This window comes from Cloeon dipterum, chromosome X (genome assembly GCF_949628265.1).
Source record: "Cloeon dipterum chromosome X, ieCloDipt1.1, whole genome shotgun sequence".
Classification (NCBI taxonomy): Eukaryota; Metazoa; Arthropoda; class Insecta; order Ephemeroptera; family Baetidae; genus Cloeon; species Cloeon dipterum.
Genome location: NC_088790.1, coordinates 18,178,884 through 19,271,371, shown reverse-complemented (window position 1 = coordinate 19,271,371; position 1,092,488 = coordinate 18,178,884). Strand labels below are relative to the sequence as shown.

The 1,092,488-nt window shown below is 39.6% G+C and overlaps 82 protein-coding genes and 7 long non-coding RNA genes across 173 annotated transcripts; 46 read left to right on the top strand and 43 right to left on the bottom strand.

The window, feature by feature from the left end:
• Positions 1 to 1,971: 1,971 nt before the first annotated feature.
• Positions 1,972 to 3,587, bottom strand: LOC135946788 (uncharacterized). Of its 2 annotated transcripts, none has more exons than XM_065495153.1 (7): positions 3,468 to 3,587; positions 3,164 to 3,412; positions 2,934 to 3,105; positions 2,677 to 2,867; positions 2,363 to 2,618; positions 2,212 to 2,311; positions 1,972 to 2,156 (listed from the first exon to the last, which is right to left on the bottom strand). In XM_065495153.1, the coding sequence occupies exons 2-7, from the start codon at positions 3,391 to 3,393 to the stop codon at positions 2,023 to 2,025; spliced, it is 1,083 nt and encodes a 360-aa protein (XP_065351225.1). In that variant the 5' UTR covers positions 3,394 to 3,412; positions 3,468 to 3,587; the 3' UTR covers positions 1,972 to 2,022. The 2 variants fall into 2 exon arrangements, with proteins under 2 accessions (XP_065351225.1, XP_065351226.1); XM_065495154.1 differs by having other exon boundaries at positions 3,476 to 3,491.
• Positions 3,588 to 4,041: 454 nt separating this feature from the next.
• On the bottom strand, positions 4,042 to 8,902 carry RASSF8 (ras association domain-containing protein 8). The gene is made up of 10 exons (XM_065494137.1): positions 8,536 to 8,902; positions 8,359 to 8,469; positions 7,501 to 7,812; positions 7,013 to 7,249; positions 6,821 to 6,955; positions 6,422 to 6,538; positions 6,223 to 6,362; positions 6,000 to 6,162; positions 5,041 to 5,179; positions 4,042 to 4,980 (listed from the first exon to the last, which is right to left on the bottom strand). The coding sequence occupies exons 1-10, from the start codon at positions 8,605 to 8,607 to the stop codon at positions 4,886 to 4,888; spliced, it is 1,521 nt and encodes a 506-aa protein (XP_065350209.1). The 5' UTR covers positions 8,608 to 8,902; the 3' UTR covers positions 4,042 to 4,885.
• A 2,257-nt stretch (positions 8,903 to 11,159) lies between these two features.
• Positions 11,160 to 32,926, top strand: HUWE1 (HECT, UBA and WWE domain containing E3 ubiquitin protein ligase 1). 6 transcript variants are annotated; one of them, XM_065495293.1, is made up of 50 exons: positions 11,160 to 11,305; positions 11,922 to 12,226; positions 12,422 to 12,661; positions 12,768 to 12,830; positions 12,882 to 13,094; positions 13,514 to 13,785; positions 13,990 to 14,290; positions 14,416 to 14,517; positions 14,575 to 15,303; positions 15,963 to 16,199; positions 16,268 to 16,444; positions 16,513 to 16,767; positions 16,858 to 17,058; positions 17,123 to 17,350; positions 17,461 to 17,624; positions 17,720 to 17,872; positions 17,930 to 18,191; positions 18,305 to 18,652; positions 18,705 to 18,821; positions 18,907 to 19,422; positions 19,644 to 19,811; positions 19,913 to 20,142; positions 20,199 to 20,599; positions 20,940 to 21,634; positions 21,724 to 21,890; positions 21,949 to 22,178; positions 22,446 to 22,630; positions 22,756 to 22,879; positions 22,997 to 23,164; positions 23,261 to 23,519; positions 23,567 to 23,687; positions 23,900 to 24,020; positions 24,076 to 24,198; positions 24,563 to 25,376; positions 25,731 to 25,995; positions 26,166 to 26,340; positions 26,490 to 26,628; positions 26,684 to 26,834; positions 26,898 to 26,986; positions 27,068 to 27,301; positions 27,484 to 28,114; positions 28,565 to 28,952; positions 29,188 to 29,498; positions 29,771 to 30,008; positions 30,275 to 30,550; positions 30,645 to 30,833; positions 31,220 to 31,541; positions 32,151 to 32,316; positions 32,434 to 32,624; positions 32,690 to 32,926. In XM_065495293.1, exons 2-50 carry the CDS (start codon positions 11,960 to 11,962, stop codon positions 32,790 to 32,792), a joined length of 12,519 nt encoding a protein of 4,172 aa, XP_065351365.1. In that variant the 5' UTR covers positions 11,160 to 11,305; positions 11,922 to 11,959; the 3' UTR covers positions 32,793 to 32,926. The 6 variants fall into 6 exon arrangements, with proteins under 6 accessions (XP_065351365.1, XP_065351364.1, XP_065351361.1 ...); XM_065495292.1 differs by having other exon boundaries at positions 17,750 to 17,872; positions 22,756 to 23,164; XM_065495289.1 differs by having other exon boundaries at positions 22,449 to 22,630; positions 22,756 to 23,164.
• A 391-nt stretch (positions 32,927 to 33,317) lies between these two features.
• Positions 33,318 to 43,397, bottom strand: Sec71 (ADP ribosylation factor guanine nucleotide exchange factor Sec71). Its single transcript, XM_065496483.1, has 20 exons — positions 43,059 to 43,397; positions 42,817 to 42,992; positions 42,611 to 42,757; positions 42,300 to 42,479; positions 41,961 to 42,246; positions 41,350 to 41,507; positions 40,668 to 41,114; positions 39,667 to 40,212; positions 38,974 to 39,216; positions 38,501 to 38,857; positions 37,758 to 38,292; positions 36,822 to 37,286; positions 36,599 to 36,759; positions 36,433 to 36,542; positions 36,226 to 36,379; positions 35,596 to 36,087; positions 35,321 to 35,480; positions 34,903 to 35,129; positions 34,704 to 34,844; positions 33,318 to 34,318 (listed from the first exon to the last, which is right to left on the bottom strand). The coding sequence occupies exons 1-20, from the start codon at positions 43,180 to 43,182 to the stop codon at positions 34,031 to 34,033; spliced, it is 5,397 nt and encodes a 1,798-aa protein (XP_065352555.1). The 5' UTR covers positions 43,183 to 43,397; the 3' UTR covers positions 33,318 to 34,030.
• Positions 43,398 to 44,037: 640 nt separating this feature from the next.
• On the top strand, positions 44,038 to 46,795 carry LOC135947535 (glucose-fructose oxidoreductase domain-containing protein 2). The gene is made up of 7 exons (XM_065496484.1): positions 44,038 to 44,461; positions 44,521 to 44,652; positions 44,710 to 44,815; positions 44,875 to 45,028; positions 45,086 to 45,247; positions 46,218 to 46,379; positions 46,435 to 46,795. Exons 1-7 carry the CDS (start codon positions 44,098 to 44,100, stop codon positions 46,564 to 46,566), a joined length of 1,212 nt encoding a protein of 403 aa, XP_065352556.1. The 5' UTR covers positions 44,038 to 44,097; the 3' UTR covers positions 46,567 to 46,795.
• A 36-nt stretch (positions 46,796 to 46,831) lies between these two features.
• On the bottom strand, positions 46,832 to 47,984 carry bc10. The gene is made up of 2 exons (XM_065496487.1): positions 47,817 to 47,984; positions 46,832 to 47,279 (listed from the first exon to the last, which is right to left on the bottom strand). The coding sequence occupies exon 2, from the start codon at positions 47,276 to 47,278 to the stop codon at positions 47,030 to 47,032; it is 249 nt and encodes an 82-aa protein (XP_065352559.1). The 5' UTR covers position 47,279; positions 47,817 to 47,984; the 3' UTR covers positions 46,832 to 47,029.
• An 820-nt stretch (positions 47,985 to 48,804) lies between these two features.
• LOC135947536 (ras-related protein Rab-9B-like) lies at positions 48,805 to 49,919 on the top strand. The gene is made up of 3 exons (XM_065496485.1): positions 48,805 to 49,183; positions 49,254 to 49,445; positions 49,513 to 49,919. Exons 1-3 carry the CDS (start codon positions 48,995 to 48,997, stop codon positions 49,807 to 49,809), a joined length of 678 nt encoding a protein of 225 aa, XP_065352557.1. The 5' UTR covers positions 48,805 to 48,994; the 3' UTR covers positions 49,810 to 49,919.
• A 2,087-nt stretch (positions 49,920 to 52,006) lies between these two features.
• Sclp (sclp) lies at positions 52,007 to 55,211 on the top strand. Its single transcript, XM_065492728.1, has 4 exons — positions 52,007 to 52,272; positions 53,734 to 53,877; positions 54,102 to 54,269; positions 54,524 to 55,211. Exons 1-4 carry the CDS (start codon positions 52,128 to 52,130, stop codon positions 54,715 to 54,717), a joined length of 651 nt encoding a protein of 216 aa, XP_065348800.1. The 5' UTR covers positions 52,007 to 52,127; the 3' UTR covers positions 54,718 to 55,211.
• On the bottom strand, positions 55,197 to 60,954 carry Naam (Nicotinamide amidase). The gene is made up of 9 exons (XM_065492724.1): positions 60,685 to 60,954; positions 60,460 to 60,589; positions 56,909 to 56,965; positions 56,749 to 56,853; positions 56,552 to 56,686; positions 56,367 to 56,495; positions 56,144 to 56,312; positions 55,942 to 56,084; positions 55,197 to 55,686 (listed from the first exon to the last, which is right to left on the bottom strand). Exons 1-9 carry the CDS (start codon positions 60,780 to 60,782, stop codon positions 55,603 to 55,605), a joined length of 1,050 nt encoding a protein of 349 aa, XP_065348796.1. The 5' UTR covers positions 60,783 to 60,954; the 3' UTR covers positions 55,197 to 55,602.
• A 214-nt stretch (positions 60,955 to 61,168) lies between these two features.
• LOC135945205 (uncharacterized) lies at positions 61,169 to 64,077 on the top strand. Its single transcript, XM_065492726.1, has 5 exons — positions 61,169 to 61,578; positions 61,880 to 62,331; positions 62,388 to 62,573; positions 62,634 to 62,886; positions 63,628 to 64,077. The coding sequence occupies exons 1-5, from the start codon at positions 61,550 to 61,552 to the stop codon at positions 63,728 to 63,730; spliced, it is 1,023 nt and encodes a 340-aa protein (XP_065348798.1). The 5' UTR covers positions 61,169 to 61,549; the 3' UTR covers positions 63,731 to 64,077.
• Arfip (ADP ribosylation factor interacting protein arfaptin) lies at positions 63,955 to 65,560 on the bottom strand. The gene is made up of 5 exons (XM_065492727.1): positions 65,288 to 65,560; positions 65,041 to 65,181; positions 64,873 to 64,982; positions 64,443 to 64,820; positions 63,955 to 64,285 (listed from the first exon to the last, which is right to left on the bottom strand). Exons 1-5 carry the CDS (start codon positions 65,430 to 65,432, stop codon positions 64,139 to 64,141), a joined length of 921 nt encoding a protein of 306 aa, XP_065348799.1. The 5' UTR covers positions 65,433 to 65,560; the 3' UTR covers positions 63,955 to 64,138.
• Positions 65,561 to 65,626: 66 nt separating this feature from the next.
• LOC135945198 (uncharacterized) lies at positions 65,627 to 69,810 on the top strand. The gene is made up of 5 exons (XM_065492712.1): positions 65,627 to 65,870; positions 65,967 to 66,095; positions 66,197 to 67,232; positions 68,055 to 68,445; positions 69,203 to 69,810. Exons 2-5 carry the CDS (start codon positions 66,079 to 66,081, stop codon positions 69,649 to 69,651), a joined length of 1,893 nt encoding a protein of 630 aa, XP_065348784.1. The 5' UTR covers positions 65,627 to 65,870; positions 65,967 to 66,078; the 3' UTR covers positions 69,652 to 69,810.
• LOC135945211 (uncharacterized) lies at positions 69,763 to 74,619 on the bottom strand. The gene is made up of 3 exons (XM_065492733.1): positions 74,469 to 74,619; positions 70,431 to 70,638; positions 69,763 to 70,212 (listed from the first exon to the last, which is right to left on the bottom strand). The coding sequence occupies exons 1-3, from the start codon at positions 74,469 to 74,471 to the stop codon at positions 70,049 to 70,051; spliced, it is 375 nt and encodes a 124-aa protein (XP_065348805.1). The 5' UTR covers positions 74,472 to 74,619; the 3' UTR covers positions 69,763 to 70,048.
• A 4,378-nt stretch (positions 74,620 to 78,997) lies between these two features.
• Positions 78,998 to 105,279, bottom strand: CaMKII (Calcium/calmodulin-dependent protein kinase II). 29 transcript variants are annotated; one of them, XM_065492680.1, is made up of 19 exons: positions 104,873 to 105,278; positions 96,904 to 96,998; positions 92,964 to 93,023; positions 92,851 to 92,905; positions 92,552 to 92,793; positions 92,340 to 92,423; positions 92,180 to 92,274; positions 91,944 to 92,066; positions 91,731 to 91,814; positions 91,109 to 91,169; positions 88,985 to 89,074; positions 87,190 to 87,243; positions 86,346 to 86,594; positions 85,303 to 85,371; positions 84,970 to 85,032; positions 84,565 to 84,640; positions 84,397 to 84,500; positions 84,228 to 84,342; positions 78,998 to 83,393 (listed from the first exon to the last, which is right to left on the bottom strand). In XM_065492680.1, exons 1-19 carry the CDS (start codon positions 104,935 to 104,937, stop codon positions 83,264 to 83,266), a joined length of 1,914 nt encoding a protein of 637 aa, XP_065348752.1. In that variant the 5' UTR covers positions 104,938 to 105,278; the 3' UTR covers positions 78,998 to 83,263. The 29 variants fall into 29 exon arrangements, with proteins under 29 accessions (XP_065348752.1, XP_065348753.1, XP_065348758.1 ...); XM_065492681.1 differs by having other exon boundaries at positions 84,406 to 84,500; positions 104,873 to 105,273; XM_065492686.1 differs by lacking the exon at positions 86,346 to 86,594 and adding an exon at positions 85,621 to 85,671 and having other exon boundaries at positions 104,873 to 105,273.
• Positions 105,280 to 105,640: 361 nt separating this feature from the next.
• Positions 105,641 to 114,632, bottom strand: LOC135945194 (glutamine--fructose-6-phosphate aminotransferase [isomerizing] 2-like). Of its 5 annotated transcripts, none has more exons than XM_065492675.1 (14): positions 114,372 to 114,632; positions 111,972 to 112,079; positions 111,805 to 111,894; positions 111,022 to 111,335; positions 110,574 to 110,715; positions 110,445 to 110,462; positions 109,982 to 110,008; positions 109,237 to 109,412; positions 108,307 to 108,629; positions 107,360 to 107,720; positions 106,719 to 106,874; positions 106,524 to 106,652; positions 106,178 to 106,312; positions 105,641 to 106,113 (listed from the first exon to the last, which is right to left on the bottom strand). In XM_065492675.1, exons 1-14 carry the CDS (start codon positions 114,376 to 114,378, stop codon positions 106,003 to 106,005), a joined length of 2,097 nt encoding a protein of 698 aa, XP_065348747.1. In that variant the 5' UTR covers positions 114,379 to 114,632; the 3' UTR covers positions 105,641 to 106,002. The 5 variants fall into 5 exon arrangements, with proteins under 5 accessions (XP_065348747.1, XP_065348748.1, XP_065348750.1 ...); XM_065492676.1 differs by lacking the exon at positions 110,445 to 110,462 and adding an exon at positions 110,259 to 110,270; XM_065492678.1 differs by lacking the exon at positions 109,982 to 110,008.
• Positions 114,633 to 115,744: 1,112 nt separating this feature from the next.
• Cep97 (centrosomal protein 97kDa) lies at positions 115,745 to 121,910 on the top strand. 4 transcript variants are annotated; one of them, XM_065492672.1, is made up of 16 exons: positions 115,745 to 115,880; positions 116,328 to 116,400; positions 116,462 to 116,628; positions 116,690 to 116,848; positions 116,910 to 117,011; positions 117,072 to 117,268; positions 117,538 to 117,621; positions 117,675 to 117,991; positions 118,627 to 118,760; positions 118,817 to 118,983; positions 119,040 to 119,249; positions 119,307 to 119,512; positions 119,573 to 119,814; positions 119,868 to 119,990; positions 120,043 to 120,216; positions 120,589 to 121,910. In XM_065492672.1, exons 2-16 carry the CDS (start codon positions 116,391 to 116,393, stop codon positions 120,895 to 120,897), a joined length of 2,601 nt encoding a protein of 866 aa, XP_065348744.1. In that variant the 5' UTR covers positions 115,745 to 115,880; positions 116,328 to 116,390; the 3' UTR covers positions 120,898 to 121,910. The 4 variants fall into 4 exon arrangements, with proteins under 4 accessions (XP_065348744.1, XP_065348743.1, XP_065348742.1 ...); XM_065492671.1 differs by having other exon boundaries at positions 119,570 to 119,814; XM_065492670.1 differs by having other exon boundaries at positions 119,304 to 119,512.
• A 13-nt stretch (positions 121,911 to 121,923) lies between these two features.
• Positions 121,924 to 123,498, bottom strand: CHMP2B (Charged multivesicular body protein 2b). Its single transcript, XM_065492729.1, has 7 exons — positions 123,356 to 123,498; positions 123,021 to 123,092; positions 122,785 to 122,876; positions 122,612 to 122,728; positions 122,376 to 122,556; positions 122,210 to 122,316; positions 121,924 to 122,142 (listed from the first exon to the last, which is right to left on the bottom strand). Exons 2-7 carry the CDS (start codon positions 123,049 to 123,051, stop codon positions 122,044 to 122,046), a joined length of 627 nt encoding a protein of 208 aa, XP_065348801.1. The 5' UTR covers positions 123,052 to 123,092; positions 123,356 to 123,498; the 3' UTR covers positions 121,924 to 122,043.
• A 93-nt stretch (positions 123,499 to 123,591) lies between these two features.
• Positions 123,592 to 125,999, top strand: wcd (U3 small nucleolar RNA-associated protein 18 homolog wicked). The gene is made up of 10 exons (XM_065492721.1): positions 123,592 to 123,795; positions 123,870 to 124,022; positions 124,079 to 124,274; positions 124,326 to 124,508; positions 124,566 to 124,766; positions 124,859 to 125,027; positions 125,087 to 125,263; positions 125,545 to 125,681; positions 125,739 to 125,878; positions 125,937 to 125,999. Exons 1-10 carry the CDS (start codon positions 123,713 to 123,715, stop codon positions 125,959 to 125,961), a joined length of 1,464 nt encoding a protein of 487 aa, XP_065348793.1. The 5' UTR covers positions 123,592 to 123,712; the 3' UTR covers positions 125,962 to 125,999.
• Positions 125,909 to 128,204, bottom strand: Cda9 (Chitin deacetylase-like 9). The gene is made up of 7 exons (XM_065492723.1): positions 127,935 to 128,204; positions 127,536 to 127,732; positions 127,314 to 127,479; positions 127,139 to 127,240; positions 126,968 to 127,083; positions 126,498 to 126,641; positions 125,909 to 126,262 (listed from the first exon to the last, which is right to left on the bottom strand). The coding sequence occupies exons 1-7, from the start codon at positions 128,100 to 128,102 to the stop codon at positions 126,013 to 126,015; spliced, it is 1,143 nt and encodes a 380-aa protein (XP_065348795.1). The 5' UTR covers positions 128,103 to 128,204; the 3' UTR covers positions 125,909 to 126,012.
• Positions 128,205 to 128,343: 139 nt separating this feature from the next.
• Positions 128,344 to 134,138, bottom strand: LOC135945193 (uncharacterized). Its single transcript, XM_065492673.1, has 17 exons — positions 134,081 to 134,138; positions 133,853 to 134,018; positions 133,587 to 133,784; positions 133,260 to 133,460; positions 133,005 to 133,205; positions 132,755 to 132,948; positions 132,466 to 132,704; positions 132,191 to 132,399; positions 130,054 to 130,337; positions 129,862 to 129,997; positions 129,672 to 129,809; positions 129,440 to 129,562; positions 129,306 to 129,389; positions 129,159 to 129,242; positions 128,820 to 128,913; positions 128,694 to 128,767; positions 128,344 to 128,633 (listed from the first exon to the last, which is right to left on the bottom strand). Exons 1-17 carry the CDS (start codon positions 134,125 to 134,127, stop codon positions 128,508 to 128,510), a joined length of 2,598 nt encoding a protein of 865 aa, XP_065348745.1. The 5' UTR covers positions 134,128 to 134,138; the 3' UTR covers positions 128,344 to 128,507.
• A 503-nt stretch (positions 134,139 to 134,641) lies between these two features.
• On the top strand, positions 134,642 to 144,446 carry LOC135945190 (bromodomain-containing protein 4A-like). 2 transcript variants are annotated; one of them, XM_065492668.1, is made up of 14 exons: positions 134,642 to 134,762; positions 135,132 to 135,220; positions 135,303 to 135,467; positions 135,520 to 135,651; positions 135,709 to 135,822; positions 136,468 to 136,697; positions 136,752 to 137,639; positions 137,918 to 138,180; positions 138,235 to 138,428; positions 138,483 to 138,727; positions 138,889 to 139,111; positions 139,517 to 139,957; positions 140,458 to 141,645; positions 141,978 to 144,446. In XM_065492668.1, exons 1-14 carry the CDS (start codon positions 134,756 to 134,758, stop codon positions 142,593 to 142,595), a joined length of 4,797 nt encoding a protein of 1,598 aa, XP_065348740.1. In that variant the 5' UTR covers positions 134,642 to 134,755; the 3' UTR covers positions 142,596 to 144,446. The 2 variants fall into 2 exon arrangements, with proteins under 2 accessions (XP_065348740.1, XP_065348739.1); XM_065492667.1 differs by having other exon boundaries at positions 138,235 to 138,727.
• LOC135945202 (probable cytochrome P450 49a1) lies at positions 144,019 to 148,068 on the bottom strand. The gene is made up of 8 exons (XM_065492722.1): positions 147,926 to 148,068; positions 146,436 to 146,633; positions 146,141 to 146,366; positions 145,880 to 146,067; positions 145,468 to 145,817; positions 145,193 to 145,405; positions 144,710 to 144,916; positions 144,019 to 144,560 (listed from the first exon to the last, which is right to left on the bottom strand). Exons 2-8 carry the CDS (start codon positions 146,575 to 146,577, stop codon positions 144,444 to 144,446), a joined length of 1,443 nt encoding a protein of 480 aa, XP_065348794.1. The 5' UTR covers positions 146,578 to 146,633; positions 147,926 to 148,068; the 3' UTR covers positions 144,019 to 144,443.
• A 9-nt stretch (positions 148,069 to 148,077) lies between these two features.
• Sugb (Sugar baby) lies at positions 148,078 to 152,883 on the top strand. 4 transcript variants are annotated; one of them, XM_065492719.1, is made up of 12 exons: positions 148,078 to 148,219; positions 148,284 to 148,480; positions 148,788 to 148,881; positions 148,947 to 149,320; positions 149,602 to 149,823; positions 149,874 to 150,227; positions 150,282 to 150,418; positions 150,692 to 150,813; positions 150,867 to 151,109; positions 151,545 to 151,718; positions 151,790 to 151,839; positions 152,259 to 152,883. In XM_065492719.1, exons 3-11 carry the CDS (start codon positions 148,815 to 148,817, stop codon positions 151,807 to 151,809), a joined length of 1,713 nt encoding a protein of 570 aa, XP_065348791.1. In that variant the 5' UTR covers positions 148,078 to 148,219; positions 148,284 to 148,480; positions 148,788 to 148,814; the 3' UTR covers positions 151,810 to 151,839; positions 152,259 to 152,883. The 4 variants fall into 4 exon arrangements, with proteins under 4 accessions (XP_065348791.1, XP_065348792.1, XP_065348790.1 ...); XM_065492720.1 differs by lacking the exon at positions 152,259 to 152,883 and adding an exon at positions 151,965 to 152,094; XM_065492718.1 differs by lacking the exons at positions 151,790 to 151,839; positions 152,259 to 152,883 and adding an exon at positions 151,965 to 152,094.
• Positions 152,884 to 153,413: 530 nt separating this feature from the next.
• On the top strand, positions 153,414 to 158,382 carry LOC135945209 (LITAF domain-containing protein). 3 transcript variants are annotated; one of them, XM_065492732.1, is made up of 4 exons: positions 153,414 to 153,590; positions 156,835 to 156,976; positions 157,131 to 157,299; positions 157,643 to 158,382. In XM_065492732.1, exons 2-4 carry the CDS (start codon positions 156,835 to 156,837, stop codon positions 157,746 to 157,748), a joined length of 417 nt encoding a protein of 138 aa, XP_065348804.1. In that variant the 5' UTR covers positions 153,414 to 153,590; the 3' UTR covers positions 157,749 to 158,382. The 3 variants fall into 3 exon arrangements, with proteins under 3 accessions (XP_065348804.1, XP_065348803.1, XP_065348802.1); XM_065492731.1 differs by lacking the exon at positions 153,414 to 153,590 and adding an exon at positions 154,723 to 154,851 and having other exon boundaries at positions 157,146 to 157,299; XM_065492730.1 differs by lacking the exon at positions 153,414 to 153,590 and adding an exon at positions 154,723 to 154,851.
• Positions 158,383 to 159,060: 678 nt separating this feature from the next.
• Positions 159,061 to 163,079, bottom strand: NUCB1 (Nucleobindin 1). Of its 3 annotated transcripts, XM_065492714.1 has the most exons (11): positions 162,919 to 163,078; positions 162,652 to 162,782; positions 162,374 to 162,481; positions 162,049 to 162,321; positions 161,820 to 161,993; positions 161,665 to 161,767; positions 161,431 to 161,611; positions 161,212 to 161,368; positions 160,967 to 161,077; positions 160,009 to 160,266; positions 159,061 to 159,972 (listed from the first exon to the last, which is right to left on the bottom strand). In XM_065492714.1, the coding sequence occupies exons 2-11, from the start codon at positions 162,775 to 162,777 to the stop codon at positions 159,619 to 159,621; spliced, it is 1,845 nt and encodes a 614-aa protein (XP_065348786.1). In that variant the 5' UTR covers positions 162,778 to 162,782; positions 162,919 to 163,078; the 3' UTR covers positions 159,061 to 159,618. The 3 variants fall into 3 exon arrangements, with proteins under 3 accessions (XP_065348786.1, XP_065348785.1, XP_065348787.1); XM_065492713.1 differs by having other exon boundaries at positions 159,061 to 160,266; XM_065492715.1 differs by lacking the exon at positions 160,967 to 161,077 and having other exon boundaries at positions 159,061 to 160,266; positions 162,919 to 163,079.
• Positions 163,080 to 164,305: 1,226 nt separating this feature from the next.
• LOC135945163 (uncharacterized) lies at positions 164,306 to 229,837 on the top strand. 3 transcript variants are annotated; one of them, XR_010575409.1, is made up of 10 exons: positions 164,306 to 164,334; positions 189,085 to 192,747; positions 201,011 to 201,236; positions 223,906 to 224,404; positions 224,458 to 224,615; positions 224,678 to 224,901; positions 226,418 to 227,383; positions 227,515 to 227,842; positions 228,813 to 228,908; positions 228,961 to 229,837. XR_010575409.1 is itself a non-coding variant. In XM_065492632.1 (5 exons), the coding sequence occupies exons 4-5, from the start codon at positions 224,761 to 224,763 to the stop codon at positions 226,640 to 226,642; spliced, it is 366 nt and encodes a 121-aa protein (XP_065348704.1). In that variant the 5' UTR covers positions 220,329 to 220,469; positions 223,906 to 224,404; positions 224,458 to 224,615; positions 224,678 to 224,760; the 3' UTR covers positions 226,643 to 226,766. The 3 variants fall into 3 exon arrangements, 2 of the variants coding, with proteins under 2 accessions (XP_065348704.1, XP_065348705.1); XM_065492632.1 differs by lacking the exons at positions 164,306 to 164,334; positions 189,085 to 192,747; positions 201,011 to 201,236; ... (1 more) ...; positions 228,813 to 228,908; positions 228,961 to 229,837 and adding an exon at positions 220,329 to 220,469 and having other exon boundaries at positions 226,418 to 226,766; XM_065492633.1 differs by lacking the exons at positions 164,306 to 164,334; positions 189,085 to 192,747; positions 201,011 to 201,236; ... (1 more) ...; positions 228,813 to 228,908; positions 228,961 to 229,837 and having other exon boundaries at positions 223,050 to 223,952; positions 224,298 to 224,404; positions 226,418 to 226,766.
• On the top strand, positions 172,450 to 173,784 carry LOC135946708 (uncharacterized). The gene is made up of 4 exons (XR_010575541.1): positions 172,450 to 172,714; positions 172,778 to 173,168; positions 173,233 to 173,313; positions 173,672 to 173,784. It is a non-coding gene; the product is annotated as an uncharacterized LOC135946708 (long non-coding RNA).
• Positions 181,882 to 183,361, top strand: LOC135946077 (uncharacterized). Its single transcript, XR_010575485.1, has 3 exons — positions 181,882 to 182,925; positions 182,981 to 183,244; positions 183,298 to 183,361. It is a non-coding gene; the product is annotated as an uncharacterized LOC135946077 (long non-coding RNA).
• Positions 199,827 to 205,103, bottom strand: LOC135945162 (G-protein coupled receptor Mth-like). Its single transcript, XM_065492631.1, has 9 exons — positions 204,842 to 205,103; positions 204,485 to 204,784; positions 203,621 to 203,866; positions 203,252 to 203,568; positions 201,737 to 201,815; positions 201,038 to 201,225; positions 200,798 to 200,978; positions 200,227 to 200,389; positions 199,827 to 200,172 (listed from the first exon to the last, which is right to left on the bottom strand). The coding sequence occupies exons 1-9, from the start codon at positions 205,042 to 205,044 to the stop codon at positions 199,966 to 199,968; spliced, it is 1,884 nt and encodes a 627-aa protein (XP_065348703.1). The 5' UTR covers positions 205,045 to 205,103; the 3' UTR covers positions 199,827 to 199,965.
• Positions 218,561 to 223,090, bottom strand: LOC135945372 (G-protein coupled receptor Mth2-like; the record flags this gene model as incomplete). The annotated part of the gene is made up of 8 exons (XM_065493006.1): positions 218,561 to 218,922; positions 218,977 to 219,139; positions 219,549 to 219,670; positions 220,152 to 220,210; positions 220,271 to 220,458; positions 220,915 to 220,993; positions 222,429 to 222,745; positions 222,798 to 223,090. Coding segments are annotated over 8 exons (1,422 nt in total), but the record flags the coding sequence as incomplete, so codon positions are not given.
• A 447-nt stretch (positions 229,838 to 230,284) lies between the features above and the next one.
• Mcm5 (Minichromosome maintenance 5) lies at positions 230,285 to 237,864 on the top strand. Its single transcript, XM_065492629.1, has 13 exons — positions 230,285 to 230,424; positions 230,771 to 230,922; positions 230,990 to 231,116; positions 231,170 to 231,471; positions 231,657 to 231,812; positions 231,931 to 232,015; positions 232,340 to 232,780; positions 233,330 to 233,470; positions 233,617 to 233,793; positions 234,098 to 234,213; positions 234,274 to 234,402; positions 234,650 to 234,792; positions 237,561 to 237,864. Exons 2-13 carry the CDS (start codon positions 230,774 to 230,776, stop codon positions 237,788 to 237,790), a joined length of 2,196 nt encoding a protein of 731 aa, XP_065348701.1. The 5' UTR covers positions 230,285 to 230,424; positions 230,771 to 230,773; the 3' UTR covers positions 237,791 to 237,864.
• A 6,154-nt stretch (positions 237,865 to 244,018) lies between these two features.
• Positions 244,019 to 299,234, top strand: LOC135944869 (forkhead box protein O-like). 2 transcript variants are annotated; one of them, XM_065492076.1, is made up of 6 exons: positions 244,019 to 244,664; positions 284,235 to 284,640; positions 285,291 to 285,565; positions 288,965 to 289,264; positions 289,295 to 289,397; positions 297,163 to 299,234. In XM_065492076.1, the coding sequence occupies exons 1-5, from the start codon at positions 244,293 to 244,295 to the stop codon at positions 289,391 to 289,393; spliced, it is 1,452 nt and encodes a 483-aa protein (XP_065348148.1). In that variant the 5' UTR covers positions 244,019 to 244,292; the 3' UTR covers positions 289,394 to 289,397; positions 297,163 to 299,234. The 2 variants fall into 2 exon arrangements, with proteins under 2 accessions (XP_065348148.1, XP_065348147.1); XM_065492075.1 differs by having other exon boundaries at positions 288,944 to 289,264.
• Positions 299,235 to 299,726: 492 nt separating this feature from the next.
• On the top strand, positions 299,727 to 305,558 carry nompB (intraflagellar transport protein 88-like protein nompB). 2 transcript variants are annotated; one of them, XM_065494118.1, is made up of 14 exons: positions 299,727 to 299,983; positions 300,049 to 300,223; positions 300,607 to 300,794; positions 300,851 to 301,046; positions 301,420 to 301,747; positions 301,800 to 301,921; positions 301,984 to 302,129; positions 302,356 to 302,539; positions 302,835 to 303,021; positions 303,412 to 303,665; positions 304,395 to 304,629; positions 304,685 to 304,813; positions 305,107 to 305,247; positions 305,301 to 305,558. In XM_065494118.1, the coding sequence occupies exons 2-14, from the start codon at positions 300,056 to 300,058 to the stop codon at positions 305,402 to 305,404; spliced, it is 2,382 nt and encodes a 793-aa protein (XP_065350190.1). In that variant the 5' UTR covers positions 299,727 to 299,983; positions 300,049 to 300,055; the 3' UTR covers positions 305,405 to 305,558. The 2 variants fall into 2 exon arrangements, with proteins under 2 accessions (XP_065350190.1, XP_065350191.1); XM_065494119.1 differs by having other exon boundaries at positions 299,730 to 299,983; positions 305,113 to 305,247.
• On the bottom strand, positions 305,262 to 307,121 carry LOC135946076 (uridine-cytidine kinase 2-B-like). Its single transcript, XM_065494120.1, has 4 exons — positions 306,973 to 307,121; positions 306,430 to 306,783; positions 305,785 to 305,986; positions 305,262 to 305,731 (listed from the first exon to the last, which is right to left on the bottom strand). Exons 2-4 carry the CDS (start codon positions 306,779 to 306,781, stop codon positions 305,566 to 305,568), a joined length of 720 nt encoding a protein of 239 aa, XP_065350192.1. The 5' UTR covers positions 306,782 to 306,783; positions 306,973 to 307,121; the 3' UTR covers positions 305,262 to 305,565.
• A 2,262-nt stretch (positions 307,122 to 309,383) lies between these two features.
• Nagk (N-acetylglucosamine kinase) lies at positions 309,384 to 318,967 on the top strand. Of its 2 annotated transcripts, none has more exons than XM_065493567.1 (7): positions 309,384 to 309,582; positions 314,102 to 314,186; positions 314,241 to 314,339; positions 314,773 to 315,025; positions 315,972 to 316,095; positions 316,574 to 316,748; positions 318,094 to 318,967. In XM_065493567.1, the coding sequence occupies exons 1-7, from the start codon at positions 309,551 to 309,553 to the stop codon at positions 318,436 to 318,438; spliced, it is 1,113 nt and encodes a 370-aa protein (XP_065349639.1). In that variant the 5' UTR covers positions 309,384 to 309,550; the 3' UTR covers positions 318,439 to 318,967. The 2 variants fall into 2 exon arrangements, with proteins under 2 accessions (XP_065349639.1, XP_065349640.1); XM_065493568.1 differs by having other exon boundaries at positions 309,385 to 309,582; positions 318,109 to 318,967.
• A 1,511-nt stretch (positions 318,968 to 320,478) lies between these two features.
• LOC135946769 (uncharacterized) lies at positions 320,479 to 322,150 on the bottom strand. Its single transcript, XM_065495130.1, has 3 exons — positions 321,913 to 322,150; positions 321,436 to 321,724; positions 320,479 to 321,151 (listed from the first exon to the last, which is right to left on the bottom strand). The coding sequence occupies exons 1-3, from the start codon at positions 322,090 to 322,092 to the stop codon at positions 320,802 to 320,804; spliced, it is 819 nt and encodes a 272-aa protein (XP_065351202.1). The 5' UTR covers positions 322,093 to 322,150; the 3' UTR covers positions 320,479 to 320,801.
• Positions 322,151 to 326,777: 4,627 nt separating this feature from the next.
• On the bottom strand, positions 326,778 to 338,360 carry mino (glycerol-3-phosphate acyltransferase mino). The gene is made up of 12 exons (XM_065495251.1): positions 338,184 to 338,360; positions 332,635 to 332,815; positions 332,430 to 332,543; positions 331,361 to 331,519; positions 331,078 to 331,298; positions 330,671 to 330,904; positions 330,425 to 330,612; positions 329,591 to 330,064; positions 328,982 to 329,166; positions 328,762 to 328,921; positions 327,810 to 328,292; positions 326,778 to 327,350 (listed from the first exon to the last, which is right to left on the bottom strand). Exons 1-12 carry the CDS (start codon positions 338,270 to 338,272, stop codon positions 327,166 to 327,168), a joined length of 2,673 nt encoding a protein of 890 aa, XP_065351323.1. The 5' UTR covers positions 338,273 to 338,360; the 3' UTR covers positions 326,778 to 327,165.
• Positions 338,361 to 342,192: 3,832 nt separating this feature from the next.
• Positions 342,193 to 348,187, bottom strand: LOC135946831 (tyrosine-protein phosphatase non-receptor type 22-like). Of its 2 annotated transcripts, none has more exons than XM_065495248.1 (12): positions 347,796 to 348,187; positions 347,616 to 347,724; positions 347,298 to 347,509; positions 346,979 to 347,129; positions 346,714 to 346,919; positions 346,424 to 346,658; positions 345,509 to 345,888; positions 344,776 to 345,291; positions 344,295 to 344,718; positions 343,805 to 344,023; positions 343,609 to 343,743; positions 342,193 to 343,378 (listed from the first exon to the last, which is right to left on the bottom strand). In XM_065495248.1, the coding sequence occupies exons 1-12, from the start codon at positions 347,910 to 347,912 to the stop codon at positions 343,290 to 343,292; spliced, it is 2,793 nt and encodes a 930-aa protein (XP_065351320.1). In that variant the 5' UTR covers positions 347,913 to 348,187; the 3' UTR covers positions 342,193 to 343,289. The 2 variants fall into 2 exon arrangements, with proteins under 2 accessions (XP_065351320.1, XP_065351321.1); XM_065495249.1 differs by having other exon boundaries at positions 344,776 to 345,276; positions 347,796 to 348,186.
• Positions 348,188 to 348,411: 224 nt separating this feature from the next.
• Hcf (Host cell factor) lies at positions 348,412 to 355,715 on the top strand. 3 transcript variants are annotated; one of them, XM_065495245.1, is made up of 16 exons: positions 348,412 to 348,822; positions 349,444 to 349,592; positions 349,646 to 349,806; positions 350,045 to 350,250; positions 350,336 to 350,530; positions 350,722 to 350,855; positions 350,908 to 351,154; positions 351,358 to 351,489; positions 351,548 to 351,574; positions 351,782 to 351,972; positions 352,063 to 352,470; positions 353,055 to 353,256; positions 353,312 to 354,168; positions 354,229 to 354,405; positions 354,461 to 354,665; positions 354,936 to 355,715. In XM_065495245.1, exons 1-16 carry the CDS (start codon positions 348,663 to 348,665, stop codon positions 355,046 to 355,048), a joined length of 3,564 nt encoding a protein of 1,187 aa, XP_065351317.1. In that variant the 5' UTR covers positions 348,412 to 348,662; the 3' UTR covers positions 355,049 to 355,715. The 3 variants fall into 3 exon arrangements, with proteins under 3 accessions (XP_065351317.1, XP_065351319.1, XP_065351318.1); XM_065495247.1 differs by lacking the exon at positions 351,548 to 351,574 and having other exon boundaries at positions 348,468 to 348,822; positions 351,785 to 351,972; XM_065495246.1 differs by lacking the exon at positions 351,548 to 351,574 and having other exon boundaries at positions 348,468 to 348,822.
• Positions 355,716 to 356,087: 372 nt separating this feature from the next.
• Positions 356,088 to 358,862, top strand: LOC135946987 (ataxin-3-like). 3 transcript variants are annotated; one of them, XM_065495528.1, is made up of 8 exons: positions 356,088 to 356,106; positions 356,431 to 356,517; positions 356,571 to 356,735; positions 356,788 to 356,924; positions 357,289 to 357,443; positions 357,500 to 357,705; positions 358,350 to 358,461; positions 358,522 to 358,862. In XM_065495528.1, exons 2-8 carry the CDS (start codon positions 356,494 to 356,496, stop codon positions 358,611 to 358,613), a joined length of 891 nt encoding a protein of 296 aa, XP_065351600.1. In that variant the 5' UTR covers positions 356,088 to 356,106; positions 356,431 to 356,493; the 3' UTR covers positions 358,614 to 358,862. The 3 variants fall into 3 exon arrangements, with proteins under 3 accessions (XP_065351600.1, XP_065351598.1, XP_065351599.1); XM_065495526.1 differs by having other exon boundaries at positions 356,100 to 356,239; XM_065495527.1 differs by lacking the exon at positions 356,088 to 356,106 and adding an exon at positions 356,108 to 356,126.
• A 1,701-nt stretch (positions 358,863 to 360,563) lies between these two features.
• On the top strand, positions 360,564 to 377,015 carry magu (SPARC related modular calcium binding-like protein magu). 3 transcript variants are annotated; one of them, XM_065495521.1, is made up of 12 exons: positions 360,567 to 360,862; positions 369,067 to 369,250; positions 369,982 to 370,188; positions 371,399 to 371,542; positions 371,752 to 371,844; positions 372,287 to 372,547; positions 372,834 to 372,980; positions 374,927 to 375,013; positions 375,078 to 375,194; positions 375,424 to 375,634; positions 375,726 to 375,991; positions 376,256 to 377,015. In XM_065495521.1, exons 1-12 carry the CDS (start codon positions 360,740 to 360,742, stop codon positions 376,330 to 376,332), a joined length of 1,917 nt encoding a protein of 638 aa, XP_065351593.1. In that variant the 5' UTR covers positions 360,567 to 360,739; the 3' UTR covers positions 376,333 to 377,015. The 3 variants fall into 3 exon arrangements, with proteins under 3 accessions (XP_065351595.1, XP_065351593.1, XP_065351594.1); XM_065495523.1 differs by lacking the exon at positions 369,982 to 370,188 and having other exon boundaries at positions 360,564 to 360,862; XM_065495522.1 differs by lacking the exon at positions 372,834 to 372,980 and having other exon boundaries at positions 360,570 to 360,862.
• Positions 377,016 to 377,309: 294 nt separating this feature from the next.
• GrlHz (Gustatory receptor-like Holozoa) lies at positions 377,310 to 379,447 on the bottom strand. Its single transcript, XM_065495524.1, has 6 exons — positions 379,221 to 379,447; positions 378,918 to 379,153; positions 378,668 to 378,854; positions 378,268 to 378,606; positions 377,796 to 377,999; positions 377,310 to 377,630 (listed from the first exon to the last, which is right to left on the bottom strand). Exons 1-6 carry the CDS (start codon positions 379,329 to 379,331, stop codon positions 377,397 to 377,399), a joined length of 1,311 nt encoding a protein of 436 aa, XP_065351596.1. The 5' UTR covers positions 379,332 to 379,447; the 3' UTR covers positions 377,310 to 377,396.
• An 883-nt stretch (positions 379,448 to 380,330) lies between these two features.
• LOC135946986 (ADP,ATP carrier protein) lies at positions 380,331 to 382,741 on the top strand. Its single transcript, XM_065495525.1, has 4 exons — positions 380,331 to 380,544; positions 381,096 to 381,357; positions 381,754 to 381,985; positions 382,265 to 382,741. Exons 1-4 carry the CDS (start codon positions 380,385 to 380,387, stop codon positions 382,505 to 382,507), a joined length of 897 nt encoding a protein of 298 aa, XP_065351597.1. The 5' UTR covers positions 380,331 to 380,384; the 3' UTR covers positions 382,508 to 382,741.
• A 195-nt stretch (positions 382,742 to 382,936) lies between these two features.
• Positions 382,937 to 385,443, top strand: LOC135946989 (methyl farnesoate epoxidase-like). The gene is made up of 8 exons (XM_065495529.1): positions 382,937 to 383,114; positions 383,412 to 383,666; positions 383,725 to 383,870; positions 384,202 to 384,471; positions 384,513 to 384,627; positions 384,681 to 384,861; positions 384,916 to 385,033; positions 385,086 to 385,443. Exons 1-8 carry the CDS (start codon positions 383,033 to 383,035, stop codon positions 385,407 to 385,409), a joined length of 1,491 nt encoding a protein of 496 aa, XP_065351601.1. The 5' UTR covers positions 382,937 to 383,032; the 3' UTR covers positions 385,410 to 385,443.
• On the bottom strand, positions 385,426 to 392,304 carry SPoCk (secretory pathway calcium atpase). The gene is made up of 15 exons (XM_065495519.1): positions 392,168 to 392,304; positions 390,983 to 391,180; positions 390,459 to 390,646; positions 390,145 to 390,403; positions 389,753 to 390,089; positions 389,307 to 389,488; positions 388,994 to 389,253; positions 388,476 to 388,744; positions 388,273 to 388,421; positions 387,960 to 388,126; positions 387,716 to 387,901; positions 387,511 to 387,658; positions 387,367 to 387,462; positions 387,170 to 387,311; positions 385,426 to 386,860 (listed from the first exon to the last, which is right to left on the bottom strand). Exons 2-15 carry the CDS (start codon positions 391,160 to 391,162, stop codon positions 386,718 to 386,720), a joined length of 2,706 nt encoding a protein of 901 aa, XP_065351591.1. The 5' UTR covers positions 391,163 to 391,180; positions 392,168 to 392,304; the 3' UTR covers positions 385,426 to 386,717.
• Positions 392,305 to 395,331: 3,027 nt separating this feature from the next.
• Positions 395,332 to 398,954, bottom strand: LOC135945772 (neuroendocrine convertase 1-like). Its single transcript, XM_065493638.1, has 12 exons — positions 398,541 to 398,954; positions 398,134 to 398,235; positions 397,947 to 398,069; positions 397,741 to 397,893; positions 397,525 to 397,690; positions 397,173 to 397,348; positions 396,983 to 397,112; positions 396,833 to 396,924; positions 396,125 to 396,225; positions 395,851 to 396,069; positions 395,648 to 395,793; positions 395,332 to 395,593 (listed from the first exon to the last, which is right to left on the bottom strand). The coding sequence occupies exons 1-12, from the start codon at positions 398,709 to 398,711 to the stop codon at positions 395,406 to 395,408; spliced, it is 1,767 nt and encodes a 588-aa protein (XP_065349710.1). The 5' UTR covers positions 398,712 to 398,954; the 3' UTR covers positions 395,332 to 395,405.
• A 518-nt stretch (positions 398,955 to 399,472) lies between these two features.
• Positions 399,473 to 401,419, top strand: LOC135945774 (brachyurin-like). Its single transcript, XM_065493639.1, has 7 exons — positions 399,473 to 399,670; positions 399,883 to 400,021; positions 400,109 to 400,280; positions 400,648 to 400,814; positions 400,866 to 400,967; positions 401,026 to 401,162; positions 401,230 to 401,419. The coding sequence occupies exons 1-7, from the start codon at positions 399,620 to 399,622 to the stop codon at positions 401,401 to 401,403; spliced, it is 942 nt and encodes a 313-aa protein (XP_065349711.1). The 5' UTR covers positions 399,473 to 399,619; the 3' UTR covers positions 401,404 to 401,419.
• Positions 401,409 to 408,685, bottom strand: LOC135945771 (uncharacterized). Its single transcript, XM_065493637.1, has 11 exons — positions 408,534 to 408,685; positions 407,173 to 407,498; positions 406,395 to 406,770; positions 405,878 to 406,190; positions 405,220 to 405,610; positions 404,377 to 404,723; positions 404,090 to 404,321; positions 403,465 to 403,815; positions 403,014 to 403,213; positions 402,109 to 402,637; positions 401,409 to 401,766 (listed from the first exon to the last, which is right to left on the bottom strand). The coding sequence occupies exons 2-11, from the start codon at positions 407,485 to 407,487 to the stop codon at positions 401,506 to 401,508; spliced, it is 3,315 nt and encodes a 1,104-aa protein (XP_065349709.1). The 5' UTR covers positions 407,488 to 407,498; positions 408,534 to 408,685; the 3' UTR covers positions 401,409 to 401,505.
• A 169-nt stretch (positions 408,686 to 408,854) lies between these two features.
• Positions 408,855 to 411,200, bottom strand: LOC135946737 (alanyl-tRNA editing protein Aarsd1). The gene is made up of 11 exons (XM_065495091.1): positions 411,070 to 411,200; positions 410,891 to 411,007; positions 410,239 to 410,398; positions 410,085 to 410,177; positions 409,894 to 410,027; positions 409,733 to 409,846; positions 409,551 to 409,678; positions 409,425 to 409,491; positions 409,274 to 409,365; positions 409,075 to 409,221; positions 408,855 to 409,013 (listed from the first exon to the last, which is right to left on the bottom strand). Exons 1-11 carry the CDS (start codon positions 411,106 to 411,108, stop codon positions 408,884 to 408,886), a joined length of 1,221 nt encoding a protein of 406 aa, XP_065351163.1. The 5' UTR covers positions 411,109 to 411,200; the 3' UTR covers positions 408,855 to 408,883.
• Positions 411,201 to 411,924: 724 nt separating this feature from the next.
• LOC135945941 (voltage-dependent calcium channel subunit alpha-2/delta-2-like) lies at positions 411,925 to 422,750 on the top strand. Of its 2 annotated transcripts, XM_065493892.1 has the most exons (21): positions 411,925 to 412,206; positions 412,957 to 413,038; positions 413,091 to 413,207; positions 413,347 to 413,542; positions 413,773 to 413,808; positions 414,965 to 415,103; positions 415,367 to 415,471; positions 415,546 to 415,645; positions 415,908 to 416,114; positions 416,301 to 416,513; positions 417,027 to 417,113; positions 417,169 to 417,219; positions 417,283 to 417,453; positions 417,524 to 417,714; positions 417,872 to 418,059; positions 418,117 to 418,261; positions 419,334 to 419,521; positions 419,588 to 419,754; positions 420,589 to 421,075; positions 421,314 to 421,384; positions 422,234 to 422,750. In XM_065493892.1, the coding sequence occupies exons 1-21, from the start codon at positions 412,103 to 412,105 to the stop codon at positions 422,354 to 422,356; spliced, it is 3,168 nt and encodes a 1,055-aa protein (XP_065349964.1). In that variant the 5' UTR covers positions 411,925 to 412,102; the 3' UTR covers positions 422,357 to 422,750. The 2 variants fall into 2 exon arrangements, with proteins under 2 accessions (XP_065349964.1, XP_065349965.1); XM_065493893.1 differs by lacking the exon at positions 413,773 to 413,808 and having other exon boundaries at positions 411,927 to 412,206.
• Positions 422,751 to 423,027: 277 nt separating this feature from the next.
• LOC135946487 (uncharacterized) lies at positions 423,028 to 424,202 on the top strand. The gene is made up of 6 exons (XM_065494713.1): positions 423,028 to 423,186; positions 423,246 to 423,310; positions 423,370 to 423,467; positions 423,542 to 423,749; positions 423,801 to 423,935; positions 424,005 to 424,202. Exons 1-6 carry the CDS (start codon positions 423,132 to 423,134, stop codon positions 424,191 to 424,193), a joined length of 750 nt encoding a protein of 249 aa, XP_065350785.1. The 5' UTR covers positions 423,028 to 423,131; the 3' UTR covers positions 424,194 to 424,202.
• Positions 424,203 to 424,484: 282 nt separating this feature from the next.
• LOC135946486 (vesicular integral-membrane protein VIP36) lies at positions 424,485 to 430,561 on the bottom strand. The gene is made up of 6 exons (XM_065494711.1): positions 430,309 to 430,561; positions 426,069 to 426,184; positions 425,812 to 426,009; positions 425,590 to 425,752; positions 425,317 to 425,483; positions 424,485 to 424,964 (listed from the first exon to the last, which is right to left on the bottom strand). Exons 1-6 carry the CDS (start codon positions 430,421 to 430,423, stop codon positions 424,755 to 424,757), a joined length of 969 nt encoding a protein of 322 aa, XP_065350783.1. The 5' UTR covers positions 430,424 to 430,561; the 3' UTR covers positions 424,485 to 424,754.
• A 207-nt stretch (positions 430,562 to 430,768) lies between these two features.
• On the top strand, positions 430,769 to 432,704 carry Hibch (3-hydroxyisobutyryl-CoA hydrolase). Its single transcript, XM_065494017.1, has 5 exons — positions 430,769 to 430,869; positions 430,943 to 431,156; positions 431,205 to 431,531; positions 431,644 to 432,060; positions 432,440 to 432,704. The coding sequence occupies exons 1-5, from the start codon at positions 430,867 to 430,869 to the stop codon at positions 432,586 to 432,588; spliced, it is 1,110 nt and encodes a 369-aa protein (XP_065350089.1). The 5' UTR covers positions 430,769 to 430,866; the 3' UTR covers positions 432,589 to 432,704.
• On the bottom strand, positions 432,622 to 435,921 carry LOC135946019 (heparan-alpha-glucosaminide N-acetyltransferase-like). The gene is made up of 12 exons (XM_065494016.1): positions 435,682 to 435,921; positions 435,077 to 435,207; positions 434,653 to 434,759; positions 434,408 to 434,585; positions 434,147 to 434,254; positions 433,994 to 434,090; positions 433,774 to 433,935; positions 433,614 to 433,726; positions 433,397 to 433,566; positions 433,173 to 433,341; positions 432,956 to 433,068; positions 432,622 to 432,901 (listed from the first exon to the last, which is right to left on the bottom strand). Exons 1-12 carry the CDS (start codon positions 435,817 to 435,819, stop codon positions 432,720 to 432,722), a joined length of 1,668 nt encoding a protein of 555 aa, XP_065350088.1. The 5' UTR covers positions 435,820 to 435,921; the 3' UTR covers positions 432,622 to 432,719.
• A 753-nt stretch (positions 435,922 to 436,674) lies between these two features.
• On the bottom strand, positions 436,675 to 441,153 carry SPARC (secreted protein, acidic, cysteine-rich). The gene is made up of 7 exons (XM_065494234.1): positions 440,996 to 441,153; positions 438,871 to 438,959; positions 438,683 to 438,812; positions 438,422 to 438,537; positions 438,215 to 438,361; positions 437,375 to 437,725; positions 436,675 to 436,912 (listed from the first exon to the last, which is right to left on the bottom strand). Exons 2-7 carry the CDS (start codon positions 438,943 to 438,945, stop codon positions 436,871 to 436,873), a joined length of 861 nt encoding a protein of 286 aa, XP_065350306.1. The 5' UTR covers positions 438,946 to 438,959; positions 440,996 to 441,153; the 3' UTR covers positions 436,675 to 436,870.
• Positions 441,154 to 441,892: 739 nt separating this feature from the next.
• ND-B17.2 (NADH dehydrogenase (ubiquinone) B17.2 subunit) lies at positions 441,893 to 442,721 on the top strand. The gene is made up of 4 exons (XM_065493203.1): positions 441,893 to 442,070; positions 442,129 to 442,211; positions 442,271 to 442,386; positions 442,513 to 442,721. Exons 1-4 carry the CDS (start codon positions 441,976 to 441,978, stop codon positions 442,648 to 442,650), a joined length of 432 nt encoding a protein of 143 aa, XP_065349275.1. The 5' UTR covers positions 441,893 to 441,975; the 3' UTR covers positions 442,651 to 442,721.
• A 513-nt stretch (positions 442,722 to 443,234) lies between these two features.
• LOC135946515 (uncharacterized) lies at positions 443,235 to 452,796 on the bottom strand. Of its 3 annotated transcripts, none has more exons than XM_065494762.1 (8): positions 452,647 to 452,796; positions 450,010 to 450,067; positions 446,452 to 446,732; positions 445,664 to 445,935; positions 444,593 to 444,685; positions 444,492 to 444,536; positions 444,235 to 444,401; positions 443,235 to 443,670 (listed from the first exon to the last, which is right to left on the bottom strand). In XM_065494762.1, the coding sequence occupies exons 2-8, from the start codon at positions 450,062 to 450,064 to the stop codon at positions 443,345 to 443,347; spliced, it is 1,239 nt and encodes a 412-aa protein (XP_065350834.1). In that variant the 5' UTR covers positions 450,065 to 450,067; positions 452,647 to 452,796; the 3' UTR covers positions 443,235 to 443,344. The 3 variants fall into 3 exon arrangements, with proteins under 3 accessions (XP_065350834.1, XP_065350835.1, XP_065350836.1); XM_065494763.1 differs by having other exon boundaries at positions 446,452 to 446,726; XM_065494764.1 differs by lacking the exon at positions 444,492 to 444,536.
• Positions 452,797 to 453,992: 1,196 nt separating this feature from the next.
• pico lies at positions 453,993 to 474,953 on the top strand. Of its 4 annotated transcripts, none has more exons than XM_065495720.1 (10): positions 453,993 to 454,202; positions 459,629 to 459,715; positions 470,366 to 470,477; positions 471,022 to 471,129; positions 471,277 to 471,405; positions 471,464 to 471,612; positions 471,720 to 471,957; positions 472,062 to 472,657; positions 472,939 to 473,472; positions 473,802 to 474,953. In XM_065495720.1, exons 2-10 carry the CDS (start codon positions 459,638 to 459,640, stop codon positions 474,024 to 474,026), a joined length of 2,169 nt encoding a protein of 722 aa, XP_065351792.1. In that variant the 5' UTR covers positions 453,993 to 454,202; positions 459,629 to 459,637; the 3' UTR covers positions 474,027 to 474,953. The 4 variants fall into 4 exon arrangements, with proteins under 4 accessions (XP_065351792.1, XP_065351793.1, XP_065351794.1 ...); XM_065495721.1 differs by lacking the exon at positions 453,993 to 454,202 and adding an exon at positions 454,256 to 454,410; XM_065495722.1 differs by lacking the exon at positions 453,993 to 454,202 and adding an exon at positions 457,428 to 457,629.
• On the bottom strand, positions 474,938 to 477,032 carry Vps24 (vacuolar protein sorting 24). The gene is made up of 4 exons (XM_065495725.1): positions 476,850 to 477,032; positions 476,536 to 476,776; positions 476,260 to 476,474; positions 474,938 to 476,098 (listed from the first exon to the last, which is right to left on the bottom strand). The coding sequence occupies exons 1-4, from the start codon at positions 476,892 to 476,894 to the stop codon at positions 475,937 to 475,939; spliced, it is 663 nt and encodes a 220-aa protein (XP_065351797.1). The 5' UTR covers positions 476,895 to 477,032; the 3' UTR covers positions 474,938 to 475,936.
• A 1,708-nt stretch (positions 477,033 to 478,740) lies between these two features.
• Positions 478,741 to 488,050, bottom strand: LOC135945368 (trithorax group protein osa-like). Its single transcript, XM_065493002.1, has 4 exons — positions 487,592 to 488,050; positions 483,533 to 483,942; positions 481,788 to 482,218; positions 478,741 to 481,018 (listed from the first exon to the last, which is right to left on the bottom strand). Exons 1-4 carry the CDS (start codon positions 487,986 to 487,988, stop codon positions 479,398 to 479,400), a joined length of 2,859 nt encoding a protein of 952 aa, XP_065349074.1. The 5' UTR covers positions 487,989 to 488,050; the 3' UTR covers positions 478,741 to 479,397.
• Positions 488,051 to 489,039: 989 nt separating this feature from the next.
• Positions 489,040 to 491,618, bottom strand: NitFhit (NFT-1 protein). Its single transcript, XM_065492427.1, has 6 exons — positions 491,356 to 491,618; positions 490,896 to 491,178; positions 490,272 to 490,606; positions 489,570 to 489,786; positions 489,318 to 489,493; positions 489,040 to 489,266 (listed from the first exon to the last, which is right to left on the bottom strand). Exons 1-6 carry the CDS (start codon positions 491,509 to 491,511, stop codon positions 489,081 to 489,083), a joined length of 1,353 nt encoding a protein of 450 aa, XP_065348499.1. The 5' UTR covers positions 491,512 to 491,618; the 3' UTR covers positions 489,040 to 489,080.
• Positions 491,619 to 492,021: 403 nt separating this feature from the next.
• On the top strand, positions 492,022 to 495,245 carry por (Protein-serine O-palmitoleoyltransferase por). Its single transcript, XM_065492426.1, has 8 exons — positions 492,022 to 492,250; positions 492,314 to 492,515; positions 492,577 to 492,646; positions 492,705 to 492,860; positions 492,930 to 493,036; positions 493,114 to 493,331; positions 493,570 to 493,895; positions 494,356 to 495,245. The coding sequence occupies exons 1-8, from the start codon at positions 492,022 to 492,024 to the stop codon at positions 494,458 to 494,460; spliced, it is 1,413 nt and encodes a 470-aa protein (XP_065348498.1). The 3' UTR covers positions 494,461 to 495,245.
• A 235-nt stretch (positions 495,246 to 495,480) lies between these two features.
• On the top strand, positions 495,481 to 514,654 carry LOC135945042 (SRSF protein kinase 2-like). 8 transcript variants are annotated; one of them, XM_065492420.1, is made up of 14 exons: positions 502,739 to 503,015; positions 504,429 to 504,594; positions 505,318 to 505,644; positions 509,881 to 509,981; positions 510,050 to 510,158; positions 510,258 to 510,345; positions 510,709 to 510,930; positions 510,991 to 511,153; positions 511,506 to 511,898; positions 512,212 to 512,412; positions 512,470 to 512,597; positions 512,884 to 512,991; positions 513,053 to 513,215; positions 513,579 to 514,654. In XM_065492420.1, the coding sequence occupies exons 2-14, from the start codon at positions 504,488 to 504,490 to the stop codon at positions 513,767 to 513,769; spliced, it is 2,301 nt and encodes a 766-aa protein (XP_065348492.1). In that variant the 5' UTR covers positions 502,739 to 503,015; positions 504,429 to 504,487; the 3' UTR covers positions 513,770 to 514,654. The 8 variants fall into 8 exon arrangements, with proteins under 8 accessions (XP_065348496.1, XP_065348494.1, XP_065348490.1 ...); XM_065492419.1 differs by having other exon boundaries at positions 502,739 to 504,328; XM_065492421.1 differs by having other exon boundaries at positions 502,973 to 502,991.
• Positions 514,655 to 515,360: 706 nt separating this feature from the next.
• Positions 515,361 to 516,716, bottom strand: RpL18A (ribosomal protein L18A). The gene is made up of 4 exons (XM_065494143.1): positions 516,571 to 516,716; positions 516,146 to 516,325; positions 515,835 to 516,011; positions 515,361 to 515,579 (listed from the first exon to the last, which is right to left on the bottom strand). Exons 1-4 carry the CDS (start codon positions 516,586 to 516,588, stop codon positions 515,421 to 515,423), a joined length of 534 nt encoding a protein of 177 aa, XP_065350215.1. The 5' UTR covers positions 516,589 to 516,716; the 3' UTR covers positions 515,361 to 515,420.
• A 24-nt stretch (positions 516,717 to 516,740) lies between these two features.
• On the top strand, positions 516,741 to 519,882 carry LOC135946093 (beta-1,4-galactosyltransferase 1-like). Its single transcript, XM_065494142.1, has 4 exons — positions 516,741 to 516,852; positions 517,090 to 517,445; positions 517,513 to 517,910; positions 518,069 to 519,882. Exons 3-4 carry the CDS (start codon positions 517,585 to 517,587, stop codon positions 518,691 to 518,693), a joined length of 951 nt encoding a protein of 316 aa, XP_065350214.1. The 5' UTR covers positions 516,741 to 516,852; positions 517,090 to 517,445; positions 517,513 to 517,584; the 3' UTR covers positions 518,694 to 519,882.
• Positions 519,883 to 520,555: 673 nt separating this feature from the next.
• LOC135945968 (dual specificity protein phosphatase CDC14C-like) lies at positions 520,556 to 546,187 on the top strand. Of its 3 annotated transcripts, none has more exons than XM_065493924.1 (14): positions 520,556 to 520,933; positions 522,619 to 522,692; positions 524,009 to 524,181; positions 535,748 to 535,840; positions 541,328 to 541,407; positions 541,472 to 541,604; positions 541,669 to 541,756; positions 542,062 to 542,292; positions 542,647 to 542,785; positions 542,847 to 543,105; positions 543,164 to 543,315; positions 543,914 to 544,081; positions 544,228 to 544,338; positions 545,219 to 546,187. In XM_065493924.1, the coding sequence occupies exons 2-14, from the start codon at positions 522,626 to 522,628 to the stop codon at positions 545,271 to 545,273; spliced, it is 1,749 nt and encodes a 582-aa protein (XP_065349996.1). In that variant the 5' UTR covers positions 520,556 to 520,933; positions 522,619 to 522,625; the 3' UTR covers positions 545,274 to 546,187. The 3 variants fall into 3 exon arrangements, with proteins under 3 accessions (XP_065349996.1, XP_065349994.1, XP_065349997.1); XM_065493922.1 differs by having other exon boundaries at positions 520,559 to 520,933; positions 544,225 to 544,338; XM_065493925.1 differs by lacking the exon at positions 544,228 to 544,338 and having other exon boundaries at positions 520,559 to 520,933.
• A 34-nt stretch (positions 546,188 to 546,221) lies between these two features.
• On the bottom strand, positions 546,222 to 810,000 carry Ephrin (ephrin). Of its 3 annotated transcripts, XM_065493927.1 has the most exons (6): positions 588,295 to 588,687; positions 550,709 to 550,850; positions 550,478 to 550,646; positions 550,051 to 550,158; positions 549,844 to 549,993; positions 546,222 to 549,504 (listed from the first exon to the last, which is right to left on the bottom strand). In XM_065493927.1, exons 1-6 carry the CDS (start codon positions 588,480 to 588,482, stop codon positions 549,359 to 549,361), a joined length of 903 nt encoding a protein of 300 aa, XP_065349999.1. In that variant the 5' UTR covers positions 588,483 to 588,687; the 3' UTR covers positions 546,222 to 549,358. The 3 variants fall into 3 exon arrangements, with proteins under 3 accessions (XP_065349999.1, XP_065350000.1, XP_065349998.1); XM_065493928.1 differs by lacking the exon at positions 588,295 to 588,687 and adding an exon at positions 809,675 to 810,000 and having other exon boundaries at positions 549,844 to 550,158; XM_065493926.1 differs by having other exon boundaries at positions 549,844 to 550,158.
• On the top strand, positions 589,246 to 591,053 carry LOC135945088 (uncharacterized). Its single transcript, XM_065492500.1, has 9 exons — positions 589,246 to 589,490; positions 589,539 to 589,587; positions 589,634 to 589,797; positions 589,856 to 589,889; positions 589,957 to 590,021; positions 590,069 to 590,147; positions 590,206 to 590,275; positions 590,446 to 590,653; positions 590,988 to 591,053. Exons 1-9 carry the CDS (start codon positions 589,425 to 589,427, stop codon positions 591,051 to 591,053), a joined length of 801 nt encoding a protein of 266 aa, XP_065348572.1. The 5' UTR covers positions 589,246 to 589,424.
• Positions 590,649 to 592,583, top strand: LOC135945970 (uncharacterized). Its single transcript, XM_065493929.1, has 9 exons — positions 590,649 to 590,936; positions 590,988 to 591,049; positions 591,106 to 591,208; positions 591,276 to 591,499; positions 591,556 to 591,615; positions 591,670 to 591,703; positions 591,758 to 591,837; positions 591,894 to 591,996; positions 592,196 to 592,583. Exons 3-9 carry the CDS (start codon positions 591,106 to 591,108, stop codon positions 592,441 to 592,443), a joined length of 852 nt encoding a protein of 283 aa, XP_065350001.1. The 5' UTR covers positions 590,649 to 590,936; positions 590,988 to 591,049; the 3' UTR covers positions 592,444 to 592,583.
• Positions 594,675 to 596,873, top strand: LOC135946941 (uncharacterized). The gene is made up of 4 exons (XR_010575561.1): positions 594,675 to 595,106; positions 595,252 to 595,403; positions 595,470 to 595,596; positions 595,662 to 596,873. It is a non-coding gene; the product is annotated as an uncharacterized LOC135946941 (long non-coding RNA).
• LOC135946940 (uncharacterized) lies at positions 596,877 to 598,020 on the top strand. 2 transcript variants are annotated; one of them, XR_010575560.1, is made up of 7 exons: positions 596,877 to 596,956; positions 597,006 to 597,313; positions 597,367 to 597,400; positions 597,451 to 597,515; positions 597,570 to 597,643; positions 597,695 to 597,764; positions 597,846 to 598,020. It is a non-coding gene; the product is annotated as an uncharacterized LOC135946940 (long non-coding RNA). The 2 variants fall into 2 exon arrangements; XR_010575559.1 differs by having other exon boundaries at positions 597,565 to 597,643.
• On the top strand, positions 598,202 to 599,666 carry LOC135946939 (uncharacterized). Its single transcript, XM_065495439.1, has 9 exons — positions 598,202 to 598,215; positions 598,280 to 598,341; positions 598,395 to 598,497; positions 598,561 to 598,784; positions 598,834 to 598,893; positions 598,945 to 598,978; positions 599,047 to 599,126; positions 599,179 to 599,281; positions 599,335 to 599,666. Exons 1-9 carry the CDS (start codon positions 598,206 to 598,208, stop codon positions 599,592 to 599,594), a joined length of 936 nt encoding a protein of 311 aa, XP_065351511.1. The 5' UTR covers positions 598,202 to 598,205; the 3' UTR covers positions 599,595 to 599,666.
• Positions 602,841 to 607,718, top strand: LOC135946837 (uncharacterized). 2 transcript variants are annotated; one of them, XM_065495257.1, is made up of 17 exons: positions 602,842 to 604,291; positions 604,338 to 604,386; positions 604,435 to 604,592; positions 604,654 to 604,687; positions 604,745 to 604,809; positions 604,866 to 604,947; positions 604,996 to 605,065; positions 605,163 to 605,334; positions 605,430 to 605,451; positions 605,515 to 605,576; positions 605,632 to 605,734; positions 605,791 to 606,014; positions 606,062 to 606,121; positions 606,180 to 606,213; positions 606,267 to 606,346; positions 606,398 to 606,500; positions 606,648 to 607,718. In XM_065495257.1, exons 1-17 carry the CDS (start codon positions 604,115 to 604,117, stop codon positions 606,896 to 606,898), a joined length of 1,746 nt encoding a protein of 581 aa, XP_065351329.1. In that variant the 5' UTR covers positions 602,842 to 604,114; the 3' UTR covers positions 606,899 to 607,718. The 2 variants fall into 2 exon arrangements, with proteins under 2 accessions (XP_065351328.1, XP_065351329.1); XM_065495256.1 differs by having other exon boundaries at positions 602,841 to 604,291; positions 605,430 to 605,576.
• Positions 810,001 to 818,895: 8,895 nt separating the features above from the next.
• On the top strand, positions 818,896 to 821,560 carry LOC135945665 (prolyl 3-hydroxylase 1-like). The gene is made up of 7 exons (XM_065493487.1): positions 818,896 to 819,405; positions 819,898 to 820,041; positions 820,101 to 820,281; positions 820,341 to 820,466; positions 820,521 to 820,657; positions 820,712 to 820,885; positions 820,942 to 821,560. Exons 1-7 carry the CDS (start codon positions 818,965 to 818,967, stop codon positions 820,948 to 820,950), a joined length of 1,212 nt encoding a protein of 403 aa, XP_065349559.1. The 5' UTR covers positions 818,896 to 818,964; the 3' UTR covers positions 820,951 to 821,560.
• On the bottom strand, positions 821,149 to 822,995 carry LOC135945666 (G-patch domain and KOW motifs-containing protein). The gene is made up of 7 exons (XM_065493489.1): positions 822,755 to 822,995; positions 822,342 to 822,514; positions 822,188 to 822,285; positions 822,012 to 822,115; positions 821,787 to 821,952; positions 821,597 to 821,729; positions 821,149 to 821,496 (listed from the first exon to the last, which is right to left on the bottom strand). The coding sequence occupies exons 1-7, from the start codon at positions 822,895 to 822,897 to the stop codon at positions 821,198 to 821,200; spliced, it is 1,116 nt and encodes a 371-aa protein (XP_065349561.1). The 5' UTR covers positions 822,898 to 822,995; the 3' UTR covers positions 821,149 to 821,197.
• A 173-nt stretch (positions 822,996 to 823,168) lies between these two features.
• Positions 823,169 to 825,672, top strand: LOC135945664 (SPRY domain-containing protein 3-like). Its single transcript, XM_065493486.1, has 7 exons — positions 823,169 to 823,515; positions 823,638 to 823,838; positions 823,899 to 824,034; positions 824,094 to 824,279; positions 824,338 to 824,487; positions 824,684 to 824,928; positions 825,140 to 825,672. The coding sequence occupies exons 1-7, from the start codon at positions 823,340 to 823,342 to the stop codon at positions 825,408 to 825,410; spliced, it is 1,365 nt and encodes a 454-aa protein (XP_065349558.1). The 5' UTR covers positions 823,169 to 823,339; the 3' UTR covers positions 825,411 to 825,672.
• Positions 825,673 to 827,095: 1,423 nt separating this feature from the next.
• LOC135945789 (uncharacterized) lies at positions 827,096 to 831,436 on the top strand. Of its 2 annotated transcripts, none has more exons than XM_065493665.1 (8): positions 827,096 to 827,460; positions 828,504 to 828,778; positions 828,952 to 829,241; positions 829,418 to 829,535; positions 829,597 to 829,731; positions 829,973 to 830,221; positions 830,274 to 830,437; positions 830,739 to 831,436. In XM_065493665.1, the coding sequence occupies exons 1-8, from the start codon at positions 827,319 to 827,321 to the stop codon at positions 830,875 to 830,877; spliced, it is 1,512 nt and encodes a 503-aa protein (XP_065349737.1). In that variant the 5' UTR covers positions 827,096 to 827,318; the 3' UTR covers positions 830,878 to 831,436. The 2 variants fall into 2 exon arrangements, with proteins under 2 accessions (XP_065349737.1, XP_065349736.1); XM_065493664.1 differs by having other exon boundaries at positions 830,736 to 831,436.
• TBC1d7 (TBC1 domain family member 7) lies at positions 831,437 to 835,174 on the bottom strand. Of its 2 annotated transcripts, none has more exons than XM_065493663.1 (9): positions 835,026 to 835,174; positions 834,656 to 834,852; positions 834,403 to 834,581; positions 834,014 to 834,207; positions 833,868 to 833,963; positions 833,683 to 833,812; positions 833,185 to 833,365; positions 832,880 to 832,964; positions 831,437 to 832,288 (listed from the first exon to the last, which is right to left on the bottom strand). In XM_065493663.1, the coding sequence occupies exons 2-9, from the start codon at positions 834,846 to 834,848 to the stop codon at positions 831,694 to 831,696; spliced, it is 1,653 nt and encodes a 550-aa protein (XP_065349735.1). In that variant the 5' UTR covers positions 834,849 to 834,852; positions 835,026 to 835,174; the 3' UTR covers positions 831,437 to 831,693. The 2 variants fall into 2 exon arrangements, with proteins under 2 accessions (XP_065349735.1, XP_065349734.1); XM_065493662.1 differs by having other exon boundaries at positions 835,022 to 835,170.
• A 635-nt stretch (positions 835,175 to 835,809) lies between these two features.
• Positions 835,810 to 841,362, bottom strand: LOC135947447 (CTTNBP2 N-terminal-like protein). Its single transcript, XM_065496326.1, has 9 exons — positions 841,115 to 841,362; positions 840,944 to 841,045; positions 839,592 to 839,819; positions 839,453 to 839,533; positions 838,248 to 838,427; positions 838,034 to 838,194; positions 837,835 to 837,983; positions 837,268 to 837,329; positions 835,810 to 837,201 (listed from the first exon to the last, which is right to left on the bottom strand). Exons 1-9 carry the CDS (start codon positions 841,145 to 841,147, stop codon positions 836,920 to 836,922), a joined length of 1,278 nt encoding a protein of 425 aa, XP_065352398.1. The 5' UTR covers positions 841,148 to 841,362; the 3' UTR covers positions 835,810 to 836,919.
• A 651-nt stretch (positions 841,363 to 842,013) lies between these two features.
• On the bottom strand, positions 842,014 to 843,756 carry LOC135947448 (COMM domain-containing protein 5-like). The gene is made up of 4 exons (XM_065496327.1): positions 843,542 to 843,756; positions 843,290 to 843,479; positions 843,048 to 843,194; positions 842,014 to 842,985 (listed from the first exon to the last, which is right to left on the bottom strand). Exons 1-4 carry the CDS (start codon positions 843,648 to 843,650, stop codon positions 842,817 to 842,819), a joined length of 615 nt encoding a protein of 204 aa, XP_065352399.1. The 5' UTR covers positions 843,651 to 843,756; the 3' UTR covers positions 842,014 to 842,816.
• Positions 843,757 to 845,449: 1,693 nt separating this feature from the next.
• LOC135947446 (thyrotropin-releasing hormone receptor-like) lies at positions 845,450 to 930,634 on the bottom strand. 2 transcript variants are annotated; one of them, XM_065496325.1, is made up of 3 exons: positions 930,163 to 930,634; positions 859,301 to 859,481; positions 845,450 to 847,533 (listed from the first exon to the last, which is right to left on the bottom strand). In XM_065496325.1, the coding sequence occupies exons 1-3, from the start codon at positions 930,506 to 930,508 to the stop codon at positions 846,786 to 846,788; spliced, it is 1,275 nt and encodes a 424-aa protein (XP_065352397.1). In that variant the 5' UTR covers positions 930,509 to 930,634; the 3' UTR covers positions 845,450 to 846,785. The 2 variants fall into 2 exon arrangements, with proteins under 2 accessions (XP_065352397.1, XP_065352396.1); XM_065496324.1 differs by lacking the exon at positions 845,450 to 847,533 and adding an exon at positions 851,810 to 854,432 and having other exon boundaries at positions 930,163 to 930,632.
• A 21,294-nt stretch (positions 930,635 to 951,928) lies between these two features.
• On the top strand, positions 951,929 to 953,917 carry LOC135945851 (cysteinyl leukotriene receptor 1-like). Its single transcript, XM_065493768.1, has 4 exons — positions 951,929 to 952,289; positions 952,790 to 953,025; positions 953,080 to 953,341; positions 953,572 to 953,917. Exons 1-4 carry the CDS (start codon positions 952,113 to 952,115, stop codon positions 953,827 to 953,829), a joined length of 933 nt encoding a protein of 310 aa, XP_065349840.1. The 5' UTR covers positions 951,929 to 952,112; the 3' UTR covers positions 953,830 to 953,917.
• Positions 953,918 to 954,674: 757 nt separating this feature from the next.
• On the top strand, positions 954,675 to 957,570 carry LOC135945835 (adenosine receptor A2b-like). The gene is made up of 5 exons (XM_065493744.1): positions 954,675 to 955,388; positions 955,452 to 955,666; positions 955,723 to 955,837; positions 955,897 to 956,040; positions 956,118 to 957,570. The coding sequence occupies exons 1-5, from the start codon at positions 955,242 to 955,244 to the stop codon at positions 956,388 to 956,390; spliced, it is 894 nt and encodes a 297-aa protein (XP_065349816.1). The 5' UTR covers positions 954,675 to 955,241; the 3' UTR covers positions 956,391 to 957,570.
• Positions 957,571 to 960,379: 2,809 nt separating this feature from the next.
• LOC135947264 (uncharacterized) lies at positions 960,380 to 961,292 on the bottom strand. Its single transcript, XR_010575612.1, has 3 exons — positions 961,213 to 961,292; positions 961,041 to 961,158; positions 960,380 to 960,986 (listed from the first exon to the last, which is right to left on the bottom strand). It is a non-coding gene; the product is annotated as an uncharacterized LOC135947264 (long non-coding RNA).
• Positions 961,293 to 987,289: 25,997 nt separating this feature from the next.
• Positions 987,290 to 990,688, bottom strand: LOC135947081 (Krueppel-like factor 16). Its single transcript, XM_065495650.1, has 3 exons — positions 990,501 to 990,688; positions 989,669 to 989,887; positions 987,290 to 987,621 (listed from the first exon to the last, which is right to left on the bottom strand). The coding sequence occupies exons 1-3, from the start codon at positions 990,649 to 990,651 to the stop codon at positions 987,323 to 987,325; spliced, it is 669 nt and encodes a 222-aa protein (XP_065351722.1). The 5' UTR covers positions 990,652 to 990,688; the 3' UTR covers positions 987,290 to 987,322.
• Positions 990,689 to 997,452: 6,764 nt separating this feature from the next.
• On the top strand, positions 997,453 to 997,846 carry LOC135945541 (uncharacterized). Its single transcript, XR_010575435.1, has 3 exons — positions 997,453 to 997,577; positions 997,636 to 997,701; positions 997,751 to 997,846. It is a non-coding gene; the product is annotated as an uncharacterized LOC135945541 (long non-coding RNA).
• A 185-nt stretch (positions 997,847 to 998,031) lies between these two features.
• Positions 998,032 to 1,000,809, top strand: LOC135945365 (uncharacterized). The gene is made up of 12 exons (XM_065492997.1): positions 998,032 to 998,050; positions 998,111 to 998,169; positions 998,216 to 998,324; positions 998,739 to 998,937; positions 998,991 to 999,022; positions 999,075 to 999,233; positions 999,280 to 999,502; positions 999,558 to 999,580; positions 999,667 to 1,000,227; positions 1,000,295 to 1,000,341; positions 1,000,400 to 1,000,520; positions 1,000,572 to 1,000,809. Exons 1-12 carry the CDS (start codon positions 998,032 to 998,034, stop codon positions 1,000,796 to 1,000,798), a joined length of 1,779 nt encoding a protein of 592 aa, XP_065349069.1. The 3' UTR covers positions 1,000,799 to 1,000,809.
• Positions 1,000,810 to 1,015,052: 14,243 nt separating this feature from the next.
• Positions 1,015,053 to 1,016,716, bottom strand: LOC135946213 (uncharacterized). Its single transcript, XR_010575497.1, has 2 exons — positions 1,015,636 to 1,016,716; positions 1,015,053 to 1,015,212 (listed from the first exon to the last, which is right to left on the bottom strand). It is a non-coding gene; the product is annotated as an uncharacterized LOC135946213 (long non-coding RNA).
• A 3,888-nt stretch (positions 1,016,717 to 1,020,604) lies between these two features.
• Positions 1,020,605 to 1,080,275, bottom strand: LOC135946127 (Kv channel-interacting protein 4-like). Of its 2 annotated transcripts, none has more exons than XM_065494190.1 (7): positions 1,080,134 to 1,080,275; positions 1,063,161 to 1,063,701; positions 1,033,586 to 1,033,780; positions 1,030,405 to 1,030,543; positions 1,027,937 to 1,028,087; positions 1,027,796 to 1,027,858; positions 1,020,605 to 1,023,816 (listed from the first exon to the last, which is right to left on the bottom strand). In XM_065494190.1, the coding sequence occupies exons 2-7, from the start codon at positions 1,063,549 to 1,063,551 to the stop codon at positions 1,023,769 to 1,023,771; spliced, it is 987 nt and encodes a 328-aa protein (XP_065350262.1). In that variant the 5' UTR covers positions 1,063,552 to 1,063,701; positions 1,080,134 to 1,080,275; the 3' UTR covers positions 1,020,605 to 1,023,768. The 2 variants fall into 2 exon arrangements, with proteins under 2 accessions (XP_065350262.1, XP_065350261.1); XM_065494189.1 differs by lacking the exon at positions 1,080,134 to 1,080,275 and adding an exon at positions 1,069,105 to 1,069,303.
• Between the last annotated feature and the right edge of the window lie 12,213 nt (positions 1,080,276 to 1,092,488).

Here is a 1,092,488-nt window from a genome sequence, read left to right as displayed (position 1 = left end):
CACCTCGCTTCAGATGGCTTGAGCTGTGTGAGCAGAGCACTGAGCAGCAGTGCACTGTGTTGGGCTGTCATGCCTTTTTGCCAGCGCCACAACACACAGTTCATCCCGTGCGCGCGCTCTTTGTGCGAAAAAGGAATGAAACCGCAGTGAAAGTGCATCGGCCAAAGCGTTTGCACTAATTGATTTTCACGAAAGTGAGTCTGCTGCGCCGGCAAATTGATCCGAGCGTGCAATAAACGCGCGCGGCTCAATGCTTCGATTGTGCTCTCTCGGCAGCAGGGGGCAACCCCTTTCTGAACGAGCCATTATTTTTTGACTTTCCTGTTTCTTTCAGACTGTTTCCAACAACAGTCACTTTAAGGTGGAGCAAAAGAATTTTACATTTGGTTAATTATGCGCAGAAAACGGAGAGCACTTAATTCTTTTCAATGGGAAAATAGTTCATAATAAGGTAGAAAATTTAGAAAAAAAGATCAACACGTGGTAAATGAATAATCTATTTCTTGAACGGACTGATTGTGAAGTTCTACTGTTCGGTTTTGTTCAAAACCAAATTCATCTCGTTAAAAGACTTTAAATTGACTCGTACGTGTATTATATAACAATAATTATTGTTGTGTGTGCTCACATTTATTTTTATAATTTTTGAAAAATTCATAAATTGTAGAATACAATTCCTATTAGCACTTTTGAGTTTTATTTTTAAATATATCGTATTTTTTAATATTTGGAACACTACAAAATATAAATAGAACGACTCTGATTGCAAATTATTAATCTCGCGTGGCTGGGCATTTATCTCTAAATAACGCAGATATTTACTTATTTTGGCGGGGATCAGATTTTTAATAAATTTTGAATATAAAACGCAACTGTCCTTGGTCAATTACATTATTTTTTATGCTAGGCAATTTACTATCACCAAGAAATGCATCTAATTTGTTATTTCTTTTATAATTAATAACAGGAACGCGCGATAGTTAATATAAAAACTGCTTCATGAGAGAAAATGGCAAAGCAGAATCTTGGAGCAGAATAAAAATTGATAAATTCGATTGTAAGGGACAATAGAAAACATTGATCATTTATGGAAATATTAACTCCCTTGGAGAAAAAAATGTTTGGTGTCGATGCGTCAGCGAGGTGTGGCTCTTGTTAGCCACCAACGGCAAATTTGCTTAGGGACCTGAAAATCCCTGTGGCGAGTTATACAATGCGAAGTGGAAGGTCGCAAGGCGAAAATGCGCGCGCCTTCAAATTCAATGTCACTCGAACCTCCATGGTGGCGCTATCAAGCCCTTCTCAAAAGTGAAACCCAAGGAAAAGAGTTGGCTCGCTTACCGTCAGTTTTACTTTCATTACGAAGAAAAGGGCCAACCCAAGATCCAAAAGTATATAGTATTAAAAATCATATTTTTTGTTAAATACATTATTTGGTTTTCTCCCCTAATTTGCAGTCAGATGCCGCGCTAGCTGATTTGCCAATAAGCCGCTGGCCTAATTTGTGTTCTACTTATCTGGCATTGAACCAGACCAGTGAGCCAAGGTCAAAATCACGCATTTGCATTGAATTCGCAGTCAGACGCTGATGCTTAAACAATCAGTACTACATAGTAAGCTAATGAAGTTTAATTACCAACGCCTAAAGTGACAATTATAAGCTTTCCTAACCAATTTAAGATCAAACGCACGCAGTTTGAAAATATTACTGTAACTCAACTCTAGGGAAATTATTAATTTCCACCTCCGCTTTGGACCTTTTCTCAAAATTTAAATAGGTTTTTATGGTTTTAAAAAAAGGAACAAAAAGATCTTTTGATTTATCACTTACTATCCAATGAAATCAATTTCTCTTACCAAAAGTGCCTCTTCTATAAAATTTAATTGGCTGTATGCCATTGGCGCCCAATGAAATGTATTCCATTCACTTAACTTATCAAGTGAAAATAATGTTGAGTTAAAAGCTAGCAATGTCTGGATGAATAATCATCAGTTTATTTTAAGTTTTTGTTTTCATTTCTCTCAGTCCGATGGCAAAAGTCTTGGCGTGGCGAGTTCTTCGAATGGAAGAGACATGAAATCCTCTATTTCCTCAGGACCATCATCGTCCATGCTGAACTTGTCATTTCTCCTCTGGTATTTTGGATTTGTTCCTCCTGCAGGAGCGTCTATTAGTAGTGATCATTCAAAAGAGTTCAACTTGAACCCTACTTATTAACTTGAGGTTAACAACTGCTTCAACTTCATCAATAACATTGCCAATGAGCCAACCAGATAGTTCTGGAACACAATCCTCGTTGACAAAGAGCACCTGAAAGGCTAAATAAATTTCATCTGTGCTTTATAAAGACTACAAGCTTACCCTAAATGCTATTGTTTCTCCAATGCTCGGAACCTTTGTTACAGGGGGCAGGTCAAAAAGTTCCTGGTCAGACATAGTCTCGTAAGGGTTCGCAATCCTCACAGGCTCTTTTCTGAAATCCCTTTTGAACACCACAGGAGGCTCTTCATTGCCATTTTCTTTGACAGGAGTTGAGGGATTAATTTTTCCCGGTCTATTTTGGCTTGGTGGGGTCAGTTCATTGCTTGGCAAGTCCTCTTCGGCTTCAATATCAAATCTATAAAACAACAACTTAAATTCCAAACTCCATGTAATAAAAGATTTTTTGTTGTTACTTGACGTGGTGTTTAGGATCTGGAGATGCCTGTTTGAATTTCTTGTGTGGCACGAATCTGTGACTCTTAGGAGGAGCAACAGATCCATTTTCAGAGCTTGTCACCTCGGCCTTTTTCTTCCTGCCTCTTCTCGACCTCTTCCTCTTTGGAAGGGGCTCATTCATCCATTCCAGTCCTTCCTGAGACACCGTCTGAAATTCAAATGAAAAGATTCATTTAAAAAATGGAAAAATGGGATTAGCAAACATTTTTGTTACATTTTTAAAGTTTTCTGCAGCTTGCGCCTCTAGTGATGACTGAAAGGTGGCTTTGAGACAGTCATCAGAACAAACTGACATGGATGAAGTTGCCTCAGAATGTTCATCGGCAGGTTCCAACACATTTGATTTTCTCCCCGAGTGCAAGCAGTTGAAATCATAGCTAACCAACCTAAAATTAAAATGTAAACAATGAACACTTTATTTTCGCTCTTGAGTTAATTACATACTTGAGTTCGTCACCATCTCTGATTACTCGAAGGTCGTCAGAGCCAAGCAATATTGAATTTCCCAGCATTAGCTGAGTCTGACCCAATATCCCCATTTCCGTGACGATATAATTTTTCAAATCCGACACCTTTTTCAAAGCACTGTAGTCAAGGCTCTTCAAGCACGATTTTCTTTCGTCCCGATAAAATTCGGAAAGGTCAATTCTTACTCGACTCACAATTTTGTCCATTTCGAGGAGAAATTCTAGTCTAAGAAATATGTATATTTGAAGTAATGACAACACTTTAAAGTCTTACAACTCACGGTCTAACCTGGGTCTAACAGAGGGAATAAATTTTAGGCTCTCACAATCAGCTAGTTTTGTATCAAGTAAACAAACCACATGTGTTATTGTGTTGTGTTTAAATCTGCCTTGGTTCAGCCCACTACGACCGCGGTTGAAACAGAAACAAGCACGAGTCGAAGAGTGCCCTTACACTCAGAGCCCTCTTGGATAGAAAATTTGCACTTAACTCAGCTTCCAAGTTTATTGGAATAAAAAATATAATATATATTTATTAAAAGCACAACCTTTGATTTGAAATTTAAGGAAATTAATAATATTTTGATTTCTTGTTTCCAACTAAAATAAATTTCCAAAATATTGAATATTTAAAGATATAGTTAATATAACAAGATTTAAAAAAATTCCTACAATATCTTTACAAGCATGTTAAGTCACGGCGTTTAAATGATTAAAATAATGAAGTTCCCAATCAACAGGATTACTTTCAGACAACTTCATATCTTTAAACAGCTTAGTTTTCCCTCAATTTTAATTTCGAATTATTATTCCAAATTTGAGAAGGTAAAGATCGAAATTCAAAATTGAAAATGGTACATTTTTGCTTTTTATTCTAAAATTCACTATATTTTGCAATATATTCAGAAGCAACTCTGATACTATTTATGCTATGACGTGATGCAGTGCTCACATACATCACCATTAAATAACTCACATCTATCTATTACAGATCAAATTCGTCAATGCACAAAAGTACCAACTCTACAATACTGATTAGATGCAATATCGGCCCACAAAAAGTACACGAATTTTGACGTGACGCAAAAAACGAGTCACTTTTTAAAGAGAAAAATATAGTGAGCAAATGAGATTGTTTGAAAATATTGTCAAATCAAACGCTCAAAGATCTAGTTAACGAGCACAAAAATTGTCGACGCAATATGGGCATTGTGGTTTTAACTTATTTTGATTTGATCACATCTCTTGGTGATATTGTCATACGTGTAACATATATGTATTTTATCTGTAAGCTAATAGCAGTTGAAATAAATAAGAGATAATAACTACAATAATAATGGGGATTAGCAAGGAGTGTCAAATTGTACAACAAAGTGCAGAATTTCATCATAATGTGTATCGTTAGTTCAATCAATCTTTGGCAGTATGAGATTTTTACAAAAAGATGATCACCCAAAAGTAGTAAAAAGTCATTTTGTGCCGAAGGTTCCAATAAAATGCATAAAGATTTTGAAGAGCGTCTTTCCCCAATTCGCTTTAGAAGCTTTAGAGGACATTATTGCATTTTTGGTACTACAATTTGCACATACATAGAGAGAGTATTAACTTGTTTCAGCAGATAAAAATGGTGAACAATCTGATGGGCAGAGTGATTAGGTGATCAGTTGGGTTAAAATATTGATAAACGTGTCAACAGTTTCTAAACCCAGATGCCGTGAGGGTTCTTGCTTGTTGGCACGGCGTTCTCCAGCTGTCTCGGCGAGCCAATCATTTTTCTGGAACTTCTATGGGTGCCTGTTGAGGGATGAAATTTTAAATTATATTGTCTACATTTAAACTGGACAACTATCCTACCATCCAAGAGATAAGAACGCTGCCCTTCGTCCGAAGCAGGAGCAATTGATAGACTGTGCAGATTGGCGTCTTTCATGTCCTGTACCAGAATTTCTAGTTGGTTCTTCTTCTCCTTGATGACTGTTTCCAAAGAGACAACCTATAGAAAGAATGAACATTCACTGATTAGGCAATGCTGAGGAATGGTTACTTGTTTTGAGTTAAAATTTTGATTGATATATATTTTTTTTAATTTAAAATATCTACAATAAAAATTTCACCAGTAGTCTCTGCAGTTAATTGCTGGTTAAATTATTAGATTTATTATTTCTTTTAACAAAAATTAAATATGAAAAATATTGAAAAATATTTGTAAGTTGGGAGTGGAAAATTTCCATATTTGCTTGTACCGCCAGGAAGCGAAATTTAAAAACTGTGCAGGGAGATCAACTATAGAATCAAATTGAGCACTGGCTTATATTGCACATTCATCAAATTCCAAGCCTCATCAGCTGGCTATTGAAATACCAAACATTCGTCAGCTAGAAAATGGCCCAAAATGGAAAACTTCTAAATATATTTAATAAATATAGGTTTTGCTTCATTTTGCTGCAAATTGGTATGTATACACTTTTCAATGAAATAAATTGAACGTCATTTTTGAGACAAAAAATTTTCCCCAGGTGATCTTTCAACTCGTTGGATTTCTTAACATTTCATTAATTTAGCAATACACTAAACGTCAAACCACCGGTCTTTATAAGCCTGTTTAATGTACATGACTGTAAAATTGCAGTGCGTTTTATATTCTAAGTTTAAAGCATTGTTAGCATTTGGGGATGCATCTTGGAAGTTCAGCTATAGCTCAACTAATCAAATTCAAACGAAAAATATACTTTTCCACAAATTCAATTTTTCCTGTAGGATTTAAATGAAAACTTCTCTAAAGAGTTGCAGTTTGAAGCTCTCATAAAACTGACCTCATCATCTAGTTTTCTGCCGGACTCTATGTCTTTGGCAGTGACTGCTTTAGCTTCCTCCACTTGCTTCTGAAGTTTCTCCAACTGGGACAGCAGCTCTCGATGGTTGTTGGCCTTTTCATCACAACTATCCTGCTCCAATTGCATTTCATCCATCAAGTGTCTGCAGGAATACGGTAATGAGTGAAATTTCCAAACCCAAGATGGTGAATATTAAGCAAACCTGATTTTATTTCGGCACTGGTGTAGTTCTGTCTCACATTTTGACAGTTTGGACCTTAAAAAGGTTATTTCCGTCTTTAAATTCTTGCCCTGTTGCTTAGATAACTCTTTCTCGTCTTCAATATTCTTCAGGGCAATGAGCTAAATTAAAATGTCAACAAATTTAAGGTTGAGAAACGTTTCTAATTGAACTCTATTACCTGATCTTCGTACAGTTTGCTTGTTTCTTGTAGTCTCAAACTCTCTTGCATGCAATATTCTACCTTATGCTGCTGCTCTCGACTCTTACACTCCCAAAACGTAATTTCAGCGTCGTACTGCAATAAAACATTGAAATTCAGATGGATAAAATCGCTACCATGGCAGCAAAACACTTCAAAGATGAGATTTTGCAATGATTTGCTTGCCAATTCTTCTATCAGTGGCTTCAGCTAAAGGCAGAGTGTGATATTTACAGAAGATTTAAAAAGCAATTGTGGCCATGGGAAAATAAATTAGTGTCAACTCCAATTCGTGCAGCTCTTGCATCAATTAAAGATTTAAATTTAAATATTAGTGGTGGGAAAATGCACAATCAGCAGATATAATATATCACTAACCTTTGTCAAGTCTGCTTGAAGAGAACCAAGCTTCTCTCTCTGCTGATTAACCAGTCTCAAAAGTTCCTTATATTGCGGCGTTAAAAAAACACTCGCGTTAGGTTCACTGCCGCCGAAACCCTCACTGACGTCGTCCTACAAGGATAAAATATTATTACACTCTCGCCCATCTACAGGCAAAAGGATATTTACCATCTGGACACTCTTCCTGGACAATTTACTTTGACTCAAATCGTTTGCAGCTGATGGAGACACGGGGCTGGGAGATGGACTCTTGGCGCCACCGCCAGCTTTGTAAACGCCATGAACTCTGTCGAAGCTGTTTTCCGTGAAGGGATCTGGCGTGCTGCGTGGCGAGGCGGCCGGGTGAGGCGGCGCCCGGTACGGAGGAAGCGCCGGCTTTGGTGGTTCTCTATACGGCGGTGGAGACTGCAAGTAGGACAATTAAGCTTGGTCAACAGTCTGATTATTTAGGTTAAAATTAAATTGAGAGCAAACAAGGAAAGAGTGAAAATGTTACCCTCGCACACAGGCGATTCGAAAATCATGTTACAAGCATGGAATTTTTTAAGAATAAGACTATTTAATCAATTAGACAGATAAAACTAGATTTTATATTCTTTCAAACAGAATATTTTCCGAAAAATTATCTAAGCTAGTTAAAGAAAACACTCTCTCACCTGTGCCTGACTGGTAGGTCTCAAATCTGACGACGATGAGTCGGGACTAGGATGGGGTGGTTGCTGGATTTGCTGTCTGTGCGGCACCCCTTGCACCACTCCAATTCTGTGATTTTGGTAGCCAGTGCCCGCGCTTATTGTTAACGACTTTTTTATGTTTCTCGACGGCTCCGACCCGTCTTTCGGCAAATGGACCGTTGTTGAGGGCGAGCCACCCAACTTGGATGGACTCTGGTCGGAGGAACTTGGAGCCGAGGTGCGTTGAAGCACAAACTGCACATCGTTTGAGTATTCTCCCCACTTGTTTAAAATCTGCAAATTTCAGAAAACCGCAAATTAAGAAACATCATCTGCTTCTTTCACGTTAAGGTTTGATAAATTGATTTGGTAAAGCAAAAAAAATAGCTTTCCTCTAAAATATAGGGTTAGTAACTCTTAAAATACAGTGTTTTTACAAAAAAGGGGGAAAGGAAAATCAATGATTTTTAAGTGCTTTTTTCACAGTATACCTCATAATCAGTGTCAAACTAAATTTTTCCGGTATCCATATCCACAGAGATGTGAAAAATTTATTCAATCAAAATATAATATCAAGCTGAATTGGGACTTAAGAAAAAATTCCTGGCTATTTTAGTGGTTCTTGTTAGAAAGTTCAGGAATATACACAATGAATAATCTTCAAAAGACACCCAACTAGCAACTCGAGTATCCTGGTTTTAAAACATAAAAGGATTTTCGGTATGTACCTTGCTATTAGTGTTGCTATAAAAATAATTATGTATTACAGGAAATGGTCAAACAACATCCGGTCTAAGGAATGCTACTAATAAAACTAAGAAAATTGACGACTTATAATACCTTCAGGGGATGTTCGTTGGGCGCAAGCAGCCTCTCGTTGTTCCTCCAACGTTCAATCAGGGTGAAACGGCCCGTTTGGCCCGTGGCATGGGCCAGCGCGTAAACAATGTCCTGGGGCGAAAGAGAGCAGGATGAATCAAAGAGAAGCTCGACCCACTTTACGAATTAATGTCATACCTGGCAGCTCGTGTTTTCGGTCACCCCACAGATGATCCTCTGGATGCCTTCGACCCACACCTTCAGCTCCATCCTGTGCGAAAAGTAGCTGTGGACGGGCAGGGTTCAGGGTTGGTCGGCGGCGCAGACAGTGTGCGCTAGAGGCATGCTGTCCAAGTCGGCCACTGGGCCTTGACGCCTCGAATCGGAACGAATCCCACTGTTCCTTCCGACGCAGCAGCGCTCTTCCTGACAAATTTGCACCCCACAAGCGACGCCCCAATCGAAAATGGGGGATCTGGTGACCTGAAAAACGCGAAAGTCGCACACCAAAACAATGGGAACGGGCACAACCCAAAAACACTTCAATCAGCTGCTGCCAACCTTACAAACTTCAACTTGCTCGTGTTGCTTGTCGCGACTGTGTGCTGCCAACAGTGCCAACTTGAGGAGAGAACATGATCCAGGAACTAAAATTCCTGACTACTGCTGAACCACTGCTTTGTGGCATGGCGTTGATTGTTTTGGATGAATGAATTAGGTACAGGAGTTATCCTGCCAATATGATGAATTAATAATTTTGAAACTAAATTTGCATCATGAATTTTAAAATTAAAGATACAGCTTTGTAAAAAATTATTCCCATAAAATCAAATGAAAATTATTTTAATAAAAATCTAACACTGCTTAAATTCTGGTGGATTAAATTATTAAAATGTTAAATTTCGTAAATTGTAGAAGTTGGAGGGAGCATAGATTTTAAAACGCAATTTTTTATGGCGTGGATACTTTTCCCTGTTATGTACAAATTAAGTGTGTAGCAATCTTTTACAGTACAGTGCGCGTAAAGAATTTTTTTAGTTGGTCAATCTCTTGGATCTTTATCTCTATTCTTTATAATTTGACACATTTTTGTCAACATGAAATATTATCACTGAAAAACGAAATACGTTTTAGGTAACAAAAAACTGCGTTCCTTCTATCGGTGCAACCAATATAAGAAGTGCGTTTAAACCCACCTGAAAAACAATCTAAGAGTAAACCTGTTGTGCAACTTTGTAGGCAGCAACCAACCCTGCTGCACTAAAGGAAATGAAAACCATATATTATGAGGTGATAAAATTTATGATTTATTTAACAGTTTTCACTCGAGGTTTGCTGCATTGTGGAAATTGACTTCACCCTCGTTTAATTCAGAGTAGTTTAATTAGAATCAATCATAATGTAGTTTCGGCGCATCCAGCCAGCCCTATTTCACGTGATAAAATACAAATCTTTAGTATAATATTTAACAATATGGTTCCTGACATGAATGAAATTAAGGTAGTAAACAAATATTCTTTTTAAATTTTCTGTAGTATAATAATGTTTGGACAAACTTCGGATTTGAGCCGCTATAATAAAAATTGCGAGCACCTGCCAAAGCGAAGTTGATTGATGCAGTGACGCGCATCGCCGCTTTGCAAAACGTGCTGCATACCCGTAGAGGAGCTCACAGCAGTCTGAGTTTCGATTTTTCTTCATTCTTTTCTTTTTTAAATTTCTTAACGTTACATTTTTGGAGATGACCTGCATAAAATGTAAACTATTTTCAGCATAAAATCGTATTTTGCGGGCCTCACGTGCCAAAATGAACAAACAAATTTTAGATTCGGAATACTCTTTGTGTTTTGCTTTTACAAGAAAATCGGATCATTATAATTTGTAAAAAAAAAATCAGCCACAGATAGGATAGCAGGAAATGAGGATAGAAGCACGCGAGGATAACATTATTTTCAGAAAAATTAAATGCAGCTTCCTCGCAAGCTGTTTATTTTTTGCTGAATGTGATTTTATTTTTATTGTAAAATTTATTTATAGATAATGGAAATAAATTAGGCTTTATCCTCGTTGCCTATTTCATTTATAGATAGTATATATAGTGACTTGTTTTGGAGAAATAAATTGAAATGAAAATCAAACAAGTATTCTTTAGAAGGGAATAACCTCTAGAACAGATATTAGCTCTCAACAATAACTTGCTGTTACGGGAGGTGACAAGAAAATAACGAAATTCTATTTTGCGCAACAATAAGGAGAGGTATTTTATTGTAACGAATAGGATTATATGTAGCTCTAAGGGCCTTATTTGAAATTTAGGGTACAAATAAATAGACGACACTGCAAGGGTCCTTTTTGGAAGCCGCCATACCGGTTCAAGTGTCTCACAATCAGTTGAAAGTTGTGAAATCTGAAAGCAATCAATCAGCGTCACATCGCGTCCTATTCTTTCCTTTGAAAATAAACTGTCATATATATAAATGGTCTCATTCTCATGTTGTAAGTTGTTTGCTGACGCGCACATCTTTTTTCTTCTTATGCAATACCAAGAACCCTTTTCACAATTTGCTTTTTTCTCTGTTGCCTAAACGATCTTTTTCGGAATTTATAACACGTACGCTTATGTTCTTATGTTATCTGACAACATTTTAATATGTACTTACGACAAGCACAAATTTAGATGATAGATTTAAAACTGTACAGTCCGAATTTGGAATCTAGAATAACGTGAACGAATGAGCCCATATTATCCATATTATTTATATTCCTGCACACCTCTTTCCCGCTGCAAATTTTCAAATTGCTCAAACAATCTGCAGATGGCGCGTCAATCAGCTAACACTCGTTTATTTCATGACGCACTGTTGTGGCCATTAAGGACTGAACAATTTTACAAACCGAATTTGAACCCTTTAAGCGGCCATCCAGCTAACACCTCGAGCCTTAAAATGTTAATCTGATCTTCATCAAGGTGAGCGAAAAATCCGACCTGAGGGTGGCTCTTGAGCACTTCTGGAATTTTCGGTGCGACACCTTGGCTAGGTCCGCATCATGGCGATGATCCGATGAAAACAGCAGAATTCCCAGATTTATTTAGCCCCGCGTCCCACCTGCCCTTTACTACACGAAGGTCTCGGCAGAATTTATTTTGCTGGATTTTTCGTGCATTGATTTGATGCTGGGAGCCGAGCTTCACGCCTCTTTTTTATCTAAACGTTGAAATGATTGAAACCCGAGTACATTGCAACATGCACCATAACTTAAAACAAGTCAGAACTCGAAACACAATACAAAGCATTGCCATTATTTAACACATAGCGAGTCCTAATTCGTTTGACAAGCATAATTAATTTAAAATATTCAGGGAAGTTGACATTATGAAACAGTAAATTGGTACGAATTATTTGTGTCGTGACGTATGTTATTGAAAATAAAGCTGTCTTGGCTCAATAACATACATAATCAACAAGAAACGAAATTAACTTTTGTTTGTACATAAATGGCATTCCCTTAATTATAAATTATCTTTCTAAGTGTTTTTTTCGTTAGCTATCAAATGATTATTGGATCGTTTTTTCTCTTTTTAGAAAGTCTTTAACCCTTTCATAGCAGAGGCGTTCTCAACATGAAAATCGACCGAAGTAAACTGAAGAAGAGCCCCTCGGAGGTGCCTCTGGAATGCCGCCAGCTGATTCAAACGCTGCGCTCCTGCAAAGACGACAACGAGTTGCTGCAGGAGCTGCGCAAGATCGAATCGTGGACCTTCGGCAAATGCGAGCTCTTTCACTGGACAGACATCTTGGACATCTGCGACACTGTCCTCGAGAGGGCCACCACCAGACCTAAGCCCAACTCGTGGATCATCGCCTGCGATGATGTTGAAAACCAACAGGTTTGTTTCTCATAAATTGACAGTGAAAATTACTGGAGTTGTTCTTCAGCTAATTGATATTTATTAGAATATTATTTCTTGGCTTTAATTTGAATTTATACCCAAACACCGTTTTAAATCAGTAAAATGCTGTACGCTTTTGTACAAAGTCTGTGATTTTGAATTAATAGTTCTGTTAAATTTTTGATTGAACAGCTGAAAGAACTTTTGCAATGCGTGCTGCATTTCACCACCTTGCTGATTGAGCACTCCTTCTCCCGCCATCTGTACAATTCGATGGAGCACCTGATCACCCTGCTATCCTCAAGTGACATGAACGTCACCTTGGCTGTCCTCAATTTGCTGTACATGTTCAGCAAGAGGAGCAACTTCATTCCTAGGCTCAATGCAGAGAAGAAATATGGAATTATCAGGCGGCTCACCCACTTGGCAGAAGTAATTTAATTCGCAATTTAAAACAGCAGCAATGTTGTTGTCATATCCTAATTCATTCATATGTAATCCACAAGATCAGGTTTATTTAATACTCTTTCCATTATAGAGCTGGGGTGGAAAGGAGAATGGCTACGGCTTGGCTGATTGCTGCAAAGATCTCGCAACATCTGTATGTGTTGTGTTAACTTTGATGTATTTGCTCTATATTTTACATTCACAGCACTTCCCTGCTGGTGCCACTTCGCTCCACTTCGAGTACTTCAACAATCCGTTAACAGAGAATGAGGCGAAGTTCCAAAAGTACATGAAGAGCTCGTGTTCGAGCAACACCATTGTCACAATTCACTTAGACGAGGTGGACAAAATAGACAAGCCCCTGGGAGTCATCATGGAAGAGCTCGTCACCCAACACAATGTGCCTATAGAGAAACAGGTTTGTTTGCACCTTAAGGGATATTTTAATTATTTTGGGGATTTCATGTATAATTTCCCTCATTTAACTCTAGTTATTCTCATTGTCCTCTACAATGGTTTCAATTAATTGAAGGGCAACTAGCAAGTTAAACATTTTTGGCATGTTTCTACAAGTTTCATTTGCGTGTTGTGTGGAAATTTAAGTGGATTCGCTGTTCTAAGTATTTAATATTGAAAAACATTTTAAAGTTGGAAAATTCCCAATACGGAAGCGAGAATTTCCCCAATATTGCTTGTGCAGTCAGGGTGAGAAAATTTGAAAATTGTGATAGGATAAAAAACAATTATTGATAATGGTGGGTGTGAAAAATTAATATTAACAAATCTGTTTAAAACAACCTTTTGAATGGTGCCTGAAGTTGATTTGCTGTGTCGCAGGTTCTGCTTTTCACACATTTGCGTCTGGCGCACTGCTTCGGCTCGCTCAAAGGTCGACTCAAGTGCGTGCAAGTGCGCTTGCAGGCCCTGTCAGTGCTCATCTACTCAAACGCGTTGATGGAAAACGCACACCAACTACTCTACAGCAACCTGCTGGAGGAGATTGTTGAGGTGTTGGAGATGCAAGATCCAGCGCTGGTCGAAATCAAAGCAGCTGCATTGCGCACCCTTACTGCCATCATCCACCTGGACAGAAATCCACACATGACCAAGTAAGTCTCACTTTTTCTCAAGTGCTCTCAAGATAGCGCAATAACTGGGAAATCCCTGGAACTTAACTATTTTTAATTATAATGTAACCTTCATTTTTGTTTTAGCCTTTCTATGAAACAATCAAATAAATTTTTTAATTTTGTTTTATGGACCAATAAAAGTTTTGTAAGATGTGATATAATCATGGCTCATTTTTATTTAAGCTTCTCAAGGAATTGCCGGCTAAATACAATCATTGACGTAACGGGTGCTTCATCCTACCACGGATTTCTGCCCTCGCTTGTACGTTCCTGCATTGTCGCCCTGACAGCTGCTCCTCCGGGCGAGAATCCGCAAACGAGCATTGCTCCAACATTCCCCTTGCCTCTAGCGACCGCTTTGTTCAGTTTTCTCTACCATCTGGCCAGCTATGAGCCTGGTGGCGAAGCACTCGTCTCGTGCAACATGATGGAAAGCCTGCTCAAAGTTATCAAATGGCCTGGCAGCGAAATTGAACACATTACAGTGAGTTTTCTTAGTTTTTAGCTGTCATTTATCTTGTCAATTGTTCGATACTTTGTTAATTATCTTGTGGAACAAATGTAAGAAATAAGGTAATAACTAATCAACTCCTTTATTTTGTATTTCAGTTTGTAACCCGAGCAGTGCGTGTGATTGACTTGATGACCAACACAGACATGCAGTCATTTGAAGTGCACTCTGGTCTTAACACCTTTATCAATAGACTAGAGGTAAGCCATCCTATTTAAGTATGAATCCCTGTTGTTAAAAACACGTCAAAATTTCAGTGTGAAGTGAACATATGCCGCAATGAGCAGCCCTTTGTGATCTTACCTGAAAATCAGGATGGCATGGACATCAGCAGAGAGAGCTCTGTTGAGAATTCGCCACGGTGCGCAGAGCCAAGCGAGGAGGTGGTAGTCGCGATGCAGCAGCAGCCGCGGGACAAAAGCGGTCCTCTGCACTGCTTACCGCAGCGGGCAGCGCTGCTCAAGTCGATGCTGAACTTCCTGAAGAAAGCAATCCAGGATCCAACGTTTGCCGATAGTATTCGACACGTGATGGACGGCTCACTCCCCTCAACCCTGAAGCACGTGATCAGCAACGCCGAGTACTACGGGCCGTCGCTTTTCCTGCTTGCCACCGACGTCGTCACCGTTTACGTGTTCCAGGAACCGTCGCTGCTCACCTCGCTTCAGGACAACGGCCTCACGGATGTGATGCTACACGCTCTGCTCGTGAGAAAGGTGCCGGCCACCAGGGAGGTGCTTGGCTCACTGCCCAACGTTTTCAGCGCACTCTGCCTCAATTCAAGGGGTCTAAACGCCTTTGTGAAGTGCTGCCCTTTCGAACAGATGTTCAAGGTGCTGCTCTCACCCAAATACCTGGCCGCCATGCGCAGGAGACGTAGCTCAGACCCCATGGGCGACACAGCCTCAAATTTGGGCAACGCCATGGACGAGCTCATGAGACACCAGCCTAGTTTGAAGAAAGACGCAACCCTCGCCATCATCAAGGTGAGACATCAAAATCCAAAAACTAAATCAACTGGGATTAGTCATTGTTGCACCTGAAATATATTTTTCTTTTTTAACACAGTAATTAGCAATTGTAATGCAAAACCCCTGCTAAAATAAGTTGTAGGAGTAGGTATCAAATGATTCAAACTACTCGTTTAACCTAATTGCCCAACCTCAACAAGGGGTCTTGAAGTCTAGTGTACGAACTTCCTGTCTAAATCTGGAGTTTATTTTAACTATATTTGTTGCTGTGAATAAATAATCGGGATGAAGTTAGGCTTGCCTTTATTACCAGAATTTAAATATATTATTACTCAAAATAATTAGTAAAGTAATTTGTAATAATTATTTAAATTAAATTTGGAAAGAGTAAATTGGAAACGAATGTCCTGGCACTTTGGAAACGTCTGTAAGTTTCCAGTACCAAGCAGTGGGGAGAATCACCACAAAGTCATCAGATGATGATTTATTAGAAATCTCCCTCCTATATAATACCCGATACTTGATGTTATAATACCCATTTAAAGTTGATTCTATATAGTTTTATCAAAATGATCTTAATAGTTATCTAAGAGAATCGCCAAATTAATTTAAGTTTCAATCAGTTTCTTTGCTGCAATAAACCAAATAAATACAATTTTTATATCTTTATGCAGCTTCTTCAAGAACTTTGCAACCTGGGAACCGATCCAAAATATGTATGCTGGCGGCCGCAGAAAAAACTGGAGGCCCCAACCGCAACGCAGAGGAGCGGCTCAAGAGGAGGCAGTAGCGATGATGAAGAAGAGGAAGACGATGACGAGAATACCCAGTCAAGAGGCGAGGAGGAACAGCCAATAGAGGAGGGACAAGAAAGAGTAGCTGTACCCCTGGTTGACTACATCGTCAATGTGGTAAGTGTCTGCATTTCGCAGGTTTGTCCCTTGATCCAACTAACCTCACTAATCAACACTGTTCACAGATGAAATTCGTGGATGCTATACTTAGCAACAATTCTACTGATGACCACGTGCGGGAGTTTAAGGACCAGGGTGGCCTCAAGCCACTCATTTCTCTGCTTGGCCTGCCAAATCTTCCAGTTGATTGTACATTGCAATTGTCTTCCCAGGCGGTTTCCACCGTCTGCAAATCAATCATGGTATATACGAACCTTCAACAATTGCTACCAGGACCTCCTCTTATATCTTTCCTCTTCTCTCTTTACAGAATTTATCTCACGAGACAGAGGTGCTTGGCGAAGGCTTCCGCCAAGTAGATCCTATTCTCAGAAAGATGTACAAACTGTTGGATACTGTACCTGCCAACGAAATCAAGACGTCAACTGTGTTGTTGAAGGAAATCGCGTCTGTGCCTGATATCAAAGAAGCCTTCACATGTCCAGACCAAACACCTGCTCTGCACTCATTTGCTGCCCTCAACGACTTTATTGTCATGTTCTCTTTTGTCTGTAGAACAGGCCAGGTAATTTTTAAAATCGATCTTACCTGTCTACTTGCATTAATGTTGCAAGTTTCCTCTTTAGGTCTGTAATTCTGTACCATTTATTTCTAGCCTGACATTCGTGGACTCAATTTGAACATGTGGGGTAGTGCGGAAGGGAACAAAGTGTTAGACAAGCTTATTGTGGTGTACAAACACATTGTTTGGGAGAGCACTGCTCTGCTAGTCCTGCGCAGCAATGAAAATTTTGACATCACTGGCCACTTTGGCAAAGAAGATCTCCTGAAGCTAGTGAGTGCGAGTGACGAAGCTGTAAGACAAGTCTATTTACGCTACTCCCAAATATGAGCGTTAATTTTTTTTTTCGCAATTTCAGTCAGCTAAAGGCAAACTCACAGCTAAATCGCTCAACTCACCAGATGTAGATACAAACTCGTGTGACAAAGACAGCTACCCAGAAGTGTTTCGCAAGGAAACTCGAATGCAGACTCTTGGCAAATCATCAGGTCTCTCGGACGCACAGCTTTCCAACCTCTCAAAGCTAGTTGATCCTACAACCAGATTAAGACAATCAATGTCAGAATTCTTCTCGATTCTGGTCAAGGTTAGTATTAAACTTATTGATGCTCAAAGTAGTGTTTAATTATAAATTGAGTATTGAAAACAAAGCTCATGCTAAGGAGTGTTTGAAATATATGTTTGTTTATTTTTCAGCTGTGCGTGGGTACTCCTCTGAGACAGAGACGAGGGCAGACTGGAAGCAATTCCCCTTTCATTGCCACTAATCAGTCGTGCGCAGTTGCTTCAAGACTAGGTGATCTGATCAAAAATGCTGTCTGGCATAAGAAATTCCCTCAAGCACCGTACGACTATTTGACGTGAGTTTGCCTCATCTGCTCTCTTTTGCATCTCTATGACTGTTGTAAAGCATACTCTCTTCAATATTTGACTTCTCCAATGCTTCCTATTTTAGGAAATCTAGTAAATTAGAGGTTGTTTTCAGTGTTAAATACCTGATTTCTGCGATCACTTTTGTAACACCCATGATGCTAGATGAGAAGAAGGTTCCATACCACCTGATGCTCAACGAATTCATTGCCAATCGTGGATACCTGCGTTTCTTTGAGTGAGATTTCTTAAATTACAGCTTGGCACATTGGTAACCCATACTATAAATTCGCAGGACATTCCGCTGGGTGTTGTGTGCAGATATGAGTATGTTTGATATAGTCAAGGACAAGTATGCATTGCCCACTGACTTCCACCCACCAAATATTCCATGGCTGCCAATTTGCTCTGAATTCGTGGAGAGCTGGCTGGAACTGTTGGAAAAGCTTGTGAATCCAAAGTCTGTGCTCGAGTCGCCTCACTCTTTGTCTACAAAGGCTAACAATATGCTCTCACACCCATTTGAGCCAACAGAATATATCACCCTGATGCAGAAGGTAATTTCACGTCTTTCAATATCTTATGAACGTTCTTTCCATATTTTTACAAACATGATACTAATTACATAGAAGTCAAAACTATTTTTAAAGAAACTTTGTCTATTACGCAGCTTGCCTTTGATTCCTTGATGCTTTTGTGGAACGTGGACCCACGGAACCAGATTCTGTCGTCTCCCAACGTCATTCCCTTGATGCTGCAAATCTGGCAGCACATTCTCAAGTCTGAGGAGATTCTTGACGAATTAAAAAAAGACAAGAATAAGGAAACAGCTGCCACAAGCAGCGCAACCCCTGCTGTTGCGACCACAAACTCTGTCGAGGTAGATTCAGAAGTCAGCGTGGAGCACCTCAACCGACTCGTTGACATGGGTTTCTCAAGGGCCATGTCAATCCAGGCTCTGAGAATTTCTCCTACTGTCGAGCAAGCCACTGAGTACTTGCTAAATGCTCCTTCTATGGTACGATATCAATTCCCGATTCTGAAAGATGGGGCTAACTGATTCTTTCAAGGGAATGGACGTTGACGTATCTGAGGAAGACCAAATGCATCAAGCTATAGCTATGTCCCTCGGGGAAACGACTGAAAAATCAACCAGCTCGAAAGAGAAAGTCCCCATAATTGAACAGGTGGGTTGAAGTTGGCCAAATATATTTTTTCATGAAGTTCTGTCAATGATTGTCGTTTTTTCTAATTTAATCATGACAACTCTAGAAACCTGAGCCGCTGACCAAAGACGAGGTGTACAACTTCACGCTGGCAGCTCCTGAAGTGTGTCTGAAAATGCTGGACACTATCAATAGCTCAGCCACTACAAAGGCGTGTGACTTGCTGGTGATGATTGCCAAGAGAAATGGAGAGAGCTTCCGGAAGCAGATGCTGAACACAATTTTGAAGGAGACGTCTGAGTGCATCAAACTGTTCCTTGAACAGGTCAAAGACATCACTGACACCAACCGCTACCTGATTATCCAGTCGGACTCCCGCGAATCGGGAAGAACAGCTGACCTGCTCAAGTTCTTCTCGTTACTCTTTGAGGAGATGAAAATTCCTAGCTGCGTAGCAATGGAAGAAACTGGCATCATCGAGCAGCTGGTTGCTCTCATGAGCCCTTGCCTGCCTCACATTCAATTCGATTCAACCCCCAAGTGGCTTGGACCCATCTTCCAGATCTTGGATCAATATGAGAGAGTAGCTGTCGGTCTTGAGAGACAAGAAGAAATGCACAAAGTAAGTGTTTAATGCTCTTTAATCATTTGTATTGAAATGATACAATGCATTAAAGCGAACTCTAAGTAATGCACCACCATAGAAAACTTAATTTTTACTATCCAATGTTGACATACTTTAATCTCCAGCTAATAATTAAGTCAAATTTAAATAAAATGGTTTAATGAAACTCTTAAGTTACAAAACTTCACGCATTAGGTTTTCAAATTTTATTTTCGCAGATATGCGGACGCCAATGGAAATGGTATGACGTTTCATCCAGTAAGTGGTGCACCTACAGTGCGCCTTACAATGATACCATCAACAAAGCCTACTTTGGTGGTGAACCGAACGTGAGAATCACCTATGGTAGGCGCAAATACACCTTGCACTTCAACACAATGTACCAGGTAAGCTCATAAGAGTTCAAACTCAACATGGCATTATTTCGAACTCTAAGCACGTTCCCATGAAAGAGTTGCTTTTCCTTAATAAACCACAATTTTTTCAGTGCAATGAGGACACTGGCAACCGACGCCCAATCATGTTGTGCCTTAACGACAAGCTAGAGGAACCCAAAGGCGAGCTAGAAGAAAACGGTGATACCTCTCCAAAAAAGATGGAAATCGACCAGTCGCCAGCTAAGGCAGCAGAAACAGATGAAAGTATTGTAGAAAAGCCTTTGGTTGAAGAAGGGAAAATCAAGGGCATTGGTGATACGTACTCAAAGATTCTGATCAAGTGAGTACTGACAGAGTTTGATCCTTGGAATGCTATTTCTGAGTTTTGTTATTTAGGGCGTGCATAAAATTGCTGTCCGTGCCTGTGTGCCCAGACGCGCTTCAGGCTATGATGAAGATTTTAGTTAGGATCACCAGAAACTACAAATACGCCCAGATCTTCTTTGAAAATGGTGGCATATGGAAGCTGCTGATGCTGAAAAATTTGCACCACTTCCTTGGAGCAATCAACCTCATCACCATTGTGATCAGACACACCGTTGAAGAACCTAAAGTGCTTAAGTTGGCCATGGAGAAAGTGCTGCGTACCAAAACGCAAGCAAACCTTCCTCCCTACCTGAAAGAGCTCTTCTACCTTCTTAGAATATGTGGAAATGCAGTTTGCAGGTCGCCAGAAACTTTCTTGCAGCTTTGCAAAGAAAGCCTCAGAGCAGACTCTAACATCACGATTCGCAGAAGTAAGTAGTGGTGTTAATTTCTGTTTTCATGTAATTCATGCATCAGCTCTCTTGAAAATAACCCTCTCACTTGAGACAAGTCTCTATTGGTGTGTCATAAAAACATATTTATCAGCAAACAAGAGTAACAAAAATTGTGGGTAAATCATTAGCAAGGAATGATTAATTGTTTAATTTTATTTAATTTCTTTTTTCTATTAAATGTTTGTCTAAGACCAGGACAAATCTTAAAGTGATAACATACTTTTTCCTTGCCAAGTGCATTGACAGCTATAATGAGAGCCAAAATTTTAACTCTTTACAGCATATTTTTCTAAGCATGCCTTATTTGTTATTTCAGCTGAAGAGGAGGACTTGCCCATCATTTGCACCACTGGCCCACCAAAGCACTATAAAATAACATCAGAAGCAAGCAGTGCCTCTGCAGCGGTCGTCAATGAACTCTTAGACGCACTTCTGCAACAAATGGCTCAGAACGAGGGTAACAAGAGTGAGAAGAAGGGCAAGGAAAAGGAGGAGGCTACCGCGTGCAGCTCAAAGCCGAGCAAGCGGACTTTTTCAGCGCCTCCACCGCCACCCTCCTCTGTTCGTCACAGTGTGCGCAGTGGGAGGGCAGCGGTTTCCACTACGCGCCAGGGCCAGCTCGATTGCCTACTAGGCGAATTGCAAGTGGCCCATGACGCTGAGGACAAAACTCGCAAGAGGCCAACTTCAGAGGAGAGCTCTAAGCCCCTTGTGCCCTGCTCTGCCATCCTCAAGATCCTGGCTGAGCTAGTTAGGTCGTACAATCATGTGGGCAAGATCATATCAGAGTACCAACACCCAAAGGACGCGCCGAGAGGCGAGACTAGCGCCAGGATCAGTCCTGGCGACCCCGCCGGCCAGCAACAGGCTTTCAGCGCTGTACATTACATCATTGAGCATCTATTTGACTCCTGCGCTGATCTGGAGTGCCACAACATGGTGCGCATGCTTATTTCTGCATTGGCCTCTTGCAGTTTTTCCAGTGAAATTCAGACGCACGTTGTCATGGAGGTAATTTCTATTTTTCTGATTTTTATAGATAGACTTGTGGTCATATGAATTATATTTAAATTAAAATTAAATCAAATATATACTTGCAGGTCAAAGCAGCTCTCAATCGAGCCCTGAGCATGCCTGAGTCCAACTCAAAACACACTGAAGTACAGGAGATTTGCAATTTGGTTTCGGTGATGATCGACAGCTGTCCTGCTCCAGTTCCCCCTTGCCCATTTGCAATTTTGGGATCGGTTGACAAGCCTCCCTGCAAGTGAGCATTCCATGCTTGTTACTTATGCCGTTCATTCAACACTTTTCCATTCTTGCAGCGTCACAGCCAACAGCATTGTCAGAATCATGATTAAGAAGGGTATCCTCACAGACTTGTCCAGAATCCCCTACAGCCTGGACTTGTCCAGTCCCAACCTGCAGGCCACTGTCAACGGGCTGATCAAACCTCTGGAGACCCTCACCAGAATTGTGATTCACCCTCCATCCACAGTTAAAGATGGCAAGAAGAGTAAGACTGGCGCTCAAGATGCTGGATCGCAAACCTCAAGTAAATATAATTATAGTCTCTAATAATTTAATTATTCAACTGATTTCAACCACTTAAATTTAAACTAATTTTGTAAGTTTTAATTCATTTTCACGTGTTCATTTGTGAATGTTTTGTAGCTCTTCATCCTGGTTAAGAAAAATTAAGTTTACTGTTTTGATGGAAATATTTTTAGATCTTTCATATTTGGCTCGCTTCTTTCCAAACTTGTGGGAAGACGCTCAGACCGGGATCATCAAATATAAATTCATATTTGTTTATCATCAGCAGGAAACTCAGCAACTGGGAACTCACGTCGCACCCAGAGCACCTCAGAGAGCATGGGCTTGGAGGAGCTGATGGAGCACTTGATGGAAAGTGCTAGAGATGGTGGCGGCGTAGTGCAAGACATCATGGAGTTCTCTGTCACTGATGAAAGGCCGAGGCACAATATGAATAGAGCTCACAGTGATGTAAGTAGTTTACCTAATTTGAAAATTATATTCTGTGCTTTAAATATCATCGCACTGTAAGTTATATTAATACCTCAGAAAACCTAATTAACTATAAGTTTTATTAAATATTGTTCTTTTTATAGGAGGTTCACTTGTATGATGACATGAACCCGCCTGAAAGTCCATCGATTCGTCAGTGGGAAGAGTCTGACTCAAACTATGACGACGATGAAGACAACCACGATGAAGAACAGCAAGGCGAAGAAGGTAACAACGCAGAACGAGGTCAAGACTCCCCGGCTGGTTCTGCTGATGGTTCGGTGGAGGGTGGCACTCCTGAACCTCAAGAGTCAAGTAGCAATGCTCCTAATCTTGCGGCTGCAGCCGCTGCGGTAGTGGCTGCAGCGGCGGCAGCTGCACTAGATAACCACGGTGACACTCACGAGGATGATGAGGAGGATGATGAAATGGATGAAGATGAGGAGGAAGAGGATGACATGGACGATGATGATGAGGAGGAGGATGAAGATGATGATGAATCCGAAGAAGAAGGTAATTAATGCCATCGTTTTTTTGTGTCTTTGTACTAATTAGTTGTCTTTAAAGAATGCATTGTTAATCTCCAATTCTTCACATTGTGCATTACAGCGGATCTCACTAACAACGACCTCCCTGGCTTCCTGAACATGGGCGTCAGCGCACACCCCACTCATCACCACCACCATCATCACCACGGGCAGCAGCAGCAAAATCCACTGGTCGCCTTCCGCGGCTCCCTCGAGAGCGACAATGTCGGCGGTGGTGGTGGTGTGTTGCAGCGGCAGAACGCCACCCGATCGCAGCGCTCAAGCCTGCAGAGGCGTTATCTGGCCCACCTACATTCTCGAGGACCGGCTATCCTGCAGAGGTGAGTAGACTGCTCCATAGACAGCGTTTTGTTAAATAAACATGAAGAATTCGCATTGTCAACAGGCTTCTGGGTCCGGAGCCTCTCACTCTAGGGGAAACAAGGCACGGTTCTATTCCTGTGATTGAGTCTCTCACCCTTCTTGACGAAGATGATGGAGACGATTCGGTAAGCAACATGATTCAAATCCACTTAAATTTTTAAGTAATAGTTAGCAAGTAATAATTTACTTATTTATCATGATTGAAAAAATGTACAATTTTAAACCCTGCATAAACCCCTCAAAAAATATCAATGGAAATTCATATATAATTTTATGTGTAAATATAAATTTAAATGGGTGAAATGACATCCAAACGATATTTTTCTCTAATTTGCAGGGGGCCTATCTATTTGGGCCTTCATTGCCAGCTGCTGCCAACAACATTCCCAACGCTCTGCACTGGTGGAATGAGGAAGGAAAACTCCTCGATGGAGACTCCATGCCTGCTTGCTCAATTGGTTATTGAAGTCTTGAGATTCAAAATCACAGTTCACTAACTGTATTGTTTTCCAGTCTTGGCCTCAAAGATTGTGAAGCAGCTCACTATGCAAAGAGACAAGGAGTTAGCTGAAAAAAGGAAGAAGAAACTTGCTGAGGAGGAGTTGAAACTTGCAAAAGCGGCAGATACAAATAAGGGTGAGTTAAATTGTATGCATGTATTAGGTGTGTTAAGTTTGCCCTTACTGATTTGCATTCCCAATCTGTTTCATCAATTCACATTAGAGACAATGTTTAAAATCAAGTAAATAATAATGAAGGACTTTTATCGCACGCCATAGGCCACATTATAAATAGATACTTAATTTTCAACTTGTTCAATTTCATAAGCATCAAACAAAACAACTATTTAAGTTAAAAGGTTAAACCTGTGTGTTGTATATTTTTGTGATTGAAAGTAACACAACCATATAGTTTTCAATCATGAGTTTCAATTTTTAACGTTATCTTAAAGTAATTGTCCTCTAGTCATAAATCATTAATGGTCTCAATTTTCGCACAGAAAATATGGAGACTGACACAAGCGCGCCTGAAGCGCAAGCGGTAGCCACCGAACCTGCGACGCCGGGCAGTCAAATGCAGGGGCAAGAAATGCAGCTGATCGCGTCTGAGGTGTCCAACATTGTGAACTCTGTATTCCGCTCGACGCAAACACTAACTTCAACTGACACGGAGCAGAGCAATTCAGCCGCAAGCTGCGAGATGCCGGCCTCTGAGAGCGCCGCCGCTGAACAGGAACAGAGTCAAACCGAGAATACGGCGTGCTCGCTTACGCCGACCGACTCTTGTGATGTGGCCCAACGAGATGAGCTGTCTGCTGAGACGCCGGTACCACCCGCCAGCCAGAACACTGAGAACGATTTGAGTGAGAATATGCACACAAGTCCACCTCCACCAGCGCCGACAAATGATGCGACGGCCGACAAGAGCGAGGAGGAGCCACCAAAAGAGGAGGATGAAGAAACCGCTATGGAGCAGCAGGAAAGTGCGTTGGAGAAGGAGCCCGTCAGCCCGCCGCTGCCCACCGAGCCCACTGCCAGCAGCAATTACGAACCACTTGATTATGAGTCTATCAACTCATGGTTTGACACTCCACGCGCTACTGGGGCCCAAGTCGAGATAGCTACCGCTGCAGCCCCAGCTGAGCAAACTGTTGAGGCGGGTGCCACTGCCTCTGCTACAGGAGAGGCGCCTGCGTCTACCTCCGCCTCCACTTTAAATGGCATGGAAATGGAATTACCTGAAGGCGTTGATCCTTCCTTCCTGGCCGCCCTGCCAGAGGACATGAGACAGGAGGTCATCGCTGAACAGTTGAGGTAAGATGATGTGCTGATTTTACATAACTAGTTAACTGATAATATTTCGTTTTTTGCTAGCAAAAAAAAATTGTTATTCACAACAAAATGAACTTATTCTTGCGAAATATTTTGATTTTTCTAAAAACATTTTTCTAGTAAGGTTAAGTCTAGTTAAATTAAATTAAAAAGAAACAATTAAACTATTGAAAAAAGTCAAAAGATGGAAACAATTTAAGTTCTTGCAGTAATCAATGAACCGTTTTTAAGAAAAATGGATTTATGACCAGAAAAACTTTCGGTAACAACTTTTGACATAAAATTTTGTAAAATAGAAGCAATATCACCATCTTATTCTTTCTGGATGTTTTACAGACTTCAAAGACTACAGAGGGCTAGAGCCCAAGCGCCAGAGGCTGCATCCGCCACTGCCGCCGCCGCTGCAGCTTCTGCCGCAGCGGAAGCTCCATTGGAGGTTAACCCTGAATTCCTAGCAGCCCTTCCACCCAACATCCAAGAAGAGGTGCTCACCCAACAAAGACTGGAAGAGCAGCGCCGTGCTGCCGCCGCCGCCAACCCCAATGACCCGGTTGACGCGGCTGCCTTTTTCCAGAACCTGCCTCCGTCACTGCGACAGTCTGTAAGCATATATTTCGCCAATTTTTACCAGGTCGTTGACTAACTGCGAGCAATGCTTTATCTTTTAAACGCCAAGCATATATGGAATTTAAAAATTTTTGTACTGGCAATCTGAGAAAAGTTTTCTTAATATATCTCGCGTGTTTGCCAATTCTCATCTGTGCTTTCCAGATTCTGACTGACATGGAGGAGTCCCAAATCTCGGTATTGCCACCAGAACTCGCGGCAGAAGCGCAAACTCTGCGTCGAGACTGGGAAGCGCGCAACAGACAGATAATGCAAGAGCGTTTCCTAAACCACGTCAGCCAAAGCAACAATACTCTCTCCTCCATTCTGAGAAATTCCGGTGAGAAATTGTAATGATCATCTGCCCAAGTTTTGAACGATTGCATTGTTCTCTGTTAATTTTGACAGTTTATGTTGCATAGAACAAGCGCCTCAATTCATTGTCACTTCCTTAAAATATTTTGATTAAGAGAGTAATTTTAAATTCAGTTAATCCAACAGGTTTGATCGAAGGTCGTATGCCTAGTCGTTACATCTCTTCCGTTCCGCCTCGCGCTTGGGGCCAATGGAGTCGCTCCACGCCTGGAAATACGGATAACATGAGGACAGCTTGTTCTTACCTCACAAAGTACGTAACGCTTGACACTTGGTCTCATTTGTTGGATACTAACCTCCTTTTTCAGGTGGAAGGGTAAGCAAGTTTTGGACCAAGAGGCGATCGCGTGCCTTTTGGTACTCCTGTTCGTCGAAGATCCAAAACTGAACATCACAAGACTGCAAAGAGTACTCAGGCATTTATGCTGGCATGCTGAAACGAGGGACTGGATCATTGGGGTGAGACCACTTCCTTTTACCTTTCAAGGCCTTGATATGATAACAGAAAACGTTAAATTGCAGTCATTGGTTTCCATCCTGGAGATGTGCAACGACTGCTATGAAGCATCTCTTTCAGAGCCGACTTTGTTTACTAAACCTCGACAGAACTCGTAAGTTCAGTACCATTTAAAGACCAATATTTTTATTTAGTTCCTAACATAAGAAAAATATTGAAAATAACTACTTTTCAGTGCGAGCAAAACGCCTGCTTGGCTCAATATTACCATGGACGCTGCCCTTGGCTCACGAACAAATGTATTCAACATTCAAAGGCCTTCACTGGGCAAAAGAAGTGCCAATGGAGAGAGGTCGGCCAATTGCAACATCAGCATTCACCCTCAAGCTGCATCGTCTGTTGCCAATCGAGTGCTTGACACTCTTATCTTCATTGGCGAAGTGTTCCCTGAGTACTTTTTGCCACACAGGTAATTCAGAACTCTAAGGTGCTCTCAGTCCACACAACCACCACAATGTTGTTCTGCCCTACAACTCTTTAATGTGATTTTCAAATGCAAAATTTTATTTGTGCATCTTATTATATTTTAACGTTAACTTTTAAGGCGACCTTGAATTATTTAAAATATTTCTAAATTTAAAAATACCACAGGTTCAAAGACCATGGGGCGGCCAAGTCTGAAGGCTCCAGTGGGGCAGAGAGTCAAGGCAAACCTGACTTCTGGGACACGCTGATCAAGCTGGACACAGTGAGCGCACTGAAGAACAGCAAGAGCCTGCACAAGTGGCAGCACAGTGGAGATAGCGATTCGCAAATACCGTTCTCGGACACGTGCCACTTCCGCCGCTTCCTTCCCTTCCTCTCGTTCCCGCTGATCCTGCGCAGCCCGCAGCTGATAGACAGCACCATATGCCTGCTTTACCAGGTGTCGTCTGGCCTGGTGAATGAGTGCGCCGTTCGCGTCAACATTATCCCTGACGACACAACAGCGTCTGAGTCGGACGAGAGCCGCGCCTTGTCACCAACGCGTCACTTTGCGCACCACTCGACCAGACTACGGTGCAGCAAGATCCCGCCCAAATATTGTGTCAACACCAAGGGCACGCCCAAGGGCCACTACCCGTACATCCCAACCTACATCAGAGAGGTGGACGTGCCGCAGCGGCATCTCAAACTCCTCATTGACGTACTCATCAGCAAGTCGTGCCTCGAAAACGGTCTCAAGAACGCTAAGGTCTTCCTCAACAACCTCTGTCGTGGGCCGGAAGCCACCAAGGACATGGTGAGAGCATTTATAAATTAACTGGGCTAAATAACAAAAATTGATCATTTTCATTTTGAAAATCAAACAGTGCACAAAAAAAATTTTTAACTGGAAGTCGACGTTTAAAATGCACATTTTTTAGGATATTAAACTTGAGTTGCAGTTCTTTGAAGATTTGATCAAGATTGCTAAATAGCTTTTTTATATATATTTTATGTCTCGGTCTACAAATCGTGTTTGTTATTTTTACTGTTCTAAGAATGCTAATTTCGAATCATACCCAAATTATTTGCTGCAAGTTTCTACTTATTGGCATGTTATCTAAAACGACAGCCACAATTTTCTGTGTTTTTTATTAAAAAATCTCACTGGGTGCCTCTCTTAACAATCACCTGTGAGCATTGCAACTAAATTATTCCTACCAAGATGGCGTTATTACTGAGCAAACTTTTCCCTATTTGTGTACAGGTAATCAAACTGCTGATGGATGGAGTGAAGCAGATTGGGCACACAGTGGAGCGCGACATTTCGGTGCTTCTGGCCGAGTTGCGGCAGCACAGCGTCTCTACATTGTCCAGCAAGAAGGAGAAAACAACCGAGGGCGAGGACGAACTGCGCAGCGACCGCGTGCACCGCGGTAAGCTGGCCGACCGCTTCACCAACTCAGCGGTGATCGTGAACGCACCCAGCAAGATCTCGGCCAGCACCGGCCACGACCTGCAGCTGCCCTCAATCGCGCTGCTCACCAGCAAAACCTCTAGCCAGTCGTCCTTCCTGCGACTGCTCAAGGTCTTCATAGACTTGCGTAGCAAATACAACAAGAAGGGTACCAAGCACCTGCAGACCTACCCTGGATGTAAGGAGCAAATTTTTTATGACTTTTTTAATCTCTTAGCTCAGACACCTTCCAGGATTTCTTAAAATTTCTTCTGTAATTAAGTTAGTATCCATATAAATTATGTAGAGAAATATGGAAATCAGTTGGGTTTTAGAAAATGCCATTTTATTTACTCAAATTAATACTGTCTTAAATATTGCGTTGTATTACCTTATGAGTCATTTCTAAATTGCTATTTCTTTTGGCATTTCAGACGTTTTTGTTCCTGTGACAACCGAAGTTGTCTGCTCAAGCAGCGATGACGAAGCAGATGACTATGAAGCTTCGTCAACAGATCGACCCACGCCAACCAGTGCGGCCAGTGCCACCGCACCCACCGCAACCTCCTCCTCCGCCAGCACGTCAAAAGACATCGACTTCAGCAAGCCTGAATTTGGAAAGCCGAGGGGCGAGTCGCCGCCTTTGAGTCAGGACTTGGGGCTTGACTCGTTGTGGGATGTGCTCAGCCAGTGTCTTTCAGAACTAGAAAATAATCAGGACCAGCACGCCGTGCTCATACTTCAGGTGAGACCCAGAAAGATGCTTGTTTTTTATTAAATTATTGGTTGGTGACTAATCTTAGCTGAAGGGTGGTTCAATTTATCTGGGTATTGCTAGGAAAATATTAAAAATAAATATTTGTAAATCAGCAGCTTTGTCTGATGTAAAATTAATATTATAACAGACTGCTGATAGAGCATATTTTCATCATTTTGATTCGCTCATCTCTGTTTAAACAGTAGTTTAAAACCTGGTGTTTGTGCGCTGTTGTTAATTTTTATGTTTCTGCTACTCAGCCTGCGGTTGAAGCTTTCTTCTACGTGCATTCGTCACTGGAAGACAGCAAAAACGCGGCTGCGGCCGTCGAAGTGTCGGAAGCGCAAGCTGCACAGGAGCCAGCAGTCGCCTCCGACACTGCTGAGCAGCAGGCATCATCCGCAGTTGTTCAAGCTGGAGAGGATGCGTCTGAGGCCAAGAGTTCAAGTGAAACCGCAAACCTCTCACCTGACATGCGCAAGTTCCTCTCCTTTGCAGGTAAGCTCATTATTTTGATACATGTTGGATATTTTTTTTCTGAAATTATTCGTCCTGGGCTCTGTTGGTATTATGCCTTTAAAAGCATTCAAAGTTATCACAATTTTCAAGTTGAAACATATATGAAATATTATTGAAATTAATATATACGTTGTTTTCATATGTTCATGTAAGAACTTCCCCAAATTTTTCAAAACGTTTAAATTTCGCCTATTTTATATTAAAAAGTATAATAACAATTAATATTTTCTCTCGTCTGTTTGCAGAAATGCACCGAACGGTTCTCAACCAGATCCTGCGGCAGACGAACACGCACCTGGCCGACGGTCCTTTCTCCGTTCTGGCGCATCACACGCGCATCCTGGACTTTGATGTGAAGCGGCGTTACTTCCGCACTGAACTTGACAGACTCGACGAGGGCATCCGGCGCGAGGAGCTGGCAGTACATGTGCGCAGAAGCGCCGTCTTTGAGGATTCTTACCGCGAGCTGCACAGGAGGAGCTCTGAGGAGTGGAAGAACCGTTTCTACATCGTCTTTGAAGGTAGCTTTCTATATTAAATTGCTTTGAAGGCTCCTTCGCTTTATCCTTTGCCCTTTGTCCTTAAACTCATGTTTTGCTTATTTTTGTCCGTTAGGCGAGGAGGGCCAGGACGCTGGAGGCCTCTTGAGGGAGTGGTACGTGATCATTTCAAGGGAAATCTTCAACCCTATGTACGCCTTGTTCATAACCTCGCCTGGAGACCGAGTGACCTATATGATCAACTCAACGTCATATTGCAACCACAACCATCTGAGTTACTTCAAGTTTGTTGGCAGAGTGATTGGTAAGCCGAGTTTTTCCACCCTTGAAAAATTTCAAAAGTGTAGGAAGATTTTATTATTTTAATTAATTGTGTTAGGTTGTGTATTTTAAGGTTAAATGTCTTACCTTTTTTTCTCCCAAGAAATGAAATAATCAACTTTCTTCAGTTGCGTTTTCCATGGACAAAAATTAACAGATTCATATAATTGGGTCGATTCAGATCATCAAAAGTTTTAACCAAACTTATGATTTTATCGCGTAATTAATTCTATCCTGGGATATCTTACATTTTATAAAAAATGAGCTTGGAAAAAATAAAAATTTTGAGCTTGCCAAGTGGTCTTACCTTAATAGATCAAAGTCTCTTTTCTTCGTTTAAAAGTAATTTTTTGTTATACCTTTTTTCAGCTAAAGCGATATACGACAACAAGCTGCTTGAGTGCTACTTCACACGCTCATTCTACAAACACATCCTTAGCAAGCAGGTCAAATACACAGACATGGAGAGCGAGGACTACACCTTCTATAAGGGTCTTGAGTTCCTCATGGAGCACTCTGTCAAGGAGATGGGCTACGACGTCACTTTCAGCACAGAGGTGCAGGAGTTTGGCGTGACTGAGGTGCGTGACCTGATCCCTAATGGCCGTAACGTGCCAGTCACCGAGGCCAACAAGATGGACTACATCCACCTCGTGTGCCAGATGAAAATGACCGGCGCAATTCAGAAACAGTGAGTTGTTATTATCCTTTTTTCATCTATTTCGTACAAATGATCTATATAAAATGCTGATTAAATCATCAACAATAACTGCCGTTGCTCTTTCCGCCTTTAAGTTCTTGCAAAGATTGTATTGCGGCCGCATATTAAGACGTTTGAAGGGACCTCTTCCAAATCCATCTATTAGTTATTCGGAAATTTCAAGCGGTTTTGGTCTCAAGTATTTCTACATCATATTGCTTAGTTATAACATAACTTAAAATAGATAATTTTCCAGAACTATGCTCTGATAAAATTTAAAATTTGATCTGAGTGTTTCATGAATTCAGGCTTAGGGTATTTTAGTAACTTTAACTCGTAGTTTCTTAAAAATTGCCTTTATCAGTCTTAAAGCTAAATTTTGCAACTTTCTGGAAAGCTAGCTAACAATTGAACTGCACAAAATGTAACTCAAATTAGAAGTACTCGGTCACACTTTTTAAATTTTCTTAAAAACATTGAACTTTTCTGTTTTTAAAATAAATTAATGCAAATGTGGATGTCTCAAAAGAAATTAAAAAAAATTGACGATTATTTGTCCTTAAGTATAAATATACATGCTAATTCATCGTGTTTCCACAGGTTGAATGCTTTCTTGGAGGGCTTCTATGACATCATCCCCAAGAAGCTGATCTCAATTTTCAACGAGCAGGAGCTGGAGCTGCTGATTTCGGGCCTGCCCAACGTCGACATTGAGGACTTGAAGGCCAACACAGAGTACCACAAATACCAAAGCACATCCTTGCAGGTAAATGCGATGAACACACTATGAATTGATTGTTTAGTGTAATTTAAATTCAAACGATTCTTAACGCTTGAAATGAGCTTATTTTGACATTTTTAATGAGTTGTAATCCTTCGCCAGATTCAATGGTTCTGGAGAGCACTCCGCTCCTTTGACCAGGCGGACAGGGCCAAATTCCTGCAGTTTGTTACGGGAACGTCAAAGGTGCCGCTGCAGGGTTTCGGCGCCTTGGAGGGCATGAACGGCGTGCAAAAGTTCCAGATCCACAGGGACGACCGGTCCACCGACCGCTTGCCTTCGGCCCACACATGGTAATTACTATAATTAATCTTGATAAACATATTTGACGAGTCTAATTTTTGTGTTTTTGCCACAGCTTCAACCAACTGGATTTGCCTGTTTACGAAACGTATGACAAGTTGAAGTCTTACCTTCTGAAGGCCATCCACGAATGCTCGGAAGGATTTGGATTCGCTTAGACTGATTGCTTAACATAAATGATCGAGAGAAAGAGGTGATGATGCTGATAATTGTCCATGATTAGTAAACACACAGTTGATTATTTTTTAAAAAGGTGAACCTACATGAAGATAATAATGAAACAAATTGTGAATGTTGCTTGTTATTTTGTAAATGTGGAGGCGAGATTGCAGGTTGATTGATTGCTTAAAACACTATCTCTCTTTCACACTCAAACATATACACACAAACAAAACAAACCCTTGTAAAGAACAGAATTTAAACCCCAAGTTGAGAGAATCACCAAGCGTTTCATTTTCACGCGCCCAACTGCAGCAGACATTAATTATTGTAAAGAGGGGTGTTGACGAGGTATCAAACTTTTCTGTTCCCTGTATATGTGCCTCAGTCTTGATTTTTATCAATGAGCATTTTGTTCTGTTTTCTCACATTATGTTGCTACACTTCTGCAATAAAATTACGAATATAAAAAACACCTGTTTTGATTTCCACCAACCCTCAAGTTAACCAAAAGAGAAACACGCTTCTAAATTTATTAAACTTTTATTTAGTTGTAACGGCTGCACAGCAAAATGATAATAGTAATAAATAATTATTGGCTACAAACTCGCCAAACTTGCTAAAACAACTACAAATAGGCTTCAATTCAAAAGTGAGAGATAATAATTGCACTTTTTATCAACAATTCCTGTTCGAGGGACGATTTGGAATGAATCAGATGGCAGAGAATGTGGGAGTCGAGTGAGATAGAGCCAGACAACACTTTGGCACCTTGAGTGTTCAAAAGAGCAATTTCTAATTGCAAGACCGACCACCCTCCAGAATCCATGTTGATTTGGACATGTGCTAGTTCGCCACTTGGCCAACTCAACTACATGCTACATCATGTGTTGAGCAATCATCGTTTTGATTGTTTCTTACAGTCAATACAAAAAACTAGGATTATCTACAGCTATTCGCCATTTGTGAAATTCAGTGCTGGGTTCAAGCAGACAAAAAATTATCAATTTTACATTCAGTCTGAGAAGGTGAGCAAATAAATCGAAACAATAATAAGATTCCAATATTCCAGTTGATCAATTTTTTTATGAAGTCAATATTTCTCTTCTGAATCGAAACAAAAGGCGAACGGAAAAGCAGCAACAACGGCCGGGTGGTCGGTCGTCAGGCCAAAACCAAACTTCCCTCTACACTACCAACGAGCGAGTTTTTGTGTATCACAAGTTCTCAGAAAGAACTACAGGTCACTATACTTTCTCAGCACGTGGGCGGTGACGCTGGTCGTGATCGGCGCTCCTTCCTCCGCACTCCACAGATTTTCCGAATACAACGTGGTGGGCGCCTGCAGCAACTGGTTCAGCGAGTTGGTGTCTTTCAAGTACGAGGAGAACCCCGTGTGGGTCACTCGGAACACGGAGCCCAGCCGCAGGAAATACTCGCTCAGCAGTAAACGCAACTCTGCGCTCAGCTCTTTGCACTGGATGTAGCACACCATCGGATGCTGCACCGCCGCGTAGTCCTTGAACTAGGAAATAAGCAAGCAAAAATCCAGTTAGAAAAATTGGCGTTCTAACTAGAATATAAGTTTATTTTTCCTGAGATTAAATGAGTGAATACTGCAGAGAAATAAATAAATAAATTTCATCCAAGATTTAAATGTTTCTTGTGTGTACTTTGGTGATTTAAAACTGGCGATTAATTTCGTTCCTGTTTTTAAGTCAATTTAGACAATTCAAAGCTTCATTCTTTGAAAGATATTTATTTACTGGACGCTTTAAATATGATTTAAAATTGCATGACAACTGTAAGCAAATAATGTACTATCTAAAATTTACCGCTATGCATCACTATAATTTGGTGAATTTGAAATGCTTCAAAGTACAGTATTAACGAAAATTTTGATTAATTACCTCTTCATCAGGAAGTTCGCAAACATTGACCAGAATGAGTTTGATCAACCGAGCCCAGCGTTCGAGTTGATACGAGTCGGTGAGGTGCAAAAATTTCTGTAAAACGATCACAGATTGCTCCAGGAGGATATCTTTCACGTCCTGCAACAAAGACATGTCATTAATCGAGCCTCCTCTCGAGATAACTCTCATCTCCTACCTTGTGCACGTCCTGTCTTGATGGGTCTCTGAGCATGGCGAAGAGGATTTTCATACAAATCGACGTGGTCCGGTAAACATGCGTGAAGGCAGAGATGTTAGGCCCTCCTTCAAAGCCAGCCATCCGCATGATCCGCGGTTTGGAGTTTTCATTCAGCGGCAGTAGTTTCTCCTTCGTCTGCACGGTCCAGCTGGCCAGCGGCATGTGAGCGATGTCCACGTCCTGGACTATAGGGAATTTTGTAAGAGGAGTGTTTATTAAGATTGATAATCATGATCACCAAATTTACTATGGACAGCGGCAAATTTTTACTGATGATAGTTTAAAAGACTAGAAAAGTCTCTGATTAGAATGTTCTAAATATTTTTTAAAATTTTAAATTTGGGTGCTAAACAGGAAAATCAATATAGTCTCTTACCTGCACGCCAGAGAGCACCTTGCACGGCCAGGTTGCTGTCCAGATTTGAAACGATTTGGTTGCAGTGGTATAGATGGCTGACTATGTTCAGTAGGTGTTTCGAGCTCATTTTATTAAACATTCCAGGTATTTCGGCCGTTCTCAGGCTGTCCGTATCGCTCTGTGAAGAATTAAATAAGAAAAAAATTAGTCGGCAATAATTTCCAAGCCAAAATATCCTGAATCAAAGACGAAATAAATTCAGATATTTATTAATATTCAATTTGTGAACTCACAATCGAGTTGGACTTGTCAGACTCATCAGGATGGAAAGGGAAGAAGATGAAGTTCTCAACGGTGACCATGACCTCTTGAAAGACGACGCTCTGGATGAGAAAGGCGGAGAACTTCTTGGGGTCTGGGTCGTATTTGAGGATCTCATCGAAGCTCTGCTGCGAGCGCACCGTGTACATGCCGCCAAAGATATCGACCTTGTCGTTGATGTGGTGGCCAAGCAGCGGACACGACAGCGTGAACAGACTGGCCAGGCAGGTGCATGTCTTGTCCCAGATTTGGTCAGTGAAGCGGTTGCCGTTTGAGATGACCAGGTTCTCGAAGCAATTGGTGCCTGATTTGGCCAGCTGCTCGTTGTCCTGGTGCACGCACCAGATTAGCTGCGTGTACAGATCCTCCAGCAACAGCGGCCCCAGCACGTCAAAGTACTGCGAGAACACGTCCACGATCGCGTATAGCGCGTGGTTGCACGTCGTCGTCATCCACTCTGCTTTCTGTTGAGCAAATTTTAAGTTTATTTTGGCAAATCAAAGCCAGTTAAAATAGAAGGGCAAGAATGTTATAATGGATCACTCTAAATTTAAAAGCATTTTTAGATTCTTTCCTATGAGAGGAACTTTCCCAAAATCTACCTCAGTTTGCTGTTCTGGCAGCTTCATGTTGTCGAATATTCTAAAGAGCACTTGGAACAAATCACGCCACCAGTTGGGCTTGAAGGTTTCGCCGTAAGTCTTGATAATTTCAAACAAAACTGTCAAAGCTCTCGTGCGGACGTCAAGTTTACACCTGCCAGGTGAATAATTGGTATAGAGCAATCATTTTTAGAAATTTGCACCAACCTGCTGACAATGCAAGAGAGTTCAAACAAAAGCGGAAACCAGCCGCGCACCCAAGGTCTGTCTTCGGCGCCAACTTGCATGTCCTGCTCCATGTTGTGCTCCATGAAGAGCTACAATTTTTCATCATTACAGACGGTGGTAATAAATAAAAATGTTAGAATCGAACCTGGGGTTTCTCCACGACGTACTTGGCGCAAATTCTGATAAGCCGAATTGCCTCCATGCTCGTGTCTGGGAAGGCGGCGTTGCATGCAAATTCTGAAAGGCACTTGACTGCGTCTTGGAACGAGTCGATCATCACTGGAAACTGCTGTTCGTACAAATTATCTGCAATTAAGAAATAGGAGACAATGGTTAAAATCTAGGATTCTAAAAATTAACAAAATTACTTATGATCTTTCCAGTCGTGACAAAGGCAAGCTCGACGAGCGACTCGTCGTGGTCGGCGGCGGCCAGATGAAAAACGCTGAAAATGTTCTTCCAGCCGGAACGGATGTTGTGTGCCTGGGACTGGACCATCTGTGTGATGCAGCGTACCACCATGTCTTTGATTGTGGCGCTGCGATTCTTCTTGGCGATCGTCTCGAACGGCCGCAGGAAGTCCTTCTGGAAGCGGAAGTTGGCAAACTCGCCCTTCTCGATGAATTTGGTGGCCAACTGGCGTAGCGAGTCGACAGCAAAGAAGGCGATCTCCTCATTCATAGAGCAGCCGACGCGGTCGAAGTGTTCGCCTATCACCTGCCAAATGCGCGACCACTGCAGCCTGATGCGGCCCATGTTGTAGTACGAGATCTCCACCATCTTTTGCAGGCAGAACATGCGCGGATTTGGCTTGCTCAGCTCCTCCAGGGACACTAGAAAGAAAAAAGCAGGATTTAAAGAGTGAAATTTGGTTTATGGATTGAATGGTATGGAAACTCTTTTCTTTAATCCATGCATTTCTTCATGGTAGAGAGAATAAAGAGGCTATTTAAGTCTTAAATTAAATTTTGAAATTTATCAATTATTTAAATTAAGATTGAGATATTAGATACTTCTTAACGTGGACTTACACATGGGTTGCTATTTTAGAAAAAATCAATCCTACGTTAATTTTTTTAAGCTTTCATAAAATTAAATTCTAAGTAGGTCTTTTCAAATTTGTCTGTTATATTTACATAAAATTAATTTACAATATAAAATTATTCATAAGACCACAAAAAAACGTTTGAAAATTATTATTCTTGCATTTGAGTTGGTTAAAAATCGATTAAATTGAAGCAAAATATCGGTGTTAACTATTTTAGTGCTGGTAATGTTCAGTTTATTTTGGAATAAATATTCACCTTGACAAAGCGCCTTCACAAAGTCAACAATGGCGTCTCCATCGAGTCTGGTGGATCCAGTGAAGATCCTGTCGACGGCGACCACCACCGACTGCGAACTTGTTTCGCCGATGCTCTCCTTAACGCTCGGATCAAGCGAGTTTAGGTTTAAAGATGTGTTGTCGCCGTAATTGTGGAACGATGCTGTAGACGAGAGGAACGAGGAGAACGACTTGGAGGTGGAGAAGACCTGCGGTCGCACGCTGGTGCCTACCAGCTGGGCCAGCTCGAGCTGCGAAATACACTTGATGATGTCGAGCCACGAGCTGCCTAGGTAGTTGCCGTCTGTGTGCGCTACCGTGATCAGCGTCTTGATTGTGTCGATATTCTTTGACTTCATCTCCGTTATCGGCGAGTTGGCCGTCAGCAGGGTGAAGCGAGCTAGCGCCTGCACATACGCGTCCCGCTCAAGCTCCATGCGGAAGATGCACGCGATCCTGATGGCGCAGCGGATTCCGTCCAGACACAGGGTAGCCACTTCCGGGTCGTCACAATCCTTAAAGAATATTTTAATTTTTTTAACTCTACAGCTCCCTAAATTTGACCAAATTTATTTTATTTTATGCCATAAATCTCAAAAAGAGTTGCAGACTGTACACGTTAATGTTTTTTCTCCATAGTAATAATCAAAGATAATGCCAACGTTAAAAGCAAGTTTTGAATCCCTACATAATTAGAGATTTACGTGTTTATGGACAAATTACCTGCAAGCCAACACTGAACGCCGCCAAGAATGGGGTCCAGGCCATTTTGAACATGGGTCGAACGTGTTCAAGGTGTTGTGCGGAGGTGAAAGGGGTCTGCACGTGGCTGACAGACTCCATGAGGTTTTTGGCCGCGGTACTGACCGCCTCCATTTCCATGTTGAAGAGGAAACGCCGTTTCTTTTCGTTCTGGATCACCTGCTTGCCTGGTTTGTTAGAGCTTGTCACCTTCATTTTTATCTCGTGGCCAGCAATCTCATCATAGATCTGGGAAAGGTACTCGGCGGGGATGTCTTTGCTGTCATTGATGCCGCGATTCATTTTGATGTACTGTTCCTTGCTCATTTTGTGTTTTACCTGAAATCAATCAACAAAATTCTGATTTAGAGAAAAATAAATATAAACCAAGAAAATCATTATGACTCAGAATCGATAATATTTTTTTAATTAAATTTGAATAGCATTCTGTTTACTTGTGGGCTGTGAAGATCGGTGGTCAGCATGATTATCGAATAGGCCAAGACGTAGGCAGTGTCGGCGCTGGCGAATATTCCATCGTTCGGGTTGCACTCCCAGTATCGAGCGGCGAATTTTTCCATAAGCCGATCGATTTTCTGAGCCTCGCCAGGCAGCCGGAACCCTTCTAAGAAACTCCTCAAGGCCGACACGATGTCTCTGCCTTGAAAGTCCATCAAATCCACATACGCACACATCACCTGTTCAGAAAAAAACAAAGATCAAGACCGGTCAAGAAAAACATCAATTTAAAAATGCTGGCAATGTCATAAATTTTGGTCAAAATATCATCCAAATATTTTCAACCAGAAAAATCAGTTTCTAGACCAGTCAGATCTGAAGATTTTTTTAACCTAACGTGAAAGTGATATTCGTTACACTGTGATCTTGCTTAGTATAAATTTATTTATTCAAAGGACTACTGTCTCATTTATAATAACCAATTCTAGCTTGTACAATTTTTTTATCTGACCAAAGGTAATTATTTCCTAAGAACGGAAGTGTTTGAATTGCTTATCTTGATCATTTCCGCATAACATTTTTTACCAGCCCAATTCACACCGCTAATCGCAAAATATATCAATATCATGATCCAAAAACTATTAAACTAATTGCAAGATACCAAAAAAAAACTTGAAAAATGCACCAACCTCTTTACAGTAGTCGGAATTTTCCCCAAGAAAGTCTCCGACCGTATTTCTGTCCAGTCTCTCCTCGTTGTGCAGAAACTCGGCTACTCCATTAGCGTCCCTGTTGAGCAGTTTGTTCTGCTCCAGGAAGCGCAGTCCGGCCATCGGTTTGGCGTTGAACATCTCGATGCCCTGCTCCCACACCTCCTTCTGCGCCTTTTTCTCCTCGAACTGCTGTGGAGTGTCCGAGGACGGCGTAACGTGGTTCTCCTTAGCAGTTGGTTTCTCGTCCTGGCCCAGGTTGGTCTGCGAGATGGGGTTGACGTAGAGGTCACGACTCCACTCCACCATGCACTTGAGGATGCTGACCAGGCACTCGAGGCCCCTGATTCGCATGCTCTTCTCCTGGTTTGGCGCCGCGCCAAGTTCTAGCGCCTGCCGGCCTTGCGCGATCTTGGACAGGTCATTCACCAGCCTCTCGAAAATGTTCGCTGCTGCCAGGTCGCAGTCGTAGTTCACGTAGATGTCCACCACGCTCTGCGCGTCGGCGCAGATTCTCGTCAGCGCCTGAAATGGGCAAGGTATTGCACATTATTTCGCTGAAAAGTAGAGCTTGGCAAAAGGGGAGATCATTGACAAAATGCTGTCCAACATTCACACTTTTCGCTTGATTTTATAATGTGTAAAAAGAGAGTTCTAACTTTCCGTGATTAGAAAACTGCTAAAAAAAATTGTAAATCATTTTCTAGCACATTAATCTCAGACCCTTAACCAATTTAAAGCTCTTTCAATTAAATTGGCGATAATTTAATTGAATGGCTACTTCATAACTAATTCTCTTCCGTTTTTGAAACAATCTCATTGACGAAAAAAGCATTTATGGTGATTCTCCCCACCACTTGGAATCTCACATAAGCGCCAAAACTTAACGAAACAGATAAGGATTAAGAAATACATATCTTGAGGTTTTACCAGTGTAAACAATTTTATGATACTGCAATGGAAATAAAAAATACGCTTACCTGCATGACCTTCCACTTGTGTTCAAAAGAGGAACTTGAGCTCTCTAGGATGTTGAGGAAAATCTCCCTGAAGAAAACTTCAATCTGCATTTTCAGGTGCTGCTTGAACTTGGAGAGCAGCAACAGGAAAATAGCTAGTGACAGTTCAAACACCTCCGGCACAGAGGAGACTCCATTCTTGGATAGCGCCACGCACAAGTACTGCTTGATGGCCGTGATGAACATGGGACTTGACTTGAAGGTGGGTCCAGCGTTCTGCAGGACCGCCAGCAGAAGCTGCAGCGATAATACCTTGGAGCGCAGCTCGTGGCTTTTAGGGTCGGGCAACCCGTCCGGGAGGGGCTTCATTGACAGCTTACAAAGTGCCCTGAACACAAGGAACGCGTCTTTCTGCGTCACATGCGTGAACCTGGCCGGCGCGTCTGATTCGGTCACGTCCATGCTTTCCTGCAAACAGGTTGAAGAGATATGTAAACGGCAAGTTGAAATATTATTGTTTAAAACTATTTAAAACTAATTTATTACAGATGGGCAGACTTTATAAGACTTTCTTCAATAAATAATTCTAAAAGCATTTTGTGAGTTTTTGCAGGTATCTAGCTTTCATAAATTAAGTCTTTAATTAACGAGATGATGGTTAACAGTGCTAGGCACGCAAAAAGGGGTCTGAATCTTGTCCAACCTGAGAGGCAACTCTGGGAAGTGTGGGGGCAGGGGTCGTCCTTCCGCTGACACTAGTATTCATGGCGGAGCCAGTTGAGGGTTGGCTGCTAATACTGTCGCTCCCAGCTTGACCATTTTCAATTATTTCGATGCTTTCCTCTAGTCTGGACCCGACGCCTGAAAAATGTTCATTGTAATCTTTGTTATTGTTCTGAAAATAAAATTTAACCAAATAATATGACATTAATAATTCATTTTCAGAATCAGATTATCTGGTTAAGTGATTAATCCATAATAAGTGACATCCATAAATAATAACTACAAAATATATGTCCAGCTGCATCTTTTAATGGTTCATTAAAATTTAAAAAAATTACATAACAATTTGTCAAATGATTGATCAACCATACTTTTAAGAAGAAAATATTATCTTTAACAAATTAATAGACTTATGACTCACAAAAATATTTTTAAGTCCAAGGTACAGCAAAACAGATAACATTACTAGTAAAAGCTAAATACCATTCTAATTTTACATTAAATCATCTTTTGTGTGGTGTGGAAGGTTTTAATTTTTAAAACTATTAGATTATTGAAACGGGAATTTTGAAATCATTAGATTTTGATTACCTTCTAGAGCTTGCTCCATGAGGTTATCAACAAATTGCGCTGCAACTCTTCTTGCGGCTTCCACATCTGATAGTGACTCGTTATTTAAGGCCTCCTCTCCAAGGACAACTCTGTCTTCAACAACTGCGTCTTCAGTCCTTTCATCGGCTGTGTTGTCCTCAGACAAACTCATTTCTGCATGAACCTCAGCCTCAGTTTGCATTTCCCCGTTAGGAATGGACGGAGTTTGTGACGAGTCGACGCCACTTTCACTGTCTGCCTTGTCCGTCCTCTCTGGCAAGCAGTCCTGATGAAAAATATGCTTTCATTCCCAATTCAATGAAGAATAAGAACACTCACAGCGCATGCCTCCATCCTGGCGAAAATTACATTCAACATCTGCGTGAGGGTGGCCCTTGCTGTCGTTTGGTTTATCATGTTTTTGCTTGCCAAATATATGTTGTAGCACGTTCTGACGGCCAATAGAATTGATGCTTCATGAATCTGCACATGCTGACTCGTTACTACAGTTAGAAGAGCCTGCGAAAAGATAAATTATACAATTTGTGTGTCATGCACTGCACAAATATTGAATATATAATAAGTCAAAATTTCACTGTTGAAAATATAATTTAACTAATCATTTGTGATTTGGTTAACAGGTAACAGACCTTAATAATCTGGAGCTGAACACCTTCGTCAGTATTTGGACCTGTGAAACACCCGCATACGGTCTCAACAATTCGGTTGATCAAAAATTTGTCTGGACTTGTGGAGTCCACAATATTTCCTGTCAAGTGTCCATAGGCGATTAATTTCTAATGAAAATAAAGAAAATTAAGAGCCAAGTAATGAGCAAGACCAGAATAAAGGCAACCTGAAGGCAGTCCAGGGTGGTGACAACGATTCTGGTTCCTTTGCTCTGGCAGGCCAACTCAAAAGGAAGGAAATATTTCTCGGCGCTGACAATATTTGCGGCGTCGTTCTTGGGCAGCGGCAAGGCTGACGAGGCCGAGTCTGTGTCCACATTCTTGAGTTCTTTTCGAATGTCCTCTGCAAGTGAACGGATACACCCGTTGAAAGATTTCAGGGTGATTTGGCATTAATTTCGGGTCTCACCTAGTGCCACCTCACAGGCCCTCTTCAGCTGGGAGTGGTGCGACCGTTTAATGTCCTTATCGCTAAGGATTTTCTCGAGAGCTCGTACAATGAACATTTCCCTCGTCTTTTCAGTATTTTGCATCTTTCGTGATCAACATAATTCACCTGCGGCACGCATAACGCGGACGAACACCTAGATTATCTCGGTCGAAACCCGTTTCATTGCTCATCGGCGACGACCACGACAGATGTTTAGCAATAACGAGCCACGCCCCCTTCGTGCTGGCACTGGCAAAAAGTCAGCAATGAAAATTAAGCATGCCTTCTCAGGATTAATTTTTTCTTATTTTTCACTGATAATTTTTATTTTTGCACTAAAACCTCTCCCCTGTTTTCCTGCCAAGGTTTTGCATTTTTCATTTTAGTTTCACGCAATATAATTACTAAATCATTTGGAAAAAACTTAAATTAAATATAAATCACAAGAAAAAGTCTGAATCGAACATTGCCCCAATAGGAATCTGCCAACCAGTCACATGATTTGTACTTGACCAATTGCGTGGGTGAGCAATTTTGTTGAAGCTCTCAGATTCGCTGCTCTTCTTGAGCGCTTTGTTCAAAAACAACATTGCTGTGACAGAAGGTGTGAAGAAGAGAGTAGATAATTATTCTAACTAAAAAATTTTAAATTTTAATCCAATAATTTAAAATAAATTTAAATTTTATTAAAAATTATTTCAAATTGTTTTTTGCAGTATTGTGTGATTTTGCTAAAAATCTGCAGAACATTTTGTTGAAGTTATCTTAATCCATTCCTGGTAAACATGCACCTGTCCTGTTGGCTTCTACCAATCAGACGAGTAGAAATTTTGTTTACATTGCTGGTTGGTGCAAATAGGTGTAGCAAGGTCATGTGGAAACAAACCGGTCACTCATTGGTGCTGTGTCGATTCGTGGCCGGCCTCGCCCTCTCACGTATGTTTTGGTGTTGTCAAGTTTGTTTTGGTTCCTCCCTCGTCTGACGGCATCTGGACGGCATGCAGTAGATTTGATTGAAATGAAAATGCTGCCCGGAATTGGTGTTTTCGGCACGGGCAGCGTGGTGCGCATCATTGTCCCCTTTTTAAGAGCAAAGGGGTTCGTGGTGGTAGCGATCTGGGGACGAACACCTGCGTCTGCCCAGAACATCGCCAAAGAACTTAGCATACCGTTTTACACCAGCAAAGTTGACGAGGTTCTGCTTCGCAAAGATGTTGATTTGATTTTCGTTCTCTGCTCTCCGCACCTGCACGCGCAAATTTCGGTCAAAGCTCTCGGAATCGGGAAACACGTTCTCTGCGACCGCCCGGCCGGGATTTGTCAAAATGATGCACTGAAAATGGTGAAAGCGTCTCAATATTATCCGTCTCTTATTTCAATAGGTACTTAAATTAATTCGGCAATTTAAATTAATTTTCTGACTCTGCTTTTGTACGCTTAGTGAATCACAGTCTGCGTTTCTTGCCTGCCTTTACTATGATGAGGAAATGCCTCAGGGACAACTACGTCGGGAAACGAATCGACCTGTGCGACGTCAGAATCAGGATTTCCAGTCTCATCGACGAAACTGAAGGTTTGATTCGACTTTTAAATTGTTAAAGCTCGTAACTGAAGCTGGTCCTTTGGACAGGCTACGACTGGACTTGTGATGAGAGAATGGGAGGAGGAATTTTAACCCTAGTTGGAAGCCACGTCATTGATTTGCTATCATTCCTGACAGGACTACGAGCAACCCGGTTTGTTTTGCCTGTCTTTATTCAAATTCTTGCTCTAGAACTAAAGCTGTCAAGTATAGGGTTCACGGAGTCATTCGAACGTTTGAAAGTGAAACAGCACGAGTTCAAGGCATCCGCAGGGTGACTGCGCCCGATTTTGCAACATTCCAACTTGAGCTGGGTGGACCAATAAACGACTACAATTTATTAACTGGAGACAGACCCCCTCTCCTTGTATGTTAAGACAGTTTTGCAATTTTTTTTGCAAATTGCTTACTTTTTATATACCAGGTGACAGTCCAGTTGATGAGCTCCAACCAGGCAGGCGCGTTCAACCAAGAATTAGTCATTACTGGCGAAGCAGGTGCACTTTGGGTCAAAGGTGGTGATCTTCACGGACGCAGAAATAATGCTAAAGAAGAGTGCCTCTATTTAGATGTTGAAGATCTTGAGGTAAGCACAAATTCCGTAACATAATGGAAACCCTTGCACAGTACAGAAAATGTTTATTTGCAGGTTTGTTACAGCAAAAGCAAATTTTTGCCGTAAGTGCTGCCTTAATTGTTTGTTGCTTTATTTTGGGAATCAAAAATCTTTCTCAAATAATAAAATTTATCTTTTTTTTAATTTTAATTTAGCTGTCAAATGCTAGAACTAATGAAAAATTCCTTGGCAGGGTTGCAAAAAATCTGCAAATACGTTTATTTTTACTTTAATTTTCAGCAACACCAACTTAACTAAAAATAGGAACAGGAATATTCTCGCATGTAATTTAATGAAATTTAAATTGTCGGATGATTCAGCTCTGCGTGGATTTCCTCAGGAAGAATTGCTACTGGTGAAATTTGAGAAATATTCAAAGGAGAAATCAAATATCACGATCTTGTACTGTTCAAGCTGTTTCAATTTTAATTGATTTTTCCTCACAAAATATCACTTTACATCATTCATTCTGAAAAAAAATCTACGCAGAGCGGAATCATTTGATAATTTAAAAATAAAAATTATTACATATATTATTGATTTGTCAATAATTTATCATAGATGACCTTGTTTTAAGCTGTAGAGTATGGGGATTGGGACAGATATTGAATTTATCAAAATTGGTTATCATAACGGGGTTATTTTCTTGATAACAAGCCCTCAAAACAGTTTAAACGATTTAATTTAAACCGCATTATTCTTCTTATAGCTTTTAAAAAAATAGAAATTTAAATTTAATGGTTACGCAAGAGGCAATATCAGCAATGAAAGTCACATAGCTAAGAAGTGCTATCCTGAACAATTTTTCAGCCAGTCAAAACTTTGGCTCATTTTCCAAGTCACTTAAATTAAATACTTGCAATTTTTGCGCACAAATAACCCCGCTTTGCTATATTGCTGCTTGTGCAATATTTTAACTAAATGTTCATCTATTTCAAAGAATCCCACTGGCAATGAGAGTTTACCTCGTCCGTACATGAAAGGCCTCTTGAAGATGGTTGGTGCCCTGAGGGAAGCATTCCAAAGTGTCGAGGACCGTCGGGGGTGGGTCAAAGAACCCGTGGCAGACGCAGCCACCTTTCAGGATGGTCAATATGTACAGGTATTTCATTAAATACTTTCAACTGGAGGCTATTTTAAAACTAACTACGCTTCAGGCTGTTATGGAGGCGCTCCGCAAGTCAAGCAGGCACATGAGTTGGGAGAGAGTGATTTTGGCTGATGAAGAGGAGCAGGACTTGAACAACCCACTCCTCACAAGAGCCGCCGCCATGCTCAGGCATCCTTAAATGTCGCAGATTTCATGAACAACGAAAGCATTTAATTGCAGATACAATTGTTCTCAGAAACACCCAACGAGCAAAGTATTGTCAACAATTTATGTAGTATTAATTTATGCATTTCATAACATTTTACTAAGATCATTCCGCCGATCATTACAAATTAATATAATTGTCTTCTTATTGACACGTTAAGCTCTTTTCCTAACAATAAAATAAAAATATTATTTTCACTGTTCATATCGGATTTTTTTTAAGTATTGAAACAATAGGATTTAATGTGATATATATACATATAGGCATCAATTTATTAAAAATCACATCAGGGGTACAACGTTACAAGGTTCAACAAGAAGTATGAATTTAATAAATTTGATGGTCAACAAGGAAGAAAACAGGCTCCCGCCCTTCCGCTAACAAGGTGAGTAGAGTCGTCATATCACAAAACACGCGCACCGCAACGGATTGTTCTTCAATTATCACTCGTGGCCGAGCAGTCTGAATTCCAGAAGAGACAGTTGCCGCCGAAGCCATTGTAACCCGAGTAGCAAATGAGCGACACTGCTATGAGGAACACGACGCTGCAGATGGTGCACGGCTTGCGCTCAAGGAAGAAGCTGATCAGGTAGAGGGCCATGAACATGACGTGAGTCTGCAGAAGCGCGGGGTTCACCGGTTTTGGAATCAGCAGTACCGGAATGAGCCATTGCAGACAGTACATCCTGCGGAGGACAAATATGGTGGATCTTTAGAGTTTGATTGAAATCCAGGCATGTTCTTAGAAATGATAATATAAGATTTATTTAGGAGTCGCATTACTGATTGGCCGGATAGAGCGCTCAAAGTAATTCTTATTGGAAAAAAACAAGACGTTTGAGCGGAAAGATTCCACTGTAATTAAATCAATATAAAGTTATAAATGGGTGTCATCATCACATTAAGAGATATTAATTAATGAATTGTACCAAATTAGTGAAATAGATACATAGATATATGCGTAGTGGGTTCCAATTTTATTAGCGATCAAGTTTTAGGAGGGGTAAAATATGCTACATCATATGAGTGCGTAACAGTTTGTACAGTTAGAATTGAATGACAATTAACTGATAGAATGCAACTTGATTTAACATCATTTAATCTTTAACCTCCGATGCCATTTGGTGCATGAGTCATTCCACTTAATCTCTCCTATATGACAAAAAATGACCTGCGCCAGTACATGGAGCAACTTATTTTTTAATATTTCTCTGTAATCTCACCTGATAATGGGACCTAAAAATGTAAGATGATCGTGCTAGAATTTTTCGAAGTAGGATGATAGATGTCTGTGACGGTGAGCATGAACATGCCACGAGAAATTCCAAAGAAAACGTAACTTTTCAGCTCCAGTGCAGCATTGTTTTGGCCGCCATGTTATTTTGCTCACAAAGAGAGCGCAAGTTCAGCTGTGCGCTTGCGTCAAATATTAATAATGTCAAAGTCGTTGTTTGTGCTCAGTGGCGCGAACATCTGCTGCGGGAAAAGACATTCAGTTTTATTGCGGTGAAGAATCAATTATTAAGAATGCTCTCTTAAAGTTTAAACCAAGGAAAATAAAGCAAAAACAAGTTCTGAAAGTTTCAGACCTCCAAAATGTTTTACGATGCAGTGAAAATTATTTGAAGCTTCTCAGCAGAGCTGAAGTTGCAAATAATGTTGCTGCTTGTTTTACAATGAGTTTCAGTGAGTTGATCGCTAATGCTACTACATAATAGCCTTAATTTGTCCTAAAAGTGGATTTGATAATTATTATTCTAATTTTAATAAGTAAATAATAATGATAAAGACTTGTTTGAAGAAGTAACACTGAATTCAAATTAAAACTTGTCATGTACAGAGTGAGGCTTGTTTTGTTCTTTCAATTCATATAATATTTCATCTCAATAAAACTAAAAATACCAATACTAATATAACATAAAACTCGCTATAACTATATAATAATTATACGAATAACAACCACAAAACATGGTGACTATGCGAAAATTTATTATTATACCTGCTGCAAGAGCATAGGGATATTACAGACTTTGGCAGATCTGGCAGATGTATTGTGAAGAGCGAAACGGAAATAGGTTTTTTAAATGGGCAACCAAATGGAACGATTTTTACAACTACGGTAGGTGCTGCTACCTGTTGTTTAAATATCGACAGGGAAGAGTTTTATAATATAGCCTGAATACGAGGCAAGCTGTAAAGTACGTATTACGTATATAGATAAAATGCAGGCCCTCTGAGGTTGGAATTTGAAAATTGTTTTTGTTTTAGTTGTGTGGAAATGGGAGCATGACAGCACGAAAATCGAAATTTTTATCTAGTTTTTCTCCATTCAAATTACAAATTTAATACACATCGCACCTCAACCACAATCATCTGCTGAGACATTTGGCGTGTGTGTAACATGGCAAGTTGTAGCAACCGCTTATTGAAATTAGTGATTTTGGGTGACATGGGAGTGGGCAAGACATGTCTGATGCGTCGTTTAATTTATGACCAGTTTGATGTTAATTCGTTTCCAACGATTGGCGTTGAATTTCTCACCAAAGAGATTCATCCAGAAGGTGCTGAACATGAAACCTTCACCTTACAGGTAAATGTTCCTAAAAATAAACAATAATTTAGATTTTAGAACACTACAAATATGAAAATAATTATTACAGATTTGGGACACAGCTGGACAGGAGAAGTTCCACAGTTTGCGAACCCCATTTTACAGAGGGGCTGATGTCTGCATGTTGACTTACAACATAGCAGACAGGAACACTTTTTACGACTTGCAATACTGGCTAAAGGAGTTCATCTTCCACGCCGGAGTTGGGGCTAATTTTCCCTACATTATTGTTGGGACAAAGGCTAGTCAACCGGAAACCCATTTGTAGTTGCTTTTTTAATATTGGTGGCCTATTATTATTTATTCAGCTCGATCTGGCCGATGAGTTGCGAGATGTTCCTGCAAACTGGGCGGAGGAGTGGTGCCAAGCAAAGGGAATCAAAGCGATTTGTCTAGAAACGTCGTCAAAGACGCGAACAAATGTGGAAGAAGCGTTTCACGCTGCACTCACTATTTGGATTCGGAATTCTGCTCAAAGTCCGACTTCCAACCTGGATTTCAGCTTCAGGCAGTTTGAACTGCGCTCCGAAGATTTGGTTAATATCAACAGGAGACAAGAACTGGAGGAACGCCGAAGGAGCAATTATTGCTGTTTGAAAATGTGATTCTCCTCTTTTTTGACTTTGCTATTTATACTTTAGAGCTGTGAGAGATCAATGGCTCCAATTTGCCAAAAAAATGTTTTTTGATTATTCCAGAAAATAACTTTTTTATATATATTTATCTTTTATCAATAGAAGAAGATGTATAATACATATTAAAATGATAAAAATTATAGAAAACCATTTAATTTACAAAAGAAATATGAAACGGGATGCGCAATTGTTTTCTTTTTCGCACAAGTAACAATTTTTAAAATTTTCACAGTAGAGGAGCCAACATATGGTTCAATCATATATTAAATTTAGCTCTGATCTGCTGTGCAAAATATGGAATTGCATTTGGCAGTGAAAATCCGTGAGCTTTCATGGAATTCCCCGTTGGCAGAAGGCAGAAATTACGCCGAGACAAAAACATTATGAATCAAAGACCGCGCGCGCGTTCTATTTTGAAACGCCGAGTGCGTCGCTTTTTCTTGGCACAGGTCTAATTTTAAACCTCCGAAATCATATGTTCCTTGAGGGACTGCACTTCGCACTCCTGAAAGAAAGCGATTTTCGCCATCATCAGCCGTCCTACAGTGTGAGTAAATCATTTTTAGAGCAGGAGAACGCATTGCAAATGGTACTGGCTCAAATGGTTTTCTCAATTTCTTGGCCTCATCTCTGTAGCCTGGCACTTATAAATCAGTTAGCTTCAGCTAGCTCACTTCCCTCATGGGTTTTCCGCCGTGTAAGGCAGCTAATTTTAGCGCGCAAGCAGCAAACACTGTCCGAGCACGGACGACTCGCTCTGATCTGCTCTGCTCTGCGCCCATTGCCCGAGGGCCGAGACGTGAGGCCGCTTCTGCTTGGATTTGTGCAACGCGCGTCCAGATGCAGCAGCCGCCGAACGCTGCAACATCAACATCATTCTGGGACGCAGAAATAGAGCCCCGGCTCGCGGAAAGATTTATCGTCTCTTCATGAAGGCACGACCTCTACGTACTCGCGAATAGATGGGTTGCAGTGCGTTTCAGCCAAGGCAGAATTTTTTCGGTGCAAAATGAATGATTTTATACTTCTCCTTGATCAATTTTGTTTAAATCCAACTAAAGCAAACATGAAGAGTGAAAATGAGTTAAATTGTTACAAAGATTTTAACTGTTTTATTTTTTTTACCATCAAAACATTTTCCGCTTTTAACCGCTAAAAATCTGCTAAAGAGTACCTTGTTCATAGATTGTAAGCAAATACATAGCTAGAATCTGATTGAATTCAAGCATGCTTTGAGGAAAATCGTTCAAACCATTATTTTTTAAATAAAGATAAGAACAATTCATTTTAACGTCATTGTTTTCAAAGTAAAAAGGCTTTACGGCCTTTTAATTAATTACAAATGCAACGCTTTGATTTTTTTTTAGATTTTCTTCAAACATCGCTGAAAATGCCGGAAAGCTAATAAATTTCAAAATTTTCTACTTGGCTAAATCAGGTTAAATGAAGTGCGGAACTAAATTGAGGCAGACTGCGTGTTTCCGCGCTCTGCGATCTCCACCGCGTTGTGTTCGTTTTATAAATAATCTACGTTCTACACGTGATGTTCAAGTTGAGGCGCAAATTTCAAGCGAAACAGGGTCGTAGACACCGTTCGCGAAGGATCAAACAAGTCACAAGAAGTGTGATCATGGGGTGCGTGCTGGGGAATTTTTTCAAGGAAAACGCGCACTATTTGCAGTGCAAAAAGCAGCCTCTCAGCAGAAATAAATATTTGTGCGTTTTAATGCGTAGTAACAAGAAATGTTAGGATTTCACGTGAGTCAAATCGGTTGCAATTGGAAAGTTCAAATTTAGCAATTTTTCATTTTTAGAAAACGAATTTAGATAAATTAGCGATGGCCCTAAAATAAATGGTAAATAAATTGTAGACTAGTCAGAGTTATTCTATTTAATTTACAATTTTCGATATTGGATCTAAACTTCATACGGTTAACGACATTTAAAACCAATAATGCGGTAAAAAGACACATTCATATCTCAGAATCATTTTTCTTGTTGGTAATCAATTGAGGCAAGCGTAGGGGGTTCCCAGAGAAAACGAGGTCGAAATTTCACCCTTGATGCACTCGCGGGGGGCAAAAGTCTCCCTTGGCAGCGGGAAGATGCGTCGCTGATGAAACGGTATACGCTTCCCCCTCCCGTGCCGTATAAAAGCTGAAGCGCGGCGCGTGCCTTGCAGTTAGTGTCCGCACACGTCTCCTGGTCTTGCGAGAAGACAGAGGAGCGAGCCGTCCACTCGAGCCGTTTGTTGCCTTTCGGATTTTTTGCCCCGATTTTTGGCCAAGATGCCTCAGTTCGGAGAAGACATGACCAACTCGACCACCAATAATCCCAACGTGCCCATAGTGATGCACTGTACCAGGATGGCTGGACGAGCGGTCATCAGGGTCGTCGGCAGGTGCAACGACGCCCAAGAAACTTGCAAACTTGGTCAGTACCCAAACGTTTTTCAAAATGCAAATATTAAAAAAATAGTGATGAATTTGATGAAACATTTCTGGGCAAATACTGATTAAAATTTGTAGAGTAAAAATATTCTATTTATTGAATGGTTCAAAAGAAAAGATAGACATTTAAAATGATAAAAATTTTGCAAACTTTTAACTCGTTGCATGATGAAACGGCTAGTTAATTCCTTCCGTTTAATTTCAAAATTGATTGGTTCACATAAAAGTGAAGAGAACAAGGAAGCGCACGATTTACACGGTTGCGCCAAACCACACCGCGCGGTGCGAAAAGCACACTATGTTTTCGAGTAGTTGCTCAAACGTAGGAATGAATGAAAATCTCGTGCTGCGCGAATGCAAGCAAGTGTAAAATTCAACTCACTTTCGCCTTTTCATAACTTAATTGCAGTCACCGCTCTCACGACTTTTCATAACACACACGCGTGCAACTCTGCTTCCTCGCACACTATTATTATTGTATCACCTAGTTAGTACACGCTTGTTCAAGCGAGATAAAAACTTTTTGCTTTTATATATACGTATTAGTAACTCGTTTCTGTTTCAAATGAACCATTGAAACCGGAACGCCTCTTGTGTGTCAGTCTTCAGTCATTTCAAGCAGTAACAATTGATTTTCTTAGTGCGACTTTTCAAATATAAAGAATGTGCGTTCTATTTACTATTTAAATTAGAAAAGTTGTTTCTAACAAGCTGATTGAGCAATTCCATAATTTTAATGCGCAGATCGTGTTGCAATATATTAACTAAAGCCCGCTTCATTTCGTTTCTCGGCTTTGAACTAATTAAAAAATTGCGCCGACTTTTGAGTGCATATGACGCAAAACTAACTTCGGCATTAGTTTGTTAATGGTTACAAGCGTATAATCATTGAGCCACTGCAAGTGCACTTTCACAGAAATATATAAAACGAAAACGAGTGGCTCGTTTCGCTCTGCGTGGTTTTATGCGCGCGAGAGTTTCGTTCATTTCCTGTACAAAACACCAATCCGATCGATGCACTGCACATTTATCATTGCTTGGCCTATATTTTTAAAAACTGGCCAATTACTTATTGGAACCTAATTCGGAAACGAATAAATTGCGACGCGAAAATAATTTTTGCAAAACTGTGAATGAATAAGTATAACATTGACCTTCCGATTACTTCCTTTAGGACATTTATGGAGTTCGGTGCCATATACGGAGTTTCATAAAAACATTCGCACGCTACTTTATCCTCGCCTTGAACCAGCAGAAAAACACAGCTGCGCGAAAGTCAGTCGCGCTGCATTCATTCGCATCTCACAAGCGCGGTGATCGCTTCCTCATCCTTTGCAAACTGCATGACTCACGATAATTTCAAATGCCCACACACTTTCTGTTGTCGTAAAATAAAGTCATACCGATTTCAAGCCATCTAATTTTTTCAAATCACTTGTCTTAGACCTGTCCGACTGTCAGCTGATGCAAATCCCGGACGCAGTGTACCATCTTATGCGCAACACTGTTCTCCAGACGTGCGACCTTTCCACAAACGCGCTCACCAAGATCGGTCCTGGCCTTGCAAAGAAGTTCACCGAGATCACAGGTAGAAGGCAGCATATTAAAAGTCAATTTCACTAAAAATCAAGTGGTTCAATGAACTGCGAGTAAAAAGCTTGCATTGAAAGGCCAAATTTTCTAGTATATATGAACACTCCAAATAACTAACACCACTTCCTAGATAAAAACTTAAATTGAAACACATCTGCAAAGGGAAATTGACTTATGATTAAACTGTGCCAAAATAATGAGTAAAATGGCTGCTTGCAGAGCTAAACTTGTCCCACAACAAAATCACCACCATGTCCGACCAGATGTCCGACTTAAACCAACTGCGCATCCTGGACTTGGCACACAACTCGCTGCCAGCGATGCCACCCGCCATTGCCAAGATGCCCGCCCTAGAGGTTCTTGATCTTTCGCACAACAGGATAGACAGTGAGTAAAAAATTATTTTTTGCACGAAGCACTTAAGCTCCTTTCTTAAACTAAAATCTAAAAATTGTGCGAAAATTATTTTTCAGATTTACTAATTGAGATATTTGACCCATATTTTTCCAAATTGAATCAGACAACTCTAATGACGCTCCAAAATTTTGGTTTTGTCCTTATCATCAGAAATATATGACAATATTTAATAAATTTCTTTCTTATAAATTTTCCCCAATTTTAAATTTAAATTTCACTTTCAGATATTGATGTGAATGTTTTGAAAAACGCACCCAGTTTGCGTATGATCAACCTGAGTGAGAACCCGTTGACCCTGCCCTGCATCGCCGCCCTTCGGGAGAATTTTGAGGTGGTTGAAGCCCCGACCGACAACGCCAGAGGCTTGCAAGTGGTGTTTACATCCTCCGAGGACGACGACGATTGGAAAATTGAGTGATTTCGCTGGTTATTTCAAAGAGACCCCGCTGTGTGGGTGAACTGAAATAATGATCTCACGATGGACTCAACATCTCAAAGAAAAAATCGTGCAAGAAATTTTCTCAAATCGAATTTCAAACTAAACTATTTTTGGTAACCGCAGGGTAACACGAATTAGTGGCTCAATTTGCAAAATGCTTTTTGGCATTTTTCTTAATTCACATAATATTTATATATATCTGTGATGCGCACAGGGGCAAAGAACGTGTATTATATTTTGTTTAAAAGGGGTTTCTACTATTTATTAACTATCCAATTATATACCGTTGTGAATCAAAAAAGCCTTCCGTTCCAGGGGCCGATTGTGTTTGTGAACATTTAATCACTATGTCTAGTCATGGATGGACTAACATAAGTGTTGTGCAAATGACTATTAGATAGCTATTTGATTGCATTGTCTATTTCTTAATTGAATAAAAAAATAATACTCAAAATCACTTTAATTAACATAAAGTCGTGTTTTATTTGTTTCCCGGCTCAAATCACACAAGTAGTGCGTCCTATTGACATTAGAAGTATATTGATAATAATGCAGAAAATAATGACTTTGGTAGAACCGATGAACCAAGTACCGCACTCTTTCAGTGCTTAAACGTTCAGTTACAAAATAATAAGATTTTTAAGCACAAGCCGTCGGTAAAATTGACATCAGCAAGAGGCACTATAGTATAATTATTAAGCTTGCAGTGTTCCACGCTGTACAGACGTAGAGTTTGCTTAGGCCACCATTGATTTTTGTTAGGAACTATCAAATAAAATTTGTCAATTTAAATGCTTTACCCTGCTACAAATCTAGAACTTTTGCTCTCTACATCTAGCGTCATGTGCTCTGTTAAGTATCCAATCACTTCGGCAACTCCTTCAGCTCCAAGGCTAGTTTGTATCCCAATTCTGGTCTCCTGTCACGGCCCTCAACCATTGCTTTCACCTGGAAGAATAATGAAAAAGCATCATGAATGAGGGTGGTTCAAAATTTATTGATCTTTAGGACAGAAGATATTATGTTATCATTGAGCTTTTACAAGAAATAAAAACAGGTTTGCATTAAAAAAATTAAATATAACTATCTTGTTGGTTAGGTTGATATTTTAAATATAGCAAAAACTGCATCTTCAGAACTTTTCCTAGATTTCAGCTGTAGAAAAATTTCAACTCGACAAGAGCTTAATTAATTGTGGTTTACCTGGTTAGACTCGACAATAATGCCATTCAACTCAATGAAGCGCTTCTTGGTGCTTTCGATATCATCGAAATTAACGCCTCGCGCGCAGTCATTGATCATTATGGTTCTGAAGCCAATGGCAAGAGCATCAACAGCCGTAGAGCCTAGATAAATTATAATTCAATACAAATTGTCTCTTCTATCTAACAAATCCAACACTAACCAACACAGACGTCATAAGCAAGTCCACACACGTAAACATCAGTGGCGTTGATCTCCTTTAGTTTGTCATGCAGGCCAGTTCGGCTCAATCGCTTGTTGTCAAAGAAGGCAGAGTATGAGTCAACATCAGAGTTGCTCCCTTTGTACACCAAATTTGGGTCTTTCCCAACCTTAATTGCACAAGTAAGTATCTGCACATTAAATCAATGTAAATCAATGCAGACCTTGAGATCCTTGTGCAGCTCGGCACCCCAACTGTTCTGGACGCAGTGGCGGGGCCAGAGCTTTTGGGTGGTTGGAGGCTTCCCATCGAAAATCACAGTGTCGTACAACTGGGCCTGGTCAGCCCTCACCTGCAAAACAGTATTGGTCAGATTTTGCGTATCATTGTAGCTTGGACACTACTCACTGGACTAGTAGAGTGGATTTTCCTTTTGCCGACATTGTCAATGAAGGAAACATGATCGGCTGGGTGCCAATCGAGCGAGTAGCAAATGCCGTCAAATGGAACTGTGTCCACTAAATTGTTGATCGGCTTAATCACCTGCAAATAAAAGTTAATTTTGATTTAATGTAAAACGGTTGTTAGAATGGTATCCATTTAACCTCTTCTCCGTTCTGCTTGGCGTCACAGTTGCTGAGACTGAGCGAGCCGGAAATGAAGTCATTCTGCACATCAATCACCAACAGGGCACTCACAGGACGTACGATCTTAAAAGCCATCATTCAGACTTTTTATTGAAACATTCCGATATTTATAACTCACCTTCTTGATCCATTTATTCCAGCAGAATTTGAATTCAGTCCTGTCAATGAATCCATCCTGTGGACAGAAAACAAAACATTCAAAACTTTTCCAAGGTGTTCCCATTAATCTCGCGGTTACGCCACCTTCGTGAGAATGGTAATAAAAGAAATTGCATTTCATAGAATACGTGTGTATTGACGTGCACAAAAATGATTAATGGAAAATGTTGCTGACGTGCTTGGCTGCACATTCGGCAGCCCCAACCTCCCCTGTTGGATAGCGGCGATAAAATTTTGCGCACGCCGCGGTTCTAGGCAGCCGGAATCAGTGATAACCCCATTAAATAAATAGCAGCTCTGTGAATTGCTGCAATATCGAGCATCGGCAGGTCGATGGCTGGCACCAATTAAAAAGTTTTAGTGGCGCAGTCGGTTTTTCTTTTCAGCCCCGTTCGTGCCAGAGGAGGGCCTGCATTTTCACACCCGCGCTGCACGCACGCGGACGGGTGAGAGCGCGCCAAGGAAATCAAACAAATCGATCCCCTTGTCGGCCCTGCTTTCCCAGCAGACTCGGGTTTTCCATCCTCTCACGTCATTTCGCGAAAAGAATTCGTTTAAGGGCCGTGAAAACTTGTTTGATTGCCCATCTAGAGTCTATATCGGGCGCTAAACAAATTGCTTTTGGCATGAACGCGTTGCGGGCAAACGTCAAAACGGAAGTTTTTCAATCCTCGTTTCTTGTTTCTTGATCTTTTAACATTGTGCCTAATCAGTCTCGCAAGTGGTGCAGCACGCTAGCTTCATTAATTATTGCCACTTTGGAAACAAACTCAGGTCATGCGATACACCCCTCAATGATTTTCCAACAGCCGTTTTTCTCCTCGGAATCGAAAAAGTTTAGATGATTTAGTCAAACGTTTCCATTGTTAATGCTAATATCCAGCACTTTTCTGTGTTTATACTGGCGACGAAAAATTGGTTGGGAACTTTGGTTGCTAGCAAAAATGGCTTGAAAGAATATTCAACAAATAACAGCAGGCTTTGTTAAATTGTTCCTTATCGGAATTTGATAGTTATTTTCAATATGTTTTGTGCACAGCAAAATTTTGAGATGGGCGTTGTTGGTGTTTTCTTTAGACGGCGAACACTGGATTTAAAAAAAATATTTTTTTTACTATTGCAGCAAAATTGATTTCAGTTAATAATTTAAGAGAGATGTGAATTGCAACTTAGTCAGGAGTAATCTAGCTGATTAATTATTCAAAAATTTGCCTTTCATCTAGAATTACGTTGCAACCTTCGCGTACCCAGGCAGTAATTCGGGCCGCAGGACAGAACTTCCCAGTAGTTACCCTCCCGGTGAAGCCGTGCCCTTTCAGGATTAATTCTGACACCACCAACTTTAATTAATTCCCAAAGTTGGAAATGGAAAATTTAAGAATTCACGTTAAAATAATTACTTCTCAGAACATAAAATGAATTAAATTATTATTAATATTTAATTTAGAAAATGAAATTAAATTGATATAAAATATATATTTAAGACGAGCGGCTTAAGATCGCGTAGTTTCTTTAATTACTAGGGTAAAGCAATGAAAGTGTGTATATTTAATAAACTAAATTATATTGTAAACAAGAACTTAAACGATACAGCAGAAATTATATTGTGTGTAATTAAAATGAAATGTTTCCCTCAAAATCATTGACTTCTGCGAACACTGTTGAATTAGTTAAAATACAAATAGGAACAGAGTAAGCAAATTGAATTGGACTTTTCTTTGGAATTAATTACTTGACAAGAAAAGAATTGAAATTAAGCTCAGTGAAAAATTGTCTCACCACTCACTCTGCCTAACTCGTGATGTTATGTCTGCGGACGTCTCCCACACTTGCCCGTTGTAACGTGTGGAAAAATAACTCTTAAGTGATCCGAGGGATATTTTGTCCACAGTTATATAGAGACAAGCTGGTGCTCCGCCCGAAGGAAAGCATGGCCGAAGGGTATGTGAGTTTCACCATAATTTACATGAGCACTTTAAGCATCATAACGAAATGAAATACAGATGGTCGAGGATTAAGTACTTTAATTTGGGCTTTTCTTTTGTTACCCAAAACCATAACGTGTGCAATGAAAAATATTCTTATACTAAAAGCGTTAAGCAATTTCGAATGAAATCCTGTATTGGTACAATAAAGGATTCACAGAGGAAATTATGGATTCTTTAGTAAGAGTATGGAAGTACTTGTTTTTTCTTCGCACGAAACTAACGTTAAAGAAAAAAGTGAACTTCAAACGAATTGATTAGTTTTATGGCATTATTTCCCTTTCAATAACTCAATAGAAAGGCAAGTTAAATATAGTGTTGCAAAGTGCTTTTGATGAAGTACCATCACGCCCTTCAGACAAAATCATCTGAACATTCCCACACCCTGCTCTTTGTTCCCGGCACACAATGCGAAGCCATTATTCATGGTTTTAAATTACTGTCCCACCCTTTTAGACAAAAACTTTTGCTGCCTGACCTTGAGTTGCCTTTCAAAACCTGCTACAAATCTGAACATGCTGTATACTACAAAAAATAAAATCAGCTACAGATAAATTTGCGTGAAATGAGCATTTTAAAACGTCACATGGTAGTTTTGAGCAGCACTTAGTAATAAACTAGAGTCATGCTGCCGCGTATATATTCTACTTTTCGACCTTTGGTATTTAAAACGAGAGTGCAATTTAAATTGGTCTTGAAGTACACAATAATCAAAATCTAGTGATAAGAAGGTTTTCAAAGATTGCATTGAATTGATTTATAAGTGCCGCATTCGTTTAATGACAAAAATCTAGGTAGATGATGGAAAAATTGTGGTTAAGCATACCCCTAAATTTCAACCTCTGACCTATCAAAATTATAAGAATAAACAAAATTATAATGAAAATTATTCCTCAAACAATTAAAGATAGTAAATAGCCCATCATCGTTCAAATAGAAAGTCTACAATTCAGAAGTCGTTTAAGGTTTTAGCTTTGGAAAAGTACCAATCACATGTTTAAGTGTGGATATTAAAATGTGGAAAACCCCTCTTAAACGCTTAATTTGTAGCGCAATATGAAAAAATTCAAGGCCAGACAGAATTGATTGCAATTTGATGTTGTTATTGTGTGCACAAATTCTACAATCCTATGCAGTTATACTGAGCTGATGTCCCATATAATAAAACTATTATCTGCGACATCAGATTAGTATTATCATTATCCCTTGCTCTTATATACATATGTATGATATACATTCTGAATTATATGATACATAAACATGCACACGTAAGTATTAAAATTTGTAAATACAAAAATAATTAAAAACAAACGTATTGTATATTTATCTATGATTTGCTAATATAATAACGATGGAAAAATTACAGTTTCCTCTGGGTTACACGTTACACATATATCTACCTCGTCAGTTCTTATTGAGTTCTTATGAGAATCCCATATCATTATGGGTGGCGAAAAGTGTATTTTTTTCATAATTATCATACACACGTAATATTATATTATGATAACATAGATTGCAATCCTACCTTGTTTTGATCAAAGATGCCAAACATCTCCTTTTGTTTCTCATCAGAACAGCTGTACACGATGCCCTTGTCATTGCGGAAAAGGGCAGCGCAAATCCTACCGAAGTCAGTAAAGTCTATCTTTCCGTCGCTGCGGACAAACGTTAAAAATCATTATCAAAAAAACACCCACAAACCACGAGCAACTGATTGCACTGGGAGCGGTGCTCGAGCTCTCGCGCTTACCCGTCCTGGTCGAACGCGTCGAAGCAGGCGTCCATGTCTGCGAACTCGTCGGCGCCGCGGCCACCGTCACCCTGAAGGTCTGCACTCTGCTGGGACATCGTTCCTTCTCGTCTCTAAGACAACCAAGACTTTATTTACCGGCTCAACGATGGTCCGTCCTTCTTATACGCTCTCGCACCATGCTTTTCGCACCACTTTCCTTGTTTGTAGTGGGGGTGGCAGTGAGACTGTTCCGAGCCCGCTGATTGGTTGCTTCTCCGTTTCCAAGAGTACAGAAAAAACCTGTTTAAGCTATCAATCGAGGAAAATAAAGTCTGCGAAGCCAGGGAGTTAAAAGATATGAGAGAAAAAATGTTGTTTATATTTGCATGCTTTTTTTCTTCAACTGGCAGGTCTAATATTTTTCAAGTGGTCTAGGCGACATAAATAATAATAAATGATTTTTTGAGGTTTTATTAAGTTGGTAGCCTTTACAAAACGAAAGTTTGAACTTTTTAGCATCTTTAATATTGATGCGACTTTTTACACAATCTGTTTCAATCTTGTGCAATTTGACAGTGTAAGTCTAGGACCGACCAAACAGTGGCTTCTATTATCCCTTACTCGGCCAGCAAAATTTGTCAATTCGTCATCTGTTGGAGCTCCACAGCCCTGTCATTGACGTGAGACTGACAGACGAAAATAATCACAACGCCCACCCGTCGTTGTCGTTACAGTATCTACCTGACTATAAAGATCCAGCAGCTGCACTGGCACAATAAACAAGGGAGTGTTATCAGCTCCGTAATGTCATCGAACCTACTGCTCAGCTTGACCAAATAATCTTAAACTGTGTTGATAAAGCTTCCATTCTCAGGGCATTAAAATGGACAAAGCCAGCAAAGTTATACGAAGGTATGTAAGTTCCACTTAACCTTGTTCTATTTTTAGGCAAAAACAGTGCTCCTCTTTATGGGGTCTAATTCACGAGATAGAGAAAACTCAGTTCAGCTTCAAAAAATACTAAAAATCTAGTTTCTCATGCGTCCATAATCTTGCCCAAGTTTTGATAGCCAATTTGATTGAAACAAACCCGTTGACCTTTTAATAAAAAAATTGGCCGTTTCTTTAATTTTTATTATTTTGACCTTCAAGTTTCAACCTTGCCCTATGCTACTGATGAAAAATGTATCTAACATAATTTTAAACATTCCAGGAGCAGTGTCCGTCTGAAGTCGATTGGAACTGGCCATGGCGAGCTGAGCCTTGTCCTCTGTGGTTTGCGAGACATGAGGGTAGCAGCGAAAAATTTTTCCCATGCGCAGACCATGGCCTCTCAGGACCTCCTGAAGTGGTCCCTCAAGGCGGAAAACCGTGCCATTCAAGAGACGTTCATCCAGATACTGGAACTATCCACGATATGGGAAGATGTGCAGAAGGAGTTCACCGAGCACCTTCGAGAATTCCGCAACAGCTTCCAGATGATTTACGAAGGTGAACGAGCCGTGGACCACTCCAGGAGCCAGCTGGCTGGGCACGAGACTGCTGAAACGAATCTAAGGAGAGATATTAGAAAGGCGAATAAAAAATTCAGCACTGAAGAAGCGCAGCAGTTAGAAGTCAAACTTGCCCAAGCACAGAGGTCCAAGGAACTTGCTCAAATGGAAGGTTTGTTAATTTTTAATTTAGCACTTTTTATCCAGCATGACGAATTTTTGTTGCAGTTGTAGATAAAGTCCAAGAAAATGAAGCTGTAAAACTAATCAGGGTGAAAGAGAGCCTTATGAAACTATCTGAAGCGTATTTGGAGTTGGGAACTAAGTGCAACATAATTTTTGACTCTCATCGAGAGATTGTCAAACTCATGCCTGACGTGCAAGACAAAAATATACATGACCTCAAATATTCCGGTATTCATTTTTGAAACATGCTTTATAAATACAAAATCTAAATGAAATATTTGTAAACAGGTGCCCATGCAGCCCAACACGCTGTGATCCGAGCCAGACATCGTATCAACACTTTTAAAGTTGATCGACCGTCCACATCCTCCCCAGAACAAAATTTATATGCTCCCTCTACTTCTGGCCTGATGAGAGACCCTCCTCCTCCCTACAGTCCAACTGGCTCCTCGAACAATAACTCCTACGACAGCTATCCTGATCACATGAACCCGTTTGAAACACCACCGTCTGCAAGTGGGATTGGATTTAGTCGATATGGGTGCGTTTAAATCTTAATTTGTTTTTGAAATCTCATTGAAGAATTTCATAATTATACACAAATGAATATTATTTTGGCATGGTTTCCCTTGGCAACTAATCTACATAAGCTAAAAATAATATCAGTGGAGTCGACAATTTGTCGTTAGATTGATTCATATTTTGAAAAACAGAACCCTTTTTGGTAACCCTTAAATTATGCACTAACAAAAATCATTAAACTCAATAAAAAATATTATTTGCCAGGACGCTGCGAGTGGTTGCTTATGCATGAATGATCTGTTTTGCCTCCAGCTTATCGCAACCTTACACCAATTCGCTGATTGAGTTTCACTCATATCCGTAACGCGCAGAGAAATTGAAAACAGGAAACCAGGAGTTGTATTTTTCGCTGCCCGTAGCATCAAAACATATCATGTTTAGCTGCATGTAGTTTCAGAAATTATACTGCGAATTTCCTTACGTCGGCAATGTCTTGAGAAAAATAACAAAATAATTATAATTAATTATTGTCTGCTGTGAAACCTTAATTCTGAGAATGTCACCCACCTGTTTTTGTTTCTTTTACAATCCATTGTTCCTTCATCAAAATCATCGGAAAACAAAACGTTTTAATCTATTATTTGATTCAAAAAGTAGCTAATTAAAAATAGAAGCACCAGCCAGTCATTTAAAAGGAGAAATTTGTTTACGCCATGCGTATTGGTTTGGTGAATCCTCTATGAAATTATTTTTGTTTCAGTTTGCCACGGTCTACTTCAGCATCACGAAATACAACACAAAGCTCGATCAACGAAGAGGAAGAGGAATTGGCTGGAGCTGTTGGAGGCGTCAGACTCAACTGAACTCACGCATCAAGTGCCTTTGTACAAGTTAACTTTATACATTAGCTCTTTTACAAAATTTTATAATTTTGTTTGGCCAAGAATCTCGGAGATTACTTTCTTGATTCTTTGAACGCTTTTTTGATAAAATTTTATGGAAATTTATAAAAAATCATTTGTCGAAACTATGACTATAGCAACGCCATGACATGATGCATCAAACGGAATAAAATTAGAGAAAAAAATCAAATTAAATTAATCCTTTTTATTACAAGGAATGTGACTGATACAAGTTTGGTTTCCTTAAATGTACTTGCCTTTTCAAGTGACTAGATACAATTACAAAATAAAAACGAAGCAAATGAAAACTCAGCTGTTTCAAATTTCGCAAGATCGACCCTCAGGGTGCTCCTCAACTCTTTCAAGATCTCAGTGCTCAAGCCATGAAGGATTGCTTGGTGGTTTGACAGTGATGTTGAATTGCTTCAACGTTGATTCCAGCGCCTGCTGGTTGCCAGAGAAGTAGGCAGAGATCGCGTTGTGGAACAGCACCAGCTGTTTGTGCATCACTTTAATCTGCAACAAAAAATATTTTTCAAAATTATATTTTTGACAAACAGCGAGAATAACATTTAGCCTTCAATTATTAGTGCTTCAGAAATTACCATGGAAAATAAAGATAAAAATCACTGGTAAAAACATCAACAAATTGTTGACATTTTAGAGAACCTACCCGATTTTCATCCAGGAATTTCAGTTTAACGGCAACATCTGCACGAAGGTTCTCAAACTTGGTTTTGTGAGAGTCAAAATTCTGCTGGGCTTCCTCTATACGGGGGTCTGTCCGTGGGGCCTGACCAAGGGCCTCCAAGTCCGTGCGATATGCGTCAAACTCAATGCGAGCAGCCTCATATTGACTAATGGTGAGGAGAGTGTCCTCGATGGTCTTGTGACATAATGTGTTGACTGAGTTGACGAAGAAATGCAGAGCACTAAGCAAGGCCTCTCCGTTTTTGGTCAGACAGCGTTGAGTTTCAGAATTATAAAGAAATTCTTCCTGTAGCTCAGGTGATTTTTGGGCTAACTCTGAGAAAGCTTCACCCAAAGCGTGCTGAAAATTTTTTTTTAATAAATTGACTGAACCATCCAAAGCTCATTCAAACCTGTGTCTGCACAACATGATGAAAATGACTTGAAAGAGCTCGAGCTAAACGCAAAATGTTTGCATACTTTCGCTGTGTGTCTCTCAGCAGCTCGATTTGACTTTCCAGCTCTACGATAAAGTGAGAATTAACAAACCGTAACTTATAAAATGAAATTCGCCACCTTACCAGTATCGACAGTCCGAGAGCTCTTGCCTAGCTTCTCTAATACCAGTTGCCGAGTGCACTTATAAGTGGAAATCCCCCAGTTTTTTACACTTTCCATCTTGGACGCAGAGTTACGAAAGAGATCCCCATTTTTTGGAGCACCTGAAAGAATAAATAAATTAAGGTCAACATTAATGACTAATAAATTTTTTTCCGAATAGAAGTGCAACATAAGTTAACTGTGTAGATATAGTCAAATCTTATTAACCAGTCGGTGTGGTCGGAAGTGAAGTTGCGTGACTTCTTAGGGCGGCTTCAGCATGCCCCTGGTTCATCTCACTGAGAATGGAGTTCAGCTCCTGGTCGGCAGCCTTTGCCGCCAGCGCCGGCGAGCTTGCCGAATTCGACATCATTTTGACTCGATCGGCACAGCTCCAGCACCCGCGTTGATTAAATACCGCCGATCTGTCGACGACGGAGATGGGACCTGTTTATTTTTACAATGGTGACGCTAGCAGCTGAGTTCCATGAGTGCCACGCCTCCCAGATGAATGGTGTGCTCTGATTGGCTACAGCAGGTGCTGCAACCTCACGGACTGGCAAGTAGTTTGTTTCGTAAACACGCAGGACACACGCATCGAGGAAATTGATGGAAAGCGCTGAATTTCGCCAATTTTGCTGCAATTTCCAGTCCGCATGCAAGTGTTGACACGCGAAATATCAACTCTGTGAATAAGCAGTTTGCAGGAGACGCTAAAACATTGATATTTTGAGGAATTCATGAAATAATTAGCAATTATATTGAGTTGTCTTTTTGGCGCGCAACGTTGATCAATGACATCAGTCTTTACGTAAGTTTATTTTTGTATATTTTCAAGCGTAAAATTTTAATTTCTTTGCTGCATACTCTTTAATTGTAATTATTGCTTTTGTTTTTCAATTTTCAGGTTCAATCTTCATGTCTGTGGTTGCACGTATGCAATTGTTTTTTTACAGTTTTAAGCAATAATTCCGAAAACAACTTATCTACATATACATAAGTTTCAACACATCCTCATCATGAGCAAGAGACTGAGGTAATGAAACACACCAATGATTAAAATAAATAATGGTTTTGTGATCATATCATTTATCATTGACAAAATACGACTAGTATCAAATTGATTTTCCTTTACAGTAAACCATACAATGCATCTGTGATGTGCAAAGTCAAACACATCACACAACCTTTGGGAAAAGATGGTTGGCGTCGAAGAGTTTACCTGAGAACCACTGGCGCGAGTGCAGGTCGCAAGGACATCGTTCTCATCGCCCCTGACGAAACCCTTTTGCGTTCAAGAGTTGAGATTGATCGCTACTGCAAGGAGCACAATTTGACACTGGATCCGGAGGTGTATAGCGTTTCTCAATCAAAAGCTGAACACCTTTTCAAAAAAGAAATTGCGGCTCTGATTAGAATTAAAGAAGCAACCAAAAACACTCAAGAGAGTGTTGCTAGGAAAGCTAAAGAAAATGATAAGGCCAACAAAGAGTCGCTTAAAGACAAGGTAGCAGCAGCAGCATCAGCAGCTCAAATGTCAGTCGCACCAGTTAAGGCCAAGAGGGGCAGGCCGCCAAAAGTTAAGTCTGTCCTCTCTGAGAGATGCAGGAACAAGTCTGGAGACTCTGCTAGCAGCTCTCTCACAAAGAAACGAAAACATTCAGTTTCTCCAGTCAAGGATGCGAAGAAATTGAAGGAATCACCCACTGCATTAACTGGTCGGCAAACAAGGAACTCGCTGGCAACCTCTTTTTCCCCACCAAAGCTGGATAATCCAACTGGGCTGGTCACCCCTGATAGCCTGCCAAAATCTTGGAAGGTGCAGAAAAATGGGGACAGTAACTTGATATTTGTCGAGAGCGGCAGCAGCAGTCTGAGCTCCCTTCGACAGCTGAAGATATACGCTGCCAAACACTGCATTCGTGTGGACTTAGAGGAGTTTAAGCACTTCTTTGAAACTCAATCAGACGCGACTGGTAATCATGCAAGCCAAAATGAGACTGCTGAAGCGGACATACCAGAAGGTGCAGACGAAAGTAAGAGTGTTGCTACCTCTGAATCGTTGGAACACATTGAAGATATCAGTGAAGATGAGGAGGACAAAGAAACTGGGGAGCAAGCTGAAGGTTCTGAAGCAAAAAAAGAGGGCGAAGAGGACACTGCATTGGCAAATGTAATTATTTCCAATCTTGCAATTCAATCAGATTTTCTTGGGTCTCTAGACTATTTACGCCTCTTTAACTTGAATTGAATTAACGTCTCTGCGCTTCGCAAATTGCATTATTAATTTTTATCAGCTATAATTATAAATGATGAGGTTTCACTTTCATTTGATCACCTAGTAAAAATTTATGAACTTACAAAACAGTGGTGGGATATTTTTACAAATGATTCGCACTTCTAACTTCTAATGACTGAACTTTTTATTTTGTTTATCAGGCAAGGAAATGATTTGCTTTTCAGTGCAAGACACTTTTGCTTTAAAATGTTTCATTCTTGCCACACATCCTAATAAAACAATACATTGAGTTATAAACAAACTATTGTGCAACATAAAATTTTAAGCAAAAAATGTTTTGGTTCATCTCTTTTGAGATGGCTTCCCCCTGATAGCGAATAACTCGCGAAAACTTAGCGTCCAAATAATATCGCGAACAAAAAACATGAGCGCATGAGCATTGTTAGAGGAAGCCTAGTCCAGCTCATGTTCCTGCATCCGTTTTTTTTTATTGAAAATCTACCATTAATTCTGTAAAATAATTTCTTGCATTCTGGAAAGATGCAAATCAGCAAGTAGCCATTCGGACTGCTGCAAGCATTCCTCCCAAATCAAAATGAATCCATTATTGCAATGAACGAGATTGAAACGTTGACGCGTATCAGCCTACACTCGACCCCAAATCATGGCTCAGACTCTCACAATGCAATGTGCACGCAAAGAATGTACTCAGCCAACTACTTTGTTGGATAAGTGAACACATTTTTTTCATTTCAGGCAGAAGAATCTGAGTCCCTGGGGAGTGAATTAGAGGAACTTGCATCAAACATCTTTGAGTCTGACGACTACGACGTGCCAATGGATGACTTTGAAACCAGACTGCAAACTGAAGAGTTTGCAGGAAAAGAAAAAGAACCGGAAGCAGAAGCTAATTCTAAAGAAGTGAAAGAGGAAGAAATTGATCCAGAAATACCAGTTGAAGACATCAAAGTGGTGAACAACAAAGACCTGGACAAGATAGACCCAACCAACTTCAAGTTCTTTGTACTGCCAGAAGATGATGGTGAACTGCCCAGTGACTCAATAACTGCCGCTGATAACCAATGTGAAGAAGAAAGTTCCAACGAGGAGGAGAGCCATGTTCCTGAATCAGCAACAGAATTGGCAGGTTTGTAATATTCATTTTCTTTTTTTGCATATTAAACCAACATATATTTGTATCTCAAATTTGAGAATTATTGATAGGTGTCGTGACACTCTTTCGCCTGTCACTGACCTGTGAGGCGCCTTGACCAGGCGCCTGGACCGACGAGTCAAAAATTGCTCAATGTACAAACATTGGCTTTTTTTAAAGCGTGAGACAAGCAAGTTAAACAAAGTTTTCGCGCCTTCAGCCCGGCAGCCAAATGCACCTCCCCCAAGTATCGAGGATGCTGCATTTGGGCTGACTCACAGAAAGTTATCTGTTCTCCGCTGAGCAGCAACTCCTGTGCGCACCAGCCAGTCCGTAAGCATTTTATGACAATTAGGGCGCTGAAGGCGCGAAAACTGCGTTAAACTTAGACATTGCTCGTCTCACGCTTTCAAAAGAAATGCTAATTTTGGTACATTGAATGGTTGACTTGTCGGTCCAGGAACCTGGTCATGGCGCCTCTCAGGTCAGTGGCAGGCCAAAGGTCGCAACAAAAGGTGATTAAAAAATGTCCAGAAACAGCAATTTATACGCATATGAAATTTTTAAAAACAAGTCTTATTCACATTGACTCTACACATTTAATCACCTTACATCGAGTTGAAGTTACTAACGAATGAACTCAGCGTCTAAAAAGGATGCAGCGCCGCACCATTTGCATTTTAAAATCGTGATGACCTGTTCACAGGCCATTATTATAAATTTTTTCTAATGATTTCTATTGTTCCTCCAGGCGTACAAGGTGAACCAGAAGAAGAGTGGGATCTGTGCTCCCCGTACAACCTGATTTACGAGAGCCTGGGCACAGACCAATGGCGCCTACTTGTTGCCTCGATAATCCAGCCTCACGTGTCGGCACAAGTCGGACAAGTTCTGACTCTCAACTTCCTTGAACGCTGTCCCGACCCAGCATCAGCCCTCCAGCTGTCTGACCCTTTTTCTCTTCCTGAGTGCGAGGTCGACCCAAAGTTTGCGTGGGTGCTGGGCAAATTGCTGAAGCTGGCCAGGTTTCTGACTGAAGGAACAACCGACGAGAAGCTGAAGGAGCTGATTGGATCGTACGGCGTTGCTGTCCTCACTATATTTGGTGAATCAAAGCTGGACATTGTAACAGAAGAGTATGATCTCAAGACATACCTGAGTTGGCGCCGAAACCAGCAAAGTATGGGTCAAGATGAATAGCAAATTTATTTTTAACACCTAATACGACAAACTCACCATCAAGCCTTATAAAGGTTAATATAATGAGTACAAGATATCAATAGAGTATGTACGCCTTATATAAAAAGCCAGTTTTGTATAATGAGAAAGAAAAATAAAATATTTTATTTCGAAAATAGAGTGATAATTTTACTTTTAAAGAATAAGTTTTTAAATCTTTCAGTCTCGCAGGACACGTTGATTACACATTATAAATATACAAGAGTAATATAAAAAGTAACAATGGGATGCGTGTGTGTGATTTGGTTTTCTCAGTTGGATGATAACACAAATTGCTTAATATCAAGTTGATCACAAAAATGTGAGTCGTGTTCAGTTGGATGGGAGTTGAGATGATCATTTTGTTTCCTTTGTTCGTTTAGTAGTAGAAGTAAATGTACTGATACTGTTGCTTTACGCGACCTCTGGTCAAGTGGTCCAGCGAGTTGACGCTCGAACTCCACTTGGTAGGCAGTACCAGACGCTCCTTGTCGAGCCACTTGAAGTTGTAAAGCTGCTTTGTACGCGGATCCACATAGAAAGCTGCAATGCATAACATAACAGATGACATCAAGGAATTAAAAAATTACAAAAAAAAAATCGAAATAAGCTTTTACATAGAAAAAAATAAATTTGAGCAAAAAGTTATTACAATTAAGTGACGTGGGAAATTTTTCTGCTCTTTTTATAAAAGTTATTTACAAGATATTTTTATAAAAAGAAGTGTGTTCCTCTGAAATTCAATTTTTATGATAATTTACCTGGGGCTCTCTGGGTTGTTGCCTCTTGGGGCTCCTCTTTGACTTTGTACTGCTTGGCGTGAGGGTTAATGGGGGCAGGCGTGACTCGTGCTGGTGCGAAGGTCCTGCCTTTAAGGAAATCCCTGTTGCCGACCTCTCCAGTGCGTGGATTCACAATTACAGCCATGCACGCGTGCACTAGCAAGAGGAGCACCACCAACCGCCGTATCTGCAAAAATATTCATAAACGCACTATGTAATTTGCGGGCTGAATGTAAAGAGTTATGAACAATTTGCAAAATTAAAAGCGAAGGACTCGTGCAAACCCGCTGAATTGTTTACAAAACTGTAATTATCCCCAAGTGTCTGGCATAACATTAATTATTTATTTAGCTTATTGAATCTTGAAGAGTTGGAATAACTTAAACTCCGTGAAATACAAAGCCTGCGTTGCCAAATTAAATAAACGCATTTTCCCTCGAGTTTATGGCGTTCAATAACTCTTGGGGGCATAAAGCAAGAACAGTTTGGTCATGATTTGTAAGCACTACCAGAAATCTAATACTTGCGACCTAATTTCACTTTCAAACTGACGTTTCTGGTCATCTCTGCCATGAGAATTGCGCATAATTCGTTATTTCACCTGACGCCAGAAACTTAATCTCTTTCTCTTTAGAGCGCCGCGTCGAGACTTGGACCAATTTCAGTCGCAGTCCTAATCTGATTTGCATAATTTATTCACCGGCGGGCACACTCGCATCAAAGAACATTTGAGGCATTATTGGAATGTGGCGGTGCTTTCACTTTCAAAGCATTATGTCTTCTGCTCGCTAGCAGCTGTTAAACAGATTGATGATCGGTGTTCAATTAATCGAACCGACAATAAGTACACGATTTATCCCACGAACGCAGAGAAAAGATTCGCTCTCCGCTTTTATGATATAATGGTGGAATTACCGCGCGATTGAAGGCCGTGGCGAAATGAATGTCGATATCATCAAGCTGTAAAACTTGAGTGCGCCTAACAAGTCAATTAGGGTGAAGCATAAAAATTTTTGCGGTTACTGTTCGTTCAACAAGAAAATGCGTCAGAGACGACACTTAATAGCCGTGGAGAGGGATAAATGTTTCATATTTCCTTATAATAAGTGGATTCACGAGAGTAAGAAAATTATTTGATTGACTTTAGAGGATTTATTTCATATTAAATTTGAAAACAATTTATCTAGATTGTTTTTTAACGTGTCCTCAGTGAAATTAACTTTTATTGCTTTGCCCTAACACTGGAAACCATATTTTATACCAGTTAACTCCTTTTACAACCGCTAATTGAAGGTTCAAAAAATTTGACACTCAAGCGAAAGGTTTGTATTATTGGTTTACAACGCTACCCCGCGAGACAGTAACTGTTAGCAACAATTTGGCAATAGAGAGCGGAGGGAAAGTGTTTTTTTTTGTAGTCCGCCAAACGCCAGAAATTAATTCTGGGCAGTACGCACGGAGGGTGGGTGTGTGTGTGCGTTTTCTAAATTGAAAATAAATATTAATACCACGTGGGACGTGGCCGAAATGCTTAATGTGTACCTTCGCCGAGCGTCGTAAATAACAATTCTCAGCTGGCGTGTCAGTTGCGAAAAATTGAGCTCCAAATTCGGCGCCACATCTGGTTGAAGCATTTTTTATACCGACCGCTCCAAGGTGCAATGGTGCTCGTTTTTCATCTCGAAGACTTTTCTCGGGCCGCGCCGACTAACATTTTGATCTGCATTTTATAGTTAGCGAAGCGAACGAAAAAAAATACGTTTTTAGGCGGCCTTCGCGCAGAGAGAGGTCAAAAACCGGAATTTACTAACAGGCGACATTTTTTAGGCTATAGTAGTTAGTAATTAAGAGGAGTCGATGACAAAGGTGAAACCGATTTCGAGCGAAGGAGAAGGTTTTCAGGATTGAAACGGAGCACATTCTACTCTTTAACCTAGGCCGATGAGTGCATGACGTGAAAGTGAACTCTTGGCAAAATTGACGTGCGCTCGCAAAAGTTCGCAGACAGTAATTACGAACTCGTTTCCTCCCGGTACGCGCATTTTTGCATTTTGCTCGTTGCAATTTACGATTATTACCATGGCGGCTCTTCCCTTTTACGACAGTTTTAAGAACTGACTGAGTTTCCTTCAGCCCAGGACGCTGAACTAAATGAGCATCTGTGCGCACTTGTGATCATTAAATCGGACACTTTATTTGATCTCTTTCCAATCCTAACGACGGTTGACACCAAAAAAGTGCTCGAGAAAAAGAAACGGAGAGAAATTCAGGGAACTGATAAAATTATTTTAAATTTCTAAAATTTAAAATACAAATATAATAGCAGTACAGAGAGAAATTTTTGGCATGTCAATGAGCCGTTCGTGTAAATAACTTCAACTCTAAAATACTAAAGGAGTTTTCTCTAAAGGCATTTCAAAAGTATACATCTCAACAATGGCCAAAACCACGAGCAGTGGCCATAACAATCGCCAATAAGTGTATTTAGGCACTTAAATCCAACGATCTGAACATATAAAGTCAATTGAAAAGGCTCATTAAGTTAACTGCACTCGCCGCCCGATCCCATGAGAGCACCAAACAACTTTCAAAGCACACACATATTTATGTGTGCACTTCAAATAATCCGATCTTTGATTTATTCTGCATTGCGAGTGGGACATGCAGAATAAAATAATAATGGTGCCCCCGCGCGAACAGGTTTATAGACCATACGCGCGGCTTATATAAAGAGCAAAATCACTCTGCACCGCGCGGCGTGTGAGGCAATCGCGTTTACCCTGTTCTGCCGCCGCCGCCGCCGCTCAGAGTTAAAATAATAAAACAACACACACGTACATAAAGCAGCGACGGACGACTGGAGGTGCAGCGCGCAGAAGGAAAACGAAAGATCCAATTAAACTGATATCGAAAGCAAGGCTACCCGAGCAGAATAGACAATGGCCAATACCACGGTGCTGCTGGTGCTGCTGCTTGGGAACCACACCCTGCACGCGTTTCAATGCTCTCTCACGCGTGTGTTTGGAGCATGTGTGTGATGGCCAGGCAGAAAAAAAGATCATTAAATGCTATGGTCGTGTGTGTTTCTCTTTTGGCCGACGCAATAATCAGCAGATCGGATTTTTGCTCAACTTCCTTAAATGGCCTAATAATGATCCTAATTCGATCGATAAACAAAACAAGGAAATTCTTTCATGCATTATTACGATGTGGGAGGTACTTCTTAGAAATCTGTTAGGGAGCTGATGAGATTATTAACTACTCCTAGAAGTCCTTGACGTTATCTTCATATATATTATAATCCACGATATTTAACATTGAAATTTGGTATTTAATTCATGACAACTAGCATGGCGATTTTTTCATTTTTTTCTGCTTTGTTTTAAGATGAGAAAAGCTGATTCTCAGAATTCTAAAGATTAAAAGATATTTATTGTTGAACGAGGAATCGTAAAGCTTTTACAGCGTTCAAAAAACCAGACTACCTTGAATTTTTCTTAATTCGTGCAGATTTTATTATTTCATGCTGATACATAATGCTGATTATACGTATATTTACTATGCAAATGACGCGGCCGCCGCGTTGTTGTATATATAATTGGCATTTTTTTCGAGAGGACCAAGTGTGCTGTAGGGCTTTTTATAAATTGACTTCTTTTCATTTGCGAGAATCTCATTTGAAATATAAAAAGCTGTGTGAAATCGCGGTGTATATTGAAACCTTGGTGTCCCGCATGTGAAGCAACAGATCGTGCATTTTTCTCGCTTGCTCTATTTTTTCCAACTACTGGCTGCACTCGCTATGAATAGAGTTGGCAGGAAAGGTAAATAAAACATCAATTCCCTTGAGGAATCAATCTATAGCGAGATGCTATCTTCAGGCCAGCCTTTCTCTATTAATTATAGACTCGGCCACCAAATCAAATCCAGTCACATTCTAAAATAATCGTAGAAAATCGTCCCCGCGGAAGTAACTTCTTTAACTCTGAGACAAATAAAAGATTAGTAAAAACTCACCATTGTGGAGTGCTGTGGTGCGCGCGTGTGTCCAAGAGTGTGTGTTTACTAACACTAGTGCTGGCAGAACACCGCACAACGAAGCCTGCCTCCTGGCTCAAAGGTGAGAGGGGCACAGATGGAGCGTCAAGCGGCCTTGGCGCTCCGAACCAAACTCTCGATGCTGCGACGGGCCTCCATTAATCGACGGCCGCCCTGTATTATCCAGGGCCCTCTTCGGCAGCACTTCTTTATAAAAAGTCTTCTATGTGCTACAATCGCAAAAACTAACTGGATAGCCTGCAGAGGAATGAAAATTTATGATTCGAAATTATTTGAGCATAATTTTAGTACCCATGCGTTGACATTTTTTAAAGCTGCAAATGCTGCGGGAATTAGACGTTGACAGAGAGGGATCTAGATACTAAATCAAAACAGGAGTAGGGGATTTGTTGATAAACAAAAGTGAAATAGAAGAAAATTAAACTAAAAATTCAAGTGTATAGTCTTCTGGTTATTTCAACCGATATTTACTGTGAATCCGTCGATATAAGCTGTTATTTTGTAAGGTTTTAATAAAAAGACCGAAAAACGTGTTATTAATAAAACTCGCTGCATTTATTATGTTAAGGTTGATAAACTTATTTTTTAAATTAACTTGGAAATACTTTCAGGTGAGTTGCATTAATAATAACTAATTAATATTAATGAATATCTAAATTGAAAGTGCCAAATGTTTTTATCTCTTCAATTTTTAAAAATTAAAAATAGTTGCTCCAATTGTTTTTTAGTCTAATCCTACAACTATCTAAAATTACTTTCCTAAATTGCCTTTTTTAGCCAAAACAGCCTAGGAAAACAAATTGAAGAAATAAAAGTTCGATTTCGAAATATGGAATTGGTGCAACACACACGACCTACTACTGCCTTCTATGTATATATTATTATTTGCTTTATTGGCAGGTGTCCCGAGAAAGATTGATCTATCGTTTTAACATCTAATAGGAAGCTGGCGAAACAACCAGAAATAAACGAGATTCATAACACCTCGTTTGGCTCGCTGACTTAATTCTATGTAATCAAACTTGACATGCGGCCGTCGTTTTTTGTACTTCTCAGCGCATCAGCACTCCCAAGTGAGACGAGAAACGTGTAATTTACAGCCAGCGTCGCGCGCATTGCTTCAGTCGCGGTTGCCAATTAGTGCTGCGCTCAGGCGAAAAAGATAATGCAAATTGCGGCCGCTTAATTGGCGATAGTGGGCAAAAATATTTCATGCGTGCCGCGAGTTTGCTGGTCGATTTGCTATGAAATAGCAGTGCATGCCCTCGCGTTTGGGCTATTCGAAGAGCACACGTGCATTTCAACACACGTTAATAATTAGTGACTCTCCGCAGGTTGATTGCAAATTTTCAACGCACACTTTTCTACAACCAAAGACCTCGAAATTCTTTCATGTTTTTTTATAGGACCTCTGCTCAGCACATCCCGTGCTGGGCTTGAAGGGCTCATCAGGTCCCGGATAACATGAGGCCCGAGTGGCCGCAGAGTGGCTTGTATTTGGAAACAATTTTCGCCTCCCCGCACCGAGGTCTTGGATTGAAACGCCAGAAAGATATTTTTCCCTTCAAGGAGACATCCATGCCCATTTTGTAATAAAAATTGCCAATTCATAATATGTATATATAGTCCATATCATATTTTGCATTATATTTTACTGCTTTGCACTGGGGGCCAGATTTGCGCAATGCACAATTTAAGGCGTCCAGCTGGGATACAGCACTTACTTTGAAAAGCGCTGGGGAAGAAAATGTTGGAAGGAAGCGAGTTGTAACAAAATTCTCACGTAATTTGCGTAGCATGAATTCATTATATGCCAATTGACATTGAAAAACAAACTCGCGACACTCGGACTGAAAGCAAAGGAGGAATTCGAAGTTTCCCACATTTAGACGCAAAATTGTAACGCATTTCAACGCGCATCTAACCCCCAAAATATCAAAATATTATTAATTATCTACCCTATAATAAAAATTCAAATATCGCATGCATAAATGTTATGGTTATTGATAAATTCCTAACTTTACTACTGTTTGATGTGTTCCTGAGCTAACCGGTTGAGTAAATTTAGATTAAAAAGCCCAGGCTGAGAAATGAAAACTATAATGAGAACTGTGCGGTTTCTGTACTTTGTGGAGCATACATAAACAATGTAATGCAAGAAAAATCAATTATGTTACTGTCAAGAAAAGGGCGAGGAGAAATTTACTACGGAGTTAGCATAGGCAAATACTGAACCCGCAATCAACAATAAAGAATATGACTGTTATGTTTCAACGTTTGTTTAACTTAGATTCTCTGGATTTTCTTGTTTTCTCTTGCTCGCATACTTCATTGTGCTTTGAGCACCGGCATTCAGCATTCAGTATGACTCGCTCACATTTATCAGCGTCAAACTGAATGCTGCACCTTAATACTTGACAACAAGAGATGCTATCGCTCCACTAGCAAAAATAGTAGAAATAAGAAACCTGCTGAACAGTAGAACACTAAAGGAGTGACGAACTAATAGGAATGCAGAGGCGGTGGCGATACTGGCTGCTACGGGTGGAAGAGGGCGTCACACGTAAGTCGCTTTCTTTCCTGTTTCCATGTGACCTGAACTGCAGATTCCAGTGCTTCCTCTCTGTTGCGGAATTCGGTTAGTACACATCCCTTAACCATGGCGATAAAATTTGCAGTGGATGGCCATGTTCTAATCTTACAAGTTAGTGCAGTAAGATTTGAAAATTTATCATGCGAAGGTGACACGACATTCATACATTATGTTCGTATAATTATTTTCTTAGATTGAATAAAAAAAATTCCGAAAAATTTAATTGATCAAGTTTTGATTTGGCCACATAAGAAAACGCTAACTTTGGATCTGATGTTATCTTTAAATTAGAAAGAATGAATTAAAAAGACACATAATTTACAGCACGTCCCAGGGAAAATTTCGGCTCTGACGAAACCTTTGCAGAATAATTGTTTCATTAATTTTTGTATACTAAATTGCTAATTAATCCCATTAGTTTAACATCAAATAGTCTACCCAGCTGGAAAAATTTTTTAAATTTGGCATTATATTGTAAATCAACTGGAAATAGAGTTGTTGTTTAATCATTTTGAAAATTATTATATGCTAAAAAATCAAGAATTTTATTTGCGCAGTCATGCTATAAAAGTGTTTTCTTTTTATTTAGGTGTGATGTTTGATTTCAAGGGCAACTCACTTCGTAGATTCCCTCCAAAGGTAAGTACTAAAAAACTTTGTAGAGTAGCGATATTTTATATTTGTCTGGGTTTTCTTGAAAAGCGAAACGATGACAATTGTGCAGCGGACAACGCCGGCACATTTCGCCGTTTGCCTAAACTCAAAAAAAATATTTATTCAATGAGCTCAAGTTTTCTCACATCTAGGTACGCATGGAAAATGTTAATTAAACATAGTGGCCGGAAACGGGACACGGGACATTACACACGTTTTTGAAAACGTGATGATATGTTAACTGCGTTTTGATCGTAATCAAATTTAAATAATAATAGTAGTTAGTTTCTGTCCCAATGCAGCTCTCACAATCGTGAAAATGCATCTTTCCGTAGGTAAACGGCAAAAATGAAAGGTGCAGTTGGAATTAAAAGCGTGGGGTTACTTCATCTGTATGAATGAATCGACCTTTTTGCCTGGCATCTTCCTTGGGCTAATTAGATGGCGTCGCCGGCGGCGGCTGGTGTATGGGTGGGAAAGATGCTCTGCTGAGCCGCTCTTCCTGGTGCATAAAGCCTTTTGTTATTTCGTTGCTCATTACGCTGCGAGGATCCCACTCTGACACACGCGCGACCTCGCCTCCGACTAAGGTCACCTGCCTGCACCGTGTAGCCTGCAATTATTCCGTGCGCACCGACTCTTTTCGGAGCTGCAAACTGCCGACCCCTCGCGCGTTTGACCAAGGCCTCGCGCTTTGATCCGCTCAATCCGTCAATGCTATTCAAATCTGCTCTTTTCAGTGTCCATCAATCACGGCGATGGCGGAAATAATATCAGCTGGCTTCCTAGGTTGCGAACAACGAATAATAATTATTTAAAGTCGTCGCAGGATCTGCCTTTTCAAGCTAGATAAATTGAGTCCATTAATTATTTTCGCCGTAGGTTCTCTTGTAATTTTGTTTTAATCCAAACAAATTTAGTGAATTTCTAGTACATGCATGAAAGTAAAGTTTAAATTAAGACAAGTTTTAGCTTTGGAAATTTAATAATCCCAAAGGAACATAAAAACTTGGCCGTAAACTTGCTTCAGTAATAAAAACGTCTTGCGTAGGAAACTCCACAGAGGATTCACGGCCGCAGAACTTTTGTCTTTTCTGTTAAGAAAGGACTCTCATCCTGCATCTTATATTTAATTGCCTCTTACTCATGATCATAAAAAAATAATTGCAACAAATTATACGGTGATTAAAAATTTATTTAATAATTATTTTATTTCACTAAATAGAAGGAAAGAAAGATGGTTTGCAGACAATTTTATTTTGTCAATACAAGCTGCAGTTTTTAGTTATTTTATATTGTTTCCACACTTTTGTTCTTTTCAATATTTTCTTTTTTACAGAAAGAGATAGAGAGAAATAGAGATGATATCCATCTCAGTCATTTGAGACTTGGTTTTTATAGTTATCCTCTTTTCCTTTAAATTTATTTTGTAAATAAGAACAAACTTGATAGTGCTTTAATTACATGGAATACTATAGAAATAATTTAGTATTATATCAGTGCATTGTCAAAATGGAATATAATAATGTAATGTCAATAAGAAGTAATTCTCATCATTATCTTTTACAATGAATGGTTTTTCTTATCGATATAAATGATACACTCAGTAGTAAGTCGATATTCTTTCTCGTAATATTATATGCTCGCGCTGTATTTTTTCTTCATTTTAGATTTTCAAAAGTCACCGGTTAGTAACTGCGTCGCCGCCACTTTTACTTAAACGACGCTCGAGTGGAGCGGTTGGTTTATAACAATTTGAACGAGTCAATGAATTCCAAAGTTGTCGAGAGAACGTGCGTTATAAAAGCGAGCGAATCAAAAAATCTCAAGTATTCGATCGGGCAACAATCAATCGAGAAAATACTGCTGCGATTACAATGTTAATAACAGGCGAGTGCGCTCTTATGTGCTGCTCACAAAGCAACACAACAAGTTTTAGCACCGATTCCAAAGCTGCCCCTATGAGTTAACAAGGATCGAGAAAACAAAAGAGAGAAACGTATGGTACAGTAAAAAAGTTTCACGTCTCAATACTGATCTTAGTTAGCGATTTATACGTTTCTTAACTACTTTGTGACATAGCTTCGTCGAAGAGGAAATCGTATCCCATAATATTTTGCTGAATTCGAATATAGCAATAATCAGAATACAAATTAGCTCCTTTTTCGCCAAGGGTAAACGCACCTAACCTTCCCTTACTCGCTTTTGGTTCAAATTCGCTCGCGCGAAAAAAATATAACACGTAATGAATACTTGTTGTGTTGGCAAACTAGAGTAACAATACTATAAATTCTCGCCTCCTCCAATGACTACTGCATTTTTCTAATCACTCTCTCTGTAAGTTGGGAGGATCTCGTTTGTAAACAGACTCTCTGAAGGCATTATTTATATTATGTTTTCTTTGTCTCTGCTGGTCTACGATAAAAATGAGGAAAAAACGAGTTTTTTCATGGTTTACAGCGATGGGAGCCTAGCACGCAAATCCCGACTCACAGCAACACGAGTAGTAATAATTGCACGCCAGTACAAAGGTCAGGAAAATATTACTGTCGCGCGTACAATGCAGATTTTTACATCACGCACACTTAGGGTTCTTATCAATTTCGCTCTCGGAAAGTGTTGAACATTGTCGAGGCCGACGGGGCTAGACAATAAGCTCCAATTTATCAAACGGTCGAGAGAGAATTCAAATTATAATCTTTGCCTCCGTCCACCTCAAAATCCACACAACTCTTCTTACAATGCACAAATATATTTAGATAAAATTTTAATAACGAATCAACAATTGATATTCCATAATAAGTAATTTCAAAAAGCTCACATGCAACATACAATATAAGAAGTAACTATATACGGTGTCATACACAATTATAACATTATATTAATGCATAATAATATTTAATGTAATTATAATCGTAAGGATTCTTCTCAAAAAACACCTAATGTATCAAAACTTGCTTCAAAACTTAATGACTCGATTCTGAAAGAGAGCGTGTTTGTTAAGGTTTCCAAAGTTCGTTCGTTTGAACTCGCGAGAGGCTCGTCTTTGTATGGGTCATGTAATTCTAAAAGTTTGTATTTCAATACAACTCTACAGTCCTGGCGATTGACTCGCTCTTACCCCTTTTTAACATCAGAATTCGTTCTCGTGCGGTGTGTGTGTATGTGTTTGTTTGAATGTGACTAGTTTTCGCATCGTCTCCATTCACCAATTCAAGCAGAGCATTGGCGCGATACGTTTTCAGGGAGCAGCAGGTTATACAACAGAGGTAGCTCGATTTAGCAGTTTTGCAGGGTTTGCATCTATACACGTTGGCCGCAACTCAAATAAGCCTTTCGATTTTCTCTTTAAAATTCCCATCACATCTCCGCGTGTCTCTAAATTTATCGTCTACCGTGTCGCTCGAAATCGAAGAATTTAATGAGTACGGAGCTGCTCTCTTGGGTTTTAGCTGCAACTAAACACGAAAGAAAATATCCTTCCTGCCCTAATTCCATTTTCTAGTGCTCTGTCTGCGAAATCCCCTCTTGGACTCAATAAGGCGCGTTTTTTGCAAGAGTTGCAGGTCTATAGAATACACAGTTATATAGTTTCATCAATGCTGAATGAATACAAGACAAAAGTGCTCCTTCCTGCATATACAGATGAGAGTAACCGATTCGCAAGATTTAAAAATGGCCACCGTTTTGATTAGCGTGTAGAATTAATAGAATACGATTCAGCCCTGAACCCGTCGATTCCCTGAATTCATCATCAAATAATTTTTTGTTTTTCACCGATTTCAGTCCGAGAAGCTACTACTTATTTCTTCCAGCTGCTTTTTAAGTGATTTGCACTTCGTTATCGCATTATATGGCCGTGTACTTGACGCGAGTTGTGTATTTTTTTTAATGGGGACCGTTTGGTCGCTTTGATATAGTGTGTGTGTATAATTAATTAATTCATGCGTGTTTGCATCACAGCCTCCTTGAGGAGGCCTCTCTTTTTTCTGCTCAACTTTTTAAAACGAGAGAGTTATACAAGATTATGTACTATAGTTTACATTTAGGCCAAGTACATTCATTTATGCCAATAGTCAATTATGCATTATTATATATGTAATATCTCGTTATAAGATCGTAGGGCAGGCAAAGGCATGAATGACTTACTAGCTTATTTTTATGTAATCCATTTTTTTTACTTCGGGGGATGCGCAAAACTTTTCTCAATAGCGCGCGGGGGGCGCTTTAAAAATCACTCTCACGCTTGCGTGCTGCTAAACGAAAACTATTGTTTTTCAATCAAAAGAAGCGGATGACTCTTGATTAGATCACAATAAAGTATAACAGGGCGGGAAATTTATCAAGATGTGTAGCACACGCGCCCTGAAAGAAGTATATATATAGTTACTGATTTTTTATCATCGACAAAGCGCGTTGGCAGCATTATATGTGAGATGCGTTTAAAAGCAGAGTTTTAGTCGACAAATAGACGAATCGATAAAAAGTGCGCGGTTTTGACACGTTTTCGTGCTCGCTCTCTAAAGGGCATCAACGGAGTCTTCTTTGCTCTTTCGGAACGCTAAAATGTGTTTATTTTTTCATATTTTCACGAAGAAGTTATTTCTATAATCACGAAAGCTCCAGTTGTCAAAACCTACGTAATGGTCGTGTAGAGTTCATGATATAAGAGAACACAGCGTCAAGTCAGGACGACCCTTTTAGTAAGCACACATATTTATATCAATTATGAACATCCAACACATTGACACATTAAATTTTCCATAGCCTTGGTGTTTTAAAATTTCTCTTTCACGTAACAATACAACAGATTTTAATTCGAATTGCTCTGCCCTGAAAATTACTCCTGCTCCTTGCCAAAATAAAGAAAAGTCGTGCAAAACATGTGAGTGGGAGAAATATTTATGTATGCAAAATTGGTGCGGAATACGGATATGGCTTTAAAACTAAATATGTGTATGTGTGGCCCGCGCGTTTCGAAAAATCTATCTCTCGCAACCATCGTAGTAAAATAATGCTGGTAGGACAGTCATCGAAAGAAACAGTATTTTTAGGTTTCATATCTCGGTACTGAACAGGATTAAACGTGTGTGTGTATAACATGTCATGTGTCTTAGGGAGATCATCATCAAATTTCAAAAGGTTGTCGATACATCTGGAAGGCGCGCAAGAAGTGCCGCGCTCTTTGTCAGAATTAATCCCAGCTCGTCCTTTTGGTTTCCGCAACTTGTCCCTCACTCTCTCGTGTGCCGACCAATCAACCCATCAATGTGTGTGTTGCGTGTGTTTTCCATCATTTCCGTTGTTACAGCTGCTGCATTTTAATAACAATACTTTTCACCATTTAGAAAGACTTTTCAGTGTCATCATAATATGTATAAATGTATGGCACTAAATTTACAAGAGGGGAAGAGAAAATCGAACCAGCTGGTTAAGATATTTATCGGTATTTTGTAGGAAGGAGCCGCTGCCAAATTGCCGCGCGCATCCCTTAACCTGCTACCCCCTACTTGTGGGGAATCGCAAACGGCGACGAGCCGCACCCTGAACGGTGGAAATGAACGTTTTGCCACTTGCCATCCCTCTTGTGCCAGACGCGTGTCTCCTCCGACTGCTGCGTGTGCGCTTGACCTTGCCTGAAACCCAACACGTATAATTGATTTTAAAAGCGAAATTTAAATCAATTTCATCTCTATCATCGCTAATTTAAATAATTTAAATACTGGAGAGTGGAAATAATATAGGCTACACGCAGCGTAGCTTAAGTTTATTTTAATGACTGTTGTACACCGTTGGTGTTTAGTAAAGATTTTATTCAAAATTATTTTCTTCCATCCAAATATCGAACAAATTGGACAGTCGTTTGACTAATTTTTCACGATACCGTAACTTTATTCAAGTCGGTGAAGGTTAATTACTTTAAATTTGCCCTTTCTCTCGACTCATTTAAATTGCCTGTTATATAGAGTTGATATTAAGAGCAGCAACTTGACCGTATATAGCAAGCTGTGTTATTTTATTAAATAAATATGAATTTCTTTTACGCCTGAGAAGCTGCGCATAATTCATATCTTTATTGGCATTGACGTCAACTTACAATTAGAAATTCCTGATATTAAAAATTGAAGCTAGACTTTTCCTATTTTACCCACAACGGAGAGTTAGTGTAATTATCAAATTGTATAATTTGTAAGATGATATAACGAAGGAAATTTAATTTTCCTCGTAGAAATAAAAAGATTTCATGAAAATTTAAGCATTTTAAGAACTTAAAATTTTGTGTTTTCTGATTTTGAAGTCTTTGCACAAACTACAATTAAATAGGAAAACGACCGAAAATTCCACCTGGAAAATATTTTCATTTATTCTTAACCAACACCTTCAAAACTAAAAATTTCCTCCTAAAGAAAATTTGAAATTTTTGGGTCCAAATTTAGAACTATTAACTGCAATAATGGGCATTTTCTCACCTGTCGACGAACTGCGTGAGTCGTACGTAGGCGATGCAAGCACCATCGTCTCCAATTAAGTGAACGTGTGGATTCAGGATTGTGGTGTTGATCGCTTTAAAGTTTTTACTTAACACTGTTGGAGCAACGTGTGAGTCGTTAAGTTAATGCAAGCGAGGGAATGACTAACAATTAATACCGTTCTCGAAAAAGAATTTGTGGAAATCCATCCCTTCGACTAGGTTGCCGAGTGCCTCAGGCTCGAAAGCCGTCAAGTGGGGATCACATATTTTCCTGCGGAAAACAAAGGGCATTCAGTTATATTTTCCCAGATCAGGTTTCGTTTGCTTGGACGTACGTGTACGCATCAAAGTCTGAGCTGTTAATAGCCTCGATGAGCTGCTCTGTCATTTTGATAATTTCCTGCTTCCGGGCTGAAAATTCGTAAGATTTTTATTAATCTGGGTGATCTGTCTCTGTTCTGTCGTCGGGTCGAGAGTTTCTTTTGTGCACTCAAACCACAGCAGAATCGGAAATTTACATTCGTCCGCTCCGCAGAGACTGTGCACGAAGAAAATGTAAACGTTTGTCTATATATATAGAATATTTGAGAAAATGATCCTTTCTATATAGATATATATATATGTATTAGAAAACAGCCATCACATGTCAAATGAAGCGAGTTAATCTGGTAAAATATTATATGTATGTATAAGATGTGTAATTACGAAAACCAGGGACCCTCCGAAATGTGGAGTCTTACCTGAGCTCAGAGAGGTATTCGAAATCTGGGAGCATATCTTGGTGGGGCAGAGTATCCTTATGTCTAAAAAAGATAGTAACCAACCATTCAATTCGTGTTCTCGCACATTTGGACGGTTCAATTCTGCATTTTGGGGCCCCGCGGAATATGAACTTTTGATTTACAGACAAAGGTAGCTTGAACTCGAGATGAACTGTGTGAATAAGTCAAAGAGGACAAAATAGAAACGACAAAGAAGTAAGTGGCGACATGCTCGACAAAGAGTGGTCGACAGTGAGTGAGTTCGTGTGTGTGTGTTTGTGTGAAATCTTCAAAGAGCAGGGGGTTCCTTACCGTCCATGTCGTCCGAGAACAACTCCGAGTCGGTAGTGCGATAACGGGGCAGGTCTGACAGTGAGTCTTCTGTCATGTTTTAAGCACATTTTAACGAGCCATTCCCATGACGAAGCCACGTGTTTTTGAAGAAGCCATCGCATGCACCACAATGAGAAGAGAGCGAAAATAAAGAAAAAAAACAAAGAATAGGAATTAACACAAAGAAATTAATTGACGCAAATTAAATATAAACTCTCACGTACACGCTCAAAATTTTGAAACATTCCCAACAGAGAATTGAAAATTTAAAAATCACAAAAAATCAGTCAGGCTCACCGGTCTTGTTAATAATACCTCGGAAAAATTCAAGGCTGGATTTGAAAAAGTCTGTCGCCCAGGAACAAACGTCATGCAATGTACAATACCAGGCGTGCATTTCCATGCAGCAATAAACAGAGAGAGGAAAGGCAGTTTTTAGTTCAACTTTATAGTGTTACTCCGTTCCAAAACACTCGCATCTTCAGTTTAGGCAGTCATCCGTAAGATACCCATTAAAGCTGTCGCGCATAGGGAAAACCATGTTAAAAAATCCTGAGAATAATCCTAATAAAATTGCAACTAACGCAGGTATTAAGGCTGTTAAATCTCGAGGTGGTTTCAACCGGAAATTTTATTTAAGATCAACCAGAAACCAAGCTATTTTAATAGTATCAGCTGATTAAATTTTTTAACGATCTAAGATAACCTTTGGCGAATACTACCTATTGAATTCATTCGCTCGCTTATTTATATAGAAGAAAAGCAGCGCTTTTTTCTAAGTATAAATTATAGCTCTACTGTACTTCTAAAAATTGTTTCACCTCATCAAAGCAATTAAATTAAGCGCTGTGTCCTATGGCTAAATGCAACCTCTTTGTTATTGTATGAAACAAATGTATTGTTGCAAAAATCATTCTCAGCGGACGGGGTTCATGCTGTTGTCGAAGGAACTCGTGTGTGCTGGTCAGTGGCAAATGCTCCAAAAACGCAAGCGGCACGAAAGCAGGTGTGTCATGGCTTGCCTTGTTGCGTAACACTTGCGGCTGCTTCCGAAGTGGGGGCGGCGGCGGGGGCGGCACTTTCCGCACTGGCAGTAGTGCCCTTGTTTTCCTGCGCCGCCTGCAGGATCAGGCTGCTGAGGCCTCCGCCGCTGCTTTTGGCGCCGCCGGCGCCGAAACCGGCCAGCACCTTGTTTATCGAGGCAGTCTTTACGGGCGGTTCGGGTTTAGCGGGGGCGGCTGGGGGCTGTGGGGGTGGCGACGACGACAAAGCTGCAATCGAAGCTACAGATACAAATGGCCGACACGACAGCGCAAAGTGCAGTCCGAGTGTTAGAAACAAACACAGAAGCGTTTCAGTGGGCCGAAAACTGCGCGTCATTTTGGTACAAATTTAGCTGGCGTTAAAAATGGCACCAGAATTTTTTAAAATTATAAAAAAATCTGTCAATAAATCAAGACTGTCTTAATCAGATTAAAAAAATACCTTTGCCCATTTTTAGCTTCCAGCGCCAGTTTAACAGCAGCGTAAAAATTATTTTTTTTAAGTTTAGAGAGAAAGCACACCAACCTACAATTAGCTACCCAAGTCCAACACCAACCAAGAGTGCCTACGCATGCATATATAAATTGTAGTAGTGTGTTCAAGCCAAACAGAAGAACACTTTGTTTTTAATTCACACAATCTCATCCCTCGTTGGCGCGAAACTCTTCCACTTATGGGAAATTGAGGTCCACCGGGAGGAAGTAGTTAAAGTGGGGCGCAAGGGGAGGGCAGAGTACAAGGTAAGCTTTCATCCGGGAGTGAATTTCAGGTAATTCAGTCGTGTACGTTTGGCTAGTTTTCGTCTTTGGTTGGACACGTTACCTTCTGGGTCTTTTGCGATGACTGTAGAACTGCGATCAACTCTCTTGTCAGCCTCTGCGAGGGTTGAAAATAACGGTTTATAGTAATCAGCAAAATTAAATTAGAATTCCATCAGTAAAACCAAACTTCTTACTATGTTAGATATTTGCTAATATTTTTTTTCATCTACAGCTCGAGTTTATTGAATTTAGTTGGTTTTACTCGCGAGCAAAATCAGTGCCAAAAATCTGAAATTTGATGTTTGCCTATTTCTGTTGATGTGTGAATTTTTGAAATGATTTTGCTCAGTGCTTGATGATTGTATTTTAAACAGTCAACCCTTCTACAGACGCTAGAAGTAGAGCAGAGAGGAAGTAGCAAGTTGAATAGAATGAAGATAGAGAGATAGTAAGAAAGGAGCTATTTATAGCGTTCCATGCACTTTGAATGAATATATATCATGAGATATGGTGTATTTTGGTTTGATGGGAACGGAAGTAAATGATTCAAGTGCATGCTTGGTCGAGCTAGGGGGTGGAAAGGAGCGGGTGGTCAGAAATCCATAACACACCGACGACTCCCTTTTCTGTCAAAGGGGTTCTCAGGCAGAATCTGCGTGTCTAAAAAATAGTCGGTGAAGACAAACAAGAAAATTGCATTTTCCCCGTTGTCGGTTTGGTTATGTCGTGGAGAAAAATTGTCGGATTTATTTGTTTATGTACATACACTTCAATAATAGTGTGTGCAGTCTATGTACGTATGAATACGTATAGTTCAAAGTTTTACTACTGCAACGGACAACAACACTTATTGCAATTATGCTTATAACTAACAGTATGGTAGATATTTATACTCTGGGTTCATGCAGGTGTAATGTATAGTTATATCTGTTATTATGTACAGATTTAGGTTTATGACAGTGAACAATAAAGGGTTCTTAATGTGCCATGTCCATGTAATTGAATGAATTACTTTTGTTGCCACACTTAGTATCTTGTTAACAGTGTTTTCTTACTGATTCATTCGTATTTTTTAGTGATCGTAATTTTAACACGATGAAGAATATTGAAGTAAGCCGTTCCCTTAATTAATTATTTATGCTTTTTGAAAAGTTTTATCTACAGATATATAAATTAAAAATGTACAATCCATGCTTTAACTCTGATTAATATATATACTTGGACGATACAAAAACGCGCAGATAATTGTGCTCAGCAAATATAAGTATTCATTTACGAAAAAATTACTCACCTTTGTGAGGAAGTGCCTTCTAGCATTAAAGCTACTCGCATACCATTTTTTTGCAAATTGATAGAAATAGTGGTCCTCAACAGTGACTACCCTAGAGACTCATCAACACAGGCTACCATAAGAGTGTGTTGCTTGCGAAATCTGGATGTTAATATTGTGCACTTTCTGTTAAAACGATGACAAAAAAAATACGGAGAAATATAAAATATTTTTTTAAATCATAAATGAAACGGCAACAGAAAAAAATGTGTTTGATATTCACGTGTGTGGCTGTTTTCTGTGACGTTGTTTGGAAAATACAATTTGTTTTATAATGCGAGAGAATGTTTTGCGACATAGTGTTATGGATTTTTGGCCATCAACTGACTAGCTGCGTTTCTAGTCACCGCTGCTGGCGAAAATTAGTAGAAGGCTTAGTTACTCACTACAAAAGCAATTAATGGAGTATGTTTTCGAGAACAAAGCAGACAAGATTAATTTGAGTAGCATTCTATGAGGAAAGCTATATCCAAGGAATGAATAACCTACTATCCCTAGATGAAAATCCCTGTGACACGGATCTTACCTTTCACGTCATCATCTTCGATGGTGGTGCTCGAGTCCGTCGACTCCTTCACCTGCGAGCCGTCACCCTTCTTGGTGATGATGCTTCGACCTGCAAGTAAAACGTTCTGTACAACACGCGTAAAGCCAGTGAACGGTGTTTTTTTTCAATCATTTCCAAAAACGAACGACTGCAAATTCGCGCTTAGCAATGAAATATTTGACTATGGCGTAAACGCACACAGAAGAGAAGCAAACGTATGGCAATTTATAATAACAGTAGTAAAAGGAAGGATTGTTAAAACTTGAGTGACGAATGAGTAAAAATGTGCAAAATGCAATCTCTGGTTTACCAATTCTGTATGACTTTACGCATAGATCTTGTTGAAAAAGCTACAGATTTGAGACGTGAAAGCAGCTGATACGCACACAGATGTTAAAAGTTTTATTTTTGCTGAATTCAGGGAATACGCAACAACATTAAAGTAACTAAAGTCACGGGAATCATCGTTAAAAGCTGAATCGGCGGAAGGAATATTTGAAAACAGGGCAATTTTGAAAATTCAACAGTTGGTATCTGATCTTGAGGATTGATAAATAATTTAACGGAGTCGAAATTTTGATGGTAAAATATAAAGACAAGTTGATATTTCACATTCAAGGTGCAAAAATGCAAGAAACAAACAAGGTAACAAGCTTATTTTGCTCAGAAGAGGTCAGGCATGCATGTGGGTGGAAGACGTGCTTACTTCAGACAAATGCGTCACAAAACAGCACAGTAAATTGTGTTTTCTCGGCAATATAAATAATTAGCAGACGTCAGAATTAAATAGAGAGCTGGATTGCATTTGTCTTACCACTTTCTGTAGGGAAAATTCACCATTGGGCAATAGAAAAAAGGAACAGCGCATTGTTTAGTTATCATTACTCCGTTAATACACTCTTTGATTAATTAAAATTCGGGCTTATTTAATATCAGATTTGACACTCCATTTAGTCAGATTTGAAAGTTAAGGCTTTTTAAAGTTCGCTCAATTTAGAAAATTTTGTTCAAAATCCGATACAAAATTCTATATTGGCATACACAGGTGGAAATTAAGTCGCTAATTTTATGGCAACGCCAAAAACGATTTTATATTTTATTTGCTGGTGCAATCTAACATTTTTAATGACTAGGAAATTAATAGACTAGAATAAAATGAATCCAAACAATAGAAAGCGATTGGTAAGACGTTTTTGAGTATTTACATGATTTTTGTGTAAGTTTATATAGCTCAAACTTTGCAAATAACAATCACATAACTTAAAGAAACACCTAATTCTCCAATGTTAGTTGTGAAAATTACGCCAACTAAAAGGGGGATTAGAGTGTAGAAATACCATTACGTAAATCTACTGCTTGATTGTGGAAAACAACAAACAAGACAATGAGAATGAAAAATTAATAATGAGGTTGGAGTTAGAAATACAAAAGACATTAATCTTTTCATAAGTTTATGAGTGAAGCCCTCGATGAAAAAGTAACAAATGTTTCAACAAATTGGAGAGGTGAAATGAAAATACGTGTCATTGTTTAGGAGTTCGCCTTAACTTTTCGTAAATATATTAGTAATAAAAGTACATAAAACGCAATATAGTAATGTTGAATGCAAGTGCTTATGAACTACCTTCAGCAAGTACTCATCCTCAACGCAATTTGTATATGCACTCTAAATTTGTCCCTCATGGAAATGTGCACATGAACCGTGAAGCCGACTGAGCATTTAATGGAACTACAGAGAGAACGCAGTGAGTTTGCGGTGAAGGGTGAATCGATATCTTGAGCAAACGCGATTCAATTCTGGTCCCTCGCTCACAGCAGCAACAGAGATAGTCGACACACAGTTTTGAAATGTTTATAACAGTAGAGGAGGATTTCAACATTAACGTCGGGTTGGTGGCACACACTGAAATACTCTAGAAGAGAGCCAACGAATTTTGGCATGAGATAGAAAGAGAGAGGGTGAATGCTGGTCAGTGCTTTTGTGGACCACATAGTATGGAGAGTGCATATACGCCGAATGTTCCTGGGGCACACCCATTCTCAGGGTGACTTTGGTCAATATATAAGTGCATGAAACACGAAGACTTTGCTGAAGGCACTCACCTTGCACATCATACTTACTGGAGAAGTTCCGGGTGGCCAGCATGGTGGTCAGAATAGCGCCCTATGAACAGATTTTTCTTCATTTTAGAAACGCAATAAAACGTCACTTTGCACTGCTAGTTTTAAGATTTTAAACCATACAAAAAAAAAATTAGCACCTTTTAAACGTGGAAGGTGATTGACGTATTCTTTCGTAAGGAAAATTGCACGTACTGTCTTTGCTTTGACTGGTAATTTAAATTAATTTACAGTATTTGACAATAGGGGGTTAAAATTTTATGCCACCCTTTTTCTGGTTTTTCATTGATATAACGGATATTTTTACTCAATTTTTGTTGTTCAAAATTGAATGAAACAGTTGTTCCCCCATTAAAATACAAGACTAATTTCTGTACGTTGAACTCATGTTATTTAAAATATCACCCCTTTCTTCCCCCGAACTTAAGGGGGAAGGTAATTTACTATGACAAATTAAATAAAAAAATTATTCATCAAATAAAAATAAATTCTGATGTAATTAGTAAATTATGTTATTTTTAGTTTTTGCAGTTTTTGCAACTCTCTCTATGAGCTAGTTTTTCACGGTGTTGTTGCATTAAACAATTTTTCGGGCCCTTCTTACCTTGAGCTTACGCCTGGCGTTGAATTTCTTCAAACAGTCCACGGTCTCTTGTCTGTGAACGACAGACGCCACACGCTCGCGTTGCTGTAACAAACAATGCATTTTTGAGTGAAAGCGTCTCATGGGACGGCGCAGTTCTTTTTAATCCGCAGATCTCCATGCAGCTAATTGAGTCTGCAAGAGAACAGAGCGAACAAAGGGCAAAGAACTCACGCAGATCCAGGGGTGCTTGAGGGCCTCGGAGGCGGTGATCCTCTTTGCGGGATTGACAGTCAGCATTTGGTTGATGAGGTTCTTGGCTTCAGGCGTCACCGTGTCCCATTCAGGCGAAGGGTACTGCGAGAAACAAAACGCTCTTAATGGGCTGACAAGTGGTCGACCGCGCCGGGCGGCGTCGGTATGAATGAATCCAGGAGTACAACAAAAAGTAGTGCGACAAATTAACTCACGTCGTAGGCACCAGCTTTGATTTGAGCGTACAGCCTATGTTGGTCTTCGTCCCAGAAGGGAGGGTAGCCCACCAGCAGGATGTATAAAATCACACCTGCGAATTATTGTTACATTTTAATTGGAAAAGATTAATAAAAGGCCTAGGGTAGTAAATCTTACCACATGCCCAGATATCAACAGGTTTCCCATACGGCTCCTTCTTCAAGACTTCCGGTGAAAGGTAGCCCGGTGTACCGGCGAAACCTTTGAGCAAAAGCAACTTTTAATTTAGTACCATTCAAGTTTAATTTAATAAAACATGCAACTAAATTTTCCATTAAAAATCGATTCTTTTAAATTTATAAATATTTCATTTCAAAGATTTTTCCTACCAAACCAGGCCTGCTGGTCCCCGGAGACCTCAATGGCCAGTCCAAAGTCAGCCAGTTTGACAGCGGCGCCCTTGGCTTTGCTGGCCAAAAGCAGGTTCTCGGGCTTGAGATCGCGGTGGACGACGCCATTCTGGTGGCAGTGGTTGACCGACTCGAGGATCTGTTGGATGCAGTGCGAGGCATCCGCCTCACTGTAGAATTCGCGTGCGACAATATCCTCAAACAACTCTCCCCCAGTTACTCTGCAAATTTTCAAAATTCATTTTTACTCCGGCTGCGCACTTATTTAAAATACTCACAAATCAAATACTAAGTAATGGAAATTCTCTTCTTGTATACTGTCATGAAGACGAACTGAAAAGATGCGCAGTTTTAATTTCGAGTTAAAGATTTTGTAAAATGCAAAACTCACCTATATTTGGATGTTGCAGCTTCCTACAAATTCGGGCCTCACGTTCTAGTTTTTGGAAGTCTGCAACATAAATATTTGCATATTTAGTCAAATAATTTGAATACCTTGTGTACACGTCATTGACGTGATAAACAAACACAATTATGGCTCCTAAAATGTAAAATAAATAGCACCAGATACGAAGAGAGATAAGGAATGTGGAGATAAGAATTCCTTGTCCAAAATTTGTGCCAGAAGATATTGCTTTTGCGAAGCCTTTAATTAGTTTTCTTACAACTTTGTTTGTTTCTTGTAACGTTCACAAAATTTGAAAAGATCTTCCTTGTTCTTCAAAGTAAAAACTGCGTAGTAAAAAGAAAAGTAAAGGATAAATTATATCATGGCACTTTGCCAGGATTTCTTATTCGATTGGGCAACAGTTGCAACCTTCATTGAGGTGCTTTGAAATCTTTTGTCAAGATTTTTTTTATCAATCTTGTGAGTTGAATTATGATAATGTTTTGGTCACCGGGAGAGCGCGTAGTGCGTTAGACGATATTTCGTCACTTCCTTCTCTTTTTGATGCGCACTGTTATTCGTTTACTACAACTATAGTGATACACATTTTTTTGCAGCTAAATACTACGGTGGGAATTTTGTTTTGCAGGTTAAGTATAGCTTATTACGCCTGAGAGGCTAAAACAAAAACAGTTCATGTCCGAGAACGTGCGAGATCATTTTTTTCTCTTCAAAATTTCATTCTCAGCAACACTCATCGCTAGCTAATCCGCGCCGAGCTGAGCCATTTATTCTGTTTCTGTAGCACTTTATAATGTAGATTTTTTGTTGGTCTTCATCGCGTCAAGAAATATTTTAGGAAAATAAGAAATTAATTTTTTTCTGCCTATTATTCTTTTGAGTATTTCATAAATAATATGTTTTTAAGAGGATTTTAGGACACGTTTACTAAACACTTCACGTACGATTTTTTGTTAGATATAAAGCGTTTCTATTCACTCGTTTTTTTAACCAAAAACAAGAATAAAATATATTGTCCAGCATTAATTTGCATCTATATCATGCAATTATTCAAATCACCTAAAAATTTTATTGCAAAAATTCCTGTTAAAATTTTAGCAATTTGAGCGAAAAAAAATGGGCCTTTAATTGTCTGTCGAGGAATCAGGGGAGGCCTAAGAGCCAAATAGCCAAGAGGTCAGGGTGCGAAAGAGCGCGCGGTGGTGGCGCCGGGGTGCTGTCCCAGCGTCCGCCGAGCGCAGTGTGAGTGTGTGCGTGAATTATTTCTGTTCTTGCGTCATTGTCGGCGTTGGTTGGTCGGTCGGTGGGTCGGCGTGTGCCTCCGTCGTTCGGTGCCATGGTGCGGTTATCGATCGGCGCGGCGCATGGAGTAGTCGGGTCAGTCTCGCTGCTGCTGCTCTCGCTCCTCGCTGCTGCCGCAATCCTCTCTCTCTCTCTCAATCTATCTCTCTCTCGCTCTCTGCCTGCATTGCCACCACCGGGGGTTGCTTTTGCTACACCTTGGCCGCGAGATGCACGCTGACCGACACACCCAATACGCATGAAATATTTGCGCACCCTGACCTCGCCGGTCAAATTCATTCTGGCGGCCAGCCTTCGCTTCCAGGGTGGATTTTTCGGCCTGCGGCTTAGCAACTTGCAAAATGATCGCACTGCGGAAATGTTGAGCGGTGTAAAGCAACCCTCTCCGCACCCCTCGCACCCCTTTGCTCTCCTCCCGCCCGCCCGTCTCGTCGTTTCAACAAGTGAATTTCGCCAGCCGGACCAGCCCCGTCGTTTTCGCCTCTTTTCTTCTGCTACGCGCGTTTCTCTCTTTCTCCCTTGGCTCTGGCTCGCTCTCTTAATTTTTGAATCGCCTGCTTTTTCCTCCGAAAGGGCGGACGACGACTGAGCAGCAGAAGTAGCGTCGTCGTCGTCGTCGGCGACTTGCTTCCTGCGAGCTACCGGCTGAGCAACTGGTGTTTTGCGCCCACGACTTGTGTGATTAATGGTTTTTTAGTTGCAATATGGTTTGCCGAAATTGCACTGGCGCAAATGACGAGCACGTGCGAAGGTCTTCCGTTTCGTGGGCTTAAAATGCTCTGCGGGTTTTTGGAGCACATAATTTTGCAGCGAAAAGCTTTCACGGCTGACAAATAGAGATGTAATTCTCAATCTCTGCAGAAAAATTTAAAATCTTTTTACGGTAATTCAGAACCCTCTGCAGGCAGTATATTCTACGGTTTTGGATTTTGTTTTGGGCGAGTAATTCTGATCTTACAACCTGAGGGGCCGAAACTGTTTAGTGCAATTTATTTTTTCTCTTCAACTTGAATTATTATTTCCTAGTTTAACGATTTTTAGACTTGAAAGTTGCTGGCTAAAAATTTAAAATATACCGCATAAACTGTGATCAGCTGGCCATTTACGCTTGTACAATCCAGGGAACCGGATATTATTAAAAATAATAAAATACATATTTTTATAACATTTCGTATTCGTATCATTTCTGTTTTATTACTAAAATCGACTTTTCATTCAAGTCTTCAAGTTGAAATGCCGTGCAGCTTCGATTGCGTGAAAATATTGCATTTGAACTGCTCGTCATTGTCTTTCGTTAACATTTCCACGTCACTGAAATTCATGCGCATTGAGACAATACACTATTATTTGTTCTCAGACCATTATTATGAAAGTGAACGACGGTAATGATAGTAAATTTTGAGAGTATCTTGTAGTACTTAAAGTTTGCAAGCTAATTTGGCAAAATGTATGCCTGCAGGTTCATTCCTCTCTCGCTTGAGCACTCCTGTTTAAGTTGTTATTTCTTCTAATGGCCTGGGGATCTGCTTAGTTTAGCTCTCAAAAAGTCTACAATCATTTGCAATTTGCAATTGTTCAAGGAAACAGAAAGACGTACCACTTGTAAGGTTTCTGGAAATTTTTAACTACAAAATTCTGCGTAACTTTGGCTCAATGCGGAAGAAGTCTTTGCTGTTCTTTTCCCACGTTTCAAAAAATCGATACTATCGTCTCAAATTTCCATAAGGTTATATTTATATCTGTAAGTACTAGCATGCGGCGTTGCACCGCAGCTTATTCCAGTTACGAGGAATAACAACGGAAAAATAACGTCTTTTGAACTGTCTGTTTGATAATTCTTGCGGCTGCACTGCGCTTCTGTTACAAGAATTTGTATTTATGCTTCGTCAGCTTGGCAATCAATATACAAACTGTCATGCTTTTTGCCTCTAAGAGTATTAACTTCTTGTTGTCAGACGAGCAATTTCACTAATGTGAAACGCGAATCAATAAAGCCTACATTGAAGTGTTAGCTTGCGGTTGCGGCTTAGAAGCTATCTGTTTTTAATTCACTTTATAACACAAATAAACACTTCAACTAGAGTTATGCGTCAATCTGTGTCGTTTTCATGTGCACCAACCGCTAAAAAACATTCCTCTGGTCGTCTCTTTCAATCTGCGCGGAGAAAAATTGTTTCGTGTGATATTTGCAAAAGAAAAAGTGATTGTGTCGGTGTTGAAAATTTCTCCTTTCTTCGTAAAAATACACGTCGTGAGATGCCATTAGCGAATCGCGCGTTTTGGGTGCGTACGGGAAAAGGGAAATTGTTCTTCTCACTGTGTGCGGAAACGCGTACAGCCGGCGCCCGTCCGCCCGCCCGCCTCACGAGCAAGCGAGCGAGCGACCAACCACTTTTCAACAAGTGAGAATTTCGCCCTCGTTTTTTAGGCGCGTACACTCCCGGCGGTGAAAAGTGCGGAGCAGCTGCATGAAATTCACACGCGGACCATTTTTTATTCAACACGCCCTTGAACTCGGTGACGTTTTAATTAGTCCTAAGACAGCGCCACTTGTGGTTTTTCGCGCATGCAAATCCAGACTGCTATCTCGAGAAGTTGACAAGAGAACGAATTAACTCACCTCTCGCCGAGAGTTTCTTGGTGTTTATGATTTTCGCCGCAAACTCCAGACCAGTCGACTTCTGAACACATCTTCTTACTACAGAGAATGCACCCCTGGAATCAGATTAGAATTTCGAGATTAGCAATTTTTCCCTTACCTTGCTGTATTTTTTAAAAGTTATATTATTCGTTTCCCTCGAAGTCTTAAAAATAATGGCTTAAAATCCCTTTCTTGTGAATCAAACAAAAATAACTCATCTCCAAGAATTGTCGGTCAAAGTAAACGCCAAGTGTTTTGATCGCTAACTCCTAAACTAATTTGCTTTTCACCAAAGCGTTTTTTTTTTGCTGAGTAAAAACAGGAAAAGTCGAAAGAAAGGCTGAAAGTGTGTTTTTATGTGTGCGTCGGAAAGAGAGATCAAAAGTTGGAGCAGCGCAATGCCGTTGAAACAGGGTCCCATTCCCGCAACAGGTGATTTTATTTCCAGTCACACACATTGAAACGCCAGCACGGAACTTTCATTAGCCGCACGCGTTCTTTTAATTTCAATATTCTCGCCTCGCGTGCTCACTGCATACCAATTAGATTTGTTTGTGAATGGGGTGGACTCCTGGGGAAAAGACGGTGTAATGCGTACAAATATTTGTATTTTTCAAGGACAGAACGAAAGAAATGCGTGAAAATTTTCAGAATTGAATAAGATCAAATTTTTGTGCTCAAATTGTTAGTAATTGGATAAATCTGTGAATTTAATATTAAAAACACAATTAAATTAACTTTGAGATTATTTTTCTAAGGCTCTGCTTTTTTCGGAATCCACTGGAAAATTGCTTACAATTTACTAATAATTTTTCCTGGTTGCTCTTGTTTGTTGGTGGATATTTTTCTAAACTCAGTTAATATCAGAATATTAATAAAGTAATTTGAAAGATGACGAAATAAGCTTATTTATCGTTGAATAATACTGATTTGCAAATTAATAAATGAAGATTTCATACCAAGTTTTGTAAAAATATTCAAACTCCTACCTCTAAATGATTAATTTCCGATTCCGAATAAGAATTTTTATGCACATAGCAAGTAAACTTGCCCACCATTTTTGATCGATTGTATTAAATATTTCAGTTTTTTTATGCCGCATTAGAATTTGAATAAAATAAATTCCGATTCACAAATTTTTTCGACTCAGAGAGAGGAATCGATCGCACTGCAACATTTTCTGCGCGTCCCGCACCTTTGTTTTGGTGAATAAGTGTCAGCAGCAGCAGACACGAATGAAATTTAGCGTGCTCTGCTACATAGGAGTGTTTTTGTTTTCACGGCGATGCTGTGTCTCGCGTCGTCCCTGCTGCGTCTTTTATTCCCTTTCAGTCGGCGAACGGTTTGATTGTTTGCCCGCTTTGACGTGTGTGCAGATGCGGAGGCGGAGACACAATTTTCGAGTCAACTGGTCGAATGAAGCCTTATTGTCCGAGTTGATTGGTCAATCAGAGCGAGGGTGCCATAGACAAAAGTATGCGCGAGGGACGAACGAGAGAGACGAGACGTGCAGCAGCTGCCGTCTCTCGCTTTAATAATGCGCACAGTTTATCATTGTTGCCTCATTCCTTTTGTGCCCTTTCCTCTCGGTAATAAAACACTGGCCGATTGTGCACACAGGACCCTTCTTCCTTTCCTACACTCCCCGCAATCAAAGCAAACACACAACGTTTCTTTATTAAAACTTTGGGCGCCTGGAAGAACCAGGAAGCCGCCTATGTGGTCCTCATCTCACCCCTTGTTTACTTTCATTGAATAAAGTTAAGATTAATTGAAAAAATATTCTACTTAGCTGCTCGGTTTATTTATTCTAAATCTAAATAAATTACAGTTGTTTGGAATTTTACTTGAAGCTCTCCATTATGAATGTTTTGCAGATTAAATGAGTTTTCTGAAACTTTGTAAAATATTCATATATTTTTCGCGTGCCTGAGTCATCTACCGGAAAAGTATTCATGATTTAAAGCTTGCCGCTGCTCTCTGTCTCGTGCCGATTTCCAGCTTGAAATTGCTGCGGGTTTAGTTAATTAAGCAATGTCTTAATTTAGCTCCACACGCCTCCTCCAAGCTATTTTCGATCTGGCGAAATTCAAAAAGAAAGAACGAAATAAATAGATCCACTTTTTGTATATGACGTGTTGATCTCCAATCCTGCCTCACGAAGCTATTTATATTCGACATAATTGACGCTCCATGATAAAAATCACCGTCACCTCTTATTTGACGCTGGCATTGGCATTACTTATGCAAATGTGTCAAGTTTTTGGAGCGTCCAATGGAATATATTTCAATAATATTCCAATTGCGGGTGGGTCATTGCTGTCAATGATGTTAATTTATTTTTTATTACCCTCTTCGCAATTTTTGTGGTGAAGTAATTTTTCAAAAGAAAGATTACACAAGAAAAAAATACATTAGGGCGAATAACAGAAAAATATTGTAGCAAAACTAAGTGAATTAGTTCAATCTGGTTCTACAAATTTTAAATTCAACACCGCAATTTCTATAATGAACGCTTTTCTTGTTCATTTATTAATTTTTATAACAGCCACTGTGTATGATTTTTAAGCCATTTCATCGTGGATTTGAAAAAGTAAAAGTATCGCAAACAGCCGTGGAGATTCTGAGTATTACATTTCTTTCAATCGCACCGAGCGTATAGTTTAACTTGGAGAGCAACACCAGCACCTGTCGTTGAGCAGGTTCTCAAGCCGGGCTTGCACAAAATCAATATTCTCCTTGGATTGCGCAACTCTACAAAGGGCAAGCGCCAGAGAGTAATTAAAATGTGACTTTTGTAGCACGCACGTGATGCTATCTTTATGCTAATGCCGTCGTTGCAGCCAGGCCGCAATCGCTGCAGCAGGTGAGGTGAGAACATCATGATGTACGTGTGAATCTCGAGGGAAACCAAACAATACGCGGCACGCATTAAATGCCAGTAACAACAACAATGATGCGTGCTAGTGACAAACAAGGCGCTTATTTCTCGTCCGCTGCACCGACAAGAAGTGCATTTTAATAATCGACACGGCTGATCGATTGGAGCGGAGAGTGCATTCATTCGTTGACTCGGTCGTCGCCGTCGCTTGAATAATTTATCGTGGAATAACATTTACGAAGAAAAGGGCTTGCCTTTTAAGGCGCCTTTGTGCTCTCTAATTAGAATCGCGAGTGCAGCAGCCCGAATTCGCTGCTGCATGCACTTGATTCTTTTGAATTAAATTTGTATGCAGCCGAGCCGTTCTCTCGCTGGGTATGATTTGCATTTTGTGTTTCTTTTTTATGATGTGGCTGGCGTGACACGAAATATATGTATTTTTCATTCGCCCCGTTTCATTCGGTCGGTCGGGCGGTCGGCAGCCGCCAACTTTTATTTGTCCTCTGCCGCGCGCTACTGTTACAGTGTGTCGCGTTTTGTTTCTCCGCCAGAACTCTATCTGCATTGCAACAAAACACAATTTACTAATGAGAGATTGAGCGAACGACTCACACCCTTAAAAACAAATAGACTGGGATTTCAGACCAAAGGCGTTAGGCAGATCACAATTTCTTTGCGGAAATTAGTCCAGCTTATATAGTTCATCAGAGACTGTAAAATTGTTAAAAAATTTTGAGATTTGAAATCAATCAACTAATAATTTCTTAGCTATGCGACATTTAAAAGACCTAATCAACCACGGGCTTTTTGTTTGAAAAATATCGCACAAAAATGTTGAAGTTCAGAAAAAAATTTGGATTGTTCTCTCCTGAAGGCAAAAAGAAGTCCTTATAACTGTGAATTATGCAATTCAATTCGGTTTATTTCCCTGAAGCATCATATTTGTAAAAATTGGAATAGAATATATTCAAGAAAATTCTTTCGACTTGCACTAATAATAATAATTTTTGGGAAAAATCCTCAAAATTTTAACAAATACCGAACCTAACACTAAAATTATTTTTTAAAACAAAATGCAGTAAATTGAATTTAGCTCGTATAAATAAGAATTTAATTTAAACAAAAACCTTTTAAAACACTGTTATTTTGCTCTAAAAAATTACAGTTTTGTTTGGAAAAAACAAACTAAAATCACCAAGCCTGTTCTGTTATTGATTTCTTCGTGTCAGTACGATGCATTATGATCCACTCACAGCTATTTATGATCACTCATCCCGGCATCATTTTAGGTTCATGATTTTATAGGTGTTTTTACCCTAGTCGGGAGAAGAGGAAAGAATTTGTCAATCCTTGTCAACGTGTTAGTGGTATATTATGCTGTACAGGCGTTTTACTGCGCTATTTATTTTTATTGCCTGCCTGCCCCATTTATGTCCTTTAGTAAAGTGAACTTGCTCAGTTCCGAATTTCTGACGGAAAAATACAGCGTGACGAGGCCCGAAAAAGCCATCTCTGCCAAAATAAGAGACCGGCGCAGATCACATAATCCCTGGGGCGGCTGAGAGATGTCAAAGCGCAGATTAATTATTGAATCTGTCAGGACGTCTTTCTCTCAGCCGTCTTGCAAACAAAAGCAACGTTGGCTACGCGAGGGAAGGAATTTCTCGTGTGATATCCCAAATGTCGACGTATCAGCCGTGATGCGGCTTCGCTTTGGCAGCAGAAAAAATAATACGCCGAATGAGAAGAAAAGGAGAAAAGTCGGTCTCAATTATTGGTAGTTGCTGGAGGAAGAAGCCGTGCTGAGCGCTGCCTGATGCCACTAATCACCTTTTTCATAGTCTGCAGTCTCCATTCGCTGATTAATTTTCTTCGTGGTCTCAGCTTTTTTAATTCGGTCAACAAACTATCGATCCGCCAATCTAGTATATATTTAGCACGGGTTTGGGAAAATGCATTTCTATGGTTTACATATATCTGGAATTTTGCAAATTTTTCAAACTGCAGAGGCATTTGTTTGAAAAACCAAAGTTCTAACAATTTTAAAGTGAATTTTTTACACTGATTGAAGTCATTATAATGTTGTGATTTGTACGACTTTATTTAATTTTTTATGGGAGTTTTGTTACATTTGTCAAATTTATATTCAGGAATAAAACGGTAACCCGTAACATTATTAATTTTTCAGTTTTTTTTTGCTAAAATTTTGGCTTTCATTTCAAACTTAACGAATTTGATTTTAACCCTGCGAGTAAAAATTAATTAAGGTGCGCAGGCTGACTTTAAATGACCTTGAAAAAGATCGGAGTGCGAACAGTAACTAGGCCAGATCGAAATTGGTGCATAGACTCACACGTACACACTCGATCAATCGCTCCGTCGCCGACACCTGCGATAATTTCGTGCGATAAATAACGTTATTTGGAGAAGGGGCAACTGTCTGTGGATTTATATAATTTGTTTGGCAACTCGTAATCGCGACCAGATGGATGTTTGCCCATACGGCGCGCAACGCAGATTGGAAAAAATTTCGAGCTTCACATTGAATCACGTGCATTGGCGTATAATCAAGTTCCTGGTTTATTTCTGATTAAAATCGATCACTGTTTGAATATTTGCCAAAATTATTTAAAATAGGATTGAAACAAAGTAACAATTACTAATTATTAGCAATTAAGTTGCTGGTTTGGGAAACTTAAGACTCTGCAATGACCAACAATTTAAAATAGGGTCAAGCTGAAATATAAATTCAGATTACGCCTATATTACTTCTAAATTTCACCGCTTTTGGCCACTTTTTCATGCCAGTTTCCGATTCCTCTCAACAACAGGGACACTCCTTGCTTTGAATTAAAATAAGAATTTTAGAAGGGAGATGGGGTTCATATTTTTTTTTGGAAAGCAAACAAACTTTGCCAGCATTTTGGCTTCAATCCCTTGACAAAAATTTCCATCTGATGTATAATGACTCATTTTAAATATAATGGTTCAATTAATATGAATTAACAATGTGGTTCAATCCTTAAAGATTTGATGATGCAATGGCAGCAACAATTATTCCGTGTTCGCAGAATGATTCCTATTTAGTTTATAATTTAAAATAAAAAACTGCGCTTGATGTTTATTTGTAATGTGACACGTCCGGTTCACAACAGCCAGTCACACCCATTTTTCTGCCCTCTTTTCAAATCTGTTGAGCTTGTTCAACTCGTTACGATTTCCGCACCCTGATAAAATTGCATGCTTTGAGCTTGTCGCGACTATATAGTGATCCGAGCGAGACTCGCTGCGCGCACACACACGTGACACGCGCCCGGTTTATCCTGCTGCAAAATCGTCAAGCAAGTGGCAAACACTTGAATCAAGCAAAAACCCGTTGACCTCCACGAAAGCAGAGCCGCCCATTAAACGCCAGGCATCTGCATCTCTCTTTCTCTCTCTCTCTCTCTCTCTCTCTCTCTCTCTCTCTCTCTCTCTCTCTCTCTCTCTCGGCCCAAAATTTTTGGGACTGCATGAGGTGCGGTTGGCTCTCCTCAGCGACGCGAGTGTGTTATTATTTCCATCTCACTCACTCTCTCTCCTTCGTTGTTTTGACGATTGCGATTGCTCTGGCTGGCACACGCTTTAATTATCCTCCTGGCACTCGCCGCGCCGACCACAAAGAGAGATTCTTGTTTAGAAATACTCGGCGTACTCACTCATTTCTCTCGGCAGCAGGAGGAGGAGTGCAGTACAACGCCGGGCCGAAATACAATCAAGTGGCTATTTCGAAAGCAGTGCATGCCGAATGAAAATGTTTGGGTTTTGCCGCGCGAGAGCAGATTTATTTCGGGGTGCAACCCGCTTTCGCAATTCGAGTAAACACGCTGCTCGCAGGTCATCGGCAGGCACAAGGCAAATTTCGGGTGGATTAGGCAACCTGGGCGACAAGTGTGTCAAGAGTTTGCATTGCTCTTGCGGCCCCCTAGCAAGAAAAAATCTCCTCCTTCTATGGTTTCTGTATGTAAGTCTCGACTGGAATACAGTTTTGGCTCGCCTATGTAACGAGATGAGGAATTTCGTTTGGAAGCATTGCAGATGGAATCGATTCAAAATAAATTCTGGCCTCATTTCTTTGGAAGCCAAATACAGGATTTTTTTTATATTTTAAAAGTTGCTTGAAAAAGTGAAGATGGGAACTAAAACAAAGAACATGTACTAGCATGTGAAACTGTCTGGAAAGAGCTGATTGAGCGGAAAATATCATATCTGGCGTCACGACCGAGTTCTGTAAAGGTCAGTTCCATCAATGATGCATTTGTTGTCGCTTATTGTATGTTTGTGCGTCCGCCCATCACAATTGGAGACGTTCTGTTTTATTTGCCGCGTTGCGTGTTCGGCCGGAGATGTTTTTTCGGCAGTCAAAACACAAACTCGGCGGGTTCGTTGACAGAAAATATGAGCAAAAACGTGACCGGCGGACGGGGGAATTTTTGATTGCCGTGGCGGGAAGGGAAACCAAATCAACCCCTTCTTTACTGCGTCGTGTGCAAAATCTCGCCGGGTTAAGCAAGCCGCGCGCCGCCGAATCGGTGGGTTAATTTAAAAATCCGCGAGAGAGCGAGAAGAGCCTAAGGGGGATCAATAATGGAAGAGAGTGCGGCCGAGTGAGTGAGTGAGCGAGGGCTGATTCGAATACTTGACAACAAATATGCCCTCAGCAGACGTGCTGCTGGGCACAGCGCAGAGATCTTGACGGCCGGCCCGAAATCCGAGCGCGACACAATTGATCATGCACCGCCGCGGTGGCGGCTTGCTTTTTCTTGCAATCGAATCTACACATACACACACTCGAAAGCCGGCGCTCGGAGGGCAGCTGAAGAAGAAGAAGAAGAGAGACACGGAGAGAGAGCGAGATATGAGATAGTCGCGTCAGTATTTTCAGCGCGGCTCCGAAAATAGCCGTGGCGGGTCGGCGGCTAGATAGGCAGCCCGCCGTGTTCGCTTAAAAGGTCAGCCGTGCGCGTGCAGCGTGGCGCCGCGAGCCCCCGGGACGCGGGGGTGGCCGCGACCCCCTGGAATACTCACTTGCCGAGCTCCTCCTTCAACTCGTAGTTGTCACTGAAGCGGGTGCAGGCGCCTGGCGCGGCCATTCTGACGGACACACTGGCGCCGACTGGGCCGAATGACGAGACAGACGACCTGCCTGGATTTCAGCTGCAAAAACCTTTCCTTTCGGTGGTAGAGCCGTCCGCCCAGGTGGTGTCGAGTTCACTCCACTCGCACTCGCTGGCTGGCTGGCTGCGGCTCGGCTCTGCTCTCGCTCGCTCGCTCGCGTCGACCGGAGACCCCTCTAGTAGCTGCAACCAGGACAATCGATAACCGTGTTCGTCTCCTCCTGGCGACGCCGCTCGCCGCTCCACCGCCCGGTCGACTGCCGCACACGGCGCACGCCCGCCTGCCTCCCCTGTGGTGCTCCGCCGCGCGGCGTGACCCCGTCCTGCGCCCGACCCCCGCGACCCCTTCTTTCCCTTGCGATTTTCGCCTCCGCTGCTCCACGCGCCGGCCGAGCAATTGCAAACTTTAATTGACCAGTGTGCATGTGTGTGCGTGTGTGTGAGCGAGCGCGGCGGACCGTCTCGTTCTCCGCGGCGTGAGCACCGAAACGCTGCTCGTGGAGGCACCTGGTGTCAGGAATCCACGCTGCCTCCGCTCTTCCCGCCGGTGGAATTTAATTATGCGAATGAAATTCTGCGGCCTGTGAAATATTTCGAAGCGGACGATATTAATTTGCAGAACAAAGACATGCACAAACATCAAACGTACACTGGTTTGATGTAAATAAAAATCGGAAAATTCATTTTCTTCATAATGTTTTTATTGTAAGAAACTTACAGTTAACATTGAATTATTGAGAGGCCTTAAAAAACCCATTCAGAATCACGTTTGATGCAGTCGTAGGTTTTTAAACTCTACTGAACACTAACAAAGGATAAAACTTATGATAACAAGTTTGTTTATACGAAAATAAAACCAGGAGTTCCGGTGGAACTCGCATCATCCTTTAAGAACTATTTAAAACAGGGATAGTTAAGGTTTTTACATAAAATTTTAAATAAGCCAACAATAGAGAATTAAAAAGGGTTGAATGTAGCGCTGGGAATGTTGGTTCTGATTGTGCCGAGACGCGGAAGTAAAATTCAGCGCAAGAATATCCTTCACTCCACAGTCACACTCTTAGCCAAATTTCTTGGACAGTCAACATTGCAACCCTTCAGAACAGCAATGTGGTAAGACAGCAGTTGCAGCGGGATCACCGTCAAGATACCCTAAAAATTAAAATCAAGCGTTTAGAAAAATTGTGTTTCAAATTAATTTGAAATTATTACTGACCTGCAAACAGTCAACTGTGTGTGGCACTTCCAAAACTCTTGAGGCGAACTCCTGCGTATCCTTGTCGCCCTTTTCACAGATCAAAATCGGCTGGCCCTGGCGAGCCGTCACTTGTTGCAGCGCATTCATGCATTTCTGCAGGACAAAATTATTTAAAGTTGAAAACCAAAATTATCATGACCGGAAATAGCAAACAAAATAATGCCAGAATTTCAACTAGAAAAAAATCATGCATTCTTCTAAAAATAACTCGGCCATTAAGGCCTAATTTATCAGGCCAAAAAATATTCGGGCATCAAGGGCAATCCACATGATTGATATTGCCTCTATAAAATTTGATAATTACCGTGTAAACGGGGTCGCGCATGACGATCATGATGACAGGCATGGTTTCGTCGACCAGGGCCAGGGGTCCGTGCTTAAGCTCGCCGGCCATGATTCCCTCGCTGTGCATGTACGTCAGCTCTTTCACTTTCTGCCCGCACAAAGATAGAGCAGCGTCAGTTTTAATCCACTCATGCACTCGCTTGAGCAAACTCACCAAAGCACCCTCCATGCAGGTTGCGAAGTTGTAGCCTCTTCCCATGATGAGCAGCGACTTGTTTTGATAGAGATCCTTGGCCAGCTCCTGCACCTTCGAGTCCAGTTTCAAAACTTCTTTGATCTGCTCTTCCAGTTGTTGCAGGCCCTTCATAATCTAAAAAAAAAAAACAGCCTCACGTTACAAAGCAATCTGCTATTGGGAAATGTCAAAGAGCATTTCTGACAAACCCCTGCAGAAATGGGTATTATGCAATTCGCTGCACACGCATGACAAATCGGTTGCATATATAACCCCTCCCCCTTCAGTGCTTTAAAATTACGCAATGTACTACATTATGGTTGAAGATTTTTCTTAAAAGACGCGTTTGAAATTGATTTAATTTTCCTTCAATTGTGAATGGTTATATTTTTAGATAAACAAATTCGAGAAAATAATCTACAGCCTAGAATTTGACGAAAAATTGGAAAAAAAAATCAGATGAACCACTGTCAGCGAATGCATTCATTGCACTTATAATCATTTAAAAATTTCAAAAATTTCAAACAATGTTAGAAAATTATAAGAAAAAACTCTAAATAAAGTTCCTGGTCTCGACTTTCCCAGCTATTTCAACAAAATAAAAATAATAGTCAAATTACGTCTCTACGGCGCTGCTGCAGCGAAATTCTGTCCTCGCTCATGACCATGCCAAACATGACCAGAGAGATGAACTGCGACGTGTAAGCCTTCGTGGAGGCGACACCGATTTCGGGGCCAGCGTTGATGTGCACTCCGCAGTGCGATTCGCGGCAAATGGAGCTGCCAACAGTGTTCGTCACGCCCACGATCAGGGCTCCGCGGTTCTTGCAGTATCGCAGAGCCATCAGGGTGTCGGCGGTCTCGCCAGACTGCGAGATGAAGAAGCAAACGTCGTCACGGAAGACGGGCGTGTTGCGGTCCAAGAAGTCCGAGGCTAGCTCCACCATTACTGGTAACTCGGTCAATTCCTCCAGAAGTTGCCTAAAAATGATTTTTCAAAGCTTGATATTTTGTTTATTTACTTCGAAAGGCTAAGTAGTGACAAACCAAATCTATCTCAGAGTGGACGACATTGAATTATTAAAAAACGTGTTTTATGCCCTTTTTAATCTAGTTATCAGGACGAAACATGAATTCAATTCACGGGCTACAAAATTACAATGCAGGTGATTAGTTTAAAATCACACAAGTGTGTATTATTATCAGAAACTGCAATTAATTTTTAAGATAATGGTGATCATTGGCCATGTAAACTAGAATGATCTGGCTTTATCTTTCAAAACCTTGTTGTCGTGATTGATTTAAATTAACAGATGCAATAACTACTAAATATCAAGAGAAGGAACGAGCTATTTTTTCAAGCGGCTCTTGATTTGATGAAACACCAACGATTTTTTCTCAGTCTAAATATCAAAATATAAAAACATCAAACCATCTGAACGCTAGGCTTTTTCAATCAGCTCTTTCATGTTTGATCCAGGATACAAACAAGTGTCAATTTAGTATAGTCGGGATCAAAGGACTCGTCTTTTCTTCAGCGAGAGATCTAATAAGACTCTTTTTTTACCTTGTTGCGACTGCACTGTGGTAGGAAGTTCCACAGGCGATCAGCATGAGTCTTCTGCACCTTTTGATTTCTGGGATGTACTCTTTGATGCCGCCGAGCACAATGGACTGTGTGTCAAAGTTGACGCGGCCGCGCATTGTGTTCACGACGGACTCAGGCTGCTCAAAGATTTCCTTCTGCATGAAAAAGCTGTAGTTGCCCTTCATGATCTGCTGGATCTCCATCTTGATGGTGGTGATTTCACGCGCGTGCGGGTCATCCATGTTACGGCGGATTCTGTGGATGGACAGGGTGCCGTCCTTCACAGCTGCCACGTCGTCATCCTGGAACGGAAAATTTCCATTTGAACCTTTGTCGACGACTACTGCTTTTTATTTATTTTATTTTCAACTTAAGGTTATTGTTGATGCTGTATTATTTCTTCGTTGCATATGATCAACGTAAAGAGAAAGACAAGAAAGTACTTCAACAATTCAATTTTATAGCTAATCAAATATTTAATATTAATAATATATTTTTAAACCTATTATCATCTTTCTTGATATTTTCACTCCGAAACTCGGGAAAACCCTTGTTACCGTTGCGATAACTTTACCTAAAGGAAGTTTTGTTAAATTCAAAATTTTCCAAGAAGCGCTGTAAATCTAAGATGAACATAGCTGCTAAGTTTGGATGTTTTTCAACTTGCGATGAAACTGTATCCATATTTTGAATTTCATTTCATTTAATAATAAAGGGAATCCTTCATACTTATTCACTGCTAGATAGTTATCTCGTCAAGAGGAATCAAAATCTGGTATGAAAAATAAATAATGTACAAGCAGTGCTCTAAATTTTGAAGCAAATTTACAAAATCAGATTTTTTGGAGCTTGGTTGTCATTTAATTTTTTATGACCTGTTCTTTCAGACAAGACAAATTTTAAACTTACCTCGAGGAAGATGACGCGATTGGTGTGCTCGATGACAGCACTGGCGTCTGACGCAAAGAAGTACTCGACTTGCTTGTCCTCTTCCATCGGCTGGAATTCGGCCGTCGACGGGGTACGGGGCATTAGGGAGGCAGCCGTCAGGGTTTCAGCCGCTGTGCCTCCGTGCGGTCTAAAATCTGTTTTGAGCAGTGGCGTTGTTAGTCTCGGAACTCGGTGAAAGTGGGCAAAAGTCGCTCAAAAAATGTCAAATATATACATTTACTCTGATTCCCAATACCTAATAAAATTAAGCTACCGGCCATGCCAATGGGAAAGGGTATGTGAACCAAGTTAAATATACAACAACCAGGCAATAATATATATAAATTAAAAATTGATGGTCTTAAAATTATTATTTGCTGTCACTGCATGGTGACTGGAGTGTTAGGTTATGAAATGCATAATTTGAGCGATTTTTGCAGTGGTGTCTATGTGTTACTTTTCGTTGACGCGGCGAAAACATTTATTTCGGCATATTTAGAAACAAACCTCCACCAACCTTTACTTCCTTATCTGACATATCCAAATAATCGCATTCACTGATGCACAGCACCAACAGAAAATCACTGATAAAATGTAATGCAAAGGTAAACATACTCTAAAGCAAACATATAAAAGTGATGGAGCAATAGTGCGCATTGGTTACGTTTGGTCAAAAAGCGTTTCAAAGCGGGATGAAATGAGTGATTAAGAATTTTCTGAATACCTGTCTTTGCCTTCGCCTCAGCTGGATCTAAAGTTTGCGGATTGGCGGGTGGGCACATAAATTGAACATTAATAATAATCGTCATACTTCACACGTGCATACAACTAAATCAAAATTTGGAATTTTGCATACATATTACATTTAGTGTTTTTGGAAGAAGTGGGCGGGATTTTGGTATTGTTCTGAAGTTAGTAGAAATCCAAAATAAATCCCTTTGTACTAACAAATTCATGCCAATCGAGAAAATATCCAACAATCATACAGAAAAACAAAATACCTGTTTGGTTTTCTGGAGAAGGAGAAAGAGTTGACAACAAACAGAGAGACGGGCAGGCACAAATAAAGAGGGAAACACACAGAAACAATAAAAATTAGAAAAGGGCTATCACACATTCAATCGCAACTCATCATTCTCATGCATGGAAGAGTTAGTCTGATCCGAAAGAGATTTTTGGAAACTCACCCAAACTTGTCACAAGGTCTTTTTTGAGAGCGTTTAAAGAAGAAAATTTTGTAAAAATTCTGGCCTAAGATGGGGTGCGCATTGATTCATGACTAGCGAAATTAGGGGGAAATAATGTTCTACGCATACCTTTTCCGTAGAGAATAGGAATGTGGTCGGTTGCGAGACGCGTTTTGGTCTTGATGGCCACCAGCAAAGGACTTCCTCTTCTCGTGGCCACGCACTCGCCAGGGAAGAGCTTGCTCTTGATGCACAACGCAAATGCTCCTTCCTGAAAAGCATGATTAAAATCATTGAAAAATTATATCAGCGTAAATATATAGCGCCATTCTTCTAGAAATATTTGTCATGAGACTGTTTAAAATTCCTGTACTAAAGTTATAGCACGTGATGTGATTGAATTATCAATGCGGGTGTACCTGCATTAAAATTTAACCCCACTCTGGAAAATATAAAAATCTTAAATTAAAAAAATAACTTGCAATTCATTTTTACATCCCTCAGTCATATTTTTGCCAAGTAAAGACATACTTTATATAATTTTCCATTTCAATTTACAAAAATAAAAAAATCATACCAGTTGCTGGATGCACTGCTCTACGATCTCCTGGAAAGTGTCGTTGGGGTTTTTCTTGTAGATGTGCATCATTAGCTTGGCGATGATCTCAGTGTCGGTTTCCGACTCAAAGGTGTGTCCCTTCTTGGTGAGGAATAACTTGATGTCCTTATAGTTGGTGATGATGCCATTGTGCACCAGGCAGAAGGTATTGTCTTCGTCCGAACGCTGAGGATGAGCGTTCCGCTCGCTCGGCGTGCCGTGAGTTGCCCAACGAGTGTGGGCAATGCCAACGTGACAGTCGGCGGTTGCTTCGAAAGCCAGATCTGCCTCCCCTGGTGAAAAAAGCAAAATTCACGTTGAGGAAAATGTCTGAATTTTTAATTTAGGGCTGAATTCTTTTATCAGGGTACAAAATAGTGCTATGAAGAGAAAAAGAAAAAAGCAAGAAAATGTTTTTCCAAAATTTTTGTGTTGGTGTTATAAATATTAAAAAAACAGGAAAACGTTTGCTGGTATTGTTCACTTTGATAATTTAATTAAGTCTTTCCACAAAAATATAAGGATCACACTTGAATGGGAACTGAACAAGGAAGTTTAGCTCCTTTTAGTTCCATTTACATGCATTAACACGAGGCTGATAAAAATCTGTCTGGATGAGCACTTGAAAAGCTTTTGTCCCCTTAAGTTCATTATCTCTTGAGTTCAACAAAGAGTTAGTTTCGTGTACGAATATAATTAATAATTGAACTTTCCAGGCATTCAAGATTTTGTTTAAGTAATTATTTGATACATAAAACTTACTCGAGTAAATTTCATCCTGCAGTGCCTGCACCTTGCCATTCTTCTTAATGATGGAGACATTCCTCCCATCCGCAGAGTCAACTGCAATTCCTGAAATTCGATAAATAAAAATTGGTCAATAGAATCCAATTGGTCGTGTTGATAGATAGGTTGTAAAATCTTATTACCTGCGGAATCATAGCCTCTGTATTCGAGCCTTTTGAGACCGTTAACCAGGAAGTCCAAAACCTCCTTCCTGGTCTTCGGCGTCAGGTGATTTAGATATGCGAAAATGCCTGTGGACAAATTAAAACGAATCAATTAGTTTTTGGGGAAAGTTGCTCCGGAGATGAACAAACTCATTGATGAGAATTAAGCCGCTTGAATAAGAGTGCGGCTTTGTTCTCATTGTAGTTGCGGGTAGTTGGATTATTTTTATCGTGACAAGGTATCACGTCATTGAAATCTTTTAGACGCAAAGATAATAAAATGCACTTTCTGGGAAGCGTGTAAAAACACTTGTCTGCGCATTTTACCTTTAATGTTTCTTAATTGCGAGCGAAATTTGACGCGTGCGCGAGATAAAAATTGACGTCCGATTCTTAACCAAACACGTAAAACGAGCACGGAGCAGCTTCATAATCTTCTACACGCGGCACTCTTCGAGATAAAAGTAAATTCTATGCCGCGTATACAAACAAAATAATGCGTAACAAACTCGCTCAAATCCTTCCTTTATTTCTGGAGATCTGACTCTTCGAAAATATAGAGCTGTCTACTTTCTATTGGCTTGTCACGTACGCGGAGCATGATACGCAACACTCGTGTCAAACGTCTATAATTTTGTTGTATTAATCTCGTGGCTCTTAATAAGATTCGGCGGAGCATGAGAATTTCGGGTGTCGAAAAGCAAGGCTAGCTGCACACACTCTGTGAACGAAGGGAGAAAGCTAATCAGGCAGGAAGAAGGTGAAAAGTCCCCCAGCAGCGAATAACTATATAAACTCGTTTTCAATACCAGCCAGCTTTCTCTCCACCCAGAACTCGACTCTTTTTGCTCCTTTCCTTTCGCCAATTGCTCGCTCGCGTTATTAATCCGTGTCTCGTTGAACGGTACATACGCAGAGGCAAAAAGAGCTTATTTGCTGGCAACAATGACGCCTTTTGCGGCAGAATAATTCGCTTTTGAAAACGAGCTGCCGCAAAACACAGGCTTTGGTCCTTTTTGAAAGTTTAATTGTTCAGCGTGTGTCTGTGCGAAGAAACGCCCTGTTTTCAAGGTGAATGACATGGTGAACCGGAGGAGTGGTGCTGGTCGCAAGGCAGGCGCCACCTTGTCAGCCAGCAGGGCTGGGTTCCCTCTTTTCTGCACGCTGTTTCTCTTTCCCTTTCATCGATTTCACTTCTTTCACTTACGCTTTCCACTTCCCTCTTGTCCCCAAAGAGCATGAATAAATTATTCATTTGACACAGTACATTTCCTCTCACGGCAATTCCATTTTTATTTTATCTGCAATACTTTTAATTTAATAATAAGATTTTACTCGGCAAAGCACTATAATATTAAGCAAAGCTGATAATTTTCAAATAATATGTTAAAGAAAAAAGTTATCTCCCACCTCATTGAGAGCTGATTAATTTTTTCAATTGGACGCGATAATTTTAGTTTCAATTTGAATTATCTGGCTATTGAATCCGCCAATTAATAAAAAAACTGCGCCATCTCTCCCTCATTCTTCCCTATATACTAATAATTTGACTGCATTCATTTAGTTTTGTCGGTCATTCATAGATTTTTGCAAATTCGCCAGGCTATATATTGGGCGATATTGATGAGGGGACACCGTTTTCAGATGGCAGCATTTTATTTTAGTGCATTCATTTAATTTCTGCATTCTGTTTGTTTTGCTTGAACCGAATCAAAAACTTTCTTTGTGCATTAAATTGTAAAAAAAATCAGACGAGGAGAAACCGGCATTAGTTAAATACAACCTTGCAAGTTTATTCTGCTCTCTTTGATTGTGTTGTTCCAATCGGTGGAATCAACAAAATATTATCGTTTGTTTCTACAACCAATAATAATATCATTAAAATTGAGTGATATTTTTTTATCTGAATAATATATTTTCTCTCATTTGCACCTCTAATTTCAACTTTCAACTCTGTTCATTTCCAAGTTGGTATTTTAAACTAAACACATCTACAAAATCCTTAAAAGGTTTTGAACAGTTGACATTTCTAAATTTCCCCTGTCGCAATATTATTTTAACCATCAGCGATAGCCTGAGGAGTTGATTATGCTAATGATAAATTAGGAAGCGTTTGCACATTTCACAACTTTGCGCTCAGCTCAAACAAGGAAACATACACTAAAACCGCTTCTCTTGTAAACTCCGCAGGGAAATTAGTATAACTTTTTTACCATCACAATTCCCTATTCACATTTATAGAAAATAGCCAATAAATTCCTCCAGAGAAAACTATATCAATTCTAGTCTAGATAAATTACAATAATATAATACTGCAACCCCAACCCCGTGCCGACGAGGGGGCGTGTCCCGTTCCGTTTTGACGTGTGCAATACTCACCACACATGGCTGTGCTGGAGGTGTCTCTCTCGGTCGAGGTTGCACCGTCGTTAAGGAGAAGTCAGTCTGCTGCGCTAGCGAGTTCTGTGCGTCCACACATGCCGGACACCTCTATTTATAAGCTCCCTTTTTCGCGGCACCTCCCTCCATCAGCTGCCCACTTACTCCATGATAATCTGTCTGTGTTTATCTGTCCTTCTGCCGGAGAATGGAAAAACAGCGCCGCGATCTCCGCGAGCCTCAGCTTCAGCCGATTGCGCCCTCCTCTGCGCGATTGTCGCGATCGCGAGCTGCGCTTTCGAGGCCTGCGCAAGAACACTTTAGTTTTTTACTGATACGTACTAGCTTAAAAAAATATGATTTTAATCAAATGTGCCAGGTCTACGGAAATACACACGTCCCAATAAAACCTTTATTAAATCCTAAATGTTTCTGAAGAATTTTTTACTCGAATGCATTGTTGAAGAAAAATCTGACATTGATTCCTCGTTGTGTGTTTTCTAATAGGTCGATTTTTTTCATGTTGATCAGGTTTCGGCCACTATTCTGTAGCCCTAGGAGACAAAAAATACATAAATTAATACTACAAAATTTTTTAGCTTTTTACATTTTAAAAATTCAATGTAAATTGGTCAGCTTAAAAAATACTGTCTATCTCACTAGAAAAATAGGTAAAATTACACACACACACAGTTATGAGTAGAGGCAGCGCCAACTTTGGCTCTCAAGTCAGAAATGAGCCTATTATTCTTCTCTTTACTCTACTCTCTCTTACAATTAGACTGGTACATTGTACGCGTGTTCTTTCGATATGTTTATACCCTTCAGTCTTCAGTGCTGAACAAAATTTTCCAATTATTTACACACAATTGATGGCTCGATTGATTCATTTTCGCAATTTAAATTAATCTAGAAATATTTTTAAGCCACGCTAGGATTTTACTTTTATGTATAACTTCATTAGGTTTCTTTATTTTCACGTCGAATTTAAATTTTTTTAACATATTGGATAAACAGATTTTGAGCATTAACAAGGAAAAAAACATTTCATAACACGAAAAAATGTTTTTTGGAAAGTTATAGTACAACAACAGAAAGAAAAATAGCGTGTTACCTAAAAAAGGGACACCTTTAAAGTATTAAGAGTATGAACAGAATTTGTATTTAAGGGGAATTCAACATGACAAAAAGAAATAATGTGATTTCCGTAATTAAATTTACGAATGTGTCGATTTCCACGAAATTCGTCCTCCCTCACGTTTGCGTGCTTCGCTCATGCTCTATGCCAATTTTTCCCACCGCGCTTGCCTTTAAAGTCAGTGACGTCTTTTGTCGTCAATGCGCCCTCGTTGGCTGTTGAACAAGAGACTCGAGCGTGCGATTGGCGCATTTTGGCATAGTGGAAAGAGGTGTGGTTCGTAAATAGAAGGGTAACGAAACTCAGAATCACGAACAAGCAAAACACAATTTGGGATGCTTGCGCGATCAATTTCGACCCGCAACTCTTCGGTGAGTAAAACTACTAAAAGAGTTTTCTCAACCTAGAAATTTTCATTTTCCGTTTTTACTTTTTCTCTAAAAAAATGCGTGCTTTGACCCTTGTCAACAAAAAGTAATTTTGCTAACGCTTTTGACATAATAAAGCACTTATTTTTCTTGAACTTAAATTCCTGCCACAATTCAGTATTCTTTGATAAAAACGTTGTTATTTTTTCACTTTTTCATACATGATCGATGCAAGTGAAAGAGGGGCTTCACTATTTTGCATCAGACTCGACGTGCTTTATCTCGTCGGAATCGGATTGTTAAAACCTATTTGTCTAAATAGCCTCATATACATATTATGCTCCTGTAACGTTGATGGTAGACGAGCCAGTATGACAAATTTGTGTCTCATTAAATATAACATTTCATTAATTTTGATTTTTTTAACCGAACGTCTTTGTGCGTTTGCAGGTTGAATCGCGCGACTCGAAAATTTTGTAATGACTTAGACTGTGGCAACTATAGAACCTCAACATGGATAGTGGTGAGATTGAGTGCTTTATGCTGTCGTTTTAATGTGCAATAATTTTTTAAACATCTGGTAGAAGGCAACGACTTCGTCGACAACTATGGAGAGCTGAATCTGAGCAATCAAAACTTAAAGAAAATTTCCAAAGATCTGTTTAAAAATCCTGATATTGCCAGTTTGATACTGGATGGAAACAGTTTCCAGCGTCTTGAGAATCTTGATCACCTTACGCAGCTAATTTGCGTGAGTTTCAATTCTAACGTTTTAACTGTAACATTTTAAATTTTAATATAAAAAATTTCAGCTGTCTGCTGTCAGTAATAAACTTGTTCGGATGTATGGAGTTTCCCGACTAACCAATCTAACGCGACTTAATCTGTCTAAAAATGGGATCGTCACAATTGAAGGGTTGAGAAATTTAAACAACCTACATTGGCTTTCTCTGGCCCACAATAACATCAAGGTAACACATAATAAAAGTCGCTTTATACTGTAAATAAATCTAAAATTAATTCAATAATCAGCAACTGGAGGGACTGAACACAAACACTGCCTTGGAGTTTGTAGATGTGTCAGATAACTCGATAAAAGGCGTCTCAGATCTCAGCCCATTGAAAAATCTGCAGGTCTGTGTCGGTGTAGTCGATTTTTAATTAAAATTTAAACTTGATATTCCATCATCAAAGGTGTTGAAAATGCATGATAACCAGCTGACCACCCTGAAATTCGGTTCGTGCCACCTGCCAAGCTCTCTGAAGGTGCTAACCCTTGCTAACAACCTGATTGACGATCTCAACGAAATTTCATACCTCAGCAACCTGTCCAGCTTGGAATCGATAACAATTGCTAATAATCCGTGCGTCTCAATGACAGGAAAATCTGTGTAAGTTACACTAAATTGTGTTTTTGCTTTGCCCTTTGGTTTATTAAAAAGCAGCTTGAAATGACAGAAGCATTTATTTATTGCTGCTTTCTTACATTTTTATATTTAACTCCCATAAAGGTCCAAATTAAAAGCAAATTTATTATGTCAAATACTTTACAACTGATTCCGCGCTCACACAAAAACGGAATCTTTCAATCTGCGCCATTTTTTGAGAATTTTTTTTTCTGTTGTAATTAAAAAATTCAATCATATGTTGTGTATTCCAGTGGGTACGACTTCAGACCTTTCCTTATCAATTGGTGCATGTCCCTTCGCACTATTGACGACTATATGGTCGGAGCGAAAGAAAGGTATAAATCCCTGCGGTTAAAAAAAAATGAAATTTAAGTGAAATTTCACGCAGTTTGAAGGCAGAGTGGCTCTACTCGCAAGGCAAGGGCCGACAGTTCCACGTCGGCGAGCAGGCTTTGCTTGTTGAATACCTCTCTACTGTTTGTCCCTTGTCCGACGAGAAGCTGAGCACTCAGGACGAGCAGAAACTGATGCTGATCCTGAGCAAGGCTCAACAACACCAACGACAGCTTTGGGAAGAGACCTCAGGCACGGTCGCTCCAGCCAGGGTCAGCTCGCCGGTCCGGAAGCCCAAGTCGGCCTCTACTAGTCCCTCTCTCTCCCAGCACAGCCGCCTAAGAAACACAAGCCCAAGACAACGAAGCCCAGGTAATTTTCTGCAGGATTTGCATGGAATTTTAGACAATTCCCCTCGTGGATCATCCAATTCTACTCTTAAAAAAGATAACCTATTTGCGTATATACGCGAGAAAAATGGAAATATTAACAATATCTTAGATAATGATTAATTTTAGCCTAGGCTGCTAGAATTATTTTTCATCAATTATATTTTAGAACTATATTTCAATTTCCTGGCGTAAAAATCTTGGAACAATCTCCATCTTGAAATTTTATATTCTTATTTTCAGGGTTGCATTTTTGCTTACCACCCGGTTTTTTTCACCACTGGTTTTTACCACTCAATTTTTACCAATTTCTTGCGCAAGAATTGCAAGAAATGAATTTATTCCATTTTTCTTCTGTAGAAATCTAAAATTTCGGTCGGAGTGCTCAAAATTTCCTTCACTGTGCAGATATTTTCTTTTGAATTGCCATTAAAAAATGCGGGTTTTTTGCAACCCTGCCCATTTTACATCTTAACACAATATGTTTAGGTCATTTGACTCTGCAAAATATATGTAAAGTTTGAACTATTTTTTACGATCAGAGATAGGAGTAAATAGGCGCGGCTGAAACAATTTTTGTCACTGAACAATAAATTTTATGGCCTGTTTTTGTCGCAGCTTCCTGGGAGAGGCACAACTTTAGCGGAACAAATTCACCCTTGATGAGCTCTTCCTACACTGTCGAATTGCCCGTCACACTGTACGCCCCCACCAACGACATAATGACGGCAAGCGCAGATGCTGCTGTGCTTGTAAGATTTCCCTAAATAAGAAAGAAAGGTTCCTTAATGCGATTGATTTTTCTCAGAGCGGAAGCAGTAGAGAAGGGCTCATGTCACGAAGCTTGGACCCAAATATGTTTGGAGAAAACGCAGACGTAGTGCGACCAAACCAGCTCTGCGAGCCCAACAGTCCTCTTAAGGCAGCGTCAAAATTAGTACCTGTTCCGGAAACCATTATGAGTCCTGACTACAGGTAAATTGAAATTAAAAGGGACTTTCGGATGATGAAAAAATAAAAATTCACTTAAGGCCTGCCACTGCCCGCCACTTGCCAGGAAGCCCTCTTCATCAAAAACCCAAAGTGAATGGGGCCAAACTGAATGAACTGAAGACTTCCAGCAGCACCAAATCCGTGCCTGCGACTTTGAACTCGTCAAATCACTCAAACGCAGCCTCCAGAATAAGCAGGCCTGTAGTCAATAATAAAGCAAAGCCAAGCGACCCGAGGCTGTTAAACAGGTTGGATACTGCAGGTCTGAATAAAATATTGGGAATAATTTGTCATTTAAATAGCAGGAAAAGCAACAGCTACACAAACAAAGGTGATGCGCCCCGGACTAATACCGCGCCGAATAAGTTTGCCCAGAAATCGAAGCGGGAGCAGCAGAGGATGGACAGCAGCGACGAAGACTCAGAAATGTCCATCTCCAAACTTGAAACCATACAGAATCTCGTTACCGCGAGGAAAAGCAAAGAGCAAATAAAATCTGTCCCCAGCCAAGGTTTGTTTTGACTGGTTTTGACCACTTGAATGCCATAATTATCAAAATTGCTCATAGCAGAGCCAGCGGTAAATCTGAAACGGGCTCAAGCCGCTGTGACCATACAGAAGCTTTGGCGCGGTTATCGGGCACGAAATTTGTGTCCCAAAGTGGTGGCGGTCAAAAAGGAAATCCAGGCCAGCCGGCAAGACGACCACGTGCGAATGCTGTCGAAAGAGTTGAACAGCGCTAAGGCGGCTCTACAAGTCGAGCGACGCCTCCGTTTGCTCCAAATGGAAGCAATCAAGTCCCTTTGGAAAGAAGTAATATCAAACTAGAATAAGAGGAACGAAAATATTTAAACAATGTTATTCAGGTGCAAGGTTTGCAGTCGCCGCGGACGCCGCAGACTCCAATGCGCAACTTCAGCGTCCGTGCAAGCAGCGAATCTAGCGCCGTCGCTGATCTCACCAAGACCTGCGCCCAACTGCAAGAGCAGGCAAGTGATCGGTATCCCCCAAGAAATAATTAAAACAAGTAATTATTTGCAGGTCCAGCAGCTTCAGTCTTCGCTTGAAAGCGTCGTAAATTGCATCACCACGCTTAGTGTGGCCAATGCCGCTGGCTTTGTCAATATGGAGGACAGCATTCAATTAATGCAGACTCAAATTTTGCATTCACAGCCATCAGTCACGCAAGAACCAGAGACCTCGCAATCACCAATGGTATTTTTTATTTTTATTTCAAGTCAATAGTTCTCATCTCATGATATTTATTGTTTTAAATAGGTGCCAGCAATGAGAAAGTAACTCTAATAAATTAAAATTTGAATAATGAAACCCCCACTATTACACAGGAAATCTGTATTTTTGAAATTAAAACTATTGCATGCGGATTTTCTCAGGATGGATAGCTTTTAGTGAGAGTTTTGGGACGCAAAAAGTTAAATTACATGTAGGGAATATTCGTGCAGTGCTAAGTCGTTTGACAAATATAACATCCAAAAGGTTCCTGCTTGATTTTTTTCAATTTAAATTTGAAGTCTCAATTACTTTTTTCAAAACTGATAAGAGAAATATTTTAAATTTTTGTTCCAGCCTGCCATACCTGTTCAAGTGATAAAGTCTGCATCACCAGAGCCTTTGGAGGTGGAGGAAGAGGAGGGTGAGAGAAAGACGTCTCCCAAGCCGGACCAAAACCATTTGGACATCCGACACAAGAAAAGCAAGCCGCGGCCATCATACTTGCCCATCTTTAACTCGACGGCCGGTCCAACGGAACCGTTGGCGGTGGAGCCGGTGAAGCAATTTGCCGGCTCCTTCGTCGAGTCGCTCATCAACACAGCGGTTCTCAAAGCGAAGTTGTCCATGAACCAGCGCCTAGTTGCTTCTTCAAAACAAGAATGATCGCGCCACTCATTACGATCTGAATTATTTTATTGTAATTTTGCACTTTGAGATAATACGAAACTCGAGAGTTGTGATCATGGCTTCAGCAAACCTCATGCGTATTTATTTTTTCGTAGCGACGTTGTTTACTGTAGCTGCTTGCCCTTGAGGTTTTGTTGCTGCTTTTTTGCGCTATCGTGTTTTAGCTTAATTGTTTGGGAATAGCCGAGCTGAGTGAAATGGGAGTGCAGAAACTATGTGCCAAAATGAGTCGCACGCCCATTTCAAAGTCTGGTATATGGAAAACTTACAATATTTGGACACCTGCACTTCTTGACCACTGCAATTGGTTTACATTAAAAATACTTAAAATATGCCCTCAGCTCTCAATTTGAATTAAGTAAATCAAACAAGAAGTGCAAGTTGGATGTAGTTGACTCCGCAGGTGGGAAATTTTTTCGATTCATTGATAGATTGTTTTAAGCACAAATTCTGAACAAGAGCCGCCCCCACCGCCCCCAGTTTCCATCTGCTGAGGAATAGTTGTCATTAACAGAGATGAGGAGCTAACGTAAGTTCTCCATTTGGAAAAGTGTACAAAGTTGTTAGCTGTTGCATAGACACTTTAATAAAGTTGCCGCGTATTTGTTCAAGTGTGTTGAATCTGGGCACAAACTGCCTGCAGATACTTTGTGTCTCTATTATCGCCGTTAGGTTTCGTTGAAACTAGTGAGTCATATTCGGCCCGTTTCCCGCACCTACAAGCCAGAATTGTGAGTGTTCCTTGATGGCCGCCTTTAGTTTTGAACAAGTGATAATTATTGCATTTATGTTTTGGTAGTGTTTTAGCATTCCACACGTAGCATTTTCATATAAAAAGCTTTAAAGCTGTTAGTTGGACTCACAATAGCACACTCTAGGTGTTGCGTGTTTAAACATGTCTTATTCTCAAGAGAACCGATTTTGTTCCTGTTTGCCATGACAGCCAAGTTAACACGCGAATAATAAACAAAGTTGAAAAAGAAAAACAATATTTGTCTACAATCTACAATTTACCTTTAATTTAGATATTTAAAATAATACAACATAATAGTGCGGTAGGATTTAACTGGAAATAATATAATAATTACATGGACACAGCCTGGCAAAAAAAGGTTAAAGCCCTCAGCTCCGCAGTTTGGACAGCTGGGCTTCCAATTCATCAGCTGTGGGCAATTTGCTGGCGCCAATGTCGTGTTGCGGGGCAGCAGGAGCACGAGAAATCTGAAAAAAAAAAAACAATATTTAGTTAAAACCAGCACTTGTTGCAATTATTATTGTTCAGAAATACCTTGCCAGACATCTCAATTCCGATCTCATCCAGAACCTGAGTGACAATCTTGTCTGACTCCTCTTCCTCATCTGATCCAGCAAGTATGTCATCCAGAGTGTCATTAACTGCTCATTAAAATTCATGAAATTAATGAAAGTTCACGTTCTCTTTTGCCAATCCGTACCTAATTCATCAGTCATTCCCATTTTCATCGCGTTCTTTTCAAATTCCCTCACGTCCTCCGCGATTTTCTGGGGGTTCATCACCCTGTTCATACTGCTCATGGTTTTCGTTGTAGTCTTCAAAGCACCTGCCACTTTTATATTAGCGGCCATGGTTTTAGCGTGTACTCCGACTGACATCACCTAAAGTTTTTACGATATATGTCTTGAAACTTGTAGGGCAGGAGTATTTATATACCTTGCCCTTGGCATGCATGCTTTTCTGCTTTTGCTTCCTCAACTGGACCAGCTGCTTAGCGAGAATTGTGCAAGTTGTTTTGTCACCAGACTGGGCTGCTTTCTTTATGTCTGCTTTCTATAAATTAAATAAATTGTGCTCAGATGCGTTATTGCAAGGGAACGAAGACTCACCAATTTATTTTCCTCCCTGTCTAATTGGTTCTTATCTCTATCAAGGCTGCGACCAACTTGTCTGAGCACTTTATCATTTTCCCGCATCTCCTCTGAAAACAGTGGATGATAATTATTAATTAAGAGTTTTAGACTGAAATTTCTTAAGTTGTGGTTTCAAATATATGTTAAAATGAAATAAATTTTCAATGAGCCATTATATATTTTGATGTCATATAATATTATGCATTTTTTACCTTTTAAAGTTGGCTTCGAGAAAAAGTTCATTTTTGTAGGGAGAAATTTCTTCCAATTCACTAAGGTTTTTCCTGAAATGTTAAATTGTACATAAAATTGAATTTTGACAGAGCATCCCGTGTTATAGCTTGTGTTACCGATAAGTTTTTCTATATAGATAATAAGTCTCGAAGATCGATAATATTATTTAATATTTAATTTACAAGCAACTATTACAAATGAGGATAAATGGATAAATCATTGAACTGGACAACACAACATACAAGTTTTGTACAAAATTATCGATCACTTTAAACATGTTATGATCCTAGAGGAAACTTAATAATGTGTGTACCTGATTTATTTAAGGCACCTTGGACGCAAACTTTGCAAACACTCGTTTACAAAATTTCAGTTTTCAAGTAGAGATGGGATCCTTCAAATGACAAGGACAAGAAAGTGAGTCACTGTTGTGATGTTATCATCTTTTTGTTTACAGCTGTGTGACGTTTGTCATCTCACGTTGGCAGCATTGATTAAATTGCTCATGCTCAGGTTGGTAACATAGAACAACACAGTTATTCAATCACACCCAATCACACCACACAATACATGTTTGTGGGGAAAATCCACGTGCGCTCATTTATAATTTTTTCCCAATTTCGATCAACTTTTATGTAAGAAGTCTTAATCAAATTAGATTGATCACAAAATGAGCAAAGTCCAGCATCACTCTTTCGTCAAGAAACGAAAGGCGAAGCACACAGAAGACGAAGTTCAAGATGAATTAACAAGGTTTGATTCGCAATTTATGAAGTTTTTTTTTTTTTTTTGGTGTGATTGCTACATTGTTTTAATTTCTTCGACAGGCTGCAGGAAATTGTGTTCCGAAAGGCAGTTCAAAAGGATGATCAGGAGGTCGTTGATGCCACTTATGACCTAGATGACAAAAAAGACGACCCTCCCCCAGAGAAGAAAATCAGAGCTCCAGCTTGGGAAGACGAGGAAGATTTTCTTTTGACGTATGTTTCATGAAATTAAAACCAGACTCTTTTGCAAATCAACTTGATTTTTTAAGGGTCGATGACGTGGTTAGCAATGCAACTGATCACCCCAGTCTGCGGCGAAAGTCATCCTTGCCTTTGACGTCAAAAACAGACCGATATGATAAAATGCTGGCGGAGAATTTGAGGGCCATCGTTGGCACTCCAAAATGGGCCAAGCTCAAGGAATCGACAGGGGAAGAAGAGGAGTTTGGCTCCAAAGTGCTCAGGGTAAATTGATAATTATTTCTTTTAAAAGGTCTTCATAATTTTTATCTGCAGAATGCGTCACAATTGCTTGGGTCGAGTTCCACCTTGTCTGCCACCATGCTGAATTACACTCGACTCAATGATATGAACGAGAAAGGAATTGCGCAGAAAGCGATTATCACGTCAATTGAGTTTAACCCGACTGCCCAAGTCTCAGCAGTGGCAAATCGGTCTGGCAATGTCACATTTTATCAAGTAAACTAGACGTTTCTTTGGCCTCCCTACAATTTTAACTCTCTTCTTTTAATAAAGGTCGACGGCGATAAAAATTCGCTACTCCACAAAATAGCATTCCAGAAGTTCCCAATTGATTCTGCCAAGTTCTCACCTGATGGAAGTGAATTTCTTGTGGGATCTTCTTACAGAGCCAGCTTCCAGAGTTTGGACTTGGCTACAAACAAGGCTTCAATGATCCCAGCTCCTCTCTCAGGACCTGAATTCAACAATACTGAGGTATTTTAATAGAATTAATTTCTAATGCATTATATAAATATTTTTTCAAAGTTAATTATAAATTCTAATGGAATTTTCCAACCCATTTTTAGTTATTTTGCCTATCCAATAATGGCCAGTACATTGCTCTTGCTGGGAAAGATGGATCGGTGGCAATCTTGACTTCTCACACCAAGGAGCTGATCCACACACTTAAAGTGCCTTGCAAGTGCGTTTCCCTCTCATTTTCCTCAGACTCGAGTATGCTCTTCACTTATTCAGGTACAGACTTAGTAAATTTCTCAAATTTTAGCAACATTCATTTATAAATTTATCTGCAGTTGATGGCAAAGTTTACATCTGGGAAGTGAATCAAAGGAAATGCCTGCACAGGTTTGTGGATGAGGGATGCCTGCGAGGTGTGAGCATGTCTTTGGCACCGAGAGACCAGTATTTGGCTCTGGGCTCCAGCTCAGGCATCGTCAACGTCTACAGTCAAAGTTCCTTCATGCCAACTGGTAAGGTTTTTTCCCTAACGTGATGGGTGCGCTCAGTTGGTTTTACGTTGGAAAAAATGAGAAAAGTCAATCTGCAATGAGACATGTGTTAATTAAAAGATTTAAAATTTGTAAAAGTGAGCAGTAAGGATACTAGAGATTAGGATCCTGTTACCCTCCTTAAGAATTACTTTGGGAGGTAACCGATTTGTCATATACTAATCTCTACTGTCCTTAGTGAGAAATGTTTGTTAAGTTGTCCTACAATTCTTAATGATGTGTTTTACTTTTCTTGGATATAGGTGAGGAGATTTCCATGTACCCTCAGCCTGTGAAAGCTATCACGAATTTGACAACTGAAGCGACCTGTGTTCAATTCAATTCCTCAGCTCAGATTCTAGCCATAGCTTCAAAAATGAAGGACTCATCCATTAAACTAGTATGTGCCCTAATTAAAAATTTAAATCAATTTTCTAACACTGTATTACATAACCAGGTTCATTTGCCAACTTTGACGGTATTCAAAAACTTCCCCATTGTGAACATGGCGCTTGGAAGGGTAGGGAGCATCAACTTTTCACCCAACAGCGGTTACATGGCCATAGGAACCAATATTGGCACTGCCAAGCTTATAAGGTAATGCTAGGAAAAAAAGCTACAGACAAGTTAAGTTACTGATTTGTTTATTTTACAGGTTAAACCACTTCAGCAATTACTGAAAACCTCCAATACAGATAGTTTTTAACATTAAATCAAAGCGAGTTTAATTTCTACTGCCCCAGTGGATTTCCCAGCCAGGGATAGTTGGGCGGGCAGTCAACGCAGGAAACCATTATTCTCTCCCCCTCGCCGGGCTTTTGCAGGTTGCACGTCCTCTTATTGCAGACTGCAGGCTCTTTTGCTGGGCAGCCAAACGTGTTGGCCGCTCCACCAGTGTTGGTAGGGTTTCTCGTCCACTCGATCGCCTGCTTTGCAGTTACCACATAAGCGTCGTTCAAGGTGCCAACATAGTCCAAGAACCTGTGAGTTAAGTGTTATAATTTAATACCTGCAGCGTCTTGCACAGGTTTATTTTCTAGCAAGTAGTTTTTAGTACAAACTAATTAAAATTATTTTCAAAATGAGGTTAATAATAGCGATGGTCAAACAAAAATGCAGATACTTTTGATTTGATTCCTATCTCACTGAAATTCTTGATTAAAAAATCTGGTTGGAAATCTTTAAAGAACTTCTGACTCAGGTTAATTCAACGTACATTTTAAACGCTTCATAGTTGGTGGAGTTAGTATTGAACCAAGCTGCGTGCACATAGAATCCGAATGGCTCCCTGTAATTGTCGTAGTGTCGGTGGAAATTGGTCTTGATGAATTCGAGCAGCTCGTTTGCACCAGTGGCACCACTAAAACGAATCAAATTTATCATTATAGATTAAATTCCTGTCTTTCTCCTATAATCACCTCAATGTCTTCTAAGGGAAAAAATATTTTAGGAGGATAGATTTAACTCGGAAAGGAACTTCTAGTAAATCTTTAGTTCCATCAATCATGTCCAACACGAATATTTTTAAGTATTGATGTACCATAACAATCAGCTAAGATTATGGAGATAATGTTTTTTTGCCATGGTGAGGACAATTCTTTGAAAGGACTGGGTTTTCCATTTGACTATCAGTTCCTCAATCATTTCAAAGTTTTAATCTTAATTTTAATCAAATTTCCAAATTACCTGACGCAAGTGTCGACCATAGCGCAAGCATAGCCGTTCGCGCCAATCCAATCGACCATAGGCAGCACCCAAGCGCCAGGATGAGATTCGGTCGGACAAACACCGACGTTGCAATCCTTAAAACGCGATCTGGATTAAGATTTTTCCTCTTGTCAAAACTCGGTTAATTACCTGATTGCTCTTGTAATCAAGGGAGTAAGGGTACAGGCCTTTTCCGACGAAAGATTGCGTCGGCCAGGAGCAGTCATACAAGAAATTGTTGTCGGTTATCATCTAAGAAAACGATTATTGGCGTGTGGCGTGGCGATGTCCCCAAAATTGATAACAATTTTTTGCTTCAACTCACCTGGAAAGTAGCATCTCCACCAAGTAGCAAGAATGGGGTCCTGAGACCCGAAATGTCAGCCGAGGGGATATTTGCAAAGTGGGCAATCATGTCTCTCTGATCATTGAACTCCTTCGCCAGTTCATCAGCCGTGGCCTGGGTCCAGTAGTCAGGGGAGGAAGTGTGTCTTTAGAAATGATTAAATTAAATTTTTCCTCAATTTTCTACTCCAACAATATTTACGTAATCGAGTGCAATGCAATTTCGTGTCCGCTGTTCCACAACTTGTTGACACTTTCGTAATCAGAGTACTCGTGGGACATGAAGAACGTGGCCCCAACAGGACAACCGTTTGGATTTTGGCGGTTAGCGAATGCGTCTGAGTAGTAGTTGCTGTATAACAACGAGGTCACGGCATCATCAAATGTGACCAGGACAATCTGCAAAGCATCCACGCTCTTAATATTGACTTTTGTTTAATTCAATTAGTCTAGGCAGAGAAAAATTTGTCTCAACAGGTTGCATAATAATATTAGGCGGCACAAATTTCTTTATTAATCTTGGTTTCTTGATTAAACTGAAGCATTAAAATCAGTTTTTAAATTATTGCATCAAGAGTGGTAATTTCTCTATTGTGCGAACCTGCGGAATATCTTGCGGGCTGAGTCCTCCAGGAGTGACACCAGGGTTGAAGCATCGGCAGCTTTGGCTGTTGCAGATGTCGGGATTGCAGTCCTCAGCGACCCTAGACTGGATGCGAGCGCAATTGGCCCCGGCGAGACCCAACATAAGCAGGACAACCAGCTTCATATTCGCACCCCTTGTGATCCTCAATAAGCTTGATTTTGCGCTCAATTTGATGCTAATTGCGTCAATCGGCTTTATAAACGCTGCCGAATTGTAGATGACTGATAAGATTTGATATAGTTGTTATTAAGTAGCGCAGTTCCAATTACTATCTTATCAAATAGGTTTGCAATAAAAAATCGACAGGTGTCTGGATGAGAGATTAATATGATCTTAGACTTTAGAATGTGTTGGAAAGTAAAGGTTTTGTCTTAAAAAATTTAGCTCTTCTTTAATTAAGTAAAAATTTACAACAGAGATAGGACAGATTTTATGGTCGCAGTGTGAGGAAGACGGCAAACGGCCACAAAATCAGTTAGAACAAGAGTAATACATGATATGAGTATTTCATCCTTTTTCAGCTTTATTTCACTTAGATTTAGATGTGATATTAAGGATGTTTTCTTTGAACCTCTTCAGCTCTTCCAATTCCACCAACATCTCTTTGTTGCTCTCCTTAAACGCCTTAAGTGTTTCATCTTGTTTGGCCAGCGCCTAAATTTTCACAAAAATATATTTATTACAATTTTACAAAAAATAGTGAAATTATCAAACCTCCTTCAACTCTGCCATTTCCAGTTTGTTATCTTGAGCCAGTTGCCTGTATTTGGAGATTTTCTGCTCGTGGGCTAATAAAATGAAACATAAATTACGATTTAATTTTTAAAGTTTAAAACTAACTCATAATGCTCTTCCTCATTCTGTCGTTATCAGTCTTCATTTCTTCAAATTCATAATTCCGTATTTCCAGCTCAGATCTCAACTCACCAATGACCTACGATTTGAGTGATTACCTCATTATAACAGGATACTGCACATATTTATTATAGGTTCTGGCTGTAGTTGAGTTTTGCCTTAATCATTCGCAACTGATCGCGCATATCATATAATTCAATAAAACATTTTAATATCGCTTACAGATGCTTTAAAAATACATGACATTTCAATTTGAAATTGTAACTGATAGTTCTCAATTTCTATAGTCCAGATAAAAAATACACCTATAAATAAATGTCTTACCCTCTGAGAGTTCTCCTCCTTAGTTTTCATTTCTGCTAGATCCTTCTTGTGTAATTCTAAATCTTCGCTCAGTTCGTTGATGGTCTACATTACAATCCCCTCATTTAAATATGGCAGTTATAATTTATAATAGAGACAGGTTTTTACCTTTTCCAAGCGAATTTTTACTTCACTGAGCTCGGACAGAGTCTTAGTTTTTGAACCCAAGTCAACCCTCACTTCATCTAGAAGCTAAGTCATAAACTCAGAAAATTGTTGGTGTGATCATTTTGACAAAATACCTGTTTTAGTTTGGCGTCATAATGCTGCATCTCTTTGATTTTTTGGCCTTTCACGCGGAGCTCACGCATCATGTTCTCATTCTCTGCTATCTGTTCCAAATTTCTAATTCCCAGTTTTGCTCTCTATCATAAAAAAGTTAATATTTCAGAACTTAAGTTACACTTCAAAGCATCAAAAAAATATAAAAGTGAGGCGAGATAATGCGTAATTTTGAGTTTTTCACTAAAATACCTCATTTTCCATGAATTTCTCCTTTGACATGTAAAAATCCACCAGATCCTTCATTGAGTTAATTGTTTTCTGGCACTGCTCTCTTTCAAAGTTTAAAGATTGAATCTTCTCCTCATATTCCGCAATCAATTCCTTTCTCTATGGAAAATCATGATTAAACTCTTATTTAATCAATGACTTAAAAACGCACAGATGCTGGGTCTAAATTATTTCGTAGTGATTTGTTGCTGGAGAAGGTTGAACCAAGTTGGAAGGAATCCTGGTATGAATGAATAGTGTAGTTCCCACTGTCAGCGCGTCTTAAATACTTTCTTAGCTGACAATTCCTGCGGATTAATTTAAACTTTACAGTTACTATAAAACATAGCTGCAAACAACATACCCCTTTTCGGTTGAAAGCTTGGCAATTGCAAAATTCAAGTCTAAAACCAAATCATGAGAGGCAAATCTGAGCGCGTTGACGATCTGCTTGCACACATCATCTCGCTCAAAAAACTCTTGGCTTTTACTCAACCAGGTTTCAGGGAAAGAGTCGGCTAGGTGGGTTGCCAAGATAACGCAGGCTAACACCTGATCATTGCTCATACTGCCAGTACCATCAAAGAGAAGGCTGTCCATCAGAGTATCATTCAGGGTTTGGCTGAACGTTTGATCTAGTGAGGCAACCTGTTGAGAAAAACAATAGTTTCAAATCAGACCCACTAACATCAACATGGTAAAGAAACAAACATTTAGCAATGGTATAAATCGTCGTGGTAGCGGAGAAATTGCGCATGAGTTTTTGGTTCGCCCGGCGAAATTGCGCATAGGTTCTTGGTAAACCCGGTGAAATTGCGCATTTGAAAAATATTAAATTTTACAGGGGAGGGAGAAAACTGTCTCCGCGCCACATGTTTTGGAGTACAAAAGAGCTATCAATGAAATTAGATGCCTATTTTATAGCTTTAAAAAATGGTTTAAATTATTTTTTATCAATGCGCGATATAACGACCATAAACGGCCTTGTTTAACGAACGTGCCCGAAAGATATGCATGGTTTTTGTAAGAATTTTTATTCTACCTACAAATATTATGACATCTGGTTTTAAAATTATGGTGCTGCTTTTGCCTTGGATGTTTGGGAATAGATTTCTTTAATATTTCTGCCACTCATAATAATTTAAAACCAAAATTATGTCGATAACAATAAATCACAAGAAAAAAACGTTTCAACTTTCAACACCTAAAGCACGGCGTAGACAAGTAATTGTCTTCTTCAAACTAATTTAGTTATTTAATTCATTTCAAGACGAGTCAAACGGTGCGTATTTCTTGTAAATAGGACCACCACAACCTGAGATTTGGTGCTTATATCGAGCATTTTATTGCGTCCATCTCGATAAAAAAAAACTTTGTGGCACCCGAATCTAGGGTTTTAGTGGTCCTATTTACAATAAATACGCACCGTTTGACTCGTCTTGAAATGAATTAAGTAACTAAATTGGTTTGAAGAAGACAATTAATCATCAACGTCGTGCTTAAGGTGTTAAAACGGACGAAAAATGCTAAATTTCACGTTATTGAGGGGGTTAAAAGGGGTTTGGGGGGTTGGTTGGTCTCATACCCCTTTAGTGCACTTGGGGACGTCGAGACGAGTCTAACGGTATGCAGTTTTTTAATACCGGATGATTAGAAGTTTAAATTTGGTCGATTATCTTTTTTACCGACCTCGAAAAACAGGGGTTTTCATATTTTTCAGTTTATATTAAAAACATTTGAAATTTTGACGTTTCTAACTTATTTTTTTGTGCTCTACAAAATGGCTATAAAGAAAATAAAAATTTTCAACACGATCATTTTCAAATTTGAGTTTAAAATAAAAATATAAATTTTAATGACCTTGACCTTTGACCTATGACTTTGGGGTCAACATAAAAGTTGTTTGGCTTGTTGAGACGAGCAAATCAGTTTTTTAATTTTGGTTCTAGGACCACTCTGAGCAAATTTATGAAGTATCGAAAGATACCATATTTAGGAGGATACAAATTATAAAAAACTTCACTAGATAGCGTTCTAGTGCTCGGATTGGTTTGAAATTTTTGTCAAGCATGTATTGGAGGGGGAGAAAACAGAATGTGCATTAAAATGTGTTTGGTTCAAAATGTCAGATGCGCACTTTTCAAGATGCGCAATTTTCAAAATGCGCAATTTCGCCGGGCGAACCAAAAACTCATGCGCAATTTCTCCGCTACCACGACGAAATATTTCATTTTATAGCTGCAGCAACAAATTTTTTTCTGCTTAATTTTACTAAAAAAATGCGGCCCAAGCATGTCATTTAAGTCAGGAAATTTGAGCAAAATATAATCCAATGATAATGATTCCATTATTATATAACTACTGCAAAATAGCATAAAATCTCCTCAGAAGTTGCTACGCAAAAATCAGTGGCATCCAAAATTTGGTAATCTAGTCCTGTTTAAATGCGTTAGAACTAATTTTGGCAGCGTGGAGCAGATGCCATTATTTGAAATACTTACACGCGTCAGAAGCTTTGCTGCTGATATAGAGTATGGCAGATCAATATCTCCTACGTCGACTCTTTCTGAGATTAGAGTTTCTAAGATTCTGATCAGTAGTTTAGAAACTGTATTTGGCTCTCGCATCGAGGAGACTCTTGACCAAATCTCCACAGATGCCAAACTTTTGGCGAGCAGTAAAAATACTTTGCTCTTGATGGAAATGATTGCTGAAATTATATAATTAATAATTATATAATTTTCTGTAAATCAATATCAAAGGATGGTAATTTTACCTGAATTATGCACATCACAAGCACCCAAAACATCGCTGAGAATGATCAGGCAGAATTCAGAGGCGCAGTTGTTGATAACGTCAGAAGTGCTGTCACTGATTGACAGCTTGACTTCATCACAATGCAAGGAGAGGAGCAGACTCAATAGAGGCTCAGCCAGATTGTTGTACCATGTCTTTTTTTCCTCATTGGAGAAGCTCAAAAACTCCTCAATCAAAAGCAACCAGTTCCGCTCATGCCTATAAAATTTCACTATATTCACCACTAGGTTGAGTAGTTAAAAACTCACAACTGCACCGTGCACGGGGAAAAGTTGACAATGTCATTCAAGTATTCCAAGCAACTGACCAGCAGGGCAGTCTGGCTCTGGTTTTCCATCGTCCGCTGCAGGATTCCAATGATTCGGACAATGCTCAATGGCACCAGCGTTCCATCGTCAATGCCTAAGTCGTATGGGGTGAGCAGCAATTGCAGCCTAGCCGTCTGGAGACAGATTATTTGATGTAAATCAATGAGGCAAGATTAGGAGGTCATCATACAAAAATTTGAATGTCATCAGTTTTGTTGGACATCAGTTTGCTTATTTGCGAAATGAGTTGTTTCAGCCCACTTTGCTCAATGAGAGGAAGCCTGCCTCTGTTACTACTGCAGATATTAAGCAAAATTTCGAGCACGATTTTGGACTGACGGTCTTTGAATTCAGCATCTTGGACAAGCTGGGCCTTCATCCAATCAACTACCTGGTAGAAAAATTAAATCAGATAAAAAAAAACAAGTTTTGTCACAACAACTACCTCTCTAAGCCAACCTTCATAAATTTGAACTCGGTAAACCCTTGAGCATCTCTTCAGGAGGCTTAGAATAATGTCCATGATTTCGCTCTCTCTGTTGTTGAGCATGGTCGGGTCTTCAGGGTTGAGCTTAAGGAATAGCCAGGTCATAATTCTTTTGTTGCTAGCCACAACCCTCTGTCCATAGTCACTACTCGTAACTCTCTAAAAATATAATGGTCTTTTATTAAACCAAAAATTTCATCACTTTTAATGTAAATTATCACAGAAGATAACTTAATGAAAATCCATACAATAAAAAATTATGATTTTTTCTAGGGGAATTTTTACCAAGAGGACATTCAGCAGCGCAAGAGAATCTTGTACACCGGATTTCAGACTGGATTCCAACAGCAAGCCTAGGGCATCAATGAAATTGACCAGTAGAGCGGGCTCTCCTTTCAGGAATGGATTCTTGACAGACTCCAGCAGGCCGTGTCCTCCTTGGTAATTTAAGTTGTCCAATGGTGTAGTTTCACATTGGGTCATCTGTGTTGGAGCCAAAGGCAAAAAATAACAAAATTTGTTGCAATTTAATTCATTCTGCGGTTCCTTACGTCAATGAGGCGCCGGAGTTTGCCCAGCAGAATCATTTTCTCCTCATTTTCCGACGCAGCTGATATACCTTTGGCAACGTCCAGAGCCTTTGAAATGACACAGTCTTCTTTTCCATCAGAATTGTCGCTGTTATTTGCTACGGTACAAGATTCAGCATCAACAGACCTAAAAATTTAAGATGGTAATTATTGCAAAAATAATTTTGCTGGAAAACTGTTTAAACATACTCATCGTTCATGAACGTTGCGATTGTAGATCTTGCAGTTCGTGGCATAATTATAATCCCTGGATCACAATATTTAAGAATTAAATTATAAGGCTGTATGATACTAATTTTTATCCACGTATTGTGTATGTACAGGCAAAATAATAAAATTACTGCGAATAGCAAGAGTGCTCACAGGCGACACTTCAGTTCATCTGACAGAGCAAAAAACAACACACTAACACAGCCGACATGCAGCTTTAGTGATTGTATATTAAAAACAACACGAAACACGAAACAACTGTTTGCCGCCTTTCGCCTTTCTCTGCAATCATACGGCAGACGAGCTTGAACGGCAGATTCGAAACTAGAAAACGTTTTTTGAAATTTCGCGCTCTTTTGTGTGACCTTTTTCGACCCAAAAAACTTTGCCATTCTATGTTTGACCTCGAAAGGTGTATAAAATTAATTATAAAAAAACTTTGAATTTTTCAAGCTGTAATTTTGCGCATATTTGAAACTGAAAACTCCGCTATTTGAAAATATTGAGAAAAGCAATCTCCCTCCACACCAAACCCATTTCCGGATTTACCAAGAGCTGAGGAGAGCAGGAGAGAAGGGGAAGTTTGCTACAGAAAGGCTGCGTTTACTTCATGTGAACAAAATCGCGATTTTTCTCTAAATATTGGGCTCCCCAATGGACGGTGAGTATATTTTCTCGAATTTAAAGTTAAGATAAGCCAGATGCGATCGAAATATCTCGCAAAGAGGTGGTACAAGAGGTTCCAAGTGAAGAAACAAATTTTGCCTTGTGAGAGGCGGAGGAGACTGATTTTACTAAACAGTAGCCTCTCCCTCGTTGCATGTAAACAAAGTTTTGGGCTCCTATCAATTTCTTGAACCTATTTGAGGTGGTCAAGTCTCCTCTGTTATGTGTAACATAAACACATATTTCTCACCTGAAAGTAGATTTTTCTAACTTTGTTATTATAGCCCAACTGCTTTTTTAACCTCGTTATGTACTGCGTCTGAAATTTGAACACTTTCTTAATTAATTAAATTTTAATTTCCAGATATCCAATCATGGTGGGAAGTCCCGTGCATAGCCCATTTCTGTTCCCTTTTTCGAGCAGCTTTCAACTTACTCGACTTTGACATTGAGGTACATATATTAGTTACATAAACCAAAAATTTTTGTGTTCTTAATTCTTCACGTGCTTATCTGACATGTCGTGTTATTGCAGGAAATTGAGGAAGCTTTACTCACTGATGGCGCTGAAGACAACGGCAGCTCCCTGCTGCAGGAGCTCATTGTCCGCCTCCTCTGTGGCTGTGTCCCAAATGGAAATGAAATCACAGTATCCAATTACCAAATGTATCTTCGACGTCTTTTCAGAAAGAAGTGCAAGGTACTAGTCAATTCAAAAAGTTTTCAATCTCACAAAACCTATTGCATTTCAGGAGTTTGGAATCACAAATCCATTCAATTCGGACACAGACTTCCAATTCCTACCATTGAGGAGAAAGGTAGAAATACTATCATGCCTTTGCGACTTTCGCCTTGAGGGGGAAGACGTTCAAGATCTGCTGAAGGTTGTTAATTGATGCGATTATTTGGAAAGATTAGGATAATAAAATTGTTTCTTGCAGAACTTGGAGGCAGATAGCTTAAGAGTGGAGCCATTGGGACAAGATGCTAGGGGATCTGCCTACTGGTATTTTTATGGCACAAGGCTTTATAAAGAAACGTTGCCGCTGAAAAGTGTAAGCATGAACAATTATTAATTATTCTATATTTGCATTTTTCCTTGGTTATCTAAGAACTGTTACAATTTCTGCATGAAAGTTTAAAAATCTACTTCAGAACAAATCAGCAACATCTGCTCTTTCTTTAGACTTTAAAATCTAAACTAGTATTTAGGTTTATCAAAGCCTAACTGCTTTCAGTTTGATAACTCATAATTGCAAGTGTCTGCATCGTCACACGTTGAAAAGGATTTTTGACAAGTTTGGTAAAGAGCGAGAAAGCAAACCTGGCAGATGGCAAGTTTGCTCAAATCTGGACATGTTGGACACCAAAGGCCATTTGTAGCGATTGTTGGAACAGAATGGCGTCTTCTAGGACCAGCCAATTCAAGTGTTGTCCATAATCTGTGGAGAGATTGGTGCCTTTGAGCAGCTAAAAAGGAAGAATGTTCCTTTTTGTTTTCTTGATGGCGATTCCCTCCCACGCAAACAATCGCAATGACTGGCCACTGTTGGTTAAATCCAAACATGATTGGATTCATCTCCTGCGGTCGACTGTTCCCCTGGGAGAAGATCAGTTCTTTACCTGATGGTGCTTGCGTGCTTTCAACGTGTGTGATGAGGTGCCCCCCGATTGACGCTTTGTTGATTATAACTTTATAGAGCAAAAAGAAAAAACAGCCAAAGAGCAAAGGCAGACACAGCAGTACTGTGAACATCAACCCTGACGCTGTCTGGCAAGTAATTTGCTTCACGGCAGAAGACTGGGAAAATTTGGCAGACAGCTTAAAAGATTCTGATGATCCTGCTGAGAAAGCCCTACATTCAACCTTGGAACTGGATTTTCTTCCAGAAATCCCACGTTTGTTTGCAGAGAAAGAGAAACTGCATATGTATGTGTTATTGTTAGTTTAAATGTTTAATGCTGATATTCAAACTTGTGACAGGAAACGTGTAAAGGAATTTCAACCTAGGCGAACAAGCAGTCGAATCAACAAGTTGAACAAGCAAAAAGAGGTAGACACGAAACAGGAGGTACCTGTGTCTGAGAGAAAGCAGCCAAAGCAAGAGAAGGCTGCTTCTGCCAGTGCTAAAAGTAAGGGCAGGGCAGCTGACAAAATTTACACAAGTTCTGAAGATGAGGAAGACGAAGACGAAGAAAAAGACAAGCTAGTTAAGAAGTTTGTTGAGGAGGACTCAGTCGACTCTATTGTGAAGCAAGAGTTCGCAAACGAATCAGAAAAGGATGATGGGGAGCCTGTGGAGGATGAGAGCAAGTCCAAAAAAAGCAGAAAGAACCGTAAGCGGGCTTATGAAACATATGAAACTGATGAAGAAGAGGAAGCAGATTTGGAATCTCCAAAGTTGTCAAAAAAGCTCAGAAGTAAGCATGACGATGGAAAGAAGGACAAAAAACACAAGAATAGTTCTCACAAGAGCCACAAAAAGAAGCTTAAAGTGTCCAGTGGGGTAGAAAGTGCTGACGAACACAAAAAACGTAGCAAGAAAGGCCACTCAAAGGGGTCTAGTGAGAACGAGAGTGTAGATGAGCACAAGAAAAAGAAGAGAGGCCCAAAGTGCAAGTCGTCGCACGTGGGCAGCAGACATGGTGTTAAGAGCAAGTACGATGAGGTCACCAGTGATCAGTCTGACGAGGAGGAAGTTGTGACTAAGCGGACAACACGAAAATCTAGTCCAAGCTCTTCTAAAAAGGGAACGTCCGCGTCCGCAGCGCCCGTCGGCAGACAGACAAATAACTCTCTAGCCTGTGCAACAGGACCAATTTTCATTGAAGAGGCTGCTCCTAAAAAGAAGAAGTTACGCAGCTCCGAAGTGTGAGTGAAAATTTTAATGCCTTTATCTCTTAGCCTCATGTTTAACTTATTTTACAAATTATTGTGTGGTGCATTATGCTGCCCTTTGTTTAGCTACGGTCATTACTTCAGTCTGTAAATTTTCTTGGCCGATAGAGTTAATTAAATTTAAGTGTTATTATCTTCAGCCATGACTCAAGTATTTTTCCAGCTTTAAACTAAGCATGATCCTTCTGAATGCTGAATATTTCCCGGCCAGTTTTTTGTGCATCATAATTAATTAAATCTGCCTTCCACAGATTTGCTCAATCTGAAGAAGATTTGCAAACAGGGATGTACAAGATTTTAGAGAGGTTAAAGACTCATCCAGAAGCATGGCCTTTCCAAGATGCTGTTGAAGAAGACTATGCTCCGAATTATTACACAATAGTACGACATCCCATGGATTTGCAGAGGATGGAGGACAAACTTGACTCTGGCAGATATCTCACTTTTGACGATTTCAAGGCTGATTTCAAATTGATGATAGCTAACTGTAAAAAATACAACGGTAGTGAGAATGGTAAATGACATCTTCATCTCTTGGATCCTTCCAATCTAATGCATCTCTCTACAGAATACTCTGAAATGGCAGACATACTAGAAGCTGCGTTTGAGCGGGCCTCATGTCGGTATTTGGAAAATGATTTTTCCACTGACGAAGAAGTTGCAATCGAATTTAGTAAGAAAAACGCTGAAGCCAACAAACACGAGCATTCAAAATCGAAGAGAAAGCTGTCAAAATCTTCATCAGTGAAAAGTCCTGAACCTGTAAGAAAAATATTTTTCAAAAAGGCTTTTCAAATTAAATTTATATCATTTCAGCCTGAGGAAGAAGAAAGGCATTCTACAAAACACAGGAAGACCAAGAAAAAGGAAAAAAATGGTGGCAAGAAGAGTCACAGGAAACATCATCACAGAAAATCATTAGACCGAGAGCGGGATGACAGTGCAGAGAAAGATGACAACGAAGAGGCAGAGACTGATGGTGGAGAGGGTTCAAGCAAATTTCTTGCACCGCCCGTTGGGCCCTATGGAAAGCGTCGAGCAGGACCACCCCAGCCACCCAAGTAATTTTAATTATTACTCCCTGTTCCAAATTTTGACAAGCTGGTTTTAGCCAGGGTGGCTAAAGTTAAAACCTTCTTGGTCAAAATTATTTTATTAAGTCTGCTTTCCTGGAGCACTATCCTTTGAGGCCGTTGGGTTTCTAACGCCTATATCTTCTCAGGGTGGAAACCAAACCGAAGAAAAGTGAAAAGAGAAAGCGAGGTGACTCTGGTGACGACGACGACGATGACGAGACCTTCAATGCTAGCGAAATGGACCGCGAGAACAAGAGTCTCAAGAAGGAAGTCACAAAATCAAAACCTGTAAACAAAAAGCGAAAGAGCGCACCCAAAAGCGATGCAGCTATTGAAGCTTTAGAAATTGCCACGGAGCAAACTCTGAAGGTATGTTAATCATGCCCTTAATCAAACTCAACAGAAGCGTTTTTATCAATTATTTGCTAGTTAGCAAGTTAAATCCTATGAGTAAGTGTCTAACTTTGTGTCGCCTGTTGGTGTTTACTAGAGTGGAATTTACCTATTGATATCACTAAAAATATTTTGCCTGGTACATGCCAGAGAAGCGGAAAAGCCACTAAAATAAAATACATATTGCAATTCCATAATTTGGATAGCTCAAAGTAGTTCTCACATTGCTCTGTCATCAAGCAAGTCCATTAAAATGTTTTAACTAAATTACATATTTACTTAATGGTGGTTGCATTGAACGTATTGTAGTTTGTTTCTTTTTCTTTCAACTACTTGACCAGCCTCTAAGAGTCAATTTTAATCATTTGTTTTCCATGCCAGGATATTAATAAGTGGTTGGATGACACGCCGCGGATGTCTGAGTTCAGCTCTGCCAGCAACTCGCCTGCTCATTACATTGGTTCAGAGGAGTACACTGGAGCGTCAGCAGCCATCGAGCGCGAGTACCGACGTAGCCTGCGCATGGACAGTGAGGCCATGCGACTAAAGAAGCGGCGTCGAGAAATGCTGGGTGGCAAGGACAAGCGCAAAAGAGACCTGCAGCGTACCATCGACCGTTTGCAACCCGGCAAGAGCAAGGGCAACCTGATCGCGAGCATTCTTAAAGCCAAGGATGAGCACGCTGATTCCAGTGTGGTGCCGTCCATCAAGCCGTTGAAGGAGAGGGTGGCGGCTGCGACATCCAGCAAAGACGATGCTGCCCACACCCTCAACCTTGGCTCAGTTCTCACCAACATTGGATTTGGAAGTCATACTTTCAAGGTGAATATTCTCCTGGTTTTAATGCTACAGCTCTAGTTTTTATAGAGTTGGTAATCATAATCCGTATAAGCAAGAAAGCTGTATTGACGATCAATAATTAAATTTTCTTGCTGCATTGAACCTCAATACACAAAACATGAGACAAATCCAACTGATGCGTAATAAACTACAACTATTTTCTTTCATGAGATCAGACCCAATTAAAACACAGTCTGTTTTTGAAACTACTGCCACTAATTTCACAATTCCTTCTCATTTCAACCAGAGAGTTTCTCATCTGCCAAGTATTTAACAGCTAAATGAATATTCCTTAAGAAATTATAATTAAATTTATAATATTGAACATTTTATGCCAAAATATCAAATTAGCAAAGCTCTCGCTTCCCTGACCATTCAAAGAACAGAAAAATTCATTCTTGCTGACTGCCCAAGCAAATATTATACTGCACCAGACTTCATATTAATAAGTATATATCTTATATCCTTTCAATGTTCTTAAGGACGAGGCTCCAGAGGATAATGAGTCCGATGATGAGTGCTTTGAAGAGAAAGTTGATGAATCTGAAAAGCAAGAGGAAGCGGCGGATAGCAAAGAGGACGTGAAAGAGGCTAAAGAAGTTGATGAAGAGGAACCAACCAAGGTGGACTGCAACAAAGCCACCCCAAATCTCAGTGCCTGGTTTAAAGCGTTCGGAGCGCCGAAGGCTGCACCTGCGAAGAAAAAGGAGGACTCAACCTTGAGCAAAGCTTCAGAGCCTAAAGTGACGGCTGCTGTGGTGCCCCCGAAGAGCCCCACTCCTCCCGAAGTGGTTGTCCCTCCTACGCAGCGCCAGCGTAACCTGAGCACGGGCAGCAGCAGTATCTCTGATATGTCATCGCCATTCAGCCAGGACCCTGAGATGTCGCCGCGCGACTCGCAGAAGGTTGGCAGCCACTTGTCGCCGCCGATGGCATCGCCCACATCGCCACGCACTCCGTTCAGCAGCCAGGTGCCGGCAAACTACCCCTACAACGGCGGCATCAAGGTGGGCTTCTACCAGGAGCACAAGACTAGCCCTGAGAAGAGCCCCCGTGACGAGCCGTCGCCCATGGTGCCGTCGCCTGTGCAAGTAGTAAAGCCGCCGCAGGTCACGCCACCCTACTCGCTGCCTAGCAGGCACTACAATGAGCCGCAGATGGCTCACTACACCCAGCCGCAACAGCTGCACCAGCCCTTACCGCCGGTGGTGCTGGAAAAACCACCGCAGGTGTCGCCGCCCGCACCGCCCGTAATGCAGCAGCCGAGCTTCAATCAGAGCAGCATGCTGTACGACATGTCCAAGCCGTTGACCGATCAGTACCAGGCCGTGAGCCAGAAGCCCGCGGCGGTGGTACCACCCACGCAGTTACAGCAGCCACCACCGGCCGCGCACTCCAACTCAGCCCCGCTGATCCCCGACTATTCCAAGTTTGCGGACTACTCCAAACTCAACTACCCGCAGCCGTCACCAATGGCGCAAGCTTACAAGGCGCAGGTGTTGCTTCCGCCGCAGGCCGATCCCAAGGTGCTTCAACAGTACCCGGTTAAGAAACGCATGGTCTACGCAGCGCCTGAGGAGGAGCGCTTCCCGATGGAGCTCTACCAGCAGAACCACCAACGGCTTGTGCAGCCTTCGATGCCCACCTACTTTGACCCAGCACCGCCGCAGGTCAGTTTTAAGTTTGATTTCACTTAAAATCAATTTGGTATTAGGCGTTCTCTTCGCATCTGTAGATTTTTCCAAAACTACATTGCAACACTCAAAATTTGCAATCAAGGTTAAGATATTTATTTGTTGACATAACTTGATAAAGATACCTTGCCCAAACATTACATTAAATTTCTAATCAGTTTAACTCTAAAGAATATGAAAGGATGTTACTAACAATCTTATTGAACTTCGTGTCACAATTTTTCTTTCTTCAACTTTTGGGATTTACGCCGCTTTGATGCATTTAAGAAAATTTTAACTTACACCACCTGTATTATGATGATTCGCAGGTCTACCCGCCTTACGACCTCTCAGCTAGTATGCCCAAGGAACCACCGCAGCAGCCGGTGAAGCCAAAACGCGGCCGCAAAAAGGCTGAAAAACCGCCGCCGGAAAAAGAGCCAGCTGCCACCTTTTCCAACTTTCCGCTGGGGGGCTTGAAGCCTCCGCCAGGCGTCGTTCCTGGCAGCGCCTTCAACTTCGGGCCACCGCCTGGCCTGCATCTATATTCGCAGGACTTCAACTACCGCAACTTCAAGCTCAAGTCTCCGCCACCGCAGGCGGCCACGGCGGCCAGTGCGGTGAGCGGCCAGCCGGGATCGTATCCCGTGCCAACATCGGACTCATTCCACCAGGCGGCCTACTATCACCACCAGTTCACGCAGGCCGCCTCTCTGGGCACGGCCGTGAGCCAGAGTGCGGCCGCCGCGGCCAACACGCAGGCAGCCGCCGTGGCCTCCCGCTCCGGCTACATGATGGAGCAGCATCACATGTTCCAGCAGTACTTGCCGCGGGCTGACCACCCCTTGCTGCACCAGGGCTTGTATGTGCCGCCTCCGGCCGCCTACCACCATCCCCTTGGCATCAGGCAACCCTTTGAGCATATCACCCGACCTAGCTGGTTGTGATTGGTGGGCGAGCGGTGGAAGGTTTGGTAGCACCAGTGTGCGCTCGCCGCTCGACCGACTCTCTATGCTTCGGTTTCCACTCATGCACGCTTAGGAACTGCATTTTGAAATCATGCTCCAGTTTCTCTTGCCGGTTGATTTCTTTCTGGGACGTATTACAGCCACTTGATTTTATTTTTCTTTTCACGGCATGGAATGCCCCAATCTTTCTGCCTGCATCTTACTCTATTTTCGGTATCTTGTCTTAAAGAAAATAAAATATTAGCACCAGTAGTAGTATAATTCTTTTCTTTTGTTTACACTAAAACGATTTAAAGAGAGCGTTGCTAATAGAAGACTGCAGTGTGCGAGATAATAGCTGTGTTTGCCTTTCTAATGGTTTGTTGTCGTTTTCCTTGAAACTTAGCTGTGGTGTACACAATGTAAATAAAAATCGTGTTTTGTCGGAATGCACGGTTCATCATTAGTGAGCATATTATATTACTATCACTCCTTGTTATTCTATGTATATTATATACTGTCGAAAATGTATAATTGTACATGAATTATTACCGTTAGAACATTGATTTGTTATTTGTTGAGAATCTAAAATTCTTGTACCCTTTTGCTGAAAATCAAATAAGTTGACAATGTTTGCTTGCAAGTCGGTAAGAATATGCGGAGACGCATACTTTGTCCTAGGTAGATGGTTTGGAGCATTTGTTGGGTCGTTTCTCTCTATTGCCCAATCTGTGATTTTCTAAGCGTATCACACCGCACCAATATTTGAGGAAGTGTAAGGATCACATGCTCGTCATTTTTTGTCCAAGGCAGGTTGTCAGTCTATTGCCCGGTTTACTAAGTTAGTGTTGGAGTGGTACGATTTCAGTTACGCTCTCTATGCCAGTGCGTATCTGATTTGCCATATGCTACACCATGGCTAGTTGATTAGGTTTGAATCACCAAAGCATTTGGCCAAAATTGAAATGAAAGTATTTTTCGCATGAGTTGTTACAGTTTTAAAATTTACTTTCACCAAATGCTCTTATTAATTTGGTTTTTCAAATGACTACCTTGCTAAGGGTTTTTTTTAAATGTCGGTATGGGCTTAATTATTTTTGTTCGAAATGAATACATAAAAATGCGACAGGATTGTCTCATGTAATGCGACCAAATATAGAAGGTGTTTTGAGAGAACAAATAATGTGAAAGTTATATAGATCGGAAATTTGTATATTAGTTATGGGTTAAAATTCGTTATTTAAATAATTTGTTACTAAGCACTAAGCTAAAATTAAAATATCAGTACCTTGTGTGAAGTTAAATTAGGATAATTAGGTAACTTAAAAGTATTAGTCTAATTGTGGATAGTAACTTTCTTCTTGGATAGCTATTTTATCTTAATCACCTACTTAGGACAAAGTATTGCGACTCAGTAAAAACCATCCTTAAGAATCTTTGCAAATTTATTTACGTTAGCACTGTAAAATGATTTCATATGAAAATATATAGATCTCAAAAATCGTACTTTACATTTTCACAAGTATGCAGATCGCATTTTGTCCATCGCAGTCCCATGATGTCACGGTTATTGGTGTAAAATTTCTTCTGTCGTTTGGCTGATGTAGCCACTGTCACACGATGAATATTTTATAATGTACATAAAATGATAGTGTTAATCTATTTTGTTATAAAAAGCCAGAAAGGACAAAAAATCATCAAATACACTGATCGTGAAGTTTCTTCTGATCCAATCCGACTCATCCAGAATCTCTGTGAATTGTACCGTGGGATGCCTCCAATGCTTAATCACAATTATAACCCACTATTATGTGTATGCGCATCACAATAAAAGTTATTGAATGACAATTAGGAAGCACGTTTCACTAAACGCAAGTTGATTTTCCTCTCAGGAACTCTGTTCATTCTGAAGACCATTCCGACAGGAGTCAAGTCAGTTGGCGAGACTTCATACTCTTTTAAAATCTGAAATACAATCATGCAGGAACTAGTTAAATATTTCGCTCGCATTTTGGTTTTTAATCTCCAGAAAGTGAATTGGAAAGGAAGCAAGCTTTAGCTAAAGTGGATTTCAAAGGTACAATAGACTTAACGAAAAAGGGTCATTGCCTTACCTCTGATATGACCAACTCCAACTCTTGTTCTGCCAACCTCCTTCCAGGACACATTCTAGGACCATGGCCAAACGGCAGCGAGGAAAACGGATGGTGCTCCCTGCAAAATATTTCGCCGCGCATCCATCGCTCAGGCGCGAATTTAGCCGCCTGGTCAAAATACGACTCTCTGATTGAAGTGACCGAGCTGAATGCTGACACCAAACACTGATAACAGCAGAAGAATTGATTGTGAGTTAATTTGGGTTTGGGAATTTATCAATTTTTCAACATTAAAAAAGGAATGTTCACAGACTTTATCATGGAAATCTTTATTATTTCACATTATTTAAAAAAAAACATTAATAACAAGGTCAGCGTTAAATTATTTGATTCCAAAATGTAAAAAATTAAAATAATACTCTGGTACAGTTGGCCCCCTTAAAAATCTCCTGTGGTTAATGGCAAACCTATATTTTAATTCAACCGATTTATTTGTCTCACCTTTTCTGGCACGTGATATCCGCCAATGACTGCATCTGAGGCTAAGTATCGCGAGTTGGCGCCTGCAGTAGGCGAAAGTCTCAGGGTCTCTTTCACACATGCCCGCACGTAAGGAAAGGTAGAAGCGCCACTTCTACTCTCTTGTGCAGCCCTTTCTTGGCACTCTTTGTTGAGTGACAAATAATGCAGGCACATTGTGGCCACCGTGGCTGTCTAAAAAAATCAAAGTTATATTTAAAAGAAATATTTTCAACACAATTTAATAGATAGCCTACGGCGTCAATGCCTCCGATGAATGACTCCATAGCAAGCATAACCACGTCCTCATCATACAGCGCCTCCGTTTGCATGATTTCATATAAAAACGGGTGTTCTGATTTAAAAACATCTTTGCTTGTTTCAAAAGAGTTTCTTGCAGCGTTTAGGTACTTTTTTAAAATGGAATGGAACGTTTGGTGCGAGGTCGCGAGTTGCTTGTAGCCCCTGGTCGCGAACAATTTCCACAGCGGCGGCCCGAGTAGAGTTTGGTGTAGACCGTCCATGAAATCCACGTTGGCCTGGCTAATCAGCTTGAATTCTTCCTCTTGCTGCACCTCCATATTTCCAGGGGTGACCACAGCAATTGCTGTTGGTTGCATAAATTTAAATCTCTTGTAATTTTTAATAAAATTAAGGGACAAATTTAACCTAGAATTGAATAATTCGTTAGGTGTGAGTGGACGTCATGCAGAATGTTCTGGCTGTCAAGGCACGATTTCAGACCCTCTACAAATTTCTCCGCCACTTGCTTTTGCCGCCCATAATAGGGTTTGTAAATGGAAGGCTTCAGCAATGGATTTATGGCCTTTCTGAATTTGTACCACTCTTCTCCATTTCTGCATATGAGAGAAAAACATCAAACTAATCCAATATGGCTTAAAATAGCAAAAAATTAAATCAAATATATACCCAGGGACGATTCCGCAAGTGCCGAATGTATTCTTTCTGTAGCACTCCAAAGCAGGAAATGCTGGTCTGAACGGCCTCAGACCTTCTGCCTGATACATCCTTTTGGAGTCTTCAGGGTCAATGGATATCACCATTTCCATGCTGCCCAGTTTCAACTTAAAAACGGGACCTAAATTCCTTGAAATATCATCAACAGCTTCGGTTAGTCTGCTGAAGTTGTAAGGCCCTGCGATAGAATAGGTACAAAATTGGAATAAAATATGAAAGATGCATATATATGCAACAAGAAAATCACCTTTAGCACCAAACAGGTGAGCACTTCCAATCAAAGGGAGGGTTTTCAACGACGGCAGTTCCTTGTAAGATTTGTAGCGTCTTAGGATCATCTTGCAAGCCGCCGATTCCGGGCGACGACCTCGAAGTAGCCGGAGGGCCATGATGACTATTTGAATTTTTAAAGGATTCAAGTGCAGCTGTCTCGTAGCATCAACCTCTGAAATTACCAATTTAAATCGTGAACGTCACATTAATAAAAATATTTTAAATCAAAACACCGAGACAAGCGAGAAAAGCCATCTCTTGAACAAACTAAAGAAAAATTTAAAATTCAAATAGGAAGACTTTAAATTCTCTACTAAACCTTTTGAATGATTTATTTCGGCATTTTAACGATTGACAGCAAAAAATTTGCTCCACACGAGCCTTAAGCCATAAAACATTGCATAGCATTCAGACAAAAATTTCCTCGTTCTTTTATATATATGCGTGCATGTTTTTCTCTTCCTACACAATAGAAGAAAAAAATGCCAAGCAAGAAAGAGCGTAAGAATATACCTCACGTTATTTGTCGGAGCGCTATTCAAGCCAGTTTAGGCAATTGAATGAGTTTTTTTTTAAATTAAATATTTTTCATTTCCTTTAATATATAGCACACCGCGTAAAAAACGCATAACTTATCAAAATTTAATTTTTAAATTTCGAGAATATATCGTATCAGTTATTTGAGCTCTTCCACCAGAGTCAGAGAATTATAGAACATTAATATAAAAGTATATTATTATGCAGTGTGTGAATGTTCAATTGTTTGACTTTCCAAGCAGATTGAAAAACTAAAATGAAAATGGTGTAATTTGATCAAAATTGACTTTCGCAAAGTGCTGGTTAAGTGTGGAATCTCCATATGAGTTCAGCAGTCAGCTATAGAAGGATTCGATCTATGCCATTCCTGCACTTCAAAATTTAAAAACAAGTTTTGGTTTTGTAAAATTATTAATTGTATTTAAATATTCTTCATTTGTTATTTTTTTTAATTTTTTAAAATATAAATTAAATTATTTTAGTCTTGAGTCGAGAATAGTTATGATTATCTCAGAGATAAAATTTTTACTTTTTTACAAGCATTTTTTATACTACATCCATAAATTATCTTCTCAAAATTATTAAGTAGAATATTATTCTAGAAACTATAAAATGTATAATTTAAGAATAATATATAATATATTTATTTTGGAAATTTAAAGCAACGTTAATTTGAAATACGACAACAGAAAAAAGATCTAAAATTATTTGAAAAGTTTTTCTTTGTAAAAAACTTAGAAAGGGACATGTAAATGACATGAGATGTGAAAGAAAGCAAAATAAATTTTAACCCGCACAGGTCAAGCCCTTTTAAATTTATCTTTTAAGGCAAGAATGATTGTAGTACATATTTCTCATCTTTCTTTTATCATATTTTGTTCAGCGAATTGCGAAATTTTCTAACAGTCTCATTACTTTTCCCGATACCTTTGTGTGACGAAAGATCTGTGCCTCTATGATGCTCGCAGTGTCTGATTTTTGATCTGGCGCCGTGGCGCCGCGCTTTTAGTTGAGATCAAGAAGTAGCGTTGAAGAGCAGGAGGAGCAGGACAGGGACAGGTGGAGCAGGAGGAGCGCACGCGTCTGGGGGCGTGGTCAGATGCGCAGATGCACTTCTTAATTCACCGGCACCCGGCGCTACTTGTTGAAAGTTAAAACTTTTGTTATGGCTGTCTGTCCGATACACGATTCACGTGTTTAGCAGCTTCGGCGAGGTCAAAGGTCAGTATTTAATCGATTGCGGCTTACCAGTTTAAGTGGTGACTTAATGCTGTGGTATTTTCAGCTGAAATCGCCAAGAAGAGGCCTATCTTGGTGTTCTTGGACGAATTTAGGGACCAAAACGTGCTGGCCTTCATGCTGCAAGGAAAAGATTGCTTCATTGCAATTCCGCCCATCTCTCGAGACTGTTATTGCGCATACAGAGCTTAACTTCGAGTTGTTGTCTTTGGAGTCACGTACATAATACCTGCAGTCATCTTTGTAAGACACTTTTAATGCATTCCACCTTCTTGTGAAATTGAAAGCCACTCCGTTTTCTTAAATGCTGCTAAACATATAAATATTTATGTATGATACAATACTGAAACGATAATTTTCTGGTCCTTTGTTTTTCTAGCTTTAACTGTTTTCAGTCACAAAAGAGTTATATCTGTTTAAAACTATTATTTTTTTTAAATATTGGAATATACATTTTAGATATGTACCTTGTTATGTAATACCTTGAAATTTAAAAACTCGGTTGCTATACAAATACATAATAACATATAACAATGTTCTTGTTTTGCAGTTGCACTTAAAACTGACCTGACTAAAAATGACCAAGTTCAAGGTCAACTCATTGTTGCTGCCCATGAAGGCCCATTACTTCTTATTCAACGGAGGTGAGGATCAAAATCAACACTCTCTTCTTCCCGACCGAATTTAATTAAATTTCTTTACTATCCAGGCACAGCACCTGTTGTTCCGTTCATGTCAACTTTTGCCAAGCAACTCGGCTTCTCTTCAGTTGTTGTGGGCACCCTGTACACGGTTCTCCCAGTGGCTGGCATGATTGCCAAGCCGCTCTTCGGCGGCCTTGCCGACCGGCTCAAATGGCACAAAAAGTTCTTCATGACTTTTCTAGCCCTCACTGGCATTCTTTTCTTTTTAATTAATTTCACTCCTGGCACTGAGCTGACTCCTAGAGAGTCTGGCATTGATCTTGACTGTGGCTTAGAAACCTTTTTTAAGACATGCAACCAGACTGACAATTGTGCCCTGACCAGGCTGCTGGCTAATACCGGCAACAAAACCATACGGTGTCAAATTGACTGTCCTACGGTAAGTATTGTATTTTAAATTTAATGATATTATCTTTCAATAGTTTGATTAAAGGCAATAGGAATATTTTGAGATAGCTTTGACTAAAAGCATGCTGCCCTAATATCATCCTTTTACAACAATAAATTTTGACCATTACCATGTTTATCAATTTCCTCTCTCTCAGCGTTATCTATTTTATCATTAGATTTGTTGCTGTAACTCTTAACTGACTAACTAAGAGAAATTCCTCTATAGTTAGTTTTGCTTTGTTTAACATGTTTTTTTTCTTTTTGGAAAAGGTTTCTGGAAATGAATGGAATACAGATTTGTGTCAAAGTTGGGGCTTAAGCCAATATTGCAAGAGCGCCGCTGACCACAGTTTGTCATTTGAAGCATCAGTTCCTATGATCCATACCATGCAAGTTAAGGACTGCCTCTATTTCCGCGTGAAAACGGCAATTTTTGAGGAAAAGAGTGTTATTCCGTACTGCAATAACTCCATCTCAACATCTCCCTGCCGTGTAAGCAAACATTGTATGAGTTGATGCGATTTGACAGCCTTGAATTCTAGGTTACATGCAAGGAGCCTGTAGTAAATGACGTCCTCAATGTAAGAACTGAAGAGGCATCCGCAACTAGCTGGAGTTTTATTTATTTTGCCTTTCTTATGCTCACGGCTTGGATTTCAATGGCCGTGGTCACAAGCATTGGCGACGCTATTTGCTTTGATTTACTTGGCAGCAAACCTGAAAATTATGGAAAGCAGAGAGTCTGGGGCTCGATTGGCTGGGGTGTTTTTTCCGTCCTGGCTGGTTTCCTTGTCGACGAGTTCAGCAAGGGCCGCACTGAAAAAAATTACTCCGTCGTGTTTTACATGACGATAGTAATCATTGCCCTGGACTTTTTAGTCAGCACCAGACTGAAGGTATAATTAATATTTATTGGAATCGTTTCTTCTAACAAAAGTTTGTCACATCAGGTGTCTCACACGCAAATGTCAGCCAGTATTGTTCGAGACATAGGCCGCTTACTGTCTCGACCTGAAATCAACATCTTCCTTATTTGGTGTATCGCAGTCGGAATGTGCACTGCTCTCATTTGGAACTTTTTATTTTGGTAAGTAGCCTCATGGTCCCAATTTAAGACTTTAACCAAAATAGAAAACCAGTGGAAAAATTTAAGTTATAAAACGTGATTTAAAATATATTATTATATTTTTTTATGACTACGTTAAAATATCAACACTTGAAATCATCATATTAACTAATCCTTACAATTTTGTGGGCGATCATTTTAATTTAAACATCACTGCAATTTTTAATTTTTGGAGCAAGTTTATACCATTTGTTTGATTCAAAACATACACAAATTACAATCTCAATTTGTCAGGTTCCTGGAAGACCTTGCTGCAGCTCAAGGTTGCTCTTCACTGGAGTGGATAAAAACCCTTCAAGGTCTAGTGATGGGAATCCAGTGCTTTGGCGGTGAACTGCCGTTCTTTTTCATATCAAGTAATTTTTCAAATCTCAACATAATTTCCAGTAAAAAAAATTAACTTTTCTAGGCTGGGTGCTGAAAACAATCGGCCACATCCACGCAATGTCTATGGTGTTGTTCGGCTTGAGCCTCCGCTTCTTTCTTTACTACTGGCTGGTGAACCCCTGGTGGGTGTTGCCCATTGAGCTGCTGAACGGAGTAACGTTCGGTATTTTTTATGCCACGATGACCTCGTACGCCAGCAAGGTTGCACCTCCTGGCACTGAGGCGACTATCCAGGGACTAGTCGGCGCTGTTTTTGAAGGAATAGGTAGCCTAAACTTACATCATTCTTTGAAAAATGTTTAAAGCAAAAAAATAGCGTAATCAAATGGGAAAAATTATATTGCGAGACCTCAAAACTTGAATTTTGTAAGGCTTGGAAAAATTACTAATTGCTAGGTTAAATCTGAAAATATTTTACTGCGCAAGATTTTCCTTTCAATATTTGGCGCCGCAGTTCTATTTTCAATCATGCCCAGATGCCCTAAGGGTTGGTTCTATAGCTTTCTCCCCCGATCTGTTTAATTTTGAAAAAATGAAACTTAAAATGTAAAATCAGTTCAAACATTGTTTGAAAATTGAAGAAAACATTGTTTGAAAGTGGCAAAATATTAAACTCTACTAAGTATTACATTTCTGGAATTTAGGAAAATATTATTGAACAGTTTTGTGGAGGAGGAGGAGTAATTAAAAATATTTTCAGGCGTATCCATGGGCAGCTTGATTGGTGGGATCCTGTTCAACGATATTGGAGGTGCTAACACCTTCCTCGCCTACTCAATCGCGACATTTGTGCTCTTTTGCCTGCACGTTGCAGTACAACCGTTGATGCGCCGCTCCAATGCTGCCGACTGGCAACCACAGGAGGAAGTCAAAGGTTAGTTTCTGTGCCTTAACAGATTCAATTTGCTACCCAACGGTGGAGGAAGTTAATCGAGCTTTTTACAGAACCAGCTGCCGATTTATAAATTAAAAATCTGACTACATCACACTTATTGGTAAATCACTTTTTGCACGCTGTTTGTTTGTTTAGTTTGTGATATGCAGATTGGAACGTTGCATGCCTTTCGTTATTTTGAATTTATGCACTGCCTGCACTAATAAGTTGATTCACTTTTGACAGCCCCGCTTTTGACACCAGGCACGTGTGGATCGGCTGTCTACAGCTCAATTTGATAATTTGTATTGTGTAATTTTAAAACCATCTGTCTTGTAATCTGTCGACGAATAAACCTTCTAAGTAAGAGATTAAATCTTGAGTTGCTTTGTACCCTGTCGTAGTACTCACTCAGCTATCAAATTTCATTGAACTGCCAAATTAATCATTTTATAGTTTTTGTATTAATCTTGTACCTTGGCTACTCTTCATTCGACCTTTGACCTTCAATATTTTTTACTGTTACGTCATGTGTTTCAGAATATGCATTGACTGCGATGTACGCGTCACCTCAGGATGCGATTCAAATGTTGGATGAGCAGCAGGATGAGTTGACAGCAAGATAGAAGAGTAGCGTAAATATATTAGATTTCCTCTCAAAGACTAGATTTCATTCCTAAATAGTAATTAGTAACCAAACGCCACCGCCTGCCACTTTTGCTCAAGAATACACACGAATTTATTGTTATTCTCATTCAATATCTGCAAGAGTATTTTTTGCTTTCTAAAACCATCCAAATGGGATGGCTTCTTAAGTAGTTTTATTACATATCCAGAGGGGCGATTGTAGTCGTTTTCAAATAATGTGTTGTGTGCGTCATTGTAATTTTTTACAGCCAGAGGGCTAAAAAATATTTTTGGGTACTTTGGCTCTCTTGTTAGTCAGATTTTCTAAAATTTTATTTACTATAATTTTTTAATTCGGATATTTTCTCTAGCTTGTTACAATGACAATAGAAACATAGAATTATTTTCTGATATTTAAAAAGACTTTACTTTTTCATAGAATATTATTATGCATAACAATATTTTTCTGAATATTTTGTACTGTTTTGTGGTAGTTCAAAAAAATTAAATATAATAAAATGTACAGTTGCAATTTGAATTCCATTGTTTCGTTTGATTTTGCCCTTAGTTTCGTTATAAGTTATTATAAAAAGTACAAAGTTACTAACTAGGCACACGCGCCTATAACAGTGCTGGGTGCTTTAGGTGGATTCAATTAAAATCTTAAAGGATAAGCATAATTAACCTTCAAATTGGTTTCATATCCTCTTATTCAACTATTTTTTTCTTAACAAATTTAAAAAGGAGAGAAATTTAATATCATTAAGGAAAGTACTTTTGTTAAAATGATAATAGCTCTAATTTTCCGCCCGATAAAAACTGTTGAGGAAAAATTACTTAAAAACAGAAACGTTCGTAATAATAATTGATACATATTAACTCATTCGCAACGACGCAAAACAAGTAGATCTGATAACTTGCATCCTGAGGAAAAGGAAAATCGAACAACCTTAGGGCTTTCCATGGTGCGTGATACTGGTGCTCTTGCTGGCTCCAGTGACGTCATAATACATATGTCCCCCAAAGATACATTGGTGGCCACACCCCCACCACTCGCAGTCTATGCTCTTGGCGTTCGCAGAATTAAATGAGTTGCATCACAAGCTCGCGGAGTGATTTCAGGGCGTGAGTCCGCCTCACAAAGTTTGTTCTGCTGATTTCGCTTGTTCCTCTTCTTTTTTGAAGACTTGTCTGCGACCCTCGCGTCCGATCCGTCTACCAGGTTGTTACTGCACCACTAAAAAGGTAATTATTTGACCTGGGATCTTGTTTTTCCTCCGATTTTGTCGCCAGCAGCAACGCGCAACGCTGTCGGGATGGTTTACTACATACCTTGCTGGCGTACACAATATTTTACATTGACTGTTATAGTGTGTGTCATTGGCATTTAAATAATACTGATTTCCATGCTTTCCACATGCTAATTCTGTCGAGGATAGGAGTGCTATTAATAACCGTGACCCGGCCCTCAATTTGTCTGCTAACGGGGTTAAACTAAAAATAAGAATGATATATCACAAAGGTAAATTTAAAAGGTCAGCGTTTGATGTAGCGAAGTTATTTCGTTTATTTTCCACTCGTTTTGCAAAAATTATAGTTCAGGATACAATTTTTTGAGTTCAATCGTCAAAATAGCCTTGCAGAAACGTATGGTAGACTCACACTTCTCGCTAGGATAGGACATTGATTCTTCCCATCAGAGAGAGCGAGAAGTGTGAGTCCCTATAAAGATCAATTTATAACTAGATTTTATTTTATTGTTTAATATTATTATTACTGTCGTTATTTGGTCTTTGTACATCTAAGTGTGTCTGAATGGAGAATATGTATAAGAAATAAAGATTCGCACCCAAATTTGGTGAAATTATAAATATTTAAAAAGTGTAATACATTTTAACGAAAATGTTTTGCAAACCAAACCGACCTTCCCTTTCCATAACAGATTTTTCGATGTCATGTCTATAGCCACTAATTGCACCAATTTTGAGGAAAAATGTTCTTTTGCTGTCTTTTAAATTTCTAGCGTTAATTTACATCACACTTAATAATGAAATCAATGAACTGATAAATATTTCACTCTACTTTTAAACATTAAAAGTATTACAATATTATGGACATTATTTCGATTTTTAGTGTTTTATTTTAATCTTGATGATCTCTTGATAAGCTTTGCATAGTGAGTTTGAGTATCAGCCTCAGTGAATCTATGGAAATGTAATGGGCGTTATCCTTTTTCGGCATGATGATAACGATTTGTATACATAGTTTTCGTGCAACGCACCAAAATGTAGATACTTGGTTATAGTATTATTTATACTATCGCGTGTGACTGTCACAAAATAATGTTTTGTTGGGGGTACCGCTACCGCTTCAGTTTGTTATCTCGCCCAACATGGGCAATTCGTTGCAAAGAGCACAAACAGCGAAACGTTCTCAAAACACCGTCCATCCAGCTTGGGTTGGCGCTGAGGAGGCAAAAGAAGTCTCAAATAAGAGGAAAAAAGAGGTTAGAATTACACAAAAATTTCATACTTTTTTCCTTGCACTAAATCCGGTTCTAGCAAGAGACGGAAAAATTCTAGAGACTTTTTCCGTCTCTTGCTAGAAGTGAATCGAGTTCCTTAACACTTCCCACGGGAGCCAGCTTTTCGAGGAAAAATTTGTTCATTATGAATGCGATCAACTCGCGGTTCAGAAAGAGAGCAAATCTTTGACAGCCCTACGGGACGAGCTCAAAGCTGAGCACACATTGCCATTTTTTATTGCTGCGTGTAGTAGCTTTTCTTATCAATAAAAAACAGTGAAACAGTGCACTCCCTTGAAGTTGAAAGATATCTTATACGCCTTATACGTTCTCCCTCGCGTATGACGGCTAAATGATGATTAAGCATAAGAAGTATCCACAGTAATATTCAATGATATTCTGTGTTTAATTTGTACGCACATAAAATATAATGTTTATTAATTTAACAATCTCAATTTTGTCCATTTTCACACGATCTTTTTTCTAAATTTCCCGTACGGGCGTACGATCAACACTTGGATCTTTCTTGGTCGACGGTAATATTGATGTAAGAAATTACTCGTAATAAAAAGCCACAAAGCGCACTCTTTGGGCTTGCTTAATGTTGATATTTTGAAAGTACCAGACGCCAGCAAAATACTTGCTTCCACTGCGATAAAGAATAACAACAACTACTCTTCCTGTGAGCCTCTCTTAATCTAAAAAAAATTTTAAGTTTAAATTCACAGTAGCACATCTTGTTGCCAATATTATTTAGAGCAAACTTGATCTAAAAAGAGCAGTTATAAAATAAAAATTGAAAAATTTCTAGTGATATTAAATTCAAGCTTATTTTATTCAATTTTATCCACTCGTGCGAGAATTGATGGAAAGATGTCAAAAATTGAGGTAAATTATAAAACACTACTCATGTGCCTGCATGAACGATTGTGATCATAAATTTTCCCCTTCATTTTCCTATGGCAACCAAGTTCAGTGTGCTCGTAAACGCAGCCGCTTTCCATTTCGCCTGTGTGAGCGTCATTTTTCGGAGCTGCAGTCGATTTTACATTTTTATGGCCAGCACGGTGCGAAGCTGTCATTTCACTCGCTGTCTATATTTGGACACTAAAGTAAGGTCGCGCTCACTCAGACAGGAGGGGGAGAAAGGAGAGCTCCTGCTGCCTGCTGTCATGTTGAAGGAATTTTTCTCAATACTCGAGAGAGTGATATGGCGCACTCCATTCATTCGAGACGAGTACCGTTTAAATTTAGATTATGATGTGTGCTCTTGTCTCGCGCGAGAGCAACACGACAGCCGCGACGCAAACTGAACAAACGCTCTAGGACAATGAGTATTGAATGTCAGGCATCTGGGTCAGTGCAAATAAAAATTACGCCTACTTCATGCGGCACTTTATCGGCATAATCATCATTATTCCTTATTCCACACACGATGCGTTGTGAACGTGAAGCCTATTTTAACCACGAGACGTTAGTTTTATTGGTTCCAAGGATTCGATAGTATGATATTAAGGAGAAAGCTAGTTAAATTGAGGTGGATTGCACAAAAACGTGTGAAGCGTAACACCAAAAGTTACGAGTTATCAATATGTGAGGAAGTGAGGGATCCTTGTCCAAAAAAGTAAGAAAAACCCTTTTATGGGGCTTATGGAGAAAATTTATAATGCAAAAATGTTTGAAAATAATGCCTCATATCTTTTAAATAATGTTACTGGTCAAGTCGTCATTCCATAAATCCCCTAATGAGTTAAATATGAGTTTTAGCTCCAATTTTAAGAATTTCAACACCCTAAATAGTTCCCTTTGAACTAAAAACTTTTGTATTCTGACTGCGCTAACCCTGATATTATCTCATTTCAATTTCGCATTTCATTGAATAAACTTTATTATTAATTTCCATTTAAGCTTTTTAACCTAATCTTCTGTTCAGCAATTATTAAACAAGGAGATAAATTTTTGCAGATGGGCAAAGCAGATCAGGTTCCATCCCAGCAGCAAGGTCCGCCTCCGCAGGCGCCACCAAGCTACTCCCAGGCCACAGGAGGAGTGCCCCCCGCAAGCCCCTTCACTCCTGGCCCTGTCCCAAGCACACACCACGCGCAGAGTAAGTCTTCACCTTTGGATTATCGATGCGATCTATTTTTGCGGTTTTTCTTTTGCCACACGACTTAAGGAAAGTGAACAGCATGACGCAATTTTCCACATTGTTTTTCTCATTAAATAAATTTTAGAAGTTGGATTTAAAATGAACACCTCAGATGCATTTTTTGTAGCTCACGGACCGACAATCGTGACTACCGTGGTGCCTGTGGGTCCTCATCCGACGCACATGATCTGTCCAAGCTGCCATGCCGAAATTGACTCATCTACCGAGACCAAACCAGGTCTGATTGCCTACATTTCCGGTTTCATCATTGCGCTCTGTGGGTAAGATCGTATTTTCTTATCTTATGACAAAATATTAAATAAATAAATACGAATGTCTTTTACCGCCAAGTTTGAGCCAAAAAATATAAGAAGAAGATTAGTGCAATAAAAGTAGATTTAAAAATAAAAATTGTATGCATGTAGATAGTGTTTAAAACTTAAAGAAAATTTAGTTTTATAGGTTGTGTTGATTTATATTCATGCTTTGAGCATTCTTCATTCCATATTCAATTATCCTTTTCACCGTTTTTATCCTCCTTTTTTTATTTGTTTTAAAAGTGACAAATGAAATCTTTATTTTATTGTTTTGAAACTGATACAATGTTTTTTTTTTGTTTTCTAGTTGCTGGTGCGGTTGCTGCTTGATTCCTTGCTGCGTCGATGAGTGCATGGACGTGCATCATAATTGCCCCAACTGCAAAGCGTATCTTGGCAGGTTCAAGAGATAAGCTGCAATCTGAAGTCGTCCAAACACACAAACCATTGGAATTGTACTTTATTTGCATGTATCTTCGGCACAACGTCGTAGTATTGCCTCGTGTTGTCCGAACTTTTGCAAAATGTCGAAAACATTAATACATAAATTTAATATGTGACTTTTGTCTCATAGAAATTGTTTTTAGATCTTTGTTTACAAAAAATGTAACAACTACTGTACTCTTTTGGTTGGTGAGAAGATATGATATACAAATAGTTGCGTAAAATGGTAATATCTTCATACCTAAAGAGTTTGAATGTCCGAATTTCTTTTTATTTACTTGATGGTTATTTGCATTTTACCTTGCCTTGTGGAATATTTTTAATTATGCTGTAGCGTGCAACAAATTATGAGCGCCTTGAACTAATCTAGTAAGGTTCTGATGTCATTTATGGAGTGCCTGACGTAAACTTAAAATGCATGTTTTTAATATACTATACACTATACATAATTCTATTTTGACTTTTTGTCTTTAAGAAATAATTTTTATCCAATATATCTGAAAATCACAATCAATGTGCCTGCTTTTTAAAGCTATATAATAATTATTTTCAATCTTGTTGACAAATTTAAATAATAAAGCATTATTGTTTAAGATGAAAAAATCTTGTGTTTAGTTTCGCAGAAAAAATATCAAGAAGTGATATTTTATGAATTAAAAAGAGTGAAATTGAACAATAAAATTTTTAACATTTAAATTTTTGACTGATCAATTTTAAAACTGCATTTGTTCCGATTGAAATGAACATAAAGCGTAAATGACCTTGACCCACGATAAGGGTGAATCAAGTCAGCACAGTGTGGCAAATGGTCAACGAAGCATAATATTTATCATGACGTACTAAAATAATTAAATGCTATTACCACTGAACTGCGGAACGAAATGCCTGTTGAACTGCTTCCAGAGAAAATGTGGGTCAATTGCCCCCATTGTCGGCAAAGGGTAGAAACGGATCTGCACGTTCTTCCTGGCCCTGTCGCCTACTTCTCTGGCGTTGTCATCAGTCTCCTTGGGTATGATAGCACTTTTCCAAATTAAAGTTAGTTATTTATTAAGTACAGAGGGGTGTTTGGCTGCTGCCTCATCCCCTGCTGCATAGAAGAATGCATGGATGTGCACCACACGTGTCCCAACTGCCGCGGATATCTAGGAAAGTTCCGCCACTTTTGTTCCTAAACTCCATCTGACAACTGGATCAATTTAATTCAGCTGCCTTGAAAGTCATATATATTTTTTTTTAAATTCAGTTTGATTGGAGTAAAGAAAATGAAACGTTTCAATATGCTTGTATAATTGAAAATCAAATACTTTTTATTTGGCATGAAATGTAATCACTGATAATAATTTCTTGCTAGCTCTCTCACCCTGAATAACCTAAACTTAAATTGACCATCGCTAGCAGTCTCCAAAAAGAAGGCAATAAAACCCAAGCATTAAGTTTATAACAGCCCCATCCACACTTGAAGGAAGCCCAGGCAGGATTTTCAGATTTTAACAAATTAAGTCCAGGAATTTTGTTCTCTAAATAAATGACGCTTTATATCAGCAGAAGGCTTAATATAATAAACTGGATTTTTGTACTTGTTGAGCAAAATAAATTGCTATTTTTGAGCTTAGTTCCTGCCTTGTGGCGATCCTTCTTTTTCATCAAATAATCCGACTTCAGATCACAATATATCAGGTTAATTTAACAAAAAAAGATCTGTTTGCGCTTAGGCTTGGAAATTTCCTGCACGGTCAAATCATCATTGAGGTGTTGTGCGTCATAAAGCAATCAATATTTTTTCCAGTTGAAGAGATTAGTACCATGCAGGGAAATCTAGCCTGATCCGTACGTCAATTAGTTGTGCTGAGACCCAGCGGCATTTTGCTGCGCCTCGCTCGAGGAAGCATGTTGCACAGGCGAGTTGTGCACCTGGCCAGTTGGCGGCTGCTGCTGGTTGTGCAGAGGCGGAGAGTTGTGTTGTTTCGGCGGAATCGGCTGTGCATTGTTTTGGTACTGGGCCTGGTTGACATGCTGCTGCTGCTGCTGGACAGGAATTTGATTGTTGTGCTGCTGAATAGGTGCCTGATTGTTTTGATGCTGGACAACAGGGGGCTGCTGGGCCGGGTTTTGGAACTGCTGCTGGACAGGGGGAGGGTTATTGACTTGGTATTGAGGCTGCTGTTGTTGCTGATGATGCACTGGCGGCTGTTGTTGCTGTTGGTGATGCACTGGCGGCTGTTGTTGCTGTTGGTGATGCACTGGCGGCTGTTGTTGCTGTTGGTGATGCACTGGCGGCTGTTGTTGCTGTTGGTAATGTACTTGCTGCTGCTGGTACTGCGGCTGCTGCTGCTGGTATTGTGGCTGTTGCTGCTGCTGGTACTGCGGCTGTTGGTTGTGCGGCACAACTTGAGGCTGCGGTGGGTGATATCCCTGGGCCTGTTGGAACTGACCAGGGTGCGGCGGTTGGTGATGACCTTGCGGTGGCTGTTGGTGGGGCGACAGCTGGAAGGTTCAATTTTGCAATTAGGGAGAGCACATTTTTAAGTATCTTAACATAAATTGCCAGGGTTGCATTTTCTAGCCACTTGATTGTTTCACCACTGATTAGTACCGTTTCTAACAGTTGATTTTCAACAGTTTCTCGGGCAAGGAATAAAAGATTTTCAATTTATTCACAGCCAAAAATTAAAAATTAGCTGTTAACACTGACAAAATGCTACTGGTTTGTAGGATTATTAAAAAAATGCTTCTCCTGCCCTCAATATTGCCAGAATTTTCTGGCTGCTCAAAACGCAAATTTTTACCAAATGGAATTGAACAAGTGAATAACAGGATTTGCCAGGGGAAATAGGGGAAACCTGGTTTAACCTATTGGTTTTAAAGACTGGCAGGGTGAAAAATTACTTAAATTCCTTAAGCCAAGGAAAATTAGTATAATAAAGAGCGTTGGAAAATAACTTAGATGTGTTTGACCTTGTCACAATTTGTTTGTTGATGAACTTTCATTTCACCATCAGTTTATGTTTACAGAGCAATATAAAACACTCAGTTAGCAGTTAGTGCAAAATCAAACAAGTCCCAGATAATTCTGGCTTTCCCTGCAAACTGTTTTAGCATGCAATTCTTTTCCTACAACATTCTGATCAATACTGCTTCAAAATAAAATAAACTACTATCTGATCTAAAGTTAAAGGACTCAAACCTGAGGTTGGTGCCCTTGCTGGTATCCTGCCTGCTGCTGGGCATGGTGGAAATACTCAGGGGGGACCTGAATGCCATATGGCAGGTGCATGTCGTGCGGTTGAGGAGGCAACTACGTGGCAAACAGGAGCAAGCAATTTATTAAGACACAAAATCCAAATTAGAATTTGTGAATCAGGTGGTGCTTTTCAAGCGAATACCATGCAGAAAGCTAGTAAAATTCACACAACAGAAAAAGGAGCATACCAAGCCCTGGGCGATCAGCTTCTGCACTTCCTCCTGCCTCTTTCGCTCATATTCAAGGTACTCCTCGTGTGTGTACAGTTTCTGGTTATCCAGGCCCTGCCAGCCCTGGTCTTGCTCAAACTCCTTCTTCTTTGTCTGTTCCAAAAACTCTTCGTAGCTGGAATTATAATATTTTTGACAACCCGATCGGTAAGAAAAAAATTTACTCGTAATCATTACCTAATTAAGTGATCCCTGTTAACATCAGACTCATTGAAAACGTGTTCCCTCATGCGCTCCATCTCCTCACGTCTTTCCCTCATGTCATCTTCAGGTGCATTGGGGTCGTACATTTTGTCCAGCTCCTTCTGGAACAGCGTCTTCACCTCGTCTGCGTCCCAGTAACCGTTTCCGTCCAGGTCTGCAAAAATAAGCTAGATAACAGGTTCATAAATTAAATTAACTTCAGCAGACCATGCATGTGGAAGAAAGTTTTTGGGTTAAAATCCTCAGGGTTCATGTGATCCTGCTCCTCCCACACCTGCTCCAGCTGTTGTTTGCTGCCAGGGTGGTGCAGCTGTAAATCTTTAAGTTAGCTTTACATCCATCAATTTTAAAAACAAATTTACAGAGGGGTGTTTCTTGTGCTTTTCCTCCTGCTCTTCGATTTTGTGCTCAAACTCTTTCCTGTGGTCTTCGTCCAGCAAATTCAGCTGCTGAGATTTCTCATACTCCTTTTGCATCTCATATTCCTTGAACTCCTGCCGCCGCTTCAAGTCCGCCTCTTCAAGGTCCTTTGTGGTCTGCACAGAGTCAAATTGAATAAAGTATGTCTCATTAACATTTTAGGGGTGTTACCTGAACAATAAGTTTCCTCAGATCCTCGATTTCAAAGCTGTGAGGGTTGATGTGGTCCAGGTGGTGAGGCAGCTTTATTTTTGGTCCGTGGTCAATTTCGTTTTCATCCCCATCTCCGTGGGTCCTTTCATTTTCGTACTTCTCCGCCTGCTTCAGCTCGTATTCTTTGATGGCCAAATGACGCAATCTCTCCATCTCAGTTCTCTTGAGTTCGTCCAACTTGGATCGGATGTTGTGGTTCACAAACTCTAGTTCAGACGCGATTTTGCCCGTCTATGAAGAAAACACAGTTTAACAGGCCTTGTTTTTTTCCTTCAAAATATACCCTGATGTCAGCCACTTCAGCTTTTTCCAGCTTTTCCCTGAACTCAGGATCACTCTCCAAGGCCTGAACTACTTCCTGCAAATATCGGTTGTACTCCAGGCCGATGTCCTGAGGAAAATATTTAATTTAAATGCAATGAATGGTTGGTTAATTGAAAATTAGCATGAAAAAATAAATTTTACTGCAAGAGGTAGATAAGGCTACACCTACTTCGTAATATTTTGCCTGCAAGAAGTTGACTATGATATCAACAATAGATTCAGAGAAATAATACTCACCCAATCAGCACCCTTCTGTTCTTCATCCTTTTTGTCAGCTTCTCCCTTCTTGTTGGCCGTGACTGGAGGACCAACAACTACCTGCACGATGTTGACCAACACCAGCGATAACACCAAAATTCGCATTGTTTCTGTTAAAAAATGGAAGCAATTAGGAAGCGAGCTCTCAATGCCAAAAGTGCGGCCATCAGCAGCTTTCACTTTTGTCAAATTGTTATGTTCAAGAAATTTGCGAAAAATGCATTAATTTTCGTGCCAAATCCTCACCCGGCAAGCGTCTGAAGTTCAATTGAATTCAAAACTCACTCATGTTGTTTAAAAAAATATTATATTTTTTGCCTTGCTACTTTCCTGATGTAAGAGATTTTATACCAGGACGAAAGACGAAACAAAACTACACACACACATAAACAGTAGGTATTTTGCAATGCTCCAACAGGCCGCTGACTGGATTACACCGTATTGGCTGAGAGAGGGGCGTGGTCCTTTCAACAAGACCAGTCAGCAGCGCAGTTTGACTTAACTTCGAGGTGTTTTAAAAACATTAAGGCGGGTGGTGCTGCCTATTTACACTACGGAAAATTTAGGAACTTACTTCATAAGCGGCATAATGCGCTTCAAATCGTTTAGTTTTTCGAAAAATAAACACACGATTCTCGACTTCTTTTCAAATGTTGGTCTCATAAGGCTTTTAACGTTATTCTTATGAGATAAACTAGGATAGGAAAGTAAACGGAATCTGTGTGGTATCCAGGCACTTTATTTTCATGATTTTTATATTGATGGTGGTGGTCGGTGGTGTGCGCAGGCAGATGGCGCTGCGCAATTCTTATTTACAAACAAAGCATTTTATTGCCATTTTTAAATAAATCTCACAAAACAATAAATTTTCATATTTCTTAATGTTCAGTAAATAGATCAGATGTTCCAAATTTTATTTCATGTCAATCAGTCAATTACTAAATCAAGTACGATTACATCACTTGATATATGTGACGCGATTGCAACCTTATTGAATTGCCTTATGCCTGTAATTTTCCGAAAGGATTGGAGTTTAATCTGCAATGTAAGATCTAACCCGTTGGGTTTGTCAGAAGCCCCTGTTTTAAGATAGCATGTCAAGTTACTGATATTTAAGACCAAATTAACCCCCGTGCCACTTGGCATTATTGCCCATGGGACCCCAAGGAACCCTTTCCGAAAATAATTTTTGAGCTGTCCGAACACTCCATACTAGCGCCAAGTCGTGTTTTGAAGCAAAGCAGTGCGGTGACCAATCAGATTCGCCAGCTCTCTGAGCTAAGGAGGGTAAAGGTCTCCTTACTTTACTCTCCTTACTCTGAGCCACCTAGCGTCCATCACTCTAGAGAGAAACTCTTTGCATGCGAATATCCCTCCCACGCTACAGCGTAAGTTAAGGAGTTGAAGAGTATCAGCTCTGATAAGTAGGGTTAGCTCAAATATAATTTTCGCGAAGGGTTCCTTGGGGTCCCAGGGGCCGATTGGCACGGGGGTTAATTAAGCCTTAATTAACCGTAACTTTTGCATAGTATCATACAAATAAGGGCTTTTTACAAACGCAACGGGTATTATAGACCCGTTGCATTTGAATAAACATTATTTATTTTGTTGCGGTAGCGGTTTTTGACTAATCTACACTTGGTAACGAGCGGCGAATGACTGGTAATGCAATAGCTCGGCGTTTATTAGTTTCAAAGTAATCTCTATTATGGTTCTGCAGGGCTATTTTGCCCCATACGTTGCCATATCCAGACAAAATAATATCAAGTTTGAACATAATTGTTTAAAAGAGAGGTTATTCAATATTTCTTGAGATACTGTTCTTTTAAAAATTCCTAGAAAAGAACTTGGTTTCCGTTGAGAAACAAATTCAGCGGAAGATTGTTCCAGAGGCGGTAGCTTTGCACTTGAAAACAGTTATCGGGCACTTCAACACTTACAAATGGGGTAGGGTTAGGGCTGCCACTCTCCGGGTTTCGACTGGAGATCTCCGGATTTAGGACTGAAAAATGTGTGTGTTCGGGAGACTTTAAAGGGTAATTGTCAATTTTACCGACTTTATTTCTCCATCCTGAATTTTACATATGTACCCACATATGTATCCCACCAACCCCAATTTTTGCTTTTTTATCTACGGATGTAGAAATAAGCAAAAATTGGGGTTGGTGGGCTCAAAAGCCGCTACCACAAGGATTTATGTCATTAAGCAAAAGTCACAAATTATTGTGGCTCATGCCACTCGACCCTTGGGACCTCAAGGAAATCTTTGCTGAAATTCTGGGTACCCGAAAATTGTCGGGTAAACTTGGTACCAGGTAATTTATACTCTCGTCAGGGCGGGTTCGGATTTAAGCCTATAGAGGGTGCGGGTATTTAAAAAATCCGATCACGATTTAACCAGAACACAACTCGAACCTCATCCTCATACGCTCTCAGAACAAATTCCAATGCATTGCAATTTTATTGCATATTTTTGTTCAATTAGGGAGCAAAAAGGGGTGAGGGGTCCCGTGGGGGGAAAACGCGCATTTTTAAAATGCATAGTGTAATGGTTTGAAGTGGTTTTTTTATCAATTTTAAACAGTTTCTTGCAGATAATGTTTGCACCTCAGTTTTCAATAATTTTCTAACTTCGAATTCGAAAAATCGTGGGAAGTAAATTTTTTAAACGTTGAGGCAGCAAATGACAATTTGAAAAAAAATGTGCTGAAGAGGAAATTTGCGGTTGGAGTGGTCAAATTTTTTCAACAGTTAGATTTTTCCTTTTTTACTGAATTTATGTTAACTATAAAATTCAAATAAAAATACTAATAATATTAAAAAGCATTGAAAAATTAAATAAAATTTTAATTATTTTTTTTGACACCGTGGGTGGCAGGCCCAGACTGATAATCGGGCGCACCGCGCGAAACCCCAGTATTGCCAAGACTTGCTGACTGTCAAGCGGCCCGCGTTTGCGGCTGTCGCGGCCCATATTTTATTTAGTGGCTTTTCTGTGTCGGGACTGGGGCTGGAGGCAACACAAGCTCTTTTTATTCAATTCTTTGTTTTGGCTAAAATAATTTCAAAATCAAAGGAAAATCATGAAAAAAAAATCGAAAAATAAAGTTTCTACTTCGCTACGCTTGTTGCATGCCCAGGCCAGTATGAAATAAATTAGTCTCTTTTTTGCAATGAAACAGTGAAGTTCAATCCTTTCCCCCCTGATCAGCCACCCCGCAACGCAAGTATATATTATGTAGTGAAATTCCTTCTACGTGCGTTTTCGCGAGAGTATTAAGGGAAAATTCTACCGACTACAAATACCCGAAACGGCTGTCCTAGTCATGGGTGTTTTATGTTTGTTCTGGATCATTTTGGCACTCGCTTAAAAATGTTTTTGAAGATTCACTTCACATTTTGTTTTTGATGATTTCTCAAATGGTCTGTTTTGCATTGAGTAGATAGCATCCCTTTTAGTATAGTACGAGTATCTTATAATTGAGATAAACTGACAAGGGAGTGATAATGTCTATGAGGTTTTATAGTTGATTAGGCCATAGTACAAAAGTGTCAAATTTAAATAACATATGTAAATTTGCATCACGTCTTGCACTACGTTGGAAATTGCCGCAAAACAAGCTTCTATATAGCGCGGGTGGCATTATCATTCCGCTTTGCTGCAGTTAACGTTAATTCGAGATTTCAGCTAGCCGCGCTGTTCCGCAACATTTTGAATCTCGTTGTCTGCCACCATGACTCCAGGGCCAGCCACCGGTTTCAAACCATTAAAGTTCCAGAGAAAAATTTAGTCTTCATTTTTCAGTCCCTGTCGTGGGACTAATATTTGGCTAAAGCCGAGCAGCCAGCCAGTCCCTACCTAAAATTTAAAACTTTAACCTCTAACGGTATAATGGAACACATTTCGGCCAAATTCTGTGCGGTCGGCTGCTGCAACCGAGGGAAAAATCTAGTGGTGTGCAGGGGCAGGAATTAATGTTGAAATTCATCTTCAAACTGGATGACTATACAGAAAAATTTAACGTATTTATTTGGCCAATTTCTTCCAAAGCTGTCACATTTTTATTGTATCATTTCGGGAATGTAGTCCTAATCTAATAAAATCTCGCACCAACAAAATCTCTCAGTGCCGGCCTACCTCCTTTTTTCAAAAAGTGCCTCGCAAGAGTGACGGACTACGACGCGATGGTACGAGGTACGAATCACACTCTAGGGTGCGTGCACAGCGGCGACGACCCACTGCATCCTCGGCTGCAGCAGCGGCCGGCCCGCGTTAACCTCTGCAAAAATGGTGTTTGTGAAAGAGTGGAATGATATGCCACCCACATTGAATGACTGCTCTGCCGCACAGTTTCCTTCCATTTGCAAGGCAATTGTGGTATCAAGATTTAAATAATGTGTGATTACTAGTGATGTCTTTTATGATTTTTTCTAGTCGCGGGGCTCACTTCGGTTTTGTCCTCCAGAGCCGGGTCATAGTCACTTGTTTTCCTGAAGTGTCGCCCTTTCTCATATGATTTCCATTTGTAATTGAATGGGAATAACATTAATATATATCAATGACAAAGTGGGAATATAAACATCCAATAATACTCTCAAAGAAAAATGTTCTTCTCGACATATTGCGTGCTGTTGCATTCACGGAAATCAATCAATCAATCGGCCTGGAATAAACGTGCTTCTCAGGACAGAAGATGAATTCGCCGAATGCGTTTGTACGTGAAATGTGGCCAGTCCTGAGACTGATGGACTGGCTCGGATGGGTGCCTATTCAAATAGACCCTGACGATGAAAGTCGTCTCACCCTGAGAACTGGCACGTCAGAATTAATTTTCTCGAAATTCTTTTGCACTGTTCAAGTAGCTATCTTTATTCCGCATTTAATTCTATTCGCGGAGGTACTCGTTGAATTTTCCGATCTTCTAGGTGAATAACTATATTATTACGATTTTAGAATTTATTCAACCCATCAGGAGGTTCCATTACAATTAATGCTGTCAAACTCCTCGCTTGCTTAATGGCGTTTGATTATCCAATTCTCTATCACTCTCATAAAAAGTCAATCGTTGATTTTTGCAACTCTCTGCACACATATCAGGTATTGAGATACAAAAATAACATAAAATGGTAAAATTAATGCCTCTCGTCTTCAGAAAAAAATGAATGCTGCATTAGGAAAATCAGTTAAGCTGAAATTTGGACTGAGCTCAGTTTCTCGGGTCGTTGTGGTTTCCGAGGTGGCGCCTTTCGTCTTAATTCTTGTGCTTAAACCTATTTTAGTGGGTGCTCCGGAGGATTTTACATGGAACGTGCTTGTGAGCGTTTGCTTCGCGTCGCAAAGTCTGTCTCTCGCATGGAGATTATGCATCTTCAAATCTCTCGCCTCGCTTGCACTTACAATTCTTCAAGAATATCAAGTAATATGCAACATTTTCAATCCCTATTAACGATTAAATTATTTCAGCTATCTTCTAAGGATCATTATTGTGGGAACGCTGCACAGGAGGATTTTATGGTCTATAAAGAATTGTGGTTGAATCTCCACAAGGCAATAGTAAACACAGGCAGGAGTAACCCTCTGGCGACGATGCAGCCACTTTTGAGCGGTACCGTGGTTATCGTGTACTGCATTTACGAATTTTCCTCTGACCGCCTCCGCTACGATGCTGCCGTTTTTATTGCCTATCTCTTCGTCTTTGGGCTCTTAATGATTTTCGCTGTATGTGAGGGCGCGCATTACGCTAGTCAGAAAGTATGTAATCTTTTATTCGAGAAGTTTTCTTTAATGCAAAGCAGATCAACTATGCTGTGACGAGAAGTATCACTATATCGCACCAAAGTGAAAATTTGGATATGATCAGGGTAGTTTTAGCTTTCCTTTGCGGTGGAAGATATAATTTTTATCAATTTAGTTTCTAGTTCATATAAAGAAAACACCACCAATCGTCATGTTAAGCGGGTACATACGAGTCGACCGGAAATATTACTCGCAGGTATGAATGTTAAAATTGCCATTGTTTCAACTAATCGTTTGAATTAATCATTTAGATTTTTGTCGGGCTAGTTGAGGTTTGGGTCGTTCTTCTTCAGCTCCAAATTGACACAATGCCTGTCAGGCTTCAAGATATGCTTTAGGAATTGTATTGTAATTAGCATTTGTAGTTGTATTTTATCTAACGGCACATGACAACGACGAACAAATTTTTTGCTTTGGGCGTTTATGCAGATAACTGCTTATCATTTTTTTGCAATTGTTCACGAATTTCAATATTTTATGTATATTAATGCATAACATGATCAATAAACAACAATATAACCGCATTTACTAAACACCAAAACAACTGCATCTGCCAATATATACTATCTTTACAAAAACATAATTCTTTAAATTCAATTAGATTTATTCCCTCTGTTTGATCATTTCACAAAATTAAATTAATACATGCAATTTTTGGGTCGCATCTTAAAACAAAAAGGCTTATCTTAGAGGTCTCAGCAGAGCTAGCCTTCAAATTTCGGGTCCCGTGTCCCGCCGTAACTTTGGCTATAGCCACGCCAGCTACCGGTTAAAAATTCGAAAAGTGCTAGAGAAAAAATTGCCTCCAGTTCTTTGGGCCGTTAAGTACCCAGGTAGCAAAAGATCTTTGGAAAAGATTGGGGGGTTTCAAATTATTTTAAAAATGTTTTTGGCAGCCTTCCAGGGCAATATTGTGTAGGGTATAGGGAAAAATGCTTTGGCAATATTTTCGAATTATTTTGCCGAAATAATTTTTGAAGTTATTTTAAAGATATTTCGTAAGGATCGACTTTAAACGATTCTTTAGTAATCCCTTGGTTTGGTTCTGTTCCAAATTTTGTGAAAATATTTCTATTGAATTTGTTTAGACAATATGTTTTAAAAATCTGTTCAAATGATAAATCCCAACATATTTCAAGCTAACTTTAATTCATTGCACTCGAGATGAAATATATGTTGAAAATGGTTTCCGCAAATATTTTGATCTTATTTTTTTGGAATGATTTTTTTTGTAGTGTGGGAAAGTGGGGGTATTCGGTCAGGTGCCGTTAACGGTTCAAAGAACAGCAGAAAGAATTAATTCCAAGTTCAGATTCGGATGTGACGCCGCCGCTTGAGGCGCTTATATGATGTCTGTGTGAACGGAACGCAAAGTGCGATCGCGAACTCAGAGAATTCGCACCGATGCGCGTGAATTGAAGCCATCGTTCAGCATTCTAACTTATGTTTATCCAGGTAAGAATTTCCTAATTAGATATGAATTTTTAATTGGAATATGGCAGACTCACCATTTTCGCCCAACTCGCACTTCTCGCTAGGGCATTAACATTGATTCTTTCCATCCGAGCGAGAAGTGTGATTGATAGGAAAGCGTTAGTCCCCTTATTCTGCATACATTGATCGTTAGATGGCGGAGAATTTTTCAAAATTCTTCAGAGACCATTGAATTGCAAATCAATCTAGAAACATGAATACTTCAGCTCCAAGAATTAGACCAAATTCAATAAATCAGTGTTTTTCTGTCAGCGCAGGAACAAAGGAAATTCTCAGAGGAGCCATCAGGACTCAGACCTGCGAAAATCCCCCAACACCCGTGACGACTACGAGAAAAGCGCAAATAATTTTAGTCAGCATCCCTGCTGTTTATGCCTGGTCGGCATCATCAGCGCCTGGCTCCAAACTTTTTATATACCTCTTTTACTGTGTGAAATTTATTTTTAAATATTTAATAAAAATTCATGAATGTTAATTACTCTTAAACTTTTGTTGCCTTTTGATTTCAGATAACCGAAATTCCCTGATGGTGCCGGCACATTGCTTGGAACTTGCAGCGCTTTCAATGGACTTTGCAGGTCTGGCTCAACATAAATGCCATCCGGATTGGTACAAATGATGATTTGAACTTTGAACCAATCCTCGCTGTCATAATGTTGACTGGACATGCATGTCCGTGAGAGCTGCAAGCCTGCAAGAACAAGCGCTGTGTCCGCCATTTTAAAGAACCCTAAAAGTATAGAAAAAGAAAATTTCAAAATATTGTGAAAAGATTTTCAAAAGATTTCCGAGTGATGTTCAAAGTGATTCGATTTCTGGTGAAAATGTGTTCGAAATATTGCCAAAAGATTTATAAAATATTTTAAAGATTTTTTGAAAAGGGTCTTTTTAAATATGTTTGCAACACTGAAAAAGCGTTACATTTTATCAATTATAATGATTTAAAGAGATTTTTTGAATTCAAGAAGAAATATTGCCAAGACAACCGCAAATATTTTAAAAGCATTGTCAAGATATATATTTTTCTACCTGGGGTAATATTCAAACTCCACTTTCAAAAATTTTTCAGTTGCGCCATCGCATCCGATAGCCGCCGCTCCTGGTCCATAATTTGCCGATTAACTAATTGGCCACCTAAAATTATTCGGCTGAGATCTCTACTTATTTAAAATTATTATGATTTCTCTGCGCCATCAGCCTGCTGATTTCATGAAATCGCATCTACGGCTAGAATAGCCGCTTTGCGTTTTTGAATAGGATTGTTATTGGAAACCCCTTGTTGTTGCCAATGCACAAACTAATCCCTATAAGGATTCAGTCAACGTCAAAATTAATCTAAAACAGGTATATAGTATATTTTTGAAAGAAAATTGGCTGCAAATCTATCATGCTTTTCAAATGGGGACGACTATTGCCTTATGTGCAATAATCTTGTTATATTCTATAAAAATTAAAAGGTTCCCAAAAATGTGTCATACACCGTTGGATAGATCTCGAAAAAATGACTTGGAAAAAGTTTATGGAAATATGGTCAAAAATATAATAAGAACCGAAGACGTCACAAAAATCGCACATGAAATCTTGTCATTCGCCTTAAATTCAAGGAAACTGTGCCGCCGTACACTCAATTCGTGCATGTAGCATAAATAACGCTCTACAGCGCAAAGAACAAGTTTTTACCGAAGTCGGAACATACCTATTTTCTAAATTTTCAGTCAATTCCCAACATGTATATTTATGTTGAATATAATTATAACAACCTCGAGTGGTCGCACTTTTCAAATGTATATTTATATTAACATTTCTTAAGGTTTCCCTCATATTTTGCTATCAACTCTCTTGAATAATGGCTATATGGAATACTAAACACAAGAGACTAATATTGATTTCGATTGTAATAACCACAATAGCTCACTTTTTCACTTTGTGTCAGTTGAATTATTAAAAAGAGACGAGTGAATCGTTTGCACGCGCATGGTAGCGTTATAGCAAAGAGAGTTAGGCTGTTTTGGGCTGCCTGTTAAAGAAATGAACTCACCAAATGCGTTTTTACGCGAAATGTGGCCTGTCCTCAAGTTGATGGACTGGATCGGTTGGGTTCCGAATCAATTAGACCCTGACGATGATACTAAAATTGCTCTTAGGACGGCAACTTCAGATTTTATTTACTCAAAATTATTCTGCACCGTTCAAGTAATTATCTTCATTCCACACATTATAATATTTACTGAGGTAGCCTGAATGTTTATACTGCTTTAGAAAACTAAATGAATTTATACAATTTCAGAAAACGTTTTATTTATCAGAGGAGTTGAACATGGTAAATATGCTGAAACTTCTAGGTTGTTTGTTAGCTTTTGGATACCCAATTTCGTTTCACTGGCAAGGGGGGTCAATAATAGCTTTTTCCAACTCATTGCACAATTTCCAGGTATTCAATAAACTTAATGATTCGAAGTTTGAATAGTGAACTAATTTTGTTTATAGAGAATATTCAACGCTGTCCTCGGGAAGCCAATTAATTTAAAATTTGGATTGAGTTTGATATCTCGATTGATTGTCGCTTCTGTATTTGCACCCTTCTTCGCTATCCTCGTTTTGAAACCTTTGTTTCTGAGCAAGTCTGCTGATATTATTTGGAGTTTGCTTATGAGCATTTGCTTCGCGGCACACAATCTGACCCTAATGTGGACGTTCTGCATTTTCAAAACCACCCGTTCGCTCACTGACATTATCCTTCGAGAGTATAAGGTGATATTACCGATGAGTGTCATTTGTTTAATTTGTAATATATATCAATTTTCCCACCATTAGATATATTACAAAGATGGGGGCGCTACCGAGAAAAATACAGTTGTGTTCAAAGAATTATGGTTCAAACTAAGAAACGTTGTCCTAGCCACAGGCAGGGTGAGCTCCATGGCAACAATGCAATTATTGCTGACGTCCACTGTCGTTATTGTCCTCTGCATTTATGAGTTTTCAGCAGGCCGGCTCCAGAAAGATGCATTATTGTTTAATACCTTTGTGTTTTTCTTTGGTCTCCTTTTAATATTTGCAGTATGTGAGGGCGCTCATCATGCTACTCAAAATGTAAAATGTGCACTTAAGTCATAATTGAAGTAATTTCATTTCTCTCTTCAAGTTTGATTATGCTGTAAGCAGAGCCATTGAAATGACGCAAAATGATTTGGACGTGAACAGAGTATGTCCATTACAAAATTAAGCTTCTGTAACTGAACAGATAACCATACAAACTAATATTTCAGTTTTTCGTCTCTTTGAAAAAAATGTCACCAATAGTATCACTGAACGGCTATTTACGTATTGACCGCTACTTTTACTCTCAGGTACAAATAATTTTCAATATCAATTGAAATTACACAATTATACCAAATTGACGAGCTAAAATTTGTGAGATTTTAAAATTGGAAAAGTCCCCAAGAATGAAGTGGAAACTTCCCGTCAGGACGAGATAATATTTAAAAATTCCGCAGGGAGATTTCTCGTCTTGACAGTACTATCGAATGGGAAATATTCACTTCCATCTCGGGAGTCTTTTTCCAATATTGAAATCTCTCGTTCTTAATCAGTCAAGGAAAAATTCCAGTCTCCCGTACGAACGGGTAAAATTGAAATATTTACATCAGTTCAATTTAAATTTTTTTATCACTTCATGAACGTAAAAAACTCACTTTTTTGTTCTAGATTTTCCTTGGACTGGTTGAAATTTGGTTGGTTCTGCTTCAGTTTCGGATAAAGGCCAAGCCAATTCAGCTCGAAGACTTCTTCTAAAATTTTACCCGAAATTTTTATATTCGGCACACGATTAACTCTCTTATATATTAAACAAGCATTCAAAAATTTTGATAAAATAATTTTTCTCTTTTTAATAACTTAATTCACTCAATGAAGTAAACGGAAATAAAAATTAACGTTCCGTAGACTCACAGCAAATAGTAATATGAAAAACTCCGTCAAACAGCAAAAAGAGACCAAATATTTGGGCTGACGTACTCTGCCGGCAACAAATTCGTAGAGTTCAAAAAAGTACAACGGCGAATGCCGGGATTTCAGCGATTAAGAATAATTTGATTTCGCTCTTCAACTAATAGCAAAATCACGAATCAAAAGTTAGAGAAATGTACAGCATAGCCGTGGGAGTCACGTTGCTTCGACGACAGGAAATCAAATTACAATTTATCAAACGTGAAATTTGTGTGCCCTCACCTGAAACATATCAGCAATTTCCTGGGCAACTTGGGCCAATCCAAGGCACATGCACGCCCACCAGGTGCTCGAGATGGTCAAATTAAGCAGCAAAATAGCTTTAATTGTGGGCAATGTCCAATTGAATCCAGTAATTAGTGGAATAAACAGCGACAAACACACTGCGCATGCAATGCAAAACAACAGATCCACAACCGTCAGCAATTTTATAGCGCTGGCCCTCGCTGGGTGCTGACGACCCAGTTTTAAACTTCCAACCACCCGCTGAAGACGAAAAGAAACATATTTTTCCTTAAAACACTTGTGCTCAGCAAAGAAAGAAATCAAACCTGAATTTATGAAATCTGTCACGGTGTCGCAGCAAGTATAGCGAGTTTGCCTGGTGTTATGCAGCCGGCATCAATCACCAAAACAACAGTATTATCAAATGATTTGAAACAAATTATGTTCACTATTAACTTTCATCCTGCCTATATTCTTCTTTGCAAAAACACAATTCTCTAAAGACCGTCTTCGACGAAATTTTTGAGCACACCAATCGATTCTCGAGGGTCGAATAAGGTAAGTGGATATATTTGCCGACCAAAAGGTCCAGCGCAAAGTTCGTAGCACAAGTAGAACTTTTTTACCGCCAAAAATTATGAACCTATATGTGAGAACTGCGCACGCGCCAAAGCTGGTGTGGCCGAGGAGAGGCGTCACGAGTCACGTCAGCTGCTAGCAGCCGGTGGTTGGCGTGCACGTCTACCTGCTCTGACGCATGCGCATATCTCACGTATAGGTTCATATTTTTGGCGGTAAAAAAGTTCTACTTGTGCTACGAACATTGCGCTGGACCTTTTGGTTGGCAAATATATCCACTTACCTTATTCGACCCTCAAGAATCGATTGGTGTGCTCAGAAACTTCGTCAAAGACACGGTCTTTAAAATTCAATTAGATTTATTCCCTCTGTTTGATCATTAATATAATGACGGAATTTCACAAAATTAAATTAATACATGCAATTTTTAAGTCGCATCTTAATACGAAAAGGCTTAACTTTTAGGGTAAAGCAGAGCCAGCCTTCAAATTTTGGGTCCCGTGTCCCGCCGTAACTTTGGCTATAGCCACGCCAGCAACCGGTTAAAAATTCGATAAAATCGAAAAGTGCTGGAGAAAAATAGCCTCCAGACCTTTGGGCCGTTAACTAATACCAGACTTCACTTTTAAAAATTTTCAGCTGCGCCATCGCATCTGTCTGTAGTCGCTGCCGGTCCATAATTTGCCGATTCACCAAGCGGCCACCTAAAATTACTCGGCTGAGATCTCAACTTTTTTAAAATTATTATGATTTCTCTGCGCCATCAGGCTGTTGATTTCATGAAATCGCATCTACGGCTTGTATATGGGCTAAATATAAAATATTTGCACGGAATTCAATTATAATAATTAAATAAAGGTGGATTTATAAGTAAAACGTTAGGTTATTATGTTTGAAGGGGTTCTAGGGTGCGCACACATCGCCAGTCGCTCTCTTTTTATCAAGAGATAAGTCGTAACAAAGTAGGCGTACCGGAAGCCGCTGTGCGTTTTTATAGAGGATTGATAGTGGAAAATCCTTGTTGCCAATGCATAAACTAATCCCCATAAGTATATTCAGTCAACGTCAAAATTGACCTAAAACAGGTAGACAGTAGACAGTATTTTTTTAAAGAAAACTGGCTGCAAAATTATCATGCTTTTCAAATTGGAAGGTCTATTTCCCTAATTGCAATCTTGTATTATTTCAGAATTAAAAGTTTCCCAAAAAAATGTGATACACACCGTAGGATAGATCTAAAAAGATTACTTGAAAATAGCTATGGCAATATGATAAAAAATATAGTTAAAACAGAAGACATCACAAAAATCGCAGGCGAAATCTCACTGTCATTTATTTTGCCTTTATTAAGTCAAGGAAACTGTGCCGCCATACACTCAATTCGTGCAGGTGGCATATATTATCACAGTAGAAGGTGGGATGCCAGTACAGGAGAATAAGATTCTTTAGGGTAGCTCAAGTATTTGGAAATTCTCAACATATTCACACAAATTGTGGAAAGACATCGCAATCAAACAATCCGAGTTTCCATAAAATTCTTTTAAAGACGTCGATTTAATTATAAAGACGTTTCAGCCAAATGATAACTTCAGGGGCTAGTCAATACAATATTACACATTCATACTTATCAATACACAAATAGGACGTTTGACATGAACGTTGGACTTCACTCAGAGTCTTGCACTTTAACGTTTCAAATCGCAGGCGAAATCTCACTGTCATTTGCCTTTATTAAGTCAAGGAAACTGTGCCGCCGTACAATCAATTCGTGCAGGTGGCATATATAACGCTCTACAGCGCGATAAACACGTTTTTACCGAAGTCGGAACGGAATTATTTTCATTCAATTCCCAGCATGTATATTTCTTTTAAAAATTCTTAACGTTTCCCTCATATTAGCAGTATTTTCGAAATGACCACGGCAGGGTCGTTATATAGTTCTTGAAATTTAGCAATTTCAACTTTCTTGAATAATGGCTATATGGAATACTAAAACAAGAAGCTATTGATTCGATTGTATTAACCTCAATTGCTCACTTTTTCAATTTGTGTCCGTTGAATTATTAAAAAGAGGCGAGTGTATCGTTTTGCACGCGTACTGTGGCGTTATTGCAAAGAGAGTTGGGCTCTTTTGGACTGCCAGCTAAAGAAATGAATTCACCAAATGCGTTTTTACGCGAAATGTGGCCTGTCCTCAAGTTGATGGACTGGATTGGTTGGGTTCCGAATCAATTAGACCCTGACGATGATACTAAAATTGCTCTTAGGACAGCAACTTCAGATTTAATTTACTCAAAATTATTCTGCACCGTTCAAGTAATTATCTTCATTCCACACATTATAATATTTACTGAGGTAGCCTGAATGTTTATACTGCTTTAGAAAACTAAATATATTTATACAATTTCAGGAAATGTTTTCTTTATCAGAGGGGTTGAACATCGTAAATATGATGAAACTTCAAGGTTGTTTGTTGGCTTTTGGATACCCTATTTCGTTTCACTGGCAACGGAGGTCAATAATAGCTTTTTCCAACTCCTTGCACAATTTCCAGGTATTCAATAAACTTTAAAATTTGAAGTTTGAATAGTGAACTAATTTTGTTTGTAGAGAATATTCAACGCTACCCTCGGGAAGCCAATTAATTTAAATTTTGGATTGAGCTTGATATCTCGATTGATTGTCGCTTCCGTATTAGCACCCTACTTCGCTATCCTCGTTTTGAAACCTTTGTTTCTGAGCAAGTCTGCTGATATTATTTGGAGTTTGCTGTTGAGCTCTCTCTTTGCGACACACACTGTGACCCTAATGTGGATGTTCTGCATTTTCAAAACCACCCGTTCGCTTACTGACATTATCCTTCGAGAGTATAAGGTGACATTACTGAAAAGTATCATTCGTTTAATTTGTAATATATATCAATATTCCCATCATTAGATATATTACAAAGATGAGAGCCCTACCGAAAAAAATACAGTGGTGTTCAAAGAATTATGGTTCAAACTAAGAAACGTTGTCCTAACCACAGGCAGAGTGAACTCCGTGGCAATGATGCAATTATTGCTGACGTCCACCAACCTTATTGTCCTCTGCATTTATGTGTTCTCAGCAGGCCGGCTCCAGAGCGATGCATTATTGTTTATTTCCTATGTGTTTTTCTTTGGTCTCCTTTTAATATTTGCAGTTTGTGAGGGCGCTCATCATGCTACTCAAAATGTAAAACGCGCACTTAAGTCATAATTGAAGTAATTTCATTTCTCTCTTCAAGTTTGTTTATGCTGTTGGCAAAGCCATTGAAATGACGCAAAATGATTTGGACGTGAACAGAGTATGTACATTACAAAATTAAGCTTCTGTAACTGAACAGATAACCATACAAACTAATATTTCAGTTTTTCGTCTCTTTGAAAAAAATGTCACCAATAGTATCACTGAACGGCTATTTGCGTATTGACCGCTACTATTACTCTCAGGTACAAATAATTTTCAATTTATCAATTGAAATTACACAATCATACCAAATTGACGAGCTAAAATTTGTGAGAGATTTTAAAATTGGAAAGTTCTTCAAGAATGAAGTGGAAACTTCCCGTCAGGACGAGATAATATTTAATAATTTCGCAGGGAAATCACTTTCAGAATCAATTGGAACGCTATATGGTTTTTCAGCTATTCCGGCTAATCCCAAGCCGAAATAAAATCACAAGGGTACTTGGGATGAGAAAACAAAGGCTGGCAAGCACATCTTGCGCGAATAGGGGGTTGTTTTTTGTTTCTGGTCCAAACTAACGCAGCAACCCGTTGGCGACCAGGGCCAAAAAACAGCCACGAAAAATAAATGCTTTCGCCTGCGTTGATGTGCTGCTTCTTTCTCTTTTTACGGATGGCAACTCGCTGTCGAAAAGAGAAATTTTACAAACTGCTGCTAAAATGACAATCGGTAGGGGGTGTGAATAAACCACGATTTTCCCCTTAGAAAAATAATCATGGTCAGTATATTGTGTGCACATTCATGTTCCAAGCGGTGGGTAATTCAAATAGCCAGGTTTTCTGCCGAGACTTGGGATTAACCGAAATACATATACAAAAAATTGTTCTGCTAGCACAATTTTTAAATTTCTCGTCTGGAAAGTACTATCGAATGGGAAATCTCCACTTCCTTCTTGGGAATTTTTTCCATTTTGAAAAACCTCTTATTCTTAATCGGTTTCAAGTAAAAATTCCATAACCTCCCGCGCGAACAGGTAAAATTGGAATTTTATTAACATCGAAAATATATTTATATTTTGTATATCACCGCACAAACGTAAAAAGCTCACTTTTTGTTCTAGATTTTCCTTCGACTGGTTGAAATTTGGTTGGTTCTGCTCCAGTTTCGGTTAAAGGCCAAGCCAATTCAGCTCGAAGACTTCTTCTAAAATTTTTAACTAGTACACGATTAGCTCTCTCTTAGATTTTAAATTAAATAAGCTTTCGAACACATTGATAAAATTAGTTTTCCTCTTTTGAATAACTTAGTTCACTCAATATAATGAACAGAAATAAAATTAACGTTCCGTTTTTGCGTTACACCTAAATTATTTCCCAACTTTCACTCGCACACCAGCATACAACTACTATAATGCCCTCTCAACGATCCAAAAGTTGTTTTCAGGTATGAGGGTTTCCCAAAAATAATTGGAACATTTTCCGGGGACTGCACTAAACTCTGGAAATAATTTTCGGGAAAAGGTAAACTTGGGAGAAAAATAATCACAATGGACGCTCTAATTCCATGGTTATTCGAGTATATCCTTCAAGAGTTTTTATTTCAAACCTTGATAAGTATTCTTCAAAAGTTAAATTGCAAGTGGTCTATCAGATGTAAATTCCTTGCATTTGGACTGAATTGCAGGAGCACAATTAGGAGAGAGATGGTTGCTGTAAATAATTTCAAATGAAGACTCCTGTCCAGTTCAATCGACTCATTCAGCTTGATTTTAGGCCTCAAACGCAATAAGTGAATAATCAGCTTTTTGAGCTAAAAATATCACCAATTATTGTTGTTTGCCTTTTTTAAATAGGAATATGTAACATCACCTTTTTTATATAGTTCTCAGAAGCATCGGATGATTTGTCAACGAGTTCCAAAATTAGCATGGATACTTTTTGCACCTAAAAGCCAATGATTAAATCAAATAATTAATGATTTTAAAACGTTCACGCTCGAGAAAGGAAAATAATGTGGTTTAAAATGTCATTCTGACTTTTACTTGTCCTCAGTTGGAGCCAAAACGTGTCGAGACCAATAATTTGATTTCCAAGGACAAGTCAGAGTTTGCACTGCGGATCAATAAAAATACTAAAATTTACCCTTCTTGAGACACGGTGAGCAGACTCACAGCAAATAGTAATATGGAAAACTCCGTCAAACAGCAAAAAGAGACCAAATATTTGGGCTGACGTACTCTGCCGGCAAGCAACAAATTCGTAAAGTTCAAACAGTACAATAGCAAATGCTGGAATTTTAATGATTAATAATAATTTTATTTCGTTCTTGAACTAACAACAAAACGAACCACAAGTTAGCGAAATGAACATAGCCGTGGGAGTCACGTTGCTAATCGATTTAGTAAGTCTGTACAAGTGAAAGATGTGATTTTCAATTGCAAAAATTGTATGTTGCCATTTTATTTCCTTCGACGACAGCACAATCTGCAAATCAAATTACAATTTAATTAACGTGAAATTTCTCTGTTCTCACCTGAATCATATCAGCAATTTCCTGGGCAACCTGGGCCACTCCGAGGCACATGCACGCCCACCAGGTGCTCGAGATGGACAAATTAACCAGCAAAATAGCTTTAATTGTGGGCAATGTCCAATTGAATCCAGTAATTAGTGGAATAGACAGCGACAAACACACTGCGCATGCAATGCAAAACAACAGATTCACAACCGTCAGCAATTTTATGGCGCTGGCCCTCGTCGCCGGCTGCTGGCTCGGTCTTAAACTTCCAACCGCCCGCTGTAGACGAGAAAAAACATATTTTTCCTTAAAAAACTTGTGCTAAACAAAGAAAGTAATAAATCAAACCTGAAGAGTAGACAGTGAATTTATGAAATCTGTTACGGTGATAGCTTCCGTAAGAAATGCCGTGGGGATGCTAATTGCAATTATCGCACCTCCAGTGTGCATCAAAGTCATGAACGGAAATCTCTTCACGGTAAATTTTTTCATCAGCAGCTAAATCAGATACAATTTTTTATTTAATTTGGCTCCAGCCTGGAGCGTCCATGTTACCGTTCGCGGTGTTATTGCGTTTATACAACTAACTTTGCAGTCATTTTTCTCAAAATATTACTGTGCTACTTTTGCTAAAATTTTGGCTTCAAATGAATCCTAATTGATGAGTTCACGCATTGGCAATAAGAAATTTCCAGGCATTTTGCAGTATCAATTCTCTTTATAAGAAAATAATGCAAGAACCCAGACCGAAATTGGATATCCAAAGGATATCCGGATAATATACTTTTGAACAGTCTATATCATAGGCGGATATCCAATTTCTTGTCGGGAATGGCCATAACCTGCAAAAAATACATTGCAACCTTCGCTGCCACTTAAAGTAAAGCTTAACAGGCAATTTATTGAAAATCTTATTACCTTTTTTGATAAATTTGATAAAAGCTAAAAATTTCCCAGGTTGTCGTATAAATTAAAAAATAATTGGCTCTAAAGTTTGCATGCGAATTAAGCAGCGGGCGCAATGTCTCCTTATTAAAAATCATGATTTATTTCTCGCTCGAAGAAATTTAGCTCATAATTCACACACTATTGATTTGAATAGATTGCTACAAGACCTACGAGAGGGATCGGAATCAAGCAAAAATTCTTCGACAGATATTTAAATTTTTCGATAAATCGGGCAAATTCTGAAATTTAACTGTTACTCGGTCCTGATTTCATTATTGCACATTGTAGAGATAAACTGTTGCTAAATTTTACAGTAAATATTTTCTTACAATTGCCAAAATGGTTCATTATACAGAGAAAAATGACTTTGAATTCTACTTTTTGAAATAAATTGATTTTGCTGTCATTTTCTTATAGCAACAATTTTTTGAGCGACCTCTCATTACCTTCATTCCGCTGTATATGGTTGGCGCTGCGAAGGCCCATAGAAAGGCGTTAGCGGTCACGCAAAAGACCCATTCAAACGTTTTGGCTTTTTTGTAAACCAAAAGTCCAGATTCAGAATCCTTTCTTGCGGGAAGCCAGCCGAGAAACCCGAGAATTTGCACAAGCAAAAATACTTCTTGCACGAAAATTCTCCGTGACATCGTTGAACCTCTATAGCTGCGGGGACATATATAAACAGGTCAAAACTGACAGCAAAATATTAATTCCCCAAAGAGTGGAAAAGCCCGCATAATGGTGACAATGGGCTTGTATTATGTATGCTAAAAATATGAAATTCGCCTTTTAGCCACCACTTGGCAGGCGCGATGTTTACAACAAAGCCGTCAATTATTATATTCACAATTTTAAGGTCAATTTGGATCTGTAGAATGTGCACGTGCTTTGAAATCAAATTCTAAAATTTCTTAAAAGATTAAATTGACGATGCCGAAATTATTACAATCTCAAACGCACGCAATTATTTGGAAAGCTCCCTTTTTTACTTATTCATTGCCCATGGATCAATACAATTAATGCAAGTGCGTGTAAATTTTCTCCCAAACGCGGCTCATGCCCTTTCACTTTCATCGCCAAATCAAATCAATGAGCTTCGTCCAGGAAATTCGTACATTTCTTCGCCTTTTAGGCATTTTAGGCTGGATTCCCGCTAGAATGGATCGTGCAGATCGAGGAAAATTAACCCTTAAACTCGGCCCTGTGGAAAAGGCTTATTCGTTGGTCATGATCGCCATTCAGGTCGGAATTTTCCTACCTGCACTAAACCAAAATGCAGAGGTGAGGCCTCAAAGCCGAATCAGGGCTGCTTTTAATTTTGTGTGCCCAGTCGTTCGTGTCAGCCGCAGAGGACACACTGATTGTGTCCACGATGAAACTGTCTATAACTGTCATAGCCACCGGTATCCCTGCGTCGGTTTGGTCACAGGCACGCTCGTTCGTGGAATTTATCAACGGAATAACAGAAGTGGAAGTATAATCAGTCTATAAATGGATGCAAGGCAGTTTTTTTAATTTTTGTTTCTCAGGAAATATTGGGTGAAGTCAACAGCTGCGATATTGAATTAAATCTGAAACTTCAGCGATTTGGATTGATTGCCATTTTCATATCGTTAACGCCGTATTTTGGTATTCTCGTACTGAAAAGAGTGTTCTTTGGGCCCCTAAGAAATCCTTTATGGCACCTAGTCGTTTGCATCTGTTTCTCTAATAACACAATGACCATATTGATGTTTGTGTGCGTCACCCGAGCTATTGGAAATTTGTCAGACGTTGTACTGCAAAGCTATAGAGTACGTTTGAACCAAATTTCAGCTGCTTAATTAACTAAATCGTTACTCAAAAGGTTCTCTGCTGCGAAGTAAAAATGACACCACTTTGCAAATTGAAAAGGCAAGCTGCTTTCAGGGAAGTATGGGTGAAACTGCAATTGCTGCTCTTGTCTACCGGCAACACATCATACATTGCCTTTTTTCTTCCCCTCATTGGCTCGCTGATAACAATAATTTTTTGCATCTACTTACTGTCTTCCGGCCTGCCGGCAAGAGAAGCGCTGGCTTTCGTTTGTCTTCTGTTCACATTTACTACTTCAATAATCGTCTTAATGGCCGAGAATGCTAATTTTTGCATAAAGAAAGTGAGTTTCCACATGTCTGGTTGCATGAAACGTATGTAAAATCAGTTTTTTAGGTGGCCTACACATTTGAAAAAGCAATTGACTTAACCAAAATGCCTCCGAGAAATGACGAGGAAACGCTGAAAGTATAATGGTCTATTGTTTGCCAATGGTGCGAGTAATTAGGTGCAATTTCTTAACTCAGCTATTGGCGCGCATGCTAAGAATGGAGGCACCAATTACATTGAATGGCTACCTAGATGTCGATCGCAGACTGTACACAAAGGTATCAAACAAGAACTTTCCATGAGAAGGGCTAAAGCGATGATAATTATTTATAGTTTGTGCCAGAGCTTGTATCAATTTGGATAATGCTCATACAGCTCAACATCAAAGTGCGCCCGGTATACATTCAGGACTTTTTTGAGTAGTGTTTTCCGGGAACGGAGGTCATTAATATAAAATTTGTGCGATTGGAACATTTCACTCACTTGGTTACTTTTTATTGAGTACATATATGTTATATCCCAAGTATTCATTCAGGTATTTAATGAATGTTGTGCACGCAGAGAGTGCGAAGTGTGAAATAAAGTTAGTCAAGTGGCGACGAGGCGAACCAAGATTTTCCGCCGGGAGGAAAAGGTGACTAACTAGAGGCACACACAGTAAGGCCTCGCGCGTCGCGCGATCGATAATCAAAAAATTGTATTGACCAAGGGCACGTTGACGAAGCAGCAATATATTAAACGACTAATTAGTGGCTATACAAGCAATAAATCTATAAAGTTAACTAATTATACCATCCTATTTAAAATCAGCACTGACCAATATTTGTAAGGAGAAGTCATGTATTGTGTACAATGAACACAAAAAAATAAAGTACATACAAGAATAAGTATACATATTAGACCCTTTCGTCTAATCTTTAAAGTGGATCGAATCAGGGCGACAGTTGAAATTTATTTGAATTGTTGAATGAAATAAGTTAGTGTAGTACAGTATATACAGTATGTATGTCATCTGAAATGCATGGAGTGACGTCAAATACATCTATAGGGATGTGAATTTTAGACGGTTGACTATTTTTTTTCTAAGCTTCAAATCATAGCGGAACCATCAAATGAGCACGAATCATGCAATTTTATGCTGTTCGAATCATACGACTATTTCGTGGCAAAGAATCTTGAAAATGATATACTTTAAACAACGGTGGTGGGGTAGTTTTTGCAATTCTGATGGTTAGAACCATAGATTTGGCAGTGACAATATTTGCAAAAAAAATAAATCATTCGAATTTTCACCTACATTTAAATCGCTAAATCTTGGGTTCTAATTGTCAAATTTGCAAAAACCGCACACCGTACAACTTGTCTTAGCCGCGTCTAGATAGCCAATGTAATTTGGGGTAGAGTTTTTAATTTTATGAGTGTTTTGAACAATTAATAAATTTGATGAAAGTGCAATACGACGCGATCTTTCTCGTTACTTTATACACGGGGGGGGGGGGGGAAGGTTTGATCATCCTCAAAGCATATCAGCTATATAGCGAAGGTTAATACGAGTTGAACGGTACGCAGTTTTTGCAATTCTGATGGTTAAAGGTTAAAATCTGTTTAAATTTAATCTAAAACCTGTCTAAATTTAGTCGACTACTTTCCCGAAAAAAATCGTCTAAAACTCACAGCCCTATACATAAATAATCGACCTATTCTCGCCTTATATTTGAAAACTGGGAAAACTTTACAAATTGAGTAAGGTTGCTTTCCTAAAATCTATGTGTTACTCAAAACAAAGTGGTTAGGTATGCAACAAACGCAACGAAATAGAAACTATATTTTCCGAGTTTTTTAATGATTATGATTTTTCCTTTGATTTTAAAATTTTTGGAACCAAATCAAAGAATTGAATAATTAGAACTTATGTGTTGCCTCCAGCCCCAGTCCCAACACATAAAAGACACTGAATAAAATATGGGCCGCGACAGCCACAAACGCGTCAGTCTCGGGAATATTGGGCGGTCCAGGTGGCTGGTTATTGAGGGGGTTAAAAAGGGTTAGGGGGTTGGTGGGACTCATACCCCTTTAGTGCACTTAGGGACGTCGAGAGGAGTCTAACGGTATGCGGTTTTTGAAATTCGGATGACTAGAAGTCGAGATTTGGTCAATCATCGTTTTTTACCAACCTCCAAAAACAAGGGTTTTCGAAGTTTTCATTTTTTATTAAAAAAATGAGGAAAAACGCCATTCCAAATTATAACGTTTTTAGCTTAATTTTTTGTGCTCTACAAAATGGGTATGAAAAAAATAAAAAATTTCAATATATTCATTTTCATATTTCAGTTTAAATTAAAAAATTAATTTTTATGACCTTGACCTTTGACCTACCACTTTGAGGTCAATATAAAAGTTGTTTGCCTTGTTGAGACGAGTTTACGGGTTTTTTAATTTTTGTTCTAGGACTACCCTGAGCAAAGTTATGAATTACTCAAAATTCCCAGATTTTGACACTTGAACGCCCGCAAAACCCGCAAAAATTGGAAAGTTGGAGTTTTCTCAACTGTTTTGTCGGTCAATTAGGGCAAAGTTAACGCAAAAAAAATTAATCAATATTCATCGACCTCTGGACAACAATTTGTTGCTTTAAAATTGTGGTACATATATACTAATTGTGTCTTTTGGATAAGTTTAAAAACAAACACTTGACACTCGTACGGGAATCCAAAGAGAGCTTTTTGTTTCCCACATTCACACGCCATCTTGGCCCCCGCTGATACACACTCCCTCTCTTTACACACACTTCCCGTGGTAGCTCTAGGTTGCTCGTTTGAATTTTTTACGCTACCTTTGAAGTCAATTCCATAACCCGTTTGCAAACTGCTCCTGGCGGCCACTCGCGGTTCCACACCCCGTTTGGCATTCAACACTGCCCTTGGTCGAATCTCTGTTTAACACTTCCCTGGTTAAAACACGTTGATCAACATTCTCTGAGGTTCGCGGAATTTACACCACCCCAAGAGACCTCCAGGGAAACAAAAATGGTTTTAAAAATAAATTCGTCTACCTTTCTATCATCAAAAATATTTTGGTTACTCTCATATCAATAGCGGCGCCGATAATCAGCGCCAAAGAAGGCGAAAAATTGATTTGATGTAATCTCCGATGGCGAGAAAATCGATTCATTCTGTCGTTTTCGGGATTTTTTTCACTCCTCCAGCAGTAAGCTGGTCTTCCAAAAACCTTTTTAAAATTAATTTCGTTCAAAAATCTACGTTTCCAAAACTTTGTACGTTTTTTTAATTATATTATTTCTCATATTGTTGGTTTGTGTTGCTTGAGAATGCCTTCCCTAGTAATTAAAAGCAAATCAAATTTATTTTGGTAAGAATATATTAAGAATGACAGGAAACTGATTATTCCAAAATAATCGTAGAGAGATTGAACCCCTCTTTCTAGTACTGACCATTCCAATGAGAAAACCAGCGCGGCTACTTCAGGCAACCAATCTTCTCATTGACAGCAACTGGGGTGGTCTCATTTTATTCTTAATTCCCGTCAGCTCGCGTATGAATTTTGCTCGTATAGTCGACCCTGTCATGCCCGCTCCTGCGTCAAGATCAAAATGAACCACCTCATCCTCTGTAAAAACCAGTACTTTGTGCTTCTTTAAAATTTAATACATGGTTCACATTCAATAGTTCACCTAAACTATTTCCCAAATATACGCATATACCAGCACACATTTACCAGCCTTACAAGGCTCCAAAAGTTGACAATGAGTTATATTTTTCTATAACAATGCCACTCTAACCTTCAGGGACATTTCCCCCTTTTCTTGCTCTTGGACATGCTATTTGTGTGGTCGCGGTCGGTTTGGGTCTCGTGAGGAATGCGTTCTCGCTCTGCTGCACTAATGCTCGTAACAATGCGATCGCGCTGCTTTGCTGGCTGGGTGGGTGGTTGCCTATTTTTCAAGCAATGCCATTTTATAACACTTCTCCAAGATTTTACCCACAACTGCTAGTCCAAAAAATATTTATTTTCGACATTAATTTTCAAATACTATCAGCTAATAGGAAAATTTTCTAACGAAGACTCCATTCCATGGTTATGGGTTTCGTATAATGGCAATAGGGGCCGTCTTGTTCTTAAAACCAGAAATTAAGCGTGGGATTTTATAAAACATCAGAAATAGAAAATAGCAAAAAATAAATCAATCATCCCAACTCATTGAAGCTTATATCTAGATTTCTGATAGCCCAAATACAATCAAACAAACACATTTAAACTCAGGATCGTGAGTTCCAGCCAATGCAGTAATAAAAAAGCGGATAATTATCTTTGCTCGTTTGAATAATTAAATTTGTTATTATCTTATTTTGATTTTTACATTTCATAATATACCACCGAAAAGAAGTAAATTATCACTATTGTTTAATGTTTTTCAAAATTTGTCTACGCAAATTTAAACTCAAAATATTTAATCGTCAAAATATAACGCACCGCGCGGCAAAAATGCTCAGAGCCTGAAAAGAGAATTTTCGTCAGAAAGATGCTGAGCGAGTGAGCGAGCGGCTTGCATCCTTTGTCTCTTTTCCAAAGGCTCTTCCTCCCCTTAAAATCCAACCCTGGCCGGGCACAACAAGACGATTTTCACGGTTACCTCGCCGATAAGTAAACAGGCGATTCCTCCTCAACGACAACTGCGTGAGCTGCGCCCCCTGGATTTTTTTCTCTTAACTTTTTACTTCAATAAATTCAAGAGATAACTTGAAGTTATGCATCAGAACACCCCCAATTTGCTTGTATGTTCAATTTTTGTATATCAATGATCCCTTTAGAAAAATAGTATATGCATAAAATAAAGACTGTAAGAAAATATTTTTGCTTATAATGCGCTGTTTTAAAAGATCACAAAATCTGTGAAAATGGTCTGCTAGCCCCAAAAGCAAATACCAGGTACATAATGATAATGCATTGTGACCCCCGCGAATCTCGCGCCGATCCGCCGCCCCGCCCCATGAGTGCCACTCGTTCGCGGGGCTCCCTATTGCCCCGCGGCCTTTTGCGGGGAACGCCGACCCCCGCGGCGGTCTCCCGGGTCGCCCCCGAACCGCCCTGCCGAATTTCGGCCCGATTGAAAAGTTTTGGGGGTGGTTTTCACCCCCTTCACTCGATTCAAATACTTGGTTATGTATCCTCAAAAGGTGGGCCCGGGGCCCCTCCACCCCCCACGCGAATTCGGTCCCGATCGGCCGCGGTCGCCCGTGCCCATTTTCCCCGACTTGGGGGCGCCACCCCTGGCGAAAGGCCATATCAAATTTCAAAGATTCTTTAGTTGTGTTCGAACTGTTTTGCGTCTTAAGAATACTCGCGTTTCTTTTCTAAATGAAATTATTTTAGCCAGAGTCATAACGAAAAAAATAATATTCAAAGTCAGAACAATTCCCATATTCCCATAGGAAGCGAAAAATAAACTGCACGACCAACTGCAAAAAATTAAAACTTTCCCTATTTTCAGGATGATTTTTCTCGCTGATGTACTTACATCTATAAACCAGCAGGCAGCCTCGTCCAAATCTGGCCACACGATCCAGTATGGAAGGTCGTCCTTGCATGCAAACTGCACCCACGCCATGAACCCTGAAACCAGAATAGAGGCACCCCTAGAGCTTACAATGCGTACTGCAGGAAACTGCGCATTGTTGAGGACTGATCGCGCAGCATTGAGTTCCAGGATCTTAAAAATAAATAGTTATAGATGCAATTCAGGTTTAATTTAACGAGAAGTGAAGAGATTTCGCATTTGAAAATTGATTACCTTGTTATGCTGTTGTGTTTTAACTTCCGTATTTGATTTCAGTCAGAACATCTTATTTAGAGCATTGAAAATTGGCAGTTTAGAACCAAAATTATTATTTATTTATGGAACAACATATGTGTGGGTGTTTTTATAATAGATTTGATATATAGTCTGAAATTTTAAAATTTAGGCTAGAACACCGTCCTGATTTTTTTGGTTGTTGTTTTTTGGTGCTATAGAAGTGTCAAAGTAATCAGGTTTGCCTGGAAAAATTTATAAAGTGAGGAAATAAAAATTGCACGATCGGTCAATTTTGACCGGTGAGATATGCTAGGAGTCAAGAGGTCATATAAGACAGATACAGTATGTTTCGGTATAAAACCCTTATCAGCTAGCTTTAGTGCAAACGTATTAATACATAATATATCGAAACAATTAAATTTGATGCGCGCCATCTCCAAGACCGGCAGCTTGCATCGGACAAAACGCCAGGCATTCATGCATTCTTGTCTAATTGTAAGATCTGTATATATTTTGAAATCATGCGCAATATTCCTGAACCAATTTTGACTATGTGAGAAATAAGATAAATCGGATGCCAGGCGTTTTTGTTCAACACAAGCTGCTGGCTTAAAATCCTGGTTATAACCACTAGCTATAGTTATAGTGACGGACGGAGATGAGTGCGTCTGCACGAAATTCTATCTCGTACAGGTTTGTTGCCAGCTAAGCAATTTTGGGACATGGGTGATGGGATATCTTCACAGGCCAGGACTGGTAATCGGGCGCACCGAGCGAAACCCCGGTGGGCCGCGGCCCAAGTGGGCCGCCCGGACCGCCCAATAATGCTAAGACTTGCCTGTCAAGGTGTCAAGCGGCCCGCGTTTGTGGCTGTCGCGGCCCATATTTTTTAGTTTCAAAGTAATCTTTATTATGGTTCTGCAGGGCTATTTTGCCCCATACATTGCCATATCCAGACAAAATAATGTCAGTTTGAACATAATTGTTTACAAGAGAGGTGATTCAATATTTTTTGAGGTACTTTTAGTGGCTTTTCTGTGTTGAGACTGGGGCTGGAGGCAACACAAGCTCTTATAATTCAATTCTTTGTTTTGGCTAAAATTATTTCATAATCAAAGGAAAAAAATTAAAAAAAAATCGAAAAATAAAGGCTTTTTGGCCGTTTGGCCCGCGCATCCTCATCATTGAATTCATATTATGATATTTTTGTTGAGGAATGAGTATACGGGAAAAACCAATGCCATCATATCCTTCATTTTTCCGTCTTTCCATATAATGGAAAATAAATAAAACTGAGAACTTGATCAGGTACTAGTGATCGGCGCCCCCCCCCCCCCCCTTCGAGATGACAAAATTCACTTTGCGCTTTGTGTGTTTGAAACTAGCGGAAAATATTGAATACATTATTTGGACTACATTTTTACTAGACTTTGATACAAAAAGGCCAATAAACGGCCCAAGTATCTGAAGCTTCTTTTTCCATTTTCGAATTTTTGACCGGCGGCTGGCGTGCCTGGTGAGCTAAAATCAAAGCGGCTGGCCAAAATTTTGCGAGCCTGGCTGATGTGAGTGCTCTAGCATACATTTCTATTTTTATTTCAAATTCGAATATTTAAACAATATTCAAGAAAAAAAATGTATGTCTTACTGATTCGTTCAAAAGGTAAAATAGGTTGGATTAATCTGACAAAAATTTGATGAAAAATATTTATTGCTCTGAATAACCTCTGACAAGAGTGAATTTTGAGCAATACACCTAGATTTTAGCAACGCAACCTTACTCAAATATCAGATTTTTCCAAATTAAGGCCAGAATAGGTCGATTATTGATTAATTTAACGTTACTCTTCAGGCTGTCGGGGCCACGCGGTGTAACTCGATCGAATCGGCTGGCGCCACGTTGGGGCAGCAGGAAATATATCTAAAATTGGGCAGCCAGTATTAGACACCCGAAATAAACGAGCCTTGCGCGGAGGGCTTGTTTAAGGGTCCGTTTCAGCGTCGCTCCAAGCGGCGCGCGGTCATGACGGCGGCATCTCCCTTTATACGTACACAAGCGGGGTCCAGATTCGTGCGATGCGCAGATATGGCGTATAGTGGAGTATGGCGCGAATTAACGGTCACGTGCCACGTGAAAGTGCGCGAAAAGAACCAAGTTTTTGTAAATATTGTGACATAATATGCATTACTTGTACTAATTGTGTCTTTTAGATAAGTTTAAAAACAAACACTTGACACTCATACGGGAATCCAAAGAGAGCTTTTTGTTTCCCATATTCACACGCCATCTTGGCCCCCGCTGATACACACTCCCTCTCTTTACACACACTTCCCTTGGTAGCTCTAGGTTGCTCGTGCACCCCGTTTGAATTTTTTACGCCACCTTTGAAGTTTGAAGTCAATTCAATAACCCGTTTGCAAACTGCTCCTGGTGGCCACTCGCGGTTCCACACCCCGTTTGGCATTCAACACTGCCCTTGGTCGAATCTCTGTTTAACACTTCCCTGGTTAAGACACGTTGATCAACACTCTCTGAGGTTTGCGGAATTTTACACCACCCCAGGAGACCTCCAGGGAAACAAAAATGGTTTTAAAAATAAATTCGTCAACCTTTCTATCATCAAAAATCTACGTTTCCAAAACTTTGTACGTTTTTTATTACATTATTTCTTATTAAATTTAAAAAATCCGGATGGTGCTCAAACAAAAGTTTTAATAACTTCAAACCATAATATCAGATCTAAAAAACCCGTGTCTTTTTTTAGGGGAAAAATCTCAAATCTGTAGGGTTTTAGGAATTTTTAGAATCTGCTACCTTGTTAAAAATAAAGAGTGTAAGAAAAGTAGCTTTTTATATATTTTATAATTTACTTATGCTATTTTAGCAAGTATAAATGAATTTTCGCTTTAAATAGTGCAATCAAATAGGTAATTAAATCGAAGGAAACCCAATAGATGCCAAGCAAAATTGATCATTGCACATGCACAAGTATTGAGTTTAATTTAATATTGGTTTTAATTCGATTTAATTACTATATACCATATCATATGTATGTAATGGTCAATCGGATCACGGCCGGACTGCCAAACTTTTCAAGAGTCTTCTATAAACTTTAAAAAAATGCAATCTCCACACTTTAGAAAAGCCAATGATGTAAACATATTCTGGAAATCTAAAGTTTTATATTTTTCAGCTGCGGGTTTCTTGAAACATCCTGGATTGCCGGCTTCGTCGCTGAATGAGTGCTGTACAATGCCCCTCCGACGACGCTACCCCCTGCTAGCGGAGAAAATCAAGCTATCGAAGGTCACCCGCTTCAGGCAGCTGCAACCCCATTCAAAAGTAAACAGGGCTCGTCGGTAATTTACTTTACAGTCAGATAATTGCAATTAATGATTGAGAATAGATTTCAAATCACGTGTAACATTATTTAGACCAGTTAATTTTATATTTTGGTATGGTTATGATTTTCACTGGATTAAGATTTCCTGATTGATAGGCTAGGAATAAATTAAAAGGCCGATGGTGAGGCAGCAAAATCATAAAAAATCAAGAATAATTTGGTGTAAAATTTTTTCGTTATCACTGAATTAAGCGTAACTTAAAAACTGCATATTTTTCAACAACATTTAGTGATAATTAATTAGATAGTTAGCATCCTACTGTAAATTTTTAAATAATCCCGTACCCAATTAATTTTCGTAGGTAATAACGTGAAAATTCACGGGGTATTCCAATTTTGGACTCCGTCAGTATTTTACATGAGTTAGCGCTCATCTTTAGATATCATCTGTTGCCCCCAAAAATGAAATTGATTACCTGACAGTTGCGTAAACTATAATTATTATAAAAGATTTAAATGGCAAATTCCGAAATTAATGCTCAGTTTCTGTTTTCATTTTATTGTTTGAACTAGTTATATGGGCAATATATTTAGAAAAAAACAGCAGATTTGAGTTATGGTGGTAACTCTCGCTAGTTTGGGACAAAGATGAGCTATTTTGAAAGGAGGTAGGGGAGCCTACATTTTGCAGCTGCGGCTGTCAGAGGAGACTATGAAAAATAATCACGCTATTTATTGAAGCGTCTACGTTTAAGAAAGAATCCAAACCCATGACGAGCAGAGCCATGCCTGAAATTGAATAATGGGGCTTTTGCCTTTTTCCTAAAAGCATTTGTTCCCCTGGCATGGCATATGAAATATTCGGAAAAAACATTTTTTTATCTTTTCCACGTGAGTGCAAGCTGCAAGCCTCGTCACGTTTTTCATGGGTCGATGCAACAAGCAATGCAATAATTTTATGCAGAGGCCTCGAATTTAGGAAATTAAGAAACACTCGATTAGAGAATCCAGACAGCTTCAATACCATGTTTCCTAGTTTAGATGATATATTCCGCTAGAGAATTATCTGATGAAGAGGTTGTATTAAAATTGTGGAAACAGACGTGCAACATTAAAAATAAATTAAAGATCTCTGCGATGTACGGAAAACTATTTTTTAACGCAAATTTAAAATACGGGACAAAAATACAGTTGACATTGAAATATTTCCATAAAAATTTCAATTTTTCAATCAAATTGCCAGCTGCAACTCGCCTTAAACAGGGTTACTCAAAATGCTGCCACTGCTACAGCTTGTCCAGGCATTGCCGCGCTTCAGAGCAAGTAATTTTGTCTGCACGTGTTAAAAGCATATATATATACTCCTCTACAAGTCATACATATTACGCTCAGTTAACAAAAAATATGAGCACGACTGTACTCACTTCCTGGGTGTCCCTGAAATTCCTGCTGCAAGCAGGTAGAAAAATACACACTGCAACAAAGCCGACTAAACCATGCGTTTGTGAGGCAGTTTGTGAGGTTCGCGTTGGCCAGCGGGGTGCACGTGGCAGCCAAATGCATCCCGACCCTCCCCCCAGTTATCTATCAGTTTTTTGTCAGAAAAATTGACAAACTCCTGAAAAAATTTCAGAGCACATGCATCAAATATATATAAAATATACATAAAGAGAGTGAAAAGGCACTTGAAAAGGCGATCAGGTCGCTGAAACGTCGGCAATCAAAAGAGATAGCCGAGCCAAACAAGGCATATGCTAAAACACTTTTTTGTTATTAGCTGGATGGGTGACCGCCTGGCTGCCGGCTGCAAAACTCTAAGCAAAATCGCTACTTGCTGCTTTGCACCTTTCCAGTATGCGTGATTTGGCTTGACGGGACGAATGTCTAGCGTTTAAAAACTGTCCTCGGTACGGAGGCAAGTGGCCCTTCAATGGGCTGGGTCCCTATGCGGCCCAGTGCGCCCATATGTTATCCGTTCGCGGTGTTATTGGGACCCGGGTTTCAGAATTCGTGCCAGTGCAGTGCGCGCCCTTCCCGGTCCTCAAACAAGAATGTTGTTTGTTTATTATCACCTTAAAAATGTACACACATGCTTAAAACAGTTTGTCAAAAATAAGAAATAAAAAAGCACATAGTGAGAAAAGGCACCATTCCTGGCAAGCATGTTGCTAAAACTCTACCCGGGATAAAAAGCAAAAAATTCTAACGTCTCAAGCTTAAATTTTACATGGGGCTACTCTTTTACCATTTTACATTATGGATTCTTCTCCCGGTATTAACCTCAGCAGTGAACGAAACGATGACTCATGAGACCCTTCTGCCTGGCCACACACGAAGATACGCTGGCCCCTATTGTTATATCCTGGGAGAGCGCTGTTTTCTTGATTTTACAATAGAAACTCCACAGCCTCTGCAGTGTGCTTGCCGATACGCTCCCCCTCTCAATTTTCCTTCCGGAAGATGATATTTTCCCTCAGAACTGTATGCCGGGAAATATCTGATGAAGAGATTTCTGTGTATGTTTTGTATTTAAATTGTGGAAACAGACGCGCAACATTAAATATAAATTATAATCATCTGCGATGTACGGGAGACTTTTTTACGCAAATTTAAAATACGGGACAAAAATACTGTTGATGTTGAAATATTTCCATAAAAATTTCAATTTTTCAATCAAATTGCCAGCTGCAACTCGCCTTAAATAGGTTTACTCAAAATGCTACCACTGCTACAGCTTTTTCTGGTCCTGCCGTGCCTCAGAGCCAAAGCGGTTTTGGGTGCACGTGCTAACAGCATAAAATGCTCAGATGAAAAAAAAATATGAGCACGACTGTACTCGCAGGGTGCCCCACGCAGGTAGCGAGAAAATACTAGGGCCACAAAGCCGACTATAATCCATGCGATTGAGCGGACTTCAGGTTTAAAATAAATAAAATATAACAAAAATCGGAAGGATTGGATCTGAACATAAATTTTGGTTTTAAAAGTGTCAAATCCAATTTTCAACGATTCGAACCTCCAAAGTTTGCAGATTTTTAATTATCTATGTTTCTGATAGAGAATCTCTACGGAGAGAAAACCAGCGCGTGCGTCTCCTAAAGCTCAGTAGCGTTTAAAAATTTCAAGAGTTGTTAATTTGAAATATTTCATAAATACGCTCCCCATGCGAATTTTAAAACGTTTTTTTTTAAATTACAAAAGAATCAATTTATGTTAGCTACATGAGTTAATCCGTACAATTATATCATTTTCTGGACTTTTTGCCAATTTTTGGCAATGAAGGGATAAATTTTCTTCATCATTATGCTGAAAAAAATGAAATATTCAAGTATTGTATAATAGCTTCCTAAGTCAATCGGGACCAAAAGTTATTATAAATAATTCACGACTCTTTTGCGTCAGATTATCTTGCATGCGCTATTACGCACCACTAAAAGAATCTTTGGCTGCAAAATCACAAGTTTTTTGAATGAATCGCAGGTCGCAGGACGGCAAAATGCTCAGAGCCCGAAAAGAACATTTTCTTCACAGAAAGAGGCTGAACGGGCGAGCGAGCGAGTGGCCTTTTGTCTCTTTGTCACAGCGTCTTCCTCGCCCCTTAACGTCCAACCTGGCCGAGCACAAGAAAAAATACTTTGTCGCGTTCAGCTCCTCGATAAATAAATGGCGATTTCTCTTCAACGATAACTGCATGAACTGCACACCCCGAATTTTTTTCTCTTGAGTTTTTACTTTTTTAGAACCTGTGCACAGCACTTCCCGTGGGTTATGAGCTCACTGGGTCCAAAGTCCCAAGCCTCCCCGCACCGAGGTCTTAAATTGAAATATCAGACATTTGTCCATAAAGCCGCTGGAAAGGTGCGCAAACCAGCAAGTGGCGAGTTGGCGCCGGTGCACCTCCCAGCCCGTTGAGCTATTTGAGCATTTCGAGGAACCAAATTAAGCACCTTTTGCCATCTCTGACATTAGGCAGCCAGTATTAGATCCTTAAACAGCTCAAATGCCTCCCATTTAGAGGTTTGAGCCGACCAATTTTTGTCGGCTGCTGGCTAAACCGGCTTAGCCGTCTAAATCTCGCGGCTGCGGCGGCTCGCCTAATATAGGCCAACTGCTGGCTCACGGCGTGTCACTTATAAAAATTACGTCACTGACAATGATTTGAACTTTTTTCGAACAATTTTTTCCCAAAATATGTTTTTAAGATGGTAATAGTTAGGTTTCACAGATAAATTAACTTTTTTGTACTTTTCCTATCAGACATCAGACAAAAAGAACTTGACTCAAGACAGGAAATCGGAATCTGGTCCTTTTCCGGTTATCATATCGAACCAGAAAGATTTTAACTGGCAAGGAACCTGGAAAGATTTCAATGAACCAAAGTAATTTTTTTTTCTTTTTAGATAAAAATTAATTAGAACAATTCTCACCGCAGCAAAAAAGCAGGCTGCTAATTTTAGAGTGGTTTTATTATTAGATTTCAAGAAATTCCACTACGAAAATGAAAAAAATGACATTTTTTAATTTTTGGTTTATTTGAACTTCCAAATCTCAGGTTCAAATTGTCAGAATTGCAAAACCACCTACCGTTAGACTCGTCTTGACCTCTTCTGAGCAGCTGAAGGGTTTAGGAGGCGCACACTCCCATCCCCTTTCATCCCCAACGCTAAAAGTTTGATAATAAGTTACGACCGTAATCTTGCACCGCTGTGCATCTTTTAAGCTGTATATGTCAACTTCGGAGTGGAAAGCAAACACCCCTAAACCCTTCAGCTACTCAGAAGAGGTGGAGATGAGTCCAACAGTGGATAGTTATTGTAATTGCGATGCTTAGAACCCGAGGTTTAAAAGTACAAAGAAACCAAAAAACGCGCGAATATATACATAATATATAGGAATCGCATAAATTTGGTTATTTTGAAACACCAAATCTCGGGGTCTCACCATTAGAATTGCAAAAATAACCACCGTTAGACTCGTCTCGAGCGCCACAAAGCAGCTAATTTTTTAGGGGGTTCTTACCCCATCCCCTTTCAACCCCATTGCGACAAGTTTAATAATAAAAATTTTATCATGCTTCCTCTCTGTGGGCTTAAAAATATTTTATCCTGAAAAAACTCTATTATGTTAACACTATTCCACGTTCCAAAAACTGAAAATTGTTTGAAATGAAATGCAAATATAATATAAAAATCCAGAGAGGTGTAAAATGTTTTACTTTTTCGAGGTAGTTTAAGTATAGGAACTTTAGGGGTGGAGTGTAAGCACCCCATAAGCCTTCAGCTGGTTAGGGGTGGTCGAGACGAGTTCCACGGTGGGTATTTTTTGCAATTCTATTGGTTAGAACCCGAGATTCTGTGTTGCAAAAATAACAAATTTTGAAAATGTCCTATTTTTTTACTTATTAATGCAATTTCTTGGAAAAAAGCCATCTGAATGAAACTGCAATGTAATTAGTACATGGAAACCTTCCCAGCGGCATATTTTGGCAATGGTAGTCAGTTTTTAAAATAGTACCCAGCTGGCTGGCGCGGCTCGCAAAAACTGGCGGCTGTGGCTGGCTCAAAATTTGAGCGAAAGAAGCGGCTCGGCGCGCCTCGCTCAGACCTCTACTCCCATTGCTTTGACACTCCTAAAAATGCTTTTACAAAGTGAGCTAACGGGCTGGAATAAATTCAAGGGACAATTTGAACATAATATATGCAGTAGTACACCCCCAAATTGCTTGTGTGTTTATTTTTTCATATCGATCATCCCTTTAGAAAAATAGGATGGACTTACCGTTAGAAAAGATTTTTACTTGTAAATCGCTGTTTTACATGATGAAAAATCTGTGAAAAATGGTATGTTTGTCCCAAAACCGGCGCCGACTCGCTACTTGCTGGTTTGCACCTTTCCAGCATGCGTGATTTGGCTTCACGCGACGAATGTCTAGCGTGTCAATGCAGTCCTCGGTGCGGAGGCAAGTGGCCCTTGAGTGGGCTGGGTCCCTGTGCGGCCTGGTGCGCCCATGATATCCGTTCGCGGTGTTATTGGGACCCGGGTTTCAGCATTCGTGCTTGTGCAGTGCGCGCCCTTCCCGGTCCGGATAAAAAGAGCAAAAAAAATGAGTGGTTGCATTGATTTAGATCTTTTGGTCAGATATGTTAGTCTCTAATTAACGCTAACAAAGCTAATTCTGATAGAGGGAACAAATTAGAACTGGTGAAACCATACAATAGGAAATGCAAAAATGTAAGTTATGCGCAAAGATAGTTGCAGGACTAACAAAATTATAAGGACAATTGGAAATGAGTTGGTAAACAACCTACCGGCGAGTTGGCTAAAGAGGCGATCGCAACGTTTGCTGTTATCGTTACCATGAGCTAGAGAGGTCAACTCACTGAGTTAGAGAAAGCGGATAGTTAGGCGCTGAAATTCGAATTTTTTTAAAACAATAAGTGATTATATATATTTGTGGTGACTTGTATCTAAATAGATAAATAAAAACCATAGATTATATGCGGATGATTTGAAAAAAAAAATGGAATGAACTGCTCTATTTTAGGTCTTTTTAAGTTGCTGAGAAGATTTCCAAAATTTTGATTCTGAATATACATATATTATTCTAGTCAAGCTGCGTATACTAATAATGGAGGCTCAAATTTTTAACTGCTGGATGTCTTTTCTATCTGTCAGATCAAATTTCTCTTGGATCATCACTCTGCACAACATAAAATTGAGGCTTGCATACATTCAGGACTCTTGAAAAAGAAATCGCTCGATTTTTGTTGCATTATTTAGCAGTGATAAACAAACCTTCATCCTTGTTGATTTGCAGAGATATTTAATTAACACTCGACCAGTTTTGGAGAATCTAATCCAACCATATTTCATTAGATTAATAGTTAAAATTAATAATGTTTAATGTTGTACAAAAATCTGGATTAACTGAAACATATGTGTCGAGTTTCAATGATGTATCTCTGGTATAAACGAGGATAAAGTTTTGGTATTAATTATTCATTTTATACTGATAAAGTGCTTTCAAGACCTTTTTAATTTTACGTTCTAGAAAGAGAGAAAGTGAAAATCAATAAAGAACCTTTCAATATTGCACCCATTTGATAGATTATTTTTTTATTAAATTAACAACAAAAATTGAACAGTTTAAACAGCAACCTGCGGGACCTATTGTACAACAAAATCTAAATTAAAAAATAATTGAATTTTTCAAGTATGAATTAGGCGAAAATATTTAGATTACATTCATTTCAAAATTTTCATCCGATGGTTTCTCTCCACTGCCTCCAGTTGACTGCGTTGCACTTTCATTTTCTTTCAGTTTTGAGGACTCAAATTGCCGTCTTTGGCAACACAGCAACTTCATCGCGGCAGAGAATCTTAAGATTCTGCTGTGAATAGTTTTAACAACGGGGTACTGCTGTTTCATGGAGATCCACACCTGTGGATTTTCCTAAAGCTTAGAAACCAAAAGTGCAGCATTTTAAGCTTATACCTTTCTCTTGCAGCAGAAAACGATAAAAACGAGTACGGCCCTCAAAGCGATAGCTACATTAGATGCATACCAGTAGTACGCAAATAAATAATTCACCCAAGAAACGAATTCCGAAATGTATGTGAGACCCATCAAAAGGGAGAGTTTCGCAAAGAGCTTCAGCCTAAAAATGTTGAAAACGATTTATTTGAAATTAGGTAGCATATGAAGGAAAATATGTTCTGATTTATGAGAGCTCTGATTACAAAGGGTTGTGTGCTTGAGGATAGGGATGAATGAAAAATCGAGAATTCAATATCAAGGAGACGAAAAATGGTTACAATAATATACGAATGACAATTAAAATAACAGAGGAATTACCAACCACCTCATTATATCTGTAAATTTTAAATTTATTACCATCTAATTTCAATTAAGTGAGATTCATGCTTTCATATTTTATATGGTTATGTTAAATCATTATATATTTTAAGCTCTCTGTTAGTCATTAGCAATATAAAATGAATAATTTATTCCCTGGTGAGATAATTAAACAGTAAATATTTCTAAAATAAACTCAGTGATAACTTACCTTTCCATATCAAATTTCAAAGATTCTTTAGCTTTGTTCGCGCTGTTTTCCGTCTTAAGAATACTCGCGTTTTCTTTTCTAAATGAAATTATTTTAGCCAGAGTTATAACGAACATAATAATGTTCAAAGTCAAAACAATTCCCATAGGCAGCGAAAAATAAACTGCACGACCCACAGGCGCTGCAAAAAATTAAAACTTTATTTATTTTCAGGGTTATCTTTTTGGCTGATGTACACACATCTAAACCAGCAGGCAGCTTCGTCCAAATCTGGCCACACGATCCAGTATGGAAGGTCGTCCTCGGACGCGAACTGCACCCACGCCATGAAACCTGAAACAAGAGCAGGCACCCCCAGAGCATATAATGCGTACAGCGGAAAACTGCTTGTTGAGAGAGACAGGCCACTCAGCATCGAGTTCCATGATCTGAAAAATTCGTAGGTAGCTCTTATTCAGGGATTTAAGTTGATCTCTGGGCTTATTAATACCTTTCCAATATTTAGTTTCAAAATTAAGTTTATTATGGGCTGACAGGGCTAATATCTTTCCAATATTTATCCTGCTAATATTCATAAAAAACATTTTTCATTAAATCAACGTAACCATTGATAAACAAATAATTTTATATTTTGTTGAGCAAGATTTGAAAATTAATGCCAGTGAAATTTTACTTACTTTAAAATGATTACAAAAAGAAAACTACATATTTTCTGACTGCAAAAAAATCAGTCCCCAAAGAGCCAATTAATTTTATTAGCGAATCCAATATGGTTAAATCTAGCATTAAAATAACAGGAAGGGAGCATAAATGACATAACTATCATTTTCTCCATCCAAACCGATTTATTTAAACCTTAAAATATTTTTATCATTTTATTGGGGTCCAAAATTTATTTGTGGTGCTTCAGTACTGTATTTTTGAGAAGCATTAATTTACCTGAAAGTTGCGTAAATTATAATTGCCCTCACGTTGAGCCAATAAAAAGCAGAGAGTAGGAAGAAATGTGTGAAAACTCCTGAAAAGATAAATATTTTTGAGACATTCGCATAGCTTTAATTAAAACAAAGATCAGCAGCCAAAATTTGTGGGATCAGGACCTAACATTCTTGATTGAATTGATATAATGTGACTCAAAGTTTTTGCTAACTCATATTATGCAACGATCAAGATGAACACATCTCGTGAGCTATCGCAGTCCCAATGGGGTATGGGGTATTATGACAAGAACCCTTGCGATCACAGGTGCGCTCGGCTTCAATGCTCACGTGTGAAGCGAGTTTTACTTTTGTACCCTCCTTGCACGAAAAGCGATGCTCTACCCCTAAAATATTTATGTACTCTCAACAACTATAGCAGCGCTCGCGAGTTCTCTCATATTTTCAGAAGGCTTTAACAAGTGAAAATATAAAGAAATACTCTAGCAATACCTAAATCAAGTACAGGAAAGTAAGGGAGAGAATATTGAAATATTGCAATCATTCTCCATTTACCAATGAATTTGCCTATGAGTGCAATCGATCATTTCCAATGACCCATTATTCCACTAAAAACTTTAAATTTTGTTCATATAGGTAACAAACTTTTGAAGAGTCATAGCAGCTGGCGGTACAGATTGAAACATTTGACTTTGATTTTCTAAATTTAATTAGAACGAATGGCTCTACTCAAATAAAATCAGAATGGTCAGCTAATAGAGAACAATATAAGAGGACAAGGGCAGCAGTTACAGCCTCGAGAATGGTACAAAGGGAATTCATATTAATTTTCGAATTGGAAATAGCCGAATTTACCCTTTGATAATAAGCTTTTCATGACAAAGGAGGAAATTTTTGAGCTTGTAAATATTTGCGAGAAAATGTTAAATCTCAGGAAGGGTGAGCTACGGGGTTGACAATGTTTCGCATCCTCTTTTCGATTTTATTTAGAAATAATTAAGGCTGCACAACATGCACCTTTATGCTCCCAGATGGTAAAAAAAATTATGATCACACTGTACTCGCAGGGTGTCCCAGAGCGTCAATATTCCTGCAACACGCTCTTGCTTTATTGTGAAGGGGATAGTTCCATCCTCCAGGTAGAAAAAGCGGGTAAAAATATGAGGGCTCTACTGCTATACAAAGCCAACTAAACTATGCAATTGTGCGGACTCCGCGTTTAAAATAAAATCAACGATACAGCCAATGATCTCATCTGACAAAAAAGCAGTATCGAGTTTGGTGGGTGTTAATGGGCCCTTTGTGCAGCAATATTTTCTGAGCCTGTCGAACAAATTTATAATTCGAGATGTTTCACTGTCTCTACTGGTCATATTGTAGTCTTTTCAAACGAAATATCTTTTCTACGAGCTAGCCCCCTCATCCCCTCGTGTTATTTTGTCAAGGACTTCCATCTACCCGCGTTTGAATAATTCTTTTGTCGCAGTGTCCTGTGTCGCACAATTTACTTAATTACCTAAGATGGTGCAGGTATTTCCATCGTCAGCCCAGGCCAATGGGCGGAAGGCCATTGTAAGATAGGCACCCAGCATACAAGCGCAGTGGGCGATCAGGCTAAGCCCCTTGATACCCTGTCGAAGGTCTTTGACCGCGACGTGAATAACAAGGGTAAAAAGAGTAAAGGCTGCTCCGATTCCAGCCAACACGCTTTGTGTGTAGGCTTCGTCAAAGGAGACGACGAATTCACTTGGATCGCAATACATGGCCACTGTTTTTGGTTTCCCCTTCACGTCTGCCTCGCCGAGACAATAATTCCAGCGACTGGCTGTGTATCTTAAATCGCTTTAATGACAACGGGATTTAATTAAAATAAATATTCTCATACTTAGACGACGTCAATATGCCCCTCGAGTCGATTTTAAACTTCTCAATTTGCTTTGGCCTCCTCGTCTTTCCGTAGTTTTTGTGCACTGAGTGAAAGCAGCTAGATGTAAACTCGTAAATAGTAAAATAACGGAAGAAAAAGGGTTTAACGTTGTTCTTTGAGAGATCCAAGTCTTCCGCTTTGTATGGATTCCATGCTGTATTTGTTTCGTTGCTGCATATCCCAAGAAATGACCTTGCTGACGCTCTACATATATAGAGAATAATTAATGAGAAAAATTATTTGATTGGGAGTTTAATAATTTCAATTTAGATATTTACAGTGTTTCCAACCATGATTCACTTTGGAAGTAAAAATAGATATATTTACTTGCAGAGTAGACCTCAAATTATTAAATAAATAAATTTCACATTATTTTGTTGTAAAAAGAGAAAAAAAAAGATTTTTTAAGCATAAAATTGGCCCACAATTGAAGGAGTGATTTTTTTGCTCTTTTTATCCCTGTCCGAGGACCGGGAAGGGCGCGCACTGCACTAGCACGAATGCTGCAACCTGGGTCCCAATAACACCGCGAACAGATAACATGGGCGCACCAGGCCGCACAGGGACCCAGCCCACTCAAGGGCCACTTGCCTCCGCACCGAGGACTGCATTGAAACGCTAGACATTCGTCGCGTGAAGCCAAATCTCGCATGCTGGAAAGGTGCAAACCAGCAAGTAGCTTAATCTAAATGAGAATCATAGTTGGAGGTTTAAATTCTAGATTATTTTTAATATTTTCTTTCTTAAAGGAGCTCTCGTGGCCAACCGAGAACCAAATATTGGTAGAGTAGCGTGGAATGTTTGAATCATAAATAATAATACTTATTAATGTGCAGTCGGTTTCCCTCGTGGCAGCATCTAGACACGCAGATTTCATGGAGGCAAGGGCACGCCAAAAGCACCCATTGGCGCTCAGGCTTTTTTAAACCGCTTACCGCGTCGAAACACCATTGTTCATAATTTTTATCATTGGCGTACAGAGACGTTTCCCCTTTTGGTTTGAGAGTGACGGGCGTGCTAGGTTTAATGTAAAACGGCCTTTCAACGTTATACAGAAAGCCTGGGCAAGGGTCGAATCGGACGTCAAATTCCTCGAGCGTGGGCACAGAAGTTACATATTTTCTGAAATAATTTCGCTACATTAAGCGCACAGTAAAAACCTGGCATTTGAGTCGTCACTTGTTGAGGAACAGTTGCTGATTTTTTACTTGGTCTGGGATCCAATCGACGACCAAGTTCTTGGCCACTGCTTCGCACTTTTCCGTTTGTACGTTGAATGTGAACTGCGCTGGGCAACACTTATTCACGAATATGTCGCCTGAGCTATTGACTTTGGCAACAATCAAAGTTAAAAGGAACAGGATTATTTGCAAATTTTTCATATTGCAGTTTCAAATAAGAAACAGAACAATAAAATTGCTTTAGTCAGGAGTGAAATATTAAAAATTGTGGTTGTTGGGTTCGCTGCAGGCAACAGTCTGATAATCCCAACCGCAAAATGACGTTTTCTCCTTCTTGTTTGTTTGACCCATACATAATTTAAATAGAATGAACATACTAATGGTCAAATATTAGATTTGTTCTTTAATGTTCGCCACAGTACTATTTGTACACTTCCTGTGCGATATTTCGAAAATAATTTATGAGTCCTTTTGAGAAAAAATGATGCAGCGGAATAAAATAACAGAAGTTTATGTTTTAACTCTTATGTTTTTTTTTAATTATGGAAATTAAATTCGGGACTAATAATTAATTAGGGCGTCAGATGTTAAGCTGAAATTAGCCGGATATAAGGTTGCATGTTAAATTTATCAATGGATGAATTATTTCTTGCGGGTTCAGCCGCAGCAGGCCAGGGTTACACGTGGTCAGCCAGTCAATGCAACCTATGCCGCCGTAAATTTGTCTAATCTGTGCCAGTTACGTCATGGCCGCTGATTCAAAAATCGGAAAAATTGGAAAGCAATGGAGGAAAAATTGGCTTCCGGCGCGTTGGGCTGCAAAGCTTTTATTTTGTAAACCTAAAATGTTCCCAGCCATGCCATCCGCCGCTGCGGAGCCAAAATTCGGCTGAAGCCTGTTCAGGCAAGAGCCTCGTAAAATAACACGGCTGAGACCTCTAATCAGTGCACGCTGGAGTGACTTCTTCGATAGAGCTAAATGAATTAAAACAGTAACACTGTTTTATCTAGATCTACTAGCAATATATTTAATTTAAACCTGAAAAAATATATTACCATGAATTTCATATAAAATGTTTAACGTTAAACATTTTTTATCATTTATCAAGGAAATCTTATTTTGATTTATTAAAATTTTAATTCTTAACTACAGTAATATTCAGGTGCCTTATAAATATTATAGTGTATCATTTCTCTCTTATTCGTGGATTCGTCTGACAGACCAGACATTGGCACTCATTTTATCTATTTTATTTATTTTATACGTGTCTCTCTTTTTTGTATGCTTCACGTGTTTCACTGATGTTGAAACGAGAGGCAAAAGGTAGCCTCTCCCTGCGTCCTGGTGGTGCCAATAATATGTATTTGGCATAGCTCAACAAACGCTCAAAATTTTAATTGTTGGGATGATTGCTGCCCATTTTTTGCAACTAGGAAAATTGAGTTTGGTTGTTGAGCGAAGCGCAATTTTAAAAGCACCGGGAAGTTATAATAGACCGCCTCTCCACCTCGACCAATCAGGGCGTTGCTTTTTAGCCATTGGCTGTGGATTTCGATTGCGTTGTTAAATCCATTGTTTTCACTCTTTCTGTTGATTACGTTGCTAATTCAAAGCTGTTCCTGGTAATATCTGTGTTTTTCTCTCTTATTCCCACCAATCTCAAAAAATTATAATTCAACCTAGAATAATGAAGAAGAGAAAGATTCTAGTCGTATTTATTCAGCTGAGCGTAGCACAAAAAGATAACAATGGAGTAGACCCACCGTTGACGAGGTGTTTTTGCTATTGAATTGGTGTTTGTGTGTTAAACTCACCATTTTTCACCAACTCACACTTCTCGCTAGGATAGGGCATTAACATTGATTCTTCCCATCAGAGCGAGAAGTGTGAGTGATCGGAAAGCGTGAGTCCCCTATTAAATTATAAATAAATGGCACTGGCGAAGTGGGTATAAATATTAGGGCCGCCTAGAGTGTATTTCATTAATACCAAACTTTTGTATTGTCTGGAACATTTCTTGACGAAACTGGTATGTATTGTTCTGGTATTGTTTCTGAAGGGAATATTTAAAAAAAATTTGTCTTGTATTGTTTTTCGTGTTTTTCAAATCTTGTTTTGGTATTGTTTTTCTGAAAAATCTTGTTTTGGTAACAGTTTTTTGAAAAATTCTTGTTTTTGGTATTGTTTTCTGAAAGACACCTTTTTTAAGTTTTTTATTATCAAATCTTGCTCTGGAATTTTAATAAATTTGTAATTTTGCTTGATTAAATTACTAGAGAGGGGACAGGGATTACGGGATTCCCGTTCCGTCCCTGAGGGAATCCCAGAGCAAAAATTCAAAGCTGGATTCTACGCAAAAAAAAACCGGAAAAAACACTAGTTTTGGTTTTGTCCGCATTTTTCCAAATTTAACCACAAAAAAGTCATAATATCGTGCCAATAAAGTTAAAAATTTTTGAAAATTACGATGGGAGTTTAGGTTTTTGTCTCTTGGTAAAAACAGTGCAGGGTTCGCGAAAAACCTGAATTATTTCTGAAAACACCACTGCATTGCAAAAAAACTTTTTCGCGTTTTTTTTTGGCAATTTTTATTGAAAATAATAATTTCACACGATGGATAACCGAAAAGAGGGATTTTTAAAAATCAGTAAAAGTGCTACTGGTTTCATTAAAAGAAAAACAATAACTGTAACACAAACCGAAATTTTCCAAAATATCTGCTTTTTTTAGCGCAAAATGCAGACTTTTTGAGATTTAATTTTGGAAAATGTAGAAAATCCCAAAACTAGTGGGTTATTCCAACTGCTTTTTTGCGCAAAAAAACAATTGTTGCATTTTTGCTCATTGCAAAATTGGCGAACCCTGAACAAGTGGCTTTTATACTGATTTTGTAAAATCCTTCTTTTTGGTCATGAATTATGAAAATCTTTTATCTTCCATAAAAAAATTGATGTTCAACACAGCACTCTCAGCGCAGGCAACCACATGACGACATTATGCCCGCCAAAAGATTAAAATTATTTACACTTCACTGCTTAAGCAGAATTTTTCAATAAAAATATTTCTACCACCATAAAGAATTCAGGAAAAAACAATATTCTTGTATTGACTTTTCCAGTATTGTTTGGTATTGTTCTGGTATTGAATTTTGAAAAAAATCCGGCAAAGCAAGAACAATACCGGAAATCCGGTATTGTTTTTGGTCTTGTTCTTGAAATACACTCTTGGCCGTCTAAAGTTTAACGTCTAAAGCAAACAAAAACCTACGTTTGTGCTGTCTCTTTTCAAATAAAAGAAGATACAGGATGATAGGAATGCACTGCTTCTCACTTCATTTTAACTTGCCTTTAGCGTAAAATTCAATAGTAATCCCTTCAATTTGAAATGAATGATGTTATGTATTTATAATAATTTGTTCTATATGTATATTTTATCTCATGGTTTTCATAAGTCTTGACGGTTCATCCTATTGATTAAAAATCTTGAAATTTACGAAACTATGAACTAACACAAATATGAAATGAATTGTTTAACTGCAAATACTAATTTAAAATATTTTCAGGGAGTGCGATGAGTGTGGTTACAACTCGCCCAGAATGAATCGCAGACATGATTAAATATTTGCTATTGCCTTCGATATTCTATTCAAGCAGAGCAAATTCAGGGTGAGTAAACTATGTACTTTAATATTTTATTTGTGTATATATTTTCGTTTTTGGGGCTATTCCTCGTGGAGTAGAGTTGTGTTGTCTGGCAAACAGTAAAATTTTTAAATTCTCTCTTCTCTCCACTCACTTTGTCTGACGCAGGCTGCTGGCTTGTTATTGTGTGATTTCTTTTGTGATTTGAACCTCTCACTTTTGCTGCGTAAGTGCGTATTCACCATTGAGCTAAAATGGAATGGTATTATAAAGCCCTTTAAAGCGTTTGCTTATACGGCAGATATTTATCTATTAATTTTACTTAACTTTGTTCAAACTAGTTATTCGCTTATAAATGAAAGCAGTATCTGACACTGGCTGTTACAATGATTCAATTTCAGAAATGAAACACCTAGAATTGTAATTTATTTTGAAATTTCATTTATTTCGGCTAGTACTTGAAATGTATGTTGTTGCGGGGTGGCCGGGAAGGAGAAAGGAAAGAACTGCTCAGTTTGACTGCTAGAGATAGACTAATTTATTTCATACTTCGCACTCTCTGCGTGCTCACATTCATGAAATACCTGAGTAGATATTTGGGATATAACAAATTCTTATTATTCTTGTTTATTCTTGCAGTAGTTAATACAATAAATACATTGAATAGAAATATTAAAAGCAAGAAATGGCAAACAGTACTAGCAAAATAAAGCTTCCCCCTTTATTGAAATTGTGAAAAATTAAAATTTTGAACAATTTGGAATAAAATGTTAAAAGAGGGAAATAAAAGCAAAACTGAAATTCAAATTACACAATTGGAAATCATTTTAAGTTTGGAACTGAAATTCAAATTTGTAATTGAAAATCGAATTAAGTTATTGCTTTGGCATGAACTACATAACTGAATTTGTAAAATAACCGAGATTTTTAACACAAAGTAACGGAACGAAATTACACTTGGCTAGTTTATTATTTTCTTCTGATCTGCATTGGCCCATCAGACACCTCAGGCTCTCGGTAGCCTGGCACATCGAACGACCCCTGGGGAAACCATCATCCCAGGTCGACGGGCCGAGAACGCGGTTGCGCCCTCCGACTCACTCACAATGACACGCGGATGCGTGCCAGCTGGTTTCGTTGTCGTTTTCGTTTCTGCTTTTGCTCCTTTTGTAATTGTAGGACAATTCGTGTATGAACTTGTCCCGCTGCTCCTCTGTATGTAGGAATTGGGCTCGTCAATTTGCACCTTTGCATGGTGCATCTGTACCTGCACCGACTCGTCACCGGTCAGGAGAGTTGGCCTTGTATTAGCCGCACTCTGAACACGTTGGAAAGGGTATCTTCTCAACCACTCTTCTAACGCCGAACCTTCTCTCGTTGAAACTTGTATTTTTTTCGAAATTGTAGTTTCTTCTTGATGAAACTGTTGCCAAAATGAAACTGGATGTACCTGGATTCTTCCCGTATCTTCGCCACGGTTCCTCTTACGATGCGCTAAGTTCTTCTTGGTGCCCGGACAGGTCCGCCCCGGGACACCCACGCAAAGGAGCCCTGAATTGGCGATCGCGACGTGCCTCGCGCCCCGATCCCTTACTGAATTGTCTCTAGTCAGTGACAGTCACCTTTTCCTCCCGGCGGAAAATTTTGTACGCCTCGTCGCCACTTGAAATGTATGTTGTTGCGGGGTGGCCGGGAAGGAGAAAGGAAAGAACTGCTCAGTTTGACTGCTACAGATAGACTAATTTATTTCATACTTCGCACTCTCTGCGTGCTCACATTCATGAAATACCTGAGTAGATATTTGGGATATAACAGTGCTCATCTCAGCTAAACTTTTAACATCAATTTTGTTGAGATAATAAATAATCGTAAATAATATAATGCTGTTTCGGCTAATTCAAGCCTCATCAGCAGTGCTCGAGCAAGCAATTTTACTGCAACAATTTAAGTCGAAATTTGAAAAAAGTAATTAAAATATTGTGATAAAATCTGCACACTCCCTGCACTGGACAGCAGTTTTTTGCTGCCTTAAAATCGGGAGTTACAAGAATTCAAAACACAAATTCAGTTTTGACATAAGTGCAATGTCCCGATTTTAATCCACCACCTTTATTAGTTGAGCAGTTATTTGCCAGATTGGAGGTCGATTGGACCCGATTTTTCAGCGTTGAAATTTTTAGATGGCAGTCATATTTGCTTAAAGTGCTTGTTAATAGATTGTGAAATTCCAAATTTGAAGCTCGGGAATGGGGGCGTTCCCCATATTTTCGGTATCTCAAAAATACCCGGAAAACGAATTCAGTTAATGAATTCTAAACTGCAACTCTTGAATGCGTTGAGGTATCACCTTGAAATTTTCACTGCCCAACCTAGTTTTTTATTCTGAACAACTTTTGCATTTACAAAAAATCCCAGGTCAAAGGTCAAGGTCACCTTTTTCGACCTTTTTTTGAAAATTCAAATTTAAGGGATGCGATAGCCCCCTACGATTTTTTGGGGTTCAGGGCTGAAATGTAGCCCGTGAAATTCTGCACAAGCACATCAAGTTTCATAGGTGCAATCGCGATAGATTTGCTGCAATTCGAATTTGAAGCTTGAAAACCTGCTTGAGGCCGCTTTACCGCGCATGCACTCGCGCTCAGAGCGGCGAGTTCGCTTAGAAACACCAAGAGCGCCTAGGGTAGACCAAGGAAGGTCGAAATCGACCTTCAGGGTCTGTCCCTGACGTGACCCTGAGATAAAAAAATTCGAAAATTTCCAATTTCATCGAATATGGTGTCTTTCACCGATGTACAGCTCAAATATACAGCCAAAACTGCCGAATGAAAATCCTGAAACCGGTATCTCAGGGTCACGTCAGGGACAGACCCTGAAGGTCGATTTCAACCTCCCTTGGTCTACCCTAGGCCCTCTTCGTGTTTCTAAGCAAGCGAAACGCGAAAAAAATCAACTTGACAAACGAGAGGCGAACTCGCTGCTCAAAGTCCATGGCGTCCCATGCGCGTCCAAGCGGCCTCGAGCAGGTTTTCAAATTTCAAATTTGAATTGCAGCAAAACTATCGCGATTGCACCTATGAAACTTGGTGTGCTTGTGCAGAATTTCACGGGCTACATTACAGCCCTGAACCCCAAAAAAATCGTAGGCAGGGCCGAACTGGTATCGAAAAATTCACCGGGGCAATCTTAATTTTGGCGGCCCACGAGACCACAGCGGCCAACCCCCCCTCCACCCTGGGTTCGCGAAAGCCAAAAACCCGGATTTTTTCCGGAAAAAACCCAATACATTGCAAAAACTGTTTTTTTTCTGAAAATTTGCGCATTTTTTCAAAACAAATGCATTTTTACTGAAAATAAAAGAATGGGGATCTTTAAAAATCAGAAAAATATGCCACTGGTTTCACCAAAGACTAAAAATTCTAGCACTAGTCGAATTTTTCCAAATTTTCTGGCGCTTTTTTTTGCGCAAAAAACCAGTGGTGCATTTTTGTGCATTGTAACCCTGGAGACGAGTCCAATTATGGGAAGTTTATGCAATTCTGATGGTTTAAAAGAACCCCCCAAAATTTGGGGTCGCAAAAATAATGAAATTTGAAAAATTGCAATTTTTACGAGTTTAGAAGTGGAAAAATCAATCACGAAGAAATAATTTGCATAGATCGCCTTAATCACGGGACATCTTTTGAACACATTTTATAAACTTCAAAATCGTATATAAAAAACAATTTTTTTTTAAATTAAATAAACATAAAAATATTCGTATTTTCGAGAAACATTATATGCGTGAATTTGCGGTAAAAACAGAAAATTGCAAAACCTAGAGGAGTTTTCTCAGAATTGCAAAAACTGCAATTTTCCATAAAAACCAACAGCATTGCAAAAAACTTTATTTTAGTTTTTTTTTTCTAAATTTGAATACTTTTTAAGGATATTTAAGTTTGTAGATGTGTATCTTTTTCCGTTTGGTACATATAAAGGGAATATAATAAATTAGCAAATATATATCAACAGATATACAAATAAAAAAAAACTTAAGATTATATCAAAAGGGAAAGATAGTAACGTGTTTTCCTGAAGTGTCGCCCTTTCTCACATGATTTATATATGTATTTGACTTGTGATAACATTAATGTATTATGACAAAGTGTGAGAATAAATAATAATAATTAAAAGATTCAAATAATTATCATTCAAAATTGTAAGGTGTTTTTGAATATGATTTTATTGATTTTGAAATATAGAAAATGTGTTTAAAGTTGTTTCGTGACAAATGTGAACTTTGGAGAAAATTTCATAGCGATGATTTTGTTTTGTAGAAATTCCACTTACAAACTCGTACAAATTGGAATTTTTCACAATTTTGTAACATTTGCAACTCCAAAACTCTTGTTTTAACCATCAGAATTTTAAAAATTGTACATTGTTGAGCTCGTCTTGACCAGTTGAAGGGTTTAGGGGTGCGTATGATTAACCGATAAGTTGCCATATTAAACCCACTTTAAAAACATAGTAATTTATAAGCTTTGGCTTTTTGTACTAATTTTGCACTTGATTTAAAAAATTATTTTGTTCTCTTTTCAAATAAGTGACGGGGTAGTAATTAAGAAAGAGTTTTGGATAATTTAAAGTATTTTTAAGCCCAAAGGAAGCATACTAAAATATTTTTTATCGAAATTATAGCAATATGGTTGAAAGGGGATGTGGGTAATCACCCCGTAAATACTTTAGCTGCTTAGGGAAGGTCGAGACGAGTCTAACGGTGGGAAATTTTTGCAATTCTGATGGTTAAAACTCGAGATTTTGGAGTTTAAATTGTTGGATCAACACAAAAATCACTATATTTTTTGACTTTCCGAATTTTGCACACTCGAAATCTCGGGTTTTAACCATTAAAATTGCTAATATTAACACCGTTGGACTAATCTCCACCTCCCCTGACCAGCTAATGGGCTTAGAGGTGCTTTCCTTCCATCCCTAATTGTAAGTAGTGGTAATACAAAAAAACCTTCAAAAAGAGTAAAAACTCAAAACTAATGTATTAATTTGTGTTTTTACTTTTATAAAATATTTGTCAGTATTAATTTTAAAATAAGGGACGTAGTGGTAGTTAAGAAGTAGTGTTGGGTAATTTAAACTATGTTAAAGCCCAGAGGAAGCATGCTAAAATATTTTTTTTTTCAAAATTAAAGCAATGGGGTTAAAAGGGAATGAGGGTTATTACCCCCTAAACACTTTGGCTGGTTAGTGCAGGTTGGGTCAAGTCTAACGGTGGGTAGTTTATGCATTGCTGATGGTTAGCACCCGAGATTTAGAGTTGCAAAGAACCTGAAAAATCGAAAATGTGTGGTATTTTTTTTTTTTTTTGAAAATTTGGAAGAATTTTTCAAAACCGAATATAAAATAACACTGAAATTTTCAGTCTGGGTATTTGTGTACCCAGATCGCGGGGCGCACAACGAGACGTGCTATTTTAAGGAATTGAGTTAATCAAGTGTCGGCGGGCGGCCAGTCCTGCGGCCGGTCTGGTGGCCGGCCCGGCGGCCCACTTGGGCCGCGGCCCACCGGGGCATTGCCCGATTCGCCCGATGGGCTATCCGGGCCTGAATGCAAGTGAATCTTATTATTTAATCAAATAGACTGAACTCTTTCTGTCTAAAAGTATCAGCCCAGTTTATTTACAAATATTATTTCAATAATCTCTCTGCCACTGCAATGATTGGAATTTTCGGAATTCTCTGTTTCTTTCAGCTCACAGCCGATGATGAGGCGCCATGTTGGCTTAAGACAGAACAGCTTGATGAACGCTCGTGAACGGTTGTTGCTGGATCTTCATGGTTTGGACCAAGGAGAGCAAGTGTTAGCTTCGCTCAAGCTTCCAGCGAGCAAGTTTAAGACATGCTAATGCATCCTCTTGACTGCAGTGACCGCCAGCTGAGATAAAGGTAAATTTTAAATACTGTACAACATCTCGAAGCTTGTACACACCTTTATTTTGAATTTCCCAGCTCAGAAAGCTTTTGGCCAGTTTGCTGAGAGATGGTCGATGTGCTGATTTTGTGTCTTGCACAAAATTTAAACTCGTGTCCACAACATTTCTGTGGATCAACTAAGAATTGAATCGAATGATTATTTTGTGTTAATTATTGTTAAAACAACGTAAATCAGTTTAAATTTTTTCAGTTTTTCCTAACTAACTCTCAATGAGAGATGTTTTGAAGGCTATTCGCACAATATTATCTATTCTGATCAGGTGGACGGTAAGCTATATATATTCTTTATTATCACGTGAAATTGGCAGCAGTTATTAACTTGCTAATGGAACTAGCTTATCAAATTAATAACGGTTTTAAAGACTTTTTAAATAAAATATCTTTTCCGACGATTGGTTGAACCGATTTTGGTTTTCAGCACGTCAAAAGAAAGCATGAATGATCATGCAGTACCTAGATTGAGTCTGAAATCACAGCGGAAGTGCCTTTAAACAAAATTTTTAAGAAAATCTATGGTTGCGCCATCTGTTGGCGTCTTAAAAACAGGGTTTATGCAAGTGATCAATTCATTATTTTTCAAATTATTTGAAAATTATTATTTTTAGCTGATAATCAGCTCATTGGTTTGTTGTTATTGCATTCCTGATATCTCAATAATTGCTGCCTTAAATGAAGAGGTGGTTAATTTAGAGACTGGGCTGGGAGGCGAACCGGCGCAAACTCGCCACTTGCTGGTTTTAGCACCTTTTTAGTGGCTCTCGGTGAGCTCATGGCCAGATGAGGATATTTTTTCTAATTTTACCTTCAATGCAATCAGATCGTTGTTAAGACTGTGGCCAATAAGGATAGAGTCTTCGTGGAAAATGCTCAATAAGTCTGTTTGGACTTGTTTGAGGCTGACAGTAGGCCCATCGTTTAATATCTTGGCATCGATCCCGCTGAACCTGCAGCAAAAGCAATTTTGTCTAACTAATTGAAAAGCACACTTAACTAATGCACTTACTCTGTCGCATAGTGTACAATTGGTGATACTGGCTTCACCAAAGTCTCATATACTACTTTTCCGTTTTCATCTAGTACTGTAACTTTTGTACACTCTAATGCATCGATCCTCAGTCCAGCACATCTCACAATCAAGAGCATACACTTTGTGTGGGCACCACTGCCCTGTTCGGTTGACACAAAACCACTATTGTGGTCAATGTGCGGATTTTTTGAGACATGATTTGCTGCTGTACACCCTGTCCTGTCGTGTTTATCCTTGCTGCAGCATAGGTACCTTTCTACGCCAGAAGGATCAACAAGATTAAACGATTAACCTTGAAAAATCGTGAGATATTATTTACTACCTGTAGTGCATTTTTTGGTATGAATTAAGCACTCAAATTTATTATCTGGCGAACGGTAGCTTTTGTGACATATATTTGGCATCTTCTATCTCCTTGCTTAGGAGGTCCAAGGTAAATATATAGTACCGGATGTCTTCGCTGATTGTAGCCATGCCGGGTAACCTGCCTGGCCTCGGGTATCCATTTTCCTTTAACTCATCCTCGCTGAGCACCAACTTGCTTAATCCATCGTAAAACTTATTCGCCAGCACTATAGAAATTGTTGATTTTATTAATTTTTTTTTATTTTCCTCTGCAGCAGTTAGCTCATTCATATTTTATAGTCACTCCTGCCCTGTTAACATAAATAATGTGGTGCTGGTGCTCAATGGCGCGCGTGTCTGATATCGCGAACTCCCCCCACACCAACTTCCGTTCGCGGCGTTCGCCGACCATTGTTCGAGCTGACGCCAACAATAGCTAACGCGTGTGATTCGATAAGGTGCCGGCAATTAGCACTATACATGTTAGAGTTCTATGCACGCGTCGAAAGTGAATACACGAGTACTTGAAACACACAGTGTTTTTCTTTATCGACATCATTCCCTCTGCTACTAAACTAAGTCGCATGAACTGCACACCCTGAATTTTTTTCTCTTAAGTTTTTACTTTTTTAGAACCTCTGCACAGCACTTCCCGTGGGTTATGAGCTCACTGGGTCCAAAGAACCAAGCCTCCCCGCACCGAGGTCTTAAATTGAAATATCAGACATTTGTCCATAAAGCCGCAAAAACTGGCGGCTGTGGCTGGCTCAAAATTTGAGCGAAAGAAGCGGCTCGGCTCGGCTCGCTTAGACCTCTACTCCCATTGCTTTGACACTCCTAAAAATGCTTTTACAAAGTGAGCTAACGGGCTGGAATAAATTCAAGGGACAATTTGAACATAATATATGCAGCAGTACACCCCCAAATTGCTTGTGTGTTTATTTTTTCATATCGATCATCCCTTTAGAAAAACAGGATGGACTGACCGATAGAAAATTTTTAATTGTAAATCGCTGTTTTATATGATGAAAAAATCTGTGAAAAATGGTCTGTTTGTCCCAAAACCAAATACGTACCAGGACAGGTATATATAATGCATTGTGGTTGGTTAACAAATTCGTAAAAAATATCAAAAATATTTTCGGCAAAGTTGCGTATTTATGATTACTCTTCCCGTTGAGCCAGTAAAAAGGAAGACTGGATAGGTTATGCGCGAAATCTCAACTACTTTTGAAGAGATTCATGGCCTCAACATCAGAGAGACCTCTGCCTGATGGTGCTCTCACCCCCAATTTAACTTTCAATAAATTCAATAACATGAATTTGGCTCGCATTGTTAAGGCATTCTCAGGAGTGTCAAAGCAATGGGAGGTATTTGAGCAGTTGGGAGATCTAATACTGGCTACCCAAATGTCAGAGATGGCAAAAAATGGTTAGTTTAGTGACTCGAAAATGCTCAAATTGCTCAACGGGCTGGGAGGCGCACCGGCGCCGACTCGCTACTTGCTGCTTTGCACCTTTCCATTTTCCAACATGCGTGATTTGGCTTCACGGGATGAATGTCTAGCGTTTCAATGCAGTCCTCGGTGCGGAGGCAAGTGTCCCTTGAGTGGGCTGGGTCCCTGTGCGGCCTGGTGCGCCCATGTTATCCGTTCGCGGTGTTATTGGGACCCGGGTTTAAGCATTCGTGCTAGTGCAGTGCGTGCCCTTCCCGGTCCTCGGACAGGGATAAAAAGAGGAAAAAAATGAGTGATTGCATTGATTTAGATCTTTTTGTCAGATATGTTAGTCTCTAATTAACGCTAACAAAGCTAATTCTGATAGAGGGAACAAATTAGAACTGAGAAACCATACGATAGGAAATGCAAAAATGTAAGTTATGCGCAAAGATAGTTGCAGGACTAACAAAATTATACGGACAATTGGAAATGAGTTGGTAAACAACCTACCGGCGAGTTGGCTAAAGAGGCGATCGCGACGTTTGCTGTTATCTTTACCATGAGCTAGAGAGGTCAACTCACTGAGGTAGAGAAAGCGGATAGTTGGGCGCTGAAAGTCGAATTTTTTTAAAACAAGTGATTATATTTGTGGTGACTTTTGTTTCTAAATAGATAAATAAAAACCATAGATTAAATACGGATGATTTGAAAAAAAAATGGAATGAACTGCTCCATTTTAGGTCTTTTCAAGTTGCTGAGAAGATTTCCAAAATTTTGATTCTGAATATACATATATTATTCTAGTCAAGCTGCGTATACTGATAATGGAGGCTCAAATTTTTAACTGCTGGATGTCTTTTCTATCTGTCAGATCAAATTTCTCTTGGATCATCACTCTGCACAACATAAAATTGAGGCTTGCATACATTCAGGACTCTTTAAAAAGAAATCGCTCGATTTTTGTTGCATTATTTAGCAGTAAATGATAAACAAACCTTCATCCTCGTTGATTTGCAGAGATATTTAATTAACACTCGACCAGTTTTGGAGAATCTAATCAAACCCTATTTCATTAGATTAATAGTTAAAATTAATAATGTTTAATGTTGTACAAAAATCTGGATTAACTGAAACATATGTGTCGAGTTTCAATGATGTATCTCTGGTATAAACGAGGATAAAGTTTTGGTATTAATTATTCATTTTATACTGATAAAGTGCTTTCAAGACCTTTTTAATTTTACGTTCTAGAAAGAGAGAAAGTGAAAATCAATAAATAACTTTTCAATATTGCACCCATTTGATAGATTTTTTTTTATTAAATTAACAACAAAATTTGAACATTTTAAACACCAACCTGCGGGACCTATTGTACAACAAAATCTAAATTAAAAAATAATTGAATTTTTCAAGTATGAATTAGGCGAAAATATTTAGATTACATTATTTCAAAATTTTCATCCGATGGTTTCTCTCCACTGCCTCCAGTTGACTGCGTTGCACTTTCATTTTCTTTCAGTTTTGAGGACTCAAATTGCCGTCTTTGGCAACACAGCAACTTCATTGCGGCAGAGAATCTTAAGATTCTGCTGTGAATAGTTTTAACAACGGGGTACTGCTGTTTCATGGAGATCCACACCTGTGGATTTTCCTAAAGTTTAGAAACCAAAAGTGCAGCATTTTAAGCTTATACCTTTCTCTTGCAGCAGAAAACGATAAAAACGAGTACGGCCCTCAAAGCGATAGCTATATTAGATGCATACCAGTAGTACGCAAATAAATAATTCACCCAAGAAACGAATTCCGAAATGTATGTGAGACCCATCAAAAGGGAGAGTTTCGCAAAGAGCTTCAGCCTAAAAATGTTGAAAACGATTTATTTGAAATTAGGTAGCATATGAAGGAAAATATGTTCTGATTTATGAGAGCTCTGATTACAAAGGGTTGTGTGCTTGAGGATAGGGATGAATGAAAAATCGAGAATTCAATATCAAGGAGACGAAAAACGGTTAGAATAATATACGAATGACAATTAAAATAACAGCGGAATTACCAACCACCTCATTATATCTGTAAAATTTAAATTTATTACCATCTAATTTCAATTAAGTGAGATTCATGCTTTCATATTTTATATGGTTATGTTAAATCATTATATATTTTAAGCTCTCTGTTAGTCATTAGCAATATAAAATGAATAATTTATTCCCTGGTGAGATAGTTAAACAGTAAATATTTAAAAAAAACTCAGTGATAACTTATTACCTTTCCATATCAAATTTCAAAGATTCTTTAGCCGTGTTCGCGCTGTTCTCCGTCTTAAGAATACTCGCGTTTTCTTTTCTAAATGAAATTATTTTAGCCAGAGTTATAACGAACATAATAATGTTGAATATAATTAAAACCAGGCTTCATCCTCGTTGTCAAATTAAAGAGAAATTCGTCTTCTTTATTTCTCGACCAGTTTCGACGTCACCAAGTACGTCCTAATCATGAGTTACAATTACAATCAAATAACAAACAATACAATAATGTCACATCTAAAATCATATAAATTCCATACAATTTTTAAAAACACCCACCTATTCATGAGGCACTTGAGGCAAGCTCCAAAGACCAAATGTAACAAATTCTAAGCCACCCCTTTGTTAAATAACACGCACATCTCACAGGTGGTAGGGAACCTTTTTGTTTGTTATTTGATTGTAATTGTAACTCATGATTAGGACGTACTTGGTGACGTCGAAACTGGTCGAGAAATAAAGAAGACGAATTTCTCTTTAATTTGACAACGAGGATGAAGCCTGGTTTTAATTATATTCAACATGAAAACAACCTCGAGTGGTCGCACTTTTCGAACATAATAATGTTCAAAGTCAAAACAATTCCCATAGGCAGCGAAGAATAAACTGCACGACCCACAGGCGCTGCAAAAAAATTAAAACTTTCTTTATTTTCAGGGTGATCTTTTTGGCTGATGTACACACATCTAAACCAGCAGGCAGCTTCGTCCAAATCTGGCCACACGATCCAGTATGGAAGGTCGTCCTCGGACGCGAACTGCACCCACGCCATGAAACCTGAAACAAGTGCAGGCACCCCCAGAGCATATAACGCGTACAGCGGAAAACTGCTTGTTGAGAGAGACAGGCCACTCAGCATCGAGTTCCATGATCTGAAAAATTCGTAGGTAGCTCTTATTCAGGGATTTAAGTTGATCTCTGGGCTTAATATCTTTCCAATATTTATCATAGTAATTATTATTCATAAAAAATATTTTTCAGTAAATCAACGTAACCATTGATAAACAAATAATTTTGTATTTTGTTGAGCAAGATTTGAAAATTAATGCCAGTGAAGTTTTACTTACTTTGAAATGATTACAAAAAGAAAACTACATATTTTCTGACTGCAAAAAATCAGCCCCCAAAAAGCCAATTAATTTTATCAGCGAATCCAATATGGTTAAATCTAGCATTAAAATAACAGGAAGGGAGCACAAATGTCATAACTATCATTTTCTCCATCCAAACCGATTTATTTAAACCTTAAAATATTTTTATCATTTTATTGGGGTCCAAAATTCGTTTGTGGTGCTTCAGTGCTGTATTTTTGAGAAGCATTAATTTACCTGAAAGTTGCGTAAATTATAATTGCCCTCACGTTGAGCCAATAAAAAGCAGAGAGTAGGAAGAAATGTGTGAAAACTCCTGAAAAGATAAATATTTTTGAGACATTCGCATAGCTTTAATTAAAACAAAGATCAGCAGCCAAAATTTGTGGGATCAGGACCTAACATTCTTGATTGAATTGATATAATGTGACTCAAAGTTTTTGCTAACTCATATTATGCAACGATCAAGATGAACACATCTCGTGAGCTATCGCAGTCCCAATGGGGGTATGGGGTATTATGACAAGAACCCTTGCAATCACAGGTGCGCTCGGCTTCAATGCTCACGTGTGAAGCGAGTTTTACTTTTGTACCCTCCTTGCACGAAAAGCGATGCTCTACCCCTAAAATATTTATGTACTCTCAACAACTATAGCAGCGCTCGCGAGTTCTCTCATATTTTCAGAAGGCTTTAACAAGTGAAAATATAAAAAATACTCTAGCAATACCTAAATCAAGTACAGGAAAGTAGGGGAGAGAATATTGAAATATTGTAATCATTCTCCATTTACCAATGAATTTGCCTATGAGTGCAATAGATCATTTCCAATGACCAATTATTCCACTAAAAACTTCAAATTTTGTTCATATAGGTAACAAACTTTTGATGAGTCATAGCAGCTGGCGGTACAGATTGAAACATTTGACTTTGATTTTATAAATTTAATTAGAACGAATGGCTCTACTCGAATAAAATCAGAATGGTCAGCTAATAGAGAACAATATAAGAGGACAAGGGCAGAAGTTACAGCCTCGAGAATGGTACAAGGGAATTCATATTAATTTTCGAATTGGAAATAGCCGAATTTACCCTTTGATAATAAGCTTTTCATGACAAAGGAGGAAATTTTTGAGCTTGTAAATATTTGTGAGAAAATGTTAAATCTCAGGAAGGGTGAGCTACGGGGTTGACAAGGTTTCGCATCCTCTTTTCGATTTTATTTAGAAATAATTAAGGCTGCACAACATGCACCTTTATGCTCCCAGATGGTAAAAAAAATTATGATCACACTGTACTCGCAGGGTGTCCCAGAGCGTCAATATTCCTGCAACACGCTCTTGCTTTATTGTGAAGGGGATAGTTCCATCCTTCAGGTAGAAAAAGCGGGTAAAAATATGAGGGCTCTACTGCTATACAAAGCCAACTAAACTATGCAATTGTGCGGACTCCGCGTTTAAAATAAAATCAACGATACAGCCAATGATCTCATCTGACAAAAAAGCAGTATCGAGTTTGGTGGGTGTTAATGGGCCCTTTGTGCAGCAATATTTTCTGAGCCTGTCGAACAAATTTATAATTCGAGATGTTTCACTGTCTCTACTGGTCATATTGTAGTCTTTTCAAACGAAATATCTTTTCTACGAGCTAGCCCCCTCATCCCCTCGTGTTATTTTGTCAGGGACCTCCATCTACCCGCGTTTGAATAATTCTTTTGTCGCAGTGTCCTGTGTCGCACAATTTACTTAATTACCTAAGATGGTGCAGGTATTTCCATCGTCAGCCCAGGCCAATGGGCGGAAGGCCATTGTAAGATAGGCACCCAGCATACAAGCGCAGTGGGCGATCAGGCTAAGCCCCTTGATACCCTGTCGAAGGTCTTTGACCGCGACGTGAATAACAAGGGTAAAAAGAGTAAAGGCTGCTCCGATTCCAGCCAACACGCTTTGTGTGTAGGCTTCGTCAAAGGAGACGACGAATTCACTTGGATCACAATACATGGCCACTGTTTTTGGTTTCCCCTTCACGTCTGCCTCGCCGAGACAATAATTCCAGCGACTGGCTGTGTATCTTAAATCGCTTTAATGACAACGGGATTTAATTAAAATAAATATTCTCATACTTAGACGACGTCAATATGCCCCTCGAGTCGATTTTGAACTTCTCAATTTGCTTTGGCCTCCTCGTCTTTCCGTAGTTTTTGTGAACTGAGTGAAAGCAGCTAGATGTAAACTCGTAAATAGTAAAATAACGGAAGAAAAAGGGTTTAACGTTGTTCTTTGAGAGATCCAAGTCTTCCGCTTTGTATGGATTCCATGCTGTATTTGTTTCGTTGCTGCATATCCCAAGAAATGATCTTGCTGATGCTCTACATATATAGAGTATTAATATAAGAAAAATTATTTTATTGGGAGTTTAATAATTTCAATTTAGATATTTATAGTGTTTCCAACCATGATTCACTTTGGAAGTAAAAATAGATATATTTACTTGCAGAGTAGACCTCAAATAATTAAATAAATAAATTTCACATTATGTTGTTGTAAAAGGAGAGAAAAAATATTTTTTAAGCATAAAATTGGCCCACAATTGAAGGAGTGATTTTTTTGCTTTTTATCCCTGTCCGAGGACCGGGAAGGGCGCGCACTGCACTAGCACGAATGCTGAAACCCGAGTCCCAATAACACCGCGAACGGATAACATGGGTGCACCAGGCCGCACAGGGACCCAGCCCACTCAAGGGCCACTTGCCTCCGCACCGAGGACTGCATTGAAACGCTAGACATTCGTCGCGTGAAGCCAAATCTCGCATGCTGGAAAGGTGCAAACCAGCAAGTAGCGAGTCGGCGCCGGTGCGCCTCCCAGCCCGTTGAGCAATTTGAGCAATTCGAGTCACTAAACTAACCACTAACATATTGCCTTCTCTATAATAATATTGCCTTCTCTGTGTATGCTAATGCTAATGGACAATACAAGAAAGAAAAAAGAAACAAAGATCTCATAAAAGCTTTTTCAACAAGTCCCCCAAAATATTTTTATTGAACTCAAGAACCTAAATAAACATTTTTGCTACATATTAAAATCAATAAATTTATAAATCCATTGACAGTGTGGCCCTGTGTAAAAAACTATTTTATTTCTATAACGTTAAGAAAAAATTATTTTCTTAACGTTTCTAATCTTTATATAATTACTGATGACTATGTTTAACAAAAAACTTAATTTTTCAGAATTGAATTAGGATATATCTAGCTTGCAGCAAAGAACAATCAGATAAGTATTTATATCCCAGGTATTGTGTTGCTTTGTTTAAAAGTTATCTTTCCTCGTGTTTTCAGATTATCCAACCTGCATTCAGTTTCAAACCCTGGCTTTACCTATAATTAGAAAATTATTGAAAACTGAGGTTGTGCAAAACTGTTAAAAATTAAAAAAACCTCTTTACTTATTTTTTTGTTAATTCGTTTTTTTTGCAACCCTGAAATTTGTGGAATTCTTGCGCATTCTGTAAAAGTTGGCAGAAAATATATGGTTGAATTTAGCAGCGAAAAATTATCTCTAGATAAAAAGGCAACTGACAAGTATGATCGATATTTTAATTCTTTTGTCCTTCAAATTTCAGATCCACTGGCTCAGTATTTTCAACAGTTTCATGATGGTCATTCCCTTGTTGGCCTGGTGAGAACGCTGAGGAAAGACTACGCAAGATACAGCAAAGATGAAGAAATGGTGAGCGTTGAATGACACGCACTCAATCAAACTAATCAGCTTTTTTACGACAGGATCGCGATTTTGGATTTCGGCGACGAGTACGTTTGGAAGCAGGTTCACGGTGATGTGTTCAGGACCGCCTCGCAGCCCTGACAGGAACGGGCCATCAGGTCGTCACGGTTTCCTTCTGCGTCATAATCTTCGCCATTCTGAGAGAGCTCTACACCGAGTAATTATACGGCGCAATCAATAATGAGATAATAATTAAAACACCGCCTTTTTCCCCCGCAGACGAGGCTCTCTGCTGATGAGCACGGCCATCTTTGTTCACGCTGCGACCTGTACGCCTGGAGCAAGGTGTGGATTGCTGTCCGATGGCCTTCCTGCTGCCGGCGACGGTGTGCGGAACCGCTGTCCTCATCAACTTCATCACCTTTTACTACCACGCCATTCAGTTTGGCACCATGGTGGCTGTGACCTGCATCTGCCTGTTTGTCATCCTGCCGCTGACCCTGGTGGGTACCGTGCTCGGACGCAACCTCCCGCCCATAGGGCTCCAAAATTTGAATTTTGCGTCTTTCAGGCCTCTTTGACGCCCTCTCCGCTTAAATTCAACATTTAATTTTACAGTCTGCGCCTGAAAAAATGTTTCACACGCGAAACTAAGCATTCACGACGCTTCTTTGCGAACCACCCGACACAATTGCATTTATCTGAGTCGGATATCAACTACCCTTGTCAGGGTTTTACCTGACGATATTACGATCGCATTAATAATTGTTCAGCACCGATATGTAATTTACGTTAACTTTCGGGCGCCCACAGGGGAGAGCGGAGGGAGAGACTCAGGTATCAATAAAGGCAACGCAAGCGCCTCCCCCTCGTGAGCACACGACCCGCTCGCACCCAGGCATTCGCTCTCCTGACGGCACACGAGCAAGAGGGTAACACTCTCGCTCCCCCGCTCGTCCCTCTGGGTAGCCACGCTGTGTACTGTCGCCGCTAACTACAATAAACTGGTATGGTATAGTAACTGGGCATTTTCCCTTCTTGTCCACCCTGCACCCTTTAAAGTCTACTTTGGCCACAGAAGAAAAGGCTCTGACCTCGTGATAGGAGAAGGCGCGCCGGCAGGGCCGACTGCACCCATTCGGCGGCCCTGCCCCGCGTCGCTGACATGTGGAGGCACACCGGCGAGATGACCCGTAAAAAGTATTTGTCAGCCCTCACGAGCGAAGAGTTTTTTTTCTGTTGCCCAAGTGCCTCAACTCAAACAAACAGGCAAACCATCTGCCAACACGTATTAGGAAAAAATTTCATAATTACTAAAAGAATTTTCCGTCACAAAATATCCAAAATATTAGCCTCTGCGTAACAAAAAAGAAAACGCGGGTTTTGTTGTAAAAATTTCCTAGTTAGCAGCGCGTTTTTTTATATATTTACCTGGCGTGCGACAGTAAATTTTACTTGATGCTCTCAGAAAGACTGGAAATTTCCAGCAAAACCAGAAACTGGAAGCTTGTTTTTACAATATTCGCAAAGACCTAAAATATTTCTAACAATAAGCACAAAGGCTGTACAGAACCCCTCCCGCGTGAGAAGCTGCTAAGCCCATCATAAATTGCCGCGCCCTGTCAAACCTAACTCAAAGCTGACAATAAACAATAGTTTATGAATTCCTTTCACCTCTCTCAAATAGGCGATTCATAAACCAAACTTTGTTGGGTTAAACATTGTTAAGAACACGTTTTAACGAAATCCTTGACTTTTTGTGCCATGGATGGTCCAATAAGGGAGAGTTCTACCGTTTCACAAAATGACAACGAAATGTTGTCGACATGTATTCGACAAGTATTCACAGGGCGGTTATAATAATTTATATTTAAAAAAATGTCCGCGTGGAGATGTGAATAGTTTGTTTCACTTTGCTAGGAATAAAAAAATAATAATTTGATATGCGAACTCCGAAAAATTACCCCATAAATATTTAATCATTCAAATTAAAATAAAGATCCATTTTTTTGTTTACAGCTTAACAGCATGATCCGCTTGCGCCCGTTGGCACAGCTGCTCGCCAACCCTGAGCGAGCTCACGAGACCCCCGGGGGAGACCGGTTCCTCCTAAATAACATGAAACTGCAGGCCGCGCTGGAGGTGGAACTCCTTAGGAGGCTGAAGCGCGCGGAGATGGAGTCCCTGAGGACGCAGAAGCGCGCGGAGATTCTGCGAGCGCGGAGGAAATTAGTGTATACATAGAGCTCCTCATCACGCCGCAGGTTGGATAGCTCCTGAATAATGTACAAAGTTTGTTTATATTTGTAAATATATTTGTAAATAAATTTGTAATTATATATATTTGTATATAATATGCTCAAAGAAATTAAGATTGTTTTAATCCTTCCTTAAATCCTTAAATTATAAAAAATGAACAATTTAAAACAGAAGTTGCTCATTAGACAAAATTTAATCAAATAGCGAAAATAATTTTGAAAATGAAGGTGCCATCTATATTTTTAATCGCGTAGACCAAAAGGAATTTCAAATTTCGTCACTTATTTCTTCAGGTCTCATTTATTTCATCCACCGGGTGCAATTTTAAGGTAAATTGTACGCCTATTGAGCAAGAGCAGCAAACCTTGTCTTGCTATTGCGACATTTTTGCGAGTGTGTGAGTCTGTGAATAGGTGCTGGGTGCTTCTTTTCCCCCAAATTCACGTCTTTGATTCCGCGCGTCCTGCCCAGTAACGCCATCTGCCAGTCTATTTCCTGTTTCTACTTTAGCCACGCCCAGCCACGCCCACCCGTTGTTTCTGTTTACAAACTTCAGCAGATCGGCTAGCCGCGGCAAACAATCACATCATCAGAACGAAAATTAATCTTTTTTTTAGGTTTAAAGTGAATTCACCAATCACCAATCGCGTTCAGTTGATGGAATGAAAAATTCTGGATAAATTCTTCGTGCAGAAAGAAAACAAACCTTCGTAGGAGCTTAAAAATGTAAAGCCCGCTCTCTCAAATTTAATAACTTTCATGCATTTTCCACACCTGCGTCACGATCAGGGACGATCCATTCTTTTAAACCTGTCCCTGCAGGTTAATATACCAGACACGTCTTTTATTTTTTGCAGAAAGCAAAAAGAGCAAGCGAGAGGCGCAGTCCAGACAGAGACGATGAGCGGCGCCGAGATCGAGAGAGGAGAGACAGGGAAGAAGCCTCAACCAGCAGGGCAAGAAGGATACAGTTCGCCACCTGAGAAGCGACAGTACATCATTTGGACGCACAAGAAGTTTGACATTGGATTGTCTACGTCAAATTGACCTCCGAGAACAAAGTTGGGCTGGACCTGAATGCCAAAATTCCTTTCACCTATATACGAAGTCAATTTAAATAGGCGACTGAGTACGAGGACCGATTCGACAAGTACTTGGGCCCTATATAACTTCTTCCAGCACAGAGTAAGTTCAATAAAATCCAAAGACTTTACAGGGCTAAAAAAGCTTGAAGCCAAAAATGAATTTTATATATCAATGCTTCGGAAGGTGAACGGGGCACGCTCACCATTAAAAAAATATTCTTCAGTCAAGTCTTTATGCAAAAAATGTGTCAGACTATTGGTGGATATTTCAATTGCCAGGTTTTTAACCGAAAATGGGTGTAATCTATTACTGCAAGTAGCAGTGATTTTGTTATCGATGAGTGCACTGTCGCAAAACATTTAATCAAATTTGTGGAAATGTTTTCAATAATTTCAGAGCGACATTTTAGATAAATATCAGTTCTAAAATGGGTCAGGGCTGCCTTTCTTGCTTACCACCCGGGTTTGTCACCACTGGTTTTTAACGGGTTTTGCCAATCAATTTTTACCAATTTCTTGAGCTAAAAATGCAAGAAATTAATTTATTCTAAATCTAATATTTGCGGTCGGAGTGGCCAAAATTTCCTCTGGAGTGCAGATTTTATTCTTTTAAATTGCCATTTGCTGCCTCAATTTCTCCAAAAATGTATCTCTGACAATTTTTCAAGTCGAGGTATAATAATTACCAAGATAGACCGGATACAACTGTGGACTGCTGTGGATTTGCTTTTAAATTTATTGCTTATAGCCGGTTTACTAGGATCCTATTTTAAGGGTGCTGATTGGGTGCGTAGTTCTCTGAATCTATTTTGTTGATATCATAATCAACTTCTTGCAGGCAAAATATTACGAAGTGGGTGTAGCACTATCTACTTCTTGCAGTAAAATTTATTTTTTCATGTCAATTTTCAATTATGGAAAAGTTACAGTTTCTGCCGGGTTACACATTTCGCCAGTTACCATAAGAACCCTATATAAATTTAGGGGTGGCGAAAACTAACTTTGCGGCGAAAACTATAATTTTTCCATAATCAACCATTCATTGCATTTAAATTAAATATTATCCTCAGGACATCGGCCTGGAGTACAACTGATATTTGCAGTAAGTTCAGACCTTGGAGAGTGACCCTGAGTTCAGGGAAAAAGCTGAAGTGGCTGACATCAGGGTATATTTTAAAGGAAAAAAACAAGTCCTGTTAAACTGTGTTTTCTTCATAGACGGGAAAATCGCGTCTGAACTAGAGTTTGTGAACCACAACATCCGATCCAAGTTGGGACGAACTCAAGAGAACTGAGATGGAGAGATTGCGTCATTTGGCCATCAAAGAATACGAGCTGAAGCAGGCGGAGAAGTAGGACAAAATGAAAGGACCCAACGCACGGAGATTGGAGATGGGGATAAAAACGAAATCGGCCACGAAAATAAAGCTGCCTCACCATCTGGACCACATCAACCCTCACAGATTTAAAATCGAGGATCTAAGGAAACACTCAATGTTCAAGGACGGCGCCGCAACCACATATTCCAAAAATATATGACGAGAGTTACTTTTATTAAATATGGCTATGTTTGCCTTTACTTCTGTTGTTATAAGTTGAAAATCATTCGTTTGCAACGTAGTGTATAAAAATATTACAATTATTTATTTTTAAACCCGTTTTTGAAAATGAAATGGAAATTTCGACAAAAGCAAGATTTTCCAGAAGGAGTCCTTAAACAAACTAAAAAATTTTAAAGCCGTCTAATTGAAAACCTATTCAGCACCAAAAATTGTTATGAAAAATTCGACTACGCTGCGAATTTAGAATGTCTAATCTTATGATCTTCAATACAAATGTCTGATATTCTGTAAAAGCGCAAAAAAAGGGTTTTCGCGATGCAGTGTATTTTCTTGAAAAATGCGGGTTATTTTGAACCCTCTCTGCTATCTTCTGTAGAGTTCAATGCTTGCAAGAGCATTACACAGTATGAATGGCAGCCTCCCTTCTTTATATTGCTCTGAACATATGTTTCTTGAATCACTCAAAAGCGGCAAAGTTGTAATAATGAGAAATAAATTCGTTAAATATTCAAAATTTGCCTGACGCTTGACAACACGCATTATTTCTTGGTATAGATTTCGATTCCCTCTAGAGTGTCCATCGGGAGTATCTTTTTGTCCCGAGTTTACCTTTTCCTGAATATAATTTCCAGGTTTGGCCCAGTCCCAGGACAATGTTCTAATTATTTTCCATATTTTTTATATATATTTTATAATTATAATGCATACATTGCACACAATATTAATGGAATGGAAATATTGGAATAATAATAATATATGACAACCTGAAACTAAAATTTTATTTAACATAAAGATTCTTTAGCAAATTATATCGTGACGAAGAAAAAGTCATTGAATTATATAGTAATTATTGGTTTCGTAAATTATTTGTATTGCCTATCTCACAAGTCACAATACGTGTGGGCGTGGCTTGATTCGCGCCAAAAGTTTGCCACTTACTTATGCTTGAGTCTGCGCCAGGTTTGCGTTTGCGCTCTCTGCACCATTATGCCTGTTGTGTTTTCTTCCCGCCAAATTTACACCGCTCAGCTTCCTTATTAATCACCTCAGCTCTCAAGATCATCTCGCTCAAGTTACAGTTTACTTTCTTTTCTGATCCTTTCGTGATAAATCTAGCAAGGTAAGCCACTTATATCCATCTTTAACTGCATTAAGACTTAGCAACTTTTAAAATTGGGCGTTTGCAAAGAGAAATAAATACATAATTATTATGTATGATACATAGAAATACATATTTATGTAGTTTAGTTGCGATATTTGTTTGGCATTTTAAAGAGACCATCGCCGCCTTTGAAAAGCATTCAATAAATTCTTAATTACATACATGTATACAATATAAAAATTTGGTCGCAAAAGTCTCTAACCCCTATTAAACAGCATTGAACACACCACAACATATGTATCGTTTGTCGTTTGTATTATTGCATTATTACGTGCATGTACGTCATATAAATTATGAATTGCAGAGGATGGAAGGTTTTGACGATGCTGGAGTGTTCTTCTCGGAAGACATGCGAGATGACAAGGATAAACCACTTTCGCAAACCAGGCAGGCCATCAAGCAGAAAATTAAGGATTTTCTCCGCAAATTTGATGATGGAGAGTGCCTCAAATACAGGTGTGTATGATAAATTTAGGAAATCTTTGCTGGTGGAGAGTCACACACAACCTTATTTGCTTCACAGGGAGCGACTTAAGCGAAATTACAATATTGGGCAGTACTATCTGGAAGTCAATTTGGAGGACCTGGCTAGTATGGATGAAAATCTGGCTGACAAGTTTTATAAGGAACCAACAGAACACCATCCTCTCGTAATTAGTGTCTACTAATCTATATTTAAAATTGTTAATCGATCAAAAAACAGTTTGAAGAAGCAGCCAAGGAGGTGGCTGGAGAAATCACTGCCCCTCGTCCTGAAGGAGAGGAGGAGGTCCAGGACATTCAGGTCATAATCCAGTCAGATGCGAATGTCACGTCCATGCGCGGCTTGCAGTCTGACTATGTTTCCCGGCTTGTCAAAATTCCTGGCATTGTCATCGCAACTTCGGGTATCAGGGCAAAGGCCACCAAGATGTCCATCCAATGTCGTGGCTGCCAGAGCGTCATTCCCAACCTGTCAGTGAAGCCTGGTCTGGAGGGCTTCATTTTACCACGAAAGTGTAACCAGTAAGTTCTTCAAGTTTAATTTTTCAATTACAGCCAGTGCCACTTAAAAAAAATATGCTTTGCCATTTCAATTATGCTTTGAAATCTGAATTGGCACTTGCTCTTAGCACTTGGCTGTTTATTCATCAATTTTTTCTACATAACTGCTTTACTTTGACCACAAACAAATGAAATTTAATCTTCAGAGAGCAGACTGGTCCTACCAAGTGCCCCTTGGATCCTTTCTTCATCGTTCCTGACAACTGCACTTGCGTCAACTTTCAAATCATCAAATTGCAGGAACTCTCCGAGTCTATTCCTCAAGGAGAAGTTGCCAGACACATGAAGCTGTACTGCGAAAAGTAAGAATGTGAACCTAATTCTTCATGTATTGTCCTACAAATTTTTTCAAAGCTTTGTCCGGAGTTTTTGCAACCAAGGATTATTTGAAGGCTTTATTAATTTTTGCAAAATTTCTAGGTATTTGTGCGACAAAGTTGTTCCTGGAAATAGAGTGGTCGTGACAGGAATTTTCTGCATTAAAAAAGTCAACATTGGAAGCAAGGTATGAATTAATTGCTTCACCTTTCTTAGTGCTCTGGCTGCTAATCAAACCATTCAGAGCAAGTTATGTATTATTGAAGAACATATTTTGACGATGGTGACGTTGATTGGTATAATTAATGAATCGTGCCACAGAAAAAAGAGCTCTACTGTCATTACTCCAGAGTTGTGTTATCGCGATCCAACTGTAATGCTAAGTCTGGTCTTGGACTTATGGTTAAGACTACATAAATTGATAACTTTGACTTTGATTTTCTTTTCATTGGAACCTTTTTTGTACGTGGTAGTCAGTCATTTAAATTTTAGGATTTCCCTCTCTTTGCAGGAACAAAGGGGCGAGAAGCAGACGGTTGGAGTGCGTGCGCCTTACATCCGCGTGCTGGGAATCAGTGCCGATTCTTATGATGCTGGGGTGAGCTCCAGCGGTCCACCCATCACTGGTGAGGAGGAGGATTCCTTCCGCAGACTTGCAGCTGCGCCCAACGTCTACGAGCGGATTGCCAAGAGCATTGCACCCAGCATTTTTGGCGCTGAGGACATGAAAAAGGCCATTGCGTGCCTATTGGTTGGCGGCTCTCGCAAGCGAATGAACGACGGCCTTACTAGAAGAGGCGATATCAACGTGCTCATGCTTGGTGACCCAGGCACGGCCAAATCTCAGCTGCTCAAATTCGCTGAAAAGGTGGCTCCAATTGGGGTGTATACATCTGGGAAAGGCTCTTCTGCTGCTGGTCTCACAGCATCAATCAATCGTGACCCTCAAAACGTAAGATCCACGTTTAAACTTAAACACCCTTCAAATATTATGATTTTCTGCCAATATGAGTTTAGATGTCTATTACGAGAGTTAATCTTAGATTTTAACTGTTATAAATATATTTATACTTATCATCAAAGAATGGATTTCCCCTATAATTACATGTCAATTATGTTAGGAAGTAGATTTTTTAATCCCTCTTTGAAGATTGATGGCACTATTTACTATCACACTTTATTATTTATTCTCACACTTTTGCAATAGAGTATTGTTAGGAGCCACTGCCTTCAAGTTCTCATCAAATAAACTCGTTCAACTTATTGTGAATGCAAAAGCTGTGATACTCAAAATCCTCAGAGCACCGCCTGAAATATTTAGATTATTCGGTGTTAGCAGATATGTTTTGTAGTTAGAGAAGTAGAGAAACCTTTGGAGCCCATGCAAATTTTTTACGTTCACTTCTCTTGCCGAATATTTTAAAAATAAATGGGAATTTGCATTTAATATGAAATTATTTCGATGAAGGCTATTGTTTCATCTCCAATTCTTTTTTTGTAGCGCAATTTTGTTATGGAAGGAGGTGCCATGGTTCTCGCTGATGGTGGAGTCGTCTGCATTGACGAGTTTGACAAAATGAAAGAAGATGATCGCGTGGCTATTCACGAAGCAATGGAGCAGCAGACCATTTCAATCGCCAAGGTAATCCATTCGCAGTATAAAACCTGGGGATTTCATTCAGATAATGTGTGTTGTTCAAATGACTTGAAATCAGCTGACAAGACTGCCCCATTTGAATGGTGACTACTATGTGGACTGTTTTGCTCACCTATGTGATTTGTGTTTAGGCTGGGATCACGACAACGCTGAACTCAAGGTGCTCTGTCCTGGCTGCGGCAAATTCAATTTACGGCCGCTGGGACGAAACCAAAGGAGAAGAAAACATTGACTTCATGCCCACAATTTTGTCACGTTTTGACATGATTTTCATTGTGAAAGACGAACACAGCCAGCAGAGGGACATGGTACGTTTCACCTTGATTTCTTCTCAATTTGTTTTCTAAAGAGAATAAACTCAAAATAGATGTCATTGTTATATTAATAATATGCTAGGATTAAGAGTTTAAATTTTGCGCTGTCCAGCTGTTCATTTTGGGATTGGGCGTCAAATATTATCTCTGTCTCATGGCAATTTTTGATGGTCATTATTTGATATAGTAAAGAATCCTGATCTGATAGACTGATGAATGGGTGTTAGTTGCTCTTTTGATACTCATTAAAATTGCTTAGAATCTGAAATTAATCTAACTGCATTTAAAACTGTTCTAGACTCTAGCGAAACACGTAATGGGTGTTCACATGAACGCTAGGCACACTGAAGTTGAGACTGCTGACGGAGAGATGTCTTTGAATTTCATCAAAAAGTTCATTCACTATTGCAGAACGTAAGCATCATACACCCTCAACCTCACAATGAAGTTGATTATTGAAATTTACCTCTTCAGCACCTGCGGTCCACGCCTATCAGAAGCTGCAGGAGAGAAATTGAGGAATCGATATGTGGTTATGCGAAATGGTACTAAAGAGCATGAGATGGAGACTGAGAAAAGAATGAGCATCCCCATCACTGTCAGGTAGCCTTTTGAAATTCCCTTCCTGCTGAGAAATTTAGTTTTAATCATGGTCAGTAGATTGTTTATAAAATAAGCGGAAGCCTTGGTGTAATCTGTGACTTAAAAAATCTGTTATTTCTATTGTTCCGAATACTGCACTCATTGCTTGATAATAACCTGAAATTTCTTGCAGTAAATAAACTAAGTGGTAAAATTGGAACCTCATCTCATCAGCAAAGCTTTATGTTCATGTATTATATGTTTGCAGACAACTTGAGGCCATCGTCCGAATTTCTGAAGCTTTGGCCAAGATGCAACTGCAGCCCTTTGCCACTGAGTCGCATATAGCAGAAGCTCTGCGTCTGTTCCAGGTGTCCACTTTGAATGCTGCCATGTCTGGAAGCTTAGCAGGTAAATTTCATCTCTGCAGATCTGAAAACTATCTACATTGCTTAGTATGTGTTTTGAAGTTGTGCTTAGTATCATAGTATCTACAGCTAAAGCGTTGAAAATTAAATATTTTTGAAGCTGAAGTGAAACAAAAATACTGTCTTCTCCACGCATGCTAATGCACAAAACAAGAAAGAAATGAAGATCATAGTAGCTTTTTCAACAAGTCCCCCAAATATATATCAGGGTAGCCGAGGTGCTGGTCATTCTGGTGGCCTGTAATGATAATAGTTGAGGTGCTCCCATTGCCGCTCTACCCTTGTTACTTATCTGGTGAGCTATGTTGAATCTTGGCCATCCTTTTATTCGCTTCCTGACTCCAACACAGGTGCATTTTTAGAGCCTCTCCACAAGTGGCCTCCTTGCTCCCTGCATACCAAGGCAATAAATTTCTATAGTTTCACTTTGGAAGCAGTTTTAATACACCAGTTGTATAAACCCTTAGTGCTTGAAGCCACCAACAGATGGCCCTACCCTATACTTAATAAATTTATTTTTAAGGCCCTTCCGCTATGATTTCAGACTCAAGTCTGCCACTGTGAATTCTGAATTAAATATGCTTTTTTTGAAATGCTGAAAACCAAAAGAAATCATATCAAGTGAAGAATGCACAGTGGCAGGATCGAGTCTGAATCTGAAATCGCAGCGGAAGTGCCTTAAAATTACATTTTTAAGAAAGTATACGGTGGGGCCACCTGTTGGCGGATTCAAACAAAAAGAGGTTATGCAACTGCTGTATTGGAACAGTTTAAACTCAACCCTTCACATCCAAAAGGGGAAACAAAGTTTAATTAAGCAAGCTGAGCACCTCAGCAGTCTCTCCTGATAACAAAGGGTACCACTTTGCACCAATCGCTGCTCCAGTTAGTCCAGTTCATTGATCACAATCTGTCTCCCCGTACGGAGGTCTCTTTATCGAGTCGCCAGGCAAATTGTCCTTAAACCCGCTGGAAAATTGCGAAAACAAACTATAGTGGAGAGTCTGCGCCGGTGGTCAGTGTGCTTCCCAGTCTGTTGAGCTATCAAATCATTTTGAGCTACGTAATCAGCTACCTTGTGCCATCTTTGACTCTGATTGTTAGCCACTAGTAGATTCTCTTAAAGCTTAAATATCTCTCATTTCTGTGACTACATAAATTAGTAGTCCACCACCAACTGTAATGACATTTTAAGTGTTACAAGATTATTTAACGTGTATTTATTGTGTAATCTGATAAGCTTAGTCCAAAAGAACAGTTTACCAAATTTCCACAAACTTATTACAATTTAGCTCTTGATACAGGCCATTGAAAATAATTTAGCTGGGATTGCGATTTTAAAAAATTGTTTATTTTTATGATGATCGAAGACTTTCTTTCTGAAGTTATTTAGAGCTAAAATTTTTAAGCATGGTAGTTAACTAAATATCTTTAATGTAGTCAAAGTTACAAATAATTAATGTAATAATCTTGTTACTGCCTTGAATGTTTTCAAACTGTTGAAATTCGATGGCAGGATCTTGTGAAATTTATCTGCCATGCTTTGTCATTAAGACTGGGCAATTTAGACATGACAATTTTTTTCTGAGGTTCAAACCGTCGCGGTGCAATTATCTGAGCACAAATCATGAAATGTTAAGCCTTTCGACCCTCATGTTTGAGTGATTTTAAGTAAGTGGAGCGTCTAGAACAGTTAATATCCGTCTAAATTGGCTTAAATCGTCATATAAATGCAAAACTTAGTTACGCCTCAGGAATTTTTCTCAAACGCAGTTTCACTTTTACTGCTCAAGTTATTTTAATTAGTTTTTTTTAAATGTGTTTTCACTTGCAAATGTAGGTTTTGTTGCTGATTTCAGATATGTTGAAAAACAGTCAAGTGTGTTATTTTTAGGTTTCATTACACAGATCTCGGAGTCATCGTATTGATTTAAGACGAAATAAGTTTCAGTTATTAATTTACCAATCTTGTATGACTGAGGATAATTTGCGATTTGTTTTCTTTGTTATAATTTTTCCAGGTTAAGACGTCAAAACAATAAAATACTATTTATATTTGGTAACATTAGAGTTAAAATTTTATCAGTTAGTGCATTTGATAAATTTCTCCTTGAGAAAATTACAAAACTAAGTAAATATGAGCAAACAAAGTATTTTCCCAGGGGCGAGATGCAAAATTTTAAAGATAAAAACGCGTTAGATGTCTCTCAAACCTGTCTAAACCTACTTAGATTAAAACTTAAATTCAGAGCCCATATTATCAACTATCTGTTCCTTAAGCTGTTCTCCAGTCATGTTTCCTACACTGTATTTATTAAATTAAGATAATTGGTTTTTTAATTAAAAAAAACTATTTTTTCCATTTGGAAGTCTTTTAACCCCCGTGCATGCACTTTTTTGCATCAAAATATTTTTTACACCAAATAGCACTCTGAGCATTAGAATCGCTTCATCTCACCAATTAATATAATCACTGTTAACTGAATTTGAACTACTTCTATCAATTTCTTGAAAGCAAATTGTAAAGAAGACCCCATCCTTGTGGATTGATGATTTTTCTGCCAATTAATGTTGCATAATAATAAACTGTCAGTCTTTTACTTAGATCAGAAATATTGATGAGATATTCCTTTGTTACTTAGGAAAGCAAGCATAGAATTTTTTTCTGGAAAAATCTTAAGCCTCGCACTGCATGTCTTTGTTGGAATAATTATTTCGCTTAAACCCCCTTTTTTCTTGTTTTATTTTCAGGCGTGGAAGGATTCACTACACAGGAAGACCACGAGACCATCGTAATGATTGAGCAGCAGCTGAAGAAGCGTTTCCCGATTGGATGCCAAGTGTCAGAAGCGAATGTAATCGCTGATTTTGCAAAGCAAAAGTATGCGGAGAGGACCATCTACAAAGTGATTCACACCATGATCAGAAGAGGAGAATTGCAGTACCGTCTGCAGCGCAAAATGCTCTACAGAGTTAAGTGAGTTGCACTTCTATTATCATCATGCTTCGCAATTATTTGTAAATTATTTAAAATAAACTTTGAATTCGTTCTTAACGCCAGCCTCGTTTTTTGAACTAAAACCCTCGTTCGCTTGCAAAAATATGCAACAGCTCCGGTTTCATTCACCGCCTTAATTAATTACTAAAAGATGAACTTGACAAGCAGCTGGAGAGAATTAATTTTTTCTCATCTGATGCTATGCCAGAAATTATATAATCGGGGAATGGTTGTGAATCCAGCCGCCGCCGCCAGCAAAATGCTCCTGGAGCGTAATAATTTTGCCGCTTGTCTCAGACAAGCGAGTCTTTCTTGGCCGCAAGCCATTGTCTTTCTTTCCATCGCAGTTTCGCTGACTCGGTTTTAACGTTAGGTTACAAAGCAACATCTTCCCGCGCATGCATTTCAGTATGGTTCGTGATAATTTTAATAAGAACGGTAGCAAAGGTCGAAATTAATGATCTTATGCAATGATGACGCAATGTAGAATACTATCTATCAAGAGCAAATTGAAAATATCTCTGCTTAAATCGTCACCGGGATTTACTGTGAGAAAAATAGCCAAATTAATCGAAATTAAATCAAAATTCATAGTTCTGAGATTATTTGTCAAACGCTAAGGTGCAATCTTTGTTCCATAGAATCCACACACGTAGCTACATTTTTCCATAAACCGTATTTTCGTATTATCATGCTATCAAGTATTTCGTTCGCATCGATTCATGCAGACGGAAATGAGAAACTTGCATCAAATAGATTTAAAACATGCAGCGCGATCTCCGGAATATTTTAAACGTGGGTCTATGCTACCTCAATCGATATATTATTTCATGATAATATGAAATTTGCACTATAAGAAGACATTCCTGATGATGATATCGCTTAGCTTCTCACAATGTGATCCAACGGCTCGGTTTAATCTAACTTGTGGTCATTAAAAAGGAGGTGCGGAGCCTTCATATTTTGAAAATTAATATAGCTTTGCATACACAAAGCAATGCTAATAAAGAAATATAAATAGTAAAGTAATTACCTCTAAAAACATTTTGTCATGTGGTTCGACCCGAATCTGATTCCAGTATAGATTGAAACTTCGAAGTCAGCGCAATATTTATTGGTGGCTTAAATTACACCAATCAGCAAGGTCATGCGAGACACCCTTGTCCCATCAGTCCCATGTCATAGTAATAAGAGGTCATGACGACAAAGGCAACAACAACGGCCACTCTATAGTTGAAAATTACTGTGCACCTTGCTCATAATTTTTTGCTCTCTTAATTGGTTTTCAGGTTCAATTAATGTGCCAGAAGGTCAACCCGTAATTCCTTCCCATGTTCTTAATGAAATTTTAGAACTTGATCTTCTCAGAAAAGTTGTATTTTCGCGCGAAAAGAACCAAGTTTTCGTCAATATTGTGACATAATATGCATTACTTTTGTACTGATTGCGTCTTTTGGATCGTAAACACAAACTCTTGACATTCGTACCGGAATCCAAAGAGCTCTTTGTTTCCCACATTCAGACGCCATCTTGGATCTGCGCAGTGGGAACCAATTTTATCGCACATTTGGCTCCCGCTGGGGCGGATGACGGCACTACTTGAAACACTGGACAATACTATCCTTGTGCCCAGCGTTGCCATTTTCTTTCAAGGTTGCGTTGCGTATAATTCATTTCATAAGCGGTTCATCGGCAGATAATCTATAATATCGTCCTGGTCCCGGCAAAATTGCAAGAAAAGGTCAACAATCAATTCGACAGTGAAAATTTGGGTGTTTGTTGAACGTTGCGCAATTTTGTCGGGACCAGGACGATATAATTTGTAACGCTTTCCTTTACTTATGTCATTTTTTATTTTTATCGAAAGATGCGTTGGTTAAGAATATTCAATTTGGGCAAACCATTTTCATTATTTTTTTTCGTAACAGTCTATGTTGAAATGTTTAAAACGTGTTTAGTTTAAGTATTAGAAAATGTACATAATTAAGTCGCAATAATATGTGTATAATAATAGAGATTGAGAGGGATTGAAAGTTAAGGTAGGAACTTAACAGGCTAACAATTAAGAATATTTTGCATTGTTGGCCTATGCAAAATTATTTGTTCATTGAGTAAATTATTTGTGGAATTTAGCAACAGTTGAAGTGGAATGATACAGGCCAACAATTGAAAATTATTTGAATTGTTGGATGCCATAAACAATTTGTTCAACAATTTGCAATAGTAAAAAAGGACCTTACTACAGTAAAAATTCAAATTTTGCCAATTTTATCCAAAATTTACAGTGCTTGAACATATTTTCTTGGCATATTCCGATTCCTCTCGTCGAGATCTATCCAACGGTGTATGCCACTTATTGGGGAAACTCTTGGTTTTGAAATTAAATCGGATTTCAAGTAAGGATATAGCCATTACCATTTGGAAAGCACGGTAACTTTCCAGCCAATTTTCTCAAAAAATTGCAGCGCTTCTTAGGTCAATTTAGGCTTTAACTGAATTCTAAGGGATGACTTTATGCATTGGCAACAAGCATTTTCCAGGCTTTTGCAGTATCATTCCTCTTTAACCTCTAAGATGTGAAAAAATGAAATCAGGTCTGACAAAAGCAGTTAAATTTCAGATCGTGCTAAATTAATTGAAAATTAAATCGGTTTGTCAATGATTTTTTGCTTGATTTCGACCCCTTCCGTCGCGATCTATCAAATGGTGTGCGAATTATATGAGCTAAATTTCCCTTCTGGCAAAATAAATCATAATTTATGAGGAAACAGAGCTGTAAATTTGATACAAGATTATAGGAGCTGATTTTCTCACAAATTTAAATGGTAATCTTGAAAAAAAAGCTTTTTTTAACTTTCAGCATGTAAAAAGGATTTTTCTCTCGAATGCTGTAAAGCTTACTTGAACTACAACTTTTTTTGACTGGTTTCTGTTTTCGATCCATAAAAATTATTCTATTCCAAATGTACACCATATTAAAGATTAAAACAATAAACTACAAAGCAATGTTAATATTTAGAGCTATAAGAGCCATTTTTTTCATTGAATAATTGTTGTTTAAAAATCACCTTTTTTATGTTTTCAAGATTCCCGTTAATAAATTCTTTGCTGCTTGAAACACTGTTGCGCCTTCTCGCGGATTTCGATAAAATATAATGGAAAATATCCCTTAATTAAGAAATCAGACGATAATCGCTTTATATATGGGATATAGTCGAAAAATAGTCGGTTTGTATGATATAATCGATTTTGAAAATCTGTCATAATGCTTAAAATTGATGATTCGCACTCATTTGATGGTCCGTATATCATAAAAGCTTAAGAAAAAATAATCCTTAATCAGTTTTGCACCACCATATAGCTATGATATGATAAATCAAGAGCATCAGGTGAGTTGGGACTATAGTGACGCGTTGAGAAGTGGCGAGGATGCGGGAGAGAGAAATCAGAATTAAAAAGATGTATCTTTTGCTTGAGTACGTTTTAAAGACATTATAGGGACAGCTTGAAACAGGAAAACGATTTGTTCAGTTCCAATGTTTCACATATATATCCGATTTCTTTGAAGTGAAATAGATGATTTATTTCGTTTTAAACGCTTTGTCTTTTGGTTCCAATAATTGATTGTCCACAAGAGAAATAACGTCCTGCATTGCAAAGCAGGATGACTGTGCATTGTGAAACGTTTCTTAAAGTAACTTAAAAATATCACCTCCACTTGTTTTTAAATACAAAGTAAATTAAGATAATAATATTTTTCACTGAAAAAAAAGAAAGTCTATTTTTATGCGATCAATTACCTTGATTTCATTTTCGTGTATTAATAATCTGATAAGGAAGTTTTCAGACGAATTCTAGCAAATGTGTTTTGCTTCTATATCTGGCAATGGCTCTAATGGAACAAATTGTTGCACTATATAGCCACTAGGAAAAAGCGGAGGCCAAAATGTTAGTATTGATTGCTACTATCAATTCCGTTCCACTTACCGCAAAAAATATCAGCACAATATACACTCAGTTAAAAAGTGCTACCCTGTATTGCTGTATTTCCTATGAAAAATGTATTTTTGATATTCGAGATTTTTATGTCAACTTTGACCTTTTGAAATTCTGTAATTTTAAATTAACTTTAAATCCTATTGGGGAAACAGCTTTGAGCAAATTTAATTGCATTTCTCTTGCAAAAACAAAATAAAAGACAAAGCCAGGATGCATTGTTTGTGTTTTTATTAATCAATCAGAATATAATTAACAGTAAATTAGGGCTAGAATAATTGAGCAGAATAGAAAATTTGTTTGTTCTTAAATAATGATGATGATGATCGCTCTGTAACAACATAGCAACACAATATAAAATGATACTTTTTCGCTGTTCAACAACAGGATGAGTTAATAGTCTAACAAAATTTTCCGAAAATTCAAAACAAACCTTTTATTTTGATGTTTATAGAGGGGAAAAAACAATAAATAATTAGTAACATTGACTGTTTGAAAATTTCACCATTAGCATTGCTTCCGCTTACAATTGATTGTAACAGGAGAAAGGATTTTCTATAGAAATTTTCAAAAACCAATGAGGTCTGTTTATTTATACTTAATTATAATTATGTAGTTATAAACGGACCTCATTGGTTAAAGTTGAGATTTTTACTATTCATCCTGTTATGTTTCGGCTCCAACTGTTCACGAGACTGTGCTATAAGGTATTTTTAATCTGAATATTGTTAACCCGTACATTAATTTAACAGTTTAATGTTGTATTATTAAATTCCATTTTTTGTATAAAATAGTTTCTATTGACAAAATACGTACGTAAATCAACACATTGCACGGCAACACGCTGATGTTTTAAGGTGAAACATGTCGTTTCTAAACACTTCAATTCTTGGAAAATCGTTTAAGTTTCAAATTACGTATTACGTAAGTATACTATTATTTATTATTAAGGTCACATTAACATTTCCTTTGTTTCAAGATTTTACGTTTCTATTTTCAAAACATTGTCATAATATAATATTATGAAAAATCTTGCTAATTTGAAAAAGAAGGATAATTGATATTACTTTAAATATTTTTTACAATAATCTAAAACCAAATTAGTGTTATCATCGAAAAGCCCAAAATTTGCGGCTCAAAAGTGACATATTTTTCTTTGGAAATCTTCAATCGCTAAAACTGCTTCTCTCGTATTGGAAAAATTGTATAAAAGTCAACGTCCCGAAGTTCGATTACTCATATAATTGGTATTTAAGTTAATAAATTGTCATTTTCCCCATTTTCCAAATAATTCACCCCTCAAAATAAGGTCATGAAAAATTAGCTCCACAACCTCCACAAAGGGGATAATTTTTTTATCTGTTGTGTTCTGAATGTGGGGAGGCGTGGAGAACAGTTGCTCTGCTGATCCGCAATAAAATCACTTTGAATCTAAAATGGTAATTTATAGTTAAACTGTGTTTAATTAATATTTTAGAGAGGTACCTGACGATAACCGAGCAAAAATTAAGGTGTTTCAAAAATACGAATATTCGAAATAATAATCCAATTCAAACGAAATCTAAGCCAAACCCCTCTAATAATTTGATATATTTCTACTACATAGTTAGTTAACTACAGAAAAATCACGATTCCAGATATGAGAAGTTTTTTCAAAATTGAATGTCCCGGGGTCACCTTGAGCTGTGACCCTATAGGGATGCCCTATCTAGTATGTTACTCGAAAGTACTCGACGGGTTCAGTCAAACGGTTTTTTGTTCGGGTCAGTGTCACCACCTGGGGCGAAGTTATTTGCTATTAAAAAATCACGACATTTTTAAATAATACCACCCCGCAGATCTGAGGGTTGGTGGTAGAAATTTAAATGGATTGTTTCGGTGTGTTCCGACATGGGGCTGCATAATATGCCCTAATAGTTTAAGGCAAATAAAAAAAGCGGGCACTCTTCAGGAGTTTTTGCTGATAAGTGTGCAGAACGATAATCTCACAGACTTTACAGCCTACTTCTTTATTTTTGCTAACAACCTTACTTAAATAAAGTCCCAGTTGAAATAGCTTTTCATATTTTCTTTCAAAAAATTTTTAGTCCATTGTATCGAAAGCGAGGGGCAGCGTAGAGGCGAGCGCATGATATTAGTTGCCGGCCACTGGCGGTCGAACCGCTTGCTTTAGCTTGACTGGTGGGGGTGCGACTGGTGCGAGCCGCTTGCTGCTGCTGTCGGCAGTAGCACAGACACAGTCGCTAGCAAGCCGTTCTTGCGTGCAGAGCTCCGTCACTCGCACACTCGCAGCCAGCAGACGCACATGCTCGTGGCGAGAGCTGCCTCTCCGAGCGGGTGAACCAAATCAGCGGGCAATCAGGACCAACTACGTGCCACTGCATCGTTCCGCAGGTGAAAAGAGCCTACTTCTGCTTGGCGCTCGCCGTCAGGTTGCTTCCACCACTGGACCTTCAAGTACACCAAGAGACGTCCGACCCGAATTCGCAATGGAGCCCAAGGAGCCGGAGGGTTTCGAGCCGCAGGCCAGGGCGCGATCCAATACCTGGCCGTTGCATCAGCACTTTGATTCCTTAAACCAGCAGCAACAATTGATGCAGCCGTGCTTCGCGCCTCCGCCCGACCTGAGCGGCAGCGGCGGTGGTCGTGCGGGCGCCTCTGCGGCCGTTGCAATGCCCGCCAAGAAGAACTCGAGCCGCCGAAACGCATGGGGTAACCAGAGCTACGCTGACATGATAACACAAGCCATCCAATCGGTGCCCGACCAGAGACTTACCCTGTCGCAGATCTACGAGTGGATGGTGCAGAACATCGAGTACTTTGGCGACAAAGGCGAGCACAACTCCTCGGCCGGCTGGAAGGTGAGTCTCCCGTGTTTGAAAGAAAATTTGATTGTTCATACAAAAATTAAGATTAAAATTTCGACCCTGAGAGAGGTTGTTGCCGCCGTGACCACCCCTTGGGGGTTGGTGGGAGGGTTCACCGTAATAAGGGGCGGTTCAACCTGTTGGGCACCACGGGGGCGACTTTAACGCACTGGCCTGCCGCGCAAAACGCCATGGCAGTGCAAAATATACTCTCGAGGCCGCGAAATTTGTTCGAGGATATTGAACCTACCCCAAAACCTGTTTTTTTTCTCGCTCACTCTCACTGCGTCTCAGATGAGTGTATAATAATTTTCGCGTTAATCCCAGAGCAAGGTGAGCGCAATTGGTGAAACTTTTATTGCAATTATTGCGAAAATTCTCCGACGCACTTTGCGAGCCGCTTTCGTCACCTCGTCTCTCGGGTTGCATAACGTTGATGCATGCTTCCGAGAGCGATTTTCAACGTTTATCATTCCTTTAGGCTCGAGTAAAGTGCATGACGTCTTGCAACTAACTGATTGGATTCTTTTGAGGATTTCATGGAGAGAATAAAATGTTCTGAATGGCTGAAATAGTTAAAATTAGAACCGTTTAGGAAATTCGAATGTGAAATAATTGCAACAATTTTTTCTGTGAAACTAATTTAACTTTTAAATATCTTATTTTAAGTCTAGTGGGGGAAACTTTGTTTCTCCGTTTTATACTGGCACGCGCTGACGAGTGATTGAACTAAATTCGCTCTCAATGTGTAGCAATTAATGACCTTCAGCGCTGCTGCACCATTTCTGCATTCCTTCCTTAGTTATACCCACTTTTGGCACAAGCTTTCAAAGCTGCAGATCAATTTCGTTAATTTTTTTTTTAAAATCCTATAGCGATATATATTTTTTTAAAAAAAAATCCTCTCGCAGAAATGAAATTCTACTTATTGAGCTCCTCTCGCAACCCTTTTTCCACAAGATTACGAAATCACCTCTATATCAGTCTGTGTCTATGCGATGATTTGTAGAGCAATGTCGCCAGCGTGCATCTTCTATTGTGTGCCTGATGCAGCACTTTTCGATTCTCCTCTATTATGCTCTTATGTTAGGCGCGTGTGTGCCTCATAAAAGCGCGAGTGCAGGTTTGTACTGCGCAATAATTTTGCATCACATTCTGCGGAGCGCCAACGCCGCTCGCAGCTGACCAGCCGCGCGGCGCACGAGAGGAATTTTCCTTCGCCCTCGTCTTTCCGTCGAAACGCGCGTCGTTCGGGAAAGGCGTGCGCCGCGTGGGAAATCGCGAGCCTCCGCGACCGATTCGCAGTTCTGCGACGCGTCGATCTTGGACCGGCTCCAATAAGTGCACACGCGATTATGTTATTCGCAGCCCCACTGACTGACACAGGTGGAGGAAATCGGGCGGCCTGTCTCTTTTTAGTAAACATCTCAATAACCTGCATTCGCGTCAGTTTTTGTTTGCCGCCCAGGTGTGTGTTGTGCTCACCGCCCATTTGCATAAGGTCCGTGAACTTTGACTGAATCGGCGTCATAGTGGTGAAAGGGAGGAGCGGTGATTCTCTTTCTCCCCGCTGCAATGTGGTTTATTTTCCTGCGGAAACTTTTCCGCAAATCTGCTGGTTTTAAAAATTCTATGCACACAGCCGTTTCTAATTGATCTGTCAGAAATTTGGCATACACTTTGCTCTATCAACTAATTGTAAAATGAAGATGTACTCTGCTTGCAAAAGCAATACTTGTCTTACTTTTTTAAGTGTCTAAAATATTTTCAGAAAATTAACTTCTTGCTCAGGATATTGACCGATAAAAATCAGCTCATACGGCTTACATCTTTTGGTTTTTTATAGTGCAATGGAAGTGATAACTAGCCTGGAGATATAAAGAATATGGTCATACTTGCGCTGGTTTACTTAAAACTGTCAAAACCTTGTAAAAATGAAGGAAATGGTTAATGTGACAGTCAACCGCGCTTGAACAATAACCTGGAAAATTTTTCTGAGTAAAAAGGAACCTACAAGACAGAAGGTCGATCCCTTTTATAGTCTCCATCTTCTTCACCCCCCCCCCCCCAATGGGGAAGAACACCGCCAAAGGTTTCGGGGAGAAAAAGATGGTTCTCAGAAAGATCTCGATCTTATAGGAACGCCTATAAATTTTGTTCATGCTTGTCAAGTGGAGGAGGAGGATGTTTTGAAATTGAAAATTGCCTCTGCGTTGTAATAAGAAATTTGACAACAAAAACCGTATATACTACGTGTAGTAGTATTTCCTTCGATGTCGTGACCTTGTCGCACGTGATCAGAAAGTAATTTCGAGAGTACTAATCGACAGAAATTTCAGTCTGCCTAATGTCGAAAACATTAGAAAGTTTGAGCGATAAGCCTAAAATGGGAATTTTGTCATCCGTCTCGGAAACTGTATAAGTGTTAGAGTGTGATTTTCAACATCAGTTGCCCCGTGGAAATTCGAATTTGCGCAATTCGCGTGAAAACGAAGCCACACAGCGCAATCACATTTTCCTAAGATGGACGTGGCGCCCTAGAGCCAGTTTGCAAATTAATAATGGCCATTACTATATGTCTATCGACCAAGTTCATGCATAAGTCGTGCGTGCGCCGGAGAGGAGAGTCTGACATCATTTGCAAAAGGAGTCAGGCGGCTTCGTCGCCGTGAAGAAAAGTTATCTAATTACTTGCCGCTGCTGCACCGCCGATGAAGGCATACACACACGCGCACACACACACAAACTCGCACCATACGCAATAACTGCATAGGCGAGTTTCTATTTACGTAAAACGCGAATTGACGCGCGCAGCCAAGCTCGCATTTCATGAACCTAGATTCGCATATTGGACGCTGAACAGAGTCCTCGTCTCGGTGCGGTCAAGCAGAACGCATGCGGAGGTTCATTGTTGCAAAAGCTGTTGAGAAAAATTAACCGGTATATTTATTCACAGGGCGGGGATTTTGTGGAACGAGTTGACTGCAAAATCGTCCCTCTGTACTGTTCTTTGCTAAGAGCTAATGAATTATAGTTTGATTAAACATTGAATTTCAGTTAAAGAGCTCGAATTTTTCATTTGAAATGCTCATCAAATGGACAGACATAACGTACTAAATTGGAACTATAAAATCATGAAGTATTTAATTGAAAAAAGGAGAGTTAAAAAAAAACAGTCCGAGGGAGACGAGTTGGCAATACGCCATTTAATATTTAGGATTATAATTTCACACTATATAACACATCACTCAATTTTGAATATTTTTCTCTCTTCGCACCAATAAAGCTAATTTCCATTCCTCCTGTCTAAAATTAGTCAGGCAATATTGAGCATTTTTAAAACCCCTCTTTTGATATATTCAACGTTCCGTGGCGTTTAATGTTATATTCTCAAATGGTATATTATGAATCGTTTGGTTTCTTTGTTCATTTGTTTCCATATCAGAACAAATGTACGGTTAGTTTAAATCAACTTTTTAATTAGATCTAAATGGCCATGATTTAAGCCTAACTCATTACATCGAGTTAATTTTCTTTTTCCTCCTTATATGACTACTGAATAATTTTCCCCGTTTCTGTAAAAAGCCTCCTCATTTAACGTTGCAATACAGAGTTACGAAAAATTCACTCAGCAAAGAAGCTGCCAGGCGCTCTGCTTTACGCAACAATAAGTGAGTCAGTACTCTCGGAGGGAGGGTGTGCAACGAGAAAATAATAAATTTCAGGCTTGCTGCCACCGCTTACACTTCTTTTAATATTTGCCGAGAGCACACACGCTGCACGCGGACAAGTCGAGAGAAAATCTCCGCGGAGAAGTGCAGCGACAAATACTACAATCGTACAAGTGTGTGTATGTATACGGTCGCGATGAAGACGCAAGGAATAAGAGAGCAGCGCAGGCCGCTCTTATCTTATCAATAATAAGTAAGAAAGAGAAGAGGCCATGATGGCCGTCATCTCGGAGGCGATGCGGTGCCCGCTAAGGGTCACCGCATTGGCTGGACCCCCATGTGACCTGCCTCACCCACCCCCTTTTCCTTCAATTCTTTCATAGGCGGGCTAGCACCCCGCTGCTTTTCTCGCGGGCCATAAAATTCTACCTGCTTCTTTTGAAGGTTTTTTAACAGGTGATTGGCTGCTTCTTAGAGACAGAAAAAAAAAACGATAAAATGGCGTAAAGTCAGAGGTTGTTTGAAAAAAGGACGCAGACATGAGACCGAGTGCCTCGTTTCTCTGCGTTTTGATTAGATTAATTTGCTAATGCGTGGATTAAAACAGAACTGAATGTCGAAGGCTTCGACGGAGCTCTCTGTTTGATCTGCATCGAGGTTATCGCGTTTTACAATTGTTGGTTTTATTGGCTAGGATCATCTCTGCTGCTGAATGCACACTCGCAGCAGTTTTTCTTTTCTCGGCTGTGCATTAATATAAATCGTCGCAGGTGATTTTTCGCTGGTTAATAACTCGCAGTCTGCCTCCACTGATGCTGTTTTGTAAGGTTCGAAGATCTGTTAAAAGTTGCCTTGTGATAAGATATTGAGAGAGCAGTTGTTGAAGCCTTTAAAGGGCACTCACTATTTCTGCTATCAGAGCCCAAGAGTAAAAAAGATACGCGCGCGCTTCACGCACCCACGCGCTTAATTTCCTCCAAATTAGATTCAGATTAAACGCACACACTTCATAACTTTAATTCACACAACTTGCAAACAGCAAAAGATTTGTGTGCTTTAAAACCGAACAATTCAACTTCTTTGTTTATTATTTCCTTTTTGTAATTAATTGTAAAATTATTCAGACTTATCATACTGAAAATTATGTTCCTTATTGCTATATTAAAGGCCATTATGGCGTGTGAAATAAAAATGTTCTTAAATGCACTATTTATTTAAAATATAAATACTTTTCAATTTTTTAGAGAGAAATTATATTTTATCTCTGTTAAACACAAGACTTTTTTCAGATTGCGCGTAAAAACCGCAGAAAAGAATCTCATAAGGAAATTAAGCAAAATCGGCAAAAATTCTAATTTCCTCGAACGAAAGAAATCGTGGTTTTTTCGATAAAAAAAGGCAGGCGTTTATCGCACAGCAACAATGAAAAGTGCAAGCGAAGGCTTATCAACCGAAAAGTCGCAACTTATCGCAGTGTAACATGTCGTTCATAGACCGTTTGGTCGCTGGGAAAGGGCAGCGCGAGAGCTGCTGGAGAGCAAAAATCACGTGCCGGCCCCAAAATACACAGCAGGTCGCCATGCAAACTCCGAAGAGGCGAGAATACGTGCTAATTTTTGCACACCGACTGATAAAGCAGCGTTGTATAATTATGGCCGGCAGAGCAGGCTGCGTCTTTGAAGGTCAATTTTCATCGTTGTCTTCTCTCTCTCGTTACACTTTTTCGCGTGAATTACACACATATGAATGCATGTACGACTGGCACTCCCGCGCATGCTGTGTGTGATAACAATGCAGATCCTGGTTCCATATTTTTTATATCATGAGTTTCCTTGGTTTTCCTGATTTGCATGTCAAGAAAATCTCAATCACAATCGGTTTTACATATCGTTTACACCCACTTTCCTCAGCAAGATTAAATGCGAAAAATCTAGAAAAACTGCGCACATTTGAATTGAGACAAATGGACTTACTTTTTTATTAGCATGCTATTTATTTTTCTGTTAACAACAGTTTCCTTCTGAAATAATTTCCTTCTCCCTACAGAACTCTTGTAATAATACAAATTTATGTATCGACAAAATTTCCATCAAAATATTTTCTTTTCTATAGAACAAAAACGAAATCTTTTTGGTGTGCTCCATTTTGCAATGCATATATAAGTCATTGAATATTATTGTATTTCTGTCAGGGTTTTACCTGACGATATAGGTAGAACCCTGACAATTTCTTATTTAATAAGGGTAGAATTTTTGCTTTTGTATTTTTTTAATGAGAAAAGAGTGGTTGGTAACCATCATTTTAAATTGTTGTTGTGCTCAGCAACGAGTGCAGTTCATCGTTTTTAATTGCCTGAAATTTAGAATCATCTGCATTCGGTGTTATTATGGATTTTGCTTAGCAAGCCGATGAGGCCTGAGCGACCGAATCAACTGCTGTAATAATTGGCATTTGAAATAGATAAAGTAAATTTAATGCAATTTTACCAATAAAATTAAAATAAAATCTAATCTTTAATATCAATATTGGATGTTCCTCATTTAACTACATATAAGCTGTCCCTGTATGCACTTTTGTACCCAAAAAAAGTCCTGAAAAAATGCAAGAGTCAATCGGTGAAGTAACACTGCAAATCTCGGTAATCAAACGCTAGTTATTAAGTACTTGCAGCGCACAATCCGCTATTTTGCTCGTCTAGACTATCTGCATAAAACCGTCAATTTTCACACAGCGCGATAATTATTTCCTCTGTGGAGCTGGTAGTTTTTCCATTCAAATTTTGTGCAAGTGCAAACGTAAGTGCCGGCGATGATTAGAGAGGATGATATGTGCCAATGTACCCCCTTTGAATGGCATTCACAGCGGCAGTTTATATAGTTGGCGAAAAAGTTGCGTGCCCGGAGTTCAATGAATAGAGTCTCATCGGTCGACGCGACGCCGGGGTGCTAAAGGGGGCGCGTAGGCGCCACCCACCCCTCCCGCCAAGGTTACATACCACACACATATAGCATTTTTATGCCATCGGCGGTGCGTGATTCGGAGGCCTCTTCTCTATTTCTCTCTCTTCCGCGCTAGAAGCGCAACTTTGTTGTGAAATTCCAGTCGTAAATCTCTTCTCCTCCCTTGCAACCAACATTGAATTTCCAACTCTTTGTGTCTAGGTGCAAGTGCTCAAAAAGGGCTGGTTTCATAATCTCCATTATTCTGTAAAAAAAATTTTAAGGTATCAACCGGCTTTAAAGACCAAATCTATGATTACAATCACATTCAGTTAAAAATTAAGTGTCAGTTTCATATATCAATTTCGTCACCTAGAAATCCACTCAAATCTTCTGTATATTATATAGTTTTGAAACAAGCAAAATAAGATTACGTTCTCAAGCGGAAATTGAATTTAAAGCTGGAGGTTAAAAGTGAAATTTTGAAGAGATTCACGTTCTAGTTTTTGACAGCGATACAAAATTTAATTCTTAAATGTCAATGTTACCTTCCTGAAGTCAATGCGTAGAGCGTTTTGTAGCTGTATTGATTATCTGATAAAAAAATTAGCCACAGGTCGGTCATGCAGAATGTTTCTAAGATAAATTAATGTCCATATATATAGATGCGTGATTTTTCACTCCTGTAAACCTTTGAAAAATGGCTCAGATACCTGCAGAAATTCTTGGTTAAGTAAAAAATGAACAACACTCTAGTCATGTAGCGTATTGGATAGCGAGGAAATTAATTATTTTAATTTTTTAAATGTGCATAGGATATGGCCTACAAATTGGTGCAAAATCAGGTTGAATTGACAGCAAACACATTACATCAAGACCACAATTTTCAAAAGTGTATCAAAATAGATTCACTTCCAATTTAGGTTAGGGAATTTTTAACAGGCTGATAAAAGAATTTGAATGTTCAAGGACAGGTCAGTTCTCTTGCACTTTTAAAAAAATGGTAATTCATTCAATGACTTTCTAGATGCTGCAGCATCAGCTTTCGGTTCGTTTTTTAATGCAAGACTGCTTTTGCTAAAACAAATGATTTCAAACGTGCATCATTATCAACCAGTTACCAACACAAGTGTATTTTCCCATTCAGGTGGTCTTTCAACACTAACTTGGCTGTATTACTATTGTGCATAGTGTTTTTTATCACGTTTTTATTTTATTGTTTTCTTTTGAGGTTGAGACACTTGGTCAAAGACCCTTCTAAATCTTGGCTCACACATTGTCAAGTGATTTTATGCGAACAATTTAAGAGAAAATTCCTTGATTGAGTGGCACTGCTTTAAATTAAATCAGCATGAGAGGATTTAAATTTTCTTTTTAGAAATCATTGCGTAGGCCAGGCGGAGCAGCTATTTGATGCTGAATCGCAAATTCGGCCAGTTGCAAGTACACATCAAGGTGTGTGTATGTGTGCGATTCATCCCTGTTGGACGCAAAGTGTGTGTGTGTGCACAGTCGAGTACGGGATATAGGATCTATGTGTGGTGGGATGGCACGGCGCCAGCACGACAAGGGCCAAAATAGTTGCATTTCAGCCTGCCGCTCTCTCGCGCCGCCGATGCCCCAATGAGACTTTGACCGCCGCTCTGCTCCCTCGCAGCTCCTCAAAACTCGCGACTTGTTGGATGGGCGAATTTAATCGGTTCGATTTGTGTCTTAGACGCGCAATTGCATACCCGCGATTCGCGCTCGATATGCAAAAACGCGACGACGCGCGAGACGAGGCCGCCGATCTGAATTTCAAAACGGACGATGCGATTGCAAAATTGGTGTCAATTGGGGCGTAGAAAATCGCGCCGCAACGGCTATTTTTGGTCTTGGTATTCCGCCACGTATTTCGGAAGGGTAGATAGTGTGTGCACTGCGGAATTCGCGCGCTTTTTGACACCTTTCCCTTCGGCGTGTACATGGAAATTTCCCCGCAGTCCTTGAATTCTGCTAAAATTCACTATTTTTATTTGAATGGGATTCTGCGGTTGCTGAAACGTGCCAATAAACCGAAAATAAGGTGTCGGGGCCAAATAGAACTACGCTATACGCAAGCAGCGTCCAATTCATTCTGAGAATATAAGCTTGTTAGGCCTATGTTATTATGTAATTTGGTTCGATGAGATGGCTCACTCAAAGAGAATGGAATGCATGTTGTGGATGCTAAAATGCATTTTTACATTGACCCTAACCTACCGCACGCAAGCCAATTATTAACGTGGAGGAGCTAACTTGTCAAAAAATCAATTTGGACTTCAAACTGTCGAAGTGTGATATTTTAAAAAGAATATCGGGGGAGCATAAATCTCACAGATCCGAAAATCAATTTAGACTCTATTCTTCTCAGTATTAACTGTCAAAGGATGTGATTTTAAAAAGAAAATCGCGGAAACATTAATCTCACAGACCCGAAACAACCTGTTCAGCCCAAGAATCCTTCTTTCCACCCCTATAGTGCGGTCGACAACAATGGTCCCTTGAAGGACGTTTCAAGCTATTTCAAGTTGAATGCTCTCCTATCCTACTGTTCAACCAAAAAATAATACCCGGGGGATATGTTTGACTATACTTAACTTACAAAGGGAGCAGAAAAAATTTGCTGATTCAGCGTAAGAATAATTGAAACTTTCATTTGGTTAAAAAAAATATCCACGAGTTTTCGCCAAGGGGAGTAAACCCCCATATATCATCAAAGAGATGAATAGAATCCAACAATTTTTAGCAGACTCAAATTCCATCTGTTCTTTAGATTTCAAAGGAAGGGAAAAGGTTATTGTTATACCTTCCTGAAGGCCGCTACTATACTGCCCAATGGCTACTCGCCATGAATCCAAAACCTCTCTGCTCTAAAATGTTTTTTTCTATTATGACGGAGTAAATAAGAAAATAATGCTTCAGTGCAGCTTCTTTTCAATGTGAATTTTTCTACCTAAAATATGACATATCATTTTGATTATATATGTGTTTCATGAAAATTCATTTTCCAAGTGTCAATTATCTGCTCTCAATATGAATTTGTGCTGCCTGAGTGCCCGTGTGGAAAGAACAAGCTGACCAATGTTTCCAGTCGTGGACTGGCGTCAGTAGCTGGGCGAGCGCCTAAAAAGTTCAGGTACTCTGCAGCCAAGCTGCTTGAAAAATGTGTGGTGTGCGAGGGGTGCTTTTCATCCTTCCTTTGTGCGCGCGGCCAGGGAAGCTTGGAGCAGTCAGTCTCGCGCAGATAGATATTATTGCACGTCGCCCGCCGGCCGGTCGGCCGATTCCTCCGTCCGCGTCCGTTCGTTCGGTTTGTTCGCTCACCCGCCCGCTCGCTCGCTAGCAGGCGAGAGAGAGATGGGTTGGCGCCAAAAACGACGCGCTCCCAAGCAGACTACTTACTTTTACGGGATAACTTTGCTCCATAGTGCTGAGTCGTCGTCAAGTTAGTCGAGTCGCCGCGCCGCCGCCCCAAACTGCCGCTCGCCCCTAAATCTGTCCGCGCGCGTGTTCAACCCCTATCGCCAGATTAAGCTAAGTGCCCCCCGGTGGCAAAAAACGCTGTACGCAATAATACAAAAGCGCGAGGCCGCCAATACTGTGCGATATTGTAATTAAAAGTCGCAAAAAGAGCAGACAATCCGCTTAATTTCGGGGTCGCCTCTGTTTATTTGAAAGGAGGGTGAAATTCGAGCTGCTGTTCATTGAGACTTATTTTATTCCATTAAACTGAGTATATCAACAAACTTATACATTCCAGAACCACGAGCTAGCCCCGAAATTCAAAAGTGTGGACGTGCCACGTGCCTTTGATACGCAGCTGATGATATTTCCTCATTAGTCAGTCAGACCAATTTGAATAAGGTTACACGCTGAGAGGGTATTTATAGGACATCACAATGAGCTATATTTTAAATTGCTGAATTTCATGTCTTAATTTACAATTGATCTGGGAAATGTGTACCAAGCAACAAAAACATAATTCTTGAAATCGAATCTCCACTTTGTGCGATTTTTCAAAATAAAGAAAAACAAATAAACGATTTAAAGCAAGCACTTGAAAAATCGTAAAAAAAACGTTGAAGCGGATTTTCCCGGAAATTACACGGCAGTAAAAATAAATTTGGCTCTGTGTAGAGAAACTTTGCTGGGCTTTCCTGGATCGTGTATAGTATAAATCTTGTTTAAGCAGAGGGCAATCAACTCCCTGGCTTTAGAAAACTTTTCGGCGCACTCTCGGCGCCCCGCAATTTCTTCAGAGAGAAGTGAGAAAGCACAAATTTCGCAGCTCTCTTCCTCCCAACGCGGGGGGTGTTAATTATATTATAGGAGATGCCGGGATTATTTACGACGCGTGTGCCAGTGTATCGAGAGAGTTGAGTGCCCCCTTTCTTCTTTTTCGCCTTCTCGCTACCAGTGAGTTCGCGCTCAATTGGATTTGTTTCTTATAGTAATCTTAATGCGTTAAATGCGCGCGCGAGAAGCCAAAGCTAAAACACAACTTGTTCTCATTCGCGTGGAATTCTTGGCAAAATTCCTCCGGGCCGTGAAAAATAAATGGGGCCTTATGTAAACCTTTTTCGCTTGGACAATCGCGTGCTCACTCACACCACCGCCGAGATGATTAAGCAGGTTAATGAACCACTGCCATTGCGGGGAAATTGTACAAGAACGCCGATGATCTAAAAAGTTCCTTAAAATTTTGATAACGCGCTTTTTATACTTAACGAGGCTCACCTCTAACTTAACAGTTAAATAAAACGTTAAATTTGTCATCTATCCTTTTATTTCATCGAAACTTCTGGGAAATTTTATTGAAGGAGAATTTAATTTTGTGTATAACTTTGTTCCTTGAAAAATGAAAAGCAAAAAAGCCCTCAAATAATAAATGTTTTTTTTTAGAATTTTACGTTAAATATTCGCAGTGGAATGAGTGTGAGATCCCTAAAAAAATCTTCATGCTCCTGCATGAAGCCAAAATTTCCCCTTTAGAACCGCAAAGATTTGAGTAAAGAGACTGCACAATTTTCTTTCATAGAAGCCTTTCTGCTGCATAGCATAATTTTATTTCATAGCAAGGAGTTTCCTCGATAGATCTCGTCGAGAGGAATCAAAATAATCCTTCAAAACATGGTCGGTTGCTGCAAATTTTAAAGAAAACAAGCAATTTTATCCATTTTAATGGGGGAACGTGTATAAACAAAAGATTTTGTGGTCAATATTAAAAAAAAAATTTGTGGATTAAGATTGCACACCCTGGATATGAATAGTACAAGACATATTCAAAGTATCAACTTCCCAATGGAAAATCAACACAGAGTCATCACATCATATTTTTTATAAGTTTTAGCAGATCAAAAATTAATTATTTGCTCTCTCGAATCTCCTCCCGCATTTTCCTGCTCTCAGATCGGAACGCACAGCACGTAGAGCATTTTCTACCAGACACACACGTGCCTCTTTTGAAAAGTTTGCAGCTTCTGGGGAGTTTGTGTAATGAAAAACTATGCTAATCTTGCAGAAAGGCGCAGAAATAACACTCCACGCGGGTCGTGCATGCTCATGTGTTTGTGTATAGCATTAAATAGAGTCGTTCGAGTGTCTCTCCCTGCACTGGATATGCCCGGACGGCGTTTCCCATTCGCACACGAACCTGCTCTCCGCGCTGCACACGCACAATGGTAATAATTTCGCTTTTCGCCACCGCCGATTCGTGTTTGCAAACATAAACACGCCGATCAACGCCAATTTTCAATGACGCCTGACGCTAAAAGCGGCCGGCACGACGCGCTGCAGTTTATCGTTTTTATCTTAAAGCAGAACTTACACACATATTTCCAATTTGATCCTAAAAACCACTTTTGTGTCGTAATGGGAGACAAGAAATTGAACTTAAAAAATTTATCGTTGGTTAGGCTGGCTCTGATGCTGCTTGCAAGAATTCCCTGGTAAAATTGCAGCCAAATCGACCTGATCGTGGTTTTAAAAAATCCTGCCATATTTGCACAGCTCAAAATTAATAAATTTTTAGATACAATATATTCATCTCTTTGACTTTGTTTCTGTTCAATAATTTAGTAGTTTTAATAGTTTTGCCCCGTTTTTTAATAAATTTTTTCTTATAAATTTTGCGTAGCTGGAAGGTTAATAAAATAAGTTGGAGAGTCTATAATTTGTAACGCGTAATATTGAAGCCAACTATTTTTCATTGAAATAAAAACCATTTTTTTAAGGTAAAATAATTTAAACAGCAGCAACAATTTTCGTTTTTTTTTTCAAAGTAAAATTTATTTCGCTCACATTACAAAATATAAATTAAATTATTTTGAAATTAGACTTTAAAACTGTGTGTAGAACTCCAAGCAATTGCAAAAGGTAATTAGTTTTTCCTCTTGCAAACACTGCTTCACAGAGTCAGCATCGGCTCAAATCGAGTGCGCCGATGATTGCGAATTTTCGCACAATTATTACAGCAGCGGCATACGAGAGTGTTGCGTAAGGTGTCAGCAGGAGCGTAGTTACGGTGCGTGACGCTGCGTGAGTGCCTGCATAAAATTAATCCAGGTGGTGGGCAGCGAGGAGGATCGACTTTGCGCGATTTTCTCACAGTCGGCGCGGCGATATCTCGGGTTTTCGCAGTGTTCGCGCAAAGTGAGGCGCAGAGAGCGAGCAGCGCGCAGATCAAGGCCTTCTCTGTCGTCGTGCTATAAATAAAACGCGCGCGCTTCGCACTTGCAAGACAACCCTAGCACTACCGCGCGCGGAATCCAAATTCGAAACGAACGGGATTATTGCGTTCCGACGCGATTTAGTTTTGGTTTGCGAAAACACCAGCCCAAATTCGTCTTATAATTATATTTAAAATATTAGTTAGTTGTTGAAGTAAAACTTAGAATTTAAGTATTGGCTATACAGTTGAAGTACAATTTTATTTTTGTAAATATTTTTTAGGTGATGCAAGTTGAAAATTTTAACACTGTCAGTGACTGGATAAAAATTAAAATTTCCACTTTAATTATTTCAAAATTTGGTCTCCGCCTAAAAAAATCAGACAAATATTGTAATATCCTCTATTTCTACTCTACGTATACTTAAAATATTTATTTCGTTTTTGAAAAGGAAATGTGGTAATAGGACGAATTGCTTCGCCGAACTATACCTCACTTGCTCTCTCGCTCGCACACGCAATCAAAAATGCTTTTCTTGGTGGCGGCAGTCATACGGGCCACTCACTAGCACGCGCTCGGTAATTAGCACGCTTTTCGCGCGGATGAGTCACACACCCCCGCGTGCAAATTGTTCAACTGATTTGATTGAAAGCAGTCATCGCTGTGATTCACGGAATGCGTCCATTTTGCATCAATTATGCGTGAAAAGCAGCCGATATCATTATCAGATTATCATAGACTTGAGTATTTTAGTCCGTCGAGAGTTTTTTTTTTTTGCCAAGCTGCCGGTAACGGACGAAGTACGTCTCTGACTCACTGCAAAGGACGAATTAATCGTCAAAATATTAAAACTTTGATATAAAATAGCTAACTGAACTTCAACAGACAAATTTGCAATTTGCAACGAAGGACATAATAGTGACCCTATATAATGAGCACACAAAAATTAAAGCTAATTTTAATGATGACAATAATATTTTTTGCAATGATCGATACCGAGCTTTATGCCCTAGATAAAAAAAGAAAAAATTTATGAAAGCTTTTCACAAGTTTTAAAACAACATGTGAGTGAAACAATCGAAATTCGCAACTTTTCATCAAAAAGTCTGAAGCCCAAAATCTAGATCAGCTCTTGACAGGTTCAGAGGATTTGGCAAGCCAGAACAATGCAATTGCGTGGTTACTCTCTCGGAAAGTAATTTCTGCCTAATATAAGCCGGCGTGCGTAAGCGATACATATATCCACAGCGCGTTTGTTGACCCTCGCGGTGAGGGGCGCCAGGGATGATGATTCGCGCGCGTATTACTGACTTTCGTCATTGGAAAAGCGAGGGCAAGGGGTGCACACAAGGAGAGCAAGCGAATGTGTGTGTGAACTCGGACTGAAAACATAGAAAAGGTTTTCGCGCTGTGCAGAGAGTGTCTATCTATGAGGAAAGCGGAGAAAAAGGCGAGAAAAGCAAGTCAAAAAGGCCCGCGACTGTGGGGCTTCACAATTTCCTGGTGCTGTTTCTCTCTGTATATGTGTGTGTGTATATGCCGTAAATGTGTGTGTGTGTATTGTATGCACGCTGGCTTCAACCGCCCTCACAGCCAGCTGTATGTACACTTTTTGAGAGCTGCTCTGCTGGTGTTTCCGAGTCGAGCGGCACAATTGTTGATCCAAATGCAATTTGCCGGTGATGAGGAATCCTTAAGAGTGGTCACAGGCAAATCATCTCCGTGCACGCCCCCTGGGGGTTCCCAGTGGGACAGAAAGCGCGAGCTGAGGAAACCACGCAGCCTATCGAGACACACAGACAGACACAATTTGTCATCTGTATCAATCACTGGTTTTGCAAAGAGTCGATAAATAATTTTTAGAGAATTTCAGCGAGTGATACAATTTTATAAAGAGGAAAAATTCAGACAATTTTATTTCTAATGCAGGGCTAAAATGATATCTAAAATAAATTTGGAAATTAGCTCGCAGGTTGTTTCGCCACGGAAAAATCGTAGAAATTGTGGACCCAGAGAGGGTTCCATGTAATATTATGGAACCTAAGTTTTAATTGTTGAATTGATAGTTGCCCTTTTCTTGCAGCACGGAAATCCACGTTTGATTGTTGAGGTACGCGCAATTTTTTCGCTACCACGACGGTATCATATAAGATACACATTTTTCTTTGTTGCGATGTGAATTTTATTATTGTGCAACACACGGATACTGTCAACAAGAACATTTTGTGTGTTGCGCATAGCAATACACATGGCACTTAATTCTTCCTGAAATAAACTATGTTGGAATCGCTTGAAATAATCCAACAACATATTAGAGGGGTTTACCTTATTTCATTAATTTAAACACATTTCACAGTAACAAAGCAGGACAACTATTGAAAATGATTTACATACTCCTCTCTATATCCAACGCTGTATTCCTTAAGACGGATGATTTAACCACTAGCTGTGAAATAAAATCAGATTTTTACGCAAATCAAAACTTAAATGAAGAATCGCCCTATACCTGTGCAAATTTTGGCTTTAATTGAATCCTCGTGGAGAATGCAATGTCACCAAGAACATTTATATGGGGGTTTCAAGCATCAGTAGCTTCACTCTCCTCAATTTAAAATTTAGCCGCATGAGTTTCTTTGAGTGTTAGACACAAATTACCTTTAAAAAGCTATAATTAAACCTGATCGATTTTTAATTAATTAATAATCTCCATTAGCAAGATACTTAAAATGGAACAAACAAAGCTCTGAAATTAATTAATGAGAGAATATGTACATTGAACTCGACGAAAAACGGTTAAAAACCTTTCCATATACGACCAATCTTTTAGTGGAAGCTAATCAGTTGAGTATTTCAAAAGGCTTGTCAGTCGAGATAATTTCGCGCTTCCATTCATTGATAAAGGTTTTCGCGCAGTGCACACGCACGTTTTGGCACTTTCTACGCCGTTTCAATTACCGAAAGTGTGTTGGCGCGCTGGAAATCTCACGCGGGGGGCGCCGATTTTGAGAAGAATCAAGGACTGGTTGCGCGTCCAGCTCGGCTCCGCGCAGATAAGATAAAATAAGTCGAGCCAGCTAGTCCACGTAATATACGATGAGAAGCATCAAGGCAATAACAATGACGACGACAAGCTTATAATCCACCGCGCCCCGAAATCACGGAGAGGAGCAACTTTGCTCGTAGATATACATTCCCTGACGGAGGGCCTGCAGCAGCACTTTTTTCTCTCTTTTATGCGCACTGCTGATTGGCAAAAGTTTTGTTTCCTTGCGACGTAATTTATGCTGGAAATTGTGTAACTGCTCAGTTTTTACAAGTTGGGCTTTGATGGTTTGATTTTCTTACGTTAATTTATATTCGAATTGTCTCTTCCAATTCAATATTTATTATAGGTATACCGAAATGTAAATTAACGGGTTCCTAGATAATTTAAACAAGGAATCTCTTTTAAACCGCCTACTTTGGTTTTAAAATGACCTATGAGAAAATTTCCTGTTAATTTCTTGACTAAATAATTCGACCTGATATAAAACAAGACTTAGTTGTGTTTCCTGGTTGGATGGTTAAAGACAGTAGACAGTCCTTTTGACTGACTGAAACAGTCTAAAAATTTCAATTTATTATATTTAAAGCCCCATGACTATTGAAACTTTAAAATATTATTTCTCGCTCCTCAAATATATCACAGCCTTTTATTTGACCTTCCGAACTAATCTTTCTTTCAGCAAATTTTGTTGCGCATTATATTAGCATGGAGCTCGAGTAAAACGTGGTGGCCGATAGCAGGTTCCTCCTTTCTCAACAGCAGCGGCATCGTAAAAATTTGATAATGGGGACTCCCTTCCAAATTGACTGATAACGAGATCAAAACAACACACGTGACGAGCCAGCTGATTCTTTGCTCCTTTTGTGCGCGAAAGGAGGCTGTGTTTCGCGAGAGAGGCAAACATTGTTAGGACTTTCGGAAAAGTGCAGACGAAAACACTTATTTCTGTTTCACCGCCGTCTGCGTGTGTTTTTTGTGCGTTTCGCGGGGAAAAGTGCGAGCTCGCTGGCAATTTGATGCGTGAGTTTTGTACACAACGCTGCTTGCAAGCGGAGAAAGAGAGGTGCTTAAGGCCAAGTGCAATCTTATATAAAATTAAGCATGCTCGGCGCAAGTGAGAATATGTGCCCAGCGAGCGAGTTACTCATCATCAGTTCGCCTCATTTTACATGCATAATCTCCCGGCCGACTCAGCAGAAGCCTTCTTGGATTTGTATAAAACGAGACCGTGCCTCTGCGCGGCTGGTCGAATCGTCACGATTTTATAATGTGCTTAAATGCCATTTTTATGCTATACTCAAAAGCGAGTGTGCAAGTGCGCGACTCCACACATGCGAGAGTTTTGTAACGCTCATGCTGGTCGTGCTTTTTAATTGTCAGCGTGACGCAAGCTTATATTGCAATTAAGCAAAAGGTTTTTATTTCACTTGGCACGTTGCCCGCGCGGCGAAATTAATGTAGTCGGATTTAATGAAGAGGTAATGCCTATAATTATGTGATTTTCGGCTCGTAAATGCTGCTTTGTCAGGCTAAGCGGTTTCAATTGAAATACGACACACAAAAATCATAAAAGCCCCAAATATTTCTTGGAGTTTTTTCCATCCCACAACTGGAGCAATTTCAAATGATAATTATTAATTCTGTATTAGAGTTAACCATAAACATAAATAAAAAATAGTTTTTAGTTTTCTCTCTGAATAGTTTGCTCTGAAAATGTTTCTGAATTTAAAAATTTTTGCACAATGGCATAATTGTAAAACATAAATTAGAACAAAACAAAAAGAAATACTATCAACTGCTAGCTGTTTAGGATCATTATTTCTTGTTTTGCACCCACTATTGAATAAAAGACTAAAAGATAGCACCATTTCTTTTAAAAGTGCATCCATGCGAATTATTTTATTGGTTTTGCTAAAAACATTGATCACTGTGTGCAAAAAAGTACATCAAAAAAGAAACTTACCAAAGTAACCGGAGTTTTTTTAACGAAATTTTTCATGCTGTGGAAAAGCATTTGTTTGTTGTGATCGGTGCCAAGTCACATTTTTTAGTATTCTAATTCTAATACAAGAAACATTACATCTAAAATATACAATTTAACTTATTTTCAATGGTAGAAACAATGCTCTGTTCTTTGTTTACAAATAATACACATTTCCTTAAGTTAAACGAATTCTAAATATACAATAATCTAGACTGAAACGAGGCGTTGAAAGTTGGTTGGTGGAAGCCCCATATGGAAGTGGTTTATTATCATAATATACACCATCCTTCGAAGGCTTGAAACCTAACTCGAAATAAAAAACGCCGATTGACCGTGAGTTACAGGCGCAAATTACCCCGTATGTAAATGCAAGTAATCTATTTTTGGTGCATTGTCGGAAGTAATGAGTGTGTGTGTATAATCCACGCTGAGAGTGTGGTCGAGCGGCAGTCAGGTGCAAAAAAGGTGCTGGGCATGTGACCAGAGAAGCGCGTGGTGACGTCACGCGCCAAGCAAGCATCCAAGCAGAGTGACCCCGCTCTCAACTGCACGACGCAGTTTTGACGATTGGAAACGATCTGCGGTCACTTGCAAAGAGACTGCCCCGCGGCCGATCTCCGCGAGTGCCGCGAGTGTCACTCGCACTTATTCTCCGCCGCGCACCACCTGCGTGACGTCCTCACTCACTCAGTCAGCCAGTCAGTGTGTCTTTTATTCTACTTATTATTAAAATCACAAACAGGTGCCTGTCCTGGAGTGGACAGCTTGCCGCCGCGGACCGTCGCTCCACTTGCATTATTTCATTTACCGCGATATGAGAACGCGTTGGCTGTGTGTTCCACAATATTCCGCTGATTAGACTCGCAGATCGCCACTTGCATGCGGCCTTCGCTTCTCGGGCAAATTATTCGGCAGCTGTGTACTCTCACTTTCTTGTGCACAAGGGGCAATATTGTTTAATTTTTCTTCCTCAATGATTCTTAAATCAAATGTTTAGGGAGGTAATAGCTATAGTTTGTTGCAAAGAATATCTAAATTTTAGATTAGTTTAGAATCTTATTCAGACTCATAAAAAATTTGATTAAAAATATTGGTAAAACATGGAATTTAGTATTGGGTAGATAATTTGTCACCATAGTGTTATTAATGTTATTTACACGATTAGGTTTTGTTGAATTATATTAAAGAAAAAAATAACAGTGCAAACTGCCTAAGACATATAAAGGAAGTCAAGAAAAAAGGTGGATCAAAATAAGATTAAAATATAGTTGTTGTGGGGTGGCCGCACGGGGTAGGAAAGGGAATGAACTTCTCTGTTTGACTGCTATAGAGACTGACTAATTTATTTAACACTCTGCACTCTTTGCGTGCACACATACATGAAATACCTGAGTAAATACTTAGGATATAACTGTTTTTTTTATGATTTTTGCTTGTATTTGTTAAGAATGATTTAATGTGTTCGTTCCTTAGCTAAACTAAAGTTTTACACATAACAAAATTAAAAAAATTGCTACTCCCTTTTTTGAGATGGTGCAGCAAATGACAAAATTTTGAAATGAGAAATAACCAGCCCGTTGGCTCGCATTGTTAAGGCATTCTCAGGAGTGTCAAAGCAATGGGAGGTATTTGAGCAGTTCGGAGATCTAATACTGGCTACCCAAATATCAGAGCTGGCAAAAAGTGGTAAGTTTAGTGACTCGAAATGCTCAAATTGCTCAACGGGCTGGGAAGCGCACCGGCGCCGACTCGCTACTTGCTAGTTTGCACCTTTCCAGCATGCGTGATTTGGCTTCACGGGACGAATGTCTAGCGTTTCAATGCAGTCCTCGGTGCGGAGGCAAGTGGCCCTTCGGTGGGCTGGGTCCCTGTGCGGCCTGGTGCGCCCATTCAATCCGTTCGCGGTGTTATTTGCACCAGGGTTTCAGCATTCGTGCTAGTACAGTGCGCGCCCTTCCCGGTCCCCGGACAAGGATAAAAAGAGCAAAAAAAAATCTCGCTTTGGAAGTTTAAGTGGATTGATACAGGGAAACAATTGAAAATTATTTGAATTGTTGGAAACAGTTGATCAATAAACAATTTGTTCTACAGTTTCTTTTAGTTACATTTTTTCACATTTTCTCCAAAATTTACAGCGCATAGATTTCGATTCCTCTTGTCGAGATCTATCAAATATTGGATGAAACTTTCCGAGGAAATTCTTTGTTTTGTAATAAAATCAGATTTCAATTAAGGAGACAGCTAGGCCTAAAAGCATCTTCTTATCAAAAGTTTACATTTTGCTTCAACTGAATCCTAAAAGGGATGAGATCATGCATTGGCAACATGGATATTCCAGGATAATCCTTTTTAAATCTTAAAACATTATTGCGTTAACGCTTCATTGAGCAATTCATGTCTTACAACACAGAGGATTATTTTATCCCGCACCGTCCGTCAAAAATGAGATAATCCTGAACTATGCTAAAAGAGATCAAAAGATCGGAAGAGATGATTTCTACACTCGTTCTTTTGAGTAGGGATTTAAAATGGGTAAAACTTTCGCTTCTTTCTGCACAAACAGATAGATTTTTTTATTTGACAAATGTTTAAGCTGATAAATAGTTCCGCCACTGATTAGGCGCGAAGAAATTTGTTGTAAAAAATATGCAATTTGCTGATGCAGAGCTAAATGAATGGGAGACGAATGGTCAGAAAGGTCTAAAGGCAGAGGCGTAATATTCCGCACATAAGCGAGCTGCATTAATGGCTAATCAAGTGTGCGTTTAGCGCGCGGCTAATTGAGCAACAAGTCGCGAGGCGACGGCGCCACCGCCGCCGCCGCGAAACAGCAGCAGCAAAACGCCTTTCTTTCTTTTCATTCTTTCTCGCCTTGCGCAACCCGGCGAGCGCGTGTGTGTCACCAGCTCTGCGCCACGAGTGATTAAAAAATTAACTCCCCTCGCAGCTTACTATACGCAGAGATATAATATGCGAGAGTGCGTGCGTGTATTATGCGAGAGTGCATCTCGTCGCGTGGAAATAAAGAGCAGTTGTCAGGGCTTGTCGGCAGAAAAGAAGGCTTCGCGGTCATCTGTCGCGGCTTTGAGGTGAAAATTCAACCGAATGAAAATATGTATATCACGTGCGCGCCTGCCTCTCTTTTATTACCCTTCCTTTTTTATTTTTAATTCTCTGCTGCTGCAAGTGTAAGGGACACCGCGCCGCAGCGACTGACTGAGGCGAATTTACTGTCGTTAAACACCTCGTCAGTGTCCTGACGACTTGTCGTGACACAATCACAGTCGTATGAAATCACTCGAGAGAGCGCAGCCACTCTTGGGGGCAAAAAACGCTCGTCCCTGTCCATCACGGTGCGAGCATTTTTCCGCCGCGCGAAACTCGCAGACCACCAACTCATATATATACGAATGTTCGTATTTCGAGTCTGCTGGCCGCACCTCCAGGTCGTTCACATAAAAGGAAATCAAAGTTGGGTTTGTTTGGTCAAGAGCAAAGAGAGGGCAAATTAATACGATTTTTCTTTAAAATATTACAATCATTTCTTAATTCAATTGGGACAAGCATGAAAGAAAAATCAATTTTGCGCTTTTCTTAATTCACTATATGTTGAAAAATGTAAACGGAATTCAACTCGTTGTTTGAAAATATCCTAATTTTCGATTTCTGATTCCAATAAGTTACAGCGTCCGGCGTCACAGTAGCTCCCTATTTTATGGGACACCGCAACTGGCTCAAAAAAATTAACACAATCAAACATTTGCTAGCGTAGTTGTATTGCAAAAGTATAAAATTTGAAAAATATCAGTTTAATTTTACCCTTTTTAAAACAAAAATTTATGCTACCATTTTCAGTTTTATTATTTATTAAATCCGGAAACTAATAAATAATTATTTATGTTTTATGTTATTTCTCCCCAATAGATTGCTCTAAAATAGTTGATTAGCACAAACGTTGATTTATTTACCAGGTCTCAGCAAGGCTACATTTTTTTAACTGTGTAAAAAAAGTCGGCGGCTGTGGCTTAGCTGAATCGGTTGCAATCGAATTTTGGGCGGCGGCGAATGAGCATTTATCCAGCGGCTGGCGCAGCTGACAAATTTCGAAAAGTAGTGAAGTTTGATAGTGAGAGAAGGCTATTTTTTTTCTCCCTGCATTACTCGATTTTTCTGACCGGCGACTGGCACAATTTAGCCAAATTCACGATGGCTGTGCGGCCATAGCTGAGACGTCTAGTTATCAGCATCAATAATAATTGAATTTTAGACGAGGTGTTAGCACAGAGCCGTGGCGAAACGTCGGTGTGAGAGGGAGGCGCTTGAGAGCATTCGCGCCAGGTACAGCCTGAACTCGAACCTTGTCTCTTTGGACGAGGAATCAAGGTAATCGGGCTGCGGATTGAGTTACTTCTGGTGCAGGCAGGTAACTCATCACCACAAGGGACGAGCTGCATTTGCCTTCAGATACATCACAGCGCGCGGCGCTTGGAGAAATCGCTTAAAGCGCGCATAAAATGTTGCCGCCGAGTGCTTTTCCACACGTTTTGGCCGCGCGTTAGTTGGAAAGAAAGTCGTACGCGCAACCAGACACGCTGATGCACGCCGGATTATATGTCGCGCTGACAGAATTTTATTTTGGAAATCGAAATTCAACCAGAACGAAAGCTTGAAAAATGCTTGATCGTCATTTTATTTTTGGTGTAAAGACCAATTGACCTGTTTCGGAAAAAAACGTCAACAGTGTTGTTTGTAAATTTGTACGAGAAAGCAATTTAAGTTTAAATACGTGCATTTCCTTTGTTTTTGACTCAATAAATTGATTTTTATGTCGTTCAAATCGACATATATATTTGTTTCAAAATACAAAATATTTTTGTGGATGAGCCGGAAGCAAAATTTGAATTTAAGCAATTTACAGTGAGAGGAACATATTTTCTAGAATATCCTGTTTTGAATGACTTTGACTTAACGTTCATACGCAGAGTATATTCAAATTATTCAACTATGTATAGATTTTAAAACATTGGTGTGGCGATGTACACACATACTCACAAATGTGAAACCGAAGGCGCATTTTATGCTCTCTTGACCTACCCGAAAGATCAGCATCTTGCACGGTTTTAAAAAGCATACACTCTCAGCAAATCAGTTTGAATAAATCTCTTGCAGTACATTACACCAAAACGAATAATTTTCTCAGATACATGAAACATTCAGTTTTTCGTTATTCCTTTTATATCATTGGCCTGTCATCGTGTTCCGAAAATATATGTCTTGTCCTTGACCGTGCCCAATAAAGAGAGCGAAGACTTGAGCAACGAATGCGGTCTTGGGTGGTGTCGGCTGGAAAATTGTGCGGTCGTGCGTTTTCTAAGGAAGGCCTCCTCCAGTGAGACCGTGATGAGGTCTAATTTATCAATTACCACGTCGGGGGAGCGTCCCCCGCCGGCAAACTGCACTGTCCACGCGCACATTTGCCTGATAAAAATGTAAGCCAGCCGAGCAAAGCGTGCGTTGCTTGTCACGAAAGTGGCACGGAAAATTGCGAAAATTCGGAAAAGAGATATTGCTCGTTTTTTACTGCAACGACGGTAAATCGACGCCCATATCGAGAAAGATTTTATTTATATCTAGCGTATAGCAATAATAGATTTCCGCGATTTACCCCCATCTGGGATTTCTATTGATCTGCTGCTTTCCGCCACGGTTAACGCGTATAAGTCGCTGCACAAATCAGTGACAAAAAAGCGATTATTCATCGAATGCATTGTGCGCGTCGGGTACAGGACGCAGGTAAATTCAAACCGTTCTCACCCAAAACGGAACCCCTTTCCCACGCTACTCTCGTTGATTCTTCTCCGTTGGCGAGCACATGATGGCCAGACGAGCGCCGCCCCCGCCAACCACCCTGCTTCTTTGCTTTTTGTACACGAGAGCTGAAAAGGATCAAATTTATACATACAAGCCGACTGGCCTCTATTTCGCAGCCACGCGGCCATCATAAGATGCAGGGCCCTCTGAAAACGGGCTCTCGCTAATTTCTTCAGTTCGAGCAGTTTTAGATAAACAATCGGGACCCTAACTGAGCTGTGTTTGTCCCCCACTGGTTCGACAATTAACATGGCTGCCGGTAATGAGACCAGCGCTGATCTGACAATTGTGTTGACAAAAGAGAATTGCGAAAAACTGTCGTGCAGTACAGCGGACTTTTATTTTTTTATTTCTTTTTTTCTAATCCCCGTAAATTTCATCGCACTGAATTGTCAAATTTGCTTACGAACAAATTAATATATTAGAATTTTTAATGTCTTGATAGATAGCGTTTAGTTTGAACCATCTCCTTTAAAAAATACTGCGGCTAAAATTTCTCAAAGCTAGGTCATCGAACCTGGCCTACTTCTTACTAGGGGTTGGTGTGCTCGGAAGGTAGGCAGCCAGGTAATATGCCTGCTTCATTTTTCATGTTCAACCGTACAGAAATGACTATTGTGATGGGCTGATATTTCAGACGGTCCGCGACCTTTGCAGCGAAAATCGTGAAACATCAAATAATATCCCTTCGTATATAGGAGCACTCGATCAGGCGCGCCACGTCTCTCCCCGACCACCCCCTTCCCACCTTTTATTCCCTCTCTCGCTCGATCGGTAGTCAGCCTCCGCAGATGCACTTTTCAAAAGCGACCATATTCCCCATGAATCGTATACTTGCATTTTCACAGAAGAAAAAATAATAAAAGGTGAAGCGCGCATGGGCTGCAGGCAGAAGGGTTGTACGCCACGCCACGCTGATGCAATCATTAGAACCCAAGTGCAACAATAATAATAATAATTCCCAGCATCTGTCACAGTTCACCGTTCGCTTTGAAAATCAGACCCACTTTGTCTGCAGCCTGCGGATTACGCATGCAAAACTTCTGCATTTATTCCGGGCCTGCATGGACCGCGGGGGATGAGTCGTTGCGTCTGCATGCGGGGGTGCGCGCGCTCGACCAGAACCGATTCACTTTTCCCATCAATTCTTGCCGCGGCGCCGTGCAACAACTCATGCTTCCTGCTTTTCGTACCCGGAGGCTTCCTGTGTCAGATTCATTTTTATCGTTATGTAGCCGCTTAGAAATTTCTACGGTTTAGGTAAATTTCCGAAACGACTTGATCTTGAGCATTCTGGTGTAGAAATTTTGTTTGTTGCAAGTGCATTTCCTCTTGAGAAAAAACAGTATTTAAAACAATCAACACTCATTTCTCAATAACATAAAATTATTATTTAAAAATAATCATTTAATTTGTTAATTTTGTGACCAAAAAGTATGTTTTTATTGCCCGGCCTTTTCCCTGAGCCCTATTTAAGCAATACTTGAATTTACTCATAATCAAAATACAAGCAAACATTTTCTTTGAAGATGCAAGCTCTCATTTCACTGTTTGAATAAATATCTAATTCAGGAAATTAACTTGATACATTTTTTTTTTATTTTTCGGACTTGAAAGCACTCTCCCAAGGAAATTTCTCACAAAAACAAAAAAGGGAAAAAGATTTGCACTATAAACCTGATAAATGTTTACGGCACGTGACAATGACACGAATCATTTTTTTTTGAGCGTTTATGCCGATACTGCTTGCTGTTTTTTGCTATTGCTCATGAATTTCAATAACTTATTCAAGTAAATATTTAACATGAGCAATTAACAGCGTAAGATAAACAGTATTACTAAATAATCTAGTATATACATAGTAGAAATTGAAGATGCTAATAGGAAATTTCTTACTTCCTGAACAAAAGGGCATCTAGAAAATTTGCTCAATCAACTCATCTCAGATCACGTGCATACGCATCATATGCAAATTGAATGACATTCAATATCCGCATAGCACATGTCGCATTTAGAATGAGAATCAGGTGCGTTGCGTCGGTGGGAGAGAACAAGCGACAATAATTATACACAGACAGGCTGATTGGGATATTGTCAGCTCGCGTGTGACACATTTTATCCTTGAATAATTAGCATAATTTTTTAATTCTGTAACCAAATACATACGTTCCAATTTAATTGGAATTTCCATTTCAAAACTTAGAAAGTGGCCCACCAAGCAAAATTTTGTGAGAAATAAACTTTGCGGTGATTTTTTTTAAAAAAAATTATTGCAATCCTAGATTTCCAATAATTTCCTTTCCGAATTCTCGGCAGTATGATGCAAATTGCGCACAACTTTGTGCTGTCACACACATACGTTATTCTGTATTTTATGTGGTGTGAAATGAATATATAGGCGGTGTTTGGTGTGCATTTCACGCGCGCTATAAAGACGCACTTTCTTCCTCGCAGTGCCCGCTCTGCCGAGTGGAACAACACCGTGCGCGGCCAGTGTCAACAAAACTGGCCCTCGTCATTTGCAGAGCGGCAATTTTTCGATAATTATCGCCACCTTAATTGTGCCAGTGAGCCAGCGGCCTATAAATTGATTGATACACCTGCGCAGCGCGCATACGAGGAGAACTTTCCAAAAGGAAAAGTACTCGTGTTTGCACGTGCTGAGCTGGTCAACCCCCTTTTCCACAACTGCTGTTGGAATAAGCGTGTGTGGAAAATTACTTAGCGATGAATTTTCTAGATGAAGTTTACTTTATCAAGTCAAGCTCAACATTAAGGTTTTTATAAAGTCCCGGTTTTTATGTTTCATTGTCAGCTGGCACCCTGATGATAGAAATTGCATATATTCAAAAGAAATAAATTGAAAACGCACGTATGCATTCAATAAGCACCCATTTTCCTCTCTTGGTTTTTAACTGACAATTTTTTGCTCAAGAGACAGATTTTCAGAAACCAAATGCCGCTGAATTCTAACTACTACTGAAGCTTTAAAATGAAACGCTTCTAAAATGTTATATGCTATACTCTTTTTTCACTCTTCCCTGAGCGCTCCTGCATGCTGTTTCGATCTCTCTCGTGTCTCTCTCTTTTTATCCGCTGCTCGAGTTACTAATGAAGATTTAAGTATTCAAGGTGTCTTTGCTGGGCACGTGATCTAATGAAGTCGTTATCTTAATTAATACTAATTAACCTCCAATATCAGCAGCGCAGCTTGACGACGCGCGGCACAAGTTCAGCGCTAAACAATAATATGCTCTCGCGATGCTCCAGCTAATTTGCCAGGCCATTGTGCACGCCGTTAACGACCGAAAATTTGTGCTCACAAAAAACGCCTTTCTTTTTTGAAACGGATAAATTGGTGTTTGTATCCCAATTTTCTCATTTCCTGGCACTCATATAATTCTCAATCACTGAATGTAATCGGAAGCGGGTGTCGATAAGCAATGATTTGATTTGCACTTTAATTGATCGCATGCGTTAAAAAAGCGGCAGCTTCCGGCAGGGATTTTTCCAAGAGCCGGCACGCAATCGGTTTCCAGCTAGTTTTATCTGCTCTTATCACTGTCTTGAGGTGTCCCCGCAGAATTTGTACGCGAGAGCTTTTTCTCAGCCGCAAATGCATTCGCGCCGATGACGTTTTCGGAAGCCAGCTTCACCGCAGTCTAGAATAATTTCTCCTGGGGAAGTTCAAAGTGAAAAAAGAGAGCCCGCGATATATTATTATCTATATCGCACGCACCCAAAGCAACAAGATGGAGGACACCTATAACGCTGCACGCGTTAGCAATAATTTCGGCACACTGACAAATGGCAACAACGGACTCTGATTTGTCTGTCAGCCGCGTGCTGACTGAGTGCCCTGGGCATTAATCAAAAAGTCTCGGCCCCTCGCTCCTCCACATCATTATGCAGATCCTCGATTGCTGCCATTGGACCAGAGAATAAATGATCCAGCACCCGCGCGAACGTGTGTGTCTTCAGACGCTCGCTCAAGAATATGGCGTGTATAATTCGTCCGTGCGCGATTATCGGGATAGCAAATTGTCGTTGTTTAAGAAAAGCTTTTATTTACACATTTTACAAACCTTTAAAAATCCATGAGGGTCGTTCTATAATTTATAGCCTACAATACAAAGTCAGTTTCATGCACACATCAGTTCTCACGTTTTTGAAAATGACTTTGCAGAAATAGAAGGCTTTTTTTCAACTGCCAACTTTTGTGTACTTATGTTACTGGTCATTTTTATGGCACTCACAGATCCAATTGTAAAGACTCGAAGGAAAGAATTTTCCTATTGACACCCCTAAAAATAGCTATTTCGCCCTCAGAAGAATGACCACCCCAAATGCATATGAAAGGTTGCTTTAACAACCGAAGAAAAGGAATTAGGTTTGAAAGTCATGCTATGGCAATCCATTTCCAATTTAAGAGACTATAATCACTCTCAACAATGGATTTCCCTAGTGACATCCCAAGAAAAATTACAATTTCAACTTCAAAATACAATAGCAGGAATTTTAGAGGGTGCTTTAACAATCTAAGAAAAAGGATCGCGGGCTGCCACAGCGACACTTGTTGCGTGTGTCTCTCGGGCATCGTCTCAAATATAAGAAACTGAGCTTTTTTCGCTTCGCAGAGGTAAAAATCCCTTCGATGGGAGTTCAACAACCTTCTCCTTTTATATTACCTGGCTGTTCTATAGGTTAGCCAGGTGAGGGTTGCATTACCTGATCCACCCATTTATGGCGGGGAGAGGGGACGGCGTTTCACGATTTATTTTCTCTCCAGCTTTAGCCCTCTGGTCTTCATAGGTCGGGCGAGTTTCCTGCTCCTGTTGGGATTTGAATATTAAAATTAAAGCGTCAGCAACATAAGTTTTGTTTGACTCGCAGATTCGGCGCGCTTTTAGGAATTAAAGCAATCTCGACCTCTCTTGTAAAAGGTCACTTTTGCTTTAGTTTCGTTCCGCCCGCTCTTGAGCAACGGTCCAAGGAGGAGCATGTGCAAGCGAGACGCTTTGGTTAACTGAAAAATGGAGAGCGTAGCGAACGAAAAATTCAAATTGGCTCGAGTGGAAAGTTTTTTGCAAATTAATTTATCATTGAAAAACCACAGTCATCCAGATCTTTTGTTTCGCGGCAGTTTTTTACGAAAGACCGTCATAACAACGGCAAACAAGCGATGAATGAACGGCGGAGGCGCAAATCGCCCTAATAAAAAACACATCCCCTAACGCGCGACGAGGGGAATCCGCAAGCACCACTTCTAGAAGCATTGTGAACCGCCGCGCAGCAGACAGGCACAACACACAGTCAAAATACAACATCATCCCCCCGGCTTGTTTACAAATTAACGTTGTGTGCGTGTATCGCGCCACGTGGCCCGCGTTCGTAAACAAAACGTCTCACACGCGCTGGTAGTAAGGAAGAGCGCGTTTTTCTTTTCCTCTTTCTCTGCTTCCTCCCTCCGTCTCGGCGGCGGGACTGCGAAATTTCCCGCAGATGAGATGATGATGCATCGAAAAGACGCCGAGGGCCTGCCGCAAGACTATGAATCAAATCAATTTCGGCAGAAGCGCGCGGGTTGCCGCCAAAGTGCCAAAATCGAGACGCTTCAATTTATATCTGTCTCAAAAAGGGTTGAATACTCGGAACATTATGTGCCCTTGAGTATATTTTTCAGCAAAAACCTTTGAAATATGTTCATGGGTTCATATTCTAATTTCATCTTCTTTAAAATTTAGGAAAAAAACTAGAACATTGCTTTCAATCTATAGCGAACTTGCTTTTTCCTAATATTTTTGATAAGTTCAAACTCTAGAAATTCATTCGTCTAGTATGCCCTCCCTGCTCTTTTCGGGTTGCTTGTAGATAATGTGAGGACTTTGTTTCATCTTGAGCCTATCCATATTATTCGTCTGGGAAACTGTTCAAATCCTTCAAAGTTGGGTGGAGTTGTGTACTTTGAATTTTAAAAATTAACGTTTAACAAGTGAAACTTTTGGCAAGCAGCAATTTGAAGAACTTATTCGCTGTGTCAGTAACTTCTCGCAATGCAACACATATGTTCGAGTGTTGCAAAAGTAAAAACCGCTTCACAATTAATAAAAAAATAATTCAACCCTTTGTCAGAGGCTATTAAAAATCGCAGCTGCCCCAGCAAATTAACTTACGCATAATTTGGTAAAGAAATTTAAAGATCCAAGAAGCAGGCCTGCATGGTTAATTTAAATTTCAACGTGTTACTCGATCAATTGGGAAATGGTTTCTGTTAAATTTTGGAGAAATGTGTCTGCAGAATCATTAAAAAGTTAATTTTTTGTTGATATTCGTATTTGAGTAAATTAATGTTCATATTCCGTTTTATTTTTGTCGCTTTTACACACATTTTATGTACCAGTTGGTGTCGACCAGGCTCACTAATATTTAAATAAATAAATACACACTCACAAATACACATTTCTCATTCATTTCGATCGCCAAATTTCCATATAATTAGAATGCTGAACTCTTCCATGAATTTGGGAAACCCAGCGGATCATCTTTACCACCCTTTTCACTCCATTGGGTTGCGGTTGATTTTTCCTGTATTTCAATCAAAGGCTTTATTTCGAGGGCAAAGAGGGTGTCCCGCCAACACTCACGTCGGGAGGCGAAAACGCGGCGGGCAAAAAAGCGGCAGCCACAACATTACTTTATTCACGAGATTCTTCGCCGCTTTTGATTAATGATTTGATGCGTCATCTTAAGAAATCAACTACTCGTCTCTCTCTTTTCGCTTTCTACCAGCCATGCTTTCTCTCTCTCTCTTCTGGCTGCAGTATTCTTCTGCGGGTATGGGTATGTGTGTGTTTTTAAGAGCGCGTGTGCCACCGCGCGAGGAAGCACGCTGCGCGCTGGAGCACCCCTCATTGTATGCAAACGCGCGGTGGCGGAGGAAAAATAAAACGGGCACAAAAGGAAACCTTTTCTTTGACGCAAGAGGAAGAACACTCTGATAATTTTCCTTTGATGGATGGCTTTCAAAATGTCCTATTTCCAGAAATTTTGGAAAATCTATTGCATGCTTTGCCACGTTTTAAACCCACCAGGATATTCTTTTATGTACATTGAATCCGTATTGACTCATTATGGCACAAGCTCCGGTGAGATATTTTGGAACGCACTGTTTCCAATCCTCTTACAAAATTAATTTGAACTAGTAAATAACATTTGGTTACGCAACCTGAATCTCTTATTTTGAACAGCCTCATGAAAAATCAATCAATTTTAACCTTAAAATTTCCTTTACTCTTTTGTCTTCTTGGAAATGTATTTCTTTCTCACAAATTATGCAAAATTCATCCCTTTATCGCGGAAGAAATCTCTTCAGAACAGGACGTTCTCTCGCATGAGGGGAAAAAACTGTGCCGTAATAAAAGAGGGATGATTTTGGTGTGCTAGCAACGAGAGAGCTTCTCTTTCTCCTGCTACACTGCCATACACGCACACACACTACTAGCTATACGAAAGGGTGGGTGGTTGGGCCTGGGGGCGGGGGTGAAAAATGATCCATTAATCTCTCGCAGTTTTCGTCTAGATGGCGCCAATCCAAATCCCTGCGCCGCGCTTTTTGCAATTTTCATAACAACCGGCACGCAGTCTCTCACCCCACCCCACCCCCGCCAGCTCCGGTCGGCGTGGAGGCTGCATACCTAAATCATCCCTTAATTGATTCAGCCCTTTCTTTTCGACCAGTCGGTCGGAATTCCATAAATTCCCGATCAGCCTCTGTCCCTGACCGAGAGGTAATTTTCAAATGTTAAAACGGTTTCTTTTATTGAAAAAACACCTTTCAAGCCTTTCAAACACTGTGCCTGAGCGCAAAGTTGCAGGAAATCACCGCTGTATTTACCCCTGCCGCGTAGATCCATGAACTAGCCAAGTAGCCAGCTAGTTTCATTGTGTGTGTTGTATGAGTATTGTTATCTCAGCCGACTCCTCCACATAAAAAGCAACATACCGCGTTTGGCATGCGAGACAATACAACGGGTCCGAGAGCATCCCGAGAACTCACTCGATCCGCGCTGCTTTATTACACTACATAACATACACTCTCTCACTCACACCGCTATCTATTATGCATCGCATCCAGCAATGTTGCTAAATTTATTTTAATTGCAAAAGAAGACAGATAATGCACACACGGCTATGATATAATATTTGCCATCAGTGCGGGAGCCGTGCAGATGTGTACAGGTATATGCGAGGTGTCGATTGAATGTAGGTGAGCAGCATTTTTGCTTTTATCTTCGGCGCTGATACGCAGATACGCGTGCACCTATTTGTGTGTATGAGTGTATGTATGAAGCGCGGCGAGTGTAAATAATCGCAATATCTGCAAGCGGCGCCGCATCGCGAGTGGAGTGCAAAAGAAGCTATAATTAATTCAGTGCGTTGTCAATAAATCCAGCCGACATCTCTCGCGTGGCGTAATTTTTACTTCTGGATTTTTCCACTTGCCTTTTGAAAGTGCATGTAATTTTGTCATTTACTGACGTAATTGCTGTGCATTGATCACTATGGCAATAAATTAATTCTGTGGAGAATGAAAATTATATATCAAACAAGACAATTTAAAAGCATGACTTTAATTTCGCTCTGTGTTAATACTTAAAAAAAGACAGCTCACCTCGAACTAAATTTTAAGGAAAAGGGTTAAACTGTTAATCGGACAATGCCAATCCACTTAAACATTTAGTTTCTCGTATTCACCCATTTAACTGTTGGGTCGGAATAAATGCGTGGACGCAGGGTTGTCGCCGTGGATCAAATGATCACGCGTCAAAAGTGTAATCGATTCCGAGAACGCGTCCGCCGCACGATTTTCCCTTTGAGCACTTACACAACGACTCTGTAACAAGTCGAGAAGCGCTATCTCCCGAGTCCTTAGCCTCGATAATAATTCCCATATGAAACTGGCGTGATAGCATGCCAAGAAAGTCTCAAAAGAGCTCAAAATGTTATCTCGTCCCTGTAGAGAAATAATATTTCTCGCACTGCTGGAGTCACACTTCGTTTTACATAAAAAATATTGACTCTTTTATTAGAATTGAAACGTTTTCACAAATTGATGACAATTGCTCAAAGCGGTGTCGACGAGTTGTGCGGCTTATTAGGCAAGAGCCTTTATTTTCTGTCTATCCGACTCAACCCCGTACTCCGCTCACAAGTTGCTCTTCTCACTGTCAGGCGAGGCCCATTTCATTAAAATTAAAGTGCTGCGTGCTGTCTCATTCGTCGTCCCTGGGGTAAGTTCACTCTTTTTACACACAGCTCCTGCAGGTTGCATGCGCATACCACATCCTGGCCCTTCTTTATTACGCAGCACGGAAAAATTAACAAAATGTAGCACGCTGGTAGCACGAGTCACGCGAAAATGGTGAAAATCAGCTTTGGTAATCGGCGTAAATTTGTTGAAATTTTAGCTGAGACTCAATTTGTATGAAAAATAACCACAAGCTTTGTTAAAAGTAAAAAGGGGTTCAAATTTGAGATTAAATGAGATTTTTTCCAATTAAAACACAAAGCGTTTCGAAACTTATATCAGCCAAGACTATTGGCGCCGAAATAGAACGGATTAGGATTTGATTTGATATGTTTGAGATTTTTCCATTCCCTTTCCAATCAAATCAGAAATCTTAAGCAGATAATCCGGAAGTAGCTTCAGCGCAATCAAATCTGTTTTGGTAGAATATACCGCCATATTCCTTTTCAACCAGATTCTGTCGTGCCGTGTAATGCGATCTATATCATAAAGATTAAATAACAATTTTTAAACCCGATTTTCATAACTATTGTAAATTTCTGAATTTTATGCACAGTGCTCACGGGGGTCACCTGTTGACCAAAGAACCAATTTACAGCCCTCATGATGGACTATAAAAAACAGACGGGCCGATTGACTCTTGAGCCCCGCTTTTGAGACGTTGGCCGCTGTGCAACAGTGTGTTAATTATTCTCGGGATTGAGCAAGGTCTTCAATCGAATCAAGCATTGCGTCTCTCTTAATTGGTCCAATTGTGTCAGCTGGGAGAAGGCAATAAAAATTAATACGGCCGCTGAAATCTGCCGTCTGGCCGCGGCTTGTAATGCCTATGCAGCGTCACTCGCCGCGGAGTGCTTCTCCTCTGATTATATTGCAGCAGCAGCATCACACACACTGATCCGGCCTCGTTCAGTTGACCCTAGTTGACATTTTTGAATCGCCCGCGCAGCGAGCGATTCATCATTCACGACGCTTGATTTTTTTATTCACTCAAATTGCGTCACTCGCCTTGATTATTGTTTTATTGAAAGGCATCCAGCTCGTTCCGATTTCAGCCAGAGTTTGTTTGATAAAGCCGCAAAACGCGTAATTTTAGCCCGTAACTACAGCACACTGAGAGAATGAAACTTAGTGCAAAGTTAAACTAAGTTTCCTCTTTTTAAATATGAGCTAAGGAAGGGTGTTATGAAAAACACAAGTTTACTGAGATAGTAGTTTCCAAGCGTAAAATTGGCCAAAATGTAAGAAGACGATCATGATTTGCCACATTTTTTGTAACACCCACGCACCTCGAAGTCAATTAAGAAAATCGAATTATCAAAGAAGAACTGATCGATCAAACAAGCGCTTCAAAAGTTTTGGCTTTTCCCTCAAGCGTTTTTTCACAGAAAATGAGGCAATTTGAATGCTTCAGGAAAAAGCACGGCAAATTCCCATCGGTGAAAAGGTCAAACGCGGCAGCTAATTACCAATTAGCGCGTCGCTAATTAAACACGGCTGCTTTTCCAGAAAGCGAAACACACACCCTTGCAGTAGTAGCAGAAGCAAAAGCAGGCATTTAGAAGTTCGCTTTCCAAACCTATCCCGCAAAAAGCTTCTTCAAGAAAATGCAGAATAATGTCGAAACGCGACACAAATGGTTTGAAATGCTTCTGTATCGCATATATATCTATGAAAAAGTATGCTCTCTGCTCTTGTATTCTTTTGACGGACACCTTGAGAGGACGCCTCTCGCGGCAGCTAAATTTTTTTTACCTGAAAGTGAGTGACCATTATTTATCTTTGTGGAGAAAAATGCTCAACCGATAGAGCTTCTTGGGGTTGGAAATTCCGCCGCAACAAGGTAGCTTTTGTAAATTCCTTTCCCCTTATCTCAAAGGATTTGAGCAGCGAAGCAGAAAGTCCGAGTTCTTTTGTGCGCTGATGAGAGACGCAGAAACCACTGAGATTTACTCCCCTTATTGTGTTGAAAGGGTAGCAGAGTCCAATAATCCTAAATTGTGATCTATCGTCGATAACTTGAATTTTGTTTCACTGCGCTATTTGTAAAAACAGAAAATGGACAAGAGTTGGGAATCTTCAGTGAAAAATTGAAGAGAAAAATTATCTCGTACTGGATTGCAGTGTCGTTCCGTCCCCCTCCCAGACTTCTTCAGCAGTGCAAAACAAACCACAGAGCTGCATGCTCAGTTAAAAATAGATAAGAACAAAAAACGAATTAATGTAAAACACCATGCCTTTTCTAAATAAATAGTTCTGCCAGCATGTCAATAACTCGCCCTTAAGGTGTGAACAAGCACACGTGCGGTGCAACTCACCTCTTCCTTCGCTGCCGCTACCTCCCTGAGCTATGGAAACGAAAAAAAATAGCGAGGGCGGCCGGCAAGTACAGCACTCTTGGAAATGGACCTGTTGGATTAATTTATGTTGCAGGCGAGGGGCAATTAATTCCATTTAAACTGCCGTCGTAAATCAATCGGGGACAATCGCGGCGGGCCAATTGATGTGGGTTCATTCCCGCCCGTGTGTGTTAAGTGAGACCGCACGATTGAGCGAGGCGAGACCATAGATGCGGCCAGCGTCAGATCGAATTCTATTAATGACAACATGAACAATCACATAACTAGCTATTAGGTAGCCCGCGCGCGCGACGGAACGTACACCAACGAGTCAGGTGTACAGCCTTACAAGTTGCATTGCTGAGGGTCATCCCGGAACATTTCCATTTGGAAGCACTAAGAGAGTTGTAATTAATTAGTTTACAGCTATAATGAACAGCAACATTTTTTGTTGTCCATGTCCCACTAATTTCTGCCTGAAAATGAATACAAAGAGGCCAATAATATAATAATCTTTGATCTAATCGAAAGTGTTTTATGTATGTTTTATATGGCATCGACTAAAATTATTAAATCACCCTCACGACGGGATTTGTCAGTGTTTCATAGTTTATTATTTTATTGAGTTACGTTTAAAATGACAGTAGCTTGATAGCTTGATAGCGTTTGATAATTAATTACAAAACCATTACGTCGCGCTAAGTTGGCTAAGTGACGGTGGAACGAATTTGAAAAACCACTTTTGTCACATGATGCGGATGGAAATTTCTGTCGCGCGCACCTAACTACGGCATAATATACATTTACGATTCTTGTGCAAGGCAGAGGAGGAGAATGTCCGGCAGGTATAGATGAGCAGCGTGTGTAAGCGGCGCATTCATTATCTGGTAATGGTGAGGCCCTCGGCAAGGTTACCCGCCTCTCGTATATATATACCAGTCCAAGCGTGTAATAGCACTAAAAATGAGTATTATTATTTTTATTTGTCGCCGAGTAATGAGCTAGATTGTACACACACGAGTGACGCGTGGCAGCCGGAATTAGGCAAACCACCGAAGAGTATAAAACGGAAATTTGTGCTTGTATATATACACACGCGTCGTAAGGGATATTGCTTTATTTCGACACTCGCGCAGGACGTTTGCGAGTTTTGATTACAAATTAGTTGAGCGCGTCTTAATTTTCTCGCTCGAGCGCTTCATGCCAAAGAGCAATCCTAAAGTTGTGAGCGCAAAACAGTGGCGAACCGTGCTGGAAATAAAATTGTTGGACGGAATTATGATATTTCCGATACTTCGCATTAGTTCCAAAACAGTTTTAGCAAAAAATGACATTGTTTAAGCCTAATGGAACAGTAATATTTTCCCATTGAAAAGATAAAATTCACTTTTTCCCACCCGCATTGATTGACAGTGTGAGTTGTGAAAATTTTATCTAAATACATGAATGTGTATTTGTTGTATTTTGTTTTGAAATAAGAAAAAAAATCAATAATTTGGTCAAACAAAAATGTCACCAAAAGATGTAATGGCTGGTTTATTTTTGCTCATCATTCTTCATCCAGAGCCAAGCGCATTCGACCGTATTTTAAAATTGACAAGCTGTCTTAGAACCCTTCAAGATGCCACTTCAAGGCCACGTCTACCTGAGATAATCCGCTCTTGCTAAAGGGGTTCTGTCTTTCAATGTAAAAATTTTGCTCTGCAGCTTGCAGCCAAAATGTTTGAGCGGCTATTTTTCAACTTTAGGTTAAACTGCGCTTTGTTCATACCATAGCGAGAATATAAAACATCGGCCTTAGTAGAAGGGCAAGCATTGTGCACAGTCTTTCATGTTGTTACATACAGCCCTCTAAGTTAGAGCGGTGTCGCAAAGAGGCATTCGTCGGGTCTAATTGACCCCCAGAAACCTGGATACAGACCCTGTCAGTGAGAAACACTGTATACTATTAATAAACCACTCATCGAAGAAAATCCATTATAAATTACGATTATTACGTTAATGACACTTGATTCTTGATTTACAAATATTTTACGCAACTTACTTAAAAGACGTCGATTTTTAAGAAAAATTACATTGCTGAGCCATTTGGGGTGACGGAAACTCATGTAAAAGATGCGCAGTGATAATGCAGCATAGAGGAGTTTTTACCTTGTTGGCTTTTGTGTCTGAAAGTCTCTTTTTGACATTTAGTCAGGGTTAGGAAATTATAAGCTGGCCTCAGTACTTTCAACACTACAAGAATCACGTGTCTTGCTCCTGCCACCCGAAAAACTCGTTCTGCGGGTTGAAACCCAACTAAAACAAATTGATGGGACTAAAAAAATCCTATCCTCAATTAATTTCATCCCTTTTCCATCAAATACTACCGATCGGCCGATTGTGACAAGAATCGGGATAAATATTTGATCAAAAGCCTGCCTCCGCCCCTACCCATGTGCTCTTTTCTCTTGAAGCGCGTAATACATGGCTAAAGTTTGAGGCTTTTTGTGAGAGAGTGAGTGTGTCATTATGTTTAAATGTTAATTAACATACATCACGTCAGGCGGGCCGTTTGAAAAGGCGGTCGCATTAATAAGTGTATATAAAGCTGTAGCATTTTCTCGTCGTCAGGCTCGCATGCATGCATAATAATATGGGCACGCGGGGTTGAATGCATTACACACACTATACTTGCCGGCCGCTGCTCGCGGCGGGCTTTGTCACGCGGGCGGGCGGGCATCAATTTTTCACCGAAAGCATTCTGTGCACAGACAGAATTCCCGAGCACCTCGCGTACGCATTAATCTGTCCGGCTCTCTCTCTCTCTCTCTCTCTCTCTCTCTCTCTCTCTCTCTCTCTCTCTCTCTCTCTCTCTTGTCTGCGCTCGGCTGACCTTTTGCGCTACAATTCGAACAAAGTCACTCTACATTGATTATCGTTTTGAGGAAAACTGCTGTTGTTGTGCAGTACACATCGGGAGCTTTTAATTTTCGGTTAGTTGGGAAGCGCGTTAAAGTAATTTTCTCGTATCGTATCTTCGTTTGCTGTTTATGTATCAATTTCCTGACTAGATAGTGCAGAGATAACTTTATACTGACCTCCACGAGTTTGAAAACACCTAATCATCCATGGATTCGTTTTATTTTTCCAATTTAATCAAGCTAGTATCATTCAGTATCTATGTTTTTGTCGACCGGTTTGCAAAAGCACAGATTGCGGAGGAGAAACTGTCTAAGTTCAAAAATGTTTGTTTTTGATCTCATCCAATCAAAGTTAGATTTAAAAATTGTGCGTGGGCTTAGATATCACAAAATATATAAAATATCAGGATGGTTACTAATAATATTGATCATAAAAAACATGATGAACATAGTAAAAAATTACAGTAGCCGATTACTTAAACTCACGAACCAAAATAATGAGCGGACAGGTGCCGTGATTAGTCAATAGATTATTACAAACACTTTCGAAAGTGCACCGTAAGAATTTCTCGCACAACAGAGATTATTTTGATGCAGGGTTTGCAAACTCGTTTATGAAAAGTGCTCCTGCCGAAAGCGGTTCTCGCGGGGGGCGGCTTGAGACATGGATTTAAAATACTGCTTGTATACGTTCCGAAATCCAACTTTGAATTTGTCTTGTAGCTCTATTTTAGTTATTTTTAGTTATTAGAAGAATATGTCTTAAAAACAATCGAGGCAAAATACTAATCACGTATTTTCTTTCCCTGTTGCAGAACTCAATCAGACATAATCTGTCACTGCACAACAAGTTCATGCGCTTGCAAAACGAAGGCACGGGCAAGTCGTCCTGGTGGGTGATCAACCCTGACGCAAAGCCTGGTAAGAATGCGCGCCGGAGGGCCACTTCCATGGAGACCTCCAAGTTCGAGAAGCGCCGCGGCCGCGTCAAGAAGAAGGTGGAGCAGCTGCGCAACGGCCTTGACACCACCCCCAGCCCGAGTTCGAGCGTCTCCGAAGGGGTTGACCAATTTCCCGAATCGCCGATCACACTCCCTTTCGCCCTGAGCCCTGCTGAGCTGAGGCCGCGCGCCTCGTCCAACGCGTCCTCCTGCGGTCGCCTCTCGCCCATCCGCTCGCACGAGTCCGACTCTCAGGTTTCGTGGAGCCCCCAGAACAATGGTGAGTTTTTCTTCTTTTCCGTCTCTTTTTTACTATTTCTACCTGAATCAAACTTTTTATAAAGTAGAATTTACAAAAATATAGCTCCGTCTCTAAAACTTGCCTCACTCGCCAGAAGCATCTAGAAATATTTCCCAACTGACTGTTGGATTGATCTAATAATTATTAAATCAAGGTATTTTTTATCGATTACGAATGAGAAATTTATTCGCATCAGGTTTCCAGCAGGTTGTAAAAACTAATCGTGTCATGTGTAAATCGTTTCAATTTTGTATTGAAGTTGTTTAAGGATGGATTTTATTATCATAGGTATTTCACAACTAACTGCTGTTCAGGAAAAGTGGTCCTATTTATTGCTTAAAGCAAGTAAGAAACGGGAATTATTTTGACTGCTTTGAAGTTCCGTTCTTTCAAAAACTCTACAGTTTGTTCTCTATTTTGTCAAAAATGGCTATAAATCTCGCAATAAAAAGTCGGATGTTCATGAAAATTAAAAACACTGCTCTGTCTTTCAGGCATTATTTTTAATTTTTAATAATTGTTTTGTAAAATTGTCTCCCTATCCATTTATTAGACAAATAACAACAACAATTTTAAACAATTTGAAGCTTCTCAGAAAAAAATCGGTCAAACCTTGCACGTTTGTTCAGGTGAAGTCGTGCCATACGACGGCAGATACGGCCCTGAACAGTTGGCGGGCAACCTGGCTGAAGGGATGAAACTGTCGAGCGACATTTACTTGGGCCCACCGCAGCAGCCGCTCGCACAGCAATCGCTCATCCAGCAACCACTCATGCCGCAACCGCACATTCAGCAACCAACATATCAACCACCGCCGCCCTACGACTACAACAGACACTACCCTGGGTGCCTCATAAACAGTCACCAACTCTGTACCTGCAGCAATTTTAGCATAAAAAAAGAGGTAAGTTCCATGCACTAGATTTTGTAATAATTCGTTTCTTGGAGTTTTTAATCCAAACAAAAATGATTTCAATCGTCAGTTAATCAGGGTCACATGTTTTAAAGTAATCTGTGCCAAGATTTATTTTTCTATAGTTCGACGTCATAATCTATTTAATTATATTCGAATGAAAACCATCATCCCACATACATGGCCTAGTAACAACTGAGTTCAAAACAGGATCCTCAAAAATTCTCCAGCCCTTTGTTGTGTGTCACAAACAGCAATTATTTATGGCATGAAGCGGATTAAAATAAGGCGCAAAAGAATAAGAAAGACGACAAGCTGTATTTAAAAGGGGGCGGCAGCCCTTGTGCTGTTTTCTAGTGTTACCATCTGGAAGGTGAAAATCGCAAACAAAAAGTGTTGTTTTGAGCGGCCACTTTGACACCCTTTTGAAAGCAACTAAATAATGCCACTTGGTTGTTAAGCAATCTTTATATGGCCAATTGTACTTTAAGGGATGAGGGAATAATCCCGCTATTTTTCACCCAAGAGGGACTTTCTTTTTAATATGTTGTTAAGATGAGCTGTTTTCCAAGATTTTAACACATTCATTCTCCCCCAACTCAACAGTTTCCTAGAATCAGTAATTTATGCTGTTGGTTTATGACTCAGAAAAAGGATTTTTAAAAGCCCTTTAAAAGCCATTGTTAATTAGACCAAAAATTAGAAAACCGTTTATTCACAGTTTGATTAAAGGATATACATTTTTTTCCGATTTTAAAAAGCCGAGCGTGGCAGTCCGAATTTCAATAGCCTGCAGGTTTTAAATTCTTCAAAGCCTGTGTGATTATGTGTTTCGCAAAAAGCCCTTCACCGAGAGGAGTGAAAAAAGAACTCGTAACACAGGCAGCAGAAAAGTTGGCAAAGGTGCATCAAGCATAGCGGAGAACGAGGAAGGATTGCGATGAAGAAATTCGAGGCCGGTCACCTTGGTGGTCAGTGGCGGTGGGATTTATCTGGCGACGGCTTCACGACTCGCACAAGGCACACGACACACAGCGTGCCATATGCACCTTTGCCTAGGCGAAGTAATAGAGTGAGAGAGAGAGAGAGAGAGAGAGAGAGAGAGAGCGCAGAGCTAGGAGCGAGCTGCACTCGAGGGCCGACCTTGTCCCGAATTTACGGCAAGGAAATGCACTTCGTACCTGGCCTTGCTCGTTCGCTCTCGCACGCTCGCTCCAACTCGCACATATATGCACCTGATGAGAAAGGTGAAAATTGTTGAGCTGCTCGATTAGTGGCTACACGCTAAATTGGATGCCTGAGCTCGATTAGAGCCCGAGGCAACAGCCACCTGAATTCGCTTCTCGTTTATTTGTGTGCTCTCCAATTATCGAAAACTGGTGTTGCAGAATATCTTACTCACGAAAAAATGTGTAAATTAACAGCTGACTTAACTAATTTCACTCGCTCTATTAATCAATTAAATTAAAAAGTCATATAGATGCTCTGCACAACAACTCATCTGCAGTTCATTATTATTAAAGGAGAGTGAGCTGCTTGTTAGGAGCTGGGACATTTAAAAGCCAAGTTTGTTTGTAGCCTGCCGATTTTTGTCCCCTCCAGATTATTAGTAGCTGATTCAGTAAGGGTATTCCTTTTAATGTTTGAATGCTTGGAAAAAACAACGAGCAAATTGCTTTTTATAAGACAGATTATGGTGAATCTTTTTACAAATAATTAACAACTCATAAACATCCATTAAAACTCTCCTTGTTTGGGAGTTTGATTTAAATTTAAATCAATTTATTGTGAGCAAATGAAATGAATAAAAGTTCCAAAATTGAAATACATAGCAAACAAAATTTTAATAATAATGCTGGAAAGAAAAGGTTATACTAGGATAACGCCGTTGTTATGAAAATAATGCAACATCCCTCTAAGGATATAGACGCTAAACATGGGGCAAAGTTTCTCTGCTGGCAATAACAAACAGATTCAAACCCTAGTTAAACCTAAATCAAATCTTAACTACTAGTGAAAAAGTTCACATCCGATTATGCGCACCTTGTTTGGTTCTGTGGCGTGTTGAGTGTGTCAATCGATGCTAACTTTGCAGTGAAAGGTTAAAGCTTTCCTAGATATCGTTGTTGATTTATTGATTCCTTTTATTCTGCTTTGATTTATGAAATGGAATTTTCAATTATTGTGTTAATTAATTTATCAGTTGTTGAATGGAAAAGGTCGACCATAAGAATGGCAAGCAAATTTATTCCTTGCTAGCAGCGATTGATTTTTTCATACAATTAATAGGCGAGCAACCAACAAAATCCAAATTCCTATATACAAACATTCGCTGTAAACATTTGACAGGCAAGCAAACAGTGCGCGTGTTTATTTTTACCTTTTGTTTGACGAGTCTTGCTTCCATTCCATATCCACAATTAGAAATCAGTGAGCGGGAAAAATGGTGGTTACTGCGTCTAATTTTCTTTCCGACGTGCTGAGCACCCACACGCGGCTCTGCCTGTATAGCGAGTACATATATATTCAATAAAGCGGGAGGCGGAATTATCGCCCCCAAAGTTGTCACCTCGGATAAAGTGTCAGCGAGAGCAGGCAATCTTTTGCGTCTAGACCACCCTTATACACTCGCCTGCAAGGGTACTCCGTCGTGTCGATCTTCACTCGTTTTTGCTAGGCACGAGGAAAGGCTTGTTAAAATGATACATCATAAGAAATTACTCTTGACTCAGGGAGCACGTCGTCGGCCTGCTCCCCTTTTATCAAACGCCGGTCGTGGACCTGCGCGAGGCTTTCTTCGCAAATTCGGCCGGCTAACGATAAACAAACACGTCGGCTCCGCGTTTCAAAAAGGAGTTGACAAATATGTGGAGTAGTACTGTGTATCGCAAATAGGCCGGCTCAAGGGAGTTCAGTGAAAAGACGAGCGCAAAATGCCCAATCTGCGGTGTTTGTCTTTCATGAATGTGTATTTACACGTAATTCGCTAAATTTTTCTCAAACGCGCGCATTGCGAAAAAAAATTTGTCTGTGAGAGGCAGCTATCTGAATTTGCTTACTGAACTAACTAAATTGCTTACTTTGGCCACTTCTTTATTCGCAAACTAAATAACTCAGGTGCAAATCCATGCCTTCGTTTCCGCTATAGTTGTGAAATTCATGGAGTAAATACATATAATCAGGTTCTTTATGTTGCGAGTGGTATACATACACAGTCGAAAAATTGAAAATTGCTCCAAAAATGCTTATGCAAATTTAGATTAAATGCGGCGATGGTCATTTTTTTAATTATATTTTATTTCTATAATTTTTTTCAGAGTTAAAAAGAGCTCGTGATTAATGAAATTATATGGTTTTGTATCTCTCAAGTTGGGTACATATTGTCTACAGCCAACGATGACAGCCACATACGTGCCGCCCCAGGCTGAGGTGCCGCACGTGGAGGCAGCTGTTCAGCAGCAGCAGCAGCAGCAGCAGCACCTACTGCCCAACGACTTTATCAACATGGACACTGGCGACAACGATTGCCAGATGAGTAACATGATGAGCCAGCTGATGGGCGCGCTCAACTCAAGTGACCAGACCATGCTGGACGGGCTCAAGATCGACACGACCGGGTTCCAGGTAAGCGTCGAGGACGTGCTCGACCACGAGATCAAAATGGAGGGCAGCGTCGAGTTCAGCTTCCCCGTGCACCACAGCCCCGTGCACAATGTCCCCATGCACCACCACCACCACCACCATGTTCACCAGCAGCTCGACGTGCAGGCCCAACCCAATCAGCCCCCTGTCAGCAGCGGACACTCCTGGGTGCACTGAACAGGTATGTGCATTTGCAGATTTTCTTTTGTTTTAAAACACCCTCCGTCAAGACTGAATTCGCGCAAAGGGAAAACTTTTTCGTTCAGTTAGGGAATAAGAAAGACAAAAAATGGTTGATTATTCAAATAAAATATGTACATATTTTCCTCAACTAAACAAATTTCAAATCTTCAAATTAAGGTGTTAATACCACTTTGCAGGTATAGCAAAGCGGAAAACAATGGGAAATCGCAAAGTATCGAATATTTACCAGGTGCCATTTAGAACATGGCAGTGTATTTTACTACAAACTAAAATTACTATAATCCCAAGCTACCTGATAAAAGAAACAAAATTTTAATTAAATCGTACGCCGGTGGTGTCCAATAAATGGAGATTAATAATATTAAAATTCAAATAAAAAAGTTAATTGCAATGACGGATATTTTAAAGTTCTTCAATTTCTTGCCCACTCATAACTCAACAACCCTTTTTCACGGCTCAACGATTTTACCACTAAACAAGACACACATGATTTATTTAAAGCCGTGAAGACAATTCCTAAACTCTCGTTAGAAGTTCAATGAACCGCATCATTAGAAGGAAGGAACACAATTTGTTGCTCATTAACCATGCATTGACCGCTTCTCTCGTCTTTAATCCAATCTCAGCCGCCGCCTCACATCAAATCTGCGCTAAGGAAGCTTTCAGAAGGGGTCGAGACTCCTTAAAATTCATGTTCGCGCGCCCCCTCTTGTTCTCTTCGCGCCATCCGTCCAAGCATTTAGTCTTATGTCAATGCAAATTGATGTGCGGTGTAATGTGGTTGACAGGCGGTTCCGCGAAATGTATGCAGGGTGCGTCGGCGCATTCACCCCCGCCCGTCCTCCTGCCCGCCAGACAGCCTAATCGAATTATCAAATTTGAAAAATCAGCAGAACGCGAACGGCTCGAGTGTCAGAGGCATGAACGCCACTTCGCCTTTGACGCCGCTTGTTGTTTTCTATGTGTGTGCGAAATTCAACAGTGATTTTCATTTTGGCTTTATTAACCAAAGTGGTATTTTTCTGACTGCAAAGTTATTTTGCACGTGTCATTTTATTGCAAATCTAGAGCCGCAGACAAGCTGGTACCACAGAGTTACAAAGTCAAACTCCACTATATAAAGAAACATTGCCGTTCCTACGTGTCTTTTTACAAGGCTCAATTTAAATATAAGAAATAGCAGCTCTTGAAAAATCAAAAAATCTCAATCTTCAAAGATGGTGTTTTTCCGTTCTTTAAATTTACCATGGATGTCTTTATTTCCAAAAGTGCTGATCTTAAAATGATTATTTTTTATATTATTTTGTAAATCTTTATACTTTAAAGCATTTTATTTTCCAATTAAAAAATGGAATTATTAAACTCTAAAAAAATCAAACCCAACAACATACATCAGCTGTGATATTAGTAGTTAAATTTTCTTTCGACTTTATTTTGTAAGATCATCAGACTGGATTTTTATCAGAAAATATAAATAATAAATTATTTGCTGTAAAACAATGATAAAAATATTCGCCAGTTTACGAACCCTCTGCATTTCAACCTTGGTCGCTGAATTTAATTGGAAATGAAGATCAAGTGTTGTCTTTTCTCTTTGATTTGCGGTGATTGTGTTGGAAAAATTGTAAACACGATGACGCGCGCTCATCCAGATCAAAAGAGGCGCGGGCTTGAATAATTTTTCTCTCACACACACAGGCGCATATTATCAAAATCTATCATGTTATTCTCGTGTTCCTTCACACTTGACGTCGGGGTGAAATAATAATTTTCTATTTGAATGGGTGTTTACAACTTTTTCCCGATTGCTCTGCTCTCGCTAAAAGGGTGTCCGCCGCCGCCGGTTAAGATTAATTGTCGCGGAAGAGGCTGCAGAGCGCGCGTCTCATCATCATTATCCACTTGTCAGCCTCCGCCGTCGCCACGCGGCATTCTCATGCCACGCACGGAATATTTTATGTATTTTTATTAATAAAACCAAGCCGCTTACCGAAGTGACAGCCGCTCTCTGAACACTAATTTATGCACGAGTGTCGCAGCCACCGCGTGCGCGCACAAAAAGAGCTGTAAAAGCTAAGCGCGGCCCGCTGACACCCTTGCAGTCTTTTTGACACGCACTTTTCCTCGTTTCTTATCGCAGCATTAGGCGTTTTGTCACCAAATATTCCGACAATAACACTACTGTCTGGAATGACCTTCAATTCTACACGGCTGAAGATTTGCAAATCAATTTTAACGTTGGGTTTCTTCAAATTCAAGGAAAAGCTAATTTCCTGTCCCCCAATAATCAGTGGAAATTGGACGAATTAGGCTGTCTGAATATTTAACTTTTAATTTTTTATTCGTCTAGTTCCAGAACTTACATGTATTCAAACAAAGGAATTTCTTAAATCCATCAACGTCCCGATTTTCTGCAAAACAAATTTTTGTTTATCTACCGCTTTTAAGGAAAAAATTTAACTCCCATATTATCATTTATAATCCAGCTTTCCTCAGTTCGTAATTCACATTTTGTTAGATAGTAGCTATTTGGGCCATGTAACTGAAATAGTTCCAAGCACACGTGGAGATGCGTTTCCAAACGCAAAAGCATTGTGTGTTTCACCATTTGAATCCCCGCTGGGCTGAAGCGACTGAGAGAAGCGCACGCGATTTTCTATTTTTTCCCATCACGAATGCGAATGCTCGATCGTTTCCGAACCCAAAACTAACTAATACAAAGAGGCATCGCCCGCGATTAACGCACACAATCCTTGGCGCTGCATTTTGTTAATAAGGATATTATTTTCTCTTTTTTTTGGCTGCAGTGCAGCAGCGGCAGCCGATGCAGTGTCAACACGCAGCCTTGGCCCACTAATTTTGGCCGCTCGGCTGGCTGCACAATGCACTCTCTAGAGCTGCATACTCAAAATCGAAACACGTGGGATCGAGACTTGCGAAGGGCAACACGCGCGCGCGCGAAAGAATTAAAAGCGCCGGCCCGGCGAATGCCTAATTATTGCTCGTCAAGCAGTTGGCCTGCGAACGAGATTCGTGCTAATCACGCTTCTTATTAAGGCTTAATGGCGGTACTCGCCTTGAAATGCACCGGCTTCCTCCTTGCCTCGCATTGGCTCGATGAGCAAATAATTAATTCGGTACGCAGAAGGAATTTTTTCGCAGTCTAAATGAGAAAAAACTTAAGTGAAAAATCATATTTTCAAATGGTGAACACTGTCTCCCTGCTATGGAAACCATATTTTTACAAACAAGGAGTTTCGTCGGTTGGTTGATCTCGAGGAATTGAATCGAAATGTTATACAATTAAAAAAATTGTTAAATGCTGTCAATTTTCCATTGGCCCTTCTTTTAATTTGTAATTTATTAAAAATAATTAACTGCGTAAAAATCGTTCATTGAGGCTATCAATTCAAATTTCCAAATTCCATATTGTACACAAGACTTTGTATCAGGCACATTTTGAATTTATTCTTTGGCCAAAAAAGGAAAGCTTTCAAGATTCTGATTTTTGTTCTTATTATAGAACCGTTTTTCCAAAATGTGTACATTTACGTGGTAAATAGCACCTGCATCCACCAGCGGCCAGCAGTGAATTTTGAATTTCATCCCCCATCTGGGGCCACAGGGTAAACGCGACTGCCTTTTCCCGTCAGCGTCGGTTTGGCTGCATCCATTTAGCGTATATACATACATAGGCTCCGGTGCTTGCTGCGCGGGTAATTCCATTATGGGCAAACTTACTTGCTAGCCGGGGCCGAAGATTTACGAAGAAGAATGTGCCCGTTTTCACGGAGGCAGAAGCGTGGGAACTTTGGCCGAGCGGCGGCAGCGGCGCGGGGGTTAAGGGCCGTGGAGAATTTAGTAGAGTGCATACTTTTAATTTTGAGTTCTCTTTGGGGGTTTCAAACCGTTGACAAAAAAAAATCCAACTAGGGCTTTGTGTCATAAAGAATTGAAACTCCGGATATAATTCCACTCGGAGGATCATATTTGGATTCCTGGATTCCTTTTTCGTTTGCTGTGACCGAAACCACTATAATGCGGCATTATATTGTATATATCACTAAAATCTTTCCGAACAAGATAACCATCTAAATTTTTAAGAAAAATTCTTGTCGAATCCATATAATTTTCGTGTTTGCTAAACGCGTTATCAGTTCAACCCTCGGTCTTGTCCTTCCTTCAACAATGACCATTCTTGCGATACATTGTCAATAATTCCCGATCATTGCATGCGCTCTTTTATTTCTACCGACTGCACAATCCTTTTCACAACAAATAATGGCCAGTAGATGGCCCTATTCATGTGATATAATTCCAATTATTGCTGGGTCGCCAGCTTATAAGTTTCCTGATTGAACTGTCAATCATGGAACACACCTGAATTTACCCAATATTCCTTAAAAGAATTCTCCCGCTGGTACATCCATAGTTGTTTCACCACCCCTCTCGGTCCAGTCCGGCAAGGCGGCGGCGGCGGCGGCGTCGTGATAGAGATAGACGTTTGTGAAGAAGCGTATTTTTTCCAGCGGCACCACCGGCTTATTTACTCACACGTGTTAGTCTGCCGAGCATGTCCACGTGTGTCTTATCTCGCGGATTAATTAAGTGTGCATTTTGCCACAGCGATTCGTCACGAGAGCCGCCGCCGGATTTATGATGCCGGCCGCCGACTTTTATGCGTTTTACTGCTGCCTCGCTAGCCGTATTTATTGTGCGTAGAAATAAGTAAGGAGGGCTGCAAGGGGTATTGAGCCGGGGAGAGACGGCCCCGCCGATTGTGTAATAAAGTATGGCCAAAGTTGGAGAAAAATGTAGCGCGCACAAGGCTTTTTTTGCTATCTCTCTCTTTCGCTCGAGGACTGCTGGTGCGGATTTATGATCGCCGACCAATTCTGATAATGAAAGGCGAAACGTGGCGACGGCAACAGCGAAGAAATTGTGTGCGTGAAAGCAAACGCACACTATTCTAATTGGCCTCACTCAACAAAAACAGTATTTTTTATATTTTACTATTAAATTTTTCTCTAAAAGTATATGATGTCCATAATGACTTGAATCGACTTATATTTATTTAATTATTATTGTCATAGGTCAAGCCATCATAACATTTAAAATTAAATTAAAAGGGGCATTCAGAACTGTTGTGAAATTACTGCAAAAACGTTATAATTTTCTCGCCTCACTCTTCATAAAAGATTTGACGCGAAATTTTGTGGGAATTAGTCCTCTATAAATTCTATAATTCGAAATACATTTGTCTAAATTTAAAAATTCAATTTGGCTTCACTAGGAAATCCCATCTGTCGTTGCCAGAGTTTATTATTATAAAGGGAATAGGTGTCTGCTGCATTAGGAAGATGTTCTCTAGTTTATACTTCGCATATTAAAAAAACACATTTAAATAAAAAGAATTGTTTCTCGTAATTCTTCATTTTCCAGATGACTTTTTGCCATTAGAATTCATTTTTTCTGACTGCATTTGCTTCGATCAGAATCCGACGGGCGCACTCGAACCGGCAAAGGGCAACAGCTTAATTTTCTATTAGCAAAAGTGCCTGTGCCGGTTGGTGGGTTGGGGGAGGCGCAGCGTTAAGAAAAGTAGTACTCTTGCTGCTAGCTTTCACAAAAGCATACATAATGGTTATATGCATGTAGCCGCCGACGCCGGCCGCCAGATATACACTCCACGCAGGCGAGCGAACGTATACATAATGTGGAGAAATATGAAAGGGATGCTGCCGCCGCCGCCGCCACTGAGAAAGAGAACTAGAGGAGTGAGCGAGGGATGTTTGCAAGATGACTGGGCAAAAATGCTATCTCTCCCGTAGGTCTCTTCTTCTTCGCAGCAGCAGTAGCGATTGTGCCCTCTCTCTTCTCCTTTTTTTCCAGGAGGGTGGCGGGGGCGAATTTTGAATTATATTAGGGGGGCACACGTCTGATACTCTCTCTCCGAGAGTCGGGCCCATCCGTGAATGGTTTACGGCGCCTGTACACAGGAGGCGCCGGCGCCAACCTTTGGATGCGTCCGCCACCCCCACCCACGCGAGATGCTCTTTCGGTATGGGCACGCTGCCAATTTTCGCCAAAAACGCACGCGGCCGGCACCCACGCCAGGTTCGGACTGGCGTTTCGATTTCTTTTTCCCTGTACTTTCATTGCTTTCCTCTACATGTAAAACGGGGTAGGGATTTTATATATAAAAGCACATTTTTAAAATGAGGCAGTTTTTACTAAACTCAATTTCCCGCGATTTTCAACAAATCTGTTATAACAAGGTGCTAGTTAGGATTACTTTATATTTATAGTTTCCATATAGGAAGCATGGCATTCCTGAGACATTAGATTTTCATGAAGCAAAACTTAATAACATAATATACAGATTAGTATTTTATACTCAATGATAGGCGCGTTATTCGATTCCACGCTAAGAAAATGACATTTTCCTCTCTGAAAACGCAGGAGAACCTTTTTAATCGAAGCGATCCTTATATTCAACCGACTGAGTGATTGGCAGTTGAATAATATTGCGTTTTTCGGACAATGTGACATTGTTAGAAAAGGGTACATCCTTTTAACAGGTGCAACAGGAAATCAGAAGAATCAAAGGAATGTAAACAGAAAGAAGGAAGAAAATCTCTCGCTTTGGGTAGATCTTATAGTTAAGGGGAAGTATCTGCGCGTCATTCTTGTGCGCGTTTGTGAGCTATTGTATAAATATAGGCATGTCATCCCTTATTTTAGGAGCTGTCATTCGTCAATTATTATCCCTTGACCAGTTCCACTTTCAATAGAATTCTTCGAATTTTTGTGTGGTCTTGGGATGAAGTTTAAGACCGAATTGGTGGACAAAACCAGAGCGAAACATGAGTGAGTAAACTCATTTTTACCCAACAAAGAGGACACATGTATATACATATGTATAAATTCCATTTATCTCGAAAATTTATCCTCGAGTTGGTTTTTGGTGCGTACAAAATTGAAACTGGACAGTCCGTCAGTCCGTGCCTGAAACTCTACACAGAACTGGCTCACTTATCCCCACAATAAAATAATTCGAAAAGAAGTCACTGGCTGATTCTACCGAGGCAGATTATCAGGGCGGATTTTTATACGGCGTCGGTTGTGCGGGGGCGGCGGGGGAAGCACGCGGGCTTGGAAATCTATGCTAATTTGCGGTGCAGTCGTAAAAGCAAAAGGAAAGTTGTACGGAATAACTGTCAGTGAGCTGGAGCTGGATGATGTGCACACTATGTGCGTGGAGTGGAGTGGAGCGAGCGAGCGAGTGACTCAATTTTTCAGCAGCCCGGAGCCGCGGCAGCACTTTAACTACATCGATTCGTGTGATGGGCAAATATAGAGCTAGGACGCCGACGGCTGCTGTGTATTTTTATTTTATCGTCTAGACTAATTTTTGAGCCCGCTTCCTTTATTTTCCACCCAAAAATCTTCGCCGCGCGGCTTCCGACTTTCTTTCTATGCAAATCGCCCACGACTGATTCAAATTTAATGCAAACGCAACTGGAGGAAGGAAAAAAGCGCGCGGAATGTCCACGCAGTTTCTCTTTTTGTGCCCGCTTGCATGGGGAGACTTTTTATGTTTTGGCAAAGGTTGCGAAATGCGTGCATAAAAATGAGAGAATGGAGTCGTTGAAGAGGAGGATGGGAAATTTTAAAAAAATAAAAATCTTTGCCTTTACATGCAAATGGAGTAATCGGTGATTTGGTTTCTTCTGTTTCAGAATACTTTCTTCGACGCCCCTTTTTCATTTCTTCACAAAAAGACAACCTGTGCATCTGAGGAAGGCCGATACTCCACGCTATAGCTTGCAAATACGAAGAATGATTTCACCGAATTTGCCGCGAAAGACAAGCAATTTGCCTCTGTGAAGCGAGGACAATTTTCATTCTCACTCGTTTGGTGCGCCGATCGAAAGTGCGAACACGCCGTTCCCAAAAACAGCAGCAGCGGATTTTATAATTATATAAAATAGAATTGAGATAACAGTGCAATGCCGGCTCATTCGCCGCTGCGGTTGATATATAAATACACTATATTTTAGGTTCGGAACAGCACATAGTTGTTGTTTAGTGTCGCCTTTTCATAATTACTTGTTAACGTCATTGTTGGTGCCTCTGTGACACGTCTCGGGCCCAAGCTGCACTGATTTCGGATGTTTTCCGACCGACTAAACGAAACGATTCGGCGGTGTCTGTCCGAAAAGTGAAAGTTCCACTCCGACCGCCGACAGCATCATTGGCGGTTGACGTTCACATACTCTTTTATCGTTCGCAAGTGCTTGCTCACGAGGATGAATGTGTCGGTCGGGGATCGGGGATGACCCACCCGGGCGTGTCGCAGGCTTGCTCTAAGAGAGTGTATTTTAGTGTTTAAACTGTTAAGATCGCCAATTAATCGTTCGGTACAGTGTGAATATTAAAGTTCAAGATGTTGACAGAATGTTTTTTATGGAGATATTTAATACACACAACACACACATGTAATTATACTACCTCATATTCGAAACAGAAACACAATTATGATATATTATAATATGCGCATCGGTATAAATTCTCGCGTCGTGCAGAATACGCATATAGGTGGTCAGTGTTTACACCAGAAACCAGTTCAATCCGTACTGTAAGCATGCAGTAGGAGCCATCGGCGTAATTTTAGTTGTATAGTTATAATTTCTTTTACATATATATGTGGATTGATTGAATATTGAAGCACACATGCGCGTACGACTGTTTTTATTTCCTTGGGTTATTGCAATCGTGTGCGGCGTAGAAGTTAAGATAGGCAATGCATTAAGAAATGGAAAAACTATTAGGCGAGAATTAATTGCAACCTATACTATACAGATTCGCATACACTTTGAAAATTTTTAAACATTGAAAAATGTAAAATTGGTTATTGGGACATTTTTAAAATTTATGTATCAAACTTTTTTAACTATTACACAAAGGAAAATAAAAAAGCGCCAAAAAAATCCGTAGGTTTAGATTTACTCAATTATTTTAGGTCATGATGATGCAAATTCATTTTAATGTGCAATGAAAGCTCGATTTAGCTGATTCAACACAACCAAACAAAATCATCGTGTACAAATTTTGTGTCGCAGTTACTAATTTTATCAGTGACTCCAGCTACAACCACAGTTGTGTCTAATCATATGAATGTGCCATAAAATATATACACTGAGGAGAGCAAAGCGCACGTGTATCGAGAGTGAGTTTTATTTTATTGTAAATTTACACACATATTATGCTTTGATCATAAGCAATTGAGAGAATACAATGCGGATTATTCGTTCCTGTCAATTTTAAGAGCACGAATGAATGCGAGTGTCATCGTTATTTATACGTGTCTGCAAAGCAAGGTTATGTACATATACATATATTTTAGGTGAGACTATGCGATGAACGATTCCTTATAAAAGCAGCAAAGTGCATGAATGAGAAGATCTGTATTTCGTGTCAATGCTGAAATATTCACTGCTGGGAAATTAGTGGCGCAGTTGTAAAACGGCCCAAATTTTTCGTTAAATTTCAAATGTTCTCGTGATTTGCCAAAGAATGTATAGGAAACATGTTACGCTATGCAAAATCATTTGTGTCTACAACAGTTTCAAGGCAAAAAGAAATGCATATGAGGCGGGAATTTGTTGTAACACTAATTTAGCCCTAAGACGTGACAGAGTGAACACGAGAAAATGTGCCCAGATGTAAATGAAAGGATTCATCAGAATTACTTATTGTAAACAAAGAATAAAAGCGTTGGATATGATTAAGAAATAAAAAATAAAAATAATTGTTGCATTTTACTTTCTTTTGAACCTCGTAAAAATTAAGTTTTACAGATCATAAAAAATCTTTCAGAATCGGATCATTTGAAACTATATTATTGCAGTCTTAAACTTTTAATGACTGGAAACTTTTGTGTGTCTTCCGCACTCTTGACGTACTGAAAGAAAATCAGAAAGATCATCACGTTAATAAAATTTTTGATTAAAACTCCCTTACTATTCCTCAAGATAAAACAAACAGAGATGAGTTGATCAATGCGTGGGAGTAAAGGGCAAGAGAGTGAGCTTTACGTAGCTCTCAAAGAAATAAATACAATATTAGAATAATTACTTCTAAAGCAAAATTAGGCGCGTATGGCACATTAATAAAATCAAAACCTTTTCATAACGAGTTTTTAATTGTCAAGCGATAATCAACGCAACAAAATGATTGCTCATATTTAAAATTAATAAAATGATTAACAACAAGAATTCAGAAAAGGGTAGTAAATTTTTGCGTGCCGCCACTAGAATTGAGCAAACTCTCGTGTTCCGAGGTGCTTCCGGCGAGGGCGCCAGCTGCTGCGCAACCACCCGTGACTGGAGAAAAAACACCCTCCCCACCCAGAACCACCCTCGCACATTCCACTGTTTAAACGGGGGCGGCAGTTTTTTATTTGGAGGAAAACTTTGTTCTCATGCTGCTTAAGTCAACCTGCCGAGTTTGTTCTGCAACTTCGTTGATGTAATCAATTTGGAAAAGAAATCGAAGGAGGTATATATTTTTCCCGTTTTTTCGTCCGACAACTATTTTAATAATTACTGACGGCTGGTGTGTAGGGAAATTATGTTGAGCTCAATGAGGATGGACGACGACGACCTTTACAGCGGCTACGGGGCTTCGTCCCCCTACGACCCCCAGTACCAAGATGAAATTCTGCACCGAATGATCACTGGCAGCGGACAAGGACAAAAGCAGCAGGCGATCGTCATGCCAATGCGCCTTGGCACTGGGGTATATGCAGATTTGTTTTATAGTTAGTTTCATACTGTCATTTTAGTTTATTAATTTTTTAAACGGGCCAAAAAGGTTCAAAATTTCAAAACGTTTCCCGCACAGTTTCCTAAATTCCAGTAGAATTATCAAAAGATATTTTTCGTGCGCTGTTAAAATTTAAAAGCACTTCTGAGAGCATTTTTTACATGAAATCTTTATGTTATACCTTCATTCCGTAGATAAAAATGTTGAAACAGTTCAATTTCCGGCGTCTCATTTTATCTTTCAAAAAAATTTCACAAGAGGAAAGCAAGAAAATTTAAGCTCAACTGAAATTTTATTTTTGAAATCTAAAATAAAACATCTGCTTCTGATCTAATTATATTGGCTTAAATACAAAGTATCGCGAGGGAAGCAGCCTGTTGTTGAAGTCATCGTTGGCCAGTAGAAAACTGACGACGGCCTCTTCGGGGACGGCGGCGAGGCCAATGACGGCCGTGCGCGGGGCCGGGTACACGTCGGGCAAAAAAGAGTTTCACCCGTTCAACCAGGCCACTGCCGGCCCGTCACCGGCGACGAAGGAAGAAGTGTTAGTTTACTTATCAAATTTATGGGCCACTTTTGGTAAAATAAATGCATATTTAGATCCGCTGAGGAGAAGCTAAAGAAAATGGAAACGAAAATACTGCATTTGGTAGAGAGCTGCTTCGAAATTCAAAAGACCGATCGGCGCCTGGCTCTCGAGAAGGCGAAAGAGGCTTCGTCCAAGGAGCGGACCTTGGCCAGAATGCAAGAGCAGACGGGCTTCACTGAGAATCGAAATGTTGACCTAACCTTCTCAGTAAGTACTAGAAAAATCTAGCCTTATTAATTCAAAATCTTCGACAAATATACAATTTTGTATTTTAATATGTTGAATTTAATTGCTGGACATTTTCCTCAAAGCTAACAACTTTTTTAATAAGCTTTATAAATTTATTCTTAATTAATTCATTCAAATTTTAGACTATGACCTTTGAAATTAAATAATATTTTAATAAATCGATTCGTTCAAATTTAATCATTTGCAGCTCTATGATGATTTTATTATTGGGTTCACCCTTTTAAATCTCTGATAGATACATAAATCGTTATTGGAAATTTATATAAACTTTTACAAAATAAAATTGGATTTAAAAAATGTTTTTTAAATCAATAATCTCGCGATGGCGCAGGTGTTGTTCAATTTGGCCCAGCAGTACGAGTCGTGCGGCCTATTGCAAGAGGCACTAAACGTGTACCAAGCGATCACGAAAAATCGCCTCTTCAGCAATGCCAGCCGCCTCAAGATCAACATGGGCAACATCCACGCCAAGCTGGGCCAGTACCAGCGGGCGGTGAAGCTGTACAGGATGGCCCTGGACCAGGTGCCGAGCGCCCACAAGGACCTCCGACTGAAGATAATGCATAACATCGGACTGCTCTTCGTGAAAATGGGCCAGTACCAGGATGCATGCATGAGTTTCGAGTTTATTATGCAGGAGAAGCCGAATTTCAAAGCCGGTTTGATCAGCCGCCGTCAAAGATTCCGCAAGAATTAATTATTCCTCTGCAGGTTTGCACATGGTGATTTGCTACATGGTTGTGAAAGACATTGAAAAGCTCCGTCGCAGTTTCCGCTTGCTGCTTGAAGTGAATTTAGACATTGATGATGAGGAGAAATACGCGGCGTCTCATGTATTGAATTGAATTAAAATATCTCTTTATAGTTAAATTACATTATTTTAACTTTAACTTAGGATGAAATCGGGTCTAATTTGTATTTGGAGGCGATTCGAAATGATGAGCTGCGCAAAACCGAGCGAGAAATGCAGCAAGAGGCAGAAAAAAGCATCTTATCTGCAGTCAAGCTGGTTGCCAGGGTAGCGGACGATGGGTTTAACTGGTGAGACGTGCAAATTGGAATAATTTTTCCCCACTTTAAAAATGGGGAACGGGAAATCGTAACATACGGAATTTCAGTCACCTGCCAAGAAGTGTCTATTAAAGTAATAGTAACAATTAAATATCTGCAACATGCACACAATTGTACACAAAAAGAAAAACTAATCCTAAATAAAACAATTTTCTTATTTTAACGCCAAACAGTTTACAAATTTGTATCAACACAGGTGCATCGAGACGCTGAAGATTTCGAACTACAGTAACTTGGCAGGGGAGCTGGAGGTGAACCAGGCAAATTTGTTTCTGCGCCAAAGGGACATTCCGTCGGCTGTGGCTAGCTTCACAGCTCTGACCGAGTCTCCAAAGACGGCGAGCGCGGCTGCCACGAACCTCTCCTTCATCGCCTATTTGGTAATGCCGATCGGCAGTCAACCCCTTAAAATTTTACAAGTTATGCAACCGGGTTAGCTTGAGTGACCAGATGATTGCATAATTCTTATGATATAAATTAATTATTTAGGCTTCAATTGATCCGTATATTTATATTATTTTTGACTTGGAGGGAAATCGGCAGTCCTTTCCAGCCTGTTTCTTTCACACCACACAGATAAAAAAAGTTAATACTTTGCAACAGGCCAAAATATAGTTTTTTCCCGATAAGTCAATTTTAGAATGAAAGTTAAATTAATTAAAATTATTTTTCCAGCAAGGAGACGTTGCAGGGGCAGAGGAATGGGCCGAAAAGGCGCGACAGGCCGACTCGTACAACGCGGACGCTTTCGTGAACCTTGGTTCGTGCGCGTTTGCCCACGGCGAGTTCGACAAGGCACGCTCCTTCTTCATGTGCGCCCTCGAGAATGACCCGTCGTGTTTCTGTGCACTCTTTAACCTTGGTAAGCCGCGAAAGGTTACCGGCTCTTTAGGCCATCCACGCCCTTCACTTTCATTTGGTGCACCGAAATGCAATTTCGCCCGCTGCGCCGCTTTTTATTGCCTGCGTGCGTGCATTTTCACCTAGTTGGCCTTGACTGCATTTTTAGCTGTCAGCTAGTTTGACATAGCGACTGCGTGGCCCCGTTTTTTGGGACCGAGGATTATGACTTGGACTCGCTGTGATAAAATTTTAGCGTGTTGCGCAAGAAAGTGCCGGGGAAATATTTTTACTCAAAGGGTTGCACTTTTAAACTTTTCAGTTTAATTAAACATTTTGCTCCATTATTTTTACGTTGAATGTTGCTCTTTAATTAACATGTGTAGTATATTTTATTTTTTACTTATTTTAGGACTGACTCACAAACGGCAAGGCAGCTTGGAGGATGCTTTGGAGAGCTTCCTCAAGCTGCACAGTATTGTAGGGCCAGAGCCGCAGGTTTTATATCACATAGCCAACCTCCAGGAGTTGCTTGGGGATTTTGAGCAGGCCAACGAGTGGTACCAGCAACTTCTGGGCTACGTCCCCACAGACCCCGGTATCCTCCAGAAGGTCGGAGACCTGCACGTTAGCGACAGACAACAGGCATTCCAATATTACTTTGACGTGAGTTAAAATTCACCAACAAAGCCAATAAAACCTGATGAATAATTTGCTTGATAAAATGTTTACAAAATTGAAAAAAGGATTGCTCGGAAATAATCCATTTAGAGGCAAAAGGAAACTTAACATAAAGTTATTAAATTGTTATGAATTTGGAGTGATATTTAAATATTTAAGAGATATGTAGTTCAATGCTTTTAAAAATGAAAGAAAAAAGAAATAAATACACACGAAGGTAATTTTATACAATTTAAATTAACAAGATTGCTCAGCTCTGCGATTTACTCTAATAGCTGCTAGTGAAATTTTCCTAGGTTCAATTTAGTGTCAATTTTTTCCTCTCGAAATTTCGCTGAAGCTATATCCATCCTGAGTAAATACGAACAGATTTTAATTTAAATTTTGTACTTATAAATAAAAACAAATATGTTTTGAAAGCCCGGCTAATGTCCGCTTTTTAATTTAGGAGGGTTTGTTTTAAATATTACATGCCGCCAAAACGAAATAAGTATTTTCATAGGTACAGTTCATGGCCAGCTATCAACAAAATCAATAATGTCCAGAGAATTATTGGTTGAGGCCCTATTGGGGGCTTTTTCGTTTTCTGAACTTTTTAAAAGTAAAGCCTGACCCCATCCATATAGCATCTGATTGATCATGATTTTAAAATAATGTATTTTTATCAATTTTAATAAATTTATTATTCTATTTTATTCATTTTTATGGATATAGTCGAGCAGATTTTTGCCAAGCAGCCTGAGCTCAATCGAGTGGCTGGGGGCGTACTACGCTGAGATGCAGGTGCCAGAAAAAGCTGTTCAGCATTACGAAAGAGCCGCCCTGGCGCAACCGACTGAGCCTCGGTGGCCTCTGTTAATTGCCTCATGTCTACGGCGCAGCGGCAACCACCAGGAGGCCCTGCGCCACTATCAAGCTGTGCTGCAAAAGTTCCCTGATAATCTTGAGTGTGAGTCATGCCAGCAAAATTAGCTAATTTTGTACTAAGCTGTTTTACCCTTCAGGTCTGCGCTTCCTGATAAGAATTTGCACCGATCTTGGGATGAAGACCGAGTCTGCTGAGTATGCAAAAGCGCTGAAGAAAGCAGAGAAGGCGAGAATGGTCAAAGAGCGGATTGACAGCAGCAGACCGGGTATTCAATTTAAAAAATAATTCATTAAGAAGCTTGTAGCAAGATCACTTAGATTTGAATGCACTGATGAACTGTACATGTGAAGCCCCTCTTTTGATATTTGCAGTAAAGCCGATGACAATTAAACAATATAACTGTACTATTAATAACTATAATTATGTCTTTCATACATTTTGTCAGTAGCTCATTTAAATTCAAGTCCCTCAAAAAAGTAATTAAGCTATTAATTTTATCTAATTGTAAGACGTTTTCAAAATATTTAATATCTTTTTGATTTTAATTTGCTCTTCGAGATGTAGGTTCAAGGAAGAGTGTTGGCTCTTCTAGAGGAAATTCTGCTGCCAGTTTGGCCGGCTTTGGCGAATATCAAAATAAAATGGGCATGCAGCCGACGACAAGCAGTCACAATAATAATGTCCTCCCGGACTATTCCTGTGAGTGAAATGCCTTATTTAACAATAATCAACCAAATGAGTTAATTTATTAGTTTCAGACAAAACAGCAGTTGGCGTGAGACCGCAAACCTCTGGCAGAAACATAGCAGATGACATTCTCGACGAAGACATTGAGAATGACTTGATGCCAGTGTAAAGTTTTGAAATTTTTATCAATTTTCAAAGTGTGATATACAATATAATAATCAAACATTGTATAATTATTTCTATTTGGTCCTGCTTACCGATCAGTCTTTTTTAACTAGCAATTGTGTCAATAATTGTTAATATATATTTAAAAAGGCAAACTTAAGTGAACTAGTTTTGCTCCCTTGTTCCCTTGTCCTCTTGCTCCTGCAAAATATTCCAGACGTGCTGGACAATCAGGTTGATGGCGACCGTGTTTTCGCCACCCCTCGGAATGATCACATCCGCGTATTTCATGGTCGGCAGGCAAAACTCTTCAAATGCAGGTTTCACAAATCTAAAACAACTCAGTTGCATGTTTGCTTGTTGGAATTTAATCAGCCTGCGTACCTCGTGTATTGGTTAATGACTGTGTCTAAGTCCCTTTTGCGCTCTTTAATGTCTCGAATCACTCTCCGGGCTAGTCTTGTATCTGCGTCTGTGTCCACGAAGAGTTTCAGCTGGAAGAGATTCCGCAGCTCTGGGTAGTAGAAGATTAGAATGCCTTCCACCAGGATCACGTCAGAAGGGTTTATGGATGTCATCCCACTCACTGGAAAATTATAAATTGTTTAGACCGCCCAATTTTTTAACTCAAGACATAAATTGATGTGCCAAAAGATTATCTTCAAATTTTTTGAAAGATCTCGGCTACTATGCATTTTATTTTGAATTATGTTCCAAAAGAGATTATACTTCCGTGGTGTTGTTTGGTACTTTCATTGCAAACTTGAGCCATTGAAGGATTAATGATGAACAAAAATTTAAAATTACTGATTATATTCAAATAAAGAAAACATATTTGCTCTCTTTTAAAATGGATAGAATTTGGTTTGGAAATTAAATTTCATTTTTTTTAGTTCAAAGTAAGGGCACAATATCTTAGTGGATAAAAAGAGGAAGGGCGAGGCCAGCTCTGTTCATCTGACCACTAATTTTCCAAGGATTTACATTTTCGATGATTTTTTTTGTTTCACATTTACATAATTTATTTACCTGAATGCTTGGTATAATCGTACTCGGGTATAAAACAGCTCTTCCCCTCCAACAGACTAGTTAGGGTCCTCAGCATGAGTTCATTGTCAAAGGCATCAGGATGGTCAAAGTTAAAATTGCCCTTTCTGGCTTTCGCCAGGTCAGCCTCGCCAAGCTCCCGGTAAAAACTGTCCTGGCAAATGCAAGTGATATGCTTCTCGGCAGTCTCCTCGGCCAGCCGCTCCATGATCCGAGAGCAGACAGTCGTCTTGCCGGACGCCGTCCCGCCAGACACGCCGATGAGGACGGGACGCCTGAAAGCGGAACGGTCGCCGCCGCCTCCACGCCCATTCTTCGGCCCCACGTGCATCATATCTGTGAAGCCAATGCAGCTGTTAAATCTCATGATATCACTGTTCAAACACAGGTTTGATGAGGGCTCGTTGTTAAAGTGACTAATTACGCAGGACGGAATGAAAATGACGAGTATTTGAGCAGTCCTAATGAGCCGAAATCGGGATTGGGCCATGATCCGAGAGATTAACTTAATTGTGTTACTCGAACCGATTCTGTTATCTTCAAGGCTGCAGAGCTGGACGGGAGGGTGCAAAGGTCCTTATCATTTCGCGAAATCCTGCGCACACATTTATTTTACATTGGTTTCTGGTTTGTTTACTTCCTCTCACAGAGATACAGATTGATCAGCGTTGCCAACAGCACAGGGAAGCAAAAATGACGGAGTTGTGAGTTGTTAATCTGTTTTTAATATTTTGCTTGGAAATTATTTTAATCTGTCCGTTTTTTCTGTTTTAGTTTTAGAGCATAACTCCGGTACATGTTCAAAACTTAAAATAATTTTGTGAGTTTTTACGTTGGCAATAAACGGATATCGCGAGGCAATTTTTGGATTGCTGCGCACTCACCATAGTAAAAAAGCTGAAGAGGACGAGGTGGGGAAAATGATCTATAATAGCGGCCATAATAATTATAGAAGATGCGCCTTACTTTCAACTGCGAACTATAGTTGATGCGATTGCACGGTGAACTCTCGCAGGTGCTTAATGACATGACATTTTTTAGTTCAGATTTTAGTCAGTATTTTTGCATATTTTTATATTTTGCTTCTTTTACGTCAACGCTATATGGAAGCCTTTTTTAGCCCAAAAAATGATTAAAGGCAAAACCAAACAGGCAATTCGGCTGAATTTTCACGGAGGGAATTATCGAAGATTTAAAAGTAGTTGTTGTTATATAACACAGCGAGTAATTTAAGTCGTTATACGTTTCTATATAGGCACAAACAATAAACATCAACATCGTTATAATTCCATATTAAAATCCGTATAATCTATAGGCAATAATATAATATTCACTAACAAAGCCACTAATTATCTAATAATTATTTTTCAGATAATTAAAAATAATTATTGTCTATGCGGCAAAGATAATATATGGAAGTAGCTAATATACTATACTCACTTGAACTATTTTTTTAAAGTAGCGAAATTCCTGGGAGTCTGGAAATGCAACGAACTTTATGTTATCGACTCACGAAATAATCACCTGCAGTCGCTGGTCAAAAAAGAATGCAAAACCTGTATTCTCTTCTGGCAAAAAAAACTAACTAACGCGCGCGCTCTCTGTATTTTAAAAGGAAAGATATTACGGCGTCTCGCAAACTCATAATAATCAGGCAAGACCGGCAAAACAATATTATGCCACTCTTCAAAATCCTATTTTACAATATTTTTATGCTTCAGAGAAGTGTATTAGATAAAAATCGATGAAAACAGTGGAAAATTGGAAATAATATTATCGTAGCAATCACTTTTTGTTACAAAAATATTTCAATGCAGAAAAGCTTACCTAAAAATCGCGAGCGAGCTGTGGGATAATATTTCGTTTTGGGATTCATAGTTCTCTAACACTAGTTGACGATTGCTTCCTAGACTGTTCTCCCTAAGAAATAATAATGCGAGCCTTTTATAACATACGCGGACAAGACGAAAACAGTTTTAAAACGTTTATAGTTTCTTGACGATTATGTCCTAATTCCGGGCCTTGTCCTTATGGTTTAATGATTGATACGTATTGTACTCAACAGAAAAGTTATTTTAAAATACATTGTTATGTGTTTGTATTATTGTCGTGACACTCTTCGGGCGGCTAAAAGAGATAAGTTTTTTAAATTTTTCCATGAAATAGGGCTGCCGTTTTGACAGACAAAAAAACTGTCATAAATGCAATGACGACTTAATTACTATGAATAAATCCTCGAGTGTGACCTTCAATCAATAAGCCATAATTTTACATGTAAAAATCAAGCAAGGAAAAGCGACAAAAAGCCACTTCTGATTTTTTTTCAGGATGCTTCACAGCGAGTTCAGAATTTGCAGACATGAGTAAATTTTAATATAATTTTACTGCCCTAATATTTAAAATGTTCCAGATGATGTATCAAACTGTTAAATATAATACTGTATTACATTGATAGTTTATGTAGTTAAAAATAAATAATGCTTGTCAACAACCCACTTATCTAACATATCAGTTAATTAATTATGGATATTGTTATCAAAAAATAATTTAAGGCTCATATAAAATATTAATAATTGTTTTTTAATTAAAATACGTAACGAGGACAAGAAGGTCCTTTAACATAATGAAAATTATTGTGTTTTATCCCGACCTTTTTCCTCTTACTTTAAATCATACGGAGATATTATATTTATTACAAGAGCGCAGGAAAAGAAAGGTTTATTCCCCTGCCACAAGACTTAATTCACAAGATTAACACAGTGCTGTGAAGCGAATTTAAAGCTAAAGAGGTGCATTAAATAATTTAAACCCTTTTGTCAATGAGGAAAAGGAGTAGACAGTGGGAGCCAATGAGGTCGGCGGCCGCAGTGCTGTCCCCCGTTCCCCTCGGGCGTCAGCTGTGAGTGGGGGAGTGGCAGCGAGCGCCGTAGCCGTGCTCAATAGCCTGCGCCAGCAGTGTGGTCGCCGCGCCTCGCAGGCAGAGAAAGCGCCGCCGAGCAGCCCGAAGGAGCCGAAACAGACGAGCCGCAGTTTACTATCGCCATTCAGCAGGACTGCATCGATTTTTGGCACAGAGGACGGGAGAAATCAGGGCGCGCGAAAAATGTCGGACATCATATTCGGAGGCATCGAAGGGTGAGTTCCGCCGAGTGACTTTCGCACACTTGGTCGCGGGCACTGTTGACTGTAGGGTTGGTTGATTCCTTTCAATATTTTTTTTGTGTTTCGAGCTGGCCGCATGCAGCACACCAACAAACACACAGTACAGGTCGTAGTGTTGAGTGCAGGCATGCGCCTCAACTCTCGTGCTCCCGTATTATTGCTCAGGCTAAAATTACAACCGCAGCACTAGATACTTTTATCCTTCTCCAAGCGCACAAATCTCGAGTGCTAACAATAAGTAGTGGATTTTGTTCAGTTTTATTATAGCAATAATTATTACAGTCATAGAAGTGACCTGATAAATTTGCTAGATCACACGTACGATTTGCTATGAGCTTTGATAGCTGAAAATTGCGGGAAAGATATACGAAAATTAACTTTTCAAAAGAGTTTATCATTGCACAAATGGTGAAATTAAATACCAATTCTCTTTTAATTGTTGAAATATCCTTTTGGAGCTAATCAATTTGATAATTTTTTAAATATTTTTATTAACAAAAATTATCGCTTTAATTTGAATAAAAAAAAAATGATTAGGAGGCTATGAACTGGAGGATAATGGAGGGCATCCCATTAATTTTTGTCTGGACGTTCCAGATGATTCGGAATTAAAAATAATAGTCGGGTGTTGCTTATAAATCGCTCCAGTTAGCGCGTCAATTGAAAAGAATTTAAGCTTGATTGCGCAGCAGGAAGATTTATGTTCTTAAATTCCATGCGGGTTTATATTTTAAATGTCATTTCTGACGCGTAGATAGAATCAAGTAATCCGAAAGTTCCAATGTAATCCTAAATGAAAACTACCAACTGTCGATAATTGTAACGATCACCTTGAAAATACGATTTTCTAAATTAAGTGGAAACATTGGTATCAATTAAAAAAATACAATTCTTAGAAACTTTTGAGCTAATTTTTTATTTGTTACATCTCTTAAATCTAGAGGATCAAGCAACAATGAAAAACAAAATATGAAAATGAGCTGCTTCGCGTGAATGAGTTGAAAGCAAGACAAGTTATCACAATGCTAATTATTCTTAGAGTAAAAAATAACAAGTTGCGTGCTGCGAAGTGCCTCTCTGTGAACCGATCGCGTTAGAGTGTCTTTCACCGCTGTTTTCGTTAGCGATTTGGAGAGTTTCTCTTCACTTAGACATATTATTGAACAGGTGCGAACCTCGCAACGGAAACCGAGTTGTTTGTTTTTAATCGGCGCTGATGTTTCCACCTGTCTTACGTCTGGCGTGTGCCCGAGCGATCACACAAGAGGTTTTCCACCTAGCATTCATTGTATGAGAAAGACGCACTGCTGACGTAAGAGGTGGCAGCAAACATGTGCGGGAAGATATATAGCCAGCATAAAGACGATGAAAATTTTCGCTGGGAGATAAGGAAAGTTATATTGAGGAAAACCCGGGGCTGGGAATCTCCCGGGGAGCTTCCCAAACTTGTTTTTTGCGTTTTTTTTTACCAGTTTTTGTGCGGTTTATTGCACTTAACATAAAGAGCTCGATATATTGACCAGTTTTTCCATTGAAAAATATGTTAAACGGTTTATATGATAATCTGGCATTCACTGCGTTCAGTATTTTTAATATTTTTTTGTAAATATAAAATTATCTAAAAAATGCCTTAAAAAGTTGACAAAATAGCTAAAAAGGTAAAAATTAATAGCTGCAAAATTTGTTTGCAAAAACCCGGGAGAAACTAGCCGCAAAAAACTGGTCTGCAATAAACCGAATTATTCCCATGCCCATCCCAGGAAAAACGTTCATAGCTCAATAGGTTCATCATTTGAAAGACTATATATATTTATTAATGATCTTGATAAAGGTTAAAAATCAATAAATAAATAATGAAAACTGCTGCCACAGCTAAATTGTTACTTAATGTTCAATTGAAAATTCAACGCGCCTGAAAATATCATTTTGTGGCCAGAATATTCAATTTCTTGGTAATCTGGAAGCAAAGCAACTAGAGAATTTCCACCTGAAGAATATCGATAACTTACAAACGTGCCAATTTTACAATCAGTCTAAATCAAATATAGAATATTCTCGTGCAGCGATAGCCACTCTTAGGAAATTATGTAAGCGTTCTTGAAAAGTTCTAAGATGCTCAAAAATTCGCAAACATCATCAATATCTGTCTGGCGCAACTTATCTTCTGTCTGATGGGCAGAAATGTTCATTTTATCTCGCGTCAAAATCTTGAACTCCTGTCGCTAAGCAAGTGTGTGTGTCGTCTTCAACAATTACTAAAGCTACAATCAGCCCGACATGAGTAGCACTTTAAGACGCGTTCATGATATCAATCAAATAAAATTTAACGACGCGGTACAGCAACGAAGCCAACTGATATACATGCGTTCCACAACAGTCTTATCAAATGAGGTTTAATTATTTATTGAGACTACAAATATACGTTTCGTGTTGAAATACTTTGAAAGAGAGTAGGGCATTGCTTATTTTTAATTAAAAAAGGTAGAAACTTGATGAAAGATAATTAAAAGTGATACGCATTATCATTAAAAATAGCTTTGAGCATTCTAATCCCTGTAAATGTTTTTAATTTAGGAGAGACGTTGATTTGATTGCTTATCAGGTTTCAGGTTAGGCATAATCAATAAACGTAAGAATGGTACAAATAATTCAACAAATATCAATTAACGATGACGAAAAATCAGCCAAAATAAGTTTACGAATTTATTTTATTATGGAATAACAGGGCAACTGTTGTGCTTATAGATAGATAAAAAATTTAAATCACGAGAAAATTTGCTTTTTATTTAGTTTGTGTTTGAAATACTCTCATTTAAAAAAATCAAGTTCCAGAATGAATTAAATAAACAATTTCTTCTCCCCTCTTGAATAAAGGGATTGTTGTTTCCAGTGCATTTCATTTACAGACCATTTAATGTGCTATATTCGCCGTGGGTGGGACAAAGATGCAGGAAATGCGAGGGCGACTGACACGGCTCGGGCTCGTTGTCGTATAGAGCATTAAATTTCCATCTCCAAACAATCGGCTCGCGATAATGAACAAGCAGTGCACTGCCCCTTTGGCTGAGGCAGTGAAAGTTTTGGGCATTTAACGCCAACATGTGACACAACAACATTTTATGCTAGAGAGATTGCTGAGCCATGAATTTTAAAACTGCTGCCTCGTGCGCTAATTGATTGAGGTATGCTGTGTATTAATATAGCCGCTCTCCATCAGATAACAAGTTCTGTCCGAATGCTGAACGACGTACGCTCTGTAATGTGTGTTGAGCTCGTAGTTTCACGGCACACCCACACGACCTTGCTCGCAAAAAGTCAGGTCTTGTCACTGCGAGTGTGAAAATGGAGCAAATAAATAATTAGGCGTGAATATTAAACGACATCGGCCTTGTACTAATGTCATGTTGACCAACACGGGAAAATGTAAGTCCGATCGATTCATCGCGCTTTGATCAAACGCGGCAACATGCACACGAGATTTTACTTTTGCGTCTTTGTTATTAAAGTTGAAGCTATTTTTTTTAAAAAAGGAAATGTTTTAAATGAATACCTGATAGCCAATATTTGTGCAATGAATTAAGATATTTTTGTTGATTCTTATTTTCCTGTAAACATGCAAATAAAATTAAAATACAAGCTGATGAAACAGTATTTTAAGTTGCTAATTTCAAATGTTTGTCGGCAACTCAAAGGTAGTTTTCAGATTGAACTGGACATGAAAGAGTTCTATGACAACGCGAGTGGAGCTGTCGACTTTGACCCAGCGAGGGTCGAAATCCGCATGATTTGTTGGAGATAAATTTTGGCCAAGGCTAGAGACGCAATTCGAACTGATTGCTTTTAATGTGAAGTTTATTGAGCCGGCACAATTTTGATGGAGCCAAGTGGTAATGTCAATTCGCATAGTAGGGACGAGCCTCCGAGTCGATTAATGCGTCCAATTCTTACGTAAGAGAATCGCTCGTGACGAGAGAGTTCACAGCCACTATCCTCCTCGTTTGGCACGCATCAATATGCAAATAATACCGCGACCATAATAACCATCTCCCTCGAGAGCGACGTATTTGACGTTTTTGTGTCGCTTGCTCAACTCATCTGCCATTTTTTTGCAACTTTTTATGCCGATCGCCGAGTAAATAGCGCCTCGAGCTGTTCAATTTTCAGTTACATCACGTTTGGTTGGATGTTATTCAATGGACTTTGACTTGCACGCATTTTGGAGCAATTTTTCTGCCGACGGTGACCTACTGATATTCACTTTATCATGGCTAGACTTGTATAAAGGTCTCGACCCGCATGAACACGCCAGCCAAACGGACTTTTCATCAGTTTACCAAGTCCATCTCGATTATTTTTTGCAGCATTTCAACACTCGCCGTCGAGTTAATTTAAATGTAAATTTTACACAATTGCGCAATACCTCATAACAGTAAACGTCATGAAAAAATACTCATTAGCATTGCGAGGCTCAAGTAAATCTCTTTGATTGCAGAGGTGCTACGCACTCAAAAATTGCGCTCTACAATGGACTAGGATCTAAACTGGTGGAGTGCGCTGGCCCTGGAACGAACCATTACGTAAGTACACCCGTACTAGTGCCGCTAAAACGGCTTGCTGACTTTCGGCCTCAGTTGACAGGCATGGTGGAGTGCCAAAAGAGAATCTTCAACATGGTCCAGTTGGCGAAGAGGACGGCCAAATTGCCCGAGGACACCACCCTGGCCGCCCTTGTACGTAAAATTATAAAATCTTCATCAAATCCGTCAAATAAAATTTTAGTTTTTAAATTAATGCTCCAAATAACACAAAAGTTTGTTTCGAAATAATTTTTAATCAGTAGAATGAAACGGTATATATAGACATGTATTTTTTTAATTTCTCATTAGCAATTTCTTTAATTTAATTAACTATTAGGTATTAGGTTGACTTTATTAGTTTTTACTTAATTATTCCATTTGGTTTTACCAATATTTTTACCATTTAAAAAAATCACAGATTCGAAAAAAACACCTTACCACAAATTTAAATGTTTTGAACAGAACGAACGGAAAATACTTTCCAACTCAAAAGCTTCAAAGTAATCACAAAATTAATCCGCAAATTCACCCACTCCCCCTAGGTGTATTGGAATGTGTCCCATTAATGCAATTTCGCTTCGAAAAGGGTCTGAGTTTGAGCGGCTGCGAGGACGACCTGGGCAACGCTCAGCTGCGGGACGGTCTGCAAGAGGCGTACCCCAACCTGAGCAAGGTGTACCACGTGTGCAGCGACACTGTGGGCGCTGTGGCCACCGCGCTTGAGCACGGCGGCCTCGTCATCATCGCGGGCACCGGCTCCAACACCCTCCTCCTCAACCCCGACGGCTCCGAGGGCCGCTGCGGCGGATGGGGCTACATGCTCGGCGATGAAGGCAGCGGTATATTATATTTCTTTGAATTCCTACGTGTCCTCGTTGGCTATAAAAATGCAGGAAATAATGCTCCTGATACTTTTTTTGGTAGATAAAAAAATCTAAACCTGATTTAAAGCAGAGAGAGCTTGGCCAGCTGTGTGGGTCAAACTTGAAGGTGTGAAACAAGGATGTATAAAAAACGTATTTTTTAGCAAAGCCGGTAAAGTACTGACGAAAGTTTCTAAACATAACCCTAAATTTTAGTTTTGTCATTATGATTTTAAATATTTTGGTATTTCTTTTTCAAATTACATTTTGGAATTTTCCGTTAAATGCTCGCTAGAATTATAATTAGCAATTTTAATAATTAGTATTATAATGATTCTTAATTAAATGTGGATCATAGTTGCTCTGCTGATCCACAATAAAATGACTTTGAATGTTAATTTTTGCTAGAACTTTGCTTAAATATGGTAGTGGCATGATACGCAAAATACTGGCTCATGACATCAGCAGAGTCAAAATAATTTATTTACCAGCGACAAGCTTCCATTAGAGGTGAGGAGCGGACGCAAGAAGAGTCATTGCACGGTTTCCTTTTATCGTGCCCCGCTGCGAATTCAATTTCCGCTGCGCGATGCCGGCAAAAATGGCTTCGGAAACGATTTTCTAACCCTGGTTTCCTGCACTTGTTGCGAAAAATCACGTACGCACCGCAGCAGCCGTGGCAGCCAGCTTATCGAAATAATGATCGATTCGAAACCGCGAGAGAAGAAAGGCAGGCTGTAAACCGAGAGTAAAAGGCAAATAAATAAAAAGTACAGTTACGCCTTTCAAGTGAAGCATGAATGAATTACTTTCTGCCGGAGTGAAAGAGCAGACCAGACCATTGCCACCGCGTGCTAATAATCATGCATGCACTTGTGTTGCTTTTGGTACTAAACGCGCACTTCTCGCCGATGCATTCCAGGCTACTGGATTTCCCACAAGGCGATCAAGACGTGCTTCGACAAAGAGGACGGTCTGGTAGACACACCCTACAGCACCGACCTTGTCTGGCAGCTGATTAAGGACCACTTTTCCATCACAGACAGGTATGCGTCGTGCACTTTTTAAGAAATTTTCGCCACATTCCATTTTCTCATCAGATAAAAAAATATAAAAATTAGCGTGCATCATAACTAGTAAAAAAAAAACTCAAGGAACGTGACAAGTTTTGAAATAATATTCCCAATTATACTCAAAATGGAAGAGAAGGGATTTCTTTTAATTTTTGCCTCTCGCAATTCAAACCTTTTGTACTTTTGTAGCAGCCATATTTGCAGTTAGAAATCGTGATGGTTAAAAATGACATTCCATCATTCGATTGAACAGTCGAATCTCGCTGTCTATTTTCGAACGCGAAGCTTATGCAATGCCACTCAAGGCAGCAATGAAAAAGAAAACCACTGCTACATTGCTCTTATTGGCTTTTGGAGAAATTCGCTTTCCCTGCTCTCGCTGCTAGTAGCACAATAAACTCTACGACGTGTCTTTGAATGGCATTTAGATCAGATGTGAAAAATATTTTAGATTCGGCCTGCTCCAACACTGCTACACGAATTTCGAAAAGTCGTTCTTCGCCAGTCTGTGCAAGAAGTTATCCTTGGCAGCCAGTCAAGGTGACGGCCTCTCCAAGTGGCTCTTCCAACAGGCGGGTCGGGATCTAGCAAGATTCGTCGTCGCCGTCTGGCCTCAAGTACAAAAGGTGTGTATCTTTTCCGGGTTTCCCCTCAAATGTAAAAGCTTACATTTGGCGTAACAAGCGTTCAGAACAATATATATTAAGTATTTTCATCAAGGGATTTGAAGTGACACAGCGCAATAAATAATTATGGTATGGAATTTTTTGTTATGTCACCAGTTTTTCAGATAAAGAAAAACAATTGGAGCATAGAAAAATAAATAAGCTGTGAATCATTTCCTTCATGCCGTTCAGTCAATAATTGATTTATTCTTCTAAACATTGGAAAGTTGCGACAAAATGCATTTTTTAGTCTTAATCATTTTACCTAAGTCATACAATACGGAAAAGCCAAGATTATTTGCCTCCCTTTTCTTATGTTAAAAATATCTCCTGATGTTTAGATTTGACAAATTTATTTTTTTATTGAATCTGGCATTTTCTGAAATATTTGCTTTCTGAGAATTCAAAATTGGCCGAGAAGGAGTTGTTTGACACAATTTGTCTGATGTATTCCTGGAACCCAAAATGCTAGCAATCATCTAAACAATTAAAATCATTGGTTTGTTCCCCCAATGAGCTATTTTTTTTCTTTGTGATAAAACAGCATGATTTATTGAAAATCAATACTTTAAGTAAATTATAGAATTCAGCTTTTTAATTTTATTTTTAGTCCCCATAATTAGATAATATTTCATTTAGAAAGCATTATAGATAGATGCTATATATATATTTTTCTGTAGTTGTTTTGGTTGTTTACACCGACCAGATTCACTATTATTAAACTTCTTATTACAAATTTTCAGTGGCCATCTGAGCTTTGATAAAAAGCCGATTGAATTTTATTTGCAATGGAGACCGATTTGCAATATTCAAGTTTAATTTCCATTGAACCCTATGGACATTTTAAAAGTGGAGAATGAAAAATATAAAAAAAAAACGAAAAAACAGTACAATACATGATGCACGAGAGCCATTTTTTTTTAAATATTTTTGTTTTACAACAATAAAAGCCTTAAAGAAAGCTCGTGTTTATTAAATGCATTTAAAACTACAAAGAAAATCACTAAATATGCAAATAATTCAGATTTAGACACTTTATCAGCTCTTTATATCCGTCGTAATTATACAACCATGTCCAGTGATTTTTCGTCTATCCTGAAAAGAGATTTAAAGCTTTATAAATAAAACTTCCGGTTATTTATTCCAATCCATAAAATGCTGAATCAAAGCAGACAATTAATTGACAACATTCTGCAGATTGTTTAAATACGTCTATGCAAATCAACATGTTATTTTTTTAATTGTTTTTAATTTGTAGATAATTCTGTAGTACCTTATACAGTAGAAAAAATAATCACGCGTGAAGCAACCTCTATTCCAGAAACTGCTGGAGCAGCCGGGCGGTCTTCCAGTAGTTTGCGTTGGCTCGGTGTGGCTTAGCTGGGAACACCTGCAGCCCGGCTTTGTGGCTGAGCTGGCGGCGCACTCTGAGATCAGGGAGCTGACCCTGCTACAGCTGAGGAGCAGCGCGGCCGTCGGCGCCACGTACCTGGCGGCCAGAATGGTGCACGCCGACTTCCCTGCCGACTACACCAGCAACTACCAGGTCTTTTTCAGCTACCACAAGGAGAAGCAGGCCAACGGTGTGGCCAAGATGAACGGAGACACCAACGGCACGCACGTCACCAACGGCCACGCCAAAGTTCAATAGCTCACTTGAAAATCAAATTATTGAATTACAAAATTCATGTTAATGTCGTCCAAGAGAAAAATTTTATATATGATTTTAAATGAAATTATACACAGAATGTATTTAGAGAATTTCAAGCTCCTCTCGAAAAGTTCCATTCCAACTTGTGCCAACGAGGATGGTTTTTACAAACGTGGATGGCAAGATTTACAAACTAATCTTTTGACCTGATTACAAATAAGGTGTGGATTTTCATTTGATTTTTGAAGTATGCTGCGCACTTTTCATTAAGAGTAAGGCTTAAAAAAATGTTGTTGCACCGAATGCGCAGGTTAAAATTGTGAGTTGACCCAACACAGTGAATTGTATAGTAGAGAGTAATGAATAATTTTGAGATTGAGTTATTTGCTAAGCATTGAAATGTTAAGTTAGAGTTATAAACCCCATGTTTTAGTGCAGGTACCATGTTGAAGCTGTCTATTTTTATAATATAAACACATGGCAAGTTTTAAACGTAAAATATTTCAATAAATTATGCTATTGTCCTGTTTCTAACTGGCCTCATTTCAATTTCCAATCGTTGTAAACCGCGATTCTGTATTGAATTGCTAGGTCAAAGAATTTCTTATTGTTGCATTAGCGCCTGCCTGGAAAGCTGAATAGGCAACCTGCGCGACGCTGCAGTATTGCATGCTGCATAAATGTATCACAAAACATAACGCAGTTGTTGAAAACCTTGCTGCAACAATAAGCTGAGAGAGAAATCACTTATTAAAAAAATTAAAACTCAGTAAAAATTACCAGACACAGTATTTATGGAGGTATATCCAATTAACTCTAAAACTTAACGGAACTGTATGGACCTCTTTGAGTGCATCAATCAATCTTAATAGGCATGTCTTAATTCATTTTTTTTAAAATCAAAAACATCGGGCAGCGTATTGGAGCTTTTCAAGCGATTTTTCAGTCTAGTTTCAAGCAAACTTCAAATAGGGCTTGTTCACTTCTGGGGACAAGTTAATAATCTCGGAAAACCACAATATCCGCGGCATACATTTCATTTTTGTCCAATTAATTAAAATTAAAGGCAAGTTCTTTCAATTTTAAAAAGAATAAATAAATATGTTCTGCTTGTTTTGAGCACTGGACCATTATCCTTATTTAAAAGGAATACAAAATTAAAACAAGTATTTTTTTAATCCAAAGTGAATTTAATTACTGAATTTCACGATTGAGTTTTTAAATATTATAAAACATTAACTCAAAAATAATATCAGAAAATAGTTCTGTTGCGAAAATACAATGCTTAAACCGAAATTATAAATCATATATTGAACGTTAGGAAAGATTAACATGAAATTTTAGTGACCGTTATTGGCAATTTTTCATGGTTTTGGGGTGTAAAGATAATAGACGAATTTTGGCTCAAAAGAATTAGAAATTGTGGAAAGCACAGAAAAAGTTATCTTTTAAATTATCGCTCTTCCTTCTTCCAATTAATTATTTATCTCAATTTAATATCTAGGAAGAGTCCAGAATTAAAGCAGACCGTGACAGAAATCCCACGCGGCACTACTTACTAAACGCATTCATCCCATCTTGGGTCTTGGGCACCGCCAACGCCTCCCCGGTGTGCGGTTTTGTTAGCTAAAGAGTGTCGGCCGTGTTTTTTAACGGCAAAAGGATCATTTCGCGCGTTCAAACAAGAGTGCTTACTACAGTTTCCCGCCGAGCTAAGCAAAGTGAACCAGTGACCAACATTGAGTGTGTTTGCGGTTCACGCACCTACGATGATCGTAGCAAGCGCGACCTCTCCCACACCGTATTTCACCGCGCCGCCCACGGTCTGTGTCACTCTCCAGCTCCAGATCAGGCACATATTTGTGCCGAAAGAATGAGGCAGCGTATTGGCGCCGATTTGATCATGATTTTCCGCACCGCGCCCACACTTTGGGCGTAATTTGAATAATTTTGCGGGCACGCACTCGTAAGAAGGTCGAGTGGAGTAACCTCAGATTATTCGTCGAGGGTGACACAGTTTTACAATAGAAAACAACAGAGTTATTTATATAAAATAATAATTTATTCGTCTTCACTTCACAGTTAGGTTAAAAACGTAGTCATTCGTCATAAATTCCAGAGTGTTCGTATAAAAAGTCGCTTTCAGTCGTCTTGTTACTAATATTTTGGTCATTTGTCTTTAAATAAATATAATAAATTAATGAGCTTCTGAAGATGGGGGATATTTGGCTTTTCACACTCGGCCCCAGGGCGCCAAATCGACTGCTGCACCAGTTAAGGATTTTTCTTAGTTTTGAGCATCTCAGAGGTGTCAAGTGCAACAACGACCGGTCCGGAGCCAAAGATTAAAAATAATCAATAATCTACTGCTGGGTCGGGGTCTGGGCCCGGTAGGCCAGATTCTGGGCCTCGTAGTTGCGACGGTTGTACAGGTCCTTGCCGTAAGTGGAGCCGGAGGCGCCGCCGGCCGCGTAACTGGTGACGCCGTAGTCGTAAGCGGCGGGCGACGAGTATTCATGCAGGAAGGGCTGCTGCTTGCAGAACTTGAGAAGCCCGATCACGCTGGGCAGGAAGACGGCAGCCAGGATCAGGATTTTCTTGATGGCCAGCACTCCCAGCAGGATGGGGATCAGCAGAACCTTCAGCTTGAAGAACTTGAACAGGATCAGAAGGGGCAGCAACAGCTGCAGCTTCTTCTTCTTGCCGCGAGACTCTGTCCGGGAAAATCATCAAATCGTGTTAATTGAAAAATATGTCATTTCATTATTGAAATTAATTGATTAATGCAGAAAATAAAATAGCTAACAAGATATCTGAGTTGTTGGTGGGTCATTGGATTTTAAAAATCTATAAAGGCGATTTATAATAGTTTGATTTTTTCATCTTTTTTTTTAAAATGAGTAGTTTATTTCTTAATTAATGTATTTTACTTTTCACTACCTAGACGTAAAATCCTCTCGATTGAGATTTTTTTAAGTTTAAAATATCAAATCTCACCTCTGCTCTCAATAGCGTTAACGTCGTCCTCGCTGATAATCCTGGGCACGACGCCGGTGTTGGTCTCAGGCACGGCCACCGCGACTGAATACTTGCGTGCGAAACGCTCCACCTGCCTCAAACCGAACTTCCACATCTTGGTGATTTCAGAGTCGCCGCTTCTCTGCTCGACGTCATCGAAGAGCTCGGAGGGCGCGTTTTCCTCATCTGTGGACGGCATTTTCACGAGACGAACTCCAATGGCAGACAAAGGCGAGAACATTGTGTTGAAGGCTCGGGCGGATGAAACCTGGAACAAAAAAATAATAATTCAAAGTCAAATATAAAATTGCCAACTATTGAAATATTTGTTATACTAAGTGAATTTTCCATAGATTTTTTTCAAATAATATAAACAACATTTTTCTTCAAGGAGATTTTAAAAATTTGGATACTTTAAATCAGAGAAAAAATAATAATAATACGAAATTAACCAACCTGTCCACCGGCGACCGCGTCCAGGTAGGAAAGTGCCCTGAGCTTGGCGCAGGAGAGGGCGTCCTTTTTGTGCTCGCAACTGGTCCTGGCGTCCTCCATATAGGCATCTGTGTGGTCGGCGGCCACTGCGGCGGCCGAGAGGCCGACGGCCAAGAGCACTGCTATGCTCAGGGTGTTCATAGCAGCAAGTGGAAGAGTGCGCTGAGAGCGGAAGCAAGAGTGTGAATGATGCACCGTCGGCGGGGCGCCAACTTTATACCTGCGCCGCCCAGTAGAGGCAGGGAGGGGCGCCGGCCGCGGCCGCCGGGTCGCTGAAATAGGGTCACTCTCTTCCGACCACCGCGGATGCACTCGCGATAGATCAAAATGTGTCCTCCCGACAAGCCTGCCGCTTTTCGTAATTTCACTAAATGTTAAGTATTTATTTTTCCTGCTACACAGAACGCTACAAATATATCAAAAATTGATTGATATTTCCCTGGAATAAGTTCATGGCTCATATAATGCTTTTATAAACTGACCCATAGCTTTTCGTCTAGCAAAATTGGAAGGGATTAATATTTTCTGACAGATACAATTTTTCGTTCAAAATTAATTGCAGAGATGCAGAAAAAAATTGAAAATCAAAAGATTATCTTTTATGGCAGCTCCTCATTACAATAGAATATCTTGATTTGTGTAGATTTGAAACAGATAAAAAACGAATTTGATGTGATCATAAATGCTTTTTGGCTATCAGACGAAATAAATATGAAGTAAACAGCTACAAGTCATTCAAAATTTCTTTAAAAAATTTTAATAAAATTTATTAAATCGCGGGAATATGGAAGTTAGTTACTATAAGCGAGTAGGATGCCCTGAACATTTGGAAGCAGAGGGAATTTTTAATTTTTGAACACGCCATTGATGAGAGTTGGCTATATTTGTATTATACATTTGAAAATGCAAGCTCTGACTTCTTTCTATTGACCCAGGGCCCAACCACGAAACTCTAAGACTAGCTTTTTACACCTTTTCTCTTCCTTCTTTTAAAAAGTAATTAAAGGTTTTCTCTTTCCAATTTCCATTTCTGTGTGTTAAAACTAATATCTATTCAACAAGACATTTTTTTAAATGTTCCGCTTCAAGATAAAAACAAAAATATTTGATTTCTTTTAAATCGTGTTATTTAGTTATGCACATAGTTAGATGGATTTTGTTGTGAAATTAGTAACAGGCTTCGAAATGAACATAATATAAATATAGGTTGTCTGTCAACAAATAAAAACCTTCACACGGCTCTCAATATAATAATTTATTCCAAAATTGCAGTCAATTACTCTTGTGAGTCAATTGATACTATCGGTAAGCGTGAGTGTATCATAATCTACAGCAATTTTTAGTTATTCAACATGTTCGGCCTTGAGTAAATTTTTCGTTTTTTTTTTCGAGAAAAAAATTAAATTGATTTTCTATTGCAAATCTGATTATATTTTAATCCTTCTTTAACGCATCTATTCGCCAATATCCTTACGGAACTACATTTGAATCAGGCAATAAATCAATTAGGCATTTATACGTGCATAGGGAGCATCAATTCTGCACACGAGATTGCATCTATTCTTCTGCCCGTAACGTACTTCTTTTATTGAAGGCAACGATGCATCCCTTCAAGAGATAGCTAGCTGTTCTCACCGCGTGCATGTTATTTTCTTTGCCATGCATTAGTTAGCAGGCAATTAAAATTAACCACACACTCATCAATCAGTGCGTCGTCACATTGCGCGCTCTGATTGATTATTATAACTTCACTGAGATTCAGAACACGCACTTTTCTATTGTGTGAATTTCAAAGCGCGGAAAAATTCGCATTGACCCGCTTTTTGTCGCAAATCGGCGCATTTTGTTCCGGTGATCGTTGACGGGCAATAAAATAAATCCATTGTCAACGTGGTAAGGCCATTAACACGCTTTAACTGTCCATTAAAAGGAGTGGTGATCATAGCTCCAATGAATTTAAATTTGCAGATTATAGTGAACGAGCGAAGCGCCAAGAAAAAGTAAAACAACTTTGACATTAAAAAGGTGAGCTACTTAATTGTTTTTTCCTAATCGAACTCAGCAAATTTACTTGAAATCTTATTCTCCGTGACTTATTTATTTAAGAAAAAGATGAGACACCAACTTGAAAGCTCAGGATTCAGGATCCTATTTTTATAGACGAATTGAAATTAAGCAAAAAGGTAACGAAAGCATTTATTGCGCTGCTTTGCATGGGTCTTTGGTGTCGCGCTCTAACGGTTTTACACCTTTTGACGACCCGCCACACAATAATAAAAATACATACGATGTTTTCTTTCTCCTGCTCGTCAAACACGCCCGAACTGAACTCTCCTAATTTCGTTTAGTCGAGAGCTTTTACTAATTTGTCTTCGCGCGGCTCTCTTTGTTTCGTTCATGGTGACTTCATAAATAACGCGTAGCATGTAAGGTGTTAGCCGAGTGCTCTGCTGACATAATTTTGCTTTTAGTTTAATCTTTGTAATTCAACAATATTTGGACGGAAGTTCCACTTCCAAAATAAATTACCTCCGAAAGTAGGTGACACTTCAGGATATCTCTATTAAATTTACAAAATTTTATATAAAAAATCCTAATATTTTTATCGTGACATTGACCCTTTAAACATCTTAGGGTGGTTGAGATGAAAAATGGTCCACACTAATAATTTAAATAAGGCGTGGTTCTTTGGAAATATTTTTTTTATTGGAGGAAATTTTTACAATATGATTTTTTTGAACAAACCATTTGTGGGACTTTAAAACAATATTTTTCCAATTTGTTTTCACATGATGAGGCAGACATACACACGAATCATGTGCTTTCTTTTTGCTCATTTGTGTTTTGCATCACGTTCTTCGCAGAATTCACTGTCAGCGCGGCGGCGTCGTGATTCGATTCTGCCGACGAGCTCCTGAGTTTTGCACCTGGCTGGCACCTTCCCAGTTGGCTCCCTTTGACGCCCTTTTCGCTTTTACTCGATATCGACGAGAAGGAAAAAAGTGCACCGGATAAAGTGCGGTTTCTCGCGGCACGAATTGGGCCAGTCGTCCGCGTATTTCCAAACCCCTTCTGCTTATTTTTCGTTCTCACGAGCGTAGAGCGCGATTTCAGGAATAACTGGCCCTCTCTGTTTGCAAACAGGCGTGCGCCTTTTCCTGTCAAAGGCAAACAGATTAAGTTGATATTGTATATGTACACGCACACGCTGTGCGTGAGTAGGTGAGTGCCGCGTTCCGACTCGGACGCAAATCTACGCATTAATGTGCATATAATTCCATTTGTCACGGAAATGATGTCTTTTCAAAGCGATGACCCGGAATTGGCCACTGAAAAAAGAATGTGGGTCATTGTTATCAAAAAAATATCTAAGCAAAGCAATCTTTTAATAGAGACATTTAATATTTATTATTGTTCCGCCTTCCGCCGGACTCAATCAAATCCACCAGAGAAAGAGAATGAATAAAATATTTTGCGCAAACATTTCAATTAACTATTGAGACGAAGAGACAGAAACACAATATTTTAAGTGTATCGATGAGTTGCATTTAGTTGGCCTTAGCAAGCAGGAGTCTACATTATGTTGACAGTGTTAAGCTGGTTTTGTCTGAGAAAATTAAACTCTTAAAAGTGTAATAATCATTCAAAAACAAAATTAGCTCATTTTCTTTACAAACATGTCGTGCTGGATTTTTTCATGATTGATTTTTTCTCTTGTCGAGGTCTATATTCAACGGTGCACGGTGCATGTCTTTTGACGGGGAAGAAAAACCAGAAAAACTCCTATTGCGAAGTAAGAATATTCCTAGAAAGGGGACAGTGTTCATACATTAATAATTTTGCAGCTTTGTAACTATTTTCTGAAATATTTTACGGTGATGGATCCATAGTTGAGTCAAAACTTTAATTAAAGGCTTTAAATTTAGAGTTTAAATATGTCTGCCTTATGAAAATAGCAATTAATTTTATCTCAAAAAATATTTGTAACACTTGAAAGTCAAATTAACACCACTCATTCAGAGTGCACCGATTATAATCGGTAATTTCCTATTTTTGTGACTTGCAGCTTTTACTCAAACTATATAGAATAATTCCAATAGCAAAATATGCAAGATACACAAAATATCTTTTCATATGAAGAAATCAAATTAATTTGTACTAGAGATTTTTACAGAACAACTGATAAAAATTTAACATGTTCTTTTGCGACTGATTCATCTTACTAAGTGAGAATATATAAATATTTTAAACATACGTTTTGTCTTACTCTTTGACTTATTGAGGCCAGCACAGAAAAGTGCACCGGCCATACCACAGACTGAAAGGTGCACTGGTAGTGAAAAATAATTTGTGCAAGGGGATATCTTCTTGGTGCACACACGCAAAACCTGCAAAACTCGAATTCTTCTATCTGTATTATGCACTGAAAGGAATATTCAACGAGAAAGAGAACGCGATCGTGCTTCAATAACAGATCCGAATGTAGGATTTCCTGCCCGCGCGTTTTCCATTGCGGGCAAAAAAATGGCTCATACACCGGACTGCAGCAAGTGCATAGCAAACTATTGGAGTAAGACAAGAAAAATGATGGCACACAATAATAAAGATCACTGAAACACTTGGCTTGCAGGTAGAAACGCGATCTTTTTTCAAAGTGCTGCTCGAGTGCGTGTTGAAGACGAGCCGTCCTCAAAAGAGCAGGATCGCATTTTATTGTTGTGTTGTTTCGCTGTTAATGGTGTTCACGAGGCCAGCCAAGCGAAAAATCATACGCGTGGAATATTAATGGACGAGGCATTTCTCACAATTATCAAACAGCAAAAGGGTTCATTTTTTTGTAAATAAAATTTATTCATTGAAAATTTACAACAACAAAATTCTTAGCTTCCTTAATTCAGCCTTAGAATTATTCAACCAGCTGCAGATTTACATTCACAGAAGTTGTTTTATTGTCATTTTGCATACCCTGCTAAGACTGCAATCGTTTGTGTGAATGGAAACGTAGTTCTCAAGCCGAATCAAGAGATGATTTTGAAAATCTGCCATGATTGAGCTAAGGGAAACGGTCCGTCGGTAATCACATACGAATATAAAATGAATTATGCAATGCAAATCGTTAAAATAAGGCACTACAATGGTATCAGTACACGGTTGCTGTTAAAAGTGGAAAAGTCTTTGAGTGAGATAACGCGTTCAAGAAAAGCAGCCGCTCCCTCACTGCGGCGCCGTGCAGACCAGCGAGCGGAGCCTTTCCACCACAGGCTGCACCCTCAACTCCGAGTCAAAGTCAGGTCGCAGGTAGTACACTTTGAGCCTGTCCTGCGAGTGGCACTCCAGCACCTCCCATTTCTCCATCATCTTCAGAGCGTTGCGAATTGGGTCAATGCACCGACTCTCCTCTGCAACAAATCAGAAAGAAACCATGAAAAACAAATTGAATAGATGACAAACAACTAGGGATTGTGACTTGAATTAAAACATAAAAAGAGAAAAAATTTACAATGACAAAATTTTTCAATGTAGATTAATGAATTGTATGGCTATTTTAAACCATTTTCAATCTGTTCATATTTACTGTTTTTTTTTATCAAATTTTAATATCTTTTCTTTTGAAAATAATTTTTAGAGTTAAAAGTAAATTGGACACTTAATCAAGCTGGTGAGAGAGAGCTTTTAGCTCAACTTTTAAGTTTAAAGATTATTTCCCTTCAAGGTAAATTTAATAAATGAAAAATTACAGTCAAACAACCAGTGCACTCTTTTGTTTCATTTGGGTAGCTGTGTGTTTGTGGGTTTGGATAATTTTTTGAATTAGACGACAAGCAATTTTAAATCTTATATTTTTAGGGTTAACTTACCAAAGACAGCGAATTCGCTCTTCAACTGAGAGTCGCACTCGGCTGTGATCCTCTCGAGGAGCTGCTTTTCCGTCATTTGCTCTCCCACGAGGATGCCGAGGCAGGTGGCTGCAGCCGCGTAGCCCTCGAGCAGCGGCCTGATGGTGCTGCAGAGGAAGCCCAGCCGCCGCCTATACTCCTTTTCGCAGTTGATCGCGTAGCTGACATACTGCGGCACAAAGTCTGCCTCCTCGTCGCTGTCCACCTCGGACAGGTGCCTCTTGCGCGGCTCCTGCTCATGCAGCAGATACGACTTGTGGTGCAGGTTCTCCACCGTGTCAAGGATCACTGTCTCCAGCGACTGGCATGGCTTGGCAAAGATGAACTCAAACTGCAGGACGCTGCAGATCTCTATGCACCGGCTGACTAGATCGTCTCGACTCACAAAGTACTCTGTGTCCAACTCGAGCGTACTCTTGGGCAAGAGAGAGCAAATGGCAGTAGCTGAAACCGACGGAATTTTAAATAAAGTTCCATGGCCTCTAAATTAAAATACAAATTGTGGACAACAGTCTCCATTTAAATAAATTTGGCAGGCCTCCCTTTGTTCAAAAGTTTTCAAACATTGTTTTCAGCGCAAAAATGACAGTAACCTTTTTGATGGTCAAGATCAAAAATTTTCTGAGATTACTGATAACATACATCCATTTCATTCTCTAGGAAAAACATGACTTACTTAATCAGACTTAATTTTCTACTTATAAACAATCTTATCAATTATCCTATGGAAAAATACAAGAAAGTAATTAAATATTAAAATGTAAATATCTTCAGTATTTAGCAAATGTATTTTGATAGATTTATAGTTAAATGGCTTAAACCTTTGCAGAGCACAGAACAAACCCTTAAAAGATTTAAAAAAATAATTTGTTCAAAATTACATTTTAATAGCGTGGTAAAAATGAGAGCACACCTGCAACCGCCTCCAAAACGTAGATATTGAGGCAGGAGTTGGAGTAGTAAGAGAGTTCTATCACATTCGGCACCATGGTGACTGGCTTGATGAGCACCGTGTCGCCCTGGTTCGTTGTCAGTCTCTCTCTCCTCACAAGTCCAGGGCCAAGAATGCTCAACTGCAAATAATTCAGTACTAATTAGCAATGAACAAGAGACAAAATTTTCAGCACTCTTACGGCATGATTGATGACGTCAACGGAGTCTCCTGAGAAGCCTAGCTCAAGGCTGGCAGCCCGAACGTCGAGCCGCATGTCGTCCAATGCTTGGGCCAGTTCCTCCAGGTTTGTGCCATTCCTGAATTTGGTCAGCAGCAGGAAGGCCACTGCGTTTGTTGACATCACCGACACTGCTTCAATTGAGTCTGCAAGTTTTAAGTATTAAGTATAAGCCAACTTGCATATTTAACAAAATGTTTAGTGGCCCATGCATTTTAGAAAAATCAGGCAACTAGAAAAGATAATCAATAAATTAGAAAAACTTTTCAAGGTAGTGTACTACTCTTCTTAGCTTGTTTGTTCAGAAAATAATTAACTCTTAATTTTAGAATTTTCTCTTATTTTAAATTTATGCATTTTGCGTGTCTTAGAACATCTTCTACAACTCATAGGAGTAATTTTGTTAATATTTGTTCAGGAGTTTCTGAGATTATTTCTATTTGAGTACACTGCACAAAATCATTTCTATTGATCAAGTTAATTGAATATATTATAACCAATTTTTTAGCAATAAACTTTACTTATTTAACCAAATGCTCAAATTATATAATAGAAAAATCAATGACTCACCATAAACAACATGCCTGGCGATGTCCTCAACGATATGCCGCTGCTCCTCAACGACAACATCAGTGCCGTAGAGAGAGGCGCTGGATGGCGGCGAGTGCAGCAGCTTCTTGGAGCCTGGAACTGTGACCTGGTAGTGGCCGACAGAGAGGCTGCGTTGCAGAGGGAGAAGTTCCACAGGACTTGTCTCTGGAGTGACTGCCCTACTCTTAATGTGGTTGTGGTACGAGTCGATCATCTCGCGCAGCGAGAATGGCTGGTTGAAGTCGACCCGCATGACACCGTAGCTCGAGTTTAGCACGCCCCAGATGGAACGGACGGCGCTGCCGAAACTCTCCATCACCTTGGGCTGGCCTAGCTGCTCGCGCACAAAGTTACCATCCACCAGCTTCTCATAGTTGATGCCCACCGGCACCAGCAGGGCATCCTCCACCACGCCATCCATGAACGTGTCCACAATCACACTCAAAAGCCCACCTGAAGAGAGAATTTTTTATAAATAAAATTTAATACACAAATGCAACACTGGTTAAGGTAAAACCAATGGGGGATTTTTTTTTAAATATTTTCTATATTTACTTTTATAAATATAGTTTATTCCAGGATAAAGATGTATAAAATCCAAACTAGGATCTTATAATTAAAAAATATCAATTCAAAACAAATATTTTTGTCATTTACCTCTGCTACAAGATAAAAACACATATGTTATGTGATTTTGACATTGAATGTAATGCGTGATGCTATCAGTCCCGAGATTCTTTATCTTCCCATGGTGTTGGTACAAGGGTCTTTTAGTAAGAACACAAAAGAGGGAAGTTGAGAGTAAATAATCACCTTTAGGCATGCAGGCTTTGCCGGTCCTGGTTCTGCCACCTTCAATGAAGAATTCAACATAGTGGCCTGCCCTCAGGTTCTCGACCATGTATGTGTGGAGCACAGCTCTGTAGACGTGGTCCTTGCGGCCAGCGGCAGGATCGATTTTCCTCTTAATGTAAAATGCACCCAGTCCTCTGAGCAACCACCTGTGGATTCAAAATATAGATCCAACTCTTTTTGGATGTAACAAAGTGCAATGCGCACCCAAAGAGAGGAATGTTGAGGTTGTCTCCTGCAGCCACAAGCGGGGCCTTGATGCCGGCGTTCACGAGAATGAAGGTCATCAGGATGTAGTCGAGGTGGCTCCTGTGATTCGGCAGGAAGATGAGAGGAATGCCTGATTGGGCGGCCTCTTGTATCCGCTGCACTTGCTCTCGGTTGACAACCACTTTGGTTAGGAAGAGAGGCAGCAATTTGTACAAAACATATGAGGTCAGCCTGAAAATTTCACGTAACACGAATTAGTTTGAAGAAAGGTTGACAGATTGAAGTGACTAAAATCAAATAAATTCATTTTTTTATCTTTATGACTACCACATTTTCATTTAATGCTGGAAAATCAGAATTGTTTTAAATTTCAGAACAGTTTAAAGAAACGACGTTTTCTATACCTGAGGAGAAAATCGTTCAGGTTTGATCCCATGACTTTAAGGATTTTGAACGCCCGTTTTTGATGCTTTTTGATCAGCTCAGCCAGTCTGTTCATGGTGGCTTCATCTTGCAGCTCATTAATATCCTCTTCCTGGCTGCTAAGCTCGCTTGCACCAGAGTCGAGAATCTCGGCCCTAGCTGCTTTCTGCACGGCTTGCATTACACGCTCATCCTTCAAGACCTACATTTATGCCAAGATAAATTTAAGTCTAACAGCGCCGAGAGCGGGTCACTTATACGTACGGATGAAAATATTTTTGGGTACGGAAAAGTGTTGAAAGTCCAAATGTGGTAGAAGATATGTTTAAAATACGATTTGACCAGGCCATGGTCTGATTGCAATCGCAAGATGTTCCGCACTTCGAGGCCGGGGATCGGTCTAGAGGCATTTTTGAAGTTGTCCTGCAAAACAAAATAGGGCAGATTGAGCAAGCGCACTTAACTTTGGCAAAAAAAAAATATTAAAAAAATCCCTGCGTGTGCTAACCTTCTGCACCTTCAGTCTACTGAGGCGCCAGTCTAGGAATTCAGGACTCGGCGGCCTGACTGAATCAATTTTCAGAACGAACGCACTCATTTGTTTGCGAATGAGCCAAGCGGGTGCATCGTGGCCGAGATGTGTGGCTCGACTGGCGTAAAAATAGAAGAACACACACCAGTGATATTTAGCGCCGCGGTGGCCCCAACAATTATCACTAACTCTTTGGCGCACGCTGCTCCACATGCGTTTGGCTCAAGTTAAAATTTATTCTGAATGAGACAAGAAAGAACAATGCATGTGTGAATAACTGAACTCAAATTTCTTTTGAAATTTTCGTGCCACATTTACAAGGAGGTAAACACTTATTGTATTGTATAAACACGTCTGTGCTTAAACTAGAACCCAAGTGCTTTAAAAGGAAGGGGATCAAAAACTTGTTTATTTTTCCTTATTTTCCACCGTCTCCAGCGCTGGAGCAGTCAATCAATATTAAAATATACTTCCTTGAAATTGCGTCTTGCACTATTATATCATTTGAACGCCTTTCCACTAAAATCTTAATTTTTACCAATGAAACAGTTCAATAAGTGCTGGAAATAAAATATTTAATCAAATGCCATCTGAGCATCAAAAATTAAAAAAAGCCACATCAAAATGTTTAAGGGGAAAATTCAATCACCAGTGAGTTTATTTTGATTGTGATGCTGAATGAAGACTAAAATAAATTTGTTGAGCAGTGCCAATAATGTCACAGATCACTAGTTGGAATGCATACACAATTGATGCAAATCGCTCGCGAAAAAGTAAAAATTTGATTTTGTGTCAACTCACTCTGGAATCAGGGGCGCAGTGACTGCAGCAGAGAGGGGCCGCCGGCCTTTGGCTTTTGAACTTGAAGCTGGTGAGCGGCGCAGACTTGGCTCGATACAGCTGGTTCTCTCGAAACTGCAATCACAAACTCCAGTTACATCACCGCCTTGGTGCTGCAAGGTCGAGACGAGCCAGCGACTTAATTGTCAACAGCTCGGGTGCGTACCTTGGCGTTGGTCGACTCCTCGAACTGTTTCTGGGCCGTTCTTTTGGCCGCCGAGTAGGCTCGTAGACCTAGGGCGGAAATCTTCTTCTCCTCGCTGAGAGGCGGCCGCTTTGTTTGGTGGCATCGCCGCTCCCAGCTTTGGTATATGTGCTGCAGGCTGCTTAGCACGTCCGCCATGGGTCTGAAAAAATTGCCGGAACCTTTTAACATAAATATACAAGGTTGCAGTGCATTTTCGGGCAGTCAACACCGTCCAATAACATCGGCCAGCCTTTGAGCTTTTCTCGTATGATCAATCAAATCGGAATAAAAAAAAAATATTGTTGACCGCAGGGTTGTGTGGTACTCGATTAAAATTGGCATGACTAACACAACAAAGGGAATTTTTCAGCCCAATGCAATAAGTTTCACCTGCAGCAATATCTGCTAGGTCGCTTTCTCTGCAAGGTTTACGTGTGCGTTACAACGCTATGAAGTGAAAATCACGTGTTGTATCAATTAACTTGATTCCTCTAAGAAATCAATTGAGGCGTGTGATCGATCGGAAGTGTCCACTTTAATTATTGTTGTAGATTTTTATTGAATAAACAGATTTAAGGAATAATTAAAGTTAAAATGCAAAATTGGAATTTTTAAAATCCAAACACTACTTTAGATCACAAAATAAAATAAATAAATAATCTTGCTAAATATTATTCGGTCAAAAATAATCGTTTAGATCTGTTGTTTATACCATTATCTGAATGACTGAACCAATTTGTGAGCGGGGGTCACTTATAGCATATGTCGCGGCACGTGATTTCACACGCATTTTGTCTTTGACCTCTGTCAGCAGTGACCGTAAAATAAACACACCATGCACGCTTACGCAATATGCTCTTTGAATCATCTCACCAGTCGAGCTGAAATTGTCAGCCCTTTAAGCACATGCATGGAAAATATTCTAATCGGTTTCAAAATGCCATTGAATTAGAGAGATGCGGAGAATAGAGCACTCGAGCTATAATTGGGTTAGTAACAGATAAAATGCTAACAAAACAACAAGAGTGAGCGATAAAAGGTGCGCGAGAGAAATGAGGAAACTATTTGACAATGGGACTAATATCATTGCGCGGAGATCGAGCGATAAAAGCTAGAAATGTTTGTGGCCGTGCGCAGAGGTTATCGACTTGTGTTTGTGTGGACTCGCGAAATTGGCCACTTGACCATTCGCCGAAAACTATCGAGAAACGCTTTGAAATCATAAGAGGCTGCTAGCAGCGGATTCGGCCAGTTTCAAAGCCTTTTTTTGGATGCCAATTGATGTATGTACCCAGAAAAGTCGATAAGAGATAATAATGACCTTGCAAATTTACTTTGTTGTATTCTTCTTTTCAAGCTGTTTTAGAAAAATGCTAATGAGATTGTGTAGCAAATGATTGGAAACATTTTTGGCAAATTATATTGCTTATTTTTTGGAAAACATTTTTAGAAAAATTGATGCTGGTTAAAATTATTTCAGATTCGATGCAACGGATTCAAATAAACATTTGATATAAAGGATTGCGTCTCTCGGACTTATTTGCTAATTGTTTATCCGTCAAGTCTTCTTCCCCGATGACCAAAAATAATTTACAAGGATACATATTATGGCTTTTCAACGAAAAAAATCTGATCACCATGCGAATTTTGCTTATTTGTAAAATCGAACATAATTGAATTAAGATGTTTATTTCGGAAATGTTCACAGCAATATTACGTTTCAGTGCTTAACAAGATTCCGATTAAGCTGTCAGCCTTGAAATTTTGAATGGACCGTGATTCGAATTAGAACGACGATATTAATAAGTCGGCGGGCCGAGTGCCGAGTAAGAAGTTGACAAAAGCAAGCTGCATTGCACTTCCCGCACTCGAAGTGCGGCAATTGTTTGTTATTCCACTTCCTGTCGCCTCGACACAATGACGGGATTTAATTCAATAATTCATCAAGCAGCCGCGATGCGAATCTGAGCCGCAAGTCAAACTCCAAATACATACATAAAGTCCATTGAAAAAGAAGGCAAACGGCAATAATGACAAACGTTGTGGGAAAGGAGATGCGTGCGAGTTTAAAGTACAACAATAGCAGCGGCAGACTTTGTTATTAAGCCTTGGTAATCCATATAACATTCATTGATCACATGCAGATGTCTCAAATTATCTGGAGCACCACTTCTAATTATCCCCAGCTGCGCCGAGAGTGTAAAGTGCGCTTGTATAATTACTCAAGCTATCGCCCATTCCGTGACAATTACATTGGTCAATGTGCTGATCATCATTCTATGACACGAGTAATCGGCGCGCGTCAACTCTCTTTCAACAGCGTCGGCAAGAAAAATATGGAAATAGCCAGCTGGATGTGAGTTTATAATGAAAGATCGGCAAGTCTGGCTAGAATGAATAATAATACTTTGAATTCGTTCATAGTCTTCCTCTGGCAACAAGAATAACAGTGAGCTGTTTACAAATTTTCCTCTGGCGAAATAAACAAGTTACAGTCGGTGCGTTATGTAAATCACAAAAATACCTAGACATACAAGTGGTATTATCAAGGGTCCAAAAGTGATTTTAATATAGACGTCGATAAGATAAGATTGAAAAGTAGAATAGCCACGACTTGATTTCTTTAGCTTACGTGTGTCGAAGATCAAAGTTTAATCTCTTGACAGATTTACTCTCCGTCAAAAATAATGCCTCTTGAACTTAAGACCGACGTGAAAAATATATTTATTATTATTTGCTTAAACAACGAAAATAGCATCTCCAAACGCTCTGATAAAAGTTGTTTTTCAGCATTTAAACAATGAAGAATTGATAATAGAAATTTCCTCAACTCATCCATGTTTGATTTATAATTTAGCATTATTTCCTTATTTTTCTCATTAATTGTAATAAGTGACAAAAGTAAATTAATTTTTTCGGTCTTAATAACTTTGCGCTTCTTACAGTAATGACACAAAAGATTTGTATCAATCCGCGCGGCAAGTATTATACTACTGGAATTGAAATACCTAATTAAGGTCAAATTTGAAACACTTGGGTCTGAATATGAATATTAATGGAAATTTCCATGGGACTCTTTCATCGCTTATCGGAAATTTTGTCCTTAAGAATATTTGGGTACCTTAGGATTTGTCTGATTTTTACCACGTAACTTTTATTTTGAAAAGCACCATGCGCATATATATTTTTTGTTTTTACTTTTTTAACTCTGTGTCAGGGAAAAATCAAACTGGTTCACAAACTGAAAAATAATTCAGCAAAAAACCTAAAAATTAAATTTGGTTTCTAAATTTTGAGCTGTGTCAGGAGTTGAAATCAGATTGTCGGTTCTATCACTGCAATTCCAGAGCTAATTTTCGTGCAACCTTAATTTAGACGTGTAAAGAATCAGTCCAACCATTTACAGTTAAAGTAGGTGGCGATTATTAACTAAAAATAGGAGACCTCAATCGCCACTTCATCCGTCATCCGTTTGTGCAGAAGACAGATTTTCAAGCTTTTAGAATGCACAGTAAGAGTGGAAATGTCTCCAAAATTACAAACGGAACAGAAACGTCCAAAAATACTGTAAAATATTCAAAAACACGTTATGCAATAACATAAAAATCAATTGATTGTGTTTCCTGTCACACAAAACTTATAGGATATTTCCACATAACCTAACTAACTATAAGCCTATTTTGCGTTCAGAATTGATTTAATCGGTCAACACTAACCCAATCTAATACATATACCCCATTGTTAACTGCCGTCTTTACTGAAACACACGGCAAACGCGTGCGACAGTTTTGCAACACGCGCATGGAAACGCTCTGTTGGTGTGGTTTGCTCGCCCGTCCGCGCACAATAGTACACAGCATGCCAAGCATTTGACTCGATAAAGCGAGAGACTGGGTGTTTACCGCGTGCAATGTGTGCTATTGGCACAGATTTTTCTGCCGCGTATAAATCTGTAATGCGTCTCAAAGGGTTCAACGCGAGCGCCGCAAAGCCAGGGAAGGAAGGTGGACCCAACAACGACGGCGGCGGCGAGATCCGCCGCGAGCTGCTCTCTTATTATTTACTGTCAACATACGCGTGCTCGATAATTTATTGAATCTCGCGGCGAGCACGTGGTGGTCTAAGAAACAACAATAAACGTCTCTATACTGAAGCGATGCCAGCCGACCCGAAGGGCACTTCTTAGACGCATGTTTGGTCGCGCACAAAACAGCACCTTTGATTTTTGTTGGTCCTTGGTTCAGTTCTTAATTGAATTAAAAAGTAAATTCGGGTCAAACGTCAGGAAAAAATCTAGAAACGCGATACTTTTGACCCATTTATTCATTTAAACATATAAGATTGAGTTGAATCTAACTAGCTTAAGCCATTAAAAAGTAACAGTGCAATAAAATTTGTCCGTCTTGAATTTGATAAGCGGCGAGAATCTAATTTATAAACTTATTTGGAATCATCTCTGCTTGTTTGTGGGAATTAGAAAGGTGTTGGCGTCAAATTCTTCCATTCTTGCAGGTTATATTGATTTAGCAAAATGATATAATGATGTTAACTTAAAATTTCAGCATCACAATTGTTTAAGAATTAATTTGCTAGTGCACGGGAAAAAAATTAGCACCAAATGAGCGATGCTATTAAAAACTTGCAAATAATCCCATTTCATGAATTCCTGAACTTTAATCCCAGATAATAAGAATGTGCGACACGTGTTGCAAATTGAACAATATGCAACTTCTGGAGTGCAGATTCAATTATGAAAGAGATGTAGTCAATTAATTTTATAAACATTATCAGTACTTGATATTATCTAAAGGAACAAAGAGCAGCAAACTCTTGGGAACAAAAGAATTCGATGAAAGTTCAAGGTTTGCCGCTTCATTTGACATCAATGTTCCGCACAACTAGATTCGATATAGAATTCATTTCAGAAATCACAATACATGTGTATATATAAGATACATGGAACTTACAACAGCGAGAATGCGTTGTTTTTGTGAAGGCAAGCAGTGCAGATTACAAGTGCAATGTGATATGAGAGGCTGAACGATAATGTTTACATAACTGAAAAATTTATCGCATATTTTATAAGAATTTAAAAGATAAAAAAAATAATGTAACGACTGTCAGAAATTAATTGTGTTTTGAGTTTGGTCTCTGAAATCTCAAATTGACCCATTTCCAGCGGTTTGATTTCAAACTGAACAGCAGCTGCCGTCATATCCGCCACTCAGAGCAAGGTAAAGAGCTAGTAAAATTATAAAATTAACAGAGTATATAATAGGATATGTATTGTTTCATGCCCAAAATGAAAAAAATTGTCGATGAAATTCCTCATATTTTTTGCATTCAAGCTACAGTCACTCGAATGCCTCCAAATGCAAATTTAAACTACTCCTCCGTTGCAAAAACTTGTAATTTATCACTCTGGCTACAAAATGCTTTGCAAAGACGTGTCATTAAACGTGGATTCAAACATACGAAAAAAAATCAACAAAAACTTCGATTTATAAGAGAAAATCACAAAAATTAACCTGGAAAACTTGCCGAAGAGCCAGTAAACAATGGCGCCGAGGAGGACATACTCCACCAGGCCCATGTTGGTCAAGATCGCCGAGATCATCTGGCAGCGCACGCGAAAGACCGAGAGGTGCTCATTCAGCAGCCGCTGGTGCTCATGCACTGACTGCCTCGCCGCGGCCGCACTTTCATATTAAGTGATTCGCTCGCGCTCCCCCCTTCGAGCAGCCTTATCAGCCGCGGCAGATGCACTTCTCGTTGCTCTCTGTTGCCACCCATGCAGCACCAATTGATTTTCATCTGCAAAAGCTAGGTACGCGACGCGACGCGCGAGGCCCCAGCCACTGCCACTGGTTGCTTCTTCTGTTTATAGCTGAGGATATAAAAAGTTTTATATCGAAACTTTGTAAACAATTTCTTAACAAATTTCTAAAAATTTTACCAGATAAAAGATTGTTGATTCTATATTTTCACCTTTAAGTTTATCAGGCACGATTTGCTGACTTAACAAAATACTGAGATATAAATTTTTGATTAATTGTTACCACTTAGCAATTAATTGTCTTCTAGAAAATTGCTCCTTGTCTGTTTATGTGAATTGCACGATTTACGTAAATTTTATTTCCACAAAACTTAATTTTTGTTATGTTTATCTACTTTTAATACCATCGTAAACATTATAAATTGGATTGCGTCATTAAAATAAATAAATAAATAGAAAACAAGTTTTAGTCTAACATACTGCGGCAAAATATCAAATTTAATTAAAATGATTAACATATTTTGAAAATACTAAACATGCAATGCTGTCGCACGTATCAGCGACAAGGCATTTTATCAATTAATTGGGTTCAGAAGTTACAAAGTAGCTAAACCAACTCAACTACGCATTGTCTGCTATTTCGCCACCTGATGATATTGGACAATGTTGCAGATAAGAAATCAATTCTTCAATCGCTCGAGTTCCATGACCACGGATACAATCAAGTAGAGCAATAATAATTAGATTGAGACTTCACCTGTCAAATCCCATTGGCCGGCCACACTGTTGGTACGTGACAACCTTGAACCTTTATCACCGGTCGATAAGTTTTAAATTTAGTTTCAAGTGCATTCGGCATTAACTCTCAATTTGATAAAAAGACAAAGATCCAACCTCTCCAGATAAAATATCTCGGCGAATATTAACCTTTAACCATGTGGGTGCCGAACACATGTGCAGTTTAGCACGTGGGGAAAAGAACTAAACGTACTTGACTGAAAATTGCTCAAAGTCGGTTCAGGAAGATGCTACGTAGAATAATTTGGGCGGTCTCTACAGCTGAAGTGTCAGAGGCGCCCTGAAGGTGCACTTAACAAATCAAAAAGTGACAAGGTTCTTGAAAATGAGCACATTATCGGCAGGAAGCCATTATGAACACAATTAAAATTAACTCACTGCTGAGTTCTTACAGATTTTTTTCCGAAAACTTCCAAAATTGCGAATTTCGTGCAAATGATATTTGAAGACAGATAATTGTTACAGCGAGAAGTTTGGAGAGCAGCAGTACACCATAACTTGTAATGTTTGTCAGGTTTATAATTCTGTTTTTACCCGCAAACAAATTTATAAAGACGTAATAATTTATAGTAGCGTATATGATATTAAATAAGAAAATACAATTAGAGCATTTATCCCGAGATTGTACGGCCAATATATTGAAGAAAAAATTATATTATGAAAAATATCAAAGTTATTTATTTAAAAATCTAGGAGGGTAAAAAGAGACAAAGGAAATAAATTTTTCACAAGGGTAAATGGAGGACAAAAGGACAAGGCATTTATTGACACCATGATTGGTTCTTTAAAGGAAATTTCCGTTTATACCCATCAGATTAAAGAATGATTAAAATATTGATTTTGACTGAGTGTTGTGGTAAAACTTGGAGACTAAAAATCTCATGCATGAAATGTTTAAATGAAATTAAAACCAGCAGAGATTTCGCCTAAAACATAATTTCAAGAAAGGAATATTCCCTGCAGCGTCAAACGCATGTTTTTATCTTGTTTATAGCATTGCGCCCTATTATCGTTCCAGCGCACACCATAAACCCTGTCACACCCATTTGCATCACACCGGCAACCGAATCGACGTTATAAATAAATTGTTTTCCGCCTTTCTGCACAAGTAAAAAGCGTTACGATTTATTATAATATTGATATTTAATTATATTATTCCCAACTTTGGAACGTGACGCGCACGGCGAGTCAAAGAGCAGAGAAATGCGTACGCAATTCCACATTTCTGCACGGCAAAATAAAATAAACGCACGAGCCCCCACAACGCATTCATCTGCATAAAATGAATAATCATTCCCGCTTCTTGCTTAATAACGAGTTCTCCGAGCATAATAATTTTATTTATATTGTTATTGTTCACGTTCACGACATCACGATATTCGCCGGCAATGAGAAATACGCATTTAAAGGGTAAACAACAAGAAGGGTAAGTATGCCTGTGTAGGGAAGTGAGCTGTTTTCTGTTGGAAAACACACATGAAACACCATGACAACAGATAGAAATAAGCGATTCCAGATACCAGGTCAGTTCTTATCGTCTTGCTACTTATTTTACTCCAAAAAGGCAAAAATTAATAAAACGGGAACGAATATAACAAGGGAATAGAAGTGAAACAATTATGGATAAGAATACATGCCAACTAAAATCAAAACAAAATTGGGCAAACTGCAATTCTGCGAAAACCTTTTTTAGGTCATTCGCCTGCAATAAAATTAAGGATTGTGATGCCGTTTTTGCAAGGTGGTCGAGACTGTCGAGAGGCCGTAAAATAATCATGAGTCGTGTTGGTGAGAGACTGACTGAGAGTATATTTTTCAAGTCAACACAGTGTCATCAGCTATAAAAAAATGCAGCCGTTGCCTTCTTAAGCGAGAAACCCAAAACGCTCGCGAGGAATTTTATACTCCCCTTGCCTTGTGCAAGTCTGAAGCCCGACGTCGCCTTTTACAGAGTCAAATAATCATACAAACGCGATCCTCTGGCGAATTTCCTGTTGACCTTGGGCTAACTTTGTGTCAAATTAGCGAACGCGAGAACGTGAGCAGTGGTGGAACGAAAATGAGACGAGCACCAAAAAACGTTTTTGGCCGGGGCACAAAAGACAGGCCCCTTTTTTCGTAATTATATACACGTTTCACTCCCTCTATTTCGATAGTAAAAAGCTGACGAAATTTCCCCGACTCTTTGAACGATTCCCTGAATATGTAATACATAAATGTATTTTAAAGCGATACCCACTCAACGTGTCCCACGAATTGAAATGAAAAAGAAAGTTTTAATAATTTCAAGAGGGCAATCAATACGCCAACAAAGCTTTGTTATCATTTGACTCAAAAGATTACAACAAATAAAAATTATAGGTATAGGGTTTGATTTCAGTCCTTGCCTGTTATCCGCCAATTCGGCTGCTGGCCTGCGTGATCACCAACCTCGGCACTAACGTATAACGTACGTGTTGTACTACGTGTAGTCGTCGTAGTCAGGTGGAAATCGCAGTTTAGATACAACGCGAGCGCTCACTTCTCGCACGTCCGTCCATCACGAAACTCAATTCTGCGACGAGATCAGCTGGACGCAGCAACATTTCTCGGGTGTTCAACGCTGGAGCGCGTTCGAGCAACAATATTTTGAGAGAATTTCTAAATTATATTTTCAGAAAAATGAACATATTGAAATGCTTGTTTAACTGATAAAAGATTTCTGATATCAATGTCCCAAGCAGTGGTGACCTTTGTCAGGTTGGTAGCACGAGGTGGAAGGGATGACTGGTGTGCTAAGAGCCCATAATAAATAAATAAATAATGTTAGCCCTTAATAAACTTAATTTTGAAACTAAAAGTGCAGTTTCTGATGCTCCTATACACTTTGTCGGTGCTCCCAGGCTCCAATTTTTTTTTAAATTTCAGCCGGATATTTTTTTATCACAACGGAGGAATAAATTTCAAATCAAAATCATCAAAAATACATTCTGTTCATTGTATAATTTTAAATAGAATTTATTTTGTTAGATAAAGAGGAAAACATTACAAACCTAGTGGGAAAATGCATCCAGTAATTTCAATTGTTAATCAAACTCTCAACGGGCTGATCGACCGCATTCACAGCAATTTAGTGAGCCAGGTATATCGTGTACTCTAGACAAGAATCCGAATATTAATTAAATTCAGGTCCATCAGCTCGTTGAATAAATTACAGTTATTAAAATATAGCAGAGTATTGCACAGCATCAACTCTTACACAACGACTGTATATTTTATGCGTCGCTCGATGGTATTTCTTCCTTTAAATGACACATATATAACTCATTCACAATTGGCAATTTTTGTTTTTGCCTGTGATAACACTCAATCATGCTCCTCTTGCAATATAACAAGATTTATTATACTCTTTTACTTTTTAAAGGATCACAAGCAGTTTCATTTTCATTTTGCATCTATCCTATGCGAATCCTAACTGGAGGGCCTTCTAGGGTATACAATTATTCTGGGAGTCAATTAACGTCCATCAGACAATGGTTGGCTTCAAATTTAATCTACAAAAGCAAAAAGTGACGAAAATCGTATCCTCTGCTTACACAAGTGATAATAAATAACACACTTACATATTAAGTATATTCACAACTTCATGGAATTATAAGTAATAACCAGGGAGTTAAAATGTGCTAAACACACAAAGAAGAGTGAAACATTTAAAGCTTTTAAAAATGTGCCTGGTCACTCTTGTGTGGCTGCGCAATAGCTCTAAATGCTAAATATGATGAGTTAATTAATATTATTTGATCCAACACAATCGCTTATCACATCAATCTTAAGAAAAAGAGTCAAAAGAACAGAAAATCAAACGGTGCTGAAAAAAAGACGTTCAAAAACTTTGTATAAAAATTTCAGTCAGTTCGGAAGAGCCATGGAAGGGAGATTGTAACAAGAAAAAGACGTGGGCTATCACAAAGGGGGTGATGAAGTCTCCTTCTGGATGCATGCAGGTCAGAGAGATTTGATTTTGGGGATTTAAGTTCCTTAGCCTACTGCCTAACCGTCTACAGCTCAAGTCTTCTCTCAGTTACAGGTATTGCTGTTGCCTCCTTTGATGAGGTGGATCTTTCGGAGTGTAGTTTTGACTCGACAGAGACGTGGAACTTGAAGGTGTACCTATTGCAAAATAGAAAATAAGTTATTTTGCTCTAACTATTTATTGCACTACAAAGATATCAAAATAAGGTCATTTTGCGACTTTTTATGCTATATTGTAATATTTTTTTGTAATATAAATTAAATTTATATTAATTATGCAGTTCTCTCAATAATTTATAGAAATAATTATTTAAATCTTAGGCAATATAAATTAAGCCTAGATATATTTAACAACTAAGTAAACTCGCCTCCATATCGAGAGTCTGGACTAGGATGCATCCGGGACGTGTCAGCTTCACCTTTCGTCGGCGTCATTTTAGTCCTAAAATTCGGTGTTCTGTTCTGCATCTTAGAAAATGAAGCCGCTTTATCAGCCGATGTTTCTGTAAAGCACATTATACAGTCAGATTTTTTATTCCAGCAAGTCGGTGCTATAAAACTCACCTTGAGCAGTGGTGGAGTTTGGAGATCTGCCAATGCTGGCCGCTACCGTATCCAAATCGACTCCAGGTGCTCCATGCCAAGCGTCCAGTTGCTTGGCGTTGGCGTAAATTGGGTCTTTCCCCACGTGAGCTGACCCGCTAGTTTGTGCTAACGTATTGTTTGCTGCCGCTTGGCCTATACGCTTGGTCCTTGGCGGTGCCATGGGTTGCTCTTTTTGATCTGCGGTCACATTTAACACGTTCATGAACAAAAATAATTTGAATGAAATTCAAACAAAACAAACATTATCTCACTGAAGTTTTGGAGAAAAAATTGGCACCAGATTTTAAGATTTGTATAAGATAACATATCTTGATCGTAATATCTTGGAAAAATATTTCATTCTATCTTGAGTCAGCTTTTTAACGATTTTAATTATTATTTTTATCTATTTATCAATTTTTAAAAATTATAAAGAAGTTCTTGTGTGTATAACAGAATTGAAACTTACCGTTTCCATTAATTGGAGCGTAAACAGAGTCTGATGGCGTGAATTCTGAGGATGGTGGCCCGTACAACCTGGCCACCACCGCCCTGGGATCAGGAGGGCGCGACGACAGAGCCTTCGCCATCGCGAGTTGCTGAAGATGCTCTTGCTGGCTCAGTTGTTTCCGTGCAGCAGGGACCGGCTTCTTGGTGCTCCTCTGCGGGGTCGGAGTCTGAATTTTTCCATAGACCTGTGGGTTGTTGAGGTCTCCTGGTGGCAGGGGAAGCTTTTGAGGCCAGATTTTCTCGTAGCTTTTAGGCTGACTCTCTTTGTCGATGGCTTTCCTGAAGCTGCTCCTCCGCTCTCGCACTCCTAGTCCACTGACAATGGTGTTCACTTTTCTCTGAACCTCGATGGATAGGGCCTCAAATTCATTGGACACCTGGTGCTGTCAAACAAATCATCAATCTCTTTCCTTAGAATGAAAATAAAATGATCAATTTACCTGATGTTTTTGTCCATTGATTGGAAGCACTCTAAGGTGGCTGGCCCCTCCTTGCCAGTTGTTTAGATCAGTGACGTTGACATACTCATTGTTGCGCAGAGGCGACATGATTTCCGATTTACTTCGCGTCAGTGTCAGGTGCTCCGGGTGTGGTTGTTTGAGAATGGATTTGATGGGCTCTCTTGGTGCGTCAACCACATCCCTCCCTGCGCCATCATCCTCATCTTCGTCTCCCCCAATCAAAAACTGCAGCTGTCTCTTTAAGTCAGGCTTAGCCGGATAGTTAAGAACAGCGTAGTTAGCGTTGCTGCTGCTTGGGTTACTTGAGTTGGCAATTTTCTCGCCGATCACCTTCATCGATTTGCTTCGCTTAATGGGCACTGGTTCCTTTTTCTTACTATCAGTCTTTGAATTGTTGGCAAACAGCTTCCTATAAAGTGTCACTGGTGTGTCTCCTTGTGCAAGTTTCCTAACTGCCCCTAATGAGTGGCTCCTTGTGACCTGCAAGATGTCAAACTTAGGGTTTAGTTAGACACAACTGATTTTACTTAAATATTTGGTGAGATTTTAATTATTTCTTAGAAAAAACATAAGTTTGTGATAAAATTAAAATTGATGTGATTAATTTGTAATTTAAAACCTAGTGCCAGGCACTGTTTCCGGACAGGGACAATATGTTTAAAAATTATTACAACAAAGTAAAATGGTATAGCAGTATAATTTAGTCACACACCTGTTGCTTTGTTCTCGGGGCCTCAGGCTTTGGTGTGAGGGGAGAACTGCGCTCAAACAAAGCCTTCAGCTTAGCTATCCTAGGTTTGTGCAGCAGACTAGACAGACTTGAGTTGCTCTGGTTGGGTTCATCTCCAATAATGATGAGAGTCGACTCTTGCTGGAGAGTGCTGGTGGAGTCAGTAGTTGAGGAAGAGGCGCTCAGTCCACTGTCCACAGGCCGCAGATCATCCAGGTCAGACCAACCAACCTTTCCTTTGTGGCTGTTAATGGCCTCCACCTCCTTGTCACTTTTCAGGGTAAGTGGTGGGGCAGTTTCGTCTGTGGGCGTGTAAACCCGCTGGAAGTTTGTCCGCTTGCTTGGAATGTTTACTGTCAAATCTGAAAATTTGTAACGCCACAATTTTTTTACTAAATAATACACTATACACAAGCGTTGAATAAGCCATTTGATATTATTGCGAAGAAACACTACCATGATATAGTTTTTGCAGAGCATAGCATTAATTAAAAAATATGTTCTTTGACAAGTTCATTCTTTGAAAACTGACAATGTAATCTTATTTTTTGACCACAACGTCACATTGCTTAGGTTGTTGGTCTGCGGTTCCAGCTAGGTTCACCACAATTTCTCAGAGAAATGAAGAAAAAATAATATGTTAGATATGATTCAAAACTAGGAAAAAGGTAATTAAAATTACAATAAAATGATTATCATGTTAATCTTACTTAGATAAAAACCCTTTCAATGCTATCAATACCTTGAATGACGAAATAAGCTACAAAAATGAACACAAAAATTCAATTCATGTCATGACCTAATATATTTTTTAAATGACTTTTACAATGATGTAATGATTGTGACAAATCTGCTTAGTAATCATCTTTCCTCCCATTAATTTCCTAATAAACTCACCATTTGAATTGTTCATTATAACTCTTTCGTAAAGATGCTCCTCTCTTCCAATTGGCATGCCATTCAGATCCACGTTTTCATATGGATGGGCATCAATCATTCTAAGCTGCTCTTGGAACAGCTCTTTCACTGCCTTGTGTACAAGAATATACTGGTCCTTAGTCTGAACCATGGCAATCCTCTGTTTTCTCATGTCCCGAACTAGTTTGTATAAGCTGAAGTCCTCAGTAAGTTTCTACACGAATACAAATTAATTTTTACATTTCGCTTTAAACCATGTTCAGACTTACGCCTGCCCTAAGGAGGCCCCACACATAGTCGATGGCACAAATGGTGCCTGTCCTGCCGCAGCCAGCAGAGCAGTGAACCAAGACAGGAAGGGTTTCGGAGGCTTGAGTGTCCCTCACGAGTCTTACCATGTCGAGGAGGGGTCGAACCAATGGTGGCACTCCATGGTCAGGCCACGCAGAATAGTGAAATTGGCAAACTGTTCGCTCTACACACACAACATAATTTTAATTCAATCCTTGGAAGGCTCAGGTTTGAGAGCCATACCAACTTTTATGTTGTTTTTCTTGTATGAGAGGAGCATTGTGCGGACAAGGAAATCGGGGCATACTACACTTGCTTTGAGCAGCCGGATTTTGGCCATTCCGTGCTGCTTTTCTTCTCCTTCTCGGTCGACCCAGTAGTTCTCACACTTGTGCTGAAAATTGAATGAAGTTGTGACATGTGAGGATAAATTCCGCTCGATTTCGAAGTCTTTGATTTTTGTATAACATGCAATAATTTTTAAATATTACGTAAAATTCCAGTGTAATTGTTTCAACAGAGTTGATGTTGCATCAAAGTTTTATCCATTTAATCAAGCTACCTTTCCAGATTCCTCTTCATTGCAAGCCATAACAATGACCTGCACTTCACATTCGATGACCATTCGCCAAAAATCGTTGGCGGTGTTGGGCAAGGGACCTTGGCTGGCAATGTAGGCGAGGGACCCGCTGGCCCCCTTGATGAAGTTGGCGTTGACATAGTCACTACCTGGCACGCTAGCTACAGATGATAATATAACCCTGGAGCAATCGACTGGAAAAAATAACATCGGTCAGTTTTGAATGAACTGCAGGTTGGGCGGGCAGTAAATAAAATGAATTGAGCCCTTTAAACACGAACGATGCCGACAAAAACTTACAAGGAAGGATGTCTTTGTAGCGGTTTTTCTTCCTGTTTACATCCCTCTCGCCCTCGGAGCTGCAGAATTGGTCTAGGGACTTAATGCTCTCGCTGAAGAGCTTGAGGCTCTGAAAGTGCGATTGACACAGTTTTATCAGCACTGGGTGCGAGTGGCGGAAACGGGGTCGCGCTCGTTTACCTGAAACTCCTTTTCGTAGCTGTCGTCGTCACATCGATCGAGATTCTCCACGTGATTTAGGAAATTGGTCAGAATGGTCCTGAGAGGAACTACCCTTGGCTGCTGCTCTCCTTTCATGACAACCCATAATAATTTACTGCCATTTGCGACTCTTGCACCGCGGGCGCATCGAAAATCAGCCTATGACCATCACCAGTGGCCACAAACGGACCAGGATGCCACGAGTTGGACCGATTTCGGAAGCTGGGTCGCCGAGAAATAGCAGGTGCGACACTTTATCAGGTCAACACAAACACAACAACACCAACTACTCCCATTTCTCGCCAATGTGCTAAAACTACTTGTGTTCGCACACAGCCCCCAAACGTACGCCCAGTAAGCAAGTAGTTGGAGTAGCTTCGCGTAGAGGGCACCTGCGGAGGACTATTATTTAGCCTTGAAAGGGGAGACGATTGGAATGCGATGCGTGTTAAAAGCTGCGCAGTAACAACTAATTTTATTGCCAACGTAACAGTATTCAGTGAAAATTATTTTCGGACTATTTGGTAAGAAATTTGTAATTTTTTAAATTTTTATGTGCTTAAATTCTTTAAGTTTGAAGTAATTTTACACTATTAAGATTTTAGTTAGAGCAAAACTAATTTTTTTGGATCTTAAAATAGCTTATCTCAGCTCCCGTCCAATGGCAGCACTACAGGAGCTAGCGTTTAACCCCCACACGAAGCATCACCAAATTGAAAACACACAGGCAAGGCTTGTTCCATTCTCCATCGCCAAACAGAAACACTGGGAACAGTTGTTTTTTCGGCACTAAGACTGATAGAGTGCCGACAGCCTTTTCCTTGACATGAACTAGTGTCGGTAGCTATGTCAAATTCAAGTTATAAGTGGACGCGGGTGTATCCCGCGACTGGGCCTACCCCGAAGCCCCGGCATGGACACCGCGCTGTAGCCATCAAGGACCTGATGGTGGTGTTCGGCGGCGGCAATGAAGGGATCGTCGATGAGCTGCACGTTTTTAACACAGGTCTGTCTAATATAAAAATTAAAGTTCGTGAAAATATTTTCTTTCAATTTCTCATTTCAGTTATTTAAAATTTCTAATCATTTTTTTTAACTTTGCATCTTAATGGTTCATGTAAATTTTTATTTTTAATTAAATTTCTCTTTAGTGGACTAAAATTTTCTAACTTTTTTTTTTAAATTTGTTACTAAAATATAGTTTTGGCTTAACAAATTTGTTTGGGATCAATCTGGTTGCTGTTTGCGCCACCTCTCAACAAAGCCGAGTACGCGTCACGACGCTCGCGCCGACGCAATAAAAAAATGAATTGCTGGGCGGGAGGGTTGTGTTCAAGCAACCCCCGTTCCTCCCCCACTTCCGTTCCCGCCTGTGCTTGATACAATTAAAAATTTTTCAGCTTTGATGCAAATGTAATTAATGCTTTAAATTTAACTTAACTACGCTATTTTCTTAACAGCATTTTAATAGATACGAAATAAAAAGTTGAAAAATTAAAAAAATGAACAAGTGGTGACCTACGTACATTTTTTTGTCTTACCTTGGTTAATAGTAATGAAAGTGATTATTTAAATAAAACTGGCAACTAGCTGAATTATCAGTAAATATAACATTTCCCATTTTCAGCTAACAACCAATGGTTCATCCCTGGAGTAAAGGGAGAAATCCCACCAGGTTGTGCAGCATACGGGTTTGTCGTGGATGGCACAAGGATTCTCGTATTTGGTGGAATGGTCGAATACGGGAAATATTCTAACGATCTGTACGAACTTCAAGTGAGTTCATATATTTGGGTGATATGCGTGATACAGACTTGAATCCATTTCAGGCGAGTCGGTGGGAGTGGAAAAAGTTAAAGCCGAGAGCACCAAAGTCTGGAACCTACCCTTGCCCTCGTCTGGGACACAGCTTCACACTGATCGGAAATAAAGTTTACCTCTTTGGTGGCTTGGCAAATGACAGTGATGATCCAAAAAATAACATCCCAAGGTATGCAAATATTTCCGTCGACCTTGAGTGACATGAAACCTCATGTTGAGTGCTTGTTTTGCGTTGGGCAAAATGAGAAATAAATTTGAGGAAGATCAAAATGGATTCTCCACTCCTTAAGCTTGACCTCGCTTTTAAGGAACTAATTAAATCCAAACAAAATTTTCGTATCCAGTTTGAAATCAAACATTTAATTTGAAGATTAAAAAAGCATTTAAATAATACCTTATAACAACAGGTACCTAAACGATCTGTTTACTTTGGAGCTACGAACGAATTCTGCCGTGTTGTGGGATTGTCCATCCACATCTGGACAGTCACCTCCTCCTCGAGAGTCTCACACTGCCGTGGCATACACGGACCAGAGAACTGGAAAATCCAGTCTAGTAATATATGGTGGGATGAGTGGCTGCCGTTTGGGTGATCTTTGGTTCCTTGACGTTGGTTAGTAGTCGTTGATTCTTAAAAACACTCAAAAAGATCCAATTTGAATTGAACGTGTGATTTGAGAGTTAATGAATTTTCACAGACACTTTAACTTGGAACAAGCCTGAGGTTACTGGTGTGCCACCTCTCCCTCGCTCTCTGCACAGCGCAACCCTAATTGGCAAGCGGATGCTCATCTTTGGAGGCTGGGTGCCTCTAGTCATGGATGATCCCAAAATACCAGCCGGCCACGAAAAGGAGTGGAAATGCACCAACACTCTGGCCTCCCTGGATCTTGGTATGTGGAGTATTTATTCAAATCAATTGCAGTGCACTGGTTCTCTGTTGTAGCCATTTTCAAGCAACAGCCATTTCTTTCTCTAATTTATTTTTCTTTTGTATCTGTATTTTACCCTTAACACAGATTTCCCTTGCTATAAATATTAATATTTTGAAAATGTGATGTTTGAAATATGAATTCGGTTTCAGAAAAAATGGCGTGGGAGAACCTGAACATGGACATGTTTGAGGACAGCAATAGCCCTCGAGCCAGAGCTGGACATTGCGCTGTCGGAATCCACTCGCGACTCTATGTTTGGTCTGGCAGGGATGGTTACAGAAAAGTAAAAGCGCAACCAATCAGCTGACTTTGCATTCACTTTTTTTTAATTCCAGATTTGCTGTAAAGATTTATGGTACATGGAGGTAGAAAAGCCTCCAGCTCCTGGACGAGTTCAGTTGGTTCGCGCCTCAACAACCACCTTGGAGGTGTGTTGGTCGCTTGCACCATCAACTGATTTTTACAGGCTGCAGGCCCAAAAGTATGACATGCCCGCTCCACCAGAAAAACCAGCAGAGAAAGAAAAGCCCGCTGAAAAACCGCAGCCTGCAACACCAGTAACTCCAGCTCCAGAAGCAAAAGGTGAGAGGGACAGCAATTTTTATCGCTTGTCACCCCATTTTTTAATTCAAACTCTTGCAACAAAGGAAAGCTGTATTAAAATTAAATCCCATGTGTAAATCAGATGAAGTTATATGGCCAATTAAAACAAATCAGAAACAGTTAAACCTGTGCATAAGGACTGGGACCCTGATTTACAACAACTGTCTTTTATCACTTTACAGAATCTCCAGCAGCTACAACTGCTCAGCAAATGTCAGGAATCCAAGCTTTGGCTGATGCTGCGGCCGCGAAAAACAAGATTTCTGGTGTTTTAAGACTAGTGCCATCTAATGCTGCCACGCCCAAAGCTGCAGGTGTGTACTTGCTCGTAGTTAATTTACCGATAAAAGAACCACAATTCTATACTTTCAGTACTTTCTAACTATCAGATTAGGAGAGGTAACATAATTCTAGTTATTAGCTCCCATTTTACTCGCATTGTTAATTTTTGAAGGTAACGATTAGAAAAAAAATATTCAATTTATGCATGTTAAAAGAAGCAGGGAAGCATGCAATTTATAAATCTCAACTGCAACAACACAAGGCACAGAGCAATACTGTGGAATCTGATCCATAATGTTACTAAAAATTTATTTTAAATTTCAGCAGTTACTGGCACCGCCACTGACGCTGCAACCCCCAAGACGAGCCCACAGACCATTAAAATCGTGCCACCCGCAGCGGGCACTGTGCTCAAAACAGCAACAAACCAAGCTGGAAAGCCTGTCATCATCAGCAAAGGTCAAGGTGGACAGATTGCCTTTGTCAAGACCAGCCAGGGATTGACTATGGCTCAGGTTAGTTGGCGAATAATTCAAATAATAGCTTTGGACTTCTTTTCAAATTCAATGAATAAATTATTCACCAATAAAAATTACTTGTTGCAGCTTCCTAAAATGACAACAATGGGCGGTACGCAAGGTAAAGGTATTCCCCAAGGCGCTACCATTGTTAAGCTTGTGAGCGCGAATGCTGCTTCCGGTCTGGGTGGCAAGCAGACCATCGTCATCGCTAAGCCTGGCTCCAACACGGGCAGTCTTACAACTGCCAGTGGTCAGAGGCTCATCATGGTGACGTCAGGCACAACTCTCCGCACGGTGCAGGGGGGAGGCATCACCACTCAAGCGCCATCGGGGGTTGGCGGAAATCAGATGAAGATGATAATGATCCAGCGGCCAAACCAGGGTGTCACAGCATCTGGAACTGCCACCACGGTCACCAACAGCAACGCCAAACCCATAGTAATGACCTCGCCTGGAGCTCTGAAGGCTGCTGATGGAGTTGTCACGACACAGGTTTGATTTGATAGTTTTTTTTCTGTGCGCAACTTGTAACTTCTTCCAATAGCAATATTATAATAATTAATTCGTCATTTTGATTATGTTGGTTAAGTATCAAACGTTTTAAAGCATCGCTGACAATTTGAAAGAGGATTTTTTTAATTTAAAAAAAAAAAACAGCCAAATTTTAGAAATGGTTCCATTTTTGAGCCGCAAGTCTAGGCCTTGGTTCAGAATTTTAATGACTCACAAGGTGTTTGTTACGCAAGATACTTTTCCCCATTCAACCTCTATATTAATTCGTGACCATTTCCATTGGAGGGAGATATCCATATAAATGCAAAATTTGCAATGAGAAATCTGTAAATTAATGTTATTTTTTTCCTTTCAACACAAAACCTCGATTTGAGTTCTTATTTTCAATTGTGGAATTAAGAAATATCTTGAGGAATATTGAAATGGATTCTCCACTCCTTGAGCTTGTTTTCGCTAGCAAGGGACTAAGGAAGCCATACAAACAATGAAATTGAAATACCCTGCAAATCTTGATTTTTACTGTTTGTTAATTATCAGAATGTTTCATCATGATTTTATTCCAGGGTTTCATTGGAGGGAAGCAAGTGACCCTGCAGATTAACAAGTCGGCTGCTGGCTCGTCTGCCTTGCCGAAGACTTTGACCCTTGTGCCGACTGCTGACGGGAAGCAGATGGTGGCTTCAGCCATCAAGGTCGTGCCAGCCGCAGCTGCTGCCGCGACTACTACGAGTCCGGTGAAGCAGCCTCCACCCTCCGTCACACATGGTATTTTAATGCGGCACATTTACTTATTAGAACATTAATATATTTGCTCTACCAGCCACTCCGATTGACGGACCCGTCACTACAGACGCAGCGCTGGCCGCTCTGGCCGCTGAAGCAGGCTTGCTGGACCCCATCGAGGAAAAGGCTGTTGCACCTGCCGTGGCGGTAAAGACAGATGAAACCCCTGTCGCTGCCACTACTGCAGCCACCACCCCCTCCACAACCGCAACGCCCGCTGTTGCTGCTGCTGCAACTACCACCACCCCTACTGAGCGCCCTGCAGAAGACTCTGCTCCTGCTCCTCCTGCCTCAGAGGAAACACCAGCGGCTCCATCTGAAACGCCAACGCCAGCACCGCCGGCAGAGACACCTCCAGAGGAGAGTCAACCTGAGGCGAATCAGCCACAGATGAAGGTGGAACCTGAAACTACTGAGGGTGAGGAGAAAAAGGAGGAGTCTAAAGAGGCGGAAAGCGAGGAGCCCAAGTCAGATGTTAAGCCTATCAAGGAGGAGCCGATGGATGCCGGTGAGAGTGAGCAGAAGGCGGCGGATTTGGTGGATGATCCGTTAGCAACACTGGCGTCCGCTGCGATCAGCACTGCGAACGGCAATGGACTGATTAAACCTGAGCCTGAGACCAAACAACAAGAAGAGCCACCCACGCCAAAGGTGATTCCGCAGAGTCCTGTGAAGAAGGAGACCGCCTGGTATGACGTCTGCCTCACTAAAAGCACTTCAACAAAGGTGGAACACTATGGTCTGCCAGATGATGACTCTAAATTCAACTTTGACGTGACCGGTGATGTGTTAAATTTTGTAATGAGCGGGAAGAAGTACGCTCTTCAGCCTGGAACTGCCTACAAATTCAGAGTGGCCGCAGTCAACTCCTGTGGCCAGGGACCGTGGAGTGAGGTATTTATTATATCCTTATGCGTTTTCTAACTTCTAAAAAATTGTATGGTTTGCTTTCAGGTGTCTGCATTTAAAACTTGCCTGCCAGGCTTCCCGGGCGCTCCTTCAGCAATTAAAATTTCAAAGTCTGAGAGTGGAGCACATCTGTCGTGGGAGCCACCTCAGGCCACCTCTGGCGAAATTTGTGAATATTCTGTCTACCTGGCCGTGAAGAGTGCTAACACCAACCAGAAAGATGTAAGTCATCCGGCCCTCCAGAGTTTCATTTACCTCATTGTTTGTCTCCTCTCAGGGCGACTCAAAGGCAGTAGCAAGCTCACAAACACAACTAGCCTTCGTCAGGGTTTACTGCGGCGCTAATAACCAGTGCATGGTTCCCAACTCGTCTCTGTCTGCTGCACACATTGACACAACCACCAAACCCGCCATTATCTTCCGCATAGCAGCCAAAAACGAAAAGGGTTATGGTCCAGCCACCCAAGTTAGGTGGATTCAAGGTGTGTATTTGAATTCCCTTCTTCCTTGCAAAGAGTTTGTTACTGATAAATCAAAAATACATATTTTTTATCACAAATTGTTAAGACTGCCAATTTCCAAAACAAACAGTTCATTTAAACAGGCAATATTTTTTCTTCCTTAAATTATAAATGCGTATAATTTTTGTCAACAAGTTTGTAAATTTCTGTGCTCTTTCTGTTTTGCCTATTTAAAATCTTAAGTTTCACTATGATACAAACACGCAATTAATTAACTTTTTGTGTCTACAGAAGTGTCTGTTACTGCTGCGAAAAATCAAACATCAGTCAAGAGGCAAGCCGACCCAAAGACAGTGTACTCTGGAATTAAGAAACCGAAGACCGAGGAAGGCATGACCATGTAGTGTGTATGACTGCGACTGGACTGAACCACCATTCGCTTAACTTTCGAACTACTTCAAATCAAATCCGCGTCAGTGTTTCCTTCGAAAACTTCCAGGAAAACCACTCACACACTCATGAGAAGTGAAAGGCACTGATCTCAAATTAAAAAGCATTCTTGGCTATGGAAAATTTGCACAGCATTTTACACTCACTCTATTTTAGCTGGGAACAGGCAGACTATCACTCTTTACTGCTGTTTTGTACAAACGATGACAAAAATTAACAGTTGCAAGATTATAACGAACTTTATCTCTATTGCGATAGTTTAGGAGCTTTGGCTCATTTTAACCCATCTAAACGTTGAACTTAACTGTGGAGGGGTTGCTGTCAATCTATGTGGGTCCTGAGCACTCTGTAATATGACGTTAAGAATGAAGAACGATACATGGATATGTGTTTTGTTAATTACTTGGAATCCTCTGAGGCTGGTACTTCCAGCCAATTTTCATTAAATTTGCATCTGGCGTGACCAAATGAACATTTCATTATTTGACCTTCTGATTTGCCCATTTAAATATTAAATATCTGTAAAATTCGTCAAGTTTTTATATATTTGAATTATGTATGTCTAAATGATGTAAAGTAATAAGCAATAAAGTGTCCTTTATTTTCTTTAAACGTAAAAAATGGCACTGTTTTTGTTTGCTTAAACTATGAATCCTATATATGAATTAAATAATTATAATACACTAGTCTCAATAGTCAAACGTACGGAAAAAAGGAATAACTAAGGGGAACGGAAAAATTATTTTCATTAGTTATTTTATCAAGGCATCTAATTGTAATTTATAAAGGGTGATGAGGCCCATTCTATTACGAAAGGCGGTGAGAGAATCAATAACTATTTTTTTAAGGAGACTGTTTTAACGATGCCATCAACTTTTGACAGCCATGACGACTAGTCGATGCCGTCGATGGGTTCAATTTTCGCGCCACAAGGTTGAAAAGCGAAAGCTATAGCTTTTGGCCGCTTGGCAAACCAGACCAGCTGGCATTCAAAACAGAAACAGGAAAACGCGTATGTAATGCAGTTTTCATGCAAGTTGATTTTTTTGTTAATCTCGCATTTTGAATTACTTCGTAAACCCTTAGAATAATTATTTTCCAACGATTTCCTCTGATTCGTTATCCCCACCGAAACATAAACTCAGGTGGGAAGATTTTTATCACACAATCCCAGAACAAAAACACATTGATGTATCTATCATATAATTTTTTGTAGATAAGCTCCTAAGCTATCTTGCTATCTATAATATGTATTATATCTATATATATTGCATCTTTTTCTGATATGTTTTGGAAGACAATATAATTAAGATTTTTCCTCTAATTACGCTCGCAGATTCTGAACGTTTGAGTGTTAAATTAGCCCACCTGAGTATCAACAAAGGGAGAACCTGGAAGAATGGAGGATATATTCTTTGAAAAGGTTTGCTGTGCTTTTTTTGTATTTAAGAAATTTAATTGTTTCCTTTCTCGTAGCAAGAAGGCTCCTTGTGTGCCCAGCACTGCCTCAATGCCCTCCTGCAGGGTTCGTACTTTACTGCTGTTGACCTAGCCACCTTGGCGAATACCCTGGATGAAGATGAACGACAGCAGATGGCTGAGAGCGGCGTTGATACTGAAGAATACCGCCGATTCCTGGAGGTTTGCGTCATGATTTTGACAGCTCACATAATTACTAATGGTGGCCTTTCAGCAACCCTCTGGAAACATGGATGACAGCGGCTTCTTTTCGGTCCAGGTCTTGAGCAAGGCGTTGCAGGTGTGGGCACTTGATCTAGTGCCGTATAACAGTCAACAGGAGCTTTCCCTCCAAGCACAAAGTTCACCTCAGTAAGTGGAAAGATGTTGTATAATTAAAAACATAAAATAATGAAAAATCAGATGTTATTCAACCAGCAATTTCAGTCATGTGAATATTCCCTAAAATTTGAATAAATTTAAATCATATATTTACAGCTAACATTTTTACAGTCATAAATATGTTTTGAATATTACAATTTTTGGTAATATTCTTGCCATTAAAATTGTTGGCTGGGTATCTTCTCTAAATCATTGAGATCAGAGAGCTCAAATAAAAATTGTTAACTTTGAAAAGTTTGAAAAACTGGTGATGCGAAATTTAGTATATTAAATACAATTAAAATTGAGGATTGTCTTGAAATGAAAGTTTTATATAATATAACATGTTTTTTAGTACTATGCAAGCTTTTGTCTGCAACTATCGAGAGCACTGGTTCACCTTGAGGAAGATCGGCCATCAGTGGTTCAACCTAAACTCAATTCAGTCCAAACCTACGCACATCACTGAAACCTACTTAGCCCTCTATTTGAAACAGCTCCAGCAGGAAGGTAAGCTTTTTGAGTCTGAAAATATCGTGATTTGAAATAAAACCTGACTTTTGTAGGTTACTCAATTTTCATTGTGCTGGGCGAGTTTCCAGCATGCAAAGCTGATGAGACGCTCCTTCTCAATCCATACGTTCCCAGCAGCAGCAGTAGCAGCAGCACAAACACTCCTCGCAGGACTGCCAGGAGCCGTAGCGAGGAAGAGGATGAGGAGCTGAGGAGAGTGATCCAGATGAGCTTAGAAGAAACTGACGAGCCAATTGTGGTGAGTTCTCACAATCAGTCAACTAAAAAGCAAAGTAGCTCAGCATTCCCATAGGAAATTTAATCTTAAAAACTGAAATTTATAGGGAAAAAGTCATACCAAGTCCAATATATAAATGGATTATGTTCATGGCTTGTTCTAAAAAAAAAAATTATTTCCTCTCTTATAGTAATTTATTATAGATCGCTAGAGACTTGACTTGACAAACAATCTATGGTATCAAGAAATTTTGTATTGAAATCTGTCTTTTTGAGTTTGGGAAAATATGAAGCAAAACTATAAAGATTATAGTTCTCTATGTGGCAAACGAAAGCGTAATGAATGGATTGCTAAATATTGTTGGAAATTTAGACTGTTTTTAGTTTTGAAAATAATAATTTACTCATACTTTGCCTGCATTCATGATGTTGTTTTTTTAACCAGTCAGAATTACCGCAAGAAGCGGCCTTCTTTTTTAAGCCTTGTTATTTGGCATTGGACAAAATATTGTAGGATTAACCTACACAACATGCTCTAAGGACAGAATTCTATGAGAAATGTAGTATGAAAGTCTTCGTCTCAGGTCAAATGCATATTTTGGAAATTATATATATCTGTACAAAAATATTACGCGTTTTAAATCAATTATGTAACATGTTTTTCAGGTGGAAGGTGTTGCAGTTGAGAAAAGCAGCACCAGCAGTGAAGATCAGGATTTGCAGCGCGCGCTCGCAATGAGTTTAGGAAATGATAAGACTGAGAAACAGGAAGAAACAGGTTGGTGCCACTTTGCTTCCTAGAAATAAAACTCCTTTCAATGATGCTGTTTGTTCTCAGTGAAATCTGGACAGCAGGAACAGCAGCTAGTGGACCCTGAAGAGGTGAGGCGTAAGCGACTAGCTTATCTGGACAAAATGAACCCCTCGTGAATGACACCTATGCATTTTTTTATTGTATTTTGAACTCATTTCGCGTTCCTGGTCATTGATTCTTTTCAACGGTGCTTTTGAAGCACGATTTTTTTCATTGAGAAAGGAACCTTTTTGTTCAACATCAACGGAAACTAAAGTGTTGCTATAAATAGGAAAGAGTTAATTTATTATGTTTTGAATAATATTAATTAATAGGAAGAAGCGATATTTCACATTTATAATAATAATATATAATCTATATATATTTATCTGCTTTTTTGTTCAGAAATTTCCCCCAGAAACATATTAATGATAAAAATCAGATATCTGGAATCAATCGCGGCGCTCTGTAGACAAAGACGAACCTTGAAAATTTGTGCACACACACTGCTTTAGAATTTTGATGTGCAGAAGGCGCGAGTCAAGGCTGCGCCGCTGCCCAACTCGCTCTTGCTCACAATGGGAGGAATAAGCGCAAACAAATTTTTGATTACGCCAGCGCACCTCCCTTTTGACCGGCGGCGGAATTGCTACTGTGCCAAGAGAGCTTGCGCGTAATGTAATTTGCATGCGAGTCTAGCCGAGAAGAGACAGTTCGGCTGGCACTTGTTCATTATTTTGCCACAGTAGGGGCAGACCGACGCACACACACAAGGCACAAGGGCGGCCGCCAAGAGAAGAAAAGCAGCGCCTTCTCTCATCTCTCTCTCTCTCTTTCTGTGCCTTCTGCGTGCGAGCACAGAGAAAAGTCAAAAGTGCTGCGAGTCTTACCACGAGCCATATGGTCAGAGAGCCAGTCTTCGGCATACATATTTGTTTGGATCCTTTGTCCATGTTTGATCCTCTAAATTATGGTCAGCTTAAGTTTATGTGACACGAATTTGAAGGTTTTGTCTCAATATATGAAAACTACATTGATCAGAGGCTCAAAAAGTAAAAATATTAAAAAAATCCAGAGATTAAATCAATATCTTTAGATTTTTCAAAGTCCCTTCTTAATAAAAGTTCTCGAACCCTCCAAATATGTGTTCTCTACCAATAACATATATGCGAGTCCAATTATTGTACCTTAAATTTATCGCCTGTCAGCCGCTTATTTCTCCTGGATTCTCTTGGACGAAACACCAAAAAGGGGTATTTTCTCCTCTAGTTTTAAAAACCTCTCACAGGAAATGCATTTTGGGAATTTCGAAAAAACATTCCCATGATTTCTCTTTCCTATTATGCTGTCAAAGCTTTTTGTCCTGCGATGAAGTGTTGCTCGGACCAATATGTCGTTGTTGAATGCTCAAAACACTTTCCCTCACCTTCAATTTTGTCCAGGCTTCTATAGTCACTTCTATACCACCTGAACCAACTCCCTCCAGCTCAAGTCATTCACGGCACTAGAAGCCGACCGTTACCTTTATAATTATTAGTCTCTTCTCTCGCCCCTTCCCGGCATTTTTGCCAATTCTGTATTTCGCTCATCCTTTGCAGAAATTTACTAAATTTTCTTTTCGATGACTTTTCCTCTAGTATTTTTTTTTTACTGCAAAATAGAAGGCAAGTTTTTTGGTCAAGGTTTACCAGCGGTTTGCTTGACAGTTTTGGGCATTAATTTTGCCAGACAAAAAATAAAAAGGTACTAATTTTTCACTTTAATCATGTGTTTTGAACGTGATAATGGTTAAATGTCAGAAATTTTCAAACGGAAAAATAACATTTTTTCAGATCTCACGCCTTTTCTATTATTTATTTTTGCTTGATCATTTTTAAAACCTAAATAATTTTAATAATACTCGGAAGTTCGAAATAAATTCAAATCAGGGCCATTTTTAAATTAATTTTTTCCAACGATGAGAGTCAGCGAAGAGAAGAGTCGAGACCGTACACAGCCCATCGAGAGCAGGTGCATGCCGGCGCCTGTAAGAAAAGAAGAGGGGAGGCCACATATTTAAGGGGAAGGTCGAGGAGGACCAGTCCAGTTTCTTGAGCGTTGGCTCTGCTCAGTCCCTGCAGCGGCCACCGACCGTGTGCATCGTTGAAGGTCTCTTCTCGCGGCCGCAACTCACGCGCGACACGGACGCCCGAATTCACTCTCATCGCTCTCACCCTCAGAGTGAATTAATTTTTTCAAGTGAGCCGCAGTGCGTCACGATATCATGTCGGCCTGTCCTGCCCTTGTGTTCGTGGCGCTCGCCCTGCTGCTGGCCGTGCAGGCACAACCGCCCTCCGCAATGAGGCCCGTGCCGGACACCGTCAGTGACAAGGACGCTCCTACTCATGTAAGTTCCATCAAACAAATTTTCCAAATTTATTTGTAATTTTTATTTTTTTTCAGTTTTGAACCCCTGTAAAAATGAAAAATTCTAGAGTTTTTGTCATTGTCAGGCACTGCAATTTTTATTTTTGTCCGATATTTGTATTTTTTAGGTTTTAGGTGAGCAAACTAGCGAGTCTTTTTAAAAATCAAATTAATGAGCGTGCCAATAATTGTATGATCAATTTTTTTGGAGTTGCTCAGTCGCGGTTCAATAACTTAAATCCCCACGCACTTCAGCATTGAAATTAATTTGCATTCAGTTACGACTTCCGTGTCGTTTGATCCTCGACGCAGGATCGAAATTATTATGATTAGCTATATTGTAGTTCACTATATTTATAGAGCATCTCAGCAAGATGCTGAGCCGCCTTTATTTGCGGTTTTCTTCGCCGCGGGACATTATTTCAAAGATCGTGCGTGCGTCGCATCGCTTGTTTATTTGTTTTCCATCACGCAAATTGTTGCATGGTCAACAAAAGCAATTGACGCAACGCGAGTCGTACGCCATTAATCTTCATCAATTCAAAGTAAAAATAAATCTGCCTACAGTGATCCTTTTGTGTCGAATCAGGACTAAGAAATTCAAAAGACTTGTAAAGCTGGTGAAGCGAAAAGGGGAAGCAATTCGTTTTATGAGAGGATGCAATAGTAAAATAGAATCATTAACTGAGGTTTGACTTGGGGAGAATGTGTTGGAATTGGATGCAGCCAGAGAGAAATAGTTCATGGAGCGTGCGAATTTCATGCCGGCTGCCTTCTAACAATGAAAGGGTACCATAACATAAAACGCGGCTTGCACCTGCAGCACAACAACAAGATCACACTGTGCGTTTGTGCTCGGAACTTGTTACTGGTCCGGACCTGTGATTCACGTTTTTCCCGCGTATCTGACGTCAACGCCATGCAAAAATTATGCAAAATGCTCTATGAACGTGTGGCACGATTCAATCCACTATATCTTAGGCGAAATTTGAATTAGTTGCATCAACTCCCTGTGGTGCTCTCAACAAATTAAGTGAAACTACCTAAAGATTAAATGATTTACGGGGGCCATATAAAGATGGTGTAATTTCAATTAAATCCAAGCGGCGCCATCAAAGATGAGCGGCACGAGGACATAAAAGAAATTAAGCAATGTGGGTTATATGGGGCGAGCATCAAGTCGAGAATTTGATTCTTTTTTATAAGCGGATGGGAATGACAATGAGATTAAAACCCGCGGCACATTGTTATACGCGTCGGGCGAGAGAGAAAGAGATTATTGTTATGCACACATTTCCTCCTCTGCGCGCGGGCTTAATTTGTTTGTCGGAAAATTACGCAGGCACGCACGCAAGAGGGTCTCAGGACTAATTGAGCGTTTTAACGCACGCCTTTATTGTCAATGGGCAGGAATATCTGCAACCGATGGAGAAACTAGCTCGCATCAAGCGACGAATAAAAGTTTAAAAAGTAGTTGTGTGGCGCGGACGGACTGTTAAAAGCTTTCCAGAGTGTGCGCGCAAGAAAATGGCCAACGAAAGAAAAACTGGCTCCAAAGAATGCCGAGCGGAGAACAAGAATCGAAAATTCCCTACACGGCATCAATTATGTACTTTCTTGAGGGCCGCCGAACCGCGCGCCGAGCTGCGCTCTGCTCCATATGTAATTACGTTGGTTGCTTTCAGCCGAAAACATTGACGTGTTTACAATTACTCCAGATGATTTATCACGGGTTAAAAAGCGTTTTTTGGTCCGAATGATTGGAAATTTATTTTTTAATTATGATCGACCAAAAAAAAAACGAAATGAAGAAAGATATCCAAGGTCAATTTGATTTCTCTCGCCTAGATTTTATCAAAACAATTCTTTTTTTTCTTGTTCCTCCGCTCGGCACTTCGCTATGAGCTCACCGGGTCCCAATAACACCGCCTATAGTTGATAGCGTTGGGCTGGAGTGGCCGGCACAATGTGGCCATCTTTTCGTCTCTCTTTAACATTCAACATTATATTTAATAATGTTACTCTCCAAGGGCGGTGATCTTTCGGCTAAGGTCTCTGCCATCTAATTTTAGTCGAGGTTTAATTTCATTAAAGCCAATTAGACACGCGTGCAAGTGATGCAAGTTTGTTGAAACTTGGAAGTTTTGTCTGGACCAATTTCGCCGTGCGTTTATTATTTCAAATGTCCGCCGTCGGCCGACTTGTTTTCTATTTAGACTGCACTCTTGGCACCATTTATACACTCTCTTCGGCTGCGAGACCAGAACTAAAAGCCGCCAAAGCCAGGATTGCTCCAAACGCTTTCCGCTTTTTCGAATTTCCCATGCGTTCGATGCCACCGTATATAGGCTGATGTCTTTTTCGTTTACTCGAACTCGCAGATATAAACTTACCTTTGCGTCGCTCGTAATTTACAACCTGTTTGTTAAACAAACCATTAAAAAGGATACGTGTAACGAGGTGTAATTGCGACAATCTACACTCGACGGAAAAATGCCGCCGAGTCAGCCGCGAGCGAGAAAATGATCACGAGTGAACGAATTGATATTAAATTTGCTCGCCGAAATTTTCTCTATCAAAACATCGCAATTAATGCATATTAGTTAAAAATTACATATCATTTGGAAATTGATTATTTGATCAATCATATCAGGTTACCATTAATAGCCATTAATTATTTAGCAGCACCAAAAATAACTGAACATTTCAAAACGAAAAATTTAATGATTGCTTTTTATGCTGTTTGTTCCACCAAAGCAAAAATGGAATAGCAAATTTGTATTCATATAAGATCAAATTCTGTATTTGTGTTTGAAAGAAAGACGCCCAAAGGTCATTTAAATGTAAAGTCGAGTGAAGTTTTGCTGGTGAATTTGCTTTAGCATTATACAGAAGATGAAGAAAATACAAAACATTTATAGTAAATACCGATACGTATTATTAGCAAAAGCCTTTTAGATGGGAACTTCCGATAATTAAGCAATGCACTTAAGCCTTTAATAGCCGAGTAAGCGAAGGGAGTATGATAAAAATAAATAAATGATTGATCGAAGAGGTGCGTAATTATATTCTGCAGATCCGTGAGCAAACACAACCTTTAAGAGTATGCTGATGAACCAAAGACAGTAATAATCCTTTGCTCACAACGGAGGAATTCTGCTTTCATAATAAATAATAATGGAATGATTGTTTCGAATTTTAAAGGGAATAAAGAAGAGTTTATAAAATCAACTTTAATCTATTCTAGTAGCCCTCAAATCATTTAAATTTTTTTCGTAAAATTAATGTGAGGCCAAGCAATTCAAATTCTGATCGCGCTCTGCGAATTCTCGACACGATACTAGCATTCAAGCAATGTCAAAATACTCGCCAGGTCAGCTTCTTTGGTGTCTCGTGCTCTCTTGCAAAATTGGTGCGTTTTTTCGAGCAGTGCTCCAAGTGTACAAACTGCAATAGGGAGCCAGCGAACCGGCTAAAAATAACACGGCTATCTCAGAACTGTCTCCATACATTTTTCTGCAGCACGCAATGATCGCGTGAAGTGAAACATAAACTGTGGGATAAACACGTCAAAGGAATTTGAATTATTACTGCTAAATCATAAAAATTTACAACTGCAGGCGCCCTAGGGCATATATATATAAAAGTTATAAAAATGACCAAAGGAGATTTTAAAAATATCGATTTCTATCAAAGGAAGCAAGAAGTTTAATCAAGAACCACTTTTTCAATTAAATGCTGTTATCAGGCTGAAGCAGATGAGGCAACTTTTCGGTGGTTGACATCGCATTTTTAACAGAATTATAGAAATTCGATTTCCCTTCGCGACCCGTGCGTGAAAGCCAATTTTCATCATTCACTCAAGCCAAGGAGCCATTTATCCCGCGCCGACAGACGTCAATATTTACTCAGCGGCCTCCATCTCATTTGAGAAAAAGCACATTTTCGTAGCTTGATTGTTTCGGCTGAAGGTTTTTCAACAGCACTCAGCACAAAGGTCCACCTTGTTAGCTGAGCGTGTCTACCCAGCAGACAGGCTCGTTCAAATAGGTGTGTGGTGTGTCCCTTGGAAGAGTTTGTGTTTTCAAGCTCCCCCAGCACTGGAATTTATCCTCTATCTCGCTCTCGCTTTTTGTTTACCTGCAGTTGTGAAGAAGAACTACTATCTTTTGATCGGCAGATGCATCTCCTTCATCGTCACGGGGGTTCACATTTTATCAAAGTCATAATATCAGATCCTTTTCCAGAGTGCTTTGTAGGCCTTTTAAAGAACCCTCGAATTTTCTGCGTGGCTTGAATTGGTCCCAGGGAATTGTTCAAAAAGGCTGATATTGTTACAACATGCGTATACGCTTAATTCCAAGAATTCTTCAGCATAAAAGAAATCCGGTGCAAACACACATTTTCTGTCTTTTTCTTTACGGTCGGAAAATTTTTGTTTAGTAAATATATTTCGACACATACAACCAACCCTGCCTTAATTTTTTCTTGTAAAAACTTGAAGAAATCTACTGTAAATCTAAAGTATTTTTCTTTGAAAAAAAGAACTCACTTTACGATAGTGAATAGATGATAGATCGTGTATGGAAATTCATTCATGCATACCTACTTGTCCGCGGCAGCGTCAAGATCCGCAAGCCCTTGTAAGGTATGGAAATTGGCGGCGGGCGTGCGCGACTAATGAAATTTATGCCTGGCGCCAATGACTCTCTAAAGCACCACCCTGTTTATGAAGACATATATCCGTGTGCGTACAGCCAACGAGTTCACGACCAGCATGCAATGCTAAAAAAATCCAGATCAACGAGTAGACCAGCATTTTTGACAAATGAGTCAACAGCCGCGGCTAGCACTACGCGTTCGCAGAAAAAGCTTTAGTATTCATACACGCACAAGGGAGCAGAGTCATGCGCTGTGCATGAGCGAACCGGATTGCGTGAATGTCAGATAATGCACATGCAGATTCTAGAAAGGAAGCTCGTAAAAAGTTAGGGAAAAATAATTATTGAAATGGAGTGATTCACGCGCAAAGTTGAATCATCTCGAGGACTTCTTTATTTCTCTTTTTGTTACATATGCATCATAATTTCTTTTTCACAATATGATCGAAATTGTGTTTTCAGCGAATTTAGACAATTATTTTCCAGAATGAATAGGTAAAATAAAAAATGAAGTAATATTTGAGGTATTTAGGATAGATAAAATATTTCAAGTGTAACCATACCTGTATAATTCTATATTGCTCTTGTTATCTTTCTCTTCATCCTTGATGCAAATTTCCTTGTATAATTGATTCAAGAGATTATTTAGTCCATATTAAACAGTCGATAAATGGGGGAAGGTTCCGTCGCCACAGCCCCGAAATTCAGGAGACCCGCGAATGCAAAAGACCCACACATTTTTAAAACCGCATTTATAAGCACGAAAAAAATTCTCTCCTCTGCAGAAGGCCGAAAAGTTTTGGACCTGATTCGCGAACAATAATAATTTTTATATGATAGATGCTTGTTGAACCCTTAAAATTTATAAAATTATCCTTCAAATTGTATTTTTTTCTCCATTCAATAAAAAATTATATTACAAAAGTTATCTCAGCATCATTGTGCTGAGTCATTTGATACACTGAATCTGTGTCTTCGTGCATCTCCTTCTCTAGGAGTTTTTGTACTCCTCTGCCTCTTTCTTTTCACAGAGCCAATACATACTATGCTGAAAACGGAATGCAAGAAAGAGACTTCAAACAAATATCACCACTCTGTCCAAATATTTTCAGATTGCTCTCGCATTACGTTGTCATTTAGAAGAGTTTGGATTTTTTTCTACTATCGATGCGCTTTCCTGCCAGAAATGCGACAAGTGTTGTGCATGCGATTAATGTAATAAATTTTTGCGTAAAGTATTAAAATACTTGGAAGAACCAATTATTATGGAGTGCCACTTTCCTCTCCCTATTGGCTTACAATACAAGTAGTGTCGCAATGCGTTTTATGGTCTTACACAAGTCCGACCAAATACTATATATTTTCAGTCTTGTACAAGATTTTTCGGCCTTCTGAATTCAATTTACCAAACTTCTCAGTCATGTGAAATTTCACACTTTCAATCTACTGAAATTCTCTGAACGCGCCTTGAAAATGGCACATCAAATATTCTTCCACCTCAGCAATTTTCTATTCATTATGTTCCTTATCTTTTTTTGCAATCTCGACATTATTGTACCCTTTGAACTTCTTACATCTCTATTACGGATATGATTATTAAATATTAGTTTTTCCACATTTAAATCGGTTAGAAGTCCATGAGTTTACTTTTTTTAAGCCTAACTAACGATGACATCATTTTTTCAAGATAGAAACAAAATAATTAATCCAATGCTTTCAAACAATCATCAATTTAGCGAGAGAACCTTTGAATTTACATACGATGCTGGAGTCACAAGGTCCTCTCGGCTTAGAACATAAATTTGTTGAAAATACATCCGCCAAGATGCTTGGACGCGCGCGAGCCACTTTGTTCATCGCAGCTGCCAAAAGTCTAAATTGATGCCCAAAATTGGCAAACGGTGAGCACGGCAGTCCATAAATCGGCGACTTAATGGCGCTCCTCGGGAGAAATAACTCGTTATGCGAAAACAAAGGCAATAATAGTGCTGTGTGCGCGAGTAAAAATACGAGAGGCCCGTTCCGAGAGAGTGAGAGAGAGAGAGAGAGAGAGAGAGAGAGAAAACAGCATATTATGTACTCTTTTTGCATGTGTGCGCCTAAAAGCTGGTTTAGGCGCCGTGGGCCAGCCACGACCGCGGCTGCCGCACAGCCAAGGTGTTCTTCTCTCTTGTATTCAGCAACAACTCTCGGTCTATTATATATTGTAGTGCGCGCGCGAAAGAGAGAGAGAGAGAAATAATGCCGGTGATGTCATGCGCCAGCAATGCCATCGCAAAAAGTATTATTCCGCACAAATTGTGTGGTTTTCTCTTTTCGGCCCATTGTCAGTTTGAACCCTCGTCTTTCATCTGTATGATGAGGGTCTTGATAATTATTGAGTCTTGACACAGCCTCCAGAGGTGATGATGTCTGGGAAATAGTGTATAGTTTCCTCTTCTTCGCCTTAGCGATTGGGTGTATCACATCACCGCCGGGCTGCAATTTTCGGCAGCTCTATATTTGACACAAAAACCGCAAAGTGCGTGACTATTTACTCCCTTGGCAGGGTCAAATTGCCGGTCTTTTTAACTCGTCGGTGCTATGAGAATAAGTGGCAATAATATAAAGCGAAATGCATAGGAATTTTTTTAAATCGTCGTTAGTTTTTCAAGTTCAGCAAGTAACAACTTACAACAAATATATTTATTGTAACAAATCGTGATATTTTTGTTTAAAAATTGTCTCTCGCTCCCGACTTTAAACGCAAAATTATCGCGCTAAAACGGCTGTTTTGGGCAAAAAATCATCCAACTCCTGCAAATCATGATTTTCCTCTGTCCTATTGTCAATATTTTAACTTGCACAAAAGGTTTAAAAATAATCTTTCGACATAGGGTTAAAAACCGTAAATTTTTGTATAAACTAAAATATGCAATGGATTGCGAGTTAAACAAATTTTAAACATTTTTTATTTTGGGAAAATAAATTACTTAATTTGTAAAAAATTTAAATTAATTTTACTGGGGAAAACCGACCAGAAACATAGTGTTGCGGTCTTTAACAGTGCGCCGACAAAAGAAATTTGAAGCCTCAAAAATTCTCTTTTTTAGAGACAATAAAACACAAATAAATTAGACATCGGTGCAATTTTTGAAAAGGATTATTTGTGTGATAATGTTATAGTTTATCGAATTAGTGTGGCTCATGCAACTTCGACTGTTTTTTTTTGTTTCGCTCGTCCAAATCGCTTACGAAATACCTCCATTCAAGCGATCCTAATTTTTAAGAGAGTCAATTTTGTCTGTACACGACACTTTGGTGCTGTTTTAGCACTTTTTATCTGGGTGTCTCTGCTTACATTATAATATTTCCTTCACAAAAGGCTAGATGAGAGTAAAAATAACATATTAATTAAACCACAAAGAGAGACCATAACTATCTATAAAACCATTAATTCAGTCATCGCCAAGGTAGTGGTGTCTCACCTGGTAATAGTTTTAATAAAAACATTATCTTAAATCGTGCGAATCTCTGCTTTCAGTGTCCAACGAATTGCAGCCCAAACAGGGCAGGGCAGCAGCGCAAGCACGTTTGCGGCAATGACGGCAAGACCTACCCATCAGCCTGCCACCTGCTGCTCCAAAGTTGCCAAAACCCAGGCAGCAAACTGCTGGTTCAATCTAGGGGCAAATGCAGGCCCAACAAGCAAAGTGGCGGAAGCTCAGGTGAATACATATTTTATTCCTCTTCTTTCAGGCTTAATTGGTCAATTAAATTATCGGGAAAGTATATTTATTGAAAGTGTACCAAAGATTGATGATTTTAAAAGCTTTTACGAGTTAAATCTTGACAAATCGGAGTGATTATCCTCATCCCTGATTTGAGAAAGGATTTAAAAAACCACGATTAACGGGGAGAGAAATACGAATATTGTAGCGAGCGCAGTGCGGTGATAAATAAACTTGTCGACTGCGACCGCACGGCTCATTAATTACCTTTACGGCCTCCGCGATTAGACGATTTGAGAGCATTTAATCGTCAATCGGGAAATAAATTATCGCTACCTGATCACAAACATAATCGAATATGGTATGTTAAAAAGAGTGACCCAACACAGTATATTGTGCTCATTGTCAGGAAATAAAATCTGACGCGAGGATCTAATTAATTTTATTAATTTTCTTAGGATAATTGAGGACTTATTATTGGTTTAATTTTTTCCCAGTTTCCCCATCTGACATGAGATTCCTCTGATATCGTTTATAATTTCCGTCTTTTTAGAGAAGCTGCGAATCACTGGTACTGTGCAATAATTAAAAACTTCTCATATCTCACTGCTCTCAATGCACATAGTTTCTTATCTGTCGTATTCATATATTTTCAAAGCAATCGAGTCTCCTATAATTTGGCAAACACAGCCATAGGAAAAGAAAAGTTGAATTTTTGTTGTCTGCAGAATCTCAAGGAAACACACACTGTCAGGAGGCACGCAGGTTCCACGCTTCCAAGGAGCAGGAGAACAAGTTTGTGCCCGCGTGCGACAAGGACGGCCACTTTCTGCCGATTCAGTGCTTTAACGTGTACTGCTGGTGCGTGGACACCGTCTCCGGAAACCCCATCCATAACACCTACACCGAAAACGACAAACCCGATTGCAGCAAAAGTAACAGAACATGCAATTCTTTTGGCTTTCTTTAAACTGGCTCAAAGTCTGTATGAGCAGCCTGCTTTGCTTGATAGAGAAACGTTTTGTTCTGCTGCGCAACGATTGTTTTGCTTATTATGCTTGAAACTCTGAGAACGCTTGAAAACCCGGTTCAAGGGGCAAAAATTTTCTTTTGGTCTGGTGAAAAAATTCGAATAGATTCCTACTAAATTAATAGGGAAAGGCTGTTGGTAAATGTGCATGTCGAATTTTGAGTGAGCGGGTTTAAATAAATTTTGAGCAAAGCTTTTATTAATGAAAATAATAACTAATACATGAATGCATGTTTCGATACTGTAGAAATATTATTTGTTGATGAGGTACCGCAAATGCCGATATTTATTTATATTTTTTAAGAGCAGGTGTTGCATAAATATGATTTTCTTGTTTTTCTGTTTATTATCATTTTCAAACCATAATATTTTTTGTGTGTAATTTATTGCCTGAAAACCATCAGCATAGGATAGAAATCGATGGCATGTGTTCGTCTTAAAGTTTTGCAAAAAAGCTTGAATGTAGCTAGATTTTTAGAAAAAAATCTCTTACCATTCTTACAGATGAAATTGTTTGATGTAGGTCGTCGAATGGTTGTGGCTTTATTTTAATTAAATTAATTGAAGGAAGAGCATTAGCCCGAATGTTATTATTAATTGCAACCCTGTATGCGACTCCTGGCCTCAATGTTAAGTGCTTCGAAGCCATGCGCAACCGTTTGTGGAACAATTTGCGCAATTTGTCACCGAATTTATATGTGATTTACTGTGCATTATCAAACACAAAACTCAGTCTAACGTTTTCTTAACTCTGTATAATACAGTCCTATTTTTGCCTTTTTCATTTTGAATATTATGCTGAATTTTTGATGCAGGGGTAGTTACTGACCCCTGCAATAAACTTCTAAAAAAGAACTGAATTTTCATATAAAAATCGCTTACATTTTAACCTTTTTCTTTCAATAATTTTTCAACCGTCTCCTTTATCTGTAACATAGCTAGAAAAGTGTGGTCTGGTTCAGCAGTTCTAAACGGGCGGCTGAAACCAAAGTCACGAACCCTTTTTTAGAGCAATTTCCTGCATCTACGCTGCTAATCTGTAACTAAAAACGCCGATTTTAGCTTTTATCATCTGTGGAGTTAGCTAATGCGCATTTTGGAATTTATTTTTACAGTTGCCGCTGCACCAAAGACAAAGAAGTCAGGCTCGTCAAACGGCAACCAGTCGCATATGCGGAAAGCGTCACAGCGGCCGAACGCCAAGACCGGTAGTAAATTGCCCTTCGGTGAAATCTCAAACAGACCGAAGCCAAAGAAAGGTCAGTTTCCATCACTTTCGTTTTTCTGTCACCACCGATGAGCTAGTTCACGCGCAGTTTTTCCACGAAAAGCGACGCATCTCTTTATTCTGGAGCGCGTGCGGCGCGAAAACAAACAAAGCGTCCGTCGTCTGACGCTCCATTTGCGTTTCTTTTCTTTTCCTTCATTCTTCTGATCTGAGTGTGTTTGTTGCTTCTTGCCTCTGCAGCGTGCGAAAGCATGGACAGAATCACCTTCAACAAAAACCTGCTCAATTCGCTCATCGTGGACATGCGACGCCAGAACATTACACACAGGCCTGGTAAATATTGGAGCTAAATAAATCTTTGTCAAATGGTTTGCGTGAATTGAATGTAAAATTCCGATTCGTTAAGAGGTAATCTTTTTACACTAAAAACACTTTTAATGTGTTTTATTATACTTATTTGATTGGTCATGTTTTTTTATAGTTATAAAGGACGCAGAAATTAGGTCAATCTTTTTAAATCATGGCTTTCATTTTGAGTATTTTCGTTTTGCCTTTTTTGAGGAATTGTTAAGTTTTCCACTGAAAAATAGGTACCATAAATCATATGCGATTATCAAACATTAAAATTAAATTGATTCGTCATAAGTTTATGTATTGTAAAACCAGTCAAGGTATTTTCAAAACACGAGATGATTTCTTGAGACGACCAATTTTATTAACCTTTAATCGTGATTCAAACTACAAATGATTTAAATTAACATTTTTTTTTTCGAAGGAAACTTTGGCGAAATCATAATGGAGGAGATAAAAGATCCTGAGGTACAGCGGCGGATCCTGGAGCATAAGTTCAACATGCTTGACCAGAACAAAGACCGTGTGCTGGAAAAGAAAGAATATCGCACCCTGAGGAAATTTGCACGGCTAAACGTGATGCCTCGGAGGTGCTCGCACTCATTCATGCAGCGCTGCGACCTCAACAAGGACACCAAGATCACCAAGGACGAGTGGCTCGGCTGCCTTGGCTTTGACACGCACAGTAAGTCCTCCTTTTCCGCATTTTCTTTTCCATAAAGTGTTGCGCACACACGTGTAAAAACGGTGCTTAATAGGGCCATGCACAAAATAGTTTTGAATCTGCTATTTATGAGTCATGGCTCTTTTATCATTGTTATTTCTTCCTCTTCAATTTCAAATTAGATTTCACGAAAACAATCTACAGTTCTCTATTGTGCTTAATCCAAAGATTAGTTGACTGCAGCACTGACCCATGTGGAAAAATGAATGATTATTAATTGCACAGCCCTGGTGCTTGGTCTCTCTAGATTCTTCTTTCATTCCATTGCATCTGTTTAAAATGCTCAACTCATCAACGGGTGCGTTGCATCATGACACCGCTGATGAGGGTTCAATGCAATCGTTACTACCACCGCCGAATTTCGGCCAAAGTGGCTTGCCTGAAGCGCGCAAGGGTAAGCCACCCCCGCGCTCTCGCTTTCTTCTACTCCCTAAAAGTAGTCTCAACCACTTCTGCATGGATCTTTTGACTTAAATTTGTCCTCATAAACCTTGGAGGGTATGGAATGCGGAAGTTTTTTAAAGCTAAAAATTATTAGGGTGCTTTTGAGGGAATATTCTTTTCTCTAGAATGATATTAAATATTTGTAACCTTCTTTTAGTTCGATTTTTAAGGGGTATTGCGCCATAATTTGATTTAAATTGAATTGTAGGATAAAATTACAAATTTTCATATCATGTTTAAAAAATATATGTTTAATTTTCTTAAAGGCTCCTAAAGTAGCAATTATTTAATTAAAATATTTAATTGTTTAAAAAATGCATTACAAATAGCTAAAATCAACAATTAATTTTTAATTATAAATAATGACTAGAGACAATATATTATTTCAAGGGGCTTTTGGTACTTGTGGTAAAAGGGCTGATTTCGATGGTTCAAAATAATCAAAGACCATCTTAGAGTAAATACTATCACAGTTTAGAATTAATCTGAAGTGAATCTCAAGGAATTTCGTATCGTACACGTACTATATTTACTGCAACCATATTGCCTTGATTAAGTGTTTGGTTTGTGGTGATGTCCGTTAGTGTATATGAAACAAAAATTAACATTTTTCTAATGATTTAAATCATTCTCAATTATTCTTTTGTATGCAAAAGATGCTCAATTATAGTAGCATGTCAGTAAAATAATTGCTCCTTTAAGTTTCGCAATTTCTTTGCAAAACCGCTTTTGAAATGTGCATTTAGAAAATTACTAAATAACCTTGCATGATTTTTTCTTTGCCGGCCTAATAACTTTCTGTTGTAACGTAAAATTTTGCTTAATTCGAAGCAAGATGCAGAATAGCAATGACGCGGAGACTTTCTATATTACTCTCAAGCCGTGTCCATTATTAACTTTGTTGTGTCGACCATGACATCGCCTGAATTATGCTGATGGCGCCAATAAAATAGCATTTGCGGAGCAATTTGGAAAACAAGAGTCGCTAGCATTAAACACGCAGAGAGCAGATTTTCTAGATTGGCCCGGCGCTGGCTGCTTTGAAAGAGATCTCGCCGCGTCTTATTTCTGACTGAATTGGACTCTCTCTCTCTCTCGCTCTCTCGTGCATTTGTTTATCAAGTGGTTTATTCGCTGCCTATTCGCATGGCGCCAAGTGGGTAATGGCCTGATGGCAGGCGCCGACGTTTATATTCGCACTGTTGATACGGGGTCAAATGTCTGCTCAAATCCCACATAGCGTGTGCGGTTACGGGGACGTGGAAAATAGACTCGCGGCTCACCGGCCAAGAAACTTTCTTCAACGCCGGCGACGCCGCCTCCCTCGTGCCCGGCGCGAGTAGAACGGCTTTTCTGCCTTTTTCAACCGGGTAACACGCACTTTGCTGGACGAAAGTCGCTTTTGAAAATTGAATCGGCCACTTTTCAATTTTTCACGCCCCTCGTGCGCACCGCTGTAATGACCCTGCGTCTGGTGTACATGTACACTATGTGAAAAGCTAGTTCACATTCGTTTGGCTCGCAGACAGAGACAATCGCTAAAGCTGCTTTCTCTGCTGCCCGTCTCTTGATATTGATATGTATACACTTTGCTGATGTTACAACAATTAGCTATTAGTTATGTTACGAGCACTACCCAGAATAATAATATGCGTGTGTTTCCGCGTGCAGTCGCAATTAAGCGCATTGCTCTTTGAAGCCCTTGAGAGGAAAATCCGACAAATACGTATATTTTATCAACAAAGGGAGCATCTTCAAACAACTTTTATCAGTCAAGCGCTTCAGTTATATTTTCTCAAGCCAGCTTCGCAGTTTGAATGCATGCGTTTGAAGTGGAAAATTTTGCTAACACATCGTTTTCGAGAAATTACGTTACTTTAATCAAAACTATTGCAGGAACTATTCTAGACATCCCAATCGTCGAGGAGGAAGGACCCGGCGTAGGTAGTAGCGATGGTGACAGCTCCGAGGAACCTCCAGAGGGTAGGTTTTGTATTTAATTGATCTTGGCGAGGTTTATGTTATCAATTATCAATTTGATTTGTAGGTAAAGGCTGCTTCTTTGAAAGGAGGAGTGCTCAAGATCAGGACACAAAAAATTTATACGTGCCAAATTGCACGGAAGACGGAAAGTACCTGCGGAAGCAGTGCTACCCAAGCACAGGTGAATGTATCAGTTGAAAATTACAATTATTTTTCTGCCCATTACGTACTCAAGTGCATTTACAAAATTGCTTTTAACTAAGTATTATTTTTATTTGTGTTACTTATTCAAGTTTTATGATGAAAATGTGGGTTTTATCTCTACCTTTTTACTCATAGGAGATTAATTATAATTTATCTTGTCCTAAAAAGTAATGACTAATAGAAATAATGTGAAATATATTTCACAGGCTACTGTTTCTGCGTGGACGAGGAAGACGGAAAAATGCAACCTGGCTCAATCGTTCTTAACAGTGAGCCACAATGCGAGTCGCGGCAATCGAGTTCTTCCATCAAATCCCCTAGCTTCATGGACAAGTGCAACGAGGAAAAGAAAAAACGATTCATCAAAAACTTGAAAGAGCTGATGAACAATAAAATCGAATATTCCAGCTGGAGCAGGTTGAAAAAAATATTTTTTATATATGTTATTGCTCCCTAAGATATTAGATTTCTATTGCTTAGCTTTTCTAATTTAATTTTTCCATCGCAGCACCGACAAAAATGGTGACAGGGCCAAGTACGAGAAGCTGGTGTCCGCCTCATTCTTTGACTCTCTAGACAAGAACAAGGACCACGCTTTGGACAAGAAGGAGTGGAAGGAGTTCCGCAAGATCGTGGACGAATCCCAGGTTGACAAGCAGTGCGGCAGGAGGTTCCTTCGCTATTGTGATACAGACAAGAATAGCAGAGTGTCTCGCACCGAGTGGGAGGCTTGCTTGACAGTAAAGAAAGCACCAGCCACTTTTGGCAATAACGGTAATAATAACATTGTTTATTTAGTTAAATTTTTGTATTATAAAATGATACTACGAAAATTAAAAAGGGATAAATAATCAGGCTTTTCTAGAGTTAAACGAAATTGTGTAAAAATGAAATTCCAAACTCCAAACCATATTGGATAAATATATTTTAAAACAAGAAAGGTATAGGCGTTTTCGTTGATCATTAATCTTTTTTCTATTTATCCTGATTTGTTGTAAACTTTAACTATTATTTAACGTCCTATCTAAAATTTTACAGACGACATTTTTATTGGCAAGCCAAACGCCAACCGAAGAGGGCCGAATCCGCTTGACGCTCTACTGGTTTACGATTGAGTTTGTATGCCATCCCATTTGAAATTAATTGCATTTGCCAAGATTTATGAAGGCGCTTGACTAGCCGAGAAGATAATATTTAGTATTTTGACAAGAACGAGAGCAGGACAGTGTTTGTGACAAGTGAGATTTCAATATTTCGCATCAGTATGCTTATTATATATGTATTTATATTCTTGGAAAACTTGACGTCTGGTGTTATTTTCGTGTCAACAAGTTTCATTAGCTGAAGTTGTACTAAGTATGTGACTGTGTCTCATTTTATCTCACGCGCGAGGACACTTCATTTTTAACTTATTCGCAAAAATGCCTATTTGAGTTTTAAGTAAATTTGTAAACATAATGCGATGCTAACGTTGCAAAGATCATCACATTAGAGTGTATCTTTTAGTTGTAAAATATAATAATAATGCTGCATTGTCTAACGCAAAGATCCTTGAGTGAACGCAAAAATTTAGCTAATCAGCATATATGAGCTAATTAAACCACTTCCAATATTATTTGTAAGTCTGGACCTAATTAATACTTTGAATTATCAGTTGAAGAAGACAGTTTCAAAGGGTCTGCTACAAAATTGTACTAACTATAGTAATTGTAAGAAATACTATGAGATATGAAAATAAGAATGTTGCAATATATTAAAAATTGTATTTCAATCATAACTATTTCTCCCAAGAAATTTATTTAGCTGTATTTTTACTTAGCTATTGATGATATTTGTGAATATGATAAAACTTTTCACACTTAGAAAAATAACCAAAACTGATTTAAATTGTAGATTGTAGCAAAAATAGCATACCATAAAATTATCTGGAAAAATATTTTTACTCATCTAAACACACTCTGGTTGATTGGCATTCCAGAGCTTATATACATCAATCAATTCATTCTAGATGAATAAAGTAAATTTCAGCTAATTTTATGCTTAACATTTAGAAAAATAAAGTATGACACATATTTTTTATGACAAAAATTGCTACAGCTTTTGCGGCCAAATCGTGCCAAGCCAACTGCTGTGAACTTATGAATGCAACCCCTACTTTAATAGAAAATTACCGTAAACTTCAAGTGAGTTGACCCACAACGAGTGTGGCGAGGGCAATAAGCGCTATGAAAACGCAGAAATATTGCCCAGATACAGGTGTTCCAAACAATCTGGGCTTGAGCCTAAGGGTGCTCGAGAACAGCAATAGCGAGTCGAGTTCTTCTGTGCTTGAATCCATGTAGAGGAAGGGTTTTGCTCGAATCTCGTGGCCAACGTCGCGCAGTGCGCTGCAATTTTTGCTCAGCCTTGTCGCCTTAAAAAATAATTTATTTAAAAGTTAATTACATTAGAAAAAATTCTCATAACCGCACACATGAATTGAAAATCAGTCTAATTTATTTTTAAATGCTTTTTTCTCATATATATAGTAACAAAAGCTGGGAAATAATTTAAAATTTTCGTAGAATAATCATCATACCATGAAAAATGGCGCGGTTGCCAGGGTGGCCCAAAGCAGGACGAGCAGTGCAGCCACAAAAAGCCGGGACGAGTACTCAGGTCTACGGATGATCGTGATAAAGCCTGAAAGTGCCCATGAAGAACTCAGAAGCGCCAGAACGCAAACCGCAGGAGCAAGACAGTTGTTCAGATGCCTCAACAATTCCAGGAATTCTCGAACCTCCTTTAAATTTGAATTGGTTCAGGATTTTCACTCACGGCATAAAAACACCACCAGAAATATTTTAAAGGAAGAGAACATTTGAACAATGACTGCATTTTTTTAAATTAAGAAATAATTATTAAAATTAATTTATTAGCATGCCACCATTCAAATGCTGGATTTAAGCCTAAATGTTTTTATAAGTCAAAATTGCCTATTAAATCTAAAAAATTCATTTATATGCGATTATTCACAGTATTATTAAGTTATTAGCTATAGTAAAAATTACCCTCATCCAATCAAGAAGTGATATGTTGCGCTTGAGGATGCGTTGCCTGAGAGCAGCAGCGAACAGCGTAAGTAGGTGCGCCTGCAGGCAGTACCCTGAGACCAGAATGGATTGCACGGCGTCCTGCACAATTGTCCCTGAGGCCAGAAGCAATCGCATCGCGACGGGACGCTCAATGGGGATCCAGTGGAAGTTGGGCGGTTCGAGCCACAGGGCGAGGGAAAAGGTGACCATCGACATGACCAGCCAGGTGAACGCGATCGCCAGCAAGAGCCACAGCGAGGTGGTCAGCTTCTTCAGCTGCATTTGGTTGCCTGGAGGGCTCGAAACGACGAAAACCTGTAGACCTCGCGGATTTTGACGCAAATAATAGACTGGAAAAGGTTGCGATGTTGCTCACCCTTTCCATAAGGTGAGGAAGTTTTTCCACTTCTCTCACTCTAAACATGCATAGCATGTACAGGTAGGTGCACAGGTGGAGGAAGCTGGGAATGGCGAAACTGAAAATCATTTGGGACATCGGACAAAAGTCTACCCAGTCGTTGGTTTCGTTCCTATTTTTCTCCCTCAATGGTCCGAGATCGCGCCTTAAAATAATTTGACAATTACGATAAAACGCTTATCTTTAGTTTGCATATTTTTTTAATAACCTGAAGCAGGATAAGAACTGAAGAGTGTATCCAGTGAGGAGAAGAGCAAGCATCAAGGCCAGTAAGACCAAACCGAGGGAGGTGATGCACCAGGTGGGTCGGTTGGTGCCGCAGGCCAAAGGTCGCAGGCCGACGGCAGCCAGCAGTTTCAAATAAGGCACCACCACTCGAGACTTGCAGTAGTTCAGGGCCACCGCGACGTTCTCCTCGTTAGAAGTAGCAGACACTTCGACGATCTTGCAATTTTAGTTTGGATTACTTTCAATCAATATTTATATTTTTCAAATAAACATGAGATATTACCTCACTGCTGCTCAGGATGTCAACTGCAGAAATATAGCTTGGAGAGCAACAGCGTTTTGAGCTAACATCTGACTTCTTTATTCCCCTTCCTTGCTCGATTGCACATGCCATGGCTTCACCTTAATCAATTTCAGAAAATTTGCAGCTGGGAAACTTAAATTTGACAATTGTCGTGTGTCAATGTGTGCTAATCAGAGAGAGGAATTCGAGCCCGTGCCATATTATTCTCGACTAATCAAAAGACCGCGTCCGTTCGATTTTGTCATAACACGAAAGTTGTCAGCAACAGGTGACGTGCAAAGTAGAATATTTAAACAGCCAGAACGGCGAACGAATTCTTCTGCTTCACTAAACTTGTCAAACATTGTCGAACATCAGGAGCACGCAGCATATCACATACAAAACTCCCCTTTTGAATAATAAAGTATTCATGTTTCATGTCTCATATTATTTATATTATTATGATTTAAGGTAAAATTTTAAAGATTTTTTAAGATGAGCAAAAATATTTTAGCTATTAATATTTTTATAATTAAAACGGACTTATTCCTCGTTGCTTTAAAAATTCCTCCTTTATATTTGTAGTTAAGAACGTATATAAGCTGCAAGTCACAGCATATAAACTGTATTATTCAATATTCTAAGAGGATTTTATTCCTTCTGTGATACGGTGTCAGTTCCCTTGCTTTGGGCATGCTTACATAACGAAACAAGAAATCATCACAATTTACAAAGTGTTAATCTTTAAATACTCTAAATAATACCTCCTTTTCCTCTTTCTTAGTTTCCAGGTTGAGCTCTTTTTGGTATTTCTGACCACTGGCGTGAGTAGATTGGAGTCCTCGACTTCCACGCAATAAGTACATATAATTATGCGCATCACAAAGGAAAAACGCGTAACACGATTTATCAAACGTTCTCCGCATTGCCAATGCCCCCCACACCCCTCCAGCTTTCCTCTTCGCGGCAAAAGAACTTAAATTGCCTGCTTGCTTCCAATGAAGTCCGTCAGACTGCGCTGTTACCTTGAACTTGCAGAGCTATTGACGTCACTACTGGAATAGAGCGTGGTGATTGGCCAGCGAGATATTACACGATCGAATAGAGTGTCTCCTAATTTGCCCTTTTGATTCTCTCAGCCGGCCGGAGAAGACGTGAACGAAAATGTCTCTCGCAGATCCCGTGTCTTTTGCCAAGGACTTCATCGCCGGCGGCGTGTCCGCGGCTATTTCCAAGACGGCCGTCGCGCCCATCGAGCGAGTGAAGTTGCTGCTGCAGGTGCAACATGCATCCAAGCAAATCTCAGTCGACAAGCAGTACAAAGGTGAGGAAGCCTTGACCACCACCCGCCGCCATATTGGATCCTTGCCCTCGTGGGTCGCGGCCCCTGTTCCGCCGGTTCGCCCGCAGAAATTCGGGCCTGTGGCTGACTTTAGCGCACGAAAATTAAAACTGCCGTGCACTAGTTTAAATTAAGAATGAAAATAAAGTTGCTGGTGCTAGTTCGCTTTGATTTAATTCCTTGCTTCTTCTGGTTGAATGACTTGGAAGATGTTTGAACTGTCACTCTGCCTCTGCACTCGTGTTTCATTACAATATTACGCGTTATTAATAAATTATTTTTTAATAACGGGAACTCCCACCCCGTAATGATTTATTGTGACCTAGATTAATCAGATAATTTCCATATTAAGTAGTAGATACGGTGTCCCAGATGAGGATGAATGAAATAATATAATATCATAATTCGATGAAAAGCTCACAATAAGTTTTTTTGGACAGAAAAAACTTTTTAAAATCTTGTTATCAGGAAATTGATAATGATTAAAGCTTTGATGTCGAAAGTATGTAACGAAAATATTCTCCAAATTCCAGGCATTGTCGATTGCTTTGTGCGCATCCCGAAAGAGCAGGGGTTCATGAGCTTCTGGCGTGGTAACCTTGCCAATGTGATCAGGTACTTCCCCACGCAGGCCCTCAACTTCGCTTTCAAGGACAAGTACAAGCAGGTGTTCCTCGGTGGCGTCGACAAGAAGACCCAGTTCTGGCGCTACTTCGCAGGAAACCTCGCATCCGGCGGCGCCGCCGGTGCCACCTCTCTCTGCTTCGTCTACCCCCTTGACTTCGCCCGTACCAGGTACAATAAAAATGATCCTATACTACTGGAATGGAGATTTTCGTTTTAACCAGGAGGCAAAAAAAAAGAAAAATAGGAAACAAATTTCTGATTGTTCATCCTTTCATAACTCTAATCATGTAATAATAATTATTAATCTATGTATGAAAGGCTCGAGTTTTGAAACAAATTTCTTCAGTAACCAAGTCGTTGTGTAAATTGTTCTCTTTTATAAAATTTATTATACTTTTTTGATTGGGCCCTTATTTGATTTGGACAAATTTCTCAAATATGGAAAAATTGGTTTCCATCAGGTTACACATCTTGCCAGTTCTTATGAGAATCCCATTATAAGTGTGTGGTGAAAACTGAAAGTGTAATTTTACCTTAATCTAATTTTCCTTTCGTTGATTTCAGATTGGCCGCTGACATTGGCAAGGGTGGTGCCCGCGAATTCACAGGCCTGGGCAACTGCTTGAGCAATGTCTTCAAATCAGATGGCCTTGCTGGTCTGTACAGAGGTTTTGGCGTGTCCGTGCAGGGCATCATTATCTACAGAGCTGCGTACTTTGGGTTCTTCGACACGGCTAAGGGCATGCTGCCCGACCCCAAGAACACCCCGTTCCTTATTTCATGGGCTATTGCACAGGTAATCAATCGTCACTGTTCATGAATGGCCGATGGCTAAGCCTGTGGGTCCCGTAACCTCGTTTCTTTTTATCACCACTTGAAGTTCAAGATCAAAGATTGCGTAACATAGTTTTGTGCATCATGTGTTCCAAATATTATCTCTGGGGTTCTACAACTCTTGAACTAATACTTGCCAAACCATCAAAAAATCCCTTTTGGGATTGAGATTATTTTGTACATATTGTGATTTAAAATTCTTTTAAGTCTATTGTCTTGACATTAAACGTATTTGTTTCAGGCGGTTACCACGGTGGCTGGCATTGTGTCGTATCCGTTCGACACTGTGCGTCGTCGCATGATGATGCAGTCTGGCCGCGCTAAGAGCGAAATTATGTACAAGAGCACCATGAACTGCTGGTCGACCATTGCCAAGAAGGAGGGCACTGGCGCTTTCTTCAAGGGCGCCTTCTCCAACGTCCTCCGCGGCACAGGTGGTGCTCTGGTTCTTGTCCTTTATGACGAGATCAAGAAGGTGTTGTAAGCGCTCGCGACTCTCTTGCCGATACTCGTCGACATCTACATTCATAAGGAGGAAAGAAACATGCTCACCGCCACCTAGAGAGCAACCATAGAGATTTTGCCACCATTCCAGTCAGCATTTTGCGGAATTTCTCATTGCAATGGCATTCCAGTGGTTAATTTATTAGAGTGTCATTCCAGTATTCAGAAATAGGAACAAAAATAAAACTGAACAAGAAATAAAAATTGAAAGAAATGGTATTTTCATTAATCCTAGTCCTAGAATGGGGTTCTATTGGAAGATAAGCGGTCAATTCGATTGATCCACGAGGGTACTGCCCTATCTCAAGGTCTGCGCAAGGCAAACTGTTACAGCAAAGTTACATATAAAAAACCATTTCATTCAGCCAATCAGACGCCGCTTCCCGAATTACTCAATTAAGGCTAAAGGTTGATCTCCGCCCATTATTTCACAGTAACGAAGCTTTTCAGCTGGCCGGCACCAGGCATTCTCCTAACAGCGGCTGTAGCTGGAATTTCTTACACCATGCTCACATTCTTCCTCATCGTAATTGCCGTGCTGCTTCTTATCTTGTGTGAGCCTCTCAAACCAAAAAATTTCCCTCCAGGTTAGCATCAAAAGTTTCTTGATAACATTTATTTTACTTAGTTTATTGCATTCTTTAGTGGTAAATGAATAAGAAAAACTTGATCCTTGTTGATTTCAGTGCTATTTATAATTAAAACTCGATCAATTTCTGCGAATCCAGTGCGCCCTATTTCATGAGATAAAAATACAAATTAATACATAATAACATATATTATATAATAATTTACAACTAGACTTTTTTCATTTATTCAGACCAAGTGTTAAAGCATGCTTATTTATTACATAATAATAAATCTATCGTTCTTTTGTCGCCCAGGGCCCAATTGGTTGCCTTTTTTCGGTTTTGCGCCGCAGCTGAAGAGACTGACCAAAAAGTTTGGTTACCAACACCATGTTTTTTTGTGGCTCTCTGAAAGGTTTAAATCACCGGTCGTGGGCTTGCGGCTGGGCAGCCAACTGGTTGTGGCTGTCAACGGATACCATGCCGTCAAGCAGATTTTCACCAAGGAGGAATTTGAAGGACGACCTGACACTTTTTTCATCAGAATGAGATCCATGGGCACCAGAAAAGGTTTCGCAATCATTGCGTTGGGAGATTGCAAACTGGTTTTGCATTTAATTATTTTCAGGCATTACTTGCACTGATGGAGCTCACTGGCAAGAGCAACGAAGCTTTACGGTGCGCCACTTAAAAAGCTTGGGGCTTGGAAAGAGTGCAATGGAAGATATGATCAAGGATGAGGTCACTACGATCGTTTCTAAATTCGAAAAAATGGTATGACTTTTTTAATTACTTATAAGAATTAAATTTTTGCTTATATAGTTGACGGTGCGAATTTCGAAATTTTATAAAAAAAAATTAATATTTTTCCTATGAAATAAATTTCATCTCTACTTCAAAATTATGAAATGAATTTCATCACAAAAAATATTGGGTTGAAATACCCAAACACTGAAACTTATTTTAACCCTTTTCCGACCTGTTCAAATTTTTGTCATAAACTTAAATTGTAACGAGTAATTGTATATCAATCGTTTAATTCAGTGATATACAATTACTCGTTACAAAATGACGGGAGCTCTCAAAGCAAAAATTTTTTTTTCAGAATGCTAATCCAATATCTGTGGACTTTGCGCATGGCGTGATGTCTGTTTTGTGGGTTCTGACTGCGGGCACTCGTTTTGGAGAGGGTGACGAATCTCTGAACCGCCTGCTCAGCCTAATGCAGCGAAGGGCCCGGTCCTTTGACATGTCTGGAGGAGTTCTGAGTCAGTTTCCGTGGGTCCGTTTCATCGCTCCAGGCGCCAGTGGTTACACTCTGCTGCAGACGGTCAACTCTGAGCTGAACAACTTTTTCATGGAAAATATACACTTAGTAGAAATATTTAAACAGATTTATCCTAATGCCGCCAATAGGACACAATAAAGGGTCACAAGAAGACCCACTGCAGCGATGACCCCAGAGATCTGATTGATGCGTACTTGACGGAAATTGAAAATAGAAAAGACGACCCTGGATCGACATTCTCTGGTGAAATTTTAACTATTGGGAAATGCAGAGTTTTATTCACTCTTTAATTTTAGACGATCAGCTTGTAATGGTAGTTTTGGACATGTTCATTGCTGGTTCGACAACTACCAGCACAAGTCTGGACTTTTTATTCCTCTACCTGGCCCTGAATCCCAGAGTGCAGGAAAAGGCTTGTGCAGAAATCTGCAGCGTGGTCGGCACCCAACACCCCCCATCTCTCGCTGATCAATCAAAGTAATGACTATCAAACGTAATTAAATAATTATCTCCTAACTCTGCTTGAGCCAGGCTCCCGTATACTTGTGCTGTGATTCAAGAGTCAGCTAGGCTAAGTTCAATCGTGCCAATTGCCGGCCCAAGGAGGACTCTAAGACAGACTGAACTCGAGGGCTACACTATTCCTAAGGTCTGGAAGATTGAGTTGAAATCGTAACATCTAAATTACTAATCCACATCAGGACACAACAATATTGATCAATTTGTGGTCACTACACCACGACCCTGTCCACTGGGGCGATCCTGAGGTTTTCCGTCCTGAAAGGTTCATCGGAGCTAAGGGAGAGCTAGTTACAGACGACTGGGTTCTACCGTTCGGATTAGGACGGCGCAGGTGCTTGGGTGACGCATTAGCCAAGAGCTACACCTTCATGCTGGTTTCCACCGCTCTTCAAAGATTCAAGATCTCGACGCCCACAGTCAAAGACATCCCAGCTTCGATACCAGGAATAATTGCGAGCTGCCCAAAGTACGAGCTACAGTTCAAGCCTAGATGCATTGTGTAATTGCAAATAAATCCAGTTTTTCTAGGTATTTTAATCACTGCGAGTTTATTCGAGTTGCACCTAACAACCACATTTTTCATCCGAAAACCTTGCATATATAACAAAAATTAAAAATTCTCTAAGTAATAAAATATCAGCTTGATTCCAACGCAACAAACAATAAAATGTGCGCGCGCGTTTGAACTAAAGCTAAATTAAAACTTCATCACAACATTTTCATAAATAGCGACTGTGAGTACTGAGACATCGTCGAGTAAAAGTAAGTAACGAAATTTAAACAACAACTGCTTAGTGAGACACGCAATAATAAAATTAGCATCTGTGTGGAATGTCGGCAAGGACAGTTGCAAAATGCAAAGTCGGCTACTTGGTTCGCTTCGCTAGTCTAAGTAAATGGAGAACAGAGGGATGGTGATTGGAAATCTCATTTGCAAGTGATAGTTGAGATTTTGAAAATAATTCTCCATAGCAATGACAATCGATTTTAATCCAGTGTGTATCACAATTCCATGCAAATTCGATTGCAACCGATAGAAGAGCATTTTTAGGTTAGGATATGATTACGTTATAGACTGTGGGTGGACAGGACACCAGACAATATTTGCATTAAAATTTCACGCAAACGTGAGTAGGGTAACAGTTTCTTTCAATTATTGCAACAAGCAAATATTATACTGGCGAACAATTCGAAAACCACACGATTCAGCAACAACCAATGGCACAATAGTTCTAAAAGCTCAAAAGTTCCAACATCAATTTTTTATGAAAGGATTATGATAAAGCTGAAGTTCTTAGAAGTCTAACAAGTGCTCCGCATTAGAGTCATGATAGTGGCAAAATGCCAGAAAAATTAATAGCGCAGCTCAGTAAATAAAAAATGAAGAGCTGCGAGTTGAAAGAAGTATTTTTTAGTACATATATTATTCACATCTCTCAGCTACAATTTGTGCTCCGGCCAAAGTAAACGTGCCGGCCGGCCTTTTGATTCTCAAGTGGAAATGGTTGTTTCACCTTGTCTCATTCGCGTATCTGTCCAATTTGTTACTTACTCGGCATCTGAACGGTGTTTATCCAACTTACATCCCCAGGGTGCTCCTAATTTCAACCTAAAATTTACAGCCCAAACGCTAGTGACACAGAGATTAACATTGTGTCTCTCGCAATTCTCTGAAAGCAGATAGATTACAGATTGCGGAGTATTGCGAGAGTGATTTTGGGCTAAAATCTCAGCTTGACTTGAGGTTCGGCAACCCCGAAACGCTGATCTCAGTCAACATGGGATTTATCGTCAGCGCCGTCCTCCGACTGTCATACATACTCGAGAAGGTGCTCTTTAGCGCTGGGGTAGTGGCAGGAAGACGTTGACCGCCGCTCCATTTGCCGCTCCACCAGTTTCTTGATCTCTGACACCCAGAAGACGGTTGACGTCAGGCACAGCAAGAATATCAGGTCTGAAACAATTGGAATCAGCACATAAATTAGTTGTTCAAGGACAACCAAGAAAATAAATCATTTTTGAAAATTAAAAGATAGATTATTGCTTCAAAATTATTAGCATATTTTCATTAAATCATTTTCCCAATTCTAAGAGATGCTTGCTGTAATTTATCCAATTTGGCATTTAATTTATTAAGAAAATGCTTGCTAATCTCTCACATGCACTTGAGTAGTTGCTTAAGAGGTTTATCAAGATGCAAGCGTTTTAGATTATTGATTTCCTGTAAAACGCTGCTGAAATTAATTTTTTAAGCAGAAGGTACCTTTAATGGTTAAGGCTTCAGTCTGGAAAACTAGTTGAAGAGGAGGGAAATAAATAACCAGCAGTTGGCCAATGACGGACAAGCTGACGGCAATGAGGAAAATCTTATTCGTGAAAAGACCCACGGTGAAGATCGATTTGGTCTGAAAAATGGTATAGTTAGCCTTCTGCTACAACAAAATGCAAGATTCTGAGTACCTGAGATCGGCAACTGAGGGCGTTGAACATGTCAAAGAATACAAAGCAGGTGAAAGTCATGGTGGTGTCTCTTGGGGTTATTTTGTTGTCGCTCATCTGTAAAAACTATGGATAAAAAGAGAAGTTGATTATCGGAAGAATTACCTCTCTATTGAAGACCCAAAGAGTGCCAAGGATGATGATTGACGCTGACAAGATGACGTTAACAATTACTGCTCTGGTGATCATTGGCGTTTTGGCGTCCCTCGGCTTTTGCTTGATGACGTCCTTGTCGACTGGCTCCACACCAAGACTATAGCGGCACAATTTGTTACCATAAGTGGTTTCATCTAAAGCAACAGTCCCATACCTTTGAGCAGGAGGTCCATCCATAATGATGTTGATCCAGAGAATCTGCATGGCGTTAAGAGGGTTTGGAATGCCCATCAGGGTGGCAAGAGCGATCAACGACAACGCAGCAATGCTGGTGCTCAGCTGGAATCGCACAAAGTTTCGAATGTTGTAGAAGATGCCTTTCCCCTCCTCAATTGCAGCGCTGAAGGACAAGCCCAATTAAAAGTTTCGTTCCATTATTGATCCAAACGAATACGCACATGATGGTTCCAAAATCATCGTCGACTAGAATCATATCTGCGGCCTCCTTGCACACGTCAGTACCACTTTTGCCCATGGCGATTCCAATGTCAGCCTTCTTCAGAGCTACTCCATCGTTGACGCCGTCACCAGTCATTCCAACAATCACACCATTTGCTTGCAATGCCTGCAACAATGTTGAATAACAAGAATTATGAAAAAGTGTAAATGTAATCAATTTATGATGGCTTTAAGTGCTTAAAATCATGAGCAAGAAGAAGGTTGGGTTAAAACTGATTTTTTGACAAAACTTGTAAAGTAAGCAAATTATACCTTGACAATGCACAGCTTATGACGTGGCGTTACTCTGTAGAAAACGCTGATTTGCGGCACTATTTGCGCCAACTGCTGCTCTGTCATCTTTTCGATGTGATCTCCAGACAAAGACTCCATGTGCATCGTGTCCAAACCAACCATTCCAGCTGAAATCACATTATTTTAATAAGAGAGATAGTAATAAAATTTTGGGAAAATACCTATTGCAACGGCAGTTTCTTGAGCGTCTCCCGTAACCAGTTTAATCTCGACACCTGAGCTCATCAGAGTCTGGATAGCTTCACGGACGTGCGGTCTTGGAGGATCACAAATGCCGACCATTCCCATGTACGTGAGCTCTTGTAATGTGTTTCCCTTGGCCAATCCAATAACACGAAGGCCCTTCCGCCCAATTTCAAATGACATTGTCAGAAACTCCTGTACTTTTTCTGACGACAAGTGAATGATCCGACCATTGTCGGAGTAATATCTGGAAGGGTAACAAGTTGATTGTTATATGCATAATTGGGCAAATCCAAAAACAAACAGATTAGTGGGGAAAGATTATTGATTCTGAAATAAACATGCATTTAAGGATTTAATTGTCAATCCGCATTTGAGAGGAACAAAATTTCATGTATGTTATCAATTTAACTATCTGTGGGCATTATGGTTAGAAGCTTGCCATAAATCCCAGTTATCAGATAGCGTCAAAATTAACTATGTGTTTTATTCTTACCTGCATTGATGAAGCAACTTTTCCATGGCACCTTTAACAAAGAAAATTTCCCGTTTCTCGTCACTGTTTGATAGAGTTGCAATGCACTTGACTGCCATCACTTTCGATTCCGAGCTGAAGGGATACTCCTGGAGGCGGACAAACCTGTCTGAGCAATTGTATAGGCCGATTTTCATTCCTGCTGCTAGAATCGCCCCTTCTGTTGGCTGTCCATGCAGGGTTTCCCCCGTTATCACAGCATTATTGCACACGCATCCAACCTAACAACACATTTTAGACTGATGATAACATTAGCATGTGAGTGACTGCTCACCTCCAGCAAATTAACAAACGACTCTCTTGTGCCTTCCTTAACGATGTGCACCTTTCCGCGGTTGTTGTATCCAGCACCTGACACCTCTGCTTCATAGCCCTCTGAGGTGACCATTGTTGTAACGGTCATCTCATTCATGGTCAGAGTTCCTGTTTTGTCTGAACACACCACATTGACGCAACCTGGAAAAAGAAGCAGTTTTTAAATTAGTCTTAATATCTAAAGCAGAACAGATTGTAGCCTGGTTTCAAATAGATTATTTTTGTGACATCAGAGGGGAAGCATCATTTTGTTAAAAAATTATAATTAGAAAAAATCCATTACTTTTTACTGCTAAAATATTTTATGATCAAAGTTTCAAGAAAACTTATCATTAGCATATTTTAATTATTTGATTGGAAAATTACTAACAAAGCTTTAGGATTGAATCATTAAGTTCAATTTACCGAGAGTTTCAACAGTTGGCAGCTTCTTGATGATAGCCTTGCGCTTGGCCATTCGCATGACCCCAAGGGCGAGAGTGACTGTGACCACAATGGGCAAGCCCTCAGGGATGGCAGCCACAGCCAAACTAACACCAATGGTGAACATGTCGAGGATAGGTCTGCCTTGGAACCAGCCGAGCAGCATGATGAAGCCAATGATGCAGAAGGAGTAAAAGGACAGCATTGCTCCCAGACTGTCCATGCTTTTCTGCAGAGGCGTTTTTGGTGCCTCCTCAGCTTGCATCATCTTAAACACCTCTCCAAACTCAGACTTCTCGCCAGTGTTGATGACTATCCCCTGTAGACATTCTTGTTCTCAAAGCTGACTTGAACTTGCTTTAATTTAATTATACCTTTCCGTTTCCACAGCGCACCAGAGTGCCCATAAAAGCAATATTCCTCTTGGACGTGTGTCCATTGGTCTTAAGAAGTGGCACCGTGACTTTAGACGCGGGCTCTGTTTCTCCTGTGAAGCTGCTTTCATCAATGGCTAGGCCATGTGCCTCAAAGAGCCGCAGATCTGCCGGGACCCTGTCTCCAACGTTCAGATTAACGATGTCTCCAGGAACGAGGCTGCGCGCCAGGAAGCTCTCAGGTATGCCTTCCCGGATGCTAGAGTGCAAAGTTTAAGCTCTCATTCAAGTCATTTTGACAGTGTCAGCCGTACCAGTGACAGGTCGGAGGTACAAGTTTTGTGAGTTCTTGCAACGACTTTTCCGAACGGTACTCTTGAACGAAAGCGACGGTCACCACAATGATGATGGCAACTGTGATGCTGACAGCGTCGTCAAATTGCTTCATACAGACACTGACCAGCGCTGAAGCCAGCAGCAGCAGAATCAGAGGATTACGGAACTAAAAATAAATTTTTTTATTAGGAATCGTGTTGTGCAAGTAGATACTACCAAAAAAGCCATAGACTCAAATAGTTTCTAAATCTACAGAATGCCCAGAATACCTAACCTTCACTTATGAGCAAGAGATTAAAATGAGTGTCGTGTCATGACAAGTATGTATGTGTGTGTAATTAAATAAAGTTTATTTTGTTACAATGACAATACTCATACACATATGTATATAAATGTATATTCATGCGAGAAAAAGTTGACATTCTCATGCATTACACACTTAATTATAAATACATACACGTTTTATATTTGTTTCACAATATTTAAAGTTTATCCTGCATACCTGTTCGATGTACTTCTTCCAAGTGGGCTCTTCGTCGAGGACGGTGAGTTCGTTGAATCCAGCAAGTTGTCTCCGCATTTCCACTTCTCGCCACTCAAGTCCATTGTGAAGATGAGTGTCCAACCTGGCAGCCACCTCCTCCGCCCCCAGGCTGGAAGCCTCGCCGGTCGTTAGCCACATCTGCGACTTTTCCTCGCTCTGCAACAACGAAATGCACAGGTAAGCAAAACCCCGGGGACTTGTTGTATGACGAAGGATCGATTAAAGAATTTTTCACCTCTGTGCGGCGGATGAAATCGGACGAATGTCAATGCGAATTCGCACCGGATTGAATCAAAAGAGGCCTGTCGGCATCATTAAGAAGATCCGAGCGCGAATGAAGCGATTTTTATGTCGTGATAGTGCGTGTTATGTGACCAGAATGCGCTTTCACATCGTAATTGTGGTTTCTTGTCAATACTCTCAGGTGGACATGACACTTCGTCGCTATTCTCCGGGCGCCAACTTTCGGAGACGCACGAATCAAATATTCAAACAAAATTGGCGCCAAAACAACGTTGCTTGGGGAGAGAATGTGTGTATTTTTCTCGCGTGTTTAGAAATTCAGAGGGAAGTAGAGGAGATGATGAAACGTTGAAAAATATGAAATAAATCATACCTTAGGGTTAGGTACCAGGTGGTATTTTGTTTCAGACATTTTTTCAATGAAGGAAGCAGTCAGATCTATTTAGGCGCACAGCAAAATGCACTGTGGTTAAAGGGTTAGAGCATTCCGCCCCCTTTCACGTTTCGAGGCAGACAATACCAGCCTTTTACGAGAACTAAAAAACTACGGTGTTATCAATCTCCGTCTTTAAGCTTGGAATGATATTGTTTATCTAAACGCGTGCGTTACTGCTCGTGGTATTTGTTATCTCCACACGCACGTACTATAGGGGCATTATCAACAAACACAATTCTCGAGTCTCCTCACGCTTTATCTGTGCTTAGCATCTTTATGGAGATTAAATGAGGGCTATCCCGACGCTATTAAAGTTTTACAGCGTGAACGTTGCACGTGTCCTAAGTCTAATGTAAGTTTTCATATTTTAATTAAACGCTGAAAATTTACCGAAGTAAGTATTAATTTAATAAACACATTGAGTAAACAATTTTGAAAATCCTTATCAAAAGCATCTCTCATACCTCACCGATATCAATTATCTGGCTTCGCGGTTGATTGCTCAGTTCGTGGGCGCTAGACAGATTATCGGCCTGACGACTGGCACTGATGCCATTGTCGAGTAGAAATGGGCCGCCCACAATTTTGCCCTTCTTGTCCTCAGCCATCAAGGGTTGGTGGCTATTGACTGAAGCGATCGAATTGCCGTTCAAATGCCTCGCTCGCGCCACCATTGTCTGCCGGCTGAAGAGAGGGTGGCTTGGTCAAAAGAAAAGCGGCTCAATGGCACAAATTCACTGCTCGGAATGAAATAAGCAAGCGCTCGCGTGGACTTTCGACCGCCGTTCATGCGACGCTGCCTAATATTAATAAATATTTGATTTCATCAGTGTCTGCTATCAAATAGACGTCGGTTTCGCCGGCACTCTCCAGCTCTTCTGACGCATGACGTGAATTGATCTCGTGTTGAATATTTATTTGTCATTTAAAATTCGTATTGATTGGCTTGAAGTGACTTTGAATTATTGATATTTCATCACGATTATGTATGTTTTTATTTTCATAACAAAAATATTATGTAAGTTTAAATTAAAAACATTTTGAATGGAAGCGATTATTCATTAATAATAAGACCTGTAGTAAATTCTTGTAAAAATGTATCTTACATGAAATAGCTCTAATTTTTGCTCTTCTTGTCACTCTGTATTACACAAACTACAAAAAAGAATCACTTTCTATTGCGGAAACTTTTTAGAATCAAACTTTGTTGCGAGGTTTGGAAGGAGTCGAAAATGTTTTTAGTTATCGCCGTACTCGTCGTTAAAGCTTTTATTTGTAAAGAGACGCTATGAAGTAAAAACAAATTTATCAGGTGGGACAAAATTGTGCTTTTTGTCATCTCCTGACCTCCAAGAAGGGTAGATTATGTTTATTTGATAAAAGCAGGACCTCTTCACTAAAATAACCTACCAAGCTTTGATTATGATTCACCCTATTACAAATTTTTTGTTTATGGAATCTACATTATTATAGCTAAAATTTTGAATTGTGACGCCCCTTAGAGTAATGCGATTGAGTATGACTAAAAGCATCCAAGATTAATCCGAGAAAAAATAATTTTATTTATTGTTTTTATCCATTTTGTATAATAATTATATTTAAACACGCACTTCTAAGGAAAACGTTCAATGAAGTCAAAACATTTCCAAAATATAATTAAAAAAAATCTAAAAAATATTTACACATCCAGTGCGGTAAAGAATTATACATAGATTCAGCCTTTTCTGGTTTCGGTACCTGAACATTGTTCATCGTCAGCTAGACTTTTGCTAAGGCATACTCACTCTACTGGAAGCATGCATCTTATTGAGCGCCAGTTTCTAACACCAACTCTCCATACCGGGTTTTAAGCATGCAGCGTGCATTGGAGAGAGAAAAAACGCATTGGCATGAATTTACTGAAATTTCTTGGATGATATTCTAGCAATTTGAGGAATATTCGGAACTATTAATTACGAGATAGCGTATTTGTGATCAAAATGCCAATGATTTTTAAATATTTATTCAAACAACAAGAAATAATCTTAATTATATTGTTAAATAAATGTTTGATTTTTCTTGTTTTAAAAACTTACAGATTCCTGTCAGTGAGGAAAAATATTGTCTAGCCACAATTAGATTTTTTCTATGATCTTAGTTACTTTTACCAGGAAGTGCGCGTGTTTTTTCAATTGCTGATTACTAATTTCAGGCATATAATATGGTGTTGGTTTTTTTTTTATGTTGCTCTTATATGTAATTCAATTTCACAAATAAACAAAGAATGCTTCGAAACTGGACTTGAATACTATTATTAACAACTTTATATGTTTCACTCCATGATCTTTTATAAAGAGGTTGGGAGAAAATTCCAGAAGGCTACATGGATCAATGGTTCTAGATTCAAAGTGATTTTATTGCGGATCAGCAGAGCAACTATGCTCCACACCTCCCCACATTCAGAACACAACAGAAAACAGTTCTAGTCTAAGGAGAAAATTTTTTACCATGACCTGCTGCACAGGTTCCTCCTTTTCAGGCTTGCCCATGGCGTGTGGTGGTAAAAGGTTGTGCTGCCGGCACCGACGACGATGCTGTCCAGGTTCCAGTACTTCCTAAGCCGGGATCGATCGGTTCTGCGCCAAAATTTCACAACAGCCCTCGGTCTCAAGACTCGTCACTGGGTCGAACTCGCAGCGGACATGGCTATGTAGTAGGCGTTAAAAGCGCTCAGCTGCGGCGCGAGCGGCAGGGTCTTTTGCAGGGTCGGCCGGACGGGGTTAGTTACCCTCTACGACTGCACAAACGAGCTGCTGGGCTCTGTGCGAACTAGTCGGCCCTCGCGTTGCCACGGTGACGCCACTATCGTCGCGGAAATTTGACTGAGCGCCGCCGCTGGGGCGTGCAGGCTTTTCCTGTCGGACTGCTATCGATTGCCGGCTGCCCCACTTTCCAACACTGGCAGTCTCAACTATGCGCCAAACTTAACAACGAGAAGTTTTGAATCGCTTTATTTTTGTCGAAAGTACAACGCTGCGTAATACAAATTGTGCTTCAATAATTTTTTTTAAATTAAATTGGAAGCACTATATTCATTAAAAAGGTATTTCAATTTTTATGAGATTATATAATATGAGGAGGTGAATTTAAACTAAAAAATCTAAATAATTAAATAATACTTTAGAAATCACCTCTACTGGCTTAAATACCTGTTGGGTTAGCTGCACTCGTTAAAATTGAATTTTTTCTGAGACGTTAAACAAAGACTCGATTGCTCTTAAATTGAGTTAAATTATTTAATTAACAATTATATCAGACAAATAATTTTAAACATTCTCGTAAAATAGGTAGGATTGCTATAATATCGTTTGAATAATTTAATCATTATGCAGGATATTCCGTAAATTGAACTCCTTTTAGTTTATTTGGATATATCCATCATTAAGTTGAAAATGTCTAAAATTTTACCACAAAATGGAATCAAAAGTAATCCTGATATTAAATCCTGTTTTTAAAAAGGGTCTAAAGCATAATATCAAACAAACGATTTGAAGAACCAACAAATCCGGCTCGCTAGAAAACTTAATGAGCTTCAAATTTTATAGCCATGATAATTAAAATTAAATCCCCAAAGAGAATAACAGTTCAGTGACTTTCAACAAATACGTATATATTTAAACAGGAGTAACAACAAGAGATCTAGAAAATAAAATGTGTATTGTGTCAGTGTCCATATAACCTCAGTTTGGCATTTGTCAATTGGCCGGAGCTGTGTGCGCTGTTGCCCACCGTCACAGTCCACACTCCCTCTGGTTTCTCGTTCCAAAAGTGGACACTCATAAAGGGCCAGCTCGCGAATCCCTTTTTACTGTCATCAAAGGCGCGTTTTGTCAGCACTTGCGAAACGGTGCCTGCAGTCATCGCGGCCTCATTACACTAGCCGAGAGAATTGACCTCATATTTACCTGACGGCGACGTGAGGAATATCTCCAGCGCTCCGCGGTAGTTGTGCTCTATGGTCAGATACAAAACAACGTGCTCTAGACTTCCTATTTTCGACTCTGGTACTCTGATAAAAAATGTAGTGTTTCCATGGGGGAGACGGATGCTTCTAAAATAATTTAATAATTTTGAGGCTGTTTAATTTTAATTCAAAATTTCGCCAGACCTTTCAACAAAATTCGTTCCATAAATTTCTGTTCTCTGCGGTGGAACATTTTTCCAGTGCTCTGCGGCGTGCACAATCAGGTCTGCATCTAAACAGCCGAAGCCTTGCTTCAAACTGTATCTTAAACCAGCGCCGTTTCTGAGGATTGTGTCTCTATTTCCAGATGTTTTCGCCGTCAACACAATCAAGTGCTGCACATCTCTCCAGGTTAATTCAGGGCTGAGACAAGTGTTTTGTTAATTATTTGAATAATAAGTTGGGGTAGGATATTTACTTCGCCTCGAGCATGAGGGCTACTACACCCGCGGCGATGGGAGCCGCGGCCGACGTTCCTTGAAAATTTTCTCTGCACGTGCCGTCAAGATTTGGCACAACCTAAAAAGTTTTAACAAAACAGGGTTGGCTATAGACGAATAGAGATCTAGCAGCAAAATTCTGAGTTGACTTCAATTGCTCGGCTATTTTTTCATATTTTATTTGCTTTGACCAAGATATCTTTGGTTTTGTCAATCCAATCTATTGTCCAGTGCAGAAAAAATGTTTGACCTATTAAGGAGAAATACACAGAATTTAATTTGAAGGCATTGCTTAAAGTTTGTTGATTCAAGTCTCCATTGGAAAAGTAAAAATATGACCTGGTAGCTGCAGAGTAATTTTGTTGGCGGCTGACAGCTGGACAGTTTTAAAACAAAGTTTGATTGAATAGTGCAAATATGAGGGAATTTTTATGCTGGATTTATGAAATTTTTGGTCTGGATATGGCAATGTATGGGGCAGAGTTGCTCTGCTGAACCACAAAGAAGATTAATTAAAATTTGAAACTAAAGGGCCGAAAATAATTATTGTTTTCTGCAACACTAATATTTTTCAACGTTTTGAAGAGTGACAGAATTTTAGCCAAATCCACGGCAGCTAGCGGCTGACCACGAAACACACAGCGCGGCTGGCTGAAAACTCCACCAAAACTATTTCATTTTCTTACCACTGAAATTCCGATTGCTCCCAATGAGAATCCAGAAACAGGAATGCTTGCCATGACCGACGCCCCGGGCTCAGAATATAAGCAAGAAGAGCCTATATAAAGCAGATTATCATAAAATGTCTATGAGAAGTTAAGTTTTCTCTTTAGCACCATCATAGGAAAGTGCTCCGATTGTAATCGTGTAAATGCTTGAAGCGTAACCGTCCATGTTAGCATTATCGCCGTATATTCCCCCGTTGCCCGCAGCCCACACCAAAATTGCCCCCTTGCCAGCACGACCCTGAAAGTCATGGATGATTAAGTTAAAGAGGCGATTTATGGGTTTATGCGTGCTTTTAACCTCGGTGATGGCAATGTGTAACGCCTTTGCTGCTAGCCGCTTGGGGCCCTCGACAGTTTTGCCGTTGTCCTTGGGGCCCCAGGAGGCACTCGCGACGTCGCCGTTGCTTAACCACAATCGCAGAGCCATCGATTCTTGCATATCCGTCAATATCTTTTTGCCAAGCACGCGTATCCCTTTGGAAATTAAAAACAAAAAAACACGTATCAAACGGAAATGACGGCGTTTTTCATATATTTGGAACTAAATATTTTTTTACTGAAAAACATTTAAAAAAATATGTAGTGTCTTATAGTGTAGCAAAAAATGCTAATTTGAATTTCAATGTGGTGGTCAAAGGAAAATGACTTACCCCCAATTTTAGAATTGAAAGCAACGCCGACGCCGCAAAATGAATTGTTTGCCACTCCAGCTATAGTCGCGGCACAGTAGGTGCCGTGGAAGTCTTCAGATTTTTTTGGAGCCGCCGTTGGAAGCGGGTGATTGATGTCGCTCACGTCCCAATCGTTGATGGACTCCTGTGATTAAAAGACAAGATTTAGCGATATAATTGAAACAGCAATTTTACGTAGTTTGAGGCAATATCCTTGTTTTGCGACTGCAGACCGTCGTCAAGCACAAAGAGAACCACTCCTCGGCCTGTAATATGCCGATTCCACACAGGCTCCACATTAATATTTTGTGCGGCTCCCTTCCCTGCTTTAAGCAAGCCTCGGCCGTGCTGTTGATTAATGTTTTTCACAGAGTTTTCAACATCTTTCCAGGAAAATTTACCAGATACCACAATCTGTCATAATACGGGTCGTTGAAATCAGCACTGATTTGGAAACCGTATTTTTGAACCCTGTAGTCTCTTAGTAGTCTTGGAGTCAGCACTTGCTGCTCCACATACTTAACCTTGAAATTAATACGTAGTTTAACAACAATTTTAAGACTTAATTTTGGAAATATTGAATATCACCTTTCGATGTCCTTTAATTGTTCTTGTGAGTCTCCATGAGGGTTGGTGCCTCACTTTTGGCTGCCTGTTGTCCATAAAGTGATAGAAATTCGGAAACAACGTCTGTGAAATATTTCTCAAATGTTATTAGCTACTGTTTTTTTACTGCTGGTCAGAAATCTCGGATGAAATCATATTTAATTAAAATCTGGTTTGAAAACTAATATAATATAATATGGCTAACACAAAATCAACAATTTCTCAAATAAACTTTTCAATTTATAAAACATAAAGTCTTACGAAAATAGTCTACTTGTCATGAAACCATACCATGAAAGCTAGAAATAATTTGTTTTCTGGTTGGATTTTAATTCCTTGTAGCCATATTTGGCTCTCATTTTTGGAGGGCAGGCACGGGCGTTTCTCACCGTTTCCATCAGCCTTAAGTCGTAGTGTTGGGCCAGTGCACGCGCCTCCCGTTCTCCGCCCTCCACTTCGGCAACATAGTGGTTTGTGAACAATTGAAGCTCACAAGTAACCACAGCCACGAGGGTTTGAGTGACTAGAAAGAAAAGGTAAGCGGTTTCCTCCGCCACCATGCTTTCTTGACTACATCAAACGCGGATAAATATCACTTCAGAAGGAAATAAAAAATGAACGCTTATCGCAAAAAAATAGCTGTGTGTATACACGTTGTGCGATACTGAAAAAGCCGCAGATGACGGAAGCCAGAATTTTACTCCATATCCAGCGGAAATTAATTGGAGTCTACACGAAACACTTCTTCGTTATAAACGTATAAAGTGCGTAAAATTAAATTTACAATTTTATATTCAGCTTTTTCCCTTAAACGAAATGATTCGAATAATTTAAAATGTCAAACTGTTCTGCATTTATTCAATAAATGTTAATTGAATAATTTTTCTTTTACTTGGATTTTTATGATAAAATAATCTGTAGTGGTTTAGGAGCGTATGGCCCTGCCCTTTTTGTTGTGAGCCAACAATTTGAATTATATATAGTAATTTTGCAATATTGTTTGACAGCGGAAAGATGATTTCAAAAATAAGAATTCAGTTTTCGCCCGTCAGCCACATGCGGTGCTGGCGTTCTCTATTAGAGTGCAGAACCAGATTCCGAATCAGATCGGATTTCTGCTGTGAACGATTACATCGACAAAATACTTCATTTGAATCTTCGTCATTTGAACCCTTAATTCTTTCCCAAAAATCTTTGCAAACAAAAAATTGTCCCGCACAGCCACAAAATTTCGACTCTGACAATAGTTTCTATACGTAGAGAGCGTTTCCGACCTGAGCCTCTCTTGTAATAGTGACACGAATATGTTGTCCACTGACAATGAGCGAGCGAGCGATCAAGCGCTGCCATGTTGTGACGAGCATCCGCTTTGCAGCACAAAGTTTTAACAAATCCGAGCAGTTTTGCCGATGTTTTCTCTAAATTGACTCGTTCTGAACACACTATTATATTTACACAATTCTCCATTATGCATGCCTTCGCGGCAGCCCTGTTTGTCTTTGCTATCATTGCACAACAGGTACGTTACTTAAAATATTTTTTGTGGTGAGTATAAATCTTGTTCATTAGATTCCTAGCGAATTTTGATGGCAAACTTTTGATGACGAAAACAGTTTAACTTATTCATTAAAATTATATTTTAATCGATTCTTTAAGTGCGTCGACATTAAAAAAAAGTTGTCAATTTTTACTCTCATCATGCAGTTTAACTAATGCTCCGTATATGTATAGGCTTTAGCACAAGAGGGCAGAAACACCCGTCCAATCACAAAGCCTCTGGTGTTCGCATCTCAGGCCGAAAAAGATGCGTATGACGAGAAAACAAAACCAACAGGCGATGGCAAGATTGCGGGAAAAACACCTCCGCTAAGTAAATTGCCTTGACGGGCAACTGGCATAGGCTTAAATATCAAGCCTGTTAGGTGAATCGATTCCAAGCTAAAGAAAATCTTTTTAGACAATGCTGGAAGGTCGATGGTAAAAATCAGAGCCCACATAATCGGCGGTAACAGGGCTTCTAGGGGAGAGCTGCCGTGGATAGTAGGCTTGGTGCTCAATTCAGCCTCGTTTTGCGGAGGATCGTTGATCACTCAAGGGGCTGTCCTTACTGCAGCCCATTGTGCTAAGAAGTGAATTCCATTCCTTGTTAACTGTCTAAGGGAGTACAATAGCTATTTTAAAATCAATTTCCTAAGTTATATAAAATGTGTATATAGTTAAATCTGACGGGGGAATAATTACGTAGAAAATTGATAAATTGATATTTTTATTTCACCAAATCAATTGCAAGTGATTTTGGAAATAAATGCCTATTTTACATAAATTGTTTCACACTTTGCATGAAATTATTTTTGTATCAAACAGTCATTCAACAACTTTGGGGCGAATTTTATTGTTAAGATGTCGAGACATTTGTAGCCAATAAAAAATAAAAATAATATTTTTACATTGTATAAATAAGCAACTACGAAAATTTATACGACACATTTAAATTAGAGTAAAGAAGTTCACCGTCTACATTGGAATGCAAAACTACGGCTCGAAAACTGAGACGGGACGAGTAGTGATGACGGCGACGAGGAGGGTAGTGCACAAGGGCTTCAGTAAAGCTATGCTCGAAAACGACATAGCAATTATTAAACTGCCCAAGAAAGTTACTATTGGTAAGGTTACCGAATTTTTAATGAATTGAAGTAAATATCGTGTGTTTATAGGACAATACATAAACACAGTAAAGCTACCTACGTACTCAGACGTGACTAACAAGTTCGTTGGGACTAAGGCGACGATTGCAGGTTGGGGACTCACATCTGACAGTAAATTGAAGAGCTTTTTTGTTTTGCAGCAGAATTTTTCAAAGTTAATGCATTGAAGCAAGCGGAATCAGCAAGGAGTTGAACGTTTTAACAGACAGGGAGGTCATTACGAACTCGGAATGTGCACAAACGTACGGAGAAATCGCGAATAGCATGCTTTGCATAAGCGGATCTGACGAGAAAGCAATTTGCAGCGTAAATAATATCTCTGAATTTATTTCGGATTTTTCATTTGTGATAATGAGCTATAAAATCAATTTAGGGGGACAGTGGCGGCCCTTTGACGTACATGGACTCGACAGGAGCAAACGTCCAAATCGGCATCGTGTCTTTCAGCCACCCTTCTTCTTGCATCGGCTACCCTCAGGTCTTCACGAGAGTTTCTAGCTATTTGAAATTCATTTCTGTAAACACCGGGTTGAGAATTAAAAATTAATTGGCTTTAAAATTGACAGGAGAAGTATTTTATTTCTCACGCGTAGCAAAATCCCAAAATTTTATATGATACAAACTGACATATATTTTTTAAACTACTGTATTATATAGCGAAAGGCGCGACATAGTTGCACGCCTGGGACATCGTCAGTGGGAAGCGGTTGAAGATCTTAGAGTTGCGGATGAAGACTCGAATGTCGACCGGCCGGATGTCGTTGGCGGCCGCCGCCAAGAAGATGAGCTTAGTATCGTTGTGATTGACCACGACGTCGGTGTTTCGGTCAACGCTCATGTCCAAATTCTCCACCCTGGCGCCGCTAACGTCTACGTAGATTTCTTTGGCAAACTCGTCACGATAGGACGCCTAAGAGAATTGATTTTTATTAATACCAAATTTTTGTGATTATGTAGCTGCACAGGGAAAGTGAATTTATCATTAACAAAACGTTACAAGACATTTTCATCTAGGTTATAATTCTTAAACCTCAATCGGAGTGATATTTTTGACATGCACCAATTGCATAAATTACGAATAACTAATTAAAATTATTTTTCCCAAACTCAATTATTTTGTAACTTTACAAAATTTATGGTTAAGCAAGGCTGTTTAGGATTTTAGATATTTTCAATGAAAAAACAGCTGCATGATTTATTTACCAGCCATCGGCCAAAAAGATCAAACACACGGCCTTTTTTTACAGCGTACCTCAAAGACGCAGCGGATGCCCTTGTGCTCGTCCATGTGCAGTTGCAGGACCGACCTCTCCTGTTGCAGCTGATGGTACATCGAGTGGAGGCCCTCGAGCTTGTACAGCTCAAACTCAAGCTCTTCGCCCTCCAAGAGCAAAGTGTCGTTCTGGCGGGAGGCGGCGGCGCACACACAGAAGGCGGACTCGTCCTCCGTCTTGTCCGTCAGCTTGAAGACGGCCCTCTGGCTGGCATCAAACACGAATATCGCGTTTTCCCTGTGGCCCAGGCACGCGAGGAACTTGCTGTTGCGCAGCCGGCGGTGTTTGAACACGCGCTGCAGCAGTGGATGGTACAGGAAGGAAACGTTGTGCGGCGCCGAGTTGTAGCACACAATGTCGCACGCCTCGAAAAGCTTTTTGTCCAGCAGCGTCTGCAGTTCCTCGACGCCGCGGCTGCAGTCGTCAACGGACACCAGCCGCAGTCTCAAGTCGTCTGTGACGTGGAAAATCAGGTCGGCCTCGCTATGCACCTTAAAGTGGTCGTACCTGCACTCAGGAAAATTAGTAGGATGAAATTTCATTCTTTTGATATGAAATTGTCTTTTAAATTTTTATTCTAGCGTGGTTTTCGGATTCTATTAATTTTAATTTGAACCCTACAGAATTTTGCTGAAAATTTTATATAATACGAAATGACATCTTTTCAAACCCATTGAAATTTGCATATTTTCTAGCTCTTTTAAATGACAAGTTTTTTTTGGTCTAAAGAAGCTCAAGAAGAAAATAATTTAAAGTCGATTTTGTGATGATAGCATACTATTTTCTATTTTGAAAAACAATTTTTATTAGAATATGATGTCATCAGACAGTCACGGTTTAGAAATATAAATCAATCTACTGACATCCTGAAATCTAATCGTACCTGTCTTCGATGGCCTTCAATTTGCCGACTCCCTGGAAAAGCTGCGTCGTGTTCACTTTTTGCTGCTCCAGGTTGCTCCAGTCGTGGCTCAGAGGGGTGGTGTAGGCGATCCCTTCGGTGTCATCTATCAGCAGTGGTGACACGCCGGCTACCAGGCCCAAAACCTCCAACTTCTTTGGCGCAAGAAATACTGGGCAGCCCTGAGATACGTTAATAAATCTCATAAATCTAAATTAAAACCAGGAAACGAACAATTTGAATAAAACATGATGTTATTTTAAAATTTAATATTTAAAGGAATTTTGTATAACTTAGTGGGTCTTATTGTTAATAAATAAATATGGTTCAGTGAAAAAAACCAAACATTTTAACCATATTAAATGAGTTTAGTTTTTTTGCGTAATGTTTTTCCCAAAAAAATATCTCTAGTCTCTAGAAAAACCAGTCATGCCTTGTGTCTGAGAATATGAGCATAGTGATCTCCAAAGTCGATTCTTAAAGTGTCCGTCATGATTTTTTCCAGCTCGGGGAAGAGCTTTAGCGCCTGCAATTCCTCGCCTAGTGGCTGCAGTCGTTCCTTGGAAATGTCGCCCTGGAACCACTTGGCTTCCAGCTCAGTCAAAACGACGTCTAGAGCGTTGCACGACACTTCAAATCCACTCAGGGAGCGGAACACCGCCTCTTGGTGCGGCTCCGAGAATTCACCATACATGCTCAGGTGCGAGTCGGTCACTGTCCACGTCTTACGAGCAGGTTTTTTTGCTCCGAAGAGTGCAGCCATGTCCAAGAATGATACCGATGGCTGAAATTGGAATAATGATGAGAATGGAAATGATTTATTATTACAGAAAATCTATAAAGAATTTTACAACTGAGGTATTTTACTATGAGCAAACAGAATTTTAATTGGTTTTTAAATTGGAAAAATATATTAATTATTTTCTTTATGTTGAAACATGTTTCTTTAACAGCACGAATATTACAATTAAAAAATGAATAGTTTTTTTTATCATTTTTGGCAGCTAGCTCAAATTTTGTAACTTGTATTTTACCAGAAATTCAAATTTCATTTTTACCTTAGATTGGATTTTAGCAAAAGGTGCAAGGTCGGCGCCCACGCACTCCATTTTAAAAGCATCCTCAGGATCGAAAAGCTGTGGAGGGCCGGAGAAAAGCCATCCTTCCTTAGTTTCTCCGTTAAGGGTTTTGAATTTGCTGTCGTAGCACAAAGAAATGTCATCGATTTGCTTGCCAGAGCTGCTTTCGACACAGCGCACCCCAGTTATGGTCACTTGAGGAACGTCAAACCTGCGTAAAGTCACTGAATAAATCCCCTCAATCGCAGCTACCCCTCTCGTTTTACCTTGTACAGAGCATTTCGAGGTTGTTCTGCAGATCTCCTTTGTGCAGGTGCACCCATTGTGTGCTCACCGTCGGCCACTCGCGGTTGCACGTGGGGTCGTACCTGCAGGAAATCAAGCCGCGCTGGAAAATTAGCGTGTTTTTGTCCAACCCATGCACAGTGATGATGACCAGGCTGAAGATTAGCACCAGCCGGTCATCTTTGCATTCGTTCAGCACCAACTGCTCGTCTGGCTTGCTATCGTGCCTGATGACCCACGTGGACACACCATGAGTCGACTCGAGTCTTATTTTGTTGTTTCCGTCTGGTTTGTTGTGCACCACGATATCCACGCTCGCGCCAACTCCCTTTAAATAAAAACATCACAGATGATTAATTAGATTTTTGTTTCAATTTTCGAATTTGATGAAAGTTTTTATTTCGGTGGGTTTTAATTAATAGCTGATTTGAAGCGAAAACCATTTTTCCGCAAAATTATTAGTTTACAATTTTATTTTGTAAAATACTTCAATTTAAATACACAAAATCTTGCATCTCGTGGTTCAAAAATTGGTACAAAATTAATGGAATAAGGATTATTTACTTTGTAATTTTTTTTAAATGTTTGTAAAATTAGTAGCAAATATTTTTTGCCTAGTGTCAACTCGAGATATTTTATTTTCGTCCAAAACTTTTTTCTATCTAGTCTAAAATTGTTCAAATTCTGTGCATCAAAATTAATTTTAATCATTTTAATTTGTTACAAATGTGATGTGTTATGTATTTTTTCATGTTTTATGTTGGTGCAAATTTTTGCAATGTGGCGCATAAATGGTAAATGATTTAAGTCTTTTAAGTATTTACCATGAAATGATAAGTGCAGTTATAATGGTTGTAGCCAGTAATGTAAGCCGACGGGGGTGCCGTGTAGAAGACAGTTTTCCTGTTGCTCGGACACTTGATGACGCACACGCTTGAGTCGATACGGCCGATGTGGATGTTGAAGACAGTGTTGAGGCCGCTGTAGAAGACAAAAGCTTTTGTCTTTTCGTAGAAGGCTCTCAAGCGCTCGATTTCCCAGTTGTTAAACGAAGAGAATGACGAAGACGTGTACTGCAGGTCCCACGTGAGGTGGATTTTGCCGGCGCAAGGTAGGATGTAGCGCTCGGAGATGAAATTCTGTGGGAATTCCCTGGAGTTGGGAACGTCTGTGCCATCGATCAGGTCCACCCAGTCGTCAACGGCCACTCCGTACCTGAATCAATAAACGTAATATCTCTTAGATCAAAATTTAATCTCAAAATTATTTATTTAGACTTGATATATATGATAGGGATATTACTAAAAGCTTTCTACTTAATTTTGGGCTGAATAACTTTATCTAAAATAAATTTTTGTTTTTCATAATTTTGGTGAAATATTACTTTTTATAAGAATTTAGTAAAAAAGATTTTCCGTTTAAATTTTTTTGTTTTCATTTTTTACCGATAAATTAAATTAAGACAAACATTTATGGACTAACCAATTGTTTTGCTGAATGAAAAGTTGTCCCGTTTTCACGACTCTGTTTTCGCAGTCAATTTCCGAGATTTGGTTATGGACGGTGGTGGCCTGGAGAACGCCTTCCGCGCTCATCTCGATGAGGCTTTCGTACGCCCGAATGATGTAGCCCAAGTACTGATAAGCCTTGATCGAATCTTCCTGTTTGAGCATGATGTCGTACGCCGTGACCCTGAGGCCTGTCGAAGTGATACCGATCACTTCGCCGCCAAAGCCGAATCCCAAATTTTCAAAGGTTGCATCGCCAGAGAGTGTACACGTCATACGCTTTTCACCTGAAATTTAGGGGGAAAGTTGTTCATGATCGAATGTTTCCTTCAATAATTTTTTCCAAGCAAATAAAGTGGAAATTTAAAATTTAATTTTAAAATTAAAATTGATTTCAATTTTATTCTTTGAGACCTGCCTGGTGCCCAATGAAAAATTTTAAGCAAGGAAATTAAAAATTAAAGTTTATTATCCCATATGATCCCCCGTACCTTTGACCTCGATGGACAAAATTCCAGCCCTCTGAATGTCAAAGGTGAGGCCCTGGTGGAAGTTGGCCGTCGTCAGCATCATCTTGGAGAAATCAAAACCGATTGCCGGAGGGTGAAAGTCGGTAATGCGCCGAGGTGGTACTCCGGGTGGCCGGGAGACGGCCAAAAATTTAATGACCCCCTTGTTATACTCGCCGGCAGTGTTGCCGAACGGCTTGTCGTAAATGGCGGCCCGCGAGGCCACCAGCAGGCCAGCGGCCACTGGCTCCTCCCACTCGCTGTCATCGCGGAAGTCGGGTCGCATGGCCACGTTTTGCAGAATTTGTCTGCCGACCGCCTTGAAGAAGTTGCTTGACATCTCCAGACGAGAATCGACCTGCAAGAAAATATTGTGTACAAACACACGCTGAGGATTCCCTAAAAAGTGTGAGTTATGCATTTTGCTCGACACCATGGATATGCTGGTTGCATAAACACATAAAATTGTCTTTTTCTTAACTGAATGTTTCTAGCAAAGAAATTATTAATAATTTAGGATAGATTAAGTATTTTTTTACCCATTTAATAATTTTTAATGATATTAATTAAAAAAGTTGCTATGAAGAGAAAAACTATTAATGTTTTTATTAAAAATTTCTAAATTCATTTAAATTTAGCTTTTCTGCATGCGTGTGAAGCTAGAATATTTAACATTTTTTTCTTCGTCTTTTGGACCTGAAGGTGTCAAAAAATTAACATTTTATCTTTTAGTCATATATTGTATTATAGCAATATTTACCAATTTTGCCGCTCTCTGCTCCAAAACACTCTTCTTGCCGAGTTGTGCGGCACGGATGGCGTCAAAATTTCTCTTGACGCGGTTGAGGGCGCGTACGAGGCGTCTTGAGTTGAAGGGCACCTGGTCGATCACCCTGGTGGTCAGGTTGTAGAACGGCACCTTGGCCGAGCGGGCGCCTTCGATGACAGCCTCGTGCAGCAACGGCACCCACCCTGGCCGATGGGGCAGCTCTGCCTGCAGCTGCTCGGCCACCACGGCCTCCTCATAACTGATTTGAAGCTGACGCTCGGTCAGGGTTAACAGGTCGGCCGCCATCACAAGCTCATCTGCGGACCAAACCCAAAGACCTAGTCTCGATTTTTCATGAACAGAAAAACTAGTTTGATTTTTATTCTATATAGAAAATGAGTTTGTGTCACTTTTGGTCCAGGATATATTGAGGGGCATTATTACAGAATTTTATAAATGCATAAAAACTACACTTATACTTTGTGGTTCACCAGGTGGTGCATACTGTTGCAGAAAATACCTTAATTTGAAAACTTTGGAAAATTTTGCCCGGTGAGTTATTGCAGATATTCTTGGTTTAAAAAAAGTAAGTTCAGTAAAAATACACGTTCTCTCATTAAATTTTGTCTGCAAAAATTGAAGAATAGTTGAGTATTCAAATATTTAGAACCGATTTTTTAAAGTTCTGTAGATATATCTTGAGATGACGGAATTAAAAAGACAGAGGAGACACGAATTCAAGAACTCGCGTACTACTTTTAAAAATGTGTACATATAGCATTCAAAATTTGCTTGTCATCGACAGCATATAATAACTTGATTTCATTTTTTTATGCTGCGTTACTAAGAATTTTTTTTGTTAAAAAAACAATAAAATGAGAAAAATCGAAAAAAATGGTTTTTATAAAAATAACAGAAAATCTGTATAAATGTTCAAAGAAATCAGCGATTTGTAAATTAATGAGGTGAACAGCAATAACATTGACTGCTCTCACGTTCAACAGTAAAAACTGGGCGCGTCTATTCCGCGAGACGAAAATAAAGCCAACCGCACCACAACAAAACGCATTCTTTTTATCGCTAAAGAGAATGTTTGGGCGCGAGCCAAAGCGCTCTCACGAGGTATACAATTTCAGAAAATTAATCTGCATTATTATAACTCTGTTATCAAAGGACAAAAAGTCAAAATGTAGCATTTTGGAAACAACATTGTTGCTCCAAAACAAAGTATAATTTTACAGAGAGAAATTATTTTTAATTTTTATGAGGGTCACAAAAATTACTTTTCGACGCTGTGTTGGAGCATTAAAACTGTTGTGTTTCAACAAAATATTCGGGTGAAAATCACTAACCTGTTGGTTTCCAACACTTTCAGTAAACAACCACCGCTCGCAGAGGAAGCAGTGGATCAGCGTTCGGTGCAAGTGATATTGGTGGTTTTGCCCTCCTGTCGATTGGCACACTAAATTTAGACTCACGTCGGCCGAGCAGACCCTTTTGTGATTTCGCCATTCACACAAGCGCCGCGGACGAGCAGCACAAAAGTCAAGGAGAAACGTCCACCTCCAATATATTTGACTCCCCTTAATAACTACAATTTATATTTCAAGACAAAAATATTCCATAGTAATATCAAAGGAAAGATAAATAGAGTAGAAATTAAAATCAAGATATTTATGGGGTTCAACTGTTTATTTTTGTTTTATTTCTGTACAAGCTCGAAATGTTCATTCAGCAGCTGAATCGCTTTGTCTTTGTTCTTCAACATGCTGACAGCTCCTTGAAACCGGGTCCCTCGAGCAGCGCCTTTGCCACCAAGAATTTCGCAAATCCTACACGCAGAATTAAAATTTTTGATTTGAACGATTTAGAACATCACAAAGAATAAATTACTTTGATCCAAGTTCCTTGACCACCTCCTCTGGACCTTCAAAAATCATCTGACCAGCGCCTTTTTCGTCTCCCCAAGTGAGCAGTTTGACAATATCTGCGCCCACGCCGGACAAAAAGACGCGCGCGAAACCAACCGCGTCTTCTTTCCTGTTAATGGAATGGCTTACTAACTTACACAACAAAAGATGAAATATCAAACCTGTGAACACAGACAAATTTTGGAGGTGGATCCTGTCTTTTTACATCCTCAGCCATCAGGGCAGCCACTTCCAAAGAACAGTCCTTCAAGTTCTAAAAAAATATTGAAATTAACATATAAATTTTTTATTTCAGTTTTGCTGACAAGATACCTTTTCAAGAGTTTTACTGGATTTGAGCAAGTTGAAAACAACAGTCTCGTGGTCATTGGCTCCATTTCTAAGCAAAATTAATTTAAAGGCTATAACACATAGTTACAATCAGAAAATTAAACGTACTGTAGCAATTTGGATAAATTGCGCTCTCTGGCAAGGCGCACATTGAAGTCTTTCAAAACTCGATCACCAGCCACAAATCTCAACTGCACCTTCTTCTTCACTGGAGCAATTGAAACTATTTTGATCATCTATAGATAACAGGGGAATACAGAAACCTAATAGGATACTTCAATAATAATTACTTGTAGCTGGCCTAAGGTGTCAACGTGAGTTCCGCAGCACATGTTCTCGTCACCCACCATGGCAACAACTCGGATTGGTCCAGTGTGATCAGCTGGAAGACCGCGAGTCACAGCCTGATCCAATTTGTTTTTAATTTGATTTAAAAAGGTAAAATAAAAACCTTTTCAAGGCCTGGATCGCCTGGTTCAAAAAGCTTGACTTTGACGGGTTCGTTGTTTTTTATTTTCTCGTTTACAGCTAATTCCAATTGCAACATCAGGGTATTCAAATCAATTTTAGGGATGGAAGTGATGTCTAGAATAAAGTAATATTTTTTCAATCTGATTTTATATATAATGAAAGTGTGCGCACCAAACTCAACCATGGTGTCGTCTTTGTTCAGGGACCAAGAGGTGGTGGGAAATTTATACATCTGCTGCAGTTTGGCCGAAATCAAGTGTTGAGCTGCAATACAAATGAAAACATTATGGATGCAAATTCAAACCTGAGTTGAAATATTTTTCACCTGAGTGCTGCTGCATGTGATCGAATCTGATGTCCCAATCAATTTCAAGAGAAACGTTTTTGCCCTCTTCCATCGGCTCATCAATGAAGTGGACAGCGTCAGCTCCCTTCCTCACCATTTTCAGCACCTTCCGCTGGTCGATATAGCCAATGTCGCTTGGCTAAATTTAAAACTAAATTTTTAATATGATCTTTACGATATAGTCACCATGAGCTTGCTGAATGAGTTCAAAAAGTTTATAAATTTTCACATTGGTTTTTTTGCATGAAAATGCCTTCTCTAATAGGTGAAAGTAATTTCAAATTTATTTTGATTGATAATTTAATCAAAATAGTAATTATGTGCACCATAGATAAATTCGCACTTCAATTAGAAGTTAAAAAATGTTACAGAGAAAGATAAGTTAGTGAAGATTTAAATCTTAAGAAAAAAATGTGAAAATAATCTATAAAAACATAAATGATGCTTTGGGCTATATTTCAATTTCATTCGTGTATTACCAAACTTCTTTTTTTAAATCGATATATTTTCACCAATTACAAATAATCCATATTTAAAAAACAAAAAATATTAAATAATAACAAAATTTAAAAATGATTTTTTCAATATTATAAAGCAATACTTGGCTATCGATTTTAAGTTTGTTTATTACCTGGCCACCACCCTCAGGAAAGATAATCGTGTCCTCAAGGACAACCTCAAAACACTTGTTTGTTTTGCCATCAATCAGTACCTCAGCCGGTTTGCACGACTTCACTATACTGCCGAACTGAAATAAAATTATAGTAACATAATATTTTTAATGTGTTTAAATTAGCTTGAAATATTAACCTTTTTTAAGAAACTGTCCTCTTGGCATTTAAAAACCATTGTTCTTCCGTTGTTCTCCCCTGTGGTAATTTTCACTTTTATTCCGATTTAAGAGATACGCCTCACACCGCTGAGAGCTGAGAGGAGTAAACAGAAAAAGTGAGAGTGATATATAAGCATCAGCTGGTCCTTCAGCCGGTGGGAGAGATATTTGCGGCTTGAATTTTGGCGCCAAAAACACGTGACTTCTGCACGCACATAAATACGGCCATCAATTTTCCCAATTTTCCAGCAGAAAAAATATATAAAAAAATCTGAAATATCGTAGTGCAATATCTATATATGGAAAAATTAATGTTTTCGCCACCCCTACTTTGGTATGGGATTCTCAAAAGAACTGGCTTGATGTGTAACCCCAGGCAGAAACTTTACCTTTACCATAAAATACAATTTTTTTTAAATTGGCAAAATACAAAACTCCCCTTGAAAAATCAGTCTCGTTAGTTAAAAAAAGATAAATATAAAGTCAAGTGCCAGGCTGTTCGATTTTTGAGTTGCTGCGAATTAAATTTACGAAATTTTCTCGGAATTCAGTGCTTTTTGTTGGCTCGTTTATTCACCAGATTGTTTATTGCACCTTTGCTTTTGATTCCAATGTTTATAAAGCTCATCAGCGACACCGGGTGTGTCGGTGACCTCTGGCCCGCCGCGCCTGCAGCCGCGGCAACCACGAGATCAAAGGCAGGCAAAGCGGATCGATGCTCTAGAGCAAACGATGGTCTTGTTTTCTAGCAGCATGTCTGTCCACTCAGCAGATTCGAGCTCCAGAGGCGGCGGGGGCGCGAACCTTGTGTGCTCTGCACAATGCCGAGGACGGGAGTTCAAAAATCGCCTTTATCGACTGACTATTTGTGGGCCGCGTGTGCGCACTCGCTGGAAGTAGAGTGACGCGAGAGCGAGCCGGAGTCCCTCGACTGGAGAACGCAAGGGTTGATCGCTTAGATTTCCAAACCCGCACCATAGCCATGAAGCTTTTTTGACTTCGGCAAGGGCCATGCTGCCTGCGCTGCTCTTGTGGGCAGCTGTGCTCGCCGCCCCCGCCGCCTCCACCACCACCGCCGCCCCCAAAGTCGTCAGACCGAACCCCAGTCAGCAAACGTGAGTTTCCGCCACTGGCCCGGGTGGGCTGTGTTTCTAAATGTATATCTAGGAAGTAGTTTTGGGAGGTAAAGTTGTTGAATTTTATTTCACCTCCACAGAGGGTTGAAGTTTTTGTTTCGCTATCAAGAATCTTTGATTTAAAAAAGGCAAAGAAAATTAGGTGACAATTTTTTAAAAATATATTAAACTTGAAACGCACACAGAAAATTAAAAATATTTGAAATTGGTTTTGCAAAAATTTATCTGGAGCAAATTTTGCTTATTGTGAAAGTTAGACAATTATATAGCAGGCCAATGAACACAATTTAATATCTATGAAGACGGCACGCGACGGTTCGTGTATATAGAAGAAACATGACAATACATACATTCCTCGTTGGAAGGGTTGGAAGTCATCTTTATTTTTCCAACTATTTTCGGCTGTCAAATGCTATTTCATGGAATAATAAAATACAATGAATTCATAAGTCAAAATTTTCTCAGAATGCACCAGTAATTTTACGATAGAAAATGTAATGGTTTTCGGAATAAATTAAATAGAATGATTTACTGATTTCTGTGTAAATTGAACCGTAAAAATTCATTATTTTTTTTTATTAATCCGCGAAATAGGGCTGCGGTTAACAGTCTAAACTAATTAGCAAAATAAAAAGACGTCCACGAGAAATCATTTTTTTTTATTCTTTTCTCCTTCTATAAGATATTTTATTTCTATACATTTCATATTAAAATTCCATTCCTCGCCAGCCTTTCAAAATGGAACTTCATGTTGGAGAACAAGCTGACACAACTGGCGGAACAGGTCACTCACTTCAAATACGCGCAAAAGGTGAAATCCACCGAGATATATGCTCTTGTTTGACATTTTGCACTTCCCAAAGGTTTACGAGAGTGACACCAAAAACGTGCGCTTGAGACAGTTGAATGGAGAGGGCATGCTCAAACAAACTCTGGGCAAAATGAAAGACTTGATTGAAAAAAAGGAGGCTGCCCTTCAGGTAAACTATTGATTTTTTAAAATTACAGCAAGAATCGACCAGGGAGCAGGTACTAAGTTGTGCTGGTCTATTCTTATTTTGCGATTTTATTTGGTAATTTTAAGATATGGTCATTCCCAAATTAATTTTTGCCCTTCAGAGGCTGGTTCGTGCGGCAGAAGAAGCAGTATCGAAACACAAGTACAGCTCAAGTCTGAGCATACTCGACGTGCCATATTTAAACATGAAAGACCTGCGCAAGGGCGACGATCGGCTGCACTTCAACCCTTCCTTTCAGCAGTACGTCACCCTGAATGAGTCTGGAGTGCACATTCCGCTCGAAATCTACGAAGGATGTGAGTAGAACAGACCTGACCAATACAGAAAGGCATGCCAGGTGCCCAGATCTGATTTTTAAAGAATTAGACCAAAACAGGGCAGCTGGTAACCCTTGGAACCTTCCTATTCTCTTTTTTACGTTCCGGGAAGATTGTTTAAAAAGCGAAAGATGGAACAGTTGTAAACAGCTAGGCCTGCCGGGCAGTGTGACCTTTTCAGGAGTGTAAAGCCTAATCATGTGTTATAGGGATGGGTCACCGCTACAAAGTGCTGTGGTGGCACGGTATGTTTGTCTTTGCTTATTACTCGCTTCTTTCTTTGCATCCGTAGAGCGCAAAGACAGCATCTCTATCAGCATCGCTCGCCACACGGCTGCTTCTATCCATATGATTTCTGTCTCATTGATTCATGATTAACATAATTATATATTGTTGGTTGAATCTCACGTTGGTTACTATCATTGTTGAGCTGTTGTTGATTATGATCCACGTCATTGGCCACCGCAACTGCTGAAAATTGCCCCACTTGGATTTTGGTCACAATCGCGAGTCTGAGTTTCGTGTGGCACTTCTCGGAGGGAAAGCGCAATTATTATCATATAAATGAGTTAAAGTTAACACTTTTAAATTTATTCATCTGAAAAAATCATTTTGGTTTTGTTTTACAAGATCGCAACTCATAATTTTTAATCTGCTGCCGCACTTTTTCATGTTATAGTTTTTCACAAAAATTGCACTTTTCCTCCACCCTGCCTGAACGCGGCGAAACAAAGCCGATAATATTCATCAGAGTTGATTGGCTTGCCGCATTTTAATCGCACACTTTATAATGGCAAACACACACCATACCGTGTGTTTCCAATTAATTAACAACACAAAAGTATATATATATAAAATATACAAATTTACGTTGTGTAAATGATCGTGGCGAGGTGAGGTATGTAAATGCATCGATCGTGAAAACAGCTCGCCCATTGATCCCATTACGGGTGCAGAGCCGCGCAAATTGATTAATTTCGATCTCGCGCGGCGAGAGCAGGCAGCGTCGGCAATTTCCAAGGCAGGCCAGCGTATGTATGAAAAATTGATTTTGCAAAAGAGCCAGTAATTTACTCGCTTCATTAGTTACTTTTGCGCCACACACATTATTGTATATTTATCTTGAAATATAATTTACATAATTATCGTTTTGATTGCTGCTGGAGTCTCACACGTTAAAACACGCCACACCATATTTTACTTGCTCCATTGTTGCTGATTGATTGCGAATAATGCGTATTATGTAATTATATATTAAATACACACACTGTTTTCGCTAAGATGCCTCAGGACAGCACCGTTATTTTCGCTTGACGTACATTAGCTCTGCTCTGCAGCGCGCGCCAGCAAGCAAAATTTTGTTCTTTTCACTACTATCGATCCTCTCTCTCCCGGGGACAGATCCGCAGATCCTCAACGGGCTCAAGTGGTCTTCCTCGCTGGACGCCGTCTTCCGGGAGAACGCACGCCTCGACCCCAACCTCCGGTGGCAGTACTTCGGCAGCCAGCGAGGTTTGATGCGGGTCTACCCTGCTTTCAGGTATATTTCAGCAAGTTTTTCCTTTCTAAAACAGGAAGTATTAGTTTCGTGTTTGTTTACGAAAATTTCCTGATTTTCAGAAGGTTGAAAAATTTATCTTTGGGAATATCAAATTCACGGATGGTTCTCACAGCAAATTTTTGGCAGTTAAATAATCACGTGAAGTGAATGAAATAATCAGATTAATTAATTCATTAAATAAAATTTTAGATCATTTTTTGACTTTAAGACTTAACTGATACTGATTTTATATATGGTCGAAGATGGCCTGACGTGCCCGACGTGCCCGACTTTTTTGACGTCCGCCGGCGTTCGTGGTACATCCAGGGCTCAGTGTCGCCGAAAGACATGATCATCATGATTGACACGTAAGATGATCGAAAGTAAAAAATTCAATCAACGTGCGTGACAAGGCTGCTTTCGCTTGGTGACTTTTCCTCAGGAGTGGCAGCGTGCACGGCCAGACGTTTGACATCATGAAAATCGCGGTGAAGGCGATGCTGCACACTCTCGGCGAGAACGACTACGTCAATGTTGCGTGGGTGAGTGAGCAACAGAGCACAAAGCATTCCCTCGCGCACACGAAATCGAGCAATTACGGTCTGGCTTAGCGTCGTTAAAATATTTTGCCGAGGAAAAATATGGCCACAAAAATAAACCAGTATATCGATTCATTTGCAAATAATTTTATATCCCTGTCTCTAAAGAGATTTGTTATGAAACTCAATATTTGTTATTTAAGTTACTTCTGAAAATGTTGAGTTGAAAATTGATCAAAAATTCACTGTTTTTTATATGCTAAAGTTTAACAACGAGGTGGACTGGGTGGCGCCTTGCCTGCCAACCCTGGTGCCCGCCACGAGCCACAACAAGCGTCTAATGTTCGACGCGGTGGATCAGCTGCAAGAGGGCAACTACACCAGCTACTCCTCGGCATTGGAATTCGCCTACGAGGCCTTCAGGATGTTCGAGGAGTACAAACAACCCTGGGAGGGTTCCAATTGCCACAAAGTACTTATTGCAGCCTGCTGCACTCACGTTTTGTCAATTGCATAATTTATTTTCCTGATAAAAGAATGAATTTTGAACTGAATTAATATTTAAGCGTAAAATCTTAATAAAAAAATCGGCAGAAAATGCTAAGATTCCAAACACATTTCTCTGGAGCTTTTTTAAAGTTTTTGTTTTTCCGGAAAGGTGATCATGTTCTTCACGGACGGCGGCACCGAGTGGCCCGAGGAGGTGATCAAGAAGTACCAAAACGACACGGTCACACGCAACGTGCGCATCTTCACCTACGCCTCGGGGCCGCACCCCATTCCCACGGTGATCCTAAAGTCGATCGCGTGCACCACCAACGGATACTACAACACCCTAACCGCCCTCGCTGCCATCGGTCCTCGCGTTCAGGCATGTCAACCCTATCAGTTTTATTCAGAAAGAAAAATCTCTAAATTAAAAATATTTCAATCTTTATTTAATTCAGAAAAAATGTCCCCATGATTTTCAATAGAATATTAATTAATGTGTTCGCGATATGTTTTTAACACACATAATTTAAAGAAACAAAATTGGAGTGCTTTAATTGCATGTTGGATTTGCACTTCTTATATTTTTTTTATAGAAAATGTGCCAAATTTGGCATGAAAACAGTTTATAGCACAACAAATAAAATATTTGTACATTTCGATCGCAAACACTATAGTGCATGGATAAATTTTAACGCCGGATGAGCGGCAACTTGCGCGTCATCAGTGACGCACGGGCTTGCATATTTGCCGCCGTCGCAGGCGCTCTCCAAGCTGAAAATAGTTCGCGCAACGGTAATAACAAACTAGGTTATTGTTTCTGAAGTGCAGTCTGCTTCCTGTCTGACTTAAGAGTTGCTCACATCCGCAATTTAAATTACGCCTCCTTCCGCAGGACTATGTGAAAATTCTCGGCCGTCCTTTGATTCAATCCGGCGAAGACACGCTTTACCAGTGGACCAACTTCTACAGAGATATAGGAGTGAGTTTTATTGATTTATTTTAAAAAATCAGGAAATTATTACAAAATCCCTCAGGGCCTTGGAATGATGGCCACTGTGACCTTGCCTGTGGCGAATCTGACTGAAGTGGGTGTTTACATAAAATTAAACTTTCTCTCCATTAATTTTTACATTCGTATTTCATGACAGAAAAACGACCAAAGTTTGGTCGGAGTGATGGGCATTGACATGGCGTTGAGTGAATTGGAAGCTCAGTACTCGAAGCAGATCATCGGCCCTCTAGGCTATGGATTCGCGATCAACCAAAACGGGTTCGTTGTGTTCCACCCGCGCCTCAAAGACCAGCAAGCTTACATGGAGGTTCGGACTTCTCACTCTAATTTTCATATATAATGTTTTATTTGAACGAGGATTGGTTCAAAATCTGCAGGAGTCTCCCGACCTGGATATATTAGAACTTGAGGGTCACCGATTAGACAGCAATAGGGTCAGAGAAGCGATGGTGTTGGGAGAGTTTGGCTCTTTCTTAAATGTGTCACACGTGCAAATTTCGGACTCGAAGCACGCTTTGCCCATCAGGATGAATTTCCACTTTGGACAAATTGGGAATTCTACGTTCAGGCAAGTAAAGTAAAATGACAGATAGAGGCTGTTGGTTTTTCTTTAAATCAAAATCTTAAGAAATTTTATAGTGCGCATATTTTTATCATTAAATAAATAAACCAAAAAAAGACAAAATTACAAATTTGAAGTTATCTAATTTGGGTCCAATTTTTAGATTTTGCTTGGCATTGCCAGTGGGGCATGTGGCCTTGGAGGTGAGCAGCCAGAGCCACGAGGCCGGGCTCCGTCTTGACAACAACAAGGGCGTCCTCCTCGCACCGTGGGCCTACTGCGACGGCCTTGAGGAGGATCCCAGCGTCATGCTTCTCTCCGAAGCTATCGCCAACAACACCAACAACTGCAGTAAGCAATAATTAACTACACTTTTGGTACAGGTATTGCATGGTTTGCGTCTCGCAGGTTTGAAAGGACAAGCACAACACCTTCTATGGGACGCTGCCAAAATCGGTCAAATTTGGAAAGAGTGGGAAGGGAAACCGGAAGCGCGGGTGAAGAGCAGATTTATTTTCACGGATAGCGGCATCACTGCGGTCTACCCAGAAACGTGAGTGAATTTATTTCATTCATATTGTGGTTTCATGAAATTGAAGATTTAAAAGAGTCTTGTTATTACAAACGGATAACATTTTTTACTAAACTAATTAAATAATAGACGCCAAATTGGCTTAAACAATTTACTGCAGCTTTCTACATGTTTAAATTGTAAAAGCACTACATATGTGAATTCTCTATCTATCAGGTCAACACGAACGCAGCCTACGCAAGCACTTTTCCTAAAAATAATAGTTCTTTTTATCGACAACGTTTCCCTTCTTCAGATAGTAAAATAATAAAAGAGAGACAAAAATGAAAAATATTTTCCAGGTTATCTATGAGGGAAGCAATTATATAGTGAATGACGCATTTCCTGCATTCAGGGAACCTAGCCGCTTCTTGTCAAACGTGTTAAAAAAAAAAGAAATATAGGAGTAAAAACTAAAATGCTGAAAGTGTGGACGCGTACAAATTAAAACTGAGTCACAGTTTTATAAAAATGCCACATAAGCATTTCTTGACAAATAGAAAAAAGCAATAAATTGATAATTGTTATTATGATTAAGTTTAGTCAAACAAATGACCAAGAAACTTTTAATCTTCATCCAGATGTAATATTTTTTTGAGAATTCTTTTTTATTTTCATCCTACCATGCTACATATTCAAAACTTTTTAATTTTATGATCTTATTACACCATTTTTTAATAATGATTTATGATTTTCATTTTTTTTTAAATAAAAACTGATTCTTTAATATTGTATAATTTGGATACACTCTAATAAAATGAACCGTCAAAAAGTTAAAATAACGGGAGGAAAAAGACTTTTTCTGAAAAGGTCGTACTTTAAATCATAAAATAGTTAGATCCGTGCTACCTTGATGTTTCTATCGTGGTTATGGACGCTCAGGAGAAGTCGATCGTTTCCATTTGAGAGCCAAAATAAAACAACTTTATTACAAATTGTAGTATGATCCGAGTGCTTAATTTAGGAGGCATATTTTTCTTTTCATTTTCATGCAGAATGCTATATTTCATCTAACATTTTATGAATATTGAAAACTGCAATATGCATTTTTCAGGGAGAAAATTCACTACATGAACCAACGCGATCCCAGCCGCAACGGCTTCTTCAAACGGGCAGCTAGGGCCAAGGCGTTCGTGTTCGACGTAAAGCACAAAAAGCAAGGAAAAGGAATGCGCGTTGAGAGCGTGCTGGTCGGTCGAAAAATTGCCGTCAAACAGCAAAATCAAAATTATATCGCTGCAGGTTCGTTCTCTTTTCCCTTTTATCGTGGACAAAAACTGTAGCTGCGCGCCCTACATAATGTTTCAGTGGTCGGTTCCGAGGTGGAGGCAAGCGTGATAAGCAAGGCCTTCTTGGACATCACCTCGACAGGCTTTGACAGCGACGATGTGCTCTGCAACAAGCCTGACGAACTCGCTTGTTACCTGATTGATCAGGGCTCGATTGTGATCGCGTCTAATCAGCAGAATACAAAGGTTAACACGCGAGAGAAAATGAAAAAAAAATTAAATAACAATTAGAGTGAAATCAATCACAATAAATTAGGATCATAAAAATCATTAGACAAACAAAACAAAACAACGAGAAGGTCTGATTTTGATTCAACTTGTATTTTATTAGTTTAAAGAAACTAGTAAAATTACCAGGTATCATTTCAGATCACACAGGACACGCAGTAAATGCTCAAAATGTACAATTAATGTGCTCGTTGAACGTCGTTATTAGATATTTTCTTGACATTTTTTGCGAGTTTTATGGGAGGCTTTTCGGTAAATTTTAAATCGCAAATTATATAATATGTATTGTACCCCAAGATATTTGGCGTTGAAAAAAATTGCAAAAACAAAGTTTTTTTTTTGAAGTTTTAAAAATGAAAACGAAAGCGAATATTGTTCTGAAATTTGTACACAAGTTCACTCTTGCTTTTGTACTATTTCCAAAAGGCTTTTCAGAATTTTATCAGATGCGGCAATCTGATGAAAGTTACGTTGATCACAAATTTTCGGAAAATGAACCGTAATGATCTTTGACTGTTTATCTCTCAAATTTGGTGTCCATTCGATCAGGCTTAAATCAGAGTTAAAATTTGAGCACATGCATGAGATAACGTGTTTTCAAAAATTTCACTTAAAAATGCAAAAATTATTTTCTTAACAGATAACAGACTCTCACAGAGTAAATCAATGACTTTAGTGAATTTCTTTGATTTTGCTTGAAATGGGCAGAAAATGTATTTTACTACTCATGGCATTTTTCAGATCTCAAAAAAGTTAAAGATAGAAGGCGTAATTTGAGATTTTTGGCCGCAGGTGGGCAGCCGGCTGAGCGAGTCGGACGCTCAGGTGATGTCGCAACTGCTTTCGGAAGGCGTGTTCGAGCGGGAGCATTCGTTCAGCCACGAGACGTGGTGTCCGAAGCGCAAGACGCGTAAGCAGATGCTGGCCGAGTTGGCGGCGGCCGGCGCCGTGCGCCACTCGCCGCTGCTGTCGTGGGCGTCCAACGTGCTGGCGCTGGTGGACACGCTCAAAATGGCCCTGTCCACTATCCTGTGGTGGGGCCTGCCGACGCTGAGCGAGACGATCGCCGCCGTCGGCTGGGAGCCCAGCGTCGAGCGCAACTTCAGCTGCGTCCAGCGCGCCACGTGGCTCTTCCACTCGGGCCGCTTGTACTCCGGCGACTACGAGTGCGACGGGTGCGTCCGGCCCATCAGGGTCTCTTTCCTGCCTGACCTCGCCCTCATGCTGGTCATCGCCGACGCGCCATGCCAGTGCAGAAACAACGCATATGTAAACATCGGTGGGTTTTAACTACAAGAGTTTTAAAAATGTCGCGAAATATGAGATTGGAGTTTCGAAAGTGCCCCATGACCTCTAATGTGTAAAAATTTATTGTTTGCATTTATGGGGTGAAACAATCTTTTGTAACTAAATCAGATTGGAGAAAAATTTTAAAAAATATTTTTAGAGGGGAAATATACTGTGAATGATGGTTTTTCGTAAAAAATTATTTTTGTTAATTTTATGTGTTTGTTTAGATGACTCTGAAATGGACGCCTGCAAACTGAAAAGCAAAATCAGGCTTCGTCCTGCAACTTGTTACGATCGGGTAAGCGTAATATAATTTTCAGTCCCATTTTACTTTCCTTTTTAACTAAATGTAAGTTGTGAATTTTAGATGGTTACTGGACTCGATTTTTAACTAATTTTGTTTACAAAATATAAGTGGGATTTTTGCCAAAAATTAATAATATTTTTACAACTAACTTAAAAAGCCAAAAGTTTTCGACGAATTTTTTCATTCAAAGTAGGGCTAATTTTCTCCTTTTTTATTCATAAAAAATAAGTTGACCAGGATTAAAAAAAAAAATTTGAAGAACAATTAGATCTATAAGATTTCAAAACTAATTTATTTTTTTACATTCAAATTTTCAATCAAAGTTGCAGTTAATAATCATTTATATACCGTAAAAATAGGTCGGAGATGGGCACTTTGAGAGAATTCACGATTTTATCAAAAAATAGTTAGTGTTGTCAAAACTTTTTTCCCTACACTTCTGTTAAAAAAATTAAAATGACAAAAATAGGATGAAACTTGCACGAAAGCGCTGCACTTTTCACACGTAAAAACCTATCCTTTCTAAATAACCATGCACCTGAAAATATTTCGTAAGTAAAATCCAACTATAAAGCAAATCTTTGGCAAATGAGGTTAAATTATACTGAAAATGAAGAAAAACTAAGCGATCTTTCGTATTTATATGTTTTTAGGTGGTTCTAATACTGCTAATCATGATTTTAATGGCCTTATATTGCACAAGATGTTCCAATGACGATTTAAAATTCAGAAAAATATCGACTGTCTAAAATTCACACTCTCATAATGGTGCTCATATTTTAATGAAATAGATCTATATCTATTTATCTATATCTATAAATTTTTCGTCACTGCCCCCAGGATACTTCCGCAGACTGCGGAGTCTCCTCAACCAGTTCGTCATCAACAACCCCCCTGACACCGGTGCTGGCGGCGGTCGCCGTTTTGCCACTGTTGCTTTGCAACTCTAGAGGACCAGGCTAAAAAGGCTACTTTAGTCGCATCCACCCTGCGTTGGCGCTGCTTTCTGTAGATTTCGAAAAGATGGATCTCAACACGGGGGATTGGGGCTTTGAAAAAGTCGCATGCCAATTTCTAGACTGACTTGATAAGTTGTGATAGTTGAGAGTATAGGAGTGGATAAAAGGAAATGAGCAATATTCTTGTTTGTCATTAACTTGTTACATTTTAAATTTATATCTTTTAGAGCGACCTTGATTTTCCTCCAGGAAATACGAAAGGGGTTGCCAAACAAGTCTTGTACACTCAGTTAGTTTTTATTTAGTATATTATTTTTGTTGTTGAATTATAAAATGTCATCTGCTTCATTATACTTATACCATTCACTTAATTCTCCTAGTTTAAATAAATTCCGAAAATAACAAAATAAGATTATGCTAGTTTTTTTTATCAATGACCAATTCCACAGGTTTCCTCTAGATAATTTATATGCGGCATCAGTTTGAGATATTTAAGAATAAATTATTGCCCAAAAACTAAATGAAAATTTATATCAGGCAAGAAATTAATTCAGCATATAAATTCATTTAAGTAAAATTTAAATGACAGCTGGGACTTATTGAGCCAACTAGAATTTGTGGGTCGTTTGCTATAGCTACAATTAAAAAGAACAAAACTATTAAAAAAAGTGTGAAAGGCATAGCAAAGTGGGAGAACGTCCGTTTGTTATCACTTGCTGCGCACAAAAGTTGAAATTGGCTGCTCATTCCCAGCAGAACGAGTCTGGCTACCGTGCAAAATGTCAAAAAAGCTACTGCAACTAGCAGCGCTCTTGCTGTTTTGCATCATTGAGCGTAATTTGATAAATTTTTAACTTCATTGTTATTCACTGAAAAATCTCAAATTTCATAAGAAACTTGTGGAACTGCTACCCTCGGGACACCAGAGCCGGCTGATTTAAACACTTACAACTATGTCGTGAGTTGACCACGTTAAACAACTGGTAACAAAAATCACTAAAGCGTCCCCCTTTTTAGGCAAAGTTGGTCAAAGACTCATTTATTGAACAAAGCTCGCCCATATTTGTGATCAGTAAAAAATACGCACTTTCAGGCACGTTCATTATGGAATACACGTAAGTTTTATCCACTTCCTTATTTTATTTCAAAATCGTTTTGATCAACTTTAATTTGTTTGCGACTGGCGCAGAGACACAATCGATGATTACATAATCACGAGTGGCAATCCGTCAGTGCCGTTTACTTACACAATTGCACAAATCAACTACCTTGATTTTGGTTTGGTGACGATCAAAATCTGTGGAAAGTTCACTCAGGACCCAATGCAACTGACACCTGTCCTTTCCTACAATTTCACCACATCTACGACGGCCAACCTAATATATTTTGAGGAGGACGTGAGCAATGTCTTTCAATACTCCTTATTATATTAATTAGTTCAAACGTAGACTTTAATGGAATTAACTGCACCTGTACCGTCAGGCTGCGAATGCGAACAGGACGCTGTGTTGCAGGCTGCGCATGACATGGACGCAGCGCACGAGGCTTGCATTATGAAAGATAGCACGCCTGGCGCATGCAGCGTATGTGGAGAGTAAAAAGAAGCTGCGATTTAAAATACTAAAACCCATTTTTTGCTCACACTTGCGTAGCTCATCCTTGACGCGGCGCCCACGTACGTTAGAGGAAATGCGATGGTAATTGGAGGGGTTGGTGTTGCGTTTCTCGACCACGACCATTGTAATAACGCAACAAGCAATTTCAATGCTGGCTCCACTTACGTCAAAATACAGCCTTACTACAACGATATCCTTAAATCAGCTATTGTCGACTTACCCTGATTAATAAAGGCAAAACTATGCTGCAACCTTAAAATATATTTAATTGTGTTTTTAGTCATCATGTCAAAATTAATGTTTAAAGAAGAACTTGAGCTTGTTTCAAGAGAAGTTAAATGAACAATAATTACTTAATATAAACTCATGTCTAACTCAGTAAACAATATTTTAATTGACTTCAGTTAAATAGAGAGCAGTCAATAAATGTCATTTCTTGGAGATTAGAATATGAAACTATAAAGAGCTAGGGAATAAATTTTCATAGTTTTCAAACAACAAAGTTAGCAATGGAACTTGTTTTTTAACAAACGGGCAGACTTTTTTATTCCAATTTTAACCATTCGTTTTAAGAGGCTAAAGAGCACAGTATTCTATCGCTGTTTCACCGATTCACTCAGGAAAATCAATCAAAACACTCGTCATGCACACAATGCATGGATTCACTCACACACTTTACAAGTGAGCTAATCTAGGATAGCCGAGCGGCGCACACAGTTCAGTAAAAACAGTGACAACAGTATTGGTTTCGGTGTGGTGGTTGCGTGGCGGGGACTGGTAGGCAGATCAGTAAAAGCGCTTTCTCGACTGCTCCTGCTGCTTCTGGTAGATCATGATGCCGATGACGACCAACACAATCACGGCCAGCGTGCCAAACAGCATCAGTAGGAAGATTTTGAAGCCGCTCATAGAGCTAGGCTTGACATCGTCTATGTGGTCGCGTGGCGCTTCAAAAAACGCGGCGGACGGCAGAATTTTTGACCTGTCCTCTTGCACCTGAGCAGTTTATTATAATTTATTTTTGAGAAATAAACTGGGATCTTAACAATTTCCTTTAAATGGCTAGAAATTTGACGTTAAAACAAGATTTGAAGCAATTAAAAGGGAATTAAGCTCTTAGCAGAAAGTGAGCAGTAAAAAATCAACGACGTGGTAATTATTAACTGCGTGCAACTGCATAATATGTCTACAATCACTAATTAGAGTTATATTTAATACGCTCTGCTTTGGTGGATATTTGTTATCAGTACTTATATATTTTTGTTAAGATTTGGCCAAATCTGAACGGATCAATTGGTAAATTATTAATAAAATGATTAGTTTATCATGCAAATTAATGGTGACTTACATCATCAGGAGAGTCGAGTTCGTACAACTTGATGGAAATGACGTCGTGAGTATCTGAGAGGTCTCCAGTTGCTGCCGAGGCTCCAAAGTAGTAGCCAGTAGGCAGGCGGACGCCCTTGACGGAGAGGCACTCCTTCCAAGCTGCCTTGTTTTCAATGTCCGTGGAAACTGTTCAATTAATAGGTGTTGCAAAATTTGATTAATGGAATTTAAAATAAAAATGAAATGCGAAGGCATGATGGAATTTGACTAATTAAGCAGGACGAAAATATACCAGTGAGAGTGTCTTTTTCGTATCTGATGTTGACGTGTGTGTCGTGTTCGAGATTTCTAAGTTTTGCCTCGCATCCAGCCAGTTGTGTGTGCGTCCCATCACGGTCATGATCATAGTGAAGGGAGCCATTGTTTATCATGGCTGAAATATACGGGTGTTGATGCTGAAAAATAAATATATTTTTAACTAAAGATATAGATAGGAGTACACAACTTTAGTTACATTATGTGGACCATTGTGGTTGCTGTAGGTGTCCACGATGATGGCCAGACCCTGGAAGAAGTCGCGGTTGCCGAAGACCGGACCGCCAACCATCCGGTCCTTGGCGTACCAGATCGCGAATCCATCTCCATATAAGTCTTTTCCTTTCCCGTGCACCTTAAAGTGCACATGCAGCTCCCAGTTTTTCACGTTGCAAGGCTGGAACGTTCGTTAGCTAAGTAGTGTTTTTTTCATGGAGATGGAATGCACGAACTCACGATTGTATTCCAAATGGCGCCCTCTTTGCTTTGGAGATCTGGTGTCAGTCTGATGTAGTTGTTGGTCACCATTGTGCTTCCCATGAAGTCCCAATTGGGAATAGACATGCTCGAAGCTGAAACACACGTTTCCAAAATTAAAACGAGTCAGAAGTTAAATTTTTTAAAGCCAGAATTGACCGCAAAGTGGTTATTTTTTTTAATTGATATTGTAATGTTTTTTACTGTATTTTTTTTTATCTAAAACCTTGATAGGAGATAGCAGTAAGAAAATGAGTACAATTTAGTTTTTTCTGCAAGACGAATTTTTAAACAAATCATAGGTATAAAAAAACTAATAAAATTTGTCAATTAGTTGAATTATTTTGAATTATTCATTTCCACACCCAGGCAACTTTTCTTGGATCATAAGCAGAAATCCGAATTTTGGATGGTAAATAAGAAGCCTACTTTTTTATTTCTACAGCAAATTTATCAAAATTAAACGCTATTGTTGAGGAACAATTACAATTTCTAAACGTGTTCGTGACTTGGAAATTTTAGAAAGTTAGTTTTATCAAAGTCGGCGGCCATTGGAGGGTGGAGTTTTCGTGGCAATTTATTTTTATATTTTTTATGAAGAGTAGAGTTTCAAACGCGTCAGCCCTTCCACAATTGATAAAAGCTTAGATTGTTGAGGAGCTTGGGTGCCAGGGCAAAATCAACCAAGCCACCATGACGAAAGGTTCGGCTACAATCGCCACGGTGCTCCTCCTCGTTTGCAACTTGCAGCGTAATTCTAATTTCAGTAATATACCCGTTTGATCGATAAATTGCTCCGTAGTGGCAAGACTTCAAGGATTGATATCTGATTTGCCTCCGCTGCCGATTAATGAATTTGTGGCACCCGCAGCCATGGGAGCTGAAGAAGTGGCCTCTACGACAACGTATTTTTATGTCGTGAGTAGCGATGCGTTTCCTTCCAAATAACAATGAGCAAGAACTCCGAACGACTCGCTTTCAGGTTAAGCTGTTCAAAATCAGCGGAATAGAAAAAAGCACTCCGGCTTTCGTCCTAAGCTCTAGGTGGGCACTAACTGGCACCTACAATTTGTCCCAAAGGTGAGTTTTGTTAAGTAAGTAAGAAAACCACGTTGGTGTGATGAAAGACGCGTTTGTGAGACATTCTCTCGGGGACCTCAGGGTAGGGTAATTAGTGCCCAACAAAAAATAACTCTGGCAAAAAACGAATGTTTTCAGAGGGGAATTACCCAAAACGATTCAATTTTTTGAGTTAATAGCTTATATGATGGAACACGAGCCACTCAATTTTTTTTATCAGTGATCATCAATATAAACTTAATCCGCAATAAAATCACTTTGAATCTAAACTTAAGATTTGAGAATTTGATGAGAACCTTGCTGAGGCGAAATTAACGTTATGATAGCGACCAAGCGGCCGACTATGGAATCCTGGCAAAGAATGGAACGGGCACCATGCTGGTGCCTGTGTCTAGGATCACGTATCTCGACTTTGGACTTGCTCTGATCAAAACTTGTGAGAAGTTCAAACAAAACCCGATGCCGATGACACCCACGCTGATGAACGACTTCTCCAATACGCAATCGGGCTACATTGTGTACTACAAAGGCGACGTAAGTTTCTAGAGGCGGTAAGCGAGGCACTAACCGCGGCGTTCGCCCTTGATTAGGTGCTGTACCGGCGCTCGGTGAGCATTCCCTCTAACTGCGAATGTGAGCGGGACTTGTACCTCTACGAAGAGCACGATATCGATACCGAATTCGAGGCTTGCCTAGCTTATGACACTACTGCCGGGGCTTGCTCGGTAAGAGCTGGTAAAATGCAAATGGCAGGTTTTACAAAAAAATCAAGTTATTTATAAAGATTATATTTTGTGGGAAGCTAAATGATTTATTTTTTAGCATGAGAATAAATTAATCCTGCAACTCTATTTATTTATTTTTTGGTTAAAAATGAATAGGAACCGCGCAAAATATTCGGCTAATATAAAGCGTTTTAATTTAATTAAATATCTGCAGCTCATTGCGGACAGCAGCACGCCGACCTACGTGCGGAGCCACGCTTTGATAGTGGATGGAATCGGTGTCGCCTTCCTCGACCACGATCACTGCGATGCAAGCTTTGCAGATTTCGTCGCCAGCCCAACCTACATAAAAATCGAACCGTACTATCCAGAAATTGTTGGCACGGCCGTTGTAACAATACCGTGATTTTTATCGCTAAAATGACTTCACAAATGCTACTACGGCACTTTCGGCCTTTATATGAAGTTTATAACGTCAAATTATTAAAAACGATGGAATTTTACTGACATTGGAAATAAAATCATAGTTAAGGTTTGTGAGTTCAAAAATGGGTTGAAATTTAACCCCACCAGGAGTACTGAATTTGTTGGTTTAGGTGTTTGTGGGGTGTTGTCGAGGAGCCCAGAATGGAATTTTAACCAAATCCACAAAATTCTTTCAGTGAAAATCGAAAAAAATGAAATTTTTGTTGCTGTTGGAGCACGTCTTACGATGTCGCCCATAATTTTCCATTTACTAAAACGACGCTGACAAGCTTTTAGCAGGAAAGAGAACTTGCGTGCTGTTGATTTCTTTTGGAGAACACATAAAATTTAAAATATAGGAACAAGCGAAAAACGTAGCCTGCGTCAGCAGCGAAACTTCTTACGCAACCTTGACAGGCATTCAACATGATATAGAAGTACAATAGAGAAAAAAAGTTTTATATTTTGTCCTAGAATTTTTAAATTAACGATCTTTGACATCGATAAAACTTTTTTTGATCTTTTTATCCCTGTCCGAGGACCGGGAAGGGCGCGAACTGCACTGGCACGAATGCTGAAACCCGGGTCCCAATAACATCGCGAACGGATAACATGGGCGCACCAGGCCGCACAGGGACCCAGCCCACTCAAGGGCCAGTTGCCTCCGCACCGAGGACTGCATTGAAACGCTAGACATTCGTCCCGTGAAGCCAAATCACGCATGCTGGAAAGGTGCAAACCAGCAAGTAGCGAGTCGGCGCCAGTGCGCCTCCCAGCCCGTTGAGCAATTTGAGCATTTCGGGTCACTAAACTAACCATTTTTCGCCATCTCTGACATTGGGTAGCCAGTATTAGATCTCCGAACTGCTCAAATACCTCACATTGCTTTGACACTCCTAAGAGTGCCTTAACAATGCGAGCCAACGGGCTGGTTAAAACATTAACTGAAATTAAAATTCAATGCACCTTATATTGCGAAGATTTATTAGATATTAACAGTCTATATAGCCCGCCATCCCTTGTTGTTCGCCAATGGAAGTAGCCACTGTAAATCAAATTTAATTAAGTCAAAGAAATTTTCCTCACCCTTATTTCAATTTTCGACCGTTTTTTCTGTTTTAAATATTATACATCAGTTTTATGATTTTTATCACCATCAATATTATTACTCTGAAAGAAACAAATCGCATTAATGCTGTAAGTGCCTCCTTGCAAAACATAATGGTATTTTAGTCACGCCTGGTTTAAACTGTTAACTATATAAATACATATTATTGTAATCTATCAAGAACTAAAACATCGGGACAGCGCCGAAATAAAATTAAAATATTATGTTTAAATAAAATCCGGTCATGGTTTCCTCGTTGCCATGATTAGGAATTTATTTTCCGTTTCGTGGGAGTTGTTTTATGTACTCTCACTAAAGTTATGAATAAAAAAATACCGGAAAATATATTTTCTATTTTACTTGCAGGAGAGTATACAGCTCTCATGTTATATGTAGGGCTTTACATGTTAAGCTGAAACTATTCATAGCCGTGAAAATACATAATATCGACGCTCTTAGCATAACGAGGAAACTACAATGCCCGGATTTTATTGCAACGATCATTAGAACAGTCCTTGAAAGACTTCTTCGATAAAACGTAAGTGTCTTGTCTGACTGTGAGGTACGAGGTACGTAATAAACAGTCATAATGATGACGTTCATTATATATTTGTCATTCGCTGTGAGCTGTGACGCTTAAGTATCTACATTAACATAATAAACTTTTGACCACACATTGAGAGCAAAAAATGATTTCGTCTGTTGTCGCACGAGTGGGTAAAAATTGGGCTGATAAGAACTACCGTGATGCACAGCATTGAGATTCGGAAAAAATTAACAATACGGCAAATGAGAGGGAATGAGTTTGTAGAGTTTTAGGTATCATAAGAGTTTTACAAACCTTGGTATGGCTTGATGAGCGAGTGCTCTCTCTTCATGTAGTCCTTGGTGTTCCATTCGGCGCTGATTTGTAGAGCGCAAAGCAAGAAAGAAACTAAGCCGAAAAAGCTTCCCATTTCTCCAAGTCTCTTTTTCTCCGACAGGCCCGTCTAAAAAGCGAAATCACAGACACATAATACGGAATTGATTTGATAAAGTTGTGATGTTGACAGAACGGTCGAGAAATCTGCGTGTTGTGAGGGGGCGTGTACCTAATTGCCTGTCGGTGGATTTCAGTGGTACCATCCCATTAATGTTTTACTAATGCACAAAATCTGCTCATTTCAAATTATTTTACTATTTCCAACAAAAACTTATCAAAATAAGAATTAATCTGAGCTATGTGTTAGCAAAGTAAAGAATGAAATACCTCATACAAATTATCACAGACGACACAGACGTGAAAAATTTGTTCAGAGCTACCACTTTTCACTTCCCTTTAAACACCCTGCTCCGGGCCGGTGAATTAAAATATTTTGCCTTTTAAATTTGTCGAATCTCCGATCTAACCTTAAAAATTATGGTAATGTGGCTTCAATGACTTTGCAAGTTATTGTACTTATTATGTATGTAATGACAATTCATATCTGACGCAGCTCCGCCGTCCTGCTCACGTTTCCCTCCTGCTGCTCCGTCGTATGAGCACAGCCACAGATGAGGTCCTCTTCCAGACGATTGGGGACAAGGGTGTAATCACACTGAATCGGCCCAAGCCATTGAACGCCCTGAACTTGAACATGATCAAGAGCATCACACCCACCTTGGATCAGTGGGACAAGGACAAGTCTGCGATCATCATCAAAGGAGCAGGTAATGAATAGCATGATGCACATAATTTATTTATTATCTCTATTATAGGTGAGAAAGCCTTCTGTGCCGGAGGAGATGTAAGGGCGGTCACTGAGGCTGCCAAAGTAGGAGACAGATTCGCCAGTGACTTCTTCCGAGCCGAATACCAGTTGAATGCGTTAATCAACAGACTGAAAGTCCCATACGTCGCTCTCATTGATGGCATCACGATGGGTGGTGGAGTTGGCCTTTCTGTGCATGGGAGATTCAGGGTTGCCACCGAAAAGACCCTGTTTGCCATGCCAGAAACTGCAATTGGTCTGTTCCCTGACGTTGGTGGCAGCTACTTCTTGCCCCGTCTCCCTGGAAAGCTAGGAATGTTCCTTGCCCTGACTGGTAATATATTTCCCATGCTATATTTCTCTTGATGCTTCTAAAATAATGCTAATATTTTTCTACTGAACTTAGTAGTAACAAATTAATAGCCATTGTTTGTATGATTTTTCAGGTTATCGACTGAAAGGCGCGGATGTTTTGCATGCAGGCGTCGCCACTCATATAGTCAGTAGTGAAAAACTTGCTGAACTTGAATCAGCGCTGCTATCTGAAAAGGACGTTTCCGGCGTGCTCAACTCTTTCCACGACAAGCAGCTTGCTAGCCAGCCATTTTCTCTGCAGTCCAAGCTTAAGGATATTGATGCCACCTTTGCTCCTGAAACTGTGGAGGAAATCTTGCAGAACCTCTCAAACCACGGCTCTGAGTGGGCAACAAAAACTGCGGCAACGCTAAATAAGATGTCTCCCACGTCCTTGAAGATCACCATGAAACAGTTGAAACTGGGAAAGGAGAAGAATCTGCAGGAGTGTCTGCAGATGGAGTTTAGGCTGACCCAAAGGTGCTGCGCAGGACACGATTTTATTGAGGGTAGGTCTTCATTAATTTCTAAATATGTATCTGTTCACCAACTATTTTACCCTCCATGGATTGCAATTTTAAACATATAGCCATAATAATAAAAAAAATGAAATGAACAAACTGAAGCCATTTTAAAACATCATATTTAAAACAATTTTGTTCTTAATTCATTACATCTCTAATCAGCCAAGGTAAAGTGATATCAAATCAGTAAATATTGTTAACAACAGTTACAAGTTTAAAACTGAGGATTTATTGCATTTTTGTAACTCAAATTCATAAAAACCATTTAGATGTATTTTTAAGTCCCCATGGATTTTTTCTATTTGCTTATTTGTATTATTGTATTTTTTGAGTGTTAAATAATTTTTTGGTATGATAATTTCAGGCGTGCGGAGCGTCCTTGTGGATCGTGACAACAACCCTAAGTGGAAGCCTTCGACTCTAGCCGAGGTTTCTGCTGCCACAGTCGATTCATATTTCGCGCCTCTGCCTAAAGGACAAGAGCTCGACTTCAGCCTCAAAAGTGCCATGTGAATTAACAAACTAGAGAAATTATTTACACAAAAATAAGAGCAAAAAGAAATTATATTTATTCAGGGAATTGTTAACACGCCACAATAAATAAGATGTGATCTATTTTGAGTACAAAACACTGGCTACTTTGATTAGATGGAAAGAAACCATTTCTTTCGGTAAAGGATGAACGCGATCAGGGTCCACAGTCCAACGCCCCACAGCGCCTCGATCAGCAACACCAAGTGCGTGCCCATCGGTCCCAAACTCCAGTGCCAGGGCCACAACTGGTAAGCCACCATATGCCCTATGTACATAATTGTTGCATTCATCCCTGTGAATGGTTTTTGTTTATTTTGGTTCTGATTTAAATGCCATATTACTCTACCAGGGTACAGGAAGGGAGCTCCATTCCAAAGTCTGAACTTATCCACCAAAAGGTAGCAAACTGAGAGGATCAAGAAGGCAGCACCGCTTGTTGCCAGACTGAAGGACGTTGACCTGTGAGTACCATTAATTGTATGTATTATTTCACTGTTTTAGGGATTTATTCATAGAGTGTATAAAATCGTAAATCAAGTTTATTCTTCATGGTAATATCATACCACAGATTCTTATTGATGGGGATCACGAACGAGATCAAATATGCTAAAGCAAGGGAAATGCCGCCCCATGCAACCCATCGCAGAATCCTTTGAACAGACTTCTTATACATTAGTAAGGTCGTCCCTGCTTGAACTCCAAGAAAAACGGTTAAAATCGACGGCAAGCAACCTGAAATAATATTTTTTTAGAGTAAATATAAAATTGAATTAATTTACTTAATTACCATAAGGACCTTCGGGATCAAAAGGTCCAGTTTTGTACACGAATTTTGTTGTTGGGTTCTGGTATAAGTGAACCTCTCCCAAAATCATTTTGTCCAAATAGCCAGAAACTCCTCCAGTGCAATTTTGATAAAGCCCATCGTCGGTGATGCCGCCTGGGCCTAAGTAACCACTGAGATTTATGGTTAAAAAATTAATTTTTCAATAGTTAATTTTTACTTTGGGCATCCTGGAACGTTAAGTAGGAAGATGAGGCACAAATGCACCAAATGTAGTGCCAGGTGGATCAGCCATTGGGGGGTGAGAGCAGCAAGATCCAGAAATTTGCCATCCTGCACTTTTTTGTTTAAATACAGTCAATACTTTTCCTTGCTCTTACCGTTTTTTGATTTGTCGGCCAACAAATTGCGCAGATCCCCGCAGTCAAGAAGTACAAAACGCCAAATCGCTGTAAAACTCCAAAAACCCGTAGAGTCTCAAGCTTTGGTCCCACTCCCAAAGTGTTCAGCATCACGCCAAGGCCAAACAAAATGCACGACCTCTGTAGTTGGGGTGACGTTTCAATATTTAACTCAATGTTCAAGGCAATACAATTTTACCTTAAAAATTGAGGTGATAACCTTCAACCTGCTGCCAGTCCTTTTTATTTGAGATTTCACTGATATCGGTATGCAAACTCCCATTATCCAGAGAAACCTATTAATTTAAACAAATTTATTTGGTTGTTTTTATTAAAATACTGCAAGTAAAACCAAGGGAAAACGAAGTCTGCAAGTTGGAATCCATCCCACGTTACGTGCTCTAAAATTTGATAGCCGCCAGCTCCGTCGTTGACAAATATCATCAGCAGAATGCTGATCCTGGAAAAAATAAGCAGGAAAAATTCGTAAAAACTGCAGCCCAGATATTTTAATTCGAATTTCTAATTTAAAATTATTTCTATAATGAAAGCCGTGTTGACTGAAAAATTTTATTCTTTTTGGGCAATAAATCAACGGAGTGAATTAAAGTACCCTCGAAAAGTGTCCAGAGATGAAACTCTTTTCCGCTTTGCCTCAGCAATTTGGTGTTTCATTTCGTCTGTCCTCAGCTCCAATTCTCGTCTTCTATTTTTGCAATGATTGTAAATCGTTGCGCAAAAGCCAATAAATATGCCGCCGAGCAGAAGTACTGACGTGACGAACATGAGAGCTGAGAAGAAAATATTAAAATCATAAATTAATCTGGCATTACAATTTGCCTATTTTCAACTACTTACGCGTGTAGATGTTGACCGGCTGGGAGAGAGTTTCAACATCACAACTCTCTGCATTAATCTTGTACACGCCAAACTGTCCTAGCTGAGCATCTAGTTCGCAAAATTGGCTGTAAGCAATCATTCGTAAACAACTTTCCTTTTTAACTGCACTTAATGGATAGTTCGGAAATCTCTTAACCGATATAATATGCGTATGTTTGAGCATGCAGAAGCAGTCTGCAGTGATATTTATTTGTTAAATATAAGTGTGGCTTGTTAGCATAGCTTAATTTTTTCTTTCCCGCACAGCCACATTTACTTTCCGTTCACTGTACGCCTCCATAAAAACAAACAAATTAAACGAAAGCAAATATTATTAGCACCATAACATGCGTTTAATAAATTGAATCCAATTCCAAGGGCAGAACCACGCGTGGCGTATTACCTTGAGCTGTTTTGTATGAACATGCCGCCGTCGTCTTCGGTGAAAAGAAATTTCCACGCATGCTTTGTGCTGATTTTTGTAAAGTTGGCTCCTTCATTCTGATCAAGCTTTCTCTCAAATTGATAGGGACACTATTAAATAGAAAAACGATTAAAATTAAAATGAGGCGAGGAAAAGGAGCTTATCATCCTTGACACCGTTTTGTAGGCATGTATATAGGAACACCCAAATGATAACATATGCATTTGAATCATTAATTATTTTAAAGATCATCGTAACTACTAAAGTTTCTTGTAATGTAGTCTTTTCAACTTAAATGTGATATCAGTGAAATAAAGATTAATAAATAAAGAAAAGAATATTTTGCCGAGCTTTTAATTTTTATATGTGAAACGAAACGTGATTTTATTTTTTGTTTTGGAAAATTGACAAATAGGACGCAAATATACATCTCATGTGAATTTTTATTTGTAATATGAAACTCCGCACTTTTTTAAATCCTTACACATTAAATAATATTAAATTAAAAAGAAATTTAGCAAAACTTTTCAAGGGTAACAGGTGGATTCCACCGGAAAAAATAGCAGATTAAAAAAATTACTTACCCTTTTACAATCCTCTGACAGTGTGTAGAGAAAAGCGGTGGACCTGTTGCCCAGGTCGTAGGCCAGGAAGGCCTGGTCGACGCCCAAGAGGCCCAAGTCGTATGGCGTGCGATGCGAACGCTCCAAAAGCCATGACATGATTGCCCGCCGCCTCTGCAGATTGCGCGAAATCGCGAGCAGTGTCCCGACCACTTGTCAACGAAGCGATAGTGAAAGTGGGAATATCAACGCTTGCTTGTGTAGTATGCGACAAAACGCGTACACTAATCCAGCCAGTTTATGCTGATCGCTCTGGAATTGAGAAATTTATTTTTTAACATACTCATTACGCATTCTGAACAACGCACATGCAGCAATCGTAATAAACTAAACTAAACTTGTTTGACTTCTTTCTTCTTTCACACTACTTCTTTGATTTCAAAATTCTGTACGCGGAAATTTAAGTTTCTTTCCAGCCGAGGACAGTTTTTACAAGTTCTGGACATATTTGAGAGATATCAATGGAATAGCATACTTTAAAATTTTAAAACAGATTGTTACCAGGTTAATAAAGATTTGGCTGGTGGCGCTTGCCTTTGATGGTATTTTTTCTCTCGCTTACTTTCTACTAACTTTTACCGCTTGAAAACTCTCTTGACTTGGCGTCATTCTACTCATGATTATGATGAGCTCTGGTCGGTTTTAAACTTTCAACAGTGAATTTACCTCAGAATGTACTTTTTATAATATTATAAGTCATTAAAAATACGTTAAAAAGTGCATAAGACTCACATATAGAGAATAGTAAACATATTTTTTGCACATCCAGTAAGGTGGATTTTAACTGGACGTGCCAAACCTGTTACTTTTTAACACGCCCATAGGTCGATAGCGTTGTGTAATCTGTTGGCACCTGCTAAAGTCGAGCAACCCAGTTTAAAATTTCCGCGTTCAGTTTGCTGGTTTCATTCAAATTAATAAAACAGTTGTTTAGAGTAAAATAAGTTCACCAACTAATTGAAAGCCTTAAGTTTATTTCCGAATCACGTGTTTACTACAAATAAGTGCCATGTAATGTGTTCTTCTGCTCTCCACGATGTTGTTAAATGCAAAAATCAAAGAATCGATCTAGTAAGAAAAGGGCAGTGTTGTTAGTCTCTTTTTGGCGGCGAGTTGTTGTGCCATTTCTTCAAAAGGGAATAAGCGCACCTTATTCGCCGCGCACTTCCTCGCACCTGTCTTCCATCTCATCCTGTAACAATTTAAATTCCATTGAGTTCTTGCAGAAAAAAATAAATTAAACGCTAAAGGCGTTGAACAATTTTTCAGTTGCATGCAAGCAGACCCTGTCACAATCAGCTAATGATAAAAATGTATCTTGGGCGAAACCAGGTATTTTCTATGAAAGTTTCTAGCCATATTGTGGAATTCAAGTTGCGTCAAGTTGCTCTGTGAATCAGTAATCAAGATGATTAGCAATGAAAATTAAAAAAAAACGCGCTCCAAGTGATTGAAATTCAAGCATATGAAATGCAATACAACCCAATTTTAATTAATTTATCTAATATGATATTGAATTAGTGTGTTGCTTGTTTAAATTTTTGTATTTTATAACGATTACACATGTTCTAACTGTTCAAACTCCAAATTAATTTGTATTTTTTACTCGTCAACCCACAGCATCCAAATAAAAACAAGTAAAATGTACACTGACCGGATCAACCTGGAGGCACTTGCCCCACTCCTTGAGGGTGATCTTGTGATCGTCGTTCTCGTCGCAATTGTTGAGGAAGGGCGCGATGCAGTGCTCGAGGGCCATCAAGGGCGCGCGAATGGGGAAGAGCTCGTGACGGGAGACTCTGCGGTCGTGCGGCTCTCCATCCAGGTCGCACCATTTCCAGATGGCAGCGTTGGCCCAGCGGCGAGTTTGGTTGTTCTCAGCTTCACGTTCCAGTGCTTTGTAGTGCGGAGTCAGCTCGTCGCGGTCGGCCATATCGCGCATAATGTTGAACAGCCAGTCCCTCATGCGGCGTGGGAAATCGTCCATCTCCTCGTCCGAGCATTCCTGCAAATTGTCCAACATATCAGATTACTTTTTGTTTTAAACCAAACAAAAGCAATTAAACAAGGACACGCGTTTAAATAAATTAAAATGGTTTCTCATCTATATATATTTTTTCTTTAATTTGTCGTGCTCCAAGTCTGAGGCTTTTTTGTAGTTTAAAAGTTTTATAATGATTACTTATGGATCAAAACGAGATTCGAAGCGTGTTAAGTTTCATTTAGGCTTTTTAATTTAATTTAAGAATAAATATCACAAGATTTTTCAACATTTTATTGGACGCTCTCATTATCAGAACCACTATTCAAAATTTGTAACAAAAATTACCTTTAATTTTCTTGATGAAAAGTTAAAATTGTATTTTAAAAGTTTTCCAAGTTATAATATAAAAATGCAAATTCGTGTGAATAAACTTAATTTAAATTCTTCCAATGGCTCCTACACTTTTTCACAGTTACATTATTAATATATGTTATATTGAATAAGTCTTACGGGCATCTCCCTGCACTCGCCGTAGTATTCAATGTGAAGGTGCTTCATGCTGTCGTCCTCGCACTTGTCGGACCCCTTGTCGCACCAACAGCGCATCCTGTAGACCTCGCAATCGGATCCCCAAGTGGTGTTTTGGTTGGTGCACACCTATTATCCCATGAACGTGCAGATGAGAATTACGACTGCAGATTATTTTTCCTGATTTACCTTCCTGCGAGGATCCACTTCCTCAGGGCAGGTCTCAATGCATACGCATTCGGCCTCTCCATCATCATTGCTCTGGCAGATTCGGCCGGCGCTACAATGTTTCTTCAAGCAGGGATCTAAAACATCGTTATATACAACTTGCGGATTTATCGGAAATATTTCTCTGGCTGAAATATTTTGTCAGCAACTACAAACGAAAAATTAAAAATTTTGAATGATGCGTTTGGAAACACAAATCTTATTTTACTAGGATTTTCTTACCAACAATGGTCTGCACCTTTTCGCCATCATCATCTTCATCCTCCTCCTCCAAAGTCAGTGTTTCACTCTCTGTGGTCGTGCTTGTGGTTGTAGTTGACTTGCGGGGGTGCTTGAACTTCTTGTACTTTCTCTGCAAATTATAAAAATGTTATTTCATTGAGCACGATGAAATATAATTTAGTGCAAACCAGTTTCTCTGAGGTAACCACATCGATCACCAGCAGAACTAAAATAGCTGCGATCAGCACCCGGGGAAGCCTCATTTTGCACCAGGCACCTAGAGAAAATTTCATAAAAATGAAGTGCATTTATCCTAACTGAGCAATTATTAAATTTTGTTAAAAAGAAAAATCAAAACCAATATGCTGCGTAGTGCCAAGATGTCTACAAATATTTCACTTTTAGCTACTTTTCCTTTTCTGTAGCATACAAGGCAGAAGCTAATTTAAAATATATGTTAAAGAAAACATACTTTTCGTTCTGATAGGCAATGTTATTGTTTCGCTCCAAAATTTCCTACAGCAAAATTGTGTCTAATAATAAATTGCTTTACGGTTCATTAAAAAAAACTTCTCACGACTTCCTCTTCTCAACATCCGAAACTTGTGAAGTTAATCATCTGAGATCTTGTTTCGGGCGGTATGAGTGTCGAGAGGGAAAAAATCTGAGCCCGACGGCATCTGCTCGCTCTTGAGAGCATCTGATAATCTCATTTTATTTTTCTCATCAAACGGCAGTAAAAAGCGGCCAACAGAGTCCGCCGGCACAAGTGCACACTGACATCATTCTTTATTCAGTCTGATGTCATCGCGCGCGGCGACGACCAATAACTTTTTTGCTGCGCCCTCGTTTCCATCTCACAAACGCCATTCATTTCAGATTATTTGTGCTCCTCTCAAGCCAATTCGCGGCCCTCAACTCATCATTGAGTTAATAAAGATCAGTTAAAAAATAACAAACTGAAATGTAAGTCTTGTCTTTAATGAAACACTTGTCATTTTTTACTTAAGCAAAAGAACATTAACGAAATTTCCAAAAGAGAAAAACTACAATTTTTCTGAAAGACCGGACCAATAAAAAATATATTTTAGAATAAAAAATCCAACATAAATTAGTTCGAAATAATTCTTCGCCTACTATCTGTCGCGAAAATGAGAGAATTATTTTTCCACCCACCCCTGCTCTCTCTGCCACACATCTGCTTTTCTGCTCTACCCACTGCCTCCCATAAACAAATCCCATTTCAGCTCTCTGCTTCGTCTGCTCTGCGTTCACTTTTTGTGTTTGTTTGTTCAGCCCTGGCGTTGAAACTGCGGCTTACGTCACATGGGCATTTGGCTGCCCGCTTTGAAATAAATAATTTGGACCCACGGCTCTATGGATTTGATGAAAGTTCAATGAGAGGGCTATGTGTGGAGATGAAACGCGACGAAAAATATAGCGTCGGCCCACACGCGCGCCAGGCAAACTCCCAGGCGCAGAGAGGAAGTGCTTTTTTCTTTAATCAGCGAGACCTTTTCAGCCGACATTTTTATCTCTGGCGCAGTTTCCCGGATATATGATTAAGCAATTCGCTGCTCTCTTCAACCACCGCCCTCGCACATCGGCAAATTGAGGTTGCTATTGTTGAAATTAAGATAATTGGATATTTTAAAACAACTAATTTATAGCTTCCTGCAGGAGTCAGATTCAATACACGTCATGCAAATTTTATTTTGGGATATTTTTTGGTGACAAACAAAAAATTAATGATAAACGAATTTGATTATGAAAACTAGACACAAATTTTAAGCAGAATAAAATCCTTTATAAAAAGTTTTTAAAGTCTCTCTCTCTCTCTCTCTCTCTGACTGTCAAAATCAAACAATTTTTTAACTCACGAGTTAAGCCTGGGATTTTTATCGCTTATTATTTTACTAACTAAAGACACGAGGCCTAAAAGGGAGACTCATAAGTCATCATACTTAGAATAAGAGAGCACATCTGGACCGCAGTTTGTGGTAAAATGCGGGGGTGTCTGTTTCGGAGAACACATGAACAAATTTATTTCCTGGAGAATAGTCCAGCTTATTAACTATTATTATTAGATTTTTATGTTACCCCCCTGTTCTTGAACTTTTGTTGAAAAGCTTAAATTATGAGAGGAAGTAAAATTTATTGCTATGATCTTGATTTAGTATTATGGCACATATAATTATTGTTTGCTAATTTACAAAATAGGTACAAGGCAATTTTAGATTATCTGTTTTACAATGCACCATATAATATCCGCAGAATGATGGTCTAGACCAAAATTTTGGATGCAAAACTCACCAGTCGGCTGCTTTGTTTTGTGACGTGTTCTGAGCTTGGCCGATTCTCCTCCGCAACTGCTGGAATTCCATAAAAAGACGAACCTCTCTCTCTTCTCTTCTCGAGGCTCAGGCAGCCTCCCACTGGCGCAGCAGCCGCTCCTGCTCTTTCCGACGTTGCCACGCGTGGACCCCGACAAAAGTTGCTAGAGATCAAATAACAATGCGTTATAGTTTTGGCACAGCCACAATGCCGCTTTCATGCGAAATTCTGTCAGCACGATTTGGTAGATTTTTTGTGTTGACATTTGGATGTGGTATAACTTTATGAAACAGTCAAAAAATGTTTGTCAACTATTTCAATAAAAAATTAATAAAAACGCCAGACAACACGCTCAAATATACATATTTATACCATTTTTCCTCAAATATTATGTAAAAATCGTAAAATATGAATAAAGTTTGTTCAAAATGGACAAATTGAAAACAAGTTCTCCAGTACTTTGTTTTGGCATTTAAGTTTTACTGTCAATCCCGTTAATTCCAAAATATTTTTAGTGAAAAATTAATTATAATTAACATTCAATTCGAATTATTTATTGGTAAACAATAAATGATATTTTACTAACAATAAATATTATAATATTATAAAATTAATTAAATTTTATTTGTTGGCAAAGCAATATTGTGACTATACCGCCCTTATGTATTAAGCAGGGGTTTAGAGTCTGAGCTTGGCCATTGTTGGGCAATATTAATTTTCTTAAAAGTAAGCAGGATTTTCAGTCGTAGATATTTTTTTACTGTGAATTCTTAATTAAAATAATAGCGTCTAATTTCCCCCATCGAGATTATTTGTGTATGTAAACACGCGTGTTCTTTCCGCCTTTTCGGTTCGAAATCGAAGTTACGGTTGAGAGCGCTGCAGTCGTCCAGCTGTTTTCGACGCATTTTTGCCTCGACCCGTAAGAAAAACAGCTTTTCGGCTGAAAGTCGCCGAAAATGGGCAAATATCTCGGCTTGGACAAGGTGAGCCGCTTCTTCGAGATCCTGAAGCAGAACGGTGGCATCCGCGCTTCTCTCTCCAAAATTTATAGGTGAGAAAATCAGTATTTTTCAGCTGTAAATCGATCTCAAAACTCTCCTGTTTTGCAGAACGGATGAACTCAAATTTGGCACTTTGATCGGCGAGGACAAGTATGGAAACAAGTACTACGAAAATAAAATGTACTTCTACGGTTAGTGTTACAAAACTGAACTATTCCATCGAGATATAAACTGAATTTTCGGCTCTTAGGAAGGAACCGATGGGTTGATTACAATAATAAATTGATGCTCGACTACGATGGCAGTCAGGTACCCGCTGAATGGTTTGGATGGCTCCACTACAAAACAGATGTCCCTCCTAATAAGGTTGGATGAAAATTGTTTCCCTCATAATAGTTTTATTTTTAAACTGTAAAAGTGCCCAAACATACACATACTCAGAAAATATCTCACTCAAGTATCGTCTTGACTTAAATGCGTTTTGTCTTACAGGATCCAACCAGGGTGAATTACCCTTGGATGGCAGACCACACGGAAAATTTGTCAGGCACTTCCGGCGCGTACATGCCCTACAGCACTGTGCCTCCGAAGATACAAGCTTGGGTGCCGCCCAAGCCTAAGTCCTCTTAGTTCTCATGTAAGTTTGTAAATAAATTGATAGATGCTCCTTTAATTGTTCAATAAATGAATTATCTGTTAAATTTTTTTCTTGTTTGACCATTTAGTTTTCAATTACTTCAAGTTAGTAAAAAAAGCAGGTCAAAATTTATCCATGGGTGACAGCTGGCAATTTTTTAGTCTGAGTTATATTATCATTATTTTTAACCTCTGCACAGCATTATCCCGTAGACCAAGCGGATTGTATGGGCAAGTGGTCGCAGAGGAGTTTGGACTGAATGTGGCCGCCTTATGAGGTTCTTTTAAATGCCAGAGATTTGTCCCTAAATACGCTTCTGGAAAGGTACATAAACCAGTCAGCAGCGTGCCTCTTAGCCCGTAGAGCTACTTGAGCATTTTTGGTTGCTTAACTAACCACTTTTTGCCATCTCTGGCATAGGGCAACCAGTTTTAGATCCCTGAAATGCCCATATATTTCCCATTTTCTTGACACTAATAGCCAACTGGCTGTTTAAAAATTGGTATAGTTTGGAGTTCCAAATAAAACGTCAATTATACTGTTTTCATTAGGCTTGGACTAAAATAAGAAAAAGGCGTTTCTGTTTTACAACTAGAAATCATACACTTTATTTAAAATTAACTCATTACACAATTTGTACAAAAAAGAGAGCAAACAGATCTCGATTTTCCTGTGCGGTGCCTCACCTCAGCTGAGCAATTGGCGCAGAAACAGCGGCGCCGCGGCCAGCAAAATGACGCCCAGCGACTGTTTGTGGAGTCCGCTGGCGGCGCCTTTGTGCAGGCCTTGCTGGTTGGGCTCGTCAATGACGCCATTGTGGTGGTTGTTTGCTTCAGGGTACCACGATTCTGTGCTGTGCACGTAGTTCTCGTTTTCCTCCATGCCCCATGAGATGCGCGTTGACGTCTCTGGCTGAGCGGCGGGCCAGGGTGCGTTTGACGAGGGCACAAAGTAGGGACGCTCTGTGGCTGCGGCGGCAGCCACAATATTCAACTGGTTGTTTTCAACATTTCCTATAAATAGAGGTTCACAAAATCTTAAAAATCAATTTTAATCCTTGACATTATACATATTAAAAATTTCAGAATTCGGAAGATTTTAATCTTATCTTTTATTAACAATAAGTGGCAAATGAAGTAGCTCCTAGCTTGAATCAACACTTAATTTCTTACTGAATATATTTTTAATTAGGAATCAATATGTTAGGTTCTTAAATATTTTTAACCATGGAAATTAATATTAAACAAGTTTTCAAATGTTTTAAATCTGTTTGTTATGAGATTTAAGGGTTTTTCTTCCCGAAATTGCGTCTTGAATCATTTCCTCTTCCAAAAATAATAATTTTTGAAAATTGATTTTATTTCATTTTCATTCTTTGCATCAACTATATGTTGATTTTCTAAACGACAGTGGCTAAAATTATAACCATGCAAAATTTCTCTTCTAGAACACTTTTTTTTAAATCATTGGGGACTGATTACTTCTTGTTCACTTTTGGGCAAACTGGATAATAAATTCCATGCCTGATTTTTGCTTGTGAGAGAAGCCATTTGATAATAAATGTCATTTTTATCTACCTGGAGTCCAAATGTTTTCCGGATTATTTGCTGGTGGCATCCATGGTGCGTCAGAAGACGAAATTTTGTCCTCTGGCATGAAAAATTCATCATAGCGCTTGGTGGTTGCAGACGTTGACTCTTCTGTTTTTGTGCTTCGTCCAAATGTATGCCTGCTGCCGGTATCACTGCAATTAGAAAATGAACAAGGAATTATAAATCTAAACGAATTTTCTGCTAGTGTTCAAATGTTGTTGTTCTTGTAACATAAACAATACCTCCAGAAGCGATAATTTCGGCGATTGTCATTGAACGCAACGAATCTATATTTGTTTTTCATTAGGGACGTGCTTTTAGGAAATACGAAAATTGCACTTACCCGCGCGGTGTTGGATATTTTGTAGTTGCTGGAGCGTCTTCCTTCATCATTTGTCCTTGGAATGAGTTACCAGCACAGTCTCCAGACTGAGGACTGAAATTTAAAATGAAATTTTAATGGTAAAAGAAGCTTTGTCTGGGTATAAATTTAATTTTTAAAACATAAATAAATTAACCAAGCCATTGGCTCGCATTGTTGAGAGCTTGCTATGCGTGCACTTTCAATGTGAGAATCAGTGCGATGTTTTGGGATCGAGTGCGGGCTGAATTGCGCATACGCACTCTCGAATTTTCATTGCGATTACGGGTCCATTCGGATTTGAAAGGTTTGCGAAATCTTTCCGTTTCGCTACTTGCAGGTTTGAATCTTTCCAGCATGCAAGAAATAATTTCATGGGATGAATATCTAGTGTTTCATTAAAAAGATCCCAGTGTGGGGGGCAGAAACACAAGCTGGTCCTTTTCTGGACTGGGCTTACTCCAATGAGGCCCGTGAGCCCATGTTATTTTTTCACTATGTTATTGGGACACGGGCGTTTTCGCGAGTTGTTCGCTAGCAGAGGGAAGCCCATCTCGAAAAAGGTTAACCGATCAAAGAAAAAAATATAGAACAAAATTTACAGCACAAGTTTTACAGTTGTGACTTCAAAATCAACAAAATAAATATAAAACAGAGCTATCATTCAATTTACATTGCTATTTTAAGAGGGTAAATTCTTAGAGAAATGTCAGGAAAATATGAAGGATAGTTTTATTGATTTTTTAGATTGATTGTAGTTCCATTTCTTTGTCAATATCCCCCATAGCATTTTAGTATGATTTGTGCTTTACCGGAGTTTTAAATTATAATCCTCTCTTCTACATTTAGTTTTGAGCTCTACTCAAAATAATGAAGCTTCATTTCATTGATCATTCATCGAATTTTACAGTATGGCAGACGATTTAAAATTTACAAGTATATTTTAATGAGACAAAATGCATCAAATAAATTCAACCTCAAAGTTTTTGAATAATGTTTGATGTATAACCACAATTTTGCGGTCGTTAGAGTCACCGTGCGTTGTTAACTTACATGTAATTGCCGCAGTCCTCGTGCAGGAAGCTGAGGGCCTTGTCCAAGATGTGCTGGGCGAAGCGGGACGCGGGTCCGGCCCTTCCCGCATCACATCTTTGCTTCGTCTCGCGGATGATGCACTCGCGGAACTTGTGGTGGGCGCAGCAGATGTCTTCTCGAGAGGTCATGGGACTGGCGTTGGCCACCAGGTCGGCGAGCAGTCTGTACTGCACGTTGCAATCATTGTTCAGCGTCATCTTGATGCACGATGCGTGGCTCAGATACTCTGTCTGAAAGAGAAAATACATTTTACTGCGTCGATTTTATCGGTCTCAAGTGAAGCGTTGAGATTGAGATGTATGCAACCGGCTTGTCCTTCTGATCGACACAATTGCATACTTTGCTTTTTTAAGGCGCTTTAAAATAAATGTTGCATTTTTTAACTTTTGAAATCTTTCAAGTATTTTGAAAGTTAGAAGAGTGAGGGTTTGAAGAGCATTGATATATTTCAAAACGGGGTATTTTGTCGTTCTCAAGTTAAACAATTAAACATGCAAAGCGTGATAGCATATTTCTATTTAAGAATGGACCAATGTGCTAATTTTTTGATTCTATATTTTTTATTTTGCTTCTTGAAATCTTGAACTCAATGTTGTGGGAGGAAATATTTTTTGGTTCAGTTAAAATAGAACCTAAAGAATAATTGCTTGAAATTTAAAGATTTAGATTTGGTATTTGTATGAAACTGAGATAATTTCAAACGCTTTATTACATGAAAGGTTTTCCCCAACAAGTAATTTTATTACCTGATATGGTGTCTGTGTGCACATTTGGTGCACCGAGTCGACGGAACGCTGGATGGCCTGGTTGAACTGGAGGCGGCGTGTGGGCGAGAAGCACCTCTCCGTGTAGTTTTTGACGCAGTCGACGAATCTGCCCCAGGTGCGGCAAACCTCGTCAATGTCGGTCATCGTGTCGGGAAACACGAGTTTTGGGTTGCGGATTAGCGGGTCGGCCATTGAGATGCACATTTGGTACTCCCGAGAGTCGCACATTTGCGCCGAGACGCCGCTCGACATTGCTAAAACTTAATAAAAGCAGATTAAAAATTATACTCTCCGATTCCTAAACATGATTAGGTGCGGTTAATGTATTCATTAATTTCAATCTTTTATTGCACTGCAATTTGAGGCTTTTAGATTGTCGCAATAATTCTATCTGTACTACACAGACACGCAGAGAGTTGTGAAATTTTATACTCTTAATGGCTTTTGCCGGACATTTAAAAGTGTCCCAAGCGATCCTCTGTATAAGTTTACAACACAAAACACGAAACACTAGCAAATGCTGCTCTTAACAAATATTTTTGAGCTCATAAGTTTTAGAGACTTTTAACTCCATTCCTTCATTGAAAAACTGAGTATTTTTAGCGCAAATTAAATACTTTTAATTTATAAATGGGGTTCATCATTGTTTGTTAAACCTGAAAACTTTCAACGTTTTCACTTCTCCTTATGCGTTTTCCCTTTCATCCTTCCGCCAGCGGCTATTTTTATTTTTTTACTGCCTTGTTTATCTGTGCCACAATAAACAGATTCATATATTTCCAGCAGCAGCCAGCGTTCACTTTTAATGTGTGTATCAACAAGTGCTCCATTCCCAAATTAAAACAATGTTGCGCGAATCTCTACTCTTTGTGTATTCGCGTGGCGAGTAGGTACGAAAGTGTTGGTCAAGGTTGGTCTGCGGACGAGAGCGTTTTCTGCTTCTCGCTCGGCCAACTCCTGGCGGAACGACCAAACATACACTTAGAGAGCAGAAGAGTCCACAAATTAAACACAAGAGCGAGAAAGGTGAGCCACACACGCTTTTCCCTTTTTCTTTTCTTAGCCGGCGCGCGCGATCGATCAAGCCGCCGGCTCGAAATTTATGCAGCACTGATGGTCATTGGGGTCAGTTTTAAGCATCGCGTGAGCCGCTGGACATCAGATATAAAATTGATTTTTGGCCGCCATGTTTCACCTGCTATTTACCATTCTTGTTCACTCCACGCGCGTTATACAGGGTGCTCCACAATAACAGAGTCGTAGAAATATTTGAATTAATTCACCAATTTCACTTTAAGTGTTTCAATTAAGAATGGTGTCATTCGATCATGACGAGAAATTCCCAAAGTCCAGTTTACAAGTCATTTCAAATATTTATTTGATCTACGGTTCCTTGCTGAGGAAAACATTTGCTGCCTTTTTTATTGTCTAAAAGGCTACGTTTATATTTATACACAAAAATTAGTAACATTTATTTATTTAGAAAATGTTGTATTGAACTTATGGCACGCTATCACGAAATTGGGGCTCAAATATTAAGCGGAAACTAAGTCAGAAAATAAACTGATGTTCATTGCATCAAGGAAATTCAATGTCCAGTTGTTATTTTATTAATATAAAATATTTTCCAACAAAAAACAGATAATTTCCATTTTCACCCTGTATTTTGGTCCGGCCTTTACGCTGTTGTGCCGGGTTAAATGTAATAAAGAGCATAAGCGTGTCACGAGTTGGAAATTGTGACGCCACGGCAAATTCAAATCTCAGCGGCGCTCGGCCCATTTCCCGACTGCCCCCGCATGGAAGTAGGAGCTATATAATGTATAATACGCTTTGTATCTGGGGCGGTTTATCTCGATCTCCTTCTCGCTCGAGCGTTACCCTACTGGGAAATGAGTCTCACGACAGCCGCTGAGGAGCTGCATGGCCTCATATTGGGGAACCAATTTGATCACCATTATACCCTGCTGTTCCGGTTTCCTGTGTTGCAACAATTAACGGAGCTTGTGCAGCAAACAAAATGTTCGTTTCACGTTCGGAATGACCCTATAGTACATAGAGCAACGGATTAACGGGACACCATATTTTTGTGAATTTTTACGCTTTAACTTACTTGCAGTTAGAAGATGTAAATAATGTAGCTGATTATTTTGCTTTGCATTCTTAATTGTGTAACAGCAATAGCACGCCTAGTTGTATGCTTTTTTTAATTAAGAATAGAGCGAGTACTGAAAAAAGGCGTGTTCCCTTCAATGCAATGATGATTAGCCGCGCGTGTTTTCCTGCCTATTGTTTCCGATGTTGCGAGCTTCAGATCTACGCACTCCAGGAGTGACAAGCAAAGGATGACGCGACTGTTGAGTAATTGCAAAAAGCATTATCTTATGGCTGCCTGGTGGCGTAGCCAACCAGATCTTTCGTCTTTTGTCATATTTGCGGAACACCTGATTAAGTTTCCAGCTTTCTTGAAAGATAATTTTCACCTGGAACTAATTAGGACACTTTAATTAGTAAAACTTTAATGATTGTAATGAAATTTATTTGATGCCAAAGGCGTGCCACACTAAAATTAACTCACAGTCAAGGTTTCTATTTGTTTTTATGCTGCTGCTTCCCTAAAACTCATTGTCTTAATTCTCACTGCATTTTTCGTAAATGTTGCCACAAAATTTGCTTGAAAACTTTATTTTATCTCAACTGATTGAATGAGTCAATATACATAAAAGTGTAAGAATGTGTTAATATTAACCCTCAAACTTAGCTATGGGATGAATTTGATTAAATTTTAGTCGGTCTGACTTTTTGTAAAATGAACGTAGAAATAAAAATATTTGAAACTATCAAATACTTTTTCGTTATTTCATCATAAAATAGAATTAAAATTACCTTAAATTATTGAAAATTATGGAAATTGTCTTCAAATTAGCAAGAACTGATGCTGATAGTCAAATCAGGTAAGGAGAAACAAAGTTGTATGACCTTGACAAAAGAGAATCATTTATTATTTGAAAAGCAAGAGTTGGCGATAAGGCGTTGGATACTGAGACTATGCAATTAGACTGGTCAACACTTGTTCCAAGGGCAAAGCCGCATTGTGCAATTTGCATACACGCAATTCGTCAAGCGAGACAATAAATGACCCCTCATGTGCTGACGAAAAATATGTCACGCGAGAGACTTGGTGTCCACACAGTGGCGAGTGAGATAATTAACAAAGCCACCGACGCAAATATTTTGCATGCGCGTCATACGAAAGTCAGGGGCAGATTTCAATCTAATTGTATGCAGTTTTTTGTTCTGCTTTGGGCAGCAAGCCTCACGAAATGCCGGACTTTGACCGCGTGCATGTTGAACTTTGGCCGTGTAATTGCGGCGTCCTTGCGCCAAACCGCATCCGTAATGGAGCGACGGCGGCGCGTCGGCGGCACAAAGGAGGGTTTTTGACCTTCTGCCTATGTATTATGCAAATGGCCGCTGGACCATGTCACGCGAGCGCTCCAATTTATTGCTGTTTAATTTTGTATCGGACACACTCACCTGTGAGCAAAAGCAGGGCCGCAGAAGAGACGACTTTGTGTCGCGCCATCGTCATTACCTGGAAATTAATGCGAAAATTGTGACGTTAGAAAGGAGAGACTCATTTATTATTTGAGAAGGACAAGACCAAACTATTCTGGGAAAACCATTGTTGTTGGAAAAGCAACAACTATAAATGTTTTAAATACTGCGATGTAAATAAGTTATGGAATACGTAAAATCTAGCTCTAAATAGCAGTTGAAATATGTATTTGCTTTAAATTTAAAATTTTTTCTCCGTCATGTACTTCCTCAAATGATGAATAAAACTCTAATTTTGTCTCCAGTCCTAAGAACAACCAGTTTAACAAAAATGTACGTTTACATGTGCAGTCCGCCATTACTTCTTTGTTTAAAATCATGATAAAAATTAACTGACCTTCTTTCACATCACGGTCCTCATATCACCACATATTCATGATTGATAAAAACTCTTGTTTTAAGACCTCGGATTTAAAATATTGTTTTAATTCTTAATTTGAAGATTAAATATTTGAAAGAGCTGAGGAATGATGATTTATTTAGTTTTAGGACGTTTTTTACCAAGCAGAAACTGTAAACTTTTTTACAAGGTCATCTGTCGTCTTCTTGAAGATTTAACAAAAAAATATGCCGTTAAATTCACTTCAGAGGGGCCTCCTTACTTAGTTAGTTGACGCAACGAGGAAGAACATCATAATAAGAACATTTTTGTTGTTCACGAGGGGAGTAAGTCACCAGAACACACAAAAAGGTGCAAGAGGAGTTCCGCTCTGTGAAGACGAGCGAAAGTGGAGTGAGTGTTCTTCCAAGCAACTTTTGACACAATTATACGTATTAAATTAATTGTCTGAGGCGCTGGCCACCATCTATATTTATGCGGCGCGCTTCCTGCCGTCGCGTATTGCGCTTTTCTCCTCACAAAAAGCATGCAATCTTTGCTAAATGCATTCGATACGAGAGTGAAAACCAACTTTGGTAAGAAATAGCCATTTTATCCCATGAAACTCTACCGGTGCTATCCATGAACAGAAGGATTATTAAAGAAATAATATGAATAATAGGGTTTATATTTGACCAGAATTGCTATGTACGTCATTATAAAAAATTAAGAAAAAATCTGAACATGTTTCATATAATTTTTATCACCAATTTTTCACTTTTGCGCTGCATATCCTAAATTTCAATCTTATTTTTTAGGTTTAATTCCTACTTATGAGAGCACATTGGAAAAACTTTTATCTCCATATAAGCTCCAAGAAGCTGTAAGGAATTTTCTCCTTTTTTGTTTTTAGGTGGAAAAAATTTTAAAAATCATTTTTATCAGTGATTTATTTTATAATAAATTTGACCATATCTTGAAATAATTTAACTACTACTCGGAACGATCCTGATTAAGGATGGTTTGATATTTGCACATTAAAGAGTAAAAATTTGCTTAACTTGACAAACAATAAATTTAATTATAGATCTCTTGCCAGAGCTAAAAATGTTAAATACTTTTGATGCCCTGAAAATGTCCACTATAAATGCAAAATTTTATCAGCAAATATAGGCAAAAGAGGTGAAAATATTAAAAATCAATTCTAAGACTCAGTTTCATATTTAATTGTATGCAAGGGCAAAAATTATTTCGGTCTAGATCTAGATGTAACAAAAATTTTGATATTGTTTAAATTATGTGCTACACATGATGATTCGTAACACTCAGACAGTTTCAGCTACATCCCTATTCCCCTCCAACTTGTCGGAGACCCTGAATTTGAGCACCGCCATGAAAGCTAATTTTTTATTTTCGAAAAGCGGTGTTGTTGCTTTTGAAAAGTTTCGTTCGAGTGGCCGCCAACAATTGCCGCGGCAAAACTGCCTCCCATCCCATGTCCGCCGCCGTGATGTTGGTGGGCCGTGGTTCCGCCCTAGCCTGCACTTCCGCTCTCGATGCAGAGCTATACTTGCGATGACAAAACTAGCGAACGCATGCGACTGGACCACCACACGAACGGTCCTTTTGAAGCGACAACGTCAGTTTTCGGGAAATGCGATGTTTTGAGCGTGATTCACTCATAATGATGATCTTAAACACCACTGTCATGTGAAACCCAAATTGGACTGATTGATGATGATAGGGTAGAGGACCGATTGAGGGAGATAATTTAATTGCCTCGCTGCCACGGAACCATACTCAGTATAAACGTTTCGAACTGATTTAAGTGTTAATGCGTAGTTGAGATGCAAAAATAATTAATTGCAAACTGTATCTAACTTCTTTTTTTAAATAAAAACAATTTTAATCATTACATTCCTTATTCCAAGAGTTAAAATGACTCATGAACTATTTTAAACTATCTGAATACTGAATTTTCATGATTAAATTGAAATTTTGGTCCCCTTAAGATTTTATAAAATCTTAACTTATTAATTTAATTAATCTACCGATGATATTTTTTCTCACAATCGCAGTCAAGTAAAATTAAAAAATGAAACTCGTTATCCATGTGAAAAAATTGGCATGAAACCCACAAAAGTGCATGAGTTCTGATCTTTTCTTTAACGTGTTGCTTTACACGGAAAAATGAAAACAAACGCGTGCATGAGTCACACAATTGATGAAAAACTCACCAATTAACGAGGTTTTCGGAAAGCGGGGCGGCGTGCGTGCTGTCGCATTACTGACTGACCCGCAAGGTAAATCCGAGAGTTGGCAGGAAGGGAGCCAAATCCCACACCTGCCCTGCGCACCGCGCAAGCGAACACACACAAACACAGTGTTCGCCATCTGCCGGCCGAACAGTCCCGCTACTGCGGTGACATGTAAATTGCTATTCGTATTAGAACTAATTTGAAATTATTGATCGAAGAAAATCCATTTCTCACCCTTATAAAAGAAATTTTAATAATTTTGAAAAATTAATGCCATCAGTTGTTATTTCATATAAAAACTAGGATTTTGATTAAAAATCTCTTACGTCATGTACTGAGATTTAAATTTTAATTAGCAATTATTCATCTCTGTTTAGACGGTCAGACCAAGATTGTGTTTTTCAAATTTATGTTGTGCTATTTTGCAACTCATAAAGTACTACATATTACCCTAAAACAATACATATTTGGGAAATTTATATTATTGTCTTTTTATAAAAATATGAAGCTTATATTTGTTTCTATTTCATTCTTGGTATTATGATAGTCCCGTCGAAATTATTTCGAATCACATTTGTTATGTAGTAATTAACACTTTAACGTTAACATGTTTGTTACAAATCTATCTTTGTAGACAAATTTCTTGCAAGCCTTAAGAATTTCATAATAAACAAGATTTAAAAATATGAAGCCTATATTTGTTTATATTTGAAGTATGCATTCAAGGTATTGTGAAAATCCCGTCGAAGTTATATTGAATCACATTTTTCAATAATTAACATTTAAACATTAAAATATTTGTTACAAATCTAAGTTTTCCAAAAAATGAAAATGTTTTTTGATGAATATTAATACATTATTTCAAAATATTAAAATAAGTCCTTATTTCCTTTTAACTGTTTGTTTAAATGGATAACGTTGGATCAGAAAAACGTAATAATATCGTAAAATACGTAAAATATAATTTTTGGCTCTATGAGTGCTGGCCCATTCAAGCTTCCAACGTTGGAAGCGTGGGAGATATTTTTCATTTTTTCGCGTTTGTCACAAATTTTAAATTAAATCTGCCCAATTGGTGTCTCATTGATCAGGATTTAAAAGGAGCTAGGGTCAAATCGTTTGTTCAAAACTTAAATTCGTAAAATTATATTCATGTAATAAGATAAAAAATATCCTAGTGTCGATTATTCCCCTCGCGCCAGATGCACTAGAAAAGGGATCAAGATCACGGACCGAGTTCAGATTCAGACCGGCAGATGTCTCACGCGTCAGCCCGAGATATAGAGCCGCATAAGCGACGGCATTGACAATAATTAATATACAGCGCCGCCGCCGTGTGTCTGGAGCATTAGCACAGCATCATCACGATCACACTGGAGGCAGCAAGTGAGACGGGCATCCAGCCTCCCTACGGCAGTTTCGGCCTGCATCTTTCGGCCGTGGGAGTGGCCGGCGCCAGCTGTGACCTCGTGACCGCCGACCCAGGGCCCAGGGCCGCGTTCAGGCCCGACGGCGTCCCAGCATCGTTCGCCCAGGTGAGTGTGAGTCAGGGCACGGGCAGGGAGAGAGAGCGGAGTGGTGAGTCAGCGGGGGCGCCACTCGGACGGCAGCTCTGACTCAGACACCCACGGGGGAGCAGCCAGTCCGATCCAAGTGTGGGACGCGAGAACAGCGTGGGACGCCGGGACACTAAGCTCGCGCCGACCGGAAATCCGGACAGATAATATTCCGCACGCCGCCGAGGTTCGTTTTGCAATTTTTCTCGAATGAGGTTTTTATTTTATAAAATTCAAATATTTTCTCGGGAAACTGGACTTATGATAATGGCACAGCTGGTTTTGCGAATTGTTTATATCAGGAAAAGCTGAGCCAATGAAGTTCAGAATTAAGATTGAATAATATCGCGTTAACCGTTGAGAGATTTATATTCCGATTATCAATTTTTGTGGAATGCTTTAGTTTTCCGTTACCTTGGCGTGACTGAACTTGTTAGGAAGGGGGTAATTATGCAACTCTTATCGCCTTGTCACTTTGGAATAATTAATTCGTTTTGAAATCACGCATTACGTGTATTTCAGCCTTTGATCGGCCGCGGGACCTTTTGTTATCATGGAGGGTGGTTATTATATATCCTTTTGTCTTTAGTTTTTATGATTTTCTTTGCTTGGAAGTTGCTTAATTTGTTGTTACGGGGATCTGCGGTGGAGAATTTCCTGCCGATATCAAATCTGATAATTTAAACTCGCTTTTGTAGTTGCTCTCCCTTCTACAAAATTTTTAATCTTTAAACAATATTTTACATTTTTTGTTTTGTTGCTTGGGCTATATAATAAATATAAAACTCTAGTTGATCTCGTTTGATCCGAGTAATTTCGTTTTTTTTTTAAATTTTATTGGTCCCAGATAATACTGTTTCACAAACGAGTTTACATTATTTTTGTGTTATCCTTTATTCTTAGTATATATGTAATTTGAACACAATACAATAACTCCATATCTTTAACAATTCACATGCCAATAACAATTCACACTCACAATAATTATTTCTCCAATTGGAAATTTAAAGAATAAATTATCCACGTATCACGATTACATAATCTGTGTTTGCTCTTCGGTGAAAAGGATGACACCGCCAATGAGTTCCGAAAAAATTACCCACTCACCCAAACTCTTTTGTTTTGACGTCGACGGCGGATTTTTAATGAATGGCTTGTCTCATTTATTACATTGCTTCCTCTGATCAAAACTATAAATATTCATTCGAAAACAAGTGGCACGGGTCTCTTAATCACCCCAGCATCTCGAGAATATGTATGAATGTGGTCAGTTCGCCGCCGGAAATCAATAAACCCTCGGCAGACGTGGTTCGTTTCTAGGCTATCGACTCCCAAGTCACGTTCCAGTCATTGTCTCGGCGCGAGTCCACGCGTCCGGCGAGCAACATCCGTTTTCGAAAATTTCGGCCCTTCCGTCGCCAAACTTAGCTGCTCGAAAGTGCTGTCGACGCCTACTTATATGTTAGATTAATTAAAAGTACAGCTCGCCACCCTTGCCTTGCTAGGACAATGTCACTGTCGGAGCGGTTGGGAAAGCAGTTCGTTCACTCGACCGGCGCCGAAAGGAGAAATCTGAGCTTTTCGCGGGATACGCGCATTTTTCAACCTCCACTCGGGAAAAAATGGTGGTGCACGTGCGCCGCGATTCCGAGATGCCTTTTGTCTTGGGGTTTTGGGTTTCCTGCTCACTTTGTTGCACATCGATGCACTCTGCTCGCTGCAACTGAAAACGACGGGTTGTAACGAATTCTAGCTGCTATGCGGAAAACAAAAGTTCACGTCATTTTCAATGAATTTCTTTGATACGTTATCACTTGAATGCCTTCAATTAATTAACTGTCATACTGCCATAACAGATAAGAATGCTACAAACTCTGGTGCCTCAAAGTTAAAAATGAAACTTCTAGAGTTGCAATAATCCACAAGCTCGAAGAAAGTTAAAAAAAATCATCATGAATTATCTTTTTTGTTGATTGATCCATTGTTTATGTTAACGTCATACATCATTTCATGAGAGAGGGATTATAAATTGTTCAAAGACAGAAAAACTTAAAAAAATCGAGTTGAAATCAAAGGAAATGCAAATATTTCAATATTTAACACTCTAAATAAGAAATGACTATATTTTTGGGGAGTCTAAACTTTATGATGAATGTTAAAACCTGTATTGAAGGTGACTGTGTGGAAAATGCAACCCTGTTGAATAATACAGACTGATTTTTCGATGGAATGGTATTTCCAAGCGAGGTAAAAATTAATCAATAATTAGGTACCGTCCAAAGCTTTTGTACTACAGATCACTTATCTAAAAACTGCAATTTCCCGCAAGCTTGAGAAATAAAATATTTTTTTCCAAATCATGGACATTACAAAACATAAACAATGAAAATCAAGAAGCTGCGTAAAGGGTGCAATTTTACAAGTTGAGGCGTTGCGAAATTTCTTGCAAGTCTAAAGAATTTATAAAAAACTAGATTAAGTTTTATAAGAGTTGTGAAAATGTGAAACAGGGCCTCATCTTGGGAAATAGGATTTAAAAAAATCAAGTAAATGGTTCCACTAACTGTGATATTCTTTAGCTCCTTTAGCAACAATTCAACTACCTTTGTTCACTGTCAGCAGTCACTATATTTCGAAAAATCACTAGAAAAAATACACCTTTGGTTCTCATTCTTAGAAATAATTGATCTCTTGTAAAGGTATTGTTATCAGTCTCCCAATCTAAATGAATATTTCCACAATTTTCACAATTTCATTTCAACATTAAATAGTTATTGCCTTGCCAAACCAAAGAAAAAAAAATCCGGCACAAATAAATCTGATTTTGTGCTGCATATTAATATTTTTTACAATTATATCATGCTTGAGGCAAGAACTAATTTTGCCTCTCTCTTCGCCTCCTCTCACTTCCATGAGCCTCGAGCGAGTCTGGCTCTGGCTCCGTTTGTTGCGAAGAACGGCGCGACGCCGTGTTTTTTCGCATTCGCTGCGGCAGCCCTTAATGCAGTGCACAGCACAGCACAGTCATGATTTATCGGTATCGTGTCGAGACCTTGCTGGGTGCAGCCGACGTCGCTGCTGTGCAGCAGCAAAATGAGCCATCTGTGTTGCAGTTTGCAACGGAACTGAACGAGAGACCCAATGACTGAGAGCGGCGAGCTCATATTCTTGATCAATAACACTCACGGACTGTATGTTCATTCGCATTCGCGCCTCGTGCTCCACTCAGCGTATTGCCTAGCTCGCTGATCAATATCAGCAGCTTCAATTAATTGCATCAGGTCGGCTCTATGCTCATGCTAATTACGCGCGGGTGAGCATATTTATTCCACAACGGAATTGTGTCGCAAACGTTCATCCTAACTTGGTTAAAACATCGTCTTCTTTTGAAGGAGGTGCGCTGACAGTGAGTAATTCCTTGAATCAGAAATTAAGTCATTTTTCTTTGTAAAGAAAGACATCATCATACTAAATCAGTGCCTCATTAAAAAACAAATATCTGGCTTTGAAACTCAACATTTTGTTTATCAGCCCGAGAAAAATCTAATGGTATGTCTTGTGCTCTTCTCTGAATTTGTGAAACAATGTTAACTACACTCTAGGGGGGTCAGTAAGTTTTATAATCTTTCAATACTTAGGCATACTAGATAAATTCGTGTGGGACTGTCACAGTTGGTATGCTTTTATCTTAATGACTTACACGCTGTAGAATCAGCCGCACAATTTTGGCGCAGCGGCTGGCGTGGCTGACAAACGTTTAGATGAGAAGTTTTATAGTACTTCACTTACATTCTGCAGAAGAGCCAGATACCATTTTGTCCCAGCACTTCTATTCATTTATTTTTTTTTTTTTTGCTTTTTGACCGGTGGCTGGCGGGAGAACACGTGCCCAAAAATTAGCTGGCTGGCGCAGGAACAGGCTGGAATTATATTACGAAACAACAAAAAACATTTCTCATTGCGACAATAAGTGGAAAAAAATAGATTAGGTGTCGAAATGAACTCAAGAAGAGTTCTTTTGCTTACGCTTATCGCTCACGCTGAGATAATTGGCTTCACTTAAACTTATACGATCAAGCAGCCTTCATTATTGTTGGGAGCAATCTCGTATCATCCACTGCGTGGACCGAGGCATAAAAACGCCTTCCTGCCTGCCGGCTGCCTCAAACCCTTGGTGCGCACCCCTGTCATCGCGACAATTCGCATCACACAAAAGCGCGCCTTGTAAAGCAATAAAAGCGGGAAAGCCCGTTTCGGCGCCAACCCAAACTCTTTATCTGGCCATTTATTATTTCGGCCAGCCTCCCCCTCGCTTTCTGCCAGCCGCCAAGAATAATTTTTGCACCACAACGCGGGCTCATTCAACTCACCGGCCGACGCTGACTGAGTGCTCTGGTGCAAACAAAAAAGATTATACAAATAAAACGCGCGCGCGGCTCCCCCTTCAATCTGCATTATCCATTCATTCGGCGTGCAAAATGCCTAGCAACAGAACGACTCGCAATATTATCTGACCAAAAGAAGGGTCGCCATTTCGAATCTGCTTGCAAAATGGATAGTCGTTGTCTAGTTGGCTGTTCTTATGGATTGTCAAAATGAAAGAACACTTGCATGTTGAATAAAAATATAACGGGCCTATTCTAGCCAATAAAAATTAGAAGTTCGTACAAAAAATTGGTTTATTTCACAATTTCATTTGAACATTTTTCAAATGCCGAGTATATATGTATTTTCTATTTTTGTTGACTATGAATTCCTTTTTCACGACAATTAAACAAATGATCGACTCATTATTGATACCTTTATAAGTAAGGATGATAACACAGGATACAACAATCGACTGGGATCCTAGCTTTGCTATTGTTCACAAATGGCGAATATCTAGGATTCAAGTCGATAATTGAATCCTTTGTCTACCATTACTAATGTATTTATAAGTGAGTGGGTTGAAACGGATTTTCCTTGTTGAAAAGCTGTCAATAATATGTAATCAAAACTACTTAGATGAATAATGAAACAACATTTTGAAAAGCGATTTCCTTCCTCAAATTCTTTCCTTAGAGCGTGCATTTTATTTATTAAATTTTCGCCCAATCCAAACCTATTTGAATATTAACATTTTTTACATTAGATTTAATAAATCGGCTAAAACAATTAGCTTTTCTTGCGTGTCAGATAATTTTGCGAAATGGGTGGGTTCTCCTTGGGACGGTGGCGGGGGCGGCGGACGCTTGCTTGGACAGCAGGCTCTGTTTGCATTTGTCAGCATGTGTGTGCGCGCGCGAGAGTTGTCTGCTGACAAAAACAAGCGCCGGAAGTCAGATTGCTTTGCTCTCCGCCTTCGCACGCATCTTCTCTCTTTTCTCTCTGCGTGCTGCTCTTCATGAATCTAAATATGGTTGCAGAGCCGAAAGATGGCCGGCGTGTCGCCCTCTGACGACCCGGAGCGGCTGCTCGACGAGTGGCTCGGACAGCTGGACAACCTAGCCGAGGTAAGTGCACGGTTTTCTAATTAAAAATAACACTCGGGGATTTGATTAATTTGAAAAGCTCTTTGAACTGCCCATTTCGGCCAATTATTTCGAGGCTTTGCTGGGCTGTGTGATGGTTCAAAGTTATTTAGCTGAGCAGGAGTTGAAAAAGATGCCGGTTTGTGTTTGGCATGCGGTCAGAAAAACTCAAAAGCTTTGCTCCGACCCAGAGCCCCATTCCTCGCCTTTTTCACGAGTAGGAAAAGTGCCCTTAATTGCGTCCACAGAACTCGTTTGAAGTGCGACGTGGAGGGCGAACAAAGCCAGACGAGCGTAAATACAAACAGGGCAAACAATGGGCGCCAGACAAAGCGAGAAATGGAGAAGGCGCGCACAAGAAGTGCGGAAGGATCAATTTGGAATCAGGTTTTTCCTGCTCGGCTCCACGACCGACGCCGGGCGTGGGCGCCCAAAATAAAATAGACGCGCGCGTGCAGTGTAAAAAGTACGATGACGACGGGCTGATATAGGGGAGGGTGACAAACTAACAGATGCAGCCGCAGCCACACGCTCGTACTCATAGACGAGATTTTAGAGAAAAGTCACCAGCCTGCTCATTATCGCCGCGGAGACAGACTCAATTGTGAGGCCGCCTAGGCGAGGCATATCTATTGTTGTCACGCCGTTGCTCCGTGTTTCCAGCTTTTAGTTAATGCACCAACTGACAACTTAAGACGTGCGTAGCAAGTAAACTTAGCTGGCTAATGAACTCACAAGGCTGAATGTCTATAAAATCACTATTTTGTAAGATTGCCGGCGCTCACTGCTTCACAAGAATGAAATATTTGTTTCTTAACAATTTTCAAACTTCTTTTAGAGTTGCTGGAGGCGCAAGTTTTTCATTTTTTGTATTACCTTGGTTTTTAATTAAAATAAAAAAATGTATGTTTCTCATTAAAATACTTCAACAAATCTTTAGCTCTTTAACCTTGAATAATACGGTAAAACTGCAGACTATAGAAAGTGTTCTCCTAGATAAACACTTCAATGTACGAAAATCACTAAAAAATATTGATTTCCAGCAATTGCCGCGCAAGACTCAATATAAACATACAGTGTAAAAATTAATTATCAGTAAAAGAATCGAAAGAGAAGAAACACTAACCTTCACTTCTTAGGTCAACCTTTTTAAATGAGGTTCACAATTATCATCAACATTGCAAAAATTATTGCTAATTGTAAGTACTGGGATTTTTACTGTTCGATAATTATATACTTTAGTAGCCAGCCTCAAATTAAAACTGGTTCAAATTATCTGATTTAAATTTCATCACTCTCTGTTTGAATACCATAATTTATAATAGCTGGCACATCTTCTTTCCCCAAAACCTACTTATCAGGTCTGGGTTTCCTCACGCTCAAAACCAAACTCATACAGCTCATAATTTAGCACCACCAAGCGGATACTGGAGCCTGTCAGACACCTAATTTCAAAGTACACAATCTTTTGTTTGAATGAGCTCGTTGGCAAGCAGGGAAAAGGAAGCGCAATATTCAAGGGGGTCTCCGTGGCCTCTTGATATTTGTGCTCACGCGACAGACCAGCCATACACATCAACTGATAAAAGTTTTTTCTCAGTCTGCGGGAGGCTGAAAGCATAATTTGGTCCGTTTGCACTTGCTGCCGCGCTGGTGTCTCGTATTTTATGGGCTTGAGGGCGAGATTTTATCTGGTTTCGTCATCGATGCTGTTTATGTACACACAGGCGACTGTACCAAGCGCATAATATACATGTACTGCGCTGCGCTGCTATGTTTATGTACTCGGAATTCGGTCGGCCAATTTATTTCGCGCAGAGCCAACTGCAATAAAATTTTATTTGCGCTCGTAGCTAGTGGAGCAGGAGAGATTTTCCTTTTTGTTCATAAGGACTCTCGATTTCAAAAGTTGATGAAGTGCTCGCTTGCCTCTTGAGATGATTGATATATTGGTACTTAGCTGCCGCTATTGCATTTGAATTCGGTTCGACAGTGGTTTTTTATTATTGTAGTTCATTTAGTTTTGAAATACTCGCCAAGCTGAGTTACTTGGAAAATTTATGAGACGAGCTTGAAACGAGGAGGTCCCCAATAAACGCTTCAATCAATTTCCCAGCCTTTGAATTTGTGATCAAATCTTTACTAAGCAAGTAAAACAGACAGCGCGTCTCAAAATATCAACAATATGATGGAGCAGAAACTTTCCTCGCCGAACGATTCTTACGCTGCACTGAACACACGTCGATTTTGAGTGGCACTTGACCGCTCGCTGTTGAGCCAACGTGTATTATTTAATTACGCACCCGCGGGTGAAATTCTCCTGTTTGCGGGTTCGATGACAAACGCCGACCGCATGTACCGGAGGATTAGAAATAAACAGTCAGACCGCAGGTTTTTCATTTCATCCGATACTTCTCCAAATCTCACTGACTCAGCCATTCTGCGGCGGTTTTTCCGCCTTGTAATCATGCAACGGTGCGCGTTACTCACCTCTAAAAGGATGTGCTTTGTGGATTTTGTGCTGCGGATGGAAAGCCAGCTATATAGCTGTCCCTCTAATCCAGCCCGAGTGCAAATATGCGTGCGGTTGGTTGGCCGCCGCATGCATACATCGGTTGACATTGACACAACAATGAAAGTTGGCTGATGTCACGCGCTGCGAAAACATTTGTTCTGGAGGCAGTTCCCGCACTTTTCACTTCTGCTCCAAACCAGTGGCCCCACTGATTCATTCTTTGAGATGGTGACAGGCGAATAATTGGACGACGCCAGAGACTTGGGAAATGAAAACATTGTTTTGATGGAATTTAAATCCGCATTGACTCATCAAAATAATCGAGTTCAGTATTAGTTTTTATACAATAATTTCGATTATGAAATCGCTAGTCTAGTGAAAAAACAAACTCCAAGAGGTGTAGCTATTTAATCCTGAGGTTTAGGAGAAAAATAATTTAAACAAGATGTGGTATAATCTACAGATATAAAAAGGATATTAAAAAATAATCAAATTACTTTTTAGTCGACCAGGATAGTAAAAACTAGATAAAAAATGTATTCCATTGCAGGAAACAAAATCTACCACAATTTCCGTGTAATGTTTTCTCTCTTGTGCAGTTGTAAACAAGATTTTGCAATGTTTATGCAATATATGATTTATTCACACTGTGCGCTTAGTAAGAAAAGCGCTTCGGATTCTCCCAATTCCCTTAAGCAATGTCGCAGTGTAGTAATTTTAACTCCCAAAACGGGCCAAGCTTTCTCCTGTATAAATAGCTATATGCGATACAAACCACAGATGCGACAATTTAAGCCACGCGCTCTTTATGAACGCTCAATGCGACATTGTAACGTTGAAAGATGATTTATCGCTGCGCCACACTGATGCTCATCTCGAATTCGAGCCTTTTTCCCTTCCAACTGGTCATTTTTCGCTGCTGCTGGCAACAAACAAGTTAATTAATGTCAGATGTCCTTCTTCCTCAATGAGAAGACCGCTACAAGGAACAAATGGTTGACAACGAGTCCTCCCTACGAGGTTCAAGGCCCTTTGATCGTCTGTTTGGGCGTAGTATGTATGCGTTATTAATCATATCAGTGACTTCAATCTTCCCATGCGCGGCAGCGCGCAAAAAATTCACACAGTAGCGAGCGGCGTAGGCATTTTACTCGCTTTGCTTTTTATCGGCATAATCAATGCTCGTCGGAACTTACTCGCAGTTTAGTTAGTATTATACTATCCGTTCCTAATGAGAAGGGAATTTAAACTATATATATTTAGAGTAATTTGATAAGCCTTTTTAGTTTTTCCATCTGTTCCGTGTCCGGATTATAAAAGTAATTTAATTTAGCTTTTGCTAAAATAAATTATCTTTTTAAAGGATATAATTAACATTAAATCTTTTTTCCATACAAAAGAATGAACTTTTGATTGAAGCATGAGTTTTTTGCCCACTTAATATACCTTCACCTTATATAAAAACTCCAACTCGGTTTTCTAAAATATAAAAAAATTGTTCGTCATTGTTCAGCTTGTATGTTCATTAAATATATAAAAAAACTAATTAATGCCAATTTGCAATGTCAATAAAAACTCAGACGATTTGATCTTTATAAGCAGAACTGCACACTGACGAGAAAGCTGTGCTCACTGCTCAGGGTACAAATATATTTTTTACTCCAGACTTTACTGCACTCTTGGCACTTTGCTGCGCTTGTTAGTTTTCCACTGAACGCATTGTTTATTCTTTTGCATCAATGGCCGCGACATTTTTACCCTGAACCCTGATTGGTCACGTATAAAATAAGACTAATTCTTCCTCTATATAGCGCTTGTGGTCATGCTTCTGTACATTCCATCGCAAAGCAATAAAAACATTTCCCAATTTTTGGCTCATTGTGCTCTAACCATTGCAAATAATTCCAAATCCCTGGGCAGGCAACTCCTGCTGGGTGGTCTCTTGTTTCTTCTTTTAGAAATTGTCTTTAATCAGTATTGCATACATATGGTCGATATCGTTTGTTCATTTTCTATTCAAATAACATGGTTCTTTCTGCATGAACCTGCGATCTGATCCAATCTGATCTCCCAAATGAAGGTTTGGGTGGTCTTTTTCAATCAAATTCGACATTCTCACCCATTGGGAATATTTGGTAATATCACTGCGCCAGTTTTGAAATTCAGCTAATATAGTGTTCCAATCTATGAATCGATCTCCTGGAATAATCGTAAAATTCTGCTTGGCATCTATATATAATTTACGATTAGAACGATGCACGCAAATCATTATTATTGTTTATTCTCATCCATGTCAAGTACATTGTGGATTGTGGTACTATATATGTAGTAAAAAATAAATGATATAGTTTAAGAAAACTTACCATTTTCTCTGCACGCAACGAAAATTAAATTACAGAGCACAAACCAAACATAATCCGCAAGAATCCCGTAAAATGCTGACAAAAACTTTCCACCCAGAGGCTTTGTGGCCCCATATGCAAATCTGACAATTCAATTGCGGCGCCACCTAGTTAGAATAATTTCGTAATCCCGCGAGATGAGCAGAGATAATAAAGCGAGGGAGCGCGCACGTTAAAGACCCCCTTTTAATATATGCCGACGACATGTGCGTGCATATCGATTTAGCACTCGCTCGCTACTTAATATAAACATCATGGCCATAATAAATAATGTAGGTTGAGCACCACTGAGCGTGCAAATCGTCTCCTTTGTCGTGCGGCCGCCGGAACATTTCGTGCAAAAAATTGTGCGCACTTTGAGAAATGGCCGCGTGCAGAGGTCAAGTTGACGGCACATTGGCCGTGAAAAGCGCTTCTCACTTTGCACCTGGCAATTTAATCAAAATAAGAAACGGAGGCAGATGGTCGCCGGGCGGAGGGACGAGCAGAGGGAGGATGGAAGGATTTTCTTACTCGCGGGCCATCACCTGGCGCGTGTCTCGCGTACGTGCTCCGCTCTCTCTCTCTTCTTTAATATACAGACGAGAAGAACGGCAAACAAAAACACCGAGGGCAGAGTACTATTTCACTTGGGACGAGCAGATTGAACTGACATCCGCCCTTTCCTTCTTGGATATAAATAGGTGGAGCGTGAAGGGCACCAATCGTCCCTAAAGCATACATCTTCAGTGAAAGTTTAACATTTTAAAACCCATTTAATGAGGCTCACATTAATATTTATCAACGACAAATTTTTGTATTCCAATTTTCCCGTTCGCGCGGGAGTTTCTGGAATTTTGCCTTGACCAATTAAGAATTAAAACAGTTTTAAAATATTTTTAATTGTATCTAACTAATTTTTGCATCTGCTGCTTTAGCAGCTTTGATTTAAGAAAATCTTTTTCCCCAAGATAATTTTTGTCACCGTTTTATGTATAAAATAATCAATTCTGGTTGGCGTCAACCTCGCAAGGTGCGTGGATAATTTATCCAGCGCACGCACTTACAACTCGTCCATCTGCCTTTACAAAAAATCTGGCAAAACTGGATCGAAGAGGCAGATTGGCAAATCTGAAGGTCACACTATCATTATTACTCACTTAGCAATTAGCTTGGCCCTAGGCGTTGCCTCATCGCGAAAATAGGGCCGTGAATGCTAGTGCCCTGTTTGGCCTTCAATTATCGATGTTTTATGCATATTAACGGTGGATTGCTCGAGAAGGATTTTTATAAAGTATTACAATGTAAAAATAATGTAATTTATTTAGGAATTGATTTATAAATTTTATTCTAACAAAGGCCAAATAAATTTGAACGATCTTCGCGTGTCGTTTTTTATTGAAACAACGGCGAGCCCAGATAAATTTCACTGAGGCCTGAAAAATAGTTGCAATGTGCACTATTTATCACGTCCCTGAGCGAGGTCCTACAAGTTGTGTGCTAATTTTGATGTACACTCGTGCGGATGCTGCTTTTTTTGGCTGTACACATGCGAGTGGTCCACGGGCAGGTGTTGGACGCGCTGCGCACGTGACCCCTTACGAGCACGACGGACGGGCAGGTGGTCCGTGCATCTCGCCGGGCCAAGTGGGGGCGCAAAAAGACCAGGTGCGCCCTGTTCGGCGTCAGTCTCGCCCGAGACGCAATCACGGGAAGATGTTCCTCTCGTGCGTGAGCTGCCGAAAACGCCGCAACAGGCCGGCTCTCCCTGAGCAGGACCCGGACCCTGTTGAGGCGGATGTCTTCTTCAGCAACCCTGGCGCCCTCGCAGCCCTGCCGCTGCCAGGGTACATATCGTTCACGCAGGTAAAAGCCGCGTTTTATTTCGGATTCTAGGCTGAAGTGTGGAAATACTACTTCTATTTTGGCTGGTTGTTTTCAAATTGGAAAATTGTCGATAGGAAAACCGATAGCTAACCATAAACTTGACATAATCGGAATTGACAGAAATTTATTGTTGTTATTCCTTGCCTGACTGCTTGTCCACACACCAATGCCAAAAGCGATTGAAATTTTGATTTGGCTGTCATTTATTTTCTTCCGTAAACTGACTGGATTGATGAAACCTTTGGTTTTATTGGTTAATTATTTTTTCATTCGCTTATTCAGATCTGAGCAGCAAGTGAGTAGCAATGTTGCGTGCTTTTTAACCTTCAAGCGGATGATTGCATTGGCAGTCAAATTCCAAACTACATTGTTCTTACTCGCTCTCAGCGTGAGCAAGACTGGCAAAATCGCAAAAATAACTCGAATTTTTCCTCCACACTTCATAATACGGGCGAGCTTATCGGCTTGGTTTGAAAATTTTAAGATGCAATTATCAAGTTTTTTGTACACGGTGTCTTTGTTTTGAAATTTGAAGCGGGAATATTTCTCCCATGGGAAAAGAAAGCTACCACCGACCGACCTCTCCACCAAACTCAAACAATACAATAAAAACTATGCTTGGGACTTGTGAAGCATAAAAAATTTTGCTTGCCAGAGGCCATAAATCGCACCCATAAAACATTCAAAAACCATTTAGCGTGGAAAAGCCGGAAAACGCTCTTGAGCTGCTCACATGTTGCTGGCTGCACAAATAAAGGGCAGCAACAATAGCTTTGCCTGATTCATTATTCACGCCTCTTGCCGGGAACCGCCAAGTTTATTATGAACTGTACATTTCCACGTGAGCCCCCTTCTGCTCACACTCCGACCAGAAAAAAATCTTTGCTGCTGCTTTTGGGCGCTCGCGTGTGCCGAATTCTAAAGAAAAATTAACTTGCCTGCGTATAATAAGAGGAACACGGGATTTGAAGAGTGAACACGTGCGGTGCGGCTTGCGATGGCGAGACACAGAAGACCATAAAATCTGGACGTCGACGTTGCTTTTATTGGGGTGAGTTTCCTTCCTGGCATTGTCTGCCAAGCTCAACAGCCCCACGAGCGCCGCTCCGTCTTTGTATCTATATTTTTTTACTCTCCAAAGCGGCGTTTACAAATTTATTGAGCAGCATCAGGCGAGCCCTAAATAAATGTCGGTTGTATGCGGCATGTGTGCGAAAAATCTGCTATTTTATCCGAGCTCTCGCACTTGGGCACACTAGTGTTGTTTTTGCTGCGACGTAGCAATAAAAACGCGGTTTCGTCTCCGGTTTTACGGCCGAAAATTCCGCGTTTGCAGCAGATTTGGCTCGCCGTTTGGACCCTAATTAAAGTGAATGGACGGACCAGAAGTGCTTAATGGGCACTTTTCTCGTTGCGCGGCGGAAATTAAAACGCGGAGATGAGGAACTGCTAATGTCATTCGCGACAATAGTAATGAGTTTCTTTGTTACAACCGAATTAAAAAAGGCGCACTAGGCTCGGCGTGCTCAGCAAGAAACAAACGACGTTGCCTCTTTTGAAGTGCAACGAAGAATAAACTTAAGAGGGTAAACACACTCTCCAAATGTAATTTATACAACAAAAATTCCGCCACACTCTTTTGATGTTTGTTTCTTCTTTATATTACATTACCTTAACTTTCAAGTGGAAATCAGAAATCAGAAAATGTTGTACAGTACACGCTATGTAGGGATGTTTTTTTCTCAAATGCCAAAAGAGAAATTAATGTTCCACTCGAATTCAAAGCCCTAGTTTCATAACTGTAAAATATAGCTGTCAGCTTGAGCCAAATCGATCAAAATACCTAACGATTCCATTGTGCGGCCGAAATTTCACACAATCCAATGGATACAATTTTATCAACTCCTTTTACGGCAGCCTAACAATGGAGGTAGCACTTTAATGGGCTCGAACGAAAGATTTCGGCGGCTACAACGGAAGGAGGCCTCAATCTCCATTTTTGTCCTCTACTCCGTTACGCAGCAAAGTAAGTGCACAGAAGAGAAAACTTTTAACGTGCCTATGCTAGAAATGAAGAGAAGAGAGCTCCGTTTCGTTACAAAATTTCCAGTCTCATTGTCAGTCGAGAGCTGGAAATTGCACAATTCGCCCTCATCCACTGCTCATTGACATTTAGCCAGCCAAGCCCACAAAATCGACTAGGATCTGCTACTATCTGCCTTTTGTATGCGAGCGCAGAGGCAGCAGGGGAAGGGTGCAATCCCTTGCTTTTGGTGTATGTATCAGAATGTGTCTCAAATTGATTTCCGAGAGAGAGAAAGAGAAGATAAAAGCGGCGGGGGTGCAATTTGGCGAGGGCGGAGGGGATGGAACGGATGGATGAGCCAGCCGGCCGCCTGAGCATGAGTCATCGCGTGTTTTCCAGCAGCCACCCGAAATGTGCATTTATATATGTACCCCTGATATTTTATATGGCGGAACGAGTTGTTTATCCAGCAGTGGCTTGCGGAATGGTGTGGAAGCGCGACAGTCCGTCTGATTGCGACCGGTCTGACTGGCAAACAGAGGTGATCAATCACGCCGGGAAATTATTTTCTTTTATTACAAGCAAGCAAGATCGGTGCTCACAGTGTTTGCATTAATCTTGACTGGATGCCTAGGATACACATAATACTATTTGTTTTGCTGACTGAGTGAGTACGCTCTCCATGGGGGAGGAACTGCTTATGACTCATGTTTTGCTCCGCGCTGGAATAAATTGATTTTTTTTCTTATTAATATGCTACAATTTTTGTTGCGCACGACGGTGATTCAAATTCTAAAACGAAACTCACTAGAAAAATGTGCGCCTTTAATTTTGCATTTTTGGAGACATCCTTCTCGGAAGCTATAATATTGTGTCACGAGGTTTGTGTTCAAAACGCTCACCAGATTTCAATCTTAACGACTTAGGCTAAAAATGACACTTTTGAAGGAAGTGGCACAAAAAGCAGCAGCCTCTGCGTTAAAAGTCCAAATCTCCGTCCTTAATGGTCGACTTCCTGCAGGCCTAAGACACGCCGATTTCAATTAGATAAAGCGTCCATCCTGTCCGCACGGTTCACAGCCGAATTGTACTATCTCAATTTCTCAAATACGCTTGCTAAGTGCGCGAAATAAATTCACGCTCGGCCGGGCAGAAACAGAATCGCGCCTTTTTGTGCGAATTGCCCTCGCAGATTTTCCACGCGAGGCAACGACTAGGGACAGGCTCAACAGACCGGGCTGGTGAGAAATGTAAATAGCCAATGGCGGTGGGAGTGGATGAAGAGTGCCAGGGCCGGCTGAAAACCGGCCTGGAAAGATAATATTTGAACATTGTGGAGCAAAATATATACTACATTTTGTGCGTCATAACTGCGATAGGTTATTTTGGCGCTTAAATTTCGCGAACTTTCTTTTAAAACCTAATTGACTCGACTCAATTATACTAAGCCATTGTCGAAGGCTATCTCAACACCAAATAGGTAATCCTTTCACTTTTTTTGCATTTTCTCGTTCACTTTGATTTCAGAATTGAATTGATTTTTTCTTGTTTCAAATATACTCTCAATTGAACGACACATTCAATTTGTGTCTCCGTGGAAGTATAAATACTATCTTGAATGTTGCTGCCGACCCAAGTTGAGATGGTCCTGGCGAGAAACATTATAAATACACGCAGAGATAAGGGCTTGAACGACGCAGAGTAGGAGGTTGGGCTGTTGCGGGCGTCTGCAGTCGTCGACACAAACCGGAGCATTGTGTGCAAATCACCCTACGAACTGAGTTGACTCTTTGTGCTGACTTGTTGTGGTCGGTCGGTTTCAGGGTTTGGACAACGTGACTGGCACCACGGTTGTGACCCGCAGGCGGACGGCCACCCCAGAGATCTCCGCCCCTAGGATAGACAGCTTTCGCTTCTCGATGGCCAACCTGGAAGGTGAGTTGAATTTTTTGGTCTAATTACAGATAAAAGAATGCCGCACCATATAAGGATTCTAGAAATGTAAATTGAAGCCTGTGATTATTTAAATTAAAACCTCTTCAACTGGAGTCTGGTTGGCGTGCGCGTCGGCTCATGCGGGCATTCTTTCTAATTTAATTTTTGGTGTCCGCGTGAATGACTGAAGGCTCGTTTGATAAGCCAGGCAATGGATAGAGCGGAATAAATTTTTCGCTCGTGCATCTTGAAGAGCTGTTAGTTTTTTTCTTTCTACATTTTGCGAGACCCTCGTCTTCATCAGCTCAAAAGAGAGTTCAATTTCGCAAAGCGGCTGTTCACTATCGATTTTCTGTCAGATTTTGATCAAAGCCTTTTCGCCCGCCTCTTGGTTCTCTTCCTGCTTGTTTGCATTTTGCATCAGAGCCCGCACGGCTAGCAAAAGAGGGGCCTGTGGCGAAATTCGATATTGCACCAGGCGCCAGCAGGCAACTTGACCTTTTGATCAGGCCTTTTAATTAACGGTCATTAACGTGCGTTACAGACTCTCAGGACTTGGACTTAGACGCCATTCTCGGCGAGCTGAGCGCCCTTGAGACAGAGTGCCAAGAAGCCATCAACACTCAGGCGGTGGATCTCTCCAAGAAAAAAGGTAAATTTTGGCTCATTATTCAAATGAAAGCAATTGATCAAACTTTTAAAATTTTGTCGTTTCAACTCCCAACGAACCCAGCTTATAATTTTCGCCTTATTTTGAAACACTAGTTTTCCACGTCGACTAATTATCACGCTTCTGCAGTTCCAGAAATAATCAAAACCGATCTGGGACACAGAAGGACGCCCTCCTTTTCAAGTAGCGAGGGAGGCAACCAACAAAGAGTCTCATTTCTCAGCGAAACCGAGAGCGAACACAGATCCAGCAGCAATGGTGAATATTAACGCTTTTGGCAAGCAAACGGCAATTTTCATTTTTCTCTCCCAACCAGGCACTCGCACTGACAGCCCAGACAATGATTCCGCCTTTTCGGACAATGTTTCTTTGCTTTCTGGCGAGAGCTCAGCCTCCAGTGGAGGCAGCGGTGGCAGAACTGACGCATCCTCCAAGTCAAGTGGACTCGGCTTTGGCTTCTCGCAGGTAAATTTTCACTTAATTAAAAAGAATTATTGATTTTTTACTCAGCCTGAGATTTTAGTTTAGCAGAAAATATTACGTGCTCTAAGTTTTTCCCCCAATATTTCCAGATGGATGAAGCGAGCCGTGAAAAGGCTGAGAAGATTAGGATAGCACTAGAGAAAATGCGAGAAGCGAATGTAAAGAAACTGTTTGTAAAAGCTTTTTCTGCTGATGAGTCAACCAAGTCACTTTTGGTTGATGAGAAAATGACCTGCGGACATGTGACCCAACTTTTGGCTGACAAGAACCACGTTACTATGGGTCCAAAGTGGGCTGTCATTGAGCACCTTCCAGAACTTCACATGGGTGAGTAAATTTTTATCACCAAAATTATTCCAGTGCGTTTTTCGTTATTTCTTCTGTCCTTTCTTTAAATCAGCAAGAAATTGATGAACTTGCTCTATTTGCAGAGAGGATATTTGAGGACCACGAGCTGTTAGTTGACAACCTTATGCTTTGGGCGCGAGACTCGAAGAATAAGCTGCTTTTCCTGAACCGCCCCGACAAGTACGCGTTTTTCACACGACCTGAGCCATTGCTGGTGCCTCACAACCCAGAGCCCTTAGACGACAAAAGCAGGGATGACCTTCTGGACGAATTTTTCAATAACTCGTGCGTGGCACCAATGGAGGGGCCGCTCTTTCTGAAGGAAAAGCGTGGCTGGCGCAAGCTGCACTTTGTTCTGCGCGCCTCAGGGCTGTACTTTGTCAAAGGCAGGCGGGACCTAGTCTGCCTGGCGCCCCTGGACTCGAACGAGGTGTACCAGGGTCTTGGCTGGAAGAAGCGGCACAAGGCTCCGACTGACTTCTGCTTTGCCCTGAAGCACCCACGTCTGCAGAAGGGCCACAAGTACGTCCAAATGCTGTGTGCCGAGTCTGCGGATGCTCTGAGCAAGTGGGTGATGGCGATCCGGCTGGCCAAGCATGGCAGGATTCTCCTGGACAACTACACAGCAGCACAATCCAGTCCAGAACCTGCAGTTGGAGCACAGATGGTTCCTATTGAGGTGAGTGAACCAAAAAACTTCACTGAACTAAAATTTTAACTCTGGTTTTTGAATTGTAATTAGTAGGCAAAGTACAATATGCAATTTTCAGCAGTTTTCATAAATTGATCTTAAAAATCATGGAATAAAAAATCAGCACTAGAAAAAGCACTAGAGGATTTAAATATATTGTCTAAAATATTTATGTTTTATGCTTTTAAAAATATTTTTATTAATAGTCCCCAATTTATCTATTGCATCTCTAATTAAAACATTTGAAATAACATTATTCCTTTTTCCAGAGACTTTCCTTCAGCTCTGCCTCTCCAATTGGCTCTCAGACGCTCGTGTCACCCATGGGCTCGCAACCAGGCTCGCCGAGGAAACAGCTGCGGCACTCAGGCTCGCATGACGAGCCCTTTGAGGCCGAGTTGCCGCCAATCAACACAATCAAGCGGAAGCCGCCGTCCCTGAAGCCGCAGTTGCCGCTCACCCCCACCACCAGGCAACTGTCTGAGGTGGTGCTGCCGCCTCCAGTCGTATCCACACCGCCAGAGCCGCTCCTGCCGCCGCCACCGGCGGAGGTGTTGTCAGATGATGATGAGTTTCCGCCCCCGCCGCCCCCGCTGGCGCCCTCTGATCTGGCGGCCAGCGTGCTCTCACTGGATGTGCCGCCCCCGCCTCCTCCGCCAAAGCCCTCTAGTCGCCGAATTTCGTTCCAGCCGCCCCCGCCGCCCAAGCGCAGCGAGAGCACCCGTCTCACCACGGCCTCCGTCAAGCCTGACTCGGCCGCCTTTCTCTCAGATCTGCAAAGGGTCGTCCGGAAAAAGTGGCAGGTGCATACCAACGTTTCATTTTGTCAGAAATGAGCCAGTATTCCAAAAAATCTCATTAATTTTGCATTTCTTTTGAACATTCAACCTGAAAAAAGTTTTATTACAGCCACAAAATAGCACTGTCAGAGAAATACAAAGCTGTTAAAAATGACTAAAACTTATCATTATTTGTACTTTAAAAGTTCTTCTTTGCTTACATATAAAATTAAGTGGAAAAACCAACAAATAAAATTTATGCATTCCTGCAGACAAAGCAAAAATTTTCTGCGACTTTACCTTTAAAAAGTCCAAAATAATTTTAAATAATAAATATGTTTGCGATTTTGCAGGTGGCCGAGAAGTGCAAGCGAGACTCCAGCGTGACGCCGCACGAGGTGCTTGGCTTCCGCGACCCGCCCGACTACCGCGAGACAAATGTGACCAACTGGTTGGCCGAGCACTATGGCTCTTTGTATGAGAACGTGCCTAGCCGGCAGAATGGCAAACGGCCGCCCCCGCCTCCAATGCGCAGCGACACCACACAGCTGAGCCAGCGGAGAGCAACAGACTTCTAACTAACGTCACAATTTTCTATCTCATTTTCGAAACAGGAATTTTGTAACTTGGTTTGGGATTTCACAGCAGGCAAGGGTGAGCTAAAATTAACAGCCGGAGCTGCAGTGATTTAACAATTTTTTACTCAACGGAAATGCCTTACATTGATTTTTTGTCTTTTGTAACGATGTCACGTTTTGATTGAAAACTGCATCTAATTGCTGTATAAATTAAGAAATTTTGGTCACCCTGCCAAGTGAGCGATTCCTTGTACGGCCATGTGGGAACATGTGAATTTTGTACATTTTGTAGACACAAACACTCGCACTGCTTGATGTTGTGCCTTTCAAGTCATTGATTGTAAAACTAAGTCTCATTTTGTGGACGAGTCTGATGTGCATTAATTATTTTAAGTCTCTTTTTCAATGAATGTTAATTGCCTTATTGTAAAAGTCTCAAAAGCGAGGTTTTTATAGCATTTTTTGGCTGGCCGTAAAGATGACAAGAGCCCACAAGAATCCCAGCAGTAAGTTAAATATTAGTACTCTTGATGGAAAAGTGCCATTGGTTTTTATTGTGTATACTGACGAGGTGGCAATTACTGGTTTTCAAACTTGATGTACGTACACGCCTTGATTTTTGACTAAAAGACTTTTTAAAACTGTTGTTAACCATGCTGTTGATTATTCCCAAGTTTGACAGCCATATTCGAGCGATGAAAACTTCTCACATGCTCTACAACCAACTCCCTGTCTTCCTGAGTTTATTTTTTGTATTTATTTATCTGATTTCTACACATGCACCACGATGCATTTAGACTACTCACATACCGCAGCATCTCGATATATATGAATTATTTCAACAAAATATGGCTGACTAAACCAAAAATGTATCTTGGGTGCTTCAAATAATAAATAAAACTGAATAAACGGAATATAATAAATAAACTGTATTTTCTTTCCAAATGATATAACACCAATCATTTTATCATTTATTTTTTTGTCTTGTCATTCATTTACCTCTCAAAACCTAGAGTCAAAATTTGATATCAATAACAAATTATTTATTTGGTTTTATATTAAATTTTAAAGTAGTTTGGAGCTTTCATATAACTTTTTCGTGATAAAAGATAAAGAATTTAGCTCTAGGAAAAAGCCTCAAACTAATGACTTTAATTTTTGTAAGAGTTTTGTCCTGTATGAAAGCAAGATAATCGTCCCATGCTCACGCAATCAAAGAATTTAACACCCTTGGCATCATTTTCCTTGGCAATAAGACCAGGAGAAATTATTCAAGGTGATTCAAACCGCACACTAGAAAATAATCTGCTTTGGCTGTTACCACATTTAGCTGCTATAAAAATTTATTCATCTTAGAATTTGTAGTTCCATATCATAGATATTTCCCTTACCCATCGTGGTAGCTGACCAGCTGATACATTTTACAGCTACATTTGAAAACAACAGCGAACCATGGTGCTGATTGTAAGCGATAAAATACTGAAGAAAAAAAATATTACAAAATTTGTTGAAAATTATGTCTTTATTTAAACTCATTTTAAAACTTTACTGCTCAGCCTAGGAGATCTAAATTTAAATTAAACGTAGCTAAAACTGAAGTTACTTTCAAACAAAAGTCTTTAAACATAGTAGTGTTATTGAGACGCATGAAAAATCTTAAGTTTCCGGCGATGTGTCGGGATGGGTGTTTCCATTAAAAGTGTTTCTCCAGGCAGCGATAACTAGTGGTCTACACTATGTCATTGTTTAACAATACTCATGTGAAAATGGTGCCAACAGGTTACAAAATGTACTTAAAAGCTAATCACAGGTATATTTAGAAAATAACAATTAAAATTACTCAATCTTTTTCGTAATTTTTAGCCCCACAAGACAGGGTGTTATGTATGTACATTTTGCACAGTGTAGGTCTAGCTCCTGAGGGCCTGGAGCCTGCTCTGCATTTCTTCCAGCTCATCAGGATCATCGACCAAGGCAGACGCCGCCTCCGGTTCAACCACAGCGGCGGGCAGCGTGTCCGTGACCATGGCAGGCACTTTCCCCAGTTGACCTTGGGTCACCTCCCACAGAACCTGAAAGTCAAGTTTATATTTAATTTCAATGTTGAAAAAATAAACAACCCTATCATAATTTTTCATATTCAGATTAAAAAATAATTTTGAATCTAAATTAAACAATGAGAGAGATTAATATGATACCAATCATTGACACTAAATAATTCCATTTTTCATACCTTATCAACCTCTTCCTGTGCTTCTTCTTCCAATTCTTCCTGGTCCTCCAGACCTTCAAAGGTCTCCTCCAGCATCTCCTCAATAATTCCCGCCTTCATCATTTCTCGGGACAACTCCCTCATGGTTGCTGCCACCTCAGGTACTCGCACAAGGTGTTGCATGGAAGTCATGACCTCTGTGCTCTTCTTTAATGCTCCTGCAACCCTGATGGTGGCTGAAATTTCACAACCGTGGCTTATTTACTGACACCTTAAAATTAAGTTTTATCCTCGCACCAAGTTGATTTTTCATCTGCATTTGTATGGAGTTCAGGTGCGCTTTAGATGAATAAATTTTGGCAATGGCTTTTCGGGCCCTGAGCACTTCTTTGGCCAATATCAGACACACGTCCTTGTCACCCTTCTTGGCAGCCTCCTTAAGCGACCTCTTCACCTTCTCCTCCTCTCTCTGGATGCCTCTGATCTGCCTATCCAGCTGGCTGGACTCCTTTCTGATTTTCCGACACCACTCATTCACCTGTGGGAGAGCCGCATTGGGCGGATCCGATGTTAATATCGAAATCTCTTCATACAACCACAAATGGAAATACCTGCTCTTTGGGGTCTTTTTCCGGTGTCTTTCCAAACAAGCCCATTTTGGGCAGTCCTGAAACGTTTCTAGACGCTGGAGTTGATTTAATCTGATAGGATTTTGAGTAAGCGCTACGTCTTACGTCAAAATATTTTTTACTGCAATGTTGTCTGTTTGTCTGTTATGTATTCACATATGGTGCAAGGAGGCTTAAAAAGGAGAGGATATTTTTCAACTTGGAACTTCAGCTAAAATATTGAATTTTTGCTATTTATCTCAAAAGGAAATTGAATCAAAAGCCGTAAAAATCATGATATCGCTGTTTTCAGACCATTAGACATTTAAAATTGATCGAATTATACGAATATGCTTATTTTTTTTTCAATAATTTTGCACTCCTGATTAAACCTTCTTTGGATTAAAAATATACTAACTTAATTTAACCGGTAATAAGACTGGTAGATCTTAATACCTCTATTAAGCTTTATTTTCAAAATTAATTGGCATATATACAACAAATTTTCAACAGAAAAATTCATAAAATATCTACAAAAATGGCTGATTTACATTAAAGTTTTAATTTTAAAATATTAAAAAACCGGTACAACAAATAATAAACCGGTTCCTCCAGCCTAAAAATAACCTTCCCCACCCCACCCTCTCCGCCCGCGATCCCTGCACACCCCTTCGATCACCCCTGTTTCACTCTCACTTCGCCACAAGGTCAGAGCCGTGCATACCTACTTCGATCAACCCGATGTAAGAAAGCGCTTTTTGCAATTTCTTCGTCACTAGAATATTTCTTTCAGCAAACGATGCAGTCGCTGGCAATGAACACCGTCAGTGTAGCGCGCCGAGGCGTTTTCATGCTGCAGAAAAGAGCAGTCTCCGGCCAAACCTTCCTCTCCGGCCCACCCAAGAATAGGGTTTCCCTTGCGGTAATTAATTTTCGCACAATTTGTTGCTATTTTCAAAATACAACCGTGGGACTGAATTGTTTAAATTTAAACCCTTGGGGGAAATATATACTTATTTTAATCTGCACGATATATAGGAAAAGAGCCTCGATACCCAGTTTGCGGCTTTTCATATCCGGCTCACGTAGGCACGTAGCTTCTTTATTGTTTAACAAATATTGATCAATTGGTTCGTGTAAGTTTTTTAACGGCCTGATAAAATTTCACAAAATCTCATCCACGTTCGCATTTCGATTCGGAGAAAATTATTAGTCCATAAGAAAATTTGATTCATGATTTTGGTTATTAACGGAAAATGCTGAGAATGAAGGGGGTCTGACAATTAGCGACTGTCTGCCGTCTGCCGCACCGAAGGGGAAGGTAGACAATAGCCTACCTTCGCAGAAAAGTGCAATACGGCGAGGCTCGCACACACCTCTTAAGCTTTTTACAACAGCCATACCCCATTACGTGGCTCTTTTCCTCATTCCTAAGAATACGGTTACGCTCTTGTTCTGAGTCATTGCAAGTCTTTATCATATCGCGCACTATTCGCGAGTTCCTAATACTCTCCGCCCTTATTCTTAGCAATAAATCAACTCATATCATATCGCGTTTCACCGGTGAATTAGGCCGCACCGTGATCATAAAAAGGCATGACTAAGTTTACATTAAAATTACAATGATAGTAACGCGAATCGAATATAATATTGGTTTTAATAATTATTTAGGATGAGAGACCATAAATATTATGGCTCCACGTTTTTTTTCCTAAATTAATTGCATGTAATGAAATCCAATGGAAAAAATCGCGATATGGCTTTTGTAAGCACGTTCCCTAAACTACTGTCTCAAGTTTCGGCTTTCATTTTTTAAAACTAATTAATTTCATGATTTCAGGAGAAATTGGCTCATGGTGGAGCCATGTTTGTCGGTTTGTTTTTCGTCCCGGCATGGGTAATGGCCAACCTCGAGAATTATCAGAAGGGTGGTTCTGATTAACTTCAGCGAAACATAGCCATGAAATGAAGCGCTTTTTCTCCTTCTTAGTTTCGACGCTGATCACCTTAGTGTCTAGTTTAGTTTAGTCAAATCCCCTTTCAATCACTCTTAAATACACATTACAACAATCATTATACGCTACACGTATCTAAAACAGATTTTATGTTTTATCTCGCGAGTACCTGCCATGATATTTGCCTCAGGAATGTGGTCGCAATTGCTGCTGTTTAATTTGATCACAATAATTCAATTGGGTACCTCTAAATGCCGCATTTACTGAAAGTTTTAAAAACGAGGGGATTTGCAGAGCACTGATACTTTTAATTATTTCCACCGCTTCAAATGAGTTGAGGCCCGCTTGCTTGCAAGCGACATTTTCTGTTAGCTGAAGAGCGCTAATAAAGATGTTAATTAAATTAAGACTCCGTGTCCTTATTTGCCGTACGGAAACCTTTTGAAACGCAAAAAAGTGTCTGGGCAACAAACTGGCGTTAAATTTATCTTTACGATCGAGTCGTTTTTATTAATAAAAGATAAATTTTTGCTTACAAATGTCAAGTCAATAAGAACAACAAGTCTGTGATTGCACTAAACATGGCACTGTGGGGGTCACTTGAAAAATGGCTGCGGTGGTCCAGGCGCCCCACTTTGACCACGAGTGTTGGTCGCGTAAAGCTGCTGCTGGAAGTTGTGAAATTGCTGCGCGTAGTTGGGGTCCGCGGTGGCCGACGGGCCCACGTAACCACCTTTGCCGAACGGCGCGCCCATCGACGGTGGCAGCGGCTGGCTCACTGAGTCCTGATAGTCCATTTGCGGCGGGAACATTTGCTGTGGTCGCATCGGCATCGGCTGCCGGCTTCGCACTCCCATCGGGCCCATCGGCCCGCCGCCACCCATTTGTCCCGGACCCATTGGGCCCATCATCTGACTCCCAGGTCCCATGGGCCCGCCCATCGGCCCACCGGGCCCCATATTTTGGCCCATTGGACCCATCGGCCCACCGGGGCCCATCGGATTGCTGCCGCACATGGGACCTGGCCCCATTTGCCCCATGGGTCCCATCGGCCCTGGCCCCATTTGCCCCATGGGTCCTGGCCCCATCTGACCCATCGGGCCGGGCCCCATGGGCCCAGAACCCATAGGCCCGGAGCCCATCATTCCAGGCCCCATGCCGCCAGGACCTATTGGTCCTGACGGACCCATCGGGCCCATTTGGTTGCCATGGTTCATGGGTCCACCGTGACCCCCCGGTCCCATGGGCCCCGACATCGGAACCCCCATGGGACTGCCCATGGGCCCACCCATCGGCACTCCCGGACTGCCCATTGGGCCCGCCCCGTTCATCGGCCCACCATTCGGGTAGTAGCCCATCTTGTTAGAGTCTGGTGGACCCCCTTGTGGATTCGCGAATCGGTGTAAAAATTCCAAACTGGGTCGCGCCGGAGGCCCCTGTGGCTGCTGCGTCTGCGGCCGCGTCGGTGGGTGGTACTGTATAGTGTTCGGCGCACTCGCCTTCACCTGAATATTGGCCCCGTTGTACGGAGGCCGGCACTGCTGGGGGCCCATCAAGGGCCTCTGACCCATCTGGGGGCCCATCGGGTTGAAGTTCACTGGCGGAGAGCCCCTCGGCTGCTGCATCATCGGCGATGTTGGCTGGTTCTGCATCATGGCCACGTTCGAAGGGAAGCCCTGCTGCGGGCCCATTTGCTGTGGGGGCTGCTGCTGCTGCTGTTGCTGTTGCTGCTGCGGGGGCCCTTGAGGAGGGGGCTGCTGGCCTCCACCGCCGCCGCACATGGCCTCCTGCGGACTGCCATACATCATGGGGGGCATCATGTTGGGGCCTGGCGAGGCCAACTGCTGGCTCATCGCTTCCATAGAGGTGATGGGGTCAAAGCGGCCCTTGGTGCCGCCCTGCGGACCCACTGGGTTCAGAGGTATGTCAGGCGGGGGAGACAGTTTGGGCGGTGAAGGCATCTCAGGAGGGAAGGCGGGAGAGTTCTTCTGGAAGGACGACGGGGACATGGGCGGTGCTTGAGATCCGGGGCCTTGCGGGAAGCACGGTTTCACGTCTGTTGTGAAGTTGGGCTTGATGTCAGTGCCAAAACGCGGCTTCACGTCTGACGGACTCTGCGGCTGCTTCTTCACGTCCGACGGACTGCCAAAGTTGGGAGTTGAGGGGTAGGACGGTGCCATCGGCCGATTTGGATCGTCCATCCCAGAAGGCTGCATACTGAAACAAAAAAAAAATGGAGAACTTAGCCATTTACTTGATAAAAATCACAATTCATCTAATGGGAAATTTAACCAAATAACTGGATACTACTAGACAAGAATGTGTGCAGTAATTTCAGCCATTGAATTGAAGGGTTATTAGCTTAAGTCATCGTCATCTCAAACTAAATGCTTTGATTTCTTTCCTGGGGTGATTCATTTCTCTCAGAAAGAACCCTTTGTAAAGCCATCAATGCTCGTGCCCAACAATAATAGTGACCAAATAATGCGGATGTGCGAAGTCCAATGATGCCTCCTCACCAACAACTGTAACTTCCGATTTTACTTGAAACCCAGGAAAGACATTGCAAAAATGAATAGGAATAAAAATAGAATTAACTAGTCATTTAATCCAATGAGAAACAGCTTTTTAGAGACATTAAATATAGCTTGGAAAACTGAACAGAAATACTTTTTAGATAAGAAATTCAAACCACAAGTCAATCTTACAAAAATGTATTACCATGCTAAAAGTCAAATAAATGAATTGAATTGAATGGTTTAAAATAAGTTATGCTAAGAATTAAAAGATTTCTACTCATTTGGTGTTCCCATGGAAATTGGAAACTCAGAAATAATATATTTTAGAGCCTTATCTTCAACATCTCCAATACTTTCATTGCTTTTGGCATTTTGATCATCTGGCAAACGATTTTACTCTTGAAAATATATCAGACTGTTGAGCATACTAATATTATGAAAACAAGCGAAAAAGGAAAGCCACTCACGGTGATAAAAGATGGGGATCAGTGATTCCCGTGTTTGGCTGCCGCTGTATTGTGAGCTCATGGCCCTCAAAGGAGGCCAAATACTGAATCTGCTGAGGAGACGGCACTGGCATCAGGCTCGGCTCCTTTTTAATGCCAGGGGAGGGTGACGCGCCTGCCAGTGGCGTACTTGGGCTGGCCGCCGGCAATGAGTGGCCCGCCGGGGAGGCTGGTGCCCCAGGCGAGGCAATTGGGGCTGAGGCGGAGCGGAAGGGGGGCGGCCGCTCAGGAAACAACATTTGTTGCATCTTCCGAAGGGTGGCCAGTTGCTCCTCTCGGTGTTGGCGCTGCTGGGGTGTGAGGTTTTCATCAGGTACCTGTACGCCGGCGAGAGACGATCGTTTTGACATCCATGGCTGCCGGGTAAATTGTGATGTGCGTAGTGGGTTTTTCTGCAAATGAAATATTAATTATTAAGTGACATAATTATTATTCCTTGATTATAATTTTTTGGGAAACTTTTTGTTTTTGATGGTATTTAGGGTTGCAAAATAAATATATCAATATAATTCCTTTGCTTGACATAATAAGAATCAGTTGTGCATTTCTGGGGATGGAATGATAATTCATGTGAGTATTTGAAAATTTAGAAATAATTCAAATAACAGACATAATATCCAGGTCTGAAGGAAAGGGACCTACAATAAAATAGATTTCAGTCTAATACATAAATAAGTGAATTAATAGCTACGTTAATCACCTTAATATTGACCTCAAGTCTCCAATATAACTTATAAATCAGTGCATCAAAAATTTATTTGATCAATAGACCTAAACCTATACAGCTCAATAATGATTAACTAGGCCAAAAAATTGACGTTGAAAGAGCAGTTTGACTACACTACTCGCTTATAATTTCTCATGTAAAAATAAAAAATAATATTTGAAGATAATAGAAAAGGAAGTCCTAGAGAAGATTTTATATTTAAACCGACGTATTTGGCCTAAGCGATAAGTATTTATTTGATAGTAACATAATTTTCATCTTAAACCTCTTGATTTGAATCGATATTTGGTTGCAGAATTTTTTAAAAATAATTTTAAGTTTGCTGATAAAGATGGAGGTAAATAGATAAGAATGAAGTGCATAATATTAAGATAATAACGTGGAAATGATTAAAAAGTCTTAGTTTAAACTGCCTGAGAGGCAAAACACATCATTAGAAAAAAAATTTAGGATTATAAATCAAAACCGGCGGACGCCACTCAAAGAGCAATCTAATCACTTAGCAACAGAGTACTTGCATCAAGATAGATAATTTAACAAATTGAATTTAGCTTTCATTTGAGAAATTTTTAAATCTGGATTTAATATGATCAATCAAGAGAGAGTTTGGAGTTTGAGACAAATATTTTAATTTTTAGTGCTCCTGGAGTTTTTTTAGCTATGTTCTTTAATCAGCTTTCTCTTTTCAATTGAAAAAGTGAGGAGCGTACTGACAGTTATTTTAGATTAACAAGACCAATCATTCTTATTCATTGCTCCCTACGAATTAATTAAAAAATTAATCCCACACCATTGCGGTAATGCTAGATTGTTTTGATTAATTTTCCAGAATAGTTTCGCCAATTTATACTGCCAGTACCTGGGCACTTTACGTCAAACTTGACGCAAAATTATGATTTTACTTATGCTAGTATGTTGCAAAGACGATTTATTTTTTTATAAATCACATACGAAAATCAACCGAAATGTTGAATATTACCTCAAGATACTGCTTCGTGCCTGGTTGGGCGCAGTGGAAGGAAATGATGGACGGAAATTGCCTCTGGATTACAGCCTCGGCACCTTGGTTGGCCAGCGCCGTCGAAAAGACAAAAATCTGGCTTTGCTGCTGTAGAAACTCGTTGTTCTGCTGTTGCTGCTGCTGCTTAGGCAGCACATTGCTCGGCAGAGGTTGTCCCTCCTCGGGCTCGCGGGGGCTCGGTGCCCCGTTGGCGGGCGCTTCGACGCTCCCCGGGGGCTGCGTTGGCGGCGGCTGCTGCTGTGGCGGCGGCGGCGGGGGAGGCTCGTCGGCGCCGCCGTTCTCCTGCTGTCGGGCGGGAGACGGATTTTCCTGCTTAGGCGAAGCCTCCTTGGCCGAAGATTCGGCGCTCTCCTGCTGCATCTCGCAAGATCAACAAATACCACGCGTCGCCCGCACCAATGTCACCTCGGATGCTATGGGCACGCTCGGGTTAGACTCCGTTTTTCAAGCAGACCGCACTCGCGGCCGAACCGGCGCCGACCCGCAAGGGTCTGGCCGACCCTGCTGAGGACTCACTCACCTGGACAGGCGGCGCATGTGATCATTTTCCGGCGCTAGCACGCTTAATCACCTACAGCTAGCGCGAGTTCCTTCGATAGCAGCCATCTTGCTTCTGACTGTTTGTATCTCTTGCCTGGTCACGTGACAGGCGGCGGGATAGATGATGTTGCCGCCACCGCGTTCATTCCATTCGCTTCGCCTTGCTCCTTTCTTTTCATTCTCAAAACGCTCCTTTTGGTCTTTTCGCCTGCCGCCTGCTCGCGTCTTTTCTCTACTCATTTCCACTGCTGGTAGGCAAGATGCATACAAAGGCATTAATTATGAGAGAGCAGGTCGACGTGTGGGAATCCTATTATATTGATGCTATGAAGTGCCACAATTTTAAAAATTAAATAACAGGATTAATTGAACATTATATTAAATATTTCAATATTTCATATAATTTTCATGTATTTTTCCTATTTTTGTATGCCTTTTGTAAATACTTAACGTTTGTTTGAAAACGCGTGAAAAAAGGATTTTTCTTTTTTAAGCGTAACTTATTGAAACACAAATATATTATTATACCTAAAATCAAAATACTGCACTATTTGTGTTTAGTTTAATGCAAACATTTAAATATATGCAGGCAGACTTCCTGCAACGCCGCGTGAAAATGGGCCAATGGCCCAAAATATCGTGGTGTGAAACTCTTCCTGTAACTTTTATGACGGTCTATTATTTATTCTTTCCAATAAGTAGTACACTTCAAGGGCGTTTCAACAAAACAAAAAATGCTTTTTAACTTTGTTATTGGCAAGGCACTGAAATTTGGAAATTTACCCAATCTTGTATTTTGAAGCTGCAGTGTTAAAAAATTTTGTCAAATTTAGTCAATTAAAAAGTTGTCTTAATAAGTCATTATATTAACTAAAAATCATAAGAACCACAGTAAAATTATTTAACTTGATTAATGTTAGAAAGTAAATAAAATTTGAACGTGCCTCGTCCTAATTAACTTAGCACACTGTTCAACTCAACTTCCTACCGATTTTAATAATAAATTAATAATTTTAATAATAAATTAATAATTTTAATAATAAATTAAAAGTACCGCACCGCTTTGTACAAGCCAAAAGGCAAAGTTAAGCCGGAAATTACACCGAGAGGTGAAAATATACATCAGTTTATTATATAGAAAATATAAGCTGTTAGCTATCAAAGAATCCACATTCTCTGAAAACCAATCTAATGCTTTTTGCTTCATCTGCCATTTCTTCTTCAGTTCTCCATCTCCCTGTGTTTTCCGGTTTGTCATGCTTCTCAAGTTCACGATAAACCTCATCATTCCATTTAAAGTCGTCCTTTTTTTCTTGGCATCACATAAACATGAACGTGCTGAGAAAATATTGATTAAAATTTAATTGCAAAGACAGTGGAAATTAAAACCTTGATTGTCCGTCCAGCCTCTGGCCCATCTTGCACGGATAGAGTCGAAGAAGACGCTCCATGAATTTTTTCCATCACGTGCTGTATTTTTCGAGCCAACTGAAACAGGTCTGCAATTTCAACAGGTGTCAAGTCATTGAGCCTCTCTGCCACACGGATTGGAACCAAAAGCATATCTACAGAGAAATTTTTAAATCTGGATTTAATATGATCAATCAAGAGAGAGTTTAGAGTTTGAGACAAATATTTTAATTTTTAGATTCAAAGTTTTTAGTTCTCCTGGAGTTTTTTTTTGCTATGTTCCTTAATCAGCTTTCTCTTTTCAAATGAAAAAGTGAGGAGCGAACTGAAAATTATTATAGATTAACAAGAGAGTTGTTAGAGCTATGGCTGGTATGAGATACTGGAGGAAAAACCGTGCCCTCGACTCTTGCCGGCCACTGTTCAAAAAATATGAAATTATGACTGTGTACTCATTGTATATTTTCGAATGTATGAAATACCTGATAAAAAATAGGAGTAAATTTGCATTAGCGCAGGACAAGCCAGTTGATAGACCCAATACGCGTTTTGTAGGCAAAAATGTTAGTCCCAATGATCTCTATGTAGCGCCGTGTTCTCTCTCCATATCTAATCAAAGCCCAACAATCATGATCCCACGACTTTTTAATGCTTTACCAGTTGAATTCAAAATGATGTTGGACGATCAACTATTTCTTAAATCTATTAAGAGAATTGTCATGCAACACCAATTCTATAATCTTTCTGAATATTATGTCTGTGATTTTGCATTAGAATAATAGCTTATGTATAGCAATATTTTGTTGTATAGTTAGGCTTAGTATGACGTGTTTTTAATAAGTCACAAATGTAAATATCGACTTAAACAAAAATAAAATACAATCTGAATCTGAAGACCAATCATTCTTATTCATTGCTCCCAACGAATCAATTAAAAATTAATCCCACACCATTGCGGTAATGCTAGATTGTTTTGATCAATTTTCCAGAAAGGTTTCGCCAATTTATACTGCCAGTACCTGGGCACTTTAGTTTCAAAGTAATCTTTATTATGGTTCTGCAGGGCTATTTTTCCCCATACATTGCCATATCCAGACAAAATAATATCAGTTTGAACATAATTGTATAAATGTATAAAAGAGAGGTGATTCAATATTTCTTGAGGTACTGTTCTTTTAAAAATTCCTTGAATGCACTTTGGTTTCCGTTGAGACACAAATTCGGCGGAAGATTGTTCCAGAGGCGGTAGCTCTGCACTTGAAAACAGTTTTCGGGCACTTCAACACTTACAAATGGGGCCAGTAGTTTCATTTGATGCGCTCTTGTCCTGCCAAAAAGATTTACATCGTACATTTTGGTTGCTAAATGGCACAGATAAGGCGGACAATTTTTGTACAGAATTTTGTGTGTCTGCACTAACAAGTGCAGATTTCTCCTATCGACTACATTTAATATTTGACATTTTTTATAGAGATCAGACAGTTTTTGGCCACGTTTAACATTATAAATATAACGAATTACATTATTCTGCAGTATTTGTAGCTTATTTAATTGACAGGTACTGAGATTACAACACACAATATCGCCATAGTCAAAATGGGGCAGGATTAAACTCTTAACAAGTTGCACTCTTATTTTCTCTGGGGTTACGCTTCTAAAATTTTTGTAAGTTTTTTAAGGTGCCGTAAACTCTTTGAAAAATTCGCGAAACTTGGCCATGCCAGGAGAGGGTTTTATCAAAAACGATGCCTAGGTTTTTCACATTTTCGCTGAACTCGAATTCAACCTCTCGCAACTCAATCTCATCGCTAAATTGAATTTCATTGTCTTTAATTTTAACTTTACCGATTGAGTCGAGCTGTACGCGGGAGTGTTGCCGCTCAGAGCCCACTAACAGCACCTTTGTTTTGCGTGGATTGAGTTTCAGGCCGTGCATTTCAGACCAGTTGACGACGTCAAACTTGACGCAAAATTATGATTTAACTAATGCTAGTATGTTGCAAAGACGATTTAATTTTTTAAAAATCACATACGAAAATCAACCGAAATGTTGAATATTACCTCAAGATACTTGCTTCGTGCCTGGTTGGGCGCAGTGGAAGGAAATGATGGACGGAAATTGCCTCTGGATTACAGCCTCGGCACCTTGGTTGGCCAGCGACGTCGAAAAGACAAAAATCTTGCTTTGCTGCTGCAGAAACTCGTTGTTCTGCTGTTGCTGCTGCTGCTTAGGCAGCACATTGCTCGGCAGAGGTTGTCCCTCCTCGGGCTCGCGGGGGCTCGGTGCCCCGTTGGCGGGCGCTTCGACGCTCCCCGGGGGCTGCGTTGGCGGCGGATGCTGCTGTGGCGGCGGCGGCGGGGGAGGCTCGTCGGCGCCGCCGTTCTCCTGCTGTCGGGCGGGAGACGGATTTTCCTGCTTAGGCGAAGCCTCCTTGGCCGAAGATTCGGCGCTCTCCTGCTGCATCTCGCAAGATCAACAAATACCACGCGTAGCCAACCTTCGATAGCAGCCACCTTGCTTCTGACTGTTTGTATCTCTTGCCTGGTCACGTGACAGGCGGCGGGATAGATGATGTTGCCGCCACCGCGTTCATTCCATTCGCTTCGCCTTGCTCCTTTCTTTTCATTCTCAGAACGCTCCTTTTGGTCTTTTCGCCTGCCGCCTGCTCGCGTCTTTTCTCCACTCATTTCCACTGCTGGTAGGCAAGATGCATACAAAGGCATTAAATATGAGAACGCAGGTCGACGTGTGGGAATCCTATTATATTGATGCTATGAAGTGCCACCATTTTAAAAATTAAATAACAGGATTAATTGAACATTATATTAAATATAAATATTTCAATATTTTTTATAATTTTTATGTATTTTTCCTATTTTTGTATGCCTTTTGTAAATACCTAACGTTTGTTTGAAAACGCGTGAAAAAAGGATTTTTCTTTTTTATGCGTAACTTATTGAAACTACACCTAAAATCAAAATGCTGCACTATTATGTGTTTAGTTTACTGCACATATATAAATATATGCAGGCAGACTTCCTGCAACGCCGCGTGAAAATGGGCCAATGGCCCAAAATAGCGTGGTGTGAAACTCTTCCTGTTACTTTTATGATGAGCTATTATTTATTGTTTCCAATAAGAAGTACACTTCAAGGGCGTTTTAACAAAACAAAAAAAAATGCTTTTTAACTGTGTTATAGGCAAGGCACTGAAATTTGGAAATTCACCCAATCTTATATTTTGAAGCTGCCGAGTTAAAAAATATTGTCAAATTTAGTCCATTAAAAAGTTGTTTTAATAAGTCATTATAATACTAACTAAAAATCACAAGAATCACAATAAAATTATTAAACTTGATTTATGTTAGAAAGTAAATAAAATTTGAATGTGTAGTCCTAATTAACTTAGCACACTGTTCAACTCGACTTCCTACCGATTTTAAAAATAAAGTAAAAGTACCGCAACGCTTGTACAAGCCGAAAGGCAAAGTTTAGCTGGAAATTACACCGAGAGGTGAAAATATAGATCAGTTTATTATATAGAAAATATAAGCTGTTAGCTATCAAAGAATCCACATTCTCTGAAAACCAATCTAATGCTTTTTGCTTCATCTGCCATTTCTTCTTCAGTTCTCCATCTCCCTGTGTCTTCCGGTTTGTCATGCTTCGCCAGTTCACGATAAACCTCATCATTCCATTTAAAGTCGTCCTTTTTTCTTGGCATCACATGAACATGAACGTGCTGAGAAAGTATTGGTTAAAATTTGATTGCAAAGACAGTGGAAATTAAAACCTTGATTGTCCGTCCAGCCTCTGGCCCATCTTGCACGGCTAGAGTCGAAGAAGACGCTCCATGAATTTTTTCCATCACGTGCTGTATTTTTCGAGCCAACTGAAACAGGTCTGCAATTTCAACAGGTGTCAGGTCATTGAGCCTCTCTGCCACACGGATTGGAGCCAAAAGCATATCTACAGAGCGTATTTGTAAAGGAAATGAATCATCAACGTGGGCCTAACGCCTAACTTTAGTTTAATCAAAGGATACGGCCAGGAACTACACATTTCTTGTTGGTGAATGCGATGGTCAGGGCGGTTTTTGCCACAACAGACGCTCCTAGCACCTTAACCTGACCAAAGGTGAATATCTCCTCATTTGCTGGGGAGTGCACTGGTCCTCGCAGGTCGGTGGGATACAAATCCGGCCGTCGGTGTTCAACGACTGGCATTCTGGTTCTTATCGACTTCAAGGATTCCAAATCAATCTGAAATCCAGATAACAACACTAACTCTCACTCTAATACCGAAACCTACAAAAAATATGAAAAGTAGAAAAATTACGCTTCAAACTGCAAATTTTCGCTGACATTTTTATTTTCTAATTTTTTTTTATATAATTCATTTTTGCACAATTTAAAAAACAAATATATTCTTTCATCAACTTTTTATGGTTGGGTCTCTTCTGATATCATCTGGAATTTTAAAATTTTTGTTCGTCGATTTTCCTGATTTTATGTTGTTGGGTCATATGGAGGATAGGGGTCCTCGGTAAAAATAATTATTTTGACTCAAACAAAATGCCATAATAAATAAGAAAATCGATGAAAAAAAAATAAAAGTGTGGACGTTATCAAATAATGTCACGCTTAAAAATTTGAAACGAAAGCTAAAGTTTATTTATGAGATAACAATTAAAGCGTGGAAATTATAACCAATTTCAATTTTTCATGAAACATTAAAAGGAACTCACCTGCGCGAGGGCGAGTCCCGTTCCTTCAGAGCACTGAGCCACAACAGCGCCCCAAGGGTCAACTACCATGGCGTGGCCATAGGAGTTCCTATTGCCACCGTGACAACCTGTCTGGGCAGCAGCCACCACGTATGATTGAGTCTCTATAGCCCTCGCCCGCAACAGGGATTCCCAGTGTGATTGTCCAGTGGCTGCCGTGAATGCCGAGGGAAAGGTAAGAATCTCGGCTCCTTTTGATAGCAGCTGCAAACTAATTTCCGGGAACCGCAGGTCATAGCAAATCAATAGGCCAAGTTTGCCTACAGGAGTTTCAACTGGCTCCTCCACCTTTGAACCTGCGAGAGCAAGAAAAATAAAATAAAATTTCTGAAATGTTCGAACTAAATTTGCAATGACAAATCAAGAGCAGCTTCAAATGATTTTGGATTTTTTATGTACTGCATTTTACTATCTGAATCAACTCTTTCAGAGCAAAGAGGAAAATAAATTTGATCACACAGGAGAACAATCCACAATTATATTTTTCTGAAATTTTCCTTCAAAAAATTATTTGATTGAAAATTATAGAAACCCTCAATAAGTGTTTGAAAATATATGTAACGAAATTATCAATTTTAATTTTACCTGGTACAATATATTTGGATTCATCAAGAGCACCAAAAGCAAAGAGATGGGCTTTTCTGTAAACCGAAACGATCTCTCCTTTGCTGTTGAAAATGACATGCGCCACATGCATCTTGTCATTTTCCGTTCGCTCGTGAAAACCCCCCAGAGAGAGCCAGATTCCTAATTTTTTAGCAAGAGTCTGGTACTGTCCTATCAGGGTGCCGTTCAAAGGTTCAGACAGCTTCAAGGTTTCTTCCTTACTTTCAGCAATGTAGTCGCAAGCCTCCGGAAGAAACACCATCTGCAAAAATGTTTCTGATGCAAAAGGTCAAAAATAGAGAAATGTGCATATAATGGAGGACTCTCACACTTTTCGAGAAACTAACACTTCTCGGGCAAAAACATTGATTCTTCCCATCAAACACCGAGAAGTGTTAAGTGAGCGGATAGCGTGAGTCCATTATAATAAAAAACAAACCTGAGCTTTAGCGTTGGCAGCCTCCTCAATCAAGCTCTTGCAAATATTGAAATTCTCCTCCTTGTCAGCCTTCGCGTTGATTTGACACACAGCGATCCTTGTTTTGTGTGACATTTTTCTTACAGCGGACAGTAGAATTTGAGCTGGTCGACTCATTAATTGCGATAATATAATTTGGTGAAATCTTCTTGTGACAAGCAGGGCGAACAGGAACGGTCGAAGTCTAAGCCTTTGTTTTGGTTGCCAGCTGAAGATCAAGCCACGCCCCCTTGCAGCGAAGAGCAGGCGAAAAGCTCGCTGCTGCTGCTGCAGTGCCCCAGAGCCAGTAATCCATTGCGCCTGCAAATAATACACTAGTAATCCGTGTGTATACAACACGCAAGAAAGCAATTGATACGAATTATACAGAGAAATTGGGATTTCCCTAGCAGGAATTATGTCGTTTTACTCGTTTTACCTGCAAAGCTGCTTCGTGAAATCGGGCGTCGCTCCCAGAACCGGCCTCTGAACATACATATTGACAGCTAAATTAAAGGTAAATAAGACCGTTCCGTAGATAAATTTGTATTTTTTTTATTGTGCTGAGAGGAGATTTATTAAATTTAATTTAAGTTTTCATTCATAAAAGTGAGTTAATTTTCGCAGGGTTGCTAATATAAAATCGCGATGGAAGACTTTTCTGATTATGAAAATGAAAACTTTGAGGAAGACTATTACGGCAGCTACGAGCAAGGCTATCCACATTCAGACGGCTGGTCGGACGAGGAGGAGGGTGCAGGAGTGTCCCTGTCTGAATTGTACAGCCTTTGCCTTTTGCCCAGTGTGTCCGAAGGCATTGTTCACGTCGCTTATCTTCTCCTTTGGTGCTTTATCTTTAGAATCACCACACAAACAGGTATAATTTTAATTACTAATTAGCATTAGAGTGGTAAAATTTTCACAATAATTGCATTTCCAGTAAAACTTCCAGTGGTTGCGTGCCATGCCATTTCAGCTGCGAGTGGGCTGCTGGTTCTCAATTTCTTTTTTGGATCCACAGCCCATTATGTCTTAGTGCTAGGGATCATTTTCTACCTGATCCTCTTCTTCACTTCTTTCTCCCTCAACAAGTGGGTTGGTGTTGTTACCAGTGTCTCTTGCATTGTTATCTCCATCCTTTGGTAAGAGTTCAGGGGGAAATTGTGTGTAGTTTAAAACTTATAAATTTTGTAACTATTGCAGTGAGTTTTTGCTTGTGAAAAAGACTGAGTGGCACAAAATCAGGGGTGCCCACATGATTGTTGTTATGAAGGTATGGAACCTGGGGAATAAGTACAAGCTGTTTTGTTCATGTTTTATTATCATTTTAGGTGATCTCACTAGCGTTTGACATGGAAATGGGCACACAACGCACCTTGCCATCTCCTGTGGAATTCGCTGGCTACATTTTCTCTGTAGGCACATGCATTTTCGGACCCTGGGTTCCTTTCAGGGACTACCTGGCAGTTTACAAAAAGCCCGTATTTGTAAGTTACTTTAAGAAAAAATTGCAGAAAATATCAAGAAAATCGCTTTCAATGGATTTGATTTTGTAGAACTTGCAATGGCTGTGGAGAATTTTATTGAGCTTAGCAATGGCATTTTTGTTCTTGACTGTCTCAATGTGCTGGATAAGCTGGCTGATTCCCGATGATGCTTGGAGGTGAATTTTTTTGTCTCATTTAGCTCTGGTCCGAATATCCCATGGTTGCAATTATTAATTACCCTCGTCAACTGCAGATGGTGGACCGCCTATCGAGACGCAGTTTCCTTCCGCTCTAGTCACTACTTTGTATCTTTCGTGTCGGAAGCGTCTGCTTTGATGGCAGGCTATGGACTGCAAGAGGACTTGACCTGGAGCGTGCCAGTCTCCAGACCGCACCATATTGAAATCCCGAGGTCTCTGGTCCAGGTCGTCGTCTACTGGAGCATGCCAATGCACACATTTTTAAAACAATGTAAGTGTTATTTTACTGGTTGGATGAGGAATTTATGATAAATTTCTAGATTTAAATGAATCTTTAATGATTTTCTTGAAAACTAGAGATTTAGTTCATCCTTATACCTCTTTCAAGTTCTACAGTTTTTTCTCAGATAAGATTTTCACGTTTCATTAATTGAAAGATCAATATCATACCACTAAAAAGCACATGCCAATTACAACTCTCTCTGACTCCCTCTGATTTGTCGTTTCAGACGTTTTTCGAACAACGCGCCCGTTTGGCAGCTTCGTGGCCATCATTTGCACATACGCCGTCAGCTCTCTGCTTCACGGGATCAACTTCCAGCTGGCGGCGGTCCTGCTCTCTCTGGGCGTGTACACATACGTTGAATTCATGCTGCGGCAAAAGCTGGCCTCGGTCTTCAATGCCTGCATCCTTTCGAAGCCGTGTCGTGCCAACTGCCCCCACACGCACAAGGAGACCAAACTAATTGTGCTGCTAGCAAACATTGGATTTGGAATTCTTGCTTTCTTCCACCTCATTTACTTAGGAGTCATGTTTGATTCCACAGAAATTCAGGTATGTGTTTTTAATTTTAACTTAGCATCACTCATAAGTTCTCTTTTTTTTTTTTTTTTTTTTTTTTTTTTTTTTTTTTTTTTGAGAACTAAAATTGAAATATTTTTACATTTGGCTGATCCATTTTGTCAGTCATGGGCGTCATGGGTCTTTAGTTCAGAAGATCGAAATTTCCAGTGTGTTGGGATCTACTTTGAAATGGAAAATCCTTTATTTAATCAATTTTGGCTTGCTAAATTAAAACAACTGCATTGTTCTAGTTTTTTCTTCGTTCTTTTTTAATTCTTGCTTTGGTCAAATACATTAAAATACATTAATTATATAGACTTAAAATCAAGAAAGGGTTTCCATATTATTTTGGTTCCCATTTTTTTATGCAAACTGTAACCATTCAACCTTACAGGCAAATAGCATCTGAAGTATATCATTAATTTTGGTTGGTTTTGCGTGCTTGTCTCAGGAGGAGGGATACTCTTACAAGCACACTCTTGCCAAGTGGGCTCACCTGAGCTATGCTAGCCACTGGGTGGCTGGTTTCACGTTCCTCTTCCACTTGCTGATTTGATGCTACGTTTGGTACTACAACATCCCAGTGCCTATGCGCAGGGCCAGGCGCAAACCCAACTAGCCAAATCACGCGTCGCGCCACTGAAGCGGATTTTGCACACTTGATGATATACATACTTAGCCTTTTTAGACGAATATTTAGTCGAGGGTAGCACTGCCCAGGAAAGTGCCAAAGCACAAAATCATATCTTGACAGCGAGAATGAACGGTAGAAGCTACTTCTGACCTAACGAACTTCCATCCATTTTTCTAGCATTTATAGAAAGGATTTGTACAGCTATTGAATTGAATGTTGGACATTTTCTGAGATCAGGATCAGAACCGATGCATTTATTGCAATAAGAGTAGTCAGTGCGTAGAATTAAAATATCCTCCAAAACTTTTAACTACTAAATAATGAACATGCTCTCTATGAGTGCCAGCACTAAAATTATTACATGTTTTTGCATGAGGTAGGATTTAATTAGGACTAATATTATTTTTTAACGTAAAAACGTTGAACATTTCCTCAAATTAGCAGTATGTTTTGTGCAAATAATCGCAGACTTATCCTGCTGTAATCTTCATAGGTCTAGACTTAAAATAATAGGCCTATTAAGTGGTGCTGATTTGTCGCATTTATCTACTAATCATTGTTCGGGAAACTGCCGACCAGATATTGTGCATTTTACCAGACTAGTATTATTTTATTCTATAGTGCCATTGTAACAGATTATTTGAAAAGCATGTTATCATAATGTGAACGCGCTCATCAATAAAGTAGATGATTCGTTTAAAAATGCACACCATTCTGTTGTTTGTTTTCCAATATTTGTGTGGCTCTGCAACCCGCGCAACGCAGGTGCCGCGCGGTATGCGTCAGTATTTCAAGTTCGTCGTCGGGTCAAGGCAGCGGGAAGTGAGGGCATCTCTTCGTGCCCTTGAAAAATCAGTTGAGACTTGATAATTTCTGCTCTTAGTGTTTATTTAGTTTAATGATGACGTGACTTTAGTTGAATTTGGAACTAAACTCCTCCAGGCGTCTGTTTGCTCGTGACTGTGATAATGGGATCAATCGTCGATTAGGAGAGCATGCTGCAGTTCTATTTAATGCTCTCGCTGCTCGTCTACCTGGCGATCTGTGCGTTATTCCGGAAGGAAAGGTAAAATTCCTTTTTATGCTTGTTGGGGGTGAGCGTAATTGTTTTGTCATGGTTTTTCTACATTAGTTTAATTCTAAAGCTCTGAAGCTTGTCCTGTGGTCAATATTTTGTTTTGAAGGTGGAATACTGCTGAGGAGGCTTGCGGGTCCGCTGAAAAGCACAAAAACGTTTGATTTAATTTTATCTGCAGTCTTCTCACTCGTAGCCACTCATTCCTTAATTTAGTTGAATATCATCGTAAAATCTACCTTTGAATTTTATGTTTTTTTTTACCAGACGAATTTTACCAATTTCTAGCCAAATCACTAAAATAATTTTATTTTACGATAAAATTCGTAGCAAAAATCCAAAATTAGAGGTCGCAGTTGGAACTTTTTGCTGCTTTGTACAGTCATAATTTATAAATGCTATCCCTGCTATATTAACTTCATCAGAATTGTTTGACTATATGCCCATAACTCCAGCCAGAGTCAAGGGCAAATATCCAACTAATTATTTTAAATAAATTGCTATTTATTGTAGGCCTTGTATGAAAAAATAGAATTTTCCGCAGAGATTGCTTATATTTTGGGCAGGAAAATGGTCTCGCGATGTAGACATGAGCGGGTGGTGTGGAGCGCGGGGTCGTGGTGCGAGGGTCAGCGGACTGGGGCATGCGCGGGGCTCGGAGGCGGTCCCGCCTCCGACCACGGAGCGGCTGGCAGGCAGGCAGGCGAGCAGTGTCAGTAATCCCGGCAGCAGCCGGGGTGGCGGACACAGCTGCCAGATGGAGGGCGAGCGGTGGTCGGACGGCTCGCCGCGCCTCCCCCGGCCCCAGTGGCCGCCGCGGAGGCGGCTGCCAGCCGTGCGCGGCCTGCCACCGGGGTTGTCGCCGCCGCCGGCTGCCTCCAGCCTGCTGAAGCCGCCTCCGCGTCCCTGGCTCAAGGACGTCAAGAGCCACTCGTATCCGCCCCCGACGGCCGGCGCCGCCCCCGCGGGGGCGGCTGGCGCGCGTGGCCGCGCGGCCCGTGTCTCCCGGGCCATCGCCAGCGGCCAGCGGTAAGCTCGTGCAGCGGCCAAAGCTCGCGCCACACTCAATGTCCGCTTCCTCTTGGCTTCTGCACTGCCTCCAGCCCGCACTCTCTCGCGCGCACCGACACCAGGGTTCGCCCAGGCTTCTACTTTTCTCTCTCATTCTCACTTTTCGAGTCCTGCGTTGTTCTTAAAGCTATATATTTTCTTTTTCCAATAGTAACTAAAGCGTTTAATAAATCGTAATCTGTTCAGCCTTCATCCAAATAACGAAATAAAATAATTTGACTTAAAATATTTTCAACGCGTTATGCCACTAGAAACTTATTTTTGTCTACTGCTAAAAATATTCCCGAACCATTAATGAGTTGAATTAATATAACATTTAGAGATTGTTTGTCGTATTTATGATTTAAAGGAGTTTTATAGAATTTTTCGTGTTTTACTTCGCAACAACGCAGGGCTCTATATACTCTTTATTATTTCCTCACTCGCTTTTAGTGTTTTCTGTGTGTGTCTCTTGTGTCTCTTGTGTCTTGTCGTGTGAGGGGTGAATGCTTTTTGTTCTTCCACCTTATATACTATGTCGTCTGTTTTACCCGAGAAAAACTACTTAACTGCACCTTGTCAACTTGTCAGGAGACAGAACCAATTGTCTTCACGTCACCTTTTCATTCGATTATATGTTTTCCTCTCTCTATATCATTCGGTTTTAAACATTCCTTTGTAAATTTAAAATGATTTAATTTGTGCTTCAAATCGCCAGTTAAAATGACAGAGTCAAATTGTGGCTCCAATCACGGGATATTAATTCAAAACTAATTAAGCCGGCACGTCAATGGGCTAATTAGTGCGTTGGGCTGTACAAAATTAACGTGACGTGGGCGTGTGACACAGGTAAAGGTGATTTATTAATTAGAGCCGCGACAACATTGCCAGACTGATGGATGTAGAAAATTAAAATTGACGTGTGTCACGCGGGGCCCGCAATCAAATATTCATCAGACTCTCGCGGGACTAGAGAGAGAGATGAGAGCGCGAGTTGGGCAGACTGAGGCTCTGCTGGCTCATCATGATGCAAAAATGACGTCAAAGGAGCCGCGCGAATAATTCATCAGGCCTCATGACGCCAATTTCACGCCTGCTTTTAATCCCTGCAAAAAGAAATTTCGCGCACCGATTAAGCATGCTGTTAAAATTTACGTTTCCGTATTGGGGTGCATTGCAAAGTCGAACGCGTGAAATTAATAGGACACAATATGTTTAAATTCAATATCAGAGAGCTTTTTAATAAATTAATCCACTGTTGATTTCCTTGACAAGTAAAGGGTTTTTAAAAAATTAGTTGTTTTGGAAATTATTAACTTGCACACACAAATAATTCACAGACAATTTGGGATACTAAAAATATTTTGCTTGCATCCCTAATATTTATATAAATCTGCAACATCCCCCTGATATCGAAAAGTTCTCTATTGAGAGGTAAAAAACACAAACTTGTAAAAATTGATTCCCAGCGGAAATCCTCTTTAGATCTTTAATGGGGAAAATTTTACACGGTCTTAAATTCCTTCCACTTACGGAATGAGGGAACTGTCAACCTCGTCTGTTCGCAAAATGAGTAGAAGACTGGTGATGGCAGAGTCTATACGCACACAGAAGCGAGAGAACTGCCTGGAGCGAATTTAATATTCTCTCTCTTATATTTGCGCACTTTCCAGGAAATTTTCACCCATTAGCGTATCCCCGTCGTGGAACAGCAATTTTTATATCAGCGAGCACGCCAAGATTTACATAGAGGGGGTTATTTTTAGAGCTGCTGCCAAAGGGAAATATGGCGAAAAATGTTCTCTCTCTTTCGTATTGGCCTAATGAGCAAGCTAGGCAGAAAAGATTTATGGCACTGCGAAAATATTGGCTCGCGAATGTGTAATGGGAGCGCAAGCAATCAGATTGCCTTTTTCAGACGCGCCTTTTTGCAGGCAGGCGTGAGAACCCTTCTGACGTTAATCTTTCTCGTCACGGTATATACGTTCAAGAGCTGCAGATTTTGTGTCAATGATACGAGGAGTTGAGTCTGATTTTTTTGCTTCCTAATTCAAATATGATTGATTAGATCGAATCTATAGCGAATTGTCTAGCTTTTTAGATTGTACGTTCTCTACCTAAATTGCGTTTCGGATCAATTCTAATGATATATGTAGATAAAAATAGATATCAATTATATTATGATGATGAGCCTTTGCTAAATAGTTTTTTTTAAATCTTTAAGATCCAAGGACTTTTTTATGCCACGTATTTTTCATATCCAGATGCATTGGCTAAAATTGCATAGGAATGGATAAATATCCAGGAAAATATGCAAGGTTTTCTTTATTTGTGAAAAAGCGACCTTTAGCATTCCTTTAAATCTGCATTTTAAAATACTGAGATAAATAAATCGATTTTCCACTACTACCCCAACTAGTGATAACGATAACTTTAATATAAATTTGTCTCAAACTGTGAAAGTGAAACGCGAACTAAATGTGGCACTGTTTTAATATTTTCTGATTTTCCCATGGTTTACCATTTATGCTAATTATATCTTCTCGTGGACTAAAAGTTTTCTCTAAAATTTTAATAATGACTTTAAAGGTTCTAAATTTTTCTGGAATAAGAATTAAGGCCATAGAATTTCTCATCAGAGCTGTTGCAGAAGATCGTCACATTTTTCACGAAATTCTGTGTCTGCTTTAATAAAACTCTGCACTAGAGCAATAAAAAGGGTATGTTGCATATTTAGAGAAACTATTTATTACACTGCCTTAGTTGAAAATATAAACTAGTGCATTATTGTTTTTGCCATACAGTAGAATACATAGCCAAAACATGTTTTTAAAAATGATAGTACAACGATGAGAAATGAGAAGGCAACAGATTTTACTAAGCTGTTTCGCTGTACTGATTCAAGACACAAGAAATTTAGATCTCGAGCAAATCGTGAATTTACTCAAACGGTCGTGATTTAAAATCAAGTCTGTCAGAACAGCTCGCACGCACAGGAAACTCGACTCGTAGGGCACTCAAGAACCTCTCTGTCAGATAGCAGGGTACGCAGCACGTACATAATGCAGGATATAGGGTCAATTTGGTGTGTTGCGTGGGTCCCTGCGTGCTCTTTTCTTTCGTCGTCTCGTAAAAAACAAAGGCGCCCGCCTCGCGGTTGCAGAGGAGGGAATTGAGGCCACGGTGCGCGGTTTGAAAGGGCGCGCTGGGTCGTTTTGTGAGCACATTTGACGTGCCCAGGACCTACTAACTGATATTCATGTCATGGGAAAACTAAGTCATTCCTCGCACCTCCCAGGCAACCGACGTATAATCTAGACTGACTTCAAAATAGTTCGCTGTTTGCTTTTTTCTGACTATGCTCCTGAATGATTTAGTTATTTATCTACGGAATTGTCCCCCTTTTTTAATAATAATAATTTACAGTGGTCTGCTAGGTTAACCAAATAAAATTAAGGAGTCGTTCTGCAAAAATTTTAACTTAGTTTTAATTAGACTAAAAAGATTTAAAATTATAACTTCATTTATAAATATTGGAAAAAATATTTGAAATTTGTTATTGATGCCGATCTGAATTAAACACGTGCACATAAAGCAACAATATTTTCGTCCTAGCCTTTATGCAACCAGTCAGCTCTCAGCTTCGTTTTTGAAATTCCACTGCCGTGTGTGCGTCAATTACAGACAGAAAAAGGCTAGGTTTGTCCAGCATAATAAAAAAAAAAAACGTCAGCCGGTATATTGCAGTCGGTCTCGTTTGCTAATGCCAGCCTTGCTCTCACTGCCTCGTGTAATATTGATCGCGCGTGCATGCATGCACACGTACATACACACAGTCATCACACACACCGCGAGCTACGTACATATAAACACACCGTACAATTTATGTACCTGCGAGCGGCAGCACATGCACGACTTGCCTGCCGCACCACACCAGCTGCAATTAGGCCGCAATCGCCCCGTTTTCGGTTCTGCGCGCTCTCACGGCCCTTTGGTTATGCACGCCAAGGGTTTCAGCCTGCCTCTGACATGGCAACCTGTTTGCCCGTCAGGCCCCGCGCCACCTTGCCTCGCTTCAAATCCAACAAAGATGCTGCAACGCCTAATCGACTGGCAAATTCTCCGTATACTCAGTTTACACAAGACTTGCACCGCACCCTTTTTTATTTTATTATAAGTGCTTCTGGGAAAACTCGAGGGTAAAAATAACACGGAAATATTTAACGAGAAAAATGTACAGGGTCATACAATAATGTGTGCACAATTTATTACGGTTAGAGAAATAAATATTTTAACTAAAAACACGTGCACTCTAAGTTCTCTCAAGAAAATAAAAAACAACTTCCATTTCAGAAGTAGTGTTTTTGGATTAAAAATCGTATGAATGATAGTAGTAATAATTCAAATGGATGTGCATCATTAGCTTGAGCTCAATTATCAAGGATCTCAAGAATCATGCATGATTTTCCTGGGTTTTCACTACATATCATTCCTCTTTTAATATATTGATCGACTATCCATCAATGGTCAACTTTGCCTTAACAGTAAAAAATAACCAGACCTTTGAGCAAAATACTGCTTGAAAGGATGAATCATCTTAATTTGGCCGTTCCCGACCGCCGTCGTAATTTGAATTTCCACGTCATTGTGCAACGCGGCGGAGGAAACGAGATTCACTCAACCGCGCAGGAAGCCGAGTTAACATTATAGTGAATGAAAAACGTCTTCTTAGCTTGATTTTCCACTCCATTACTGACTTTCCGGCCACGCGAGCGTGGAAAACCTGGCTCGGCAGTTAGCATCGCTCACGTCTCGGCCACGAGAAAGGGGAGAGGGATCCATTTCTAATTAAACTTTTCATCTGAGCAGCAGTAGGTCGGCAGGTCGGTCGATGCGTTGATTGAGCTGAGCGGCGCTGGAATCAATCCAGAATTTGCTTTCGCGCTTCGTAAACTTTTAATCCACGTCTCTTAATTTCTGAAGTGAAGTTTCAAGTTTCCTTTTTTTTTCATAAAAAATAGAACTGAATAAAGAGCTTAATAAGAATGTCAAGTTTTGTTTAAATTCTTGATCAGTGTAGAAAATAACTATTTTTAGAGATGAATTTGATACCCGCTATTTTTCAGAATTATGTTCCTTTAGGATTGGATTTGATGTCTAGTGTTTACAACCGCTTTACAATTTTCCATCTTTTTGTCAGACAAAAGGAAATCGTCTCTCCAGAGAAAGGCATATATATAGACCTACATTTTTTTTTGTCTGCAATAACAAAAAAGCAAGCCTCTAATTAAAAACGCACGCTCTGCTGGCGTGTCAAGAGCAGAACGAGGAAGTTTTTGTGTGTTCTAAACCCCTTTCCTCAATGTCTCGTTTAATTGTTCCACCGTTGTGATTCCAAGAGGAAAATTTCCACTCTCCTCTTCCTCATCGCTATTCCGACCTTCTAGGATTTATTTCGTTTTCCCTAATCCAAACTGTTATCGCGTTCTCGCGTGCCTGCGGATTGTCTATGATAAGTCCGCTTGACCATGATTCGATAAAGAGTGAAACTCAAGGGAATGAACCGTCAGAAGTTAACAAACTTCCAAATCACGAAAAGATTCAATTTTCAATGCCATCACCATCATCAGGATTCAGCTAAGAGTTCTGAAAAAATAATAAATTATGTTTAACATCGAATTCCAGAGGTGTAAATAATGGGAATGAACCGAAATAATCTCAATAATCACCAAATTTTCCCAATGAGGGAAAAAATTAAAAAGAATTTAAATCAAAGCCCACTCATACAATATCAATATATTCGCGCGATTTACGAAAAACGAACAATCCTCATTGGAAAAGGTGCGTTTTGTGTTACCGACTAGTTTGGGCTGTCCACCGAAGTCCTAATCATTTCTTGATGATTGAAGGTGAAATGCATATCACATTAGATCACATTTTGAACGATTTGTCAAAACATTTTGATTTTCCTATCAGACAAACAAATCTGTCTGAATTAAATTTTATTGCGATGACGCCATGAAAAAGTAAAAAAAACCTAAGTCGTTCCATTAGTGAGAGTCAAAGAGGAAGACTTAAATCTCGAGCGTTTCAGCTCTGTTTTGCGGTGCTTAATGTAGACGGCGGCGAGAGGGCGCGGAAATAAACTAATCGTCTGCAGTCGCCGGACGACGAGCACCACCGGCGAATTTTGCGTGTTGCGCGGAGGGGCTGGCAGAGTGCCGCCCGCTATTTTGCTGCCGTGTCTGCTTCGTGTGAGAACAGTGTGCGAGCGATCGCGCGTTGGTGTGTCCACGGCTGCAGTGCGGACAATGCGGACGCCTCTGCGGTAACGACCACTCTCGCCCCCCCGGTAAATTAACATCGCGCACCCTCCAGGGCTCCATTCGAACAGACGCGTTTCCCGGCTCTTTCTTTTTGAGCTTAATCAAAATGTAGAGTTTGAATAGAAAGACTGTGCTTGCTTGTTGCTTTCCAAAAATTGTGCAAATTTTTCTGTGATCTTGACAGATCTTTTTACAGTCAGCACGTCGTAAATCTGTCCGATCGCGACAAATGGTCCTGCGTCACACGTAGAATTGCGCATGATGCGCGCGAAAATCGCAGCACATGGCCTAAAGTTGGATGCGGGCCAGGGAGGCGTTTTTTTAATTATTGACGAAGATGACGATGACTTCGCGTGCAGGCTATAAAATCAGAATAGACCATTTCACGCGGGTTTTAATAAGCGTGTGAAGTAGTAAAGCAGTTGTAATGGAAGAATATCTCGAATACTAGAATCCTTTACACTCGTTAAAAATGTAGAATTAAATTTACAAATTTTCAGAAGCAATCTTTAAATAAAATATGCTTCTAGTTAATTGGAAAATGTACCTTAAATTCCACGAAATCACAAACCTAGTTTTCATGCACGAAAGTATATTTGCTCCTAAGTTTGTTTTCCGCAGTTTCTTCGATAAAAAGGGATTATTTTAAAAGACCAAGCTTGCTGCTTTTGTGGCGAACTCAAAACATAGTCGCGGTATCAGCGGAGAAATCTCCCGGCTCTAAAGCGCTTATGCAACCGGCACGACACGCGTGACACGCGGCTTGCCTAACCTTGAATTCCTCTAAATTTAGACCGCTCTCGCGAGAGCGGCGTAAGCACGACGAACGGGAATTAAAACCAATTGTATTGGCATGCAAAGTTTTTTTTTTCACTCGGAAAAATCCATACGAGCAGCTCTCCTGGGATGGCGTTTTCGACTGCGGCCGATCCGGTGAAAGAAACCCCGCGGAGAGCTTGAGAGCGTTCGTGTTATCATTGGTGGCAGCAGCTTTTTGAATGCGTACTCGAAAAGAAAAAAGAGTGTATAGGCATGTAGAGAGACGAGCACTTGCAAAAGAGAGGCTTATTCAATAACAACACACAGCAGAGTGTCGCGTATCGATTGCAGGCTGTCGGAATATTATGACGCGCGCGGTGCTCTCTCGCTATAGCTATAGCTCATTATTTGGACATTCGGGAGAGATAGATAGCGGAGGAGCAGGTGCCGACTTCCTGCTATTTTCGTTTCATTATATCGCGAGCACACGCCACGCTAAACGCCACTTTCCAGCGCTTGATGGGCTCTTGCTTCGCAGTCAAATGACTCTTCGAGAATAAGTAACCTGCTGATAAAAATGGTAATTTCTGGCCACGTTCGAGAGTCTTCAACTAATTAGCCGGAAAACGCGTCTGATCATTAAATACGGAGAAATGACACAGCGCACGTTCTGCCAGCAGGAAAAAATGCGAGAATCCGTGTGAGGTTTTTTTTACGAAACTGACATCGGACCCAGAAAATGGCGTCGGGCGGCGAGTGTTTGGCGCGTCCGGCGGCCAACCACTTCTTCATGCGCTTCGAATGGTTGTCTTTGGATGGAAGCCCTTGCCTAAACTACACCCTAAGGTAAGGATTGCCTGGAACTCGATGAGGATGAAATTCAATATTTTTTTTGTACGTCGATATGCCATATTTTATCATTATTTAAGTAGAAGGACGTGAAGGACGTGAATATTAAAAATATGGTAAAAATAGACTCCTATTAGTTGATTGATCGTTTATTGAAAATCTTCCAAATCCAGCCAATTATGAAGAATTATTGGCTGGTGCTTATCGGCTGTAAGCTCTTTATTAATTGCAATAAAAAAAGACAATGATATCAATTGCGCGAAGAAGATCAGTCTCTTGGTAATATATTGCAATGTAATTTGTTACCAAGGGAATTCAGAGACCTGAAGTGCTTAAAAATTGGTTAATGAAAGCAGGCTTACGGTTTTCACGCAAATAATCCGTTTTTTAATTGCATATATAACAAATATTTATCAATTCTTTCATAGATGCCCTGTGCAGTCAAGAAGCACCAGCTGATATTTGTTCAGAATTGGCTGGAATTTTATTGAATACTTATATACAAATTCTTAAAAATTTCAACACTCGAAAATTAAAAGTAGAATGATTTTTTATTATGAATTGCTTGCCTCGTCATTCATCAGAAAGCCTGACGATGCAAAGAATACTAATTAATCCCCGTCCTTCAACTTTCCCTTATTTGTAAAAATTGAGTCAAAATCAACTGGACTCGTTTTCTTGGGAGAATGAGACCACTGGCAAAGGCAATCCTTCCCTCAGGGTGAACCTGGTCGGCGGCGGGGCATCCTTCGCACAGTGCCTCGATGAGTCCATCGCCACGCATCGAGCCGCGGCGGGCTCCGACGGACCCCCTTACGCAGCTCACGTGCTGGGCATCATATTGGTGCTCTTTTGCGTTGTGCTGGGGGCCGTGGTGGCCCGGAGGCGGCCGTGGGGCGGTTGCAGACGCGGAAAAACGTGCTGGAGGCGGCGGTCCGTCAGTCCGGCGCCGAGCACCACCAACAGCAGCTTTAGCAGCCGAAGTTCCTCCAGCGCCTCCAGCGACGAGGCCAGCTTGCACGAAACGCCTACAAACATCCCCTTCTTGTGAGCATATTATTTTTTTAATTACTTTTACTGCTTATTGAAAATTATTAACATAGCTCAGCTTCCTGATACAGAAGATATTACTTCTAAAAAAGTGGGAATTTTTTAATTGTGATGAATAACTGATCAATTTTCCTCGAAGTGTTTTGAATTTTTGTTTAAAAAAAAATTATTTGAGAAAAAACTGATAGTTAAATTTAAACGAACACAATTACATATTTAGTTTCATTTTATAGGTAATTTTAACAGTTTTTAAAATTTTCTTGGAAGCTCATTCCTCTAATTAAATAGTTAATATTAATTAAACATGAAAGTCATCAAATTACTTTAACTCTGCTTTAATCATTTTTAACGTTTTCCGTCAGTTCAAAGTCATTCTCTCCAGCTGTAATTTGATTGCGGCGTAGGTTTGTTGCTCCAAATTGAACACGCTCCGTGGAGTGCATAATGAAAACGAATGAGTTAAAACAATGGAGAAGTTGGAGCAGCAGCTCGACAACAGAACTCGCCTACACTCAATGCAAACAAAACGGCTCATTTTCACATTTTGAAATGCAAACGGAATTGCTGCTGAGAGTGGGTGGCCGCACAAAAGATAAACACAAACAAAAGAAACGCTTGTTGCCAAACAGAAATTATACACACATAGCAGCACTCGGCACTTTTTGTTTGTCTCCACATACTTGGCGAAATGAGATTTTCGCCTCACACTACAAAAGATAATCAGATTTTTGCTCAATAATAATAACGCAAACAGCTAGCGACAAGTTGTCCTAGCATTTCGAGATGGAACAAACAAGATAAGGATGAAAAGGATTAACCAAAAGTGGAATCTGGGAATGGAAGACAGTTTTCGCAATTTTATTTTGTTCTCTAAGATATCTTGGCCGGAGAAAAATGGCGAATGATAGCGTCAAAACGATGATTTCAGCACAATGCAACACAAGGTTAAACTATTGGAAATCAAACAGGAGGATGCAACCTTTAGTGGATAATAAATAACAAACATTAGATTTATGATTGTTCATACAAATTAACCACACAATACAATTCTAAGATTAAATTTTTAGAGATAATATTTTTAGTATTTTATATGCAAAACAAATTACTACTGCAAAATATTTGTTAAATTCTGTATTTCAAAAAATAGTGCGTCACGTTCTGTTTCATTCTGACAATTATTTTTCCATTCTCTTTTTTTACCATGCACTTAAATTTAAAAAACTAAGCAGCTATCTTTTAATCTGAGCAAATAAACGAGGCTTTTTAAATGCTAGTAATATGAGTTAATATCATTGGTTTATAATTTACAAAATTCTGTTACATTGGTACTAATATTGTACAGTTTCAAAAATCGAATCAATTTATAAAATAAACATCCCTTCTGAGCCCGACACTCTGGCTTTTCCCTCGAGTCAGCTGTTTCGCTCGTCTTTATTTCATGCCGGCGGCAAGGCAAACGTGGACAGATAGTGTTGGTTTTCGCACTCGTCCGCAACATCATTTTCCGCGTCAGCCGCGAGAAGAAGCCACACGACCGAGTCAATCGGCGGGCGGCGACAAGCGCCGGGGCAATCAGCTAGTGTATTATTTGCCGAGCGCAGGGAATAAGGACGAGACACACAATCAAATGAAACAAACCGGTGGCAGTTGTCGCCGCGCTGCATGGAAAAGGGCGAACGAACTAGGCCAGCAGTGGAAAAGGGTGCATTGCTCCACTTGTGCCGCACACGTTTTCCCTCCCATGCAGCCGTGCGCTGGCGATTCTCTCTGTGTGTGTATATAGATGGATATACGTTCGCCTTTCTCTCTCGTGCGCGTTGCTCTGCAGCTGATGCTGAAACCGGGCCGCTTTTCTTTCTATCCTTTTTGCATACGTCATGCAAAATCTGGCTCCCGTTGATCCGCTTCCGCTCCACTTCTCTTTGGTGTTGTGGGTTACTCGGTTCGAGCCAAAAGGAAATGCATCTGGTTCCTTTGTAGACGAAGATTTAATCCATAATTAAGACTGTAAATATTACATAATAAATATTCACAATAAAATCTCAAAGGAAAGTCAATATATAAACAATTAATTAACGCATCAATATGCGAGTCGAGAATAACAATAATTATTATCACAGTTAAATACAATGCTTACCCCGGTATTATCTTCGGGTCTATAAGTTATTACAAGCGTCATATATGCGCACGACATTATACTCCCGGCCGGAGAGGTAAATGCGACATGACCGTATGCGTGCGTAGGTGAGCGGTCAGTGAAGGTGGATTATACAGGGTAAATGAGAAAAGCTTATCATACAGTTACAAGTGACATCTAAAGGTTACAAACTAAGTTAACGCCAATAAGCGGGAACCGCTACAGTGTCACAACTCTGCCAGCTGCGCCCCAGCACACGTTTGTGTTTTTCCTCTCTTCAGGAGATTGTTATTTTCCCCCGTGCAAATCGCAGAGATCCTTCTTTTAATCCATATTTGGCGAACAAAACAATGAATTTTAATACCATGGAAACTCTTATAAGGGATGCGATGTTTTAGTTCGTGGTGAACTTTAATGCACTATAGCTATGAAAACTAACAACAGGGAAAAAATTTAACTTGACGGTGATTCTGAGTTAAAGGAGCTCCAACGCAGTAAATCCTAATTGAATTTAACATGGGGTGAAATCAAAATTTCAAGATTGTTTTTATTCAATCATGATGATTAGATAAATGTACATATTAGATTACTTGAAGAGACGAATTTATCGATGTACCATTTTCGTCTATCCAGAAAGACACTAGATTTTGTAATTGGGCTAGGGGGTTGAGATAAAAATAAATGTGAGAATCTCAATATAATAGAATCTCATTATAAATAAATGAGCATTGTCATATTGACGAACTAAACAATTTAGACAGTTGAACTTATTGTAAGTTCACATCAGGTCAGACTGCATCGATCTAAAAACGCAATTTGTATTCCAGCCGGAAAATTTCATCGAAACGGAACTGTTTTTTCAAAACAGATTTTTCTCGTCCATCCAGCTGCGGGGTGAAAAAAATGAACCACCAAGGAAAAACTAATGATCTCCAACGCTCGGGGGAGTATATTATATCTTCGAAGATGAATATGCTCCCCTTTCACCAGCGACGCGCTCACACAGTGTGCCCAGCGCGCGAGCACAATGTCAGCAGAGCAAGAGCGTTTGGCCGACAAAGCGCCCCTTTGCAAGCTGCTCTGTGTTTGCGTGCACCTTGCAGATAGGGCGAGAGAGGTCCGACGGGACGGGCTCCTCTCATCCTCCGGGCCCTTTGTGTGTATCGCCGAGCATTCAAAAGCGGCTAAGGCACCAATTGCTGGCCGCCTGCCAAATCTCTCCGGCTGCTTTTTTTTAAACGGTTTGCGCACATGTGATCGCTAAATTTAAAGACGCTGAAAGGGTGTGCGCGCGCCTGCTTCTCCCCGGCTTTTTGTTCTTTGCGATCGCGCTAGCCGCGAGTGCACCACACTCCTTTTCAATTTCGCAGGCCTAAAGACGACGACTTGAGTGAGACGCATTTAATGTGACGTGCGCTTTTTGGTCGTTGACGCGAAATTCTTTGCACCCCATCTGAGTGACTAATGGAAACACGCCGTATGCCCTCGTTAATGCGCTCTCAGCACCACTCACTTTGAATAGTTAGGATTTAATTAAACGTGCAATTAAAGCAAATGAATCGGTGGAGTTAAGGCTTAAGTGCGCTGGGCTCAAATGCAGACGATTAACTCGGTTTGTTAGCCGATAAAAAAGTAATTTCGAATAATTAGAATAAGATGAAATTTCAATCAATTTAGAAAATCATTTCTGTAGAGAAATTGTCCCCAGCATATCGAAGTCCGGGCTTGAACTGCACCCTGTGCACCAGTGAAATTGCACATAGCTGGATTACCATTTTTTGTTATCAAAAAATGCCACATTTAATTTGATGTACTAATAAAGATATTTGTGCCACGTAGTAAAATAGCATTCGTAGTACTGGGATTTGATTTCAAATAAATATATGAAATAAAATGATTTAAAGTCTAAATCAAAATTATCAAAGTATTTAACTGACACAATGCACTTTAAACGCTTGCTAAAAGTAACTCAATATCAGCATGTCTTCTTAATAGATTTCTAAAACGTAAAAATTTATTTTGCGCATTTTTGATTACTTAAAATTGTTTAAAAACATATTTTAACAGAGGCAAATGTCGTATTTATGTTTAAATAGGTCAGAGCCATGGAAGTCGACAGAGAAGACGGACGAAGACGAAGATGTGATACACAACTCCGAGGACGACGAACAGGAAGACCCAAAAGACTACTGCAAAGGTATAGGTGCTGGAACTCTGGGCAGTTGAAATTTGCGTATTTACTCAATTTGCATTGATATGTGGCAGGTGGGTACCACCCGGTGTCAATCGGCGACCTCTTCCACGGCAGGTACCACGTGGTGCGCAAACTTGGCTGGGGCCATTTCTCGACCGTCTGGCTTTGCTGGGATCTGATGTGAGCACTCCATGCATCCAGCCACACCAATCGACAGATTGTGTCGATCAGTGGCCTAGAAAACGCTCCTGACTGTCTTTGTTCCTATCTTGATTGCAGAGCAAAGCAGTTTGTGGCCCTCAAGGTGGTGAAGAGCGCCTCCCACTATACAGAGACCGCCCTGGACGAAATCAAATTGCTCAAATGTGTAAGAAGAAAATGATTTTTCTTCGAAATTTTTGGGTGTGACTGGAAAGAATTTTTTGATAAAAAAATCTTGCCTCTAAACTTAACCACACAAATACTTTGCCGATTTCAATTTGCACCGATTTTGACGATTTTTGCAATGCATTCAAAAATATTAACTACATTTTCTTAAAGCTAATATATTTTTGCATCTTCAGAAACAAAAATTTCTGATATTCATCTACTTAATAAATTGCTTTGTTATTTTACTCACAGAGTTTAATTTTTTAACTTATATCCATTGAACAAAGTTTGCATTCGCTCCTTTTTGACCTCGGAAATTTTTCTCACTTTTGTAACAACTTGCTTGGTATTAATTTCATAGGCTGATGAGGTTTCCGTTTCTTCCCAGGTGCGTGACAGTGACGCGAGTGATCCGAAAAAAGACAAAACGGTGGCTCTGCTGGACGACTTCAAGATCTCTGGGGTCAACGGCACCCACGTTTGCATGGTTTTCGAAGTGCTGGGCTCAAATTTGCTGAAGCTGATCATCAGGAGCAACTACCAGGGTATTCCGCTGCCGAACGTAAAGGCCATCATCAGACAGGTGAGGGCGAGCACAAATAAATATCCTAGCTTTCCTTGAACGCGTACTTGGCATCAACAGGTGCTTGAGGGTTTGGACTATTTGCACACCAAATGCAGGATAATCCACACAGATATCAAGCCAGAGAACATTTTGCTCTGCGTCTCGCACAGCTATATTCAAAAGTTGGCTTCGGATGCGACGCAGTGGCAGAAGATGGGACTCAAGCTGCCTGGATCTCTAGGCAAGTATTTAATACAATATTATGTTATTTTAATTTTGGGCCAAACGAGGTAGAGAAATCCTTAATTAATTAAGGCTGTAAATTTAAAGAGCGTTAATTTGCTTTGAAATTGATAGATCTCTATAGTAGAAGAAATCAATTTTTTTTACTTCTCCAACCAATTATATAAATATTTATTTTTCAAAATATTTTTGTGCGTGTGTAAAAATAATTTAAGTTTTTAAGTTTTAAAGGACTTTGTGATTTCTGATTTATTCCCTTATTTTTTCTTTCCATAATTTAGGAAGGAGTGTTTAGTTAAGGAAAGATCAAACCGTCTTAAAATTTATTCATTTTTGTCTTCGATCCGCAGTATGCACGGCGCCGACCCTGAAAGAGGAGAAGCTCAGCGTGTCAGCCGTGTCGGTGGTGGAGAGCGGCATGCTAACGCCGCCGGCGCGTCTGCCTTTCCAGCGGGCCACCCTGAGGCGGAAAAAACTGAAGCGGAGGCCCAAGGGCCAGTGCTCACTGGTGGAGCAAGAGATGCGGGGCACCGGTTCCGAGGGCGACTGCGAGTCGGACAACGGCGGCATCAGCGACCGATTGTCTGACCGCAGCAGCAGCGCCCTCGGCGCGCTCACCTCCTGGGAGTTGCCCAGCGAAAGACTGCTCAGCTCCAGCATCAGCGCCGGGGCCATCATATCATCTGTTAGGTCGCTCATTCAGGGCTCGTCGGACAGCTCGGACGGTCGCAAGCTGAAGAATTGTAAGTACCTCTCCAGTCGTGGAGAAAATAAATTCATTGGATCGGCAAAAATTGTGTGGAGGTTTTGAATCAGCACATTCCGACATGCTGATTAAAATTTTCCCATAAAATTAATGATCTCTAAAAATGATCTAAAAAAATTTGAAATCATTGGAATAATTGCGAAGCAAAAATCTGGACATTTTTCTTGAAGCATATTCTTTCCTTATCAAGCTGCTCAAGTTCGTAAAAATTCTAACTTCAATTTGTGAAAAAATAAAACATATTTCTTCAGTATTCTGATGAGCGTTGTGATTTGTCGATAATTGATCAGTTATAGGCTTGGAAAATAGGCGGAGTTTCGCAGAAATGGAGCACGCCGAGGTGGTAGCTTGCGCTCCGAACCAAGAGAATCCCGCAGAGCTGTGCAACGGGCACGCGACGGCCAGGGAGCGCATCCCGCTGAACCGCAGCGAGAGCCAAGCCATGGAGGACACTAAACTGCCCAACACGCTGCTTCCTGAAGGCCACACAGGTCAGACAAAAGGAGAAAAATATTAAGTTAAGAACCAAATCAAACGAATTTTTTCAGACAACACATTCCGAAGGGTGGCGTCCTGTCCTGACCACAGGTCGCACATCATCGCCCATCCTGACCCCGCTTTCGAGGCGTGTGACGTTAGAGTCAAAATCGCAGACCTTGGAAACGCTTGCTGGGTGGTGAGATTGATTTTTTATTGGTATATTTTATATTAGTAGATATAGTTCTAAAATTTTCTGCTTGATTTGGTCATCGTTTTTACTTAAATAATTTATTGAAAATAGAAACAATTCTGGAGAAATAAATCACATGCAGATATATCCACTAAAAGCAAATTCAGAAAACTGCAATGTCATAAAAAAATTGAATATTATATAACTTTATATGTATATTGGTCTGATAATGATTGCCACATGTTGTTATTTATACCAAATAAGAATTGATTTCACTTCATTCTTCTCGTAGGATCACCATTTCACTGAAGACATTCAAACGAGGCAGTACCGCAGTTTGGAGGTTTTGTTAGGCTCTGGCTACAGCACCCCCGCTGATATTTGGAGCACGGCATGCATGGTCAGCAATCAATAGCTATTGATTTTCCTCGATATAATTTACGACGTTCGTATTCAAATAGGCTTTTGAGCTGGTTACCGGAGATTTTCTTTTCGAGCCACACTCGGGCGATGATTACTCGCGAGACGAGGATCACCTAGCACACATCATGGAACTGCTTGGAATTATTCCAGAGCACATCATTTTTGGCGGAAAATACTCAAGAGAGTTTTTCAATAAAAAAGGCAAGGATTTTGGTTATAGTTAAAACAGTTCAAATTATGAAAAACTTTACGATAATTTTTAAATACTTAACACAAACAAGCTTATTTAAAAAATCAATTTTGGCGTAAGATTTGATCAAAGTTTGAAATATATATACTCTGTAAAAATAAGTGAAAGCTAAAAAGTTCCATCAATTAAGATTTTTTCGGCAAATTTAATTTTTTAAATTTATTTTTAGCCCGTCTGAAACCGGTTTTAATATAGAACTTTTCATGGCTCTAAAGGGAATTAAATTAAAGAGGCTTTTTATTTGTGAAAATATTAGCAAAACGAAAAACAGCGTAGAAGCCACCATTAATAGAATGAATATTTCGTGCCTATAGGAGATCTCCGGCACATCACAAAATTGAAGCCATGGCGCCTGCTTGACGTGCTGACCGAAAAGTACGAATGGGACCAATCAGCCGCCCAGCAGTTTGCCAGTTTCCTGCTACCGATGCTTGCTTTCGACCCTGACGAAAGGGCAACCGCTGCTGAGTGTCTCCGCCACCCTTGGCTTCTCGACTCTTCGTGAGGCACCTGTCCTCTTATTAACGCCTCGCCAGGTGGTCGCGATTTCTTTCCAGAAGGACAATTGATCGTAATTTAATAATACGGCCGACCAAGAGCCGTGGAAAAATTCTCGTTTTTAAAATTGCAAAATTACCGTGAGCTACTTGGTCTGGTCAAGATGCAAAAAGCGAGTTTACTACTTTTACTCTCACAAATAAAACTCTATATGAATGAGAACCACGTGCGCAATTTCTAAAAAGCTCTCATATTTTTGTAGATGATCACTTTGGAAAATATTCTCATATCATTCTCATTGCTATACGACTGTTTGATATATATACATGCTGTATGATTATTTACAAGAGACCCCGGATCACTACTTTTCACCTCAAGGGGAAATCTACACATCAAAATCTGGAGAACCAATTTCAGTTTCTCTTATAAATCAAGATTTCTCCTTGACAAACTTGCTCTTTCACTCTTCTGCTTTCCTCAATCAGCAGGGTAAAAATATAATTATAGACATCAGACTATCAAGTCCGCAAAAATCTGCTCCTTCTCTCTGTGAACAATCTAAGAATCTCAGTAGGTTTGTGTATATGGGCTCTTCTATTATAATAACTGTTATTAGAGTAAATAACAACCCTCAAACTGTCCGGCTGTCCCACATCTTAATTTGACCGTAAGCGAGCTGTGCTGTTATCATTTTAAATTATATTTTTGGTTCGTTCTTTTCGTACTAGCTGCGGAAAATAATCCTCTTTACTATGTTGTGTTATATTGATTTTTGAAATGCATTGATGGCAATACTTGTTAAACTAGTAGACATAACAAACCAAAGCACCACTATCATTTTTGTATTTAGAGGTCAGAACTGCAAAATATATAAATCAATGGGAAAAAGTAACACATGTATTTCATTTAAGAATCATTACCTTTAAATAAATTTTTAGAAAATAAGGCATTGGCAGCCAGAAGTTTACTTCAGATATCTAGCAATCCTATTCTCAACTTTAGATACCACACTCAAGTAGGGCCTAGTATATACTTGATTCTTAAAAAGTTTGGTCGAGATTCATTAGTGCTTTCATTTTCAATCATTTTTGTCTAGATTATAGGAAAATTTGGTTCAAGTAAAGGCCTTTTGTTTAAAAATGCGATAAAAAGTTAAAACTTCTAGAAGAGGTTACCACTAGATAAGATCAGGCACTACATTAATGAAACCTCAAATGCATTTGGATTAATTTATAACTTTCTATTTTGGTACCGTATTGTAAAAGCAGAGTTCCAAATTTCAATTCAGATAAATTATCAGATAGATGTAATTTTACAAGATTCCAAACAATAGAATATTAATGAAAAGATATAAATATTCCATTTCCAATTTATATTAATACTGAACGCATAAACTAAATTAACTTAAAAATATTTAGCGATTTTTGAAGATTTAATATTAGATTGGTCAGCATTGGGACGTAATAAAATCATGATTTAAAAACACGCCGGTTAAACCCATGGGTAACGGGTGGGTTGGACTCTACATAAACACGCCAGAATTTCATAACCCTAAATTATAAGTGTTGAGGTGGCAGTGAGTTTAAAGCAAAAAATAATTTTCCCAAAAGAAAATCAGCGCACTTTATTACTTACTATAAACCAGAAAGAATTCAGATTTACAAGAAATAAGTGCGAGGACGCCTGATGGAAAATCTGGGAAGGGTGGTCTTCTGTCCGATTCTCTTGGGCAGAGGGAAGCGGATTCCTGAGTCGTGGAACTGCTTGATCTGGGGACGCCTGGTTTCTTTCGAAATAACCTGCTCGACCTTGATGATCTGAAATAACCAACAAAACATTAGTAATCCTTTTCAAGGCCCAAGTTAATTGAGAGTAATTTTGTATGAACATTCAATCTCGGGGGCACAAAAATTAAAATATAAAAAGGAGGTCAGCAACAAGATTTTGCAGCGACGACTGTATCAACCAGATTTATCGCAAAATTGACTCAAATCTTTTTCAGAGTAATAGTGGACCAAAATCAAAATGATTTCTTGCGAGAAATGTTCATTCCTTTGCTAGGAAATATATACCTGAATGGAATGGGCACGAGCACGATGTCTAGCTCCCATGTCACGGTAGCACATGGTGACGGCTCCTGAGACGCTAAGGTCTCTGTACTCGCGGTACATGTTGTGGGTGCCTGAGCGAGAGTCATAACGCAGCCAGATGCCGAAGTTCTTAATCTTGGTCGGCGACTTCTCAGGGATCTAAAGATAAACGTAAAAATATGATATTTAATGTTAAAAGTAGATTGGGGTACTTAGGAGTGACCTCAGCAGACAAGCCAAGCGTTGAGAGGAATTTAAAGGGTGTAAATGTGAGGGTCGAGCAAAAATCTCACCTCCTTGATGCTGACGATTTCACCAGTGGAGCTCTTGAACTTGCGGAGCTGGCGGAGGAAATACCAGAAACGCGATTTGGCCACGATGGCATCAGGGGCGAAAATCCTCATTTTGTACAGAGGGGTTGTCGTCTCCTTGGCGGTGGGCAGTTTCCTGCCGATCACCTCGTATTCCTTCAGCTGGAATAATAAAAATAGGGTCAGTTTATCACATTTGAGGAACAAAGAGTCAAGCAAATGATTATTTTAGCTGAGTCCCATCATCATCAGCATAGGGTAAGTCGTGCGGTACACGTGTTATGGGATTGTCAACAATTTCGGCCGCCGTTTCACTGTGCAATTCAGACGCAGGCCACAATATTTGAGGCTTATTTTACCGAGCGAAAAACAAGTAGCAAATTTAGTTTAAGTAAATTAAGGTATACCTGTCCTTTCGCCTTCATTTTCGATTTTAACTAAAAACACGCCGCCGATTGCTGTGTGCGGTTTAGAAATGGCCGACGACGAGGAGAGCAGCAACAGCAGCAGCGCCACCAAGGGGCACCGAGAGTGAAACTCAATGACAAAACACGGCTGCACCATGTGACTCAACGCGATGGCGCGAAATTTAAGATTTACATTCTTTGAATGTAGACGATTTTTTGATGCCTTGTTTACTAATGAAACCGCGGTTAGTTTAATTGATCGGTTCAACAATCGCTCCAATTGTAAGTCGTAAATCTAAACAATTTTGATTAAATTTCCAATCAAATACATTACATACAAGTATGTACATAGTTTTTGATCTCTATTAATTTTCAATTTGATATGATAAATAATTTATACATACAGTGTGGTCATTAGCAATAAAAGTTCATATTACTCATAATACTAAATTAGCTATGTACATACAAACAAAAAATACCACAATCGGTTAATATTATTTATTTTTTTGTACTGCGCAGGCAGGAGCGGAATAGCCAGAAGATCACACCATACTACAAGACTAAAATACATATTAATGAATTGGACTGCTGACGCATGATCGCGCATGATATTTTGTGAATGTGCTGCATTTGTAAACAAATATTACCCGAGATAAGATTGCAGAACCAGAGACGATTTGGTCGATTTGGACTTGGGACCAGCTTGGGACACAGGAAGCATTAATCGATTTGAAGAGAAGCAATAATTTATCTGTGTTTCAAATCTGAGGGTTATAATATATATTTTACACATTTTATTGTCACAACGAAATATTTTCATACATAACCAAGATGTACCAATCAAGGAAAGAATGCTGTTATGAATTAAAATGTTTGTAAGTCATTTTGTTTGTTCATGTTGATCATGTTATTAATTCATATCAAATGTTCATACATTTACAGACTTTGTATTTACTATGAGTGAAGGAGTGTTGTTATCATCGGCACTCGAGGATATTGAGCAATCAAGAAAACATGGCTCTGAGTCGCAGCTATCTCTGGAGAAAAATCATCCAACTACTACGATGGATGGCAGTCATCGGCATCTTTGTTTATTTGATTCATCCCGGCCGATTCGCTTCGGAGACGTACCCACGCATTTACAAAGAAGACATTAAGAAGAATCTAGTCCCTCATCAATTTGGACCGAATCTATGCAATTTTAGCATATCTGACGAGGATGATGTTTTGCTGTACCCAACGTGGGCGGAGGAAGCTGACCTCGAGGCCGTGGAGAACGGGAAGTGGTCCCCAAAAGACTGCAAGGCTCAATACGAGACAACAATCATTATACCATACAGGTGAACAAAATAATAGCTATTTTTAACGAAAATAGGTGCCTTTTTAGCATGTTTTCTCAAGACGATGACTTAATTTATGCTGTAGATATGTTTTTTCTTAGTAAATGATAACCTGTCATCATAGAGGAATATGCTAAATATTTTTTTAACATTGTCAGGGACCGGCGCGAGCACCTGGATACCTTCCTAAACTTCATGCACGCGTTCCTACAGAGGCAAATGATCGACTACCACATTGTAGTGGTCGAGCAGGTGGCCAACACCCCATTCAACCGAGCCAAACTGTTTAACGTTGGATTCGCCGAGTCTCTAAAGGCTGATCGCCAAAGTGAGTGTTTCGTCTTCCACGACGTCGACCTGCTGCCCCAGAAGCTGTCCAACATTTACGCCTGCTCAACCAATCCCAGACACATGACGGTCAGCGTGAACACGTTTCGATACAATTTGCCTTATTCAAGTATCTTTGGTGGTGCTGTCGCCATTACGAAGGAGCAGTTCGAGTCTGTGAATGGTTTTTCCAATGTTTTTTACGGCTGGGGTGGCGAAGATGACGACTTCCATAACCGCATTGTTGAACAGGGTATGCAAATTGACCGTTTTGAGCCTCCCGTGGCCCGTTATTACATGTTGAGCCACAAAAAGGAGGTGCCAAGCCAGTCTCGGCTCGAAAAACTCAATTCTGGGGGAGACCGTTTTAAGTCTGATGGGCTCAACAGTTTGAATTATGAGCTCAAGCAGATGGTGTACCGAAAATTATACACATGGTACTTGGTAGATGTTTGAAATATTTCCTTAGGGCTATTGTTTGGTGGGTACTTTTATGATTTCAATCTAGTCCAATTTACTATTTTGGTTTTTAATTTGCCCATTTAACTCAAAAGTCACGATTAAGGCACAAGTCATTTATATTGTCAGTTTTTGTGCAAACTGAAGCAATTTGAGTGATTTTGGCAGCTACACATCAAGCATCACTTATTTTATAAGCCATGCCGCTGGAACAAATGAAATGCAAAATGCTGGAGAATGGTTCACATGCCGCAATAAGCCTCAGCTAAATCATAGTTTCATTCTCAAGTGTGTAATTCTTCACTGGTTTGCGTGGGTGGTTGGAAACCATGAGCACAGTTCCTCAAATTTGTTAATATCTGCATTGAATGCAAAACCTTGTTGACTCCACACAAACACATGCGTTACGCTTTATGAATTTTGGAATGCTGCATATCCTATTTCCAATCGAGTCCCTTTTCTTGTCAACGACGTGTGTATATATTTTTACAGAACGTTTGAAGTGGCATATTTACAGGGAATAAAATGACATTAATGTGATCTCATATCAATAACCGCTAAAATTTTGTAAGTGCCGCAAAAATTTGCATGTAAAATTGAATGTATACTATGTGATGCATTCAAATCAAAACCTAAAACGATCATATATGCTTCTATTAATTCTTTCTCTCAGTAAATTTCGTCTGAGCAGCTAGTAATATTTTTCTGTGTACTGCTATTTTTCAACTTAACAAAAACAAAAGTCAGACCACCAAGCAACTGATATGATCAAAATTTAACATTTTTATTACTATTACTATTACGCTTACTTTTCTTCAATACTGTGCTATATAAATAATTGTATCTTTATATTGTTAAATCGTGTATGCTGGCTGATATAATGAACCAACATTTTTCACTTTACGCGTTATGTTTAATTTTTAATAAGAACAATAATTAACTGATGTAAGAAAATATTTAACAAATCCTAATAGCCCATTGAACGTTGTGCAGTTTGGAAACACGGGTGGATTTTTTGGATACACATTTTGCTGCCTATAAAGTTAAAATAATTATAAGGGATTACATTTATTGCAAATAGAAATCTAAATGTTCAGTTTAAGGTAAGAAACTGTTTTTTCAAATGATTGAGTGATTTAATGCACAATCATCCAAATAAAATTGACGAGCTTATCAACAAAAGAAATTGTTTTAATAGCAAAAACATGTCAACTAGGCAAATCATTTTTTTACTTAAAACATTTTTATGCTTTTTAAAAATTTCGCCATATTTACACTTGCATTGTAGGATTTATTCAAAACGTATTAACTTTAATTTAAAATATTTTAAAAGATAATTACACAGTTATAACCTCAATCGATCATTATATAACGTCATTTTGACCTTTTAAACCAAAATAGAAATACAATATAAGACATACATTTCTATATGCTTAGCGATAGAAGTAAACTCTTTAAGTATTTTTTATTATGAAGACGAGAAAAATCATAAAAAGTTGTGTTTTAGTTTTGAGTAATTTGAACTAGGAAAAACTCAAACATTTTTAACAATAAACTAATTTCAGGTACCCTTGGAGTATGCTGCGAATTATTCCATCGCTGCATTGAAGCGCAGCGTTGCGTTGGGTTTGGAAACTATGTCAGGGTCCAACTTGCTGTCCAATGACGAGGCTTTAGACGTACGGCGGGAAAACGGTGTGCCGAGTCAAAATCGGCCCCACGAGCACTGGCCCTGCAAAAACCCTAATTTTGAAATGACTTTTGGCAAAGGGTGGCTCAATGAACCAGCTTGCCAAAGATGCAGCCTCTTTGACGGCTTTCGACCGAGTGTGTCGGTCGAATGCTTAGCTGGAGGCCGAATATCGATTGCCGGAGCCGTGGGTTGATCGTTAGAGGTGCCGTAGCCGTTGCGTCGTCCGGGCTGCGCACGCCTCTCGTGTACGGCTCCACTTCCATTGGACGAAGCCTGCGAGCCAGATCACACCGATTGTGTTTTCAAAATACAAAGCCGAGCCAGAGGCCGACTTTGTCAGTAAGATTCACGCAGGCGAGCGGTCACGATGAGAACGTGATCCCAACTCTCCGAACGACACTCGCTCACTCGTCTGCGTGATTGCCTGCAAAACACGGCGGCGTGCGATATACCAGCCGGGATATTAGATCTTTTACTACGTGCGTGTTGCACAGAGAATTCGCACACCAACCACCACCGTCTAGTCGGCCGGGGAGGCACACAGGTGAGCCCTTTCCTTGCTCGCGTGAACTGATCCGCACTTTTTGTCTCTTGTCACCCTTCACGGTGTTGTTTTAATTGACGATTGAACCCTGCTCTTTTCGTGCTCTTCAACTTGGTTGTTGTAAATAATTTATTTAATCTTCAATAAATATGACATAACTCTAAATTGAATGTGATTCATTTCAAGTTTTAATATATACGATACATACTCAATAAATAACGATTGATTTTCGTATGAGAAATTTGTATAGAAAAAGGCTTAAATTTTTAATTATAACAGCTTATGGTTTTTAAATATAGGACCGTTAAAATCGTATTAACCTTGAAATTTAGTTTATGTTTACCAATTTTAACGTTTAATTTTGAGCACCAATTATAAAAAAAACAATCAACACAACAAAGTGATTAAAAATTTAAGTCAATCCATCGTCATATTCTCTTCTGTTTAGCTCAAATAATACATATTTTTAATTTGAATTCGCATATATTGAAATCAATTTTATTTTCCTAAATTAAAGCATTCTCACGCCTAATCAGATTTTTTATTTGAATGTGATTATACAAATTCAAATCTTTTTTCCATTTAACTTAGTAACATTTTGCGCAGCATCAAATATACAGTTTTTGTTATAATCAGTAGACACAGATTGCGGGCGTTGCCTTTTTAGGTGGCTGGGAGTGATCCAGCTATTTTGGCCAGAAAGTACTCACCAGGCACCATCCTCATTGTTTTTGTTCGTTGCTGCCAAATTGGGCGCAAGGGGAACAGCGAGATATTTTTACAAATGACTGCTGGCCACATGTCCCACGGCGCACTTCTAAATAACAAGACAAAATAGTGGACCGAAATAGCGATTAGGCGCACGTTCTCCGCTGTTTTTATCGCCACGAGAAGTCCAACCAAAACAATGCTTCAGTCGTTTTCAAGTTAATTAGAATATTTATATTAAGCTAGGACTTTTAGGACTTCTAACTGCAGAATGTTTTAATGGTTTTTGCTATGTTTTACAATGATAGTTAAAAAGCAGTAAAACAGCGATAATAACAGGTGAACTAATCTAGATTGATGATAAAATTATGGAAATGCATCGGCAAAATAGCTATTAACTAGATTTTCATTTACACGCTTAGGGATTTCGCAAAACAAAGTGTATGAGATTATCAGTGCGACCACTCGTTAATTAGCATACCGTGCGAAAGAATATCTGCATTGTTGACTTTCAGAAATAACAAAATAAATATCCTCGCATGCAGACAGGTATGAAAGGCGCAATAATAAAGCTCACGCGTCGCGCCCGAACGTACATATGCACCTTTTATTCCCTTCACACGGCACGCTCGCTTCAAAATTTGCATTTTAAACACACGGCGGCCCTAATGTCACACAAATTCCAGTGGATGATAATGGCGTCCTGCGTCAACGCGATAAAATGTGTTGCCGTTAATTTTATGGATGGAGCCGGAAAACTTTTACATTAAAACTTAGCAAGGAGAACTTGATTAACTTAAAAAGGTTGACAAAATTAAACCTCTGGATATATTAAAACAACATTGAGAAATATGAAACAAAATCCTGACCCTGACTCCATTCGCAAACCAGTTCATATTGAAAGATTATTGATTTAAGATAACAAAATTATTTTACTCGCAGTTTAATTAAATTACTCTTTGCTGTACTTGTTCCAGATTCAACATGTCTGACGACGTGGGCAAACAGCGCTACTCGGATGCCTTGATCAGCGCTGCCGAGTTCATAAAAGGTGAGACAATTTTGTCGCTATTTCAGCACATTATCAAGCAGAGAAATTGTCTTCCACCCGCACCCACCTACCCTTTCACCCCTTCGTGTCGATACGACACGGAATCACGCACTCTCTCTCTCTCCCTCTCGAAATCCATTCCATTTGGGGTAGCAGCGAGGCCACAGCTGTCTGCTTTGACACACGGATGAACTCGACCTTGTCTGCTGTTTTGGGTGGCGAGCGCGATCAATTCACGGCCGGCCGATCTGATTTTTTTTTCTGAGCTGTCAATGGCAGCAAGCGATGCTTAATAGAAATTTGTCTCTTGTTGTGTTTCTTTTTTTTCATTTACTCATTTGGCGCAGCAGGGGAGCTGAATGGCTTTAGATAGGGAATTGATTGCCGCAGGTCGTTTTTTATCTCTTATTATGTTCCATACCTTTGCCCTACATTCAAACAAAAGCAACGCAGTTCAGCCGCTTTTGCATTGTATGCAGAAACAAACGACTTTTAAGAGAGATAGAGAGAGAGAGAGAGAGAGAGAGAGAGAGAGAGAGAGAGAACGGTAATATTATTTGGCGAAGTATCGCCTGTTAAATACTGAAAAACCTTTATTTGTACTATATTTAAACCAGTCAGCGATAAAACTTAGTCCCATTCAAATGTTTGTATTTACCAGATAAATAACAGTTTTAAAAAGGACTTTTACTGTATTTTAATGGATATTTTATGAAATGTTACTCCTTCTGTGAGGCTTTCATTCAAGATATTAGTTTTACATGCTTTCTGTTTGTTCTTTTACTATTTAAAAATTTTCTGCTCAGTAGAACTTTAAGCCTCAGCAAGAAACATGATGAAAGTTCATAGCATTCAGCTAAAAACTCAGCTTAATTTTTAAATTCAAGAAATTCTTTGAATTTCCGATGAATTTATAAGCCGTTTGATAGTTTTCTATCACCTTTAAATAATTTGTTTCGCACGATTCCATAAACTTGACCTTCCGAACTGTACCGTTTCCGCAGTGCCTAATGGATAACCCAATCACCTCCGCAATTCAATCCGCCGTTTCTCTCTCTCTCTCTCGCAATCAGAAGCCTGCACACAAATTCAATTCCATCTTATCACGAGCGGCACGAACGGAGAAAAAAAAGAGGAAAGACGCGTTCGCACACAGCTAGCAAACCCAATGCAAACACTCGCATATCAGCCCAGTCACAGTCACGTGTAGGGGTGTGACATCCAGGCCAATTAACCATTATATTGGCCGATATTGGCGCCGTGCCCGCATGCTTTTTAGTGAACGATCATTGATTTTCCATTATGATCGCTTACAGACAGGCTGTACTTTGTCACATTGGGCACGACCGTGCATCCCAGGTCGACGGCGAAGACGCACTACTTTTCCATCGACGATGAGTTTGAGTACGAGAACTTTTACCAGGACTTCGGCCCACTCAACCTGGCCATGCTCTACAGGTACTGCATGAAGCTGAAGAAGAAACTCAAGGTAGGGAAATCCTCCTCGGTGGCAAAACTGCAACATACAAGTTAAAAAATAATAATTGCAATTCATTAAGAATCAATTTTAATGAGATAAAAATGCAGACTTTACTGTTACAAATCCAGAGCAGTAATTATTCTTTTCCAATTTTCTGGACAGTTGCGCGCAGCATCATTTTCCTCTCTTCGTGCGATGCATAAAAAAAGCAGAATTTCTGATATCATGAGCTGAGCTCTTAACACGCTCAGCTTGATTGAAATGAACTGCATATAGCCTGCCAGACGTTTAATAGACGAAGTGCTCAATGAAATTTCAAAATTGACTTTGTCAGCTAAACACGATGCAAACCTTGCACGCTCTTAAACAAAATTTCACATTGAACTTGGTGCCAACTAATCAAATCACGGCGTGAAACTGCGCATTTGCAAGCGAAGCCGGCGATAAATTTAGCCCCTTGCGCGAGGCGTGCGTGAGCGTTTTTTATATTTACGACAGCTCACCTGTTCATGCGAAAACTGCTTTTGAGCATCGGAGACGAAGAGTTAATTAACATGACTTGTAATAGAGCCGGCTGATTGTTAGGCAAGAGGATTTTAGTCTGGACGTATGTCAATGTCAAAGAGACATTGACGCAACCACTGCAGTGTGGAAAATTGCCGGGTTGTGCACCATTCATTGTTTTCCCTGCCAACTTGATGATTGTTTGCTTTTCTCTCTGTTCTCTTGACATTTGAAATTTATTAGAATATGAAATAATGTAGAATATTTCTTTAAGTTTTAGCTAAATAAAAAAATAACATCATCTAAGAGCTCTGAATCAAACAGTTTATTATCTGAATTTTTGTGTGACATGTATTTTAAACCACATAATTTTAAAATTTCTCCCATAGACTATGTTTGCTTGGTCAGATAGCAAACAGCTCAAATTTTATTTTATTTTGGTTAGTGGGAAGCCGCGTAGCTCATCAAAAACAGAAACAGGCGTCTGAATCAATTATAGACGTCTGGACCGGAGATTTTGTTCTCGCTGTTAACTAAACAGCCGAGCCCAGGCGGTGTGATTAGTCATTTCGGTGGGTGCGTGGGCACTTACGCTTCGTCCGTGCGGAAGACGAGTCAGGCAGGGGTGGTGGGCGGTGTCAGGGGCCTTGAGGGGCAGGCGGGGCCCTTCCGAGGAGCCCACTCGGCCGACCGTGAGTCACCTTCCTCAGGCGAAGCTGCTGTCCTCCCGTGCTCGGCAGAAGATGCTTATTTCACGGGTAATAATTATCTTAGTGATGATAAGGCAAGGTTGCACGCTCGCATGCGTGTTTCTCTTCTCCGCAAAAATATAAAGCAAACAGGTCCCGAGGACGTGACGAGATTTTGATATTATTTTTAATACGCTCGATCGTGCCCCCTGGTGGCTTATTTGTCCGAGAAAGGCAATGTTATGCATCACTTCGGTGAGGTAATGATGAATAGCCCGCTGGATAAGAGAGTGCCGGGATTGCAGTAATTATTTGCGATTGATTGATTGATTGATGGACGAGACATGCCTCCTTCGTTGGTGTTGCATTGCATAATTCCTAGAGCACAGCCACAATTATTATGAGTGCTTTTAGGGGAAGACACCAAAATGAAAATTTTTTCCTTGGGTTTCATTTTACACGGGGAAATTAAATCATTGGTAGATATTTGAAAATTACACCTTTGATTGATAGGAAAATTAAGAATACCATGCATTGTCAGTTTCAACTATCAACACATTTTGCAATAATAGAAAAAATCCTTTCTTTTCAACTCCTCTCTAGAGGACAAAAGTAGTGTCGTGCATCCTTAGATCTCATTATTTGCTGCACTTAATTCTCAAAGAGCCAACTGACGCAGCACTTTTCAAGCTGCTGTTTTATTCAGTCCCTTTTTTGCCTATGTTGAGCTCTGCTCCGGAGAGCCAAGTATGCATTTGAATCACCCGACCAGGCCTTTTGTGCAAATAATGCACCTGCCCGTTTGTATACCTATCTTATATGCAGCACAATTGTGCAACAGAAGCGAGTAGCAATACATATGCTGAAGCCTTGTGATGTGCAGTGTTGCTTCAAAAGGTGGCACTTGTAAACTATGACTAATTGCTCCAGCAGTTAAAAGTCGCAGCTAGGAATCTGCTGCTATTTCGGGCGTGCAGCAAAATATGCATACGACGAATGATCACGCTAGCTGCCTCAAAAAGCTAATTTCGTGGAGCGTCAGAGGCAGACAGCATTATGTTTGAACAGGAGATAGGGTCATGAGGTGAACGAACCGAACGTCAGAAGTGCATTCGAAAATAATCGCACTTTATCGCGGCGACGCACGCTCCCGTTTCTACCCTGGAATGATATACTGTGACAGTTGCTTCAATTACTCTGGTTTCTGATGCCTTTTCAGACGAGAGAAAAAGAAGAGCTCCAATAAAAAAAACATTTTCTGGTTACCACACAAAATTTTAATCTATGATCCATTACAGCAGGTTAGAAAAGCAAAATGCGCGGGAGTGATGATGGAGATTTTATTAAATAAAAAGGATTTAACGGTATTTAGAAAGTTGTTTGGAAAGCAATGAGTATATCTCAAGCTTGCTAATTAAGACCAAACTATAATCAATAATTTAATTAAGTTTTACCACCACTATCTAGATATCATTTTGATTTTGTTTACGGGTCGAGTCTTGTGACCTTTGCAGATAAACAAGAATTTGTTGACAGCCAGAGTCAACTTTCGCTCGGCTCAAAAATCGCACTTCATCAGTGCTGTGAGCTAAAAGTCGACCTGACCCAGATTGAATATAATTATCCTCGGTGACCTCTGCGCCGCAGAACATGCACAGGTGAACGAATGAATGCGGCTGAGAGGCCGTTTTGAGACCGCAATTCGCTGAAGTTGTTTATTAAGAACCCATCAACGCGGCAGTGAGGAAGCACGAATGAGAGGTGGATAAAAAGCAAGAGCATAGCAAATATTTGCATCTGATCTACTTGCCTAATCCTAACGAATGAGTGAAAGGCAGCCCTCGTTTATGCACTCGAACCGAAGAAAAAAGCTGGTACATGACCTGCTCTCTCAGAATGGCAAAGAAAGAGAAAAAAGAGTGTGTCTCTTCCTGCTCCGACCCACAGAGAGTTTTTTCACTCCCGATTCACACTATTAAAATATGAGCTTGCCGAGCGAGTTTTCATTAAAGTTACGCTGAGCTCGTGCGCGTGGCTGTAAAAATGTGCGAGTTACTGTAAAGTGCCACTCGTGAACCTTGCTTTGCGTTTAATTTATGGACCGGCAAGGATTGCCTCTTTCACAGAAGGCTCAGCCTTTTAAATAAGTTGAGGATGCTCATTTAAAAATATATCCGATTCATAGAATTCGACGGTCAAATTTATATTTTTACAAAAACCTCATGCTTTTATCTGAAAAATGTTTTTGCTCCGTACATTTTGCTTAAATTTAGATTTTGAGTTTAAACAGGAACTCGGATGCTTTAAAAGTGGAGACTGCTTTTTTTATATTCTTTCTTTTTTTTCAACAAAATCGTTTTCGTTTATCCGATGACTACAGTCATCCGTATTTTTGGAGCAGATCTGTTCAAAAAATCACATTCTAACACACTAAAAAAAGATTGTTCAACAAAAGTAAATCTCTTTAGTGGCGCTTATCAGGATATATAGCTCGCATTTCGGTTTCTGCTGACTCGAGTTGGCGTTCGATCTTAATCAGGCAATTATCAAAATTAATCTTCTTCTCTGACAGCCGCTTTGGGCTTTGTCGCCATTCTGCTGACGTTTTTAGCGCTTAGGCTGTATTTCGCAGAGTTCTAATGATAAACCGGCAGAGGAACTGCAGACGAGAGACGGATCAAAAAAGTCACTCACCAGAGAGACGCGCCAGCATAATGCGACACTCAACTAAATGAATCAGCGAACAAGAAACAACTCCCGCTGCTCAAATAAAACTGCGGGCCACAGGATCACGTCACTGCTCCGTATACACGCATGAAAACAGTGAAATTATCCCAAGGAAATCCAATTTCGTCGGAAAGGAAGGCGCACATGCTGTGCAAAAAACGCTCAGCTCCAGGAAATGTCAGTAGTAAAACTTTTGTGATTCCATAAAACAAGAAAATGGCCAACCGTAATCTATACTCACGAAAATTGAAACGGGTTTATTATTTTTTAATATTATAACTACGCACAGGAAACCAAGAAATCATCATTGTTGGCATAAAAACGTTAAATTACGAAAATAGTTACAATGAATGCGATTCTTTGGGAAATCCGGGAAATCATAAAACCTGTTTCAATTGTTGTTGTGTACTGTATTTTTTCTTGAATAGTCGATATCGTATGATAGATAAGAAACAGGTTAACTGTGTACTTCTATCAAAATTAATTTTGCTATCTATATTATAAATAAATTTCAAATCCAACTGCCTGTTATGGATATCATTTAGAGAAGTTTAAAAAGATTGGGGAATATTCTTGCCCAAATCGCATGCGTATTTAAATTGATACCTGTGTTTCAATTCTGACAAAATCTTTTAAGAACCACGAATATGGTAGACGAAAATTTATGCGAATCTTTTGTGATCTGCATTTTGCAAAATGAGTTTTTCTCGCTGCGGCTCTTTTGTTTGCGAATGTTGTGGTAAATCAATATTTAAATACGATGCTGCTGGGTGGCTAAAGACCAGCAGGCATAGAGTTTGGAGCGAAAGGAAAAAAACCGACTGTGCTTTCAATTTATAAACCGTACGCATGTACAAAATGTGTTTTTGCCAGTCAAATAAACTAAGTCAGCTTTCCATTTCGAACAGGTGTGTTTGAACGTGAAACCATGAGCGAATCAGATCTTGGCGTTGAGCGGCTGCGGCTGAAATTAATGATGCTATCTCTTGTGAGCTCTTTGTGTTGGTTGAAACCGAGCCAAACTTTGTCCTCAGTGGGGTGTAATGGCCGAGATTATGCACGATTTGAAGCGAATTTCGACAGCTTTTTGCTGTCCAGAATAACAAATTTATTGATGAGAACTGATTTCCAGTAAATGATTGAAAAATAGCACATTATTTTGTTTGAACTAGTTTTAAATTATAATGCTGATTTCAAATTATTCATTGATTAAAATCGCTTATAACAATAGTAAAAAATGCTGGATGTCTAAGTTTCAAAAATAAAATTTTATTGAATCGTGAGATTGTTACGTATTTTTTACATTCAAAGCACAAAGCTGCAATTAAGTTAATAGTGAGCTACAAAATTTGATTTTGAATCATTCTTTTTAAATGTTTACAACTTGTAAAAGGATTAATATTTAATAATAAAATTATGACATATTCCTCTAAGGTTAAAGAAGACAATTTTTGCAAAAACCATAATGCTTTACATTATAAATGCAATATTGGATTGGAGAAATGGTAGTAATTGATATCGGATTTCAATTTAAAAGAGCAGGCCTATTATTTTCACAGCTCAACAAACACTTGTTAGTTGATGCCAATGTGTTTGTTATCTCCACTAATAAGATCGTCAGTGGGGAATTTCCATGCCTGGGTCCAAGATTACGAAAATAGCCCGACCACCCTCGCTTGGATTACGCAGCGGAATTTGCATAAACGACCGCAGCAAGATCCTTCGCATTTCCATTCGGTGGCATTCCTCGTATACCGCACGCTTCGTTTGTTTGATTTCCAGCTCGTGCACAATTTACATCTAAATTAATTCCCCGCCAAGGTCGACCAACCCCCGAAAGTAGGCCAAGAAAAGGCAGATTCCCGAGGTCAATGATAAAACAAATTTCCCCGCTCTGCGAGCAAAGCAACCCCTCATCTTTTGGCCGCCACACGCAAGCTCGCGCTCGCTGAATAATATCAATGATTCCGTCCTTGCGTATATCATTATCATTATTATAGTATAAGAATCGCAGTAGAAAACGAACACCATTTGAAAGCGCTTCTCGCTATGCCTCAAACTTTTGGCCGCCCATGGGAATGGATAAACACACACAACAACAAAATTTACGAGGTTGATTTTCTGCACATTCTGTAAAATTAGTTTTCGGGCGTGGGAAAAGAGAGGCAAAAAAATTCATGTGTATATATTCGTAAAAACATGCTGCAGCAAATAATCAAATTTCGTATGGCGTGTTCTATATATTTTTTTACACCGCGATAAATGGGATCGTGCTCACGAGAAATTCAATTTTGTTGATATATACCTTTTTATTGCCACACAATACATACGAATATTATACATTAGACCCATTCAAATTCCGAGACAAATGTTGCAACGGTTCTTAACGAATGCAAGATTTGTTCCCGTTTCCCGCAAGAATCAGTTGCATACATTCTCCAAAAACATGTGTTGGTGCACGCAACCCTTTTTCTGATTTTTTTATTACAAAATGCATACAAATGTGACCGTGACGAAATAAATACTCGAGCCCTTAGTTTCTTCCGCTGATATACCAACATGTAATCGTAATCTTATGATCGTCACTTCCTCGCGACTGCTAGGCAGGCAGACAAATCAAATTACGAACTTCAACCGAGTATAACGCGATCGTGCAACTCACGCACTCGGCATTCAACTTGTTGAAACATCAATTTCGACAGCGAAACACACAATTTTTTCGAGGGTTGTAGCTACACCCTTATGCAATAAAAGTCGTAAAATTCACTCACCCGCCATTAGGGTTGCCAAAATAAAAAAACCTGCATCGTCTGTATAAAAAAGGAGTGGCAAATATTTTAATGTTCGTAAAGGCCACAGATAAACATATGTTTAAAATAAGATGTCGACTTCTTTTCCGGTTTAACAATAAAAATTGTAGATTTAAATTCAAGAGATGAAACGGAGCAATTGTAACCTAGAAATGTACTACTTGAATTATTTAATCTCTTTAATAGTGTTTTCCACCTTTCTCAAGGGGAAAACATTTAGTACGTTCAATAAAATAATTGTGTTGTGGCTAGATGACTATTATAAAAATTCCTAAACCTATTCAAGAATTGTTTTTGAAGTGTGAGCCTCTTCGGCTTATTCTGCATTGCTGCTGAAGGTCAAGAACCGTCCCTTATTGAGAAAATTTCAAACTAAAGGGGATACAACATACAGGAATGCAGCAGAGGGATTGATTATTGTGTAATACAGACAAATTTTGACTGTGGCAACCCTACAAAAACGGACGTCGTGTTTTGCTTCGCTTGCACAGCTAAAAATTCAGGGAGATGTTCAAGGCAGGCGCTAAAACGAGGGTCACGGCGCTGGCAAGGGGATGACAAGGGGGAAGGTTGCACGCAACACCTTTAATGCCAGCATGCATCGCTTTTAGTCGGAAAAAAACGGTTGATTTGCCTTCAAAAAGCTGCATAATTCATTAAAGTGACTCCGATCGTAAAAAGCTAGAGTCGATCGCATGATGCAGCATTCAGCACGTCTCACGCCAGTAGCCAAACTTCTTCAATTTCTGACAACAGTTTTGACACGTGACTTGCGTCCCCTTGTCTGTTTATTTATTTGAATATACACGTACCTACATGCTTGAAGCGTCACTCACTATCCTCTGGAAATTTTTTACGAGCACTTTGTAAATCAACGGATTGTTTGGTTGCGTGCGTATCCTTGAACAGAAGAGAATGATATATAAATATCCCATCGATCGGCTGCGATATTTGAATATTTCGTCATCGATAGGGTGGCTGAGCGTTGACCTTAGGGTTAGATTTTATTTTATAACAGTTCATGCATTATTCTGACGACCTTATCGTTTGAACTTGTGGTGTTCGTCTGCATAATGACATAAATAATCAGCAACACAGAAATAGCACTGCCACAAGCCACAATGAAATTATCACTTCTGAAAGGCGTTATTAAATATTGCGTGGTGCATGATCAATGTCCGTGCGCTCAGAAAGAAATGAATATAGACTTCTGATGCAGTATGTATTGTTTTAAAGGTCGTAACGATTATTTCCAGCATAATGATGAACTGAAAAATACACAAAGATCGGATCAAATTTTAATTGAGTATATAGTGGTTGATTTATATTTTACTGCGCTTGTATTTCTAAGCGATAACATTGTCTGCGGCAGTTTTTTCAAACGTCAACATGATAAAAAATTATCTAATATAATTAACTCGTCATAATTATTCTGTGAAAATGAAGGTTGACAATTATTACATTACCACCTTTAATTTTGCCAAAATTATTTCCCACTGTGCCAATAAAATAGCGGACAAGAAGAGTGATGTGCAAAAAATATCGTGTCATTTAACTGAACAATGAACGAACCACCATCACCATCAATCAAAGTCAAGCTCCTCACACGACTTTAAAACAGATATCCCACGCACATCATGATATTCCATTAGCCGCAGTGCCGTTGGTGCATATATAAAAATCACCACGGCAATTGAAACCGCGTGAAAACCGCACACATGGAACATTGTGCACACTTATGTGCAGCAGGCTAATTAAGAATATTGCAAACAAACAAGTGAGAAATGTGTCGCCTCAACGGGTGACTAGTTCGCCAAGGACGTGTGCGTGCATTCAATTGGAACCGCTCAGAGAGTCGCATCATACACCGGCGCGCCCGAAAAGCAACTCGAGACTATTTGTGCTACGAACGAGCGGAGCAGAAACGGAAAATAAAGTTACAAGGAAGGAGAGAAAAAAATCTTTTTCAAAGTATCAAGTTGAGCAACAGTAAATCAAACGACGAAGCTCGATCATGGATGGGTTGTGCAAGCTATTATGAGGTTCGATTGCATGCTTTTTTCTGAAAGAAACCATTTATCCCATTTATAGATCGTGATCCCAAATTGAGCAATTATTGAATGTTATTATTTTACTGTTAGTAACGAAAATTTCCTTGGCATTGCTTTTAAATTGTGGAAATAGCTCGTCACTTAGGTCATCTATTGGAAACGCATGCCTGAGAATCTCAGGATGCCTGGCAGGAAAGGTGGAAACCTGCCGGCGGTGAGTCAATGCAGATTGCAAGGCATCTCTCATTCAATACTATTCCGCCTCTAAGCGCGACTTTTTGGAAAAAGCAACAAGGCTAGATAATTAAAAAGGGAAAATTTTTGGGTATTAATGTTGACGAAAGAACACAAATTGTGGCTATTTTTCAATTCAGATGCTGATCGTATTTTTTGATTAGAAAATAAGCCGTACTCGAGATTCAAGGCGCACCACAACTCATATTGTGTGAGAAAATTTCTTTTCGGGCGCATATAGTAGTTTGCGTGTTAAGTATACGTGCATAGAATCGCAACCTTCCTTTCCAACATATCCGCCGCTTCCTCCTGTGATTTATGCACAGACTTTTACAATTTTCACGGCTTCCCTCCTTCGCCTCGACGCAAAATCAGGCGGATACTGAGAGGCCGACCCACACCGCCGTTTTGACCTTGCACACGCAGACTCTGCAGTACACATTCAGCGCATTATCAAACGCAGGCAGATGAGAAGTGATATAACCTCTGCGACGCGGACGGGCAGTTTCCATAGAGATGCACTATCAGTTTCAGCAACGGGAGGATGAACAACAAAGAGTTTGGGCGAGGCCGCTCGCTTTTTATCCTCTCTCACGCCTATTTTTTGTGAGCATCAACCCAACTATAGAGTAGAAGAGCAAAAACGACGGATAATAAATGGGCGCCTCTTGCCCAGGAACAACTTTGGAAACGGCTATTCGAAACTTGATATATATGGTGCATCCAGTGGGCGCTGATTGGGTCGATTTACTGACGTTGGATGGCTCTTTTTCTCCTCGTTTTTCAAAAGGTTTGAGCGTCTGCGTAATTTTCGCTTCTGTTTATAAAAGAGATTTGATATGAAAAATTTATTTGATCATTGCTTAAATGATACACTTAGACTCGCCGTCGTTGATCAAAAGTTGTTGGAATTTTGCTAAGTCTTCCGACATGTTTCTCGGCTCCAACTGGCACCATGCGTGAGACTATTTTTTCTTTTAAGAATAAGGTAAAAATAAAATTTATTGCATTCAAGTGGATCAGTTCAAAGAGAATATAAAATTAAACATTTTTATGAGCGCTTGTTGGCCTTAAAAAACTTAATTATAGTTCTCTAGCTATTTCAATTAAAGTTTCTGCAGATAATAGCGCTCCATTATGATATTAAAATTATTTTACCAACTTGTCCCTATTTTCTGTACCACACAGACCAACTCTATCTCCGGCGATTCGCATTAATAATTGATGCGTTGGAGAGAAATAAAAACGAGCAGCGCACGGATAGTTTAAAAATTCACGAGCTCCAAACAGCCGGAAGAGTGGAGTCGGAACTACTAACCAACTCTCTGAGCGGAAAAGTTTTGAATTTCCCAGCAGTCTTGCGTCCGGAGCAACGTCTACAGACGAGTGCATGATGAATATGTGCACTATCGAGCTGCTCGCTCGGCGAGAAAAAACGAAAGACCCACTTCTTTCTCTCGGTGTGCAGGAGGGCATAACGGGATAACAAGATACACAACGCATCCCGGCAACATTAGAGTTAATGGTCTGCACTTACACAGCTTTGAATACGTGATTTACAACTTGGTTGCTTACTTGAAAAATTGCTCATAGCGAAAATTATGCCGTCCACCTCTTCTTGATCTCCTTTCGCGTGAGCAGAATATTTTTGTCTTTCATTTTTGCATCGCGACGTGACACTTATTTTCGGCGTATTGATCTCAATTCCAAGCACAGACGCTCGAGTTGAAGGCGTGGTCCATTTTCCTTTTATCGAGATTAAAAATTGTTTGGAAATCAGACTTGTGAGCAAAATCAGCAACGCCCATTGATTGTATGCGCGCTTGAATCCGTTTTTTCTCAGTATACAAGGAATCGCTTTAAGAGTAACAGAAAAATCTATTTACAAATGCATGACTCATTGTTGTAGGGACAATCTGTTTCCTGTTTAGATAGCAGGACTATACTGAGTGTAACCAGGAAATTAAAAAAGTTGTAAAGGTGTTTTCCTTAAAAGGGTTGGGAATTTTAAACAGGTTTTACGGTGAAAAAGACGATTTTGGTTCCGTTTAGGGGCAATTTTCGACTGATATTCTATAAGATGACTTGCATTATTTTTTATGGTTTGCCCTCTAAAATATAAATTAAAGGTCAAATCCAGAGAGTTCCTCTGAAAAATTTATATTAAATTTGACGAAAATGTTATTAGAATATACTTTTACATGTAGGCCAGAAATTTTTCTAAAAGCTCTGTTAGAACTCAACAACTGACTATGCTGAACAGGATCAAGATAATTAGTTTGAAATATTAATCTCAAAAACATCAAAACTGCATAAATTTTATTTTCTATTCCATAATTTATTCTAAATTTTTTACCAACAAGTATGGATTATGAATATCACGCTATGCAATGTAATTCAACGCAGAAAACATGAAAAGGTTGGGGAAATAGCTGCATCGTTCCCATAATTTCGGGTAAATAGAGAAAATCAATTAGGGAATTTTACACATTTGAATTTTATTGCAACGACTAAAATGGTGATAATCCTAAAAATTAATTTATATAATTTCTGATTTCAGGCTCCGTCGCTGGCAAAAAAGAAAATCGTGCATTACACAACGACGAACCCGAAGAAACGCGTGAATGCCGCCTACCTAATCGGATCGTACGCTGTAAGTTTTCGAAGTGTGTTCTTCTCCACAAATGCTTTCGGCCCCCAATACAACACACCACTGCCGGTTGCGAATCGGATAGTGGGCATGCATAGGGCCGCACCTTTTGTTCACCGCACGCGGTTTTCCTCGCATTACGCACACAATGCCTTTGGAATACGCACAATGCACCGCCCCCGGAGACCGCTAACTAACTTTTCAAGCCTTTCACCCGCGCGCGCGAGCGTTATTTATTATTTGCTCCATTCTGCGCGCACTCCCTCTTGAGCGGAATAATAAATGTCAAAGGCTGACAAATCGGCGGCGTAATTTCCGCGATGGCGCGAAGAGAGTCATTATGCTCTCGCAGCTCACATGTGACGCTTTTCTCACATTCGAGATAAGGGTGCGAATTGGGAGCTGCAGCAGTTCGTGCGTGCGTGAAGCGACGCCCGCACGAACTCGTGACGCTAACACCGCGCCGAAATGCAGCCTTAGTGTTGTGAAATCCTGTAAGCTGTGAGAAAACCACAAGGAGATAAAGGCAAAGTGGCCTTGCTCCGCAAGATTTTCCTTCCGTTTAAAATATTTCCCTCACTGGAGAACGTTCTATTCATTCTATCGTCTTAGTATTTTTACATTTTTTTTGCTTCCGCTTGATCAACGAATCTATGAGGTTATTATTATTATATTCATTTTATAATCTCAAAGCAATGGGAGATATTTGAGCAGTTCGGGGATCTAATGCTGGCTAACCCAATGTCAGAGATGGCAAAAAGTGGTTAGTTTAGTGACTCGAAATGCTCAAATATCTCAACGGGCTGGGAGGCGCACCGGCGCCGACTCACCACTTGCTGGCTTGCGCACCTTTCCAGCGGCTTTAAGGACAAATGTCTGGCGTTTCAATTAAAGACCTCGGTGCGGGGAGGCGAAAAGATGGCCACATTGGGCCCAAGCTCCTCTGCAACCACTCGGGACACTTATTCCATATTATCCGCTCGGCGGTGGTACTGGGACCTGGGACCCAGTGAGCTCATTCTCATAGCCCACGGGAAGTGCTGTGCATAGAGGTTCTAAAAAAGTCATATTTGAAAGTTTAAAAGGTTTTTTTTAATATTAAATCGAATTATACAAACACCCAGACTGTGCCAAACATCAAGAAAAACTGTTTGCACTGCTCATTTTCTACCCGCAGTCCTGTATTCTTGTACATCAATGCTTGGGACCATGTCATTTGTTACTCTTTATTGAAGCCCTTGAAAATCATTACAAACGTTTTTGACCCTTTTATTTTGCATATCATTGAGTATGCCTCTTCCTTTCAAGTTTTCACAGCTTGAAGTGTTGACTTAACGTTATAAATTGCTCAACAGATTTTGAATTAGTCAAACAAGTTAGAAAATGTGACTCCCTCAATAGGACACATAAAATATCTATGAACACAAGCAATAAAATTGCTCGGTCAACAGAGCCAGTCAATAGCCATTAATATAGTTCTTTGAATAGCACAACCGGATTACGTTTATCTCTGTGAAGTGTGCAGCATTGTATACAAGCATCGGCATCAGCACTCGCGTGGCTTCTTCCGTGCAGAAAATAGGCGGCTCGATTCCTCTCCAATTCCCTGATGGAGAAGCAATAAATCGAATTATTTTTAATTTTTGCGTTGGTATTTCGCGAAATCCGAGTGTCGCGTGTCGCAGATGGTTTGTGTTTTGAGCGAATCGATTCGCGTCGTAGACAAAAGGCCCTTTAAAAGCCGCACGATGAGGTCATCATCGCAAATTTCTCGGCTCACGAGACGTGTGGGCGATGACGCGGAGAAATTCGTCCGTCCGCGTGGGCTTCACGCGAGAAAGAAAATTTCTGCCTTCTTCTTCTTCGACGACGACGACACACGCAGTTCTCCTAACGGGGCAATCGCATACATTATAATTCGTTCTCGCTGTGTGTGTGGTGGTAATTATCGCGCTGTGGGAAAACGTGCCATTTGCTGCCGTCGGGTTCGGAGAGGTGCGGCTGGGAGCTGCACCGCGATAATAATTATTTTATTGTGTTTGCCGTGCTCATTGACGTCCTCGTCTTATTCGCGTAATCTCTCATTTCTCAGCGCTTAATTGCATTGACAAAGCGAGTGCCAGCCAGTTCTTTATACAATGTGTTTTTCTCACATATTTTCTCTAGCGTGGGTCAGAAGAAATTGAAGATTTTTCCTCAATGTTGCAACTTACTAACTACTGTTAGGTAATCGAATTTTTTGATACCGAAAACACAATGCTACATTTCTTTGAAAGTTTTGAATTTCAAGCATTTGGAAAATTTGCAATTAATTTAGGTCAAGTATTTAAAATGATTAAAATAGGAAAAATTACCCACAACATACTTGGGATTTAAAATTAAGACCAACAATTAGTGGATGCCTCTTCTCTGTGATGATATGATAAATGCGGAATGGGCCGGCGACTAAAAATGGATAATGTTCACTACTTCTCTCTATCAAGAAAGCTTTCATTCAATTAAAGGAGTGTCAATATGACGATCAAACAAGGTCTTCTCTTAAAAAGGCGATTGCGTGGATCTCAATAAAATTGCTCCAGTGCGAACTGTGCGCGCCAGCTCTGAATCTAGACGTGGTCGGCACTCTACTCTCGCTTTCCTAGTTCTTGGATCAATAATCGCGGCGGGTCTGGAAATGTCAATGGCAATATTTACGGCGCGATTCCTCTTTCTACTTCTTATTGCTGCACGTTAGACAGCAGCCGGCTACATTCCGAAGCGGACTTTTTGATAATGGCATCACGTGCGTGAATAATGAACGAATGACCGCAAACACACGCTGGAAACGAGAGCTGCGTGCTTCATAGGGGTCTCCATATGTCGGGCGCTCCGCTTCATTTTCTCCCCTGAACATTTTCAATGAATAATTGATGACTATTCGCTCTGCTTTGTGTCCTATTTGAAAGTTCTTTCCATTTGGAAAGTTTGTGCCAAAATCCTGATGAATTAAATGAATTAGAAGTTCAGAATTGAAATTGAATGCGTAGGAAAATTTGAAAATATTACAATTATTACTCATATCTATTTAAACCTCTTTGATTAACACAAGAATCTGCGAGTAAATTTTTAAATAAATATAAACCCCCTCTTGAACCGTATCTAATACAATAATTACAACTATCTTTTTTCTCCCAGACTTCCATCCCACCATAATAGGCATGCAAATTTAGAGAAAAAAATGTATTTTGGCAATTTAAAAATACTCAAAAGACAATGGACGGCTTTCTCCTCTGGTCGTTCGACACGCCGGGCCTGTTCTGTTTTATTCGATCCGTGCGAGCGTGACACACAGGAAGAATAAACTGCGTTTGAATTTACATTCTGGCCGGGATGTCCAACAACCTGTTATTTTGCATCACAATGCAATACGCGCGGGCGTCACTCAGCTTGAGCGGCCTATTTCAATATAAAATATTTAGCAGCTATCAACTCTCTCAAAACAAGCATCAAACACTTCTAATAGGCAGCCTTGTGTCTATAACAACCAGCTGCCTTTAGTCTTTAATTAACGAGAGTTATAGAAAAGTTAATGTTGCATGACCGACTTGGCGGCCCAAATTAATTGACGTCTGGGATGGAAAAATGTCGGACGAAATGGATTATAATTTATTGACCTAACGACGTGTACACAAACACGCAGTCGAACAACAAAAAGTGGTTTGCGGTCGGTGCGGTGTGGCTTTTTATTTGATTCCACCGCGCCGCGTCTAATATTGGCGTCGAGGCAACCGACTATGAAATTGATATAAATTGCATGTATGCACTCCACTCCGCACTCAAGCGAGAGACGAGAAAAGTTTTTCTTTCCCCCTTTTCAATCACAGCGCCGGTCAAGCCAGTAATTAGTTTATATGGAAGCAGACGATCGGAAAATTGTCGGGGCTAGCAAGAGAGTTTCCACTTTAATTGAGAGATTTCTCTGAGTGTCGCGAAAGGAAAAGTGAGTAGGAACTGCGCGCTTTGTTTGAAAAGCGTTCACTTTCTGCTTGAATGCAGAGCAGACTCATTAATGAGTGATTGATATGTTTACTAGCGAAAAATCTCGTCACCCGGATGAACTAATCCACAATAATAAAATTGGAAAAATAATTACGGCGTGAAAATGGCTAGGGACTTAAAACAAACGAACGTGCCATTAAAATCATCGCAAAGCAGAGACCAATCAATATATTTGTGTATATTTAAAAAAACCATACGATTTGAGTACTCAGTCGTTTATTTGTTATTAGCTAAAGCCAAATTTGTTCAAATAGAAAGTGAGCACACTTTGGGATATTAAAATTCATGCGAGTGTGAATGTGAACAAATATTTTTTTAACTCGACACATTTTGGCCAACAAGGCCTCGTGGCCCTTTTGGTATTTCTCACGGCAGAAATTCGTCGTGTTCGAAAGGTTCGCGCAGGTTACGTCAGCGCGCAGCATCCGAGTTCAATAATCGCTCACCGGCGTGAGGTAATTGGAAATGAGTGCCCTTTTAAAAATGCATCCGCGCCAGCTCAGGTCGGCTTTCACCTTTTTCCAGTCGGCACGACCCGACTGACTGCAGCGTACGTGTGTTGTTTTGTCGCCCTTTCAGGTCGGTCGTTCACCCAGCGATGCAGATTTAATTCGATCTCGTCCAGTCTCGCGGCTCGGCTCAGCCAGGTCGCCTTTCCACCGTGGTTTTCGGTTACGCACACACAACACAGCTGCCGATCTAGTGCGCGCAGCATGCTTTTTCGGTGGCTAGACGAAAGTGACGTCCGCTGCGGTTTAATTGATGCGCCCCTGGATTTTCATGCTACACGCGGTTGCGGCTCCCGAGTTCATTACGAAAGCGATATGAGCGGCTGTTCAGCAGATTTTTCACAGCTACAAATGATTACGTGATATCAAGGGAAAATTCCCACGGGTTTTATTTGTAACTTGATATTAATTATCGGTTAATTACTTTTCCAAGGAAACATATTTTAATAATTGGTCAATTCGCAGTAAATGATACCTATAAACTGAAAGCACCTATTGTTTAGTTGATTCTTAATTTTTGTCCATATAATTTAACCATGGAGAGTTGAAAAAGTAATTGATACGTCGTGTTATGTGCTAAAATAATTTTAATTTTTACAAAATAACAGTTAATTTTTTGGAGAGGAAATATTCGTGAAGACTGCTTTCAATTTGTTGCTTGTTTCCATAAAAATAAAAAAATGATATTATCTGCGTTTTATAGCATTATAGCCTAATAAAGTGTCTTGATTTTTGCTTCATTTTTATGGGTTCAATGAGCAAATAAAAAATATTTCGATTTACAGGATACATTTTATGGGAATAAAACTGCCGTAAATAAAGCAGCATTTAAATTTGAAAATTTTACTTGCTTCTCAAAAACATTAAATTTCACTTAGCACTTAATATCCAGCTAATTTCCTGAGCAGCGATTAAACTATAGATGTTTCCGACCATGTTGCAGGTAATGTACTTGCACTTCACACCGAGCCAAGTGGTCAAGCTGCTCTCTGGTCCGAATTCACACGCGTTCGCAAACTTCAGGTACGCTTTGGGTTCCATTACACGATAACACACCTTGCTTAATGAGAGCTTTACGCCCCTCCAGGGATGCCTCTTACGGCACGTCCAACTACCACATCTCCCTGGACGACTGTCTGCACGCCATCCACAAGGCGTACGTGCGCAGAAAACTGTTCGACTTTGATGACTTCAACGTCGAGGAGTACGAGCACTTTGAGGTCGGTATTTCTTTGTTATCAGCTTAATCAATGAACGAGCCGGAAAACGTTGATTATTCCACAGAGGGTGGAGAGTGGCGACTTGAACTGGATTGTGCCTGAAAAGTTCCTTGCCTTTTGCGGGCCGCATCCCAGGAGCGAAATCGACAATGGTAATTTTCCCGCCTTTAAATTAGACCAAAATAAGTTGATTTTCTGTTTACAGCTTTCAAATGTTCTGAATTTTCTTTAATTAATTTCTACGCGACCACTGGTTCAGAATACCCTAGATAAAACTTAAAATGTCAAAATTTAAGCAAGCTTTCTTTAAGAATCCTAACTAGGTCATTTTTAAATGATGAACATTATTTAAATTTTAAAGATTCAAGAAAATTGTTTTTGCTTTTTCAAACGTGACATTGCGAATTCCAGATGTTTCTGACTTGACTCGCTTATATTTAAATATTTTTACTTTAAGGCTACCCGCTGCACTCTCCTGAATCGTACTTTGAGTACTTTAAGGCACGAAACGTATCCACGGTCGTAAGGCTGAACAAAAAGCTGTACGACAAGGCACGTTTTGTGGCCGGCGGCTTCCAGCACGTGGACCTCTTTTTCGTGGACGGCAGCACGCCCAGCGACATCATCATGGAACACTTCCTCAGTGTCTGCGAGTCTGCTCCCGGAGCCATAGCCGTTCACTGCAAAGGTATCACACCAATCACACTCTATGTCACTTCAAATTAAATGCATTTTTATGGCATCATGAAAGCTTACAACTTTCAAAGGAAAAAATAAATATTACGTCTGTTGCATCATTCCATGTATAAATTTGTTCAACTTAATCCTAAAATTAGATTGATGAATTTTAAAGAAACATGTTTAGGGCAGTGACATCTTTTAAAATTTTGGAGCGAATCAATTAAAAAAAAGAACTTGGTAATTTTAATATAAAGGATCTCACAAAAGTTCAAATATAATTTTTATTATTTTCTCAACCATTTATATGATACCAAGAAATAGAAACGAAACCAAATTGAAGCTAACTTATTCCAATTCACAGCTGGACTTGGAAGGACTGGTTCCTTGATTGGCTGCTACCTTATGAAGCACTACGAGTTCACTGCCTTAGAGGCGATTGCTTGGATTCGAATCTGCCGGCCTGGATCTATTATTGGACACCAGCAGCTGTGGCTCCAGCAGTGAGTCCGCCAATTTTGTATTCTTTCCCTTTTCTAAGGCTTCTTTTCATGTCATTCGCAGGAAGCAGACTGAAATGTGGTACTCGCGACGGAACGCCATCCCGACCGTCAACTACCCCTTGTACAGCATGCGGCAGGAGAAGGTGCTGAAGTTTCTCAAGAACAAGCTTCAGCTCAACCGTAGCGTGGCTCTTGAGGCTGACGCAGCGTCTCCAGACAACGTGTCCAAGATTCTTCAGAAGGTGGACACAATGAAGCTGGATGACGGGGCAAACGAGGACGAAAACCGAAATGGCCTCAGCGACGATCTCAATGAAGCGGTTGGGCTTTTTTGCTAAACATTACTTTTGTCTGGAATTAAAATATTTTTGTGTTCAGGATGCTGCTAATCAGAACATTTTTGATGACGACCTCATCCAGTTGAAGGCGACTGACCAGAGAATGACGCAGGGAGACAAATTAAACCAGATCAAGGCTCTCAGGAGGCATCCCAGGCCAGTTAGATCAGTCACAGTTCACCCTGGAGCAGAGTAAGTAATTTATGTTAACTTTTTTGGCTCGGAAATGCTTTATTTACGCAAAAATAAAAATAACTCATTTAAATACGTCATAACCGTCATAATTAAAATAAAAATCTATCTTAGTGGGTGCTTTACCCTCAGTATCTTCTCTTTTAAAAACACATTTTCAAATAGCAATTAAAGATAAATCATTAAATATGACATAAAATTTCCTTGTTAAATAAATATAATGCTGGTTCTTTCTGTTAAAATATTGTAAAGACTATACACTTTAATTCTTGTAAAGGTTTGGCTCTTTCAGAGTCATGAATATTGATACAAATGAAGATAGATGTCAATTTAGGCAGAAGCATATGAGGTTTGTCATGATTTTTCAGTTGGGATTAAATACAGCTTCCTCGGTGTAAACCGAATTGTTTATTTTATTTATTTTGAAGAAGCTGCATTAAATTTCAACTGAAATACAAGTTTTATAAATAAAAATACATTAAAAATGTCATTCTTTGTCTTTGCTGGATGGCTTTGTCATAATATATGATAATATCTTTTAATTTCAATAAATTAATTTTATTCAGAAATCTTATTTTGTTAAAATTTCTGCTTGCAGCATGGAAGGCAACATAAAGCCGCATACAAGGGCGAGATCTCAGCAGCCGCTGCGTGCAGGGATGTTGCACATTCAGCAGCCAGTGGTGCCCTCGCCTCTGAAGACCTCGCAGGCAGCGAGGAAGGTTTCCGAGAGACTGGCGCGCACTGCCACGACCACAGTCAAGAGGTGAGTGTTGTCGCTTCAAATATAGGCTTCTGGTTTGTGCTCATGGCGTGGCGTGTAAATGCAACCGATTTTCTATCTCAATCTCTCTTTTCTCTTTTATCTCTTTCTCTGAAATCCTCCTGTCTATTTCTTCTGGGAAAAAGCAGGCCCATGGTGACTAGGCTGAGGAGCAGACCAGCGACCACGACACCCTCCTGTTCTAACACCACTTTCTCTGGCCTAAACAAGAATATTTCGTGCAACAACAATGGCCCACTGTAAGTTCAGACTTGGAATTCATTGATGGAAAAGAAGATTTTGATTTATTATACAAGCAATTATTTTAATCTATTAATAAATTCTCCAACTGAACCAAGATTCTTAAAATAATACGCTCGACATGTAACCTGAAAGAATACTCTAATCCTAAAACATTAATATGATCATGTTGAAATGTGTGATAGTAATTATTATTTTTTCTAACATGGATTGGCTAAAATCTACCATTTATAATGTTTTAGATCAAGTATTAATAATTTTTGGTATTCTCATAGCGGTTTGACATCTCTGCATGATTTTTTGAGCATGGTTTTCATCGAATAAAATCAATTATTTTACTCTTTCTTCTTCATGAGGGCAAAAGAATTAATTTACTTAAACCCAAAGAGTGTGCAAATCATTTCGACCAATGATGTTAAGAAAAATTTAATTTTTGAAAGTAAAATATAGAATATGTTTTGAAAATTTTGGATAAAATATAGTCCCGCATAACCTTATAAAAGATAATTTTGAAACCAAAATATTGCAAAGATTAGTTACTGCCATATTAAGAATTCCTAAATTATCTTTTGATCATATTCTTTACAATCTAATCAGGTTAGAACCAAAAAATGCTATTATAGTTTTTAAGGGGATTTTTTCCACGCCTCACAATCATTCAGATAGAAACTATAAACTATAGCAACCATCCTCAGTTTAAATTATCAGCTACCAAAAAAGGTTAAAAATCTGTTTAACAATTAAATTTTATTACTAATATATTAATCAATACATTTGTATCTTCAACTAACCCAGCTATCGTTAACAACACCAATAAAATAGTGAACCATTTAACAGTTGTGTCCATTCATACCTCAAATTTGAATTTTTGCCTTTTAGCGAGCGTCCAACGGCCAGACCAACAGTGCGCCAGACAGCCGCCGTGGCCAGATGACCGGGCAATCGACTGCCCACCATCGCGGCCACCCATCCACCGGCCGTGAGCAAGGAGGCCAAAGAGGCCACCAACACGCGACTGGCCGTTAGTAAGGGTGCCAACAACATTAACATCAACAACAACAAGCGGTGTCTGAGCGCCAGCAGGGAGAGTCAAAGCTCGAAAACGCAGAGGCGGCCGTCAAGCAGCCCGCAGAGTGACAGCCGGCCGCCGACCAGGCTGCCCAGGCTAGTGGTTGACCCCAGGAAAGCAGCCAGCACCAATGCTGACAACATCAATAAACTGGCGGCCAGCAAACTGCCGAGCGTTCCTGAAAACCGAACCACTACCACCGCCATCACCAACAGAAAGAGGAAGCAGAAAAAAGACGGCAATTAGAAAATGCATTTTTGTTAACAATATTTGGGTCCTTTCTCTCCCTCTCTTTTATGAATGGATAATTTGTCACAAATTGTTGCTGTGTTATGTTTTGTAATATTTTTTATTTTACTTTTCTTGAGTATAATACATATATTATTTACACTTCTTGTGGCTTTCTTTCGTTTATACTGTGTCTTTGAAAGAGGTATACTGACGCCAGTCACTGCAATGCAAGGTTTCGATATATTACTGTAGGTTTAGCTCTTAAATATTTTCAATTATCTCACAAACCAGTCGTAAAAAGACTCGTGGATGTTGTTGATGAAAGAATTATTATGTGTGCCTTCCAATGTACTAGACGATGATTAATGTTAAGCAAACTCGCAATCCAATTTGTATTGAAGACTACTCCTACTCAAATGAGTGCTTTAATTTAATTTTGAGGCTTGCGTGAAGTCAATGCAAAGCAAGTCTTTTTAAATCAAAGAAAAATCGTTTTGTTCAAAACACATGTATTACATAATAAAGTTTTAATTTCTACTAAACTAAAATGGGTTTCATTTTTTTTTTTCAAAGAAACAAGAGTTCATTTTTAATTCACATTTTACAGTTGTTTATTTCGCTGTACAAAAGTCAGTTATAAAATATTTCCCATCAGAAGAATGCAGGTTTCGACAGAAGTGCTGCTAATTCAAATGTGTACAAGACAATCGATTCTTTCTTTATAAATATATCTCTGCCTAATTGATGAATTTCCGCGCAATTTTCGCTGATGGCAACGCATAAGAAAGACAGTGAACAAAAGCAATTTACATATTTAAGTGAGTTGACTCTTCTGGCTGAAAATAAATTAACGATACCACTACAATTCGGTCTCTCGTCAAAAGCGAGGCGTACACATCTCGCGGGAATTGAAAGTGATATATACACACGGTGCGTCAATTCTGCAAATTCTACTGGGGTCAATTTGTATCTTTTTTTCCTTTTTTTTTTAAAATCACGACAGACGAGACAAAGCAAGTACAGATAGTGCTCCTTCTTGGTAATAATTTCCGTTTGTCAAAAGTAAACAAAGTACGAGGCGCGGGGATGCGGCGCGCGTCTGGCGTGTGTTTAGCACCAAAATCATCGTTTTTTTTTTAGACAGTTCCGAACGACGTCGCGCACCCCGCGAAAGCACACTTCACCGAGCTGCGAGCGGCGGCCCGAAACCCGACTCGCTATAAAAAGTGCAGCATTTGGATGGACAAAAATTTTAAATACCCGCTTAAAAAAATGCAATGTGTTGTGTGTCGCGTGAGTGTGTGTTCGCTTTCTTCGGCGAATCTCGCTCCGGCCTAGAAAGTAAAATTCAGCACCATCAGAGTTAAATTTTCGGACTTTTGCCTTAAAACTTTGAGCAGAGTGCCGGACTGAAATTTGCGATACCAAAAAATATCAGAGCACTTACATTTCGACGAAAAATTGTGCCAAAACTGACTGAGAAGATATATATATTTAATTCATTTCACGTAGGGTTCGGTGCACAGAAATTGGTAGTGGGCGGCGAAGAACTTAAATTTTCCATTATGGCACTTAAAAGATAATAAATCGAGAGAGTTCTTCTGCATGATGATATTCGGTTTCTTCCTTTTTTTGTTCATTTTGTTTCATCTTTATATGTACATATACACATCTCATCATCATTTATACAGCAATAAAACATTTTGTTTCATTTTTTATGTCATCTTAAATTCTTCTCTCTATCCATCTGTCTGGCTACTTGTAATGCATGTGTGTGTTTAAACTTTACTTTATGTATGTGTGTGTGTGTGTGTGTGTGTTGTGTGTGACAATATCATTTAACTATTTTTAATTAATAATTAATATTATTACGTTCACTATTTCTCAAATTCTTGCGTGGGTCTGTATCTTTTTACAACAACTTTTGGTATGTACAAATCAATCATGTCGTGGCGGGATTATCGGATTTAACTCCGCTAAACGAAAACACTGGTGAAAAATCCGTCATTATTATTGTTGATGTCGTCATTTATACAAATATCACATGTGAGAGAATTTTCCATTGATTTTCCGCATTTCAATATGTATAATAACTACACTTTCCAAACGACGCGACTTTTTGTCCTATATTCAGTTCTGACGGGAGCGACATATTGTACATTTTAAGAATAATAATAATTTAATTAAAATGGACAAAGAGAGCTTGCTACCTTTGCTGCCTCCACGTGTCTGGACACAAAAAAATTAGAAAAAAATCTGCAAAGCTCTTCTGGTAAAATCACTGCGGTTGAGTTACTAACTCAACACGAAAGTTTTAAATAAAATCGGTCTGTACACGAATGGAGAGTAAGGAGGAATGGAATGTTCAATACAGAGTACACAACGTGAGCTAATAACCACGCAAAGTTTGCGAGGGAATGATAGAGATAGCATTGCACATAACAATCGAGTTTGTTTTGCAAATCGGAAAAGAAAAGGTCTGCTTCTGGTGCGGAAAGAAAATCACCAGTACATGCAAGAGTTGGCAGGAATGGCGGCAAATTAAGTATTCACACGGCAATCGGGAAATGAGAGCGAATGACCACCGTGTCTCACGCTCCAGCCTTCCGCAAAAATCCCACTGCTGCCGCGCGCGCGGTCCTCGATTTCAGAGCGACATCAATCAAGTTCGGACGACTAATGTGGACACGTCAGACAGCAATTGTACAACCAGACACCGAATTCAGACTCAACATAATATCGATATAGACAATCATCAGATTCTGTACACGGCGTCAAATAATAAATATAGCAGTTGCAACACAGGAAGTAAAATGGATCGTAACTGTAGTGAGTGTGTTTGAGTTGTGTGTGAGTGTGTGTGTATGTGTGGTCTGCTCATTCCTCTTGGAAATCGGAGCTGCAATCGGAGGAGTAATTGAGAATGGGTTGCCGATTTTGCAGGTCGTGCCATCAAATTTGATTTCAGTCTCGATAGTAATGCTCTCTTCTCCTCATTGCGCAATTTGGAATCAAATTAATCGAGACAAATTAAAAAAAATACAAAGATGACAAATTAAAATAAAAAAATCATTTTTTCCTATTTGGTCTAATAAAGACGGCTTGATTTTAATTTCGTAATATACACTAAGTTGAGTTGCACAAAGGCACGATTTTCAGCAAACAGTGCGCAGCAACCCGATGTTAATGAGATCAGATGGGGATTTGTGTTCAACTTTTGGAAACTCTCATCCGAGTGCAGAGCCCCGACCGAACACAAGGTAAAAGTGAATCGCTCTCAACTGCACCGATCACAAGACTCCAAGAAAATCTTCATCTTCATTTTTTTTTATATGATACATTCTACATTCAGTTTTTAATTGTTTTCACGTAACACTCTCTATAATCTTGCTTCTCTTGAACAACACTACTACTTGTCTCTGTGGTCCATTGTTTGAATAAATCAAATCGCTCATTCATTTCTGCGCTCCTCTCTGCGTCGAGAAAAATAGGCCAAACTAGACTCGCTTGCTCTCTTACTTTCTCTCTCTCGCTCTCTTTCTCGCGCGACTTAACTTTAGAAGGATGAACTAGAATTGCCTGCAGTCTTTTTTCTCCAGCCGCGGCCCCCCGCCGACAGGGTGGCGCACCGGCCGAATTTTCCACTCGCTCGACACACGCACGTCCAGTCTCGCTCACTCCGAAGGTCTAGCGAGGCGGCCACCTGTCGCCGGCGCCGCTCACCGCCACCTCAGCAGCAGCACCGCCTGCGTCGCCGCCAACAGAGACCACGTGGTGGTGGCGCTGCACCACCGCGAGCAGGCGTCGCCTTTCAGCGTCAGCTCCTCGTTTTTCAGCACCTCGTTTGGATGCTTGTCGTAATCGCCTGCGAAAGTTGCATGACATTCTTTAGTCCAAAGAAGGGAGGCAACAATATTTTGGTGCTTTTCAAATTAAATGGGCGTTAGTCAAAATAAATTTTTTATATTTAAAACTGGCATGCTTGACTTGAAATTATTTTTTTGTATTTATTGATTGCATTATAAATTAATTGATTAATTCCAGCCTTGCCTCCCCCAAAATTAAGAGTCAAGATGTATAATTATGTCGTTTTGAAATATTAATGAAAAAACACAGAATTTTTAAAAAACGCTAAATCTTCTGATACAAATTATTCCCAGGATACAAAAAATTCAAGGAATTGATGGGGGATTGAAAAACTTACTGCTCTTTTTGGGCGGCTTCGCCGTAGGGTACTCCTTTGCCGGCGGACTCGTGGCCCTCGATGGCGTGTGCGGTGGCGTATAGGTCACCGTTGTAGGCGGAGTGTAAACGATGGCTGGCGTTTGCCTATCTGGATACGGGATGGTGTTGTCTGGAAAACAAATTGCAATCAGCTGAGGGCCCAACAAAAAATTCGTATTGTTCTTACTGGGTTGTGTCTCGTTGGACTTGCAGCACACCTTGAACATCATCTTCATGTTAAAATCAGCGCAGCTGCCACTGTGATGGGCTTGAATGTCTTTTTTAGAAGAGGTGGCTGAAAGAAACGAGATCCATGAGTTAGAATTTCTTATACTTTTTAACCAAATGGTTTATTACATTTTTTAAACTTTTAAGATAGTAAAGAAATCTTGACTCAAACAAGTTAATAATTCCGATTTATTTGGGAAAAGCGGATAAATAACAAGACTATGACTCTTCCACACAAACGCTTGTTTGAAGATGAAAACATATTTTTAATGATCTACTCGTTGCATAGCTTTCTTTCCGATTTTGGAAAATAAGTTCCAACATCAAGAAAATTTTTAGATAGTGCAGCAAATTAAATTACTAGACGCTGTACAAAAAATACTCACAGATGAAGTAGTAGTCATGTCCAGGGTGGAATTCCAGGCCTCCCGGCTGAGGCGAGAACGGGCGGAAAGTCACTGTGTAGAACAAGTGTTTGTTTGGCTTATCACAGTTAGCGATGATTCTAGGGTGTGGATTCGAGATGCGACAAGTGTCGTACTCTTCCTTCGATACCTGCGCAAGAGAAGATAGGGTTAGGCTCACGTTCATTTTATTCAAAGGCAGTGCAAACTCACATTGTAAATTATGTATTTCTCGACATCTTCTGCCGGAGTACCAGGCTCGTAGACTGGGCAAATGATATTTGCCTGGTCATAATCATAGTTCTTGTTTCCCACGTTGATATCGACTATGTGGTCTGTGTTGTCTATTCTAAATCTGTAATCAAATAAAATTTACATTTTAGTATTTTATAATCAGAAACATTGTATTTGGTGCAACACGGACGACAGATTGATGCAGTTAATGAAATGGAAAATTTAATTCTGAAAGATTAATTCAGAATTCAATTAGCTGGTGATGAGCACGGTCAATTTATTTCCCTAACAGATTACATCGTAATATTGTTCAACTGTTTTAATACAAATTTGGGAAGATTCTCCACGCAATTTATAATTTTATTCAAGTTCACGTCTAGGCAAATTCCTGTGCAGCTAATCGTTCTAAATGGACGCAAAATCCGTTTGCCGGATGATTTATGGGCCCGCAACGCTTATCTCAGCTGGCAAACTTTGCTGCGCCTTTCACACTGCGTTCAATTAAAGCCGCTCAGTCAACAATCGGTGCGAAATTATCTCGGTGGAGCAATTTTTTGGTCCCCTCGGCAAAAGCTCGTCGGCCGATAAGCCTTTTAAGTCTGAATTTTCTTGGTTCGTTCGTTCGTTCGAAGAGCATCTTCTTGTTCACTGGTGCTTCGGGGGTCACAAGCGAGTGCAAGTACCGTTCGCGTCTGCAGAGTGGGAGGAGGAGGAGTTGAACCATTGTCGAGCCGGGAAAGAGGTGAAAACAAATTTTGTTTTCCGCCGCTCGGAGTATAATGCTGTCACAGGTGAAAATTTAATCGGGTCGGACGCGAATTCTGCGCGAGAGTGAGAAAAGGAACCGCTCTTGAATTATTACCGCACCAGCCTGAGAATCGGCCAGCCGAGTGATGAAAACACGTAAATGGTTTTAAATTACAGCCGAGCTGCGTGAAAAGCGGGGGACTCCTTTTCTTTTCCTATCACAAAGCGGCCGTTTTTTAATTCTCCGCTGCACACAACGCGAACGAGCAGAACAAGGCGTTTGCTATACTTTTTAACTGTACACGCCACCGCGACGCCAGCAAATTGATTCTCAATGAATCGAGAGAGCGAGAGAGAGCTGATGTGCGGGAATTCTCTCTCTCGTTCTCTCTATCGCGGTTGTACGCGGATTTATTAAATTTCATAGAGGATGTTAACGCCTGTCAATTTTTCTGCTTCCTTTCGTCGCTTCCATTCATGCTTTCAAGACGGAGGAAAACGGCTCATTTTACGTAAGAATATAATCAAGCTTGGATTTAAAAGTCAGTTTTTCATATAATTTTAGGCTGAATGAATTTCATCAATCCTAATTCCAAAGGTTTCATTCTAGTTTAATTAATGTAAATATATATCTTTAACAACATCAATCATTTTCAATTTTAATCAGAGTCATATTTTTAATTTTGACGGTGTCTTTCAGCTCGCCACAAACATGCAGGGCGGCTAGTTTAGAAAAAAAACAGGATTCTGTGAAGAGGAGGCCAATTTCTCCGATTGAGAGGTCTGCCAATTTGCCCTTTTCCTGGCCCGTGTGTCTTTAGTTTAGGCGTCAAAATAATATTCGCGGGCAGGAGGAAATTAGAGTGGTCGGTGCCTCCGAGTTGCCCATTGATGCCGGAGGAATTCAGCAGGTAGACGACCACAGGGTCCATCATCCTGAGCGTGAGCGCGCGGTTGCCGCTCTTCGCGCCGTTCGGCGTCTGCGAGAGCGCTCTCAGGCCTACGCAGGCTGGCCGGCCGGCCGAAAACCGGTTCGCCGGTGCACCTTCGCACTGTCCGTCCGATTAGCATCCATGGGAGAAGAAGAAGTAAGCCACGCACACGGCCAGGAACGACTCGACACGGGCGTTTGCCTCAGTAGGCAATCAAATCAATCAGATCCGTGTAAAATTAGATGGTAAGTGTATAAAATGCATCATTCTCATTTAGGAAAATGCAAAAAATTTAATTCAATGTGTAAAAATAAAGAAATAGCAAAAGAAATTTGATAGAAAAAATTATTAGGTTTTTAATAGTTAATTTGATGGTTTTTGGTTCCAGGAATCATCCTAAAGGATAACATGAATATTCTACAAACGTTCTAACACGTTTTGCTAATTTTAATCCCTCCTAGATTTTCAAATAAGTTGAAGGGACCGTTTAATAAAACTATTGAAATTGAACCAAGAAAACAGAAGCTGTCGTCTTCCACCCTGATTGTTAAAATTTAATTTATACTATGAATTTAATCATTTTTAATGAGACAATTTTCAAGGCTTGATTCGATAAAAACAAGGAGATCATGATTGGACGATTATTTGACAAATTTTTCCGTGTCTGGAGCAAGTGAGTGATCAATATTGTAATTTCACGTTTGGTTTCTTTACACGTTTTTTCACACCTTTCCTTAACGTCGCAGCCTTGTGCAGTGGGAGCGGCCCGTCGTGCAGGTGGTCCTGGCCAACACGGCTCTTGAGAAAGGGCTCGAGGTGTTCGCACTCTGAAGCCGCGCGGCGAGCCAATCAATCAGGCGCCGATTTAGCGCGCGGCCCAGACTCTTTATGCAAATTTTGTTTTCGCGAACGCACACCGTGGTGCGGTGGCCGACAATTGAGACGAAACGTCCGTAATTGCCTTGTAAGTTGTTGCCAAAAGCGCACTAGCCTCAAAAATTTCGACTCTTTTCTTTGAAAACACGTGCTCGTGCCTTTAAAAATAACCACTCGGCGACATTTCATTTCACGGCTGCGAGATCAAAAGGATTTTTAGAGCATTAAAAAATAGGAGAGAAACTCTGCAATTCGCTAATTAAAATCAAAGGGTGCCGAGCGGGGGGATAACGGCGTTCATTTATTAATTCCGGATTTCCAGAGCCTATTTGTCGGCCGAAAATAAATTTGGCGCCACCGCGTGTGGCTCGGTTTCGCCGAAAGTAACAAGAGTTTGCCAGTCTCTCTCACTTGGCCAGCAGCACTCTATTTATACAGATCAAAGAAGTGAGGAAAAATCAAATGAAGCACCGCCGCCGCACGAAATTACACCTCTCACTTTGCTCTCGCAGGCGGTGGATTTTTTTAATTTATTGCTTACAACGCGTCAGCCGCTAATAAGAGCCTCTGGCGCGGCTTTTTGATTTGTCACTGCTTTTTCACCACCCGACCGACTTTTCCCGTGTTCTCTTTCTTGTAGTTTTAATTGGGAATCACCACCAAGCAATAGTATAAATAAACAAGCGTGTTCTACTCGGCTGCAGCAGGTCCGACCGAAACAAAAGAGGTGTTTTTCCCGAGAAACTTCGCACGAGCTTTGTTAACTTCAAGCAGCAGACTTTTGTTATTTTTTACTCCTACTAATGGAATAAGCTATTCTAAAAAATTAACATTTTTGCTAATTTGATTGCTAAGCTAATTTTATCAGATAAATTTCAATGTCATTTCCCTACCCAACAATTGATGAACAAGCGATTAAATTAAAAACTTTACTTTAAATATATGAATTAGGTAGATGGTAAAAATTCCTAACACTGAATTTAAAGAGATCAAAAGTCTTAATTTAAGAATTTTTATCAAACTAATCGAACAAGATAGATCAGAGAATTATTCAGGACTATCAGTGATCCAATTATAAAAATTGTTAATTGTTTAATGGCACTTGATGTTTCACGCAGGCTAAAGCAATGAGGGGGCGTTGCACCCCTTGTTGCAAGGGCAGGCCGTTTTTCGCGGCGGCTGCGGCGTTATTTGCGGCAGGCAGCGCAAGGCGGCTGGTTCCCGCCGGTCGTCCGTCCGTTTCTTTTGCGAGCCTTGACCCTCGTCACCTCATAATTCTCACCTGAGCCAGGCTGCTTTTTTATTTACAAGCCTTTCATGCAGCACAAATCCCGCCTTCCGCCGTCCCCATTGGCCACTTCGCCTCTTTCTTATCTCGGCCGCCGCCGGTGCTCATGAATACACAGACCGAATGTTGCCATGTTGCTGGCCGGACCGGCGCGGCGCATTCCTCTCCGTACATCAAATACACTTGCCTCCTTGCAACTAACTAGCTAACGACAACAATCATCTCGCTGCTGAGCACAGGCGAAACCTCCTTTTCTCTCTCACACACACTCGCAAACGCTGCTGTAAACGCGCCTTACTGCAGGATGTGTTAGTTTCGCCGCTTTTTCTGCACTTTGCACGGAAAATTGGTTAATTAGCCGCCGACGGGCTGCTGAGTGCTTGTTGTGCTTCTTGCACACAAAAGGGAAAACATCAACGCAAGTGAATGGGAAGTAAATATTTTCCTTCAATGCATTTTAAATTGGCCCAAGACACCCCAAAGGCGATTTAAAATCGCAATTATTGGATGGAGCTCAACTCATACTGCCTGTCCACACTAAATAATGTGCCTAATTTGTATTCCATATTTGGTTTAAAATAGACTTTACGTCCACTACGATGCGCGACAATACCCTAGCCTAGCTATAGGGTGGAAAAGAATATTTTCAAACAAGACAGATTTTTCAATAATTTTCCAAACCGAAAATTCATTTATTAGTTTGCTAAAATTTATATTAGAGAAAGACTCGCGATCCATATAAATATTCGAACCCACAAAACTCGCATGTCTGCACGGATTTAATTTATTTCTCTCCAACAGCACTTCACGCATAAAAGCAGCAAATTACAGAGAGGTATTCCGAGAAATTTGCAAAATTGAATTAAAGCGTAAAGTGGGGCAAAAAGAGGCGCCGTCGAGGCTGGTTGGCTCGGTAAAAAATGGTCCAAATTAATCAGACTAAGCATTTTCCACGCATTGTTTCCCGCTGCAGCACTGCAACAAAGGAAGAGGAAGAGGAGGCTCTTCTCCGAGTCCCGTTAAAAAGAGGACATTGATTGATCAGCTGCATGCGCGGCCACTCCAAACAAATTGCCGAGTGCTCGCTTTTGTTCGCCGCCACAATTTCGGGCCCGAGACGCACTTGGCGACATCCAAGTGTGTGTTTGTTTAGTCGTCGGCCGGGCAATGGTGCATGAAAATTTTCGCTGACCACTGGCCCGGATTGGAATTTGTTCGCTCCCTGTTTTCCCAGTCGGTGGTTGATGTGACGCACTCGGGAGACCTGTTTTCTGTGCAGGTGAACAACAAACCAGTGCCTGATGTGAGATCGCGGACCTGGCATCTCAGAGCTGCTGAGCGGCTCCTTTCTTCTCTGCCACATATCAGAAAAATTGAACAGGCGCGATACGTGTTCATGTTTGGCGGATTTTCTTTTTTTGAGAAATGGAACTTTGTTCCATGGAAAGTTTTTTTATTAAGAAACAGAAATTAATTTCAGCAGTTTAACTTTCAAAATTATTATTCAAATGAAGTAGAAAAAATACACACCAAGGGAATTTCTCCAATGGGAAAACATTTTTCATTTGAGAGTTTTTGTTCTAAAGAAACTCTTTGGAATAGTTTCAAATTTAATATAGAATTATAAGCTAGGGAATTATTGTTTGGGATGGAGTTTTGCCATATATAGGGGGCCGACTGGCAGTGTTTCACCATGTTTCGTCACTCCTCTATTTGATTGTACTCATCTACGAGTGCAGTGAAGCGTTGCCAACAACAACCAATAATTCAAAATTTCTGCGGCGTGATTTTTTTCTGCTGATGAGGTGTTGCGTCCAGAACGTTTGCTATAATTTAATTTTGCAATTTTACCCTTGTTTCAAATCCGCACAGAGTGGAGCAAATAAGCGAATTTTCTTAGTTTAATTAATGCCTCCTTCATGAAATCTACAAATCCTTGTTACTTTTTTTATTTTTTAACTAATACTTAATTCACCTGACAATGAGTCCCTGAGACTTGCCGCAAAAACCCGTGTGGCTAAATATGGATGATCTCATTCAATTTCCTACTTGAAATCTATTGTTTAATGAATATTGTTGGATTAAATTACGTTTTGACCTGTTTTTAATTCGTATTAACACTAACCACAAGCGCAGAGAATTCCAACGACATCGTGTTCTTTCTCTTCAGCCTTCGCATTGTGAAACGAGAGCCTCGTTTTACAAAACCACATTCACACACAGTATGCCTCTCTTTGTGGAGTTAATTCGCAGGTCAAACTAAATGCCATGCCAAGTTGTTTTGCATCGCGCTTATTAGAAATGAGAGTTGGTTCTTTGAAGTGATGCATCTGTTTTCCCTAGCTCATTCTCTCTCTCAAGTTGCTTTACGGCGCAATAAGGCACTAGCACTAGCTTAACGCTTTGTTACGTCACGCGCTGACTGCGAGTCGTAAAACGAGCAAATCAGCCCAAGTCGCGTGTTATCGTGTGCAGGGTGGTGCTCCAGCGGTTTTGTGACTCATTCGGGCAAACATTCGCCGGAAATGATCTTGTCCGAGAGAAACTTGTCCTCTCAGAACATTACAACGTTCAAGGATAAGGCAGCCCACGACAGCGAAATTCAAAATGTGAAGACTTCCAAAAAGACAAATAAATTTTGCCAGCTTATTAAGCATGCGTTATTAAAAATAAAACAAAAATTCCACGCATGTGCAGAGTGTTCGGCCAAGACATCAAGTGCATCTTTTTTTGCTCTTTCCAGATCGAATCCGGTGATAAAATATGCGAAAGCAGACAAAGTTAACACTAATTTTCTCGGAAAAAACGCAAACTGGTTTAAATATCTCAAGATCCTCTCATTCCATGTAACACTTGTCAGTGGGTTTTTGCAAAGGTTTCGAGCCTCTTTAATATGCTCCACCGTCTGCCGAGAGAACAAAACGCAATTCCGCGTCTCGCAACAATCACGTATTTTATTTGCATATCACTTCTTCATGTATTCAATTTTAATGCGCGGGTCATGAGAGGAAAAAATGCCCGCGTCATGTTCGCTCCGTCGGTTGGCACAAACAAAACGAAATTCGCTGCTTTTAATTCTTCCCGTCTACATACATTATGCGCACGTTGACGGGAACGCGCGAATCGTGCTCGCGAAGTTCACTTACATATAAAGCATAAGAGGAGAAAGACGCCGTGAGGTCAGGCCGGGGTGAAAATGATTTCGATTAAAGCGCCTGTCAAAACGTTTTCGCAGCTGGCAAAGGTGCGAAAATAATAAAATGCAGCACAACACAACACACTTCCGGCTGATTCAGCCAACAACGAATTGTTTTCAACCTCTTGTTCTCTCCAAACGTTATTATTTTACAATTTAGCCAATTTGCGTTTCAAAAACAACTGTTTCAATCCGATTGATTCGTTAAATTCGGTTGAATTATTTTTAAGAAATATCCTTTTTAATATATTAGCGGGACTGGGACTGATGCAGTAAAATTTTTACTATGATGGGAATGCACTGAGAATGAGGCAGCCGTGTTTACGCCTTTTGCAATTTAATGCTTCACGACAGTATTTCAAACAGAACGAGCGAATGCTATTATTCCTCCCTTTTTCGTTTCCCGATTCAATTTAAATCGCAGCTACACAGATTGAAAGCTGGCGTGCCCGCTCGCGATTCGATCACTTACTTAATGCATACATACTTTCGCAATACACAGTGCTTAGTTCGCATTGAAAATGGGCTGCCGCTGACTGAGACCGGCTCCCGGAGCTCATTACATATGCACGGCAGCGCGTTTTCCGCGGCGAAACATGCTTTATTTTTTAACAGAAGCATCTCAGTCAGTCAGTCAAGCAAGCTTCTTTCTCTCTCTCTCTCTCTCTCTCTCTCTCTCTCTCTTGCTCTTTCTCGTCATTAAATTATTGCGATTATTATTATTCTTTGGCGATTTCATTTGAATGTCATCTTCTTATCGCGATCCTCGGCTCTCGTCCGGCCGCGCTCGCAGTCCACCGAGGCAAAAATAATAAAAACATTCGCGTTTTCATGGATGGTCGCGCCGCTTTAAATAAATTTCTGCTCTGCCGACACGTAGGACTGGACGCATGCAAATCGGCCGCGTGACTTGCGTTTCAATTCGGCCGCCGCTCGAGCAAATCGCCTTTCAAGCTGCAGCCTCCGCCGTCTCGTTCGGCCGCCGCGTGCAGCGAATTAGTAAATTCGCTCGATCTCGTTCGGCACGGGCGAACTACACATACTATAACAACTGCTTACATCGTGTAATTGACTTCCAGGCCCGCGGACCGCTCTATCCGCGAGGCTGTGCTTTTGGTACTGACGCCAGGTGTCACCAGTTTCACCGCTGTTAAAAGGGTAAAATTTCCTGTCGACTGGCACCATGCTTCAATGCTGGTTGAGGCCTTTTCCCGGCTGATTGTTAACCATGCTTGACGTTTGCTTGTGATCTATTAGTGAGCCCCTTTTTGAAATAGACCTTTGCTAATTTTCTGCACATGCGCGAGAAGAGGAAAATATAGAGCGTTGCGGAAAATTGAACTGTGATCCTGCCTAAGGATTTTGATGATTCCGTAAGAAGTATTTTGCGAATAATACGTATTGTAATAGATTTTGTTTGTTGTTTTTCTATCCCAAATATGTTGATGTATATTTAAATTATTTTACAATTGCTAATCCCATAGGCGAACAAGGAATAGAAGGTTTGAAAGTCGAAAAATTGTAAAAAGAAAATAACATCACACGGCCACACGCTTTCATACAGCAGCTGTTTCGGTCCCACGTGACTCAATAGCAGTACTTTATCTCCAAAACAAAATTCAAACCACAGCATCAGCTGAAGATAATTTTGATACAGCGATTGTTAAATACGTTCGTCTACTTATGTCTGGGCGCAAACGAAAAGAGAAACGCGTAACGAAAATCTTGACAGCCCCGCAACTTGAATCTTCCTGTGATAAAAAAATCCCTCTCACAACAATTCAACTAAGCCTAAAATTCCATCGTATCTTATTTGAGTTATTTTAAAAGAGTGAATTGCTCCTAGCATCACGAAAAAATTTTAGAAGGGAAAAATTAATTGAAATTTAGTGTACGAATCAAGAGGATTTACTGTGAAAGTGCCGTGAAATTAAATTTCTCCCTTTGGGAAATAAGCTTTTAAGTTAACTAGAAATAGAAATTTCAAACAAAATGTCCTTGTGACTCAGGCAATAATATGGATTTACTTCCTGTTAAAGCATCAATTCACTCCACTCCTTAAATTGCCAACTCCTTTGACAGTGACGTTGAACAATAGAATTTAAAATAGACATGACACACATGACCAACACTTCTAGATAAAAACCTACGCACTATTTGCCGAGGGGCGGTTTAGCGATAAGCTCGCTGCCGATTTTGCGTGTCAAGCCGTTGTCTGCGTTTTGGCACGCACCTTTATCGGAATTTTTTGTTAAAAGCAAACATTGGCTCCGTCAGGTGTCTGTTTGCACGCGAGTTTCTTCCGCCGTTTCGCACTAAACGACTGCGAAACTCGGATGCAATCGGCGTTTGAAGCGCTTTTTGCCGGCGGCTGGCCTCGATCCAAGGAATCCAATCTCATTTTGTAGCGCGCGCGGCGAAAATAAGAGGGAAATTCCTGCTCGGGTGCGAAGAGTCGTCCTCTCGCGAGTAAATCACGGCGACGTGCGTTCGACGCTCACGGACGATATTTTTCCGCAGTCTCTAATGAAATTATTAAATGTTTTAATGGGTATTGCCTTTGACTTGTAATGTGCGAGGAATGCTGTTAGAATAAATGGAGTCCATTAATGTCTCCAGCTCTTGTTGTGCACTCGTGTTGATGGCCTCATCACTAAAACACGACTCGTAAAACGAACGCCGACCGCAGGCTGCGAGGCTTGCATGGGAAATGAGTCCGAGTCTCGGTTCCAGTCGTTTTGCAGCAAGAAAGGTGCCTGCCGTCTGTTTATGTGCTGTGCGCGATGTAATAACGTCGCCTCGATTTATTTCGCCGACCAAGGACGTTTTCTTGCGACACTCCAACAATGAAGCGGTCGGAAAACTGGCAGGAAAAGATTCTCGACCGCCACGGGACTTGGGAATACACTAGACAGACTCTATTATTATAAATTGTATTGCTATATCATTTTTTAGTTTTTCTCTGAACAAGAATATACTAACCAAAATCCAAAATTAAAAAAGTCGTTAGTCTGCACGCATTGGTTTTCGTGGAGGAAGTAGAAATTAATTATTTTTTAAATTTAAAATTTTCCTCGGAAAAATTTGAATGATTTACATTAAGTATCAAACACTCATTAATTATTAATATCATTAATATCAAACACTCATTTCGTTATTTGAAATTTTCCAGTAATTCTCAAGAAATTATTTCTTTTTTTACAATTAAGAGTGTAAAAAAATCAGAAATAAAATGCATGGGAGCGTATAAGATCATGGAGAAATTTGGTAACAAATCCCACGACTATTTTCGTCTATTCTCGATAAAATGTTAAGTGCAGGAAGTGGTTGACACTTTCGATTTCACCCCATAAATTCATTTCGCCGCGCTTCGGAGCTGCATGGTTTGTGCGTAACACGATGGCCATTAATTCCGGCCTTGTTGACACCTCTCGTTGTTTTTTTATCTCTCTCGCCCAAGAACAAATGATGTCGTTGAAACACACTAAAAGCTGGCTGGCCCACGAGAGAAAGACGCGAACGACATCTCGTCTAATGTTCCGATATTATTGAGAGCATATAAAGCAGCAGCATTGGAATTTCTTTTATATAAATAAAAGCAGGACTGGCTTTGGCTTCGGCTGGCAGACCCCCTTATATATTCATCAGCACCTCATTAATTGAAAAGGAAGAGGCGACCGAGACTGCTTTTATCTATTATGTGCCTCTAGAAATTTATCCTTCTGCTGTGAATACGTCTTCTCACTCACAGGCAAGTGAGGTCGCATGGCCAACCTTTGAACTTTATTCGTCCCGATTTGGGTCGGGAAAAATAATTACCCTTCTGATAAATTTTGTATTGTTTCTTGCTGATAGAATTAATGTGGATTTTATCCATGTAATCTATAATTATCTGAGGATTTGTATTCCTCGACTATTCAGCAGTTATTCAATTTGAGTATCAATTTGGTGAAATTTAATTAAAATTAATGAACAAAATGTCCTCGAATTCCAATTGCTTGTAAAGATCAGAATGAAAAGTTTTTACGGCACAAATGATTTTGTCATTAATTTTCTCGGGGATTTACACTTTGATTGAGTCGTAAAAAGAAATGCGTCACCAATATAAGCGAGAGAAGTGATTCAACAACACCTTCTCAGATGACCAAGAATTATTTTAGAATCGAATGCAAGCTCCGCAATGCCAGTTTTCCCATTTCTTTAATGGCGAGTCATTCGTTTTGTTTGCTCCAATCGTCGCATTTTAATGAATTTGATTGCTCAATAGTTAGTTATAAAGTCAGCACATATCGGCTGGTGCGCGGAGAGCGTGTGCGCCATTAAAGAGCATTTGAAATTTAAAACATGCAACACACGGCGCATTACAATCCTGCTGATTCTGCCCTCTTGTCCGTTTGGAGCGAATTGCCGCATAAATCAGGCGTCGTCGAGAGATTTTCCACATGCGCACGATTTGAATAATCTGTTGCATAAGAGCATGCATAATCGACGAGCCATATTTGAGCATGCACATGCTGCATTTTATAAACAAATAAGTATAAACAAATGCTCATTGAAAGTGGATAACGAGCCCGATTATCTCGGCTGACTTATTTACATAGATGAATAGCCTCGCGCGGAGACATTTGCGAGCGCGGTGCGGTGATCAACCTTAATTCGCTCAAACGCATTGCGCAAAACGGTTAATTCTTCGGCTTGTTGCGGTCCGCTCGCCTCCGAGCGCATTATTATTGCTACACACAAGTACACACCGCGCCGATGACGGGAAACAAGATGCATCGGCGTTTAATTAGACGCGGCACGCCGGTTTCAATTCTCATCCTTTCAATAACGGCGTCGATCGCAACTTTTTGTCTTGTTTGTGGTCAGCGCGTGGAAAAGCAAGACTGATTCCGATCAAGGAAGTTGTACAACACCTCGGGGAATTTGGCCGAATGCAAATCATCGTGAACTCAGGGAATAATAACTGGCAATTTCCAATTTTGCAAACAGAATGTGTAACAAAGTTCAAGATTTCCTGCTAAAAACTTTTACAAAACACGCGAGAAAAGATTTGACTGAAGCGACTTTAAATCCTCCAGTGAGCGTTTTCAAACGTTTTTCTTTTGAGTCGCTTTGCTTGCCATGAATCACACGCAGCGAGGCATTGCTTACGTTTTTTGCGTGCCTCTGTGCGTACAAAGCGATGTACACAAAATGTAAGCAGATCTCTTCAGCACATGCCAAGGCACAAGATGAGACGCGCAGTACGTGTTTTCATGCGTCGTGCACTTCTAAATATACCGAAAATTTATGCTTTCCAGCCTGGAAAAAGCATAAATCTGAGAGGTGGGTGGCCACTTGAGACCGACACGGCAGCCATCTGCACATTTTATACGTGTTCTCGAGTAGTGCAGCAGTTTTTTCGGCCTTCTGTCTTTTATCTTAATGGAGAATTAGTCTTTCAACCACCCGAGCCAGCTTTTTTTGCCTCCGCAGGTCCGCGGGAAACCGCCGAAGAAGAGACTCCTGCGACAAAGATCAGTAGAAAGTGCATTTCTAACTCGGTACGCCCTGAAGACGAGTAATGAGCGGCGAGATGCAGATTATGTTGTACCGCAGTAATATTACCGCGCGCTGCCGCTGATGGAGAGGCCGAGCTTTTCTGAATATTAATCTGGCAGCTATTTATGGGTGACATGTTTCGTAGACGCCTCTCCGCTGCGTCCGAAAAGAATTCCCTGGCGTATTGGCCGCGCACGCTCGCTCCTGGCGCAGGCATAAAAAATGACAATGGCCTCAAAAACACAAAATGAATAATGACCGGCCGCTATAATAGCCGAAAATTCTGCCCTAAAACTAAACGGGTTTCCATTTTCGAGCCCCTCCAACGCGCTTTTTGTTCTCTGGAATTTTGTCTTGCTCCGGGTAGATTTACGCGACGTCCGAGAATCGCGTCGTAAAAATAGGCTAACTGTTGTTCGCTAACGATTAAGACTAATGCAACCAATTAGTCTCATTTGATGCTCTCAGGGCCAAGATAGTTGTTAATCATGCCAAACGAAAATTGCATTTCCTCCAGGGTCAGAAAAGAATTTAGATTTATACCAGTTGTGTAAAAAAGCTGGAGCAAAGTTATTTCCTAAAAAATATATTTTTTCTTTTGTAACCACCTTAACTTGCTGCTTTTGAATTTTAAATGAACGCTCTGATAGTAAATATTTATTTATGGAATTCTAAAATAGCAGATGTTTGTTGACCAGCACTGCGGGTACGATGACCAAAATATCACAATGTGCTTTGTCTCTTTTGGGGATTTAGCTCGCCTTGTTATTTTAACAAAATTATCTCAATTTTAATCTTCCTTTCTTAAAAAATGCAAAATTTTGAGGAAAATGAGGACCAACAACGAAGACCCCTCTGCATGTTTATATTGTTATGAAGTTTTTTTTGTGGTATGGCAAGAACCATTGAATGTTTCTTTGCGTTCATTATTATGTGTTAAGAGATTTGAGGAAATGAGGACTCCGTGCGAAAATCAAATATTATTTCAACCGAATAATCGCATCGACCTTCTTTAGGATTGTTTCCGAAGAGAAGCCTGTCAGTACAAGAAAATCGTATCTTTGGCCCCTCGTATTCATTTTCGAAACAAGGAAATTATCATTGCACAGGCCGGTGCAATTGATATTGAAATATTATGTTCTCGTGTCTGGTACAAAAATGGTGTGTTCCCACCTTATTAGATTGGGTTACAGGATGGGCTGCTCCAATGACGAGCGCTATGACCCCTTTCGAAAGTTGTGCTCTGCGTGCGAGAGTGTATTTTCCGAACTGCTTTGGCTTCCGACTTCGGCCCTAGGGTGAAATTCTGACATGCTAGTAAGAGCATTAGAAAAACACACAGCCAGTGGCGTGCGGCGAAATATTTTTTCAAGAAGAATTCCGGCTTTTCACTTGGCGTGGAGGAAAAGAGAACCGCTACCGGCGGTGCCAAACAATCGCCGCGTAAATTTCGCCGAGGTGCTAATTTTGCCGGGTCTCGTTCTCACGGCGGCACTTTACGCCCATTTGCATTCAAATCGCAGCCAAGCACTGTTTTCGACGCAGAATTATGCGTTTTATGAACGGGATGAGAGACACGCCGACCAGAATGGAAAGACGCTAATTTGCATTCATATTTATACGAGGAAAATGTTTTAAATTACATAGTCATCTCTCAGGAATGTCGAAGAAATTGCAGCAATGCACATTCGGTGGATTTGAAATAAATTAATTAATCCAAAACGATTCCAGTTTTTGGTTCGCAGCAAACTAAATGAAATTTATGAGCCTAGTTGTTTTGGAAGTGAATCACTGTTTGCAAAATCATCCTTTTTTTAAATTTCTAAATATTCAGAAAACATTTCAAGTCTCCCCATATTTCTAACCCTTCAATTTACACGCACGTTTTCCGCATAATTTGCATTAAAATCATAACACGTGTTCTCTGAAGTTGAAAATTTGCACCTCCGCAGCGTGTTTTTCACATTCGGGCACCGTCTCGAATTGAATTCAACGCGCGAACGAATTTGAAAAAGAGTTTCAGCCCTCGTCACCTCATTAAAACGCATTCAAAATTCTGCATGCAGCCCCTGCTGGCGCGCACTTCATTGTGACTTCATTAAAAGACGATCTGCTCGGCGGGGCTGGCAGCCTGTTTCGAATTATTATTTTCGCTTGGCAGCTCCCTTTCAGAGGGTCACAAAAACCGCTGCGGGGACACGCACAACTTCTTGGTCCTGCACGCAGCTGCACGAAAAACTCTGGTGACAACAAAAAGAAAAGATCGCGCGCTGGAGTGCATTCCTCTCGAAAAAACACCCCCCTGCCGCACCAGAGGGGATCCAGAAGGATCACCTGGCGAAGGGAAGATGCATCTCGCCACTGTGCCGCCACAGAGATTCCCATTCTTTCTTAAGCGGCTTACCGCCGCAGCTTTACACGCATTAGATACACACTCTTCACCGAATAATGCAAGCAATGAAGTAGTGCACCGCTGAAAGAATAGAATAGAGACGCCGGCTGCGGGGAAGTTGTACGGGCCCGGGGTTGTTTGCTACAATCCGGAAATTTTGCTCATTTCGGCTCCAAATATTTGCTGTCGGATTAGTTGTTTCCAGGGTTGGATATACGGCCCCTGGCGACAGTGCAATCCTTTTATCATAGGCACGTTCAAGCGAAATAGCTTAACGAATTCTTTAGTTCCGATAATCATCTGAATTCCCAGAAGTTCTTTGGAGAAAAATATGGCCACATTTTGAATTGCAGACAGCAGTAACAAATTCTCCCCTTTTTGGCAGGAAATTCTATACGTTCTCTGCATTGATTTCACTCTTTATTATATATATGCGTTTTGACACTTTCATTTCACGATTTCATGCCCGCGCGTTCTGTATTATTTTCAGCGCCCCATTCCTCCCACACATTTTTGTTCGATTCAGCGATACATATCTGTGCGTGTCGAGCCTGTTGTCATCTCCCTTTGCGCCGGAAATTTGAACGAAAAAAGATTCAATCTGCGTTCCATGTTATCTGTCAAATTTGACCGGCGACAAAGTAAAGGTTCCCCCCGATACTCTCGAATTTATTGATTTTTAATGGCAATCTCTCGAAATTCCATGTCGCTCTGCTTCTGAATATTAGTAGGCGGCTTGTTTTAATAAAAGCTGCGTCCTGTTAATTCATATGTCACATTTCAAGGTATCATTCAGCGATTTCTTGATGTATATTACAATATCTAGCCTTCTTAAAAGAGCCGGGACAAGTTTTGGAGAAAAGAAATTTAATACTTGGAATTTTTGCAATTTAATTTTTGTTACGTCTCTTCTGAATTCACATGAGTTATATTTCTCCTCGAGACCATTTAAGAAATGTCAAAACCGTTCTTGTTTGTGAAATGATGAACGAGACGACAGAAAATCCAGTCGCTTGACTGGATAGTCTCAACTCAGCAATTTTTTTAAAATATATATGTGCTTCTTTTTATCCAGATCAAACGATGCATTATTTCCTTTCACTCGAAACGACATCGGCAGCAAACAGCATCACAAAAGTCACTGAATGCACTCGGCAGCGACAAAAGCCTTCCTGTCCATTTTCCATATCATAATGCATCGACGTCAACAACAACAAAATTCTGGCAAGACTTTATACTTTCCACGGCGCGCAGATTTTCTCACACGGGCCGTGTCGTGTCTCCCCTCGCCGGCAGCATATACATATTATATATAGTATGCGCGCCTGTATAAATACATGGCTTGCAGCAGCAGTAGCGAGAGGGAGGAGGGTGGAAAAAGATCCAACATCAGCAGCCAGCAGCGCACCAGACACACACACGAGCGACGCTTTGAGAGGCTCTTTTCATGAAAACGTACGCGAACGGCAGCAGCGCCAGCGCGCGGAGGTGCGACGAAAAATCGCCTTTTAAAATCTGAATCAATATTTGCGGTGACATGTAAGTATAAGGTTGGACGGATGAAAAAAAAGCACGCCGCTTATCAGGACGTCTGGCGACGCGGACGAGAGGCTCCGAATATTGTTTTGTTTGTTTCCAGCAGACTCCCCTTTCTCAGCACTTTTTTACCATCGTGTGTGAATAAGTAAGTGCAGCAGTGGCACGATCTGTTTGTCCCTGCCGAGGGAGGTGTGAGACAGGGGCGTCGCTCTTGACAAATTGTTCGAGACGCTGGCGAAATCCAATATTATTTCATACCTGTTTAATTGGAGGGGCAGCTGCCGCTGCAGAGCGATTGTTTGTCAAACGGAAGCTGCGCTAACGCGCTTGATAATAGATGTTTGAGGAGGCTCGCTACCACCGAAAACCGAAAGTGTGATAATAACAGGAAAAAAAATGAAAGGAAGGAGCGTCGGCGGCTTTGGTTCCAGGTTCCAATAATGTCTCAAGAGAGTTAGTTTGTAAAACGATACCAGTAACTCATCAATATAACTCTTGTGTGAGAGTGACTGACTATTATATAGTGGGTACTAATTTTTAAAGGAAGCAGGAAAGGTTTTTCTGCTTGGCAAACCTGATAAAAATAAACTCTTTTTGAAAACTTGAATTTAGTATAAAATTTTTGAATAAGAAATTAATAATGATGGTGTAGATAAAATACTTATAATAAAAACTGGGAAAGCATAGTAAAAAAGAAAACCAATGAAAGTTTATGAAAATTTGAGTGAGTAATGATATTTTAAATGCCACCTACCAAGTTAAATTCTGTTGAAACCAAGTCACAAAAGAAATAAGGTGTCAACATTGTGTCCGATTATCACTCCAGAACTCCTGCTGGACTGAACATTGACCGAATACCGCACGAGCATTAAAGAAAGGAAAAAGTCCCTGGAGCAGAAATTCCAATCCCCATTGAAAAGGAGTGTTTACTGCCCTTTCCTGAGAGGTGGAGGCCACCAATCAAGCGTGCTGTGCTGAGCAATTAGAGCAGCAATTGAGGTCTACAAACAAACGCGGGAATGTGAACTATTCCCTTCTGGTCATCGGAACTCTTCTCTTTCGCTCTGTTTCCCAAGTTGTCAGGAGGATATCGCCACAGGCCAGATAATTCATCTGCGCGAGGGGCCGCTTCTATCAACATTATTATTACATGGGCCGTGATATTTTATCGAAGCGGGACTGTTTCCCTTTTCCTTTTTGGAGGTGCTCGCTCATTTCTCCGCCGCCGCCACCGAGCGGCTGCAACAATGAAAAAATTCATCCCTGCGCGCATTGTCAGATAAAGTTGCATTGTGTGCGCGGGGCAGGCAGGTGCGACGCTCTCCAGAGCCTCTGGACGCGTTTTTTTCCCAACGCAGCCGTCCTGTTGATCATCAGTGTGAAAACATTTTCGATTATTGATAATACCGCGAGCCAGCGGCCGACTGGTTAAGTGAATTGCGCCGTAAACGCCGCGGCGTACACAAAAAACTCGGTGCTGAGAAAATTAATTTCTAGCACGCAAAAAGCACTGGACAATCTTGATCCACTATAACGGCGCAGAAGAGCGATTATTAATTTTGATTTCTAAAGGATCCTGTCTGGAAAAATTCATTCGATGAAAATAAAATCCGAAAAACGAAAGACCCAAGAGGTTGATGGTCAAATGGTTCCCTATTGTTGTTTCTCGCCCCTTTTTCTTTTTTTGTGTTTTTCTAAAATAATTTCGTCCTAAGACGTGTTGCGTCTTTGTTGTGTTACCCTTGGCCGGCGGACTTTCCCACGCCTCAGTCAGCTGGGCAGCAGATTTTTGTCTTTTTCGCTAGGGTGGTGCTAGCTGCCTCTAATTTCAAATGAAAAATGCTAATAAGGCTTTATTGGCCCGGATTCTGAGGCTCCGCTGTATTTACTATTTTGGAATTTGACTTATAGTGATTAAATGAAACATTTATTTCTCTCGTCAGTAAACCTAACTCTACGAGGCATAATGTTGTTGAAAAAATTGTTACAATAAGAAATCGACCGTGAAAGTCTGCTCTTTGTTGGTGCATTAGCTGCACACTTTGAGTGACAGCAATCATTTTTCACCAAATCGAGTTAGAAAATCTGCGTGAAAAGGGAATAAAATTCGCCATTGCAAGCCAGCATAAGTGAGGGTAAATTTTCCGCCCCTTTCCCGTCGCGAACAAAGACGACTGGGGAAGTGGCGCTGTGCCGCGCGATTCGATAAAAGGAAAAATAATTTTTTCCACCCCACGAACCGCTGCTGCATATCTGCAATTATCCTTTCAAAAGTGCGCGCTGCACTTCTGGCGGTTTCCGACATAAATAACAATTTGCGCCGTCGCGTAATCACAAGCACGGCGTTTTCATTGTGATCACTCAATTCACGCCGCGCGCAGGGAGAAAGGGAGGAAATTTCGGTCGCCGAAAGTGAGTGCATTGTTCGCTCTGTCAATGCACTCGTGTGTGGACATCGTCCCTATTATTTTGTAGTGGACGTGCGCGTCTCACCGCTAGCACTAATTGGCGATGACTCAGTAACAAATTCTCCGGTAATTAATGTGTTTGTCCGAGTGTGTTTGTAAATAGAGACATTCGAGCCCGCGATTGGGGTAATTGGTCGGAATTCCTCAAATTGCGCGAGATCTGAGGGGGAAATAAATAATGATGCCTTCAAACGAGCTCTAAAAGATATAATTTGAGGGACTAAAGATAAAAAAATAGGCCTATTGTTCTATTTGCAAAAAAATATCTTGTTGTGTCCTTTGTTAAATATTAAATAAGAAATTTAGTGTGTCTATTTCACTGCTTAGAAGACTGCATTTGCAAACTTTTAATTAATAGCATCACTTTAGAAGTTTGTAAGTTTTTTAATTTGTGTTAGAAACAATACTCCCTTCTAATACCAGCAAATACAAAGTCACGACTCTCATTATGTGTGTTTACTCAGTAAATCATCATCATTTCACTGATTATTGTGCTATTGACGGTATAATTAATTTTTAAAAGAATATCACCTAACGAACTAGCATTGAGCCTGCATTTTCTACGGTTTCCTATATAGATTGTGATACCAATTAATGAGATGATCCTAACGCAAGCAGAAAAATCCAATGTACAAAGTAATATACAAAATAATATTTTCCTCGTCAAAAATTTTAACGAAAGCGCCATTTCAATTTTTTTCGAGCTCAAAGAGGCTGCAGGAAAAATCGAGCCCATGTCTGGAGTATGTAATTCAACTTTAGTTGGGCATGATGGTCTCGCGGATATTGAAATGAAGCTCGCACCGAGCCGAGCGGGCAATTTGCTGCCTTTGAAATGTACCGTAATTTGGCGGTGAAACAAAACGCGATTGGGCCCGGCGCCGGCGGATCACATGCGAGAAGCGAATTACCAAAGCCGCTTACACACGAGTAAGAAAGAAAGAGAGAAAAGTGATGGGAGGGCAGCAGCATATTTTTAATGTTTACGAGGTAATTAACAAGACACAAATTTATAATTACATCTCACGCTGATCTGACTTTAATCATGTTGTCATAATTCACGCAGCGCGGCGGAGCCATTACCGAGATTAAAGGCAGAGAGAACGCGATAAATTACTTTTCCGTAGCCGCGGAGCCGCCCCCGTCGCGGAAGGAAATTCTTGAGGAATTCAACTAAATATCAGGCGCGAATAATTGGTGGGAAAATGAAATGCTCGCGCGACGTGTGTATTATTTGTAATAAAAAAGAGCAAGCGCCGAGTAATGATGATGATATGATTTTATGGCATCTCGCAGCCTCTTATATCATCTTTATTGCGCCCGCTCGGCAGCAACTAAATTAGTTTAATGTGTGCGAAGGCAGCCGCGCACCGACTGTCTCTCCCGATCCGCCGGCCGGCCAATTTTATTTTCATTAATCTCGTTTTTCAATTTGCACAATGCGTATCACACCGCGAGCATCTCCGAAATTTGTTTTCTCGCGCGTAAACCAGCATCAATCACCGCGTACGTGTACTTGCCCGTTCCACCGAGCAATTGCTTTCCGACGACTGGAGAGGGGATAAACTCACCTGAAACAGAAAATCGAGTGATTAGAAAAAATTGATTATTTAATATTTTTAATCAAGGCATCATTCGACTCAATAAATCAAAACAGGCCAATAGAAGGTACTATTAAAAAATCATGCATTAATTTCATTAAATGTTTGAAATCTAGGATTTAATTGAAAACTAGTTTTTAATTCATTTTTCTTTGTTATTAAAGCACTATTCCTTGATGATTTCATCTCATAGACAACAAAAACAAACAATATGGTTTATTTCTTCATATTTTCCCAAATATTTATTTATTTAGTTTGTTTACGGCTATTTAGTAAACACAATTAAAATAGATAATATATTTCGTATAAAAAAATATTGGTTTTATGTGGTAATGTGTTACAAATTTATGTATCTAGAATTGATTCATCAACATGAACTTATGGATTTTACTATATTAATTAATTTGCAATTCTATGCAAATTTTTTGAGATCTTTAATTCATTAAAGTTGCAGATATGGGTGAACTAGCTTTGTTAGGAAAGCTTTACAGTTCTAAATTTCGGTGGTTTTAACTGAATCATCCAACTATAAGTCTGGCCAGAAACTGGATGTGTTTACTTTGTTGTTTTCTTGGTCTTGGTGCCATCCATCAATCGAAAACGATTTCCTCGTCAAAAGAGTAACTAATTGCCACTTTGCGAAGGCCCGGCGAGTAAAGAGCCACAAAAGCAATTTGGCTGCACTTCCGGTTCGTTCTAAAAGGGTTGAAACACCACTCTCGGCGAATTGTGTGTAATTAAAAAGCGCCGCCATCCGGCTGCGTGCGTTTGACACAGCGCTGCTACTCGGACGGACGGATTTTCGAATGCTCGGCAGCCGACATGGAACTGGCTCTCGCTCATTAATGGGAATTTAATTGGCCGACATGTGTTTTTCTTAGCAGCCGTGTTCTCTCCAAAAATGGTTTTATAATTGAATGAGATGAGATAGGCAGCGCGCGCGACGAAAAAATTAATCATTGGGCCCGCTCTTTAGCATATGCATACACACACACACGCCATGGGAACGAGAATATCGCGCAATGAGTCTGCGCTCCGACCGGCGTGGATATCATCAAGTGGGAAATACCACGTTTAACCAGACAAATGAAAGACGAGCGTTCAAGAGCCACTGTATTTTTTTTTGTATAAAAATATATAAATGCACGCTATTAATTCCTAAGTGGGCAAATTATTTATTTGGTGGTTATTTAAATATAAAAATTACCTTCCCTTTTGCAGCATAAGAGGTATAGCACGAGATTTCTGTCTACCAGAAAAATGATCCTTCTTTTGAAACATGTTATTGCTTAATTTAACATTGAAGAAAAATTCAAATCCGCGCAATAATTTTCAATTTAAAATGGGAGCCCCTTCTTTTTAAATTCCTCAACGCGCGGCCACGTTTCCACACGGAGGAGTGTTTCAGCCGAGTTTGTCATCTTTATGCAAATTCGCGGGCAGTAAAGCTGCCTCCGTTGGCAGTGCAAAGCTGTAAATTTCGCGCAATAAAACGTGATTCATTGGACTAATAAAGTAAAAAAGTCCAGCGTACGCGCGCATAACTTTTATCGCCTTTCATAAATTATTAGCGAAAATGCGACGAGATGCTGGTTTTGATTGCTGAGCTGCTCGAGAATTAGGTGCATCGCAGCTTAAGAAATGCAGTTTGTGAGCTTCCCCTGTTCGGCGAGATTAAAATGAGTAATTATTACGCTCACTCAGCTGCAGCGGCAAGAAGCGCCTAATGACCGCGTCGCGTTGCAAAGGCTTCGACAGGGAATGAAAGAAAAGAAAGGTTTCCCTTTTAATTGCATTTTGTGCGTGCGTGCGTCGGCGAAATGTGACTCGGCCCAGATGCAGCGGCGGGCGCGACCACTTTTCGATTTAATTAGCGCACGTAAATTGAATTTCGAGAAGGCGGTTTATGAGTTGTCCGGCGAGCCTTGCAGAGCAGAATGAATAAAAGAGAAATGCTAATTCATTACTCGTTCGGACCGCTGCTCCTGCGCGCGTTGTTTGCAGTGCGAGAAACGGCGTTGACGCCCAAAAGTGTCGCGCCGGACAACACGCTTAATTGTCCGCGCGTTAATTACGCCTCGGCACCATTGCTTTGCGCGCGATGCAGACTCATTAAGTGCGAGGCGGAGCGAGCGAATTTCCAGACGACAGCCCAAATCGATGAGATAAACGCAATTTTGGGCGGACGTCGAAGGAACAATAAAATTCCGAAAACTTGGAATACATAAGTGTCGCGCGGAGAAAAGTAACCGTAAAATTCAACAGTCCAGTCTCACGCAATGAAATGCTTACAAATTTTTAGGATGGTAATAATCAGATAATGAACATCATCATAAATAACAAGCAATAAAAACGTAAATTAACTAATGAACATAGCTGAAACATTTTTGAGTACATGACCTGCAACTTGTAAATATCACAATTTTTTGACAACAAAGAAATAACAGTTAGTTGCACAATGTCTTTTCTAATTGAAATTTTGTACGTACACGAAAAAGACACCACCACATGTTAAACAAAAATTATTAAATTTATTTAACACTGTTTTAATATCGTGGCAGACACTAAAAATCTGCAGAAAATTTGAGAAACAGAATTTAAAGACAGAGCCTGTCATTAATCTCGACGCTATATTTCCAATAAAGTCAATGTTCAACGTACAGTTGTAGAAAAACTGTATTAATTTTAACTCAATGATTCCACCTAATCTAATTCTATAAAATTTTCTCGAATATCAGAAACTATTTTGTAAAAGCTTATTATCAGGTATGTTTTATAGCTCAAACTTTGAGCTGAAAGTTTAAGATAAAAGAACTGGCTGGACCAAAGAAAATTTCCTATGGGAAGCATCGAGTTGGAAATCTTCACTTTGCTGTCACTCTTTGTGAATGAAGGAGAAGGAGCGCAGAAACAAAGCCTCTTTTTCTTTTCCGCTGGACGGGTTTTCAAAATCAAAAAGCAAACACGTCCCCGGCGACCGAGGCAGCGCAGCAATTACGGAGCAAATATGTGAGTGTATGTGTGTGGCGAGCACTCAAGAACGACATCCACAGCGCCGAGGAAACAGTCTTGTGCCTCGACTGCCGGGAGGAATCACGCCAGGCCTCTTCACACCCTCGCGAAAAAATGGTCTGAATGGAGTAAATGCGCGTAATCAGCGGATGTGTAGGGGTGTCTTTTGTCCGCGTGCGATTCTCGGCTGCACACAATTAAAATCAGAAAATGGCCGGACGCGCGCGCAGCATCGGCACATGCATTTTGCCCCCTTTGAGAGCGTTTTCGCAGCTGCAATGGCGGATTTTGCGACAGGTACGAAGGAGGGGAGGAGCAGGCGAAAATGGTGTTGGGTTCACTTTCTTACGGCTTGAATTTCTCGGCAAACTATAATCCAATAAAACTAACATGGCCTGAAATTCATCTTGTTAATCAGTTGCAAATATGAAAATATTGAATTTCCATAAAACTAGAACAAAAGTTTATTTTCCTGTCATTACTATTGCTAAATCTTTTCCGTTTGTTTAAATCATGAAATGACAAACGCATTAGAACGAAATAAATGATTTTACTCGTTTCGTTTCTGCTGAGCTTATGTTGATTTAACACGCCAAAAAATTAACAAACCACTGGTCAAGCTTTTTATAATGCCAATTTTTTATGGCATCATTGCAGATAAATACCATTGGGCTGTCCAGCAGAAATGTTCACTCTCGTTTTTGGTCGGAGGACAAGATTTCGTTCCACGTGCGCGCACCCGACTCGTTTTAATGTGCGGGCCGATTTTAGGCAAATTCCAGCAGCCACCGCGGGTGCCCAATTATAGCACGGCCGGCTAGTAGAGCACAACAATAAAGCTGATTATTTTTATGGAGGGCTTTGGAGAGCTGGCTGGCTGGCTGGCTTTGCTGCACGGCCGCGATTGAGGAGCAGCCGAGCAAGAGGAGATTGTGTGCTGTGTGTACATCAGGGGAGCGAGGCGGGCAGCAGCTTTTTAGCTGGCAGGCAACAAGAAGGAAAGAAAGAAAGAATGCCATGGCCTTGACTGCTGAAGCCGAAGAAGACGAAGAAGAGAGGAATCAAAAAAGAAGCTGCGACTGGAAACAACATATACACACACACACAGCCAGTCGGGCAGACTGCTGCTGCTGCTGCTGCTGGAGCCACTTTTTGCAGCTCCGGCGTTTTTCAGCCGATGGGTGGCCCTTGCCAGTCGAAAGTGTTGCCAATGGGAAATTGCTTTTCTCTCCGTTTGCGGCAACTTTTCCGTTCCCACGCCCATTTAAAGGTCGGCTAATTTGAGGCATGCAATAAATCTCGAGCAGACGCCCCAGCTTTTCTAAAATATTAAAATGTATGCGGAACCGTTGTTCCAAATTTTATCCTCGGCTCGAAATTTATTCGCACGCAATATCATTTTTCACCTTCCCATATGCCTGCGTGATTGGGCCTCTCGTGTTATGGATGCAACAATCGAACGAGTATATATACATATATGTATATACAAGCAGACTTGTGTGTTGGTTCCTCTCTTTATTTTCCTTTGTCAGCTGCCGAGTGGAGAGAAGGCATGGCCGCATTTGCTACGCTACGATGCTCACACTGCGCGTTTCTAACGAGCCTCTTCTCACTTTTCTTCAGCTTTGCACGGGCACGACTGCATGCATTTCCACCCATCACACACTTTGCAAACCGACTTTCTGCCTCGCTCGTCGCAATCTCCGAAGAGACTTCGACGCCGGCAAATATTCCAATCACAGGCAGAAATATGTTATAAATGACACCACGCACTTCTTGTCCAGCCGGCATTGTCTTTGGACTGTCGACTTCCAGTTTCGGCACCATTTCCATTTTCTCGCAATCGAGTGGAGACACAGAAGCCGCGTTGTCATTGTTCTTTCCTCGGAAGCACACGATCGAACATATCGCTGGTGTGTGTGTTGGCGGTGACGAATCGTCCGTGCACCAAATTGAATCGTTTCCACAGTTGGCAGGCGAGTTTTCGCGACGCCGCTCTTTTTTCTCGTTCCATCGTCTCGTCCTTCTTCGGCGAAAATCAATGTCAACCGCCAATATCGGTCGGCTGAGAAAAAATCGCTCGTGTCCAATCGCTTTTTCAACAGAAACTTACCCGATTCTCCTCAGTTTTAATGAAAACATCACGATGGCAACAGGCCCGGAATCGGTGTCAATAAAGGTATTAAGGCGAAAGTAATGGATTTGGAAGTCTAGGTTTGCATATTAAAAAAAAACACACACACAATATATTCTAAAGCGTCATTTACGACAGCCAAGAACATACAAATGTGCGTAAAAAATATAAGGGAAAATTTTACGACCGTCCGTTGGATTATGTGGAACAAACTTTTTACTACCGTTGTTCCTTCAGCGGAACAATAGAGATCTTGTGTCAAATTCTGTGAGCTTAACATAAATGTTGAGAGAACTTTGGTCAGCCAATTCAATAATTTTCACGCTTGCTGCGTAGAGTGTCAAGTCTTTCTTTTCAATGTATCTATAACAAAGACAGCTAGCTCCGTTCAGCATGCGTGCTTTTAGCAACCTGATTTATTAAGCCAAAGGGCAGGCAAACGAACGAAAACAAATTGTGTCCAAAACACGCTCGCGACAAAAATAGGGTCCTCCACGGTTGATTTGTGTGCCTAGCAGGTACAACTTTCCCCGAAGTCAGGTAGTTAGGGGGTTAATAGAGGCATTTTGAGTTTCAACACAACAGGAGAGAGTTAAAATACTCCCCCGTGTTTCCTAATTTTTCCTCCCAGGCCTTCGCAGGTATTATTAAAGAGGCATGCATCCTCCTCCTCCTCCTCCTCGCGGGGAATGCCGTAAAACAATAAAATAATGCCGCATCATACCTGTGAAATATAATAAGCCGGGCTGCTATCTAGGTTACCTTCCTCTCCCGAAATGCAATCGCCCCGTGGTGATTTAATAAAACGCACCATCCATCCATCCATCCGACCTGAGCAGCGCCCCCACCTTTCCTCGGCGAGCTGTACACAAAATATTCAACTCTCTCTCGGCGGCGGCGGATAAGAAAACAAAAAAGGGCAGGGGAACCAGTCTATTGTTGTTAGTGTAGCATGCGACCCAGCCAGCGAGCGGAGAATTTATGGGACGGATTTCGCCGCCGCCGCGTGGAATATTATAAATAAATGCACCTTTTTGCCCGAGGAATGCACGCGGATGATGCATCGCTTCCAGATTACATGCTGTGATAAAACGGGGGATCTCTTTATTCCTTTGGTCGGAAAAGTTTGATTTATCGATTTTGGCCGCATTTGGCGAGATTCTATTCTAGACCCACTGGAATTTGATGTGAATTAAAAGAGTATCACCGGATAGATAATTAATTTGGTTTGGAGGAAAAAATGTGTCTGCTCGGCTCTTCTAAATAATAATTTTCCGGTTGAAAACAATAAATTTTATCGTTCTAGTATCCCCCATTTATCAATTAATTTATTTCTGCTGTGTCCCGACTAAGCCCAATATTTGGATACAAGAAAGACAATAAAAGCGAGAGCAATTTGAGCTAAATTTTATAATTTTTTTAGTCAATTGAGGACATTTTCTAGTAACCAATCTAAGCTATTGCACAATTCTTAAAAACTTTTGCTTGCGTAAAATACAGACTACAAACACTCTACTCAGATCTAATAGGACTTGTATGGCAAAATTAAACTTGGTAAAATTGCTTGCAAAATGATAGTTGAAATTATTTTCCAATGTGACCAGAGACCACAATTGCGACAGTCAATTTTCTAAATAATCATCCATAACGTTTTATTTATTAAATTGACAACGATGCCTGTTTACTTTGTCTTCCAGGGAAAGATTTGTTTATCTTTGGAAGCCGAGCTTAGCTAAATTAATTTTTTACGGGGAGCATAATCATTTTCGTTTTGGCCGGTAACGATTTTCAAACGAAATAATGAACGGAATAAACTGCCTGGAATGATTAAAATCAGAGCAGGTGTAATTTCGGGAAGGCCCCCTTTGCAGCCTCCTCGCGTGAATGGACGTCCGGCTGGTCCAGCGGCACGGCATTGTGAGCAAGAGGCAAGTGTACAGCGTGTGTGAGATGCTGCGGCTTGCGGTTCGTTCGTTCCTTTGAATTTCATCCATGTGTGTACGCGAGCCTCTCTTTTCTCTCTGCGCTGCTGGTGAGAGATGTTATTTTACATAGCGAGAGAGGAGGAGCGAGAGAGAGGTCAATGTGACCTGCCTCGAGTTCTTTTTCTCTCTCTCGCTTGAGTCAGATGCTGCCTCATTTGACTGCTGCAGCCTGCATGGGAGGTGAAGCGCCCTTTTACACAGTGCATCCATCTAACGAGCGCCAATGCACGTCGATACCCGATGGCTTTTCTCATTAGGTGTTAATTGGACGGACGCTGAACGCAGCTCGGAAAAACTGGAGCGGAATATTCTGGCTGGAGCAATATCAGTGCAAGCAGGGTGAATAAGAAAGTTGAAATTATAATGATGAGCAAGGAGTTGAGAAACTTGGAACGTTATATTCCTCATTTGAAAAATGAAAAGCTGTGAAGATTTTATTTTTATCTAAACTTTATTAAAACGTGTTGCTGTAATAGCAATTAAAACTACGCTTTAAGGGTGCGTTATTGAGGCAAAAAATATTGCCATTGAAGCGTCATAAATAGAATATTTTATTTCAATTCTATATTTGCTGCTTTGAAGTGACGCGAATCAGAAATATATAAACTTATATTTTCAAAGTTTACAAATTAATGAATATGTCACAAGTAGTTAAATCTTCACTTGCTCCCATTTGAAAATGATATATGGATCAATATAGAAAGAAACAGGATACGCAGTTGGTTAGGACACCTCTCATTTCCATCTCAAAACGAAAAAAATTGAGCACCTGGTTTTCCATCTTCAATTACATTTCGTCTTTGCCAATTCAATTTGGTCAGTTAATTTAGAAAGCCGAGTGTACAGCAGGACCCATTTAAAAGAGGCTACACGAGTAAACAGTTTTGCAGGCAATAAAACGAACCCTGGCAGCAATTTCCCAAACGGCGAAAACGCTATTTCATTAGCGAAACGCCGGGAGAAAGGGTTCCTTCCATCCGCGAGCCGAACATAGAGAGACAGAGAGAGGAAAGAACAAAGGCGCATTCTCGGAACGACTCTTGTAAATTAAGGCTACTTTATCTGCAGATGTGTTCGTATATATTCGTGCACGCGGCTTGTTTATGCACACGTATATACGTAGGAAAGAAAAACGGCTTCGGCAACAAACACCTCGCTCGCTTGCTCGCCTTAACAGGAAATTAAATTGTTGTGGGAACCGCTCTTTTTTATTATTAGAATGAGTGACAATTAAGTAGAGAGATCAAGTTTGGGCAGCGGCGCAGTTTGTGTGCTCGCGGGATTGTTTCGCTATCGCGCGTGTCATCATCTGCCGGGGAAATTAGCCCTAATAAATTTCGCTATTTTATGAATTTGGCTTGCAGAGCACGACTGACGACTTGAGAGAGTGTGTGTGCGCTTCCAGCGTTATTTTAATTGCAGGGAGCGGGACACGGGAAACTGCCGCGATCAAACTTGATTGCCAAAAGTAAATTCAGCAATTTTGGAAGGCTTTATTGCGCAACGTGCTAACATACTTGAAGTTTTATTAGAATGGCAAAGTTTCACGACTGCTAACGGCCCGGAAAATCATATCGCGTAAAAATTTGTAGCAAGAAAGGCAACAATTATGCTGTTTAAGATTCGGATGTGATTTTCGGTTTTATTTCTGCTGCTACTGTAGACATTCAAGTTCCAGCACGATCAAGAACCTCATAATTTTTTACCCTCAAAATTGTTATACGGCTTGAGAAATATGCTTCGATTTTGTATTCACTTTGCTATTTTAGCCCATAAAAACCGAAACTTGCGCTATTCGGCGTCTTGATCGAAAGCTGAACGTCACGTAGGGAAGAGAAAACAATGTTAAACGCAGAGTGGCTCCAATTAAACCAACTTTTTCCGCTGAAAATGAAGACGTTCGGCGCGATCGAAACGGCCAACCACTTTTTCTCAATAAGTCCTGCGCTCCAAATTGAATAACAATCGAGTCGGTGGCGACACAAAAACGAGTTCTCGGCCAAGCAAGCAAGCAGCAGCAGGTTCCCGCTCCCTGAGAGCGCTCTTAATAGCTGACAAAATTCGGCTGCCGCGGCTGCACCGGCCGAATTCGGTGAATCTCATTTGCATAAATTACCTGGCCGCCGAGTGCAGCGCGCGTATTTATTCACACCACCGCTTAAACAAGCGTTTCCTGATTTAATTTATAATCAGCCCGATAAGCATCCGAATCGGCTCTTTTCTTTCCTCTTTACTTATCCCCGACAATGAATAACAACAGCTGTTGCCCGTTCTCTTTATTACCATTAATAAAACCTGGTGGAAAAAAGATGGCGCGGGCGTTTTTCTCATTCTCCGTCGCTCACTCACTCAACCCGCTGCGAAGGTGCAGCAATAATTTTTCAAAGCGCCGGCTGCGAGAACAATGCAATCTCTGAGTTGGGTCCATCTCGTAACATTTAACGGCCGTCGGCGATGGTAGAAGAAGAAACGGCGCCAAATTCGTGTAAACACTTTGAATAAAACGAAGGAACGGTTAATTGCGGCAGCACAACTTTGTTGCTTCTCTCGAATAAAATTCACATCGATCATGTAATTATTGGTTGGACGCGCACTGCAGCCGCACGAAATCAATTAAGCCATAAATTATTCACAGCCAAGGACAGCATCAAAAGATATTTTCTCCTGTAAAGTTCACACACATACACACGTGTGCGCGTCGCGCCGGCCACACTTTGCAATCGATTTTGCACCTTCAGGTTTTGGTAGCCAAGGTATAATACTTGTTTACTCGTGCTATTTGTCAGCATGATAATTAAACAGAAAGAAAAGGCATGCGCAACCAAGCAAAACACAGCAAATACAATCAGTTAAATAGTTAATATTTCACCTTACTAAGCTGCGAATGGGTAAGCGTCAGGATGATTTAATTCATCAAAATCTTTTAATGAGTGCATCCTCTTTGAAGTAAAAGTAGAGTCATATTATTATAAAGGCAAATGCAAAGTTCCAGGCGGTTGATACTTAATCAATGCATTTTGACACATTTTTTTATCATTATTAACATTTTTAATGAAGATAAATAATTGAGAAAAGTAATTAATTAAAAATTGTTTATGATATTTATTTATTCTCTATTCGAACACACATTATGGTGATGGTATTGTCAATTCGTGACTTTTTTCATTAAAAAATATCTTGCCGCGACATCAAAATAAAAATGGATAAGTCCTTTTTTAAGCAGCTATTACACCAAATTTTTAATAGAAAATTGGATACAAGTAAAAATAGACTGTGAGTCCAGTTTTGCTAAATTACTCTGTATTTAGCAACTATTTCACAATTCATTTTTTGGATCATTACAATAATTTATATAGTTCAAAGTGTCACTCTATTTAATCCATACTGACCCGTTGAATTTTATTCCAGCTTTTGGCAAACGCCGGCCGTGTGGTCGCGATTAAAATTCGATCGGCCCGGGCGACTAATCGGTGCAAATCGATTGGATTGCGGACGCGACAAAGGCAGTCTAATTACACGCAGGCATGGAAATGAGCTGGCGAGCGAGGCTACCGCGGCTGATTGAGTGTGAATTTATGGTGGACTGCCAAAGCCAATAATAATAATAACAACGACTTTAACAAGAGAAAGAAAAGCACGCCGGCCGGTCGGTCGGTCAGCCGAGCGGGCCATTTTACGTAATATACGAGCTGAGAGCAGACGAACCGAAAACCGGTTTGCGGCCTTTTATTTTCCACCTCGCTCACTCTCTCGCCGCGCCGAATATTATCATTACGTCTACGCGGCGTATACAAATTTTCGCGAGTGCAGACTCCGCCTGCTTACGGACGGATTAAACATACGTGCTTTTCGGACGGCCGCAGGGACTTATTTCTCACAGTAACACCTTGCCTGCCTGCCTGCCTGCTCGTTCCTTCGTACGTTCGTTCGTTCGCGGCGGACAGGTGCAGTATGAGAGGGGAACAGTGCGAATTCAAATTAGAATCCGCGCGCGGCCAGCCTGTTATTAGCGCCCAGCCACAAGGGTAACGAGACGCGATCGGCATGCAGAAGCCGCCTCAGCTGGTTGCAAATTAGATTTGACAGACAGCCTCAACTCCGGCTGAGTGTATAAGTGGGCCGAAAATTGCAGCTCAGCTGGACGAAATCTGTCCGCGGATTAACTCCTGGGACGAGAGCCAGGAAGTGGACTGGACATGTCATTTTGGGTGTGAATTTTGCCTCGGGTTTGATATAATAAAAGGCGATGTCAATTATCACCTTTTCCAAAAATTAGCACCAAAAAAATAGTTCATTCAATGTAAAATATGTTGGTCTGAATTTTGGCACTTAATATGCGCACCAATATGAGGAACCTTGTCTTTTGATAGAACCGATAATTAAGAGCAAATGTTTTTTCATGACCTCAGCACAATTATGTACTATCAAGACTGTAGAACCGGCTACCTTGTGAATTAAAATGAATCACAGACAAATATCGTGTTCTCAAAAATAGGATTCTTTCCTTTCATTGTTATATTTATTCCTTTTTTGCAACACCTTTTTATGATTGCATGATTTTGTAAGCAATTTTTAGTCATGTGATTAGGAGCTGGATGAGCACCGAATTGGCTTAACTTTTCAAAAGTAATTAATTAAACAGCTTAAACATACGCTTTTTGAGTTTTCTGCTAGTTATTAAAATTATTTTATTTACTTAAAACAATTTAGCTAGTTTTCTCGCACCTGAACTCAAAGTCTAAACTTAGGACATTAAAGCGATTTTTTTTTTTTAGAAATAAACCGAATTGAATTTCCTTGCTGGAGATATAATTATCTGTGCAAATTCATAAACAATGCTGGTTGGCAGCCCCATTGAAGCACACGCGATAAGCACGTATTTATGCAATTCCATTAGGTCTCAAACCGAAATCTCGAGAGCGGGTCAGCGGATCGCGTTCTCCCAGGCGCAACGATCTCGGCCGAATTTCAAATTGCAGACAATGCGTGCAATTATTGCCGGAAGCCATGTTGGCAATTACTCGCGCTGAAATCTCATTTCGAAAAGCGCTGTCCTCCCACATTGAGCCGCGAGCGAGCGAACGAGCGCGACTGAGTGAGTTTGCAGGCGAAAAGTCACGTCGCCGCACTTATTATTTCAAAGCCGGCCGTGGCTCTTATCTAAAATTTATACAAGAGCGGGATTTTCGCCGCCGCCGCTGCCGCCGCGCGAGAATCTCGCAGAATTTCAATTCAATTGAAAGGCGCAGCGGCGAAAAAAGCGAGCATGGCATAAAAGCAGCAGCCCAACAATCGTTTTCGGTGAAGGTGCAGCTTTTTGCTTTCACTCGGCCGCGCGGCTACCGCGCGTTCGCGTGTGTATGAAATCATTTTAACTGCCTTTATCACTGGCGACGCTTGCGAAATTCTTCTATCAATCGCCGGCCAATTACGAGCAGTGCATTTTCACACTCCACACAGGCGGCACCGTTGTTGACGCTCTTTTCGGACGAGTGAAGAATGAGGCGGTGACGCGTGAAGTTTGATTGTTGCTGTTTTTCGTGCCGCGCACAATCGGCCTAATGAAATATTTGCCAATTGGCTGCTCTTGTAATTACTAGATGCTCACGGAATTAGGCTGATACTTTTTTTTAATTAAAATTTTAACTTTTATTCTACGGGAAGTGCACTGCAAACGGCACAAATAAACAATTTTATTTATAAAATTTGTACACAATTTAAACAAAAAAATTATGTGCAATCTTAACAGCACATGCTCAACTTTCAAGGCAACTTTAGTTAAATTGGAAACGTGAGTAAATTTGTCTAATTTTGCAAAAGAAATATATAAAATAATGTATGTGTACCAAAGTTTACTCATAAAATAAAATTTAATTAATTCTTCTAAACGTTGTAAGTATTTAATTACTCTATTTTCTGCATGCATTTTTCTCGTTTTTTAAGTAGACATTTTTTGGTTTTATATCTCAAACCAAATTCCCAATATTTACGGAATGACATGCATGTTGAAATATCTTCGACGTAAATACTCTTATTTCAAATAAATAATTTGAATTTTAGAATAAAAATAAATACATTTTCCTGTACATACAAAATAATTTAATCGATGGTAGAATTACACTCTCAAGCCTTTTCAACAGGAATATATGAGCCAAAGTAAATTTTACTTTTTAGCAATCAAGCGTTGATCATTCTTGCGGCCGAGCCAAATCGAATTCCAAGGCGTCTGGTGCAATTCTGCATGTCGCTCCTTACTTGGGCCGCAAAACGCAATTTGGCCGTCAAGGAAGCGCTCTGGGATATTTGCCGCCACCGAAATCGAAAATTACGCTAGTGCAGCAGAGCAGAAAAATGGATTTTTCCTCTCGTAGGACTCGGCCGTTTCGTTTCGTTCCTTTGCAATCCGAAAAAGCAATTCCAAGAGAAAGTAAATGATATCGCACCAATGGAGTAATGGGCTGGAAAGGTGCTGATTTTCTCAATTAAACTGTCAAATCACTGCGGCTAATTGCGAGGGAGCGCGTTGACACTTTCACCACTCGCTCTCTCATGTGCACGCGTGATGTCAGCGCCATTTCGTTGGGGCGCACGCGACTTTTCGTGCCATAATTAATTGTCCGGCCCGCTGAAATCACACAAGACACGGGTAAGGCATTTTCATCGCAGGAAATCAGCAATTAGTCTCCAAGGGCGGCCACTAATTTTGTTAATTCTGTTTTCCTAAGGCTCGGTTTTAATTAATTTTTTAGTTTTATCAGACTCATCTTGTTTTCAGTCCAGAATTCTTATTAAGGATATTTTTCTCTAATTAAAAATAATCATGTGTGCTTTACACATGATTTAGAGACACTTTAATTAATCTCTCTTGAAAGAAATTAAGCCCACTGTTTTCTGCGTATGGATAATGAGGGAATTCTAATTTCGAGTTTCAGGAAAGAAATAAATAGTTGAATTCCTATTGATTTGAAACTCACACTTACCGTGGAATTCCTTTTTTCGATTTAACCCTTTCACTGGAAAAACAAATATTCGACCGCAAAACGGCACTCTTTTGGTTAGTCTATTAAACGTACCTGAATTATGCACGGTTTCCAAATGTTTACCTCCTTTTCATTTCACCGTTACTCAGCTGGCATGCTCGATTTCATCGGGAAGCATTGTTACCATTCACAAACCCTTTGTTGCTGCGCGCTTGCACATATTAAAACCGATAATTATGCACTTCCGAGGAATGCTGCTGATATAACTGTACCTTTTCCCTCGGATGGAATGTTTAAAGGCAATAATGACAAACTTCTGCGGGTGGAGATGTTTTCATCCTAAAATGTTTCCTCGTTCGGAGGAAGAATTGTCGATAATTACGACCGCGGAGGACGATTTATACACAGCTTTTTTTGCGGGCTCAGAGACGACGCTCGTCTGGGATTATTGTAATTATTACTGCGCAGCCCAAGGTGCAGGGAAACCGCACGAGTAATGAATTCGAACGCTCGCGACCGTCTGTCTGCCCCTTGTGCCGCCGCGCCGTGGAAATTATCATTATTAGCGGTGGGATTTGATAAATTGGAAACGGCAGAAGGACTAAAATATCGGCCTTCTGCGCTGCAACTGCTGTTTCTCTTAATATTTTTTTATTTGTCTAATTTATCGTTCTGGAACCCTTTTGATAGTGTGGGAATTATTCCGAGAAAAGTTGGGTTTTCTAATTGGCTGGTGATAAATAATCGTTTCTGTCAGATGAAAATCTGCTCAATTTGTCTGGATTGTTGTTACGACGGACAGCAATTTTTCGGGATTTTGCCCATTTGTCCGCTAATTTTCTACGTTTAGGATTTCATTTGTACGCGGGGTAATCGCATTATTATAATTAATTAACATTACGATAAAAAATGTATCAGGAATTTCACACACACCCGTCAGAGATTGCAAATAAAAATTTCCTGTCAGCTGTAAGTAATTCAAACAATGCAAACCTCGAACTTTCAGAGGGTGTATTGAATAATCGAACTATTCAAGAAATCGTAGGATGCGGTGACGTAAAATAAAAATGGTGAAGGTTAAGGATACTTGTCAGGCTTGCTTATGCATTTTTGTCTCACGTTCCTTTCATTTTTAGAATTGTTTTGAACTTGAAGCTAAACCCCTGCAAGTGCAAACAATTTTTTTTCAACCTACACTAATAATTTATGACTTATGATCTATTTCTATTTATAAATAATATTGTGAGTATTGTTAAATTCTTGGCTCAAATCTTCTGACAGAACCATCACCAAAATCTCACATGAAAGCAAATAGAACATTTTCAGCCTAGTTTTCTCAATTTGAAGCCAAGCTTACTTCACAATGTAACAAATTATCGTTCAAAGAACACATCTCATTTTAATAATATTTTAAACTGGTGAATATGTTTTAAAACCACAAATCGGGCATTATTTACCACTTGGCGCAGTCTATAATTTTAGCCTGGCCGATCCGTGTTATTAGAAGCAAATTAATTCCGTTTTCTGGCGTCTGCGGCGGCGGTGCAACTTAATTAAAAGCGGCAGACGACGTTGGTGTCGAACCACTTTACGACCCATTAAAATTAGAACGGCTGCAATTGCCGTGTCTGTGTGTAGAAACAGAAACACACGCCGCGGACAGTTCTCTCTCTCTCTCTCTTTCTCTATCGCGGCGTGACACAATCGCGGAGAGATTAAACTTCCCTCCCGCGTAGATTTATATCTCGAATTTCCAGCTCTGCCATAATTATTATAATTGCGGGCGAGTCGCGGGCAGCAGATAAATATTTCGTTTCAGATCTTATGTAAGCGGCGAATTCGATCCAGTTCAGCAACTTTCACCGCGCAGCCTGCCGCCCGGCCGACAACGGGAGCAATACCATTTGTCGGCCGTTTCATTATTGTTGATATAATTTATCGGCTGCAGGAAGCGAAAAACGGCACCTGCGCGTGTGTAATTCGCTACTTTGAAATAAAAGAAAGCCAATCGGATTAATTTCACAACCACAGTTCGATCCCGCGCTTGGGTGCTAAACGGTGGAAAAAATCAGTGCGATGGTTTTTCTGCCTTTTGCCTTCGACGCTGCGCTGACGACGAGTCGGTGGTTTCGCCTTGTGATTCTCCGCGCGCGCAAAAACAACAAACTACGGCTTTTTGCGTCACTTGGCTGAAAATTGCTCTGCAAACCAGCAGGCAGCGTGGACTTTTGTCTGATTGCTGCAAAGTGCTTTATCAATTTAGCAGTCTACGTTGCATGGAGTAAAAAGTCGAACGATTTTAAAACGATTTCCACCCTGTGCCACTTTAATTTAACGATATTTAGCATGTTAATGACGTAGTGCAATCCTAAAATGAGAAAAGAATATGACATTCTGGAATTGTGCATTAATAGGAAGGTCAGAAATTTTTGAGGATTATTTTGCTTACGAAAAAGGGTGGCACTATTTGCATCTGACACCACACCTAAATTAGGTGCGTCTAGGCGCTGGAGGTCAAGGCCAACTCACCTAATATTGACAATTTCTATTTACACCGGAAACATATGTTGCGAATTTTTTTAGACCATTATCAAATCAGGTGCGAATTTAGGGGCTGCAGTCACGGTTCTAAAATCTCGGAAAATCACAACATTTTAGGAAATTGTTTTTAGGAATTGTTTTTCCTCTCTTGAAATACAAATATGCAAACAGTTTTAGTTTGAATGGTTTTTAATTTAAAGAGTAGAAGGGGCATATTTTCCCAACATAAAAAAATTCAGTGAGACATTTCGTCCCTGACGTTTCATGACCGATGCCCACCATTGAAATCCTCACTGCAGGCGAGCAAAAAAGTGTGGAAAAGGTACTCACATTGGATTGGTTTTATTCCAAAAGACGGTGATCATTTCCGAACTCACTATCTGCGTACTCATAAAAAGAGTTTGTAGCGCGACCAACACAAAGAATGCGTGCGGCAGGAGCACCGTGGTCACGTCGCGAACACTGGCGCACGCACCATTCGGGCCTTTTCTTCGGCCGACGCTCGGCAGCAGGCCCATGGCGAAAGTGTCTCTAAGTGTCGGGGGTCAGTCACCACTAACTCTGGTCCAGCGAGTGGTAGCGGATCAATTGGCACGCGGGCGGAACGGTCACTCCATCGCCAGTTGAATACACTGCCGGGCGCACACGGGGCTCAAGTGGCCATCCGCTAGGGATCGAGACGTGCTCCGCTCTCGGACTCTCGCACAGAACTGAGAGTTGTGCGCTCTGAGAGCCGCGGCCAACCGGCTGGGGGGAGCGTGACTCGTTCAGATGGAGCCACCGCCGATTGCCGTCGCAGCCACCGCCGCCGCCGTGCACGGTCCACCCAGACCGTTTTTTGTCCCGCGTGCTTGTTTCGGTCCCCCGTCGGGCCGAGAGCAAAGCCAGCAGCACACGGCATGGGCAGGGGAAACAACAAGACGTGCGAAATTGCAGCCCCTTGTCCCCTCCCTGCCGTTGTCGCGGCGAAAAATGGCAATTTTTCGCTCCTCATTGGTCGCTCGTCCGCCGGCCTCTTTCTACCCAGGCCCCTGGAGTTTTCACTCGGCCGCCGGAAGCGCGACGATTTTCGCACCCGTCGCCTCTAACCTGAGCAATTTGGCGCATTCAACTAAATTTCAGTCCCTTCCAAGGCTCTAATCCTGTGGCGAGAGCCGCGACAGTTTTCGCACCTGCACTTTGAATGTTTCATATAACTAGCCCGTTATTATGAAATAATTTTAATTTCCTACTCGTGCATATGGATGGCATAAGTACTAGGAAAATATGACTTTGCAACATTTCAACGCGTTGCGTTTCCAGCGACCAAATAAAATTATGGATGTTTCCCTGCAATGGAAACGGATGTGTCTTCTCTTCATGGCGCATATTTATTACCGTGTGCAATAGAGTTTCGAACGGAAGCATTGTCCCAGTAACTTTTGCGATCAGTCTGCTCACAGTCAGGCAATTTTCCTGCAATGCAGCACAGAGAGTTCAGAGCGTTTCTAATTATTTCGATATGGATATCAAAATTCATTTACACGGTAAAGAGAGCACGCTTCAAGTTATCCTTATTTATATCAAAGTTTCAGAGTGCTCAAACCACCAAAGAAGTCTGTTATATTAAAGATATGACCAAAGGTACGTAAATATTTAAAAAATTGAATTGCTCGAAACACCTCCATAGAAGAAGACCTTTACTGGAGAGAAAAAGCGAGTGAGCATAAGTGCTTCCGAAAGTGCCAAAATTTGTTTTCATCAGACCTGGATCTGGATTCGATTTCGTTGAAGCCTGAATTTCGGGAGCCAGTTTTTGAACGACCGCAGGAGTTGGTTAACTGCTTCAGAATGGTTCAATTATAGTTAAATAATTAAAATACAGTTAAAACTAATCTGTGCTTTTTCTAAGGCAAGAAAAGTAACTACGATTTGCAGATACAAGAGTAGAATTTTTGACTACCAAACATAGCTTGAAATTTTTTAAATATTTCCATTCTATATGGTGTATAGCAAACGGAATTCCTCTGCAGCAGTATGGTGATCTTCCGTTAGTTCACTTTGCTTCTGACGCAGTGGTAATATTGAATTTGAAAATTATATTTTAAATTGAAAAGATATCTAGCCTAGGTTCCAGGCAGAAAAATTTTGCAAGTGGCGTGGGCTCAATTTCGACCTAGAGCAAGTGAAAAATATACAGCTAAGTGAGAGGTTTCAGAACTAAATACATAGATACCTACTGAATTATCATCATAATTTCAGACGTTGATCGAATCTGGGCTCCAAATTTGCAATATTCTGATTCGAATCTCACCTGCTTTGTTTTCGTTAGGTGCGTTGAGGATTTAAGATTTTTCCAATTTAAAAATAATTTGGATGCGCTAACAGAAGTGCACTATAGCCACCTTGTACAATTCATTCCCATCTTATTCAAATGACTCAAAATGTGTAAGAATTGGAAAACTATGCTTGTTAATTAGCGAAAATTTTGCAACTTAAAAGGAAATTCGGGACCTTCGTGATGGAGCAGGACAACTGTCGCAACAAAAACGCGTTTTTGTGCACCTTGCCCGAAGCCTGTCACACTACCTCTTGCATTTCAAATAGCCAGCAGCTGAAATCCCAGAAAGCAACATGCTACCCTCGATGTCGTAAACCAGACTGCAATGAGGAGTCAAGTTGCATAAAAAAGACAATAAAGAATATCCAAGTATATAAGATTTATATTTTGTGCACTCACTTTGTTCTTGAAACACAAAACTATTTTTGTGTGATCAAGAGATTTTTATTGATTAACTTAAGAGTTTAGTAATATTTTCCAGTTTGATACTTCAAATGAATGATTATAATACCATGGATAGTAGAACATGTCTTTTATAATTAATTTAAATTTGACTATAATATATGTCATATTATGCCCATCTGCCTCTTTTTTCAAATGCACTATTCATTATCTTGATAAATCTTTCAGTCGTCATCGCGAATCGGCTATGGTTTGATTTTCTTAAATTTGAAAATATTGAAATGTTAATGAACAAACACAGTTGAGGCTGACGGTGTGCGCTTTGAAGCTTGTGGTCGAAGATATGTCTTGTCAAAAGCGACGGTGAGTGCAACTGAAAATCTTTGTGGGCGATGTAAAATTTGTGATCGCAAAACTAGATGAATGTGACCTTAGCTGCTGTATTCTGCTGCTCCAAATTCATGGACTTAGCCGCAGTGGAAACCGAAGGCGAAATGACCTGTTTGTCTGCTGAGCTGACAAGTACATTATTATGTCGATCTTGTGACGAAATATAGCATTATTTTATGAGTTTGTTTGAATTTGTCAGAGCGGGCATTGGATAAAATTCAACTGTGGACTTCAGGCGACACAGACCCCTGCGAAAACTCGTTTGCCTGGTGTTCCAGCAAAGAAATGGTCAACCACGCGGCTCTAAAGTGGAATGCATCTTCAAAGGTCGGGCCAAAAGCCAAAATCGCGGTATCAGTTCAGGCCAAATCTATGGAATTTCATACTGATGAGGGAAAGATTTTTAAAAGAGTTTTGTGCGAGGTATTATTTGCAGTTGTATTAAGTTGATAATTAACTACCATAGGATTTTTGCTTAGAATGCCCTTGAAAAAGATTGTACTGAATCCCGATGTCTCAAATACAAATGCACCTTTGAGGTGATATTGATTTCCTACTGTCCCTAATGCAAGTAATGTAAGAACATAAAATAGAGAGACTTGTGGCAGAAAACGATGAAAGGAAACAGTGAGACTTGCCCTAAATATTTATATTTCTGATCATGAATTGCAATGGACATAGAGGACAATCTAAAAAAGGAATTCATGCTGTTATCTGGTTGTGGGATGACAGAGGTCAACGTTAATATTGCCGGCAGCAAGGTTGCTATGGAAATATTTTTGCTTCATAAAATAATATAAAATTATTTAAATAAAAGAACTCTTATCACGCTGGCTATAGATTATGCTGCGTGGGTGATACCAAATTTTTATCAATAGAGACGAAGGGAAAGCATGACTGTTTACTAAATTTGTTTAAAGGTAAGAAGTATAATTTAAGTTATATTCTTCATTTTCAAGAGCTAAAAAAACGACTGCCATAGTGTGATTTATTTTTCTTGAACATATCGGAATTGAAATAAATACATATACCGCAGTCCGGATACCCAACACGGGGTTCATATTTGGAAAAAATTAATATAGATGTTCATTTTTATTAATCCTCTTATTATCTGGACAGAAAAAAACGTTCCCTCTAACCGGTATTGGTTAGGAGGTGCGTCTCTAAGCTGCCCAAGTGTCAACCGGTGGTGTAACAGCTTAGACGAACCTCTCATTGGCAACCATGTGACCTGGGCAGCGGGTGAACCTTCAATTGACTCGAGCAAAGAGTGCGTGTATATGGACTATGACAACATCACTTCTACGTTCACCCTCGGAAAAGCCAACTGCAAAACTTTAATGTTTTTCATTTGTGTGGCAGAATAAATATGAAGGAGAGAACATTTTTGCAACCGTAATCATATGAAAATGTTTTGAGATGTAGTATTAAAATAATACGCACGGTAAAGAGATCTCTAAATGTTCATAAGTCACAAGATGATACTTATTAAAAATATATAAATAAATGTGCGTTATAGGATATAGAAAATTACACATTATCCGAATTTTTATTGTTTCCAAATATTTATTTGAACTATTTTTCCAGATATTATTTTCTTTACAGAGTGCCAAACTTGATCAACAAAAATAAATTATACAACACAACAAAGAAGGAATACAAACACAGGATATTTCTTTAAATTTAAGGGAAACTTTGAATTAAAGTATAATTAATATATTTTGCTCTTCGAAAACTCAGAATAAACATGAAGGTTTTACTGATATCATCCTTTAACTATGATGGGTCTTAATGAAAACTCAAGAACTGAAGCTTGAGCTCTTTTAAAACGTTCAATCCCTATTCTGAGAGTGTTTGTTTCCTGCTGGGCTATATAGGAGACGCGCCGGCGCCGACTCGCAACTTGTAGGTTTTCGCACCTTTCCCTATAGTTAGAGGGATGAATATCTGGCGTTTCAATAATAGACCTCTTTGCGGTGAGGCGAAAAGATGGTCACATTGGGCCCAAGCTCCTCTGCGGCCACGCGGGCCACTTGTTCCATGTTATCCGCTCGGCGGTGTTATTGGGACCTGGGGCCCGGGATGTGCTGAGTAGACGTTCTAAAAAGATGTTAGCTTGGGAATTAGGAAAAATTTCTTCTCGTGAATACCCTTCCTTAATGCACCTAACATCGGATCAGAAAAAAAAAACTGATATTGGGTCGGAATTGCGTCTTTGGGCTGTTCCAGTGTAAACCGGTGGTTTATTTAATATTACCCTGTTATCTTTTTCCTGAATGAGAATTAAAACATTTATGGTCACATAAAAACGATGCACAAGATGCAATATGTTTATGATATATAAACATATATGTTTATGATATATGTTTTCTCCTTTTTAAGAGCTATTTTGTTTCTATACTGCTGCAATAGAAAAGAATTAAGTTTGGCGTGCATTAATTTAAACCAGAAAAAAACTTTAAGGCTCAGGAAGGCAAAGAAAGAAATATTAAAGCAATAAAATGAACATGGTGCACAATTCTATATAAAATGCTGACCCATGATATGGGTGTTCCCGATGTAAAAGTTGGGGGACCACGTGGAAACGGAAATATTTAATAAAATACCTTTATATGACCAGTTGGACGGAAACGCTCGAAATCAGAGCTACCCCAGTGGCCATCCACGTTGCCACCACGAAACCTCGTCCGTGGATTTTACGTGGATGAGTTCCACGAACCTATTTTGCCATTTTTTCTAGTGCACTCATTTGGAAATACTTTCCCTTTCGATATTTGACCATTTTTGAGCAGATTTAGTTTGAATTTTTGGGTTTTTAGGGTAAAATTAACGTCCGTGGAACTCACGTGGATGATCCCCAATTTCCCAAATTGAGTTTTTGAAGCTCTTTTTGTGCCTAAATTATCGGTAAATGAATTAAGTGCTCCTCTAAAGCTGTTTCATTTAATTTTTTTTTAATTTTTTGTAAATTTTACTTCGTGGAAGGGTCTCCGTGGATGCTCCGTGGATGTTCCGCGGACGATCCACGGAACTCCGTGGATGCTCCGTGGAACTTACGTGGATGATCCCCAATTTCCCCAACTCGTGTTTTTCATTACTCTTTTGTGTCTAAATTATCAGTAAATGAATTTTAAGTGCTCATCCAAAAGTAGTTCAGTTGTTTTTTTTTTTAATTTTGTAAAATTTCCCATCGTGGAAATTTTTTCGTGGATGCTCCGTGGAACTCACGTGGATGATCCCCAATTTTCTAAATCGTGTTTTTAAAACACTTTTTGTGTCTAAAAATTATCGGTAAATGAATTAAGTGCTCCTCCAAAGCTAGTTTATTTAATTTTTTTTTTTATTTTTTAAAATTTTACTTCGTGGAAAAGCTTTCGTGGATGCTCCGTGGATGCTCCGCGAATGATCCACGGAACTCTCTTAACGCAAAAATGAAAAATACCATGTATTTGAAGCAAATTGTTCAGTTCATGAGCTGCCCCTTTTCGCTTTTCTAAATTCATTAGTTATGTCATTCTTGTTTAAATTTCTAAATTTTGGAAATTGGTTAAGTGTCCGTGGAGTTTTCGTGGATGAATCCCCGGACACTTGAAAAATTTTTGGTTCGTTGGTATTTCCTATAGGTACGTTAAATTGTTAGTATTATTTAATAAACCATCATCAAAGTTAATTGCTAGCTCAGAAAACTCATTATTTCCAAATATATTCCGAAATCTACACTCGCCACCACGCCAGAATAGCCGCAGCCGTGTTTCAAACTTTTGAAAAGCGCGCGCACTCTTACTGGCCGCAGCAAGCCAATGAGCGCTGCCGCTTGCCTGTTGCTGTTTGTTGACAGACGACAGCGAGCGCGCGGACGCGCGAGCCGAGCGCTACAGAAAAAAGCCGTTGGACGACGCCGTCGCGTAATTAACGTCAGTTTTCGGCCGCAATTTCGCCACTAAGTCGACCAGCAATGTTCTAAAGTCGGTGATTGCTGTGAAATCCGAATCCTGTTCAACCCTCCTAGCGAAGATGCCGCAAATCAAAGGTAAGGACTTGAAATTAATTTGTTTGTTACATACATCATGTTCTCGCCGCTGTTTAAAAGTTCAACTACATAAATATAGTTAGTTCAGTTTGTTTTAAGCCAATTTGTTCCGTTGTAATTAACTAATTGGCCGTGTTTTTTGCAGATCTGTGCCAGCGGCTGACTTTTTTTGTGACAACAATGCAACTCGAGCAAGCTGTGTCCTGAAACTTTGCGATCCCCACGCACTATATGTATGTAATTATTGAAAGGATGTCTGGTTTGCAGCTTGGGTGCAAGATCAAAACAAGCTAACAGGTACACCGACATCAAAATTATCATTTTACATATATTTAATCATCCTCTATATGTCTGTGTCTGTAGGCTTGTATACTCTGGCTGTGGCAGATCAAGCCGAGGATGTCAAGACACGGTCATGGATGGGAAAGATGGGAAAAGCTTCCAGCACGATGGATTCCAGCCTGCACTGAACTTAAGCTGCATTTTCCAGGTAAGCAGTTACATTTTTTGCGCAATAATGAACATGAATATTAACAATTTTAATTTATTTTTCAGTCTTAAGTTTGTTGGTGCTATTTATGACTCGGATGGAATCGACGTGGCTCCGGAGCTCAAGACGAATAGCTATATAATTATGTGACAGGACTTGGAATGGAATTGCTGGACCACAACTCCGACGAAGATTGAGTGGTTCATGTGTATTTTTGTTTTTTAGTGAGGCTATTTTCTAGCTCAATTGTTGTACTTCATGTTTAGAGCATTCATTTTAAGGCTAATATCTATTGCATACACATACCTGTGTTAACTGTAATGTTATTGGTATTAAAATTAAATTCCAAACATTATTTTAGTGAATACAGGTATGTGTGCAATAAATTTATGTTTAAGCTGGCATTAATTCATTTAATTTTCTTGCCAGAAACGTTTTGGCAGCTGAAAATTTTAAATTAAATATTTTTGATAGCCATTATAGGTTTTAAATTCACCATTTGTGTAAGCCTTTAGTGCTCGAAGTCGGCGTAGCCGTATACTTCCAATTTAAATTCCTATTGACTGAGGTCAAGGATTTAATCCTGCTGATGTATTTTCTGGGTTTTAAATGATTTATTTTGATTCTGAGAACCAAAATCAGTTCAGCCAATCTCCGAAGAAACATGGAAATAATATTTTTATTAAATCTGACGTTTCGAAGGTGATTGGCTAGACTGACTTTTGCGTTTAGTACATCAAATCAAATCAATTAACAAGCAGAGCACCATTTTTCGGGAGCAGTATTACACTAAGGGGTTTTCAAAGCTTGTGAATGTTAAAATTTTTCAGCTTTCTTAATTAATTGTCTTCTCTTGTTTCTCATAACCTTATGGACACTACTGTATATTGATAAAATTCTTTGTATTGATCTATTGTTACTGTGCATGTGTCATCTTTTTGTAATCGAAATTGTATAAATAAATAAAAATTTTAAAATTCCAATGAATGAATTTCATTTGCGATATTATTACCCAGATAAATGAAACACGATCCACGGAAAATCCCCAGCGATTCCACGTAGCTGTTCCACGGGGAATCTTCATAGATTATCCCCGTGGAATCTTCATAGATCATCCCCGTGGAATCTTCATAGATCATCCACGTGGATACCACGTATTTCGGGCGGACAATTTCTACGGGGAATCCACGTGGACCATCCACGTGGTTTCCACGTGGGATCCGTGGATCATCCACGTAGGATCCCCGTGGAGTCCACGTGGAATGGCCACTGGGGTAGTGGGAACGTGGTGTTTGCTTGCAACATGCAGTTGAAAATAATAATATTCATCATGATTTGGATTTCAAAACACATTTTCGTGGTAAATACAGGGCAAAAATTTTATCCTCTTTTAAATGTACAATTTTTAGTTTGCTCAAACTACCTCAGAGCTATGTTATATGGAATCTATAACAAAAGGCATGTTCATACACCTATTAATGTCAAAAATGGTTCTCTGACCTCTCCTTAGCACATCACCGAGTCCCAAAATTTCGGAAATTATCAATATCTCTGTGTAGAAAAGAACCCGTCCTGGAGCATTGTATTCAGCGAACACAAATGCCTTGAAAATTGCCACATTCTATTTTCATCAGAACTTGATTCGATTTCACTGAAGCCAAAATTTCGCGAGCCTGTTTTCGATCCTCCGCAAAAGTTAGTTGACTGCTTCAAAGTTGTAAGTTTGAGTTTTGTATTAATTTTACACGCATTTACAAGATGTTTTATCAGAAAAGAGATGTGACTATCACTTGCAGATCCAGACGTAAATATATTCGTTCATTCAATGAAAAATATCGCGAATTTAAGTTTTAGTTGAAGGTCTTAATTTAAGGCAATTTAACGATTTTTCGTTGATTTACCTTTCAACTATCGCAACAGTAATATTGTAACCGTATTTTTATTAAATTAAAACGAGAAAATCTCTAGTCCAGGTTTGAAGCAGAAAAATTTTGCATGTCTCATGGTCTAAATTTTGACTTTGAGCAAGTGAAAAATATTGAGTTGGGTGAGAAATTTCAAATATGGGATTTTGCAAAAACTTTTAATGTGCTTTCAGGTGTCAATCAAATCTGGGCTCCATCATTGCAATATTCTAAATCAAATCTCACCTGCTTCATCTTTGTGAAGTAAGTTTACTTAACAGAATCTGATCATTATTGTGCTCATCAACTGACAATGGGATAGAAAGTAATTCTGTAACTTAAAAGGAAATTCGGGACCTATGTAATGGAGCAGGAGAACTGTGGCAACAAAAATGAGTTCGTGTGCAGCTTGCCTGAAGCGTGCCACACTACCTTTTGTAGTTCAAACAGGCAACAGCTGAAAGTCAAAAAGCAAAAATGTTACCCCCGATGTCCAAAACCAGACTGCAATGACGAGGCAAGTGATTTTAACAAGAAGAATATTGAATCATAGGATGACAATTGTAAAATATTGTCAGAGTATAAACCCTTCACAAAAGTCTTAAAAATTGTGCGAGATATCCATTGAATGCCGTTTAATATTTTTGTATATATGCTCTTTAATAAAAATTGAAAAATCATTAAAAATTTCAGCCATCGGAACGAATGGGCTATGGTTTGCGAATATGAAATTTGTGCGTTTTTTTCTTTCGAAAACTGAAACAAAAATTAAATTCTAGCTGAAGCTGATGGCGCACACTTCGAAACCTGCGGGCGAAGATATGTTGTCTCAAAAGCGGCGGTGAGTGTGAACAAATAGCTCACAATTATGGTATAAATTTCAAACGGATCCAGATGAACGCGTCTTCAGCTGCTGTGTTTTGCTGCTCAAAAATAATGGATTTGGCCGCCGTAGAAACCGAAAATGAAATGAACTGTTTGTTCTCCGTGTTGACAAGTATATTTTAACATTTGTTTAAGTTGGTGAATTTAAATATATATTGATCCTCAAATTGAATAGAGCGGTCATTAGATAAAATACAAATGTGGACATCAGGCGACTCAGAGCCGTGCGAAAATTCATTTGCTTGGTGCTCAAGCCAAGAAATGGTCGACCAGGAAGTGCTAAAGTGGAGTGCGCCGTCAGAGGATGGGAAAAAGAGCAAAATTTTGGTATCAGTTGGAGCCAAATCTTTGGAATTCCGCCCTGAAAGCGATAAGGTGTACAAAAGGGTTCTATGCGAGGTACACATTTGTTGTTTGTAATTAAAAATTAGAATCATGTCATGATTAGAGTGCCCTAAAGAATAATTGCAAGGATTCACGATGTTTCCAATACAAATGTTCGTTTGAGGTAATATTTCTTTTTCACTCTTTCTGCTAGTTCATAATATGATACCAATAGAAAGATTATATGCAACTTATGGCGAAAGGAAAAAGTAAGTTTTTAGGCAAACGTTTTGTTTACTCTGTATACTTTAATAAAAAATATAATTTAACAATTCAGGAGATATTGGAGAAAAAGATCGCAGACGGTTTAGTGGATGCGGAATGGCTATGATTGGTGTATGTATTGCAGTATTCAAGGTATAGAAATGAACAATTGAGATAACGTTCATTATATAAAAGCAAATTTAAGTACTCCTTCCACGGCAGTTACAAAGTGTGCTGCTCCAATAACAGCAGACTTCTGTCCATTGAGACGAAAGAAAAGAGTGATTGTTTGCAGGACTTGTTCAGAAGTAAGTTAATTTTGGTTTTATAAATTCAATTACCTTCCTATACTTTTGAATAGTTAATAACGTGCCTCCAAACCGGTATTGGATCGGAGGCGCCTCTCTGGGCTGCCCGAGTGTCAACCGATGGTGCAACGGCAAGGACGAACCCCTCATTGGGGGTGGCCACGTGACCTGGGCGAAGGACGAACCGTCCAATGATTCAGAAAAAGAATGCGTGTATGCGGACTATGATAACGTCACCTCAAAGTTTACCCTGGGAAAAATAAACTGCAAAACGTCATTGCTATTCATATGCGAGCAGGAATTTAGAAAGTGACAACAACAGAGGAACACAAGAGAAGCCTAATAATGACTTTTATCCAGGTGTAAATTAAAATATAAGATAAAACAAAAGACGAAAAAAGCCTCTTATTTGGGATGATGTCAGATTTAGACAACAAAAATATTATTTGGTACAGAAAAATTAAATTAAAGTATCAGAAATGACAACCCATAAAAAATCACGAAAATCTTTTCAAATTAATTTTCAAACTCCATTTTAACTATTTACCCACTCCATTCAACCATACTCGCAAGGTTTTACTGTTGGAAATCTATATGGACGACGTTCATTGAGTCGGATGTGCATGTGCGTTGTTCGAAATTTCACAACCGTTCGTCAGAACATTGCTGCACTTCACTTACACCAGTTGGTTCGTGGATTTCGCATGCGAAAATGCAGCTCAGAATCAGAGCATACATTTTTAATATAATTTCGCTATCCCAGTTCATCTTGACGGTATTTTGAGATTTAACTATTGTTCTCGTTCAAAAATATATCATTAGAACAGTCTCACTGCGCCAGAAGAATGCTATATAAAATCAGTAATCAAAGGTAAGTTTTTAACAATTTTGTGAAAGTGTTCAACATTTTTGTGTAGATAAGGACCCATACTGGAGTAGAATATCCCGTGAGCATGTGTGCATTCAAAAATGCCACAGTTTCTATTCATCGAGTGTGGATTCAATTTCGTCAAAGCCTGAATTTCGGGAGCCAGTTTTTCAGCCACCGCAGAAGTTAGTTGACTGCTTCAAATTGGTACTATTACTTAGTGTGGCCGATTTGAAAATAAAATCATCACCTCTTAAGGCGAGAAAAGTTACCACTACGTGCAAATTAAAGCGTAAAGAAAACTATAAAATCGATTAGATCATTGCATTTCCTTTTCAGTCAAAGGAATTCCTCTGCAGCAATTTGGGGATTTCCCGTTGGTATACGTAGGAAATAAAGGAGATGTGAATTTAAAATATAATTTAATTATTCAAAAAGTGAAAAATAATCATAAACAGCCTAGATTCAACGCAGAAAAATTCTGTCGACAACGAGGGCTCAATTTTGATATCGAACAAGTGAAAAAAATGGATTTGAGTGAGCTATTATTTTTCTGACTATCTAACTATTTAAATAAATTTCAGACATAGATCGGATTTGGGCACCGACGTTGCAGTACTCAAGCTCTAAATTAATGTGTTCCGTATTTGCAAAGTGAGTACTGGCCATTGCTAGGCCTCGTGGGTTTACGAAATTAAAACGAAGATTTATCATGTTTGTAAGCACGGAGAAAAAAACACAATTTATCTTTTTATATCTCAAATAAGTTATTAGCTTGCAATGATTTCTAAACTAGTTTCAAAATAAAATACTGATATGTGGTGTTTTTCAATATACAAGAAAACGATTTAATTTTACAAAATGGTTTTGTGATGAAAAGTACAATCAATTTTAAGGAAATTGGGAACCTATGTCATGGAGCAGGAGGACTGCCGCAACAATAACGCGTTTGCATGTAGCTTGCCTGAAGCATGTCATACAACCTTTTGCATATCTACCAGCCAGCAGCTAAAGCTTAAAGACAATCAGCGATGTTATCCGAATTGCCCTAAGCCAGACTGCAATGACGAGGTAAGTGAGATTTACTGTGGTAATATTGCGATATTAACATGGAATATGGAATAAAATTATTTTCAGATGTCAGAGAAAATGGGATATGGTATTTACAAAGCTGAAAACAAGTCCTGTGTATGAAAATTTCTAAGTGCTGTAGTGGAGGCTGATGGTATTCGATTTGAAGCCTGTGGTGCAATATATATCGTCTCGAAAGCATCGGTCAGTTTCGTTTCCTAATTCCTGGGTCCTCCAAATTTATTAATAAAAAATAGATGAATTTCACCTCTGCAGGAGTATTCTGCTGCTCCAAATTCATGGATGTGGCCAGCGTGGAAACTGAAAGCGAAATGAACTGTCTGTCTTCCGAGCTCACAAGTATTTTATTTTGTTTGATTCTCTAATTGCGCGAGCATATTAAACCTGTCAGAGCGTGGGCTGGATAAAGTACAATTTTGGACATCAGGGGACACAGCACCCTGCAAAAATTCGTTTGCCTGGTGTTCCAGTCGGGAAATGGTTGACAACACGGCTCTGAATTGGAAGCAGCCATCAGTTATTGGGGTGAAAAGCAAAATTTCGGTTACCGTTCAAGGCAAAGCTTTGGAATTCAACAATGAAGAAGAAAAGACTTTTAGAAGGGTTTTGTGTGAGGTAACTTTCACGTTGGTAATTGCAAATTTATACCAACAGCATTTTTAGAGCACCCTTCCAGAAAAGTGCACAGATTCTCGATGTTTAAATTACAAATGCTCGATTGAGGTGAGAATCTATATCGTTGTCTTAGAAATTGTAAAAGAAGGCTTTTACAGAAAGACTTCATACAAAATACAATGAAAGGGATAAGTAAGGAATGTCGAGAGTAGAAAAATGTTTTAAAAATAATTAACAAATCATGAAGGTGTTTGGGAAAAAGAAACCAAACAATTTGAAGGATGTGATAGTGGATTAATTGGTGTGATTATTGCAGTTTTTAAGGTAAGAGCACCAATATGAAATCTAACATGACAAATACACAAAAATTTAAGTACTCCTACCACGGAAGTCACAAAGTATGTTGCGCGTGCGGAGGCAAACTTTTGTCAATGGAGACGAAACAGAAGTATGATTGCTTGCAAAACTTGTTCAAAGGTAGACGTATTTTAGTGGAAAAATGATACTCTTTATCTTAACGAGGAAAAATGAACAGCAAAAAATCACAGAGTGACAAGTACTAAACTCTTTGAAAATATATAATTTCTGGATTATTTTCCAGATCACCATTTAATTATAATATATCAAACAAACTCTTTTATGTGACAAACATAAAAATGTTAAACTGCGATAATTTTGAAAGATAATATTGTTTTATTTTGAGCAGAGAATGACGTGCCGTCAAATCGATATTGGGTGGCTGGCTCCTCGTTGAGCTGCCCTAGTGTAAACCGATGGTGCAACAGCAGGGATGAACCTCTTATTGGCGACTTCGTGACTTGGGCAAAGGATGAACCGTCAATCGACTCGAAAAAAGAATGTGTGTACGCGGACTATGATAACGTCACGTCCAAGTTTACACTTTCAAAAGGCAACTGCAAAACACTGTCGTTTTTCATATGCCAGCAGGTATCTAATAATAGTACATCTTAAAAATTTGAATTTAAAGGGGCAAAGATAGTTTTAATGAGTCAACTTTTTCGGGGTTTTAGCGAGGAATAAATAAATGATAGTATTCTTTCAACTTATCATCAAGATAATTCTTTTACTTTTTTGCTCTTATTGTTAGTGCAGGTTTTTCACTGCACGAAAAGTGAGTGAAAAGCGCTACTCGAGATGAAACAGGAAATATTCACGATTTTCCCCCACGTACGTCAGTTTGCTGTTAAAAGCATGGCCGACACACGGACTCCGGGGGGATTCCTAATATGTCTTCATCAAAATGACACAATTTTACACCAGTCGCAGCGGAAGCGGTGTTCCATTTTCATATTAGTCGACTGATGAGAGCAATATGTAGTTGAAAGCGATGATATCTTTTAGATTTCATTGTCAATATAAATTACCTTGGTACGGGCCACTTTTCAATTTCTCGATTTGACGAAAACGTTGCGTTAGGTACTTGGAAAATCCACTGCATTTGGAATGCGAGAATGACTTATTAAAAATATTTTTGTGAATATTTGCGATGAATCATTCAATATTTGAATGACGAAATCCTCGGTATATCAGATAGCAGCTTATATTCCCTGAATTCAAACATTTTCGGGAGCTACATCGCATATTGATTTCGGGTCAAACTCTTCAAATGCGCCTCGCAATCTAAATTTTCAGCATTAATGCATTCGTTTATTTTTCATAAGTGAATGCGGTGGTTTGTATTCTTCTCATTTATACGTCATCATTTTAGACCTCTATGGTCTGCTACACCGGAAGCATTGCTCCATTGAATTTAAAATCTCATAGAATTTTCCAGCATTGCAGCACGGAGCGCTTGTGTTTCTATATATTATTCTATCAAAACACATAACATCATCGGTAAAATTCAATCAAGATATAGAAGAATAATTTTTCTTGAACAACATGCCTCTGCAGAGTAGCCAATATAGATTTAAAATGTGTTTTATGAATTCCATTGTCTTGTATTTTACACGATGATAGCTATACCATAATTTAAATTCAGAATTGAAAACCATAACTGGAGTAGGAAATCTCGTGAGCAGAAGTGCCTGCAAGGCTGCCAGAGTTTCTATTCGCCAGATTTTGATTTAATCTCTAAAAAGCCATGGTAAAGAAAAATATGAATGAAACGATAACTCATAATAATCACGAAAATCTTTGCAAAATAAGAGAACAAATTAATTTTCAAATTCCATTTGAACTTTATACTCACTCCCTTCAACCATATACGTTACGTAAGATTTTACTGTTTGAATCCTATGGATCACGCTCATAGAGTCGGATGTGTTGTTGGAAATTTCCCAACCGTTTGTCAGGATATTGGCAACTGCACTTCACTCACACCAGTTGGTTCGTGGACATGGCCAGCGAAAATGCAGCTCAGAATCAGAGCACACATTTTTAATATAATTTCGCTTTCCCAATTCATCTTGACGGTATTTTTAGATTTAACTATTGTTCTCGTTTAAAATGTATCAGTAGACCAGTCTCACTGCATCAGAAGAATGTTATATAAAGTCAATAAGCAAAGGTATATTTTTAACAATTTTGCAATGTGGTGTTCAAAATTTTTGTGCAGTAAATGACCCTTACTGGAGTAAAGCATCCCTTGAGAATGTGTGCATTCAAAACTGCAACAGTTTCTTTTCATCGAATATGGATTCAATTTCATCAAAGCCGATATTTCGCGAGCCTGTTTTCGAACCCTTACAGGAGTCGGTGGATTGCTTTCAAGTGGTGACTTTCAATTTATGAGACATAAATATCCGGAAATAAGAAATAATGTCCCTTTACAAAGACAAGAAATGTGATTACCACCTGCAGATTCAAGCGTAAATTGCAACCATATTTAAATTAAAATGTATGCGTCAGGTTCAACTTATTTTCAGTTAAAGGCCTTTCTCTACAGCAATTCGGGGATCTACCTTTGTTGCACTTTGGAGCTAACGGAGCCGTACGTATACAGTATAACGAAGCATAAATGCATTCTTAAAATAAGATGAGATTTAGTCTCGATTCGAGGGAGAAAAATATTGCAGACAACACGGGCTTAATTTTGGCCTTGAGGATGTAAAAAAGATTGATCAGCCGAGTAAGAGACTTTTTATTTTACAATTTGGGCGTTAATTTTTTCATACAGATCTTTTACGGATTTGGGCGCCTTCTTTGCGATTTGCGGGGTCTAATCTCACCTGCTTCGTATTTGTGAAGTGAGATTTTGATCCACAGCTAGTCACATATTTTTATAAAAAAAACAATGGACACTCTTAATGCAAATTAAGTCTAACTGTTTTTTCCTATTTAAAGGAAACTCGGGACTTACGTAATGGAGCAGGAGGACTGTCGCACCAGAAATACGTTTGCTTGCAGCTTGCCCGAGATTTGTCACAACACCTTCTGCATTTCAAACCGCAAGAAACTTGACAGCAGACAATCAAAATGTTTCCCAAATTGTCCTGAACCAAACTGCAACGACGAGGCAAGAAAAAATCAGAGGAAATGAAATATGTTTCATTATTTTTTTTCTCATAAAAGCAAAGCGCAAAATATTGATTTTTTATTTTAAAATTACAGCCACCAGAAAAAATGGGCTATTGTATAATTTTGATCATTATTTGTTTACTGAATAGATTGTTAATATTGGACGGTTTAATTGTAGCGGATGGAGATGGTGTGCGATTTGAAGCTTGTGGTCGAAGATATGTTGTTTCAAAAGCAGCGGTCAGTGAAAAATCTTTGTTCCTGTTCCCAGAAAAATATTAAAAAATATCCTCAGATGAACTTTTCTTCTGCTGCAGTGTTCTGCTGCTCAAAACTCATGGACTTAGCTGGCGTGGAGACCGAAACCGAAATGAACTGTTTGTTTGCAGAGCTGACAAGTATGTGGAAATCGTGTATTTTGTTAATACATTGCGAGTTTAGCTGAACCCTCCAGAACGGGGACAGGAAAAAATACAAATGTGGACATCAGGCGACTCAGAACCATGTGGGAAGTCATTTGCATGGTGCGCGAGTCGAGAGATGATTGACAACAACGCTCTGAAATGGAATGAACCGTTGGAGGTTGGAACAAAAGGCAAAATTTCAGTGTCAATTGGAGCACAATCTTTGGAATTTCGCTCTGAAGGAGAAAAAACCTTCAAACGAGCTCTGTGCGAAGTAAACGATTGCTTCTAATATTTCAAAGTAAAACGGTTATACTCTAGAGCGCCCTCCAAGAAAACTGTACAAACTCAAGGTGCTTAAATTATGAATGTTCTTTTGAGGTGATAGTTTAGTTTTTTTTTCTGCAGACAACTAGTAACATATTTTGATATTTAACAGAAAGAATTTGCGGAAAAAACGATGAAAGGACTCAGTTAAGGATGTTAGCTGGGAATTAAGATAATTCTTCAATGAAATATTTTATAGGGGAAAAAATTAGCAAAGACTACATGCTGCTAGTTGGATGCGGCATGGCTCATATTGACGTTAATGTTGCCAGCTTTAGGGTAAGCATTGCAAACTGCACCGTTTTTATTTCTGATTTCATAAAATTCCAGAACTCTTTCCATGGTGCGTATAAAATGTGCTGCGTGGGTGCTGGCAGGCTCTTGACTATTGAAACAAAGGAAAAGTACGATTGTTTGCAAAGCTTTTTCAAAGGTAAATTCGCAGAGGTGAAAGATAGAAGATTTGTCTCCATAACACCGTCAACTATTATAAATAATATATTTAAAAATGTTTTGACTGGGCTTTGACAATAATTTAATTTGAAGAAAAATAGATATTGAAAGTTAATTTATTCAACAGAGAACGGCGTGCCTAAAAATCGCTACTGGATCGGAGGCGCCTCTTTGAGCTGTCCAAGTATCAACCGGTGGTGTAATGGAAAAGATAACCCTCTAATTGGCAATTTCGTGAACTGGGCAAAGGGGGAACCTTCAATTGACTCGAGAAAAGAGTGCGTGTATGCTGACTATGACAACGTCACGTCCACTCTCACTCTTGGAAAAATCAACTGCAAAACGCCAATGCTTTTTATATGCGAACATGAATTCTAATATATTTAAGACTATAAATCATCTATTTAGTGAGGATAAAAATCGTAAAAAATTGTTAAGCTACATCAGAAAAAATACTAGAATTTCTTGTTATCAAATAATTTTAAATATTATGCATTGAGATTAAGATTAAAACCAACAAAAAGTCATCCGCAATGCTAAGTCTTAAAATTATCAAAATGATTATAGGCGCAAATCCACTTACTGCAAGCCACCATGATTTTATTTGATTTTTAGTTACAATATAGTGTTTTTATGACGCATTTTTTCTTACTCACCGCATGCTATCACGTATTTCAAACATAGTTTGTGCGTCATTTTAACAAGAGAGAGCCACTTTGCAATCTGCAATGACACATTCTAGGATGACCAACTTGCTGCATATTTATTGTTTCACTTTTACATCATTTCTAGTGAGTAAAGAAATAAATCACAATTGAGTTTAACCACCTCTCACCCACTTTTTCATTAGGTTTCCCAGAAAACGGAGATTCGCAAAGAATGCTTGCTTATTCAAGAACATTTTGGAAATGTTTGCAAGTCGATTTCAGAATTTTCACGATAAGCTGCTCCAATACGATTTTAATTTTGAAAATTAGTTAATGATTTACACCGATGACTATTAATCCAATTAATGCTCCTTCAAAATCTTAAATTGTGGAACCGGAATTGTTGTTAATTACATCCAATAAGTTAATAATAACCTTAAATTGAGTTGAATAATGATACAAAATTAATTTGTAAGAAGAACTAAATTTTATTATTCAATGGATTGTTTGCATGTTTCTGATCATAAAAATAAAATGTTTGAACCTTGAAATTCAAATCAGCATTATTCATGATCAACGACTTCTGCACGAGATTTCCATCAATGTTGGATGCGAAATTCGCCTTTGTTTACTCGCGAGTCTGATGCAAGCTTTCAAAATCGCATTCGAGGAAATGCATTTGGTCCGATTGGATTACATTGCCGCCTTGTTTTATTTTTATCTCTCGCTACGTTTGCATGGTTGCGACACTGAGCCGGTCTGTGGCCGCGTTCTTCGCAGATCATCTCGCGTTTTATGACAACGTGCCGCGCAACAACGGCTCGCTGTATCATTATTGTTTCATACACAAACACACGCGCAGATAAACATCAATCGTGCTTGCTTGCTCTTTTAATTCGCCTCCTCTCTCGTGTTATTTATTTATATAAATATACATTAGCGCAGCACAATTATGAGGATTAAAATGCAACGCGCAGACCGAGCTTTCGAAGCGGCGGCGCCTCGCGTTGTTTCACTGCACGCAGAGGAAAGTAGCACTTGCCTTTTTAGGCGAATTTTTTCCGCGTCCGTCGGCTCGGAAGCGGATTTTTAATTAGTTCACTTGGCAGTCGATGTGTAACATTGCGGTTGGCAGTGTCTCCACACTCAGAGCTAACAACAATTTTTCCTTAATTTAATCGCTTCATTATTCTCAGCGCAATGTTGCTGTTCAATACAAGAGTAAACCGAAGTTACTTGCCAAACTGCAAAGTCAACCGGATGAAAATCGGCATGGAAACTCACCTGAAACAGATATTAAATGCAATTTAGTAAAGAGCGAAATTCAAGGAAAACTCAAATATCATATTGTGCGTAACTAAATTCATAGAGATTCAAATGGATATGCGAAAGGTATCTAAATTTGATTTAATTTAAATATCAAATTTAACTTAAATCGAAAGTAGTTGTCTACCAAAGAGTAAGTAAGAACTAATCAAGTATAAATTTTGGTACCCTGAACCATACTAGAAAAGCATCCATAGTACCCAAATTCTTTAAAAAAATATTCTGAATACACAAAATAATTATGTTCCAAAGCTATTTCCAGTAAGCGATGCAGTAAATTGAATAATTACAAGAATTTGAAATGTATAATAAAAAAAGTCACAGCAGATAAGATTGGCTTAATGTTTGAAAAATATGAATTTCTTCATTTTATGAAAAAATAATCTCCCTGGGACAGCTTCTGGCTTTTAACTCTTAATTTTTGTGAATCTACAGCATCACGCAGTATGTTTCACATGATTCGTGTTTTACTTATGTTTTTCAATCCTGGTAGTTAAAATTTCATTTTAATTACGTTCCTCGTGTGAGGCTACTGGTATTGCTGTGGTGGTGCTATCATAAAACATATTTCACGCGACAGACTATTTGCTTATGCAGGTGAAAACATTTAAATGATTTGTTTCCCGTTTCACACCTCGGGTTGAGGTAAATTGTAAATTATGTACCGTCGCTTCCTTGTGCTTGTTGCGCATCTTGGCGAAAAAATCAAACAATTAATCCGTCGGGAGCTTCTTCAGAGAGGCTCTGTGTGTGTGTTCGTCGATGACAAATGGCGCGATATTAACGTTTTCCAGTAAAAACAAAAAGAATGGTGTCGCTGGGAAATGGGACGTTTTGACATATTGCTCATTCATGAGAATCCACGCCGATAAATCACCTGCAGAGACGTTTCACTGTGCTTCGGAAAAATGTTTGTAACAAGCGACGATTTAATGCGCGAGCAGAGGTTTTAATTGTCGGAGGCGCGGTTTGATTCATAGACGTTTTCTCCGTTCTCGCCCGCCAGTAAATCCGTCGCGGATTTCAGCTTAATGTTTTGGTAATGGCACAAAATTTGGTGTAATTATGGGCAATTTGGCTGCTTCTCAAAAGTCGGGAATGTTTCATTCAATAAAATGTGCGCCACGCAAGAGCTTTTATGATCCGCCTGCTTGTGGGCGCATAAATTGAATAAAATTGTACACATACACACAAAGAATGAAGTCTTCAGTTCACAGAATAGTGAATTATTCCAAAATTTCTGCCAGCCTCTATCGTGTAACAGATATACGTTCATTCTGAATTTTAAAAATTCTACACAGCCTTTATGTATCGCCGACATTTTTCACGGAAAAATTAACTAGAAATGCAGTCGGCCGAGAGGCGATATTATTGTCGTTGAACAATAACTCAAGAGCAATATTACAAGCGTGATGTCATTCTGGACTGTTCCCTGCCCTTTCCATGCCTTATTTATTGGTCTGCTTGGCACTTGGATGGTGAAAGTGGTGGACAATAATTATCAAGCAAAGATTTTTCGAGCCAAGGCCGAATTGATTGATTTTCGATTTGAGAGATTAATCAAAGCTTTTTTTACTTTCAGGAATCACGGGGATTCAAGTCGACTGTGACCACCTTGAAAGTGTCTAAATTGGTTAAAATATAGTCTCACATTCATTCGCTGGCATGCTACCAATAATTATTTATAATTTTCTTTTTTAATGAAATATGAGCATCTACTTGAAACAAACTATAAAGAAAATGTGTAGATTGTTGTACTCATAAATATATCCAATCAATGTTGAGGATATATTTTTTGAAACTAAAAAGGCCAAAGCTCATACTGCATCAGAACTGGCATTTCCTTTCTTAGAGTTCTATTTAAAGGAAAGTTGATTTTTACGCTGTGTGCGGCAGAAATATTATGCGTTCGTGTTTGCCTCACAAGGAGTGTCATTACGTGTACGACAACGTACCCCGCGATGCTTTTATGTGAATGCGAAACCTGCGTCTTTCTTATGTAAATACGCTACAGCAGCATTCCTCGACATTAGAAGGTGGAACGGATTTTTGTGTGTTTAAAAGCGAACGTACGTATGATTGCCTGTGAAAAAAATTTAAGTTTTTAATGATTCGCATCATGCAAGGCGCTTAATAGCAGTGAGCTAATAAGTAATAATAGTGCTCTTAAGCAATACTGTATAATTAAAATGATGATTTAGTTTTATTAAAAAAATAAAATTGGATTCAATTTCTTGTGGTGCATTGAAAACTAATTTTGAAAATATGTATAGCTAAAATTTCAAATATATATTTTTTATAAATTTGATTTTCTGTAAATCCTGTGATTATTAAAATTTAGTATCAACTGTTTGTGACTTGGATAGTTTGTAAAAAAAATCTACAAAGGAAAAATCAAAACAGCTTGAAGCAAAAATGATTTTTACAGCCCTAGTGTGCAAAATCTGAAGTGAGAAATGTGGAAATGTATCTCTTCAGCAGCAAACGAAGGAACCTGACGCGGGCGGGCGGTCGAGCTCATCATTGCAAGAATTATATCACGAGATCAGCCGAGAAAGCTGCTTGATTTTGCTTTCACATTTCGCTCTCAGCTCGGGTTTGCGGAGCACAAAAGGTCGCCCAGGGCCCTTTGTGTTCGATTCTGCAGATTTTCTGCTGCGCGCGGAGAAATTCCTCTCTTTGTCGCTCTCAGTGCTCTATTTGCTCGCGAGCGATCGAAAAAAGTAATTGCTTTTTAAGTGAGTCTCGGTAATGGCAGTGGTGATGCACGTGTATGCACACATGTTCGATGCGCCGACGCTGATAGCAAAGCCTCAAAAACTCACTTTCTTATTTGCATGGAGAGCCGCCGAGAAATGAGGAGTTTCGATCGCTTTTCGTAATGGGAGAAGGGCAGTGTGTTGGTTTCTAATTTTTACGTACGGTAATAGCCAGAGAGAGGTAGTCTATCACGATTTTACTCTAATTAGAAAACTATAAATGTGGTATTTGATGACAATTCACATAAGCTTTCAAATGAGAAATGGACATAATTGCATTTAAAGCTGTTTCAAAATGTCCTAAGGCAGAATCTATTCTGCAACAAACACCAACGTAATACTCTTGAAAATTGATCATAAGTATATATAATTCAGAATTGCATAAACCGTGCAAAACTGACAAATATATATAATATAGTTTTTGTACAAATTTTTATACCAAACTAATTCATGTTTAAGTTGAAGCTCATAATGCTGGGAAGGCCATGTTTTTCAAAAGAATATATTGAAGTGCAAAAAGAAAAACACCTGGAATTTATTAACAATTCAAATTTTAAACATACGTATAAGTTCAATAGAAACAATGACAATTTTTATTTGTGAAATTTGGCAACTCACTCTTTCAATCGAATGTGTTGTTGCGACTGTTTCGACTTTGCATCCATTGTTGAATGCGAAATTTAATTAAAGCGGAGGCGATTGGATTGCAATTCCCAGCAGAGCCGACGACCCCGACTCATCCATCTGGCTTCGCGGATGAAGGAAACAACAGTCTCCTTCTCTCATTGAGAGTGATTTGTCTCGGCGCGCGGGGCCATGAACTTTGAACAAAAAGGGCCGATTGTTTCCTCATCAGGCAACAACTGCATTTATTTCGCCGTCCGTCACAGACACACACACGCATCGACTTTTATTCTTCCTCTGTCGTCGGCGGCGGCGGGGCAATATTTGTTATTTTTATTTATTCAAAAGCAGACAAAGCAGTAGGCTGCGCTCTTTCTCTCTTATTTCTCCCGAGATAAGCGAGTGACAAGTATATTTCCGCGCCACACCTGCAATTGTCTCACGTAAGAAATTCCACCAGCTTTCAAGTGCATTTTCACAGGAATAAAAATCGCCGACTTATTGACCGGAGGAAGAATAAATATTGTAAAAATGGCTCACAAAGGAAAAGGCGTTCTCGAGCCGGATTATGTAATTTGAAAAACAAACGAACTTTCCTGTGTGTGCTTTGAGGCCCCTTTGGCTCGTCCGTGCGTCCGTCCATTCATTCTTTCTCTTTTGGGGATCGCCGCGCAGCAAATATACTAAAATTTTATGGACTTCCTGCAGCGGTGAATCAACTTTTTTATACTTTGGTCTGAGACGCGCCGCGTCTGCCCTTTTTTGTTGAATTATTATTGTTACGATCGGTCGTGAAAATTTTACTTTTGTTATTTCGCAAGACGCGCTCGCTGCGAAAGAATCCGTGGATTGTGAATCTTCCGAGGATGTATTGTACTGCTTTCCGATCGCTGCCACTTTCACTGCATGACAGCTGAAAATCGTAAAAAGTTATTTCCGACCGACAGACCGCGAGTGAATATGCTTTGGAAATAAATTTCACTTCGGCAAAGAGTACAACACGAGTTGCGCTGCTTAAAAATTCAACGAGATCTGCTTTTCGAGCCAGAAAAACAAGATTTGCACGGCGACACACGTGTAAATTACCACAATTTAGCCAGAGTTCGCGCTGCTGGCGGAATTCGTGAGGCGGCATTCCACCTCCAAAAGAAAATGTTCTCATCAGAATTCAACTCACAAAGCCGGTCGGCGGTAATGAAAACGACAAACAGTCTATGAATTCAGGTAACACGCGGCGTGTTTTGCAAGGCTTGTGTCAAACGAAATCCAAAGTCCTGCGGGAACGCAGAAAACGTCTGTTTCCTGCCTGTCAGGTGCAAATCTCCGCAGAGGCTCGTCCATCAAAAAAAGACAGGCGCAAAGAAAAGGGTTGGTCGATGCATCTTCATTCTCTCCTCCCTAAATTTCATTCATGCAAAGTCCGTGTCTGTAGCAGCCTCGGCGCTATTTGTGAGCTGGACTTGGAAATGCAACGATCGAGAAGTGCGTGGGGATTTCTCGGAATTAGGAAAACGAATGTCAAGTTGCACCAGCACTGATTGTTGCATTCAAAAAGCGATGATGGATCGTAATGGGTTACTGGCCTTTGTAATACGCTTTTGAAACATTTCTTAATAAATATCATAAATATAAAAATAATTTTTGTCCCAACGGCTCTCAGGTAAACGCCTATAACCGAAAATTGACAGGTAAAAAAAGTTTGATTCTAAGGCGTTTATGTATACTTAATCGTATCTCCTTTGTCGTTAGAATATTTGTAAACATGATCGAAAATTATATGTATACTACCTCATTAACTCGATTGAGTGGTGCTAGGTTTTTCTGTTTTACATCTTTATAATTTAGAAATGCCTACAAGTCATACAATTTATTGTAAAACACCAATTTGTTTTTAGCTTCCCCTCAAAGCTTCCCTCCGCTACTCCTTTATTTGAAAAATTAGCATTTTTACTTCGAGATTTGAAGAGACTGCCAAGTTCTATCTTAATATCAGTTGATGTACCCTTTATCTCCATAAATTTCACTCTCTATGGCTTATTAAGAAAATTTGATATAACCTCAAGCCACTGTGGTGGTTATCAAACACAAAAATGTAAATGTTACATATTTAACTATTTAGTTATAAATTACTAAAATTAAACTAAAAGAGCCATCCAATAAGTACTTAGACAGAAAATTACAGGGCGTGGATTGCGCTTTCGGGCTGCAACAAAAAGTGCACAACACATACAGAAGCAACAGGAGGAGAGAATGAAGCTGCGTAGGTAGAGAAGAGGAAAGGTATCATTGTGTGTAGTGGACTAGTGTGTCAAGCAACGAGAGCTGAATGAGCAGTTTTTGTCCGTGAGGTTGCTGTTGTGTCGTGCAGGGAAATTCGAGGGCAGATTTATTTCCGAGAAGAAAAGAGAGTAATAATTATTGGGACATGTGTGCTGGTTTGATGCTGTAATGGATGGGCGTACATTGTACCTTGCGACACAATTCATTCAAGCTCGAAGCACCAGAGCAGACTGGCGACTGTAGCATTTTGTGTGTTTATTTGATATCAGAAAAGGAGAGGAAGATGTATATGCTGTTGGAAATTTTGTCACACAAAGGATCGAATTATGAAACGTTCCCTCTCAAGTGGTTCGTTCTCTCTTTATTATTCTCCTCATAATATACGACCAAAACAAAATTGAGCTAAATTTATATTTTAGCCATAACAACAATTAAACATATCAATCATTTGCGAAGCTCATTCATGCAATAGATTCTTCTGTATACAGGGTAGTATCAATCAATCAAAGGGCTCATAGGAATAGCTTTGAATGGTCTATGCTATATCTTGTATTTAACCATAGCATTTTATGTTTTATTTTCTTTCATCACAATTTTTTTCAGTTTTAGTATATTCCGGGATAAGGCTTGGTACATTTAATCCAGCCTTGTCGATAAGGCTGACCAATTCTTAGAGGCTCCTTTCAAATGTGCTTATCTTTATTCCAATTTTTTCACGCCGCGGCGCGGTGTCGTTTCCACCTTATCCAGTCGGGCGAGCCAAAACATGTTCTACAATATGCGTACACATATTTCCCCGTTTTATTATTTTTATTGTTGTCCAATTATTGGCGGCATAAAAATGTCCCTTTGGCTTATTTAAAAAGCATTTTCTTGTCTGCAGCCATATCGCAATTGTAGGAGGCGTTGATATGGGTGGAGTCCCGCGCCTCAAAGCAGCTCTAATAAAAAAGTTTACCGAGAATCGGCTTTGAGAGCCGCGCTCGCCCGCTCGCTCACTTAAGAGAAAATCGTAAAATTTCAGTTTACGGCCGGCGGCGTATTCGTTACGTACCGACGGAATAATGGAAAAGACGCGAGCGAAGGAAAAGTTTCCAGTTGTTATTTAATAGAGTTGCAGAGAAGCGTCACATGACGATTCTTTTAAGTGCTAGCATAAAAGCTACACTCTCAATTTGTTTTATTTTACGTGTCATATAATAAAGGACAAGTTGAGCAAGATTTGTTTAAACATATTTTTTTAAATGAGAAGTTCCCGTCATTTGAAATTAATTTTAAAGTTAACAAAGCAATTGATTAGTTAGTTTTCGTTAGTAAATAGTTTGTTAGATTTTTACTTAATAGCTGGGTTTTCAAATTACAAACATGATTACCAGTCATAAAGGCCTTATGAACACATTTTTCTCACATTCAACGCACGCTTTTAGTTTAACCAGATTTCTTTTGTTATTAGGCTCACATATTATTTATGGGCATGTCGTGAACCTTTTGAAATGCTTGGAAAAATTGCTCTTCTTGTCTTCTCACAATTTCCTTTTACAGAAGAAATACTTCTGTGCTGTATTTCTATTTTCACGGCTCATTTGCTATTCTGCCGGTACATGCATGATATTCTCTATATTTTTCAAAGTGCAGGTAAGCCGCGTGGGGACTATTTATGTCGCCACGTTGGTGGACGCTGTTAAATGATTAAACGATCGCTTGTAATTTGTCCGTCGTTGGAGCAAAGCTCGCGACAAATGCACAAAGAAATATGAGAGGCCGCTTTTACACACATTAAACACGCTTTGATAGCAGCAATAATATAACCCTTTCGTCTTCTCTCTGTTTATACTTATATATTATGCATATTTCATTTTATTATGTCTCTCATTACGACGCGTCTGTGAGAGGAAAATATGCGCGCCGCCTCATTTGCATTTATGCTAATTTAATTGTGTCACCGACCGCTAATTAATTAGCATTCATATAGGCACAGCAATTTGTTCGCGCGACACGATACGAAAACCGTATCAAATGGTCTAGGTCTGTGTTTGTATTTATTTATTTTAGCGCCAGCAATTAATGCGTGTGTGTGGGCAAACTCCTCCGAAACAAGTTTTTAAATAGCGTGGAAAATGGCCCGCGCTGTATATAATTTCCATATGCGTGTCCACTTGTGCTCTAGTTTCTCATTAATGCAAAGTCTTTGAGCGGGGTTCTTCAATGAAGGCATCGAAGTTGATTTTGTACCCAATTGGATAATGATAATTGATTAAACTTTATTGTTAGTTGATGCCAATGAAGGCGCAGATGCACTCGAGTAGGTTAAAATGTTACCAGTTAAAATAAATAGCGATAAGCAAGGTGTTTATTTTTTGTGAGACATATAAAATACCAGCTTGCAACATCACGAGCTTAGGTATTATCTGAATTTAATTTCACCTGGATGCATTTTTAAGGGTATTTTTTTTATGAAATTTGCTTCTATACTCGGTGTGGATGTTTGGCAAGGATATAGACAGTTATTTAAATATTGTATTCATATACATAATTAGAGCAAGGAATAAAAAGTAAGACAAAATGTTGCTAAGAAAATTGAAGATTTGTGATTTGACGCACTTCTTTGCAAAAAGTGATAATTATTTATAAAAATCCAGGGGGAATTTTCGGAATGAAATTCCTTGAGTATTTTGCTTTAAGTTGTTTTCTCTTTACTTGTACACACGCACCTGAGAATTTCAAACCACACACAGCTATTTTCCTATATCCTTTTCAGGCTGAGATATTTTTATCGGAACTTTTTAGAAATTTCCGAGCATTATCAAAAGAATCGGACTTTGGATTCAAATAGATAAATTCTCCGTGGGAATCTGCTATTTTTAAAGCTAATTGTCTTAGTGCGAGTGGCTAACCCAAATGGCAGTTGATACCGCCCTCCATTAAATAATAAAAAAAAAAACATTTTTTCCCTCTCATTCAAGCCTAAGCTGCGCAAGAAATGAAACAAAAGCACCTGCCATTCTCACCATAATTTTGCTCTTTTTCGCCTGCCAACCGCACATTATATATATCACACGGCACGTAGACAAGCCTCTATGCATACACACACACACTCACACACACACGCCGGCAGTGTAGTTTTTCCTCTTAAAGTCCGCAAAAAGCGTCGTCTAATAAATAGTTTCGTGCGGTGGCTTCTGGTTCTCTGCTCGCGAGATCGTGTCCCGCGGCACTCTCGCGGGGCGCAAAAAGTATGCATCGCGTGAAACGAGATCGGAGCCATACTAGAAAAAACTCGGCCACAAATCGAAAGGGGAGCATAAAAATTATATTATTGACCACGGAAAGCGCATTCTTTAAAACCAAGCTGCACACGCTATGCTCTTCGAGATAAATCGCGCGCGGGTTTCCTCTTTTATTGTTCGCCTGACTGACACGTACAAAGGAATTACTAGAAATTCAGCTCTCACTGCATGTGAGAGATTGATTGAAGAGGAAATTCGTGGCTCAAACTAATTTAAATTCAGTTTCGTGATAGTTTTCTAATAATTTTTTACTAGATCTTTCATACAATTTTTTACTATTAGTATATTTTTTGTATATAGCCAATTGCAGCTCAAATCAGAGATATGAATGGAAATTTATATTATAATGATTATAATAATCAATTTGTTTGATCGAAAGCTCAATGTTCTATATTTTAATATTTTTTCACAGAGGAGAAATATAGACCAATCCGTATAGGCCAGCAAAAACCTATTCTAATGAATAAATTTATGATTTAAAATTTACAACTGTATATTTATGCATTCCAATTTTTTCGTTTATAAACAGTTTCCGATTCTTTGCAAGGAAATAAATAACGGGAAAATATCTCACAATTGTTGGGCAAATTCTGAATACGAAGCAAGCAAACAATATTTACGCTGGAAGGCTGAGAAGAGGGACTCAAAATAAAAATAACGAGTACGAATTAAGTTTCAGCCATCAGCAAGCAATTTTACATGCCGCTCAATTCGCGCTCCACTCGTGGCAGGCAATTGAAAAGGCTCGTTAACGGACAATTAATTCACACACAGTAGTGAGACGGTGTAACACTTGGCTCTGCAGGCGGAAAAAAGGAAAACCAGAATACGAATCGGACACACGAAAATAACAAAACGCGCGTCGCACACACACACACACACACTCACTCTTCTCTCGCTCCTATTTTTCGTCCGCCGCGTGGCGTTCAGACATCGAGACGATTTTCACGCTTTGTTAATTGCGAATAAAAATGGATGCCCGTAATTGCATTTTGTGTTTCCTAACGCCGCGAGTGGATTTAACAGCGTCGTGCGGTCGAAGTACTGTACCCATTTATTCATTTACCTCGGCGGCGCAAACGCTGCTGCTCGGACGGCGGATAAAAGCGGGAAATAAAGAGAAAGAAAAGACAGGCTGGATCCGCTCCAATCATCTCGTGGCTGAGAAGCGAGTAAATTGCTGCCAGGGTCGCGCACAAGTATTTTCGTTTTATTTGACTGTGCAGGATAAATTGGGAAAACCGAGACGCAGCAACGCCATTTTTGTTTCACGATTACTCCCAGGGGCACATTCAAAGTCAACGAAAATGGCATTTGTATGATCAAAAGAAACTGTCGGGAGGGTTTGCATGACCATTTTCCTCTTTGCGTTTGCATTTTTGCTAGCTGCATCGGATTCCAAAAATAATTTAATGAAAACAAGTGAATCTACGGAAAAATATGTTATATATATTTAATTTTCGTTAAAAAAGCACAATACAACATCGCTATATATAGTTTTAAAATGAAATTTGCACCTGAAGAGAAAATGCGAGAATTTTAAAGAAAAAACAAACAATTTCACCAATGGAAATAATTTAACGATTCCTTCCTCCTCTATTTCAATACAAAGAGCCAAGCTATAATAAATTTGCTTAAATTTTTGGAGGTATTTTTAATTTGTAAACATGCTGCAAAAATATGCAAAAAAATTGCAGGCATCAAAGTCACCGCTGACGGCATAGCGACGAGGTTCATCAAACCCGCGTCGGAATTCCAATCGATCTAATACACGCGGCTTTGTGTGTGTGTTGCAAGGGCGGCGCGAGAAGTCTCAATATTAAAACAAACAATCAATAAAACGTGCAAGCGAGCGTGTCGTGCCTCGCGCGGCTTCATGGGAGCTGCTGCCAGAGCCGATTCGTAAAATTTCGGTCCGTCTTGCTGGTTTATTGTCGCCACCGGCGGTTCTCATGCGTAAGCCGAGTGGAGGACAAACCACGACCCAGAAATTAGCCTTTTCTTCTCGTTCAGAAGCACCAGCGTTTTACATTCCATTAAAAAAATTTCCTCCTTCTGCATTCAAACACGCAAACCGCGCGGCCATAGAATCTACGGACATATATCCAAATGTCTGCGAGCAAACCTCCAAATTAAAGTGGAGCCGCGCCAGTCTCTCAAGACCCCATGTACAAGGCTATACGTAATCAAGTAAGATGCTACATTAAATAATTTGAAAATTATGTCCCAATTTTATTAAGATTATTGACTCATTTTTTTGATATTTTACTGAGGATTGAGATAGCAAAAATGCTAAATGATTGGAAGCATTTAATTCAGTAAAGTGAGTGCGAGGAGTTTTGCCAAGCACACAGTATAGGGTTCTTCGCCAAAAATAATCAGTGAAAATTTTTTAATTAAAATAAAAATGTAATTATTAATAGTTTTCATATTTTGTGTGTAAGTTATTAATACCACATGTTGAATATTGAAAACTCCAGACATTTTCCTTAAAGCTATGCTATTTATTTCATCAAAGAACTGCTCGCTTATGAAATAAGTATAGGATTTTTTTATCTTCAGGCATTTTTATTTTAATTTGTGACATTATTACTTCTGTTAACTGCTTTCATTAATTCGATGTGACAATTTTGTTATTAAATCAAATATGTTTTGTTGAATTTTTTATGTTCATGAAATGGGACTTCGGGTAGAAGCCGAAACTGGTTGAGCTGAATAAATTGTTGCTTCGAGGAAAATGACAGGAATTGTCTATAATCAACATGAAGAAAAGGGCTTCGTTAAGATATTTTTAGTTTAAATTAAGTTTTTAATATTCGCAATTTTTCCATTGCTCAATATGTGAATCACATGTTTCAACCTGAAGGAATTATTTCGCCAGCAGCCCACTCGTCTCTGCACTAATCCTCTTTAAAAAAGGCCAGCAGCTCTTCAACTTGTGATGAAATTTCGAGTGCGAGCGATATGCCCGCAAGTCGTTTGGGCACCACACGAACAGGCGGGCATTTGTGGGAAAAGCAGATTTTCGGGTCCATTGTCAGCGTCGAGGCAAAAGGGGTGGGCCGCCTTGACGTATTGCCACAAATTAGCCCCGAACGCATGGGAACCGGCGCGCACATCTCCCGATTATTGTGATTATGGCGCAGCAGAAGAAGATTTTTTTCCTCCGGATTAGTCACGCGTTACTCACTCACCTCCGGTGCTGTGCGCACATGCATAATCTCTAATGATGTGATTGCCGCAATTAACGCACCGTCGCACTTTGTTCTTTTCGCTCGTCTTTGCATGCCTGGCCAGTTCTTTTCCACGACGCCGCGCGCGGATGTGCGGCACTCTCTTGTATTGCTTCTCTCGCGCGATGCATATCGCTTTCATGAGGTGCAGAGGTGCGAAAATTGCGCGATGACAGCTCGTCGGCTGGCCGGCCGGCCGACCGATCCTCATTATTATTCGCGTCACGCAAAAGTGCAGTAATTCGAGGAAACTGATTAAATTATTTTGCGAAAACAGGCCGGTGCGTGAGAAACCCGCAAATTTTCACTTCGCAAGTGCTGAAACTTGATCAGCTGGAAGATTCAATAAAGCGGGCCGTGAAAGAGGAGGTGTCACGTATTCAAATTTAAAATTATGCTAAAATATTTCAGATTTATCGAGGAGATTATTTTTGTACTGCTGACAAAATGGTGAAGGCAAAAAGAAATATAAAATAATTGAAGATGAGATATGTTACGACATTTAAAGTGCTTTTTTCAATTCTTCAAGGGTAGGGTAGACTAGTGGCACTACCGGCTTCAGTCAGACCGTCGTCAGACCCCAAAAACTATGATAATTTGTTCGTTACATTTTATATATTTATTTGTATTTATATATTTTATTTTTAACTGGAAAATATCAAAGGATACTTTTTAAAAAGATTCTTTTAAGATGGGGCTGTTGTTGTAGATTTCATCATTGATATTATTGAGGGTTTGCCCTTTCCGTATTGTACGTGCCAAGAGAAGCAGAAAATCACTATTTGAAATATCTTCAAATATAAAGGATGGTATTTTGTGCTAGATTATTTTTGAATAAAGACATTTTGTCAGAGGGAGGGTGGGATGGAGGGATGGAGGGATTTCTCAGAAAAACAACGAGCCCCTGCTTTATTTATTTTTTTAAACCGATGATGACGCCTGGACAGATGAAACTGGCTGTCCACAGGAAAATGTAACGAAGGAATTTTACACCAAAATACGAGAATGCGGTAAACAATTTTTCCCTTCAAAATTTCCCCTTGTCAGCCACCCACCCTCTATCAATCTGTAGAATCATTTGTAGTTTTTCTTTCTTATGAGTAACAAAAATTTAATAAAATCCTTGATTATGTATTATGAAATCATAATTCAGGATAATACAAACGATACAAACCATTAACCGCCTTCCAAGCAATTGAATACCAAATGCACAGTGGGATTTGAACTTCTCGCATTCATATTAATCTGATTTCCTGCGCAGCACGAGAGAGTATAATCGGATTAGAAAATCGAAAGTCGGTTGACCAGCTCAGTGTTGATTCCAACTCAATTTATACTTCACTTATTCAGAAACAGCTGCGCGCGATCGGTACACATACACACGACATTTTACCTTCACAAATCGAAAGGCACGCATTTTAAAAACGCAAATGGCCTTTCCTGCATTGTGTGGCATGCGGCAATCGGCAGGAAAGGTTTCCTGCGTGGCCAGGTAGAAAAACGCAAGTAAATTAATTTGCTAATAACATATATCAACAAAGGCTCGCGCTCCCTCCTACAATATTACAAACTTTGAGGCCACATCATCGCGCAAGATTCTCTCCCATGCCTTTTTATATGCGTTTCCTGCCCGTCAGCGATCGTTATCTCCGTTCGCCGTGGACAAATTTCTTAATTGTCGGCTCGGAATGATGTGTTTGTTTGCAGGCCAGCAGGAAAAGTATCGAGTCAACCGACCAACTTGTCACTGAAATCAATTTTGGCGCGGCCGGCACCCGGATCCTTTTCTCGGAACACAAAGGTGAAGTTGACTCTCCATAGTGAGTCATTTGGGCGAAACGAAACGAAGAGACATAGACTTTGAGATATACTGTTGAGGAAAATTGTAAAAGAGTGACGCAAAGATTTTAAACGATTGTTTGAAGATTTTCTTAACATGTTGAAAGTCAAGTGGAAGATTATGTATTTTATGGGCTGATGATTTCTTTAGTTGAATTATAGGACATTGACGGAGAAATCGTATTTTCATATAGCGTGCTCAGGAAAACCAGCAAAACGTCTTACTGGAAATAAGTTTATTTTTTTGTTACAAGCATGAAATTTTCTTCATTATTATTTGAGAAATCCATCAACTGCTGGATTCTGAGAAATGCGGGGTAAATTTGTGTTTGTTGTTCTTTCGATTTAGAGTTTGGGCGAAGAAATGGTGCAGTCGTCTCGAAAGTCTTTTCATCTCCGGTTTTTCCATCTCATCCCCCGAAATTGAGTTGGATCGCGTGTGAAGAGGGTTCAATTATCAGGACACGGTTTTAATAGGCGCAGGCGAGCAAGCGGAGGAGAAACACAAGCCGAAATTTATGAGGCCCATTCACACCTCGCACCGCGCCGGCAGATAAAGGCGAAAAGGATGATGGATTCAATTTTTACACCTTTTAGTGAATGGCGCATCCTCTTTAAAATGCCTTTATCGGTTATTCAGCGGCGAGGAGAGAGATAACAAGTCGTTAAATAATGGCAGCTCCATGAGTGAGCGAGCGGAGGAGTCGGAGAGAAAAGCTTACGGGTGGTCTGCACGGCACAAAGTGGAATGCGAGAAACGGACCTCGATCTCATCTGCAGTGCATATGGAACAGTACAATCGGACGGAGACCAAGTGAGGCAATGGCCAAAAAGCAGGATCAGTTCCCTGGTAAGCAGCCGTAAAATTTGATGGCAGCACGGCTTGATGCATCTCCTGGTTCCGAAATCGCTCCTTCATCAGTTGATGATTATTGCTTGGCCTTTGTATGGAAATTAAACCTGGTTAGTCTGCCTTTGTTCCCGCATTGTGCGCGGAGGTGTGTCCCGTCAGTGGAAACGCGTTCATGAGCCTGTCTGTGTTTACGACTGGCGATTTTATTGCACAACAACAACAGAAAACTGTTGACTGCTGACGGGAGTCCGCATGTGGCGCCTACCCGTCGGACTAGTCGGACACAGCAACTAAAAAATCGGGTCAAAGAGGCTTCACTTTTTTAATTAACCTAATCTTAAAATTGAGATCGATAAAATATACAAAGAAAATAAATTTTTACTCGCAGAGGGTTGAGTCCTCTGCAAAAGGCTTTAGTTTCAATTTTTTCAAATAATTGAGATACATCGATTTTATAGTTACGTTACAAGCCAAAGCAGCAGTTTATTTGTTATTTTAAACTGCCTAAAAATTTTTTCACCTAAAAATGCAGAAACCTTATAATACTAGACCAAGAAAACCTACAAATTTGTAATTAGTTAACAAGCATCATTTGGCACAAAATATATTATTTGCATACTAATGGATAAGAGAATGTACAGGCCCTTGAAAAACCATATATTATCTATAATCAAACTTTCCCTCAAGATAGAGATCAAAAAATTCTTCTGGACTTGAATCGGAACCAGTGCATTTATAATTGTTCAACGGAGCAAGGCCCTTTTCAGCAAGAAACACTCGATTTGACACGGCAGCAAATTAAAGCGACCGTAATGAGTGGAGCGAAAGTAGACAATAATCTGCATTTGTTCGTTTGTGAAGTGGAATAATTTTATGTTGGCGTGCGTCACACGGCGTGCCATTAGCGGTTAAACTCGGCCCTCTGGAAACGCAGCGTCATTTACCTGGCTTTATAGTTGCGGCGGTGGCGGCGGCGTCGCTGCTGCGTGTGTTACAGTTATAGGAGTTCCTTAATCCCAGATACAAATGTCGCCATAAATCACAGGATAATCCGAAAGCAAAAACCTTCTCGATCATCCAACGCGTTGACGACGAATGTTTGTATAAAGAGCCACTTTTAAGTGGGAATCCCTCGACCAGCGCCAAAAAGCCAGAAATTATTTTTAAAAAAATGTTTAAGCCAAACGTTTCGTGAATTCACATTTGCTTCAGTTATGTCATTGAGCAGTCTGGGAAAGAATTCGGGCGACTTCAGAATGAACTGAGAAATTTTGACCTGCACGTTCGGAATCGGCCTCGGTCGCTCTTTTTCAAAGAAATTCCGCGAGATATTTTGCTGCTTGGCCTACGCACATAAAAAGTGTTTGTCAGCCGCCGGAATATTTATATAATTCCACCATACGTGTATTATTATTATTACAGCCGGGCGACTCATGAAAACGCACAGAAATATAAAGAGGCGAGTCGCAACTCGTTTCTCTCAGCTGGAGGCTAACTAATGTAGCAGACGGACCTCATTTCTTATTACGCCGCTCGTATATGCACGCGGACGCACACATCTATGGGGCCGCGCTGCTCTTTTGAAACAGAAGAAGCAGACGGGCAGGAGGGAGAAGAGGTAATAGCGGCGCATTCGGTAATAAATCAACGCCAACCATCTTCAATTAAAAAATTAGAAAGGTGTGAAAAAATGTATCAAACAGGGGGTCGCCCATGTTGGTCCCAAACTTGCTCCATGCTGGGCAAAACCAATTCAAAATACTAAAATTGGTAAAGTTTTGCGTTTTGAACAGAAAATTTGTTTTTGGAGATTCTACAAATCTCCGCGAGCTGGTATTTATTAATTAAAGTTCACATAAATATTTAACGTTTTCATCATCTTGTACACATTTCGTATTTTTCTGATGTTCGAAGAGACGAGAGGAAAACCAGCGGAGAAAGAATGGTCTTGAATGCACTTGAATTTCCATTGAAACAGAGTTTTGGGCGTACATTGTTTCACCAAAGAAGAAAGCAACAAAGTTAAAAGCTCTCGCAAGGCGCCAACAAAAGGCAGAGCAGAAACGAGGCTCATCCGATAGGCTCTTGTCCCGCAAAGAAGATTTGTAAAGGCTGGAAAAAAATTTGTTCTCAAATTTTTCCCATAAACTCTGAGGAATTAGTTTTGTTCTGATCATAATTTTACACTTGAATAACCAAACAGCTATTTTGTTCATTACAGATTATAATTAACCTAATATAAACATGTTGTATTAGGATAAATGTGGGTATCCCAAACACACAAGTTTTCTGAGTGGATGAGTCTTGAATACCATTTCAGCTTTTTGTGGCTCTATCCTCGCGCGCGGCTGACTGCTGTTTTTCCAATTGGACCTCTTTGTGGTGCGCGCCGGCGGTAATTATACACATTGCGCAGCTCCTCACTTTTACCGCGTCTATTTATATGTATCTGCGGGATCGAACAATCAGTGTCACTTGTTCTCGCACAGCTGAGCTTTGATAGCGAGTTGCAAGTCAGAGCGATTCCGAGAATCGAGAGCAGATTGCATCGGTAATTAGCGAAATTGGGCGAATTAAGCGGACACACTTTCGTAATTGCCAATTCTCGATTGTCACGAGCGTCCACGTACAAACAACATTTATTTAACTCTCATCACAAACATTTGATGAGTAAGTGTCAGAGGAAACAGCCTTTTAAAGAGCCGCACGTTTCACATTTGGTCACAAGAACAAAGTGCTTTGTTTTTCCTTTTAACTGTGCATCTGCGGCCACAACGAATTCCTGTAGCGCTCCTCAAAAGGCAGATTTTGGCCAGAAAAGTGCGCGGAGGAGCAGAAAAAGCTCTTTGAATGGAGCGGCGTCAAGCCACTCATCAGTATGCTGATGCACGCTGACCAAGAGAAATTCCTCAACGGATTTAGTCTCGCATAAAATTCGAATAAATCAAGTGTTTACTCGCGAAACTTACTCAAAATGGAAGATGGGGGAATCGCAGGAATTGGGCAATTTGGAAATTAATACGTGTCTGGTAAGGCAATGCCGCTTCGCAACTATCTGCCCGCACATTTTTATGGAAATTGCTTTTCTCACTGTCGCCGCGATGGATTGGAATTGGATTCCTTCATCGATATTTTAGCAATTGAAAAACAACGAGAGTAAGAACTTTCATAGTTTTCTTTTTATCAGTAGTTTTTATGCAACCCAAAAAGATTGGTTAAGTTGCATTTTTTGTTTTAACTTTAAAGATTTCTTAATTTTCAACGAATCTTACTATGTTTATCAAAAATTATGCTTCTAATAATTACGAGGATCATTTAACCCAAATTAAATTTTGGGTTTAGTGCCAGGTTTTTTTAACATTTGCTTAATATCTGGATAAAGGAATATTCGGCAGGAATTGAAAAAAGTTAGTTTTGATGTAGGCTTAAAGTGTTCAAGTGTTTGAAATTCCATTATCTATATGCGCTCATTTGAAGTACATTACTTCGTACTACTAATCGAGCGGTCCTTAAGCAGTAGACTTAAAATGTGTTTAAATAGTTTCAACTTTTTAAGGCAACAATAAGAAAAAAATACTATAACGGACTCCTTATTAAAATTAAAGTCAAATTCGGCGGCCGAAATTCAAAATTTTTCTCCTTCAGAACTTCAAAAAAATTGTACAAACTTTCGTTCTTTTTAAGACAGAGTCTTTGAGCAGCCTCATTTCAAATCAAAGCCTTTGCAGTTACAAAACAGGCCAATCATGCAGTCGACGCTAAATTGGATGCATTAAGGGCTGCCGAGGGTGATTAGCAAAAAACGCTGCAGCAGCTGAGATGAATCACGAGCGCGAGAATAATAATTGCTAGCAGGCGACGAGTACGCGAGGCAGGCGTCGAACGCACAAGCAATATTGAATTTTTAAGCTGCTGCTGCTGCTGCTGGCGTCGCCGCAATTTGCTGAAGTGCAATTTGCGCTTTATATTTGCGCACACAGCGGGCAAAACAAGAATGGCTGCTGCTTTTTACACCCTCTCGCAGGCTGGCTCGTCTGCGATATAATAGAAAATCCCCCTGCTTCTCACACATTAAGACAATGGGACAAGTAACATAATATGCGCGCGCGTGAAGCAGCAGCGCGAGGGGGACCGAACGAAATTCGCACTGCTCGGCCTCTCGCGACGGACACGGCTCCAAACATGCATGAAAACACCGTACACGTACACGCATGCAGCTCGAGAAAATGTGCACGCCACCGACAACGAGTATGCAGACGTGTTGCCGACGTGAAGCGACCCCCACGATGAAGCCCCCATCCCCTGTGACAACGCATTTGAATATAATTCGTGCTCAAAATCACGAATATGATAAAATAGACAAAAACTCTCGGCGGAGTGCTTTTAAAAGAAATATATATTTGTAATTTTGCAGATCGAAATTTTCAGTTTCAAATTTCAAAACAGATAAGTTTTCCCAAAAAAACTTAGACTGTTCTGACAGCTCTATAGCAATTATTTTATTTGAAAGTCATTTTCAGAGAAAGATAAATCAAGTTCTGTCTGTATAGGGGCTGTTAAATATTTACAGGGACATTTTGTATTTCATTATTTTTCAAATTTCTATTATTATAATCATCCGCTAAATGTAAATTTTTCCAAACCTTTTCAAAGTCAAAATATGAAGGGGTCAGAGACAATTTAATTTTTAGTGTTTTACTGCTTTAGGAAGAATTTAAGTCATATTGGTATATTTTTCAACATTTTCTTGTTTTGGTCTATGCAAATAAAAAAGAAAAATAAATAGAATTATATTTTTTGCATTTGCTTAAGTAAAAAATTAATTAAAAAAGTGGTGGCAAACAAACTTTGTTACAAAAATGCACATATAATTTTCAAATTTTTGTTTTACATCTTTTGAAGGGAATCAGCGTACAAAAATAAATCTCATTTTGGATTGGGCAACGCATATTTAGAACAAGAGGCCCAACATCATTGCTTTTGCCGGTTATTATGTCCTCTTTCTCTCTCATTTCAAACGCATTGTGACAAAACGAACGGACAGCAAACATGCGCATGCTGTGTGCAGGCGCGCGTGCGTTTTTTATGCTGTCGAGTCGCTGTTTTTGAGACACATGCATGAAATTTTTAATCACAATAATGCTGCGAAGAGGATGTGTGTGCTGTTATGTATTCTTGCGTTGTTCGTCCGCTTTTATCTCCGACGACTCGACACTTCAAAAGCTTGCAGCGCTTACGTATACGTGTGCATTATTTCTCGCTTTCTTTCCTCCTTTCTCGCGTCACGTGAATTCACACCTAAGAGGATTACTTGTGCTCATCATTCCGTCCTTTCCGCGCCACGAAACCTTGGCTTGTGTTAATTGACATTAGCCCCGAGGATAAATTCGCATGCCACGTCGGGGGTTGTCGATTTTAGCCGATTCCCCACAAAAATTTTAAACCGCTTTTCTGTGTCTGGAGGATGAGAAATCAACTCATATAGTAACGTAAGCAGATTTCCGAAGATTGAAGATTTTGGAGCATGGTTTTGTTTAGTTTTGTCTATTAATCTGGAGTGTCAAACAAAATTAAAATTCTTACTGTCAACTTTAGTTTCATTGGACAGAAAAACAGAAGCTAACTCTGCTTTTATAAATTCAAATTAATGTTCTAACTTCCTAAAGACAAATTTCCAGCGGTGAAAGAGCTAAAAAGTCGAATTCTTCACGACTTGAGACAAACATCATTTTTTATTTTATTTTGGCGGCGGTTACTGTAAAAAAGAAGGTGCGCAAAGAACATATACCGCACTGATTTGCATAAAAATGGTACCCGGCGCGGATAAATATTATCAGCAGCAGGCCGGGCGAAAATAATATTTCAGCGAGCGACCTAGATGCGTATCTGACGTGGAAAAATATTTTCTCCTCCAATCATCGTCAGCATCATCGGCCGAGTGGACAGCACGGCGACATGCATTACACACACCCGCCGCAATTTATTCCACGCGTGCACATTTTCAATGACTATCTAATTGTCACACAAATAATTGTTTCCATCAAGATGGTATTATTTGTAAGATGTAATTATAATTCCGTCCTGACAATAGCATTTTCTATCATTCATTTGACTGTCCTATAAAACCAATGTCTCTTACCAAAGCTCTTATACAAAATTCAAATAATTCTACGCCGTTGACGTTTAATAAATATTATATATTATAAATTCGGAAAACCTCTGCTACGAAGTAAAAAGGAGAATTAAGCGAGATGGCAGATTTTAGCAAAAACTCGCCAGTAATATTCTCTTCAGGGGCAGAAGGCAGAAAGTTGGATTAAAATTGCCTTTGCATTTCAACCGAGGAAGTTACCTTTGTGTGCAAATAATTTCATTAAGGAGAAAATTTAAGCCAACCTGTTCTTCCAGTTAAAAAGTTAATTTCACGTTCGCACGACGCAAAGAAACTCTTTTTAGCAACAGTGTTGCAGCCTCTTATTGAACGAATAATTTGAATGAATTTGTGCTGTGTGCTGGCTGGACCATTTTTCACACTCGCCGCTGAGCAAGGAGATATGAAGAGGGCAGCAGTACGCACTCTTGGAAATAAGTGCGCGTATACCGGTGCGAAACACGCTAGACCAGTTTGTTCCCATCTCTTCTCTCTTCATCGTCCAAACCCATTACACTTCCCGCGGCTGATGTTTATTCATTGCGATGCGCACGAAATTTCATAGAACAAGCCGTGAAAAAATTGCTTTTGCGGCTCTTTTTGTTTTGAGCGGTGCACACCTGCTGCGAAGGCGCCGCGGAAATTAACATCTGGACATCATCTCGTATGGTTTGGTGGTCCTCGTGCGCACAAACACACGATTGATGCTATCTCGCAGTTGGGGCGAACCTCGCCGAGGGTAATTTCCTATTTTCACTACTCAGCGCCAGACTGCAGGTGCGCAGCTCATCAGATGGAAAATCAGTCAGATTTGAATAGTTTGAAACAACACAAAGGCATTCATTGATGGTAATTTACATATAGAATATGTCGAAACGAACCATGCTGAATGGGAGCACGTTTCCTATTCGTGCATATTTTTCCTATGCTTTTTTAAATTCTTATATTATTGCGCCAAAGAGTGATTAATGAGAAATTTTCGCTCTACGATTATAGTTAAATTATTATATATGGATCACATTTTTGCAATGCCAACATCACATGGAAATATTTAAAATTCAGTGATGACTTAAAATGTTTAAAGACTGTTTTGAGACTCTATAAAACGTGGTTTTGGCAGTTTCAGACGGTAATAGACTATTTTTGGAACTGTTTTTGGCTTGAAATTATATGATTCGTTCTCATTTGATAGTTTTACATGATGAGGACACTCAGAAAAAGTCAATTTGACTTAAATTCAGGGCCTTAAAGCCAATATACCAAGCATGTTCTGCGAGTTATGTGCAACACAGCTTTTTTAACAACAATCGGAACCTCGCACTTCTAAAGATTGTGTTTATAACTTTTAAACCATAAATTGTATGGGTTCCAAAATTTTAAAAATCATTTCCAGGAGGCGTAGAAATGATTTGTTTGTGCTTGAGATTTGCATTGATATCTATATTTTAAAGTAATTGATTAATTTTCCTAACTATCTGGGCTCCGAACGACTCCAAGAAAAAAAAATGAATGATAATACGTCGTCTCATATGCGGAAAAATACAAATAAAGAAAACATTACAAACAAAATTCTGTATAGTAGCCAAGAAACTAAAATTTATATTATCCAATAAACCATTCTAAATTTGTTCTTTTAGTAACAGCCTTTCTGTACGCCATGAACCTCATTTCAAGTTTTAAACAGCAGCATAGGTTCAAATTGTAACCATACGTTCACTATACGTCAAATTCAGTTCACACAGTGCATCAACATTTGCAGCTTTCAATGACATTTGATTTGAAACATGTTATGTGTGGAACATTTTTCTCGCGTAATTAATCCGCAGGGAAACCATGTTGTCGACCCACACAAAAGATCACTTCGCACGTACGTAATACTCGTCTGAAACGCGTGCAAAGCCTCATTACGTAATAAGTTATTGCTGCACACAATTCCATCCGTCAAGCGTCGTCTGGCACATCAGCATAAATTACGAGAGAAGAGAACAGCAAACCGCTCCTGATTTTGTGCTGCATCACAAAGTCCGGGGCTTTGCTCCTTCAAATTAATCCGCTCTCGCGCAGAGAGCCAGAAAGATGTCTATCGCGCCGCGGCGATGACTAATGGTGGAAATTCGTGACATTTTGATGCTCTCTCGCGCAACTGCAACCGGCCGCACCCACCGCGCGCCAGCTTTATTATCCACCCAGCTCGTGCATGTGCGCGCATTCAAATTGCGCTTAATACATTTTTTTATCATCGCGGAAAAAAGGCGAGCGTTGTTTATTTTCCACGATGGTCGCGCGAAAAACTAAACTTACCTGGAGATAAAAAACAACACGGTTAATCGGGTTTGCGTGGACACGTTATTTATCTTTTTTCCGCGGAGAATGTATAATCGGCGTTAATTCTCCGCAACCATATTTTTCTACACAACTCTCGTGTTTGTGTATTTCATTTTGATGGTTATGCTTTTCGATACACAATATGATCTCGTTTGGAGAAGTCAGAACCGGTGTGTTTTGTAACATGCCGCCGCATAATCCGGCTAAATCGTTAGTAATGAGCGAATAAATTCTAAGCAGCCTATTGAGTCGGATTAAAAAAGGGTGTTTGTTCACTTGGAGCGTGGAAATTCTTCAAAGGAGTATGTAATTGTTGTTTATAGAATTCTTTTAAATTCAACAATCGAGCAATCCAACCTTTATTCAAAAAAGGCAGCATGCAAATGCAAGCACCTGATATTTTCTCGATTTTCTCTGCTCTTGAAATATTCGAAATATTATATCGCTGCATTACAGAAATGTGAATTTGTTTACAGCGTTCAAATGCTGCAAATTAATAATGAGATTATCAATCATCAAGGTTTAAAAGTTGACTGAAATAATTAAAAAAGTATATATATTTCTCAGTTTAATGCATCTTTAGCGTTCGAGGTCAGCAATTTTTCCGCTTTGAATGATTTTACCTTTTGGGCTTCAATCGAGGCTAATTCGAATTTGACCTCTCTCGTCCGCGGCATTAAAAACAAATTACGCGCGCGATCATATAATAAAGATGTAGCACTCGAAGTGCACACACGCATATATGCAGATTGCCGGACGGACCAAAATAATAATAAAGCTCCTCTGCTGGTGTGTAACTGTAAAAAGGGTCGTGGCGCAGTTCACAGTCATGAGCGTACGTACTTATTTCCATGTTTTCTCTAATTGAACAGCGTTTTATCATTAATCCATCACGCCGGGCATCACGCGAATAGCAAGGAATTCCGAACAGCGTTTCGTACAAACACATACTGCTGAAAGGCTTAATTACGATTTTTGAAAATGCGATTTAAATACCCGGGAAGTGAGGCGGCGAGTGTCACGACTGCTGGCGGTGCCATTAGTAACATATTATACCGTAATTTCGGTCGAATTCGTTGGAAATATGTGAAAAATGCGCTCAGCGTCTTTATTGATTGGGACTCGGCATGAAATGCAAATGCGGAGAGGCTGCAAGGCATCCTGATTCGTGGGTAAAATGCAAATTAGAGCGCGCAGCAGACATTAGCAGATTGTGTGAGTGTGTTGAGCAGGTTTGCGGAACGAGTTTTTAATTTTGTCTCCAAGCCTGCTGACGCGGAAAGCAATTAAGCCGAGGTCGTAAATTTAATATAGCTGATTGGCTTAATGCTTTATTTATGTACGAGACGGCGAAATTAAATTTTGATCACATTTAAAGTACCGAATTTCGCCTGTTTATAAACACCTCTGAACAAATTAGTCGAGCAGTTAAAAGTGTGCTCGTTTTCTCACCAAAAAGCTGATTCCAACAGACTAATTTAAATTACCTTTATTAAGTAAATATATGTACGCCACTGAATGCTTAAAATAATTACGAGTGAAATGAGATTTTTCAGGCGGTGGGGATGAAAAATTGAATTTGCTTCCATTATTAATTGAGTTATTTGTAATTATTTAATCACAACATTTTTTTCTTTCTGACATTGACTGACACTCTTGAATAGTTTCACGCAATCTGGAATTCAATCTATTTCGCACAAATATGTTAATTGGTACAAACAAAGAGCGTCTGGATGATGCCTCTGAGTATAGCGGTGGCGCGCTATTGACCTGTCTCACGCAAGGCGATTCCGAGAATAATAATAAAAGTGCGACCTCGAGCCGGTGTCCTCTGATCAACGGTTCACGACACTCTCGCCCTTTGATCGGAAGAAATTTGTTCCCATGCAACTCGAAAATCAGTTTGATTACCGTGGATTTCGCCCTGAGTGAAATAATTCATTCACACTGGGAAAGAGCGATATTCACACGCGGTGGACGGCACGATTTTTCAAATAATTCACTTGGTAATTATTACGAACACGCGGCGGCAGGTAGTAGTTGTTGGGACGTGCATGCTACTTTTTTATCAATTAGTGGGAACGTAAGCCAGGTCTGGCTCGCGAGCCGCGGGCCACACTCGTAATAATAATTCTTCCCTGGCCGCCGTACGATCGATTTGTGATTGTCACTTTTTCCGAAATCGGATTAAGTGAATAAGCAAGAATCGAAGCTCGAGTTTTCTCCTAACTAGCCAACTGCTGTTGCTGCCAACCCGAGGAATTAGGCGCGAGAAAAAATTATCTCGACCAAATTATCTAAACGGCGTACGTGACTCGGATAATTTAAATAAAGGCAGCTCGGTCAGAGGAGAAGAAAATGCTGCCTCCGGGGATGTGAAAAACAGTCCGTTTTGTTTGTTTGCCTTCCCTAAATTGATTTGTATCAATTTCCAAATGTAATTGACTTGAAAAAAGGATTAGTTTATCTTGACAACTTTTAAAATTAGTGACGATACCTAAAAATAAGATAAATAGGTAGCATTTAAAACGAGACTGGAACTCCAACAAATTAGTGACTTGAAAATAACTTTCCCCAATTACAGTTTAACAACGGGCTTCCTCGTTCCAATTTAGCTCTCTATCAAGAAGTACATTGCTGTTTAGTACAATAAAAAGTTTGATATTTTAGGATGATTTTTTTTTAGAAATATAAATTGAAAAATTGCATATTTTTAAAACAAGACTTTATTTTTACTGTATTTAATTTTATGTTATGCCTCTAAAGAAATTAAAAGACACAACTTCTTCTTAATTATCCTCTTAAATTATAAATTTTGGAAATATTTATTTACACCAAGGCAAAATTAGAAAAAGGACCAGTGAAATAATGATATTGATTTAATCGACTATGTTTCACATCCCTGGTGCTTTTGGCACCACTCTTGAGGGCCGTGTGAGCGGAGGATTAAAAGTTCATCGCCGATTAAAGAGAGACTGCTGACTGAGAAAATTCCACCAGGCAGCAGAGCTTATATACATATATATTTTCGAGCAGAAAATCATTCTCATTTATAGAGGTGGATAGTTTCTTTCTCTTGATAGCATCTTCCGTCTCTCTCCTCTTTCTCTCCGCTAATTTATTGAATCTGCGCGAAGACGCACGCCACGCAGCAGTTTTGTTCGACCTCGAGAAAAATTATACGCGCGCCGGCACATATTTGGCGTGATGCCCGGAAAATTGCCGAGCAGCGGGCGTTCTCACCGAGTGTGGGTCGACTTGGGAAATGATTACTTTTGTCAACAGTCAGTTATCTCGGCGGTGTGCGAGTTATTCCTGATTACAGGCGCAGATTAGCGAAAATATAAAATCAAAGGAAATTTTTTAATCTACAACTGCTCCATTTTGTTTGTCAAGGATAACGCTTTTTAAAAAAATGTGTGTGATTGATGCCAACTTGTGTCCTTCCTTGTTTCTGCCCGGATTAAAGTTCATTTCGAGCTTAAATTGAGAGTTTACGCAACTTGTCAAAACGATACAAGGCCTTGGCAAGTTGGCATGTATCAACAGAATTTCTGAGTTGAAGGAAACACGTCACGTTAGTGACATCTGCTCGGCTATACTCCTTTTGCCGGCGTCAAATCATGCGGTGACATCTGCAAATTTTCTTTAGATTCCGTCCGCACCAGGCGAGTTTTCGCGACAAAGCTAATCTGGCGAGATCAAAGAGGCATAAAAAGCGTCGCGCAGTTGGAAGATTCAGAAAAAAGTTAAGCCTGTCGTCGATTATTTATCTCGGCTCGCGTCTCGCGCGCCGGGCGAATTCCTTGGCCAAATCACCGCTAATAATGTTGCTAAAGAGATGGCGGCGCTTTTCTCTCTTTGCCGCGCCACGAAGGAAGATGGTACTTTTTCATCTCGTTTAACGACGGATGCATTATCCGCCGCCGCCGCTAAATTCACAAAGCGCGTAAGTGATTTTTTATACTCGTCGCGTCTTTCTGGTATTTAAGTGCCGCTTGTCTCGTCAGCCGTCGCGCGACATACTCTATTATTCCCAGCCAAGCCGATTGGTTTGCGTGTTTACACTCTTAGAGCCCTGACCAGAAAAGCTCAGAACATCAGGAACGTGTTAAGTTTTCAAATTGCGGTATGGTAAAAAAGTTTTAAAATATTCATAAGAATCAGTAGGGCAAAATTTTTGGTTTGGCACATAGGTGGACAAAAAACTAGCTAACGTTTTAATAGTTATTGATGTAATTACTGTTCTTTCAAGATAAAGAAATTTAAGCAACTATGAAGCAGTCATACTTTTTCTAGTTAATAAGTAAAATAAACTTGAAACAGAAATTAAACACAGTTAATTGCTTCATTTTTTTTGTTCAATTTAAATTTCCTGGGTGTTTATTTTTATTTGTAAAAAAATGATTTAACAGTTGTGAAGGCATAATTAAATTTTTCTCCCATTTACCTACTGACGGCAAAGTATAAAGAAGGCAGCGCAGGGCTTTAATTGTTTCCTCGTTCCATCCTTTCTTTGGCACTTGCTCGAGGGATCTATGCGCCATGCCACTTTTAAACTGAACACGCGTCTAAGATAAATTATGTTATTCGGGGACATCAAGAGAGAGGGCCGGAGAAAAAAAAGATATTTAAGAACAACTACACGAAGTGTTATCTGTCGCAAATGGCAGCAGGTGGAGAGGGAAGAGAGCCGATCCTATACCCTCTTTCTAGCATAGGTGAATTTCATGCATGTTTGGCTTTATTGGGCAGGTGAATAGCCAGCAGTCTTTAATGAGGCCACGGCGGTCGGCGTTTTTATCGGCCGCGCGACGACAAGAAATCAATTTGGACGTAAAAAATAAAGAGGATGGAAGAGAAGTATGTGTGTTCACAGCATTCCTCTCTAGATAAGCGTGGAGAGAGAAAAAGGGTTTTATAACTTAATCTTGTCCAAACATCCACCTTGCGTGGAATGGAAAGCCATTAAACCGGCACGGCTGTGGGAGGATTTTGATATTTCCAGTCGGTAGGAAAATAATATTCTAGCGTGTGTGATCTTTTATAATTCTTTTCGGTGTCTATTGAGAGGTCGGTTGATGATGCAGTGCCGCATCTTCTTTTGTGACTCGTTCGGTTTAGTGCCAAAATTTTATGCCCCCAGCTTTATAGTTGCCGGGATTTTTATTGTTCGACCATATAGCATTCTATTCCAGTGTATATCTGAGTGCAGCTAGCATGTATAAAAGTAGCAACCACGTCTTAAGGGATATTTTAGTGTCATTTTTGTGGATCTCGCGCACAAAGGATATTTCAAACCACTCAGAGCAGGTGATTTATCCGCGCGCTGCTCGTGTGGGAGGTTGATATTATGTCCAAATTTAAAGGAGTGTTTCTGTGGCTATGGGAGTCCAAACAGTAAAAGAAAATAAAACGCGTCTCTTTTTTACAATATTCCATGCTGATATTTGAGAATAGTCGTGCGAAGAGAATTTTTAGCTTTTTTGAAACATTAAAACTAAATGATTGATTAGTTACGATAAGAATTTATAGAATTCTATATATAATACTTAGTAAATATTTCATTACTAACTATTTAAATTCACTGCATCATATAATATATAAATGATAATCATGACAAGTGAAAAAGGCAAAATGTTCAATCGATCAAGTCGACATATCAATTGATAGTCGAGTCGTACACAGCCTTTAATATATGCATTTTTATTTAAACACTGAGCTCCTTTCAAACAAGGAACGATTGCGTTTTATAAACCACCACAAGATGCGACAGCACGCAAACCAACAGGAGAATCCTTTTTTCTGTTAATTTTTCCATTCAGAATTGTGAGTTAGCGAGCAGCTCTTTCCTTTCTCAAGAATCAGCAAAATCCTTCGTGTCCACTTTTTGCGATCAAACCAAAAGATATGAACAAGGGTCTTTGTGCGCTGGAGCGACGCTCGTAAATCATAGAGAAACGCGAGTGTTTCAGACGCCCAGCAGCAGCAGCTCAGCTCCTTTTTCACAAGCTTTGTTGTTGTGCACGGGGCGAAGGGAAAAAGAAAAAAGTGCCATCGGCAGTTAGCCTGATCGCGATCGGCGGCAGCGAATGCAAATCGGTGCGCAGTAATAATTTGCATGACCCCTTATTCGCACATGTGCGTGCGTGCGATTTGCTAGGCTCGGCGGCGAGGTGTAAGTAATTATGGTGGCAGGCAGACATACATACACGAAAGAGTGCTTTCATTGTCGAGGAAGCTGTCGTGGGGCATGGGGGTGAGCTGCTGCATGTTGAAATACGATCCCGGTAGCGGCCACCAAACACCGACGCCCGACGAGCAGTTGACACCTCGCTGATTGGCGCAGAATTGCACAGGCCGACCAATCGACGGTCACCTGGTTTCAGGTTTCGCCAGACACTTGACTGGGTTCTGCTGTGATCGACTAGTTTTGGCAAAACATCGCCATCGATTTTGATGTCGAGCCATAATTCTTGGTCAACCCCCCAAAAAATCAATTTTGTCATCCCTTCCAGTGAAACAAGCGCAAGGGTGGTTTTTTTAAATTTTATGACCCTTAAACTTTTAGTCCTAGAACCAAATTATCCTAATACCAGAGTTGAGAGCTCTCCCATCAGAGGTTATTGTTGATAGAGAGGGTGTCAGTATTTCGAATAATCCCAATTTGGAAACGAGAGTCTGGAATGTTTCTAGTTGTGTTTTCAACCACGTTGTGGCGGCGGCGAGGTAGCATATTTTACAGCCGGGGTGTTGTAGAACAAGGTGTAATCATGACTACTTGAATATTTTAAGGAGAGCACTCTCTCACACTCGTAATGCGACAAAAGAGAGGAAGCCTCTTATGTATGGAGCTGCAAAGTAAAGCAGGGGCGGCTGGCAGGCAGGCTGGCTGGCTGCACCGAAGCAGCTCGCTTGCCGCTGCACGCACACATGTACCCACATACTATACGTATTCACAAAGCTCTCGTCTCATGCTTAAGACAGACGGCAGGCACGCCTGTGTCTGCCAAACACGCCGTGCAGCGTGCAAACCCTCTAATTACCAGCCACCTCGACAAGATGCAACTCTTCACTTTCGGCCCTCCGCACTGATCTGCACTTTTCCTTAAAAAAAGCAGTCGCTCTTTCCGAGGTGGACTTGTCTGGTCATTTTCGCAACCAGATCCATAATATGTTTCATTGTTGTGTGGCGATATGCCACCAGCTAAAAGACTGCTCTGCGGCACAGTTTCCCTTCCTTTCTAAGGCGCATGTTTTTGCGAGCTTTCAACCTATTACATATTTAAGATGCCCATTTGTAAACTCATTTCAGCAACTTCCTAAGTGTGACATCGTGGTTTTCAGGGGGTGGTGCCTTTCTCGTTCAACGATTAATTGTTCTGACGTAGCATTTTCAAGTAACCTTTCAATTTAAGAAAAAATGGGGGCTAACATTTTTCCATATTATAACTCCACTTAATTTTTGTTGCTCTTTTTATTCCTGTCCGAGGATCGGGAAGGGCGCGCACTGCACTAGCACGAATGCTGAAACCCGGGTGCCAATAACACCGCAAACGGATAACGTGGGCGCACCAGGCCGCACAGGGACCCAGCCCACTCAAGGGCCACTTGCCTCCGCACCGAGGACTTTTTGGAACGCTATATAGACATTCCAAATTATAGAAAAGTTATTTGTCACTCATTTGTTAACAATTGTTGCTATAGTTGGAAGTTCACAAAGTTTTCTGCTTCACACTTTTGGTCTCCTTGATAAGCTAAAATAGTTGATCGATCCATATGTGAAGTAATCTGAAGTCTTTTTTGGAACTCTCCCCGCAGTGTGCGCGGCGCGGCTGAAATCCTTCTCTCATCCTTGAGATGATGAACACGACCCTCCAACAATGACGCAACAAGATAAGTTCAGTCAATCAAGTGTCCATGTCGCGACAAATTTCACGGCACCACCAATCAGCATTAATACCGATCATCGAAGCATAAAATTACCTTTGATATTCTCAAATACTGCTGTCCAACCGAACACCCGCGGGAATTCTGTGCCATCAATAATACGTCTGGAGGGATTCGTTCATTAATAGCCAGAAAAATGCCAGCAATGCGTCTGGATTGTCGGATGGTGGCGCATACTGATGTCACTTGATCAGAAAAAAACGTTATCGTAATTGATGATGGCACAGCTCGCGCGGCATTGTGTATGATTCTTTTTACGTGATTCGTTTTGAAGAAGGGACCGCAGGCAGGAGAGCACCTTTTTGATATATGTGAATCTAAACAAAGCGGACCACCGCGGACAAAACGGCTCTCTTTCACACGCTTCCACCCACCCTCGACTAACAATGCCGCCAATAATTAAATTGAATATTGTATTCTTTTGTCGGTCGGTCGCTAGCTGGCTGCAGATGAAAAGCGTGTAACAGACTGACTGACTCTCTCGCCTCTCTTTATTATTTTCTAAATCCGACCTTCACCATTGTGCCGGGCAAAAGTTATGTTTTTCCACCTATGTTGTGAGTGAAGCACCAGCTAATCCCTCTATATCTGCTGCATTCAGCCGGGTGACACATTAATTGGTGATTTACGCGGCAAAACATTCTAATTGACCTGACAACCCCACAAATAATGGACTCCAAGAGCATTATACCATTTAATCCAGCAGCTGCTGCTGTAGCCTTCGCGCTCCGTTCGCTATTGTGTCACGCGCAGCAGCTTTGAATATTCTGAAGCATGTTCAGTTGGAAATGATTATGGATAAGCACACTTTAATCGTTTATTAGATTCGGAAAAGATTTATTGCACCTAAGGATCTATAAAAATATAAACTTGTGAGATTTTTTTCCCCAGCTAAATCCGGTATTTATTCGCAGGAGATGTTTATAATAACTTAAAATCAATAATAGTCCTGAATTAGAAGGAAATTATGTCTTTTTCCTCGTGCGCAAAAGCTGAATGGGCGAAACAGCCCATTGAGTCTGAATCGCGTGGGCCGCGCACAAAGAAGCAAACTCTTAATGACGAGCGGCGTTTTCAATATTTTATTTTCGGAAGAGACACACGGCGTGCAACAAAGAGGAAAAATGAGCGACGCGAGTGCCAAAAGCCTTCTTTCTTAACTCCTAACGAGCCCTCTTATTTATTTATTTTGGGTCTTGGGTGTCACGAGGTGACATAATTACCGCGGCGTGGAAAGCGACCGCGACACTGCTCGGATGGACGCGCGCGTGCGAGCACCCGGCTAATTAATTATCTTCTCACTTAACTAATGACGTGGAACTAAATAACGAGACGAGACAACGTCGCTCCCTTGCCCTCGCACACGCTAATTAAACTGACTTGACAATTTGGCAACATTAAGTGTTGTTTTTTAGGACTGCACAGCCGTTTCATGTGCTTAAACAGTGCGTAAAGCTGTATATTACATAAGGGATGAGTAGTCAGAATTTAAAAAAATTTGTGTTCCAACACATGCAACTTCCTGTGCATGACAAAAATAGACATAAATTTATTTTGGCCAGTATCCTGGTAGCAGAGCGGTCATCACAGCCTCTTACATGAGTTTTGCTTTGTTTGATTAAATATCTTTACTTTATTTGAATCACAATTTGTGCCTCTTTATCTAATTTGCTTCATTCCACCCAGCGCGTCTGACAAATCAGCGCAATTAGAGCCGCGTTTCCACCTTTTTCCAGTGTCACGAACACGCAAGAGCTGAAATTTTACGTGGATTTGACCGACGCTGATTCTCGCGTCCGGCGTGCGTAATGATTATAATTTATCCTTTCATCACCTCTTTCTTGCGCCGGCCGCCGTGGCATGTAAAAAGTCTAATCCAGCGTGTCTTCAATTAACACGCATGAAAGCATGCAGTCTCGGCCTGGCGAAATCCTTTCCTCCCAAATCGTTTTATCTGGCCAGGCCATCGTGCACACATGCGGACGGGGATTTGGCCTGAATAGCGATGCTACCGCTTTTCTCTTCGCGTCTCAGCACACTTGAATGCTCATTCAATCAGCCCGCCAGAGTAAACACAAAAATTTAATCGCATGCACAACTACACACGCCACGCTGCGAAATGCACTGCGCGCCGCGCGCTCCTACTCAATAGTCGGCTAATTCGCGCGCTAGGTGTGAGAAAAAGGCTGCTTTTTCACGCCGCATGCAAATGGTGCGCGGGGCCAGGTGTACCTGCCAGGGCAAACGTGTCTTTTCATCCTTTCAGCCAGGCCAAATTGGTCGCTTTTCGCGCGCACAATCGCATTTGCGCAATATCGCGGAACAATGCCGTCTCTGACTGAGCTAGGTGTGAATTGGCCCAACGACGGAATTGCAGAAGCGTGGGATTGCCCACTTCTCGCTGAAAGACAAATAGGAACAGGCACTAGGCCTGCTAAATGTGCGAGTGAAATTTTCAAGAGTCGGAGCTATCCATTCTTAATAATATAGAGAGCAAGGAATATTATTCGTTTGATATACACCACTTCTGTCTTAAAATGTTTTCCAAGTTAAAATAGTGAAACTGAGTGCCGTTATATCTTTCTGAAAATAAAGGCAAAAATTATAACTAACCAAATTATTTTATATTTTTAAAAAAAAAATTGCACTACCTCGGATTAGTTGACTAAAGGATGAGAGATTCTGAATATAGCCCACGTTTCACCCTTTTTAATCTAAAATATTGCAGTGCTGGTTGCAGGAAAGTATTTATAATGTTTGCATCCAATAAAAAAACTCAGTTTTGGAAGTAGCCATCAGCAAGTGATAAACAGGCATTTTTGTCTGATGTAAGCGCTATGCGGGCTTTCAACCTGGTCGAGTTATTGTTGGCGATTGATGTGCCAGTGAGTCATCCCCGCAAGTGAATGCATCTGCACAAAGGCTACCTGCAGATGAGGGCTTAACACCCTAAATAGATGTTAGCGTGGTTAGCGTGCTGACATATTGAAAGAATAATATCCACAATTTTTTCAGTTCGCTTCTGTGATTGATGGGATGCTCCTGTGGACGCACGTTATAGCATCTTCACAAAATGGTTTCTGTTGCTTGAGAACGCTGTCCTAAATTAAGTTAAAAATCGATAGTAATTAAAAATTTACTCTGGCATAATTTGACAGGTTCGGTAAATTAACACATAGTTCAAACGTGAACAATAAATTTGCATGATTGGAATTAAAAATAAGAATTTTTGTTCCCAAAGTGAGATACATAAGGATTAAATTACTTTGATATCCTATTTTATAGTCTATTTATGCTAATGCATGTTACGATACAGCTGATTATTATAACTATGTCCAATGAAAAGACAGCAATTTCTGAAAAACGCACAAAAGTCACGTTGATAATTTACAGCAAATTAGCCCAAAATTGGGCCGATCAAATTTCACCTTGGCAAGGGCACAAATTAAGTTTGAGCAGTAATGCGCGCGCGTTTCCCACAAACCCTCGATCTCCAAAAACATTTAATAAGGCACCGCTCGTTTTTCATAATTCCACGGGAGGCCGTGGAAAACTTGCATCGCGCGCACCACACGATCAAAATAAATATCCCACACAGGCTTTTAGCATAATTTAGAGGCCGCTGATGAATCTTTTGTTTGGTCCTTGAGAGATCAACCGCGAGAGAGCTGGCTGCCGCCGTCGCGGCTTATCTCAGCCATATTTTACCTCGTTCATTTCCTCCCACTAAAAAGGGGTGTTCCAAGTCGAGCACGAGCTGGCCCGCTAATGCACCTCGCTCTCGTATATGTGAATCAATCTATCTGATGGAAATGATGAGTGCCCCGCGGCCCCTCAAAAATTACACCTTTCCGCAGCAGCAAACTGGAAAAAGAAAAAATGATAAAAACGGCCGCCGGCACTCGCTCGCGCGTTATTTTTTTTATGTATTATGAGTGCTGTGTGCAGCATAATGAAAATAACGCACAAACCTCAAAAGTTCTTTCCCACGAGTGCATTTCCAGGCGCAAGATTAAAAATATGTATTCTGCTTTGACACCCTTTTTTCAGACTATGCTTGCTCTGTGGGCTTTGCTACTCTGCAATATTTTCACATCCATCACAAAAAAAACATAAATCCTGCGCTGTGTTTGTGCATTGAATACCGGAAATGTGAAATGTTTTCTGATTTTCTGTTTATTTTAAATGGAAGGATTCCCACGCAAAAAGGCCAGGGATTAGCACATTCTTATAAACTGGGGGTATAAAGCATATAGGGCGCATCAATCCCATCTAATCATCTTGGACACTATCTGAATGACCGTGGTAAGCTGGTGCAGTATTATGAGGGAACGCCACCTATTTTAGAATTTCAGCCCTTGAGTAAACACTTTGGCAAAACATTTGGAAATGGAGATAAGGATGTGCAGCTTATTTAGTGATAAAATCTCTCAGAGGAGCATGTATCTTTAAGATGTGTTGACAAAATACCCAGCGAATTACGAAATACGTGAAATATTTTTCCCTGGGTGCGATATTTATTTAAGGCATTTAGAAATCGCGGAAAGTAATCCCCTAAACTATTTGTGAACCTGTGTGTAGCATAGCATTTTTATCTGTTTATTTCGTCTTGCTGTGACATAATCATGAAATAGATGCGTTGATAGGCGTATTTAAGATTTTTATTTTTTGACATTTTTTTTGTATTTGTATATTATACGTGTATTATTATCAATTTGTAATTGATCTTAAGAAATAGGGTGGACTAAATTCGCTAAAAACTGGTCGAATTAATTAAATAACTCTGAAATAAACGTGGGTAAATTCCACAAAAGAATGCAACAAACCTCGAGTGAAAATTTGTTTTCAAGAATTAAGAAATGCATTACTTTCCTTGTCGGATAGTGCTTTTGCTCCAATTTCGCAATCCAGATATATTCATTTTTTGCAAAACAACTGATGCTGGAGCGAAAGAAAATTATTATTAAAATTTTTAGAAAATTAGCTTATGGTCACAAAAATTTATGATATAGAAACTCATGATGCCCATTTTTAGTTTTTACCACATAAACGTACGAACACCAAATTAGTGAGCCCTGGTGTGTAAAAAATCTTTACATGTAAAAGGATAAATCAAATAATCACTTTTAGACTGTAAATCATTCAATTTCCAGTCTCGTCTTTCCAAGTTGGAACTGCAGCAGTCACATTTTTCACATAACCGAGCTGCTGTGCGCAAAATTCGGTCTGTTAAGGACAAAGTTTTACGAGGCGGGCAATTTATTCTGCACGGCGGCGCATTTACTTCATGCAAATTCCCGTCGAGCAGCAGATTAAATCCGCTTCACGACGATGAAGTCGTAAACCGCGACCAACACAGAGATAATTACCCTCCCAAATCCAGCTGAAGAAGATGGTTTCACGTTAAAACGCACATAATTTCGAGGGAAAGATTGGCGCAGGAAAGGCGCGGAATGCGAAAACAATTTGCCAAGTAGGCGCTGCTGCATTCACTCCTCGCGATCTGTGGCCTGTCCCCGAGCGAGAAGCGACTTTGATTTGAATTCGTGTGCAGCTCGTGATGGTCCAGCGTGATGCAGTGTTGCACAACATGGGCCCCCTGCCGCGGACACCTGAACTTTCCTCGTAATGAATGCGACCTGTCTCAGGTGCGCCGGGCTATCCCCGTCCCAGAAATGCTGTGCGATTTATTATCACAGCACTCTGCCAGGTTGGCGGGCTCTCCGAAATGTCCCTTTAGCCTGCCCTCTGGCCCAAAATTTGACAGGAGGAGGTACGGGTTTTTACTTTTAACATAGATGACATTTTCGAATAAATATTCTATGGAAAAAAGAGAGAAACTAGTAACAGAACTAATAAAAATTCGGATCAAGAGTTTTGTTTGGGAAGTTATGAATTATTATTATTTTTTTTAATGCAATAAGTTTTTTTACAGGTCAAACTGCCAGTGGTATAAATTTAATTATTCATTTAAAGTTATATTAATTTTAGGCTTCAGTCAAAACCCTCTGCAAGGACCATCATTGCTTTTAGAGGAATTCTCATAACAAGTAGCCTGCGGTGTCTAGATTATTTATAACAGAAGCGTGAATTAAATGTGGACAGCATACTGATAGGAAAATTAACAAAATGAACGTGTTATGTTGATAAATTTTTAAAAGAAACGTCCAAATAGGTCTGTCTTATATTGGTGGTTTCCTCTGTTGTTCCTCATACTTGCTACTTTACTTGTTTTTATTTGTTCAAGTGGTGTTTTTTTAGTTCTCACCCTGTGAGGTTTTGTGCCCTTGTATAACTTGACGAATGTCGCCTAGTTTTCCTTACCCCTGTCTGGCGGACATTCCCATTATGCTTTAGCTGCCCCGCTGGGCTGCTGTGTTTCTTATTTTTCGCTATGGGTGGTCATTGGTCTTTTTAAAACCCTTTTTTTTAAGAAAAGTTAATAGTGTAATTCCTTTAAAATCTACCATTTGAAATGTAATTAGTTGGAACGTTTAGCTGGAACAATTATTCGCAACTACTGTTCTAACATGAAACTAATTAAATTTTCATTCCACGTTATGCTTTCCCGCTTGAAATTTATAATTGTAATTTTCCAGGGTCAAAGAGACGAAAACTACACTTGTGCGACACACTCGACGCAATTATACGGCAATTATATGCTTGTGCATATATAATTTGCGCATTTTCCCAACCTTTGACGTAGTCAGTCACACTCTACGATTTTTGAAGAGCCCTTGCAACTTTTTGGGGAGTCGTCGATATGAAAAGACGACACACTGCGCGTATTATCGCTGCTTTTGACGGTGACACCCACGCACCGCACACATGTGGCATCTCTTCGTGCGCCTTTCGGCCTCGCCTGCATGCGAAAATAAATATTGCGCGACTTCTGATTACGAATATTGTGTACACACAGTACGCCCGGCTCTTGTGTATAAATTAAACCACGTTTTGCGGAGGACATAATTTAGAGGGGCTGATGAAATAGCAACAGGATGGCGAAGAGGATTTTTCGTTTCTTTCCACACGTTCAGACTCGTTTGCTTTTGTAAATTCCGTCTATTTCAACTATTTGCTTGTTACAAATCAATCATTCATCGAGAGTGGGATGTGAGAAAATTTGATTTCAAAGTCTTTCTGAGCTGGACGCTATTCTTTAGCTTGCGGGTGACAAATACGAGTTTAAATAAACAGACCGCAGCACGGCCCTATTTCTTAATATATGAGAATGACAGGCAAGTGTTACCCAGAATCGGTGGACAATAAATATTTTTCGCTGAAAGGGAAATAATCTTTTAGGTCTGCCCATTCATCATTTTCACTGAGCAGCGTTGGAATGCACAAGGGTAAAGCGATTACAATGGGTCGGTATGCGTATCTGCAGCGGAATATCAATCGAGGATATTGTATGTGGTCAAACATGTCATCGCAGCGTGTGTAATTATCGTGATTACGTACGTTGTCTAATATTAAAAATCGCTGCTGCGCGCATTCAGGAGGTGCGAGTTGGAAAGACGGTCGCCTGCCTCATCACTCAGGTCATTGGCACCTCTTAACCATTCGTACGTACACATTACTTTGCATAATCTCGTCTCATCATCGCCAGGGTTGCCACACGTTCGAAATACTCACTATAGTCAGTCGATATTTAAAATATTAAAGGCGACAAAATGAATGCATGCCGATTTTTCTTGTTTGTTTGTATAATGAAAAAGAGGAAAATAAAATCTAATTACCGCCTCGTTTTAACCTTCCGTACTGAGGATAATAATTTTGCTGGGCCCTAACATTTCGGCTGGGGGCACCTGGCCAAGGGGTGCCATAAAATCTTTAAACCAAATTAAAGGGGGCGTCAGCTTGGTTCACCCGATAAGCTATAGTCTGGCATTCTCTGAGCTCGAGTGGCCATAGAGGAGCTTGTGCCCAATTTAGTCATCAAATCGCCTCCCGCACCAAAGTCTTTGATTGCAGCACTAGACTTTTGTCCCTAAAGCTTCTGGAAAGGTGCGAAAACCAGCAAGTGATGAGTCGCCGCCGGAAGCCTCCTAGCCCGCTGATTGTAAGCTAGTAGAGCATTTTGAGTCACTTCGTTAACCACCATTTGCCATCTCTGACATTTGGCAACCACTAATGATATCCGAGCTGCTCAAATATCTCCGATCGCTACAGAGCACTGCTAGCAATGTCTTAAAATTACAATCCATATTTTACTAATTCGTAAATCCGCTCTACTCTACTTGTATCGATTACTCTAAATTAGTATAATTAATTTGCTGGTTGCAAAAACCCTTGTTACTAATCATAATATATTTTTAATAGCCAGCATCAGTAAAAAATAATCTTTAATCCCTGTTCAACTTCAGAACAATATAAACTAAGAGCAAAACTTTTCTTTTAATTGGTGCTGCGCATGTATCCTTGTTATGTGTCGGGTTAAGGAGCAATTTCCTCCTGGCAACCCTAGTGGCCATCTCATCATCTCTCACCGCGCGCGCAGGAGTGTGTGAGTGTGTGTATGTGTGTGTGATAAAGGCCAAGGGCAAATAATAACACACGCACGAATGTACGGTGCGAAATGAATACGTTATGCGCGCTAATGAATGCAGTAATGAATGCTGAAAAATAGTATTTCTGCGCGGGGCACGCCCACCGCGCGCCTCGTTGTTTTACATGTTAATTTTTTGTTTTCCTTCTCAAAGCAGCACTTCTTGTTTTGGCTGCCAGCACGCCCGGGTTTGCGGCCTCATTTGTTCCGTGCGCGAGAATGGAAATACACGGTAAGACGCGTAAATTGAGAATTACTGCTGGAGCCCTCCACCACCTAGCTGCATTCGGAAATTGGCTCAGAGCCAACCGGAAATGGAATATCGCATTGGAGTAGCAACAAATGCGGATTGCGGAATGAATGGCTTGTTTTGCAGATACTTTCAATGGAGTGAGTGGTTTTTATAAACTAAATAATTGCTTCGTTAAGATATATAATTAAATTAAAATTATCAAATATAATAAATTTTTTGTCCAAAGTATAACCAAAAAACAGTTTCAAGCAACATTTGTGCAATGTGCTATGATCCCTTTAATAAAAATGATGCATCCCTGCGTATATACCACCTTGAAATTTAAAGTGAAGAATACCAAATTTAATTAGTACCACCTCAGAATTGGTTCGTTAATTTAAAAGGAATTCTTGTGCCTCCAATGTCACTCCTGCTCTCAAATTGGGTTATTTCTCATTTTTTTCCTTCCTTGCTCTGCCTCAGGGTTCTAGTCATGTATTATTCCGCCGAAGGGGCTGAGGCCCGTCTGCGGGAGCAACTTGTTTACACATTTCCAGCGTAGCAAACTCAAGAACAAGGGCATTACACACTAGGTACGTACGTGGCTTAATAAAAACGAACGGGGTGCTGTTTGGTTTCTCTCGGTCGACGGCGAAGCTTTATATATTCTTATTTCTCTCTTTCCAATACACAACGTGACTTGGCAATTCAGTGTCAACGCCACCATCTCTTACCGCACACACTCGCATTCAAACACAAAAGCCTCTCAAATAGATTCTAATTAGTTATGGACGAGTCCTCTCGCTTTTCAATGATACACATATTTCAGCTAGAAGATTCGTTGCTGCGCGGAGAGAAGAAGGAGAGGTCATCTCGGTGCATTCGCGCGCGGATGAATATACATACGCCGCATCGACGGTCGGCATCAATAAAAATAAGATTAATTGATCAGTCCAATTGCAGCTCCATTCTTCGCCGACGTCGTGTGTCTTTCTCCTTTTTTTCGATCGGCACAAACACACGCGGGCCCTTTGAATGCGTGCTGCAGGTTATTTATAAGCGAGCTACATGATGTTTCGCTGACAGCCTTGCGGTGGGCCATTGTGCCGCGGAATTCATTATTTAAATACCTCATCATCAGCACTCCCGAGTATGACTCGTGTCCGCTCCGCAACGGAGAAGCATTAGCAAATCCTTGTGTGCGACCGACGTTGAATGGTTTGTCCTAATATGACCATAATTTGGGGAGTTTTAGCTTCATTTTAATTGCTTCAAATCTACTTTTAAATAGTTGGCTGATTGCGGAGAAGAATCGAAAGTTAATAACGTTTAATAATTTTGACTGCTGAACGCAGACGTTAATTTGACATTAGGCTATTTCAAATGATTGATTATACTTTCTGACACTCATGGCGTGAGCAATAAATTTACCAACAACAGGCATTTTTAATATTCAAAATTAGGTTTCTTGCGGATCAGCATGGTATTAACTTAATCCCACACATCCTCAAATCGTAATGAATTCAACAAAAAAATTAGAAATTGGAATGAAAACGAAAAATCAGTTTGCCGACAATTTCTAAAGACATAAAATAATACCGGCAACACCAAGCAAGCAACCGCTATTTTTGTCATCACAAGACAAAATTAGTACCACCTGAGTCTATATCTTAAGCGCTTCGCAAGCTATAAACGAGTGTTGCACTTGACCTCCTTCATCTTCTAGACAAAGCTAGAGAGTAAATAGCTAATTGGAGCGAGAGATTCTTTGGCCATTAAACGAAAAGCTAAAAAGACCACAAGCTGGGTCAAGTCTGCAGCTTCCGGTTGATGCAGCAAGGTGAGGCAGGCGCCTAAGTAATGAGAGCGGCTTGCTTGATGCCTGCATGCTCAAGTACATATATGTATTTTATATACACGTGCACGGTGATGGCGATGAGGCAAAGACGGCTGCTTATTGGTGGTGCACGCAGACAAGGGCTCAAGTGAAGCGCACCGCTTTTGTCTTTGGGCCCCGGCGCAACCCCTGCCTGCACGGCGCGATTGGCTGCTGCTGTGCCGTGTTATGCTGCAAAATGTTGGCTCATCACACTTCATATTTACACCCGCGCGCCCGGCGCACACCATGAATTTTTCACGCATGCTTTGCATAAAAAGTGTACAGGTGGGCCCAAAAATTGGCAAGCGGGGTGACGTTTTGCAGAAATGTTCATCTTTGGCGCACAAGTTTAAACTCCTCATAATTTGGGATAGAGAGCTTGTTAAAGTGTGTGGAAGCGTTATTTTTATCAGGATATAGGCAGCCAAGAAAAATTAAAAGAGAAAGAGCGTTGCAGTGTTATACCGGTTTTGAAACAATCTGTCGGCAAATATAATGAATGAGAACTTTAAAGATCTGATGTTTTTTCATTACTGATCAAACTTATTTTTATAATGTTTTGTAATAAGTTTTAATATTTTTTGGTTCTGGATATGGGCAAGAATGGGGCAAAGTTGCTCTGCCGGCCCATAACAATAAACAATGTTGAACCTAATCCAGCCATCCTGATATAACCTTTATGGGCTAGAGCCTTTTGTAAAATTAGCTCAACCCCTGTGTTTATAAATTGTTAATACTCTTGCGACTTGCATATAAAGTTTGCTCTTAAATTAAATTAAGAGTGTATGGTTAATACATAAGCCCCGGATATATTCAGTAGATAATAATGTTTTCTTGGCATTTTGAAACAGATCATTTGAAACAGCTTCCTGGAACGTTTACTCATACAAAAATGTATCTTTCCTTGTTCCTATGTCCATTAAGCTAATGATATATATCCACTCTTACTAATTTGATTTACTTGCGGACCCACCTGTACACCCAGGGCCGACGAGAGGGTTGCAGCGAGCCAGCGGGAGTGGCCCGAGGAGAGTGGAATTAAAACTTTTCGCACTGCACTTGTGCTCGCCGACCCCTGGCACATAGGCAGCGCGCCGAACACAACCGACTGGCGGGGATTAGAAAAGAACGTTGCTGTGTTTGTCGCCGAGGGCGGAAGCGGAAACCCGTAACCCGTGCTTGTTCTACCAGCTGGGGCGCATTATCTAATTAGTATCCGCCATTTTGGTCAATCTTTGGTTTCGCACATCCGAACGAAGAATTTTTTGGGGTCAAAATTAATTATTTAAATTTAATAGGCCTTTATATAATTCACATCCGCTAAGGGATAAAGAAAACCAAACAAGCTCTTGCCATATTTCCAGCAAAAATTCACTTTCATGCGCGTGGCAAGCAAAGTGAGTGCTGAAAATGTGTCAACCCTTCTCCTAATCGCAGCTCGCAATCTCTATTCGCCTTTCGCAAGGCAATTATCAGCGTAATATCAAAGTGTGCAAAGCGGCAAAGACTGAATGGCTGCTTTTATAGATGAAAGTTTTCTCTTCAAGCTGCGGCGATAACAATTTTTACCCTCTTTTTACACGCGCGTGTGTGTGCCGTATCCCTTCACTTTGCTTTTATTGCCGTTTGGCGTGTGTCACTTTCATTTGTATCTCGTGCAAGAATAATTACGCTGCCGCGTGCGTTAATTAAGGCTCTTACGATTATTAGTCAAGTGGGCTCGACGGAATACGTGCACACTGAGTCGAGAATCATGCATGAGTTGAAATTTTAGGGGACTATAATCTAATTCGAGTTACGACTGAATTAATTGAATCACAATAATAAGTGGCTAATTTTAAAAGATTTTTAAGCCTGGCTTCAATGACTGAGAGATGATAAAAATATGGCTAATTATAAATTAAGTTAACATAAAACGGACAGGTAATTCGAACTATTGAAGGGACATTAAAAAAACTCGAGCATCTTGCTGACAAGGTTCATGTCTGGATTTGAATTTTTTTCAACAAATAAATATAGAAGAAAAAAATCAGAGTTAAATTTTGGATTGATATATTTATACTAAAGTTGTAAAATTAATAAAATTATACTTTCATGAAGTACAAAATGCAATTTTGAGTGTTACCAATATTTGTAAAAGATGCCAATCTTTGGCGAATAAAAATCTAGATGAAATAAGATTATTTTACTTGGTAAAATTCAACCAGTGACTATAAAATTAAAAATATTCAAATTGATAGAATAATTGACAAAACTGATTGAGCATTTGTTCGCATTGCAATTGACTGATGAGGCTTTACACTTATTTCTTCTATGCATGTATTTAATTCTTCACTGGCTCTGTAAAATAAAAATTAAAAACTATTATTGCATCAAAAATTTCTACTCTGTAAATATCTTCTACAATTGAAATACTTACCCATGCCAGCTCAAATTTTAAGTAAGCTTAATCATGATTTCATTTTAACATTTAAATATTATTTGAATTAACTTATACATTTGTGAGTAATATACATTGACGAGTTACATAGTCATTGCGCATGCATGCAATTAAGATTTCGATTTGCTGATTCAACGAGGACGAGTGTATATTCGCTGAGAGAAACTCCAGCGCTGACGAGGAGCAGTTCTCATAGTAATCGTCAAATACATTACCGAAATTGCGGCGGATCACAACTTGTCTGGCCTCTCGCTGCTCGAGACGGACAAACATGCATATTTATCGTTGGCAGTACTCACCTGGAACAGAGAAAGAACAATAGCACATTAATCATATCGAACGTGGTGCGCACCGAGGATTATCAATAGTCGGAAATCAGGGAAATCGCGCGCCCCCTTTGTGTTCCTCTCATCTTTTTGCGGCACGAAATCGCGTTATTGGCCTCTGCACCGAGTCGTTCTCACACTGACTCATTAAGTCGGATCTGATTGGATGCATGTAAATTGATTGTCGCAAGATTTCATATAATCGCTTACTTGCAACAGCAAATTTAAATTACCAAATATGTTCTACGATGAGTCAAGAAGCTCATGTCAGCGGTAGATCGACCCTTTAGAATTTAAAAGTTCGAGATTCCGCGAGTTTGTGCAATTCTTGAAACGTTTTTTGTTTTTTCCTTAAATAAATCAATGGCAGTTTCACACAAAATTGTCAGTTTAAATATTTTTTAAATAGAGATAGTTTCAAAATATAAAATTCAAATCAAATTGATCTGGAAAAATTGCCTATAGGACTTCTAAAATATATACCCTTAAACCAGATGATATGGCCACTAATTGTAAGTTATTCAAAAATTTAATCTGTTAGTACTAGGGATAGAAAATATGTTGAAATCTTTCCCATGAGCTTTTTTAATAATCCGCTAGCTATTTAACATACATTTGCTATTTTCATTAGTTCATTACGTACAATATTCAGATGATACTAAATAACGATAATTCAATACGCTGTTTTTTTAGTAATCACTTCATTCATCACTCCACAGCTTATTTAAAAAATTTTAATCTTTTAAAAATAGGTCAGAGATCATGCAAATGCAGCTGTTTCTCCGCAATTGAGAGCCGTGTACCTAATTGACTTTACTCTGAAAATGAAGTGGGCAATTTTCTCCTCTGAAAATTAGGTAGGCGGCACGAAACAATAATTGTCTTCAAAAATAAGAAGCGAGATAGAATTTATTGCTCGAGCGCAATGTGCTCCAAATATTTCGAATGGTTACTTCAGCTCGTCGGCGGTGCAAAGCGATTTCAATGGGATTAACACAGCCTCGCTTTCGTCCCAATTACACAGCTATAAAACGCGGACAATAAATTAAGCCATCAACCGTAAACATAATGATAAACAGGCAGGCGGAAAGCAAACTCTCGCTTTCGGCGTGCGTAATGCTGGAAAGTGTGCGGTGCAATTTTTCCGCGGCGATCACTCATTCAAATGAAGCGGTTGGCCGGCGAATCGTGATCTCTTTGACTGCTCTCTTCGATCGCAAATCTCGCGAGCGTGCAGCTTTTTGCCCTCTTCCGAATATCTCATACTTTCTCCGCCGCCGAGCACTGGCTTGAGAAGCGGCGCGCATATCAACATAATAATAGTAAAAAATCATTGCACGAGATGCTCGTTGCCGCGTTATTATTATTTGACTCGAGTTTATTTGCGGGGCACGACGCCGAGATTGAGAGAAGAAGCATCGACCATTCTTTCTTCCTTTCTTTCACTCGGCAGTCAGCGCTGGAAATATGTGCTGATAAAAATCGGCATTGTCTCGGGCTGGAAATCCGTGCCGGTGACCTTTCACTCCTCGGCCCGCGCGCCATTGTGATTGTTCATTAGCAAAGAAAGAAATGTCCAAAGCAAGACATCATTGCCCACGGAGACGAGTTATTATTGGCTTTCCCCGTAAAAGGCGCGCTCTTCAACGACCCGATCCCTTTGACTCAATCGATTCTCTCATTGTGTTTATCTTTGCTAGGAATTTCTGTTCTGAATAAAATAATCGCCGTTTGGATTTAGTTTCTCATATTCTTTGTTTTTTAGGGAACTGGCAACTCACCTCTAATGTTCAGCGATTTCTATTAAATGATTCTTGGTGCCTACCACGCACCATAGTATAATGTATTCACTATAAAAGTTAGATAAGCCAAATGTTGTGCATTCCAAAAATGAGAGGATGAGAACTCTTGAGATGGAATTTGATTTGAAGCCAATATCATAGTTTGGCAAAAAGGCACAATTCTGAATGCCTGAAAATTTAGTGCATACAAATTTATATAATAAATTATTAAAAAAGCTTTTTGCTGGCTTAGCACAATTGTTGCAGGTTGGATAAAAACGATTACATTAAAGACATAACCACCAAAAATATATTCTTGTTTATTCTTGCTATTGTCAATACATAAAATTAAGGAATTAAATAGAAATTACAGCAAGAAAGGGCATAGCACTAGCAAAAATTTTGCAAAAACGATTAATTAAATCGATATTAAGACTTATGGAAATTTTAGTAGTCAGCATAATGTGAATTCCGTTGGTATTTGATGTTTATTCTGGGTTCAAAATCAAATTCAAAGATAACAATAGGAATAATCGAAAGGTTTAGACAAAACTCTACATACATATCTCACTCGGATATTAGGCTTTAAAGTTAAAAAATTAATTCTTATTGTTTTTCAATTATTATAACAACACAAAAGTTCCGTTTTAGAGCTCCATTGCTGACAGGAATAATGTAGTATTTCAAAGTGACATTCAAAAAGAGCTCAAATGAAAATAAGAGTCGATCTTTTCTGATACCCAAGTCAGTGGTTCCTTGTTAATTTCGTTTTTTATCAGTTCTGCTTTAAGCCCCCGAAATTGTGATTAACAAGATGAGAGCAGTTTGAAACGGTCTGAAACTGTGTCCTTCGCATTCTTCAATTGGTTTAATTGGAATAAAATAAGTCGGGAAGTCCGCATCATTTTTCCTTTTCAAATGGTGCGATGAAAGGATGCAGGATAACGAGACCTTACTCTCGATTCGGCACGCTCTTACTTTTTGCAGCTCACCAATTGCAATTAGAAGCGGCGAGAGCCACTGGCGTTGCAAATATAAAATGAAAATAAACGCTAAAAAGAGCGCGTCGCGCGGTGTTGGGAAAAATAAACAAGCGGCGCGAGGAATAAACAAACAAAAGCATGCAGGCGCAGAGAGGCACCCAGAATCCGGAGAAAAGCTGTTCGAATTTCATATATGCGCGAATTATACACGCATTTTTATGGCTGGATATTAATTAAAACGCGCAGAGGGAACAACCGACAAACGCTTTTGTTCGAGAATCCGGCTCTTTTTGTCTTGTGCAAACGGGGAAATGCTGATGTGTGAGACTGACGGCTGCGATAAAGACAAAGAGTTGTCGACGACGAGACGGCGCGTTTACATATGCGTGCAAAATGCAGCTCGCAAAGTGTGAAATGAATGACACGCGTGAAAAATGCACCAGACATTATTTTAAAAGCGGTTTTTGCGCCGTTGCAACCACACACGCGGACAAAATTATACAACGTCTGCTGCGTCTTGTGCACTTTTGACGAGCAATTCTACTTTCAGTCGGTAATTCGCCTCTCATGCGCGAAAAACGAATTCAGCGCAGACAGGGTCGTGAGAGCGGAATAATTATTGGCACTCGTTTGATCTACACATTTGATTGACGCTAATTAAGTAAGACACACTCTCAACTGCCACTTAACCGCGGAAAGTGAGCGTTTTTACGCATGGCAATCAATGTTGTTCACTTGCTTGGTCGTTTTCCACTAACTGAGCATACAGTTTATTTTTTTATTATTATTGCACACAGCTATATAAATAGTACATTATTTACAACATGGTTGAATACACATAAAATTAACAGATTGCAATATCAATAAATGATAATGCACTAATTGAACAGTGAGTAATGTTTTGCAGCTTTTAGTAAATTTAATTAAAATTAGTAACTTAAAATATTTTGTGGCAAGAATAAGTTCTGCAAATTTTTACTTCTTGTTGAATTTTTCCAACAAACAAAGCAAAAATTATTATTTTGAAAATCATTCTCCAGAGATTGCTGTCAATTTTGTGAGATAGGGTAATGTATGTCGCAAAGAATTTAAGAGAGTGGTGTACGTTGAACTCAATATTTGAAAACTAAGGAATTGCAAAATATTTCTTCTCTGCGCGGAATTGAACACATTTATGAGGCCTTTTTGTAATATCTTTTAGTTTTCATGAAACTTCTACCACATGTATTCATTTTTTAAACATCAACTCTTCTCTACTTTCTATTTTCCTCAACAAATGAGTGCTGTCAACTAATTTGAGAATTAAAATTTGAAATTCCTCCGCTGACTTAGTTTTTCTTGCATAGCCAAATTACTGCTGCCGACGCTATAGGGCTGTGAATTTCCCGGCGAGTTTCCCAAACTTGCAGCGTAGTGCTTTTTTGTGGTTTTACCATTTTCGTGCGGTTTATTGCACTTGCATATGAAGAATTTAAAATTGACCAGTTTTACCAATAAAACGTATGTTAATCGGTTCCTGAAAATCTTGGGTTCACAGCGTTTAGTATTTTAAATGATTTTTTTTCGTGAAAAAATTCTAAAACAAATTTTATTAAAAAGTTGATTTATAAAATTTGGCAAGAGAGCTAAAAAGGCTAAAATCAGTAGCTGTAAAATTTGTTTGCAAAAGTCCAGGAGAAACTAACCGCAATAAACCTGCAAATATCCGCAAAAACCTGGATCGAAAAAAAAACATTTTTTCATGCCCTTTAAGATAAAAAACAGTCCTGGGGGATTCTTGTAGAGGACAATTTTCACGTTTGCCGAATATCTGACTAAAACATTATTCATTTTTAACTTTTATTGATTATTTTTTATTTCTTGTGGCATATTTATATATTAAAAAAGTTTGAGTTATATGCCTTTCCCCTTAATATTTTTCCAGGGCCACTTTGGTTCCAAAATAAACGAATTAACACGGAAGGAATCATTGATGGTGTCCATTTTGCGAAAAGCACCGGTCCTCACAACTCCGTCCACCATTTTCGCTGCACTAATTGGGCAGCCCGGGGGCGGGCAGCACATAATTTCATACACTAATTTTCGCCTGAGTGAGTGGAGACGTCGGTAAAGCAGCAGCCGATTTAGGCTTAATAGGCTTGGGTTTCGCGCTGAGCTGCAAAGTGCGGAAAAGAGCTGCTTGGTACTTCACACCTCCCAAATGTGCGAATTTCTCTTTGCGAGAGCGATGCGAGCCCAGCCAGGCAGCCAGTGTCATGTGTCGTTTGGTCGGGACGGCGCATCGCACACACTCGATCCGATGGGGGCCTGAATTTTTCATGTCATACTCAATTAGCGTACGCACTATGCGCCCGCCATACTTTTTAAAGTGGATGCTGACGTCTGATCCGTACGAAAACAAAACACGTACATTAAATTCCGAATTTCCATCAGTTTGAATGTGTATTTCACATAGGATGATTTCGTAGTATTCCATTTAACTTGTTGATAACCTAAAAAATTAATATTCAAGGACCAATGAAAAATTTCTTATGATAAATAAAGTTTTAAGCACATTTGAAATTAAAATTTAAACTCAAAATAATTTTATGGCTAAAAGCCAGCTGAGAATCTATGCTCCATACACTTGCCCATCAGTTACCCACGTCAAAAAGATAATGAAAATTAATTTAATTCCCTATTGTGAAGTTATTTGGTATTTTGTTTTCATAAATTCTGATCAATACTAATTTTTAAACTTATGTATTAGATGCTCTCGTACATTAAAATTGAATACTTAAAAGACAAAATTCCTCAGGTGATATTAAAATGGCTGGCATAATTTCTTGATTTTAATCAACTTTAAATTTTAGCTACCGAGTAAAATGGGGGAAAACACGTTTGTGATTGGCGCGGTTGTCTCGGACCAGTTCAAAGTGTTGGGCGAACGAGGGCAGTAGCTAAAATTTTGCATCACAATAAAAACGATTGCTGCGGCATGGCCGCAAAACACGTTCACCCGGACGAGAGCGAGCGGCACCCAAAACGTGTAATGCACACTTTGCGGACTCCGTGGGCCGATCAAGCAAAAACCAAATCGGCGGCGTCTCGTCAGCGTGTCACCAAACCAAGCGTTTTGTTCAAAACTGGTTTCGCCTAGCCACCGACGAGATGTGCACACCAGATTTCTGCTCTATTTTCATTCAAATTATGTTTCAAGATTAAATTTCATGCTAATAGGCGACCCTTGTTCGAGCTTTTAGGTGAAAAACACGCAGCGGAATTTGCACGCATATAATTCTCACATTGCGGATCAAATTTTTCGCTCTCTGCTATAGTTCTACACGTGACCAACGACGATGCATGTTCTCCGTTGTCGCCATAAGGAACAGATAGACGGAGTATTCAAATTTAAAAAAAAAACTGCATGATGACTCAGGCGAGAAATACATGATATTATTAACGATAGAAAATACATGTTAGTGATGATAAAAAAATCACTTTTTTAAACGAACATCTATCTATCTGGCATGGCTTTAAAGGCGTCGATCAAATTAAACTCCCGACTCACTAGTTTTGTTTAATTTTAATTAAAAATATCTAATATTTTAATGCATGTTACCACCGGTTACCACATATTTTGTCGTCGTGCTACCTTTTTCTTAATGTTCTTAACTGCCCTTTTTCTTACTCTCCTCAACAAGGAGAGACCAGTAGCTAATCTCCAATTAAGTTGCTTGGCTATGCTGTATGCCATAACTTACTTGATTTTTAGCTCAATTGAATGCAATAAAAATGTGACGTGTAAGCGTGCCCAATAGAATAGCTCAAAAAAGAAGAATCGATGGTGACCTTGGTTTGACTGATTTTGCTGATTGTGAGTAAAATGAGAACAAAACTCATAGCGGTTTAATTTTGACTTTTTTGATCCGTTATTCAGTCTGCGATGTTTTGTCTTCACTTGTGGTCGAAATCCCTTCCCTTGAAAGCGGTAGTTAATTACCGAATTTTACTGCTTTCCAAACCGCACGCATAAACAAACAAGATGCTGAAGGGAGCGCGAGAACAGCAGCGATTCCGACTAATAAACGCTCGCAGACGCGGGGCACAAAACAAAAATACTACAAATGTCGTCGTCTGCATCACCGACGGCCATAAATCTCGGGCCAAATGCCGCGTCTCGCGGGGCACAAAAGAATTTTGCGCTCTTTTCGCACCGTTTTTATTGCAATCTAATTCCCCCGTCCGTCCATTCTTTTGTCCCCGCAATTTCGAGTTATTTCCAACAGCTATAGTGCGGTCGAAGACGCGTTTTTTAATGTTCGTCGCTTTATTGCACACCTCTTTTATTCGCCAGGCGAGAAAATGTTAGTTCACCGCCAATTAATCTGTTTGGTAAACACTAGTGGATGGGAAGATGGATGCTGAAATATTCGCGTGTTTCCAAAAACACGGCATTCTTGGCCGAATTCGCATCGATAATTTGTGTCTTTTCAATCGTCTCATGTGAAAAGTCGGCGATTTGAGCCAAATATTCATTGAGCTGGTATTAAACTGGTCAAAACAATTACAATAAATAACCTTCTATTTGAAAATTTTATTCAGAACAAATTAGGAACAAAGAGGTATACATTTGAATTGGAGTGGAGAGACGTAAGAGCAGCGGGTATTTGTTTTTTGTGTATTGCTTCAGCACTATTATTTCAAAATAAAATTTAGAAAAAATATATTTTGAACAGCTTTTTTATTTTTAAATTGAATTTCAAATTCCACATTCTAAGCTCAACATATTAGCATTCAATTTTTTATCAAATAAACTTCAACACCAATTAAATATAATTGATTAAAGTTTATTTTTCATTTTTTGTGCCCTGCTGTTTAGAGAAATATTTTGATAATCAGTTCCAGCAGAAAAAAATCATTTTGTCACTCTAACTGGTTTTTTACACTTTCTGAGCTTTCGTTGTTTTCCCATGTGCGGACGGGACTAGGGGAAAAAGGCAAATTTTTTCCCGGTGTTTACTCAGGCGGAAAGGCCGAGATGGCAAAAGCACTCACTCGCCACCAGGCAGCCGGACTAATAAATGGCGGTGCTATTTTCAGTTGCTCAAAGTCAGTCAGTCAAGTCGGTCGGCTGTGTGTGGCGCTCAAAACGAAAGCACACTGTCGCTGTTTTTGTCGGACCGAATTACAAAAATATATTTTATGAGTTGCGTGCATTTGTATAACTCGCGAGGAGCACGTCGCGTTCAATTTCGCTCTAACTCGGTGATACCAGCTCAACTGCTCGCTGGCAAAATTTCAGTCCGCTTCAATTACCAATGTAATACAACCACTGAACGAGGTATTAAAGTAATTAAAGCAAAATGAACACCGCAGGGCCGCACATACAGACTACAGGCAGTAATGGAAACCCAGTTGACCTTTTTTTAAATTTTCGTATAGCTTTTGCAATTCCTTATATATTTTGTTAATAATAAAAAGAAAAAAGTTTATATGTCAGAGTGTTAATAAAGTTTTCAAGTAACAAAAAATGGCTCTTATTATTAACTAAAATTTTATGGGTTTAAAGAGTTCATAATGAAATAAATTTAATCTCGACACATCGGCTCAATATTAATTTCCTTGCCAATTAATGCATAGAATTTAAATTTTATATTAATGTTATGAATGCAAAGTAAACTAACTGACAGATAAAAATGGTACTATTCACTTGGAATTAAAACCGGAAGAACAATTTTGAGCATGTACATTCATACTTTATAATTGTTACTAAAAATTTCAAATTGTAAATTTAAGCAATATTTTTTATTATTATGTTAATGAGACCTTACTTGAAAATTAGAGCGATTGTGAACGTCTGCACAGTCGGGTGAAATTAAAATATGACCAAAACGGCGGTGAAAGCCCAGTTTTATTTATCTGAGAGACAAATTCAATTTCAGCGCTTGAAGACGCACACTAAAAAACAGTTTCTTTTCTGCCAAGAACACTTTGAGCAAAGCCTCATGTTTGTGAATAGAGTCGAGGAGCCAAGTCATATTTTTCGCCACGACAGCGCTCTTTTGATCTAGTGGCGTCGCGAATTTATCGGCGCTCGCGTCGTTGACCATCAAGCTGATGAGCCTTTTTGTCGCGCGTCTTCGTCCATATATCCATTGCGAGGGGTGTTGTGTTTCTCTCTAACGCGAGATGCAAGGGTTTCCGTCCTATCGCTCTACGGCACATTTGTTTATTTCGTTTGACAGTTCAGCGGCGGTGGCGGAAAGCGAGATTACGCCTCTGGTTTCACTTTGACACTTTCAAAGGGTTCGATTCCGGATGCGTGACGATTACGTTTTTTTTTTTTGGAAAGGGTTGCTTTTTATTATAAATGATTTGAATAAAATTGCTTGGAAATTACGCGAGCAGCTCCTCTCTCACTCAAGGTCGACTTATTTATGCGGCCAACAATGAGAAATATCATGTCCCGCGGCGTAATTGTCGCGCCCGATAAAAGAGAGAGGAAGTAGATTTCTACCAATTTGTTTGTCACTCGCTCTTGGTGTCCAATTAAAACGGCCAGCCATGAATCGACGCAGCGTGGAAAATGCGAGCCAAGCGGAAAAAATGAAAAAGGCGCTGCTCCGCACACCACTGAGTGAGGAGCAAGCAGATATAACAATTTCATTTTTTCCCGCGGTACGCCTCGGTTAATTAGCGCCGCGACAAATTGGACGGAGTGGTGTGCACGTCTCGGAAGGAAATTCGCGTCGCTGGCGAGAGGCTGCACTGCACACACACACACAAACACACTCGCTCGCCCTTGCCATTATGGATTCCGAGAAAAGTGAATCTCTTTCTGTCAAATGTCTAGCGATTTATGAATGAAATAAAGCGTGCTAAGACAATAGGGCCGGTGTATACACTTCTATTGTTCCCATTCTTTCACACAGACGAGGGTCGCTGGAATTTGGAAAATGCCACCATTAGCGCGGCAGACGCGGACAATCGTATCATTAAGCCATAAAATGTGAGAGCAGTGCGTTTGGTTCGACGCCCGCGGCCACTTCTTGTACATATATTTTGCTTATGGCACGCCACTTAGGCACACTGGACAAAAAACCAAACTACCATTTTTTCCAGCCACATGTGGGAAAGAATGATAGCCATTGAGATAAGTATTTGTTCATGGTTAATTGTTTTAAAAGGCTGACTCTTTTGGGCATTGTATGAATATTATTTCTAAATTCATCTTTCGTGCCTCTCAGTAGCGTGCCAAGGGGATAAAAAGTGATGCAGGTTCCACGACAGGTCAAATAAATTATTTTTTGTTAGGTACATTATAATAAAGACAACGGTTTGGCACAAAAGTATCATAAATTTAGAGGAAAATGAGCTGTGTGAGGTTGAGATTCTCAAAAGTGGAATATGGATGTTATTGCTCAATCAGTAATTTAAATATTTTTGCTCCCTTTCAGGTTTTCCTTCATGCAAAAGAGATCATTTGAGAGTTAGAATTTCAGTCAAAGGCAGTGATTTTTATTTTCTTTTGAAAATATTTATAAATAGAAAGTGGAACGTCATCATTCCAGAATGTAAAAGAATATTAAATTCCACCCGTTTGATTTTCATTTTTCCTAGCTCACTCTTGCGGTTGTTGTTTATTCGAATAAATCACGAGAGGCGAGCGGGCGGTTGAATAATTTCTTCTTTGTTCAGGGGCCTTCCATTGTTGTCATCGTGCACCGCAGGAATATTACCACATCGAGAGGAAAATGATTTCCAGCAGAACGAGGAATTTCAGCACCTGCACTCCGAAAAGGGTGTCCCTGACTTGACCTGAGGAGGGTGTGAAAGCTGAGAGAGCGTGTAATTTCCACTTCTTCTCGTATTCATCTATGTGAATGTGTCTCCCGCAAAGAAAGAAGTCTCGGCTGGGCGGAGGCGGCTGATCAAAAGAAACCGCGCCTCCTCCAATATATCTCTTCCCATCCGCGCCAGATATGAATAGGGAACAGCGTAAAACCACATATCGACCTACGCTCGCTGCCTTAAAATAGCTGATGTTTCCAGGAATTATCATGGGAATTTTAAAATTTGCTGAATCGGAGAAATAGTTTTGTTTGATGTAGTTTTGGAACAGAAAACACAGATGAAATTGAATTAAATTCCAGGCATTTTATTTACAGGGGTGATTGCTTGACCATTTCAATAGAATAGAAGGCAAGGGAAAGAAACCAAAACTAGATAATTGTAGAGAAAGATATTTGAGTTTTGACATGAGGTTTTCTCTAAAATCCGGAAAATTTTACAAAAGTATTTTTATTCTGCTGAATTTGTGATATAAATTAGCTTTACTATGGTTTCCAAAAGTGCGGTGACACGGAGTGGCTTTCAACGCATTGCAGATGTCCGCTTGTGCGGAACCTGAGCAGCCAACACGATCTGTGTGAAGCTGCAATGGTCCTCGGCACCACTCGAATCATCAGCTTTACTAACTAGCGGCGCGCTCATGTGTTCCTAATACGCCACAGAATTTGAAGAGTGTTGTAGTACAGCGTGTTCGACTTGGTCGACGGTGCCCCTCGTTACCAAGGAGAAGCGAGCGCAGGACACACAGGAAATCCGAGCCAAGAAGCAGCTTATTAATGAGTGGCGGCTGCGCCCCGAAAAAGACCTCAGCGCCGAAAATACATCTTTTGCCGCCAAAGAGCGAAAGGAAATTTAATTGAAAACCCCGCTTTGAACACCATCTGGGTAATAATTGACAGGGAAATCAACTAGTCAAACGAGATTCGCGGGGATGTATTCAGGAGTGACTGATATTAACGTGCTTTATTAATTAAAAATTTGGGTCTTTTTAGATCTCTCTTCATCAAATTAATTACAGACTTGTAGAGGGTATGAAAGGAAAGCCTTTCAGCACCAAAATTCTACCCCTTTTCTTCCCTTAAAGTGGATGAAATTAAATTGGGCGGGCACCCAACGTCTGTGGCATTTTAGGAAATATTATTCCGAGTGTAGCCTCCTAATAAGGTCGAAATCGGTTAAGGGGCTTAATCGTGCGGCTCATCTCAGGTCAGCGCAGAGAAAACTTCATTACAGTTGAGAGCGCGTCATTAGGCAAAGCGCCTATACACTTTGAAAAAGGTGACGTTTGTGGTTTTTAAAAAATGGTCGGCGATTTGTACGTTTCACGGACGCCTTTATTCCGAACAATTTGTCGGCTACATGTGCTGGGAACCGCGAGCGATTCGACTCGTTTTATTCCTCGCTGCGGTTTGCTCTCGAGTCTCGAGTCAGATGCATCATCAGGCAGCTTTTCTCATTAGGCGGCTTGATCAGCCCGCCGCGTCAAAAGTGCTTAAGAATGACTGGTAAATCAACTTGGGAATTATCGCTTCCCATCAATATTTCATTTAAATGCTCGCACGCTGCTCCATTGAAAAATTGCCAAACTTTAATAAGGCTGTTGGATATTAAAATCGGTAATAAATCTTGTAATTAACAATAAGTTTGTGAAAAATGTGCTCATTAAATTCAGCTTCAGGACTGTTAGAATTTATCTTTTAGAGGTAACATAAAATCTTCTTGGACCTTAGCATAGGGTCGTGAAAATTTGAAATTTCATTTTTACAAGGCCAGACGTGGGTGGGTTCAGCCACATTATTTTGCTGATGGGTTGCAATAAAATTAGTAAAGATTAAGCCTTTTAGTCTGACAACTGAATAAAACAATGGTAATATTTGATGACTATCTCAAACACTGATGTTTCAATTGTTCTTTACGTTCTTCGTCTACAATTCAACCAAAATTGCTATATAGTGACTTCTCTTCATCCAACTTCGTTTAAATTATTTTTCTCCTCAAAATACTCTTACTACTTCTCATGGGGTAATCTTTAATATGCCAATTTCGAATTAAATTGAGATTGATATGCTTAGAAGGAACACAAATAATTTAGGTTTAGTTTAAAAACACTCACGTTACGCACAATTTTTTTAATCCTTCCACAATCACATTTTGAGCCGTGTGTCGAAATCCATTTAAAAAATTAATGGCCGAGTTTACATGTCTGCACGTCACTTCACAATTCCCAGCCAGAGACGCTTTTAGCCCGCCGTTTGAAAGGCTTCTGTGCCGTCGGATGCTTTTAAAATTAAATGCTGCGTGTCTCTCTCTCTCTTTCTCATTCTCGCGCCTTCAAAAAGTCACAAATCCATACCGGCTGCTGCTGTGTGTAAATAAATAAATTTGATAGTCGCGCGCGCCCAAATTCGAGGAATGGATGTTTACACGCACACACACGAGCTCTAAAAGCAGAGCGTTTTATCAAATTGGGGGTGTTAAAATCCCAGATAACTTTTCTTTCCGGCTGCTGGAATTTCCTAGGTGCTAAGTGGAGTTTGTAATTGCGGCCCCGATTGTTGTTTACACAGTTGCAGCCACGCACAAAGGAAATTTTATACTCCTCTGCTGTTTTACAATCGTAAAATTTCTCTGCTGCCTCTCCCGTGTAAACAAAGGTGTAGAGCGTGAAATGTTTTACTTCTCAATTTCCACACAAAAGGATATTTTGCTCTTGGAACTAGACATTTTCTAATATTCATGTGTGTGTTTCAAAATCAAGGATGCCATCAGGTGAAGTGATCAGGATTTGAATAAAAAACCATTCATCAAAGCGTAGTATATTTTAAAATTAAGTGGAAAATCAGAACACTTCAGGGTTTGCAGTTTTGACCGTTCATTTTGTTCCCTCACAAAATAATGTTTACCTTTATTTATTCCAGATATCATAATGAAAGCTCAGAGGTGAATTTTAAAGCGTGTTAAGAGTTAAGACATTAATTGGAGTAAAATTTCAGTCAAGACTTGAAATTTATTTATTATGTTATATATTATTGTAGATTGTTGTTGAATTAAAAAATTTAAGAATCGGAATTATTAAATTTGTAAAGTGACCAAATATTATAATTTGATCTGCACAGAGAAATACTTATCCGTTACTAAAAAACGCCTCTGACACAAACAAGGGAATGCATTTAAAAATAATTTGTATGTGTGTCCAATAAAAATTGCGAATTATGGAGGAAAACATAAGTATAAAGGGCTCAACTAAAATACTCTGAATCGATACTACAATTTTTATATGGGTTTTGGTGTTCTACATGTATAAAAAAACGATCAATTTTTAAATTTATATTGAAATAATGGATTGCATCATTATAAGGACTTTCTTTTGTGTCCGTCCCGAAATAAATATTGTACACATCTTACTCGACTGATTTCATTAGGAAATTACAAAAAAAGAGTAGAAATTCCCAGAAATTACCGGAAAATCACTAAACAGTCTTTTGGTGTCAATGTGTCAATTTTCTACCTCAAACCCAAAACTTTGAGAGTTATGTGTAAATAGAAACAGATTTCAACTGTTAAAATCCAAATGAAGATTTCCTGAACTAAAATTTACGGTTTAACAAAATAGGAAATTTAACGACAACAGCCTTGCCAATAAATTTATTTGGATAGATTCCTTAAACGCTAAGGAGAAACACGCACAATTTACGCTAATTTACAAGAAAAGCCTGGTAAAATACGACGAAAATATTTTTTGCATAGCTAGACGAAAAAGGCAACGTGAACGGTATAACTTGAAGTCGATTTACCGAACGAGCAGCAGCATTTGCCTACTTTTCCTAGATACTCGTCACATTCTTCCATTATGATATTCTTGTGCATTTCAGCTTAATGAATTAAAACAGATTGTCGCAAATAACATAACTGGACAGCCGAGCGCAAATTAGAGAGGAATTCGCGCACGTTCATTCATCATCCTTTGCCGGGCCGCGCGCAGAATGCGAAAAGCATGCATCAGAAAATGCTAAACATCCAAAATGTCACGAGCAATTATGCACTGTTAAGCGGGCGCGAGAGAGACGGCAACATTATCTCTTCAAAAGCAAGTGGAACGGAGAAAAATTCGCCGGCAGCAACTTGTTCCTTTCTTTTCCAGCAAAAAATACTGCTTTTCGAGCACAAAACTTAGATTTATCTCTCGCGGCCCGGCATTATTTAAGATGACACGCCGCTTTTGCGCTGCTTTTTGTGCCTCCTTTTTTAACACGCGCTTAATTTATGTCCGCGTAGCCTCTATTTGCACACACATACACATAAACATAGATAATTAAAGATAATATACAACTAAGTTCGCGAGCCTCTTCTTCCACTCTCATTCACAATTTCTGCCGCGTGTATAGCGCTTATTATATTTTATCTAACTTGTGCCTCTGCGCAGTGGCAGATGGCTTCAGAAGGAAATTAAAAGGACGCCTACCACCATCCCAAAGCCAGGAGCTCGAAATTATTATGCACAGGCACCAGATTTAAATTGAATAAACATGTAATTTATTTTAATTTAAGGAGAATAAAATTATCAACGTTGTTAATTTATCAAATATTTAATTAAACGATTATTGAAATGAAAAGTTTAAAGTCCAATTTTACACGGTAAGGATTTTTTGCAATAATACTTTTGTAACATGAATTTCATAGTACCCATTTTTTTACAAATAACATAATATTAATGATTAATGAATAAAATTTTAAATCTTGTTTAACTTAAACCTTTTCTTACTTAATTACAAAATTAGAGTCTATTATTAATTTTCTCCTGTAGAATAAATTAATTTAACGATTTTAGTTCAACCCGTGTTCAAAATTTAGTTAAATTCCAAAAATTCTCTTGGGTTCTCTGTTGATTGAAAGAGTCTCTGTATAAATGAGAAAAAGGAAGAAATTGGATTTCGTGTGTGCTAAGGCTACCCACGAATATATAATTTTTCGACGATGCGAAATTTTTGCTGGTTGTCATTGGATTACGAATACGCGCTAGGATTACGTCTTTTCAGAGTTTTATTGCGCGCGGTCAGCTTGTTACTTTTTTCCTGCCCCGCGTCTCCAGTTTAAATCATTTCTATGTATTTTAATCTGTGCTAAATCATCAATTGTTGCAGTGCGGCTAATCCAACGCAGGAAAGGCAGAGATAAAAATGTAAATTCCTAGTACATACACCGCGCCATTGTCGCAAATTATTATTTTTGCGTGGTGTGCTTTACGATGGACAAGACTTTCGCCGACATTAAAAAGCACTTGGCCGCTCATAAAAAGTGACGTTGAAAAGTTTTGCCGAATAAAAGCAGCAGCAGCTTGCTTCTCGCACGGGAAGAAAGAGAATGAAGAGCCCACAAGCAGCAACAAACATTATTTTTCTGTTCGTTCCTTAACACGAAGAATGCCGTCGTCAGCGAGTCCCGCTGAAAGGATCGCAACAGAGCTGCCACCTAGTGAAAACGAACCAAAGGTCACTTAATCCCTTTCGAGTTTTCTCGTGACCAAAAATGAGTAAAATTGTCATCCTCACTTGAAATTTAAAGACAGGAAATTGTGAGACATTAAAGCACATCTACCGTTTTGGATGAAAAGCAAAAAATGCGGTGCTCGTTAAATTTTTTGTACTTAATTATCTTAAAATTATAAGTCCATAAATTATTGCTGGAAACCCACCACACCTTAGCATATGTAATCATTAAAAAATGCCGTTTACTTGAAAACTTCAGTTAAAGGCAAAGGCGAAAATAAATAATTAATTCAGAGAACAACAAAATTTCAAACAAACACTACTGAGAAATTCTCATGAGAATTGCCTGCAATTAAAGGCATCGAAAATAGAGTTTGAAAGAGTCTGAAAACAGCTATTAAGTGTACTGAGGACGCATGAAAATTAATTTTACAAATTAAAATTTCTTGCAAGTACTGTTCAAACAGATGAAAACTCTCAGATTTAAATCATCAAAATAAATTTGAAAACTATATAATGGAACAATAATTAGCTCTGACTCTAGAAATGTGCTTGAAGATCACATCATTTTACTGAATTAAATGGGGTCTGAAACTACACAATGGTACACATTTTCTAATTTTTCAGAAAAGCTAATCATCAATAAGAAAGATTTGGGAAGAAATGAATAAGTTTTTAAAATAATTCTCTAGAGAACGTCGCACCCTTTAAAAAGCCACAATTCAAACTTCCATGTTGAGATAAAGTAACGGTAGTTTTGCGAAGAGTTTTATTAGAATTTCGACAGAGAGAAGAAAATATTATGCAAAAATACTACGCTTTTCCCACTATTTCCTCAAAATGTAAAAACACTATATTATTTTTCCAATTTAAATTTTTGATATCATGGGATCTTTCTATGATACAAATGGAGGTGAAATATTGAATATTGTTTTTTATATTGAAACATCGAATGTTTCTTTTTTTGCATATTTTTCCCTAGCTTTCCACGCATTTCTTTTCTCTAGCACCCTTCACCAAACTCTCCGTCTCATCCGAAGGGTGCCTGTCTATTGTTGGGAAGCGGCCCACACGCGTTAGCCGCCCGCTCTCACCCATCTCATACATATTTCAGGCTGCACACTACTCACACGTGCTCCGCCGCCGCAACAATGACCCTCACACCATATTCACCGGCTGCTTGGTTTATGCATGCGAGCAAGAAGAAGAAGAAGAAGCAGAGATTCGGCCAGCTTCATTTGTTGCTGCCTCCGTCTTATCACCAGACATTATTTTCTGCCGGCCAAAAAGCACTTTGCTGTTTTTTCCGACGGCGAATGCAAATTTGTCTCCAGCCGAGCCGCCCGTGTAAATTGTTTATTTATCATTCTCGGGGCGTTTTTCGCTTTTGAGCGTGCCTTGCTTTTTGTTCGTCTCTCGTTGGAAAATAAAATACTCTAGCGCTGAATTTGGAAGATAAATATATGCTGGTGCAACATAGAAACGTGTTAGAACTTGAATAATTGATTATCCCCATTTTATGAAATGATCCATCAGTGACTACAAAGGGTGAGAAATAATTATAAATTCTTGTCAAAGCGTAGCTTTGCCCACAAGTCAGTTTATTTCAGAGGAAAGCTAAAAAGTAAATTAAAAATTCTCTCATGAGAAACCTTAAGCCAGCGTTTGTGAATTTAAGCAATTAAGGGGAAAACTTTTCTTTAATTTTGCTAACGTATTTTTTCTGCGGTTAACAATGTATGTGTATTGATGCAATCACAATTTCTCGTGAAAATATGCAGATAAATGTGACGCATTCCAAACTTTATTATTTTTGCTAACTAGCCAGGAATTAATGAGCTTTTTTGTTTTAATTGGCAGGCGGAACTGCCAATTACTCAAGCCGAGTGTGCAAACGCGCAATCTGCAACATTTTTTCTTCTGTTAATTTTCTCCCCGCCCTGGTAATGGGCAACTTCCGGCTCTGCTGTTGCGCGTCTCGTGCTTTCGCGGAACAAGGTGTGAATTCTGCTCGTTTTAATTAGTGCCCGCGCCGCAATTTTTATCACCGCCCTCCGCACCGCTTTCCTCTAATTACACAGTGCACGAAACGTACGTTCGTACACGTCCTTCTGCGCTGCGTGCGCGTTCCGAAACACTTTTATCTCTGCGGCCGCATATTCGCGCAATTTATTTGGCAAAGTGCTCTTCGCCTTTGTTTCCACTCGGATTATACATAAACGTATGGATAGGTACGTGTGTTTAATAAATGGCCTGCGAACAGCAAGCAAGCAGGCACACACTTGACGTGTGGGAGGCGCGCACTCGAGTCGGGGATGTGAAAAACAGACGATCCGAAAACTCTTTCTCCGAACGTCGAAATCATTCCGACATTCCGAGCGTTATGCTAATTACTTAAACCAATTAACAATCGAGAATCGAGAACCAGGAAAGGAAAACTTAAAGCTCCCAGCTGATATTCTTAGAATGCCTTATAAGCTACACTTTTTAACTATGAAACAATATGTCATAGTGTTTGACGTAATTGTAAGAAAATCTCCTCTTAAGAACCTCTCTGCTTGAACATATTAATTATTAATATAAAGGAATAATATGAAATCAATTAGCTAGAACTTAGAGTAATCCGTTAAAATAGGCTTAACAATATAAAATAAAGAGTGCTCCAAAATTTGCGAAAGGCTAATAGCTGAGCAATCCAAGATACAATAAATACAGAGATGCATGAGTTACAATTCTTATGACTCTTTTTCACACCCCTCTTCGTGTGGAACTCGCATCATGCAGCCGCTTTTTGATCGCGCGTTAATGGCCTAATAATATACATAGTCGTTCACGCGAGACACCTACAACTCGATGAAAAGAAGAATAGCTGAGCGAGCGGAGGCGGCGTGATTGCTAAATTAGACAATGAGTATGTGGCGCGGCTCTTTTTTGGAATAATCGCGCCGATTATGCAAAATAATATCCACGAAGAAAAATACATTTTTTATAATATATACTAGTCAGAATTTTTACTCGCCCGTCTCCAACTTGGGATATAGTGGATAAATAGAAGTGACACTCACCTGAAACAAAAAAGAGTTACATGTCTTTACAAAATTTGACTGAGCACAGTTCTTTTGAACAAATAATATATTCTTCTCAAGTTGTATGCGTCGGTGATTTCATTATTTATAATAAATAAAGTATATGACTTGTAACCTTTAAAAGGGGAAAAATGCTGTGTGCTGTGCTGCTTATTCAGTTTGAAATAGTTTTCCAAGAAAACTTTAAGAGGTTTTAAATTAAAATAGAACGATATTTTTTTTAAAAATATTTTATCTATTTTGTTTAGATTTTTTTTTTATCAATTTCTAAATTTCGTTTCAAGTATCTTCTTCAAATGTCATTGCATAAATGGTATAAATTCATTTTTGCTAAAATTTCTGAAACTGAAGAAATTAATTAGACTGGAGTATTGATTGGTCAAATACACAAATTAAAAAACGCTTGCACTACGCAATAAATATTTCCCGGTACTTTACCACTAACACATCTTCATCTCTTTGCAGAAGTGTTCCCTGACGCGCGTACAAGGCAAAACTTTGATTTCAGTCTGTCGTGCTTCAAATCCCACACATAGAATATTTTATCTTATTTTGTTTTATTTTTCATCTATAAAATATGATTCCAAGAAGTGTTATTTTGTGTTAATTTTAATTAATTTAGTATTAGTGATTGTTTTGGATGTGCTAAAGAAAAGAATGCGATATTTCTCACATTTAAATTAACAACAAAGCAGCTGTGATACTTTTGAACGGTATCAGTCGAGTGAAATATCGCTCAGGTCGATGTGCACGCGCGGCCGGGAGTGTGAATCTCATTTTTGGCCTCTGCACTGGGGAGAGCGCGAATTTGCATCTGCGATTCTTTTGAACGGTGCGAAAACAATGGCATCTTGTAATTAACATTTAATGAAGATTTCGCCGACAAGATGGATGAGGTGCTAATAAAGCATCGCGCCGCCAGTTTATCTCTCACTCTTTCGTCCGCCACTCGTTTTGTTGCGTTATTAAAACGTTTTATCATCGCGCTGGCCGTTTTTTCTCTCTCTCGCACTGCCGGCGCTCTGCCTCGATCTCAATGGCAAAAACGCGCCGTGATGAAGTGCTAAATACATTTTCAATGTCATATTTTAAATAAATTATCTTCGCCCGAGTGCCGCGCGCGGTGTGTGCCGCTCTTTCGTTTCTAATTGAGAAATGATTCATTGGTTCATTGACTCCATCGGGTCCCAACGCGACCCCGTCACTACCAATAATAATAAGCCGTATTGTTGGACCGCCAACTTCCAGCAAGTACGCGTGAGAAGGAGGTATAACAAAGTTGCAAATTTATGAATATATGTATGAAATTGTCAGTTTAAACTTCTAGCTCTCCAAGGGAGTCAAATTACATGCGAGTTTCATTTAAGTTCAGGATGGTTACTCACCAGGGAAATGATGGAATATAGTTTTGCACGATGATATTTGTTTTCAACAACTGTCATGAATTGAATAAGAGCACTGTAATTTTTGTACATGGCAAAAATTGTTTTGTAAGAGGATCTGAACCGTATTGAAAAGGGTAGAGTTCTCACCAGTATATTTGCATTATTTTGTACAAACTTTGCCGAGAGTGTGTTTTCATTAGTTAAACATACAATATTTAAAGGATTTACAACAGCTACTATTGTCATTTTCATGCAAAATGTAATTTTTAGTGTTATGTACTATTCGGATAAATGTCCCCTTCAGATAAATTTGGCCTCTTTTTAGTGCCATATATCTCACACCAAATCATAGTTCGAGGTTTGGATGGAGCTTAGGTTTGTCGTTTTTTGGCCTACGCGAACGGTCGGTGGCTGTTTCGAAGTTTCGAAGACCGTGATCTATCCTCCAGTGTCGGACACGTCCAGATCCGGACCGAATAAATATATCCCTAAAACTCCAGTGCAACTCATGCCAGGTTTAAAAAGGTAAGAAAAAAATAACCATGATTTCACAGAGAATTCTTTCACGCAAATTTTAATAATCTTGCATTCGCTCAGAACGTCTTAACACATTTTGTCCACTTAATTGCTATTTTTTTAAACTCTGCACAGCACATCCCGTGGGCTGTAAACTCACCAGGTCCCAATAGCACCGCCGAGCGGATAAAATGAGGCTCGAGTCACGCAGAGGAGCTTGGGCCCAATATGGCCATCTTTTCGCGTCCCCGCATCGAGGTATTTTATTGAAATACCAGACATATGTCCTAAAAGCCGCTGGAAAGGTGCGAAAACCAGTAAGTGGCGAGTCGGCGCCAGTGCGCCTCCCATCACGTGGAGCTATTTAAACAATTCTAAACTCTCAATTAACCACCTTTTATCATCTATGATAATGGACAGCCAGTAATTAATTCCCTATAAATGCTCAAGTGTGTATCTGCCAATGGCTTGACGCCGATAAGAATGCCTTAACAATTCGAGCCTATACATATATGGGCTGGCCAGCATAAAGTTATGACAGCGAGCAGGGATATAAAATATTCGCTTGAAGAATTTTGCAGTACAAAGTTTTAATTATTTTATATTATAAATTGTTCCTAATATTATCCAAATAGTTATTTGTTTAAAGACGCATAAATCGTACATTTAATGAGGTCTAAAAGAGTTTTAACGCTATTAAGAGCTGATTCTAAATGTTTTTAGTTACTAAAGCTATCCTGATTTTTTTCATTCAGATTGTTTTTAGACTAGAGAGGCGGCTCCGCATTATTTTTTTCTCCAGTCTGCCCCTTAACTAAAAATCCAGATTTTTCAACCTCCAGCTATGGCTAAAATTATGTAAATTTAGACAGGGACTTGATAACTATTTGTTAATCAATTGCTTTCACTATAATACACTACTCAGATAATTAATGAAATCATTTTCCGATTAAACCGAAATCTATTTTGTTGGTCCTCGTCTCAGCTGTCGTTTGTTTTAGCCAAAGAAAACATTAGAAAACCTATACAGCCTATCGAATTTGCACATTTAATTGTGTGTTTTAACTATAATGTTTAAAGACAATTTCAACGAAGATGCTGTTAGTGTTCGCACTCGGTTTGCAAACCCTCAGAGATGGGCGCGACCGTCACACTGCGTTCGTTGCTAATTTAATATTCGCCGTGCTAAAATCCATTATTATTCCCAGTCTCGGGCTATATGCTTTTCACAGTCCATAAAGTGCGTCTCTCTTTTAGCTGCGCGCAATCAATTTTCCGGCAACACCTCAGCTCGTAAAAATATTCCGTGCATTTGTGTTTGTGCGCGACGCATGGAATAATCGTGATTGCACGCGTGCTGTGTCCCCTTCGCACCACACGTGTATTATTTCGAAATTCAAGCGTACGTGTGTGTTTCTTTCTTTTGAGCTGCCGCCGCCGCTCATGTCTACTCGCTGTTCGGTCGCCAAATTTTAATGACAAGAGACGCGCACACAATGCACGCTCGCTCGCAGTTATTTCCACAAACGAGAGAAGAGGTCTTTGATGTCCAGAGGTCGTGTTTTCCGACGGAGAATGCCAATTTCGGACCGGCGAGAAGGGACACACGTGCCACTCATAATTGGATGACGACCAGATTTAATTACAACACGTCGCGTCCAAGGGTGCACTCGCGAGAGCTCTTGCTGCGTTTTGTGTGTTTTGTTTAAGGCAGAAGAGGTTTCATAAATCTTCCATTCATTTTTACATTTCACTGCTACCTACCAGTAATTTTCGTAATTTCCATCGACTCTGTGCTATGGGAATACGCCAAACCTTAGGTGCATAGTACGACTATCATAGAATACGAATTTTGAGTGCTGTTTCGATAAATTACAGGAAGTTATTTCTGTTATAAAAGTTATAAAATGTTTTACTGAATTCTCTGTTGGAAGAACAAGAGAAACGTGTGAAAAAAAAAGCAAAATTTCAAATAATTCATAAATAACCAAGGTGCAAAAGTGGTGAAAGCATTTTTACTGAGCTCGCCAATGGACATTACTCAGGCCGACACAACGCAGCTGTGCTTTTTTAAAGGGTTTCTATCCTTTTAACTGCCTTGCTTGCAAATGAGGAAATCTGGTCATTATTTTATAAATGAATACCTTTTTATTATCTACTACGCAAATAAAATGTCCTAAATGATTTGCGATATAGCTTTTTCATTTTATAATTCAAAAATCTAAAACTTTTGTATATTATACTATTCACCCTCCCATAATAAAGGATTTTTAACAGAGTTTGATATCATCTGTACCACATAAAGCCAAATAGAAAAAATATTCAGCAAGCTATAGAGTGCTTTTAAATTTGATCGAAGCACGAGAGCATCTGCCGGAGTAACCAAGCGGCTGAATTATATCTCAATACCGATCTCTGGCGTCCGTTAAAATAATAATTACGCCGGGGAAATAATTAATAACGCAACGGCAGCAGCCATCCACCCTGATCTGGGCCTCGTCCTGAAATCTCGTATTCCCAGGCTGATGCATCATTAATTTATTCACGTTTGGCTCGACTGACAGGTCCTCTGGCTGCTGCTGCCTAATAAACGAGCACAGAGGAAACACACATTGTTGTACGCAGCAGCCGCCGAGAGATAATACTCACACACGACGACGTATTAAATATTATATAATATTTTGTGTTGTCCGCGCGCCGCCGCCGCGCGATGGATCGGCCGCACCGACTGCTGGCAATCATTTAGCTGATAAGCATCTCGCTCTTATTCTCTCTCTATCTCTCGCTTGTGCTGCTGCTGCTGCCGTGTGTGTATGTGTGAATATGGCGATGCATTGTTGGTCATTGTCGGCGGCACTCAAAATACCATTTAGGACGCACTATTAGCTAATTAGAGGGCGCGGACCTTCTTTGGCAGCAAAGTGCTCGCAGTCTGAGCCCTTTGATCTCGGGCATCGCTGTGAACGGCCTTATATTCTCTCTCTTCGCTATATGCAAACGCTCCTCGCTGCTTTTGAATTCCAACAACAATTAAAGGGGCGAAATTGGACGGTGCTGATGGCGGGGTTGCTTTTGGAGGCAACTTTTGTTACTCTGTTGATACCCCATTTGGCTCAGCATTGCCGACGGAAATAGCTCCTGTTAATTTTGTGAATTACTGTGAATTTAAGACATACACGTATTAATTCATTTAATTAAATATAATCATTTAAAATGGATAAGTATGTCATCGGGAGGGACATGCTATTTATTTTAGGAAAATTTAAAAATGTAAGATATTTCTGATTTACACTGTGGGAACTGGAGAGGACACTGAAAAAATTATTAATCTCTGGTTTGGAGACTTTATACTAACGTAATGTATTAATTTTGTCACTGAGCCTATCAAACATGGCAGTAGTTTTATTTTTTACTTCACGCAACTCTGTCAACAATTGCAACAAATTGCTATGGTTGCCGGCAATAAAGGTCACTTGATGTCACAATCAGCTAATGAATTAGCAAAAGCTAATTTTTAACACCTCTGTAAATTAGCATTGCTTACCAATGATGAAACGTGGTTGAAATAATCGCTATTGCAGGATATTTTTCACAATTGTTACTATATTTATCATTTTATTTTTTATACTTTGTAAAACTTCCAAACCTCTTTTAGTGACTCTAAATGTCTAAAATAGTTGATAATACTTTGGAGCCTCTATATATCTAAACTGTAAGCATTCGAAAAATCAGTTTCTAGTTCTAACAATGGTGCGGACCTAATACATTCGCTTATTTCAAAGATACGAGATTGGAGAGTAAAAAATATATTACACAATATTTTTGTTCGTTTCAAAAGAAGTGCTAAGCGTCAGGGTAAGAGGCAGCGGTCTCTCACTTGCGATGGAAAAATTTCGATCCGCACTCAAGGACACAAATCGCGGGCTCTGGCGAAAATCGAGAGTGACTGATCTAATCTGCGAATACCTGCTTTTTATCCTACGCGCCGCGGCTATGAAAGATGTGTCGTCCCACGCAACACGAGTCGAAAAAAGAAATAAAATACTACAATAATAACCACCATGAGCGTGTGTGTGTGAGTGCGCTAGCGGTGATGATGATGGATAAGTCGCGTCCCTGCGTACCTTTTGTTGCCAAAGGAAACGTGATTGCTTTCTTAAAAATTAGCCACGCAGCATCCTGCTGGACGCAGTGTCATTCCTTCTTTTCCTCGGCTCGTTTGAATATCTCATCTGGCGACGGCACAAATAAATTTATTTCGCCGAGACGCTTATTTATGTACTCTTTCGGCTGTTAAACGCGCACATGTAAATGCCTTCACAATCGCTGCTGCTGCACGGTGACGGAATCCCAAATTTGGTTCGAATGTCGTTACGCTCTGAACCTGAATGCCGCCATTTTGGTCGAGTCCTTCGTAAAAATCATATAAATAAATTTCGCAGGCCTATCGAAAAGTAAGAAACTGGATCCGAATACGGCATTGAACTGTCATCAGAGAAGTAAAATATGCTAATTTTAAATTTGTCCAAGGAGACTGAGAAAAATAATTGTTACTAAGCCTCCAGAAAAATTCAAGCTTTATCGACATTAGGGTGTGATTTTTATTTGCTAAGTAAATGCAAAAATCATGATATGCAAGTTTAAAAAAATTAGTTTTGGTCAGACACGTTTTGTTAGATTTAATTATAAGAAATACATTTTAAAAGACAGTTTAATGTGAGAATTTTTAGAATTAAGGCCGGTATCTTGTATTAACCAATGACAGGAGCGTATCTCAAATAAATAAACATTTATTAAACATTCTATATACCGTCTGCCATTAACGATGGTAAAATTTATCGAAGACCAAACTTTTAAGTTTAAATTCAGTGCTTTTGCGTGCGCCAAAACAGTTTGTCGAGTGTTTATCAAGCGGACAGCCCCCATTTGAATACAATGAAATAAAATATGAGGCGGATTTTCACTCAGCCCGCTGTAAATTCGATGTCGGTAGAAAAGATGACACCTCTCCCGAGAGTGCCCAATAAATTTTGCGCGTTTTCAGATAAAAGTAAGCAGGGAATCGCGTGTACGTCAATTCATGTGGCACAGACCCTTTTGACACGTTTCCCGCATTTTATTGGAATCCATTAAATCCACGAGCCCGACGGGTCTATCGGCATGTCGCCAGCCCAATCGTCGAAACATTCCAGTTCGCTATCAAATGTTTGCGATCGTAAATCTTCACCGGAGATTTTGGTCCTACAATTCCCCAAATAAAATATAATTTATTGCGTGTTCAAAGCATTTTCCTTGTTTGATGCATATCTATAAATAATGCTGTGCGCTTTTAAATTATTAACCAGTTGGCTAAAATAATGTAATTCTTTTTCATCGCGGAGGGTGCAAAAATATTGGTGAAATATGAATGACTGGTTCTGCATTTCTAATTACAACTTCAACAACCCATATATGCTTGGTGTATTTAAAAAAAACATCCTCTTGAAGAGCAAAACTGTAATGGCGCAATAGAGTAGATTCAAGCACAGGATAATTAATTTAAATAAGATTGCAATCTCTTCTATGTGAGCGTGAAATTATTAGAAAACTGGTGCACACCTTTTCAACAAAATTCCCTGCAGAGAAAGTAATCGTTCTTGAACATCACTTACGATTGCATTAGCATTATATCTGCACTTTGTAATTAAGTTAAGTGCTAGCAAGGTCCCTGGCCGTCTCGAGGGCGAATTTGCTGCAGTCTCAACCCAATTAAATTCATGCAGGTCTAATTTTCCGCTGCTCTCAGGGACTCCTTATTTTCCGCGCGATTTTTTGCAAACCACATACAGCACACCAGACGAGCAGAGAGCTCTGCTTTCTCAGCCGAAATTCCCGACGGAAAATCGCCGCGGAGAATCACAATTAAGCCTGCTGCGGCGCGAATCTGCGCAAGTTAGCAAATTGATACACATCCGGAGAGTTGCAGACTCGACGATCGATGGAAATGAGCGTAAAAACGCGAGGCCGTGTGTGTGCAAGTTGGAAATTTTAATGAAGCACCTCGATTTAATCGAATGAGAGGGAGAAGACGAAGAAGAGTGTGTGATCTCATTATTTGATCTGCGTGCCTGCGCTCGGCTGCTAATTAAATTGTTTGCCCGGTGATTTTTGCATCTCAGTGTCTCCAATTTATTCAAACTAGCTGCCGACCCTGCGAATGAGCGAGAGCGGCTTTTTACATTTCGTTTCTCTCGCTGCTCATCAGGGTTGCCACGTTTGTTCACACACAGGGACAGGTATTACTGCTCTATGCCACAGTTACAACATTTATGCAAACTATCCCCTTGTTAAAGTATGAAAAGCTGTTTCCATTTTAATTTAGATAAGAGAGAAATTTTAAAAATGAAATACAATATATTCTACCATCAGTTTTATTAAAAGAAATAAAATTTGGAGTTAAATATTAATATTTACGCACGAAATAACAACCTATAGCGTTGAGCTGTTAAATGCTCCCATGAAAAGTGAAACTCAAACTTTCAAGAAGTATCATTAAGTATCAGCGCCAGATGATTTGATTTTAGGATGCGATATTTTTATAAGTTTTGCTGTATTTATTACAAATAATGTGATTAAAAGTTTTCGGAAGAGCATTCTATAATAGTTATTTTCTGCCGTTTGCACGAAAAGCACTTTATCGTTTGGCTCACTTGAACTCTTTGATTTGCCGACCTGCGCACACGCGGCATGTAGGGCAACGCGCACATAAACTCAGAGTGCCCCCCGAGGGGTAACTCTTTTAGGCAGCTAAACAAAATGTTCTAGTTCAATTAAATGAAAGTTTTATTTAGGTCTAACTTAGAAAAAATATGGAAAGTGGTAAAAAATTAGAATAAACTCTTTGCTGCTCACTTTGAACATTGGACAGTCGGCATTCTGTACACTTTTGGGTCAACATCTGGCAACCCTAGGCATTGTTCCTGCTCTTGAGCAAACATGGTCAGCGCTGGATAAAATCGCGCTTGTTTTTCTTGCCCTTCAACCAATTTGTGCAGACGCGGGGAGGATACATCTCTTTCTCTCTCTTTTTTTTCACTGAGCGGCGGCAGCTTCGTGCGATTGCACTCGCTGATCAATTAAAATGGAACTCGCTGGCTGCTGGAAAAAGTAATTACGCGCGCTGGCCGGCGGGACGGAGGAAGAGCATCAGACGAGTTAATTTCGCTGCTCGCTGCTTTTTCTTTCGCCCAGGTAAAAGTGCACGGCTCCGCGCTCAGAAATTGCCATGTTTGCAGCTAGTGATGTAATTTGCCTCTAATTGATTCTCAAATCGACGATAATTCGAGTGCAGCGTTGCTGAATTAGCTGAGCTAATGCCAGTGGAAATTGTTTCCAATTGAAGAGGCTATTCAACCTGTTCTTCTGTTTTCAAGGCATTATTTTGCACTAGAGAAAAGTCTCGATTCTTTTAAATATTTTTGAGACCCCGTTATTCCCGCATTATTCAAACTTAGAAACCGCGTTTCAATCTTCGCTTGCCTCCACGCATATTCATTTGTGCGCTGAAAAATTCAACGAACAATCCAAACCAAGGCAAGCAAACCTGAATGTTCAGGGAATGTTGTGCTTGTCATTGGGTTGTCATATACGGCTGACGATCTCCGTGCAGGCATAAATAAAAAATGCAAAAACAATGCACCTCTCATCACTTAATGTTCTCTTTCTCTCTCGGCGGCGGCAGACGACGACGGCGAGCGAGCGAGCCGGAATAAATTTCACAGCAACAATGGCCGTTGGTGCACACATAAACGTAAATAAAATACGTGTATACCCACATTCCCGAGCATATCTGATGATATTTATTTTATGTATTCATCCACCAACACCCCGCGTTTGTTGTGACACATCCAGAATATGATGCTTTTTATACACAAGCGGCCGGTCGGCGTTGAGCGAGATAAAATCTGAGGAAAAAGCCCAGAGTCTCCTCTCCGGCCTCTGCCATACCGCGGCGAACATGTGCTGTCCGATGTTTACACATGATTAATATTGCACCGACCAACGGACGGACGGGGCACAGCACTCCAGACCCTTTATTGATTTCAAACGCCGCGCAGCCTTCGGAAAAGCTGCTATTGTCCTCTTTCTGCCTCATTTTTCTCGGCTGTCAACGACTGGAGCGGGATCTGGTATCGTTTTGAGCAGCGGCAAATGGTAAATTTGCATTGCGTGAGAATCAGCTTCAATCACACATGATTCGCTCAATGTCAATAAGCCTTATTGGTTCTGTCCGCGTCTGCCAGACCAAAGCACAAGGGAAATTTTTCTCTTTTAATGGAAACGGAGATGTCGAGGCCACTTCAAGAAACGTCTAAAACGGGAACAGCAATAAATCCTTTTTAGCAAATACTCACGACAAATCAAATTTGGTTGACTGTCAACTGCTGCAATGCATTGTTTTTAATGTCTGTGAAAAAACGATTTTCTGATATTTCAGTTCATTGGAATAGGAAACTTTTCGACAGGCTGATTTTCGGAAGTTAAATTAATTTTCTTTTGGCCAACAACTCTTTAACTCACCTTCTGCGGAACATATTCTAGGTATGAAGACACTTAGATATAACATAGGTTGATTTTGATGGTTTGTGACATATCGAGTCGATTGCTTTCTCAAGAGTGAACTTATATGGAATTACGAATTTTGTTTGAAAATCTCTTTTCATTTTAAATAGCACGTCTCTTATTTTTTTTAATTTTATGCACTAGAAAGGAAAATGAAGTCATAAGGTTGTTAAGGGATCAATTTTTACTTGAGTAAAAATGATGTCAACTCACTTCTAAAAATATAGAAATATACACATATCTTCCGGATGTTAATGCCACAATGGCTGCTCCGGCAAGTATTTTAATATGCATTTTTCAATTCAAAAGCTTCTATTCTGTTTTGATCCAACTACTTGCTGGTTTGCACCTTTCCAGCATGCGTGATTCGGCTTCACGGGACGAATTTCTAGCGTTTCAAAAAGTCCTTGGTGCGGAGGCAAGTGGCCCTTCAGTGGACTGGGTCCCTGTGCGGCCTGGTGCGCCCATGTTATCCGTTCGCGGTGTTATTGGGACCCGGGTTTTAGCATTCGTACGGTGCGCGCCCTTCCCGGTCCTCGGACAGGGATAATAAAAAGCAAAAAAAAAAAAACTGAGAAAAAAATTTGTCCACCGGCTGAAATACCCAAGTCCAATAGCGACCCTTCCAACCATGACCTCTTTAGTAAAAGATGGTGCTCTTTCCTCATGTTCCAATCTAATTATTAGCAATGAAAAACAGAGCTCCGCATAATAAAAGATTTTCCAGCGCATTGAATGTCTGCAACCGGAGCAGCAATGAATTAATTGCTAATCAATCCGCATCGGAAGAGATTTCCACCAGGCAAAGATTGAAATTGATTCAGCGCTGCTGAGTCAGTTGTTTATAATCACGCACTCGAGCAGGTAAGACGTGCGGCGTACGTGTATTCGGTTGCTGCAAGTTTAAGTCGCGCGGACGAAGAGCTGTATGCACTTTCGACGTCATCGCAGGGCAGACTGATAATACGGCAATCAATAAATGTTCCGCATGCCTAATGAAATGAAAATTCCCCGGCCATAGGTTTTTATCGACGGGATGCCGGCGCTGGTGATTCACGCGAGCGAGCGAATGAACGAACGAACGAGCCAGTGCCATAATCATAATCCAATTTGTGAAGTGAGGCGGCGCAGAGAGCGACGCCAGCGCCAGCAATATTATTCCCGAAATCCGCTCGCAAATTAGACTCGGCGAACAAACGAGCTGAAGGAAGAGCCCTTCTTTAAATTCGTCTTTGTCGACGATGAGCACGTGATTTGTGCGATTGGCCCACTGAGCAATTTCATCAAATTCGGTAATGAGCAGCGAGAGCAGATTCTTTGAGCGTGCTGTGTTTCAAAGGCACGTGAATATTTTTGTTTTTCGATTTTGACAGCTTTGACACGCAATAATATGCAAGAAATTTTCCGGGTCGACTATCCGGGCCAGAAAAAGATTAAAAAATACGCTAAATCATGTCAAGCCACCTATAAAGTGAGTCCAATTGTCAATTGCTTTTGAGTTCGCTGGTTAAACCACCTGATCCTCGAATTTGATCCCGAACCCCCCCCCCCCTCCTGTAGCCCTGTTGAGAAAAATCGAATTGTACCTTCGAAGTCAAGAAACTATTAAATTTAAGCTATTCTGGATTAATTTTTCTGGGCAAACGAACGACCCTTGACATCATTTGTCCGAAGATGGGACCATAATGTTTCAACCGCTCTTAAAGAATACTTTTCTATGAGGTATTCATATTTTGTTGATTAGCAAACGATATGGTTTCTGTTTATTATCGACCAGAAGTTACTGTACTTTCTTGCTTGTGGGGGTCCAAATATTTAAATAAAACCACTCCAACCTTTTCTATATCTGGCGTCGTATATTATGGCAATTGAACCCTATTCACAGGGTCAGTCACTTCACGATAAGCCAGTAATCACCCTTCGAGACAATAAGCGCAGTGCATGGGGTTTTACTTAATGACGAGCACTATTCGCTAAACCACCACACACGCCCTGCACGCTCGATTTCCGAAGGTTAAATGCCACCACACGCACTGCTGCCGGCACAGGTACCGCATGCGCATTGCGCTCGTTTGGTACCTGTGCCGCAGGTTGCTTAGGCCGCCAGGCGACCCCTACATGCTTTTCAATTTATAATTCATTGCGGTGTCAGGGGTTCCGTATGTTAGTTTTCTGAATGATCCCTCTTTACTAACTTTTCAAGCGAAGGAGTTCATTCCATAAAAATATTGAAATCGTGTACATTGCAAATATCATGCATTCTAATTAATAACTTGCCTTACAAATACAGTAAACCAATATTATATAAAATATGTTTTCGTCGTGGTCCCGGTAAAATTGCGCAGCGTTCAACAAACACCCAAATTTTCATTGTCGAATTGATTGTTGACCTTTTCTTGCAACAAGGAAACTCGCGTTTGGTTGTTGAAAGTTGCGCAATTTTACCGGGACCAGGACGTTTTACTGTGACACTATTAATTAAAGTTTGTCTTTGCTCCTTAAATCCCTCTATAATGAGCTCCCATGAATAATTAAAACGTCTGTTATTAATGAAATATGTAATGCTATCGAAGGATTGTAGCTTGTAAATTATACATTCAAATTGTATCCAAAATTGCAATTTTATTTTATTTTTTTAATAGAAAAGGCTGAGACTCTAAAAGTGTTCTACTACAGATAGTCTTGCATTTTGGCTGAAAAAAATGCATATTCCCCTGGTATAGCAAAATCATTTGTGAGACACAAAAGTCAGAGAAAACATTAAGCATATTTTTTTCAATAAGATTTTACAAGAAAGTTTAGCTTTACTGCTGACTTCCAAAATGGTGCTGGGATTTCAGAAAATTACAGAGATGGTTCAATTGCACTTGCCGAGAAAGAGCAAGTAAAACCCGTTTAACAATAAGACAAATTTGATCTGAGGACAGACTCATTTACGCGTATGCTAATGCAGCACTTCGATGGTGTGAAAAAGAGGTGGAAAGTGAAAAGCAGCAGAAAAGTGCATCCGTCGCTGGATAATGATACCGCACAAGAGTAATAACGTACTGTAAAAGTTCGATCCCGTGCATAATCTCTCGTCGCCGGCGCGTTTCGCATTGCGTGAGCTTGAAACAATCGGCGGTAATTTATTAATGCCTCAGTCAGCCGCCGCGCCGAATCAATAAATACACTCGAGTGTGCTTGTGCATAAAGGCTCGAATAATGATATTTTATATATATGCGATCTCTCATTATAGTTTTATGTGTGCAGCAGGTTGTGCCGGTCATCGCCTTGGGAACTCTCTTGATTTACAATAATTGCCTTTGATTAATGACGACGAGAACAGAAATGACAATGGGGTAGACAGAAAGAAAGGGTCAGATTGGATCGGCTCATTATGCGGCCTATTGTCGCCCTTGCGATATTTGCCGCGAAATCACTTGTGACGTTCAGAAACGGATCTAATTACACCATTTCTGCGTGTATTACTTGATGTGTACGGCGCTGAGCGGAGAAAAAGGCGATTCTAATGATAAACGCCACCGAGAAGGACAACTATAGTAAAATGTCCAAGAAAGGAAATCTTTTTTTATGAATACAGAGCTGACTAAGACAGTAAAAATAACTGTTTTAAGAGATAGATAAATGCTGCAGGAGAGTGTTTGTTCCAATTATTTGTATCGGGACGATAATATAGTGAGCTCTGGAATGTTAAATTAAGTCCAGGATTAATTTAAATAAAATATAAAAATAAAAATTCGTTCTTAAACAACTACCCACTGAAAATCAGAATCAAGTTAATTGATTAAACTAACAAATAATATTAATCGATGCATCTCTTCTGTGCTTATTGAAAATACAGGATGGGCAGCTAACAATTAAAGATAAAAAGAACATAATAAACTCAAAAACCCTTTCACAGAACAGCTCACTGTTTCAGTTCCTTGCCTTATAAGTGCAAAGTGTTGTAATGTACCTGTAAATCAAAACCTCACATCTCAACAAAGTCAATCATCTTTTTTCAAAGCCAATAACAATTATTAGTTTTATATGTATACTCACAAAGCAAGTAAAATTATAAAGTAAACAATTGACATCATTCGCTAGATTGTACATACATATTAAAATGGATGAAATCAAACTTTCACTTTTGATTTTACGAAAGGATTATTAAATGCATTGGCAAAATAGTTGTTACAACCAAATCGAATATCATGCATTGTCATCTGAAAACCCCACGCCTTTAAATCTACTTTTGAAAATTAAAAGGAACAAGGTTGTGTGATTTAAAATTGGCAGTTCAAAGTTTATTCTGCGTGTATGTAATCCTTACTGAATGGATTTTCCTGTGATAATAAATGATTATCCTCGTCTTTAACTAAGCTGTAATAATCACTTCAGCCAGAAGAAAAAAGCGTAAATCTCCGGCACATTAGCGCATTTATTATAATACGTACGCGACCGAGTCGATTACCAGGGTCGCATATAAAGCTGTGCGATCCAATACAATAATAACAATTTATCAATTTGAAAAGCAGCGTGGCCTAAATCCACACTCGAGCGAAGTGAGTGCGGGGCAATAAAATGCAAATGCGCCGCGTCCACCGTCCGCCTCCGCGACGCAATTCACAGAAATTGCATTTACACACTGCACGTGAGCTAAACCGCATTTTTCAAGTTGAACTAATCCACCACAGAGGTATTCAAGCTCCGTTCGCGTTTCGAAACAAAAGCAGCTGTGCTTTAGAAAACACAAATAAAATTTTTGTAGTCTGCGTTGATCGAACGTATAAGCTGTACACGGAAGCGTGTGACATTATTTTCTTTGCAATTAATTCACTCTGAGCCACCCATTCCTGTTTACTTCTGGGAAGAGCTATTAAAAATTTGTATAAACATTCACGTTGAATAGCGTGTACCACTCTTGAATAGCTTCAAACTGAATAATTCTCTGAGCTACATTTTTATTTTATTACGAAAACAGAGATGTATCTTCTCATATTGCTTGTAAATTTATATTTAAAGCTTAATGATGTAAAAAATCCCAATTATATGAGAGAATTCTGTACTTATTGTGGGAGAAAATAGACATTTCCAGTTCTTAAATTTTGGAATTGCGCAAATTAAGTAAATTAAAACAATTCAGATGAAACTGTAGGGTACCTACATTCCGTCAAACAATGACCATTCTGCAACACACAAATTCACACAACAGACTAATCACATTGTTTGACGAGCATTATATAAACCGACGCGACTCAATTCAAAGAGAGAATTCCTGCAGCAGCCTAGACGACCGGACCAACCCTGATTGTGAGGACAAACTGGACGAGGACCCTGTAAGACGTAAAGATCGCCATCGCAGCAGGACGATGTAGCTTCCGTCCCCGATGTTGTCGATCGCACGCCTGGGCTTAAGCGGTACCATACTTCGGATGCTGCGCCACGCTTCACCGAAGTCCCTGATGAACCCACTCGGACGCGTCCCGAGTCTTTATTCCGTCCCACTCTCCGAGCCTCACAATTACACACATATTCAGCCACGCAGCCCAGTCTACACTTTTCCGATGTCGTCCCATCTACCACAAGTCGCAGTCCACACACGCAGCCCACAACTACAGCTTTAACAAAATTCTTAATATAGGAAACCACTGCGCATCATAATTCCTTCCTATAAAACTGTGGATAATTTATCGGATTATGATTCAACGTTAGAAAATGTCTCCAGAGAAAATAAATTAAATTCCTGGAACAAAAAGAAAAAACAATATATATTGAATCCTACGCCGAAATTGAACAGTATTAAAAATCAAAATGTTGGTGGTCGTAATGTAAAAAATTACAACTTCCACGCAAACAATGTTTTTTTGCGCTCAAAATGCTATACGTGAAATTTATGAAAATAATTGGCATTTTTAATCATTGTTTCGATTAAATCTGATCTAGAAATTCATTGGTTTGTTCAAAGTGACCCTTGCATTTCCTTTTAGGTCAACTTGAAAGTCTGGCTGTCACACATATGTTGTTGCTATTTTGTGTCGATGAATATTCAGTTATGTTACATGGTAACATGCATCATAAACCGCAGTCATGTGTGCAGGCAGGGTCGATACATATCGTTCTGCCTTCTGCGAAGCAATTGCGAAACTTGCTGCACAGAGTAAACAAATTAAATTGCTGCAGAGTAGAATTAAGATAACGGGATTCCATAATTGAAAAAAATTCAGCACAGGCACTTAAATTCATCATTTTGAAATTCCTAATCGATCAGAATTATCCACTTCAAATTTCTCCGAAAAGACTTAAAAAAAGATGCAATAAATTCATAATGTGGAATTGCTTTGCGGTTTGCTTGCCAGTGCCAAAATGTCAGAAGAAATTTACTCTTAGGTATCCGAAGCCAAATTTCAACTATTCACGGTATATTCATCAGCACCTGATCTAAAAGATCGTCAGCAACGACAAGGAAACAATCAAGCTCTATTTAAATAAATATAGGAACTGCGCAGGACATTCGACAAAAATATTACTAAAATATCGAACATTTGTCTTTAGTGCAGAACACAACAGTTTGAATGGTTTTAAACATTCAAGTGTCACTGTTGGGCAACTGATCCACTAAATTTATTTACTTCTCCCATATTTTCTCATAAATGTTTTATAAAACAGAATAAATTGGTTATGGAGAGAAGAAACTTTTGTTTATGAAAATCAGTCCTAACTGATCGAATCCACCCGCTTCAATCTGCATTCCTGCGCAAAAATATAAATAAATAAAAATAAGCGGATAGTAACGCGAAAGCAGAAGCGCGCCCACCGACTTCCTGGTGGCGCACGAAAATGCTCCTCTCGACAAGCAGCAATAAATAATAAGCGGCCATAAATCTGGTGGAAAAAAGTCTCCTCTCATTTAGCCGTGCGGTGCTGTTGCTGTTGCCGCCGAGAGCCGTGTGTCTTCTTCCTCGAGTAAATACACTCGCGCGCATATATTTATTTATTGCAGCGCCGGCGAATTATTTATCGAGCGCAAAACAAAGGGCTCTCGCAGTCTGCGGCGGCGGCCGCGGCTCTGTGCATTATTTCAGCGCCGCTGATGCTGCCTGACCTGTGACCCGCTCTCGGACGAGTGTCCACCGAGCGACCGACCAGCCAAGCAAGCAGCCGACTCGTCCCTTTTCCATTCGGCGGGCGCTCAAGGCCGTGCCGGGCAAACTTTTGCTCTTTTTATTTACGCTCGTGTAGATGCAGCATTTATTGATTGTATCTCTCGGCTGCTCCTTTCGGCTTAATCTACTCGCTATGTGTGTACTTTGCGTGTCAATATTTCTCCGGGGCCGAGAAGCAAAGCATAATATTTTCCTTTTCTCTAACCTACAGGTCGGTCGCAAAACCATGCGACCAATACAGATTAGGTGATTAGTGGACAACAGTCAATACATGTCTTGGTTCTTGGAATAGGACAGCATGAAAATAAACTGCGTAATTGACATTCCATCTGAAGATGACGTCGCAAGGTTTGCTATTTATAACACGTAAATTAAAAAAAGCGATAAAAAGTACAAAACTGATTTTTACATTTGTTTGTAAACTGTTATACGGTATTTCATAAAATGTTTTAAGCTTTCAAGTAAAATTTATGTTATAGAATTTTAAAAGAAAATTAATAAAATGTCTACAACACACAGATTTTATCTAATAGGACTTTAAAAATTTAAAATTCAAAGTGAAAATCTGATGAAACAAGTGAAATATTTATAAATTGTTTTTTAATATCACGAACCAAGCAAAAAAGTCTGTTTATTTTTCACTGTCTATCAAACACTGCATAAACGTCTGTGCAATCTGCAAGTGACATCAGGCTCCGTGTACCGACTTTAGAATGGTAATTTCGGTCCATCCTGTGCTCGTGTATTCTCTCAGCTGCTTATCTCGCACCCTTTCCTTCCTCCTCTTTTTTATTCTTTATGCAAATATTATTTGCGAGTGAGAGCTGGATGGAAACGTACAAAGTACAAAAGAGGATAAGCAGTTTATGGATATACGGAGGACGACATTCTTTTCGCACACTCGGCTGCTGAATATTTCTTAATACTCTCTCGCTCGCTGCTGCTGCTGCTGCTGCTGCCTCGTTCCGATCGAACAAGTAAATATGCTCGGATGAAAAAAACGCTGCACGGTGACAACCTTTGCTCGGTATTTTTTAATCCGCACAGGGCGAGTTGTTCCTCGAATCGAATCGAGTAAGTCATGTTGTGTGGCAGGGGAAATGTCAAAAGCGATGTTTGTGTTGGAATACTCACGGTTGGGATTATTCGCAATAGCAGGTGGGAACATGCCTAAAATCCGGGTGCACGAGTGATACTCACCTGAAACAGAATGATTTAACGTTGAAAATACCGAAAAAATGAGAGCAGAAATATTTCCAATTCTCAGAAAATAAATAAATAATATGAAAACAAAACGTACCACTGTGAGAATCATTAAGTTATTTTAAATTAAAATTAGCCCAGTCAAAAGTCAGTCTCAATATCTTTTAATGGGAATGAAAACACTAAACCTAATTTGAATCCGCAAAATTAAAAATTATATTTCCCACAATTCGTTTTTTATTCGTGTAGGTTATGAACAAAAATGGTTCTGTTAATTTTTAAAGCTTAGATTTAAAATAAAAACCAATATGTTTTAACAAAAATCTTTTAAAAGATTAGCAGCGCACAAATACCTATTATTAGCGTGGCAAAATGTCGAATGAATACAGAAATTAAGGCTAGAAATATGCAATGCTGTTCCAGGTAAAAAACGAGTGCCAAAAGCTCGATTAGCAAGGGCTAAAATTACAAGATGGCGTCCCTCTCTTGACACCTTTAAACGGGGCGAGGAAACAAAAGGACTCATGTTACTGCATTTTGCACTTAGTGCGTGTGTGCTGCATTAAAAATTGCGCGGGTGCGTGTTTCATCTCGTTTTTCCTGTTCATCAAACGATGCTTGCACTTTTCCACCGCCGGGGGATTGCATAATGACGCGCGCGGGGTAAAATAGCAGGCGCGCACACACCCATCACTAACATAAGTTGACTCATTTGACTCCATTTTGCACCGACATGGGCGATGACTGGTGTCAGCACCCACTACGTGGATAGCCATCATTTTTATGAAAAAATCATATTTGATCGGAAATACGAGAAATACTAAATACAAGCAGACTATTTATAGAGAGAGCGCATTTTGAGGAATAAAATTTTACTTATTGTCATTTTTTTCTTAAGTATAGCTGCTGATAGATGATAATCTATGTTATTATAGTTCACTTCAATGGTAAAAAATAAATATTTTGTTAAGCTATCATTGTATTTTCAGATTATCAAAATGCTGCAGTGCTATATTAACTATAAACATTTTGAGCATTTCTTTTTCTTTGCCCACGAAAAATTGTTCTCATATTAATTTTTGTAAATTAAAACTTAAAAATAAAAAATCCTAAAATGACGCAAGTATCGAACATGAATTGATTCTTTAATTCTCTGTTCAAAACGCAATTCGCAATCACTTCATCTCACGAGGGAATTCCACGGCAAATAGCCAACTTCAAAAGGATATTATTATATTTACAGACCGTGGATTGCCTTTGTTCATGAATATTTATTGCTAATTTCGGACTTGCGAGGTGTATTGGCGACCCTGACCGTTGTGGGCAGAGAAAAAGGGAGAAAAAGCGGCGGGCGTACGCGGGGAACAAAGGCCGCGCGTTTGCACTTCTTTTTCGCCGTGAGAGATGTGTCGCTTTCATCTTCGGCTCTTCAGTGGGTGCGAGAGATGAATAAAACGAGGTGGATAATATGACTAGCAGAGCCAGCCAGCCAGCCAGCCCAGCCGGCCGGTTGGCGTGCGATGACAATAAAAGAAACAGATCAAAGTGGCCGCCCGCGCGTGTGTTAAAAAGTCACTTGACAAAAACGGGGCGAAGCAGCGACAGACGAAATTCGTTTCAATTTGGCCGCCACTTTTCGACACCTCCGCGCGCCCTGGCCCTGGCGTCTGTCTCGCGCCGGATTAAAATCGTCTGCTAATTAGCGACGCGCCTTCACAGGTGCGAGCAGAGGCGATCTTGTCGCTTTTTGCTTTTTGCTCTTTGCCATTCATACAAAGCTCTACTTTCAATTCATCATTTCCGGTAGCCTTGAGCTAACTTCGTTTGGAAATGTAAATGTAATAATCTGCAGTACAATTGACAGTCAATTAAAATTTTCCAATTCGAAATGTTTTAAAACTTCGCGATTTTTTCTCATTCGGTGTCTATAATGTATTGAAAGCCACGATAAAGTACGATCGACTTTAATTCAAATTTTAGATTTAAAAGTACATCATCCTTAATTTCCCAAATTTCCGTTTGATTTCGTGAAATCTGCTTTCCAGAGCTAAAAGGTTCGAAGACAAAGTTCGATAATTGTAATACTCCCTGGTGGGTTGCCTTTTCAAGCTATGTACTCACGAATGATTCCCACAAAAGCACATACATATTTACGAGCGTTTAATATGATAATTAGTTTCAGCGTTGGTTCCGCGCGACGGAGAGCTAAAAGGACAATGATTGGTATGTTATCATACGATTTATTCTTATGTTTAAAACATTTAATCGGAATATAATAACAGATCTGAATATAATGACATAATTTACTGAAACGATTCTATTAAGATTGAGCCTAATTTGTCTGTCATCTAATTACTCCCTAATTATCTTTACGAGCAGTGAGTCGAGAGTTAAATCAGTTTAAGTTTTGGTTTGAAAGATAAAGACGTTATTATATGAAAATGCTAAAATTTAAAAGCAATAGGTATTTAAATCCCACCAGTCTATGGTTCAATTTTCGTTTTGATTTAGATCACGAATTTTCCAATCGTTCATTCGGGAAATAAAAAATCAATAACGCTTTGAGTTGTAATACAGGCTAAGGCTTTTAATAACACAATAAAAAAATCGGAACAATGCGCATTTTCTTTTACATCTGAAACAATTGGCAAACGAATTCACATCGAGCTGAAAATGATTTTTCAATTTAAACGAGAACAATACGAAACACTGCAGTGCATTTCTCTCCTCGCGCAGCTCTTAACATACCGGTTAATTAAAACAGAAATTTCAACGGGCCAGCGCGAGAAATGAAATTCATTTTCTAATTGAGCCTCGTCTCTCTTTCTTTCTCATACGAAATCGCGGTTGGGGGTCGGCGTGCGGTAGAAAATTTAATAGAGCTCCTAATAGCGTCGGGATGCGCACCTTTGAGAAATTTTCACGGGCGAAATAAATCACGCCGGCCTCGAGTGTATTATTATGTACCGAACAAAAATGTGACTGAAATACAAACGCGCGCGGAGGACGAACGTGTCGCCGGCGATAAATTAAAAATGAAATTGTGGGTGGCGCGACACTGAAAGGCATTATGCAAACTGCCGCTTTTTGTCAATCTATATTTTGAATAATAATTATATCGATTCTGTGAATTGAATTTTGATGCGCGACCATAAGCGAGGGCACGTTCGCCAGATCACTCAAAATGCTGTTTGGTCTGTTATAATATTTTATTTGCCTGAAAGCCGTTTGTTGCATTATTCACGTTTTATGCTAACGACGACTGTTTTAATAGGATTGGAAAAATATGAGCGAGTGGGATATGTGGACGAAATTCGATTTTTTTTGTGTTGGTTGCGATTGCAGCCTAGTGAAAAGTTAAATCCTTGTTGAAAAATGGAATTATTTGATAAAATCTCTCGGGAATTTGAGACGGTCGGCCATTTTTCTAGATTGTTCTGTTTTTTGCTTTTCGTTTGAAAATTAATCACGCAGTTTTTAGGATTTTGGGCCACTCTCTTTAAATATAACTTTATGCAGAGCTGCAGTTCATCTAAAAACATCCAAATCATCTGTGAATTCTCTTTAATGACCATAAAATCCAAAAATGAACCACAATTTCGGTGCATGAATTATTTTTTTTAAACGAAATCTACTAATTTAAACCAAGACTTCTAAAAACCATTGCTTTATAAATTTTTGTCAAAATAAAAGGAAAAATTAGGAGTTCGAAATTTGGTATTTGAAATCATGCTCTGGACAAAAACGAATAGTTGGAAATAGGCCTATTTTAAAATGTTTAAATTATTTGTGTGAAATAATCATGAAATTTTATAAAGAGAACCAAATATCCAAAGCAGTCAATTAAATTTCAGTTTAGCTATGCAGTCCATTTGCTCATTGTTTTTTTAAGAAGCAAAATGTACAAAAATGGATCTGGCTGCGAGATACAAAACGTTGCAGAGTCATAATAAGACAAAGCCAGAAGATGGCTGCCCTCAGCGCCTTATCTCTCAGAGTCCAAAATAAAGCAATTATCGAATTAAACGCTCGTTATCTGCGGCGGCCAGAGTGGTCCACGCCGCGGCACCGGCAAAAGCTGATTGTGAGCGCCTTGTCACTCGAATTAGTGCCGGCTGCGCGAGTTTTGTTTTCCGAATCTCGGCTTTGAGTGAAAAGCGTGAATCGGCGCGAATTAAGTGGCCGAAGAATGGCCCGCGGCGCCTTTCGCGCGCTGCCATTTCGCACGCATTTTGGCGCCTTCAGCCGCCTTCGTCACGCTCTTTGCCGCCCGTTTATTATTCAGCCGACGTTGGGGTGATCAACGAGACGATTACAGCACCGACAGACGATTTCTCGACGTACCGGATCCACTCGCACTCTGCTCTGGCCAATTCCTGCCCAATGACTGCTGACAAGAGTCAAGGCCGAAGCCACCCATGCGATTGTTGCAATTTTGGACAATACAAGCAATAAAATTATATCAAACTCGCTCTATAATTCATAACATCATAATAATATGTACATTTTTGAGGAAGATAAATCCCGATAAATGTTACTCAAAATATTTTGAATATTTTTCCTTTCCGAAGTTTGGTTTGTTTTTTATACAGCTTATCACTGTTTAGATTTCACAAATATTTTATCTTTATTTAGAAAAACCTTGTCCTTAAAAATATGACTATAGTTTTTTTGCATGGCCCAATTTTAAATATTGAGATACACAAAAAACATCCATAATTATTATGCAGAGATGAAAAAAACATATTTTGAAATTTTTCGGTTTCTGTGACGTCAATGCGTGAATTGGCATCGTTTCCAACCATCAATATCCAGATAATCACTCCCCTAGGGCACTTTATTGAACTATATTTATAAAATTTTATGAAATCCCACACCATTATTTTTTATGTTTCCAATTGGCAATTGAAAATGGCAACCGACGGAACAGTTGAAATTGCTGATATCATGAATTGCAAATGGCATCACGAATAAAAAAATAAATGCCTCTTTGTGAATCTTAAAATGATCTTAAAAATCGTTCAAATCGTTGAAAACAAAGGCGGTGCATGGTATTTATAGAAGTCACCTTGTTCTCTGCAACCCTAATTCAAGTTTAAGGCGCATTCTGCATTCGTTTACTCGTTATCCTGAATGACGTGAGACCTCTTTAATCCCAGGAAGCAATGCATTAGCAGAGCATTCCATGGGCCGAGTGGTGGTGGCATTGATACACGATCCCATTTGAAAACAATAGGCGTTAAAATCGAATATTTATATCTCGGCTCTGCGACTGTTCCAAAGTTGGTTGGCGTCACGTAAATGCGCGGACCTAGCGCCCGCAATTTTTCATCGCGTTCACACGCAAGCTGTCTGTGGTGCGCGATCGGCTTGCGATTTATTTCCAAACAATCTACGAGAAAACGCACGCTTGCCAATTCCTCCTTTCAGATCGCGCGAGAGAACAATGCGCGGCGCATGGAAATAAATAAATAAATGAATTCATTGCGCGCGACGAGGAATGCCGGGGTTGTCTCACCAGCGGCAGCACTACATTGGGATTATTCAGTGCGCGGAGACTTTGTTTGTCTGATGCATAATAATGACACGGCTCGCACCACATTAGCACTCGCTGCGAGTTTGGAATTCCCTCTTTCGCAACGCATTGCCTCCCATCTCAATCTCTCGTTCCATGATCATCAGTAGCAGCAGGAATTCTGCTCTTTAAACTCACTCTCAATCAACGTGGACTTTTATTTTAAAATGGAATAAACGGCGTGCAAAGAGAAGTCGTCGTCGTCGTAAAACAGTTTTGATTCAATATATAAGCTTTTATTTAGATTGCAGAAAAACATCATCAAATTAATCATGATGATATATGACGATGTTCTTTATAATGAGATTTTTTAGAACCTCTGCTCAGCACATCCCGTGGGCTTTAAGCTCACCGGGTGCCAATAACACCGCCGAGCGGATAACATGGGACCCAAGTGGCCGCAAGAGGAGCTTGGACCCAATCATGGCCATCTTTTTTGCCTCCCGCACCGAGGTCTTGATTGAAACCGTGAAACGCCAAACATTTTTCCGCAAAGCTGCTGGAAAGGCGTGAAAACCAGCTAGTAGTGAGTCGGCGCCTGTGGGCCTTCCAGCCTCATAAGTTATTAAATTTTAGCATTTCAAATCACTAAAATTAACCAATTTATTCCATCTGTGACATTGGGCAACCAGCAAAAGATCCCTAAAATGCTTAAATATCTCCCATTATCTTGCCACTACTCCTTTGACAACGTGAGCTAACGGGCTGGTTAATATAATTTGAATAAAATTTTATTATGATCCTTATAATAATTTTTTTGAATAATTTTCCTGTATTTTGTAAGTAAATTTTAATTAGGCTTTAACTAATTATTGTTAAAACGGTCTAGATATTGAATATATTTTATTACTTGTTATCTCTGTTTTATCTTTAGTGGAAATTATATATGTTATTAATAACCTATAACCAATTTATAATTTAAATAAAATCTCATAAACTTTAAAAAAAGTCGTAGCTTGCAAAATTGAAACAGATAGCAGGTTGAATAATGCATTTTGCAATTTTATCCAAACGTAAATTTCCGCTATCGTGTTAGAGATTTTATATTCAATAAGCTTATATCCGTATAAAGTCTCCAAAGATAAAACGAATTGAGCAATTCGTAAAAGGACTTAATTGCAATTTCCATCTCCTTTTCCTCCACGCTCTTCTTTGTATTCGTCGGCATTATTTTATTTGCAGACGAAATCCTCTTCATCTTGATTGATTACACGCAAGACTGGCTCGATTCGCAGGAACAGCAGGATAAGTTAAATTGAATTCTACCTGAACAAGTTCGAGCAAAAAATATTTGAAAAGAAAAAACTTGGCAGCAACGTTTCTTCCATTTAGAAATTCAAGTAACTAATGATATTTGCCAAAAAATGTAGTTTTTAAAAAATTCCATTGAAGTCTGAATAAAGTTTGTTCGTAAGTTTAAAGAAATGTCTCTCGTCAGGTACGATGAAATAAATAGTTTGCTTTTTTGGCTGCACATTTAAAGGTACAGTTCCCATTGATGACCAGCCAACTGGGTCAGTCAGGCGGCGAGGAAAATAGCTTTTGGAATAATGAACTTGTGTGCCTCCCTGAAAATAAAACGTTCGCTAACTGTTCTATGCCGTGCACGGTGTGTTTCTTGATTAATTAACGCTGGTATTGTGTGCCCTCTCCGGCCGGTGCATCTCATTATTTCGTTTCAGACATTGTCGGCGCGAAAAGTGAGCCAACCACTGCTGCCGGGTATTCCGCATGAACTCGCGCAAAAAACTCCCCGACTGAATCAGCTTGTCTAAGCCGCCATGCAAATTGAATTCGAGAGCTCACAATTTCCCACAACCAGAAGTGAAATACTATGAAAAAAATAGAATACCACACTGGCAAAAATTTTGTTTTATTAAATGAAACGATATAAATTTGTAAATTATTTTCTAAAATTGCATATTAATCGCTGTTCCCCCATTTCAGTTAAGTTCTGTGCCGAAGTAATTGATAATTAATCCTTGATAAAATAAGATTAAATTTCATTCTACAAGCAATATGATTTAAAAATTTGAACCAATTTAAAAAACACTTTCGTGCTCAACGGGTGCTATATTTTTTCGTATTTTACGAATTTCATTTTACAATATTATTGCGTTTTCTCAAGAATTATTTTAGTAACGTATGATGTATTTTCCCGACGAGCACAGTTTAATTTCATTTAAAATTTAAGTTATATAGATGAAATGATTTATTATTTTTCACGTTAAAGAAAGACTAAGGAAATGAGAGACTTGTTCTGGTCAGTTTAAATATTCTATTCTGCAAATTATTATTTTTTATTTATCAAAGCCAACAAAGGTGATGGAAACAAAAAAGCAATCCATAAATAAAGGACTGTAATATGAGCCCTTATTTAAATGTCGCGCTATTCTAGAGTTAAAAAAAATCGAGAAAACCCCTATATTTTGTCATCTTTTGATGGTGCTACGCAAGAAGTGTAGATAATAGTATTTTCGGGAGGACAGACACGCAAAGAAGATCAAAAAATTGTTGTGATATATTTTCCTTCGTGCTATATGCAAATTTTCATTTCGTCTTTTGGCAGTAATTTATGTCGCCTTTGCTTTGGCAGCGTGCATCTTTTTTGCGGCAGATGGCAGCATGTCTCACGCTCGCACCGGCCATTAATCTCGAGCAAAGCATCATGCTCGCGGCATAAATTCACGATTATGCCACCGTGTCGACACGGGCGCATAATTTGCAGGGGCGCGCGCACTCACGATTAAATTGGCCTTCGCTTCAGTCACCCAGGGCCCACTTGAGGAATCAAGTTTTCGCGAGATATTATTCAAACCAGAGTGGCCACTCGTTCTGCGAAAAAGGTGGAAACTTGCAATGATACTTACTTTTCACCGTCAAGGGGTTAACAGTGTTACACGCGGGTATATTGTGGAGATTAAATAAGAAAATTTAAATCTTGGTTTCTCACGGTTCATATTTTTCTAAAATTAAACAAACACAATAAGTGTCAGAGGTCAGATAGAAAAGATGAAAATTTTCGACACGCGAATATGTATTTTTGTGGATTTAGAAATCGTTAAGTTTTTATTAGATTATATAGAACTGATAAAATAATAGCAGAATTTTATTTGTTTGTGAAAACGGTGTTTGCAAATAGAGTTCTCACTTCCTTTCTGATTAAATCTATTCTTAATTCAAGGGTGTATAAAGATACACCCAGTATCATCAGTTTTGGTAGATTACCTATCCGTCTATTTTAACCCAAGTTAAATAAACTTTTCTGAAAAATTTATTAATTCTTTAAAAGATGAAATTATTATTTCCATTTGAAGCCATAAGATACGTGTCTTACGGTGCACGTCATAGTTACAAACCTTTTAAATAATTAATATTCTATAACAAAACATCATAGTCCTGAAAATGAGCAACTTTTATCATCTCCTTTATACCCTTGCCATCGATTTGATGGCGGAACCTGAGACACGATTAACATGGGAAGGCCGTAATCGTAAAAGCTCCGCAGTAACTTGCATCTCGCACTGCACCGAGCAGATCAATTGATACATGGCCGTTTGAACCCAAATGGTGTTTTGCAGCGAGATTTTCAATTAGAACAAAACAATGGAATGGGACACAGCACATAATCTCTCTGGGCGCAGAAAATTAATTTTGCATCTGGTGGGTGCTCGCAAAAACACGTCGACCCCATTAACTCGCGGCAACCATTAAAACATCATTACCCGTTGCCGCCTTTGCTGCAGCTTCTCCGCGCCGCTCTAATCCGCAATTTACGAGCCACCCAACAAATACAACGCGCGCACACACATAAATATGTGCCGCGCAGCAACAATGCCGTCCGTTGCTAGCTCGCTCGCTCTCTGTTTCGCGCAAATGGATCTACCACCGCAGAAAAGATTCGCAAAAGTAAGCGCCAGCAATTGCGTACTCAAAGTTCGTTTGCATTATTTTGACCGCCTTTTTGTTGTACATTCCATATTCAGAGGGCGGAACGCCGCTGCGTTTTAATGAGGACGTTTCTATTACATGCCGAGCCCTCCGCGCTTGAGCTCTTCTTTCGCGTCTAGACACGAAGCAGGCCGTTTTTGCAAATCATCCCTTTCTCGAGGCGGTTTCCTTTTAAAAGCTTGATGGAGCGCGGAGTCTATGCAGATTTGTTTTGCACGCAGCAACGACCTACAACTAAATGGGTTTGCTCGACTGAATATTTTATAACGTGCAACCATTTTACGGCGCATTAAATTTCCATAACAGTTTCGTTAAAATAAAAATGAACTGCGTTTTGTTAGCTCTGCAAGTGGGTCAAAGTTAATTGAAAATTCTTTGCACTCTGCGCCATCTCCGTAGTTTGCTCTCTATTTATGCAACCTGCGTGACATTCTGGTCGAGATGATTGCATAACCTTAATTTGTATAAACGTGTAATGTATTTTAAATAGTGTACCTTCATTTAATAGATCACACTAACGTAAATTTGTAATTTAACGTAAAATCATGGTTTTACAAAATTTTAGTGGTACATCATACATATTTAATGAATTGAGGCCAACACTAAAGACAGAATATGAAATTTCATTTGGAGTTTTAGCGATGAAATTTTCCTGTGTAAAAATCATAAATATAAAACCTATATCCACATCAAACAATTTTTTCCCAGTTTGAAAAGCAGCATCGAAATTATTCAATAAACAAAGTTGCTAAAATTGGCGTGAGCTAAATTTGTCTCTTTTCACACCTACGCCCGGCGCGCTCGATTCAGTAAACATTCTGGCCTTTTCATCGGCAAACCGATTCTCTTTAGCCGACGAGAGAGGAAGCCAATCGTTTTTATCGCTCCATTTTTCCAACGGCGTGACACAGCGCGCAGGAGAGAGAGAATGCGCTTCGCATTCTCTAATTGCAGCGACGAACCATACATCTCTGTCGCGTCCTGATTGCACTCTCGCCACTGCAAAAACGCCGAGAGAGACTAATGATTGGTCCTTCAGGGACAGCTTTTTGCCCCCGACGACTATGCAATGCCGCTTTTCTTTGGAGGAAACCACAAATTGGAACGAGACATGCAAGTGGAAATTTAATTTTTTTCTTAATAATAACTACTAGAAGATGTTTTGCAACTTTTTTCCATTCAAAATTATTTCTATAGCATTCATTATTAAATTTTAGGGTTTATTTTAGTGTTAAGCTATGAGTTTCGGTTTAAAAGCGGTTCCGTATATACCAGAGTAGAAATATTATAATATATCAAATACAGACAAGATATTGAATCCGAAATTTCATGTTTCTAAGTATTTTATCGACTTCATCCTATTAATTTGGAAAACACTACTATATCATTCAAGCAGAAGCCTCAGCATTAGAATATTTAGGGAAGAATTAACGGAAACATTTCTTCTGTACGCAAATTGGTTTAATAATTTTTTATTTGCTTTTCAGTCTAGCAGTTAAGGCGGCTTGGCATTTCACATTTATTGAGAATTCCATTTCTCCAATAAAAATTCTTGTGAAGTATCCTTTTTGCAGCTTTTATTATACATTCCTTGCTCTGGGAGAGAGAGCAAAAAACTAAATTCGCCATTTTGTAAGACGCAGAGATCCAAAACTAATTCAAAAGTCTGTGCTGACACTATTGAAATAACCAACAAGCAACATTTTCTCGCATTGAAGATTGGAACAAAACAATTTTTTCGAATAAAACATTCCCCGTCAAGGTTGGTTTTAACAAATATATTTAGAGTTGGACTTAATCTCCATATTGCTAAACAATACTGATTTGATAATTGTGTATCTTTTCACGTGAATGAAATATTCAACAATAATTTTTACTACTAGTTTTTGTAAAATCTACGTAACAATAAATTCATTTTTACTTCTCCAAATTTAGCAACCTAAATATAAAAAATGGAACTAGCAAATACTAAAAAATAATACATTTTTGGGAAAACAACCATCAGTCCAAAACTATATGTACATAACAGATTGCACATTGCTAGAGGAAAATAGCTACTGTTTTGATCAAAGCCTTTGTGACCTCGTATGATTGAGGTTAGGAGGTCGAAGCTGGCAGCAACACTCGTCGAGTCGATAAATTTCCGTCAAATTTCACATCCCTTCATGCGCAACTGTCTAATCATCGCGACGAACGCGTCCATGCACCGTTCAGAAATATGATTAAACGAGGGGGCGGTTAATTCGCATCTCCACGCATGCTATGCATATACATTTAATTGGCAACACGGGCGAATGTGGCTGGCGACCATTAATTAGCCGCACGCGGCCAATTAATTCGGCCGCGCATTGTGTGTGCCGCAGGAGCCGAGAGCGCCGTAAATTATACTCGGCCGGCTTTTCGGCCGCCACGCCGGCCGGCTCCAAATTAAAATAATAAATCTCGGCGCGGCTCATACACACACACATACTAGCTCGCTCGCTGCTGGTTAATATTCCAACATTTTTAATTGCACTTAGGCAAACAAAACGCGCTGGATTTGGCTTTGTTGATGAGCGAGCAAGAGAAAAAGGTGCAAAAAATCGATGAGTATATATTGCGAGCTGAAAGCAGCAAACGCAGCCAGCTTCGCAAAACAAACGCCAGCCAGTAATTGTAATTGGTCGTTTTCAATTAGAGCTCGCGAGTGGTGTTTGAACTGTTGCATGTTGTTTCCATCCGCCATACTGAAAATGGAATTTCATGATCTCAGCATTACTGGATCAGCAAAATTCACAATTCTGCCGATCAAGTTGGCGCTTTCATCCACACCGGCAGCACTTGGAACAATGGACTATCTCGCTAACACGGACCACTATTGGCACGATTACAATTGCATGTAACGAAGGCTATTTTAAATGAAAGAGATAATTTTTTGTAATTGATAACTTCTGTGATTTTTTAAGAGGAGAGACAATTTTTTTAAAAGGTGGACTGCAAATTCCTGCCGCAGAAAATATTTTGATTCACTTGTTGTTGGAAATTATTGGCAACTCCCATTGCTGAGCACACAAAAAAAACAAGTTCTCAAAAAATACCTTATCCCTAGATCTCCTCGCGACATAACTCACTCTTTAAAATATTTTAAAATAAAAAACTCCACCCTTTATTTGGAGCTAATTCAAAGAATACACAAATGTATATTTTAATACTTCTGTGTACTCAGGACTGCTACTGTTGCCCAATCAAGAAAATGAAGTATTGTGAAAATTTTGATAAACCGATTTTATTTTTGTTAGCTGCAATGATAAACCTAATACAGGAAAATAACAGAAAAAATCTCTTAATTCAGTTGGGACAAGAAAATCGAACGATAGATGACGGATTCAGAGCAACGATGTTTTAAATGCGATTTATCTCCACTTTCAAATATAGAAAAAAATACACAGAAAAGGGTAAAAAGTTCTTGAGCATTTAGATTTAAATAAATTTTATTTCTTCCATCCTTAAGATAGCTCTTGATTATTTTTAAACAAAGTGTAGATCAATTTAAAATATTGTTTTACCACTCAACTTTTTAACCATACAGCATTGTGCGAAAACATTTCAACGAAATCGAAGCAACCTGCTGGACGGCGCGGTGCTGCAGGTTGCATGACCACATCCTTCTATCTGTTTCTTACGCCCATGCGGGGATAAACAAAAAAATGGACATTTCTCAAACACTGATAGAAATGTACAAGCGGATGCACTAGCAACAAAAACATGTTCATTTCCAATCGTGCCAAAGGAGCATGACTCTGCAAAAAAACGTCGGTTTATCAAGCAGCAACAACTCGCTGAGTGGCTTCCCGTCGTAATTTGGCCACGATTTATCACCGGCTCGGAGGACGACTCATATCTATCTGGCGCATGAATTCATATCTGTGCACTTTGCACGCAGAAATCGACGGACAGTGATGGATGGCGAGGCAGCTTTCAGCCGAAAAGCACCATTAACGAAATCAATTTCCCATCATGCGCCAGGGATAAACACACACACATGCCCCGACGACGGCGACGACAGCGCAGCGCCGCGCCGAGCGCCGTTTTTTGCATTGCGCGCCGTGCGCGCCAGCGAAAAACAGGCGCTTCTCTTTTTCCTCGTCTCATTGTTGCCGCCACATTTGCGTGATTGATTCGTTAAAAATGCCACTGATTTATGTTCCGGCTAATCGGGCCGAGTGCCAGCAACCCCGATCCCCACCGCATCCGGGAAACTCATTATTTCACGGTGACGAGCATAAAATATGCATTGAAAAGGCTTTCGGTTGTTGAAGGGTGAATTGAAATGATTTTAATTGCTCAGTTCTGCTTTAAGTCTAAAGCTTTAATAGCGAAAGGATGAAATTTCATGCCTGGGACCGTTAAAAAGTTTTTTCCATAATATCCCAATCGCTCATTTAGATTTAGAGTTATCAGGGTTGGGAAACACAGATTAAAATTCTGATTTTTACCATTAAACATTATTCTTGATCCTCAATTTTTGGAGGTTTCATTTTCTTAGCCGATTTAAGGCAGAACAAAACAATTTTTGTGAAAAGTTGGCATGTTTTTTTTACCATACTCATAACTTATTATTGCAACAAATAACTACAGCAATTTCCAAACAAGAATAATTTTATCATTTTGCTATTTCCCACTAAAATTATTAACTAAATTTCTGACACTAAAAACATTTTTGTGTTTGAACACGTGTATTTTTGCGTATGAAGTTCTTTTAAAATAAAAAAGTTGATTCTGAGTTGATTAAGAAGATACAGTACAATCCGCAGTGTTGTGACATTCTAGTACACATCATTATTTCCCCAATCGAAGTAAAACGCTGTACTGCTTTTAGAAGATTTTAACTCATAGAAAGTTAAGGTTTGTTCTTAGACGAATAATTGTAGATATTTCAATCTTTTTTTAAAAGGCTTTAAATTGCAAGACCCCTCTGCTTTGGTATTCCCATAACGTCTGGAAGCCCTCAAATAATACATATTGTTCGACCATCGAAAAGTCAGTAACTATGCAGATTTAACCTGCTGCAAAATAAATTGAAATTAGCGAAAGAGGTACATAAAAATTATACATTAAAAATCCGGCAGTGATGCATAATATTTATGCACACAAATTTGGCACGAGAGAGAAAGAGACAAACATTCGAGTTTTTTACACGAAATCGCATTCAAAAGATTAAAAGTGCGGTAAAGAGCTCTTTTGAAAACGGAATCGTCGCTCAGCAGCGCTTCTTTGTTGTTTTCTACGAAAAAGAAGAGCGAGAGATACACATACAGAGCAGGTTTTCTCTCCAACAGAGACATTTTCGCAACGTCAACGATTATTATTTCATCACCATTACCATTGTGGCGCCGCTCGCGCGTTTGTTTTGCGTGCAAATTATGCCGAATTCTGCCTCTTCCCTCACGGGCACAAAGAAGCGCCCGCCACCGTATATTTATTTATCCTTTTCTGCAAATCCAGCACGACGGCGCGGCACCGGCTCGTGCCATCCTGGCAAATAATTGAGGAGAAGACGACTTTTGATTTGCGGCTCAGCCTTCTTCTCTCATTGTCTCTCGAAAATCTGCTCTCGCGGTCAAATATTTGATTTGAATCTCTCTCCACGTCTCCGTTAAGCCGCTCCAGAAAGGGTTTTAATCTGAAACCCTTCACAGTCGATTATCGCCGTCTCCGTGGCATTTCATCCACCATGCACCCGCGAAATATAGATTGAATTACATTGTATCTTGTCTTTTTTAATTCAGATAGAGCTGAGTAGTTGCAAGTCATAAGATTTTTAGTCTTGAAAATGAAAAACACATTGGAAAATGAGGTGAAAAAATATAAAAATGAAGCACACACAGCAGTGAAATTAGGACATTGTTTTTCAAACAACATTTAAATTTTTTTAGACAGATTTTTGTAGCAAAATGGTAGGATTTCCACGGGTTTTTAATCAATTTAGACTCGTTTTATATTTTTTAGTCTCTTATTTGATATGGTTGTGTGGCAGTTTTATTAGATTTGAAATTTAATTGTATTATTTTTGTAAATTTGATGCTCGCACGTCGATTGGAAGGTCAGAAAAAATGATTTATTCTTAAAATTTCAGAGCCCGCAGCACATTTGCGTTTGTAATAATTTAAAACCAGTCTCTCTGGCAAGCACAACGCACGCATAATACAAAAGCAGCTGTTTTGATAGATAGGGAGCGAAGTGCCTACCGAGACTCAGCAACCCCTAAATAACGGAAGGGGGAGAAAGGAAAGGCAGATGCTCTTATTCGAAAATTACACCCTAGAAAGTAGAAAATCATTTCTTTTCTCCGCCCGAGTGGGGTGGAAGCCGAAGTTTCGGCGCTGAAAAATGAACCGGGCTCAAGCCGAACAAGAAGAATTCAATCAAGGCGGCTATAAGAGGATTACAACTGGTAATAGTGATACTTAATTCCCTTCTTCTTGCCGTCATGCCCGTCACGTCCGCGCTTCCAATTACTAATTGCATCTTCTACACGCAACTGCCGAAAAGCGGCGAAAAGAAGATTCCCGTCAGGAGATAATTGTATATTGTTTCCCACTCGAGTTTTTTCTTCATTCGATTACTATTCACAATCACGCGCGCACAGAAGCAGACCTCGAAATAGAAAATCGATTCTTTCTGCCACTTGGCTCTCTTGTTTCCAAATTACCATCAACCGACAAGGCGTAGAGCCCGCGAATAAAATTTAGGGGCTGAACTGTAGAACTGAATTCAATTTGGGGCTCGATACAAATTGATCTCTCATTCAATTTTATTTGATATGTGGGCACATCCCTTGTGGAGTTCCATGGCATCCAAATAATGAAGTAAGGATTTTTTCAATGTCAATATCCGCCGTGCATTATATTTAATTTGAATTATAGCGTGTGTAAAAAAGATGACGTTGATAGCTGAGAAAATTTTGTACAGGCATTTTATGTCTTAATATAACATTTTAAAATAGTTTATGTGCCTGTTTTCTTTTACCGCGCTCAAAAAACATTCCAGGAATAATCAAAATTTGCTGACAATTATATCGTGTATGTGAAACGATATTCTACGCACTTCAGACGGCCTAAAGGGGATTGACTTGACAATGGAAAAGAGTGAATCGAGATGATCTTTTGCAAATTCGTCGGCCGCACACTCACTCGTCTTTTTCCCCAGGAGAAAAGCTAGCGGGCGGCGTGTTTTTGGTCGCGACGAGCGATTTAGGGCAAAGAAAGAATCGTGAAAGAAGAGTGTGGCAGGCACACAATGGATTTTTCTGTAGGGCCAGAGGCAGGCAGGGAGAAGTCATCAAAAAATTGTCTCGGGAGATTTCACGGCACGCGAAAAAATCGGAGAAGAAAGTTTGCTCTGCATAAAGAGAGCAGTCGGTGCGAAGCAGCCGCCTGGGAGGAAAAAAAGCGCACAATTGGAACACGCAAACAGAGCGTGAAATTTTCTGTTTTCAATTACGTCGAGGACTTTGTGCCGGTAATTGAAAAAAGAGGAAAAAAAGCGATTGAGATGAAAGGGAAATTTAAAGGTTTCAAGACTAATAAGAGGGGAAATTTCGTCTTCTTTGGAATCGTTTCTTTTTATCCTCTAATTGGCAGCAAAGTAACTTTTTATTTGAAATCCTTGATTCCTAATAAACAAAAAAGTTTGTCGAAAAAAAGGTTTGGAAACACTTTCTTTCACCCTACAGTTTGATATAAAAACCACATTTCAATACTGAAAATAATATTTTCCCCAAGGTGAAAAAATGTTTGTTACTTTTTCAAATAATTGGTTCGATTTTCTTGTAGGTTTTAACCTAAATTTTAGATAACATAACATGAATTCAAAGTTTTCCAACAAATGTAGAGGTTGTAGCCAGAAACGTGATATAGTTATGTTTCGCAAACAATTCGCGGATATCCGATATTTAGTGCGCGCTGTAAAATGATTATTATTTTAGATTCCAAGAGCTGCAACCAATAAAGCGCCACAACCAACAACTACCAGAAAGGTATTTTGAATGGATGCACATATTTCAGTGAGAATATTGATTACCAAATTGCTACTGCTATAAAACTAACAGCTTACTCACAATCACCAAGGAGAGAGGGTTTTACTCACCTGCAACAGAGAGAGAGAGGAAAAATTCATAAATTCCGAGTGTAACAAGCTATTTTTAAAGCAAACAAGCAATTTATTTACGACGTGATACATTTTTATTGGGTCAGCACACGTAAGAAGGAGTAAAGAAGCAAGGAGAGTGAAATTTACGAGGGTCTCGTGCTGCGAGAATAATTTGTAGTTGCCTGGGGAATAATTCCAGTGCCATATTTGCTCTTGCACACACATTTCAATTCCACCCTCTCCAACTTTTGCAGCGCATAGCGAGAAAACCCGGTTTTTATATTATTTCTCTGCTTTTTCGCTGCCGACTGTTTGCGTGAAAATGTTGTTTGCGAGTGTACGTACATGTGCAGAGCTACAAAAACGCCATTTATCCATCTGGCCTTTACGGCTGCTGCGGTTAGCCGGCCAGACGCACGCTGCCTTTCCCAAACGACCCATAAAAAATCTATTTGGGACGCGTTTCCCATCGTTTTCCGAGCGGCCGCCGGCGAAATGGGGAAGCAAAGGGCCATACTCTAATTTTATTCAAAACAGGCCATGTCTGACTCTATCTGACAGTCATAAGCATGAAATTTTCAAAATAAAATCTTTCTCAAAAGTTATCCATTTTATAAAATCTGTACAGAAACTCAAGTCATGTGTTTTAAGTTTATTTTTCATTTAAGAGTGAAATTGAGTTTATCATTAATTAACAGAGTATTCCCATCCATGTGTTCCTGGAATTCTAACGGATAAAACTATCCCAGAGATTATAACCGTTTCTTTTCACTGGGTGATTGCATCTTGGTGGAATTTTGAATTAAATAAGTAAAATAATACTAATAATTAAACTCATTGCTCACGGGATGTGCTGACCAAAGGTTAAAAAACTTCCTAACGTTTAAATTAACTTTTCAAGAGTTGGTATTCATTGATTTTACAGTTACATTAATCATCTCTGTTGGTGTTAAAATATGAAAATCGGTGATTTTGAAAAGCTTGAGGGAAAAATCTCGGTAACGGAAGCTTTGTTTGCGCTAAAAGTTTGCGTCCCCATAGAGCAGCATCGGCAGCGAGCTGTGCAAAAGCGACTGCTCTCGGTGGTTCGCTTCTGCACGCCTGTTTGAACGGGCGGCAAATTTATGCTGATACCGCAGCAACACAAGCAGAGCAGCGAGCGGGCCGGTCGGGAAATGAATCAGGAGCGCCAAGTTTTTATAATTACTCGCTCTGGGAAAGAGGCGGCGTCAGCGCGAATTTCCGCCCGCTTCCTCGCAGAAACGGCCTCGGCGGCGGGAAGTAAGGGCGAGAAAGTCGTAATCGCGTTTGCCAGAAATCTCTGACGAATCTGCTGACCTTTGTTTGCACACTGAGCCTGTTAATTGGATGACACGATTGCCAGAACTGCCAGAAATCCGGAGAAATTCAAACGGCTGTCTTCAAAATGGGAACAATTCTAACTTCTGTGTAATTTTAGCTTTCGTTCATTTTCACAAAAGATATAAAACAGTGCAAATGTTTCACAGCGTGTAAATTGCAAAGTCAGCATTATTATTAAGAGAGAACGAGCAGAAAAAAATAATAAAAATTTCAGGTGGAAAGACTAATTGTGTCATTCGTAATTATCCCATTACAACCAGATGAGTTACAATTGCAACCATTTTCTAAGACTCCCCCAAGGTGGGGGTACAATTTTCTTCCCATCCTAACCAACCTCCCTTTAGCCCCGAGTATGATCCACTTTCACTCTGCATCTCTGTTCAACTTTTCTCAACTCCCCAAAGTCTTCAAACTTGTCTGGAAACTAAAACGATATAAAAGAAGGACTAAAGATTGAAGAAGATTTTTTAAATGTGTAAAATTATTTTTATATAAAAAAGATGCTTCTAATATTTATAAAATTTTGTAGAACAAACCTGTTCATTAAGAAAGTATCCATTTACCCTCTTTTTCATCAGATTTTTATTTTTAATTCTCTTATTGTCTAATATTGACAGCTGACAACTTACATAGCATACGTTTAATTATTCGTAATGGAACTGTTGGTAAAATAATCTATTTATACAACCCAATTAGGGATGCAGAAAAAAATCACATATAGTAAATATTTGTTTTCGTTGTAGAATTTTTAGCAACTTTTAGGATATATTTGACATTTTTTTGAACAGCTCGTTATTAAAAGACTCGTAATAACTAAGATAATTTTTAAATTTTTTTTATTGAAAAAAAACCAATCATTTGATCTTTTGAAATAATTAACAGTTTGTTTTTATAAATGAAAATGTAAATATAAAATTAATAATGTCTTGCGAGCCGTGAATTTAAGAGCTAAAGTAAACAGATTTACATACAATCGTCCACATTTATTGCTGCTGTTCAGTTAGAGAACATGAAAGGTAATTAATATGTATTATTTAATATTGCCTCACAGTTCATATTTGGCCGCACATGCTGGTTATAAATCCACACAGAGCCATTGAGCTCATCCTAGTTTAGAAAAATAATATTACTTCCAACAAATGATTTAGATGAAGCAAAAAGGGAATTTTATATGTGCAGTGTTCAATCAAATTCACACCTCTTTGCCGCGAGAAATCTCGCCTTGATGCATTTTGCTCAGCTCGGTGAGCGTTGAGTGCGGAATTTTCTACCGCGAGAATCTTCCCAATTCTGCTTGAGCGGAGCTGGAGCGGAAAAAGCCGTGATGCGTAGTGTTTTCCATTCCAATCTAGAAGGAAAGTGCATCCGACCTGCATCCTGGAGTGTATGCAACCGGCGCGACCGCCGTCGTCTTTCTACTCGAACGGCGCTCCCAGGAGAGCGACGAGCAAACAAGATATATGAGTTCTCTCGGTCAGAATAGGGTGCAGGAAGCGAGAGAGGCTGGCGAGCAAGTCTGACTACAGGTGCACGCGCGTTGCAGGAACAAGTTGCACGTCTAATAGCAATTATTCTCTCCGGCGCACGAGTACAAACCTAATGGAAAATGAACAGATACTTCTCAAGCTCGGCTTTTAATGAATTTAATTTCACGTCCTGGATTCTTCCGCTGCTATGATTTTTTATGAATCACAACGTTGAAACGATATATTTAATGATTTTACTCTTAACTGGGGTGAAAGAGCGAGCTGTGAAAACATACGCTTTGATCCCTACAAAAATTTAAATTATACATTTCACTATATCTGCTGCGCACTACTTGAACTACAAGGTTAACACAGTATTTAACCCTCCAAAAATCAAATTATCCAAATTACATCACGGACGTGGTACAAGATAAAATTGAATCTAAAGTTTCAAGCGGAAATTCAACAACTTTTTGAGTGTAAAATAAATGCTAGATAGAACCATAATTGTTGGTTCAATATGTGAGCACTAATTTGCTTTTGGTTCACGTTAGTTGGATAAATCAATTTGGTCATCGTCTTACACATATAATTTTTAAAATCATGTCAGAATATCATAATTCATAGCACGTGAAATTGTTTTTCCACCTACGGAACATAAAGCCAACAAAATTATTTTATTCGATCGACCAAAATTCCCAAGTCTAATGGTAATCATAATTTTCGCATGAAAACAAAGTGGTTCTGAAATAAATGTGGGTGACTGTAAATCTGTTTACGCTTCTAAACGTAAACAAATTACAAAAACAACCATTTATGTTGTAATTTGTTTAATTCTCGCTGTTTACATTAATATACTGCGTGAATATTGCGACGTTTTTACGGTGTACCTATTCTGAATGCTTAAAATTAGCAAGCCGAGAAACCGCAATTTCATTTGGAAAAAACCGTAAATCGAATTACGGTGTTGGAGGTGCATTATCAGCGGAGCTTCTTGGCGTCCCCCTGGAAATTCGGTGAAGGAGCCAGCTTTGCCGGCTTATTTTGATGGCCAAATTACCCTGGTGGCGGTGGCTCCGAACGAGGAAACCCTCCATCCCCCTTCCTCCCGAGTTCGGGGTAGTGAAATTTTTATGCATCCTGACATAATGGTGCTCGAGGGAGGCGGCCAAGTTGCCGCCGAGCAAAACAACAACCCGCCTTGGCCCCGTGCTGCTGCCAAATGGGTGTTCGCGCAACTCTCAACGCGGCGGTATAATAATCGCAATTATTATCTCTGCCGAATTAGTAGCCAGCGCGGTGTATCAAAGGCGAGACGATTTTCTATTGAGGCTCGAGTGTGAGAGGGGGACACGCGATGGCTGCGTAATGGTTAATCATCGGACTTGAAAAGAAGAAAGGGAAGGGGCCTGCCGGGGGATGATCGATTGCGTAGTGGCTTGTAAACAAGAGGAGCGAAAAGTTTGCCAAGCGAATCAGGTTTAAGTGTGATGCACTGTACAAGAAGAGCACTAAACTTGGAAATCACCGCTTACTTGGATGTTATAGCGGACTACTAAACCGATGTGCAAAATTTTCCTTAAAGAATATATAACAGCGGAAGTGCGCGCAATCCCTACAAGAAAAAGGTCTGTTAAATTTTTTTATAGCATCAATAACGATACGCATATTTTTTCTGCTTCTTGCTATACGTTCTAACAATTAAAGAGGCATATTCCAGAAAAAACCTTATTGACAATACAAAAACTACGTGGTCAGGGAATTCTGTTTCTATGTTCTACACATTTCCTAATTCAATTCATAAATTTTTGGGTAACATAAAGCAAATTATATTATGTTCAGCTACATTGTATACTGAGTAAGGTTTGATCAGGAAATTGCTTTTCTCAAATTATTCGACAAAAGGATATTGACCAAATTTGTTTATGTTTACCATCCAGATTTAAATAAAATCAGTCAATTAATTAGTGTGCTTTCCAAATAGCAAAATATCTCTTTCCAATTAAATTTTGCGGGAGGAATTGAGTTAATTCATGGCAATGTGTTCCAAAAGATGTCATATATCCAGGAAAATTATCAAAATCTGCACTGTTCAAGTTCTTTTGGTCGTTTCTTCAATATTTTACTCAGTTAAGTGAGATTTTTGACCGAGTCCACCACCAAATCTCAACAGATTAATTATCTGAGCCAATTAAATTAAACAGTTCACATAATATTTTTACAATAGCGGTTATCGCCTTTTAAATTTTTTCAAAGCCATCTCTGAAATTGAAAAGTAAAAAAAATAAATTAGACCATAAACCCCAGCAAATAAGATCTATTTGGAGCCGAACGCAACCCTTCGGCAGTGACCGTGCAGCTCTGTCCAAAAAGGATTTCGTCGTAACGAGGTTTTCCTGCTGTGTGCTGTTCCTCGAGCCCAATTGATCGTAGCAATAGGCGAAATTTTCAAATTTCCCAATTTTCCGACGCCAGCGGCAGCTTTGTATCATTTCTGCGCACAAAGAGGTGCGGCGGGCCGTGAAGATAAATCAGGCGGAAGCATCAGGTGCGCTGGCACAAGGGTGGGCTGCCGAGCGGCCAGCTTTTGTGGCGTGTCCGCCCCGTCACCGCGCGCCACCGACCCGAGACCAACTCTCTCTCTCTCCCACACACACGCAGCAGAATCTTTTTATCCGCGTGCACAAAGTGGCAAAGCCGCGCCTTAATGAGCCTCGGACGCGAGTAGTCAGAGGACGCGAGGCATGATTTATTCGCGCCCCACGAACCCGATCATCCATCTGGCTGTCACCAAGATGAGCGCATAAATCGAGCCCGCCGCTCGCTATTATTTGTCAGGCGGGCCGAAAAACGCAGCCTTCGCCAAGAGTGGCTGCCTTAAGTACCTGCTTTTTGCCGATGAAATTGATTGAGTGCTTAACTTGGTTAAAATTGAAAGTGTCGCTCATCTCATTGGTTTTGCCGGTTCCAGGTCAATTAGGGACACCTTCTTGTGAAGAAATTCGTCGTTGTTACTAAAATTAGACGTCCATGTTTTTTAGTAAAAAAAAATGTATGTTTCTCTGGATAAATTGAATAAATAACTCTTTATCTATTTGGCTAAACGTTCACAAACAAATGTTTATTTAAAAATAAATTCACGGATGAAAATTTAATGCAGCGCTAGTAATTATTCATATTTATTACATGTACAAACAACATTGTTTGGAGTGCGCTGCTAAAACTAGAGCACGTGTTTCGATGATTAATAAAATGCACAGCAAAGCCCGACACATGTTTCAATTTAGTTGATCGTGCCGAGAGGCGTAACGATCAAGCATAATATTTGTTTTATCTGGCTAGCATGGGTACGCTTCTGCAAAAGCACTCTTTTAAAATCAATATTTCACGCCAACCACGTGACGCGCGTGTGTTTGTACGCGTTCTGCGGGAGCTGCTGGATGCTGGAGACGACGGCTTCTTAAGGAGCTGTGCTCTACTGGCAGCCAGCTCGTGTTTCTTGTTATGCTGAATAAGCTTCTCTCGAATCATCGATAAATGAGAAGAGAGCGAATTCCTGCTGTCAGCCAAGAACGCCCAGATCGCGACCGCACAGCGCTTTCTGCGTCAGGTTTCAAAACGATTGCGGCTTCAGCTGCGAAAGAAAAATATAAATCCACCGGAGTAAAAAGTAGGATATATTTTATCTGCAGCTTTCTTTAAAATGATAAAATTCCTCGGATGAATGCAAAGTAGCAATTGAAGCCGAATACGAATGGACCGTCTATTTGAATGACTCATAATTTAGATGTCTCGCGTTATATTAGGACTGTAATCGAGAGAGCAGCAATTTTTAAAATTATATTAGTCGTAAACATATCACTTTTATTTTGTATTGACATTTGGAAATATACCAACACCTTTTGAGGGTAAATATTACATCAATTGGTATTGATGACGTTCAAAAAAATATTTTTACTAAATTTAAAAGAAAAAATCATCTGCATTTTTCAATCACTACTCCCACAAGCAAAAGAACCAGGTATGGAAGACTAATTATAATTCGAAAAATTCTAAAATACGATACTAATTTTATTTTACAGATTTTTCGACCAGGCCTGTTTTTCTCTTGTGGGAGTGGCTATTATAAAATCAGTAGAGTTTTAATTTTAGATCAGAGTTATTTGCATTGCCTTTCATCCTGTAAAAAGACCCTTAATATTAAAAAATAGTATAAAATCTAATTAATTCAGAGCCTATACGTTAATTTCATCAAACATCAATATTTTCAGACCTTTCATGAATAAAAAATAGACGTTGTGAGCAAAAGAGTTCAAAACGACTACTTTTCTTTCATGCGGTGGAAGTCTTAAAACGCATTGAAGTGAAAGGGGCCCGGGTATGCAACCTGCTTAGCATATATGTGATCATATTGCCTAACTGTGTCTGAATTCCAGACGGTGCACTGGAGAGTCATGGAAAATTCCGAACGTTCCCTCGCGTTGATAAATTTCTCCAGTTTATCACGTTTATTTACCTCCAAGTAGACGAATAGTGACGAAATTGAGTCGAGCAGATGAAATTTCTTTTGCATTCCGAAACTAAATTATGATTTCGACATTCCACGCCGCGAGAGAGTGTAATAAAAGAATTTCATAAAAATTTGGCCAATAAAATCGGCGAGAGATATGATTATGCTCCGGAGCGAAATTTCATCTCGGCAGGCGACGGCCTCCCGTGGCGGCGGCAACTTCATTTTCCGCTTGCACGCAAATTCGGCTGCCGCCGCTCAAAGTTGCTGTGTGCACATATGTGTCTGTGTTCTCTCTAGCTCAGCGAATATTATTAAAAATCGATACACAACCGCCGGCGGCAGCATCACGTCGCACACGCCACAGTTATAAAGTGAACCACCGACGGTGTAAATAATATGTATACGAACATGCACACGCCTCGGAATTCTTTCCGACTTCATGCATTTTTCATTGATTTAATCGCAGAGTGCTCTCGTTCTCGGATTGTGCACTTCCTTGCCTACACAGTTGTGTCTTTGCTTGGAGGGGAGCGAGAAAATTGCAACTCTGCGGGATGAAGAAGGGCTATGAAAAATTAGTGGCTGAAATAAAAATTTAGCACTCAACACTACGCAAGTTGGACAGAACAAACTTGAGAAACTTAAAATGCTGACCCCCTTTTCTGTGAATTCATTTCTGCAAACTCTTAGTGCTCATTCATAAATGATTTAATAGAAACGCGCAGTTAAGCCAGTATTTTTCCTAGAACTTTTATTGCCTCAAAGCAGCAAAAAATGAGTATGAATCGTGCGAAACTACCAACGTGGAAAAGTTGTTAGGAATTATTTTAGACGCCTTATTTATCAATTTATCTTTACTCTAACTATAGTTACCATAGTTACAATTCCCTAAAAAATCCACTTTTTTAAAAATTGGCCAGCTTTGAGCCCTTGTTAAGTAGGCAATTCCAGGGGCTTCCAGGCTCCTGACATTCAACATTTTTTAAGTCTGAACTCTAATAATTCCTCACGTTTCGCAGCCCTATCTTTAAACACGGACGGATTGCGACGATAAAGAACACACTGCTTTTTGCAGGGAATGACGAATGACCCTTTACTCTTTATACGTATTGCGAGCTCCCTTGAAGACCGACAATTAACGCCGGCGGCGTTGGCAGCAGGCAACGCAAACGAATCGAGCGACGTCTGTCGCTGCAAATACATTACTTTCATTAGCCGGAGCCATGAGCGTGCATGTGTGTAGGTAGAGGAGCGTGCGTCGAGCACGAGAGAGGCCGTCGTCGGCCCCCTGAGCGCGCAGTCTTTTGTTTCATCTGCGAGGGCTCAAGTGGCACTGACGCCCGCGTTCGCTCCGAACCCGCTTGATGATGTGCTGCTGTCTGCTGGTGGCGAAAAATGGAGGTGAGAGAGAGAGAGAGAGAGTCGCCGACAGCCCCCCGTTTGCTCCCCACTCGACGTCTGTTTAGTGCGGGAGTGAGTCGCAAGAAGATGATAAATTAAGGCAGACCGCGAAACAGGAAAACGGCCGTCGCTTGCGAATTTGCTCAGAGCATTTGTCATCCACTTGGTTGGCACCACTGATGATTTCCCGGAAAATGCTACTCGTCTTCAATGACAAATTATTGCCTTTTTCTTGCCTTGCACGTGCAAGGTATTTTCCTGAAAATAATTCACCTGCCTAACACTATGAGAGCCACCAAGTAATGATAAAGCGAAACCCAGAAAATCAACTGCTGCACTTTACTGCCAAATTTGAAATATCAGTGCAACATTACACTCACTAATTGTTAAAACTATCGCTGACTGAAGCCAACCAAGCAAATAAATTAAAAATATGCTCTTTTATAAGTCGATGATAGTTGAAAAATTTCAAGTTTATTAAGACTAAAACTTAATAGAGAAATAGTTAGCGGGAAAGGTTAGCAATCAGCTGATATTGGTCAGGTTGGTAAGGTCAATTTGCTGCAAATTCGTTGGTGTAAATAAAAAAGTCCAAATTTCTCAATAAGTTGACTTTATATTTTGGATCCATTTTATTTATTAATTTTTTAAGGAATTCGCACATTGAAGCTCTTCGAATCTTTCCAATAACTCCAGAGTCATTTCAACGTTTCCATTTCAGCCGCTCACTCTACAAGATTTTCACAATGGTTTAGTGCATACTCGATTCAGGAGTGATGAAATTTTGATTGAAGTTTGTTTCATTAAAGTATCAAAGCTGTTGAGCATAGTATTGAAGGAACAATAATAATTTATTGTATTTTTAGCAACTCTTTGATTTTGATAAGATTGTAGAAAGAACTGCCCTGTACAGCTGGAAAACACCAGCCGAAAATTATTTCACATTGGCTAGACTTCCAATAAATAGTATTTTTCTTTGAATTAATATATAGCAATGATGATTATTTATTTATTGTAAAATCTAAACTTTGTTTGCTTTTTAGTGTTGGAATTTTCCCAAAATGCTCGTAGAGCTACTCCATAAATCGAGGTGCAATGAATGAAAAATTTCCGACAACCATTTGATGCACCAAATTTAATCACTCAAGGTAGTTTAACTGTAGGCCTATTTAACACAAAAAGCTTCCTGATTCTATTATTTTTCTTGAAATTGAATTCTATCGACCAAGAACATATTGGTCCATTTTAAAGTGTTTTAACAACTCTGCGTGACTTATTCAGAATAAAGGCAAGGTGCGCACTAAAGTAAAAAAGACTAGTAGTATTATTTGAATAATCAAAAATGTTGAAGACATACAGCAAACTTCTATACGTTCCTTTCCATATTTTGAATAAATCAGAGCTTTGAAACTCTATATTATTAATACGTACATATACACCACAATTTAACCATGAATGCTTTCGATAAAAATAACTTTCAGGCTATACGTGAGCGAATTGGGTGTGTTACAAGGCTTTATCGACACACACGACACAAGCAGCCGAGAGCAAACCCATTTCCGAGTATTGAAATCAATTTCGCCTGAGAGTCTTCTTGCCTGCGCCAAAGTGATTGGCCTCATCAGGGGGGATCGCTCGCCTTTTGCAATCGAGCCAGATCATGTTTGCGGTGCGCTGGGAAAACGCAAATGCGAGCTGTTTGCTGATTCGGAGCGCGTGCATCAACGGCGGCGGCGAATGTATCGCGCGCGCGGTGCAGGCAACTCCATTTCCCGGAATAAATTTATGACCGGGCCAGATTTTTCTCCCCGCTTGAATTTGGTCATGCTCACCGGGCCAAAGTAATCCCACCTACACCTGCAGCCGGTGGCTTTTTCGCCGCTCATCCAATAGGCGCGCAATACCAATCCGCCAAAGGCTTTGCACGCAGTGTGTGTGTGCCGCGCGCGCGGCGGCCCACGAAACGAGCAACGCCGGCACCGAGTAATTTGCAGTTAAGGCGGCGTCGTATTGCAATTCGGCTTGTCCCTTGTTTGAACACCAGAGAGAGAGACTGTGTGTATTGCATGCCTCCGCCTAAGGTAAACACCGTAATGAATCGATAGGCGCCGAGTTGATTTCATTAATTATTGCGGCTTTCGCTCACAGCTCACAGAATCCCAAGCCAGAAGATGCACCGAAGTCACCAATCCATGATTGTTGAGATAAATGTTCATCAAAAATCACTTCGTAATATCATGTAAAGGCAGTTGCTAGCTTATTTTTCACATTTGAAACAAACTCAATATCACTTACCTGCATCGAATTGTACCACAAAAAACCATAGAGCATTTTAATTGACAACCCCTGAATGTGGTTGAGATTTCTCATTTCTAATCTCTGTATGTTTTCGTATCCTTTGTACTAGAGAATATGGCAACATGACACATTGAGAGTATCTACCGCCGCTTTGTACATAATAGTCCTCATTGTACAGCCCTCCGGAGGATTCAAAGCGTATCGATTGTGCCTTTGAAGTAGCAATATTTCCTTCATATAATCGTACCAGTGATGTTTTAGTAGCACCGATGTGAGATCAATATCGCCTTCAATGAGGATTTAAACAAACGGCTAAAAAAGAAAACTTGAGACTTGATTTTGCACAAATGGAAATATCACGAAATGCTTTTTATCTACTGTTTCGGTGTTTGCACACCTGCGTGAGATTTAAGCTCAGCTGTGCCTATTTTAAAACAAGACTCATCTAGCTCAACTGAGACTGTGTTCTTTAACGGCCCATTATGACCATCTTGTAAATAATAATTCCTAAACTTTTACGCGGCAATGAAAAAGAGGTGGATATAAAAATAAATCTCGGCGCGCAGAACTTTTAAAAACAGAGGAGGCCGTGTTGACCAGCAAAAAGCGTCAGTGAGGACAAACAGGCGAAAAAAAGGTGAAATACGGCCGCCGTTTTTGCGCTGTCAAGTGCACCAGCAGCGCAAGTGATTCTCCTCGAGCAGAGAAAGGGACCATATGATGCATCGCGTCGCCAGCCCTACTAATAAATAAATGACTAACCACTAAGGTTGCCACCTCGCTGCTTATGGCCGAGTCGATAGAAATGCAATTTATCACTGTCTTCGAAAGAAAAAGGTGGACGTGGTATTCGTCACGGCAACGCAAAAGTCGTGTAGCTTCCACTTTTTCTGTCCTTCTCTCCAAATCTCACAGGGGTGTACTTATACCCACGGTTTTTACGTATTTTCTGGAGCTATTATACCCAAGCCTAGCCATTCAAGAGGGAAACATAATAGGGCTAGCTTTGTTCAGGTCAATTTCACGTAACTTGTCATGTTTTCGAAAAAGTTTCTGCAGATATTACTCGATTTTCTACAAAGGGTGCATTTTAATTGTACATCAGGCAATTAATCGTGAAATTTTACTTGTGGCATTAAAATATCTGGGAGAGAGGGGGTGGAGCGAAAAATTTGAATTTTTATAGTGAATAGCAAATTAAGAGATCCTTTGAATTTTAAATGTAAAATTTTAATTAAGAGCGTCTTTAAATAAAATATCTTACTAGTTAAACCTTTTCTATTTTAATAAACCAAAAATACAAAAAAATATGCAGAGCAGAAAAAATGTGATTAAATATTTGGTATCATAAAAGCGTGTATTTCTTAATTACCGTGACAAAGTCTACTGGTTAATTTCGATTTTAAGCTTTTCATATTTTATTCTTTTCTGGAAAATTGCTTGTAGAATAGTATGAGCCTCAAAACCAGGGAAAAAGACAGAGCTGGCAACCCTGGAGGGACGATCATTGTTGGCCAACTTGGCGGGGGATGAAACTTTTCATCCGGGAAAAAGTTTTTATTTATAATAAATACAGCGTGTGGAGTAGGCCGCGCGCCACCGGTGGAAGTAGTAATAATAATAAAAAGTTTTGGTGTGTGAGTTCGCATGCAACATGAGACCGGCGGCTACGTGTACGTGCCGGTGTTTGCGCCACTTTGAGCCGCCTTTTGTCAGTGCGCTCGAGCGGCGGTTTTGATGGAAAAGTTTTGCAATATGGAAAGTGCGGCACGGGCACTTTGGGTGACGCCTTCTGAATGCAGAACAAAATGCAGTTTCCCACACCATTCTCGGCTAGCTACTTGAACTTGCTTGCTCCACCAACGCCATTTCATGGATTGCAAAGATCAACCTCTGGCACTCGTGAATTTCCTCCTATACATTTTTACAAAAATAACCTCGGGCATAATCTGTATTCAGTATGTATAGCCGCGGTATTTTTTGTCTGCTTCAAACGCAATATAATATCAACTTTAATTATTAACAGTTATTTATCATACAAAACCGGGAAAGTAAATAAAATTAAATCGGCTTTTGAGTAAGTCTTGTGATTTTTTTGTTGAAGACTATAAATTACCTTGAAATTTTGGAAAGATCGTACAAAACCACTTTTTCTTGAAGTATTTCGCTGAGAAGCGAGTCGGGTAAGGTAAAGAATTTAATAACGTGGCAAAGGTAGTTATTGCAAAGAGCACAAGTAATTATCTACCTTGCGCACGCATTATTAGTGCGGCAATAATAATTCCTTTAGAGCGATTTTACAGCTCATGGCTGAGCATTCATGTTCTCACAAGATGCTTTAAGATGTCCTACATCTTTCTGCTGTAAACATGTCTTTAAGCCCAACTTTATGAACAAGAGTGCAGTCTGTGCACAAGGAATTTTGCATCTATACAAAATCTGAATACAAAGAAAAGAGGCCATTATACAGTTCCTGACGGTTGCTCGGTTGAATCAAGATGTAGTAAGCCGCTTTGGGAACCCATCTTTGCTGCACACATACCAGAGCCACCCATTGTGAGTGTCTTTCCGCGCCATTTTGCGTGCAGCTCAGCGGAATTCGCGAAAGTGCAGAATTCTGGACCTAGGCCAACAGCCACAGCAAGACAGTGATTGGCCGCGCCGGCTCTATTGTCTGTCGCCGCCGTCTCACGAGGGGATGTTTTTCCGACTGCACCCCTGCCGTTGATGTGATTTCCAGCCGAGCAACCTCTCGGCTCTAAACATGGACTTCAGCATGAAAAAGTAGCAACTTCCCTTCTTAAATACACGACGAGATTAAAAAATCATGTTGCGAGGAGGGAAGAAAGATCGCATAAGATGATTTTTTTTCTTACTGAACTTAAATAGATGAAAATGCGGGTGTCTGAAAATTTGTCTTTAATATGCAATCCTTTAAGGAATAAATGAGAGCTAAGCGCTTCTAAAAATAAATGTTTATATCTACGATATCTACTCATAGCTTGATAGATTCATAAATGCAGATCTTTTTTATTACTGACCATGCCCTCTTTAAATATTTTCGATATTTTCTAAAAAAAAATAATATAACAAATATATCTCCGGCATAATGCATTTGCTTCAAATATATTTCCTGAATTCAAAACCCTGAAACTTCATTGTATGTGTCGGAGGAATCATTTGAAGAAAATTATAATGTCCATCAATTTTCCACTTCATTTCCCCTCCTTAACTATATCAATCCTCGCTTAACGCGCAGTTTGGAAACTTTTCCCGTTGTGCAGCATCGGCAAGTTTCGCAATCAAAACCCCTCCGCAGTTTTCTGAACGTGGCAAGTTTTGCATCCTCACTGAGAACTGAGAACACTGCTGGGAATCAAAAGGACGGATGCCCTCATAAAGCGAGCAAATAATGCAGCTGTTGCCGCACGAAAGTTTAATTATTATGTCTAGCCGCGACTCTGCTTTTTCCTAGCGCAAATGTTAATGCTCTTTGTAGTGTCACTTGTTTATGAGACAAGCAGCTAATTGCATGAAATCAAGAATGAGTCTCTCTTCTTTGAAACTGCAAAAAGGCGGAAGTTCATGTGTTTGTGCTTCATGAGTTCACGTAATTGGACTACCTGGGGAATTAGCGGATGTTTGTTCAGTCTGTAGCAATTGCACTTATGATAATGTGCTCTTTTCAAGCTCTCTTCTGTAAACACATGGACAGAAATTGAGCATTGTAACAAGCAAAAACATAAAGTTGACTTAATTTTCAGCAGAAAAGCAGTTCTTAGAAGACTACGGTCAGATTGAAGAACTGCGCCATGATAATGAAGCAATCTTATATACTCACACATTCAAATTTCTGAAATCTATATGATCCACTCTTATTTTTCGAGAAAACATGAAGACCATGAAACATTCTAATTACTTAGAAGCAAAGATTTTTATTTTTGAAAATAGAAAATGGAAACATCAAGTCAATCATGACACCAAGAAAAAAATTATTAGCCTTTTCACCAATGCAAAAAGTTGCATACTTTTATTTCACTCGGGAAATTTATTTCATAAATTAGCATAAAATTTTGAACTTTGCTCTTTTTAATCTTGTCTTAATTCTGTAATAAATATGTGGTGTTTGTCACAGCTGTCGGAAAAATAATGGAGACGCAGCGGAAAGCAGTGCAAACAACACGCGCGGGTCCCTAATGGAAACTATTATCGTATGAAATAAACTCTCAGGCCGACATGAGTTTTGGCGAGCAACAAAAAGGCCGTTTTCCGCTCTGCGTCCGTCCGTTTCAGCAAGCCGCAATTTGGGAATTGGGAAAAGCGCAGGCAGACTAATTGCCAGCGTGCATTGTTTGGCACACGTACGCGAGGCGCGCTACCCTTTCGCTTCTTCACTGGCCGAGGCATGACCCGCTTTCCACGTCCACGCACCCTCCTCCGTCGTCTTCTCGGCCCCAGCATAAGCTGGTTATTGGCTAACGCAGTGATTAGTGGACACGCCGACGCTCGCAATCCAATTATGCTGCAAATTTAATCACGGCCAGCAACCAGCAACAGAAGGGACCAATATTGTCATACTTTGGCCCTCGTTACGCGCTCGCTCGCTCCGCCGATACATAATTTACGGGATTGGGCACGTCTGGAAGTTGCGTCGCATTTTGCAGGGGGTAGTCGGACGCCATTTACCTGATGGCACGCTCTCTATTACTATTTAAAACGAGCCTAGGTTGCGGTTGACAGTTTACGGGAGTTTCGGATTAGGACGGCGAATTGATTGTCAGAGTCATGGTTTGGTGCATTGGCATCAGTCCAACTCGGCGACTTTCCCAATCATTTCCTCTTTTTGTAACATTGCGGTTTTGTGAGTTGATCTTTATATCTTCTTCGAAACAACTCAATGTCACGAACGATGTAATGCCATTATTTTTTCCAGATATAACTCCTCTTTATAGATGTTTTTCAATGTGAAAGCGTAAAAATGTATTAGAATCTGAAACTTTAATTTTTACTCATAACGATTTGACTTGACTGACCAAAGAGAATCGACTTTGCATAATTTGGGGCTACTTACACGTTTAGTTTTTTAGAGGTCTCAGACAGCCGCGCTGCGCCGCGCTAGCCGGAAAATTTTGGGTCACGTGGGCAGCCGCCAGTAAAAATGGGTCAAAAATGAAAAGTGCAGGAGAAAAAATGTCTTCCGGCCCTTTGGGCCGTTAAAGCAATATCAAACTTCACGTTTAAAATATTGTCAATTGCGCCAGCCACCGGTGAAAGTGGCCAGCCACCACTGCAAGGTAAAAAATTCGGCTTAGCCGGTCCAGCCGGACGCCACCTTAAATCTCGCGGCTGAGATCTCTAGTTCCTGGAGGGCTAAAAATAAGCATAACACATTACAACACCATACGGAATGTCAAATTAATATCAAATTGACGTTTTATTCTGATAGTCAACAACTTGCGAAAACTCCGCGTTCCAATATCATCGCGAACAAATAATATAGGCACATGGGCCTCATTGGAGGAAGCCTCTAGTCCAGAAAAGGACCAGCTCGTGTTACTGCCCAGGAACCGGGGACTTCTATTGAAACGCAGAAAATCATTCCGTTAAATTAACAATAAATTTACGCATTCTAAAAAGGTGCAAATGAGTGTGAAGCCAGTTGAAAAGCTTTTGCAATCCTCCCAAGTACGAAATGCAAGAGAATCAAAATGTAGGCGTTATTCAGTCCGCACTCATTCCCCCAAACATCACTCCGATTCATACATTTTCCCAGCTGAAATACTTGGTATTGAAAATAACGATAGAGCATTATAAGGAATAAAAATTGGAGACGAAAAGCATTTCAATTCGAAAAGCGAAGCATATTATTGGAGTCGTTAAGGCAAGTGAGGACTCATCCAATCATATTCCGATTTCTCACTGCAGACAAATGCCGCTCGTCCTTCTGATCGATTGCCAAGCGTATAGAAATAGAAATTGAATTTGAACCCTTCCGCATAGCCGCAATTCATCAAGACGTGGCGGAATGTGTCGCCTCTGACTGAGGGCCAAGCGCCGTTTTTCCCGCGTGATCCGCATTTAAACTGTGGCTGGCCGTTCATCGTCCGTTTTGGGCGTGGAAACGAGCACTGCTAATTGCTGGTGCCGCGAAGGGCGATCCGTCTCAGGCGCTAAACAAACGCCCCGCACGACAATTCCGCCAAAAGAGGCGTTTAACGCACGCGAAAAGGCCGTATTCCGGCGCTCGTTTGCGGTGTGTGGGAAGAAACAGTTGGCCTGGCTGATTATCGCTTGAAATGTGCCGCGATCATGCAGACACATCGATCACTCCTCGCTCCTACTGCATATTTATGAACTGGAATCGACCTGCGGAAGAATTGGAAAAGCTTTGCGTGTTTCCCACGTTATCCAGCGTTGTTTATCGTTTTGCCGAGATTCTGTGAAACTGTTATTTACCTATAGTTTCCAGTTCTTTTATTTTCATTATGGGGTAAATATCCTTCTAAATTTTTTATTTTCCCCTTTTTGGTTTTCTTTAATGCTTTAGTAAAATTTCCATTTATAGATTTTTTATAAATAAGATGATATTTGAGATATTTGTCTATCTCGTGACAGTTTTTAATTGGATGCAAAAATGCTGTTATTGTTTTTTTGCTCTTTTTATCCCTGTCCGAGGACCGGGAAGGACGCGCACTGCACTAGCATGAAAGCTGAAACCTGGGTCCCAATAACACCGCGAACGGATAACATGGGCGCACCAGGCCGCACAGGGACCCAGCCCACTGAAGGGCCACCTGCCTCCGCACCGAGGACTGCATTGAAACGCTAGACATTCGTCCCGTGAAGCCAAATCACGCATGCTGGAAAGGTGCAAACCAGCAAGTAGCGAGTCGGCGCCGGTGCGCCTCCCAGCCCGTCGAGCAATTTGAGCATTTCATCGAGTCACTAAACCAACCAGTTTTTGCCATCTCTGACATTGGGTAGCCAGTATTAGATCTCCGAACTGCTCAAATACCTCCCATTGTTTTGACACTCCTGAGAATGCCTTAACAATGCGAGCCTTATACTTTTCATAAATTGACCTTAAAATAATTAAAAAAATTAGACTCATTTATTAAATCTTAGTTATCATTATAGTGACAATGAGCCGAAATTTATTAAGGTTTGTATTAAAATGCTTTGAGAAATTTAACTTTTGTGTGCCATAAAAGAGCAAGACTAAAAATGTGGCATATTTTACAGACATAAATTATCAACATGAAAACAACCTCGAGTGGTCGCACTTTTCAAATATAAATTATTTTCTCTTATCATTAGATAGGTCTCAACACATTTGAAAAGATCTCAGCCAGAAGAATCATAATCGGGCAATCTTAATTTTTTTTTGATTAAAAAAAATTGTTCATTTTATGTAAATTGATGCTAGGCTGCTCGATATTTACACCTTTAATCGTGGCATTATAACAAACAAATATATATCATTTAAGGAAGAAAAAGAGAAAGGGAAAATTTTCTCATGGAAGGAATCTAATTAAATCTAAAATAAATTTAAATTTAATCAGGCTGTCTCAATCATGTTCTTATTTACATGATTTTAAGAAATTTCGGTAGAAATGAAAACATTTTTGCGTGTATCACAGCAGACACATTTCTCTGAATATTGGATATGCAAACATTATTATTGATTGACGGTCTTGTGAATATCGGCGACTCGAAATTGATCAAAACACAAAGAGACATAGTGGGGTTTGGATTGAACAGCTCTCTGTCTGTTTAATCACAGCAGCGTTGATTGAATTGGCCGGCCAGATGAGGTATGAAATAATTAATTCGGGCTGCTGGGCGTACGTAGCTGAAGCATAATTAATAATTAACCATTCGTGCCAACGGATGTGTGTTCGGATTTATACACAGTGAATGTGTTGCTTTCGCAATGAATTAAAGTAGATTGGAAATGCAAAAGAGCACCGAGAATTTGTCGGAATTAGCAGACATAAAATAATTCGGAAGCGTACATTTTTTCAAGAGGTGCTTTTATAATTACGTGGTTTGATTGCGGAGTGGTTTAAAGTTTCAAACAACACTCTTGTGATGAACAGGCGGGGAATTAAAAAATTTATCCTCGTTGTTTACATCTGCTTTAACCATGCTTCAGAATTTTCGCGTGAGGCTTTTTCATGCGTGCAAACAAAGTCAGCATAATTACGGCTGCAGGGAGAACATTCCATGCCATTATGGCGAATGGAAAAGCATATACTCGTTGGATTTCAGCCCTTTTGTGTAATTATATGGGAGGCGGGCGCGCAATTAAAAAGTCCGCTCGTTATGTGTGCGCCTAAATGCGGATGTGTGTACTTGCGCGAGTTTTACGGTCCGTTTGGCGGGATGGAACGGACAGAGGGCATGAAACTCACCTGAAACAAAATCAGAGACATGATTGTAAATTTGTCTTTAATCAGAGAATATCATAGGTTGTCACAAAACTATTGCTAATATCTGAAAAAGAAGAAAATTTGGTGCAGTGGTTAAACATTTAAGAATGTTTCGTTTTTCACGGTGTTTTTTAAGACCGTAAGTGCCACAGCTTAAATTTTCAGGTTCAATTAAATTCAATCAAAAGTCCATTAAGAGAATAACTGAAAATGGTAAGCATAGTGTTGGCCTCTGCGTAAGCGGTCATTTAGATTGATTGTTTGGACGTTTTAAAAATTTCAATCATCAAGAGATAATATCAGCCCTTAACTTCTTGCTATGAATTAATATAAGATTTATAGTTGGGAACAAGTGTTCACCATTTGAAAATCACAAAGAAATGGAGGGTTATAAAAATAAATCATAGAACCAACTACTTTTCTGGGTTTCATCGCTCTTTTATTTCAACACTTTTGAAATTTGCTGACAGTGTGCCCGTTGAAAATTTAAAAAATCAATTTGTCCCTCACTTTTAGCTGGAGCTTTTTATCTTTCTGCTAGTCATTAAGTGAAATCAGTCTAATCACTTAGTTTTAACACCATTCTTCTATATCTATCTGGAACTAATCGAGCGTCAATTCAGCATCTGGCTTTTCCCATTCCAATCACGCGCTGGCCGTTAAGCTTAATTGCAATCGCCAGTTTTGTGCGGGCAAAGGTAATTAGTGAGACCGCTTCTCTCACGCCGGCCGGGGCCCGCTGCGCGGCAAGTCTGCGTGTTTGCCCAAGACGCGGTGAGCGAGAGCTCTGAACAATAAGGAGCGAATGATGGAGCTGCGGTCTCGCTGCGGTTTGCCAGTGACGAGACGAGCCGAACAGCACCACCGCACCTCAATTCCCCTAGCCCGTTCGGGAATTGCTTCTCGGTGCTATTAACCGTGAACGTATTTTTTATATTCCACCTGAATCTAATTGGAAAAGAGGATTCCTGTCGGCGTCCTCTCCGTAGGTATTTATTTTGTATCTTATATGATTAAAACCCTCAAAATAAGTTGCCTCGGCTTAATGTTTCATATAGCTAAGTCAAATATGAAAAAGGTATTGGAAACTTTTTTATGGCATGACTTGACTTTTTATGTATTTTAAAATAATAAATATTTTAAAAAAAACTACCAAAAATTGGAAGAACTGTACAGATGAGCAAAGGAAAACAAAAGATATTGAACGCTTGCTGACGAGAAAAGCTCACAAATATGTATTTATTAAAAAAGTTGGGTCAATTAATGCGCTTCCCCTGTGGGTCACACCAAAATTTAAGCATTAATTCACAAAAGAAATAATTTCTCTGGAATAATTCTGTAAATCTGCAATCTCATTTAAACAGACTCCTCTTTCATCTACGTTTTGAAATACGCAGAGTAGATTAGATTCCAAAACGGCGGTTGGAAAAGTTTCGTCCGATATTTTTGGTGCCAGAATGACCAATTTGTTTGTTTGTTTGTTTATTTGGTCCATTTTTGAAGCATCGGAAAACTTTTCCAAAGAAATTCCACCCACGTTTACCAAACTACTGGCTGTTTGACTTTCTAGGCCGGTTGCATTAGGTTTTTGCGGCAAGAAATGAATAGTCGCCAGTTCTGTGACGCGATGATTGATGACAGGTAATTAACCTTTCCTTCAGAAAGTAGCCAAAAGTGTCCGCAGGGAAACGAAGGTCAAGCGCCAAAAGTCCACTTAAATGGCACCAGGACAAAAAATCTTTCTTTCGCATATCGCGATTTAGTAAAAGGATGAAGTAAGCTGTTTCATTTTATGTTCTAGAGTAGGAATATATTTGTTTATTCTGAGTTTCTCGAGGAGGCTATTAAAATTCTTAAAAAGTGCAAATATACCAGTTTGAAAGATCGTGGATCGTGGGAGATCCATTGGGATGGAGCAAAGGATATCAAACAATGATTTTTCTGAAAATAGGGAATAACACAACGCTACGAAGACTGGATGGCAGGATTGAATAGCAAAAGTCGTATAGATAGTAGGTTCATTTTTTCAGTCGCGACGCAAGAAAAATGTGGATATTTGCAATAATTTTTTATCGAGATGGCTTGCAAACATTTTCCAATTTATATCAATGACTATCTTCGAATGGATAAGAATTTTTTTATTACTTTTAATGAAAGCAGATCTCAGTTGTGACTTGATACGATTTCTCGTGTGCGAAAATGAACTGCAAGTCGTCGATGTCGTCGTCGTCGTTACCTTTTGCTGCTCGTGCGCGTTTGAAGTCGTGCGGCAACTGGCTCTGATTGAAAAATCGCTGATCTAACGGAAAGCAACAGCACCGCATTCTGCTCAAATACGTACATGTGTACGACGTAGCAATTTCTTGCAATTGCGAATGCAAAAGAAGGCCGCAGGGGGAGATAAAGCACAGCTGCCCCAGCTCGAATCGATGCCTCCCTCGATATGCATTTCCATATCGGCACCCAAGCAATCGAATCAAGTGGAAGTGCTGGCGAAATGATTTTCTATCTAGCATTGTATGCCGACGACAACGAGGTCAATTGGCTTCTGATGATGTGTTGTGGCAGCACTGCTTAACTTTCTGATTCCGATCTGTTTGTTCGAAAACCAGTAGTTTTTATGTTACCTGCCAGCAACTGATAAAATATTTTTAAAGTGCAATTCATCTACAACAGAAGTTTGTCGTAGAAATCAATAGCGTTTTCAGGGCAGCAGAAAGAGCGAAATTAATATTCTAACAAATGTTTGTAGAAAAACACGTCAAAATTGTATGTAGTTCTTTACTTTTGAATTATCATTAATATAAATTCACACAGACTTAGACTTAAAAATACTTAATAGTATAAAGAAGAGAGAGTAATTAGTACGAGATCAAAATACTTTCGTTGAAAACGTATTCATTATCGAGCCTCAAAATTCATTGCTAAATAGAACTGAGTATTTTAGACAGTCAACTATTTTGTTTCCTAGCTTTTATTCGTCAAAGGAGCAAACCATCAAATCAGCAGCATAAATCTTGTGTAATTTGTAGCAATCTCAACGCTTCTTATGTTGAAATCGCTTAATTATTTAAAAGCTAGATGTCTAAAGTTGGCTAATAATCTAAGCAAAAGTGCATATTCTAATCCATCACACGGGAAATTTTTCCAAACATTTTGAAACAAATATTTCATCCAAATCTTTTTTTGATCTTTTCTCTAATCCAAAAACGTTTCATTACTTGTACTATAAGTATGGTTTCCTTGCTAATTTTTCAATTTTCTATTTACTAAGAAATTTTTATTCATTTTGGCGAAAAAAAGGAAAAATTTAATATTTGGTTTTTTTTATTTTGTCCCCATTTAAAACAAAAATTATTAAGCTTTCATCCTGCAAAATAAACACTTAGAAAATCATTTTTTCTTAAAATTCCACAGCTGTGTGACAAATCGGCTAATATTCACCACGAAAATTTGAAACAAATAAATGTTGGTTTGAACAGAAACTCTCCAGTACATTGATTGCTCATCGTCTATGATTAATTATTATTAACGTTACGCTTCTCACTATTTGAACATGTTCAAAAATAATCATTTTGGTGTCACTGCTATATCTGCGAGGGGAAATAAATTAAAATTGAAAGCAGCATAGCCTTTATAACGTGACCCGAGCCTCCATGCATCGGAACGCGCGTAACGCAGAGTTTTCGTGTAGCAAATTACTAGCTAATGACGGGGCACATTCGAGTCTGCTGTTTGCTATTCCTGCGGTTGACACCTCACGCGCATGATTAATTGCCGGGATTAATATAAAACGCGGGAGTGAGCTGTTTGGGACCGCCCGCCGAGTCTCTCGTTCGAATGCAGCAGACAGGCGAACTTGTTGTTGCTGCTGCCTCCGCTCTTTGCCTGCAATTCAGCTCGTTTTGCGCCTAATTTGTCACTAATCATTGGTTAATCCGCGAGCGCGAATTGCCAGCAGCGGCAGCGCAGCGCTGGCAGAGGCAGGAGAACGAGACAATGAGCGAGATTTATGTTCAGCTGTCACGCCGGTTCAAATGGACTGTTTCCCAGAGCTGTTATAAAAGCTTCACTTTCATGGGAAATGAGTCGGTTGGAAATGGCCTGTTAGGAAAAAAATGAATGTTTGCCAGTGAATGGGATACAGAGTTTTTGTTTCGCGTTTGGAGAGGAAATTTCTGGGTCACGCAATCAGTGAGAAAATGAACAGCCGTCAAAAATTTATACGTGAAACTCAGTCAATTATAATGTTTCTGAGGCAGATATTTTTAGGAAAAATGTCAAGGTATTAAGCCGTTCTGACCGTTCCCATGGTGAACCAAATAAAAATTTTAATTTGTGTAATTTGAATTGCTTTGGCAAAAAACTAAAAGCTATAAACTACAATATTTAAAAGCAATTTTCACTTGAGGAAAATATCTCTCTGGGACAGAACAAAAATGTTTCTATCGAAGCTTGGAAGATATCTTTAATAAAGATCAATTGGGGTTTCCCGCAAGCAATAGAAAAAGAATTGGTATTTTTTGAAATATTATTCTTCCCTATTAGACAGAGTTGTATACCAAAGAGTTGTTTTCAAAAGATAGAAGTGAAATAAGTGATTTATTTTAAACAATAAACTTGTGTTTAAGATCAGGTAAAAAGCTCAGTTAAAACAACCAAACGACGAAATTTTAAAAGTACGATTTAAACTAAAATCGTAACCATCTTTTTAACTTCAAAAATCAGTTTTACGCGAGAGTGTTAAATAAGTGAAATAAATATTGAAAACCGGGAAAAATCAATGGAGTTCCTATATAGAAACGAATCTGCAATTACGATACAACATCACTGTAAGTACTAAGTAAATATCAGATAATCAAATATTTGACATAGTTGTTTCTTTGCTATTCACAACAGAAACTTTTTGAGGTTTTCCAACAAGAAAGTTATTTGGCCGTTAATTTGAACATAATAGATGTAAATTTTGAAATTGAACTGAATTCCTGAATCTAAATTAGCTTGGATATGGCTTAATCAAATTCCTCTATTTCCCAGTCAGCTTCGTGTGCCTTTTGCTGCACTTTGCACAACACAGTAACTCGCAACACACATATTTGCATTCCATTAGGTAAACAGCAAATTAAGGTTGATTGAGCGCGAGAAGAGTGTGTGACATTGTTGTCATTGCAGCAACAGTAGCTGCTGTTTTTCCATCGATCGTGCTGCGCGCAAATTGAATCGGACGGCGGCTGAATTCCGAATCGCCAACGTGCAAATACTGATCGACGTGCTGGAGAGAGCAGAGAGAGAGAGAGAGAGAGAGAGAGAGAGAGAGAGAGAGAGCGTGGCCGTTAAAATCAATAAAATAATAAAAACAGCCCGAGAGCATATTACACGCAAAACAGATTACGCGCCGTGCTATGTGAAAACAATGATGCAGACACACACACGCACACACACATACTGGATTTCATTCGCTGATGATAAAAAGTGATGTGTGTGTGTGCCACTGGCTGTTCGCGAAAATAAATTTGCGCGCAAAACGTGAAACGGGCAGGCACTTCCGATGTCCGCCCGCTAAAAATGGCGAAACATGAGCCAACGTAATCTGTTTTTGAGCGACGCAACATTTTTCGGCTCGATTAGAGGCGAAATTCATGCGCTGCTGCCGCGAAATAGAGGTACTACACGCTCCACGCTTATTTAGATGAGTGTGTTTCGGTATTTTGCAATTCAATTTGGCAAAATGATGAGTTCATTAATGCTGGCCTGTTCCGCTCAAATTGATGAACTCGACGCTTAGCTTATTTTGATTTATATTAATTGCAAACATTTATTAATCAATTAGGCTAAAAGCAAGCATTTTCTAGACCTGCTACAAACAGTTATATCTTCCATTACATTTTCTTCCCTTCTGTTTAAAAAAACAACGTTTCCACACATTGGTGAAATTTGATAAAAACAATTCCTCCACTTAGTTACAATGTAATGTTGGAGGAAACCATTTCTGTGAAAGACTTAAACCCGTGAAAATCTCGGAGGGCATACAACGTCATGATTCATGATTTTGGTAAAATTATAATTTTATATACAGAGGTCCCAGAAGAGGAAAACAAGGGCAGGCTGAAGAGGTCAGCCAAGCGCTTTCTCATCCGGCTAAACACATCCGAAGCGTGGGCCGTCTTAATTTTGTCGGTGGTCGGCTCGCGTCCAACTTTTCCAGCCGACAACAAAAGCAAGGGAACTAATCAGCAATGCAAAACGGGCCGCGTGTAGTTTATGCAAACGACGCCGACAATAGTTCATAATAAAAGCATTTTTGTGTCGACTGCTGGCTGAGGAGGCAAGTGGGTCACACGGCTTCTAGCTCATCCGTGCTGAGAATAAACGCGCCCCAGCTTGAGTTTGTGTACAAACGTGTGTTTTTGAAAGAGAAAGAACGACACGCCGAGGAGTTGTATGTATAATTCTGGCTCGCGTCTCTGCTCTGCATGGCGCGCGAGGTAATAATGCGACCGCGGGGAAAACACGCGGGCGCAAATCGCCCATCCCTTATATTTCACCCCTCCCGCGCGCATTTTGCGGCCCCCGCGCGAATCGATTTCAATTTGTTCGCGCTCAACTTTTCCTTCTTTTCCGCCAGCCGAGCGTTTCCTGTCGCTATGCTTTTTCCTCTCTCGCAGGAAATTTGATCCGAGAAACAGGTGCCACTTTTCGTGTCTTCTTTTAAAAAGAAACGTCCGTTAAGAGCTTCTCGTGAGCGTGTTTCGAATGACTCTCCTCTTAAGCACGCTTTTCCAATGTTCACCAAGAACCAATTTTCTTCAAAGATCTCAAATCTGTGATTTTAGCTCAATCCAAGGCTGAGATTCGCGCTCAGTAAAGCTCAAACCCTTACAAAGATAAAGATATAAAAAATGCTAAAAATCTAAAGTCTCTTGGTCTGTCCAAAAGTATGCAAACAATATGATTAGACAATAAAATTGATAATATGTAATACACACGCAAGAAATTCTATGGAAAATAACTAAGAATGGTCGAAATGGCTCTACTTTGCACAAAACTGAGTGTTTATACGAGTGGAAAAAATAACATCACATTTTCTAGTATTGTACAGTGGCTGATTTGGCGTCTTAGGGTTTTCTCAATCGTTTCTCTTTTCATTTGTACGATTTGTACTCAGAAATGAGTAAAGTACGTATTCAGCGACCGTTTATTCAGAATTCTCTGCAGCTAATTCTGTGGCATGATTTTTTTAAGGCTAATTACTGCTGATGATGCCATTAGGGTCTAAAGAGCCGCTGTGCAGCACGAAAATGTGTGATGTTATTTTTCTCAGCCAAAAATTTGCTTGTAAGCCAAATAACTTGGCATTATGTATGCACTCAAAATTAATACTTTTTTAAGTCACTTTAAAACGATTTAGATTCAATTATACACCAAGGAAACTCGTTTAAAAAGGAAAAAATCTATAAAATAAATAATTTTTTTTTACGAAACAACTATTTTCATGAGAATTGGAATTTATATTTGAGAAATGTGTATTCTAGGAAGTGAATAGCCTGTTTAATGTTGACAATAATCCATTTCATAGCTAAATTTGTAAAGCAAATATAAAATGAATGGGGTGAAATCAGAACCTATAATGTATATTTGTTATATACTTGATGAACATGTAACAACTACTGTTTCTCCTATTACTGATTCAAAATCAGGAAGCTTGAAATCTTGTACCTTTGAATAGAAAGAAACGTTTTAAAATATATTTTGACTTCAATTAGTTTATCTATTTAAACTATAAAATCCCATAGTTAAATTTGGTCTTTTACATTAAGTCTTTATAAATCCTCCACAGGATGATTCCAGTACACAGTTTCCAACTTTTAATTTGTAGCTCAGCTTGGTAAATGCTTTTATACTAACAATTTTGACCGTGAGCGAGAGCATTAAATTACTTACTGAGCACTGAAATTTGTTCGGTAATGTGGTCAACTTGGATTGCTCAACGATAAAACGGTCGAAAAGAGGCATTCTTGCCATTCTTTGCGTGCGTACATTGTGGAAATCTTTATTTATAAAGCCGCTCCCGGCGAACGCTGTTGGTATTATCTTCCATCCCCTTTAGTCTGGCGAAAAGCAGCAGCTTTTTACGCCACGCGCATTTTAATTTTGGGCGCCTAATAAAATAAAAGCTCGAAAGGTGCTTTCGCGGAGGCTCCCGAGTGCCATTTTGTTTCAAGGCCCAATTTTCCGTCCAGCTAATTCATCTTCCGGCTTCGAAAACGGAAAATTTGATTGTAGCGGCAGCAGCAAAGTAAGGAAAGGGAGGCCGCGTGGATCTCATTTTTACTGCTCCATCGGACGAGCGACTGCCTCCAGCTGGTCGCGTCACATAGGGATCACAACTCTCCTCGCGGGCTTTACGATTCCCAGAAGACTTGGCTCGCACACATAAGGCTCCTCCGGTTTATTTGCTTTCCGCTGCAGATTTCCCAGAAGTTATATGCTTTTCATCGTTTTATGGGCGATGCATGTGTATGCAGCCGGTGCAACACGCGCGACACGATTGCTGCATAGCTCAGAGCTGTCTACCACAGATTTTCACGCTGCCTCACGTCTTTTTCCTAGCGTTTTAATTTATATTTTCAATTAGATTCAATATGGTCAATCATTGATACTTTTTTATGATAGCACTATCGTTGAACTGACTGTCGAAAGTTGCTATTCAATTAAAATTGCAAATTTTGATACGTAAATCCGATTTGAAATAATTGCAAATGTTTCAGGTTAAAAAAACTAGCGTGGCTTTGTTTCCTTTTAATTTATTATAAAATAACAATTTGCTTATTATTTTTGTTAGATCCCTGTAAAATGCAATATTTAAATTTTTTAAAGGGTTGGGCAAATTTTAAATTTAAATTTTAAAATTGCATGCGATAGAATTTATTGATTCACTCAAAAATCAAGTAGCTACGTCGGAGAGAAAACCCATTTGCTTATCATTTTCGGGCGAAAGCAAACACGCGGGGGAGGCGAACCTAATCTGAAAATCATCATCGCACTCTGTGTTTAATATTCATGAGAGGAAGTCCCCGGGCAGGTCCTTGTGTGTGTGGCGAGTATGGAAATAGGGCTCCTTGCGCGGGGCGGACTGGCCGTTCGCTCGCTCGCTCGCTCGGCCGGCTAATGAAAGTGGCTGCGAATCGATGCTCTCTCATCACTCTTAGTTACCACACAGTTGATGGCACCTTTACTGCCTGCTGATGAATGACGCCGTTTGCTGTCAAACACCGCATGATTGATGCGCCAAATTAATAATATAAAAATCCCCGTCCCTCCGCTCCGTGGGCGTCGCTGCCTGGCTGCGCTCATTATTCTGTCCTGCGCCCCTCGTGTAATGATACATGCACTTCGCTTTGATGCAAATCGCGGTAATCCGCGGCGGGGTGCATCTAATCTACGAAGTCCCGCGGAACTCCAGCAAGGCACTTGGGCTTTCTATTTGGACTATTTAATCTCAACCATCGATTTCCCGACCAGAATGATATGTTGTAAGTTATGAAAAGTTGGTAATTCTCATGGATTACTTTTCTTTAATTCATTTAGTAGCTTTTGTAACTCATAGAGGTTTGAGGCGCAAGCGGATAGAGCCACCACTAGCTATAAAATAACATTATATGACAGTTTATAGCAATTTCAAAAGTCGCAAAATTTTATGATGTGCTCTTTTTGCCAAAAAGCAACACAAATGCACTAAAATTTCGATATTTGTGTACATTCCAGGAAATTTTGCTCTTCATTGCTTGAATCCACAAAGAAGTAGAAAGTAAAAGAAAAATGGAAAAAATTTATGCACAAAAAAACGTCATAGTTTCTAGAACGATAGCTTCGTTTAGTATACTCAGCAGCAGGATTTAATTTGAGCTGGGAGGCCTCGGAGCAAAATCCAGCAAAGATGCAAAAATTTATGTCATTATATCGAACCGAAAATTTTCTAAACTATTTCATACAGGTTTCAACTAAAATTTATAATGAAGACTAAAAAATTGGTACGTCTTCGATATTACACGGATTTTTTAGATTCAAGTGTGAGAGTAAAATTTTCCGCACTTCCATTTTTGCAACTTACAATTTTGAGTTTTTATTTGTCTCCCAAATTCAAGATAATTTATACTGCTTCCCTCGCACATACATGACGAGGGGAAAACGCATCAATATGCTTTCCTTGGTTTGTATAAAAAGTTTCACTGGAGCGTCTGCACGAGAGAAAAGATAATGCTCCCCTCCAACATTGGCACATCGGCAGTTTGGACGCTCGTACAAGTGGAAATTAATGTTTTCTTTCAATTCAACGTGCGTGTCGCTCACAGCGGAGAGAGCGACGAGCGAAAGATAAACTTGGTCCATCTGCTGCTATTTATGTTTGGCTCTTGTCGCGCGGCGTCGAGAGTCTGTTGCTGCAATTTGGCGGCCGGAAAACGAGTCTTTTTGTGCAGCCCGCCCGAAGGAGGCTTTGAGGGAGGCTTTCAGCAACATTGGAAATCGAACCACCAGACAGCACACAGCACAGCGTCCATTGCCTTTTCAGCTGCTGCTGCGGGCTGAATGAGCAGCCTGAAAGCGCGCGCTCCTGCTGCTGTCTTCGGCTCAAACCCCAAACACATACACAGCACCCCACAGCGGCTTATCTGATCTAGCTTTTTTGCTCGGTAGCCAGCCAGCGTTAGGCTTTTTGAAATCGCAGCCAGCTAATTAGACTGGCAAACTTGAAAGTAAACTTTGCACTAAGTATTGATTGCCTCGGCCTTTGCCAGTCTTCCTGCCAAGTTTCCGATATTGCTCAACTTCTAGTTAATTTCTTTTGGCTTCTGATTGGACGAGTAAAGGTTTGGAGTCTTAAAAAATCTAATACCACACGGTATAGGCAAATTTTGTTCTGGAAATCAGCTGGAAACTTGAACTAGATTTCTAATACAAAAGTCAGGAAATATATATTTTCATAACATAGAGATTTGATGTGAATCAATTCAAGTGACACGCAGTTGTCGCATTTTTTAAGTATGTTATGCCTTTGGGATAAAAAAATAGACTATAAAATCACTGCAATGATAATTTTATGCTCAAAAAGCTCTACGGGCTGGGAGGCGCACCGGCGGCGCCGACTCGCCACTCGCTGGTTTTAGCACCTTTCCAGCGGCGTTAGAGACAAATTTCTGGCGTTTCAATAAGAGACCTAGGTGCGGGGCGCCGAATAGATTGACACACTGGGCCCAAATTCCTATGCGTGACTCGGGCCCCATGTTTAATCTCGGTGGTGTTATTGGGACCCGATGAGCTCATAGGACCCTGACGAACAATAGTTGATTTACAATGGACATAATTAACAAAATAAACCTAGCTCATCACTGTGCACAGAGCATAGGAAGGATTTCACCGTATCAAAGCAACTAGCACAGTAGTATTATTTGCTATTTATGTTTTTTGTTTCTATGTGGATCTCTCGCCAGCACTCACTAATGAGGTGGTTTTCATATCCGCGGACGGATTCGGGTTGTTAGCGACGCAAACATCGCCGTCAGATCGGAATGAAAAGCTCGTGACCAGGCAACAAACACGCGCACCTCGCCGCCACAAAAGCGTTTTGGTCAATTTCGGTGAAAATCAACAGTATCGGCGCGGAGGGTGAATCAATACTTCGGTTGCATGGCGCGTTGGCAGACAGAAAAGGACTCCATTCAGCGTGTCCAATCGACGGGAAGGAGCACAGATCACCCCAGCTGACTCAGTTCGAGCCGAAAAGAACGACCAGGATATGATTCACAGGCTTTCAACAGCGTCTTCCTTAATTTCCTGCGCCGATATGCTGCCATGGATCGGAAGACTGAATTAATGAGAGAATAAAAAAGGCACTCCCTGCTGCGGGTTCGTGCTTGCCACGGACAAAATTTTGATTTTTAACTTTTCTTTTCTGTCACACGTTCCGTGCCAGTATATCAAACAAAGACGGGGTGTTCTTCGTTATCGAAAAAACTCATGGGATTTTTAATTCATTCATTTCAAAACTGCTTTTCCGACCATAACTTTGGAAAAAGCCATGTATGGTGAAAAATCACATATCCACTTGAAAGTAGCTTGTGTGAGATCCAATGTAATACGTAGAGTGATCTCCATTTCCCGTTCAACAAAAAGACCGACAACAAACGCTCTCGCTTTCAATTTCAACAATATTTTCAAGTGTGTGCACAGACGTTTTCCCCATTTTGCACTTTATTTATATATATTTTGCCCAGCACAGTTCGTGGAAAAGAAATAACAATTTTCCGGCCGTCGTCGTGACAAGATGCGTCATCCGCAGACTGAGGCGCGCGCGATATTTCATGTTTCTTTCGTTGGCCCCTCCCTTGCACGCCGCGCGTTTTTGCATGAGCAGGAAACACAATTTGAAATGTACACTCCGCCGGCTGGTGATGAACTCGCTGTGCATGTACCAGCATCAATTTCAAATCCTTCGAGAGGGTGTGCGCGAGTGAGCACGCAAGCGAGTTTGAGCCAGCCAATTTTAAAATTGCGTCCGACGCCAGCCAGCCGTGAGGGAATCGTAATATTTTGATGTGCATTGCTCTTCCTATTATGTACACACGCACAAAAAGCCCCGCAGAAAATTGTGATTTCGCTCGCGCTGCTTTCGCCGCGTTGGCAATAACATTAAAACTCTGTGCTGTGTGCACACTTGATAACACCAACTGACGTCATTTCAAATAATACTAAAAAATCACATCATAGGCGCTCCCAAAATATGCGAATCAGAATATATATTTACCTGCAGATAAAATGCACCGTTTTTAGGTGCAAGTGTTTTCCTCCTTCCAAATAGATCGATTCAAATCGAAATTAAATAGCTATCTTAAAAAAATCAATGCGTTAAAATATTTTTTAAAAATATTTATATTTTTCAAATGGTTGTTAGTGATTTGTTTAAATTCTAGTATCATTTTAAGTGCATATAAATTTTTTAGAGTTATCAAATCTTTTAATTCCTCCTATGGTCAGTCAAAATGGGATCGGAGCATTTTTGCTGACAAACACAAAGTTCATGACATAGACCTGTCACGTGTTTGGGAAAATTGACTTATCTCGCATTTGGGTGAGGACCGAGAGTGTGCAAATTTTGTGATAAACCAATCAATTTCAATATATTCTGAGTTGTGACAGTGCAAATCTGACCGTGTGCAGGGAGAGTAACAAAAACTGCGTTAAAGTAAATTTTTATCATAAAAATTATCATTTTGCAAAACAAAATTCTTAGCTATTTAAGAAATGTGAAGGTTATTTTCAGAGAGGAAACCTTTTTGTAATAATAGCTTAGAACTTCTTCAATTCAGTGTTACAAATAATTTCAATCGTAGAGTAGGTGTGGCACACCTTGGCATTAGAAATCAGATTCCTCCTTAACAATAGCCTCTCCTCGGCACAAACTACCACTGCCCATTCAGCTGTGAAACATTCCGTTAGAGCAATCGAACAGTCTCCGCATCGGACATTAAGCCGGCCGTTCGGAGAACAATTTCAATTACGCTTGACCTGCGTTTCTGCAATTAGCGGAGTCGCACGCAGCTGCCTGCCTGCCTGCGTGTCAGGCTAAATATTCATGGCCGCGTGTCTGACCCCAGACCTCGGCACAAAGGGCAGAATTATTTATGACGCCTCGTCTCTCGGCGGCGCTGGCGTTAAATATTCGCCCCGTTTTGAGAGATATACATAACGTAAACGCATTCCGGCGGACACGACGCGTAATTAACGAGGAATCACGCTGCGCGTGCAGCCATTCTTGCGGGATTTGACCCCTTCCGCTCCTTTGTTGATGGCCTACTTATCTGAGCGAAAATAAACCCCTTATGAGTTGTGTTAAATACTTCTGGGGTTTAAGAGTAAAAATTAAGACGATAGGCTGACCAGCGTAAAGTTAAATTTCTACGAATCTTTTTAACCAAAGAGGATCTTCCTAATTTTATGTTTGTGGTTTACTCTTTTACAGGCTTGTTGCTATCTATGGTTTGCCTAATTCAAAGAATTTAGCCCAAAAACGGACCATTTACAATTCTCTCATTCAAAGTACTTTACATTGTTAACCTAAACAGACAAAAAACTAGCCTCTTTCTGTGGTCATAATCTGAATAAGCTTCACTGTAGTAAAATATCTCGACAGTATAATCGATAAAACGGGAGGAAATTCGACGCACTGATTAGCAAATATTTTGGTTTCCGTGAGCCTTTTTTTAGATATATCTAGAAAAGCTTTCTTGCTGAAGTAAACAAGTCAATTTACCGAAAACAGCAACTTTCGCTGCGAAAAAAAACACGTTTCCCGCTCTCACTAATTAAGACTGGAATCATCGAGCCGACTGATCGAACGACCTTTCACGCACTCTTGAGTAGAAGGCAACGCGCGCGTCGATATCCGTTCAATAATTCAAAGGACGCGCTCCATTTCGAGAGGAAAAGCTAACAAACTACCCGAGACTTTCTCCAATGCTGGCTTCTACTTTTGGTACGGTTGAGTGATTAAACGGTTAAATTTAACAAGGAAATTTGGTCATATATATCATATTATGGGGTTTAAATACATAATTCTTTTAAAATGTTTCTTGATATAAAAATTTTTCCAAGAGGACAGGCCAATTTGATAAAAATTGTTCTTTTGTTTCTTCTAAAAAATCTATTAAATAAACGGAAAAATGAGGGCACAAGGATGAATTTTAAGGAGCACACCGCTCTGGAAATATGAATGTCTGGATTTCGAGTTTCTCTCAGCAGGGAAACAATAATTGTGAAGGATTTTCATTTTTTATCAAAATAAATCTGAGAACACACCCTTTGTGTAATTAGAGCAAATATCTTAAAAAATTTAATTTAGAAAAATTAAACCTTAATATTATTTCAAATTTAAAATAGACAAAACTAGCCTCAAGTACACTTCCTGGCCCCTTTCAGAGGTGGTTCCTACTCGTATATGTAAACATACCTTTATAAACGCGTATACGGAAGACGATTGCGTGTCAGAATTGTGCAAGTCATGTTTGGCACTGCTGATAAATCTGTTAGTCAATATCGACGCGATAGCGGTGATGATGATGACGGCGGAAAAAGAAGCTCACCATTCATCATCAATTATTCATCCGCCCCACCGACCAAGCAGCCAGGGCATCGCGCCGCCGACGCTAATTTATGGTGGCGCGGCGGACGGGCCAGGGGTGCATTCGATGGATAAACACGCTTCGAATAAGGCGTGCCGGGAATCGCAAAAGTTGCCGCTGTTCGAGTGAAACCTCATGGGCGGAAAGGCGCCCTAGTTTCTCTTTCCCATTTTTCTAGCCAAAACAGAGTCCATAAAAATTTCGCATCCTGCCTGTCAGAGTTTATAATTTATTTGATTATTTTTCTACTTGCCGGTGCAAAACAAGGGATGGTGTTTTCCGGAACTTACCTGGAACAAATAAAATGTTTATTTTTAGTTTTGAATATATGAGCACGTTTCAGAAATTTAATATAACATGCGCGAATCCTTTCATAAATGAAAAGTTTCCGTCTCGGTGAGTGAAAATAATACGGTTTCGCTTCATATTTTCCGTTTGACCATGTGAATAGGGACAAAAAGTGCGGACCAGAATTAACGAGAGCTTGCGAAAAAGACATGTAGGATAGAGAGAGCGAGCGACGACAAGTGCGACGGACGCAAGGACGAGTTTCCAGCGCAGGCGAGCGAATGAGCGCATAAAAAGCTGATTAAGTTCAGCGATCCAGATAAATGAATAAAGAGGAAGAGCTTTTGAACGACTTCTGCCGCTGATGTTATAACGAATCTCGTTTTTGCCATCAACAGAGAAATGAATTCTGGCTCGATAGAGTCGGGTATTGCAAATTATTAGTAATTTATAGCATTTCCAACCTGCTGCACTCTGCTGATGCATGCTTCATCGACGCAGATATCGCCGCCCGCAAGAATTCTTGGTTGCTTTTTCTTGGGGTGAAATTGTTTCTTTAATAAAGATAGAGATTTTAGTGCTCAATGCATTGAAACTGCAGCTCTGCACTGCAACCATGTAAGTTTCCATAATTCAAGGTTAACATTTGTACAGTCGGTATTAATTTTAAATTCCTACCTGCAAATAGTAATATTTTCGGAACATGGAATGTTGCAAACGGTTCCAATATAGAAAACAGCAAAATTAATCAATCAATTTTTTTTTTGTTAAAGTCGATCTTTAGAGAGCACAAGAAACGAAATGTATTGAACAAAATTTTAGATAAATAATTGCATAGTCGGCTCTGGCAATGGATCCGTTATATCTATTGTTTGTGGAATCTAGCTAAAATTATCTAAAATAAGTGCGATTATCAGATCATCAGGATCCATCATTTTCGATTTGCTTAATTCCTCGAAAATCTGACGATTTGTTCATATTATGCTTTGCGCATCATTTCTATTGCTCTTGTTGCAATTTTTTTAACTGTGCCAAACATAATAAGGAAAATTTTCATACCTTTTAAATCAAACAACATGAATTTCAAAAGCGAGTCAGAGCTCGCCGCTTGAATAGCAATCTTTGTCGGAAATTTTAATTGCGCTCCCGGGAAAAGTTTAGCTTCTTCCTCCTTTTAGCTACCTGAAATTTGCAGGAGACTATAATAGTGGCTTTGAAAGCATCATTATTATCATTGATAACAATAAACCTCCTATCAATTTCTAGATCACGCTGTAAAAGATAAAATTCCATAAATTTCATTTCACGTATGTTTACCACGTTTTATAGCTACGTTCGCTGCCGATTTGAAGCTGCTATTAATTAGTTAGTGCTTATTACTCTGAAAACTGGGCCAGGGCATATATTTTCCAGGGGAAATTAGCAAAGATGCCTCGACAGCAGATTCATGCAGCGTCTCATGAATTTTCATTATCCGGCTTGGTGTGGTGGCGCAATTAAGATGATTAAATTACCCCGTTCGCCTAGGTTGCCGAACCTGGCTCTCTCGCGGGGCGAGAGGGCGAGGGGGAGGGAGAGGAAGCGAATTTTAATTCCATTAGCCATCTCTCGTCTATCCCTTTTTCTCTGATTCAGCGTCGGGATTTTTCATCAGCGGAGCGCTGGCTGAGCCGCCCAAGCGCGCTTTTTCATTTAAAATTCATTACGCCTGTTTTTGATTGACGCGTTTTAATACATATTTGGAGCGCGCGAAATGAGCGGGCACGAAACCGCGGCCTCAACTTTTATTAATAGCCGTCGTGCGCAAGTACACGTGAGAGAGCCGTAAATGAGTTCTGAATTTTGCATTCACACAGCCGGGGTTGAATGTCAGCGGGGGGCACACGTGAAAAGACACATTCATCCCCCTGCTGCCGCCGCCGCCGCTACTGCTTTCCGCCCCTGCAAACTTTGAAAGCGAGCCCACATTTTTGCCTCGTCATCCGCTTAACGTCGAAAGCTGCACCGCTAATTTTCAACTACGCATTAGCACTTGAAAGCTCCAATTTTCCTTCGATTTTAGCTCAAGTTTGGAATTTTCTTAAATACATATCTTTTATTTTCTTCTTGCACAAACTTGCCTTGAACGAGACACGTTTTATAAATCGCTTTTAGGAGTTTGATAAATGTGTGTTCCAGGAAAAATATCAAAACTGTGAAACCAAGTTTTGAATTTTGTGCAGATGCAAAATGTTACTAATAAGGAAACACAGTGTTTGTTTCGTTGCTTCAAACGTATACATTTTGTGATGTGAACAAAAAAATTTATATCCAGCATTTTTACGAGTTACTGTAATTTTTTTATTTGAAAAATATAAAAATCAATTTTAAAATCCAATTTTTGTTCAATCACAGTGAATGGGTCACGATTGGTGGGTCGCTTTTTACTCTCTGAAAAACCGCTTAATATTTACATCGAGTTCTTTTTGGGCTACTAGTCATATAACATCTATAACTATTGAATTAATTCAAAATTATTATATACATTTTACCCTGTTACCATTTTTAACAGCATCAACTGGGCAATATAAAAAAATGATTTGACAGTCTCTTAGCAATTTTCAATTATATTACAGTTGATTCGAGCTACAGAGGTTTTCGGCTCTATGAGGCCAAAATATAATTTTCAGGAAGCAGCATATTATTTTTCCAAATTCTGAACAATGTGGTAGGTTACGAATGAGCTGACTCTAAAAACTAACATTATGATGAAAATAAATTAAAACTTTCAGTTTATAGGTATGAATTTTCTCTCCAATTAACTTCCGACGCCAATAAATAGTTCACCAACAAAAAACCTCAACCTCGCCTTTAATAAGGCAAGCCTGCACCTAGCAAAATTCCTCTTAATTTGCTGCTGACGGTGATATGCAGGGTGTAACTTATTGCACAAAGTTTTATGCCTGTTTAAACATATCCGGCGCTGCTGCAACAGAGGGAAAATCACTGGCGGAATTCCACTCGAGATGCGCGCCACTTTGCATACATCTCCGTGCTGCACGGAACACCGTGTGTATACATTTTCCGTTTTTTGCTCGCAACGCTACGTAAATACAAAGGCGGCTGCTCGTTTTTACATAATTCTTTGCTGCAGAATACGAGGAGCTGCGGCGGCAAATTATCTCGGCGAGTAAAGCACCGCCGCCATCCCTTTCGCTCAAACACAGAACATATATAGTTGTTATTCGTTTCGGTTTGCAAACTGTCAGACGCAAACGTCGACATTGCGGATATAATTCAAGTGCTTGTTCAAATGAATTCAGCGGAAATTTGTATTCCAGACAAACCCTCCCAAAATGATTGAAATAGCTAGCTAGAAAACAGTTCCTCTCTATCAGTGCTGCAATATTATGTTATGCGTTTCTGGCAACATAATAAAAAACTACCACTAAAATTTACAAAAATTATGAGCCGCGTTCAAGAGATTTTTATTATTCTCGACATGATTCATTCTTTTTACTTTTCTTGTGAAGTTTTTGGAAGATTTAAACTTATGTTAAAAATATTTAGTGAAATATATTTTTTTAAATTTACAATCTCTTGAATAGGGAAGCAGTTGAAGCTTAAAAATGTCAAGAGGAATAAAAATCTCAGCTTCGACCAACGAGGACAAGTCCGTTTATTTCTCCATTGTCAGATTTTCTTGATTACATATGCATCACTTTGATTTGTTAATTTCAACTGAAAACATTTTGGTTTATGTTGCATGACAATACCTCCCCTAGTAAGTATGAATTATTACGTCCAATTTATTTTGATAAGAATAACAGGGAAGTGATAATTTGCAAAATTATCTACAAGATTATTTAATCATTCCATCCCAAAAATGTCCATTTTTAAATCAATGTTCTTAAAATCTGTTTCAAGCTAGCTCATTAAATAATATTTACGGAGCGAACGTACTTTTGGAATGCACATTTTCAACGTCAGTGCTGGTCAGTACAAGAAAATGCAGTCATGGGTGAAATGATTATCAGCAATAAGCAGTATTTTTTGTTTTTGTGTGTGCATGGCGTGTTTGGCGCCACTTATTTATTAATCGCACGACCGCATAGAAAGAAGTTGCCGGCATAATCTCACAGCGAAAACAATTTGCCTTAGTTTTTTTCCTTCTTTATTATTTTAATAAGGCGCTGGGTCAGTGGCTTGTTTTCCGTAATACGTATTTTCGGAGCGAGAGATAAGGTCGCCCGCTGTGACTGACTGACGTGACTCCCAGTACTAAATTTAATTATGCGGCGGCGCACAGCTGTGCTCGAATCAATTTTTGTTGTTGTTTCCTCTGCGCGCAGGGTGAAATTACACAAAATTGCCGACTTTTTACTATTGTTGGCGAGATGATAAGCTGTGATCATTGATCATGCCACGATAAAATTTACTTTCGCTATTTAATGAGCATTATTATATTGCGACGGATTTCCCACTTTGGTTCCTTGTTAAATTCAACTGCAGTTTTTTAACTCAGTTTTTCCAAAAGAAGGATATAAATAATGGTCACTCACTCATTGAAGGAAAATTACATCTTTTTGATTAATCTAAATTAAAAATTAATGAACCACCAGAAACAAAATACTTTTCTCTTTTAAGGTTTGAAATTTGTTAATATTGATCGGCTCATTATCAGCAAGAACAGGAATTCTAAGAAAAGACAACATCACGCCACTATAAGTTTCCTTAGCATTCTCTCTTTCTTCATATATATTATTAAATCGACGGGTGCGGCCGTTGAAAGCTGAAAAGAAAAGCGACAGAGTGGATCCCTTCTTAATCATGGAGTTCACGTCGCCTTCCCTGCTGATCCTTATGTACTTCTCAAGGGTAGCGCTTGTTAAAAGTCGAGCCCCGAAATAGCAAGCACGGTAAGAATAGAGAATTATCTTGTTTAGCGTGATTAAAAATGAGGTGGAGCAGGCAGGAAAAGGCAAAGACAAGGTGCGGTTACTTTTTTTCTAAAGCCCTGGATACAAATTTAATTTGTTAAGTTAACAGAGTGCTCTTTTTTCATTTCATTTTTAGGGTAAGGTAAATGGGAACAGCTGGTCAAAATGCATTTTGTTATTGCGTTTGATATAGCCGCAGTGTAACGCTCAAAAAGTGTACATGAGATTTTCCAGATTAAATGCCAAATATTCAATGATATTAAATAATTTCAATTTTTAAGCACACGATAAAATGCAAAATTACCCAACTAAATAAATTGTAGTTTAATTAATATTATTAATATTGGCTTGGTATTAATGAAATAATGAAAGAATACAACAATTTTGAAAAACATGAAACTTGAATGAATAAAATTTTATGAATAAATTAATGATCACGCACCACTGAAAATATCCCTGGCCAACCACTAAAAATCAGCGCGTTAACGCGATTAGCCGCATGTGGCCGTTTGAGCAACGCTATCAAAATGTCATCGCGCTAAAACGCGCCGTAATTATCCGTAATTCGCGGCCATTACGCGCGGCCACTGATGAAAGCCGGGCCTGCAGGCCGTTTTCCCAATTAAAACGGGCGGCGCGCTGCATTTATTTTCAATTTGCAGCCGCGAGAGTGAACAAACACACCGACACGCGATGCCACTCGTCGTTATGCCATTTTTTTGCGCAAATGCGAACTGGGGCGTGCTTCGACATAATGCGCGCTGATGCTGCTGTGTACGCGGGATGCTCATTTATGCTGCGGCTAAAAACGCGAACGCTCCGAGGAGGTTGCTAACGAGTTGTGCGCATGATAAAATCTGAAAAGTCAACTATGCAGCAGCATAATTTTCAAGAACCGTTCACTATGCTCCACAGGTACTGCGCGCACTGGTGAACTGGCAACTGGGTCGAATGTCCTTTTGCATATAACCAGGCAAACGAACATTTTTCATGAGAGGAAATTCCATTTAGCTTGGAAATTGTTAAGAAGTTAAAAATTTTAATGCCAATGGGTTGACAAAGTTTTATCAATTGATCCAAAATTTCAGGTTTTCCGGTTGAATGTAGAAATTAAAACCAGTTTCACCCTCATTTATACATATTTGACGTCGAATTTTTACCCGTTCATGTCCTTTGAAAAGAAAGGTATGCGTAAACGCTAAAGAGTACAAACTTGGTAGGGTTTTGAGTGTTTTGCATATCAAAGGAATACTCCTTCTTCTTGCGAATTGAGCGCAAACACGCACACAGACCATGTAATATTCTTGCGGAAAATAAACTTAAACTACAAAAAGTGGGTATTCGAAACAACCGAAACAACAAATGCCTAGGTAATAGCCACATAAAATTCACGATTAAAATATTCTGGGCACTGATGAATTATATTTTACATCCTTTTAACGTGGAGATGTTTCACCGTGAATAAATGTAATTTTAAAACAAAGAAGAAATACACACACTGGTTTAATCTTTAAATGTAAGAAAAACTAAATTGCTTTACTCTGCGTGGGAACAAATTATGAATGTTATTGCTTGGCAGTTTTCCGACCATTAGATGTTGTATCTTGCCGCATGCTGTCAAAAGCAACAATCTCTTGAAGTAAAAAATGTGCAATTTATTTTTGTTTTTAACTTTGGAAAGCTAAAAACATTATCTTTATAAACTATTGTATTAAAACGTTAATTTAATGGAACTGAAGAAATTCTAAAAGTGAACTGGCGCGATCCTTATTTCCTAGTAAGACATGTTTGTAATAAATCTTAGGTAATAAATCAAAAAGGTAAATTTAGAGTTATTACTCTAGTTTGAGTCCTTTCGTTATTGAATGTATATGTATGCCAAGCAGTCATTGGAAAACCCATAGAGAAGACCAAGTCTTCGATATAGTGGGCTGATTAGCTATCGCGCATTTCCAGGAGATCGATTAAACACAGTTTGAAGAAGTGGAGCGAGCTCAAGTTTAGTTATCCGCGCGGAGTAACCGAGTGCCCGAGATTAGATGCACCCACCCTGGCTTGCTTGCTGCGAGAGTTATGGATTCTGGACGCACGCCAAACGGAATGACTACAAAGTACGAGCACGCCGGGTACAAATGGCCGAGGTCGGTCGCAAAACACAATAAAACAAGTGGCCGCTGCATAGCCAGCGACGTATGCAAAAGACACTGCCCCGCGAGCGCGATTGGGATGCGTCTCTTCCCGTCGCTGATGAATTGCAGTGCTCGCTCCGCCGATGCATGGTGCAGAGCAGAGCTCCTCTTTTTATATTACGACAAGAATATAGTGGTGTTAGGAGCCAAACGAGGTCAAAATTAAGTTGGATGAGAAGCAACCTGTTTAGCACATGTGCAACGCGGGTTGCATACTATTACTTATGCACTTTTGCGGCAGTGAAACTACTTTTTGTTCCATGGCTTCAATTTAACAATTTATAGGATCGTATAATGTTAATCGCTTTGCATACATATTCTAATTACATGTTCTAATTTTGTGATATATTTGGAATCACAATTATTGGAACCTGATATAGAGCTTCGAAGTTTACACTTTATGTTGTAGGAAAGTTGGCAGTCATCGCACTTGATATTTGAGTATGTAATTAAAATTATGATTGTAAAAAAAAATATTGTAAAATGAAAATCGATCTGTTGAACTGTAACTGCCAAAATCCATTTGTTTTGCTCCAAAGAGCTGTCAAACAAGTCTGACATTTGCAGAGAGATTATCATAATATATTTTACTCTCCAAAAAGTTCACGTGTCAAAATATTTGTCCACTTTTGTTGTTTTTAGCCAACATTGACTCATTTCATGGAATAAGGCACCAGCTTCAACACCAGAACTTGTCAAGGAAAAATTTTTTGGACAATAACGAGAATGTTTGTGAACATATTATCTCATAGAAAATTTCAACGAACTTGAAGTGAATTACGAATTTCACAGACCTAATATTATAGCTCTTTGTAGTATAGTGCCTATTTTTTGTTAGTTTCTCGCAATAGCCAAATTTCTGTGACCAAAACAAAATACGATAGGTAACTCTTTAACATTACTTATTGTTTCGATGCTGTTGTTTGATGAGCATACAAATTTGAAAGCGAAAACCAGAATTTTTTTAAATAATTACGCACGCACGCAAACTTACAGTTGTTGTTGCCCGTCATGGTTTCAAATCCACTTTAAAAAACAATAAAGCATATTTTTACTTTTCATTTTTTCTCTTAAATTCCCAGTGTAATTTTTCGTGCATGACTTCCTTATCACCTGCATCCTTGATTGAGAAGCTCCTTAAGTTATTTTACTGTTCTAAATTGAATTTCCACTTCTTAAATTTGCTGTTTAGAGATTTACTTTGTGTTTGAGTTCTAAAATTACAGCTGTTGAAACATTTTCTAATAAGAATTTGAATTAAAGTTAATAACAAAGCAGTAAGAAGTGTGAGTAAACAAGATTTAAAAGGTCATTGTCATCATATTATGCTCTGCCGTATTTTGAAGAAATGTTCAATTTGCATGTAGTCGGCGGCACAAGCTAATCCGTCATTATCGTTCGTTTCCCCTGCGAGCCCATTTTTCTTGCGTCCGGAAACCTCAGAGGCAGTGATCATCGTTGCGTGCTTCGGCGGAATGAAAATCTAGGACAGACAAATAATTTCCCACCGAGCCTCTGGCAGATTCGCAGGAAATTTGCCTGCAGCTCGAAGCACCCAGCTTTTTGTATTGTGCAGCGGTGTGTTTATTTTTACTCTTGATCCTCCTGCACGGCCATAAATCGAGTCGTTAACTTCTCGGTTCGCAAACAAAGTTGGCCGGGCGCCGTAATCGCAAACACGCAAACCTGCAGTTTGTCTTTCGGCCGCTGATTTCCGGCGATCGCCGAGACGGCGTTTCGAATTGATATTTACGTCTCGGAGACACAAGAGCAGCGCAAAGTTGAAAATGTGTCTGTCTGCCGCTCCAAACTCGGCAGATAATATAAAACAGGACGCGTGCAATGCATCGTACTGAATAAAAAAGAGTTAAAACGCCGGGCTTTCCTGATATTTATTTGAGTCACGCGAAAGAATCACGGACGCCGGCCGAGCATACGCTGGGGAGGCAAATTTATGGTGGAAAAGTGATAAGCGGCTGGGAAATTATCGTGCCCGCCCTTTCGGCCCGCAAACCTGCACGAATAAATTATATCCGGCCCACAAGGCTTAATGGCCGGATTTTGGCAATTAATCTCGCGATGGGTGATCTTTTATATTGTTCTCTGACCTTTTTTATTCGGACTTGTAACTTTTAAAAGACATTGGTGCGAAGGAAAATTTTGATTATTTAACATAAAACTGAATATCATAGCTCTGTTGAAATTTTTTAAATCGGCAACCTCGTAAGCGAACAATCGCTGGAAAAATAGAGCGTGGTCAGTACTTTTGTGACGCAATCTGATGACGATAAAGAGAAGGTACGACATTTCTTTTCCTCCGACTGATGAACAGTTTCGATTATTTATTTAGTAGGGCATGTAAGGAAATTCCAATAAGCAGCCCGACAATGCCTGCAACAGGTGACGCATCCTTAAATTTGCCACTCTGAGTAGAAATGACGTCTCGACGTACTAACTATCCTTTTGTCCAGCGTTGGACTGCTAACGCGTCAGTCTGTTAATTAAGTTCCAACGGTGAAATGTATATAGAACGCTGCTGCTATATCTTATATTTTTCTCCAAAGGTTTAAAGTACGATTATCCATGTGACACATTATATTACTTGTAGGAGGATAAAGTTTCGATCGGTGTGGCGGAGATTTAATTTAACAACACAGATGCTATGAAGTTTATGAGTGGCTCAAAATGTAATCCGCAAATAATATCATTTTTCGATACAACCCTTCTTAATCTGCATACTTAAACTCCACCTGCTCCACTTATAAATAATCAAATTTTAAGGAGCTTTAGCGTGCAAATTAAGACAAATAACTCTGAACTCCTTCAAGCGATAAAAATCGAAATGTTATATATTGGTATAAACAGTATGGAGCAGTGAAAATAACGAACACTGAATATCATTTTAACATTAATTTGTGAAACCATTCCAACCACATTGCTATATCCTATTATCAAACGATTCGAAATGATTTCGCGCGCCTCTGAAGCATGCGTAGCGTAGGAACGAATAGAGAGACCGAGCGGAGCTCTTTATTATGCCGTCTGTCGAACTGGTCTCCACATATACAAAATTTATGCGCAATAAAAGAGACTATGTTGGGAGTATAAAACATTTACATATGGGCACACGTACAAATTTATATTGGGTTAATTTAATAATATCGCACAGGCCATTAGGCAGGTGAATCAAGTGTATTCAGAACGAAAGGAACACACAGCAGCCGTTATTAGATTTCGCGTTCTGCCTGCTCCGCTCTCCCACTCAATTTCAATAAATAAAATGAGCGAGCCGCGCGCGTGCACCAGCATGGCCTCTTTCGCGTTCAATTTCAAATAAAATCGAGCTCACCGGCTTATTTGCATTTGAACGGAGCTTTTCTCGCTGGCTAAAGGACCGTTCCGTGCCCGCGCCGCGCCAAAGGCAAATGGGTGTTCACATAAGCCGATTGCTAATCAATTATTTGCATATATTCCACGGTTTGCTTTGTACTGCTGCTCGGCGACATTTATTCCACTTGTCAGCCAAGCAAATGCATTTTTCTTGTGAAAATGCGATTGCTTTTCAAGTAATTTCATAAAAGCAAGTCTTTAGCAGGATTTATAATTTCATTCAATCTCTGAGCTAGAAAGGCAGATGAATAAATTCAATCCCACTAATTAAAAAGCTAATATCATAATGATATGCAAATGGGTATATGCATATTATAAGGAATTCTATAAAAGCTTATTCAAATAGTATAATTGGTTTGTCAGATAAAATTCACACCAGTCTTCTCTTTGTGGGATCTGCGAAAACTTGAAGTTTTCATTTTTGCAGGTTATTCAGGATGTTTTGAAAAAAAAATTGAGAGCGCTTATTCATATCAATATCTTAGCAAAACAGTGTTAAAATTGTGTTTCGGATTTCACTCGCCGAGTCCTGATCAAAGGAGAATCAGATTTGTAGGTCACTGATCTAAATTTAAGGTGATTGAGGGTCATATTTTTAAATCCAGCTAAAAGACTTGATAGCGGAGAAATTGCACACAGCTCAACAACCAAACTCAAATTTCTTTGTTGCAAGGAAATGGCAACAATCAGTGAAAATACAGTGAAAATTTCGATGTTTGTTGAGCGATGTGCAATATTGCTGTGGCAGCTGCGACAAAGGTTAAATTTTTATTTTTGTAAGAAATGTTGAGCAATTTTGTAACAGTCAAATTTGTGTTTCATTGTGAGAAGTTGTTAGAAAAAGCCTATGTATGTAAACTTAAAGAGCGGAGACAACCAAAGCATACCTTTTATTTTAAATTGCAAATTACAATTCAATTCACAAATTTCATATGGAAATCCCGCAAACCCGAATCATGACCATTTTGACGGATATTTTTTCGCAGTTTTTCATACTTGAAACTGGTGTGAATTTCTTCGACGTTGCTTGAAATGAGCCAAAACCACCCTGCAACCATGCTTAAATTATTCAAGATTTAGATGCGATTAACAAACATTATTTTTTCGTTCCAAAAAGGGATTATGGTTTTTCTGTATTGAGAGAGGCTATATTTTGATCGGTCCAGCCAAAGTTTCTTAAATTCTCTTTAAGGGAGGTATTTATAATTTTCTAGTTTTGAAATTCATTGAAACAGCAGGGTGGTAAAAACATCCAAAGATAATTCTCAAAATTTACAGCTCCTTTACCCGCAGCTCACTCTTTTAAAACTGTCGCAGTTGACTGCAGGCCTCGCAAATATGGCGGACATAAATTATGAAAAGCTGCTTCGACGCTCGTCAGTGTGTAGTGCACGCGCGCGTGGGGAAGAAAGCCTTTTGTTTTTAGCTGGTGTAGCCCAGTCGGCGGCGATTTGCACGCAGGCGCACCCTTCCTGTCGGCTGTGCGACCAACACCATTTCTCCCTGTTTGCAAAAGCTTTACTTTCAACAGAGACGCTATGCGATGCGAGCAGAGACTCTGGCAAGAGAAAATTGACTCAGTATGAAGGTCAGAAAACAACGCGTTGGAGCATATTTTTTTCTGATAAAGTCTAGATACTTTTATATACATATTAAATCAATCTAAAACTAAATTCAATATGATATAATGATAAAAAAATAAATTAAATATGCGTTTTCAATATGAGCATAATACCTGAACTTTGAGGTTTTGTCAATCACAAAATGACACAAAAAGACAATTTTTGCTCTTCTATTTTTCACGATTCTCAGCTCACAAACTGTTGATATTTTAATTTCTTATAAAGGTGTTGCTCTTTCAGAGACAGGCGGGCGAGCGGGAAAAAACAAATTTTACTTAAAAGCAGGGAGCTGTTAGTTGGGTTCGGTCTGTTGGGCGCCCAGGGCTGTTCATTTGCTGTTTTATATTTTGTTTAATGTCGATTTTATCACGCGTTCACAGTAGGCCGCCCTTTATGTGCGCACGTGCCCGAGGGAAAGTACGCTAGTTTTGTTAAACAAACTAACTAACAGAGCTGAATACGCGAGAGGGACTTTGAAAGGCGCGATTCCGCTGATAAGAAAGAACGCCACCACACTCGTGCGCCTGTGTTTTGTACGCAAATTTCCTTTTTATCAGTTTCTGCTCGGCGCACTGGTGAAAATTAAAAGCATTGTGTGTTACACGCTTTTACAACTGAATTACGACGTCACAAAATGGGGCTGCAGCTAAATTACTTTTGAATCTAAATTGTGTTTGTTCGTATATTGATGCGAATTTCAACAATAGATGCAGAACTGGCAATCAAGGAAAGGGTATCAACCGATTATTCTAATTCTTAAATTTTCGTATTATTTTTCCTGAAAAACTTGTAATTCAGTACCGATATGTTCATTTCATAAAATGAAATGTACGATTTAATTTCTAATTTTGGGTATCAACTATCAACCCGGATATTGAAGCCTCGTTTCTTCAGAGCAAAATTCAAATTGTTTGAATTTTCATTTTTTAAATTTCCGATTTTATGCTATTTTGTTTCAGATCACCAGTAAAAAATATGAAAAATCTGCAGCGAGTTTCAAAAATTCTGAAATGACTGAAATACTTCTTATTCCTCGCTTAGTAAAAATATTTGTGTTCTTTTAATCCTTGAGATATCTTTAAAATGAAGTGCTTATTTACTCTTTCAAACTTCTTACTACCAGTGGGGGCCAGATATGCGATAAAATTGGTTCCCACTGCGCAGATCCAAGATGGCGTCTGAATGTGCGAAGCAAAAAAATCTCTTTAGATTCCCGTACGAGTGTCAAGAGTTTGCTTTTACGATCCAAAAAAGAACAATTAGTACAAGTAATTCAAATTATGTCACAATATTGACGAAAACTTGGTTCTTTTCGCGCATTTTCACGTGACCGTTTTTTCGCGCCATACTCCACCGGACGCCATATCTGCGTATTGCACGAATCTGGCCCCGCTGTTACTAACACAATGAGCGAATTGTCTCAACACTATTGGCCTTATCTTTCTGGAAATAATATGTCTAAATATAGATTTGGATCAGGTTTTTTAAATTTGCACCATGTTTCCTGCAGAGACAGGGAAGAAGCCTCTCTGTACTGCATAATCTTATATCGACGCGGGTCACAAAGGTGCATCTTGACAAAGAGAAGTCGATACGCGGCAGCACTGCGAATTTGCGAGCCAAATCATAAAAAATTCAGCCTCGCTTTCGGTCGTAATAATTTATTTCGGGGGCACCAGTAAAGCGAATGAACATGCTCGCAGCGTGAAAGGGACAGAAGCTCATAAAGTGTGTGTTTGTGCACATCAAAAATATGGTCGCGTTGACGTTATTTCGTTGTAAATAGCGAACACGCACTCGCAGAAAATAACACCAGGCCCATCAAAAGCCGCCTGAGCTGTCGCTTTCTTTTTTGAACGAAAAACGATTACAACTGCTGACACCACACAGTTCCCTCCAGGTGAATAAGCAGTTTCGCAAGGTGGTAGAAAGTTGGGATTGTTTCAGGAATATCAATGCACAGAAAAAAGGTGCATCGTATTTAAAAAAATTAAGCTAAACTAAAGAGTTAAAAAAATGTTTGTTTTCATATCCAGAATTGTATTAAAATACAAAGTAAATTCTGTTTTTAAGAAAACAAAACCTCAAAAGAAAAGTGAAAATTTGAATTTCGTTTGAAACACTGGCTTCTCTTTGCTCCAAAGAGCCTTTCGATCTGAGAAATTTTCAAAGTTCCGAGATTCTACTTTATGCTACACTTTAATAACTTGAGAGAGATCTGAAGACAGTGATTCCCAAGACCCTCTGATAATATCAAAGCTTTCTCTCAATCTTTCCCAGCTGTGAAATGGCTGCCAACTTCTCAGCTTTGACAGCGAAGCGTGAATAATATGTTGCTGGGATGATACAGCCAGCGCTCGCCTCGCACCTCACTAGTCACAATCGCAATTTCAGCCAGACCCGTTCATATGTGTGTGTCTGTGCGTCGTTACTCACCTGCAACAAAGAGAGAAACACGTTGTAATTAACGCCGAGACTGTGGGAGGAGCATTAATTTGCTCTCCTTCGATAAGCAATTACAACTACAACTATATACTGACTTGTGAAATCTCGATGGCACAAAATTGATTAAAGCAGTTCAGTTCATTGAACTCTGACATTGACTTACTAATTGGAACTGTAAATTTGGCGCTCCCGCTTTTTCCAGCAAAGAAGACATAAATATCAAATAATGTAACTGCAGTGAGGGAAGTTATGTGATTGAAACCTTGGAAAAGATTCATTTGATGACACGAATATTTAAGGCAACAATTATTTTTTCTGGGTATTAAAATTACATTTTTCTATTACATAGAAAAGCTTTTGCATCTGACATATATTTATTTGAAAAATCCAACCTGTAATCTATGACAATCATTGCAAAAAGTATTCAAGAAAGAGAGAAAATGAGTGCCTTAAAATTTGTAATATTTTTGATCACGTTGGAGGTTAGTCATGCTTAGTCAAGTCATGCTTAGAGGTAAATTATAATTTTCAAACGATTTATGGTTGGAAGCCGCTTTCAAAAAACAATGGATCAAAGCTAAGGAAATCAGCAAATTTTACGACCGCACTCCCATTATTTCATGAATGGCTCAGTCAAAAGCCGATTACTTTTCTTCCTCCTTAAGTCACTCACTCACTTTCGCGCAGATATTTTCATTATGCTCGCACAAAAGGAGTGAGATTCCTCCTCACCCGCAGCCGAGAAATTATTTATATTGCTCTTCCTAGAGGGGCAAATAATTTTTGCCCGTTTGGCTCAAGTCTTTTCACTCATTTTCCTATTCATGAATCCATACGAGCAACGACCAACTTAGTTCTGCACTTTTGGCCCTCCCGAGTTCTTTGAATGAGCAAACTTTGCTCAACTATCGAGTTTTGCTTTATTTCTTTCAAAGGCTAAGCATTTATTGACAGAATTTTCCTTTGATATTGCGTTTGGACATGAAAATTTGTTGGAACTACGATGGTAGCCTGCTAAGACAAAAATTATACTCTAGAATTTTAAATTTTTTAGCAGGAAAAGATTTTGTCTTTTATTCCATGCATGCATCTTTTGATTAAATATAAATTACTGAATCTATATTGTTTCATATTTCAGATTTCGTCAATTGTGATTTTTTCCAGGTGAACATGCGCTTTTGCTGAATCTATTAACAAATACACATTAATCCAGATATTTTATAAAAATTAATTTAAGTTATTTTTTCTGCTCAAAGGAAGTGCTGTAGACAAAGGTTCTAAGCCAAATAAAATTTGATATCACTTTTCGCAAACATTTTTTTTTAAAATTTAAGTAAATAAAAATCAAGAGAAGTTAAACAATTGGAGCGTAGCGACTAAGCGTCTAACTAGCTTACTTGGTGTCGTGTTACAAGCCTGAATAGGTGAATGCATGCAAATCTGCTCTACAATGAAAAGTTTAACGAAGCCAATAACGAATATGCCTGCTTTCAGCGGGGAAAAAAGAACGGCATAACATTCTCATATAACTTTAATTACAACGGCTCTCCGCGCTGCTAGAGAGCGATATAAATAAAGACGAAACACAACTACTTTTCAACAAGTTTAGTCGCTGGCAGAACAAATAGCTGCGAAATATTCCAACAAAATCCATTCGTTGGAAAGTGCTCTTTCTTTTCCTTGCTTTCGTGTTGTTCAAGAGTGTTTGCCGCGGCTAGTTTCAAAAAGCGGCTCCGTATTTAGATCTCGTCAGTGGCACTGCCCATTAAAAGTTTTCTACTCTCTTCACATTCGCCAGACATACAAAATAGAAGCGGCCACAATGGCCCAACAAATAATAGGCAGTCCCTTTATTTTTTTGACGGTCATTATTTTTTTCGTGCTTTTATAACGATCACTCGGGATGGAAAATTCTACTGTCATCCATAGGCATGAGAAATTTAGACCGGTGCATGGTTGAGTTTTATACAGAGGCAATTAAGAGCAAATCAGCTAATTTCAGACGAATTTTACTATGACCAATGTACAAATTTAAAGCATTTTTTTGTATTTCAGTGTTACATCGTAATATTTCAAGGGTGTAATTTTATCGGGTACCTTTGCACCAGAGTTAATAGTAACAGAAATTGATCCGGAATATTGTGTTGAGAGAACATCTTAAAACTAGTTAATTTGGCTAAAAAAGAATTATTTTTCAAAAAGGCTATTTTGTTGTGTAATGTTGATGAAATAGCAATATTGGAACAAAGACTTTGGACTAATTCAATATTCCTCGCTCTGAATGTCCTGGAAAAGAAGGGATGTTTAGGGTGTAGTTACTGTAGTTGCCCTGGCAATATTAATTTAAATCAATGCTAATGCGTGTATTATTATTTATTGTCTTATGTCCCTGGACGAAGCAGCTCTCAAGTTGCATTATTTGCTTTACTTTTATTCGTCTCGCTGAACAAAATGGAGGCCTTACGCGAACAGAGGTCTCAAGCTCATGCTGAGCATAACTTTTTGGCAACAAAACTGAGAAATGGGCACGAGGGTTAACATTAGCACTCTCGCCGTTTACACTTTCACAATAGCACCCGGGTACGGCACGCATATGCATAATCAGCTTAGCCGAAATGAGTGACGCGAATATTCGCACAAGGCCTATCAGTCAGCAGTCGACTTAAAATGTTCAAAGCTGCTCGCTATGCTCACGCCCGCCTCGCGCGAGTATTAATATTTCTGGCTGTGCCGCTCGTGCTCTCGCTCGGAAATTAGTTTTCGCCTAATGGATTGTGTATGCTCTAAATGGCAGAGCGCAGCCAGCGACGAGACTTTGTTCCAAGAGATGTAATCGGCTCGCCGTTCGCTCAGCTAAGTGCGTTCGCGATATTTCGCTGCCTGCCGCGCGCGCCTCCTCAATGAATTGTGCGCACGGAAACTCAGCCTTCAGCCGACGCAAATCGAAACGGATGTGTCGCGCGCACGAATAACAATAACAAGCCGATCATATTCTGCAAACACCCGACTTGTGCACTGGGCAGGCGGCGAAATCGCTCAGCAATAAGTTTTGTTACGCTCCATTTCGCGATGGTGCTATACAAGCGCGCCTTCAACGCCATATTCGTTCATTAACGGGGATTCAAAACCAGATCGAGAGCTTAACACATTCTCCTTGTGAGCACCACAAGCAATTCGTGCTCTTACTGCATGTATTTATGCAGCAGTCAAAGGAAATGATTACATTGCAAGTTTCATTTCGCTCTCTGATTTGAATTGAAATGTCAGGAAAATTATAGGCAGGATAAATAAATACGAAATTCTAACAATGGAATTTCAAACTCTAGAGGAGCTACAAGTTAAGTAAAACTAGGCTTGCTCGAAATATATTCTATTGATTGTTTTGTGGCTTTATTAATCTGTACAAACTGTTGTTGATGAGGCTTCACACGAGGTTAAACTAGTACAATTACTATTCTTGGAATTATATTTTCATATGCATCAAATGTCGTATCAAAATTGAACTTAAAATATTTTATCTCCATATACGCTTTTTTATTACTTTAATTTGGCATATATACTTCTTGAAACAGAAAATTTTTGACGGCTTTCTGTCATACAAACCCCTTTTGATAGGGCAAAAGTTGAAGCCCGCATTAAGGTACACTACTCCTTTTAGATTTTTCTTAAAGAAGGAGCACAATTTCACAGAGAGAGGAATCTATAATATTTATAGTTTATATTGCAGGGGGCATAGGAGCTCTTTGCTTTGTACTGTATTTATAATAATATTCTCACTGTAATGAGTGAGGTGAATCGTTTTCTACAGTGTCTGATTTAGATTATTTCTGTGGCTATTGGTTAACTTTGCGGATTAAGCACTGCTGCTGTGGCCTTAAGGGCCGAAACAGCAGCTGTCTAGTATTAAAACGTATGCGAGACAATTTTCTCCCAAAAAGCAAGTTTTACTTTGTTCAAAACGTAATAGTAAAAATTCGTAAACTGCAAGGAAGCAAAACAATTTAAGGATAATTTTACCGTACACAGAAATATTGAAATGTGATGACGGAAAATTTTTCAGGTTTGGTAACGCCTAATTTAAAACCATAAACATCATCCTGTGATTCCAGTGAACAGTAGTATGAATTACGCGTCCACAATTACTGTCCTTTTTTTGTGTTTGAAGTTATTTGAAGCGGTCTGATAGTCGGAGCATGGAACAAATTGTTTCGCTGATATATTCGAAAATAGATAGTTACACAAAGCGTTAATTGGAGCCTGCCTTTCGGCGCTGAACAAATCGTTGGTGCTCATTGCCACTTGTTTGGTACTGACTCTCATTGCATTGATCAACACAACCTCCCTCTCGATCACTTGTTATCTCAATAAAGCTGATTCATAATGTTTTATGTTCATCCTTCTTTATTTTATGTTTCGTCCCACAGGGTGAATAATTTTTTTACTTTTTATTTGTTTAATCACTAAACTTTCGAATAAGCACTAGAAACCGACCAAATTCATTTAAGAAAAATTAAATTCATGAAATGAAAAAAGTAATATTTTTCCAAAATTTTTCTGTTGCAGAAAAATAAATGGAATTTTACCATAATTTTATAAAAAAAATGGAAGCATGTGTGTTGGTTGTCATCAGAAATGCGCGAGAAGCACACCAATTTGCTCTAATTTGTTCGGCTTGAGGGGCTTGAGCGTGTGTGTGTGTGTGTCATTCAAGCTGCGGGAATCGAGCTAGCCCTTTCTGTACGCGCACGCAAAAATTCAAGCCCGGGGGCAGCCGGCCGCTTATTGCACCTGCCTTTGTCAACGTGCCCAAGCAACGGAGCAGCGATAAGAGAAGCTGGCAGGTAGGAAGGTAGGCAGGCAGGCGGCAGCTCGACCGCAAGCGTCGAGTTTCCCGTGATTCTGGCAGGCGGCCTCTCGAAAACGCAAATCGGCCGAATTGCCACTAACAAGGCCTTCTTCCCCTTTGTCTCGCAGAGCGATTTCTGCGATGCGCGACGGTAAAAATCACACGCTGCGAGGTAGCGTCTTGCCTACTACTACAAACTAGAATATCAAATTTCGCTTCGGCCGGGCTTTGTTCTCTCTCTGGCTGAATGCAACGCCTTGCCCGCCGCTGTCCCATGCAATTATGCCCGCTCTCTTGCCTCATCACGCATACCCCGCGCCGTGCTCCTGATAGGCTTTCCATTATTCGCTTCCCCTAGCTCACCTCCTCGTGCTGGAAACGAAATGAGTGTCGTGACGACACACTTCCGTTGCATTTTCAGGTACAAAACACTCTTGGGGCCGAGCCTCCCCAAGCGAGAGATTAATGGAGAAAGGCGTAGGCAGTTCTGAGTTCTGCTTTGGAAGCACAAGAGACTCGACAGTAACGTGCCACATGTCTACTATACCAGCTGATTATGGCTGCGAAACCAACAATTAAATTCATTAAACGACTCGTCAAATGAGGCCCGTGCGCCCATATTATTCATTCGCGATGTTATTGCGACACGGAGTTTTCGCGAGTTATTCGCTATCAGGGGGTTACCATCTCGAAAGAGGGGAACCAATAAAAAATAAACAAAAACAACACTAATTATATAAAGCAAAAAAGAAAAAAATTCCTCGATTGGATATTTTTTAAGGAAACGTGGACTTAATCAAGCTAATATTCTTTATGGACATTTCCTGAAATATCGGCGCCCTTTCTGGTCCTCAGACAGGGATAAAAAGGAAAAAAAAATTAAAAAAAAACACCTCTCACCACTTGATATTTTAACTTTTTCCGGCTTGGGTTAAAATATGGCAATAATCATGGCTATAAATATGTTTTAATTTTAGAAAAAAATCGTATGGCATCGTACCAGTCTGCAGCCAATTTGTGACGATCAATGGCAGGGGAGTTCTTTTCCCCGCCAGCCTGAGCACAATTTCATGTCCCAAATTAATCGAGCGCGAAATTTCTGCCGCCTTTGACTACACACAAAGCCCGAGGTTTTAATTGAATGTTTTAGCGTCTCTCAAAACTTCACCTCTCGCGTGCATATGAAGAAAGTTTCGGTGTGTGTGTGTATATGTGTGTGGGTGCTGTTGGCTCCAGTTAGTGTGCACCGAGAATTGAGTGGCAAGCGACCCGGCAAGACAGAGAGAGAAAGGGGGAAATAATGATGAGATGCCTCTTGGCTCCCTTTGCCTTCCGACTCGTTTGAGCAGCAAAGTTTTTGGTTCATTTTCTTCATGGTTTGGCCCGTCTTTGCAGGCAGGTCTGTGTGTTTCTCATCATCGCATCTCCTCAGCGCAAGAGGCCTCTCCAAAGTCCGTTCGAGCGTCCTAATGTAATTTCCATCGCGAATCAATAAGGAAAGAAAATTTCCGCGTGCTCATTACGACAAATCGGCGCGGAGAAACTGTCCCTCCGGCTGATTCTCCTGCGGACTAAATCTAATTAAATTTCGACTAGCCTGTTTAAGAGGCGTGCGCTTTGTGTCTGCGAGATCGGCTCCTGCTTGGAGCACCTTGCCAGATTGACGATCGAAGAAAGACAGAGTGGAAAAACGAGTTAGTAACAACTGCTCTCGTTTGTACAGGCAGATAAATTACTTTTTGCGTATGATGGGAATGATCCGCACCAATTTAGATGTTTAATTTTAACTTAATTTCAAGCAGCAGTGACGAGATACGAGGGATTTACATGTAAAAAAGAGCACAATTATTTTAAATTCTAGCAAATTCTAGCAAGTAAAAGATATTTAAATGATTCATCTATGACGTGAAGAGCTTAACTCAAAGTTAAGTGACGTTGTAATATCTTATCAAAATATTTGAGATCTATATTTTTTAATTCGATTTTGTTAGCAATGCACTCCACTATCCTCTGATTAACCACCAATTTCTGGAATTTTGTGAATTTTATTGAAGAAGCTTATGCCCCCGGGAATTCAAAAGTTGAGCCCTCACACGAAAGCAATCTTATTCACTTACGCAGCTTCCTCCAGATAATTATTTTTGCCATCACCTGATACCTACACAATCGCTCTTCCTCAGACCCTTCTGGCCCTGTTTTTGGGTATCGATTTCACCAATTATTTTTAATGGCGGAGCACAAACTGAGGAAGCAAGGTCGGCGGGGCCTCGCACGCATAATCATTTTCAGAGTTGACCGGATTAGAGCTGCAGACTTGCCCGTAAAATGTGAGTCTCGCAATCGCTCCTCAAAGCATTGTTTAAGTTCATTTGAACACGAGCAAAGAGAAGATATTACGAGGCGAAAATAAAATGCATTCTGCGCACATCAAGAGGTGCTGCTTGAAACACATCGACTTACGCCATTTGCATTCAAGAAACCACTCTGCCGCAGCTCTATATTTCTCCATCGCTGCTCGAGACCGGCGAGTAATTCATTCAAGTGCCATTAGACCATCGTTTCCATAGATGAAAATAGACACAATCATTGCTGCTTCCACTCGAGTGCTTCCTTTTTTTATAAATCTCTGTGCGGCTAGCAACCTTTCACAATCAGAGAGTCTCTGAGGAGGGCAAGATGCAATGCATGAAAGAGAATAGATTTACTCCTTGGTCAACAACAATAAATGTATTGATTAATTTACAAGATGCGTTCAGAGTGGTTTACGTTCGTTGCATCTTAACCTTAATATCTCTCAATAAGTACAATTTCCAGCCATATTGACTTTTGCAAAAGTTGTGCTTGGAGGAGGGTATAAAATATAAGTGACTGAAGTCCGAGAAATGCGGAGAAATCTAAATCTTTTTTTTAATTTATCGTTATTTTTTACATATCTAGCTAATTTAGAAGAATTACCGACTGGTGCTCCCTCACAACTGCTTATCACAGCAATCACATAGCAAAAAGTGCGTATAGAAAATAGTCCAGTGTCACTCTCACCATCAAAATAAATTCTAAGTTAAAAATCGAACTTCGTGCTGTCATATCATAGTTTAATATTAAGTACAAAAGGAGTTTAACTAAGAATTCCTCGTATCTTAATCTAGCAGTGCTTGTTCACGTATCTCGGCATAATTAAGCTCGCTGCTAAAATATTCAGAACGCAAAGAGCGAAACATGAACATTTGCACTTGAATTGGAAACAGACTTCGCGAGTTTGTGTGATGTACACTCTAATGCAATCAGCTTATTAAGCGTGCAGGAGTGTGTGTGCGAGTGAGCGAGAGCTGTTTGTTGACTCTTTTCTCGCTTCCGACACATACTAGCGTAGAGCAAATTTATCTTCTCACACCTGCTCTTTCGCGCCCGCCCAGCCAGCAGACTTGTGCATTTTCCCAGAAAGAGCAAAATTTTGGGAACTGATGCGTTCGCAGCACGGTTGGCTAGCTTTCGTGCTACAACGTTTTTAGTGACGCAATACTGTAACACATAATATACACACACGCCTTTTGCCGGAATAGGAAAGGTTCCTGAAAGTTAATCTATTTGATGGCTTTTCTATGTAGATCCGTCCAATGCTCATAATATGTGTTGTACTATAGGTAGATTGTAAAAGCTGCTAAGAAAAAACTTTATTTGCAATTTTTGGTGTCCGTTAAAACCCGATATTTAGGGGTGGCAAGATTTTTAAACGATGAAAATTTTTAATATTTAAGCTGCGAAGGGACATTTCTAGAAAACGATAGCAAATTACGCTCAGAAGTTTCCACGCAAGCCCACACGTTCCTTGATTGGGACTTCTATTAAAGGGCAAAATAGCTGGTATTGTTCAGTGTTCATCCGATCGGGCGGGATAACCGACAGTAATCCAATGCATGTATTAATTAGACCACGAGGAGATGATGAGGAGGCTGCGTTCTCAAAACAGTCCAAAATTGTCCGCAATTATGATTCTTATTCTAGCGCGATTTTCGTCGATTTTGCTCTAAATCAGCTAAAAATATCGTACTCATTTCAAAGTTAAAACAAAATTACCATAACAAAAGTTTTGAGAGCGCAATATCTTTGGATAGTATATGTAAATTTATACGCCTGCAACAAAGTGTAAATCAATCATCTTGTTCATACTTTGTACATACATACTAAACTCTAAACAGCAGGCTCAATTTACGAAAATTGAAAAACACGCTGTTGCCGTGTTTAAATTTTGTAATCCGTGCTGTCCGCCCCGAGACTCGCCGGCAACGGCAATTAGCAAATTCAGGCGCGTGTAAGCTCGACTTGCTCACTTTTCCACCCTCTCTGCCTTTGTCCTCATCCAGCAGTCGTCTGGTGCAATAAATTAGGCCCGCTCGTAAATTACAAATGCGTTCGCTCGCAGACGAATGTGCGCGCGCGAATAATAAAAAGCACCAGCGGCCTAATTTCGCAGAGCAAGTGGCGAACGGCCCGTAAAAATTAGAAATCCGGCCGTCGGAGGTGCACGGAATTAAAATTTATGATCATTTAGAAAGCAGCCTGCCTTCTGGCCTGGCGACGGGGCCGTTTTTCTCGCGCTCTTTATGCTGGAAATCCATATTCATGGTGTGTGTAATTAAAAAAGCAGCGCGCACATACACAGCGGCGGCGCAAGGTGTACACGTCCATATTCACATCGGCAGCCCCTTTTTGCATAACGCTGAACACACGTACATCAAGCACACACACTGCACGGCACATTAAACATGGTCGCACCACGCGGGGCTTTTGATTCACGAAAACAAGCGAGCTGCTGCCTCTATCGATTCGTAGGAGCTGACTCTTTCGTTTAAAAAGTCTGACCAAAATTTGGTCACCAGTATGCAGAGAAGAGGAACGACTGCTGTTTCCAGATTTGGGAGTAGAAAATAGTACCGGAAGTATTTAGATATCATAAATATAATTATTATTAAACCAAAAAATATCAACATATTTATATGCCAGGAGTGAAATCTTCGAGCCTGTTTTTTTAAATTCAAATTCAGATAGCATCTAAATGTATGCATAAATTATTTTAATAATGCTCGATTGTGGCATAATTTCAAACTTATTTTATCGAAGTGGGTCAAGCACTTCTCTACAAATTAACATCTTGCCTAATTAATTTTAAAAAGTATCGCCATTTTTTTTAAATATTGAAGCATCGTTTTTATGAGGCATATTTGTTATGGATTAAAATTTTTCTAAAAATAAGTTTTCTTTAAGTCATAAATTTATCTGAAACATTTATTTTTATATCTTCTGCAGAGTTTTCACGATTGTTAAATGAAATGAAATATACATATTGTAGGTACAAAACATAAACCACAGAAACGAACTCGTGCAATATAATGTGAACTCACAAGTAATTGTTTGATGGTTTCCATAAAAATAAATGAGACAGAGCGGCTTGTCTCACAATCCGCTCTGTCCCATTTCTGGAAATTTTCATCTGCATTTGTAAGTAAAAACATCTATTCAGCATGAATATTTTCCACACGAATCCTTGCTCGCATTTTTAACAGCCACAACTGCAAATTGTCGAGATCGAGGATTATATTTCGCAACGCTGGTTAAGTGAAGCAAATTCACGGCAGTTTTATTCAATTGCAAAGGTCGGCAGCACTGTGCCACCCTCGCGCGCGCGGCAGACACACATTCAACGGAATGTTGTGTCGCGCGGCACCGAATGGCCCGCGGCGACGGAAAATGGCAAACACGCCGTGTAAAAATCATCATCATCAGACAATCAATTTGCAGGGGAGCCTTGTTTGGCATGCAAATTCGCTGCGATCAAAGCGAACAAGTCCGAGAATAAGCTGCCGTTGATTACGTGTTCAAATTCGGTTCCCTTTGCCTCCCGCACGCGCGGCGCTTGCCTCTCATCAATATTCAGTACACTTGAGAGAGCTTTTTAAATGGGCTGCGGGGACATATTCGCTCTCTTTCTCTCACACGCAGAAAAAAAGGAGAAAGCGCAGTCTTTTTGGTGATACTGTGCCTGCATGCCAAGTCCTTTCTTTATCTCAAAGTGTTTTTGCTAGCGACACAGTTTCACTCTTCTCGCCAGGAGGCGGAGAGAATCTTGAATATTGTTTCATTTTTGCTGTGCAAAAACTTGGATCTCGCCAGAGAAAAGGACGCACAACATTCAAAGTTTGTCACAGAGAGTTCCAACATGAAAAATAATTTTCTCTAAAGAAAGAGTTATGGGTCTCATTTTTCAATTTCATTTTTAACAAAAGTGACAAAAATCAAATTAATTACTCGATAGAGTAAGGGGAAAATCAGAACCAAAAAAAAAACTACTACAAAAATAATCTTATTTACTGTCTGGAACTAATAGTGTTGGTTAAAATTTTGTTTTGTTAACGTCCATGAGACAAAAAAGAGCACGTCATGCTTAAAAACTCAATTTAAAAAATTGTTATGGAGCGCTCATAAAAGCTTTAACTCCGGGAAATAAGACTATTTCACTCGGAATTAGGTGCATTAACAGACATGTAAACAGCTCGGAAAAGCGGTCGTGCGCTCAGACTAAAATCCATTTCAGGCAGAAAAAACAGGGAAGCCGTTGGGGAAAACCACGAGTCATTAAAAATGCGAAAACGGCCGCTGCGAGAACAATACGCGTTTCTCGACACGGCTGTTTTTCCCCAGTCCTCTTTAATTTTGCGGCGAGAAAGACAAAGAAAGAAAGAGCTCGCTCGGTTTCGCTCCGGCAAGAAAAATCGGAGAGTTTGCACGGCAGGTGGGGTGTTAGAAAAAAGAAGTACGAAACATCTCCGGGGCCGCACCGCAGGCAGCCTTAAACAATTTTCTCCTTTTTCTCGCCTGTGCAAACGTCATCTGGCAGAATGAGATGAGCACGCCATGATAATTTTAATAGGGTGGCAAGCGGGCATCCTTCGCAGAAAATAGCGTCGACGAGAGATAAAAAAGTGAGAAACGGCTCCAAGCGTTACTTGTGCGCCCCAAAGGAGGGAGCAGGAGTTTCACGAAAATTGATAATGCTCAACAAGATTTGCAAAAATTATTAATATTAACTTGCCACCATTAGGTTGCATGATTAAAAGCAGTCACTCACCTGAAACAAACATAAAAAGGGATACCGATTTTTTGGCGAAGACATCATAGATCGAAAAATACATATTAATCTTGAATGTTTTGTTAATATTTTTTGATATTGAATGGAGTTCATTTTTCAATTCTTAAATTAGATATTTAATCAAATTCCCGTTTTTAGTTATTTCTTCAACACTTCTTTGCACAAAAATCCTTTCATTTCTAGGTATATCTTCAATCTTAAAATTAACTACTTCAAATTTCAAAAATAGATCATGTCCAATTCCATAGAAGAGAACTATTTCACTCCGTCTTATCCAATGAGTTTAATGCGGTGAAGATGAAGATTTTTCGTCGGACGGCGTAGACGCAACCGCGGTACTGGTGAGAAGGAGAGCAACCACCATGTTGGGTCCAACCCCTCGCCACTGCTGCTGGCATACTCCGCCGCAGAGACCGAATTGATTGTCAGGCGGTGCTGGGCTTGCCCGCATTTAATTTTGGCGCGTCGAAAATTAAATTCCGAGCTGCCCCCGGCCGCCCTTGGTGCGAGAGTGAGTTGACCCGCTTTTCGCAAAACTCATTTCTTGAGGAGGAATAAGACGCTTATGCTTGTCTTCTTTAATTCTTATCATGTAAAGTTATGTCTTGAAACCAACGTTGCAGGAAATTTCCGAAACAAGCCTACTGCGCTCAGCTAAGTAAAGTTTACTCTTTAATGTTATTCTCATTAGTTTGTACCTATTTTTAAATTTTATGTTTGCAATAAATTTTCCTCGTGTATGTATTTTAATAACTAATTTTTTCTTTCTTTAAACTACACGTTATTTTTCCACGGGAAAAATGAATTGTTTCTAGAGGTATTTATTTTATTGATGAGGAACATAACGTATTCCATAATTAAAAAATTTACAAAGTTAGAATGAAAATATCCAGAGCAAAGTTTTCTGGCTAAGAGTATTTATTTTTAGAAATTCGAGCTGACTGGAAGCCTTTTTGCCATTTTTGCTGAAATGTACAAGGCACATGGAAAACGTCTTTAGTTTGCTAAAAGTTGGAAAACGTGAAAATTTTAATTTTATCATTTTTATTGATTCATAAGAAGCCAGAAGCAAGGAAACTCAATAATATAATAATATTTTTCCCTGAAGATAGCATAATAATTTGATATGGCAGCGTTTTTATCTCTCATTTTATACGGAAATCATGAATGGATCTCGTTGTTTCCCAACCACCACACCGCAAAAATTGTGCACACTAATGAAAAAGTCTGTGGCGGGGAGCTTTTGCTTCTTCTTTTGCCGACGGCGGTTGACCGCCGCCATCCAAAGTCAACTGGTTGTGTGCGCAGCGAGCCCGTCTGCGTGCTGTTATTGTTGTCATTATTATTACTCTGTGTGGCCGCGCGTCCATCAAACTTTTGGCTAATTTTGCGGTCGCCAGTGGACGCAAACAAGGGCCGCACGTGCAGCACGAAACAGGCGGCGATTGTTGCGGTGGAAATGAATGCGACAGATTAATTAATTGGCAGGTATCATGTTTCGTATTTTTAATTGGCAGATTGTACTCATTGCAGCATTAATTAAACTCTCAATACAGCTTTGTTATTGTTTTAGTTGTCCACCGACTAAATAATAATAATTCGCTAAGCTTCCTTTTCATTAACTAGAGCTTACCAAGCGCACCCAATATCAAACATCGTCTTAAATTTCAGTTTTTATTGCAAATATAACTCTGTGTGGCTTTTTTATAATTTAATAAAAAAAGGAATTGGACAAAATATTGATAAATTTTATTTCGCAATAAATTCAAAATTTCATGAATATGGTTGCTAGCTAAAGACATTTTCTTTGTCTGTATATTGGCTGTCTTTTGGAGGCAGCTTTTGACACCATTTAATATCAAATCGCGAAGACCTAAAGATGGTTTCTCGATGATACTTCCTATTTTCCTCAAAAATAAAAAGGCATATGAGCAAACCGAAAGTCTAAAATTTTTATAAAGATTTTATTCTTTGAATTTCTTTTGCTCTCGTGATAAATTAAAACAAAATACATATGTATATTTCGTTATTCCTCGTGTGCATTTTAGTGAGTTATCTTAGGTCTCCTTGGATTCAGCCTATTTTATTAACACTAAAAAAAACCAATAATTGCCGGTTTCTTCCCAATCTGAACAATTGAAGCATTACTGTTCATTTTGATGAATTAGAAATCTGCCGTGCAAAGGTCAGCGAAGTACAAATGCAAATGTCGAGCGACGAAACGAACCAATTCAGCCGGCGCGATAATAACAAATTCAGTGGCGGCCGGACGAATGGCCGGACGGACAGCAGTCAATATTTGCACTCGGAATTTCATAATGGTCGGATTTGTTTTGCGAGAGAGGGTGTCTGTGCTGTGTGTGTGTGTGTCTCTCTCTCTCGCTCTCGCTGGCCGGTTGGCTGCAGAGCCAGCTTTGTGCCATTCTTTCCACCCGACGGCGGCTACAAAGAGTGTTTGCCTTGGGATATACAAATCGCGCGCGGCGAGAACGAACGAAATTGCTCTGCGGTTGGATTGGCTTGCACTGGATCAGCCGCAGTCATCAAGTCCACAAACACACGCACCCGTTTTATTGAATTTGAAAGCCGGCCGTCGACTTGTTTTAAAAGAACCTTTTGCGAGAGGAGATTACAACGTATTTGCCCTTCGCCTTTACAGCTAATGCATCTGATTGTGAAAGGTCGCTCGCTTTTTAAATGTTTAATTTCTTGTTTTAATGCTAGAGATTTTAAGCGGAAAATACAATCTCTGAAATGATTTTCGTTCTTGCAACCAAAAAAGGTCTTGATTGTTGATATACTCTGCTGCATGACAGTTTAAATGCAAAGTTATAGTTTTCGAAATGCAGAAACACAACTTAGTATTCGATTACTTCAGCAAAAAGATTTAAAACAAGACCGTTCACAGAAAATTTCCTCAAGCATAATAATAGAAAATATAATATAGAAATTTTTATTTTGTGGCTCTTATTTCTTAGGCAGCAATCTCAGCAATAGTTCAACTTACCTCCTGCTTTGCCAAAAAGTTATAACAACTTCTAACTAAAAAAGCGCTTTCGCGAACAAACTCTTAACTTCGTTCAACGACCTTCTTACTCCCCCAGCTGACAAGATTCGTCATCAAGCTTGAGTGGAGTATGCAACCGTTTTTGCGCAATTGCTGTGCGTGATGCCTACCCACGCGATTGGCAGGCGATGCACTTGTCGGCATTGGCAAATAATTCAATTTTAACCGATTGAACGGCGCCTGATGGAGGAAAGAAAAGCGTCCTCTTTAATCAGACGGAAAGCCCGAGAAGCGACACGATTTCAGACTATTTGCAGCTCGTTAGGAAAACGCTCCTCCAAGTGCAGCGATTCTCTGGGAAACGAGGGAGCAGGGAGATTGCAAATATAGCAGCAAGATTGATCCAATGCAATAATTGGAACTGCAGAAATTGCGCATCACCAAGAGTGCATTTAATTTCCATGGTATTGGAAATAAATTGCATGTGAACACTTGAAGACGTGATTGTTATCATACAACACTGCATGACCGTCTATTGAAGCCAAGAAAATCCAGTCGCAATTAAATGATAAACTCCCCGACCGCCATCTTGGATTTAAATGTAAAAAATAGAATCAATCCGAGTTGTCTTCAAATTTGAGAAATATAATGTTAATCGGTAAGTTCTTACTCATCTGTCCGATAAATTAATGTCGACTTGCAATGTGCATTCATGAGATTACGATACTAGAGATTATTAAAAACTTTTTTCTTATCGAGAATTACTGTCTTGAAAGTACAGCGTGCCACCGCGCATCGCGCATTTCCACCCGTCCACGATGCAACCATTTGCAAGACCGTCAATTGTGGAAATGCCTCACCACCTGTCTGGACATAGCAATATTATATGAGGCAGATCAACCATAATAATGATTAATTTCAAACTAAACCAATGCTGATACCATTCCAGATCAATGCTTTTTTTCTACAATTTTTCTACATCGACAAAATGTCGCGGAGCCATAACGCAGGAGAACTGCTGAGTGAGCTGCAAAATGTCACAATCTGGTGAATTCTAGGTCAGCTTATGCAGTTCAAAGGCCAAATCATTGATCCGGAATTTAATTAAACCGACTTTTGTCGCAAAACCGGCCGTAAATCAAACCGTGGATTCGTTTCGTTTGCAGTGGCGGTGAAAATTGGCATCCGCGAGAGGCAGCAGGCGGCAATAAAGCAAATTCGTAATGACCCCAGCCAAACTCATTACAAGTTGCGAGCGCGCGGCTGGCATTTCCGACTGCGGAGCAAAGTTCACTTATTTATTCGGCCGACGACGAGACGAGGGGCACAACTTTTGACATTTGAATCAATTATTCAGCTGCGATTTGCCCCAAATTAGATAATAAAAACGACTTTTAACGAACATCTGCTCCTTTCCGTGCGCTAAAAAATGCATTCACTCGTGCTGGGGGCGTTAAAGTGCATTTAATGGGGCGGAAATTTCCCCCAGCGGCTGTGTTTTTCTTTCCTCACTCTCGGCGCAATTTTTTTTTTCGAGAACTCCGTCTGGTATTGCTATAATTGTGCATGTCAGAGTGTGTTTGACTGCTCCTGGGAGCTCATTTTATGCATTTCCTAAAAATTGAAATTCCAGGAAATATCAGAGCAGTTCTTCTACATTACGTAAACGGATAGAAAGACTATTTTGGTGGATTTTAAATATATGGATGTAATATTAGCATATTGATATCCAATTTGATTGACCAAGATGAAAACGAAGTGCAAACTCCTTGCATGAACCACCTGAAGAGCTAATCAGGAAACGTTGCCAGAAAAACCATAAAAATCATAGAATGAATAATTTACAATTTCATTTGATGTGGGAGTGGTCAAATATTTTTTCATCTGATCCTATTCAAATAATACTATACTCTTGAAATTCACTCTCTTGGAAAAAGTCTATAAAAATCTGGATTAGGTCCAGGAGGAAAGCAAAAATAAGGTATTTATATCCATTGTACCCCTAAATGGCAATGCCAATTTTTAGAGGGCGAAAATCAAGGTGACGGTAAGTAATTAGAACTTGCGCTCCCTCTTGTCGCAAAAATGCTCCTCCGTTTGACACTCATGTCGCTTTGGCCGGATACGCGCGAGAAGCGTTTGTGTTATGTGTGTATTTGTGCGTGTTTCAGACGCACCACGAGTACGCGTGTGTGGCGTGGGGGAGCCAAAAACAAGGGCTCGAGTGAGTGCTCCGTCAGGTAAAGGCGAAGGGGAGAAAAGACTCCCCCCGCACACTGACGTCACGCCCGTCGTGTGTGTGCATGCTCACGTGAATGCGTGTACTCACGCATTAATACATGAACACGGCTAAAAGTACATACAAGCCACACAGGAAAGAGGGTCACCGTTTCAAAAGTACATCTCTGCCCCCGGAGATTCATGTTTTTCATTTTATGCAACTATGGTAAACAACTATTTTTTCGAAAGGTTGAATAAATTGTACAAATTTTCTACCCAACAGTTTGTTCACTCTTGTGGATTAATTTTTCTGTATGTGATTCAAAAGTAATAAAGTTTGTGCATTGCATTGTCGTGCTTCTGAATCGTCGTTCACTTGAATTGCATTAAAGCAAGTGAGGCAGAACAGTTGAACTGTAATTTACACTTCTAGCACGGTACACAATTAAACTGCAGAAATGTTTTCTATGTTTCAGAAGTCGTAAATTATTTCCGCGTAGGTAGCTATAGCTAGTAGTCCCCCCGCCGTCCCATTTCAAGTAACTGCCCGTGTCGACTTTCAGGCGGCGTAGTAACTCGATTTCAACGAGGATTTGCAGCGAACCAGCCAGCCAGGCAGCAAAGTTATGCGTGTTGCTGGCTTTTTACGTGTTTTTCGGGACCGACTCACTCGCTAGCTCGCTCCCCCGTCAGAAAAAAGCAGCGAACGCGCACAGAAGGGTGCGTTTCCGTCTAGAACTAAACGCTCTTGATACGCCTTGTTTCCTTCCAGCTACGAAATCTACTTATTTTTGGCCAAAGGGGGTGAGTAATAGTGATTTAATTCAGGAAGGCTGAGATTTGGTTACATTACTAAAATACCCTCGGCGAGACAGGGCGAGACTTTCAAAATTACAAATTATTCGTTGCGCGTGGAGTCGATTAAATTGCAAAACTTCAACCGTAACCCTGCTCGGTGAATTTTATTTTTGCGAAACGTGAATTTTCCTTTATAAGGATATTTTTTTCTTCAACATTTCGTCTGCTCTTCAAATAGGTTCGCGAGCCCATATTTCTCGTTTGCGATGTTATTAGGACGAGAATTTTCACGAATTATACGCTCTCAATCCCATCCCGGAAGAAATAAAACCGACCATTTATGGGGAAAATAGAGGCCTATGGTGAAATTTTAGGAATTCAAATTGAGCTAATATAATATCCTAATGATATTCTCTGAAACGAAAAATCGTGCAAAAAAATTGTCGAATTACACGTGAAATGCTTTCGCATTGGCTTTTGCTTTCCTTGTTTTCCGAGTGTCACATTTCATTGCGGAGGAAGGATGAATTTTCGGACCAAGTGGTGCGAGCCCACATGACAAAGAGCTGGATGCTGACAATCAACGAGGTGATCAAAACACGCGAGAGCCCGCAGGCGCCCTTTCAACTGGTAATCGCGCGCGCGGAGGCAGCGAACAGATTCGCTCTTTCGGCGAAATCAATCGATTTTTGTTCATGTGCACAGCAAATGTGTCGAGGCGGGACGGAAGAAAGAGTCTGCACCTGACACTCACTCAATAATGGAGTTGCCTTTTCTTTCTTCTCAATGTTTGTGCCTGCGTTTTATGAGCCTCTGAGAGAAAAAGCGAGAGCGAGAGAGTGACAGACAAGCTGCTTTTCTCGCCCCATTGATTAAAGCGGACGTTCTGCGTTTCAGCTGCTTTGCTGTCCCGCACAATAAATTATTCAACCGCCAGGGCTAAATATTTCACAAGCTTTTCTCCAAATTGAAAATGACATGAGTTACCAAGGGGGTGCACGTCGTGTCTCAATGTGGTTTTCGGATTGGGCTGATATATGCACTAGCCAAAGTCAAATGTCGTAGCCACTAACCATTAAAATTTAATTTAAAACTGGGGTGATACATTTTTGTTCAAACAGTCGAAATAACCGATTAAATGTTCCTGTCAGGTTTAAAATAAAATAAAACGTTTAACTGTTATCGTGTAAGTTTTGATGTCCATAGAGATTCGACAAAATTTATCCGCTATCCACATTAAGTTCTTCATTTACATTTGTATTGGAAATACTTTCGAAATCATTTCCTACAATTTATATTAATGCATGATTTTAAAATTGAAGTTTCAAAAGGAAAATTCGTGGTTGAAATTGTGTTGAAACAAAACGCTGATTTTGTTGGATATATATTTTTAAAAATTTCCGGCGGATAATAATTGAAATTCTCGGAATTATGCAGCGCAAAATCGGGTTAGCATTGAATTTTGGGTTGTTCGTTAGCGAATATTGAAAATCAGCGTTCCCCATTTTAATTGACTGGCCTCACTGTGGTTTCCAAACATCGAAAAGTTGAAAAAGTTTCATTCCGTCCTGCGGGCACTGCAAACAGCTTTTTGCGCGTGTCCAGCGGCCCAATTTTTGCGGCTTTCGCTGGCTAATTAAAACGGAACGAGACGAGGATGAAATTTTTATCATCAGTGACGGCGGCACTATTTTATCCCCACAGACCAAATATAGTATTACGCGTGAAAGGGTGCGGAATTTAATAATTTTTTGTTCTCTCCGCCCGCCTGCTCGGCGCTGGGGGCGATAAAAGCAATCAATTGCCGGCCGCAGCAGCAGCGTGCATGGGGGTTGGTTGCTTTTCCGCGCTGGCTGCGCTCGAATGAGCTGATAAATAATACACGCTGTTTTCTCACAGATAAACCATTGTATTGTACGTCTTTCTTTCTCGCTCGCTCACTCGCTCGCCGCTCTTTCAAAAAGTTGGTTCTGCTAAACTTCGCAGACTGCCTCACTCGCCGGAATGGCGAAAGTTTTGACGTCTGAATTAATCAGGACGTGTTATTTAAATTGATAAAGTTGACAACGATGGAGCGTCATGCTAATCATACGCTTTGCATTTGCCAGCAGTGTCTCCCACCTTTTATAGCGTGATTAGGAAAACCTTGTCAGGATTTTTAGATAAAATTATAAGGTGATCTTTTTGAAAATGCATAATTATTTTGCTATTTGCATTGCACAATCTTTTGCCTTTGATAATCATACATACGGAATTTGCTCACCTTTAGGAGCAAAAACCAGAGAGGGAAAACAAGAAATTCAAGTTGTGTTATTATTTAACGGAAATTTAAAACGTCACGAGCAAAGAGAAGGAAAATCGCAAGATGAAACGGTGGCCCGAAGCAAGGAGCATTTCCTTCTGAGTGGAATTGTAAATTTTCCCTGAGCCCCACTCGCTTCGGCTTTTCCCTGTGACTCACACAGGCCACTTCACTCCACTTGCTGCGTAATGAAGCTCATCGCCACGGCAAGAAACACAATAATTCCATAACCCAGTAGAAATAACAACCGAGGAAAACTTAATATCACCACCGTCGCGTGGTCTGCATGGGACATTCAAGAGGTCGGGACTCCCTTTTCTGCTCTAACCCTCGCCGCGTGCCTTCATTTCCGTTTCGGAAGCCGCGGGGGGCACCGGTGCGTCTGTCCGTTGCCGCGCGGACGCGAGTGCTCCTCAAAGCGCGCAGCTAAGATTTTGCGGGTGTGTTGCGCAACTGTCGCTGGATTATTCTGTACAAGCAAGCGAGCAACCCTCCAACCCCCCAAACCACCCGCCGCTAATCCGCAAATGGAATATTTCGGTGAGTGACAGACAGCCCCGGAGAGATGATGATGATGAGCGGAAAAGCATGAAAATCGCGAGATGCAAGCCACCCTCTTGGCAAGGGGCGCCGCGGGGGCGGCTTATTTATTATATTTCCCGTGTGATGAAATCATCTCGTTTTCTAATCTAATCCACGCATCAAGTCAGGACTTTGGCTGTGGGAGAGGATGGCATTGATCACCTGTTTGAATAGCAAAAGGGGGTTTCATCTGACACGAAATTCAGTGCAAACATCACCAAAAGCAAGAAATTAATCTAAATTTATGAGTTGTTTTTTTAGTTTGAACCACAATGTGAACCATAAAAAACAAAACTTTTTTGGGAAGAACATGTTTAAAAAGGGTTTTAGTTCCTATCGCACATAGATATATAGTCGCATAACGCTCAATTATTGCTATTTGGGAAAATCCAATTAAATTATCAACTGATTTAAATTTGAAATAAAATTCAAATTTTTGGGTAGAGTACAAGGTGATCACCATGATTGATATAATATATTGGAAATTAAATTTGATTTCAGAATATGTGAAGATTTTTTGCTTTAGTGATAAAAATATTGCAGAGCCCAGAGCAAAAACCTTATAGAAAATTTTCATTTGTCTGTATATAACATATTAAAAATGTATTAAAAAATCAATTTGAAATAAATAAAATCAGTAATTTCAATAAATTTACCAAATGATTGAATTAAAATTAAAGTTAAATTAAAATAAAAGTATCTAGATCAAGTTTTAATTATTACAAAATTTCGACGACATTATGAAGGTTTCACAATAATTACAAAGAAATCGCTTCTGTCAAAACGTTGAATCCTATAGCATGTCCCCTATTGAGTAAACTCATTTGTGACTTCAAAATAGCACTGTGCGTAGACATGCAAGCCTATATAGGCAAGCCTATATAGGCAAGCCTATATATAGTTACGCATTTGATTGCTCACTACACATGCTAGTGGACATAGTAATCCAAATTAATTCCACTCAGGAAGGGTGACGTTTCCTAGAGTAGCGCGCGCGTTGACAGGCAAAGCCACATAATGAAGTTCGAATTAATTTCTTACCTCAAAGGATTATATAGCCCAACAGGGACAGCAAAATGGAAATCAGATTGAGGTACTCACCTGAAACACAAAAATAAAAGAAAATTAGTTGAATTAGCATCATGTACACACAAGTTTCTTGAGGAGATAAAGGCGCGTAAAATTTGGGCAAAGTCAAAGGTGCGATGCAAATCCCGTTCCGGCTCATTGATTCCTTTTCTTTGATCACCAATTCCGGCTTGTTTCCCCTCGTGGAGGTGAAAGTGGCTGAAGCTGCTCTCACTGTATATTTTCACGAGCGGGCGAGGCGACAAAATTTTTTCTCGCCCCTGGCGTGCGAGCTGCCGAAAACACGTCGCGCTCTCCACGCACCCCTTGAATTTCAGCATGCGCTGGAGTTTGCAGATAAAAGCCATCAACGAATTCAAACAAAAAGCTCGCAAAATTTATGCTGCTGTCGGATTAAATCAATACAGAGAAGAGACATCAATATGCATGACGACGGCGCTATTTTTCAACAACTCTGTTTTTTCGTCCTCGGAGAGTGCTTCTGAAAGTGAATATACGCGCGGAAAAATAAATGGAACCAATAGACGCTCCGGCAAGTGACACATGATGGACATTTCGCCTTTTTTGCCGGAAAGTTGCGAAAATGGTCACAAGTTGGCAATATCTCTCTGTGTTGGATTGACCTAAATGACTTCTGGAGAAAAGTAAATCGGGCAGTCAAAACAGTGATTTTTTTTTTCTTGAACTTTCTGCTTATCACTTCCCGTGGGCTATGAGAGTTCACCTGGTCCCAATAACACCATTGAGCAGATAACATAAATGGGGCCCGAGTGGCGAGCTTGGACCCAATGTGGCCATCTTTGGGCTTTCTTGACTCTGAATTAAAAAATTACCTCCAATTTCAAACTTTAAGGGCATTAAAGTAAAACGATTCAATTTTGTATGCATGCGTAAATTTCAAATGCACGCAGTGTTTCAATTCACATACCCAACTCGCACTTGAGCGCATTCAAGCGTGTCTTTTCCCCTAAGCAAAAAGAGCATTCCTGTTGTCAGACACGGAAGAACATGCACAAGAACAAATCATTGCTCGAGCCGAAACAAACGAGATTTTCCCAGAGCACTCTGCGAGTGGCGACAAGTGAAAAATCACCTGCACTTTGTCCTTCGCCGGGCGCCAACCCACCCTCCCAACCGCCCACTCCCTTTTCATATTCTCGAGTCGGAGAAGCCTGAGGGACTTTCGAGTCCTGTTGGCATGTTTGCTTGCTTTCCCTCTGACCCCCGTATTGCACTCTAACGTCTAACTAAAGCCACTCGAGTCCTCCATGTGTGTGTGTGTAGTGTTAGTTTGTCTCTTCGTTGCTCTCTCTCCTGTGTTTGTATTGATTTTCAATTCCCACAAACTATATAGCGACGAGAGAACGGACTGACGGCGAGAATTATTATGCGTTGGACATGAGTTCATCGGTTCGATTTTTTATATTTTATAACGGTAAAATTATGTAAATGACATGTACATGATAATTATTACCCCATATAAGTTAATATCAAGCAGTTTCTACCCAATGAACGTACACTTTGAGCTCGCATTAACATCAAAGAACTGCATTAATTAATATTTTTAATAATATTAACAGAGTTTCATTAGGTTGAATAATATAAACTCCCTAGGTTTGATTGAAGGTCACACTCGAGGATTCATTCATGGCAGAAAATTTGGCTTTAATACCCACTATTAGCAAAATCGAGTTTGTGCCATGAAATAGTTGAAAGCCGAAACTAGTAGGCATAAATAAAAACGACTTTTTGCAACGAGGAATGTCCCTGATAAATTTTAGCAATGGTCGATTTTCTCCACATTGAAAAAGCAATATTTCGGAATCAAAGCTCTGCTGCTTCGATCCGTATTGCATCCCCCACATAAAACATGTAGCCCTGACGAGTGCTTTTTCGTGGCTGCGATCGATTGCTCGCTCTTGTGCCAAGTCCATCACACACCGGATGCAATATTAATCACCACTCACAAAGGGAATTTCTGATTTTTATTTCCAAGGAAAATAAGGAATCGCGGGGACCGCAGATGCTTTTTCTTTTATTCAGCACCCCTGGCATTAATTTTTGAGCGCAGACGGTCCCCCTCACCTCCTCTCTGCTGGTCCAAAATGAAAAATGGCACATGCACGCACACAGGCACACACGCCCATGCACAAATACAAAGAAAGCGGCTCAAAATCACCAAAAATCCCTGATGATTCAGCCATACAGCGACTGATTTTTATCTCGGTGCTGCTGGGGAACAGGTAGCAGCAGCAGCAGCACAACCACAACCGTGTGTTTCAAATATAAATTGCTCGCCTAATCGGCCACACAGCGTTTTCTTTTTCAATAAGTTTGCATGACTGGCGTGATTAATGCGAGGGAAGAATTAATTTCGAGCTCTCTATCTTGGAAATCTGGCCGCGCGTGCAACCAGCCGTCTGTGCTATTATTAAAAGCGGCGGCGCTTTGTAGACCTGACAGCCAAAGTTTCCGCTCGCCGAATATTTAATTACGAAACGAGCCGCATGTCAAACGATCGGTTTCGCGCAGAACGAGAGGGAGATTGAAATTAAATAACGCCACTTTGACGAATTCCCACCTTAAATGTATTCGTCTCAAGGCAGCATTGCGGTAGTTGCCTTCCAAAAGATTTTTTCTCAATTCAATTATAAAGATAAATCAAAGGCGTTTGGCTCGAATTTTAGATCTAATTGAAAGTGAAGGTCTTATAGGAATAAGAAATATCACACGATTTGGAGTTCACTTACAAAAGAAAAATAATATCAATATTCTTATTTTTATGCAGTGATGTCCTTTTACCAATCTGGACTCAATCCAGCTTTGGCAAGTGTTTTTAAGTTGGTTTCAAAGTGTTTGTCTCTGTTATAGCTGTTAATGCCAAAATATGTTTCAGGCGTTGTGAAAAGGCAGCGAAGATTTTTGACACTCTAAAATAGAAATACTCCTGGATGGTGCGAGCTTCGAATGCAATGGAAGAATTATCACTGATCCCCAAGAGGTGCGGCGTCTAAATTAGTTGATTAGTTCAAGAAGAATTTCTCCAGTGCGACGATTATCTTCCCATTCATGAGGCGAGCGGCACGCGACAAGAGTTCCACAACGAAATTGCTTAGCGAAGTTAAATGTACGCCTAATCCAAGTTATTTTTCAAAATTTGATTCCAAAATTTCAGCATAGATTCAGTGCGAAACACAGCTGCGTAAATTTGCTCATTGGCACAGTGGACGAGTTGGACGAGAAGAGCGGTGAGCACATCCACGCAGCTTTTTGGATTGGAGCAAGGCATTCGTCAAGATTAACCATATATATTATGCCCCTCTTATTAAAATGTATCGCATAAAAGGGCTTGAAAATTTTCTGACCAGCCGAACTTAATGAATTATACCGCGGCGCGCGCTCAGTGCTGACTGAAGTCAGGTCGGGTGTGATTCAGGGATTGTTTAACATTTTCGTTGTGGACCTGCCAGGTGGAGTGAAGAAGTACACCCTTGTGCAATACGCTGACGATGTCACCATCCACAAAAATATCTAAAGTCAAGAAGACGCGTACGATTTTCAAGACGATCTGAACAACAGTGACATTTGAAAATGTTAATATTTATGTTAACATTTGCTCATATTAAACATTTTGATGGGGTTCATATATTTTAGAGTAATTTTTCTTTATTTTGTGTCCCAAATCGTAATGTTAAAATTAGAACTTAATAACGATCGTAATTTATCCCCCTCCTAAATGCATGCTTTACCTAGAGCTCACTGCACTCGCCATCTCTCCTTTTTAACTCGTATCCGGCGAGAGGATCTCTTTTTGGCGGAGCTCCTTCCTGCATTCAAGTAGCGCAGAAATGTACAAAACACGCGTCACAGTGACGAGTCAGCCAAGGAAAAGGGAAAGGGGTGAGAGTGGGAAAGTTCGGGGTTGAGAACACATTCCGCTCGGCAAAGGAGTATCTTCCTCTCTCTACTCTCTTTCTCAAAATCTTGAGACACATTTCTATAGCAACGATGCGGAGAAATTCGTCGAGGCGAGAAACGAAATAATAAAGCGGCAACGACTATCTTAAAAAACTTTCATCGCTTTTTATTCGGTTTGGAAGGAAAAATCTGTGATCTGAACAGAATAATGAGATAAAAGATTTTGGTGAATGGAAGCAAGAAATTTTCTTAGCTACTTAAAAATCGATAAACGTATTTAGCCTTATTTGATTTATTTACTTCAGATTTCGGTGGTGAGAAAATATAAATACATGGATATTTTTGTATTATAGAACTAGAGAGGAAAATATTTATCGATTTTAAGTCTTTGTTTTGGTTGATTCATATTCACTAGTTAGTGATATAAAGCAGTTCAAGTGGGATAAGCTTGGCTCCTATTTAAATTTCCATTTTGACTGATTATCAAATCTGCTTTCCTCATTATGATAGACAAAATAAATCATCAGCTCGCGGGGGTAGCTGGGGCTGTTTTAATTATCGCCGGCGATAAAATCACATCGTAAACAGGCATGATTTACAACGCCGTAAACACGCTCGCCCATTATATCTCGCGTTTTGTGTACAAGCGACAACAACCACACACAAAAGTGGATAATCGCGCGTGTCACTCTTTCTCCGCAGGCACAAACACGGTGCACACGAAAATAATATTCTTTTCAGCACCAGCATGCACACAAGTCTTCCGCAAAGCGCGCAATTATTCAACAATTTGCCGAGATTTCGCGCCACAAGAGCTGAAAAGAGAGCCGACAACAGCGGCGACACAATTCCCCATTGTGCTGTTTTTTGCCCTTTTTTGCCATCGCCCCGCTCCGCGTGTGCATAATTTCGTTTTATTCACGGAAATCTTGAAAAACGTCTGGCGTGCCGGCACTATTTAGGCAGCCTGCTTTATTGTGTGGCGCTCGGTTGGCGTTCTGATGGCAAACCAAACCGATTTCACCCCGCTTGGCACGCAACCGTCCGGTCCGTCCCGCTGTGCACGTCACATACTTTCAGGCAAACTCGGAGCGATAAAGTACGTACAAGGCAGTTTTCTTGGAACATGCGATCAGAATGGACAGCCAGACCTTAACAGCCGTCTTTTTAGCAGCCAAAGCTAAATCTGCCTATTGTTTTCATTTTTTGCCTGTGCACCTGTGACTGGACTGCCGTTTTAAATTTTCAAAATTCAATAAAAAATTAGATATGAGTTGCTCTTTTTGCTCTCTCCTCTGACACGGGTGGCTGGGGAAATCGCTGCTTTTCACTCTGTATGCGCACTTCACAAAACCTTTAGTGCGTATCTTTAATCTTCCTAATGAAAAAAATAAAAATGGAGAGTGAGAGCACCGCAATCAAAGGGGCTTCGCATTCACACCGAAAATATTAAAGAGCTTGGTGAGCGTCGAAAACAATAATGCGTGCACGCAGCTCGCACAACAAAGCTCAAAATCCAGCAGCCTTTGATGCGAAAAAGGTGAGGAATTTTTGTGATATTTATTCCCGTTGGTTGTGCCGAAAGCGGCTTTTACTACCAACTTCCGTTTTTGCGGATGAAATGGAATTTAAGTCTATCGAAAATTCTTGTATTCGCTCTTTAATATAAATCTGGAAAAATAGCGATTTTTCACAGAATCTTTAATGGTCAATAGCTTTTATCAGAAACGTTTGCACAAATCATTCCGTTGACTGTTGAAAACCTTGTGAAACAAAGTTTCTCGCAAAGATAAATTTCCAAACTTTATTTTCCCCTCATAGCATTATGTGGTGTGTCTAATAATGAGGTCGTTAGAGCGGCCATTGAAGCAAGCGGACGATACGCCACTTATTTGCTAAACACCCTGAGCGACTTAATCTGCGCGTCTAAGCACACAAAGCGATCCAAAGTAAGCGGACTTACACTTGTCCAAACTATTCCGGCCCAACTTGTAATCAAGCAGCTGACGGCGTGAGCATAATTGCATATAAAACTGGCAAGAAGAGCACCTCTCGTTTTAATATAAATTTCCCCGTCTAACCAGCGGCATCCTCTTTTGGAACTGCCATCAAAAGCCCTTTATTAATCCGGCCCAACTTCGCTAGCAAGAAACAAAACTTTCTCTCTCTTCGGTGACGCCAAGCTGAGAAAACTCAAAACAAAAACTTCCTTATTTTCGCTTGAGAAGATGAGCTGTGAGAAAGAGAAAAAACAACTGAAATCCGCGTATTTCGCAAAAGTTAGAAGCACATTTTTGCGGAGGGGCGGAAGAAGAGAGACTCTCATTAGGCCAGTAAAACGACAATTTATAATAAGGTGCAGCAGCAGGAGCAGCCGGGTGGCTCTCATGTTTTTGCCCAGCGTGCAGCAGCAAAAATGAGAAGCCAAACAAGTCGGCAGGCACAGCTCACCGCTCGTTTGCGCGCCGGTAGCAAAAAGCGGCGGCTCAAGTAGCCAACTAACCAAGCGGCGAAAATTCAACGCGTCTATTGAGCCTAACTAACTAACGAAGGAGATGCTTTGCCTGCCGTTCGCCCACTAGAGCAATTATTCTAATTGGGTCAGCGAGTTTTCGCGCCTTTGCCCTCTCGCTGGGATTAAAGGTCGCGACGGGATTGATCCTGACCTTAAACGGCTCTTCGTGTTTAATGGCTGCGAAGATTTTATTGCCAATTAGTATTAAGGATGTTTTAGCAGGAAAATGCTGTCTGCTGCTTTTCAAAATTATGCTGAGAGATCCCTTTTCATTTCGCAGGCTTATTTCTCTTTGAAGCAAAATTTGATAATTTGTGCTTTGAGAAATTGGCAGTTTTTAATGATGTTTCCTTCAAAGAAAATATAATGATTTTGCTCCTGTTTCCTGCTGATTTCGAAACCTATTGTTCCCTGCAGCGCACTTTGATCAATGGCAATAAATTTGCAGATTGAAATTTAATTGAGCAAGGGCGGTGAAGTTATCATATCCGCATATTTATCTCTATAAATATAGGGCTTCACAATAGGGCCTGTTTAAATGACAAAGCCGCGGATTCAAAATGACAGATATATAAATGTAATTATAAGAGTTTATTAGTATGAGAAGCCCTAAAATAAATAAATGCTGCTATAGAGAACACAATTCATGTGGAAGCTCTGCAAATTGGCATGGCAATACAGAAATCGCAATATGGAGACGACCAATCAAGCCGAATTACAATTCAATTTGTTCCCATCCAGCAGCGGGCCTGAGCTGGAAATCAATATCCGAAAGTAATAATCCAGCTCCCTTTGCAAGTGCGGGGCTAGACGAGGAAAAAGGCACCTGTTCCCTTTGCTCGCCGCGCACGCCGAGTAATAATGCAGTCTGGCTGGGCCATTCCCCAAGAGAGATTATATTTTTCTTCCGTGAACATTTATTAATCCTCTGCTTTGCGTCCCTTTCTCTCTCGATATCTCCTCGGCAGCACAAAGGTGCGCACCAGCGCGGAAGGGGATCAAATATTTCAGACCATATAAGGCTAGGTTGGCCAGGCGACGATTCCCAAAATCTAGCCAGGGTGTTTGGTTTCCTTTGCGCGACGACTAGAGTCTCATCGTGAGAAGCAGCAGGGCCACGGCCACCGGCCGGTTGGTGTTGCGCAAAGCTTTTGTCTCTCCATAAATATATTCACTTTCTTCCCTGGCTTGCAACCAGATCGAGAACCAAAAAATCTCCATCACTTATTTTATGTCTAAATAATTTTAGTTGCTTTTCATAGAAATATTTAGATTTATTACATTTACCAGACTGGTCACCAATAAAAAAGATACGCAGAGTTTCATTTCACAGAACAGCAACTCTACCGGTTCGAAAGGCTTCATCGATGTAGGATGTGAAATTCTTACAGTCAAGTCACCAGTACAGCATTTGAACTTCACTAAAAATCATCTGGTATCGTCTTAATCGGATCAAACGCCGTGAAAGTAAATCGACATGAGAAGTTTTTAAATAAAAATTGAATGTGCTTTTTTTGTTGTGATATATTTTTTTAAATTTGGGCTGTGTGTTAACTGGTCAACCGGTTTTGGGATTCTGGTTTAGTTTACAAATAGTGACACACACACGTGTGCAGATAAGCCGTGCGTGTTTGTATTCTCTCGCTGGCTGCTGACTGAGAGGCTCGATTTCGCACTGTCGACTCTCTGCTGATGCGGCGTACAATAATCCAGGCAAATACATATTAATCGCGGCGGCGAACAGCGGATAATTCTGACGTTCAAACACGCTTCACTGTAAAATCGCTGCTGTTTTGGCTTTGCTTAATGGATAAATGATCGATTTTGTTGGCTGCATGCGAGCGGAAAATCCGGCCAGAGTTTGCATATGACTTTTCAAAGCGGGCTTTTGATCCGTCCCCTGGACCAAATTCGTCCGTTGGACCCGGTGTGAGAACAAAAATGCAGCTGACGCCTCCGAATTGTAGGAGAAACAAAACAATCATGGTCGAAAACTAGGCACGCTGGCGAACAGAGACAAAAGCTGCGGGGCGGCAGCAGCAACCTCCACTTCACACTAGCATTTCTCACGCCGCGCGGCGAGCCAGAGATTTCGCGAATCGCGAATATAGGCAGCGGCGGAACAATGCGGCGGCGGCGGCTGGAAGACGTTAATGAGAGGGAACTATAGTGCACATAGAGCGAGAAAAAAACAATGGTGTCCCGCCTGGCCCTCTTCATCTCTCTCACGCGTTTGTGCCGGGGATGTGCAAAACAGGCGATTGGGAAATATCAATAAAATCTGCCTTAATTAATGTTCATATTCAAGCATCATGTCAAAGAGCTGCAGGCGTTATAAAATTATTCAAACATGATTATTTTATTTATCTTTCAAAACACAATAAAACTAATTTAGATATCAAAGACTCTTGAAGCAGAGTAGTTGATTTGTTAAGCCCAAGAGACGCATTAATATCAACGGCAATCAACAGTAATGCACACTACTAAATTATTTGAGTGCAGCAATAAGGACCCCTCAAACTCCAATCGACTTGGGAATATTCAATCGCACATAATCCAACTGTGTTTCACATCCCTGGATTGCGTATGTACACGAACGCGAGCGTAATTAGAGACGAGGGGGTGCGCAAGTGCAGGCGAATTACGAAAACAATGATGACGAATGTGTGTATGTGTGTGTGTGCGGGACCAACAATGGCCGAGACGATTGTGCTGCCGGCTGCTGAGTGCGCGCATTTTCGCGACAGCGAGCGGCAGCACCGGGGGCGAAGGGTGCTGCAGGGGCTGCTGGTGTGAAACCAACCGACGAACCTCCTCCCTGTCTCCTCCTCCTCACCTCACCTGGCCCTCGTCGTGTCGATTTCGAAAGCTTATACTTCCCGCCCACGCACTCGCGCTAATTGTTTGGGCGGCAAGCTGATATATCGGAGAAAAATCGATACGGCAATTGCAGCTTTCGTTCCGCAGGGTCTTCGCGTTTTGAGGAGGGATCGGAAAAGCTGCCATTTTTTAAATATACTAATAGGTTTTTTTTGTAATGTATTATTTGTTTTAGAACAGATCATTTAAAGTTATTTTTCTAATACCTATTAAGCTGCCAAATGTAAAAAGTGTTTCCTAACTCTATCAACTTTATAAAATATGGTAAATTTAATGTTTTGTACACCGAGGTGTAATAAATATTCTAATCTCGTCTATTTTTCTAACACTGTGTGAGATATATTATTACTGTAATGTGAAAAACTAGCTTTAATGAATATATTGGAAAAATGAAACCCTTTCATATGAGAGTAAAATAGGTGCAGTTTCCTAGCTATCTTTTGTTGAAAAGTGATGATTTACATATTTATTACTGGATATTGTTTGTAAAGCTTTGGAAATATATTCCATACATTTGCTGCACTCATCGTTTCAATTATTGCATATTTTTTGTCATATACAACAAAGTAAAATGGATTGTAACATGTATACACTGGTCCTCTCATTATTCATTAAAATCGCATTATGATACCATCAAGGCTGCACGGTAGACAGATCCACTCGCCAACTGTATGTATATGAGTGCAATCAATCAATCAATCGCAATTTCACTGAACGAGGTCGTTAATTTAAGCATGACACCAGACATTTCTGGCTGTCGCTAATGAGGTTCTATATGGAATTTTTTCACCTCGTCACTGTAGATTAGATAATGATTTGCATTTTTTCCCCAGATTTCAAAGGTTCCACATTTTAATGTGATAAAATGTTCATTAATTAACCTCAAAGAAAACATACTGTATTTTGCTACATAGTGGTTTCAAAAATTAAGTGAAAATCACAAATTTGGAATTTATTCTCAATTTAACGGAGGATATTATAGAGAGTCGGCCTTTTCGCCAACGGCATCTGAGATGGTATGGTATTAATATGATTCACCTTTTGTTTAAGCTCTCGTAGACTCTGAGGGACCTGAAAGAGCAGTTCCCCACCAACGGGTCACGTGCGGCACTCACCGTGATGAATGTGAGATTTAGGATGTATACGTGTTCATTTACTTTGGATTTAGTTTAAAAACATAATCACATACTATTGATCCATTTACGTTCCCATTTGATTAACATTTTAATTATGAAAAATTAAAAATTGGAAAACAATTCTTTCCAAGATTTGATATCGGTCTTAATTTTATTATTTTAACATAGCGTCTTTTCAAAAAAAAAAAATATAAAATACAAACCAATGTATCTCATTCGTTTTTTTTTTAAATTAGTAAAATTAGTTTTGCAAAAAACGCTATACGCCCTGTTGTGTGATAAAATCACTATATTTATATTTTTAATCCTATTTGCGCCGGGCGCAAAGTGAATTCGGGCGAGCACATTTGCTGTAATTAATCACTGGTCGGCTTTTGATGAGTTTTTTGCCCTTCCACTGTTGTGCGCGCTACAAATTATAATTCACTGATGCAGTCTCGTCGTTTCAAAAGGATTCTCGCCGTCGATTGAAAAGCGAGTTACGCTGTATCATTCATTCTAACGCCAGCAGTATATTCTGCAGATTGGAAAACGCGATCAGCAGTGTTTAAATTCAAATGTGCGCTTGCTTGTATTCTGAACTCGTTTAGGCAAAATAATAAATTTACCTTGCTCGTTGGTTTTCAAATGGGTTAGCGGCTGTACGGTTATTTATTCAATTAATTCGGGCACAAAGATAAACTTTCGCGCCCGAATCTTGGTGGTTTCGAGAGAAGGAGGAAGAAGTCGAGACGGTTCAGCCAGGGTGGCAAAGTGCCTGCAGCTCTTTTTCTTTGTTCCGGCTCCGCATGTTAATTCACTCCACTTCCGGTCTTAGCGTAAGAAGAGCAGGACTTGAATAAAAAAAATCACTTGTGGGCTTGTCGCTCGCTGGCGCGCGCGACTCGATGATTCGATCGTTCTGCAGTGGTTGGCGTGGCGCGGCAAGACTGATTGCGCCCAATAAATCGGGCAAATTGATTCAATAAGGGCGAGACAGGCGGTTTCTTTCCGACTGCTCGGGTGCGTGCAGTGTGCCGGGTCACATGCCACCAGCAGCAGGTGCTTTTTGACTGATTTGACCGACTGCTGGCGGGAAAATCAAGCCGCACACTCCGCGTGCTTGATGGCTCAATAAATTGCGGAGCGCCCCGGGAAATTCGCGGTGCAAGGCGTAAAGGCCGCCGCGCCGCACTGATGATTATTTCGCTTCCATACCTAAATCCAAATCGCGTCGTCTGTCGCTCGTTTTGTTTGTACAGAGAGGGTGAAAGATCAGTCGCGACTCGCGAGCGAAGTTCAAATAATAAACTTTTTCGTGGGAAAATATGAACGAATGAATTTTATGGGATGTCGCTGTATTTCCTTTCCGCTTATAAGAAGAGGGTTCCTTTCTTAAGAAAACTCAAGACTTTCAGTTGAATACAAAATGCCAGGCCTTAATTATTAATGACATACAAAAATTAAATCTGAATAAAGCGCCCAGAAAACTTTCCCCCTTCTCCATTGTATATTCTATGACATAAATTCATATAATTCGTTTTTGAGACGGAAAGGGAAGTGTTGTCGACTTAAATAATTTACACTAAAAAGTCATTTTGTAATCACCAAAGTTGAGTTGCCACATTTGAATCTGTATTTTAACGAACATGTATAACACGACGGTATTAAGCTCATTTTATGAGGTCTTTAGATTCTTTTCGCCGCCTAAATGACGTTTAAAAAATTCTTCCATCAAATTTTCTCGAGTTGAAGATTATTAAATTTTTGTGTAAGTTTAAATGAATATTAGAACACCAGCTTAATAGCTAAAGAACCAAAGTGTATTAAAACACTCGTGAGTTTCAAAAATTTGTTTGAAAACACTACTGAAAGAGTCAGTTTTTTACCTAATATAGAAACGATCATGAATTTCTAATAGCTTTGAGTATATGTAAACCATTAATCACAGATCACAGGAGATTTAATTAGTTGTATTAGTGCTAGGGTTAAAATTGAGTTGATATCAAATGTTGCATTTCATAAGAGTAGTAGTTCAAGCTCCATGTTCGTGTAATCTGACTCACGTATAGTATTGAGTAATGCGTATAAAGTTCAGTGGACTTAATTTTTTGCTTCAACAATTTCAGTGATTTACAGCGCATTGGAGTTATGACCAAATACATCAAAATCAATTTGAGAAACAGTTTTTGTTCCATTCAGGTAAAATTTCATTAATGTACAACTTTGAAAGAGCATCAACATTGTTGTGTCATTGCCGACATTATAACGAAAATACTTTTCATGTCAAAAGGACAAGCTTACTATACTATAAGATATAAGAGATAATACAATTCATTAAAAGCAAGTTGATTTTACGAAAACTGGCTCCAAAAATCTAATTTTAACGTTATAGCATTGGATTTAACTCTTTAGAAATTTCATTAATCGCTAAAACCAAAGAATAAAAATATTTCGCCTATAGAGACCTACATCAACATAGTAAAAATGTGCGTGCACGAATCCAATATATCACCAATATATCACATATAATTATGTCATCCTCCCTTATGTGAGTAAATAAGTTCATGAGCATATAAGACAGCATCATGATTGATTGTTAAGCAGGAGCAATGACATGTTCATCAAACGTTCAAAAGGAGGCAAAAGAAAGAGTATATGAAGTAAATGGTATGCATTACGCTTTCCAGATTCCTTTGCGAACACACGCACTAAAATCTCTGCCAAATCCACTTTCCTTTGATGGCATCGTTGGTGCTTTTCTTTTAGGCGCACACATGTATATTTTCGCTCGCTGAAATCGAAAGTCGGCAGCCAAGGATTTGCACTCGGGCGGATCCCCTAAACTCCGCTTTTAAACTCACTCGACGCATACAGTCTGGAAGCGGCTTGAGCTCCTCAACAGCTCGTAGTGCAAGTTTAAAAGCATTTCCGCGGGTGCTGTATGCTGTTGCCAGTCAGTCAGCCGGCAGTCAGGTTGGATTTTGGAACAACAAGGGAAGCGTTTTATACACTCTCCGCCTTCGTAGACGCAGAGCGCAGAAATAAAGGGCAGATTAAGGGCGCGCGCAGAGTGGGAAAAGACTTTACCCGCAAATTAGCGCCGCTCTTATTTCTATCTGATGCGCGCAGCAAAATGCTTGCTGTGGCCAAAAAAGAGCGGCCGAGAGTGAGGATGATATCTGATTTTCGAGTGCGTCAAGTGCAGAGGCCTTTCAGAATTTGGTCTTTTCACCGAGATCAGCGACAAGTGTCGTTGCGTGCAAATGTGCTGCGGCTGCCGCTTTTTTGCCGTCAAAAAGCATTAATCGGTGCTTTTGCTGAGTGACTCTCGACCTGCGAAATGCCCGATCGGCTCTGGATAAATACGAAAGAGCTCTTTTTACTGCCTTGAGAGGGTAAAATTTAACATTTTCTTTAATCCGCCTCTCTCCACGTCGATTTTCAATGGTGAAGGAGGCTCACGCTACCCACTAGCGAATTTTTGCTGAGACCTAATAACACTTTTTAAGAGATTACAGGGACGAAAAGAAGCTTAGACCTTTGAAGCTGCCGTCCCATTCACGCTATGAAACCCATCGCCGTATAATAAATATAAATATAGGAATTTTGAACAAAAATGTCTTTCATACGATATAAGTCTGTCGTAAGATATTTTGCGTCCAGTATACATATTTGCATATCTGAACAATTAATTAATTAATTAGTTATAATTTTAATTTTATGATTTTTTCCTAAACCATTCATGAAATTTTAAGACGATCAGAATTACATAGCTAATATTTTTCATTTCTTTTATTTGGTTAAATAACTATGAAAAATACGATTTATTTCAGTTCACGTCTATAGGAAAATTGGTAAAAAAGATTAAACCATAATTTCAAAAGTACAATTTTTTGCTAGAATGCTGCAGTGTGCCTTTTTTAATACAACTAAATTCAATTAGCTTCTTGGAACAGCAATTTGATTCCTGCGTCCTTTTTTTACGGAGTGAAGAGTCGCACTTGAAAGTACGCACTTTACACGAAACACAGAATTAGTCTTTTATGTTTCGTCCGCATCAAAAAGGGTTATTAACTAGGACGAAGTGCACAATTCTTTGAAGCTTGGAAAGAACCCATCAATTATTTGGCTCCGTTTGAATGAGCTTGCAATTAATTACGAAAAATGTGTTCCAGTACTTTACAAATCACAGAATTTGCAGCAGCTGGCCTTTGAAACGAAAATCGAATGTAGCCAGCAGACTGAAAACCCTCAATGGCTGAGCAGCAGTTTTTTGAAGCGCGCGTGTGATATCAAAGCTGCGTTGGGTGCTGATGGCGGCTGCCTCATACACTAACGAGAGCCAATTTTTCAGCAGCCACTTTGACACGCAGTCCGCCAGACTGTAAATTAGCCGAATATTTTCGTCGCTTCTCTGAAAGTGAAGTGGCAAATGAGTCGCGAAAGATTTATCCTGCGTTCATCAAGCCGCAATTGGAGTTCGAATTAACGCGCGTGCGGCGACGGCTGCAAAAAAATATGCGAGCTTTTGATCAAATGTTGCCCTGGCATGCACATCTCGCGGGATGAAAAGTGACGCCCTGCTTTTCCACTGCGCAAAGCTCACGTCGTAAATCCACACGCAGCTCTAAATGGCTTGCAGCCGAGACCAACTGAGGTGCGGGCCGCAGAGAGATCATTCTCAAAGTGTAAGTTTGCGCATCTTGGAAAAGAAGTGTGTGCGACACAACACTATTTATATTTGATTGTAAATTTAAATACGGTAATCTAATAATCTTACAAAAAAAGATCAATCAATCTTCAGTGGAAATTTGAATGCATGTTAAAATTTAATTAGAGGAAAGATTTTTTCTGTAACTGAAAAGTATGCTCAATAATTAGCAATGATGTATCAAAGCAATATTTAGAAAGACGTAAAACTGTCTGTTTGGAGCATTAAACAATGATCAACAAATGTGGTTAAAAATATTTTAATTAATTTAAATTATTAATCTGCGCCGTTGAGTAAAATACGCTTAATTTTGTTTAGATTTTTTCAAAAATTGACATTTATCCTCTATGTTTCCGTAAAACTCAACTTCCCCTATAAATAAATTTTTCAGCACAGACGATTTTACGCTGTTATTCGAGACTTGGCTAGACACAGACGAATAGCTCGGCCAGCAGGGCAGAAGGTCTCGCCTTGCATGCGTAAATAGGAAGCAGCGCCGCGAACCATGCATAAAAGCAAGATGGAAAAAGGGGAGCGTTTTTACGCTGTCGCGTTGGCACTGCTAGTCCAGGTGTTTAATTAATTGGATCGACTAAATGCATACGAGATTTTGTAGCACAGCTCGAATGTAGAGCGCGCGAGTCAGAGCAAAGGTGTGTTTGCTCTCTTTTCAAAATAATTCGTGCGCTGCTTCTCTCGCCAGTTGGATTCGAAGCTTGAAAGGATTTTTTGTGCGCCCGCTTTGCAACGGGTGTAGCCCGTCGAGTAGAGAGGACTTAATTTTACGATCTCTTTGGGCTTAACTAGCCTCTCCAGCAGTCGTGTCGAGCCTCTCTTTCCGCCCAGTGGAAACTTAGAAGGTGCTGTTTTGGAATTCATTGAGATGGGTGTCAGCCGTACTTCATTTCAAAATACTCAACAACGGCATATTGCCTGGCTATGGATGATTACTCTTATACAATAAGCAATTTTCAATTGACATCCCCTGAACCGTAATACGTGATACCTCAAAACGATCAGCTCTTTAATGTGATTAGTGGTTTCAATGCAATGCACCTTCTTTTGAGAGTTCGACAGCTACAATTATTGCTTTTATCAATCTCATCTCTTTTCACGTGTCCCATTTGAAATGCTGATGAAAACATTCATAATATCCTAGCATTTCATTGGCTAAATAAGCCGGCGTTTTTATGCTACAGCAAGAGTGAAGTTTGAATTTGTTTTTCCTCTCAACTGCCATTTTCTTAAAGCCGATTCAAAGTAAGCTACCTTGGGAAAAGTTTCCTCTACAGCAAATTGGATTTAAACAAACTTACGGAAAATAAGATCAACTAATCGCTAAAAAGATCGACCTCTAAACATCCGCCCACATCCGTCCACAACGAGGAAAAACTTTTTAAACTTTAGCAAGGGTCCACGGCGGAAATCGCGTTTGTTCTCGGTTTCTTCGGCACTGGCCCAAGTGCCTTTGTCCATTTCCGGCCGGGCTCGAGATATATTCAAGTTCGATATCTGTGCGTCGCTTTTATTTGCACACCTTTCACCATCGATATCGACCACCCCTTCGCAACGCCAGTCAATCAGAAACCAATAATTTGTTTTCCCCTAGCCGTTTTCCAGATACATACACACAAAGAGTCAGAAACTCTTCATTCAGCTCGTCTCTCCTCCTTGCTCTCTGACTCCACGTGTGTGCACCTTTTGCGTGTTCCTCTTCAGTCTGACATACTGCTGTATGTGTGTGTGTATATTTGCGTTCCTGAGAGAGAGCGCGCAGAAAAGCAGAAGGCCGGCGAAATAAGAGTGAAGCCTTACACACGATAATATTGCTACTGACGAGAAAGAGAGTGCACCCCTACACATGAGCAGAGAGAGACCTATTCACATCACAGCACCAGCAGTTTGATCAATAATATTACACAACAGAAGCAGCAGAAGCATATACAGGCTCGTCTCTCGGTCATCTCTTTGCTCCTTTCTTTTATTTTTTTCTCACTTTATGCTGCTCAAGAACCGGAAGAATATTCATCTTCATGAGCCCATTTTGTTTTTAAACTGAATACATTTTAAACAAGCTGTTAGAATTGCAAATTTTTGCTTATAAAATCTTGCTTTAGTTTAATTTTTATCAGACTTTCTCAAACAATAGGAATTGTTGAAGCATTAATCATTTCATTATGAATAATTTACTGAATAGTTCAAAGAAAAATCATTTTTTTTTTAATTTCATTAAAAATTTGTATTGTTTACTACGATTTTTAATATAGAAATCATCGCAAATGAAACCTGTTTCTTAAAATGAATCTCTCTCCAGATAAAATGTAAAAAGTAAAAGAGATGCTCGTTTTTCTGTGTATCACATTTTTTACCATCTATTTTATGTGCGCAATGAAGCGAAGGAATCTTGTATTAATTATCCAATCCCAAATGATCTTAGATATAAAATTGAAAAAAATCGGAATCAATAAACGTACCAAAAACCTAAATATCATTAATTTTTTCAAACGCTTACAAATTTTTTCTATTGTTCAGAAAGTTTTCCAGGTGATTCAGTTGATTTGAAATGGCTTCAAGCGTTTCAAAGTGTATCTATACACATTTAGTGCATGGTAAAACCGATCATCCATAACTTTAAAACATTTTTATTCTAAACAGAGGCCTCGCCTTTCCTCGTGGAAAAGTCACTACCTTGCAGATGAAATTGCTAACTTCTTAACAATTTTCCCAGAGGCACTATATACTAATGCCATGAAAATTTTAATTGCATGTTGGGAAGCTTGGTTATGCGCAGCATCTTTAAGTGCAGGTTGAATTATCCTTGAGCAATATATTTTCATATAGACTTTAAGGGTTGTTTAACAGTAGGTTTTCCATACAATTAAAGCTTTGCCGGTACACACGACAGTTCTGAAAAGGACGAGCATGTCGTGATGCCTCCTTTCAACCTTGTTCTTCCTGTCTGTTTGATCGTCTAGGGCAGGGGTGAAAAGTGCATCCAACCCCGGTGGCTGGCGCGCATTACACTATCAGCGGCTCGGATCATCTCGGGGGAAGAAAATCTGACTGAGCTCGTTGTTAGGCAATATATATATCTGTGTCCGGCTGGCCAGCACGCTTGCTTGCACCCGACCCGCGCGACAAATTCACAAAGAGGCGCCTTGCCCGCCATCTGATAAATTATTTCTAATGCGTGCCCCTTTTGTATGCAAATCGAGTTTGCAGCAAACTTTTATTGTATCACGTCCGCCCCAAGGGTTGTGTGAATGCCTGCTAAACTACCCCTATCGACACACTCCAAATATGCACGTCGTTTTCGCTAGGCTCCTCGGAATATTAAAATTTTATTGAACCAGCACTCGTCTTCCTTCGATAAAGCACCCTTTGTCGTAAAAATTTCTTGAATATTAAATAAAGATTTGGCTCGGTATGAATTTTCTTTTGAGAGCTTTTTTAGACTTAAAATATTCGTTGGGAACAGGGTGCAAATTTATTAGAGCCGTAGCGCGTCGCAATAAATTTTTAGGGAAAATAAAGAGTGGATTTGTGTTTTGACAGTCAAAATACGTATTTTTCAATTTAAAAGCAATGAGCAGAGCAAAAAAATAGGCTAAAGCAAATAAATCAAATAGCAAAACATGTATCTTGTGAAAACCAACGGATAAGTTTATTATTGCTGGTGTTTCCTCTCTGGTGTGCAGAGAAAAGTGCTACTGCATGTATCGCTGGCTGCCAAAAGATCAGAACAAACACGCCAGTGTGCGGCGAGTGGTCGGCGTCCATGCATACATATACACACAGATACATCGTGCGAATGTGGTGTGTTTTATGGGTCAAAATGGATCAATCCTCGGCGAATAATGACGAAATAACAAAAAAGGGCAAGGGGGAAAGGCGCCCGCGCTGCCAAAATCCATTTCAGAGCTGCTGCATTTCCAGGGCAACACGTGACAATTCTCGCCCCCCGCCACTTTTCCCGGAAATATGCGACCCTCTCTTGTTTATTACTAGGGCTGTGAATTTGAGTTTGCTGCATAGCATCGTGGCTATTAAATGTATCAACGAAAATGTTAAAATATAATAGCTTGAAGCAAATTTGCGTTTGCATTTCTTCAACACTTTTTCTAAATTAAAAAAAATGTATTCCCTAAACAAATTTTTCCACTGCCTGAAAGGATACAGACCAAAATGCATCAATCTTGTTATAACCCAGGAAAACTGTGTGTTTAGACTGAGGTTGCCGCTTTAAACGCAGAAAATATGTACACGATTGAGTTGCACTGAAGAGAAAACCAGAAATTTTCTTCTCAGATGGATATTCAGACAGGTAAATAAATCTTCAAGGAAAATTTTATGCTGGTAAAACTTTTCGGAAGTCTGTGCGCACCTTTTAAGCAAAGCTCCCTCCGGTGGAGCGCTCTGTGAAATCGAAACTTGCATACTCTTAAGCCGCCGAGCCGAGCACATATATAAAGTTCGCCACCCTGCTGTTTACTGCCGTAGGAATCGTTCGCATAGATCGCGCGCAGCTTCTTCCCTTTTTGCCTTGATCTATCTGCTCTAATGTTCCCTTTATTTTATTTGACCCTGCTCGCCTCCCTGGTTGCTGCCGGCGTAATTATCCATCCCTCTTCGTTCTTATCTGCACGCCGTTGGCTGCTTTCAGCTCCGGGGACACAAACTGCTCGTCGTCGTCTTTGAAGCCAAGCCACCGTTTTCTTGCCAAAAGGTAATAAAGGCTGGTTTGTTCTCTCGTGATGGCTCCGAATGCACACACATAAAAAACAGGTGCCATTGAAATTTCCACGCGGCTTTGAATGAATTTACGGTGCTTTTCACAGCCTCTCATTTTTATTGTCTGTCGCTGCAACTTCAAAGAGAGTGCATTTGTTCGCCGACGTGGAAAATAGGATCCGATTGATTAGCTGGCAGGAAATTCATTTCTTTTGTTTTTAAAGGGCTCTCTCTCTCTCTCTCTCTCACACGGAATCGAGGACTAGAAAAAGCTAGAAAAGTGATTGGCAGTACTTCTTTTTAACAGCCTGCAACGCTTATTTACTACGTTGTTACCAGAACTCACGCATTTAAATAAGTTTTACTAACTCCATAGAAATCAAGAAGAACTTTATTTAATAAATCAAATAATTCGCTTAACAGTTTTTATTGGAGCACAGTTGGAAAATTTGAATTTTGAAATTTGCTTTTGAGATATATTGGAATCACGATTACTTAAAAATTGTTCCTAGTGGGGTATGTACAAAAGAAAGTGTTTAGCTAGAAAAGAAATGCATTTAAAGAAACGTGTTTCATCATTTTACATTCGGTTCAATCAAAAAATACATTCGTCTTTGGAGCTAAATATTCAATTTCCCTCATTAAACCGTTGGAAATTGACAATTTTCTCCCTTTTGAACATTCTATTAAAAAGGAGGATTTATCTCAATTTCACAATTTTCGGCTGGCTCCCCAAAGAGCAGATGCGTCACCGTCTCATTTGAGAAACGATTTTCCTCCTTTTGAGACACATAATACTCCGAAATCCAGGAACAATTGAAGCATTCTGCTCGTTATATTGCTTGGAGTGCTCGTGGCAACAATAATAAATACCGCTCGCAGACCCGCTCGCTATAAATCATCACATCTTTTGCGCCGGGGAGGAGCGGCAGCTCTTGGGGAGGGCGGAAAATTAATTAGGGAATCATTACACGCGGGCCTGGCCACAGAAAAAATAGGGTCTGGCTCATTATTCCAGCGCGCGTGTGTGTGATATAAAAGTGAATTTGATGCTGGTAGCCACTCGATCACATGGCCCAGTTTATTTTTAATCCCAACTCAGCCGTTGGTTGGTTCGCTCTTTCATTGTAAAGAGAGCGATGAGCTCGGCGCGGAAAAAATAATGCCCTTCAAGTTCATGCTCGACTCACGGTATACTATAGTAGAGATAATTATTATTGCTCGCGACGACGTGTTTTCGACTAGATGCACGATAGGGTGCCGTGAATTATGGTTGGCACGCCCAGAAAATGCACGAAAGCCATGTCCGATCCTCCTTTTCTGCGCCGATCTGATTTTCCATAGTCCAGGGCGTTAAACAAGCACGGAAATTTTTGGAATTCGTGGTCTTGTCACTCTATATGCGGTTTTGACTGACTCCTAATTAAGCTACGATTTTTAATTTGATTTTTTCTTCATTTAATCTAATTATTTTCATTTTTAAGTTAATCCTTTTCAATTTAAGTTGGATTCATGCAATTTTAACGTTGAATTTTCGACACGCTCCGGGTTTTTTTCTGTAAGTCCATCACGGATTTTAAATAAAATAAAAAAGATTGAAAGAAAAAAGGATTTGGCACAGTAAAATACATATAGCTTTTTCATTTCAAACAAAAATAAGTTTTTTTAATAATAAAATCCAAAAATGATGACCCATACGAATCACATACTTTGAGGGCTTGCTCAAATATCGGCTCTAGAGCAAACAAATTCCGGCGGCAGCAGCAACAAAACAGCGGCGAAGTGAAGGGCAGTTTGTGCCCACGAGAGCAAATTTCAGTCTGGGAAAAAAGCCCGACGGACGAAAGGTGTGCGGAGCAAAGGAAAAATTGCTGGTGCGGTCGTGTGTTTGCGGTCGGTGTTGGCTCGAGTTATTGAAAAGGTCCACGGCGGGAATAGCAGGAGTAGGCTAGCGAAGGCACTCTTGGCGCGCGATATGCCCGCTCTCCAAAGTCAGCAACGCGAAAATCAATACGTTTTATCTTGGTGAGTGCGGCGGCGGCAAGCGGCTCGCAGGCTCACTCTGGTACACATGCAAGACTCGGAGCAACCACTCAGGGGTCAGTTGGTTCGTTAGCACCGCCGGGGATGTGAAAAACAGGCCGTTTCGTGTTAAAGTGAGCCAATAAGTTGACGCTTTGCTCTGTCAGCTCCAGCGAGAAAAAATACCACTAGTTTGCAAGACATTCGGTCAGGGAATATTGAGAGCTAAGTCGAGGGAGAAACCATCTGAGTAGATTCCAATGTTTTTAGTTGTATTTCTGCTGTCTTCCTTTCTAATGCTTTTTCATTTTCACCGTATCAATAATAAAAATATTCATTGTATACAGAAAATGAAAAGTGCCAAAACTAAACTATTTAATACATCATGTTAATTACATGTCTTTATGTCACACACCCACACACACTTATTAATTGTTAGCAAACAAGATTTGATAAACAGCAGCAATCGGGGTTTAAATTTTAAAGAGGTTCTTTTATTTCTATAGCAGTAATTCATTTCCTAAAGTTAAATAGACATACTTTCATTTTTTTCAGCAGGATTTTATAATCGAGTCAAATCCTCCCAAGAATACAGCTAATAGTAACAATATTCTGGACCAGGAGAGCAAAGGATAGCAAAGTCTTTACATTTATAGGACCCTTAATGAAAATTCGCAAACCAAATTTTACCCCATATCAAAATATGGACAGTTTAATCAAATCAAGATTTTTGGTTTCTCAAAATATTTTCTTTCCATAGTAGTCTTTCGTCGAAATGATGAGATACATATATCTAAAAACAGATCCTTTTTCACTAAAGTAAAAATTAATTGCAAAAACTTATAACTTAATATTTCAACATTAACTTAAAATTCAGTCTAGTGACCGCTCCGTTTAAATTTTCTATTTTGAGTTCCAGTTTTTTCACAACCCTGCATGGAAAGGGTGCTCTTTCCGCTTGTCTTCCCTCTCTCTACACGGGGCATTATAATTATTAGTGCACTTAATGCAGACGGCCTGCTGCCGAGGTTTACGCTCTTTGCCCGCTCGACGAGAGAGCAAGAGAATGTGTGTTTTTCAGCATCGACTTGCTTGTGTTTGTTTGCTCTGCTGATGCGATCTGTGGATAATATCAGAATTGCATGCCCACGACCGGCGAGAGCAAACAGGCGTTTTGCCCGCAAATTGCTTAGTTTTCACCAATGTGCTGATGGACGCTGGCTTTCGGCCCTTTTTGTTTGACCTACCCACGCGCCTGGATTATGCGCCAAATGAAATTTAGTATATATAGATGTTATAAAGGCATGCACGCAGGAATGGATTTTGTGGTTTAAGCCTTCTTCATATGGCTAGGGTGTAACCTATTCAGATTAAAATATTTTGACAAGAAGTTGTCACTAAATACGGGTCATTAACCCATCATTAAAAATTTTGAGTTTGCAAATAAATATTTGTAGGATTTGGACCTCCAAAAAATACCGTAGCCTCTCATTGACAAGAATATTTTTTTCTATGTCAAACTCCTTATTCAAACTGATAAATACTTTTCAACTGGAAAAATGCTTGAAATATGTACAACGTAACAATTATACAGAATTGTAACATCCATTTGACATTTACTGATTTTTAAGTGGATCTAACTCTGATTGTTTTAACATCATATTAGAAATAACTATAGACGTTTATTTTAAAACTTTAATTGTTTTACAAATTTTACCACAGTTCAACTTTTTAAGGTTTAATCAAAGTTAAATCAAGTCGACAAGGTGTATGATTGGTCAACAAAATACTTTACAATTATTAGTGTAATCAATTGATTTTGAGGTGCCGCTTTTAAACCATTATTCAATTTGTTCATTTTGAAGCTACATATTGCCTTCTTGAGAAATTTGGCACTTAGAGAAACGATGGCTTTTATGATTCCGATCTGAATTCAAATTATTTTCTAAAGATGGGAAAACAAATTAATTTAACAATTATTGACAAGTTTTTATTCTTAACGGTCAAGTCAACATCCCATAAAACCTCCTGTGCGAAAGGGTAAAATTGGAATACTAACTTAATTTAGCCATCTCATGTTTTATTTGCTACAAAGTTCTTAACGCAATCCATCTCCTTTAAACAATTATACATCCTCATGATAGTAATCAAAGTAATTAACTTAAAAATCTTTCAGTTTCATTCTTTTCGTACGACATATCTTTGAAAACAAATTGGGTACTAAAACCTCCAAAATGCATGTAAATATGATTTTAAACTATCATCATATCCGTTCTGAAATCATCTCTGTCAAATTTTTCTATTTTAAGAAACAAAGAAAATAATTTGTTGCTTTCCAAAGCTTTTTAGAAAAAAAGGATTTCAACCAGCAAAATCTTTCGTTCAAGAATCTTTGTTGGTAAAATATATTATAGTGTGTATACATTAAATTAAACTGAAATTAATTATAGAGATCTTTATTTATGTTTCTCTCTGCTATTCAAAGAAAGATCAAATATTGAACTTGATCTGTTGAAACTATTCAAACATTCTACCATGCAGAAACGCTAAAAACGCCATCTTTGAAAAAGCCCCACGAGAGAAGCGTTGGGGATTCTGGCACTTGTATCGCGCTAGAATTTGTTTATTCAGTCGAGCGGCGGTGTAGCTATGTGGCAGGGCGTTTGCTAATTCAATTGGTCCCAATTACGGATGCTGGCCGGCTCGCTGCCGGATCAAACCGACGTGCGCGCGTGCATGTTTGCCGATGCGCTCGCTATTTGCCGCCGTGTTTATTTCGCGCGCCGCCGACGCCGCTCACTCGCTCGGGGCCTGCGTTTGACACCTTTTGAACAATCAACGCGCGGCTAAATTCGATTATTTTCCCAAGCGAGAACGCTCCACCTGCTGTGTGGCTTTTTAATCTTTTGCCAAAACACATACACACACCCGCGTGTGTGCGTGTGGCTTGTGTGTGCAGACTGCCGAGAAGCAGTTCGCCCGCAAAACTTTGTGAATTCGTAGCTGTTGGTTCGACAGCACATCGGTTTGTGGTTTTTCAAGTGTGAAACCCTGGTAATAAGTCCGTGCCAAATTGATTTTTCGGCTTAAACCGTGTCGACTTGAACCTGATACGTAGTGATCTAATTTATTATTTATTGCACTAGTTAGAAATTTGCAATCACTTGTAAAGGAAAAAGAGAAATGTTTTTACCAACGATGGAAAACATACAAATTCAATTTTCGTTTAGTTTTAGTGTACATTATTACCACGAGCATCGGAGTAAATATTTATTTTTGGAATCCAGCTTGATGGGCAACCTGCGTATTTAGGATTTAGTAAACATTTATCATTTCGAGCGTACATTTTCAACCATATGGTGTTTTTTGAAGTCAAATAAAACTAATCATGTTATTTAACTACATGTTCTGCTTTTATCTCAATCCACATCGATTAAAATTATGCATGTTTTCACAAGAATGCCTTCATTTCAGTTTTATCCATTAAGTAATAGTTCAACGTTAATAGCGAAATAAATCAAATCATTTGAGATAATTCTAACCGAAGTGTATATAAAATTTAAAAATGAGATTGGGTATAGATGCAAATTGATTCAGTTTTTTTAGAAGCATGCAAGTATTTTGTGGAGTTAAAATCTGAAAAAAATACTGCAGCAATTTAAAAAATGATTTATAAAACCAAATGAACTATATTGCAATTGTAAATGTAAACTTTATTTTGTTCTTGCAAAGACTTTACCCAGACATGTAATTACTATAAGAGTTCACGGCTGTTGAACTGGTCAGTCAAATTGTACTATTATTATTTCATTTATTTTATTTCCCTTTGTTCTCGCTTTCAAACTATTTTGATTCCAGCCATCAAATTGATTTAAAAGGTAGAAAAAAATTCTGGTAGCAAGTAGCGGAATTCATTACAGATTTTTCCTGATTATCCATGCCGTTAAAATACAATGTGGTAGCTTTTTTATTACCTTTGACAAATTTTAGCAGGGTAAATAAAGGTCTTAAATCATAAATATTGGAGTAAGTTTCAAGAATAGTCCGTTTAGAGAACTGAGATCGACGGTATAAATGAGCCCGTGAGAATTCCACAACCTTAGGGGTAAAATTAGGCAGCCCGTTTGGGAGGCGCGTCTGGCGCGTTGCATAAGCACCGAAAACCGCTTAGTCGGGCTCAGTGTTTTGCAGAGAAGAAAACAAACTCGAGTCTAGAACGCCGCTGAGCGCACCTAAACTTGAATTGCGTCAATTACGCCGCGAAACGTTGGAAAATTCAGAAACAAAGGCTCGGAAGCGCAAGAGTCAGCCAAGCCGCAGTTTCTCCACTTTCCGACCATAAATCAAGCCTGGCTAGCACTCGTGATACACGTCCAGTACGTCTAATTAATCATCCGCCGGCAGCCGGTGGATCAATAGAAAACACGGGGCGGAAAATTTCCTCCGCCCCGACGAAGCCAGGGGTGTGTGTTTCAGCGCAGCGTGTGCATGCACCACGTCTGCGAGCCAGCGAGTGTGTCCACAGATCGGCTGGGGAAGGAAAAATGTGGTCAGACGGGTTAATGGGCAGCTCGCTGGCAGCAGCAGCCAGTCAAGGCCCGAGCGAGTGTGCGGCAAAGCCGGCAACATGGCTGCGAATAATTCCACCTTTGCAGCATCATTTGATACCACCTCACTCACTCTTTCACTCACTCTCATTATTATTGTGCGAGGCCCCCCCTCCCTCCGCCTCTTGATGTCTCGTTCGGCAGCGAGAGCAGTTTAGCCGCAGGGTTGCCACGCGACAATTTTTCTCAATTTTTATTTGCAAGGATCGCCAAGTCCAAGTGGTCTATATCTAATGTTGATAAGAATCGTAAATAGTGTTGATAACTCTGACAAGGATTAATAGATATCCCGGTAAAATATGGAAATAAATATTACACGTGGCAAGCTTAAAGATGAATTTTAATGAAAAGACGCCTAAAATTTCGGTTATTAAACAAACAACTTATATTTTGAAATGTACTTATTAACTAAAATAATTTTTGGAATTGTTCTATGAATCAAAATGGGCGTGAGTAATTAAATCAATACTGCACATTATATAAGTAACGTTCTTGTTTAAAACAGACTAAATGATTAATGGTCTTTAAAATCGTTCTTCCTGATCTTTGGAGCTATGTTTGGGGGTCGAGTGCGGGCTGATTTACACCTAAATTTGATTCTATCGCATTGTAATTACGATAATGTGCACAAGCTATTTGTTCGCGATGCTAATGGGACGCGAAGTTTTCGCAGGTTGTTCACTATCAGGGGCTCGCCCATCTCGAAAGATGTGAACCGATAAAAAATGGATCGTAGATTAAAGCAATTACAGTGTGTGGGAGCCTTTTATCCTTTTTTTTTGAATTCATATATTGGAGGAGCGATAGACAAATAAAAATGTTTTTCAACCAAACAAAAATAACATATGTATTTTTAAATTCTTGTAGATGCTCATCATTATAATTTAAGTAGACACCATGCACTCAACATTTTATTTGGTAAGCTTTGGGCTCATTCCTGCTTTGTCCTCCTAAAAAGGGTTAGTAAACTTGTAAATCAGAAGTGCCGCCATTGCTTCTGGTTTTGATCTATTGAAAATTTGAGAATAAACATCCGTTAGAACTGTTTAAATAAATGTTTGAGGCCATGGAGCCATACACTTAAATTTTGATGTTTCAATAATGAAAAAAACACCTGTAGATTTGCGTTTGACAAAATTTAACAGTTCGATTTTTTTACACGCTTTTCCTCTCTTTGGCTCACTTCACGTTTGGTACGTGCACAAATAATCTGCTGTAAAGTACTCGTGCAGGTCGTAAAATCGAAACTTTTAAATTTACTACTTCTCTAACTTTACAAATTTAATGGCATTTTACCTCTGATAATTTTTATATTCACGCAGTAATAAAAATAAGGGTTGAAGCGTGCTCCAAGCACTTGCCCAGAAGGTGGATTTTATTACCTCGGATATACAGATTTTAATTTTATTGACCCCCTTCAAGCTAGCCACATCTCTGCTGGGCAAATCCATTTTATTTGAAACACTAAAATGACACAAAAAATCAGATGGTTCCACCGAAAATACTGAATTGCAAAAAAGCGAAGGACTGACCGTCTCAATGACAGTTATGCGGTTAATTCGTGGTTCTAAGGAAAATGACATCCCAACTCACGAATTTTAACAGACGGTGAACTCTCTCAAATATTGTCGGAATTCACTCATTTACATTGGCGGAACAACAAAATGTGTCAGAGAGCTAACACTTGACGCAAGATCCCTGAGGCTGTATGAAAGTCCATCTCCAATTGAGAAGTGTCAAGTTCAATGAACAGGCTGGCACAGTCTTAGTGGCACAGTCCGGAGAAGCCTAATTGTAAGTGGCGAGCTCACGTCTCTGCTTCGTGGCAACCCTACATAATATTAAGCAGGCGCTTTTTCCGCACGCCTTTCATTATACATACGAGTGAGGTCTGGCTGTGTGCGCCTCCCCTTAGGTGTGATCATAATAGCCGCGCGCCGAGCCAGTATTTTGTGTGTGGCTCAAGAGGCGCGCACACGTATGCACGTCGTCGTCCTGGCAACCGAATTAATTGTAGCATGACCGACTGATTAAAACCAAATTCGCCACGCGGCTCGTCGGCCAACCCAGCCAGCCGACGTGCACTCCAAATTGATTGTGTTTTGCGCGCGAAATGAGCTGACGAGCGAGTTATATACATGGGGGGAATTCAGCGTACAGCGATGAATCGCTAATTACCAGCCATTGTGCCGCGACAAAAAGGTGTTTGACAACTTTTTTTCCGTCAGCTGAGCGTGCACATTGAATTTCAGGCTTTCAAAAGAAAATAACTAGAGACGTTGATTGCACCGGATAAATGCAACTGGCAGTCTCACGGTTACTTAAATTTATTTTAAACACATAATTAAGTGCGATAGTTTATTTCACATTTGATTAATATAAATAAAGTGCTAACTATTCAGAATTAATTTCAAGCAATTTTCTTTCTAATGTCCCTCCTGTTCAGAATCAGCTGATCGCCTATTTTGACGGTGCTTCTGAGCCTATATTTTAGCAATTTAATTTTTTTCTCGCTTGAGCAGCACCAGAATCGTCCAGTATACCAAGCGTTTATGTTTTCATTTATCAAATTTTCTCTCAAATCAAACTAGTCCGGAAAATTTTGATACCTAGACTCTTCGAAAAATTAATAGAAAAGCAGGAGTTTCACCAAATTTTCCCTGATAGTACTTAAGCAAATATAATGATTATCTTTCAAGAAAGCAGGCAGTCGCGCGTGGACAGTTTAGCGGGCGGCGAGCGGCCGTCCGCCGGCAGACGGGTCGGCGCCTCCTCGGCTACTTACATTGGATTGGTTGTGTTCCAGTAGATGACAATGTGTTGCTTGCTTGCGGTCACTTTCCGCGGGATAATCTCCATCACGGCCAACAGCATCGTGAACAACTGAAACCACCACATGTTTGCTATCTCTTTCACTCTTCTAGCGCAGCGTCAAAAACCGAGCAGCGCACGCACGGATCGGAGCGACAATCACTAATTCGCAATCCACCGCAGCACAGGTCACGCACGAACAAGGTGTCAGTCAGCTGCTGGGCCAAAACCAAACCGGAGAAGACTGGGTGCAGTGCTGGTGTGGTGCAGGCGTGCGATTCCACCGGCAGCAGGCGACACAGAGTCTTCGCTCGCTCGGCTCGCAGGCTAATGCCGGCCGCCGAAAAGGTTCGCGCCGCTCGCCCGCTGCTCCATCTCCCGCTCCTGCGCACAACCCTCCCGGCGCCGCCACGCGCTCCCGACACCCCTCAACGCCACCCTCTCACCCCCGAAAACACTAATTTCTACACTAATCTATTCTTTATCGATGCAGTGGTCGAACGTGGTGCGGCACGTGCAACTTGTCGCTAAATAAATAAAAATTCAAATTTGGTAAAATTTACGCCAGAGTTGAAATCATATTTGTACGTAGATTTAAGCCTCACGTGTACAACCAGAAAATCCCAAAGCTATCATTAGTTTTCCTAGATTAAATTATAATATAGTTTTAGTGCAGATCAGCAGAGCCACTATATGCCCCATTCATCCCCACATTCAGAACAGAAAAAAATAACAAAACACTTTTTTGTTTTACTACCTGAATTTACTCTAAGTTTCCTAACCGTAACCATCAATGATTTCAAATCTATTATTTTTAATATACCTTGACAAACCAACAATAATGGGACCTATAATTTAAATCAAATTAAAAAAACTCTGACGTAACCCTGAGAAAGTAAATTTCAAAGCATCCTATATCCGCGAGCTCTTTATCTTTTTGTAGGTTAATTCTTCCCTTCGGAGCAAATAATTTAGCATTTTTGTCCTACTGTTAGCAGTAACTTTCTAACAGTTCATGAATATCAGCAAGAAGCGTTTACTGTTTAAAAAATAAAAATGTGTTTCTTCTTGATTATTTTGAAACTTCTTATTTGTATAGCTGTGAAACAAAATCTGCCTGGTAGCATTGGCACACTGATAAAAAAGTTTTCATGCAATTCATTTTAATTGTAATATTTTTACATGTTAGAGCTGCACATTTTCATCCCTTCCTCGTGCACTCCGTTTGATTGATAAGGGCAGTAGATGGTATGGGAGGGTGTGCAAGGGTAAGTGAGCGTACTGGTCAATTGAATCGCACTCTCACACACGAGACGCATTGAGTCAATCAGTGAGAGCGCGGCACGAGCAGTTAGCTGAAAACCAAACACATATATAGGTATGTGCACCCTCGGCGCCTGCCTCGTCTCCAACTGACTGACCCCTTCTCTTGCTCACTGTACTATAATAAATACACAATGAATTGTATAAGGGTGGATTCCCCGTGATCAAGCTTAAACACATAGCGGGGGTGTGAAAAATAGGATTTCGCAATTTCTATAAATATACCAGTTAAAATTATTTCGATATAAAATATACGTCAAGAGACGGACCGATTTCCCCTATATTTCCCATTGATTTTATTTTGCTCTTTTCTTCTATGGATGTGAGGGAGGTAAAATAGATCAAATAGACCTGCTGATCATCTATTAATGTTATGTTGAACTTCAATTTTGAATGTTGCTTTTTAGGGACTGTAGTTCAACGTTTATCTTCATGTTTGTTTATTCTCACTTAAAAATACATACATATGTGTTTGTCAATAATCACAAAAAATGTCTTGTCAAAAGAGATAAAAGTAAAAGTGAGAAAGGGCACCACTTCTGGCATACACACCGTGTTAAGACTTAATTCTGTGAAGAGCAAAGCCGAAATGGGCCCATAAATATAAACATCTTAACAGGGATCCTTTTATACACATTATAACCACTGAAAAATTCCATGAAAAATATTATTGTTTGAGAGAGTCTAAAATTTTATCCAAATTAAATTCTAGAATGAAATAATACATTTCATAATTATAATTAGTTCGCCAGTGTTTGATCATTTTTCACGTCCCCTGACATTGTTGAGCAGTGGCATCTGGCGTAATGGAATTCGCATGTCCAACGCACATTTCGTGCCAACTACACCAACGTATGGTCAGTCAGCAGTCACTGCTGCAGTCAGTCAATCTCCAATGCTTGAGCTTTACCGTCGGGCATGCTGGGGTGTGCGTGCGCTAAGGGGTACGAGTGAAATAGGGGTGCAATTAAATCAGACTATTTCACGCACTCCCGTTAATTAGGTTAATGCAACCGTTTCATAATCACGTTTTCCCAGGGCAATCTGGATTGATGTGTGTTTTATGTGCAGCAACTAATTAAACGCGTAAGCTATACTAGTAGAACCGCAGTCGTTGATTTCGATAGATTTTTTTTATTAATTGATATATTATATCCAACTTCAACAGTTCATTCGTTTCTCAAAGCACAATTTCCAATTTAAATGTTAATAATAAGAGTTGCAGGAATTGTTAGTTGATTTTGAAGTCGAATATATAGTCAATTTCAATATAAATAATGTTTTGATTCGATCTGGTTTGCCAAACAAAAATATTATCGTTTACCACCAGACAGAAAATTTGCCTAATTTAAAAGGGCTTGTACTGAATATGACGCTGCAAATCACGATTGTGCAAAAATAGGAAAGAAACAAACGCGGTGTGCGCATGTCGTGGCCACAAAGCACCGTTCAAAGAAACCTTTGCACACTGATAGAGAGAGGTATACATAAAGATGGATCATAGAAGGGCGAAGTTGGGTGGCGAACGCGCAAAAGATCGTTTGGTTGCTATTGGAGACCCCTAGCCAGCGGCGGGAGTCAAAGGGAGCGAGAAAATGATGATGCGCGCGCGAATATATCAAGACAAACAGGCAGGCAGCAAGCAGAACAAAGTTGCCTGGGCAACACACAAATACACTCGGCGGCACGGCCGCAAATGCGAAAAGCAGGCACCCCGGTGCCTGCGTGGAGAGAAAGAGGCGGAAAAAGGGACCACTGTGCATGCGATCCAGAGACGACTTGCCTGAGTATATCAAGTGATATAGAGCCGCAGCCGCGGCCGCTCATCAATTTATGCACGCGTCGCCGACGACGCAGAGCAGGGATTTTTCGACTTTGTGCTGCGAGAGTGTGCCCGTCCGCCCTTTCGCTTGATTTGATAAATGGAAATGAGCTGCGCCAGCCAGGGTTTTGTTTGCCCTCCGCGTTCGCTGGGCATAAAAATAGGAAGGCCTGGCCTGCAAGGTATAGTGTAGAGAATAAATGTGTAGAAAGCAGGGCTTTTCTGGAAAATTGACCGTTTGCGCTAGAATTTTCACTTCTAATCTGCAGATGAATCATCAAATAAAGAAGATTAAATGGTACATAAATTGCTTTTCAAAGAAGTTTAACTGAAAAAAAATCAATTTTTAAGCGATTATTTACTCTATTTCTTTTTAACACAATAACCGCCTCTATAGTAGGAAATATTTATACAGATTTTGCTTTGGTTAACAGCTGCGGCATTTTTTATGCTTCTAATTGTTAATATTATCATTGATCATTGTTTATTCTTGCTCATGTCACATATAATAAAATACATATGAATAATTTCAAAATATGTAGCATAGTAAGCAAGAAAGGGCGAATAGTACTAGCGAAAAAATGTATAACGATCAATTACAAAGTAATATCATGCCGCACTGACAATGAGCTGCAAAAATCCCTCTTTGAAAAGGCTTCAATCATTCAAGAATGAAATATAGACTATAAGTGAATTATTCAAAGAAGAAGTTATCTCGCGAGTGGCATATGATTTAGCCATCTTGTTTCTGTGCAGCAGTCGATATTTCAAAATGTTCTGCAACTAATACTGCGGCATGAATTTCGTTTTACTCGTCAAGTACTGCTGAGGAGGCCTGAGGGGCAGAAACAAGTGGCAGTCCAAACCGAGCACGCCCAAGAACAGTTTTATCTTCAAATGTTCACTTTTAGCTGCCCTGGCTAAAATACCACAAAGAGTTTTGAGTCAATGAATATTTTTTTCTTATTTCAAGTTTATATTTTTGTATTATATTATCGTGGGTATATGTTGCCAAAATAATTTTTATCTCGATTTTTGACAAGTAAATAATAATATGAAATTAAAATGATTCAGCAGTAAAATTTGACCGAAGACACAACTTTGAGCAATGCAAATAAAGCATTTATTTTTTAAATGGTCCATTCGTATTTTTCCCTTTATACCATTCAAAATTTGATTCTCATTACAATCACACTTTCATTAAATATGCACAAATTTGCTCTTTTAATTTAATTCCATGGCTCCTGAGCTGATTCCCTTGAGTATGCAATTTGTGATTTGTATTTGCCAATCCACCGACGCGGGACCAGAGGGAGGGTGTCACCGAGTGCGAACAAGTATCTTTGACTTGTGCACACAGTAGTCAGCTAAAGCATGTTTGCTCTTCACTTACCTATATCAATCCAATTAGGCGTGCAGGTATTTCACCGACGTCAGCCAGGTGGATTAACTCCGCGATGCACCACTCACTAATTCGCAATCAGGAATAATTGCGCTTGTTGAACAAAGGACGTCTCCAATTAACAATTATCTAGTTCGGCTTAGCACAATGCGCACCACTTTTATGCTGGCCAACAACCTCACTATCAAGCATAGCAATGATGCCATTCCACATTTGTGCACTATGATTAATCAGCGACTGTATTCACGTCGGTGCAACAAATCACGAACTAACCAACGCTTTGATTAAACGAGCATGCACCGGACTTTACCAATTCACTGAAATATTGTGCAATGTGGAAAAATGGTTTGCCATAAATCTGATTCTAACGACTGCAACAAAAAATTCTGTTTCTTCTACAATGAGGTAGCAATTTTCTGGTTAGCAACATCCAGATTCATAATAAAATGAGACTAATGTCATTTCATGGATCTCTCTCGAGCTCTCCTTATGGGTGTGTGGCGTACGGAGTTGGACAGCAAATTAGCAGTGATAACATTTTTGCAGAAAAGTCATGAAAGAGCCATTTGAAGATTAACAGCGCGGGTAATGCAGATAATAAAATTTATTGAATAGCGTAAAATTTAAAAAATAAAATATTTGCTCACTGAAAAGCGGTCGTCACAAGGATTGGTTGTTTCTTAATTAGGATGATTGTTATACCTACCTGCTGTACAAAATTCTCTTATAATGCTGCTACTGTGGCTAAAATTACATGCATGAAAATTGTTGTGAGGTTTTCCACTTTGAAATTAATATCCAATTTGATTTAATGACCACACCATTCACCATTATTTCAAAGGAAAATTAATTCAACGAAGCCTTTTCATTTCATTATATTTAGATTGTCGGTATATGGGCTTGTATTATTGCTCCTTTGAATATGGTCTGATAGCTGATAATGAAAGAAGGGGAGCGTATACGAATTAGTTGGCACAACCCTGTTGCGATGCTAATTAATTTTGTACACAGCATCAACAACGACAACACAGGTCGATAGTGGTACGAAAGTCGACGCACGTCAAAAGTAAATTTGGCGAGCCGGCAGAAGAGTAGGAGAATTTCTAATTGGAGCTTATTGAGAGGAGACATGACGATGCCGCTAATTGGCTGATAATTTGATCAAGCAAGCGACGGCGAAGAAGACGGCAGAGCGTGATATTATTGCCTGCGTGCTCTCGCGCACAGATCAAATTCCCCAAACTTAATTAACGGTTGATTCAGCCGTGAATTTTCAAGCTGGCTAATATTTTCACTGCAACCAAGCGATATTACATTTCCTTCATTGGAATATTCCCTTCTTGCTAAATCACTTGCTTTGAAACTTCATGTTGTTGTGGGTTAGTTTCTATCTTTGGAGCAGCGGTTGAATTGGAGAATGCAGCCGTACAAGCGTAGATTGGTTTGCTTTGCCAATCACACTCTAGGTTCTTCCATTTCCCCGCAGAGGAGTGTGACGGTAGTTGAATTTCCCAATTTGCACTCTCAACAATATGTACTGTCACGAGTATTTCTAAAAATATATCAAGATGATTATGTATTTTGTTTACGCAACACATTTTAAAAGCAGTAAAATTGCTTACAAATTATACACGTATAGGAGGTTAACTGAAAGAAGAAAAACCCACAGAAAAAATGAGTCTGGCAGAACGCGCGATATGCGTGAAACCGAGTGAACGAGCGAAAATTCAGCGTCAGATTGACTCACCCGTGTATTCAGCATCTAATTGAGCTCGCTCGGTCCTTGCTGCGCTCAATCTGACTCTCGCGCTGATTCCAGTATCAAATCGAACTCGGAGAGCACTCGTGTCATCTTTGTCTCGCGTCCTCTGCAGCCACTTTTTGGCCGACACCTTGTGTCAAATATCTATCCGCCGTTGTCCTCAATAATGTAAACACTAGCTGAACACACGTTTTATATGAAATTTGCGGCAAACCCTGTTTTATAAACTGACTACAAATTTATTAAAGAGAAAATAAATAAAATTCATTTGCACGGGTTACATATGGATATTTATAAAATTTGAGATCTTATAATACCTCATCTACTCATCGTAATGAAATTTCAAAAACACATATTGTGTACTTTTTTGGATTCCTCTCGATGAGCCCGATTGAACCAACACCAACTTTGATGCTCCAGGTCAAAGTCAAAGGTCACTTCTGTTATTTTTGGTTTCTAAGTAAAATTTTGAAATTAGCTCAGAATTTTAAAATTTCGAAAAAAAATTGCGTAAAATTTCTGACCAGCGCTGAGTCGGAGATCTCGCGTTCAGTTGATATTGTGACATTCGACCGGCCTACGCCGGATTTGACCTGTGATCTAAAATATCTCATAAAAATAGCACTGTCGCAAAAAATCCATATTTTTTAATACTATTTGCAATCCAGTAAGCTACTGTGTGATAAATTTTTAACAGAAAAAGATGTGCGTGTATATAATTAGAAATCACGATTTGCAAAAAATTATTTCTATTAATTTTATTTCCTGGCCGTTTTTTAATAATTTAAAAAATGCAAACACACATGTTATTTATTTTTCCGCATTCACATGAAAAAGCTAATTAATTTTGAACAAAATTTCGATGACATGTCTAGTAGTTGGAAAGGTTGGTGGCTGAGCATACTAAGTGTGCAAAAATACTTAAATGAAGTTAAAACCATAACATTTGGTAGATTTTTATTGCAAAAGTATAATTCATAAAAAATTAAATAAAAATTATGAATTTTTTGCTACTGTCCCCAGTTGGTCCACAATACTCAATTCTTCACTTAACTCAAATGCCTACACAACAGGAACAATCGATCAGCGGGTACCATATGTAATTATTGTATCAATTAATTTAAGCGGATCACGCAGCCATTTGAGTTTGGCAGACCCTCTGTTCGTAGTATTATCCGTAATATCCACTTAAGCAAGCTGACAATATCGCTGTGACCACAGGTGCAATAATTTGAACTAAGCCAATATTGCTTCTGATAGATCACTTTTAACTAAGCGCTGGGAGAATTGCTCGCGTTTCACGTCACACAAAATAAGTGTATACTACATATATATATACTGCTCTGTCAGTCGAGTTTTGTGTATTTACACACTCAACTCTGGTGCTGCTTTAGCCCGGCGGCCGAATTAATTTGAATCTCGTCGTCATATCTGCAGCCGGCAGCAGGGTTGCAAAGTGCATTAATATTCCAAGCCGAGCCCAACGGGAGGCGTGGGCCGAGAGCCGCAGCAGGCTAAATCATACGTGTCGCCGGCTAAATCCCCGCCGGGGCAAAGGAGTAAGTCGCTGCTCTCTGTGTGCACCAACAACTCCATACATTTGATACACACACAGGCTCTTATTGCAGTGCCCATGGCAGTGGCAACAACGCGAGCGCCTTGTCGCGCATATACACGTTTTCAGTGCAGCTGCGAGGGCTGCTGTGCGCCCCTGATTTGATAAAAGCACCCAACTCGCCGTGCTAAATGTTGACGACAGAGTTGCCTGTTTTTATTTCATTAGTATTTAAGCCTTGCTATATTATGGATGAGGTATTTTCACACGACTGATGGCTGCAGCAAAATTAGACAGCTTTCATTTTGGGCGATTATGCCTTAAAAATAAAAACAATATTCATTATAGAGATACGGGTATGGAAATAACGAATAATAATAATAGTTGAAAGACAAATCTACCAGCTAATCTAAAGGATTTAAAGGAGTAAAAACTTCTTCTTTTGGCAAAATTGTTACTTTTGCAATGTTGAAAATTGGGGGTTAAAAAATAGCCTGATAATTTTAACGATTTATCATTCTACTTCATCGCTGTTAAATAGTATCATTGCAGCACTACTTTATTTTGCAAAATGGTCAAAATGAAATTTCAACCTGAGTTTTAAAATGTGTTTTCTCAAATTATTGTTTTGAAAATTTTATAGGATCGTGATTAAAAATTGTAGCCCAAAATTTTAACCATCTTTGGTAATATTTCATAAATTTTCCTTACAAATAATAATAGTAATAAAATAAATTCTTTTGTCACAATATTTTAATAAAAATGGACCTCCTTTAACACCTCATACCGATAAGTTTCGGTGCCACAGAAGTGCTTGTTGTTTTGCTGCAATTTTTGCTGAATTCTAGAAGTACAGCACATAATCTTCATGTCGACACCTTAAATTTCTTATTCTAACCACTGAGGAAAAATGATAGGCGGCACTATAGAATCTGAAATTTCGCAAGGTGAACCATCGTTCCGGCTGCAGTAGTTGATGTGGCTTGGTTTCACAACGCTGTATATTTCCAAAGAAATTGATAATATTCACTCAGCAATTACATTTAACAAACATGCTCCAAAGTGTGTTTTCATAATAGCCACAGACACTTGTTTTCGCACAGATCCTGAAACTTAACCCCGCAGAGCGAGCAAACCAACACCCACACGCTAGAATGAGAAATAAATATGCAATAATAATGCGCGCCTCTCTGTGTTTCTTGTATAATAATTCTCACTTTACGCGCCCGTGAAATGCACACCCGCAGCTCTCTACTGTCGGTTTTTTATCTCCTCTGCTTTCTTGGAGCTCCCCACGCACATGTATTTTAAATGCGACGCTGCCAAAGATCAGCTCCAGCATCCTCACCATTGTGTAAACAGATGGTTCTGTCTTTCGACTTCTCGAGCTGCGCACCATCATGGCCGGACGGCCGTCTGCAGCAATGAATCTTTTGCTCCTAGTCTTTTTGGCTTCAGCTTTCGCACAAGATGACGTTGACGAAGAGGCTGATCTTGACTTTCTGGGCTGGTTTGCGAAGGGCGAGATCGCGTACCTGGACAACCACTGGTCCGAGTGCGTCGAAGCCATGCAAAATTCGATAGCGGACTTCAAACGTTACAAATCGGAAGTGATCCGGTGCAGAATCGGATGCAGGGACGAGGCGGAGGCTGCGCAGCCCCTTTCGCCTGTGGATATAGAGGACCTCGGCTTCTTTGAGCGCCAGCTCAGGGCCACCCTTTGCATGCTCAAGTGCAAGGAACAGAAGAGAATAAAGAGGGTGGGGGCGTACAGCAAGGATATTTTGAGCCGTTTTGAGCAGCTCCAACCCTATGACTACATCCAGCTTTGCTATTTCCAGGTAACTATATTTATATTGCACAACATAAGAAAGGGATTTGATCTTTCAATAAAACTAATCTACTGATTAAATGGTAGTGTGCAATTATTCGCTTGAATGAAAAATGTAATGAAACTTTTTAATTTTCACTTTTTAGGACAATTCGAAACTTTTTATCGATTCAATAATAGTTTTTTTTAAAGTTTTGGCTTTTCCTGGAGCCAATGATAATTTCAAAGTGAAAGTGTGTAAAATTTAAATTACAAAGACAGTTAGGAAAAAATCATTTAAAAAAATACTAATTATCACTTAACTTGAAAAATTATTAAAGTTTGTTCTTGTGCAAATTAACAGCGAGATCCAAGTGTTGAGAAATAATTCCAACTCACTAATAAATAATGAATATTTGAAACCAAAGTTTCGTTTATTTTGCCGTCTTAAGTCATATATTTGAAATTTGGCATATAAATGAAAATTTGTGCCGTTCTTTAAATAAATTACTCGCATTTTCAGAGGAATGAGCTGAAAAAGGCTGCCGACGCGGCATTTACCTTCCTTGTGGCAAACCCCTCGCATGAAAGCATGAGCAGAAATTTAAAATTCTTCCTGGACCTGCCAGAAGTTGACAATAATGACGTCACTAATCTTGAGGCAAAGGTAATTAAAATGCTCAATTCTTTAGACCAATCTTCTTACTAAAGTGATTAATTTGTCAGAGATACGTCTCACTTTACATCCACGGTGTTGATCTTTATGGAAAAGAAAATTATGAAGCAGCTATTCAACACATGGAAGAGTCCCTTGCTGATTATTTGCAGAATGAGAGGGAGTGCCGGGCGTACTGTGAGAAACCCTTTGATCAGGGCTGGTACCCTGAGTTTGTTCCTTCCATTGCAAGTAGGCACTGCGTTTAACTAGTGTATTTAACCATGCATCACCCAAAACCTTAATTACAGATCACTTTGCATTTGTCCTGAAATGCAAATCAAATTGTAGCTATAACATGAACAACCTGAACGGCGAAAAGTACGAAGATCTTCTACCTAGTCATTACCACTATCTTCAATATTCTTATTTTAAAGGTTTGTGATAATTATCTTTAAAACAAGAATAATTTAAATTGTGGATATTTTTAGTTGATAAGCTAATGGAAGCAATTGAAGCGGCTGTGAGTTACCTCCTCTTTTACCCAGAAGATAAAGATATGCTGGACAATATCAAATACTACAAGTCTCTTCCCAATGCAAATCCAGAACTTTTCAAGCCTAGAAAAGTACTTGCATAAATTCAATTTTTTAAATTGCTCTGAACATTTTACTATTCTTAGGAGGCAGTTGATTACATCCAGCGTTACAAGTACGAGCAGAAGATTCTTAACTTTATCCAGAGCGAGTTCAATTTTAAAAGTGTCAACAAGAAAGGCGATGATGAAGAAGTTGAAACCAAAGATGGCCCTGCCAGTACTGACAAGAATGAAATTGAGAATACTGAGATCATGAAGGTGCACTGAGACTTCAGAGTTTGAATGGTCAGATTCAAATTCAATTTTAATTCCAGGATTCCTGACTATTAAGGTTGCGAGTAACTCGCAAACTCTAATAATTAGAACTTGCCACTTCACTGCCAGAGATTCTAAACGCAATAAAATGTGAGCTATAAAATGACCATATTTTGGGTACTGTCAGTTATAATTGAATAAAATCACTAACTAAATTAATAAATTAGTTTTTTTCTACCATGAACAATGTTAAATAATAAGGTCAGTTTTGAACTGTAGTGAATTTAATCTCAAAAGAATGATTTAAAAATAAAATCATCGGCGTCGATGCGGGCTTTTACTCTTTTTCCTCCTTTCTCTGCTCCTGTCTCTGCTTTTCTTCCTTTCCCTACTTCGGCTTCTTTTCCTCTCACGGCTCCGCTTCCGTTCCCTACTCCTGCTCCGCTTCTTGTGCTTGTGTTTTCTTCTTTCTGGACTCTCCTCTCTTTCCTCATCCTGCTTATTGGTCTCGACGCTCTTCTTCAAATGAACTAACCCGTAAGTTTTCTCCGCAGAGCCATTGGCACTTGCCACTTTGTCCAAACTACGCTGGACAAGAGCTGCATTATCAGAACCTGAAGAATCATGTTGTAATTAAATGGAATAGAGATTTACGCTGTTGGCGTTTAATAAATCAAATCTTATAAATGGAATCAGATTTTTAATCATACTTACTAACTACTCTAGATTTCTCGTTGTACTCTTTGACTGTGACAAGTTCAAGCATATACTCGCAGATGCTCTGTAATTTTCCTCCAAGGGTCATTCGCACCAATACCCGGCCTAATGTGTCATGGAGACTTTCAACCTATGAATCGCATCAATATTGATGTAAAAATGTTTGAATAAAGAAAACCATCAGTACTTTTCCATAACAGCCTTGAAGAGGTCCTTGAAAAGCTTTGACATACGCCCCTTTGCACATCCGCAGGTCTTGGCCATCGTCAGTGTTCTTCTTTGGAGGTTTCTTGGCCTCCACTCCCAATCCCATTCCTCTTGGTCGAAATGCCGGCTCCTTGACCTCTACAACTCTATTGAAAAGACATTGAAGATTAATTATAAAGATTCAAAAACTTGAAAAGAAGCATACTTTGGATTTCTGCCAATTCCTTTGCCAGGTTCCCATCCCATACCTCTAAGCATGGCCAAGCCAAAATCTTTCACAGGAATAGATTCGTAATTTTCAGATGTGGGCTGTCGAATCAGAAGAATATTGTAACAATTACATAGAATAACGAACATTAGGCTGTTGAAGGAAGAGTGTACCTCATCTTTATCTACTTCAACTTCGTCATCATCGAGATTCATTGGAATTGTGTTTATTCTCTTCTCCTCCTCTCGCTCTGCGAGAGCCTCAGAGGCCTCTGTGGATTTTTAAAAATCACTCTAGGAATATAGCAATGAAAAAATAATTGCAAACCTCTGATGATTTCCTGCTCTGCAAGTATATCCAATTCATCTCTTTCAACTTTTATTCCATTTGTAGCGGGTGTCGATTGGTTCACGCTGAGCTTCATCAACTTCTTTTGCCATTTGGGAACAGTCTTATTCAGAGGAATAACTAACTCTTGTTTCTTTTCCTCAACTTTGGTTCTGAAATAAATATGAAAGATTAACTATGTATCATATTATAATGTACATATGTACTACTTATTGTGTATGTATATACATATATGTATAACACAACTACATACTACGTATCTACATTAAACTTCAATAAACTATTGCTTCAGAAATCTATTTTTTTTTATTTTGGCAATAAATATAGAACACAGTTGTAAATAAATGTGTATCTACTTTTCCTACTTTTAAATATCAAGTTTGGTAACCTACCCAACAGACTCAAACTCCTGCCCTTCTAAAGATGTGATAAACTCAACCGGCTCATCCTTTTTAGGAGCCAATTTAATTTTTGGGTTCGGTGGGGGCTTCTTGGCAAAGCCAAAACTCACTTTGACTCTACCGTCTTCGCTCATTTTCGCTTAAAATCCGAAAATGCGACAACTACAAGCTGTATACCACTAACAGTTTGGTTCGTAAACAAGCTCCGCATTGAATAGTGGTGTTGCTGTATTTTTAGCGACAGATGATTGCATTAACAGAGTGAGACGCGATCAGCCGCCATCTTAAAAGTAAATATTTCATCAAAACATCTGATAGGAACATTAAAAAAATGGCTTTCGCGGTTTTATTTAAATAAAAGATGGTGGCTGAGCAATGACTAAATTTAGGGTTAAAACTGATGCTCATTTGTTTATTCAGCAGGATAAACAGAGCGGACACCTTCTAGGTCTACTATACGGTAGAAATTGGCGATTCCCGTGAGTCATCAGGCGCAGGCGATGGCGGAAAAGCAGCCGAGGAGTTTTCCAGAGAGCTGAGAACCGGTCGCTGCGTGTCTAATGCCCCTGGCGCCGAATGATGGACGATTTTCAGCCGGCACTGAGGTTGCTGCCAATCCGTGCTGATCAACCCCTTCGTTTGATGCACCCTGCCGTGCCTCCGCTTTCCAAGCTGCTGCCCTCGAATTCTGTGTCCAGAGAGATGACCAGATATCGTGCTGAGAGGATTAACGTGGACGCGGACTACCTTAGGTATTATTTAAAAATAGAAAATTAATTTGCCTACAGCTGCTTCTGGGCGTCAATGACACAATTTTTCATAGCTGCAGATAAATAGTGGGGCTCTATGTAATCTAATTCTTATCTCCTTTCAGCTACCCACAAGATGAGATTATGAGAGGGACGTACATTGCTGGCCAGCCTTTAACCCCAGAGCACAATTACTTTGAGATCGAGATCCTTGACAAAGGGATGGAGAGCACAATCTGCGTCGGTGTTTGTCCCAGAGACCAAAGCATGGATGTGCAGCCTGGGACCACTGCTGACTGTGTAGCTTTTTATATTGAGAGTGGAAGGTGTGTAAATCCACAAAAGTGGCGCAGGCTGCTTAAATACAAATTTGATTCTGCTTCCAGCATTTTAAGAAATTCCAAGGGCATTGAATGCATTGAGGGCTGTGAACTTGGAGACCACATTGGCTGCGGAGTAAAATTCGATCAAATGGCTCCTGGATCAAAAGTTCCTGTCTTCTTCACCAGAAATGGCAAGGAGGTTTGTGTTTATCTTTCCTCTCACATTTGGCACAAATTTATCACTAAATTTTGATCCAGATTGGAAGTGTGAAGTCAAGGGTCCCTTACAAAGGATTCTACCCTATGGTCTCAATGAATTCGTGTGGCGAAGAAGTAAGAGTTATCACCCAAATGCTGTATGTGCAAGATGAAGATGTAATGATGTCGGTGGACTCTTGTGAAGACGACTGGTATCGCCTGTCAGACATCAAGCTCAACGGACCTGTAAGACTTGGGTCTCTTACTCTATCAAACAAACCTAAATAGCGCTCCTCTACCTCAGATACTCGAGTACAAAGGCAAGGGGAAGAGCATCATTGATGTCGGCCTCGCACAAGCCAAGCAGCCTCTCAACACCACTAATCACTATTTCGAAATTGAAATCATCGATCCGGGCGAGAGCTGTTATATCGCAATAGGACTAACCAATAGAGTAGGTCTAAAATTTTGATCTGATTTGATGTCATTAATTGACGAGAAAAGAGGGAAATAGGATCATTATAATTTGGGACTATTACGGCTATTATTAAAACAACCACATTTGAGTTTACCTCGGTTTAACTTCTGATTAAATGATTGTGTTTATTTGTGGCATTCTCAGCATTAAATTGTATCTCTTTTGTGCTCAGGAATTCCCACGTTATCGGCACCCAGGTTGGAACAAAGGGTCAATAGGCTACCACGCTGATGACGGCAAGATCTTTATAGGCAGCGGGGTAGGAGAGCCATTTGGCCCTAGATGCCACAAGGGTGACCGGATGGGCTGTGGTATTTACTTTCCTCGAGACTTTGAGCCTCAAGACTGTGAGCAAGGAGCGGAAGACATTGAAGAGGAAGAAGATGAAGATGATCCACAAGGAATGAAAAGATTAAGGTACTATGCCTTGCAACTGTATTTTGCTTTGCCATAATTTATTTAATACATTTTTTAACTTTTACTATGACATTCAATTACAAACAATATTATTCATTTATTAATTTCATTAAGGGAAGAAACGAAATTATAATAAACAGTTCAACTCAAATAATTGGTATAATAATCGTGATAAATTGTGCTCATCAAATATTTTGATTCTGATTTGCAGAGCTACAAAAATTGGCAATTCGCCCGAGTCGCCTCCCGGTGTTGGCAACCTGATTGGCATCGAAGACAACAGCGAAAGCGACGAGGACGACGAGTGGGAAAGCGAAGATGGCAAATCGTCGGCACCTTATGTGGAAGTGTTTTTTACCAGGAACAGCAAACTGATAGGTAAAAAGCAGGTGTTGATTCCAAAAGGGGGTTTCTACCCGACTGTCGGCATGTTGAGCATAGACGAAAAGGTTCGCGTTGACCTGCACCCAATGACGGGTTAGGTGAAGCGCGCGCAAAGCTGTTTGTTTTCTGTGATCAAAAATATGAAGTTGTCGATGACTCTTGGGTGGTTTTAGACCTTTACGCCAAAATACATTGTTACGTGCAGCACAAGAAAAAATAATGCCTGTACCATGCACTGAAAGGTTGAAAATCGTCCAAGTTTGTCCGCAATTGATTCAAGTCATGCTGTTTATTACTCACCACTTTGCTGTTAATTTTGTTAATAAATCGACTGCCATGTCTAAAAGTAATTTTATTTAATTAATTTTCTTTTATTATTTTCATCAAGAAACTTTGTAAGGCATATATAATTTCAATGAGTTTTATAGAATGAGCTTAGAACCGGTTTTTATGGAAAAATTACTCATTTTTCTGTTTCTTCGCCATTAGAAGTCTATATTATAAAAGATTTAGACAATCTAAACCTGATACTAAATTCTTAACTTGTACAAAAAAACGAAAACATTATACAGAATAGCCTATTTTTCGCAGAATTTTCCATAGCACCATAAAATATTATAAACCTATATGACTAAGTAAGAATGTCGACCATCTCTGATCGCTTAAATAGGCGTTAATTCCTATAACATCGTTTTGTTTGTCATTAATTCATCCATGTGGCGTGAAACTTTGCCACATTATGTGAGAAAAAATAGAAATATAATGGATATTTAGGGGGTATTCCAATATTTCTTCAATTTTTACACACTCGAAAAAAAAGTAAAGAAGTGATTTCTTACTAGAAAAGATGCTTTTTGTGGAGCAGTTTTATTTGTGTTTTACATTGATCTATTTTTAAACATCTTTTATCATCAAGCAAAAAACATTACAGGAACATTTGAAATCAAAATGCTTTCTTATAGATTTAGGAGAAGAAATCTTTTGTAAAAATTATATTCCAGGTTTGACTTTATATAAGTACGCGAAATCTCGCGGAAGAGAGAAAGATTTATTCTTTGATTCACTAAACAGTCGTAGATTTTTAATATACAATTTAGATAATTTAAGTTAACTCCTCAATGCCTCGCATAATAATGGGTTAATATTTTGGCTCTGAAAAATAGGTCAAAATCCCATTACCCTGCAATAAAATACTGGTATAGTTATGGGGGGGGGGAGTAAAGGATTATCGGGTCCTAATCTCTATTATTTTCATTACCGATGCACCCCATAAAGTTGCAAAGAAATTTTAACGAATATTACTTTAATAACCTTTAATTCCTTTAAATTTTATCAGTTTTTGACAGTTTTATTCCTGCGTATAGAGCGTTTGCTTCGTAAATGACATTGTAGGAAAAATAAAGAAATAAAACTATTCTCTTGTGTTGCGGTGAGTATTTTAATCTACATAATATTTTAAGTGCAGCGGGTAATAGGACAGGCCGGTATCGTTAAGTTGCAGAGGGTTTAAATAATTGTTTTTTTTGGGGGGGGGGGTTAATAGCGCATGTTGTATATTTAAGTATGTAACATTATATTATTGTGACTAATGAATAATTTTTAAAAATTATTAGAGGTGCTTGTGTAAACTAAAGGGGAAAACGATTTATAAGATTAGCATGTTAAGCATTGCTCTCTTTTATCGCTGCCTCTTGTGACTATAATTATAATCGTCTAGCTTATTCGCGCCACTACTCTCTTCCACTTCCACAGACGGCGCTGGCTGCACTTCACCCCGCCCATCACCATCACACACAAGGGCAGCAGCAGCATTGTAAATAGATCCGCAAGATATTGATTTGTTGACTTGCGTCGTTTTCGGAGCCCAGTTATTTGGCTTGTGCTCGAACTTCTTTCATCAAAAAGTTCCTGTGTTCCATCTTCGGTATAATGTCACCAGTTGTTAGGAGAACGTGAGTTATCGGCACGCGAAGAATTGTCAGCGGGAAAGCAGAAAACCAAAAAGGATGGCTTCGGCCAGTGGCGACAAGACGGTCAACAAAGTCGCCCTGTGTTCGGCGATATTCGCAGGGTTCGCCTACGTCGGCTACTCGGTCGTCAAGACAGCTTTCTGCCGGAAGCTCGGCAGTAAGAGGAGAGACTCGGAAGGTAAAATAATTGTAGTGAAACATTTTATTTACATATACACACATTTATCTCTATCTGTTCGGACATTTGCATCTGGGTGTGTTAAATGGGTCAAAGGGTCGGCGATCGAAGCGGTCAAAAAGGAAAACATGCATGGCATGTTGCACGTTTGGTGCTCTGTGTACAATGTAAACATCCGTGACGAGAGTACAAAGGCTGCGGTGTACGTGAGACCTCGCTTGCATCTGCATCCCGCGAGATAAACCCGCCGTTCACTTTCCCTTGGAGCCAGTGACTTAGCTGGATTTCATGCCTGAATTAACCTTTGTGTTCTATTGATGCAGGTCGGAATGTTTGAAAGTGCATGAAAAGCCATTTTTAAAATTTTGTATGTCATTTTTTCCCCTTGGCTAATTTACGCAACTTCTTATCAGAAGAGGCACTTTACTTGATGGCTGCTGTGTTTCATGTGTATTTCATGAACAAAAAGGCAAAACAAGTTCAAAAGTTATCGGATTTCAAACAAAAAATTGTTTTCAAAGAATGACTACCATGGAGGGTAAAAATTAAGCAAATAAATGTTACTACATGTGGCAATATTCATAATGCAATATTTTAAACTTATTGCGTGATGATATCATTTTTTACATAAAAATTAAAAATCTTAAAAACGTTTTGGTACAGTTTTGCCGATGGTTTAGTACCCAAGCCATCCGAGTCTCGATATAATAATGAAATATGAACTGACTGTTTTTACCTTTTTTGTGAATAAAGAGATCGATGCCAATTTCATTTGGAATAATATTTATTTAGAATCAGCAAGTCGCTCTTTTGACAACTTTTGGTAGTCCAATAAAAAAAAATACAAAACGGAAGAGAATATTTAGAGAATTAAGCTACTTGTTTGGCGTCTCTACGATTCTTCTCATAGTATATTTAAGAGATGGCAAAATAGCAAATGAAAACAAGAGCTGACAATGTTGACTGAGCTTGGAAAATAGTTTCAGACATATTAATCTATCAAAATAATCAAATTTAATGCTAATCGAATTGTCCTATAACAGCTTACAGAGGAGGCCACGATGACCCGCTGGGCCCTCGGATGTACTTTCGGCGTCTGTCGCAGACGACGCAGACAGACTGCCTACTTGGCAACCTGGATATGGGTGGCACCGGTAGAGTTATTTTGCGCCCAATGACCGTGCAAGACCGCATCCGTGACCTGAACATGCGCGCTCGACAATTCACTGACACTATGTTGGCCATCCAAGGTGGGGCGGGGGTGGCCGTGTCCCCTAGGCATGGACCCTGTCCTCTTCCAGGGCCCCGAAGCTTGCAGGTAATAGTTATGTGAAGTAATTAAAAAAAATTATCTGACTAAAGTATAAAAAATATGCAATTCTGCTGATATTCAAGTAATTATTTGATTACACCTAATATATCAGCAAACTGTTAACTCCGCTTACTGTTGCAAAATTGTAATCCATGAATTTTTACAAATTGCTTTGGCAGCCATCACCTTGGAGCTCCCCGAGAATTTTAAGTCCAGTGGACGTGCGACACTTCTTGGCCAGCCGCTCCACTGAAAACTTGTCGATTACTTCATGTCCACCAGACATTGGCTCTCCAACAAGGAGGCGATGGACAAGACGATCTCTCAGGCGGTCAGGGCACATGCTGGCTAAGAGTCCTGACGGCTTGAATGAACACGAAGAACGAACAAGGCAGGAATCTGAACAACTATTGCAGGATGAGGAGGCCGAGTTGAGAATGAGACTTGATTCACTCAGCAATAGAAACAGGTAACATCAATTTAAATTTAAAAAAAAAAACTAAGATCTTTTGTCATACAAAGAGCAATGAATTAAATAAACTTATTTTAGTTTAAGAGTTTCAAATCGTTTGTTAGTTTAAAGTCTATTATGGAATATAAACTGACAATAATGCACAAGAAGGCTCAAAAATGGTGATTTTGCAGGGTGATTTCGCCCCATGAAGCCAAAAGCTTGACTGCCCTACTGCACAGTACCGATGATGTTCTTCTCGAAAGGACATTGACCACAATTGGTGATTGTGGAACTTTCCAGCAGAACCAGGTTTGTTTTTTCTGACACCATATTCTGCTGAACTAACAACTAATTTAAATTTTTTTATTAGGATACGTTGAGAGAAGCTGGTTGCTTGTTCCGTTTGCAGAACTTGCTCTCTTTCCCGAAACTGCCAGTGCAGCTGGCTGCTGTGAGAGCCCTTGGTAACCTGGCCTTGAATGCTGAAAATCAAAAAGAGCTTAAGGTTAGCGTATATTTTATCTAAAATAAGCATTGGCATAGTTTCAACAGAATTAGTTTTTTAAAGTTCAATTAAATAGTAAGGATTCGCTTTTCTTGTCAATCTGTAGAGTAGTAATTTTCATTTCATAATAAATATTTTTTCCCTTGCTCTTGACGAGTTCAATTTCATTGTTCAACTCTTGAGCTTTCCCAAAGAATGTCCTAGTTTACGTCAAGACTAATTAAGAGAGTCTTTTTTCTAGAATGCTGTTCCGATTCTGCTGTCATTTGTGATACGCCAACATCCATCAGACAAACTGGTGCTCAGCACCCTACTCACATTAACCAACATCGCCGTGCTTAATAACTGGCACGAAGAATATTTCCCTGCACTTCATTCCTTTTATGGTTTGGTGGACACTGGCAGTCCCCAGATCAAGCTTCAAACGCTCAAACTGCTGGTTAATCTCTCTTGCAACGAAGACATGATCCCCAGCCTCCTAGCCGCACAAGTGTGTAAAACAAAAATTCAATCTAGATTGATAATTAATGACTATCGCGCAGGCCCCAAAGAGGTTGATCTACCTGTTGGACCCAACAACGAATGATGAGATTTTGCTTAGAGTGGTCACGCTGTTGGCAAACCTCACGGCAGTTGTCAAAGAGCAGGACATTGACCCTTCGATTGATTTGCCACCAGAGGACAAAGCAGCTTCGCCTGATACCATGTAGGTTGAAGTTTTCATTTTCATTTTTTAAACAATAGCAATAATTAGTGCTTTATTTTGGTTGCTCTTTTAAGAAACTCAAGATTATATGAAAAGATCTGATTAATTTCTTCAAAGCTGCATTTTACGTTAAGCTTGTGTCTGCATATTGCTTGAAGCTTTTTGATTGTCTTTTAAGTCTTACATACTATGTTTGCATGCCATTTTTGTGAATTATTATTTCACTTTCTGAAAATGGCTGCTTTTGTTTTTGCTGAATGTTTTGATCGAACGAGGTGGTGACACACCGATTTTCCAGCAGGTATGCCGCCATCTATGGTGTCAACATGGATGAGAAGATGCGCACCAAGGCTTTTGTTTTGATGAACCAGCACCCAAATGAGGATGTACGGTTTATGGCCAAGAAAATGTACGACGCCATCCAGCAGCCCGACTCCTGAGGTCGACCCAGCTGGCTGACTAGGGGACACAACCCCACAATAGTCGTCACTCCAAGCGAAGAGTGAAAAGCAAATAATAATTACAACTCAATACTACTAAAATATAATGATTATTTTCCATTCCGTGCAGGAAGCTGTTGATGATTTGGAATTTTAACGTGTTTAAGGGATCTATGATCTATTTTTGTGCGACTCAAGAAAAGAGGTTAACTTGATTTTAGCATTTAATTATGAGTCACTTTGTGGTTGTATTACATCTGACTGTCTAAACTCATAGTTGCCCCACCAATAGGCCAAAGCAAGCTTGTAGCTATTTCTTAAAACAAGCACAATGTATTATCATGTTTGGGGAAGCCGTCAAATTTGAACTGCGTTTGGTATTCAGTTGCTAGTCACAAGATTTCTGACTCTTATTGATGCTCAGCTGTTTAATTTATTGCTTCATGAACGGCTCTATACTTTGAATTGTGTTCAGCTTCAAAGTGTTCTCTGAATTTGCTTGTGATTTTAAAATATAAAAAACTTGTTTTTATGTTCCTCAAATACAAACAATATACAAGTTGCTTAAACTTATGTTTTTATTCTTGTCTTTATTTCACATCAGTCAGTATGGTCATTGTTTAGCAAAAGGCACTTAAAGGGCAATACCCCATATCAGTTTTTCACAGTACGTCATGCTGCTTAAAAGGCTAATTCAACAATTAAATGTACACATTATCTCATTGAGATCAATATCAGCTATTTGCACTTGAAACTATCATTAAGTTTCATCAAAGATCAAGCGTAATTCCAGGAACGTTAAAAAAATGTAAGGTTTTAGAAAATTACGAAATACATCTTCCAAATGAGGATCAGAAAAGCAACTATGGCGACATTCACACCAACAAAAACCAAAATTTTTGGCAGTATTTCTCTGCATAGCAAGTAGTAGTGTGCCTCATAATCCCCACTATCAACAATATCAATCACACATGATTCCGAAGTAATCTCACAATCAGGCTCAAAATGAACATTGCCAGATTGTGGATTTCCGCGAGAACACATCATCCAGGGTTCATCAGTGTCACCTTTCTCCCTCTCTGGTGAAGGCTCCAGTTTGAGTTTGCTCAACTCGTAGGTAATCTTTTTCATATGCTGCTCGACAACAGCACAACTTGGTCCACCCGCCAATCGCTTCGCAGCCAGGTTCGAATTGGCAAGATTTTTTCTGCGTGTTTGAGGTTGTGGGTTGCAATCCTTAGCAAGATCTTCTTTGAGTGTTTGAGGTTGTGGATCGCAAGCCTCAGCACGATCTTCTCTGAGTGTTTGAGGTTGTGGATCGCAAGCCTCAGCAAAAGTTAAACTTGGTTTTGGAGGTAGTGGGTCGCAAACCTTGTCGGAATCAGTGACATCATCTGATTTTTCTTGTATACTGCAGGGAATAAGAAAATTTGATAAGTTGAGGGAAACATTATGGAAAATCATATCTGCTATTGTGGTCAAGAAAATACATTTCCCTCTTTGTTGCCTACACTAGAAGAAGCTCTCAAACAGAGAATGCACCAAAATTTTGTTTTTTCCTGATTACAACACTTCTATCAGATGGTCTGATCTCTTAACACTACTTTGTCTCTCAATCATTTCATATTTCCATTTTAGCAACCAACACCCGCATATTGCTAGCATACCCAATAGATATCTCAGATGCAGAAAAATTAATTCAACTTTTGTGACTCCTTCTGGATTGATTAATTTCCGGCGCAACAAACCTTTAAGTAAATTTATGCAGATAAAGCCTAGGTTTTTATACTAACCGTGTCCCATCAAGACATTAGAATTTTTCCAAGCAGTGTATTTCTAAACATAAAAATTCATTGCAATTTAATCAGTTTTCAGCAAAATTCTACAGACTAGAAGGCACCAATTTTCTGTTTCAGCTGAGCGAAATTCAAATTTCCGTCAAGTTGCAGAGTTGATGTTGAGGACACACAAACTACTACATAAAATAAAAAAAAAATCATACCATTTTTCTGGCTCTTGGTACTCCCACAGATAGAGATCCTTCATTAAGTGAACATCAGGGACAGTCACTTGTCGCTCTAGAAATCCTGAAAAAGTGCATTAGGACAAGACCAACACAAATGCAACGTGGTTCAACTTGCTCCAGTCCATTTTATTCGTGAATATAGCACAAAACAGCCCTTAGATTTATCACTTTTGAAATGATTTCACTAAGCAGTGTCAACTAAATGCAAAAAAAAACATTCACACATCTGTTGCACTGGATTTGTTAAGCCGCGGCGGAAGGTTTGGCGCGAGTTGCAGTACCTGTTGTGCTCTGCCCACTGACACTTGACAGATTAGGCATAGATGAGGTCTGCTGGGCAGCCCACAAGGCTGTTGGGTTGTGCTTGATGCTGAACTCGAGCCCCATGTTAATCAGGTTGCCATGCTGCTGCCACAAGTCCAGCGCTTTGTTTACCACTACCTCACTCATATCCTCAGAAACCTTAACAGTCAATAAAAATACTATTTAAATAAGTCGTGAAAGTGGGTTAAGTAAGTTGCAGCAATTTTGTTTAAATAAAAATTGGTGTTGCAAGTGAACTAATTCTATTTAAAATTGGCAAACTCACAGGAATTTTCCCAACTCTCAATGCAGGGATTTTTAAATGCTAGATAGTGGGCAAAATTCATTTGAGAAGATCCGCCAAAATATGCAAAATGCACAAGGGACAAAAATATTCTAACAGGAAAATTAGGCAAGAACAATTAGTTATTGTGCTAAGTGCAAAGACTTCACAACCCTGCATGATTCCAACCTACATTTTCAAAGAGGATGAAAAGATGGTCCAGAGTCTCGCACGACATAATTTGCTTCTTCAAGTTTACGCAGAGGGCAACCGCCACGAAAATCAAGATCTTGTATGAGCCTCCAACCATTTTATCCCAGATCCTGTTAAGTAAAGGAAATTAATGTAATGAAAAGTATTAGATAAGTTAACTCTTACTTGCAGAGAGAGGACTCACTGAGAACCACAGCAAACATGGAGGTGTACCAATCAAAAAGAGGAAGATTTGCAAGTAATTCCCTCTCCTGCATGTAACTGGGAATAAATAGTTAGAACAGGCAGGTTGGTCAAGATATTTAAGTTACGTATTAAGTTCGCAGTCTTCTTTCTCCAGTAGGGTTAAAGTGCACTCCAAGAGCTTGGGCATTTCAATAGCCAGTCGGCTGAGGAAGTTGAAAAAGCCTTTGGAAACCCAGTAGACTTCGACATCGTTGTCAAAGAACTCCATCATCATAGCTGCCAGCTTGGCGAAGTTTTCATTGATTGGGTTTAACTGGAGCTGAAAAGGCAACAGATCTTAGACAGCATTGGTAGCGGATGATATTATGTAAGGACTATTTTGAAATATTAAATTTTTGAGCCTCGTAAGGGGTTTGAATCTGGTTAATTATGTGAATTCAAAGAGCAAGAGCTATAGGAATTAAAACGTAGAAATACAAAATGACAGTCAAATATGATATTCAGTTTTCCTTACTGGATTAGTGCAGCCAGTTGGCACGCCATTGGTTTCAAGCAGCCACATGATAACAAAGTTGTGGGGTGCTGAAGGGTAGTCCAGCTTTAGCACTTTCATTTGTCGAACCAGGTCATTGAATGACTGTTCTCTGCATGACCACACATAATCGTGGCAGGCCACTTGCATAGGCAAAACCCCTGTGATTGACATTATTAATTCATTAGTAAAAATTTGATGTTGATGATAAACTGATCTGTTAAAAAATGCATACCTAAAAGAAGTTTCCAGAGGTAACTGCGGTGTATTCCTGGCACAGGAAACCTCAGGCAGAAATGGTTGAGTTTGATTTTATCTAGAGACTTTTCTTTCAGCAGAATTTCCAATGACTTTTTTTCTTCGACATTGCGGAATCCTACTTTCTCATAGTACGAACTGCGGAAATTCCTCTCGTCTGCAGTGGCCATTGCTCTAAAATTATAATACAAATAATTTAAATCCAATATTATTATTCTACAAGCAAGATCTAATGAATGCTGCAAAAGCCTTATGTATCTACATAATTTTCAATCCGAGTTGTTTAAATTGATCGATAGAAAATGTATGTATGTATCATATTATCATAATGTATGTACCATACCTACTTCACATTCCTATTGAAGACTTCTGTAATCAGCGTTTTCGTAGGATTTCTTAGATTTCCAGTTTCTGAAATTTTCAGCAATTCTGCAATGTAAAATTCCAATCCGATACAATGTATCTACATGCAATGCAGTCGCTGCTGACTGCTGTCAATGCTTATGCTTAGTCAATGCAATGCAGGTACAGGGTTAGCAAAAAGTAAACAAGTTGCCTATGCTGCCATCTAGAGAACAGACCGCGGGAAAATTTCTGGTCAAACCAAGGAGAATAGAGATGATGTCGATCAATGTCGATTGCCGAAGTTAAATCAAATGAATATTTTTTCGGAGTTCAGTGGCCGCCGTGGCCGGTGGCCTCTGAATGGAGTAATCAATTATGTACCATCAATCAATTAATGTGAAACTCGTTTTAATTGCAATCGTTAATTTTCCTCTTGCTTTGGGCAGCAAAAAAAGTTATCTATTTAAAAAATATTGGCATATGATACGGTGTTATTCAATAATGAGAGGTTTATGGTAAGTCAATAAAGCATAGACTTATTAATATAATTTCATTTCAATTTAATTACTTGAGACGTTCAAGCTTTATACTTAATTAAACTTACTATTTACTATGTTCACATCTAATGCTTTTAATTAACTAAAATGTAAGCTGTCACAATTTTCGAAGAAAATAATTAGTGGTATATGCATGAGCCCAATGAGCGTTTCACTCTGTTCTAGATCATTTTGATTGTTTACAGCTCTTTCAATGTCACTGCAAAGAACGGATAAGGAAAAAAAACAATTATTTTGTGATGTGTGTATGTTTGCTGTTGTAACACTTTCTTTATTTTATTATTTTCATTACAAAACACATTTTTCAACATATACTGAATGTTTAAATAAGCATTATTAATAAATACCATGTTCTGAAGAGACCAACGCATTTTGTTTAATTTCGTGCAGCACAAAGACGGTGAAAGGTGCGCGCTGTACGTTGTGTTGTCTCCCCAAAATATGTTGGGTATAGCGTGTGTTTTATGCGAGTGTAAGTAACACATTATATACGAGAATAATTATTTAATGCTTATATTAAATATATTGCATATTTTCTGTACGACCTTTTGCTTACTAGATTGAGTATCTTCTGCACCTTGCGTAGGATTTTCTTATGAGGTACTTTTGTGATCGTGTTTTGATCCTTTTAAATTTGACATTTATTTGCCAGTACCGACAGTGGGGGTGTGTATATCCTGGGATTTTAGATTCTTCTTTTTTAAACACACAAAGTGTATGCGTTGGCGAACCGCACTTATTCAAAACTAACGCTACTACCATAATAGTGCGTGGTTTGATGAAAGTATCCAAACAACTAATTAATATCGTAAACTTTGCATGTTTTTCAACAATGTGGCTACACCAAAACTTGATCGCTAAACGATATAATTATAAGCACAATAATATCAACTATCACATGAGTTAGTTATGTCAAAATTACGCTACTCAAAAATTATCGCAGAATTTTCTTTACAAAAATAAGGAAAATTAGAAAAGCTTTTTCGTGTACAACACAAAAGTGCAAAAAGCTGGGCTTTTGTCGGAAAGTGAAAAAATTATACTATTTCAACATGGAAGACCTGCAGCTACAGAGAAGTCGCATTTATTTATACTCGCCTTTTGTCAAAACACAGAACACTTGTGAGAATTGAAAAATAAAATTCGCTCAAAATATTAGAGACCGCAGGACCTTCTCGAGTGCAGGCTGACTAGACGCAGTAATGTGTATATTTACAAACACGCTCTCCTTCTTCTTGCGACTGGAAAAACACACACAGCAAAGAAATTCTGACTAGAAATGAATTTTCACAGAGGCCTGCGCGAGAGAGGGCCCTGGGCTGACGTGTCAACAATGAGTTTAAGTCTTCCTGGGTGGCTGTTGTTTGTTCAAAGTCTTGTTGGTCTCGAGCTCTTTGCTCTTCGGGGGTACCACTGGCTTGTTGGGAGGAATAGGCGGCGGGGCTCCACGAGCCAACGGTGGTGGCGCAACCGGTGGCTTTTTAGCAGCCGGGGGCGGCGGAGCCACGGACGCGCCACCCGTTTTAACATGATAGGTCACCCGACCGTCTTGCGTCGTGCTGGTGAACACCTTGGTGCCTGGACTCGCCTGTAGACTCACGTGCGGCGACATCTGAACCACCTGAAACATGTCCACCACATCATTACTTTGAGTCCTATTTGTTTGTCCACCATGATTTAATTTTACCTGCGGAGCTTCTGCAGTTCGCACCATGGGGGCTGAAGCGACGCTCCTTGCAATTCCTGTAACTGAGAGGGAATTTTTGTGATAAAAATAGAAATTCTAAATTTAAGATATTTTCACTAGCATTGTTTTTCATTTAAAGACTCTTTTTGTAAAATGTTAACCCTTTTCTCATATAATTGACAGATTATTAAATAAAAATAACAAAAACCATTTATCAATACAATTATACTGTGCGTTTTAAGGCCTACGTTTTTATCTGTAATTTTAGGGGTGTTAATTATAGATGGGAAATGTCGCGATGGGCTATCGATCTTGTTAAACGCTCGCAGTGCGTTTAAAATCAGCGTTGTGAGAATTGTATTGACTCCCCTCGTGTTGGGGGGTGTCTCGGGGCGGGACTCCCAAAGGCCATCCTGGGCCCACTCCCCCATTAGATATAGGGACTCTCCCTTCCGGGCCAATTATAAACTCAATAAAAGCACTCGAAATTTTGAAAACACCCACCGTTTGTGTATTTATCATTGTTTTAGATATTTATAAATGACAATTGTAATATTCAATTCTCACCTGGAGCACTGACAGGTTTGCTGGACACAGTTGCTGTTGGCTGTACCACCTTGGTCACCATGGTTGCTGCACCCTGCGCTCGTCCGATTGCAGCAGCGTCTGCATACTTCCTTTTAAATGCCTCCAACTGAGCTTCTGCTTCACGAGCTCTGAAAAACGATATTTTAGCATAATATTGTATAATTTCTCTCGGTCAAACCTCTTCTCCTCTTTGGCCAGCGCCGACTTGAGCTGCTGTCGCTCAACCTGGAAAGTGGCGTGGTGCTTCTCAAGATCGGCCTCCATTTGAAGTGCTCGCTTGCTCTCCTCTTCCAGGCCCTCAGCCATGGAGTCAACCCGCGCTTTTTCTTCACTCAAAATCTAAATAGGAGTGCGGTAAGATATTGAATTTAACTACGAGACTCCTTGCACACCTGCGCCAAATCTTCTGAGCGTTTTCTCTCTTCGATGTATTTCATTATTACTTTTCTACGATCAGCAAGCAACAACAGTACAATCTGCTTCTGACGATTTCGTTCTTCGTCAAGTTGCTCCTGAATTTTCTTTAAATCTTCTTCCAACTTCATCTTTTCTTGCTTTTCCAGTTCCAGTTCCTGCACACAAAAATGGATTTCAGCCATTGGTTCATGGTATTCTAAAATGTTTAAATTCACATATTTTCTAGCAATAGTTGAAATGGAGTGGAAAATTGATGCAATAAATTAATAAAGGTCACAATACACATGTAAGGCTTATTTAAAAATTTATAAGGAAATTTTGATTTTTTTTTCTAGAAATATTTTTAGGTAAACAGCTTAAAAATAGCTCTGAATGTATCGACGGATGGAAGCGCAATCGGCAATGAACGACCTTTTATCGCATTCTAGTTCTCATCAATATTACTAGTCACATCAGAAGCGTGCGCCGCAGACCGTTCTCTCGGTGCTCGCGTGGGTCAGGCTTTCCGCTCGACACACGATCTGCGCGGGTTGCCTACTGTCGATCCCGTGCAGGGGCCGAAAGAGAGGCTTTTGTTGGGCAATACCGTAGGCCGTAAGTACAGTATAATAGGATGAGAGCAGAGAAGCTCTGCAAACGGGCCGGGTGTTCAAATGAAATATGCATTCGTTCGCTGCCAGTAAAAGAGTGTGTGTGAGTGAGAGAAGCATATATTATTGACATTCAAAGTCTAGCCGATACTTGACCCAAATGTCTTTAATACCAAGCGCGGTGCCTCCATTTTATGATGATGCATAATTAACGAGAGTAACTCTTCAGTCTCAAAATAGGCTTAACAAAATTTTCTTTCGCTTTTTAAGTTGATTAGAGAACATTTTCAATGAAAAATTTAACTGTTTAAAATTAGAGTTCACCGCGCCAGCCGCCAGTAAAAAAAGGGTCCAAAAATTAAAAGATGCAGGAGAAAAAAATGTCTTCCGGCCCTTCAGGCCGTTAAGCACTATCAAACTTCACGTTTAAAATATTGTTAGCGCTCCAGCCGCCGGTAAAAATGGCCAGCCACCACCTGGCAAAAAAATCGGCTAAGCCGGTCACGCCAGCCGCCGCCTTAAATCTCACGGCTGAGACCTCTATTCAAAATTAATTTTGTTGTCATATATGACGTGGAACAAGGCCCTACCTGTCTCATTTTAGTTTTCTCTGCTTCCGACTCGGCATCATCCTGCAAAACGTTTTTCATCTTGTCCAGCTGCTGCACAACCTACCAAGAAAATTACCCATTTTAAAAGTCCCCATCATATTTTGTTAAGGTAACTTGCCTGCAGGTGTCTGTCCTCGGTTTCCTTGAGCACCTTGTTCATGTGCACCTGCACCTTGCGGTTCTGCACGATTAGGTTCTCCAGGGCGGCTAGTTGGCGGTCGGCCAGGTTCTTGATGCCCACCTCGTCCACCCTGGAGCCCCGCACGAGGCCGCCGTCCCGCTGAAGGGCCGCCAGCGACGTGGTCACGCGGCTGCTGCCAATTAGCAGCTGCTTCACTCGCTCGCACTACGCAATTAGAAAGACACTTTCAGTCTTCTAGCTATTTGCGCCGTTAAATATCAATCAAAAAGGAAGTTCTAGAATCTCTTTGAAGCATGTAAATAATTTTGTGTTCTCAATATGTAGATATTGTTTTTATAAATTTAATACTTTAGTTCAAGAGAGAAACGTTTTTAAGGTTATATATATTATTTTTGTGAATTTATGTTTTGAAAATTCATCGCGTCGTAAGCAACATAAGTTAAACCTCCATCTGACCTTTGAAATATCACGGAAGTTTTTTGACGCAAAAAATTGCTGCTTTCCCGTTAAACATTTAATAACTAATAATATAGGTGGCTGTCACGCTGCACCCAATAGTCACGGGTCTGGAGCACACGCGAGACGTCAAAACTTGCTACAGCGCTATAAATTGAAGCGAGAGCGGTAAAAACGCCAAACTGTTCTATTTGCAGCGGTAACTAACCTTCAGGATTCGGCAAACTTGATATTTATGGCTTTTATGCAGTTTTTATTTTTCTTTTAGAAAACCGTTGAGGGCAGTATTCATGTTTATGACTTCATACACGAACTCGTGAAGCGCACCAGTAACTTTTAATCCTTATAATATGTTAATCAATTCCATTTGGACACCTCTGTTCTCGTTGAATGTAAAGTTTGTCATAAAGTTTCTATTGATATATACCATCGATTAAACTGTAACAAAAATAGTATCTCTCTGTTCCAAGCTGCCAAGTACAAAAAGTTATAATTATTATCTCATCTCTCGCTGTCATACGTGTTATGTGTGTGGTAGTACACCGAATGGTTTCTAGTCTAGTAAATTTATATGGAAAAATCAACACCTTTAGCATATTCATTATTATAATAATAATGTTATAGGCAACATTTTCTTTTAAGACTTCTGTTTCGCTAGATAAAAAATACGTTCCGTAACAAGCAATTTAAAACGATCAATATAAATATAAATATTCAACAAAGATACAAAAGTGTCTCTCTTCAAAGTTGGCTAATTTTTCAAAGCAAACATCCCCCAAGTGCTTGTGTAAGTGCCCCAGCGGCATTCATGCAGCGCAAACGAGAGCCGCGGCGCAATTAGAGCGTGTTGACATGTGTGGCAGGAAACTCACTTTCAAAGCGGCGATGACCACATCCCTGGCCTGCAGCTCGCCCTCTAGGTGGCTTAGCAGCTTCAGCAGGTCGGCCCTGTTGAGCTCCACCTTCGGGTTGCGCTGTCGCCGGCGAAAAGGAAGCGAAATAAATGGGGGCTGGAAAAATGGCTGGTCGGGTGGGCTGCCTACCTTGAGGGTCTTGTTGCCCTCATCGGCCTGCATTCTCGTCGTCGCTCTCGCTGCCAGCCGCACCGATCCTCATGTCCGACGCACCATCTCGGTGCTCACGTCGGCCGCGGGCGACGCATCTCGGCCGATTCGCTCGCCGCCACACCGACCCGAGAGCGCCGAGTCAGCCGCAGCGTGCGTGTGTCACTCACTTCAGCAGCACCAGCTCGGCCGACCGACCCACCATCGACCGACCGTCATTTGTTCAACGTCGCCGTCCCACTCTCGCGCGACGGCCGGGTTATTTTCGACCACCGAGAGGACCCCTAGCGCCTGCCACTCCGACCACCGGGTTCGCGCAGCTGCCATGCAGGTGGCCTAACTCGCCGGTTTGCACACAACGCACACTCGTCGTGGCTTTCCATTCCCACAAGTCTGTTTGCTCCGGTTTTTCAACACATTAATAAATAAAAATAATCTCATATTTTTAAAACTCGCTAAAAGTGAAATAAAATTCATCCTGATTTATTATTATTTATTAAAGTTTTTCAGCAAAAGTGTACATAATCGAAGTTTAAAAAAATATTCACTTGAATTTTATACTTATATTGAACCTTAATCTGCTATTATTTTATAAATAGCCTGCGTGTTAAAATACATGCCATTTTTAATTTATTGCTGAACATCAAATCATTTTCTAATTTGTTTAAAATGCTGTGTTATAGTGTGTGATTTTGCACTGCAGATTTTAAAAATGATTAATTAAGTTTTTAATGATATCTTACTGAATTAGGCTGTTGCGAGGAGATGAGATGGTAATTATTGTAATGACCTACTTAAAAAAAGCAGCACTTAATCTTGCAGCGATGGTTTCATAATAATTTGGGTTAGCATAAATAACTCAATGCGTTCAGTTGATTAAATTTGTACCATATATTTATTTTTCGTCAAAATACTGAGTGGTAAATTCCTTTCACCATTTAAATTTAAATATCATTTTTAAACCAAACCAAGACTTTGTCTTGTTGGCCTGCGCCCTTATTGGTAGTGCAGACTGCAGAGAAGCACTAACCTCAAATTTCATGAAGTTTTTCATTAGGTTTTAAATCAATCATTATTAATCTGTAGGATGTACTGTTTTTGATAGCACCCAGGGGTATATATATTTTAATCAGATATTTTTTTTTAGATATATTATAAGTTTTTACCAAATTTAAATCCCTTTATTTTCTAATGTCAGCTTAGTAGATACTAATTTTAAGAAGTTGAAAAAAGATAATTAACTTCTTCTAGTTTTAAATAACTATTTCATTCATGACCTGTGCACAACTCAGCATGACTTGTAATAATAACTGCCGTAAATTACTGTAAAAGGGTCCATTATGTAAGTTTTCTGCAAACCAGCAGAATAAGGAGTAAAATTTAATAATTGCTTCATTTTACAATTTATTTCTGAAAATATAGCGCCATTTTTTAACAGATAATATTATTAATTAAAGGAAAATTAAGATAAGTAATCATATCAAAGACGGTGCTTCAATTAATTCCATATTACCTGTGGCAAACCACAAAATGCTTTCAAATTCTTTTTCAGCCGAGTTTCAAACCAACATCACAAGTCTCTACTCCTATGTACATTTTTGAAATGTTTTTGAACGCAGCACTTTAAATTCTTCATGGCTCAGACAGTGAGACAGTTGCAAGATTTAAAAAAATGTTCACTTCACTGCTTGAAGAATGCCCTTTTCTCAAGAGAGCTAATCTCGGCGAGTAGGGCAGCCACTCTGTGTCGAAGTGTGTGGAACTGGGCCAATGAGACGTGGAATTTGTATTTTTTACCATCAGATAGCTCGAGTTCCAGTGCTATGCATGGCTCAAAAACTTTTGATTCACTAAAATATATAATGTTAAAATGAGTTTAAATAATATTTACTATGAAACATTGATGACCCACCTTTGAGAAATAGCCATGTCGAGATTCCAATTCAGTGTCTGTATACTGGGCCACCTTGGAGTGTCTGCAGCTAAACTTAGTTCCCAATTAGCTCTCTTTGGTCCGAATAAAACACTAGTCAGGTCAGCTACCGACTCTTCGTTTAGGCTATGTAAATTCAAACCACATATGTACATATATATAAGATAATTATCATGGTACTTTGGGGGCCTAACAATAAGCCACTGATTTTGTATACATACTTGAGCTCTTTCAGGTCCTCAGCTAATTGATCCTTTTTGACCTTGCCAGCCGGCAATCGGAGGAAAGTGTTGATGATGAAGAACACACCGGCAAAGAGCTCTTCCAGGTTCTCTACCGCGCCCACCTGGCCTTCTACCTTTTGCAGGGCATCATCGACGATGGGACGCTTCTCAATTAAATTAACTGCCACTGAAGAGGAAGCATATTGAACATGTAAAATTATATAAACAAGAAAGGACAATTCAACATACACTGGACAAGTAGGCGGAACGTGTTTTTCGAGACGCTGGGAGCGGTTTTTGCGAAATGACGCATGTACGGGGGAAGCCGGTGGCCCAAGAAGGTGCCCCTGTCATTCATGACGAAAGCGTGGATGCGAAAAGGCGAGAAATAAAACTGTCACTGAGTTGAAAAAGCAGAGACAGACCAGACACTAGACAGACCTATGAAATGTCAATGTCAGGTGTTTAATATTTTTATTTTTCTATTCGCGGCTACGCCCCTTTAAAATTGTAGAGGAAGCAACGGAGTAAAATTTTGTGCAAGCACTTAGTTTGAATGAACGCCCAAATTAAGTTCAAAATAATTAATTTTTTAACAATAAAATATATTTTTGTTTTAAAAACTGTTTCTGTGAACCAGATCATAAAATATTTTTCTCTTTACATTTTTTTGCATCTATTCCACAATACATCTTTTTCATACCCATCGAACGTGGCGCCACCGGCTGAAACAAAAACTAACCTCTGGTTCTTATGCAACCGGGTTAGCACAATAGCTGCGCGGATAGCCTATCCAGGTTTTGCAGGCGCTTGACGCTTGAAGAAATTTTCGTATCGCTAACCATTGATTCGGTCGAGATTCGACTGTTAGGTTGGTTCTGACATTGCTACTCACACAATTTGGAAAAGCGAATCTATGATTTTAAAGGTTTTGTAATGTAAAGATTATTTTCAAGTGGTTTCCAACGGGGATACATTATATTACGATGACTTCGGTCTGATTGATCAGTTTTCCGCAAACATTCCTCACCTGAATATTATTTTTTTTTCTGAATACATATCACAACATGCACTTTGACTTTGATGAGAATAAATGACGTTATTGATTTTGTTATTTAAATATTAACCTCCATGGTTTAAACTATAGTTGTATTATATTTTTCGCATTAAGATTAAGTTCTTTGTTTTAAATTTATTTTAAAAATTAAGTTCATTAAGGGGAAGCGATTTAAAATTAGTCGAAAAAAATTCATTTGTAACCAGATAATATAAATATTTTAAAAAGTATTAAAAAATATTTACCCTGGCACGCCTTTCATAGATATTATATTCTTAACTGCTCTAAATATTCCCTCCGTTATAAAAAATGTTTTTGTATTTTTTATCTGTTGTGTTCTGAATGTGGGGAGGTGTGGAGCAAAGTTACTCTGCTGATCCGCAGTAAAAATCACTTTGAATCTAAATATTTGCTTCCATTTTGAATCACTCCCAACTTATATCCAAATTTTGTAAAGAAGTTATATTTTTAATATTTTCCATGAAATAAGGATGCAGTTGACAGTATAGGAATAAAATAAAACAATGCTTTTTTTGCAACGGTGAATTCTCGAATCCTTGAGTGTGGCGGTCAATCAAGCCATATTTTGTCTGTACTTTTTAGCACTTTGAAACAAGCTGCAAACTATAAGAAACAGCGGTATTTTTCTTTTAATTTTAGGAAGTGTTTCATAATAAATATATTTTGCCCCATAAAGTGCTGAAAGCAATTTAACTTTATTTTTTCTTGCATGAGCATTGGAAAAAACAGTTTTCTGATGTAATGTGGCATCTGCTCCACAGTACTTTGCGATGATCAAGTAAAGTTTATTGGTGCGGTCGTCTCGCTGATCCCTCCATTTTGGGGTGCACGCCCTCGCCGCACCTGCTTGTTTTGCTCCTTTCGTCTGGAGCCTGGAATGAATAAATCCGACTCAAGAGCCAGGTGGGGTAAACAAACTGGTTGCATTAATTTGCAGCAGGCTGACACGGGGATTGCTCACCCCGACGCGGCGAGAGCCTTAATTGAAATTACCTGCGTGTCGCCAGAATTAATTAAAATGCGGTTGGCCAGGCTGAAAGAGGAGGTAAAATCGAGAAGTAAAGAAGAAGACACCGGCGTTGTATTGCTCTTTTTTTGTTTATTTGTCTAGCTGCGCTTACATCCGACTAAAGTAGGTTAATGCATATTGCTTTTTGCTAAACGCCGAGATCCTTCTCTTGTGTTATTTTTTTTCGCTTGAAACAGCTACATAGCTAGAGTAACAATTATGTGTGTAACACCGTGTATGGCACATTCACGTATTAGACGATGAGAGTGGTAAATATCTTATTGTGATAGATGCGAGTCAGTCGTCGATTAGATGAGATATAATTTACACGCATTGTATTATAATGACAGTAAATTTTCAACATTCAGTTGTTTCAATTGTTAAAAATAAAATCATTCTCAAATTTCGTGACTTGACTTTACAAAAAAGCTGAACATTAAAAATTACTGGCTTGTCTCTATTTCATTTTAAGGCTCTGATAAAGGAACTACAAGAATACAGAAATAAATTTCATTCTTTATCGCGTCTTATTTTTTTGCCTTTCTTATACAAATACGTGCCTATAAACAGTTATAAATTCCAACGTTTGATCTTTTCGTGAATACAAGACACGTACATTTAAGACACCCAAGTTGCTGCCCACCAAAGGTATGTATATCATTTCCACGTACATTCATAAAATGGCAAGATTCGTGATCAGTACAAATTTCGCTACAATAATATATCACATCCATCGATTGAATAATGTAAACATACACAATACATGCAAAATATAGTCGAGTTTGAAGAATGGACATTGAAAAGGATATATAAGTTAACACAATAGGAGTAATAGTATATTATGTATATACTTTGGTGTAGATTAGAGAGATATTACTTTACTGCTATTTATTAATTTTACTGTGGCAAGAAAGGTATTAAGCTCAACAAAGTGTGAAAAAGTAAAACAAGTAATGAATAGTTAAAAGTTTTTCAACGGTTAAAACATATTGTCATTTCAATATTCGTGTTTGATTTTAATTAGCCTAAATTTAAAACACCCCCGTTGCCTGTTAAACGATGTTTAATGCTTCGTGCATGACCTTCCATGAAAATCATGCACAATATGATTGATTAAATATCATCTCTTAAAATTCAGTTAAAATTTTTCTGTCTCGCTAGAGAGATTGAATTTTCGAACTAAATTTTCAGGGTGATAAAATTAATAATGCATTGAATAACTTTGAACCATTTTGAGTTTCCCCTGCAAAAGCTGGAAACATCAATCGCGACTGTTTTGTTAATACTTTATGATTCAATCGAGCGTGATGGTGTAGCCCTTGGCTCGCTCTTTCATCCTGCGTAAAATCAGTCTTTCAGCATAAATGCACGCGACTTTGGCGCTCCTGTTCAGCGGCCTGTGCCGGTCATACGTAGCTCTCGCCCTTGGCCTTCTTCTCGGCGCTGACGGACGGCTTGCGGACTACGAACGACTGCTGCTGCTTGCACCTGGCGCCGGTGCTGCAGACCGAGTGGTTGCGGCGCCAGGAGGCGGCACTCTCGCTGGTTGACGAGGTGCGCTGCGTGGACGAGCTGGCGCCGTTGCGGCCGATGAGCAGCGAGTCACCCGTGCCCGAGGTGCGGGTGGCCCTGCGGCGCAGGCCCGTCCTCACGCCGCACAGCCTGGCGAAGCCGTCCCTGAACTTGGACGACATCAGGTTGTACAGGATGGGGTTGACGGCCGAGTTGAGGTAGAGCATGACGCGGCAGAAGTAGAGCAAATTGTAGTAGCCCTCGACGCCGAGCGACATAACCGCCTCCGGCGGCACGATGATGATCCACAGGGTGAGCGCCCTGAACGGCAGCAGGCAGAGGAAGAAGCTGAGCACCACGGTGCCCAGCATCAGCACCACCTGCCGGCGGTAGCGTAGGATGTGGCCCGAGTAGCGCTGCTGCGCGCTCATCGACTTGGCCAGCGCCGGGTTGGCGGTCAGGTTGCGCGCAATGATCGAGTACAGCACGACCAGGATGGCCAGCGGAAAGATGAAGAAGAGAGAGGTGATCGAGATGAAGAAGAACACCGGCCAGAAGGTGTCCGCCTTGGTGAAGCACACGGGCACCATGCTGCCGTCGAAGTACTCCTCCAGGCGGTACTCGGCTACCGCCAGGATCGGGCTGCAACATAGAAAACAGCACGCAGCTCGGGTCAGCGCACGCATTTACAGCAGCTCACAATCAGTGGTTAGTCACACTGCCGGCTCATGCAAATGCGGACGAGTCGGTTTCAGGGAGGTTGCAAGACGTCAGCTGGCCGAAATATTTGGACTTGGCCGACTGTGTCAACCGAAACTGCAAAAGCCATATATAAGCCAGGACAATGGGAAATTTTCGCATTTCTTGAATGAAAGAAGGGGTAAGAAATTACGAAAATGGTATGCTCTGCGTGCAGTTGACTAAGGTTACACGTTACACGCTGATTATGAGAAATTTGAAAATAAATTTTAAATTACACGCTATCAACAGTTAAGTCAGCTCCACAGGTCCCAGCAGAACTTTACCTTAAAAAATTCTTCATTAAAACAAAAAAAACGATATAAATGAATAGAAAGACTATTAAAGGACTATTAAACGCACTAAGCGATCAACTCTAAACTATGTACAGTTTTGATGCCTCTTTCATTGGAAAATTTTGCGAGACCTATTTGAATAATATGGTATTTTATGACAACACTTACCGCAGAAAATATGTAGTAAATTCATCGTTTGGTTCACAACGAAAATTCTGAGAGCGTGTTATATTGATTTTCATCGCGATTTTCACTTTCAGCCGCCCATCCTTAGTCAATTCTTCGCAGATTAAAGCAATTTCGTAATTTCTTAGTTTTCATATTTTTATTTCCACCTGCTTGTATTATCTTCTAGTTTTTAGTGTCCAAAAATATAATACATGTTTTGTCCATTTTTCTAAATTATATTTCTTCGTCCATTTGTGAAAATCACAGGTACTCATCTAAACAGCTGAAAAGCCACTGTTATGAGCACAATTTATTAAAAAAAATGATTCAATCTTGCCTTTTTTTATGGAAGTGATTCAAAATGCCAATACCCTAGTATCGTAGTAAAAACGATATTTGAAATAACGTGACGTTAATAATTATCTCAATCAGCTAAAGCAGATGTTACATAAAAGTCTTTGAAATATCTAAAATCCATTGTAGCAGGATTGAATCAAAAAGCGCCAAAAATTTTCCTAAAATAAACGATGGCAGCTGTAAGAGATAATTGTGATTTATTCAATTGTTGTTGTATTGGTAATCAAACAACTTCGCGTTTCAATCACTCGAAACATTTTCACAAAAACACGGTTAATTTTGAAATAAAATAATTTTACGGCCTCTATTGTTAGACGAAACAAAAACTCAACTTACGAGGAAAAAACGTCAATGCTTTTACGCTATAAAATAATAAAAATGTTATGAAGTTAACCATTTTGGCCAAGCTGATATTTCAATCTATAGAATTATCACCTATCAGACCTTTCCCGTCGGTTGCCAGGACAACAACCATTAAAATCATCTGCAAACCGCGAAAACTAGTTATTGGCAACGCTTTAGCAACGATGTGGGGAACGCGGGGGAAATCCGACACCAAAATTGCATGCAGGGTGCAGATGGGTGGTCTGCTGCGATTGATGTGAATTGGGTTGGGTTAAATTTCAGCGGGAGGGCGGGCGGGCATGGGGTGCAATCAGGCAGCAGCAGACAGACGTCTCGCAAATTGCTTTCCATCAGCCGACAGCCAAGCAGGCTAACTGGAATACTTTTGCGCTAATGGAACGCGACGTGCACGGCAATCAGCACCGATGCAAAACACCACAACAAAACAGCAATGGACACACGGTGTGAGATAACACATATACACACACACACATTTCAGACCCAAGCACACGGCCGATGACCTAGAATCTAATTTCAAAATGACGCCCTCGCTGAGATAGCCGGTCCATGCATCGAAGGGGAGCGAGCATCATCACCCTTTTACTTTTACCTGCTTTTCCAATTAGCAGGGTGCAGAGGAGCCAAAGAGAACGTGTCGATCGATTCCGACGAAAAGATGGTAACAGGATTGTAATATTCCCACCGAGTCGCGTTTTAATGCATTTGTAATATTATTTATAGCCGAGGGCGCACGCGGTGGCGCATAATAAAAGGAGCAGACGGCGACTGAATACGAAGAGCGGACGGCCAGGAAATGAAACGGAGGATTAAACGCGACGCGCTGAGTGATGCGATGCGAATTTAATGTTCGCAATCGCTTTTAACCCCGAGATATGAGTATTAATGCTTCCTTGGCGAGTTGTAATTTGCCATCGTAGTTCCCAACTCTCACCTTTCAACGCCTGAAGAGAGAATGAGATATGTACGCATAAACTGTGGAAATAAAGTGACAGGTGCTGCAAGGTATTGAAATACGGTTCTGAGTTTAATCGGCTTTTTAATGATATATTACGACAGGTTGTCAGGAACTTTATTTGATATTTGCCTTAGCTGAAAATAATGATCAGCTTACAAAAAATATGATTATAATAGGAGCATTTGACGTTGAAATGATTGATAAGCAGCTTTCCCAAGGAAATAATACAAAAATAAAAGGAGCTAAAATTTTACAAGCAAAATAAATATATTTATGTTTGTTATCCCTAACTGTTTTGTTTTCAAGAGACGAAAAATAAATATGATAATGAAAAGAAATCACAATCGAAAATCTTGTTTTAAACGAATGTTGGAAAGCAGCCATATTTCGCCTCCGCGTAGAGATGTGCGATTTACTGCTTTTAACATACACAAAAGAAGCTTTTCATGCCAATGTGATCGATAGACGATATTGTAGATATTTGCTCCAGCCCGTTCCCATTTAACGACAACAGTAAAACTCTGTACACTGAGAGTCGACTGCTCAAAAGGGCAACTGATAGAGCGAGTTGATTTATATTTTATTGCTGCTTTTTGTATCACTGCACTTCGATAATTTAACAAAAGTCGCCGATTAAGTCATGCAAGCATGAAATTTGTTCAATAAATTGTTGAGTCGTTTCAAAACGCGTCCTCCTGCATTATTGGCACGAAAGGCGAGCAGGAAACAAGATGGAATTATTGCAGTCAATAGGCACGAGTGTGTTATTTCAGATAAAATATATATAATATATCGAGTCCAGTCAGCGCGCTGGGTGATTTATCGCTCGCGTCCCAGAATGCAGCACAGTAATAACGGCTCAGCGGTGCGAGAAGACGGCTTTATTGGCTATCCACTCACGATTCGAGCGTCCACGCCGAAACCTACACTGCGAGAAATGCCTACGAAATGACATGGTAACACGCACACACGCATGCAGAGCTAGAAATTGGTCTTCTCTTCTTCTCGATGACTTACCGCCGGCCGAGGTTGTGCCCTCTTTGCAGCTTCGCCTCTTAAAGGACCTAAAAGGGTGTCAGTATGGTGATAATAAAACGAGGCTGTACGTGTGCGAGAAATGAAATATAGCGCAGCGGACGTTCATCTCTGCACTCGAGTGGCAAAGCGGCAACCAGCAGTCGGGGAGCGTGTTATTTAAACGATTTCGTCGCTAACAGCAGCTGGTGGGAAAAAGTGCATCAAGACGGCACGTCCTTTTGTTCTGGAAATGGGACACAATCTCCTTTTGTGCGGCAAATGGCTTCAACTGACTGCAAGAAGTTATACTTCTCGGCTTTTGTTCCTAATGGCTTGTTGCTAATTCTTCCCTTCAGAGGCCGGCCAAATGAATCAAATTTCAGATGGACTCGTAAGCGGATATAGGCCCCCAAACAACGGACCGCAAAGGGTGAACAGACGCCTCTATCAACCCCAATGCGTTTACAGACCAGGATACGGAGAATTGTATGTAAATTAAACATTTTTCTAGAAAAAAGGTTGATTTCTTTAATTTCAAATTGGTTCTGCTTTAAAAAATCAGAAAAGAAGTTCAGGGGACAAAAATATGGTATTTTGCGGCGTTCAAGGAATAAAAGCTGTGTGAAGCAACCTACACCTCAAAGGGCAACACTGTAGCTGGATCCGTGTCCCACTTCGCAGCAAGAATTAAATCCACCGATTCGCGCATTTTACAATACTGCCTGGCTTCCTAGCGTGCGAACACACATTGCTTTTAATTGTGATCAATTTAAAGGAGTCTTCAAAGCGTGTGCGTCCGTCGACTGCTGCGCCGTAATACGAATTAACTGCACACATAGGGAATCTGTATATGTACAAGTGGAGCGTCTCTCTGCTTCGACTCGATTAAATCCAAGTGCTCAACGGCTGCACAGCTGTAATTGCATTACCGGCAGCAGGAAAACAGAGACAGACATTATTCCTTTGTAGAAAAAATAGGGTTGTCGCTGTGGGCGGACATATTGATATCAAAGTGAAGATGTTTCAGCTTAATTCATTTATTTAGACATTAATGGAACCATCTTAAGATGAGAGACAAACAAAAAGAGCGATAAGACTCACCATTCGATAAGTACACAAAAATAGTTTGGATCTTGCTCGTTTCATGGAGTTCTTTTCGTAATATCAACACGAGAATTGTCGGATTGAAAAGAGAGATTGGGGAATGTGGATGAATAAGTATTTTAGGGAATCGACATGAAGTGCAATTCCTGCTTTGCTTACAGAGAACGTTATTATTTTGTTTTTACGCGTAAGGTGAGATACAGAGATGGAAGAGTACAGCGAGTTTCGAGTGTGACGTGTTGCACAAAATGCGAGCATAAGAGCGCGGCTAACGACAATACCACTGAGTTATTATTCTTGACTTTGGAATGTGATTCAGCGCAGATAAGAGTGCGGTAAGTGTAAAACATAAATCCGTTCCACAACACAGTTAACAAACATGAGATACATTTAAACAGCAACGACCGATTAATTATTTGCGCACAAAAATTGCACAGAGCGAGTATAGCAACTGGGTTTTCTTGCGGCAGCACCAAACGTCGAGCATTCTCGTTGTCCACTTTTTGCACGCTTCTCCTAGTCGGTGTAGAAGTTTTGATTGCAATAGAATAATTTAAACGTGTAAATACATCTGGTTGTTTCGATAAAACAAGTAAATTAGATCGATTCAACAATTGTTATAAAATACTTCATCAGTCTTGCTGCGAGCATTCCCTGAATATAAAGGAGATATCGTACAATGAAAAGGTTCACAAACGCGAGTTTTACCACCGTAATATCATCACTTGATCGGCCCAATGATCATTTCACTTGCCGGAATTTCATAATCAATATGTTCAAGAGGCAAAATCATTGCGGTTAATACTTCTTAAGGAGAAATTCCAGCCAGAAAGATTACATTCATTTCACTGATTGTGAGAGTTAACGGCTATTAAACGACTTCAAACACCACATCGAATGTTCTAATTTCGAATTTTCAGCTTTTCTTATCAAAAACGTCGTCGTTTCGCATTAGGGTAACCCGATTCGAGAGATTTAACTTTTCATAAAACATAGCAATTGTGTTAAGCGTCAAAGGTGAATATTTCAACCTGAAGAGCATATAATATATATGTGTATGATGAGAAACTGCGCACGCCTACACTCTACACAGCCTCTGCGCAGATGCAAAATACGAATAAAAAAGAGAGTTAAACAAACCAACGCATTGGTCGATTTTTTTTTAATTTTCAATATCGTGAATGTCTGTTGGTGCGCAGAATGATTTATGAATCGTCAGAAAAAAATTCCTTCTTTAGCATAAAAATATTTTGCATTTTTGAAAACTCACGGCTGAAAAATATTGAAGAGAAACTTTCGTACAATTCAAAATACTCTGAGAAAGTTTTTTAACTGCTACAAATGGAGAGTTAATTTGAAAAGTGCTTCTTTGTACCAGTGATTCATTTATGGAGTTTTAAGAAAATCTTATCCAGCACCTCTGTTAAGTGAAGTGCACGTTAGAGCCCTATTGTAAAGTTCTTGCTTGGTGCACATGCTCTGATTATAGACCGAGTTACGAATTATTCCAAGGTCGCACCACAATAGTTTAGTTTCTAAACCAACTGAACATCTGATGAACCGATCAAAGGCACGAACGTTCTGCGCACCAACGCGACGCTAGGGACTCCTAAACGTAGCTCTCGGGCTGAGCGTCGAAGCTGCCCTGTCTGACGGTGAATCGCGCTAGCACGGCCGCCGACCCGGCTGAGGTGGTACCGGGCTCGAGACTAGTAGACGGGTTGCGCACGATCAGGGACTTGCGGGTGCCGTTCTTGGGGCTGGCGTTGTTGTTCTCCCTGGTGTCGCAGTGTGACAGCCTGGTCGAGTTGTGCCTGTTGTTGTGGTAGAAGCTCGAGTAGGAGAGCGAAGTGAGGGTGCCGTTGCGCGTAAACACGGTGCCCGACATGCGGCTGCCGGCGAGGTCGCCGCGCTGCACGGTGGTCAGGTCGGCGGCGCTGCCCTGCAGGCGGTTTAGCTCGCTGCCGCGGCGCCATCGGCCGCGGCGCCGCCGGCGAAGGCCGCACAACCTGGAGAAGCCGAGCCGGAACTTGGACGACATCAGGTTGTAGAGGATGGGGTTGATGGCCGAGTTGAGGTAGAACATGACGCGGCAGAAGTAGAGCAAATTGTAGTAGCCTTCGACGCCGAGCCGGAACACCGTCTCGGACGGCACCACTATGATCCACAGGGTGAGCACCCGGAACGGCATCAGGCAGATGAAGAAGGAGACGACCACCGTGCCCAGCATCAGCACCACTTGGCGGCGGGCGCGCAGGTTGCTGCTCTCGCCACCCTGCTGCTGTCCGCTGGTGCTGGACAGGGTGCCACCGGGTGTACCGGCCGACTTGCACCCCGGCGGACCCGGCTCAGCCATCAAGTGGCGCGCGATCACCGTGTACAGCGCCATCAGCACGCACAGTGGCAGCAGGAAGAAGACCGCGATGGTCGTGATGAAGTAGACGGCCGGCCAGATCGAGTTCGCCTGCATCAGACACACCGGCACCATGGTCGTATCGTAGTACTCGGAGAAGCGGTACTCGGCGATGAACAGGATCGGGCTGTCAACATAGAGCGGTTTACTCGCGGCGGTGAAACGCCTCGCTTCTCTGGCACAGGACTGGGACTGTGGTTAGTGCATGGTCAGTGGCAGCAAAAGGCCAGGCCGGCGGAAAGCTCGGTTAGTCAAAATTTCCACTAAAACTACAGGTATTAGTTGAATCAGAGGCAATTAAAGGGTTAGGCTAGACCAACGACGGACGAACAGATCCTACACTGAAGATGACAGAAGGGAAATTCAGAGCTGATAAAGGGTAAAAAAGTAAAGATCAATGAGAAATATCAAATTTACTTCCTGCTACACTGGGAAAGCAAGTATATCCGGAAATTGGATTCCGCTCCTTTTCGTGTTCCTCACGAAATGAGCTGCGGAAATGTAACGAGAAAACGCAGAGGTTATTGCGGTTATCAACTCAAGAAACACACGGCACAGGGAAACGAACGAGTGTAAATATCTGCGTATATGTAAATTTTTGCATAAAACTGTTGCACTCCTGTACATAAAGCCACTTTTATTGAAACGAATGACAGCACACCGGGCAGGGTTGCGAGGCTGAGGGGATTTTCACGTGTGTTACACACTGCACAAAGGGAGCACAATGTCGTGTGACACGGCTCAGTTCATTTTTATGCATTTTGGCGACCTTCCAAGTTAATGGGAAAGTGCTGAACAAACGTGATGACACGCTGGTATTGAAGGCGCGTCGAGAGCCCTGCAAAATCCGCTGCGGCGAGAGCAGACTTGGGTGCTATACGCAGCGACCAGAACCCGCTTTTATGGAAATGGCATTCGTGGACTACGCAAATTGACCGATGGAAATGACCATTAGAGCGTAAAAATGAGTGGAAGGCAGAGTAGGGCAATGACTTGAAAAACAAACACGAACATATGCGCAAATCCAGCTTTTGGACAAGATTATTAGGGGACGTAATTTTTAAAAATAACAAGGATGCTGTGCAGCTGTCAATTTGAGCTGCATAGAATGCTGTGCGCCACTTCCAAATTTCCCTTGAGAGCAGGCGAGTGTAAAGAGCAGTACACTCCCAATCAGCAGCAGCACAGAAAGCAAAGAAGCATTCAATTCAATTTTTCCTGCCATCACTTACTCGCGGGTTCGATTTCCTTCCGCTTTGCCGACCATCGAGTGCAAGCTCCGTTTCTCGGGCCGGCCGGCAGAAGAGGGTTAACAGCGCCGGCGAAATATCGCACACAAGCGTAACGACGGCCGATGTCGTAGGGCAAATCTTTGTTCTGAGTAATCGGCGTCACGTGCTTGTCACGGCCGGATGGAGTAAAACTTTGTTGCAGAAAATGAAGTCGCTGCCATAATCGTAAAGCAAAGCCGGACGGCAGAATTGCTCCCTTCCTAGCAGCTGCGTACAGCAAGCCCATTCTCCGCGTGCCTTGGAAACACGATTACGAGTTGCATTTTACTCCAACAGGGTGGCCAAATAGGGAATGCATTTTATTTTTTAAGCTGCTGGGAGGTCAAATTATAAAAAATAGAGTCTGAACAGGTAAGATTTTTTTAGGGGTGGTTAAAACAACGGGTGCTTGGAATTTTGATTGAAGAAACTTTAGTTAAATTTTATGGTTTCTTTTTAATTGAATTTTTAAACTAGGTTTTGTTCTAAAGAAACCACAATTTTGCTGTTCTTTGCATCAAAAATCGATTGATATATGGTTAAGAAAAATCCGACGATGCAGAAAATAATCGGCGCCAGTCTACTGGCGCAACCTCAAAAGCCGCGGAGGCGTGAAAGCGATTGACTCTTTGTGCAACCGTAGCCAAACAGACTGCATTATTCATGAAAATCAAGAATTAGCATGCGAGTACACTTCTGGCACATGTGTGTACGTTTTATTATTTCACTTTTTTGCGGCGCGTCGAAACCGGCTCGGCGCGCAACCTATCACAACGCCTTTTCTGCCCCGTCGACGGCGAGAGTGACATTTTAATTCTGCGTCGCTGCTCTATAATGAAAACAACACCGTCCTTAACTTATACGTACTTCCTAACTTGCAGAGCTTTAAATTGAATGCACAAGCCCTGCGTGCGTTTGCAACGGAGCGTAATTAAGTGCCCACCACCCCCTGCCGGCGTTTCGTAAAAGCGGCGACGAGACTTAGTATGTGTGTATTAAATTGAGAGTCAGCCGGTTGAGACACGCGCGTGGGATAAAAACATGCATTACTCGCTAAGAAAACTGCAATGACAACCTCACTTGCATCTATTTACGCTTTGTAAACGGTTGAAACAGCGAAAGAGGTACAATAATATACTTTTAATTTGATCAACACATTCTTAATAATCAAGCGTGATTGGAAATACAAGTTTGTAGCAAGCAGCAAAATTAATTAATGAATAAAACGCTTGTGTTTACGCCCATGGATTTGATTAAAATCGAAAGACAGGAATCAGCTTTATAATGACTTTCATATCTTCGACTTACTTTCTCTTGGGCTTTATCTTATCTAAAGTGTTCCCTTGAAACGTTTCGCGGAACCTCTGACTTTAAAACTAACGAGAAAACTTTTTTTGGTTTCATTAAACCGGGCGAAATAAGACAGGGTCTTGAAACGAAGTAGCAGATCCGAAAGGAGAGGAAAGGGATGCTCTCTGGTAGGTTTGTTTTCCATCCTCTTACGTCAGCTTTTTGGAACGAAAATACAGACGCGCACACGGCCCTTTCCGTATCAAGTATTAAGCATATGCGTGTGCTGCTGTGGAACACTTTACTGCTGAATAGTCACTTGCTCTTATATTTACGACAAGAAGCCATAAAGAGACGAAAAACGTGATGTGAAATTTGTTTGCCCTGTGGACTCCTAACAATTGTTTGTGCTGCTGAAAGCTAAAGACTTGCAGACAGGATTTGTTTGCTACAGTACAAGGCTGCACGAATAGTGGTGAAATTTTAGATGTTTTCCAAAGTGAGAATTCGTTTATGGTTTGCTTTTAAATTTCTTGATTACAAGTTTTTTCTACCCAGTTAATGGTGCAAAAGAAAAGCCGCAGCAAATATATTATGGAAACTTTGAAGTTTTAAAACATAAGTTTAGCACACAGTTTTCCTGTTTAAGTCGCTTCAGAACTATAATAAAGTGCAATCTTGGAAACCAAATTGAAATACCTATAACGCTTATTTTAGAGTTAGTAAAAGTTTACCAAAAAACTACTTGGTTTGCTCGCTGACCTTTAAGCAGAAAAAGCCCCTTTTAGGACCGCTATAATCTCGGTCCATTTAAACGCAGAGGAAAAGCACTTTCACGTTCAATTGCACCGCATGTGTATAGACACAAAAAAACGAGATTCACCGGTCGTTTTTTTTACGAGCCACTCGGGCGATAAGGCAGCTGAAATGCACGCCAAAGAGCGAATTGAGAAAAAAGCGAGGGAGGTAGTAAAATGCGCGAAATCTGCCGCGTGCGGTGCGCGCGCGAAATTTTCATGCGGTGTAATGAAAATAAATGTACGCCGAGCTGACGTTTCTCGCTCGACGCGGCTAACTAGCTGACTTGTGCGAGCTGCGGCTGCAAACTTGTTTTTAACGAGCAGGAAAAATGAAGCAGGCGTTGTGCAGATTGCCAGCGACTCTTGTGTATTTTTTTTTATCAGGCAGCACGCGTACTTTCATCTTGATAAGAGAGCAGGAAAAGCTGCAAGCAAGCGCTCGACAAGGGTTGAAAAAGCCTAATTCCACCAAACACATCATCCATTCATGAAAATATCGGATAGGGATAGAGGAATTGAATATCTGCAATTTCTTAAAAAAAAGTGTCATAAATATTTTAGGGACATTGATTTTGCAGTTGAAGAAATTATTCCAGGTTAGTCCAAAAGAGATATTATAGAGCTAAACTTGCTTGATTCTGGTTAAGACTGATTACATATATTATTCTAAATGCAAAGACAGATATTCACGAATGAATAAACGTGTTGAATAATTTGAGCGCAGCGTTGATTATTTTTTGTTTAAGTTTGTGTTGGAGCGGTACGAAAGGGAACATATACTTACAACCAACAGATAAATAGGTTGATAGTTGTTCTCTCTTTTTTGTGTCTTTAAATCCAATTTAAAGCTAACAACGAAGGCACAGTTTTTATTGTTCCCAGAAAAATTGCACAGATAATAAAATTTAATTGAATAGGTTTTAAAAGGCTTCTCAATCGAGATATCTGACCTCTATTGCAAAGATGACTTCGAACTTAACACACTCCTGTTTTTTCTTTCGTTTTAGATACATAATTTCAATTTGACTTTCTCAAAGGGGCAAGTTAATTGAAATCAATGAGCATTTTGTAAACTTTTCTCTTCGCATGCTAACTTGGTTAATCAAACGGAATAACAGCGGAGTAAAGAACTTGAATCAAAGAGAGAGCCCCGGAGAGAGTTACAGAGGAAGGTATGCAACCTGCTTACCTCAGCAATCGGCCCAGTTGCATACATTTACTTACTTGTCGCAGACACCTGGACTGTCTGACTTACTGATCGTCAATCTTGCGTACCGAATGAAATGCACACGCGCTGATTAATCTCGAATCACCACCACATATAGATCCAACCACAGATATCAATCAGACATGTATAATGTATGTATTTACAGCACTCTTCCTGCGGCCAGTGCTCGCGCTGGCAATATTTACAGCGGTCAAGCTTTTCGTTTGTCAGTATTTACAAAACACACGATTGCAAACCAGACGAGCAAATCGCGTGCTCGAAACCAGTGGCAAAAAGAAGTTGTCGAATGCAAAAGGGACCTTATGTACAGGGGTGGCTTATTTTAATTTATTTTAGCTTTTCTTTTCCAGCTAGCATTTGGATTCTGTTCGACGCATTCGCATTTCTCACGGGCTTTGAAGGTTACCTGGTGAACAGTGCTGCGAAAAGCCAGGCCAGCACGCAGATGAGGAAGGCCCTTGCCTTTGTGCACACGTAGCCTGCTTTCAGAGGCTCGCAGATGGCATAATATCGCTCGAAACTGATCGCCAGGATGGTCAGCACCGACGCGTGCGCCACGGTCAGCTCCACGAACGGGACAGCTTTGCCTGCAACAAGGTACATGGTTTGAGTATATATCAAATAGAGAATTCTTACAATTTTCATGGGTAGATGTAAAATTAATTTAAATTAGGACTAAAATATGATATTTATATCATTTTCAGTGAAGTGGAAAATTTAGTTTAAGTTACAGTAGATATATAAAAACATGTTTTTTTCACTAGCGACATCTTCCAAAAAACAGTTGAAGGGTATTTTGTTTGAATTTGGAAGTTGCAATATTGATCGTCATGGGATAGTGAATAATATATTTCGTTTTTAGCATTAGCGCTGATTCAAAACTGCAGGAAATTATGGTACGTTTGTGGGCACCTACGTCATGCAAAAATCAAAGTCCAAATTAAATGGCATTCATGGAAAATCCAAAAGTTTTCCAAGAAGCGTTAAAAGTAAAATTTTATTTTGCTGCTTTGCAATAAACTCAAATATACTTTGTTGGTAAATTAGTTAGTAGAGCACACTCTGTAATAATGCCACCTAATTAGTTTTTAATTTTCCATGTTGCGCAAAGTGTTTGCTGTTTGCAAAAAGCCAGTCAACTGCAAAGTCATATTTTTCTGGATTTTTAATCAACTTGCTCCACTGCTGCTGAACTCCATTTCGTTCCAGCTGGGCTGCAAAACGGTGAGCAGCCAAACTTTGGCCTCTGACAAGGTCCAGTAATTGCGAACTCATGCTGCGGGTAACGCGAGAGTAATGGAATTAATAAAACACGCGTTGCGAAAGTTGAGCCAGGGAAAAAAGGGTCGAATGGTTAGCCAGTGGTTTGCTGCTTCCTCCGGGAAAGAGGATCGTCACACCGTAGGCGAAAGCAAATTTACGCAGACACGCGACTCCTAAGGCGCTGTTTGTTTTTATCTTTGTTGCAGTTACTGCGAAATTCCGCAAGCACAACATGTGAAATAAAAGTCCTCAAGCGGCTTGCGCAAAATGGGAAGCGCACACGAATTGAGTAATATATTTTAATTTATAAGGCGACGCAGATGAGTTTGCCCTGCGGAAACCATAATCGGAGTATCATCAAAGGAGAAATATTTCTCAATGAACCTAGTTTTGCAAAATTCTACTTCCAGCTGGCGATTTTCACTCAGTGCTTAAAAATTTGTTTAGATTTTTTGATCTCAACTGTCTTTAAATTTCTTCACAAAATTTTTGTTTCGGATGAGTGAAAATGTAAAGGCTCAAGGACTAAATTATTTTTATTCTGATAGTTTTAAATTGATCTTTATTATGGTTCAGTAGAGAAACTCTGCCCCATACATTGCCATATAAAGACAAATGATTACATAAATCAACATAAACACCATAAGCATTAAAAAAAATGATGAAAAATTGTTCCACTCTTGAAAACTGATCATTTAAGAATCCTTGGAATGAACCTATTATCATTAGGGAATGCATAAAATCATCACTTCTTTAAAATTGATTAAAATCGTTTCGGTGTGTTTTAATGAAAGCAGAGGGCATAAATTTAAATCAATCATTACATTTTTCAACTAATGCACCTCTGGTTGGAGGATTCAAATTTACAAAATGCCCTTTTCTCATTTTGTAAAACCTTTCTGCGAATCCATCAAAATTCACGACACGCAGAAGAGATTTTTCCAATCTCTCCGCTGTTAAATTGTTTATTTCCTACCAAAATTGTATGAAGCGCAGCCAGCACAGCGAATAAATTTTTTTTACAGCTGGGAAAACGGATCGAAATAAAAAAAGGAGGACAAAACGTAGAAGTCACTCGTCAGAGCTAATAAAAGTGCACTTTATAAACTGCCGCATTTTACTGCTGCGCGCACACATACGTATAATGTCATTACCCCTACGGGCTATGCAGGTTTTATTACCTCACTGAGACCGCAACTTGCAAGGAAATTCGCAGGTAATTGCGAATTTACGAGATTTAAGTTCAATTTACTTTATAAACGGTGGTAATCAAGGTAATAACAATTTGTTAATTTCTAGTGAGCCTTTTGTAGGTCGTTGATGACTTATGAATTGAAAGATACGTCTCTTATTTGCATTAACAACTTCAATAACTAGAATAAAATTAGAAATAATCTTTTCTGTGAACAATTATGTTAGAAAAAATACATTATTTGTGTTCCTGAATATAAAAGTCATTATCTTGAATCACGCACTACATTTCAAATTTAGTATGCTATAGTTGTACTTATCATTACTCCGCATGATATTGTAGCAACTCTTTGCTATTATTGCAAGCAAAGCATAAATAGTCTTGCTTAGAAAAGACCACAGCAATCTCGCCGCACGTTCAGACGCAGAGGAAATAAATGAGCAAAAAGGCGCACAGTCTATTCAATCTGCAAGGGTCTAAGAATAAAAACACCTTTTTTGCTGCCGCTGAATTTCCTCACAGAAAGGAAATTGGGACACGGCGGCAGATCAGATAAGTGGCACTGAGTTGGAGTGTTGTGTGTAGGAACAAATTCAACAAAAGTCCCGACGGCGGGCGACTCTCATCCATATTGCTTTTTGCGAGACGCTTTTTAGACGGTGGTGGCGGCCGGCGATGGGAAAGTGGCTGTTTGATTTACAACTGGCCCTGCCTAAAATCTGAGAGAGCGTACAACTTGGCCAGTTGCGAGGAAAATAAGGGACTTCTCAGGCTTTCCGGAGGATCCCTCACTTCACTTCCGACTGCCGTGCAATCCAATTTGCACTCAATGGAGCGGAAATATCAAGAAGGGAGTGAAAATCTGCTTGTTTTACGCCGCAGGAAGTTTTGTTCCTGTGCTCGGAAAAGAAATTACGTATAACGTTTTTTGTGGAATTGTTATTTAAGGGAATTTAAGCAGAAATAAATTTTAATTAATAACTGATAACACGAAAACAATATTATAGGAGCCTTCTCATAATCAGTTTTAGATAAAGGGTCATCCAAGAATAATTATTCCCTCTTCGGTACCTAGCCAGAGAGTTTAAACTCATCACACAGTCCCATTTACGTTGGCCGTCTTGTCGCGTTAAAGATGTTTAACTTATCCAACGTGTGTCCAGATGAGATGACATTCAAGCTGACTGTAATTATCTCTTCTCACATTTCTGCAATTACCTCGTAATTTCGAGTTTCTGCAGGTGCCATAATATATATTCTCGCAACAGCTCACCGTCCTTCGTTTGCCAATAAACGCAAAAGTTTGCAGCTTACGCTCTATAGTAATTTCCATTCCAACTACTCTTAGCAACTATTTTCATTTTCTGCTCTGGTTAGTTATGCGACGCATTTTGCCCTGCAGACACGACAAAGATCTGCGAGAAAATCAATTCTGTTAATGAGACGCGGCGAGGACTGCAACTACTATAATGGTGCCGAATGCGCAACTCGCCATCTTTATCGTTTCTCGAGGCGTAATAGCAAATGATTACATTGTTTATTCATCGCTTTTAATTTGATTTGTGCTTTTGATTATTTTAAGCTTTCCATGAGCACTGACAAAACGATGAATGTAATAGAATTTCAATTTGTTTGCTAGTCACAAATTACGTTACTGTATCTCAGTTAAAGTCAAAATTATGAGAAAGGACGATACTGCTCAGGCAAACAAATCGGCTAAGACCCTGTCTGGGAGGACAAAGCTGAAGTGGGCCTAGACTAAAAGTTTTATTCAAAGCCGTCCAGTTAAGATTTCGCTTGCAACCCTTCTACTGTATATACCCTATATACCATATAAAAATACTTTCATTGACACGCAGAAATATATACTTCATTTGGCTGTTTGCAATAGAAAGGAACCCAAAATTTTGTTTTGAAAAAAATTAAAATAATCATTTTTGGGTTTCAGCTTACCCATTAAGATCATTTTCGTCTTAAATGAAAATCAGTTGTAGTAACCAAAATTTTAAACGTGGCGTGATTTTTCAGTGGCTCTGAGCTCTGATAATTTTACATTATTTATAAAACCATTATTTTAAAAACAACCTAGTAGAAGTTTTGGTTTTAAATTATATGTATACGTTGCGACTGTGGTTGTTCAATATTTTAATTGATTAAAATTTCTAATAAAAATAATTACATTTTTTTAATTGGTATCATATTTCACAAGAGCTCGCATAACCTCTTTATAGCATATAGTCATGCATTTCTCCACACTGCAAGCATTGGCTTCACATCTAGGAAGGCTAATCAAAGGTATTATTTTTCTCTTAGCAAAGTCTGCTTTTCCGTCTCTGCGGCCCTTTCAAATGCCACTGATTGCGAGAATGAAAGGGGCTGCTCTTCGATTTACTCTGTGGCCGAGCAACAAAGCGTTTGCAGTCGGGCTCGCGCACTCCTGCTCGCTGGCCAGTCGGCTAATGAAGTGTTACTGACCTACGTCAAGGCTGGCTGCCTTGCTCCACCTTCGCCCGAACCCACAATGCGTGGATTTGTATGCATGAGCGAGCCAGCACCGCCGAGTTTCTCAGAACGTACGTGTACCGAGAGTAATTGTGCACGATCCAGAACCACCTCAAGTAAGGGTCATCGAAAATCATAAATTTGTTTAGTTGGTCAATGCACCAATAAGATCGATATGGGATGCTTTCTGTTTTTGTCATGAAATAGGACTGCAAAAAGAGACGGTGGTAAAACACCTTTACTGTTATCTAGAAATAAATACGATACTTTTCAACGAGGAAATATCTGGCCCAGTTTTCTTTCAATGATTAAACATAAAAAATTTAAAACTAATCACTATAAATATTCAATAGAAATAAACATAAAATAATCATTTTTTAAGCACTAAGATTAAATTGAGTATGACAATTGATGGAATTAAGTGAATTTTCAATGTTCTAGATTTAACTTTTGTGAATTGTAAGGGAGTTTAATTTTTTTTTTAATTTCACAAAACCGACAATGCGTGATTATTTTTTGAAACTAGATTCTTTACTGTATTGTGTGCGTTGAATTCACAACTTTAACTAAGCCAAAACCAAGTCAAATGCCGTGAATTGCAAAGCATATTTGCAGCAATTATTGCATTGTGCAGGGATTGGTGCAGACTGGATGCATATTGTGTTTAAGTCAAGCACACATTGTTAGTAAAGTCGGATTTGGGAATGTCTCGTCATACTTGCTGGTTTTGAAATTCCAGCTTTTGTGTGAATGGCTTCAAGGAACACTATTTCAAGCAAAGCCCTTGTAGCGGAGGCAGCGCACTGGTCCTTTGCTTGACTAAGCTTCTCTCAATATGGCTCATTCTCACATTATTGTTTTGTATGGTTTGAATATGGATGCAGAACTTTTATTAAATGAAGAATGCTACGGGGGCTTGTTCCTTAAGCCGAAGAGGAACTAATCAAAACATTTTTTTTTAAATTTTTTTGAAGATAGCTGGAACGTTTTTTATAGCACATTTTGGATAAAATATTTGGATAAAATTTGGATAAATATTTTGGATAAAATACATATTTATGTAAATATACAATTGTAGTAGGCCATGGCTGAAGAAGGTCCTGCTTTCCTGATAAAATCAAGGAGGCGGAGAAGTTATTCGTCCGTCTTGATGCGACAACGGTACGTTTTGCCAACCTCTAGATAGCGTGTACGTATAAATGCATCAACGTGCACATCGCCAAGTTATCCAGTCACAATACGGAAGTCATTCTCGGAACAGCCTGATGCGCACATAATACAAGACGTGTTTGTTGTAAGAGTGGGACGGGCGAATTAAATCATTGCAGGCGCAGAACTGTACACAAGAAACCTTAGTCTGCACGTGACAAATATGAAGTTTGCACTTTTCTCGTCTCCTTTAGATAAAAATCTATATTCAGCTATCAACACTTTTACGAATTCAATCCCATTTTGCAATGTCCCTAGGATCCGCTGCTAAATAACTCGATTAAATTTTCGCTTGTTTGTTCCGGCGAAATTGAATGGGTAGCACAAGGCTGGACGGATGACGCTCGTGCCCTGAATTTCTCATGAGGGGCATAGAGAATTTATGCTGTGCCGCACCACACTTGCCATTGGTCACCTAACCCACACAAACAAACGGCAAGGTCCAATGCTGGTGATACGTGAGCGAAAAACTTATTTTACACGTGCACTCGGGCAGAGGCAAGTCTGCGTCAAGAACGAGAGGGATAGCAGAGGCTATTTCAGGAAATTCTGCTACACTTTTTATGTCACCGTAAAAGCTAATAATAACAAATTTATGCAAAAAAATGTTACGATACATATTTTGTATAGTAACCATGAAAAGAAAGCTGCGGACTGGTGGTAAAATAGTTGGTTGTAAATATAAATGACGAAAAAAGGCTCGTTGGTTTCTATTGATGAAAGGACAAAGCAACATTGATGCTGCCTGAAAAAAACGTATTCTTATTGAATTTCAAGAATTATCATTTTATCATTCCTTCCAGATTCAGCTCAAGCCAGTGAATGTGACGCAGTCGAAGTACGACCCGGATTCAGCGGTCGTTTCGCACATTTTTCAAAGCAAGATTGCGAGCCAAGTGAAATATTGGTCAAAACAGTCACAGCTGGTAGCGTGCACTACATCATTTTCATTGTTGGGCCGGCTCGACCGCAAATCAGCTCGCGCCGAGAGCAACTTGCTCGCTCTCTTGAGCCGTGTGCACTTTTCTGCTGACGAACATTAATTCTCCAGACGGACTTATACCGCTGGAATAAATTTAGCAATGCTCTCCACGCCGGCAAAGAGTGTACGCCGCTGCAGGCTTTGCCTCTGCAGCTTTTACACGCGAATATCCATCACTTACATGCATTAGTTAGTTGCCTACTTGAGCTGCGAACGGGTTGAGCAGTTTAGCCGTGCGTTTCGACTCTTCCGCGTGCTGACCCACTTTTTACTGCAGTTTCGGCCGCTGAAACACTTTTGCAAAGCCATCATCCGCGCTGCGCTCTGATATTGCACGCGAGGGAGTTGCAGAGTTTCGGTGGTAATCGAGTTTTGTTCACTTTCCAAAATGGAATTCTTCCATGTGTGCCGTTTTTGCACCATTTGCTCCTCAGCCCAGCGGCAGTATTTTCCACGACCCGTTCCCAGCTGCAGCAGCACAATGAATGGAGATGTATATGCATACGAGATTCCCTGCCTCGTCGCATTCAATTCCACCCCCAACCTCCGACGCGTGTAATCCGGGCGCTGCTGGAAAACCGTCATGAGTCGTTCAAATGGCATGGCAGATGCATCGGATTTAATGCAGTCGCGGATTTACCGATAATTGCATTCGACAAAACGCTATTACTCGACTTTTGAAATATTTCTGCAAGCTCTGCATTTCTCTTTGCTAATTCCATCGTAGTTGGAGGCTTTTGTGATTAATGTGCATTTAATTCAGTCAGGCGGAGCTTCTGCATCAGGACCGTGAATGGAAAACTATTTGCACTGATTTCCAGATCAATTAGTTTTATATGAAAATATGAAAATGTACATTTTCATTTTTGATGTTTGCTTTCCCAATTGAAATATTTAAGCCAAATTTATGGAAAAAAATTAATTACTCAACTAAAACTACTGTAAAGCACTGGGATACAAAGAGCTCGTCAAGAACATCTCTTAAAACGTACTCTTTTAGAGATTTCAACTTTTCAGCGCTTTGTGATATTTTGGTTTGATTCACAAAATAAATTTTCAATTTTATTTTAAATGCGAATGCTTATCTTAAAATGCCAATATTTAAAACAATCAAATTATAAGTAAAATTTGGATGCTTTTTAATTTTGAAGATACTGCTCTTTAAAACATTGAAAACAAAATTTGTGAGTATATTTCTAACAATTCTAAAAATTTCAAGCGTTTTTAACTGAAAATATACGAATTTTTAATTGGATATCATGATGATGAGGAGGATAAACAGCAACAACTACGTAGAGCGCGTACACAGAGCTATTTCATGTCGTGTTCTCACACCCATGCACAGCGAACAGCGATGGCAGCCGCTGGCACACTCACGACCAGAAATGCTAATCAAACGTGGCGCGCATTCGTAGGCAACAATATATGCACAAAATTCCATAAAGGCAGAACAACTTTTCCCACCTTCAATTTCTCGGCGTGGCGGAGCGCATGTTTTAATAATGCTACAAGTCTCGCAATTAAGTGTGAAAACGACGCATTCGCCTGCCAAGTAGTACATCCTCCTCACAAGCGGGGAATATCACCAAAAATGGCAATGGCTAATTAACTCCACGGGCACACATTACACCTTTCGTTTATCATTTTAACGTCTGGAAATGACTGTGAAAACCAGTCATTCCGTTCAACAGAAATAATTATTATCGAGTTGCGAGAGAGTGATGGTTATCAAAAGAAGTAATTAGTGAGATGCCGAGTGTGCAACCTTGCTGACGGTTAATGAGGTGCTTGTTGGGTAATTGTCGTGTGCCAGAAGGCGAGGAAATTGAAACGTGAATCGAGTGTCTCTCACACAAAGAATCACTTATTTAAATTTAAACGTGAAGTCTAAGTCGTGCTCACGTTTATCGGTTATACAGGAGTGAAACGCAGGTCAATATCGCGAAGAACCAAAGTTATTGGCATCGAATTTGGTTTTATTGGCTGCTTTGACATCTGTGACGAAGGTGCTTCAGTCCTTAACTAATTTATGAAAGGGCTGCAGCAGCGACGGGCACGTGGCCAACACACTTTTATCGCAATCTGGTAGCGTTGGGTGCGCGCATTCATTTTTACGACTCGGATGCACAAACTAATTTATGCTTGCGAACCTTCGGTGGTCCACGTAGTATAAGCGACGAAATTTACTGCCTTTTAATTTTAGCCCGCGTGCTGCCGGCTTATTTACGAGGGAGCCCGGTAGCCAGCGAGCCACCCAGCTCGATTCCGCCAGAAGGCACAAGAAAACTGTGTTGGAGCACGATAAAAACGAGAGTGATTAAGCCTCCCGAGAATGCAAATTATGTCGGATTATCTCAAGTCTTGTTAACGGACTGAATATGCCGTAAAACGAGCAGAGAGTGAAATATGACAGGATTTGCCATATGAAAAATAAATCTGAATAAAAACTAAATGACTTGATGACATTTGTTGCTTCAGGCTATGTTTATTCTTGGAAAATAAACCAAACAGGATTTTGCTACAGTCTATTCAGATGCATAATTTTTTCCCCAGCCATTTTAAAATTCACTGATATAATATCAGGCAACGTTTGGAAAAAAGATTGCTCATTCCATTCTTGTTTACTTTTAGCCTGTCAAATATTCAACTCTTTCAGCGCTTAGCTGTTGACGGCAAAAAGTTTTCAAAACAAAGTGCGACGCGTTTATACATCGGCTGAAGGGTTTTCGCAAGCTCATCCTCTCTCGAAATCCATTGTCACGTCGCACCCACCTCCTGTATCTCTCTCTCAACATCCGTCTAGCTCTGTCGCTGTTTTTTGGTCTTTGGCTTGACGCCGCAAATCGAGCGGGCCGCAAAAAACGCTCGTGCCGACCGACAGCCAGATTTGCGGCCAGGCACCGCGCGTAGCCAACACTGAACACACACATCAGCAGGTCGGCAGCAGTCAAGCACTCTGGCCCGCGTGCGGTGACATCCCACCGCCGCACAGATGATGGAAATTCGCTCCGCGGACGACACATTCCGTTTTCACGGCGCCACCGAAAATGACGCACCGACACCGACCAACACGCAATAGTTTTCAGCGATAGGTTGCAATCCCAGCGAGAAAAGGTGTTTGAAGCAGGCAGCCATAAGGTCTGTTTGAAAGCTCCACTCCATGGAATGATCCTCTGGGCTTTTCCACATGAGATTTGATATCGTCTGTAATTTGAAGCATCGATTGAAATTTTTGGCATGATGTCAAAAAACAAAAAGTTTGAGGGGAAATATAGAAACTTTTTACTGAAAAATTAGACTCTCGGTGTTGATATTTAAAAATATTCCCCAAGTTCTAAAACTAAGCCAAAAGAACAATATTTGCGTCAACAGAGCAACTTTTCTGCTGGCCCATTTTTGAATTTTCTAAATTTAACAAGTGTGTTTATTTTATTTAAATTATATCTAAAAATAGGGATATTTGTATTTTTTAAAGAGCGATTAAAATTGCTATAAGAAAATTTGCTATGCCTGATAAGTTCTTGATGGAAATGCTTGATAGGCCTCCTGAGATACGAAGGGTCCAAATTCGAAAGTGCGGCAATTTTAACTTCAGGTGAATAGTTGAATTATAATTTCCATAATTGATCAGTTCTGACCAATCGGACCTGTTAAGGAGTCACCCATCCGAGATTCATCTATATAAGTTTATAAATTTAACCTTACGTAAGAGTTTTTCCCGAAGGCTACATTTTCATGTATGTACTTTTGAAATACTTTAAAAACGATAAAATTGAGAAGGATACAGTATGAATGCTGTTTGGAACAGTAAAGGATTTGTGCTCAACTGTTCAGGGTTTAAATGACCTTGCTCGTATATTCACTTCTTAATATTAACACCCGCTGTTCTTTGTTCACGCCCTTTGAAGATTTCAATTAGTCACGTCAGGAGTAAAATCAGGGAGTTTGCGATGCCATAACACATGGCAGGATCATTTAAACTGCATTTAAACCAGCAGTGCGAAACATCAAACACGAAATTCCTTTTTTACGCTTTTAGTACACTCGTTGTTTGCACACGCGGAACGTTTAGGCAGCTCGTCAAGAGCAACAATTTACATCAAGCCAGGGCCAAAGACAATAACCGTGACATTTACAATCAGCCGGACTGCCGGGTGGCCGCCGTTAAACTCGGCGCGGCGTTCAAGAGCCAAATGAATAAAAGAGAGCGCAAGCCAGAGCAGAGTCAGCGTCAAATCAAGCGATTATTTCGCTGCCCAACTCCAAAATAGCACGGACTGCGCTCGTAAAATCCATCACACGTGTTCAACAAACGAATGATTTGAAAGCGCGTCAGTCTCTTGCGGCCCCAGAGAGCAATTCTGCAATTGTAATAATCACAACAAAAACGTACATTGAGGTCAAATTCGCCGTTCTTAACGCTAGGGACCCATTACCTCATCGCATTCAAAGCGTAATTGCTTTTTTATCTTAGTTTTGAAACATATGACCAGAATTTAGTACATAGCAAGAGCAGAAAAAAAGGTTACTGCGTCGGTGACATACCTGGTCGGATAATTCCAAGACTTCAACAACGAAGAGTCTCTTTGTACAACCGAAAGAATTTATTTCCTCATCATTCCTACCCTTAAGTTTAGTGACAATTTCGGCAAAACAAATCCCAGCTAAATTGGCCTGCTTTTGCATTTCGCGTTGTTAACGAGGGTTAGCTGGGAAATCAAGAAAATCCAATTAGCTGTAGCTTGTCGTCCTTAAACGGGTCATAATACGTCTGTCAGCCGCAGTTTCCAGCACGAACAACAAAGCATTTTGTCATTCCTGACTCCAACAGTCGTTTGTAGCAGAAGATATGGAAGAATAAACGGAGCTCTTTTCAAAAAAGGTTAAGGCCATAATTAAGGCAAGAGATCACGCGAAATTCAAAACTCATATACCACGCTGGCGTGAATGGGGCAGATTTATCAAAGCGGAACGACGTAACGTGGAAAGAGGAAAATCGTTTCCAATAAATAATGAACGCAGACAGAACCGACAAAATTCGCAATTTATCAGGGTTTCTCAAGCAAGCACTGCAATTAATTGCTTTCCAAGTAAAACATTTTTGTTCGCATAACACTCACAGCAAAAATAAAATATTATTTTTTTTATAAAATATCTTAGCTTATGAAATTTATTGTTGGCGTGTTATTTAATATTTGATAGAATATTATGATTTCAATTTTTGTAAAATTGGTTTATGGTATGCATAACACAATTTTATAATTTAGGTTTTGAATGATAAAGAGAATGTATCATATTTGGCTCTTCCAAATTTTACTGGAATTAACACGAATTTTGGAAAATGTTTTACTTGGATAAGATTATGATCCATCTAATAAGTTACTTAATAATAATAAACTGACCTGTGATAACAAGAATGTACTGACAAAGTGCGTGAGTAAACAGCCATATAATAAAGATTTGAACTTCAGCGATGATTACAATTTATGGTTAAATTTTGAGATTGGAATTTGTCAGATTAAAAATATTGACCTAAAACTCAAAACAGAAGTCATCCCACCATTATTAGCTACAATCGTCAGGTTTTTACTACCCCAATCAGACGGCAAGGATACACTGATCGAGAAAAACCACTTTTCCATTCGCTTTTCCACTTACTTTCACTCCCTGGATGAAAATAAAAATCGAAGTCGTTGAAGGGATGCTATCTATGTGAGCAGCGAATTGAATTGATACCTCGTGCACGTGATAAAACACCTTGATGAGGTAGTTCTCCACTCGGGACTAGCGCATCTTGCTCATCACGCGGCGAAGGAACGAGCGTACGTGGAATTCTTCAAACCCCGCTTGGATAAACAACGGGAAGGGTGGAGGGCGAGAAGGAGGAAAGGCCGCCACCGCTTTATCGCCCGGCCGGCCTTGCGACCGATCGGATTTTGTTTGCGAACGAATGAAGTGCGCAGCTTCCTTATCTCCGCGCGGCGGCCACGTTTAATTTGTATCGGTAAAAAAGGGTTGGAAGGTCGGCGACTTGTCGGGCTAAATGTAGCGACGAGCGTGTTAACGGTAAAGAGTGGGCGGAAAGCACCATATGAGACACTAATGTAATTTATTGAGCTTTGGCTTGAGAAATAATGGCATTATAGGCGGCTCTCAAAGAGCGAAAATGAAAAGTTTGGTTCGGATCGATACAACAGCACCCCGCCTGCTTGGACCAAATGTTAGCAGCACGAGCTTTTGACATAAATCAACAAATTCGTTTCTTGGAGGTGTAATTTGACAAGCTCGGAAACTCAATATCTCTCAATAGGGTGACTTGTAAAGTGTGTAACGAAACACTCAGTAGGTTTTTTCATATACTCTATATTAAAAAAGAAAATTAACTCAATTAATTATATCAAATTTATTCCACTCTTCCGAAAGAAACTTTGTCAAGCAGCAAAAAAATAAAATAAAATTTAACACAAAATGAACCGCAGTCTGTGTGTCATTGTATTTTTTGGCAGTCTTAAACTTGGTTCAAAAAGAAAAAGTGCTCGGGTTCCGCTTAAATGGATTCAAAGAAAAAATTAGGTGTTTTTGCTGTGTACTCAACAACTGACTGCATAGCTCAACAGGAGTAATGTTTAGAAGGAGAAAGTCTCTCAAATTACTATTTACAAAACAAATATTTTTGATAAATTTGGACGTACCATGTAATATCCTAATATGAAAAAAATTGGGAATACTGTTGAAAGACCATAAATGCACAAACAATAAATATACATTTTAAATGAGTGGTTTTCATTTATATATTTTTATTTTAGCGGATATTTATTTGTATTGTGTATCTCAAAAGTCTTGAAATTGCATGATGCTTGCGTATTTGTAAAAAATTGATTCAGATTCAGATGAAAAGAAAAAGTAGACCGTCTTAAATTACCAATCAAAATGAAAACAGGCGTGGAAAATCATGAATGCTCTATTAATTGAATAACACGCATCGATAAAAATTTTACAAAGTGGAAACTGCAAATTTTCAATAAATAAATCATATCTTGGCAGATAAGATATAATTTATTGTAAGATTGAGTCAAATTAAAGCCGTTCACGAGTATGACTGAGAATGCAAATCAAAAAGGCTATGTCTGAATCGGGAGCAGAATTGCGGAAAGGGCTGCTTCTGCTGGCATTTGCACGCGCACTTTACAATGCAAAATGCAAAGCGGCGTGGCGAGCGCGTCCGGCACTGAACAGATGCTCTCGTGACGGAGACGTTAACCTTTGCAACGTGCACGAAATTAGCCCGTTAATTGGCACCCGGATCGACTTTTACTTTCCGCCGATCCCTACCGCACGAAATACGGCGCGGTCGGCGCCGAGTGTGTATATGATAAATCGTGCGTTTAATTAGGCCGGAAGGGGCACATGAAGCACGGAGAAGGGTTGCAGCTTGCGTGCCTCCTAATTTCACAACGAAATATTGCACCGGTGTGTGACCCCCGTTATTAATAACCTAATGGCTCGGCGCCCGTCAAAAATTAATCCGCAAATTGCTGCGCCGTGCGGAATTCCTCTCATGTCGCCTGTTTGCTTTTGTACCGTTTCGTGCTGAAAAGTTAGAAATGTTTCGGCAAGAAAAGACGAGTGCTCATACGTGAAAAATTAACTGACTGGCACAAAAAATTACTGTAAAAGAGGCGTTGGTCGAGTATTTTCATTACGCAAATCTGCCGACAAAAGGCATTGTGTCCGAAAAATGTCATAATAAAAGTTAGGTGCGTGCAAAAAATTAACAATGAATGCGCATTATGAATATTGTTGGGTGGTCGCACGGCGGCTCCACAGGTCGTCGCCGCCGAGAAGCGGCGATTTATCTTGTTCGGTGTCAAAACGGCGGCCTTTTAAGAATGCCGCCGCCGCAGTGGCAACGTGGCCCTATATTCCATCATAAATCTGCGTCTCGTGCGAATTTTGCGAGCGACAGCCAGTTTGACTGACTTTGCAGTCGCGTCTCCCTCTCCTCGCGAGTCGGATTTACCCTGCCGCCTTGTCATTTTCACACACCTACGTGAGTAAGCAAAGAAGATTGCCACTTGAGAGCGGTGTTAAAGTTTGCCGACACTCCAGAATCTGCCGCGACGCAGCAAACTTTTGGTCCTTTTGGAAATTGGTTCTCGCCTTTAAGAATTTTGCCCCTGGCTTTAAAGTCCTTTAACATGACGAAGAACATGTTAATGCTACCAAAATAGCAGGGTGCCATTTTCAAAGGCTTTGAGGATAAATTTGCAACGCTAAAACGGCTATTTAAACTTTTCGTCTCTGCTCATGTAAAAAATCCTCAAAGCTCCAAAGCTAAACATGTTATTTTGAGGGATTTTTAAGAGTAAATTATTATCTAAATTTAAAAAATAATAAATAACAAATTCAACTAGCTCGTTGGCTCGCATTGTTGAGGCATTCCCAGAGTGTCGCAACGGTGCAAAAATACGAGAGTTAGAGGGATCTGTTCCTGCTGGCTGCCCATTGTCAGAGATGACAAATGGTATAAGTTAACGGTTATTGGACTCCAAATTTCTCAAATAGTTATCAGCGAGACTGGGAGGCGCACCCGTGCCGATTCGCTAATTGCTCATATTTTGCCACCTTTCCTAGTAAGCTCATGAAAAATGTTTGGCGTTTCAATTGGTGGAACAAAAAGAAGGGCTCCTCTGCTGCCTCTTGGGCCCCATTTTATTCGCTCGGCGATGTCACTGGGACCTAATGAGCTCGTAGCTCACGAGGAGTTTCTAGTAAAAAAGAAAGAAAGAATGTCTAAGTTATTGTCAGCTGTTGTAACTTTACACTTTCAAGTAAAATCCTTAAGTTACGACTGTATTTACTGCTTTATAAAATAAAATATTTAGCAATGCAGCAGTGACAGTTTAGTAAATTATTAAATCATGTGTCACGCGGGTTGCATGCAACTAAAGACAAGTCATAAAATCGATGTTTCGAAAGTGAACAAAGCAGTTGCACGCAAGTCTAAATGACAACGAAGACACGACATTGATGACCTTAAATAAGAAACAAAATACGTGTTTCCCGCTACCAAGTTGACTTCGTTAAGGAATTAGAGCACAGGCTGGCATTGCAAATTTCAAGAATTATCTTGTAATACTTAACAACACAACCCTTTCCACATCCACACGGCTCTGGTTTCAGTGCGGAGCCATGAAGCACTTTGTGTACTTCTTGGTTTATTCCCAGAAGGGAATGAATGTTTTCTCGAAACACCAAACTTTAAGTCTGAGTGTCTGCACCTCCGAGGAAATGACGCGATCTGTGGCCAGCCACATCGTTTACTGCGGGTAGTAAAAACCCGTGCTGCGTGTGCGATTAGAAGTGTTGCAGCAGAAGCATCAGGTGACGACAAGTCAACTTCCAACCCGATTATTTTTGTCACTTGACCTACTTTAAAGTCGTAAAATATTATTTTTTATCTGAGCTAGATTTTTTTTGCAAATAACCGCTTGTGAACTGTGAACTCGAAAAATAAATATTCAAATTTCAGTACAGTTAATGCAAAATGAGGTTAAAGCACATCATGAGGCATCATATAGTCCCGGATTTTTCAATTTCCTAATGGCAATGGTTGAAATGAGCAGGGACAGAGTAAATATGAATTAATCCCCACCGTTACTTGGATTTTATTTATTATGACTTGTTGTTGAAGAATAAATAGCAACCAGAGCAACAATCAAGAGCAAAAAAGCAGCACAGCTCTTTTGTGCACTTAATGCTCTCCGTTCTAGAGATAAAATTGAAGACGAGTTTAATGGCTCTAAACTTAGACAATAAACTCGCCCAAAATCGATCACGGAAGAGAGGTAGTTAAATAATGAAAACAATAAAATTGGAGCGAACGTAAAAGCACTTCTCGGCTAATGCAGTGCATAAAATTCCTTTGCATTCAAATCGCACTATTTACGAGAAGCAGCTCGGCAGTTGCGAGCCTACGCAGCAATTTCCTCTCGAGAGAGGGACTTTTTGCAATGCGCTGAGTGAGCAGCGAAATTTGTCCTTCTCAAAATCGCACTCCTTTCTGAGAAGGAAAGCGAGAAATTGGCGCTGAAGCCGGGAACTAGAGTTAATTTGAAAAAGTGCTATGGCGCGATGAAGGAGCTAGCGCTGGAAATAATCTTCTCAGAGGCGGTAGAATTTTTGCATTTTTATGCAAATCACCGCGGCCTTTGACCACGCGGCGCCGAAAATAATTGCGAACAGGCAGCAGAGCAGTGCGACAAGCGTGAACGACCGGATTAACTAAGCGAGAATTACGCGCGCTCAGACGTGCTGTCACGGCAGCAAAAACTAGCTGTCAGCAGTGCCTGAGGATTTGCGAAAACACTGTACAGGAGCAAGAAATGTCGGGCGATTGAAGAAATAATCAACTTCAACGAGCAATGAACACCTCAGATTTTAGATTCAGAAACCAGACATGAAGTTATTAATTTTTATCCGGAAAGATATATTTTTTTCGATTTTTTACGGTATCTTGGCCAATTTAGTCGTATTTAATATATCATTCATAGCCTAATTCAAGCAACGCGTCTCTTTTAATTTTGATGGAATTTCCGTTTTTGCAGTTAACTTAAGGAGCTTTATTTTTTTAAAAGATTTTATTACACCTAATTAATAAAGTTGAGAAAATTATACTAGAAACCTTCCTTTTGACGGAAAATTTTGGACACGATTTAAGTTTTTGTCGAGAAAAGTTTAGCCAACTGACTTACTCAGTGAGTAAACGAAAACTTGTGACTTAAGCTTCAGGAGTCCATTTCCCTTGGATTACAACAGAATCTCTTACAATGTATGTGCGCCTGAGGCTGCAATAAGCGGTGGATATTGTCCCACCCAAAAAGTCTTTGTTGTGTTTTTGCCCTTTGGGTGTCTGCTTGTGGCGGCGTTTTCGTGAGCAGAGCCAAGCAAGCTTTTCCGTGCCGAAAATACGCTGGTCAGAAGAGCGAATCTTTCACTCTCGTCCTCTGAATGGCGCGCTCCTTTATGCTCTTTACGGCCTGCTTCAACGTAAACAACATTTCCCTGTTCGCGGGCGCTAGCTCGTTCCGTGCGAGACAGAGAGCAATACGGAAAGGGTGGCGGAATGGATTGGCGGCTTCGGGTGCCAAAATAGACGCGCTGCGCACACAAAACCCATTCATTCGGATGACTCCTACTTAGTGCCAAATTTATTTGTTGATCTGCGACGGTGATATCACTTTTAAAAAAATGCTCGTGGCTTTAATAATATTTTGAATGGCCAATGTAAATAAACTTGAAAATATTAATTCAGCAATTGATTGTCGTTGGTGATTTTATTTAACAGAGAAACGATACGGCCAAGCTGTAAATTTTTCAACCTGGGGGGCCAAAATATTTTATGCTCATGGAAAATAATATACTTTCTTGCCCTTCACTCCCGTTTTGAATTTTCAATTTACACTGTCTCATATTTCTGCGTGAATAATACATTTAAAAATACTATACTACCAGATGACAACACGCTGAGAGAGCATGCCACGAATATTATTTTTCTCTTGTTCCCAGCGGGTGGCGCGCGAATACCCATTATATTTAGTTCATCTCTGAGATGAATTTTAATATTCGCCATATTTATTCTTTCCAGTCATCGCTAAAAACTGTCAAGATGGACAATGTTGCGAAACTGTGAGAACAAGAAAGTTCTTGGCTACGAAGACTAATTTAGGAATGTTTGTATGTAAATAAATATCAATATTATGGAGGAACAACGACTGTCGGAAGAGAAAAACAGCCTCTTGGGCCTCCAAAGCAGCATTTTATAAGTAAAAATAATTCTCGTCGAGGGCTAGCAACAGGATTTTTTTGTTAGGTAAAAAACGAGGGTTACAATTTTTCATCTTTAAATTTCACTTATAGCCGTCCATCAATCCACGCAAATAAGAACAAGTTGTAATTGAATTTTTTCAAATATCGTACGAGTGCGAATGTATTTTATTTTATTTTGCGGATTTTTCAAAACAATTATAGAGTTTTGATCAATGCTTATTTATTTTCACAAATTGATGTAGCTCATGAAGGAATTTAACTTTGAATTAAATTTCATTTCATGCCATTTTTGTCCAACATAAATGTCTCTTTTTAATTCCTTTAGCACCATAAGACGTAAAAATTTGCTCGTAAGGAGTTGAGGCTTGTATATTAAATGCTGATTATGGTGTTTCGCGCTGAACGACCAAAATTAGAATGAAATACGTATTCGCGAACAAGTTTCGCATTTATGGACAAAAAGCAGTGAGCATAAAAATTTATTGCAAAACTCGTCTTCACACTTCAGCGGTGCAGATGAGAAAATTTACAGTTTCGCGTCCAATAAATACCGAGGCGGCCGGTTCGACTCGATAAAATAAATTTGATCTCAAGAGAGTGGTCGGTGTTCCTTCCGTTATCGACCCTAAAAGTGTGCTTAACCTCTCTCACCGCCGGCTGGCCGTTTAAGGTCGAGTCGTGTGGGAAATTGTTTTCTCGAGGACGCACAGCGTACCTATACACACATGCGGTGCTCCACGGTCGTAAATAACAAAAGCGCGGTGTGTTTGCCGGCCGATCATTACCGATATTATTTTATATTGTTGCGGGAGAGGAATAAAATGCGCGGAGCTCATAATCGCTGCTCGCTCTTTTGTTCCAACGCCCCCGCCTGCATGCTTTGGATCCCTTTGTGCTCCGATAAGGAACTATTAACATCGCTGGTGCTGACTAACGGAATTTTCTAGGATAGATTCGCTAATTGCTTCATTGTTAATGGAAAAGACTGGCACGTTGTAAAAATTGCAATCATCGCGGAATTTTTGCTAGCGAAGAGAAACGTACGGTCAATTCAACATGAAGAGAAACGCGTAGCTTTGTTATCTAACTAACGGGAAGTATTATATAGCCGTTGAGCTTTTCAGTCCTTTCGTCTGTATAGATTTAAATTAATTAATTTGGATTTGTAAAAAATAACAATTCATCAGTTTAAAATTAACTTTTACTGATTATCCTAGTTTACAAAAGTCTGAAATAATCACTTTTAATTAGCTCAAGATCTTAATCGTTGTGCCTTTCGTTCATTGGTGGAGAGTTTTTTAATTTTAATAAAAGTGAACGGGACATTGGAAGATATTGATCAGCAAGAGTTTCATCAATTCCATCCAAAGATGGTAATTTAAAAAAACCTCAACAGTTTTTCACGTAGCAATTTCATTCAAATTTTACATCATTCTTTTTAGGCGCCCATTATGTTCTGGGATCGATAATCAGAAAAAAATTAAACATCAAAGAATTAAGGACTAACGAACCTCCGTGAGCATTTTCACCTTTTAACTCGCTTGATTTTAATAGTCCCTTCGCAGCTCGATGGGCTGAGGCGCCGGCGATTTATTATTGCCTAAATTTTATGATTACTACCCGCCGCCAAGCGCGCCGAGAACAAAACGGCGAAAATTACCGCGCGCGCTCGTTAGCTGCCTATTTTTCTCCACGAAAACGCATCCAAATAGGGGTTTCTGCAGATGCTTATCATTCTCTCTGTCCGAAAACGTTGCCAGTAGAAAATTTAAAACGCTGTCGATATTTATTTTTTCTCTCTTGGTCGAAAAGCCGGGAGATTTACGACGCAGGCGATTTTTCACCAACTGATCACACCTCGCGATGAGCCAAATGAATTATATTCGCAAACACACATGGGAAAATCAATTTTTTTAGGAATTCCGGCTCGAAATTTATTGCTTCATCAAAGCTGCCAGCAGGCACCTTGGCAATAATTCATGCAGATTTTAAAAGCAACAAATCGGGGCGCAAAGAAACTATTCGACGGCCACCAGCAGCCAGCGGATTAATTCATTATTTTATGTATTTATTTGGATGCGCCAAGGTTGATTTACGAGTCCGTCCGTCAGCTTTTCTCTGCAAATAACAAACACATCTCTCGCGTGCTAAACTGCCTAAGGCGAGGAACGCGCACGGCAGCAAAGATGAATTTGCCAGGTTTCATCGCTATTTCTGTGCAAACCAGCTCGCGTAAATCTTATCTGACGCATTATCTTGCTAAAAATAAACAAACGCGATCAAAGCGTGGCAGAAATATTTTGGCGTTCAAAGCAGGGACGCGTTTATTGACGTACAAAACAAATAAAAAATCAATTCTTCTGTGTCAGGGAAACACATGCGTCATGGTGTTTAGTAAAGGCGCAAGATATAACTTTTTCCGCTTTGGTCTGAAATAAATCCAGCCTGTTTACTATATACTGTCATGTTCTCATTAATTAACATATTATAAGATCTAAAAATTACAACATGAACCGAGAAATTTTTATTTCAGCTCTCCATTTCTTGCTTACTTTTTGCTTACTGATAAAATATACAAAGGCATAATATGCAATTTGTATCAATTAAAACATAAAGAAGCAATAATAAAAATAAATAAATAACAATTAATAATTTTATCGTTATTAAATACAACTTACTACTTTGGTGATTATAGTTTAGCTATCCTTATTGGCAACTGGAGATTGAATACTCACCTGAAACAAATAGATCATAAAAATGTTTGATTATTTGATTTTTATCAATGGTAAAACAAGAAACTCAAATTTGGTTGCAAGCTGCAGACGTTATTTAGAGCTGACGATTGTTCGCATAAGTGATCTTAAATGCGGAGATGCGTGTTAGTCCCAGAGTTGCCAAACGATATTTTCGTCGTAAAAGAACCCCATGTTAAAATGCTTCTTGTAAATCGCTTGCTTTACTACCGATGAGCGAAGAGAGAGAGAGAGAGAGAGAGAGAGAGAGAGAGAGAGAGAGAGAGAGAGAGAGAGAGAGAGCCAACATAGCGAAATAAGAGAGAAGGAAGAAAGAGGAAGAGCTGTTTTGTTTTGTCTAAGAAATTACTTAAAATAAAAATATATACTGTTCATTTTAATTTATTCCTGGACTATAGTTCCTATGAACTAATAAAAAATAATATTTCGAAATATTTCCTAAATTTACCTAGAATTAAATCATTTTTCGCTTTTTAATAATTGATAATATTATGTTTAAAATCAATCACTGTAGTAAGTATCACTCTATTCTTTCCTCATATATCTGGTCACAAAAAACATCTCAGTAAAATCTTATGTCTCAATTTTATGGAATGATAGATTATCATAACTTTGTGCTTATCTTCAAAAGGATCACAATAACAAATTTTACGAGCCTCCCTTTCCACAGTGACGTGCAAATTTTGAAGCCGGTTAGCGTCAAGTACGAGTGTCAAGAAAATCCATTGAGTTCGTAGACGCGATCATCCCGTCATTCTGAATGGAAAGTGGCCGTTCAGAATGGCGATTTTATTCAAATGCGATGAGCGAGCGACGTGCAAGAATGGCTGTTGATTTTTATTGCCGTGCCACAGCACGCAGCAGTGGAAGCAGCAAGCGTGTTCAATTAGCCCATTAATTGGTGTTGCCGCTTTAAATATTTATTGAGGCACGTGTGACATGTGTATTATTATCCCTTATAAGCTTTGCGCGCACAGGAGTGCCTCCTGCTCTTGCCTTTTTCAATGAAAATACCAAGTGTTTATGAAAGAGCTTGAAAAGCACTGCTTCTGATATAAATCCAGAAGCGGATGTTCGCTATAAATAATAAGCTGAGATCACGGACGACTGCTTTCTTTATCCTTCAGTGCCTCTGATGGATGAATTACGGTTTGACTTAAAGTCTAGAGTATTATAATCCTGATTGATGACCACATTTCAAAAACTAAAATTTAGCTGAAATCAAATATGTGGCACGCAGTACAACCAGGTTGACGTCACACCAAAACAATGCAAAGAGCAACAAAAGAGTAGATTTTGACGCTTCAAAAGTTATTCGAATTGATAATCAATCTTTTGAATGCCAATGATACCGCCGGGGGACCCGAGTGGCCGCAGAGGAGCTCGGACCCAATGTGGCTATATTTTCGCCTCCTCGCACTGAGGTCTTTTTTTGGTCTTTTTATCTTTGATTGAAACGCCAGAAATTTGCTCCTCTAGTCATGAATTCAAGATAAAGAAAATGCCGTTATAATAGCTCGCTAAATTAGGCCTGATTTTATAGGATATTTACACGGAAATCTTGGTCAAATATTTCTTTGATGCAACCCTTAAATAAAAGTTTGTATTTAGTGAAAGAGGATTTTTCCTAAATACGGTTGATCCAATCCCCTTAAAAGCGGAATTTGGGAGGAGGGAGAGCTATCATAAATATTAAGGCAATGATTGATCGCTTGTTCTGATAGATTTTTCTCAGTCAACATCACGCACCACGATGAAATTGGATGGATTCTGGCGAACAACAGACGAAATTGCAAAAAGTAGTGAGCTCAAGAGTAACCAGTGTTTGCGATTACTCCTGCCGGAGCATTTTTCACAGAGCAGTCGACAGAGACTGGCAGCCGGACGAGACCTTAGAGACTCGTTTCGATGCAAATCCCAATTACCCTGTTCAGTCAGCGGACCCGCACTAGTCTGTGATCTAGACGAAAATATTGAGCCTTTTTTTACGGGGAAACTCCCTGTTGTGTGATTCAAAGTCTAATGGTGCAAAAACAAGACCTCTGCGTGTTTATCCGGCCAGAGTTCAAAAGAAGCTCGCCTCTATTTTTATGCCGGCGGCGAATAATTATATATTCTCGGAGCGCGCCCGATTTATTATTCTTTCTGCTCACTCCCGCTGATTTTTAAGTGGTCGCCTGAGAAGGCGATTGTGGCCAGCGCAATATGCTCTGTTTTCATTTTCAAAACATCAGAAGCGCGCGGAAATAATTACAGCAGATAAATGTCAAAACAAGAGCACAGGAAACTGAGTGCGTTAGATTCATTCCGTGCGTTAAGCACCAGGAAAATAGTCGCGGCTTTCATAAATCTCTCTGGTTGTTTTCGTTTCGGTCCCTTTATTGCTTTTCTCGCAACTATATAGAGTGTTCTGCGAATTTTGGCCAACGCAGAACCAAATGCTTGAGTAGATGGCCAGACGCACAGAGGTATTTTGTTTGTAGAAAAAGCAGCTCTCGTCGTCTTCAAAAAGCACGATGTGCAACATGATTGACTGAACCTCCCTCGATAGTAAATAAGGAAGACTAGGTCTTTGAAGACTTCAATCAGCAACTTTGGTATCGCTAGATGTACGAATTTCAACGTTATTTGAATATTTATCTTTCCTTCTACATTAAAAAAAGAAAAAGACGTTCCAAATATTCTGTTTGTGTTTATATAGTTCAAAGAAACTTGAAATAACCCAAACTAGAAGCGGCGTAAATATTACTTACACGTGAAAATCAAGTTGAAAAATTTCTAGAACGGATAAGAAACAATGCGTATTTATAAATATAGTACAATTCTAAATTTTTGATAAGATTACTCCCTGATTTTCCCATAGCAATCCTACAATGAAATGTGGTGCTTTAGAGGGTAATCCCTTAGAACTTCGCTGCATGTTAGATATCTATAAAATACCAACAGAGCAGAATTTGTCGTGGGCACCGTAAATACAAAATAACGAGTGTAAGCAAGCATGTTTTACTCATACGTACCGAGAGTGTGGCATTCACGTACATGCAGGAAGGCCTTTGAGGCATTCGCGGCCGGTCCTGGCTCTCTCACACAATGCACACGTACATACTCTCGCGCAAATGACGTAATGCGCGCCGGGTCAAAGGTGAGAGCTATAGCGCGAGGCGAGGAGTCAATGACTCAATACGTACCGAGTAGACTATGATAATGATAATTCATTAGAAGGCACGAGATGAAGAATATTCTCTCTCTCCCTCTCGCGAATCAATTAGGAGCCTTTAGGATGTTTTTTTGAGACGGACTGCTGAGAGTGCGTTGAAAGGAGTCCAACTTTCTGACGCGCTTTATCTTTCTCGGCCTGCTGCATGCTGATGGGTTTTAATTAAAGACTCGCGTCAGAACGCAATCTTCTCTTGGCGGAAATTTTCAAAGCAACGAGTTTGTTTGTCAGGCCCTAGTGCACTTCTAATCAAGCCAATCAGGAAGAAATTAGCTCACTCCCTAACCTCTTTACTTTTGACGCTTACTTGCTTAACAGGCCACGACGGAATAAGCCTATAAGATCTGTTCATAAAAGATCATGGACGACAACTCGGATCATAGTTGACGCGAAGATAGACGATTTCTGCTCGTTTGTCGCTTTGGTTTATCTATTGGAAGAATAATGAGCGCATTTCAATTATGATTGATGGGTTTTACTAGTCACAGACTTAACACGATATGGTGATTTAAGCAGTTGATTTGAACAATATGTGTTGAGTCATAAATTGTACGAAAAGGATTTTTTCTAAGCTTTTCGATAATTATGAACAACGAAGATAGCATGCGGCTTCTATTCCTTAACCCTCTCTCGACCAACCTTTAATAATTGCTGTCAGCTCAGAGAATATCGCAATTTTCTTGTAGTTCACTGATACCCTACCCTCTCCTATTAATTATAATAGCTCATAAATAAACAAATGATGATAACGTTCATTATCCATCCCGTTGGTTACGAAAGAAACTGAGTATGTTCAATTTAATTAAATTAACAGACTTTTTAATATTGTCATAAAATCTAAATTTTATCACATAAACACAAAGCAAAATTATACCTTACTCAGGGCTATTTACGTTTATGTTGTTCAAGATCGATCGCATTTGCATATCAATGTTTGAGATAATCCGCTCTATAGCTCGGTGAAAAAGTTAACAGACCGCATTGCCTGACGCTCGAAAAAGTGGCAATTTTCATCACTCACCGTACCCGTCGATATTTATCTTGCGAAATAAATTCGCACATCGGCACTTCTCCTCCGACTATTTGCATACTTTATTTTGCGCGCAGCCATTCGAATCTGCATGTAAATTTCATTCCAGCCTCGCTAGCTTTATTTCGTTGCAAATGAGCCGTCGGGGAGCACCGACAGGGTGAAAAAGCGGCGCAGCACTTTCCCCCGTCGGCAAAATAAATTTTTCTCTGGGCGCCGGCCCAATCGGCCAAAAGAGAATCCGAATATCCTGTGGCGTGGCCGTGCCGTTGCGCATTTCTAGTCAAACTTGTCACACTCGCTCTGCCGTGAAAGGCGAAAAGCGTGCGCGAAAATAAAATATCCCAAGCGGCTTAAAGCTTCATCGTCTCGGGATTTTGTGCTGCCTGAATCGATTTGTATCTCTCAAAAAGCTTTTTGGCTCTTTTACCAAAAAAATACCATCAACGCTTATGACGCGGGAAGCTGTGCAAATTAACACGAATAGATTAAAGGGCAAATAAATTACAAAGAAAGGCGGGTAGTATAATTTACGAGTTTAGTGCATTAGGCGAGACTTTATGTATTCTGTTTTAAACGTTGGTGAAATTGATGTGCAATTCAACTCCCTTTTGAAACACAAATTGGAGACATCCTTTGACAGTTCTGTATCTCTTGTTTCAAAGTTTTGTTCGTGGAAAATACCAACAAAATATCCCATGACTCTCTTCAAATTAGATAACACAGTGGATGCATCAAAGATCAACCTCAATTCGTGTAACTATTTTGCTTTTACATTTCCGGATTAAAGATGGGGTCTCAACCAAAAATGAACTTAAAAGTCGAAATTTATATAAAATTAGTGATTTTTGTCGTTTTTTCCAGCTAAGTTGATTGTTACATAAGAATTTAAAGGTGAAGATATTACAAGCTTTTTGGAAAATTTTACATTTTTTGATAAATAAATCAGCTAAAATAATTTATTTTTTCATTTTTTTTTTGCTTTGCTAGTATCTGCAGTTTCATTTTGAGTTTTGTTAGGGTGGGGGGGGGTAGGGTTAATAGAGAGGGTATAAATAATTCCCCGAGAAAATTGTTTGACAGCTTGAGAAGAAAATCACAATTTCGTTGATTTTTTTCTGCATTCCGTTTTGTAGTCCATAATTGTCGATTTTGTTGTTCTTAGTTGTTTGCAGTTCAATTTTTACTGAGCCAAAATTTTTAACTCAAACCTTAATTTAATTCGTATTTAACGTGTGCGAGGGAACTTAAAATAATAGTTTGACTTAAATTCCCAAGTCTTCGGATTTTAATTTTGTACACTACTTGCTGGGAAAGAGATGTAAAGGCGATGCACTTAATGCCCTACAGTAAATCGAGTTAGGCTAAACCAATCACCAGAGCAGTGGAAAGAGCAGCGGCAATCTACTCCAATCTCACGCATGCCGATAGATGCATTATTCTGGTCTTTTTTAGCACAGGCAGCGCGAGAGGAAAAGCAATTACCCGCGCAACAAAAGATGCAAAATCGATGCGCAGCTGCTGCTGCAGCGACCAAGCAATAATCGCGTGGCCGCAGAATCGAAAAGGCGGGAGCGGTGACCCGTGTTCGCGTCCACACACTAAATGGAGCAATATGCACTCCCGCGTTTGCGAATAAATAAACAGCCATAAGCTGTCTGCGCAAAACAATAAAGAAAATGGGAGATAATGCGAAAGTGCACATGGTGGAATAACGACCGCCTATCTGCCGGCCTGATTTTCCGTTATTCTGCCGACACTGCACTACTTGCATGCACATGCACCCGTCGGCGCGTTGACACGTCCATGTGTGCTCGTCGATTTCGTATTATGTAATCCGTCTGACCGTCCAGCTGACCGCCAATTGCCGACCGAATCGATTTTGCAATTGGGGCCAGCCAGAGCAAACTCACGCGCTAATAAAGCACCCCGAAACACAATCTAAAGCAGTTTTTTTGCACCATACTTTTATGTTAAATGTATTTTGGAAAGAAAAATTCCGGATGGAACTGGATAATTTTCTTTATGAAAGGACTCGAAAAATTGCGCTTAAAGAGTTAGCACTGAGTTTTTTTTAAATGTCTGCTAGTCCAAAGCCTCGTTAGTGAACCTGGCTAAGAAAATACTTACCCCATCGTCTCTTTACTTGGGTGTTTGATTATCTGGATAAAAATACCTCCAGCGTGTTATCCAACTATAAGAGGATAAAGCTCTTTACTCTAGTTCCACTACAATAATGTTCGTATAATTCCCAGAGAAAGCAGCTTGCTTTACAAAATTGAAAATTTGAGGGTATGCGGTTCCGACTATAGTCACCGGATTGCTGGTCGTTTTGGGCTAGACGTATGTATTAAACTGGGTAAAAAACTATTTTTTCATGAAATCCAACCAGTTCGAGTGTTTAATTTGTCTTTTAAGATTTGTATTTAGTTCGACGAATTACAATATCTCATAATTGTGTTAATTTTATATGACTATGTAGAAAAATATCTTTGGGGATTAGATTAGGGTTGAAATGATGAAGACCGATAAATTCAGATTGACGAATTTTGTTGGTGTATTGGTTTACAGTTGTAAATCCGATCGGATATTTAATCAAGTACAAGAACTAAAATTGTTTTTACAATAATAAGTGATTTTGCTAACTGACGGTTTGACTCACCCCTTTTAATCGGGTTCTGCACAGTTAAACTATTCACGTCAGCACCGTGTGGCTGACAGACGAAAACTGAATTCTTATTTTAAAACCATCTTTCTGCTGTTAAACAATAATGCAAAATTATAATAATTCAAACTGCCGACAATTGTTGCCTCCCAACAACAAGCAGGACCACGCTGTTGTTCCGCTACATATCTTTTATTGATCAAATTGAATATGTGAAATTAAAGATGATTCAAAATTATTTATGTACATATTACAATAGCTAAAAAATCTGCAATAACGATTAATTACAATCAATCGGTTCACCACACTGAGTCGAAAAAAACAATTTACTCTTCAATGATCTGTAGGAGTTGTGGTCAGTTACAGAAACACAAGATTTCATGTAAAAGGATAACCTCACTAATTTATTAACGCAATTAACACGGTAAATGGGTAAATTACAATGTGGAGTTAATGTCGTGATGAATTGAGTAATTTAATTGTATTAAGTTAAGTAATTAAGATGATGACATGAAACAAAGTTCGGAATTAATGTTTAGGTTGATTATAAATTATGAAATATGCAAATTGATGGAAAGTGTATTAAGATGAGCAATTAACGTCTATAGGAGTTGTGGTCAGTTACAGAAACACAAAATTTCATAAAACAGGTTAAGCACACTAATTTATTAATGCAATTAACACGGTAGTTGGGTAAATTACAATGTGGAGTTAACGTCGTGATGATTTGAGTAATTTAATTGTATTAAGTTAAGTAATTAAGACAATGACATGAAACAAAGTTCAGAATTAATGTTTAGGTTGATTATAAATTATGAAATATGCAAATTGATGGAAAGTGTATTAAGATGAGCAATTAAAGTCTTTGAATATGTGTGGCGTACGCAGCGCCACCTGCCTATGTAGTCACCACAGATCAATGTAAACTCGAAATAGGTGCTTGTTACACAGGGATGAGAATCCTGCCTCAGTATAAATCTCCTAAATTGTAATAAAAGGGCGCCAGTAAGAAAACTCATGATGGAAATGGCAGAATTTAATCAATTAATACAGCAAATACTGAAAAGGTGCATGTGCATGGCTGAGAGTTGAAGCCTACCCTATTCACACTAATTATCTTTAAATCCGCTCGCGTGGTCAACTCGCACGTACATGTTCAGAGCGCGCAGAATGGTCAGCAAATGAACTCATTCAGTTAATCCTAGGCAAGTAGTGGTCATACCCACGCCGCAGGGCCAACTTTCGCAATACTGAAACGAGAGAAGGCAAAACGGAAACCAGAGAGCGAGCATGCATAGCATTCAGCCTATAATGCGATTTGCAGGCACGGCCCGAGGTGTTAAAACTCTCAAAAGACTCAAAGAAGATGGAATCAAACAATAAATTTCGCTAGTGCCTTTTCACGTCTCAATTTTTTCACCGGCCCTAATCTACGCTAGGCTTACACTTAATTACAGGCTTCCGATCGGCCATAAAATGGAAACTGCTAAAAGCGGCGGCTGCTATTTCAATTTGGCCTGCCGCGAGTGTAATTAGCATTTTTGTCGGGGCGCCGCGTGCAAAATTATTGTCTGTAATTAAAACCAGTTGCGAAGGGCGGAGGAAAAAGCTAGTTTATGTATACAGATGCGTGGCCGAGTTTTTTCGCGCCTTGTGCGCCGAACGTGCTAATTACTGATTCTAAGAGGGCCCTACATTCCCAGTCGGAATTTTGATGAAAAAACACACTGCGTCACCGTGCGAAATTTTTTGACGAAGGAGAAAATCGATCGAATTGGCGAAAGTAAACAGGATTTTGATACATCATTTGTTATACAGAGGGTCGACGCAGGAACCTTTTGGTTGATATAGGACTCGTAAAATTATCAAAAATGTTTGGTAAAAATCACTTTGGAAATAAATTAAAGGGCATAAAACTTAAATGGTTTAACGATGAAGTGTTTTCAGTTGTTTTTTACTGTTGCTACTGTTTTTAACTTTTCAACTCCGGTTGCGAAACGCAAGCAATTTCTCGATGGCAAATGAAAGAATCTACGTCTATAACATAAATAATACATAGCTTTTAACTTTGATGGAAATTTAGTCGGTGAATTCCATGTGGTGGTTTTGCTCAGAATACAAGTGTAGAAATTCAACACTTCGCAATAAGTTTTGAGTGAAAATTGCAAAAGAAAAACATTTTTTGCAGGGGAAATATTTCTCAACCTGTAGCGATTCTAAATGTAAACGCATTTCTCTCTCTCCTTTTACATTATTGTTGTTGCAAATCGATTCGAAAGTGAGCACATGACACGCGCTTAATGAGAGCGAAACAATTAAAAACAAGCAGATTGTCACAGTTGACGGGCTTGGAGAGACAGATTGAACGGCGTCAGCGTGCGCACATATCCGAGATACATCACGGCCGCGTCGATTTGCATATTAAACGGCGCGGTCGGCGCGGCCGACGCGGCGGGGAAATAAAGGAAAAGACGGAGTGACAGGCGTCGGACCAACAGTTGATGCAAATTAGCACCGATAAACGCGGCGGCAAATAAATATGTTCTCGGTTGCACAGGAATTACATGGCGAGCGTAATGAATTGATTGATTTGCACGTGGAGCGGTGGCAGCTTTTCGCGCACAGTTGTTATTGTACCGGGAATAATCTAATAGGACATTTCCTCGATTCAATCACAGTGGAAACTGCGCGCGTGGGCTTAGTGATTCAATCCGCCGCGTCTGATGCAGGCTATCATAAAAGTTCTAATTTGTCTGCTGTGCGTAATTGTAAGAGGAAATTGCAACTGAACGTAAGAAGGATTGTTTGTGGCACGAGGCTAGGGAAGATTGAGCGATCATTTAGCTTTGCAGCCGATTAAACAAGCATGGCAATAAAAATAAAAAGTATGCCTACAACCATACAAGGTAGATAATGGAAATAAACAAACTTCCTCAATGAAGAAAAACAATATCGCAGTGTGCAACAAAACCGAAGATTTGAGACATCAAATTTTGCCTCTTTGATTAATTCACTTGAGGAAGACATAGTGAACATAACCTAAATGTTTATCTTTCATTGCTTACTCTATGCATCTAAAAATTAGGTAGTTTAATTGACTATCGGGGAATACATTAAAAAATGATTTCATTCATATTTCATTATTTTAAGTTAAATATTTTGGTTTTAAATCTGTGCTGCAATAATACAATTTTAATTTTAGAATAATATTAAGTAATTGCATGACGCAAAGAACGGTCGCAGTCTGTGTCACGAGGGTTTGCCATTTTTCTCTCGTAACAAATCGTCGCGGCCCATTTGCAATTATTCGCGGACTGTTCGTGATTCACCCTTTTGATTGGCCTCACTCGGAATTATCATTTGTTCTTAACCCAAATTGGCACTGTTTGCTGCGCCGAGAGATCGAGTGCGTGGCTGATTAATTGAAGAGTCGGCATCCTGTATTGAAATAAATCATCTCGCCTCTGCTCTCTGCACGCAGCTCACCAGCCGCCCGATTATTGCGTCCATCGTTTGCACCGCACGGGGAATGTTTCCAATCCGTTTTGCCGACAACTCATATTGCAAAATCGAAATTTGTTGCGTTATTAAAAACTAATTGCGATGCAATGCGTTTGTATAGGAAGACTAGAATTGATCAAACCATGCTGATATTGTCAAAGCCTGCTTAGCCTGCCGAATCGGATCAATACTGTCAAAGGAGGGAGAGGACAGGAAAAAATCTATAGCCAATGCTATTTATATTTTCGAAGATAATCATACAAATTTGATTTCATATTTAATGGAAAAATAAATGCTATGATATATTTATAATGCTGCTCTTATAGTTTTACAAAAAACTGCAAAAATAACATTTTTTTATAAAGCGTTGTAATATTTTATAAATAATTTTGCTACTAGAGAAAAGAATTAAATATTCAGATTTTAAGTTGTGCTCCTGAATTAGTAGGAATTATTTTTGAATTTATTCCAACAATTTTTAATCCTATTTCACAAAGTATATTTTTATAACAGCAAATTTTGAGACCGCCATTAAGTAGCGTATAAGATAAGCAATCAGCAGCACAAGAGTTGTGAATCAAACTCGAGGCTTTTCGTGAGCTGTATTCTCATTTTGCATGGAAGTTCGGGTCTGTAATTTATTTCTGCTCAGTATGCATGCGCACGGGGCGCACGAAGAGAAAAATTGAGCTATTATAGCCCACAGGTGATTTTTTACTCACTTGCTTTGAATCTAGATAAAAACAATTTTTTGCTTATTTGTGCCACGATAGTATTAATTTCATTGTCACGCAAAATGACGTGAGTGCGAATGCATTAATAATTTGCTCACCGCAATAACCATTAATTATTTGACCGTCAAGTTCTAATTAACTTTCCAGCTGGGGTTAATTAAATGTATCGCTCAATTCTTAACGAAAAATTATAACGAATTATCCTGCGCTAAACCAAACAAGAATCAGAAAAAAATAAAACAAATTAGAGGGACATCTTCATCCATTCAAAATACTGCATGCAAGATAAATGATCTTCAAGCGGAGATTTGTTGGTTTAGACGTATTCACTTCACCTGAAGAGCGTTTTTTACCCCCGTGCTATAATTAATCATTCTTGTCTGCAAACATTGTCAGTTCTCGCAACGACTTTTTGCTGCGTGTCGCATTCCAGGCGGAGGCAAGTCAAGATTAATGCCGATTTAAGATATTGCTGCAAACCTGTAATCTCGGTTATGGACGCGAAGCATTTTCAGATTTTCAAACAACTCGGCTGGTTAATTACTGCAAGTGACGCAAACGACTTCTCCTCGCGTTTTAAACGCATTAGTCCCGAAAGAGTGGCGCTGAATGATTGCATCGTTCTGCAGACAAATGAGGGAAGCCTACACCAGACAGCATTTTATAAACAGCAAAAAATCATAGTAATACCTGCACTTTGATCTTATTAATTGCAACAGTCTCCGAGCTCCCTTCTTGGCTCTGCTCTCATGGTCGGGATTTTATTTTTGTTGTTTTCGGGGAGTGTTACACTCTCTTTGAATGCTTTGAACCAGTATTTTTTCAATTTTATATGGGACTTCGATCTGACAATAACAGTTAAGTTGCCATTTAAGGAGCGAGGAAATATTTTCTGATTAAGAGTAAGCTCAATAATAAGAACATTTTAACATAAAAATCTTATTTAAATTTTAAAAAAATGTTATTAAAACTTATATATTATAATGGTGACTTCAATTGGCTGTTAGAATTTTATATTTTTAAAATAAAATTACATTTTTCACTTATCAAAATGATGAAGATATACAACTAAATTGACACAAAGCGCAACTTACTCATTTAGATTGCGTGGAGAAGTTTTTTTATTATTAAGTCAGGCGACCCAAAGCAAAGTGCATATTTCTCAGCATTCAAGGTTGCGCTGGCGCGGGGAAAAGTGTCAGCAGGAGTATTATTAGACGCGCGAGTGTACTTAACCGCGCTCACCTCCTTTAAGTATGGTGAATTCGGATTTATTACTGGCAGAAGCGTTGACCTCTTCCCTTCGCAGCGCCACTCATTTACCATTTATTTTCTCGGCCGAGCACATTAACTGCCGCACCGAATGTGCGTTTTTCACGATTTATTGTCATTCTTCAAGCGAGATTGTTGAAAAGCCAAACCGTTCATTGTTGCCTTCTCCGCCGTTACTACTTAGCTTCACGCAAACAGTTTAAAATTCGTGATTTTGTTAATCTGATTTATACTTCACAGCAACTGCGTTCTGGCCAATTTACAATGAAATATTGCCAAGATTTTTAGTTGAATGAAGAAAAACTACAAAATCTGGTGTTTTGAGTAGGATGGGCAGCTTAAAGTGAAATATGGTAGCGGAAAACAATTTCGCACGTTCTCGGTGCTATAAAGCTGCTGTTACGGCCTCTTAGGCTTCATCAGCATTACTTTATACGTGCTAGACAAAATTCATTACCAGTAGGATTCCGGCCGTAAAAAACGATTGACTCAACTCTTCTCACAATCAAAGCTATGAGTAGGCTACGAAAGCACTTACTCTTCGATACAGCTCCCCCTACAAAAAAAATTCACAAGAACAGAACCCCAATTCCCATACTAAAACTTGATTCCATAAATTTACAAAAATATGACTCCGCTTCATATATCGGATATAAAAGGCATTTTCCGTTAACCTGCAGCCAATTAAGAATTCATTTTGTGATATCGTGCCTTCAAAAATTTTCTCATATGATAGATTAATTTTGGTAACATGATTTTGGTAACGTTTGAGCTACATGTTCGCTTTGTGCATGTGCCTTTTTCACTTCTTTTTTTTGTATGTATATTTGGTATCAGCGAAATAAAGTTTAAAATTAATATAGTACAAAATTTAATTAAACGATAAACATTTACAAAACTGTCTCTTTTTATGTGGTTTTTGAACAGGCGATCTTTTCTGTCGAATGAAAAGAGCTTTTTCAACAATAATTGTGAAAGTCTGGCAAACAATGAATGACGATTTATTATTTTAATATTTGTTGATGAGAAGAACTTAAGTCCGATCAATCCAAATTTGGCTTCTTTTCTTCTAAATGAGTATTAATTAAACTATGAAATCTTGTAGCAGCACTTATGAAGCGATCAAATCGAATGGATGATTAATCAATCATTTCGAAAGCCTAGCGTCAATCAATTTAGCAATCCTGACACCGTGGGTTCCGACTTGACGCATGGTGCACGCAGGCGGACAGAAATTAAAATCTTCGTAGGCGTACTTTTGGACACGGCGCATAAATCTCCGACATGCACCCCGCGTGGACTATGAGGAGCTGTTGCAAAAAAACACACTGCCGGATTCCAGCATTAATTGCGCCCGTAAATCATCTCTCTCGCACTCCGGCGAGGTAGGCAGCCCGCTTGATATGCAAAGCGGACTGAGAGTGAATTCATTTCGTTGGACAATGCAAAATTAATTCATTTCCTGCCAAACCTTTAGGGGCGGTATTTTTTTTTGCAAATCCGTTTAAGTAGCATGGAGGATTTGCGGTTTTTGTTAACATTTGAAAACGCAGAAATTCTGAAACACTGCACACAAAACCAGCCCGTTGGCTCGCATTGTTAAGGCACTCTTAGGAGTATCAAAGCAATGGGAGGTATTTGAGCTGTTCGGAGATCTAATACTGGCTACCCAATGTCAGAGATGGCAAAAAGTGGTTAGTTTAGTGACTCGAATTGCTCAAATTGCTCAACGGGCTGGGAGGCGCACCGGCGCCGACTCGCTACTTGCTGCTTTGCACCTTTCCAGCATGCGTGATTTGGCTTCACGGGACGAATGTCTAGCGTTTCAATGCAGTCCTCGGTGCGGAGGCAAGTGGCCCTTGAGTGGGCCTGGTCCGCCCATGTTATCCGTTCGCGGTGTTATTGGGACCCGGGTTTCAGCATTCGTGCTAGTGCAGTGCGCCCCCTTCCCGATTCTCCGGTCCTCGGACAGGGATAAAAAGAGCAAAAAAAACCACGTCAAATATTGTGGTTTCATGCGGTGTTTTTATAGAGTCATAATTAAATAATTAATTCTGAAAAAGGTAAAGAAGCAATCGTGCTACGTACACTTTTGGCGAGGGAAGATACACATCTCTTGATAAAAAGGCAAAAGATATAATCTTCAAAAGAGCCATTTTGTAAAGAATGTGGTTCCTGTTTTTGTACTTAGTGTCAATTTATCCAGCTCACAGCAGCCCCGTAATTGTAATATGTATTTTGGCATTGATTTTCACTGACATGCAATAATAATCTTGGACGCCATAATCGGCGTATCAAAGAAGCACTGAATACGAGTTTTTTTCCAGGCGAGGCGTGTGTTTGATTCCCACGTCACGTGCAATTTGGCCGCTCGTAATTCTTCACACATATTATTTTGAATGATTTATGAGCCAACCGTAAAACATACATGGAGGCAGGATATAATTGCGAGAAAGCCCTCGCTTTTCTCCTATCTCGCACTCAAGAGCGAAACGCCCGCGATTATTAAATATTTTACTGCTGCGGCGCCTATTGCCACTTCCAGGCGGGTAAGGCAACCCCATAAAAAGCATCAAAACACACACCGGTTCGCCCCCTCCCTCCCCCTTCAGACGCATCACCACAAGACCAGAATGGCTAGCCACCGTCCAGTGCTGTAATCTTCGTGTAACCAGCGTGATCCGCTTACTGACGAGATTTTACGCTGGAAAACAAATAACAAGAGTTGCTCTGTAAAAGCTAGGGCATTGAATGAAGCCTAAATTATTTGTAAGTGACCTTTTGCTCGTCTTACCACAATATTTCCGCTCAGAAAATTTCAAGGAATAAAAGAAAAAAATCAAGAACTTAACCAGTTTGACAAATACGTCTTATTCATCCATGTATGTAATTTAAGCAAACAAAATGTTGATACTTTTTTAATATTAGGGATGCGCAAAAACCTGTATCTTTTTAATTACGTTCCTGCAACCACTCCAAATCAATCATAAAAATGTTCAATTTGAAAACTGTCTTTTTTAACAAAGCTGAGTGTTTTCTTTGCAAATTTGATTAATAAAAAATATCAAATACGTAGACCACAAAATGATAACTTTTTGTTTTTCCTTCAAGTTATTGCACTTGCCACGTCTCTTTTTAGAGTTTTCTGAGCACATTATGAACATTTTCAAATAATATAAGTCCGTACTGAAAATAGATTCAAGTATGAAATGTGGTACGAATCACCCATCAGTCTGACCGGTTTTTAATTTCATTAACGTGCTGCACAAAGTAGGAATCTAGACCACGGAATAAATTATTGGCTCATAGGAAATCGTGACCGATACTGATTTTCCACCACTAGTTGCTCTCACATGTACAAAATATGCAAATACTTCCGACTTGAGATGCAACGCCCTCGATCCTGGAATATTTCCTCCCTTTTTCCAACTTTCATAAAGATCATTCATTTTCCCCATTCCGTACATCGTACATCGGTGGGTGCGTGCGAGTACAATGACTTATTGGCATGCACGGACTGCTCGCCGACTGGCTGCAGTCTTCAATCACATTTGTCCCCGTTTCGATATTAATGGAAAGGGTCAGCCAGCCAGCGAGTGTGTATGTACGTACAATGGCTTATGGAGAAGCAGGAAAGTCCACCGATTGAGCCTGCAGAATCTGAAATTGAAAAGAGTGTTCTAACCAGACACCAGACGCGCTTTTCGAACAATATTTTTTAAGAGAGGAGGTCTGGAAAAAAGCTAAGAAGAAAGTTGATGATTTGTTTTTTCAGTTTGGTGACGTTTCATTATTTTATAGGTTTAATGTTCTTGAAAGCTATCCGTTCCCGTAAACTGCGATTTTCAACGCACTTTAATGTAATTGGCTAGTGCAGTGAGGTGAACGAATGCAAATGAGGTTAAACAAATAAAACTGAAAGAGGGAGCAGCACTTGAAAAGATTTTACCCGAGCACAATAACACACACGTCAATATTTTTACACATCTCCGCATTGGCAGAAAAGGCAGAAACTAACTAAGTTCAGCAACCCAGGTGCGTTTCTCGTGGACGCTAATTCAATTTAGAACCGACCGACATTGCCTTTTCACGATTGCAACAGTGACCACTTTTTGACGAGCAAACTTTACCTTTGACGAATAGAGGGTTGCAGCAGCTGGATGGCTTGCGAGGTTATGCAACGCGTTGCGCACAACTGTCCGCCTTTTTGCCTACGCACTCGGACCGTTCACCCCCGCAAGAGATTTTTCATCTCTTAGTTTGTGTTTAGAGCAACTCTATCTGACACTTTGAAGCGGCTTTTAATTGACCTCGCAAGCTGAATAAACATTTTGCCTGAACAAATATTTGTTCAATTACACCTATCAACGAATGAGAAGGCTCTTCTCGGAACTTGTTGCTCGCTCGAGTTTTTTACTGCGAGTAAAAACGAGCGTTGGAAACAAACAAGCGAGATGGAGTAACAACCGGAATTTTTTAATCCGAAACAAATTTTGAGTCGCGTAATTTCAAAAACAAAATATTCGCCCCAATTTTTACAGCACAACAGCTATGACAAATAAGAACTGGTGGCTTCATTATTGTAAAGAGCAGTATGTTTTTACGAGACACTCCGTCCATGGTTATCATTTCCTTATTTGGAATTACAAACGTTTCCATCGAGATATTTCTGTCATTTGTGAATGTCAATTTTGTGATGAAGAATGATATGTACCATTTTGATCAATTGTAAAAACTAGTAGTGTCACATTATTCCAAGCTGCTAAATATAAAAAATGTTTCCCATCTAAATCAATTTTGTAATATTAATCCCTCGTGTTGTACATCGTTGGTGTTTAATAAATATAATAATAATTTAAGAAAATGCGATCATCTCTTTGAGATTAAAATCAAATCCGTTTGCAATGGACAATATCCACGGTAAAAAGAGAGGTTCCGCTGCAAATCCTCGCTCTACGGAGTAAACGTTGTATTTAAATAAATAGTTTTTCAACACATTACATTCCTTTCAAATTATTTCTTTTAGTGATATGAAATTTATGGGAAATTTTGTGCTGAATAAAGTTTTTATTTTTAAATTAGACTGGTGCTCGACTTCAAACTTTCAAGAAATGACTTTCCCTCATGGAGGGAATATAACATTCTCCTGCTTTGCAAAATTCGCCGACAAAGCGCTTCTCTTTTCTCACTATCTTATTTTTCTCTTCAGGTCAAACAATAACGTCAGTGCAACGCCTCGACGGACGGAAATTTGCTCAATTTTCCTCACTATAGGCTCCTTCTTTGTCCCCATTTCCAATCGATTTCCTCGTACAACCGCCTTGAATGCTCTTCTGATGAGCGCGCGTGATTAGAAACGTCGCTCTTGGAATATCGGACTGCTGCTGCGAGCAACTGCATGAACGTGTGCATATATTTGCTGTTAGCGTTGTTTGTATAGTCCACACTGAAACACACGCTCGCAACACTGACCTGAGCAATGACGTGCACATTGCGCTCCCCAGACGCGTCATATTTGCATAACACTCGACGCGATCAGTACAACATATGATTTATGTAACACGGGACTCGTGCATCGTGAATTGTCTTCATTGACAATTGCACGCACGATCGATCGGCACGATTGCAATCGCTTGCATTGTCGGCGTGCGATGGTGTTGATGAGAATACTTCCAGGAAAACGGTCTCACTCCGCAGAACGAATTGGACGCGAAACATACAAATCAGCCCTCTCATTCGTGTCAACTGCTCACTTCTAAAATAAATAGAACGTTCATGATGTCCGTAATTCATTAGAGAAACAGAATTTAAGGGTCTCTTGAGAAAGAGCGGCGCAAAATGCAGGGAAATTTGCCAACACAGCGGTCGGGTTATTTATTATTTCGCCGCGCAAATTATCCGCAGAGCTCCGCCACGCGTCTTTGTCACACATCGGGCGAGAAAGAGACGCAAACGACTACTTGTGAATGGAGCCTCTTTTGCTTTTTTGTCGTTCCCTAACTGCCTTTCTAGACACAACAATTTAGATGGCTTGCAAAGATTTATAGCGTAATTTTGGAGAGTCAATGCTGACTTTTGTCTTGAAAAATGTTATAGATTTCATTCCTGGGCAGCATTTGCCTCGGAGAAACGTCCTTGATCGATTGCGGCAGCATCGCCAGGCCGAAAAGAGAACATAATTAGGCCAAATGGCGTCTGCAGGAGGGCGCAAATTAGTCTTATTACTCAGCATGCCCACAAAAAAGGCTTAATTGATATCTCTCTATGGAGGAGGGGGTGGTCCGGGGGCGGAATGATTTTCACCCACTGGCGACGCAGACGGTTTTTGTTGAAGCTGCTGCGAGTGTATAATGATGATTGCCCTCGCGCCGCATTTAGTCCCCGGGGAATCAGCCTGCGAAATTGGGCCACCCAGCCAGCCCGCGGGCCGGGGAGCCAGCCCCAAAAAAGGCATCTTCCAGGAAGATAAGTCATCACCGCTAAGGATGTTGACGCAGCGTTTTCTATAGAAACTAGGCCGAGTTTCAACGCGCTGCCAGATTGTAAACCAACACTTCTCGCTAATCGCATAAAAGGGGTGCTTTCTTTCCGGCGGCTCGGATTGATGATCTTGAGTGGAGTCACAAATTGGAAATTTGATCTAGTCAAAATTGTTGACATTAGACGATCTGCCCCCAAAATCACATGATATTTTTTGCTTCTAGAACAAAAACAAAAAACTTAATGGCAAAAGCTAATTACACACATCAAATATAGAGAGGTCCATATTTTGTAATGGGGAACACATATATTTATCGAAATAATATGTGGATTTATTTAAGTCCAGAATTTTTTAAAAATATTTATCATGACCGTTAGTCACAATGCAAATTCTTGTTTATTCTTTCCCTCAGGACAAATACAATAAAATGCATAAATATGAAAATATCAAAGTAGGAAAGGGCGAACAGTATACTAGCGAAAAATGCTGCAGCGATCGATCACAAAGTAATATCACGCCGCACTGAGTCGCAAATAACACTTTACTATCACTGATCACGTTCACTGTACACTTGCCATAAGTGCTTTCTATCATTCTTTCTTTTTTCAAGAGGCGTAACTTTTAAAAAATAAGTTGCAAATAATTCACTAGTTCTAGAGGATTTGAATTGAAGCCCAAATTTAACCAGCTGGCACCGCATATATTTGTAAATACCAGAAATTCAATTTATGCTTGACTCTCTTTGATTTCTATTACAGCAAATTTCAGATTTCAAACAAAAAACTTGATCAAACAAATGCTACAAAAATGTGATTTAGATTAAAAAATATTTATTTATCACCATCCAAATTATTCCCGATTAATAAGAACATTTTTTATCTCTTGAAGTTTGGAATGAGTTTCTAGAGTGCTTTCCAATCTAATAAGCCTTCCTTGTTACTTATATGATGTTTCCGCGTCAAAGGCATCAATTTGGTTCCAAATTAGAGCACAAACAACTACGCAGAACTAATTCGTGGTGCAGCCGAGGTGAATTCGGCTAATAACTCATGATGCTCTGTCAGCCGCGTTTAACCGCTCACTTAAACACAAAGCAAGACACGGGGCCAAAACAAGCAACGTGCAGGCATAATCACTAGCTAAGCTTGGCGTCGAGGCGTAATTATTGTTATGTTAGACACGGGCGTTAGGGCATGAGAAACAGAATGCGTACGTATTCCGGGAGAGCAGCAGCTTTAATTAAACAGCCCGCTTGTTATGATTTGCCCATATTTGGCGCACGGGACGGGAGCGGAGATGGCGGGAAGGAGCAAGTTGTTCGCGTCAGACCGCGTTCGTTCCTCTCGTCTCTCGACGGCTAATTACAGCTGGACGGACGCCTTGAAAAACAAGCATAAAAATGCGTGCGCCGGGCGAAAACTGCAAACAGGTCGAGAGGAAAATGCGGCTGCTGCTGGACTTAAGTGCTATTCTTGTCGTGATACTCTCGACAATTTTGAAACTAAAGAGAAGGAATGGAAAAAATTTACATGCATGAAAGGTACAGAAGTCTAACCAAAATGAATTCATTGAAGAAGAGGCAATTATTTTCCCCTCGACCTCTTTTTTGAGTCTGCGGGCTTTCCGGCTCCACGTTTCTGTCCAGCTGGCGATTTATTGTTATTCACGGAGGCGGAGAGGAGATTTCAGCAGGCTAAATGAGTACCACTTGCATTTTTGCGTCTGTATAAGGCATAAACGTCCTCTTTAGGCATCCTCGCGGCGGGGCAGCCAGCCACGGCTTGTCCGCAAAAACGGCAAAGACGATGCAACAATAAAACCCGGGACCTCGAAATTCAGAGATTGGGCGCCTTTATTGAAAAAAGGCGATTGCGAAACTTCTCGCTGCCTCCTTTTATATTGGAATTCCTGAGCTCGCGTTTGTCGAGAAAAAGAGAGCGACGGAAAATAAAGATCTGTGGAAAAGTGTCGGTTTTGGCTTTGGGCATTCTTTGACTGGAAACCTGCTCCGTTCGCAATGGCGCAAGAGCAGCAGTTTTTTATATTCAATTAAAAATGCTGTAGCGTAGCTTAACGAGAGTTGCACCTCGGGTAAGAACTACCGGGCGTGAAATTGCAATTATTCAAATGAAACAGCGTGCGTGCGCTTTTCAATCAGCTTAATTGGCAGAAAGACAGACCACACATGAGATTTTCAATTACCACCACTGGCAAGAAATTTCGTCCGACTGAATTTCATCGCAAATTGGCGTATAATTTGATCGCGAATAAGGCCCACGGTTTAGTAGAATGAGCTAAGAGCAGCGAAACTCAGATCCGCGCAGCTCGCCCCCACACCGGAGCAGCGTAAAAGCATTTTATGAATGGGATCTGCAAAATTTAGGAGGTCTCTTGAGCCGACGCCCACACTGAGACGATTCGCCAGGCCAGATTAACCGGATCCACCAGCCGGGCCACTTATTCTACCTTTTTATAGCGACAGTTGCAATGTGCCGCAGCTGAAAAAAGCTGTGAAGAGGAGCTTGCGGTCACCCTTGAGGTTTCCCAAAATGTAAATGGCGTTGAAATCAATTCCTTGTTTATTGACGCGAAATGCTGTCGCAACAATTTATAGTGGCATAAAATAAAATAAGGAAATCAAAGAAAAAAATATAAATTTAACCTAAATAACATTCTTTATTTATTTATCAGGAAAACAAATTCACGAGAGTTTTGTGTAAAACCAGAAGGTTTATGAAGAAGCAACCATGAAATTCGTACCGAAAATTGGGAGAAGCAATCAAAATAAATGTTTTTATCAAGCAATTGACGCATTGCAACTCTTCCCAGGTGGCCAGCACATATAATCCAATTAAATTTCACGAGCTTCACTCAACAAAAACTGCCTGGCATAAAACAAACTGTGGCCAACCAACAGCAGTAAAGATACGCACATATCACGGCCGTCAATCAATCTCTTCTCACTTTTCACGCAAAACAAACAGTCGGCTCGACATGCACATGCTTATACACACACAGTGACGGGAATAAATTACACACCTGGTGCATACATGAAAAAGAAGAGGTGGCCATAGCCAGAGGCGATATTGGTCATCGAGAGAGCTGATTATTATTGTCATCTGATCCACCTGCCGCGCTTAGTTACTTAAGATCGATGCGCTGCGCTCATGGGAAACGTAAAAAAGACTTTTTTGGTAGAGTTGAAATACTGAGATGTATACACTCTGATTAAATTTAATTTAAAAACTGTGTACGTGAAAAACAAGAACATATTTAAGATATTATAAACTATATATGCATTCAAGATTTTAATTAATCAGACTACAGTTGGGTTTTGGCATGAGCTTAGAATCCATCACCTGTCCGTACTGTTCGAATTGATTGTGCAAATCAATTAGTATTTAGTCAACCGTTTTCAAGCATTAGTGATTCAGAATCTTTTACAATTAATGTTAATGATTTTTTTTATCAATGAGGAGCCGTTTTAAAAGTTGCAAAAATCGCTTAATAAATTGAGTTAAACACTATAAATTTGAGTGGACGTTCCAATTCGAAAAATATTAGTATTTTGGTTTTAAAGATGTATGCATTCCTTATATTCCACAAGAATTATTTTAGTAAAGAAGGAGATGTTAAACATTATGCGAAGGCTCCTGCATTACTAAAGATCTTGATATAGTTGCAGGAAATACTCAAAGATAATTTAATTTCAACTATTCATCGCACTAGCGAACCGCTAAGCTGTTAATTTATATCAAGGAAGTCATTTCATAAAGGCAAGTATCGTATCATAGCGGATGAATTAGTTTTCTTTGGGTCAAAGTGATTTTAAAAGAAGCCCTTAATTGCAATACGAAACAGAGCCTAACGTGCGTGCAGTGTGAGAGGTGCGTGAAAAATTGAGTGCCATCCATCAACGACACTAAAATTGAGCGCGTCTTCAGCTCGGCGGTGCAGAATCCGAGGCTCGCCCGGTGCGAAATTGGCCCTCGTTTGTGCTCGTAGAAGAAGTTGGTGGCTCGGGTGCCGGGCCAAGAGTCTCTTGTTAGCCGAGACGTAATTTATGCGGTGTCACCATACAACTGTATGCCATCGTGTAAGCAGACGGGGAAAAATCGCTCCGCCATGCAAATGAGCCTCAATTTTGATGGATGGCCTTTAAAAGAGACCCATTGACAAGCAGCCATTTTTCAACGACCACTAAATTTGCAAATTCGCAACATACGTTGGGTAGCTTTTCAACTTTTTCTGTGATTTTAAAGAGATTGATTGCGGTGTGCCGTGTTTGGTTAGCGATCCTGGAGAATTCGTGCCGAGTGATTGATCTGCGCCAATGCCAAACTTTCAAAATATTTTCGGGCCGGTGAGAATGTCGAAATGAAATGTTAATGACGAAATCGTTAATCAACTATTCTTTTGACTAACATGTTGTGTGTCGAAATCTTTAGATGCGTATATAAAACATTCAGAAATATAAAAATATTAATTGGTTTTTTTCTTACTACTTTTTTTTAACCAAAAATATTTTTTAACACTTATACATCCTCATTTAATCTTCACAAAATCTTTGTGGTTTTATTTTGCAGTGGGTGTATACGGTCCCCATTATCGGATTGAAATATATGATAAGGTAGTCATTTATTCATAAATCTCATTCAAACATCTCACTGAGTTATTCTGGTCCAGATTTCACTGGGATTTAGTTTCATCTAGTCTGAGCGCAGGCTGGAGGCACCAAAACAACAAACCGAGATCGTGACACTGAATACGATCAATTTCACCCTCGCCTGATCTCTCCGTCCTCCAGCGGACACACATGAGCACGCTGGAGATCATATTCGATTGAACAAATCACTCTTTCTTGTCCACATGCGAACCACGAAGATTGTAATGAATTATAAAAATTGAAGGCTCAAGCTTTGATACTTTGATCACTGAGAGTTAAGTGGGAAATATGAACTAACTTTGACGACGTTGAGCGTGAGAGGCGCCAGGGAGGTAATGAAAATACTCCGACGCCGATGAGACGTTTTAACGGCCTGCCTACAATTTAGTGCAAATTGCATTTCAGGATTGACTGTAATTACACGAGTGATCTGCTTTATATCAGATATGTGGGCTGAGTTCATCGCGCGTTTGTCGCAACAGAGCGATTATTCTGTATGGGCTCGGATGAAGTACAATGGTTTCATGCGATATTAGCTCCACGTGATTATTTAATTGCGGGATTGTTATGCTAATTTAGGTATATAAAATACCCAATCCCCCTTAAACCATAATATGATCTACCAGAAACAATTTTGAATGATGTGACGTAAAATTTTATTGAATATAACGTAGATTTTTTCTGGTCGTCAAAGACCCAGTCTATTAATTTTGTAACGAGCTTGTTGATTTATGTCCGCTGTCATCGGCAGCGAGAGTTGCCAAATCTGGAGCAGTCACCCCGAGCCATCAGCGACGATTCCTCAGACTGATAATTATATAAAACAGCATTATGACGCGCGTGATGCAGAAAAATGGTGCCTCGTTCGACACACGCACGCTTTTCTCGCTTGCCTGCAAGCTGCTCCCTCGAGATAACTTTTTCATCTGCCGACATCAATGCCCGCCCGAGGAGAGTGAAGAAGGAATAAAAAGAGAGGCTGCCAAGGTTGTGTGTGTGATGCGGATGGGCCATCTGAGCGGAAAAATCGGCACCCCGAAATTGGCTAGGACGGCAGCATTGTCTCGCGCGAAATTAATGGATAGCCGTCAAAAGTTGCCAAAACGACATAGACGATGAAAGCGTGACGGACAAGATGGGAGAAAAATGATTTTGGCGACACTTTAGGGGAAAACGAAGCTATATTTGGAATAAGAAAGGATATGAGACTGCTTGTCAATCGATTCCATTTTCTCTAACCGTCGAAATTTTTGGTTTATTCAGTGGCTATCAAATCTAAAAGGCCGAGCTAAAACTGATTTTTAGTTTAGAAAAACAATTTTTAGTTGAAATTTGATTGGATAATTTCAAGGTATTTAGACCCCTCTTAAAATATCTGAAGTGTCTTAAAAATCAAAAGTCATCTTAGAAGCCGATATGCCTTCTAATTAAATGTATGTAGGGCGACTCTTTGCTCTTTTATCGTGAAATACAAGAAAAACTTAAATTTAGTTAATTCAACTCTGTATTTTATAAAAAAACAATCTATATTCTGAGCTCATACACTGCTACATGTGGCTGAATTTCTCCTCCCAAAGCTAAAGTACCTGTAGCAAGTATATAGCGAAAAATTATGTAATGTGTTGTTAATTGCGGCTATAGTACAGCGAGAAATCTCATGTCGTGATTTATTGTTTTTACATTAATTTGCTAGATCCACGTGTAATTCATGCTTGATATATCCTTTATCAATTTGCGTTTCATTGTATTTTCTGCGACCAAATATAATATCAAATACATAAAATTGAACCTGCTCGCTGTAACGAAAGTAACACTACACAATATCACATTAAAAACAAATAAATAAATGGGCAGCCTCCATGTCAGCAAAAACCAACTATATCTGAAATTTTTCGGTCACAACATTTCCCATCAAGTGTTCCAAAAACTACATTAGGGTATTTCATTTTAGAAAAAAGTGTCCAAGGAAAAAACTAGCTCTATGCATAAATAACGTAATCAAAAAGGATTTCATCAAAAATCCAAATCTAGATTCGGCCAATTTCTTTTCTAAAAAAATATAACACATGTTGACCATGCTTGTGTGTTTGATTTCAATCTCCTTTGTCGCGATCTGTGAGGAAAACCAACATTAGTTAAAAAAGCCACGATTTTCAGTGGGCAGACCGTGCTTGCTGCTTTTTTAACTTTCGAGCTGATTTACTCGGAAATTTAAAGGGCAATCAAGGTAATTGCCAGAACTGACTCAATAAATGGATAAATATTCAGCTTTAATCTAATTTGTGTGTACTAAAATTTGCCTACAGCAACAATTTTAAAGTGGAAATTAATTGGAATTGGTGCTGGAGATGATGTAGCCAGAAATTTCTGCAATTATTCACATCATGATGTGAGCTCTTTCGAAAAATTCCAAGCCACTGCAAAGTGATTATGTTAAATGATACACTTAATCATTGTTATTTTCCTTTAAGTGCAAGAATTTGATCTTGGCGGCAGAAACAAGGTGCAAAAAGTAGCCGTGCAGGCGATTCGATTCTGCGAGAGTTGTATAGCGTCAGTAATGGGACTCGGCAACTTCAGTCTTCTGATCAGCCGAGCATGCCGACGGACGAACCGACCTGCTGGCTGCCTGGCAGGTTGCCTCTGGAGGTGGAAAAACGTATACTCGATGTGGTAATCGGATCCGAAAACAAGTAACAGCGCACGCTTGTAAAAACACACACAGCAAGCAGTAAGTACGTGGGTTGGCACTGGCAGCGACGAGTGCGTGTCGATGGTTGACGATTTTTTTAACTCCGTTGTGTCTTTGCTTTTGAGAAAAATATGGAGCTCGTCCCGTTGGTCTGATTAAAATTCACGCGCGCCGAGATAAATTTTCTCGTCGCTTTATAACAAATCAGCTATCTGACTGAGCGTGTAGCAGAGACGCTTTATGCTAATTTGCTTCAGAACTGGACTCCCGTCTGACATCGCAGAGACATGCATACACACACGCTTTTGCCGCCTGGCCAACAGCACATTGCAGCTGAATGTTTATTTCTGTATCGTTCTAACAACACATGTCCGTATATCTACACACACACATACATATTTTTAGGCTCCTTCCCACACATTTTGCTTAAACACAAACTCTATTTGCAACATATTTATTTAGATGTCATGAAGAAATGCTCAAATGCTCTAGAAGAAGCCAACATCAGCTTGTTTTGTTAATTTTGTGTGTTGACTGAAAATAAAATATACACAGACAGAAAAAATAAAAATCAGCAAAATAAAGAGTTTTGGCTATGATCTGCCAAAAAGGACGCGGGTTCAAAGTCTTTTAGAATGAGTGGTGAACTGAAAAATTATAAAGAGAGATCTGTTTAATAATAATTTTTGTTGAGAAACAACCATATTTTCTTATGTCACACAGACACACACATTTAAATTTCGGCGTTTCTTTACCAAAATTGTAGATAAAAAACATAAAATATAAGTTTTTTTTTAATTTATCATCAAAACTCCATACAAGAGTAAACCATGCGTTTCATTTCTTATATCAACTTGTCTGTTTAAATATTCAGCAGATTTTCAAGCCTTTGTGGGGAGAAATGGTGATTTTGAACAGTTAGAGCACGATATTTAAATTTAAGAATCGTTTACTTTATCTCAAGCAGAAATTTAACTTTTCCTTTAGGGAAACGTAATGCGTGACAGCAGTTAATCATGTTCCGTCTGATATTTTCTGATAGATTTTCTGCTCACTAATAGTCGGTGCCTAGAGCGGAAAAATGTTGGTTTAAATAATTTTCGAAAAAAATGTGTTCGCCCTCACTTTATGACTTGTAAAGATGTTTTGTCAGTTTGTCAGCTAAAGAGCCCGGAAGAATTAAGAACAATTTACAATTCCATTTGCACTAATTAAATTTAAGTTGATTATTGCAGTCAATATGTTTTTAACTTTGTATATTCTAAGAAGAAGAAGAAGATGATGTGAAAAGAAATATTATATTTGGATTAGGATACAGGAAAAAGCTTGACTTTTCTTGAAATTTTCGCTAAAAATAGGCTGCGATCATTGTTGAGGAAAATTTTGCAGTGCCAATTACAAAACATGACTCAATTTCTTAGAATACGTTGGCGGTCACGATTTTCACGCCGCGCGGTCACCCGTCAAACCCACATCACACAAAACGACAGTAACTTTGCAAAATGTGTGTTTGCGAGGCGCGCATGCATGCAGCCACCCACCGACTGCTGACGATCAAACGAGCCTCATTTTTTATGCGCGACAACTGCCTCTCATCCGCAGATGATAAATCACACCGCAGACGGGGATTAAATAGACCCGCTGTCCCGCATGTTTGGGTGGTGCTCTGCCGTCGCTGTCCAGACGGATCGCGTGTGGCCAAAATCAGTCCGCTCTTCGGCGAAGACGCAAACAGCGCTTATTTATCATGATCACCTCGGCAATAGGGATTGTTTTGGACGACGATAGTTGTCTATTTTGGACCGCGTGACAGAGATTTGTGATCATTTTCTTGTCTTCAGACTAAAATAGGACAAGCAGCATTCTTGTTAAATGCTTCTCGATTTAAATCAGTTACTTCGAATGGAGGAGGAATAAATTTACTGCAGTCGTTCAAGAAACTTTTCCTCCTTATTAAATTATTTTTAGTCTCGTGAAATGGTCGATTGCGTAGAACCACTATCGTGCGTAGCTGTATTTTACACTTGACTGAAGTAAACCGCCGAGATTCCATTCATTGGGAGCGCGAGATACATTCAATCTGGCGAAAAAAAATCAGCACTTCTACTATATCTCAGCGGCAATCGGAAATCTGCTCAAACGTCCATCAAGCTCAATATAATCCGTCGGGAGAGGCGTCCGTGCGATTTGGCGCGGCGAAGAGAGATTCATAAAAATTGATAGCTCCATCGGCGTCCAATCTCTCGAGAGAGGTGCAGCAGAGATTGAAAATAATAATGAAAAAAGACGCGACGCACACAAAGGGTCAAAATTCCGCGCGCTGGAGATGACCCGGCAGCCGGCCATTAGCAGGCAAAAAGTTGCGTCGAGAGTTATTAGGCCGGCTTTTGTGCTATCACATTCCGATCTGCTGCGAGCATTGTTGCTGGGCCACACTCTGACAAAGTGAGGCAGATGGGCATTTCCAATCCCGCATTTGCATACAATGCGAATCATGTTGGACAAATTCTTGCAGTTGCTGGTCATTTCCAGTTACGAAAAAAAAACACCAACGCTTGCACCTGATGGACCTTTTCCACTAACGGTACTTACAGTTCCCGATTGTTAGCATATTTTCTCGAAGGAATGGACCTAATCGCAAGAGTAGTTTCAATGAAGGTACTCACCTGAAACAAAAGACAGTTTGAATTATAGTAATTTTACACACAATGTTAGAACAAAATGATGCATTTTTGGGTGAAAGTGAATTTATCCTAAGGACAAAGCATCAATTGATGGCTTATACAAGCAGTCGACTAAGTTAATTATTTAAATTACCAAAACTCTAAAGAAAATAAACAAATATAAATGATGACAAAACAAGCACAAGATAAAACAAGTTGGGAGACATTTCCCCACCGTTTGATTTGCTCTCAAGCTTAATTTAAAAAATTAATATCTATTTTGGCTTTGATCTTAGCATTGGCAACACAGAATTTTTGGTGTTTGCAGAACTTCTTATTAAATATCATTTTGTGTCAAAAGCAGAAAAACATATTAAAATTATTATTTTTAGCTAATAATTATATGTTTTTAAAGTTGCACGGTTTTTTTAAAGGTTTTTTTATAATAGACCAATATAACGAATTAATCTCTTCTTCTGTCAAGTTAATTGAATCTACGCCTAGACCACCTATGAAAAATACCAGTGGAAATAAGACTGCAGAGAAGAGCTTTTAAAAGTTGCGTCCGCGACTCTTTTAAAAGCCACGGGGAACAGATTAGTAAGCGCACGCTGTGCACAATTTACGGCTGAAGAGTGAAAGATAACTCGCGTGACCATCGGCATTCGCTGTATTTGGGTGCTTTTCCGTTGTTTCCTCCCACTCGCTTTGTCATTAGGTTCCCTATTCCATTTTAAATTAAACAGCCTGGGCTCGATTTTTTACCGTCATCCTCTGAGAGAGGAGAAAATTAGTCTTGTGTGTCACGTCGAGGCGAGTCGGATGCCAAATTTAATTAGGCGTGAGTGGGTCGAATGAAAATTAATGGGGAAAAGTCGACTGTGCGCGACGCTGTGCAAAATATATTTGGACAACAATTGCCAATAATTGCTCCCGAGCATTAGGCGACTCGGCGTGCATAAATTCGTTGTCGCTGTTTGCCCAAGTCATCTTCATTTACATTTGGCTGTAGGCGGGTTGTTACTGTTGAGCGTAAATTTATTACCGGCGGCATCTAAAATGAGGAAGAGTGATAGCTTTTTAGTTCTATTTATTACCAAGTAGGTTTCACTGTAACAATTTTAAATCAAACGTACACATTCTCTCATTTTCACTAGTTGTATTTTTCCCCAAAATAAAGAAATAAAAATGTAGCATTTATTATGAGGCAAAAATTAGCAACACAAAAAAATAAATGTATTTTTTATCCCATAATATAATATGGAAGCAGCTGTGGAAATAAAACGCATACGTCTTTTACGCTTCTGAGCGCCGTATATATTTCTTTTTTTATTCGCGAGCAAAAAGAGTTTCAAGCGGAAGGAGGGTTCATAATCAAGTCGAAATGCGCAATAATGCACACAGAGCGGCAGAGCACGCCTGGCCAAAATTGCCTCGGTGGTGCTTCGAGTATGCCGAAATCTGAGCCAACTTTTTTTTATTCCTGGCGCCTGCTCCTTTCATTATGCTGCTTTTTGTCACAGCTCCGAAATTGCAACTGTGAAAATTTCTAGGAACTTGGAAAAGTTAGAAAGGTTAAGTGGCCTAGCTAAAAATTTTCAACACTATTACCGTATTACAGAGATTTAATGAAACAAATGTCAATTAACTCACTTTACTACACAAAATGCACCCACATTACAAATATGAGTATGAGTGTACAAAGTGAGCGCATTTCCAGGGTTGAATTTGCGATTTGTGAGTTGAATGTGTTAAGCGCAGATTTAACAATTCCCGAGATTATATAAACAACAAAATGTTCTCAAATTTGATTTTACTTCTTGAGTAAAAATTTCCATTCGAGGTTTGTTGCATTCTTTAGTGGTATTAGAATGTCAAGAATTCATCCTCGTTGATTTCAGAGTTATTTAATTAAGCTCGACCAGTTATGGCGCATCCAGTCAGCTCTATTTTTGGTCGAGTTTAATTGAATAACTTTGAAATCAATGAGGATGAAGTCTTGTTATTCTATTACTGCTAAAGGGTGATTTTACTTGTTTGCCATGTTTAGAGAAAACGTTTCTCCTTCCATTTACGTGTCACTTTTCCTCTATATGTAACTTTGGCACAAGCGCCGTTTGACGATAAAAGTATGGTGCGTTACTCTCCAACTTTCTGCACAAAAACCTCAGTATATATAGAAGTTCGGATTTTCCTTTAGCACAGACAAAAATAATTTTCCTATTTTGCGCTGGCAAAAAGTCGAGTGCCGTAAATCTTACCGCGAGAACCGAGTTTTCGTCAGATCCAGAGAGAGCGGGATATACATGAAACTTATTATAGGCGTCGTGAAAAACAATGTGACACATGCTGGAAGCAAAAGTGTCCACAGTATGGCTATAAATTACGGACAAACACAGCTAGCTCTTTACCGCACACACACAACTATTAGGAAAAAACCAGAGTCTTCTAGGATATGATGTTTAAATTCCATGGATGAAAATCTACGTTCTCCTAACCTCGTTGCCAAATTATAGAAAAAATTTATTAATTAAAGATTTATGCTTGTTTTAACTTTCAAAATTATGTGAGCTAAAAATTAATATCGTCTCGTATTTCTACAGTCATACGTTCGCAACAAAGTTCTTTGAGAAGTTTCGAGCAGTTTCAGTTGAAAATACTGCTTTTGTGCTAATGGACCAGAAACAATTAAAGAGTATAAAAACTCTCGTGAAGAGCCGTCCGAATTAATTTTCTACTCTTTATCTATGAGTTTTATTAAGCAGTCCTTCCATCAAAGGCGCCTTCTCGGAGTAAAACATAAAATGTGCGCGACGTGCAAGAATCCACTCCGATGAAAACCTTTTTACGCACTCGTCAAAAGCGGAGGATACCATAGCTTTGAAAATGTATAATACATACTTGCTGGGCGAGCAACGTCTAAATTGATTAGCCGGAGCTGCAATAAAATTTAGGTGTTGTCCTCATTAAAAGGCACCCACGCGCCGAAAGACAGCAAAAAGCGCAATAAACGAATTGCTCCCGTGGGTTAATTCATTTTCATTCGCATTTAATTGCACGTCTGACTTACGAAATCCGTGACAGATTTTTATCGCCAGTTATTCGGCTACCGGAACGGTTTAATTGCCGAACCGGCTCTTTTCGCGGCGGGAGTATCAGCTACGCGCGCATCGGACCTGCTTCTATTCAAATTTTTACCGTCTGACACTTATGTGCCATTTTTGACGTGCTGCCGCGGAATCTCAACGAATGGAAAGGATCAGCGCGGCTAAAAATACCTATACCTATGTTATTATGATTTTTACTAAATCGTTTTCAAAACATACTTTTCGCCTCTAAAAATTTGAACGTGTCAGTTATTTATTTATTTATTTATTTATTTATAATATTTTTGACTGGATGATTTTTATACTTATTTTATAATGCAATGAGGATAAGGGAAATCATAAGTATAATTTTTTTAAGAACTTTGTTATATTTTTGTCTGCACAACTTCTCATAACTTACAATTAGGAACAATAAATATATATTTACTCAAAACACGCTCTTAAATGAACAGAACACAGTTCCTGATGATTTGAATAGGCCCATGCATATCCCGCTTTGGTCATAAATTTAAATATCTTTTAGCGTCGGAAGTTTCTGAAAGTCTGACTAACAGTTCCCCTTTACGAATAAAAGCGCTTTTCTGAAATCTTAAAAAATGCGAGTTTTTCTGGACCAAGGTCGAGGCGTGTTTGATATCAAAATCCAGAAGAGAGAGCTACCTATTTTGGTCAAATTTAATCAATGCATCTGTTGCTAATGCTTTCCAAGCTTTTGGAAGGAAATTCTGCTTTGAAATGAGTTGCAGCAGCAGCAGGTCGTGAAAAGTGATCCGATTTTTATTGCTGAAGAGGCTTCGAGATCGTAAAATTGATATCCAACAGTGCGAGTGTGTCTTTCATTCGAAGAGCATTACACGCCTTTCCCCTTTTTTGTGGGCTCACTGGCCGATTTTTTATAGCTACATAATTCGGCTGTGTTGTTTCGGTGCGACAGCGTTAAACAAGCCCGTTTCGTGCGAGATGCTTCGATCGGCGAACCCGCGAATCAAGTCGCCGGCCGGCTATTTCGGGCGCCTGCTGCTTTATGGGAATCACAGAAAACATAATAGGCTGGTCGCGGAAATGTTGAGTGCGCGTGATTTCAGCCAACAAAGCCCACGTGGACGCAGCATCGATCGGCCGAGATTGTATTTACGTGAAATGTTTTCGTTCTGCTAAGATCGACTCGCACACATCATAAGCCCTGGCTTTCCTCGCTTCACGACTGTATTTTATGAATCTGACACTTTTACGGGCATAATCTGTTTATGCACGTTCCATATTTGTTTGCTTCCCTGCCTATTTATCGTTTTGTCTGTTTGATGATGCAGATAGAGTGTGTTATATTTTATTGGCGCCAGCCCACATTAAACACTTAAATGCAAATGCTGCCTCCTAGTCTTAGCCTTTTTGTTGTATTATTGACTGTTTTATTACTAATGAAATAACGTGGCATAAAAATTTCCTATTAAAATGCATTGGGAATCAGATAAGGGCTTTAAAAATTCAGGTTATTAGAAAAGGTGAAGTTCGAAACAATCTTTCAGCGGCATTTATTGCAAGTGACGACTGACACCCGATTACCAGAAAGTGTCACAAACCCTTCGAGAAATCATCATGCCGTCTCCGAGTTTGTTCTAGATGTTGGACGAGGTGTAATTGGAACAGTCAACAATTTCAGACAGAAATAGCCCTGAGCCTTCTGTCATTACACAAATCAGTCAAAGATTCTTCTTCAAAAATAGCAGCTGCAGTTTAATTCCCTTCTAAGCTCCATTAACTGGAAATGCATCCTGGTTTCAGGCCTTCTCACCTCTCATATCTCTTTCCAAACTTTCCTGCTGCTTTCCTATTTGTTAACTTCAAAAATAGAGCAAGCAGCAGGATAATAGATGTCTCGGCAGCGGCATCCAAAGATCTGAGAGAGCTTATGCATTCTTGTCCCGCCGAGCACTCACCGCCGCCTGCTTGTCCCCATTCCGCGGTGCACAGACGCAAGAATAAAAAAGAAAACTTTTTCTCGTCACTCGCAAAAGCAGAGCAGGAGAATCACGGAGTGACACCTCTGCCGCCGTTGACAGAATACGTTTTTTAAGAACAACTCACGCACGCGTCTTAACCTTTGAGCGCGCTGCTGACATTAGAGTTAAATGGGATGCGTGACACATTCTTTTTTGCCATACAATGAAATGCTGAGCGTTACGCAAAACGTTTGAATACGCGTTGAAAAGTTTCGCAACGGTGTAGGTCTCCATTGAGAGTATATGTACAATCTAGACATCAAGACCATTAACTTGTTCCCTATTCCTCTTTCAACAGCAGTGATTTTTTTATAAAAACTACAGTTTCATAATAAAAAGGTATAATGGTGCTTTAAATTAAGTTAAAAATAAAGTCTCATGAGACTTTATTTTAACACTTTACTTTAAATTCCTAGAAAAAATGAAATTTCAAGTAAGGAATTAATTTAAATATTTAAGAAGAAAATCTTTCCTCAAAAACTTGAGAAGAATTTTAAAATTAACTTTTAATTAATTTCAGCGAATCACGCACTGTTTTCTCAGGAAATGTTTTCATTCTAATCCAAGTTTACGGCACTGCTCATCATCTGTTAATTGAGCGTCAGCTACCAATCTGAAGGCAAACATCAACAATTTACGCGCAATAATCCCGAGCCTGAGCTTAATTCTCACTTACTCAGACAGATTATCGCGCTGGCTGAGAAGAGAAAGAACCGGCCAGAGGATAAATAAACACCATTACATAATGAGACGATGGAGCTGAGGGCGAGCGAGAGGAGCAGAGCAGTTCTAGTTGTTGCTCCTCAAGATGACGCCGACAGATAATAATTTTATAGTGGCGGCGGCGCGCGAAATAATTTAGGCTGCTGGCAAGCGAAAGGTGGTGTAAAGTATCGCGCAAATTACGACAAGAAAGACATTAAAAACGGACTCTCGAGCTGCACAAACGAGCCGCGCTCTTTTGTTTGCAGTCTGGCTTTGGCGCTTTGTCATGCTCGAGGAAAGACACCCTGATGAAGCAATTTCCGCTAGACCAAGTGCGAATTTGTCCTCCTTTTCTTAATTCCTTTTGATGAGTCGGATGAGTCAAAGGTGTGATTACACGAGGATTAACACAGTCAAGAAAGGAACCAACAGCCTAGCGACCATTTTTTTAATTAAAATTAAGTCACAAATAACATTCCCCCTGTGACAAATAGACTTTTTAAACGAATTATTTTGACGTCACTAACAATAAGGAAGAAAAGGGCATAATAATTTGGAACCACCAGGTTTCAGCTTTTATGAGTTTAATTGATGAAAGAAAGTGGTTTGAATTCGTGTTTGTAATTTACGCTCCGTGTGCGTGTGGTGAGAAAGTTCCATGGCAATTTATCATTTTAAAAGTATTTTGCTAGTTCTCTTCGCCCAATCTTGCTATTTATTTCCATTTAATGGTGTTTTTTGTTTCATATAACTGGCATTGAAAATTCACTTTAAATTTAAAACTGCTATTTATTTTTATTTATTTGACTAACACACAAAACCTGTCTGCATTTTACTCATTATTTATATACAGCAACTGAAAAGTAACATTTATCATTTTCAATCGTTATTTAAAGTGGAGTTTACGACTTCACACATTGCAAAATTGATTAGCCCCTGCAAACTGCCTTATTTTTCGCTCGACGGAAAAATACAGCAATTAGTCAGCTTTATATATTTCAGCGATAAATTTAAGTTGCACGCAACGAGCCGTAAGAAATTTATAACGCTTTTCATCAGCACTGCGATTGTATCTCTGAGAAAAAGTAAGTCCGCGGCGCAATTTAATGGCGAATTCCGAGCTTTTTCAGCGCAATCAGCTCTCATTTGGAACCACTTTTGTCCCCAGCGCGCGGCTATCTGTCCGAAATTTATCTCGACGTGCGACTTAAAAGCTCAGAATCAGAGCGCCGGCTCGGAATCCGATTCCAATTAAAATGACCGGTCAACAAACACTCTCCTATTTTCCAGCTGTCCATCTTCTCTCTCACCTCTCAACCGCTCAGGCCGACGAGAGCCATGAAGAGGAGGTATTTTGAGTTGATCTCCACTTTGAGTTGCGCCTATTTATAAACGACCACGTGGCCAAATAAACGAGAGAGTGCGCACGTTCGCCTTTAATGTTGCCTTGATTAATCAGTCTGGCCCTCTGCTTAATCTCGGCTAATCAAGCAAAAGAGTGCCTTGTGAAAAGTTGTTATTGTTAACTTTCGTAGCCGGGTGCGAAGCACTGAAAGATAGCTAATTGGCCGACTCAAATCAATTTGTTAAATATATTGTCTGACGCATTACGTCGCCAAAACACCCATCAATTACAGTTGAAGGGAAAATCACCAAGTTAATTTCTTTGATGTATGTGAACAAATCGATTATGTCAACCTTGCATATTAATTACTGATAATTCATTCTTAACATATTTGATAAACATATTTTCCATAATGCGTCAATCAATTTCACGGGATGAATGTCCAGCGTTCCAATAAAAGACCCCGGTGTGGGGGTAGTATCATATAAGCTGGTCCTTCTCTGGACAGGGCTTCTGGGCCCCGTGTGCTCTTGTAATTTGTTCGCAATGTTAAAAAAGTTGGTTACGACGGTTTAAAAAAATAATTGCTTCAAAATTGACAAATAATTATAGGAAAGCAAAAAGACTATTGAAATACACACTCCAAGACAATATAAATTAAAAATTGTACTTTTCATCAAATATGTATCAACGAGGATGGAGACGGCTAAATTTCTTGACACACAAGAAAAATCGAAAGTTCACGCCTTGCTCTTGCAAAAAGTTCACTGTGGTATCGGTATATCACTGGGGACTCTTGCGTAGCAGCAGACGTCAACAGTCGCAGTTGTCGGGGTCGAAATTGATCACGCATAGGCAAACACGATCAATTCAAAATCAGCGAACGAGTCAGGAGGCTGGTGAGCGTTTATTTGCTGTGCAATTGGAGAGACGGAGCAGAAAAAACCGGCCTCTCTGCTCTCACTCGTCTCCGCGAATTGATCGATGTCACCTGTCTCAGCCTCTTGGGCCCGTAATCAATATGGAAAAGCTGCCGCCACCACCGCTAACTCGAGAAATCCACCTTTATACGGTGCAATTAAATTAATGAGCCGCTTGCATGACGCCGACTCCACGATCTATCAGCTCGGATCACCCTTAACGCTCCTAGAAATTATTGCGTTTGAAATTATCCCTAGGCAATGAGGTAAACTTTTGTCGGCACTTTAAGTTTGAAACCACTTGTTAGCATTCAAAAGTCGGTAGTTGTCGAAAATGTGATCCCGAAATGCACATGAAATTAAATAATGAAAATTCAGATATACTTCATCAGTGCCGTCCATGATCTGTACAAAGGAGGGCTACCCCTGTATCAACAGGCACTTCTCATGCCAACTCTTTCTCCCGTCCAGTAGCTCGTTCACTTCTTTGCCGCCGCACATTCCTCGAGTGTTTGGCTTGCATAATGAGATGTGCATGACGGAACAACAACTGTTGTTACATAACGAGTAAGGGATTCAGTCGTTCCTATTTTGTTGAATTCAGCTGTACAGTTTTTATCAATTATCGAGAAATCTCGATCAACGTGGGCAGTAAACCGTCAAGTTTAGTGTCACTTTTCTGCTTGACAGCGCTTCTATTTTGATTTGGCTGAAAACGGCCCTCTTTACGACCCGTTTTCGTGAGAGGAACGAATAAAAGATTACTTCGTCGATAATATTTTTACGTGGGAAATCGTTTAATCCTGCCTCTTGACCTGTCATTGCCCGGAATTTGAGGAAACTGTGTGTTCAATGATGATTATTTCGAACAAAAATAACTCTTTTCCTTTCATTATCTCTGATCATGCTCGTAAAAAAGTGGTAAATTTATATGCAGAGAACAGCGCGGCGAGACCAAGAGTTTTTTCATTGTTTTGTAACAAATTCAAGAGAGCCTAATAAATGTCACATAAATCCTGTGGTTTTGCGAGCATATGCGTATAGAATCCTACTGTGCGATATCATCCCCGAAAATACGCAGTGTCTCCCAAATAGAGCACAACAAAGAAGCCAGCTGGCCATTCATCATTTAAGTTTGCCAAGAGAGTGACCTACCCAGAAAACCAAACGTTGGCGGAAATATTATGTGTTCAATTTTGCACGGTCGTAAATCAGGGATGCTTCTCGCACAAGTCGTGCGGAGTAAAGCCTTTCGCAACGACAATAGCCGCGGTAAATCCTGTTTCGGCGGGAAAACTTAATAGACAGCCGCAGGAATAAATCACATCAGCTATTTTGCTTGGCACTTGCCTTGCGCCCCCGGAGGCTACAAGACGGCAGCCAAAAGTCGCGCGAGAGGTTAATGGGCCGCGAATCGTGACGTCAAAGAGCTGCTTAGACTTAGAAGTGAATCAAGTGTCGGGCTGCGTGCGCCACGCGAGAACCACCGCTGCGAAAAGAGACGAGTTGATTATGTATAGTATAGAACTGCGGGTGGAACGAATTCGTCTACTCCTCATTTTCGTCTCTTATTCACTCTTCAACAAGCTGATTGGATGAATCCGGGAAACAAGTGTCTTCATTAGGACTGTCAAAGTTGAAAAGGGTTTTTGGGTTGTCATATTACTTTCTTGAAATGAAAGACCCTTAAAATACGGATTTGAATATATTCAAATGCTTCATTTAAAGTGTCTCGTTTGTTTATATGTGAAAAGAAGTATAACTTTTTCTTGATTTATTTATATTTAGAACGAAAATCTCAATCATAAAAGATGACTGATTGCGAGAAACAATTTTGACTTTATTTAATAAGTGCGGTTGAAAGATTGATATAATATCGATTTAAAAACTGTTCTTTTTGATGAGTTTGAGTAAGTATATTACTGCATTCATTAAAAAATAATATTTATAAAATTTTAAAAAAAATTACCACAGTTATTTTTACCATTCAGTCTAGAGCAAAAATAATCGCCATTGTTTGTTTCATTCCCAACGTTTTTTTAGATTTAGTATCTCGTTCCGTACGCCGAGTGATCATTGGCCTAGAATCCATAACCCGCAGCAAATCGAAATAGCATTCTCATCATTACACGTGTACACGCACGTGCTTAATTTCAGCGTGATTTACTGCTTGGGCCGCTGGCAAAGGATTTCAATTGTTGCAGTCTTGCCAAGCACATAACAAGAGTCCTAAGCTACTCAAAGGGTCACAGAAAAATGAATTCAGCGCTCTTAATCCGTGGATTGATGAATGTGACTTTAAATGTGATGCTGAAAACTTGTTATCTTCTGACGGCAATGAAGCAATTTAATTTCACGATATGAAGCTGTCTTTTATGAGCGGGCTGAGCAACAAAAATATTTTCTACGCGAGGAACAAAATCTAGGCGTTAACCAAAATTGTGCCCCATTTTTATCGTCACTTGCGTCAAATGGCATTTTATCTGCAAATAATTTCACCAGTAACCAAATGGTCTGTTTGTAATCTCGCACGCAGGGCAATTCGCGGAAATACACTCGTCTGCTTGGTTGTGCGCGTGATAAGCACGCTAGTGTGACCCCAAATTTGAATAATTACGTTGGGCGCCGGCTGCTGGCAGTGCAGAGTGTGCATAGGCCGCACTAAATTAGAGCGACGCCAAACGCCGCCGTCGCAAATTTGCACCGAGAGAGGACCTCGATTACGGGGTAGTGTAAAATGGTAATAACAATAAAAATCGGAATTTTAGTGACTTTATACTGCCTCGTAAACGGTGCCACAACAGCTTTAGGTAGAATATGATCTTATATGCCACTGTATGATAAGCACATTCGGATATATTTTAATCTTTTTGGTTGAGGCATATTGCTGAAGTCCTCGTGTCTTAAAATTATATTTGTAAATCAAGATGAGAACAAGTAAATAAAAGATCAATCGAATGATGCGAGATAGTGCACGTTTTAATTCACCCCAAAACACAAATTTTGAAGAAATCTCCTGATTTGACCCAATATTTTTTCGTTACGTTAAAATGCTAGCAATCAACAAAATGTGTTGATCATTTTAAGCGTCGAAAATATTTTAAAGTTTTATTTAAAATTGCAAGTGTAATTTTTAAATAATTTTCGTTCGTGAATTAATAAAATATTCATAAAATTTGCGTGACAAAAGTATGAAGAGCTGTATTATTAATTTTTTTACTTCCCCAAAAAATAGAAAATGGTAGCGACACCGCTTAATTTCCTTCTTCCAAATAAAACATATCGATCTCAATTTCTTACAAAGTAAATTTACTTTTGCTTTCCAAAAGTTCTCTGCCTATCGCTTAGCAACACCTAATTAAGATAGAGCGGCAGGGTGGGCAACATCAATCTATCTGCTTCACTTCCCCTGGGTGCGTAGATATGCAAAATTAAATGGAGTGCCGCGGGCGCGTGCCTGTCCTGGTGCAATAACAATAACTTTGAGCTTCTGCGCGAGCCGAGCCGCAGACAACGGCGACTCAGCCTTCTTAATCTCAATTCCTCCCCTAATTTACGTTGAAACGAGTTGAGCCTGCCTAATCTGCCTCCGCCAGCGCATGGCATGGCTTGGTTGTCTGCGAGGAAATGCGCGGCCCGGAGTTCACACATAAATTGAAATAAAAACCAGTCCGCCAGTCGCGTTTATTTGAATTCCACCTCGCAAACCGGCCAGAGCTCAAAATGTCGAAACAAATTGCCCAAGACGATCTGCGTGAGCGTGCGAAAACGCACGTGCCTAAAAAGTGTTCTCAAAATATGACAAAATGCTAGACACACGCATTTTTTAGTTGAACTTGCTCTCGCGTTAAATTCAGATGATTCCAGAAATAAATACAGTTAAACGATTAGAATTGAATATTTTATGCTTAAAGCTTTAGGGTAACACGCCTGTTTTAGTAGATTTTATTGAAAAGAGAAGAAAATATTTTTTAACTGGATGTCGCAGGGTGATTGGCTAATTGGCTACAATTTTGAATAGAACACTAGTCACAAAGCGCTCTGTCTTTATTTTTCCCAGCAACTGCATACAATCAAGCGTTTTCAACGGCTCTTAACTCAAAAGTTTGTGCTGATTTGGTTTTGTTAGTAAAGAACAGCTGATTAGGCCTCTTGGGGAAAAAGAATTGCAGTCCAGTATGAGAGAGTGAGATAGTACTTTATATTGTTTCACATTTGCATCGAATTTTATGTTTTGTTTGCGTGTTTTTCGTAAGTCTGTAATGCTATGTCTATCATTCACACCCTATGTAAGTGTCGAACGTATACATAAAGATTTTCAACTGCTTTCATTATTGTTTGTTGGAGATGATAGTGGTGAATGAGTAATAACAATTTTAAAATCAAACGAGAATCTCTGCTCATGCTTTTCCTTTGCATCAACAACAGTGACTCTCGTCATTTGAGTGTTTGCCCACTTAAACCGGCCTCTCCATCACACTCTCGAGAATGATGTTTATCCTAGAAGGCGATTCGGACCAAGAGAGACAACAACCGCACCTAATTACATGAGCATCATCATCCTAATTAATTACATATACCGCTCCTCTTTTAAATTAACATTTTCTTATCATGGCAGGGGCCACCATCAGCCAGCCAGCCAGCGAGTGAGAAAGAATGAGAGAAAAACCGGCAGCAGGCGTCAGCTCAGAAGGAGCAGCTTTTTACTTAACATAATGGAACTCATTCAATGCAGATGAGCAGGAGTTTTGCTTTAAAGTGGATTAGAGCTCATTTTAATGGGCGCCAACCTTTGGCGCCACTTATTCATGCACGCGCGATAACTTTCATCTTCTATATAATCAGAACATGGAAACTCGATAATATATTCCTCAAACCGCATAGCAAACTCTAAAGCCAAACTTTAAATTGCAACTGTCAAAGTTTTCTCATGCAATTTGTCTTTCACATTAACTATCAAGAGGTGGAAATATAAGATAGTACTACATTCAAATATATGTCAAGCTAAAGTGGCTTTTTGTTTCAAATCAATCTGTCTTGTTTCAAAACCTTTTCGTGTGGGAAGTGGTGATCCACTTTAGTCATTTACCATTCGCAATTGAGTTAAAGTTGTTTTACATGAGTGACAGCTCTGGGGGGTCTTTTGGCAGAGGCAATTATTACACCACAATAATTTCCAGTTTGGTTTCTCGGCCAACCGTTTAATTCCGAACGTTGTATTGCATTCCGTGAAGAGCCTAACCCATTTGATTTGGCTTGTTTATGCGTATTCTAATCAATTTTTATGCGATTTTACGGTCGATAAAGTGGTCTGAAAGAGCCGTTTTTCATACAGCCAAAGCGAATTGAAAAATGAGTCTTGCTAGTGAGTTCAAGAGTAATTCACAGAAATTAAGCTCAAATGCACTTCTGCCGCTATTACTGAATTTACAAAGTTGTTTACCCGATGAGACGGGACAGAAAACAGCTTGAGAAATTGTTTCGCGCTTCGAACTTTATGGTTCCGTTCATGCGACGGGCAAAGTTTTTGCTGGATTGAAGCGGAAAAGTGTAATTTACGGTTCAATTTTATTCTGAAATAGAGCCAAGAAGTTGTTTGCCTTCTTTTTGCAATCAGAGCACCGTATTGGTTGCGCAGTGTGTGCTGAAACATATTCAGTGCGGTGACATGAAATGAGTATATATGTGCGCAGAGCGAACTTTTCATCACGTCGGCTTGAGAAAAAAGATTCATTTCAAATATTTTGAAAGTATAGCAGAGAAATAATTAACTTGCAGTTAAAGTGAGTATCTAAATTGAAGAGAATTGCATCCCTTTCTGGAAATAAAGTTACATAGTTAATATTAAATGCAAACGAGCACACACACAAACACAAGTTCTTCATTTGATTTTGCAATTTTCAAGCTTGTTTCCCAACACATCCTCTTTTTTGAGCAGTTTTTGGTGGAGAAACGCTTCGTTTTGAGTTCCACCGAGGAAATTCCAGTTTGACCAGCTAACTTTTCCCTCTCGCATATCTCTGACATGCTATGTCACCTCTGCGACGCTGGCGACGCAAAACTCTTTGCTGCGCGTTGTGAACATGCATTAAAGCCGAAAATTTTGCACAACACGAATTTTCACTCAGTCTTGCGAATTGCTAAGCGTTCCACTTTGCGCGCGGAAAATTGCTCGGCGTTTCACATAATTCAATGCCAGAGAGGTATATTAATTCAATTTGCTTTGAAATTTGCGGTTGTTTCGCTCGATGATGAGAAGCTGACTAAATTTGGCCGCCTAAATTTGCCTTAAACTCTTGGTCGTGACCTCTCCGCGCCTGTCATTAGGCTGATGCGGAATGCTATTTAATTTGCTGCGAGGAAATGTTTTGTTCCTCAACGTTTAATAACAGTCTTTATCTCTGAATTTATAATGGCGTTTATTGAATATTTGATTATTTCAACGACAATAATCAACTGGAACTAGGAAATAGAAGTTTTGCGATGTTAATAGATAATTTTCCAAAGCTATATAAGACTTGAAAGCTTTCAGCGTTTTTCATCGATAAAATTCGTTTCATCATGATGATCGCAATTGATTGCATTATTTTGAAAACAATGGATGAGTGGGGTAACAAGTGTGAGAAAGAGTAATTCGTGCTTTGAAGCGACCGCTCTCTGTGCTTTATGAGATCATCTGCCGCGAAATAAGGAGTCTTGAATTGGAAATGAACGCTTATGCAAGATTACGTGGACGCACGCATTAAATTTACATAAGGCACACACAGCGTTTTTCTTTGTGTGGAAGCAAGAGAGGCAGCGACACACAGCAGGTTTTTATTCAAATTGGTCTCGGCACCTGCATATCATTATTCCAAACAAGTGGCGGATGATAAAAGCTGGCCAAATAAACGAGAAAAAAGCTTTTTCGGATATATGCCAACAATTAGCACGCTCGAAAACGTGATTTGACTGCCAAATGCGGGAAACATTTTAATTAAGCTTCTTTTTTCCTTATGTGCGTTGTTTGCTTTAGACAGAGAATATAATTATATTCAAATTTAATTCATCTCGTATACTAAAAGAATATAAGCAGACGAAAACAGCGCCATACAAACATTTCTAAGGAACCCACAATCATAATTATCATTAATCATCTTTCATTGAAAAATGGCATTCATCTCTTATTAGGCTCCTTGCTCAATTTGATGGGGCTGTACGGAAAAGAAACTATATTCCAACTCCAACTGCAATTTAACGCCGATTTGTGACAGCGCAAAGTGCGAAAAATGAGATGTGCTTAAATATTTATTTTCCTGCAAGAAGAATGAGTTGGCAATAACTCCTAGTCGCCCATGTCCGTTTGAGATGCGCAAGTGGGCTTCGCTTTTGGTATTCTCCGCCGCCCATTCACAACGAATATTAAAACAACTTGCCGCCGTGATTCTTGTTGATAATGCAACCGCAGTTGGCGTGCATTCAACCGTCCGACCGGATTGAGTGCACCTTGCACCTGTGACCAAAAAAGGAGAGTTGCCCCGGGAGGATGCGCGGCGCCGAGCGGCCAAATTGGCTCGCTTTTATGATTATGCTCTCTGTCAATTAAGATATCTGCAGGGATTTCAGACTTGGGAGTCTGAGGTGACACAACATTACATTTGACACGCTACTCTACGGTTAAGTATCAAATGTCCTCATAAAATAAAAGTCGGTTGAGCCACTCCTTTAGCATTGCTCAAACCCACCCAAAGACACAAAACAAACACTCAAATCACATGCAAATTTTAAATACTAGGTTAGAGAATGTGAAAATATCAGGTCACCATTTAGGTATGATCTAATTGAATCGAGATAAAATCAATTAAGTTATTTAAATATTATGGATGACCGAGATCGGGAACAATAATTTGGAAATTAGCTCGTTCCCTAATATGTAAGGCAAAATTTTCAACTTGCTCTTACAAATTCGTATTATTTCGTCGTTTTACGTGTGAGCCAATATTCATTACTCCAATTAACTATAGCTTGTTACATTGTGAGAATAAGCTTAATTCAATTAATCTTCATCAATGCAACGAAAAAAGCATTTCCCCCAAAAACGTGACAAGAATAATCCATCTGTTATCTTTTTTTCGCAAAACGAGACTAGCTAGCTTGAGTCATGTGAATTCAGTTTATCTCGTGGAAGTAAACAAGTGTTAGAGATAAACACGGGCGCCTTTTGTCAACTAATTAATAGTGAAATTACTGTTGGCTTAATACAAAGGACAACAAAAAATGCATTTACGCTAATTATCCATGCTTTGCAAAAAGAAATGAAAAAATAACCAATATATCATCAGGTTTGCTCAAATTAGCATTACAATAACACTCTGCGGTTTGTGTTGTGGACAGTGATGACTGTATTGTCTTCATTAAAGTATTATAAATAGGATATAAATAGTTATGCATGTTTGTCGATTAGAAGTTTTCGAGTTCGAGAGGCAGCAATTAGTTTCATTAATTTCTAGTAAAATCTTTGTTTTTCATTGCATTTCTTAAATTTTGCAGTGAAGCCCTGTTTAAAATTAATGTATTTTGAGATGAAATTAAATTCCTTAAATATTACTCTTCCCATCCAGAGCTTGTTTCGTGTGAAACTGATGATTTGAGAAATTTTTTATTATAATTTTTATTTTAAAATTTCATCTTTGGCAATGGAAAATTTCATCAAAAAAATAATTTTCCCCTTCGTCGCGAAAACTGTGTTGCTCTTTTTCACCTTAACTCTTTCACTTTTGACACACTCCGATAATGACGGTGCGCGTTCATCGTTTTAAAACACTGAAATTTTGATTCTCGGTTGCGTTTATCTAAACCTTCATGTTGGCAAAGAGAAATAATTAAAGAGCTATCAACTTTGAAACAGTATGATTTTTAATGACATGCACAGATGCGGGCCATTATCGAACATTTTTGTGGTGATATTGTTGTTATAACTTTGGGGAAAACGAATTTCATGTCAAGGAGTGACGGACAGGTGAACTATTTTTGCGTCATTAGTCATTAAACCTTCAAATTACGGGAGAACTTTCCCATCTATTGGAGCGATAAAAGGTTGCGAAATTTTTATTCTGCATAACTCGTTTTCCTTAAGTGCTAATTTAACTTTAATTGTTCATGAAATCATCAGCATAATTTATATTATAGGGGTTACTTACCATATTTCATATTTTTATATGAAATATTTTAATTTTGTTATTTTATAGCATGATGATAGTAAATCCGTGCGGTGAAATTTTAAAACTGAATTTTAAGAGGTTTGACAAAGCAATTTTGCGCACAAATGTAATTTGTAAATTAATTAAGTGGTGTTCGTGCATGAAAACATAAATATTCAGTAAAAGCGCTCCAGGAGCATTATAATATGTCAAGTGGCATCTTCTCTCCGACGCTCCAACGAGATAAAACTTCCATTAAAGCTGGCTTATTTGCTGTCTCATTTCCTCTACAATGATCATATGAGCGTAAAACTTAAATCCTTTGTTCCATTAAAATTGTATCTGTGACCTTAACTTAGGCTTGAAGTTTTACTTAATCTTTAGAGTAAAATTTAATGGATCGGATCGTCAGTATAATTTAAAAGACTTATGTAAAAAGATTATGTGCCTAAATTGCGTTTATTTGTGTGGAAACGAGAATTCTCGTCTTATCGGATTGTTAGTGAGTCAAGGTCAGCTTGTTTTGTTATCACGATACATTTTTAAAAATGAGTATGAAGGTTTTTTCAGCAATAATTGCAGCAAACGTAATTCAAATTAATGTGTCTTATTTAACAGGAGTTTTCTTTTATCTAGCAAAAGTTTAAAAAAAATGTTTTATCGGTTCATTTCTTTCAAGATGGGTGACCCCCTGATAGCAAACAATTCGCGAAAACTCCGTATCAAAATATAGGGCGCACGGGCCTCATTGGAGGAAGTCCAGTCCAGAAAAGGACTAGCTCATGCTGCTGTCCGCGCATCCGGGTCTTTTATTCGAACGCTTATAGCCATTCGTTTTGTGAAGTTCACGCATGCTGGGTGAAAACCAGAAAGTAGCTTTTGAAATTCGAATAGACTTGTCATTGCAATGCAAATCAGCTGGCACACGACCCTTAAACACCGCTCAGATTCTCACAATGCAAGAGTACGCAAAGCATATCGCTTAACAGTTGGAGCCAACGGCTTGGTTTTAAGGGTTTAACTCTACCTATGATTAAAACTGCTCATTACCTATTTCCCTCTGGAGAACATCGTGGAAAAGAATAGAGCAATAAATTCCGGGCGGTCCAGGAGAGACTGGCGCCCCCGCGCGTGTTTCCGTATTTGGGCCCTCGTCCAAATTGGGAAATTGACACTCGGAGGAGCCAGTGGAGCCAAGCCTCGAGCGAACAAGGCTGCAGGAGTCGGGGACCGGCGCGAGCCATCCATCAGGAGGCCGAACGCATTGTGTTTCCATTTCGGACTTGTCAAAACTGTGGCGCGCGCGCTCACCAGCGCCTTATCGCCGGCTTTATATTTATTATATGTTTATTCGCTCATTGTTCTGTCCGCTTAAAGCTGACTCATTATTTCATTTTGCGCGCCCGCCGTGATTAATTGTCTCGCACCGCTAAATGCCAATCGCGAGGAATAATCTCCGCAGCTCCGATTCAATTTATGGCTGTGCGATGCTATCGCAGGCGCGAAAAGTGACAAAAGGTGCTTGCCCGCATCACACGATCACACGGAGAAATTTCCCACTGTATTGAACATGCATCAGCGTCTCGTCAAAAGGTGCAACTATGACATAATATTCTTTTGATTTTCAGGGTCATGTGTTAGCATTTTATCTCAATCTGAATGAATATAAAACAAAACAGACTGGCACATTACATTTTAAATTTCTATTTATCAAAATGATATATACACTCCAATTTTTTAATTTATGATGATATTTTCAAGCTAATATGAACAAATTTCTGCATGAGGTAAAATTGTTTTTTTTATTCATAAAATAAAGAAAAGTCTTGATCCGCAAACTGCAAAAATATTTTATAAGACCTTTGAATTTTTATAAAATAACTTCAAATTAGCGAGCCAAATCCGGGACTATGAAACAGCCTCAGTTTTACCAATAAATTTTTAAAAAATTTCAACTATTTAAGAAATAAATAATTGCTTATTTTATAGCAATATTTCACAGTAATATGAAATTTCCTAATAACGTTAGCATCGCAGACAAATGAAAATGGAATTAGTGACAGACAATATTTAAAAATTTCAAGACAAAGAGAGTGTTGAGACAGAAACTACAATTTTGCTCGGAAATTTTCAGTTAATACATTTTTTACTTTCACACTTGTAAAAACTACCCGGTCAAACGTGATGTTACACCAGCAGGGGGAAAACTATCTGGAGAAGGAAAAAAATTGGGTACAACTATAGTGTGGGTAATTTTTAAAAGAACACAATTTTTCACCACCATTCATAAGACGAGCTAAATTTTTATTTCCTTTCAACCTTCCACTCTCCCACCCAAGAGTAATTTTATTGCAAAATATTTTCATTCGTGCGGTATCACTTCCTCGAAAAACAAGCGGTAAAAGTTTAATCAAAATTCCGCACATTTCAGAGTAGAACAATAAGGACGGAAGGTGGCGTGTCTAAAATTTTGAGTAACTCCGCAAAATGTCAACCGCGAAAATCGATTTCCGCGTACTGGTGTAATTAGTGTAAATTGCGCGACATAATTGAAGGACAACTCCGCGCGTTGCAGTTCCCGGCTATCCACCCGCGCGACAAGCAGAAGAACAGGCCATAAAATCATTTGCGAAAATCGTTGCCACAATGGTCGCGGCCACGTTTTATTGCGTGCGTGCTTGATTGTGACAAGGGACAAGGAGGCAATTTTTTCACGGGAAAGCGGAATTTATATTTACGAGCGCATTGTTGAGTGCATATCGCGCAGAGTGATAGGACGCTAAGTGCACTGCCCACTGACTTTGTTTTTTCCTTACTCCACGTTTCCGATGACGTGGAGGAAAGGAATAAAATAGAAAAGGAGGGAAGAAATAATTTCGAGTTGAAAATTTATTTTAAAATATCAGTGATTAAAAGATGTACACTCTAAAGTTTTTATTTTGGTTATTATATTTCCGAACTAAAAAATTCCTGCATTTTTTTCAAAATCAAATATAGGAAGTAAGAGCAGTTTTTTAAATTTGAACATTCTTCAGCTCAAAATCTCTTTGCTACAAACCATTCAGGGGTGACCTTGCGAAGGTTCACCCAATCAAACATCTCTAAATAATTGATGCGTCAACAGCAATAAACTGAATCACCGCAGTATTTACCTTTTACAACTGAGAAACTTTATCAATGCTTGCAATCTTTTCTTCCAAGAACTTAAATTTTTGCATGCTTCTTATATCTTTCAAAGGCAAAATATTAATCATAACAATAAACGTTTTGAGGTCGGATATAAATTATTGAAATTTTTCCTCTATTGGCGTATGACCAGGGTGGATTTTTGAGGCGCATAATCAAAGGGGTTGGTACTCACACATCTCTTTGCCGAGGACCCAGACTTCTGGCGGCGAGTTGACCTCAACGAGCACGGTGGGCGTGCAGACAAGCAGCACCATCAGGTCGGCCACGCTCAGGTTCATGAGGAAAATGTTGGTCGAGTTGCGCATGTCCTTGCTCTTGAGGATGACGATGGGCACCATGACGTTGCCCACGACCCCGATGCTGAGGATGACTATGCAGAAGATCATGTAGGTGGTGCGGATGTAGCTGGGGAAGACGGGCCCCCCGCCGGCCCCCACTGGGTCGGCCGTATGGTTGAAGCCGCTGTAGAAGGCGGTGGTCGTGTTGTTTTCGGCGGAGGCCACCAGCGCCGAAATCATCGTGGACCAACGACGAGAGCTTTGCTCTAAGAACACAGTGCACGAGGACGAGGAGGACCGGGCATGGCGCAGCGAGCAGCCGCCGTCGACGACCCGGCCGAGACTGACTGACTGACTCGCGAGCAACGCTGCTCGCTCACCGGCTCGCGAGTCGCGACGAGCCGGGTGCGCGTGCGACGACGCTCCACCAGCCAGCGCCTCTGCCGACCGGCCCGCACCACCTGTCCTGTCTGCGTCTGTAAGCGCCCTGCGTTGCGTGCGTTGCACCAGGCGATCACTCCAGGGATGGACCATTATCAAAGATTTTTTCGATATTCTTACAACTATGATTTTTAGCAACTCAGCGTTACTTTGAAAAAATGTTATCTTAGTTTCTCACTGATTGCTGTCCCCCAGTGTATTCCTTAAATTTTGATAAATTTAAAAATACATTTTGCTATTATAGTCTAGGGAAAATTCGGATAATAGTTTAGTTTAATGTAAAATTATTTGTTATTGTACTATACCATATAAATATTCAATAATTTGCATGATTAAATAACAAAAATTATATTTTTTTCTTTTTGTTTCATTTCAACTCTAATAAGTCTCATACAAATAAATATTTAATGCAAACGCTATATATCTTAGCTGTATGTTTCTTTTCAATCGTTTGGTTGAATAAATTTATAAATATTAAACCACTAGATTTTGAAACATGTTCTATATCATGATATATATCAATGGTAGAGTGATTTTTAAATTACAAATATTTTAATATATGTCTTGAAGGTACCATTAATTGTCTTATTATCTTACAATTTTACGTAGTCATTTATGTATTTGCAATTCAGCCTTATTTGGTAATCAGCATGTTTTATTACGCGTCCTATTTAGGATTACAGTTGTTCTCGACAAACTTCAGTAGAAACTTGTAACAAACGCGGGAATAAACGAAAAGTTTTATTCCAGTTAAGTTTAACGTTTCCAAAGTTCTACAGAAATTTCCTTCTGAACTAGTTTCCGCTGCTGCTGCTTGCAGTCCTAATCTATGAGCTTCCACTTCCGTCTAAGATCTGGCAACAAGTAAATGAAAAGTTGTTTTCAAATGATTTAAATATTACGTTCAGCCTTCATAGTGGTTACTTTGCCTTTATCATATATTCACAGTCAAAAGTCGGCTATAAATTTCCGTAAAACTAAGCTCCCTCACTCTACCGTAATAATTCTCTCCTCTTGTTATATCTAGATGGATTAAGTTAGTTATGCGTATCACATCAGATAAGCTATCTCATCAAAAACTTATTAATTTGACTCAATATAGCTTGTGTTATACCTATAGCTTTTATTTGAGAAAAAGCAAACTTGATTCCATTAAACAGAATGACTTTGTAGCGTTCTAAGAGAAACTTGAAAATAATTTTCTAAATTTTGTGGCTGTCACAACCTGTTTATAATTAGTCATTTTTTGCGCTCTCAATTAAATTCGGCAAACCAATTCAATACTAGCTATATTTACTTAAGCGCAGGCATAAAACCTGAATTAGTCACGCGAGCGAGCTTCTCCGCGCTGCTATTATAACAAGCACATTTGCATGTTTTATTAGACAATTTTTTTTAGCAACGAAACTAATTAAGAAGAGGACGCAACGATGCGAGCTACTGCCGCTCTTTCATGTGATATGGGCGAAAATTCCTTTCAGCAGAGTTAAACGACCTCTTTAATATACACGCGGGACTGCGAAGACGCACGGGACGACCACTCCCCAGCACTTCATTACCAGGCACATTTTTCTTTGCACACAACAAGAGTTGGAGAAGACAGCGTGCCGCGCGACCAAAGGGGAAAATGAAAATAAAGAGTAATTGGAGCGCGCTAAAGAGATTCTCATTAGGAAGCGCGGTACGAAAGAAAAATACTTCGCCATCGTCGAGTAAGTAAAGAAGCGCGATTGATCAAATAGTGCTGTTGTTTGCAGAAAATCCAGAGTAGATATAGTTAACGCTGACTCAGAGATGCACTTGACGTATGTATTTTCTGTATCGATTTTTAAACTAAGTTGCAGCTGTTAATTTATTGTTGACCATTATATAAGCTCAAATCATGCAATTTAAAACCATTTACTGTAGATCAAACTTATAGTCGTCTAAAACCTTCAAACACTTTAAAAAATTCATAAGTTGCCTAAATCAACAATGAGCCCGTGAGTTATTGCTTTGTGGTTGGTATCTTTTGCCCAAAGGTTGACTTTTTGGTTGAAATTTATCGGCTTTGGTTGGTTTTCTAGACCAGGAATTTTTTACTCTTGGAAACGTCGGTTTCATTCCAACTATTAGACTTACTATGCCAAGATTTTGTTCGTTGGAGTGCGAATCAAGCAAATAAAATTTCGTTGTTAGCGTGCTTCACAATTAATACTCTTTAAATTTGAAAAAAATGCTATAAATGGACCCAAAAATTATGCTCTGAAAAGGCTCAACCACCGCAAAAATTCAGCTGCAGCTAACTGTCGCCTAAATAACGCGGCTGAAACCTCTAATGATCGAGTGAATTCATTTGCATTGAGAAAAGAATAAAATGGTTTTATATCGATCATTCAATGTAACATCTGCGTGACATAATATTTGAATTATTGAGTGTGAAAGATGTTCATTGAATCTTAATAGAACAAAATACCTACGTTTCTGCGGTTCAAAAATTAAAATATATACATACTTTGGTTTAAGTTGCAAATGCTTTGCCAAATGAGACGCAATTTTGAGGTTATTAGAAAAAATTCAATGTCTAGGAAATAACATTCTGCGCTTGATGCTTAAAAACTCCAAATTAAAAGTTTATTGCAGATAGTAGAGGCACAGAGCCAAGAAGAGAAAAGTGACTTGCGCGAATATGTCGCTCAGAGTATGCTTATTATAATATTGCTGCCCTTCTCTTTTATTCTCTTTCCTCATAATAGATAGTGGTCCATTTGGCCATCTGCCGCCCGCGCGCGCGCGAATAATAATTTTGCTCGACCAAAATAAATTCCTCGTTACGCGCCAACAGTGCTAGCGGTCGAAAACGCGGCACACCATGCACCGCGATCCGCTCGCATTGTCCATCTTCGCGATACATAAAAACGGCAATAATTCCGCGACGACAAGGCCGATCCAAAATAGCAACAAAGGCTATGAATTGCTCATCTCGTTCCATTGCGCTGCCGGGAGCAAAAACACTGATCTGGAAGCCGGACCAACCACCCAGCTAGTATTTGGCCACAGTCCAGCCCGGCCGACGGGGAAAGGAACACTTTCTTGGAGCAACCGACGGGTCAACGGTCAAGTGCGATTATCCTTCCTCGGTGTTTTGCCGTGATTTGTGGGGATAAACGTGCTCGTGGCAGTTAAATGACGCATGGGACGCTCGTTAGTGTTGGTTTTTTTAATATTTTTGGCAAATAAAGCATCTCTGACAGAGGCTTGAACAAAATTTCTCTGTGCGGAATGATTTAATGTTATAATTTTTCAATTTTAATGCTAAATTGCCAGAATCTTATTATTGAGATTAAAAAAGTGAAAATTTGTTCAATTGAAATTTGTGCTAGCTAATCCAATTGAATAAAATATTTGATTTACCAAAATATTATTCACCAGGACTTTCCCAAAACGCTCATTAATCAACTGCTTTCCTACGAAAAATTAAATTAATAAAGCAGTAAAAAAAGGATTTTTATTTTTCCACCTTGTCGTATTTGAAATTTTATAACAAACTTCAAAAAATTTCTTCGTAGTTATTTAAAACGTAATTATAACAAACAGATGAAAATGCTCACAATTTCCTACAGTGCAGTCGTATAAATCTTGACAATTGTGCATGATAAAGTACCGAAACAAATAGATTCCACTCTGTGTAAAATTAATCTGACTGCTGGCTGTCGCGGCAAGAATGATAAGAACACCCCGTTGGATCCATTAGGCGCTCGCGCGCTGCGGCCCATTAAAGTCGCGTTCACTGCAGTTGACACATTGTGCATCAAGCTATAACAGCGGCCCGAGGAAAAAGGGTAAAAAAGCGGAATTTTCCAGACGTTGATTGCACTTGGCACGAAAGCTAGCGAGAAAAATGTGCGCTGCAGCTAAAAAAACATGTAATCGATCATGCTGCGTGAGCTGCATCTTTCGAAAGCAAACACTCATTGCCTCCCAGACGTGTTGAAATAAAAAAATTACTTTGCGGCCAAATAGGGCTGAACAAATTCACGCACCATATTGTGCAACACAGTACTCAGAAAAATTGCTTAAAAGGCTAGCAATTAAACGCAGACACAATTTTTTTGTAATAAAACAAAATTTAAAAATGCACAAAAATAGTAATGCAGCTTTTTAAAGTCTCAAATACAGAAAAGAATGAATATATATTATCTTAATTTTCCTTCAATTCAAGACATAGATTTCAAACGGAACTGATTTTAAAATAGGCGCACTCAATAAAAAAAAACAGGGATAGGAATTTAAAAAGCGTTTCTGTGCATCTGAGTCAAGTTGAAATAAAGGGAGAGTAAACAACAATTAATAAAAAGGAGCATATATATCAAGCAATTTAAACAGTTTGTAGCTACATTTACAATCGTTTAAAACGTCTCTATCCTAAAATCGTCTCAAATTTGCAAAAACCTTCACAATTTGAAGTAATAATTGTCAATGAAAATGTGATTTTAATTCAAATATTCTATTTTTCAAGCTATAGGTAAAACCGACTTAGCTGTTTCTCTTTTTTTCGTAGAAATCCTTAAAAATTCTCAACCACTTGTAACGAATAAGAGTGTTTACTTTTTTCACTTTAAAACACCAGCTAGAAGTATATATATTTATTTTAATTTTAATGAAAATTTGACATTTGATACTCAAGCACAATTTCCTACATAATAATAGGAATACAAAAGCAATATGAAATTTTAAGTTATGCTGCAACAATAATCTGATATATGTCTTTATCCAGGCTAATGGTGTCAAACAAATTACATATTTTATCACGCTATGCGCGACCAATTCATGCTTTCACAGAGTTTACTGCTGATCCTTTGATTTATCACCGCACTTTTCCTCGCGAAAACGCCGATAAATTCCGAGTAACTGCGCAGAAAATGCGCGTGAGTAGATATGAAAATATGTCTGTGCGACGCATAAAGAGAGGAAATTGCTGAAATGTGCTTACACTCTGATGTTTGCACCCACTTACGGCGGACATACTGAATTCGTTTTCCTTCTCTCCCATTCTTTCGAAGAATATACTTCAATTTCGTGTGCTGGAACGATCGCAAAAACAAGCTAATATTTGTCCTTTGCCAACGTAGAAGTGGTGGAAGCGAAATTGTCAAAGGGGGTTTGGAGAGGGTAAAATTTTTACAAGAGCAGCATCATTTGTTTGCGGAAAAATAAACAAAGAACCAATATAATCTTCCTTAAAATAGATGTGTGTTGCCTATTAGCGTACGCATGAAAATTTGAATAATGTTAGAGTCAAAAGAAATCACACAGGTTAAACTTTGGAGAAATCTTTCAGAAAAATAACATCCAATCAGTTCAAGTTTGTCAAATGGGGCAAATTTAATATTTTAATTGAAGGAATAGCATATGTGTGGATCCAGCAAACAATTAGAGAAGAACGAAATTTGTTGCCAAACTCATAATATCGCAGCTTAACTGTAAGAGCTAAGTTTAATTTAGTGTCAAATTTGCCTTAATTATGGTTCAGCAGGGCACCTCTGCCTCATAAATTGTCATATCCAGGCAAATAATTACACATATATATCAAAATAAAAATTTCTGCGGTTCAATAATTCTTAAAGAACAATTCCTTAAAAAATTCTTGGAATACATTCGAGTTTTCATTTACTCTGGTTAATCCACCAGAAAAGCCATACATGCTTCTGATTTCTACTCAAGCTTATTATGCTAGTGCTGCATTATGTTTATTACCAAGGAATGCCGCATAAAATAAGAAAACTAAGAAAGCGTCAGCGTGTTTTAGTCATCTGAGCTTATTGTGTAGCAAGAAACCACTCCTCGGTCCAGGATGAGCCGTAGCAGGAAAATTAAAATTTGTCGCGAGGAATCCCGCTCGCGGCAAATCGCCAATTTATTCCGACTCGCGGCTTATTACCTTGGCAAAGGTCGAACTGGTGAGAAATCTACTGAGAAGGCAACCTCAAAGTGCGGGAAACCGTTTACATGCGTCATCACGTTTTCTAATTGCAAAAAAGGATATCGCTTTTAGTGAAAAATCCCTGCGTTAACAAACGAAAACAATGAAACTCTTCTCCACAGCCAGTTGGGTAAATCCACGCCAATGGGAGTGACGCTGTTAATTTCTGTTGAAAAATATGAACCAGCTCATCCGCTCTTGAGCGAGGTCAGTCCACACAAAACGATGCTGTGGCTTGAAAAGCACATCGCTGCTGACGATTGCTATGTGTGCGGTCGTTCCTCGTGAGTAATTATCCGCCTCATTAAAATTTACTGCGGATTGTTTCTACCCTGCACACGCTGTGAAATATCTAATGCAATCATTGAGCTTTTCTTCATTAGAGATATGCGCACACTATTATTAAAATTTTTAACATTGGTCTTTTTATGGGAAAAAATACGCCAGATAATAAAACAGCTAGCCAAAATAATTAATTTACTCAAAATATGTATGCCATATCAATTAAATTACCAAAGGTTTAATGGATCTCGTTTTACTTTCTTCCTCTTTTTAATTACAAGTCTTTTATCCATTTTTTATATTTTCATCTAGATACAATCAAGCGTCTGATTGCTAGGTGGAAACTTAGCTCCACCTGCTCTTTTACAAAAACGATTTTAGCGGAAATTAGTTGAGTGAAGCAAAAAATTCAGAAGAAAGTTTTCGTTTTATCAGGGAAGAAAAGTTAAAAAATCGTCTGCTTGCTATAGTTAATTAAAGTCTCGTAATAGGTGCCTTTGCTTGCACCCGTTGTCAACGCACAGTTCTTCGCTACGTTAGTCACTTCCACGCGTCGGTCGCTTCTTTGTTTTCCCGCTGCTGGCGGAATTATTTTATCGCTCTTGTGCCAGAAAACTTTTTCCATAACGCGCAAGGTTGGGACTAAGTTGAAGTCGGAGCCCAAGGGGTGGGTGGTCGCTGGCCCTACCCCAAAGCGGCGCCCTTTACACCCGAGCGAGTGATTTAGACGTTAGAGGACGACGCCAAGAACGACCTGTCTCTGCCATTAAGCAAACGCAGGGAGCCCGCTCTGGTGCGATTGCCCTCGGGCCCGAAATTGAAATTTTATCATGATTTCATCATGCAATCAACTGCTAAATTTATCGGCCGTTAAGAACGCTTAATGACTGTTTTTTGGTCTTCTTCATGACATGAAAATGATAACAGTTTTACAAAGATGAAATTTTAAGGAACTATTGAATTGATTTAATAATTTAAAGAGAAAATCGAGTTATCTGCAATACACCTATAACGCTTAAATCACCAACTTGGTATTTTTTATTTGGATGGAAAAATAATTTAGCCCTGCACACGTTAAAAAAAATAAAAAATTCAATATACCTGTTGTGGACGTTGTTTTTGTTTATATGAACCTCTCGCCATTCATTTATCCCGGCAATTGCAATAATTCATTCTCCGAATTTCGCCGTAGACGAAAACAATAACCGTCAGAGAGGAATGTGCGAGCGACGTTCACGAAATACGCACAGCCGCGAGCAGAGGTTATTGTTGTGCTCAGTTTTTTTTTCTCTCGTTTTCGAATATCTCATCCTCGCATCATCAGCGACGTGTACATAGGCTTTTTTTCTCCAGGAGGCAAACAACTATCTCACGCGGAAAACACATTCGCGCGTCATGTTCGCTTTGCTTAAGAATATAAATTACACAGAAAGGTTTGTGTTGGACGGACGGTCGGTCGGTGGGCGGCGAAAATGCTTGCTTACGTTCGAGTGAGTATAAAATAAAACGTATTCGCACAGCCAAGTTATTGCTTATTAGCCACGACGATGACCACCAATTAAATGTCTACACTCGTGTAGAATTATGCTGGAAATAGCCCTACAAGGTTGTTCGCGAAAATTCAAAGAGATAGAAATTTAACATGCCGTTGCGATTAATATTCTAATGTAATTTACAGCTCTCTTAAACTGGACACCATTATGCTTTTTTTACAAAATACATGACCAATTATTTATCTGTTGTACATATTTTTAGCCCTAAGTGGGTTTCAGAAGGAATTCATTTGTAAAATTTTAACGTTTTATTGCATGCGAGTAAAAAACAATGAATTTATTTTATCAATTCGGATTATCTCAAAAGTTTTAAATGGAATCAATTATTTTGTTTTATATACTTTAATTTCACCATAAGTCCTGCAGGCGATTTCGCTGGATGATCTGTGTAAGAGACAACAGTTTACTCTTTTCAGTTTTCTCTTGCTGAAGGTCGAGTTTTGCGCTTCTCGACCTTGCCAACGGTGAAACTAACTTTAGCCACTCCTGCTGCATGACTCGGACGAATTCGTGCAATCGAGGGTATGGTTTGAAAAGAACAGAGCGGCGCGGATAAAAGAGATTCGTTTTATTCCCTTCTTTTGGACATGTTCCAGTAATTGGACTGAAAGGGAAACAGGGCTTCGTTCTTTTGTCAAGGCGAAAGAAAAGAGCATCATCTGCATTTTATAAATTTGCTACACGAGATGATATTGAATCGGCGGATAAAGTACTGCTGCAGTGATAAATTTTTGCAGACAATATTCTCGGCGAAATTTATCGCTCTGCGAAGGCGGAGCTTTTCTATTAGAGAAATGGTTAAATTCTGTAGGAGTAAATATAAAGTCTTAAAGCATAAAAGCTTTCCACTTTGAACTGATCTGCGAGTTAATCCTTTATTAAATCATGAATCGAAATAAATTATTCAATTGGAAATAAATAAATAAATTTCTCTGTGGAACCAGACATAATAAATTCGTCAGCCCAGATGCCGCAACAACATAATTGCAAGATCACGATCGGAAACCATTCTCATCAATAAATCAGACGCACGATACAAAACTCGTTGGCATCGCGAACAGTGGCGACGGCTGTAAAATAAACAAAACCATAAAAGCGCAGCAGAGTTGCATCGCGAGAAGAAACGCACATCTGCTCTCGACGAAACAATTGGCCCCAACCTCGCTTTTGCCATATCAGCTGCGAGACCACACGTAATTTGTTTCCATTAAAAATAATAAAAAACAAATGCGTATCTGTAAGAAGATGTAAACGCCGAAGTGCATCCCGCGGGCAATAAATGTTTATCTGCTGCATGCCTGCAATTCAGAGTGTACCTTCAATCTCGCAGGTACAGATCGAGACACGAGATGGGCGGAACGACCTACGTGCGTGCAGCTCGTAAAAATGCATAGCTAGGGCTCTTCGCAAAAGGGAATGGAACTATTTATTCTTATTGTAAACAGACTAATAATGTACAATTCTGTAATTAATTGCCTAAATTAATAAATATTGAGAACAGATGAATAATACATCTGTGTTCTAGTTAAAATTCAATTCAATTCATTCAGTGAGGAATCTGTAGGACAGCTTACAGTGTTTATGTGAGCTCGTAGTTTTTAAGGGAAAATTTGGTGCTGATTATTTCATTGTCAGTAAAATAATATTTGAAGGTGATCAAAGTATGTATATATTTTAATGACATAGGAGAGGAATAAACGATTAATTAATAAAAAAATATTAAAACATAATTTTTATCTCAAATACTGCGCAGTACGAGAAAGTGGTATTTATGTGCTATTAAAATTTCACCAATAGCTATCCATATTAAGTAAATCTGCAGTGCTTTTAGTTATTTCGTCAACTTTAATTTCATAAACGTATTACCTGCGCATGTCATTCCTTTTTCTACTTTAGATTCTTCATATGCAGAGGAAGTTTTTCCAGCTTAAATGCTATTTATATAATAAAAATGACAAAATGGTGCATTGTTTGCATTGTTGAACGAATAAAAAAACATGATAAAAGCTAATCAAGAAGCCGATAAATCAAGAGCTAAGTCGTTTGAAACTTTTATTGGAAAAAACAAAATAAAGGAAAACTCATAATTTCCTGAAGTTACCGAGCTGCTATGACTCCAGATTTCTCTTTTTTTTAGAAAAAAATGCACTAAACAATATTTTAAGAAATGTATTTCTATAAAATAAAATAATTTCTAATGAAACTTGGTAACAAGAAAATTGTTTTGCAGTCTGTGCATTGGGAAGATTTTCTGAAAAGGCTGTCATCGATCTAAAGAATTAATTGAATAGGTTGTCATGTAAGTATCTGCTAATAGTCATCACTATATTATACAACTTCTTACAATTAAGTGAATAATCGTGAATAATATAAAATCAGCTCTGCTCTCAATCAGTTCTGCCATAATGATCTGCAATAAAATCACCTTGAATCTAATGGCTGGTCTACAAAGCCAAGATTGAAGGAAGATGAGGGGAAAATTCGCCACACACGGCGTGACACGAGCCTGTAATTCAATCGTGGACCCCAGCAGCAGACTGATGGGCCTCTTCGTCTTTTCTTCCATTCCCGCTTCTTCGTCTCAGATTTCAACAGCCACAATCAAGTGCTGGCTAAATTTGAGGACTGCCTCTGTGGTCGAAATCATCTTCTTACGATGGGAAAGAATTTGGTGTTTGCGGTACCTTAAACTTAATTTTTTGTCTTGCTCGGCTAAATTTGAACTGATCATGAACACAAACACAATATGTTTTTGAAATTCTGTGACAAAAGAAAAAACAAAACATTATAATGTCATTTTGAATTATGTCACTGATCGTCATTTTTTTTAAATTTAAAGGTTAAGCCTGCGGGTGTATTTATTTATTAGTCTTCAAATTAAGGTTACGCTTTAGGCTAAATCCTAAACTAGTGCAATAAATGTTCAAAATGTGAAAAAAACGGATGACACAAACGTCTCACAATCATCTTGTACAGAGAAGAATGACCTAACATTGTCAGAAAAAAATGCAGCCTGAAAGTTGTGCGTATAGCCAAAGATTTTCTTGCTTTGCAAAAGACATATCTCTGCAAAGTTTCATCAAAAGCGATGTCGCAGTTGTCGGCCGAGAGGGCTGCTGGCTATTAACATTCTAGGCGAGCAATCTTGGTCAGCGCGGTCGGCCGGCTTACTTTTTGTCCCTGCTGGTCTTGTTTGCGCGCAAGAGAGGCGCCGCGAGCAAAGTATGAAGCCAAAAGCAGTTGAGAGCCAGCAGCCGCGGCAGCAGTGAACTTTCATGCCGGACGGATATTAAATATAATTCGAGCAGAGGCTAACAGGAGCATGAAATTGCGCGTTTCGAACTTGTTCTAACGAGAGGACGCTTAATGAATTTTCCACGTTGTCAAAAGTTTTGGTACATACGCGCGGGCAGACACCTCCTTCGATGGTGCCAATTATTTCACCCCACGGAGCTTTTCGCGGCGGATGAGAAAAATTAAATTTCAAAGAACGAGCATAGCAGGCTTGCTCATATTTGCTTTCATAATTGAGTTTTATATTTGACTTTGATTTGACCTTGCATGTTGCTGATGAAATTTTGTTCCTCTTAGCTAGCCACTCTCAAATATTGAGCTGAATAATCAGGCCTGTATAATGCGATTTCAATTTCTAGTCACGTCTGAAGCAGAGCACATATTTCTCCCTCTCAAATTATCACATTCTCAGGATATTTATATTTCATTTCCTGCTGGTTCACATATCTCGCCGCCTCTTTGCGAGTTTCATTTCCCGTGAGTTTCCTGAAAGTTTTCCATTGCGTGATGTGTACTTTTACACGAATTAAAATAAAAGACATAAAACTATTTATTAGTTTTTTTACTGGCTAGATGAAAATACTTAACTTGTTATTTATTCCGTATCATGCAAATAGAGAGAAGAGGGTGTGTAGCTACGAAGGAATGTAAGCGACCGTTTTACGCTTGGGTGGAGCGCAAAATTACACTAAAAAGCCTTTCTCTCTCTCTCCTCCTTCGTTCTCCTTTTTTCCGCATAAAAGTGAGCTAGTTATTCAACTCCCAAAGTCAATGCAAATCCAATTTGGAAAATGATCAGAAATAAATATATATTCAAATGAAGGCTTTGACATTCACATCAGAATGGTCACGTCGTCCTCCTTCCTCTACTTACAATCAGCAGCGCATCGCAGTCTGAGATCAAAAGTTTAATAAGAAATGAGCCCAAGCGAGAAGCGGGATGTGTAACAAGAAAGGGCGTCTGCGCGCCAATTAGCAAATTAAACGTCATATCGACTATTGGATGAATCTTCAAAGGACACCGACTATCGCGAATGGCTCAGGTCCAACTCATCACGCGCGTTTGATCAAATTTTCCATTTTTAATTAATTTTTAACGACGAAACTTTTACTAGCGACTGTGAAAGCTAGTAATAAATAAATGAAACCCAGTAAAGTAATTATTAGAATCACTCGTGAGTAAATAATTCATTTATATAACATGGAAATTGAAACATTGTATTTCTCTCTGCGGCTATAAAATGTCTACGTTTCTTTAGATGACAGCTGATTCCGTTTAGAAGCAGTATAATATAGCAGGCAGTTTTAATGCGTTGTTCAGAGCCTATTTCAAACGTTTTTATACTCTTCGAGTTTTTATTTTAATAAAATACAAAAGGTTATTTAATAAGTCCTATTACGATTGGCTGATCAACTAGTCCAACGTCTAAAATTCATATCCGCAATCTCCATAATCTTACAATGATTTTATATTTTCTGAAATAAATTTCCTATATCAAATAATGCTTTTTTACTTGATGGTTCAATGAACAATTTTATCATTATTCAGTTCAGTATCAGCAAAGTCAATTAAAAATTATTCACTTTGTCTACGTTATTGAAACTTGCATCTTCATCGGTTGGACAGATTGATGAGCTGCTGTCGAGTGAAAGGGAAAGCCTTTCTCCTCCACTCTATCGCAAACCATAGAGCCGGCATTCAGCGTGGCGTGAAGGCAAGAGAACGGTGAAGGACGCGTCCTTGGCACGTAAGGAAAGGATGCTGATCTGATCGGCCAGGCGGAAATCGTGAATGACACACGGGATATTCGCTTCCTTATTGATTAGTGCCATGAATTGCAAATGGCTCCGCGTCTAATATCTCTCGGCAGCTCGGGAAAAAGGACTGTGAGAAAAGTTATAAAAGATCCAATTTGCGGCAAAAGTTGAGGAATGCCGGGCTTTTTTCCGCCCGAGTCGGGATCGCCCTCCACGCGTGCATTCTCATGTTTTATTTATGACACTTTTCTTATCAGCAGTTTTTCTTTTGCACGCGGAAGGCGGTGACGCGGTGAAATGCAGATGAAGTCCCTGCAAAATTTATTAGACCAAGATCAGACAACTTTCCAACGAGCAAGTTCAAGAGACTCTATATTAAAAAGCGATTTCCACCAGCCCGGAACTTTCCATTTCCCTCGGAACTTGTTCTCTCAGGAACTCGGCTGTCTCTCTGGAAGGGCCGCTCGCACGCATGGAGCAATGAAACATATGAATAAGTGTCAGTCTATCGCCTTTTTTACGAGAAACATTTGACTAAAAATAATCCGGGCAGCTCCGAAATTTCATTCGCACGTGCCTGAAATAGCTCTCGCCCAAGGACCGATTCTTCACCACGAAAGCATTTTAGTCTTGTTTTGCTGCGTGTGCGTCACTCGGAATCTTATAAGAATCTAAATCTGCGCCCGAAATAGAGAAAATCTGCCGCTGGAGAAAAGAAGTTGAAATGCAAATTAGGAAGAATCCCCTGCGTGTGTTGACGCCCTCGCGAAACACAATTCGCCCATTTGCCCCCGCAAAGTGATTATATCCGTTTGCTTATTTTGCATTATACGCAGCAACGGGGCGGAATATCGGGTCTGCAGACCGATGATACGAAATGTAATTTTTAAGCAGTCTCTCTGCCGTGCCGGCGTGCGATATTTACGAGCGCTTCCTTCTTTCTCTTTTCGGCGTGACTCGAGCAGGAGATAAGGCGGACTATGGCGCAAGGCGAAATTGCAAGTGCGCGAGGCGCTCGTGTTTGTCAGCAAAAACGGGGTAATTTGCTGGAGAAACATCATTTCATGTCGTCCACATTGCCGTTTTCCTCGGCATTTCACTCTATTTGTAATTGAGCAAAGACGTCGTAAAAATGGGCTTCTGTTGCGAAGTAAATAAATAAAGGAGCCAAGGAACAGTTTGGTAACATGCTGAAATGGCTATATATATTAGGCTTTCCTTTTTATGAAATTACTGCTTTCGTTTTTTTATCACAGTTAAGTTCAGATATTCTTCAATGAAGATTTAAAACGGACTTTATCCCCGTTGCTTGTAAATTTTCCTAAATTTCTCATTCCAAAAGGTTTTGGCATCTGAATAGAGTCCTTACACCATGAAAATAAAACGTATTGTAAATTTTTGAAATGTTTTAAAGCTACAAGAATAGAAGTAAGAGAATGAGCAAAATTATTTTCATTTAAATCGTTCACATTTAACCACCCACTCTGTTTTCATTTTCAAAGTTTAGCATATGAGTAATTTTACTTAGTCGAATTTCAGTTAAAAACCACTCTTTTTTTAGCAAAATAGTGAAACAATATATGGGTGCTCAAATGGGCTAGGCAATCCATCGTGTTTGGCCAATGAATAAGTTATTAAAATCTTAATAAACTGTAATATAATTTATGTTGCATAATATTGATATAGATCCAAAATTATTTTATATTCTCTTCAGTTGAGCTGATATCGTTTGCCAGGATTTTACATTTAATTATTTCAGTCTCGTTACTTCAAAAGTAAAATTAATTACCCTGTTTTATATGGCATCTTTCTTTGGGATAATACCCTCTTACAGTTTAGCTTTTACGACGAGTGCTAACATTCAACTTGGATTTACCTTCAGCTAGGAGTGTGTTCTTACCAAGTTTGTGTTTCTACTGCGCCGAGAAGAAAGCGAAAACACTTTCTCCGGCTCTCCCGCGCACAACTCATTTGCTCGTAAGGAAAACAAGAACATTTTCCTTGCCCGACCTTGGAGACGCTTGCTTTTCTATTTTCTCCTCGCAATCTTTTCGCTTTTGTTTCATCCTCGGCGCGCTTGCGGCGTGTGCTGTGTGGGCAAACAAAATTACCACTATTTGCCTGCACTTGTGCGTGGTTAGCAACCCGGCCGACGCGAGTGTCGAGCGCGTTGCCTACATCGATGATTTACAGAGCGTGCATGTGTGCCATGTGGGTATAATTTATTTGCTGCACAGCAAATTTCCCATTTTCAATGCCGTCGCGCGCGAGCTGCGTTTAAAATTAATTTACTCGCTCGCTCGCTTGAGTCACATTTGCATACTTTCAATGTCGGTGGTTTTGCAAAACTGTCATTTATCGACGAATGAATATAATATAGGGATGATGTGCGGGGGTGCGATCCGATTTGTAGGAATTAATCCGATCTGTCACGCTGTTCAACTCAATTAAAACTGAATATGCATGTGGGATGATGTAATGAATCGGATAATAGAAAAGATAGAAACCACAGCTGCCGTCAAAGGAACAAAATGTTGCAATGTGTAATCGAAAAGTACATGAGAGAGAAGAGAGAGAGAGAGGGAGAAATTTTGTATGCAGCGTCGTTGGGCTAAAATTCCTTCACGCTTTAAAAATGATTATATTTTTGTAGATAGACCATTATTTGTACTGGACAAAACACTAATTTGTTTGCAGTATGGGGGCATCAAAAACTTGTTGAAGCCGCCGACATAACAGCACACTATCCATCAATAGGTTAACTTCAAATACTACCTACTGTTTTGATTAATTTAATATAAGAGCATACCAGTCGGGGTTATTATATTTTTTATTTTCTTCAAATAATAAATTGAAGCGATATGCCGCATTTTGAAATTTATTTAGAAATATTATGTGAGACTTTCGTTTGAAAAAAAAACAGTGAGACGAATTAAATTTCGTTCTAAAATAAAATTTGTGAATTATGTATAATTATTTATGGAGAGGTTCAAAAAATATATCTGTGTTCAAGTGATAATGGTCATTGAATTAACTTTTCGTGGACTTGAAATTTTTGCAATAGCCCTCTACGTAAGCAAACAAACGCTCAACAAAGAGAAAGGGCTCAAAGGGCTGTAAAGGATTGCAAACAAATTTAATTTCCTTTGTCATCAAGTGGTTAACGATGAGGTTGCTTTGGTTGTTGGTCTTAATCATTTTATTAATTGTTTGGTATAACCATGGTTAGCAAACAAGGAAAACGGGGAAACCTACAAGCAGCGTAATAATCGCGGTAATGTTCACACATCGTATCTTGTATTCGCTTACCATCGAGGACGTTACAATCTACACGCCACTCTCTTTGTCTTGCGCTCGTGACTAGCTAATACTTAAAATTCCATTTTTATGTACTAAAATTGATTAATTTTCTCTTTTTGCTGGCCTTAAAAAGATTGCGTTACAAAATTTCCAAGTCTAATAAACGCGTTATTTTACAAATATAAAATTTTAATATACATTAATCAGATCCTATTATACATACTACGCATTGCTATTTTTAAAACGTTGATTGCTGCAACAGTCTCTATGAAAAAGAGCCGAGTGAGTTTATATCATTCCATTAGTCGGAGGAGAGCCGCGGGGTGCACTGACTGCGAGTTAATCAATCGGCGAGCGCAAGACATGGACTTCTTGCGTGAGCTTGTCCGTCCACACGGCGAGCCTAGCTTTTTACTCGCTCGTGGTCCGAGGGGGTCGTCCGTTTCTAGTGAGTGTGTGTCAGGCGAGCGCGGAGATGGTCACAGGCGGAAATCTTGAGGCAGGATGCTGTGAGGCTTAATCAAGTTTGCCCAAGGACCAGTGCGACAAGATAAACACGCGCGCGCGGCGTAATGCAATCTGGCCGTCTTCAGTATTAAAGAAAGTAAGCTGGAAAATCCGGCGGAAAAGGCAAGATTGATGGCGCTTTTTGCGCTCTCTGCGAATTACACGCAGGACGTCCACTTCGACGTTCTCGAGATTGTGCACCGATGAGATCGGACACAGCGCACGTACATGTGTAACTGCTGTTGAGAGAATTGCTACGAGCATTGTTTGATTTACTTTGTGTTTTCAATGGCCTAATTGTGACTATCCAGTTCTCGAAATTGATGTCTGAACAAACCAATCTTTTCTATCATTCAATCTCAAATTTATACATATTTGAATGCCATCACGAATGTCTTCTTCATTTGTTTGGGTTAAATTATTAAAATGAATGCCACATTTTCTCGCGTATATAATATTAGTGTATTCAATAATTTTAAATTGACAATAAATATTGTGCAAATCGCTTGATTTTTTGGTTATGCTATACCATAAATCAAATAAATCTCGTTACGTTTTAAGGGAAAATTAGCATTCTCTACAAACACGTATGACTCATTTTTCATTCTTAAAAGTCCTCTCTAATGGTGAATTCTGTAGTTTGAAAACGCTTGTTGGCATTCAAGTGTCGATAATAGTTAATCGTCAATAACTATTAACTTCTAGCTTGCAAATTTTATTCACAATCAATCTCAACAATCGGTTTGTTACAAATCAAATGGTGAAAAAAGTTAACCGTTATGGAGTCTTTAAATTCGTCCAAAGATTTCTCCACAAATTTCAACGTAGTTTTCTCAGTTTTTATTTGCGACTAAGTTTGCTCTTTTTAAGTCTCATGTCTCATACAACCATTTCATACAAAAATACTCTCGTTATCTTAAAAGGCACAAAATCTGTCTAAAAAGTCGTGCACTTGCACGTTTTGCGGTCTTGTTCGCAAGCGTAAAAACAAGAGAGAGAACTCACAAGTCGGCAAATCCCCTTTCCGCTTTATCACCTGTCATATCATCATTTAAAGAAACTTTGCGCTGCTCATTGCAAATTCCAGCAAAAGTTCTGAGCCCAAGTTTGTCCTCGCTGGGCAAGTGGCGATAAAGGTGGAGCGTAAATTTCCACCAAGCAGGTCCAAGGTGAGTGCCGCCATAAAGTGAGATTTCTTAACCCTGCACCGGAGTGACCAACCAACCAGCGATGCCGCAGCAAACGTCTGCACGAGAGAGGAATCGTGCCAGACTTACGACCAGGCGTCACGAAAGTGGATATCAACGGGAAATCCATTTTCCACAAGTATCATTTTTCCAGCCGAGTATTTTTTCCTCTTATGATTAGTGAAACGTAAACCTTCACGGCAAGGAAATAAGTTTTCTCAAATTGTTGTTGGTTTCACTGCATGGACACACTAGTAGCGTCACATATGTCGGTCTCTTTTATCCGATCCAATAAATATAACATAATATTTTAATCAGATATTTATTTTCTTAAATCTAATCAAAAATTTGAAAGTAACATTTTTACAATTGATTGCTCCTATGACCAGAGTTGTTATATTTCAACGAATAAAGAACAAACAATTTAAAAATATATTCTCTGAAGGACCAGTTATTTGCCAAATTTGTCTTTTTTGTTTAATCTATTCATATAAAAAAAGCGTAAAGAGCTATGTTGTTCAAAGAAAAGCAAGTGTAAGTTAAATCCCAAAGCAGATAATTATAAAAATTACCAATTTTCGTCCCAAACTTTACCAATTTTCAAGCTAATTTTAAAATACAAACTTTGGAAAAATAAATTGGTAAAATCAATTATGTTGGATATAAAACTCTTAAAGAACTTATTATTAAAGTGAAGTTTTAATTTGAACGACCAAGAAAAAAAGAATTGAAAGTCAAAATTTGAAGCGTGCTCTAAACTCGGATAATAATTTAGTGTAAAAAGTCAAACGCCGCCTTTGCAAATCACGAGATAAAGCATACCCTTAAATCATTTTTCTCTATTTTTGATACGAACTGTACAATTTCTGTTAATATTGTGTGCTTGAAGCAGGCAGGAGGAAGTCTCGTTCTAAGCGCTTTTACGCTGGAGAATGAGGAGCTGGCTGGAATGCTCGCGCAGTAAAATTATATCGCGAAGCAAAAGGATTTCTGCTGGCGGCGGGCTTTTGTAAGCACAGAAATGCTTGAGTTCGAGTGTCCCACTTCCGCCACTTGCTGTGTGACCACATGCAGACTTAAAGAGCACCTACACGAATGCAATTATACTAGAAATTGTATTATCTGCTCAAAGAAAACCGCACATTAACAAAATAAACTTTAATTTTTTGGTTTAACAGAGAGAGTATCGATTATTTAACGTCCAATTTTATTGAAGAGTAAATGAAATTAGTTGAATTCTAACTCGTGGTTTCGCCCAGTTATCAATGATAAAATGCAGAGAATAATTTTCATTTTCACTCTTTCGCAATAGAATCAGAGCCACCGTAATGAGCGATAATTAGTGACCATCTCATGGATGGAGTCATCTGCTAGGAGGACAACAAAACTATAAATGCGAAACTTTGCAGCAGTGCGATATCTGCTTTTTGCTCTTTTGTGTTGGTTGAACCCGCTCGCAGGCTCTCATTATTAAGTAAGCGCTAGGAGAACGACGGCCGGCAGGAAAATGCAATAAAACGACGAGCCACGCTGATGGCCTATATAGCAGGCGCGTCAGCTCACTGCCGTTAACAACTGGCTTAATAGCACACAGGCTCATGGAAATTAAACTTTAGGAGTTTCACACGTCCACAACGAGAAAACTCAGACTTGGAAAAGCAGAAAATTTCTATTGAAAATTGTAAGGCAAAAAAATCAATACCTCTAACCAAATATATTTGTGTGATCCTTACACACAAAAAATGCTTCATTAAATCAATTTGAACACCAAGTGTGCATTCACCCAATAGTACACGAATGTTGTTGCATCTGCTCGCAACACAATTCACGTCAAAGTGGTCTTTCGGGCATGCTATGAACACAGTGAAATTTGCCAACTCAATTTGTGCACTGGTTGGTTTCTCTTTGAACAATAGGCATAATTGTCATTATTTAAACACTTGGATAGATGTAGTCCATTGGAAGTGGAAAATTATTGAAGATTTAAACAGAACGGCACAGGATCTTAGCTTATTTAAGAACTGTGATCACTTGATTCAAAAAGTGTGTACAAAAACATACTGACTAATGCTAACAATTAAAAGTAAGAGTTGGGAAATTTATATGTTTATTGAAGCAAATTTGTTTGAAAATATTAGTTTTTAACAAATATTTTGAGCCCAACTTGAGTCAATAAAGACCTCGGCGAGGGGAAGCAAAAAGATGGCCACATTGGACTCATGCTCCTCTGCGACACTCATCTTATTCACTCAGCGATGTTATTGGGACCTGATAAGCTCATATAGCTCACAGGATGTTCAGAGGTTTAAATGAAATCTTTTAAAATTATCATTTGTTTTCGACTAATACACATAGAACACGTATATTATATCCTTAAACTGTTACTGTATAATGTAATGCAGCTTGTATTGCCATCTGAGATAAATATAAAAAACAGTTGCGTATAAGCAATATATTGCTATGTAAATAAATAGTTGCGGTACGCAAGTTGAAATTATAGAAGCAGCATGAATTAGGACTGCAACCAGAAGCCAAAACTAATAGAGCAGAAAATCCCAATAGAAATTTGGAAATATAAAAAGCTCACTATACAACGAGAAAACTGCTTTCATTTGAACTTGTAATCTTCAAAATCGAAGGAACCTTACTACTGATCACATTTAAACCCATCTCAAAAAACTACTTTTATTAGGTTTATCAAGACGTTCTGATTTGTGCAATAAATTTTATTGGGCCCCGAAATAGCGGCCAGAGCCGCTCTTTGCGAATTTTCCCTCTTGTCTGCCAGACTGAGCCGGGGAACAATAGAAATACCCATCGGCGTGAGAACAATGCTGTAGACGCAGCTGCTTAAAAACAAACGTAATTTGCAAACAAGAGAGTGGTATTTCACTTTCTTTCGATGAAAACTCAGATGGGAAGTAATGGATGGCTGCGAGTAATAAAGCGAAGTAATAATTGCTTTTAGCGCGCAGTGGCAAGCAATTTTATCTTTTCTGGCGAGCACCAATGATCTCGACTCACTACTTCTTTGGATGCTGGCCACTGTGTGAGTCTCAAGAGGACGGATCGAGTGACAACATAAGAGCCACTTAGACATTCCGGACGAACACTGGCTGGCTAGACGCAAATGTGATCGGTCGATCTGGAAAATTAGTAACTGACGCCATTGAGCTAACGAAAAGTGGCACTTATAATCGTTAAAATTCACCCATGATAATGAGATATATGGGCACGCATATTTTTTAATTAATGCAAAATTAAACGATACCAGGAACCTATAGTTTACCCAGCAGAGTTTCCTTTTTTTAATTTAGAATAAGAAAATAATGAGTTATAAATAATAACTGAAAAAATATCAAATAAAACTAAAAGTGTGTCATAAAAAACCTAGCCAAGTGAAATAAATAATCTGACTTGTAAACAAAAAAATCACGAACTGCTGCTGCACAGGAAGCCAACGGCCACAAAAGAGATAAGCGAAGTTATCAGTTCCGTTAGCGCAGCTGCTTTTACTCTCTAACTCATTCTGCCCACGGAGCTTTCTAAAACAGAGGACGATGGAAACAGCCGAATTAAGCGATTTCCAGATCACCGGCATTAGTATTTTCTCCGTGCTGTCAGTTGCGACCGCTGCGAGCAACCTGCTGACGATCATTGCCGTTTTTCGGTGTAAGAGAGAATTCTGGTCCACGGCGTTCGTGTTCATCTTCGTCCAAGCGGTCGCAGATATACTGGTACTTGTCACTCCCCTTGACCTTTCTTAAGCTTATCTCTCGCGCTCTTTTTTGGTTCAAAAGGCCAGCGCAACCTTTTACTTCCGTGACAGAGCGTGAAACGTGAAAGTAATTTTTTTATCACTGTATAATTGCGGCATTTTATTCTGTTTAGAATTGAAATGAAATACCGTTTTAAAATTTTCGTCGTTTAACAGTTAATTATAAACGAATGAACTGTTTATTGTAAATGTCTAAAAAATTATCGACTATAGAAGAAGATAATTAATAAAAAAGGCATATTATCAATCATATTAAAAAAATAAAAGCCCATCGATTGAAAATATATTCTGTACGTGACGACGACGAATCAATTTTTTGTTTCGGGTGTTTATGCAGATCCTGCTTGTCATTTTTTGCAATTGTTCATTAATCTTAAAATAAGTTATGGATGTCCTATATTTAAAATGAGCAATAAACAGTAATATGTTCAGAAACTCATTTATCCTATATATTTACAGATCTCATGCACTGTTCCAATTTTAATCTACTTGACCGTGGACTACAGTAGCTTGAGATCTGAACAAGAATGGAACTTTGGAAAATTAGTCAAAAACAGCAATCGAATATGCAAAATGATATTCATACCGATTATTTGGCACTTTTTCTTTTCCTGGACCAACATAGTTCTACTCACTTTTGACAGGTTGGTGGCTGCAGGGTACCCTGAAGCCCACGAAAAGAGCATAACGAAAAGGTTGTCTTCAAATCAGTAACATAAATAAATAAAATGCTTAATTTTTATTTTCAGATGGGTGGGCATTGCTTGTACTTTTGGACTATTTATCTCGATGATCTGCACGCGATTCGTAATCCAAACAATGGACACTCCTTGCAAGCACAACCAATGCTATACACCTGATACAATGTTGGCAAGAACATTTTCTCCTGCGACTTTCAAAATCGCTGTATTACCCTGTTACTTTGTTATTATTGTCCTTTTTATTGTTGTCCTTACTGAAATTCCGACCTATAGACGAGATCATAGCTGGACAAAAGTCAAAACATTAAAGGTAAATAAATAAAAATATTTTGATGCATTCTAATGTCAATGATGTTTGACTCAAAAGGCAACTCGACTTGATTAAAATATTACTAAAACATCCGATTGGATGCCTACAATTTCAATGCTACCAAGACGAATATTATCATAAACTAAAACTTTTGATGATAGAATAGCCTAATCATGAAAATATCCATGGTTGCTATTGGCTGAATTTCACAATCAGGTATTTTGTTTCAGATGTTGGCGATTTTGCTCCTCCTGTTCATCATCGGTTGGCTTCCTTTCTTGACAGTTATGTTAGCTTACTTGAGCAACCTGATGCCCCATGAATATATAATGAAGGCATTTCTGTGTTCGTTTATCAGCATTGGATTTAAGTGCCTCACGACACCTTCAGCATACCTAATTGGCCTCCATAATTTTAAGGTGGCTTTAAAACAAGTTTATTCTTGTAAGAAGACGCGTCACGTGCATTACGCTAACGTTTTGTTGTGATAATCTATTTTCTGACTCGCTCATTTGGACCAACAGTGATTTGAAATAAAAAAATTAACAATATTTATCGATTATAACGTTATTAAAATATTTTTTCTCCCAAACACAATTTATAAAATTTAATTGGGTTATTTTTTACGTCGGGAATAAAATATTGTATCTCTTTAACTGTCTTGATCTTAGCGTCTATTGCCATTTTATGCATTAACACGATTAACATCATCGCTATCATGAGGAAATAAGGACTTAAATAAGCCTATTTTTTCACTTTAATCGTTGGTATAATTTAATGAATTTCACTCTTTTTATAAAAATAGGTTGGCTTTACCTAGTATTTTTGAATCAAATATATTTTATTTGTAGAAGCAACTATAGTGAGAGTTATGTAATCAACCAATTTAAAATATTTATTAGTATAATATGCTGCAAACATGGATGCCAAGCTTTGCATCAAACACATTCCAATTCGTGATAACATTTGACCGATATGCGTCTATAATGAAACCAATAGAGCACAAATAATCTCGTGTTTAAGCGATAATTTACTCTTTGGAAACATTTGTCTATGTGGCCAATTGGACAACAAGTAGTGAGTCGGCACCGCTTACACTTCCAAGCCCGTTGAGCTATTTGAGCATTTTTTCGAGTCACTTAACTCTCTGACATAGGGCAGCCAGTAATAGATTCCTCAAAATGCTCGAATACCTGCCTTCCATTGGCAGTCCAAGAAGTGCTTTAACAAATTTAATGCGAGCCAAAGGGCTGGTCTTGTTCAAAGAAGTAAAATGTTTTGTGTATACGCAACATAAATGAAATATCATGAAATGTTTACTTATTTTACTGGTAGAGGTAAAATATGAACGGTTTTATGTTACTTTTGACTAAATCACTTAACACAAACTTCTTGAGAAGAGCGGGAATTGGGAGCCGGTGTTGTCTTTGAGCAATCGTTCCACGGTTTGGCGACCCTGAAAGAGACCACACGCTGGCCGTGATGAAAATTTTTGCCTATTGACTAGCGGCGGCCGTATTATATAAATTCTCTTTCCTTTTTTGCACTTTCTTATGTTGTGGGGTGTCAGGCTGGGAGGCCGAAGGTCATTTGACCGGTGAAAGGCGGCGGAAGGTAGGTCACCCTGTTCACGTGGGGTTTGCTTCCTCTCATGAAACACAGTTTAGAATAGAACATTTTAATAAAACGCATTAGGCGTACTACATCACAATTATTACAGCTTCAAGTTTTGCATGATCTTGAATGATTCACAATTTTTTTATACTTTACACGCTACGCCGCCACGAATTCATAATCATGGTTTTCTTATCAATAATGTTTCCATTTTTCCTGGTTTATGATTTAAAAATTTGCATAGAGTAAAACAAACTTTAGTTCTCTTTGGAACCTGTTATAAACAATGCCTTACTTCGAGGTTGTTGCAATACTGGCGTCAATCGCGATTCTCGGCATCAACACCATCACAAGCATAGCTATCGCGAAGAAGAAAGGGCTCAAGAAGCCAATCCATACATTTATTCTCGGAATGGCTATCGCAGATTGGATGGTAAATGCATTCATTTTACAGTCTTTAAAAATCCTGAAATTTATAATATTTGCTACTCGATAGGTCGGCGTATTCATTATGTTTGATCTGATTTGTCGATCAAGCTTTAAGAATGATGACAAGGAAACGTACCTAGACTATTTCGTTCACTGCATAATTCCTACATACCCGCTGTTGGTTGCTAGCTTCGCGTCTAACATATTCCAAATTGTAATTGCATTCGACCGATATACATCTGTCGTGAAGCCGATTGAGCACAGGAACTTCATAACAAAGCGGTATGTATTCCATTAGCACTTCTTTGAAGTGGAGAATTAATTCAATTTTTTTCTAGGGTTGTCAATGGTACGTTTTTAGGAACATTTTTACTATCAGCCTTTTTGAGCAGTATGCCAATTTATTGGAACAATTTTCGAGGCCACAGTAATAATCAATCCAATCAATCATGCGTAAGCTTATCCTTCAATTAAATTTTTACAAAAGAAATAACTTAACATCTCATATCTAGATACTCCTGACCTTAAATAAATATTTTTCTATGGGGATCATCCTCCCAGCGTATCTGGTGACTTTTTGCTGCTTGATTTTCATCTACATTCAAGTATATCGGGTTGCTGTCACCAAACCTGTTAACGAAAAACAAGCAATTATGGTATATAATATACCAATAAATTTGAATAAATTCAATTGTGTGTGAAACATATAATCAAATAACTGTTTGATTTTAAGATGGTCGCTGTGATTCTGTCTTGTTACTGCATCTTCTGGCTTCCGCAACTCGTGTGCATGATTGTCCTTGTTAATAATGATGCCAAAAAAGAAGAGATCGATCATTTGTTGGAAGTATACAACTGGCTATTGCTCCTTGCATTCTGCAACTCGTTGGTAAATCCAATAATATATTCGTGGCGAATGCCTGAGATCAAGAAATCGGTGTACAAGACCCTTCACTTGAAAACTACTGAAGATTCAAATAGTAACGTAGATGTAGATGAATCTTAATTGTGAAAATTAATTTCTATTGTCTTATTAAACAGTTAGTAGCATGTTGATCTCATCCTTACAATATGAACCATGTATTTTAAATTAGTTATTTTGTTTTTTATTTAGTTTTAATACAATATAAAATAATATCAAATAACATATGCCTGAATTTATTTGTGCGGGTAGGAAAAAGGAAACTGTGTATTTATGTCTGCCTGATAATATGTTTCCTGGAGGTATCTCTTAAAAAACCAGTTTGTCAGTTTAATTAATAACAGCAAAATAAATTAATCGCGGAATGAAATATGTCGACTCTTTCAAATTGTTGTGTCGTAGCTACTACAATCTATGTATTTGCCACTCTTGGTGTGAACACCATCACTATTATCGCAGCGGTAACGAAAAAAAACGGCTCGAGAAACTATCGTACAAATTCATCATTGGAGTTGCTGTTCCGACTGGATGGTGACACACAACATTCAATTCAACTAAACCTGTAACTAAATATTCTTGAATTTTTTTACCAGGTGGGCGTTTTCATCGCCGCTGACTTTACTTACATTTTTTTAAGAGCATCGTGTGAAGGAGTCCTGCGCAAAATATTTATGCCCCTGCTTTTTGCCTACTTTTCTGCTCTTGCTATCAAGCGATGCCTCTAATGCTTTCAAGATGGTCATTGCATTCGACCGTTGCATGTCAGTCATGAAGTCTTTGCTGCACCGAAACTTTCTTACTGAAAGGTAAAATTGATTATACTCTTTAGTTTGAGATAATTTGTACTTACTATCAGTTAAATGGTTCTAATTTTTTAGACTTGCGACTTTTATAATTGAAAAAAAATCGTTTTATTTACTTATGCCGGTCTGTTTATGAATTTGAGAGGGCTGGCGAGGCCCATTTCAGTATTACGCTATACTTTACATTATGAGGAAAATTAAAATGTTATGTGTGTATGTTCAACATTATTAAAGCAAACCTCACATATATAAGAAAGTCGATGCGATTCTGGCTTGCCATATTGTTTGCTGGTTCCCGCACTAACTGTGCACGCTTCTTGTTTTAGAGGACGCGCTCCCGAAAAAGAACCTCATCAATCAAGAAGAGCACAAAAGCCTGGCGCTTTACTTAATTTACCATCGGATGGTGTTGCTGGCCTTCTCCGTTAATTCTTGAATCTATTGGTTTACTCGTGGTGGATGCCCGACTTTCGAAAAGCAATATGAGAGATAATTTTCCGCAAGGAGCCAGCTGGCACCTCAAGACAGAGCGAGAATTTTATCTTGAAAATTAAAATTTTCAATTAAAGCACAAACTCACGTTTTATTAATGTATGCTACCTTCAATTATCTTGATGTTATATATGTTATTTAATATAAATTCTCAGTCATTGTATAGCAATGATAGTTAATTGATGCGTCTTATTTATTTCCAACTTGGGATTTCGGATAGCAGCCAAAAATAGAATTGCGCAATGAAAACGTTTTTTTAGCTTGGAGAAAATTATCCTGAATTCCAATTCAACCTAAAAAATTACCTCGTAAGTATTCTTCAAGAAAATAAATGCTTTTTTAAAATAGCGGTCATGGGACAATATTAAATAAAATAATAATGGAATGTTTGGACATCATCAGATCCTAATCTGTACTAATTTATTGTATGGAAATCTTAAGGAAAAAATTCACCAATAAAGCAATATATCAATTTAAATAATGTAAAAAGGGTAAAAAGCAAATAAAGTTGGTAATAAATGCGAATATTCTGATTTTGCTCCTCTTAGAGCCGAGCTTGAGAGCGAACCTGCACGTATTTTCAGCATTGATTGATATCATGTACACAAAGCTGACAGACATGTGATTCATTCATGAGCGCGTCTGCAAAATTTGGCGCAAATTAGCCAGATGGACCGAAGTGCGCGCGTTTCAGAGGCTGTTTTGCGTCACGCGCTTCCAGACAATGACCGGCAAGCACTCTTTTGACGGAATAGGCCGCAATTCTATATTTGTGACGCAAGCCTTTCAGATGAAAGACTGAGCTAGCACGCGTCGAGAAAAACAGCCCGGAGGTGTGCTCTTGGAGTGATTTTGTTTGAACTGCCTGACTGAGCAGCGAAGGGAAGGCGAGCGTACAATGTATGCAAATAAGCGGATCAACGGGACGCGCTATTTTCAGAGTAAAACTCTGGGAATATGCTTGAAGCAAGTCAAGCGCAAAATGGTCGTCCCAGTTTATTTGCTCTTGTCTACGAAATGCTCCTGTTTTTCCATTGAGCTGCTTCTTATTTGTCAGGATTTTCTTCCCAATTAGACTCTGAAGACGCAAAACTAGTAATTGGAGGAATCGTTATGTAATGAAAGATATTATTTTCAATGGTCGACTGACTTAGGTCTTAAAGAGGATTTTGCTGGAGTAGAGAATATAATTTTTAACCATGGTAATAGGAATAATTTGTTCTGATAAAATCTCTTCAATGCAAATGTGATGTCTAAGCAAATTTTTTAAGCAATTTCATTGAATGTAGCACTCGAGGATTCGTTCATGGAAGAAGAAATTGGACATTTCCTCTTTGAAAAAATTATTTATGCCTGCTTGTTTCGGCTGGAAACTGCAACCGGAAAAATAGAAACGGATTTATTATGATATGCTTAAAGTGAATCAGATTACATAATTGATTAACAATAGGAAAATCATGAAAATAACCAACAAAAATGTAAAAATGAATCAATGTTTAAATCACGTATTTTTTATTATTGTATAATGTTTACGTTATTTTCATCCTATTCTAACTCGCTAAATACAAATGTTTCAAAATTTAAGTGTAATAGAGAAAAGGGAACACAAAATTATAGATTAAGAAATTTTAAGCTATTGATTCATTGTTGAAAATTTGAAGGTTACTGAGCATTCTTCTTGTGTTAAACTATTTAAAGTTTGACTCTTCTGCTTGAATGTTAACAATATGTTGCTGAAGAACTAATGCTACTTAGTATTTTTTGCAGTTCAATTTTAAAGATCTTTTAATTTTATCGTTCAACAAACGCCCACAAATTAAAAAGATTCGGGGAATAACAGTGGCTAGGCAACCCGCGCGACCGCCGTGTTGGGCAGACTGCCTATAGCCTCATCTAAATTCGTATGGCTTAGTATATAATGAATAATCGCATCCACGAGCCAGTTTCTTAATTCCAGCGACGCAGTAGTTTGTCAGACTTGCTGCTCAATTAATGAAGGTTGCGCTAAACTGTCTCTTTTTCTTTCTTGAAGGGAACCATTTTATTCACAGGCAACTTTGGCGGAGTGGACATGTGTGGCCTGATTGGTAACACAAGCCCTTTTCCTCACTCCGCTGAACGCAACCAAAAGGTAAAAAATAATTTTGACAAGAATATCCTCATCATAGTCATCATACTAACTAACTAAGAGGAACTATATTATTATTCAATTATATTCGTATATAACGTCATTCCAATAGCTATGTTTCCATCCATAAAAATATTTCAATTGATCAGCAATTATTCAGCGCAGAAAAAAATAATATCGAAAAAATCAAATTAATATCCCGCAGCTTTCCAATGGCCACCGGACGCTTCGGCACAGTTTGCGAAATTTTGACAGTGAAATCAGACTCGCATCAAGCTAAAGCGCCGATGATCAATGAGCCCAATATCGTCTATCACACGCAGATCGAAATTGGAAGCGAAATTAATAGCCAAATATCCATAGACGCCAGACTGTGCGAAATTCCTGTGAATTTCCATCTGTCTGATATAAGCAAATTGATTGCAGCAGATTTATCTCAATTTACATTTCTATAATTAATTTTTTAAATATAAGAGCTCTAGTCTCAACAAAACTTGTGGTAAGACAACAAATATTACACATTTTTAACCAACCCTAAACGATTTGTTTATTCGAGTGAAAGAAAAATTTTTTAAAGTCGAAAAAAATAAAATTCAAAAATTTTAATAAAGACAATCAGTGGCCAAAAACTTGACAAATTTTTGCAGACACTGAAAAATTAAAGCAGTTGTGACCAATACGAGCGTCATTTACAGTTAGTCAACTCTTTCACATTAAGCAATAGCTATAAATTTCCAGCAGCAGCTCCATGCTGACATGAGATAAACAGTTCGTATAATAGTTTTTTATATGTTCCCAACACCACTGAATCACGCACGATGAATAGCTGAACTAGAACGTGACTAACAAACGATTGCAACATTTAGAGTGCCATTTCATACTGACCACATTATTTCCTAATCGGCAAAACAATATTGAACTCAAAGCGCAAAAAGAGAAAACATGCCGATATTACACAAACTGAAGGAAACGTTTGCTAGTAGTTTAATTGAGGTCTGCAGTAAAAAAAGTTAACACCAAGTGACTGATTGAACGTTGCAGCTGCAAACTTCAAGCTTCCTTTAGGCATATACAGAAAACTGGGCTGCACCAGGGTCTCAAATTCATCGTAATTAACAAAATTTACGTCCACGGGCCAATTGTTAGAACTTTTTGAATTGATTCTCAGAATCCTCCCGTTATTTTTTGCCAAATTACACCAGTACTCCGTATTGTTGTCGGTGTATGTAGAAGCAATGAAATTGTTGTTCAGCTCTCCTGATATTTGAAATTTACAAAGCATGCTGAATATTATTGAGTTCAATATAATACCAGAAGCCATGGTGGAGAATTCTCTAAGCTCACGCATGTTGATAAAACTGGGGAGGTCGTATCCAAAATCCTTACTAAGATTTAATGATCTGCATATTTTTTGAGCCTCCAGAAAATCCTTAAATGTATATTTTTTGTTTTCAACTCTTCAATTTCATCAAACTGGTATTACATGATTAGCCTTGAACTGTGATTTGAACCAACTGTTTTGAAACACATCCGTGACAATCGTCCCATTAGCTTCTTCTGCCGTCTTTTAAGGAAATGAAAATGATTACTCGCCGGGACAGACATTTTGATGTGTTTTACATTGAATATTTGTTGGCTCTGTTGGTTTATCGATCGACAATCTCGTGGTACGTTGCTACTCAGCACCTTAAAATCCAAATATTCAATTCAAACTTAAGATACATGACTATAAAGGAAGCAAACGAGTTGTTAATAGTGGAGAGCATACTTTTTTACCTATTAAGGTATGTTAGAAATTGCAAAAAGAACAAAATGTATTATTAAATACTAGTCAAATAATATTCCTTGAAGAAATTGTAGAATATTGGAGCGTTTCCCTTGAAGCACAAAAAGGTGTTGTATGCAGCTGTGCATGGATTCGTGTGATCTGTATTTCATTGTTGAAATATTGAGTCAAATTACTATATTCGTTACTAAAGTCATACATACTCATCGCATTCCCACATTTCTCAAAAAAAGAGTAAGTCAGTTCGCTTGAAACATTTTTATCTGACTTGCTGCTGAATTTGAAAAGGGGATATTCAAGAAGCTCATTGTTTAGTGTCTAACAGTATCAGGATTAAAAAATTATTTATTAATATAAATTTTCTCATCTAGCTCACAATGCTGGAAAGATCCATCAAACACCGCAAGAAACACTGAAATTGTAAGGGGCTAAGAAAGGCACATTTATTTTATGTTTTGATACTTTAAGTTCATTCGTATATGTATTTTCGTCTTTCAATTTTTCAAATTCGTCTGTTAATTGAAGTTCTATTATAATTTACTATTGTTTTAAAAACATAGACGATCATACCGTCGGAAATTCCAAGCAGATTTCTGCAGGATGTCTTTGGATCGAGAGAATCCAATTTCAGCTGATATTTGTAAAATAGAAAACCAAAGCACTTATTTTTAATTGTTATTTTACTTCACAAATAAATCGTTTCCTCAGATTGCAGGCTCCAGCGTTAAGGTAATGGTTGTCATCTCGCTGAAGCGCTTGTGAAATGCTCTCAAAATAAGTTTCATGATAAAATGAGTATGCATCGTTTCCGAAATCTGCTTGTGAATGTGCTGAACCTGGCAGGGGCTCAAAATTTCCAATGAGAAGTGAGACGCACGGTCCGTCACCAATCATGATGTTTTCCGAAGGGTTCCATGTAAATTGATCCTTTGGATATGCATTCGGCAGTCCATAGCACCATCTGTAGGTCTCATTGCAGCCCACACTGGAGGCGGAGGTCCAGAAGTCACCGACCAGAGCCTCGTCATAGTCAACTTTGATCAAATTGCTGAAGCAATCACTCTTAAATTCGGAAGCAAACGATGCCAGTTTGCCTCCAAGGGAACAGCAAGTGTCACGAGCCTCTCCCACTCTTGCCTAACGAGAAAAAGGTTTTAAATATAAATAAAAATCCAGACTATTTCCAGGATTTGGTTCTGCGGTCAGAGATTGTTTGATATTTTGAATATTTAGGTTTTTCGAATTTCATCGAAATGGCATCCCACAAAAACGCCTTACACGTTAGAGAAATAAACAAACAGAGTTAAAAAAAGAGTTGTAATAAATTGTTCTGTCACCGTATTTGAAGAGAAAAAGTAGTAGGAATCGCAATCAAAAATCCAACGCCCACTCTGGTACAAATCTTTAAATATTCGCATGTTAACTAATTGATTCTAAAAATTAAACCATTTAATTGTCAAACCTTCCATGGAGCGAGTCCTTTTAATCTGTTTTGAGAAAGAATTTGGGAAAAAGAGTTAAAAATTTGTATTTATTAAAAACATATTCTCCAGCCAACTTTTATTAGGAATGTTTATAAAAAGGTTCTCTTGCTTCTGGTGCTGGACTCTGTACTTTGAAAGCAACATACTTACATTTGAATTGCAAGATTGTATTGAGCAGTTGGCTGTGCAATCTACAGGCTTTTTATATTACGTTAGCCACATTCACATGCACGGTCAAATAATTAATACTTTTGCATTAATTGACTGGCAAGTCAAAGGCATTTGCGAAGCGCATTCAATGGTGCCAACTTCTCCTTCCACGGTGGTAGTTGCGCAATTTTCCTTGTCTAGTTCTGGTTGATTCCAAATAGGCTTCAAGAAGTTTCCATAAAACTTTTCCTCACAAGAAACCCAGTCCTCTGAGTCATCAATATACGCGCCAATCCAGAATGCCGATATATTGGACACGCCTGACAAATTTATCAAAGCTTTTTGTATAAATATGTTTAATTTGTCGGGGGCCTACCTGAGATGATTTTGATTAAATTTCTTTGTTCTTCTGTGCCATTTGCAACCATAACAGGCTGCATGCCAAGCGAGTAGCATATTTTCCAATTTTCCATCCAGGATACCTGATAACGTTATGCTATTGCTTATCTGCTCATTATAATTAGATGAACCGAAATTAAAAACCTTTTGTTTCGCAGATACAGCAAAAGTAAAATTTTGTGTCTTGTAGAAAATTAATTTAGAGTCATCTTAAAAGAAAATAAAAAGTTGTCTTTATATGTATAATTTTGATTAACTGTTATCCATACTGAAAACTTTGCCAGATTTGTTGAAACTTAAATTCTGTAATATGCCCAAGTTTTGAGAAGGTAAATAAAAGCTTAAAATTATCCTACCCCCAAGTCACAAAATATGCAGTGTAAAGCCTAAATTTTTAATAGGTTATTCGAAAACTTGAATACAAAATATTTTAATTTACCGTTTCGCAATGGTTTTCTACAACGTAATTTTCCATGATTAGTTTTCATTTGACAAAGCAGGCTCAATTAATTGACCAATTAACCTTTAACTGGTACAGGTGCAATTGTAGTCACAGTTATAATTCTGCCATTTACAGCTGAGAATTTAGTTTGTGCTTTAGGTACACTTGTCGTTATGACTGTTGTAGGTCTTTTTGTCGTTTTCTTGGTTGGTAATAGCGGTGCGGTCTTTCTGATTCCATTGATTGGTGCCCTTGCCAGTTTCTTGTTCGGACGCTTCCGCTGTTTTTTTACATTCGCAGTCTCGAAAACAGTAATCTATTTTATTTATGTAAATGATCTATTCAGTTATTTTGATGTCCATGTATAATCAACAAATATCAGATATTTTTTTCAAAAGAGATTTAAAACTATTGGAAATGATAGTTATAAACATTTTGAGATGAACAATTACTAGGAAACACAGAATTGTAACAAGTAATTACCAAGATCAAAAGAATGCAGAAAGTTGCTATGAGTTGGAAGCACCGCATCGTAAGGCAAAGTGATTTTACCGGAACCAACAGAAAATGAAATGGGTCCAGCAGCGCATCAGTTATTTTCCGGTTGAAGTAAAATCATATTAAATAAAAACTATCAAAGCGTATACGCTCAGGAAATTAAATTTTGTTTTGTGATGGTTATGAACGTTTCCTTTGCACTGCTCAAAGCCGCTCACAAAATTTTGGGAAATGGCGGTGCATGAAATTTTAAAATGCTCTAACTGTCAGCATTTCAGTTCATCGTGGTAGCGGAGAAATTGCGCATAGCTCAACAACCAAACGCGAATTTACTTGTTGCACTTGATGCAAGACAAGCGCAAAAATCAATTCAACTGCGTTGTAAATTTTTTGTTACCGAGATATCGGCTTCAATTAAATGCAAAGTAATATGTATTTAGTTTAAAATGTTAACAATCAATTTTAGCGAAGCATCAGCATATTGCGATATCATTATTTCCTCTTCAATGCCTTCTCTGATACTTACTCTAAATGCATGCGCTAAATCTTATTCTTTCCATTTCATTGGACATGCAATGTAAATATATGTGAGACCGTGAAGCGTTTGTCTTCAATGCTACAACACAAATTGCACTTTTACTTTCCACCGCAGCTGTTACCATTATTGCTTTTTCTACTAATGCCATGAAAAGGAGTTTGCTGAGCGACCTCTGCAGCTGCTGAATTTATTTTCAGAAACATAGCACTCCTAACGTAATTTACATGACGCAAAAGAACTAGAAAAAAGGAAGAGAACGTATGTTTTGTTCGTAATCGTGATTACGTTTACATACAAACAAAATTTAAAAATCCGCTAACATATTAAATTCACATTTAATTAAAAGGGATGTAATTAACGGGCAGCCATCGCCGTTTTCTGCTGTGGTGAACGAACATCCATGTTATGACGCAAACCAATCAATCGCTCGAATATAAAAAATGATGAAATAAAATGAAAAACGCTTCGTGCGAGCGCTGAAAATGGTTTTTGATTGCAAATTTTTATAGGTGTTAACATGTTTTATTCACATGTCCAGTGTTCATCTTGTCGGAAAAATCGTGTTTTTAAATAATCTATTTCTCTTTTCTCAAAAAATCAAAGTTGAATTAATACATAATAATGAAGTTCAAATCATCGCTATTCTTTTTATTGCTTTTTGCTATATATGTTAGGTCTATGGAAGTCAGTGGCAATCATCATTTAATTAATGCCTATATAAGCTTACCGCCGCACACCGCGATGAATTTTCAAAAGATATAACAAAAATATTATATATTCATGTTTATTCTCACTTTCATTTCAAATCTGCTAAAATTATTCAGCCATTAAACATTTGGGAAAGTGTATCAAACTTAGAATTAAATCAATTAGCAGAGGGCGCTTAATGCCCCAAAGTACAACAATGCCTTCTATCTATATACAAAAAAATTAGGAATTTAAAAAAATATAATTGCAAAATTTTTGTCTTATTCATTTATTTAGCACAAACCACTATACTGGTTTTCTTTTTAGTAAATGGGGAGATGAGATGTTGCAGCTCCAACAACCGGCAAAGTTTTGCACCGTAACTTTGTGAATCCCTCTGATAGGTGGCTCCCGCGTTCAGCGAGTAGGAGCAAGCGACGCAAGAATTTTCGCTACTCTGCCATTAGATGCTGACACGAGTATTTTCAGTCGGAAAAGGCTAATTATTATTTTGCACGCAGCTCAACTGACAATAACTTAAAAAAAAAATCAAATGCCATTTAAGATAAATGCACTTATAAAATAAAGTTTTATTTCTATCCAAATTCCTAATAAAAATTTCATAGAGGTCGTAAAACTAAAATCGTGCTGATTGATGAGATGAAGACTGTAATTTCTGTGGTCCGTTTGAAAGGTCATGAATACCTTGCAGCTATTATGGTCTTTATTTTTTTACTCTAGCATTGCTCAGAAAAAGTTTCTGTAGGTACATTGGACGTGTATAACTACAATTCTAGAAAAAAATTGATAAATGCCCGGGAGTCTTGAAGGGGAAAATCAGAGTCGACAAGCATGAAGTAGTGCACGCTTGGGGAGAGCGAAAATGCGGCCTGGGCAAGCAGAAGTAACACAGAAAGAGTCCAAAGAGGAGCGGGTTGCCGGCTTAAACGAACGTATAGTACAGGGGAAAAACGTCAGTCCGCTTGGAGCGGAAGAGACGATTCGTTTGATCAGCTTTGACTTTTGACACGCGACCGAGTTTGTGTCAAGGAATCAATTTTGTTTGCCGATCGAACACCCCGCAGCTGATGAGTTTGGCGTGTTTGATCATACAGAAAGTGTGCTTGTTTTGACAAGCTTTCACTGCATTTTTCACTAATAGTTGTTGAGTTATTTACAACTCAAACAAATTGATCGATATTATACATGCCCATATGAGATTATGTAAATATCATTTATTGAAGTTTTGCTGATCATATATATATTATGATGGAAGTCATTTGGATCACACTTGTTGTCAATTTTATTCGATGATGTGAAAAATAAATTTCAAATTCAGCATTTCACAATATCATAATTATAAACATACTAAAATTTGACAGCAAAAATTTTAAAGCTTTTTTGATAAAAATTCCTCTTTACATCATTTGCCAAAATATTATTTAACTAATAAAATTGCACTAGTTCTGTGAGAATTCTGAAAATTTTTTTCACTTGATAATATCCAGGTCCTAGTAATTTACAATTATCTTATAATGAGAATCGTTTAAAATATTTCACACATGCTTTTCTCCGAAAGAAAGACGAGAAAGCTTTCACAGCTCTGCGTGAAATTAATATAAGGAATTGGACAGCTACGAATTAATTTAAAATAGAAAAATCAGACAAATAATAACGCTCGTCCTCGTAATAGAAATGCCGGCTCGGCTCCCCCATGAAGCCGTATTTCCAGCAGTACTTGACAATTTAAGTTAATAATAGTTACATGATATTTTGAATCACTTGCTCGTTGAAAACAATTGACTTCACTCTTTTCTGCGCGCGATCAAAAAGAGAAGCAGTAAGTGATTAAATCTAGTGTAATCCCGTCACTCGTCCTTCCTGCGGCAAATCTTAAATGCAAACATTTAGAAGCTCAAAATTTCATCCTTTCACCAATGTTATTTCAAAACCAAAAATTCAGCCTTTCCACTATCTCGGCGTTTTGCACCTCATAAAATTTCTTTTTCAGGTCATATTCTCACAAATAAATTTGTAATCAATGAGTCAAGTGTCGACAACTACCGCGAAAAACAGTCCTACATTTCGAATGTATGAGTCCATCGGGGGCAGTAAAATTCTGCTGCACATCTGGAAAATCAATTGTGTCGGGCTCACATCGACGAGTTTCCTCAGGTCCAGGGGGTCGAAAGGGACCCCCGAGTTTTACGAGACGTTTACAACTGCTACGAGCAGAGTTATATTAAGCATTACGGCCGTTGCTGCTGGCTGCGGCGGCGGCGGATTACGTGCACTCGGATGGGCCGCAAAAACATAACTTATTCGCCAACTGACAGCGACACGCAGGCTGCCGTCGAGGGTTTTGGCTTTTGTGCCGCACCAGCTCTCATTATTGTTACGGGTGCATTGTTGCGGCTGCGAAAGGTGAAACCGAGCCACCCGTTTTGTTGGTGAGTAATGACGCCGGCACGGCGCGCGGCCACTCGAGCAGAAATAAAGTGATACAAATTATTGTGCGTGACAAAAATATCGACTCTCCTTATAGTGCCGCTTCTGCTCCTTTTCAGATCAAGTATATACAGCACGATTTCACGCTGCTCACATTAACTTCGGGACGACATCATAATTCTGAAATTATGTGCACTTAACCAAATTTTAAAGTTTTTTTTATCATTAAACCAATTCAAGGCTTTTCTGTAAAGTTTTCGTTGTCTTTTGATTCATACTCTTTATATTATTGTATTTATTACATCTCATTGCATTTTGCCGATTTATTCTTTTGCTCATCGGTCATATCGAGAAAAAAGACGAAAGTATCTAGCTCAACAAAAAAGCAAAAATTATCAATACATAATTTTTCAAAAAGAAAGAGAAGATTGAAAGGCGCGGATCGATGGAACTGACCTAACTTATGTTGCAATCATTTGATATTATTTGTCATCTTTCTTATGAGCTTGTTTTATCTCGTCCATTGTATAACCCGTCGCTTTATACTCTGTTTAAAGTGCAATGGCTATTTCTAGAAAATATCACAGCAGGCAGTAAATTGTCTTTTGAAGAAATAGGCCGATCCTTTATGAGGAGATAAAAATAAAAGACTTGGTCAGCACGTGATCGATAAACGCGACACATTTCTCCTGCTGACCAACCCCTCGCCCGTAGTTGGTCACTGAATGATAGTATCTTCTTGATGCATCGTTAGCCCTCTCTCTCACTCGTCCCCACTCACAAGTTCAAAGAAATATAGCCGTCTGACTTGCAGGCCACATCAAAAATAATAAAAATTATAACTTGAAAATGCACCATACAGAAAAAGAATAGCATAAAGGTCTTTTCATAAGCATTAATTTAAATATTGAAATTTCTCTGTTTCATTTGCAACGCTAAGATATTCCAACCATGCATTTAAAATTCCTACTCTATAATATCTCAGCAGGTATTTCATGATATTCATCGATAGCTATTGATTCAACTCACCAATGCAATGGATTCAAAAATAAAAGCGTAAGAATTATGATTTCTATATTGCCATACATTTTTGTCGTGTATAAGTATACACGTACCTTTTACTACGTTTGCATTATATCTTTCTCCAAAGGGAAAGAATATTATTAATTGTTCATGTTTTGTTCGATTGAGCTCTTTTAGAAATCAATGGAGTTTATTATGGTGTAACAGTTTTAGTAATCTCATGATCTGGTATAAAATTAAAGATGCTCCAATTTTAAAAGTTCTTTTTGTTACTTTTGTTCTTGATGATAAAGATATGAGCTTTCTCTTAAAGTTAGCGAATATTGCACAAAGCTCTGCTCTCTAGTGTACCATCTAAGCATTATTTGACTTCTTTTGAAAAATACTGAGAAAATGGAGACATAAATTAATATGGTTAAATGCCAGTTTTTCTCAAGTTCTGTCTTATTTGATTGTTCGAAGCAGGGCCTGAACTTGAGATGGCCGTGGAAGGAAACGGGTGCAACGATGCGCGTGTGGCGCTCCATCATCTCTTCATTTGTGCTGCACCAGCAGTTGACTCTTTCCCTCTTCTTTTATTCTATAGTCTGCACAGCATATAACGCAGCCTGGGTCGACCCACTAACTCAGTTTTCCCCCCAGTTTCGCCTTTACCCTAACTGTCAGCCAGAAATGCTGCGGCTGATCCCAAATTCTGTCACCGCACTGCCACAGAATTCGGATTGAGCGGCACAGCACAATGCTGCTGCGATGAGACAGGCGTCATAGTGCTCACAGAATAATGGTTTGATGTGTGCTTGTTTTGAAGTGGCGTGCGGAATGCGATTTTGTTCGAGTCCAGTGAATGGCGCTTTTTAGTCAAACCCTTGCTTAGCTTTGAAAACTGGCTCACTGCTGGGCTTCTTTTTTTGGGGAAGCGCCACAGCCATATATAAATGTTTCGGCCACATAAATGTTTTTCCGCAGCTGCGGCTAATCCAGTTGGCTGTCAGCTCTATACACCAAGTGCTTGTTTTTTTCCAAGTTTTTCGCTGTGCTGTTATGGGTAAAGTGCGTGGGCAGGTTGTCACATTAAATCAACTTTCGTGCTGTTGAGACGACACTGAATTTCAACTTTTTTTACTTTTCGCCCGAGAGGAAGGGCGGGAGAAGCGGCAGTTGACAAGCTCGAGCAAAAAGTTTGCAAATTAGATTGCTCCTTTTCGACGAATGCTGACGAGGAACGTCGGGGGGGGGGGGATGGCTCTTCTGCTTTTGCTCAATTTGACATGTTAATGATTCAGTGGAAAAGTCACGAATTACACTCTACTTTTCCGTGTTAATTAAGCCTCGGGACTCGAGATGTAAAAGCCTGACGCTGTTCTTAACGCAAAGGTGCAACTGGCAAGACTGCCATGTCAGAACAGGTTGTCTAATTTCTCATTTCGCTGATTGCTGGTTCAATCTCAGCAGAGAGCAAGCAACTGTTGTAAAAGTATGACAAGCTCAGAGGAACAGTTGTTATTTTGGTTTTATATGAGTGCTTTCAAAACAACTTGTTCCGTAGCATCGCAGAGCAAATGACGAATAACTAATGATATTGCTCTTCACAAAGGTTTTGAAGAGTAATTAATTACTGAAAAATACACGAAGCCTCTAGAGAATGAGAATTCTGGTGGAGCAACAAATAACAGAGCAAAATATCCATAAAAATACCAACAGACTGCAAATTTTTATCGTGAAAATGCTGTTGAAGCTATTTTTTGAAGTTCACACACGTTCATTATTTTTTTGCTCTTGTGCCAACAGCAGAGAGAGAGAGAGAGAGAGAGAGAGAGAGAGAGAGAGAGAGAGAGAGAGAGAGAGCGTTCTTATTAGGTGCTGTCGTGGTAATGAAACACTCAGTTATTTTGTCACAAAGCCAACGAGAACAAGATAGAGTGGCGGGCGGGCGGGAAAACAAATCACAAAAAGCACACCCAGACGGTGGCTGACGGTGGCTGAAAAATCGTCCATTTTGATTAAAATCAACAGCCAAGCAGAGGTGGAAATTGTTTCCCTTTTCCTCGACAAAAATGCTGCAAAGGAAAGGCAGAGAGGCAAAACTCTTTTCTCCGGCGCGCTGAGGGCCATCCATCTTTCCCCGCCATTTTACCAGGCTTATTTGTCACAACAATGCCGTAAAATTCACTGTCCCTTATTGTAAGATCGGCGGAGGGAAAAAAATCGTGACCGTAATTTTGCGAGGAAAATACGCCAGTTCTTTTTGATCAAGACAAATTGGTCAGTGCAAAAAGGCGTCAAGAGTGCGCGACAAAGATATAAACACGCACAGTTTCTGCTGGCGCCGCCTTTCTCTGCGCCGAAATAAATTTTTCACTCGTGTCAGAAGCCGCTGTCATTGTGTTGGACAACGTTCATAACGGAGTTATGGTCTTTGATTAGAGGGCAAGAAAAGTCAAACCGCGATATTTGGTGCACTTCCTTTTAAAACGAGACTGCTCTTTGGGCAAATTTCCAGCTTGTCAAGAGTTTTTTTCTCAGCTAAAAGCACTTTACTCTGTTCCTCATCCAAATCTCATCCGAATTCGATACATCAAGCCGATCTGCGCGAACACTTTTTGGGCCAAACCCACCGACGACCTTGCCGGTTTTTGCCCTCATCGTCTCAGCCGGAATATATTATGATGGAGCAAAAATCAGCATCTTCTCATATCTAGCAAGCAGCATCCTTATCGCCGTCGTCAAACGGGCTCATTTATCTTCATCAATAAAAAGCACCTCGCTCGCTACATTTTCTCTCTCGGCCTTTGTGATCTATCTAGCTTCTTTTCTTTGTGCGATGTTGTTCCTTGAAGAGAGACGAGAGAGAGAGAGAGAGAGAGAGAGAGAGAGAGAGAGAGAGAGAGAGAGAGAGAGAGAGAGAAGCATGCACCGACAAAAGAGAGGAGAATACCCTCTCCGCGAGTGAGAGAAAGAGGAAAGAAATCTCGTGTGTTTATTACTGCAAGAGGTGCTAAAGTAGATGCGAGTATTTCCAGGCTGCCTGAAACAAAATGAAATCCGAATAATACTGCCTCTTGGCTGTTCCTTTACCCGTGATAAAAACTTTCTCTTGGTGTATAAATAAGGAAACTCTGGCGAAAATTAGAACAGAAGGACGGAGAGGCATTATGTGTCGGTCGAATTTGCCTCATGAAATGTGCTCATTAAAAGTATTTATGAATATTCATGATTCGCGAAAAAGCACATTAGCACACAAAATTCATCTCTCAGTCGGGCTGAAGAAAAACTCGTTCTGGTGGCATTAGCCGCGGCGATACCACAAAAAAAAGAGGAAAACTTAATCATCAAGCGCGACGCAAAAAGAAAACTCATTACTCTCGTGAGCCGTCATCTTTGCATAACAAACAAGTGATAAACAGAGCGGGCGCCGGCAGCGTGGAATAATCAATTTTGCGTGGCGTATATATGAGGTGCTCTCGTTGAATTAGAAAGACGTGGCTTCAATTAACTTCAAGCAAATCCCAACACACCCTGGAGTTGGATTTCCTTGAAGGATTTGTCAGATATATTTAATCCTGTTCAACTTTCATGAGTATTCTTTTGCTATTACAAGACGAACTGGATTTATTTAAATAATAATTTCAAAATAATATTATTACAATTGTAATATGCTTCTTAAAACAAAAATACGTTGAGAAAATTAAAACCGGCTTGTTGAAAGTAATGTCAAGAAAGGAAGAAGCATTTTACATTTTGAGATTAAGTGAAACTTTTTTCGATGCTATAGCGAGCAATTTTTCCATTTTCAACAGAAAAGTCCTGCTCTGTAGAAATAATAGTAAAAATCAACAACTTGCTACACACCAATGAAGCTGCGTTAAAAAATAGGAATTGGTCTGAAAATTAAAAGAAAAACAAGTTAAGTATAACATTTCAGAGCGGAGAGAGCTATTGTGTAAAATGAAATAATAACATAATTTAATTACCAAACAAAAATGAAGCTGTAAGGAGCAACGTACCAACAGTTGATTTTAATCTCACCAAATTTTTTCTGCATGGGTTAAATAAATTTTAATTTTTAGCTTGAACGGATTTCCGTCCATGAATAGTTCACCGCATTGGTTTGGCACGTCTCATTTGATCCGATTCGTTATGTTCATCGGCCCGGACGGAGGGCAAAAAGTAGCAACTCATCCCGCGTGATATTCTAGATGCAGACTAGCGAGATGAAACCGCGGCTTGCTTGCCGAGCCTGTTTTTCTCATGTCGGCCATTGCTCGCCGGCTGGCTGCATTCACGTTTAATTAAGCGCGAACTCTCGCTTTGTTTGCCGACTTATGGCCGCCCCTGGGGGAGGGAGGGGTTGCTCGCAAATCACAGCTTGCTCGCACATTGGGGTGGTTTTATTGCCTCCCCGTCCCGCGAGTCGTGCGGCCCGACGCAACTTTTCAGGGGGTTTGCGGTCGACGAGCCTCTGGCAGACACGGTGACGAACATTTGCCTTTGTGCGTCTTCTACGATGACAAACAATTCCAAGTCCTGTACTTGGATGGGACAAAGGCTGTTTATGAGTTAATCAAAAGGAGGATTTTTGGAATTACCCAAGATAATCTGTCTTATCATTTAAAACATTCAAAGAAAAAATAGAAAAGGAGGGGAAAGGGTAAATGAGGAAAATATGAAGATTCGGCACAAGAATGAAGGAACCGTATCAGGCGGGTATTAATCTGTTAAATTCAAATTGACATTGTTTTTGAGAATTTCACTCTGATTGCGAACTAGATTTTGTTAAAAGTACTATAGCCCTATAGTGTCTTACTGTTGGAGTAATTGATGATGTTAAATCAAATTTCTGAGTTCCATTTCATTCCTCTTCCCTAAATACACACATTTCTATACTGGTTCTTTATTATATCTATAATGAGATAAACACACATTTATACAATGCTTTGATAAATGTTTCATTGTTTTGTTTTGCAGGAAAATCACATTTGACCTAAATATATTAATCCTTTGTGATTTACGTGATTTGTTATTATTTTCTAAACACAAGAGTAAATTTACGGTTTTGTTATATATATTTTCTGTACCTAATCAGATTATTTCTCATTCTGCGCAAAGTGACTGTTGCTAGATCTGTTCCAGTTATTACATTTCAATTTATTTGCAGCATTATTCAATAATTTCCAACGCAGCTTGGCGAGATTGAAAATAAATTGAATCAGGAGCAAAACAATCCCAGTGGAAACTTACTTCACATTATACGATCGCAGCAAACAATGAGCGCTTCGTGGTTGGAAGATAGTGGCAGAAAATCGCTCGTTTGGTGCTCAACAGCCGCAGTCCGCAATCTCATTATGATGCAATTCTGCACGAGCTGCATCGCAAATCCCTCGCCGCGTGTGTGTATATATGTATGTGTGCAAAGAGCCTCACGTTTTGCAGAAATAATGCCGAGCTCGGTTCGTCGCATTGTCGCGAGTCGGTGAGAATGCCACCCCATTTGACAAGAGTGGAGGAAAAGTCATTCAGAAATTCAACAGATGTTGACGACGTGCGGCTTGTTACTAAAGCGGGGGAGATCTTCCAACAAAATCGGAAAAGAGCAAGTCGAGCAAAAAGAAATCGGTGCGGAGTAAAGATTGTTTTTGACACGCTGCGGAGCAAAACTTTTACTCGTCTGTTATTTAGTTGAATGGAAGGTTCCAGCAAAATCCCCAAGATATTGCAATCTTTTTGAGTGGTGTTGGCACGATGTGCACGGTGCACATTACTAAATCAACCTGTATAGTTGCATAAACACACACACACTTAATTGCAATGAAGGGAACATGCTGCATTTATAAATTAAATGCAGTTGAATTTTAAAATATTTGGGCGGTCCTCCTTGAATTATTATTTTTCTTAAAAATCATAAGTTGATATGCGTATTGTTTTTTTGCGTTTCTATAAATATAGACGATCAGATGCAGAACGAATTTTGATCTGATTCTAATTCAGCCACATTGGGCTAATAGGCTAACGTGGAAGAGTGTTCTGCATAATTTGGTCGTTCGGCACCTCAAGGACCCGGCCCTTTTGCTTTCAAGATTTCCAAGACCTCCGCACTTTCGTGTTCTTATCCGCGTGCGTGTCGGATCGTAAATCCCGTTCACGCGCAGGTTGCTTCCATTAAGGGGGCAGTAAAAGCAGGTGAGAGATGGAATTAATTTTATGCATGTTCCCCGAGGGCTGATAATGGCGCCGCTCCCAAGGATTACGCGGCAGGCAACACGTGTGTGTGTACGCTCGATTTCTTTTTTCGTTCTCTCGGCTGCTTGGAAGATAAGAAAATCCCCCTCGAATATAATAAATCACCCCTTTCGCTTTTGTCGCCGGTGTGGAGAAACCGTTCGGACGGCGAGCTAAGTAAATTAGAACGAGCGCTGGCTGGAAAATGAGAAGTGAACGCGGCTTTTGTGTGTCGACCAAGTGAAAAGCTCGTCTTTCGCTAATTAAGCCGGAATCTGAGCCGCCGACAGTTTTAGAATGGGCTAAAATATGATATGCTCTCCTCCTTTCCAAAAATCTAAAATACGTGTAGAAAATGCTGGTTTGCGTTACACCCAATTTTAAAATTTCCCAGCACAGACAAGACCTTATTCCAATATCCCATTTTTATATCAGACAATTTTTAAAATATTATAATTTTAAATATTGGCGGATCTTCTGATAATTTAATTTACACTCTCTTGAGGTATTTTTACTATATAAAACATTTCCAACATTGATATGGACAAAAGTCTCTGAAATTTATCATATTTGTTTAATGGCCAAAAAGTCGTTAAAATTTTGAAAGGTGCTTCCAAAAATCCAGATAGTAAAATACTGCTGGTTTTGCAACCAAAATAAATCACAGAGCCGTCACAATTCATTTTTTCCACATTCATTCGCGTTTCCGCGCGAATTTCCGATATCACGCGCGCAGTAGGTAAGAGTGATTGATAGCGGAAAATCCATCATTCGGGTCGAGAAATTTGAATATAAAACTCGACGCACAATGAGTGCGTAATTGAGTCAGCCCCCTCTCAATCCATCAAGCGCAAAGTGATTTTTCTTCGCTTACGCGGAAACTGCAATTTGCTGCGAAATGTGTCGATATAGTGATTCAAATCTGGCCGAGCAACAATTGGTAGTGTACGCGTACGTGTGTCTCTGGCTGCTTTCAGCTGCGGGGTGGTCGTCAGCTATAGGATTATTCGCTGGGCGCGAGTGCCAGAATTCATCTCTCTGTTTGGAAATAGTGTGCCGTTGGAGATGATTGATCGGCCCTTTTTATTGCCACTTATTCTGCCGCCGAGAAGTGGAATGCGCACGCAATAAAACTCGCGTGTCCGGCCAGCCAAAGAAAAGTCGCCTGATGGATGCCCAGCCAGTGATGGAATGGAGAACTGCACTTTTTTCTTGGCACTGAATTCGCTGAATTGCAACTTTTATGACATTGCTATATATAGGCGGAAAATCAGTTAGCAACTTCCTCCGTCTTCGCCGTTTTATTTTCGAGGAATACAACGAAAGCCTTTTAAAGGAGCGGAAATTGTCCATCTCTCCGATCGTATATTGATGCGCTGAAATTACGATTTCACTTGTAATGATTAATGACTTTATTGGAATGGCTATATAGAGCAGGGTATTTACTAGAAAGATAAAAATTACTATACGAAACAAATAAATCCAGAACTGATTTTTTATTTATAAGAGTGAAGTAACTTTTCACGAGATGAGTTTCGTATTCAGGAATAAATCATTTGGTTAAAAAAGCAATCCATGATATTTTTAGTTCAAAGCAAAAAAGACGGGTTTATACTCCTTCCCATTAAATTTTGGTCATCAAATGCGTGCACGAAAATTATTCATTTTTAAGACTGCCGAGTCACACCAAAACTGTTTAAATCGTCATAATCCCATTTCAACCAAATTGCACACATTACAAGGCATAAAACGGTTCACGCAACCGTTAAACAATATAGGGTTTCGGTCCAAGATAATAGTGTGTAACTTAAAATACCATTATTGTAGAGCAAAAATATTTATGTTGAGTACATACGTTCATCATTCTGGTCATTTTACTTTTGAAATGACTGTAAGATAACACAGTCAAACTTTTTTGTTTAATAATTTGTTTTGCAAAATAGACAAACAATTTGATTATCGAGTCATGTTTTGCTCACAATTTACTGTCGAAAAACATCTTGAATTCTCAAAGCAGTGCTGTTTTCATCTAATATAAATCTTTTTTAAATGTGTGCCTTAATTGTATAGTATATAGAGTTCTGGGAGCGAATTCCTTCACCCTTCAATTGTGAAGGACAGACGGTGACTCAATTATATGAATTTAAATTGCTTACTTTTTTCTTCTTCTCATATTGGCAAAAAATTATTTTTCCATTGTTGCTGACTTCCTCTTTGCATAATTTTAAAATAAATAAGCTAATTTTGGACAACTTGTATTTCTAGAATCGTTTTAGATTTTCAGGTTTCATTTCGGAAAGTGATAAATTTGCGAGGTTGAGCTTTAAAAATTGAAGGCATCCAAAACAATGGAAATAAAACGTCTCAGCTGAACAGACACGCGTGTGACTAGTTGCAACAGCAAAATTAAACACATCACAGTCTACATTTTATATAATTTTCTTGTATGATGTGGCCTGGCAAAAGTGCACGTCCCATGCACAAAGCCACTCGGATGGCACTAATGCAATTGTTGCCGCGCCAGAAAAGAACAAATTCCAGCAGCCAACCCGCAAGAGATGGAAAAGAAAAACCGCAATAGCTAGGCTGCAGCAGCTAGCGCGTGAGGCGTGGAATACAAAGAAAGCGGAGAAAAATACCCTATATAACCAAGCGGCGAACTACACAGGGGACGAATACAATGGAGCTTGACTCTATCTGCCGCTCTGACACTTATCTCGCCACTGGCTCTTACATTTTAATCGGCTTGTTTGCTGCAAGTTAGGAAAACTGCAGCGCGATCTATGCAGCTCAAATAAGGGCGCCTCTTGCAACTTGGAACTAACTGCTTTTTTCTGCTGATAATGCTATACTCGCATAGCGGAAATCGTCGATTTTAAGACAAAAGTATTAGTTAATCTTCACACTGATTCAAAACGCATCTCTTTTTAGCAAAAAAAGTTCTATACAAAATTAATAGTTTTAATTTTACTTTAGCAGATACTTTGTTAAAATGAATTGGTGTATTTTTTAATCCAAATCTATTTTGATATATGTCATGTGGAATATAGTAAAATTTGCTAATATATTAAAATTTAGTCATTCCCTCCATCCAAGTGGAATTTGAATAGGAAGTTATTTTTATTGAATATTGAAATGAAAAATGTCACATCGAATAAGATGTGATTATAAACAAAGTATGTACTGAAAGGATGGGATATAAGATATACATTTTTTTATAACAAAAACTTGTCAGTTGCTGAATTTATCCAAATTTGGTCTATTGTAAACGGGGAGTAATATAAACATTTTTAACTACCTGTTTTTAATTTAATATTGAGATTTACAACAAGCTTTATAATATATTTGTTTTTCACTTAAAAATTTTTCATTTAAAGATTAAATTTTTCCTGTTTGCCCTGCTGTGCTTTTCGTTGCTCATTTACAGTATTAACCGCAGACCCTTGTACCATTTGTATTTTTTCATCCTGCGGTTGTGCTTCCCTAGCTCATGCAAGTTGAATTTCCCAGCTGACTCCGAGTGTGTATATGCAGGTGAAAAACTTATGCTCTTTCACCCCTTTTAATTCCACATTCCCGCGTGTGTATGTTTGCCGACCTTTTCCAACCAGAATATTCAGAATATGGAACCCTCTCCCTCTCGCCAATATTATGCTATAAAAACGTGTTCACCAGCGAATTAAAAATTCATCTGTAGTCTGCAGAGACCAATGTCGTTTTTAGATCAGCTCGGTCAATCCCTGTTCACAGATTTATTTTTTTTGCAAAAGTTTTGCGCCAACATCAATTAGGCATAAACCGTTTGCTGCTGAAAGATATATCGGGCGTTTTTCAACAGTCGAGAAAAAAGCTGCAGTGCTGAAAGCGGCCGTTTATAAAGTGAAATGAGGCGCGCAGGTGCTTGCGTAATGAGTTCGCTCTAATGAAATGGGGCGTTTCTTTTTATTAATGATTTCATTTTTCGCTGTAAGCGTACCATATGTATATTGGTGAGACTCCAGGGCATGTATATATATGAGCTGACCGCTCTTTCTCTCGCAATAAATTAAATTTTTAATGGGATGGAATATTTTAATGTGAATACCTTTTGGAAAACCTTAAGAAAAGAGGGGTTGCGTTCAAGTTCTCTTCAAAAAGCTTTCACGTTCTATACAAATTGGGTGTTAAATTTCTTTGCCAGTAAAATTAAAACGGCACAAGTGATTTAAAGGACACAAACAATATTAAAATAAGTCAAATTCAACGAAATCGTTAATACAAAGATATGGATTATTTCTCTCAAACGAGCTGTTTATGTATCATTAGAAATTTCCTGCTTAACGAGTTTCGGCCATGACTAATTTTTATAACGCCATCTTCATGCACCGGGTGATTTTTAAAATTAGGGGAGGGGTTAGTTTACCATTTGTTTCAAGACCAAAGGAAATGAGATATGCAATGAAATAATGTCAAGAATTGAGTTTCTTGTGGCGAAAAACCAACAGAATGCTCATTTCTGACCAAATAAATTTAACATTAAAATTCAACCTCCGATTTGGTACAATATTTTAAGGTGTGCTATCGGACTACCTATATCTAGTATCGGGCAACCCCTACAGAAAATTGCGTCCAAATCTGAACCCATGCCAACAGGATATTTTTTCCAAACCTATAGTTAAATCGATTTCTTAGTCTCTAACGTATCTAATATAACAATCAAGAATGGCATTCCTCAAACTTGACTTTAAAATTTAAAATAATTTCAGACCGAATATATGATAACATTCCCAAATCTGCAAATCTTGTGCATTCTGTAAACCGGCGTGTCAATCAAATGTGTCAAAAATCTCCTTCAACCCTTCGCATTTGTCAATCACTAGTGCTCAATCAAAATTATCCGTGATTTGTGATATATAGCCTGGCACACGAGCTATGCCATATTACAGACGCTTTGAAGTCTCAATTGTCGTTGCTGGCACGAAGAATCGGATCACGCGGTTGAGCGGCCAACTTAAAAGCCGCGACCAATTACTCATCACCTGCGGAAAGCCGACTGTGGAATCAGATATGTGGGCACCCCGCTGGAAAAGGCACCCGCCACAAACAAAGAGGCATTTTTAGTGTGTCTGCGCCGCCTCCGCTCCAGGAGAACATGTTTGTTGACAGCAAGCGGTCAAAAAGCGCGTCACACGTATAATATACATTTGCGGCTGGATATAACGAGCGGCGACTCTCTTTGAAATCGACGCCAGGCTGAAAAGTCGGTGACGTGTGTGTTAAAAGTGCGGGCCAGTGGAGAAACACAATGAGCACTCATGTGTGGAACGCGCACACCTCCGACCGACTGGTGTTTGCGCTGCCTTTCCGTGTTTACCACTTTGTTGAGAGGTGTGAAGAATCTCGTCAGAAACATTCAACATTACTCTCAACAGTCATACACGATATGAAAAATAATCTGTTTCATTGCTCCTGCGAAGAACATTTCGATTTAAAAATAAAATGCTGTTATATATAATTCCAAAGGAAATTAATCTGTAGAGAAACTCTTACTTACAAATTTTTCATCAACATAAAAAAAGGAAATTTCATCACACCCCAAAGCATGTGAAATATGAGTCTTTAGGATTTTATAGGGTTAAATGGTATTGTAGTTACAGGCTCTTGAAAATATAATTTGATTTATTTGGAACGTGTTAAGTAGGCCACACAGGCGGCCACAGGCTAATTCATTAAATTTTATAATATTGTGTCAGTGATAAATTTAAATTAAAAGAGAAAATGTATTTTGAAATATGGAATTGTATTTCTTTAAAAATCGCTATGAAATTGTTGACCAATAATTTTTAGCCCCTAAATTTGGTTCATATATTATACAGGAAATCAATATGCTAGATTGTTCTACTCGGCAAAACAAGTGTAAGATTTTTCTGATAAGTTGGTCCATAATTAAAAAAAAGAAGGTGAGGGTTAAAATAAAATTTTTGATTATAAACGACGAGGAAAACGGGAATAATAATATGCAAATTTGAGTGAAGTGCGGTCAAGCTGGTTGTCCTGAGATAAAATAAATAGGAATTATCAATTGCACACCAGAGACGCTGAATTTTCCCTATAGCATGTTTAAAAAAAATGTGGTACACGCACACGCCCTCAACTACATTTACTAAAATTACATTTTTTATGCTAATGTGTATACATCCTTTCAGCTTTGTATAAATCTGTGCAGCAGAGAAATCTGGAAAATTTTCTTCTATAGTGAATAATGTTTTGAGGAAAGCAAAATTAGATCAAGTGTACAACTTTCCAATTTTTTATTTATAATTTTCCATGCCATTATCCCATTTATAAAATGCAAAATTTAAATATATAAATTTTTAAATTCATAGTGTTCTTGCTATCTTTAGTTGCAAATCATAGAAAATGCGCATTACTTTATATACAATTGGTATATCATATTTAATTAATCTGGAAGCAATAATTTTCAAAAATTTTCATTTGAACATGAGCTACATTCACCAGTCACTTTAAAATATACTGTTCATAACTCCAGTGTAAAGAATTCGTTAATCAAAAATTTAGACAATATATTTGTTAGAGCTGCACTTTATGACGCATGACTTAAAAGAGACTCGTTGGAGCTTCACTGTGCTCTAGGAAATGCCTGATTTGACAGATTGCCACTTCGAATGCAGCAAAAAAACTATTGCCCGTGCAGCTGGCTAATTAGAATTCCAGGCGCGCAAATTGGCGGAGCAATTGACCGGGTTAGTCTGCTCCCTGAGCGCTATACGTGGTCAGTTTGTGAAATGCATCGGCGGGCGTTTGACACACAAACCCTCTGCTCGTCAGCCTGTGTGCATAGCAGTCCTCCTGGTCCTGCTCACCCGTGAGAGAGGCTCGTTCGCACGCTGCATTGGCTACCGCTTGCATTTGCATGCGAAAAAATTGCTGCACTGCACTCGGGATCGAGAAGGGACGAGTGCGAGTGCAGCCGACCACCCCTTTGTGCCCCCATCGCCTCGCAGCGCGCGTCCAATCAGCTCCTTTTTATGGCCGACGCCGGGTTAAAAAAAAGTGCTGTACAGCAGAGGGAGAGCAGCAGCTCGATTATGATTACCTTTGAGCGGCGCAGAGACTGTGATTGAGAACAGCAAACCCAATCTTTTGCATTTTATTCCCAATGAGCTGCGCCGCAAGCCCCTTTGGTCTGATGGAAAAGTTGTTTTTTTCCACAGTAATGGCAAGAGGGATAAAAATATATATATAAAGGGTATATGTTTTGTGCAGTTCGCAGGAGTGCAGGTAGCAGAGAACGAAGCGCGCACGGAGGAGATTATCCGGTTTGATTAAACCATCCATGCAATGCAGCACCTATATAGGTTCACCTTTTTTAAGTTCAAAATGCATTAAGATGTTTGCATTCTACATCTTATAAAATAACGCACGTTGTCTTAATTACACAATTTTTCTAAACGTGGTGATGTGCCAATTCCCATATCCGAACAGGTGAATGCAGGAAATACTTGTTAATCAATTCAAGATTGTGCTTGAGAAGTAACAAGTTTTGGCAAAAAAAAAAAATAATAATAAAATCGTCCTCAAAGTTCATGTATTAATTAAACCAATGGAAATAATTCATATATCGTCATAGAGTATTTTGCTTTAAGGAGCAAAACTTTCATGAGCATTTTTTAGGGACATTTTTATTAAACGATGTGCAGCATTTCTAAACGATTGTAGAAGTCAAGGTTTGGTAAGTGCAATTTATTTTGTCTGTGAATATATTAAATAGCCTAAATAGGCATTTCTTGACGCATTTTTAGAGCCACCCTTGTAATTAATTTCGGCTTTACAAAATAAAAACTTTCTGAATCTGAATAAAACTGGGGCCATGATTTTTTGTTAGTCCCTTATTTTTCTCAAAACGCATAGGAATGAACCATTTTTACCAGTACGAAAGAGCATCCAAAACCGCAAGTATCGTTCAACAAAGTGATTGTGAGATGTGGCTTGGGGATAAAAAAACGGAATAAATGTGTCTAAGGCAAATCCGACACATAAATTGCACTCGTGTTTTGCTTGATTTGCGTTTCATCGGTGAAACTTGTCTGGCAAAAGTGGCTCATAAACGCACATCAGCGCGCTTTTTGCTGATCGCCGTACTCAGCCTTATGCCGGCTGGCTGCACGTCTAATTTAAATGAAAAACGTTAGCAATTTATAGTGGTGTGAGCGCGAATCCTCATCTGCTGATAGGCGCGCGTGAGTTGCGAGCAGAGCGTCTGTCAGCCGGCACAATTTCTCGTTTACTCTTGCCAGTGATAAATTGTTCTCGCCCTCTGGAGAAGGGAAGAAAAAATCTTGACGAGCGAATGCGCTGGAAAACATCTTCTCACTCTCGCTTGTGCTGCATATTTCCCCAGAAATGCAGCAGCAGCAGAGCAAATTCAAATTAGGCTATCTTCCGTGGGAAATGAACATCTTTATTCAGCTGCGCCGCTCTACTCACATTATAAGGAATATTGCATTTTAGCATGTATTAATTCAACGCTCTACTATATTCTTCTCTTTTTGCGGAGATTGATCCAGGGAAATAAATTGCGATGCTCTGTACCATAAAGGTTTAATCTGTTTATATATTTTTATTAAATTTTACGGTTTGTTGTAAAAAAACAGATGCAAATAAGTTTTAAAAATGTTTTGAAATTTAAGGGCTGTTGATATATAAGTACTGCAAGGTATTATCGCTGAAAAATAAATGTTTGCACTGCGTCGTTTTCAACAACATGCACACACGAAGTACACATGCACAAGTTATCTCTCGCGAAGAGCAAACACTCCGTTTCTCAGTACATTTCTTGGCGTCGGTCACGTATAGAGCGCAGCGTCGCGCGATTTATGCTATTTGTCGCAATTATATTCAGGCCATAGACGCGCGTCCGCTGCTCGCAACGAGATAAAGCAGAAAATTCGGCGCGAGGCACGGCTCTGATGCCATTACCATTATGTTTGGCTCACATTATTTTGCCCGCGGCGGCCAAGACGATTTCGCCATGCAGCCCCGACTATGAACACAACCGCACAACACGGACGGGGAGGGGGCATGCGGGGTAAATGTAATGCGTATATTTCTAAATGCATGCTTGTATGTACAAACAAGGTCTTGTTGACGGCGCGTACACATGTTTTCTGCGAATATGCAAATCAGACCAGCGCGCGCGCACGCACACGTTAATGGAATTAGAAGACGAGTAATGTGCAGATTTTATCTTCCAGCATGCGGTGAATTGTCAAAGGGCTGCGCGTTGGTCTTGGCTTTTTAAAAAAGGGAAAAGGACGATTTAATTTCCTTTTTCCGGCGGCCCCATTTTAAATCCGCATCGCCGGCCAAGAGCACTTGATGCTAATTGAGCCATTTTTGCGTGCCTGGAATATGCAAATCCTGCGCAAAATGCAAATTTCCGCTGGCACTAGAGACTGCTCAGAGAAATTAATTGGTTTGTGGCGGGAGCTCTGTTCAACAGCTATCCAATGAAATGTATCAATCAAATTTAGATTGCGAATTTTCGCCTTGTAAGCTTGGTTTTAAGCACACACTATTGAGTGTTTAATCTGTAAGCCTTAACAAATATTTACCATGTTAATTATTCCACTGAATCAATAAATTTGATCAGCTAATCGATTATGATATTTCCAAGCCATACCTCTATACTCCTGCTTGTTATGGCAATCTCAATTTTTCAATGATAAAAAATTATAATATATTTTATCGACAGTCACCATTTTTGCGTCGCTGATCGAAATATCGTGTACTTTTGAACCTGATCCACTTTTATTCCATTTCGCAAAGACTCCCTATAATCCATTCAGTTCTAATGAAAAATAAATTTCCCTGGTTTTAAATGTAAATCAAGCTCCGTATATAGTCTAATAAATTAGCTTTACAATTTCAAGACGTTCAGGCGAATAATTGTTCTCCTTCAGTACCTTTGATGATGAGATGAAAAGTCCTTACCGTAAATTAATTTTGTACTTTTGTATGATTCACACGCTTTATAATAAATTAAGAAAACGCATAATTTACTCGAGTTGATAAGTTCTCAGAGAAATGACGTCTTTTGCGCTGGTTCCAGAAAATTCATTTACACCAAGCCATTCCATCTCCATTTCAGATGATGGCTTATTTAAATTATAGCTTTAACACGCGCTTCTGGCATGTACGTGAGTAATAAGTCAAAGGCACACGCAGCAAATGTTATGGCAGAGACGAGGCGCGTAAAGGGCGTGTAAATTTTGCACTCTTTATGTGTTTCTTGTTCCGCTCATCCAATTTTGCACGTGCGTATCCCTCTCATATTTTATACGAAGTCACCTCCGTTGTACGCAACTCCATAAAGTTTTTTCCTCTTTTTGTTTCAATAATAAATCAACATCATTACCATAACATTCACGGCCAAAGGAAATAGCTCTGGCACGAATTCGTAAAACGTTACCGCCAGACTGTATATAGGTGCCCTGCGAATTGTTTAAGAAGACGCGAGACCTTCATGCGCGCGAGACTGCAAAATTCCGTATAACAATGATTTATGGACTGAACACGAGAGAGACCGTCTTTTTCCGGAAAAAGAGTGTGTGTTGCGGCTCTTCTTGGAAATATATAATATATTCTCTATATAGTTGTGCGCACGAAAAATAAGCCGCCGAATCCGAATAAACGGGATGGTAATTTAAAAGAGGCAATAAAGCTCCACGAAGGGAACAAATTTATCTTGCCAAAATATACCCATTAAAAGGTTAATTTAACATCCCAAGACGTGAGAAACTGTGTTTGATTTAGATATTAGGGTAAGTGAAAATAATTAAATATTTTCTTGCGTTTTACTATAGGAAACCAACAATGTGAGATTTTTTTTCTATTTTCATAGAACTTAATTTACTTTTTTTTAATGGTTCTCATGCTCCCTAATGAGTGTTATAAAAATTTCAAATTTTTTATGTTTAGATTAAAGATAATATATGTGTCCCAAAGTTACACTTTGACAGGGCCTTGGAATTCAATAATCAGATTGGTAATTTCAATTTAAATATTTCTCGCTATCTGCTCTTCTAAATTTAAATCAATTAATTTTCTGTCCCTTTTCCAAAATCGAATCATTCTTGACTGAATAAACTTGAAGTGTAGATTGCTACATAAGACTTGATATATGATTTGAACCAGCATACGTTAGGTCGCAATCTATATAAGCATATGTCAAAGCAATGAAGAGATATTTTAGCATTTCGGAGATCTGTTTGGAATGCCTTGGTGTGCGGGGTGATGAAAAGATGGCCACAATTTGCCCAAGCTCGCTCTCTCTCTCTCTCTCTCTCTCTCTCTCTCTCTCTCTCTCTCTCTCTCTCTCTCTCTCTCTCTCTCTCTCTCGCTGTGGCCCCATATGCTATCCACTCGGTGGTGATATTGGTACCTGGTTAGCTCATAGCTCACAGCCCACACTATATGGTGCTCAGCATATATAGACTAAAAAAATATTCAATCTGACTTACGTTGGGTCCACCACTTTCATAATCCAAAATAGCTAGAAATTTGAAGGTGCAAGTGATTTTTTATTTGCCGCTTTAAAAAATAGGGGAAGCAAATTTTTAGTGATTATTCTAAAAAAATGATTCTTCTTATGAAATAAAATTAAATATGATTGATGTATCCTTTATTAAAACTTCCATATCAAGAGCAAAAGTATCACAAAATGTTTATTTCCTTACAATTTAAGAATTCAATTCAAGAACCATAAATATGACTCAGAAATGGTATATAGCATATAAAAGTTATATTATGCAATCTTCATTCATTTAAATATAAATTTACACAAAGAATTACAATATTTTGCAGGCACATTTTTGACACAATACATGTGATAGAGTGCAAAAGCAGTCTTCAGGCTTCTGGTCAGCAGAAGGGGAAAGGCGGCTGGGGGGCGAAAAAGGCGGCCGACGGAAGCAGCAGGGCTGGCGGAAAAAAAGCGGCCGCGGCGGCGGCCAGTGAGTGGTGGGCGGCCGCCTGCTGCAGAGCCTTCTGGTGGGTGCGCGCGTGCTTCTTCAGGTGGTCTTTGCGGCCGAAGCGTTTTCCACAGGTGGCGCAGGGGAAGGGTCGCACGCCCGAGTGGATCCGACGGTGGCGAGTCAGCTCTTCGTTTCGTGTAAACGCTTTGCCGCAGCCCTCGTGTGGACATTGGAACGGTCGTTCTCCTGTGGGCAAATCAAATATTTTGTTCTACAATTAAATAAATATACCACGAATAAGTTAAAATTAAATATTGGCCTTTGAAGGAACCGAAAATTAAATTAACCCAAATAAGTATCAAGATGAAGAGTTGCTATATTGAAAACTTCAATTTTTGAGGCGTGGTTTTATATTTTTTGGCACATGAACAGCGGTTTTCTTAAATTTTTAATTGTTTAGAGTTCCAACAACCGACCTGAATTTCAGCTAAATAAATTCAATTGTTCCTACCCTAAATTTGCATTATTTTCTCTTTTGCAAAAACATTATGCAAATGGTATTGATACTGTTGAATTCAATAAAATCAACGAGTCACAATCCTTGAATCGAACACTCACGTTTTTATTGTATCTCAAACGACCAAGTGAGCTATGGTGAATGAATGGAAAAAATCGTAAATGACTGTCGAAGGAGCAATAAATTTGACACCGTTTAAAAGGCATTCGGACACAAAAGTACCCTCTTGAAAGCCATCGCTGCTCTCTTTCCTCTGATAATGCAGCAGGGATGATTGATTTTAACTGAGAGAGGACAAAATGCTACAATGAAAACGAGAAGACTCTCCTCTGCAGCAGTTCTCCCTTCACATTTTTTTCTTTCTCTGCCGTCGTGCGACGCGGGCTCAAGTACAAAAAAGAAGAGAATTTCCTTTGGCACAATAGAGGCCAAAGAGCGGAGAAGAGACGTTCTATTCGTGAATTACCATTCAACAAGAGTCGAAATTGGAATCTTTTTCTCATCTTCTTTTACTGTATGTGATGAAAATTTTGCTAAATTGGATAACGGGAATTTTTAAATTTTTCTTTTCTGGAGAGCGAATTATTAAAAGATTCCAGCACTGCATATTATTTGCGAATAAGTAAAATTAAAAAATATCGATACCTGTGTGTTTTCAATATTTGTATTACTTGTATTAAGGGAAACTTAAAAATAACTTATTTCCATTTTGGCTAAGTGCGGCGAGAGATTATTCAATGTAATTTATCGTTAATGCACTATTTTGCTAGCTCAGTTTCCATTTCTTGCAATTGTTTCCTTTTAAATGTTGCATACTATATGTATATTTTGCAAAGATTAAACAAATACAAATAAAAAATATTTTAAAAGCTTAACAGTATCTATGCTAAATCTATTATTAATTCAGTCCCTACGAAAGGCACCATATCCTACTTCATTAGCAGAAGTTGGCGATACGTCCTTTGCGATGGTTACTCACTCCTGCTCAAGGTTGTACTCGCAATTACATTTTCCATTTTTAGCGCGGCACATCGTGTAATTTACTGCGCTTACGTCGGAGCTTTTAATTATTCGCGCGCTCTTAGCCATAATTCAGCACATCTGCAGACGAGCAGTTTAATCCGCTGAGCGTGTAATTAGAGCGAACAAGCTCCTGAATTTCTAACTCCAGTGTCGCACCTTTTTTTGTAAAACCGTACAGCTCAACAACTCGGGAGCACTTATACTAGTTTTAAGTTTAAAAAAAAGAGTAGCAGCTCTTTATGGAATTATTTATGTTACTCCTGGAGAGCAGAGCAAAGCGAAAAGAGAGAAAAATAAAATGAGAGAGAGCAACTGTAATATGCCGGGGCACACTATATTTCTTTCAAACCATTAAAACGCGCAATGCAGCTTTTGCAAAAGTGAAAGAAAGGGAGAAACGCTCTACTTCGTTATTCGCGACTTCTTTCTCGTGTTCTATTTTTAATGCAATATATAAGGATAGACGGAGATCTTCAGGCTAAAGAATTAAACAGGCGTTTCCCGCGCTTTGCAAATGACATTAAATTACGTTCAAGCGTTAGAATAATTGGAGCGTAATATTTATGTTACAATTACACAGCAACTGCACATGAAATTAATAACTGCGACTGTCATTTCCATTTTTCTTAGCATCACAGCCACACATAGAAATGTCAAAATAGTTACTAAGATAAATCAATTTGAATATAAAATGGAAGCTAAACTATATAAACTAATTACATTATTCACTCTTAGTTAAAAATTGTCTCCTACCTGTGTGAATTCTAATGTGTCCTCTGAGTTGTCCATTATTGCTGAAGGCAACGTTGCAGTGTGGACAGCGATATTTTTTGGGCCTCTGCTTTCGGGCCCTAAGCCTGGCCAGGTCGGCAGGGCAGACAAGGCCCAAGCGGGCGAGGTCGGCGCGGCTCAGCTCAGCGTACAAATCGGCCGTGGATGGAAGCGACACAGGCGAAGGTGTCGGTACAGGACCTGAAATATCACGAGTATTTTAAGATTAGATACGTTTCATTTTCTAAAATAGAGAGAATTTTATCGAAGACCAATTTTATTTTAAAATATACCATGAAGTTAAATATGTACATTTTGATCAACCTCCCAGAATTAAAATAAATAAAGACGAAATCACCGGAAATTATTCGTTGAAGGTGTCATTTCTGCCAATTAGTTTCAGCTGTCAACTGCAGTCCAAATTCATGGAATATTAAAACATAGTAAATTTATAAGTCCATATCTAAACAAATTTCAAACTGTATATAGATTGAGAATATGAATTTATTCTGTTCAACCATACCCATGAAAACAAGGCTATACATAAGTTGGCAGCCAAAACTAGCAGGCAAAACAAGAGCCGACTTTTTACGAGGAATGGTGGTTAAATTACTAACGATGGTTATGAAGATAAGATTCGTGGAGTGCCTTAGAAAATAGATCTTTGATGGCAATTAACAAAAATAATGTTCTAAATTATTTTCGGAAAATAAAATTTACATTGTAAAATGGAGCATAGTTGCTCTGCTGATCCGCAATAAAATCACTTTGAATCTAAAATTGAAATTCAATTATCAAGCAAATGTAAACGAACTTTGACTGGAGTTTTCAGTTTTGGGAGGCTGTACTGTCTCCGCTTGAGAACTGGTGGCCCCGTGAACTCTGTCGGGGCCCCTCTCGTCCCAGGGCCTGAATATGCTGGTGGCCTGCTGCACCGACTCGGCTGCTGCGGACATGATGCACATTTCTTGCTGGCTGCTCGGCCGTGGCCCAAGTAACGCTGACGCGCCTTCGTCGCACGAGTAGGCTTTCCGGGGGCTGCTAGGGGCTGGGGGCCGGCGTCTGTGACCACACGATTGGCGGGCCCGCCCGCCCCGTCACACCCCGCCCCGCGCCCCGGCCGACAATGGGCCCGCTTCCCGCCCCCCGCGCGCGCGGTTTCCACAGGCCCCTTTACACTCATTGAGCTGGGGGGCGAGTTTCCCATTCATCCCCCCGCTGCCTCTGGAGACGCCTTTTGTGCCATTGCCCCACAAACACACTTCTCGTTAGGGGATGCGTGCGCTATTGTGGCGCGGCCGAGCTTTTGACTCTTCGAGTGGCTGCCACCTAAGCATTCTCTGCGTCACAGATATACGAGGTGTGAATTGTAATCAAAGATTTAATTTATATTATATAAAATACACCTCCAATGTAAAACTTACTCTATTTTAAACAACAAAAATACTTTCGAATTTTTTGTTCTTAATATTTGAAGCTCGGATTTTTAAAAAAAAAATGGTTTTTTCTAATTAATGATAACAGTTTTTTAATTTTAAAAGAGTGAAGAAAGGTTGTAGGGTTCCAATACCGCTGTATTGAAGGTTCAAAAACAAAATTTAATGTCTCATTGTAATCTCCAGTACCGCTAAATTATTTCAAAATTTTATTTATTACAAAAGCAATGAAAATTGAAAAGAGTACAGCAAAGACTAGAAGCAATTTTTCTAAAGCTTTTTTAGCATCAGCTGTCAAAAGAGGGTATGCAAACGTCTTAACGGTAATAACACGACGGTTGCATAACTCTGATTCTAGCAGGCGGTTCTTATAGTTCTTTGGAACTGCCGTTTGCATACTAGAGAGAAAAATGCTTAAGGTGTTCCCATCCCTCTTCCATACTATGGGACGCACATTTCCCTTTAATTGACACGCGGCTCTGCGGGTGGCATTTCTTGTCTCGCAAGAGCTTTTTGCGGTAACGCCAAGCAAACTAGCTGCTGATGAAAAATTTGTTTGCAGAGCCGAGTGCTTTGGGGCTGCGTGCAAACTTTTCCTTCTTTTGCCCCTAGTCGAGACGACACAAACACAATTTCCCGCAAGCCACGTATTTCTTTTGCCCATTAATTTCTGCGGTTTGGGTGTTTATTTTCTGTATCTCAGACTCTTTGCCGAAATTTCTTCTGCCGGAATATGAAATAAAAATATATGCATGCTGAGCGCGTAGTACCGCTGGCATGAGGCGAGAAGGTGGAATGTTAGATTTGTTTACCTACAAAATGAAAACTCTAGAAAAGTCAATTTACTATTTTATATAAAAAAACTTCATGAGCAATTTAAATTTTTGCCGGGTCTTAGTTTTACTTTGCCCGTTTTTCATTTCATAGGAGGGTGCCCTGAATTTCTTTTCACAAAAAATGGAGTAAATCGTGGAGCTTATTTCAAACTTGTAAAAAATAGATTTAAAGTTGGGGTATTGAATAACCATACATGCTAAGATTTAGTGATTTGACGCAACCAAATATATAAATCACCAGTTAAATTCTGAGGCTAAGAAATGAATAAATCGAGCTTTGTGGTAAAATTGCAAGACGTGAAAACTTGTTCTCTTGTTCTTTTTATGCCAATACTATATATAAAAGTATAATCAGTAGCTCTGTAAGATTAGAAATCCCTGGGCGTTTTTCTTCCGCCTGATGGTCTGACTAATTGGCCAAGTTTGCATTCCGTTCTCTCTCTTTCCGAACAATAATTCATATTCGCGTATCGCGCCCTGGCACCGCTCGAGAGTAGCCGGAATGATAAACACATTTCACTGGAGGGCAATTTGGTGGAAAAGTTGCTGGCTGTTGTTCTTGCAGCCTGCGGGAGCAGTCTCACGCGCGTCGCCTGCTATAATGAATATTAAAGGCTGCATATGCTTCATCCTATATACATATTTTTAACTCGCCGGCCGATCTGGTGCCGCAGGCCGTTTTATTAAAAGTTTCTCATTCGATATTGCTCTCCTCTGTCTTCTCTTTGCCTTCTAGAGGCAACGATGACGATAATAATCCTCTTACGGAAAATCAATATGCTCTATGGCTCTCTCTGATAAAAACGATTTCTACTTAATGACTCCTTTCCCTTCGTTGACTTCAAAATTCAAACTGAATGTGTGTTAAATCAAGTTAAAGGTTTCAACATAAATCAAACAAGTTATTGCTTATAAAAGATAAATGTTATGCAGATTATTGTTATTTTACATTGATAATTATTTTGTAAATAAATTACATAAAAATAAAGCAATTTAAAAATGTTTCTCCAAAATGATCGTAAATTAAATTTTTAAATTACAACATGTTGTCCATTTATTGGTACAGTTGGTACAGTAACAAAGTACCCAAACACAATGTCTCTAATTTCTTTATAAGTACTTGTTTTTATTTGAAATGAGATGAAAACACACTATATATATATGCGGCAATTGATTGCACGTTTTTTTCTCTCGAATTGAGAGCAAATCGGAGTTGTGGTTTCAAAGAATTTTATATAATTATTGCTACATAGCACGATGGACAAGAGCCCGAGACAAGTGTTTTTTTTTTGCTGCTGGTAGAACGGCTTGCGGCCTGGTGCGCCCATGTTATCCGTTCGCGGTGTTATTGGGACCCGGGTTTCAGCATTCGTGCTAGTGCAGTGCGCGCCCTTCCCGGTCCTCCGGTCCTCGGACAGGGATAAAATGAGCAAAAAAAAAAAAAAAAAAAACGAGCAGCAAATTTTTTAATATTAATATTTTCAGAAAAAAACAGTCGTCGCAAAATCCGCACGTGCTCTGTGATATTATAGTCTTCTCCGTGCTAAATGGATTTATGCAACCGGGACGATTCTTCCGCACACTTTGCTTGCACGCTGGTGCATAAGCAAATATGCATCTCCGTTGGCCGTCGCTTATATAAACTTCCCATCGTTACGCTCTGCCGCAGCTAATTTAATTAAAACGTAATTACCTTTCGTGTAATGGATATGCACGGACGCCGCTGATGCGGCAGAGTTAATGAAGTTGGAATTCTGCTCTTCGTGCTCTTAATTGCGTTCCAAATGCAGATTTAATTTTCCCTCTGCGAGAGTGTTTGAGTGTACGTGTGAACACTTTTATGCACGTTAGAAGCTTAGAATATTGAAAAGATGATAATCAAACATAGTCATCGATTCAAGTTATCTTAAAATAAATTCATTTTTTGTGACGCATTCAAAATTGTGAAATTGCAAGGGTATTTAATACGGTCCAACCTTGATCATTTTGCGTATGTTTTACCCCAAATCGTAAATCAACACTTTAGCTTCGTATAGTGTTCACTTGTATTCCGCTGGTGCTCTTTTTTCTACAGCGTCTTATATGCCAAGCGCAAAATTTCGCCTTCTGATCACGAAATCGGCGTCGAGTCGGATGTCAGGAGGGCGAACGAAAACACGCACATCGGTCGAGGGAACTAGCGGTTAAAGGACGTGCCGCGGATTTGCTCAATGAAGAGTAGTATATGTGCACTGTTCATCATTTATATAAAAAAGGGTGAGGACAGTTTCGAAAGGCGATCCGGGTGGATAAGACTTTCACAAAGAGGTGGTCAAGTTTATTGTTTGAATAGGACGTTTCCGTGAACAGAATTAAGCAGCCTAAAATCTTCCAGAGCCGAAAGGTTTTGCAAGAATATTTTAGTAGGGTACCTCATTCTTCTTCATTTAAAAGCAAAATTAAATCTTGAGAAGAGCGTAGTAAATTATTTATTTAACTATTTTTGGCCTACTAGATTTATTAAGAGCCAAATTACAGTAAACCAATTGACACCATTATTTGTTAAAGGCTCCCGCAGGTCGCAACCAAAGGACAGAACTGTCCCACGTTTCACCGCCAGATTTGTCTCGGTTGCTCTTCCCTGCCTGCGACGTGTGCGTGATTTCCGCGCGCCGTCTTAACTTCTGCACATTTAATGTCGCCTGCGATTCACAGCAACACACATTTTGCTGCCTGTGACGGATGGAAATGCACGTCATGTCTTTCACCAACGACGCCATCCAGCCCGCCTTCAGCATTTTTTACGTGGAAGCACGAATGATGAGCGAAACGTGTCGCGCACGAGCTCCTCCGTGTCTACCGTTCTGTGTGTATAATTTAGAAAGATTATGTTGTGCCGATGTGCTACCGGTGACCAAATTAACCAAAGAGGGATGAGATTTCTAGTATGCTAGAGTTTATAATGAAAATTTGTTTTCAATTGTGGCAAGCAGTTTTCCTTCTCCTGACATATATAAAAGTTGTAAATTTATTTGCAAAATTAAAAATCCATGCAACACTGACTGTTTGTGAGTAGCTTTATCATTATTTAGGAAAATGGGAAAAATTTCATTAAACTTTTGGATGTGGGGATGAATGGGTTAAAGCTACCTTTAGCTGATTCGCAGTAAAATCATATAGAATCTAAATAATATACGAAAGAAACGGTCAGCTTATTAAAATTGTATTTCAATTAAAAGTAATAATTTTTTAAATATTTTAATCATTAATTTCATCGAGACGTTTGGTAATGCCATAAATACCTATTTTCTCCAAAATGTGATTTTTATAATTTCAATTGTGTGCCTTTATTTTGGAGAAATAAACTGAATTGATCAAGCATATGCTTGTTTGATTCCTGGCTTCGCTTAGGAAGTTTGACTAAAAATCCCACCTCCTAGCAGTGACCTGTCGCAGGAAAGCAGTGGCTGTGTTTCGGTCGTGCGCGGAATAACAACCCTGACTGGAAAATTCGCTGCCCCCCGATTCAATTTTCTCTTCTCTCGTAGGAATGAAAAGAGGACGTGGAAATTTGCTCTCTCCGTTGCTTTTTCTCTCTTTCTCGAGATTAAAAGTCCAGAGCACGCGGAGGGATCACACATCGTTGAAACGGAATTTCCGAGAATGCCGCATTCATATATTGCCGCACATCTTTATCCGACGCAAACCAGCAATCGAAAGGGGCCTTTCAAGCTTGCAGAAAAATATTTATGAAACTCTTGGTGATAGATAAATTCAATAAACGGAACTCTGCTAACATTTGTCAATGTGTCTGTCGATATAGCTGCGGCGTTAAAGGCAGCAGCAGTCGGCGGCCGGGGGACAAATACAAAAGGTTTCCACTTTCATTATGGCTAAATAGATGTATGGAGTGAGAGAGCGAACGCGTACACATTAACTGTATACACAAGCAGCACAGGCAGGGCTGGGGCTGGTTCTCTCTGGCAGCAGCCAGCCCGGGCCCAAGTGACGACAAACGAGCACCCCGCTGAGTGTAAAACGCTATTTAGCTCTGCATCCGATGACAATGAGCCTGCTCGCGGCTTGAATCGAGCATCGCACTCGTTCTATTTATTTGGCACTCTGCACGCATCCAATTGTTGCAACCGTCAGCATGGGCAAGAAATCAATGATTACTAAAAAGATACAAAACTGAACAACATGTTTATTTAATTGGTAAAAATTCCGCTTGATGATTTGCGTAAGTCCAATATTATGTTAAATTGAAGGAAAAAGTCAACAATCTAACTAACAATGGCAACGAAAATTAACTTTAACATAATATTAAAGCTTAAAAATATATAAAATTTCTTTAACTCTCAGAAAGCAACGCGAGACACTATGTTCCAATGTTAATAAACTAAGTACATAGTGATATGTGCAAAACCGAAAATTTTATGCTATATTTAATCTTAACTTAAATTTTGTAAACTTAAAACTCAATTCCAAGAACTAAATTCATGCAGTCTTTTAATAATTTGTTCACACGCTGGCTTAATTTTAGTCAAATTAGCTCACGATCGCCTACATTCGTAATGATGTGTGGTTGAAATCAAAGCATTCCTTGTTAAAGTAGAATTCCTGTTAGCAGGAATTCACCATCCAATTTTCCACCCGCTGCCCCGGTATTTCGTGTGGCCATGCGCTCTTGAACTTTATACAATGCAGTGTGTGTGTGTGAGTGAGTTTGCAAGGGGGTATCTGCTGTCCGTCCGTGTGATAAATACACCGTGTGTGTGTACACATCATGCATGTGGGCTCATTTCGTAAGCCATGAAGTGCTCGCCCGGCACATTTGCATGCTCGCAGGGTGACAAAAAGTGCTGTTTTTGACCGTCACCCTCTACTAACTGCAAGTTCGATTTAGATATGGATAGAGAGTGGCATGGCGACCCACCACAAAACTACAGCCGACGATGCGATGATGTGTACACGCTCGGTTGCCGTGGTTGAATCATAATTAATTAAGCTGTACTTGTCATCGATGCCAAATGGAAAGAATTCTCAGAGGGCCAGTGTGCTGCTCTCTCGGTGGGACGGTATTAATAGCAGACAGTGCGGGGAGAAAAACCTTGTTCTAGTTCTATATATGAACGGGGCCAGTAGTTGATTGTGATGCATATTGGACAATCCATGGGTTATTTTGTTTTAGTAATGAGAATTTCTCATAGAATTCACAGCATAAATATATCGTATTGACAACAGATATTGATAAATAGAGACAAATATTAACTTTTTTTAAATAGAAACTAAATATAGGGCAAAAATCTACTTATGTAAAATTTTTCTCAAAATATTTCTAGCTTTGAGGGAACTTTCCACCGGGAATGGTGTTGCGGTGGAAAATCCAACCTCACTTCCGCTCAAAACTATTTTGGCATATCGTCAGTGGATACTAAACACTGCAATGTTGTCTTTCAGACTAGTATGGCTGAACAGCAACTTTGCTGCGGGTTTTACTAACGCAACATTATTGGTGATTTTCGTCGCTCTTCTAGCAAAAGAGGTTTATTTTGTTATTCAGAAATGAAGTCTTTGATTAATTCATCACTCAGTGTCACGCAAGTGGAAAGCAGACTCGGGCAAAAAATGAGCTAATTTGTAAGTAAATTTTGTTAATGTCTATTCCTTTAAAATGTAAACTTCTAAAATATATTAGCAAATGTCAAAGTGGGAAGATTCACTCAGTACAGCTTGAATTTAAAACGGATGACTCTGACTAGAAGTAGCAGTGCTTTCAGTTTTGTAAGCGGTATTTAATCCGAAAATTTCAGCGAAAACTAGCAACAAACAAGTCAATCGTAGGAGATTTATCGTCAAGTGTTGCGGTTACTCAAAATGCTATAGTGAAGGAAATGTGTCAAAGAAATCAAAGTAAGCTGTCCTCGTGCTCATATTGAGGTAACTTTTTGATTTTCGATAACTATATACAGGAACAGAACGGTCGCAACCGTTTCAACCTCAGGTCGGTTGGTTGAAGTTGATATCGCAAAAAGAAAACTTGCATTAATAATATGTTTATAAATTTGTTTAATTGATATCCGCAGATCCCGAGATGAGGAATGATTTTAATGGTAATCACTTGTCTAGATCTTGACAAATTTCAACCCACATACCATGTTTGTATTTGTTAGGACCTTCTCAGAAATTAGTTCGCATTGGAGACATCACTTACAAATTTCCGAAGGAGAAGGTTACCCATGGAATATTTGTCTAGCTAATTTTAATTTTCTGGTCAGGCAACCTTTGAGGACGCCATGCAAATTTGCGGAAAAGATAACATGGAATTGACCTCATTAGATAGCCCCGAAGAAATGGGAAAGATATCGGACTACTTAGCCTACATAGGTTAAACATTTGTTCCCTATTTTATCATGCATTAGACAGTGATATTTCGTTAAATATATAATTTAAATAAATTTTTGTGAGGGAAGGTTAAATCACACGCAGGGCGAGTGGCAAGGTTTGCTCAGCAATGAGTAAATCCGGGCGTTTGCGACGATCGCTGATTTAAAATTCTCTGCAGCTAATACGTGGTTATTAATTTTGTTTTGGAGGTAAAGTACCGCTGATATGGCCTGCGGGGCTGAAACAGCAAGAGCGAGCGTTATTAAATTTTGTCCTTTCCAATTTTTCACTATTAGCTGACCATATTGAATTAATATCTACTCAGAGTAAATCCGTCTTCTCTATTTAAATTTAAAAAAGAACCTACCATGCGTATTTCTTGCTTTTTCTGTTTCATAATAATTTTTATGTTAGGACTCGCAGATAGTCCCTTGTTTACGTCATTGTCAGCTATCGATGGAAACGGGGAAAAAAGTTTCGGCAAATGGGGCACCGGCCCTCCACCTGGGGGTCCCGGAGAATGTGTTGTGCAGCAGAAGGGCGAAATGTACAACGCATCTTGTGAAGCAAAAAGTAATTTTGCTTGCGAGGCGAAAGAAGAGACTGAGGGGCTGTAGGTCATTCAAATGGTTTTTATCACAAAATTAATAATAAAACAATAATCAGTGGATTGGAATCATTAGCATCGATTGGAGATGGTTTAGTATTGAATTATTTGAACAAATTTTGTGCAAATTCTATGTTTCACAGCTGTCCTTAATTTTGTTGGGGGGAAAAACATCGTAGTGCCAAGTGAGAAAGCGGATGCTAAGCAGGCGGATAGCATTTGCAAAACTCAAGGTCTCGAGCTCGCTTCCTTCGACTCATTGACACAATTAGACTCTGTAAAAGATTTCCTCGGCGACATCGGTTAGAAATTATAAGCAAGATACAGTTAAAAATAACGAGTTTTAAGGCCTCTCCTCTAGCACTTTGATTACGTCGATGAAAAAAGTTACAAGTGGTGGCTCCGATTGGTTAGGCGACTTAGCATCTGCTTTGGTACCGCAAAATGATCCAGCGCAAGACGGAGAATGCCTAGGTCTGAATTCGCTGGGGCTGGTTGGCGTTACATGTGACATGGTTTCTAACTTTGTATGCCAGGCACCAGAACCAACGGCATCAAGTAACACGATCAGGTGACCATTTTTTTAGATGATAGCTGAAAATTCAATTTTACAACAATCTTTTCAGCTCATTTTTGCCCGTTTCTGAAGGTAAATTTGTTACTTAATTTATATTTTGACATGTACATCAAAAATAAAATATTTGTGCGTGAGAACTAAGGAAAAAATAATTTTAGCGGACCCAGTCACCATCAGCACTAATAGGAAAACAACAGTGACATCAACCACAAAAATAGCCTCTATATCCTTGCAGGATAATACAATATCAGTAACAACATCAGCTGAGCAAGTGTTAAGTTCTCCCATTTCCACCACAATGATGAAATCACCAGATGTAACAACAACTGAAGCAGAAGTAACTACTACGGCTACTGAATCAACCTCGACCGCGGCAACAACAACAACTGTAACAGGAACAGGAACAACAATCGGTGCAGACGTCACTTCAACTCTTTCCACTTCAAATGGAGTAGATTCCACAACCACAGCAACGGGTGGTACAACCACAGCGACTACAACCACAACGGGTGCAACCACAGCGGCTACAACCACAACTGGTACAGCTACAGTGGCTACAACCACAGCGGGTGCAACCACAGTGGCTCCAACCACAACAGGTACAACAACTCGTGCAACCACGGCAAGCACAACAACTATGACAACTACAACTCCTGGAGCAACTACTACAAAAACATCTACCTCAACTACCACAGCTGCTGCAACGACCACGTTAGTGGGTAAATTACGACGAAAAATTTAACGCATTTTCAAATGATGAGCATTTATCACAAATTTTTAAATTAGGTTCTTTCTCGAACAGTGGATCCAAGTTCTTACTTTCTACGGATAAGGTAATAATGTTCAAGTTCATTTGGTCGTGATTATTGAAATTTCGTGCGATATTGAAAGATGCTTTGTGACAGTGGCCCAAGTTGGTGCACTAGCAAGGGATACTCTATTCTATGCATTGCAAATGCTGCTGATTTCAAAAAAATTACAGACGCTTTGAAAGACACAGCAATAACAAGCGGTACAAGTTCAATTATTTTTCAATTAATGATTAAAAATACTCTAATTGTAGCACTGAATTACAATGGTGGAAAATTGACAATTGGTCTCAGGAAAGACATCACCAAAAATGTTTGGAAATGGGTCAATAATTCCCCTTTCGATCAGTCACAAGTAAAATGGTCTGCATTGCCATCGGACTCGGCGGGTTGGTGTGGTTCGCTTGACTCAACAGACCTTTCTAAAGCAACCACACATTGGATAACTGACCCTCAGAGAGTACTTTGTGAAAAGAAATAAAATTTATTGGAAATTACATTGAATAAATTCGGAACTCAATATCAGTTTTCAATATTCTGTTCCCTCACAATAATAAAATAAGAGGATTATAAGTACGTTGTCCGCTCGGCGTGGTTATTGAGACTTTGGTGAGCTCGGTGAGCTTATATCCCACGGAATATGCTGAGTAGATGAGGTTTAAACAAATGTAAAACAAGATTTTAAGGCTCAGATTTTTTGGGAAATTTCGAGATTATTTGCAAGTATGCGTCATTTAAACGCGATGGATACTATTCGTGTTAAAAAAATTCTTAAAAATTCATCGAACAAAAATTATGCCTCATTTTTAGATAGATATTTTAATTGGCATTTCCCATGTTTACCTCTGAGTATTGTGCTTTTTATCTAAAGAGGTCCTACCTGCTTCTACAACCTGTCAAGTGTTCTACCTAGAGCAAAAGAAAAGAGCAGTTTGAAATTGAAAGATCAAATTCCATTTTCCTAGCGCCAACGTTTTTACGATCAATTTCCGTACATTTCACACATCGGTCGATTTTATTGCTCCAAAGATCGCCAAATTCACCTCCATTTTATTTCCACCCTCTTTATTGCCTGAGCGAGCGAAACAAAAATAGACGGCGAGGTGTATTACCTGCTGCCATAAACGCACATGGCTGTTTCCCAACCGCGTCGACGGAAGGCGAATCTGCATTTGAACATGCGGGACCAAAATTGCTTTATTTACCCATCGACCACCACGAAGTGTGCCGGTTTTATTTTACGTTGTGTGCATTATTTTGAGCTTGGTAAAGAGCGTACACGCGCCGTAGGAGGATTTGAATTTAATTCACCGCAGAGTTGTTTTGGTGCTATAGCATGTCGGAATTATTAATGAGATGGACACTGGAAATGGAGGTTGCATGGTGGTCGATTTTCTTTTTTTCCTCTACTAGTTTGTGATATTTTAATGGGCCGGGAATACCGCCCGGGGAAATCCGATTTCACACGTCCAACGCAAAAGCTGTCACTTTTCTGCGTGCTCTGTTAAATAACAAATTTGAAAAAAATGCTGTATACATACAAAGTTAATTAAAATTTCCATGATCGCGCTTGACGTGATTCAAGAGAAGTAATAGAAGGAACTCCTCAAAAAGATCAATCTTTTATTCAAGCATCTCCTTCTATAGAAGGAGAAGGCAAGCAATCGAGTCTAATTCGTATAAATCACCGCCCTCACGACACCCTCACCTTTATTCAACACATGACGAACTATACACTATTACCGCAGATTACACCTTCTTTGCGGAACTGAAAGGAGCGGGGCGACAATAAATTTGACACACGTCGCGTTCCATCGGCCAGCAGCATTCCTTTTTTCTTCAGTATATATTCAATTTCATTCATGCTCCGGAGCAGCAGGGTGGTCTGCCGGTAGTTTATTTAAGCCGGCTGATTTAACAAGCATAATCAGATTTGAAAGGCTAGATAAACCAACCTAACTGCAGCCCGATCGACTTCGTCTTTGTTGACGGATAAAACGCGACACAATGCACGGATGGCTGGCTGCTTGTGAAATTCTCGAGTGCTTCGGATGCTTCGCTCCCGACAATAAAGGGAACGAATATCATGCCACACTTAAGATCAAGATGATGAAGGAGAGGAACACACATACTCCTGCTTTATTAACTAAGTAATGCACTCCTCTCCACAAGGAGAAGTTGGCCCGCTCTTGGGGTTGTTGTTTATTCCCTTTAGTTCTTAAAATATGCATGCACTTCACAATAGATAATCGATTTTCTAATAATCATTGATTTCTAAATGGAATAGAAGGGGAAAGTTTTGTGGGAGCCACGCTATTTAAGTCGAAATCATTTTTTTGCAGATTTTATAAATGAATGAAATATTTATTAAACTTCACCGGTGCACTCTTACGATTGATATATTTTTTTTTACTGTCAATGTAAAAATTATATTTTAAGCAAATATATCTCTTGATAAAATTAATATTCATCTGCAATAAGTATTGAAAACAATCAATGGAGACTAGGAAAAGAAAAGCGTTAAATACTCTGCTGTCTAAATGAACATTTTACCCAACAAATATGATTTAATCTTAACAAATTGTATTAACTAATAAAACAATAATGCAACAATCAATCAATTTTTTAATTATTCACAAGACTGTGTGCGTATACTAAATAATTTTATACAATTTTTAATCTATATTTTAAATATTAAATCTTTGCAACATTAGTGACCTGAAAACTAACAATGTATGGACGGGAAAAACATGGGCAAAATTTTTTTCCATTCCCACTCTTTGCAATTTTTGGCGAAGTGGAGCGCAATGAATTAGTTTCTAACTGGGCTTAAGTATTAAGCAGGTTTTTTTGCAAACTGTGCGTATAATAGAACCGCACGAATTTCTGCAATCGGTTGCGTGGGCTTGGAAAAGCTGCTTAACTGTGCCGAGAATAACGAAACGCAGAAAGAGAGGGCAGGCGGTCGGACACCTTCCGCATTCACAAACAGCGACAACGCAGCGAGGAATAAAGACACGTTTCTCTGCTTCTCTATTTTGGAAACTGTACACTCTACGCCTTTGGTTCTCTCCTTTGTGGGCTCTTTGAATGAATATCAGATGTGGAGAGGTCAGTTGAGTCAAGAGTGTATCAACCAGCCATTTATTGCCTTCGGCGGGGATAAATCAAACCTGGAGGAAAGGCGAATGCTTTCCATCTCAAATGCATTATGCGTCTCCCGGCCTTGTGGGTGGGCCGTTCGACCGTCCCGCAGCTGGCCTCGCCTCTGGCAGTAAATTATTTTGGCAAATACAACGTCCCGTGCAATTGAATTAGACCACTTTCAGGACCGTGCCCTTTTAAATCCAATTTACTCTCGTCTATGTTGTGAATGCAAAGATTGATAAACAGCTTGGTGAAGTTTGACACGTCTTCCACCCTTTCTTCACGGTCGCCACTTAGTTAGAATAAAATATTTTCAACCTCAATTGAAATTTTGTTCTATAGTTTTAACAAAAGCCTTGTTCATTTTAAAATTTAAAAAATTGCAGTGTGAAATTTATTTGGTTTTCTTCTTGACGCTTTTTAACAAATGCGCCCAATATTTTAAAATATCAAAATGGTCATTTAGTTCCACACTTAGTGAGTAAACTGCAGATAATATGTGTTTATTTTGAGGATTTCAAAGCTTGAGAAATCTAAAATGCTTTTATAATTGTTAATTCATGTTGATTGTAGACAAAGATATGTGTATAGGTCACTGAACATCCACACTAAATTACTACAATACTTCTGGAGGAGGGATAGCTTGAAATTTTTTCAAAAATCTTTATGTTGAAATATTTTTATATTTCGTCCAACCCGTAAATTGTTCCAAAACTTAATAATGAAAGATTTATTTCTTCAACTATTGCAAGATCTTTAATATTTGCTCAAAAAACTATACACAGCCAAACGTAACGAATCCACTAGTTAGAATGTAGATAAAAATCAGAATATTTTCATACCGAGTATTTTTAGTCCGGAAAAACATCCGCAGGTACAACACGGTGAATTTATAGCTGCAGTCGTGACACATTTTTCTGTTGCAGTAACAGAGTCATTACGCAAAAATACACAACGATGGTGGCATGTGGCATATCATTAGCTCTTGCAGATTATTGGTTCGTTCGTGCAATATATAAAATTTACGACTGTTTTCCATTCGTTTTGTTAATGCAGTAAATTTATGGACTGCAAGCCGTCTCGTTCTGTCGTGCCTCTCGCATATCAGTTCAATATCAACACCCCATAGATTATTATGCAGTCCTTGCTTTTTTTTATCGCTGCGTTGGTAATGCGCATGGAGTTCCAATAGTGCGCTATATATGGCAAAATAATATTAATCCGATGCGCGCTCTGGCTCAATCGACGCCAATATCTGCATCATTTCAGCGTGCTGCTGTGTTGAAAGTATAAGCAGCAAAGTGGTATTTACGGCCTCTGTTTTACTGCAGCGTGACAAAAATCCAGTCATCTGGCTTATGTGGATGAACAAACCGTAAAACTATGGCTACTCATGTCTGGATTGGAACGTGGATTTGCATTTATATTGAGTCATTACGATAATGACCCAAGCTGGATACATTAAGTTGAGTATTTTTGGGATAGCGATAAAAATTTGTGTGTATATATATAAATATAAAGATCGGCATTGCTATTTATTTCGTCACATTTTGTATTAAAAATTGTATAAATTTCTCTAAAAAACTTCCTTGTGTATACAATGCAATTTTTTGTACACACTTTATTTATTCCCCTTTTTGTTATAATAATATATGCGAAATGATGTTTCGCATCTCACCTTGTTACATGCATTTTGTAATAATTGTTCTACTTTATACTAAAATATCCTAGCGAGGTCCTCTTCTTTGTGTTAAAAATTGAAAATGTCCGGAAATTTGAATATTATTAAACATTAAAAATTGTTTTTCCTCACTAAGATGTGTGAAAGTGTAGGCAAGTGGGCAAGAGATGTTTGCTCTTGGCCTAGAGCACTCTTGGAGACTTGCACAGTGTTTATTTGCACTGCAATAATCTCCTGCAGCTGCTACTGCAGTAACGTCAACTGCATTTTCATTTTCATTATACTAACGCCTAGTTGCTGCATGAATTAGCCTTTGCTTTCAAGGACGAAACTCTTGAATTGTATAAACAGTCAACGCGTAAATCATGGCCAACCTGATCAGGAAATCAGCAATCTCACCAAGTAATAATTATCTTTCTATTAAGAATATTTATAAATAGAATGAAGGTGACTTTATTATCGGTGTCCACTCTTTAATAATTTCCAATTTTTAAGGTGCTTGAAACAACCAAGTTGGCCGCACCAGCCACGTAACGTTGCCTGCTTTATATCTTTCTGACAGACTTTCATCAAATATGAACTCGAACCCATTCGCAAGAAGCGCATCTGTCACCAAGCAGTATGAAAAACGCCCACTTTAGTTATTTGCTCCATCTCCGAGGAGTTAGCGAGAGAGTATGCACTTTTCGCCTCTGAAGCTATGCCACAAGTATGCTCTGTCGTGGATAATAATATACATTCGCTTGCCTGCAGCTGTCAGACCAAGAGAACGTTTTCATTTGGAGCTATGAAATATCGCAACTTCAAACGCCAAGTAAGGCACGCGACATCATATGAGCACAATTACCATTCCTTGAATCACCAGCTTCAAAGAGAGGCGCACAGGCCGGCGAAGTGTTTGAGTGAGAAAATAAGAGAAGGCGCGGGAGAAAGGCTGCAAGCGCCTCAAGTTCATGCATATTGTAGTGCGATGCTCGTTTTAAATTCTCATAGAGAGCGACATTGCAGCTTATTACAATTTCACGAATAGTAACGGGAATAAAACCAAACTCGCGGCTGCTTCCAGCTTTCATCGCCTGGAATTTCAAAGAAATTGCTATCATTTTGGTTGGCATTCACATTCAACTCGATTTCCCCCAACCTTAATTTAACTTTATCATATAATCCAGAGTTATCTGCTCTTGCAGCAGAATTTTCCACATCTGTCATGATTTTGAATTTCCTCCCTCTATTTCATAACTTAGCACTCAGCAACGCTTTCACTTCTCGGAAATTCACGACGCATTGGGGGTAAAAACTTGTGCAGATAGAATTTCGAAAAAGCCATTTTTCAAGCGGACAGAAAGCTTTCCACCGGGCTGAAAATGCATAATTCAATGAAGGCAAAAAGCGACCTGCGCTGCGCTATAGCAAGCCCGGCAGTTTTCGCACTGATTTGAATAAAAAAACCGTGCGCATTTGGAAAGTGTGCGGCAATACAATGCCGGTCGGTGCGTGTTTGCATTCAGAGCACATACGATAGCGTGCCACTGACTTGGATGAAGTGAAGTTGAGAATAACGACGCGAATTTCTTTACAAAAAGACACTCTGGTCACTATGCTGTGCTGGACGCTCCCGCCTTAAAGGTGAAGTTGTCTTCCACTCACTTCACTCACACACTTGTCCTCCCGTGGCCATTAAATTCTACTTTGCCGATGGAAACCCTCAAGCACTTTCGAAGTTTTCGACATTTTTTACTACTGTAAGCCACATATGCATATCAAAAACAGCTCCATCAATAAAAATTTACTCTCTAAAATTACTTTTTATCAAATTTTATGTTTACCTAATAGATTAATAATTAACTTAGTGCGACACGATTTTAACATTAAAATTATTGTAAATAACTTTTTTAAATATCTGATTAAATAATTTGGTTGAGTTTATATTTCATACTTAATATATTTAAAAAATTTCCTTTTCATTTAGTTTTCTGAATATGAGAAAACATTTAAATCAAATACCATCGTAGTCCTCAGATTAACATTGAGATAGAACATATTGATTCATCATGGTTAACACGCATAATGTTACTTCATATTTCATTAAAATCTCTTGATGACGTGATAGTGTAATAAAAAAAGGGTTAAGACTTTTTAATTATGCACATACCACAAGTGAATTTTAAGATCTAAACCTGATTTCCATTATTTTAATTTTTATACTCATGATGACTATTTTGATAAATTAATAATTTAAATTGAATTTAATCTTTATAATTCTTAAGAATAAATTGTGTATTAGCAAATAAAGTGTGACTTTATGCTTCAGAAACCAAGAAGTGCAAGAGATAAATATATAAAAGTAATTTTTAGGAGCAATTTAAAATAAAAATTAACAAAAACATCAAATTTGTTTTAAATTAGACTCCAAACTACTATGAAAACCTTTGCAAAACAAATTTATCGCAATAAAAGTCTTCATTGTTAATTCAAAGTTCTTAAGGTGAATTGTTTTAAACAGTATGGGCAGCATTTTTATTGCAATGAAGTGGAAATTTTGTGTAAACTCAGCGCCTTCCATTTGGTTGGAGTGAAGAGAATATCTCTGCTATACCACACAGATCCACCGTTACGATCGCATGCATTTTATTGAAAAAGATATAGCATAGCTCATCGTCTCATCTGCCGCTTGAGAATCGACTATCAGAGACGATTTGAATGCGCACGAGGATGAATGGAAAACGTCGAGCAGGGAGGTCTCGCTGGCAATCACGGGTGACAAAAAGTCGAAACAGACCCTTTTCACACGCACAATGCAACAAGCTCGCGAGAAAGGGCGGCCGACCGCAATACACGCGGCGAGCGAATCGCAGCGGGACGTCTTGATATCTATTCCTGCGTCTGCGTGTGTAAATAATAAATGAGCGATGATTTACCACCACCGAGGTCGGCCATTGAAAATATTACGTATACGCTCAGCAGAAGCTTGATATCGGTGAACCGCGGAGCATTCAGCAGTGTGCTCGCACGGTGATAAATTATACGATTTTTGCCTTTTGTCGACGCTGCTTTCCATCTGGCTGCTTTCACGATTTTGCATTTGAAGAATGATTTTCTTTATTCGTCTATGTTTTGTTTGTGAAAGCTTTCAGCGTTAAATTCGCCCTTTGTTGCCGGTCAACACATAGAGGCAACTATGATCCAAACCCACCAATTTGTTTATAAGATTGAACTGAATTTCGATTGCATATCATGAGCACAATATAACATTTTTGAGCCCTTTAGTGTGCAGTAAATTTGTTGTGATCTAAATTACAATTTGAGGCAGAAATTAAATTTTAGAACTCATAAATCAAATATACCTCGTGACTGAAAGGTCCAAGGTCATATTTTTTGCTGCTATAGTTCCGTTCACTGCAGTTCTAAAATATTATGACCTTTGCACAACAGGGAGAGTTCGCGGTTTAATTCTTCTTCTATCATCGAATCCTTAATTATATAAAAAAAATTATGTTTCTCTTGGTGTCTTATCGAAATATGAAGCAGAAAAATTAAATAAAAGCTATACTAAAAAATAAACAGGGAAAGGTGAATCTAAAGCATATCAAGTTTTTTAATTGCATATGGAGAAGACAAGATTATTTGTTTTAAACGTTGCAAAAATATGAGCCATAAAACTAGCAAATAATCAAATTTTGACTTCCATTTTTCCTTACATTATCTGGTTTAAATTTAGTCAATTTTTCCTCATACGAGCAAAACTTGATTTTTCCCACGTGTCTTTTTTACTAAAAACGTTTTAACACTGTTTAATCGGCTTAATTGTGTTGTTTTCAACAAGAGTATGGAAAGGATCTATTAAAAAAACCCAGATTCAATTAATTTGGCACACTGCTAAATCTTTTAACACGCTTGTGTGTTAACTCTTCTATAAATAAATATTCCATTTTTACAGGGCCGTGCAAATCAACGCCTTGCCAAGGTGGTGACATTGCGTATTAAGTTAACACCTACATGCGAAAGCGAGATTTAGCCCCTTTTATCTCTCACTCTGCCGGTTGCCGTGGAAGCATAATGCGGTAAAGCAAGGAAAAGTAGAAACAAACAAACGACTGGAGCAGGGGTGCAAACGCAGCCCGGAATTAATATGTGTGTGCGTGTGTGCGTATATAGGGTTGGAAGTTGCACACAACAGCGGCAGCGGTGCGCGGATGATAAAATTAAATGTCTCGCTGCGTCGGCTGGAGCAAGGAACGGGGTGGGGTGGAATGAAATGCAGTCGCTGCTGCTGGTGAGTGTCCCGCGAATTAAATTTGTCGGCGTGTGGCAGATGCAGATGGAAAGGGGGTCAAGCAGCGACTGCAAGCTGGAGCTCGTGCGCCTTGGGTTTGTAAAACGCCTCGTTAATGGTGCGTACGCTTTTTAAGAGCGTTTACGGAGCTTGCGTGCTTTTAATGACATGGTGCTGCGCTTAAAACTGTTGATTCTTCGAATCAAAGATGTTTAGCATGCTGAGCGACTTGAAATAAAAACAGCAAAATTAAAGCAGCACTGCTCTAGATTCTACAATTTAAAACAGCAATCTTAAGATTTTCTTGTGCTGCGATGTGACTTTTCTAGTTGCAGAGCAGGGTTTCAGGCCAAACTGCAACCATGAGTTTAGATTTTACTATGAATGGTGGTAATTCTTATTCGAATTTCTGCACCATTTAATCAAACATAAGAAAATGGGAAAAGAGGAATATTATATGCTTAGAAAATATGATAGATTTGCGATGTAATTATTTTAATACTATCTTTATAAAACATAACCAATTTATTTGACCTAATTTGGAGCATCAAATAAGTATGAATCGGATCCAACAATTTTAAAACGTTTCAGCAAAAATTCAGAGCTTTGAAAAAGTTGTGGACCAAAAGGTTACGTTCTAATTCATCTTAATATGGACCTTCAAGCTCATATTTCAATGAAAAATGGAATCATTAAATTTTTATTTTGCTGGCGAGAAATGTGATCGGAAAATGTAAAATATAATTTGGCTTTTAAAATTCAAAATTTTGTTTTAAAAGAGACACATTATTTTGAAAAACCTTCAGCATTATTTTTCCCAGCCCACCATAAAAATTGTTTTCTTTATAATATTTATCATACAATTAGAAATCCCCAGTCAAATGACATATTAGTTTTAACTCATGGACCAATATTTAATTGAATATAATGAATTGATCTCAAGCACAGTTAATGTGCCCCAACCTGACGTCTCTAGTAATTTTGTCCTCAGCAGCAGCGTAATTGCAAATTTGACCCAGCTAAATAGCACCTCTTGTGCGCAGCGCAGATTTGAAAATGAATTTCCCTTTCTAGAGGGCACACGGTGAATACCCTCATAATTGACACGCATTTTGCTTTGACGCACCTGTGTGCCCGCCGTCCCTTCCAACAGGGCTCATCCATTCACTCTCTCTCTCTCTCTTTCTCTCTCCTGGAAAGGCATGCCAACAATTTTTGCCCCGCATAGCGCACAGGTTCATTCCCACGACCGGCGGTCATTGATTTTGCGCGCAGCGTGCGGCCTCCTTCCCTTTTCTCTCCCTGCGTGTCCCATTGATTCGGCCGCTTTTGTCCGCCTGCATCCTCAGGTGTGCGCCGTTGACGACCGATTCACGCCCCCGTCGCAGTCCACAAAAGCGAAAATATACGCGCGCCACGGAAAACGCGGCCCGCGGCGCGCCGTGTGTGTGAATTATGCGCCTTTAGATAAACTCTGAAAGCGCTGCGGTGTATAATGGACTCTTTTTGCTTGTGCCCGACGATTATGTGGAGCATAAATCATCAGCACACCACTTTTTGGGCATCGACAGGGGGAAATTGGGTTTGGAAATTCCCTGCATTCCTCGGAGAGTAGATTTTTTTTAATAAAAATGGTCAGCTTTCCCTACACATTTTTTTCATTTAGAGTTTAAAAATCCATATTTCTTAAAATTTATTTTATTAATTTTCACTTGAGGAATACTGTGAGATTAAAAAAACAGGTTTCTCTTGGGCTTGAATGATTTATCTCAACCGAGGTTTTGGCTACTTGTGCTGCCCCTATTCACGGGTAATCTTTTCTTTAGCCTCCAAGAAAAAATATTTGTTCTTAAGACTTGCCAAAAGCTAAAGTTGAAGTTGAATAAAGCCGGTGATTTTTAAGCAACAAGAAACTAGTTTATTTTACACATTTTTTACATATCACAGTCAATATTGAATTGGGCAGGAAATTGTATTAGAGAAACATATTTTTTCAGGAATTAAAAAAAAAATAGTTCGAACGGTTTCCCATAAAAGGGGCTTCTGTGATTTCAGTGCTCCATTTTCGAAATCAGTATTTCTATACCTTAAGATGTCTATTGTCATTTTGAGCAGATCCGAGTTCCAAAAAATAACACCTGTTCTGGATCTTGCAGTTGTTCTTTTTTGATAAACAAGCTCTAACGTAGGCAAATCAAGTCAGGTTTGAAGACGCACCTAAAGGGTTTATACTGCTGTTTGTATGTTGTAAAAGTATCGACAGCTCGTCAAACGTGCCGATGCCTTGTGCGCACACTAGTGCGTTCGCCGGGACGGGAATGTCTCAGGACTCCCGGAATCTCCCGGGAATTCCCGGCGCCAGGACCCAAATTTTTAGGCGGGAGCCACGGTCGGGACGGGAGCGGGAAAGTTTTGCCGGGAGCGGGAATTCCCGGGAACCTAGTCAAAATTCACATTCACAACTCGCTTTTAATTTTCCTAGAATGATTAAAAAATTGCTAGGAATGTTTTGTATATTAGATATTTTTCACGGTTTGATAACTTTATGAACTGTCCTAATTTCAATTTGCGGAGTTCAAGCTGTAATATTTCATTTTTGTCATTCACTACAACTAAAAATGTTACAGAATACAGAATTTTCTTTCATTGATGATTCACGCCACTTAAAATAGTCGGGAGAAAAGTTCTTGATCTAAATCAAATGCAGTTTTTTAGGTTTAGTTTTACTAATTTCTGCATCTACAGAAAATTGAATTTTATTTAAAACTTAGTATTTAACGTTGACCAGTAAAAATTGCCTCCGTGGATTTTTTATCAAAGAAAAGTATAATTTATAACTTCAACACGGAAAAATAAAAGATCATAGTAAGTTTGTATTTGTAAATATGCGAGCTAAGAATTAAAAATTATCAACGCACATTGCTGGTGTCTACTTTCGATTTTAAAATTTTTGGCGGGAAATCGGGAGCGGGAAGGATCGGGAAATAAGAGTCGGGAGCGGGAATTCCCGGGAAAAATATTTGGTAAGGGCACCAGGAAATTCCGGTAACAGAGGAAACATTTTTTCGGGACCGGGACTCCCAGGGAGAAAAATTTGCTCCCGAAGAACGCACTAGCGCACACGCGGGAGTTAATAAAATTTAACGCCGGCGCGACCTTAAAGATAATGGTGTCATTCACAGTGAAATTTCTCATCTGAAGGCGTAATTCGAACACGCCAACCTCTGCTTTTACGACGATTGGCAAACTTTTTGTCTGCGCGGAGGGAGAGGATAAAAATGATCGTATTTTCGCCGATTCGATTCCAGCTGCCCGAGGAGGTTAGATTATGCTTTTACGAGCGCCCGCATAAAATGCAGTTATTAAAAAGAGGGGCGATCCGAGGAAAAATATTCCACCGATTCAATTCAAGTGTGCCCATATCTCTAACTTAGCAGGGAAATTTTGTTTTCCTCGCGTATATTACGACACCGGCAGAGTTTTCCGTGCAGCCGACCCACATTACGTTTTTCTCCCACGCACTTTCGCGGATTGCAGCTGCTGGAAGAAGAAAAGGAGCAGGGTGATTATTAGATATTGGTGCTCTTCCAGCACTCACCAAACGCAAAGAGTAATTTCTTATCCGGCACAACTTAATTAGCGTCTGAGCATGCAGGTTGGTCGAGCTACTTGTTTTTCTTTAGTGGATAAGAAAGTCGGCTAATTTGCAATAAAATTAACATGATTCACATAATAATTTCACGACTGTTGATTAAAACTTTTTTATTTTTGTTTGTCCCTGGAAAGTTCATTAGCTGGTTTCTATCAAGTCGTGATTACTGTTTCACCAGGAAATTCAATTCCATAATAATAATTATCTTACAACGAACTAATAACCGTTTATCCCTTGTGATTAATCTATTAGCGCTGTGTTCCCATCTGGTGCAGCTGCACGTCTCTTTTATCTTTGACACACTGCGCAGTCAAAGAGGCGTTAGCTAAGCGAACGAGAAAGCATGTCTCTCAAGATTCAAGATGCAGATACATTATTCAAAATGAAGCTCGTTTATCTTCGAGCCGGTTCGGTTTTGCAGTCAATTTGCAGCAATAATAAAGCATTGCCTACGAAGTATATGTACATTCGAGGAGAAGGAGCGTGTGTCATTAATTAATAAACCAGCCCGTCGTCCCGTGTCTTGTTAGCGAAGATCAAAACAATGAGAGAGAGAGAGAGAGAGAGAGAGAGAGAGAGAGAGAGAGAGAGAGAGAGAGAGAGAGAGAGAGAGAGAGAGAGACTGCTGTGCGAGTTTGCAGTCTCCTTTGTTGCTGAGATGGGAAAAGAGCAGGTTCGTTCGTTCTTCACTCTGGGGTAACGCAATAAAATGAGTGGAGTAGATTGAATTAAGCATTGCCGGCAGTCTTGAGAAACAAAGGGGTTGAGATGGCCTTTTAAGAGGAGGTACCAGGAAAAAGAGGGAAGTGTGAATTAATTGTTAAGCTTAATTTGTCTGATTTCCTACTTTAGTTGATTTTGATCCGGGTAAATGAATCTCAAACAACCTGCTGGAACAACGAATAAACTGGTGTAAATTCCTAGAAAAATATTGATAAGCCAAAATCATTGAAAATTATTTGTATTTTTATGCTAGCCTCTGAAGTTGCAAAACAAAAGCTGATAGTTACAAACGAGCTTTCAATTGACTAAATATCCAAAAAAAATTCTTGAATCTCATATTTATTTGCGAAAGAGATTAGTCGAAGCACTAATTTGAAGTAAGAAAAATAATTTAAATAATTAACTCATAGATACTCATTCAAATTCACGAATAAATATGAATTTAGTGTGCCATCAATACCAAATGAAGAAAGAAGCGCGTTGGTGAAAAATTGGACTTTGCTAAACAAAGAAATGAACAAATTGAAAGCTGAAATTAGTTAGGACACCTATTTTGCAGACATAACTGCAATTCCAACAGAATCAACAATAAGCAATGATACAATTCTTAAATTATGTCAAGTGTAGCATATTGATTCTGAATATTTTGGATCAAAGAAAAATATAAATACACTCAAAGTTGTTTTAATGTCATACATATCGGTTGATTTGTTTTGCGTAAAAGCAAAAATTGATTATTGAACTACATTTAGCCGGAACCACTTACTGTAACAGTAAGTTAACCCTTCCCGCATAAAAAAATATCACCTGAGAATGTTCTAAGAATATACCGATTTCGCCCAGGATTAATCTAAAAAATTAATTATATATGAACTTATGATACGGTTTTTCGTGATACTGGATTAATCTGTAGATTAATTTAAGAGAATATCCTTAGAATGTTCCAGGATTATTCTGCCGGGGTTTGTTTCAAAAAGCTCTAAAGAATGATCCTAGAACATTCTCATAATATACTTATGGATTAATCTTTGGATTGATCTGGGATTAATATTTAGCGTATCAAATCTTTATATAGGATTATTCTTTTTTGATCATCCTGGAACATTCTTTGGTTAATCTAATATTATTTTAAGGTCAATATTAAGTGTGACAAATATTATCCCTAAGTTATTTTTAAAATTACTTCAGATTGTTCCTAGAATATTTCAAAATATGTTATAACTGCGATTTAATTGGGAATTACTTAAATAATTACAAACTTATTTAGTTAAATTTTTAAAATTTATTGGTTTTTCATCATATCAGGTACAAAATTTTCTCTCATTCGATGCCAGCACCGCCAATCTTGAAGCCCAAACTGCAGAACTTAAACGATTGTATCTTTTCCCGTCGTGCAAAACATCTGCGGACGGCTTGAAGCTAAAAAAAGGGAGCGACTCGTAGAAAAAAATAAATAAAAGCTTTTTTCAATCAGCTTTGCTTGGAAAATGGAAGGTAGAAGTATGTCAAGTTCATGCAAAATATTTTTCCATTTTCCATGCGAAGCCAATTGAATCAGAATGTGTAATACAAATTCTCGTAAGCGTACAAAAAAAGCGACCGCGATTTACATGGAAAAATTATATTTTTCATCACCGATTTACAGTTTCCGCCACCCAAACTTATTTATGAGGTTCTAATTAAGAACATTTGGGACTGGAGAGGATCCCATATCAAAATATTGGTGGCGAAAACCGTACAAGTAGCAGCGAAAAGTGTAATTTTACCATAAATCCGTTGGATTTCAAAGTTGCGCGATCTGTTCTAATTTCTTTGGACGCTAATCTATAAAATGAGACTTACCCTGTTAACCGTAAGATCCCAGGCCATCCGTCCGAGTCCGCGGGACGTCCGTGATGTCCCTTATTGACGGCGTCCGGCGTCCTGCGTCCGTTAATAACTTCGATTTGAACGGCGGTTGACCGTTGACGCGTTAGACAAAGAGAGCGAAGCAGGATTTTGTAAGTCTCTTGCTGCTGCCACCGCCCGTCGCCCCTCCCCCGCTCCACAACAGAGGCAGGCAGCAGGCATTCCATGCAAGTGCGTGCATGCATGTGCAGCCGCCGCTACCACGCGCACACTAAAATCGCCCTTTTAACCCTTTTTTGTCCTTCTGATTTTTTATTCAAATTGGCCCGTTTGTCGGTAGCATTAATTAAGACTCCTTGTGTTAAGAAATTAATTTATTCAATCGCATTTATGATTTTTACCCTTTTTAATCTGGGCAGATACTTTGAAAAATAAAGGCATCATAATTTTGTGTTAAGATAATGAAAAATTTGTTAGGTTTTAATATAAAAATTGAATCCATCGCATTAATTAAAAAATATTTGCGAGAAAAAATAATTTTTGTGATAACGATTTCAAAATATTTAACAGTATGGCAGTTCATTTTCTTGATTAAATTATGTTTCATACTTATTTTTATGTTTTTAATTGTAAGAAAAATATCTAAGTTCTTCTCTTTTAGGGGTTTTTTAAAGAATATTCTAGGAACATTAAAAAAATATTGAGAATTCATCTCAGAATGATCCATAGAATAATCTGGGGATATTCTATTAACTATATTCAAATTTCCCCTTTGGGATTATTCTAGGGATATTCTTGTAATTTAATCTCTAGATTAACTTTAAAACATTTTAAGGTTAATCTAGATTCATTCTAAGAAAATTCCAAAAATTATTTTTTTGGATTAATCTCAGAATGATCCAAAGAATAATCTGAGGATATATTTTTAGATTAATCTCTAGATTGATCTTAAACCTTCATAGATTAATCTCGATTAATACAGTATTCATCCTGGATCATTTTTTTGGATTAATTTTTTCGGGTAAATTTTGATTAATCTAAGATTATTCCGGATATTCCTGGGTTATATTTTTTTATGCGGGTTCTCTCTGTTTCCGACTTGAGTGTGCAACAATCAAGGGGCACGCAGCTCAAGCATCCGTGCCTGCTGTGTTGACCTCTGGTCGCTTATTTGATTAGGCCAAATTAGTCTTGCGACCGCGTAATCCGTCCCGAGGAGGATATTTCAAAGCGGCTTAAAACGGCCAAAGCGCATTTGTTCCTTCATTTCCCACGTGGCTCGCGTGCCCTTTCCTAGGGTTGCCAGCATGAATGACGAATGACCAACTTTTTAAAATATTTAATTTAGATTGACGTATTTTGTTTTGCCATCCATCTATATTATAATATTTTTGAGCTCTTACAATGTTCAGCTACTTAAATTTTCAATACGCAGTTGACGTTTCTGTGCCATTCATTAAAAATAATAATTTTGATTTATAGATTTTCGGCATGATCTTCAAAAGGCGTTGTTTATTAGAGCACTGCCAGAAATAAAGTTTAAGTTGAATTTGAGAAAAATTCCCGTTACAATAATTTTATGAGAGTTATAATCATTCGATTATTTTATAGGTTCATCTCTTTTAGAGATCTGCGACCTCCTGATAGCAAACAACTTGCGAAAATTCCGCGTCCAAATAACATCGTGAACTAATGACATGGGTCCACGGGCCTCATTGGAGGAAAATAAGTCCAGAAAAGGACCAGCTCCTGTTACTGCCCCCGCACCAGGGTCCTTTTATTGAAACGCTAGACATTCGTCCCGTGAAATCAATTCACGAATGCTGGATCCGTCATTGCAACGCAAAGGGAGTCAAACGTTGGCGCATCAGCCCGCACTCGACCCCCAAACATCACTCAGATTCTCACATTGCAAAGTACACGCAAAGCATGTGCTCAGCAATGCGAGTCAACGGCTTGGTATCGCGATAATTAGAGTATTTTTTAATTTGGGTCAATACCCATGATTAATTCAGGTGAATTATTACTTTGTCACCTTTCTGAAGATATCTCGAAAACATTGAGCAGTTCAATATAGGTTTAATAAATTATGCATCTACGTTTAAAGCCATTATGTCCATAATTCTGATTCTACGTGGACTCTTAACTCGTATAAATTCTTTTCCTGACGGAAACAAGGTGAAAATTGCGAACATTTCTGTGCACAATGGAAGTTGAAGGAAGTAATTAACATTCAAAGTAACGAGCTCACAGCAGTGCTCGGTGGCAAAATTTGGCAACCCTAGTGCTGACGTTGAGCAGACACGCACACAGGGGCTGTTTGGGCCCCATCAAGCGGTAATGCACGCGCGTATCCGCATCCCGCCCGACGCTGGTGACGAGCCGGTTGCCTAATGCTTGCTTTTTCTCGTTGGTCGCCGCCGGTGTGTATTTTTAGCCAAGCCGGCGCTCGTTACAAACGTGCCTTTGCCCACTGCGGGTCCAGCCACCAGTGTAATCTTCACACACGACTGCAGTTTCGGGTCAAAGTTAAAAGGTCTTGACTTTGCACTCTCGCAAACTTGCTTTTTGAGCATTTTATTTGTAGATGCAAGTGCTTAGTAATTAAAGCTTGCTATTTCTCGCCGATATTACAACCACAGAATGAGAAAAGTGAGAATGGGCAAGGTAAAATGATATTTTTTGTGTTTTCTTTTGACAGTGGGAATGTATGGGGTAAAGTTACTCTGCTGATCCGCAATAAAATAATATTTTGAATTTAATATAATGTGATTCAAGAAACTAAAGTGTGGGAAAATAGAGTGAACATTTTATTGATGTTAATATAAACGAAATAAAAAGAAACAACGGAAGGTACATGCAAATATTTTTAAATTTCCGAGATTGAAAAATATTTTATTGGCTGCACAAAAGAACCATTTGCTCCTAAATTGTCTCTCATGTGAGTATTTCACGAATTTTAGCACCTTGTGCCGCTTGATCAAGAAGTGCGCAATTTTGGAAATCAAGCAATTGTAAAAATATTATATAATATTATATAAAAAATTTCCAACCTATAACTGAATATATTCTAGTGATTTTGTAGAATTCATGAAATTAGTCTAATAGATCTAATTGATAAAAAAATGTAATTGATCTGAAGTACCATTATATCATTTTTTCCAAACGGAACATTTACAATTTTCCCGTACATTTCTTTGGGGCATACAGTTTCTCAAGTGCGGGCTCTTACTTCTTTGCTCAGCTCTCCCAGAAAGAGTCACAAATCACGCAGCTCGTTGATAAAGCACGGATTATGTATTGAGACGATGGTTCACCTGCCAGCGGGCGGTACGGCTGCTTTCAACCAGGATTAAAGAGCGGATGGAACGGGAAGCAGGCGTGTGTGTGTTTGCGCGTCTAATTTATACCTTGAGACAGTGATTAGCGCGGAAATAAATGGAGGTGGTGCGAAAAGAGAGAAGAGAAACTCTCTGCTGATCGAACGAAAAGTTTCAAGCTGCGCCAAAAAGAGTTTTTATGCCCTGCAGAGATTGCGCTGGTTGAGTGACACCACCGTGATATTACATTCAACGCGCATTTGGCGTTGGGAAATGCGAGAAAGAGGAAGGAAGAGGCGCACAAAATATGAATCAAGGATATGCTGAAAATTGTATGCGTGCAGGTCTATAATAGTTACTTATGACCAAAGAGAAAAGACCTATTTGTTCCGGACATAAACTAATATTTAACATATTAAATTTAACATCGAGAACTGCTGCAAAGCTTGCTGGAAAATCAAAATATGATATCAGGTAAAATTGTTAAACAATTGAAGAACGCATAATACATATTGAGCCAAATTCTTTCTTTCTTCCAAGTGAATTAAAATTTCACATCATCTTTGATAAGTTATAAATTATTCATATAGGCTCACTCATGGACTGCACCTGAAGTGGCAACACTTGACCTATCCGAATTTGAGGCGCTTCAAATTTCTAGGTGTCAAATGCCGTCGATTGCGAAGCACGTCAAGTGTCATCGATGGTCTTTTTCCTGCTGACACCTGGAATTTGAAGTGGAGACTGCTGCCGCTACCGCCGAGAGGGTCCTTCTGCGTTGTTCTCTCCTCCTCTGCCGTGCGTTTTTCCTTTAAAACATTGCTTACACCTTTTTTGTTCCTGTCGACGTTGACTACAATATTAACTTAAAGCATCTAATAGCTGCGACAAACATGAATATTAAAAAGCGAAAAGACCAAGATTCCGAGAAAACTCTTTATTGCATTTTTCATAAGAGCTAAATAAATAATAAAGGCAGTTCAAATAATTTTGAGTAAAAAATTGTAATGTCTGAATAAAAATACTGGCCCTTTGCCTGTAATGCCTCATTGCTCATTCAACGCTACGAAAGTTTCTAAGTTTCTCTATGAATGAAATATATTTCCTTAACAGAGGTTAACGCTTAGATCATGGAACAAAAAAGTGCGTATATTTCTTACTCTCTTCTTTCGCTTGATTTGTTATTTCTTTTTATATCGAATTCGGCCTCATTCGGATGTGTCAGTTCTGCCCTGCTTGTTGCGAATGAGAGGCCATTAGTAAAAACAAAGAACACAATCAGACTGTAGCAATCTTTCCATTGCCATGGCGACGGAGAGGCCAAAATGATTGACTGATTGCGATCGCTGAGGAAAGTGGTCTTTTCCATTAAGAAATTGACAGCGAGCCGAAAAACGGAACCCACAAGTCTGCATTGCACCAGTACGTCTTCCTCTCCATCGATTTGCACAAGAAAAAGAAAATTAGACTCTTGCCTTTGAAAAACTGAGGCAATCAATTCATGGAAATAAATTTAACACGACACAAGACCAATGGGTTGCGTGCATACAAAAATATTATCCAAAAAATAATATCTTATATGATTAGACGCCGCTTCTTAAGTTAATGTTGATTAGGAAAAAAATAAAAAAGTCAAGCACGAGTTGAAAGTAGAACATCGTTTTATTTTTTAATCAAATAAACTGTAGTACATTTCTTCCATATTTGCGTAGACTATTGATGTCAGTTTTCTTTTCAACAAATTCGTGTGATTTTTCGCCAGAAAACAATAAAGATCTCATTTAACAGTATTCGATCAACAATAATTATTGCGGAGAATGATTCAGCGCAAGTGCGTAGGCATACAAAGTGCAGCTATTTGAAGTGCTTCGTAATCAGATTTTCGTGGGAAACATAAAAATTACACATCATTAAACGTTTTAGAGAAAAAAAACATCGTCCTATGATCGATCAATTTCATATCTCAACAGTCAAGAAAATGCAAACAAAAGTCTGGCGGGGATGTGTGGAGGAGGAGGAGGGATATGTACTTTTGATTTTTACACAAGCCTACATTTTAGTCAATACAAAGTGTCCACCTTCTTCTCGAAAACTTAACAACAGCTTTGTGTCCACAATTAGAGTCTAAGTGGGTTGTTTTATCCACGGAAGGTTCGTCTCGCGCATCCAAAGCCTTATAACTAGATTCATGTTGAAAATAGCTAGTATTTTATGTAGTATTTTAAATATGCCTTATTTCGCTAGTTTATGTCTCTTATATACTGTGTTTAAATTCTGCTGTGTTTTGTGTTCGCTTGCTGTGAGATTCCAATATCCAGGGTCAAACGAAGTCACAAGAGTCAACAACGCTATTTACACACTTAATGAAGTACGAAGGAATACAGTTTTATTTAACTGTTCGACAACCGTGGAATATATTGTAAATCAAAACCAACGGTTTCACTCTGTGTATAGTTTGCTTGCGACTAGAACTGGTAGCTGCACATAAATTTATTTGGATTACGCTTTAACACAATATCTGGCATTCACGCACAAATAACAAAGTCTCTGTTGCGTAAATATTGAAAGTAACTAAAGGTTTGAGTCCATGAAAATCGATGGCACGATTCTTTCCAAGAGCACAATGCCACACAAATTCGAACATATTTTGTGAAATATACAAATATCTGAATAATTTAAACTGATGCCGCGTTTCTTGGTTTCAATATAATTTTGGCTCTTATTTCGCTCTCATTTCAAAGCAAATCGTTTATTAGCTACTAAATATATCAAAGTAAATTTTTAAGTCTCATTACGAGTTTTGCCAATTTTATTCGTCTACTACTCAATGTAGCTAGATTAATTTTGAAATAAGAGTTTAAGAGCAAGAATTTGAAAAATCAGCAATGTTAATAGTTAAATTCCAAGCTCTTAAGGGCTAAACCAAAAATGCGGAATATAACTTTTGCGACTTGCCCAAGATATTGACTTTGATTTTGTCGGCGCAAAGATAATTTTCACTTCAAACTAAACAACATTGTATATTTTTTTCATTGGTTTTTCATTAAGTTAAAAGGATTTGGTTGCCAAAATTTGTAGAGTGGGTTATTGGTGTCTCAAAATTCTTACGCTTGTTTTTTCAACGTAACAATTTGTCACTTTTGTAGAAATCATTCATTTCATGACTGTGTGTTTATTTAAAGCTCAGGATATTTATTAAATTCCAGATATTAAGTTTATTATCATCCTCTCTCAGCAGCAGGAATTTTTTGCGATATGGTTGCGACACGTTCACGGGATTTGTTTCTTTGATAGTGAAGAGAGAGGAAGAGAAATGTCCAAAATCCTTGCGTCTCGAATAGCGAGAAATTTTTTCGTAATGTAAAGACATGAAGATAGATTGATTTTTATACGAAGAGATAAATTCATAGTCACATGCAGAGGTCCAAGAACAATTTCTACATAGTATTAAGAGAGCAAGTGACGAGAGAGCAAAATTTGGAATACAAGCGAAATACCGTTTTAAGGAGAATATCTGCTATACATATGTATTTATGAATCTGTGCTTTCAACACACTTTAAAGCATGCTCTCTTAAAAAACTCACTCCGCAGTGGAGTCTTTTTCAATTAGATATCACCTCAGTTAACATTAATAGCCAGTATATTCGCAAAGCTTTTATTGTTACTTCATCCAAAGGAGAGGCAATTTTGTCTTGGAAAGCAAAATATGTATAGAAGGAATGTCTTCTCCTGCTGTTCCTGCATACTGTACACCTAAAGTTAGCCGACGGAAATCCTCTCGATTGTCAAGATAAAATATAACGAAATACACATTTCCAGATAGTTTTTATGGCAGCCAATAAAAGTGCAAAACTTGCAGCAAGAGGACGAGAAAGTTACCGTGGCTGCAGTATGGCTGCTGCAGTTCATTTCCATATAAAAAATTGTGTTCAGCACAAAAAACATTCCTGCCGCATTGAATTAAACGGAATGAAAAAGGGAGATTGTGAAAATACGCGCATTACGCCTCATGAATAACAAACACCGCGAATTCCACCGCTGCCGTCGCATGATAAATGCTTCAAACACGAAAGATAGAAATTATTGTGAATACAGGCTCGTAACTTAATCTGACACCATAGATCAGACTCAATTAGGTTTGCGCATACAAGCTCTCTGAATGCATTACACAATTAAACATGTCATGTTTATCCTTCTGATTGGTCCGCGTGGTGGAATACGGTTAAATTATGCATAGCATAATATTTACATGTGTTATGTTGACGTTCTAGTTGGAAAAGATTATAAAAAAAACCCGAATGCAACCTGTAAATTTGCATCCCAGCTTATTTTTTTCTGCAATGAATTTGGATATTGATATTGCATTTAATTTTGAAGGTATAAAAATTATATCGAAAAAGAGCTTCAAAGAATTGTTTGATAATTTACGGCGAACACCAAAATTTTAGGTCAATCTGTACGCTTAACACCCACGAAACAGCAGCAGTGGATTTGTGAAACCATTCATACCCTCTTAAGGTGCTACAAGAAGTGACTTTGGAGAAGTAGCGGATCTTGACGGAGCACCTTTTTCCTGCAGTTTGTGAGTACTACTGCGACAAAAACGAGTAGCAGTGGCTTCTAGAGAATATTCCGCGCGTGTCAATTTCAATACTATGTCTCCAGCAGAACAGCTGGACTCACCGGTGTGCAAATAAACCCTCGTCGAAAACACAATGTTCCTCTAGTCCGTTTAATACGGATTTTTGCACCCGTTCATCCACGCACTGTCGAACTAGCAAAGTTTCTCCTCGACGCGACGCACTTCTACCACAAATCATCAAACACTGCAAACGAGCTACGGATGTCTTCATTCTGGAATCAGACCAAAAAATTCGATCAGAAAAGCGCAAAAAGAATTCCGATACCAACATTCTATTGTATTTTTTTTGTAAAATGGATTAAAGCTATTTATTTTTACTATTGTTCAAAAAAGCGTGCTATTATTTATTCATTGTATGCTTGAGTTGATATTGGGTTACATCTGGATTAATTAATCAGTATATGAAAAGCATTTAAAATAAAAATAAAAGCATCAACCAAAGTTCGAAAGCTAATAAAAAAACGTAAATAATTTCAAAGCAAATATATTAAGCAAAAAATATTTTTAACAGCTTTCACTTTAAACAGGCAACAAAACTTGATTAAGTGGATTAATAATAAATGTCTACAACTTCTGATATGGAATAGAGGAAATTTGGCTCAAAATTATATCTCATCTTGGAAACAAAACGATCCCTAAATTTTAATTTTTTTCTAAGTCTAATAATTCATTTGAATTATAAGCATAAAATGTCTAGTGGGAAATTTTGTTTAAATTGCACAATTTTTTGTCTAATCTCTCTTTTCTTCATATTTTCTGTTGCCACTCTTTCTTTTCCGAACACTGGTGCAATCACCATAATGAAAGATGAACGGATTTAGCCCTCACCAAGGAAAACCGGAGCTCAAGACCAAAATAATTCGGTCGTCCCTCCTTTTGATAAGGGAAACGCAATTAATCCGGGCGTTGTTGCGTGGTAGCAAATCAAATTTCGGCAGGCGGCTTTAAGTTTTGCGGGCAGCGTGTGCTGCATCGATCGGCTCGGCTGCTCGCAAAAGAGCGGCTTACGCAGAACACCTTAACACCTCATTTGGACCGAACAGCAGGCGCGCGTTTGATGGGAAGAGAGAGGGCTGTTTATATAATTCAGTCACCCCGTCACGCAAAATGCGCGGCCGGCCTGTGCTCTCCGCCGCCGTTCAAAACATGGCGATAATAATAACTGAGGAGGTTTTGTGCAGCAAAGTTTTTGAGCCTAAACAGGCGACTACAGCAGAGCACATCACTGGACCGGGAGCGGAAGCGCCGCTCACGCCTGCTGCGAATTGCCTAACTTTGAGTTCAGCTCGTCATTGTTAATTAGTGTCGTAACATCTGTAGTTTCAGTCTGACTGTGCTGACTCTTCACAAAGTTTGGGAATTAAGCGCAAATTAGGCAATGATCGTACCGACTCTAATGTGTCACAGTCAACATTTTGTGCCAGGGTGGCATTTTAAGTGGTCCACATTTAGTTTCAAATGGACTTTGTATGATGCTGATGGGCGGCTATTAAGTTTAAACCTTTTAAATGGATCTGTTCATTATTTATTTCAATCAGAATTATTTCAGAATATTTTATTTAACCTAGATGTCTTATTTACCTTCTCTTAAAAAAAGGAAATGTGAGAACAGAAAGGATTTATATTAGAATAAAATTTACGGTGGGTTACTGGGCTAAAAAAATACGAATGAAGCGTCAAGTTGACTGTTCGGAGTTTGCAAAGAGTGGGTTACTCCGAATTGTTGTGCGCATGCTTTGCGCACAGATGTTTTGGGGGTGAAGTGCAGATGTGCGCCTACATATAACTCATCTCTTGCATTGTAATGACGAGTCCATTTGGATTTGGCAGGATTACGTACGGCAGTACGACTCACTACTTGCTGGTTTGCAACTTTCCAGCATGCGTGAATTAATTTCAAAGGACGAATATCTAGCGTTTCAATTTATCATAAGCCCGGTGTAGGGGAAGAAACATAAGTTGGTCCTATAATGGACTTCCTTCAACGAGGCTCGCGCTCGCGTGCCTTTGTTAAGCATTCGAGATGCTATTGGGAAACAAAGTTTTCGCGAGTTGATCAGTCGCTCAAAAGAGAAAATCCGGAATAAAAATTGTAAATAAATAAATTTTCAAATAATGTCCAGTAGAGCCGAATTTATGTCATCTGTTCAAATTGGTTGAGCAAATTTGAGTCATTCACGGAATAAAAATTTATAAATGATATGAAAATTATCTAGGAATAAAACTGGCAGACAATTGTAAGTTGTGTGAACAGCAAAATGCAGATGATGTTCTTGAGGTCAACGTGAGAAGCCAAGACAATACAAATTATTGTTATATCGTTACTAAAATAATGTGGAAGATTTTATTTGAATAGCTGTAAATCATAGCCACCCTTGTAAAACGGTCGTCAGTTGCAAAAAGGCTCGATCAAAATCCCTTTTTCGGCGTTTGCAATAACTCCAATGATTACTTTTAAATTAGAAGGTTTTCCTTCTAGTTATCCAGGACAACTGCAGAGTATTGCAGATTGCATTATTTAAATCTTCGTCCAGACAATTGGACTGAATTTTTAATCATCAAAGCCGACATGACGCTTTCCTCGTGTTGGCACGCAAGTTACTAATTCAAGCCAACTTATTCAGTGAACAAAGGATTGTAGTATTGACCTCTGCGGTCCGCCATGTAGAAGCGCGGTTCTTTGATAAGTTGCTCACACACGTGCCCTGCTTGGTCTCATGATAAATTTAAACGACGTAAACCATATTTACTCTGCACACACAATCCGCACACACACGTACATGCAGTAAAGGTGGTGCCAAGTCGGGTGGAAGGGTGGCTCGTCGCTTTGCTCATCAGTGGCCGCAACTGCATGCCGCTTTGCTCGTTTTGCCGCCCGCGGGACTGCCGTGCAGCGCAAATGAAGCTGCGACACATTGTGACGAGTGTGCAGAGAGGAATGTTAGCACACGGCACTCGCTTTATTGCACCAGCTGCATTAATGCCGTGCGAGACAGCCGCATTTTTCACTCTGACTCTGCCGATGCAATGCTACAGCGCTGTGCTCGAGTGTGCAATGAATTTCAATTTGCAATTTCAACGGCAAATGAGGAGCCTTTTCAAAATTAACAAACTTTCTTACGGTCTTTTGATGCGCTAGAACTTTATCCTCTCATTTCTCCTAGATGTAAATTTTCGCTTAGTACATTACAGTTTTATAGTTACACCAGTTTATTCATAGAATGTACAATTTTTCAGCTTTATGTAATTTTCTTTGGGATGGTCTAATTTTTAAAGCCTTGTGTATATGGTGAATACGAACATTTTTAACTTATTCCAAATTTTATACTCCTCACATTTGATTTTATTATCCAACTAATTTTGGTTCATGATGTCTACAGCATCTAAATGTTTAACCATCCGCCAAAAAATGCTGTAAAAAATATTTCAATAATCCCACAAATAAAAGCGAAGAGGAAAATTTGCAGATTTCAGCTCAGCCTTTGTTTGGAGAGCGTTTAGAGCCTTCCCACGCGTCCTTGTTTAACTGTACCAGAGATTAAAATGAAAAGTGCGGTCTTCTATGGCTTTCCTGTGATATATTTGCTTGGGTGAACAGCGAAAATGTGCTAGACTCTCTGGCAAAAAGTGAGATTGTGCTAATTCCACCCTGCGATTTTTGACAAAAGCTGGATTTGGGACGGGAAATGTTTATTTTTCGACTTGCGTCCAACAGCCTGACACATCTGAGAGAGAAACGTCGAAACGTGTTTTTAAAAACAGCTGAAGAGAAAGCCCTAATTCTAATGAATCTTGCACCGTCAAATCTGTTTTCGAATAAATAAATTATTGTGCGGTACACAACTTTTATCTTGAAATATATTAACTATTTCGCAGTTATCGAAAATAAAATATTTTATCACTGTTTTTCAAATAGCTTAAGATTTTGCCAAAGAAAAATATTTCACTCACAAAGTTTGAAATGAAAATGCTTATCTAAAAAAAAGAATAATTTAATTAATAATTCATGCGTGCTCATTGAGCTTTGTGCTCTTAAGCCAACAGTTTTTCCTTTGATCTGACTCGCTTAATACGATGCACTCAATTAAAGCAAAACTCTTTGGTCTGTAACTGACTAGTTATTTTTAGTCCATATTTTTTCTAAGCGTCGTTAAATGGTAAACAAAACCAACTGTCAACTGCCACACTCACCATTGAGCAATAGTCGATGAACTCATCAACTGTGATAACTCCGTCGTTATTCAAGTCCAATTTCTGTAACAGAGTGACAGGGTCGAATGTGAGCTTGCCGCCACGAGCCATACAAGTTTAGTGTTTAATTATCATGAGTACCTGGAATATTCTCTCCACGTGATCCTTGGACGCTTCGTCGGGCAGGACGCCGGGCTCAGTGTGTGAGGCGCCCATCAAGTCGTAAATGGCCGTGATCACCGTCGTCATTTCCTCGCGGGTGATGCAGCCGTCGTTGTTTACGTCATACAAACTGCGCCGAGCCACCCAGTGAACAGAGAGACACACACAAAGGGACTGATTAAAATCGTGATCCGACTCGTAAACACACAGCAGGGAGGAAAACACATGCAAATAGGCAATGCCGCCTTTGTTATTAATCTCGCCGCCAGCCTTGAATGTGTGACGCGCGCCTGAATTATTGCCGGATGTATTTATTATTTCTCTGGAAAAACGACCTGTTCCAACGCTAATAATCCGTCAGTTATGCTTCTATTATGGAAGCGAAATTTGCTGTGCTTGTTTCTACTTGTTGTTGTGGAAGAGGAATATAATTACTTTATTTGCATGCAACTCTGACAGATGGAGTGCCAGCACAAATTTTTTGCTTCTTAATTACTTTATAATTGATGAAGCGAACAGTTCGTATTTATTCTTGCATTAGTTTCCCCTGACGTCATTAGTCATGCGAGGATAAAAATTAGATCAAGATCAGCCCAACCTAAATGCAAATAAAGCTATTTACATAAATTTGGTTCTCTTGCGATGAAATGTTCTTTTAAAAATTGCTGCTATTGAAATTTTATTATTTCTAAATTTTAATAATTTTTTCAAATGAAGGAAAAGCCACATTGAAAAACATTTTTAACGCAGTGCTGCTATTAGAGGTAAAAAATGGCGGTTCCATTCGACGCATAATTCAATTCAAAAGTGTGTACAGCGAAACATTCTGCTCTGACGCAGTGGAGATTGTGTTGTTGAAATCGATTGCCGGCGGAGAACGCATAAACACGTTTGATTCATTGCGCGGTGTTTTTCATGCGCGAAACAAGGCGCGACGGGCGATTTGTCACCAGAGATTGCGCGCGGGCGTTCGCACACGCTGCGGATAAATCACAAACGCGACGATGGTGTGCTGATAAAAAAGGAGGATATCTGCTAAGCGGCGGTTTCCCGGCCCTCTCAGAATTTAGTGCGCGGGCGGGCCAGGCCCTGGTGACTGGCATAAATAAAATTTTTTCTAGCGTGGCCAGAGGCGAGCGGCACATGAAACGACGCGTGCCGCTAAGTGAAACAATCCAGATCGACGCGGCCGCTGTGTTTTTTTACTCCAAAATAGATCCCCGGGAAATAATATACCTGCCTGCCTCCAGAATTATGTTTTACGTGCTACACAAAATCAAAGCGATGCTCAAAATTGATATATGAGCTTCTCAGAATGGCAGTGTTTTTTCTCCCTTTCGGTGTGCAGTTAATTAAGAGAAACTGTTAGAAAACTATAATTTTTACGTGTCTTGCGCTAAGAGCTTGAGTGAAAGCTTATCAACTTAATTAAAATTGATAAAATGATGTCGAGAACAAGTCCGCAGAGAAATCCGTCGTCATTAATGAAACACCACTGGCTATCCACAAAAAGTGGCAGAGTCCTTTTTAATGGAAAGCTGGAGCGATCAAGTTTGCAACATGCTCACTTCCTCTTCTGCATTGCTAATAAAGCGCCAGCAGCAGATGTTGCGCTGCGTTTTGCCTCTTTCTGTTTTATTGTTCCCGTCACTAATTTCCCGTTTTCCAACAGAAACTTCGCACAAAAGGGGCGGCCAGACGGACGGGCATATTTTTTCCACCACTGTACAAAGGTAAAAAAAGTAAAAAGATGTTTAATTAGACTTCTAGTTGGTGGTTTACGCTGGTTTTTAGATATGCAAACTTCTCATTAGAAGAAAGAAAATTTTATGCAAGTGGAAATCTTCTTCGCGGAAACAGAAAAAATAAAAAAACCTTAAAAGAATTAAGGAAAATTGTATATTTAATTTCATCACTTACGCATACATCACCATTTTTTACAAATTAAAAACCGCAATTGAAGCAGACGAAAACATGTAAATTTAAATGTATTTATTAAATAGTCGTTAACACCGAAAAATTTATATTCATTATTTTTGGGGGCATCGTAGTCAATTGATTCTGATATTGGCGTGTTTCTACATTTATCCGTTATAGTTATTAAATTTTTGCTCGAGAGAAATTAATCAACCCCGTCTCTATTCCTTTTTCAATTAAGATTACAATTCTTTATTTAAAATGTACATTTTAGCAGTTCCTTTTGCACCAAAAAAGGCACAGTCCCACCAAAAAATAAACGCATAGATTAAAAAGTCTTCTATTTTCATAACTTTAATGACCCTATAAATCATATATCCCTGATCTCCATGAAATGATTAACAATTAATACTAATTTCAATAGAGCAACGCGTCCACTGCATGTTCCATGAAGTGCAAATTTTCATTCAAGGCCGGATATGTAGAGAAGGGACGGAAAAGGGGGACGGAAAATTAAAATCAATGCTCACCTGAACGCCCAGCGCAGTCGTTCCTGCAACGAGCCTTTGACTAACACAGACAGACCGAGCATAAAATCACCAAATGTGATGGTACCACATTTCTCACGGTCCAGGGTACTGAATACGTAGTGCGCGTATTGGCTGGAATCTGAAAACAAACACAAAATCCAGCATCAGTTGTCATTGTTTCGGCAGCTGCCGCACGATTTGCACGCCTGAAATGAGTCTTAGCAACAGAGGGTTGTACGTCAACGTTTGCTCTAATGCAATATTGAAATCGCCCGCTCGTACTTTGCATGCGTGTACTGCGGTGGAGGGTCGAAATCATGCGGCTGCACATTGGAGCCATTATGCACGGTTATTGCTCAATCAAATCAGCGATCGCAAGTTTAGTGCCGATGATGTTCGTTGAAGAATGCAATATTGAATGTGCGAGGTAATTGGCTGATGAATTACGATCGTGGTAAGTGGATTTTCATCAAATGTGAACGTGGTTCTAATTTACGCTGGATATAAACTGGAACTTTACCTTTACAATGGATAGCTTTTTCGTACCACCGCTCCTTAATTAACGATTTCATGACAAATATACCAATCAATTTGATTTGGAGATAAAATAAATCACCCTTATTAAACTGTTCGCACTATATCCTTAACCAAACTAACTTTAACGTAGCCTTAAGAAAAGAGTAAATTAAAGAATGCATGTCCAAAAGAAAAATCTATCAACGATTGACCAAATCCTGGAATATTCAGCAAAGAGGAAATTGGAAGGAATGTTTTTTTGCCGTGGTTGAAATTTTTTTTTTATTGATTTTTCATCAATAACGTTAAGTTTTTTTACTATAGTCAAAGCTTTTCTGGAACATGAAAAATAAATATGAGTTAGAAAGTTCATACCAACATTTCCTAACTTCGTCCAAGCAGTTTGTGTAGAAACTCGAATTCCGATATCAGTTTAACAAACGACAAGAATTTCGCCGCATAATTACACGAGCATTTAGGTCAAGCAAACGATTACTGATTTGCGGCGCACTGCAGCTGTGAGAGCACACACATTCCTTGTTCCTGCTCGGCGGAATTGGTGCGAAAATCAGCCGAAGTGGCAATAATTGAGCCAGGACGGAATTCAATTGCGCTCACAGCTGTGGAGCGGTGTAATGACGTTAATTACAAGAGAAGAAGTTGCCGGAGCGATCAATTAGTGCCACGCAAGTCGTGACGATGCAGCCCGAAAGTTTGTGCTCGGCTCACATAAGACGAAAAGGGCTTTACCGGCATTCGCGGCGAAACTTATGCCTGACGTGCGAGGGAGACTTTCTTCAGAATCGGCCTCCGCGGCGGGACGGGCGACGGGCCATGGAAATAAATTCGAAATCGTTTGCGAATGCCACCATTCCTGCGCAAATTGCGTTCGCAAGTCCGGCGGGCCATTTCCATTTTAATTGAATTGCTCGGCACCCAGCCGGCACCAGTTCCTGCCTTCCAGTCAAAATGAATTTACATGGAACGGCCGAAACGGGCGCGTTATTATTAATTTACGCGCCTCGCATTCAATTAACCCGCTTCGTTGCGGCTCTTTAGGAAATATTGGCGCAAAATTTAAATTTTATATATGTCAGGCGAACGTGTAGGGATTTCTTCTTTATTTTATGACTTCAACGATAGCAAAGTAACTGTTTTGTCTGGAAGAAATGAGTTGTTCAGTTTTCTACATTTGGGAAATTGTCCAGTTGATAATCCGGACTTTATCAGTGACCTTCTTAGAAAATGTAACAAGAAGCTGGAAATAAAATAGGAGCATATTTGAGGGAATGCTCAACGTGAACCAAACAATTTATTAATTGAAATATACTCACTATATAGAAATCTTTACCTTTAAGAAATACTCAGATTAAAACAACAATTTTGCATACGCATGAATGAAAAGAATTACATATTCTATTAAAAGATAAAAACATCCAATGCGTCGGATACGAGTAGCGCTTTCACAAGGTGAGTTAGAATTTTTAGAAAATAAAAGTGAAGTGGAGCGGAAATTCATTTGATGATGCTGCTGACGAATCGACACAAAATGCAAATGAGAAACAGTGTGCTGCAGAAAAAGCACATTAACAATGCACTTCACCATTGCTGCAGCAGGTAGGCAGGCAGCCGCCGTTTCAATTCGTATGCAAATTCCCTCTCTCGCTTCGTTGCTGAAAAGCACGCGTAAAATATTTAAACAGGAGGAAAAAAATTACATTCACTGGTTGGCGGCGATGAAAAAACGTGACGCTGGCACGCGGGTAACGCTTTTTGCCGTGACAGGAATAAAGCACGAGAGCGAGTTTAAATGGCATGTAAACTGTCCCGCCGGCTGCATGAACGTTATTTGCTGCAGCTGGACAATGGTTGCACACATGCACGGGATAATTGCTCATTTTCATTGTTGCATTTTGTAAATTACAGCATGTTTTGTACCGCATTTGAGAGCCGTGCGCATGAACGAAAGAGCTTTATACCGTAAATGTTACGGCTTTTTCTTTTTTACTTGCGGCTGTCAACAAAGTCGTAACTGTTTGCCATTAGCTTTTTTAATTAAAGAGACATTTCCTCCAGTGATGTAATTAAAAAGGAGAATGAACCAAGGAGATAGAACATTAGCTCTGTTATTTGCGGTTATTTGTATTTATGTGCAGAGTTCAATTTACCCTCTAGTAAATGTGTAGTATTTCCGTTACATGGAAAATGTTGGGAAATGGACTTGGACAGCGATATTAATTGAATAGACTGTGCTCAAACATAAAGCAGTTTTACGCAAAGAAAGAATTTCATTCCCCGAGATTGGTTGAACATCTATAAAATTATCAGTTTATGTGATCAAATATTCAGAGAGCTTCATGACAGAAAAGCTTTTTAGTGAAAAACCTTACTGTCTCTGAATTTGTGTTTGTTAGTTTGCATCTGTTTACGCTCTATGCATTCTAAATTATTAAACTCATGCTTAATGCATGAGCAATCATAAGCAACGATGTAATTTAAAGCGTTATATCTGTTGCTAAATGTTTGGAACAGAACAATGAATATATATGCAACGTGCTCGTCGAGTCAGACGTGCAGGTTGCCTAACTTTGCACAAATTGTTCACGCTTCGCACTCCATAATATATATCGCAATATTATTGTTTGACGTAACGAAAGTTTTTTACCTCCAAGGGGGAAGAACTTTGCGTAGATACTTTTGAAGGTTTCCTCGCTGATCATTCCTGTGGGACATTCTTGCTTGAAGGCCCGGTACACGAATTGGATCTCCTTCTTGGTGAAGCCAGTCGTTTTGCTGAGCACTTCCAGTCTGTCGGGCTTGTACCTCGCCGGCTGCACCTCAAACTCTTCGAGATCCAAATCTAAAACGAGAGATGGAGTAAAAATTAGCCGAACTGCTTGAAACATTTTTGTTTCGCAATGGGAGGCACGTGACTCAAATTTTGAGCGCGCGCGCGCCTCGGGAATGAATTGCCCTCGGCCCCACGGGACGTAATTTGATTTTCGCGACGCGCACTTCTGCGTCGGCTTGATGTTGCGCCCGGGGAGCAGAGGGTCGCGGAAATGAGAGCTGCGTTCGAATTGTGATTATTTCGTTGAGAGTTGACGGCATGAATTGTTAACAAAACTTTCTCCTTGAGGACGAAACTCTGCAGCTTTGGAAGGAAAGCTCCTCTTTAACAGACGCACTTATGTCATTTTCATCATTTTCTTGTCTGGGTGCAGAAATGTATACGTTGAGCGAGAGTGAAGATTCGTTCTGGATCGATCTCTCACCAGCGAAACGGTCGCGAGTGAAAGAAGAAGTGTTTCTGGCCGATAAAACAAGCGAGCAAATGATTGATGGCTTTTTCTCTCTTCTGCTCCGGTACACCACGCACGTCATTTTATTGGCACGTCAAGAACCTCAGGTGGAAATCGTACTCGCTTTCGTTTTTATCTTAATCAGCACGCGTTATGAGTCATCCCTCTGTAAATCTCACCCTCTGCAATTTATGCAAATTTCCCTTTTGACAAATTAAAAATTCAGGTGCCAAAGAAAGTTTGCTCCCGCTGTCGCCGCTGGCAGCAAAAGTTTGCATCTGTTCGATCGCACAAGTTTCCAACTTCCCCTGAACCGCTATTAATGGTCGGAAAAGCTATCAATGAATAATTCAAATCTAGATATTTAAATGTTAATGCATTCTTGTCTTGCTTGTGAAAACTCTTACTCTAAAACTTCCATTCACAGAATTTTAAAACTGCCGTTTCAACCAGGCTTTTATAATATTTTCGTTCTGTTGGTCTGTGCTTCTTTGTTATGTTCAAGGCATGGCCCAAAATATATCATACTATCACAGGCAGAATTTAACAATTATTTTTTAAGGTTATCAGTCTTGAATTTTTATTAAAATATTAAATATGCAATTCGGGGCAAGATAGATACATACAGGAATATTTTTAGATTATGTCTTTGTTTGATATATTAATTAAAAAAATCCATACACCTTTCACTTTTGATTCCTTCAATAAAAAATTGTTGAGGATCCCTTGAGAGTAATATTTGATTGAGATAACATCAAATACAAAAGTAATGTTTCTAAACCCATAAGCTGAAATATTTTGAGTAAACAAAGTCGCTTTTAAATGTTTTCATCTAGAGGCTAGTGATAAATGGAAATGCACATATTCTAATTTGAAATTATCTAGCATGTATCACCTATTAGACTGTGACAAAAAACCTACGACTCTTTCCAAGGCCGCCGCCTATAAAAAGTTGTAATTTATCCATGTTTACATATTTATAGTTCTACGCCGTTGGCGTTTAATAAATAAATAAATCAATAAATATTTTGGTGAAAAACAGAATACTTGTACCAAAATTTTCAAGATGTTTCGATTTTTTTAAATATGAGTGCAAAATATTAAATTTTGTGAAGATTCGAGCAGAAATTCTAACTTAAATTAAAAGTTTGAAACTCACCCGACCTGTCTATATATCATATTCACCGCTGCAAATCCAACCCAAGAGAGTTGGCAGGTGTAAATCGAACTGCCGTCACTTAATTAGCAGCCAAACCTCGTTAGAGCAGGGCTCCAATCTGGCGGCCCCCGACAGGCCGGGGATTCGCATGCGTGCCACCCTTTATGCACTTGTCACGTCGGCCAGCGACCCGGGCGTATGTTTCGCAGGTGCAACAGTTTGTCGTTTGCGTTGGCGAGCAGGCGGGTGTGGCCGGGCGCGCAAAATGCAGCGGACGCCGGTGATTCGATTCCGGTCGGATGAACGTTCTGATCCCATTTACGACAGCCAGCTCGCCCGCCTGCCCGGCTGATAACAATTACGCGCGATGGACGAGCCAGGTATACGCGTCTACGCGCGCTGATTGCGGACGTGCGCCAGATTCGCAATCACGACCAACACTCGACAATTATTGTCCGCACCCGCTGACGATTATTCTGGTGGCGGAAGCCCGAATGGGACCGTCTCGTGCACGCGGGCCGCACACGCACTTTTCAATTATAACGAGCTTGGGCATGAAGTACATACGATGGAAACTAAATTGATAGATACTAAAGTTTTAATATTATTTCCTTTGTTCAGTATAGCTTGCATTTGTTTTTTTATTGAAATGTGAATTTTTTATTTGTCACCATCGGCGTACTACTTAATTACAATTTTTGTTTTTTTAAAACAGGCAGCCTTGGACAATGTTAAAGGCTTTTTGATACTGTTGAGTAAATGATACTAAGCAATCTGATTGACAGATTAGAATAAAATATCAATTTTAACCTATATTGCTAGACAGATATTTGTAATAATAAGCATTCATGCGCGGCCCATACTCTCGACGTTCTTGAATGGAGCCATCCATTCAGCATTCAGAGCAACGATAATTCATGGTGGGACATAAAATTACCGTAAAGGTCCTATTGTCACGAGTTGACTTTATTGTGCACCTCTTTTCTGCCGCAACAACAGTCCCTATTGTGCGAATGCACGTTCGTTATGAATGAAAATAAAAATGCATTTATTTACTTCCATTATAGCATCCATCAGCTATTTAAAAATTTATCAGATCGAGCTCGAATTCCATGACACGCCAGCGATAGTCAACCAGAAATAATGGAAACCAGCTCTGTCTGACAGTAGGCACGCGCTCACGAGACATGCTTGTCATTGGTTTCACTGTCTGATTTGTAAAGCTATGTCTTTCACTGTGAATCTCTGCCTTCATGTGAACGTACCCTGTGCGGAATGAATCATTTCCTTGTCTGTGATAAAAACAAAACTATCGTCTTCTAAGACAATAATGCTTAAAAAGTGAAAATTGTACAAATTGTTTTTAACTTTGCACACGTTTGACTCATTGTTTCATTGATTTGTAATTATATCACATTGTTCCAGTGCGGACAGGTGATTTATTTCAGCCATGAAACATGGCATATGTAGTGGAAAGTTAAATCGTTCTCAACTAAAAAATCAATTTCATCTTAGCTCATGTAAATGTTTTGAATTTAAAAAAATTATGTTTTTGCAGTTTATCTGCTAGTATTGTTAGCCCATTTATGCTATGAATTTATTCAATTTATATTTGTGTTTTTCTATCGACTTTAGGAAGAATAAACAAATATCACTAACCGTTTGTAATTCAACTGCAAGGCGTTCAAGCACATCTAGAGATTAATATAACCATTCGCGCTAGTGTCAATATTTTTTCACCTATAATTGAAAAAGTACCAGTTGTTAGAGGGCGGATGCCTTTGTTTGTCACACAGTTTGTCGCTGTCAGCGTGCGGCTGGTGTCATTGCGCTGCTCTCGTCAGAATAATTGCGTTTCCGTGTTTGCCGAGCTGGGTGCTGTCGTGTCGTCGGCGTTTTCCGACCGTCCATACACTCTTGGAAAGCCATATTGATTGCTGTTTGCCCTAGCAGCCGCTGGCCACTGCTCTCGCCGCAGCTACTTGCTCAGCATAACAATCATAATGTGACGCGCTGAGCACCTAATGTAACGCAACTGCATGTCCGGCCTTTCATGGCGTCCGCAAACAAATAATGCGTGAACAAATACGGCATGAGCTCGTCTGGCTAAAATTACGCCACATCTGGCCAGACACGGACTGCATCGCGAAAGGGACACCTGAAAGGCATATACCAAAAAGGAGAATGTTTTCAATACAATTTGAAGACACCACCAGAAAGATTGATAAATAAGATCAATTAGTGTTTGAAAACAAAAGCGATGCAAAACCTTCATGATTTGGGCAACAGTCCGAACCTAAACACGTTGAGAAGAATAATTATAAGCTCGTGTCAATTACAACGTGGTTAGTCTAATTTCCAGAGGTCAGAATGTGCATCAATTGTGTTCCTTGAAATTTGATGATTGTACCTCATGTTTTTGAACTTGCTAATTTAAAATCTGATCTGTGCTCGAATTTGCAGCATTTTGCTTGGTCTGGTTGTCCTGTATTCTTATGTGTGCAGACTTTGCATTAATTATAATAAGTAAATTTAATAGTTCAATTTAGTTTTGATGTCAAATGTCGAGAGTTTGTCCGATAGCAATATTTCAGGTTGGAGTTTCCAGAAGAAAATTTAGATGCTCTCATCAAGTTAAAACTTTTGATTGATCAAGATAACTCCTGTCTCAATCTAACGTTGTCAAGTTTTATAAAGTTAAAAGTTTGCGGAACGAGAATGCGAAAATCGATGATTCGTAGGAGGTCAGAGATGAGAGCTCTCTGGCCAGTCCGTGCCTACTGCTGGTGCGGCGCTGCGTCCATCAGCCCTCTTCCAAGTGCTTGACAATTTTTTGCAACAGCCCTAGTGGATATAGGCCGTTAGAAAAAGTCACCCTACATACGCAACAGCCGTGAAAATAAACGCGCTTGCGGTCAGTTTGCAGTTGTTAAAAAAGAGTGCTTGGTCCACGCGCGCAGCTTCGATTGGCCCCGATGGACCGCACTGGACTCTGATTCCCAGCGCTTTAAAAAGTGAGCTGCCTGCCAATCGAATTACGCCACTTGGGAATAAAAACTAACATTCGTTTAATTGGATAGAAGTTTCACAATGCCTGGAATCTGGAGAGAATACCACGAATAGCTTTTTCTACGACGCAGACAATCCTCCCGAGAAATTCGTTAAAAGCGTTTCTTTTGCACTTTCTAATGCTTCACGGAGTGTCGGATTTGAACGAGCGACATCTCTTTCGCGAGATAAATCACCACATGAGGAGAAGGCGGCTAAACTAGGCCTCGAATTTTTTTCGCGCCAGATTTTAAAGCGGACCGATTTGTAAGGCTACTTATGCACGGGCTGTGCTTTTTCCTCTTTCGCCAGACATTTTGAATCATTAATCTTGCCTTCGAGACAGACAGCCTTTGTTCCTTCTCTTGCCGGCAGGGAAACATTTATTCCGAGCTTCTTTTCAAAGGCTCGGCGACGCCTTCCTCGAGAGCCAAGCAAAGAGAGCGTACTTGATTCATGCAACTTGTAGTTCAGATCACCACTCTTTAACCTTCTCCGCCGAGGTTAATTAATGGTCTAGGCCAACTTTTTGGCCCAACTCTATTCAATACCTATGCCTTTTCCTGCAAAACATCGATGTAAATATGTTTTCAACGCTAATTAAACTTTTTCTACCCTTTCGAAATGAGTTATTCCAACGCTCGTCAAACAATTCAAAATAATAATAGAATATATAAACACCATGTATTGCCGGACCTGCGGTATCAAAACAGACTCTATTTGCCGATAAGCTAATTAATCGTAAACACGAGGTAAAAGCATACAATGTACCATCAAGCATCCAGTGGCACCAGTTGTGGATATTGCCACTCCCAGGTATTTGTAAATTATGACCAAAAATGATTTAGGGAATGCTTTTGATTTAAACCAAACTTTCTACGTTACACTGAACACACAAACAACACCATCTGCTTCCACTTTTTCGAACCTGTTGATGCGAAAAAGTGAAATAGCCGCGAACAAAAACACTCAGCAAAGAAGGGGGTAGTTTGAAGGCTCTAATTCTGAGCTCTTGAACCGCTACAATGAATATTGCGCTTAAAGGGTGTGGTGCTCAACTTTGGGATTTATAAGTTATGAAGTGGAAGTGAGCCGCACTTATGCAAATCGCAACTTCCCAGACCGCAAGGAATGTGATGCGCGGGAGACGGACTTGGCTACTGAGGTATTAAGTGGGCAGACATCTGGTTTTATGTGAGTGGTGATCTACATGCGTAACTATATAGTCGGCTTTTCACTTGCATTTAATTTCTTCACGGGGAATTCTGAAAAGTCGTTTTTCTACTCAATGAAATAAATTATCTCTTTCGCACGTGTCTCATAATAAGTTCAAAAATAAAAATTTGAACACTCGCACTTAAGAGACTTTCTAAATAATGCAACCTGTTTGAGAAGTATTAAAGATCTCAAGAAGTAAATCATTCATATTTTTACTGGCCATTTTCGCACTTGCTGGAAATGTTGCAGAAATGTATGGTTATACCAGATTTTAAAATTTCTCAAAAATGTTTGTGTTGCTTATAATCTCTTTTAAGTGATTCAGAATCAATGGGCCCAAAAGAAAACTAAATTTAATTACATATTATTTATTATTTTTCTTAATTCTAGGTGTGTATAAAAAGTCGTGTACGAGATTTTAACTTAGTTAAAATGAACAAAAATCTGCGACCTCTATTTTTCTGCATTCTTCGCCTTCTTCAAAAGTTCTAGCAAAGCTACATAACGGTTCAGATGAGCGCTTGTCACATATCAAGAGTTCTTTCGAAACTAGTTGGCACGTTTTCGACAATTTTCTTTTTACCAACGATCCAACTTGTTAGTACGTTTGTGGGGTGCGAAAGGAGGCAATCGGATAAGTTTTCCCGTTGCACACCGTCCTTTGGCGTTTGCGACCTCGTCCGTTCAGAAGCCGCAGATTCAAATTTTTTGCCAGCAACTTGCGAAATATCCGTGCCGCCAGCTGCAGCCAGCCTTAACTTTGGCGAACGCCGTTTTTGCCGTCGTCCATCACCAGATTACGGCTCATAACCGCCCACGGCGGCCGTGGCGCAAAAACGGCGCAAGAAGATGGAATTTCTGCGTCTTTACGAGCAGGGCGCCTGCCGTAAAGAGCGTGCGGGCGAGCGCGCGCACTGCAAAACAATGGCACCGCAAAGTGGCTCTAATTTGAAAATGAATTAAAAGTGCAGCTGCTGCGCGCGCTTTCGGCTCGCTCGCTCGTCGCCCTGCACTGCGGGAATACATAAATTAGGCGCGCGCCAAATCTAATCTCGTCACGCTCCGGATCGCAGCAAAGTAATTTTTGTTTGCGTTGCGCCGCACTATATATTGTGTGTCGCCGGGTGCTCTCCGGGGATTTTGATTGTATTAAAAGCACGCCCGCTGAATGACACACAATGCCTCCTATCGGGGGAAACAGGGTCGCTTTATTTCGCCCAAACTTTGAGGTCGTTTCTCGATTGAAGAGTAATCTTGGTTCCGAAAAGCCAATTTCGGTTTTATTTACATAAATCGTAATCAGGACTCTATAAATTTACGTGGAATTTTTGAGTCAGGGCGCGAATAAACAATCAAAATGGCTGATGAAAGGGATGAAGAAAAAGGGATGCCCCTTCCATATTTCAAATTAACTGGTAATATAGAAAAAGCATAAGGATTTATGGTTTTTTAGCAAACACTGCGCGTGGTTTTATCAATAAGATGGCTATAGCTTATTTCTAAAATAGCCAAGATTGTTGTATTATATGCAAATCTGTCATCTTCACGAAGCAAAATAAAATTTAACCAATAATGAATGTGACAGATCTGCTGCAATGATCAATATTCGTGCTCTACAATTTTTATGACTTTAACGAGTATTTGACGTGTGACTGGAAAGACGTGTGCTTGTAAATGTGTATATAGTATATGTGATGATGTATTTCTAATTTGATCTTGACAACTATTCAAAAGTCATTGTAAATATTCCGACTTAACGAATAAAGCCAAATTTGAATTGAATTAAATTGAATCGTTTGTCATTCGTGACAACTTAATTTCAACCTTGTTGTGTTCAAGACAGGAGGAAAAAATGTGAGGGAGAAGCTTTTATCTGCGTCACAAAGTCCCAAAAAAAGCTAATTTAAACCGAGAGTATGAACATTTTTAATTTGACAGATGAGAATCCCATGAAACAACCCAGCAGAAAGTCAAAATAATGGAAAGTGTCCTTTTTTCGGTTTGACAACACTGCAAGCCAACCTTTTTTTGCCCTTTCGTCCTTTTTTGCCATCAAAGCTGTCCTTTTTCTCTGCTCACGGCTCAAAGAGACTAATTGCACTCGTTGGACGGCCGGGGCGCAATTTCCATTTCTCTGCCGACGAGGCGTTCCATAGATGATGGCCAGAAATAATTTACGACCGGAACGCGGCGCAATTCTTCACGTCCGCTCGACGCTTTTCGCAGGGCGCGCGAACGAAAATGGTCTAATAAGCGGGCAGGAAAAAGGTGTGTGTGTTTTGCTTTTGTGCAGCCGGCGGTGGGGGTCGGGAGGACGGGGCTGCGAAGAGGTGGAAAACAGAATTTACAACCGGGCGGAATGAGATACATGCGCGCCTTCCGAGGCAAAATCAATCTCGCTGAGTGCCGCCCTGCCTACCCGACGCCGACGGCGAGCGAAAGCTGATCCCTGCGCGCTGCATCCCCTTTTTGCTTACCGTACAAACTCGTCCGAGAAAACCCCTTAACGCGCGGCCGGCCAGCTGGGGATGACTCAGGTTAACGGGTCTCGTTGGATTCTTTTTAAATCTGGGTCAGTGTTGAGGGAGCGTTTTTCGTCTTGTTTTATTCAGTTCCTCTACATGCTCTTTAAACAACTTAGTGATAAAACGGGTAGAATAGCAGAGGTAAAAAATTTATCTTTTGCAATTTTCTCTTGAGCATAAGAGTCTTTTATTTTGCAGTTATGTTTTCAGCTTGTTTAATTAACCAAGTGAATTTCGTAGAAAATTTTAATTTATAGATTAAGTCATAAATTATTAAACCTCAAGCGAGAACCTTTTATGGCTGAAGCAAATTTTTATGTGTGCAAAGTCTTGTGTGTGTTTTAGTGATGTATAACGAATAATTAATTATTGAATTGGTGTTTTCACTTGAATTGAGATCTAAGATTTCATAAGTGAATAATGTTGATTGCGAAATTTTAAGAATGGCCTAATCAATTTGGGCTTTCTCCTTTTCATACGGTGGCAGTGATTATTATGAAAGAACTCAACAATGGAAACTAATTAGAAAAGAAGCACACAAAGGAGAAATTCCAAGTGAGAGAAATGTCAAGGGAATGCACTCTCGTTTATATTGATGAAGCTCTCAAAGAAATTGCTTTCTCATTCATTGCCGATGCCGATAATTAAAAGTCAATCAGTACTCGTGCTGGAGCTTCTTGATTCGTTTAGAAGGCGGTCAATAAATTAGGGAGAAGTAGTGTGGAGCGAGTGCGCGGTGGGTGCCATAAAACTCTGGCTGCCAGCCTTGCAGGCCGCGTGCTCCGTGAGCAATTTAATGGCTCTTTTTACAGCGCCGACCAAATAATAATAAACCCGAGAGCGATTCGAATGCTGCGTGCCGGCAGCTGCCTTTTTTCAAAAAGAGTGCCACACAGGGCTGTAGTTGCTTTTTCTTTTCACAGAGCGCAATTGGCGCTGGCCCGAACACAAAATACTGATGCACATACTCCGCACGTACGGGACTCAGCCAGGGTTAAAAATCAATTTTAGACCCAATTACGCGCAACTCACTCGACACTTTCTTGTCGATTCACTTCCAGGAAAGTGGCTTAATTTTCAGTGGGTATAGGACGATAGATTTTCTGTCGCACTCGGGAACCTATAAAGTTAAACCGCAGTGAAAGTGCCTCTGGGGTTTTTTTATGTTGCGAATTGCTTGCGTAGAAGATTGGTTTTATTATTCGGAAAATGTGACCAAATTCACGTATATAAAGAGCAGAAAGAAGCCACATTATTTCCCATACCACCAAATAAATTGCCTTAAAGCGGGACAATAAAAAAATTGATATACCGCTCAGCTTTCTTTTTTGATTTGATATTCTTTTAAACGTATGTCTCTGAATAAAAATTATTTATAAACTTGCTGGTTTGCACCTTTCCAGCATTCGTGATTTGGCTTCACGGGACGAATTTCTAGCGTTTCAATGCAGTCCTCGGTGCAGAGGCAAGTGGCCCTTGAGTGGGCTGGGTCCCTGTGCGGCCTGGTGCGCCCATGTTATCCGCTCGCGGTGTTATTGGGACCCGGGTTTCAGTATTCGTGCTAGTGCAGGGCGGGCCCTTCACCCTTCCCGGTCCTCGGACAGGGATAAAAAGCAAAAAAATTATAAGGAAACTATTAGATATTTCTATGAGATTTTTTCGTAAATATTTTCTAATCCACAAAAATTAATATTTTCCTATGAATCATCAAGGTGATCAAAATCACATTTTTCATTTCAAGGTATCAAAAGGAGTATTGATTTAAAAAAATTATCTTCAGGCACTGATTGGTAAAAGAAATCGTAGCTTTATTCGCCAGCCAAGTGATAAAATTATTTTGGGATTAAACAAACTACCCATTAAGTAGGCATCTAAATCTGATTATCTCAAAAGTTTCATTCCTGAAAGATTACACTGAAACAGAGGACCACTTATGAAAAGTTGCCACACACTTCTCTCGACGAAATCCTCACTCGCAGGATAATTACTCAGCAGCTTTGCGTATATCTGGCTCCTCGTAGTTGGCGGCGTTTCTTCCCCGCTCGTCACGATAACTTCCGGCCCTTGATTAAAAAATTCTAATTAAACTCGAGCTGCTGCACGCGAGATATTTTCCCTCGGGAGCGGAAAAACCACCGCTTTTTATCTGGTGGCCTCTTTTCGCCCAACGGCAGACATGACACTTTTAGGGGGAAAGACCATTTTTATCCAAAAAGAGTATTTGAGATACTTTTTACGGGTCCTTGAATAAGTTGACAGGTTAAGTGGGAGAAGGGCAAAAGCGATATTTTTAGCGGTTTATCGAGTGTTAAATTGAAGTGGGAACTTTTAAAATTGAAGGCTTTCAACGTTCAGGTGAAATATTTCAAAAGTGATCTTTAAATTTAAAACTAATCAAATAAATCTCGAGTTTTTCGATCATTGATTGATTTTAATTTTTACATCTTTCAAACAAAGATAAATTTTCCGTTTGGACAAATGCGTGGAATATTATTACTATTGGCAATCTTCGTCAAGAATCTTTATCTAAAAAAAATGTCAAGGTGGACACGCAACGTGGCGATATCGAAGAATATCAATCGCACGTGTTGCCAACGGAACGGATGTGTCCGTCGGGACCAATAAGGGCGACCCTCGTGAGTGCCAAGCCTCGAAGGGGGCCAATAATTGAAAGAACTAAGAGACGTGCGAAATCACGAGCGAGCAAAGGAAGCAGTGCTTTTTAGCCCGACGATGTTTGTCGGATTTTCACGCGTTCTGGGAGTTATAATACTCAATTTTGCATGAGCAGCAGCAACGGCAGAAGCTTTTTTCGCCGCTCTCCAGGGGTTTTCGCGAAATGGATTCGCGTGTTTGTTTCAATCCAGCGCCGCGGGGCATCGAGAGCCGAAATATCTAAGCCATTAACACGCCATTATCCCTCCAGAGTTGCTCCTCCAAGGCACGAAAAAAATAACTCTCTCTTTCTCTCTTTCGAAAGACTCAATATGCACGCGAGGAACTGTTTCCTCGAGTTTGGAAACACGAAACCAATACTAGCTCTATATAAGGAAAATCCGTTAATTTTAATGAAAGTCAAACGCTCCCTTTTCCCCCTCGCTGTTTTGGCATAGAAATGTCGAATCAAATGAAAAGAGAAATCGTTTTTCCTCAATTTGGAGTACAAGGAATAAAACGAGGAAGCGAAGCTTTTTTTGTAACAAAAAAGATCGATTCCCCACTCTTTTCTGGGAAATATCCACTCAAATGGAACAAGCACGCATCTTTTTGTGCAACTAATTAAAACTTTTCAATCGCATGAACAGCGCAACGCGTGAAATCATCCTCAATTAACGGCAACATTAATTGCAAATGTCAGCTCGCCATGGAAAGTTTCCGCATCAAAATAAAATGCGCATCATAACCGCCGCCAAGAGCTGCCTTCTGAGGCCAAACTTTCCTCTTCGCAGCAAGAGTGGGAGAAAGGGCCAAATTAATTAAAAGCCAAGAGTGAGCGGTCCATTTTCATATTGTCAACCTGCTGCTAGAGAGCAATTCCACGCACACACTCGTGAGGGCCTGGCTGAAATTCAATACCGCGAATGCATGAGAAATGTGTGGTGCCTGCGAATAATAATCTGGCCTTGAAAGAGACGCCGGGACATCTCAGTCAGCCCGGCCTTAATTGAAACTTGTACTCAGGAAAATCCCATAGAGAGCCCGCTCTCCGAATCCAATGCAAAAGGGATGGAATTACGAGAGCTCTTTCTCAATCAAGTTGGCGGCGAAAGGTCCTCAGCGGAATTGAAGAATCTATCTTGTCTGTTAATACCCTCCATGTGCGGAGACCCATGCTCTCTTGACAATATTTTAAGTAGAAAACTTTGAAAAAGCACTGGAAGATGATTACTCTGATGTACCTTTTTGGTTGGAGCCGTCAGCTTTTAGAAAAATATCCGGCCCCTAGTTTAAATTTGCTTTTTTAGAAAATTGGCGTGCAAGAAATACAGGTACAACACACAAACATTTGCTTGATTAAATTTCAAAAGGTAGACTGTAAAGATGGATTAATATAAAGATGTTTTCTTTGTTTTGCAGCTCTCTGACCTCCTGAGAAGGGTATCGCTAAAGCTCCATCTCTCACATGAATGTTTTAGCTGGAATAACATCAAATTCAAATTTAATTATTTTACAGAACAAACAACCATTAGTAAAGATTGGGAACTCCAGGAACTCATTTTCAGAAAAAAACTAATGACCGTCAAATCATAAAAAAGACATCCGATTCAAGTTATAAAAAAAACTGCAAATTTTAACTTTCGAACGACTAAGTGGATTGGTGAGATTGTAGATTAATATTGTCCTTTGTTGACTTTTTCTATGATGGTTTTATCTATAAATTTAGCACTCGTCTTCACAGACTCAAAAGAAAATTTTAAATAAATGCAAAAGTTCATTTTATATTGGAATTCATATAAGATGTAAACTCACAAAATTCATCAAGAAAAAACCGCATTAAATAGCAACATGCGGCTGGTTGAAATGAACCTGATAAGCATACAACTTTCGCTTCAAAGGCCTATTGAAATTCAGTACGTATGAGGAGACATGCGAGCTCAGGAAAGATTTCAAAGCAAGGATCAATCATCCCAGAAGACTCTACAAAGGGCAAATTTGCATCCGCAAACGCGACAATGTGCGTGGAAATATATATCGCGCGCAAATTCGTCGGTCGGCTTGCTTTTTCGGGTGTTTCGTAAATTGGGCCCTTGAAAAAAGCTGCCTGCACAATGGATGCGTGAAGTGGGCGCCTTGTTTCTCTCGTATGAAATATTCACCGGGACCCTTGCTTCTCCATGCAGCGCCTCGTTGCTGAATTTTCGCTCTCGGCCAGACAGCCGTCCGTCGAGCAGCAAGCAAGCAAGCTATGGTGTTTCGAGTACACCACGCCGGTTCACAGTGGTATATAGTTGTTGTTGATGTTGAATGCCAAAGAGGCTGGCGCGTGTTTGCGCCCAGCTGTATCTAAAATTCATATCATATCGTCTGTTCTCTCACCCTCGACTTTGGGACAAAAATTCGTTTGGAAAATCGCTAGAAGAGCTTCGTTTTCAGGGTGGTCATTGTAACGTTTCGAGCATGATGCTTTGATTCCAAAAATTTTATGAACGCGAGTTTACGTTTCATAAAATTTAAATTGACCAATTGTTTCTAATTTAATTTGTTTGTTTTAATAAATCACTGGTGGCAATGCTACGGAGTTTCTAAAATTTTCGTCTGTAGTAATTATTACTAGTCTTGGCGTTTTTCCTTATAGATCGGTTTGGATTGTAGTTTTAATTTTATACATGATGAATTGACTCTCCTATTCGAGTTGATTGTAGAAATGCTCTAAGGATTTAGTAATATACGCCAGCTGCAGTTCATTTGAGCAGGCCTTAATTACCTTGGTGCCCAACACACAATTTCAGTCGAGGCAGTGCTGTAAAAAGACCCGACTGACAAACCCAATTAACGCCGTCTTTGTACCGTCGTCGGTGGTAAAATATTAACCGTTTAATTTCCTCCTGTGCGAGAATGTTTTTCATTTTCCCTGTTCCTCTGTCAGTTTTAGGTGGAAACCAAAGGAAAAAAGCGCAGCCACGTTTAAAATTAAAAAGAATACCTGCGAGTTATCACAAATTAGACTGACGCATCGGTCGTGCCGGTTGCCTGAATCCGGGGATTAATTTTGTGCCGCCGCCGCTCTCTCCCAATGACTATTAACTTGAGAGCAGAATGTGGACGCAATTGATCCGCTATAGTGTGACCGCGCAATTAGGCACTGTTCCGCCGGCCTTGGACCCCATTTCGAAATTTCTACCGCACTAAAATTAATCTATTCGTGGAAAATGGAGAACGCGCACGCCAAGCAGGGAAAGAGGCAATGAATCTCCACCGACTCCGGACACAATAAAAATCTTATCGCGCCTGAAAAATGTGTGCTGCTTGTTTCCCTTCCCAGGGCGATAAGCGGGGATTCCTGAAGATATGGAAAGTAGTTAACTGCCCTCCAAATTTAAAAGACTGCTTTTGATTGATGCATCATTATCATGCAATGTGAACTATATGTTTTGTTATTTATTTTATTGCTGATCATTTTTACTGGCTTAGTAATTTTTCGTCCATTCCTTAACACGCAAAATACATTTAAATTTCTCGCCCAAATTGTTCAATAGTTTTGCATATATCATTTTTACAATAAATTTGAGTCATTGGCAATGTGTCATTGGCTGCCTCACTCGAAGAGGTCTTGATAATTTGAATTAAATTAAATGTTATTAGGCGATAAAAAATGTGTCGTATTTTACTTTAGCACTCCAATTGCAACCTAAGCAAAGCAATTGATCAGAATATAACTTGCTTTCAGCAATGAATTCAATATTCTTTCTACTTAAAATTCCTTTTTCCCCTTGGATGAAACAAATATTTATAGAATTCATATCGTTTCAGATTTACAGAGACAAGCAAGCTAATTAAAAGAAATTTTGTTAAATTTACACTTCTAAATTTATATCAAGCGTAAATTTAACAATTTCTCACCGAATTTCTAGTTCCCATTCAAAGCTAACGTGGAATAAGTAGAAGAGTATTTCATCTGAAAATTTTGCTTCAAATAATACGAAAATGGCCTCGCCACCGCGTTTTATAACCCAATAAGCCGGCGCTATCGAATTCCCCTCGGCAGTTGGCCGCCGTAATCTGCCTCATAAGAAATGAATTTCATATGAATATTTGAATTTCGTTTGAGTGTGTGTGCCAAGAAAAATAAAGAGAGTGCTACGTGGCATACAGAATAAGAAGCGAGAACGATAATATTTTGATTCTGGAGAAGGCGCGCGCGGCAAGAAATTATTCCACTACTTGTACTATGCGGCATTCGTTTTCACGGCCTTCTGCTTTCGTTTCTTTCGTTTTGTGGCTCGCGCACGACGATATTGAAAGCCGGCGGCACGTGATTTCTGTTCCTCTCTACTATGCCAGTGCAAATCAATCCGTTTTCGCCCTCTCGCCTAAGGGTGCATGGCCGAACCCACTTTGTCTGCATGCTCTTCACGCTCTACTTCCCTTTGTTTTTTAATAACGTGACACGCGCTCGTCCCTGTTTGCCACCCAATTTGGGAATCGTTCCGTCATGGCGACGACTATCCTTTTTTCATCAAAACGTATGGAGTCGTTGTTCAAGACCTAATACATTCTCTCGCCTTGCGCATTTATCTCTAATTTAAATGCGCTAAGATGAAATTAACTTGCTTTACTAGATTCCTTCATTGGTTGCTTTTCCTGAAATACATATGCTTGTAATAATTATGTTCATTATATCGCTGGTATTTCACATTGATGACGCTATTTTAAATATTTTTTTTGTACGTTTATTGTTAATCCGTGTTTTCGGAGATATATTCTTGAAATTAATGGTGAAACATTTCTTGGGGAGAATAGTTTTGAAATTTATTCGTGTCACATTTTTAATTTAATTGTAATAACTGCATTTCTGATGTAAAGCTTGATTGATATTTCGGTAATCGGCCTTGATTATTACGCTGGAAACCGTTAGAGATGTCATTTGCAGAGCCCTTTCCTTTTCAAACGACTTTCGGGATTAGGAATACTACCACAGCAACGCCCGTCCCACGCCCTACACCAGCAAGTTAAAAGAGATACTTGGTCAGTGCGGTAGTTTCCTCGCCACCCCCTTTTTATATCAGGCCACTTAATCAGTGAGTGAGCCTCGAACAATATAAAAGGGGGACAAAGCCGCGTCGTGCCCAAGGGCAGGTGCTGATGGCTCGCAACGTGCGGCTGTGTAAATAGGCCCAGCATGATAACTAAACGCTGGCGAGTATTTTCGGTTGTTAAAACTCTGACGAGGGCCCCCAGTGCCCCAGTGCCCTCGTAAACACACTTGAGGTGCGTATGTTACATGTGCTTCTCCCTAGAAATTTTCTGCTAGTGCATGCATTTTCCAGTCGTGCATCGAAACTGCATGCAAAGTGGTTTAAGAGGCATGAGTGTCATGACACAATTAGCGTCTCCGACTATTCAAGCATCTCGTCCCCGTGACCGAGACTTAAAAGCTCTTTAACTGCAAATTTAGCTCCCCTGTGCGCTGTAACGTTAATAATGTGCAGTGCATCAGCCACCACTTAACCTGATTCAGGAATGAAATAATAATCCTTCAAATGGCGTTGCAAATAATATCAAACAAGGTATGAGAACTGTGCATGTATATGATTTTTGCATGGTTTCATTCATTGTTGGATGACTATACATTTAAAAAAAACAATTCAGTTGATTTTAGAATTTAACTTCAAATCTGTTGAACGGCTAAATATAAAGGAAGTATTTTAAGAACTAAAGGCTGCAAAAAAGTTAAATTCAATGGAATGTCTGGATAAGTACATATTTTAGCTGTGCATAGGTTTGAATTAATTTTTGCTATGGGCTTTCTCTATAATTTTTCGTGTTTTTACTCGCCCTTTTCAGATTCCCTTACTTAGTATTGGATAAGCCAAGGAGTGGATTCTCATATATCATCACACTCTCCAGCATTGCCAAAAAGTGCAAAAGTGTGAAATTGTGGGAATAATCCAAGAGCGTGGAGTACCTTGGCTGTTTTTGCGACGCTCGAGATAAGCACTTCCTGATGACGGTTTTCATTGCCGAAGATTGGCGCCCGGCCAAGCTCTCTCTTTCTTTTTCCCTTTCGATTATTCCGCCCGTCCGAATCAATCACTGCGCCAGATCAGCTGCAGAAGCTCTTTTCATCGCTGCACCAGTGCAAAATAATCAATCTTTAATTAGAGCAGCGTGCGGTGGCCCGTGAAATTGGCACTGATGAACGATGCACACACCCACCCTTATGGCCCAACAATTATATATTTCTCCCCCTTTATCATCCGATCGCCCGCTATTACGGCTGCCACATGCATCCGGCGTGCATACGAGCGGAAATATAGGTGCGATTGATTAGCTTTTGAGTTAAATTCAGGAAAAGCTACTTTTTGTGCGATTTTCTCGTACTAAAAGAACCCTCCTAAAAGCAAATATATGTATATGGAACACGGCTTTGAAGCTAACTTGGAAGCTGGCAGCCCTATAATGCTGCCAGAGACACGGTATATGCATCGAAATCTAACGCAATTTATTATTAAGCCATTTTTATGGTGGAACGCACAGAATAAATAGAATAATGGAATATTATTTGCTTTATCTGGCAGTGCTCTGTAGAATTGGCTCAACTGGATGAAAACCCGATTAGATTAAAAATGCAGTTGGATTAATGCATTCGAACCTCCTCTACCTGAAGAGTAAAAATGGAATAATATTATGAATGCGTTTATTGAATGTTCAAAATTATTCCATTCATTTGAAGTTTGTTAAAATCCATTCAATCACATTGCATTGCATTGCTGCATAGTAAATATCTTCTTCTTCTTTGTCGTAAATTTTCACCTTTTATGTCTCAAATTTCTGAGCTGAAAATTTTTGCTACATATATGAATTTCTGTTCAAGCGTAAGTGGAAATTTTCTTCTTTTGTCACTGAAAAATCAGCGTTGTATTTCATTCTTCGTGCTTTCCGAGAATTTCTATTCAATTCATGCGCATTTTCTGGACTCAATGGCAAAAACGCAACCATACATACACACTCTCACTCGTTTCAAAAGATCAACATAGCCTGGTGCTATTTGCTCTCGCAAGAGGCAAGTTAGTGTAAATTTGCAACCGCAATAATTTCGTATTCAGCGTTCAGTCCGTTTGCGAAATGCGGCAAAAGGGAATCGAGCCGGGTATACGTATAGAAAGCGAGAGGCAAATTGGGCTTTGCCACGTGCTGGTAGTGTACGACGCCGGTGATTAAAAATGGAGAGATGACGCTCGCCATACCCAAGCCACGTAACTAATTCGATTTGAGCCAGCTGCCACCAAACGTTGTCATTCGCTTGGATTGTGCGTAAAAAGGATTTTTCCAGCTTACTCACCTGAATTTTGTGTGAGGGTGGTTAGTGGTTAGTATAAAGTTGAGATCTAAAAATTATGTCAAAAAATAACGACAGGAACATTATTTAGTGCACCTATTTTGTAATCATCAATTTAAGTCCAGCTGTCAAAAACTATTTGAAGGAGAAAAACGCAATAAAATATATTTTTAATTCAGGGTTCATGGCGATGAGGTTTATCGATACTAAATAACCAAAATAAGGCCGGAAGACACGTGTTTGCTCTTGCACGATCGACGGCGTTTGCCGACACAAAAATTTTATTGTGGCAGCTCAGAGCAAGCGTAAACAATGGCGGCTGGCTATGGCTGCTGGTCGATTTTATTTTGTGCGCTCAGTTGTTTTGTTTGCGGTGGAAATTTCTTTTTTCGCTCATCTGGAGGCACCAGCAGCCAACACACCACTATTTTCAACCTGCCTTTGAAGTTGAGCCCCAAAATAATTGATGCTGACGCCTATCATTTCCAGATCTCATCCCCGTCGGAAGCTTGGGATTTAATTCATACCTGCTCAGCTTAAATTGTACTGACCCGGAAAATTCTGGGAATTTTTGATAATTTCATCTTAACTTTGTAGACACAACTTCAAGTTTATGGCTAATTCAGAAGGGCTAAATGTGAGAGATATTTGCGGATACAAACTCTAAGGCCTACACTGCCCAACTGCTTTAGGCACCAAAATCAGACCAAAGCCGCAAAATTAAGCTTTTGAATACATTTTGAGCACACGGACTATATAGCCGACCCTTTTTCCGCCGGCTTCTCTTTGTCTCCCAGTAACCGCAGAAAAACAATTATTCATTCCTCGCCTGCGCACGTCTGTGGGTCTAGTTAATTTTGCCCAAACTTCTCTCGCAGAATTAGCTGATGTGTTTACTTGGACATTTGCCAATTTGACTCCAATATATTAGGTTGGTCCAAGGCTCCATTAACACCTACAGCAAATAACAGTAAAATTCTGCGTGACTATGGGTGAATGTATGTTCTGTGTGAAGAAAAAAGGCATTTTATTAAAAAAAATTTATATCACACTTTAGTTAAAAAAATGGAATTTATTACTTTTTTTCGCTTGGCTGAGTTCTTCCGTTTGGTTGGTCCCAGTTTTATCGCATTCAGTTTAACAGTTTCTCCGCATCCACCAGCGAATCGACATGAAAATGGTTTCCACGTCTACACCAATAAGAACAAAATGCACGAATACAGATTTCCCTTCCGATATCGGCGCACAAGAAAATTCCATTTGCAACGATGGGGCCATTTCAATAAAAGCAATAAAGTCGTTTGTTTTAACAAGTCGAGGTTGAAGGGCAGAAAGAGCCATCGAGAGGAACGAGCGGCGAGAGAATAAGTTGGCCAGCAGCGACGAGAGTGACGACGATTGTGTGCGCGGTTATGTAAAAATATAACGAGACGTCTACCAGGGCACCATTCGGCCCGCTCGCTCATTACATTCCACTTTGTAGGCAGAGACGGCTTCCCGCGAGGATTCACTCTTGCGAGGCCGAGAGAGCGCAACGCAAGCAAAAGCAGAAGACGCGAAGAGCAACACGGTGCCACTTTCGCGGCCGGCAATAATGTGGAAACCCTCGTCTGTCCCAAAAGTCTCTCTCTTCGCACAAATGTCCTTCTTTAATTTCAAAGTGACAGTTCTTAATCCGCAGAGAGTTATATAAAGCAGCTCCCCACCACGTGGAAGGAAATCGAGAATCAGGGCTAAGCCTATGCTGGGCCCAGGCATTGATTAACAGTCAGCTTGAGAACATTATGCAAGGTGCAAATTGTAATTTTATTTTGAACTTCCTGAACTCACTGATATTATAAAAGCCAAATTTGCTCCTTTAAAAATATCTTGACACTTCTGCTAAATAAAAGGACGAAACCAGGAACCATCGACAAGGGAAGAATGTCTTATTTACTTTTGCAATCAAATTTGTTTTAAATGTTTCAATATAAATTCTAAAACCTAAAATACTAAAAATGGGCTGTTCCTCCTGCACGGACCAATAAATTTTGGTCTGCCCCAAAAATTTGTTCCTCAGAATGTAAAATTGAAGGTCCTGCATGGAAATGTCTTTGAAGCTATGTGCGTACCCATAGCCAATTATTTCTCGCTGTGAATGTTGTACATGTTATTGAGTTTAATAGAAGGTTCTCCCAGAAAAAAATTTAAATTAATATTTCATCTACAATTTATCTCCTTTCACAATGCTAAAAAAATTCATGCTACTCATTTCAGAGTCAGGTCGAGTCCAAGCAACGATGAACAGTCGCGCTAAGTTTAAGGCAAAGCCACGTTAGCGATTATTTCCAGTCGCCAAACTCGGATCGCCTAACGGCCTGCTCATAAATTGGTCCCTGCGTTGAATTTAATTAGCAGCCAAACCTCAGGCACAAAGATATCCCTTGGAAACACGAGACCCCTTATCCCACCAAGCAGGGGTGGTTTCCTTTGAGACACAGACACGTGCTGGGCGTGCTGCAAACCACTGCAGGGAGCAAGAACGCAGAATCACCCACGCTGAGAAGCCGCTGCCTGAGCCGAATTTATAAGCACCCGGAAATACCGGGCAGTGATAGATTACATTGGATGAGAGAAATTCTACTCAAGTGGAGGGCAAACTTCCAAAATGCAGAGCATTAAGATTGGAAACGCTCAAAAATAATTGAGACGGTAAGTTCTGCACCATTGATATTTTTAAAAGAAATATATATACTGGCAATGTTCCTTTTCACCTTTACTCTTCATGTCCAAATTTTCCTTAGAGCTTTTTCAAAGAAATTAGTCAAATTATGATCCTATGATTTATTTCTTTTGATGTCATGATTTTAACAGATGAATAAACTACTGGGTATAGTATCGTGTATGCCATACAGAACACATTCCTAACACGAGAGACTAATTTTGAAGCAAATTTCTAAAAATATGAAAAAAACATGGCTCTACAAACAAGGATGAGGAATTTAAACGTGTTTTGGTTGAGTTTGTCACCAAAAATAAATCTCGGTTTTTTCTTTTCAAAATGCGTTTACATAAATTTTAGCCTTTCAACCATCGGTTCTGGATATATGTCAGCGTATTTCAGATTTCTGATTGGCAGACTTGTTTGCTCAGAAACTGACAGTAAAAGTGAAAATATTTATTGTGGAAGCAAAACGTCATAATATATCATCTATTGGTCGATTCCAGACGTCAGATATTCTTTGCAAAAAGGTAAATAGTTATCCTAACGCCGCGTTTCTCTCTACTCCATAGAAAAACGACTTAAACACACACGTCCTAGTGCGATGTTTTTATTATCAATCATCCGCGGGGGCGAGCAAAAAAAATAAAGAGAGCGCGCGGCGGGTTTGTAAACTTTCTAGTGAGCGTGTCAATATATCCAGCGTTCTAACAAAACAACACGTCATTTTTCTTCCTTCTCACCACTGCATTTCTCTCTATTTATACTTTTTTTCTCATACATCGTTATTACAGTCATCTCCTTTTTAGACCATTGTTTTTCGGTAAAAAAGTCGAGGCTTGCGTGCGTTTTCATAAAGGATCCAGTGTGTACATTCGCTCGTTATTTTTCCCTTTCCCTTCGTACAAAGAGTGTCGAGATTTTCACTGCTGCGTCTGCCTCAAAAGCAGCCATACTGACTCTTTTTGAAATGTGATACACTCGAGGGACTTTTCGACAACCTGTTCAAATTTTGAGTGCTTCCTTCACTTACGTTGATTAAGTTTGTTTCGAGGGTTTCTTTGGACGAATTTGACCTCAAATATTGATATCCTCTCCTCATACCTCAGCATATTTAATTTGGAAATTTTGAATTTGGTTAATAAAGTCTGGAATAAAAGAATGAGAGTCATGGATCTTGATTTTGCCGTCAGACTTTATTTGGAAGTCAACATAGGGAATTTTAAGACTTTTTTGAAATTTTAATCTAATAACAATATGTAAGCAAGTTGGGTTTCATAAAATTTGAGCACACTAGCAGGTCAGAGTGAATCGTGGATGCATGAGATATATGGAAACGCAAGGAACTTGCCGTGGTCAAATTGATTAAATGCCTCATTTCGCTACTAACGCCACCTAAATCACACTTCCACGTTCATTTGAGTCGGCGAAAAGCTGCTACTCTCACTCACTCTCCGAAGCAAGTCAAAAGGACTGAGCATGAAACGGTCGTTGGCGGATATAGAGAACTGTGATTTGAGCCGACGTTTTTTCGCATGAACAAATGACCGTGTTCATTTTTCCCGCTCTGCAGAACGTGGACGGAATTTCTACTTGGCTGAGGAAAAATAACGCCAATGAAACAAAAAGTTTGAAAGCGTTGAAAGCACAAAATTGCAGCAGAGGGAAAATCGCCTGCAGTGAAAGGAGAGTTTTTTTATTTAACATTGATCATTTGGACTCAAAAGCGAATTTATTCCCTCTAGTACAAATATATATTTTCTAATTAAAAACGTTCTACAATATCATGCGCATGGGGATTTAAAGATACTGTTCAACGTAAAATGCATAAAGTCGCCTGCTCCTATTGCACGCCGGACAAATTAAAAGGAAATCCACCTTTGACGACAGAGTGTGTTATATTATACTACGCGCAGCGGGCGGAATGACTTTTCGCTGCGCTCGCCACAACACAGAGAGGGCGCACAACAAAGCGGCGGCAGCTGGAAAATCTATAAAAAGCATTACACACGCAGAGAGTGTCGCCATTATACAGGCCTTTTTTCCCTGTAATTCGAGCCCGAATTTATCGAGGTGTCAACAGGCCGGAGAGTGAAAAAGCGAGTCCGCAGTGCCACTACTTTTTGTCCGCCCTTTGCAGAAATTGCGCGGCATTTGCCGGTTCGTTCGACTGATCCAATGTATGCACGTTCACAAAGCTCTCAATTCGACCCAGGAGCACACCTTGCCTCCGGTGAGATTGCCCGAGGAGTGGAAAATAACTCAACTCGGACAATTAGGTGCGAAAAAACTCCCCCGGAGCGTAGTGTTGGTTGCAAACTTGCGCTAACAGTTATTTACGGCAGCTTTCACGGGCTTTATTTTCGGCGCTAACAGGTTGAAATTGGATCAACGCGCGAGAGAGAGAGAGAGAGAGAGAGAGTAATACGGCTCGGTGAACTGACGGAGGTGTTTAAACATTCACATTGTTTTCAGCATCCTTCGGGCTCAAAGGCAACAAAGGGCGAAAGCTTGAGCTGGAGCATCGAGTTCACTTTGAATTTAGAGACACGATTATGTTCGTCATTGAAGTATAACAGGTTTAATATTCCTGATAGAACAGCTATTTTTGTGTTTCTAGTTGAAATCAAATGCAGGTCCCTCAGTGAATAGTGAGCCTTTTTTATCAAAATTGCCTGCTCATGTTAAATTTTTCCTACTGTGGTGATGAATTTAAATTCAATTAGCAACGAAAATTCAGTATATTTCTTGATAACTCAAGTTCCATTGATGCGTTTACTATATCTATAGAGATCTGCAAATAAAATATTATGGTTTCATTTAGATAAGTATTTGCTTAATGTAATATAAGAAGTTTCTCGAAGTTACAAGAAGCTTTCAAACGGATGGAGAGATTTGATAAGCGCTTTTTCTAACAAAAGTGAAAAAGGATAGTGTTAATTTCGACCGCACGTGCTGAGGCCCAGCCGAAATCCGCTAAGTGTGCTTTCCATAATTGGTCTCATCTTATTCGTCCACGGTTGTCATCGGTCGACCACGGGGAAAACGTACAAAGGCCGGATTAATTGGCTTCCAACTCCTAATTACGAAGCGACAAATGCGGCCCGCTGGCGAAAACGAGAGTTGCGGAAACGGACGCAATGAGTTGCCCGCTCAAATAATGCCTAACGAGTTTCTTCCTTCCTTTCCTTTGATCTTCGCTTAGTATAATTCAGCAGACCCGAAATGCTCCAGAGTGCAAGTCTGCCAGGCATGGCGTCCCGGGTGAGAGAAAGTGAATGTAAATGCAAGAGAGAGCAGCTTGTTTATTGTTAAAGGGCCAGAGTGGTTTTAGCCCTTCCCCGTAACTTTATGGTTTAATGGGAGCCCTCCTTTATTATCATTCTTTTTGAGAAAATAAATGGTCTCCGAGAAAACATAATTAATTTTTTGCTTAACTAAACAATTATTTCCGGTCAGAAATGCTTCAAAGTACAATAGTTTATTTGTAAACTATTGTTTTTTATCTTTTCTTTTACAATGCGTTATCATACATGATCTGATTTTTTGTAAATAAAGCTAGCAGGTAGCAGGGAGTTTGATTTGTGAGAGGTAAGACATGTTCAATGCTGGAAACCCTTAGCACAATAAGTCACAAGAACACGAGATTTCATTTTTTTTCTAATAGAGTAGTAGAAAATATTTAGTATCTGGATTTTAACAACTGGTTATTTTCACGCATTTCATGGAATTTCAATAAATTAATAAGCATGCATACACTATTTAAAACCAAATGACTTGTTTTTCAGGTATAGATTTGCATACGCACATCAACAATTTGCGTTCATAATTGAAATATGACGCGGATTTATGCAAAGCACAAGAGGCGAATTTGTATTAGAGCAGCAGCGACTAGGCCACGCTATTTTCCCAGGCCATAGGTGAGAACACGCTGCGCGATCCTTTATTATTATTCAACAGCTTTAGCCAAAATCGGACCGAAGCGACCAGGGACACGTGCACGAGCAAGAGTGATTTAAAATTTAAATTGTGACGGCCAGAAAATGGCTTATTATTACACGCAGCAGCCGCTCTCTGGCTTATGCAAGCCTGATATAAATAATTCATGCCTGCGCGTGTTTGGCGTACGTGTGGATATTTTTTGAGTCCACCACTTTTCCTCGTGCAAAATTTGACCAAAAATACAATGTACATAAATACAAACATGGTGCCTGTTAGCGAGGAAGTTCGAGCGTCGGTTTGCGATTACACAATTGCTTGAGCAGAGCGTCATAGTATGAATTTCATGGTAAAGGTGGGTAAAGGGTTTCAACTTACTCGGTTGCGGTGTCAAGATTTAAAAAAAAAACGAATATTAACATGTTCTTTTTCATCATTGGCAAAAGGAGAGAGAATATAGTCAATTAGAATAGCTAGAAAAGTAAAATGTTAAAAAATGGGTAAAAATTAAAATCGTTTTATTTTTACGAAAAAAAATTAAGCATAATTACTCTAGATTTGAAAGTGTTTCTGTAATATAATTTGTGAGAAGTAAATATATCTAGTTTTAATAATTATAAGTTGTTTAATTAGCTTTATATTTTGAGATTCCAAAACAAAACTAATAGCTGATGTTATGGTTTTATTTCTGTTTCTCTCCTTTCGTGTTGCATATATAAGTCTAAAACGTGCTCAAACACTTTGCAAGATTCGCAGTCAGCTAATAAAGAAATCTCTCAATTTACATGGAAAGTTGGCATAAGAAAGAGCGAAAGGTCTTTAGCTAACGAAAGTTGTCAGCACCTATTCAGATAACATCAGTTCACAAACAAAGAGCGACGACGGTGCGCCAAATTGAGAGTTTGCATGTTCATTCTTTAAGCAGCGTGGTGACGGCGGATCTTTCATTTCCTTCTGACGGCGGTGGCGGCAGCCTATTGAATTAATTTGCCGCTGAACAAAGCGCACAATAGAAGAATGATCGGCCGAAAATAATTTATAGAAAATGCCTCGCAAAGTGCTTGATTGTTTGCCTCAGGGGCTTACAAACTATATTAATATTTGACGTATCTTTTATTCTAGAAGACGATTCCTCATGAAATTCAGGGGAAATAAAAATTCAAAACAATGAGAAATTTTATAAATGTTGATATTTAAAAAGTGGAAATTTCGATGTCTTGCAAATAAGAGTGGATGCGGCAAAGGGTAAAGAGGAAAAAGTACAGAAACATGTAGATCATGACTAACAAAATTTATAAAAACTTTCCACTTCGCTTAAATTCGATTCATTTATGCTATTTTACCTCTTCAAATTCTCGCTTGACGCTCATCCAAATTTTCATCACAAATAGAACAACATTTTTTTAATTTCATATGTTATTTATCAATTAATTATTTTTACTTTTTAATTTTTCAGTCATGTTATTAAAAATCAAGTAGTCGGTCTAATTTAGCTAATTTATTCGTCGCTTGACTGGAGTGAGTTGGCTTTCCGCTTTTCACACTCGATGAGAGAGAGAGCACAATTAATCCTCACTCGATTTCTTGCTCTGCAAACCAATGAATCAGAGCGCTTGCCTGCTTATCTGCTCAACTTCGGGAGGCGTGGCGCACGTTTTTTCTCCCTGGCGTCACTAGTCGCTCCCGGGAATAAATTCCAAAGCTGCAAAAAAGAGGGAAGGAAGTCGCCGAGCGGCACCTCGTAATGTCTTTTGAATCGGATCAAATTTCTGCTCCGACGGTGCCGCAATTTCCTTTTGTTTTCCACTCTCGATTTGTGTTAAATGTCACAAAATTCTTCAAGCCTCGGATAATTTTCGTCATAAAAGTTTATGGATTATAAATGGAACCTTCTCCGTTCAACAGGCTTCGCGCTGCAGCAAGGAGAAAAAGTTAATTTCACGAAAATTAAAAGAGTCTTTCTCCCTGCTTGGCAGCTGCATTATGCGCGTGGAGCGAGTGCGACCGGCATAAAAAGCTATACAAACACAGTGTTTCTTTTATATTCGCGCAGAAAGACCTTAAAGTGAGCGCACACAGTTCTTTTCGCGATTCATAAAACCTTCGAGAGATGAAGGCAGAATGTATGCCATAAATCTCGCGCGAAACAGGAACGGAGAAACTGACTTATTATATATTCGCCGCTTCGGTTTGGCGCGATTATGCTATCTGCTCTGTTCAGTGCTGAAGTGACTCAACTCCGAAACTTTCTCGTCAAAACAAAAAGCTGCGCACTTCATTATTCGCCAGTGCAGACCGCAATTAGAGGAAAGTGGAAAGAAAGTTATCGCCAGAGTGCGCCGTGCAGAGTAACAAGTTGTGCCTGCGATAAACTCACGTTGAAAGGTTTAGTTATCCCTAGCCCCGCTTTATTTTCTAATCCATCCATCTGATCTGATACCCAGTTGCTGATAATCTAGCTCGTACGCGATACATCAAAGCGTGCAATAATTGCTGCCAATGGATGCGCATAAAACCGTTGCAAATCAATGGCTGGATTCAGTCGCCCAATCACATTCATAAATCTTCCTGTATCGGTTTCCGCACATGCTGGCGTAAACTAGTTTGTATTAATCTCAATCCTATGGATATCGTATCACTGTATGATAAGCGCTCCTCAACCTGCCACCTTTCACTGACTGATCAACCTCCGCACGCAATTAATGGTCATGTCGCTCACTCGCTCTACGGCCTGTGCGTATTACAGAAGCCATATGTACTGCTGATGTATTTTAATAACTATCGACCCGAACAAACACAAAATTACTCCAAATGCTACACTTATCAATAAATGACAGACGAAAGGAAATAAGACGCATTATTTGGCTACCCCGCAATTCTAAATCTTTATTCAAAATGTTAAATTGACAAAGCTGCACGAGAGAAATTATCTGCTTATCTCAAAACGGTGATCTTTTAGTTTAAAATAATCTTTGATTCTAAAAACAAAAACGAATAACACTCTCTGTTTGTATAATAGGTCATCTGAGCTGTTTTTTATTTGAAAATACAGTTCTTTGCTTAAAAACATTAAATTTTTCAATTACAGCTACATAAAATGTGGTGGAAAGAGACAGTGACTAATTTCTTAACTTTTGTAATCGAATTAGCGAGCAAATTCACTTTCACTAAAACATTATTACATGCGCGGAGCGCGATCATAAATTTTAATCAGTTGGCGGACGTTCTAGTCATGCCTTTCTTCCAAAAGCACTCCTAATCATTTTGCGGCATGAATATTCACGTTCATTTCACCATCTCCATCAATGAGGAATTACACGCCACTATACTGAACTTTCCTCCTTCTAGCGAGAAAATGACAAAATCGCTTGGTCATGTTTGCAGGCGCCGGGGGAGAATTTGACGTCAGTGAGTTATTTAGGTTTGTGCCGTTCGTGCCAGATATAAAGTTCGAAAACCACTGGGTGGTTTTGCCAGAGAAAAGTAATTATTGCGACTGTTCAGGGAAACGTGATACAGAAATTATACATGGAAACATCAAGAAACCTTGAAATTGATAAAAAATTATAATACTAACTTTATAACTAACACTCAGCAAGAAAATTTCAATGAATGACTTTTTATATATATCTTTGAATTTAGCTTTATAGCTAAAACGTACCAACATTTTTAGCAATATCATATTGCGTGGAAGATAAGAATCTGACTTCAAATCTAAACTTTTGATTTTAGGTACGAAAAATTTAACAATAGTTTGAATTCTGAAGCTAAAAGTCGAGTTTCAGGTGATGTTAAATTTCATTCAAAAGGCTATCGAAATTGCTTCGTAGCTAAAAAAAATACGGCTGCAACCAGTATAGCCGAAACTAGGAATTTTAAGATTATTCACCAAAATTGTTGGGCTGCTTGTTGGATTTTTCCGATTTTTCTTTGCAATTAATATTTTTTAAATAAATCGGCAGCATATGTTGCACCGACGAATTGTTAAGTTGCTATAATGGCAATGGCAGATAATCATCTTGATAAAATTGCCAAGTGGGGGTGCGAGAGAGCGAAAGAACACGCTCTTGTCCTCCCTCCATTTGCAGCGATAGAGGCAAACAACGCACATTCTCCGCTTTTCTTGATAATCCAGCGGCTGAAGGCACAAATTGGAGCACGCCTCTGATAGGCTGCCCCCCAAAATTCGCCTAAACAACGGGATCAGCCCACTAAGCGCAATCGGAAACAAATCTAATTCTCGCGTGCACTGGCTTGAATCCCACACGAAATTCAGCCCCAGCCCCAACACCATCTGATGTTAATTTAATTGAACCCACGCTAATTAAATATGCAAAAGAGCACAAACCTTTTTTAGGCTGAAAGATCTTCATGTTGGTGATGCGTTTGAGTAGCCACGAGGTCAGCGACTGGTGGTGATGGTGGTGGTGGTGTCGATGCGGCTTTTTGCTGCCGCTGGCCGTCGACTCGGCCGTGGGGCTGGTGGCCTCGTCGGCCGCGGCCGCCTGCGAGCTGCATGGCTGCTGCGTCACGACGGCCTCCACCGTCGCCACGGAGGCGGCGGCAGAGGCGGTCGGGTGCCTGGCCGCCCCCTCGAGCAGAGGAGACGGCCCTGCGGCCGGCGTCACCTTGGTGGCCTGGGGGCCATTCTCGTGGCCGGGGGGCAGCTGCTTGGCGACGACGACGTCCTCGAGTTCGGCGGCGCCCGCGTCGTCGCGCCGGGCCACTGTCGCGGGCATGCGACCGCCGAGCACGTGATCAGACTGCGACACTCACAGCGACGGCCACCCGCTGGCCTCTGGCGCCCACCTGCACCGCGCGTGCACCAGCATATGAACGGCCGGCGATCCGCCTTCACTGACGCACCGCTCGCCCCAACTATCCACTACCTGCGGACACAACAGACAATTCGTGTTAATTTGGTTAATTTTTGAAGAGCTGAAACACAATTTCATTATCAGACTAAGACGAGGTCCTTTTTTGCAGTGCAGGAGGCAATGCTAACTTTCCAATTAGTCTTTTAAACTATTCATATTTTTAAGACGATATTAAAGTACCTTCGTTACTTGAAACACTATAATTCTAAAGCATAATGTATATATGGATATTTTTTCGTGCCTTATGGACAGCCAGAATGGTGTCCAGAATCTACCAGCTGATTGAGCCAGCATGGTAAAATTGAATTGCGAACAAAATTGATATATTGCACTCACAAGGATCATATTTATTACTTTCAGACCATTGGAAAACATTAATTATATACATTTACAGAAAGAGAGTTACAATAAACATTTTGAGATATTGCAATCCATAATCGCCTCCACGCATTTAGTCATGAATTGAAAAAATCCCTTTTGTCAGCTCTGAGTAACGGTTTCGTGCTCATGGCAAGTAAAATCTTAAATGCTCTCACTATCAAATTTTTCTTGTGGTTTAATGTCCTGCAATACTTTCCTAAGTAGAAGCAACATTAAATTTAACGTTATTTAAAGTGAATCGATACAGGGTGACAATTGAAAAAAATTGAATTGTTGCACGCCATAAGCAGTTAGTTTAGTTGATCGTTAATCAATTTGTTCTACAATTTGCAACAATCAAAAAAGGACATTGCTACTGTAAACATTCAATATTTTCTCCCAAATTTACAGTGCTGGACCACATTTTCTTGGCAGATTTAAATTCCTCTCGTCGAGATCTGTCTAACAGCGTGCGAAACCTTTTAAAGAAACTCTTTGTTGGGAAATAATTAAGATTTCAAATAAGGAGACAGTCCTCACTATTTGAAAAGCATGCTAACTTTGCAGCCCCTTTTCTCAAAAACTTGCAGTGCTCATTAAGGTCAGTTTTGGCTTCAACTAAATTCTAAGGGATGAGTCCATGTATTGGCGACAAGGATATTCCAGGATTTTTCAGTATCAATCCTCTTTTAACGGTATGTGAGGAGAGTGTGGACCCTCAAAATTATACTGAAGCTATCTATTTAACCTTTAAATTAATTTAAATCAAAACCTTACTAAATTCGACATTTTTCTTCCGTTGAAATAGTCAAAAAATTCCCAACTCAATTGCCATCGATGCGCTTGCTGGGGCCGATCTGCGCGACCCATTTGTTTGAATATGACTCAGTGATTTCACATTTTCACAAATATTTTTGCCGTTACGTTGTATCTCCCAACACACATGAAGACATTGTTTTACCTCTATTAGGTCATCGTTCCAAAACGTACATCAGGCATAAATGGCCAAGTTCTATAAGGAAATCCTGTTTATGGTAGCAGACAAAATTTGGGAAGAGTCTCTTTGACCCACCAGGAGCAGAATCTTTACGGTAGAGATGATCGTACTTTTGAGGATGATGGTCTTTTAGAGGAAATAGTTTAATAGTCATGGAGAATGTTCAATCAAGAATCCTGAATTCTGAATCACGAATGCTGCACAATATAGGTTTGCACGCCTTGTCTCGACCTCTGAAAGCCCCCTCGAAATTTAATTACGGTCGAGAGTGTGCCAAATGCCAAAGGTAAACAGGCGCGGCCTTTCACCTTTGCGTAGCGCTCGACAATCAGGAGCTCGGGCGGGCTTATTGACAGATGTTTAGCTGGGTATTGTATGAGAGTGTGTAATGAGCAGCGGAGGCGCTCTCTTTCGCGTCGTCTTTTTGCAGTCGACGCGAAATCTTGCTCGTGCGCGCGAGCTCCTTTTGTGATTTTAAAAGGGAAATCGTCTCCAGGGGCTGCTAGTGGCACTGTTTGCTGCGAGAATCGCGTTCGCCGCTGGTCATTTCGCCTCAACAACCGCCGCCGCACCACCCAGCAGCTTCATACGTCGTGCGAAAAAGGAGAAAAAGTAAAGCGGGCCGGCCGGGTGTGGTTTGCGTGGGATATGGCGTAAAGAGGAGGCTCTCTTTGCCTCTGCCCGCCACCACACTCGCATTTGACACCCTCTGCGGCCTGTGTGATAAAGTCGAGCTCAAAAATAACATATATTACGTCGCAGACATAGCAACCAGATAAATTATCGCACGCAATGCGATGATGAATCTGAACGACGAGTGCAAAAGCGTAATTCTCTGTGATCTTCAAAATTAACCCCTGGACAAATTGTGTCTATTTTTGTATGAGATGAAAAGATTACAGTTAAAAATGGGTTTTAAATGCCATTTATATTACAAATTATTACGCAGAATATGCAAAGTAAAAATTGTCTCAGAATGATATGTGCATTCATTCTGAATGTCTTCACGTTTCTTGGTCTGTGATAGGGATTTGTAAAAGGCATGTTGTGATTATCCTCACAGCTGTATGCAAGAAACTCCCAAATGTTTTCTAGTAAAATCAAGAGCATATATACTGGTTGATTTCTCAACAGCGAAAGTTCAATAACATGCTGTACCTGTGACCAATTTTACTTAAATTATTTAATTATTTCAAACAAGTAACAGTTTGATTGTTTGATCGAAATATTAACCACAATAAAGGCAGATCTCATTTCATTCCAATCAAGTTATCACAACAAAATACAATTCAAATTAAATCTCTGTCAAGCAACATTCATGAACACCTTTGTTCAGCACCCTCCAATTGAATTTAAATAAAAAAAAGAAAGAATCAAATCTCAGAGCTCCTTCCAAAATGCAAACAATCCTTAAGTTGAAATGAGAATGAGCTACATATTTAAATAGGAAGCGAGAAAGATGAAGAATGTTTTTCTTTGGCACCAGACAGATTCCCTTAGTTTTCACTTTTGTATAGTTTCAGAACACATGGCACAATTGCATTTTTCTCGAAATTAAATAATAGAACCTTCAGGGTATTGCTGAAGACCGTGTTAGATTAATTAATCCTATCTTTGTGTGGATCATTGGCGGGATAAATGTCTAGCGTTTAACTTAAAGCTTTTGGAAGGAGATCAAGATGGCCTTGCTAAAAAAATCTAGGGCACGACGTGCCTTTGGTTCGTTTCAATAAGAGAGACACTGTGAGTTCATCTTCCCCACTATAGAACATACAAAAATATTGTATGTTGTTCCAATTCCAACGAAAGCTAAAAGATATAGCAACGCAGAACAATTACTCGTTGAATCAAATTGGATGAAAGTATTCTATTTGAAATTAATTCGGAAATTTTGGCAGACAACGCAGTAAGCAGACCGAATTTCATCAAGACAGTTGCTTTCGCCTGGAGTGATTCTGTAAGAGTTTGGCCCACGGTATATAAAAGCAAGTGTGTCGCACGCCGTTTGATCTGTGTCTGGCGGCTTGGCTCCAGTGTGTGTGTGTCAACAAGCAACACGCCGAGAGAACGAGCAGAAAGGGCTGATTGCCTCAAGTAATTGTGATCCTGCCATAGTGTCTCTCTCAAAGGCTTTCCTCCGTTGCGTGTTTCACTCGCGGAAACACATATTCGCTCTTGCGTTGCCTCAAATGCTATTTGCCCACCCCTGGAACAACAGTGGTGGGTAATGAGAGAAGGTGCGAAAGGTGGTTTTGCCGCTGCTGCTTTTCCAACTCGTCCTCTGCCAACTCTACATCCCCACGAGAGGCGCCGTTCACCTGCTTTAGCGGAATTTCGCAATTTAACGCTGGAATGCAGCACCCAGGCGAATGTGCAATTAGCCCTAGACTCGTCTAAATCTGCGGATGCTGCAGTTTATTTTCACTCACGCACGTTAGTTTGTTACATTTAATACAGTGCAATGCAACTATGAGTTCAAAATGACAGACAACAAGCCAAGTGAACAAATCACCAAGTTTGGCTTGTTATAGGCTCGATTTTATTGCAGAAATTGAATTGGTGTGGATGTAAATTGTTTTTTTCGTTCCTAGAACGCTAAAATTGAAGTTTTGAGGCAAATAAGGCAAGACCCAAGTTTCGGTTGAACGAAGGTTGTTTAATTTTATGTACCAGGAATATAATATAAAAAAATCCTTTATGCGGAACAAATTACTTTGAAATGTACACTTCCAATAACAACATCCTTTTATTGAAAACCATTATAAAGCAAATTTCTGCGTAACGACCCGGAAAATAACATTTGATATTCAAACTCCTCTGAGCATCTCTCGAGCTCGTAAGAGTAAAAAACATTTCAAGGTATAAATCCACTGCAAATATTCCCCCGCACGACGGAGAACTGTACCAAATCCAAAATCCATTGTCTCCGTCATTTGCCAGAAAATTAAAAAGACTCTCATTTCTGCGAACAGCGCTTCCGCTTAAATGATTTCATTCTTTTGTGTGCAGACGCTGAGTGTTTCGAGCAGACACCATTACGGAAATCAAAGGCGCAAAATTGGCCGCGTTTCGTTCCGCCATCCTTTGTGTGCGAAGTTGGAAATAAGGCTTTATGAAAGGCGTGATTTGGCCAAACTTTCTGCACAGCTCGAGTACGCACTATAGTAAGTTACTTTTTACGCGAAAACTTTAGACAAAATTTCCGGCCTGCATGCTTAACTTTCAGCCTCTGCGAGACTGGCGTGAGTCGTAATGATCGTGTGTGTCCTGGCCATGCCGTCGGGAAATGAGTACACCCGAAATTAACTTTTGATGCTTGAGCGGAAAACGATCACAATCTTGTGCGCCGAATTGTTTGAACTACACTAAACTAAACCTGTTCCGTGTGGTCTCTCCAACTCCTACTTTTAGCAGACCGATAACAATTGAGCTACAATTTTCAAAACTTTATCTTATCAATTTCCTAATACTATAGACCATGATAAAATTCAGCCTCGCAATAGAGCAACTTGATCTGATTTCAAATCCAATATAGAAATTAACGATCAATTTCTCAACTTTATTCGTTAAAGATAAGGGGTACTTTTTCATCTTGAACGTGCTCCGAGTGGTTATTTTGCAATTGGAACATTGTTATGAAATATCGTTCATAGACAAACTACGTTTTAATTAAAAAATTACCCTGGGGAATGCACTTTCCAACATAGTCCAGTTGGAAATTCAGTTGTTGATTAAACCCCTGACATTTCAATTGATATTTCCATATTTTTCTAAACAAATTTTCAAATAACACGTTTGACAGCAAAAATCCGACGTTTTGTAGCTTATTCGGATAAATTTATAAGCAAATAGGACTGTAGATTATTTTTCTATTTTTCCCGCTTCGTTTAGGCAGTACTCGTTGTCCAATTGCCTAAAGCGTGGCAAAAAACACATAATCACAAATTGACGTGTGCCGTTCGAGTGGACATTAGCCCGCAGAAAAAAGCAAAATCGATGCAGCCGTCCGCGTTTTGGCGGGAAAGCTCGACCGTGAGTGGCCAGGGCGAGCAACGCACCTGACTGAGGCGGCCGCGAGTGGTGCGTTCGTCGGGGGCCGGAATGGAAGGGCTTAGTCGGCGCGTCGTCACACCGCACTCTCTCACTCAACACTCACTGTCTGGCGGAAGAACAGAGAAGGTCTGTTTGCACTGTTGCGAGCAGCCGCTGCTCGAACCGAGGGGCACGAACACACTGCTCGCTGCTGTGGCGGCCCAGCAGCTCCCTCCTGGGCCCGCCGCCGCCGCCGCCGCGTGTGACCCAACGGCGCCCGCGCACTTCGCCGGCCGTCGAAGCTCTCACACTCGCAACGCCACACGCCTTATTGTCTTTCGCACTCGCGTGTGCGTGCGTGCGAATCGGCTCTGCAACGGCCTTTCCTCCCATCCATCGCTCCATTCAGATGCGCCAGATGGCTTGGGCGATAGCAAGAATTTGCGATAAAACTGTGCCGCTCTCGAAAGGACCGGAATAGACCCTGCGCAGCATTTGTTATGGGGGATGAGGGTATTCATGTTCAATATGTGTGTCGTATATACGTAGGGAAAAGGACTTGAAGGGAAGCCATATTATCGTACTAATGCGTATTGTTATGGCTTATGGCTTTATCCAGTTACCCGGTGACCCTGAACATGTTCTCGGTTGTGTTTATCTATTGGAATCTATTCGAAGATTTTTCCACAATGATTAAAAAAAATGTTGGTTCTCTTTTATTATCAGTATAATATAATACCCTCGATGAGAGACTAAAAAATTAGAGCTAAAATTGTTATGAATGATTCTTTGATGATCAGCTTGTTGAATCAACTTAATTATTTAAATACAATGGTGAAGCAATATTGTTTTATATTACTTCTCAATTATTTATTTCTAAAATAACATCAAGTTATCACCGACATTTCAAAATTAAAATAATATCTTACTTAATAAATTTTTAGAAAATAATTCTTTGAATCAAGAAAATTCTAGAAGTAATTCAAGAAAAAGGCATTGGTCATCATTTTTTCTCACATTCAGTTATCACCATCCTCATCATCATGGAGATTGAAGAAACCTGTAGCAAACTTGACGGTCACGCATGGATTGCAGAGATTGCCATCAGCCAGAGTAGCAGATTGCTCGCTAAAACTTTTCTGCTCGCATCTTTACTTTCAAACAATCCTGGAGCGCGAGAACTTATTAAATCCGGGTGTATTGCGATATCCGCTTTCAAAACTCATAAAACCCGAGGAGCCGCGCACTTTTCCCACTCATTTCAGTGGGAAAGTGGGTCGAGCAGAAACTAATGATCAGTCAGCAGGGCATGGGGAAATTATTAAAAAGCGCTGGAGGAAACAGGAGACAAAAATAGTGCAGCAGAGGGCAAAGCTGCGGCTCTAGGAGGACAAAGTTTCGGGAAATAAGCACTTTTCCGTGTGCGTGCGTACACATACTAATGTACGACGCTTTTATTTTTTTCTCCGTGCTGTCCCACTCCCCGAGAGTTCATTTTGGTGCGGCGAATGAAAAGTGGACGCAACGTGCGGTGGATGAATGAATTTTTTGTTGTGCTTTTTCACTGATGCCCTGCAGTTTCCGGAGTTAGAGCTTTTGCTTGCCGCCTTTTTTGCTCAGTCTGCACAAAAACTTTAGAATGGTGAAAGTGATTTAAGAACCTGTTTTGCTGAAGTACAGGAAAATGCATATTAAACAAACGGCTTTTTGCACCAAACGCGAATAACTTGCTCCCGTTCAAAGTAGATTCCGTTTTTGCCTTGTTGTGCGTTGGCCAGTTGTAAATCTTGTGATATGGTTTCATAATTCACAACTTCTAGACTTTCTATTATCAGAGTCTTGAATCGCATTCTTTTTTCATTTTGTTCAGTTTTTTACAATTATTCTAACTTCAAATACTATTATTCAGAAGTTTAAAGACTAAAATTTATTTGAGCTACTCAAAACATATTTTTGAACGAGAAACAATATCATCCTGTTCAATATTATAGTCTTCTCACTAAAATTTGCAGAAAAAATACATATGAAAGATTCATGTTGTTTTCCGCTTTTGCATGAAGCGTCATAATCGATCTTGATTTTGCGAACATTTGGTTTGTTGCTACCACTGGCAGGTATTGACAGAGAGTGTGATTGGTTTTATTGGTGCATGTTGTGTTTCTTTCCTTTTCGTCCAACAAAGTTGTGCTTTTCCAACAACACCGACAGCAGCTGCTCGCATGTGGGAATAGCGTGTGCCAAGCGGAAAATTGCTTCAGAGCGAAAGCGAATTGCTAAACGTTCGATTTGCAGCCGAGTGCATTGTAAAAACTATCGGAAATGGATCATTCCTCTCGTCTCGTCTGCTTTTAGAGGAATGAACTGTTTTAACAAAAACAGGTGGAAAACGCAACTTGGTTATATGTATTTCTTTAATCTTGATCTTCAGAGGTCAGGCGATTAGATTATATGTATAGCTGTTGTCAGGAAACAACCTTTGATACGGTCAGTCGAAATCTTAAAATATTACCGAGAGGAGAAATATTTAACTTGAACAAATGTTTCAAGCGAATAAAATCGCACAAAAATAAGAGTTTATCGTTGGGATTACATTTAAAAATACAATTTGAAGAGCGCAAGCTGAACGCAATAATTATAACTCTGCACATAACACGCTGTCAACATATTGTTTGTCTCGTTACGGAAAGATTTAGGGCAAGGCTTGCAAGAGCCCCCGCAGAGAGGAAGATGAGGGCGGACTCCTTTGGCTCGAGGAGCAATTTTTCCTTGGGTTTGTAATAGCTATAACGCTGGGTAATGAGATATACCATGAGCCACACAGCGACCTGATTATTGTCATGTTTGTGAGCATCAACATTTACAGATAGCTCTCATGAGCGCCTCCAGCGCCAACCTACACAATGGGATTCGAGTTTTGCAGTTCAGTTCACATGGGGCCTTTACAAAAGAGAGCAGCTTTCGCGGCAAACTTCGATTATACAACTTGTGCAACCGTAATAAAACGAAAAATGACGTAATTTCTTCCTAGCAATGAAACTTCCGCTTAGCATTTACGGATTTTAAAGCTAGAAAGAGATATTTCATTATAGTGAACATGAGATAAGGTTGAATTAGTTTTTTTCTGATTTGCAGAGTCTGCTTGAGACGTGGAGAGTTTGAAGTGAATGTCAAACAGCCTCTCAAGCTGAGCGCTACACGCTTACGCTACAATATCTATTTTCTAGTTATTTTCTAGCTGCTCTCAGTGTATTTTTTGATTGTGAAGATATGTGAAATAGCTCGTTAAATTAACACATTTAAACAGTACGAGTCAGGAAGTGAAGTATAATTTCAAGCCAGCTAGAAAATAATCATCATACCTAAAACGATGGTTCAGTGGCCCAATACATCATTATAACTGAGACTATAGGAAATATTTATTGGCCTAAAATATTCTTAAAATATTTTTGTAAAGTTAAGTTTTCCTTGTTGTTGAAAATTGTTTTTGTTTCTTACAGTTGGAATGATATCTTTAGTAAGTAAGTGCAAGGTTTAAATTGAGTTTAATGTCTAAAATATTTACATTTTAAGGAATATAAAAATATTACAGCTGAAATTTTGTCTTGCAACCGAAAAATACACACAGGAAAAATAAGTAGGAGAAAAAACGTTGTGGAAGTTGGCAGCGTTCCGCTTGTGAGGCTGTTTGACATGCAATTCAAACTTGACACGTTTTCTCGGCAGACTTGCAAGATCAGGAGAACTCTATTTCTTCTTGCCTCGTGTTCACTAGAAAAATATTTATTTATATATATATATATATATATATATATATATATATATATATATATATATATATATATATATATATATATATATATAGTTTCAGAGGATTATAATTAATTAAATCCTGCATTTAGGGCAAATGTGATTGCTTCATCAAATCGATCTTGTCCGCGGCAAAACGAAAACCACAATGCCATTAAATCAGGCAATGAAATAATGATCCAGCGGCACGGTGATGAGAGTGTATTTGTGGTGTAGGGCACTTGGCCGTTTGTCTAATTAATAACAGGAGAGAGCAGAGGAAAGGACAGCCGCGCGCGTTTCCGGCCCAGCCTTCTTCCTCTGCTCTCATTGCCAGCGAGTAAGTGCAGCGAGGAAATTAACAAGCAAGGCCTGCTTGTTACACAGCGGCGACGAGTTGCAGGGGATTTCCCATTGTCGTAAATCGAGCCGAGCAAGAGCGCGCGCCTCGTCGTGCAAACAATACAGGATTAATGGCGGCGATAAGGCTGCAGCGCGAGATGTATGTACGCGAGCGGCGCTGCGGCGCGCATCCCTCCAATTAATATTGTTTCTCTTTTGTTCCTAATCCAGCGCTCGCTCTGCTGCAATTCAATTAACGAGTGAGCAATGCGGAAGGTGCGGTCGCCGCTCAATTTTTTATTTTTTAAACCCCCCACTCTTCACGCACCCAGAACGCCTGCTCGAGCTGTGATTATGCAACCCGCGCAGCACGCGTGACGAGATGGATGCCTAGCCGCGTATCGGTGCTTGTTTCGTCTGTTTGCTCAAAGTTGGCGCAAAGCCGAGCGCAAAGCACTTCATCAGCCCCAAAGGCACGAGCACGGCTAGTTGGACTGTTCCCACTAATCGCTAAATATTGATGAAAATTAAATATCTCTCTCGGACAATCTGGGCAATTAGCCCTAAATTACGAAAATTTGTGACAACACGGTGGCGTTTGATGAATTAAAGGCTGTCATCCATTGGGAAAATTGATTATAGCAATGTTTTGTCTACTTTAATTGGTCGCACTATTTATTTCTTTCACTGAATATTATTTGCGATTTTGAAGTGAACAAGACAAACCTGTCAGAAAGTTTCTAAGCCTAGTTTACATACATATTTTATTAATTTAATATCTGAAAATTCTTATGTACGATAATTTGCAAGGTTTTTCTCTAAATATGTTTTTAATGATAATCTAGAGATTCTAAAACCATGCCCAACTGTCGTCATTATATTCTAAATTATTCATTATTTTTTCGGCAATATAATTTAATTTTCACTGGCTTTGATATTAGGCTCTGATCAATTTCCTTTCCAATTTTGGCAAAAAGGGAAAAATCATTCGCAATCATCTCTGGCAAATCCGCACGGATCACCGAAGGCGGTTGAGATTTGCAAAGGCGGCGAGCGGGAGCAGATTCGGTTCAGCAGCTACTCGTCGTTCGCTCTCGCGCGCGCACTCTGGAGATTATTTAAAATTCAGCAGCGCCCGGCCGCCTCGAGGGGGGTGCTTTTAGCGTCGCAAAGATGCATGCAGAAAAGAAAGAACAGAGGAAAGAAAGAAGAAAAGCGCCATTCAGTACTCCACCGCCCCTTCCAAACATTATTTTCGCGGGCGATGCAGATTTTCGTGCATAGCAACGTGCGGGTGGTCTTCGCTCGGCTACCCTCAGGCCGAAAAAGCCACTTCAATAGCTCATGGAGGTGGCAAACTTCGGAATGTGTTTGAAGGAAAATATTCCGTTCCAGCTGCGAAACTTACCATTTTTCAAGCTTTGGAAATGGAATTTGATCTTCTCACGAGACACTAAAAAATGTTACTTACATAAGCTCTTAAGAGACTTCATTTTATTCTCAGTGGCCTAATTGCACTTTGAATGTGAAGCTGACTGAGAGGAGCAGTCACGATAAGCGCGATGCTAATGGCCAGGAGCCCGTCCACAATGATTGAATCCAAGGCCCTGGCTCTCTCGGGGCCTTCGAGGAGACGATTGTTTGTACGAGGCAACCCTCTCCCCCTCCATAGAGGGTGGATTGGCTTCGAGTGGCTCATTATGCAACCAGATTGACTGTTGATGGTGGCGGTGAGTGATGGCGATGGGAGGGTAGGAAGTGCGGCCCAATTAGATGCGGACCTGATTTTCTCATTAGCCCTGCAAACGGGAAATTAAAGGTGTTTCGAGTGGCGTGTGCTATTTCTGCAGGCCATGCTTTCAACAGCTTCTTCCTGCTACCGACTAACGCTGCTATCACTTTAGTCGATTGTTAAATTTTCCTTTTAAAATGCTCAACTTAGAAATGAAAAGATGCTCTTTTTGTATGTTCTCTAGGGATACTTCTCCGCAGCAATGTACTTCCGCCAAAGAGTCCTGTTAAATGCTGAATAATTCCCTTTAGATGAGAAAATGTACAGCAGCACACTTCGTTCTTTCAAAGAAGCTTTCCAAAGTGAGTCAAACAAAAAAAAGCTCTTCGCCACAGTTCTACACCTTTGACGCAAAGTACAAAGAGCTAACATAAATATATAGTGTTTCTTTAAGCCGCTTGAAATAAGTGAGAGTTGTTTGAATATATGCACATTGACGAGGTGTCATCATACTCAAGCAGCCTTCAATTGGTTCCGGCACCATGCTTTACATTCCGCTGATAGGCAAATAGAAATTAGGTACGGGTGCTTAAACGAGGAATTGTTGATTTGTAGAATAAATTGGGTGCATTGCGATCGTGACTTTACGTTGAATTCCGTCGTGAATATTTTCTGCGAGAGATTTATGCGGCTCCTGTACGCCCGTCTCATCGTGCACAAAAACACGGGCGAAGACCAAGGGCTCTTCGCGCGCTCAATCACTCCCGAATCCTTTAAATTATCTACTGTATCGTGCATCAACTTCAATTGTGGCTGCGGAATATAACTCTGTTTGCATTTGACTGGTCTCGCGTCCCCTGTGCTCGGTCTTTATTTGCCCTAACCCTGCTGGAATTAAAAATAAAAATGATGAAAAATTGATATTTCCTCATTTTACGTGTATGCCAATATTCTTTCTCAAAATCAACAATTTCTCGCTATATTGATCCTAAAAACATTCGGCTCAGATTTACGATATGATGTACTAGTACATATTTTAGATATTTTTATGAAATAAAATCTAAATTTTTTAGTTTTGTGCGCCAAACTTTCATTTGGCCTAGATTTTATATCCTCCCATCTTTATTAACGCAAACTCAGTTCTGAAGCCTACAGGTGATTGAAATTTTGAATTGATTTTTAATATTCCACAATGTCTTACCTGAAAGAATTGCTCATTACGTTAAAAGCAGCTTAACGAGCAATTAGAAAGTGAGCATGTTTCGAAGACCAATTTTTCCTCGCACTAGACTAACGAACGACGAGAAAATGAGTTTTTGCACCCATGGGGCCAGCGGTGGCCGAGGGGCTGGCGTGACGGGGCCGTCTGTCTGACGCCGATTTGAAATTCATCGAGGCAACCGACTGTTCAGCAGCAGTCAGTCAAGCTAATTATCATACCATTATTTAAATGCGTCGAAATCGGGCGACATGATATTGCATGTCATCCATATTAATGAACACAGCACTCTCGGCAGCAGCGGCCCTGATTTAATAAGGTCACCCCAGGGGGCGACGCGCCTTGCAATTGGTCATCGGGAAAGAAAATTTCGATTTCGACCCTCCACAGCAGGGGAGCGAGCAGCCGATCTATAATTTTCGACGTGCATGCATAGGAACCAACTTCTCACTGGCCCGAAGAGCAGAGTTTCATTCATTCCTCTAACTCCCCGAATCTTATCTATGCGGTGTATTTTTAAATTCTAGATTACATCCTTGGTCGTTTCTCAGGTCAATATTAAAATATGAAAATGGAACGTAATATAAAAATAACCACAAGAAACCCCTTTTGTGGCCTAACCAAAGGAAGAGACACTTGTTAATCCGTAGATCAATTGCGCACGAATAACTCTAGGGCTGCATGATCTTTATTATCAAGTTGAAATATTGTTAGCCTCTTCTCGTCTTCTCACATTTTAATGATGATTCCTTAATCCTCACACCCATATGACCAAATGGTAATGGCAGTTTAGTAAAGTTCATTTTGTGTCATAAATTTGTCGTTTAAAAAATTCACACGCACTGGTTCCGTGCTGTGCAAATTAATGACTCATTCATGCTCGCGCTTCGTGGAGAGGCGAGGAAAAAACTAAAACAGCTTCTGCGTGCCCAGCTGCTTTTTTTCTTCCTTTTTGTTTTGTATTCCAGCTCAGCCCGCAGGCGTACGTCGTTTTCGGCGACGAGTCTTTTGTGCGAACAAAATGAGTGGCGGCTTTATCGCATCTTGCGTCGTAAAAATAAATTATAAATACGCATGAGCAAGCCAGCACCGACACTCAAAGTGTGTACTCGGCGCAATGCTCTTTTGCCACAATTTTGATGATCCCAATGAAAATAAAAAAATGAGTAAAATCTTATGATTTGCCGTAAAAAATGTTTAAATTGATTTTAAAGTGTTTTAGCTCATGTCTTTCTTTGGTGAAATTCATTTTAATTCGTATTAGGTGAAGCAAAAATTACTAAAATTAATATTTTCTGGCTATCCGCAATTTTCCAATTTGAATGAAATATTTTTGTGTTTATAATTGGCCGTTGTAGTCTTTTCTTTTTCAGCCATCAGTTTAGTTAACATCAGCTCAAGTGCACAGCATGTACTTAATTTAGCTCTAACTTGAGCAAGCTGTAAGTAACTCTCTTTATCGAATTTAAAAATAAAACGAAAATCAAGTCATCTCTCTATTATGCTCTTCTCAAAACAAGACAAAGCTGTTACAAGTTTAATGGCTTGATGCCATTCACGGAGAAAAAGATAAATCTGGGCGAAAATTTCCGTTCCATTTGCAAATTTGCAGGGCACTTCACCTAATGAGAATCGCGTGCACGCCTTTGTTTGCCCGCGTATTGAAAAATGGTGGCGCGCGCGTTTTTTCGTTGCTTGCTTTGAAGACAAACAGCCGCGTGCCCGGCCCACCTCGTCGTCAGGCACTTTGTTCGCCCGACTCGCCCGACTGGAGATGTTGCAAAGTGTTTTCGGCCCACTGCCACACTGCCTCGACCCCCGCCCCCCTCTTAAGCGCCGCAGGGTTCTTCAGACTTGGCCAAACGCCCATGCGTACATATTTTAAAAGGAGACTTCCCTTTTGATGATATTTCGAGTGCACTACACAGTTTTATACTTTCCCTTCTAGGCTTCAATATTAAATTTGATCTTCCTGGAGCGGCGGAGATTTAACAGTTGACTTGAAGAGGGATACCACTCTCTTTTTGGCAGGGTAGGTGCCAAGCATTTCTGACTTTAGTCAAAAATGGCGAGAGATTTTCTCGCTTTGAAGAGGCCCCGTTTGATAAAATATTTTTCTTGGTCGTAGTATTTTATTTGCTTGACAAGTATCATTTCACGGCGCCAATAATATGTGATAATTTTTTTATTGAGTTTTATTTAAAACAGCAGCCTCTTTACTTTACGTGTTAACTACGTTTTATTTAGTCAGATTGAAAGGAATAAGTGTTTTGGCAATCTTGTTTGATTTGATCATTTTTTCTCAAAGATCACAAGGATGTTTGCAAATTCGAAAGTTTGCTCCGTCGTCGATGGAAGCAAATTTGAGCTGTGAATAACGATAGAAGAGCTTTATTTAAGAGGCTTCAAGCGTAAGAGTTTCGTTCAGGATGAGCACACAAAGCGAGGAAGGAAGCTGCGCCGGAAAAGGCGATGGATAGTGCGATCTCCTTCCGCCACACACAAAAAGTCGGTTTTCTTTCCGACAGCCGTGTTGATATATCGAAAAATGTACATTTCCCTTCTTTTAGCATCGGCAAACATCTCGCGTGTCGCTCTCACGAGGAGAAAAAAGCAGACGAAAAACTATAGAAATCGATTAACGTTTGTGCTCAAGTCCGTGGGACACTCACATTCAACGGGTGCTGTGTATGAAAGTTTCAAGATTGAATAAATCAGATTTAAGCACACTGGCCGGCAGGTTTATACTCAGAAACTCTGCATGGCTGCTACTATGCTCCAAAGTTTTCCCCTATCCTCTCTCTCGTACTCTGCAGCACCATTATTCTACTTTATGCTCTGCGGATATGCATATATAATGGAGTGTTTTCTTTGTTTTTGTTTGTGTTTGCGACGACGACGACGATGACTACTCCTTCTACACTTCCAGCTAGGATGTTCCTACGAATCACTCTATTAACCTCTTAAGTGCTTTAAATCCATTAAACAGGCATTTGCGCCAAGTTTGGTTCTCCATCTATCAAAAGAGGGGGCTGAACAATGAACATACATATATTTAATATGTATAAAAAGACTGCAGACCCTGCGGCCCGGCAAAGTTCACGATCGATGCGTTTGACTTGAAACGCAATCTATTTTTTTTTTAATAACAAAGGGAATTGGGGAGTTGGCTCCGAAATCGATTTACATGAGTCTTTTTTCCCTTCTGCTTTTCACCTGGGTGCACGATTCAAATTCTTGTAAAAAGCAAACACGGCGTACACAAAAGCAGATGCTGTGCAAATTTATTTAAGATACAACAGAGCAGCCGCGCTCGCGACTGACGAAGGCGCACTGCACAAGACACACTAGACTGCGAGGCGTGCGAATCGATCTCGGCTGCATTGAATTCGCAGCCAGTGTGCCACACTTGTCAGCCGAGCAAATCGTGCAAGAGGCAGATCAAGCCCCTCGCCTCGCTAATTAATAATTAGCTGCACGCACCCTCCGCTTCGTTTCTGCACCCGTCCAATGTTATTTGAACGAATGTGCAAATAAGTTCATCCCTTCATTCGGCTGCGTAGCAGCTATCCTCTCAAATGAGGTGAAATTGGGATCGTACACACCAGAGATGAAACTGACATATTCTATCAGGTGATTAATTAAGGTTGTTGCAATTTATTTTTGTGTTATATTTATCAAATATTTTGGCCATTTAATTTAACCCAAATCAAAATGAATTTAAAGCCATGTATTCCAGCTCTATTTTTGAGGTTGAGGAAAAATATTTCATCATGAATCAAAATTTAATGTAGTTTTTGCCTTCGCATAGTGATTTCTCAAATTTAAATGGGACTATGAGTGTGCTTGTGAGCGAGATGAAAGCGGTGGAATATTCAATCATTGTATTCACTGTTTTTTGTAGATCATTACGAAGGGGGTGGGTGCCCGCCAAGGCAGGGAAACGCACGACAAATTAATTAACAAAAGAACTGACCTTTATTTGCCGCTTAAACATCGTCGGGCACTGGTAGAGCCGATGATGAGAGCGAGAGAGAGAGAAAGATGAGGGGCTACGCAGTGACCAGGGATATGTCCGTCGCACTGAGTGAGTCCAGTTTTCAAAAGTCCACACTGCACTTGCACTTGCCAGTTGGCCTCGAGAACTCCCTATCTCTTTCTGCCCCGATGTTCCTTGACAACACGTCAGTTCCCTCTCTCTCGTCCTCCAGCTCTCCACGCCCTAAATTCAAAGTTCAAAAAGTACAGTACATTGACGTCGCCCCCCACACACACATTGGTCAATCGCCTAGGCCTGATAATTTATTTTCAAAGTAGTCTTTATTATGGTTCTGCAGGGCTATTTTGCCCCCATACATTGCCACATCCAGAAAAAATAATATCAGTTTGTACATAACTGTTTAAAAGAGAGGTGGTTCAATATTTCTTGAAAAACTGTTCTATTAAAAATTCCTTGAAAGCACTTTGGTTTTCGATTAGACACAAATTCGACGGAATAACGCCATTGTTCAACAAAAAATGAAACGTCGGCTGCATTTTATCCGTCATTGCTTAATCCCATGAATGCAGTGTCTCTAATTTTTGCTTGATCTTTTATCAACAACGATACATTCGGCGTCAGCTTTATCGCTTCCTTTTGGCCCGGACTGACTTATGCTGACATTTAACATTTTAGTCAGTAAACACATTCCGGCGCATAATCGCTAACGCTTGTGAACATCGGTCGCCCGGGCCTCTGCGTTATCTGGCCAACGATTAAACAATTAATGACATTCGCCGTCCCGTCTTATTGAAATAATTTCAGACCGAATCCTAAATTCTGGTCCCAATCAACTAAATATTGTTGGGCAAATTAGAACTAATAAAGAACAAAAAGATATTACCAATTTTACAAAAATATTCAAAATTGACGATACTGAAGACAAGTCAGCTCTTTAGTGTTTTGAAAAATCGGAAAAAATGCAATGCACCATTCTAATATTTTCAGGGGGGTTAAACATGTTAACGAGAAATATTATTTGTTAAAAATATATGCTGCAAGGGGCACTTTTTGCAATTAAAATAAAAATTTTGACCTTCAATTAGTGACTTTTATATACAGCTATATTTCCTTTAGGTGAGTTGTTAAGCGTAAAAAATTATGAATGATGGCAAAATTTCATCCCGATATCTCATATAAACCAACCGAGATATCCTGCACTATGAGTTTTCCAAAAACTCCAAATATCTCGGAAAATACTCAAAATTTCTTCTAAACTCTTTTGCATTTATATCGGGGCGTCTTTATTAAGTGAGAGTCCAAATGGAAAACACATTTCTTTAAACTACTCCTCAACGATTTTTGATTCATTGGATTTCGGAATAAATAATGTCAAAGCTATATGTATTCTAAAGAGGAAAAAGATGAATCATGCAAATTTCATTTCAGTGCGAGGGCACATCATTTTCGTGTCGGTTGTTTTGTTCACACAGCGTTCGTGACCGAGTGAATAGTAAATTTTCCAGTGGCAAAACCGATTAAACAGTGTGAAACAAATAATGCCTCCGCGGTTGTTGCATATATGCCGAGCCAAATTAAGCGTGGCGCACGTGTGTTCTCTGCACTGCATAGCAAATTTAGCACGTCGCATCTGCAGTGCGCGCGGTCCGAGCAGGTCGTCGGCGCGACAATGGTTGGGCTTTTAGCCGCGAATAATCAGCCCAGCATGAAATTAATAATCGGCGTCGTCGACATCAACAGCCCGACGACGATGCCCTCCGCACACCATGCTGTTGGGGTGTTATTTGCATACGTGAGTGAGGGCACAGATTGTGATTTCATTTGCACGTCCTGGTGGCGCGGCGAAATCCGCTTTTGTCCGCAAAATCTGATGCGAATTTGTTTTTACAAACTTGATTACGGGTGCCACGTTTAACCCCTGGGGTTGGTCGATACGAATCAGATTAGCAGGGGGCAGCGGGAATACACACACAAAAAACGCCAACGTTCAATAAAAATTACATCTATGACGGAAATTGAATTGCTCAATTTGCGGCGTAGTTTTTTCTGACACTTTGGCTTCCAGAGTTGATTTTATTCCTAGTATGATAGCACGTATTTTCTCATTCGTTGACTGGCTTGAAAGTTGAAAAAATAGCATTTTGCTCCATATATTTTCGTTGATGTAAAATGTTACGACTAAAATGTAGTAAAATTTTCTGAGTAACTCCATTTCGTTTTGAATGTTGACCTTACAGAGAAGGTGAAATCTCAACCTATTATATATATATTAATAATAGAAATGAAAAACCCACATCGTATTTAATCACGTCTAAAGTCCCCCTGACAAATAAATTCTAGGGATTTTACCGATTTTACGCCACCTTTACCCCCGCTTTTAACCTTCGTCCAACCCTTGTTCAGCAAATTTATTGGATTATTTTAATTTTTTAAAATGCCTAATATGCCAAGGCATATCGGTGGTGCAGCTGTTCCAAAAGTCTTGTCAAACAACATACTACGATTTTCCTATTGTAATTTGATAGCCACTTAAATTTGTACTATTTTTGTTGATGGAATTTATGGTAGTTAGAGCTGATTTATTTATCTATTTCATGAGACTGAAGACGGAAGTGTATGGGAAAAACAAGCAAATTGATGGTGGTTTAGTGCCATTTAAATGCAGAATATTGTAAACTTTCATTATCAATGCCTTATTATTTATTTCATATTCCTATTTAAAATTATACAATTTTGCCAATTTGCATGAATCCTGCGCTGGAACTGAAAGGCGACAGTGGGTGTTTGTTTATTTGTAGGAAGGATGAGAAAGCTTTGGACCGGTGCTGTTTTCTCTCTCTCTCTGGGCAAATAGGAACGTGCATATTATTACATAGCAACCTGCGCACTCTGGCCTAGTGTTTGCATTAAAGGTGGTTGTTTGTTTGTTTACGGTGAAAGCAGAGTTCTTGCGGCATGTTCCACTCGCCGTGTTGTGCCGATGCCGTCCCTCTTTCATGCCCGTCGTCAACGGTGTGCATTCAGGTGCAAAAGATGCCGGGTGTGCGTGCTAAAGATAGATACAGAATTTCGCTGCATTCGGATGACTGCCTCTGAACAATACCGTCATATAAATGCAAATAATCCGCTTTTCACTGATAAAACAGCGGCACATTTGAATAGTATTTTGTGCAGTGGGAAATGGCAAATGAAACGGTGCTTTCAATATTCTGATTTAAGCTTAGTATCTTCTACTAGTTGTGCTCATGAAGTTGGGGAAAAATCTAGAACTGGTTTGAACACTGTGAGGAATAATATTATGCTCTCTCTATAAATATAAAATGAAACGCTGAAAATCTGTTATAAACGTGTACCACGCAAATATGGTATATTATTTATATTTAAATTTTACTAATAATCTTTATTATAATTTACCGCTCATATCCTTCTGTACGGTTAACAGTTCAAAGCAAAAATTATTGTTTGGAAAGCAGTTGGAAAGAACTATACACTACAAGCTCGTTTCATCGACAGATCTCATCCTCCTCACTTGTTCCAAGGCTGAAATGCAAAACGCGGACCTTCGCATGGTGGTGCACAAGTGGTTGTGTTGACCCTATTCACTGGTGCGAGCCACTTCTTGCATCAGCAGCAGCTGGAAGACGCCAGGTGTCGACAACAGACTTTCCAATCTCCAGAGAGCATGGCAAGTGTTGCAACCAACTCGACCCGCGTTGGACTTGTAATGAATGAAACGAATCGCGGCATTTTGTTGCATTTTGCATTCAGGCTGCATCCCATGAAGCATCAGCTCGGTTGCGCACCCGTACGTGCAAATTTAGCTAGCTGCATTCGCGATCCGCGCGACAAAGACGAGAGACACAGAGGTGCGCTGAATGTTTCACTAACAAGCACCATCTGCAATTAATGTTTCGTAGCTGCAGGCTCGGAGTCGATTGCAACACATGATGGCCTCTAGTGCAAAGCACGCATTCGATTATCCGCAAACAAATGTGTCTTTGAAACGAATAGACAGCTGCAGTTTCTCTCTGATGTCAAAACCCTGCGTTCACTGCAGCCGCAATAATTTCTAGGAGAGCTCCATGTTTGCCAAATGTTGAAAGTGGCTTTTTCACGAATGGATTCAAAGGAAGAGTGTATTTAAAAATATAAAAATTTCCATTTTTAAAACTTATTAAATATTTTTATATATTTGAATCCTCAGAACTTTTGCGCGGTAACTGATTAAAGAGGATACCAAGAAACGTAGAAAAATCCTTGCTACCAGTGCATACACAGTAATTCTTATCAAATATTGAATCTGAGCCAAAATTTTTAATGTTTGTGTGTTTCAAAGGTAAAACAGTCAATTTTCCAAGCAGGTAGCACTGTGTTGCCAAACCAAAATAAAATATTTGGGATGAACAAATTACATTCATTTGGACAGTTTCCAATTTTTCGAATATATTCCAAGAAACCTACCCATTTTGGACAAAGTATACCACCCCTAACTTCTCATTTTTCATCACAAACAACATGGTATTTTACTCAGTGAGATCAAACAAGTCTTTAACCTAAAGTTATGCATTGCACTCTGCTGGTAATAGTTTTTTTCCTAAAATATCGTTTTTCTTCACATCTTAGATTGTTTAAGTTTTGAAGCGAAATTTTCACAAACTTGCTTGCTCGTCTAAGCAAACACCAGCATAATAAGGAGCATTTTGCACAATCTAGCCTCGTTTTCTGCTTCCATCCTGGGCTGGAGGGTGCGGGCTGGCTCCCCGAGGTATTTTCCTTTTCGAAGAGGATAAATTCCAATAAGCTGCGTATGAATACAAAGGCGAAACACCGCATGCACCAGAGCAAAAAGTTTCTCTCATCGGTGGGCGGCGAGAGGCAACCTTTTTCCCCGTTTATGGAGCCTCGCACACATACTGAGTATATGAGTTTGTACATATATATACACACACGGGAAAGTTTAAGCTAAAGTAGAAAATCCAAACTTTCGACTCATTTAAGTTTCATGTCACGACCCCGACCGCAGCGTTTCTTTCTTTCCTGCATGATTAGAGATAAAAATGTGAACGCGTACATTTTGTGTGCATTGTGGGTATCACACGCGGGCCAGATAAAATCGAGTTGAAATAAAAACGGGTGGCTTGTTATTCCTATTGTTGTTGCGCAGCAGCGACGGAGCTCTGCAGACTAGTAAAAAGCCGCTGCCGTCCGTATAAAGGCTAAGTAAGTGCCCCTGGGTGGTTTACGGCGCGCCAATTTATGGCACACCCAACCGAAAAACTTGCAAAGGGAGGCAAAACGCTTGCTACCCTTTATGAATTGGCCCTCGCTCAGTGAAAATTTTCTATCCGCAAAAAAGCGAACGCAGTAGTGAATATTTAAATTGATACGTGAGCGGAGTAAGACCACAAAAAACAATTCAACTGGAATACTGTTTATTTTATTTTTAAAAAAATCATGAGAGCTTTCATTTCCAAATGGTCGTTGACATTGTGGATTGGTATTGAAGGAAACTATCAGCAGGCATAAAAATTTTGAAAGGATTATTTGCAGGATGTAACCCTTTTTAAAGGGGAGTTTTTTATTGCTTGCTGCTGTAAAAAGTGTTTTGTAACATTTTTAAAGAAGCCAACTCTATATGAAACTGATCATGAGCTCGTTATTCTATTTGCAACACTAATTCAAGGAAAAACTGTCTTCACTGTCGCATTCATTTTTGGTTGGAGAACGAAGAGCAATATTCCGACAGCTACTTCAAAGTCGAGTCAAGGTTTATAGAACAATAACACAGTTGGTTGATTTCACATGTGATGCATTTATCAATAAAAAAGCTACTCATTCAAGCCAATGGTTTCGTTAGTTGTACTGCATTTTAGTTTCATTTAGCTGTCGCAATTTTTTTCAGTTTTTCTACCAGGTGAGTAATTGTAATTTGTCAAAAAATCATATTCTGCTGAATCATGATTTGATACTTTTTCGATATTTTTCGTGCCCAGAATGTGTTTGATTTTACACAGACTGTCATCAACGTTTATTCGGAGAAATGTATTATACTATCAACCGTCTTAACAAAATAAAAACTTTTCTGAATATATTGGATTATGATTATTTTTCTTGGTTGCTCAATGAATATGAAATGAAAAAGCTAGAATTTAGTAAATTTTGTTTATCACAGAAAGTGTTTGACTATATCTGCACGGGTTGTACTGTGAGTGCGTATGGTTAATGAGTCTCGCTAGGCCTCGTGTACATTATCAGGTCTCTCTCGAAAGCGTATTTCACTGCTGCTGAATCCGTTAATAAGAACGACGTCGCACACGCGCGCACCACTCGTAAAATTCCGTCACTTTGCCCGCGGCATCGCGGTTTCGTAATTTGCGCCGGAATAACGTAACGATCCTCGCATGTGTGTGAGCTTTCAAGAGCGAAAATCGTATAATTCCACTGCACACGCACGCCGGCGATAAAATGCGTGTCGGAGAGTGTGCAAATTCCGCTCGTCTTTGCCTTGCAAACCTTTTCGCCTTGTTTGGCTACGAAATTTCGGGAAATTTGCATGATTCAGCGTGTGCTCGAGATGGGACATATATGCGTGGAATGAGGCTTGTTATTTATACACAGGCGGTATTTGTAAATTTGTTTGGAAGGAAGTCACGAGAAATCAGCAAAATAAATTAGTTATAATTCCCATGCCGCTGACAATGAGTTTAGTGAATTCCGCACAATACTTTAGAAATTCTATCACATAGAGGATCGAAAGGAAAAGTAGAGAACAGAATTTGCATTAAAATCTGTGTGTTGCGTGAGAACAGTTTGAACAATATTAAAGAGGAGAATGAAATCGTTTTTGAAGGATAGATTTAAACATTGAACTACGTGTTTGATTTTTGGAACAAATAATTGCCGTCTATAATAAGGAATGAGAAAGTTGACTGGCCACGTTAATATTTTAAAGAAAAAAATCAGCTATAATTTGATATCTTTCCTGAAAATAGCCTGTTTCAAAACTCTAATCAAATAAAACTGCCATGAGGGTCAAAAAATATTAAGAGACATCAACGGTAAACTTATTGAACTAGAGTGAGAATATTGACAGCCTGAGGGAGAATCAACATTTTCAACTAAATAATCCTTATTGTTTGCAATATGATGATTTAGTTGACATTAGTTTGTTATTTAGCTTAAAAATCACTCTTTAGTCGACTGTTTAATTTTATAATTCATAACGAAATGTAGCCTCAGTTGTTGTATTTATATTGAGCAGATAAAGGAGTCACTCTCGACTAAAATTCCTACAAGTGGTGTTTTTTTAGCTAAGGTAAAAGACGTTGAACACGGTAAGTTTCTTGTGTAGCAGCCAGAAATAGACCCCCCAGACAGCAATATGTACTTAGCAGGACTTATAAATTTTAATTGGCATGGAGACTAGACCCTGCCCAACGAGGATTGAGATTAAAAATTTATGCAAATCAGCAAGCAAACTCACACACAACCACATCCGAAATTTAAAACAAAATAGTAAAAAGGTGTGTTCAAATTTAATACTTAAATTATTATGTTGTTGTTCTGGAATCAATAATTAATTTTCATTGCTCAAATTAAAGCACGTTTTAATGGTTCTGCTTCTTTTTGGCGCTCAGCACATGATGCACTTCTTGGTTTATAGTTTAAATCCAAATAGGGCGGATGGAGATGCATTGCGCGCGCTATTAATTTTACTGCCGCTTTTAGTTTAATCACCGACTCGTTTTGCAGAATTATTGTATGCAAGTCGGTTGTTAAAAGGGCTGTGATGGCCCGTTAAACTCGCTGTGGATATTTTCGGCGGGTTGGCAGCGAAATTTCCCAATGAGAGCCGCCACATTTGCTTTCAAATGGCCCACGCAGGCTTTTAGTGCCGCGCACTTTGATGCGGACACGTGCAACATGCAAAAACCACTGCTACCCAAGTGGCGCAACGTTGACCACAAAAGTCTCCATTTCAAAGGGAGACACTGGCTCGCTGCAATGTGTGGTTTTTGCTGCTGATGCCCAATGTAGAGAGTTTTTATTTTTGCGAAATTAAATATGATGACGATAAAAAATCGGCTAATGTGAGAGAAAGTCGAGTACATCACGAGACTATATTCTTGCATGACGTACGACTTAACAAATTATAAAGTTAATTTCGTTAATGGTCTACCAACGGATTAAGTGGTTCTGGAAAATAAATGAAAAACTTTGCTTATTGAAATGATGTAGGGTGGAAAAATATCTTGAGATTAAAATTTTGTGAACAATTTTCATTTCTTAAGATTGCATAATTTTTTTAATTTAATAGTTCTGATAAACTAGCAGAATAAAATATTCCCGTTTGCTCAACCGTAGCTCGTTATTTGCTTCTTTTTACTTCAGTTTTTGCAAGGGTTGATAACAGTTTTTGTCTATTCACAAGACCAGCGCCCCAGTTTTTTCGTCGGTCCCACCCGCATTTCCAGGCCTTGCTTTTATGAAACGCGGCCAGGATGGAATGGTGGAGGGCGGGTTATTAATTAATTAGTACTTAATTTGCACGCACAGGCCAGCTGATTTGCCTAATGAAATTAAGGCACACTTGAGAGGAGAGAACGTGCAGGATTTTGTTGGCGTTGAACAACTTGCTGCCAAAATCACAGCTAAATTTTAAACTAGAGTAAAATCTATAAAGCCAAAGTTATTTCCCCTGAATATTTGGTTTCATTTTATGTCTACCGAAAAATCGATCCCCAAATATGCTTAATCTAATATGATAAGATAACGACACCCAACATAGCGCTACTTAACACATCATTTTGTGGAGATTTAAATTAAAATTTTAAATAAAAATGTTGAGTGTGAGTGTTTATTCCATTTCTATACACGCAAGTAATTATTTTCCGTCCGAGTGACACGTGAAACCGAGTGCGCAGAAAGAGGTCGTTCCTCTGACCTCATCCAATCGAAATGAGTGCGAGTGGAAACGGATTCAAAAGAGAGGAAGATGGCATTAATTGCAAGAATGCTGCTCGCTTGATGAATCGTGTATAATGCATTCAGCGAGGAATGGCAGGCAAGTTGGAAGCTGGAGCGGAGAGTAGCACGCCCCTTAATTAAAATGACACACGGACTGCTCTGCCGTTCGTCAGTTTCCTCTGCAGCAGGGACGGAAATGACACACCGACATCTTAAACTTTGCGTCGCGTTTGTGTAGACTCAAATGAGTTAGCAGAATTAAAATCGTTCCAAATAGTGCTTAGCGTTTTTGTTTCTTGAGCAATGACAGATGGAAAATTTTATTAGAAAAGGACCCGCAAATAAAAAAATTGGACACCAAGCAACTCTACATACATATTCTTGTATATTTATTTCGTGTTGAAAAATTAAATTCAAGTTTAACCATCGCACTCTTGTTAGCATTTCACGCAATCTAGAACAAAGAAAATGTTGCTGAAATCTTTTCATGCCTTAACACTAGCAGTTTTTTTCAGACCTCGAATCATGAAACCTCGGTAGAAAAGTGACGAGCAGAGAGCAAGGGCGCGAATCATTTCAAAAAAGTAAAAATAAAATATGATGCCAGTCCGTGCCTGATGCGAGAGGGATGCTGACGAAATCAGTGCATGAGCGACCCTCTTTCATCAGGGAGTGAGTGTGCGAAAAACGAAATCACAGAGTAGCGAAAAGAGACGTCCGTTCTCGTTTGGCGAAGAAAGAGGGCAACACACCTTCTCTCGTTTTGAGCGCTCTCCTCGCAGTCGGTGGCGTGTGTATGCGAGCTTGCTGGGGCGTATTTTTTTCATTCGCTCTTCTCCAGACAAAACAATTGCGACGGCTCACGTGCGTATTTCCACTCTCGCAGCCTAATGCGAGGTGATCTCGCAGGGCAGACTTGAATATAATCAGCAGAGCAGCCGGCTTAACCCGTGCAGAATATTTTTCACACAGCAGAGGGAAATCTGCTCCACAAACAGATGCTACCATTCATTCCATGATTCTCATAATCCTGTATTAGTTACAAAACATTACTTATTATTTAATTTGTTCAGAGTTGTTGAAAAACCTTGTCCTAAAAAATATAACACGCATTTTTCCTTTTGGAAAGATTAAACGTTTATTTTTTGCTCTCTGCAATTGGGAGTTTGATTTTGCGTACTTTCTTGCTACAAATTTAGAAAAATTATTTCATCAAGCTGAAGTGAAAATCTCAAAAATTCTGTTTTGTTTTTAATTATTATTTCATATCTGCTTGGTTAGGCTTATACAACATAAAATCGCTTTAGGTTCCTCAATATCCTCTTCTGTGAACTTCATCATAGAAAGCCAAATGTAGCGTAAGGAAAGCAATCTATTATCAAATTAAGGCGACCATCTTCAAATAAAAAGATGAATCACAAAAAGAGCAATTTGTCGCACGCGCACAGAAAAGTTTATTCCATCTCCAATTTTATCCGCTCTGGGCAGCCGAGCCGCCAGCGTCAGATGATAAATATCCGCCTTGCGCCCTTAGAAAAATAAATCACCGCCCGAGGAATTCTATTCTGCCGCTCCTGGTGCCAGGTCGTCGTTTAATAATTCGCCCAGGAATTTTAATTAAAAATCACCCTCCTGACTCTCATCGCATTAATCTCACTCCGCAAATTGCGTGCTTCCTGGAATAAATGCGAATGCCCAACGCAAATCAATCGGACTGCATATAATATGCTTGCAAGTTTTACACTATACAATATTCTTGTGAATGATTTTTGTATACATCACGTCCCAATAGCAATAAATGGATTTATTTCATTAAATAAATAACAGGAGACTTAACGTTTATGCTATAATCTTCAATCGACTTATTATCCTGGAAGTATTTATCTTGAATGTGTTCTGAACAAGTTAGGAAACAAGCATTTCGATTAAGCTGAATTCACTCGAGCCTGATGAAACATAGCTCCGCAATCGAACAGCATAATTGGTTCAATCAAAATAAAGAACCGACGGCGAGAGCGTCACAAAATGGGAGTTTCCATTAATTTACGATGGCCAGCGGCGGTGGCGAGCGTTGTGTGCGCGCGGCCGGGAACGGCGGCGACGTGATTATCAGGCTGCAGGCAGGGATTATAAGCGAATTAATAGAGTCGTCACAGCGACGGATGCAGCACCAATAATTGGATCAGCGCTGGCAGTGCGGACAGAAGAATTCAGTCGGCCGAATCCAGTGCTGGCGGCGAGATAACACAAACAATCCGCGCTGTGTGCCTGTGCGCGAGCGAGCAAAAACCTCTCGACGCTCGCGTGAAATGGCACAATCAGTGCGCCACGCTAAATCCCGACAAGCACCCTGGCTCTCTGCCGTTTGCCAGATTAGCTTTGCCACTCGCGTTACGTACACGTCGAGATCACCTTCAGCTTTCGTGCTGAGAAAATACGCTGGATCGTCCAATTTCGATTACACAGGCAAAATTGTTTTTTTTTTCTTTTTTTAGCTATAAATTGTCTCTCTTGATTTAAAATGCCAGCAAGATTATTATCAAAGGAAAAATCACCAAAATGGAATCCATCAGAAAAAAATGCATCAATGACAAAAATAAATTTCGCCAAGTGCCAAAATTTTTATCCACATTGGTATGTAATGGTATAGAGCCAGCCGCGCTGCGCCGCACCAGCTGACAAATTTTGGGTCACGTGGGCAGCCGCTAGCCACCATGAATCTGGCTAAGCTGTAGTGCCATGCCAGCCGCAGTTGAAAAAAGGTCGAAAATTAAAAAGTGCAGGAGAACGAAATGTCTTACAGCCCGTTGGGCCGTTAAAGCACTATCAAATTTCACGTTTAAAATATTTTCAGCCTTCCAGTGGAAATTGCCACCCGCTGAGCAAAAATTTTGGCTAAGCCGGTACTAACTCTCTGAAGTCTCGCGGCTGACACTTCTTGTTCAGGAAATAATTCGATTAAAAAATTGACATTTTTCAGTTTAAAACCAGAGCAAGGTTTCCCGCAAGTCAGCATAGAAATTTGGGAGCAACAATAGCTATTTGTGATTTTCAAGCAAAATTCATTTTGGAATGTTAAAAATGAAAAATATATTAATGTGTCTCATCAAATAATTGTCTTCTCCAAAACTCATCATGACTGAACAACAACTTTATAATTCAAATCTTAAAAATATTCAACAATAATTTTATTTATTTGGAGCTCCATAACTTGCTAACACCATTTGAATTTAAAATTTTTCCACCTCTAATCAGGTTTGCATCATATTAAAGTGCACGAACACAATGAATTTACTACGAACTAAATCTTAGCATCCTAAGAGATTCCTTGTAATTTGTAAGGTAAACTTTTAAAAGCAAGCGA

What these genes read in the sequence shown, in the direction of transcription:
- LOC135946788 (XM_065495153.1), bottom strand. Translation starts at nt 3,393, where the DNA reads ATGGACAAAATTGTGAGTCGAGTAAGAATTGACCTTTCCGAATTTTAT. An exon ending in AGAGATGGTGACGAACTCAA is followed by an intron (nt 3,106 to 3,163) that starts GTATGTAATTAA and finishes TTTTAATTTTAG; the next exon opens with GTTGGTTAGCTATGATTTCA. An exon ending in GAGAAACAATAGCATTTAGG is followed by an intron (nt 2,312 to 2,362) that starts GTAAGCTTGTAG and finishes TTAGCCTTTCAG; the next exon opens with GTGCTCTTTGTCAACGAGGA.
- RASSF8 (XM_065494137.1), bottom strand. Translation starts at nt 8,607, where the DNA reads ATGGAGCTGAAGGTGTGGGTCGAAGGCATCCAGAGGATCATCTGTGGG. An exon ending in TTCAAGCAGACTTGACAAAG is followed by an intron (nt 6,539 to 6,820) that starts GTTAGTGATATA and finishes GTTTTATTGCAG; the next exon opens with TACGACGCTGAAATTACGTT. An exon ending in GCGTTCTTATCTCTTGGATG is followed by an intron (nt 4,981 to 5,040) that starts GTAGGATAGTTG and finishes ATCCCTCAACAG; the next exon opens with GCACCCATAGAAGTTCCAGA.
- HUWE1 (XM_065495288.1), top strand. Translation starts at nt 11,960, where the DNA reads ATGAAAATCGACCGAAGTAAACTGAAGAAGAGCCCCTCGGAGGTGCCT. An exon ending in AAGATGATGGAGACGATTCG is followed by an intron (nt 23,688 to 23,899) that starts GTAAGCAACATG and finishes TCTAATTTGCAG; the next exon opens with GGGGCCTATCTATTTGGGCC. An exon ending in TTTCTACATCGTCTTTGAAG is followed by an intron (nt 30,551 to 30,644) that starts GTAGCTTTCTAT and finishes TTTGTCCGTTAG; the next exon opens with GCGAGGAGGGCCAGGACGCT.
- Sec71 (XM_065496483.1), bottom strand. Translation starts at nt 43,182, where the DNA reads ATGCAAAATACTGAAAAGACGAGGGAAATGTTCATTGTACGAGCTCTC. An exon ending in GGCCTGTGAGGTGGCACTAG is followed by an intron (nt 42,993 to 43,058) that starts GTGAGACCCGAA and finishes GTTCACTTGCAG; the next exon opens with AGGACATTCGAAAAGAACTC. An exon ending in ATTCCGACTACTGTAAAGAG is followed by an intron (nt 39,217 to 39,666) that starts GTTGGTGCATTT and finishes TTTTCTGAACAG; the next exon opens with GTGATGTGTGCGTATGTGGA.
- LOC135947535 (XM_065496484.1), top strand. Translation starts at nt 44,098, where the DNA reads ATGAAAATGCTGCCCGGAATTGGTGTTTTCGGCACGGGCAGCGTGGTG. An exon ending in TCCGTCTCTTATTTCAATAG is followed by an intron (nt 44,462 to 44,520) that starts GTACTTAAATTA and finishes TTGTACGCTTAG; the next exon opens with TGAATCACAGTCTGCGTTTC. An exon ending in TAGATGTTGAAGATCTTGAG is followed by an intron (nt 45,248 to 46,217) that starts GTAAGCACAAAT and finishes TCTATTTCAAAG; the next exon opens with AATCCCACTGGCAATGAGAG.
- bc10 (XM_065496487.1), bottom strand. Translation starts at nt 47,278, where the DNA reads ATGTACTGTCTGCAATGGCTCATTCCGGTACTGCTGATTCCAAAACCG.
- LOC135947536 (XM_065496485.1), top strand. Translation starts at nt 48,995, where the DNA reads ATGGCAAGTTGTAGCAACCGCTTATTGAAATTAGTGATTTTGGGTGAC. An exon ending in ATGAAACCTTCACCTTACAG is followed by an intron (nt 49,184 to 49,253) that starts GTAAATGTTCCT and finishes TAATTATTACAG; the next exon opens with ATTTGGGACACAGCTGGACA. An exon ending in ACATTATTGTTGGGACAAAG is followed by an intron (nt 49,446 to 49,512) that starts GCTAGTCAACCG and finishes TTATTTATTCAG; the next exon opens with CTCGATCTGGCCGATGAGTT.
- Sclp (XM_065492728.1), top strand. Translation starts at nt 52,128, where the DNA reads ATGCCTCAGTTCGGAGAAGACATGACCAACTCGACCACCAATAATCCC. An exon ending in CCAAGAAACTTGCAAACTTG is followed by an intron (nt 52,273 to 53,733) that starts GTCAGTACCCAA and finishes CACTTGTCTTAG; the next exon opens with ACCTGTCCGACTGTCAGCTG. An exon ending in TTCGCACAACAGGATAGACA is followed by an intron (nt 54,270 to 54,523) that starts GTGAGTAAAAAA and finishes TTTCACTTTCAG; the next exon opens with ATATTGATGTGAATGTTTTG.
- Naam (XM_065492724.1), bottom strand. Translation starts at nt 60,782, where the DNA reads ATGTCCCAGCAGAGTGCAGACCTTCAGGGTGACGGTGGCCGCGGCGCC. An exon ending in GACGCGTTCGACCAGGACGG is followed by an intron (nt 60,590 to 60,684) that starts GTAAGCGCGAGA and finishes GTTTGTCCGCAG; the next exon opens with CGACGGAAAGATAGACTTTA. An exon ending in GCATCTTTGATCAAAACAAG is followed by an intron (nt 56,966 to 60,459) that starts GTAGGATTGCAA and finishes TTCTGTCCACAG; the next exon opens with GATGGATTCATTGACAGGAC.
- LOC135945205 (XM_065492726.1), top strand. Translation starts at nt 61,550, where the DNA reads ATGGACAAAGCCAGCAAAGTTATACGAAG. An exon ending in GGAACTTGCTCAAATGGAAG is followed by an intron (nt 62,332 to 62,387) that starts GTTTGTTAATTT and finishes TTTTTGTTGCAG; the next exon opens with TTGTAGATAAAGTCCAAGAA. An exon ending in ATTGGATTTAGTCGATATGG is followed by an intron (nt 62,887 to 63,627) that starts GTGCGTTTAAAT and finishes TTTTTGTTTCAG; the next exon opens with TTTGCCACGGTCTACTTCAG.
- Arfip (XM_065492727.1), bottom strand. Translation starts at nt 65,432, where the DNA reads ATGATGTCGAATTCGGCAAGCTCGCCGGCGCTGGCGGCAAAGGCTGCC. An exon ending in CTCTCGGACTGTCGATACTG is followed by an intron (nt 64,983 to 65,040) that starts GTAAGGTGGCGA and finishes ACTTTATCGTAG; the next exon opens with AGCTGGAAAGTCAAATCGAG. An exon ending in AATTCCTGGATGAAAATCGG is followed by an intron (nt 64,286 to 64,442) that starts GTAGGTTCTCTA and finishes TTTTTGTTGCAG; the next exon opens with ATTAAAGTGATGCACAAACA.
- LOC135945198 (XM_065492712.1), top strand. An exon ending in AGGACACTGCATTGGCAAAT is followed by an intron (nt 67,233 to 68,054) that starts GTAATTATTTCC and finishes TTTTCATTTCAG; the next exon opens with GCAGAAGAATCTGAGTCCCT. An exon ending in ATCAGCAACAGAATTGGCAG is followed by an intron (nt 68,446 to 69,202) that starts GTTTGTAATATT and finishes TTGTTCCTCCAG; the next exon opens with GCGTACAAGGTGAACCAGAA.
- LOC135945211 (XM_065492733.1), bottom strand. An exon ending in AACAACCCAGAGAGCCCCAG is followed by an intron (nt 70,213 to 70,430) that starts GTAAATTATCAT and finishes TATGCATTGCAG; the next exon opens with CTTTCTATGTGGATCCGCGT.
- CaMKII (XM_065492680.1), bottom strand. Translation starts at nt 104,937, where the DNA reads ATGGCCGCGCCAGGCGCCTGCACCCGCTTCAGTGACAACTACGAGTTG. An exon ending in TGTTGATATCTGGGCATGTG is followed by an intron (nt 92,275 to 92,339) that starts GTAAGATTTACT and finishes AATAATTCGCAG; the next exon opens with GTGTGATTTTATACATCCTG. An exon ending in ACGCCAGGCGTAAGCTCAAG is followed by an intron (nt 91,170 to 91,730) that starts GTAAGAAGGGCC and finishes ATCTGTTCATAG; the next exon opens with GGCGCTATTCTGACCACCAT.
- LOC135945194 (XM_065492675.1), bottom strand. An exon ending in CAGAGGCTATGATTCCGCAG is followed by an intron (nt 111,895 to 111,971) that starts GTAATAAGATTT and finishes ATCGAATTTCAG; the next exon opens with GAATTGCAGTTGACTCTGCG. An exon ending in CACAGTGCAGTCGCAACAAG is followed by an intron (nt 107,721 to 108,306) that starts GTAAAAAAAGAG and finishes AATCATTTTTAG; the next exon opens with GCAACTTCTGGAGGAATTGA.
- Cep97 (XM_065492669.1), top strand. An exon ending in GACCCGAGGCTGTTAAACAG is followed by an intron (nt 119,250 to 119,303) that starts GTTGGATACTGC and finishes TCATTTAAATAG; the next exon opens with CAGGAAAAGCAACAGCTACA. An exon ending in GCGCCCAACTGCAAGAGCAG is followed by an intron (nt 119,991 to 120,042) that starts GCAAGTGATCGG and finishes AATTATTTGCAG; the next exon opens with GTCCAGCAGCTTCAGTCTTC.
- CHMP2B (XM_065492729.1), bottom strand. Translation starts at nt 123,051, where the DNA reads ATGAACTTTTTCTCGAAGCCAACTTTAAAAG. An exon ending in CTCGAAGCCAACTTTAAAAG is followed by an intron (nt 122,877 to 123,020) that starts GTAAAAAATGCA and finishes CACTGTTTTCAG; the next exon opens with AGGAGATGCGGGAAAATGAT. An exon ending in GCATGCATGCCAAGGGCAAG is followed by an intron (nt 122,557 to 122,611) that starts GTATATAAATAC and finishes TAAAAACTTTAG; the next exon opens with GTGATGTCAGTCGGAGTACA.
- wcd (XM_065492721.1), top strand. Translation starts at nt 123,713, where the DNA reads ATGAGCAAAGTCCAGCATCACTCTTTCGTCAAGAAACGAAAGGCGAAG. An exon ending in TTGGCTCCAAAGTGCTCAGG is followed by an intron (nt 124,275 to 124,325) that starts GTAAATTGATAA and finishes TTTTATCTGCAG; the next exon opens with AATGCGTCACAATTGCTTGG. An exon ending in CTGAATTCAACAATACTGAG is followed by an intron (nt 124,767 to 124,858) that starts GTATTTTAATAG and finishes ACCCATTTTTAG; the next exon opens with TTATTTTGCCTATCCAATAA.
- Cda9 (XM_065492723.1), bottom strand. Translation starts at nt 128,102, where the DNA reads ATGAAGCTGGTTGTCCTGCTTATGTTGGGTCTCGCCGGGGCCAATTGC. An exon ending in TTGATTACAAGAGCAATCAG is followed by an intron (nt 127,084 to 127,138) that starts GTAATTAACCGA and finishes TCGCGTTTTAAG; the next exon opens with GATTGCAACGTCGGTGTTTG. An exon ending in ATGGTCGACACTTGCGTCAG is followed by an intron (nt 126,642 to 126,967) that starts GTAATTTGGAAA and finishes GATTCGTTTTAG; the next exon opens with TGGTGCCACTGGTGCAAACG.
- LOC135945193 (XM_065492673.1), bottom strand. Translation starts at nt 134,127, where the DNA reads ATGCCACGAACTGCAAGATCTACAATCGCAACGTTCATGAACGATGA. An exon ending in CTGATGACATTCAAATTTTT is followed by an intron (nt 132,949 to 133,004) that starts GTATGATGACCT and finishes ATCTGTCTCCAG; the next exon opens with ACGGCTAGGCTGCAATTGCT. An exon ending in TTGTGATGTGCATAATTCAG is followed by an intron (nt 132,400 to 132,465) that starts GTAAAATTACCA and finishes ATATAATTTCAG; the next exon opens with CAATCATTTCCATCAAGAGC.
- LOC135945190 (XM_065492667.1), top strand. An exon ending in TTTTCAGAAAGAAGTGCAAG is followed by an intron (nt 135,468 to 135,519) that starts GTACTAGTCAAT and finishes ATTGCATTTCAG; the next exon opens with GAGTTTGGAATCACAAATCC. An exon ending in TTGACCCAGCACCGCCGCAG is followed by an intron (nt 141,646 to 141,977) that starts GTCAGTTTTAAG and finishes GATGATTCGCAG; the next exon opens with GTCTACCCGCCTTACGACCT.
- LOC135945202 (XM_065492722.1), bottom strand. Translation starts at nt 146,577, where the DNA reads ATGGCCCTCCGGCTACTTCGAGGTCGTCGCCCGGAATCGGCGGCTTGC. An exon ending in TCACCTGTTTGGTGCTAAAG is followed by an intron (nt 146,367 to 146,435) that starts GTGATTTTCTTG and finishes ATTCTATCGCAG; the next exon opens with GGCCTTACAACTTCAGCAGA. An exon ending in TGGAGTTGGTCATATCAGAG is followed by an intron (nt 144,561 to 144,709) that starts GTAAGGCAATGA and finishes ATTGTATTTCAG; the next exon opens with ATTTTAAAAGAGTATGAAGT.
- Sugb (XM_065492717.1), top strand. Translation starts at nt 148,815, where the DNA reads ATGACCAAGTTCAAGGTCAACTCATTGTTGCTGCCCATGAAGGCCCAT. An exon ending in GTCAAATTGACTGTCCTACG is followed by an intron (nt 149,321 to 149,601) that starts GTAAGTATTGTA and finishes TTTTTGGAAAAG; the next exon opens with GTTTCTGGAAATGAATGGAA. An exon ending in GCCGTTCTTTTTCATATCAA is followed by an intron (nt 150,814 to 150,866) that starts GTAATTTTTCAA and finishes TAACTTTTCTAG; the next exon opens with GCTGGGTGCTGAAAACAATC.
- LOC135945209 (XM_065492730.1), top strand. Translation starts at nt 154,738, where the DNA reads ATGGGCAATTCGTTGCAAAGAGCACAAACAGCGAAACGTTCTCAAAAC. An exon ending in CAAATAAGAGGAAAAAAGAG is followed by an intron (nt 154,852 to 156,834) that starts GTTAGAATTACA and finishes AAATTTTTGCAG; the next exon opens with ATGGGCAAAGCAGATCAGGT. An exon ending in AAGCACACACCACGCGCAGA is followed by an intron (nt 156,977 to 157,130) that starts GTAAGTCTTCAC and finishes TGAACACCTCAG; the next exon opens with ATGCATTTTTTGTAGCTCAC.
- NUCB1 (XM_065492713.1), bottom strand. Translation starts at nt 162,777, where the DNA reads ATGCGAATTTTGGTGTTATCGCTGGTGTTGGTCAACATCGTGCAGGTA. An exon ending in AACTTTCTTCCACATGCATG is followed by an intron (nt 161,612 to 161,664) that starts GTCTGCTGAAGT and finishes TTATTTTTGCAG; the next exon opens with ACCTGGACGGAAACGGTTAC. An exon ending in AGCTGATCGCCCAGGGCTTG is followed by an intron (nt 161,078 to 161,211) that starts GTATGCTCCTTT and finishes TTTGCCACGTAG; the next exon opens with TTGCCTCCTCAACCGCACGA.
- LOC135945162 (XM_065492631.1), bottom strand. Translation starts at nt 205,044, where the DNA reads ATGAAAAATTTGCAAATAATCCTGTTCCTTTTAACTTTGATTGTTGCC. An exon ending in AACCGACTGCACATTAATAA is followed by an intron (nt 203,867 to 204,484) that starts GTATTATTATTT and finishes CTATATATGTAG; the next exon opens with AGCGTCAGCAAGGTCATTTC. An exon ending in ATAATTTACGCAACTTTCAG is followed by an intron (nt 201,226 to 201,736) that starts GTAAATTAATGC and finishes CGAATTTTTCAG; the next exon opens with ATCATGGAACTCGATGCTGA.
- LOC135945163 (XM_065492632.1), top strand. Translation starts at nt 224,761, where the DNA reads ATGGCCTTCCTGCTGCCGGCGACGGTGTGCGGAACCGCTGTCCTCATC. An exon ending in TCATCCTGCCGCTGACCCTG is followed by an intron (nt 224,902 to 226,417) that starts GTGGGTACCGTG and finishes TTTTGTTTACAG; the next exon opens with CTTAACAGCATGATCCGCTT.
- Mcm5 (XM_065492629.1), top strand. Translation starts at nt 230,774, where the DNA reads ATGGAAGGTTTTGACGATGCTGGAGTGTTCTTCTCGGAAGACATGCGA. An exon ending in GGAGAGTGCCTCAAATACAG is followed by an intron (nt 230,923 to 230,989) that starts GTGTGTATGATA and finishes TTTGCTTCACAG; the next exon opens with GGAGCGACTTAAGCGAAATT. An exon ending in TTCATTCACTATTGCAGAAC is followed by an intron (nt 234,214 to 234,273) that starts GTAAGCATCATA and finishes TTACCTCTTCAG; the next exon opens with CACCTGCGGTCCACGCCTAT.
- LOC135944869 (XM_065492075.1), top strand. Translation starts at nt 244,293, where the DNA reads ATGGAGCCCAAGGAGCCGGAGGGTTTCGAGCCGCAGGCCAGGGCGCGA. An exon ending in ATTTTAGCATAAAAAAAGAG is followed by an intron (nt 285,566 to 288,943) that starts GTAAGTTCCATG and finishes GTATCTCTCAAG; the next exon opens with TTGGGTACATATTGTCTACA. An exon ending in GCGTCGAGTTCAGCTTCCCC is followed by an intron (nt 289,265 to 289,294) that starts GTGCACCACAGC and finishes CACAATGTCCCC; the next exon opens with ATGCACCACCACCACCACCA.
- nompB (XM_065494118.1), top strand. Translation starts at nt 300,056, where the DNA reads ATGTTGAGCTCAATGAGGATGGACGACGACGACCTTTACAGCGGCTAC. An exon ending in CCGGCGACGAAGGAAGAAGT is followed by an intron (nt 300,795 to 300,850) that starts GTTAGTTTACTT and finishes ATGCATATTTAG; the next exon opens with ATCCGCTGAGGAGAAGCTAA. An exon ending in TCTCCTTCATCGCCTATTTG is followed by an intron (nt 302,540 to 302,834) that starts GTAATGCCGATC and finishes TTATTTTTCCAG; the next exon opens with CAAGGAGACGTTGCAGGGGC.
- LOC135946076 (XM_065494120.1), bottom strand. Translation starts at nt 306,781, where the DNA reads ATGATGCACGTGGGGCCGAAGAATGGGCGTGGAGGCGGCGGCGACCGT. An exon ending in CGATTATACCAAGCATTCAG is followed by an intron (nt 305,987 to 306,429) that starts GTAAATAAATTA and finishes ATAATTTTCCAG; the next exon opens with TGAGTGGGATGACATCCATA. An exon ending in GTCATTAACCAATACACGAG is followed by an intron (nt 305,732 to 305,784) that starts GTACGCAGGCTG and finishes GAGTTGTTTTAG; the next exon opens with ATTTGTGAAACCTGCATTTG.
- Nagk (XM_065493567.1), top strand. Translation starts at nt 309,551, where the DNA reads ATGTCGGACATCATATTCGGAGGCATCGAAGG. An exon ending in GCCCTGGAACGAACCATTAC is followed by an intron (nt 314,187 to 314,240) that starts GTAAGTACACCC and finishes TTTCGGCCTCAG; the next exon opens with TTGACAGGCATGGTGGAGTG. An exon ending in TCTGGCCTCAAGTACAAAAG is followed by an intron (nt 316,749 to 318,093) that starts GTGTGTATCTTT and finishes TCACGCGTGAAG; the next exon opens with CAACCTCTATTCCAGAAACT.
- LOC135946769 (XM_065495130.1), bottom strand. Translation starts at nt 322,092, where the DNA reads ATGAACACCCTGAGCATAGCAGTGCTCTTGGCCGTCGGCCTCTCGGCC. An exon ending in ACGCGGTCGCCGGTGGACAG is followed by an intron (nt 321,725 to 321,912) that starts GTTGGTTAATTT and finishes TTTTTGTTCCAG; the next exon opens with GTTTCATCCGCCCGAGCCTT. An exon ending in TAACGCTATTGAGAGCAGAG is followed by an intron (nt 321,152 to 321,435) that starts GTGAGATTTGAT and finishes TTTCCCGGACAG; the next exon opens with AGTCTCGCGGCAAGAAGAAG.
- mino (XM_065495251.1), bottom strand. Translation starts at nt 338,272, where the DNA reads ATGATCTCGGCGATCTTGACCAACATGGGCCTGGTGGAGTATGTCCTC. An exon ending in ACCCAAAAATATTTTCATCC is followed by an intron (nt 331,299 to 331,360) that starts GTACGTATAAGT and finishes GCATAAATGTAG; the next exon opens with GTCTTGAAGGATGAGCGTGT. An exon ending in CTCAACATTCCTCTCTTTGG is followed by an intron (nt 330,613 to 330,670) that starts GTGCGCATTGCA and finishes TTGAATCCACAG; the next exon opens with GTGGTTGCTCAGAGGACTGG.
- LOC135946831 (XM_065495248.1), bottom strand. Translation starts at nt 347,912, where the DNA reads ATGAAAGGAGAGCAGCAGCCAAGGGTAGTTCCTCTCAGGACCATTCTG. An exon ending in ATGAAGAGGAATCTGGAAAG is followed by an intron (nt 347,130 to 347,297) that starts GTAGCTTGATTA and finishes TTCAATTTTCAG; the next exon opens with CACAAGTGTGAGAACTACTG. An exon ending in TCCAGACTCTCGATATGGAG is followed by an intron (nt 343,379 to 343,608) that starts GCGAGTTTACTT and finishes ATTTTGCAATAG; the next exon opens with GTACACCTTCAAGTTCCACG.
- Hcf (XM_065495245.1), top strand. Translation starts at nt 348,663, where the DNA reads ATGTCAAATTCAAGTTATAAGTGGACGCGGGTGTATCCCGCGACTGGG. An exon ending in TCTGGCCTCCCTGGATCTTG is followed by an intron (nt 350,531 to 350,721) that starts GTATGTGGAGTA and finishes ATTCGGTTTCAG; the next exon opens with AAAAAATGGCGTGGGAGAAC. An exon ending in TAACTATCAGATTAGGAGAG is followed by an intron (nt 351,575 to 351,781) that starts GTAACATAATTC and finishes TTTAAATTTCAG; the next exon opens with CAGTTACTGGCACCGCCACT.
- LOC135946987 (XM_065495528.1), top strand. Translation starts at nt 356,494, where the DNA reads ATGGAGGATATATTCTTTGAAAAG. An exon ending in AATACCGCCGATTCCTGGAG is followed by an intron (nt 356,736 to 356,787) that starts GTTTGCGTCATG and finishes GTGGCCTTTCAG; the next exon opens with CAACCCTCTGGAAACATGGA. An exon ending in AAACTGACGAGCCAATTGTG is followed by an intron (nt 357,706 to 358,349) that starts GTGAGTTCTCAC and finishes CATGTTTTTCAG; the next exon opens with GTGGAAGGTGTTGCAGTTGA.
- magu (XM_065495521.1), top strand. Translation starts at nt 360,740, where the DNA reads ATGTCGGCCTGTCCTGCCCTTGTGTTCGTGGCGCTCGCCCTGCTGCTG. An exon ending in GAACATTACACACAGGCCTG is followed by an intron (nt 371,845 to 372,286) that starts GTAAATATTGGA and finishes TTTTTTTCGAAG; the next exon opens with GAAACTTTGGCGAAATCATA. An exon ending in GAATATTCCAGCTGGAGCAG is followed by an intron (nt 375,635 to 375,725) that starts GTTGAAAAAAAT and finishes TTTCCATCGCAG; the next exon opens with CACCGACAAAAATGGTGACA.
- GrlHz (XM_065495524.1), bottom strand. Translation starts at nt 379,331, where the DNA reads ATGGCATGTGCAATCGAGCAAGGAAGGGGAATAAAGAAGTCAGATGTT. An exon ending in ACATCCTGAGCAGCAGTGAG is followed by an intron (nt 379,154 to 379,220) that starts GTAATATCTCAT and finishes TAAAATTGCAAG; the next exon opens with ATCGTCGAAGTGTCTGCTAC. An exon ending in CAGTTCTTATCCTGCTTCAG is followed by an intron (nt 378,855 to 378,917) that starts GTTATTAAAAAA and finishes AATTATTTTAAG; the next exon opens with GCGCGATCTCGGACCATTGA.
- LOC135946986 (XM_065495525.1), top strand. Translation starts at nt 380,385, where the DNA reads ATGTCTCTCGCAGATCCCGTGTCTTTTGCCAAGGACTTCATCGCCGGC. An exon ending in AGTCGACAAGCAGTACAAAG is followed by an intron (nt 380,545 to 381,095) that starts GTGAGGAAGCCT and finishes TCCAAATTCCAG; the next exon opens with GCATTGTCGATTGCTTTGTG. An exon ending in CTTGACTTCGCCCGTACCAG is followed by an intron (nt 381,358 to 381,753) that starts GTACAATAAAAA and finishes CGTTGATTTCAG; the next exon opens with ATTGGCCGCTGACATTGGCA.
- LOC135946989 (XM_065495529.1), top strand. Translation starts at nt 383,033, where the DNA reads ATGCTCACATTCTTCCTCATCGTAATTGCCGTGCTGCTTCTTATCTTG. An exon ending in CCCTGGATCGACATTCTCTG is followed by an intron (nt 384,628 to 384,680) that starts GTGAAATTTTAA and finishes CTTTAATTTTAG; the next exon opens with ACGATCAGCTTGTAATGGTA. An exon ending in TCTCTCGCTGATCAATCAAA is followed by an intron (nt 384,862 to 384,915) that starts GTAATGACTATC and finishes TGCTTGAGCCAG; the next exon opens with GCTCCCGTATACTTGTGCTG.
- SPoCk (XM_065495519.1), bottom strand. Translation starts at nt 391,162, where the DNA reads ATGTGGCTAACGACCGGCGAGGCTTCCAGCCTGGGGGCGGAGGAGGTG. An exon ending in GGAAGAAGTACATCGAACAG is followed by an intron (nt 390,647 to 390,982) that starts GTATGCAGGATA and finishes ATTTATTTTTAG; the next exon opens with TTCCGTAATCCTCTGATTCT. An exon ending in GATGGACCTCCTGCTCAAAG is followed by an intron (nt 387,659 to 387,715) that starts GTATGGGACTGT and finishes GTGCCGCTATAG; the next exon opens with TCTTGGTGTGGAGCCAGTCG.
- LOC135945772 (XM_065493638.1), bottom strand. Translation starts at nt 398,711, where the DNA reads ATGGTGGCGGAGGAAACCGCTTACCTTTTCTTTCTAGTCACTCAAACC. An exon ending in CAATTAAAGGACATCGAAAG is followed by an intron (nt 398,070 to 398,133) that starts GTGATATTCAAT and finishes ATTAATTTCAAG; the next exon opens with GTTAAGTATGTGGAGCAGCA. An exon ending in GAGCAATCGGAATTTCAGTG is followed by an intron (nt 396,226 to 396,832) that starts GTAAGAAAATGA and finishes AAAACTTTTTAG; the next exon opens with GTTGTGCCAAATCTTGACGG.
- LOC135945774 (XM_065493639.1), top strand. Translation starts at nt 399,620, where the DNA reads ATGCATGCCTTCGCGGCAGCCCTGTTTGTCTTTGCTATCATTGCACAA. An exon ending in GCAGCCCATTGTGCTAAGAA is followed by an intron (nt 400,281 to 400,647) that starts GTGAATTCCATT and finishes CATTTAAATTAG; the next exon opens with AGTAAAGAAGTTCACCGTCT. An exon ending in GCCCAAGAAAGTTACTATTG is followed by an intron (nt 400,815 to 400,865) that starts GTAAGGTTACCG and finishes GTGTGTTTATAG; the next exon opens with GACAATACATAAACACAGTA.
- LOC135945771 (XM_065493637.1), bottom strand. Translation starts at nt 407,487, where the DNA reads ATGGCGGCCGACCTGTTAACCCTGACCGAGCGTCAGCTTCAAATCAGT. An exon ending in ACTGCACTTATCATTTCATG is followed by an intron (nt 404,724 to 405,219) that starts GTAAATACTTAA and finishes TTTTATTTAAAG; the next exon opens with GGAGTTGGCGCGAGCGTGGA. An exon ending in TTGAAGGCCATCGAAGACAG is followed by an intron (nt 402,638 to 403,013) that starts GTACGATTAGAT and finishes TCCTGAGTGCAG; the next exon opens with GTACGACCACTTTAAGGTGC.
- LOC135946737 (XM_065495091.1), bottom strand. Translation starts at nt 411,108, where the DNA reads ATGGTTTTTAAATGCCAAGAGGACAGTTTCTTAAAAAAG. An exon ending in GCGATCCAGGCCTTGAAAAG is followed by an intron (nt 409,847 to 409,893) that starts GTTTTTATTTTA and finishes AAATTGGATCAG; the next exon opens with GCTGTGACTCGCGGTCTTCC. An exon ending in AATTTATCCAAATTGCTACA is followed by an intron (nt 409,492 to 409,550) that starts GTACGTTTAATT and finishes AATTTTGCTTAG; the next exon opens with AAATGGAGCCAATGACCACG.
- LOC135945941 (XM_065493892.1), top strand. Translation starts at nt 412,103, where the DNA reads ATGCTGCCTGCGCTGCTCTTGTGGGCAGCTGTGCTCGCCGCCCCCGCC. An exon ending in CAAAGTGCTGTGGTGGCACG is followed by an intron (nt 413,809 to 414,964) that starts GTATGTTTGTCT and finishes TCCCGGGGACAG; the next exon opens with ATCCGCAGATCCTCAACGGG. An exon ending in ATGATCATCATGATTGACAC is followed by an intron (nt 415,472 to 415,545) that starts GTAAGATGATCG and finishes ACTTTTCCTCAG; the next exon opens with GAGTGGCAGCGTGCACGGCC.
- LOC135946487 (XM_065494713.1), top strand. Translation starts at nt 423,132, where the DNA reads ATGTCAAAAAAGCTACTGCAACTAGCAGCGCTCTTGCTGTTTTGCATC. An exon ending in TAAACACTTACAACTATGTC is followed by an intron (nt 423,311 to 423,369) that starts GTGAGTTGACCA and finishes CCCCCTTTTTAG; the next exon opens with GCAAAGTTGGTCAAAGACTC. An exon ending in GCACGCCTGGCGCATGCAGC is followed by an intron (nt 423,936 to 424,004) that starts GTATGTGGAGAG and finishes ACACTTGCGTAG; the next exon opens with CTCATCCTTGACGCGGCGCC.
- LOC135946486 (XM_065494711.1), bottom strand. Translation starts at nt 430,423, where the DNA reads ATGGGAAGCTTTTTCGGCTTAGTTTCTTTCTTGCTTTGCGCTCTACAA. An exon ending in GCGCCATTTGGAATACAATC is followed by an intron (nt 426,010 to 426,068) that starts GTGAGTTCGTGC and finishes CGAACGTTCCAG; the next exon opens with CCTTGCAACGTGAAAAACTG. An exon ending in CGAAAAAGACACTCTCACTG is followed by an intron (nt 425,484 to 425,589) that starts GTATATTTTCGT and finishes TTAATTGAACAG; the next exon opens with TTTCCACGGACATTGAAAAC.
- Hibch (XM_065494017.1), top strand. An exon ending in GATCATCATCAAAGGAGCAG is followed by an intron (nt 431,157 to 431,204) that starts GTAATGAATAGC and finishes TCTCTATTATAG; the next exon opens with GTGAGAAAGCCTTCTGTGCC. An exon ending in AATGTTCCTTGCCCTGACTG is followed by an intron (nt 431,532 to 431,643) that starts GTAATATATTTC and finishes ATGATTTTTCAG; the next exon opens with GTTATCGACTGAAAGGCGCG.
- LOC135946019 (XM_065494016.1), bottom strand. Translation starts at nt 435,819, where the DNA reads ATGTCATGGCTTTTGGAGCGTTCGCATCGCACGCCATACGACTTGGGC. An exon ending in TGTCAGAGGATTGTAAAAGG is followed by an intron (nt 435,208 to 435,681) that starts GTAAGTAATTTT and finishes TCTATTTAATAG; the next exon opens with TGTCCCTATCAATTTGAGAG. An exon ending in GCCGGTCAACATCTACACGC is followed by an intron (nt 434,586 to 434,652) that starts GTAAGTAGTTGA and finishes TTTTCTTCTCAG; the next exon opens with CTCTCATGTTCGTCACGTCA.
- SPARC (XM_065494234.1), bottom strand. Translation starts at nt 438,945, where the DNA reads ATGAGGCTTCCCCGGGTGCTGATCGCAGCTATTTTAGTTCTGCTGGTG. An exon ending in AAGTGGATCCTCGCAGGAAG is followed by an intron (nt 438,362 to 438,421) that starts GTAAATCAGGAA and finishes ATGGGATAATAG; the next exon opens with GTGTGCACCAACCAAAACAC. An exon ending in GCGAGTGCAGGGAGATGCCC is followed by an intron (nt 437,726 to 438,214) that starts GTAAGACTTATT and finishes GACAATTTGCAG; the next exon opens with GAATGCTCGGACGAGGAGAT.
- ND-B17.2 (XM_065493203.1), top strand. Translation starts at nt 441,976, where the DNA reads ATGGGCAAATATCTCGGCTTGGACAAGGTGAGCCGCTTCTTCGAGATC. An exon ending in TCTCTCTCCAAAATTTATAG is followed by an intron (nt 442,071 to 442,128) that starts GTGAGAAAATCA and finishes CCTGTTTTGCAG; the next exon opens with AACGGATGAACTCAAATTTG. An exon ending in AAATAAAATGTACTTCTACG is followed by an intron (nt 442,212 to 442,270) that starts GTTAGTGTTACA and finishes TTCGGCTCTTAG; the next exon opens with GAAGGAACCGATGGGTTGAT.
- LOC135946515 (XM_065494762.1), bottom strand. Translation starts at nt 450,064, where the DNA reads ATGACGATGGCGCGACACAAAGTCGTCTCTTCTGCGGCCCTGCTTTTG. An exon ending in GAGGACTGCGGCAATTACAT is followed by an intron (nt 444,686 to 445,663) that starts GTAAGTTAACAA and finishes TTTAAATTTCAG; the next exon opens with TCCTCAGTCTGGAGACTGTG. An exon ending in CGAAATTATCGCTTCTGGAG is followed by an intron (nt 444,402 to 444,491) that starts GTATTGTTTATG and finishes TTCTAATTGCAG; the next exon opens with TGATACCGGCAGCAGGCATA.
- pico (XM_065495719.1), top strand. Translation starts at nt 466,346, where the DNA reads ATGTTCCTCTCGTGCGTGAGCTGCCGAAAACGCCGCAACAGGCCGGCT. An exon ending in GGTACATATCGTTCACGCAG is followed by an intron (nt 466,496 to 470,365) that starts GTAAAAGCCGCG and finishes GGTCGGTTTCAG; the next exon opens with GGTTTGGACAACGTGACTGG. An exon ending in TCGTCCGGAAAAAGTGGCAG is followed by an intron (nt 473,473 to 473,801) that starts GTGCATACCAAC and finishes GCGATTTTGCAG; the next exon opens with GTGGCCGAGAAGTGCAAGCG.
- Vps24 (XM_065495725.1), bottom strand. Translation starts at nt 476,894, where the DNA reads ATGGGCTTGTTTGGAAAGACACCGGAAAAAGACCCCAAAGAGCAG. An exon ending in GCAGATGAAAAATCAACTTG is followed by an intron (nt 476,475 to 476,535) that starts GTGCGAGGATAA and finishes GTGAAATTTCAG; the next exon opens with CCACCATCAGGGTTGCAGGA. An exon ending in CACAGGAAGAGGTTGATAAG is followed by an intron (nt 476,099 to 476,259) that starts GTATGAAAAATG and finishes CTTGACTTTCAG; the next exon opens with GTTCTGTGGGAGGTGACCCA.
- LOC135945368 (XM_065493002.1), bottom strand. Translation starts at nt 487,988, where the DNA reads ATGCAGCAGGAGAGCGCCGAATCTTCGGCCAAGGAGGCTTCGCCTAAG. An exon ending in GCACGAAGCAGTATCTTGAG is followed by an intron (nt 482,219 to 483,532) that starts GTAATATTCAAC and finishes TTTCATTTGCAG; the next exon opens with AAAAACCCACTACGCACATC. An exon ending in GATCCCCATCTTTTATCACC is followed by an intron (nt 481,019 to 481,787) that starts GTGAGTGGCTTT and finishes TTTTTGTTTCAG; the next exon opens with TATGCAGCCTTCTGGGATGG.
- NitFhit (XM_065492427.1), bottom strand. Translation starts at nt 491,511, where the DNA reads ATGAGTCGACCAGCTCAAATTCTACTGTCCGCTGTAAGAAAAATGTCA. An exon ending in CTGCCAACGCTAAAGCTCAG is followed by an intron (nt 491,179 to 491,355) that starts GTTTGTTTTTTA and finishes ACATTTTTGCAG; the next exon opens with ATGGTGTTTCTTCCGGAGGC. An exon ending in GAAATGTGTAGTTCCTGGCC is followed by an intron (nt 489,494 to 489,569) that starts GTATCCTTTGAT and finishes TACGCTCTGTAG; the next exon opens with ATATGCTTTTGGCTCCAATC.
- por (XM_065492426.1), top strand. Translation starts at nt 492,022, where the DNA reads ATGGAAGACTTTTCTGATTATGAAAATGAAAACTTTGAGGAAGACTAT. An exon ending in GCACACATTTTTAAAACAAT is followed by an intron (nt 493,332 to 493,569) that starts GTAAGTGTTATT and finishes TTGTCGTTTCAG; the next exon opens with ACGTTTTTCGAACAACGCGC. An exon ending in TTGATTCCACAGAAATTCAG is followed by an intron (nt 493,896 to 494,355) that starts GTATGTGTTTTT and finishes TGCTTGTCTCAG; the next exon opens with GAGGAGGGATACTCTTACAA.
- LOC135945042 (XM_065492418.1), top strand. Translation starts at nt 496,203, where the DNA reads ATGAGCGGGTGGTGTGGAGCGCGGGGTCGTGGTGCGAGGGTCAGCGGA. An exon ending in GCCATCGCCAGCGGCCAGCG is followed by an intron (nt 496,643 to 509,880) that starts GTAAGCTCGTGC and finishes ATGTTTAAATAG; the next exon opens with GTCAGAGCCATGGAAGTCGA. An exon ending in AAATCAAATTGCTCAAATGT is followed by an intron (nt 510,346 to 510,708) that starts GTAAGAAGAAAA and finishes TTAATTTCATAG; the next exon opens with GCTGATGAGGTTTCCGTTTC.
- RpL18A (XM_065494143.1), bottom strand. An exon ending in AAATCGTCAGCATCAAGGAG is followed by an intron (nt 516,012 to 516,145) that starts GTGAGATTTTTG and finishes GTTTATCTTTAG; the next exon opens with ATCCCTGAGAAGTCGCCGAC. An exon ending in CTCGTGCCCATTCCATTCAG is followed by an intron (nt 515,580 to 515,834) that starts GTATATATTTCC and finishes TGGTTATTTCAG; the next exon opens with ATCATCAAGGTCGAGCAGGT.
- LOC135946093 (XM_065494142.1), top strand. Translation starts at nt 517,585, where the DNA reads ATGGCTCTGAGTCGCAGCTATCTCTGGAGAAAAATCATCCAACTACTA. An exon ending in ACAATCATTATACCATACAG is followed by an intron (nt 517,911 to 518,068) that starts GTGAACAAAATA and finishes TAACATTGTCAG; the next exon opens with GGACCGGCGCGAGCACCTGG.
- LOC135945968 (XM_065493922.1), top strand. Translation starts at nt 522,626, where the DNA reads ATGTCTGACGACGTGGGCAAACAGCGCTACTCGGATGCCTTGATCAGC. An exon ending in AGGAGTACGAGCACTTTGAG is followed by an intron (nt 541,605 to 541,668) that starts GTCGGTATTTCT and finishes ATTATTCCACAG; the next exon opens with AGGGTGGAGAGTGGCGACTT. An exon ending in CAGGAGCGAAATCGACAATG is followed by an intron (nt 541,757 to 542,061) that starts GTAATTTTCCCG and finishes TTTTACTTTAAG; the next exon opens with GCTACCCGCTGCACTCTCCT.
- Ephrin (XM_065493926.1), bottom strand. Translation starts at nt 588,482, where the DNA reads ATGGGCCTGCTGCCGAGCGTCGGCCGAAGAAAAGGCCCGAATGGTGCG. An exon ending in AGAAATACATAATTTACAAT is followed by an intron (nt 550,647 to 550,708) that starts GTGAGTTTGCAC and finishes TCTCTTGCGCAG; the next exon opens with GTATCGAAGGAAGAGTACGA. An exon ending in GAAGCCGCCCAAAAAGAGCA is followed by an intron (nt 549,505 to 549,843) that starts GTAAGTTTTTCA and finishes CAACTTTCGCAG; the next exon opens with GCGATTACGACAAGCATCCA.
- LOC135945088 (XM_065492500.1), top strand. Translation starts at nt 589,425, where the DNA reads ATGCAGCACAGAGAGTTCAGAGCGTTTCTAATTATTTCGATATGGATA. An exon ending in TATTAAAGATATGACCAAAG is followed by an intron (nt 589,588 to 589,633) that starts GTACGTAAATAT and finishes ACACCTCCATAG; the next exon opens with AAGAAGACCTTTACTGGAGA. An exon ending in AGACAATAAAGAATATCCAA is followed by an intron (nt 590,654 to 590,987) that starts GTATATAAGATT and finishes GAACAAACACAG; the next exon opens with TTGAGGCTGACGGTGTGCGC.
- LOC135945970 (XM_065493929.1), top strand. Translation starts at nt 591,106, where the DNA reads ATGAATGTGACCTTAGCTGCTGTATTCTGCTGCTCCAAATTCATGGAC. An exon ending in TTTGTCTGCTGAGCTGACAA is followed by an intron (nt 591,209 to 591,275) that starts GTACATTATTAT and finishes TGAATTTGTCAG; the next exon opens with AGCGGGCATTGGATAAAATT. An exon ending in TTAAAAGAGTTTTGTGCGAG is followed by an intron (nt 591,500 to 591,555) that starts GTATTATTTGCA and finishes ATTTTTGCTTAG; the next exon opens with AATGCCCTTGAAAAAGATTG.
- LOC135946939 (XM_065495439.1), top strand. An exon ending in TTTGTTCTCCGTGTTGACAA is followed by an intron (nt 598,498 to 598,560) that starts GTATATTTTAAC and finishes CAAATTGAATAG; the next exon opens with AGCGGTCATTAGATAAAATA. An exon ending in TTTGCAGGACTTGTTCAGAA is followed by an intron (nt 599,282 to 599,334) that starts GTAAGTTAATTT and finishes ACTTTTGAATAG; the next exon opens with TTAATAACGTGCCTCCAAAC.
- LOC135946837 (XM_065495256.1), top strand. Translation starts at nt 604,115, where the DNA reads ATGGATCACGCTCATAGAGTCGGATGTGTTGTTGGAAATTTCCCAACC. An exon ending in TACCACCTGCAGATTCAAGC is followed by an intron (nt 604,688 to 604,744) that starts GTAAATTGCAAC and finishes ACTTATTTTCAG; the next exon opens with TTAAAGGCCTTTCTCTACAG. An exon ending in ATTATGAATGTTCTTTTGAG is followed by an intron (nt 606,122 to 606,179) that starts GTGATAGTTTAG and finishes GATATTTAACAG; the next exon opens with AAAGAATTTGCGGAAAAAAC.
- LOC135945665 (XM_065493487.1), top strand. Translation starts at nt 818,965, where the DNA reads ATGGCCGGACGGCCGTCTGCAGCAATGAATCTTTTGCTCCTAGTCTTT. An exon ending in TCACTAATCTTGAGGCAAAG is followed by an intron (nt 820,042 to 820,100) that starts GTAATTAAAATG and finishes TTAATTTGTCAG; the next exon opens with AGATACGTCTCACTTTACAT. An exon ending in TCAATATTCTTATTTTAAAG is followed by an intron (nt 820,467 to 820,520) that starts GTTTGTGATAAT and finishes GGATATTTTTAG; the next exon opens with TTGATAAGCTAATGGAAGCA.
- LOC135945666 (XM_065493489.1), bottom strand. Translation starts at nt 822,897, where the DNA reads ATGAGCGAAGACGGTAGAGTCAAAGTGAGTTTTGGCTTTGCCAAGAAG. An exon ending in AGAGCAGGAAATCATCAGAG is followed by an intron (nt 822,286 to 822,341) that starts GTTTGCAATTAT and finishes AAAAATCCACAG; the next exon opens with AGGCCTCTGAGGCTCTCGCA. An exon ending in TTCAAGGCTGTTATGGAAAA is followed by an intron (nt 821,730 to 821,786) that starts GTACTGATGGTT and finishes TGCGATTCATAG; the next exon opens with GTTGAAAGTCTCCATGACAC.
- LOC135945664 (XM_065493486.1), top strand. Translation starts at nt 823,340, where the DNA reads ATGATGGACGATTTTCAGCCGGCACTGAGGTTGCTGCCAATCCGTGCT. An exon ending in CAATAGGACTAACCAATAGA is followed by an intron (nt 824,488 to 824,683) that starts GTAGGTCTAAAA and finishes TTTTGTGCTCAG; the next exon opens with GAATTCCCACGTTATCGGCA. An exon ending in CAAGGAATGAAAAGATTAAG is followed by an intron (nt 824,929 to 825,139) that starts GTACTATGCCTT and finishes TCTGATTTGCAG; the next exon opens with AGCTACAAAAATTGGCAATT.
- LOC135945789 (XM_065493664.1), top strand. Translation starts at nt 827,319, where the DNA reads ATGGCTTCGGCCAGTGGCGACAAGACGGTCAACAAAGTCGCCCTGTGT. An exon ending in GAACTTTCCAGCAGAACCAG is followed by an intron (nt 829,536 to 829,596) that starts GTTTGTTTTTTC and finishes TTTTTTTATTAG; the next exon opens with GATACGTTGAGAGAAGCTGG. An exon ending in AAAATCAAAAAGAGCTTAAG is followed by an intron (nt 829,732 to 829,972) that starts GTTAGCGTATAT and finishes TCTTTTTTCTAG; the next exon opens with AATGCTGTTCCGATTCTGCT.
- TBC1d7 (XM_065493663.1), bottom strand. Translation starts at nt 834,848, where the DNA reads ATGGCCACTGCAGACGAGAGGAATTTCCGCAGTTCGTACTATGAGAAA. An exon ending in CCTCTGGAAACTTCTTTTAG is followed by an intron (nt 834,582 to 834,655) that starts GTATGCATTTTT and finishes TGTCAATCACAG; the next exon opens with GGGTTTTGCCTATGCAAGTG. An exon ending in GAAGACTGCGAACTTAATAC is followed by an intron (nt 833,964 to 834,013) that starts GTAACTTAAATA and finishes ATTTATTCCCAG; the next exon opens with TTACATGCAGGAGAGGGAAT.
- LOC135947447 (XM_065496326.1), bottom strand. Translation starts at nt 841,147, where the DNA reads ATGCAGGCCGATGAGGGCAACAAGACCCTCAAG. An exon ending in AGGGCAACAAGACCCTCAAG is followed by an intron (nt 841,046 to 841,114) that starts GTAGGCAGCCCA and finishes CGCCGGCGACAG; the next exon opens with CGCAACCCGAAGGTGGAGCT. An exon ending in GAACTGCAGAAGCTCCGCAG is followed by an intron (nt 837,202 to 837,267) that starts GTAAAATTAAAT and finishes GACATGTTTCAG; the next exon opens with GTGGTTCAGATGTCGCCGCA.
- LOC135947448 (XM_065496327.1), bottom strand. Translation starts at nt 843,650, where the DNA reads ATGAATGACAGGGGCACCTTCTTGGGCCACCGGCTTCCCCCGTACATG. An exon ending in GAGGACCTGAAAGAGCTCAA is followed by an intron (nt 843,195 to 843,289) that starts GTATGTATACAA and finishes GAATTTACATAG; the next exon opens with CCTAAACGAAGAGTCGGTAG. An exon ending in GACATGGCTATTTCTCAAAG is followed by an intron (nt 842,986 to 843,047) that starts GTGGGTCATCAA and finishes TATATATTTTAG; the next exon opens with TGAATCAAAAGTTTTTGAGC.
- LOC135947446 (XM_065496324.1), bottom strand. Translation starts at nt 930,508, where the DNA reads ATGATTTCGGCGCTGGTGGCCTCCGCCGAAAACAACACGACCACCGCC. An exon ending in GGTCCTCGGCAAAGAGATGT is followed by an intron (nt 859,482 to 930,162) that starts GTGAGTACCAAC and finishes ACCTTGTTGCAG; the next exon opens with GCAAAGCTGTCCCGTTCGTG. An exon ending in TTCGCAGCACTGTTCACCAG is followed by an intron (nt 854,433 to 859,300) that starts GTAACCTTCAAA and finishes CTATGTTGACAG; the next exon opens with CCCGATCCTGTTCATCGCCG.
- LOC135945851 (XM_065493768.1), top strand. Translation starts at nt 952,113, where the DNA reads ATGGAAACAGCCGAATTAAGCGATTTCCAGATCACCGGCATTAGTATT. An exon ending in GAAAAGAGCATAACGAAAAG is followed by an intron (nt 953,026 to 953,079) that starts GTTGTCTTCAAA and finishes TTTTATTTTCAG; the next exon opens with ATGGGTGGGCATTGCTTGTA. An exon ending in CAAAAGTCAAAACATTAAAG is followed by an intron (nt 953,342 to 953,571) that starts GTAAATAAATAA and finishes ATTTTGTTTCAG; the next exon opens with ATGTTGGCGATTTTGCTCCT.
- LOC135945835 (XM_065493744.1), top strand. Translation starts at nt 955,242, where the DNA reads ATGCCTTACTTCGAGGTTGTTGCAATACTGGCGTCAATCGCGATTCTC. An exon ending in ATCAATCCAATCAATCATGC is followed by an intron (nt 955,838 to 955,896) that starts GTAAGCTTATCC and finishes TCTCATATCTAG; the next exon opens with ATACTCCTGACCTTAAATAA. An exon ending in ACGAAAAACAAGCAATTATG is followed by an intron (nt 956,041 to 956,117) that starts GTATATAATATA and finishes TTTGATTTTAAG; the next exon opens with ATGGTCGCTGTGATTCTGTC.
- LOC135947081 (XM_065495650.1), bottom strand. Translation starts at nt 990,651, where the DNA reads ATGTGCATCATGTCCGCAGCAGCCGAGTCGGTGCAGCAGGCCACCAGC. An exon ending in AACTGAAAACTCCAGTCAAA is followed by an intron (nt 989,888 to 990,500) that starts GTTCGTTTACAT and finishes GTGATATTTCAG; the next exon opens with GTCCTGTACCGACACCTTCG. An exon ending in ACACATTAGAATTCACACAG is followed by an intron (nt 987,622 to 989,668) that starts GTAGGAGACAAT and finishes ATTTGCCCACAG; the next exon opens with GAGAACGACCGTTCCAATGT.
- LOC135945365 (XM_065492997.1), top strand. An exon ending in AAAGAAGAGACTGAGGGGCT is followed by an intron (nt 998,938 to 998,990) that starts GTAGGTCATTCA and finishes AACAATAATCAG; the next exon opens with TGGATTGGAATCATTAGCAT. An exon ending in AGATTTCCTCGGCGACATCG is followed by an intron (nt 999,234 to 999,279) that starts GTTAGAAATTAT and finishes ACGAGTTTTAAG; the next exon opens with GCCTCTCCTCTAGCACTTTG.
- LOC135946127 (XM_065494190.1), bottom strand. Translation starts at nt 1,063,551, where the DNA reads ATGCCCGCGACAGTGGCCCGGCGCGACGACGCGGGCGCCGCCGAACTC. An exon ending in GATCTTTCAGCCTAAAAAAG is followed by an intron (nt 1,033,781 to 1,063,160) that starts GTTTGTGCTCTT and finishes CTCTCGTTTTAG; the next exon opens with ATTTGGATCTCGAAGAGTTT. An exon ending in TCATCGACTATTGCTCAATG is followed by an intron (nt 1,023,817 to 1,027,795) that starts GTGAGTGTGGCA and finishes GTCTGATTCCAG; the next exon opens with AATGAAGACATCCGTAGCTC.